The 1,070,700-nt window shown below is 40.8% G+C and overlaps 5 protein-coding genes, 1 long non-coding RNA gene and 1 pseudogene across 17 annotated transcripts; 2 read left to right on the top strand and 5 right to left on the bottom strand.

Moving 5' to 3' along the window:
• Positions 1-21,771: 21,771 nt before the first annotated feature.
• SOX4 (SRY-box transcription factor 4) lies at positions 21,772-26,589 on the bottom strand. Its single transcript, XM_075745169.1, has one exon. It carries the CDS (start codon positions 25,649-25,651, stop codon positions 24,341-24,343), a length of 1,311 nt encoding a protein of 436 aa, XP_075601284.1. The 5' UTR covers positions 25,652-26,589; the 3' UTR covers positions 21,772-24,340.
• Positions 26,590-52,625: 26,036 nt separating this feature from the next.
• LOC142600474 (uncharacterized) lies at positions 52,626-79,367 on the top strand. Of its 2 annotated transcripts, XR_012833972.1 has the most exons (5): positions 52,626-54,889; positions 67,384-67,435; positions 71,620-71,893; positions 72,432-72,530; positions 77,391-79,367. It is a non-coding gene; the product is annotated as an uncharacterized LOC142600474 (long non-coding RNA). The 2 variants fall into 2 exon arrangements; XR_012833971.1 differs by lacking the exon at positions 77,391-79,367 and having other exon boundaries at positions 71,620-75,513.
• Positions 79,368-140,328: 60,961 nt separating this feature from the next.
• LOC142600843 (U2 spliceosomal RNA) lies at positions 140,329-140,501 on the bottom strand (annotated as a pseudogene).
• Positions 140,502-169,388: 28,887 nt separating this feature from the next.
• On the bottom strand, positions 169,389-611,332 carry CDKAL1 (CDKAL1 threonylcarbamoyladenosine tRNA methylthiotransferase). 6 transcript variants are annotated; one of them, XM_075745164.1, is made up of 17 exons: positions 610,946-611,145; positions 610,399-610,511; positions 609,662-609,699; positions 607,829-607,998; positions 601,868-601,980; positions 535,131-535,215; positions 475,277-475,373; positions 463,898-463,946; positions 448,732-448,852; positions 419,225-419,328; positions 346,901-347,067; positions 330,578-330,723; positions 284,520-284,700; positions 266,084-266,146; positions 200,774-200,857; positions 197,362-197,526; positions 169,389-169,934 (listed from the first exon to the last, which is right to left on the bottom strand). In XM_075745164.1, exons 4-17 carry the CDS (start codon positions 607,993-607,995, stop codon positions 169,728-169,730), a joined length of 1,749 nt encoding a protein of 582 aa, XP_075601279.1. In that variant the 5' UTR covers positions 607,996-607,998; positions 609,662-609,699; positions 610,399-610,511; positions 610,946-611,145; the 3' UTR covers positions 169,389-169,727. The 6 variants fall into 6 exon arrangements, with proteins under 6 accessions (XP_075601279.1, XP_075601281.1, XP_075601280.1 ...); XM_075745166.1 differs by having other exon boundaries at positions 607,829-607,995; XM_075745165.1 differs by having other exon boundaries at positions 610,399-610,459.
• Positions 611,333-616,168: 4,836 nt separating this feature from the next.
• E2F3 (E2F transcription factor 3) lies at positions 616,169-660,226 on the bottom strand. 2 transcript variants are annotated; one of them, XM_075745161.1, is made up of 7 exons: positions 659,631-660,226; positions 628,550-628,661; positions 626,086-626,305; positions 625,405-625,563; positions 622,560-622,674; positions 619,159-619,297; positions 616,169-618,456 (listed from the first exon to the last, which is right to left on the bottom strand). In XM_075745161.1, the coding sequence occupies exons 1-7, from the start codon at positions 659,946-659,948 to the stop codon at positions 618,191-618,193; spliced, it is 1,329 nt and encodes a 442-aa protein (XP_075601276.1). In that variant the 5' UTR covers positions 659,949-660,226; the 3' UTR covers positions 616,169-618,190. The 2 variants fall into 2 exon arrangements, with proteins under 2 accessions (XP_075601276.1, XP_075601277.1); XM_075745162.1 differs by having other exon boundaries at positions 619,159-619,294.
• A 28,543-nt stretch (positions 660,227-688,769) lies between these two features.
• On the top strand, positions 688,770-749,031 carry MBOAT1 (membrane bound glycerophospholipid O-acyltransferase 1). Of its 2 annotated transcripts, none has more exons than XM_075745159.1 (13): positions 688,770-688,970; positions 714,522-714,667; positions 715,217-715,294; positions 718,931-719,026; positions 728,466-728,521; positions 730,769-730,823; positions 733,563-733,746; positions 735,381-735,573; positions 738,760-738,863; positions 741,641-741,705; positions 743,105-743,237; positions 744,427-744,578; positions 747,179-749,031. In XM_075745159.1, the coding sequence occupies exons 1-13, from the start codon at positions 688,785-688,787 to the stop codon at positions 747,309-747,311; spliced, it is 1,581 nt and encodes a 526-aa protein (XP_075601274.1). In that variant the 5' UTR covers positions 688,770-688,784; the 3' UTR covers positions 747,312-749,031. The 2 variants fall into 2 exon arrangements, with proteins under 2 accessions (XP_075601274.1, XP_075601275.1); XM_075745160.1 differs by lacking the exon at positions 688,770-688,970 and adding an exon at positions 689,031-689,277.
• Positions 749,032-869,831: 120,800 nt separating this feature from the next.
• ID4 (inhibitor of DNA binding 4) lies at positions 869,832-873,244 on the bottom strand. Of its 4 annotated transcripts, none has more exons than XM_075745157.1 (3): positions 872,580-873,244; positions 871,784-871,842; positions 869,832-871,318 (listed from the first exon to the last, which is right to left on the bottom strand). In XM_075745157.1, exons 1-2 carry the CDS (start codon positions 872,980-872,982, stop codon positions 871,829-871,831), a joined length of 417 nt encoding a protein of 138 aa, XP_075601272.1. In that variant the 5' UTR covers positions 872,983-873,244; the 3' UTR covers positions 869,832-871,318; positions 871,784-871,828. The 4 variants fall into 4 exon arrangements, with proteins under 4 accessions (XP_075601272.1, XP_075601273.1, XP_075601270.1 ...); XM_075745158.1 differs by having other exon boundaries at positions 869,832-871,068; XM_075745155.1 differs by having other exon boundaries at positions 872,587-873,244.
• Positions 873,245-1,070,700: the final 197,456 nt, after the last annotated feature.

The following is a 1,070,700-nucleotide window of genomic DNA, read 5'->3' as shown; positions in this document are numbered from 1 at the left end:
TGTCTTGTGAGCGTGTGCACGGTGTGCGTGCGGTGACTGCGCGGTGCCCGGCGGGCGTGCCGGCAGAGGCTGGGGGCAGCTCCGGGTGCTGTGCCCCTCCCGGAGCCCCCAGCCATCGGGCCCTCTTGGAGAAGGCTGAGCAGGCTTGAAAGCTGTCCCAATTGCAGCTTGCTTTTTTTTTTTTTTTTTTTTTTTTTCTTAAAATCTTTCTTGAAGAAGTTACCAGGAATTGGTAACTAACAGCAGCCCACACCCGACGTGGTTGGGCTAGTTTTTCAAAGTCAGAAAACAGAGGATGATCCTGACAGGTGTGTTTTTAGAAGAAGGAAGGGCATAGCATTTAGCCTTTGGTGTTCTGTTGACACCTCCTACAACCCCTACTCACCTACCTCCCTTCCTATTTCCCTTCAATTCATGCTAATTTCGTTGTAGCAACCCAACTTGTCCTTCTTCCAGCTCCCTTCTCCCCTGCCCATCTTCCCTAGTTTCGAGGCTTATTCAAACCATTCCCTCCTACCCAATGCTGTCTTGTTCTTCAAAACTTTTTATAACTCCCCACCCATGATCAACCTTTTTATCCTCCTGCCCCAGAGAAACTGCCCCCAGCTCTTCCATCACTGCATATGATGTATGTTGCTCTCCAACGTCATCTTCCTATCTTCTGCTGCAATGCACTTTGCTGTTGTTTTTCAGTCTAGATTTCTGAGGTGAAATGATAATACATAACATAGCATAGCACCAGGCATGTGAAATGCCTCCTTATAGTTGTCATTCTTTACCATTCCTTTCGCCTTCTGCACTGTCTGCTCTGGGGCAACTATCATAACACTTTTACAATTTCCTCCTAAATTATGTTCTACAGACTGTTTCTCTTTTCCTTCCATTTCTGACTTTTTCACCAATCCTAGATTTTTATTCTCTCCATCTACGCTATTTCTGTCTTTGTTTTATCCATGTTTCTTTTTCTACCTCCTCACTTCTGTTTTCTTAATCCTTCAGTTTCATGGTATATGGGGTTTGTGTGGCAAGGTTTTGGTAGCGGGGGGGGGTACAGGGGTGGCTTCTGTGAGAAGATGTTAGAAGCTTCCCCCATGTCCAACATAGCCAATGCCAGCCAGCTCTAAGATGAACCTGCCACTGGCGAAGTCCGAACTCATCAGCAACGGTGGTAGTGCCTCTGGGATAACAGAGTTAAGGGAGGAAAGAAGCAGGGACAAACCTACACAACTGCAGCCAGAGAGAGTGAGAATGTGAGAGGAACAACTCTGCCGACACTCAGGTCAGTGCAGAAGGAGGGGCAGGAGGTGCTCCAGGCGCCGGAGCAGAGATCCCCCTGCAGCCCGTGGTGAAGACCATGGTGAGGCAGGCTGTTCCCCTGCAGCCCATGGAGGTTGATGGTGGAGCAGATATCCACCTGCAGCCCGTGGAGGACCCCACGCCGGAGCAGGTGGATGCACCCAAAGGACGCTGTGACCCTGTGGGAAGCCCGCACTGGAGCAGGCTCCTGGCAGGACCTGTGGACCCGTGGAGAGAGGAGCCCACACTGGAGCAGGTTTGCTGACAGGACTTGTGACCCCGTGGGGGACCCACGCTCGAGCAGTTTGCTCCTGAAGGTCTGCACCTTGAGGAAGGTACCCACGCTGGAGCAGTTCATGAAGAACTGCAGCCCATGGGAAGAACTCATGTTGGAGAAGTTGGTGGAGAACTGTCTCCCATGGGAGGGACCCCACGCTGGAGCAGGGGAAGGGTGTGAGGAGTCCTCCCCTGAGGAGGAAGGAGCGGCAGAGACAACGTGTGATGAACTGACCACAACCCCCCATTCCCTGTGTCCCTGCACCGCTGGTGGGGAGGAGGTAGAGAAATCAGGAGTGAAGCTGAGCCTGGGAAGAAGGGAGGGGTGGGGGGAGGTGGTTTTAAGATTTGGTTTTATGTCTCATTATCCTATTCTGATTTGATTGGTAATAAATTAAACTAATTTCCCCAAGTCAAGTCTGTTTTGCTTATGATGGTAACTGGTGAATGATCCCTCCCTGTCCTTATCTTGACCCACGAGCCTTTCATTATATTTTCTCTCCCCTGTCCAGATGAGGAGGGGAGTGACAGAGCAGGTTTGGTGGGTACCTGGCCTCCAGCCAGGGTCAACCCACCACACATGAGGGGGAAGAGCAGTGTTGACTGCACCATAGCCCCTTCCTTCCTTCCTTCCTTATTTTCTCTGCTTTTCACGTGCATTCTTTTTGTAATGCACATTGATGTCCAGCCAACATATACATGTATATATGCTAACACATATATATTTTTTTGCCAAGTCTCTTACCAGATGGCCCCCAATCCGGTGGAAGGCTGCGCATTGTAGCAGCATTTTCTGGAAAAGCACAAATTGTACAAGTAGCTCCTGGTTTCATGGGATTTTGGTTTGGGGGGGCATCCAAGACACGTTGCATAAAGGTATTGCTTGCTGAGGATTTGTGAGGATGGAGACTTGCCCCAAGGCCTGCCAAATGAGTTGGAGTTTGTGGGCCAGGTAAATACAATCACCCACATCCACTTCTCCTCCCACCCGTGGAAGTTTGAGGCCAAAAGTGTCTAACAAAAATTCTTATGTTGCAATTCTCTAGTACAAACTGTTTTTAAACAAGGTATGTCTCTATCTTATTACATCAGTATGAGTGATAAAGATTAACTAATCGTTGGACCAGAGGCCACCAGTTGCCTAGGGTCCCATAATTGTGACTTGATTACATTTAATATACACACACAGAAGACAGTCACAGCTGATAATACATAACTGAAGAACTAAGTAAGGATGAGAAAAATTAGAAAAATTGTTTGAAAGTCAAAAATATCAGAAACATTTCAACAAAAGTTACTGTGTCTTATAGAAGAGTTTATTTGATGGATAAAAAGCTATCTGCAGTCGAGACGATAAAATTTGTTTAAAGTCCCTTTGTGGTTCATTGGCCAGGTAAATGCAAGCATTAAACAGTAGAAAGGAATACGTAAGAAGCAAGAAAAAGGGAGCAACTGATGATAATTAACATGAAATAGAAACTATATAGTGTAGCAAATTATTTGGAAAAGTCGAAAACATTACAGAAAAATCCATATCTGGAATGGATGGAATTCAAATAATTTTAGAGTAAGTGAAGAATGAAACATCTCCTAACAATTCTCATAGGCCTGTCAGTAAACATAGTAACATTTTTAATTATGATACAAAATGTACTAATAAAGATACCTGTGTTCTGTAAGTGGAAAGATAAATATTGCACACAGATTGTGACCTACTCTTTTGTCTTTGGGCAGCACCTAGCTCCGATTAACATTAAATCCTTAGCCCCAGATGCCTTGCACCCTAGCATCAGAAAATACTTGGTACTTTATGTCACAGTGACGTTCAGTTTAATAAATCCTGGAATGTCATGGAAATGATGGGAATCTATTGCCAATGTTGTGCCAATACAAAAAAAGGGCAAACAGAATGACCCAGATTACAACACTCCATTTTGCCTGACATTCATCCCTTAAAAAATAGTGGAAAACCTGACACAGGATTAAACTCAAGGGGAACTAAGTATAAGAATAATGACTCTAATGCAGCATTCGTTCATCTTTAATTCTTCTTTTTGCCTCTGTATTTAGGTTTGCCTGTGGTTGTAGGAGAGGTCCAAGTGCGGATCTACTGACAGCTCCACATGCTGACATCTGGTTTGAAGAAAGCCACAACAGTGAAGAAATTTCCCATAGAGTGACAACATTTAAAGATTTCCAAATGGCAGTGACCTAGTCTCTTCTGGCTCCCAAATAATGGGGACAAGTGGCCTAAACTACCCGTGTTTATTTTTTAAATCCTTGATTTCCCTCACTGCACAACCACATTCCTCTTAATTCTTTCAGTCTCAGATATCTGATCTCTTTCTGGCTCCATATGACTTTTATTCTGCTTCCCAAGCCTCCTTGAGGAAAGGCTTTTGTGAAATTCACTCTAGACATAAATTCAGGGCTTTTAAGATCAGAAAAGGTCATTAAATCATCATATAAAAGGTCAAACTGGACAGAATGTAATCCAGTTTCTCCTGTATTTAGCCTGCTTGGCCATATTTGTCTGAAGTCTAACTTCCAGAAAGGTTTTCCATTTTGTTAAAACATTGTGTGATACAGTCAACCACTTCCCTGAAGAACTAAGTCGACTATAACCCTTGCTGTTAAAAGGAACAACAACAAAAGCTGTACTTCACTTTAAATTTGTTTGGCTTTAGCTTCTAGTTACTTTTTTTAATGTATTTTATGTCTCGCCACCACATTAAATTAGCGTACAGCTAATTTTATAAATGGGGGCCTGAAAGCAAGACTGGCTGCACAGGACAGGAAACCTTCCTGCAGAGATAATACACTTACAGGATTGTTTTAATCTCTTTGAGGGATTACTTACTTTAACTTGTTTTGCTTCTGTTACATTTACCAAGAAAACATACAATTGCTTGAAGTTCACCAGCTGAGTGGGGTTTTGGGGCAGTGACACTCATTTAACATTTGGTTGCCACACTAATCGCGATGGTTATTTTGAAGCACGTGTCAGTGCCATAGCGGTGATGTGAAGACTGGCACCCCCAAAGCCTCAAATTTCGTGCAGATGCTGTAAGCACCCACTACGCAGATCAACGCGAAGGGCAGCCCAGCCTGCAGCGGAGAGCCGGGGTGCTGATTATGTTTCGCTCCCATTACACATCCTACATGTGGCTTTTTGACTTCCTATATAAGTTTTGTTATGCTGGAAATGGGGGGGAGTCCAAAAGCACATCACCTGCAGACTTCTCCAAGATGAAACAGCTACTGGCCGTTTACTCGCGGTTTTCAAGAGGCTGGATTTGAAGACCCACATGACCCCTTCTGGCCTTTGTTCCTGGCTGTGCAGAAGAAATGCAGACTACGCAAGATCCACTAAACCACTACCACAGAGTGCCCCAGAAGAGGAGGTTTCAGTTCTTTCTACTTTAATAGATGCCACAGGAGATGTCAAACTTCAGGAGGGAACTCACAGAAAAGTTAGCATACATCAGCTACAGTAACTGTCTTTACTTTTACTGTGAGAAAAGACTGCACAGAAAGTTATTTAGTGTTGTTCGACGCTTCCCTGAGACGTGAACCAGCACTCATCTTCCAAGAGCATCTGAACATTTTGACTTGCTTATGAGCTTTTGGATGTTGCCATGTATAAGATGGGCAACGCAGTAGAAGATTGGCAAAAGGTGGCCCTTTAGCAGATAATTCAGAGCAGCTTCTATGTTTTGCTATCCTAGTAATTTTTTGCTTCTCTTTCTGTTTTACTCTTCTATACGCAGAGGCTGATTTCACTGTTACTCTCTTTTGTAGAAGTATGAATCAAATCATTAGCTCAATCCACTTCTGTAAACGTAAAGACCAAGACAGACAAGCCTGCAAAATGAAAGAATTTTTGGCATGGATATATTCTTGTCTGGAGACACACATTCAGCAAATTCATAGGATGTTTATTTTGGAAATGCATATATTGGAAACATTTGCTTACAAAATATGCCAAAACCCCCCAATATTATTCCAAAAGTGTAGAAAAACACACGCTTTCTAGCACTGCATTCTTTTGAATGACCTTAAGGTTGTTCACAACATCCGTACTCTAGAGAAAGAAAATACAACTTGTAATTGATTCTCAACTACCTGCATTTTCCTTATGTTTTCCCCTAAGCCAGAAAAAGGGTAGTGAAAACCTCTCTGATCATCTTTTTTCATCAAGTGTCCCTCTTGATCAAGCCAAGGAAAATCTTAGCTCAGAGACCTCATTAACATAACTTTTTTTTTTTTTTAGATGTGTACACCAGAGCCTCTTTGTCACCTCCCTTTATATCTTGCTCTTTTTTCTTTGTCCCATTTAACCCCCCCCCCCCCCCCTTTTATTTGGCAAATCTGTAACTCCACACAGACCTGGTGCCATTTTAATGGTTTCTGCCACTCTTCCCTCCAGAGCCCATGGTTCTTCTAACAGATCTTGTACAAGAATCCCTACAGAAATGGATCATTCCCAGACAAATGCAAAGAAGGATTTAGTTTAGCAATATGTTTGTATATGATGGTTGTTTGTTATTACAGTGGCTATTCCTCTCAAATGAAAATTTTTATTATGAAGAATGAAAACTCCATTGCAAGCTGAACAAACAAACAGGCCCATTTGCTGTTATTCTTAACAGGGCAAAAAGATTACTTTTCAATATTCTTGTTCCCATTTATATAAAATTATATACAAGTACACCCAAATAGAAGATTATTATAGTCAAAATGAGACTAAGTTTGGGGAGTTCTGGTTTCAGCCTTATTTTCTTCTTCCTTAAAGTTTTAAAACATCAACTTTGACTTCTTCCTTCCTGAAATTTTTAATCTGTTTGAGGCATGTTAAGCTTAAATATAGCTACAAAAATTAGATGCTATATATAGATTGTGTAATGTACATATACCTTCAAAATTGTTAGAAAAATATAGCAGTTTGTTTTGAACATTTAAGACTAACATTTTGAATATATTGTTTGATAATATCCATTCTTCTCATCTTCAGACAATGTTCAGGTTATTTCTAGTTGCTTTTCAACTGATTTAATTAATTATCCTCCTCTCTGGCTTACATTGAAAACATCAGCCTTTATAGTTCATGGCTTCTTTTAGGAAATCACCCCATAGTAGTGACAAAGGCGCTGGACTAGAATCATAGTCAATGTGATCTCTTTGGTTCATAAATCTGCTTGAGCAGTCAGCTGAATATTTGTGAAGCATGGCGAATGTAAAATCCTTGTCTTGAATTCCCTTATATAGAAAATATACAAGACAATGCCAGAAAAAAGTATTTGAGTCCTACTTACAATCTTGGCCTGGTTTAACAGGGCTTTGTGCACCTTGTTATCATATAAAACACCTGCTTGTAGCTTAATAATATATCTTTGTGCCTTCATAACATGACCGGACAGATAAACGGAAAGATAATAGACAGGGGTTTTGTGGCAGGCCTAAAATCTAATTTGGGACTTCCCCATCTCCGCAGCCATAGGCAGTCCTCCAAAAACATGCACTTCTGCTTCATGTGGCGTGGGTGCGGTTACGCAGTCTGCAACCCTCAAAAAAAATAATAATAAAAAAAAAAAATCGGTCTACGACACAGCACACGTTTCCCCTGCATGCACGAAGGGACAGGAGAAAGAACCAACCCAGAGAGAGCAAAGCTGCTCCTCTTCTCCTGACTCCGTCCGGGGTGCCGGCAAGGACCAGGGCACGGGAGGTTTGTACATCCAGTGGGGTTGGCTGCTGCTGGCACAGCCGGAAAGCGCCAGATGGACGAGGGAACGAGTGAGCAGCTGAGGAAAGGGAAGAGGATGAAGGACAGACTTTTCTCCACCATCCTGTCAGAGGCCATGCAAGCAGGCAAAGCCTTCTCCGCGCACCGGGCTGCCAGGGCCACCACGGGGCTGCCCTGCAAATTCAGCCCACGCCAGCACAACAGGGGTTTTTTCACTCTGCACAATAACACGTTCTCCTGGCCACAGATCCAGCAAGCCAGCCCAGTCTCCCTGCTTTGATTTTGGCCTGTGTGAGTATCGACCTCCTGAATCTTTAGGTCTTATGAGTTTGACCCTTTTCATGTGGAAATAGGTACGGCAAAAATGCAGACATATACCTGCCATTGTGAAGGACGATGGAATATAATTTGTTTTTGCAAGAAATATCAAGGTCACACTAAGCACAGAAATACTGCACCAGTTCTGGTAAAACCAGCATAGTAAATGTAGACATGAGATAAACTAACTGTCTGGTTTTCCATTTGCCTGTGACCTCTATTACTGTTCTTTGTTCCTTTGCCTGTAACCTCTATAATTGTCTTTTTGGTCCTTTGGGTCAATATTATTATCAGTCTCAACACTGCCACTGCTCTCAAATTTTTCAAATGAAACCTCATCTGGAAAGTTACAACACTGTTCTGTTTGTGACTTATTCAAAAAATTGTGCCTTTGACTAATACAGAATACTTTTTCTCAGTAATAGATACATATTCATAAAATGGTAGCAATTCAGTCTTACCAATTCATTTTTCCTTTGTCACTGTTAACACAAAATGATTTACCTACTCTGCTAACATTTTTCAAAGCATACCCTTGTTTTAATAAGCACTTTTAAAAATACAAACTGTACGCTGAAAACCAGCATTCTGAGGAGTCCCAGTCTTGAATAAGGTTACTTGGCATGAATGAAATACATGTAATAACAATGTCAGTCTGATAAAAGTTGGATTTATCTCTGTATTTAATGAGGAAGAAGAAGAATATATACAGTCTGAATGCAATATTGCTTATGGTCCCTCAAGAAAGTTGAGGTGTATATTGGTCAATATTGGTAAAACAGTAGATCATTCTCCTGAAACCCATGATTTCTCATTAGTGATTCAGTCCAGCTGTCAGCGGAATGACTGAAAAAATGTCAATGACACAAACATTGATAATGCCCGCTCTCATGCAAACCCAAACATAATATGCAATTAGTATATAGAGAAAAGAATGCTTTTTCCAGCCCCACTCTTGCAATCCCTCATGCAAGCGACTTTCTGTGGCTGACTACTGCATGACAGCTGTATTTTGAGAGCCCCAGTCAAGCACATGGCAAGTTCCAAAGGCAACAGCTTGAAACATTAAAACTTATCCCCAGTCTCTTTTTTGACCCCCATCTTTTCTCTGCCTGGCGTTATTTTTAAGAAAATGTGTCAAATTAAAAAATAATAAAGCTCAAATAAGCCTATTCTTTTCAAATTTGGTGCTTCACACAATGCCAGAGGTGTCATGAAAGGAAAATGTCATCCATAATATGTGACTGTTTGGAATCAGATTAGAGACACCCATAATCTGTCAGTAACCTCTGCCTGTAAGGTCAAATTATAAATTCTGTATTTATTACACATAAACACACTACATTTCCAGGTTCTGCCTCCACAGACACTGGGTAATTTATGGGGTCCATCAGTCAATAGCTATTTCATGTTAGACTCCAACTATACGTACATAAATATTTTCAATAATACATTCACAGGGACAGCGATCAATTTTTTGGTTTTTTAACAAAGTGAAATAAAGTGTGGGAGAGGGTAAAGAGAGCCTGCTTCCTCAGTGATGACAGAAAAAGCCTGGAGAAACCACCGTATGCACAAAAAGAGGCAAATATTTACTAGATAAAAGCCAGGCAGAGGAGAAATTACTACCTAAAGGCTGCAGCTGGTTGTCTCTGCAGATTTAAAGGATCAGCTATCGAGACTGTAATTCTAAGAAAATCTCCTATTAATGGATAAAACTCAACTGCGCACTGTTCAGTGTACGCTGGGCAGAGAGAAACAAGATATTCCTTAAGCAAAAGAAAAACTCTGGTTTCTCTAATTGCAGGCTACTAAATTTGCTTCACTGGTGCCATACGTAGCCACATCCCGGTGGCAACTGGTGCTCCCGTCACCAGTTCGTTTCATAGGTCACCAGCCCGCCATCAGATTGTAATGACTTCTGGCTATTTCTAACTGAGATTTAAATAAGTGACCTGAAGTAAAGACACTCATCCTATTACGAGCCTCCTGAGCCATGTAAATTCCAGTGGTGCATTTTTTTTTTTAATTCTTCTTAAGCTTACTTCACACAGATATAAATGCTCACAGAAGATCTGAGTTGAAGACGACCTACACCCTAAATATTGATAGGAAGCCTCATTCCTCTTCTCTTTAGTGAAAACTCTAGAAACCTCTGGTTTGCATTATACAGTCAGTAAGCCACCCATGTATGCCATGCGCATGAGAGCTATCTCAGCAATTTATCAGCTTTAGTGATGGCCGAATATGCAGATTTTATATTCTAACACCTGGATACAGATATCAAAAACACTTAGAATATTTCTTGTGGTGGTTTGTTTCATGTAGCTATATTGTACTGAAAAGGTCCATTTAAAAGCCCTGGAAAGACTTCTGGGAAATTTCCTTTGCTCTTAAATCATCTACTGTTATATCAATAACACAGCCCATGAGGACCATGCACTTCCATTGCCACAGGCACTTAAAAAAAAACAAACAAAAAACCCCAACCAAACAGAAAACCCCACCAAACCCAATGTAACCCAATTTATCTCATCTTCATTGAAAACCAGAAAATTAAAGTTCCACTACAGGAAAAAAAAAAAAAAAAAGTTTCTGCTAATTCAGAATATGAATTGCAGGGGAAAGAAGGCATATGGAAAGTTTCAGTCATTGTACTTAATCACATCAAATGAACAAATAGCTGTGAAAAACTGAAATTCCTGGAATTCATGTCCATAGCTAACCACAGTCAGAGGCTGCAGAACAATTATTAACCTGCTGTTGCTGAGCTTCCAGCCGCCGTAGGATCACCAGACTATTTTTTAACCTATTTTAGTTACAAAATGTGTCTAGTTACATTGTTTGCTCTGAAAATCACATAGACAACATCTTTTATATACCCAGTATAAACCAAGTTATTATCCTAATAAAAAATTCTGAGAAAAATAAAAATTCTGAAGTTAAAAACAGTGTGAAAAGAGATACTTTCCTTCCTTTATCATCAAGGAAAGAATAATAAATGTTCTAATGTTGAAAGATTTTTAAATACTCAAAACTAAAAAATATTCTCGATTTAAACTAATAATAAATATATCTGATGAGGAGAACGCCCTTTGAAGTGACCATAAACAACATGGCTTTCCAGATACTAGGAACAGGAGACATTTTACACCGTAAGACTAAACACCCAGTTAGATGACAGATAGTGAATAAACTGTAGACAAAGTAGATCCTGAGCCAGGCCTGTGCTGATCTCCGTATGGAAAGTGTTATATACACACACCCACCAGATAGTCACAAAACACAGAAATAATTTTGCATGAAGAGTTATCAGAACTTAAAAGGCAGAGAAGTATTTAGACATAACTGCAGCCCAAACAACTCAAACTTCTCAAATTATCTCCAATTTCAGAAACAGAACTACTGAGAGAGGACAAAAGAGTAGCATGAAGTGATGTTGCGATTAGTTTGCCTTAGCCTTTTTTTTTTTTTCCCCACTGTGAAAAGCTGCTGTTACCTTTAGGCGCCTAGAGGAGGGTCCCCACTGGGAGAGGCTTTCTGAGGACAACAAATGAGAGAAATGGGATTTATTGGCAAACCTCTGAAACCCATCCTTTTTGCTAGTCGAGGCTGCTTATTCAAGACTGTCTGCATGAGTGAGGGCTCACACACGACTGTCTTCGCTGTCCCCCCATCACTCGGTGCACAGTGAGACCTGTCCAGACCTTTGCAGAAGCAAAACATCAGCTCAGTCAATCCAGTGCTCCCCAGTAAGCGCCTGGCTCTCTGCTCCCATCCAGTGCTCCCCAGTAAGCACCTGGCCCTCTGCTCATGCAGCGTACGGGTGCCCCAATCCCCCACAACACCTTCACTCATGGGGAGGACAGACGACCTTGGAGGAGGAACAACGACGGCTGGTCACAGCCTGCAGCTGATGCTGTAGGATCTCCCCAGCCTGCAGGCTGGTTCTGGCACCGCTGCCGACCACCCTGGTGGCCATTCACATTAATTCAGTGTGTGGGTGCACAGAGCTGATCAGCTGGCAGAAACTGGATATTATTGCAGATTGCTACAACGCTTTGTTGTATTTGATTTTAAAAGGTAATGACTAGGGTTCTTGGAGTCATGGGATTGTGACCTGCTGCTGTCTGGCAGAGGTACAACCACCTACAGCAGTGGCTTAAATTATGCAATAGGATCTATTAAAAAGAAAAAAAATAAATAAATCAAGATTTTCCATTTTGAACACTCCTGCACTTCCTAGCTTTAGCATGTACATCACCCTCTTTCCTACTGACTCACACAGCCCCAGCTGGAACTGTCAGGTGGCTTACGTTACATCCTGCAAGTCCTCCAGGAGGCTCTTTTCATATTAAATTATTCCTCAGTTTTCCAATCATTTGTGAAGAGAATTATCTCAACTTTCACTGACAGAAAAAACCCCAACAAAAAACACCTTTAAAATCAGAACGTGCGTGTATAAACAAGGCCTATTGAACAAAGTAGTCAAGTTCAGAAATGGAAGAGAATTGTCTCAGAACAGGAACACCCAAGTAGAAAAAGTTACTTCAGCTTCCACTATGGTCATATTAAATCACTGGAGCCTATTCTGCTTGGGTTCAGTGCACTTTGCATCATCCTTAATAAAATATCACTTCAGGTGTTCTCATTAGAAAACTATGAAAGATTAAAAACCAACCAGAAACACCAAGGCATATTTTTACAGTCTTAGGGCTGATTGTGGATGGTAAGGTGAAGCTGGTTAATTAACATGTGAGCCAGTCTTCATTTTCTCATCTCTGGTGTTGCTATTTAAGTAATTTCTAGGTCTCATGGTGCCTCAGCTAAAGTGCAGAAAAGAACAAATACAGCAAAAAAGGCCTTTAGCTCGGCAGGAAGGAGAAGGTAGAGCTGGGACAGGGATCACTCCTCGCTCCTCCTGAGCCTGTACAACCTTCTTCAGGCAATGCCACCTCCCCCCAGGAGCAGGGGATTAGGATTTTTTTGTTCATAAATTATGCCATTTTGAAAAGCTACTGTCAACTCAAACCCAACTTCAAGCCAGCATAAGACAACAGGGCTAGAATACAAAGGTTCATTGCCTTGTGAGGTCTTTGTTGTCTCTCTCTCTGCTGTTGCCTTTGCTATAGAACTCGAAAGGTTCGGTTTCAGTTTGCGTGTTTGAGAAATTTGCATTGTTTCACTTATTCGACAAGACTTCTATAACAGAACCAAAAGAAGTCTCTTTTCCTTCTTAATTAAGGGCAGCGTGATTTTGTTTTCTTTCCATGATAAACAATCTGAATAGTTCAAAAACCTTCATTTTGGGAATGCAGTTTCTAGGAGATACTTATATTCCACTGAACTATGACAAGCAACATTTTATCACAGTAAGTAATTTCTGTGATACCATCAGAGGCAACGCATTATCTAATTTAACATTTATTAATACAGAATAATATATTAATTTATCCTTTAATCTGAACAGCTACTTTATTAAAAAATTCTTTGCAAATCAAAGGATCAAAAGGATCAAATTAAATCTAATCCCTGACATGACATTCGGTAAAATGGACAAGGCCTGAAGCAATTTATATCCTCTTTCATGTCCTATATTATTACATATGGCAGGAAACTTTTGAGTACTGTTTATCAGCTGTTAATCAGAACTCACCCTACAAACAGGGTGCTCTCCGAATTTTAAACATTTCCTATCTACTATTTGTGTATGTATTAAAGGAGTTTACATTCCACCTGTGCAGTAGATCTTATGAAATCCTATCCTTACGACTCATACCCATTGGGTACATTCATTTGTTGTGGAGAAATATTTGGGGCCAACTTTGAACTAAAGAGAGTGAGAGGAAAAGAAACACTGTTAGTGTGAGAGCTCTGAGGTGTTGCTCATAAAGATATGCAGGGCTGGAGATAAATCAAGATCTTGAGCAAAAAAAGCAAGAAATTCTCCAAAAGTAGCTATTTGAGGATCAGAGGAAAGGGATGTTTTGAAGTAAAGAGGACTATGTTTATTCCTCTATGAAGTATAAAAATAATGGTCTTTGCTGGAGGAAGGAAAGTAATTTTCCAGCTTTGTAAGGCACAATGGATACAATAATGCAGTGTCTTTATTAAAACACACCCACACATAAATTTAAAAAAAAAAAATCTTCTTTTTAAAATTAACCTGTTTAAATTTGGTACTAAGGCCACCAAACATCCAAAGTACAGAATCACCATCCTCAAATTTGAGAGACTTAGTCATGGCTATGACACATCAAGACAGTTTCATTAACATCTTTTTTGTCCCCAGCTTGGATGGAGAAGCCACCGTTGACCTTGCAGGAGCTCCTGTCCTTGGTGGCTTCCTCTTCTCTCTCCTGGCCCACACCTCGACTTCACCAAGCAGTCTGCGGACTCTGAAAGAGGTCTGTGAAGGTTTTAGCAACATAGCCCTACCTGGGCAACACAGGCAACTAATGCCCCACTAAAATAACTTACCATAGCTACAAGTCTCTAGTCCACGGCAGATCTAGACCTTGCTTTTAAAAAGAAACACATTCTAACAAAACTACTTTTCAGCTACCCAGCATATTTTAACTAACACCTCCTTTCCCTCCAGTTTTATGGGTTTTTAATGAAAGTGTAATTACCATCCAAATACAGTTTTAAGCAATGCATGAGGAAAAATAAACATAATTTTGAAAGTCAGAAAATATCATTAATTATTTTTCAAGCATGATAGAAGTGTATAAATTAAGAATCTGTGTACATACATGTTATACTTAAATATATACAGACATAGTATGCACATAATCCTCATGGTTAGCAAAAGGAAATACCGAATTACACCAGCCAATGAGAATCAGCCTTTATTTAAAATAATACTTAGGAAGCACAAATGCAAAACAAGATGAAAATCAATTATTTAAATCAACGTCTCCAATTTGACAATTGAAATCATGATTAAAATTAGTGATTTGAATGACTTTGAACTAAATCAATCTCCTTGATATGAAACTAGCCCATTTTGTTTGTCATTATTGTTCTCAGAGCACCCTGATGAAAAAAATATTTGTAAATGTGCACATGTGGCTATTCCTTTATGAATACACTTTGCTCTACACGTTTGCAATTTATTTATGACAGGAAGAGCATTAACTACACCTTAGCATACCTATGACACAACTCTATTTGCCAAGAAATATTATTAAATGTGAGTTTTACTTTGTAATTGATAATATTTCCCATTCTTTAATAATACTAGCATTATTACAGAACAATTTAGAACTAACTGAATTTCAGGTCACCAACACATCTGCCAGTCACAAACAGAGCCACAAAAGCTTTAGACCTGTCATTTGACATCCAGCATCTTTCAGAGAAGGCTAAAGAACCCACATCTCTGTAAGACCACAGGACACCAGGTCCTATACTGAATGCTAGGGTCACCCAGAGCAGCACAAGCACAACTCTCAAATGCCTCCACAGCCCATTTCACCAACAGGAGATGGCTAAAGACAAAAGGCTCTTCAAACTTGTCTTCTTGAAGTTCACATCATCCTGGGTCCCAACTACTGCAGTAGCTTTTTCTCCCTTCTTCCCATGCATCCAGACTTTCTGATTCAATGACCATTTTCATGGCCCATGGGCTTGACCACGATAACCTGATCCATGCTCTTGTCCCTTGTTCCTCTTTCACACATAAGCCTATGTCAGGGTCCTTTCCAGCACCACCATGCGCTTATCAAGTATCTTATTGTTCATGTGCAGCAGCAATGAGTTGGCTATGATCACCTCATGATCCCAGCTTCTTAACTGTTTTCTTGTTATGTTCTGTATTGTCTCTCATCATGAGAAATACCTTGGAAGAGGTCCCTGTTCAAATTTATGTGTATTCTCTTCCAAATCCCTCCTTAATACGTGTCTTCATCCATCATACCTGCAAAGAACGAAAGAGTAGCTAGCTCAGGCTGCTGCTGTAGTGAGATCAGTACTGCCAAACCAAATGGTTATATTACTTTGTTTTCTGCTCATATCCGTGGCTATTTTTCTGTCCTACATTTAAACTATAAACAATCTGAAGTGGGTCTTCTCTTTTTGTCCTGTACTTAGAGTGCACCAAGGACATGAGCTGCTGATCTATGATTAAGGGTACTGACAACTACACAACGACAATAACAATACCATAGAAGAGAAGAAGACACTATGATTTCATTTCTAGCTAAACCTGGAACAATTTGTTAATGGAATTAGGAAGCTTCCTTTATGTAATTATCACTGAGTACGTCAGCCAAAGTCTAACTCACAGTGTATATCTTTCACTGTGATAATACAGTATTTTAGAACTACATGAAAGACACTATTTAGATAAGCTGGGCTGGAATTTATGACCCTCCATTTGCAACCAGCTCCAGAGCTCTAGTGTGCATTTCCAATTCAGGATGGGGAAGCAAAGAAGTCTTCATGTCTGAGTTCTTAAAAGCAAGGAGAGAGCTCAAGCAAAGAACATTTTCACACTTTTTTCCCCCAAAGCTGATCCAAGAGAACAAAACCAAAGATTTTTAAAATACTGAGGATTCCTCCTTTTTTTGAATGAGAGTGTAAAATCTTATTCTGTTCCATTACCCTGTTTTCTAGAAACAACATACATTTTTATTAATTAAAAAAAAAAACAACCAACAACCAACAACCTCAAACCAATCCAAAGGAAAACAGCATAACAAGATTTTCCAAATCACATTCAGTCTTAGGCAAAGTATGCAGGCAGACCAGGAATTAATCTGAAGATGCCTGTTTCTGACTCCCATTTTATCCACTGTACCACTCGTTTCCCTACGGCTAGAACTATGCAAGTTCTTTCATTAGAAAATAATCATGTTGTTGTCTTATTACAGAAAGAAATCGTTTTCTGGAACAATTGAATATTTACAGAAAATATGTGCCTCTCTGGAAATTAAGCCCTAAAGTTATATACAATTAGAGCACATAAGTACTTACATGTAAACAGCAGCTACGTCACATAACGTTAAATTTCTCTGCCTTTCTTGGTACCCTGAGTAAGCCTGAATCAATGGCATCCTAGGAGCAATACCTCAAATGCCACATTTCTGAATCATAGCAATCTGTAGCATAAATTCTGCCGAGTCTGAAGACATCAGAATTTGCTTTCATGGAAGTAAACCAATCCAGATCCAGGTGTTCAAATCTGGAGAAATGCCCAGATCCCCCTTTGAACTGCCATTCCCTTTGCCGCTCACCGGGTCCCAGACCGTCCTGCGTAACCCGCTGCCATCAGTACACCAGTCACTTTATGTCCGGTCAATGTACCCTCACAAGCGACCGTCCCAGTGTGGCGGTAATTACAACTTCATCAGTTCCGGGGTCCTGGAAAGATTTGGATATTTGCTTCACTTTCTTGAGAGGGGCAGACCATGAGCTGCACGAAGGCGCGAACTTCAGGCAGGCTGCTGCAGCAAAAAGTCACTCGATTATGTTTTCTCTGACACATCAAGAATTTGCCCATTTGAAAGTGGTGGTTGGACTTTAACCTGAGTATACAGGTTTCGGTGAGCTGTGCTGAGATCATGCAGTCAGATCTTGTCTGGTTTCATAGCAATCCCATTTGTTCAAAACAGTCAACCTGAGCAACAGCCTTTTAAATTATTCAGTTAGATACCAGCTGTTTTCATTTAGCTTTCAGAAACACAGTCACAGTTTGTACCCAGCTTGGTGCTATTTTTGAGGCAGACAATGTGCAGAGATACCCTCATCTAAGAGCCTTGGACTAAGCTCAGGATGATAATGTGGCATGGGTACATCTCGGATACATCTTAAATTAGATTTCTTTTCATTCTACTGCCTCGCATTAGGCAACGTGCCTTTTGCAAGGGAAGGAGACGAATGCTGAAACAGAAGAAAAAGGGGGTCTGGGAAGCAGGAAAGACATCACGTTCTGGGTCCACTGAATGGGAATTTACATCTCTAATACAATATTAGCAAAACTCCTCTTGAAGAAGGTTAGGAAGACATTCGGGAAAAAGCAAGGTCAGAGAAAGGAATGTAAACTGGAGACTGGGGAGGGAAGCCCAGGGAGAAATCGAGTGAATTACTGAGACAGCAAAAGAGGGAAGATAAGAAAGACCAATGTTTTCCTTTTTTCTTCGAGGCCTACATTACAAGAGCACTGCCAACACAACAAAGCATAGCTTTGCCAGTATAACACACATTTTGTCTAGTATTTTACTGGCATAACGGTGCCAAACAGGACTCAAAGCTCATAGCTCCCCTGGCTGATGCCAGGTCTGAGTTTCTACTTCTGCCTAATTCCCATCATTTTGAAAGACCCATATGGGCCCCTTGCAACCGACCTGCCAGCCTTGCTCCCATTTCTGCAAGCCTTTTTCTTCCTCCTGTTCAGGCAAGCTAATGCTGTCTACAACAAGGATGGGAAACACAGGGGTGCATGAAGAGACTGGTCAGCATTTGTCAACTGTCAACAAATGGCATCATATGAGTTATGCCTAAATCATGTTCCAGGGGATTAAATTCTGTTGGTGGCCTATGAGTTGGTTACTACAAGTTCAGTAAATGCTACTCTTTGCCTTGAGATGCTTATCTACAATGCACAAAAGAGAGTAGTCACTGACTGGGTAAATATTGAGTGCTGAATAAGTCACTTTTACCTTTTGTGCCCCGGTATACCCATCTTGGAGACAATCACATTTATTTTTCCTTGTGTTGGTGGCAAAATTTCCTTGTGTTGGTGGCTGATGTTTAGAGCTCAGTCAAGGACCCTGGAGAGGAGAGGTTGAAATGGCAGGAGGCGGATAATAATTTTTGAACTCTGGCATATCAAGATGATCACAACATGTATAAACCCAGGAGGTCACATTGTAATACTTTGTTAATATCTTCAAAGCTTTTCAGAGACCTTTATGGAGTTATTCTACAGGAAAAATGAACCCTAATATTTACATTCAAAAACTAGATCCAACACACAGAATAAAGAGCCCTTGAGAGGTGGGTTAAGCTCTAGCCTGCTGTGTTTCCCATTTTTATCTGGAAGCAGATGTGGCAGAGGATGGTGAGGGAGCGGACCAGTCAGTGTGAAGGCTCTGCACTCGTATGGCTGCTACTGTGTCATGTATCATGGAAGTGTATGTCACGACAGCTAATGGGGAGGCTGGGGAGGCCTCTAGCCCAGTACTTTCCTCTCTGCTCGGACAGGCTGTATCTGACGGCAGTATAACACGGGAGTACAAACCTTGCAACCGTGTTTGGCATCCCTGGCTCCTGGGGATCCCTACTTTGGTGTTAGGAAAGAAAGAAAATACAATACGGTCTGTGCACACAGTCACACCACACACTGCTTCGCAAGGAAGGAAATGAAACGATACACAGGGGAGGCAGACCTGATTACTGAAAATTATATATGCACTCTTGAGGTGAACAGTCTTCATCTAATTTGCAGGTAAATTAATGATTTACAAAGAAGCATGGTCTATTAAAAATAAATTTTAGCAACAGACATATGCAGCCTATTATGGTGATTTTTCATTTAAATCGTCAATTCTTTTCTGTATCTCTGTGCACTATGAGATGAGCTGATGGAGAAACGGCAAAGAGCTATAAAAATGAGCGGCTTAGCAAAAGATGAAGGAGAGACAAAATTGTCACAGTATAAGAATGGACAAAATTATCTATAGCAAAGTTAAAATAGAAAATAGAAACTTCATCTTTTTCACTCGGCACACAAACGAATTCACTCAGCATTACAAGAAGGTGTTGCAGAGGCCACAAGCAGGGGGATGATAGAGGACAGAATAAATCAATGGAGCAGCATTCACGGTGACAATGACCATGTGTGGCTGTAAGATGTCTCTAAAACGCTGATTACCAGAGGCCTGCTGAAGGCACACCAGGGGAGGAACAATTCTTCTCAGCCTTGTTTGCACGACCATGGCTGCAGGTTCTAGGAGCAGGGCTGGGGCCTCTCACACCGGCTGGGGCAGAGGCCCCGGCAGCAGCAGCAGGGCAGCGGGAGGAAACAACAGCCACAGCAATCTCGGGTCGGAGATTTCAGCCTGCTGTGGAAATGCACCTCTTCATAGGCACCCGCCACTCTGGCCCACGTCCAAGACAGGATCCGGTGTTAGGCAAACCTACAGTCAGGCACCAGTTGCAATTCCTAAAATCTAGTTTTCTTTTAACGTAGATCTTCATTAAAAAAAACCTTTGCAATAAATTTGCTAGCACATTTGCTAAAAGGCTACTACTTTTCCTTCCAAAACAATTATATTAGAAATATGATCTATTAAAAAAAAAAAGTGCATTTGGTGATATACCCTTGCATGGCTTAGTTCTTGGGTACTTCCTCTAGTGAGAGACTTGCCTTGCTCCAGCAAAGAACATATGAATATTCTCCATTTATGTATATACGTGCATATGTAATGTTGTGTGAATATATATATTTTAGCCTGACTTCCACTTAGCTATCCAGAGGCAACAACTTGTGTCGCCAAAGAGTCCCCAGAGAAACAATCCGTTTGGCAACACTGGACTTAATTATAAATTGAGAACAAAAACAACGTACGCAGGAAACCATAAAACCCCTCAAGTTAACTGTAGCCAACGGCAAACAGAGCCGGAGCAGCAGCGGAGCCGGGCTCAGGCGGGGCTGCACTCCAAGCCTGTCGCCTGCAAGTGGCTGCAGTTTGACGTTGTCACGCGTGTCATCACCACCCCCCCCGGCCTTTTCCATACCAGATTTTGACCTGTGCTCAGTCCCAAGAACAAATTTATTGATAACCGGCACCGCCTGGGCACAGCAACGTGCTCCAGGCGGGAGGGTTTGGGCGCACAGCTCCAGCAAAGCGCCTGCCCAACCTGCCCCACGCACGGCCCGGGCGGGGATGCCCCGACACCCGGCTGGCCAGCCCCGAGGATGCGCCGAGGCCGCGGGCAGAGACGTGCGATTTGCAAACGGCCTTGGAAAGGAAAGGCGCTGTATAAGAGGCTAACCAGGAAACCTCCCAGGCAATGGGTGGCGTGGAGCTGCTGATGGGGGGATTTTTGCAAGGCAAATATAACACAGGAATTCGTGGGGGTAAGGCAGGGCAAACATTAACCTCCTGTGCCGGTGGCTTTGCGAAACAGCCGGTACAACGTCTCTTTTCCTTGGCTGCTCCTTTTTCATGGAAAAGAGTTTATGGCTCAAAACCAGCTGTAAATTAACGGCTAAGTGAAACCATTATGTCAGTGGGATGCTTTAATCGGTTTACAAAACACTGTTCGAGGTACAATGCATATTCGTAGGCAGGACGGGAACGCAGACGGGTACCCGGGAGGCCGAGGTCGAAACCCAAGGGGGTCACCGGCCTTGGCCCCGGCCGGGGCACTTCCCCCCCCCCCCCCCCCGGGACAGCCAGCGGGGAGGTGGGGGCAATGACCCCCCGGGCCCCGGCCCCGCGCATTCACACGGCTGATGGCGCTGATGGCCGGGCGTTTGCAAACGCTTTGCGTTAGAAAGACTTCATCAAAGGTACCTCGGAGAACCTATTTTGAATGCGGGGTGGGCGGTGCGGCCCTACTGCTGCCCGGGCCCAGTGGTCACTCGCTCCGGCAGCTCTCACCCAAAACGCCAGGGCAGAAAGGAAAAAAAAAAAAAAAAAATCTCGTAAAAGGGAAAATAACCTCAACCCGCGGTGCCAGGGCGAGCTGCCTCGGGAGGAGAGGCGCGGCCCGCTGGCTCCCGGCTCACGCACCGCCGGGACCTCGGGAGAAGCAAACCCCGCACCGGCGGCCCCGCCGTGCAGCTGCACAACACCGGCTCCTCCCGCCCCTCCACCTGGAGCCGGCCGCCCGACAGCACGAAGCCGCCCAGCCTGGGCCCCGCAGCCCCCACTCGAGACGGCGCTTCCCGGCGGCCGCAGCCACTCCCCAGCCGGGCCCCGGCCCCGGCCCGAGGGGGAGGCGGTTCGACGGCGGGGCCGTCCCTCCCCTGGCCCCTCCCGGCGGGGCCGGCCGTGGGGCGGTGGCTCCGCGCTGCCGCCGGGGCCGGGCCGGGGCTCCGCCGGGCTGCAGACACCGCTGCCGGACGGGCGAGACAAAACCCACCCGGAGGGCGCAGCAATGATGACAAGAGCAGCCCAGTGTTAGGGTTCAGTTCCAGCTGATTTTATTTCCTTCCCGAAGAAAAAAAACAAACAAACAAACAAAAAAGAGAGGTTATTTACAGAAGGTATATCAACAATCTGACAGGCAGTGAACTTGACATGGTTAGCTGGCATGATTTTTTTTTTTTCTTCTTTCCCAACGTTGCGTTGTGGGTGATCGTTAGACCAAAAAAAAAAAAAAAAATCTACACAGCATATTGCACAGGATGGATGACCAAAAAAATAACAAAAAGAACAAAAAAAGTTAAACCCTTAACGGAACCACCTCATTAGGCAGACGTCCTAGTGCCTGTCATGTTATATTAACATACATAAACACACAATCTTCTTTTTTGCTTATTATAATACAGACTTAAATGTACAAAGATGTTTTCACTTTCTTCATCTTAAACACAACAGCTATAAACCTGAATACATATGCTATCATCATGCCATAAGAGACTAAAACAATTATATTTAGCGACAAGTAGAAAAGATTAAATAGTCAAATACAAGAATGAAAAACGCAGTACATAGTGTCGCGAACTCAAACCGGCATTTAGATAGATCCAGTGGTTTAAACGGCACGTTTTTGCTTCTAAAAAAAGTGCAAACGATGTGGTTTACAAGTTAAAGGTACAGGATCCCTTCTGTGTAAATGCACCAGTTGCTTAACTTCATTCCGGGACAGGTTTCTCCCGCAAACGGTAGCATTCAGTGTATACGCCTTCCCCCCCGGCTGCCCCGGCCCCCTCCCCCAGCGAGGCGAGGGGCTGCAGAGCGGGCACTGGCGGTGGCGGCGAGGGATGCTGTCACTTTAAGATGCCTGCAGATTGGAGTGTAAACATGGACAAAATAGGGGCTGATTCGTGGGTGTGTGAGAGTGTGTGAGTGAGCGTGAGCGCGCACACGCGTGTGAGATACTAACCAGCGGCTCTGTTGTTAAAATCAGGAAATCCAAACAGCGATTTACACCGATTTACACCCCCTTTATATATTTTTTACAAAAATACACTGAGAAAATAATCAAACGTTTTCATCTCTCTTCTCTTTTTGTTTTTAAAAGTGTCAAAAGTCTACATTTAAATATAAAAAATTAAAAGTTAAAACTCTAGCCCTTCAGTGAAGGAGACATAAAAATGGTGCGGGTAACAACGAGAACTACCAAAAAAGGACAAGGAAATACAAGTCAAAAATGTTTGGCCAGTATAAATACGTCCACTTATAAAATGGCATCCGATTACATTTACAAGGAAAAAAAAAAAACAATACGAGGATGAGCATCGGTGAGAAAAAACAGTCTTTTCATTTACAGCTATAAGGAACAAACACATACATACTCTGAGAAAAAATTTGGTCCTGAATTTTCTTTTTTAAAGTCCAGCACAGATTTGAGTTGCGTTTGAATCCTTTAAAGAGTTAAGAATGAAAAAAAGCTGGTGATATTTTTGTAGGAATCAAACATAGCGCCATCTATCTGCTTTTATATTATCCTAACACTATTTTTTTTAAACTGTTCAACAGTCTTACAGAAATCTTAAAAAGATAGACAGGATAACATGCTATATTAAACCCCACCAGTGAAATAATCCAACACCATCACGATTCTGAGTAAGAAGAAAAAAACTACTTTTTTTTTTTGTATTTTCGGGTTTTTTTTGCAAAAGCCATCGCCCTCCGTTTCCTCTGTACCACATCATGACAGAAACGGTTCCCATTCCGTCTGTTTCAAAAGAAGTTTTCAGTGTTCTTGAAGTTTCGGCCTTATTTTTCTCTCCACATATGACATAAGGTGACTGAGAAAAGCGCTGCCGCCACCTCGTCTGTACGTGCAAATCCGTTTCAGTTTATTATTATCTTCCCCCCCACCGTACTTCCAAGACAGCTCTCAAGTGTAAGTCTGGCTCTTCTCCGCTTAACTAGGATCTCGGTCCAGCTCCCGGCTCCATCCGCCTCCTCCTCCTCCTCCTCCCATCATCGTCGCCTCCTCTCACCGCAGAAGAAACCGGGAGAGGATTTCTCCTCCGCCCCCCCCCCAAAGTGAACCTTGCAAAGGCTTGGGTGGATTTTTCTTTTTTTTTTTTTCTTTTTTTTCAGGCAGTTCTGATCGCTCTTTCACACGAAAGGGCGAATGCTCAAGACATCCAGTGTGCGCTCAGCACAATGCATCGCTCCCCCTCCTCTTTATTCGTATAAAGTGGGCAACAACAAAGAACCCAGAGGTGTGTGTGGTTCCCCCCCCCCTTCCTCTGTCTCTCTTTTCAGGAAATAAAAAGGAAAAGGAAAAAGACAGCGTTTCGCTCCCGCCAGTCTCTGAAAAAGCAAGGCCAGGCTCGTCTCCCGAAGGGGGTGTGTGCGGGTCCGTCTCCAGCCGGAGGAAGGGGACTGCCGGCCTTTCCGCAAGGAGAGGGCTATCCTGCTCCCGCCGCCGCTCTCCCCGAGCACAACAAGCAGTCTCGCCAGCCCCTTCCCAGAACAAAAAAAAAGAAACAAAAGCTCCCCGGCGGGGTGGGCGAGTCCTCCCGACAACGCGGGTCTGTGCCTCCTCCAGCAGGGCCCGGCTCTCGCCTCAGTAAGTGAAGACCAGGTTGGAAATGCTGGACTCCAGCCAGTCCCCCGAGATCATCTCACTTACCTCCGGCGTGCAGTAGTCCGGGAACTCAAAGTGCGAGCCCGAGCCGGGCTCGAAGTTAAAATCCAGGTCCCGGTCGAGCACCGAGGAGCTGAAGCTGCCCAGGGACATGCTCTCAAAGCCGGGGCTGGGGTTCAGGTCCAAGAGGTCGTCCTCAAACTCGTCGTCCGACGAAGAGGAGCCGGAGGAGGAAGAGGAGGAGGAGTGGGAGGACGCGGAGGAGGAATGCGCCGTCGAGGGGGCCGGGGAGGAGGCGCGCAGGCTGGTGTAGCTGCGGTGATCCGAGGGCGAGCCCGAACCGGAGCCGGAGGGCGAGGGGCAGGCGGCGCCGCCGCAGTCCCCGTCGGGCCGGCCCGCCCCGCCGCCCCCCTCTTCGTAGAGGCTCAAGGGGTCGCCGGCCTCCGCCGAGCTGCTCAGCGTGGGGCTGCCGGGCACGGCGCCGCCGGGGGAAGCGGAGGCGGCCGCCGCCTGCCCGCTGCCGAAGATATAGACCCGCTTCAGCTTCTTTTCGGCCAGCGGCTTGCCGGGGCCCGAGGGCGCGCCCGCCGCCCCCCGGGGCTTGTACAGCGCTTGGTGCTCGGGCGGCAGCAGCGCGGCCGGCGGCTCCCCGGGGAAGGGGGCGGCCTTGCCGCCCGCCGCCGCCTTGCCGTGGGGCTTGCCGCCCGCGCTCCCGCCGCCGCCGCCGCCCGCGGGGGAGGGCTTGGAGCCGCCGCCGCCCTTCTTCGGGGCGGGCTTGGCGGGGGCCGCGGGGCCGCCGGGGCCGCCACCCGCGCTGCCCCCGCCGGCGCCGCCCCCGCCGCCCTTGTCCGCCTTGTCGCCGGGTTTGGCGGAGCTGTTGCCCGACTTCACCTTCTTCCTGGGCCGGTACTTGTAGTCGGGGTAGTCCGCCATGTGCTTGAGGCGCAGCCGCTCCGCCTCCCGGATGAAGGGAATCTTGTCGCTGTCCTTGAGCAGCTTCCAGCGCTTGCCCAGGCGCTTGGAGATCTCGGCGTTGTGCATGTCGGGGGACTGCTCCATGATCTTCCGCCGCTCGATCTGCGACCACACCATGAAGGCGTTCATGGGCCGCTTGATGTGCCCGCTGGGCGTCTTGCACCAGCTCGGGTCGTCCGCCTTGCCCCCCGTGGAGGCGGTGGAGCCCGGCGTGGGGGAGGAGGCGATGCCCAGCTCGATGCCGGCCCCGGAGTCGGAGGTCTCGGCGGCCAGCAGCGCCTCCGTGTTCTCCGCCGTGTTGGTCTGCTGCACCATCGCGGCGGCGGCGGCGGGGGGCTCGCCGGGGCTCAGCGCCGCTCCGGCGCGGGGCAGGGCGCGCAACTTCTCACAGCGGCACCGGGGCGGCGCAGCCGGCCGCGCAGCCCCCCGCGGCCGCGCCCCCGCTCCCCGCACCACTTGTACTTCCACACCGGCGCCTCGTCCCCGGCGGCGCGGTCCTCTCCCCCTCGAGGCGGCGGCGGCAGCGGCGGTGCCGCCCGCGGTCAGAGTTTCTGCAAAAGCAGCTGCGCGAACCGCCCGTCCAAGTTTGCTTTTTTTCTTGGGATGTTTTGGGCTTTTTTTTTTTTTTTGGAGGGGGGGGGGTGTCGGTCTGCTTTTTTTTTTTCTCCTCACCACCTCGGGTCTCCCCCCTCCCCGAAGCAGCCGGTCCAGTTCACAAGTGCTTTCCGCCTGCCCCGGGCGTTTCAGGAGAGCAGCGAGTCCGCCGCCGAAAGTCTCTCAGCGCTGGGCACGGCCAGCGTGCACCGCCGCGGGGGAGGGGGGAGGCGGCGCGCCCCCAAAGCCCCGAAAACCCCGGCTCCAGGACTCGTGGCGGCGGGGTCGGCGGCCAGGAGTTTGTGCAGGTAGGATTTGGCAGTTGCGAGGTATTGAGGGAAAAGAAAACCCCTCAGGAAAAAAAAAAAAAAAAAAAAAAGAAAAAAAGGAAAAATAGTAATTGAAAAAAATCCCCGGAAAAAAAAAGAAAAGCGCTCGTGCATGAACGAGTGTGTACGTCCCCGGCAGGAAGAGCGACGAGCCGGGCTCCCAGCCCCGTCCTCGTCCTCCTCCGCCGCCGCGCCCCGTCCTCCGCTGCTGCTACTGCTACTGCTGCTCCTCCGCGCGCGCGGAGCCGAGCCGCGCCGCCCCCCGCCGACCCGCGCGCCCGCCCGCCGGGCGATGCCCCGCGCCCCCCGCACGCCGCGCTCCGCCGGCTGCAGCTGAGAGCGGACCCCGCGCCCGCCCCGCGCCGCTTTATCCTTTCGCAGCCCGCCCCGCGGCCAATCGGACGCTGTATCCAACGCCTCCGCGTGCCAAGCCCCGCCCTCCGGCCGACGATTGGCGGCCGCCGCGGCGCGGTAATAATCGCCGCGTGCAATGAGAAGCGCCCGCGCTGACCTCATTCCCGGCGGCGGGGCGAACTTTTTAAAAGGGGCAGGAGGGCAGCCCCGCGCGCCGCCCCGCGCCCTGCCGCGCACGTGCCCGCGCCCCCCACCCCCCCCCACCCCACTCCCCCGCTGCGCTCCTCCCTCCCCTCTGCCCTGCCAGGGAAAAATTAGGAAATCAGCAAAAATCATCATAATGCAAATAATGTAAAAAAAATTAAATAAATAAAAATGAGGGGCTGTGTGGAAATTAACCTGCCCGCCCCCGCGCGCGGTGCCTGCGGGAGGAGGCGCTAGGCCGCGCGGGGGCTCGCGGCGGAGGCGGTCGCGGTCGCGGGTGGGCGGCGAGCGGGGACACCTGCCCGCACAAAGGGCCCGGCGGGCGTCCCTGCTGCCGGCGCTGGGCGCTGCCAGGGAATGCCGGAGCGCCCCGCGCGCGGGCACCCACGCGCCCCACACGCCCACACGCAGAGTGTGTCGTCACCCCTCGAGAAGTGCCCGCGAAGCGCTGCCGTCACGCCCCCTCCGCCACGGAGTTCGAGCTGAACGGTGCCGGGGGTGGGACGGGAGACACGGCGGGCACCTCCCGCGGGGCGGCGAGCCTCATACAGGCGACGGCGTTAATTACTCGCTGCCACCCATCCAGCTCATCCCCCGGCGCGGTGGGAGGAAGAGGTGATGCCCTTGTCGCCTGTTTACCCTCCGCGCCCTCCCCTGCGCTTCGCCACCGCCCGCTCCCGCATGCCGCAGCCCCGCCGCGCCGCCCGACCCCGGGGGACTGCGGCTGGGGGTCGGCCCCGCTGTGGTGCTCGGCCGGCAGGTACCAGCCTCCCGGGGCGGAGGTGCGGCCGTGCCTCGCCCCCCCCCCCCCCCCCCCCCCGCCGAGCAGGTTCCCCCCCACGTTTTCGGGGCCCGTCCAGGGCGCGGGATGCGTTTCGGGGACTGCTGTCCCGCTCCCTCCACCCCGCCATGATCAATAGTGAAGCAAAACAGGGCAGTGGTGAAATGCGCTGTGAAACACCCCTTAAGGCCTTGCGACGTCAAAAAAAAACCCCAATACTGAGGTAAAGGGGGTGGTAAGGCCATGAAAAAATAGCAGCATTACTCCCCAGAGATTCCTCATGTCATTCATCAGGCCATGGACCAAAAAGGCTGTTAGACTAAATAGCTGTGAAAAATTTTGTTCCACACACCAGTAAAAAACACTTTTTAAATCAGAAAAAAAAAATGGTTGGAAACAGCTGAAATGTCTAGGAAAGAGGTCTGAAAATAAGTTACACATTTTTGCAAGAGAATTTATGGTAGGGTCCTTTAGCAGGGCTTCTAGCTGGTTTGGGAACAAGCTTTGAATGTTAAGATTCCACACTGGACTCAAACTATTACGCTGTCACGAAGTGCTGAGAAAAATCCTCAATTCCTAATACCTCCCTGGGTAGGTCACCTACATTACTGAGAATATTTACAAAGATACAACCTAAATTATTGCTCTGCTTGCAAAAAAATAACACCTTGTTTCCTCTTTCAGCCTCTGGTAAGCACTGGATGAAATACTGCTTTCTACTAGGCTGACGACATCCAGTGACATCAGTGGAGTTTCTCACCTTTACACTTTGGAAGTAAATCACGCCATGTTTCCCCCCGCCGCAACCCCAAAGCTAACATCAAATCTGTTCTACCATATAGCACCAAAATCTACAGAAACGGAGGCTTGCGGTGGTTTTGGTGTCAGGAGTAAGTACTGGGTTTATTTACACTCTTGCTATTCATGTGCAGCAGCCTGAAAAACTGGGACTGGGAGCACGGCAGCTTCTGGCTGCTCCACCTGTTAGCACAGTATCCGAAAGGATTTCAACCCCCAACTATCATATTTTACATGTAAATATCAATTTGTCTGAACTGCAAAGCAAGTAAAATATTCTCGTACTTCTAGACACAGGTTAAAGCAGAATAAATAAAAACTAAACTGATAGCCATAGAAAGAAGAAGCTGTTCAGTCAGTTGTGTTACAGTGTGCAAGGTCTTGACTGCCAAGAACAAAAATTATCTCCAGGTGAGTTAAGTGTTATCTTGATGAAAGCAGTCACGTTGATTTAATCTTGGTTCAAAAAATGTGCATGTGGGGTGGACAGAAGAGTATTATTTCCTGAATGAAAACTTTACAAAAGTGCAATTTAGAGCTGCTTAATAAAGCAATTGTAAGAATACGATGTGAAACTCTATAAAAGCAGTTTATTACAATTTCTTGGCTGTTTCCTTGAAGTTAATTGCTTCCACCCCTAATCCTCCAGTGCTGGACTGAAAGTCCCTTCCAGCTCCCCAAATTTTTAAGCCTAGGTGTAAAGGTGAGCATCCAGCTTCCGTCTAAAATGCATTTTAAGAGCATTGGCAAGATTTCTCCCCGGTTTACAACTTCAAAAAGCCTCGAAACTTCATTCTACTTCCTGCAGGCTTTGTAAGGCCGGCGGTGCGGAAAGTGACGCGAGGTGGCAGCGCTGAGCCTCTTCTGCCAGACGTGGGAAAGCGCGGAGCTAGCGAACCCCGGAGTTTTAAAAAAATTGTGATTGTTATTACTATTATTATTATTATTACTATTATTATTTCTCTCCCCCCCCCCCCCGGTTTTACTGAGCAGCATAGCGCTGCAAAGTTTCTAACTGAAATTCCGGAGGTTTCCATACAAAAGCGGCAATGCCTACAGATTCAGCTGTACGCCGCTTCAACACTTCGCGACCGACCATAAACCTCATCACGGGGGTTTAAGGGCATGGTCATTAATAACGCAATTCTCACACATATCGTTGCAAACTGGAAGCTGCAGTTTGCTTGGCACATGGAGCAAGAGAGCTTGTTCTGAGACAAAGCTCCTGGACAAATCTGCAGCAGTACTGAGCGCCACAGGCACGGATTCAAGGTTTTCTGCGTGAATCAGACCGCAGTCCCCACTGGTTAAAATGTCTTAAAAACACGCGGATTTAGCACCGCACCATACACACACACACACACACACCCCCTTAAGCTGAGGATTACTAGCGCTCAGGCTTATTTAACTGCACCCCTTGCAGCTGATCTTTTCCACACCCCCAGCTCCGTCGGCTGTGAGAAATGCTTCGGAGCCGACTCGGGCTGAGCTTTCGGGAGGCAAACCTTCCCTCCCGCTAAACGTGTCGCTGCGTGCCCCTGCCGGCACGGAGCGCTTCCCTTCCGTCACGGCACGCTGCCCGGGCAGCCAGCACAGCGCGCAGGGCCGACCCGTCCCCGCACCCACCGCCCCCCCTACGCCGGCCAGCGGACGCGGCTCCCCGGCCAGGGGGAACCGGCAGGATCATCCCTCCGCCGGGGCGTGCGTGGTAATTAACGGGGGTTAATTAACACGCACGTTAATTCCACGCTGTTACCTCAGCAGACACCCTCACCGCGCTGCGCACAAAGCGCACCCTGTCTCTTTACCCCCCTTCTCCGCCCAGCGCAGCTCCGAGCCCCAGCACTTCCCTTCACCCCCGGCGCCTCCGCGCCCGCGCAGCGGGGACCCTGTCCACGCACGACGATAAATACGGGCGGGCACAACCCTCCTCCTGCCGCCGTAGCCCTTCCAGCCCGGGCAACGATCCGCAGAGCCCTCAATCCCCCCCCCCGCCCCCCCCCGCCTTGCAGTGGATGCGCGGGCGCGGAGCCGGTGCGGGCGGAGCCCCGGCCGGGTGGCGGCAGGTCTGCCTGCCGCGGCGGAGGGCGCTCCGCGGCCGCGCACCGCCCGCAGCGGGGCGGGCGAGGGAGGGAGGGAGGGAGGGAGGGGCGGTGCCTGGCAGTGCGCGGCTCTCCGCGCCCCCCCGCGGAAAACTCGCTGCCCGCTGCGGACCGACGTCCCCCCACGGCGGGGCGGGGGCAGGTGGTGACGCCCCCGCGGGACTGAACCCGCGTGGGGCGTGTTCACCTGCACGGACGGAGCAGGGCGCTCAGCCGGGCACGGCTTGAGCAATAACGTCAGCGGGTCATTTAGCGACCCGAGAGGAAATGTTGCGGCTAATTAAGGCGGTTCCCGGGACATCTTGCTTCCCATCACTCTGCGACAGGCATCCACACGGTGGGGAAAGGCGGCATCTTATTTTCCTTAAAAAAAACCCCAAACCTGTATTACTTCTCAGTGTGTTTCTGTCTGCGACCAAATTTCCTCTCTCTAACATATATTTTGCCTTGACATTCTGTGCCGCACTTTAAAAAGGCATATCGGGGCGATTTTTGTCTTCTTGAATTGCAAATGACAAGGCCACAGCAGAGGTACGCTGCTGAACACCACCTTTCCCACCACCTTTCTGTTGCCTGTTTTGATCCAAGGAAAACAAAGTTGATGAGATTCTTGCCATTAAGAGGGAAAAAGCCCTGGCTTTTAAAATAACATGATGATAGCGGATATTCATGATCAAAGAAGAGCGTGCCTAAGGATCAGAGGGGTAAACTGAGACATGAAAGTGGGCCCTCCTCCTTCGTCCTGTTTGCAAGAAGAAAACTGCATTGTACAATTGCATCACTCCGATTCACAGAGTACCTTTATTCAACATGATTCATAAACACTTTGAAGTCTCCCCGATTGCTTTGTTGAGAAGAACTTTTATTACTGGGAAGTGTTTTATAGTGGATATTATTTACTTAGGGGTGAAAAAATCTGTTGCCTAAAGTTGTACAGTATTGTTTCCTTCAACAATGTATGTTCACTTACATTTCGCTTGAATACAAGCCTTCACATAGATACTCGGTGCTCTTGTTATGAGAACGCTGAGACATTTCTAGCTCATTTAATGCAATAAGTAGGTAAGAAGTCATTTGCGTATACATATTTATATTAATTCAGATATTAATCACTTATATGGAAATGTTTGGTTTGGAAAGGCAGAAACACCTCTCCAGAGATTTTTAATAAGAAAATATGATAATACCTTCTCTCCTTTATCCACTTTGGTGACTTTTTAAGTTTAAACTTGTTAGCTAAGAATAATACAAGTTCAAAAAGCTCTGTTAAAAAAAAATAAAAAAGAAACTTGGAAAAAACATTGTTTGCATTTACTTAAAAGGAGAATAGTAACCCCTATCCAATCCTGTAAGATTTAGCAAACATATATTTTTAAAAAGTTTCATCTAAGAAAAGCTTTTACTTCATTTTAAAAGCTGTTTCGGCAAGCCTTTTCTGCAAAGTGAAAGGCAATATAGCCACAAGGTTGAAGAGGAATTACAGGTCTGCTGCATATGTATCAGCAGATTGCATATTCATGAGCTGCAGCTGCCGTGAAGGCCACCCCATGAAGGTTAGCCCAAGAGGAGAGCGACGGCTGGTGCGTGCCTGCAGCCAGCCTTCTGCCTCCGGGAGGATTAGGGAAGGAGCGTCCCGCTCCTTCGGACCACCACGCTTTTTGAATGTGCTCCTCTGTTCTGCCCCTTGCGCTCCCTCCCCGTCATCTGTACTCGTCCTTCCTGCTCGCTCTCGCCTTCCCGGGCCTTCTCCTGCAAGCTTATCACCGCCGCTCTCGTAACGTTCAGCTCATCTTTTCCTGCCATCTCTGCAAACAGCTGCAAGAAGACAGTTCAGCAGAAGCCCACATAGTACCAAGAATGAAGTAATATTTCCACCCACTTCCACAACATCATGATGTCACCCATACTTTAGCATCGTTGATAAGATGGAGCTACAAAACCACAGTGCACTGAATAAAATTTGGGTTGTTTTTAAAGATTGTTTAGTGGGATGTTGCATGCTATTTAATTCAGCGTATGAATGACTTCTTATGTTAAGCAAAACGTTGCTTATACTTAGAACTCCTGGAAAGAAGCCATGAGGTAATCCCTGTGCACACAGAAAAAAGGATTCTTCTAAAATTTGTGTCTTAGCATTTCTAACTTCTTTCTTGCAAGACCATTTCTTGAGTGATATAGTCAATGTAATTAAATAATAATAAAAAAATCTTGCACAGGTTTTAGTTGTGGGTTTTTTTGGTGGGGTTTTTTTTTTGGTTTTTTTGGTTTTGGTTTTGTTTTTTTTTTTTTTAGATTTTGGGTTATTCATGGATGCTTATCCACAGGATCCAACTCGTAAGGAAAGAAAATGCCTTCAGCAACCTGCGGACAGTTGAAGTTATCCATGTAGTCTAAGATGGTGCTGGCAGAGGTAGACAAACTCTGGAGCAGCACCCGGCTTTTGACTCACCAGAAGACTGTCACCCAGGCAGATCCAGGCTTAGCATGTAAGCTTTCTGGAGGCTTTCTGCAGACAGTCCAGAAGAACCTGTCATCAAATAATGCTGTTTACTGTTCAGAACAGAAAGGTGGAGTTAATAACTGATGATTTTAAATTTCTTTAATTTTGGGATCTCCTGAGGCATGGAAAGAACTGTGACTAAAACCAGCAACGTCACGCCACTAAGATTGGTCTTAAGAGTGGCCTACCATTTTCTGATATTTCAACTTTAGACAGTGTTTAGTATTTTTTATCAGGAAAATGCCTTTGTACTCAAAAATTCATCTCCCTCATTCAGCCCTGTAGTCTTCAGACACTATGGATTGATTTCTGTCAAGCAAATTTTATTTAACTTAATTTTTTTGAATTGGTGTTTCTGATGCACAGGTCAAAAAGGTAACAGCAGGTTCTGGTGGGAAGAGGCAAAATACATTTTAATCTAAAATGAATGAAAGAAAAAAGTGGTTTTCTTACCATATTTTTCCTTTTGTGCTCAGGACAAAGTCTGGCTTTCTTCCTGGTTTCCTTCCATGTAATTTTTCTTAATGATGGTGGTGGTGTGACAATTAGTAAGTAGATCTTTTTTAAAAAAATCTTTTCTGAATAGATTGCTCAAATGATACCATTCTGTACTTGCCAGGGTCTGTTCTACAATCTCTGTCACCTACCTTGCTTATGCCGCTTGTGCAGAATAAGGTTACTGATTTAATATTAAATGTGAGTATTTAAAAAAAAAAAGACATTTTTTTTCTCAAAGAATTTCATCTTTTTGAGCAGAATGTCACAAAAAAGGTGGTGGAGTTCTACAGTACTGTATGTAATCCTGATCTAGCTGTCACACTCAAGAAGCATATATATGAGTAATCTCAATGTGCAGGTGTGCTCAAGTGAGGCAGGATGTCTGAATTTGCATTGCTTTATAGAGTCTGTATTTGAGTTTGATTAATTGCTATCAGAATTAACAAATTGTCTGTATAGAACCTCAGGAAGCTAGAATATTATACACTGTTTTGTAGTAAAAGAATCAGGTGTTTTCCATGTATTATTCCAAAATTTTAATCCTCAGCTCATGCATTTCACCAAGACAGGAAGTCTGGTGTCTTATCTAAGTAGCAGAAAAACAAGTGAACTGTTGAATTTGCTTTATAAAATTACCGATTTGTTGACTACTGTAGAAGAGGATGCCAATGTATATTAATGCTGTGGATTATAAATATACTAGTTGAAAAGTGTGAAAAATATTGCACTCCTGACAATCAAAGCACTTGCATAGAAAGATGGTCTGCTAAACAGCACTTAGTTTGGTTTAGGAGGACTGCCTCTGAAATTTGAGGTGCAAATCTTGTTGATGCATCAGAAAATATCCTTGTATTCAGGAAAGACTATGCATATCCAATTAGTCTCTTCTTACTCCCATTTCGTTCAAAGACAAAACCCCATTTATTTTAATGCCTGACTGTTGGATGACTTCCCCAGGTTAACAGTCTGCTCAGAACTATTAATAAGTTACACAATTAGGTACCAAACAAGAAGCTTTAAAATGGCCTTACAACCCCCGTATCGCCCAGGTAATACAGAAAGTTGGCATTTAGACTAACTTTCCTCGGAGTTCATGGCACCTGTTTCCACCAGGAGCCTGAGACTTACTCCATCATGCACTCGTTCTGGAAACAGGTCTTTGTGGAGGCTGCGAGGTGGAAGGTAACGGTGCCGGTGGGTGGGTGGTTCCTGCAACATACCCGCACGCTGACTGTTTTAACCTCAGGGCTGGGATAAACAGCAGCTGCCCACGTGTGCCCCCCCCTGTGAGTGGGTTTGTCTCGATGCAGATCTTACGGTTTTCCTCATGCTCTCACCCCGGTGACACAAAGTACCTCCCCGTGCCTCTGCCAGCGTGGCACGGAAGCTACATGGTTCCCAGGGTAGATGTTTTGCACGGGGTGGAAGTAATCAGGATACGACGCTGCATCTTGTGTATCTTACACCTGGTGTGTGAGTAATGCTCATTCCAGAGGTGTACGACTGTCCAGAAACATCTCTGAGGCACCACAGCATGTTGCTAATATGAGCACACGCATATGTACAAGCATTATACTGAAGACTTCTGTGTATGACCTTTTCTCCCTGTATATATAAAAGGAGAAGGAAAAAAAAATAGTTAGGCACAAGTAGTGAGACCACTGGGCAAAAAAACAATATTTAGACTACAGAACTAAAAAAGAACAATATCAAGTTCTTATAGAAATAGACACTGGAGACACTTGCTCTTTAGGATAAATGTACACTGCAGACTGTGGTGTAGTGTAAAAATACCTGAGCTAGCTGTAAATGAGCCATCTTAGGTACCAGAAGCAATAGTAGGTGCTTTTAGGTTTTTCATTCTTGATTTATGTGTCCCATCAGCTGTGAGTCAAGGGTGGCTCCAGTTGTCCGAGGTATTTATACGGCAGCTGGGAACGGGCTGTGGTGTAGGTATGCCCTGCCCTGCTCTCCAGCTCCGGTCCCACCGCTTGCCTGTGCAGAGCCCCGCTCCCAGCTCCCTCCTGGGGCGAAGGCTCCGCAAGGCAGGCGCCAGCAGACTTCTGGCTCCTTTGCATAGCTTCGCCAGCCCACGGCTTTTCATGTCTCAAACTTTCTGCTTCCCTGCTCTCAGCCTCAGCTTTGCCCTAATATAACTCCTGCGCTAATTTGTTTTTAATCAGGTAAAGGAAATTTAAACAACATTTGCCCAGCGCGTAAGTCACGTTCAGTCCAATCTTGCAAAAATTTACCTATGGGAAGTTTACTGATTTCATGTTCAGAATCACACGGAGCAAGTGAACAGATAAATTGCCCACCTACTGATAAAGATAAAAAAATCATCCATCATTTAAACTTTCTCAAGTAATCTATTTTTGTTTTTCCATTTTCTTATCCCAGAAATATAATACCATCTCTACTGCTATAAATGGAAGAAGCTCTGCTGTTCTTACATAGATATATGCTGATGTATTTTGTAATCTTATATACTTCATATCTATATTCAGTAACTGAGATTTCAAAATCCATGCTGCTGTACATCCTGGTGTTAAACGGGCTTGAAGCTGCTTCTCAGAAAAGCTCACCATGTAATGCCAAAATTGCCGCAAACTAGGGGAGCAGAAGTGGTGTCTGGCTGCTCTTTGGATTGTTCACAGATTTCTAAGCAAATCCAGCCGTGAAAGGATAGCTGACACCCGACTATGCCACAGCCATGGTGAGCCTTCAACTCAGCCATTTGATTGTATTTACAACTTTTTTGCCTGCGTTTGTTCTTCTTTCGGAATGCAGGGCAACAGCACCATATTAAGCACACAGTGACAGGGGCAGTGGAATCTGTTGTCTCATGAGGACTGTAATATTGCATGCATACAGAAACTGTGGCAACGTGCGATATGCCATTACTTAGACGACAGACTTGCATAGCTGACACTGTCCTTTGTAACAAGGGCAAACTATAGCACAAGTACATTTTCAGCAAGATGGTAGAGCAGGTTTTCAGGTTTAGTTAATATAGTACAGGAGGGTATCTATTTGGAGTAAAAAAAAATGACAAACCACCATATCTGGAGAGTTCCTTATTTGCCATTCCGTTTTTTAATTCTTCAAACCGACTTGCGAGTATGCGGTCCAGTTGAAGATTTGCAAAGTCTACCCGGGGCTGGTGATCCTCCAGACGCCTCTCAGGCAGCAGCGCTCAGTTGCATCCTCCCACGATAAAGCAGGAAAACTTCCTGCTGGGTTGGGCAGCGGTACCCCGCTGTCCTGCACCCGGGAACGGCAGCCGGTCGCCCACCAGGTCCCGGCACTGCCTCGCCGCAGAGGAGCGGGCGCTCGCCTGGCGCTTCCCAGCCCTTGGGCTGAAACAGGTTTGCTGCCCCACGAGGCGCTCAGCTGCCCTCCCTGGGGAGACCCCAACCCCAGCGGCGATGTGGGGAGCGGGAGAGCAGCTCCGGGGGGGTGGGGGTGGGGGGCGCCAGTGATTTTGCACACCTTGATCCACATGGCAGCCCCGGGCCGCCCTTCACGGCCACCCGCCGCTTCCCAGCGTTTTGACACCCGGGCGTGAGTAGGCAAAGCAGCGTCCCAATGCCGCGCGTGCAACTAGCCTCCTCTTTTCTGTGTGGTTTTTCTAGTCTAAAAATAAAGGGAGCTGTTACTTGGGAGCTGTTGATGACTCCCTCAAGGGGAAAAAAGTGACTGCTGTAGCTGTTGGTAAGTTAACTTATATTCGTATTGTATTTTTGTTCAAAACCATAGAAAGTCTTGCAAGGCCTCTGCAATCCCGAAGGCAATTTTATTACAAAGTGCTTTTTCTCTCTCTGAAACAAACACATTTGGCTGAGTTGTTCAGTCCACACTGGTGAGATACAGTCTCATTTATTCAACTGATTCCTTCTCTCTTTCAAAGCAGGAAAATACTGGGCAATTTTTGCACAAACTAGAAAATAAATCCGCTGCATGTAAGTTTTTCCTTATTATTTCCTCTGTTATTTACCAAAGGAAAAAAAACCCCAAACCCTACCAACAACAGTTACTCTGCATTTATCACAGTGACTAGTAGAAAGCATGTGATTCTTATGGTAAGCAGCAATTTACAGATGGCCAGGTGCAATCAACATATCTAATCTTATCATGCATTTGTTTTATTCGCAGCTGCAACAGTTGGTGTCAGTTAATAGGTTACCAACCATGAAGTATATTTATTTCCTTTTATCTTGCTTCAGGGCTACAGAAGTGATTTGTAAACTGGCCTAGCTGTTGAATTTATGTTTAATTTTTGTGTGCATGGCTTTTCTGTTATTTAGTTTGTGCCACTTAGGAAGAAAATGAAAATGTCTTTCAGAGAATCCATTTGGTTTCATTTCTTTTTCTAGGGATTTAGAAACTTTAAAACTGTGTGTTTGCTCTCTAGGCTTCTAATCTAAAGAAGAACAGAGGTTATTTGTCAAGAATAAATTTTTTTGGGGGGGGGGTGTTTTGTTTTTTTTTTTAAAGAATGATCTCTCATTGATGGGGGCTCAGTTTTGCCTGTTTAGTTCCATCAAGTCACGTGGTGGATTCACTATCAGCTCTTCCAAGTAATCAAACACACTCTGTATAAGCTAATTTTTCAATAGTCATAAAAAAATCAGGATTAAATTCTGTTCTTAGCTTTATAGCTCACACTGTGGACACTGGGATGCACAGATACACATACAGTAGTAAACCAACCACATAACCTCCAAAGCTCTCCATATTCTGGTACAAAATTCAAGTGCCTGTTTAAAATAAATGTATTTAGTCCTTACCAATTAGTCTTTTCCAGATTTTGTAATGGAGTGACAGTCTCGATTGTGTCATTTTTTTTGCTTTCACTTACATCAAGACCACTTTGTGTTAGTAAAGAGTGATTCAATAATAATCCCTCTAAAACTTACATGCTTATATACATTTTGCTCACATGTATCTTCAGATCTGCTTCCCAGCAAAAGGAGTGTTAATAGTAAAGAGTACTGCTATTAGCACATATCAATGTGTGTAAGTCAGGTATTCTCAAAAGTAATGAAGCTGTGCATGTAAGTGAGTTTAACAAGAAAAGAGAAATAAAGAGAAAAGAATCTGAGATTTTGATCCTGATTATGGTTTTAAAATGCATGACCAGCAGTGTCTTATCACTGGCATAGAGCAGCATATATGCATAATAATTGGCAACCGTTAAATGTATGAATTTAATGGACCTGAACAAATCATTGCAGGGAATAATTTGCCTATTCAGATTAGCCCCTTTCTCTGCACACATTGTTCTGAAGTGGATTGGAATTCCTTCTGACTTTTTATTCTGAGTTACATTTTCACTTTTTAACACATTTTTGTTGATCTGATACTTAATCCTAGCACTATATTTGCATTGCTGTATAGAACATTGAAAATAAGATCTTTGTGTTTAAAAAGCCTATTAGTGTTCTTCATAGATTGAGAATCTAAGATGAAGGCTTTAAAACATTTCGTAATTTGACACAAATAATGACTGGATGCATGCCAAGATTTTGCACAAACTGGCCTTTTTTCTCCCCTGGCCTGACTTTGAAGGCTCTGGTGTTCATGCTCCTTCTTATCGCTCATCGTATTATTGTAGGTGGGAAGATTCTTCTCCAGCTAAAATCTTTCCAGATATATCTACATCAGTTACTCTGTCACTGGGGTTGGAGATAGGATTACCCAGATTAATACATTGTAAAATGTATGAACTTACAGTTAGGCAAATAAGGCCCCAACAGCAATTTTTAAGCTTCCAGCTTAAGGAGCTTTTGTTGTTGGACAGTGGAGCTACTGCCTTACCAGATTTACTTGCTCAGTCTGAACTTAACTTCCAGAAGTTGAATATTTGAATAGTGGACTGCTTCTGCTTGGTTACACATGTTAATTCCAGTCTAATGCAGAGGATACTAATGCATGCATGCACGTCTACCCGTTGTAAGGTTTCACACTTCATACTGAGTTCACTCACCGTCTGCACCGCAGTGTGGGTACGGGGGTGCATTTGCACTCACGTCACTAGCGTGGGGTGCGAGTCCTGGGTAGCCTGGCTGGGGCTGAGTGCCAGCTGCAGCAGCACTGCTCAGAAATGCCTGTGCAGCGAGACCGAGCATTACCCCGGGACCACCTCACGCTAGCGAGGGTGAAGGCAAGAACGACCATCGCCCTTCTGGTCCATGGAGGAAAGCGTTAGGGGCGGCTCTGGTGGCACCTCTTTTCACAGCTTTTTTAAAGACATTTATTCTACAGGTCTTTTCTACACAGGACCTGTAGAACAGCAGAAACATTTTAAATACACTTGCAATAGCAATGTGTTAGTGACAATAATGATTTTTAACAGGTCCATTTTTTCACTGTGCCTGTGTGTACTGAGGCCACAGTAACCCACTGAGGCTCAGCTGACCATTCTGGGCGGCGCTGCCCTTGAGGCTATGAATGAAGCACCTTTTGCAACTTTTATCCTGTTTTATTCATTAAAAAGGGGAAAAATGGGTGTAGTCCTGATGGTTTTAAAGAAAACTCTGAAAGACTGGGGGAAAAAGCCTGAATCTTCTCTTTAGCAAACCCTGCTCTTATCAGCAGTGAGGGCTAGAACGTGCTTTTCTTATCTCTGGCTCTATCTCCAGTGCCCATCGATGTGATTTCAGTGTTGATACTAATAACGGTTTTACTGCTGAGCAAAGCAAAGAAGAAAGAAGCGTAGGAGCAGTGTCCCATTTCAGTGCTGTGGCAGGAGGACGTTTAGGCAAATGCTGCTTGTTCTCTGCCCAGGTCGGTCCGTGGAGCAGTACACCCCGGGGAGAAGCTCAGAGCACCAGCGGTTTCCATCAGCCACGCACCGAAGGGAACCAACTGCGAGAGCGCAGGAGCAGTATGACTGCCAGCCAGGCTGCTCTGCACCGGAGAGCCACCTCCTCTCTGGGGGGCCCGGTGAGATGTTGGAGTCTCCTAATTCTTGGCATGTCTGCTTGCTGACCCAGGCATCCATCTCAGCATCTTCAACACTCGAGTCACGTTTCCACTTTTTTTCTTTTTCTCCCAAAGCAAGGAAAGCGAGAACCTTGGCTTGTTTGCCAAGCAAGCGCTGAGCTTCGAGCGCCATCGCAGGACTCTGGGAATCAGGATTCTATGTACTTGCTTATTACGTTACTATTTTTTATTTCAGTGGTCTGAAGACTTAGTAAAACGTAATCTACTGAAGGAAGATTTAGTCTTAGGAAGTGCAGAGCTCATACAATTTTCTTTAGAAACATAGGTGAGTGCACAGCTGAAATGGGTGCAACATTGGAGGGAAGTGCTGCTCTCTGCCTCCCCACGCTGGTTCTGAGTGCAGAAGAAACCACCAGGTACTAAAGTGCTTTTCTTCCCTTTCGTGTCTATCCATTCTTTTTCTACTTGAATGCAGGCAAATTTCTAATGTGAGACAGTACTTCATAAGACTGCCTAATCTGGTGTATTTTCTAGGGAGTGTTTTATTTTTTTTTTACCTTTTTGTAGTGCAGAGAGTGGTCTGACTCCTAATATCACGCAGTCAATCCTCAAAGCCCATACTCCATTGTAATGGCAGCAGTGACCTTGAACTCACCTGGCTTTCCCGTGCCATGAGACTTTCGGCTTTTGCCCTTTTACCATAGGTACAGAGGGGTGTTTTGGCCCTGGGAGCTCATCAGTTCAGAATTTATATTACTTATATTCAGTAATCTTCTCAAGTCAATCTGAGGGCTTTCTGCAAATTTGCCTGTTTAGAACTTGAAATGGAATTGGATTAATTTTGCTTTTCAATGACTAAGCACACCATTATTTTAATAATGACAGTTCAGGCTCACAAGTAGTAATTATTCCTGACAGCCTACAGGTGAGCATATCCAGCTCAGAATATGTTACTAAACACGTGTTCTGGCAGACTTCAGAGCAAGCAAACACAAATTACTTTTTTTTTTACTCTCATAGAATATTATTTTCTATTAAGGAGCATTTGAGAGGTAAATTTTTGTATCTTGGCTTGGGGGGGGGGAGGTATATGAGGAGGGGTAAGAAAAGACCTTTTCTTCCTTAATCTACTAAGAGACACCTAGATTTTGAGCCTTAAAAAGAATGTTACTAGTCTCGGATGCTGCCTCTGAAGAAAAAGGGCATGAAAAGAAGCAGCAGCTAGGGGAAATGAGTGCTCATCGGAAGGACGCAGGAACTTCACTTTCCATTCATGGCAAACCTGTTTGAGAGAGACCGCTGCCCCTGGACCACGCACCATTTGTTGCCCAAGGTAGCGTGTAAGAGAAAAAGTGGCTCTCACTGATCTATAAAATGTAACAAACCCCACAGCTATCCCACAGCAGGGACTCTTCGTTTGTGCTCCAGACTTCAGACTTCATCTAATCAGTGAAAGTCCTCTGCTGGAAATGGGCTCAGGCAGGCAAAGACAAGACAAGCCAGCGGAGCCAGGAAACGACCTTCAGTTCTGGCACTGACACGTCTAAACCCGTGACACACTGGAGGGAGAGATGATAGCATTGGTACCTTTGATACTATTAATAATAACAAAGTTTTCCAAACAAAATTAGGTCAGAGTGGTAAAAAGAAATGTCTTTGATCTTCATCAGTTCAGGCAGTATAATGCACAGATGGAAGTAAATGGTAAATGGGGCAAATACGCTCTTGGCTTTACAAAAGGTGCATTGTGGCCGAGTAACTCAAAAGCTGCATTAGATAAGATAAAAAATTCTCTAGAAAAACAAAAAGAAGTATTTAGAGGTCAGTTAAGTATTTGATATAGTGCCGCATAGGAAATTATTAATTAAACTGGAGAAGATGGGGAACTTTACAGCGTGTGTGCAGTTAGCGAGGCACAGCGTCAGGGAGATCAGCTCCGGGGGCTGCTGGAAAGGGAAGGTTTGGGCTGGAGGGAAGCTCGTAGGGAAGACGTGCAAGGATTGGTCTTGGCGTTGTTTTTATTTAGTATTTTCATTAACGATTTGGAAGCACATTAGGGAAATCTACTCATAACACAAAGAGGCACTGCTGATAGGAGGATTGGGAGAACATACAAGGAGAACTGGATTAGCGTATGAATGAGGCAGGAGAAATGGGATAAGGAAGTACAAAGTGCAAATCCAAGCTGGTACAGATTGCCAGTAATCATTGTTACTGCGGGATAAGTGCACGGTGGTTATAAATGACAAAGGCAGATGGAGCAGTCTGGATATCCAAGTCTGTCACAGCAACATTATCATTTATCAAGGTGCCGCAGCCATAGAAAACCACAAATTTAATAATTTCATAAATCATAATGATTCCAAGATCACTTTAGTTTTGTGGTGGGTTTTTTTTTTTTTTTTTTTTTTCCCAATGGAGGTTGAAACTGTTATACAAGGCCCTGGTTAGATACTAGTGAAAAACCTGGGATACTAGTCATCTGTTTTGAGGAAAGATGAATTCAGATTAGTATAGGTTTAGAGAATAGTTACTCTCCAAGGGAGTGGAGAAATCTGATATATGTGTGGAGGCTAAAAAATCTGGACTTCTTCATTTTGGCAGGCTAAAGGTGAGAGGGGATTGGACTTCTGCTTAATTGAAATAAGCAGCAAATAGGGAAAACAGCTCTAAAACAGCTGAGCTAAGAATGGGGTTATCAAAAGATTGAATGTCTATAAAATAGCTATGAGCAAATTGAGAAGTAATTATTAAAGCCAAAGTTCTATACAATGAAATCATGTGGAGAAAGCAGGATTATTTAAAACATAATTTAAAATGTCTGCCCAGCAGTCTTTAGACTATATTAGAAAAGCGTTTCTTTTATTTTAACCTTAATCTTGGCATTCTGTAAAAAAACCTTTTTTGCACATATTTATTTAAAATATACATTTTTAATTTATTAAAAAAAAAAAATTTCTCTTGCCAGATAGCATGACATTGTTCTTGGTTTTGCAGCAGCCTTTGATGGTCAAGAAGCGCGAGTACAGGGAAATGCTGTAGCCCCAGGATGGATGATGCTTCCTCAGCACGTAGCCACGTGCCCAAAGCTGCAAGGGGATGAAACACCATCAGTCACTCTGGAGGTGGAACAAGCAGAGCCTGGTGGGCAGATCCTAATCTTCCAAAACACTGAATGCCAGACCTTAAACCCCAAACTCATGTGAACTTCAATATTTCAGAAACTCATAACTTGGTCACGTTATGACAAATTTTCACAGCAATGCAGTTCTTTGGGCTGTCAGATTTCCCATTCATGCTTCGACAAAGCAGCTTCTCAGCAGAGCTGCTTGTAAAATGTCATGGTGCTGTTAACGTGGACAAGACATCTTCTTTCTTAGTGATAATATCGAAATGGACTTAACCAAAACTTTTCAACAAAATACCAGCCTTAGCTAGATGTGTGCCATGGATCTTTTCAGACTAAGTAGTTTAAGTTTTGCAACAATAAAATTAAGAAAAACAGTACCTCACAGTAGGAAAAATTCATAAGTATTAGAATAACTTTTATTTTTACACAGATTAAGATTCATTTCATAACACCATTCGCAAGCATTGGTATCGTATTTTAATATGGATTATGATTAATTTCATAATATGGTAAATATGCATAATTTTGTTTATACATTCATTGATGCACATTATATTTCAAACCTAAAGGTCTCCAACTTGACACATTCAATTGCTTAAGCTAATTACCAAATAAATAATAACCATACAGCAAACTCACCAACCAAAAACTTGCTCAAGGCCCATGGAGTTAGGAAGATCAAACTGGAAAACAAAAATCCCACTCTGTTTTCAAATGTTCAAAGCGTTGCAGCAGCGACCCCTGCCCCTCCAGGACCCCCGGTCTATGCGGATGTGTCGGCCCATCCAGGACTTGGGGCCACACGTGTAGCTGTCGTGTTTCAGCCATTGGGGAATTAGTCCATTGATGGTAGCAGAAACAAGATCATGTGGTTAGTGCATAATCAGATGGAGAAACGTGAATGAACTTTCAGGAAAATGGTTAAGAGAGATCAGAGAAACCTGTTTCCAGAAAAGTGTTTTAAGACATATTTTAAGTATATGTTTAAACATGTTGAAATTATATTAAAAAAAAAATTGTGAAATGAGTTTTCTGTTACTTTTGAAGCCATTTACTTCACTTTTTAAACTATTCCAGAAAGGAAAAGGGGATAAATTCAAGATGAATGTTAATTGTATCTAATAACTCAACTAGAAGAACTGGTTGAGCTTCCTTTGCTGATTTTTTTTGAAAAAATCATTCATTATATTGTTGTTTAGCATAACAGCACTTTATAGTTTCAGATAAGATCAGAGATACACCGCATCTTGTGTTGTGTCAAAGACACAGAAACACGATTCCCATCCTCAGACTGCACAGCAAAGGAAACACTGCACATAAAATCCTGGCCCTGTTAAGTCAACTCGGGAAAAGATAACCACTATCATTCATTTTAGGTTTCAAAACAGAACGGCACATTTTTATTTCACCCAAAAAGAGATTTAAATTCTGTTTTCTTTTTGATCGAGCTATATTTGATTTACAGATAGAAGGAGAAACAAGTAATTTTCAAGGGCCATATAAAACTACAGAAATCATTAAATAGAATGCTTTTGAAAATTTAAAGCAAAGAAGTCCATAAGCTGTGTGTGACTGTGAAGCACTTTCACATGGCTCGTGAAAGAGCTGTGGATTTAAATGCACATCTGCTAAGTGATGTGTGCTTGCTATGTACTTAATATAATTGCGTTAGAGTTCCTCTGAGTGGGTGAGAGTCCATCAGGCACAGTTTCCTGTTTCCCAACCGCAGATGCCGATGAAAAACAAAGCACATGAAACTGGGTAAGTCTAGGGTGGTATTTCCACAGATACATCCCCCTAGACCTAGCAATCGGCAGTTTGCCTGCCTGCATTTGTGTCTTAGTATGAGATGTAAATGTGGTTTACCCCCGCCAGAAAAGGTGGAAGGTTCCTGGGTGAAGGATGAAACAGAGAGTGAAGGTATCGGGTGCGTGGTCCCCGTCTGCACAGCAGCCTCCAGTGCTCCAGGCGCTCAAGTCTGAACTTGTTTGCGTGTGGGCACTGTTGCCCATGAACCACGCGTGGGATGGGCCTGTCAAAAATCCAAAAATGTACGTATATGGAAGGTGGTCTTCCAGACATTACCTTCTGGTGCACTTCCACAGAAGACGTTTACCTTTAAGGATTATAACGGTTTGGTTGTGCTCTTCTTCTAAGCTACTGTATCAATAGATATAAACACTACATAGAAGATGACAGTTAAATTGGCACTACACAGCACTAAACACTTATATTAGTAATTGATTGACCTCTGATCAAAGCAGGTTTGCTTGAGTGTTGGGAAAGTGTTTATTCCTTTATACAGGAGCTTATGCATACCACCTTCTCTTAAGCATATGCAATTTAAAAACTAAATCATAGTGGTTGCTTACAGCAGCTATATTGCAACCAGTTTTAATCATCTTATTAATTCTGAGTAATAATACTTTATTGTAGAAGTAACTTCACAACTTTAGAAGAGTGAATTATGCTGTATGTAGTATAAAAGTGGTATACAAGTGAAAGTACTCTTACAGTTCAACAGCAAAACAAGTTACTGATCTGTATGTAAAATGGTTTCTATTAAGCTAGCGAACGAACTGATGATTTGGTTAACTCTAAGTAAGTGACTGCATTGCCACAGCTTCGCAGGTCCCAGCAGACCAAACATGAGACCTGCGTTACTATGTGATTTATTGCCCTACTTATTCTAGAATGTCAGAAAGATTATTTGCAGAGAAAGCTTGCTGAAGGCCATTAAAAGTACGTATTTTAGTGTTAGGAAAGCTAAGCTGATGTCCAGGGTATGGGAAGCGCTGTGTCCAGAGAGGAGGATTGTGCAGGAGGCTCTGGCAGGTTTGCCTGCAGCCAAGACAGGCTCTCAGGACATTTCCTTCTGACCCCTTCATCTTTTCCTTGGAGGAGATGTGGATTAGCTCCTTGCTGCCTTGCAGGTAGATGTTCGTTTTGATGCCCTGCAAGGCAGGGTATTCAGACCCTGGACCTTGCACTGTAGGCATGTAGGAGAACTTCAAGCTGGGACTTCCCAAATCAACGCACCTGAATGAGTGGGACACAAAGCTGAGCTCTTGCCCCTCAAGGTAGGAGAGCTCAGACCAAGTCGCAGTTGTGCCTGAGAACAGGAAAGTGAAACAGGCATTGTGGCCACCAGAGTTGTGGCACGAGGAAGGGAAAGGTAAGAAGTATGCAAGTTAAAATGAGAAGAAATGCAATAGCTTTTTAAGTGCTTATTTCATAACTGAATGGGAACAGAAAAAAAAAACCCAAACAACTGTGTTAATTGATTATTTAGTTATGTTACACCAGCCCATGTAATATTCTCCAAATATTCCTATGCACCTTTTTTTTTTAGTCTTACACAAACCCCCAGATGTTGATATTCTTTTGGGTATTGGATACAATATTAAGCAGTTTTGTATCACACAATGCCTGATTCTGGACACACTGTGGATGAAGGCTGGGAGTAGAGGTGAGAATGGCTGATCCCCAGTGGCTGTTTCATTGAAATAGTTCCGTTTTACCACTGACCGTAAGATGGGAAGAGATTTGTCTGTGGCTCTACTATCACTTCAGCTTGGATCAGGAGGGTAGCTTTGAAGCAAATCGTTCAGTTGTTTCCATTCACACTGCTGATGTTCACGTCATGGAGCCCCTTTGCAGCATGCACGCTGGCTTCCTTTTGGATTCCCTGGCCTGGAGGACATGCTCCAGAAGCTCACCTAGCATCTGTCTGCTCCTGCGAGGCCAGACCAGTGCTAGTACCAAGTAAAACCCCAGAAATTTATACAGGGCCAAATCACTCGCTAATATCCGGGAGCCCAGCCTTCACCTGTCACAGCCTGTATGTCATATACTGCCCTCTATAAACATAGCGGGTTCCATCCTGAAGAATAATAGGGTTTTTTTTTAACCCAAATTCTCCTGACTGCAAGCCTCTTCCAGACTCCGACTGCTCTGCTGATTAGGAACACTCCAGCGCCATTTCAGGAGCCTGCTTCCTCTGGGATAGATTTTGAAACTTAAGGCAAAGCATGTAGAAAATTAAGTCAATACCTCTATTTTTTCCCATTTTTAAGTGAGTGAACATAGAAGTCTGGAATGACTCTAAAGAAAACCACTAGTAACAGCCATGAGTCCGTGACCACCCAGTAGTGGAAAGGGGGGAGGGGGGTGAGTGTGGGGAGGCTGTTTTAAATCTGGAACTGATTGCATTCACTTCAGCACTTCCCTGCATGTTTGTTTCTATTTGCAATATTTCATTCCAATTTTTATTTTTAGCTGGGTGTATTTTAATGGTTTAAATGAACAAATTGATTTATTTTCTAATTGCAAGCAATACTGAACATTAAAACTCCTTGTATTAGGAGTACGGTAATTTTAAATAAAATCATGACATATAAACCAGACAAAAATACACAACCATGCAAACACTCATGAGAGCTTGAGGTTCTGGATATAGGTGTGAATTGTTTTTATTAGAGGATTAGGGTCCTGAAAGTTTGGGGAGAATTTCAGGTTTCTGGGTGGGCTGTAGCAGATTGATGGCTTTTTATCTGCAGACTGCTGCATTTGGCCAATACGTTCAGTGCACTCAGTTTTCTCCTTTTATAGAGGTTCCCCTACTTTATGCCATATTTTTTGCTTTTTATTTCTCTCCAGGATTGTTTCGTCATGCATCCCTGGCACTACTGCAGTCTTAGCAAACAGAAATACCAACTGAAGCACAAACAAAAGGTGAAGAACCAGAGGCCCCAAATGGGTAATCTCATAGATTATGCCACGATTAATTATCCCAGATTTATCAAATGTAACATCCAAATAAGGTCAGATGTGTAACTATAATCTTCCTCAAGACATGCAGCCGCCCCTTTGCACAAGTCTTGCTTTCTATCATGGAAAGTTTAAACTGACTGCTACTAATAATGATAGAAAAAAGAAGTAATGTTGATACATTCTGAGCTATGTTCTCCACATGCCAAGGAGAGCATTAGTGACTGACACCAACAATGTGCCACGGACAACAAGATATCTCTTTTGTGCCTGTCCTTTACTGACATTCCTGTCGCATCCTATTCACCAACCTCGTGCAGTGATCCTCTCGTGCTTTGGATCAAAAAATTTCCATGTTATTGTTCATGGTTTATGCATATCGCCATTTTGTTCTATTTTTCATGGTTAGTTTTGTTTGTAGTTTAATCATGGGAATCAAAAAGGTCATTCATATCAGAATAATCAGCATTGCAATATATATATACATTTATCTGTACCTGGATGAATATCATCTTTCTAATAGGTTATAAGCCCCAAGTCCTGGAGAGAGACTCACAAATTCACTTCATTTCCCTGATTTCGCATTTAGGTCTCTGCATTAGCTATAAATGTGTAAAACCACATGGAGGTAGTTCCTATTTACTACATAGCTGAGGAGGCACACGGCTCTTTTTTTCTTTCACCATATGGCTGAAGTAACTCACACACAAGCAATTTGTTCTGATTCAGCTGTTTCAGCAGGAAGGATTTGCAGAAGCAGGATTGGGAAATACACAGGATTCTCTTTCACTTCTGTGACAAGAGTTGTATTTTTAATTAGCCCCTGTTTGTCTTCTGAGGGCAGCTTGTAAAAGTTCAATTCTGTATCTCAGGTTAGCATCCCACTTGATAAGGCCATTTTCTGTGTGTATTTAGAGACGAGTTCCGAAAGTGTTTTCAGGTTTTTAGAAAAATCAGTTCCTTGGCAAATTCTGTTGAAGAAAAGTAAGAGGTTTGGATTTTCTTTTCTCCCAGTAGACGTGACTTACGTGAAGCTTATTGAAGATATAGGGAGCTTGGGGTGTTGGTGAATATGCTACTTCGCTGAGCTCTTAAGAGAAGCAGCTGTTGGGAAGATCTTATACAATATGTGTATATTATTTTAAATACCTGAAGGCCCAAAGTTTGTATATTGATTGGGAAGGAATAAAAAACTAGGTCAACTAATAATGGACAGGAAAAACTTGTAGATTAATGTATTCCCTGTTGCTTGGTTACACAACAGTATCATTAAAATCAAAGCAATCGGGTTTACTAAAATCTGATAAGTAAAAAGAAAAAAACTTAAAAGTTCCATTTGAAATAAATATTAGTTGATTAAAAAAATAGCATGTAAGTATATGCATTGGCTAAAAATCATAACCAACATAAGAGAAAAAGCATAGAACATAAACTAGCCTGATTAATTTGCAACAATGCTCTGAGATTTTAAAATAACATCAGCTGAATGAACGTGGTGTTGCACATGTTTAGGAAGAGGGAACACAGCATCCATAGGACTTGTAAAATGCTTTGAGTTTGTAATGTCACATAATATGTGGGATATATTTGGTGATGCCTTAAAAATCCAGCTCTAATACCACATCTTGTCAGCAGTGCTACAGTTAAGAGCCTGTGAGAGAACGTCCCTTTAATGTCATTGGCCCTTCAGCTTTCAGTTTAATATTTAAGCTGTTTCTAATTGTGTTCAGCTAAAACTTGGAATACAGTTTATGGGCTTGGATGCAATTTTTATTTCAGTAAAAAAAAGAGGGGGAGAAAACAGGCAAAATTTTAATCTGTTCTGTTCCCAGAGTTATTAAGTGGTAAACGAGGTGAAAGTTTTCAATATTTCACTTCTCCCAAATTTGTCCACGTGTTGATTTCTCACCCTAAACACAATGTAATGCAGTGTAATATAGTACATACACATGCATACATAGCCAAGAACTAATCAAAACACTCAACTTTGAACCTTCTGCAACAGACTTGAAGAAAACCAAATTAGGATCTTGTTCATGGGGGGAGGTGTGTGTGTTAATGACCAGAAAAGGAGCTCTGCGCACGTTTCAGGAAATTGCATTAGCCTTCATCAACACCAGAAAACTAAAGTGCAAAGTCGCTCTCGGAACCAAACCCTAATGTGGGTTTTAGGAAAGCTCCTCAGCTGTTGTCAGTGGATATGCCCCGTCCTGCGTTTCACACATTCCTGATCCCCCAAGGCACCCAAAGAGACAACGGGATTACAGGGAAAAAACTTGGGAGAACCTTTCAGTTTGCGATTGTTTTAGCTGTAGCTGGGCCCACGGGGTTGGTTGGTGGTTGAGGAAGAGGAGAGAAATGCTCCCTCCTGCCCGGTCCCCTCCCACGGCTGTAATGGTTGGCGGAAACGCATCTTCTGCCATCTACAGACCGTCTTTTGCTTAGGAGGAGCTGCTGCTTGAAAGATCCCTGTCGGAGAACAGCCATCCAGTTTATCTTGAGGCCAGAAAGTGAGGCCATGGAGAGGAGCTCAGCAGAAAAGGAGACTTCATTAGCACAGTCCAGACAACACTAGTCATTCAGCAAATCTTTTAAGGCAGGAAAACTGGCATCCTTGGCTTCCTGGAGTTTGCCTAGGCTTCAGGCATCTGCCTAGCTCACACCAGAGATCCTGGAACAGCAAATGAAAAGCTATTCTGGAATATCAAGTGTATGGGGCTGTGGAGGCACAGCCTGTCATCAAGGAGTGTGGTCGGTTGGTCATAAGGGGGAGGAGGAAGGCGCAGGCATCGCCCTGCTAGACGTCTGTGCTGATTTTGCTGATTGCAAGAATGCCTTTGGGGCATTTAATAAAAAATGATTAAGGAAGAGACAGGGCTGAGGCTATATTACTTGTCCATTAACCAGCTACACATGAGAACAGACATTTCTCCCCCTGGAGCAATATAGCAATGGACATACAGTTTTTGCATGGGTGCTCTGCTCTTTGTGTTGGCTAAGAGAATTGCACCTTAAAGATACAGCACAGCTTTTAACATTTTTATGTCTTTATTATAGTTTGTTTGGGTTTTGGTGCAAATTGCTGTGTTGTAACAGAATTCTGTATTATGTCTACTTTAATGCTGATGTAATTTAGCATGCGTCAAGTTATTGCAGGGAATACCAACTTGGTGTATAATACTTGCTTGCTTGCTTACTTGACTGTTGCTAAATTTCAGGCTAAGACTTTCAGTACTTTACAATGAACTTATAACGTGTTTTACTGAAATGCACAGTCTACAGTAGTAACTGTGAGAGCCAATTTAGTTCTGGCCTGAGCAAGTACAGCACATCCACTGAGATGAAGCTGATCCCTCCTAGGCTAAGGGTAACACAATATAATATAAATTCTTTCAGCAAGTGATTGGCAAGTTGATTTATGGCAATTTCTGAGGGAGCTGTTCTAGCTTTAGGTATAATTTAAGTAGGTAGGCACGTGGTGAAGTTTTTCAAGACCATGCCTGATGTTCCCCAGGGGAACTTTCAAAGTCTCAGGTGGCGATGGGGCACTTCACTCCTGTTGACTCTGAACTTTAATCAGTTCCTATATTTGCCAGCTGTAACTTTAAAGTTCTCCCCTCCAATTTCCCAGAGGCACGAGCAACCAAATGTTCCCAGTGAACTTAGCTGGGAGCTACAGAGAGCCACGAAAATCAGTCTAGGTAGTTAGATGCCTTGATGAGAACTCAGAAACGTGCTCTTGCCAATTAGGACTTGTCCTTCAGGGGTGTTCACCCGATGATTACTTTCTCTCTCCTGGAGCACATCCGTAGTCATGGGGAGGGAGCGAGTTAACCAAAACCCATCAGGTTTTCTTGCAGAAATGTGGTTTACAAGCGATACTTTTAACATAGTTTACCTAAAGACTGTTACTAATGACAACTGTTGTCATCAGCTGTGCGTGACCACATTGACTATTTCATGACAGAAGGAAAACTGCTCAATAAATGACACGTTCTGTTTTGTAAAGAAGAAGGAAAGGAGGAAGAGAAAAGAGACCGTTAAAGACCTGCACGTCCCCGACGATAATGCTATACATCACCCCAAAATCATCTGCAGGTGCGCATGAGTCTCGCTGCTCCTTCTAGCCCAATTTTTGTATGCAAGGTCATCCTCCTGGTGCTACCTTAGAAACTGGCCTTATTCTATAGAGGACATTGAATGATAACACTGCGAGTCAGCTGACTGCTGTGTCACAGAGCTGCTGCTTTCTACATTATCGCAACTGCCAGAGCTCTTACTGCTGCAGTTTTCTAGTCGCAGTGCGGCAAAGCAGACGCATAGAACCAGGCACAAAGCAGCATAGATTTTTTTTATTCTTGTCTTTTTCGTACGAGGGAATTTTTCCTGGTGTTAGCGTAGGAACAGACACACAGCCTGGATGTGTCGGCTTCAGCCTGGCAGCATTTTCAGCTGAGCAGGGACTGCTCGGAGCTCTGTACCCAAACTGCCTCTGAGGAAGAACGCCTGGTTTCCCACTTTGTGTACTAAGAGGGTTTTTTTTTTATACCACGGCGATATACCTGCAGCGATAGGACAAAGGAGATGGTACTTGTCACTGTTTGTACGACTGGGGCCTTTGCAGGCACTCCACTGCCGAAGCTGTGCCAGCGTCCCAGGGTCATATAGATTGGTAACACAGATTGCCGCAATTTCTTACATCACTTAGAGCAAAGCTCAAACGAGAAACCAGACTCTCTGACCTAAATCAATCCCCAGTCCTTCTGGATACAGGGCAGCAGTCGACTAGCAATGACACAACCAGCCATCAAGTGGAGAGTCTCTGGGATTGCAATCTGTATCAGTTGGAGTCCGAGAGAATGAAACCCTTTCGGTAATCCAGTCGCTTCTCCTTCTTCTCATACTGCAATTAATACAACTACTTCTACTACTTCTGGTTTTTCTTGCCTGTAAGAAGCTATTAATTGTGCTTGGTCTCTGAGTGTATATTTGCGTGGATTAGTCTGTCTATAATGCAGTCCTTATCTGCTCCTGCTGGAAATCAGGGCATGAAGTCAGCCTGCTTTAACAGTTGTTTCTTTCTGCGTGATGCTATGCAACTAGAATGGGTTACACTGACAACAAAGGAACAAGCACAAAGCACCACTTTCATTGCTGGACTGTTACAGGAACATAACTCTTCTTCAACATGATGCCCTGGTCTCTTCTCTTTGCTGTTTTTTCTTTTGTTTTGTTTTGTTTTTTCTTTAATTCATCTAATCGAAGAGCCTAACAGACACCATCGTGGATGTGGTTTTTAATGATTTGGAAAAGACAGCCTGTGGAGACTGCGATTTGAGACAGCAACTCATTTAGGTTATTGCCAATTTGAAATACTTGGTTTGTGAAGCACAGCCCTAAGGGACGAGCTCAGTAACTGAGAAAGAGATTGTAGATAAAGAAATAAAAATGACAAGCGTAATGGAGGCTCTGCAAAAGAGACTGTCAGAGAATCAGTTCATGGATGGCAATTTCACCAGTCTGAATCTGAATAATTCATAGATTGAAATTACCCTGCTTTCACCTTTCCATTTAAACCGGCATGATCTGAATCTCTAATAAATTTTCAAGATAAAGTAAAATGCCAATTTGAATCTGAAGAGCTTTTAAAACCAGATGCTACACCCTGAATCTTTCGATACCTTTCACAATTATTCTGTGAGAACCGCACTTCATCACGAAGCACCATTACCAGTGAAAATTACTGTGATTACAATAGCAACAATAGAATGCCATCAAATGATCTCTAATTTACCTAATTTACCAAGGCTGACTGTGTGCCCATTGTGTTTCACTACGTCTGGCATTGGATCAATATCACAGTGGAACAAAAATGCCTTAGTGTGTGCTTCCTTTTGGTACCTTTAACTTTGACAGCACAGGAAAAATCTATCTACCGTTAAATGTTTTTACAGCCAATCTACATGCCTGCTGTAGGATCTGATTGATTCTCCATGATTTTCTTTAGTTCCTGGGTATTGGATGTCATTGTGCTACTCATTTGTTTATAACGTAGGCTCATGCACAAAGACTGCAGCAAACGAGTACCAGCAGAGAGACCCTGCACTGCTGCTGCAGTAGCAGCGCTCTCGCAGGGGAAGCCAAAACCAGTTCGGTGCTTTATGTGAATAATTACTTGTGTCTGAGTCACAAATGCTCTCTAGCATCACCGGTCTTGGTTGTACTACGTGAAAATGTATGCAAAAGCCATGGTCAAGAAAAACGGTCGTGTGTAATACTAACAAGATTTTTTCCCTATTCAGCAATTAGCATGTGGTTGTGAGAGACAGGCTGCGAGTCCTCCTGTAGATGTGTGTATGTAGGTACGCATGCACATGCATAAATGTAAAGATACCGTGCTTTGCGAATATGTGCTGCTCGCTGAAAGTAACAACTTTTTCTGACAAGCCAGGCGCAGTGTTTTGCCACAATCTGCTCGGTTGTAACAAATCCCTGTTTTGGAGGTGTAAAACTCCTCTATAGGATGATGCATGACTTCTGGAACAGTAAGTACCATTTAAGCAATATGCTGGTGCCTATAGCTGTGATACAGATTAGTATTTTAAGCATAGTTCAAGTCCTTGTAGCATAACTACAATGTGGAGAAGTGAGAAAGATATACAGAAGGCTAGAAACAGGCATTCTTCGTGGAGACGACTGTATTTGCTGTCTGTATGCGAGTTGTACACTTCAGGCTTGTTTTTCATTTTATAACCAGATTTGCTCTGCCTTCAGGGAATATTTTCTAAGGAAGGAAGGTAAGCAGTATTTCTTCTCATTTCTATGACTGTATTGCATTTCTTTTGGGGAAAATGCATGTTTATAGCACGTAGTTATATAACATAGCATGATCTCATGACATCTAATTAAGTGTTTCAGTATTTGTTCACATTAAAACCTGGCAAGAAAGCATATTTAAAATACGGCTTTTTATTCAAAATACACTTGTAGAAATGCTACACAGAAAAAGAATTTAAAGATTGGGTTTGTATTCAGCTTGGACTCCTTAATGTTATTAAATAAGAGCTTATTCTACCTAAATAATAATGTTCTTGAAACCTTTGGATTTTAGATATTTTGTCTTCGTGAAACACTATTTACTGTACTTCTAAATTTCCTGTATATGAGTGGAGACTGTTCTCTGGAGGTAGAAGAGGCAGAAGGTTTTACAGCTTGAGCTGTGATAACAAAGGAATTTGAAAGGGCACAAAATACGATTATACAAAAATCTTGAATTTTAAATTATTCAGTAATGTGATTTAGCAAACTGTTTTGCTTAGACAACATACTTGCAAGTTATTACACTATCTGGAATTAATTAGTCCATTCAGTGCTATATTTATATCCTTCATTTTCACATGGTATTCAAAACTTAACAAAGAAAAATCCTTGTACAGAGCAAAGACCGAAACTCTGGTGAAAGTGTAAAACCTACATTCTGATATTGTGGTAATAAATCAAGAGATTCAGATCAAACTTTTCTGAAGAGAAGTAGGTGTTTTGGCTTAATTGGTTTATGATGACCTTTTTATGGTTTTGTGTACACAAATATAACATATACTGATATAACTACTATACTGCAAGGATGCAAACAGGACCGTGAATGATTTGCAAAATACCATACAAATACCTGCTAGCATTTACATTATTATTATTACTACCATAACCTTCTAGTATCATATACTGCTTTGAAATCGTAGTCTGTTAAGCATTTTGATTCTGTAGAGTATTTGCATTCAGATTTTTTTTTATCAGTGTTATCTCCTGCAACACTCTGTAGAGAGCGGCCGGTCATGGGGTGCTAGATGTCCTCATTAACAACTGCAGAGTAGATCTAATATGGAGTTTAAATGCTCCTGACGTCTTCATTTAAGGCCCCGATCCAAATCATACTGCGGATCCACTCTGGAGTCCTCTAACTTACTTTGTGTTGGTATTATTGAATTTTTAATGTGCCACTGGCTTTCTCCCACTGCTCCATACTGGCCTCACGTTTCAAAATATGCAATGCTGGTCAGGCCTAATACTGTTTCTCAATGTAAGTCACTGCAGTAGTTGCCAGAGGATGTTATGACAGTGCCCTCAGGAGGTGAGGCTGTCTGCGAGACTCTGTTACAAAGTACTCTGAAAAAGTTTGAAAACCTCAGGAAGTAAACTCTGCCATTTGGGCTGCTGTGGGTTTCAAAGAAGGCAGGATTGCAAGCTGCCAGCAGGAGAGATTGCACATGCAAATGGGGAGGAAAGCATTACAACTTTTTTCAGCCACAAGATCATGAAGTGAATATTAGCAATATTACCTCATAAAAAGCATTAAAATATAGTCAGCTGTATCATCAATGCATTTTCTGACATGGCTGGAGCTAATCGGGTGCAACTACAGCTGAACTGTTTAAGCTGCATAATTGTATGTGCTGAAATAAATGGCAGACTTGCAATATTAAATTTCTAACATAGAGCCACTAATTTTAGCAATAGTGATTCAACAGTTAATCTACATTGTATTACAAGATATATTAGTCTGGTTTTTGTGCTTATGTTTCCACTGTGTTACACCTGTCTATAAATGAATCTGCAATGGCACAATAAGGGCCAAATAACTTCTTTACATGCATTATTCATTCGAGTAAAATTCCCTCTATACATTTGATGGACCCACGCCCTCATGTGCAGCTAGACAGTGATCACATGTTGCAGCTGTACATGTGAAAAACATCCTGGAGCCCGTTCTACTACCACTGAAATTAATAGCAAGACTCCCTGTGCCATCAGCATAAAAGATGGATGAATTACTTTCCTTCCATTACAGCCTCCCTGTGAAAGCTGTTCCTGGTTTTTTTTTTTCTTTTTTTTTCTTCTTGATCGTAAGAGTCCGGTATAGTTGACATAACGTAGAGAAATGCATTATTGATAAGTATGTATAAAGTATCTCTAGATTCCTCTGCACTCTGGCTGCTGTTCAAATTTCAAACCATTATTCCCAGGCAAAAACGTTAGGAGGAAAGTAAGGCTGAAGTAACTTGGAAGGATAACAGCAGCATTTCCAAACCAACCATTCCGATGCAGGAAATTCAGAGTTAAACAGAAGAAAATCCAAATGGGTTCATAGATACAATTAAAATACCTAAGCAGTTTACTCCCTTTTTGGTGCCTTGTGATAACTGCAGGATGCGATAAAGGTAAACAATTTTGCCATTTCAGTTTATATTATATAGATAAAATCAAAAACCACCTCTGGCTTTAGAAGTATTCGCATCTCGTTTCACAATTACCAGTTCAGTTTCTTTATGGACTACAAACATACACCTGCTCTGTGCTTTTAGCTGCACAACTGTAATGTAACCAAAAGTTCTGAAAATGGAATGATTTCTGACCGACCGAAAGGGGGAAATTAATCCCGAAAGGGGAATTGCAGTGGAGGCAATGGGTTTCCCAGGTCTCGCGCCAACAGAGCTTCTTGCGGAGGGTTTTCTAGATCAGGTTAAACTCCTCAGGGTGTTAGAATTTGTCTTAATGAACACAAAGTTAAAAATGAGTAGGAATTCAAAATATGGCCCCGTTTGTGCCTGAAAACTTGCCCTTTTTTTACAAACCACATTTGATACTATTTCTGTCAGGGCTTGTCTCAAAGTTTACCAGGGAACTGTATCCAAAAGCATATTTGCAACAATATAGCTCATCCATAGCTAGTCATGCATAGCCAAGCACACGCAATGAATTAGCACCTGTGCAAAATACTAAATTGGGAAACGCTGTTAAAATGGAAAAAAAAAAAAAATATAGACTGTAGGATTGCCGTTGAACTGGTTACTTACACTCCGTATTTCACAGAGATTGTGCAGAAGCGAGTGTACGGTTCAATTCCACTCAGTTACACTCAGCAAAACGTTCAACAGAAAAGCCTTGTCTCACGCTCACCCCTTGGTGTTTCTTCTGCCGCCGCTGTCCATTCCCAGCCCACCTCCAGCGGCACGGCAGCCACGGCAGCGCGCCTCTCCTCTGACCCGCGGGTAAGACGCTTCGCTGAGCCTGGGAAACGGGTGAGATCCCATATCCCCTGCTCCTAAAGGCAATTCCCTTTCGGCTGGGGGGGGTGGCGAGGGGAGAGGGAGGTACGCGGAGGGACCTCGAGGATGGGAGACTGCTTATGTGCTACGTGCCTCTGACTCCTATACTGGTGCGAAAGTGGAAAAATGTCATTGTCAAGTAATTGAAGAGGAGTAGGAACATCTTTAGCTTCTGTGTTTTCACAGGCAGCTCTTCTGTAAACTTGTCATGTTTACACCTAGCATGAACATCATGTATTGAAACTCCAAGTCACCCAGAAAATTTAACTTGTCAATCAATATTGTGACTGAAGAAAAACAGTTTCTGTAACCCAATACACTACAATAATATTTATTCATATACATATACACAGTCCCAGCATTACTCTTCAGAAACAGTTTTAAGGCCTTTTTATTTGCAGGTAAATGTAGCTACCTATGCCACTGCACCTGTAACATCTATAAGTTGACTATATATTTCGTATTAGCACAAGTAGCTACGTCCCATTTAAAATGGCATTTTGGTAACGGTATTTTTGCCTTTCCTTTAAGTGATATAACATGGCCTGTATTATGCATAGAATTATCATGGATTATTGCAATTTCTTTTCTAAAGAGGAATTATTTTCTTCAAATCTTGTTTGTACTAAACTTATCACCTACCTTTTCATGAGCCGCAGCCTCTGTGTTTGGCAAGTTGATGGGCTTGATCTGGTTATGAATTGCTTACAGTTTCAGCTTTTTTTGGTATACAATGCTTGTTTTATTATATTTAGGAGTCGGAGTGCCTCCTTTCCTCTGCCACAGAACTTGATGCTAGGCAATTACTTAAAACAAACTTTTTAATGATATGCGTTTCATCTTCTGAATGCCCAACAGTTGCGTGTGACTTGCTGAATTACGGAGCTTTCATGACAGTGTCTGGGCCATGGGAGTATGCATAGGATGGATTTATCTGTAAAGGAATAAAAAAATGTAACTTTCTGGTGCTTCAGATTGTTTGCTCCAATGTGGACAATACTTGTGACCTTAATCTCTGGGTCTCTTTTATTTTTGTAAATAAGACTCTCTAAACACAATTCTTTCACCTTATAAGGCACTTTATGAAAATGATTTAATTAACAAATGTGAGTCAGATAATGACTAGACAAGCATTAGGGGAAAATCCTGCTGGAAATTAGTGCTCCCATCCTCAGTGCTGAGTGGTAAATTAGGAGCAGGCTCTGCAGGAAATGAGGACAAAGAGACTGAATTGCTGCTCCTTAAGAATTTGTATCGAGCACAGAGTAAGTCTTGTGCCCCATGCTGTTGCTTCTTCTGTCCATCTCAGCCATTCTCCCATTTTGGAAAACAACCTTCTTGTCACAATCGCTCCGCCCACTCAGGCCACCTTTCCGAGGGCTTCCCGCTCCTCTCCTAACAGCTTTGCATCCCTACCGCTTCCCATCCTAGGTCCCACTCTTTGGCTAGCCAATCCTAATCCTCTCCAAATAGACTTTTCTTTGCTGTCCCACTTTACCCTCCCCTTCCTGCCCTCCAGTTGGGCTTTTGTTTCCAGCTCCTCGGCATCAGGCTGGTTCTTTATTGTTCCAGCCAGTCCTTCAAAGTGTAGGCAGCTCCAAGAACCCAAATGTGGGTGGATTTCCACAGAGAGATCAATAGGCACGTCTCCCAGGAGAATGCCTCCATCATCATTATCCATCTCTGTTGAGTTCTCCAAGGCGTACACGCACAAGAACATTTCATGTATTTTTAAACAGAGGTAAGGCCAAGAGCTTACAAACAATGGGATAATAACAATAATTAATAACAACAACAATAGAAACAAGGAGGAAAAAAAAAATCTTCTGATGCAAATGCCCTGTGGAAAATATCAGCTGAAAGTCTGGCAGGATTGTAGGCATCAGAGAACAGGATCACGTAAATGAGAAGCGTTGAGAAGCTTTCTCAGAGTTACCTGCATATACTTCTGTGCCTATGCCACATGCAGATTTGTACGTGTATACCTTCATATAATTAGGAAAAGAATGACTTCATTATGTGTATTGCTTCTTTAAGAGCAGTAAGAACTTCCCAATTCTGTATTTGGGAAATATATGTATATATAACGTGGGGGGAATTTTAATCACTAATACACAAAGGTTATAAATTGACTTTTCCAAAGAATTTTAAGTTTCAGTGGTACTTCTGGGATGCCAAGGGAAAAAAAATAAAATATAGTTGTCAAGGGGTATCATAAAAGTGTGAAGACTGGGTACCTAACCATAAGAAGAATTGTTGTTTATCTACAAAGCAATAAATGCTGTCTTAATTTGGTACGGAAAAATTCTCAACCTTCCTTCTGTATTGGGAGAGGTTCTTTCACCTTCCACTACAGCAGTGTCCAGCAACCATTGGCAGCTATCTGAACAGATAGTTTATCTTATCTGTAGATGAATAGTCCACGCTCTTCCACAGTTTCTGGGCATACATAGCAATAGGCTGGAAAATATTCACATTACTACATATTCAGTCACAATACCTATCAAGAAAAATCAATGCTTTGATTTTTATGTGACTGAAGAACAGCCACTAGCCATTTGAGAAAGCAATGTGTCATTTTGAGATATTCAGAGAAGATCATTTTTAGAAAACACTGAAAAATAAAGCTACAAACGAGAAGCTGAGAGATTCACATTATATATGCAACCTAGTTTCTGAACAACCTCATTGCAAGTCTCCAATCTATTTTTATCAAAAATGCAAATGTACTTGTAGTGATGAATTGATGATTCCATTTAAAAGAAAGCGTGACTCCTCCTCCCCACAGAAAAATAACTGGTTTCAGGCCCTGATGATACGTTAGAAAAATTAAAGATTTAAAAAAAAAAAAAAAATAATAACAGCAACAATGATAATAAACCCACCCACCCACCCCAACTAACCTATCACTCTTGGACCATTCATAAACTTACATGTGGCAGAATGTAATTTAATTTGCATATAAGTCTTGAAGAGACTCCCATTTGCCAGCGCATTTTTAAAGCTCCTTGTGTCTTCTACAAAGATTTAAGACTTATCTGGCCCATGTTGGAGTGACCTCTGGAAAGGAGATAGGCAATATTCTGTATATTTATCAGCGGTCACTTAAGTACAATGTAAACAGATCTTTCCTGCAAATGTAACAACTTACCAAGTAAGTTGCTCATTTGCATTACCCACAGGCAGAATACTGCATTTTTAAGAGACAGATTTGAAATTAAATCTAGAAAATAACTAATGTATCCTGGAATATCAGAAGTAGAGAAACTTGTTGGTTCAGACGGACATGCATTTAGACCATAAGAATTCACGGATATTCCTATTGTGTGTTTTTGTTGGGTTGGTTTTTTTTTTTTAATTATTGTAACTGTAATCATAAAAGTTCAGCTGTTTTGTTTCGGGTTTTTTTAAGAGGTGATTATGAACTGCATCAGGGTTGTGAGCTCATTTCAATTCCTTCACAATCCAGCTTTAGTCAATGTTGCTATGTCTGCATGAGAAAATTAAATGAGTGAGCTGAAACTGAAGTTAGATGAAGGAACACAGTAGGTTTTGCACAATTAGGAATGCAATTTTCATTGATGATGGACAAATATCTAGCTATTTTAGAAGTGTCTGTCACCAAGCTTTTAAATAGCATGATGCATTTACTCTTTTCCCACATTGTTAAAGATTTATTGCCATTTACAAAGTATTTTCATTGAATACTCTTCCCTATTCCCAGACAGATTTATTCAGTTTTCTGACAATTAATCTATAGAAACTGCAGAGGCTATTGAAACTGTATTTAATAGCTTCTCAAATATCAAATTTTCCTGTTGGATTAAAATGTAGTCCATTGGGAAAACTTACTTCAAAAATCAGCACATCTAAATGGCAGAGACAGAAGAAGAACCTGCCAGAAATTCAAACTAGTCTGACACAAAGATAAATCAGAAATCATGGGTTATTGCCTCTGTTTCATGATATTTTCAATGTTGATGACCACTAGGAGCCTTGCTACTGACTAATTTAATTCTTTGATGCTCAGCTTGTTAGTTAAATCATGAATCCTTTCAGGGTTGGAAAACTACCTGAAGCATAACTTTGGATATTGCCTATGCCTTTGCATCACAGCAGAGACACGAAAAGGTCTTAAGTAAAACCTGGAGATTATAAATTTAGATAAAATCTAACTACAGTAAAGACAATGCTAGGAGTGTAGCATGGGGTGCAGGACTGAGACACGAGGCAGAGGTTAGAAGGGATGGGAATAAAATCTGATCTTTCTCATTGCTGCGTAAGAATAATCCTTGGCAGGGTACTCTACGTAGTATAAGACAAATTATCTCTTCAAATCCCTGCCGATCTTCTTGTTTCTGCCGATGACCTCTTTGCCATCAGCAAAGATGTAAAACGTAACTGAGAGATACCTTTGCTTTCATCTACCTGAGCGCTACTGAGCACCGATTGTACTCAATGTGTTAAATTTCTTCCCGCACTATAGCCGCATTTTTGTTGTGCACAGCCTTCAGAAACACACAATAACCTGGCACTTACAGCAGTTTTTCTTTGTTTCTCTCCCCTGGAAATGGTACTTTCACTTTCAAAAGCTAAATCAAGAGCTATTCATTTACAAGCGGTAGTAAAACTTTTACAAAGTCCCACCTGCTGACTGGGTGCTATTGGGATGGGCAGACCAGACTTCACAGAGGGAAAACGCATTCCTCCGCAGTCCCTTGTCACTTGTTCAACAGACAAGTCACGGTGTCCTCCCAAGAGCAGCTACATACGAGGAGAAATAACAATTCCTCATCAGGAATGTGTCCTTCTAAACCAGATCATAACGCTATTAAAAAACTCACTTGTACTCCCCAAGCAAAAGTAAAAAAGTAAAGGGAGAAAAAAAAAAGTGAATATTGGCAGCTGTCTCATAAGTGTCATGGCTAGTATCTGAGTGGCAGCTTCAGATATAAGAACTTCTTAAAATTGCATTATTAATGATGTGAGCTCCTTTTATTCTTAAGAACTTACTGAGGCGTTCAGGCTTGTAACTCCAGTTAGCTGTTAGTTGCAAAAGCTACTGCACACAGCCACTAGTAAGTATAAGTAAGAAGGGGTTAAAAAGGAAGAAAAGAAGAAATAGTTTCATACAACGGTGAATTAAAGTGAACCAAAAATTGAGTTTCATACTTTTGACTATTTTGCATTATTTTTACTACATATTTGCATAACTGCAAATTGCATAACTGATTTTGGTCAGGAACAAAACTGGAAAAATATGTACATGGCTATGTTTGCTTGTTTATCTAAATTTCTCTAATTTGGTTCTGTGGCCACGAGGACTACTATATTTTTTCAGCAAATGGGGTAAGGTCTGTTACAGCCAGCCCACATAACGGTGCTTCTTGATGAGCAAGGTGGGGAGATTGTATGTGCCCTCTTCCTCTACATGGTACAGCCACATTCCTCCAGCATCTGGTCAAGTACACTTACTTATGTGATTTCTCATATATTATCATGTTTTGACATATTATCATAATATTTGATGAGGAAGTAGCAACTATAAGCTATGCATACTGTAATTGATAATACAGTTTCTTCCATAATAACTCTTTTATAACTGCATTTACAGAGAAGATAAATGATAAATAATGATTAAAAATACATTTATAATTGTATACACATGTGTACACATACACTTTCAAACAGGAATTTTTAACATGACTTTAAACTACACATATGCAATCATTTAAATTTTTTCAATTGTTTATATTTTGACACTCTATTTTGCTTTTGCAACATTTTGCTTTTCTTTCTGCTGCTTGGCTTCGCTGATGAGAGAATGTAGGTTAGTTTTTAAATAATTGTAATTCTTCAGATGGCATAGTGGTATACCACAGATCTGAATTTCAAGAGCCACTATGGTGTTGGATGAACCGTATTTATTAGCTATTAATAGTGAGACTATTACAGGCATCAGAGACTGCACAAGAAAACCTTAAGAAGTGCTTTAATGTTGGGTCTCTAGGCTAAATGCCTGACTGCAATCTCAGCAAATTCTTTTTGTGTTTGTGGAAATCAGTTTCATAACATTTTCCTTATTTTCTTTGGACACTCTTCCTGAATTTTAAGTTATTCTTCTAACTCAAATATGTTTGGTTTATGTTTGCTTCTTTCTTTCTGATATTCAGATTCCATCTTTCCATGGTGATGATAATTTTTTTTCTTTTTCCTAATACTGTTTTAAACTAACAGCAAATGCTTATCTGAGGAACTTGGTAGCCAAATTTGGCCAGACTGGTATAAATGAATAGGCAGACATTATTTTCCAGATGTCTCTCATTGCTGTCCACACATGCTGATAAAACTGTTGTCTAGAACTTTAAAGACTAAAAGAAGACAACAAGGCAAAATAAAAGTAGTAGAAAGATACACTGTAAATCCCAAGAAAATTAGCATGTGACAAATTGCATCTTTTCATTAAAAAGAATTAGCTTCCAACCACTGAAGTACAATGTGATACCTATTTATCAAGTTAAATTGTTTTCTTGTTGCAAAGCACAAACTTAATTACAGAGATCATTTACATATGGGTGGCATTTGCTTAAGCAATATTTCTAACACTGTTTGCATAAACGTGATTTAATTTCAATTTTATCCCCCCCCCCCGCCCCATGCTTTCAGAACATAGAGAAACATAATGCTGGAAACTCCCTCCTGGATGATCAAAATGTAGTTCTTTACTTACAGAGGGAACTATGCCTGTAGCATTTTCCAGGAACTTAACAATCCTCATCATTAAATAGCTTGAGTTGTTATTCTTTTTTGCCTTTACTATTTCTATTAAAAAACTATTCTAGACCCTCTCCACTCATGGTCAGAAACCTTCTAATTTCCAGCCTAAATTTATTTATGGCCAGATGACACCCATTAGTTCTTGTGCCAACATTGTCTGCTAGAGTAAATAGTTCTTTTCCTTGCCTACTGTTTACCACCCTATTGTGTTTTTGGAGAATAATTATTTCCTGTATCAGCTGTTGTTTCTGCTAGACTAAATAAGAAAAAAAATTGCAGCCTTGCTCTTAAAATGACTTCTCTCTGCTAACCTCTGCAGCTCTTTACCTGTTTCATTTTCCATGAAAACGATGAAAAAAATCTGAGATATCTCTCAGGTGCCTTAAGCAATGGCACAGATATTTTCCTTTTCTCTGCTAACAAATAGTCTAACTAACTGGTTCGTCCTTGGACGGCACTTGCTTTTTCATGGTTGTATCCCATTGGCAACTTAATAACGTCGTAGTCAACTAATATGCATAGCTAGATCCATCTCCTATGTTGTTTTACAACTCATGCTCCTAGTTTATAGCAGATCATTTTTATTAATCCTTGAGTGCATGCCTCCACTGCCAACTCTACCCATTTAAGAGTGAGTTTAGCAGTGTGTATTTTTAATGTGCTTTTTCTAAGGGTAACAAATGTTTTGGATAAATTGATGCCAAAGATAATAGAAAAATAAAAAAAGACTAATGTTGGGAGACAAAGGGAGGTACTCAGCATACTGACAGCACCAGGCAGGACGTATTAAGGAATAAGAGATTTTCACAAGTTCTTCAGTGTAATACGATAGAACGTAATGGTTTGAGTGTGGTATGGTGTGTGCAGCACCTTAGGAAATTATTTTTTGGTCTTGTATACTTAGAGCTGCTTGAATATTGCATTTCAGTTGGGGAAAAAGTTTCTTGTACGCATTAGAGCAGGAGCTCCCAAAGGCACTTACAGAATCTGCCAAGGTGGCACGACAGGAGCGTGGGGGAACACGCAGCCCACCACCTCCTCCCCAGAGAAGCTGGGGAAAAGGCTTCTTTCCCAGCAGCACGTGCTGCCCAAGCGGCCAAATGTCTTTTCTGGCATTTATCTGTAACTTGGCACACAGCTGGCAGCTACTGCGTCTACCACAGTAATAGAAAAGAAAACGATGGCGGCATCTAAAGCAAATTAATTTGGAGAATCTCTGTATTAGAGTGCTCTGTAGTGGTAGTGTCATTCACAAGCCATTCCTAGAAATCACACCATTGTAGGTCTGTCTTTTCACTTGGTTTTGCTTATTTTTTAAGGTTGGCATAACAGTTAAAGACTTGGGATGTTACAGAGTCTATATCTTTGAAGTAGCAGTGCAATATTTTCTTTACATGCGTGTTTAAAAAAAAAAAAGAGGATTGTTACATCAATACTTCTGGAGTTGTTCAGAGTAAAAAGGCTTTGCCACTATCTAGTTGTAAAGGTTCCATCTTAAGGGCCATACACTTTGGAATGAAGAATATATATGCACCTATTAGGTTTCAAAAGACATTGAGATTTTCAGAAGTATCTTAATGATTTTGGACTGCAAGTTACACTAGCTAGGAATTTGGAAACTTTGAATCCTTTAAGAAAGGATTTCAATTTCCTTATTTTGTCATGGAAGCCAGAAATTTATAAAACACCTTTAGTTGTATAATCATAGAGAGCAGAAGACTAGTGTATTCCCCACACTTACTAGCAAGAGTTTCACCATTTAGTAGAAAGATGAACTAGGTTTTTGAGGGATTTTTTTTTTTAGAGGGAGAAAGATTAATCTTTTAAAAATCATGAGATAGATTTTTTTAATTTATTTTGCATAGGAGTGCTGGAATGAGAAAATTTATTCAAGAGAGTTATCTGCTAGGGCATGCAGCTTTATAGAATTCTTGAAATCTCTTTTTGGCAGTTTTAAATGTGATGGGAATCTGCTTATTGGGAGGGAAATCTGTATCTATTCAGGATTATTTTATTAAGTTATTAAAAGGTAGTTTTATTTAATATGCCCTCCTTGACTGTTGCTATATAATACCTTCTTTGATGTCGAAGTGGTTAAGTGAACATATTAACTTTTTGCTGCATTATTAGTAATGTTTAATATGGTGTATTCTGTTTAGGGCATCCTGGTGGAGCTGATAGCTGTGGACTACTGACTGGTACACTAAGCAGGTAAGCTTTGAATATCTCTCAGTGGTAACATAATGACTTTCATCAAAGGAGAAAGAAGTCTTGATATTTTCTATTTTGTTAAGCTGAGTTTGGAAGGCTTTGATTTTATACATCCCAAGATCTGCAACTTAAGTAAACCTAGCATATGCTAATAGTGGCTTCAAAACGTAAATGAATTGATATTTCTGTCAGAAGAGTTTATTTCTCTTGACTCATAATTCACTATCTTTTTAGAAATATTCGAGACAAGTTCAGACATCAGAAATTTGCAGGCCTTCACTGCAGCAGGGTGCAACCAAATGATCATTCTGACTTGACGAGATGATTAATTTTAAAGTGGCTCTTTCCCCTAACTCGCCTCTTTCTGTTTGCTAGTTGTAGTTAGCAAAAGCATTTGTCAAACTGGGACAAAGCTTTGCCATTAGTCTCTTCTTTTTAGACAATTGTGTTGCTAAAGGAAAGGGATTTGCAAAGTGCCTTACAAAGAGAAACATGTCACTGAAAGTAAAACTACTATCCTACTGATTTTAATCTGGTAGTGGTGTTAGGCTAATTAAGAAAGAATTTAACTACACCTGACAGATACCAGTCACATCGCTTAATATACTGCTGGAGGATACATAGAACCACAGGGGTGATGAAAGCATTGCGAGAACATATATAGAAGAGAAATAAAATACAATTGCTGCATGCAAGTATAGTGGGTTTTGCAGGTAAACATGGTATACTTGTTTGACAAGATGTTCTTTTACACAGTATAATTTTGCCATGAATAGAGATTCCATATTGAAAATATTTAAGTTATTTAAAATAGCTTGGGGGGGTGTGTGTGTCAGTGAAGAGCAGGGAATCACCCTTCAGCAGTTATTTATATGGGAAATGTTTGCATTATTCTCTTAATATAAAATAAATATTTTTCCTTTTGTGGAGTACCTTCTGGTGCCATTTTAAAGTGAAAAGCAGTAACATTTTTCAAGAAAATTTATGTTCCTATGAGAAGCTGGCCTCATCAATAAGTTAATACAAAATACTGTTTGACATCTACATGAAGAAGCATTCAGAAAATATTTTCTATGTAAAATAGCAAGACCCTTTTTTCTCAGTTATTTTCTCTCCATTTCCTGTGTTGGGTTCCTTTCTATTAGATCTCTTGGCGCTCTGACTCAGGGTGATACAGATCTGTTGTTTCCTACAAGACGATTTATTAGCATGTAGACATAGAAAAAAAGTTGTGTTTAGGCATACAAATTTTTGGTCATCTTCTCCATATTTTTCATTTTCATTTCTTTATACACTCAAGTAACATACATCTGTTAGACCACCTAATTTAGATACCTCAGTACTGTAATACTGGTGAGATTAATCTGTTTTAAGAGAAGATGGTTGAAGTGTACGTACAGCCGAAGGACACGATGAGTTTCAGTTTCACATTGGAAGGAGTGTCACATTGATTCAAGAGAGGAAAAAAATCCAGTCTGGGAATTAGGGGCTGCACATCAGCACAGATGCTGCTGTGCCACGCAAGCTAACGTGGGCACGAGGCAGCCGACGGGACAGACCCCTGCACCTTGCTCCAGCGCTGGCTTCTGCTTCCCCATCGGTCTGAAACGGGAGTGGTTTCAAGTAATAAAGTCGACAGTATAAGGCTTTTGGCAAATTGTTTCTGCTTCAAAGTACTTAGCGCAACTCTATAGCTGGCGAGGATTTTCCTGTCTTTCAACTAGCTCCTTAGAATCAGGTGTTCTGGGGCATATCTTAACTTGTGGAGATGACTGGAGTGTTGTACGCGATTAGTTGTTGACTTGTGGATTAACTGAAGAGAGGGCAGTATGTGTATTCTGCACGGTGCGTGTACGTGACTGCTGAAATGATACCGCAGATCACAAACATGCTCCCACATCCACTACCCACACGTTTCCCGCTGCTTAACCCACAGAACTACCATAGGCAGGGCTGGTTTAGGATATTAACAGAGCAAGGAGTCCCAGCTGGAGCTGGGAAATGAAGGAAAGTGTAACAACCAGGAGCCTAACAGCAGTAATACAGGGGCTATGAGGAGATGCTGCAGCTCATGAAAGTTTATAATATCATAGATTACTGTAATTATTAAAGAAACAGGAAATAAATACACAATTCCTCCCTTACAAATATTTTATATAAGACATCTGCAAAATGGTGGAGTTGAAAGGGAGATAAGGCAGTTCGTGCTCTGCGCTCGAGCTGGATGTGGGTTACTCCCTTTCAGGTGTGTGGTCTAAGCTTCGGGTGATGGGAGTGGTTCCACGGTTTTTGAAGTTTTACTTTTTCTTCTTTTTTCATCTTCCTCCTGGCGTATCACTCTGCTTTCTCATGAACAGTGTCACTCGTAGAGCATTAGTCAGATGTCTCAGCGGGGCTGTTTTCATTTTGCTACCGTAGTGTATACTTACCCTGGGGCATCACGCTTTCTTTTGCATTATGTTTTCCCCTCTATCTGAGTTTCAGCTGAACAGTCTGCTCATCTTAAAAATAATATCGAAAACAAGAGAGAAGAAAAAACTTACCCTTACAAGACACTTGCACGTTCACCTCCAAATTGGAACTTGCTGTTTCTTTCTTCCAATCCTGCTACTCTATTTTCAGCTTTGTTGAGTCTTTGCAAGCGTTGTGTCACTTCCAGAATCCTGGAAAGTGGATTACTATAAATAAGAATAGACTCTTAGAGGCTTTCAGTGTAAGTATCGAGGTTGAAAGTCCTTTCAAAGAGTTTAATCAGTTTAAGAAAAAATGAATCTTCCAAACCATTCTGCCTTTAGTAGCAGCCCAAAAAACCAGGTGCTCAAACAAAAGGAAAATAGCAAACCCACTTATTACTTAAAAGTATAAAATGTTAACAGAAAGGGTACTTTTTAAGTAATACGTGTGAGTACTATACACATGAATGTTGAATACACATTCCCTTAAAATCATCTATTAAGGAAATAAAATATCTATTTGCATTTTACTCTTGCACATAGGTTTATTAAGATAATATATGTATCTTTTTGTATGCTGAGCCATTGCTTTGCCTCTGCCTCAGCCTGTCCAAGGTGTATGAATATTGACTGTTTAATGTATACCCTGTGGTGTATTATTGCTTACTTAAAGCAAAATACTGCATGACCTTGTTTTTTCTGTTAATTATATTTTTCCCTTGTAGGAAAGTAAGTTTACTCATTCTGAATCATGCCAAACCGCATAATCTGGAAAGGAATATTGTGGCTCTACTTGGAAAGTACTAATTGGGCTTCAGCCATCACTGGGAAAGCTGTATAGTCTTTTATTATTTTAACTGGCCAAATGCCCTTTGTTACCACATTAACAGCCTCCCTGTGGTGCCTGTAACTTTGATATTATTTTCACTTTTACGCTAAATTTGACCAGATGAAAGACACCAACCCTCCAATTTTGAAATAAAAAAAATTGCATGTTTTGTTAATCCTGTATTTCAGAGGGAAAGCCTGTGAAAATGATAACCTATGTCTGCTGGCCAACGTTTTTGTTCAGTAAACCCATCCTGCCAGCTGTTCTCATTGGCAAGAGGAAAGATAATATTTTGGTATCTTTAATTTCTCCATTTTAGAGCAGAAGTTTTGCTTGTGTCATCATTTAAATCATGCATGTTAACATCCGTCTGGCAAACAATACTGCACTTTATAAAGACCTCAGTGTGGATGGTATTGCTGCAATGTTGCAAGTTTTAGACTATTAAACAAAACTTAAGTCACTTACTGACTATGAACTATTGCAGGTGCTCTGGACTGTGCTGCTGAAGCAGTGCTTTGAAAGTCCTAAAGAAGACATTAAAGCAGATATATAGGTGCATTTTAGTCTGATGTCACTGGGAGCTAAATGTGCTTTTGGTTCTCATCTCATGAGCTAGACTGGACAAGAATCAGCAAATGGTAACTTAGGTCTGGTTCTTAGCAAATGAGAAGGGATGGCCTCTGGCAGGAGACAGGAACACTGGCATTTCTAAGCCAAAAAGGGGTCACCTGAAGCTCTAGGCTTAGCCAGATACACGTCCCACACTGAGAATATCTGATTCAAACATGGACAGGGGTCTCCAGCTCCATTGCTGACCGCAAACTTTAATTCCTGCTGAAACAGAAAGGGTGTTCTCATCGCGTTTAAGAACATTAATGAATGTCTTTCTCAATTTCCAGGTAACCTGAAGCCCGAGTGGTTACAGGCGTATTGGATCCCACACCTTGGCAGAGGATTACTTCTGCATATGTTCCGGGACAGCTCAGCACTGAAGACATACAAGGAAAACAAAATAATCTTGATTCTGCAACAATTTGTTTGGATCCATTGAAGATTTCAAGGATTTCTTAAAGTCTTTAAGGGGCAAGACAAGCAAATTGATCAGGATAAAGCTAAGTTTCAAGTCTTTGCTTGTCCAGACATAAAGCCTCTTTGAATAAAATGGAGCAAGGGGTAAGACACGGAAGTCTTTTAAAACAAGAATTTCATTCATTTGTGCATTACTGTAATTATACTACTGTCTTAAATGCTCTGAGGTTGATGGTGCTTGTGACCTTTCCAGTATGTTTCATAAGGGGGACAGTATAACCTTGCACTGCCCCAAAACAGAACTGAGCCTTTCCATCTATTAAAGCTCTCTTAGGCAATTCACTGAACACCGTAATGGCTCCTTTATAGCCATTGTACTTGTACTTGATAGCGTAGGGCACATTCCAAGGAAAATGGGGATCGTTCCTGCATTTTGCCTACTTACTGCTGTTGTATAGCTTGATGTAAAAGCTGATAACAAAATAGATGGTGTGTTTTGTTAGTAGGGCTCAGCCTAACAACCACACTAATAATATCGTAATTATACCAGGGATGCAAGTTTGCTTTTAAACACATTTTCCCTGGCATCTCCAATATGTGAGTTTAGAAAAAAAAGTATTTTTTCAAGTTTTAATTTCCTCCAGAAGCATATAATAACTCACTGCCTTTTCCTCTCCTTCAGGTTAGCTCTCATTGCCACAGATAGAGCTACAAGTACCTATCTTTTGGCTGAAGTTTTCTTGCCTGCTGAACTGTCAGAGCCTTTTAGGGGACATTTCAGGTAAGGTAAATCCATTAATCAAGTGCAAAAGCACTAAGGAGATATATTTTAAAATGACAAATACATTTTGGTGGCACTATTACAAGTTACTTTCCTGAATTTGGCTTTTTGCAGTTAGCATGCCTCGTGCAACCGCATGCCCAGTTCCCAGCTATCTGTAGGTCATTATTAATGTGTACTGCATTTCACAAAAAGAGTTCTGGATGGTACTTGTCCCAGAGAGCTTGGTCAGAAGGAAACTGTAAACCCTGGGCTCTCCAGTAGGCCAGCGTTCCTCTGCTCCTGCTCCAAAATACCGCAGTGGGTGGCTGAGCACCCCATGCCACGTCATCCCACGCAGCATGCAACACGGCAGCTGCTGGGGCATCGCCAGGTGATGCACTAGTCTCTGCCCTGCAGGTTAAGTTACTGACACTCGCCAGCTGCTAGTTGTGCAGATGAACCTGAACACCTTCCTCTTACCTTCGAAAAGACAAATATTGCAAATCCTAACAATTATACCAATAAACAAAGGGAATGTATTAAGAGAAAGAGGTAACATCTTTGGTTTTAAACTTTGTTCAGAACAACTTGAAAAAGGTAGACAATCACATCATCCTAAATGAAAGGAAAAATAATTGGGAAAAAAACCCCATCCACAGCCATAGTATTTGAAGAAGGCCAGGAAAGACATCTGACCTGTCATTTGAGTCCTTCTGTATCAAACAAATACATTAACAGTAACTGTAATGAAATTAGACTTATTATGCATACATGAGCAATAAAAAAACCAAACAAGAAATCCACTCTGGTAGTGATCAAGTTTAAGAAAAATAAAGTGGAAGCTTATAAAAGATGTATCAAAAGTGACAAGCCCAAGAGGAAGATACTTCCCAGCAGCTTGAAGTCTCAGAGTAAATACCTTAGAAAAAGCTGCCATGGTTAAACAAAGGAAGTTTATTAAAAATAACACATTCCTCAAGAAGTTGCAGGTGAAAATAGGACATAAAACATGAAGACATCATATGCCCGAGAAGACATTGATGGCCATCAAAAACCTGTGTTAATCCTTTTCTGTAGCAAGCAGGTCACCTGTCAAAGAGTTAGCAGGAGCAGTAGATTGCTAAGACATAAAAGGAGCACACAGGGGAGATAAGGCCATGGCAGTCAACTGCATGGATTCTTTGCATCCCTGTTTGCTATCAACTAAAGGACGTTCCCTTGTTGGAAGCTTTCTTTATATAGCATAAATTGGAGAGATCACTGAAAATTATCTATCAGTAGGTTTCTAAGCTAAGCAGTAACAATTTCAAAGAACAACCAAAACTATGTTTAGTATGCATGGAAAAGGGAAAGTAGAGAGCTCTCTAAAATCATGAGTAGCAAAGACAGGTCAAATAGGGAACTGGAGTTTCTGTATTATGACAGCCAGTGAACAAGGATGCATCAAATCATTAGTTGATTCAAAACAAATAAAACCAGAAGTATTTCCTCATATGGCATGTTGGTAACTTTGAATTTCCTTGCCACAAAATGTTGTGGTTTACAGAATTTGATACGAGTTAAAGATCTCTTGGACAAACTCATCCATCAGGATCTATTAAATAGAAAAACTCTACCTCTGACTTTGGAAGTCATATCACTAGAAGCTGGGAATATAAGGCAGGTAGCTATCACTGCATGCTTGTCATTTTATAATAACCTTTAGTAATCATCCTCTGCTTTTCACCACTTTTGGAGCCAGGACACTGGACTAGATGGATCTTTTTTAGCCTGAGCTGGGACAACCCTTCTTACATCCTGCTTTTAAGTAGCTCCTGCAGTTTGTGGAGAGCCTTCTGTGGATTCATTTGAGTCAACCTGGACAACAAGAGTCAGATAAAGGAGTCCAAACAGAATTAAGACTGAAAATACTAGGAAGAGGTAACTAAGAGAGCGGGATCAGCAAGTAATGTAAAGAAAAGATAAAGCAGAATTAAACCTGCATATAGTCCTTAACTCTTAAAGTAAAAACTGGCAGCACACATGAGATGACAGAAAATAATTCTTCATCCCTGTAAAAGAAAAAAAAACTGTCTTCCTCCCAGCAGGTGAAATGACAAGAAAATTGCGATGTGTCCTTAAACTGAAAGAAGCTTAATTCTCAGATCAAATCTATATCAACACAATAAAAAAAAAAAAGAGGGCTCTGCAAGTGGATGAATAAGTATGCATAGAAAATGAAGAATGTATTAATATACAGTAGTGTAAAAATCATAGAAACTTACCATTATCTATGTATCTTTTTTTTTAAAAAAAACTAACCGAAGTAATCTCATAGCTACATAACCCATATAAAAACGATCTTGGTCGTATCGGGCCTCTGTCATGAAAAATCATTGAATATGAAGTGTTCTTTCATATTCGTTGTATAAGTGAAATATAATAGCATGAATTGCTCAGGGTTCACTGACTTCCACAGAACTATGACAAATCACAGTAGCCGAGCATCAGCCCAGCATGTACCATGTTGGCTGACACAGCAAAGTTGCAAATCCAGCCTTGACAAAATTGCCGTTTTCAATGAGCTCATTGCATGTGAGACCACTTACTGAGGTTCTCGCACAGCAACCTCTACCAGCAGAAGGGAAGGAGACGAGAGAAGCAACAGTACAGAGCCTGCAGTTTCCCTTTGCTGCAGCCCTCTGCTCAAAGGATGCCTCCGAAGACCTACACAATAAAGCAATAAAGTAAGCCAATGCAGCTGTGGGATCTGCAGCTTTCACCTTCATGGACAGCAGCACACTATTCAGCTCCCTGCTGCCTTGGGGCTGAAGTAACCCAAAGCCTCTTTGAACCTAAGCTAGGAAGGGAGGAGTTTCTCCCACTACCAGCACATATGAATGAACATTGCAACCACCCTCCTTAGTGAAGTGCTGGAACATTCATTCACAGTTGAACCCAAGTGTTTTCTAAATTGACTGTCCTCATAAAATTATCTCAGCCAACAGCGAAGATAGGACTGAGCTGCTGCTGTCCAGTGACTTTCCCTCTCAAGTACCTTCAGAGGTTCTTCCGTCTCTGACAAACTGCTCCAGTGACAGGATGCTGTCATGAGATTCATCATTTGCTTCGAAGTAACCAGACCTCAGGTCCATCGCAATTTTGGAGCCCCCTAAGAAATTCATCCTCTAATTGTCATTCTTGGTTCATCCAAGGATTTGCAACTTCTTCATGAATTCCTTGGCCAAATTCAGTAATCTTGTTAATCTCATCCCCCACATTTCTGTTTCTTTCAACTTCTGCTAGCAAAATTTCTCACACTGCTTTCCCAAGAAGGATAGAAACCTTCTGTTCCCTTTTCCCTATACACTCAAGAAAATATCCCTGTCCATATATGCTGCTTCTACATTTCTTCCCAGTGAAACCTCTGAGACTTAAATAACTCACTTCCAGTTCTCCACCTAAATTTTCCTTCACTCTGATTTCTAGGTCAAATAACTGCATAAAATAATTTAAACTTTGTAATTTATAGGAAAAGTTTTGCTTTGAGACAAAATGCAAATAATTTTTGCATTTTCAACCACTGAAGCAGAATTGTAGTCATTTAGCAGACATCATAACTTGAAGTTAACCAGTTGGGGTTTTTTTCAGGACACACAGCTATAGAGAATTTTTCCATTGTACTGCAATTCCCTAATGAACTATAATTAGCATACTAGGTTGCTTTCCATGTAACCTTGAAAAAAATACAAAAGATATTTCATTATTGTCTGAAAGAGATATATAAACATGCAAATGTTTCCTGTTGTTATAAGTTTTAAGGAATGACTTCTGGAAGCATTTATCTATAGTATATCTAAATTAAATAGCCCTGCTAGAAGGAAGAGAAAACATTTTGTATTCATTCAGTCATTAAACAGAATCAGGAACAGTTGCTAAAATAATGGATCCCAATTATTCATTACCATTATGCTTTACTTGTTGGAATAGATACCTGATAAGAATCGTACCAGAACTATAGCTGCTAATGAATGATTAAAGGCTAGGGAGCAGATGTGAAGGGAAAGTAGAACAACAATACCTCATTTGTTTTTTTCTAGGGATGCTGATGTAGTTCTCCCTCATTCTCTATTACTGAGTTTTGCTTTCAGATCTTTACAATATAATGGACTGAACTAGGACTGGATTTCAGCTCTTTCCCGTCTTGTAGAAAGCCTTCTTTCTTGAACTGTGACAAAAACTTCAAAAGCTTGACAAAGTTGATGAACTAAAAATAATAATGTCAATAATGGCAATGGCAATGATTTTAGGTGATTTTAAAACATTTGAATTATACCAGAATTAGCTTATGTTTTGTGACTAAAAGCCATTTTACAGAAAACCAAAATCTTTAATTTGAAGTGTCAAAACCATGTTTTATCAAATTTAATTTTTCAGGCCCTTGAAACCTGATTTGACCTATTTCCTACAAAGTTTTGGCTTAGACAAATAGAGGCATTTTTGGATGAAACTCATTTTGTCAAAAAGCTCCATGCTGGTTTTGCTGTCCATGGTATTCCATAGAAATATCACAGGAAACCTCTGATATATGCAACAGCTTAATCAGCTGGAACTTGAATAACACACAGACACGTATCTAGCTGATCCCCAGATGACTAGGAAATCTGTGTCCCATATGCTGTTTAGAAAGGGAGGTCTTAAAATTTAATTAGACAGGAGAAAGAAACAGAGCTTGCTTTTTCTTTTTTTTTTTTAAATCATCATTCAATCTTTTTCACTTTATGTATCTATTTAAACCCCCTCTGTTCACCTAATCTAGAGATTGCTCCACAATTGCGTACAAGCTTTGTTATGTGCTACCTAAATTCACCTAGAATTTTGTTTTATTGGTATCCCAAGAATTCAGGTCACAGAGAAATCAACTTGAGAACACAGGAGATGAGCAAAACCATCATGGCAAACACACATGCTTGCCTGCATGGGAAATTAGCATGCAGTCATCTACAGCACAGATGTATACTTCACCAAATCAGTGTCTTTATACCAGTCTGCAGGCTCCTGGTTTTCTTTCTTTTCCCAATGGAAGTGCAGAGCTTTATGTAGCAAATCAAAGCTCCCTGACTCTTCATAGGCAAATTTTCACAGACCTCTTATAAAAAGCTCAGAGACCTCCAGGATCCATGGACTACACGTGGAAAGCAACACCAGCACCACCACTCCAAACTTGTTCCCACATAGAAACCCCATATAGTGCACAAAGACTGTAAAGTACCTTTACACCACTTTCAGAAACCCCATCTTTTTCAAGTTCAACTAATTTCTGTTTACGAACACAGACGTGTGTTTGTAAGCCACTTGTCCAGGCGACAACGGGAGATCTATGGACTATCATTAGAAAGCTGATTGATTGTATAGTCCCATAGTCCTGTGTTTTCTGGTTCTGATTCAGGGGATTTTACCCTACCAGTTTGAGAAAATTTCCCTCCTGCTCCGTAAAGAATTGTGCTTGTGTTACAAAATAGAAATGTCACTATATTTCTTGGGCATAATAAAGTGCTCATGGCACCAGCAGAGACTTTGACTTTGTACATAAGCCTTATTAAGACTTAGTTCCCTTTTAAGGTGGCAGGAACGCAAGCATAGAGCATGAAGCGCCTCTGCCAGAGCAGCTTTATCAAACCCTACGGCGGCAGTTCAGGGGATTACCAGCCGCAGCTGTCTGCCTTCTGCAGCGGGGGAGCCAGCCCTCAGCTGCTCCCGTTGCTCTCCTGACTGCAGAGCGCGGACAAACGCAGCCGGGTCTCCTTATGCCACCCGCACATAAAAAAGCAAGAGGAAAATTCGGTGCCTGGAAAAGACCATCTCCCTGATCGCAGGGCACAGACAGTTAGTTGTCCTCTAGCAAATCTAGCCGCAACCAGCCCTGCATTAAACTGGTCGTGAGAGTCGGTTCAGGCTCAAAATAATCAGAGCTTTTTTGGGGGGCGTGGAGGGGCAGGGTTTGGATCCAGGTTGTTGCAAGCCCCAATAAACCATTTTACAAGAACAACTGAAGGAGGGCATAGGCTGGGAATGAGCAGCTGGGGGCTGTTCAGGTGGCATTGTCTGAGAATGGCACCGCTTCCCTGAATTTTCACTGAAACAGAGCTTGAGCGTTCAGATAATCAGCCACGACATCTGAGATATGGGAGCAGTACCAAGCAGATGGGCCAATACCTGCTTAAAGTGCTCTAGTTCGAGTCACTGAAAAGGACATCTGTCTCTGCTCTCAGATGGGATGCCTCAGTGACCCCACCACAGCTGGGCAGCAAGAACTCTTCTGTGTGTTTATGAATGGGTATTTTTCGGAAGCTTGTACTCTGAGTGGTATTTAGAATGAATTTTCACAAGCCAGCCAAAAAAACTCCTGCTGTCAGATGTGCCAAATATCATGTCCTTGTTGCAATATATGGAGGTACTAGACACAGCTCCTCAGCAAAACAGTTGCTAAAATATTTTTAAGATGCCAAATCCAGCAACCTTTTCCCTTAGCCTTGTTCAACAAAATAATTTTACCTGAAACTTTTCATTCCGAGGCACACAATAGTTCTGGAGATTTCAGCCCCCAGAATGGAAGTTTAGCACAGTTAATGGCACCTGAAAGTTGAATTCCTGAAGGCAAATGCTGGAAACCTGTGGCTACATTATCCTTTAGTCTAAAATGTTAACCATGTCTCTCCTTTCCTCTTTCCTTGTATCAAACCCCTGACCATCATATTTTTTGCAGTAATGCTCGGGCCAGCATACCACACTAAAAGCATATAGAAATGACTTATATGAAAGGGCTGAATAAAAGGCATTTAAAAAATAAACCAGAAATAAATCATTACTTAAGAGTAATTGTTTTGTTTGCTTGTCCTTAGACATCTGTTCATAGACACTGCAAACGTTCCACTTTGTGTCTGGGTTTAATAGTAACAACTTTGCAGGGATGCCTTCTTCTCCCTCATTGTTTTCACTTGGTTTCTAGGGCAAACAAAACCATTTTTTTTTTTCAGTCCTTTAATAAATTAAAGCTGTTACGGAGTTAGAAGTAAATAACTGCATAGTATGGAAACATAAATCCAGCAAGCCTCAGAACATATCAAAGGTCACTATATGCACAGTATCAAACTTCTTCTCACTCCCTTCCCCTGGCAATCCCCAGGACCTCTCTGCAGTGACTGAGTAGAATTCAGGGCAAAACTTGACCTGAAAAATGTGGAGCTAGCCCTCCTCTTCCTCCCCTCTCCCTGTCATCTGCTAACATTTCCAGACAACAAATAGCATACTGAATCTGAACTGTTTGTTTTGCTGGGAATGCCATCTGCGTGGTGGCAGCTGGGGTGGGAGGGAAGGCACATAGATGAATGAACAGCGATAAATATAGACACTGGACAAAATTAGGAGAAGTTCTGCTGCTTTCCAGTGTTCTGGATCTTTGCATGCTTCCATTAAGTGGATACAGCTCTTCTTAAACTGGTGTTTGAACATCTGGATTATTTAGCAAGACAGCAAATTCAGAACACTGAATGTCAAACAAGCCAGTCTGGGCAAAATGCTAAGACTACTGAAAATGCTGAAGTAATTTATGGTTATATTCCATTTTTAACACAATACAGTATACTGGAACTAGCAAGGGGGGGAAAAAGAAGAGGAGAGTAAGTATTGTCAAAAGGAATATGCCATAAATCATCCAAAATGAAAAATCAGTGAAGATCTGGAATGTTTCTTGCAGACCAAAGGTAAAAATCAATGTCCAGATCATTGACAACTGAACCTGAATTCTATGAAGGAATTGCTGGCATTACATTTTAATTTCCCACTGCTATTCAAAAGGATCACTTCCATTTGAATCATCCTTTTTCACTGTATTATAGAAAGTATAATTCAATAATTAAAACTCTCATCTTAATGTATTCAGTTTTGTAAATAAGATGATATCAGAGGAAATTTTAGAGGTTGAAGTTTTGCTCATATCTTTTGCTAACAACATAGAATCATAGAACCGTTTTGGTTGGAAAAGACCTTTAAGATCATCAAGTCCAACCATTAACCTAACATTGCCAAGTCCACCACTACGCCATGTCCCCAAGCACCACATCTACACATCTTTGAAACACCTCCAGGGATGGTGACTGAACCACTCCCCTGGGCAGCTTGGTCCAATGACTGACAACCCTTTCGTTGAAGAATTTTTTCGTAATATCCAATCTAAACCACCCCGGTGCAATTTGAGGCCATTTACTCTTGTCCTATCACTTCTTACTTGGGAGAAGAGACCAACACCCACCTGGCTACAACCTCCTTTCAGGCAGTTGTAAAGAGCAATAAGGTCTCTCCTCAGCCTCCTTTTCTCCAGGCTAAACAACCCCAGCTCCCTCAGCTGCTCCTCATCAGACTTGTGCTCCAGACCCTTCACCAGCTGCGTTGCTCTTCTCTGGACACGCTCCAGCACCTCAATGTCTGTCTTGTAGCGAGGGGCCCAAAACTGAACACAGTATTCAAGGTGCGGCCTCACCAGTGCTGAGCACAGGGGGACAATCACTTCCCTAGTCCTGCTGGCCACACTATTGCTGATACAAGCCAGGATGCTGTTGGCCGCCTTGGCCACCTGGGCACACTGCTGGTTCATATTGAGCTGGCTATCGACCAACATCCCCAGGTCCTTTTCTGCTGGGCGGCTTTCCAGCCACTCTTCCCCAAGCCTGTAGCGTTGCATGGGGTTGCTGTGACCCAAACATCTTGTCTATACAGAATCACAGAAGGGCTGAGGTGGGAAAAGACCTCTGGAGGTTGTCAGGTCCAACCACCTGCTGAAAGCAGCAGGTTGCTCAGGGCTGTGTCCAGTTGCATTTTGAATTATCTCCAAAGACATAGACTCCACAATCTCTCTGGGCAACCTGTTCCAGTGTTTGACCAAACTCATGGGAAAAAAAACCTCTTTTTCTGTTTAGATGGAATTTCCTTTGTTTCAGTTTGTGCCCATTGCGTCTTACCCCTTCCCTGGGTACCAATGAGAAGAGCCTGGCTCTGTCTTCTTTGCTCCCTCCTATCTGGTACTTATACACATAGGTAAGACCCCCTGCCCCCAAGCCTTCTCTTCTCAAGGATAATATGTTTATAAATATTAATAAAACATTAATCAAATATTTACAAATATGTGTTTACTTACTTTGGAAGCATTTCAGAAGTATCTTCCCTGATTTGTCCATGGTTTCCACATTGAATACAGCTCCCCAGATACTTTTTAGGCAACAGTCGTTGTTAGGAGTTTCACCAACTGCAGCAGGAGACCTTACTTCAGCAATGTTGTATACTTTCAAATGATACCTACGTAAGTCATTCGGTAAGACATTCTCCTCTTTCCTTAAGTGTTTAATTAGAATAGACACACATTTCAACCTTTTTTATCTCACTCTTGGGGTTTTTCTAAAGTTCATGAAATTTAAGAGCAATCAATAACATGAAGTCAGGTCAGTCCTTGAGCAAGTCTACAGCTGCGCTACACCTGAAGGAACTAAGCCTTTTAATGCACTTTAATTTATGGAAGTTGGATTCACATCCCTAATTTGATTTGCCTTAACTTTCTTGGCTGTCCTTCTTTAGAAGTGCCTGGGAATAAAGGTTTCATGTTCAGTACTGCAGTTCTCCGTATTGAGACTCAAAGAGAAGGAAAGGACAGGTCATACCAGTAAACAAATTTAGCTGATGTTGGCCCACTTTAACAAAATCTATGTAATCAAAAGTGTAAAACCACATACACATGTCAGTTATAATAAGCTTGTCACTCTATCTTCTCTTCAGATTTCCTAAAATGTAGTTCCACGTTGGAGTAATATTTGCCTGCAGTGCAAGATAAGACTTTCTCTGCCATGATAATGCATAGACATCTTATATATTCATTTAAACATTAAATCTTTCAAAGCTGATACCCAATGCTGACAAACAGGTTTCTCAACAGAGAGCATGAAGTTCATATTACCAGCAGTACATACTTAAGTTGGGTGTGGAAAACCATGCAGTAGCTACCCCTACAAGTTTGCAGTTCAATGTCCCTCTTCAGGTGACTTAACCACTAGGTGACAAGCCAGGTCCCTCCTTCTTGCTGGCAGAGTTGTCCCACCTTCACCTTTGCACCACCTTTGACAGTTGCCATCAAGACATTCCTGCCTGGTCGCCCACCAGAAAACCACCATGTGTCTCCCTGCTGGGTCAGATTCCTGCTGGCTTAGCACACTGAAACAGTTCAGTGGCCAGGGTCAGCCAGCACCGAGCCAAGCCCGTCCAAGATCTGACCGTCTCTGCACTCCAGGTGACACCCCTGGAATATTCCAGGGGTATTGGGAAAGTAAGGAGGAAGTGCCTTGGTTCAAAAATGGGTCCCAAATGCCCAGAGAGCCAGCTGAAACAAGAAGATGGCATGCTAACAAATGAGCTAATTGTAAACATCAGTCAGTTTATAAACACCCTGCAGTGTTACACTAATTTCAAAGGATCTGTTTATTTGAAATACAAGCCACAGATAGATTTTTATATAAGTTTTTCAGGCTCATTTTTGAAAGCAAAACATACTTCCAGAATTTCCTAAATATATACTATTATGCATAAGTCTCCTGGTTGAGTAAACAAAGGTTTGCTAACATATATCACCTAAAAATGAAGAATAACCAACACTGCCAGTTTTCTATGGGAGATATATTACAGCCATTCAGCTAATTCCCATGGGCTCAATTTCTGTCCTTAGCGAAGTAATTCTCTTTGTCCTTTGCAGTTTACCTTAAAATCTTCCAATTCTATTAACAACTTTTTTCCTTGAGGAAGAACCTGGAATCACAGGTCATCTGCAATAAAAAGGAAAAAGGCTTTCCGCCTGTCACAGTGAGTGGTTCACAGAACAGCAGACTATTATGATACCTTAAAAATATTGAATCACATTGTTTTGCACAAAATTTCACAGAAATTCTTAAGGTCTTGAGTAAGCATCTGAATTAAATTTAAATAAAATTAACCTTAAAAAAACCCAACTGGGTTCTTAGTCTCATAATTTTTCAGATATCCTGAGATTTAAGACCACCACCAGTACTGAAAAGTTCAAATACATTCATAAAAATTTGAAGCTTATTGCCCCATCTAAGGTTACATAAGAAAATTGAGAAGATACACGGCTCTTGATGTGTAACTAAGGGACAACCATTTGTGTGAAATGGTTCTCATTCTTCAACAGTGCATATAGCTCATATACTCCCAATAATGAAAATGGGGTCAACACAATGCACAAGGATCAGATTTTGATAGTCCAAGGCCATTTACGTCACATCAGAGATCTTCAGCAGGCAGTTACACAAACTCCACAGTCACCTTCAATACTGTAATTTCAAATTTGCAGTAGAAGACCTATGACAAAACAAGAATACTATGCATATCCTAGTTTTCTTGTACTCTTTTCTGACACAAAAGCTTTGGTCCTCAGCAAACCACACATCTGTTTTGTTCTTAAAGAAATACTTGCCAATTCAGAAAAGGAGCAATGGTTGAGCCGGGTAGCTAGTTTAATAAATGAGCAGATTTGGTAACAAAGAAAGTTACTGAAGTGGCCACAGAGATCTTCTCGGAGGTCCCAATGGACTTTGGAAGTGCCCCTCTCCTGCAATAACTTCTGGTGAATGGTCCAGTTTCTACCTCAACCATCTAAAGCTACTTACTTCTAGCTAAAATGCTGTATGTGGTGGTTAACTGGGACAATAATAATAATAATCTTAAAAAGAGGCAAATTGCAATTTTAGTTCTGAAGAATGAGCCTACTTTTGAAACCCAGAGAACTACAGGCTGGTCAGTCTCACATCTGTGCCTGGCAAGATCATGGAGCAGATCCTCCTAGAAAGTATGCAGGTACTGCATACTTATCTGAAATAAGGAAGTGATCGGTGACAGCCAACATGGCTTCACTAAGGGCAAATCATGCCTGACATGATTTTGGTGGCCTTCTACAATGGGGTTACAGCGTTGGTGGATAAGGGAAGAGCAACTGATGTCATCTACCTGGACTTGTGTGAAGCGTTTGACACTGTCCTGCACGACATCCTTGTCTCTAAACTGGAGAGACATGGATTTGATGGATGGACCACTCAGTGGATAAGGAATGGGCTGGATGGTCACACTCTAAGAGCTGCAGTCAATGGCTTGATGTCCAAGTGAAGAACAGTCACAAGTGGTGTTCCTCGGAGGTCGGTACAGTTTAACATATTTGTCGGCAACATGGACAGTGGGATTGAGTGCACCCTCAGTAAGTTTGCCATCAAGCTGTGTGGTGCAGTCAACACACTGGAGGGAAGGGATGCCATCCAGAGGGACCTTGACAGGCTGGAGAGGTGGGCCCATGTGAACGTCATAAAGTTCAACATAGCCAAGTGCAAGGTCCTGCACGTGGGTTAGGGCAATCCCAATAACAACTACAGGCTGGGCAGAGAATGGATTGAGAGCAATCCTGAGGAGAAGGACTTGGGGGTACTGGTGGATGAGAACCTCAAAATGAGCCGGCAGTGTGCGCTTGCAGCCCAGAAAGCCAACTGTATACTGAGCTGCATCAAAAGAAGTGTGACCAGCAGGTTGAGGGAGGTGATTCTGCCCCTCTAGTCCACTCTCATAAGACCTCACCTGGAGTACTGCATCCAGCTCTGGGGTTCCCAGTACAAGAAAGACATTGAGCTGTTGGAGCGAGTCCAGAGGAGGGCCACAAAGATGATCAGAGGGCTGGAGCACCTCCTCTGTGAAGAAAGAGAGTTGGAGTTTTTCAGCCTGGAGAAGAGAAGGCTCTGGGAAGACATTATTGTGGCCTTTCAGTAATTAAAGGAGGCTTATAAGAAAGATGGGGGCAAACATCTTAGTAGGGCCTGTTGCAATATGACCAGGGGTAATGATTTTCAACTAAAAGAGAGTAGATTTAGACTATATGTGAGGAAGAAATTCTTTTCGATGAGGGTGGTGAGATACTGGAATAGGTTGCTCAGAGAGGTGGTAGATGTTGCATCCCTGGAAACATTCAAGGCCAGGTTGGACAGGGCTCTGAGCAACCTGATGTAGTTGAAGATGTCCCTGCTCATTGCAGGGGGGTTGGACTAGATGATCTCCGGAGATCCCTTCCAACTGAGGCCATTCTATGATTCTATGATCTTCAGGAAGCAGTATACCACTGCTTCTTACATGCATTCCCTCCTCACCAGAATTTCACTGGAGGAAAATAAAGCAGCATTTGTTTTGTGTTGTAGACAGAGACCTTTAAAAAAATAAAACAAAACCCAAACAAACCAGCAGCCATTCTTGCCATCAGAAAGATCTTGGTGACTATATAATTTTAGTGGAAGAAAATCTGCAATAGCTCAGGATTTCTGTAAGTATTTTGGATTCTTGGGAAAGAAGAAGGAAAGTTGTTGGGTTTGTTATGGTTTTAAGTCCCCCAGAGCTGATTTTCTATCACTCCTCTTCAAATGCAGCAGAATATTCCCTCCCATACACTTGCAGGGAAGATAGGGAGTAAGAAGTGGGATGACAGCCTGTCCCCCTTCTGCTAAGGAGTGCTTGAGAGGCAGCCATGGAGGACAGGCACATTTCCTGGGATGGGTTAGAGTTACAGCAGCCACTGCAGACACACAGGAAGAAAAGTGAGTACATCTACAATGGAATGCCTCAGCCAGGCTCTTCCTGGCCTTCCTGGCTCTGAACTGTGTGTGTGTAATGCTGCCCTATACACACTTTCATATAAAGCAGTTGTTCGTCTTAAGGGAATCCATTAGAGATGGATTTGAACTTTCATTCATCCTCCTCCCACTGATGTGCACTGTAATTGCCAGACACAGACAAGACAGTCCACTTGTCTCCATCTTCTTCCTTCATGAGTCAGAAAGTGGGTATAATGTGCTAGCAGTAGTTTAGAAGTGGTCAAATTGGTGAATGAATAAGCCTTCAATGTAATCATTCAACGACTGATTTGTTTGAATATCCCTTTCTACTCCTCAGTGAGCTTTGATAAACACGTAGACCATAAACTAGTTCATACTAGAAATTACTTCCAAGCTGAATTTACCACTTCCTCAGGTGGTCACAGTTTACAGAGAAAGTAGATAAATAGGTTGAAAGAGAAAAGATGGCAGTATGAACAATGACAGTGGGAAAAAACCCAACAGTGAAACATAAATTCTGTGGTTCAAATGAGTTTCTCTGTTGTTCTCTCAGGAGAACATTCATTGAACCTGGGCAGAGATGCCTTTGTTTTGCCTGCTAAATGTCTTCTGAGGTTTCCCCTCTAGCACGTGGGGAGGAATGGAGTCCTCCAAGAGGCAGTCAGAGCAGAAGCCTGGGGTAGGTGCGCCAAACGCTGCCTGGAGAAACCTTCCTCTTCACACACTGCTGAAAATCGGAATGCTGCCTGGCTAAGTGAAGTACTTCATGTTGGGTGTTCCATATTAAAAAGATTCATCAGCATTTTAAAAGGGAAGATATCAGTGTTACCTGAGAATAATTATTACAGAATCCTGGAAATTCAAATTCTTGTTTTTACTCAAATTCATTCATGCAAATGTGGAACCTGATCCAGAAATTTTATTCAGATGAGTAATCTGCCTTTGACTTCAGCAGGATTCTACTATATATGAACAAAGCAATCAAGTCAGGTTTTGCATTTGCACAGTAGCCTCCATTGGACTTCAAATGGGACTGTTATGTTGTAAAAACTCCCAAATCATGCCAATTTGTCCAGGCAAGATTTCAGATCTCCTTTTTGATATTCAGCTTCAGCAATATGGAAAGCAACGCTGCCAGAAATATTCCATAACCATTCTACTGCAATTACTCACATTTTGATTAGAAAATTCTCATAAATATCATTTCACATGGGTGTTGTCACCTGCTCTGTGCTAGATACATCATCTCCTCTGTGCAATTAGTTACACAAACATTGAAAAATGAATTTATGATCTGGAATGGAGTTGTGATAAACCCTTCTGAAGACATACCTGAAACACAGCCCATGAGAATCTTCAACAGATACAAATGATTTATACATATGCAGTAGCAACACACAGCCTCCAAACAAGCTGAAGACCTGCCAGGAACAGCAGTAATTCAATAACTGCTTTAAAAGGAAGAACGTAAAAGAGGCCATAACTGAGGAATGAGGCACTGAATCCTCCAACTGGGGAAAGGTAAGGAGAACACTAATGATGTGGGGGATTTACAACATCCTTGTACTTCTTGATGTGCACAAAGGCAAAGAAGGAGCACAGAACAAGAATGGTTTGGACAACAGATGTGGAAAGCAGCACATCGACAGTACTCTGCTGTTTCCTTATCTGGGTAATTAATACTTGGTCTTCTGAGCCACAGGTCCAACTCACCCACCACATGAGCTGCACCACTATAACGACAGTGACCATAATACTTTCCTTTTTTCCCTCTTCCTCTGCACAGGCTGTCTGCTGAATGTCCTGCTACCTTGGTTGCACTTGAGTGACCACTACCACTGTGCTCAGGTCAACCATCTGTCTCTCAGGTGGCTGAGGCTGTGGCTTCAAATTGCAGCAAAAATGACATAGCAACCAGCTGCCATGAGAAGGGGTATCCCCACATGTCCCCTTTTGCATGTTGTCATCACCTCCCCAGAGCCAGCAGTGGTCCTTGTCTGGCCCCAGGGTGAACTGGTTCTGGGAGATGGAGAGCAACAAGCCAACCCTTGCCGAAGAGGCAGTTGTCAGGGTGGTGTTGTCTTAGCCAAGTCAGCCATTAAACAGCAGCAAGCACAAGCAATCACTAGAAGCTGTCTGAGTGTTTTTTTCACATGTGGGCTAGAAAAGAAAGAGGCTGTGGTATTGCTGTAGGAACCAAGAAACCCAGAATACCCAGTATGGTGAGCACCATTCTGAAAACATTATATTCTCTTATTTCTTGGAGCAAATCATTGGATGCCTCATATTGAAAAAGAAACACACTAAACAAACCAAAACAGTAGGTTAGGAGCTGGAAAACAAAACCAGCTAAACATAAATAAATCATAGATGTCTTGTAACACAGTAAAATTCTTGGGCAGTGTCATCTGTTGCTTATTACAGTTTCATTTACATTGGAATTTTCTTTGTTTCCCTGCAACTTTTGTGTATCCAAATAATTACATTTATATTACTGTATTATTTTAAATCTAGTCAGTAAAGTGAATAGGAGAGCCTATCTCTGTATTACTCAGCCAATATTAAATTCTATTACATAAGAAATGGGAATTGAATCAATTTTAATGCACCACTTTAATAAGACAACAACCACAGTTCTAGATTGCAATTATGGAGATAATTACAATTTCATTGGTACTGCTTAAGATTAAGAATACAAAATTTACCTTGGATGAACAGTTCATTATCTAAGAAGAACCTGAGCTATTTTTCTTCTAAATCGTATCTTGGCTTGTTTTATTTCTTAACTTTGACTGTTTAATAAAGGCATAAAGAATTTTACAGGTAGAGTATATCAAAAAAGCCTTGCTGGTTCAACATCAAATTCCTGTACAGTGATTTGAGAAAAAAACATTAATTTTGAAACAACTCTGGAGGCTGAGTATAAAGATTATTAAACATAAGTTTTATATATGCAGAGAAATTGCTTTTGCATGAATTCACTTTTAAAATGTTAATATATGCGTAAGAAAATTGTGTTTCTAAATCTCTGAAGAAACACTTATCACTAGGAACCGCTTAATTCTTTTCCTGTGCTTGATTTATTAGCTTATGAAATTATGCTAATAGTTTGCATGTTAATGGTTTTGGGGCTCAAATGACCTGATTTTAATAATGAAGCAATTTATGCAGTAAATGTAATCAGCATCTATGAATCTCACTTAAAAGAACATAGCAATGATTACCTACGCTAGAAACAAATGATTGTCAGCATTGTATACACTAGCTAGAATCATAGAATCATTTTGATTGGAAAAGACCTTTAAGATTATCAAGTCCAACCATTAACCTAACACTGCCAAGTCCACCACCAAACCATGTCCCCAAGCACCACATCTACACATCTTTGAAATGCCTCCAGGGATGGTGACTCAACCACTCCCCTGGGCAGCCTGGTCCAATGATTGATATCCCTTTTGGTGAAGAAATTTTTCATAATATCCAATCTAAACCTCCTCTGGCACAACTTGAGGCCATTTCCTCTTGTCCTATCACTTGTTACTTGGGAGAAGAGACTGACACCCACCTCACTACAACCTCCTTTGAGGTAGCTGTAGAGAGCAATAAGGTCTCCCCTGAGGCTAAACAACCCCAGCTCCCTCAGCTGCTCCTCATCAGACTTGTGCTCCAGACCCTTCACCAGCTGTGTTGCTCTTCTCTGGACATGCTCCAGCACCTCAATGTCATTCTTGCAGTGAGGGGGCCAAAACTGAACGCAGTACTCGAGGTGTGGCCTCACCAGTGCTGAGCACAGGGGGACAATCACTTCCCTAGTCCTGCTGGCCACACTATTGCTGATACAAGCCAGGATGCTGTTGGCCGCCTTGGCCACCTGGGCACACTGCTGGTTCATACTGAGCTGGCTATCGACCAACATCCCCAGGTCCTTTTCTGCTGGGCGGCTTTCCAGCCACTCTTCCCCAAGCCTGTAGCACTGCCTGGGGTTGTTGTGACCCAAGTGCAGGACCCAGCACTGAGCCTTGTTGAACCTCATACAGTTGGCCTCGGCCCATCAATCCAGCCTGTCCAGATCCCTCTGCAGAGCCTTCCTACTCTCAAGCACATCAACACTCCTACCCAGTATTCCAGGGAACTGGGATGTGTTCAGCTCAGCACACCCTTTAGGCTGGCTGAGTCCCACTTCGATGAACTGCACTAAAGCTTGTAACTGCAGCTTTAACAACTGTTTACAGACCTTCAGTTGCAGACTGACTTCCTCACGTGGTGATCTTCTAAGGAAAAAGACAAGGGTAGGAGATGGACAGCACCAGAACTGAAGTCTAACCTGGACAAACAGGAATTGCTCCATGAGTAGAAGACCTCTGTGGCACAGAGGCCTTGCATACCTGGATGAAGGGGGTTGCAGGAAGGGAAAGCATGTGTGTGGGGAAGAAGTTTTAAGTTTTACAAATTACAAGAAAAATGGCACTTTTATTAAGGATGTGACTTGCATGGCATATAAAAGATGCACCCCCCCTGCAACATTGGGAAGCCTATGTGAAACAGATCCTTTACAAGATTATTTCCTAAAACACCTGTATTTACAGACCTGCTCACTGTCAGGATGTATTTGAACCCTGCCTCTCTTCCCCTGCATCATTTACTGTGCTGTTCCCCAAGACAAGAAAAAATTCAAGACTGGGCTTTGGAAAGTAAACAGCAATGCTTTCTTTGCAGCAATGTAAGCTTGTGTTTTGATAACCTGCTGAACATCGATATTCACTTTGGCATAAAAAAAATTCAAAAATGTATTACTAGCTGCCAAAGATGATCTAGCTGTTCAAACACCCAGACAGAAGCTGAGGGAGGTAAGATTGGACATTAGCCAAAATGTATAAAGTCAATGGAAGATAACCCATTGATTCAGCAGAGCTGGATCATTTCTTCCCCAAAGAAATGCCTAAAGGCTGTAAGTTCTCTCCCCTTCCAAAGACCAAAACTGAATAACTATATCTTGTAGTTAATAAATACCTTGCTTGCAGCATCTCAAGCATATGAGACAAAACTGGCTTCAAACAACATTTCCAGAGTTGTTCATTTCACAAAGCAGCAAAGGTGATAATTTCGGGAGTGTGGCTGATGCTCTTTATTCCAGAATTCAGACTTTTGGCTTTATGCAATTTATTTCATATGTTAAAGAGAAAAACAAGCAGATGTACCTGATACTTCAGCATTTTTTATATTTTATCCCAGTCATAAACAGTCTCCATGTAAGCCCAAGGCATGTATGGATCATGCAAAAATAACTCAACAGAAGCTGTTCCAACCCTGCTCCTTCCATAGACCACCAAGGTCTCCCTGTGTATTCAGGTGCCTACACCGTTAGAGCAGGGCCTCTGAGAACCTCGTTGAGGGGGGTTGTGGTAGAGAAGGCAACAGGCTGCTGGGTTGCTGCACGTAGTGTCAGAGGATGGCAAAGCTGACCCTCCGTGTTAGCCCTGGACAGGGGCTGGGCACAGCAACAAGAAAACTAAGGAAAGCATCCCTGTAGAGGCAGAGACAGGGCTTATTCTGCAAGCTGCAAAGTCCCCAGCTCCCGAGGAGCCCAGGCTGAGCTGATCTCCAGTAGTATAATAAAAGCAAATTTGATCAAAGCCTGTGTGTTTGCTTTAGATGTGGATGCCATACACGCTGTTACCATAGAGCTGTGACAGCTTAATGAGCTATCACCCGTCAACCGAGTTGTCGTTACTATGTGCATGCTCCTACCCTGCCCCCTCTCTCCAGAGAAATGATCTTCTTCAGTCCCAGGGAGAGCCTCTCCGACGAGTCCTAGCTGCACGGAGCTGCCTGCTGCAGTCCCTCTCACAGATCCAGACATCCTTGTCTTGCCAAACAGGATTTCTGGAGGTGAAAATTCCTCTCCTCCATTTCCCTGTCTTATGCCTGGAGGACACTGCCCTGACAAGAGGGACCTGCTGTCGGCGGAGGCAGGGTCGGGAAGGCAGAAAATAAAAGGAGCAATTTCAAAGCTCAGATAGTTTTCTTGGCAAACTGTAACAGCTCAAAGGGGTAAGTATCTGTCTGCTGTTTACTTGGAAATCTGACAAGAATAACTTACTGCTGACAAACTAGGCTCACAAATGCCACAAGCCCAAGCCACAGAGTCAGAGCCCTGAGTGCTGGTGCACGCTTCCCATCAGACACACAGAGAAACACCCGGATAACTGGCATCCGCGTTTAACAGCAAACAGGAAAATCCTGGCATGCTCTCTCTTCCCCACTTGTGGCCTCCCTGGCCGGGTCAGGACCTGGAGCCCTGTGGTTTCCCCAGCTGAGAGGAAAGAGAGCGCTGCCATAGCTGCCCTCTGCTCCCAGGCATGGGCTGGGAGCTGGAGAGACGTCGGCTGGGGCTGTCCGCATGCGGCGGCACTGCCCGCCAGCAGCCTCACCTGCCCAGCCTCCCCTCTCTTGCAAGGGGAGGGTGCTGTCCCAGCCCCTCCTGCAGAAGCACCGAGGTGGTCGTTGGCGTTAGGAGATGCACCTTGTGTCTGGCTGTGCTGCATTCATTCTGGCTGAGAGCTTTCTGCGAGGGGGTGAATGGAGAATGATGCTTGGTGGAGGAAGAGTGTGAAATCTGAAGGGAAGAGCCAGGGGACCCGTGGTGCTACCTCGCCTGCTGTGGCTTGGGAAGGGAGGCACAAGGAGAAGGCGTGTAACCATGGCTACTTCACTGTAGCATGAAGGGAGGTTTCATACTGGCATTTAAGGTCCAAAAAAAGCATTGACACACTGAAACACAGTATTTACAAATGGACTGATCGGCCCTGGGTATTACTCAAACACCGTAATTCCAGACATTCGCTTGGGAGAAACCATTCTTGTATTTATTGTATCTGCATTAAAGCAGAACAGAAACATATCACAACACACACAAAATGTTAGATGATTTGAAGCTATCAATTTGTTCATTAGCTGGCTTAAATAACAGCCGACTGTTAGCACAGCCATCTTCATTTCATGCTACTCTTGTTTCTTACATTGTGTCTTGATTTAATATTAGGCTTTAAATACTTCTGGGCAAGGATTTGTTTCCCAATATACTTGTTCTACCCCTAGTAAATAGGCCTACGTTCCAACTAATGCCTGCAGTTTCTAAAACACAATCAGCAATAATATTTATTGCTTGTTTGTGTGCCCATCCAGAAAAATAAAATTGTTACCAGAATAACACTCAGAACAATAACAGGATGCAAATGTGCACCCTATTCTTCCAGCTTGCATGCTTTACTCCAGAATCATGCCAGTTTGTGTGGAAGTCAGTGGGAAACCTGACCAAATGAGGACTTCTGATTTGTGTCCCAGGCATCTTTTTGCTGGACTTATCACAGTTAATGCCCTTTTGTTTGTCTCTCTTTGCATGCAAGGAATGTAAGTAAGTAGGCCACGATGGTGAACCTGCGCATTTGGTCAAAAAAGTTGCTGCGATTTCAAAAATAGGTGTGAAAAACACCATGTTGCAAACTGGTAGAAGAATAAAAATATGGGATTCAATGTATTCATGATTTTTAGAAACAAAAAGGAGAAAAAAGCCCAACTTCCAGTAACACCACAGAGCCTTTCCTGAGCCTCATCATTCTTTATTTTAATTTTAATTCCTGGAATCTCAACAGCCCAACAATCCTGGATCAGCCTGCGCTGCCACAGGACACCCTGATCCTGCCTAGGAATGGTTAACCACAGGGATATGGGCTTTTGCACATGTCTCCCTCTTTCTCTCCCCGCCCTCCCCACTCCTGAATCCAACATCTCCTGCCTCCTTCAGTGCTGCTTCACGGCTCTTTGACCCCTCTTCTCCGCCTGTGGCCTGCCTCTTGGACCGTCTTTCACGCTCCCCCCTCCCCAGCAGAGCAGCCCCGGGCCAGGGTGACCTCTCCCCGGGTTCTTTTGTCTAGTCATCTGGGACAGCATGGAATGACAAGGAGCAGCATCCCCATCCCAGCGCTCCCCTAATCAAGCAGTGCTCGCACAGCTCACACGCCTGCCTGCAGGCCTCTCTCTTTAATGTGACATTGATCATCATGACACAAAATGGTCACAGATAGCACTTCCTAAAATTCAGGAATGTGACAGCTAGAGACAGAATCACTAGTCTATGGCCTGAAGACTATATGGATTATTCAGGTCAGGATAAATCAGGATGGATATTTGCCCTACTTCCATATTCTAACTATTAATAACCAAAAGCATGCCGGATTGTGGCTTGTTCTGTGCGACTGCACAAGGGAGCAATGCTCCCTCCCCCACGCCTCCACATACGCATGCACAGACTAGTATTTTTGGCTCACGTTTGAAAGCCATTCGCAAACCCAGCCTTGGAGCTCGGAATCAAGCCCCAAGCACATGGAGGCCCTCCTTCAGCAGGCAAGAAAGGGAAGCCAAGGCAGGCTGTGAAAAGATAGGGGAGACCTCTCCTGGTCTGCTGCCCCAGAAACCCTTAAGGGTACAAGCTGCTGCTCTCCCCTGTTTTCTTCAAGCCCCAGCACAGTTCAGTCAGTCAGGGCTCACCCCCTTTGCCAAGCACATTGCCACAAAATGAACGTCCTTCTGGGAAGACCTGGTAGAGAAGCTGCTGAACACCTACCCAGAGAAGCCCAGCGACACTGCTCCTAGAAAGCTTTCTGTCCATCTCACCTACACAGCATTTCAGTATGAAGAAGCAGCACCTCCTCCCCAGTACTGAAACAGAGAGATCATACAGTTACAGAATTAAATGAAGTTGCACCTTCCCCAGCTTTAAAATAGCGAGTGACTTATCCTCCATAATGAGTCAGCACTCACCTTTTAGGAGAATGCAAGACAGTAATTGTACAGCGTCTCTTTGCAGAATACTAGCTTTTATGAGCCATCACTAAAATTTTGGGAAGATTAAGCCCTCAGAAGCCTGAAGCTCTTCTACTTTCAAAATAGCCTTTCAAAAGCCAGCTTTTGCTTTTGGCTGCAATGGGAAAAATAGAGATATTTTTCAGTCCAGTGACATGGAAGAAGAACTGCCCTGACAGCCGAGACAGCTTCCCTGAATAGGATCCCTCTGCTCTTGGGAGTTGGAAAGCTATTCTCTGCCATCCCTTTTGGGTCACTTACGCAATCTGCTCTAGCAACTGGTGCCAGTTCAGTTCAGCCACAGACCGGACTCTCTGGACTGTCTAAATGCCATTCCCTGGATTTGCCAACGAATAAAGCCTTTCTACTTCACTCAACCACCATATTCATGGCCTGTTACTGTAAAGCACTACTGCTAGTCCTAGTCCATAAAATGCCACTGGTTCCTATTCTAATTCCAGAAAGATAGCTCTTAGGCGGCAACTGCACCACACAGCAGTTAGGCAGTAGTTGACCTCTCTTCTGTCTGTGTTTCTAGACACTACTCCATATTTTATTTTTCAGCTAAAAGCCAAGTAAAGTAACAATAACGAGAGTAGGTCGAGTGCCAAGAGCAGCATACAAGCCTCAACAACACTCGTCTCCCCTCTCCTGCTTCTCCTGCACTGCTCCATCCACTGTTGACTCTGATCTTATTTAGTTGACATGAGGCCTCATCGACTGCAGTTCATAAACCCCGCATCTTTTTTCCTCTGCTGAGCATAGTGCTAGTATTCCTAAGCAGTTTCAAACGGGCTCTTCCTGCTCAGCTCATTTAATAACTAGATCTGCTAGATCTCTAGCCATTATTTGGCAGAGAGCATAATAAGTACTTGCCAAGTCCTATCTTGGGTTACTCTTCCAGAGATTCTTTAGGCGGGGGAAATAAAAAGCATCCTTCACTAAGAAAACCTATTTTTTTCTGCTTCCTTTGATTCTAATCATAACATTATCCTGGACAGAGACATCTTCAAATAAATACTGGTTGGAAGTTTCCTGAGGCCCTAAACTGACAGCATGTTAATAAAATAACAGAAAGCTCACTCTAGTTTCCCCCATGCATTGGACTGTCCAGCGAAAGTAACTGTACTTTTGCTTACAAAAGCACAAGTTGGACCAAATCCTTCGCAGCAGTCCCGGAATCTGGATGTGCTGATAACTGTTCAGAGTCACAATCTGATTAACACAGGTATCTTCATTTTCAGGAGTAGTGGAGCTGAAAACAAGAAGAAGAAAAATTATAGAATCATAGAATCATGGAATCATAGAACAGTTCGGGTTGGAAGGGACCTTAAAGATCATCTAGTTCCAACCTCCCTGCTGTGGACAGGGACACCCTCCACTAGACCAGGTTGCCAAAAGCCCCATCCAACCTGGCCTTGGACACTTCCAGGGAGGGGGCATCCACAGTCTCTCTGGGCAACCTGTTCTGGTGCTTCACCACTCTAACAGTAAAGAATTTCTTTCTAACATCTAAGCTAAATCGACCCTCCTTCAGCTTGAACCCATTACCCCTTGTCCTGTCACTACACTCCCTGATAAACAGTCCCTCACCATCTTTCCTGTAGGCCCCTTCAGGTACTGGAAGGCCGCAATTAGATCTCCCCGGAGCCGCCTTTTCTCCAGGCTGAACAATCCCAACTCTCTCAGCCTGTCCTCATGGGAGAGGTGCTCCAGCCAGGCTTGTTATATTAAAAGGTTAGTGAGGAAATGGCAGGCAATTTGGGGAAAGAAAAAAAAATGTGTAGTGCTCCCGCATTACACACATTTTAAATGGACTTTCAAGGAGGTAAGAGAATTAAAAAATGAATGTTTCCTAATCTTTGCATCCCTACTAACAGGATAAACAACAATCTGCCTTGCTGACCTTTCTAAATTCAAGGACTGAAATACATCATTAAGGATGGCAGAGGGAACACCCTCAGAGGAAGTACAGAGAAAAGGCATAGACAGCCCAGGGAGGTAGATGGAGTCCAAAGGTTTTGAATGGATCTAACCTACAAGCAGAGAGAGAAGGTGAGAGGGAGATTTCTCTCCTTATTGCCTGTACCTACCAGTCCAAATCTGAAGCAGGAGATCTGATGAACCTTTCCAACACTGACCCTCAACATCTCACTAAAATAGACTGTGGTTTAACAGCTATGATAGAGCCTGCCAGTCCTAATGGGGTAAGTCGAAGACCTAAGCTACATGATTTAAGGATGACTGCTGGGCTGACAGCTGGAACTGTAACAGGGAGTCAAAAGTTTTGGAGCGAGGATAAAGAAAAATGGGATCATCTCCACCTAGAAGTGGGATTCAAACACAGAAAAAGCCTACTCTTGAGCTACAGTCAACCTTGATTCACTCTAGATGCATATTGCTGTATTGTGTCCCACGTTATAATTAGCAAATGAAGCATCAAATGATGAACATCTGATTTAGTTTGCAAACATATATATACACAAGATGATGTCTCATCAATGCAAAATACAAAGGCTTAACGAATTGTATAATTATACATTTCCTGCAGATTTTCTGCTACTTTTCGTATAGTAGTTGAACATTGCTTGCCATGTTATCAACTGCATTTTGTTATTTAAATATTTAAGCAACTGATTACCATATTTCTGCATTACACAGCTATGAAATTTGGTGCTCTCATATAAATGGTACAAGTATAAAATTGACATTGTATGCAATGGCCTTTTGTTCAAATACAATACTGGCTTTGTGGATAACAAAAACATATATAAAATATGTTTTTCTATAATCACTACTTATTTTTATTATTCCCTGTATTATATAACATGTGATAATATTTAGGGAGGCCTGCTGGAGCTCTTAAGGAGTTTTTTCCTGCCTGACGTTACCAGTGTTATTTTCCTCTATACATACTTCAGAGAAGCACTAGTCCAATAAAACCCTACTTCCTAAGGGAAATTCCCTTGCAGAACACTGTCAGCAAGAACTGATACCAGACACAGGAGGAAGACACATCGGAGTCAGTTTCCCAAACAAATCTAAACTCACCCTCATGTTTCCCCACTTAATAAGGCAACAGCTCTAAGATTGAGTGATGTGCACAAGAGATGCAAATGTACTAACACATTTCCTGGAAGGCTACTGGGAGACCAACACCAATTTTGCAGTAGCATACTATGGACTTACCAAATATATACACTTATTTATTACAGTAACATTAAAAGAACAGACTGCTGCTTTCACACGCCTGTGCAATGAGAGCCTCTCTCTGTTCAGTGTCTCTGGGCACTACTCCTTGATCCAAAAAAGAAGAAGCAACAGCCTCTCCCTTTTTCTCGCCTCCCATGAGTATCTGAGATTCACATGGTTTTGTTTGCTTCACTGAGAAATGGAAAAAAGACTAAAAGGAGGGTCAGACACTCACAACAGTCTGGGTTTTTTTGTTTTTATGAAAGGGTGATATTTACCTATCTAAAATCATTACATTTACTCATATAGCAGAAGGTAGGAAGGTCTTTGGAGGAAGAACATAAAGTTAAATCCAGTTTTGCAGAGGTAATCAAGAAGGGCTCTCAGAAGGTAATTCTGAGAGATCAAAAGTCAGTTTAGTTCTTGGACACAACTTGGGTGTTCTTACTGACAAACATTGTCACCTAATTCCTGGGAGGATTTCATCAGTGTTACAAAGGACAGCAATAATCCCACTTAAAATGCTTTCTACAGAAAGACTTCTTTCACCAAGGAATTGATTCCCTAGGGGAGTCTCATTTCTCTGCCCAGCACCAAAAATCCAAACTCATGCTCGTCTCTGATATATGTCTATACAAGATACATATCTGACACACAAATGCGTGCATGCACTTATTAGTTGTAGCTGTCCATATATGCTAATCCAGGAATAATTTATGCCAAACAGGAAATCAAGGACTCCAAAATCCAAATTGCACAACCATTATTGGGCAGCCTTTGCAGCCTGCCTAGGACATTATGTATTCTTCACAACTTAAACATGAACATGTTCAGTGAACAAATCTCTTATAAGAGCAAAATATTGTGAAGATTCTTTATTAAACATCAGCAATGTCTTGAGAGTTCGTCACACATTTTGACAGTAATTCACCAGGCCCAAGTAAAATATTTTGTTTAACTACCTCAGCTTTGAAGCTGTAAGCAGTAAAAATATTTTTCTTAAATGACTGATGAAGAACCTGTTTTGGTCACAGCATGATGCTGAGTCAGCATGCCAAAATAGCAAGAGCATCAGCTACTGTTGTGTACTGGGGTGCTGAAGAAGTTACAATTGGATTTACAAAATGAGTTAAAAGCTTGGAATATGTTCGGCATGGAAACGAAACACAGTATCTCCAGGCAGGTGGTGGGTTTTGGGGGGGGGGCTTTTTTTTTTTTAATCACATCAGTCACTAGAAATTCAGTCATTAATATCTAGTGACTCAGTCACTAGGTAATATGAAGCAGAAGTAGTAATATATTTTTGGACACTAGAGGAATGCACACATGCATCTTGACGTTCAGAGATGGACTAGGTAAAGCAAGAAGTTATTAAATTATTCTCTACAGTTATTTTCCATCCCTTTGTCAACCCTAAGATGGATGCAGGTTAGAATAACAAAACTAAGTATACATCAAACATTACATTAGAGATGACAATCTTCACCTGCATCTTTTCCTCCTCCTCTGCCCCACAAGACACACAGCAGGCTAGGGAAAAAAGCAAATAATAACCAAACCACCAGGCAAACAACCTCAGCCTTCAAGACTGCTGTGGACTAGAAAAATGATGTTATACCTAGCATGCAGACAGACCGACCTTCCTGAGGAGACATCCTGCATTGGGAAAGAGACCATACCTTGTACCATGAAGCCATCTCTTCAATAGCTGAAAATGACCATCTGTGTATCAGCTGGCCTATCAACCTGGGAGGCAAACTGGGGAATATGAATGGGAAGTCAGAAAAAAAAGAAACTATTCTTGGACCATCATTACCTTGCAAGTAAGCACATTTGGCCTTTGAACTGGTTAAGCTTTTTAGCCCGGCTACACTTCAATTCAAGGGTTTAATAGTGCTTTGGAGATGCAGTTATGGGCCACCCACCTTACAAACTGTAAGGATGCTGTAATGAGCACGGTTTGCTCTTAGTTCCAGTGCAGAAAGAGACAAATGGGGACAACATCCCATATGAAAGGAACTATAGAACAGTAACAATAGCATCTTTCCTTAAAAGCTGCTTTGGCTCTACTTTTTCTCATGGAATAAGATAGATTTGGAGGCACATAATTCACCAAGCCAAAAAACCATTAGGACTTCCACATTAACCCAGGTATATGGATACTGTGTGGTATGCCACGTGGTAAGGGTGAGAAGCCTCCTTCTGAGCAAAATGAGCTTCATTTTCAAAACAGTGGTTTGAATGTTCACCCACGCACGAGTGAAATCATCAAACCAAGGTCAATGATGTCATTTGGGGCAGCCTCAGGCCACAAAGCACAGGCATGACTAGCTTCTCTTAAAGTTTAGGAGTGCCTGGAAGTGCTCAGTGCCCAAGCTGGTGCTTGGACTTTCTTCCAGAGGTGAATTTCAACCACAGGTGTGAAAATATACAGTGAAATGGATATTCTGGAAAGGGAAGGGAAGAGCGAGAAAAGTATGAAAATATTACTAGCGTACTGGAAAGCAGGGAGAGAGGACACCAAAGAAAGCACACAAGGTAGGGCAGAGAGCCTGCACGCCTTCAAGCTTTGAAGTTGGGCATCCCAGGAAGGCTTGGATCTCTTGCCTGTGTCTGGTACTCTGACCTAAAATCTTCAGCAATGGAAATAAAATGGAAACCTAAACTCTGACTCCTGAGCTGCACTCCCCTGAAGTTTGGCTCAAGATATTTAAAGGGGCAGGAGCCAAACTTTTATAGTTTTAGGCTTTTTTAACCTGGGGCATGAAAGCTGGCCAATGCTCTTGGTGGTTGTACAACAGATTGCACCACCCCATGTGCCACAAAATCATCTGGTGAGCTGCAGTGCGGTTTGCAGCATCTATCCTGCAGACATCCAAGATGGTATCAGTGGAGGCTGCTGCTGATGGCAATAGGTGCCTTAGGAATAGCAAAGGAGGTGTAGGTACCATCTGCCTCTTCTTGTGTTAAGTTCAACCCAGTTACTATCAGTTCATCAGGATTATAAAACTTTTTTACAGCCACCCACAAAAACAAGGAATTAAAAAAAAAGGAGGGGAAAAATCACCTCTTGTTCAAACACTGAAGATGGAACAAGCCTGGTACAAACATTTCAGTCAAATAAACATGGGAATTCAGTAGATGCCAAGAAATTTATATTAAAGAGTCACTTAGGAGATTGTAACAGCCTGCATAGTAGGTTTCAGCATAGTATTTTCGTATGACATACTAACAACAAAAACTGATGAAATTTCACATTGTTCACAGTGAAAAGAAAACATTAGTTCTTTTTTCACTGTCTTTGCTTTGATTTAATCTTGCCCCAGTGTATTTTAACTTAAGCCAATTTGGGATGTTAACAGCATACAAATATGCTTTTCCTGTGAGCTGCCAGGGAAGGGTTTTTTGAGCTGGAATTGTGTTAAGCTGATTACTTCTTTTAATTTCTCCTTAATAATAGAGCATTTTTAATTGTTCGTATCCTAACAGCTGATATAGCTGTTTAGAGAGTCAGGGAATGCAAATGAAGACTGAGAAATTCTTTCAATATAAAACCAGAACTCTCCTATGCCATGGCAACAGCAATTTTTCATTAAATTATAGATTCCTCAGGCTTGCTCTCTCCATATTGACAAGATCATTTCATAGGAAGAGGAGGTAAGGGAAAAGTGAGATCTTACTGAAGAAACAGAATTGTTATGACGAGCAATTAACAACGTATACCCCAGCATGTCACAGTGGGTCTTCTCCTTTCATTCCATGAAATAGACTGATTATAAAAATGCTTCCCATTTGAGTGCCTCAACACTAATGCAGTTTGCATCAAGTTGCATTTTCCCTCAGGCTCAAAAATACTGACATCGACTGGAACGCCAGATATGTTGAACCTGCCATCACCAGCCTGAAGAATCTCTGTCCTCACTATTGCTCCTATGTTCTAGTGAAGTGCCTGCTTGCGCAGATGGGGCTACCTCAGTTCCACAAAGGAGTCTGCTGTCACACGGATTCACACTTTGCCATTTCCCCCAGATATCTGCATTGTTCATATGCTGGTTTTTTAATGCCATCTCTTCCCTTTAAAATCCATGCAAACTAGTTACACCAAAACCAGCCCAGAAGCCTGCAGAACCTCCACTCCACAGACACTTCAGGTAAATGATCCATAATGAGTGGTAATAATGTAAAGGCACGTTTATACAACTCCATTATCTGCATTTGCAGTTCACAGCAAAGGTGATATCGACAGAGCTGTGAAAAAAAAGTGTCTTGGTACACAGATGACACCAAGGTTTTGTTGTTTTTTTCTTATTTTCATTGCTTATTATTTGAACTCTTGTGCCTTCCCCTCTGAATATCAGTACATGGTTTCTTAATGGAAAACTAAACAGGTCCTGGTTTTTCCCCTCTCCTTTTCCAAAAAAATTCCACTCCCAGCCATAGAGAGTTGTCCTGTGTACAAATTAATTAGAGTGAAGGTGTTTCTCTTTTAATCACAAATCCCAGAGTAAGAAACAATACTGAACACTAAATCACAGCTCAGTAGCAGGCTTTCTAAAGGAGTTGTGCCTGAATGTTAGGCAGCGTAACCCTGGAGTGCTAATGGTGGCCCAAGGTCTGGATTTGAGCGACGACTTTGTGTACAGCTACAACTTGTACTACTGAGAGGTTTTAACTGGAGCAAAAAAGTTTATACAGACTCTACTGTTACTGCCTAAGCTTCTGTCTGCACTGAAGTCCTCTGTCTAGACCTCAGTTCCAGAAGGCTTTCCTGTGGGGAAATGGAAAAAATTAACCCACATAGTTTTCTCTGCTTCCAAACTCCTGGGGTATCTTCCACCTTTGAAATCATGGCTTCTTCACAGCAGTTTAAACAGCTATGTAACGTTTGTACAAAAAACAGAGTGCTGAAAGAAAATCTAACCCGGAATTTTTCTCATTCAGATTTCTCTTCAAATTTTAAAAACATTTAAATGGCACAAACCTGGAGGTGTTACTGAAAGCGGTCATGGAAAGGAGAGCATAACCACTTCTTTTTTTTTTGGTCTAGAAAATCAACCCTGTTTCCAAAATCAAAACTTTAACAAGACTTCATATTTTATTGGACTTAGTATCTGAACACACCGAAAGAAAGCTGGTCATACTCCTGATACTGCTGAGAACATGGTAAAAGGAAATCCCATATGTGACAACAATCAATGATGAATTGTACTTTACATATTAGGATTCCCAAAAACTAAAGATGCTTAAGAGAAAGCATAAAAATAGGATGGAAGGTGCAATGTGATTTTCTGTTTGCAGTGTTCAGATTCTAGTAATGAGCCTCAGTGATGGGGTGGTACTAAAGGCGTTAAACATCCAATGTTTAACAGTATTTTTGAAGTCCATAACTAACAGCTAAACTAAGTTTTCCTTCTCTATTTTTCTTAAGATTATCATAGAAAAAAGGCTCCATCTTGAAAAGACATTTATCAAAGATTTGCCTATAAAAGTTGTATCTTCAAAAGTCACATTTGCACATCCTGAAACAGTACCTCTTCGTGCACAGAAAGACATCTGCGAGCAATGGGCTCTCTAGTATAAGCGAGTGCTGGCCTGAGGTTACAACAAATGCACGCACACAGAGCCAGCAAGAGATATTTAGTCTGATGTTTCCAAATCTTTAGACAGGATTAAATTTAGTTTTAACCTTAGGCACTCCTTTTTGGTACTACCCTACCCTGGCCTCCCCCACCTTTGAAGCCCCTGCTTACGAAAATCTGATTGGGGATTTCCCTGTCGCAGCATCTTAAGTCTAGCCCTTATCACAGCACATAGACCCCTTCCTCTCATAATACTTGTGTGGGGTTTCTTTGGGGTTATTGTGTGGGTTTTTTTTTTTTTTGTGGGAGGTTTTTTTGTTTGCTTTTTTAAGACTCTGACATGTTCCGAAACGATACACTTGTCAGTTATTTCATTTGAATGCTTGAATTGACTTCAGGCAGAAGTGCCCAAGGGCACAACTTCAGATGAAGTAGTGGCTTTGCCTCATTTTATAGGTCAATCATCCAGTACTTCAGCCCAACACCTACACAAAATGATGCATCTCATTTCTGCTTCAGGTCATATTTGCTCTGTTATTTCTACAGAGCCACCTACAAAGTTTCAGGAAGTACCGACTCTGGTGGCTATCTACGCTAATAGTACATATATATGTAAATGAACTGTTTAGCACATAAACTGTTCTCAGGAAGATTCACTGACTAGAGATATAAGATAAGAGCAACAAAAAATAGCTGTTATTTAGACAATAAAAATGGCAGGAGGTCTTTGCTAAAAGGTCACTTCTAAAAAACTGTTTTCTAAGCATCTTGCTTACCCAGATACAGGGGGTTTGGCTGCCTGTTGGCACTGAAAGTTGTATTTAATGCTTCAGAAAACTAAGGAAAGAAAAAGCACAAGCCTGTTCCCCTCTATGGATTTATTCATCATGGAGAAAAGCCACTGAAAATGGGGTGTGTTTTTCCCAGACTATTTTACATTCAAAACAACAGCCCTGTCTGCACTGGAAAATTCCACAGTATGTGGAGATCTACAGAGGGACTGAATGAAGGGACTTGGAGAAAAAGGTACCTGTTTTAATTAGCTTGAATAAGGGTAACTATGCTCACAATAAACCTCACTCAGACCTTCTGAAGTTCCTCCAGAAAAAAAAAACCACCCAGATTCTAATTTGTCTGATATTTCTAAAATCAATAATATTGCCATCAAGCCAAAAAAAACCCCAAAACCTCCCCACATGCTTCTCCACCTGTCATTTACCTCTTTTCAGACATTCTTATAGAAGAAAAACAATTTTTAGAAAGGAGAAGTTGCATAGTTTTACACAATCTTTTGTGGTGGTCAGTGATTTCAGTAAAAGTTGATTGTGTTCAGCTCCCTCCAAAAATCTGTGCCTGTGCTGAACAATATGCATGCATACAAACACATACACAGACTTTAACACAGACACAGATTTATCTTTGCCCTGTTCATCAGGTAGTAATAAACTCTTCAGTGCTAGTTCAAGCTGTATTGCTGTGAAATCCTAAGCAACCTGAGAAAGGCTTTTATACGAAGTATATGTGCATTCAGCACTCTAATGCTTTCCATAAAGCACAATTAGCATAACACACGCCTGTAAACACAAACTGTCATGTGGGAAACATATTCACTATGGTTATTCAGAAAACTTGTTAAAAATTACAAGGTACGTACAACTGTGTCTAAATCTTTGGTTTGTTCTTACAATTCAGATGCTAGCAGAGCTGGGAAAAAGCCCTGAGAGCTGTAAGAGCATTCTGGGAACTAGACTGAAAGCTAACCAGAGCTTCCACTTTGCTTCTAGAACAGCCATGTTATAAAAATTTTACTCTGACTAAAAGAGCCTTTCCAGATGTACCTAGATAATACTGAATTCTGTTTCCACTAAGAGCTTTAGGAATAGTATTAGCTCACATGGAAATAATTTTTTAACTAGCTGGGAGTGGTTCCCTAACAGTTCCTGAAGCTGTTCCCCCATGCTCATATCCCCTCCTCTCTGGCTCATTTTAGGAGCTACACCCAGTGTGCAAAATGACCTCTGCACCTAAAGAGGCACAAACTATTTTATGCATGGAAAGAAAGGAATATCGTGACTGACCGGCTAAAAAACACTGTAAGAGCCAAGGCAGAGCTTTGTACAGTTTTTAGCCGACAAAAGCCAACAAGATTGATCTGTCTTAATGATGCTGTGATGAAATACAATGGCTTTAGCTTTACAGGGTCCTGGAACATTATGACAAATGCAGCTTCCCATATGATGATGTAAGAAGCTGAGAAGCTTGGTAAAACTGGACTTGTATTTTCTTGAAGTCTGTAAATTTGAAAGGTCCTCTTCATATAGTCTGAGGTCAGAAAAATAGAGGATTATATAAAAATCAGTGATGGTGGAAGAAGAGTTAATTGTATTTGGACATGACAGCAAAGATTCAGTGCTTTAGCCCATGTATAGTGAACCATTAGGATTACTTTTTGATCGATCTTTCTCTCACCTTGTCTCTTAACAGATTCATCGGCCTGTTCACCTGATTTTTTTTCTACCATCCATCTGGGTATATTTCTGAAATACTAGTCTCCAAAATATCACAGCAGTCAAAATAGTTTATTCTGGGAATAGTTTATAAAGTTTATAAAGAATGAAATACATACATGCAAGATGGGGAAAGGAGAGATCGAGACCTTCAAAGTGAAGTGGAGGACAGCAGGTGGATGACAATCCCAATGCTGCAAAAAAAAAAAAAAAAAAGGAGAACCAAGTAAGGGGATCACCCAGAAAGAATAATTTTCTGCAGAATAGTAAATACACAGAATTATTTGCCAAATAAAAGACTACTCAGGTAGATAATACTGATTGGTCAGAAGAACAGAGAGAAGGAAAAAATACAAGAAAAAAAAGAAAATGGGACCACATTCTCTCTTCAGTTTAGGAATTTCTTAACCACTGTAAGACACGGATCCTCAGCCTGCCAGTCACACACCAACCCATTTCACTCATCTGTGAACTGCAGGTTTTAATGCCGCAGTGCAGTAGAGCAAACATCTTCCAACCTGCTTTGCCATGAAGTCCAGGATGTGCAAGAGGCTTAGTAACTGCTCGTGAGTCCTATGTTGGTGCAAGAAGAATACTTTAATAATTCTGGCAACCTTGTGCTACCAAAATCTTTTATAGACTTCTGTGGCTGCTCTGGTGAACCGAGAGAGCTGAGCCTGCCCCAGTCACAAGCAGGAATGGACATGCCAAAAGTGGTAGGAAGGCAGTTTTATCCACGCTCTTCTCTGCTTAGGATCTGGCTTCATTATATGAAGCCATGTACCTTGAGGAACCACGTCCACTTACTTTGAGAGCTCCCTTCTCTCTGCTCTCCACCACTATAATGGAATCGGGGTTTCCACACTGATATTTTGTGCCAGGTCTATATAAAGGACCGCCACTGCATGACCATGGTCTCCCACAACATCTGTGTTTCACTATAAAAACAAACCCATCACCAAACATAAGACATGCAGCAGACAGAGCCTGCACAGATCCTGGGCTTGCCCTGTGTTATCTATTAGTACTGTGACCAACACCAAGCTGCAGTCACAGCACTGACTGACATTATTTCTCCAGCTCAGATTCCCTTGAACGTGTTTCGATACGCAAATAAAAATGACACATATGAATGAAGTTATTCCTCCTACAGGCTGGAAAGGAAGAAAATAAGCCAGTTGTTATAAATATTGTTAAGTATTTAGGAGTAAGTCCCTCACTTTCAGGATGAAAGAATGGATAGAGATATTCAGCCCAGTTATGTTATTAATAATTTACACTATCTTTCAAAATGCATTAAATGCATAGCCTCTACTCAGAATTTAAAATATAAAATTAGTTTATTGATTAAATTAGTTTTCTGCTGAATACAGCACCTGCTTTGCATTTCAGAATGAGGCTTCATTACATTTGTATCTTTCTTGTTTATCTTCCACCAAGAAACTGACCCTAGAAATTTCATTATTCTGTAATAATATATAGCATTAACACCTATTTTAGTCACGATCCTCAGAATGCAAATACAGGAGCTGACACGGTAATTTAATTGAATTGTACATGCCAGTTTGGAGTCACTTTCATTTAAATCCAACTTAGATGTGGCTGACAGTTTGATATCACTACGCTGTAAGCCAAGAAGACAAACCAGTCAACCACAGCACTGCTAACTATATGGATTTCCCATTTTGCTAATGTAATTCCCTCCAGTTTACATGTCTTGTAAGCAGTATCTTTGGAAGTAAACAATTGCAGGAAGAAAACACCAGATTCAAAGACGGCTTGACTCATTCCCGTTGAAGGAGGTGGCCACGTGAGATCTGGGGCCATGCTCTGGGGAGAGCAGAGCTGGCAGACACAGGACCTTTATTACATCTGGACCCACCGTGAACTGCTAAAGCATACTAAGCTCCAAAGCAAATAAATACAAGCTAGTGCACCTTGCTGCCCTAAAACCATACAAGCTGATGACAATGTGTACGGTAGATGACACATCCACTGCAGTCTCCCAAAAGGAAGGAAGTCTTTGCTTCTCCTTGTCAGAGTGGTTTGATTCGAAGATCGATCATATGCAGCCTGTTGAAAAAAACAGGCAAGTCTTCCCACCACACACCAGGGAATTAACTGCCCCTTCAGAGCTACCTGTACTGGAACAACCTCCACTGTCAGTCCCTCTTTTTGCCCACTATTCCACCCCACCGCTCAAAACCTTAATTTTTACTATTTACCTTAGTGTATGAAACAGCTGCTTCATAGTAGGACAAACTTGGCAAGTTTAAGGCATCAAAGCCTGACTGAGTTTTGCAAGGTATGATTTATAGTTCCCTTTTTCTTGTACAGTATATGGGGAAGCCAAGAGTGAATAATCCTTTTGGGTAACAAGAATCCAAAAGCCTTGTATCTGAGCCATAGCCATTGTGAGGCGACTGGTCTAAACATATTTTTGTTAGACTTTGACAATACTGTTTCTTACCAGGGTTCATCTAAGCCTGTAGGGATTATAGGATCCTCCTACTTCATGTAAGTGGCCTATATCATACGGTAGAATAAGTAGTTCACAAAAATTAGAGAATGCCACCTATGCAACAGATGCAAAACATTTTCTAAAGAGAAGCCTATTTATTTTTTAAATTAAACCTAAAAATAGCAACTCCCATATACAATTGATTTTAGAAGCAGGAGAAACATACCCATTTGGAGTAGTTTTGCATAGCCACACAGCTTAGATTTTATTACCTGGTTAGATTTTATTTTAAAAAGAAGAAAAAGAAATGGGTTGGATTTTATAAAAGCACTACCTTTACAAGTGTTCATTCACACCTGACACACAGGTCCCAACCCAGCTGTCAACTTTTTGCTTTCTTTTTTGTTTACAACAACAACCTTGTTTAGCTCTATTTTTATGCTGGTCAGAAGCAACGCAGAGCAATTCCAGCTGATTTTGGCCAAAGAGATCGAATACCTATTGTATTCTATTTCCACATACCAGAAACCAGTTTATTTTAAAAACAAACTAAGCAAAACAAATCAACAACTCCAGTACAAAAAAACATATCAAAGAACCACAATCTGAAGTTTGAAGCAGTGCCAGTGATTGGTTTTGGCATCTGGTGACAAATTTATTTCAAAAAGGGCTGTAAATCACAGGTGTCAGTCTGAGCCTCCACCAGTACCAAACTCAGCACTGATGACGATGTCTCATCATTGCAAGTCTCCTTGCTGAAATGTGACCCACCTTGCGGGCAATATAGCGCAAGCACAGTTCACCGTGAAAACAAATACAGGAAAAGATTTACTGAGCTGAACCCCATTCTGCAAATACCTGAGCATGTATGACACAGAGAATTCTCCTACGTCCACGGTGTCAAGGGCGTCCACCACCCTGTTGAACTCTCCATGACGTGTGGCACATTGATCAAGGGTATCTTTTTTAGTTTGTCTGAAAATCTGAGTGAGACACACGAGAAAGGTTATTCTCTGCAGATTCCCAATCAGTTCAGCAGGAAATAATTTCCTAAAACTGAGGGTGTTGGGACTGATTTTAATGCCCCATTTTGTTGACTTTTGAAAGGTACAACTTATATGGAGTCATCATCTTTTTACTTGCATACATGCAGAGCTCTTGAAAAAGCAACGTGACTTTCAGTGTGGATGGGAGGAAATTTTATGCCACTAGAACAAGAACCTTCATGCTGATCTTTTATAAGTAGTGATTCCAAAAGTAAGCCAGTATTGCCAATAACAAGGGAAGGGGTGACACCTGAAAGACAGACATTCGAATGTGAAATAAGAGCAAGGAAAAGAGCAACAAAGAGCCTTCACAGTTGCCAGAGAGAGTGAGCAGAGATACGTGGAAGGAACATGTAAATTCTGTGTGTCTTGGTGGATGTCTGTAAACATACTCTCAGCTGAAAAAAAATACTAAAATAATCAGCTTATAGAGGACAGTGCTCCTGCTCTGTCTCTACAGCAATGAACCGAAGACCTGGAAGGACAGAGCTGCACCAACCAGGGTAGAGACACAGACCTGAGGTGACTGTGTGGAGACTAATGCCTGACTTGTTTTTCTGACTTCCAAGTTACCTGTTCAGTGCTTGAAAATATCAAATTAAAATAAACATCCTTATAAACCAAGCCCCTTATCAGGCAGGAAAACTTTAAAAAATACCATTTTGTCTAAAATGAAACTCTGCTTCTTCGGTAAAAAGAATTTTGCCTAGGAAGTCAGACTTCGTGATGAGAGAAAAGCAGTGGGATGGGGAGAAAATGTAAAATCTGGTCACTAGAGGAATTTGCTTTTAGGTCTTGATTTTCACTGTTCATGAATAGGGTTTTACACCTTTCTCTGCCAAACATTTAGCAGGGAAGCTGGCACAACTACAATAGACACAATCTCTCCATCTGACCCCGCAAGAAGCACTTGATAAAGGATATGAAAAAAACAGTGTGCAAGTCTACAAATAAGACACTTGATAGAAAAATGAAAGTCTCTCTTGCTCCTCTCTCCATGCACACACACACACACTTTGTTTAATAATTATGAAAATAATCAGTCTTTATATCACAAAACTAAGACTATTCTTGGGCAAAAAAGGATCATTTCTATTGGAAAGATGGGTAGAGTAAGAAAAAAATAAATGAAAGAATAAAAAGAAAAATACTCAGTTAATTAAAAAAGAAAGCTAGTAAAGACCAGGATCAGGAAATAGCAGTTTGTATCAATCTATTTAACTGATGGATAACAAGCTCCAGAGGGAGGAATTAAACTAGTTGTATGAGCCTTCAAGTCTCAGAAGAGAATTAAAAAGCATAATGTCTCATGTTGGGAAGATTGAACCTTTCATTTGGTTTAGACAAAGTAAAATTTATAGCTTTGTTTGGCAGCAATAAGTATTTTTTTTAAAGACTAAAATACACATTTAGATTTCATGTTTGCAGTTTTCATAAAAGCAAACTTTGTGTTTCAGCTGATGGGAATACTTCAAGAAATAATATTGCCCTTCATCCTACAGGTACACAGACAAACACACAACTGCAAGATCAGCAGCTGCCCATTTCTCTCTTTGACTTCTGAGACCGCAGCCATTGAAGCTGCCCCACAAAACCACACAACTGAGAAACTTTAAAAAAACAACAGCGAAACCCAGACAACCAAGAAAAACAAAACTGCCCCAAAGGAAGATACAGGCATGGAGTATGACCTCTCCCCCTTTTTATGGTGGCCTAAGTGTATAAAATGTCACAAATCTACCCTGTCCAAACACAATTAATGAATATATCGATGCTAGATCTCCTTAGGCTGTGATAGAAGGCAGTTGTGGTAGTAAACAAATTTTGCTGTTAATTTAAGGCCCCCTTTAGCAGAACAGTGTGCAGCAGACTTGGTGCAAATGAGAAGGCCAGTGAAATCAAACACATTTTGCTCCTCCTGAGCCAAATCACTGCTGAGAATTCATCAACAATCCATAATATGTGAAGAACAATAGAAGTGATTCTATACTGTCTATGATGTACAGGTGTCTTTAATTATATTTTCCAAGCATGAGAAACAGCACTCACTGGCTAGATACCACTAAAAGTAAGAAAGAAAAGAGAAGAGAAGAGAAGAGAAAAAAGAAAAGAAAAAAGAAAAGAAAAAAAAGAAAAAAGAAAAGAAAAAAGAAAAGAAAAAAGAAAAGAAAAGAAAAGAAAAGAAAAGAAAAGAAAAGAAAAGAAAAGAAAAGAAAAGAAAAGAAAAGAAAAGAAAAGAAAAGAAAAGAAAAGAAAAGAAAAGAAAAGAAAAGAAAAGAAAAGAAAAGAAAAGAAAAGAAAAGAAAAAAGAGAAAAGAAGAAAAGAAAAGGTCTAGAACACAAGAACAACTGAAGTTTGGCAACAAAGAACTCCCATGTTCCCAAAGAAAGAGGCACTTTTCTTCTCAGTCAATACTGCCTGGAGAAGTATGTCCTCCTCCATTTAGAGTAGGGTGGGGTGGGCGGGAGGGTGAACACAGTGCTCTTTTGCACAAGCTCTTCCAGATGCCCCTGATTATCCCCCCAGATGTGAGGAATGCATCTATCTGATGTGGAGAAGGATGAAAGTCAGGAGGTACTGTAAAACCTCACTGAATTCTGCCACTGGATGAACAGATTTGTGCCTAAGTTTATCATCTGTAAAAAAAACAATCTTGATATTTACTTTTTTTTAAGTATCTGGATAGCAAATAATGAACAAGATGCTATTAATAAACAAACACTGTCTACAACATTTTCCTGCAGCAAACCCCAAAATTAAAAATGCAGCTTACAGAAGGACCAAACATTTTTTGCTGATAAGGCAAAGCAGATTTTTCCTTCAGTGACTTGAACGTATTCCAGCTACAGAAATCAATAGCTTCAGAGGTCAACAATGCAGAGGTGCTGAGGCTGAATCCTGAAGTGAGCAGGCAGCTAATACTGGAAAAACGCCAAAGCTACACTGAAATTATTGGTGGCACCCTGACCTGACACAGCAAACAGAGGAGGAGATGTTGGTTAAGCTTTCAGTAAAAATGTCTGCAGTACTGGAAAAATGCAGAGCAATAGCAGGAAGAGCAAGATATTATTAGCACTTTCAGTTAAAATGGGTTCTGTCAGGGCAACACAACTGCTACAGTTAGAAAGAGCAAGCATTGCTTTTTCTGGCTGATACAATCTGTGAAGAGGAGAACCAAAAAGTACCAGGTAGCAGTTAAGAATTTTTAGCTACAAAACTTACTAAAAACCAGCTGGGTCAAAGAGCAGACAAGCAAACTCCATTTGAAAAGGTGTGTTTATTCAGGAAAATTAAAACCTGGGGAACCGTGGCAAGTTAGGCAGCTGAAAACACGGAATGGAAGCAATCAAAATTAACAGAATCAGAGGGAGGGAAAAGTCCTTCCATTGTTGTGGGACTCCTTGACTAAGCAGACAGCGAGGTGTGTCAGAGCGTGGCTGTGTGCCACTCCGTTTTCACAGTGCTGTGCAGGAGGGACATCGCTATCCTACTCATTTGGGACCGATTCTCCTGCTGGAAGATTCTCTCAGCAACCTAATTCCTGAGGCCAATTATCATGCCAAAACAACTATGCCTGTAGGATGGCAGCACCAAGCTGTTTAGTTCTAGGCAGACCCCTGACTTCCACTGAGGACATGAAGAAGGACAGTGCCACAGCCCTTTTGCCACATCATGACGGAACCCTTGCGCCTGCATGCTGTGGCTTTTCTGAACATCCACCAGGTCACTGGCCTCGGCCGGAAAGCCCAACCAAGCATATAGAATCACAGAATGGTTTGGGCTGGAAGTGACCTCAAAGATCATCTAGTTCCAACCCCCTGCCATGGGCAGGGACATCTTCCACTAGACCAGGTTGCCCATGCATGTGGAAACTGCAGGGTGGTCAGCTCCTTACCCAGTAGTTGCCCAAGAACAAGGGGAAGGACTCAGCTGCTGTAAGCAAAAGAGCAATTCATGCTCTTTCTTTTAGCCACTACCTTTGCAGTTGCTCCTGAGACTTGCGTGGAGAACATCAATTGTCTCCTTTCAGCTGGGACATCTCCTAAGCTCACTTCACCCCAGCATGACTGGCAGAATGTCCTTCAAGCAGTGAGGGAAGGAGTCCCCAGGAGGAGGAGGATGGTTAGAGAGAGGTGCTCACTTTCCCTGAAACAATCTGTTTAATCAGACTATGGAAAGAAGGGGAGGAATAAATTACCCTAGCAGGCCAGAGTGATCACATAGGACATAAACTGGGCACTCCTGCTGTAGAAGATGTCTTCGATTAAGAATGAAATTTAGGAAAAGATGCTTTTGCCGTCTTAGTTAAACTGAGCAATGCTTTTGTAGATCTGTTGATTTCACCAGGATTTCCCCAGGGGACAGGTAATACATAGCATCAGGAAGACAGAAAGAATGGACTAGAAGATCACAGCCATGTGGGTTGCAGCAATATTTATGGACGCCTCATAGATCAAAGCCACATTATACTAGGCATTGAGCAAACAAACCACAAAGCTCACCCAATGAGCTGCTACTTGCACATTTGCAGAAACACTGGTAAATACAGATGCCTGGGGAGAGCACTGGAAGTAACAAATCCGCAGGATAAGCAGCGGCCACAACATGCAATTGTTAGATCATGATCAAATGTTTTTTCATTTAATAGAGAAAAATTTAATCATCCCTAATTTCCTTTAAATACATATTGATAACAACTCTTTCTTGCCTTCAATTTTCTATTTTCAGCCAGTGCTTAATGCATTCCTCTGCCCAACGCATCCTCCCTATCCCAAACCCTCTCTTTTCCTGCTCCTACTCACCTCCCCCCCCCAAAAATATACCTTTTTTTTTTGAAAATATTGTGCTAATGTTCGAAATTTTCTTTCTGGTTCCTCCCACTAATGTGCTCAAAAATCTCCTCAGAGTGCAGCTCCATTTCAGAATCCAGCATTATCCCCTACCAAATCATAGCCACAATAACTTGGTATTTATTTCATTGCTAAAAATACAAAATTTGTCCTATATAGCATGACAAAAGGTTTGCTCTGTTAATAAAAGAGACATTTTGCTACTGAATAGGCAAAGGCTTATTTTCTGACTTTAAAACTCAATATAATTAAACAGAGAGGTTAATATTGGATTCCCAAGTAACACAGCTCTGTTAATGCCAATTATTCTTTGCAAACAGAGTATAACTTTTGATTAATGAAACAAATCAGTTCAACCTGCACCAGTGCATAAACTCACTGTACTTTAAGTGACCTTGAGGTGACTGACTGCATGTTCCTTTCCCCAAAGGGTATTTTCATTCTTTTTACATTCTTGTTCAGCCTTTTCGTAACCACGGACTGCAGAGAGTCAGTTGGAACAGTGACACCCCCCCCCCCCAAAAAAAAAAAAAAAGCACACAGATGGCTTTTAGCTCATGCATCAGGACTCAGACTTCACTAAAAAAAAATAAAAAATCTTCCTGAAGCAAACATCCTGAATGTCAAAGAAGAAAAGAATGTATCCTCCAGACTAAGATGCAAAGTGGGAGGCAACACAGCACAGACAACACCTGTTTGTCCTCCTGAAGCCTTCAGACTCTCTGATTATATTCTCTGATCCTCTTTCTGCTTTCCCTAGGGAAGTCAGTGCTTCATGTGTATTAAATTCATCACAGAGCTTTTACTGCAGAAACGGACCTTGCTGCTAAAGTGCCTCTAGCAATAGTTTGAGGTAGGTGGCTGCATCCTGGCAACATTTTCAGCATCACCCTACTGGGTAGGAAAGGGCAACATCCATTTTTTTTTTTCAGAGGCTGTCAAGACACTGTAGCACTCTGCTACAGAAATTATACGTATCTTACACATACAGCACATCAGATACAAAAGACATGCTTTTACGGGGAACATCAGCATTTTCTACATCGAGCTCCCATCAAAGCAATGTTAGAAAGAGATAGAAGAGGTCCTTAATTTGATTTCTTTGACAAAGTCCAAGAAAAGTCTAAAAGTCTTAAAAAACAGAGTATTTTTTCCCACCAAATAGTCATATTTAATTTGGAGAATAGAAGCTCACTTGTACAACAGAGTTTACTTAGCGCGAAGTTTTAAAATAAGCCCTGTGCCATACCACCAATCTGCAAATCATGGCTACTGAAAGAGCACTATACATTCTGGGACTGACTTGTTACATGAGACACAGGGCTGGTAGGATTACCTGGCTCTTTTCAAATGCATGTAACCGTACTGAACTTTTCCATGTTTCATAAAACTGAATTTATTTGAGTAGTCCAGCCAAAACAGTTCAGTGATCTTTGGAAAAGTGCTAAGGAAAACCCCTCCAGCCTTGCTGCTTTCCCATTTCTCCAGGAGAAGGGAGGCAGACACTCACACTGGTACTGCACAGCCAGTGCACTGCCCGACAAATTTAATTCAGCAATATAAATTTAATTCAGTTCAGGAACAGGCCCAAGATCATATTTCCATTTGATTAGCCAAAGCATATGGAGTTTATGCTTGCTGCAGGAGGACCGACTTGATCTGATAGTAAGGCAAGCAGTCAAAATACTAACCCCTCAACATTTTGGAACAGATTTGAAGTGCTAGTGTGAGTTCATACCATGTCAGCACTCTGCATTACATGGCTGAGGCATATTTGATCTAGAGACCGTGAAATCAGACTTACTGCCAAAACGCAGATCCATACTGCACCCCTACTGCTATTGTTCTTAACTGTCTCTTACCGATTCCTGGCTTGGAAAGCTGGGAAAGGAAGGCTTAGAGAGCCTTTGTTCAGACTTTGCTGTCCATCAGCATGTTCTCGTTCTGGGTGCCCACACACCCTAGCAAGGAGCCAGAGAACTGAGCTGTGCGGTTCCTCTCAAGCTTGAGAGCTCCTTGTTCAACTGAAACTATGTTTGATAGTGTCCTAAGGACTTCACTCAGAGGGAAAAATGAACACGCACATTCACAATGCAAGCTGTGCAGCAGAACCACCTCTGTTTCCTTCTACAAAATCCCAGGCGAAAACATTTTCTAGAGCACAGGGGGAGTGCTCTCTCTACACCTGTAGGTGAATTTGGCTGAGAGACCCCACAGATGAACATGGCTCAGTCTGCTGTTCTCTCCTCCCCTCTCCAGGCTCCAATACAGTGCCAGCTGGGCTCAAAATGCTACAGGGATATTTTCTTGGCAAGGCTCTTCATAACATGTTTAAGAAAACTAATTATTAGAAACACAGCCTACCTGCTGCATATGCTCTTCCTCACTCCAAAATTAGTTGAGGTATCAGACAGAAGGGAAATAACAGTAGGATCAACTTTTGACTTGCAGGTAATAACAGCCTGATCAAAACCAAGGCAAATAACACTATCATGGATAATTCTATGAACCTAGCATACCCCAGTAAAAATCAAAAACACACATGAGCTGTAATCTTCCTAAAAATTTGTTTCCCATTGAAATAGAAGCATTAGACTACTAAATGGTAGTTTAAAATAAAGGCAATAATTTGTTTCCAGCTGGTACAATCATTTAATAAAATGCCTGCTGTGTCTCCAGGAATAATATTCTTCTTTCCTTGGCAAGAAATATAATTACCCTTGGTTTGGACCATCAGTTAAGTCCATCCCCAAAGTGTTCTCACTCTAAGTAGAAGACATTCAAAAAGAATAATTTGCCATATGGAAGATAAGGAATTAAAAAAAAGCATCCCGAAATGTGCAAATGATTTGGAGAAAAAAATCTAGTAGAAGGTTGAAGTCACTTCACTATTATAATTATTCACCTAATGTTTTAATAATAAGAAAAAAAGCAGTCTTGCTCTCTTCTCAACCAAATCCAAACTCCTTACTTTGTAGGTGTTAAAATTAGCACCTTCAAGCTGCAAGGAGGTAAGGAGAAGAGACAGCTTCTCAACAGCAATAGAATGGATGCAAATACTACCTGGAGCTGTAGTTAATTATCTTGCTGATGTTAATTGGCCTTGTTTGTCAACAGCCAAAGAAGAATGAGGTGCTAGGTGTTGCTGAAGGGTTAATGTATTGATGCTTGTAAGGCTGCTTTCTTTAAAGACATTATTTACATAATGTATAACAACTATTTCTCTTCTCCAGGCTCCAGAACAAATATTTGAGTAATAAAAATAAAAGTGATTATATTGTTGCTTTTTTTTCCTAAAGCACAAGTAAGTGAAGAGAGAGGAATAAAACTGTCTGTAGCAGAACTGTCCCAGTGGTACAATACTTTTTTCAACATTTTGATGAAGCAGTTTGTTTGGACCAAATAGCTGTGTGTTTGTGAAACAATGATGTTAATTAGCACTTTAAGCCTGGAGCTGACATGCATTGTTCTCAAGCAGTGTGATCAAATTTGAATAGTAAAAAGAACACACTTTGTTTTCCTTTTCCCTGTGTACTGTTAAAAATGAAACATAAGATAGAGAGATCCCTCTGATGGCATTTCTTGGAGAATGAGTCAACAGCAGCTTCATAATAGCCAGTGTGCAGCGAGGCGATCACAACTCACGCGCACATGCCTACCAAAGGGAATACGCAAGTATGAGGAGGATGGGAATAGCTGTAGGTGCTGAAATTCAACAAGACTAGAACCTCATGATGTTCAGCAAGGCCAAGTGCAAGGTTCTGCACATGGTTCGGGGCAACCCCCGTATCAATACAGGCTGGGGTATGAAAGGATTGAGAGCAGCCCTGAGAAGAAGGACTGAAAAGTTGTCCTGCTCATTGTCAACAGTAAAGCTTTTGATTAAATAACTGGTTTGACTTTTTATGCTCCTAGCCCTCTGAGAACAGTAACGACTTAAAAATTTGTATACGTTTCCCAAAATGAGTAACACTTAGGTTGTCTCACTAGCTCCATTAGAGACATTTGCCTTTGCCAAAGCAGTGTGTATTCTCACAGAGTGTCGATGCTGCAGAAAGCAAAGGTCCTCAGGCTGTTCCAAGCCAAGACTCACTGGAGAAATCTAATGGTGCTCAGCCCCTCTGGTGGTTGCACTGGGGCTGCTCTTGCCACCTTCTTAAAGGCTAATTACAGAAACACAGGAGAGACCTACCCAAGGTGGCCTGCGCTTCCTCTAGCTGGTCCACAGCAGTGCTTGCGAGCCGCAGCTGAGAACGGCAGTCTCCAAGCTAGCTGGGGGCTGCGGCATCTTGGAGCTCCAGGTCCAGCCAAGACAGCGACAGAAGGCTACTCCCACCCCTTGAGCTTCAGCACTGAAAGCAATTTGGAGTATAGAAATTCCCTCAAAATCCTGGGCAAGCTCACGGCGATCTCAGCTGAAGAGATATTTTCCATAGCATTACCTTTCCCCCACAATCTCTCCCACTCCTTTTCAAGATTAACTTGTCACAGGCCTATGCCACTTACTTTCTTGCCTTTTAACAAGGATCCATACACATGCCACCTTTTCCTATACTATTCAAATTCACTCCTTAAAGTGAATAGTATGTGGAAACTCCATCAGCCATAAGATGGACTAAGCTTTGATTTAAGACAGAAAAGTCAGTAAGAAACATCAGACCTTATTCCCAGTGACTTCGTGTTCACCAAGTCTCTTTAGAGTACAGCTGGCCAAAAGGGAAATACTAATTTGGGCACAATTAAAATATTTCATGGGAATGCATCCATTTGGTCTAAATTCAGAAGAAATTATACAAAAATGAATATTCTTATAAAGGTCAAAATGTTTCCTTTTGACATTTAAGTTCTTTAGTATAAGTGACATATGATTGTGGGGCAATCACAACCAATTCTACTTTGTACATACGAAGAGGTCATTCTTTTCCAGGGAGTTCCAAGTCTAAATGGACAAGAAAAATAAATGGAGATATAACATCCAAACATAGGACTAGATTGTAATACTTTCACTCACATTAAAGAATAATTTTTTAAATAAATAATCCCATGGATGTCAGGACTACTGATGAAATAAAGGCTCTTATTTGCCCAAAAAAGATGATGGTCTGGCTTAACCCAATCAAGCTTAGGAAAGGCAAATATCTGGTGCAACCTGTGATTTGAAGATATTTGATGGCTTTACTTGTTTGCTACTTTTAGTTTCATCATAACCCCTAAAGATACCACTTTGTATTTACTTTGGCCAACTTCAGCCAAGAGCCTGAGGTTTCATCCCTTCCTCATCTTTCACAAAGTGATGAGGTACAGCTGTTCAGATCTGTTTTCCAGAGTTTTGCTAGTGCTCCCTCTACAAAGTCTCTTCTGAATGTGATTGAGGAGAAATAATTGGAATTAAATATCTTCAGGGAAACAAACTATTTTGGATAGCTACAACTCATGATCATCTTCCAGAAGGCACAATAAAAAACCAACCACTTAGTGAGAGAGGGAAAGTGAAATTTAGCATTTGCAATTAACTTTTCAGAGACTCTGGCATCCGCCAAGTCTCTAATTCATCATAGGTTTAGACCTGTTCCATAGCTTTTCACATCTACAGGTTTTCATGTTCTGCCTTTGATAGGGTTTTCAAGTCCAAGCCAGTGGACCATGGATCACGACTGATCTCTTCCAGCAGCCTTTTTCTCTCACACTTGTATGGATTTGATGCCCGTGACAGCACCAGACCTACAGTTCTTGAGACCAAGCCTCCCTCTTTATGCACTAAACAGACATAGCTAGCTCCAGCCTGCTCGCCTGCCTGACCTGGAGGTGAGTGAAATCCATAACAGCGATAATCTAGCTCTTTAAAGCATTCTTTACACTTGCACATAGTAGGGAGAAGTAGGAGCAAGTGGTGAGGCCACCATGCCAATATGACAACTCAAAACCTTGGCTCTGCTGGTGAGTTACCAACCAATTTCTAAATGACTGCTGTTTGGTAAGGACTTCTGTTCAGGGGGAAGCAGGTATATACATCATCCGTCTATTTCACAGGGGTCAATGGAGAGCCTTTCACATCTAAATTGCTTTTCCTCTGTTGGCCATTACTTACTACAATCAGCACTCTTTCAGGATAAGATTCCAGCTTTGCTGACATCAGGGGTGAATGGAGCAGAGATTTCACTTTTGGTGCTCAAAATCATGGAATTACTGAACACTCAACTTTGGGACCTCCCAAGTTCATGAGGCCCAGCTCTCTGCTCAGAGAAGGGCCAGCTTTGAAGTCAGAGCTCGGTCAGCATAAAATCTGGGCTGTACTAGAAGAAGAAAAATGAATTGCTTTGTCTTCCTGGAAGAGGCTTCCAAATCAAGGCAACCTTTTGTTTGTTTATTTATTTATTATTTTTATTTATTTATTTATTTATTCTGTTATCTACTCCTAGGTATAAAGAACCTTTCACTCCAAAGTGACTCATCTTCTCATTGCAGTACAGCCACCTCCCGAAACAAAATTTCCGCAGCCTGTTTTTTGCACACACACCCTGCCCCCAAACACTCCTTCAGAAGCTGCTTTTTTGCCTCCAGCCCTCAGCAACCCAGATTCTGCCTCTCCGCCTGCCCATGGCTGATTTCCTTTTGTGTCCCTCAGGCCCAAGGCCCAGCTTCTGCCCTTCCTCCCCCTGCCGGGTGTAGCAACATCACCGCAGAGCCTGAACTAACAGCAGATTTATTAAGCTGGCCTCTGCTCTGCTCCAAATTCCACTTTTAATATTAGCATGTCTCATTAGCGTGCACACGTGGCCAGCTGAGAACCAAAGGAAACACTCAGCACTCCCATTAACAGACATTTTAAAATTTTGCTTGAAGTACAGACATGAGGGGGAGACTAAGGCATTTTATCTGTACCTAAAGAAATCAGTGGCAAAATTTGCCAACTCTAATCTATGCAGCATACAGGTCTGTTATCTACTGCAAAACGCAAGATAAAACAAACAGCCTCCAGCAGAAATGCTGTGAAGAAACCCTCCAGTCAAATGTGTCATGAGAAATACAGCAAGAAAAGGTTTTCCCCAGATGAGGGGAAGGACAGAAGTGTAGAAAACAGAGGTTACAATTCCTTTTTTGGGAATGGTTCACTGTGGTTTTAAAGAACAAAAAATGTGGTGTGTCAGCCACTGGCAGAGGAAAATGGTAAGTTATACTATTTTCAGCTATAGATCTATAAACCTTTGTTCAGTTTGGCTTCTTCCCCAGTCAGGTTACTCCTTAACCTCCTGTCCTCAGCAACGCTACTCCCTCCTCCTTTACTGCTAGACAGCTAGGCACTTAAAGCAGAAGACATCCTTGGCAGGGGTCATGCATTATGGCTCAGAAACAACAGTTCATTTCAAAGATACCTGAAGCTCAGGTTGAGTCCCATCTACTGCGTGCACTTCAGGAATCTCTTCTGATAGCGTTAGCCTGCCCATACATAGAACATGAAATACTGGGGTTTTCTCATAAGGGCTGCAGGGTGCTGCCATGTGTACTTTAACTGGATTTTGAATATCAATTCCACTAGGACTATCACTACACGTCTCAGAAATCAGCACCTCTGAATTCTTGTATTCACAAGCCTGGCAAACATATTTTCAGGAAAATATTACTGCTTGTACCACACACGCAAAACTTGCCGTCCATGGAAATTACAGCCACTTTCAGTCTCAAAGCTAAATAAACCAACCTCTTTGTAGGAAAATAAAAGGGAAAAACTCAACATAGGAAATATTACAGAAAATCACCATTCTCTTGTGCTCTTCCCTGTCACACACTCTCTCCTCTGGCTTTAACCATGTGCTTAGATTTTGTTGACATGAAAGGGAAGAATTCCAGCTGCTTCTTCTTGCATGTCAGTAGCATTAGTAACATCACTGTCTCATCACTGTCTATAATCTTGTCTCACTGATGACACCAGATGCCAGTTTTATACAAGCATTCAATTAACATTTTATATACCAAAAAGCCCTTAAGTTACTTTTTAATGTAATATACACACACATTGTCTATAAATTATTTTATCTGCTTTTATGGTTGTTTTGGAGCTATCTGTATTTCACAAGCAAAAAAACCCAGCGCTACAAATTAGCCATGTCTAAACACAGTGAAACCCACAAAAGGACATTAACATTAAAAATGCATCTATTGCCACATTTAACTCCTGGTGTTTACCTTTGCTGTGGAGCCCTTCTCCTCTCCAAGTTACATGCTCTGCTTCAGGCCTTGGCTTTGAAGACAAGCCTCCAACTCTCTGGGAGTAAATCTAAAACTGAGAGTAATGGGTACCCAGGGGTGACCACACCTCCACTGTTCCTACAGGAACCTGCTATGAGAGGTTTAGTGACATCAAAGAGACAGTTTGATTCTGCACGGCAGGTTTAGCTCTTCCAGCAACAGACCACCACCTAAAGCTGGGGTTCCACCTCCCTGACCTAATACTCCAACCTCCCACTACTGGGGCTAAGCAAACTTCTGAAGAGAAGTAGACCTTCAAATGGTAAGTCCTTTCCTGCTGGTGTAACTCCCTCCACTGGCTCACTGCAGAAGGAAGTGGTAGCAAGGTGATTGCCTCTTTGAAGGCACTAAGCCTTTAGACTGGTTTCACATTATCCATAAAGTCTACCCTCGATCCTTTGCAGACTTATTCCTTTCCCACCAGCCAAGGTCCCTGAGATTTCTACCCAGCCCAGCCCTGCACTGCGAAGTTAGCTACTCGGAGGTGGGCAGTGCTAGCACCAGGAGGGGTCTTATGCTTGTTTTTCCTGCAGTGTAATTCTAGGTTTTAAAACAGGAAATACATGCATTCTTGGTATCCAGGCAGAAGAAAATACAATTAATAAAAGGAAGGGTAGACCTTTCTTTCTTTCTGTTGTAGTTTTGTTTTTTGTTTTTGTTTTTTTTTTTAAATAACCAACGGACAACAGACTTATTTAAACAGATGCTTACCACTCTTGGTACCTGTGGCCCTTCTCTTTGCTTATTCACTTCATCTGCTCTATTCAGTATCTAGATGTCAGTTTGGAGGCTTTGCACATTGACTGTTTGCTCCAATCTCTTCTTAATTTGTTGCTTGCTCCTTTTCTTTAACCTACGCTTCTCCCATGTCATTCTTCTTGCTAGGACTCGTTACCTCAGCTGCTTCTTCAGAGTGCTCTGGTGGCATCCAGGAGACACAACACCATCTGCCCACAGTGACAAAGACATGGAGGGGCCTCCACTGCTCCATCAACAGATTAAACCTCAGGAGCGTCCTGTCCCATGTGAGACCTCCGCGAAGGCTCCACATAACTGGCATTCCAGGCAAATCACATTTGAGACTGCCTCCCGCAGAGCCTGCTGTGAGTCAGCTTGTGTGGTGAAGGCTTGAAACGGGGCAAGGCCTGCATTAACGTAGCCATGCAGCATGCACAGGACTGCACTTTCAGATAGGTAACTGGCAATGGCCACATCTATGTATCTGTCTGAAAAATTCCCCACTTGTTCTAGTTTGGTGGTGCAGAAATGGGATCTGTTTGGGAGGCAAAAACTGTCAAAAGAATAGATACAGGCTGGATTCCAATGATGGATTAAAAAAAGATAGCTTTCATAAGACCAGGTATGGTAATTCTCCAAGCTGAAGGCAATCCTGCCTTCAGAACAAGATGTCTCATGTTGTCTTTGGGAAGGAAGCCATCACGCTGATGGATGTCATGGATGCTACTATTCTATGATTCTATATGTGCATCATCAAGCTATCACTGAAAAGCGGGGGTGGGGGAATCTCATCACCAGTTGGATGAGGAGAAGGATGTCTTGAACATCAAAAAATACAGAGTGAAAACCCCCTTAAGACCACTACCACCACCATGGGCCACAACCTTGAACCATCAAAGTTGAGCCTGGTACATCCTTACCTGTCCTTTACCCCTAACATATCTTGAATAAACTAAGGACATGATTGAACTTTCTAAAGTCACTAGACCAAGGGTGCATCCACAATGGAAGGAACAGGGAATACATCTGTTGATCAGACAGACTGCTACGCTTGTGGTGTAACAGAGGGTACTGCATGGGAAAAAGGATGCCAGCCAGAAAGGCAGACACTGGAGGGCTGATGATACAGAGCTGGTGCAATCAGCACTAGGGTGTATAAATAATCCATGATGATCAGCAAGACTTTAGAGTCTGACAGAAAAAAATCATAATGGTTATTAATAATTAAGGCCATTCTCAAAGTGCCCTGGAGCACTATGTGTATTCCCTCAAGGACCATGACAAAGTGTGGCAGTGATCCTGTCCTGCATATCTAAGGCAGCGACTAGCCAATAATCTACAAGAGACCGGCACTGGCGCCGGGGTTATCAAGTCAAGTCCCAAAGATAAGGCGGCCAACCCGCCCCGCAGCAACCGCTGAGAGGCTGCCACTCGCTGCGGTGTGTTTGCCTTTCTGCCTGTCTCCTGCTTCTCCCCTTCGCCCGGAGCTGCCTCAGCACGCTGGCAGGCCTGAAGGGTGACAGGCGGGATGTGGCGGATGCAGCATGCACGTGGTGTGGGCAAGGTACCAGGCAGCGCCAGCATCGCTGCCTGCTGTCAGGGTCATCCCATGCAGCATAGGCACGGTGCCAGGGTGCCTCGGTAGCTCCTCGGATGGACATACATGGGGCAAGTGGTAGGGGGTAACTGGCATGGTGTGACCTACAGGGCAGTGTGGCCACGTCCACACACTTTCCACAGCGGTGCGTCTTCGCTCGGCTCAGTTCAGGAAGAGACCTCCATCTCTTCACTCGCTCAGTCAGTCTCCCCACTCAGCCCAGCTCTAAACACGCTTATTCCATAAACACTCACTGACATATTGCAGTGGGAAGGGCACATCCCAGCCTGTCACAAATAACAGGCAGCACATTGCGCAAAATAAGATCTGAAGTCCAGGCTCAGTTGAAATCTGCAGGGCAACTCACCCAAACTGTTTTCCTCTTTTTTGCCACCCTTTATTCATTTTTCTCTGGTTTTGCTGCTGTACGTTGTATTTTAAAGTACATTTTTTTCAGGACAGAGACAGTGTTTTTTCACCTCAAAGGGCCATTGTGATTCCAACAATCAGTTTTTCCCTGTGTGCCCTAACACCCTCTCACAGCACTGTCATTATCACAACTGCAGCAGGACCCATGTACAAACAACATCTACTAACAGATTTAATGGTCTTAACTACCAAAAAGACAAAGGTTTCCCCACCTACCCACCTTTTTTTACTGTTTGTTCCATTTGCTATCCAAATGTCAGTGTTCATTGTCTGCAAAAATGACTGTTGAACCAATGATTATGGTGTGGCGTACTTCCTTTGAGTGACAGTGCCTGCACAATGACTTTTCTCCAACACACTCAGCAGTCAGCATTAAATATTCTTGGCGTGCAGCCTGAATAACAACACACATACTGAGACCTGCCAGCATTGGAAAGTCCCTAAGTCCCAGGAGCTAAGATTAATTGCCAGCTATTCTTAAAATTTTCTCACCGCTCCACCCAGTTTCTCGGGTCTTCCCACCCACTACAATCTTACAACTGCCTTTGTGGAGTTTCATAAAACTTCCCGAGACAGTTTCGGATGGGTAGAGGGCACTTAAACTCCCCCTTGAATTGACTGACTTCACATGCCAACAGTGCTCTCCTTGACTTTACAGAGGGAGGCTGGACCGGGTATAATTGTGCCTCTCTTTATTACCACTCAAGACTGTTCCCAAATTTGTTTGTCTCTGAGACGGGGGGTGTGGAAAATATGACGTTTAAGAACAAGACAGCAAAAAGCTCTCCTGTAACCTACTTAACCCCTCTTTGAAACCAGGGTATGAAGGCAAGTCCTGTGAGACGCTGAGCATCATTAACTTCCATTAAGTATAGATGAGATGAGGGCACTAAACTTAGAAGACTGCAGCCTCAGTACTTCTCACTGGTAAGCCCAAGTTTATGGTAGTGGTGGAAAAACACAGAATGAATAGTAGTATCACCTCTTTCTTAGCACAGATCACCCATTTGCTCATGTAACATTGCTCTCTGAACAACAAAGAGGTTTCACAATTATAAACCACAATCCCCTTTTCACCAAGGACTCTAAGTGTGATGAGAAATAGGGGAAACAACCACACTGGAAATGAGAAAGCCCCTCTTCTCGCATTTCCAACTAAAAGGAAAGCAGAAGGTATGAAAAACCTTCACATACTTTTCACTTTGGCTTTCCACCCACAGTGGTTAGGATCAGCTTTGAAGAACCACCAAAGTTTCTGATCAAAGTTTTCTGGATAAGACAACTTGGCCCATTAATGTAGAATGGCTTTTTTTTTTTTCTTTTTTTTTTCTTTTTTTTTTTTTTATTTTAAATGAAAGGTGTGGGTTTTCCTTAAACAGATGCCTGTAAAGGCATCTGACTCCTGAAGGCTTGAGCATCCTGGTTTAACCAGTTTTAGTCAGTGAGTCAGTTCTCTGATAGAGCTTACTAAGAAAAAAAGCAGCTCATTTGCTCTGTCTCTCACAAGGTTCTTTCCACTGTGTCCTAGCTCACCTGCTATTATATTTGGGACTGATATGAGTTAGGAACTCTAACAAGAAGCTTTATATTAATCACCAAAAAAAACCTGTTATATTGCCCATTTCTATTTTAGACCTTTGGCTCCAACCTCAGGCTTTCAGGTCTTAGAGTGAGCGATGCCAGACTTTTGTTTTTCTGTTAGCTTTTTTTTTTTCCATAGGTGCCTAAGAAACACTTGCAAAACATTTCAAGTAGCTGCCCATACAAAACATATTCCCTAGCTACTCTGTGTGTACAATTTCAACTGCCTGGCTGCAATGCTTGCAACTGTGTTTGTATCTGTACATAACTTGACCATCTATACCTGAAAAAAAACTCTCTCAAAATCAAACAATCAAACCAGACATCATCAGGCTAACCTCCCAGCAACTTTCCAGCACAGGTTCCATAATGGCCCAGGTATGCAAGCAGATGTAGATCTTTATTGTTTTACTATCTGATTAAAATACAATGCTTTTTAAAAATGACTTCTGACAGGTAAACAAGCATAGCCACCTAACTCTCATTCAGTCTTGGTTTAGACTAGGTGGTGTTTTGAGTACACTGTCAAAAGCACCAGATCTACTTTCATCCTCCAACACTTTAAGTTAATGGATTATTAATTACACTTATCTAAAAGGAGTTCCAGTCACAAGATATTATTTTAGCATAAATATTGAAGCAACTGGGCGTTGATTAACATATTTCTTGTAAGGTTTAGTCATTAAGGTCAAGTTAAGAAAATAGGTTTCTTCTTGCGATCTTCATGAATGTGATAGAAAACTACTTATGGGGATTCTCTGTAAAGTAGTAGTAAAAATAATTTACAAAATACTCACAGCTTGGAAAGCAATCAGGTTGAAACACAACAGTAAAAAAAAAATTGTCAAAAGTCAGCATAAATGTTAGAAACAAAACACCTCAAATATTAGTGAACTGATGAAGAAGTCATGGTACCATGCTGATTCAAACTACTGGGCACATTTTGGAAGCGGAACACAATTTTGTAGCAAACTGATCAAACTGTTGTTGTATTACCAGGACTAAAAACTAGCATTTTGCAGAGAGCAGTCCCAGTAGGTACATGCTGGTCAGCATGACGTGTGTTTCAACAGCTTCTAATATTTTGGAAGTGCCGCCTTTGCTCACTGCAGCAATTTCAGTTGTAAGAGGCCTATCCCCTCTCTCCTACCCACTTCAAGATTTCAAGGAAGCAGCAGCACTTTTTTCAATCACAGGCACCCTCTGGCAGGGGTTGAAAACATGGGACACAGCAAGCTTCCAGTACACCCCTTCCCCATCCTCATGCACACACACACTATATACCAACAGCCAGTAAGAAGCAGCATACACTTAAAGTTGCATTTTGCAATTCCCCAAGGTAAAAATTCCCTCGTTGCTGCCTTGTCCTCCTCAGTTGTCGGAGAGAGCAGAGGAGCCCAGCAGCTCGCCTGGGAGGGCAGCGGGCACGGGCGCTGAGTCGCAGTCTGCTCACAAGCAGCGCTCCAAGGGGCAGCGGGCATCTCGGGGACCGCTCCAGAGTACCTGCCCGTCTCTTACGCTGCAGCACTGCGCTTGCAGCATCTCCACAGTTCTGTCACCTCGCTAATTGAAGCAAGATTGTCCAAAGCTATTAGAGAAAAAAAAACAAAACAATTCCTGAAAACTGTCCCAAATATATTTCCATATTAGTACAAGCAATTGATTTTTTAAATGTAATATTCTTAAACTAAGCCAATTAACATATCACTTCTACAGTGGCATTTTCCTGGGAGAGGTCTCTCTCTGGGAAAGACCTGAGTAGGTTTGATCAAGCGGACTTGCTTTCTAGGAAGGACTCTTCCAAACATTTGGCCCTCCAAAATCTGGGAAGGCTTTCTTGCAGCCAGGGAATCATGGGCTCACATACTACTGATGCGAAAAAATGGACCTCATGGCAGTTCATGCTAGAGAAATGGCTATTATATGCATTGATGCATTTCAATTTAGTCTTTGAAAAATAAAAGGACAAAAATGGGGTTTTTTTGAGGTTTTCAGTTTAGTGGCCATTACTGTCCTTTCAATAATCATATCACAGATGTTTTCAGGCCCACAGACAGAGTGCATAAATAGCGTCATGAAGTGTGCAACACCAATTTTTCTTGAAATAGTGCTATTACTGTAATGAGACACAAGTTCAGGAAACTTGATGACCATTTCTGCAATGGAAGATGGACACAAGCTTCCTTACAGAAGGATCTCAATCTAAAGCAAGTCACTCCTCCTAAGTCTAAGAGTATGTGAATGTAAAGGACAAAAGATTTTTGCTCCTATTAAATAAAAAATAGGAATGTTACAATTACAGGCAAGGTCACCTTCTCCCTGTTCAAGTTCTTTGTAAGTAATACAATGTGAAAAGGAAGTATGAGACCTTAGAGTCACTTATCCTCTGGCTCTGTTTTTCTCTAATTAATTAAACAGGTGAAAAGCAGGAGCTCAGGGCCCATAGATCAGCATCAGCACAATGCATTTCATAACTGCTCTGTGAGGACAACTCCAAAAGCCAATCACAGGTTACTTATTAAAGAGGCCTTCTCATGTAGCCCCTTATAGCAAAAACCTGCTGGATGCCCCAAATTACTCAGTTACACCTCATTAAATTGTATCTGTTGTTTGTTGCCAGCATATTCTCCATGCAGCCCAATGGCTTTGTAACCAAAGCTGCTGGAAACCTGTTTAATTGCTCAACTTGTTTTTCTTCAAACTTCTTAGGCAATGGGTGGAATACTGTAATTTCTTAGAAAAAGCACAGAGGATATGCTAAAACAGAAGAAGAGGGGAAAAACCAGAAAAAACAGAAAAACACAAATGCTGTTACATTAAGGGTTTTACTAGGTTTCTTTCAGCTACATTTGCTTTCATGTTCTTGACCAAAGAGCTCTCGGGTAAGGAAACATTCATAAGTTGCTTCCTGAACAAGTCCCCTCAATTACTTTGCTGCCTCTGCAATTCAAACACTTACAGAATTCTTTCTAAGGGCAGCAGCAGCAGCAGCATTAGCAGAGCAACTGGGGTGGTCTTGTTACTTTAAACCTCTTTGAAAATTCACAGCCTGCAATCATCTCACATGCCAGTGTCCACTCTGGCTTGGAGGCAGAGGAAAAAAAAACTTTGGAGAGGCCTATTAAATAAACCTTGTTTTCACAACAGTAAAATCCCTAATAGTTTTGATTCACTGAGGCAGTGCTCCCAAACAACTCCCTTTGTTTTCAATCACTTTTATAACAGTCTCAAACTAAAAGGGCAGACCAGAATACCTGTCTGTGTGTGTACGCACACATAAATTCCCTCAACAGACTGATTTTTTAGGAGCTCTTGTCAGCGTGGAGTAATTTTTTATTTTTTATATGTTTCAAGAAAATTTATTTGACTCCAAAAATAGATTTGGATCTATTTGCTCCTCCACACTTAACAGCACTCCTTTGTTAGCATTTCTATATTACTGTGAAGACATACATCACTTAATGAAAAACACAGACAATAAGGGCCTTGGAGTTGTGTTGCTGCAGATCCATTATCAGCCAGACACTCCTTCTGTATTTATTCCAGTTGAGGGGGGGGGGAAATAATCTCTTGTTCCTCTTCACTGGAAACTCCACAGATATTTTTAATATGAAAAAAAAAAGGAAGTTTAGGGCCAAAAGGAAAATTATTTAACATGGATGGGCACTGAACACAACGCATTCCATTCAGCTTCTGTTCTCATGTTTACCAATCTCCAGCTGAAACATTAAACACTTAACCCACAAGATGCAAAGGGATTTTGAAAGACCCCTCTTCAGGGATGGAAATAATTATCTCCCAAGCTTTAGGTTCCAAGGGCTTAGAAGTGGGACTGTACAAAGAACTAATTAAATTAGAAATGGTACCAGAGCATGGTATCCTGAAAAGGTGAATTTGTGGGCTGCAGTGCATTTCTAGGAAAGAACACGCACTGTTTGTGCAAAAATAAAAGACCGTGCTGGAAAGTGATAGATTTGTGTTCTCAGTCCTCAAAACCACCAGTCTCAGAAATATGCTCGCTGGAGACATAAAAGAAAAATGCTAGTATGAGAAAGCCTAATTTTATGGGGTCAGGTAATCCTGAAGGAATACCGAGGAAACCCCAGGAGACAGCCCTCCCCAAAAGGTTTTAGAAAGCAGCTGGTTGACAGGGGATCTAGAAAACCTTGCTTTGCGGGGTTACAGCTAGTCCTTCTGAACCTCTCTTTCCCACTCTCCAGGGTTCCATCTGGTAGATTAGCACCAATGAGACATTCAGAGAGCTGCAAAAACGTTGTTACAAAATTAAAAAGTACATTTTGAATGTAGGGAAAGGGGAAAAAAAAAGGGAAAATATAGATGTTCAGTGGAATGCTTTTTACACCCTCTTTCAACACCAGATAGTACTCAGTAAAAATTACAGTGTAAAAGACCAGCAACAGCTTCTTTTATATCCTTACATGTATACATGCCTGCAACATATGTGCTTTGCTGCAGCCACCCATGTAATGAAGTAGTAAGTGAATAAATTTAATTCTGTTTCACAAATGGGCCAGATCCTTAGTTGAGACAGCACAGGATCATTTCCACAGGGCTCAGTATCAATTCTCTATCTCTGCCATGTTCTTCACATTCACTGCTTTTGTTAAGCTTGACAGGCAGGAGGAAAGAAGCTTCCACTTCTCTTATCAGCACAATTAATCACCGCGCTGCTTAAGTCAATGAAAGCTGAGTAAAAACGGGTCAGGAACTGTTGGCCATAAACTCACTAAAGATCAGCCAGCTATCCTTAGTAACTGTCTAATAGGAGGAAGCAGGGAAGGAAATGAAAATTGGAAAGGGACTCGAGACTCCTGTGGACTTCCGTGATAAATTACAGAGGTGCATTGCTTAACCAACTTTTCATAGAAAGTGTTCTGACATTTGCATACAATTAGACTTTCAACTATGAGCCATGCCAAAATGTACAGCATTTAAGTAGAGAGCAATGTCAAATTTGCGCGAAAATTCTGGGGGAAAACACTGTAGATTGTCACACATCTATGCAGTGAACTGTATGTTCATGTGATATTTATGCAAGTTTTCTAGTTAAAAATAAAGGAAGAATAAGAGAAAGAGCATGTTTGTGCTGGAGACAAAAGCATTTCAAGTATGAATCTGCACGGAGCTAGAGGTTAGACGAAAAGGAGTGTCAGCATCAATCAATTTACCTTCCAGTTTGGTGAAGCCCCAAAGTCAAATTTAACTAGAAGGCAATATATTTCACTTCCATCGAAACAGTACAGGCCACAGCAGTTGTGTAAAATCACACACTGGGCACACAACCATAACAGATGCAAATAGCAATTTGCTATCAGCTGGAAAGTAGCCATGACTTACAGCCTAAAACATGCAAAACAATTTTATCCTCAAGGTTTCGCAGAAAGGCAGAGTGTAGCAGGAAAAGCAACTAATAAGAACAAGGAGCTAAAGTTACGCAGTCTTGTCTATCCTTTTGCAGCGGGGTTCCATTTTTCTCTCTATGGCAAAGCTTTGCCACAGATCAAATGGGAACAAAATTATTGAAATAAATGGTGCTCATCACAGGAATTTGATTTATTCTCTGTACTGTACCAAAAAAAGCCCACTGTCTGAAGACTAACTGGTGCCTGTCATTTGTCTGTACACACCTGCTTTCTAACCAATTTTACAGTGAATGACGTTTATACAGTTATTTACCCCATTATCAAAACAGACTTCCAGAATCATAAGGGTCATCAAAAGATTGCAGGAAGTAAGTAAAATTGTTTGACTGAAGCAGACTGCCAGCTCTCCACCCAGTCAAGGTCAAACAGCTGTGGGGTTTTATGTGGCACAGTGGTTGTGTCTTCTTTTCATCTGTGCTTTGGTGAAAACATTTTTCTTTGCTGAGAAAAAACCCAAACGCTCACAAACAATGTATTCTGTCCCTATTACCTGATACGATGTTAAAAAAAATTAAGTAAATACAGGTATGTACAAAGGATGGGTGCAAGATCCTGGACTTGTAACAAGGTTTTGACAAGGTACCACTAATAGTTCATGATGAGACAAAATTATAACTCTGACCTTTTAGCTGAAACCAAAGGCGAAAGAATCTTTAGGGCAGCACAACCACTGACTCCTCTGAAAATGAGAAGCACTGATTATTATCCTAGCCTAGGGGGAAAACTGCAATTCAAAAATTGCTTGTTCTTGTCACAGTAAATCTTGAATGCTTTTAATGAAAGTTTCTCTCCTTCATGAAGTATTTCTTGCTAAAAAACAGGGCAGCACATTAATACAGGTCTTTAGATATCCTTAAAGTCAGATTTAATTGGGACAATTCCCTCCAGTGAATCGAAAGATGACATTCTTCACTGCCTGGTTGGAATGCTAAACTGAAAGCAGGGCTGAAATGTCAAGGTAAAATAATGCTAATAATTATTCTGAATGTTACATTCCCCTTGACCTTGGAATTTAAGAAGCTGAGATGAAGGCCTTTTGTCGAAAGTCAGGAAGTCATCTGGAGACTTCATTGACATTTGTGATTAATACAATCTGGCAACATTAGGGGAGGAGATACAAAACATGCTATTAGTTTCCAGCACAAGGGTAATTTCATCTTATATTGTTGTGGAATCTATAGTTAAAGAGTACAAAACAACACCTTACCTGTACTATTACTGCTAATGTTTTTAGGTAAAAACATGAACGAGTTTAATGCAATAACCATAATCTCTGTAAAATAAAATTCATACCACTGCCATGAAAGAGCAGAAAACATCTTCCATTTCATACAAGTGATCATTTCTCTTAAGACACAAAAAAATAGGACACAAAGTCCCCAATCCAATTGCTTCACTATTATGTCTTGTTATCACAGAAGATTTTCCACTTCATTTGCAACTTAACACTAGAATGGTAACTCTGTGGGGTGAAGATTTTATATATTAGTGTCCTGAAGCGACTCTTACAGCCGTTATTTGCACCTCACATGTGACAGAAAATGCTCTCCCCCTCCAATGGCAAATATAAGGCAGGGAAAGCCTTCAGTCTTTTACAGTCAATGTCAGAGGAGACTCAGAACACTCAGCTTCCATAAAAAAACAGTGGAAGGGGACAGTGCTCCTTTGTATTCCTCTTTTGATCCCATCATACTCCAGGCAAATGAAATGCTGCAATTGTGGACAAAAGGAAGAATGAAGGTAAGTATTTGTTAAAATCTTTGCTGGCATCTGCAGAGTTAACCCTTGCCACAAGTTCAGTTTCCTAAGGTTTTGCGAATGAGATAATTTACTGACACCCCAGGCTTGACAAGCTAATCTTTTTGAAATCTCTCATGAAATTTGGCCATTTTAAGTTTATACACACATAGGTACATTTGAAGCTATAATGCTATTGAAGATGCTGGCAAAACAATGTCTCAGAAGAACACACCCTAAAAATGACACACAATAGTGAAAGCATGTCTCAGTCTCTGTCCTGATTCAATGGTAGACCTTAACTGTTAGGCTTGGAAATAAAATAAGAGAGGGAAAGTAAGACAATGCAGGTATCCATAGTGAAAATGTAATTTGCTTAAGTTAGTTTGGTACTAAAGTAATTTGAGGCAGTGGAGATATACCTCATTTTGGAGCCTGCCTACTGGGCATGTAAAACCCAACACATTTTCTCCAGCTATGTTTTTAATTGTGGTCCATACAAATCTTAAATAGGTATTTGCATAATGAACTCATACAGCTCATAAAGCCCATTATAGACTATTGAATAAATGGCAGAACTTTTAAAGATGGTCCAAATAATGATTGCAGCCCCAAGATGGAGTGACTTTAGCTTATTATATGTTCCATGTAAGTATCCTAAGCCACATCTGAAAAATCCCATTAATAAATTTTATTAAAAGGAGTTTGTAATTATTCCAGCACAGCAAGGACTTTTCCATCTGATGTATCTTCTCTGTGTCAGACGTCTTTATGAACTTCTTCTGTGAAATGCTTTTCGCTCTCAAAATTTATTATTCAACTCATGAATTCTCTATTAAATGCAAACAAGATGACACTACAGAAATGGTTAGTGTGCTTCAATTTGTGAAAACTGAATTCATATTTTGACTTATGAATTCAGTAAATATTATATAGACGTTCCAAAGACGATAGTAATACATTGCCTACATAAAGCAGGCCAGATTTTTTAAAATGAGGGAAAACATACAGAGTGCTACATGACTGTTCAATTTTAATATTCAGTTACTGTTACACATGTGTACATGAAGCAGCTATCTGCATATGGCACTACAGTGGTAGACACTAAACCAGCCATCTGTATATTCTATATCCTATTTAAATAAGAAATACAGTAATTGCCCATTTATTCTCTAGGAATATTTGCATGGTTTTAGAGATTCAGATTCACCCAGATTGGTAGGGGTTGGAAGAGACGTCTCAGGATCACACACCCCCCCACACCCCCCCCCCGCTAGAGCAGGATCACCTACAGCATGTTGCAGAGGGTTGCATCCAGGTGGGTTTTTTAATATCTCCAGAGAAGGAGACTCCACGAGCTCTCTGGGCAACCTGCTCCTGTGCTCGGTCACCCTCAAAGTGGAGACGTTTTTCCTCCTGTTCAGATGGAACTTCCTGTCTTCCGGTTTGTGCCCATTGCCCCTTGTCCTGTCACTCGGCACCACTGAGAAGAGCCGAACCCCTTCCCCTAGGCATCCGCCCTTTAGATATTCAGAAGCATTGGAAAGATCCCCTCTCAGTCTTCCCTTCCCCAGGCTAAACAGACCCAGCTCTCTCAGCCTTTCCTCCTACGAGAGATGCTCCAGTCCCCTAATCATCTTTGTAGCCCTCCGCTGGGCTCTCTCCAGTAGTTCCCTGTCTTTCTTGTACTGGGGTGCCCAGAACTGGATGCAATATTCCAGATGTGGCCTCACCAGGGCAGAGCAGGGGGCGAGGATAAGCTCCTTCGCTTGACCTGCTGGCCACATTCTTCTTAATGCACCCTAGGATACCATTGGTCGTCTTGGCCACGAGGGCACACTGCTGGCTCATGGAGACCTTTTTTTTGACCAGGACTCCCAGGTCCTTCTCTGCAGTGCTGCTTGCCAGCAGGTCAACCCCTAACCTGTACTGGTACCTGGGGTTGTTCTTCCCTCAGGGCAGGACCCTACACTTGCCCTCATGGAATTTCATATGTTTTCCCTTTGCCCCATTCTCTAGCCTGTCAAGATCTTGCTGAATGGCAGCGCAGCCTTCCACTGTGTCATTCACTCCTCCCAGGTTAGTATCGTCACAAATGTGCTGAGGGTGCACTCTGTTCCCTCGTCCAGGTCATTGATGAATATCTTGAATAAGACCGGACCAAGCATTGACCACTGGGGCTCACTGCTAGCTACAGACCTCCAAGTGGACTCTGTGCTGCTTATCACAACCCTCTGGGCTCTGCCATTCAGCCAGTTCTCAACCCACCTCACTGACCACTCATCCAATCTACATTTCCTAAGCTTGTTAATGAGGATGTTATGAGAGACGGTGCGAAAAGCCTTGCTGAAGTCAAGGTAGACAACATCCACTGCTTTCCCTTCATCCACCCAGTTGGTCATGCCATCATAGAAGCCTATCAGATTGGTCAGGCATGATTTCCCCTTAGTGAATCCATGTTGACCACTCCTGATAACCTCCTCCTCCTCTACATGCTTATTGATAACCCCCAGTTAACTCCACATTCTTTTCTAAAAAAATCCTGCATAAATTCAGCATGTAACTGGATGAATGTTTTAGTATATACAGGCCAGAGTGTAGAATTTAAAATTTGCATTGAAATAGCAATGCTATCAGGATTTCTCCAATGAAGGACTGATTTCTCCAAGGACAAGTACTTCTCCAGTCACACAGCCACTCAAGAATTAGGCATAAGCTGTAATGCTACCATGTGCTCCCCTTTCCAGCACTGGCAGCCTGAGGGTTTGGAGTACAGAAGAGGCCAACTGCACCTTCACACTTCATTCTCCCAGAAACTCAGTGAGATCACAGGAGGATGAAAGAATGAGATTAACTGGAGCTGCCCAGAATGTGCTGCAAAAGTCATTAAGCATGGAAAAGAAGTTGGCTGGCAAAACACATGAACTCCTGAGCAAAACGGTCCACCTGGCCCAGTCTGTCAGACACAAAAGACTCATGGAAGCCACCGCGAGACTGTTTTCTAACCTCTCCCAGTTGGAAAATGGCCAAAGCAAGGCTTTACAAGAAATGGCTCTGCCCATGAGACTAAAAGCCACAGACCCATACATTTTTTCCCTGTGACAGTTCCTGCAGCAGCAGGGACCACCACTGGGAAGGGAGTGTCAATCTCTTCTCCAGCCAGGTAGCATTTTGAACACACTTGTGTGCCATGAGCAGCCAGCAGTGGAAACACTTGGAGATTCAACCAAGAGTAAAAGGCAGACATTTGAGTCAATAACCGGTGCACTAACTCAATCATTGCCCAGATCAGAAATGCTCTCTGGAGCTGAGTGAGGAAGGAAGGAAGTGCAGGTTTAGTGACAAGTGCTCAGCCAAGGCTCCCGAGCCTGCCTCCCTCAATTACTGCAGGAAGCTGTGGCTAACGATCCCCATGGTCTCTAATTCAAATGTTTGGCAATACTTACAGTTGGGCATCATCCATGTAAATAGTTGCAATACAGAGAGAACAGTATCATGGCTACAGACTTTTACCAGGCATCTGCAAGTATATTTTGAAACAAAGTGAGCATAGGCTTAATCTGTGTTTTTGTACAAGAAAATATTAGTGAAGGGACGTGACTGTAACAGTTTGCAGGGATGGGAGAGGTAGACGGGAGTACGAGGTTAAGGTCCACTTATTCATGTGGGGCTGGGATCCAGTTTTGAGGAGGTGAGGTTATGTGACAGAAGAGGGTGAGGGACACCTCCCCATGAACATCCAATAAAGGCAGGAGTCCTTGGGCCAGTCACCTCACGCGGTATCTGTGGCTGCTGGCATCTACGTATGCTATGGGTACATTTGGCCACTGCTAGTTGCAGTAACTGAAGAAATTAAGATTGAGGACCCCAGGTCTGAATTTGCAAAGGTAGGTGTTTCAACAACTCCCAAAGTAATTTTTTCACAGGGCTCAAAGCAGAGGCAGGAGAGGGAAAAAAAAGCATTGGTACAGTACCTCAAAGCACAGCAAAAGCTGAGCATTACCTCCTCCACAGATGAGGACGACTTCTCCACAGCAATAATATTTTGTTACATGTGAAGAAATAGCTCATGCATTTAGCTGAGTTCCTTTGGTTGGAGGACAATCTAGATAAAATGAGAACTATAACAACATTTGGTACAGTCACTCTACTCAGAAATTTTTAAGCATCAACTTTACTGCTGGAGGTGTCATTCAGAAATTTCTTTCATTGATCTATCTTACTGAGTTTCCAAACAGCACACTGGGCCACACTGTTGTAAGCAACTAATGTACCTGTTTCATGGAGGCTAAAACCACCTCAAGTCCTCAGCAAAAGAACACTATGCAAGTCAGTGAGACACTGTCATGTGGAGCTTGAACTTTCTGCTCACAATCCTGTGTTCTAAGAGATACAGGACATTTCTACAGCTGGGAGCATAAACTTCGGGACTTATGGTTCAACATCTGCAAATTCGATACTGACACCAGTCTAAAGATTAGTTAGGAGACACTAGTGTTGAAAAGTACCTGCAGCTAGTCAACCACATCTTGCTTTAACACCTCCAGCTAAAACAGAAAATAGTATTTATACACAAAAAGTCAGGATTAGAGAAATGGAAGTTTCTTCAGCACAACCAGTACCAGGGCATGCAGACAAGTAAAAACCTCAAAACATAATTTAATAAAAAAATATCAATGCCAACAATGGTATTAAACTCTAAAGAAATGTAGGCTGGGGTTTCCAAAAGGTGCTGCATGCTCATACGAGTTTTCTAAACTGTATCTATCCTGGAGGCAAAAACCTGAAACCATTAAAAATATATGAAGATAAAAACAATGCCTGGAGGCCTTCCCAAACACCCATGGCCTCCAAAGTGTCCTCACTTTATCTCCTCAACTGACAAAACCTGAATCTTCACCAGTTCTCCTGGGAGCTTCCAAGTTCTTCTCTGCTTAGGCTCTGCCATGGGTTACAATGTGCTAGATGTCAACAGGGTTTACCCGTGTTGGGTTCAGTACTTCTGTTTCTTCCCTCTGTTCTTCTAGCAAAGAGCCAGTACCGCTGTATTGCCTGTCTGAATTGTAAGAACAGGACAAAACTTCAAAGAAAAAGAGTTTTGGAGCTATAAATGATCTCCTTACACAACTCTTCCACCTATTCCCTATGAAAAGAGTTCAGGAGGTTCAGGCTCCTCAGACCTTTCAGTAAGGTTTTTACATGAGGAAACAGCTTCTTAGCAACTCCTTTGCCCTGATCTGAAAGACATTTTAAATTCTTTATAGTCCTTCTGCTTTCCAGTAAAAACAAAACAAGCTGTTTAACTTCATTGCAGCCTGACAGTTAATAGCTCCTGTATTGTCTCTTAATCACACTGAAATGTCTGTTGAAGGATGTATCATTGTTTTAACTTCCTGCTAGCTTTTTTCTTACACAGCCTGCCATTAAACTAAATTAACTGTATTCATATCGTAACCATAATTTACAACTTTTTAAAGAGACATGACACAGATCTTTAAAATCATAAGTGGCCCACAAAGAAAGTAAATGAAAGAAAGGTTATTCTATGTCTTTCAAAAAAAAAAAAAAAAAAAAAAAAAAGAACTAGAGGAGACTCAATGAAAAAGGCAGATCAGAGTTTCAAAGCCACGAGAAGGGAATGCTTCCTCACACAGTGTGTCGAGATGGTTGCTGCACCCTCCTTGCTGCAGAATCTGGCTCAGAAAAATGAGGAAAATTAATAGAAAAGAATTTACACAAAGACCCCCCTTTGGCTCAGAAAGTCACTGAACCACAAGTCATCGTAGGCTGGGAAAATACTGTTGTGAAATACTGCTGCATACGTGCCTTGCTTATACACTTTTCTCTCAGCCCACCGTCCCATTACCCAGTCCTGTTCCCTGGGGCACTGCATTTTAGGACAAGGCACAGAGCAAGCTCCAAGTCCACCTCCCGCTTTCCACACTCATTTAACATCAAGTCCTCATATTGAAGATATGAGTGGCATAAAACTGACAAGAATGGGTACTACACTTGATTTTAGCTAAAAGGCCAAGAAGGGATGTGGAGAGAGGACAGCAAGTTAGTGTAAGCCAGCATGGCAGCTCCCATGGTCTCATTATGGTGCTATTCCATGCCCTGTCTGTGTATCCCTGGAGAAAAGCAAGGACTTCACAACACAAACAAGCCACCATTCTATACTAACATCATTACCAGTGCAAGATATGAATGAGTGGAAGAAATATGTGCCTTCATTTTTTTCCCTATGTTTTAAAGTGTGTAAGATTACATTTTATCTTTTGATGATAATTCCTTTCTTGATTTGCTAAATGTTGTTTCCATCCTAACTACTAATCTATTTTGCTTCTTTTCCTTATTTTTCCTTAGTTCTACAACATCGCAGCACACCGTCCCATTCCCTCAATGAATGTCTCTTGATTGTTGTAAACACAGTTCTTCCAGAGCTCCTTCTATCTTAAGACTCTCATCAGATTGAAATATGAATATATTGGGCCCTTTGACATCTGCATGAGATTTCTTTATATCAATCTGATTTTATAACTAAAAGGTTTTATTCAGAGAAAAGTGTCTCATCCAAAGTCTGTGATATTTGTGGAGGAAAAGAAAAGCAGGCCTTAAACTACTTGTCCTATGCTCTATCCACAACGCATTGCTGCACCCTTCAAACACACAGAAAAATCCTTCTGTTATTTTTAGTCTGAAGGCAGTTTCCGTCATCCCCTTTCTTTACTGAATGATGGTAAAACCAGCCATTCTAGGTTCCTGAATAAAGTGAAGAGGCTCAACCAGCACATCACATCCTTTTTGGAAAAATGATTTTAAAAACCCTATAACTTTGAGTGACTGCTTGGTGAAATATTATACATATCCTAACACCATGTGTCAAAGCAATAAAATGTAGGAACTCTTTCATTCATACACTCACAAATGCTCCTATATTCTAGGCTGAAGCAAATGGTCAGCAAAGAAGGGATGCAAGAGAGACCTGAGGCATCTTCACTACACACCAATGATGTTGAGAGCCACAGTTAGCTGAACCTGCAACCTCCATACACTGCAACTCAGCTTGTGAAGATTATAGAAGGTTCATGCTCTGTGAAACTTGTGACACAAAAGATGTTCCAATAGTATTAGTTCACTTCATCTTTTTCATACCAGACAGTACACATGGCACCAACTTTGTACCAGATTTGCCAGTAAATATCCCCTTGACATTTCTTTTTGAGGTTCTTCTTTACCGGACTGAGTAGGAACAATCTACAGATGGTGGTTACATTTAGATAAATCCTGATAGGTACCAGATATCTCCAGTCACTGTGCAGTTTTCATTAAATGAGAAAAGACAAACATCCCATTTAAAAGAAAACTAATAACTTCAGAAAAAGGGAAGGGCTTGATGAGATGATACCATACTACAAGCTTTTGTTGTGGGCAAACAGAATCCTATAGTTCAAAGTAATTATCTCATCAAGTTCCACCTCATTAGGATTGAAACTCAACATCATAATGAACAGTGGACTAATAATTCACCAATGAGAATTTGGTTTTAGTCCAGCTTGCTATCTTTTTTGTAATATATTTGTTGGTTTCAGCTCATCACCCCCAACTTCACCGGACAAGATGATACACTTCTTCATTCTTTATTCAACATAAGCCTATGGGAGAAGTAGTAAATTAGATTAAATTTCCTTTCCCAGTGCCAGAGGGGCACAGGGAAATTTGCATGAACTCCCTTCCCAGGACATGGCACATGGAGAAAAGGGAGAAGCAGGAATTGTCAGAGCAAGTTCAGTTTTGCCCCCTGGACCTTCTGCATTTTTGTGGAGGAGGGCAGAATGTATCAACACACCCTCTCTTCCACTCCAAAAAGATAGCGCTATGATGATAAGTGGGAGATCACTTCATAAATTAAAGGTGGCTACAAAATATTTTGGGACATTAAGTACTATCTGGAGCAGGACCACTCTGCTGTAGATGCGCAATGGCAGAGTAGAGATTATGGAGTCATTAGTCATGCTATCACTCAGAGGATTAAATTTTAATACTTTCTTTTCCTTTCTATGCTCCTCCCCTTTGTGATTTTCTTTTTTTTTTTTTTTTTAACCCCTGCACCTGCCCTCTAGATATTAGATAACCTGAACATGAAAGAGAAGAACCTTTTTGACAGTAAAGCTGAAATCCTCCTGTTTTGTCATGCATTCAAATGGGAATCAGACCAACAGAATCCTGACCTACTTGTCAGACTGAAACTCCTGCTGGGAAGTATCAATAAAAAGGCCCACTGGGAGGTCATTCAGACTGGTCATGGTTATCATGGGAGTTGTGAGAGAGAGGGTAGCTATCCTAACAAAAATTCATTTTTATACAGTCTTACTTCTTAAGTATTTACCTATCCAAAATGTGGTAACTTTTCATTGCAGTTTTCCTTTCAAATAAGCTTCCAGGTCAACTTTCAGTGACAATAAATAAGTCTGCTTCGTTAATCGGACTAGAGCACTTAATAGACCACTTAACAGACACTGTTTCTCTGAGGGTGGCCCAGGGTCTTCACTGGTAGTAAACACAAGACGGATGAAGGTCTGCACAGTATCCTATCATGTTTACCATACTCCTTAGAGTAAGTGAAGTGATTACAGGATTTTTTAAAAATTATTTTTAGCCCACATAAGGTAAAGGAAAATAATCTCAATGGAGCTTTCTCTGAAAACTTTTTGAAGCAAGAGATAAAAACCTCGCAGCTTCAATCCAGCACAGATGCGATGGGTAGTGAAGCAGGCAGCTCCACGCTTGCTCCTCAGCATGTGTGTATCTACCCAGGCTTTTCCCACAGTAGGCAAAGGGAAGGAGTTTTCAACTTCCCAGCAAAGGGCTGAGCGCCTGGCCTGTTTCTGCCGTTTTAAAATGAGCCCCAACTGAGAAGGCTCTGCGCTACATTACATTTTTGGCAATTTCTTCAGGGTGAGGCAAGTTGTTTCTCTCTGCAGGCCTCTAATCCCACCCTGTGCTGACTTAATATGAAGTATAAACACTTCACCAGAGAGGCCCATGATGAGTTGCACGTGAAGGTCATGCTACCTTCTGCCACCCTTTCTCTCTCCCAATTTTCTTCTGAGTCTATGTATCCTTTCAAATCTGAGGTCATCTCTATTTTTACAAATGCAAACCATTTCAAATGTGTGTCTGCACACACCCCTATGTATTTTTTTATATATATATATATATGCACATTCTGAAAACAAAACATAAATTAAAATTACAGTCTCTCCATTTTAACAAAGAGCCAGATTCAGGCAGTTGAAAACACTGAGGGATCAAAAGAAAAAAAGAAAGGAATAAATCTCTCTCCACTTTTGAAATCTAGCCCAAGGGTAGCAATCACTGAGTTAAATTCGTTGGTCTGCGTTATGTAGAAGGTCAAACTACATGGCTGTAATGGTCCCTCTTTGCCCTAAATTAGTATGAAAAAATACGGCACAGCTTTGCCTTTGCAGCAGATAGTAGGACATTTGCTTTACCCCTCGTATTGGGAACCTGTGCCTGAAATCTGCTAGAGCAACAGATATTTTTATTAGTAATTTCAGATTAAAAATATTAAGCACAGCAGGCAAGAAATTCACAGAATCACTCAGTGTTGTTTTTAAAGTCCTTGTCTATGATTTCATCGTTGCTACTAAAGCTGATGCTGTTTCCATGGCATTTCTGATTAACCAGTGACCCAGCTTCTAAACCATTTAAATTTTATTAACATAAATTGAAATATATTTGTGATTTACACCCTTTTCACCCATTTATGCTAACTAGAGCTTATTTAGAAGAAGTATCCTTCAGTTTATTAGCTGAGGGCACTCCACATACCTCTAAGGCACAATACAGCTTCCACAGCAGGAAGCCGGTTCTTCATTCTTCATGCAACACAGGTAATGTCCTAGACATCCCGACTTCTCTGTCTCTAATGATACATGTCTTGTGTCAGCAAAACAGGCTTAGCTGAAAATGTTCCAATAGCATCTAATGATATTTATTTTACCTTGTAATTAAAATGGTTATTTTATGTCCTGTTCACAGGGCTGTGGGATCTAGAAATAAAGAAGGTTTTGACAGAAAATCAAAATCCAGTGTATTTTCTTCCAACAGGGCTCTGGTGGCATGAAACAGCACCACTGGCTTGTGATTTGGTAATATGATTTCTTGATTTTGAGTGATTTCTAAATACACATTACATAAAGATTTATCAGCATTTTATCAAAGATTTATAATTTTGCACCTAATTTTAAACATCGTCCTCCACTGCGCTCTGCCCCAGAGGCATAAGAATACCACATAAAGGTAGAACTAGTCAAATAGCAAGAGAAAATACCACAAGATCATATATAAACCACAAATATAAAAGATTTTTTTTGCTCAGGGGGAAAGGGGGAGAAGTGTAAGTGATAAGACCTGCACAGGGGCCAATATTTAGTTTAAAACAGTTCTGTCTTTCCTTTGGATTTTTTGAAGCGGGAAACAATATCCAAAGCAGGTGGGCATGGGCTGTGTTATTTGAACACTATTTAAATGCTATCACTCTTTCAAGTAATATGTTGCAGCATAAGGTAATGGAAGACATTCCAGTAGTATAGTACCATCTTGAAAGAGATGCTCAAATGTATTTTTTGCCTGGATCTCAGAAGGTAACGTATGAGTGGCTACTAACATGTTCACTCTCAGGTAAAAATTGTTTCAGGAAGAGGATACACTGCTTTTAGCATCTAATAAAGACACCTTTGCATGAACTTTACTTTTCGGTTATATGTATATTGTCTCCTCACTGGTCTTTGTGAAATAAAGCTGATGATCAGGGCAGATCTTGAAGGGATTTAACACTTCATCTAGCAGTATTGCCAACTCCTGGCATTCAAATATCATGAGTCAGTCTCTCTAAAATCATAAGATTTTATTAAATGTAAAAGGTAATTACGTTGTGGTTTTGTGTTTTTTTTTTGTTAATTCACTTTAAAAGAAAGGAAAGAACTCTTATGTAGACACTTCAGCAGTGTATCCAAGTATTTCTTGGCAACCACAAGGCAAAGAAACGTGCTTCAAGAAAATGCAAGCTAAGATCCTCATACATTTAGGTGATAGGTAGTGGGACTTGGTGAAAAAGATTCTGAAGTCATCCAAGCTTGGAAGGAAATATGATGCAGTTACAGAAGGTAATAGCTACAAAACTCAGCTCCTCTAACATCCCTCATCTAGCAAAGAATTCAATGTCGTCTTCTCTTATCCCCACCAAGCAAACCCCCAAACTCATCCCACAGGTTGTGGCACTTCTGTCCCCATACAAACATCTGCAGTGCTGAGATTCAAACAAATGTACATGTCCCTGATTTGCTGTTCAGAAAGCTCACTCACCTTGTCAAAACAAATTTTGTAAAAACTTCTGGGAGTTAGGGATCAAACCACAAGTACCTAAAACCTAAACCCAACAGAAATGCAGTGGCAATGCCAGCCCAAGCTTCCCTGGCCACCATGAAGTACTACAACCTTTTTATTGAGCAAAATGACTGGAGTTGCAAATGCAGGTATGCTAAAACAGCCACTGAGACTGAACAGAGCAAGTAAAGAGCCTGTTAGTCTTGCAGCTGATGGACTCCGATGGCCAAAGGTGAGGACAATACAGTACATTAAAAATGACCATTCAGCACCAGGCTGAGTCAATCAATGACACTCTAAACTGCTTATTGAGGATACCATAGCAGCCTTCCCAAATAGAAAGTGCAGCACATCAGCACACAGAGAGCATCTCCTTTTATTTAAAAAAACCCCAACCAACCAACCAAACAAAAAAACTTACTGAAATTTCTAAAGAGCCCGTGCTGAAATACTCCATTGTTTTCTACTTCTACTTATTTTAACTAAGTTTCAGTACTTGAAAAGACAGACTAAAAAGAAAAAACTAACTCCTAACAGACAGGAGCAATTATAGACCACAGTTTTGGGTTTTTTTTATTGTGGTGGGTTGGTAGGTAGGTTACTTTAACTGTGAGCCTTGATTAACTTAGAGGTCAGCAAACACAATGTTCTTAGATATTGGGGTTTTTTTGCTTTGTTTTAGAAAACTGCACAGTGCAGGCGGGACCTCCCCCCTCACAGATTTGTGAAGAATTTTTCAACATCTCTGGCAGACCCTATGCCTGCGAGCAGGACTTACTTGCTAGTCCTCCTGGGCACAAGGAGGCAGAGTATGCAAATTCATTTTGAAGACTCTAATAGCATCAGCCTGTTAAGAGTAAGTTTTTATTTCTCTCTGAATTATTAGTTAAGGAAATAGGGAGGAAGTAAGGCTACCCTTTCCTTCCTCAGGTAATGGAAGGATTTGGATCACACCATGCTGGGACTGAGAGGAACAAATCACGGTCTACTCTGCTCTCTTGAGAAGACTACAACATCAAGTCACCTTTCCTACAACATAAAGTCATCTCTTTTGGATGTCAGAAGATCAGGGAATCTCTGGAGGATCAACTTAACTAAGGCTACTGTAGGTGGACTTCTCCTGGAGAAACATATGACCAGAAGTAACCATAACCACTTCCTCAGAGCGATACCACTGCAGTAAATAGGTGAAAACCAGTGCTCTGTAGGAAACCTTGGCGTTACCATCGCGAGGCCTCCATTTCACAAGTGAGCTGAATGAAATGCAGGGATGATGATCAGAAAGGCCATTATAACATGGGGAAGTCAGCTTCACAATGCCATTCGGTAAGTTTTACTGGCTTCAGTATAAGAACTATTATGAAAACAATATGAAAGTAAATCTTAAGGAAAAAAGGAAGGCAGCTTTTTTCAAGCATTATTGTCAGAAATCTGAAACTGAACCACAAACCACTGTTTCAGGCCAGCTAACAGACTGGAAGGATAGATGGGGAAAGCAGAAAATACTTAACCCAGTTTCATAGTCAGAGAAAGCCTCAGCTTTCACCGACAAGAAACATACATCAAATCTAGTGCCAGAGATGAGGAGAAAGAAATTGGAAGCACAAATCTTAAATACTCCAGATTCTAATATATCAAAAGGAGAAATGTTTATTTTTAATGCTATTTTCTTGTGATTATCTTAAGAAAGATACCGTCATATTCAAGCAAGTTATTTTTGAACATAGAGCACTGGCCACAATGTCGATTTAAAAAAATAAAGAGAAAGGAATAAAGGTAAATTTTTCATAAGATGGTGTGCTGTGTTTCTCATATATTCAAGACCGGATCTGTTTCCCAGATCAAAATGGGCATTTGGTCTCCACACTAGCTGAATCCCTGCTTTGTAAAGTGCAAAAGAAACCTCGGTGCAGGCCAAATGGATTCCTGCTGGCATCTACCTGAACACCGCCCCAAAGACTCCACTGGTGAGTCCTCGTGCCCCCAGAGCAGTGATGCCCCATGCATGAGCACCACGTGTACATGTCGCTTGCCAGGGACAGGCTCTACAGTAACTTTAACAAGGGAGCCCATGAACTGTTATTACTTAATGTTCTTCTGTGTGTTAATTTGATTTGGCCTTGCTTTCAGAGTGCAAATGAAGGGCTTTGGCTGTATGAAGCCCAGATTTTTTGCCAGGCCTGCTCCTGCTCCCCACGCCCCCTTTCTCCCTGTATTTTGATATTTATAACTGCAACACTCATTTACAGTTGCATAAGTGTAAAGCAGGGTGTCTTTCTGGGTTTTTACGCATCTGCCCACATGAAATTACCACATTAGTAATTACCTCATTGTTTAAGTCAAAATGCAGCTAACAGAGATTGCTTTTGCAACCTTGTTACTTCAGAATGCCTTAAGACAGTATAAAAGGATGCATACCAGTAAAACGTGTTTTCCAGAAAAGGAAACTGTTTTCCTTGCATATTCCTTGCAAGAGCTTTATCTCCTCCCTCATTTAGCAAAACTTTATACAGGGTAAGCACTTTTTTACTTACTATTTTAACTTACACTGAAATATTGCATGGCTCTCACCTTGTGAGTAAAAAATAATTTTTGTCAGATTAAAAAAAAAAAGTTTATGTTTATCATCTGATTTATTTCTCAGACACTTTTTAAGAATTCTAACCTTTTGCTATCACATTTCTGCCCACTATGGCTGCAAAGAACATACAGGCTCTGATTTCTAACTTGTTTATACATATTTAACAGAGAAGAAAACGGAGGAAGCAGAAGTAAAAAAAAATGATTCTCCACAGTCACAAAAGCTGGTCATAGAAGCACAGCTGGATGTCGGATCAGGATCTCTTGGCAGTCAGCCACAAAAGATGCACAACAGAGAAAAAACATTTCCTGTAAGGAAGCATTTGATTTTCAAAGTTGCGTGAAATGTTCACAAGAAAACCATGTAAATGCCCACTGGATTGGGGGAGGGAGGGGGGCAGGATTTCATTAGAAACCGGAAGCCCTCTCCTGTTTCACCAAAAGATTTGCTCGTCACAAGCATTGCCAGCTAGCCTGAGGTGATTTTCATGTTTTGTATCAAAACCAAGCAAAAATTAAGTCTCTAGCAGTTTCGATGTGAATTTGCTTTGAAGTTCATTTCAATGCGACACTAGTCAAACTCCGTGGATAACGAAGGATTTTAGTTCACACAGAAAGAAGTCTCTGCAAAAAGAAAGGTTTACTTTTGTCTGAAGTGCTAGCAAGTACAGTGGTGCTGCAGATACAGGCTTACAGCGCACACAGCTGCGAGGGCTGAAGACATTACAGCCGCTCCTCCTCTCCCACCCCATGCCTGTTTGCCACCACCCCATTGCCAGGATTTACTGGCCCAAAGGTACCCCAGTGGGTCTGCGTGTGCCCCCCAGTCTGCAACAGCGCACACCCAGCCCTGCCAGTTTAAGCCCCGGTGAAGTAGTTTGAGATAATCTGATGAATCTGGGCTGGAATACATGAAGGAGTGCTCACACCATCCTTTCCACCAGCATAGCGGTGGGGCCAGCTGCCGAGCCCTGAACTGCACTAGTGGTATTTGGAAGTGCTGTGTGCCGACAGGTACCTCTCCCTATACACAGCCTAGCCAGAGGTGTTCTTCAGGTGATGTTACCAAAACTCACATCCTCGGGTTTCGGCATAACCTATGTCAGGTAGGAGCAGAAAGAGATGTGATCTCTTTTGAGTGTGGGTGAGCTGAGTGTGAGTGTAAAGATACCAGCCACTCTGCTTTTCTTCTAGATTGCTTATGTCACCAGGGGAAGGGTGACAATTTTCCTGTATTGTTACCATGTAACTCTGCTTTTACAGGTGCACTCCTGCTGCATAGGTATTTATTACTGAAGTGCATAGGAGCCCTTCTCACAGACCACGTTCCCCTTGGGTTATGTTGTGCTATGTGCTGTACTTGGGCAGAACAGCGTGACAGTCCCAGTCCCAAAGCATTCATGACCTGATCGTAAAGTGTTGGGGCAGTATGGCCAGGGAAGGGAGTAAAATTAGACAATGATGTCAGCCAGCACATTAGCCATACACCAAGTTTTTTAAGAGGCAATGTGGAAAGGAAGAGTCTTAGGAGTTAATGTTAAGAGACAGAAGAAGCTGCTTTGCAGAGCTTCACAGGATGCTCCTTCCAAGTATTAAGAACATTTAAAAATGGAATGAGTGCTCAGAGGAGGCCAGGACTATGTCCTAGTAGAGGTGGAAGCTAACTTTTCAGTACTGAGGAGGTGAGGACAAAGGTAGGGAGAAGACAGGTCATGATAAGCCTTGAAGTAAAAACAAGTAGCTTAAGTTTCTCGAGTAAGGCAATGGGAAAGCACAAAGAACAGACAACATAGTTAAACTTAAGCATTGGGAAAGTTATCTTTGCTGGAGCACTGGGGATGGGTAGGGTCCATCTGTCAGATTTATGACATACAGTATCAGATGAGTACAGTGATTGACCCATAAGATAACAAGAACTGAAGAAATAACAGCAAAGTTGTAGTTGTCTGGGTAGAGAGAAAAGGATGTATTACATAGATGGCATGCTGAATGAACTTAGGAAACAGGGTTATAAATGGAAGGGGATGTCAAAAAGAGTGAGGCTAAAAGACGAGGAGATAATTCAGATTCACATCTTTCCTATTGAGGAAGGTACATGGTACTCTTCCTGTAAAAATAACTTCCTTGGTCGTGCAGGAGTTGTCGTGGCTGGCCACTGGAACACAAAAGAGCCAGTGCCAAAGGAGTTTTGTGGCTCTCAGGCTGAACAGCATTGGCTGGCTTCGGTGCCCGCAGGGATGAAAGAAGGATAAGAGCAGGGAATATCGTGAAATACAAGAGTAGACACTGACACATGGAGAGGCCGTGAAGGCAAGCAGGTCAATAACCTTGTTATGGACAGTATGAGTACAGCGTTGTAGAGGAGAGGTGGGGAGGATAACCAAAGGAAGGGAGGAAGATGGCATGTCTGCTCACTTACCCTTACGAGAAATTTGCAGAATCACATGCAAACAAATGACCCGGTCAAAGGGGCCAGGGTCTAAAAGACTGTCAGTAGCAATAAAAAAGCTCTGCCTGTATAATGCAATTGTAGTTCTACACCTGTAAAGTGCTCCTCTCTGTAACCTTACCTTAACCTCTCTGTTTAAGACTGTATCTATCCCAGCACACCTTTCCTGATACAGAAATACCAATACACAGCACAGCGTACTATAGGATGAATGCTGCAATAAAGGCAAAGCTGCATCTCTTATCAACTCAGCACCGCCCCTTCCCATGTCAGTCTTCCTTACATACAATCAACACACACACCCTGGTAAAAACAGAGTGCTCCTCAAAGTTTTTTCCACTTTCTGGGTATGAGCGGTACAGCAGTGTCAGTCAGAAGCAGTACCATCACAGTCCTGTTCACATCAGACCTCTAACAGCATTGCTCTGTCACAGGTTTCGCCCCGGCTTACCTCAGCTGCCCTGACGCCCTTGCCTTACCACACCTCCTCTCCCACAGCGCTGTGACCAGGCTATGCGCAGGCCCTGCCACGTCTCGTTGCCTTCACAGACATCCTTGGTTCTGGATGTGTTATCTCCAGCTCCATCATACATGTTCCAGCCAAGCGGCTCCGTTCCTGGAGACCTTGTTTTATACAGACCCTGTGGGCGCTACATATCTCAGGAGTTCATTACTGCTGTGATTAATCAGGACGCTATGCACATGGTAGTCAGTCACATCAATATTAAGCTGAATTCTGGGGACTTGGTTCTCTGCTTTAAGAAACAGGGCTTCCAGCAATTTTGCCTCCTCTGCTCCACTGCTGTTCCTGTTTTCCAAAGCTCCCCGCCCCATGCTTACTTCAGCTAGAGAAAATAGAAAAAGGAAAACAACAACTTCAATGACTAAGTAGTTTGGATGCAAAATAAAGAGGTTGCACAATATTTTACTTACCTCTTGGTTATTAAAAAAAAAAAAAGATTAGAAAAAAAAAGCTCTGAAAACGGAAAGTTTTTACCTCTTAGAAGAGTTACCCCTTGATAAACCTGAACCCACACTACTCTTGGACAGAGCACAGGCATACCTGAGTTATCTGCACCTTGGCTCACGTTTCCCCAGCAGCCAGAACCCCATTCCCCCAAGTTCTCCTGCTACCTCCTGCAGCAAAATGGCACCAGATAGACACCTGGTTATGCCCAAACTCCATCTTCTGCTGTGAGGGTGAGGAATGGAGTACAGTGCCAAGGGCATTGTGCTTATGTAGGACAAGAGATCTTTCTTTTGATTGCCTTGTATTTTTGCTGGGGTGTGAAACAGAAATCTGCCCATGCCTGTTCTGCTTCCTGCTGTGAGGAGGCTGCTCAATAATTCAGTTATCTCTCCCCGAAGGAAGCTCCGCTGGCCTGCTGCTTGCTCAAGCCAGTTACTGCTGCTCAGCAATGAAGTCTGAAGTGCCACAGACTTCCAGGAGCCCCTTTGGCACCAGCTCTTTTGTATTCCTGTGGCCAGCAGCACCTCTTTAACTCTTCGGCAGCCAAAGCTCATTATCATTTTTATATAATTAAATAGTGCTGCTCGTTCTCCTCATCAGATTATCACAGCAAATTGATGGTTATTTGAAGGAACTGCCACAATAGGAGACAAAACACTGGCAACAGATAAAACAAAAGGATGCACACAAAGCTCTTTAATTAAACTCTGTGAAGGGATATGAATTCTAGCAGAGATTTCAGTTACCCTGCTGAGCCTCTTTCTGATTAGCTACAATACATCTGCTGGCTTTCCTAGTATCCATCTGTACCGCTAAAGAGAAATTTATTCCGGCTACAGAAGATGACCTCAAAGACATCATTTGTGGATAGTCTAATAGCTTATATATGTTGACAAAGCGGTTCTGAGTTCTTCTTGATGTATTGACATGAAGAACCATCCTCTTCACCTACAACAATGTGCTTAATATGTGCACACACATATATGTATGTATGCACACACAAATAACAATGAGAGGCTAACACAAAAGCCAAAAGAGGTTGGAAAATGTGAGGGAAAGGATTCTTTCTCCAAGTTGCTAAAACTCCTTATCGCCACAATTACTTTTTCTTTTGGCATGCATCATCTGTTCCCCCCAGCCCTCTCCTTCCCTTCAGCATCCAGGTGCAGAAGGTTAACGGATGAGACAAGAAAAAAGAAGTCATAGGATATATACTGTAAGGTATATTAATCAAAAATTAGGCCATTACTTTGAAGTTTGATTTTCTTTAAAAAAAAAAAAAAAAGTAACAAATAATAAGAATAAAACCCAGATCTATCAGGGAGGATTTGTAAGAGGCAGTGCCACGAAATGCCTTGGGGCTTTCCATTCAGGTCATAAGGGATCTGGTTAAAATCACATCGGTCCTTAATCCACAGGTAATTGACAGCACAGCTCTCAGTGACTCAGTGTGGCATACTGTCCCAGTGCTCATTACTACTGCAGACCTCTAATCAGTATATTTTTAGTCACGTGTGCCCTGTTGGCTGTACACAGCCTATCAAGACAATACACAATTTGCACGTTTATCATAATTAATTACCTGCTGACATACTAAAAGCCATTACCATTTAGTGTCCAATTCAGAGGAATGTACTTGATGGAACGAGGCCAGACTATAAGATGCACATATACAGCCTCAAAACACTCAGGAGAAACAGTTGTTCCCTGTGCTAAACATGGTGAGGTTTTTTTTTCCTCAGAGCCTCAAGAACTTGAGTGGATGAAAGACCTTTCTTCCTCATCCCTTATGGAGCTCTGAAAATATCCCAAGTTCTGCCTAATTTATACAACCCAGTCCTCGGGGTCCTCCTTGGTTGCCAATGTCCTACTGTGAAGGCTCCATTAAATCTTTTATTTATTTGTCCATAGAGGCCACTGAAGAATGTCACAAGGTATTTCCTTTTCCAAAGTAGATTAAGCTAAAGATGAATGAGCCTAATATTATTCTGGATCAGGATGTGCACTCATATTTTGCCAGACTACTGACAGTCTGCAGGGAGTAAGTATCCCCGGGCCTGATTTCTGACCACCTTATGTGCAAGTAGGTGCAGATTTATTACACTCATAACTTGGCAATATTTTACATTCATGCTTTGTAATGTCAGATGCAAATGAACACAAAGTTGAAAACACTGGGGAAAAAAGTATCATACTGATTGTCCCTGCATATATCTCAGCCTCTGCTGTCCCACTGAGCAAGCTGAAGTCTAAGGCTAGATTTCTTTTTTTTTAAATTGTAATTGACTAGTGATTAAAAATGGAGAGTTCCAGCACAGTGCTTTAGCATTAAACAGTAGGTTTACTGGTAACTCAGACAACTGTCCACCCACAAAAACTCTCTTTAGCTCAATCATCGCCAAAAATGTCTGTACTGAACTATGTCCAAAAACAGCTGAAGAAGAAATTCTGGCCAGTAACAAGTACCACGAGAAAGGACCAGTATTTTCCCATTGTGAAAATACAACTCAAGACAATCTCTATTTTTTTAATAACCACATGCAATTCTTATTTCAAAATTAAAGTTGGTTTTGCATTTGACTCAGTCTGGGTAGAAAAATGCAGTTCTTGGCTGTAAAGCTGGCAATGCTCTGCTGACTCAAAAACTAGCAATTCAGTTCAGGTATTCTGCACAGCCAACAATTCCACCTCACCCCCAACTGCCCTAAGTGCATTCAAGGTATGCTTTTAAAGCTCGTCCCCCTTGCAGTTTCTGTCTCTGACTTCTTATCCTTTAAGTTACTTAATTCTTGGCACCTCCTGCCTCACTTGGTATGAAAGTCCGATGTCTGAAGGAGGGATTTAGGCACTATTATTGTAAATACCTGGAAGCCAGTGTGATGACTGGTTACTTGGATTTACTTAAAAGTGTTGCTGTGTGGCATCCAAAGTCTGTTGACACGGATCAGCATTGCGTTCTGCAAAATGCTGTAAAGCAAGCAGAAAGACAGTTTCTGTTGCTGACAGCTAATTCTTTTAAACTTGGAAAGTGATAACCTAAGTGGTACATCTCCAGGTCACAGCAACCTTCTCTAACAGCATGAACTATGAGGATAATTTTCTCACATCAAGCAGTCTGAGGAAAATGAATCTGCTTCTTTCTCTGTTTTCAGCATTATGAAACCATCATATAGAAATAAGCTAATAAATGTACGTAGCCCACAAACATGCTTGTAATTTGGAACAGCTGAAGTACTTGATAAAAGCATCTGATGGCTTATGCATAATGGACATAACACACTTTCCATTAGAAGCTTTAAAAATCAAGCCATATTGCCGAAACAGATAATGGTGTAGATGACGTGCATGACCAGTGGCCCGGGCCCTCCTCTCGGACAAATCTCTTACTGCTGTTGAGTACTACAAAATCCCATGAGCCGTGAAGGACACGAGTTGTCCCTGGGACTTGAGGTTCTGTGGGATGCTGTTAACAAGCTAAATACATTAGGCTTTGCAAACTCTGAGAAGTGGGATGTCAACGTATTAGCCTGAGAGGATTTTCCAGAAGGAGGTTTGAGTGTTGCACTGCAACGGGGTCTGAAGAAAGGGTTGACCCTGTTGTCCTGTTAGGCTACATATCTTTCCAAGAGTAAAAGGAAGGGAAAAATGAGTCCAGAAATTATACGATATGGTTAGTTTCTTCCAGCTATTGCAAATCAGGTCTGAGTACTTTAGCTAGGTGAAAGACTGTCTGAAAAAGCACTTTTGGGAGGCTCGGTCAGTAAATTGTTTTTCCGTGTCTTTCTGAAGAAGAGTTCCTAGTACTTCTTAAAAGTTGGCATGGAAGTCCCCAGGTACATGGATACATTCAGTATGTACAGCTAGAAGAGCTATGGAAGGCTTTTTTCTATAGAAATGTGAGTACCTGAGGCAACAACTGCTCTCTAGTTTGGAAACTAAGCAGACACTTTTGTCTGTGTTTACTCCTAAGGGATAGTAATGTGACCATCATAAGGCTGTGAGTTACATCAATTTTAAAAGATATTGCTTTGAATTGAGAAGTGAGTAGGAAAATTCTTCCTTCTGGAAATCTAGTTCTCAGCTGATTATTTATGTGTTGATATTCATTCTTTCCCAGTAAACAAAGCAATAAGCTCTTCTTATGAGCCAAGTGAATCAACATTAGTGGAATGAAAATCATTCTCTTACATAATTGTTTTCCCCTACCTCCAAGCCCTTAAAAAAAGGCCAGAAAATCCACCTTAGAAAAAAATCTGGCTGCAGTGACCTTATAAATTAAAACAAAAGGAGTGATAAAACAATAAAGAGAGGAGGATTTAATCTTTCATTTAAAAAAAAGTATGTACAAGGTTTTGAACATGCCTTAGAAAGAATCTTACACTCCAATGGGTATTTGCAAAGAAAAATTGTGAAAACATACCTTAACTGTCTGGTGGGCAAAAGGAGTATGAAATCAGCAGACATATCAAAAAAATATGGATAAATTAATATTTCAAAAAAATTAACTTTGCACGCAGTTCTGGTGCTGCCTCCATACTCCAGGAACATAGTCAATGTCAGAATCCTTGAGCCAGATAAATCCAACTTCAAAATAAGAGGGAAGCAGGTCCTTAAATCACTTTGCTACACTGGAATTAAATGAGGCCACTCAATGCTGCCTTCAAATGGCTTCATTCTAACAACGACCTCCAGCAACAACTGCTGTCTATAGAGCCTCACGCTAAGTGCAGAGATTGACAAGACACTAAAACTCTTCCAACTGTATCTTAAGTAGATGCCAAACAACCACCACAACAACGAAGACTGTTTGTGAGTGATTTTTCATTGTCTGCAATATAAAAGTCAATAATGGTTCCAGATGTTGGTGAAGTGCCATTTCTAGTAGACACAACCGAAGGGGGCATTCACACTGCACAAGACGCAGGACAAGAGAAGTGTTCCTCCTCCTAAAACTAACTGGGGGGGAGGAACTGTCCTTCCAAAACTTTATGAGATTAGATGGCACCTTAAGATGTTGAATTTTTTTGCATGATTCTGTTCCAATTCTATGACAACTAATTCTGGAGGACACCACACAGTGGAAGCTGTCTGCGTAATTCAAGAGCAGGACAAGGCTTTTTATTTCCTGTACATGGTTAGAGCAACAGGCAGTGGTATAACATCCATCAGGAAGATTTTTTTCTTTTTTTTTTTTTATAAGGAACATGAGTAACTTAGGAGTATGCCAAAACTCCATGATCGCTGATCTTCTGTGAAGGACTGTTTCAGCCTAATGCATTAACTATGCCAATCACAGCCAAAGCAAAGATCACCAGCTCACTGGCACTGTTGTGCTCTTCTGTAATACCTGATCAGCCTGCTGGCTACCATATCAGCCCTTATGTCTAAGGCAACTCCTGTGTTTAAAATGGAAATAAAAATCATTATCTTTAGAGTGCTAAAAATTAAAAATCTATATGCCACTCTATAGCTTATCTTCAGCCCAACCCTAGGCCCAAACTCCTGAAGAGTTGTGAAGTCCCCTGGAAAGCCTTCACAGCCCAGCTTCACCCAGTTCCACCCCAGCCTCAGACGTCTGCAGCCTCCCTGCTCGCTATTTCCACACCCACGTGATACCAGGTCACCTACAACACATGTGCATCGTGTCAGGCACAGGTACATAACTGCGTTTCTGTAGAATTTGCTCAAATAAACAATAGAAAGCTTGTGGCAGCATTATGTTTTTAGGCTGGCTGTGGAGGGAAGAATGATACCTTATCTGGCATAAAGCCTACTGGTAGAAAGTTAACTCCTTGGCATATTTTAAACTAGCAGAGTGAGTAAGTTTACACAAGCTCAGTGCTTTGTGTTTTTACTGTACCACCAAAACATGGTTAGAGAGTACACAAGTCTTATCATTACTGGCTCCTTATCTTCAAAATCTTCTATGTGTATTCGATCCAAGTTCTTTAAGCACCCACTCAGTGCGTGCAATCCTGACCTCCCAGGACCGGTGATATTTGCACACCACAGAAACAATGGAGCCATTTGTCTTGCATGCCGGCCTGGGCAGGGGAGACAGCTCTCTCCCTCACTGGCCCCAACCGGGTCACTTGTTTCAAGATACTGAAAAAACTGAATTTCAGAGCCTTAGAACAAGACATAATATTGCTTCTTTAACCATATTTTCCTCTTCCTAAACTCACATAAGCCTTCTCAAGCCACTGACTACAGAATAAACTGGAGAAAGACAAAAATATACTAGCGTACATATACAGTGTATATACTCTTAAATGACTGCAAACTAATCCACAGGACTTACTTACAAAAATGTAGTGTTAGAAATAGCAGGATGCCCACAATACTCCATTAAGGATACTGACGATAAACTACTTTTTTTTCCTGGTGTTTCACAATTCAAATGTCTCGTCACTTGCTTTCTACATACTTTGCGAGCAGTGGACAGAAGGCCAAGCAAAGACCATTTCTATTCTCACACACTTCCATTAAGCTCTCACTAAATGTCATTGTTTTCCTAAATTGCTCCCAGAAACCAAATTTGCATTTAATATCAATCTGGTGCAAGTACAATGTTTCCTCCTTTACACTAACTGGGTTTTTAAAGATGCTTTCATCAAATACATGACAGAACCTTTTGGAATGCACCCCTTGAAATGTCCTGCTGCATTTTTGCTAACATTTGGTAACAAATCTCATGAGAGCTTTTAATGGAAGTTAACATTTTTTGCATGTGTCATACTGCAAGTCTTCAAAGCAGACGTTTATAACAAAGTCTTAATGTGACTTTAAAGCTCCAAGTCCTTTTCTAGATATCTGCTTTATGTTTGCTGACATTGCTGACTACCGAGAATTTGGCTGGCTCTGACCAGATCTAAGCACAAAGGCAAACTGAAATGACGCAGAACTTACTTTTTCCTCCTTTGTACTTCCTTAACAAATAGAAATTTAGCAGCATGTGCATAAGGAAAGTAATGCAACAAAAGAAAAGAATCCCCAAAACCACAACCAACCAAAACCACCCACTCACATGCCAGTTGGTTTTTAAAGTGATTTCTACAGCTAACAAAAGGGACAGATTGGCAGTCCTGAAACACTAAGTCTGTTCTACCCACATAAACAGCACTTCCTGGGAGGCAACAAGCACTTTGTGTTTCCATAAAAAAAAAAGGAAAGAAAAGTCGTATTATGTACGTACATAGACATCAAAAGGAGAGTTACTAGCCTGAGGGAAAGGGCAGGTTGACAGTAACTTTATATGGCCTTTATGATCTACTAATCCTCAGCTGATCAGATCACTCAAGTGCTCTGAAACCTTATAGTTCAGCAACATCCTGCCTGCCCTGTGGCCGTGACCTTAGCTCTGCAGTTCCTGAGCATACCTTACCTCTGAAGCTGCATCGAGGTCTTCAAACAACAAACAACTTTATGGCCCTGCTCTACAGTGCTTGCACAACAGTACTCTGTTTTCAGTCACATATTTGTGTGGTTGCAACATGCTACTGCAACTCTGTAACCGAAATAAAGCCGTAGAATAAGGACCTTTCCAAAGCTGTACCAGCAAGAAGCAGTTCAGCCTGTAAGACTCACGCCATCCTTGTCTCTGGCCCGAAGTGTGGTGGTCTGGCAGCTCAAACCTTTCCTTGCAATGATGCTCTCGCAACAGCACAGCAAGCCAGTCCAGCAACACGAGCCCGCTCAAAATAAGCCCCCGCAAAAAAACGTTTCAGTTAGAGGAGCTACCTGAACTTCTCCTCAGGCAGTCTCACAGCACTACTGATGGTGCAAGAGCTGTTGATAGGAGGTAGGACAGAAAGGCAGCAGCCTCAGTTTAAATCTCTTTGGGCTGCTTTAGCCACTCCCCCAAGGCTGCCACATTGATTCTGGTTTCTGGGAAATTAGCTTCAGCCTGTAGAAACTACTGAGAGTCAAAATTTGTTGTTGTAAGAGGACTATTGGCTGGATGGTCGCACTCGAAGAGTTGTGGTCAACGGCTCAATGTCCATGTGGGGAGTGGTGACAAGTGGTGTTCCTCAGGGGTCGGTGCTGGGACTGGCGCTGTTTAACATCTTTGTCGGTGACATGGACAGCGGATCGAGGGCACCCTCAGCAAGTTTGCCAACAACACCAAGCTGTGTGGTGTGGTCGACACGCTGGAGGGAAGGGATGCCATCCAGAGGGACCTTGACAGGCTTGAGAGGTGGGCCCACACAAACCTCACGAAGTTCAACAAGGCCAAGTGCAAGGTCCTGCATGTGGGTCAGGGCAATCCCAAGCACGACTATAGGCTGGGCGATGAATGGATTGAGAGCAGCCCTGAGGAGAAGGATTTGGGGGTATTGGTTGATGAGAAGCTCAACATGAGCCAGCAGTGTGTGCTTGCAGCCCAGAAAGCCAACCGTGTCCTGGGCTGCATCAAAAGAGGCGTGACCAGCAGGTCGAGGGAGGTGATCCTGCCCCTCTACTCCGCTCTTGTGAGACCCCACCTGGAGTACTGCATCCAGCTCTGGGGGCCCCAGTACAGGAGAGACATGGAGCTGTTGGAGCGAGTCCAGAGGAGGGCCATGAAGTGGATCAGAGGGCTGGAGCACCTCTCCTATGAGGACAGACTGAGAGAGTTGGGGTTGTTCAGCCTGGAGAAGAGAAGGCTCCCGGGGATCTTATTGCGGCTTACCAGTTTCTGAAGGGGGCCTACAGGGAAGATGGTGAGGGACTGTTTATCAGGGGGTGTAGTGATAGGACAAAGGGGTAATGGGTTCAAGCTGAAGGAAGGTCGATTTAGATTAGATGTTAGAAAGAAATTCTTTCCTGTGAGAGTGGTGAGGCACTGGAACAGGTTGCCCAGAGAGGTTGTGGAGGCCCCCTCCCTGGAAGTGTTCAAGGCCAGGTTGGACGAGGCTTTGGGCAACCTGGTCTAGTGGAGGGTGTCCCTGCCCATGGCAGGGGGGTTGGAACTAGATGATCTTTGAGGTCCCTTCCAAACCAAACCATTCTATGATTCTATTTGAGCTGCAGCTATTATATTTTGAAATGAAAATGTTTAATCTGCCAAGAACTGAGGGGAAACCTAAGATTAAAAAAAAGGAAAAAGAAAAAAGTGAGCAAAATAATTGGCCTTTTCATGGATATAACCCTTAAAACGTAGCTTACTTTAAAATCATACTACATGACAGAATACGGTTGTTTATTTAAAATTCTTATTTTGCTTAGGTCTTTGTATTATTTAAAGCTTGTCCCATATTGACAATTACAAGGTATGGAAAGAGCCATCTATACCATTCCTTCTCCGTAAGGCCAAAACATTTGCTTTCCAACTAACTCTGAGGTGCTTAGGAAAAGAGGAGAAAACTTTTATGCTTGTCTGGCCATCACACCAGCTTGCTTTTACTGCATGAAACATGAATAGCATGTCTAGATAACTGAACTCTGACAATTGGAAAATCAGACTAGTCAGTACACTGTCATTTTTTTAAAGCAAGGAGACCTTGTCAATTCTACCTGTCAAGTGAGTTTGGGCCAGATTGCTAAACATTTCAAGAAAACAGAATAAAACATGTTCCCTCCATGGAGCAGACTTTCATTTACTTTCCTTGCTCACAAGCAGACCATGAGAGACCACAGCGCAAGACTGTCCACAGGACTAGACTTTATTACTGAAACTATTTCAGGTCTTTTGCTCAAGCTACTGCTGTGAATGGGAATCACTAGAATTTCAGTTTCATGGATTTTCTGACAGATAAGATAGTATTTATGAGTTGCCTCCGCTTTCCTACATTTGCACAAATATCAAGTACAATTCGCAGTGACCCAATTTCATTATTCTTCGATGATTCAATAAGTGTGGAAAGAGAAATGAAATGGGCAGCTAATCAACACAAAAATCAGATATTCTGAGGCCAAGAAAGTATTTACATACTGATGACTCAACTTTTGCAGCAGTGTATGCAGCAAGAACAGGAGATACACTGTTGAACTCTCTTAGGACAACAACTTTGAAGTGAAAGGCTGAAATAGCTTGTTCTCCTTGCTGTGATTCAGAAAGCTGGAACCATAGTCCTGGATGCCTGCAGAACAGACTCACAAGTGCTTCCGAGCTCATTAAAGGACATCAGAGAACACAAGGCTTCTGCAGGATGCATGGTAAGTAAATGTCTTTCAGAGACTATGGAAAGAAGCACAGCTGACAAAAGGCTGGTCCTGGAAGCTCTGCTGCTGTTTGACATATTGCTGCTGAGAGATAGGGAAAGAGAAGAGTTCTTCCATCCTTCATGTTTGATAGTGATTTTACTTCTTGTTTTAAACCTGTTAACCCACACACAGCATTTACGTTGGAATGCAACTGATAACTATTCTAGAACAAACTTTCTGAACTCAGAAACTACAAATTACTACAACCTTTCATGAATATTTGTACAGAGGCACAAGACACCCACTTCTTTACAAAGTTTAGGAACTTCCTCTTATCTGATGTTTATTGTTTGTTTTTCTTCCTGCGTAGCAGAGGTTCCATGGAGGAGGTGGTGAGAGCAATGTATAATACTACTGCCCTACAGCGGTAACTCTTACAGCAGATATATGCTGGGGCAAGGCTATGAAATTATCTGTGTGCCTGATGTTAATGTCACTATAAATTGGTAGAAACTGAAAATTTATCAGTGGATTTAGATTAGTTAGCTTCAACAATTTTCCATATGCAATCCTGATAAATCTGTAGTTAGAGACAGTAAACACAGCAGATTGACTGCCAGCTAGGCTTGATTTTCTTGATCCCTTTAACAGTGCTCCACAGGACAACTGAAAACTTCCACTTTAGGTTCAAATCAGTATAAAAATTAATCATCCTACAAGTAAGGCACTAGTTGATTCAGGCTTACAGATGATGCAACAAAACACAAACAAGCTACATCTTCAAAATAAAAGTGAATGATTTTGTTCAGTATTATTTCAGAGTCAGATAAAATTGGTTTTGGGAACAAGAACATGCGTTTGCAGAAAAAAAATCCCCCCCCCAACCCAAACAAGAAGGTCTCTCTTTTCAGAGCTTAATGGGGAGGAGCTATGGAAGTACAGGAGTTTCAAATTTGTACCAAATAATTTCTCACTGAGCCAAAGCTGTTAACTGCTATTAGGCTCCGTTTTACCCTTCTGCTGGAGACTGTCATTCAGACTGCCCTTTCTGCCTACTAAGCAATCCAAGCAGGACAGAAGCAAATTAAGGCTGCTGCACCATAACCAAGCTGCTATCTCTTTTTTATTTCCTTAATATTACTGCAATACTTGGAGATTAAGCTGTCCCTTGAGTGGGAACATCCTTCTCTCTGTTATTGGTTATCGGTGTGGTTGTCTCGGTAACTTGTTCGCTTGTTTCCTTCCGCTGGCTCATACTAATACTCTGCAGACCATGGCACACATTGGCCTTTATGATCTCCTGTATAGAGATCTTGTAGTTAATGATTGCTAGTTGTTGACTTTTACGGCTCATAAAGCCACTAGCGGATATCAAATTTAATACGTTCAACTGACATCACTGATGTATTTTATCTCTTGCTTCAAATTACTCCATTTCTGGGGTTTGCAAGATTAAAAATCATATAGCACAACAGAAGAGGCCTTTCAATACTGCTTACTAGCAAATGGGAGTTTCTGACATCATAACCCAAAGGTTACGGCAACCAGACACTACATGGTTAAAGGAGAGGCACTGCAACGCAATAGCTTCCAAGCACTGATACCTCTGGCAAATCAGCTCCACAGGAGAAGCAGCATTGTTTTCAAGGAAGCAGCCACCATGCTCAGACTAATACTTATCCTTCTGAAGACACAGCATCTTCCATAAAACAAAATGAGGTGCTGAGAGCTTGAGCGAAGCAGCTGGAAGAAAGGATAAGAGAGAAGGTACGCTCATAGGGAAGGAATAGAACGGAGGTACTTAACAGTCGAAGCTTGCAATCATTAAATAGCATGTATTATTTACTGAGTGCCACTGGACTGAGTAAGTTTCTTTGCTGGTCACAGTTTACCCGCTCTCCTTACCCTGCAATAAGAAATGTAATGCTTTGACAAAACAGGGTGATAGGTGACAACTGCTTGGAGTGCCCTCCTCCATAAAACTGTATGTGCCCAGCTCGCAAACAGAGGCCAGCTGAGCTGGGCTGCTTTCCTCCGACTCGGATACTCGTGTGCAGCAGCTAGTGTGGTGAAACAGGCTGCTCTAACACACAACAGTAACCCCAAGAGTCAGGAGCAGCTGGGAAAAGTGTCTGTGCAGCAAAGCCTTTCAAGCACCATAAAACAGTTTTGCTCTTCAGATTATACTATAATGAGATCTTAACTATGCAAAGTTAAATTTCCCACGATGTCATGATATCATCACATGAATTTCTCTCCGATCCCCAACTCACATTACGTGCCAAACAATCATGGCCCTTTTTTGGGTGCGTTTTATCATCTCCAAGCTTCTGTAATCTGTAACTCATTGCCAACTAACCATTTGTACACCAGTCCCCACAACCACCACCCAGGAAGGGAGTAGACACAATATTTTATGCTCAGTTGAGCACAACTAGCCTGTTCTCACACTCAGTGACAGATGGGACATTTAAAGCATGCAAGTTGTAGGCACAAATCTGCATCGCACTCTGGTCACCAGCATGGAATTTCACTCCATTACCTACAACCAGCATGCAGCAAACCAGCCAAGGCAGATCGCACTCTATAAAACATCATGTTAACACCACTTTTCAAGAACAACAGCTATCCTGGCTAAATAGTTTCCAGTAAAATAAAGATTGTCGAAAAGATACTCAAATATTATTCTTTGTCCATTCATGGGACGTGATTCACACCCCCTACCGCTCCCCCTCAGTGAAAAAAGTGCTAAATCACCACAGTCAGAAAGGAAACTGTCCCCCTCTTGATCTGGTTAGGTTTTGCCAGGGGAATTTTCATCCCTCTGGAACACAGATTAAGTATTTAGGAAAAAGAAGCAAAAAGTGCAAAGAAGAGATTTGGGATGTCACTGTGTAGTATTTAGCTTCCTTCTGAGCTGCTAATGCACTTCTCTGGTGATGCGGCTACTAAATAACACCCTTTTGTACTTAAACATAACTAGTCAAGCTTGGGGTTTTTTTTCTTTTTACTCTCACTTTTCCCTCCTCTCCTCTGCCATTCAATGGTAGCTCTCTGCACATGGGAGGATTCTGGTACCTGGAATTTGCATGTTAGTAACTAGGACTCCATGAAAAAGTTCAGCTGTGAATACCAGAGGTGTATGATGTTGCACTGGCTGCTGGTTTTTTTAGGACTGCATATACCTGCACGTCTTAGTCTACATTACTGCTGTACTTCAATCTGCCCTCGTACCTGTAATTTCGTCACTCTGGATTCCTCCAGCAGTACATACGAAATGCAGTTTACTCTGAGTGGTAATACAAGAGAGAGCAACTAATGATTACAGATAGAGAAAAACAAGGATACACAAGACAGATCTTATGATCTATTTTAGGTGATGATGTAGCTCTCATATTGTTGCACAAGAGTTTCTCATGCTCTTTGATCATCACACTACCTTCATCAATGGTTATATCCTTACCTTCCTCTTTCTTACCTTCCCTTCCCAAGAGGACGACATGGAAACTTAAACATGTTATCTAACTGTTCTTTAAACTCCTGATATTGATAAAGGAGATCTGAATGAGAAGAGAGTTAGAGAATGGAGAGAAGTCTATGCACAGATGGTGAAAAGGCGTGAGAGAGAGGTGTGGGACAGAGAAACAAAGAGATCTGAAGATCTGTTCTGCCATCAGCTTGACTAACGTTTTGACTGGAACACAGGCACTTCCATGACTTTTCAAACACTCAACTTGTCACAATATAGCACGAGGAGATCTACAGCATAAATGATCCAAACCCATAACCACAGCTTCCCAAGTGGGTGTTAACAGACTTTGAGGTGCCAGCAAGTGCAAGAGACATGATTATTATTATTTTTAATTGGGTTTCTTTAAAATTAAAATGGGACTATTCATAATTTGTCTCCTCTCCACCAGCTACTGAAGCATCTTCATTTAACGAAAAAAGCATTCACTTCAATGCTAAGTGCATGCATGAATGAAATATGCAACTAAAAGACATTTAATGATATTTGCACAAATATTTTCCAGCAAGCATTCTAATTTTAATTACCTAACAGATGAACCCTGCCTCTGAGTAAGTCAAATGTTTTGCAGCCAGTCCCTAACTCCACAGGCTGTGTCTCTTAGTTCAAACCTGCTTTGCAGCTTTCGTACTAATATTTTTCATTTTGCACCCTAGCTTTACAGCCTCTCACTTTTTTCCTCTGTTTTTGATTTCTAAATGCTCTTTGCTTCTATCTATACAATCAAACATATTGCACTCAAAATAAAATACGGGGTATAGATATGTGAAATTAAAATTTGGGAAAGTTGCAAGCAATTTTTCCAGAAAAAAATACAACATGTTCAGAAATACATAAATAAAGATTTTAATAAGCCTCACACTAACAGGCACATGCCTACTCGTTCCTCCAAATTCTCAGAGCTCTTGCATAAAACTTCTTTTATATTTGTCTTAGTCCCTGAAGTTACACACATCTTAAAAAAGATAGACTTGTTAATAACACACAAATGTTCATAGACATAACATCTTTACAGATATCCTCTGTGAGCAGATCAAGCCACTCTCCATATGTATTTAAATGTAGTGGAAGGCTGGAGTTTTTAAGTTGTCAGATCTGTGCCTGGGTAAGAGGGGCTCTATTTTCACTCTTTGAGCAGCAAGAGATTAGCAGCTTGAAATCACTTTGACAGTTTCAGTTACTCTATTGCATACCGCAGGGAATTTTAATTCCAACCTGTGAAATTGTAATTGCTTCTCAAGAAGAGCGGAAGGATTCTGGGTAATGGCCACAGCCAAACTCAATGTCAGAGTTGCCAGTTGCTGCCACTTCAGATATTACTTGCTGTTATTCAAAAATCACTCCAGCTTTCCATATGGGAAGCTGAACTGGGGAGTGAAACTAAATTAACAGAAGCTGTCAGATGTTCTGAGATGTGAAGGCAATGATGTGATAGAGGTGGACAAACTCTCTTCAAAAGGTATCTTCTCCTCATTTCTCTCTCCTGCTTCATACAACAAGCTTTATACAGACTGCGTTTTTTATTTCATATTATTTTTCTAAACAAATATACCATTAATGGAAAGCTACAATGAAAAGATTAAATGACAAAGTCCTCCAGCATCCAAAACCATGCAAAAGCAGGATACAAAAGTGTGCACTTAATGTTGTTCAGAAGAGATTTAAGATGGTTTTGCTATTCAAGTCTTGTGGTTTGCAAGATTCCCCACTGAAAACAGCCAAAGAGAACACAGAGCTACCACAGACACTTAAGAAAAATGGTTGAAGCTTCCTTGGTATCAAAAGGAAATTAGATACTTTTTGCTTATCAGGTTAAAGCTCAGTTTAAGAACACACTGCATCTGTGGGCAATGTAATTTATAAAGTCTTCTTCACTTTCTTTCTGTATATTGTATTATTTCTAAGAAAATAAGCTGGTCCCATTAAAGCCAACGATGCACAGAATCTAAATCACAAGCTTTGTAAATCTCTGTAACAGCTGATGCAATGAGTCTGTAATTGCTATGATTAGATAAGCTAGAGTGGCTGACAGAGAGTGTGCTAGAGGCATAGAACATATCTGCATAGTTTATTCCCATCAAATGCAAAAATTTGGCTCAGATATAATGATTTTGTCAACTCATAGTTTTCCTGCGAATCTTGTGATATGTGGTATTCCTGAAAATTTGAGCTCCCAGTGTTGAGTGGGGTTTTTTTGAATATTTCAGATTTGTTAAAAATGTAAATTTCTGATTGTTACATATTCCTCGTTGTAAAGTAAAGCCTCAAAAAACCAAGCAGAAGCAAATCAAGAACATGGGGTTTTTTTTAAATCTCACAAATTTTGAGTTTTGGCTCATGACCTTCAGTAGTTGCAGTAAGAAATATAATAGTCAATCCTTACACACCTAATTTCCTGAAGACAGTTACATTAGCACTGAAAGCATCATGGTGGAACTGGGATAAACTGTCTCTGACTACCAGGAATCCTTGGTTTATAAAGTACCAAGCATCCTTCCTAGGGGATTTTTCATCTGCACTGTATAGCCACTCTGCTGGTTTTGGCTGGGACAGAGTTAATTTTCTCCATCGTAGCTGGTACGGAGCTATGGTTTGGGTTTGTGCTGAAAACAGTGTTGGTAACACAGGGATGGTTTCGTTACTGCTGAGCAGTGCTCACACAGAGCCAAGGCCTGTGCTGCTTCTCACACCACCCCACCAGCGAGTGGGCTGGGGGTGCACAAGGAGTTGGGAGGGGACACAGCTGGGACAGCTGACCCCAACTCACCAAAGGGGTAGTCCATACCATATGGCGTCAGCATGTAAAGCTGGAGGAAGAAGAAGAAAGGGGGGGATATTTGGAGTGATGGCATTTGTCTTCCCAAGTCACCGTGATGCTTGATGGAGCCCTGCCTTCCTGGGGATGGCTGAACACCTGCCTGCTCAGGGGAAGTGGTGAACGAATTCCTTGTTCTGCTTTGCTTGCATGCATGGCTTTTGCTTTACCTATTAAACTGTCTTTATCTCAACCCATGAATTTTCTCACTTTTACCCTTCCAATTCTCTCCCCCGTCCCACAGGGGGGATGAAGTAAGCGAGTGGCTTGTGTTAACCTGGCTGCCCACCGGGGTCAAGCCACAACAGCAATGTAGGCAGCTCAGCTCTGTCTGTGTTGGGTACGACACAAACATACTAAAAAAAGCCCAACAGTTCCTGTTCTTAAGATTTTAAACAGACTTTGCAAGTGGAAGTTTGGATGAAGATCCAGAAAGGTGACAAGGCACGAACAAACAATATCATGCAGTCTGCTGCTGGCAGAACCGGGCAGAGTCCAGTCCCTGACTGACCACCACAATCTCCAGATGTGTGGGGATCCTGTCATGACAAGAATGGCTTGAAGACAGTAATTAGAAATTTGCGATGTGCCAAATGTAACCTCCTCAGTAACAAAGCAATATTGTCTTATACACAACATGACCCGATGCACAGCTAACATGAGATTCACATTGAGTTCTCTGAGCATTATACTAAAGCTATAGAGACCACTAAATCCATCTTTTAACAGAACTCTACTACCAGAACGCCATCTTCCCATTCAAGGATAAAAAAACTTTTAAAACTATTTCCATGTAAAAAATAATTCTTGTTGTATTAACAAAGCCTAGAAACTCATTGTGACGTTCCGAGAGGCAAGATGGCAGGCCAAAAATTCTTTCAGACATGATAGTAAAATCAATAGGAAGAAATGACAAACTTTAATGGCCCAGCAGTGTTTGATTCTAATGTAAAAAGACACGTATCAAACCATCACACTGCATTAAGCAAAATCTTTAAGAAAGCTTTAAATATTCTGCCCATAAAAGATTATCAACATCACTCAGTGGAAAGATTTCTTATAAATTTAATGAGTTTCCTGCATGCAATTTTACCTGCTACAGCAGTTATGAAAAGAATAAGCAATACAAACATTGCATCTTTTTAGAAAAAAGAAGACAAAAGATGCAACAAACTGTTCTGCCAACCAAGGATCTCAAATTTTGCGAAGATAGGTCTCCCTAGAGCTTATTAACATTCTCTCCTATGAATGACAGGAAAGGCATAGGGCGAGTACAAATTATTTCCCAATTTATATTAGCTTTTTTAAAAAAAAAATTGTTGGTAAAAGTGTTTCCTTTGAAGATTTTAAACAGCAGTTTTATTGTTTTCATAAAAGCCTCTTTCAGTTCACAGTTCTTTTTTCATTTCTCCATAGTAAAATATAACAAGAACCGCCAGTAAAGCCAGGCTGACAGACAGTATCTTCAGTCCACCTCCTTCTTGTTGCCATGGGAGCTGCAAAGCCATCCACCAGCTGAGCGGTGTTTTCACTGGCATCTCAGCAGAAGGCTGCGCTTTCCAGTTTGTGCCATTCTGTGGTGCGTGTCTGAACTCCTGTGAAGAAATGCACATATGGAAACTGGGTTATGGGTTTCTGATTGTACATACCAAATAAAAATAAAATCTCCTCTTGAGGTTCAAATTAATATCCCTTTTCAAGCCAAACAGCAATTCAACCTGCTCATCAAACCGGTCATCATTTTTTCATACAGAAATCTTACCAATGCCATAAAAAGTCAATCTTTCTAATGAAATTAACTGCCAAATCAATGAAGCTGTTTGTTAGCAACAGAAACAAATCTCCAGACCTCAATGTCATCAGAGCTGTTTGATGATTACTTTTTTATTTGGTTGTTTTGCTGCTATCTCACTACTCTCCCATTTTTGGCTTCTTCAAAAGAAATGTCTAACCACTGATAAAGGGGACCACAACACAACAATCCTCTGCACAGCAGGCTCTTCGGAAGTCAATCATCGTCTCCTGGTGTGCCAGCTCAGTGGTGCTTGAAAATCCTCCCACAGGGCTTTTCCTTTCCCCTGACCCTCAGGAGGCAGCTGTGCTAAAACACTCACCTTCTCGGTCAGCATATTGAATCCCAGTTTCCTGCTGTGCCTGCCATTACCATTCTCAACCTGACTGCAAGCACCAAGGTCCCCCAGAATATGAGGACTTCTAACTGCAGCACGAGTTACAGATGTTGAGTCACTATTGCAGCTGAAAATCCAAGTGGAAAGAACAAGAAACTCTTCTCTCTTGCAACCTCATTCAGCGTGCTAGCATTGCAGATACTCAAAAGTAAAAACATCTACTAAAACTGTAATCTGATGACATTTGCAAGAGGCGTAAGTGGTAAAGGTGCAATTAACAAAGCTGTAATGATCTTGCATCACAGGATTCAATATTTCTGTTAATTTATTTTTTCCTCCCTCTATTTCAATAATCTCTTAGGAATTCAACTCAGCTCAGATGGATTTTTCATTGGTTTTAAATTTTCCAGTTGAAAAAGGTTTTTTTATTGATCCATTTTATTTTTTTCTCCCTTCACATTTCATATGAAACAAGCCAGGGACCCAGAAAGTTCCTATCTGGATAATCTTGTATTTCCAAGCAGCTTAAACAGGGTCACATGAAAATACAGACCAGATGCCCAACTCTCTCTTTTACCAAACGTATTTCTAGGCAAACTTGAAGAAATATCAAAGCTCCAAGAAAGGCGCGTGCCCATGAAAGTGCGACGGCACAATTCAAACTGTCTGTTACTGCCTCTTGTTTTCCATTTCAGGAATCAGCTCCATTATAGTAATTGTAGAAGGAAAATAATGATTACTACTGGTTAGGTAAGTAAGTATCAAAGGGGCAAATGACAGCCTGGTGTAAGTGCTATTCTAATATCTGAGGTATTGTTGACTGAAATTACAATTCAGATAGGCAAAGGGTTACTGAACAAGTGACCTATGAAATGAGGATGACATTATATATACCTGTGGTGGGCTGACCCTAGCTGGGGGCCAGGTGCCCACCAGAGCTGCTCTATCACTCCCCTCCTTAACTAAATGGGAGAAAAATTGTAACAAAAAGCTTATGGGTTGAGATAAGGGCGGGCAGAGATCACTCTCTAATTATTGTCATGAGCAAAACAGACTGAACTTAGAGAGGGAATTCATCTAATTTATTACTAGGCAAAACAGAGTAGAGGAATGAGAAATAAAACCAAATCTTAAAACACCTCCCCCCACCCCTCCCATCTTCCCAGGCTCAACTTCACTCCTAGCTTCAACCTCCACCCCCCCAGCGGCACAGGGGGACGGGGAGTGGGGGTTACGGTCAGTTCATCACACGTTGTTTCTGCTGCTTCTTCATCCTCAGGGGGAGGACTCCTCTCATCGCTCCCCTGCTCCAGCATGGGGTCCCTCTCACGGGAGACAGTCCTTCACGAACTGCTCCAGCATCTTCCATGGGGTGCAGACCTTCAGGAGCAGACTGCTCCAGTGTGGGTTCCCCACGAGGTCACAAGTCCTGCCAGCAAACCTGCTCTGGCGTGGGCTCCTCTCTCCACAGGTCCACAGGTCCTGCCAGGAGCTTGCTCCAGCGCGGGCTTCCCACGGGGTCACAGCCTCCTTCAGGTGCCTCCACCTGCTCCGGCGTGGGGTCCTCCACGGGCTGCAGGTGGAATCTCTACACCCCCTCATCCTCCCTCCATGGGCTGCAGGGGGACAGCCTGCTTCACCATGGTCTTCACCACGGGCTGCAGGGGAATCTTGCTCCGGCGCCTGGAGCACCTCCTCCCCCTCCTTCTTCACTGACCTTGGTGTCTGCAGAGTTTCTTACATCTTCTCCTCTCTCTGGCTGCAAAAGCTCTAACTGTTTTTTTCCCTTCTTAAATATGTTATCACAGAGGCACTGACTGGCTTGGCCTTGGCCAGCGGTGGGTCCATCTTGGAGCCGGCTGGCATTGGCTCTATCAGACACAGGGGAAGCTTCTAGCAGCTTCTCACAGAAGCCACCCCTGTAGCCCCCCTGCTACCAAAACCTTGCCATGCAAACCCAACACAATATCACACCCAGAAGACCATCAACCAGGTAAAGAGTGGAAAAGGAAACAGGTAAGCAAATTGGGGTGTAGTTCTTTGCAGTGTAAGGCACAGTAAGCACTCCAGTCTATATTGCACAGAATACGCTAGCTTCATTGAAAACTACAAAACTGCTTTACATTGTTAAGTTATTAATTACAGTCAGTTCCTAAGGCATCTGAAATTTTAGTAACTGGCCACAGCTATTTAATCCCCCAAAATCAAAGCTGATTGACCTTTGCCTGCAGAATAAACTGGAAACCATACAGTAATAAGGATTTTTTATATATGAATCAAAACTCATTTGCAATTTATTCTTTCTAGACATTTATAAAGCCTTTCTTTTCTTTGCAGGTCTCATAAATCCCTACCAATCTAAGGTGCATAATTTATGGTCATGACCTGTTTTTACACGTATCGTTGGTACATTAACACTAAGGTGAAGTTGATTTAAAAGAATGGATAAGGCTGTCAAAATATCAATACAACCAAAGACCGATTTCCTCTGATATTTAATTTTCACCAATTCATGACTTAAAATTTCGCTGACTATAGACTCATAAGTCTTTAATAAATATTTCTACACAGCTTGATAATCAGTAAAGTCCTGAATATTTAGTTGTACAAGGCTAGATGCCATCCCTTAGAAAACAGATAGAAAGGGCCAGTACCTCATAAATGACTTTGCAACTTTCTCCTCAATGCTCCTCTTCATGCTCAGACTCATTTCCTATCCACCTCTCTCTGTGAAACCGGGGACAGCCAGCAGAACACCCCAAACACAAGTTACAACTTGTAAAAAATTTTGAGGGACTTTTTTTTTCCCCTTTTCTAACAGTTAAAATACATTAGTGTTTCATGCATTCATCCATGTTCCTGTGCAGTACTTTTCAATAGTGATTTCACTGGCACTTCATTTCTGTTTTACAGTTTTTCTGTTTTCCAACATAAAACTGAAGTCTCATTTTGTTGGCATAATTTTGATCACGAATAGCCTACACTGGGGTTTTTTGTTACCATATTGTTTTCTTAAATCTCTATTGCAACATACAATGCATGTGCATTAGGTAGTGCTGCATGCTGCTAGTAGGACAGAATGGCAAAAGAGATTTTTAGCAAGGTTTACAAAGTTCTGGTGGTGGGGAATGCCATTGGCCCCATGGCCAGTTGTCCCAGTGCTATTTCATCAGAGTAAGTTAGCCTGTAAAGTGTGAGCCTCATTTTCTTCCTTACTTTATTTCTCATAAATTAGATGATCATACTGATACACTAAACCCATTTTTATTTTCTTTCTGTAGATGAGATTTTCTCTTACAGTATTTTACTAATATTCAAACTTAACTGGGTTGGAGGTACAATTTTCACAATTTCATTATGCTTTTGTTTTCCTTTTATCTTATATTTTGAACTCCGATGCATTTGTTTCTACTGGTAGTCACATTTTCTAAACTGCTCAAAACTCTCAGATTTTTGCAGTATCTCAGATCATGTAAGAGACTGTCAAACACTTTAAACCAGAATTTTTTCTTTCAATAGAGGCATACATGAAATACTACTCCTATTACCTTGCTAATCTGAATTCTTTACAAATTTTCTAATGGGTTAAACTGTTCTTATATGGACAAAAAGATCACAATTTGCAAACTAAAGCGACCCCTTTCTTGAAGATGTACTTCACAGCTTACCACTTAAACCACTGCTGCATTTCTGTTTGATAATGTATCTCTTCAGACGATCCTGCCAAGTATTCTCTTTCAAAAAAAGCAATGAGTATGTTCATCGGATCCATGTTTTCTAAGAATTATTCTCTAGTTTGCCCCAAAGTTCTGCCTTGCAAGCCTGACGCATGGGTAATACCACTGGCTTCCTAGAAAATTTCCATCATTATTGTCACAGAAGACGCATTTGTTAAAAGGGGTACACCTGGTTCCCTGCAACTGAAAGGCACCTTTAGAAAACAGCAGTCTTTTGTCCTCCCTGCAATTCGTACAACAGCTTTTAAAATCGGGCTAATCTCTCAGAGACACCTGCAGGTAGATGCCTCTTCCTAAGAGCCTGTTGTGCAGCTCTGTACGACACGGCACAAAACTCTCAGTGGGAAGAGGAAGAGCTCTGCTAAGCTGACCACGTTCTTGCACTCTCTCAAGCCTGAGCTAAGGGCTGAGTCTGGACAACACTGAAGTGCCTGTCTAGAATATAATCAGTTTTTACTAACATATAAGTATCATATTGCCAGCTGTGCTAGTGAAAAACACTGTATATACAATTTCATTTGGGCAAAAAGTTCTTCTGTAGGCTCTGTTTGAAGGACTAGTTTTTAGGTAAAGTATACAGTATCAAAAAGGGGAATGAAAGAGCAGGAGGAAGTATCCCCCTCTGTCTTCCCTGTAGATTGAGTGCGATTATTAATCGATTCAAAGAGATATCCAAGGTACGGGCATGACAGCAAAACCCAATACAAGTACCAAATTAAACTCATAATCATTGATGTTATCATATCATAAGTTGATATCACACAGTACAGCAACATGAGAACCTGGACCCCTCTCCCGGAGGTGATAAACAGCAGCATTGCAAGGAATACATACAGCAAGTAGGGGTTCAGATACCACAGCCACGTGATGAAATAAAACAACACTGTGACCACCGGCTGTTTAAAATAATACAATAAATACTTATAACAACTTTGTTTTAACACACTTGGGGCAGATCTGTCATTATCTCAACCTTTCGTGCCCCATGTTGGGTGCCAAAAAGGAATGTCGTGGTTTTACCCCAGCTGGCAGCTGAGCACCACGCAGCCGCTCATTCACTCCCCCCGCCTCCCCCCCAGTGGGATGGGGAGGAGAATGGGAAGGAAAAGGCAAGACCTGGTGGGTTGGTATAAGGACAGTTTACTAGGATAGCAAAGGTAGAGGGGAAGACAAAACAAAACAAAACAGTAGTTAACAGAGTATACGAAACTGGTGATACAGAATGCAGTTTCTCACCCGAGGACCGTACAACTCAGACCGCACGCTCAGGCCTGTCCCGAAACCGGACTGTCCCCAAGCCACACGTCCTGGAGCTGCTACCACCCCTCCCCGGCTAGCCCCCCTTTTATGCTGAGCATGATGTCACATGGTATGGAATACCCCCTTTGGCTAGTTTGGGTCAGCTGTACCGTCTATGTCCCCTCCCAACTCCTTGTGCACCCCCAGCCGTGCCACTGGCAGGGCAGTGCAAGAAGCAGAAAAGGCCTTGGCTCTGTGTAAGCACTGCTCAACAGCAGGTCCACATGACAAAAACATCTCTATATTACCAACGTTGTTTCCAGCACAAATCCGAAACATAGCCCCATACTAGCTACTGTGAAAAAGAAAAAAAAAATAAAAAATGAACCCTCTCAGCTGAAACCAGGACATTATTGTAGTGTATATTGCATGCACAGAGAAGGAGGGGAGAGAATGAAGTTATAGAATCTAAAACTAAAATTAAGCCTTCTAGGGTAGACAAGGCAAATGACGAGCTTCTTTGGGCTGTCATATGAGCTTCAGAGTTTGCAATACTGTAGTGCTATATTCTGAGATCCTCTCATATACTTTGCCTTGAAGAGCTATCCAAGACACCTGATGGAAAGATCTTCCATGTTTTGTGGGGAGTGGAGTTCTCCACGGAAAACCAAGTTTATGAGAGCTCTTTTATGCACCTTGGGTATAGAAAACCTGAGTGGAGGCAAAGATCTCATTTGCTGAGTGAGCAGTTACACCAGTCCACTCCCTGTGCTCTCACTTTATAGTAGTATTAATTCTGAAAGTCCTTTATTTGTATCTCTACATAAAATATTTGCACTGCGTTAGCTTTTCAAGGAAATCTTCAAGGCACTTCTGTAATACTCTGAACTGATATAACTGGTGATATTTACTATATTAGTGCAAGCTTCTTAAGGTGAGTTCAGAAATCATACTTTAGCAGCATGAAGACTCAGGAAGATTAGCGTAATGATTCAGTTCAGTGGAATTTAGAACTAAATCCAAAGCCTCTTTTACCCAAAAAATACTTGGAGGAAATTCTAAGGTAAAGAAGTTTCCAGAAATATGTGTTCATACTAATTTAAATCTTGATAGGCCATGAACTCTTTGGTAGACTTGTTAATAAGGAGCATTGCTCTCACTAAAATGCACTGCAAGGAAGGAAAAGGTACTGTAGGATTTAAACTTACATACTATTAATCAAAATGAGGGGAGGAAGGGAAATTATCAAACTGAAATGCAAAGACAGACACTTTGAGCTAAGCATCTTGTATTTCCATGGAGGCAGCCTTTCATCTTGTTTTGGCAGCCACAAAGTAAACACATGACTTTGCTAATAAGGTATAATATAAATTATTAAACCATCTAGTGTATGATCAAATGCATTTCAGATTATTTTTTGAATAATTCTGCCTTGACGACTGCCAGGAGTAATATATTTTGTGTACTCTTGCACAGACCCATTGATTGCTGTCTTTCTAAAGCTCCAGTCCCAGACTTAAACTGCCGTGCATGAAAGAAATACATAATCACATCAAAATCTAAGCTTTGGCATCTGTCGATCACAGCCTAGCTTTTCATAAGATCTCACTTCATGTTAGTCAACAAAGACATGAGAGCAACTCTTTAGCTTGGAGCTGAGGTTTTAAGAGATTCAAAACATTTCTTACATGCAAATTTCTCTTATGGCTCAGGGGCACTGTTAGAGCTTGAAGTGTTAGCTAACTGCTGTGAAAAACTACTTGACTGAGCATATCTCAAGATAAATTAGACTTCTGAATTTTTTAGCCCAATCAAGTACATCTTACACACTTGTACTACTGGCTTTAAAAATATGGACTTTTATATAATCATGCACAACAAGCCTGTGTGACAAATTAAAAGAAAACATGTTAAAATATGCATTACATATCCTACTGCGCCATCTGAAACTCTGGGCTATTACACTTTGGAGGCATTTTTCAGATTTAAAAAACAAACAGTTACTGAAGGTCACATAGATTACACATCCAAAAAATAAGTAAATTAAATATTATTGAATAGTTCCAGAAGACACATTTAGTTCTGTAGGTATTAAGAGAGCCCCTTGATTTATTACGTACAAAAGCCTACCAGCCCTCTGCAAATGTGGAACACTGATCTTAAAGTAGAAAACAAATGGCACAGAAAATATTTTTTTCTAACAGAATTAACATGGTAATTCCCATAAGAAGTATCCCTGCCACCATGTATTCCAATGACTGCACAGTGCTATGTTGTTAAGAGAAAATGCTGTCTACAAGTATGCTTGCGTCAGATGTTATCAGCTGTACACCATTCACCGATTCCAAATACATGTGGAGTTTACTTACCCATTTTAAGAAATGAGAAACCTTCAAAAAAAAAAAATGAAGCAGCCAGGCACTTTTGCAAAGGAATTTCACATTGTTTCTTCTTTTTATGTGCATATATACGTAGGCATTTAGGCATGTGTGTGATATATGACTATGCTTTAATATCTAAGTGAGGGGAAAGAAGTGGACTGAAGGATAAATACAGATTTATTATTATTTTTTCAGTAAACAGAGTCTTAGCAATAATTAGGATTCTTAATCTCTTAACCCCAAATCATTACCACTGAAGTTATAGCAAGAAAATAAATTAATCAAAGGATCTTGTGAATAGCTGTAGCCAGTAAAACTGTCTTACTGCCTGTCATAGGATCCTAGGATAATTCAAACTGCATCTGGTCCATCCTCTGGCTCAAAGAAGGGTCAGCTATGGCCTAGTTTGCTCAGGGATTTAATTAGCTGGGCTTTGAAAAACCTCCAAGGATGGAGACTGCACAGCCTCTCTGGGGCTTTGTTCCACTGCTTGACCGTCTTCATGGGGAAAATGTTTCTGTTCATATCCAGTCTGAACCTCTCGTTTTAACTTCTGCCCACTGTCTCTCGTCCTCCCACATACACCACTGTGAAGCACTTGGCTTAGTCTTCTCAGTACCCTTCCCATAGATACTGGGTGGGGGGGGCTTCTGTTAGTGTCTCCTGAAGCCAGCCCTTCTCCAGGCTTGACCAAGCCCGGTCCCTCAGCCTCTCCTCATGGGCCCAGTGCCCCAGCCCCCAACAATCTTTGTGACCCTATGCTGAACTCGTTCCAGTTACCAATTCCTAATTTACATCAAGATCACTGCGCATGACCCAATCAAGTCAGGTAAGCAATACTCCTAGCAGCTGGACCATGGTCCAAACAAACACAAAATACATTTAATAATGGGAAGATACAGATTTGATTGACCTTAAGCTCAGCTGCATCAAATCTGACAGTTTCTTCCAGGTTTGTCATTCCTAATGGAGATTATCATCATTTCTTATGGACATCATCTTTAACTAGGGCCTAGCCCTGACCTGCACAGCAAGTCAGCAAAATCTTTTTTCTTTCCCAGTAACACTTGCAGGATCTGTTCGATTCCTTTGGTCAGTGTAGAAAAAACATTTTTTCTGTTACTCAACTACCTCTCGCCTTGATTACTACTACAATCTCCTCCTGTCTGTCCTGTTTTCCTTCTACTTCTCCCCATTTCTCTCCTGGACCATCTGACCATATGGCATCTCCTAATAAACAAAAGCAGAGATGCCAATAGGAACACAAATTTGGAGTGATGTGCCATATCATGACTTTCTGTCCATGTCAGACAGACTCGCCTTTGGAACTTCCTCCTCCTCTATTAACATTAAACTCAAACTTTAATATTCCCCTGTAAGAGTATAAAAGAAATGAATTATCTCTCTGTAAGTTGAACTTGCCACCATTACTGTAAGTGTCCACCAGTATTTTTCTTGGCAGACATCCCTCTGTTCTCTTCAATGTTCTTACCTGAGGGTAGGCCCTTGCCTACCTACTTCTTTTTCCTTACCCAAATAGTCTTTAAGGATTATTCCCTCAATGAGCCCTCAAAATTCATAATGCAGTTAGTTAAAAGCTAGACAGAAGGCTGAGGAACTGGGGCTTATTAAAAGACTTCCTTTTTGATGTACACTTTGAGGAGGAGGAAAACAACCAAAAATCAACTAACAAGAGAAATAAACAACCAAGAAAACACAAGCCAAAACCACCTCCAAAATGTTTACAACAGTCTTGTGCTGCTTTCCATTATACTTACTTGTTTTAGCTCATTTCTTTATATTTACCTATAAATGCTTCCAGCCAGGGACTCTTTTTTTACATATTTGTATTTTGTGCTGCTATTAATCTATTAATCTCAGTGACTTAGTATCCTCCCACTATACAAATAATACATTGTCAAAATAATGTGTCATTCAAGGTCAGAAGCAACATTTGGAAAAATAGTCAGTGTGATGTCTAGATTCTTAGCTGCCTTTTTTTTTTTTTAAATAAGGCTTGTGAAGTGTCAGTCACTATGCCAGAAACAAGTGACGTGCAAGCCAGCATTCCAGTTAGCACTTGCAACCACAAGAGAACTGAGAGATCTTTTAAGCAGAAAGTTTATGATTAAAAAATCACAGTCGTCCAAGTAATGACTTGAAATGAAGAATGAACCCAGCAGCACAATGTGGACAAATTCAGGATGGTGATCTGTCACTATTTCCCTCTATATAGCACAGTTTTATGAAGGAGATGGCAGGTGCTTGCTCTGGGCACTTATCTGGTAATTAGTTGGCTAACAGACAAATCTGTTTCCTAGAGATCACCAGCACAGGCTTCATGACTTTGAAAATACCTTACAGTGAATTACAGGATGTACATTTACTTGTAATAACACTAGATACCATTTTTCAGTGTGCATACCATGGCCTGTCTTCGTATATATCATTCCACAGGATTCCAGCTTGCTCCTTCTTTAAAGAACCATAGAGATTTTTTGTTGGTGGGTTTTTTTTTAAAAATAAGTTTTTTAAGGTTGTGTTTAGAATACAACAAGTTACCCAGTTTATTTTGTTAGATGATTTTGTTCAAAGATTGTTCTACAAATGAGATTATTTATCGAAATACGATACACTTTTTTATAGCGGAAGCCTTCAGAGACCATCACCTTTTTCCTTTCCTTTTAAATCTTGAATTTACAATGACAATTATATGGAGGTCAATGGTAGCTACAGGCAAAGACACAGAAGGTTTCCATGAGAAAGTGTAGCCTAGTGAAATGAATGGCTAGATCTGAAAAGATATATTCATGCCACAAGAACCACCAATATAACTGAATGATTTTCACACATCAACAGTGAAATGAGTAATACTGCTTTTATTTGGAAGTGAACTCTCTGAGTTTATATTAAAACACTATGTTTAAGAGGAATTCTATACTCCCAAATGGTAGAAAGCATAAAATACTAAAAGGTTTTCTAACCATTGTTATTTGCAAAGAACACTGTGATAAATATCCAAGAAATATCTCAAGGGATGTTCTCTCTCAAAATCAGGAAAAGCTTTTAAAGATCTTTCGCATGGGGCAAAGTAGAATAAACTGATATATGTACATATTCTTGGCTAAAGCCTTCCTCTTAATCCTAGAATATGTCATAATCCTGAATTTATGGTGTTTTCATTTATTCCTACAGAACCGAGCATCGCAAATGATACATTCCAAGGAGACTTCAACATTGTGTTATAAGACAATCAGAGACAAAGGATATGGCCCTTCTTACACTCCAACCTCACAGATAATAAACATGGTATAAAATGAGCATTATTAATATTTAGGAATGATACTAGTTTCCAGGTTTCAAAATCCATACCTGTATGTAGCTGTGGGATCTATATGCCTCCCTCATTTTACAGGTAGAGAAATAAAGAAGGTTAAAGTGTCTCCAGTGCCATAATGCAAGCCAACAATCGGGTCTCTACAATTCCTGTCACAGATTCCAGTTGTCACTAGAAGCCAACAGAGTCTCTAAAACCTTTTATCTCTGTCAAGCTTAAGTCTGAAATACATTTTCGTAAAGCTAGGCAATGCCCTAAAACGTAGTCTCCCGACAATTTCTATCATTCATTTTCATGGACTTTTCTGCCTGGTATTAAACACTTCCAGTTCCTGGGACTGTAGATGCTCACCAAGCGCAGCTGGAATCAGACCTTGGCAAAAAGCAGCATTTCATGCAAGCCTGAAATTTAACAGCTAACAAAGTGTGACTGATTTTGACCAACTTTGTGAGTTCAGTGATAAGAGGTTTTCTTTTCATATTGTCATGGCCTCTTTCCTTTAAGTATCCTTAGTTGTTTTAGGAGGTCTCCCACAGTGCCAGTTAGCATACTTTTGAGCACCTAAGGGAGTGTCTTGAAATCTGAGTCTCCTTTTTAATTTCACACTCAGTCAAGTTCAACTGCAGTTAATGCAGGACTCTCTCATGGAAACATCAAACAATGGTTACTTTCTGTGATTAGCAAGCCTAACTGCTCTTACACAATCTCTGTATCCCCAGTCTCTACAAATGTTTCGTCAGCCATTCTCCACAAAGAAAGATTACATGAGAAAAACCTTTCTTGGCTTGCTGTGTATTTTATGCTAGATAATCATGATAGCACCTCGGCGCTCTAAGACATCAAAGAACAGTAAGTTTCCAATCTACAGGCTGTAACGAATATCTTCCCTCAGGAGAGCATTTGTATCGTTCGGAGGGTGGTCTGACTAGACAACCAACTTCTGTGTCTGTGAAGGACTGAAGTACATAAGCACGAATTTGTGCCCTACCATGCTCAAATACCGGCAATTTGTACCTCGGCCGAGAGCCTCCAACGAACCCAGTGGACCTCAGTCTTCTCCCACTCAGGTTTTACATGGTGTGCTCTATCAGGTTGTATCTGATAATTCCTAGGATTAGCTCATGAGGAGAAAATCAGTTCCTCTGGAATTAACCATGAAGTAATAAGTACCAATTTCCTCTTTTTCTCTGAGACTTCATACCCTGGAGTTAGTTTATCTTAAATGCTGAACAGTCGCTGCTGCAATTTGCTTGAACACATGGTACAAAACTTTAATAATTTCTAAGTATCTAGTTCCAAGCATTTTAAACTGACCACCATGAAATTTGTTCACTACACCAACCTTCTAGCGGACACTTTGAACACGTGTCTAATCTTTGTCTGTGAAATGGGAAGACGAAAGCTGCATTTCAGGAAGAAATAAACTTATTACTGTTTCTGAAGCACTCAGAAATTTACTTATGGGGGTCACAGGAAAGGTTAGAAAGAAATTAATAACTCCCTTCATAGTGAGGTTTAAACAGCATGTAGCAAATAACACTGCTATTACACAATGAACAATGAAGAGGAAAAATATCTAATAATAGCTTATTAAATGAATAGTCTCTGCTCTGTGCACAGAAAGAAACAAATCTGCGTGTGTGTGTGAAAATAGTGCCTAAGCACATAATTGAAGGCTGAAACATAATATGGTTGGCATTTACACGGAAAAGAGGAACCGAAACTAGAACTTCCTTAGTTCAGAGTACTTCACTTTACACTCCAAATAATTTGTGCACATATGTACATGAGTAATATCATTCTTAGTTTCTTCTTGTTATCATATATTATAAGTCTTCAATGTCATTGCAGTGTTACACTTTTCTCTGTTTAGAAAAAGACACTGGTCTGTAGAACACAACCCATAATATCTTAATACAGCTTGCTTTGTGGTTTGGTTGTTGCTTTTGTCTATTAACTGGAAGTGACTCCTGAGCAAGAGGTGTCCTCGATTCCATTTCATTATCTCTGCCCATCCTAGTAACTTTTGAGCCTGTTCACTAACTTCAACAATGGAAGAGCAATACAGTAAGTTTCATAAATGTCAAGGCCTGGTAGGAAAAAAAAAAGAAGAAGAAAAGAGATCTAAATCTGTGCTCCATCGAGGGAAAGGCCAAAGCCCAGCCTCAACAATCTGGTTTTTTTGACATCATCCTGCTGACCAGTCTGTACTCCTAGAACTCCAAACCACATGCAACAGTTACACAAACCACCTATAACACATTTTTTTTCCAGAGGGCAGTCAGAGAAGATATGTGGAGAGGAAGCTGTGGTTTTTGATGCAGAAACGTGAAGGAACCAGAGAACCCAAAGCCCGGGAGATCACACTTCGGTAGTTCAACTACTCACTTGTTCAGTCTCTAACGCTGTGAATGCAGCTTTCCTGTACAGATTGTGTCTGCTTTGTGGTGCTTCAAAACTAAATGGAAGACCAGATGAAAACTGGATAAAAAATAAATGTGAAGGGGAGGGAGGTGGTACTGCTTAGCATGGGGAACAGTGTTTCAACAAACTAGCTTGCTCCTAAGTACGAAGAGTCTGCAGTTCCCACTTCTCCCCGCCTTTTCACAGCCGAGGGACCTATCTGACTGCATGCTACCACTGTATAGCGATGCAGGATAGGAGAATGATTTTACATAGTAAACTGTTGCAAAGGTATTTCTTCTACTTTTCAGATCTGCCATGTTAGGCGTAAATTAAAATGGTAATGAATTTCTATCAAACACAGTATTAGCAGTTGGAGGCCATTTCCCTGTAAGAGAGGAAAAGGTGAGGTAAGGTGAGGTTCTTATGACAGATTCACATTTTTTGAGAGGTACTTCACTCACTTCTACTTCTCCGAAACCCCTAACATCTTTCCTAAAATTAGCTAAAAATAAACCACACTGTTTTCAGGAAAAGAAATTAAGAACATTTGAGATAAACACAAATAAAACAGAAGACAATCTGAAAACGGCAAACATATACAAAGTGCCTACAGGGGTGAGATATGCAAGCCCACAGGATGGTAACTGTGGGCCTTAACCTAGTCTTTAACAAATTGATGGGATGCTTCATGTCTCCATACTAAAACTTAACAACACTACAACAGATTTTTATCACACAAGATACTCTCCCAAGCATAACTCTAATTCATTGCTTTCCAGCTATTAAGAGCTACACATCTAAGAACTACACAGGCTTTCCCCTGTGGTTCTGTGACAAAATCTGATTATGCTACAGAATTTTAAGCGCTCCTCACTGAAAAAATAATGAACTAATGTTTCTTTGGACAGAGATACAAATGGAATAGTTGAAAGAGGAAAAGAATTCCTGTCATTCTAAGCACTACTTCCATTACTTTACCCAATTAAAGTTCTTGTATTTAGAAAAAACCGTGTCAGAAATGGATATTCACAGCCATTCTTTTTGTATGATAATTATGTTATCTGCACTTATCAGAGATTTTGTATGTGAGAACTGCAAAATAGATTCCATACGGATCGGATAAAGCACAGTCAGACTGACTGAAATGACTTACAATCACATATGAAGTCATGTCAAAACAAGGATGAAATTTTTAAAAAAATCCTCTAGTCCTGATAACAAGACCCTTCCTTGAGGACCAGAAGTCCATCTGGTCGATATTATGCATAGGTAGTTTTTGTAGCTATGTGATTTTTCAACAAAAAGAGCTGAAATGTACTGCCTACACATCTTTGTTCCGTCAAAAGTATTTTCATAAAAATTTCCAAGCCACCCCAAACCAAAACTGAGCATTTTTAAAGTTCTGCCTATATACAGCTATGAAGAGGAATTAATCAATTTGAAAGTTAAGACATTTAGTGAATAATTTTCTCATGTAATATTGTTTCCAGGATCCCATGGTTATACCGAGACTAAAAAAAAAGAATATTAATTTTCATCTGGCTTTTGCTTTTTATTTTGCATTCGACATCTGGCTCTCCAGCCTGTCATGTTTCATTCCTTTCACTATTTATCAATCACACACCCATCTCAGGTTGTAGTACACAGGTGGTCAGTCCTTTTTGATAGGCCACATGAGTCTACTACCATGCCTTGCCAATCACACAACCAGACATAAATTCATCGTGTGATTAATAGCTACTAGCTCTCCTCCTCCACACATCACAGATGCTCTGATATGTATGACCCTGACCTGGTAGCCACTGGAACAGAGGGTATTGGATAGCACCTACTGAGGCAGGTGAACTCTTCTGGTGGGTGCAGGTTGTCCCACACCAGAGGCTGGCTGTTTCTGCACTAGTACAATGACACCGTATGGATGCATCTGTGGAGAGGGCTTCTTTACAGGCCAAGTCCCACAAAACAGTGTTGCTACTGGTAAGGTCAGGAGAAAAGGCAAAATGAGAAATGTCATAAAGAAGACATTGATAGCACAGCAACATCAACATTCATTATAGCATTTGTTGACTTATGTTGAGCCAGAAGCTGGGAAATAACTATTTTCTTATTGAATGATGAGCTACGTAGGTCAAACATGGCCTGCCTTCAGGCCCTTAATTAATCTGTGTCGTTGTCATCACCAAGAACAACTAAAAATACACATTTCTTTTCAAGAAATGTTTATCCCTCAAGATTCTTTAAATTCATGTTTTTATTTTACAAAGGATTTGACAGCTCTTCTCCAAAATGAAGACTACATGAGAAAAATCCTTGTTATTTCTTGCATATCTTGATGGCTTGGATCACCATATAGTTCAATCATAGAATCATAGAATCTTTAAGGTTGGAAAAGACGTCTAAGATCATCAAGTCCAATCGTCAACATCAGTTTTGACTTTACACCAGTGTGTCTTAATTAAAAATGACTTCATGCCAGTGCTTGTGACCTTGACAATTAAAAGCTGAAGCACTACTGAAGTACATATATCTTCCTCACCATAATTCCAGTGTCTCAGATTTTTATATTATCTAGGATGAAAGAAATATGTCCTAGTTTTCCAAGATCATAATTTTATTATTACACCAAACCTGGGTTGTGGTCCTGACTCCAGTAAAAGAAATGAAAGTAAATATGCTGAAATTTTAACATCCTGTGGGCTTGAGTTTCAAACACAGGAAAACTGTGCTTGAAGCCCTCTGACTTGTTTGGAACCTCAAAACATGAACTGCTTCTGATACACACCTCTGAATCTGCGTAGAGCAAACACCCAGTAAAATGATGAACAGCCTTTGGAATCTGTTCTATTGAAAAAGAAAGGCATAACACCAAAAGGACCATGCAAACAGATGGAGTGCTAATTTTACTTTAGTGGGAATGTGTATGAGATGTGGGCTATCTCCACTAACCGTATCACACCACCACCACAACCTCTCATGCTGTACTGACTAGATCATTCAGTGCAATATGTTCCTCCTTCCCAATGCTGGATCAGACAATTACATCAAATCCAGTTGTACTTTCTGGATTTTAGCCAGTATGAGTGACTTAACCTGGCACTAGAGCAAGTCAGTAGAAAATCTTCATTCATCTTCATGCAGGGTTCTAACATCTGAAATAATAAATTAGAGCTGGGGGAACCCTTCTAGTCAATTAAATACACAATGGGAAGTGGTCAGACAAAGGTTATCAAGATTCGTGTACTGTACACTAACCACAGGTAACGCTGTCTTTAAACAGCTTTAATGAAGTGCTTAAATAATTGGTTACTTTTCTAAATGTTTCTTTTACTTAATGGTCTTTGATAAAGCCCACAGGAACAGCTTGCTTTGGAACTTGTTACAAATAAGAACTGAACCTAAAGTTAAATAAATTGAAGAGTCAGGTCTCATGAAAACTTTCAATATAATAGGCAACGAGCCAAGTCTCTTAGAGGAAGAACGCAAACTTTTAAAGCAATTATTCCTCTTGTAGTTTCAGAGGACTCTTTTAAAAGATAACTTAGATTGGGGTAGAGATTGTAGTAGGAGGGCAAGGGTTTACTTCTGTTGTCATTTGGTCCAGTAAATCTGCAACAACATGCTTTAATGGCTAATGGCATGATCAAGACTTTGATGTGATTACATGACAACAGATATAGAGTGAATGTTAAACTTGATATGGAATACAGCCTGTGTAAATATGAAGTTACTGTATGCAGCCTTTGAAGAAGCACTAGTTTACTGAGCTTGCTTAGATACTACAACTTTCTGTGGATTGTCTTTAAGGATACAGTCATTCTAATATATTCAACAGGGACACAGTAAATTCTTTGGATATTCTAGTGTAGTTAGGAGTATATCCTTGGTGGACTAAATTTAAGGCTGAATTTCACATCCACTTCACTGAACTATGGCGTTTGGATATTTTAAGATATGTTTTCTCCAATGTAGCCACCAAATAGAACCTCATTCTTATCACTCAACTGTAATTTAATTTGAGTTAAAGACATAGCCACTGTAAAGCTGCCTTTGAATTTTTATATGGAGACATCCCTATACACAAAATATAAGATAAAATGTTAAAAAAATCATTTCTGCCTCCTACTGGAAAGTCTTTTCCCCTTTTTCTTTATCTTATTACCCTTGACACCACAAAAAAAATTCTCTAATCTAACGTTACTGATATGTATATTCAAAACCCAAATGTAAATCACTATATCCAAATATTACCAAAGTCTGAGTGCAAAACTATGATTATGAATGGATCTCGGTATTCTACTGTGACTCCCAATTAATCCTAATATTGTTGGATCAGTTCAAGACTGTTTTAACAGATTTGTCAGAATAAAAAATGTTATTTGCAAGATTTATATATATCTTAGTAAATTCTCATTATCATAAAGAGAATCAACAAGAACACAAAGGATGATTTTTTAGACTATTACAAAACCATTAATCTACTGAGAATCTAATAAAAATTTGGAACATGTAATAATATTAAAGGATACAGAACATGCTAATATAGTTTGCTAATTTCTTTGAAATGAGATACACTTTTTAAACAAACAGTTTTAAGTTAAAAAATAGCTTAATCTCACGACTGCAATTTTTATTTGCCTTCAAAACAATCTCACAGCTAAAGAACCCTCTTACTTCAATGGTTTTGGCAACAAATGTATTTCTAAGAAGCAGAAATTCATTCTTCCAATACCTTGCATGAGTCAAATCAAATCTCCGACTAACCTTTCATTTGGTGATGGGGAAAGCTATATCACCCTTCTAAACCTCTATTTCCTCTCATGAGCTCCACATGCCTTTTTCATGCTGTCCCATTTAAATATTCATGTAGAAAGACTACTATGATTGCAGCTTAGATAGATGAGGAAGAGGTAAAAAAATCATCCATCCAAGATATAAATATCTCATGCCTCTGTGTGTTTGCTTGCAGGGAAAGAACAGAGGGAAGGAATAAAGAGAGTAATACTGCCTATGTGAGCTTTTTGGTGATCTAAACAGCAGTAATAAGAAGGGATAACTAAATACTACAAGCAAAGATGTAACGTATACATGGGCTTATATCCTTCACCTACCTTTGTATTAAACTCTACTGGAGAGGTACAAAAATCAAACCTATAACAGCTTTTGCTGGCACAAAGAATTGGAAATAGATGACTTCCAAAACAACAGAAAAATTGAGAAAAGTTGTGGCTGCTGTATTTTTCCCCCTCCTGAAAGCCAATTAAAACTTAGTGAATTTTTAACCTGGTACATTAAATAATAGAGCATTACTAAAACCAAATACCTTTTGATTCTTCCCAAAGAGTCTGTTTGTAAAGCAAAAATATTCTAAAAGGAACTCCTAAATATTACAAGGAGTGTCAAGGAGTTACTATTACCATGGCTACACACTTCCAACTTGTCCCTATGCCAAGGGAGAGCAGAATCTACCCACTCATCCTGCAGTGCAGCATCAGCAGGTCAAGTACTAGAAATAATATACAAAAATGGCAGAACTATTTTAGCACTTGTGAGTTTAATTCTGGAGGCAGGAGGGGTAGAATATTTCTGTTTAACTTTCTCTCATTCTCCAGAAAATGACTTACAGTTGAATCATCCCAGTCATTACTATTTCCATTTATTGCATGCACTGCACAGGATTAACATAATTATGTAATTTAAAGTGATTAGACAGTGACATTCAGCCAAACAACACTGTCTGTTGAGGAAATGAAAAGTAAACAAACTAAAGTTCAGATCTTTTCACCTGAAATGGACTTAAGTGAGCACTTGTTTGAAAAGGGGCTACGTAATATGTGTTGTTTCAGCCGAGCTTTGATAACCGTTGTTGAAATTCAGCCCTGCCAACGGATGGGCAGAAAGACAACGTGCCCATTAAACCTCAGGATAAAACTGCTTGGTGAAGGTCTTATGCTGGCTCTTGGGTTTGCTGCCTTAAATCACCTCTATGTATTTTAACCCCCTATGCAGTGCAGAGAAATGTTTTGATCAATGAACTACCTTCTATTCCAGTTTACTAGTCATCAAATAATTGTTGGTTAAATTAAAACGTTCATAGAATTACAGAAGATAAGGCTGGAAACAAACTTCAGAGGTCACCTAGCCCACACCCATGACCCAAGGCAGCTGGCCTACATCTTTAGTGTTTCTCAGAGATATTTGCTAAGCATGTTCCTAAAGACCAGCACTGATTTAAGTTCCCCAAGCACTAGAAGCGATCCAATCCAGTGCTCATTTAAACCCAGCAAGAAAAATCTATTCTGCCTGTAAGAAAGAATCTATCCTGAATTTCTGATTCTAAGCTGAGAAATGTTGGGCTTTTGAGTAGAAGAAAAATTCAAGCCAACGCAAATCCCCAAAGAAAGCCAACATGGTGCACAGATAATGTGTAGATCATGAAAAAGCATCTAAGGAAGAGCACATTACAAATGTTTGTCATTTTTTCAGGGAGAAATGAGACTTTTGAAGGTCCTTTGCTAAAACATCCATAGATGGCATTTAACTCCACTCTTAGAATGGAAATTTCTCTTTTCTTATGTTAACTTTATAGTGACCTTAGTGAAGTAACTGAAGAAAACGTAAGAAAAAAATATTAATTAAGAAAGATTTAACACCATCTTATATGACCTCTATTTACAACTAGCAGGGAACATGAGTAACACATTAAATAAAACAGATTAATACATGCAAAAGCAGTAACTATTTCTATGCCTTGCACTACAATCAGTTGTTCTAGAGAAAAAGGGAGAGAGAGCAACTGAGCCAATAAAAGGTATGCATTTTATTTTACTTTATCTTTCTTCTTTGGAAATTCCGATCTTTCATTAGCAATTCTCATACTTTCTGTAGTTTCTGTTTCTGTAATTTGATGAAAGATTCCCCACCTCGCACCTGTATGCCACTTTTTGGTCCAAAATTTGCTTCCTTGTTTTCTTTTTTCCCTAAATCTCTAATCTCTAGTTCCTGTTCAGGAACCAAGTTTTCCACCACTTTGAAACCCCAGCATATGTAAAAACTGTGCTTAATAATTACTTCAGTTTTATGCATATCTGCCACATTTTCTTCCAAGTCCTTGAAGGAAGTTTCCAATACAGAGATCTCAATTCAGCCATGATTTCTTTAATTTCTGTTCCAGCAGAAGATGCTTTCTTCCCCCTTCTCCATTTTATTTTGCCTACAAGTGAAGCACCCTTTCTACCTGAGATCAGAGAGTTCCCTTTAAGCTATGCTTTGTTGATTCTTCTTTCTGGCAGGCTATAAAGAAGTGTTTGATGTATGCATCTTTCCTGTTTCCTAACATCAGAAAAAAGGCTGGGTAATGTTTAGAGGTCATCTTTTGCTAATGTAACTAGAAAATACTTGTGGGCAACTGGGACACCAGGAACATAAAGCTTCTTCAGTAGTATCCAGAAATACAATGCTACAATAACCTACTGCAAAAAATGAAGGCAGGACGGAGAGAAAAAGGAAGAAGCAGACTGGCCAAGCAACTGCTTGCGAACTGCAAATCAGTGGCTCACTCTTCATTTCCTCCAAAGATCCCAATGACTTGAATAACTGTTAGCTTGACGGGCCAACTGTGGATATTACCATGGCCTGGTAGCCATAGAGATGTGCACCAAGATCCCAGACTCACAAAAGGAGATACTGCAAATGGGGACTGCCAGCAGCAGTTGTTCGCAGGGGAAGTGTTAGACAGGGAGATTGTTATCGCATAAAACAACGGAAAACAGGTAAGTGAGAGAAAGATGTGCCTACATTTGTTTGAAAACAAAGTCACAGATGCACTATAGAAGCTGGAATTACAAACATATAATCATGACTACATAATTAAATAGCCTGTTAAAAAATATTTTTTCTTGCCTTAATTTTCCATCTGATTAAAATTTCCCACCACAGGCCCTCAGACTTATAGGGCTTTAATTCTGGCAATGCATTATAATTCTGGCAGGTAGCCACCTTCTTATTTTTATCCCTCAGTCCTTTAGTCTCTTTGTATATTTCTCATCTCGCATTTTTTTCTTCCTCTAGTCACAGAACATATGTAAACAACTTGAATTATTTTTGGAGTACAGAAGTGTAACATACCCTATTTTCATTTCTAACAAGAGATCATATTCTTGCAGATTCTTATTTTTTTTCAATGATTATGTTTGTGTAAACATTTGTCTGCAAACAGGTTATATTTATTAAGTATTTTACTTTATGCTGCTGAGAAACTGTCAAGATCCCTAAATACGTCCAAATAAAATTATTAAAAAAATTAAAATGTTATTTTAAAATTAAATGACATTCAGACCGTTGACACTCACTGCTGACTTTTCAAAAATATTTATTATCCACTGACAATGTACTCAGTGCAATGTGCATTGTAAGCCCACCTCTAAAATCTCACAGACTAGTTTACTAGAGTGCTGAAGAACATAGCAGACATGCTAAATTGCTTTACTGAATCTCAAAATGCTGAAGTACATCCCTAATGCTTTGTCAACTGCAAACCTACCTCAATGAAAGGATATCACATCTCCAGCATTTACATCTTGTTTTTTTCCTGTGAAACTTAGTAGAACTAATTCTTGATCACAGATTTGAAGTACTTATTCACTCTTATTTGCAATTGCAATAACTCATGATATGCTTCTTTTGCCTGAACGATCATTTTTAATGTTACCGTCAACACTTGTTAATGCCCAGTCCACATACACCCTATGTTAGATTCCCTAGAACCAAATCCAAAAATGCCTTTACACATGTGTTCATGCTTTACTGATTTCAACTTTGACCTATATATCCTCTGCTATATATCTTCTAAACATTGTTCTATTACTGAATCAGCAACTGCACATTTTAAACTCAAATCTATAGTAGATTTAAATTTCTGAGTTAATTGAAATTTCCAAATGTATATGCCCCCACAAATAGCCCTCTTGTAAAATTGTGCAACTTGGACACATCACTCAATTTTAGGTGGCTTTTGTAAAAAATTTCATGCTGAAGTTAGAAAAAAAAATAAAAATCCTGGCAAACACTTGTGCATTTTAATGCTTAATATGTCCACTACAATCAGTAAGTCCAATTTCTTTGACAGCTTTTTAACCCGAGTGTGTTGGTTTTGCGTGGCAAGGTTTTGGTAGCAGGGGGGCTACAGGGGTGGCTTCTGTGAGAAGCTGCTAGAAGCTTCCCCTGTGTCTGATAGAGCCAATGCCAGCCGGCTCCAAGACGGACCCGCTGCTGGCCAAGGCCAAGCCAATCAGCGCCTCTGTGATAACATATTTAAGAAAGAGAAAAACAGTTAGAGAGCGCTTTTGCAGCCAGAGAGAGGAGTGAGAAGATGTAAGAACATCTGCAGACACCAAGGTCAGTGCAGAAGGAGGGGGAGGAGGTGCTCCAGGCGCCGGAGCAAGATTCCCCTGCAGCCCGTGGTGAAGACCATGGTGAAGCAGGCTGTCCCCCTGCAGCCCATGGAGGGAGGATGAGGGGGTGTAGAGATTCCACCTGCAGCCCATGGAGGACCCCACGCTGGAGCAGGTGGAGACACCTGAAGGAGGCTGTGGCCCCGTGGGAAGCCTGCGCTGGAGCAAGCTCCTGGCAGGACCTGTGGATCCGTGGAGAGAGGAGCCCACGCCAGAGCAGGTTTGCTGACAGGACTTGTGACCCCGTGGGGGACCCACGCTGGAGCAGTTTGCTCCTGAAGGTCTGCACCCCGTGGAGGAGACTCACGTTGGAGAAGGCCGTGAAGGACTGTCTCCCGTGAGAGGGACCCCACGCTGGAGCGGGGGAACTATGAGTCCTCCCCCTGAGGATGAAGAAGCGGCAGAAACACCGCGTGAGGAACTGACCGTAACCCCCACTCCCCGTCCCCCTGTGCCGCTGGGGGGGGCGGAGGTTGAAGCCGGGAGTGAAGTTGAGCCCGGGAAGATGGGAGGGGTGGGGGGAGGTGTTTTAAGATTTTGGTTTTATTTCTCATTCCTCTGCTCTGTTTTGCTTAGTAATAAATAAGATGAATTCCCTCTCTAAGTTCGGTCTGTTTTGCTCGTGATGATAATTAGAGAATGATCTCTCCCTGTCCTTATCTCGACCCGTAAGTTTTCTTTCATTGTACCTTTTCTCCCCTGTGTAATGAAGGAGGGGAGTGATAGAGCGGCTCTGGTGGGCACCTGGCCCTCAGCCAGGGTCAACCCACCACACCGAGCCACTGACTCCAACACTCCTCTGTCCTTCCTGTCCCAATTTCTGTCACAGAGCCTCATGTTATTGAATGTCAAGACCTTATTCTAAGCCCATCTACTTAGTCACAGTTTTTTTTCCTTAGGGAATATAACAACTGCTAAGAAATTCTACATCATTAATACATTAGTGGATATACATACCAGGTGTGTTTTTCATATATTGAAAAAGCATGATAAAAAGATATGCTAGAAATATCCTGAATAAATTCTAGCAATATTTGTCTGCTTCTTATTTGGCACACATATACAATGCGTGAATATTTTGTGGAGTTTGTAAATTGTCCTTTGGGTCACATTTTGCATTCCCTCTTCTCCAGTCAAATCTGTTAATTCCAGTCGGTGACCTACTTGTTGTATTTCTTTGGACCAGTATGTCACCCCAGTCAAATGAGAAAGGGTAAAAAAAAAAGGCCTACAATTGTTCCTTCAAACACACCATGTTGCTCGTGGTGCTTCCTCTGAACTTGGCAGAAAAAATTATTGAGGGACATGTAGCAGATGAGAAAGAACACAATTGCAGATAAGATCTGACACTTTAAAAGTATTCCTTATCACAGCCTTTATGGAAGTTTCTTCTTTCTTATGATGGGTTTGTGGCTTGCTTTGACATCGTCACATTATGGTGCTCTCAAATTTTATAACTTTATTTTTTAGCCATGCGATTAATTTCCTTAAAAATTGTACAGTTTTGAAAGCTTTCACTCTTTCTGTGAACATTCCTCATTAGAGAGAAGTATAGCTGTGATGTATTTTGAAACATCTTTTATTATGTCCTATGCAAGCTAATGAAAATACTGTTAATAATAGCAAGTGATGCCTAGGATACACTACAAAAATAGCATCTTTTCAACTGCTGCAGACAGTCTACAACCACGTTACAGCCCTGCCTCAGCAATCTCTCCCTCTTTATGACAGTACCTGTGCAACATGCCGAACTGTAAGGTGTGCACTGCAGCCCCAGTAATTTATACGGTCATTAGGAAAGAGCCAGGTGCTTTGTTGAATGGGAAGGGACTGAAGCATATAAATGTTTTACTGCAATACAGCCCATTATCACATTCATTCGACCTAGATTACCTCAATCTACATTCAAATTTGCAGGCTTCTCTGAAACATGAGGGACTTGAGAGAAGTCATGCCACTGACAGGGTGAGACTAGAGTTCCACTAGAGTCTTACTGGGCACTTCAGACAGCATGCCAGCTACAGGACGCAGGTCGGTGCCTAAAAGACCTTCTGCCCAGAGGACAGCTAAGCTGAGCAACAGAAATGTGCCTGGTCTTAAAAAAGCCACCTGTCAGCTGGCTATCCATCCTTTCAAGCCTGGGAATGTAAAGCAGGCCCTAACTGTTGCTCGTTTGTGTGCAAAGTGGAAAGGACAAAGTGAAAGGGTCACATGTGTTTTCATTTTTTGCTTTTATAACCTATTTTAGGTAATTCTTCCTTCTCTCCATTGTATAGTTTGATAACTTGACTTAACATAAAAACTATCCAAGGTTTTAGTTCTGCATGCTGTCCTTTTGACAATCTGGCGGAGACCCTTGGGATCTTGTTGAAGATCCAAGATCTTTGGCTACTTTTGATGGAGTACCTGAATACGTATGTTCTGAGTTGTCGTTGCCTTCTTCCCTCAACCTGCCATCTGTGCACATAACAAGCTATATAAAGAGTCATATGACATACGTTGCTCCTTTTATCTTGCTCATAAGCATCTTAGGTTAGAATTATATGTCTCAAGCACATCTAGCAGGAAATGTTTCCCAGCAGTCCAACCATACAGAACAATATAAAGAGCGTCTTTCACTCAGCCAAAAACCAATGATGACTTCTGTGACAAACTTTTTTCTCTGGGAACCTAAAGAAAGTTCCTGATTTGCCACTTACACGTGATTTGTCAGGAGGAACTTCCCACTAAGAATTTCAGTTCACATCCTATATATTATACATTGGCCAAGTGTGATTAAAAGCTTTCAGCTGCAGCTTCCCTGTACCAAAGATGTCCCATTTACTGAAGTATTGAGATTCTAGTTTTTTCCAGAAACTGAAAGTTCCTAACACGTCCAGTGGACCAAACATAAATAAGATATTCCCTTGAAGGAGCACTGGCAGCCACAAATGTCATGAAAGGCAATTTGCCTTATCATTTGCTTGCTGTAGTCATTTACTTGGGCATTCCAGCTACTTGTTCAGATCTGGTCTAAGGGCAGGAGCAGATCTATACATCTCAATGAGTTCTTATGGAAATTACCAGTATCCTCGATTTTAATAATTTTATCTCTCATTTTTAACGTACAAAATTTCAGTCAGCAGTCTGCTTGCTTGTTCCCATGCCACAAGCTTCCGGCAGCATGTACTCAGTTTAATGACAGGCTTGGTTCTGTTCCAGCAGATTATTAAAAAAAAAGTTCTGATGAAAAAACCAGATGCGTTTAAATAGCTCCATAGTCCAATCAGACAATTTGAGGGGTTTGGCTGTTTCTTCCTCTTACAGACCCTTACCAGGCCAATATACACATACATGCAGGCAGTATTCAAAGGAGAGTTTAGCAATGTGTTTGTGCTTAAGTTTCATGATCTGCCAAACCCATTGCAGTAGGTGCATTATTGTTGCTCCATGCTTCCATAGCCAGTTTTATTCCAGAGGCCAAGTAGCTTAGCTTAACATTAGTCACATAAGGTATGCATTGATTATTTCTTTTAAATATGACGCCTTAGAACTTTAACAAGGATGCATATATACTTTAATACTTGTCAACAATTTACTGTAAAAGCAGCAAGGTGGCTGATCAACTGCCAATTATCTTTCTTCCATGTGCTAAATTATTGCTACATATTTTTGGAGATCCTAACAACAGTGCTGGAGAAAGGACATCAAATGATGCTTAGAAATGTGATACACATTTTCATTTCACACTCCATCAGTTTTTACAACTAGAGCTCCATGAAAGGTATGAGAATACTTGGCTAACAGCCATATCTACTGAGGTGTAAAATAAGGATCAGATCTCTTTTTAAAAGAGTTTCATTTTCTTTACATGACTAAATCAGATGTTCACCTTCTTCCAAAATATATTGTAAATATTCTGTACCTCTACCCATCAATTAATTTTGAATCTCTGAACCCAATTTTGACCTGTTTTAACAGACATGTAATCAATACACGTTTTTTAAAACAGCTTTGTAAAGCAAAATAAACAGATTCATCCTTCCACTAAACTAGAACTGAAATACATTGAATTATATAATCACTGGTGTTAAATCTTTTCAATTCTAATAAGTTCTTTCCTCATCTTTCACCCTGGAACAAGGAACAAGCATATTACTGCCTTTACAGTCAACAAACTAAAGCTATGGGCATCAGAAAAAACATCTTTCAAATTCAGATTTCAATCTGTCAGGAAAGATTAAAGCTTCATGCATACATAAAAGGGGAACTATAAAATGATAACAGATACATAGCATGGAATCATTATGCTTGAACAGCTGCTGTTTCAACAGTGTAGTAAAGCAGAAAATGTCTTTTACTCACCTCTGTTAAACCAGAAACTTCTCCTTTTGCTAAAGGTCTGGTGATGGATGCAGTGTAAACTCTGGCATCTGACACCGGTTGTCCCTTCATAAAATGTTTTCCAGCTTCATAAATATTCACTTCTACCATCTTACCCATTAACAGAGGATCCTTTGGCACAAGAACCTTTCAAATAAAGATGAAGACAGAGTTACTAAATACCACAAAGGGCATCAGTGTCTCCGGCTTCCTCTCAGAATACAGTTTTTTGATACACATCAGAGCAAATCCTAAAACTTTAACATTTTAGTCACCAGCATGCACTATAGCCCTGACACACTTGACCAGTAACATCTCCAGCTTGTGTTCTTCAATAGCTTTGCAGTGTTAGCTCAGTTCTTTTCAACTCCAACTCATTCTGTGAGTCGTGTGTTTTGATTGATGAGAAAGTTGAGCTGGAGTTGCAACATTTGAATCCCGACCCAAACAGCTCCCAAGGGCACTGGTACTACACAATTCTAATAGACTGCTGTAAAGCTTCCTATCTTCGTATCTATCCCATGATACTTTTAAAAAAATATGTATTTTTGAGTCAGTAAATGCTTCAGGACAGAAATTATGCCCTTGTTTCTGTTTGGACAAGCCCTTATTTTAATCATGCAGGTCCTTTGCTGCTGAGATGCACAACTGACAATGAATGCCTGTAAAAATGGATGAGTGTGTTTCTCGGGTCATCAACTAATGCCACTCTGCCCTGAATTTGCACAATCATGATATCAGACAGTCCTATAAGAACTTCACAAAAAAGACACCAGATAATAGATGTTCCTAGGTTGTGCACATTACAAAAGAAGGAGCTCAACATACAGGAGCAACATTTTCTGCTGTAAGAACAAATGGCATAAAAATAGAGAAGTAGTTAAAAAAAGAAAAGCCATTTCCCAATTAAACAATGAAACCTTGAATCACAGGGACTTATTTAATCACATTTACTTGAAGCTCATCCACACACAAATGCAAGCTTTTCAAAGTCGATGAACACACATATATTTCTCGATTTTTGGATGCTGAAACTAAAATGCCTTAAAACGGCTTGATTTTTAGACAATACATGCAGAGGATTTTCCGAGGAAAACTCCGTGCCAACCACATTTGGAGAACATTTTGTTGCCAAACAGTGCCTCTCTGTTTTCACCTCTCACAAGTGTTGCTTGTCCCACTTGGAGGAAATCATCACCAGTAGTTTCCCTTTTACCCTGAAGGCTGAAGGTGTTCATGACTGTAGGAGTTTCCAGACCCCAGGACTCTGCTGAGCTTCCTAAGCGTCTTCCAAGAAAAGCAGGCGTCTTTGCTTTTCAGAGATGGGCAAGCTGAGACTAATTGGAACTAAGTGGCAAATACAAAGCCAAGATCCTATTACAATGTATTACAATGTGACTAGATCACAGTTCTTCCCACATAATTCATCTCAGGCAAATTTAAACCAAAGGAAAACTAGGCAACTAAGTATCACTGGGCCTGCGACCTCTGCAAATCTTCTTATCTCCATATGCGAAATGGCAGTAACTAAACATAAATTGTCAGGGACAGACATAGGTAAGTGATGACTACTTCAGAAAAAGAAAGAGGTTAAATGAAAATATCTGGGAGGTACTGTAAACAACCAAGCAGCCAGGCTCGGCGCACACTCTTGCATTTTTCTGATATAAGTATTTGTTAGGAAAAAGTCCCCAACCATATTTCTAAGAAACAAAGTTATACCAACAGAAACCTTCACCTTGACTGTTTTTCTGGCAAAGCACCCTTTGGTCAGTTTAGACTGTTCAATGAACTACCTTAAACTACACCACCAAAGCCTCCACACACGTAAGGTGCAGTCCTACCCGGCAGTCTGTCAGCGTAGCTCTATCGATGTGGCTTTAATAGCAAACTCTTCCAATGTAGATGAGTTTAGGGAAGAGAGAATAAGTTAGGTAACTATTTGAGTTAATAGAACACTACACTAGGACTCTGAGCTTCAGCTTCTGAAGTATAACATGGTATTTAGTGATTCAAGAGTGGTTTTCGATTTACTATCATTAAATTTACTGCTATTAGTCACTAGCACCAACTCTTGTGCTTACCTGGGCAAACAGTAGGATGTTACCCTTGTCAAACATGCTGCATATAAGATTTTAGGGAAAAGATGTACCTTTTAGTAATGGAAAGTAATTCTTCCATAATAAAATTTAAAATTACTCCCTATGTTATTATTTGTTTTTTCTGTATTCTTTACCAATCCCAATCAGGAGCTGTATTAGGTGCATAAAACATCAACGCTTTTTGTTTGTTTGACATACTGCTTTTCCTTTAATTAATGAAACTTTCACTAAAAAGCCCCCAGCAATTTCTTTTTAATTGCTAAATGGAAAACCATGTTCTTCAAATCTGACTGATAAGCTACAAAAGCAAGGAACAGTGATACGTAATGTAAGACTTAGACAGAGGTTAGAGATGTAACAAAAAAAAAGAGATTTATAAAAACAGAAAGAAAGAAACCGAGGAAAAATAATCAGTGAACTTGATATCTAATTAATAGAAACAGATATTTCAAGAGCAGTAATGTTACTTACTACTAAGCAAAAATAAATAAATAAATGCTTTAACATAACCTGGAAGCAGAAGAAAGCACTATGGGTGACTATATAAGCACAGCCATCATCAATAGCCTCTCCAGGTTCAGACAACTGAATAACTAAAGTTAGCAAAAGCAAACTGCTCAGTGCAACAAAATGGAGAACAAGCCAAAGGCAAAACCAGAATGAAATCATGATGATTCAGAAAAGCCAATTTCATTGGTTTTCCACAAGTCATCTGCTTTTGAGCAAAAATAATAATTTTGTGAAATTGAAGCTGTATGTCCTTCCCAGCTCAAAGATAATGTTTCTGTGTGAAAAGAATTAATTTATAGAAAGTACATAAAAGGAAATACAATGTATCAGTGTTAATGTAAAGAAGCTTCTGACCCTTCCTATTGTTTGATTTTTTTTTTTTTCCAAACTGCATTGTCTGAAAGGATTTTCTGAAAGACGCATAGAAGTTATCAATATTCAACTATTCAGAACACAACACTTTGGAGACACAGAAATTAAAATTACTGCAATAATTAACAGCTTCTTAAACCGTTCAAATAATGTTATTTGGATATATAGCATGTATCCTCCTCGTGCTGTATACTCGAAGTGCCATTGTGTATTTCTTAACATAATTTCAGGTAAATAGTATTTACAACACAGAAATAAAATATCTCATAAACAGGTCTTGATGGTCACACCTTTCCTGGAAAATGTTCTAATTTCTTTAATTATTTTTGCACTGTGGCATGCCGTGTTGCTGAGATTATCAGAAAGCAAAGATAAAACAAAAAGATGTTACTTTGTTTATTTAACTGTACCTGCTCATAGAAAGGATTGTGAGCAACATAGTAATTGGAATCAAAGGATTCTTCTGTTACCAGAACCCTCTGCCTCTCACCAACCTGGAAAATAAAAGACAAGAGAGATGACTTAGAAAACAAAAATAATTAATTGCACTCAGAAGAGAGCTGCAACTACAAACACTCTTAGCAGAAAGAATAGAATTCTCTGAGAAAATTCTGTGTTAGCATGAAAGTGGGGCACAGAAAGCCCTACTTCAAACCATCTAAAACTTACAGGGTTAAAAGTCAGAATTGAAGGCTAGAACTGTGGTACTGTAATGGCTTAACATGAAAATCCAACTTAGAAACATAAACTGATTTTTCTTATTTACACAACAATAAATAATGTCAGATATGCACAGAGTCCGTTACAGCTTCATCCAACTTATGAAAATACTCACATTCAGCACAAAATCGCACAATAAATTGCAAAAAGGTTAACACACCCCCCAGCAGCATCTGGGAGAAGCAGGGACCTGTAGCTTCGAGATGCCATCCAAGGTCATCTATTTGCCTTGGTTTTTTTAAAAGCCACACGTTATGTACCCTGATAGGGCATCTCTTTATCCTTTCTTGGTGATTTCACTAAGCTGTACTCATGACACCACATTGATTTCCATGACAGTGGAGTCAACGCTTCAAATTACAAAGATTCAGCGAAGAAGAGTTTTTAAACAACTCACAGACACAGAGATATTATAGGCCAAATAAAAACTAGGCTAAAAATCTCAGTGTATCAATTCTACCTCCCAACTTCCAAATGCACTAACACAGCCTAAAGGAAGCACCAGTTCTACCAGTGGTTAAGCGGAAGCCCCCAAGACAAATCTGACTTTCCCCAAACTTCAAAATCCCCCGCACAACACCTTTTGATTTTCTCCGTTATAGAGGTGCGTAACGAAGTTTATAGCCTAATTTCTGCAAACCTAGAAGGACATGTAGCTCATATTTTTAGTCTGAGCCCATCTCTATTTTTTTTTCATCTAAATGTGCCCTGGATTCTTTCCAAACTATTTGACAAATGTATTCTGCAAATTACAACTGTCTGGCAAGTTAAATTTACTCACTGCTTTTATTGCTGCCAGTATTTTGAGAATAAAAAATGGTTTCACATTTTACTCCAAACTTTTAATATCTGTGAGCAAAGCTGCACTCAAGACCCTCCCCCCTCCCTGACAGACTTCCACCACACCCTAGTGGCAACTGTTAGGTAGAAGTTCTAAGGCCCCCACCATAAGATCCATGGGAATTAGCAAGAAGATGCAGATCAGATAATAATGTTTTGATTCTTTAAGGTACGAGCAGTAAAAGAGAAGATTAGGATTTTCTTGAACAGTCAATGCCAGAAAAAGAGAACATGAAGTAATAAGAATAGCAATATCACATCTACATTACAGCGTATATATATATAGTATATATGCGCATATATATACATACACACACGCGATACATATATAATTCTCCACTCGTCAAACAGAAAGACTTCATGAAATAACTCTTGCCTTCCCTTCCCTGTGCACATACTTGGAGTATTCCCAAAGTAAACCCTGGAGAGCAGGGGACACAGCGAGCACCCAGCTCATCTCCCCAAAGGCAGTTCGAGTTAATTCCCCTGGACCGCAAGTGTGGGGTAGGCAGCAGAAGGAGCACAAGCCCTGAGTTACAGACCTAGTAACAGAATCCTAACAGTAGAAAAGATGTATATTTTTGCACACTTTTAAAGGGTGTTTAAGAGTTGTTTATAACACATTTAAAATTTCCATTCATGTTTCTCTGGGAAGTCTGCAAGTACAAACAACAACAGATACAACATACTCAAATTTTATTAATGTAAATTCAGTGTAACTGTTTACCATTCCTTTACACAGTAAAGTGTTTTTTTCTTTCAAGAAAACAGTTACTCTATTCAAATCCCCAGAGGAGTTTTGCAAATACATGTCAAGAAGGCACTGGAGATAACTACTCCAGTAATAAGATTACAGGGAACACCTCCCTTGAATGGAGAGGTTTTGTTGTTTCTATAATATTTGAGACCGTAGCCTTTAAAATCATAACTCAGTATCTGCTGTAGTACTACAGTACCAAAGTCTCAGATGTCATGCAATGTTACGAAAAAGAGGAGGATGAAGCGTTAGATAAGCAACACTCACCCTTGGGGAAACACGCTACCACTGAAAAGCACCCAGGCCAATCACCAAGTCATGTCCTCACATTGTATATTCATTATTTACCAATACCGTAACTCAGCAAATCTGGCTCAAAGCAATCCTGGGTCTGTAACTCATTTCACAATTATCTCGTGGTTCCCTGGTTCTCTCTGGTCATAACGTTCTGCCTTCATCGTCTCTATGAATCCTGCCTGTGAGGCAGTCTAAGCTACATGTGTAGTCATCATACTTTCAGATGACAGAATGCCAAGCATGATATACAAAAAATAACAATAATAATAAAAAAAATCAGAAGGAAGAAAAAAAGAACACCTGTGTTTGATCATTTGATATAAGCAGTGGTTTCTTCAGAGACACAGTGCCGGTTTTTCTCATCTTTGGTTCCATGAGCAAAAAGACCTCAGGTCTCCATGTCTCAGTGGGCCAGACAGAGCTTCTGGGCTCAGAATTTTTTGGGAACGGGAGGAAATCAGGAAGACTAAATTCGTCACATAGCATCAAAACTGTGGCATTATCAGAGGAGCCGAACAGCCTATACCAATTTACGCTTACATACACACACACACACAAGATTAAGATGGCATACTGTATGGAGTACAGGTAAAGCCAGTAATTGTTCACTTGCTCGAGTTACTGGATTTGTAGCCTTGGCCAAGGCTGAGCTCACAGAGAACGATGATACTCAGCTATTTGCAGACTCCTTCCATAACAACAGAAAAGGAAAATTCCATTTAATGAGTTAGACCATTGGGTATTCATGATCTACAAGACTAATTGGCTACATGGATTTGTAAGACAGAAAATGACTATCTATCCTGCATCCAAGTATAATTAAGAAGAAATCTAAGTACGCAGAATGCAGCTTTGGTATTTAAATTTCTCCAAGAAGTGGAATATGTCATCATTTCTGCAATTATTCCCCTGGGATCTCTAAGTGCCTAAGTTTCACCTCTCTCAGAAAGAATTTAAATATGCAGAAACCAGACACGATATCTAATATCAGTCATAATTATAATAACCTTTGATGATTTTTTTTGAGGCATGTACCAGCAGAAGTAATTCAGTACCTTATTTTTATTCCTATTCTTTCATCTGCTTCCACAGGTATGCATGAGTTCCAGCTCTCAGGGAACTACAATTCTGACAAAGCATCTGAAACTGCGGAAACCCAGCTCTGGCATCTCAGTTTGGAAAGATTCCTGTAGAACCAGGATATTTTTCTTTATGGAGGATAGCATAAGAATAATAATGAACGATAGCAAAAACCTTGCCTGGAAACCTCCCCCATCCAAGGTAGACTGGTCACATCATTTACACAAGGAGAATTTATTTTCACCAAAAATAATGCAACAAGCGCTGCTGGTCCTATCACTTACTACACCGCAACAGTTGCCAGGTGGTTTGTAAATCTCAGAATTAGTAATCAAATCACTTATGAACTTTTATTTAATTTTCATTTATCGTCCAGGAAATTCTGACAAGATAATTCTATAACTCAGTTTTTCCTTTACTGAATACCATAAAAAGCAGTTTTTCCAGCTGGATGGTTTTCTAAAATGAATGAATGGTAAGAAATGTCAAACACCCTTCTCAGCTGCAGTCAAATTAGGTTTGTTTTTTAAACCAAAACTGACTGAATCACAGAAAACACAAGATTTTTTTTTTAAATTCTACAGTAGTATGGGTGAAAAGACAGGTCCTGTTTACATGCTTTGATAGAATATTGCTATGTAATGTCAACAATGGCCTGCTGTAATTATACTCAAATAACGTATGCCCCATATCTTTTATTTTAGTTAATGAAAACTATAATTGTTCCAGTTTGATTCCTTACGTATGACAGCCAGAGCATGTGGCACAATAATCTTTCTCACCGTTTCCTTATTGTTCTTTTATCTGAATTTTGCTACTTTTGTTTTTGAGAGTCTCTGTTTGGCTAAAAAAAAAATATAAATAACCACTGCATTTCTATTCTTCTCCCATAGAAGAAGGCACACTGCACATACAGCCATGTCCATTGATTTAGAGACAGTTGCCGAAGCCTCCTTCACGTAGAGTTCAACTCATAGTGGAATCGATGAGCATTTCTCCATTCATGCTGAAGGAGGCTGGCTTGGATTCTGACCCCAAACATTGTGGAGCATAGTTAGGACAAGGCTTGGAAGCCACACAAAACTACTTTCCTTTATTTTTTAAAGACATCAAAAAAAGGCAATAAAAAATACACACTGTCACAATTTATGTGTATATGTTTTAACAGATTACTCTGATGTACAGAATATTTCTGGTAAACATACATATTTTGACCTTTACTAAGTATAACAAAGTATAAGAAAAAGTAATTTAAAAAGTGTTCATTCTACATCGATTTTGGTATACTTCTCTCCCAATTTTTCAGTTGTGGTCTAATTATTTAAAACATACTTTAATGATTATGCAGATGGTGTGTCCTTCCCTATACAGCAGAGAAGAATTGCTGGCTGGACCCACTTTTATGAATCACATTAATCCTTCCGTAATTAGAAGCCAAATTGCTTGAAAAGGATAATTAAGCGTTTTCTAAACCTTCTATTTATACACTGGTGGTGTTTTCTCCTCCTGACAGACAATTCTAGGTGTGCCACAACCTCCCTGTAAAAAAAGGCAAAGTTTCTTGAAACTTAAGACATAGTCCCATTTTGATGATACCAGAACACATCTCTCTCCTAATTCTCCTTTGTACTGCTTTTTTTCTGGTGCTCAGCACTGGTCCTCCAACATTTATGGTCTATACATCTCTCCCTTTCTGAAGGTAGTACTGGAGACAAAGAATGGACTTGTCTTAAGAGTTTTTCTACACACTTGTTAGGTTTTAAATGTGTAGATTGGAAAGCAGTAACATTAAAACAGTCCAGCTCTTGAGCGTGGCAATTTTTAAGCCAGGATAAAAATACCTTTCTAGCATACAGCATAGACAGCTGCCACTTTATCAGGGCTCGTGCTACCACTGCTGCTAATTCCAGACGGGTAGGTACCTCCTTTTTGTTATGTTTAGTGCATAACCCTAGTACAGAAATGCAGCAACAGGGTGACATTAATATTTAGAGTCCTGTATCTTTTACATTATACAAGCATCAATCAGATTAATCTTTACAACATGTGTCTGGCCCATTTTACACCTGACAAAAGAAACAGAGAACCTGACCACTCCAGTGGTACAGAGGAAGCGGCAGAATTCACCACACGGATTTCATGTATTCCTACATGCTCCTCCCAAACCTAGACAATGCTGCCTCAGTCCTACAATGCCACTAATTAGCAAGGAAAACAAAATTCTCAATCTCTTACATAGATCACAGAGCTATGGATGAACTACAAATAAATCTGTTAAAAGACAGTGGATATTACCGGTCCCACTACCCATATCAGACTGTTTTGTACTTATGTCCAGCGTGGCTAAATTTTACCATTTCACACTTGCTATGAGTCAGTGTTTTTCCCTGAATTACACTTCTCATTTTTTTTGCAGCCTTGGAAACAGCATTTGGGTGGTCGTCTTTGCACGTAGGAAAGTACTTAGCTCTTAACTAGAGAACTCCAGAATCCCAAGTGAAAAGCAGCCAACATTCATTTCACTGTCAACCAATACAGCTGACTTTGACCATTATTAAACTGCCCATCTTTACACAAAGCTGCAGGAATTTTATTTTAAAAGGATTACATAAAATGTATGATTTACAAAATAATATCTAAGCAAACTGCCATTCTGTTTTAGGCACAGATGCTTCAGACATACTGCTCTTTCCAGAGCATCACTCAAGAATTCAGAATGGACGCAGGCAACAGATGCCCACAAGACAAACTCTTTCAACCACCTTCCAGGCTGGCTTGAGGCTGTGCAAGCAGGAAGGAAGGATTAGGTATAAATTAAAGACAGGCAGCTCTAATAGTACACAATCAGCATAACAAAAAAGTGCCTCAGACCTTCAGCAGCAGGCAATGCAGCTCATTAAAAGCAAGCAAACACCTTCTCTTTGGTCCCCTTATGGATTTGCTGGCACAGCTAGGGGGGAGGGAAAAGGTAGGGAGAGAAGGAGGCGAGAGATGGAAGTAGACTGCTTCTGCTCACTTGGCCCATCGCTCATGCTTCAGGGTAAATAGATCCTTTCTATTACTGTGCACCTGCATCTGACTGCTTCATTTTGATTTGGGCTCCTGCTGTGAAAATGTAGCTTCTTCCAGCACGTACAAACCCTGCCACGCAGCTCAGATGAAAATTATATTCAGAGATGTGAGCGGTGACCTAAAAATGACAACTGGTCCTCAAAATATCTGATGCCTTTTACATTCTGTAAGTTTCATTGCCTAGAAAAGGGGTAATAAAAGTAGCATGTTGACAACTCTGTCATGTTACCTTTCTAAATTTTATTAACTGTGTACAATGTTATAAAAGGAAAATAAGTTTTCTGAAATGGGAGGTATATATTGCCTCTGAGAGCAGTCTCTCTCGTTCAGATCCTTCTGTTGTAAACCCAGGCTTAAGCAGCAAAAGGATGAGGTGGCAGAATTGGGTTTTATTCTGGATCTGGCACAACATTGCTAAGGCACTCCTCCGGCTCTTTCCTTGTGCTCTCTGAAACTCTGTTTCCACCTGTGCAAAATCCAATTCCGATCGTTACACAGCTCACAGAGTAGTCGCCACAAAGCTGGGGAAGTTGCTAAAGCAATATAAAATACCCTATGCAGAACTGGTATTTGAGACTATCACGTAGCATGAGCACTCGAGCAACTGCCTTAATGTCATACTGGCAAAAGCCTCTCCCCTCTTCTTTCAGATGATCTAAGAAACCCTACAAAACTGTGGCAAATACCTACAGAAAAAGTCTAAATTAAAAGATCAGTTCAAAATGGGAACAAGAAACACCTGAGTAGGTAAAGTATGTTTAAGACCTTCCTTTCACAACCATAAGAGTTCACAAGCAAAACAAAAAACTAGACAACAGTCCGCCCTTAAGGAAATTTGATATTTTAAAATGTAAGTATGGGAACCTATACTATTAATACTGATCTTCTAGAATGGAAGATGGAGTTTAGAGGAGTATTTTAAAAATATTTGCGACTTCCAGCCAATTCGGCAGTCACGTGGATACTGGTGGCACGAGTAAACAAATATTTGGGTTCTTCAAATTTTATTTTGCTTTTTTTTTAACAAGCTAAGCCTGTGTGAAGCTATCAAGCTTAAAAAAATATGATGGTCTTTCTTAGGAAAGGCCATCCTTTCAGCTTCTTCTGTGAAATTATTTAAAATTATTTAAGATTGGCTGTTTTTGTTGGAAGCAATTCCTTAAGATACACTGCATATTTCCGAGTGATTTAAGCACAATATGAAGTGGCAGTTGCTAAGGCAACAATATGCAATTCCTGTTTCAGTGATCTCTTTTAACAGCTGCATAAGCCCAGACAAGTATCAGTTATATGAGAATTTATAAATCACCTTGGTAAATACCCTATCGAATAACTTTTCCAGAAATTACTTTAGGAACTTGCCATACCAATCTGTTTTCTCAGACTAAAGTCTTGTCTACACTACGGAAAGAAAACTGCTCACCAGTGGCTCTGTCAGAAGGGAGCTGATGTAGCACAGACCGATGTAATACTGTGTTCAGCGCCGATTCAGCATCACCAGCTGTTGGAGAGAATTGCCAGGAATAATAAAAGGCCCTAACATACGCGTAACTTCAGTAAACCGTAGACAGAGCTGCACGTTGCTTCCTCATAAGCAGGAGAAAGCAGGAAAAAGTTGGGAATAGTGGGAATAGGTGAAAATACTGGATGCAAGAACACAGATGACAAAGTGAAGATACCATTGATACAAATCAACAGTCAATACTGTCTTCCCTGGCATGATCCTGGAATCCCCACAGTAAGACTGGGTGCTCTTAGAATACATCTATAGCCTGGTATGTTTTCATAAAATACACCAAAAAGACTGCTCCAAGAAGTTGGGCTTCTCTCCAAAAGATCAGTATAATTTTTCTGCTTATCCCACAACTGAAGCCAGTGTTGTCTGAGAACAAAGGAAGAGCAGATGGGATAAAACAGAACAAACAAAGGTCCAAAATGACCCTGTATGCAAACCCAAACCCAACTCTTCCCCAAAATTCACTAAAAGCTGTATTAACACATTTAACAACACACAAAATATGTAATATGACACTGTTGCAAGTTAATTAACAGAATACAAAATGGTGGCACTAACCGAAAGAGTTAAAAAAGGGTATAAATATGTATCAGCTTTCTTTTCAAAAGAATAATAAAACTCCTTTGCCATACATGAATCCCAGGCTACGACAAAAAAGCATCTGAACATCGTCAGCAGCTGATAATGTTAATGAGGATAGGATAATGATATTATTTTTATTTTGAGGGTAGCCAACATATGATCAAGACCCTAGAACTGCTGACACTTCTAGCGGCATAGTGCTGAATGACAAATGACATCAAGGGCTTACAGAGGGACCAAAGTGAATGATTCATTAAAGAGTGATAAATGTAGTGTGACTTCATGTTGTTTAGAATTTAATAGTCATTACTGTCAAAGTAGTTGTGATGCATTTTACTATTTTTAAACAGTATGCCAACTATTTGCATATAAAAAGGTAACTAAAAGAAACACTTCTTCATCAGCATACCAGAATAATAATTCTGACCAATTCTTTATTATCCATTAAAGGAAGTCAACAGAGATCAGTTCAAGAAAATTGTAAGATAAATCACTTCTATTCTAGAAGAAAAAGAAAAAAATGACTACGGACAAAGTATTTCTTTCTAACGTCATCCTCATAACCTACTCGGTTCTCAAGGCTATGCATAAAGTTATCACAGAAATCTCAAGTGTGTGCTGCTGCATATGCCTCAGCACACTACCTTTTGCGTGACATGAGAAACAAATACGTCAAATTACAGGCCTCATTAATTTGTAAATTCTCTTCAAGACCTATACCACTATGCGCAACTTTCTCCTCCTTAGAAAAGTCCTTACTTAGCCCAGACAATAAGAAATACTCAAAAATGGGACAACACTAGGGGTTTCTACAATCCTTCAAACTAAGCAGCAACATCCTATGCTGTAGCTGAATTTTAACAGGACAAAAATCGAAACAAACTGTACCATTTAATGGCAAGTGAAATTAATTATTCAGATGGATCAACGAGAAACACGCTATATTCTCAAATGCAAGTGCTAAGACCAAATTACAAACCTTTCTAAAAAACTAGTTTTTAATAAAAAAATTACAGCTGATGTCAATATTTTGTCTGCACTTCTGTGCATATCACATCACTAATCAGACAATATTAAGTTCTCACCCAGTAGGTTTCAAATTCCAAACCAAGTGTATCGTTTACATTATCAATAAACCCAACACAATGGTTTGGATACATACACTAAACAATATGGTAGCTAGACAGGCCTGAAGCTTCTTATGGTACAAAGTCTTTGCTAACAGAAGAGTAACAGAAAAAAAAAGATTCTTCAGCCATTACGTGAACAGGTCTTTTTAACCCTGTGTGGGTATGGCAAGAAGAATGATTAGAGACTAGATTTAAGTGTCTTCAGCGTACAGGACGATAGGGATTCAGAGGGAGCTTTACACACTGCTCACCAGCCTTGAATAGTCAAGAAAGGAGTGGCTCTGTCTGTCTTTACAGTCTTTGCCAACCATCCTTAAAGAAGGTGGACAACTGTGAAACAAAGGCTCAGGAATAAAGATCTTCCTATGCCTCTGTGACAAAAGCCTGCATACACAAACAGAATGTGCCCTGTAAGTACAGTAATTCTCCAAAGAAAAAGTATTATTTCAAATTTCTATTTATGGCCATTCCCTTTTGTAAGTAATCTGCAATTAATCACAGTCAAAATGCAACATAAAATCAGAGGCATAGGAAACAAATCACCATTCATTAAAAGAAATGTATCAATGAATGGGGCATACTAGGCAGAAAGCACTGTTGTATTCCCATAACTGCTGCCAATCCTGTATTCTAATGTTCTCAAAGCCAGATGTATGAATGCACCAAAGTTATGTAGAAATGCTTGTCAGAAAAGTCCATACATTTGGTTTTGCCTTCATTCAATCTTGGATCGTATCAGAAGGTCAGTAGTATGCAGCATTTTATTTTCCTGTCGCACCCTTTTTCCTCTTCTGTGTCTCCTCCTTTCAGAGTACTATTTTCCTCACACCTGACTGGAATGAAAGAGTTGAGTAAGACTAAACAGTACTCCCACTCCTGAGAAAAACTCTTCAGCAAGTTTAGACTGAAAACTCAAGAACAGCAAGATCTCTCCTAGCTTCTTTCCCCCTTCTGCCTACATCTTACTGAATTGCCCAACACATAATTTTATCTTACTTTTCTACCACACATGACTTGAGACAATTGTTCTTTTTATTTTTGCTGAAAATTGCTCTGCTCCTGAAGGGACTCTATGAACATGCCTCACGTGCAAGAGGAAGCACAAGCCATTGCTTTAGTTTCATCCACATTGAGATGTTCCAAGCATGGAAGAGACAAATTGATGTCCCCATGAAAAAAATGAAGCTTACTCTTTTCCACTTTCAAAATCTATGCCCCCTTCCCATTTTACACCTCTCTCCTGTACACCCATAAAGGCAAAAACCACAATAAGCAGCTTGTTTTCAAAGGCAAAATGCTAGTAATTAACCCTAAATTGCCTTTTCAACAATTGAGATGGGGTATAAAAATGAGCCAGTCCTAGGTTGTCTTAGCCACTCTTACTCTTCAACAGCTAGCTATGAATTCTCCAAAGAGAATTTCGATCAGAATCCACCTCTCATTGTTTGTGTTTTATCTCTTTGTGTCAGAAGCAGCAAGAAGAGAAGAAACTACTTTGTGTGAGGTGATCACACAAAACAGGTACGTAAGACAGAAGAAAAGATTGATATATACGTTTTACACTGTTTCATGCAATTATGAAGACAAAGTTGCTTGGCATAATAGCTGGGTTCCTCAGCTATACTGGTGAACAGATCTGGGCTGATGCATGCTTCATATTGCACAAGCAAAGAAGATTGCCAAGAAAGCCAGCATGTGGTCTGGAGTTTTATTATAGCATACTAAAGAAATGGGAATGAAGCTTATGGTTTAAAAATAAGAAGGCTCCTGCCTAAACAATTTTAGGACTGCTTTTCTCCTAAAGGATGTGGTAGAAATGGCACCACAATTTACTATGTTAAAAATGTCATATCTTCACATAAACTATTATTTTGATCAGTTCTAGCTAACATAAAATTTTAGCCAGTATCTCCTGCACCCAAATGACTCTCCATGTATTTGCACTGTATTTCTTCTGTCTTTCCTAGCTGTTACAGTAAAAATGATACAAACACTTCAGGGTCACACAGGTGTCTCAAGCTCTAGAAACTTGATGGGGATTACAGTAAAGGCAGGGATCAGCAATGGAAAACTGTGCACAAATTTAACTGAGAATTACTGGAAATTTTGTTTAAATATTTGTAATTACAGAACTCGAAACAAAAGGAACAGGTCAATGTAATTGCTTCTTACTACTTTTTTTTTTTTTAAAAAAATTCTCTGTTCTTCATTAAAGATTACAAAAGTGAAAGACATAATTTCTTCTTATTTATGCTTGGACAAAGTTGTCAGAGCTGAATGTCAAGATTTTAGGACATAGCTCAATTATAAACATCATACACTGGTGACTTGATTAGTGGTTTGAACCAGAAAGTGGCAGTATCAGAACTCCACGACACAAAGGCTTCACACCAGTTTTGTGGGATTAAAGGGCAAAGCTCACCATCCTCATCACCACTGTCAGTTAGCTCGGCAAATCACAGAACACTGACAGCTTCAGATGCAACAGCAACATGTTTCCATGCCGTCAGGGGTAAATATACTGCTTTGGATACCACAGATCAGATCTTAAATTTCAGTATTGTCAGAAGCAATGTGATTGACCATGTGCATTTTCACAGTGTTTCTACTAACGTGGGGCACACTCAGGGACGTTCCCCACCTGATGGGAGAAGAAAAGAGGCTGTGTTGATTTGAGACTGTTTTCAGTGAGCCAGACTGGGAGCCGACAGCAAGACGCTGTCATAGCAGGGGACAGGATTTCTGTGGCGAGGTGGTGAGAAGAAACCATGCCACGCTTTAGAAGCCATTGTAACAACCCCTTGAACTCAGCAGATACTGCCTGCTACCACACACTACAGGATAACTTTCTGCAACTTCCACCCATTTTATGCAATTAGGGCAGGGTCATCTTTTTCCCTAGCTCTCCTGTTTGTTGCATCGTTATTTAAACTACATAGGCATAGTAGATAACTACTTGTGTATGTTATCATTAATAAGCGTGCCTATCACAAGTGTTAGAAAAGGCAGTAACAAAATATATTATGGCTTGGAAAGCCTGCATTTCTAGCACAATCTTAGAATTCTAGATAAGTATAAATAATAAAACAGCTACCTCCCAACTCTTAATATACTTGGTTCAAAAGCTATTATTAAATGAAAAGAGTCTCCTTGCCCAAAGAAGTCATGGAATAACAATTTTTGTCCAAACAAACAGAAACTCCACCGAACCTTCAAACCAACATTTTAACCGTGATTATCAGCAGCTTCATCATTACGTCAACATGAAGTTGGGCATATCCTTATATTGCTTTTTGTTTTCCTTTTCTTTTTCAAGATCATAGATTAAAGCAGTTTACAGACATGTTTGCAAAAAAACTCCTTTCATTTTATGTAGTGGATTTTGCTATATTCCATTATGCTCGAATGCCAGTAGAGAGTAGAGCTTTTGCTGTATTTTTAGAGGAATATTGTTAAACTTAACCTCTGAAGAGTGCTTCTGATAAAGGAAATATCTACCCTTTCATTTGTCATATATAATCATGGAGAGAATTTCTTCTGGTGGTATGAGATAACTGGTCACATTTGTATTTGCAGCACTTCGAAAATACATTTTTTAAATTTTTGTCATAAAAATTCTAACCATTTAATAAATTTGTCAAACATTTTCCCCACTTCCTTTAAGCTACAATGCAGTGAGATGAGCGAGAGTATGGGCCACAAGCAACCTGAAGCTCCTTCTAAAGGCAAAGAAAATGCTCCCAAACCAAGACCTCAATCCAGGTTTGTCCCAGGTCTGTTTCCTTTTCTCAAGGCCAGATGGCAAGGCAAGAGATACAAAGGCTCATGGCTACTAGTACCTAGTAATCCTCACACAACAGGAGCCTGACACTGACTGCTGAAGTCCAGTATTTATTGGCACTAACAAATGGGACTGATTAAAAGAAAACAAGAACTTCATAGAGAGGCAAGGAAGGTGAGGGAGCCTGGTAAGTCATGCCGTAATTTTTCTGTCGTATAAAGAGTCTGTTGCTAAGAAGCAGCCTTTAGGACTCACAGGTTTACCCTTTTAGATGGTTGGTACTGGTAATAACTGCTCACAGTTGATATTCCCACTGCTCCTGGGTTGAAGAAGAGGTAATGCCTCACTTTCTAGGAAATTATTCATGACCTAGCTTCACTGAAGAAGAGGTTAGCCTCTCAGAGAGGTTGAGATGAGTTATGTGATCCAAACTCAAGAGAGCATGAAATAAATGCAGAACCTGGGAGAGAGGATATGCCATTTCATTTACACAAAGAGAAAGGAGATTGAACAAGGAAAGAAGGCGGCAACGCAAAATCTGTTTATGAAAGGAGCGGATCAAGTAGAACAGAGTATCTGGAAGGGCTTTTTGCAAAATACAGATCAAATAGCATTATCTGCTCATACTTCAGGCTTCTCATGCATCAAGTATAAATTATTGCATGGAAGAGAACATGCTTTCAGAATCTGTTTATTGAAGAGAGTCAGGCAAAGAGTTAGCTGCACAGCTCTCAGAGAGAATCAGCTTTAGGCCTTGTCACATCAATGATTTATAGGGTGACACTAGGGAAATCAATTAAGTTCTCTACCCGCCCCAGTTTTCCCATCTGTAAAATAGGGGCAATCTGTTATTCAAGCAGAGTGCTTTTCCATTTTATAGCCTTTCTTCTTGTGTTTGGGTGTTCATTATTTTGCTAGTTTCTACACTAGCAAAAATATTAGTCAGTCTTATGTGGATATATTTTTTGTTTTAGCATTAGAATATACCTGTTCTTGATTAATTTTAACTGTTTTGTTCCTATACAACTTCCTAAGTACTGCTATATTTTTAGCAGCAATATAGAAAACATGGTACACAATGTGAAGGGAACATATATTTTTCCTAAAACACAGATCCTTGAAGAAGCTATTAAAGAAATCTCATGGTAGGCATAGAGAGAAAATCCAAAGATAATGAAGTCAGAGAACTGTGGAAATCTGCTATTTATTTTCACTTTAAATTGTTTAACAGTTTTGCTGCATTTTAGCACTTCAACATTTAAAGATTCTTTGAAAAAAGTGCATAGGAAAAAAATAATTGCCAGAATACAGTCTAATCCTCTAAGGCATCATGGAAAAAACACATAGTTGTCCTTGGGCTACTTGTTTCATAGATTTTCTTTGTCTGTTCTCTGGTGTCCAGAGAGTAAGACATTTACAAGTCAGCAGGAATATCGAAATAAACACCTTGCTGAGGTTTCAGCATGGAAAAGGAAAAACAGTCTGGGGCAGCAGTACTCTTCCTGTTCTTACAGATAGACTTAAAATACACGGGCCATTTGGATATATGCAGACCACAGTTGCCTTCATGTTTATACTGTAATACACTGCTTAAAAAATGGGGTAAAAGATGAAAAAAAGTAATTCAGAAGCACAAAGATCTAATTATTTAGGAACGTCTGGCAGGAGACCTTATATTTATACAATGCTTTTGCCTGTACTAGGAAATTTACCCTTTTGCCTGCAGAGGTAATAATACATTCAACTTGTAAAGTGGGAAGAAAACAGCCAAGGAAATGTTTTAAAATATAGTTTCTCTTTCAGGAGCGAATGCTGCACTGTCTTCTTAGGAGGAGGCCAGTGCGAATGAGATTAGCAGATACAGTAATAAGGGTTTTTTCTGTCCCTGCCACCTGAGCCCTCTCTTACACTGTGACTTGCATGAAGGATAATGATGTAACTGTGAGGCCATCAGAGTCTGACTCCAGCCCTTCTATGGGTTTGAAACTCTCCAGCAGGCAGCAAAATCTAAACCACCAGGTTCTTCAATTATGGGAGGACTGGGAGATTAATTTAATGTGTTTAGATACTTGTCTTGCCATTGCAAATGTAATCATCTTACTCAGGACACACCAGCTGCCTTGGGCATTAGCAAGAAAATGATTATTCTGCTATGCATGGAATGATGCACAGGACATTGGTTCAAAATAAAGAGAAATGATGGTAAAGCAAGCATCGCTTTGTGGTTATGGCCAATCCTCGGCAAATGGCAGATGACTCTGAACTGGCAAATCCTTTTATCAATGCAGTTTTTACAGTAATCTCAAATCTCTCCTTTATCTGCTTGTTTTTTGGCTTAACACAGAGACTGATGATCAGTGAAGCAAAAGATTTAGTTTAAAGGTGTCAGCTAATATCTACAACAGAGCTGCCATTGCTCTTCAGACTGGCTTTACAGATAAGAGTTGGCTGCTCACCGGGTGGCCACAACAATATTATTTGAGAAAATATCTTTAAGAGTTCATATTGGCAACTGGGCTACAATATACCATGCATGTATCCGGCAATGTTATCTAAAGTCAGTGAGAGGTTAACAGTACATGGGTACACTTTGTAGACAAGATGCTATTGCAGGAGAACACTGTGGTTGGGTGGTCTGATTTAAGCAAACCAAATCCAGTCACGTATCATGGAGTTGCCTTTTTTTTTTTTTTTTGTCCTTAACACAGATAATCCTTTTAGCTTTGTTGAACATAAGGTACTTTCCGTTTCTAATCTCATGGCATTACATTTTAAAAGAGAAATAACAAGTCTCTGATCTTTGTAGACTTCCATTTAGTTGATTTAGTCTAGCCCTTCTTCCACAGGTTGCTCTTTTCACAAACTGCTGTCTCTCCTCCTCAGGCAAAGCATTCTGAAACGTGGTGCAGCTCATCTGTCCAGTGCGGTTTTATATATAAGGGCAGCAGTGTAAATTATAGTCAAACAAAGCTAGTCTTGAGTGTAATCTGGAGACTGCAAGTATGTAGTTGACCGGGTGACACTACGTGGCCCTCAACAGTTCCTGGTTACGGTGACACCGCCTTGCCCTGCTGACTGCCCCAACTGAGCGCTCTCTGCTCGAAGATCCACACTAAAAGTTATCTTGGAGCTCACTGTTAAATGAAATTCTTAAAGGACTGTATCATTGCTCTTGTGTGTGTTACTGAAATAACAGACCACACAGTAAAACTGAGTTCACATTAGCCATTTAAGTTTCAGTAACATTTTTGTCATTTAGGATAAGACGGGATAAGATATCTCAAGTAACAACAGCCAGCGTTTTCACAACTCTATTCTGAATCAAGATCAAAGCAGCACCTACTTGTTTTCACTTCTCTCATTGTTTGCTACTGATTTCTATTTCTTGTGCATTCGCTTGAGGCAGTTAAAAATAAATGATCAGTTTAAATAAACAATTTGAAAAGAAAAATAGAAAGACAGACTCAATATTCAGAACTTCAATATATTCTGAAGAGAATGTCAATAAACACATAGTAAAAAACCCCATAATTTGAATTGATTTTAATTTTATGATAGACTAATGAAAAAATCAGCAACTTTCCTGAGAATTGTTTTCTTTAAACATCATATTTGTTGTAAATAAGGTGTATGATACACACGGGGAAATAGATAGTGCGTACAAAATTCTCACTAGGAAATACTGGGAGTAGAGTAGGAAGACTGTTGTGTCTTTCAATATTTTACATTGCATACACCTGACATTGAGCTTACATAACAAATATTCATGATCACGAGTTTACTCAAAAGGAAACTATTTAAAACCAGAAGGACATACTGTACAATTATTTGATTTGAACGATGTTGGATTTCTCAGTACAAGTGTCCCGGAACTGCACATAAGCAGTACATATGGATGCAATGGCAATAAATCAGACACAAAAATGTGACACTTGAAAGTAGACAGATTGCTTCTTTACAAAATGTAATACCACATATTTCCCTGCTTTCCTAGAATTCCACTGACAACTTAAAGCTTTTCGAATAATGGGTTTCACACCTTGAACACATGCCACAGAAGGCTGAGGGAGGCACTGCACACAATTTATTATATAGGCTGGAAACCTAAACATTTGGTTGCATCATATGAAAGAAACACATGTTCAGCAGATCCATCTGACATTTTCACACATATTTCAAAAGATCTCAACTTCCTCATGATTTCAGTCTACATTTAGTTCATTACTAAGTCCTGCAATTGCAGAACTAAAATTAATCAGAATCCCACTTACTTTCTGAAGAGCACTCAAAAGTCTATGATTTTAAATTAATTTATGCAAAGAGAAAAGCTCTTGTCTTTGTAAGTATAATTCCAAGCCATATAAATCGAAAGTAAAGCTTTAAACCCGTAATGACCCCTTTTCCATCCAGTCTTAAATGGAATAATTAAGCAATAACTTCCATTCCACCTAAGTACATGCAGCAGTGATGGGTGTCTGCCTGCTGACTAAACCCTGAAGCATTAACTGACCTGTGGGAGCTGATTAGTGCAAGTACAGTCATATGGCATTGAAGCTATCTATCTTCTGCTAGAAGAAATCCTTCAAAGTAATTAATAATTTTGGTAATTTAAAAAGATTATGCGTAACTATTCACTGTGAAGAGACTTAAGCTGTAGTCAGCAAGCCTGCTACAGATTTTTGAAGATAATGAAATCTGTAGGTGTACTCATTTGGGATGTAAATTTGACTCTTTGGAGTAGTAGAACAAAAATGAGTCACTGGCCAAGGGCTCAGTTCAGAACTCATGAATTATCCCTGGATTTTGCTGGAGAGACTGACGATAAGGCATCCCTCACTGACTTTGCTACAATCTGGTTATTTGCTATTTATATCCTAGTAGCAGTGTTAAGAAACTTGCTAGGTAAATTTGGTACACAAAATGAAATCCATACAACTGCAAACAGAATACATGCTGTTTCAGATATCCTTCATAGTTGCATACAAGAACGGACCAGTATTAGAAAAGGCAGTCTTCCTGAAGCATGGGTTCAAATGTAATGAGACCGCTGCTGAGCATACAGAAAGATTATGCTCTCTATAGGTAATGTAATATAAATGTACTTGCCTTGGCCAACCTCCACTGCAGACTCAAAGTGTATCTATAAATTGCTGGAAGAAAAAAATTCAAAAAAACTTTTCTACTAAAAAGTCATGATGTGTGACAAGAATGAATTTAGGAGACATCTGTTTGGAAGTTGTCTTCTGTTTAAAGGACAGCAAAATAAATTCATTTTAAGTATTGTGTCCATTGCTTCTCATTAATAGATACTGCCTCTAGAGTACAGGGATCAAAAGCAGCCAAACGTTTTGTTAGCTTCTCAATGCTTAGGTGATACTGAAATCCCAGACATTAAAAAACACCTAAGAAAAATTTAAAAAAGACTGGACTGCTAGGAATAATGGACACTTTATATAGATAAATGTCCTGCAAGAAGTACTTGAAAAATTACAACATATAAAAAAATTCACAATTAAATATCCAGTCACAATCATGGAGTGCTTAGCATATTAGAAAATGAATACTACTTGGTTTTCTACCTCATCATCCATCTAAAAAAAATTATCAGATCCTAAAACATCTTGGAAGAGAGGAAAAAACTTGGTAATAATTTTCAAAAGAAAAGCAAGCTGCTCCTAGCAAACAGCTTCCTCTAAACCAAGTTTTTTTCTTAAAATAGCTGAAAAAAAATCCAAAGGTCATCAAAAACCCATTTCAGCAGTTCTCAAGGGATTATCTATCGCTTGTCACTAATGCAGACCTTCAGATGGAAGTTGATCATCACAAGTGGCTACTTAGGAGATAATACTAACCACATGGACTTGGCAGAATTCAGATTATCAGAACTCACGCCTTAGAAAAATGAGCACGCTTAATTAGAAAAAAGAAAGCTTAACAGCCAATTGTTTTCTTTTGACTAAGGAGTGGGATATGGGAGGGAGGGGTATGGTGCATTTGTTTGTTTGTTTGTTTTGTCGGGGTTTTTTTAACAACTATCAAAAATTAGGGGTTAAGATAAAAATCGTGAGTACAATAAATACTTGTTGGTAAAGCACTTTATACAACATTGCATAAATTATACTTGAATAAGATATTGTATATACCTTTTTGGGACTAGAATACTGGAATGTCCTGGTAATGGAAGGAAAACTGTTCTAAGAGACAAGCTGCAATATCTCAGGTTTGTTGGAAGCGTCAGATGGAAAACCTCAGGTATCAGTTATGCATCCATCTTTATTTAATATATTCATACACGATCTGGAAAAGGCAGTTATATAGTACTGAAATTCACAAAGGAAATTAAAATGGATGGGATATGCAAACACTACTAAGAGAAAACAAATTGAGCTATGTACAGAAAAACAAGATCCTCATTCTGAAAACATCAACTAATCTATTTGGAAAAATGTATCTGAAACACAGATGCTCTCTGAGAAACTTGGAAAGCAACAATGCTGAAAAAGATTGTTGGGAGAACAAAACCCTAGACACGAATTTGTAACATTATACAGTAGTGGAAAATAGCACAGGCCTACACTATTTCAGAATAAACACGCATAGCATTTATATCATGAGTATAGCACTGAGCTTTTGAGCCTAAACATTCCTTCAGGGCCCTGGAAAAAACAGTTGCATTTTCTTACTCTCAAAAGCAAAACTACTAACACTATCTCACCCTCCCACCTCCCTTTTTGAAAGTTTTACTAAATTAAACTTACACTAAACTAGAAATGTCTTCAATTTTCTAAGGCTTATTTTGCCTGTATTGAAAAGAACAAAATGTGCAGAAAAATGGACAATCAGATGTGAGCAGTTTTATGCTTTGTGGTCACTGAACCTGGGCTAAGCTTTTCCTTCTAGATATTGGAATTCTGAGAAGAACAATTTACACCAGAAATCTGGAGATGACATGTAAAGAGGAGAGATCACAAAACTAACAGAGACAAGGGAAAAAAACAAACCGGAAGTAATGAGGCTGCACAGCACCTTTGGAAGATACGGTAGGGCAAAACCGCCTGTCAAGGGACCTTGGTGTATCGGCCAGCTAAAACCAGATCAATCAAAATATCAAAAAAAAAAATCTGTGCCACATGAGCCTTCAGTATTGCATGATACATCATATAAAAATAATTCTTTTCCATCTGTAGCTTCATTTTAGGACTGTTCAGTTTGAAAAATAAAAGTCCTTCTCAGCACGCATCTAAAAATTTTCTGAAAATTACTACTACTTTGGTTACCCCCTAATGCGGGTTTCTGCTGCAGCAGAATGCATGCCTTTGAATGCCAGGGAGTAATGATGCCCCTGAGAAGGAACGTCCAATTGCATCATGAAAGTCACAACACTGGACTGTTGTATTTTAAAGGAAAAATTTTTTTTTTCTTTCTCTTCAGTGCCATCAACATCAACCATGTTGCTCAGTACCTGAAGCCTCTCTACCAGTCTTTCTTTTTGTGTTAGAGTCTGCTTGTCTGTTTTTATTTTTTTTTTTAAAAATCAAATTAACTTTTCTTTCTCACACTAAAGGAACACTAGATGCAACTGTTTTCATCCCCATTTGAGTTTGTGTAATAATGAAGTGAGTTTTGCAGAAAATACCAGTTTATTATCTAATCTGTTTGGTGTCTGGCACCACTTAAGTACAAGTGATCAGAAAAAGGCCTTGGAATTCTGTCCAAAGAAAACTGGCCAAGACTGTTTTACATAGCACTAATTTTTATCACTTCGCACATTCCTCAGAAGTTCCTTTAGGTGAGAAATGGATGCTTAATCCCAACACATTTTGACCTCTCTTGCTTAGCTCCACAATTGATGTGGAGTGGAAAATGTCAAAAAACTCTATGCTATTACATAAAAATAATAAGAAATATATTTTTCAGCCTAAATATAGGAGAAAGTTTGGCAAGTATAAAGCAGCAATGAGATGGAAAGCAAGTGGCATGTGCTCATCTTTAATGACCGATCCTTTCATATCAATGCTTCTCTTTTAACCATCTCTTTCAAAGAAATGATCATAAATGAGGTTTGTTCTGAGTTTGCATTACAGATACAGTTTTTCAGACAGTACTAGTTCATATTCTCTGATGTGCTATGAATATACTGTTGGATGACAGGAGCTTTATAAGATGTCAATCAACCAAACTGTTCCAACTTTTAGATCATATATTCATTCAGCTGCTCAGATTATAATAAGAGTAGTAGTGGAAGACATAAATATTCTGGCATTTCTAAGGCTAATTTGCTCATCTGCAGCTGCAAAAGTCAACTTTCTAGATTTTGGGGGTAAAGAGAAGATCTAGCCTAGTATTATTTTCCTCTCTGACATTAACCAGTACTCAGACAATGAAAGGTTCAAGTTCTCTAGCACCTAGAATTGCACTTCGGATTCACTGAAACGATACCGGAAAAATTTGCAAGAGTCACCTTCAACACAAAGTATTCTGTCCCAGCTGACAACCTAGCTGTATCCCCAATATATATATTTGTATACTTTCGGGAGTAGCCAACGGTAATCTTTAGTTGGCAAAAGACTGCAGCCACTCTTGGAAAGTTATTTAAGCCAGAACTGGCTGTGTTTACTCTTGCCAACTCTGCATTCACAAACTGTCCTCTAGCCCAGATCACACATAAAGCAAGGAATATTTTGGAACTTCTGCCTGCTTGCAATTCAAATGTCGAAAAAGGCCTTAGCACTAGCAAGTATCAACACCATGTTGCCATTTTTTCCCCATCTTACAGACAGAAAATCTGAGACATAGGCTGAGAACAAATATCTAAGATTTAAGAAAGCAAGCCCAGATAGAGCCTCCCAAGCTTTTGATTCCATAGGTGTGCTAAGCACAGGCAACCTCTGCATCCAAGGACATTTGCTCTGTGGTAAATGTACCTAACAGAATCATACCGTAGTTTGCCACTCTAACATACTGAACTATTTCTGAGTCTCACTACCCAAAACCCGTGTCCCAACAAGCTTTTTGAAGATAAACAAAGAAGTTCTTTCCTGTCTTTTAATATAAGTCCTTTTAGTCTATTTAATCTCAAACTACAATGGCTAAAAACAGTTTTAGAATATCTGATATGCAGCTGAAATTGTACTAAAAGATCCATTTACTTTCAAGGCACTGGGAAAAAACCCCCACTTTGAAGTAGAAAAAGGGACATGGTAACAAAAAAAATTTACTTAGAAGTGCTGACTTCTCTCTTAATTATGTTTCTTAATGATCAAGCCTACATATAACTTCAGGGAGACTATCTGAATGCAAAGATCATTTAGCTATAATAAGCCCAACATAAATCTTCCTATATTTCTTGATACATACCCACACATTTCAGTTCAGTTTGTGTCTAAACAAGACATGTCCCTGTCAGTTTATGTTCACAGTTCATCCTCATCTTTAACCTTAAAAATCTAACCAGAGCTGATAACCTCTCTTCCAAGTCAACATTTATTTTGTTGGATTGATCTAACCCCTCTGCCTTTAATAGATCCCAGCAGCAGCTGGTTTCAAACTGCTTGAAACCTTGGAGATCAAAGTTTGATGAACCCCTGTCATTCTCCCAAAGAATTAAGTTCTGTGAAGAATGTGCCTCCTCAGGCTCAGATTTCAGAAATATAGCAACTGAAATGAACAGAATTTGTTTATCAGAAAACCATGCTGAGCATATTCAGAATGCTAGAATAGGTTTTTTCAATTAAAACAAATAGATACTTTCAATGAAGACATACAGTCATCCTCACAACAATTTAATTTGCTAGGGTTTGCAAGGCAACTGGATTCTTCACAGATAATACTGATGGAAATTACTTACTACTAATAGTTTACAAACATAGCACGTGGCTGTGCAGAGTAATGTGATATCCTGGATTAGATTCAGATTTTATGTACATATGTGAATTGCTCTTTTCCCTTTCTAAATTATCACTCAGTATGTGGAAAACTGACATACTGGCATAAACCACATACAGTAATTTGAGGTTTCTCTTGTCAGCCAGATGCTATTTATCATGCTACCTTTCAGCAGTGCTCAATATACCACAGAGTTTTCTTAATAATCACTAGGTTGCCCTTCATCATTCAATAGAAAACACCCACTACCTATTTTGATTGTAACCTAACTAACCAAAAAGCATGACTGCCAGGACCTGAAACTGTCTGATAAAATAGAGTGAAGCAATCCCCCATCAAAAGTACTTTAAGGAAAAAAACCAAACCATAAATGAATGTATGCAAACAATTCCTGTCTCTCTTACTGGAAGCTTCGAGGGCAGGATAGACATTTGCATTTATGTGTTCAACTAGCAAAACAGGTGTTTCGTATTTGCTTTTGCTTTTAAATGAAAAGATTATTCCCTTAAACCCTACAGTTAAGACTTTTTCCTCCTTCTAAATGCACCTTTTGCTATACAAGAACAACAAATGCAGTCCATAGAGATTTACTGAAGTCCAAAAAATTCTTCTAGGTGATATATTACATGATCTAATTAAGATACATAGAAGGTAATGTCATATTTGCATTTTTTACATGCCAGATTTATATATAACCTTTTTTACAAATGTAAGATCTTTTCGCTTTCAGCTACTTCTTCTCTGAGTTAAAATATGTATTGCATGTGGGTGTACAACTGATCAGGCATAATTTGAATTTGCTCTGCCTTATATATGTATGTGCAAGGATGTACGTATATACTCTAAATCCCACCCCAAATGTGCAATTCTTCATTATCTCCATTTATTTATGATATGGTACTGGAATATCAATCTTTCTTCAAGGTAATTCACATACCGTATGAAACCTCCAGTGATCAAAAAAACCCCAAACCCTAAGAAAGCAAACAAAAAAGCCACAAAGGCACATTATCCTTTAAGGATCACCTTGTAGTAGAAAGCCGCAAAAGAGGAAAACAGGTGCATCAGGTTTTTGTGTGCTGAACATTACTCGCCCTCCTGCACGCTACGTGGATTCAGTCACTTTAACACAAGAACGGAGTTGATTCATTAGACTGAATAGCACGTGTGAAATACCACTTCCCTCTTCCAACACAGCGGATTTTTACAAAAAACCTGCTCATGCATGTTACTGGACTTCTCCCCCTGAATACTTCTTCTCCACATGACGTTTAAACACAGCTACTGAGTTAGATGTAGCAAATCGAACATCTGCAAGAATGCACGTCGCTCCTAAACACCGCGCCTGATGTGTTGGCTGCTCCATTCACACATCAGGCAACAAGCTCCTGGTGTTCTTTACATGATACGTGATGAATTACATTGTTATTTTTGCCTGGTTTATATGTTGGAAAGTATTTTTTGTGTTGGTAGTGTGCTGTGTTTTGACTCAATTTTGTAATTGGCTTCCTTGCTAAGGATCCTTAACAGATAAAAAGCAGCAAGAGCAAATCTTACCATATAAACCTTGGCAGGAAACAACTTCTAGCTCAGCATTCTCTACTCAGAGAGATGCAAACAATGAAATCCTTATTCACAATATCAAATATTTCTGAATATCAAAAGTTAACATGCTAATCACTTATACTTTTTTATCCGGTGTTATTTGTTTCCCCCCCCCCCCCCCCGAATTTTCACACTATACGAAGGCAAAGTTTAATTTTAATGAATGTGAAAGAAAAAAGAATTAATACTATATGCCAAATTTACTTAGAGTGCCAAATCACATTTAACTGTGAAATGTAATCTTCCTCTGTGTTCTCACATCCAATTATTTAATTTTATGGAGCCCTAGGATTAATAAACAAAACATTACCTTTGTTGAATTATTTTCTAGAATACATTTCCCATACTGGTGATGTCTAAGATGAGGTACAAACAGCAAATGCAGAACGAAGCATATCTTTGTCATCTCTGAAACTGCCACACTAGTGGAATAACCTCTCAGAATTTCATAAGAGAACCTCTCGCGTTAAACTCTGAGCTCGGATCTCCAACTTGAAGTTGTGCAGCAAATCAAGATCCATAACGAAACACAAACTTTTCTTTTTTGAGTGCTGAGGACATAAGGTCAATATCTTTGCAAATCGGGCCCTACAGTCATACTGTATACTGTCAGAGGAATTTTAAGGTAATTCTTTAGATTCTAGTTTCCAAATATAATTTTACTTTCCTATTCTAAGTAGGTAGCTACAGTAGAGTAGAGTGTGTTACAGATATCACTCTTCGGAAGAGTCCCTTTAACAATCTTAGTAAGAACTATATGACGCATTTCCAAATCAATCTACGCTGAAGAATAAACTCCTTATTATCGGTTCTCAGTTATTTTTATGCAAAGGAATTGTCTGAAACGCTTGCTAACAAGCACAGGTTCCGTTCAAATTCTGTTTATACTTATCTACATACAACGTGGTCATATCAGTCTGAGTAGTATATGGAAACTTCAAATTCAGCCACGCTGTCCCTATTGGCATAACCAAGAACAACTTGGTAAATCCCTCAAGCCACACATTATTGAAGTCTAGAAAAGATAAACAAGTCACCCGCTAAGTGCCTTTCTGAGGCTCAACATATGACAGTATTTCACAAGCAAAAAACACAGACAAGTTGCTGGGCAAGGATGCAGAGCAGTTTAACACTTACTGTAGGCAGGAGCAGTGCTTGGAAGTGCCACCGCTCGGGATGTAAGCTCCCTGTACCGCCAGCGGAGGGAGGTTGAGTCAGAGTCTGAATGAGTCAGAACGTCTGAAGCAGATGATTTAGTGACAAATCTATGATCTTAGAAGATGCTTGAAGGCATTTGTGTCTTTACATTTCAGGACATTTTTATAGCAGAAGACCTATACACAGAGAGGGCTATACTGCTAAAACTGGACATTTGCATAGAAATAAATTCTGTACAAATGTAAATTTTTTTAAATGCATACACCCATAGTATTTTTCATTAGGTTAAAGCTACAACAGAGAAACTGCAACACTGTGGATTCCCACTGCCAGGTGGTACTTCAGCTGGAAGTAGAAGACTGGATGACTGAACAGACATTCAATTAGTATCACTGAAAAAAATGAAAAAATTCTAATAGGACAATACAATAAAACTAAACACTTTAGGACTGAGAATCCTGTGATAGGATTTTTTCCCCCCTAAATGTTCTCCGTAGTTTTGTTAACACGTGCAAAAAAATTTGTCATCTAGGGGAAACCACTATGTAAACCTGTGAGCAGAGAGAGAGGAAGTAATACTGGTACACGCCTAGCAAAGCCATAAAGTTTCATGCCATCACACTTCGGAACATTTTAGTAAAAGAGAAAAGATGGGCAAGAACAGCCCATCACATGGTAAGGCAGAAAGTTTAGGAACCCCACCAAAACGGCTGAGTGACCAAGAAGGGTGACATCTGATCTCTAACAGAAGGTACCACTGCAATGCAGCCCCACAAGTTACCAATGCCTCCAGTTGTCTGGCTTGCTGCCTTAATCATGGCTGTTTGACGGTTTCCCCCGTGTAATGCAGAGGTAGCATATCAGATCCCTGCAGATGCTGGAAGCTGAAGGCAACAGAAAGAAAAGCTTTGACATTCTGTCATGGAGATGACAGGACAAAACGGCCCGCAATAAACAACAGTTTGAGCAGGATAATTTGATGCATTGAGCTCTTAAGCTTTTCCAGATGCTGAACTCAGCTTGGGATGTGAGATAAGGGGACAGCAATTACTTCACTGAATAGAGTGTGGTTGTGTGAAATCAAGGAAAAGGAACCTCTCTGTGAATGCAGAAGAAATAATCCACCTGCTCTTTTTTTAAAAAAAAACCCAAAACAACAAACTAAAAACAAACAACAAACTTTTCCCAGTCACAAGCTTTTAAGAGGATCATGTGCAGGTCATATGCTCTGCAGACTGAAACAATCAATGTCTCTAATCAATTTTTAATCATTTTATGTTACATTGTTGCACTGCCAGTGCAAAACAAAACCAAACCTTCAAACTCAATAAAACCAACAAACCTACATGAAAACGTCTCCATCGTCTGTCTTTCAGTAATCAGATTAATGAAAGTAGCTTTTTAACTTCTGTGCATGTTTTTAAATCTGGGTAAAGCCCCAGCTGCATACATCATTGTGGCACTTCAACATCTCTACACTCATGAATATATGAGCGGAGTTAGGTTGCTCTGGAAATTGGCCCCTTTTACTGGCACACCGGCAGATTCAGAAGACAACCGTGCTGCTGGATTACTTTCCATAAATAACAACTTGTTAACCCATGCCTGTTGGGTCCAGTCTATCCTTTCTAAGCAGTTATTTAATGATATTCCACATGCAGGGAAGCTGTGGGTAAACACGCTGGGAAGCTGTCCATCTATGATCCCAAGACAGAATAATTGTGATCCCCAGATTTACAGCACACTTAAAAACATAATGAGCATCACGGGTGATTTTAGAGGTGAAAAAAATGATTTTTGTAAGCCTGACAGAACTGTCTAAGCTCCTGCAAATAAATACCCAAAAGGCAAGGATTATCTTATTGAATATCTGGACTGGCCTTTGTATACAGCACTTGATATCCAAAATGTTTACTAATGTTTGAATTTTCTCTTGTGATATAGAATTTTAAAGAGTTTCCTTCTGGTTTAACATGCTAATTTTAATAATAATACTTATTTAATATTGTGAGCTTAATGTCAAAGACTTTTCTCATACTTTAAGAGAAAACAAAAAACATGCAGTGCAAATCAATGTTAATCACTGCCTAAAAATACAGCTCTCCTCTAAAAAAAGCATATCAAACATATGACCCTGTATTGTCATACTACATTGGAATTTCAGGACAAGAAACGAGACAGACCACATTCACTTTAATGAATTCAGGAAAATATAACTGACATTAGTTGTTGTCAAAATGGCCAAACTTGGAACACATCAAATCCTTATGTAGGAAGTTTCATGGAACCAGGTAAATACGACAATTTAAAATTCTCTTCCACGTTACAACCGCTCAGCAGTACAGTCACAAGAATCAGCTATATCTGCAGAACACCATCATTAATGCGTTGGCTCTCATTAGAGATCATACCAGATAAATAAATACTTGCCTACATCTAGAAAGTTGGAAATGGGTAAAATTAAAATATACATGAATTCCATCTTGAATAGTGTCAGAATCGACAGACTCCTAGGTTTCCAGCTGCTAAATATCTTGGCAATAAACATTAAAACTACTTGACAGCACAAGCACAATATCATAAATACACTGGCACTATGTTTTCCAAAATATTTTAATAATGACTGATGCCCCCCAATTACTAGCCACGGTGCTCCCCAAAAAACTTGTTATCCACTCTTTGCTGAAGAAGCTTGCTAGAATTTTCAAGTTTCAGCACTCGATTTAAGGTCAAAGCCAGATTTGTAAGGGAAATAAAATATTTCAGAGCACTCTGAGTAGAACAGTATTTGAAAATAAATTTTGCACTTCACTTATCAGGAACATCTTGAGATATTGTCAACACAAGAAGAGTAATTTTCTAGAGATGTTTCTTTCATCACCTCAGTTCAAAATTTCCAGGATGGAGAAATTACTCATAAGATGATTATTCTCGCTAAGGCTATGTCCTTGCATACAAATTATTGACGGAGAAGAACAGGGTCTCTGTTCTATATGGGACATACACATTCCTGTATCTCCCTGGCAGTAACTGCTCGCAAATAAATGTTTTAGTGTCTTTTTGCAAAATGGTCAACCATTTTAAATGTCTCTTGTGCACTTTTTTTTTTTAATAGTTGAAAATAAACAAAGTATAGCCTATATACTAAGTATATACTTTAGGCAATATATATATAATAGATTACGAGATAAGCAACATGGCTACATTATCCCCCCAGAGATCTAATATTCTACTTCAACGGTCCAATGCCAACCAGAAGATTTATATAATGCATTCAAACTTTAGATTTGAGAAACATTTCACAGCTTTCTTAAGTAGCAAATATTCTTAAAAAAAATACCAAAGGCTTCTTTAATGATTGTTTTAGACAAAGAGTAGCTGGACATAAACAAGTTCAAGGAAATGTCACTTTTATCACCTCACTTCTTAAAACACAGAGCACTCACCTCACACAGGTTCCCCTGGAAATGCAACATTGACCGAGACTGCTTGGCGACCTAACATTGCTCAATAATACTAGGGAGACAAAAACTGAATATTCAAAAGTCACCTAGTCCACACCATGAACAATACCTCAGGGCTGAATCAATATGACAGTGTGATTTAGGAATTTCTGCTGAACTTTCCCTTCCCTACATAAAGACAGCAGCAGAGGAAAATGGTGCTGAGTGTCATTAGATTTTTATTTAGTAAGTATTAAAGACCTTATTTAGATATCACTAAGGTTTAACGGATGAATAAAAACAACCATCTCATTTTCCGCCTACTCAGCAGACAGAAGTTTTCTCCTTTCTGAATGTCTGATTCCCTGCCAAATGCCACTGTGATTCACTTTTATTTTGGTAAGGAAATAATACCATTTATTCACTGTTTATTTAAGAACTCATTTGGGACTAAAGTTCTTTACATTATCTTTCAATTTATAAAATACTACTCCATATACATAGGCAAATAAAATTGAAAAAAGCAGGCTTTGGACACCTATTAAAGAGTATTCCTGCTCTGAGGCAACGAGCTAAGGCATTTCTGTAAGGTTTGGTCATTAGTTTCCTGTACCTCAGGTTTTAGAGCAGTGCTTTTCCACTGCTTCACAAGTAGCTGTGAAAAACTTGTGACTGCAGATATGGCTGATGTTCATTAGAAACAGGTAGGAGACCACACGCTGAACAAGGATGATAAAAAAGTAAAGGACCAATTCCTCATTCAATGAGTACTGTGCATCCTATGCAGTACAAATGCACATGATCACGTAATCAAAATACAGCGTCATAATTCAAATATACAAGGGAGTTGTCAGGCAACCATGAACTTAGTTTTGCTGATTCAGGGAATCAGACTTTGTGCAACGTACAGAACCCAGCAGAGGAGATTAACTTGCTGCATCAGTGAACACCTGAGTCAGGCATGTGGTCTCAGAGTTCTTCTCACACATTTCCTATAAAATGGAGACTTACCAAACCCCGAAGGCTACCCGTTCAAGTGGAAGCTTGGTGAAATAGTGGGAAGTTGGAAAAACTGGCCAGCCAAGCTTGCCTGAAGAGGAGGAAGTCTGGGCTATTGGACTACACTTAAAAGCAGAAAAAAGCCTACGTGCTACAGCTGGATCCTGTACCTCAAGGGGCCCAGGAGACTTAGAAAAAATGCATGAGAACAAAAAGAAAGAAATGAAGCCTAGGCAAGGAAGAGGAAGAGCGGGTCATGCTTTCTTGGCAAAAGTGTCTAATCTAACTGGAGGATCAAATAAAGACGAAAGCAACTGGTTAAAATTGGATGAGATAAGGACATACTTCATGAGAGGAAGAACAATGAATATGCAGGAGAAGAAACTCTGAGTTCAATAATGTGATTCTTTACCCAAGTGTGGTAAAGAAAATGAAGCTGTGAAGTGCAGGCAGCCACTTATTACTTTGTCTAGGCTTGTATGATACTTACTCAAAGAGTCTGGCATTTGGAACCTTTACAATGTCCATGTGCTTGTTAGATTAATATACTGTCCAGCCCTGAAGAAACAAATTTTAATAAGAAGCGGCCACAAAGCTGTGCAACCTGAGTATTTCTGAGCAATTAATTTAATGCATGACAAAGGATCGGTGACATAGTTTTAGTAAGAAATGTATGTTTGTGTTTATATATGATGTTTATATAGATGTACTGAGGAAGAGAAAGAAAAAAGGCATGTTTCTCTTGGCCAAGTTCATTGTACATATGAGAAGTTCCTTTTATTTGGTATTTTTCTGACAAGCTCTCTTGGTACCATTCCCAGCCCTCCATTTTAGGATATTATTTCTGTTACTCCTTACCAGAGATCACATGTAATCTGCTTTTACCTTCACATGCTGATATCTTTTCACCCATTCTCTGCCAAAAGCTCTGCCATTCTAAGAGCTTTCCGTTGACCCCTATCCACATCATTTTCCTCTTTCTCCCAAAGTCATTCTTTTGTTTCTTCTCTTCCAGGGAAACACCATTACGAAAATACTGAAATAATGAACAGAACTGTGCTGTGGGAGTTACCCTGCTAGAAGATGTAAACAAGGCACAATCTGGGTGAAAGTGGACCAAATGACACATTAGAAGGAAGATGGGTTTTTCAAGCACTCATCTTCAAGTCATAAAGGTGTTAATAGATGCTATCAATCAGGTCTCTCCTTTACAGACAACTACAGAGGTGAGATGTTTATCTGCTAATTAGGTATCAGTACTTCAATATGTTCTACCTTTTCCCTTCCAATTTTGACTGAAATAATAGGGTTCTGTCCTCCAAAGCCTAAGAAATCCCTTGATATGATCAGATACACATTCAAAATTTGTTTGTGCTATACAAGGGTCTGAACAGAGAAATGTCATCACATCACACATACAGGACATGAATGCTTGGCCAATTATGACCTCTATCAATACTACACACATGCTGGCATGACCCTTACTTTAACCATTTCTCTTTCACTAGATTTGTAGCTACTGCTATTGTAATTACGTGTTGCTCTCCTTTGATTAACCTGCCAGCTTTACATAAATCATTCTTCCTAGGATCATGATGCTTTTTTTCACATTCAGTGAGACATTAGCTATGCTGGCACCTGAAGTGTCCCACAATAGACTTAGATGAGAGTGGAAGATATATCTTGCTAAGAGGTTTACACTGTTCTTTGATCTCTCTGAATAAATCTGGAATGGCTGTAACTCCATGATAAAAACAGATTGTGAGCAATTAAAATTTCATTTTAATTCATTTCATTTTCACTCAGAGGGAGCATTCACCCAGTTTTGTACTATAAGCACCTGGTACAGCTATATGATAAGGTGGGAGAGTTAACCATAGCAAACCGAACAAAAATATCCTCCCACAGAGGATCTAAATCTACTGCCAGCCACCATAACACAAACAATTTTTGTCTGCTTATCCTGCGTGCTGCATCTGGTATCTTTTGCCAGAACACTGCATTCAACAGTGCTGCAGAGGAGAGGAACAATCTGCTAGGGAGTAAAGCTTTGAGAAAATTGAGTGATACATTAGCTGGTGAATGGATGGAAGTGTGTATAATGTGAACTATCTCATGACAAATTGAGAGTGATTTATCATGCAAGTTTCACCTTTGTCACCCTCCTTGTTGCTAGCAAACCTCTGCACTACTGCAACAGCCAAGGGAAGCTTGAGCAGCCCTTGTCCCACCAACCACTATACTTTTTGAAAAGGGAAAAGGTTTCATATGAGCCTGGCCACTGTAGTGTTTGGGGCCTCCTTCTCTTGCCACTACTGTAAATTCTGCAGGAAGACAGCACTACCCAATTACCTCAGTATTTGCCTTGATGGACAAGGAAGATGGAAAAACCTTTCCTGAGTTTTTCTTAGGGGTTTTTTGTTGGTTTTGGTTTTGGTTTTTTATTAAAAGTACAGAACATATTACTTTTTGTTAAGTACAAGGCTGTGTCTGTTATTTATTTATTTTTAAGTATAATCCACTGTTTTCTGCTAAAATGTCTGCTTGTGCATACATTCACCCAAAATGTCATCACAGTTTTGAAAGCCCTGGAAGAAATTTGTGTACTCTCTATGTTAGTAAGGATATCACATTTATCCTACTACCAGGTTAACAGTCACTGATCGGTCTTGCTGCAATTGAAATGACAGTATTTATTTTAAGTTTAGTTCTTACTAGTCAGAAGATATTTTCTGCTGATAAATCACTGAAACTTGCACCAATGTTATAGTAATTTCTGATTTAAAAAAGAAAGCCCTTAGTGTCTCAAACACTATATTTCTTCTACAAGTACAGCTTTTCTTCTCCAAACTCCTTAATGCTACGTCAATGAAGTTGTACATTTTTCCCCATTCACAGTAAGGTTAATCACTGTGAACTGCTTATTATGATTTAATGCTTATGCATGTGTTTAATTTAATTTATACCACCATTTACTTCCTTGCTGAAGTCACACAAGTCTTGCAAAGTTGTAGCCACCTAATAACAACCTATTTTTTCCCTAGCTGTCAGAAAACCACTCTGAAACCTGCATTGAGTGCTTCAGAGGTGCAATTATTGAGCATCAATAATAAAGCACTGGGATACGTCTTTGAGCTGAGGCCTTTGGTTGGGATGTCCAGAGGTGCCCAGGGCTGCTCCTATCTGCAGAACCAATGGAGTCTTACAAACCACAACCAAGAAGAGCTCTCACAGACAGCTTTAGACTCCAGAGGGAAATGCCCTTATCAGATCATAGTGCATTTATAGTAAGAAATGATCATTCCTAGTTTCACTTGGCAGATAATGAAAACTGCTCAATGAGTGAACAATGCCCAACTACCAAGCTGCCAGTTTGCCAGAGGAACCAAGACTGCACAACTCTGGCACCTGAGCCTTTCAAGTTTTCACACAGAAGGGTCCCTCACAGAACTAGGGAGGGGAATAAGAGTCAGGAACGACTGAAAGGCACACAAGTGCTTCAATTCTTCGACGTGCAAGAATGAGAACTACTGTGCTGCCACGACAAATGAAGCTTGTAAGAGTGAAGCAACAGAAACAGAGTATTTGAGCCTGCAAGTGAGAAAGAACGTGGTTCATAATTAGAAGTGCAATGGACTGCCTCTAAATATTTACATTAAAACCTTGATCGTCCATTAAATTGCTGCTGAGGTTAAAAAACAGACAAAAACCTGGCTAGAAGTTCTATCTCCTGCTGTGACTAGTAATAAAATAGCTCCAATTATGAAATAAGAAAAATGGCCAGAATGGGCAATTTAGTAACCAGATTCTTAAAAAAAATAATCTTAAAAACCAGATTCTTCTTGTTTCAAGTTTTCCTGAATATCTCAGATGAAGCTATTACAAACCCTACCAAATTACTTAGCTAGAAACAATGATCCAAGCTGCTCTATCAGATTTTGTATTTAAAGGGTTTAAAGATAACAGTCATAATGTCTTATTAGACACAATGGCATAATTTCAAGGCTGTCCTATCAACTTCATCCTGACAGCTTTTCTATTTCCCACAGCTGCCTTGCTCACTTATTCCTCAGCACACAGAAATAAAAGTATAAATCCAAGTAATGAAAACAGTCAAGCTGCTCGTAAAATGTCATATTACTCTGAGACTGCACATCACTTCCCAAATAGTATCCTGTCAGTCATATGCTCATTCTTTAAGTGACAGAAGCACTGGCCTGAAACATGCTTGGAAAAAAATATAAAATCCACTCTGACACAAACAAACAAAAAGCCATCAGCAGTAAAATTTACAAATTTTCCCCATAACCCGATATTGTACAAGCCATTCAATAGTACTTAAAAATAATTTTTAAAATGGCCATATACAAAATGAAGGGGAGAGAAGGTGACAAGACATCACTGTGCTTATTGTGTCACTGACAAATCAATAACTGAGATGTGAGGATATGGAGATCAGCATTTTTTTTTTTTAGGACTATAGAGGATGGAGAATGTGACACTTCTAACAAATGTCACTGCATTTCTTCAATAGAAATTTATGCTGTCAACTGCATTGGGGTTTTTTTGTGGTTTTGTGGTTTTTTTTTAAATCTTCAGGATAGCAAAGTTAATAAGTATGTAACTGCTGTGACTGATCCATAAGCTTGTGATTAACATCCCAATTTAATATCTATGGTATTCCTAAAAAGATTTAACTTCATCATACTTACTCAAAACTTGCAGCTTTACTGCTAAATATGGCCTTTATAAGATTAACTTGTATCTCTCAAAATGACATAAATCTGGTGGCACAGAAAGGCACTCTGAAATCATGCAAGATTTATGAACCACCCCTGAATGCACTAACTGGCCAGTATAACCCACTTAATTTTTTCATTAGAGTAACATACTCACTTTGAAGTAGGTTTGGGGAATGGTGTAGCTGCTGGAAAGTAAGTAGCTCAGGAAGCAAAAGTTACCTCTCTGCATGCCTAACACAGTTACAGTTTTAACACTGATTGGCATTGTACAGATTTTGCCTTGCTGGCTTATTTTACAAGTTGAATGGGTTAATAAATGTAGAAGCACCTCAAAGTGAAGTTTTCAAACCAACCTCACACAACTGAAATTCACTTTTGCAATTTACACAAGTGAAAGAAAAATGGAAAGCTTAAAAGAGACTCCAAATAATCATTTAGGAACACTGAGAAGCTACACAGACATAACTGGATGGTCCCTTGTTTTGTCCAGCACGTAAATCTGTAAAAATATCCCTGTAGTCACTGTTCTCTATGAAGTTCTGATGTTCGCAGGGTATGTACACACATCTATTACAGGAAAAATTACTATTGCTGTTCTTAACATTGAGTCTTTCAAAATTGTTGCTTATGTGATTTGTGTCATACATATTAGAAGATATACAATATAGTCTCCTTATATATGGCAACAAAATCTATACTTACGGAATGTTTTCTTTTGCAGACTTGATTTCTCACCATTAACACTGCATTAATTAACATCTTTCACATTTATGCAATTAAAACGAATGCTGTTAAGTCAGCAGACTCTTTTGCAGGACAGTAGCCATACTGGCCATTCTGGAAGTTCATTGGCAAATATTCTAGATTCCACGTCAATGCTCTGTCATGACACTATGTCACTACAGAACAATAGAAAATGGTCCATAAAATCATGCTTATAGTTGAGGAAATGAAATGTGCCATTGCCATTAAATCAAAACAAACTTAATGGCTAAAATCAGCATATGGAAACTTGGTAATTTTGATTTTAGTAACAATGAGAAAATTGAGGCTGTAGATATAGCCACAGCAGATGCGGCATTCCTGGAACCAACTGCTTTTTCAGACAGAGCTAGGGAGCTCAACTTGATAGCTAAAGAAAACAGTCAGCAATATGATTGCTTAGAAGAATCAAGAAACAGTCTTAAAGATGAAAAGCTGTTATAGAAAATGGATGTATGTGGTATATTTTATTTAGGTATCTTTTATTCATCAAATTCCAGCATCAGCATCAACTAAAGGTTCCACAATGCCAAAATGTGGACACAGGAATATATTCCCAAGGATATTCACATGTTTAACTGCTACTTAAATGCCTCATCTTCACTAGAGTTCATAAAGGATGAAGGAAAATAAATATTTTTTTAGGGCCTTAAAATTTACATTGCAGATGTTACAACTCTCGTACTTTCTTTTGAGTTTAATCTAGCATTTCCAAGCAGTGCTTATGAACTGCCAATGACCTGCAAGGTGTCTCTTAGTAGTCATGTGAACAGAAGTATTTAAGAGTCAAGTCTGTATGCATGTGGTACAGAGGAGATCCAAATATGAAAAAAATACTTTTTCTTAAAGGCCTGACTGTTAGCAAGAATCCTTACAGTGGGCTTCATATACCATCTTGCACAGGTTTAAGATGATGCTTAAATGTTCCGCAGGATTAAAAATAAATGAAAACAGAAATATTGTTCTGAGCAACACATATGACTAAAATTATCATAGTGAAATATAATTTAATGGTTTCACAGTAGCTGAGTTACCTAATGGCTACCAAATTCTTTTATTTATGAAGATGAAAAATAGGCTTTGGCAGATGACCTTAGGTTGTTTTCCTTCATTAATAAAACCTTATCACTTCTGCTCCAAAGAATACAGCAGTTTGTCATTGAAGCAAGAATAAAATACATATAAATATACGTTAAGAATAGAATAGGTCTCTCTGATAATTTAAAAAATTATCTATATTTTAAGATAATTACTGTTACATGAAAGAGTCCTTTGACCAGCAATGTAAATCCCAGAGTTAAAAATCTACCATCGCAAATAACTTCTCAAGATTTTCTTTTCTCTTCTCCCTTTTTTCTACGAACCTTATCATCTACTATAAAATCCACTGGGAGATGCTGGCCAATTATTTCTACCTATATTTCAGTCTCATTTTCTATTTTAACATTACTACATTCACTGCTTCATCCAACATCAGTAAAGGTCTGGCAATGTATCGGGGTAATTACCAGTATTCTCTAGCTAACTTGATTGTAAACTGTGAATATGCTAATAACTTGGACAAAGCAAAAAACCCTCAAAAACCCCCAATATCTGGTGGAAGTGTGAACCTCTTACTAAACAAAGAAACTCCACTGTCTCCACTGCAAGATATTTCAGACATCACAAGAAAAATCTCAGTTCTTCGGAATAACAGTAAGATTACACTGAAACACATAGCTTCCCACTAAACTATGCAGGAAATAGAAATATTAAATGCATATAAGCAAATAAAATGACAAGATGCAAAAGCATAAAGTGGTTTCTATTCAAAGAAAACTGAAGTTTGCTGACAACATCCTATGAATGAATAAATTAGGACAGCAAAATATTAATATGCTTAAGTGATCTTAACACTACCTGCCTGTTGGGAATCCATATTCCCTATGTCTGTCACAGAAACTAAATGAAATTCATAGAGCACCCTGAAGAATGCTTAGCTAGTTACTATTACTAGTGTATGATATCTATAATACTGATTACACATACACATGTAAAATTCTCTATACATTGTACATGCTTTGCGCATGAACATAGACTGCACTGTTTTTATTCAAGTCCATACGTTTGCACAGTAAGAGATTTTCCTCACCAAAAGCAATCTTTGAACAGTGAGTTTTGAAGGCTACCAGTTAGCCATAACACAACTTACTACATTATTTTAATTCCCTACTCCAATGAGTTATTAACGTAGACTCTATAAGGCAGTAGCCAACACATCGGTACCTAATGCTGCTGCATTAGTGGCTCTGATCCTGCATGATCCTAATCTCCAGGAGATGGTTCGAACTGCTAAGTATCTTGTAAATAGAGTGACAGAGCACGGATGCACTGCCAGCGGTTCCTGAATTACATGCAGCAATTTACAGAAGATCAGAGGGCTGGAGCTAAGGCTTCATTTGGGACAGTATTTAAATAAAAAAGAGTAAGGTAATTGTTGGAAGAAAACCAGCTATCGATAGGAGTAAACCATTCCCACTGCACTCTCCCTCTATCTACTGTAAATTAACCCAATTAGTTTAAGAATATTTTTCCCCTCAATTCAAACACCTCCCTAGATCAAAATAGAAAACATTTATTAACTGATGCTTCCAACTGTGACAGAAATTACAGTCATTTTTGTAGTACAGATGGTGCAAAAATGCAATCTAAAAATACGATTAAAAGCTCAAAAGATGAGTAACCCAAGTTCATCTTAGAAATGGCTGTTTGGATGCTGCTAAAGAAATGTATTTGGAGTTAATTAGCTTGCTTTTTATCTGTTCCTCAATTAAGAACTTCTTACTCTTCCTTAATCATGAAACAGCCATTAAATTTAACAGACCTGTCTAGATGACCTTATACAAGAAGAATAAATTAGTTGAACTTTTTTTCTTAAAAATATGAGAATAATTTTATGAAAATAACGATACTAGCAGTGTACTGGTCCTTGTAGACTTTGGATCATAGTGAACCACTCCCATATACCACATTTTAAATGCTTCCCGTAAGTCTCAGAAAATGAGTATTTTCGAACACTGTTTATTCACATATTTCCTGAGAGTGTATTAATTCTTTTCACCGTTTATAAAAATACAAAAACAGGTGCCAATTCCTAACAAGTGAGAGAGCATACAGGGGTAACACATGTAGGATTTCAGTCATTAACACTACATTGCCAAGATGAACGTAATAGGAAAAAACCTCTGGAAGATGTGATTAGAACATATTCCTATATACAAAGCAAAGACTCATCCCTCAGTGTAGTTCCTTTAAATCCTGTTGTGTTGAAATGGGGTTTTTTTCACCAAAGTCTTCATGTGACAGAGCAATCCCTTTAGGACTGTCCCCTTCAGGAAGTCATTTCAAATTCCTATGCTGCACTTTCTCCATGTGTCAATATGGAAATGATGAACTACAGAGACATACAAAGCTGTAGAGTGATGTGCACAGATACATGCTGCTTTCTGATGTATTTTAGAAATATTTCTTCCTTCAAAGGACAGACAAACCATGACAGTAGATCTGCTGTGCCATCTTCATTCATCCCAGCATTAATTCACTTGATTAGTAGTTGAAATGCTCCGCTTAAACTTTAGTATGAAATTGCAAAAATGGCAACCATTTTTAAATTAAAGAAAGATATCATATTTTCTCAGACATTTTTAAAAAAAACACATTGTGTTGCTGTGTTCTAGGTTTGCCACAAATCATGAAAATACATTGTCATAAGCACAGAATCATAGTCCCACATAGGCTCTGAAGATGAAAAAAAGCACTGATGTCCTAAACGAAGTCCAAAGCTACTTTACCCAACAGGTGGGTAAGCAGAAGCTTCGATGCAGAAGCCCACCTAGGGTGGCTCAAACAGGTGGGACATAACAGACTGGAGAGCCAAGAAAAACTATTTTGCTTCTCTTTTGTAAACAAAACACAGGCCTTCATCCACATCTACCATTTTAAGATTTACTCAGAAAGAAGCTTTGTCCATCATACAGCAGTAGAAAGGCTAGTTAACACTGGTTTAATATAGCAACAAAATTAACTTTCAAGCACACAGCTTAATAAAATGATACTTTGCACCCCAAAGAAATAGGTCTTTTAGGAGCATTGGCCTTTGCACCAATCCTGATCATAAACCCAATTCGACAGCACTGTAAAATAAGATTATCTTTTTGTGTCCCCTAAAAGAAACAAGGTATTAAATACAGAAGAGAAATGAACTGCCCTTTTAAGATTGGGGTGAAACGATAAAGGAACGTGTCAAGATTTTTACTCTAGATGCCTGACCTCAAGGCTAATTGAGAGTTCCTGTGGTCTGTACTGTCAACCCCATATTATACAGACAAAAAAAATCCCAACAATGAAAAGACAACAGTGGTAAAAAGGTATGTTATACAGACTTACAAATTTTACCTATTAAACAACTGTCCCTGTTAATGTTGCAAATAAAAAAACCAATAGCATTCTTCACTTCAGAAAAAATCATGACACCATGCAGCTGCAAATGCAACTATGCTAGGCATTAGTTATACTGCATTTGCCAGAAGGTTAAGAAAGAACAGCTTCAATGCTTCCTTGACTTGTTTTACAGCAGTCCAGCACTGCACTCAATCAAAACAATTCCTGAAATTGAATGATAAAAATGAGGTGAGATTCCACTGTCTTATAAAAATCATCTTCTTTTTCTGAACCTCACTGCAGTGTTGGAAGCCTGACTTTGACTGCTCCAGCACCACCTCTCCTACCAACTCAATCAACTCTTTTTATTTAAAAAAAATATTATGATGTGATTGTTCCAGTCTCCTGCATTTGATACATCTACCTACTATAGCATTCTGCATGTTGACATCTATTCACAAAGAAAATGGCTGAACTGAGTTAAGGCCTTAGGATGGTAACTTTCTGTAGTCCGGGCAAGATCTCAAGATATAAAACGTGTAAATCCAACTAAGCTTTGATGGTTCGTGTCATCCTGGGCAGCAGAACAGCACTGGATAACCAATGGTAGTCTGAGCTCCAAGCCAATATATGTAAATTTTAAGAAATATAATTTGAAGAAGATTAATACCATTGCACCACAACACCATCAATAACCACTCTCATTCAAAATCCCACTACGGGGAGGTGTTACTGCTATTATTTTAAACAAATACACAATGCCCCGGAAACACCTGGATCCAAAAGCACTTGCAAATCCCAACAATTCTATGCAATTTATCTCTTTTTTTTACTGTTAGTAGAAATAACTGACCAAGTTAACGGGGATGAGTGGCTGAGGTTACTTTTGCTTCCTGCTTTCTGTGCCATGCAAGAACTGGGTAGATACAAAGCATCCTTTTTAGATGGATACAGGCAGCAACAAATACAGACTGTTAATATGGGAAGCAAACCTGCAAGAACGGCAAGAAATTCACTCAAGTCTCTATACAGATCAGCGCTGAGCACACAAGTAACACAAGGTTGCAGTCTCCTGAGCTTCAGTCCAGAGAGGATTTGCCAACTTGAAGCCCAGCAGTACTGTTTTGAAAGCAATCTTCTGATGCAGAAGTTTGCTTCGTATTCTGGCTCCTTCTTTCCACCTCCCCAATGTGTCCATCCCACTTCTTTCTTCCTCTTCCTCTCTCTTAACCTCAACTCTAACTGGGTAAGAGGAAGTTTCTGAGGAGAGGTAGATGAAAGAGATGGGAATCTTAAGGGAAGACTCTCTGCCTCCAGCAGACAGAATCGTGGAACTCTCGCTCTCGTTGCTCTCCTGCCACGATTGCAGGACACAAAAAATTGAGCTATGCTAGCAGTATCACATTTCTCCTGTGTATTGCTTGTGGAAACCAGGGGGAAATGAGTGTATAGCTATTACACATATTCAAGGACGAATATGTGTAATATGTTTTTTAGCATTTCTCATGTGGTCTGCCTAAAAGTCTCTTTTGAAACCAAACTAGAGCACTGAATGTCCTAAGTAATCACCCGAAATGTTCACCTTTACAGCTTCAGAAGTTGGCAAGTGTGAGAGAACACACCGAAGATACAACATACGGTTTTTACTCCAAGAGAAAGAAAAGGTAAATCAAGCAAAGTTGTTTCCATATTTTTCAATATGATTTAAACAACAGACCTGTTTTCTAGCCCTGGACATATCCTCCAATGCACATGCTAGTATCATTTCCAAACCGTGGGGGGAAGACTATTTAGAAACTGTATTCCCTACCACCCACCCGCCTTTTGAGAGTTTCTGTCTTCTTTGACCCAATGCCAACATGATAATTTCACATAAAACAGCAGTGTAGGAGGGTATTATTGGCACTAAAGCATGGGAATAACCTGGGGTAGTAAAAGCATTTTTTTTATTCATTCCTTAAGCATAACTTCTGAAAATGAAATGGGAGGGGGGTTGGACAGAAAAAATGTCTTTTTAGCACAAAAGGCAGAAGATAAAGAGGTCAGATGAGAAATAATAAAGTATGGCAGGAGTAAAAAATTTACAAGAGAGTACTTGGAAAATTAATTCACAGCAGGAAATTTATCCTAAATTTAAATAAAGGAGAGTGTATTTTTTTTCCTTCCTTACCTGTAACATAGGAATTAGATGGCCCACAGGGATTTACAACATGTGCTTTATGTGCATGGTGAAGGGGAGAGCGATGGCCGGCTGCAGTAGGCGTGTGGGAACGACAAATACGGAGCAAACCAGAAGTGGGTAGAGCACAGGGCAGCAGTGCAGGGTGCTGACTCTGCCTGGAAAACACACATCTTACAGATCCTCCAGCCACCAGTGCGTGAGCAGTCCCACGAGCTTGGTAACAAGAGCTCAGTCCTCCAGCTTCTACTGGCTGATAAAAGACAAGTTGAGCTACAGGGAAAAGTTCTTAATTTTTGCTCCCTTGTTCATGCTTCCTTTTACTAATGTCCAAAAATGAAACTAGCAAGGGCAGGATACGGTGATAAAAAAGAACAAGGAAGTATGGAATACGATTGCTGACTCTGTTCCCATGTAACACCGAGTGTCGTGCTTCAGGACCTGTCTGTGTCTCCCATCATGTTACGTCCTAACTACCCGCACCTAGTTCTTCAACAGACACCAAGAGGAGGCTGCTGCCAGCACAACAGTCGGGATTTTTCCTTCGCACAGTAAAACCCCGCTCCTTGGGGGAAGCAGACATTTTTACAGAAGTCTGGAAGGAGGCAGCTAAAACCAAAGCGGGCTTTCTTAGGTGCCTCTTACCTTTCAGAATACCGCCTGTGCATTTATACGACCCCTTCTCATTTAAAGTGTTTTCCTGGGATGAAAATTCCCTACACAGAAACATGGGGAGGCTTCCTTGCCCATATTATGAGTTTTTCCATTTAAAGGAGCATCTGGTCTAATGTGTGGGTTTTAATTAAATGCAATCATTTGTAGTTCTAAAAAACATATACAAAAGGCCATACTGAATCAACATAACTGCAGTCAGTGACATCTATATTCCACAATAAAACAATAAATATTCCACAATAGTATAGTTCTAAGATTAAAAAGGGGGGGAAGTCATTTCAATGAGTTATGATCTGTGGTTCCTGCTGCTATTTAAAAAAAATCATATATCCTTTGATCTTTGCTATAAAGAACAAACAATGCTTATGCTGCAGTGCAAAGAAAGCCTGGATTTCTACTGAGTTGAGGCTGTATTCATTTATTAAAGAAGGAAAAGGTGACTGCATGGAAACCAGTGCCATGAATCATTCCAATAATTCAGAACTATGCCACCCAGCTGCACGTATCTCTTAGAACCATATGCAAAACATTAATGTACTCAAGCAGGCAGATTAGCTCATATAATGCTCTAGCCTAGCAAGAGAGACTTCTTTTTGTTGGCTTGAATAAGCTCATACAACTTCATAATATGCAAATCTGAGACAAGCTTAATTATACTTGATTGTAGCAGATGCTATGTATGACGAGATAGAGCTGCTTCTATTCAGGAAAAAAGTGCCAGTTACATCTATAAATCACAATACTAATCAAATAAATACAATCCAAATATCCCTCTGAGAAAATACCAAATTAACATGCTTTCTTTGGGTAGTGTTTCTGTTTCCACTTGCTTCTAAATGTTTTCCTCTGGTTATGCCATCTTCTTCTTAATTGTCTGACCTACTGTCCAGCCTAAGCCCTGCACAACTTACGTGGTACTCTCGTTTGCCACAAGTGCAGTAGAGTTCTTCCTTTCACAACTACAAAAAGAAAGGAAAGAAAAAAGCTACACAAAAATTCTGAAGTTGACTGTATTTGCTGTACTTTGGTACTTCATAAGAAAGCAGCACGGCAGGAATCAGAGAATCCTCCTTGTTCCTCTAAAACTCAGTTTTTTCACCTTAAATTATACCATTGTTCAGGAAATCCAGGATGGCTCAGAACATGGAAGTAAATGAAATGGGTAGCATACCCTACCCTTCTCGTGATGTTAGAATAGTGGTGGTATGCCCGCAATGGTCTAAAATACAAGAAAAGCAAAGGTCACAGGGTAAACTATTTAATTTTTTTTTTAAATAAAATTAGATTAACTGATACATTTGGGAGAAACAGAGGAGCTTTCAAGAGCCTGAGAGTTTGCCTGTTTTTTCTAACAGTAGCAATTGGTCTAATATAAGGCATTATCTCTGCATACAGACTGTACGAACTTTGAAGCCAGTCTTTATTCAGAGAGCTTTCCAGAACAGCACAAGGCTCATGGCCTGACTGGGATGAGGCTGATTTAACACTGGTTCTTCAGATAGGAGCTTCACTGGTTTCGAGGGACCTTCCCATAATCTCCATCCAAGATCTTCTTCCTTTGTAAATGTGTGGAAATTGTGGGACAACTGCATGTGTCCTCTACAGTGATCTGCAACTCCACAATGGCATTTAGCTGAGGTTTTCAGACAACCGTGACCAAACTCAGAACTATTGCTTTGACCTGCATATTTGACATTTGATACATGACTTCAACAAACTTCCTCTTCCATGGCACTGTGTTTGTGAAAAGAATCAGGGCTGTGCTGCGTTCATACGTTCTCTGCATGAGGTTTATGAAAGGCCAGTGAACTACCCTGGGCTTTTCTCATACAGGAGAGGTCTGACTACTCATTAAAACATACAACAGTTAAACTTGGACAAGATGGTGCAGAAGAGAAAAATGGATATTCATGGAAGTTTTATATAAAAAGAAAAAACCCTGAACAACGTCTTTAAAGATTTTCTCGTTCAAGAGTCCACCCAGCTAAAACAAGATTTCACACTTTACCAGTCCTAATGCAATCTTTCTCTCATCCTGACACAGAAATAAAATCACTAATTTACTATGCATCCACAAAAAGACTTTATATTTAATTTCACCTTGCAAATATAAAAAACAAAAACAATTGTACCATGTGTACTGCAGTTAACTGGAAGTGAATTTCACTTCAGAAGATACAAATTACAACGGATTAACTGCCAGATCGAGCAGGAATAAAAAACCAACAACCACAAACCAAACAAAATTAGTACTGAGACTCATCTACAAATCCAAGTGTACAAAGTTGAAGGCTGTGACAAAAATACTATCAACATCTGGAAATCACCAGTATGGCTTGAAGTCAATGAAATAGAAGCACATCAGGCAGCTCCCCTTTAACAATTCAAAAGCAGAATGTCAGGGCAGTGTTAACTGTTTTCCATTGCTTTGCAGAGGTCTGGTGCATGTAAACATGGAGATGATTTGGAACAACCAAAATATGTCTGTAAAAAACAGGTAGAGAGACGATGATTCAAATGGCATGTAATCTTCTTGGGATTTAGGATTAGGCAGAAGCAGTCAACTAATTACATATTCTGTTTGTTTTAGCTGAAGGAACAATGAAGGTTTTACAGTTGTTACATTCATCACACATTTTTCAGTGTTATGTGGCAAACAATATTTATGTCTTTCCTCCAAGTGAAGCAGACATTGAGTCTGGTAGGACTGTTTTTTCTTTTTTTTAAGCATTTGTTTCTTCCCTTGCTGGTTTTCTCATATATAAGTCTCTTGAGGTATATCTGAAGGCACATTCACCTTGGTATTCATAAACAACGTTTACATGAGTCGCAACATTTACAGGGGCATTTTCCCATTCACACCACTTTTTGAGGAGAGGGGCCAGACATTAAAAAAGCCAAATGGGTTTATTATTGACTACAATGGTTTTGTGGGGTTTTAATCTTCTTCTTTTTTTTTTTTTTTTTTTTTAAAAAAAAAAACGACTGCATTTGCTACACTGCTTCTTTCATCACTAGCACTTTTTCTAGGGTTCCCGTACCTGGAATATTTCATTGAGAGCAGAGACAGCATAAAGCATATATCGGCACAAGTTTTACTCTGTAGAATACTTTAGAGGAAAAGCAATAAAAGGTGGCAAGACCCTTTTGTGTTTTTTAAAACATCTAAGTGTATGAAAGCAGCAATTTTTGCTCCTTTCTGGACCCCAGAGGGAACCCCTCCGTGGTCAGGATGCGTGCAGCATGCTGTGGGAAAAACTCATCCAGGCTCTGTCTGATGCTGCATGAATATGGGATTCTCAGCAGCTGAAGGGATGTAAGATTTACTCACTATCTCTACCCCTCATTTTAGTCTATCTTATTAAAGTGGCTATTTTATTCAGCCAATCGTTTCCGGGCCTTTTTATGGAGATGCTGAAAGAGCCCTGCAACATCTCTACCTCTCTCTCACGCTCACTTCTCCACTGAGAACAACACTTATTTTAGATAGACAACTGAGCGTGCAGAGCAAGAAAATCACATCCAAGAACATACCTTCTGCCCTTCAAAACAATCTGCTCCCCCTGCAATTCCTGCATGAAATTCTTATAATTTTTCAAAAATTTTCAGGTAAGAAAAATACCTAATTATACTGAACAGACACTTTCAAGATGAAAACTATTCACAAAATTTTCAGCAAAAAATTGTAAGTGACTGAAAAAAGGTAATGAAGATAATGATGTCCCATCTTGTATATTTGTACCATTACAAAAGCTTTCTTTGCTTTACATATAGGGTATCTAATTTCATAAGCCAGCTTGTGTTCAGTTCTTAGACAGAGTGTGCTGTCATTTGGTACACAAAACCAAGCACCACATAATTGGGATTCATGGCTTCACACACCGCTTTCATTATGCATGCTCACTGCAAACAGTTTCAGTGTGGGTATCACTTTCTTAAAATAAAGTGTTTAAAAATAATTCTTTTATGTGAGGTCACCTTTTCTCAAGTCACAATGTGATTTTTAATTAATGCTGGAGATCCTGTATCTCTAACAGAAAGACTCTGAATGTGTAGACTTTATAAAAAAGCTAAAATTAAAAAGTGAAGCAGGTGCTTCAAGTTTCTGCAGAGACATGTGCAGATTTTTGGTTACAATTTTTAAGTGCCTATTCATTAGACTCTTCGTGAGACAAAGCCGTGCACAGAGCCAGCTGGCATTCAGGTACTTTTGCTGCTGTCCAATGTATTAAATGGTGAAAGTGGTGCAGCATAATAATTCAGGGGCTGAGACCATGAGTACAGTCAAACACTAACAAAACTGAAGATGAGAAAAATGTTTGAAAGTGGAAAAAGCAGCAGTAAGACAGCCAGAAAAATACTACCTCACCAGGCATTCTGGAAAAAAGCCATCTATCCTAAATGAATTTTGTTTACATGGAAGGAAGGTTGCATTTGAAAAATTACCCAGTGATTTCAAGTCTCACCATGATGAAATGAAAATAAAAAAATACCTAACGACACTGTCCAGAGGAGTTCAAAATACTGAAACAAATAAAAGTCCACCTTGATCCCTCCTCACCCCCCGATCATTAGAATAACTTTAAAGTCTTCAATAGTAGTTATGTAAGTTAAAACTCGCTACTTTATTGTGGATACAAATTACCATGCTTGTTAAAAAGAGTTTTTGCAATATAGCATGCCTGTATACAGACTTGTATTTGTGGCATAGCACAGCACACATAGCAATAAATCTGTAATATTTATATACACACACTTAGGTGTAAGCCCAAATTTACACCCCCAGAGACAAGGGATATCACTACTAACAGAGCCTCACTTGGAATTTATCCAGCTTTTGAACTGTAGATTAAGTACTATTTTTATTTTCTTGGAGAAATAATGTAAAATTTATCATATTCAGGAAAGAACAGAATGGCAGGGTTCACAAGACAGATGGTGCCCAAGCACCACAGCAGTTGTCACTTTGTTGTTCGCTGCCGAGGAAATACAGCAGAACAATGACTTCTGACTGGTATTTGAATTAGACACACAAATACAAGTCAGCCAATTCTTCTCCATACATTCTTACATCCCCACATGCCTGATATTTTTCCTATTGAATGCAAATTCCTCTTTCCCCACAAACAAGCTGCTAGTTATTTTTAATTCTGGATAATTTATAGGCTTCAGCTTAGAAGCTATCACTTTTAAGAAAAAAATAGGCTTGTATCTTATTTTAAGTATTTCAATGGAACCGGGATTTTGGCAAGATTCTGAAAGAGGAGACTGTTCCTCAAAAATCACAACCGCCACAATACACACACACACACAAAGATATTCATTGGTAATTAAGTTTCTCTTCTTATTGGCTCTAGGTTTTTCTTTTTGTGGAATTATGTTCTCAAAACCACGGTAGGCTGTAGTGAAGGAAAAAACCTACACCAAAGCACAGCAGATCTCTTTGTAAACATAATTTGGAGACCATTCTCAACAGAAATTACGCATACGCATGTGGTATAACGGCATATTATCTACCACTAAAGACAAAATAGCTTTCTCAGCAATAACATTATCCTATTTCCAATATGAATAATTATATTACTTTGATTTAGATATGAGGCATTACAAAGGTTTTACAGTAAGTACTTTTGCTTTCCCTACTCCCACGAACTGTTTTGATGTACAGGCCCAATTTCTTACCAGACACACACAGCTTGCACGGTGTACACAGTTGCCAACCATTAACAGAGAAATGCATGCTACTTACCCACAGAGTACAATCGATAAAGGGCTCCCCCTCCCCTGAAAACTACATGCATCACAAGGAAAGGAATTACTCAAAGACAGGACTTATAAAGGAGTTTAAAAGCACCAAAAACCTGTATGTAGTCTCACAGAAGAAAGAAACCTTGGAAAGAATTTTAAAAAATCTTCACATGTATAATCTCCCAGATTATTATTCATATCAAATCCTGTAGATTTTTAAATACAAACAAGTAGAATTTAAAAAAATAACTACCAATGTTACCTGTTTTCAAAACCCAAACATCCTACAATAAGCTGACATTATCCTTTTATCCAATGTTACTAATAATCAGTGTAAGAACAAATCCAGATGCTAGTATATTAAATAGCCCTGGAAAGGAGTCTGTTAAATGGGTTTCATCCCATTTGCTGATTTGTTATCGGAAAGCTTCATAAAGAATGAAATATGCATATAGAAGTTGGTAACCCTGAACAAATTTTAAAGCATTTACTCTTTATATTTCTTTCAATGTAGGGAGTGACAATAAAACTAAAAAAGAAAGTAACAAAAAATCAACCCAAAAATACAACCCAAAATTCAACTCCTCTGTTCTCCGTATTGAAACAGAAACAAAAAATACAGTGGCAATAAGATATGATAACATGCAGCATCACTACAGCAATGCAGGGCATATTTCTACAGAATTAATTGACTGGCATTGACTTCAAGAAGCTAAGTCATTAAACCTGCATGGACTGAGATAAGATTGACTGGAGTTGTTCAGTTGAAAAGCGTAGGCAGGCTGTGCATTTCAGAAAATATGGTAATATAAAGTTTTTTCACATTGAGCTGCTTACTGAAAGTCGTCAGACGAAAACACCAGTAGTCTGTATCTGCTGATGACGAGTTTTTGTGGGCAGTTTTCCTAAGCTGGCATGTACAAGTTTGGAAAGAAATGAAAGGAGATCCACAGTATAAATGTTTCACTTTTCAGGGATTTCTGTTAATCATCCTGCAGGCCCTGATCTCACCCTTTGACGATACATCCCAATGTTTAAATAACAGTATCAATGATTTTTCAGTTCTCAGGAAGACACTTGCAAATATATTTTACTTTTTTCTCTCCATGTTTTGAACTGCAATACATCTCGTTCGTATGTCATGAAGTTCAGAGGATCCTTTGCGTAATGCTACCATAAACGACCGTCCTTTTCACCACAGACCTTTGCTGCCAACAAGGTATTGGGCTGCTCCACCTTCCCCGAGCCTGTACAGCGATGCTGCTGCTCCAAGTTGGACGGTGGGTGATGAGAACACTGGGGAGCAGGATGCATACTGAAGGCTTCTTCCCAGCTTGAGGAACCAGGCTTTTATGAATAGCCAACAGGGAGCTTAGGAGAAGATACTGATTATGCCCGTTGGCAAGACTTCAACTTTTTAACTTCCATAATGTCTCTGAGGTAAATTATAATTACAATGATTCAGGCAAAATAAGGTGGGAGTTCTATGTCTGGGAGGTGCAAGGCAAAATTACTTGAGATCAGTTGTTGACTTACTAGAGTACTGTAATTCAACGCTGGGCACAGTCTGATCAGTAGTGTGACCATGAAGATTTTTTTAATATCCTCCTTGGCACACAAAAGAAGATGGTGCTTTTGTAATAATGATTAAGCAGGTTTTGTTTACCCTAATTTTCAGCATCTATACTTAATTTAACGTAGATTATTGATGAATTATGATTCTCTCAACCACAGATGTCTATTTTAAAAAGCTGTGAGACTAAACAAACAAACAAGCCTTGCCTTTAAAATAAATGTGTAAGAAAACACATGAACACATTAGAGGAAGACAACAGAAAAAGCAGCGCTTTGCACAAAACTGTGGAAACGAACAAATGTGAGACAGGGTGCTCTTAGCCCCTGCACAGTGCTAGACCTTAAGGAGCTTTATATCATTATTAAATATAGCAATTGAATTTTCTAAAATCTTCCTCAAGAACTGTTTCTTGCTGTAGTATGTCAAACAACTTTCTAACAGGCCATTAGGTTTGAACCCTAAGTACAGCTTTAAATTATAAAGAATTCATGCCAGATGTCTCAAAATAAACCTCATCCACTCTACAGAGAGACATCATCAAGCCTGGCAGAAATAAAATTAGAACAGGAAGTTTTGCTTTAGTTGGTCAGGTTATGGATGAAAGTTGCTCCACCTTCCTTCTAAACTACACATGGAATTCTGTACCTCATTCTTAAGGTATTTTCACAAGCAAAGCAGAGGGAATAATAAATTTAAAAAAAAAAAACACAACCAAAAACCAGTCCAAAGTACCTGCAAGCTCTGCTAATGAGAATCTTGAGGAAAAGTGAGAGAAAATGGAGTAAAAAAGCAAAAACAAAACAAGAAGCAAAACCCCACAGCTCCCCTACCCCCCCAACAGTAATGCAATTTACAGCTGTCAGTGAAAAATTGGTGGTGGTGATACTTCCACACCATTTGATTGGTGAGGAACACCTAAGAAAGTACACCCAGTTTGACCAGTAAATGCAGGACTGGGGGATATAGCAAATGCACTTACTGGATTTCCTATTAAAAGTATAAAGTACTGCTGTCTGCCCGCCATCTCATGAAGTGTTATATCCACAGCAGCATAGGTGGAAGGGAATCCAGTGTAGCTTCTCATCCCGTGGTCTTTGAAAATTTAACAGGTGAAGATTAAGTAGCTTCTCAAACTTAACATCCAGCTCATGGCTTCAATGTGACAGAGCATACAAGTGGACAAATTTTTCCCTTAAATCCAAATAAAATCTGGAACAATAAACAACTGCATGTGGGCCGATATTGCTAATACAATAATACAATAATTTAAATTGTGGATTGAGAGCAGCCCTGAGAAAGGCAGCTTGGGGGTGTTAGTGGACAAAAAGCTCAACATGACCCAGCAATGTGCACTTGCAGCCCAGAAAGCCAACTACATCCTGGGCTGCATCAAAAACAGTGTGGCCAGCAGGTCGAGGGAGGTGATTCTGCCCCTCTAACTCCACTCTCCTGAGACCTCACCTGGAGTACTCTGTCCAGCTCTGGGGTCCCCAACATAAGAAGTACATGAAGCTGTTGGAGCAACTCCAGAGGAGGGCCATCAAGATGATCAGAGGGCTGGAGCACCTCTCCTATGAGGACAGGCTGAGAGAGTTGGGCTTGTTCAGCCTGGAGAAGGCTCCAAGGAGACCTTAGAGCAGCCTTCCAGTACCTTAGGAGGGCCTACAGGAAAGCTGGAGAGGGACTGTTTACAAGGGCATGGAGGGATAGGACAAGGGGTAATGGCCTTAAGCTGAAGGAGGGTAGATTTGGATTAGATATAAGGAAAAAATTCTTTCCTGTGAGGGCAGTGATGCACTGGAACAGGTTGCCCAGAGAAGTTATGGGTGCTCCATCCCTGGAAGTGTTCAAGGCCATGTTGGATGGGGCTTTGGGCAACCTGGTCTAGTGGAGGGTGTCCCTGCCCATGGCAGGGAGGGTTGGAAATAGATGATCTTTGAGGTCCCTTCCAGTCCAAACCATTCTGTGATTCTATGAAACACACCATTGTCAAACTCTGTTAGAAGCCTTCATTAAGGCAAATTGCTGACTTTTGTATATTGTATGTATAATTTTCTTAAATTTTCCCCAAGATGTGAATTTAAATATGACAATTTTAAGACTTTCTACACATACAGAATTTAAAACCTGATGACTTTCTGTTACAGAAACCTTTACCTCAAGCTATGTTTACAAAGAAGCAAGGAACTTCAGCATATCACCAAAGCAGCAGAAAGAAAAATTTTAAGATTTACTTAAAACAACAGTTGAGATGCAACTCAAATGCTTTACACAAGTCCATTGTTTCTAATAGAAAACGATGTCAACATAAGGCAGTGATAAACAGCTAACAGAAAGCAAAATAAAGTTAAAACAGTAGGAGCAAAATCGAAATACAGACATTCAGAAGTAGAGATTTATTTAGAGACCTCTTTATCCCAACACAATCTGTGTGACAGGACTGTAGCTCTCTTGTGTGACTGGAAGCTATAGGAATTAAACAGACAAACACATATATACATGCAATCTTCTTTTCCATGTACATGCACTTATTAAAAAAACCCTGTCTAAATTTTCTTAGTTTGGGATATGATTAATGCAGCCTATCAGAAGCCAGATGGTGCAAAACCAGAGCCATCAATCAAAATGAAAAGACCACTGAGTGCTATCCAGAGTGATGTGCTCTCAAATGGAATTTCTGGTCACAGACCCTAACGCACGATGTGCAGGGGAAGCCATAAACATCGCAGCACTGCCCCTGAGGAATGGCCAGAAACACATCAGGCTTTGTTAAGCACAAAACCTGGAGAAGCAGTACTTGCTGCTGTAGGCTCCGACTGAGAAAGGCTCTGCAAGCCAAATATATGTACTTTAAATAAAAAATTAAAAGCAAGCTCTTCAATGAGTTTAATAATGTTTGCACTGATGACTGTACCTGTCAAACTGTGCACTTGCCATTTGATTTAATATGGGATTGTGCCATACGTTAACAAAGCAGCTGCCACTGTCTGTCTGACACATGAATTGGTATTTAATGTCTGTTCCCGCACAGGACTTACAAATGGTTCATATTTTTAGATTTATATTACATATTTCTGCAAATGTTCTATGGAAAACAAGGTTGGGGTTTGCCGTGTAAACCAGTGACGGCTTATGTCTTGAAAGGCTTTGTACCAAGCAGGCCTTTTTATATAAAAAATAAGCCTGCAAAAATAAAAGGCATGAATGAGCATAGTTTGCCATACACACGCCTCATAAATGATGCTAGCAATATTAAAGGAGATGTGAAAATGAGCAGTAGTAAGAACATATAGGTATTTTTTCCTGAAAAAAGCATGACAGTATGAAAAAAAGAATTTGTCAGCATGACTGCTTGTATTTGCAACCTAAAATGTTTTATCACAACACCTCTCTTATGTGTGCTACGTATATTAAATATCATAGAAATATATTTTGGAAAAAAAATAATCTCATGCTGTGTTTTAAAAACCTTTGTCAACTATATATCTATCTTTTTTTCTATAAGATTAGATGACTACTTATGACTATCATGATTATATGAGGAAAGGGTGAAAGAAAAATTAAACATGACCTAAAGCAGCACTTATATGAACTAAAATGTCATCTTTAAAGATCAACCTCTTCGTTGCTTTCAGTGATATTAGAAAATGCCACATTTATCACAAAGAAACTGTAATGCTCCTGCTCCTTGAAGGAGATATAAGCCCCCTATTCTTACCCTGATGGATCATGAGATACCAAACCTTAAATTTGCCATTGGCTCCACAAGCCTCTTACACTCCAGATACTGCAAATCAAATAGAGGCAGTGTCTAAAATTACAGGAAGAAGCTACAGCTTCTTGGAAAGATGATTTTTTTTTGATGTTGGAATCTTGCCAAATTTTGAAATGATGAAGTAAATTCCAAAGAAGATGGCTGCCATCCATACAAGCCTCTCAAGCTGGAGCATTTCCCTCAAAAAATGCATGGAAGAATGGATAATTTGTTTTATCCATCTTTGAATGGATACAGTTTTTGGGATGAAAACTATTTTATGTCCATGAAATACCAGATTACAGAGGAAAAAAAATCATACGAAGAACATGTCATATTTTAGGAATAAAATATGCTTTGTTAATGTGCATTTATAACAAAATCCAGGTTTGTACCTCTCTTCCTACTGACAACACCACTCCTTGAACTAAAGTTCAAGTACAGCTGAAATTGAATCATGTGTTTTAGATCCTTTCTTCTGCCCTGAACTGGGACCTAAACCTCCATGGTGTGTCTACACTGCAGAGTTAACTCAAAGTCTACTGACTCTGAGCCTCTACCCTTGAACTAGAGTTTGGAGGTCTTTCAAGCCTACCCTAATTTACACGAGTAGAGTATATGTTAGTATCTGGGTAATTTAGCTCAGAGTTGCTAGTTTTACTGTTAAGTATGCATATTAAATCAACAAAACATCCCACAATTCTCAAAAAGGATGAACAATTGGTAAAAACCATAGGATGTTTTTCTAGATACATCTGAATACAAACACCCTGTCCCCACTAAGACCATGAGCCCTTCCCCCAGACACAGGCAGAATGAGTGCCAGACCACTGAGAACATGTTTGCAAGAATCCTAAAGTTCACATGCAGCTAAGATAGATGCTTTGCTGCAGGTGACAATCACCTAGATGAACTATGCAAAATCCACATGCTTTGCTAGCAGATTCTGAGAGTCCTCCTCCAGCTGCCCTTCAAAGCAGAGCACCTGAGCTCACGCTAAGCGTGGGCTAACAGTAGAACAAGTTTCCTGTGTAGAATAAACTAAAGCCCAAATTCCAGCTATAGTTTTACACGGTCACTTTACTCAGACTTGTCTTTTCAACTGTAGATAACTAACCTTTCTTCACTCCTTTAAATAGGATATAGTATAGAGAGGAAATTATAACAAAATAAAAACTAAAGAGTGTTTCTAGTTCCAACAGTGTTCCAGCAGAAGATGGAATCATAGCCAGTGTTGATTTTTAATGAATTGGGGAAAATGTGATCCCATCCTTCCCTGACTTACTTGAAATACATCCAGATTGTTTCTGGATGATACTTGGAATCAATCTCAAATCAAAGTTTTTGTTGAATGGGTTTTCATGTGTGTGTGTGCACATGTCCATATAAGGCTATGAAGAAGAATATTAAGAGAGGATAAGGAGATCAACATTTCCACACTCTTATTATCAGACAGAAATCCAGAAAATACACACCTGCTTCAGAGCTTTATATCAAAAGGTCATTAAAACAAGTTTTTAAACAGGAATAAGGAAGATGAAAAGTAAATGGAATATGTTCACTCCGTGCAAGAAAGTCAAAATCTTACCCAAGAATAATCTTCTGGTAATAGAAACATTGATAGCAACTTGGTTAACATCTAGAACGTTAAATAACATGTCAGATGAACTCAAGTACGCAGAAGGACTAACAATTTTATGAGCAAAACCAACTATTGTTCTGCAGTGAGAAGACAGGGAACAGAATGTAAACCTTGTTAGCGAAGTTCCCAAAACTTGAGTCTCTAGATATGCAATTAATTAAAAGCAAGCGTATCAAGAGCTTGGTCATAGGAACACTTAGGTCAATAGCGAAGTTTGAGCTCTTGAATAGTGAAGAGCTCTACTATCACCTCTGCGGGTGGGTACCCATGACATTGCGCTCATGCACTGCTACACCTGCTGCACTGATGCCTTCCCCTCCGACAGCAACATTGTTTCCCACGGCCACTTTAATGTCATAACAAATCACACCATAACTCCAAAAGTCCCCCCCCTTCCTTCTTCTTCCCCCAGCTTTATATTGCTAAGCATGATGCCATATGGTATGGAATATCCCTTTGGTGAGTTGAGGTCAGCTGTCCCGGCTGTGTCCCCTCCCAACTCCTTGTGCACCCCCAGCCCACTCGCTGGTGGGGTGGTGTGAGAAGCAGCACAGGCCTTGGCTCTGTGTGAGCACTGCTCAGCAGTAACGAAACCATCCCTGTGTTATCAACACTGTTTTCAACACAAACCCAAAGCATAGCTCCGTACCAGCTACGATGGAGAAAATTAACTCTGTCCCAGCCAAAACCAGAACACAGCTGTAGACCTAAGGGGTTCCAGAAAGATACACTGGAAAAAAAAACCCAATAGAAACAGAAAGGCAGGTGAGGTAAATGGAGAGAGAATACCATGTTAATACCTGAAGAAGATATTAAAAACAGAATAATGAAGTAGGAAGAAGCAGAAAAAAGGTAGACTACACAGAGAAGAAATAAACTTTTTTGGGTGGGGAGAAATGTCAATAGAATAAAGAAAGAAGGGGAAAAAAATGAGAGAAGGTGAAAGATAACTGAGAAATCTAATCCACTACAAACTGCACAGCCACAGAGAGATACAGGTCAAGTGAGGTGTTAGGGAATGGGAGAATGCGAGACACCTGAACTTGATTTGAACTTGAAATGACCATAGAACTATTAGTTATACACTCCATCACAATGCCAATGCAAGATTAAAGAGAGCATAAAAGAAATTTTAACAGGACCAGGCATGTTTACTTTTTGTGATGTCAAGTTTTTCTAGCGACTAATTTTAGAAAACCTAAAATATCTTTCTTTTTCATACTTTTGTGTCAGTACCGCAGTAACGATGGACAAGTTACATAAGTGATATCAGACATACAGCAAAAGGTAATGCCTTTCTATGGAAAATAACAAGAGGATTCATGCACCTCAAACAATTTGTTTTACTTGAGTTGTCTCATTTTATATTTCAATATTTTTTAGAGGTAGAAAATACTGATTTGAGGCAATCTGCTGTATCATGTAGCATTTGCATGGTGTACCAAGGAGAAAAACTGAAGTAAATGACCACAATTTTCATGATTATTTAACTGAAAAAAATGCATAATATTTTTACATTGGGGGGAGAGGTATATGTGGATTACATCAGTTTATTTCTTAGAACTATTCTTAAGATAATTATGAAGATATTTCAATAATATACCAGTATCCGTGAAACCTCATTAAGCATCTAAGTTCGTTCATCAACATATAGCATTGCCTTTGTATATAAATGCAAACGTGATTTGACAGACTATTGTTAATCTTTTTTAGAAAGATAATTATAAAAGATAGAAAAAATATCTATTTAACCTAAAACAGGAAAAGCCTCCCTTCTGGTTGATAATTGAGTTAACAATCTCAAACAATTCAGTTAGCATCAGACAGGGTTAGATGCCTTAACTAGCCAATTACAGCAAAAGTGACTAGCACTGAATACAATTTTAACCAAAGTATTAAGTGTATATGTACTACCTGTTTGTATATATTTTAGGTTTTGTGTAAAACAAAACCAACAAACTATTGGTTTTACAGTAATAAATTCAGCTTTTTTTTTCTTGTTTTTGCATTTTCTGGATGCAATATACACTTCAAACAAGATTGCAAGTCTTTTATCCCAACATTTGAGCTATAGAATTAAGACACAGCAGTTATGTCTTTTTCTATACAGCCTATTCAACAGAGAAGTAAGCCTTTTCATTGCACTGCTTTCCTTGTTTCTTCTCCTATTCTCTACAAAACCCTGAAACAAGTCCTGGTATTTGAACAGCCATTTCTAAACTGTTTTTATATTAGCTCACTTTGTGTTACAGATGGCATAAACCTCAGTGCAGCTAAGAGTTAAAGTAAGAAAAAGCAGCAGCTTTTCAAGCCATTAGATTTTCTTCACTGTCATCAAGTAATGTTCAAGTATGCCATTAGCACAAGGCCACTGCACTGCTCTTCCAAACAGAAATTGCTTTTCTCTTTCAGTAGTCTTCTTTGAAGCCTCACATCATATCAAGAGCACAAAACAGCTTTACGTAACCACCTCCAAAAAGCAGTTCTGAACACGAGGGAAGGGAAAAGAGAAGAATGGATATAGGTTACAATAAGAATATTTCCATAAACCACGGTAATATCTGACATCTGAGCTACTGAATTAAACCTGAAATCTATTGTGAAGCAGGAGATAGCAAAAGGCCCTGTCTCTTTTCAGCAATAACTTAGAAATCTTTTTCATCTTACAGAAGAACAATTCAAAGCACCTGCTTTAGGAAATTCAGACTATGGCTTATATCATAGGCATTGCAACCTCACAGTCACTTTATGATTTAGTAAAATGCTGTTCCTGGAATAAATGGAAAGCAGGTTAAAAGGATTTTTTTGTTATTTTCCAGAATTATATACCCAAGTCATTACCCCAAAAATCTGAAGGCTGAGACAGTATCTCAAAACTACTTTTTTTCTGGCTCAAAAGTAAAACCTACACATTCATGGTACTTCCACTGCACATGCACATCTCATAAAATACAGTTAATATCTAAGAAACATCACTGTTCTCAGGAAAAATAACAAGAATTGCTGTGGTTTTCAGCAGTTCTGAAATTTCCCATTTCTAGACCTCAAAAACCATCCAAACCTGGTTTATTTAAACATGCTAGCTGCCATGCCTCATATGCTGTGAAGGATGGCCAGCAACAAACACAGAAGTAGAAGACGGCAAAGTCTGGGAGGTCAGGAACTACTCAAAAGATATGAGCATAGATTACTGAAAGATGTAAATTGCACCTGCCAGATATGTTTAATGCTGCGACTAGCTTCTTTTAAGAAGCTACTCTCATAGCAACATTTCCAACTCTACCAGTGTCCGACATTTCAATTTACATGTCCTCTCATGTAATTGCATCATACCACAGTGCAGACACATCTTCAAACCCTTCAAAAAAGTTTTCAGGATCTACTTAGCAGAGTAGTATGGCAATGCCTGTCATTAGAAAGTTAGCCAACATCAGGCATTTTAGAGCTGTTTCTTTCAGCAGACATCAGAATTTCTTTTGTTCAATTTTGCATATTTGTGAAGGATGCACAGAAGGTCCAGCTTCCCTCAACAAGGGAAAAAAAATGAAAAGCAGCAGCTCACTGGTAGGAAAATTGGGCCCAACAGAAGTGCTTAGCTTCCCACGTCCCCGTTTCTGCTGTTCAACTAAGCAATCCTCACCACAGGGAAGACAGTTTTGCTGGTTCTCGGTGCCACCACCACACCCTCCACTGCCTTGCCACAGCCTGCAGTCCCCAGAGGCCACCAGCTACAGCACAGGGGCCAGAAGGAGCGCAGGGCTTGACAGGTTTTGCTACCAGAAGCCAAATTACTCCAATCCCTCACCCCTTAACCTGGGACCTTCCTCTTGCTTTTGAATACTCCCTGTTTCACACAGGTGTCCATGACTGTTTCCTGACAATGCCACAGCCCTGGGCATTGCTATGATTAATAGTTTGTGTTATTGTCAATGAAAACCATCGAGACCATACAGATAAGCTTTCACAGGCAGTGCCAAAAGAGATCCTGCCTGTTTGATAGTGGCTCCTGTCTGTTTCATTATGAAAACACAGTTTCCCCCCCCTCATAATTTGCAGCCTCTGTCAAAGTGTAGTAGTATCATTTTTTAATTTTTCTGACTTACAAATGCCTCAAACTCTCCAGAGGAGCTACAGAACTCAGCAGAAGAAAGAGGTGCCTTACAACCAAAGTTTAAGGATGCTGACATTAGATTATCTATTTTCCATTAAAAATTGGAGAAGGAGTCTGTGCACTATTGAAATAATTGGTTGAAAGCAATTATCATGATAAGTCTGTAAGTGACAGCAGCCATTAGCACCTTCACTTTAAGGATAGCCATACATAATCTTATTGTTATTCTTCCTTGAGTCAGTTATGTACATGTCTATCAAAGCCAACAGAATACAGGACATCACCTCCTGCCTCCTGAAATTGTTTACCAGGCTAAGAACTAGCCAAAAAAAAAAAAGAAAAAAAAAGAAAAAAAAAAGAAAAAAAAAGTCACTTACTTGTGTATCTTAATACAATGGTCCACATAACTTGCCAATCACACAGGCATTGTCTATGGGGCTTTAGTTTTTAAAGTGTTTTAACATTTCCAGGACACATTAATAAAGAACATTTTAAAGCATGAGGCTTAAAGATTTTATAATTATTTCAGTAGTATTGCATCAATTAGAGCACATTTTGAATTAGTAATTTATTTTTTTAATCCTGAGCACTTTCAACTTGGAAAAAAATCTCTCAGAAAACTCTTTTCAAATCACATGAGCACTGACTTTATATATTACTTGGCTGGACACAGTATATGCTAAAATACATCACTAATGCTATAAGACATGACCTTATTTTTTCATAGATCATGCCCTATTCTTGAGCAAGAGATTCAGGTTGCAAAAGGCAGAAATGAGAAATGCAAAAGGCAGAAAATCCAGAGCTAGTTTTAAGCACAACTCTCAGAGGATTTATCACTGTAGCAGCACAATGCTGCCAGGGGCAGGTATGGACATGCCCTAAGGTCTCTCTTTCGGTCTATCCTCTCAATAAGGCAGAGCAGCAAAATGAATAGTAGTTCTACTATATGGTGTTTACTATATGTAAAAACATTCTTTTACAGAACATAAATTGAGGATTATAGTTTTAAACAACTGCTCCAGGGCTAGACTGAATACTTAACTCATCTGACAAAAAGAAGAAAAGGAACCAGGGCTCTGTGCTGCTGAATTTGGACACTTGCTGCACATTGGATCCTGAAGCTCATGTTAAGCTTCTCAAACCTCTTGTTTTGACCAGGTAACCTGCTATCACAACTGCCTTAATAGCTTTCAAAAAAACAGGGTCACAAGTTTTAAAGGGCAAACAACATTTGGGAGAAAGATACTAAGGAAGTGAAATGTCCACTGCAGACAGAATAAAATTCTTGCTGTATGCAATATGGAACCTCACAGTGTCCAAATAAAAAAGATTCAGCAGAAATTACTTGTGTAATTATGAAACATAACCTTTCATTAAATGAGCTAGTAGAAAACTGGCCACATTATAGCTAAGGGTAAAAAGAGCACTCCTCAGCTATCTTCTTTTTAATTTTAAATCACCAAAATTGTTGTCGGCACAGCTTTATGAGGATGTAATTTTTATCTTATTTTTCTAAACGTCCTAGAAAAAGATAAACTGTACATGTAATTGGAAGAGCTGTTCTATTGCTAACTAGAGAAAAGTTACACTGCAGTTAGAACTCGACTCTCAAGAAAGCCAGACTACACATACTCCTACTCCACATAAACACAGGAAAAAGCAAGTATTTCAAAACAAGGAACGGCTTCATCTACAAATAGAGTTCTATGTATTTTTACACATGCTAACTGAAATTAGTTTGAACAAATGGCAATCAAACACCCACCTGGAACAGCTTTTCATAATCAAGATATATCTCAGCGTTTCCTAAATAATTACTTAGTTTTGAAAAGAATGAATTTTAGAAGGTATTTATTTAACAACAACAAAAATCTGAGAAAAGTGAGCTTTTTGTATGTGTCTGACATCAAGAATTCAATAGATTTGCCAGGCATTCAAGACTGATGCTACAATGAGCTTGGTCAGTGACACAGTATCTGAAAGACCCTCAGGTTCCATAGTCAGAGGCTCTGTAAGCACTACGGTGACACTAGGTGAAAGAGAACAGGATCAAATCCCCCTGGACAGGGCAAGTATACAACCAAAGGGCAATTTTTGAGATATGTTGTTGGATGGTTTCATCTGAACAACAAGATGGGCAACTAGATGTTAAACTAAACATGTTTAGGCATTGAAGAATACGGGAGCTTAACTAGTCCTCTCCTGCTATCAGCAGAGGCAGAATATCTCCCACTTTTCCATCCCTTCTGCACAGAAGAATTTAAAAGCTCTGCCATCCCTGCTGTGGAATTAAGGCCTCATGAGATACAAGGTAAGACTTCACACCTGGAAGTGGAAGGAAAAGGAAATCCTTGCTTTCCCCCTCCATAAAAGAGCTGGGATTTCACCTGGGAATGCAGAACCACAAACATTTAAAATGTCTTTCAGGATGCTTACACTAGATAGACAAATATATATTGAGGTAAAATTTCCAGGAATAGCTACTATTTCTAATAGCATTGGTCTCCTGACCAAGCATAAAGAGAATAAGGTTAGTGTAGTCACTCCATCAAAACATTACTTTCTGGTTTAGTGAGTGAAGCACAAGCTTGGAAAAATTTTCTGATTTTTCTCTTTTCTATGCGCTATCCCATCATAAAAGGATGAAGTACTATCAAATCTCGGTAGACAGTCCTATTCCAGCCACTGTAGGTCATGAGCTTCCTTTTTACATCTGTTTTAACTACTACTACTGAGCTCCAACTTATCCTTTAAGGTTATCTCTCTTCTACTTTAAAAAGGTTCTCAGAGAAAAACCTTTTAATCAACCAACTATGAATCCTGGAAGCCAGTAATTCAAGTCATTCACACCATGATCCTGCATCACCAGCACTTTCACAAAGCCGTCATAAAATCTCCCTTTTACACTTACTGAAAATAACCTGCAAAATAGCAAACACCACCTCCTCCAACTACCCTTCTGCCACGTAAATCAACCAAAAAAGAACTAGAGTAAAACTAATACAGACCTCCACTTGAAATAACTGTATTTTCAACTAATGTTGATTACTATTAAATTTAATATAAAAATTAAAAGCCCTCCCCTGGACTGCAATGATTGTGAAATTGGCAGCTAAGAGGGAAATTAAAAGCACATAGCAAGAAATCTGCAGTGAATTTGTTGCAGCTATTACAAATAGGAAGTAGTTAGCAGACGGAAAACCTTCATTGTCAAATGGAAAATATAAGGACAGATCACCTTTTAAATAAATTTTCATTTGTCCTTTTCCCCCCCTTTTACTCTCAGCTATATACAGGCAGAATGTGCTCGGAAGCAGCAAAAGAGTGGAGCTTCAAAAATCACTCATCAAACAATTGTGCTACTTTTAATAATTTATTAAAGGTCCTAAAACAAAGATCAAAAGGGAATATATCTAACCATTTATATTCAATTCCACATTGCCTGATGACTAATTTGTAAAGAGTGCACAAGTCTTCACAACTGAAGCCAAAATCATTTGAGGATACTTTGATATAATGCCACAAAGGATATAAGCAGGAAGGCAGCAGGAGTTACAAATGGCCAAGCTCCATTAAAAGTGCTAATAAAAGAATAATGGAATTTCCTTGTACTATGAATAAAAAGTGTTTGGCACAGGAGAATTTAGACATGGAGAAGAACATCAAAACTTCTGGTTCATCTGTTGCTTTTCCTTATTAGATCTTGATTGACTTACCTTAAATTGACATTTACCTTAATTGACATTTACCTTAAAATGCTTCAACTCACAAAAGCAACAGTCCCATTCAAAATCTTGTCACACTGATTTCCTTTATTCTTCATGTTTCTCAATTTTCACAGGCCTTTAATATCTGCTTTACAGTCCTTGTAAATAATGCAAGTCTGTCTATAAGCAAATACTTCGACAGGATGGATTTAACTTGAAATGATATATAAATATTAGAATTATAGAATATACCTACTGTTTCACAATGTTTTTTTAAACTGTAAATTTTCAAGTTGCTGGTAACTATGGAACTCTCATAGCAACAATCTACCTGATAAATTTAATCCATTACTATTTACACAATGTCTTTCTTTCTCATAGACATATGTGTAGTTACACACATACACGCAGGTGTTCATACATAGAGATAGGTGCACATACACACATAATTCTGCCACCTTCTTCTCTCAGATATAAAACCTAGCTAATTTTTCCAAAGTATAGCTATTTGCTACATGGCCAGGAAAAGAAGGGGTAGAGTTCAGAACTTTCCTTTGAAACGTCTAAACAAAAAAATGTTTCAAATCTTTCTTTTTTGGAAATGGATGCTTGCAAAATCACACACACTTTGCAAAACAGAAGCAGCAAAGACAGTCATTTCGTACTGCTGACAAATTGTTAAAGGATTTAGTGCACTTGCATAAAAAAACATGCTCAGAGATGCATCCAGGATAGGAGGAACTCCCTGAAAATATTTACAAACTTACTTAACTCTCCTTCAATCTGCTGCTTAATGCTTTTTTGCATAATGTCTACAAAACCTGACATAGCTATAGTGCAGAAATACTATTATGTCTGTCTCCTGGTTCTCCAAAATCTTCCTGTAACAGCTTTAATTTTTTATTTCACATTGCAATGTTTCTAGGGAAGCGATCTTCTTTTCTTACCCTACAGTACGGGATATAATAAAGAAGGTTGGTTGGGTTTTTTGGTGGGTTTTGGGTTTTTTTTAACCAGGGTTCCCAGACTTTATAAATAAGGATCAAGTTATAATGATGATGTGTATTTCTTCTTCTTCCCCCCAGACAATCATCAGGCTGTTAGCAAAGCAGCCTCTTCCAATTGCTTCCAGAATCAATAGATAATTCATTAGTATCATGTATCCTGGGGCCTAACTGACACAACAGGCTAAGCAACATCCTCAAGGGTAGCACAATTTCTAAATAGAGAGAAAAAAAGAGAGGAATCCAATACAGCATATGGTCATTTTGCAGGATTTAGTGTCAGTCTATAAATTATACTTCTATGAGGTTAATATGAGTCATTGGTTTCACAAATCAGAAAATGCAGCTCTTCAAGCTTGGCTTGAAGAAACAAAGAAACATTTATATGATAGTACAACTTAAGTGACATGAATACCCTAATGCTTTCAATTTTATCATTTCCTCTCATTTTTGCATAAAACATGAAATATAATTATCACAAATGTTTGGAATTATTCTTATCAACAAACGTAGGTAGTATATTTTTTTCTTACCTTATGATCATATGGATTGTATGAATGAAACAGCTGGGACAGATCCTTTGTTCTCTGTTTTTTCTGAAAAGTAATAGTAATAAATAAACCGTATTAGAAAAGTTAAAGAAAAAAGAAAGAGACTACTGATTTAAAAAGCTGTATGCAGGTACAAACACATTCTCTCCCCAATTTGTTAACGGAACTGTAGGTATGAAGAGCAGTGTATGCAGATTAAGGATATTAAATATCACAGGAAATAATTAACATATATATTAACAATGTTAAGAACATTCTTAAAAAAAATAAACACTAATCTATGGAACATCAGTTCAACATCAGTGGAATGTGTAAACAACTCAGATTTGTTTTAATTTCTGCACAATAAATCATAAACAATATCTCAGAATACAGTTAACAAAACTTGAAGATTAGGCTCCAATCTTGCAAAGACTTGTCTACTATTCTAGCATGTACATGCAATCTTGCTTCACAGCAGATCAGGTTTAAAGGAAGTCAGTTTAAAGAAGAATCATTTATTATTTTTCAATTTCTTTTGATGCTAATACTTTCATTGCCTTGATTGTGGAAAATTAATAGGTGATATGCCATTTAATGCCAAGGCAAAGGGAAAAACCCTCCTTCTGTTAAGAGCAAAGTTCAAAGACAAAACATGCTTAATCCAGCTTCTACTGAAATCAATGAAAGAGCTTTCAGTGATTTCAACAGATGTTAAATAGAATCTCTCAGCTGCATCTTATGGAGGGGGGGGCAGGGAGAGGAAAAAAACCACCCTTCATCTTTAATGCAGGAATGAGTCACAAATAAGTTCAAAGTTTTATTATGTCAAAATCGACGTTGACTTATCTCATAGCTCGGGAAGGCAAAGCATTGCGTGTTGGAAAGTGTCTAAAGGGGAGACAACTACAAGAACTCCTTGCTTGTAGTCTGCACTGTTGTCGTCTTTAGCCCTCATTTCTGTGAAAGCAGTTTTCCAACTAAACTGGTAGGATCTGTTCATGTTTCCAGCATGCTGGGAACTAACTAGACAGCTGCATGACTGCAGTATTTAAACTTCTGGAAACTATAGGACAATTTAGTGATTTTTGATTGTGCAAAACGAACTATGTATTTCCTTTCTTTACACAGTTTTTATTTTCACTGAAATGTTCAGATGCAGCAACTTAAGTCATAAAAGCTATAACTTTAGTGACTAGCATAAATTTATGACAGCTGGATATTTCTGAGTCACTAAAGGTGTCAGATTAATATTACTATTTCTGTGAGGTCCCAACCTACGTTTTAGTTACGACTGCTAAATAGTCCAGAAAATAATTATTTTACTCACTGTCCCTCTTCAAATACGAAGGGTAAATTTTGTTTTCAGTATGAGAAGGTTACTTCTGTCACAGACAATTCTATTCAATTACGGTAACCTAACAGGATTTGTTTCTCTGAGTTTATTAAGGGGCTTTAAAACTAACAGAAGCGATACTAAAAAATACATTTCTGTTAGTATAGACTTTCTCAGCAATCAAACATGCCTTTGTCAAAGAAAAGATCTCCCTTAGTAGACAAACCTTTGCCCTCTAACCCCCATTAATACCTCCTTTATTTCCAGTGGTAAAAAACCCACTCAAATGAAAGCATCATCAGGTAGCACAACCCAAATTCCATCACCACCCTACAATGACTTCTTTCCTGGTAGTACTAGTTATACACTGTTAATGTGCTTAAAAGGATTTGGAAAATGTGATAAATTGAAAAGAGATATCAAAATGATTATTAAAAAGGTTGCTTAAACAACTAATGTAGAACCATGGAAAAAGCAGACGAAGGCATTTTAGTTTGGAATCTGGAGAGCTCCACTAATATTTCTAGGAAAAAACGCCCTCACAAAATCTAGAAAAACTAATTCTTGCTTTTTCTTACCTAAGACTGTTTTATCCATATTGACTGCACACAAAGTGCTTTGGAGTACTTTTATTGCAATAGCTTTAATAAGACTCAATAAAACTGTATGGCAGAAACCCTCCTATCCTTCACCCTCAGACGCTGGCTAAAATGCTATTTACACACTCAGCTAGACAAGATGAAGAATGAAGATGGCTTTCTTTACACAACACACTGACATAGTATTCCACTTTTTATTATAGGAAATTATGGTTTCTTTCCTGCCTTTCCACAAGAGGTAGAAGTTTTACTTCTTGTGCAAAACCAAAATGCTCATGACTGGGGATATGCTGGAAATTCATGACACAGAGGAACACGGAATGAAACTTCTGGACCTGCACATGAAAAAATGCTGCCCCAAAATTCCCGGGATATACTTAGCTGATTTGAATCTAAACAGCATTTGACTACTTAGTAGGAACTCTGAATAGACAGAGACAAAAATGTCTTAAGCACAGAGTTATGGTCGCTTAGTGATAATTTGTGTCCTTCTAGAACATCGAGTTCAGCTTAACTCAGATCTCTAAAAAACCGGAAATATAAACCATTTCAAAACACAGAGACTAAGAAAAGGACAAGGAATTCATGCTGCTATAATGGTAAGCTGCTCAACTCCTACAACAGGCATTAGCCACACGGCATTAATAACAAGTTTTTTTACATGAAGAAAAGGTATGGTACCCAGCTCACCTGTAAGCAGTACAAAGCAGAGAGCAAAGCAGGCCTCTCCATGTCTAGACATGACAGAGGGAAATGAGGACCACAAAAGCTCCTTTTCCTTTATTGCCTCCAGTGAGACTATTTCAGTCCCAAAACTGCCTATTTACATGCACCTCCCCAGAATTTCTTTCCTTGACACAGCTTCATACTCCTATCTCTCCTTCCTCGGCTTAGTCCAACATACCTTTCAAGTACTCTCTTGACCAATATAAAAATATTTTTCTTCCTCCTGTCTTCCTGCTCTTTCCCTTTAGTGTTCTGATTCCCCATTCCTTTGTTCTGTACCAATAACGCAACCAAAATCACATGATAAAAAGACACTCAAAAACCCCTTCTGAACTTAGGCAAATGTACTGTCCCATTGTACTGTTTCACATACAGCAGAAGTATCGCTTTCAAACATCCTCACAGATCTGCAAAGGATACATTTAAATTTATTATCTTTCTGAAAAAATTCAAGAGTCTTTCCAAAGTCACTATACAAATTAGCACAGGGTATTTCCAAAAACAAAAAGACCTCTTAGGAGTCTGATAGCAGCATCTGACTCATAGCTTATTTCTGTACTTCTCTCAGGCTTGCCAGATGTTGATACAGCCTATGTTCAGTGACTACAGAACATTTCCTTAAAGCCAGTTACTCTTGGCAGTGGGTTACTTGCAATACTCTTACTCAGTCTGTATATAATTTTGGTGCAAGAGCATTTGACATGTAACAAGCCAGAGATACACTATTCCTCCACAAATTTTTCCAGTATTGGAAAACAGGATAGTCACGTATCACTTGAGATAAATATCATAACTAACAAGATCAGTAAAGCCTCAGTCTGAGAACTGTGCACAATTTCCTACTCGTGCATTGAAACAAGCAGTGGTATATGAAGTCGGGATTTTTTAAAGCAGTATGAGCAGGCCAGCTGGGGAACCGCAGAGCAGTACCCTATTCATTCAGAAGGAAGGGCTTCCCCTGGGTGGAGGGTGCTGGCTGCATCACTGCTGTGTACATTTGTTCACATGGTGGAGTCTGTGGGAGCCTAGCAAGATCCTCCTAAATTTACAATAAGCAAGACTCTGGACAGAAGATTCCCTAATAGATGTCTGTCTATCTGTTTGTAAGTGTGTATGTGTGCACGGTTTACAAGGGCAGAGATTTTGTTAGGTTACAAAATTCTGATGATGCAGTCATGCACCAATTTACATTTTAAACCCAGAGTCCTTAGTTTGTAGCACTTAAAGAAACAAGTTTAGGGAGATGAGATAGATAAAGAGATACATTCAGACACAAGCTAATGTGGGCCACTAAAAATATATGCATATGAATGTAAAAACAAATTTTCACTTTTCTGTTTCAGTAAGTTTTTAAAATGCCACATTATATGGGAGATACAATGGAGATACTTTTTATTTCTATCTTTAGCTGGAAAAGTATGTGAAAGCCTGATGACAAATGGGTTAAAGTGCTGTTGCAGGACTGAGTTAAATACTGTAAAATCATATATGCAGGTACACGTAAGCATGCCAGGACGGAAGGGTTTCCCTAAGTAATATAATACTTTTGTAAGTGAAAACTCAGCTAGAACTCAATCTGGCCACTGTTGTAAGGGGTAACAAAAAATGTTTTTACAAATACATTAACAACAAAAAGAGAGCCAAGGAGAATCTCCATCCTTTATTGGATGTAGAGGGGAACATGGCCACCAAGGATGGGGAAAAGGCTGAGGTACTTAATGCCTTCTTTGCCTCAGTCTTTAATAGTCAGACCAGTTGTCCCCAGGGCATTCAGCCCCCTGAGCTGGAAGACAGGGACGGAGAGCAGAATAAACCCCCCATAATCCAGGAGGAAGCAGTTCACAGCCTGCTATGCCACCTGGACACTCACAAGTCTATGGGGCCGGAGGAGATCCACCTGAGAGTACTGAGGGAGCTGGTGGAGGAGCTTACCAAGCCACTCTCCATCATTTATCAGCAGTCCTGGTTAACAGGGGAGGTCCCAGATGACTGGAGGCTTGCCAATGTGACGCCCATCTACAAGAAGGGCTGGAAGGAGAACCCAGGGAACCACAGGCCTGCCAGCCTGACCTCGGTACCAGGGAAAATTATGGAGCGGTTCATCTTGAGTGCGCTCACCAGGCAGGTGCAGGACAACCAGGGGATCAGGCCCAGCCAGCACGGGTTCATGAAAGGCAGGTCCTGCTTGCCAGCCTGGTCTCCTATCACCAGGTGACTCGCCTAGTGGATGAGGGAAAGGCTGTGGGTGTTACCTACCTGGACTTTAGTAAAGCCTTTGATACTGTCTCCCACAGCATTCTCCTAGAGAAGCTGGTGGCTCATGGCTTAGATGGGTGCACTCTTCACTGGTAAAGAACTGGCTGTAAGGCTGAGCCCAGAGAGTTGTGGTGAACGGAGCTAAATCCAGTTGGCGGCAAGTCACAAGTGGTGTTCCCCAGGGCTCAGTACTGGGGCCGGTCTTGTTTAATATCTTTAACAATGATGAGGGGATTGAGTGTGCCCTCAGTAAGTTTGCAGATGACACCAAGTTGTGTGGGAGTGTTGATGTGCTTGAGAGTAGGAAGGCTCTGCAGAGGGACCTGGACAGGCTGGATCGATGGGCCGAGGCCAACTGTATGAGGTTCAACAAGGCTCAGTGCTGGGTCCTGCACTTGGGTCACAACAACCCCAGGCAGTGCTACAGGCTTGGGGAAGAGTGGCTGGAAAGCTGCCTGGTGGAAAAGGACCTGGGAGTGTTGGCTGACAACCGGCTGAACATGAGCCAGCAGTGTGCCCAGGTGGCCAAGGCAGCCAACAGCATCCCGGCTTGTATCAGAAACAGTGTGGCCAGCAGGACTGGGGAAGTGATCGTCCCCCTGTACTCAGCACTGGTGAGTACTCAAGTACTGCGTTCAGTTTTGGGCCTCTTGCTGCAAGAAGGACATTGAGGTGCTGGAGCGTGTCCAAAAAAGGGCAACACAGCTGGTAAAGGGACTGGGGCATAAATCTTATGAGGAGCAGCTGAGGGAACTGGGGTTGTTTAGCCTGGAGAAAAGGAGGCTGAGGGGAGACCTTACTGCTCTCTACAACTACCTCAAAGGAGGTTGTAGTGAGGTGGGTGTTGGTCTCTTCTCCCAAGTAACTAGCAAAAGGACAAAAGGAAATGGCCCCAGTTTGTGCCGGGGTGGTTTAGATTAGATATTAGGAAAAATTTCTTCACCGAAAGAGTGGTCAGGCATTGGAACAGGCTGCCCAGAGAGGTGGTTGAGTCACCATCCCTGGAGGTGTTCAAAAAATGTGTAGGCGTGGCACTTCAGGACATGATTTAGTAGACCTAGTGGTGTTGCGTCGACGGTTGGACTTGATGATCTTAGAGGTCTTTTCCAACCTTAAGATTCTATTTTTTTAATTATTTCAAGCTTGTTACTAAAATACACGTAAGACAGGTAGTTCTCAACATGCAGTTATAGAAATAAGAACCAGAAACCATCATCATATTTCTTATGACAACATACATTAACAACATTAGTAGCGAGGAAACATCACATTACCATAATTTCATTATTCCCTTTCTCTTCAGGAGAAGAATGAAGCAGCTTAGCAAGTATTTTCAGTTTTCTTCCCCAGTATTACCAAAAGGACAGAGGCTCCCATGTAACAGACTCTTGCAAGAGCAAAAACCACGAGACTGGAGCTTTTTCTGAGACAGCACGTCTAAAGCATCTTGAGTTATGGCATTTTCTAAGTTCAGGAACATGCGTTTTGTGAGCAATAGCAAAGCTGTGTCTTTCCTTTCCCCCACGTTACATCTCTGATCTCAAAACTACAAAGGCCTCGGGTAGTTCCAAAGTCCAAACTTTTATAAAACAGAATAGAGTTGGGAGCACCCTATCTAAAGACACTGACTTTAATCTCCAAAGACTTACCTAGCAAAACACCAGAGAGAGATGTAGCAACTACTCCAACCAAGATACATTTTAAACCCTTGCTTGAAGATTCAATCCATAAAGCCTTAAATCTATGTACCTATAATCACAATACAGATACGAGCCAAACCACTGAAACTGCCACGTTATCAAAGTTTACAGATTGCTTTTTGTTCTGCAAAACAACTTTTAGAAAAGTGATCAGAAACCAGTGATCCGTTCTCTTTGACCTTGAGTTATTCAGTGCATCACCCTCTTGGAAATGATCCTGAAAAAAATGTTGTGCCCCAGCCAGGTTTCTTGATAAAATCGTAACTAGTATTCATTATGCTCTTGTGTCTGTGCCCTGTAAGGTCTGAAAGGGCAGAAGTGATAATACAGACTTGACAAGTTTTCTACTTCCTATAGCAAACTCACTTCTACTGATATTATTCCTGTCTTTCTGATCACATACAAAATCATTTGGGGCTTAGCTAGTCTTTTTGACCTAACCTACCTGAATTACTCTGTTCAAATAGACTCACTGTTCCACTTTAACTATTGATACATGTGCATTTCATTATTTAGCTTGGTTTAAGAAATTACTTTCTAATAATTTTTGATGCATACATGGAAAATGTCACTTAGTGTACATTGTGTTATATTCAGCAGTTTACCTCAATGTTCCAGAATGGTGGAACTTTCCAACCGGAATTAACAACAGAATTATATGTTCATAAGTCATATTTTGTATACTCTTTAGTCTTTTGTATACTCAGTGATTCCTTCTAAAGAATTTAGAACAAAGTTTTATGCGCCCATGCAATGTGGTTTTTTGTCTGAAAGAGGAAAATATATAAAACTTTATGCACCTTTACTAATCATCTTAATCTAGAAAATGATTGCAAACATTAAAGTGATCCTGCCTTCAGGATCTTTTTTAGTCTGTTTTACATTTTAAGTAGAGATTCTTATTTATCAAAAAAATACAAAAAAAAATATCAAAAAACCAGCATAGGATCTTCATAAGATCATCTCTCAACCTATTTGAAAATAATTTCTTGAAGGATTCATTTTCAATTAAACTATGGGCATTGCAATTTCTTCCTTCTTACGTCCCACATAATTTCAGCTATGTAATACAGACTCTTCAAACAAATATGACTGAATTCTATTCCTTCTGGTATGCCTGAGTTCTTTAGTTTAGGATTAATGTTTGTTATTCGTGTCGTTTTTCATATAAAAATCTCCCCCTTAGCAGAGCATAAATTATACAAAATTTATTCTGAAGACTTTCACAAAGAAATACTTAATTTCAAAAAAGGCCTTCAACACTTGTTCATCTTGAGGGCCCTTAAACTGGGTATAGTTTGTAAATGCTCTGTCTCACTCTGGAAGATTTTTATGTCTGAAATTCATACTGATATTTCATAATCTATGTGAAGTGTGTATTTTCTAAGGATGCCACTGTAACTGATTAGGAAGACTGTTTAGCTCAAAAAGATTTTGTAGAACAAAAGTATCTGACAGAAACTTGGCCTGGGGTATCAGCCATATTTCAAATTAGATTGACACTAAATCAGAAGTGATTGGTCACAAAGGACAGAGTGATTTTGAATAGACAGAGTTATTGTGCCCAGTTATGCAATAATATAAGCCAGAATGAATCATAAACTACATTTTAATAATGAAATGTAATTTTTATATATATATGTTAAACCCAGGACATATATGGGCTTATGTATAAACCCAGGACTGACCTGTCTGCGGTGCACTCTCTTCCTGTTTATAATCTGGTGAGATATCTGCGTGCTCTACTGCACAACAGCAGCCTTGAAAGCACCATGTTTTCCAGCATTCCAGAAAGAACAAAAAGAGCAGAAGTGCTCCAGAAGGTACAGCGTGGTACAAACTGAGCAGTAAACAGTGCTCAAGTGCTTGCTGTGTGGGAGAGACCACTTGCTTACCCACAACACACAAATTCACTAGGCACACAAAAACTGCCCTCACTGTTTTACCTTAATCTATTATTCAGTCCTTTACTTCCAGTTTTTCAGCAATTCCAAGTCCCAAGTGGATTTTTAGCCCAATCACAGGAGGTGCAGGGGCAGCAATGAAAACAGCGGAAGATAGGAGTTCCAAAGGACTCGGTGACCTGATTGACTGTAATGGCTTTGAAGGAGTGTGCTTGGATTATCAAAGACAGACAAAGTTCAGGAAAGGGTCACCAAGAACCCACCTCAGGATATTTCAGTATCCTTTTCTTCCAAAGCAGATTTTATGGGCCATCATAAATGTCATATGGATTGCAAATGATGGACAAGCTTAGTCACCTCCATGATACAAAAAAGATTAATGCACATTAAAAAACTTTAAATGCAAACTGTGGGTTTAAAAATATAAGAGAATTATACTGTTAAGTCCACAGTGTTTTTTTAAAAAGAAATACATTTTAAACCAGACTTACAGCACTGGCAAATTTTTTTCCTGGAGTCTAAAGTAACACAGCCAGCCATGAAACTAATACACTCAACCACAGGCTATTTATGCTAGGCAACAAAGACAGTAAAGTAGTAAAACTTAAATGATTTAGGTAATAATTAATATCAGACCTGGATAGGGTCTTAATTTGCTAGCAGCGTTAAGTAGCAAACTGTTAAATTCAAACTATGTTCTCATTTGAGGAAGTCAGGAATTGCCAAAGCCAAGAGTTGGTTTGCTTTTGGGTTTTGTTTTTTTTTAAACTAATAGATTTTTCTATTCTGCTGCATCACATATCCAATTTCAGGGATTAATTTATAGGCAATACTCTCTTATGTCCACAACTGCTGACACTGTGACTGGTTCATAAAGTCTATTAAAATTCTGAATTAAAAAAGAGAAAATTTTCCAGTATTACAGAAGTTACCTAACTGTAATTCAAGTAAAAGTTACAAAAAGACAACAGTTAAAACTTCTTCCATGGTTCTTCCACTTATAAGCCAATGAAGAGGACAGAAGGACAAAAAATACATAAACACAACGTCCAGTTGCCACACAGGTCCCTCCTGTATGAGCTTGTGTGCATGGGTTCTATAGGCATCTACAGATTTGGATGGAGTTCTAACAGAAAACAGCAGGCCAAAGACGGTAACATTATCTCCTGAGAATGTAGCATAAGAAAATTTTCCAAGGACTAATAAGCTCTGAAGACTAGTACTCATGCTGAATCTGCAGTAACTAGCCAATTCAGGACAACACCACTCTGTTCAATGAATTTAGTCAGTGACTAAATGAATGTGTTGTGCAAATAGTTATCTGCTTTTAACAATAATGGCTTGGTTCTACTAATAACAACAGTTTAATGAGTAAAAGGTGTTTGAAGTAGTTATTGTTTCTCTCTGCCTCACTTCAGTTCCCTATCAGGGAAGAGGGAATTTACAAAACAGTCCTTAAACTACCTGTAACATTCTAACTTGAAGCCCCAGATCAGAGTATAGAATCCATAATCACTGGTAAAGAAAAAAGACGCACAATTTTCAGCTTTTATTGCCCTCATGACATCTATCTTACTGATTCAATCCCTGTAATTCACAGAATCATAGAATGGTTTGAGTTGGAAGGGACCTTAAAGATCATCTAGTTCCAACCCCCCTGCTGCGGGCAGGGACTTAATGGCAGAGGCTTCTAATATAATCCATGTATGTGTGTATTTATGTAGTTTGTAGTGTGATTAAAATGTAACAGAAATAAAATAAATTTATGCATTGAGTTTATCCTGATGCCATTTTATATACACTTCTTTAGAAGAACAATGTTATAATCTTGAAAATTTCAGTTAACTACATTTAGGTAGGAAACACAGAAGTATGATATACTCTTCTGCTTTTTTATAAGCAATTGCAATGGATGCTAAACAAAAAAAGCCTACAAAAAAAAGAAAAAAATTGCCATGACACCACTAATCTCGTTTCACTAAATTAATTTCCATTTTTTGACTTTTGAATTTTTCTGAGAAAAAGATTTATAGTGAAAGGAGAAATTTACCTGAGATGCTGATCACGTATGTATTTATATTGGAAGTAAAAATGGTTTCTTCCCTTAAAATCAAAGGCTATTCTACCTTATCTGTGGAGAGTACCTTCCTCCCCTCCTATTCAGTGCAGGAGTATGTGGTATACAAACCCCTGATGCTGTTTCAGCTTCCTTGCAACTAAAATCATCAGGGTTTCCAGACGGACTCACAGGGGAAGGATGATGGGTCATGAATGCTCAAGGCCACTACAAGTCTTACAGGACTTTTCTAAAAGTAATTTTTTAATATTGGACGGTCAACATGTGGACTGTACATGACTTACAAGTATCAACCTACAATGCTGTTCGTGGTGGTTTCAGAATCCTTGCAAATTCTGTAGCTATTTCTGGCTTGACAGTGAAGTTTAGAAAGAGATCTGCCTCTTCCTCCACACGTATATTCTCCACAATTTATTTTCCAGTGTCCTTTAATTCTTTTTCTTAACAACATGGCCTAGATTGAAGCCACAGATGTACATTTATTTTAAGATGCTCAAATTATCAAACTGAATTTGTATAAATTTTATGAGGAAGCTGTTGGTAATTTCCATTCCAATCAGTTTCTGCTGTAGAAACAAAGCAAAATTTAAAAAGTAGAACACCAACTTGGTTTCCCAAGTGTATTTCCAGTCTAGCTTTGAATTTTTACTTGCTTTTTCAAGCAAGACACTCGTGCTCCTTGAAAGCATAAGACTTCTATTCTACCAGGTGCCTGAAGTACACCAGTGCAAGATTTCAGAACCACGGCTCCAGGCTAAAGTCAAAATATTCTTGTCCTTTCTCAGGGGTCTGACTCCGCACAGCCCAGCAGTGACTGCAATTTAACTCATTCCCCAGATTCAGCCATGATCTGAATTTTCAGCAGCTCCATAGGCAGATCATTTGTAGCTTTCCAAAAGGGTACAACCTATTTTAAAACTTACTGGCTTAACTGTTTCCCACAGCAACAAAAACAGATTTTCATTTCAGCACCTGGTCAAATAACTTAAAGTGGTTTGAACTTGAGCTGAATCTAGCTCTAAAATAAAACTGTCTTTAAACTTTTGTAAAATTCTACTTAGTAGCTTTGTCTAACCACAAAAAAAACTATTCACAGGTAATTACCTTCCTTTGAATTCATCACACAAACCCCAGTTCTGGCTGCACACTGAATGGTGAGCACTGTGGTAGATTTAAAGATACAGCACAGAAAGAAGTCAAATGTTTTGACCATCTTTAAAACAGGGCAAAAGGAGGAGCCAGGCTTTCATAGGTCAGTCAATTTATATAGTTTCTGGAAAAACAGGGAGGAAAATGTGCAAAACTATTGGTAAGCATCCAGAAAGTAACACAAATGATCTACCACTAACCAACAGCTATATCAATCAAAATTAATCGTCAGATAATAACTAGGCTTGTAGATAAATCATAGCTATCTTGATGGTTTGTAAGACTTTCTGCAGTACCTCACATCATGTTCTCATAAAAAACGTAAGGAAACACGGTATAAATAAAACTACTAGAGAGCAAGTACAAAACTGGCTGGAAAATGTTAACTTGCAATACTTCAATAGTTCACCTACAAATATGAAGGATTATATATTGATTTTTCCTTCATGGTCTGCCTCCTCCTCCAGTCTTCACATTTTTAACTCTCTGGTCCCAAACTTGCCATAAATGTCTTCACTCAGGTCTTTATTCTGGCAGAGTAGCAAGCAGTAAATAAAAGCGTACTGCTGAAAAAAAAAGTATAGTACAGAGGTTCAGCAGTCAAACTCAGACATTAATCAGACTTGGCTTCTCTTACACATAAAGTACATTCTGCATGTTACACCATGCATTACTGCATGTGTTGAGGGGATGTCAGGGGCCAAGCATCCTCGATACACCAGAAGCAGTTAATCACAGCTGCACCTAACTCCTGGGGCATGTAATGCCATTTAGTCATGGCACTTAACAAGGGAGCTCAAAGGCAGTGATGGTAGACCAGGGTAGCAGTAGTGTTGAATAAGTGGCATTGTTCCTTTTCCTACTCACTTTTCTTTCCTTTTTCTTTCATTTTCTCCCACCTCCTGATCTCCCCAGCTCTCTTCTTTAATTTTAGATGAAGAATATCCCTATGGATTCCCATTGTACGATCTTTGGATTGGCCACCGTTAAGCTAACGCAAGAAGTATTACTGATTCTGCTATGCTTGTGAGTATTTGAAACAAGGGAGATGGTCCCTTCCTTTCTGAGTATTTAAATCATATGAACTAATCAACACCACCCAAAGCTGTGCTCTCTGACCTGCAAGTGCCTAACAGTGCAATTGGTTCTCTCGCACATCAGAGAGTACATGAAAGTCTACGAAGTTATTTCTAAATCCATCCCAGACAGCGGATGAATTCTTTCTTTGCCCTAGCTCTGACCCTGGCTTCCCTAGGCACATTGTGCCACATCACTGCCCACCAACGCCTGAAGCACGTGCTCAAAGGCAAGAGCAGCCCTCAATTGTCATCTCTCCTTACTGTCTGCTCAACATTGGAGCTTACTAGACTTTTCTTTGACGGTACAACTGCAAGGTCCTGCTGTGCTCCCTTTCCTTTAGAGTTGTGAAGAGAGCAAAAGGTGTCCCTTGCACAAACAATGCCATTCCAGTTGCTGTCATGCTGGTTGGATTTAAAAAGTGTTGAGGGAGAGGACAGCTAATATTGCCTGATGCAGGAATGTGGTTATTTCTCAATCGGCCAGGGACAGTTTGGTGACACATGGACAATGATTAATTTTGAATAGGTAAGAGCGCATGAGCTACCACAGAAGATTCAGCTCTTTGTGCATAGAGTTTCAGAACTACAAAACCTATATCCATCCAGCAAAGAAGGAATTAAACATCAGACTGTATCTGCTGGTTCCCACAAATATCTATTTCTAGAGCCTTGCAGAATTTTAATTGGTGAAGAGAGACATGGGGGATCTGCAGCTGCTCGGTAATGAAAGGGTGTCAGGAAACTTCTTGGAGACCTTTTAGAGGGAAGCAAAAGCAAAGCAATCTAAGAAAAATAAGTAGCCATCATAGAATAAAGGCATAAAATACAAGATGGTTCGTTTGCTCCCACAGAAATGGTCAAACACAACTTGTCTGGCAGACAACAGTGAGAAGGTGCATATAGCACTATGCTTATACTTATAGAAAAAGGATGTGCATTATGTACCACCTCTACAATTGGTACACACAGCGACAGATCTAAGTGATGGTTTGATTAAATGGAAGGATACAATGTCTGATCTTTTTTTTTTTTTTTTTTTCTAGTAATGATACGTATATTTAACAGATAAAATGCCCAGTGTATAGATGGATGAGGTTTTAGATTCAGGATGAGTTTTGCCTGGACACAATATTTGAGGGTGGATGGATAGCAGAGGGGCAAACCACCTGCAGTGTTGTTGGATAGACATAGCACGTTCCTACAGAGCAGAAACAGAATATAGGTCTAGCTGTCCTTGAACCAAAAGCAACTGCTAGCCATGGGCAAGTACTGCTTAGGATGAAGGCTGCTGAAAACTGAGCTTTCAGAGACTGGGTAGACACTTTCAGATGTGAGACAAGGTCTCATATCTTTGTCTACCATGGACGTGGCATGCCCACCGTTCCCTTCACGTACTGAAAGATTTCAGTAACTCCCAGCTATACACCTCAAGAGAAAATATACTGTACCTAGCTCTATTTCTGAAGCAAATTATTTTTGAGATCAAGTAGGTGTTCAGTTATGAAGTTTGTAACTTGGTTATTCACTGCAGTATAGCAAGTACAGAGCTTAACGCAAGTAATAAAGTGAGAAAAAATTAAGGAGACACTCTTCAGAGGATTAAAGGAAAGGTTCAGTAGTTGACTGACATAACATTTTCTAGCTTGGAGCACAATAACTGATGATATATAGAAAGAGAGAAGGAAAGAGACTGTAAGAGAAAGGGAATGTATAGTCTTTTATCTAGACATCACAATGATTTTATTTTTTTAAAAATCTAATAATTACACCAATAAATTGAAACTGAATTGCTTACACTATTGAAAATACATATAGAAAGATTGTAATCCACTCTGCAGTTGAGGGTAGTGGATTCACGAAGCTGCAGTGACATTACTGCTCTCAAAACAGCTGCTGCCATCTATTCTCAGTAGACATGAACCTAATTGTACCTTACTATGATACCTATTTTCAAAACGGCTATTTCCTCACGTTATATCCATGTGACAGAAATCAAGCTAATTCTGAGATGATGTCCCCTCATGTTTCGGAAACTGTGATGGATCAAATCTCAGGGACAGAGAGAGAAATCATTTCACAAGTCCCCAGACAAGTAACAGCTACCTTGAAAAAATAAAGGACAGAGAAATTAAAATTATCAAGAACATAAGGTGTTACAGATCCTTAATTTTAGAGCAAAAGAGTAATTTTTACACTTAGAATTAAAGCATTCTGATCCTTTGCAATGCAGCTAAATATAAAATCCCTACCAGACGCGTCTAAATCATGTTCTCTTACGTTGCTTACTAAAATATTTATCTGAGTAGAATCTGTAATTTGAGTTATGCAACTGTTAGCACTATCACTTTTACAATTGAATGCAATAGGGAAATGGAGAAATCCAGATCCAAAATAGAAATAATAATCTGCAAAATAGCATTTCAGTTAACACACTTCGGAGTGACAATTTTCAACACACAGCCCACTGGAGACAATGAGCATTCACACTCATCTCTGAAACAATGCATTTAGCAATATGTGGATAAAATGGGGGTAAAAGCCGAGAAAAACAAAATTTTGGGGTAGCATTTAAGTTCTTAACAACATCTTGACTCGTCTTTCATGTACATGACTCAGCATCACTTCAATTGCTAATAAAATAATCGTGCCTAGTTTTGCTTAACTGTGCTCTAACTTTAAACTGGAGACAGCATTTATGGTAAGCATAACTTAATTGATGCTTATGAAATGATGAGACCATTTAAACAGATGTCTGACTCTCCATGGACATTTTTTCTCCAGGAGAAACAAGAAAGGCCTGCAGCCTTAACTGTATTTTCTGAATTTATGGTGGCAGATCTGTCCATCTGGATTAGTGTCATCTGCTCTTTTAGAAAAATATCAGTGCCTGTAAGGCTTTCAAAGATAAATTATCTATGTGAAGGAAAGATTCCATGTTGACATACTGATTTTTTTTTTCTATTAAGATAAACCCCAATTAAAGGTTTTCTCCAAAAAGGCAATTATATTTACAACTTCTATCAAAACTATGCACTAAAAATTTGAAAGCATTAAATGTTACTACGCTTAATACTTCATAGATTGTCTCTAAAAGTTATAAGGTCTTCATAAAAAGAGCTAACTTAAAAGGAACTGACAAGGCAAATACGTTATTATTGCAGCTGTGATACTTGGGCAGAATCACTGAAGCTATCCTGAACCAGAGTTGGAGAAGTGGAGCTCACTAAAGTGGAGCAGTTTGCAAATAGCGATAGAGCTGTCCATTGCAGAAGTATTGCAAAGCTCAAATAACATAGCGAATACACCCAGCCTCTATGAAAAATACGAAGATAACAATCGTCAGATAACTTGCTCACTGTTTCAGCATCTGTAATCAAATAATACAGACAAAATTCTTTTCATAGAAAGAGATCCCACGAACATATCCACTGCAGAGGGTAACGTTATAAGCATCCTGTAAAAGCACTAGCTCACAAGCTCAGGCTGGTAATGCGATGTACCACACGTACATTCAGATGCTTGCACGTAACAGCTGGATGTCACTTTATGTGCTATTTCTTTCCCTATGCAAATGCAACACAATAAATTCATTAATGCTAAGATCACACGAATAATATTTTATTAAAGGATGAAGGGGTAAGAGTGCATAATGTGGATAGTAACGTGCTACTTCCTTCTCCTAGCAGAGAAGCATACATACAGAGAAGCAAGGCAAGAAATGACAAATGAAATGCCTGTCCGCTCTTGGTAATGAAGGAAAGGCCATCAGCTTCTGTCTAGAAGTAGTGTGAATATAAAACATACGAGATTAGCACAAGCTCTTCCTGCTCTGTTTGACTAGTTACTCTCCATTTCTACAAAGAGATAAAAGAACAAAGGATCTCATAACACAGGATTTTTGAAGGACTACAGGGAAGAAAAAACCAGAGAGAAACAAAATCTATTAATTACAGATTTTCATCAGCCCTGGATTAGAGGCCCCATCTTCTTTGAAGGTTCTAATTCACTGAAAGCAATAAGTACTAGTGCTACAAATAAGAAGAAAGAATGTAAAACTGGGTTAAAATGACATTACCATTTTTCAAGTAACACTCCTAACCACAGAACAGCTAATGTTCTTTTAATAATTTAGCTCTTCACATATTGTCTTCCCATGGCACCCAGTTAAACAGAAGAGGGTAAATTAACTTAAGCTCTTTGCACCTCCTGTGAAAATAGAGTGCTTAAAAACTTGTGGATGAAAGAACGCAAAACAGAAACATAAATCAATGTTTTGATTTTTAAGCTTCCTAACTTCCAAAAATTACATTTCTGCATTTTTTTCATTTACAAAAGTTTGTAAAAAGCATTCTAAACTAATAAAAATAATTCAACACTGTGAGTTGGTTATGCTAAGTAGAGTATTTCAACAGCAGCTATTTCCCATTATGAGATAGCCTACAATAAATGAGCAGTCACTGCTCAAGCTGTACTACTCTAAACAATAAACTGAAGAAGCCAATTATAATCTCATGCCTTCAGCAGCTAACACATCCTATGGAATTCGTGGAATACAGTGAAAGTAAGCAGAAATACTTTGTTTAGCTTTCAGATATATAAGCGAAGGGATACAAGTACTGATACGTAGTTTTGACTTTGTGTTAGTGTACTAGGATACATAAATGGAAAGAAACAGGTTTTTTATTTAAACTGATTTATATTCTTGGCTGACTTTCTTTCTTACGCTGAAAAGAAATATAAATGTTATTTATGCCCATAATAATGAAATAATAATGAGCTGAATTATTGTACCGGCATCAGTCTTGTATACATTCTTGTTTTGAGATTCAGATTACAAAAATTACAAATTCAATTTTTAAAAAATAAATCAAACCATACCTTTAGATGTGATTGCTGTTGTAAATAGCTATTTGTAAGCAACAATATCAATCAAAATACAGTCAACAGCCATCTACCTTCTATATCAAAACAGGCTATTTTCTTCATGGGAATTTGAGATGAGAATGTTTGTAGTCGGAAAGGGTTACACTTCTCAGTCAAAAACAGAAAGAAAGAAAACACCTGATAATTGAAAGATTAAATGCCAATTTCATCAATGGCTTTTAACATGCAGGCTGAAGGAACAGAGTTTATAAGCAGTGTATAAGGAGACTGTTGAGAAGAAGTTGCCTGCAAATTTGGTATCTGACCAATAAATCAAAGATTATAATTGCTCTATTATTAATACTTTGCATAATTATTCTCAACAAGCTTGAGATTGCTGGAGTCACAAAAGTCTTAAAATGGAAAAAAAATAATATGTGTAATCAATCAGCTACCACTCTTGGTACTCATTCAGCCAAAACTTCATAGAAAGAAGACATGACTTCAGTATAACCACTATTTTACCCTTCCTAACAATCTGAACAGTAATTTATATATGAAAATGTGTTCAGTGATCTAGCTAACCTCTAAAGGCAATTCAACAATCATTTCACTTAGTGGACTGAAAAAAAAGCTTTGACCGAATTGCAGCATAGTTCTGCAGAAAATCTACATTTTCATGTATATGCTTTATGTATTTAAAGACATCTGAGTACACCACGTACACTGGCACAAGAAGATAGATCTTACCACTGCAGGTGGAACTTGATGCATTTTTGCAGCTGGGGTTCCTGGGCGTGGGTAAAATTGATTAATAAACAAGCTCGGAAACCTGTACTGTTCTACAAGCTTCATTGTTTCTTGAAAATCTTCATCTGTCTCTCCAGGAAAACCACAGATGATGTCTGTAGCAATTGTTATTCCAGGCACTCTGTAAAGAAAGTGGAAAGGAACACTGAATTAAGGACATGTAAAAGTCTTGCTCCCTTAAAACCTAGTGTACATACACTTATAAACCTTCAACTTTATCTACAGAAATTGAGACCTAAAATGATCTTTGGGAAAAAAATAAAGAGATTTAAATAGCATTGCTTGATAATGAAAAATGCATTTGGTACTCAGTCGAGAGCACACAGAATAGAAGAAAGATATTGCAGCAAATATTGGATTAGGATTGTGACAGAAGAGTGAAAACATCTGGACCAACTGCTCCTTCATTCGAAATTATAGGTGATCAGCAGAGCTTGTAAATTTCTGGAATTCTGACTGCTTAATCCACAAAATTTATAACTTCTGAGACTTAGCCACTAAAATTTGTAAACTATTTAATGTATTAGAGTGCTGCTATGAAAGCAGAACTGGATATCCAGACTGGCATGCCATACAACCTAGCAATTTTGAACAAAATTGGCTTTGGAGCCAACAAGACATCTCTTAGTCACGAGTTCATTTCTAATTCAGTACTCCATACAATCAGCCTATGCCTTGCTTTAACAGGAAAACAAAATACTGAAGTTTACAAATGCACAGGCACTGAGCGCTCTTACTGTTAAGCAAGGCCAACGTTTCCCAAGTGTTCCCCTTGGACTGAATATGCAGAACCCTTACGCAGAGCAGCTTATGAGAGCGCAGCTAACAGCAGCAGCCAACAGACGCAGCAGTTAGCACAGCAGGGCCCACAGAAAGGGCTGAAGAGAGTAAGGGGCCCTCAGCTGAAATTGTGCCACAGTAACAGTCTCAGACACGGTGGTGATATGTTACTGAGCATTTTCCCCAGTAGATGGTGGAGTAGCCATCTCTGCTAGGGTCAAGGCTTGCACCAAGACTCAGCTTCAGATGCTGTATGCAGTCCTCCAAGTCCCAGGCTGCCGGGAGTCCCTGGGGCCTTTCTCTGATGCCAAGAGAGATGGCCCTCTGTTCTGCAGGAGCTGTGCTATCTTGGAGGAGCTGTGCCTCGAAGTGGAGGAGTTATGGGAGGAAGTGAGCAGGCTACGCAGCATTAAAGATGAAAGGGAGATAGACAGGATCTTCTCTGCAACTCAAAAGCTTGAAGAGCCTCAGCCCCCATCTGCAATACAGAAGCAGGTAGCGTCTATCCCCACTACCAAGGGAAGCGAAACCTCTGGAGAAGATGAAGGATGGAAGCTGGTCAGTTCTGAAACCAAGAGAAAGGATCTTGCCCCACCTAAGAGCTTACAACTGCAAAATAGGTTCAACACCCTCAAAGTTTAAGAGGAGCTAGATGTGCCAGCAAGCAAAATATTCGGTCCACCTAAACGCTAACCCACGCGACACTACCAGGAAGAAGCAGCAAGCCATCGTCCCTGCTGTGGGGCACACAGACACACATCTGTGGACCTGACCAATCATTTGGAGAGGTTTTCTGCCTGCCAGAGGCCAGGGTCCGGGATGCTGTAGGGCTCATCTGGCCCTCTGACTACTACCCCCTGCTGTTATTTCACGTGGGCACAAATGATACTGTGAGTGGAAATCTGGACAGTATTAAAAGTGACTACAGAGCTCTCAGGGGCAGTAGTTAAGGGCATGAGGGCTCAGGTGGTGTACTCCTCATCAGGAAACACTTTTTTACTGTGAGGGTGACTGAGCACTGGCACATGTTGCCCTGAAAGGTTGTGAAGTGTCCCTCCTTGGAGACATTCAAAAGCCATCTGGACATGGTCCTGGGCAACCGGCTCTAGGTTGCCCTGCTCAAGCAAGGGGAGTTGGACAAAATGACCTCCAGAGGTCCCTGCCAACCTCAATCCTTCTGTCATTCTGTGACATGGCCCAGAAAAATGAGTCCTACAACCAAGACATTACTGCATGGTATTTACAGAGCACTCTATGGGACTCAGGAGATCTCAGCTCAGTTTTCCAAATCTGACAGTAGCCCACTGGATGACCACTGCCCTGTGAGAAACTGGAAAACCACAACACTGTTTTGTATTGAGCCTGCTTGTGTAAAGTGGGAATAAGGATAAACCTCTTCTGCAGAGAGGCAGACATGTATAGTGTTCTGAAGTGCTCAGTGCTCCCTACTGACACAGATGAGACCTTTTCCTACAGCACAGAGTTGATTTCTACACTATCAGTAACAATGATGAACTGGAGAAAATACGATTTATGAGGAAAAGAACCCTACAAAGATATTGGTGGTATCTGACTTAAAGTTGGCCCTGTTTCAAGTGGGGGGAATAGAAGAGATGACTTCCAGAGGTCCTTGCCAACTCAAATAATTCTACAGTTCTTAGGCAGGCTACAGGCAAGGGAACAGCTGAGATGGATTCTCTTAGGGGTGAATGGCATGAAGACCACTGCCACAAGCAAAGCTCACACCTGAGCTTAAGAAGGGATCTCCGAGACTGCCTCCAACCTAAGAAATAGCTGGAAGGCTTCTCTTCCCTTCATCAGGCCAAGAGACAGCAGAACTGTAAATTCAACACATGTAATCCAAATGACATGAATGGCCAAAGAGAACTATCATTTCTTATTAGACAGTACATCACCACAGAAAAAATAATGCTGTGGTTACAGTGGGTGAAGAAACTTGAGTCTGAATAGCAGAAAGAAAAATTTCCTGCAACAATGAGCTCTACTGGAACAGAAGAATCTGTTGGCCAAAAACTCGAGAAAGGGGAAGCAGAAAATATTGTTCTTAGTAATTTGATTAGGCACAGTATTAGAGCATGCATAGCTTATATTCACCACGGCGGCCCTCATACAAACAGTATATGGCAGTAAATTTCTTTTGTGACTTTTTTTTTAATTTAAAAGCAATCCATTATCTATTTATTTATTTATTTAAAGCAAATGTCTTGGTCTCCTTTTTGCATGTGTCTGCATATATATTTAGCTACACAGGAATTTTATTAGACATTATATTATTAGAATCTTCCTTCACCTTTTCCTTATGAAAAGCCCCACAAAAAAAATCAAACTCTTTCAATTAATTTTTGAGTCAATGAATTCAGACTCCATCATTTGAGATGAAGTTAAAACATGGCATTTGAATGCCAAATCAAAACCAGTGTAAAACTGAACATTTTCAAGGAGTTGGTCCAATAACCGTAAGTGGGAAACACAATTGCACAGAACAGCAAAAAAATCCCCAGAGCTGTTAGCTAAACAGCCTCAATTACCATTCGTTTCTTAATACTGACAAACTGCAAGATATGAAGTTCTGCTTGGTATCAAGTAACAATAAGATTCGTTAGCTTTAAGGACTGAATGAACAGAGGAGCACTGTATTCTGCAACATGATTTTGTTCACATTGCAAATATCTTGTGTAGTAATAGTAAGCTTATGGAGGAAAAAGTAAATTACTTTATAAATCAGTATCACATAACATCAGCTGCCATTTCTCAGAACATTAACAGAACACTCACTAAGTTTGACAAAACCATTATAATGAAGTTATTTTAACCATTTTAATGACACTATGGGCAACAGTCAAAGCATTTATTACCAATGGAAGTAGTAATATCATCCTTTATAAAGGTTTGGTTGTTTCTATAGCAACATGAATTATAAAGTCCAATCAAGCTAGATACAATAAAATATGCTCTTTTTCTCCATAACACCAGTTGTCATTCAGTTAAAAGGAAATTACATATTTTAAAAATTCATAAACTCTACAAATGTCTGAACTCCATTTGGTGATAAGGTGTTAATTATCTTAGTAATTAGATTTCTTCCTGGATGGAATTATTACACACAAAGAAAAGTGAGGGCATGAAAAGAGAGTAAGGACCACAGTAAATTCAGGAACAGCAATTGATTACAGTTCAATCCAATATACCTGCCTAAAATATGACATTGCATAGTGCATTTTTATACCCCTGTTGATTACATTGTTTAAAAAGTAGTTTTGAAAGGGGAGAAAAGCATGAGATTTCACTCAGAATAAAATCCAGTAACTGACAAAAATCAAGCTCGGCCCTTCTCAAAGCACTGACAAACAAAAATAAGTAGAATTGGTTCCACATGCGAAACATCATTTCTTAATGAAAAAAGAGAAAAAAAAGATACAATTGCAGAAAAATAGAAAACACATATATACTTGAAAATTAAAGCGACCTTTGCTCTGACAGTCTGAAAGAAAGCAGCATAAAATTCCTTATTGTGTAGATTCAGACGATGTTTAAAAAATTCTCCCAGCTACGAAATAGGATGTGAAGTTGTACAAGAATCAATTTCTTGTGCGTCAGCCAATATTAAATTGTTTTTTTGAAATGAAATGCATTTTATCTATTCTAAAGTAAACAAAGAAAAAAACTGCTGAACATCCCCAGTAAGCATTTTGGTAACATTTATTAGACAAATGCATTTACAGTAAGCCTAAAAATTCAGTTGCAGCAAATGTTTTCTAGGGTCAGCAGAGAAGCTCCACAACACATTGTTCAGTGAACCAAGAATACACAGTGGTCCTTATGAAAGAGAAATTTATTTTAAAAAAGCTGAAAGTTGCTTCAAACATACAAAAGGATGGATGCTCCTTATGGCCTAGCTAATGGAGGTATTCAGTCTGTTTCAATACTTCTGAGCATAAAATAACTTAAACTTTGCCAGCCATTTTAAAGCCTCATATTCCTGACAAACACCTAGAAAGACTGTGTGCAATCATTTTAAGTGGCAATCATAAATCTTCCCTTTTTTTTTTTTCTCTGAAGACATATTATTATCTCCATTCACTCAAGTGTAGAAACAAAGAAAAAAAAACAGTTGCAAGTCGACTCTCAATTGGAACATTTTACAATAAAATTGTGGAATTTCAGAAAAAAATTAATTTAAGGAATAATTAATGCCACTTGTAAGATAATACAGCGCTAATACTTAGGATTCCTCAGCATTCTCTCCTTTATGTCCTTCTACATAAATAAATCCCTTCCATCTACTCAAGCAGGTTTATGCTGTGCCATCCTGAACCAGACCAGCAATACAATCACCATCACCTTGGGCAGTTCTGACCATCCAAAAAGCAGCAACTCCTTCATCTTACATTAGTGTCCATTTTAGAGTGATGCTGTAAGGACCAGTACACCCAGAAATGATCATGAGCAAATACTAAGAGGACAGATATCCAAAATCTCACAGAAAGGAGGAACAAATGCGTTTGAAAGGACACAGAAGAAATGCAACATCTTACCCCCACCTGAAGAGGAACCAAGTCAGCCTCTCGGGTCAGAGAAAAAAAGTGTTCTACCTCCCAAAGGAGTGGCTGATGCCTGGATGTAAAATCTGTGAACGTGCTGTGGGTAACTGTTGCCCTGAGAATTGCCTCCTCACAGCTTAGAGGCATCTGAGTTAGCTTTAAACAAGTCCAGAAGAATAAATGAGTCTGAGGTGAGCTCTGTGCTACTACAGCTATGTAGCTCCTGAAGCTCCCTTTGCTCAGGTATCTCTGTTGCATATTACTAACCAGCAAGCAGCACAGGCATGCCCTCACAGTGAGGAGTTTCCCCGCTCTTTTCTGCCCAGAAGACTTGGTTACCAATGTTAGAGAAAACAGAAACTGGACTAGCAGTAACAGGAAAGTATAGCAGATATTACAGTGACAGTTACCACAGACCGATTCACCAACAGAGGGAAGTTAGAGAACTCTTGATGGATGGTAGGTCGGGAGTGCAATGAAGAACCCCTGGTCATTTGATTTAGAAAAGAGATAAAAGTGTCAAGCTGCCAAAAATAATACAGTAACCCTCCTCCCTCTATTTTCACAGAGGAAGATGTCCAAGAAATCAGCAGCAAGTGTGAAACTTGCTAGGATTCAGGTGTTACATGGATCGTTTCATGTGGCTTCAGTTACAGAAAGTATTTCCTTTAGCAATAACCATTACAAACCAAATCCATGCTCGGGGAAGAAATTATGTAAAGGAGTTAAAATGCAATTCATCAGCACCTTCACCTACTCATATGACTATCTGAAATTCTTCTGCGTGATCACATAATCTTCCTACTTCCCTTTCAGCAATTAACATTTAAATCCAGCAATGACTTAAAGCCACCAACTCAATCTTAACCAAGATCCCCCACCTCCACCCCTCCCAGTATAACAAAATACTGCATTAGAATAAATAGCTGTGCAAATAAATTTAAACCACTGTATGTTCTTACAGAAGGGTACAGGAACTGTGAGGAAAATCTAGAGTAATTAAAGTCAATACAAAAAATGTGATGGCCTAGCAACTTCTTGGTTCTTGAATTAGAAATTCACATTAAAAAAATGTTAGGAAAAAAAGTGTAATTCTTATGAAAATAAAACCAGTCTTCTCTGAAATGTTATTTCAGCCTCATACATTATTTTGTATTTTAGAACCTTTCTGCAGCATATGCCCATTCAGGGAACCTGCAAATGAAATCAAGTTAATGGATGAGCTAATTTGAAGGTATCTGAAAGTTGGTCTTTCAAGTGTATTTACAGAACCTACCAGCCATCTCGATGTGCCATTTTGTGTTGGAGCTGAAGGAGTTGTTTGCGTCTCCCCCGTGACCACACACAGTCCTCCAGAAGCCCTTCCCCCCCCCCTTCCTTTTTTCTCTACAAGGCCTAGTCTTGTGGGATTCCTGACTTAAACACGAGCTGGAGCTAGCACAAGAGAAACAGACTGCTCAGCTGGAAGCACTGCCTCTTTCAAAGGCTAGTAACAACAGGAAACCTCACCCTGCCTCTCTCTTGACTATATGGAGTTTAACCTGAGAATGAAGCCACAGGAAGATCCCTACACTTCCAGAAAGGGATTCAGCCTACTTCTGTTTGAAATCCTCCTGCACTTCTCTCTCTCTCCATGGACTATGAACACAGCACAATATACTCCTAATTTAAGTGTCTGGAGTTAGGGGAGTAAACGTAAAAATAATTTCTGAAGCAGGGGGTTTTCCATCTTTTTCAGTTTATGATTCACCCTAAATTATGCAATGGATGTACAGACTTCTAATAAATGGATATCCACTGACAATGTTTTTCTTAGTAATCTTTTCCATATGTGTTTAAAAGCAGTCCAGGATGTACAAGTTCAAAACCTCTGTGGCAGAAAAAAGAGCTCTTTTAAACCCTCATATCAATTGCTCAACAGATTTACACACAGAATGAAACTGGAAAGTACCTCAGTTCAATGACAATAGACATTTCATTAACATTTCTGTGTGAAGCCTTTTAAATGATAGCAGACTGAGCTTTGCAGCTGGATATAAACTATCATTTGGTAAGACTGCTTATTCAAATGCAGCTACATATATCATGAACATTAATACTTAAGAAACTGATGTACGAAAACAAGCAGTGCTATCAAGTTCACCACAGAACTGATGTTATTAATTATTATATGAAATTCTATTTAATGCTGCCATTTCCTTTTCCAGGGTTCAGTTGCTCTAGACGCATAATGACATCATCAAAATTATCAGGACAAATAGTGGGAGATTTTGCAACAGAATGTAGGATAAGTAGGGAAGCTCCAATCACAACTTATCAAGAAAGACATTTTAAAATAGTACAATGAAATTTAGCAGTAAAAGTATAAATAATAAGACAGGACAGACATTTCACAGACTGCAATACAATCTAAAAGAACAGAGATCGCAAGATATTGGAGTGAACATGGCCAGGAAGTCAGACCTCAATAAAATAAATATAAATAATGTAAAAGTAGTATCCATTTCCACTCTTCTACAGTGAGTACCAATATTTTTGACTTCAAGCTTTGTTTAAGTCTGAGGGACCTTATGTTTGCTTCTATCAAACTGTCCACCAGATCAAGCCAATTGAAAAGATGAATTCACTGCATTTTGATTGAATTTCTATTAAATATGTAATAAACTGTATTGGAAAAAACCTAAATGCATACTACATCCAATAGTGTCAGATACAATCACATATTGAGAGAAATGGGTGAAAGCTGGGGCCTCACTCTAAAAAAGAAAGTTGCTTATATTCAGTGGAAGAAAAAAGGTTATTTAATAAACTATCATGCTTAAATTTCATTATTTCTAAACTGTGTTGCATATTAGTTATTCAGGCCTTCAGTTTTGATTGCTTTTAGCAAATTTAGACCTGTTTATGGTGTATTTTTTCCTATTAAATACAATAGCATGAGATTCCACTCTGGCAGGACACCTGCTAACATCTTTTATTCATGTACGTGTTCCCACTGCAAAGCAATTATATTATTTCAAATGTTTTAAAATGTTCTCAATTACTGCCTAACACAACTCCAGGTTGTCTCACAAATCAGTTCTCCTTCACCTTGCAGTTTGCCTTCATCAAAGTGGACATAACTTTATGTTCTTACTGTTTGTAAAAGTCTATGATTTCATTTATAAGTCAACTCACTTATTTACTTTCACTCAACTACTGAAACACTGAATACCAGCAGACATCTAAGTAAGTCATATTTTGTTTATGTGCGTAAAATGCATAATTTTAAGACTTATTTTTTTAAAAACTGTTTTCACAGCTTGGATCCTATCTCTCTGAAACTGATGCCTAAGACACATCAACCAGACAAAGAAATTATAATGCCATATTGTTTATATGTTGGAGATTTTTAAAAAAAATAACAAAACAGACAAACAAAACCCAGATATAACCACAGAGAAACCCCTAGAGTATTTTTTCAGAGTATCCTTGCAGATTTCCCTGAAGAAGGATATATGCACATACACACATGGGAGAATAATTGGCAAGACCATAAATCCTACCATTTAATTTGGAGGTGATTCATAATGAAACACGTCAGATTTCAAGGGTAGCGGAAACTACATATTAAGCCTAGCCTGACAGCTACAGAGTCGCTGCGTGCACTCTGCTTTTTGCATCTCACTCCTTACAGAGAGCACTGAAGGCTGCTCATGGTGGTGATTCCCACAGGGAATACATTACACCTGAGCTTTGTGATCTGCAGCAACTTCCAACTGATTTGCAAGTGCAGCTTAAGAGGTTGGGTTTGAACTTTGGAGTCATTAGCGGTTTTGATGCAAGTCACCTTACAAAGGCTAATCTAACAGCTCTCAGAGTTTAACTGAGAGTGAGAATAGGTATTTTTTATGACTGTTCTCTTCCAAGCCCACCTCCTGCCCCCAAAAGAGCTCTTTCAGAAACCGAGCTGAACACCACCTGCAGTCAGCTAGGAGACCTGATTTCCAGAACTGAACTTGAGAAGGTCTATAGGTATGGAGGACTTCATGCAAGTAGGGACTGGGTCTGTCCTTGTTGTTGGGGAATAGTGACCTAGATTAAAAGTATATTTCATAATTAGCATGGCTCACTGCCTGACGATGACAGAGTACACACAGTTTTACTCTCTTTAAACAATTATGGTGAAGGTTGCTAGAGCTCCTACTAGATGCAGCTCAAATGTTTCATTAGAAACTTTATTAATACTTCCCATTATCAATTTTCTTAAAAAAGTCAAACAGTTAAGGTTTGGACTAACTTTATTGAACTACAAGGTGTTCTATTCCTCCCATAAAAATGAAACATTTTACAGAACTTCATTACAGATTTATAACTTCAGATCATTATTGTTTTATGATTAAAAAATGAGTGACTTAAGACAAAAAGCTCAACATCCTTAAACTTCATTTCCATTCAATCTCTAATAAATACCATCTGCTGTGTACTTTAGGGATATAATACCCGTCAAAAACTCAGCCGTATTATGAGAACCGGCACCAAGTTGATCTGAAATGCATATTTGAACAGATGTGTTTAAATTACATCTCTCCGTCTATCCACACGCATAAATTCAGAATAAGCGTGTGTTGATTTAAAATGCATAAAAAAGGGATTTGGAGATGCATCAAAAGTGAACAGCATCTCAATGGATCAAGGCTCACATTACTAAAGGTCATCACTAAAAATAAAGTTTGAATTTATTAAGGGTGGCACCAGGGAACTGTTCTTGGGAACTGACTTAATGTTTGCTGCACTAAAGCAGCCATTGAAATTACACTAATTTTCTATGACCCTTCACTGTTTAACATTAGAGCTGTCAGGCATGGTCAGAAATAATAGGATCCCAGCCATGAGTAGCTGAGAATATTATATACTTTTTCTCAGTCTGACACAATGCTTATCACCAATATTAAATGTCTTGGGCTCTGAGGACCCATCCATGTCTGTTTCAGTGACAGTCATTTAGCTCTTCACTCTGACACAGAAATCAGGCATATAAAACAAAATGATTAACATGCCTTTTTGGCATCATGAAACCAAATGAAAAATTGCAACCAGTGCTCCATTAACAAATGCTAACTAAAAAAAAAAAATCTTTCTGAACTTGTGTTCTTCCCCCTCTATCATCTACAATCCTGTAATGTTTCAGGGACTTTGAAGACAAGACAGATCACACCAAAGGTCCACCTAAGCCCAGTAGTCTCCTGCTAGCAATTGGCAGCAGCAGAAGCCCAGGGAAGCATTTAAGATGTAGAGTCCCCCAGAATCCCTTCCTCATTCCAACAACTGGATTTTGTCGGAGAGGTCTTTTTGTAACCTGTAGCCTGTGATGGTCTTCTCCATTAATTTGTCCACTTTCCCTTGAATCTAAACCCCTCTATATCATAACCACTTGAGGAAAAAAAGTAAATCAAAAATCTCTCTCTTTGAGCCCGCCACTTGCTAATTCTATTTGATGTCCCCTAATTGTTAGACTGGGAGAGATCAGTAACAACTCCGTTCACCTTCTCAGAACTCTTCATGCTTTCATTGACCTCTGTTCTAGTCCCTCTCAATTAGCACTTTTCCAGACTTAAGCGTCCTTAATTTTCTTTGTGTGACAGATCTGTCATAGCTCTGATAATCTGTTAGTCTTCACAGTAACATTTCCTATTGTAATGTATCCTTTTTGAGAGGGGTGTTGACAGCATTTAACAATACAGGCATAACGAGATAAAAATTTCTTAAAGTATTTCTAGAATTTAGATAAATGATCTGCTTTTCTTCATTTTTCTTTCAGGTTTGGGTTCATTTGTTTTCTAGTAAGCAAGTAGCAAAAGGTAACAGACCTTACACAGGGTAAGGGATGAGAAAGAAATGCCAATGACAGTTGTTTACTTGTAAGAAAATGCAACTACAGCCTTGGTAAACATTCCACACCCCTACATTAGAGAAATGTTACACCCCCAAAATCATTAAAATACATTACCTTTAAGAGAGCCATGTTCTGAAATTTACTGTGAGAGCAGAGTCTGCACCAGGGACTGGTAAAAATCCCTTGACAATATCATCAGTGTTAAAATTCAGGAAAAGAGGACTCATACTACTGCTTTCCCCTGCTATGGGAAAACAGAAACTGCCAAATAAAAGATGGAGAAAAATTTTCTCCTTCACAGAGATACACACACTACGCTGAGTCCCAGTCTACCTACTTCATATGAGAAGCCTGGGATTACCAGCATATCTACATCTCCTTCAAATCAATATCAGCCTCTGTCTCTTTCTGACCTATTACTGAATAGAAATTCAGAAAAACATTACTATCATTAGAAAAGACATGTCGATGAATACGTCATCTCAAAAATAAAGCTGAGCAGAGATGCCATCTGAAAAAGTCAAAGACTGTGCAGCTGACTTCAGTAGGATATTAAACAGTTGGGTGATATTTCCCCTAAAGGTATGAATCTGATGGAAGTGAATAACTTTTGTGCAGAAAAACACTGGGAAGGTGAAGTTTTACGAAACAGATAAGCTGGAATTGGGAACAAAAAGAAGGCAAAGCACATTTCAAAGACAGGTCAAAGTCAGCAATGTGGGGTAGTGGGGGAACAGAAGTTGTCAAAGGAATAGTAGTATGACAAGTTGGAAGACTAACAGAGAATTTAAGATCTCTATCTGAAGCAAAACCAAGAATGGATCAAGGAAGAAAATAAAGAACTAAAATTGCCATTGGACCAGATGTTTTATTCCAAGGTTTTGGTTCAAGATCATTTATATTAAGAACTCCTGCAGCAGAGAGAAAGAGAGGAGAATGCCTCCTGGCAAGACAGACATTAAAGCAAAGCAGATTTTGTGGAAAACCTGCTTGGCTCAAAAGAGTTACCCCAAAACAGCTGACAGATTTAAAAGAAATATAATTCTCTCACATCACAAGCTACACAAACAACATGGCTGGATTTTTTTTTTTGGTGTTTGTTCCTTTGTGAGAAATCATCACATGAAAAGTTTTCCAGTTGCAAACATCTACACGGGAATGCCTGAGGCTGTGAAGGGAACAGCAGTTAACAACACAAGCATGATGTGGACTAAATTTAACATCATCTGCACTCCATTTTCAAAGTACCTAATGAAATACAACTCATACCACACCAGCTGATCATCCAAAGCACTCCAGTTTATATGTTGCATCCTTATCGACACCGTACATACAAAAGGTGTTGTTACAATTAGATATCAAACCACAGTTTGAGAGACAGAGAGGCAGGCATGTTGACAGGGGCAAGGTTTTAGCAGCTGTAAACAGTTTTCCTGAATGCTAGCCAGAGACATTTAAACACAATTCATGGAGTCTCCCTGTAACTAAAAAGCCCTGCAGTTTTACACCAGACAGTTGTTACTATGCATTGCTATACATTCTGAAATTAGACTTTTTCAGAGTATGCCTCATGAAATGCAAAGTGTCTCATTTTCAGAGGTGCTTTCCCCTTACAAATGCAGGACATCACTACCTCTGAAAACAAAAGGCTTTAAACGTCTGAATAGGGAAGCAAAGACTAATAGCGTGGGAAGGTAATTTGATACTTAAGAGGATGGATTTTGACATTAAGAACACAACAGAAAAATATCAAAACAGAACAGCTTTTTGGATAGTGATATTATGATAGCTATAATTCTGCATCCTTATTCAGAAATGTTCAGATCAGCAGACTTAATACCTGTGCCCCAGATGGCTTTCAGGACTAACAGCTGCATTGAGGATGTAAGGGACTGGATGATTTTCCAGATAGGCTTGAGACTTATGGCTTTATAAAAGAAAGATCAAGTGGTCAAAAGCTTTTAATATCACTGTTCTAACATTCTTTTTTCCTTAAGGAGCAATATTTGTACATGACCATATGTAAGAAGGTTGTATAGGGAACTACAACTTCTGTCAGCGGCATAAAAAGCAAATTTTAATAATAATAATAAATTTCTCAGTTCTAAGAGTAAGTGGAGTATTTTGGTCAAAATCCCACGTAAACGCTCTCCCCACCCCATTAAGACTCGGAGCTCCTATCATGTAACTTCAAAGATTTTCAATTTTATTCCACACGATACTGGCAAAAGCGGCAATATGATCTTAAAACTTCAGAATAAAGTGTGACACAAGCATTGTGATGTGCTCAAAACACAACTCTACATAGCTTCAGAATGAAATTTTCAGAGGTAACATTGCAGACTCACAAGCAACGCTCCTTCCTCATTAAGTCAAAATCCACAAGCCTAACTTCAAAGAAATCCAGTACGCTTTACTAATGAAAGTGTAAGATAATGTAAATTGTCTTCCCAATCAATGCAATGCAATATAACTTGGATCACTGGGAAACAGAGAATTTACTTTGCAACAATTAGTTTAAAGAAATTATGAAGCAAATTTTCCAAAGTAAGTGTGCATAAAGAATTAATCATTCATGTAAAAAAATAATTGGAACAATACACAGAAAGAGCTGGGCATGACTGATAAGTTAATGGACATCGCTGGAGCAATAGCACACAACAAATACTGTCTGTAGATCACTCTGGCTCATCTCATTCACGATATCTTCTTATAGCAATCTGAATTTAAAGAAATCACAGCAGAAACAATACCAATCTTTACGTGCAAAGACAGTTCACTCAGCTAACTGGAAGGTAGCGGAATGACTGTGAGAAGTATCTTTTTTGTTCTCAGGTATATCCAAACAGCAGGTGAGTTCCAAATATAAAAGACTTGCTTAAATACACAGGACTGGCCTGTAACAATAAAATATAAATGTATGTATCATTTAATAAAATGTAATCTAGAGCAAAATATTGTGGCTTCACTTCCAAATGGAGGAACAGGCTTACTCTGCTATGCAGTTGAGGACACTGAGCAGAAAAAGCAAAATGACAAGGAAAACACCTCTAAAATCTCCTAGTTCACCTTTCAGAAACATAGCCTCAACTAACAAGGTTTTCACACACTTTTTGCTCTTAATACTTTGGAATCAGTTTCCTTTCTCTACAATTGTCAGTAGTATACAAACATTTCTTTGTAAAAAGCAAAATCAATTCAGTACTTTTGGAAGTAACTAACACACAAATTCCTTGAAAAGTTTTGAAGAACAACATTGAGATGCAAACATACACACAGAAATACACACATACAGATCATAAGGAAAATCAAGAAGGGAAAAGATGATATTTTAAGTGTAGACTGTTAGTTTGTCAATGGCAAAATTAAAACAATACAAATTCAATGGACGCTGTTGCCTCAGGGTTGTTCCTACCCATTTCTCTCTGTTCCGTTCACTGAACTATTTTACTTTCATTGTGTCACTAAGTTGCAGATGCCTTAAAGATTACAGTTTGAATGGTTTACAATGTCGTTATTAGGACAACAGTATATTTTGTCACATTCAAAAATTGTATATAAAATGAAGGACTGTTAAACAAGTATAAGTTCAGGTGCATTTTTTTGAAGGCCTCTGACTTTGACAGGTTGTACGCAGCCCCAACTCTCAGTTCTCTGAGCAGTAGCTTTGCTGCCTAAAGGTAGACTCCCTAAATGGGACAATCCAGAACATTTCAGACACATTTAAGAGGAATAGTGCACATCAATATGACGAGAGAGATCTGCTTAGTATTTTTTACCCCACAAAAAATCCAAAGCTATTCATGAACTCCAAATAAAACTTCGAAGTTTGAAAAGATAAATCAAACCACCTCAGCTATTTAAACAGAAGATGAGAATGTGGACACATGAAATATTTTGGGCTTGTATGTGTAAGATGTCCTCCATTACACAGTGGAGAAGACACAGCGTAAATGTGTTAGCACATCTTAAAGAAGCAAAATAGGTGGAAAACGAATCTTTTAAAGTTAATAAACCCATACTGGTGGAGAAATAATTATTAAGGAAATGTGATGTTTATCACAAAGCAGTTACCTGCTTTGACCTATCAGTGACTTATCATCTTAAGGCCATTATCCCTTGTCCTGTCACTACACTCCCTGATAAAGAGTCAGTCTCCATCTTTCCTGCAGGCCCCATTCAGGTACTGGAAGGCTCCTCTAAGGTCTCCTCAAAGCCTTCTCTTCTCCAGGCTGAAAAACTGCAACTCTCTCAGCCTGTGCTCATAGGAGAGGTGGTCCAGACCTCTGATCATCTTGGTAGCCCTTCTCTGAACTCACTCCAACATCTCCATTTCCATCTTGTAGCAGAGGAGCAGAATCACCTCCCTCAACCTGCTGGTCACGCTGTTTTTGATGCAGCCCAGGATAGGATTGGCTTTCTGGGCTGCAAACGCACATTGCCGGCTCATGTCGAGCTTTTCATATCTTCCCAGCCCTGCCCTAGCAGAAGGGATGCAATGGGTAATCATGTCCCATCCTAGCCATTGGCTCTGTCACTTTCTGGGAAGGAGGCAGGTACCTTCTGATGGGGGGGGTGAGAGCTGGGCATCGTCTCGAGATCATGTGACCGCCTGAATAAAGCTGCAAAAAGCATGCCTGAACTGCAGTTCCTGAGGGTCTTCCATGGTCACCCAGTGTAGCTGGGTTTCCACCGGATGGCAAACCCCCACTAGAGCCTCTGACAGTAGCGAGGCTCAAAGATCAAGCCCTTGGTCAGAGGCAGGAAGTGCTCCACAACTAAATGGCTGCCAGTCTTTGTGAGGTGACCTAGACCTCTTCATTTCCCTGTGGATTTGTTGGGTTTGTTTCTCCTTGGACCCCTTTTGAGAAACGCAAGAGCTGTTTCCCTTGGGAAAACATGCTGCACCAAAAGAGCCAGAGAACAAGAGTACTCCATCAGAGCCAAGGTCCATCAGGCCCAATGCTCTGTCTCCACAGTGGCCAACTGTCAACATCTAAAGGAGAGCAGATGAGCAGTGCGGCTCTGCTTCTGCCAGGGGGTGCTCATAGGCCTCAATGGCTGGGACTGGCCTTCCCTGGGACCCCCACCCTGACCGTCTCCTGCCAAGGGCCCAGGGGACGGGGTGTCTCGGCTCAGCTTCGGGCCTTCAGGCCCTGCCTCAGCCATGTGGTAGGTGTGCCCGTCTCTGACCCTCTCTCCTGCTCCTGGATGGGCCTGGGACATGCAGTGTGAGAGTTGCTCTCCTGGGTGGACCCCTCAGACCTAGGGCAGAGCTTGTCAGGCTCAACTCGATGCATAACCTAGCATAACTATCTAGTCTAGCCTAGTCTAGTCTAGTCAATTGCCGGCGCTCACCAGGAGTTGAAAAAGACCGAGACTCTCATTTGCCAGGGGGGTTTCCGCTCCAAAACCATTTTCAAGGACACAAATCAGAAAGGTTACAAGTGGGAAGAGGATTTTATTTTCTCTTATTTTAGGTGACTGTACGGGATTTGCCTGAATCCCGTCCAGAGCCGAGGCTCACAGGCATTAACACAACGCGCCACATGTAGCCAGCAGCAGGCTGATGCCTTCTTCAGTTCAGCTTGAAAAAACAGCCCTTGCAGCCTGGCAAAGGCAAGTCGCAGAGCTGCAGAAAGTAGCAGCAGGAGTACAGGCCAAGCAGGCCCTGTTTCCTCAAGAGTGAGAACTTGAAGCACGAGGATCATGACCAACCACATACAAAAGTGGAGGAAGAATAGGAAGACGATGATGACAACAATGCTGATGATGACGCAGATGAGGTGTGTGCGGCCATGGGCTATCTTCCAAAGTATGACGCCTATTGATGAGAAGCATCCTTTTTGCCCTGTCAAACTTGCTGCACTGTGCTTCTTGGCCAGCGATGCAGGAAAAAGCGCTCTCGTGCCTGCCCCACGCTTGTTTTGCATGCAGGCAGAGCTGAAAAGTGGTAGCTCCTGGTGGTGCAGCAAGCCCAGAGCCCTTCCAAGCACCGGCTGTTCTGCACAAGCAAGAAGCCCTGGGGAAACGGAGCCAAGGGAAGAGCAGAGCTTGCTCCTGCTGCAAACTTGCCCGGGGAAAGAGAGCCCCAGGGAGTCAGGGCACAAGTAGCGCCTTGGAGGCGCAAGAGCAGCTGGCAAGAACCTCCCCGAGATGGCCCCGAGGAGCCCTGACAAGGGGCTGTGCTCGATGCAACAGAGGACAAGACGCAAGCCGTGGGGGCCACCCTGGCTGGGGGCCCGCCCTGGGAGTCTAGAAAGCTTCCTCCTCCGGATGCAGGGCACGAGAGCCCCCTTCGTGGAGCATGAGCAGCAGGCACCTGGCCAAAAGGGCCCAAAGGAGCCCTGGCAAAGCAAAGGGCTGTGCTCAGTGCTGCAGAGGAAGGCAAAAAACCCCCCGGCGACGCTTGCTAGCCCACCATGGGGGAAAAAAAGCCTCCTCCCCCCAGCTGCAGGGCACGAGGGGCCATCTTCGAGGGGCCATCTTCGCAGTGCATGAGCAGCAGCAGGCAGTGACCCAGCCAAAAGGGACCAGAGGAGCCCTGCCCTCACAAGTGGTCATGCTCAATGCTGCAGAGGAAGGCTAAAAACCCCCGGGGACCAGTGCCAATCTGCCCCGGGGGAAAATTCCTTCCTGACCCCAGCCAGCGCTGGCGATCGGCTATTCCCTGAGCATGTGAGCAAGACCAGACTCCTCCTCCTTCTCCTCCCCCCACTGGCTGGTCACGCCTCCCAGGAGCTAGATGCCCAAGCCCTATGCTCCCTCAAGCTGGAGCCATCTCAGGGACTTCCCAGAGCGGCCAAGTGGCCCCGGCCTGATCGACCGACCCATCAGGGGCAAGAATCCTTCCCGTGTCCCGTGCCTGGCAGGACACCACTGCCTGCTCCAAAGCACTGGCACCCCTGGCAACATCTCTGCACCCCATTGCTTACAGCTGCTGCCACTGGCTCCCCGCAGGCGATGAGGACGGCGAGCTCTGCAGCGCTCCTCCAGAAGACATTCCCTTGCTCTGGCCACTGCTCTCCAGCTGAAAAGGCCAGAGGTGGCCATGGCCCCACCCCATGGCCTCGGGCACCTCCGGGTGTTGCTGGTTCTTCTCATCTCCAGCAGCCTGGTCCAGCCTCTGGTCGGTCTTCCTCCCTCCGCCCCCTCCCTCCCTCCAAGGACTTCCGCGGCTCCTCAAGGACTTCCTCTCGCATGTCTGCGGGCTGCCCCTGGGCCAGCTCTGTCCCGACGATGGGAGGATGCCCCCTTTTATCCTCCCCGGGACATTGTGACTGCTGCCTTGCCGGGTGGCGGCACTGTGACATTGGGGTGGCGGGGTCCCTCCCACCCCGTGCGTGGTCCCACCTGCCGCCCCCCCGCCCAGCATCCTTTGGAGGAAGGAAGGCCTTTGGGGTGCTGGCCCCGAGGATGTCCCTGTGCCTCACCAGGGTTTTCTTAGAATCATAGAATGGTTTGGGTTGGAAGGGACCTCAAAGATAATCTAGTCCCATCCCCCCTGACATGGGAAGGGACACCCTCCACTAGACCAGCTTGCCCAAAGCCCCATCCAACCTGGCCTTGAACACTTCCAGGGAGGGGGCATCCACAGCTTCTCTGGGCAACCTGTTCCAGTGCCTCACCACCGTCATAGTGAAGAATTTCTTCCTAACACCTAATCTACGCTCTTTTAGTTTAAACTCATTACTCCTTATCTTATCACTACTTGCCCTTGTAAACAGTCCCTCACCATCTTTCCTGTAGGCTGCCTTCAGGTACTGGAAGGCCACAAATAGGTCTACTCGGAGCCTTCTCTTCTCCAGGCTGAACAATCCCAACTCTCTCAGCCCGTCTTCATAGGAGAGGTGCTCCATCCCTCTGATCATCTTGGTGGCCCTCCTCTGGACTCACTCCAACAGCTCCATGTCTCTCCTGTACTGGGGCCCCCAGAGCTGGACGCAGTACTCCAGGTGGGGTCTCACAAGAGCCAAATAGAGGGGCAGAATCACCTCCCTCGACCTGCTGGTCACGCCTCTTTTGATGCAGCCCGGGACACGGTTGGCTTTCTGGGCTGCAGGTGCACACTGCCAGCTCATGTTGAGTTTCTCCTCCACCAACACCCCCAAGTCCTTCTCCTCAGCGCTGCTCTCAATCCATTCCTCGCCCAGCCTGTAGTTGCGCTTGGGATTGTGCCAACCCACGTGCAGGACCTTGCACTTGGCCTTGTTGAACTTCATGCAGTTTGTACAGGCCCACCTCTCAAAGCCTGTCAAGGTCCCTCTGGATGGCATCCCTTCCCTCCAGCGTGTCGACCACACCACACAGCTTGGTGTTGTCAGCAAACTTGCTGAGGGTGCCCTTGATCCCACTCTCCATGTCGCCAATAAAGATGTTAGTGCCGGTCCCAGTACCACCCCCTGAGGAATGCCACTTGTCACTGCTGTCCACTTGGACATCAAGCTCTGGACCGCAACTCTTTGAGTATGACCGTTCAGCCAATTCCTTATCCAATGAGTCAAATCCATGTCTCTCCAATTTAAAGAATTAAAAGTGGAATAGGTGACATATGAAAATTGTATTTAGAAAATAAGGTTTCTTGTAAATTTAATAGCAGTGGAAGACAAATAAAGACGTAGCTGAGAAGAATAATGTATTTTCTCATATATGAATAAATGTAATTAGAGAAGAGAGAGGATCACTACCAATTGGGCTTACCAACTTGATTCAAAGCACAGGAGTAATATCTGAATATTAAGGGAAATAGAGTTTCTTGTCTCTTGAAATGGTAATATAGAAAGACCTGGCACATGAAGTCACAGGATCCAAACAGAGTCTCTGAGGCTTCCACCATCAGAAGATTAGGCAGGATGATTCCTATTGAAAAGGAAATGAGAACCAGCATGGAGCAAGGTAACTGCTCAAGAATTGGCATCAGTCTTATATTGAGGAAAATGATAAACTGTAGGAAATCCTCAAAGAGTTGGCAAAAGTCGAAAAAGCAATACTGATGAAATTTTATACAAGAGATGGAACAGAATTGAAAACCTCTAAAAACATAATTATAAAAGGACATCAGTGATGTCCTCAAGCAAAAATATAAAATGTAATAGTTCTGATAAAGGAAAAAATGGAGACATTTTATTGCTAAAGAGACAATTACAGAAACAGAGAGTATCTTGATAGCAATACTAAGAGATGAAAGAAATGCCATTTTTGAGGTTCCCAACATTCTACTCTGAGAATCATATTACAATTTGCAGGGGTTAAAAACCTCCCCAAAACTGGTGCTGACAAACTCCCTCACTTGTAACTACTGGAAGAGGCTTAAGCTGCAAAATTAAACTAAACCAATACTAAAAGACCTGAAAACTGTTTCACATGAATGGAATAAGGTGGTTATATATACTCAATTTTGCATGCTGAAGATAAGTTTAATAGTTAATAATGCACTCTCCTTGTTAAAGTCTACTAAATGTAATTAATAAGTTTGTAAAATATGCATACTGTGATACAGAGAGAGTAGAATACGAAAATGGAATCGAATCAATTCAGTGGAAACAGGAGTGTTTGCATTCGGACCATATTACTGAAATGAATTTTATCAAGTCACATAATGTTCCACAATTGGCCTTTAGGCATTAGTTAAAGAACCTGGAAAGCCTGCCACAGGCCTGCCAGGCACAACAGCACCTTTTTGGCTCTGCAATAGCAACATGAGACACCAAGAATTCTTAGGCAGAAACACAGACTATTCACAACATTGTTGCAAGCTGAATCAAGTGTCTAGGTATAACTTGGTGGGCCTAACATGGACCCTGGCTTTTCCACTTTGAGAAAAACAGAAGATATGGAAGAAGTTTAAAGTGGCAAACTAGGATCACTGAGGATGAAACAAGCTGTGTCTCAGACAATTTAAGCTCATTTATTACAAAGACAATATTGAGCAACTAATGTAAAGCAGCATCTATGTACCAGCATTCTGAAAATGCTTATTTCATGTGAGGGGGAGGTACACACATGTTTTAAGTAGGCAGAAAAAACCTGAATATCTTTAGAAATTATTTATTGATGTGACTTTTGAGTCCATAAATGGAAAATGTTTCATCCTCTGTGATTGTGTTGGTTTTGTGTGGCAAGGTTTTGGTAGCGGGGGGGCTACAGGGGTGGCTTCTGTGAGAAGCTGCTAGAAGCTTCCCCTGTGTCTGATAGAGCCAATGCCAGCCGGCTCCAAGACGGACCCGCTGCTGGCCAAGGCCAAGCCAGTCAGTGCCTCTGTGACAACATATTTAAGAAAGAGAAAAAACAGTCAGAGAGCGCTTTTGCAGCCAGAGAGAGAGGAGTGAGAAGATGTAAGAACATCTGCAGACACCAAGGTCAGTGCAGAAGGAGGGGGGAGGAGGTGCTCCAGGTGCCAGAGCAAGATTCCCCTGCAGCCCGTGGTGAAGACCATGGTGAAGCAGGCTGTCCCCCTGCAGCCCATGGAGGGAGGATGAGGGGGTGTAGAGATTCCACCTGCAGCCCGTGGAGGACCCCACGCCAGAGCAGGTGGAGACACCTGAAGGAGGCTGTGGCCCCGTGGGAAGCCTGTGCTGGAGCAAGCTCCTGGCAGGACCTGTGGACCCGTGGAGAGAGGAGCCCATGCCAGAGCAGGTTTGCTGACAGGACTTGTGACCCCGTGGGGGACCCACGCTGGAGCAGTTTGCTCCTGAAGGTCTGCACCCCGTGGAGGAGACTCACGTTGGAGAAGGCCGTGAAGGGCTGTCTCCCGTGAGAGGGACCCCACGCTGGAGCGGGGGAACTATGAGTCCTCCCCCTGAGGATGAAGAAGCGGCAGAAACATCGCGTGAGGAACTGACCGTAACCCCCACTCCCCGTCCCCCTGTGCCGCTGGGGGGGGCGGAGGTTGAAGCTGGGAGTGAAGTTGAGCCCGGGAAGATGGGAGGGGTGGGGGGAGGTGTTTTAAGATTTGGTTTTATTTCTCATTCCTCTACTCTGTTTTGCTTAGTAATAAATAAGATGAATTCCCTCTCTAAGTTCGGTCTGTTTTGCTCGTGATGATAATTAGAGAATGATCTCTCCCTGTCCTTATCTCGACCCATAAGTTTTCTTTCATTGTACCTTTTCTCCCCTGTGTAATGAAGGAGGGGAGTGATAGAGCAGCTCTGGTGGGCACCTGGCCCTCAGCCAGGGTCAACCCACCACAGTGATCTATTGTAAGTCTGTATAATTCACATCTCCCCCCAAGTTTCAGTGCCAGTACAGAAATTCCAGGGATTTCAGTAGGTTGGGTTACAGCTGAGTAGAAGACAGAGTAGCTAAACATCTCACTAAAGGTTTTTATAAGGTTTTACCTTAGCAGAAAAGAACATAATTTGAAAATATTTCATTTTACAGTTCTCAATTTCTACAATACTTGTGTTTTCTTGTAGAAGTTACTTGTTTTCAGCCTAAAAAGAAGCTCAAATGTTAATATTTCACCCTTTAGGGGAAAACTGAATATTCGAAACAAAAAAATAAAATCACTTTGTCATTTGGATTGGTGTTAACAAAAAATAACAAAGCAGCCATGTACTATGGTGAAGACGAAGACCAGTTATCTACCTATACACCACTTTGGAGAAGATGAGTTATCTACATGTAATCACACAGTGGTATATACAAGTACTCTCAACTACGATGTTTCTTATGACAGCAATATCCAAAGGGACATCCTTCAGGCCAGCCTCTTTCAGCCAGTAGTTCATGTAGTAACAGGGGTGGCTCAGTTCCCCTCAAAGACAGAATCCACAGATTAGACTTAACTCTGAGAAACACAGCTAAATCGAAGGGTTAAATGTCTAGACAGCATATCTCAAAGTAAAAACAGTTATGGGTAAGTAAATAATTCCTCCTCTTCAGCTGGACTGTCTGCAGTCACTGTTGGTAACCAAAGAATACAGAAAGCCTGAAGAAAGGCACATCGAGTGTCTAAATGAACCAAGATGGAAGGAGAGCTATAACAAATGCAGGTTTCTCCTAGGCAGCCTCTTAACAGGATAGTGCTTAGCGAAGATGTAAGTGAAGCTTCAAGTGTCCACTTTGCACATAAAAACTACAAAAGCATGATGCAGAGCATAGTTGTGTAAGGTCTAACTGAAGGAGCAGTTAAAGCAGCAGATGATCCCTATTCGTGGCTTTATAATATTCCTTTCATCTACTGTGAGACACTGAGGAGTCTGCTAACCCCTGTCAACTCTTCATCACTGCATACAAGGAGTTCAGGGATTGCTCTTTAGGGTTCTCCCCTAACACACAGAAGGTAAAATGCAGGCAGGATACAAAATAAGCATCTGTAAAGGAAAGCATGAAGTTTAAGGAAAAAAGCAAGGCGCATTTACTTTTCTAAGATAACTGAAAGTTGGAAATCACCTTGGAAAAGGACTTCAGAAATGCTACGTGGGCTACCTTACCTTTATGGAAAACAAGAACAAAAGGAGTACCAACCATTAGAGCATAAATCCCCTGTTTTCTTCCAGCTAAATAATAAGCTATCCTCACTGACGATGATAGCAGTGAACTCCCAAAACATACTGAAAGGCCTAAAACCTGCTGTACTTGTAGACAGGTGGATAGAAAGGTACAAGATTTTAAAATCCTGTGCACTAGAATCCTGGCTAATAATTCCAGAACAAACTTGTTTGTTGAAAAAGGTAATTTAGTGTCGTGGTTTAGCCCCAGCTAGCAGCTGAGCACCACACGGCCGTTTGCTCCTCTCCCTGCCAGTGGGATGGGGAGGAAAATGGGAAGAAAAATGTAAAGCTCATGGGTTGGGATAAGGACAGTTTAATAGGACAGCAAAGGAAGAGGAATATAACAACAACAATACTTAGAATAAATATACAAAATGGGTGATACACAATACAGTTTGCTCACTGCCTGAAACCTGACATCCAGCCCATCCTTGAGCAGCGACTCCTCCTCCCGAGCCAGTTCCCTTTATATATGGAACATGACATCATATGGTATGGAAAATCCCTTTGGTTAGTTTGGGTCAGCTGTCCTGGCTGTGTCCCCTCCCAGCTTCTTGTAAAAACTAACTCTATTGCAGCCAAAACCCAAGACATTACCCACCCTTTATTCTATAGTATCTACGTCATGCCCAGATCCTACAGTTTCCAAGTTTCATTGAAGTTTATCCTTCATTAATTTGGGTGATTCTTGCTGCAATATCATTGATATGGCATATAGCAACTGTAGCAATAATGACATACAATGGCAGAATTATTTAGCAATTAACATTATACAATTTAATTTATTGGCTATTCTCACTCAAAATCAAATCCCCTTGAGGTACACATCAACTGCCCCATCCTTCTGCATCACCCGCCAAGTGCATCCAGGTCCCTGAGCAAAAGCAATCCCACAGATGGGTTTGCCTTTGCCTGCAGCAGGGCTAACCCAGACTGTCTTCCCCAAGATATTCTTCATGTGCACTACAGGGACTTTATCTCCTTCTACAGTACGTGGAAGTTTTGACTGGGCAGGGCCAGCTCAATTGGTAGACCTCCTAGAATTAACTAACCAGGTGGCCTTTGCTGAATGTGTATCCCAGTGTTTGAAGGTCCCACCACCCATTGATCTCAGTGTAGGCTTTAGCCTCTGGGCCACTCACAATGGGGTGCCTTTTGTCACTTATTCCCCGTTAGACTCACCTTGGCCTCCAGTACAGTTAGCTGTCGGGATCCCCCTGTCACTCCAGAAATACAGATGGGTTCTGCCCCTTCATGGCTTGATGTCATTAGGGTACACTGTGCACTGGTGTCCACTGGAGCCTTATACTCTTGTGGATATGACGTGCCAGGCCATTGGATTCACACAGTCCAATAAACCCAGTTGTCCTTTTCCTCCACCTGGCTGAAGGCAGGGCCCCTCTAGTCCTGGTCATAGGATTAGTTATTCGGTTCTTGTAAAAAAAGACTTAGAAGTCCCTTCAAGAGGATCATAAGTACAATCACACCTTGCACTTGTTCTGGGGAACTGTCTGCTGGAAACTGGAGCAGTATTTTCCCTGGAAGAATCCCCTTTTGTGATTGTTTTCCTTGCAGCTTGCCTCTAGGGTCAAGGTAGGTTTTCCATCCCACTTCCTAATGTCCTCTCCGTGGTCACGCAGAAAACAACCACATGGTGCCTCATGGTTTATATCCTCTATATCCTCTCTCTTGAGCAGAGAAACGTTTACTCCTAATAGCTGAGATACTGGTCTGTACAGATGTGGAATACAACATATTCTCTTCAAGTTGCTGGACCTTCTGAGACAGTTTCACCACAGCTGAGACAAGGGAGGAAGAGAGACTTTCTTCGTATTGAAGAAGCCAGCCAGCCACTTCATCCACTGTTGGCGCCTCTTCAACCTTCCAGTCTATTACTGCCAGTGAGTTGGCGTACAATGATGGTGTACTCTGTACAAATTTCTGCATCACAAGTCATGTGCATCATCATGTGCACAAGTCATCCTGACTTCTTCGGGATCTGTGGGTAACTGTGTGCTGTCCAGGTCATAATAAACCATCTCCCAAATGGCTAATTCCCTCAGGTACTGGATACCTCACTCCATGGTGGTCCAGTTGCCTGGGAGACATATAACATCTTCTTTGAAGGGATACTTTTCCTTCATACTTGACAGGAGTCGCCTCCAGAGGCTGAGGGCTTGTGTCTTTTTCCCAATTGCCTTCTCAGTGCCCCCTTCCCTAGACAGAGATCCCAGCTGCTTGGCTTCCCTCCCCTCTAATTCCAGGCTACTGGCCCTGTTATCCCAGCATGGGAGCAGCCAGGTAATGATGTGCTCCCCTGGAAGACATCTGAAATCTTTTCTCATATCTTGCAGCTCACTCAGGGACAGGGATTGGGTGATTACCTCTGGTTCTGCCTCTTCCTCCTGTTCACATGATGGTCCTCGTTCATTGTCATCCCTTACTAAGCAAACTGATTTTTTTGTGTATTTCTTCTTCTGTATAGGGGTGACTGATACCAGCACGGGGTTTTTTTTTTTTTTTTTTCAGTTCAGCTGCAGCACCTGTTTGAGTAGCCAAAGTGCCTGTTGCTGGGGTTGGGGTAGCCACAGTGCCTGTTTTCCCCCTCTTCCCCCCGAAGGTGCTGCCTACTGTCGAGCAGTGTTTGGTAGATAGTGGCCAGGGCCCAGCACAGTGCGGTAAGTTGTGCCTCTTTGGAATAACCACAGCATTTTCTTTTCAAATACTCTATCCACTCCATCAGGGTCCTGTAGTTGTTCAGGAGTGAAGTTCCAAACCATTGGGGGTGAGAAGTTCTCTAGATACCTGCCCATACTCTCCCACATGCCATGCCATCCATGACTATCCAGCCACAGGGCAGATCTCTGGGTGGTATTCTTAAAGCAATTTTTTGTAACCCTAAACAAGACCTGGAACACATTCAGGATTCACAGCAATAGCAGCATGCTGACTTGAACATCCCAAGGATACTCAAAATTCTCAAAAGCTGTTGTAAGCAGCCTGAAGGGAAAAGGGGAGGTGATAGAGCAGGAGAAAGTATCCCCCCCCATCTTCTCCATAGATTGGGTGTGATTATTAATCAATTCTGAGAGATGTCCCAGGTATGGACATGACAGCAAGGCCACATATAAACACCAGCTTAACCTCATGACCATTGATGTTATCGTATCATAAGTCGATATTACGCAGTACAGCAAAATGAGAACCCTGATCCCTCTCCCAGAGGTGATAAACAGCGCTGCAGAGAATACATACAGCAAGTAAGGACTGACATACCACAGCCATGTGAATAAACAAAACGCCACTGTGACCAGTGACTAACTAATAAATGTGTATCACAACTTTGTTTTAACACACTCTGGTCAAATCTGTCATTATCTCAACTCTTTGTGCCCCACACTGGGTGACAAAAGGGACTGTCATGGTTTAGCCCCAGCTGGCAGCTGAGCACCACATGGTTGCTCGCTTGCTCTCCCCCCCAGTGGGATTTGGAGGAGAATCAGAAGAAAAAGGTAAAACTCGTGGGTTGGGATAAGGACAGTTTACTAGGACAGCAAAGGAAGAGGAAAATAACAACAATACTTATAAAAGAACACACAAAGCAGGTGATACACAATGCAATTTGCTCACTGCCTTGAAACTCAATGCACAGTCCACACCGGAGCCACAATCCCTCCTCCCCCGTCAGCTCTCCCCCTTATATACTGAGCATGATGTCATATGGTATGGAATATCCCTTTGGCTAGTTTGAGACAGCTGTCCTGGCTGTGTCCCCTCGCAGCTTTTTGCAAAAATTAAGTGTATCCCAGCCAAAAAACAGGACATTTTATCTTACCTGTAGTGTCCAACAATGGGATCTCAGTATAGGCACAGGCTATGAATATTTATCAAACTTACAAAGATACCATTTCGCACTGCAATAACATTTCTTTGGGCCTTCTTCAAGTCTCAGCAACTTGGTAGAAAGCTGCATAAGGAGAACACACACTCTTGCACCTTGGGGTTGCACCTCACCAAAGCCCTCAAGGTTGGCTTTCTGTGGAGTCAATGTAGATACTACTGGAGCAATTGAGAACTCGGACTGTGAGTGATTTCCTTGACAAAAAATACACTGAAGTTAGGAAGTAAATAGTCTGAAGATGCCATTGTGACTTTCTGGCTTAGGGCTGTATTATGAGAAAGATAGGATATTTAGATGCAATGCATCTTTCTCTCAGAAAGTAAAGGCAGTTTATTTATATATAAAGGAATGTTCACCAGAAAATGAAAAAAAAAACACCAAAAAACTTTGAGGCAAATAGGAAAAGTCAAATCTATACCAGGTCAGAAATTACATTTTTGTTTTGAGGAAAAAAGACCCAAACCCAGCATGTCAGAGGACAAACCTTAGGCTAGAACTTTAAAAATTAAAGGGTAAACTAATAAAAATAATTCATCAAAAGTATTAGAAGAGTATTTAAAGTGAATGTGAAATAAGTTTTTGTGACAGTGTTAACAAGTGAAAGCAGGATGTCCTAACTTAACCAGAAGTCAATTTGAAAGAACAATTAATTTCTGTGCAAACTCTATGCAAGGGATAGGAGGTTTGGAGAATATTCCCTACAGATGCTACACTACAAAAAAAAACCCAAAACAAACCTCCAGCCACTTTATTGTTGCATTAACATAATGATAGTTTGAATGCACATTTAGTTCAATCAATGAAACAATTTTTTTGTTCTAAAGAATTAGCTGATCATTTTCCTTGGGAAAAAGATGTTTATTTGCATTATTAATGAAAACATGAAAAGATTATTTCACTTAATGTGATAATTACTGTACTTCACTTTAATACTGTCAAGTAAAAGCTGTATTTTGTGAAAACATGCTAAAAGACAGACTTCAGCTTCTGCTACTCTCGTAATGATGAAAACCCTCAAAATACCTAAAATAATTTTGTGTTCTATAGGAAGTATGACTAAGTAATCTTAGGTAGCCAACAGCACAAAATCATGTTATGACTTAACAACACATAACTCCATAGCATATTTAAGACATAAACCAATTAGTAATGTAAATCTTAACATAATCATGTCCAATCTTTTATCAAATTTTAACATTTTTGAAGACAAAACCCAGACAACTCAGACATTCTCTTTGTACAGCACTCGGAAATATTCTGGCAAAGCACGAACTATTCTGTTCAGCAAAGTGCAAAGTAGGTTATGATAAATAGCAATATGGACTTTTTTTCTGCAGAAAGGACATATGCTATGTCATAAATCTAGAGTGATCTGGAAAGGCAAATTTACAAACAATTTTACAGTTACTAACTGTAAAATTACATCATTCATTATAACTTTTGTTTACTGTGTACACTGGATTTTGAATTATCATGCACGTAAACTTCTCTGCATTATACGTAGCATTTTCCATATATCTGCATTTCTGATTTTTATTGTGAATGCATAGTTTGGGAACTGTCTCAATTTGTAACAATTGTTCTTATGCCTGTAGCTCCAATTTTTTTAATGTCTTATTATTGATATATAGTTACCCTGCTTCAGGTTAAAAGCTAAATCTAATATACAGAAGGGTTGGTAGAACACTGGTAGGTATGACCTGTGACCATTTTTAGAGCAGGTGGGCTGAATCAGATATGTACTGAATGGAGGAACAATCCTGTTTCTAAACCAGCTTGTATTCAGATTTAGAACTGTCCTGCTTATTAGGACATACAAAAAAATATGGAAAATTAAACCGTAAAGTTTAACCTATATTCTGTTTAGATACCTTCTGAGAGTTGTTAATACCAAGTCACCTATAAAAGATGCAAAAATAGTTAAATTTCAGCAAAACGCTTCAAAGTAGTTAACATTCAAACATGCCAACAAATCTCATAATAGTTTTGTTCAGGAGTTTAACAAGTATTTGATGATCACTTACCATCATAAGGAGGTAAGGGAATAATCCAAATGAGTGGCAGTAACAGAGCTTCTCATTTTCTTTCATCTTAAATTTGTGCTAAAAATGATCCTGCAGGGGAAGCATGTTTGATCCCTGCTAATTTCTAATTAATGTTAACTGTCCAGGGATCACAGACATACACCCATAGGAGAATACAAGGTTAAAATTACCTTCTGCTATGTGAGATATAAATCTTGACTCTCAACAGTCTCCCAGGTACATACATAGCATCGTGCAGGCCCTAACATAAAAACTAAGGGAAGATGATATCTGCATGCATGGGTACATATTAAAATGTATAAAGAAAGCAGATAAATAAAATTTAAAAGTAAAATATTTTAAACTTTTCCCCCTGTTCTATAGCATTTGTGAACAACACTGATTAGGAAGTGGAATGACTGACAAAGATATCTGGCTTCAATTACAAGAGGCTGTCAATGCTGAAATAGTGCTCTGTACTACAAAACAGTGCTCTGAAAATTAGGGCTAGAAAATGTCTCCTCTTGTTTGAAAGATACAGAAAATCATTTTAGGTAATATCTATTTTAGTGATATAAATATACTTTAACATTTCAAGCCAACTTTTAAAGTTCTGCATTGAAGATTAGATTTCCAAAACATGTTCCCCTTCTTCTAGTCTTAGAAGAACTTGAGGCACAGTTGCTGTGTTTAAATTCATAATTTGTGACCACAGTCAAATATTTAGATGTTTAACTAAAATTAAGGAAATCCATAACATTGCATGCACCCAAGTATAATGCTGATAAAAGCCACAAAATCATGCCCAAAATTTAGATTAGTTCCTTACCCTACAGGTTTCATTTACAAATGATTTTAAACATATTTCTGCTGATAACTATATTGGTTAAAGTAAACCTCTCTTCTGCAACATTTAAATTACAATGCACTGCTGCACCTACAATGTTCATTTTATACACTGACACATACAAAATCAAGGCACATCTGCTGTACTTACTAAATGCAGTCACACACACCAAAAAAAAAATAAAATCTGCATTTTCTGCTTTGGTGTATTTAAATTCCAATTTTGCTTTCTCTGCGTCCTCTCACCTATTCTCACATCTATTCTAATTATCACATAAGATCATGATAAACTACAGTGAAAGTAAGCTTCAGGCTCAAATTCATATGCAGACCCCAGCAGCTGATATACTGTTGTGGCAAAACTCCCAAGCCATCGTTCTTGGCTGACTGTAAAATACATTGTACTACGCAGTGGCTACAGCCGAGTACTACAAGAACTGTGTAAAGGAAGGTATCACGGAGGTAAGGAAAAAGGAAGAAAGCAAATATTAAAAGGAGATTTAAAGACACTCTATTGGCTTGCTCTGGTTTTGAAATAATAAATGTTTTAAAGTATCATACTTAATGATAATCATACTTAAAAAAGAGGAATATCCACTGTTGCATTTCCCCCAGCTGTTAGGATTTTAGAATCAATGTCAACAATCACACAATTACATTAACACAACTAAGCAAAGCAAGCATTGTATTTCCCTCCATTCTGAAGTATGTGGCAATGAATGACAGGTCTATATAGGTGAAATGAAACTGAAGTCTGGTTCTTTAAGTGTTCAGTGTTATAACCAGTGTTTCTAGGTATATGGTCTAACAGAGGTAGGGGAGGTCCAAGAGAATATACTACATGCAAAAATAGTTTGCTGGCCACAGTTCAGAGTTCAGTTGGCTGCCTTAGCAATTTTTAGGATGCAGTATGTGAGGCAAGTACTCCCAAAAACTTAAGTCAACAGTGTGGGAGCGGCCATCCCACTATCGCAGAGAAATTGTGCCAGTCTATTGTTCAAACCTGAACCCATAGTCAGTCTGTCTCTGCACACTCTTGGAAACAGCCAGTCCCTGACAAGACAGTTGATTTCTCTCCCCTCACCAAGCACTAGGGCAAAAAAATAACTGTGACTAGTTGCTGTGGGATGTACACACACACACAGATTCAGCAGTAGAGCTACAAATGACCACATGGCCCTTTTTTCAGATGTGGTGTTCACCCCTTCTGTAAATAAATTGAAGGCTGTCAAATGCTTATGCTGAAATTTGGATGAACAAAAATCTTTCAATGGAGAAAAACAGTTCAGAGAGATCAGTATTTTTTTTTTAATACAAAGCTTTTTGTAGGCAATTGATTCAAATTTGTTGGGGTTAGTAACATCCAAAAGTTATTACCCCAGAGCTGACTGCAAGTCTGTATGGAATTGTGTTCTGATCTCAGAAGTTGTTTCTCCTTGCTAATGGTCACAGCTCATTCAAAGGCCAAGCAGGGAGACATCTGACACAGCAAGCCAAAGACAATTAATTTCTCTGACATCTAGGTTTTGCCAATAAATATTTTCTCCAGAAATGGAAACACTCTGGCTTTATGTTCTCCTATACGTAAGGTGTTTGGACACAATAGCTTATTTTCCAGCTTGAACTTGCACCTGAATCACCATTTTCTGGTAAGTGGATTGAGAAGAATTTACATTGCTTCTTGTGCCTTTACATATAACCATATTTGCAATATCATCTTCCTGTTATAATGTAATTTCACAGCTGTACTGGGGCAATTTCTCCTACTAACAAAATGAGAGTTCTACATCACAATGAGAAGCAAAATATAAAGACAAAAAAATTCCAAGTGCAAAAGATAAGCAATTCAGCTGTGGAAATTAAACTTTCATCTGCTATAGCCACTACTCTTATGCACAAACCTTTTAAAATGTCAGATTTGTGATTACTTTGCCATGTAATAAATAAGAAGTTTACAACTATAAATTTTGTTCTCATTATAAAGAGGTGAATCATCAACTCATGAGTACAATTTACAGACCAATAAGAGATGCACATGAATACAAAATTGAGCTTCCTCAAAGTAATCTGTATCCTAGTCCCCAAATGAATGTATACAGAAAATTTCTGGGTAGCAGAATAATCATGTCTCTTGCATGCAATGGTGTTTTAATTGTATAACTCCACTTTGAAAGAGGTTTAACAACTTTTGTGTATTTCCACTTACTAGTTTTCTTCATTTAAACATTTTAGGGTTAAAGAAAATCACCGTTAAAGGTACTGATCAGCTATAGATGTATTGCATTTCTTCAATCATTCTTTCCAATGTATTTTCTCTGAAAGCTTGACAGAAATGTAACTTCGATCAGCACTTATCAGCTGGCCAACTACCACCTTCATCAAAAATTCTTTTGTGCCTTATTGTTGTATATGACCAAAATAACATGGCTTACAGAATTCATTTATTACTTAGTACTATGCCAAAAATCAGAAAAATGTACACATGTAAATGAACATACTTAATTTTTTAAAATTTACCAAATCTAAAAATTTAATACCATCATCAGAATTTTCACATCTGAGCACCATAAGGTGTACATGGGATGCATCTTGGATTTGTATGGGTACTAATATACTAACACAAAAATACTTAAGTATCTTAACATATGTTTGGATATGCTTAAAAACGCAGGAGCAAATTAAAACTGAGGATTACATGTCAAATAAATCTGTTACTAAGCAAATAAACATGAATAAAAGTTATTACTGTTTTAAAACCAAATTAGACTCCCCCCAATTCCATTCTAAGTTCTGACACAGGCATTGAAACAGAATGACAATATTTATACAGAAAACACAAAGAAGTGATTTCAGCTACTTTGTTTTAAAATACTAGAGTAATAGAGTATCTCAGTAAGTGAACTCAAGCATTTAAAAATCATAAATATTCAATGTTTTAAGAAGACTAATTTCTAAAGCTGTATGATGTTTACAATTCCTTCCTTTTAACCTTACTACAGATTTTATATCATTACTTCCAAAAAACTGCATTCATATGTCCTCAGGGGAAGAAGGAAAAAGAAAAAACATACTATCTCGCTACACTTAGGAAACTGGAAATTGGAATCACATTGCCAACTCCTACTCTATAGTGTAACAATACTCCCATTAGGATTTTGCACAAGAAAACTGCAGATAGAACTGCCCAGAAAAAGGAAAGCTTAACCATAACTAAACACAGAAAGTATCACTCCAAACAACTTTACTAGTTATATCTAGTAAAAAAGCCAGCTTCTATGACAAGTATAATAATAAAACTAAATAATTTTACATTTAATAAGGGGGCATATCTTCTGTCTCCAGCAACCATTCCAAAAACTATTCCTCCAACCAATCTTTGGCCAAAGCAGAACATGACGGTGCTGTGACTTCAGAGCACCCAAAGTGCGAAAGCGCTGCGTGCCCTCTGAGCCTGCACTCGGCAAGCTCTGCTTATCCTGGGAAATGAAGTGCCCAGGATTCACCCTCCAGTTTCTACACATATCTGTGGAACAACAGCAGGAGAGCCAGAAAAAAACAACCACCTCTCATAATGATTCTGTATCTCCAGAAAAATATATTTATTATTTAGAAGAAAATTCTGTAAAACAGGAGGACCATACGCATCCTGATTAAATAGGACAGTATGCAGAATTGAATTGCTCCAGAAGGTGAAGATACTTCATATAAAAAATTACGGAGCATATAGAAATTTTGAAATCATAGTTTCCTAAACAGTACCTTCCCCAAAAATACATAGGTTGAAGTTACATTTAGTGCCATCTAATCTTCAAAGCTGTCTGTAACTTCAGAATGACTTTATGTTAACATCGCATTGTGTGACTCAGTTTGGACTTCAGTATTTGCATGTGTACATCCTCAGGCTAAGTGTGCTCAGCACATGAACAACAGTTTGACAGATGTACCAGTAAACCATTAGCAGAGTAAGCCACAGCAAAATGGGGATTGCAGCCATATTCTCACTGTGAATTTGGGTACCATACTGTAGCTGTAGTGTATGCACATGCAGAAAACAAACACCACTTTGTTACAAAGGGTACGGTTACCATGGCATGCACAGATACTCCAAGTCTCCTGTTCAAACAAGGTATGATCCTCTTCAAGACAGCTTCTGAAAAATGAGCACTGTGAACTGTAGAAGAGATACCCTCATGGGCTTTTATCCTTATTTTACCACACATATCAGAGTTGTGGGGTTTTTTAAACCCAGTTCTGTATTTCTCATTTTCGTACTACCCCTGATTGTTATACCCATACTACATGTTCTGTAGTCTTCCAGCTGACTCAACCACATTCCTTATGGAACAGTTCTAGGCCCATGCGTTTTACAATCTCATTTAAAAGAGAATTCATTTGGTTGGAGGAAACAATTGGAAGGAAGAGGTAAGCAAGGCTGGGCATGTGGTGGGTTGACCCTGGCTGAGGGCCAGATGCCCACCAGAGCCGCTCTATCACTCCCCTCCTTCTCTAGACGGGGGGAGAAAAGGTACAACGAAAAGCTTGTGGGTCAAGATAAGGACAGGGAGAGATCATTCACTAATTATTATCACGAGCAAAACAGACCGAACTTAGAGAGGGAATTTATCTTATTTATTACTAGGCAAAACAGAGTAGAGGAATGAGAAATAAAATCAAATCTTAAAACACCTCCCCCCACCCCTCCCATCTTCCCTGGCTCAACTTCACTCCTGGCTTCAACCTCCACCCCGCCCCCCGCCAGCGGCACAGGGGGACGGGGAATGGGGGTTACGGTCAGTTCATCACACGGTGTTTCTGCCGCTTCTTCATCCTCAGGGGGAGGACTCATCGTTCCCCTGCTCCAGCGTGGGGTCCCTCTCACGGGAGACAGTCCTTCACGACCTTCTCCAACGTGGGTCTCTCCCACGGGAGACAGTCCTTCATGAACTGCTCCAGCGTGGGTCTCTCCTACGGGGTGCAGACCTTCAGGAGCAAACTGCTCCAGTGTGGGTCCCCCACGGGGTCACAAGTCCTGTCAGCAAACCTGCTCTGGCGTGGGCTCCTCTCTCCACGGATCCACAGGTCCTGCCAGGAGCTTGCTCCAGCGCGGGCTTCCCACGGGGCCACAGCCTCCTTCAGGTGTCTCCACCTGCTCCGGCGTGGGGTCCTCCACGGGCTGCAGGTGGAATCTCTACACCCCCTCATCCTTCCTCCATGGGCTGCAGGGGGACAGCCTGCTTCACCATGGTCTTCACCACGGGCTGCAGGGGAATCTTGCTCCGGCACCTGGAGCACCTCCTCCCCCTGCTTCTGCACTGACCTGGGTGTCTGCAGATGTTCTTACATCTTCTCACTCCTCTCTCTGGCTGCAAAAAGCCCTCTCTAACTGTTTTTGTCTTTCTTAAATATGTTATCACAGAGGCGCTGATTGGCTTGGCCTTGGCCAGCGGCGGGTCCGTCTTGGAGCCGGCTGGCATTGGCTCTATCAGACACAGGGGAAGCTTCTAGCAGCTTCTCACAGAAGCCACCCCTGTAGCCCCCCCGCTACCAAAACCTTGCCACACAAAACCAACACACAGTGAAACATCAAATATTTGTTTAAAAAAAACCCCAAAATCTTATGGGAATAAAAAACTTGTATTTTATATTAAGCAGAATTATTAAGAACAGAATCTAGTGTAAAAATATTACACAGGCTTTACTCCCAACTCTTCTTGTGGGTACATGACTAAGTACAGAGAGCAGACTTCAGCCTGTTGAGAAGCTTGGCTGACAGAGTCCCTCAGGAGGCAGTCCTGAAGGGCAAAGGAGTCCAGGAAGGCTGGACACTCTTTGAGAAAGAAATACTAAAGGTGCAGGAGCAGGCCATCCCCATGTGCCCAAAGACGAGCCAGTGGGGAAAACCAGCCTGGCTGAACAGAGAGCTTTGGTTGGAACTGAGGATAAAAAAGGAAATTTATGACCTTTGGAAGAAGGGGCAGACAACTCAGAGGACTACAAGGACATCATGAGGTTATGCAAGGAGAAAATTAGAAGGACCAAAGCCCAACTAGAACTTAATATGGCTACTGCCATAAAAGACAAAAACGTTTCTATAACTACATTAGCAACAAAAGGAGGGCTAAGGAGAATCTCCATCCTTTACTGGATGCGGGGGAAACATAGTGACAAGGAACGAAGAAAAGGTATTTAAGGCTGCCTTTGCCTCAGTCCTTAATAGTAAGACCAGTTGTTCTCAGGGTACCCAGCCCCCTGAGCTGGCAGACACCGACAGGAAACAGAGTGAAGCCCCCATAATCCAAGGAGAAATGGTTAGTGACCTGCTACACCACTTAGACACACACAGGTCTATGGGGCCAGGTGGGATCCACGCAAGGGTACTGAGCGAGCTGGCAGAAGTGCTCACCAAGCCACCTTCCATCATTTGTCAGCAGCCCTGGTTGACTGGAAATTAGCGCGTGTGAAGCCCATCTACAAGAAGGGCCGGAAGGAAGATCTAGGCCTGTCTGTATGATCTCGGTGCTGGGGAAGGTTATGGAGGACACCATCTTGAGTGCCATCACATGACACGTATAGGACAACGAGGTGATCAGGCCCAGTCACCATGCGTTTATGAAAGGCAGATCCTGCTTCACTAACCTGATCTCCTTCTGTGACAAGGTGACTCACTTCATGGATGAGGGAAAGACTGTGGATGTTGTCTACCTGGATTTAAGTAAAGCACTTGACACCGTTTCCCACAACATTCTCCTGGAGAAACCAGCTGCTCACAGCCTCGATAGCCGTACACCTCGCTGGGTAAAAAAGTGGCTGGATGGATGGGCCCAAAGACTTGTGGTGAATGGTGGCCAGTCACAAGTGGTGTTCCCCAGGGCTCAGTGTTGGGGCCAGTTCTCTTTAATATCTTTATCAATGATCTGGACGAAGGGATCAAGTGTACCCTCAGTAAGTTTGCAGACAAGCTGTGCGGGAGCATTGATCTGCTTAAGAGTAGGAAGGATCTGCAGAGGGATCTGGACAGGCAGGACCAATGGGCCAAGGCCAATTGTATGAGGTTCAACAAGGCTCCGTGCCGGGTCCTACACTTGGGTCACAACAACCCCATGCAACATGACAGGCTTGGGGAAGAGTGGCTGGAAAGCTGCCCAGCAGAAAAGGACAGCTGGTCCCTTATAGCAGCCTTCCAGTACCTAAAGGGGACCTACAGGAAAGATGTTTTCATCTTTCATCAGAGAGACTGTTTACAAGGGTGTGTAGTAACACAACAAGGGGTAATGGGTTTAAACCAAAAGAGGGTAGATATAGATTAGAAAATAGGAAGAAATTCTTCACTGTGATTCTGGTGAGGCACTGGAACAGGTTGCCCAGAGAAGCTGTGGACGCCCCCTTCCTAGAAGCATTCAAGGCCAGGTTGGATGGGGCTTTGAGCAACCAGGTCTAGTGGAGGGTGTCCCTGCCCATGGCAGGGGGGTTGGAACTAGATGATCTTTAAGGTCCCTTCCAACTGAAACCATTCTATGTTTCTATGATTCTATGGGGGCGTTGGTCATGGAAAATGAACCAGCAGCATGCTCAGCATGCCCAAGGCGGCCAACAGCATCCCGGTTTGTATCAGAAACCGTGTGGCCAGCAGGACTGGGGAAGTGATAGTCCCCCTGTGCTCAGCACTGGTGAAGCCACACCTCGAGTACTGTGTTCAGGTTTGGGCCCCTCAGTACAAGAAAGACACTGAGGTGCTGGAGCGTGTCCAAAGAAGAACAATGCGGATAGTGCAGGGTCTAGAGAGCAAGTCTTATGAGGAGCAGCTGAGGGAACTGGGGTTGTTTAGCCTGGAGAAAAGGAAGCTCAGGGGAGACCTTATTGCTCTCTACAACTACCTGAAAGCAGATTGTAGCCAGGTGGGTGTTGGTCTCTTCTCCCCAGTAACAAGTGATAGGACAAGAGGAATGGCCTCAGGTTGTGCCACAGGAGGTTTAGATTGGATATTAGGAAAAATTTCTTCACCAAAAGGGTTATGAAACACTGGAACAGGCTGCCCACGGAAGCGGCTGAGTCACCATCCCTGGAGGTATTTCAAAGATGTGTAGATGTGGCGCTTAGGAACATGGTTTAGTGGTGGACTTGGCAGTGCTAGGTTAACGGTTGGACTTGATGATCTTAAAGGTCTTTTCCAACCTAGAAGATTCTACGATTCTAAGTAAAAATGTAACTACCTACCTTTATGAAAACATCCTCGAAACTTCAGAGAACCCATCACACCACTATTTGTATGCTCTTTAGAGTAAATAACTCATATAGCAAGCCACAAAACAGCGTTCCCAGTAGGAAAATGTCACGCTATTAAGGTAAATGGTTTTTGTTGCTCTTTAAGAATCTAAAAAAAAGAAAATGTGAACTTCAAGAGATGACTGTCATTAAAATTTTTGCTATACTCTGTGTGTTTTCAGGAGACTTCTGTCAAGCTATAATTAACATAGATGAAGCTGGGTGTTTTCAGCCATACAGCCAGAGACTTTCATAATTTATATAGATAAGAAAGTGAAGGCTGTAAAATGAACTTGACAAACATTCATGTGGTTCAGTACAGATGACCACAACTAACTCACTATTAACAGAATTTTTTTAAAGTCCCTGTAATAAAAGTTCTGCAAATAACAGCCACAAGTCTAATGCAATTTCCACATTCCCCCAACTTCAGCTGCAGCTTTTAGTTCACCTTCCAGCAAATGATGTTTTCCCCCAGCACTGTTACAGAAAGAGTTTAACAGTTGCACTTTACAAAGCACGGGCCCACCAAAAGTAAAAAAAAGCATGCACTTCTGGCAGCTGCCATCCTGAGGTACAAGCAACAGAACAACTAAGAGCCTACAGCCCAGAAAATCCTAATATCCTTGATGCATTTGGCATGAAAGACTATGCTATAAAACGGTGACTAGTAATTTATAAAGTGGCAACATATCTAATTGTGCAAATCATGGCAGTAAGAGGTCTTTCCATGAACTAACTTAAATCTGATTCAACAATCTGTAGAACAGCGAAGACAGCAGATTAAAAAGATGCAGATATTTGTAAGCAACCTTTCTTCTCTCCTTCCATTTCCCTTCCAGGAAATCTCCTCAGTGTATTTCCTTGCTAGAAAACAAGGATACATAGTATTTGCTGAGAGAAGGGTAAAGAAGTGTTGTACAAGCCAAAATGGAAAGACTGCCCTCCTAAAATGGCATTCATCTTGGTTGGAATTATGTTACAGTAAGAAAAAAAAAAAAAAAAAGAAAAAAAAAAAAGCAAGCTGTCCTGGAATGCCTAATGTTTGTGTCTCCCCAGTCAGTACCAAAGAAAAACGAAAAACTTACTTTTTAAATTCAGGTAGTTGAACACTAAATATTCAAAATATACTACTGAAATGAATGGATCTGCAAGTGTTCAGCACCTTTGAAACCTCTCACGTACTTATATCTCTTTACATGACCTTGTCAATCAAATGCAAGGCAGAAAGACTTATAAATTTAGCAACTGCTTTACGTAAGCCCAAATTTAAATTTCACAATACCTAAAGACAACTAATCTTGTGGTAAAAGGAGCTTGATGTCCATCAAAGACTACACCACTGATCACTAGGGTGAAGTTTAGACACAAACTTGAATCTACTTTTGCAATGTGTCTGTTTGGTGAAAAATCCCCACGTTTTAGTTTTTGGTGCTAATTCAATACTTTTTACAAACACTCAATTCATTTAAAACACACACACACAAAAGACACATTTGGTAAAGTGATTAGTTCAGACTCCAAGTGCAGACAAAAGACAGAGTAAAGCGAAGAGTCTAGAGACAGGTATAAAATTACAGATAAGTACCAAATACACTCAGCAATTTCTTAGCAGAAAACGTCATAAGGATTTTAAACAGATGACATTTGCATTTGCAGTAGTTAGACTGACAGAACAGATGTACTAAAATCCATTAAAAAAAGCCTAAATCTGAAAGACTTGTCATGGTTTGTTAGGGCCACGATTTGCACATCTGCAAAATGAGCTCAGCGATGTCTCTCTCTGAGAAACAAAAGTGCATTTTCAGAAAGAAAATTAAACACATTCATGCTGCAAAAAAAGTGAGGGAGCTGTTATAACCTACTTCATAATTACCTGCATTTTGAAAGTGAGTATAAAAATGTATGTAAAAATAGTAAATGGTTATTTTAAAGTTATTCTATTCATTGCCTTCAAATTCTAGTTTCAATAACTGACATGACAAAGTGATAAAGACAATACTACTGTCACAAGGCCTGGGATAGTTTCAAAACTGCAGGTTGTCTGGAATAGCTGCAAATTTGATGATGACTCATTTAGCCCTTTATCCTTCAATGTGGACTTAATAATATTCAGGAGCTTACTATATGGACACCTTTCAAAAGAAAATTACAGTTACAAATTTTTTACAATGTTCAGAATTTTCTTGATCATCCAAACAACAGTATTTAGAAACAAGCTTTCGGGAAGATATTTCTTACCTGTTCATTATTTCAGTCAAAAGTTAGCTATTAGAGAAAATTTTCAAGCAGAAGACTTCTGGATAGCAAGATACTCTCTTGCATGAGAAACATCGACAGAGATCACAATAAACAGCTGAATTACCCACATAAGCTTTTAGGGTATGTGTTTTGATGCCCAGAATAAGAACAAGGTTACAGCAGAAAACTAGAACCTGGGAAAGAAATTACTGCTTGGGAAATTGCTCAGAAAGACATGAAGACCCACACTGAAACATACTGGACAAAATAATATTGAGAAAGTGGACTATGAAAATTTTCATTTGGACACACAAATATTGCTCTAAAAACTAAGACTAACATGGATATACAGCATGACTGGGAGGAGACAGTAGCTGAGACCACTTCGCTCCCAGTTACTCTATTTTACCCTGAAGTAGCCTGTCTAAACATCCAAGCAGATGCAGCCTGGCTGCCACTGCAACAAAAGAGACAAAAGTCATGGCTGATCAAAAGAAACCTGAGACAGTCACTGCTGAATCCCCCAGTCCTTAAAAACAGAATTAAGAGGTAGCTTAGGAAGCTGCTGAAGCTACCATTTGTTGGCTTAGCTCCTTGTAAAGCAAGAGGGACGAAGGGAGCCTCCCTGAAGCCAGCTGTCCCAAAGGACTACATAACACTTTCTCTCAATTTGGACAATATGTCCAGTTTCTGCAGACGTTCAGCAGTTGTCTGTTAATTGCTGGGGAAACTAAGATTCGAGTTCACACCTGAGTGATTTACCTCCTTCCAAGCTTCCAATGCACTCATTTACTTCTGGACCTTTACTTTCTTTTTCCAACTGCATGCAATTATGTATCTACATAAGCTGAAAAAGTGATACTTGAGTACCATTAAAAGTAAAGGAGGCTTGGACAAGCTTGCTACAATAGGTCCGATTTTAATAGAGAAGAGAGCAATGGTGCAAAAAGAAGAGAACTTTCTGCCTGACAGAGCCACAGCTTGCCCCTCTGGCAGCCCAAGTATTCTGGCTTTCAGATGATATTGGAAAGCTCAGTATGAATTACGAGACAATCTCAAGTGAACAGCAGCAGCCACCCACAATTAATATTACACTTCTATCTCAGAACACAAACAAAAACAAACTGCAAGACAAACCCAGCTTTTCCTCAGCATTACGCCATTTCCCAAAACAGAAAGGTATAGTATTTCAGCCTAGCTCTAAATTTCCCTACTTTTTTTATTAATTTAGATTTTGGTTTTACATTTCTCTTATGAAGCATCAATAACAGGGAAAGATTAATATAAGCTTTGATGAACATCATAATTGCTTTACAAACCAGAGCGGTAAGAGAATGTAGTATGGTCAACAACAGCAAACAAGAAATTTGGAAAACACATTACCAGTCTAAGGATTTTTTAATGGATATATAGTCACATTGCTGATTATTCAAGCAATTACAGAATATGACATTCAGATCTCAGGTTTCTTTAACTAAAATCTATTCACATTGTTTGCTTTTATCAGCAAAAGTAAATTTCAGGGGATTAAGTTTCAAAACTTTGAGATAATTAAAGCAGTCTTGCTCTTTTTGCAACTACAAACATCACCTTTCAGAAATATAATTTAAGCTGAATCTTGAAAATTGAGATGACTTGAAAAACAACTCACATTTTGATATAATGGCACCACAATTAAAAGACTTTCTGATACAAGAATAAATAGGTCTCTGCATTAAATTTACTAAGTAGCAATTTCTAAAGATCCTATATTTAGTTGCAAACACACTGAAATTAATAACTCATCCAGGAACCAGTCTTGCAAATAGTCCCTCTAGACGACTGTATTAGTCCCTAAGGACTACAGACTAGGGCACTAGTCCCTAGTCCCTACAGTCTATGTACAAGTTGTACAGGATCACCTTCTAAGTTAATCACTGCATCTTCATTTTCTTTATGCTGTTGCCCTCTAGAATAGTTTACAAATAAATCCTCAGTAAATACATATATACACATATTATACCTGTAGATCAGCCATTGACCTATCAACTGCATAGCAGTATTTTGCTGAGTACTTGAATTTACTGAAATTTCAGTGCAAAAAAGTACAAAACATCAAAGAAGGAATTTCTAAGAAAAGTATAAAACTACACTTCTGCAGTTCAGTGTTTCAGTCTAATGGATTTGTGTTTCTGGCTTTACAATCTCTACATTTTGCTACTGATCTTCATAATAAACCAAAAATGTTGTCACCTGGCCTGGGAGAGTGGCTCTAAAAACCGAAAATGTTGCATATCAAAAGACTGCACTAGAACATCAATATTCATTTTTAGAGTTCATTTCTAAGGTTCCTGCCTGAAGAAATAATCCTCAAAGAGAAGAAAAAAGTGACATGTCTAACTTCACAGTCTCAGAGGGTCTAGAACACTCCATTCTTTTAGAAAGTGAGTTTCAACACAGAAAGTAATTGCTTGGGAGAACTCTAGCTTCTCTGTAAGGCATTGTGTGCTCAGCAGGATACAAATAAATGCCCACTCTCAGAAGGAGATACCTCTGCAATCACTCCTGGCTCTCCAGAGGAAGGAAAGGCATTTGCTCCTTCTTTGGGGAGGAAAAAAAAAAGTCCCAAAGTGTTTTGTTGGTCTGATTGAGAAAAGAAAGATTCTGGAATCACTTGGTATCTTTGGGATTTCAAAACTAAAAAGATGTCATGGTTCATTCTTTTCCTTTCTCCCTCGTTTTTTACTTGCCGCACTTCATTTTTATTTGCTTAGAATGTTTGAACTCAAGTTACTAAGCACTTAAATGATAACCATATAATTCCTCAATGTGTGGCCTTATTCTTCAGGAGGTCAGCCTATACAATTATCGGTTTAATAGAGTTTTAGGTGTAGATACCATCAGAGCAGATGTCACATCTTAGAGACAAAGGCGCCATTTGGAATCTACTGATAAGACCCTGTATATTTTGTGTAGGAAGCTTCTAGATGCCTTTATGGCCCTAGGAACAGAGAAAGGAGATATAGAGGGTTCTACTTTTGTTTTATTTTTCCTTTTTGATAAATGGAAGATGGAAATAATCTCTTTTGGCTATTAAAGTAGTTCAAACATTTAATTTTAGCTATTCTGGCTCTAGGTTCTGGAGTTGACTGCAGCAACGTTAAGGTCCTGGCAAACTTTGTGCTGAGATCTTTATGGGAATATCCATATGGGAATGTAATAGCTGGCTGCTGCCATCAGAGGAGAGACTACAAATGAAGACACTATGCTCTTAAGTGCGAAAGAAAAAAATAAATTAGTTTTACAGATGTGCACACATTCAAATATCCAAAACATTTTCTCTGCCTTGAATAGCTTCCTCATCCTGCTGCCATACAGTACAAAGAATTTTCCATCTTAATATTTGGAGACTGTTTTCTAACAGGAACTACTAGATAATTCGGTAGTTTCCTAATAAGCAGGATAAAGAAAGTTTATTATTATTTAAAATTAAGACATCAAACCAATTATTTCTTCCTTGTTAAATTCTCTACAAAAAAGCCTGCAAAAAAAGATGTATGTAATAGATTACTGTATATTCAATGACCAGCTGTTTTAAATTTGGATATTAACTAATTCACTCTTTTCTGTGTGCAAGAGCTGAATGATTTAATAAATTCCCATATGCCCCAACACGTGCCAGCTATACTAGGTTATCAAAAATCCAGCTGCTGTTATGATAATAGCTGCCAATGCTAAAACTACTGAAGAGAATAATGAATCAGCCCAAGTCAACTAAGATATAAACTGACACAGTTCTCACATAAGATACGTGGGAATACAATATATTTGTTAATTAAAAACTAACACTGACCCATAATCACATGAAAATTAAGTGCCAAGAATTCATGTGCATTGCTTAGCGTGGAAAATTAATGCCCAATCAACCCATACAAAGACAAGCAGCTCCATTCCATCAGTCGTCCCAAATGCATAGGAATGTTCTATAAATTACACGTACAGTTTGCAAAACAGATTCTGTTGTGTCGCAGTTTGCTTTTCTTTCTTACATATCATAATTCCCATGCAGCTCTTCATGACATGTTTTACATCGCTAGACTGCTGGATTTTTCAATGATCATGAAAAATTAATTATGAAAATGTTTATGAAAATTTGATTCTTTTATGTACACATATTTTAATGCAAATTAAGAGTCAAAGACACAACTCCACCAGGCTTAATTCATTAAAACACAAACAACAAAAAAGCAGATAAAGAGAGAAAGTAGACAAACAGCTGACAAATAATTCTGCAGACACTTATTTTTAGGACAATCAGTGCAGAAATATCCATCAAAATATGTCACTATTAAACTTTAAAAGCTAAGAAAAGACTTCTTTGGATACTAAATTATTACTTGTAGTTACAAAAGCTTTGCAGGTAAATGTAACTTTCATCTTCAGGTCAGCATAAGTAAACACATGATGATACACTCTTATTTCTCACTATTAGCTCTGTTGTTAAGGGAAATAATTTTGAAATTATCCTAGAAATCACCAGTCCCATAAGCAAGATTAGAGTATTCCTATATGAATGGAAATGTACATCAGCTATAGGACATTAAATCTCATTAAAAAAAAATAATCCCAACAACAAACCAACCCATTCATATTTGCTGGAGCTGGATCATCTCCAGTACACAAAGTACACAATGCGCAAAAGCCACATTAAAGAAAACTTTAATAACTTTAACTTCAAGCAGTCTATATATAGTAGTTTAAGCACAAAAATATTTAAGAATGTATTATTTGAAAAAGATTAGGAATATATCGACAAATTAAAAGCATGTCATGCAGAGATTTAAGATGTTTATAAAAGCTCAAGCAAAGGGGCTAACCACATCAAGGGGCTTACTGAAAACTCAAAGACTTTGAAAGCTTAAAGAAGCTCATCATCTTAATGATGAAGTTGCAAGTAACTGTGTTTTCAGCCACATGTTCTTGACATTGGGAAAAAACCAATACTGTTATTTTTTCGAATATTAGTAGACTTACTTTTCTTTAAGGAAATCCACTACTTGTTTGAAGTCTGCCACGCAGTATTCTCTTTTCATGTCCATGAGCACACTGTCAGAGGCTGACTGGACCGGTATGTGCAGAAAAGCATATACTCTTGGATGATTGAGAATCTTTGCCATTTCCTAAGAGTTATTTAAAAAAAGAAAAAAAAGAAAAAAAAAAAGAAAAAAGAAAAGAAAAAAGAAAAAAAAGAAAAAAGCTTTAAGCATTATGAAAACAATACACAAAACTCTCTTAATATACGGGGTAAGTATCAACAGTAATACTTCTGAAACCCAAACAATACTGAGTTGCAGTGGTTCAGTTTCAAATAGTAGGGACAGGTGAAAGTGGAAGTAATTTTGTGTTTAAAGAAAGCAAGCTATCGGATTGCATTTCCTTTGAGATAGGGATGATGTTCCCCACGTAGTATTGGTTGTTCAATTAAGAGAAAATTTGAGAGGTAAGGTATTGTGAAAGTTGGTGCTCTCAGACAGTGGTTGTTTTCAAATTCAGAAGATGGCAAGGGTTAGGTGCTATCTTGTCAGAGTCAAGTAAGTTCTCAGATACCAATATGAGAATGTCTCTAATTGGAGTACCCTTAAAGCTGGCCATTTGAAAATCTGCTCTAATACTGGTCTGAAATATGTTACCTGTGTTATTTCAGAGATAAGACTCCAGGACTTAAAAGTGTTCGGCTATAAAATGGATAGAATTTATCAGAGGGCAGCTAAAAGCAGAGAGACAGCTTGAAAAGAGACAGAGGATGTTATACATTTTGTACAAATACAAAAGGTCAGAAGAAAACAAAGTAAAGGTAATAGCAAACTGCAAAGAAACCCCCAAATCAAAGCCAAACCAAACCCTGATTGAGGCTTGCCAGGGCGATGGGACATGAGATAGAGAATAGAATATGCTGGTCACATTTCTTTCATTTTTATTATTTACACAATTGAGGACATACAGTCTAGCAAAAAAGTTTAAATATTTTTAAAAGTTGAGACAAAACAGCATCTAGATTGGGTGCACTATGGTACAATAAGGCCTGTTAATCTTTACCCTGCAAAAAAATAAGTGAACTTGGACAAAGAACCATATTACACACACAACCAGGTTTTCACTTCAGGTTTTCCCCTTCGCCCTGCGCACTGAGCATACAGGACATGGCCTGGGACCGAGCGCTGCACTGCCTGCTCTTCTGCCATGTGTCTTCTGAAGGCTCCAGGCTGGCTCACTCAGACCGTTTCTCCTGTTTTCTTTGACAGCATAGACATCCTGTCTGACAACACATTCTGCTGCCAGATTTAGTTGTTAAGTTGCAACTATTTACAAATTCTTTCCAGATCATTAATCAGCAATATTAGTCACGCATCTAGATTTTCTCTCGGTTTTTCTGCAAGGTTGGCCTAGATTGTTCAAAGAGAAGGTAAACACGCCTGTGCCTTTTAACTTTCAGGTACCCGCCTTTTAAAAGCACTGATTTTTAGAGCAAGAAGAAAAAACGCTCTATCAACACACACCTTTCATCTGACAAACATATGTGTACAAAACCTGAATGCTCCCAAATCACTTTTGAAAGCAGTTTTGAAAGTTCCTAAGAGAAGTGGTTATATTATTCATTGGAATATCTACTCTACCTCAGGTACGTAAACTAAACATTGCAGTAATAACTATACTGATAATGGAGGGCATAGTTTCATGCACAGAAAGGCTGTGTACATTGAACCTGGCTCTCAGTGGAAGCTGGAGGTAGCTGGCTTCATGAATAAAAGAGTAAAGGAAAGGCCACCAGGCATCCAGACAAATGTTATGCCTCCATTTCAAATGGAAACATTTGCCTAGGCCCTTAATAATTTTAGATGTTCAGCTAGAATATATTTTCAAATTGAAACGGCGTAGAACAAGTTCTGTAAAATAAAGTAACAACATGAGAAAAACCTTCCTTCTCTTTTAAGCTTTAGAAAACACTGTAAACGTAGCTTACATGAAGCATCCTAGTAGTCACCTGTGATTTTTTTGCTTATCAGTAATAAAATATGTTTCTAAAATATGAGAAATGGCAAAAGGGCTGAAATCTAAGTTATGTAACACAAGCCTATTATTCCACTTACCTCTTCATTCACAGCACATCATTCAATCTTCAAAAACAGATTTATGATACAAGAAACTAATCAAAGTCAAGTTTCATAACATGGTTCTGAATCTGACAAGTTCTTAAATATAACTTGCCCTACAACATAGAAAAAAAAATTAATTCTTTCTCACTCCTCTCAAATTTGGCATCTTCTGAATTACAGCCTCTTCAGTATGTGATCACTTTGTGAATTCTTTTTGAAGGTAATGAACTATTTATTGGAATTTCTAGCTACAAAAGTGTTATTTTATTCCAGCTTTTGTAAGGCTTAGAAGCATTTGATAGGAAAAACGCCCAGATTTCGATCCCAAAAAAACAGAAGCGTTATTACATTTAAAAATTTAACATTTTGTTCTTTCCCCTTTGCATTCATACTAAACAACACTTACAGTTTTAAGAGTTGCTTTTTAATCTTAAAATAGGGATTGATTCTTTCCATGACAGTAGCTACTTTTAAATAGCTTACAAAACTAGTCACACATTGCAAGCCAGCAGGAACTAAAAAAAAAAAAAGAAAAAAAAAAAGAAAAAAAAAGAAAAAAAAAAGAAAAAAAAGAATAAAAAAGAAAAAAAAAAGGCATAACTACCTCGTGTTTACCTGTGTTAAAGACACTATACATAGTAAAGAATGAAAAACTACCTTGTTTTACCACAAAGTCGTTTTTTTAAAGTCACAAGTCAGGAAATTCTCTAGTTATGTGAAAACGTTGGTTTCACGTGTCTTCCTCTCTTCTTTGCCTTAAAAAATGGAAATTTTGCTGCAAAGTATGGAAAGTGAAACCCAAATTCTAAAATCTAGAAAGTGTTTTCCTGTCTAGAGGATCTCAAAAAAACACCCAACCAACCCCAAACTCACCAGTTGCTTATCTTTACGGTAATGTGCAGAATCCTGCTGGTCTCACATTTGATCTCCTTCAGTGGGACATGACCAAGACAGAACTTTTAACTATGTTTCCTGTAAGAGGAACTAAACCAACAGTGTTCAGCAGCCATAGTTAAACAAGACTCTAGTCAGAACTGCTTCTTCTAGTTATCCCCCATTTAAAAAAAAGAAATCATATGGCTTCTGCAATCACTGTTGTCGATATCTTTTAGGATTAAGAACACAATTGCTGTCACTTACAGTAATTTCCCTTGGCTCTGTACTAATAGGACACAAAATGCCTGGTATTAATTAACTGAACTTTTCAACTGTCACTACAGGTCCATGTTTGCAGTAAGAGTCGTGAAAGTAAGCTCAAAAACATTATTGGTAATTTTGTTTTAGAAAGATGCACATCAGTCCCTCAATATCAAAGAATATGCATTCTTTAGAAGGTAAATTGCTTGTTGGTACATATCAGAAATGCATGTACAACACACACTACGTACCTGGAAACCCTAATACAGCCTAGTTACTGTGGTCACAGGTCTCAGGTACGTTCTGGACACTCAAAGCTCTTTCTAGAGAAGAGGAGGTTGCAAACAACTCTTTCTACTGTGAAGTGTTTTCTTTGCTGACTTTCTAAAGCTACACAAAATATGCTACATGCGTTTTAAGTAATAAAGTCCAATTGAGTATATTCCTGTATTTTCAGGCATAGACCTGAATAAAAGGACCCAATGATAAACCGATTTCTCATCAAGAACTTCAGGATCATAATTATTAACTTGGTGAATTTATCAGAATACAAATTATTAACACAAACCAAACAAACACAAGACAGAAAAACCTGACAACTCACTGTCTGTGTGTCATTTGCTTTCTAAGTACCACTACTGTTCTTTAATTTACACCTTTTAGAACCAGAAACTCAGAGGAAGCAGTTCAGAAGGAAACAGAATAATGAACTAAACAAAAGTTTTGTATCATTACTGCAGACATCTGGATAAACCAATCTTCCAGACTTCGTAAGTGGTCAGATATAAATACCACAGTCCAACCCAGAACTTCAAGGTAAGATTGTTCCAGTCTTACCTTTAATCCTCCCTACACCTAAATGCACAATGAACTACTTTACCACACAGATTTGATTAAATTACCGCTATGTGCTGAACAGTCATACTTAGTCAATGCTGACAGATTTTCCCACACTACAGATTGCACACAGAATACTAGATTTCATCACTTAATAAAACTATTAGTTAATATCCCAGAGAGAACTTGACGGACATCATGGGCAAATGCATAATTGTACTTAACAGCGTCTCAACATTCTAAGCTTAACATCTGTTTCCTGTTTTTTATAAATATATATACATACTTTACAAAGTGCTTTACATTGCTAGATATAATTACATATCTCAGAAGAAAAAACCGCAATATTTTATTTCCATCTGGAAATAATAAAGGAACAAATTTTTGAAATTATATGACTGTGAAAGAAAACTTCTGTCTTTAATCAAGACTGAAACAGCTGATTACCTTTTCCCCCTATCTCCTGGAATCTAATAATGAGTACATGAACAAAGGGAAGCACTACACAAAAATGACATTTCATGTAGGAATGAAAAGGTCAAAGAGTAGCACAATTTGTTTCAATATGACTTTACAAAAAATAAAAGTCATCTACACTTGGAATCTAACAATATATGCGAAATATCCTTTAGGATACTGATCACATAGGAAATAATTTTTTCCATTTCTTAGCAGCTGGAGTACATTAGAACACAAGGCACACTGCCAGAAAGATTTTTATCTAGTCAGTATATTTTATCCCAGCAATTACAATACACAATTTTAACCACCTAACCAGAAAATCAATCCTTCTGTTTGTAATGACACCAGGCGCAACCATAGAGAATCACAAAGACAATAAACATCGATATCTGTGCATCTTTATGTCAGTACCAGCAAGCTATTCAGACAGCGATTCTTTCCCCTAATCTACAGTAGGCAAAAATCCAGTATTTGAATTCTGCCTCGTGTTTGAGTCACGATGATCTGAGTAACTTGCTTCCTAGCAAAAGGATTTTGTCCACTGCCAACAGCAAAGCCCAAAGAAACGCTCATCCATATGGAAACATGACAAAATGGCATTCCCTCAAAACTTCTTCCCCTTGTGGCAGATGTTAGTTTGGGATATGTCACGAGGAGTGTCTGGTGACTGTTGTCTTTCAGAAGCCCAGTGGTGCCACCACCAGCACGGTCTGGACAAAAATCAAGTGGCTGTGGTCCATTTTATAAATTTCTCTGCTGCAGTGCAGTTCAGGAACAGATGTGATCTAGTGATGCAGGCATGGCAACGATGATACAGTATGATCGAGTCTGGAAAGCCCGTAACAGTTTTGTTAAAACTAATGAACAGGGAACCTTCCCCCGGCTTCCCACCCCCCATGAGTAATGGTGCTGTAAAAAACAAAGAACATGTAGGATGTATAATCACACCTCCCCAAGGACACTGGTTGGAAGGTAATGCCTCCCCCTCATCTGTATATGGAGCAGGAGAGATGTAATGAAGCCATATGACGGACAAGCTTAGCAGCAACCCATATCCCATGTAATATGACATGACTTATGGCCAGGTCTTTACCCTATCATTCTGCAGCAGTTAGAAGCCCACACAATTCTGACCAATGTAATTTGAACCTTAAAATCAAATCTTTGGGCTGCCAGATGGAGAGCAAAAATCTGTTCTGTCATATGGGAAAAATGCCTTCTACATTACCAAACAAAAAACTGGTATTAGCTCAGGCCACCCTTAGAAGTGGATGTAAACCAGACTGCAAGCCGTGATTTGCTGATAGGAGAACATGCCGTCAGAGCCATATGCTCAGCTGTATCTGCTCCCAGCTGTTCTCCAAGGTGTGGGATCCAACCTCATAAACCAGACAAACCTAGCTAGCTAAGCAATTTTTTCTCCCTTGTGGCTACCTATTAAGCCTAATCTCTTAAAAACTTAACCAAGCCAAACAAAAACCATCTACATGCCTTCAAAAACTTGCCAGATCTTCTTTTATTAAAAATGAGGACAGGCTAAGAGGAGTTCTTGCAAAGAAGTGACAGATAGCAATGCAATACATTACTGTATTTCATAGTTCAAAGCTTCAGCTGAGGTTTGTTGCATCTCTTCCCATGAGTCAGTGCACAAACAAGGAACACCCAGCACCAAATACTAGCTACCTGATTTTTACTTTTAAACACAGAAATATCAAGAACTCTCCTATTCAGTTAACAAGGACATATGTTTCTCACCAAGATACGGCTCAACCTGCATAGACATGGTATCCCCAAGAACAGAAAGAGCCTCTGCAGAGTACCATTTCTTGCATTTATGTGATAAAAACAGTAGTTCCCAGTACAGGTATTCTAACCTGGGTTTCCGAAATAATTCGTGATAAGAAAATTGGTATCCCTATCACAGCCTGCTTCCAATATAAAAGTAGGACTGACTTTACATTGGGTAAAATGTAAACCATCAGCATCTACGTTGGGTAGATGCTGACTGCTTATTACTCAAGTCTGTATGGAGCTGTGATCCCAAGAACAACAACTGAGTCTCTGCAAGTGTCACCCAAACACAGGTGATTCAATAACACATCCAGCATTAATAGCATCGCACTGATTTCCAGAAGGTATTGTACACCTTCAGTTCCCGTGTGAACCAATGGCAGTTGTGTGGTTCGCAACACACAGTGAACGGTTCAGTGCTTCCAAAGATGAAAACTGTTACTGTTGCTGCTTCAGCCGTCATTACATCAATCCTAAGGCGATTTTGTGGAGCTTCGGAGTGTTGTTTGTCCAGTTTCAATAAACAGAATCACTTAAAGGTAAAATGTATGTTTCATTAACGGCTAGAGTGATGGCTTAATGACTTACAGCCATCCAACCAAGTAGCTAATGCTAATTCCTTCTGAAACGATTAATTCTGATGTTCAAGAAAATACACACCTTTTCATTTTCTCCATGGTGCTCTCTAATTTCTCATCATCAAGCACTCCTGAAATGCAATGGTTTTTTTCCAAAGTAAATTAATACTCCTCTTTGCAGTATGTATTAGAAACACATATTGGGAAGTTCCCTAAAAAGTTGATTTATTGCAACAGCACACTGCTACTTTAAATAACTCTCCGTCTCAATCATATTTTATGCTAATAAAACCTTGAAAATGAATTAAAGTGTAGAGTAGCTCACGCTTACAATAGGTGAGTAGGACTGTCACACTACCTTTTTGTCTTTAGAAACCTGGATGAGTGAAATGGATTGCTAGTTTCATCCAGTACCAGGAAGCCTCCCTATTGTTTCCCTCCATTTCAAACAAGCAAGTACAACACCTAAAATAGCATCTGCTTTAGCATGTTACAGTGGAAGGAAAACAGTGAAAGGTTTTAATCAAAACCTAAACCATTAGGCAAGTGCTATCACTTCCTTTGTTTTGTAGATATCCAATTCACTGAGCTATATTTCATAGCAAAAGAGATTAAAAATATTCAAAAACATAATGACAAGATTGATACCATAGAATTTACATTCTTCAGCAATTCTTGCATATTTAACATAACTAAACTAATTGAATTCAAAGACTGGGTAGAAGAGATTTTGTGTCTTTTTTTCAATTCACAATGGTACAGAAGCCCAAAGCCAGTATTATGTGCAGCTTTATTAAACGTTCTAGAACACATTATATTTCCTTTTTCTTGTTTTTTAAAGAACAATCACCTCAAAAAAATTGCAAACTTTTCTTAAAACAAATGCCAAAGCCTAATGAAGCAAGCAGTCTTTCTGAAGATTATGTAGATAGTGTTGCAAAGCACAGTGAATGTGACAACTCATCTATCAAAGAAAACAAAGGGGTTTACGCATCTAAACTAAACAGAAGCTTTTGGAACAGCATGGAGAGTAGCTGAAAGAACTTTACTTATTACAATATAAATAACTAGGAAAGTGAGATCTTATTTGTTTCTCAGCCAAGGCAGAAATATTAAAAGATGGCACAGTTTGTTATGCAAGCCATATATTTGACAATAGCTTCTACCCCAATACCTTGAAGCACACGGCAACTGTGCTTATTTAGTAAAAATGCAGTTTCCCATTCCTTGAACAAACCGCTCAATTAATGGTGATTTTTATTCTCTGCTAGTAACCCATCAACAAACTAAGCCACAGCTCCAAAGGTCTGCTGGGATGAGACAGTATTGTAAGTAATCAACAGACAACCTGACACTCAACACAAGATTGAGAGTGGATCTGTCTGCATTTAAATACTCTTCATTCTTGTGATATCTAACAAGCAAGAGAAACATTCATATGAGCAAAGCATAATTAAGGTACAGTTAACATGCACAGCTTTAACTGGTCAAGCAATGTGCGACTTAATGTTAACCCCTTTTTGCAACACCAATTTTTATGCACAGATTATTAAATACGGCAGAGCACTAGATGCATGCATAAAATATTCTGTCTTGAAGAACTGAACCTTGCATAAATAAAAACAGATCTTTCTCTATGTTTCTCAAAGCATTTTTTCTACTAGCGTTACAAAGAACAGGAGCTTCATTCCCAGCACCACAAATATTCCCTTCTACATCATCAAGCAAACCTTTATTGTTCATCAAAGTTCACAATACAGTAACATTATTAAGGTTTTTAAGAACACCCAAGATTCACAAATACAACATAAAACCTTCAAGAAGAGTAAGATGGGTTCTTACTTTGACATTTGTTAAGGCAAATCATATTCCGCCAGCTGACAGCAAACATGTCACCAAGCATTTATGGACATTAGGACCTGCTGAGCCCGAGTTCTTAAAACTCTAGATTAGAGAAAGTGGTGTGACAAAATGTGTCTCAAAGCACAGAAGAGATTAATTCCTTTCCTAATCCCATAATATCCAAATATACATTCTCTCTGGGGTGAGTTCACCACTGAAGAAGTTCCCATGACACTATGTTGTGAGGAATAATTTCGAGGAAACGTCCTATATTTGGAAACCCCAAAGACAAAGAACGCTGTAAGAGGAAGAACAGGAGAGACCGAGTATTTCAATATTTTAAAAAAAAAAAAAAAAGCTGGAATACACAGAGGAAGCAAAGATGTACACACAGCCTCCATAGGATGAATAAGCATTTAACATGATACCAAAGGAAATGGTAAGTACCCCTCCCCCTGCCTTTTTTTGTTTCTTTCTTAGAAGCCCAGATGCAACTGCCTCTCCTCCTCCTCCCCTTAATATCTGAAAATTCTTTCAATTTTACTGCTAGCAAGACAAACACAGTTTGCATAGAGACAACTATGCAATTACAGCAAGGGAAAGTTGCATGGTCCACTGACTACAAAACACTACAAAACTCACAGTAATAAGAGGTCAGGGGCTTAACTATTCATTTATTTAAATGTATGCCACAGTTTTAATTTTTTTCTGGTGAAATCAACAGATTTTAATTGGCACTTTCAAATGCAGCAGTCTATGAAAATGACAAAAATAATACTAGAAACAAAGCAAATACATGCCCTAAAGGCCTCTTAATTCCTGAAATCATGCTGCCCTTTTATTTGCCGTTGAAGAATGTGTGCATATTATTCCCTTTTTAAACGCATTTCAAATCAGCTTACACTCTAGCTTATTCAAAACTGGAGCTTACGCACAACGCTCAAACACGTTCGGTGCACTCAGAAGAAAAAAAGAACAATATGGAAAAAAGAAAAGTGAAGTAGTAATTTTACTGTAATATGTATGTATGTATGCGCTGTGTCAGGGCACGTTTGAAGAAGCCATCTGTAGGGTATCAGCCTCAATGAGGTTAAGGAACATAAACACCAAGCTGACATGAAAAATCAAAGCAAAAGAGCAAAGAAATACTATTGCGACTCGTGGTACACTTGGCACACCTTATGCATTCAAAGATACTGCCGCCATGCAGACTCCATCTCAATGGCTGATGTATCACTCAAACGTCCTGAATTAATAACGCAGATAAAGCCCACAGATGGCACATGGTATGGTTTGAGACAGACTCATTTTGACAGGTGACAAAGATGACTACTCATCTAGTCATGTGAAATTAAGCACTTACGGGAATGGCAGGTGTGAACTGCCTCCTTTATACAGACTTGGAAGCAACCCATCACTCCAGAAAGTGCTGTACTAAAATCCCAGACAACTCTGGAATTACAGTTACGGTTAAATCTGCAAGGAAGGTAAGGTAAGGCTGAGATGAGAGGCCCTGCCCTTTCACAGTCTGGATGATCTGCGTTCCCTTCTGATCTCGACAGAGCCCCAGATACTGAACAAGAAAATGAAGTTAAAAACCTAAGGAAAAGTGAAATACATTCAAGGCAAAAATTAGTCTCTATCGCTATGCCATTAACATTTATTCATTTCAACCTACTATACATTTGGTTTCATTTTTGACTTTTCAGACTAACTCCTGTTCACCATTTACCTACTACTACCATTTTAATGGATTTTTCCCCAACCCTCCCTTCTCCATCAGTCACTGCGAGTGGATGTAAAACACTGTCTCGCTAGAGCACTAGCCGGTAACTCCATAATATGATTATAGAATAAATGCCTGGAAGTGACTTCTAGAGCAGGATGTATACCTTATGTCACTTTTGGTACATGTTGATACTATAGGACGATAACATCTTTGCCATCTGGCAGCCTGTGTATTCGAACAGTAGCTCTGTGCAAATACATATGGGTAAGAGTACACAAGGCAACTGTACACATGTGTGTTCAGGATTATAAGAGGGATCCTAATATTAACCTTTTCCTTCACCTTTAACATTTTATAAAATAAATAAACAAAAAAATTCTGAGGTAAAACATTTTTCCCTGACCAAAGTTCATGTCCATTTACTGAATTTTTTTGCCATGCAGATAAAATCCCAAGTTTTCCTCAATGCCATGTGGCATCAACATATTAAGAGAGGACAGACACTGGACAAGGGCACATATCTCAAAATCTCAGTTTGAGACTTCAAATAAGCAACCTATATGCTTCATGATGTATACATTCAGACTGCTAAGACTGTGAGAGTGTCCTTTGGAAAACACAATACTCTTTCCATGGGTTGGCTAGATTTTCTCTGAAAGGAAAACTGAGGATGCCTTCTGCAGCTAACCTGCAAACTCCAACTTCTTTCTCAGTCTTAGTACTACGATCAAGAGAAACAATGTTGGCGTCTCAGGTCCTTCAGTTATTTTAAACACATCAAATAACCCTTTGCCATACCAACAAATCTCACGCAGGAGAAGTCATACTAGCATTGGCTGTGTTCACATTAACATGCTGGTTGAAAGCAACAGTGAAATAGTAAAGTGCAACTTCTCACGCTTCCTTCCCAGCCATGGGTTTGTTCAGTCTGCAGGGTGACTTTGGGGCAGGCAAACGAAATTCACTTCTGAGGAAATCAGAGCAGTGGCCATACTCTAGGTTCACAGCAAATGTGCTCCAAACTCCTGGTGGGAACAGAGGGATTCAAATCAACTATCTGCCTTTGAAACAGCTTTGGACCATGGGTAGTGGGAAAGTTTGGTTAAGGGGATTAGATGTATTTTGAAGTAAAGGCTCCAAAATGCAGATAATGCTGATACAGTGGCTTCACTACCAAATTCTGTGATTTCTTGATCTGCTCTTATTACTGCATACTACTCACTAATGTAAGTGCAGACATCTTTCTTCAGCTGAGGAAAACAGCAGATAAAAAAATTTAGTATTTCACATTCTATCCAGAATAACTGTGATAAAGGCTCTTTCTCTAATGACTTAGCTCAGTATGCAGCATATCAAAAAGTGTTTAATATTTTGCATGACTATAAAGCACTGCATGGTTCCAAATAATTCTTTCTTTACAAACAAGAAGGCCCAACTTAATGCAGAATTTATCATTTGAAAACATATGGTTGCTTTTTATCCCAAAACTGTTCATGCTACATGCATCTGTAAGTACATAAGGCACTATTACCACCATATTTACTGAATAAAAATCTGAAAGTACTAAATTGTCAGACCGTACCACACAAGTATAATGATGATTTTCATAAGATTAACAGCCACCCCTGAAACAACAAATATCTTTAAGGACAGAACGGCATCTACCAACTAGTACCTGATGGCACTGGCTATGCCCAGTGAAAACTTAAACCGACTTCCTACCTATAATAAACCTGAGCTTGAATGTCCGCTAGCCCAGGCCCCCACATCTACCAAGCCCTCCAGCATGAGAGCTTCGAGGCCAGTTACAAGCACCTGCAGCTCTCCTTTGCCCCCTCCTCTGCTCTAGTCCCGCCACTCCTGACCCAAGCGAAGCTCTCCTCCTCTTCCTCCTCTCCTTGTGCCAGCTTCCAGCACCAGTCAAACAGCAGAGCTGTTGGCTGGCACTTCTTGGTGGATCCTAAGAGAGTGACTGCCAGGTACAGAGGCAGATGAAACACTCGTGAGGTGAGCCGCATTCTCTGTTCCTCCATTTTTACTTCCAGGGAACTTGTGAGTGTGGGCTTTATATTAATGAGTCGAAAGACTCATGGGGCAAAGCCCAGCCACAGACCTGGGCGTACAGCACAAAGGAAATGTTGCCAACAGCTTAAACAGCTCTCTGGTCATAATGCCACCCACGTACGCTTTCTAAGCAGACAATATCTCAGAGTATGTTTATGAAATAATTCTTTTGAGGAAAAAATAAGAACCTGCAATCACTTTTTGGCACTTGCAAATAAATTTCAAACTATATGCAGTTTATCAAAAAGTGGGCTAACTATTTTTTAATGAAAGAGAAAGCTATTCCGCCTATATACAGAAAACATATAATATGAAAAAGTCTTACTATTTTAGTCAGTGGATATATTTTCTTGAGAACCATGAAGACACTAACTAATATGTAACTGAAGTACCTCATGTCTAGCTACATCCTAAAGATCCACCCAAGCAACACAAACAATATAAGCTGGGCATATTTCAAAGGACTGAGGTGTGGGGCAAGGGGAGAAAAACCTGACACTGAAGATGCCTCCCCTTTGGGATGACTCCACAGGCTGCTATAACAGTATGTGCAACTTAGGCTTCAATTGTATATAGAGTGATACATTTTTAAATTTTCAGTCCTTCACTCAGTTGTATTATCCATAGATGGAACTTTTTTCCCATTCATTGAGGACATTAGCACTGTCATTGTAGTCTGAGCAATTCTTTGCTTCTACTGCAGCTGGGTCATCTACAACTCATGGTATTAATCTGCACGTCTCTGTTCTTTTTATTTCCAATCTCCTCCCATTCTAATGACTGAAAGATACAGAATCTCCAGCAAAGAGTAAAAGAAAACTATGAATTCCAAGCACACAATCCAGCCAGTGACCTGACACTTTGAATAATCAGACATCAAAATATATGGCTATTTGAAGGAAAACAAACATTTGTGAAATGTTTTACAAACTCATACTTCAGTACAAAACCATTTCTAATGATAGAGGAATTAATGCAATACTACACATCATTTTAGTATTTAAAAAAGATGTCTTTGGAAACTGGTATTTTTAAAAAATTTAACTTAGAACTGAGTGTCATTGGAGAAAGCAAATGTAGTTATAGAAACTTTGTTATTAGCTTTGGAGGTTACAAGAATAAGACAGACATAAAACTGGCCAAACCTTTTACCTGCAGATAAGCTCCAATAAAAACGGCAAAAACTGTAAATGAATCAAAATCATTGCTTTTAGGTTAATTCTCTAGGGAAGCTCTGTCCAGATCTTAAAATTAATTTATGCTTTTACGTGACTGCTGTTGCTCTATGCCACTTATCAGACATGTGTTCATTACTAAAGTGAAATAAACCCTTGCCTAGCAGTTGCATATGTACAGATGTATGCAATTGCTGAAAAATTCTGATTTTTAAAAAAAGACATGACTGTAACAACATTTCTTCTTCATTGGATATAAAAAATGACACCCTTAGTACATTTTCCCATGTAATTTTTTTTTGCAGAAAGCCAAACATCATCCTAATTAGCAATCTGACTTCTAACAAAATAAATTAATAAAATGCAGCACCTTTTAAAACAATTAATGAAAGATGTTTGCAACCAATAACACAGCTTCATACCTTTCTGACGAGATAGCAGAACTACATCTGGATTTTATCCTAATCAACTGACATGAAGGTTAATCAATTTCTCATTTCATTTATTTTGTTTTTGAAACAAATCATAGTTTTACCCTTTCCTCAACTGGAAAGTTAAAAGCACATTCCCCATAAAAAGTTTATTTTGTCTGGTGAAAATGTATACAGGAGACTGCCAACATTCCCTAGTGATCTTTCAGATATAAGCCTGTTAAGCTTGGAAGAGGGGACCTAGGCAAAAACACAGAAGGTAAAAATTCTTTTACAAATTTAGTTTGACAAAGCATCAAAATTATTTCACCAAATCACAAGCTCAGAAATTCTTGGTCATACATAAAACACAGAAGTGTGATTAACTAATCCTTAAAAATCATATAAACTGAGAATTTTATGAAACACTGGAGAGGACAAGCAACAGCAGATATTGCTCTTGTACAAAAAGGCTAGTACACACATAAAGCACGTTCTGCACAGCAACATTCAAGATACACGTTTTTGCTAGGCTTTTATGAACTCCTCTTGCTCTGTCATCACACTTAAAGATCCATTTTTAAAGAGATTAGAGTATTTTTCCTGAATATGAGTCAGGTCAAAGAGAGTCCTACCTACAGCACTTTCAAGAAAAATTAGAAGCAGGAAAATTAGAAATCATAAATCAAAACCATTCACAGATTTGTGACATGCTCAGACTCACTAACATGGCTACCGATTGAATGAAAGTAATATACTTTCCACCTTGCTCAGGTTATGTCAAATTAAGACTACTGCAGTGATCCTTGGCTCGGCAAAGCAGTTTCTTATTTCCAGCAACTGATTAATTTTTTATTTAAAAAAAAAAAAAAAGAGCTTCTGAGAGTACTCATAAGATGAGCAGCAGTGACAAAAGCAGCAGTCTATGCCAAAACACTTTTAATAATGTGAGTTAAAAATGAAAGCAAAGACACTAACTGTGAAAATTGCTAAAACTTGATTTGCTTTTGTACAAGATGCTGAGAAATGTTAAAATAAAAAAAAGAAGAGAAACTTGTGACAGAGTTTGAAACAGAATGCAAAGCTCTAAGAAACACAACCAAACCAACTCCTAAAGATTTCTATTCACTGTGTCAAGACTCTTAGTGAAGCATACGTTAAACCAAAGAATAAAATAACAGCCTGGGAAATTTTTTGCAGTTTTCTGCAGCTTGTATACTTTAGCTGGGGAAGTGAAAAACTGCTTATTCCTGTTAAGATGAGCCTCCTCTACCTCATGTGCTTTGGTAGGGAAAGGTGCAGTTACGACAGTTTAGTGAGAAAATACCATCCTTGACATCTTAAAAAAAACTTAAGTGCAACTATTAATTTTATAATATATTTGGGAAAGCAGCATGGACACCAGTTGTTTATCTGGATATTACTGATGCACATGGTTACAAAATTTACCTTAAGGGATATCCTTCCCTGCTTTTTCCTCCTTTTTAAAGTTAGGTTCTTTCTATAAAGAGTTCCTATGACTGTCAATAAATTAATTTGGTGACAGAATCCAACCAAACCAACCAATCTTTGAGACAAAATTCTCACTTCCAGCTCATATACATATGATATTCTTTCAAATTTACGTTGTTGTACACTTTGTTGCTTCTAATCTCATTGAACTACTTTGTTGCAATTTTTTTTTGACACGGATATACACTTAGAATTTCCATTTCTTATCATGGAAGTTCTACACACTCTCAGAATAGCATTTGACATACGATGATGAATACATTGTTGAGTGAGACCAGCATATAGTGTTTCTGGAAGTATTTGTCTGAAGTGTAGCAGGAAGACAAATTCAAATCCATAGTCCACTGCCAGTTAATGATATTTCCTTTAGTTCTTGAAAATACTAGACATACATACAAATGCAACATCGCTACAATAAAGCTCCACAGGTCAGAGCCCTCAGTAATATTACCATTCCAAAATGATTTGAATATCTTATTATCTCAATAACTTGCTGTGTCAGACAAATGGCTTAACACTATTAGTCTAATTCTATAAAACTTACTTGAAGTCCATAATTTTTTCAAGCTATCGCTTAAAATGAAATACACTATACACATGGTTCCACGCTGACTCACTCAATGAACGTCTATGCCGGCATATAAATGATTCTCCTTTCTTCCTTACCTCCAGATGCTCTAAAATATAGGGAGGGTTTGTCATGCCAAGCCTCAGCATAGCTCCCTCAGGAATAGCTTCAACCAGCTTCCACAGAAGCGTAGGGAGGTCTGTGCCAATGTCTCTGCCATAAGCCCCTGTGTCTTCACTGGTCAGCCATATCTCACAAACACCCTCTGTGAATAAAAGAAAGAGATAATTAACAAATCTGGTTTAGAGCTGTTTATTTTATCATACAGCTGCTCGCTCTTTTTAATGCAGTATTTCACAAGGCTATTATGCAGCCAGACTGGGTATTCAATTGCGAGGGGGTGGGAAGGAGGAGGAAGGCTTATCCCATGGGTAGCAGTGGGTTATTAAGTTCATTTTATGAGCACAAGAGCGCTACAACAATGCTGTAACTTATCATTGCTGTGAGGTGATTAACATTCACAGCCAATGACTAATTCTGTGCTGCCTCTACAGCAAGTCAGTCAAGTCCAGTCATTAAACACCACAAGCGACATTACCCAAGCAAAGACTTTGCACTAATGGCTGTTACCAGTAGTTAACTTATTAACTGGTAAGCTTCCAATAAGCAAAAATAGGTCTAAAGCACCATGACTAGCATTCCTCCTGGAATAGCTATTAAAAACTTGGATTCTTTAAATTATACAATTAGCAATGCAATATTAAGGTTGTACTGAAAAGGTTAGTGACCACTGCATGACCGAGTGATAGTGTTGGAGAAGCTGTTTCCTGGCAGTTCATACTTTATTTTCCATCAATCAGGGCCTTAGGAAGTAGTATATTTGATTTATATTATAAAGAGTAGTGACCTTGAACACTGATATTTGGTAATAATATCCTCCTGCTCAAAGAGGTGAAAGATTGCACCACCCATTTATAACGGTTGAAAGCAATGAGGTTTCATGCAGCCACTTCTATTGGTCTGCCCAGCTTCCATCCTTTTTGCAACGCAATCCATCTCCCTCTCCTCACCACCGCAAAGCAAGAAATAAGCCATCAAAAACAAGGCGGCTTGGAGGAAGACTCCTGTGATTCCCAGTGAGATAAGATACCATTAACTCAGGGAAGAGCTAAATTTCTAATACTGATCATCAACCAGTAAAGAAAACATCCAAACACTAGAAGGTGCATAATTCATCAAAACACTCTTTGGACTGGTGCAGAATGTATCACAAAATGTAAATGTTTTTATTACAAATATATACTTAAGATGAGGAAAACGAACATGTACACAGACTTTAATCATACAAAAAGTATCAAAACTAGAAAACAAGAACTGCCACTCAAACTCACACTAATGAAGAAAGAAAAGAAAGAAAAGAAAGAAAAGAAAGAAAAGAAAGAAAAGAAAGAAAAGAAAGAAAAGAAAGAAAAGAAAGAAAAGAAAGAAAAGAAAGAAAAGAAAGAAAAGAAAGAAAAGAAAGAAAAGAAAGAAAAGAAAGGCAGACAGCAAGCTATGCTGAGCAAAGTTAATCCTGTTTGTTCAGAAAGGTTTTCAAGGTCATTTATTATTTAGAACTAAGAATATGTAAAAATTAAAGGTAAACCAAGAAACTCATCACTTAAGTTTTGCTTCAAGAATAACTTCATGAGAGAGATGTATAATTCTGTTCTTGTAAAAAGCCTCGTGGAAAGTATTCCTGAAATGCTGCTCTTTGGTTATCCAGCTTGCAGTCACAATTTTGTAATCAAATTCAAACTAAGCACCCCCTTCCCTGATCAGGTACGCTGAATTTGCTAGCAGTATACAATCACACCGTGGATTCCACTGGAGTTGCTAAAGTTTTCGGAATTCATCTCACCACAGGCAGTACCACACTATGAAACATACCCTAGGGTTTGCTGCCTGCCCTACGTTTTCCTGAGACATGGAAAAAAAAAAAAGTCAATTATAGATCAGTTACATTTTAAAATAAGAGAAACATAAAGGATCTAAATGATGACTAATGTCCTGTTGGGGTTTTTTATATCAGTCCCCAACAGCCATTAGAACACTGCTCTGTTTCTATTGAAACAGACTAATTCTTATTTTTAAGCTTTCAATTTACATGGTTGCACAGGTTTTAGGGGTTTGAGTTTTTTTTTTCCTCATGAAAATGGCTGATGGAATACTGTCTCACAGTTACCAAATGAACATTTAGGAAAAAAAAATAAACCAGTGGCTAGGAATGGAAATAACATTCCAGTGGAAAACAGCAGCGAGCTTTTAAAACTGCATAGGTGGGGACCATTAGCCCCCTGGTGGGCCAAAACTTCAAATTAAATCACATGAAGAGGAAGCAGCTGTAATAGTAAATCAGCAACAACAGGAATAACTGTCTCATCCGCTCTCCGATCAGGGTGTTGAACAACAAGCAATGGGAATAATTCATGCCAAGAGCGCCAAGGATGTCGTCTTAATATGGGGGGCACGGACACCTGTATTTTAGGAGAAAGTTCATGTCCCAGTTACAGGCAGACAAAACGGATCTTCAACTACTGACAGCTGCTCTGAGAGCTAAATATTTACAAGTAGGGCAAATCAACTTTGCACACAACTGTGTGTGATAGAGGTTTGGTGTCAACTGTTAGGCTGTTTATTTTAGCCCTTTGCATCATGAGTTTAGGAGTCTGAATTTACACCAGGTAAAAGGAGAAAACAACAGATCTCTTAAACACCATTAATAAGTGAACCAACACTTCCTATTCTCACTCAAATCCCTTTTGCTCCAAACTTCCAGCCCTATGTAGGAACCTAATTAAATTCACTATCTAATCACATACAGGGTAGGTTTTTGTTTGTTTGTTAGGGTTTGGGTTTTTTTTTTTTTTTTTTTTTTTTTCTCCAGTGAACCTCACTAGATCATTCACCATTCTGTTACTGGGTAATTTTGGTGCTAATAAAAGCAAGCTGATTTTGTAAACAAGAAAATTGATCCAAACTGCAGAGTTTGGATGTACAAACTCAGAGCATTTGTTATAGTATTAAGGCCAATTATCATTATATTCAAGTAATTACAAGTCTGCCTTTGGTCACAGCTCATAGTTTATTTCTCACTCTGCCATCACCACCCAGCAGAAACAAGTAATCTCAACAGCTGGCTTCTGATCTCTGCTCCGCTGTAATTGGAGATGACTGAGAATGAAAAATGTTGGAAAAAGGTTCCAAGTAAATGAAGGAGGTTCTGAGCCTATTCCTTAGCCAACAATTCAATATAAAGCATACTCATTGCAGATTATCTGACATGGGGTTTAACTTCATTTTTGTGGGGTAGTCTAAACAATCCTTGTCATAAAGAAGACAAGAAATCCCCAGTTGTCACTGTCATGAGATATGTGCATTTCTGGTTTAAAGACCACTTGAAATGATTTATTTCTTTAATAAACAATTTCTAGTAATTTTTTTCCACTTTATCCTCATGCCACTATTGTAAACACTGTTTTCAGCAGTAGCAAACATCTTTTAAAGGAAATCTACTCCATCTGAAAAATGAATTTACTTGAATCTACAAAAACATCTGAAGATGTTAAAATATCAGACATTAATCCCACTGAAATTCTCCTATTTGTTAACCTGCTGTACCTTTGTACAAATGAAATCTAATCACAAAATCCCCTTATTTTTTTTCTTGTCCTTCCCTTCTTGTTCTTCTCTTTCTTGTGAGATTTTTCTAATGCAAACAGGACTGGCTTCTCCAGCAGTACAGTTCTCTGCAGGTTGCCTCAATGGGAGACCCCTGATGCTGACCGTCTCAGTAGTCCACATATGCTTATCAATAACTGCCTGACCTCCTTGCTATTCCTTCTCCAACAGCAAATTCTTACAAGAGCCCGCAGTGCTGCGCAGACCATAGAAATACCTCTCCTACTGCAGAACAGAAATCTGAAAGACCATCTGCCAAGGGGAGGGCTGACTTAAACGTTTGTCAAAAACTGCCTGCAGACTTGAGGATAATCAATCTGATCCTGCCATTCCTGATCACACCCTTAGAATTAAAAAAAAATAAAATAAAATCACAGCCAAAGACTGAAAGGCATGGAAAAATCAAATTCACTTTAAATGTGCTCATTGTTCAGAATGAGCTCACCCTATATAAATTTATCTGCTCTTCAATTATTTGAGTTCCCCCTTATTTATTCAGCATGGACTTAACAGGCACTATTTACATACTTGATGCAGTGCTTGTGCTAATTACTTTGCTGAATCAGTTCCTTAACTGAGAAACTGTGAAGACATCTGTGTACATACCGTATCACTGTAACAACCTGAATATAATGCAAGTTTAAACAGAAACTGAAATTTGGAGGAATCAAATTCCTCCTGTACTTCTGAAGTACCCTGCAAGCATTGATTCATCATCAAGCATCCAGGCCTCCTCTTACCCTGCCAGCTCAACCACATGGATCACCACTGAAAGACCCCATTGCAGGGACTTTCTGAAAGAGTAAATCAAACTGGGAGCAACTCACTGGTGCCAATGGAGGTTTGGAAGGATTAGTTTCCAGTTCACCAAGAAATCCCTATGTGACCTGTATGTACACAGGGCTTCTAGAGGAGAGAGAGAGAATGGAGTTACACAAAATCCTGTACAAACATCCCTACCCCAGACTCAAAAAGTAACTCACACCTAACTGTCACAATTAGAAACTGCAGGATATCTGGCAAGCTAATGAAAAAAGTAGACTGAAGAAAAAAGACAGATCTAGGTACAGAGCTGGTGAAAGAGGCAAACTGTCAGGCTATGATCTAAGGGATCAATATTTTTTCTGTACTGTGGAAAGTGCAGGTCAGCTTATCATTCAGCAATGTATCATTCACACAAATGCAGTATTACAGCTCTGCTCACGACATACCACGTACAAACTGGTCCCATCGCAGTCTCATTTTTACTTTGAGGGACAAAGCTTTAGATAAGTGTCTCATAGCCTGACTTTCTAGAGTTTCTTTATTATGCTCAAACATATTTCCTCTTTTCAAAAGTTTTTCGGTTTTTTTTTAACCCTTCTGGACAGTCTTAAGGAAGTGAAAGATGACTGTCCACGCCTGTTTTCTTAACGCTTGCCACAAATAGCACAACAAGATATGAATGGCATGATGAATGTTGGCTGACCTACTGGAATGCAACGCTTGGAGAAATTACTACATCCCCAAAACTCCTGTTAAAAGGGAAAGCCTAGCAAAAGGATGATTGGCTTAACCACCCCTTCACAACACAGGAGGAAGTGATGGCTGGTTGAGTGGCCAGTAAAGTCTGTTCAGCATTAGTGCGCTTCAAAATGAGGACCAGAAAAATATTTCTCTGAATTTTCACTAATAGAGTCATAATCAATAGTTTTAAAATATGTCTTTAATAGCATAAATTGCTTTGAAGGGTTGGTTACTATCACATAAGAGCTGCTACACACAGTGACTCAATTTAAAAGCCTGAACAAATTCCATTTTATGTGGTCATCAGGAAAGCCAAAAGGTAAAGATAATTCTGTACACACAGTAAAAATTTCTGTTCATGGGATCACAGTATAGCTTAGGCTGCAAGGGACCTCTGGAGGTCATCTAATCCAACTCCTACTCAAATCAGGTCCAGTTAGATGTGATTGTTCAGGCCCTTGTGCAGTTGTTTTGAATATTTTCAAGGACAGAAATACCACAGCCACTTTGAGTGATCTGTTCCAGAATTTGACCACCCTCAGGGTAAAATATTTTTTCTTGCACCTAATTGCAATTATTTCCTGTGTTCCAACTTTTCCTATCCTATCTCTGCAAGACCTGTCTGACCACAAGACAGTCCAGCTCTGCCTTCTCTATGCCCTCCCCTTAGGCAGCTGTAGACATCAATAAGATCTCCTCCTAGCTTTCTCTTCAAAAGCTCGACAAATCTATTTCTTGTATGCCATGTACTCCATCCTCCTAATCACTTCAGTGCCCCTCTGCTGAGTTGCTCCAGTACATCAGTAAGCCTCGTCCTGGGGTGCCCAAAATTGGACAGAGCACTCTAAGGTCTCATAACTGCCAAGCTCAAGGCACTAGGCACTCCTCTGGGCTGGCGGCTGCACTCTTGCTAATAGGGTCTAGGATGCAGCTGATAATTACAAAGGGGTTTCACTGCTGACTTGTGTTCATCAGCTTGCCCAGAGGAAATCCAAAGTCCATCAAGCTGCTTTCCAGTCGGTCAGCTCTCCACATCCATGCTGCAGCACAGTGTTATTTTGTCCTGGATTGAGGACATTTTACTTGCCTTTGTTGAACTTCATAAAGTTACTGTCAGTCCATTTTTCCAGACGGTTGAGGTCCCTTGCTGTCGCCTATCCTCCGGCCAGTCAACTATTCCCCCAATTTGGTATCATCTCTGAAATTGCTCAAAATGCACTCTATCTCACTGTCCACGCTGTTAATAAAGACATGAAATACTAGTCCCAGTATCAACTCCTGGGCAACACCATTAGTAACTGCCAGCTAGACTTTATACCATAGATCACCACCCTGTGAGCCTGGCAGTCCAGCCAATTCTTTCAGCCACCTTACCATCCATTTATCCAGTTCATCTCCCACCAATTTAAGAATATTGTGGGAGACTACGCTGAAGACCTAGCTAAATTCAAGGTTAAAAAACCCCCAAACCAACAAAAACCCCTGAAACAAAACAGAAAACCCCAAAACAAAAAAAACCTTCTCACCCCAAACCCTGAAAAACAAGAAAACTGCAAACAACCCCCTCCTCCCTAACCTCCCGAAACCAACCCACCCCAAACACCAAAACTCCATGGCTTTCCTCTCCTCCAAAAGCCAGACATCCTGTCAGACAAGCCACTCGGGTCAGTCACATGATTTGCCATTGGTAAATCTATGCCAGCTGTTCCCAAACACCCTTTGTCCTTCACGTGCCTAGAAGTGGCTTCCAGGAGGGTTTGCCCCGTCGAGAGTGAGGTTCGGCTGCCCTGTAGTTCCCCAGATCCCCTTTCCTGCCCTCTCTGAAAAGCAGGGTGACATTTCCCTTTTTCCAGTCATCAAGAATCCCCCAGATTGTCAAGCCCTTTGAATGATGAGAGAGAACAGCCTCATAATGGCATCAGCCGGCGCTCTCAGCACACTTGGATGCCTCTCATTGCAGGATTATTTCTATTACTTCTGGTCTGCAGTTACAAAAACTACAGCTATGTTTTGCAAGTGCTTATTCAGTACAAGTCTTTACAGCAGTTGTGGTTTCTACTACCCACAGGATGACACATGTATTAGAGTACTTAGAAATGAACACACTAACTTCTATGGTCTACATATTTTTTGAGAAAAGATGTGTTTGGAAACTAATATGAAGTGACATACAGACCAAGTGACACTGACTCAGATTATTCCACCTATGTAGGATAACGTAGTATTTTAGAAGTAAAACAACAATATTACTTTGGACAATTCTGTTTAGCAGTGTTGTCTACTACACTTAGTAACAAAATTCAATACATTTTGTCTTTCTCCTTGCCAAGATGCTTAATTTAAGTAAATGTTCGCATACACAAGTGATTAAAATTCTCATGTATTTATATACATTAGCATATATTCACGGTATGAAATGCTCAAACTATATGAAGCCATAACACAAACTTGACCTAAAGGATCGTTTACCACAGAGGTGATGTAGCTGCTTAGAACCAATTCCATAACACGAACTTGACCTAAAGGATCATTTACCACAGAGGTGACGTAGCTACTTAGAACCAATTCCAGATTCTGCAAACTAATGGAAGAAAGTTTGGGTTATATTTGCAAATTCTGAAACAGAAAAATTAATTGTGCCTTGGACCCCCTTACTGTTCTGCAAACTGCTTTTTCAAATGTATGAAACAACCCCTGAATTTTGGTTAGATTAAGTTATCTTTCCAAAAAGTAAAACATGCTCTCTCATTATATAAGTAAGTTTTAATCAGAGCTTAAAGCAACTTCGATGCAAAAGAGCTCAAGAAACAGCTTAGGAAGCTCAATGTAAGAGTTCAAGAAACAGCCTGATTCTATTTGAATGAAAATGTGTTAATATATTTTAATGGTTTCTAAAAAAAAATTGTTTTATATATTTTTCCCCTCAAAGTGCATTCATATTTCTTGTGTTATTTTATGTAACTTACAAAGTCAAATCAGAGCTGGACCACAGTAAAAAAATAAGTAGTAGGACTGCTCAATAAGAACTTTTCTTAATTACTTTTAAGTTACAATAACAAAACATTCTGATTTTGCATGAAATTAAAAACCAAAACCTCTCCCTCAACCACAAGACACATGCACACACTTCTACTACACCTTTCACATTCATTTTTACTGTTACTTTGGAGATTTTGCCAAACCAACCACACACTGAAATAAAGAGTTCTGGCTCAGCTACCTATCTACTCTTTAGTAACATCAAGCTAACTTTAATGTAAGGATACTCTACCATCCGCTTTATATTTAGATGTGAAGTCTGATAGAAAAATCTAATATCCATGTGACTAACAGTGGCTTTCCATTTTATCTTCTGTAGTTATGAAAGTGGAAGCTACAAATGGATTTATTCAAGGTTTTCCTTTTCAAAAAGTCACGTATCTGAAAGATGAAACTGTTTAGAACAAGTCCACTGAGTTTCCTTATTTATCTAAATTCATTGCATAAGTCTCAAAACCAGACCTGCTTCTGCAGCCAATGCTTCACCATCAAGGCATTTACAAAGGAAGTTTACTACCTGTGACTACCGTAACGTTCAGCAGTTTTACAACTTATGTCAAATATTGTTTCTTTTGCTTGCTTCTGTGACTATTATTGATAAGCAAATTATTTTGATATGAGGAGTATTTTGGGATGAGGAATAAGAAAGCTTGTGACAGTAGTGAAAGTTTAGTTAAAATTATTCCTTCTTTCTATGGTATTAACGCATACACACACGTTAGAAATAGAGAGTTCCCAATAAAAAGTGTGCAGCAGATAGGACCAACTGATCATTAAATACCAAAGAGAGCCTAAGAGGCTTCTCTCTCCCACAAAGCAAACCCTTGTCCTTGCTTATAAAAGAGGTCATTCTACCCCATAGGGACCTCTGATCCTAATAGCTTACTGCTAGAGCATAAACTAGCAGCCCTGTCCCGCTTGTTTTGTAGCTACAGTGTGCTAGCAAAGGGGAGAGAAGGGGGGAAGGAAAGGGAACAATATAATAGGTCACTTGCTGCTGCAAACAGCATGATAGCTAAACTTATTATGAGTCTGGTTTCATTCTGCCAGAATAAGAGAGACTCAAACGGGCATCAAGACAGGCCGCAGAAGTTTGCTCAGTGCCAACACTGTAGCATTATGCATCTTGCTTTCAAGGAGGATTAATGATACCATACATCATGATGATAAATTGGGTTTTGCAGCCAGTTTGAAGAGAAAGGGGAGGAAAGGATTTCGAAAAAACTGGAGGGGAAAAAACGTAGTTGAATTTCATGAGTTGGTTCTATTTCTCTGGTTGAAGGATGAGGAAATTGTTCTTTAAGAGAGAAGTCTGTGCTTTTTCTGCCAGCCACTTGCCTGTGACCTCCTATTTGCAGGCGTGTGTTACCTGCACAATGGCCTGTTTTGAAGGTTAGCTCTTGCACAAATGAAAAAAAAAATTTCCACATAATCGTTGCATGTGCCAGGTGAAAAAAGATAAAACTGAAATTTGCCTTTCCATATACAGACATCCTACAAGAATTAAATTGGTTTTCAGAGATGGTGGAAATCTACTAAGTTAGCAGAATAAAAGTCTTATGTGCATTAGTGATCAGGGACAGAATTGGCTGATGTTAATTAGTTCTTTGCTGAACCAAGAACATTATTCAAGAAGCAAGTTCAATGACAGAAAACATCAATGATCAAGAATATAAAGCATAAAGACTAGATGACTACAGGGAATGGATTTTGCAAAAAAGGGCCTTAAACACAAAGGAAAGCTATTTCAGAACACACAGACAGGCACAAGTTTACAGTTGTTATTCTGCAGCCCTGCATACAGCACACAGATATGCAAGTCCCTCAAATGTGGAATTACTGTTCTCAGCTCTATGCCTCACAAACACACTTTGTGAACCATTGATATGCTCATGTTGTTCTTGTACTACAAGCAGAGAGAGATTACTTGAGTCTCCAACAGAAGGGTCTGTCTAGCAGCCTGCAGAAATACTCTTTAGCTTTTCACTCTTTAGTGAAAAGCGAAAGAGCAAAATTTCCATAAACTTAAAAACTGAAGAACTAAAATTTATTATTTCTATGCCTATTGTCAAAACACAAATGAGAAATCTGCTTTGAACTCTGAATTCAAAGTGATGCATACAAGAAATCTTGTTTATGACTTAGGAATTCATTGGGAAAAAAAGGGTAACGTGCCACTCATAATAACATACGCTCGCTGTTTTAAAACCAAAACATAGGCTATCGGTCTGCTGTAGATGAAATATCAGATGCAAAGAGTCACACACTGCACAAATTCAAGGAAATGGTCAGGAGCTGTAGGCATATTACAGGATGCAGTGCTAATTAATGGAGGCTTTTTACTGAGTATCCATCTCTGTAGTGCTAATGAGTTTGGATTAATTTAAACAACATGTTTTCATGGAAACTGATTAATTCTTGGGAAGTAACATGGCATACTAAGTTTCAATCACTAAAAATGTTGGTAGCCAAGCTAAATAACTCTCTGAATCTGAGTTCAGAAAGAGAATAGCTTACAAATTCTACAACAGCAGCTTGCACACAAGCTACCAGCCTGTGTTAGAGAGATTTGATGGAAACTCATTCTCCAGAAAGCATTCACCTGCCCAAATTTCCTGCATTTTTGAGAGCTGAATCCTGTAAGTCCTATTTCATTCAATGTTTTTGATGACTTTTTTGGTTTTTAAATAGTTGCCCAGCAAGAGTAGAAACCAGCTACATTTTTACAGATGGCATTTTAAAAATTACTTGAAAATTATTTGGAAATAATTTGGGTTACAGTAAAAAGTTGAAATTTTAAAAGGCAATCAAAGAAAGAAGAATAGCTTATGTCTGACTGAAAAGCTAACAAGAATGAATAAATAATCTCTGCCCTACTACATATTCCAGGATTAGGGGAGATGTCTTTTAGAATGTTACATGTTCTGATCACAAACACTCCTCCAGAATTAAGAAAGTACTATCATAAGTGACAAATATAAGTGTCAAATGCTTTGTTTCACACTAAGTTATGAGCCAAGATATAATAATGTAAATGCCAAACTGGAATACAGAAATACTTTAATAAAAAAAGGTTTGTTTTGCTTTGTTTCTCAGCAATTCTATATATCTCAGCCATCTTATTTTACCTCACAGTACTGAATTCTAAGGAAAAGACTGATTTTAATTACAATTATTCTCTGTATAAAGGGAGAAAATAGCTCAATAATCTGGCAAACTACAGTATCAGAATAAAAGAAAGCAGGGAAAATAGTCGGCATGTGCAAGGCAGTCAGCTAAACACCGAATGCACTTCGGGGACCCCAATTCCATAAGTCAGCAATACAAAGGGGTAATGTATAGATACAGTTTCCAAGGATGATAATCCTTATCTAAAGTTACCTCCTCATGATAGCGTAGATAACAACATTCATTCATTAAGAATTACATGGCCTGTATCTGCAAATATGTAAACTTGTCGCTGTACCTGACTACAAGGTAAAACAGTTCAGTAGCAAGTCAGTAAGTAACCTCAAAACTAGAGGTGGTGCCTCTTTTTTTTTTTTTTTTTGAAGAGAAAAACAATAATCAGGAAGATATACATAAAAAATTAGATAGTCTACAGATAGAAATAACATCATAATCCCCTGATTCCTGTCAAAACCCTCCTCTAATGTTCAGAATTACTTAAAATATTTTCTCAAAGGGATGGTAGCTTCTCTCTAAATGGGTCAGCTTGACCAAAAAGGAGAATGCTTGCATAGCACTACTAATGTAGTTTCTCTAATTCTCTAATTCTAAATCATGAAGTCGTTTATCTACTGAATTCTCACTGTGTACCAGATTCTCGTTGGTGTGTAATCACCTTAATCTAAATTTATTTGAAGTATTAAATGATACACCACCAAAATATGTCATAATCAGAATGCAATTAAAATCTGTTGGGAGATGTCCACAGGGAGGTCAAAGTGAAATCACTCAAGTGTTTTGAAGGATATTAATGTATTTTTCTCATACAGATTAACACCCATTAAGGTCTCATTCTAAACAATAATTTACCTTTTGTTGAACTTATTACATGACAATACAGGAACACAAATTAAATCAAAATTAAGAGAGATGAGCTTCCATTCGTGAATCTTTATCAGAAGAATATCCAAAGTGCAATTACTGAATCTTTTGCAGACTAGAATTCAAACAAGTCACTCAGAAAAAACAGTTTATTATACCATGTAGAAAAATGCACCAAGCAGATGACACTAGGAAAAAAATATTTTAAAAAAAATTGAAATAATCTAATAATATCCCTATTTATTAAATAGTTTTTCTTTAAACTCTTGCTAGAAGTCTACATGTGTTATACAAGTTTACCTTTGTCTTCATTTACAATTTTCTGTAATGTGTTCCTTATACTGATTACCAACCCCTCCACATCCTATATTTAGCTCTGAAAGACACAAGCCAGCAATGTAATTTGAGGAAAAAATTTATGAAGGTATTGAACTTCACAGATCTTACAACAGCTGCTCAGCTGCATTAACTGCTAGAAAGCCATCATTAGGGAAATGATGATAAAAAATAATACACTTGCCTTAAAGACTTCTTTAATGAGTTACCCCTAACACTAGGAGATCACATTTCCCTTCAAACCAGGTAATTGCATTTCAAATACTACTTCTCTGCACAGTGGTTTTAATGGTTGAGTAACAGTACTGTTATTACTTGTTCTTTTGTTTCTCGAGATGGCTTTTCCATCAGGCGTACTTTTCATCATTTCACGAAGAGCTCAGTTTTAGGAGACTCATCCAAGCTGCAACGGGCATGTTGAAGCCCCAGTTCATAGGTGATTAAGGAAAGAATGTGTATTTGATTTTAGAGAGGAGCAGAGAGGGAAGGCCAGGTTCCAAAGCCTGACTGTGCTGTGTGCACGTGCTAAGGAACACGTCACTGTGGCAGGAACACACAAACCACCACAGCGGTTAGGGCGAGTGGTGCAATTTGCCTGGTATGGTACCCTTGCCCACGGCTGCTGCTTACCAGATGTTTCCAGGGGCATGGGAAAAATCAGTGTGGAGAAAAATTCTTCCAGGCAGCAGCAGTTCAGTCAGTCTTACATAAATTCTTCACAAGTCAAGCATAAAAAGAAAAATCCTTTGAATAAGTATACCAACCAGGTATGTCTCTTCTGAACGCGCATGAAAATCTTGTGAATTCTCTTACTGGTAAGTGCTATTCATATTGTATGATTTTGTTCAATTTGAATATAGAAGCTGCAACTGGTAGTGATACTAGGGAAATAATTCATTGTAAATGAGTTTCACATCAAAGAATCAGAAGTAATGAGGGAGGTTTTTCTTTTGTTGTCACTACTATTTTAATACAGCATAGGCATGCTTAAGAAACTGTTAAAATTTAAAATATTCAGCCTTTCAACACTTACAATCATATTAGCACAGCATATAGATGACTTATCCACTTAGTAGCACTGCAATCAAGTCATAGAAATCTACGACTGATGCGTGGCTTCACAGTTCCACAAATAAATTATCTTTAGAGGAACTTACAGAACCATTTTCTTTCAGGAGCCCTGAAGATGAATTCTAACCCAAACTTTATAATGGAATCACAAATCAAACACAAATGTTATCCAAAAATGTTCCTCATTTTTCTGAAAGAAATATGATCGCATAGTTAAAGGAGTACTTTTTTGCATATGTTTGTATTTTCTGATAATGATAGATGGGATATTTTATAGACCAGTTTTACTAAAATGCCAAAATGCGTATCACTAAGCTGGATAAAGAAATAAAATACATACAATGCACTACAAAGCCATCAAATATCTAACCCAAAGCATGACCGAAAAAATAAAAGTGTATACTATCATATACTCTGCACTGCTGCAGAGGAAACATGCTGCATATACATATGCCATTTGTCACTTCTACACACAGAAATGAGCTTTAGCAATGCTAGAAACAAGAAGAAACCTACTGAAAGATCTGTTCTTCCTCTGTTTTAGAAACAGGAGAAATGTCATTTCTTACACAGCACGTTTTGACTGCCAATAATTCCTTTTTAACAACATGAGCTTTAGCCCTGGGCCATGTGCTGTAATTCCAAATAATCTAATAAAGTTTTATAGTAACTCTTAAGTCATAACATAACACATCTTTTTGTCCCTACACAACAATAACAACAATTTGGTTGCAACTTAGAATACGTTAAATACCTTTTAATTTTTTTATTTTTTTTCTAGGAAGGGAAAACAGTTGGTTAATAGAGATGGGGATAAAGTGGCTTTTTGAGTTTACCATATTTTCAGAAAGACTCCTTTCTAGTATTTCCTCTCTATCTCCACCCTCTAGTAAAATACAGAAAGCAATGACCTATTTCACCATTTTGCCTCAAAGGAAAATTAAAAGGATACCGTAAATTCCAAATAAGGATTACAGAATGCAGTGAAACATGTAAGCATAAAACCAAACATGACGCACAGGATGAAAACACTTCCCTGAAACCCACAGAGATCCTCCAGACATACCTGCAGTATCTCAACTCAGATATTGTTTGAGGCTCAGCCATGGGAAAGAAGCCTTTTAAGAATGAGCATGAACAAACAAATGCAAACAGAAATCAGAGAAACGAGTAAAACTGTGTTAAATAACACCACACAGCATTAACTACAGATTGGCACAGAAAAATAAACTGAAACCTCTTAAAAGAAAATTTTCAAAAGAAATACATTCCTTTCCTCCAGTTGTACAAAATACCGAGTCATTTAGGGATTACAGTGAAGTCTGCCCTCATTTATTTATGTTCAGAATTACTATTCCAACAAGGGGTTTGATGCCACTCTTACTTATGAAATACTAGTTTAAATCTGCATTGGTCTGTAGGAATACAGAAGAACGGACAAGTTTGAGCTTCTGTTTTTTTTGAAACAATTCATGTTTTGCATTTACCAAGAACTGAGTTACTAGATACCAACACTATTAACTGAATCCTCCAATTCAAGTCTCCAATATGGACTCACATTCCGTAAGCTTGTATTTAAGAAATATATCTTTAATCAGGAAAACAAGAGTTGTATGATCAATTTGTGCATGTATCATTCTATTCCAGTAACTTTTGAACTCATTGGCCAACTTCAATCAAATTTGATTGAAAACTAGAAATCTCAACAGTAACTTACCACAAGTTTCATGAACACTAGTAACCAGCCAGAGAAGCATGTGGCCCAAATGGGTGTCCCATTTCAGGGAAGGCAGGCAGGAATCTGCCACTACTCAGTTTATTTGGTTACAGCCACCAGGCTGGATTAGCTACAACTCCTCTACAGCAAGGATATCACAGGCTCCATGAGGAAGGAAGTGGACTTCATACTGGTGAAGAATATCAGCATCACAGGGCACCAAACTTTAAGAAAGCAGGCTTCTATCACATCATGAAAGGCTTGGTCTTCAAATAAAGACCACGAGCATTACATAAGTAAAAGTACAGACTCACAAGAATTTGCAACTTGTAATTACAGTTACTTGTCCAAATACTTTTGTCTATTTATACCTAAAGAAGAGTATGTAACAATAATCAATAGTATGGGCGAGTTAAATGATTCTGTCTTCAGGTTGTTAATATTCTTTCTCATTAGGGCTCCAAGCAATTCATCATACCATATGCTTGAATGCAAGCCACTGGAGCAATAGTTTTTCTGCATATTCTCTCTGTATACGTTTCTATGCATGAAAGAACAAATATTGAGACTATCTGACAGTCTCCATTTTATTTTGCAGGTCTGTTCCAACACATTTAACCACAATGCATATCTCCTCTCTCTTTCCTCCCCTTCAACCTGCCCTGTCAATGACCTTAAACCCAATTTAAACGAGCCACTCTCTGCTAGTAATGAGAAATAATTCAGCCTCAATGATGGTTTGTTAAAGTCTCTCTCATAAAAGAAATCACACATATCTTTTCAATCATTTTGAATCATACAAGGACTTTTTGGCTTAAAAAAGAAATCATTCACCAGTGATGTTAGAGAGGCTGGACGTAAGTCAAAGTTCAAAGTAAAATCATTTATTTGTTCCAGCCCTTAATTATAAATTCAACCTAAGGGAATCATAGCCTGAGCAATTTCTATGACACAGTCTGAGAATGGCTAAGTTTTGCTGCTCTCTCAGATCAAGAGAGAGGATTTAATAATTCTCTGCACTGCACATTAATGTTTTTTTGCCCCTCTACAGAACAGCACACAAAATACATGAAATTAACGACACAAACTACACAAAAGAACCCGTGAAATTCGCTTGCAAATAAGTCCAGTACGGACTTTTACTTTCAAACTTGTCTCAAGTACTCTGAAACAATTACAGACAGATCTACAAATGGATTCAGGCTCCTAGTTCCCACTGTCCCAGAGCACTGATCTTTACTTTACAAAGATACTTAAACACCTCTGAGCTTGTTTTCAGGATACGTGATCAGGGAACCTGGTTGGTACACTTTGTATGGAGTTTGCAATTCTTCAACTTTGCACGAGAGCTTCTGGTACCTTTTGTGTTTATTCCAATCACTGAAACAGAATGATACGATAGACTGAAATTCTGGATGAGAAGCAAAAACTTGCAAAAATGGACTCCACTGTAGCCCAGATAAACAATTTAACATGCAACGATCACAATGTAAAAGTGTTATTGATTTAGAGAAGGGGAATTCATATGAAAGTGTCTGCCTCATTAAAAATAGGATCATAAAACAAAAAGCTCTGTGCTGCTAGACACAAACTGTATTGTGTCTTGCAGGAGTGTCAAGTCTTGGCAAACATCCAGTTGCTGAACCATTGCCAGGCACATCAGATATATATTAATGCAGGATAATCTGTAAGAAAAGCATTCTTTCATAAACATTTTTTTCTTTGTAAAACCATCAATCAACTTCCTAGCTGAGCACCATGTGGCTCAGCTTAAGAGATCCTCAGAAATGCTTCAGTGTCTTTAAACCACTGACTGACTTCACAGACTTGGTGCCTTTCAGTGCCCATTGTCCTAAGTATTTGCCAAAGTTATTTGGCTGGCTGTCAGCAGCTAATTCTGATTTGTAACTTGGGAAACCAGCAGCGGGAGGTCACTCAGACCTGACTAGCGACATCCTCAGCACCAATTAGCCAAGGTGCAGACTGCCAGGAAAGAATTTTTTCCAGTTCAGATTAATTTATAGGAAGAACCGGAGGACCACCTAAATATCTGTCAGAAAAAAGTAATGCAAGCATCTTGTTATTTAGCCCACTTTAAACTGCAAAGAGAAGCAAAATGATCCAGTTTTGTACAAAAGCTCTATTTCCTAATAAAGATATATTCTAACAAATACAAGTGCATTGGCATTTCAAGAGACAGGTACTATAAAAATAAAACAAAGCACAAAGTTTCCAGAGAAATCTTATTACAGAACAGTAATTTTACATGAGCTACAAGGACTGAACTTGAAATCCAGGGAAAAAAATACACTGAAAGAATGGTTGAAACTATTTCTACACATAAAAGAACTCTACTGACATTCTGTGGAGTTTACAGAGTCCATCTCAAAGTGCTAATCCCTGCCTCTCTATTCCATAGGAAAATGGTACTTTCCTTAAGCATCTGATCTTCAGAAGAGCAAAGGCTGCTCGCTGGTTTCTAATCCAAAGCATTCCAATGTCATTACTTAAAACGCATGTTCCAATTTTGTAACATATATTAAAGCACTGTTATTTCTACATAGTTTCACAAGAGTCAGGATGAGGAAATTAGCATTGTTTAAGTCAGTGGGAGAAAATATAAACAACTGTAGCTGTAACTACTGGATGAATTTCTTGCAGTCAGATTTATGAAGCATGAGGGACTGGATGACTCCATGTAATGGCAATATTGCATTTCATCTCAGACTCGGGAGTAACTTCAATACAATCCAATTTAGAGGTGATTAAAAACTTGAAAGTTTTTTTTTATGGCTTATGTATCACCAGTTTGCTGCCTGTATCAGGTTCTAAACAAAGTGTTAATAATATAAACTAGCACACATGTCATGCATTACTGCTTTTGCTTGGACATGTCCACGTAAGCTGGCTTCAAGCAGATATCCCAGGCACTTATTTATAGGAAGAGAATACTAATGGCACAGAACTCAGCAGAAACCTGTTAGAGAACCTTGACAAATATTCTGGTGACCTGAAATTACAGTACTACTACTAAAAAAAAAAAAGGTGGCTTATTTCAAGCTTGATTGTGTATACTTACATGAGCTACAAGCCCAGCTGTGCCTGTAGACTGGTCATACTTAATTTCTTTAAAAATGGTTCTTTAGAAAGAGTCACATCACATACTCTAACATGAATGTTATTTGTTGATGCCTGAATGATCTCAGTAAATAAATAACATGCATCTTATGCTACAGAGCACTTAATTAGCTCTCTTCTGAATTGCAAACACTCCATGGCTATGTCGCCCATTGGAGACACGTTTTTTATTTCAAATAATGAATGCATTTTAGAAAGGAGAAAATAAAGTGGTTTTTGAAAGAGTGCACTTAATCTTGTTTCTGTTTCTATAACGAAAAAGTCAGTAGATAAATTTTCTTCTTACCATAATTAGTTCTAACATGATAGGAATGAATATAAGTCTACAATAGTGCCAGGTACTCTATAAATATCAACCCAATGCATCTTTTCTAAAAATCGCACTCTTAAGTCATCTGTTTGGATATTGGAAATGAAAAGCATATATACGATAGCTCTCAACAGACACATTCGTCTGAAGTAGTTATTTCATGAGAGATTTCTCCTTCATTCCAAGACACTATTACAAATTGAAATTATGACACATAACTTTCAGTACTGCTTCAGCCTCAAGGCAGGTCTCAATAGACACCTCTTCACCAACACTCCCTTGCAGACAAAGCCTGACAACCAAGTCTACTCGCACTGCCAAGTCTGTTCTGCTTCTTCCAAGCCCTTGTTTTACTTCTAAGGGTCCCATCCTACAAGAAGCTTAACAGGATCTATATTGTATCTACAATGGTCCCACTCTCCTAGCTCCTGCATGTTTATGTCCCCTACCTGACTTCTGCGCAAAACCAAACAGCAAGCTGAGGAGTCAAGCTTTTATTTTTTTCCTTCTTTGTTAATTATTAGTTTTCTGTTGAAAAATAGCATTCTGAAGTGGCCTTCTGTTTGGCTGCTCAATAAGCAATGGAATCAGAAAAGGCAGTTGGAAGGAAGAGCATGTGACAGTGGACAGCCCTGACACTGACCAATGTAAACTGCTGCAGATAAGCATCCTTAGAAAGAACCAAAAGATGTATTCAAGGGAAAAAACCCACCAATGACAAAAACAAACCAGAAAAGGATGGCATTTTAAATAGTCACAACTTTTCTCCAGCCACCTATTTCTCTTCCATTCTGCAGTGAAAAGGATAAAGAAACTCACTGATTAACAATGACTAAACCTAACCTCTCCCCATCCTCTCAAGGCTACTTTTAATCTGGACTAGCTCTCCAGATGTTCACAGAGCAACCATACAGTGCACCATCTTAGGGGAGAGGGCAGTACAGGAGCCAGTGTAAAGGGCCAGGAGTGGGAGGAGATTGAAGCTGCCTCCTTGAGCTCACTGCTAGTTTCTGTTAGCTGTGAAAGTAAATAATTTTGCCTGTTCATTTTAGGGCTTCTTTCCCCTTAAATCAACTTCAAATTCTCCTAGACCAGGTCAGTACTTGTTCAACAACAAAAGTAGCTACTGTGTTCCACTTAAAGGCTTCAAAAATTCAGCTGCCACAAGTGCTGCAAAGTGTTTTTCATTATACATACAAAGTTGATAAAGAGGATCTAGGAGAAGTTCTGTAATAGCTACAATTCCAAGTTCAAACCTAGGATGGCGTAAAGCAAATCAGACCTGCACTATGCCAAAGGATGTGAATGGTATTTAACTTTTCCATTTCTGATGTAAGAGCACAAGCCCTACAGAGTTTCAGTGTGGTTTGTTTTAATAATTGATATGCTGCAAAAACATTCTGCATAAAGAATGCATCTATTAAGTATTTAAACTAAGTATTTAAAATCAGGCATTAAAAATGCTATGAAGAATTTAAAACATAAGAGATTAAATACCTGAGCCCAAAATTGCATGTTATACATGGATAAGTCTTAGATTTTATTCTGATACCATTACATCTATATTCTTAATGAAACTCCCTGCCACATTTAGAACAACTTGTATTTATGTCAATGTTAACTATATCTCCTTACGCCTATGCAAATTCACACATTATACTTTTTTTTCCAAAATTCAGTCAACATATAGACAAAACAGTGTATATGGATTTCCAAATAGTTCTCCAATGTCCTTCACCAATAGCTTTTTAGAGAACTTTTAGTATCTCACAGGATAGAGGGACTGATGCCTCTTGTGGATTGCCTTGCTATGCACAGGAGGTAAACCTTAGGAATAATTTACCAGTTTTTACAATACAGAGAAGTTACCAGATTTACACTAGGATTGGTGTACTCAACAGACAAACAATCTGAAAAAAGTGTGGAACAGGAACCTAAGAAAAATTTGTGATGATTTAAAATTATCCATAGGAAGTCAAAACTAAATTCACTGTAAAAACTTGCAGAAACTATACTGAATTAAGAGATGATAATAATACAGCTAATGAAACTCTATGCAGATAAACACAAAATAACACACCATAATAATAAAAAAACAAAACCCAACAACAAAAAAAGGACCCTGAAAAGGATGAGCTCAAAATGATGTACTACAGCCTCGATAAAAGAGATAAATTTTTCTCTAGAGATTTTTTGAAAGCATTATCAGACTAATTAGCACCAATCAAAAAAAGCTGGCAGAATGTTAACACTGAATAAAGAAAGAATACAGACCTAAGTGGAAGGCAACTCTATGCCTCTTCACACATGCTTGGTATTCCAAAATTCTGAATTCCATTATGACATTCTTTCATAATAGTTATCATAAAGAAGACTGTAATAAAATTGACAAAAGAAAATGGATAAAATAATCCACAACTCAGTTTGAGGACAGAGATGAAGGAGAATACAACAAAGATTTACAGCAGAAAAGATGATCAGGAAAATGACTATGCGCTTATTTTCACTGTTCAGGAATCCAAAACATAATTCAAGCAGCACATCTCTCAGGCAGTAGCCTTAAGTAAAAACAAAAGTTTTCACACAGTACATGATTATTGATTACAGAAACTATGAAACTCACTGCTACAGGCTGCTGCAGAGATTGGAACTGTCTAAGAGTCTGTAGGCAAATTTATGGAAGAAGAGGTTATGAAACATGATTTCCAGGCTGCAACCTCTGGCACAAGAAGGCTCTACAAGCTGGGAGGCTAGGCAAGGCTTAAGCTAAGCCTCACCTTGAGCTGCCTCCCTTCTTTCACTGTTTTCAAAGCATCCACTACTGAACATCACTGTAGAAAAGTAGAACAAGCTTACTGCATATTCATGGAGGTTCCCTGGCACGACAGAGCAATACTTATGTCGCCTACTTCAAGGCAGGAGAAAATGCCAAGTTAATTGATTAGAGATGAATCCATGATTTTATAACAAAAGACAGTGTACTGAATAGCAATTCCAAAGACGGCAACAATTTTCATGTCCTAGCTATTCCATGCTTTTGTCTTGATTCAAGGAAAATCTGGGCTTAGAGAAGACATACTAGGGAATCCTGTATTCTAAGGCAAAATCAGGTATAGATATGGAGTTAGATTTACCTCAAACACTTTGTCAAGCTGAAAACATAAACCAACTTAAAGTCAAATGGAAGTATCACATTAGGAAAAAACCTAAACTGAGTAGGTGAGCTTTACCTAAGCACATACTAAAAAAACCCAACTTATCTAAACTGTATCACTTTTCCTAACAAAAGGAAATCTTTCTATTGCAGGTATTAAAATATTTGCAGTTGAAAAGTTGAGGCATACAAAAGACATGCAATTAGGATGCTCAAATGTTGGTGTTTGAAATCAGTCTAGTGACATGTATCAGAATGCCATTAGGCAACTAAACAGAGCACAAACACGCAAAACCAATGAGAATAATGTGTTACTGAGGATGCCATGATGCAAGCATGGCAGAGAGCATCAACAATAAGTGCTGACAGCTGTGCCACCTGGATTCAGACAATAAGATGACCACCACTTTGTTTGTTTTATTCCAAGGAAAAAGAACTGCCAAAAACTAAGAGGTCTGGGCTTGCTTAAAAAATACTCATCCAACTGGGATGATTTTAGATGAAAGAAAATGGGAACTGTGTAATTATATACACTTACCTTGACAAATAGAAAGCAATCTGTGATTAGAACGTAGTAATTAGTTACAAAATGCTTCCCATGGATTTAATTACCCATCAGTCTACATGTTTCTTAATTACTTTTATCTCATTGCATCAGTAAAAATTTCTGCCTGGGGCAACTGCCACTCACTTATTTACACAGCTTCTAGTTTTTACAGTGAATATATTACAGCAACATGGTGAAACAATGCTAGAATTTCATGCATAAGGAATTTCTCCCTCAATTTGTTATGGAAATTATTTTCTTAGGTTTGAATTCAGACCTAACTTTATTATCCATATGTTCAGGAAGTTTCAAAACATCCAATGTGCCATTTAAAAGAAATTTGAAGAAAAAAACCACAAGTTTGTGAGTTAAAAAAAATATATATTTAAAAATCTATATTCACAGAACTGAAAAAATGGTTGATAGGCAAAACTGTAAACCTGGCATATACATAACTTTTCAGAGAAATGTATGAGAATTCTATATTTGAATCAAATCTTAAGATATAAGAACTTCTGAGGGAGTAAAACTGACTCCAAAACTGCCCTGTTATCAGTAACAGCCTCCAGCATAAGCACATCCTCTTTGGCGTCAGTATTAGTTAAGGTCAAGACATACGATTAAGCCATCGAACCTGCACAAAGCAGACAGCTGTTATGATGATTCACATGGACAGAGAATGATTAAAAAAATGAAACTAAATTTATAGTTGCAGAAGTAATAAGAACATCTAAAATGTCCACGTAAAACCCGGAAAGGTTGATTCATTTGCTTGCATTTTGGGTATAGTTATTTTTGCTGAGGTTGTACACATTGACAACATGCTTTGACAACAGCCTCTATGTAGCAAGAACTTTATCTTTTTATAAACCCATGAAGTGATGTGTATAATAGTCCCAAAATGTAATAAATAACTATTACAGAGTATACACATTTTTATAGGGTAATGCGTAGTGACAAAACTCATTTTTTCATACTTGAACTTTTCAGAATTTATCAATAGCAAAAGCATAAATATAGTTTAAATGGAAAACGTCAAAAAATCCAAATGACAAAAATAAACATACTTTGCACAATAGGAAAACACTACAGTTATTCTAGCAAAGAACAAAAAGTAGGTTCCTCTGGATGGTAATACTTTACTTATTATATTTTTTCCAAAGAAACTTTCCTAAATGGCATGCTATTGTCATGAAGCTTGATTAAAACAATGCCTTCTCTAATGAAGGGGTTTTGTTTGTTTTTAAATGTGATGAATATGTCCTAGCGAACTTTGTCTCTCAATATACCAGTACTTCTGTTATTTCTCTTCCACCTTATTTCACATACGATCAATTTCGTATCACATTTCTATATGTTTATGAATTATGAACAGAATAAAAAATTAAAAATTAGTCATCAGATGCTATCTTGCTGCATGCTTTCCTAAATGTTTATCATTGTAACAGTTTAAATATTTTTTTAAAAGGTAAAGTTATCAAAAAAAGACAATGGCAAATATGCCTTTAGTCATATGAATTCAAGCGTGTGTAAAAGACTGCATCTCTTATACTATGTTTTCATTTCTAGAAACCACATCATCTTAGATTTATTTTCTCACATATATAGGTATTGAAAATGTTTCCATGAGAGTAAAGGAAAAGGGGTTGGAGTACAAGCTTCTAGCAAGAAAAAAGTCAAGGTTCTGGTTTTGTAGTTGTTGCTGCAAGTAAGTCATGATCGAAGACAATAAAAAACCAAGGAAAAAAATATACAAATGTTATTTTGACATCAAGTTGTCATATGAATTAAAATAATCAGCTACTGTACTTGATAAACTAGTGAAATTCACAAATATTAAAATGAAATGTGTTTGCAAATCAGTCTGCACGCATCAGCAGAGATGCTCATGGCATATTTTTGGAGAAATAGCAATAGGAAGCAGTAAGGCCAGCTGGCCGAGGCAAGACAGTAGCCACCTTCATCTGCCCTCTCCTTTGAGGGCCTGGGACAGCTCGCCTGCCTGACATAACAACGTCCCTTCTGCCTGGCTCCTCTTACAGCTGGCTAGCAAAAACCCCAGGTTACTGGTGTGAGGCCGAATGTACACATCTCAATTGGACTGCCATCAAAAGCCAGGTTTTCCACTTAGCTTTAGTAGTTAAAAATCAATGAGTAAAGTAATCTTAATGTCCAAAAGTTGCAGGTCTGTTGAATTATTAATAAGCAATACAACTGTAAATGCTTTTGTTCACCATTCTTCAGTGCACTTGCAAATGATTTCAAAATGAAAGGTGCTGAAGCATGAAGATTGTCGGCAGCCATTGCTTTTTGAAATCACAGTGCAGGGAATTGGTGGAATTCTTGCCTGCCTGCCTTATAATCAGACATTGTGAACTTTCCTTGAAAGCAGACTTCAAATTCACAGGGGTCCCCAGCCTTCAATCAAGAAAATGCTTGAAACGACCTCCATCTGCCATTTTAATGTATTCTTCCCAAAGACTTCCATAAATATTTAATATAAAAAACCACACTGTTTAAACACAATGAATAGCTCGTGAAATTAAAGTTGGCTGACGGATTACATGATATAATACACAGTAAACAATGGTAGAGAAACCATAGACAGAGCCACACACTTTTCTTCTGTTCTTCAGCTAAATGAATCAGGAAGGAACATGAAGGCAAATTTCATGATACTCTTATTAAAGATATAGGAAGCTTGTACAACAGCCTTATTACAGAGCATGTCCTTAATCTCATATGTGCACAGGCACACAACCGACACTTGCCTGACAGCTGTAGAAAAGACACATACCGAATCTTTTCTTTTTTCTGAATTGCTTCCAGAATCACAAGCCAGTAAAGCCTTCCTCCCCAGCCTCTTCAAAGAGCTACAACGATAAAGCTGGGAAGACAAAGCTCTGCCCAAGATTTCAAGTTGGAGCTTAAAAGGGTGTGTAATTTTGAAAAACACTAGACACCATCTAACACTAAAACCATAGCAAATGCTTTGCAGGCTGCCCGACATACAGCCTCAACCAATACACACCGAGACAAATGCATTAGCAAATCTGTCAACAAAGCACTTCTTAGCATCTATTTTTCACAAATTTGCACTACATACAGCTGTGGGTTTCTGCAAAAGCAGTTGTATGTAATTTATGAAATTCCCAGATTTACACATTCATAATTAGCTTAGCAATGTATGCTGCCTGCTCTGTGTGCCTGTGTTTGATATTAATATACAGATATATACACACACATATACAGGAAAAGATATGCTCATGTTTACACTACCACATTCGCTATTTTGACCCCTTATAATATCTGAAGCACCTAAATATAAAAGCACAAATATTACAAATATTTGTATGGTTTCACATCAAAATTACAACTTTTAATTATTTTTTTTTAAATACATCTCTGGTACATAAAATCGGAATGTACTTTTCCACTCTAACATAAAAAAGAGTGTTGGTTTATCAGTAAATAACAAGTGAGTGTTTGCTTGTGTAAAAAAAATGGTTCTTTTCTAGAAAATATCATACCCTTGGTAAAAGACAAAAAAAGCCCCAGGACATGTATGAAGACAATTCTTAATTCTAAATGGAAATGTAAATCTAGATAAGGTTTAACTCTATGAAGACACAAATATTGGAATTCACTGAAGAAACCAACCCTAACATTACTGTTATAGATGTTCATGTGTGACACATCTATACATTAATTGTTTTGAAAATGACTCAAACCCAGCACCTCATAATTCTGTGAAAATACCAATAAAAACATACATACAATAGTAAAACACCACAATTACAGTCATTTTTTAATAGTTATCTTATACACTCATTTTTTTAAATGAACCAAAAAAATAGTTTTAAAGCATATGAATTTTAGGACAACAAATTTTTCTATCAGATGACAATTTATTTTTTTTTTTTACTATTTTGGTTCCTGCTTGTCTACGTCATCAGAAGAGGCTCCTTGTCTCATTTTTAAAACTCAAAACATTAATGCTCTATAAACAAGTAACCTAATTTTATTAATAAAAATGTTACAGACCAAACTGATACCTAAGCACTACCAACCTCAAGTCTTCCCAACTCAACTGTCAGAATCTAAATCTTTTAAGCTATAATTCATTATAAAATTTAGACAGACTTCTAAATCTCAGTACATTTAATTTTCTCAAATATTCATAAAATTTCACAAAAATGGACTTTACCCACTCTCCCTCTGGACACATACATACCTGCTTCTAAAAAAGGCTCACTTATGGAGATTAGAACACCAAACATATTTTCCGTGCAGTATGCAAACAAGAGTCTTGGAAACTAGGTGGATCATCTAAATAAGGTTTATACTCACTCTTGGTTCAAAGACACAAAACCAAACAAAAATATCTTACTAAACATACTTTGAAAATGATTCCTGGTTTCCTTACACATAACATCTCTATATACAACATATATGCATGTACACATATGTATGATGATACATCTCTTTAATAGACAGCAGTTGCTGGGACACAGATTAATGTGTGACAGGGCCCAAGACAATAATCACTATAATACTTTAAATCCCTTTCCAAATTTCAGTTCAGCCAGAAGCAGCAGTACATTCTAATACAATACAGAGCAATATGGAATGATTGTAAACACGTCTGTTCTTCACAGTTTTAATCACAAGCACATATTGATGGATTGTTGGTCAAAAAGGGAAAGGGAAGAAAGGGAGGGAATCACGTTAATGCTTGGAAGACTAGGAATAAAAGAGAGTAACATGCAGAAAATTTGAGAGGAGACAGAGTAGGAGGAATGCAAAAGTCACAGAATAACAAAGGTTATGATTCTGGTGTTTCAGAGTGACTCAGAGTACTAAATCTGAATTTACTGTTGACCCTGGAGAGTAAAAATGTTCTCCAGTTGTTCAGACCCATCAAGCAGATCATAAAATTAAGATCTATAGAGATGCTCCTACTTACAAGGGCAACTGCTCTTTATCATCTTCACTGCAATTAATTCCAAATATTTAAAGAAGTCCATGAACTAGGAAATTACTGCTTTCAAGAACAGATTACAATATTAGATAGCAGTGGCTTAATTTGCATTGCTGACAAGAAAATCCAGAAAACTCATTAATTTTACAACAGATACAACTCCTTATTTCATTACCTTGTTAAAGTTTTTTTCTGCTTAATGTCTTCTTTTTGGAAGAAGAGCCTTGCTTTTCTCTTATCTAAACCTAACAATCTGATCCAACAAAACTGTCTAGCTACATTCAGTTTCGGATGACTTTCCTGCAAGCTGATGATAAGCAAGTAGCTACAAGTACCAACATATTGACATTCAAAAAATACACAAGTTTTTTAATATCAAAGAATATCACTTATATGTTATTTCATTTTCAAGATATTTGTAAAATAGTTAATAGTTTTAAGTGACAGAAATGATCAAAATCTATTTAAAAAAAAAAAAAAACAAAAAACAACCCAAACATTACATTGCCTGAATACTTACTAACTTTTCCTTCCTTGCAAGTGACACATATAAACACCATTTTGGAGAATTAAGCCATTATATTCTTTACAAAAATTAATAGACAACCCAAAAAAAGCTCCCAAATGACTGACTTGCATTAAACTGAAAAGTAGGTTTGTTCTCTGGCTGGTAGAAATCTTCCACTTCGAGGGAGATGAAGACTGACAGCGGAGGCACAAAGTTTAGCATCCTCACAGCTGGAAGCACAGGCCAGTTAAAGAAGTGGTGCTCAACAATCACTGCTTTAAATAAGTGGTGCCTGTAGATAATGAATTACAGAAAAAGTAATGCTTAAAGGCTAAGTTGCAGTTAATTTTATGCCAAGTTAGAAGAAATAATGTCCAGCTGTTTTCTATTAGAAGGACATAGCCATCATAACTGCACCCTTACGCAATTCTGCCAGTCCAAAGAATTTCCAAACATTATGTTCCCGATCATAAAGTGTAAATTCTCCCTTTTATAAGAAATTAGAAAAAACATCTTCAGTGGTGAATCCAGGGACAGAAAGCACCTAGGCATGTAGTACTATGCTGAAGATGGTGCACCTGTCTTCCAAGAAGCCAAAAACTCAAAAAAAAGTCAACAAATCTCAAATAAATTTTTTTAAATGAAAAATCACCAATATTGATGAAAATTAAATATGGTACTGAAAAGACAAGACAGTAAAATACCAAGAATATTAAAGGCGAAGGCATTTATTTGTATTCTCAACATCCTAAATGTATTATATCTATCTCAGAGCAACTGGAAAACCACATATATTCTGAAACCATTTCTGGCCTGAACAATAGAAAGTGTCTATTAAATTTTGCTGACTTATGCATCAAAGTCTATCTTTTCCCTTCAGGTCAATATCCAGTACAGAAATGTTTTATCTGATGTGTGGAGTAGTGGAGCTCCTCAACAGACCTATAAATTCACAATACTTAGTACTATGAAATGATATATTCTGTAAATGAAAGTGATGCTAATAAAATAAATTTCCCAAGAGACTTGGGAGTAATCATCAATAAATGCAACTGAAACACACTAACTTCAGAAAAATAATGAAATTCTTTACTAATAAAGCTGCCACTGAATAACTTGTTGGTTTCTCCTTGATAAATTTTAAACTCGTTCTGAGCAAACAGCCTGCCCTCCCCCCTCCTTTTTAATTAATGTTTTCAATTTACCACTCACTTGGAAAAGTGACCTTACTTTTACCCTGCATCTCCCTCTGGTGGTTTCCTCTTCTGTTTATTTAGGAGGAACTGTAAGTAGATTCTTCTTGCCTTGTTCTGAAGCAAAACAGAGTCTTAAGTTTCAATTATTTTCATCTCCTCATCCTTTCACTAAAACTAAACTAACACAACTAAACTCAAGCTGTCTAACACAACTCTGCTTTCCCCCTGCTCCCACCAAGCCTTCTTTGTTGTTTCTTTGCCTCTTGTCTGGCCATTTCATCCTTCAGCCATATCCATGAAAATCCATCAGCTTTCTGAGATAGGGAATTAGCAGAACTACAGAAACCCTCTTCAGATGTACATATTGCAAACATTAATGTTCTCTAAAACACTGTATTTCCTTAAATATAAACGTTACTACAGTTGTCTTTCAATGAATTTGCATTACTGGGATTTACAAACCTGAACTGCTGGTACTCCCTTAAGTTGGGGAGTATAGACACTTAAGAGAAAAAAACCTCATAGATCTACAACAAAATGTGCAGGTTTTACTAATACGGTTAGAAGGAGAGAGGTTGGAGGAAAAAGCTCACGAAAGACTGAATGAGCCAGTAGCAGCTCTCAGATTTCTAAAGGATGTCAACCTGCTTGCTGATCTAATACGCAGATGCACACACTCCTGTAATGCAAAATGGCAATCTCAACTCATATTGAAAACCTGTTCCTACAACAAATAAAATCACTGAATTGTGCGCATAGCTATCAAATTTGCTACATTTCATGTTTCTTATCTTGACTGTTTATGTTTTCTGTCCTTGTAGCGGTCATTTTTCCATCACCATTTTTATACGCATAGTATTGCCAACAACATCTGATGCTTTTTGAACTTTAGAGGAATAAAGCCAAAGTTTTGAAGGACACAGGGTAATGTTTTGAGAGGCTCTCCAGTACATACACACTTTTTAATTACTAATGGTGTAAGCTGGTAAGCCATTACAGATGGTTCTGAAACTTTTTTATCCAATACCTCGTTTTCCTTAACTTTGTTATACTAAAAATCATTCAGTTTTCATAACACATACAAATAGCTTCTAGCACTGAAGAGTCACTTTAGATATGTTAAATGATTTCTCAGAGGCCTGCATGGCAGTAGGGAGCAGAAACCGCTGCTGTAGCAAAAAAGAAATATTTTAGAATGATAGATGAGGAACTAACTAGACAAGTTGTTTCAAGTCAACAAGAAACATGCAGGGAAAATATTCACCCAGTGGAACATGAGAGCTTTCCAAGCCTCAGAAAAATATGCTAAACAATGGACACAAAAATAAATAATAAATGGCTACACAATGTCCTTTCAAATGATATGTAATATTAGCACCATCCTCCCTTCACTTTTTTACTCCTGAGATGCATGTCAGTGTGCCAGAGAAGCATCAATCATCAAGCAAGAGAAAAACATAAAACCTATCAAACTGTAGGGTGGTCTTTTCTCAGGAAAAATGTCAGAGCGTTTCACTTTGATCTTTTTTTTTTTCCTCTCTTTCAGAAACAGAGCAGGAAAACTTCTCCACCCTATAAAAATAATAAAGCACAAAGCCACACAACTTTCCAGTCCAGAAAATAATCTCCAATGAAAATTGTTTCTTTCCAGTGACACCAAGTGACAAATTAACATTAAAAATACTGGATCACAAATGTTACAATCATAATTACATTTGAAAGCAGAAATTTCAGCTTTTAGCATTGAGCAGTAAAGAGAAGGAAATACTGTTTTAATAATGACACTAATAGACTAATTATACATCTAATTTTCAGTGTCTAAAAAAAAGCCTACAGACTTCATTTTGTCATGTCCAGAAGCCTGTAAATTGGATATAATCAACACTATAATTAAGATTTCAAAATAGCTTCTATTGTAATAGTTTGTCTTTGGTAATTAATTACTTTCCAGGAAAAATCATCTTCAGGGATTAAATGTCCATTTCACTCAGGAAAGAAACCCACCACACACACACACACACACACACTCTCTATATTTTTAAGTAACTCTGTATGTTCTGCAGAGAAAACAGCTTTCTCCTGGAAGTTATTTTTCTAAGCTGAAAAGCAGAATATGGCCCAGTAATTTCTTAGCAGCATGAGCATATGACTGCTATATTTTAGTAAGAAACTGGCCACAGTTTTCTAGAGAACACTCTATGGAGCAGAAACCTGGAATGTCAACAGTCACTTCTGGAAAGCACAACTAAACTTAAAAAAATAACTGATCAGAAATCCAAGTCAGAACGCACATTTTCAACAAAGCGGCCAGGCTTGGGTGTGATGTGCAAAGTTTCAATCTTTTAACAAAAGTCAAGACTTTCCCTGAAGGTTTTTACCCAAATTAGGCGATCATCAGAATTTTAGAGCAAGAAGTCAACTCTAAAAAAACTGGTCCTGAATCCTTATATGCCTACAGTGAAATGAGAGAGCAAACCTCAGTGTGTAAGTCTACGTAACATCTGCATGTTAAGAAATAGCCAGAAATCCAATTACTGTTTCTGTATCTGTATCTTAATGAAGGCACTGAAGTGAATGGGTAATAGATTGGGAGAGTAAAAATGACCAAACAGAAGCCACTTTTCAAAAATCAGTATGTTAACCCTACTATTGCTTGTTAATTATTTACAGCACCTCACAAAATACTCTTCCCCCCAGAAAAACAAACTGAGAAATTAATTCCTGAAATATGCAAAAAATTTATTTTCCTAACACTAGAATGAAGACAGATATGCATAAGAACTTCTTGTTATAAAAAAAAGGCAAATGAAACATTTTATCATAATTGTTTTCTCCATGTTCCAAGCTTTAGCAAATAAAAAACCACATTAGGTAAGCAAGCTGGGGCATGGTTAATGACTCAATATTGAATGAAATTTCCCTATTTGAACTATATTGCCATTAGACGTCCCAATGCTACACTAGTATTAAATGTACATGGAAACCATATTTTGAACAGAATTAATCTTAGCACAATATTTTTCTTTTATATGGAGAAGATTTTTATTGTGGGCCTGTTGAAAGAGCCTGTCAAGCCTGTGCAATGACTGATCTGTAAAGGTATTCCATCACCTGATCTTCAGTGAAATTAAAAAACAGTTGCACGTAAACAGGTATCTAAATGCCTTTGCAGGCCACATCCTTAAGTATTTGCTTGTTACTAGACACACACAACTAGGCTGACTTCTTTACACTGAAGGTGCATAAATGGTATGAGCAAGTAACGGAGGCCTGAAAGATAATTAAAAATGTTAGTTTAATTATGGATCCAATTGCATATTTTTCCTTGCCTATCCAAACTAAGATACAAACTGCTAACTTAAAGCTCAGATGAAGGTGAACATGGACAAGAACATCCAGTTTTATTGGTTTTCCTTTCTTCCTTTCAGATGGAGGGAACACAGGTCCACACGGCTGAGGACATACATACAGGTTCAGTGGGGAGAGGGGAATTCCCTATACAATTGATATACTGGCCTCATTAGGGTTTGGTTTTTTTTTTTTACAGAGTCCTTTGAAACTGCTGAACCAATGTGGCAAGAGCATATTTGGTTTAATAGCTATACTGTGGTTAAAGGAATTCTGTGCAATATAAGCAATAGAAACAATATGAAAATCAATACCCCGGTCTTGAAGAAGGTTCTTACTGAACATGATTAAAGTCTGACATACTTTACATACAAATATGGCAGAATTATTGAAATATTTATTTCAGAAAATCTAACAGCTCAGCAGATCTGTATGGAGAAGCCTTTTATACTTATCCCTCAAGCATTTTTAACTCTAGCAGGGTGAATAATTATCAGGTCCAGATAAGATATTTTACATGTGTGGAAACAGAAAACTGCAGAAGCAGCCATTTAAAGAAGGCCTTTATACTTGAAGGAGAAGCCCACAAAACTGCTCAGAGAGCTCTACAGCTGGCAGTACAATTCCATGAGTTCTTGATTATTTCCTTGAAACTTTAAAAAAACCTTCTAGAATTGAGAAGTGTCAGGAGATTGACTCCTGAGCCAGGGAATCCTCAAGCAGTCTCATAGCACTCCAGCAGAAACCCTCCTTCCGCTACTCAGAAAGAGAGAATAAAATTTGCCTGAAAACAAGACTTTAAAATGGAAAATGCTTGTGAAAATTGCAATTTAAAGTGCAAAACCAACAAGCTGGACAGCAGTACAACTACCATGCATTATGCACAGCTGCAGAAAGTCCTGGAAGACTGCACAAAAACAAGGAAAGAAAGGAGGTGGGCTTATGATATTGTTGCCTACTAAGCAGAATCTGGGACATATAAAAATAAACGCTCCTGTAAAAAGCAGACATAGATGCCTGTTTGAGCAGTTTATTGTCATAAGAGATATAATGCTTCTGTCACCAGTTCCATATATTCTTATCAAAATTGTGGTTACTTCCCAAAAATCAAGATTTTACTATTTTGAACCAGTAGGGAAGGTTACACCATATAAAGCTTTTTGAAAAATTCTTGAAGTTAATTGGAAAATTACTAAATGCTATTAGTATTTGCAATTCTAAGAGTTTACAAATTATCAATACATACTTTCTAGTGAAATAATACTAATCAAAATGCACAAGGAACAAAAAAAAAAATCAAACAAAACACACCCACCACAAAGAAACTCACTTATCTATGCCACATATATGTAAAAGCAATCAAAAGTGTATGTGCTCTGCCAGGACTCAGACAAGTATCAGAGTTACCTCATTAGCTGTAATTTTCATTTGTGAGAAATCAGTCCAAGGCAGACACAAGTTAATTCAATTTAGATTCATCTGCAACAGGACAGTCTGAATCCTGTATCTGCCTATACTACAGTGAAGTTCTAGTCTATCCACAAATGCAAAGCTAATAAATTTATGAAGAACCACCAAGAAAATTGCTGTATCTATATCAATCTTAGTTATAGCTGTAAAAACCCCTTCTTATGGAAACAGAAATATGAAATCAAAACATCTAATATTAAAGCCATACGTATAAATTTTATGAAGTTTATAATAAGGGAAAATGTAAAGACCTGTACATTACATATGCTGTGCTTTTCTTATGCTTATAAGGTCTTAAATTAGCTGCAATTAAATATTTCAAGCAAATGATGATAAAATTATCATTTACTCTAATAACTACACAAGTGTCAGACAGACCTAAGAGGATTGTGCAGGACTGAAGTCTTCAACAGTCATGAGTGGTTTATACTGAAGCTGAAGCTTTTTCTTGCTGTTTCTATCAAAATTACATTTCTATGTTTGTATCAAAAGGTTTGGGGGTTTTGGGGCAGCTAAAGATGTGTAGGGCTTGCTTTGGTTGGTTGGTTTTTAACCACATAAACATGGGACTGAAAAGGACTTATCAGTCCAAAGGACACAATAAAACCTTTAAAACTACAAGACACGTAAAGACAGGCTGTCTCAGGAAAATCAAAATGGCACACTGAAAAACTATTAGCCACTACAAAGTCTACTCTATGACAGAAAACAGATGATGAATGTAAGTCCTACACATTCTACGTTCTTTTACGTTTTCTACATTCTCTTGTCCAAAAGCATTAGTTGCAAGTAAATAGTATTAATAAATACCTTCCCATAGAAAAACTTGGGAAAAAAATGGATAACCGTTATTTTAGATCTAAATGCTTTCAAAATATTTTTAACAATGTGTTGGTTTTTGCATGGCAAGGGTTTGGTAGCGGGGGGGCTACAGGGGTGGCTTCTGTGAGAAGCTGCTAGAAGCTTCCCCTGTGTCTGATAGAGCCAATGCCAGCCGGCTCCAAGACGGACCCGCCGCTGGCCAAGGCCAAGCCAATCAGCGCCTCTGTGACAACATATTTAAGAAAGAGAAAAAACAGTCAGAGAGCGCTTCTGCAGCCAGAGAGAGGAGGGAGAAGATGTAAGAACATCTGCAGACACCAAGGTCAGTGCAGAAGGAGGGGGGAGGAGGTGCTCCAGGCGCCGGAGCAGAGATCCCCCTGCAGTCCGTGGTGAAGACCATGGTGAAGCAGGCTGTCCCCCTGCAGCCCATGGAGGGAGGATGAGGGGGTGTAGAGATTCCACCTGCAGCCCGTGGAGGACCCCACGCTGGAGCAGGTGAAGACACCTGAAGGAGGCTGTGGCCCCGTGGGAAGCCCGTGCTGGAGCAAGCTCCTGGCAGGACCTGTGGACCTGTGGAGAGAGGAGCCCACGCCAGAGCAGGTTTGCTGGCAGGACTTGTGACCCCATGGGGGACCCCACGCTGGATCAGTTTGCTCCTGAAGGTCTGCACCCCGTGGGAGAGGCCCACACTGGAGCAGTTCGTGAAGGAACGTAGCCCGTGGGAGAGACTCACGTTGGAGAAGGTCGTGAAGGACTGTCTCCCGTGAGAGGGACCCCATGCTGGAGCAGGGGAACGATGAGAGGAGTCCTCCCCCTGAGGATGAAGAAGCGGCAGAAACACCATGTGATGAACCGACCATAACCCCCATTCCCTGTCCCCCTGTGCCGCTGGGGGGGGGGGGGGGGGGGGGCGGAGGTTAAAGCTGGGAGTGAAGTTGAGCCTGGGAAGATGGGAGGGGTGGGGGGAGGTGTTTTAAGATTTGATTTTATTTCTCATTCCTCTACTCTGTTTTGCTTAGTAATAAATTAGATGAATTCCCTCTCTAAGTTCAGTCTGTTTTGCTCATGATGATAATTGGTGAGTGATCTCTCCCTGTCCTTATCTCGACCCATAAGGTTTTTTTCGTCACACCTTTTCTCCCCTGTCTAATGAAGGAGGGGAGTGATAGAGCGGCTCTGGTGGGCACCTTGCCTTCAGCCAGGGTCAACCCACCACACTGTACAAAAGCTCACTGTACAAAATCTAAACACGTCAGTTTAGTTGCTAAGACTTTTTTAAGCAAGGCAAACAGTGATGTCCTTTGCTAAAGAAATACTAAAAAAAATGTTTCTGCAAAGCATAACTGCTTTCACTACATTCATCAATCACTATGAAAAGTTATATGGTAAAGAAGCTTCCCACTGGCACACCAATGTCACTAGAATAAATAGGTCTGCATCGTACCACCTGCAATGGCAGCAAATAACAATACTGTCAGTGAAAGTCTGCCAGTACTGGCAGAAAAAACCCCACACAACTTCCAATGAAACCATATCCTTAAACCCAAGGTTCAAGGACAACAAAAAAAAGCGGCCTGGACAAGAAAAACAAAACACAAAACCCCCAAACAAACCATCAAAAAACTTGCTACTAACTTTGCAGCACCCTGAACCACAGCAATTTAAATATTGTCACACTACAAACTAAAGAAGTAAATTTTTTGCCACGTGACCTACACCAGAGTTATTCACAACTTATGAGCAGTAAAACCTATTTACATGGCTGCTGCCTAAGACAAAAAGGAAAAGAGTTGATTTCCCATGTTTTCCAGCAGTTACAGAATTAAGCTATAGATCATTTCCCTTTCTTTCTACTAGGGGGCTTATTTATTTCTCCAGGTTTTAGGACATATGGATACAATGGAACTTTGGTATATATTCAAACCATTCCCTGTGTTTTACCATTAGACAGTGTGCATGATCCTTGGGTAGCTTAATACAATTTAAAGTTTGTATAAAATAAATTTGCACCTACAAATGTATTGTTTAAAATATAATTGTTTAAATGTATTGTTTAAAATGTATATAAACGTATTGTATAAAATAAATTTGCAACTACAAATGTATTGCTAAGCCATGCAGCTACCCCCACCAAACACCTCACAATGAGTTACAGCATTTGCACAGGGAGATTATCACAGTATGCTCCTTGACACAGCAGAGCTCACAGTGATAAAAAACAAAATGTGTCTTCCCCTTCTCCCTGGGGGTGTGCTGGATTCTGAACCATTAGCAAATACAACTCCATTATATGGGAAGGAAGTGGGAAATGGTTGTGCTCTGCAGGTGTTCAAAAATACATTTTCAATAAGGGAGCAGATGCTTGAAAAGAAACAATTCAAGTAAGCACATGGCACCATAATCAGTCTTACTACTGTATTTGAAAGCAACTGCCTTCCTCTCAAATATACAAGCTACTTGGTTTTGGCATTACATGTATTTATCGCACCTGCAAGTGCTTGAATATATTACACTTCCACATTTCAATGTACATTTTTTTTAAAGCAACAGGACACGACAGATCACAAGCAACGATGAACAAATTGCTATCCTGGTCACAATAAACCTCGACAATCCATGTGGCACAGGGAGCTGCCTAAAATGAATTTTAATTTTCCACCTGTAAGGCCATTAATGTATATAGAATGAGATGTAATAAAATGTCATTACCTTCATTTTAGATGTTTCTGCTACCTTATACAACATTTGCATGTTACTATACTCTGAATATGTGAAACATCCATTGTTACAGAACACCTTGCTTCAGTTCATCTTGAGGAACCGACAAACCCAGACAGAGCCAAAGCGTATTTCTTCATAAACAAGTCTAAAGAAAATGAAGGTCTTTCACGCAAATGAAACCCCAACAAAAACAGGATCATTCAAAAGGTGTTGAGTAAAACACATATTCCTTAAGCAGAAAATCTGAAACAAAGTAACCAGAGGGGCTGAATTTTCTCACTAGCTTCACATCACATAGACAGGACTGAAAAGTTACAGTAGAACACCATGCATGACTACTGCCTTTTAATAGAGTTTCATTTTCTTCTGAACTTGAGGACTTCTCAATAAGGCATTAACTGAGAACCTGTGACCTAATCCTCAGTTAAAGGCATCTAAAGGGCATCTAAAATTGTTGATTTATGATTTAATGATCTAGCACTGGGTCAGTAGTTCCAGCTGATGCACTAAGAACTAAATAGACAAGGAAACAACCATCCTCTCTCTATTCCTAAGTGGCTTTTGCAGGTGAAGAGAGGAGGATACAATTGGGTCAGAAGTAGTCTGCCTCTTGGCATACTGAATCCTTGCTTAAGGAGAGACACCAGTCTCCAACTGATGCCTCTCATGAATATCACTTCATTGGTTTTTGTTTTGCTTTTTAAAACTGCTTAATAATTTTCATAAGAAGCAATTTTTAACTACCTTAAAATCTGTTTAATATTTTACACTTTGTAAATGAAACATTTGCTGTGCTTGCATATACATAGCTTCTTTGCATTAAAAAACCCCACTTTCCCCCCCCCCCAGATAGTACATCCTATCTGGGCATGCACCTGACTTTATGCTAATACAAATCAATTTTTACTTGAACCAGCTCCTCCTACCTTTTTTACTTTGACTGACAACATAAACTCCAAAAGGAAAGTTTAACTACGTTATTCTTCCCTTTTTTTTTTTTTCCAGGTCCTCTGGGGACTTTCTCCATCATGACTGTTTTCTACAGTAAAATCAGTGTAAGAGCAGCTGCTTATTTCATCTGTTTGAATCTCTCAAACATCCTAAAACATTTTTACTATACACTGTACAGACCTATTTCTAATAGGCCTACAAATAAGAGTAACTACAGTACTCTTTTCCAACCTCTTAGGCTATTAAACAGATATTGTGAGATCAAATCCAATTTTCAGTAAGTTCCAACCATATTTGAGCAGTGACAACATTATCATAGGTATATACTTTAATTTCAAGAACTTCTGTTTCAAAAATTCAGGATAGCTGTTGGATTTTCCAGATTACTGTTCTGATCTGTCTAGGTTCTTCACCTGCATCTGCCACTAGCATGTGAATCACAATCTCCCTCAGATTTTATTAATATTCTGAAGGAGATCATAACAAAGACACCACACAGGTTTAATAATCTAGGCCATTCACTGCTAGTTGCTTTGAAATTCTCCATTTACAGTGCTGTCAGAAGTTCAAGGAAGCTCAAGAAAGAGACAGTTTATTTTGACTTACATTTATTCTCACTATAGCTAATTAGTTATAGCTCCTATACCATATTAACAATGCCCAAAACCCTACAGAGTCTCAATGATAAAGAAATTAAACTTAGAAAGCTGAAGCATAATGAGTTTGCCTGTGGTTTATCTGCTCTCTTCACTTGACTCTTCCCTAAACAGTGCTATTGATATATAAACATTTTGTACTCAACTGTGCCTTAAAAAAAAAAAAAAAGTAAAAAGAGGGTGCCCATAGTAAACATTTACTATGCCATGGTACTGACCTACAGTGGTATTTCCTATGCTTAGTACACATAGTGCAGTAATATATTTGTATCTTAATTTTTCCACTGTAACTGTTTATCATTAATGTACTTCTGCTTCATAAAGGAAGGGAACAGCAAGAAAGTCTCTTTCTGTAATTCAGTATTGATAACACAGCGATCACAGTCCTTTATAAAAACAATAAAGCAGTATTATTTTCTATTCTATTCTCTTTACCCTTCAACTTATTGCTACACTGCCGCAAACCACACAAAGAAGTTAATGTTTTCTAAGTTAAACAACGGGCTGTATGCTTATCTCAAAACTTAAATGTGGTGCAACTTCCAGCTACCTTAGAGCAAGCACAATGCCTAGCAACCCTGCAAAATGCGAGGGCTCCAGGTTTAAGTCCTGTTGCATGCATTAGCGTGAACACTTCCAGCCTAGGTAGGCATTGCCAGCACCCTTCCCCCCCACTACCTGCTTGCACTGTAAACTGTGGTTCAAAACAGCTAATAAAGGCAAGTGGCACAAGGAGGGGGAAAAAAAAAAAAAAAAAACAAACCAAAAAAAAACCAAAAACAAAAAACCAAAGCACGTATTTGGGCCAGGCCCAGGCCCACCTACCGGATAATCCCAGTTTACGTCCGACAGCTGTTTATACTTACCTGATGTGCAGCAGGTGCAGGACAAAAGGCTCACGCAGCCCTGCACCTGCTGCCTCCACCCCTGCTCAGGCCGCAGGGCAGCGCCCAGCACCTCAGCAGACCAGTGGCAGCAGGCTCAGGGAAGCGCGGCCTCCCGCCCTCGCGCCTGCACTGCCTGGCTCTGCCCCTCTGCGTCGGGGAGGCCACGCAGACGGCACCTGCCACACTGTCTGAAAAGTCCATGAGCTTATTTCCTGTGCAGGTAACTGAACCAAGCCTTCTGTTTTTCTGTAGAGGAATCACAGAGCAAGTTTCTCAGATTAAGAAACAGAACCCAAGGTCATTTGATCTAGTATTTCACTCTTCCATCATCACAGCTAAGAAAGAGTGCGCTGCTAGTTTTAAAGCAAAAACCATCCTAAAAATGAAGCTCCTAAAAATGCCCTCCACCCTCAGAACTATCTATGAGTTTTACAGAAGAAGAGGGAGCACTAACCTGAAAGTTGGGCGGCGCCTGTCATCTGAAAAACAGTTGGGCAAAGGGGTAAAGAAAGAGATCTAAACCCAGCCCACCCTGTAGTGCATTTGACCAACTTCTTAGGTATGTTAATTATAAAATGTAACCATTTCAGTTAGTTCCTGACCCAAAAGAAAATCATTCCATAATTGATATTCCAGAGGAAAAAAAATGCACCTACAAAAAGAAAGAAGAGAAAACCATGTGGAAGCACAAGAACACTGGAAACACTAAATAGTAAATGAACCTCACTTAAGCACACAGAAAGACTTTCACTGTTAAAGAACATTATTAATCAAACTCTATACAAAACCACTCAGAACACAAGAAGAGACAGCTTTTACAACCTAGTGTAAAAACATAACACGTACATGTTCAAGAACATAAGTTAGTCCAAACAGTAATACAAAATTAACAAGCCAACTATTTGAAGTATTGCATATAAGATTCAGCACTTATATATTAGATGCAGCATGGTGTTAACAATAACATTAACAATTGTGAATGACTAAGTAACCAAAAGCAGCTGATAGGGTACAGTCTAATCAAACTAAGACCAGATTACATTTGCCACAGAGCGCTTTAAATTATAAATTGAAAATTATCCATTCCCACAGTAAGAGCAGGAAAATTTTGTCAAAATGCCCAGCAATATTTCATATGGAAACTATGAACACAAGACATACAATAGTTGAAAAGAAATCCCAAAGTAATCTTGGAATTAAACCTGAATATTACGTTCAGCACCCTAACTAGAACAAGGAAGTTTCTAGAAATTTGATTCTGTAAGTTTGGTTTACATTTATGCATTTTACGTAGTAGTAACATATAACTCTTTTCTAAACACCATATCACAATACAATACAGAGAAACTCCTCCCACTTAATAATATAATGTAATTTATAAATTTCTAGCAGTAAGTTGGCTGGGGACGTGGGGAGGTATGTCCTACCAGGTACCTCTTGCAACTGAAGAAGTGAACATGCTTTGCAGCCTACGTTGAAGGTAAAAAGCTAGGACACCTGTTAGATTAGACCAATGAATGATAAAAAAAAAAAAAAAACCCCTTCACAGAAAGATCTTCACAAATCTGCCCTGCCTGAGCAGGGGGGTGGGACCAAAGGACCTCCAGAGGTCCCTTCCAGCGTCAACCCTTCCGTGATTATAGGAAATAAAATTCTCGCAGCTTCCACATAAGAAAACATGTCATCAGCTTAGGTGTTATTTGAATTTTGGCAGGATGCGACAAAGGTAGTATTACGTATGCTTTCATCTATAAACTATGGTAGGGATTTTTCTCACTACTGTGGGGAAAGCCAGATGTATTCACATTGATTTTCAGTATCTCAGGTGTCTAAACAATGAGATTATTTCCCTACATAATCAATGGAGACTGGACTTTAGTTCTTAAATAATGCACATCTTGGGTAGGTAACCTAAGTACATAATATACTAAGGGAAGCTAGGAAGCAATTCTCTTCTTTCTTGGAACAAACTATCTCATTTTTAAAAAATGAAACAATGGAAAACAACTTCCAAGGTGTCTGAAGTCCTGTTTTCTTGTGCCATTTTCTATCAGTTTGCCAAAAAGCTTAAAAAAAACCTCTGCAAGATACAGATCTATGCCCATCAAGCTACAGCTGCTCAATTACACATCCAAAGTCAAACAAATGCATCTTTAAAACTGAAGCCCACAGAATCAGATGAAGCCTGACATTACCTTGCATTTCCAGATTCATTTAATGGCAAGAATTCCAACTTGCACCTGTGTTCAGCATAAAAACCCAAAAATCTATTTTCAGTGGAAGAGCAAAACTCAGAAAACAGTAGAAACGTTTATTAAGTCTTGCTGGGATTTTGCAGGATTTAATTAAAAGCTGCAAGACATACTTATGGATATGTCTTTTTAAAGGAATTCATGCCTTTGGCATGTAGTAATATATGAGACTTCAGCCACTCAATAGTTCCTTGTATTAGTGCCCAGTTTGTCTTACTGTGCATACATTATGGTTAATATTAAATGATGTCATCTTTAGTGGGTAGCTGGGTTGGGAGGGGAGGGAGGGGCTGCCCACTGTGAGGAGCTTTTGTGCCCTACTAGCACATATTTCTGCCTTCTACAGCCTCGTCCGCACCGGAAATCTGGAACCAGAAATTTCTTGTAAGTAATCACAATAATGGGTGTGACATAAGTAACACAATGCTCAAGTACTCTTGAAGAATGCAGTCATCTTGAAATCTTCAAAGATTTGTTGATTTCTTAATTTCCCTTTAGTCATGTCTTAGTCAAGATTGACACAGGACTAAGACAACTCTAGGCAGGAGGAAGCATAGGTAATTATACATACCCAAACAACAGAAGGCTAAGTTTGTACTTCTTTTTCCAGTGGGCATACCCAATAGCAACCTGGATGTATGGTGCTAGTTAACAATGGCATGTTAGCATGCATTGTGCACCCCATTCAGGAAACTATTAAGGATACTAATCAGCACACAGACTAGTTTAAAATTAACATATTAGGAGAAGCCCTCTAGTGTGTTCAGACAGTGAGTCAGCGTCTAAAACCAGAACAGAAGCAGCTAATACAAATGAAATGCTAATTTTTCCCCAGATGGTGAAGCAACACTCTCTGTGTATTCCAGTTCTTTTGTAGCATGTGAACATTTGGGTTTATTCTCTCAGACTACAGAAGAGTGTGGACCCTTAAACAGTTTTTGGCTATTTCTTTCCTGTCTGAATCAGCACTAGGGAAAAAAGAAGGTTCAAACCTCACATTACCACAAATGTAATTGTACACCAGATGTACATTTCCACAACTCTTAGTACCTATGCATTGCTAATGCCATAAAAATAGCTGCAGTTATTCTTCAGATGTTCTCTCAGCACCAAAATAAGCAATGCAGACTCGTTTGTCTATCTCCTCTTCCCCCTCACTTACAGAGCTATATCAGCACTGCTGAGTGCCAAGGAGTAGCTCTGTTCTATAATAAGAATATGTGGGACATCACCTTCCTCAACAGACCTACTTTCCTGTATGTATGGAAAAATGCATTGAAACTATTCCTCTTCCTTTACACCACCTCTTAGAACATACTCCAAAAAGACAACACCACTTTTTTCCTACAACTGATGCACCAACAGAAAGAATCAACTAAATTTTAGTCCTGCATATAAAAGTACTACCTCATATTTAATATGATCTCTACTCTAGTTTACACGTAAGTATTTAATACTGCTTCATATCCTCTGGCACGTTTGTGCAATACGCTAATGTTTCTAAAGTCACATTCTGATAACAGTAAAGTTCTTAAAATGCAACACAATACATTTGGCCAGTATAACGTATTGCTTACAACATGTAAATCAAGAAGTACCCAGTTTGATATTCAATTCTCTAAAATGAACAGGATTGTGACAACTAGGAAATGAAAGATTTTATTCGGAATCATCTAAGGACAGACACAGTAAAATCATAAGTTACCACAACATTATAAAATTTATTTTCATACTAGAAATATAGGTTAAAGGAAGAAAAGTCAGCAGGTCCTCTACATGTACTTCTTCAAGTTAATACCTTTTGGCAGGAAGAAGCTGTTCAAAGAAATATAACTGAAATAATAACCACTGCAATGGTATTAACAGACTTTTTTCATGCTACTTATCTTAAAGCCTGTCCAAGAAATTAGCAGCACACATACATGTGATTTACTGGCAAAACAGAAAAAGGAAGATAATTGAGCCAAAATTGTTTTTTTATAGCATTGCTGCCCTCTTCTGGTTTAAAATTTCTCATCCTCCATGCTTCATATAATCTTCATACTAATCCATCTCAATCCATACTTCATACTAATCCATCTCAACTAATTATATTACTTTCACATAGGACATGTTCAGAATTAATAAATTAACTTAGTCTAATCCACAAGCAATTCTGGTATGCCAAGAGTCACACACACCTTTTAAGTGTTATCATTTGAGAGTTATAGATTAAAATCTATTATTAAAATTGATTGCTAGTATCATTTTTAAAAGTGAACTGTTGATCTAAAGTACAGGAGTCAGCTCTGACATCATGACAGGTATCAACATAAGGATATCAAGTAAACAGAAACACAAACAGAAGAATTTTGAAGTACTTATTCAAAAAGGTATAGGGAGAAGATGGAATCAAATTTTTATACCTATTCAGGCACAGAGTTTTTACCTGCCCCATTACAGAGGTATAGTCAACAAATGCAACTCAATATTAACACAGTAATTCACAATTAAAAGAGCACTATTTTATTGTGAGGTAAGCACTTTTCATATTGGCAAGATCCAGAAAACATAAATAAGATCTAACCTTCTTTTCCTGCCAAAATAGCAAGTATCTCAGTACAGAATTCCAAAATAAAAACAGTGAGTACAAGTTCATGTTCTGTTCAAGGGCTCGAACAATTCAGCATATTCTGTCTTCATGATGCATTTAGCATTGACCATTCCTGCCTCTGTTCCCACACCCATCTTGCCTCCCACTAACTTGGCAATTGCATCATAACCTCTCACCTTTCACTGAAGGCTATGCTCCTAACAGCAGGCTTAATTAACAATGTAGCACAACACTTCATCTTGGTTTTGCGTCTAGCTCTAAACTCACGAGAGCCCTACATTTCAGATTTAACATCACTTTTGTAGTATTTTTCTCCTCTAAAGTGGATGACAATGGTTTCACTTCTTATTATCAGATCATTTCATGAGCTTTATCTGTACTATTCATATAAATATTCTACTGAAGACAGAAAAATGTAAAGGTATTCTAATAAATTTATTTATATTTGATAACTTTTTTACTAGCACCACCAAGTATTCAGAGCAATCAAGCCATTACTCACACAGAGAAGTTGCAGAGTAATGGCTATTTCACTTGTGATGACCTGCAGATTCTAGGCAAAAATAAATCTCCTTTCTTTCGCTGTATGCAAGCTAAATTTCTCATGTTGAAAGTTTTCAATATGACAGCTGTTTTTGTCCTAAGAATACAAATGATACAAGCAAAAGCCCCTACAGTTCAAACTAGAATTTTGCCTAGAATCAACTGTCTTTTGAAGCTATGCTTTTGTTTCAGTTTGTTTTTGTTGGCTCTTTCATCAGCTGTTATAGAATTAAAGGATTCATCTTGATTTTTAAAAATGTAGCACGTATATTTTGGAGGATGGAGAAAGGGGAGAGAGATCCCTGGAGTTCAAGAGCTGCTGCTTCCGTTTAACTTGGAAATGCCATTGCTACTGACAGTTGCCACTTCATATCACGAGCACAGAGAAGGCCAACAGAAACAGTACCAGAGGCTGATGCCAGCAAGGACAAAATAAGATCTTTTTCTCAAGAGAGAGACATGTCTATCTAGGCAAGTATGCCAGAGAGGATTGAGGTAGAGACAGAAACTGTATTTAAAAGACACACAAAACATATTAAAATCTTGCAAAGGTCTTGTCTAAGACAAACGTGCTGCTATTTTTTCCACCTCTGCCTAAAACTAGTAGAATAAAATTGAACTTCCAGTGACTTAGAACAGAAACACTTTAGATATTTCTTGCCTAGTAGTAAGCACTTCACTGGTAAAGCTTTCTAACAACAACAACTAAAAAAAATTCCAAACCTTTTACATTTCAATTGCTGATTAAAAAAAAAAAAAAATGCAATCTCAACCCTAAATCAAACTACTTCCAACCTGAAGTTCCTAATAAGAATGCACTTGGCTTTCTCACTGGGTATGAAACAGTCAGGGGGAAGGAGGAAAAGCTAACTGAACACTAAGTCCACATCAGGCATTTACATTTACTATTCTAAGGGTAGCTTATAGGGACAAATAAAAAGCCACCATTGTTCTCAGTGCCTGAAGTTACGATCATCAACAGCATAACAATGCGGATAAGCTAAGTTGGTAAATGAACTCCAGAGTTTTCATAAGCACATGGGATACGCACTTGTACATTATAGTATCACCAGCTCCAATGCCCATTTAAAAGACCAATTCATAGAAGCAGGGTATGTGTCTTTTGGCTGCTGTCAAAGAAACATGATCATAAAAATCATCCTGGACCCCACACCCGAAACAGAGAGAAAAATGAATTCATATGGTAGTAAGACAACAAAAACCAACCAACTAAACAAACGAAAAAAAAGTTCATTGCTTTCCTTGAGTGTTACAAAATGTTCCACTTCAGTAAGATCAATGGGATAAACACAATACTCCAGTATTCTAATTAAAAGAACTATTTCACATATATTAAGAGTGGCATGTCTAAAAGTTGTACAGCTTCTCAGGTCACAGGCTGCAGAGATAATTTATCTACCAGGCCAGGAGATGTTGATGCATTCCTCTGATAAAGGACTGTCCCCAAATTAATTCTAAGAAATGGATCATTCATACTTTCATTCTGCAAGTGTTCCCAGAAGTGACATAAAGGTCTTAATGTTCAGAATTGACTGGCTTTTGTCAAGCTGACAAAATTGAATGGCTTTACCATCCATAAATACTTCTTTCATTCAAAGTTCACCGTGATTAACTTTTATGTTCTCCCTATATGCAGCACAGGTTATCATCCTACTTGCACACACATCTATTTTTAAAATTTCCATCATTTCTGTCAGTAATCAGTTTAAAATGTGATGGGGTTTTGTGTTTATCTCTGTAAATCAGCATTAACTTCCAGAATCTGGGTTTGTTTTGTAACTTATGCTAAATAGCTACCAGGAACCACTTCATACATATAGAACTGGTTTTATACCTAGACAGATCTCACAGTTTATTGTGCTTTTAATACTGTAAAAGGGCAGGCTTCAGTTGAAACTTAGATCTTTAGTAACAGCTGGGTGAAATTTATCTAAGGTATTACTCCACTGACTTCCCTGCAGTTACATCAAGTATGAGCCTGACCCTGGCACACACTATTAAAAAAGGAAAAAGTCAGATTCAGCAATGTTCTTTTTTATTAAGGAACAAACAGTGCAAATTAAGTAATGACCTACATTCAGCAGAGAAAAACTGAGATTAATAAAAACGTCAAAGATGTATAAAAGATGCATTATAACAGAAAAGCTACATAAATTACAAAACATTTCACAATAATACAATCTGACTGTGGCCATCAGTCCAGAAACTGCTTTGAAAACACTGCTTTTTGTTACTTCCAGACAAGTAAATGCAGATACACACATCAGCTATCAACAAGTACAGATGAATATAGGGCATCTGAGATACATTAAATCTACTCTACATGAGATGTGCAACCAAACTGCACGTGTGGCATGTCTACCAGTTTTGAGACATTTGGTGTGCTTGTGTGAATAGTGTCCTTGGGGATACCAGGTTCCTATTCCCTTTTTAAATTTGAAAATATACATTTCCATTTCCCATAGTAATTACCACAAATGAATGACAATATGCAGTTTTCATTTTCTAGTTTGCACAGTGATTCCAAGGAGCAAAAGATACTTGTAGCGTTTTCAGCTACCAACCATTTATTCCCATTACTTAGGAGAAACACAAATAACTTAAGGCTTACAGATTTCCACGGAAGCAAACAGAAAATACAGATGTCTGTCTGGAGGAATTCTTAGTATTTTTCGTTACCCATTTAAGACATATAAGCATTACAACCAATACACGCAGAAAATCTCAGAAGGTTAGTTATTGCCTTAAAATACAAGAGCAGCAGATTTTACTACAAGCCATTTTGAGAGAAGATTAAAAAGAAGTATGCAACATATGTCTCAGAGAGCACTAGAAGAGTGTATTAATATATTCTACTCACAAGAGCTGCTGTTTTGCATCACATCCACTCCAGTGTTTGGGGCTATACCCAACTAGGAGAAGAGGAGATACTGAACAGTCCAAGTACTGTTCAAAGTCTGTGCAGTCCAGGCTTGGGGGATACAAGAATTAATGAGGAAACAAGAAAAAAGCAGATGGTGCTGCAGTACTTCTTCCTGCATATCCATCACCTCAAGCAGTTTCTATACATGCAAAGCCCCAGGGCCCCCACCTGGTAGCAGTATAATTACCCTAAATGTGCACTTATGTTTCATTACACCTTAACCATCACTATGCGCACTGATTACAAGTATCAATCCATTCCATTTTCATATACCTCTGCAGTTGTACAGCATTCAACTGTGAAAATTCAGCACTCTCATCACTTCTAAAACAAGGCCCATGCTGATAAACAGCAGCGGGCAAATTATTTGTCACTCCATAGGGTGCCAGTAGGGTTTGATAAGGATGACATCACTTCCATTTTACCAATAACAATGACACTAACAAGAACATGTAATCAGCAAGCCTCAGTGCTTGGTCTAGCCATGGCAGGTGCAACTCTCTTTATGCTAGAAGTAAGCCAGCCAGCATTAGCTTCCAGAACAAGTACAAAAGTATTTCTTTTATCAGAATGTTAAGCAGAAGTTGGCTTCCATAAGGCACTGCAGCTGCTGTCACTGCTTCTACAGATGCTTTCATTAATTTTACCAAGGACATACTGAAGTAAGTGCTTGATCAGCACAATGGCTATTTAGGAACAGCTGGAGAAATGAAACAATTAACTTAAGGAGACTATGCAAACCCAATATGCAAATTAAAATAATTAAATACCAAAAAAATACATTAAAATACATGTAAGAATTGAGCACAAGTCTTTATAAAGCAAGAGTTGCACTGGGGGGATGGGGCTGAGAAAAGAAAAGAGAAGCTTCATAGCTCTAAGTTTATTATGTCTAAATAAAATTCCCGTAACCTGTAAAATTATTCATGTCACAGAAAATTTAACATAATAACACCTACTCTATGCTCAGATACTTTCAAAATTAACTTACAGTGAAAGATATTGCAGTTTATAATAACCAAGCATGAAGCAACTTTAAAATCCTTATAGAACTTTCATTTTATTATTTGCTGTGAAGATATTTTTGCCACAGAATACTAGAAATGTAAAAGTGTTATTTCTTTTATGACAACTTTACTGCTTGGAATATTTAAAGGACCAAACACCATACTTAATATACAAGATATAAATTATGTTTCATTTATCCATCTTCAATAAAGAACTTAATAGTGTTGGCTAACAAAGCATTAAAAAAAATAAATCCATTTGCTTACTCCTCCTTATTCAAACTCCTAGAGATAAGCAAACACTGATATCTGGTTGATCAAACCTCAAAAAAAATTTTCTATCCCTATGTTTGGAAAGAGTTTTCCACCTACCAGGGGAAGTTGAGTAGTTGAAGTTTCATCTCCCTGCACTGTCCATCCAGCTACCACTCCACACTGATTTTTGAAAGAGCAGCAACAGAAGATGAATGCTAGTTTTATTAGCTTCTCTGCTGCTTCTGCTCAGGATACTAACAGTTTTCTGCAATACTATTATTCTGTCTCAATGCTGCAGCCTGGGAAAAATATGAGCAGACACAAGTACTAGTATATTTACAAAGAAGGAAAAAGAAGTGGTCTTGGGGAATAGTAAAATAATGGAGAGTATCCTTCCTCTCTTCACAGTTAGTGGAAGATCTGGGGCTGGACAATAATAATTACTTTTAAAAAAGTACTCTGGGTAATTTTACTGAAGTCAGCTTAGACAGATGCAGTGTGCCCACTGCAAATGTGACAGACTAGTCTAGATGCTGAAAGCTGCCTTCAGTAGTTGCTATGGCAGAGGGATGCTGCAGTAAACACGCCCAAAGAAATCTCTCATGATGTTGTAAGTTTTGTCTGGACATGCCATTTGAATCTTTCTCCTTTCTACACCCAAGAATGGTAAGAAGTTTCTCCTTGTATGCAAGGCAGAAAAATCTACTGGCAGAAACTGGAAAGCACTAAAGGAGGAAGAAAAGATAAGTCTGTTACACCCTTCTAGTAGTTGAATGCACTTGACATTTACAAAGTTTAGCAGAAAATGTATTTATTTTCAGTAATTAACTGAAGTAGTCCACAAGTACATGTGTTTCCAGAGAACATGAAATACACCTTCATAGATTAACCAGAGGGTCTTTTAAAAACCCACAGTTCCTGAGCAAGAACGTCTTCTCTACTGGTAATGCAAACTGAACTTTCTTGAACTCTCCATTAACTCTTTCTCTTTCTTCTCCAACCAGAAGCTCTACTTATTAAGCCTTGCTTTAATAAAAGGTGTTCTACACAAAATTCTGTTCATGTCATCAGTGTTTAAATAACAGTACTCAGCACAGCTGAAGAAGAATCACATCATAATATAACATTAGCTTGTGTGAATAATGCAGTCCACGCAAATTTTAGTTTAAAGACATAAACGTAAGCTTTATTCATGAGAAGCACTATTTGAAGAGTATAACATACTACCCGCATTAGATAGATCTCTGTTAAATGAATGCTACGTGTATAATTTCTTCCAGTGAGACTCTGCTGGTTAAAAATTAAATTTTTTTTAAAAGCCTAAACATTAGTGCTAATGTTCAATTATTGTTCGGAAAGTGTGTCAGCTTATTGTTTACCCAAATTCAATGAAAAGACCTCTGTAATGAGTAGGGTTCCTACTGTGCAACTGAAAAGGGTTTTGGGAAAAAAAAAAAAAAAGAAGGCTAGAGAAACTGGATTTTCCTGCTCTGCAGAGTATTCGTACAGATTAAAAATCATATATGTTTTATCCATATATAGACAATTTTGTTTTGATATACACATATCTATCAAGCCTTCCCAACAGCTTGCTTCCTTTTGCCATTACCTATTCCTTTCCTTAAATAATTTGGAAAGTTGCGGGGTTACCACCACATACAGAAGGTGAAGCAGTCTAGATTCTGGTGAGCTAAATGCAGAGCAAGCCTTCAAAAAATCTAATTAAGAGATACTGCCTTGTTCCACTCCCAGGAGGAGGAAAATGCAAACCAAATGCCCCTCCTGCTCCTAGCTGGGCAGCAGGTACTCTACTTGGGTAGAGGAGAAGCAGCACTTACTCCAGTCACATGGAGTTTTCAGCGGTGACACAAACAACTCAGATATCACCTTTAAAATTTACAAAAAACGTCTCTCAGATTTCTGAGGTCTGGCTTACACGGCACAACTATAAAATTTCACTTAAGATATATACAACAGTACGCATTAGTTTCCTAAAGTGACTCAGGTGTTGCACCCTTTGCAGCACAGCATTATAATCCTGAAACAATAAAAGTAGTGTAACTATCATGAGAGCCATTTAGGAATTCAGGCAACAGGCACGCTTAACTAAAGATGACTGAAAGCATGTTGGGCTGTGGCAGCTACAATCATTTCAATATGTAACATCGTGCTAACTTTCAAATCAATGACCAGTGACATACAAAGCCTCCATATTAAAGAAACCAGTATAGAATTTGCTGTAACCTTTGATCATTTCAGGAAACGTGCTGTTATGCAATAGTATATTGAAAGGTAATATTTGCCATTAAATGGAAAGATAAAACTGGGGAAAAAAAAAAAAAAGGCAAGCTTTCAGACTGGGAATGTCTTCAGGTTTGAGGAGGTCCCATCTTTTCCCTCATCATTGCACTTCTTACCTCACCACAATATGGTAAGAAGTAGATCTGGCAGATGTTGCTAAAACTTATTTTCTGAGGAAACCACTAAGTCACTTCCATAACAAGAGAGATATGCACAGATTAAGGAAAGAGATGCTTTCAAATTTCTTCTGCCTCTTCACTGTGGCATCAGTATTCATTTCATTTAAGAATTGCTTCAAAAGCTCAAGACACCAAATATAAAACTGACACTATTTAGGCTGTTCTCCATGACAGACTCAGACCGCTGAGCTCACACCCCTTTCACAGTGAATTTCAGTGCTAAAGGACAGGAGTCTATGCGCAAGACAGCAATCCATGTCACTTAACACATGGGTCTCCTGCAGTGAAAATATGCTCATTATGTGTATTCCACATTTGCTTACCCCTCAAACACAGGATCTGAACTTATTTCTAAAACAAGCTGATTAGTATTGTAGCATCATTTTTTATAATTCATTTTTGAAAAGGCAAAAAAATTAGAAGAGGGAAGAAATTAATATCCATGCATGAGAAACACACAATTTCTACTATAGCATCCTGTAATTAATGACATTTTTCTCATGTCCTTTGCACTTGGTATATCTCTAGTATAGAAGGCATCAATTTTTTTTTTTTTTTTTTTTTTTTTGGATGGGAGGGAAGGATTCACCAGCTTGACAGCTTCTGAGAAACTAACTTCAGAGTGAAGTACAAAAATAAAGTGTCTCTGTTAAAAAGTTTGCAGTCAACCAACACACATTAAACTCAGAACTGAGAATTGTTATAAAAATATTTTCGAGACAACTTGAAAAAAATCTGTTTACAGAAGCACATGAAGTTCATAGCTTACTATGTACATACTTTCTTTCAAGTTTCGTACAAAATCAATGCAACAATCATACACCTTCATCACTAACATCCACTGACACAGAAGACTAAAAGAGTCATAAAAATAAGTAATAGATTTTGTTATGAGCATAAACTCTCATCACATATTTTTAATTAGGAATCAAGACTAAAGAAATCAATTCAGTGTGGAAATAATTGAATGTATAAAGCAATTTGATTTTCACCTACAAAGCAAATAAGTATTTGTGTATTTTAATGTAGCAAAATGGTCAAGGTTCTTGAATTTTTTGTTAGATCCTCTCTCCCCTTTTGATCTGCTAAATGTCAGTTTTGTGAAAAATTTGAGAAAAAATATCTCTGTCCAGACTGCCTAGCAGCATGGCCATAGAGTATAAACATTTTCCACTTTTGAGTACCTCTGATATTTGACAGCTATACGAGCACTTGAACATCATTTATCATGTTTATTTTTAATAGCTCTCCCTGGGCACAGCTGCCTTGGATGCCAATCTTCTTTTCTTTTGCCTCCTGTAAATATTTGAAATAGCTATTCATTAACAGTTGCAGATTTATTCAACACTGCTGTACTGCTTGTGAATTGGAAATAGCTTTTATTTTTCTCTCCCTATCTTTTGGCTGATCTGAGAAAAGCCTGCTGTTTAGGTTCAGTTTGTCAGGATTTAAATTATGCTCCAGCTGAGAGCTAATCAAGGGTATCTGACCTGGTTTACAAATAAACAAGGAACAAGAGTATTATTTTTCCATTTTTCTTTGGGGCATTGGGCCCACATATGAAAACAAACCATGAACAGGTCACAAATACAGTTACCCTAAGTTAAAGCAGAAACAACTGGTCTTCACAGGTAAACCAGGTATCTTCCTAAAGGTTCTGGACTATCCTGAACCCTCACTGACAGCTCTTAGACCTAGCTTATGTGCAATAATAGAATTTCAGATTTCAGTACTTTAACACAATGTATACAGCATTAAAAAAGGCATATATTTAAGCTATTGAGACACCCTGGTGTACACATCAGAAGTCCCACATATCTGTAGAAATCACAGCTCTTATTTTCATGGGGCGATATTGCAGAGACAATTTTTCTGTGCCATTCAATATGATTACTCCTAATCTGTTTCCACATACAACCAAACTGTGTATAAAAGCCATCTCTCTAACATCTGAACTTAGCAAGCCACACAAAACTCTTAAAACATGCATTTTAAGATCTATTTGCTTTGGATTTAGAACAGAGAGGCCACAGAGCTCTCTAAAAGGTGCAGGTGCAAATTATACCTAAACTATAACTTCTGTAACACTTTAACAACAAGATTAAATTTTTGAACATCAGACACTTGTTCACGTGAGAGGATTTGAAGACAGGAAAAACTGTAGCCATGCCTTGTCCAGTGAAAAGAGACACTAATGCGTCCATACACTATAACTAATTTCCCTTGGAAGTAGTGTTTTCTTCTACCCAATCCTGACCTGTTATTTCTCAGGCAATCACAATCACTGTAGAATTATGTCTAAAGCTGACCTCAAAATACTTTCTTTTATTCACTTTTGTCATACCACAGTAGGAAATACTTGAGGGAAAGTAAAAAAAAAAAAAAGAAGAAGGGACAACAGCTAACCATGACAGCAATTAATCAAATCTCTGGGACCAAGCATGTAAATTTATTTTTTCATAAGATACATTTAGTATTCTTTAAGCATTTTATCACTGTCACAACTGGGCTTTTCAACATCCAGAGTTTTGCTCTCACTATGACTTCAGTGAATACAGCATGAAAGATCAGACTATTTCTTTTTATATCTTACAGATTGTTTACACTTGACATACGCTATGAGTTGTTTGATGCTGAAGTCTTGATGTTGGCTTCTGTAAACTCTGATCAGATCAGCTCTTAGTTTCCTACTAAACAAATTGTCAAAGTTTCAATCTTGTAGTAGCATTAGATATGGAGATGACATGGACTGGAGTCACAATGGTATCACACAACATAACAACAGGAGCATCAACACTGCAAAACCCAACCTAAACATGGAAGGCAAGCCCTCATTACGAAAGGTGGTAGAGAGCAAAACTAAAAGGATAATGCACACTTTAGATAAAGTAAAATGGAGGAATTTGGATATTTGCTGAAATACAGCTTCAGAATAGTCGTAAGTCAAACCACTACTCAGTTTAGCCTAGTGTCCTCTCCCAAAGGATGCTTAATGGAGAGTGTAAATACAAGCAGCATAAAAGTATTCGCTGAGTATTCAGCAAATTGCAACACTCCCTCTAAGCTTTATTCCTATTTAAAGAAACCGGATTCTTCTTCCATGCATCTGTCCTGTCTCTTCCAAATGTACAAACTTTCACTACGTCCCATGCTAGGGAGTTTCTCTTAGCACACTATGAGATTAAGAATCTCATTCTAATTTGTTCTGAACCTAGCCTTTGCTAGTTTCATTTCATGCCCTGAAACCTTGTATGGGATGAGATAGCTTACATCACTCCTCATTTTATGAAGTAGCTGGCACCACTGGTCACCTTGCAGTGGAAGGGGTAGTGGGGCATGCGTGACATGACTCGTTTTGCCTACAAAGAGAAATGCAGAAAGGTACCGTGCAAACTTCATGAGGAGAGATTCTAGTTCTGTTAAAACTCTTATTCTCCAAGAAAACACCCTCCTTCACATCCCCACACCAAAGAAAGAAAAGTTAGTAGAAGATATCATCTTGAAAAGTCTTGTGAGTCGGGTATTTCAGTGGCACAGAATAACTAATGCTTGTTCCTCCAGAAGGCCAAACTATCCAGGAGTGCTATCACTTTCCAAATGATAAAACAAATCATTGCTGTATTCTGATAAATTACCTTTGGACATAATGATGACCTATACTGTACTTGGTAGATGGCTGGTGCAACACAGGTCGTCACGTTTGTTAAATTAACAATTTAGGTTCTGGTCACCATATCTGTTCTATAGTAGGAATCATTTGTGATTTTTTTCACAGGAGCAATGGAAAGCTCCAAGTAGCTTATTGCTGCTGGCCATGATAATACTCTTATGATGTTTTGAAAATATTTCTAGTTCAGGTTTTACAAAACCAGCAGTAAATACAGGAGCAAAACAAATATTACCAACAAATCAGCACAAGTTCCCATAGCTAAACAAGTATTTACAAGGAGTAAAAAAACTCCAATACCTCTGTGGCTAAGAAGCCACATAAACACAAACTTTTATTTTCAAACAAAATTAAAGATATGATTTTTTTTAATTAAGATCAATTAAAAAGATACACTGTGCTTTAATTTAAACTGACTTTTAAATTCAATGCTAAATACACAGAAAACCAACTTAATCTGTCTGGTAGAGACTTCAAATACTGGCTGTGGCATTACTAAACCTCATGTTCTACACTCCATTTCAAACAAAGCAAACTTAACAAAAAGATATTTATAAATAAAATTAACAAACAAGCAATGCTATCCAGCTTTCCCCTGCTGCTGTTCCACTGAATAAGCGTGAAAAGAATATAGCATACACTACTTTGGTATAAAATAAACAAGTTTTTCAAAAAAGCATTTTAAAGCAAACATCAGATCAAATAGCTCTTCTGAGGAAGCCCTAAGCCAGCCAAAGATTCTATGAAAAAGCACGAAGAATCTTCATCTATTTCCTTGCCAAAAGTACATAGTACAAGCTTTTTAGTCCTTCTCTCTGCAGTTCTAAACAGTAAATTACATTTTCAAGGCATTACAATTAACAACAAAAGGGAAAGTGACACAAAACTGGTTGAGAACACTTTAAAAGAAGTAAAAACCTCTACTATCTATAACCTAAACACAAGCTCAAAGTGAAAAACTACAAGGGAAATATACTGGCAATAAGTTGAGTTCAAATAAAACCACGATAACTGCCCACCGATTTGCATTTGTGAGATTTTTAACACAACAGCAACCTTAGTGCCTACCTTCGGTTCTAAAACAACACAGCTATGGATAGTAATTATATTTCCTCCCAGAATTTGCATTCTTAAAATACAACATTGAATAACACGATTCAATAGTAACATTAAGGTACTGTTTCTAATGGTAAAATTACTAACAGTATTAAACAGCAAGAAGACAACCACAGCTAGTGTGTATATTCCTGCCTCTGCCAGAACAACTCACACCTGGTCATTACTGCCTTGCTACGGTATAGATGAGGTGTATGAGCTTTCCTTTGCACAGAGAACACGGACATGATGCCTTTGTGTTTTAAATAAGCTTTTCAGAAAGACACAGGTGACTTGCATTTGAACTTCCATTCTATTTCTTCCAGTATTCGACTACACAGCACTGACAGGCACCCCCCAGGAACTGAAAGTTCCTTTTAAACAATTAGAGATCAGCAGTTCTTTCCCTTGAAAATTTAGCAGCAACTTTAACAATCCCTTGTTGGATGAAAACACTGAACCAGTGTGATTTTTGTTTTCCTAATAACGTAGTGAAAATACAGACTGAAAGAAGAAACCTATTTCTGAGGAAGTCTGTTTCAAGAAGGATGAACAAAATTTATAGATAAATGCAAATTATTTTGATATTTGATAAGCACTTGATGTAATTTTCAAAGGCTTACAAGATCATATTGCTTAACAGATTGACATCTAATTCAGTAACTGATGAACAAAACAGCGAATTGTTTTTAAAACGTCCATAAAACTTTGGCTTTTAAAATATATGCGTTTGTGTAATGTTAAGCAAGCACAGTGAAAAAGTAATAGTTTTAGATAGTTTTTCATCACCGATTAGGATAGGTCAAGTAAAATACATAGCCTAAAGCCACCAGTAAGTCGGTTTGCTGCAGCCAAGCCTCTTTCAGAATGTTAGCTTTAAGTTCCACTGTCAGAGCCTGTAAGTCTGGACCAGTAGTCAGACTGTATGTACCTCTCAGTTCTTTCTACAAACTGATAGCTGAAAAACTTGAACAAAGATTCCAGATCTGCTATTTTGGGACAGCTTCACATGAAAAGTTTCTCCCACTGAATTTCCTATGCTAAGCAGCTATTCAGGCTGCCCAGCTGCCTGGGCAGATGTCCTCTTCCATGAGGAGACATCTGCCATTCGCTGTGCAGGACCACGTAAGAGCACTCTATCTTCAGCAAACATTTTAAAATCATGATAGGAATTATGTCAATCTTCCTCAGAGCCATCGAGCAATTATCAACAATGAACTACTACCATGGTATCACTGTAACTCTAATACATGCAGTATCAAGTAATATCTAAATGATTTAAACTGCCCCTAAACCGTAGTCTTGGCTCTGCCTTCCTCTGACTCAAGTGACCGAATCTAGCCTTGCTAAGTGTGTTGTGACTCCCTCTTCTCCGCTTCCCACAGTATGCGAAAATCTCTGCTTTAGAGTTTGGAAAGGTTGGAGGTGAACTCTGCTTCCCTCTCCTCCTTAGTGATCATCCCTTCTCTTGTCTCCTCACTAAAATGCCAGAAGATACTGGCATCACAGTGCACATGGGGCTCATGGAAATCCGTGGATCTCCTGGTAAGTTGCTGAAGGAAAGAGTAAAGCTGGAACAGGTTATCTCATGCCCTCAGAAGACAAGAGAAGACACCCAGTGTGTCCAGTATTGGGTGAAGTTTTGTAGGGACATTACTTATCCCACGAGCTAGATGAGCTCGCATAGGAAACACAGGCTCAGTGATGAGAGAGTAGAGCTTGGGCAGATCTCTACACCTAGTGTTCCTGACACCCCTCCAGTCCCTTGCTCTAAAGGTCTAGCAACACTGGCACACTGCAGAATTGTGGTACTTCTACAATATCAGTATCTTGGAACATTCAAATTGTATCACTTATTGCTGTTGCCCTTTGAGTTTTTTAAAAACACATGAATAGTCTCCTTCCAGCTTTCTTTTTTGCAGGACATTTCATTTTAAAACACAATAAAATTATATTCTGAAAAAACAAAACTTCATGGAAACTAGAATGACGGATTTCACCGTCTCTAATCAGAAAGGTATGTGCAGGAATGTACAACTCAAGAGGATACACGCACAACTCCACAGCCTTTCCCAGAAAGCAAGATTTGATCATTCCCTCAGACCACTCTCTCTCTCACTTTTCAAGCAGCATAAGCCAATGCTGCTGATGAAAGAATCAATCTCATCTTCCATTGCCCTCAGTTGCTTATTTCCCTACAAGTGTTTACGGGGTCCTGAAGTAAATCGGACTGGAGTAACAATTCAAATTAAAATGGGGGGGGGTGGCTGGTTTTGGTTGATGGGGCAGGAGAGAGAGAAGTGGGGAGAATAACGTTCAGTTTTACCCCAGATCAGTTCCCCAGCCTGCTTCGTGTAAGGAACTCACTCCCAGCAAGAAAGCATGTGGCCTGAGGAAGAAAGGATAACAAAAAAAAGAAGAAAAAAAAAGGAGGGGGGAAAGAAGATGGCAAAGAAATGCTTCTTTTAGTTGCAGTGTTTGCTTAAAGTACAGCTGAAACTATAGCCTAAGGCTGAAGATCAAGTAGTATTTTTAATTGCATACATCTCTGCTTTGGATCTTTTGTATTGAACTTTTGTTTCAAACAAAAATAAAATGCACCTTTTTTTCATAAAAATGCAAAATTAAACAGACTGGTTGTCATTCAAGGATTTAAACAGCACAAATGCAAATATTTGAGTAGAAAAATAAAGAGGAGTGAAAAGACTGAATTACACAGAGCAAATGTGACCAAAACTTGCTTTTTTTTTCTGTTAAAGAAAAAAAATACAACCTTTGTTGAACAGACTTCTCTAATTCTTTAAACTGCCAAAGCTAAGAGATTAGTGGAGTCTTGTTGTCTGTAGAAGTCTTAGTCAGGCATGCAAAATAAGCATTCACATACATTTTATATTCTTCTTTCCAACACTGTAAGCTACAACCACCCGTGCACAGTCAGAAACACTTTATAAAAAAAGCAACATCACCACTAGACTAGATTTCACGGGACAAAAAAGTAATCTGGTCATGCTATCACAAAGTTTGGCAACAGCGTCAATATATCTGGCAAGTTATCCTCTGGACAATGCCTATGTACCTCTGACAACAAAGAGAAGACAGCATCCTAAACCAACAATTGCCTGGATTTTCAGAAAATATGCATTTTATTTCATATTACAGCATTAATGGGCTTTATATTTTGGAACAGACAACCATGACATGAACAACATTCCAAGGCATCCAAAGAATCCGCTTAAAGCTATTCAAAGTTATTATAACAGTCCCCATAGAGAAGAATTTACTACTTTCAGAAACACAAGCCAGCACATACAGACTTTGACTCTTAATGAAAATCTTTAGGGGAACATGAATTTTTGCAAATTTTAGGTGGATAGCTCCTCCCAAAATGAATGGCCATTCCTTGTTACTGCATTGTCTTTCTTCCAATCTTTCCTAAACAACAATCTTCCCTCTGTCGTCCCATGCAAGACCCCGGACAATGTCTTGGAAGTAAATACAATGACCAACTTCTTACTATCTTGAATGCAACCACCTATTACTCTGCTATATTTCTCTTCACTTGTTTATATCATGACATTATAAGCAATTTGGGGCCACCTCTTTTTTTTTTTTAAAGGTACACAGTACTGAAACAGTAGAATCCAAATTATACAAACAGTAAACAGTGCCAGAGTGGTTTTCCTTGCAAGGGAAGGGCCCACTTACAGTTTTGCACATTACACCACATACTTGCAAAATCTAGTGTGATTCATTTGTGTCCTAAATGTGGCATGGACATGACTTTTTGGCCAATTAACTGTCACGGCATGTTTGTTACATGAGGCTGCAACATGGATGATTAAACTGATTGACTGGACTAAAATGTCTATCAACACCAGAAGAAGGCATTGAGACACGGAGCAAACTTCTGATGCCTAGTATCACAGCAGACCTGGCAATAAGGAAAAAACCCATAATGTATGAAATTAGCCTAAGGCACGGAGCATGCGGACAAAATCTAACAGCCAAAATCTACTGAGTCTCCACAAAACACATTTGAACCAAGCAAAAAATTAACAAAAAAAAAAAGTGACCTGAGACAAAGTATCTACCAGGCATGATAGACCTGTAACTTATCAATAAGAAAAGCTTTTCTTGTTTCTAAACTTGTCTAGAATAACATCCTTTCCCTAACATAATTCTTGCAAATAGATGATTTTAACTAGAAGCATCTATTAAAGTTTGACAAACTTATAAGGAAATGGAAGCAAGATTCTATTACTGAAAGTTCTTGGCAACTATAAAACTAGAAAATGCCATGATCTGCACCCTTAACAAAACTATTAACAACATTTTAAACTAAATCTGAGTCTTCTGCTAATTCCTAGCATTTCTGTGAAAAACAGTGGCATGTTGTGAATCCCAGAATCCTTTGTGACCACAGGGCGCAGAGATGATCAGTAAGCTTAATATTTTGATGACAACATCAAACATACCACAAGCACACTGCAGAGTGATCAGCCTTTGTCAATAGATCTCAAAACCACCAAATTTATTCTGCATGAGTCTATCACCTGTACAGCATATGCAACACATTGAAGCTGACAGCAGTGGACTGACTATATATATATATATATATATATATAAAGTACACTACCAATGCACAAGCATGGCTTGTTTAGATCAAAGTCAATTCACATCTGGCCATCTGAGAAGGAGACTTCAACACTAACTCCAAAAGACCAACTAAACCCATGCAAAACAAAGTAAAAACATGCAGAGAAGCAATGATTTTTTAAATACAATTATTTTTAACAAAATAAAGGAATGACATTGAAAGGGATGGATTGAAAGCAGCCCTGAGGAGAAGGACTTGGGGGTATTGATTGATGAGAAGCTCAACATGAGCTGGCAGTGTGCACCTGCAGCCCAGAAAGCCAACTGTGTCCTGGGCTGCATCAAAAGAGGTGTGACCAGCAGGTCGAGGGAGGTGATCCTGCCCCTCTACTCCGCTCTTGTGAGACCCCACCTGGAGTACTGCGTCCAGCTCTGGGGGCCCCAGTACAGGAGAGACATGGAGCTGTTGGCGTGAGTCCAGAGGAGGGCCACAAAGCTGATCAGAGGGCTGGAGCACCTCTCCCATGAGGACAGGCTGAGAGAGTTGGGGTTGTTCAGCCTGGAGAAAAGGCGGCTCCGGGGAGATCTAATTGCAGCTTACCAGTACCTGAAGGGGCCTACAGGAAAGCTGGTGAGGGACTGTTTATCAGGGAGTGTAGTGACAGGACAAGGGGTAATGGGTTCAAGCTGAAGGAGGGTCGATTTAGATTAGATGTTAGAAAGAAATTCTTCACTGTTAAGAGTGGTGAGGCACTGGCACAGGTTGCCCAGAGAGGTTGTGGAGGCCCCCTCCCTGGAAGTGTTCAAGGCCAGGTTGGACGAGGCTTTGGGCAACGTGGTCTAGTGGATGGTGTCCCTGCCCATGGCAGGGGGGTTGGAACTAGATGATCTTTGAGGTCCCTTCCAACCCATACCATTCTATGATTCTATGACATAAGAAATATATAGATATATTTTAACCCTAATCAAAGGTCATAATGACATGAATGGAGGAAATTATCTCTTCACTAAAGCTAGATGCAGGATGATTACAGAGAACTGGAAATAACAGGAATGTACATATACTGGAATGTATATATAACAAACAGGAATGTAAATATACTGTCATCTTCCAGGACAAATGAGCAAATATAAATGAGAAACTTTAAAAAAGGTGTAAATAAAAGGTGCATTATTGTGAAAATACGTATGAAATGGAGGGAAACTCACTGCCATAATGCAGTTTTGAGAAATTCTGGAGGGGACGGGACGAGGAACACCTTTGGTAGACCAGAAGAAACAATTCAGCTCTATCATCCAATGGAACATACATGACTTCATGTCTTGAACCAAACTTGTCTAAAAATTTCTATAACTCTGCAGTAACATGAATGTTTTCCCACATGCAAAAGGAACTAGCACAGATCTCTGCTCAGGTATTCTAATGCATAAGTTCAGAATGTAGCATGCTAGAATAGAAGAGTTGAGTTGGAAGAGACCTACAACAATGGAGTCCAACTGCCTGACCACTTCAGGGCTGACCAAAAGTTAACGTACGTTAATTAAGGTGTCCAAATGCCTCTTCAATACTGACCAGCATGAGGCATCGACCACCTCTCTAGGAAGCCTATACCAGGGTTTGAGCAACCTCTCGGTAAAGAAATGTTTCCGCATGTCAAGTTCAAACCTCCCCTGAGCTTTGAGCTATTCCCCCATGCCCTGGCAGTGGATCCCAGGGAGAAAAGATGAGCACCTCCCTCTCCACTTCCCCTCCTCAGGAAGCTGGAGAGAGCGGTGAGGAAAAAAGCTAGACACCAATAATTTAACTTAATTGCCACTACATTTCTCAAGTAAAATTAAAAATAATGTGAAGGAACCTTTTATGCAATCAGACACACTGAAGACAAAAAAAACAACTGCAAACATATAGGTAAACTTGACTGTATAAAAGAAACACATATCAAACCACAATATGGAATTTCTTTCTGAACCTAGAGGAATGCTCACTAAACTTCTAATTTTCTTACTCCAACGAAGCTTGAAAATATCTACAATAGTGTAATTTACTACTGAAAAGACATAGCAAAGAGCTATTTAAAAGGATAAAAAGGTATGATGTTGATTATGTGCGTTTAAATATCTGTTACACAGCAGTTTTTACATACCTGAAGACATTGCTTCTAATCACTACTGATGGAATGCAATTATACCTTCTTCTTTCAGGATCATTAGGAAAGATTACATGGGGCCATGAAAAACCGATTCATTACGCTATCCCATATGACTCTAAGAAATGACAGGCTGGTACCAAAATATTTATCTTGGCCTACATATTCCGTGAATTAGCTAAGTCAGCAGGAAAAACTTAAAACATTCATAAGACAGAAAAGACAATACAGAAAAAATTTTAATAAACTTAGTACCAACAACAAAAACCTAGCTCTTTAGCTATAGCCAAAAAAGCACAGAAAAACAAAGAGAAAGTTTGTTTATCAAAGTGTCTCAAATACAGCAGCCCAAGCTCCCTGGAATGCAACTTCAAATTATACTTCAGGAACAATATTAGAATAAAGTCTACTTCTCCTAGCAGTCAGTAAAAAAGGCTGACAGAAGAGGTTTATCTTAGAAAAACACCATCACCATTCTCCTTCCCTCCAAAATAAAAAAAACCAAACAACATGAGGAAACACTATGCATAGCAAAGCTCGGTATGAACCAAGATTATCTGTGCTATGGAAAATTCTGCTCTCACAAAAAATTCAATTGGAGAGGATTTGAAAAATGGTATGGGGTTTGGTTGGGTTTTTTTAAGGGTAAAGAGTGTTTGTTAGGAAAGATTTCCATATAAAATTTTCCTGTCTTATGCATGTTATACTCTATGCATCAGAAAATTTTGATTTTATAAGTCAGAAAATACGGAGGCAAAAGCATTTTGGAAAAAAAGATTCAAGCATTACATTATACAATGACTAAATGGGACACATCCAGCTTTTTCTATAAAATTTTGTTCTTGAATTCAGTATATTCCTGTCAAAAAAAAAATCAGCATTTAGAGAGTTCATCTATTCTGACAGAAAAGCATTCCATAAGACAGTTTAAAACCAGTTATAATGAGCATGGATTTCATACTCTTACAAGGTCATTCTTGCTGCTAAGAGAAAGCAAGTCAAAGCCAATATAGGCTTCAACATATCATTTTGTATCAGATATTAAGTATAGGGTTTTTTCCTTCTGAGGTTTTTATGGGGTAACGCATAGTGTGACTTTAGTATGACAGAACTCAAGAAACAGCCACCAAGCACCAAAGTTTCATGTTTCTCCATTACATTCACCTTACAAGAAAATTTTGTTTGGCTTTTGCAACCCCTTTTGGAGGTGTTTAAAGCATACTACCATTTGCTTTCTCACTCTCAAGCTTTCTTTCGTGTGGCTAAAGCAGCAAAAAAAGACTAAGATATTGTCTGCATTTACAAGTGAAACCTGCCTTTATTTTTGCTTTCTTTTGGCTATAAAGGACATAGGACAAAAAAAGTGCCTTGAGCTTAACTTCCTAATTTTATATGCAACTTTTTGTTACACTGCCCTGGGCAAAGACTGGTAAATAACACTAAAAATTTTGCTTTTCTAAAGCTGTTTTTGCTGAACAGAAGGAGATACTTGCTAAAGTATAGCTTAGAGCTTTTGGGAAACAAGCATCATTTCTGTACTGAAACCATCAAACTTTCAAAAGGAAAGAAAATTTTAAACTTTTAACAAAATTTCAAAATGGTGAAATATTTCACATGAATGAAAGTGAAATGTTTCAGTATAAACATTTTCCACAGTCAACCATTCCCTTTAAAAAATAAATAAATAAATAAAATCACCCCACTTACAAATGTTATGTTTGGTTTCAGAGTTGCTATATATTTTGAAAGCCAAGGGGTACTCTAAAAACCAAATAAAACATTCAAGTTGATCTAAATATTTATTTCTATTCAAAATGAAACAAACCCTTTTATTCTGAGAAGAACCAAGCAAACATATTTCAGTTCTATACAAAGCAGATTTCCCAATCTTTCCAAATGACCACTGAATTAAAAAACAACAAAACAACAACAAATCAACACTTCCAAAAGACATGTCCATCTAATTCAGCTAATTGATTAGTTGTCTGCCATTAACACGATATGGTTCAGTTTTTCTTGGTATCTAACAGTATACATATGGTGAGTTTTTCTTTCCCTTTCTTTCCCACACAAAGCAGACCCCAATCTATCCTTATGACAGAGTCATACTCTGACTATGTGTTTGAACCATACTGCACAAACTCAGTTTCAGGCAGTCTCCAAGCATTTTCAAGCATAACTCCAACAGAAATTAATTAAAAGCCATAAAATCAAATATCAGTTTGCACATTGTCAAGATTTGAGCTTATACGAACAACGGAAACTCAGTTCTCATATCAATGGGTAACACCAGGGCACTTTTCCCCCCCCGCCCCCAATATTGAATTTGTTATCCAATATGCTTCTCAACAAAGTGTAACAAAGTCTTTTCATCACATGGCTAGTATGGAAAAAGAGTTAGCTTTCTTTTGGGACTGTTGTAGAAATTGCTGAATAAAATTTAGGACAAAGAAGCATGAGAAAATGCTTGACTTCTGATAGTGCTGCTAGGCCACAGAAGAAAAACACTGCTGTGGGTATAATACATACATATATTTATTTGACAGAACATTGACACTGGGATGGCAAAAATATTACTGAGCAAGGAATTACGATTAGTTAAGAAAACTTTCCTGGGGCATGCTTAGGATCATTAACAAAGGCCACGTTGAAACCACTAAGACAGCTTAGATGCTCCTGGGTCTGTGTCCAGACTCCAAGCAAGTGTTTATCTTGCATCAAGGTGAGACCTGCATACACAGTAACTGTCCTCCCCACAGTCTTAGCTTTCCCCCTGGAAAGGCCCTGAGTTCACAGCCCAGGTCTCCATCTGGGGGACTGGGCGCCCAGACCCTCGCAGTGTGTTCAAAGACCAAATCCACTACTGAGAGGACATAGCCGACGCATCCTAAATTGGTACTGCTTCTGCCAATTAATGGGAAAGTAAAAACATTGCCAATATTTAATATTTGTCCTTTCATGAATGGCAGCTGCTATGAAAACATACAAAGAGCTTACTGGTAGTAGTGCAGGAAGAAAAACAGTTACCAATTAATAAATTAATGTCTTGACAGCACCTCATCAGAACTACTAAAAGAGAGATCTTTAGCAAAGCTTGCAGTGATCTGAAAAATCTCTGGAAACCAGTCACATTAGGGAAAATCAATCCTTATCATTATGCATAAACATCTGTTTACAGTAATACTTGTAGAGAGAGAAATATTTAACATTAATCTCCTTTAAACTCTCAACACTTCAAAATCTACGAGATTAGGGATAATTGCTAAAGACGACTAATGAAAGTCAAGACTCAGAACCTTCATTTAGATAGCGCCTCTGCTTTGTAATGCTACATTTTGTCCAAGATTTCCTAAACAGAAGCATTATTCAGAATTCAACACCACACATGCCAGTGAACAATCATGCAAATAATGGAATAAAAATAAATGATATTTTGCCACTGCAATTATTCATCCAGAAGCAATTGTTCCACATGGCTTGAGGATACAAGAACAATGTTTCCCAACAGGACTTGACTTTAATTTGAGCTCCCTGGTTGCTACCATAAAATAAGCTAATAAGGTAGTAATTATACAGTGTATATTTTAATAGCAGTATATCCTCTGCCATCTGCAACAGGCAGGTAATGCTAAAGAAGTGTAATTTTGTACTGGTACATGCAGAAGATTTTCATTCTAGTTTAAGAATGAAATAACAGCTAATTCCATAAAACTATATATATTTTTAACTTAGTTTGCTGAACCAGCAAAAATTGTTGGCAACATAAAGTACTATCTTTGCCCAGAAAGTCTCTCTCAATACATAGGGTTTACAAATCACCAGGTAGCATACATATCTTTTTATGGTCACTAACATCCCATTAAAAATAAATAAATAAATAAAATCAATTTAAAGCCCTGCAATTTAGCCAAAGCTATCCCAGGACACCACTCCGCACAACGTTCAAAGCTCAGGCTTGTTTAACTTTTGTGTCTCCTTGGATCACTGTTCACCAATGGCAGCTACCCCAGCCTTCCACTTCATATACCAAGCAAATACACATTGTTATACATAACGTTGCTTTTGGAAGGAAAGAAAGAGCTCTCTCATAACTGCAAATGCAATTCCCTAAAATACAGCATTGAACATGATATAGCAAATTTTGAAAAAAAAAACCCAACATACTACTAAATTGATGACACAAAGAAAGCGCTGTACTATCAGCTGTAGAAAACCTTTTTGCATAAACATCCTTACAGTAGACATTTGTTCTCTACTCAGAGACCACTTTACTATTTTTTGCAATACTACTTCTTTTACTAGCTGTTTATAGAAGTCTGCTATATAATGTGGTTTGACAAGGCTGTCCATGTAAAGAAGTGATACAACTACTCACTAAAAGTTGAAATAAACAGAAAAACATTAAGGTTAAAAAAGCAAAAACCTTAATAGTCTACTTTTAACCTCAGCTAGATTATTTTGTTAGAGAAATTTTGTAAATTATTAAAGTTGATGTCAGTCCTAACTTGAAGACTACTATGGAGGTCAGACAGGAGACATAAACCCATACAAAGTATGCAAACAAACTCAATTTAAGTCCATCTTAACACTTAGTCCAATACATTATGAAAGCATACAGCATGTACTAGAAAGCTGCAACACACTTAGTTTTTGAGTACATTATATTGAATTTAAGATATTACAATAAAATACAAAAAAAGTTTATTCCAGAGGTTAGAAAAGTACAAGATATAGGTTGATATCTGTTCAGTCATGATGATTTCAGCCATCTCTTTTTAATCGGTTGATTTAAGTCAAGTTTATGCTCATACAAAGAATCTGAACATACACATAAATTATTACAGCTTTCTCATTTCCTGACGTCTAGTTACCACCCTCAGCAAAGTATTAAATTTTGTTTTTACAAAACTGTAACATAGACCAAAAAGATAAAGGTTTGAACCCTGAAATGCACTGAAATAAATACCTACTTACCTACACAAAGCATGGAAAACTCTCAAAAAACAGCTGCTTAATAAAGTCATGGAGCTAAATTTTGACTAAAAAGCCTAAGAGTTTCAAAAATCTTCAGACATCACCTTGGAGACAAAGAAGAGTGATGACTGTCAGGCACCATCTTACAGCTGCTGTCACACAGATACCATATTATTACATATCATATTAGTAGTAGTCCAAGACTGCTCCACTGACTACTAGAAATGGCGTGCAGCCAAGTAACGCAGCATATACTGCAGCTTGGAAATACTTCCTATGTAGAGACATCCTACCTGCAGGCTTCAGTACAGATGTGACTGAAGAAAAATTGGGAGTATCTGATCACAACACTAAAGCAGTTCTGGCAACATACTGTTGCTAGAAATATGGTTACTAGATGTCAACCGCAGTCTGGTCAAAGCATGATCACCTGAATAAAGCATTTTAGAAAGCTTTATTTGTGCTGAAATTTAAGGGCCTGTAACAAAATGCCCTTAAATACAGCTCTTCTAATCAATTTTCAGTGCATTCCACAATCGAAACATCCCACCTTTGGGGCCTATCAAGTTGTGTACCATAAGAATATATACATACAAACGACACCAGTCTCCCTTTTCTTACGTGATTTGATCATGCAGTTATACAAAATCATCACATACTGTTTTGCTGCTGTTCTTCTAAGACACTTCAGTTCTCCTATGAATAATTCCAAAGTGGAAAAACTTTTCATCACACATCTGTATCGCTCTATATTTTTCACTAGAGATTCAGTAACAGCTTCTGGGACAACAGAAGCGATTGTTGAAGAAATTGTAGCTCAGTAACTCAGCAAGAACTTTAATAATGACTTTGAATTACTTAAGTCTTTCACTGGATTGATGAAGTTTCTGCAGCCCAGCTGCAGCACACTGGCAGTAATAAATTCTCCGTACACTGCAAACTAAGTATCTGACTATTTCATGCCTGTTTCTAAGTATGTGAAAGCTGGAGGCAAAGCCTGTCATTTTACAACTTAGTACTTGCTTCTTTCCTTATGTCCTCTAACAAAGGTACTAGTGTAAGTCCAAATAAGAATAGAACTCCCCGGAGATGCCTGCTGTGAGATACGTCATAGCATTTCTTCAAGAAATTTCAAAACAATAGCTTAAGGGCAAGTTTTTCCATTAGAAATCAAGTTATTTTGAAAGAGTCAATATTTATAATAAAGGCCACAGTACAGCAGATGAATTGAATTACTGAATTTTCAATCCAAATGTACAATACTCGAAGTTCAAAATACTTTCCAAAATTTCACATTTATCGTCTGCAAAGACAAACAAAACTCAGGAGTTTTCTTTCCTGTTATATCAAGCAAAGACATCTTGATGTTAATTCATATGGACTTTAGGGCATGTAAATACAACTATAACAGGACAGACAAGTCTGATTTTTTTTCTTTCCATACATACAATAAATCTAAATAAAATTTAAATAGTTAACCTAAGTAAGACCATAATCCTGACTGTATTATCCATATCTTCTCTTCGTCATATTCCCTTGCTGAATTGTTCAAAGTTTCTTCAGAACATTTCAACAGCTATATAGTGCGCCTTTTCTACCTACATGTCTTGCTATCACCAGGCAATTGCTTGTGTCTGGTAATTACTGCATAATAATAACCATAACCATCAAATGGCAGCTTTTCTCCTGCACACCGACTACTTACCTATCTTGTACTACTGAAAATGTGTAGCTTTCTGAAACATGATTCCTGAACTGCTTCTTCAACAAAATAGCAAGTGTATTTATACATCTTCTATTTCAGTTACTGAACATTTCGTAATACACATACAGGTTTTAGAAACTTGTCTTACTAAAACAAGAAATCTGAGACATGACAGGATTCTTGTCTATCATAACAGCCAATCCAATTCACAGCAACAACAGCATTAATTGTGCAAACCTAAGCAGTAGGAGAAATTTTGTGGCAATTTTACATAAGCTTCATGGAAGAAAAGAGAGGAGCTTGGCTTTGAACAAAAGCAAAAGACATTTACAATCTTAAGTGAGAACTTTCTGTGTGGATAATGTAGAACTCGGAATTTGCAAACATGAGCTTTGATTAAGAAAATTACTCTTCCTTGCACACTACTGACAGGAATAGCCAGAAGTTCATCACAGATCTAAAAAAGGTTCATTACGGATCCCTAAATAAGGATGGATTGAAAAACATGTAACAAGTAGGTCTCCAACGATTCAACTAAAACAGTTGCAACATTCAGAGCCATAAGTGAAACCCAATGCATGTACTGTTTGTACATGCCCAGAGGATGTGATATCACATACTGTATTTATTACTCTGATTCACAGTATTTGATACAAAGATGGAAGGAAATACTATACCTGAATTACTTCAGATTTTGTTTTAATATATGTTTAATCCTTCAACATAGCTCAGAAACACAAAAAACAACACCTGTGCCTTCACAGAGATTGCATCAGAAATGAATACTGGCATTATTTGGAAATCCGTATTTTTGAAACACAGGTAAAATTTAGATATAAAGAACAAGTATTAAGGTACAATAAAGCTACCATAACAACCAAACATACCAGAGTTTTAGGTAGATCCTGGGACAGAGTACTGTACTGCAGGAAAAAAAAAAAACCTTTTGATGTTTGGTTGGATCCATGTGACTTTAATACTCTATTGGACTTAAAAGCTGATAAGGTTTGTATGGCTCTCAGAAACATCCCAGAACTCCTCCAGGAAATCCATTACCAGAAAAAGCAATGTATCCTTAAACAGGGTTTTAAGAATCCTTGGGAGGTTCATGAAATTTACTTTTATTTTTGAGTGGGAAAAGTTACTATCTTCCCCTTTAAGAAAACAGAGATAGAGTAAAATGACCAACTATTACAGTTTCCCCATCATCGTGACAAAATGCTTGCATGGAACTTCACTTAAGCAAGCCTAAAATCAAAATGAAATACTCCTTACGGTAGGACTACATTTTGTAAATAGTGGCACACAACATAATGAAAGTACGGCTTTCTAACACAAAGGCACCACCATACATAGGTACAACTGTTAAGAACATCAGTTACCACATGTCCTGATTTTGGCAGGGATAGAGTTAATTTTCTTTCTAGCAGCTGGTATATTGCTGGGTTTGGGTTTTAGGATGAGAATAATATTGACAACACACTGATGTTTTAGTTGTTGCCAAGCAGTCAAGGACTTTTCAGCTTCTCACACTGTCCTGCCATGGAGTAGGCTGGGGGTGCACAAGATGCTGGGAGGGGACAGTCAGGACCCCAACTGACCAAAGGGATATTCAATACCATATGACATCATGCTCAGCATATAAACTAGGGTAAAGGTGGCAGGGAGGGGTGCTGCTTGGGAACTGGCTGGGCATCGGTCAGCAGATGGTAAGCAGTTGCATTGTACATTACTTGTTTTATATATTCTTTTATCATTATTATTATTATAATTATTATTTTCCCTTCCTTTTCTATCTTATTAAATCCTCTATCTCAACCCACAAATTTTACTTTTTTTTTGGTGGATTCTCTCCCCCATCCCACTGGCAGGGGGAAGGGAGGGAAGTTAGTGAACATCTGTGTGGTATTTAGTTGCCTGCTGGGTTAAACCACAACACTGTAACAGAGCCGTATTGTATCACGATCATTACATATGAAAATAAGACCTGGTATACTTCAGAGACTGACTTTTATTGTAGGGATAAAATCCCTTACCTTGAAAAGACTGTTTGGCTCTGTTCACTAGTTCTTCAATTGGATAACTTGCTAGATCTCCTCTGGCATGCTTAGTTTTGCAGTAGGTACATGCATTGAGACACCTGTTTAGAAAATAAAAATACTCAGTTTCTGGCCAAGAAAGCTTTTATATGCACAGCTATAATTATTAAGTACATCTGGAAAAAATGAGCTTTTATATCTATGACTAGAAAATAGTAGTATTGTTTTAATATCAGTAAAGTAACAAGACTGGTTTGAAAAGTGCTTTGTCCTGTTATCTTCTTAAAGTATCTTTCACATCTATATAAAAGGTTGATAAAATGATCAGTGGAAATCACACATAAAATCCAAGAGTGGGAATTTAGATATTTCTAGAAAGCTATAATGGGGCTAATAATTGTTCATTATTAAAGATGAATCTCCAGGCTTCCAATCCCGCTATTACATTAAAAAAATTGAACCTGAACAAGGAAATAAAGGAAAAGAGTCTGTAAAGGCTAAAAGTAGATTTTAAACATCGTGTATATTCTTGAAAACACATTTTAGTTAATTTTTCCTTCTTTCATTTGGCTTGTGTAAACAAAGACAGAATCACCAGCTAGAAAGACAGCTTGGCACAAAAGATTGGGGAGCTAATGAAAAACTCCCATAAGAAACTGAAGAAACAACGTGAATGCTTTTAATTTACCTAACAATGTAGCAAAGGCAGAGTAATTCAAAGTAAAAGGATTGAAAGATCAAAATGAACAAACAAAACCTACTATTAGTTGCATGTTTTTCTCAGGTTAGCCTTTGGATCCTGGTAGTGCCATGAATATAATAAGCAGAACATTAGAAGGAGTTTGTTGCACCTTTTTTTTTCCTTTGCCCCCTTTTTAAAGCTGATAATACCCTACAGCTTCTCATAGGTTAAAGCATTTAAACTTCTAAAACCCCACAAAATCAAAAAACCCAGGTATAAATATCACTCTTGCTCACGGTTACCAGAACATCTTAAATTTTGTTCATTTTCACAATCAAAAAAGCCACAGCTTCAATATAAGCCACAGCGTTTGGGTGTCAGAAAAGGCTAATGCTCAAATTACAGCAGTATTACTATAGAACCTTCAAAACAATAATGAAAAGGCAAAAGACAGCACCAGGTGGTTTCTGAAGAAGTTACCAGCTACAAGACTGTGTTTACTGCTTAGACATCATAATAGAAGACAAGATACATCCAACAGCTCCATAACTAGGTAATTACTGCTTTGCAAACGCTAAATGTTTTCCTTCACAAAGACTCCCCTCACACCTTAGTTATACCCTGTTCGCTCAACAGTGGATCAGGAAATGCAGAACGCCACAGAACACTGCACAGGACGTTTTCTCACCACATCATCTCAGCCATGAGACCTCTTCCACCAACCAAATCTTACCTTCTGCCAGAAGACATCTAGACACTTTGTGATTCTTTCTGCTAGACTGGAAGTTGTAAATTTTGCATTGTCTTATGTATATTATTTTTCCTGTTTTTCAGACCCAAACATCAGATTTTAGCATTCATTTTAGATTAGAAAACTACAAAGATACTGCTTAACTGCAATGAGACTGTTCTATTAAGAACTAAAAATGTGTATGAAAAAAAGCTGCCATTCAGTAAAATATAAAATCATCTATTAAAAACAGAGGAAAAAAGACCTAAATCTGAACCTTTACAACCTGCTCCAAATAGGTGATTCATTCCCATCAAAAGACAACTTTTCATCAGATGTGAAATCATTTTTATGTATCTCACCTTTCTTCTGCAAACCGAAAGCCTTTCATTGCAAGACCTAAAGCATGTTTAAAAGTAGCATTTGGAATTAAGAGAGTACAAGCAGATAATTGGTTTACACTTTCCCGTGTGTAACCTATTTAGCAAATTGTTTCCTACTAGGTCACTGGCCATCTAAAGTATGCCACAAAGGGCTTTCCCTCACAGCCCAGGGGGTACTCATTTCTCTCCCTGCTTCCCATTCATCACTCTTTCAAAATCCTTCAATTCTTCCAGGGTTGCAGAGCATGTCTCCCTCTTTTTTCTTTTTTTTCTTTTTTTTTTCTTGTTTAGTTTTGTTTGTTTTTAAAGCACAACTCGCCATTCAACCCAACGCTTCATTTCTAAGCAGGATCCCATCCAGTCAGCCCACGGTCACACTCCTTCCCCTCTACATCATTCCCTAAACTAAAGCCAGCTTTCTTCCACACAGCTAACAGCCAGGCTGCCCCTCAGCAGGACAGCTCCATACACAGCTCTGCAAAGCGCTAAAAGAAAATGCTGGGATGACGAAATATTGCAGGGAAACTCCTATGTCTTCGCACAGGCACCTCACGGGCAATCTGGTCAAAGCCTGTGTTATAGTTACTGGCCAGCTTCTAAGATCACTAACGCAAAATGCTGGTTACCACACCACAGCAGCTGAGGGACCCAGCAGAAGCCTTGGAAGTCAGCACTCGTCACAGCTCTTCCAGCGGCGCAGATGGAAATGCTCCAGCATTTACATAGCAACATTTATGAGAAGAGAGTAAAGGCAGCAGTAGAGAAAATAAAGTAAAAGAATTACTTGTCACATACAGGTTGAGCCACAGATTTTGATTTAGGGTGGGTTTTTTTGAAGCAGCTGGGTTTTGTTTGTTTGGGTTTTTTAGTTCTCATGTTATTTTTTTTTTCAATTTGCTTTCCTTTCAAAAAACACAAAATCAGTTTCATAGCAGACATTATTAATCTCCAAACCTTGAGGATAAGTTTTATATCTTCAATCAATGTTCCTTTCCTACAAGGCCTAGTTTCTAGTAAACTAGTTTCTCGTGCATCTTCAGAGATGTTTTCTGGGCAAATATTCTCTAAAAAAAGTCCAGGGCTACCTAAATAAATATGGTAACAGCAGTTTTAAACTTGGTCACAGAGAGAGAATGGAAATGTGCAGCAAGAAGGAGGAAGAAAGGTGAAATTATTCTCCAAATATTCACAGTATTATGCAGGATTGTTTCTAAGAGCTTTATTACTACGGTCTTTACAACTTCAGGGGGACTGTTGACTTATTTTGGGCTAGGAGCTGAAAGTTGGGATTTTGAGGCAGACTTTTTTTTCAAGTTTTGTTGCACCAATTAACTTATTCCTACTATAAAATAAATATATTGTAGAATGGAAATACCTTTTTTTTTTTAATTTTTTTTTTGGTACTTAAGGAGATTATACAACAAAACCAAAGTGAGACAGACTTTAATGTAAAATAGAAAAGGATCAATTTTAGAAAGTAAAAAAAAAAAACCCCAAAAAACCAAACAACAACCAACCAACAAAAACCCAAACAAAATAACCCCTTTTAAATTCTATTTGTACCATATTTGTTAATTCCAACTTGGGAAAAAATGTTTGGGGCTACAGCCAACCAACAAAAGGATGCAGATTTCAAATACTTGTAAAAATGCTGAACTAACCACTTTTCACAGATTTGAGAATTATCTATTCTTGAAAATATAAATTTAAACAAAACCAGAAGTATAATAAAGTATCTGTAGTGATTTTTTTCCCTAGTAAGTCAGCCTCTACTCCAAGTTTCCAGCAAAACAAATTATTCATACGTCCACGCTGCCACATACTCAGACCACAGACAACCAAGTGGAAAAAGGCTGTTGGGAACTCCAAGAATCTGAACATTGCCTCTAAGTGGTATTCACCTGCAAGTGGATTGTCTAAAACCAGCCCAGGAGGTAAAGCTCTCATGGAATCACAGGTTTGCATTGGAAGGGACCTCAAAGATCATCTAGTTCCAACCCCCCTGCCATGGGCAGGGACACCCTCCACTAGACCACGTTGCCCAAAGCCCCATCCAACCTGGCCTTGAACACCCCCAGGGAGGGGGCATCCACAACCTCTCTGGGCAACCTGGGCCAGTGCCTCACCACCCTCACAGTAAAGGTTATCTAATCCAAATCTCCCCTCCTTCAGCTTAAGGCCATTACCCCGTGTCCTATCACCGCATGCACTTGTAAACAGTCCCTCTCCAGCTTTCCTGCAGGCCCCCTTCAAGTACTGGATGGCTGCTCTAGGGTCTCCCCGGAGCCTTCTCCAGGCTGAACAATCCCAACTCTTCATAAATTAATTTTTTCTTAAAAAAAAAGCCTTTATCACAGCTAAAGCTCAAATATATGGCACTAAAAAGCCAATACGCTAGTATTGTGAAAGAGTATTCTGCTTTGTGTTAAACTGGACGCCTTCTTCAAGCATTTAAAGTTAGTTTGTATTAATACAGGTCAAAGCATTTTTGCACAAAGAAATTACAGATATTTATAGAAACAATTATTAATGGTCATTGTGTTCGTAATTACCAACATGTTTTGGATAAATTCTGTAGTGATTCCAGACCAAAAATACCAAGTCCTGGTTTTCCAACATACTAAACTGATTAAGGTACTTTGAATTATTAACCTTTTGCTTTGAATTATTAACCTTTAATCATCTACGCGCCCAATACACAGAAGTATTTCACAACAAGGTAAAATACTATCTACAGATAAATTACTACCATGTGGCTAATTAAAAAACTTTTTGAACACGTTACCAAACCAAATGTCATCAACATTTTGGTCAAGTGCCTGAAATTTTGTTGTAGACATAGGAAACAGCCGTCTTCATGTTGTTTAGGTAGTATGTGCTCATGTTGTGCATTAGATTAAGCAGACTCTTCATTTTCAAAACAGTAATATTCCTCATAAAACACACACTTAACATGAAAGGCTACCCCTTACAGATGGAACTAATTATGAGTAAAAATACTTATGCCACAGCAGACAAATAAAGACTTTCCTTCAGTGGGACTAATCAGTGGATTTCAGCAGCAGATGAGAACGAGAGTACAGACATGAGGAGTACAATCTTGGTTCCTCTTAATGGGACTCATGCCACTAAGTTTAATGAAGACAGGATTCCACCCTCAGATATGAAAAGTATAAAATATCTTTCATTCAAGAATCAGAAAACAGCTCACTTACAGAGACTGTGATGTGCCATTAGTGCTAGTCACTCACATTTAATGTGATTGACCAAGACCAGACATCTGTGAGCAAGATGGGAGAGCTGTATAGCTGCAACAGTGTCATATGACAAGATCCCTGCTGCTCTGCAGGTGGGTAATTTTGTAGAAGCGGGTGGTATTGCCCCATTAATTTCCTGAATAAGCCAGTAAATTCTTGCTTGGTATCAACATAATGAGCTGGTATAAATAAATAAGTAAACAAAACCAAAACCTGAACCAAAACTCAGTCCTAAGGTGATCTTCTCCCAAATTAGAAATTTGCAGAAATAAAGTATCATTAATCACAATTCAGTCTAAACCTTAATATCTGCACTTAGGAGATCTGACTAGTTAAGCAAATTCAAAATTTTATGAAGTTTGCACTACTGAAAAATAAAAATGAAGTTCTGCCAGTAGTGCAGTGCCCCTAACATCACTGGAACATCCCATCAGTACAAATATAGAAAGATTGCTCATCACAGTCACCCACACCATCTCTCTGCACCTACCATCAGACTTCCTTAGAAGGCCTCAATAATTCCAGCCTAGGAATATTTTGTATTAGTAAACGGTGGTTTTCCTGAAAGGGAAGCATGATTTCCTTGCTTCAAAATACAGTTTACAGAAGAGAGACAGGCTTTTATAAGATACTTTTAGAGCTTCTGTCAAATGTAATTTTGATAAAAATGCTGTGTAGTTAGAAAAGAGAAAACTCCTTTTACAGGCTTAACTGAGCAAAAGAAATACCAGAAATATATACTCCCAGCAGATGAAAAGGAGATGAATACAATCCACAACTTACTACGCAAGACCTAGTAGAATTCTACAAATAGTTAAATATCATACTATATTTGTAGAGTTAAATGCCATAAATATTTCTTAGTATTTTACCTCTATAAATGTTACTTTGTACTTCCAAAATTTCTAAATTCCGTCAAGCTGAACTGCAATGGATCAGGAAGAAAAGTAGTTCACAGAACAAACCCCATGCTTAATATACCCGACTTGTTTTCAGAAAACTGTTCTTTTGCTTGCGGTTTGCACATTTTACAGTAAAGTTTTCAACCCACTATGACAGGGAAGATAATTTCCTATAAAAATTTGGGGCATGGGAGGTTGTTTGCACTTTTAAAAGATTCATGATTTAAAATACTTTTGAATCAGTGGCAAGCTATTTCTCATCAAGGCTACTTAGTCTAAGCAGCAAGCCACATTATTACACAAATACCGTTTCTAGTATCCCAGCTTGTTCAGACTGAGCTTGGCCACCAGCCACAGGGGCTATGCTACATAGATGGGCTCAATGTTACAACATTTTCTCTATGATAAAAAGAGGACTCCTCCAAAATTATCTTTGTAGCTAACTATTTTACAAATTGCTCTGAGTGAGCAATGCCAAGTTAAAAAGAAAAAGCCTCTCAAAAAAGTTTTAGAAGAAAATAGGATGACCTTTCAAGAAACATTATACTGTGAATGGGACTGCATGCATTTTTCTCAAAGTAGGATGCATCTCTGGGACGCTATTTTTTAATCCTGCAACCCATTCCATGCTCAGCAAAAATGCGAGCAAAGTGCATTATAATTTTGTTCTTTCAAAGACCTTTGAAGCCAGTGTTTGATCTAGTAATGTCTCACTAGTTACTAATCAAAAGGAATTTGGAGAGAAGGCAGCTCAGTTAGTTTGATAAGCTATAAAATGACTTAATTCTGTACTTTAAATATTTACATTTTGTGAAACTGAATTCCTACAGTCAAGTGCAGGTGATTCAACAGTCACAGCCACATAGTTACACCATCATACATTCAACTTGCTCACTTTAAGGCCAATGATTTAACATCAGCAAAATCAAGTGAATCAATGGCAATTTTTTAGCATTTGTCTAAAGAACAACTTGGTTAATTATTCTGCCCCTGTAGTTCTGCAATTGTCTGAATTCATTCATTCAGGCATTCTAAATTGGTATTACAAGGTAAAACATTCCATTGGAAGCTGCATAGATCTGTGTTCCCCACTCTGACCCAAAATGGCGCATTGCTAGATGCTTACTGGAAACGGCAATGATTTTTTTCTCTGCAATTCAAACTAAAGCTCTACAATTCACAGAGACATTAATTATTTTAGAAGCATTTCCTAGTAGCTGCTTGGCTACGCAGACCGCAACTTTAGGGGCAGATCATGACAGTCATTAATATTAAAAAGCAACTCAGCTGAAATAGCACAGGTAGATAAATTAGGTTCTGTGGTTGCACACAGCTGAAAATGCCATGGCATTGTAACTACAAGTAATCAATTCTTTCAACTTCATAAAGAGTAACAGTATTTGGAAGACAATGACTCCTGGCCTCAGTCAAATAGCAGTAATGAAGGCGATAGAAATAAAGAGTTATGACAGAAAAACCTTAGATAGAAAAGATACTTTCTTAGAAATCTGCTCACAGCTAATCCCAGAGACGCAGTGGCAGAATACCCCAAACATCACTATTTCAGCATGCATAAGCAACTATTACTCTCAGATCCCTCCTAATGAACAGCAGTGACTGGAAAATTACCTCTGAGGACAGGATTCTTGGAGACTTGCTTTAATTTAAAAAGATTTACAGAGCTGTAACTTGACAAATGCCTTAGCATGTAAAGCATCAAATAGTATAAATTTATTAAAAAACCCACTCTGTTGGGGGCAGATGATTTAACATAACTTATACCGAATGTGCTGCAAAACCTAATTGGGTTAGTAATGAACAATTTTATAAGCTTTAAAAATTCAACTTTCAAAGTTTTTTAACAAAATACTAAGGATTAAATTAAAACTATGATTTCTACATAGCAGGGTGGGGGGGAGACAATCAGCACATTTAAAGTTCTGTTTCAGGAATGAAGCATCTGAGCAGAACTCCATGAGTGGAAGGGGAAGGGGAGTCAAGTGTCTTTTTATAAGCAGTCCACTTCATTACCATGCATCTTCGCAACATCAGCAGCATCACCCACACAGAAAACTTAGTTGAAAAGTAGACCACTGCCTGTGATAAGAGCTATTGTTTTTACTTCCTGAATGGCTTTTGGGACAGACTCTTTTAAAGTGCTGAAATCTCACAGGAAACATTAGGCTGCAGTTAATTCTGTAACATGCAGCAGGTACCACACAGATTCTTGGGATAAAAGGTATTGTTTTTGTACTGGTCAAAACATCCGGGGCGGGGGGGGGAGAAGTTAAATTTCAGCAGCACTGAAACTACCAGGCTTAATTTAGCATTTATCTAAGATGGCCATCAGACCAATTTCAAAAAAAGTATTTGTAAAATGTCTGTGGGAAAGTGGATCTGAATTGTCTGGGTAAAATAATGGAAATAAGTGCATAATAAAAACAAACTCACCATTTATAATCTAGAAAGAACCCCTTTCCCAATGATTGTGTCTATCAATGCTTTCTGCCCCCAAATGTCCTACTGGTTGCAGCAGCAGTAGAAATGTTAAAAACTCCAATGTGGACAAGGATCTAAGCATTATCTACAATTGATACTACGTTGTTGCTCTTAAATGTCATCTGTCTTGTGATAAATTGGTTAGCCTTGCTGAAAAAAATAAGTGTATGTGCAGCAGCAGAGAGACATATACATGTTTCAAGTACATACTCTTTGTTATGTATTACTTTGTCAACTTCAAATGAAAGAAGACCACACATTTCAACATAATTGCCCAATCCTGAATCTGTCTGAGATTTTCCAAGCAATTTAATGGACCAATTTACACAGTTATTCTTATAAGAATCCAATGACTGATTTCTTTTAAAAATAGAAATTTAAACCAGGGCCTTATGTTTGCCTTTAAGAATCTCCAAGGGGATTTTCAAAAGCAAATTAATCCCCTTTACACAGTTATAAAGCCGAGTCAGTCAAATTATCTTCATGGGCGTATCTTCCTTACTGCTCATGTACCTCTTAAAGAAAATGCAAGTAAAGGTACTTACTCTTAAATAACTAGGGAAACTAATTTGATTAAGTAGGCAAACTAACATTTATAAATTGTTTTCATTATTTTATAATATTACTGTTTAAATATATTTTGCAGAATTTAAAAGCATAGTGACAGTGCAGAAAACCAGGAAACAGTAGCCCTTTCATTACTAAACTAATGATCCTCAACTTCTCCATCTGCTTCACTGCTCCAAAATTCTCCCCTTCTAATGATTCCTCAGCTCTTTTCTTCTATTTTACTTTTTTTTTTTCTTTCTGCCATTTTCTTCACTTTTTCCTGTTCTCTTGCATTCGGTGACCATTATGCTTGTAACTCTCCAGCGGTGTCCTCAAGTCCCAGTGACTGGAATGGTCTGACTTTCTTCCAAGCTAGCTGGCCGGTGTTCGTATGCTTTGATTTCCTCTTCAACCACTCAAGTCTGTGGCGAGTCTGAAACTTTTCCAGTTCAACTGCTGCCAGCTCTGACAGAAACCATAACTTGCTAGCTTGCTTTTTTTTCTCTTTTTCTTTTCTTTTTTTTTTTTCTTTTTTTCTTTTTCTTTTCTTTTTTTTTTTAAAGCACAAAGACAGACAACTAGTTCTTGGTTGGTTAGACCTAAGTTATGAAAACTCTTTTTTTCTTTTTTGTCACCTCCATCACAACTCAGATAGTTATAGTCAGTCATTTAAAAGAAAATCAGAAGGACCATGACTAAAGCACTTAATGCACAAATCAGTGCATTAAAAATGGGCCACAGAACCCCTTGGGGATTCAGGATCTAAACAGCCTTCTAGACATTACAGGCTGGAAAATACACAAGAGGCAGCTCCAGTCATCAAAAGCAAGACTTAACAATAAAAAGGAAAACACAAAGTAGCTGAGCAATTCAGTTGTTTACAGGGCTTAGTCAACACTTAAATGGAATTTTTCTTCATATTTCCACAGCCACATTTGGCTACAACATCATCTTTGCAATGGTTGACTTGAAACAGCTTTTATGCTTTAACAAAGGTCTTAAAAAGACCCAACTTTTTGGATGATGGGAGTTTTACACTGGCTGCACATGGGCTGTTGAACAGACCCAACAAGTCAACATACCAAGGAAGATTACCATTTCGTTCAGTAAGCACCATCCAATAACTTCCCTGCAGAAACGCTTTCACAAATAAGGTTGATGACATCGTACTACAAGATATTTGTTTGCTTTTATAAACATGGGTTAAAATGACATTTTCCTTGTGAGGCTGAGTTGTCCAAAGCAAATGACCTGACCATGCCTTCTACAAAGAGGTGACTGACCCCATGGGAAGGCACAGGCCGGGTATGTCATATACCTTGATTTTAGACAGGCCTTTACCACAGTCTCCCATAGAATCCATAAAGCCAAATTGCTGTGATATAGACTGAGTAAGTGACAACAAGGTGGGTTACAAACTGGCTGGATTGTGGTCAGCAATGCAAAGTCTAACTGGTGGCTGGTTAGCATTGGTGTTCCTCAGGGACTAATGCTGGAGCCACTATTATTTCATATTCATTTATTATTTCATTTTATTATTTATAGACAGGAGGGCCACCAAGATGACTGGGGTGCTCAGGCACATGGCACACAAGGAGAGGCTGAGAGAACAGGTCTACTCATGGTTAGGATGAGGAGATCTTACTGCTGTCTACAAATAGCTGATGGGACCATACAATGAAGATACTGCCAGGCTGTTTTTGGAGGTTCAAAGTCATAGGATTAGAAGCAATGGACATATGTTGTAATAAAGGAAACTAGGATTAGACTTAAGAAAGTACTTTACCATGACAGTGGTCGAGTACTGAAACAGGTTTCACCACAGCTGATCTCATCTCTTTGAGATGCTGGAATCCAACACCACCACTATTCCTTTCTCTAGAGCCCAAAGACCTGCTCTGCTCTAGGATTATGTGTCTACATGGATGAGTGTGTGCACACATATGTGTAAAAGACACACACACAAGAAGCACAGCATGCTTCCATACCACAGGAAGCTTAGATTCAACTACAGGGGTAAGAAAAGCTAGAAGATGAGAAATCAATGCAGAGGAGGACCAAGTCTGGCCTGTACAAGGAAAACCAGAGAAGAACATTAAATGAAAGATACCGGAAACAGTATCAACATTTAATAATTTTCACTCCATTTATTATCAAATACATTTAGAGTGTGACACTACTGTGATACTCACGTGTTATCCATAAGTACACCACAGCACTAGTTCTAACACTAGTAGAGAAACAAGTATGGTAGATTTTTTGGAGCAGACATGCAGTAGCCAGTCACGAACAAAATACTGCCAAGCATGCTATTGAAGCTACAGCCAGCCAACAATTCACACACACACAAAAATAAATTAGAACACTTATTGTAAAGATGACAAAATAGCTATCAGTTGTGTGCAAATTAGATTTCCACTTTCATCATGTTCCTCCACAGGATAAAGAATACAGGGAAGGGGCACTGTATCCATACAGTGAACACTGAGAAAGCAAGTGCATGCATGTTCTTCCATGGCCATGGAGTTGTGAGTTGCCATTTAAAATTGCACTTTGCTTCCTGCCACCCTTCACCTTTGTGCAACATTAATTAATACGCCTTGAAGCTTTATACAGACACACACAGGTAGTAACTGTGCAAAACCCATAATTTAGTCCCCTGAGTGGAATATATTTGTGCTTCTCCACATTCCTTTGAAATGTTGAAATCAACTCAAATCGTAAATAAGTCTTACCAAAAAAAGATGAAATTTGACAGTATTGTTATATCTGGCCACATTTAAACTTGTGAATTCATTTAACTCGAATTTACTTAAGAATCCCAAACTCTCTTCTGCAAACACACCTGCATCACATGTAAAAGAAATTGATGGGGGGAAAAAAACCTGAATGTATAAACAACAAAGACAAGTCCCTCAATTAACAGATGTGCAATAAGCTGTTATGTGTGATCACGTCTAAGGCAATTTATACAAACTATAGAATCCAAGTTTCTAGTCTCACTAGACTCAATGGAGATAGGTCTCTCTTTATGCTTTGCTTTTCCCTTTGAAAAATAAAGCCATTCAGCTGATCTAGACTAACATAAAGCCACTGTATTCTCTGAGTGTTTATGGTATTACTTTCACAATTTCATTTCAAAAGGGACTACTGTTATCCACATATTGATTGCATAAGAAAACAATTCAACATATAATATTCAAAAATATTCATAAAATATTCAGCATATACCTAAGATAAACCCTAGACACTCCTAAAGAAAGAAGAGTAGGACGACAGCAGATACCAGAGTTTTAAGTGCAGTTAGGTACAGTAATATTACCTTTTTGAGACCTTACTTAGCAGTAAGTGCTATTTAAAAGAATATACATAAATCAGGTGCGTATCACTTTACCAAGAATATCTTCCCATCTAAGTCTTACAAGCATTATGTATTAAATTATTTTATTAAAATCAAAGAATACCAAGTCTTATTCTTTCTTATTTTGCATAAGGTATCATAAACTGGACCAATCTATGCAGACGAATATCTCAAAAGGAAAATGGTCTTGTAATAAACACAAACACTCATGAAATCTGAAATACAGCTAACGAAACAAAAACGGTTAACACTGAAAAAAATCTTGTTCCCAGTATTTTAATAGTTGTCAGACAAAGGAAGTCATCTTCTCTCAAAGATGCATTTCTCCTTACACAAATATACAGCAAACATACAGATCTACTTTGGTTGGTTGTGTTTCAGCACTGTTTTCACACAACGTACCAGAGAAACTGGAGCCTATGCACTATTTTGCAGCAAGAATATCCTTATTTTCGTAGAATTTGAAATCCAGTTGGCATGGTGAGGGCGTTTTTCAAACCAGAAACAATTTTTTTTGAACAATGTATGTTCAAACAAAAGTTTTCAGCTACAAGCCCTAAGAAAAAGTCCTACTTCAAATGTGCTTATTTTACCCACATTAATTGTATTCTCACATCTCATTCAGCCTGCCAAAATAGATGGCATTTTTGATACTTAAAACAGTTTAGATACTACTTGTGTTTAGACACACTGTATTTAGAGAACAAGGGAGCAAAAAACCCACCCAAAAACCCCCAAAACCCAGAACTCTAATCCACAGCTGTCACAGTCAAAAGAAGAGATACTGTGAAAGAAGAACGAAGATACAACAGTAAAACACAATCCTTGAGACTGTCCATTTTGCCATCACAGAAACAGTGTCTAAAAAAAGACCTCACAGCAAGTACCATCACTTCACACGTATTTACATTTTTCAAAATATTTTTATAGCATTTCTCAAACTTTCTGTTCTTTTTAGTTGACTGCTATTTTATTAAGAAGTATGGCTTTGCTCCTGTATTTGACTTTAACACTACAAACTACGCCTCATCACTGTACTTCCACTCAAAGAAGCAACAGTTGTAAAGTACGTAAGCTGCTAAAATGAATTGGTAATATAGGAATAGGGCCTAGTTTAAGTTTAATGATTAAAATTCCCACTGTAGTCTCTGCAGTAAGTTCACCACCTGTCTGAATTGAAAAGAATGTGTACTTTAGATCTTAGCTGGTTATAAAGTGTCTGCACTAGTTTGGCTTTCAGCACAGGTGCAAGGGATGTATACCTAGTGCATGAAGGGAACATTTATACAAGGGAACCTACACAGACAAGGACAGGAATTAAACAGCACTTAGTATAAGTTCTATATTACTTTGGTGCTTTCACATACATATATTTCTAAACATGAACTACACAACCATAGTTTCCACAAAAAAAATGCTAGATTAGGATTTAAACATTTCCAAGAAACACTTCTGAAGATCAGCTGCAGATACAGCAAGACTCCCTTGCAAACCTACTATGTCCCTACAAACTGCAGATACAAGTCAACAAGCACAACATTTGCTTATGCCTTCTCTTCAAGCAAAATGGATAAGCCTAGTGGAGGCATCACTACTAACCCTTTACTCAGAATTCAAAGGTTGTTTAAATGTTTATAGCATGCTTGGTGAATGGATATCACTATATTATTGTGAATTACAGAATTGCAAGTGAATTCATTAAACAGTGCTGAACTATACAGCTGAACTTTCCTAAAGATGTTGATACATAGATAGTTTAACCTGTAATAATGTTTTCCCTCTATTACTTAAAACTTTCATTTAGACTATTGCTTATTTAAGTGGTAATTTAAAAACAAAATCTCGAGAGTTATGTACATTTTACTTTACTAAATAATTATTCCTAAAACAAAAGACAGAAGTTTCAATATGTATTTGTCTAGTTATATTAAATCCGTATACTATTTTACCCATACCTGCTATTTAGAAAAGTAACTGATGTATAGTTTTTGAGAGGGAAAAAAAAATAAATAAATCAAAATCCCCTAACTTGCAAGAGAAAAACCTCTCTACCTCAATAATGAAGGGAGTTCTTCTTTAAGCTCTTTAACAAATGATCTAAAACTGCTGGAACACAGGAATGTGAATGACTAAACAAACCCTTCAGTAAACATTCCCCAGCTGCAGTTTTCAGCCTAATACCAAGTTAAAATGTGGAAAGCCCACCTACCTTCTGCAAAATGATTAAACTTCAGAAGCAAAGCAACATTATATGATATACATGACTCACAAACATACTCACTGAAAACAAAAACCACTAGACATTTGTCTCAAAAACAGAAAAGACACCAAGTCTGGCACCAGTCTGCAATGCAAGAAAGACCATGTGATACTTAGACACTTGTGTATTAGTTTAAAAATAAGCTAGATAAGCATGTGATGAGTGACAATTTTGTACTTGACCTTTGATTAAATAGCTCCTTTTCACAAAGTCTACACACATATCAACAAAATTCAAAAAAGGCAGCTAAACCCCTACTTCTGCCTTGAAGATAAAACTCTAAAAACAGAATTCTACATGGTTACTTTAGGAAAAATACACCCCATATGTTTTGCAGCAGAAATTCACAAAAAAAAATTTAAAAAAAGGAAAAAAAAAAGGACCATTGAAGTCTTCTTGTAAATCAAGCTGATGAAATTCAACATGCTAAGTTACCAGAGACAGAAGCTTGGGGTGTATGTTTCCAGTTGGAATATTTCACTCTGCCCTGTGGGCAAGGAATTTGGAAATAGAGGTCTTCTTTCCTGAGGCTGAATAGGCCTACAGGATTGCACAGGAAATGTTTTTATGTCAGGAAACGGGGATGCATTCTGCATGGCATGGGGATCCCTTAGTTCAGGGTATTACTTTTTAAAGTGTCAAACCACAACACTTACCTCTGAAGCGAAGTTATCCACCAGTATTAAGCAACTGCACTAACATCCATTGTATCTGTGTCTAAATCCTTGTGGATTTTTCTGTTGCTATTTATATTTATTTAAACATCACATCATCACAGAGTGGCTGAGGTGGGAAGGGACCTCTGGAGATCGTCTAGTCCAAGCCCCCACTACTCAAAGCAGGGACAACTAAAGCAGGCTGCTCAGTACCACGCCCAGACAGCTTTTGAGTATCGCCAAGGATGGAGACCCCACACCCTCTCTGGGCAACCTGTTCCAGTGTTCAATCACCTGTACGGTAAAAAGTTTTTTCTTACGTTTAAATAAAATTTCTTGTACTTCAATTTGTGCCCCCTTGACATGATGATATGCACGAGCTAAAACTACACTGTTGACTATAACTGTCATATTTAGGCTCAATCTATATAGACCTTTCATGTTTGTTAAGATGTTTTATGTAACAAGAAGTCAGGAGCTCTATCAGACTTAAGAAATACTTCAGAAACAGTACTTCAGATACCGATGGCAGCTTTTACTTTCAGAATTTTTATAGACTATCGACATGCTTCATAGGGATACTGAGAAATACCTGATCTTAATTCTCTGGACACAGTACTCAGTGCTCATTTGACTGAAGCCTTCTGTACATCTTACACTATTACTGTGCATCAGAGCAGAAGGAAATAATATTTGTACAAGCCTCACTCCATACTCAACAGAACATAACAGGTACTAGCGTGCTGAAAAAAATTATACAACTATTTTTTATTATAGTCTAAATATGGATCTAAGACCTTATTTTACCACTTCTTTCTTCTTCCTCTCAATTGAGTCTGGACTTCAGATAAACAAGGATGACAACTTGAATAAGGGAACTAATGGGCGATCTCTGTAGAGAGAGGGAATGTGAAAAATCTTCTCTAGTGAGTGAATTAATCTAGTTCACCTAATTCCAAATACAATTATGAATCAGGGCAGAACTGTTTCCGGGCACTTCTCAAATCTTCACTTCTGTATTTGTGGTACTGTGGTGCTCTACTCGAAAAGAAACCATCCTCTACATAAAACCCCAAAACAGACATAGTTCTCCATGCCACCACACAATTGGTATCCAGTTGACGGAGGCAGGAATTACCTTTTATTTGTCACTTTTTTTTTTTTTTCCCTCTCCCCATTTAGTGAAGTACTGCTGCATGGTGCTCTGCAGCACAGGGGTGCACAAACACCTCAGCTTTTTTTGGGATCTACTCAGTACCCTCAGTTGCTAAAGCAGCAACTTGCAGACAAATATGTTGATCCCGAAGGGACCAGAAACTCAGGAGTTCAATCTCATTTGTACTACCAGATACTTAGTAAAACATACATTTGATTTACTGGATTAGTCTTGGTGCAATGGAAAAGCTAAAACAACTAGTCAGAAGAAAATTTAAAGCAAATATTTCAACAGCTTTTTATTAAGCCACCCTACTGGAGAAAAAGTTGTGTGTCCACAAAAATGTACATTTTTATTGCCTAAATGCCACAACTGGGGGTAGGGGACCCTTAAGGTGCCTCTTTTAAACTTATTTATTCTTGGTATAAATACTAACTCTTCTAACGTGCATCCTGGAGTAAAAGCAAAAGGATGAGGAGCACAGAAATCTGCTCTAAGCATCTCACATTTTAGTAGACTATTTGAAGCGCAAATAAAACTATTACTTAACTCAGTGTAATTTGTTTCTACAATTAGGAATCTGATATTTTTAAAAAATTATAATCACATTTCAAGAATAACAGTTAAGAAGAATAATGTAGAAAAATATGCAAATTGTGAGACTTCTCAATAACATTAACACAAAATTTTTCAATTTTCAATGAGAAAAATTTCAAATGACCCCAAAAATCCAAATTTCAAAATTTATTTGCTATACAAACAGATAAAGGAATATAAAATGCAATTATAACAAAGTTCATGTAAATTATCTTAAAGATAAGACTTTGTAAGCTAATAGGTTAAAATATGTGAGCTTCAGCACAAATATCAGGATTAATGTGTGTTGAGTTTTTTCTTCCCCACATAAAGAAGCCATATAACAAAAGATACTCTCACATACAGTAAACTTGAAATAATAATTGTGACATGTACTGATGATCACAGCTAAAATGCCCTATTCCTCTCTATTTTTCAAATCTTATGAATTCATAACAAGTCAATGAGAAGACCATAAAAACATGCCTTCGTGTACTTTGATAGATAATGGCAAAATGTAAATTTTTTTGAGCCCATTCATCTTATTCAGGGAAAATTATTTTCCATTAAAATTATCTCTAGGTCAAGTCTAAGAATAAATTCAAGCACAAGATGTTTCCCAATTCCGATTCCTCTTTTTACACATCCCTTAACACATTTCCCTGTCAGGTGTTCAAAAAAACAAAAAATTCCACCTTCACCTAAAAGGGCACAAGTGATGCTTCAATCAGACCCTTTGATAAGTTTTTTTAATTTTTATTCACATCTAGAAAGTCATACCAACACTAGCAAAAGAGGCTATATTATTAGGCAACTAAAAGTTATCCGACTCTGCTGATGAGCAGTAAAGACATGGACACTTAACTTTATACAACTTAAGTTGTATAACGCTTTAAAATAGGCCATTAAAACCCCCAGAATTATGAGTATGTAAAAACACAGACACTTCTCACACTAACATTCAGCAAGACAGTATTTTTTCAAAACAATGGCTTCTCTACTGCTTGTCTTGTTTTTTCTAGTTTTGGAGGGTTTTATGTGAAAAGCTACGACTAAAGGCAACACAACATCAATTTTAAGTATGACATATGAGGTTATTTCTCAGTATTTACTGTAATCCGAGAAATTAATAAAATGTTTCTCAGGATTCTGTCCAGATTTCCCTTAGGAAATATGTATGTGGGCGTTAAGAGAAGGGACGCAAATGAAAGCTCTTCTCAACAAGGAGGAATTTATCTCCAACCTCAGAAAGCATATTGATGTCAGAATTACAGATATATGAAATTGCAAACAACTTCAAAATGATCTCTTCTCATTCAGGCAGACTAGAACATGTAGCTTGTTGTGTGATCCAAAACCACTTCTGTATGTAAGCATCTGCCAAAAGACAGGGAGGAAGTCTCCTTACAATATTGTGTGCTAACCTGTAATCAGGTTCCAGTATGTTAAAGCTGCCTCATTTTCTGAGTCAATCTTCAAAATAATCAGGAATGTAGCATTGAAAGGAATAATCTGAAACTGTAGGAAACTATAGATCATAGTTACACAAAACGAAATCAAGCTTCTCCTCCCCTCCCCCCAACCTTTTCTCCACATAGTTTAACTTAAAAATTGGGGAAATAGTTAAACTCTGGTGATCCTCCTCTTGAGTTAACAGATTAACAGAACTGTGCAGTGTGGGAAGCCACCTAGTGACGAAGAAGCTCAAATATGCCTGAAGCTGCCCAAAGTTTTAATAAATGACGCAGTTGGAGCATGTGATGACTCCTGTTTTTCCCACTGACTTGCAAGTTGTGTGGTGTACTGGAGTTTAGAGAATTGCACAGCGATTTTTGGCAACTTAGAAGATTCAGCAAGACTCATAAAAGTGAACTGTGAAATAGCAAATATTCTGAACATGAGATGCACAAGAGCAAAAAGGAAATGTATCAAAATATATTGGGAAAAGATTTGAAGCAAATTTTAAACTCATGATGGCACTATAGGCAGAAGAAGTTGAAATTTGTGAGGCTAGGAGGAAATAATCTAAGGGAGACAAATGTGCAAAAATGGAAACAATCAAAACAAACTGTTTTCTTCTAACTCAATGCAGAAGTCATTCAGCAGACTCAAAAGAGGAAGCTTTCATGAACTAGAAAAAAAATAGTTGTAGAATTTATTTGTATTTAAACAGCATTTCTCATTTCTCAAGAACTGAGAGCTCAAGAAATAGCATGAACACAAAACATTGCACAGCAAGAATTCAAGGCCAGTAGTGTTTGGTATGTACAATGTGTCAATGATTTTTGCCTATGGTACAGAACTTTACCAACACGTACCTTCTGACTCCACTGAAAAACCTCATTGCATGTGAACAGCATATGATTGGACTACATAAAGAGCCAAGTGAACGATGCATTTACTTTGACATGTTGGCAAACTGCACCATTGAAGAAACAGGCGTAAAATCCATCATCATAAAAACAAGGGAATGAAAAATATGTGTTACAGTACAATTGGCAGTATTAGCACATAGTATGGAATTGCTATTGTTTGTTATTTTGTATAGTAGAATTATGCCAAAGAAACAACTATTTACTGGAGTAATTCTGTGTCATATGCCAGTAAACGTAATGAAGGATTGGCTGAACATGTCTTGGAATAGGACACAACTTACGCCGTTTATTAAAAACATATTAAAAACATGCTTGTCCTAGATCCACTCAAACAGCATTTAACAACAGCAATTAAAAAAAAAAACCCAATCCACGAAATGAATACTAGTCTTCAAGTCATACCACAAATGATGCCACAACAGCAGGTATTTGATGTACTAGTGAAAAAAGTAAAGACCCTTTGAAAATTTTAATTTATTTTTTCTCTCAAAATTACTCGTGGCAGGGGATCATGCTGTAATCCCTATAGGGAAAGTAAAGAAGCCCAGTTCAGGATTATTTTGTCATTGAATTAAGACAGCACAACAACACAGAAATTCAGATGTTGCAGCTAAAGATTTCACAAGTTCTGTACTTAAAATCCCATAGATAGAACTAAAGTTCAAAGAAGGGAGTTTGAGCAGTGAAGACCCTAAAAATTAGAAAGTAGTACCATAAAGAGAGTAACAGTGCCAGAAATCATGAAGAGGCATGCAAAGCTGAAAGACAACAGTCATAAAGCATAAGAGAAAAAAATTACATTATTGCAGGCAAATACTTAGTGAAAAGTTTATACCCTAATTATATACTGAATACAGCTATGTAATAACTTTTTTGTGCATAAACATCTTTCTTTTTGTTATGGGCCATCGTGAATTTAAGGTCATCTTCCATTCAGGTTATCACAGTAGAAGACATTTACTCTAGAAGAATCTGCAACACTTCTGTATCATATTCACTACTCAAAGTAATCTTGTATAATACAGATCAGCACAAATAGCAGAACTACCATGTGCAATAGTAAGAGAAATTGAAGACATCAACAGCTTCCACCTTCCCAGTAGCAGAAGGGTATTTATTATACTAAACTCCAGATAATCCAAAGTTGACCAAGCCTAATACTACTGAGGAATGAAGAGGACCACAGCCACTGCCTCAACCAATATAACCAAAAGCTTAACTCCGCCTGCCCTCAGCTGTTGATTTCAATCAGCAGTTCCTGTTAATGGACACGGGAGGCTGGGGGTTTTTGGCACTGAAGGAAGTACAAGTCTACCCTACAGAATCAGGTGTAGCAACCTTTGATGTTTGGAGGAAGAGAGAAATCAAGCTACTCGGTAGGGAGGAAACAGTTCTTTCCTGGTCCCAATCCAACTACTTACTTTTCTGCTTTCTTAAATTACCTTTCTACATCAGCTGCTCAAGGAAGCTAACTAGTAAAATGCAATACTTCTCACTTTGCATGAGGAAGCATAGGTGAGCAGGCACGTTCTCAGCAATGGGGACACAGAACAAGACAGACCCACAGAGAACAGAAATGACTACAACAGTTGGTAAGATGAGAATACACCAATGTATCATCTTTTTATGATAAACAATAAATTTTTTCCATGTTCTCAGTGAAACTGTTATCATGTAGCACCTCCAGATTTTGTAGCAGATCATTATAAATAATTTTATATTCCATTCTTCAAATATGAATTGCTATCATTGCAAGATACTAGTAATAACTGAAAAAAATCTTTCAGAGACTGTCATCAATATTCTATTTAAATATCTCATTAGGAAATAATGACCTCGGATGTGAGTTACAGTAAGTTGCAGTGGAAAGAGACCTTAGGCAAAAAGTAGACTGTTAAAACTTTCTGTTGTAAACAATGGTTTTTTCCTTTTCCCTCTGTTATAGCAGTGTGGTTTCTGCAAGCATTGGAATACTAGCTTTTCAAATTTTATGATTAAAATTAAAAAGCCTTCTATATAGATACACATATCTATGTGCCATCTATCATTTTCATTATGTAAATTATTTGGTGAAATGTGCCAAAGCAGAGCAGACTGATATCTGGTACACACATGGTTAAAATACATGCTTAGTACATAGTAGACCTAGAATCTAAATGTACATACATGCAAATATTGATTAAAATACAAACAAAAAAGCCTAATGCAGAGACATGCTTTCATAAACACATGCACTATCTTTCCAGACTTTCCACCTTCTCTGTTTTCTGAGGGTAACTGACATGACAGGATCTGGCATGACATAGATGTTTGAGCTAAATAATTCCATAAAATGTCCATTTAAATATTATAAGCTAAGGTATGGCCAAAGTAATTGTATCACTTCGTGTTGCCTGGGGAGATCACTCTAAGCATTTATCTTGAATTCAAGTTCAAGTAAAAGTAAGTATTATATATTATTACGTATTATATTACCACATAATTACTATATTATTATGATCAGAAGAAATACTATTTTGTCTCTCCAAGCATAATATCAAATGTAAATCAAAACACATATTGATTTTATACTCTAAAATCAAAATCTTCTTTCAACTGCAGTGTCACTTACATGAGTATCATGAAAAGTTGAACATTAAAATATAGAAAAATCTGTATTTTATTAATGAACAAACTAAATCAAGTAAATTGAAGACATGGAATTCATCCTTGTAAGTATTCAGTCAATGGTTTTTATAAAATATGAACAGATTTGTAATTCAGACTGACTATTCATTCAAGATGGGGACAGCAATATTTAGGAGAAAACAGAAATGTTGAAAACATTGTGGCATAGTTGGATAGGCAGAAGTATATAAGCAGTTGCCAAAAACCCAAGTCTATCACTGTCAAACAGTATGTAATTCAGTTTTTCACATACCACAAAGATTGCCATTTTCCATCTCTCTATATGTTTTTATCTAGACATAACATGACACGTGGGGATTTGAGTTCACATCAGTAAACACAGAAAGCCAAAGAAATAGTGGTCGTTCTGCTGAACTGATGAGATTATTACTGAAATATGCCACTAATTTCAGCACAGGAGGGCAATGGCTTCACAAGCTCTCAGACTTAAGCCACAACATCGTTTCCTAACCAATCAGAGATACTTTGATATGGTTTCAAGACAGTACCTCCAGAAAACTCATCCCAACTATAAAGGAGTCAAAGATGATGTGAATGCACAAAGCATTTTCAAAGGTGGACTCACAGGTGTAGAAGATTTTTGCTGAAAGCACAAAAAGCTGCTAGAAATCTAGCTCAGCCAGTTCATTTAGCCAAAAATCTGGGCAGGCAACACAAACCACTGCAAGAGTTCAGGGATTTAACAGTCACAATTAAGGCCTCTTTTTGTGGCCTTACCAAATAGTAATTTGCTACTGCAATTAGAAAAAAAATCTAGTAAATCCTAGTTGATCTCTATACTACATTGTGAAATATCCATTTTAAATAAGAGAAGACCACTCTTCAGATGGGCTAGACCATGGTAAATATGCAGTTAATCAGCATAGAGTGCTGCTTTATAATCCACATCCACCTTGTTTATGATCACATTCCCTTCCTTACTGGGAGCTCCGCAGTCCCAAATAATAGTGCAGTCACACTGTGGTACACAGGTCTCATATGAAAGTGGAAAGGAGGAGAAGAGCAGACCTGACTTCTGGAGAAGAGACCCTCTGAAATGGTTCGGCGGGAGCAGAATATTGTGGCATCAAGCCCAAGCCACCCGTAGGGCAGCCGCTCAGCATCTCAAGGATACAGCTGGACAAAAGCCAACAAGGCCAAACATTCCTTATGAAAATAACATGAATAAAAAAAAAAAAACAAAACCACCCCACACCAAAAAAAACCCACCTGAAAAAAAACCCCACGAACCAACCCAAAAAGACAGTAATTTCAGAAAGACAAGGCACTTATTCTAGCTTCCAATGCTGCAAAGAGTTGCATACCCTGAGCCACAGCCTTAATCCTCAAAAGAAAATAAACAGGCCAAAACAAACAAAAAACCTCCAAACAAAAACCCCACAAAACAAAATAAACAAACCCCACAAAACTAAAAAAAGGCAGACCCCAAACCTTCATCAGATCAGTCTCCCAACTCTGTGTTCAACATGGTTTAATCCAACGTCATGGGCCTTGGGCCTCTGCTTCTGCACCCGAGCTTGGTTAGCACTCGACTCATTGCAGTACTGTCAAGATTAATAACTAGGCACATCTTTCACTGATAAAAACTGTAGCATCCTCATGTGCTCCCAAGGACTTCAATATCTTTCACTGAAGAATCTTATGCTGACCAAGGAATAAATACTGTTCTAACTGGACTCTACACATCTGCCACTGTACTGGCATCAAATGATTCCAACACGATAATTATCCCTCCATCAGAGGCGGCAAACAGAGCCACACGCTTCTCTTCCTGATCTTTCTGTTCGTAAATCCCTCATTTCTGAGATGACAGCACAGTCTCCTTTTGTACTGCCATACAGGAAAGACACTGATACTTCATGTTCATGAGACATCTCAGCCAACTGCCCCAATGAAAAAGAAGGAACATGATCTGCTTTTAATACTGAAAGCAGCCTGAAATACGTGCTGATTCAATGAAGGCTACCTATAGCAAAATGAATCCATGCATACGACCAAAGACTTTCCAAATATCTTATCAGTGTTATTTTACATTTTTTGTAACCTTACACCTCACAGGTACCTAGTTATTAACCCCTAAAAGTAAGGGGATAACCATCTAGTGCTGAGAAGTTTTAGAATGTGACAGAAGTTAACTAAATCAAATACTTCAGATATCCACAATAAAAAAAAATTATATAGAGTTGAAAGCATTTCATTTAAGTTTGTACTCATTTTTTAGCACAATTTAAAACCCAACCAACCAACCAAACCCCAAACCAAAACAGAGTTACCTACACTTTCACGGACATACAACTCCAGGGTATTTTATATACTCAATCCTAAACAAATGCTGAAATGTAATACATAAAAAGACTGTTCTGTGACCTCATATAAAAATAAAATGCAACTCTTGAAGAAAATTCAATCCTCATACGCCCCAATTAATCATAAAACTGAAAACTATGAAAGAATAGCATTTTAACCTTTCACAATTCATAACCAGGGAAATATTCCTGCCTGGGAACAGAAAGAAAGAGGCAGAAACTTCACAAAGAGTACAGGAAGCACTTCAGAGAACTTATGTGCAAACCCACACAACAGTAAATTCTAGCGTGGGCTCATTCAGCTCATACTACGCTCGTCTCATGCTTCCCAAGGCAACAAATGAAATTGTATTTGAAGTGTATGTGAGTGGTAGCAACTTGGACATAAGGGAGCTCAGGCCATGCCAACAAGACAGATACATCGATAATAGTCCAAGCAACAAAGTAGAGAGTTCAGGATACAGCATTACTTAATTAAAAGGTGGAAGACCAAGTCCCGACCCCATTAAAGAGAGCTAAGTGGCTACATAGGTTATGAGACTAGTACTAATGAAAATTAGATCATGAGGAGAAAAGATTTTTCCCTAGACCAAAACGAAGCTGCAATGCAAAATGGATTTGCAAACATTTCTCTTACTTCAAACTACCAGATGGAATACTCACATTAGGAGATTAGTGAACAACTTTATGCCTTTTCTCCAAACAACATTTAACATGCTATTCTACTATTACTCTACCTTGCTTGTTCTAGTAAGATGACCTATACAACACATGCTTAGGACATAAATAAAAGTGAAAGAGATTGAACCAAATGCCCTTAATTCAAAGCAGAAAATTATTTTGGAGGACAGGAGCAAATCATTATTTCTAGGTTCATATCCACTAATATCACTGCAGAACTTACTAGATACTAAGAAAACTATCAAAGCTCTACTGGAATCGCTGGGGTTTATTAACTGCTTATTCTATAGAAAAAATTGAATAATTTATTTGAAAAATATTGAAAAATGTTTTCTAAGTGATAACAGAGAAAGCAAACAATAGAGGAAGAAAGGGTGACTTATTCCTTACTGATAAATTAGAGTTTAATCTACAGCTTGTATGAGATACTGGGATGGTAAGGATTCCTTAGGTATTTGGCACATGGAAAAAATCAAGATTCGCTAATGTATCTGTGTGTGTCAGTCTGATAACTCTCTTGTGCCCCTACTCTGGCACTCACCATAGTCTCTACGAACATACTTGGAAACTCTGAAACATGTTGCTCCTGGGATGGAAGGTTTTCTCTAGAGTCACAGTCTGTTGACAGAAACCACTAAATGCCATGGTAAATTAAACAGATAAAGATAGATTGGATTTCTAAATGAGAAAACAGCAAACCTCAGAGCAACCAAAATTAACAGTAGAAAAAAACATCCATTACTTCCGAAAAAAAGCCAAACATTGAACAAGATCCAGGTCCCTCTAAGGGCACAGTAACATCTTTTAGGGACAAATGTGGCACTGTGTGAAAACTCTGAGCTGCCTCAAAACGGAGGGAAGCAGCACTACCTTCACAGATATTCCATACCTAAACAAAACCCCATTTGGTTTAAATTATTATTATTACAGACTGCACACTGTAGTGGAGACACAATCTGTTTGTCCCTTGATAGGACATACTTGATTCATGCAAAGGAACAGCTGAGGAGGCTCATACACAGCAGCGGTCTGGGGAATACAAACACAGAGGGACGTGTGCATACACAGGCATGCGTTTGTGCATGGAAAGTAAGGGAAAAGTTCACAATTATATAAGGACAGAACCCTTCAGGACAGGATTTTTTTTTTCCCCTCCATGTCTGAGAGAAGAAGGAATCAATAACAGGAAGCCCCAATTCAAAATTACTGAAGAGAATTTGATGCCGTCTTGAGTTAAGAAACAAATCTTAATCTACAGTGTTGCACCTGCATTCTCAGACACAGTTGTATGAGAATGAGAGATATCTTAACAATCAGCATGTTTGAAGACTCCCAAGAATAAACTGGTCCTACCGAACTCTCAGAAGAACAGTTCCAGCTGGCAGGTATCCACCTACGTAAAAGGTATTCATACTACTGGAGAGGGAAAGGAGTTAGCATGAGCCATCACAACCTCCAGCACTTTGGGGCTGAGGTATACACATGCTCCAACAAGCCTTTTCTTACCTCACAGAATTACAGAAGAGCCAAGAGTTCACCAAGACCCCACGTGTAATATACCACCACTCGTCACTGCCCTGTGGACACCATCAGGCCCTAACTGACCTGACCAGTCTCAGCTGCTGTCTCCACCAGCCCCCTCTGAGCCAGGAGCCCCCGTTAAGCTCAGGCCTACGTCCCCAAGTCCTGCCTCGAGCTTAAATACCATGCCTCCCTCCAGTCCTGTGCTCATCTCCAGGATGGACCTCACACCTGCATTATATGTAGCCTTCTCTCCAGTCCTGTCTCCAGCTCATTTCCTTTTGATCCCGGCTGGAGCCGCTGGATAGACCCAGACCCTGGGTGGCCATTTGCCATGTCTGGGACTGCTGATGGGTCCTAATACCAGCCCCCAGCTTTGACCACAGTGCTCAGGCCCTGAGGCATGGGGTGTCCCACTGGTGCAGGCACTGTCTGTGCTGGTAGCACCCTTGGGTCCCTTCTTGTCCTCCTTCACAGTGCTGCTTCTGGACACTATCACTGAACAGCATCAGGCAAACATATTTCCAAAGAGGAAATCACTTTTTTTAACCGTTTCTTACTATTTTAAGACCTTCCAATCCAAATTCATCTCTCAATAAAGAACACTGTACCAAAAACTAATCTTCCTAGTTTTCTCCAGTATTTACACAGAGAAAACAGCTCAGATCAAATATGGTGTTGGTACTAAAAATCGGCATAGTCAGACTACTAAGGCAAAGCTGATAAAATGAACACGGTCAAGTCACAGTAAGTAACACGTACTGTGTCTTGTTCTACACTGCTACATTTTTGTATTTTCAGAAACTGCTGAATAGCCTTTCTGAAGCTATGTTTTAATTTTCAAACCCAGAATAGTAACCAAAAAAGCCACCTGCAATACACAGGTAGAGAGACTGGGGAGGGAGAAGGGGAAGAGAAGGACAGGAAAACACAAAAACCTGCATTTCAAGAGAGACAGGATTCCTTGGGTGTGTGATATAACATAGAATGGGGCATTAGCTAATTTGGATGTCTTATACAGCTGACTTGTTTGTTTGAGGTTTTCAGAGTGCTCTGGTCTTACCAAGTCATATTTGACTTTAATCTCCATGAAATAAATATATTTTTGTGGTTTCTCGTATTTTTTAGATTATCCTATGGTATAAAATACATATTCTATCGACCTGAGAATAGCAATAACTACTAAGCAAAGTAATTAGTGTTTGTAAACTACTAGGTTCTAAATAAATGGTTTTCCAAAGGTAACATCTTAGGGAGATGTTAATTGTCTGCAGTTTGATGAACTTGGGAAACAATTTTTTTAAAATCCATTATGGAAATACTTATGTTCAAAATATATTACAAAGGGTTGCTACTCTCATCAGCCACCTAATGCCAAGTGTATATCCCCTACAGTACCCTTCTTCTATTAACCTCTATAATTAGGCTAGCAATAACCTGGTATTAGAAATAGCAATACATTTTACCATCTTAAATGCACTACTACAAATCCAAAGACATGTCAACGAGACCATGGCTCAATTAGTTTACATCCTTGACAACATTTACAACTGGAATGATACTATAACATTAGATTGTGATACATATTAATGGAAAAGAAAAATTTACACAATCTGAAACTTAGGCACAAACAAATGCAAAAGAATGCTTTGCTTATTTTTAATTATGAAAAGGATTTTGATCACATGGGCACAAACAAGATGTTGACAGGAAAGACAATAAGAGAAAAAATTTAGATCACGTAAAGTAACTGCACCAGAAGAGTTTATATCCAGACTTCAAAAACAATCAATGCATGAAACTGCAGTTTAAAAAGGTATTATAATTCAGCAATATGACAAAGCGTCACCCATATGTTTACCATAAGTCAGAGGAAGAAAAAGTAACCACGCCAAGCCTTGACCTGGTATTCTGACCTAAACAGCACACTAGGCATTACAGCAAATTATGAAGGCAAGATTACTTAAGGACAAGAAAGTAAGAGAGGAAGTGGACAGCAGCAAAACTCTTATGGAATGTTTATGAAAGCACTAGACTAAACTCAAAGAGAGCTAAGATCTACCACAGGTTTTTTTTTCTCTAGGCAGTAAGTTCACACCTACCTGAGATGCCTAGAGCAATGTATTTCATATTTTACCACGTGGGAAATTACTACATAAGTTGGAGAAGATGGGAAAATCAGAAGAGGACTTACGTGCGTGTTTTTGGTTTTTTTTTCTCTTAGGGAACTGACCAAATGGGAGATGACCAAGTGGAGTTGAGAAAAGGAAAGAATCAAGTGAAGGAAGATTAAAATAGAATTCCTCAAAGTAGAAATGCTGAACAGAAAAATGTTTGTAGTCTTATGGAGAAATGGGCAGATGCAACTAGATACTCCAGACAGAGTTGCTTGGTAGGAGAGTGTAGCTTATTCAAACAAAGAAAAGGCTGAAATATAAACATGATAACTTTTTACAAACAGAGGGGCAAGAAAAAAAAATAACTGTATCTAATTTAGCCATTAATACATCTGGGCTGACCATCAGGTGTTTACAGATCTTAATGACATTTACAGATCTTAACGAGTTACTAATGATATTCTGGAACTGCCTTCTTAGAAATCAAAAGAGCACAGGGAAAAAAACAACTCTAAATGCTTTTTTTCCTTCTCCAGCTTTCCAAGGGCTTTTTCTTTTGAGAGTGAGATGAAGGTACAAACAGGACTGCATGACTGTATGCAGCCCCGGAGCAGCAGAAATCTCGTACCCAAATAAGCATGGATTTATTTTCCAGAAAGAATGCCATTTAAAACCTTTGACTATTTATAAGTGGTCATCCTGCCTCCTTCTGTGCAACTTAGGAGGAATACACCAGGCCTGCAGAAAAACATAAATTGAATTCCTCGGCAGTAATGAACGTTTTATAAGTCTGGAAGATTCTTACCCTGTATTGATGGAAATGATTTCTATCAGTGGATTCTTCCTAATCTTTGGCAAATCCAGTCGTGCTCCCCCCAAACGTTTTCCATTATCTTTTTTCTGACCCAGCAGTCTCACAGAGTGACCTTCAAATGAAGCACAAAAAAGCAGTCAATACAAAGCACAAGTCCCATAATATTTGTTTTGATTTGCTCTTCTTCACAAGTAGTGTTTATACTTCAAAGATTGAAAATGAGCATGAGACATAATAATTTATTTCCACCAGCTGGAGCATTTAAAGAGAGACACTGACAGGTAAAATAAATCATGTTCAAATGAACAAATTATTTCATCCAATTATCTTTTCACACTTGCATTTTCTGGTTTATTCAATTAAAATGATCTAAGCAGTTTCATTTTCAGATTCTCAAGCAAATATCAACATAGCAATATTTAAATAAGTTGTATTAAAATATTTTCCCCAAAAATTTAATTCAAACCTAAATTAGTAGGTAATGAACTAAATATTTTTTAGCTTATTATATAGCGAACCAACACATTTCAGTCAAAGTTATCTGACTCTTGCAAGTCTGAAGGAAAGTGCTGTGAAGCATATCCTGGTAACATGTTCATGGCTAAGCTGACTACCAACATTTACACACATTCCTCCCACAAAAAAGAGACTGCAGGTGAGAAAACCGCCTCACAACTCCTTTCCCGAAGCCAGTAATTTTCAGAGAGTAAACTACAAATACTATTACCAACCGTCTACAACAGTACATGTCATACCACATCAAGTCCTGTATCTAAAGGGTGCAAATTACAGGGTTCACTAATATTCAGAAGCAAGATCTAACAAGAATAACAGTGCTTAAGCGTATATTACTGCAACAGGTAGTGTAAAATGTGCCCAAGTTATAAACATAAGACTTGTATCATTTATTCCACAACACCTAGAACAGGCAGATAAGAGACAGCAAGGGAAAGATAATGCTACATACCTGAAAAGAGGTGGAAAGTAACCACTACTTGGAGTGGAGGAAAGAAAGCATGTATCCATTGAAGTTGGAAAACTCTTTGATAGTACATGAAACTACACTACAATCTGTCAAATATTTCAGAAGAGAAAAAACTTACCCTAAAAGGGAAGAGGGGCAAAAGGAAAGCATGAAACTATGAAGTACTAGCTGAGCTACATCCAGCACAGCAGATAACCAATTCAGATCAATTAAAAAACCATGTTCAACCAAATTTCCTAACTTATACTACCAACAGTTATTTCCAAAACTAATTCATCCATCAGTTAAAGTCTTTTTCCACTACCTGTTTTGAGGAGTTATTTATCAACTTTTGAATAATGTGGCATTCATACTCTGAGTTTATTTCTGTGATAGGGCAACAAGAGCCTGGAAATAAACAACTACTGCTGGCATATCATCTTTCCGAGGTTTTTTAATAGACGTAAAAATTCTCAATCAAAAATGTGATCTAATGAAGAAGTGAGCAGGACTGGCCTGATATCATAATAGCTATTACTAAAAGGAGACATCACAATGTCAACAGAAATTAAAAGACATTATTTTTGCAGTTGCATTTGGCAAAAATTTCGTTATATCTTGCTGTGAATTTAGTAGTACGGTACTTGTGCTATTAACATTTGCTAAATTATTCACTTCTACCTTTTCATGACAATAACAGCAATACCTTTGTCTCACAATACAATCAGTTATTTTCCAATCTAATGCTTCATTAAAGAGTTGCAAGCATGCCACCATTTTATTTGCTTGTGAAACAAAAGTGACTGCATTATGGAAGGCATAAAAATTAAGCTAGAAGCAGAGAACATTCCTTTTTGTATTTGCTCATACTGTGGTTTATTTGGAATAAACCATTTCATCCATTTTTAGAATATTCAATTGCATTACCATATTAAAACAGTATTTGATTTCTGACTGAAAATATAGAGGAACGATTAAAACAATTAGGCTTAACAACATAACAATACAACTACCTAAAATTTAAAATTCATACATTTAGAATTGGGGTCAAACCACCATTCTGAAGTTTAAAAATCAAAAGAAAACCAACAAACCACAAAAACAACCTACCCTCCAACAAGTAGTATCTCAGAGAGCAGGATCAGTGAGGCTTGATCTCCTCTGAATGCATACCCTCACAAGGAATAGCCATGTGAATTACTGCTCTCTAACAGGAATTTAGCCTATGCTCTCCCTTTTGCATACTGGGAGCTTTAATCAAAGCAGCAAACTTTTTCACAGAACTTGTGGAAAAAGAGTATCCTTTAGACTACAAAACCTGTCACAACTCTGTTTGAAATCTGTCAGAGGACTACAAACTAGTAAGGAGGAAGGGAAATGGAGATAATAACAGATCTGTGCAGGAGGTACAGTTTATAATCCATGGGTTTTTAGGAAAACGGGAACAAAACACCATGGTGGCCTAGAAAAATCTTGTTAACCAAAAGTACTACTACTGCTGCCTTCTTACAGATCTTTGTCTTTCAGATGCCAGGCAGGTTACCATATACATTAGGGGGATGGGGACCAAAACCCAAAAAACCCCAACCAAAACCAACTTCAGACACTTGCATGCAGAATATAATTCACTAGGGAGCATAAGAACTAGCCTCCCTTACCTTCAGATACCTTCTGAATTCAGGAAAGAATCCCCAGCTCTGTGACCACCTCCCACGTGATCCACTGAATGCCAACACCCACCCCAATCTCATACCCCAGCCCAGGAAATCGATGGCCTGGCAATCAAATATGGCAGACCATTTTCATGTCATGTATGGCCACAGTTTTTCACATATTCCTAATGCGTGCCACTAAAGTTCAAGTTAGTATGAGGCTTGCGAATTCTGTGTGGTGCTCCAGAATGATAACATCCCTGTACTTTTCAATCCAGACACCAGAGGGTAAAAAAAAAAAGCAGTACTAAGAGACCACAGATGAGTTTTAGCAGAGTTTAATGCTTCCAGAAAGCAAGCAGCACATGCATAGTCAACTACAGTGATTTGTGCTGCAGGTACACTTAATAGTTTAATTCAACACCACCACCCCCAAAAAAAACCCCCAAAAACAAAACCAAAAACCCCCAACAAACAAACAAAACCCAAACCAAAAAAACCTTCAGTCACAGCATTTGTGACCTTAAATCCTTTTTAGCCTACTCCATACAAGGACTATTTTCTTTCATTTTAAGTAATCACTAAAGCATCTGTTTACAGCATTGTTGCTATTAATAAAACATAACTTGATAAACACTGAATCATACTTTTTCAAATGCTGTAGATCTTTTCCCCCACACACACTTATTTCAAGAAAACTTAAAAATAAATATTTTGTCATCTTCAATAAGGAAAAGGCTAAGCAACATTTTTTTTTTAAACTAACTAGCATTAAGTCCACATCAACATCACACATAACAGAAAAAGCAGTAATTTCAAATCTCACTTATGATCTCCTTCCAAAGTTTAGAATGGGGTAAAACACTGCAATCAAGTTTTGCTTCCAATACTTCTAAAGCATTTTATCTGATTAAGTTACCACCCCTCTGACTTTACAGGTTGGAAAACAACTGAACTACACAAAACAGGTGTCCCAAACTTAAAAGTAGTCTTTTTTGGGTTTTGTTTGTTGGTTTTTTGGCTTTTTTTTTTTTAAATTTGGTACCAAAAACATTTTTGAAAACTGAGTTAATCACAGTTCACCTTCCATAATGATGAGTGGTCTATCTTAGATATCAAAGGAAAACCACTCCTGTTTTGATGGCTCACAGGAAGATGCAAGCTTTGAAACACAGCTTAATAACAAACAGCTCTAGTCAGACTATATTTGAGAGCCTAAACATCCTAGTCCTATAAACCTCTTCTGCCATAAAGATAACTTTACTACTTTCACATAGTCTACCAGCAGATAAAATTCTATTAAAAAATCCTGAAAAGGTTAATTAGTGGTTTAGGTCATGCTTCAGAGCAGTTTTTCACTAATTAATAGATAATTAATGCAGATTACAGTACAACAGTAGTACAAACCAAGTCCAATGAAGAAGCTTATAGAGCAGAATCGCTCACAGTAAATGTAAATGAAATCAAGCTAGATCAATTTAAAATGAACCAGAGCGCTCTCATTTTCAGAGCAGAGTGTATAAAATTAAACTAATTTTTCCATACAAGTTAGTAGATGCAATTCACATTACTTGGCATTGTTCACAGAGAGGATGAGACTGGAATGAATTAATCAGGATATTAAATCCTATCATTAGTCTAAAAAAGGGCTTTTAAATGTGTCAGTTTGATAACCCCATGTGCAGAATGAAAATATTTTCAAGGCATTCATGTTCACTTGTTAAAAAGGATACAGAAAAGTAACATAATATTAACAACATGTACATATACCTTTAATTGTAGAAGTATGTGCTTCAGAAGTGTGATAGAGAATGCCAGAATGCCTGTTCTTGAAATACAACTATATGAAGGAAACAGGTGATGGCATTTCTTTGCCATAAAATTATAGTGACGTTAAATGCGCTGTGAACCTCAGGCTATTGTTAGACCCCTGTGACCTAGACCAACAGAAGCATGTTAATGATATTAGAGCAAACAAATTCAAATTGAATGGGTATTTTGCTAGTCAGATACAAGGATAAGTGAGAGGAAAGGGGCCTGGCTTAGTCATCTTTAGTTAACTTTAAGAACTGCCTATCAGTGTTGCAAATACCTATCAGATATTAATAGACCTCCTGTATTTCAAAAACAGTCAGCTACGCTCAAGTCCACAGGCTAGGCACCCCTCAGCAGCTGCTGGGAAATAATGTCTGCTTGAAAGATGGAAGAGGGCATGCATGGAGGGTCCCTCCCCATCCCTGCACACCCTGCTGAAGCCACACAGTGTGCCACTAAAACACCTCCCAGCCAGACACAGAGCAGTATTTCTTTGCCGTTAGCTTCAAAGTTCAGTGCAGATAACTCAAGCAGCTCAAAAACATGAGTTTAAAGAAAATCCTCAAAGATGCAGGAAACCCCAGCCTTGGCAGCAACAATTTCTGTTGTTTTCAGCTTGTTCTCTTACCCATTCTTCTCCTTTCCCAGTTACATCATTATACTTGGGAGGTTATTCACCATTTCCTGAAAGACATTTTTTTCCTCACAAGAAGGCTGCTCTATACTTCCCAGCTGTCTCTCACCAACCTGTTTGATCTTCTCCAGCATCTTCAGGGAAAAGGACTGAGCACTATTTCACGTACTCTTACACACATTTCCTTCCACCATTATTTGCTTCTTAATGAATACAGGGCTTCCCTTCCTTAAGGTTAATGCTGGAAAAAGTGGCACATGAGAGCAGCGTAGCTAAGGAAGGCAAAGCCATATGAAGGGAAAACAAAGTAGTGAGTTTCCCCAAAGAAAAACAAAAGGAAGAAGTATAAGGAACCACCAAAAACAGTGACAAAGACTGAAAGGAGGATCAATTAAATATAAAAGGTTAAAGAAATTAGAAAGCTTAAGTGAAAGTAACAAAACCAGTCAAGTACATATTAAAGAGAGAAGAGAGCCTAAGGAGATAAAATAAAAAAAATAATGTGTAAAGGCAGAATAGGCAAATCAGGAGCTATTACAAAACTTTAATATTGGATTTATTTCCAGAGTTATGTTCTTCTCACTGTAATTATTGGGTAAAAACAACCTTCTAAACAAGTTATTTTGGATCTTCATGCAGGCCTAATAGAAAAAAATAGCATCTGAAATGTAAGTATGTAACACAAATTGCCTAACACACTGTACAGCTAACCTAGACTGTTGGTCATATTTGAGCTCAAACCTCTTCAATTTGGAGGTGCTTTAAACCCAGACTTGGTGAGCTCACAGTAGACAGGCAGGCTTAGAGCCAGAGCCCTGGTCTACCTCTGATGGAAGCAGCCCACATGTAGCAAGGACAGACCCTAAGCTCCTCTCCCATCTTTTCTCCCTGCCCTGCAGCACAAACAAGCTGTCCCACAGCAGACATGACTGACTGCAAAGGAATCCCTGAGCTCCCCAGAGCAATCACATGCTGCCAGGCACACACAAGTGCAGAAACAACAAGGACACTAATCGGCTTAGGGCTTTGCTGTGTGAATGCTCCCACCCAAACCAACCCCAGCTGGTCAGCAGCACATTAGCTATGTAGTGAAGGCATCCCTGAGTGTCATCTGTGGGATTTCCTGGCTCAAGTAAATATAGAAAGCAAAGAAAAGCCAAACCTGACTGGAAGATACTTGCCCTGCTCCTGGCAAAGCAACTAATATAAGTTATTCCTCCCTTAGATCAGCGAAGGTGGGAATGTTGTATAACAGTCAAACTCCTCCTTCACCTGGTGCAGGCAGGAACCGGGACCATTACAAGACAAGGAATAATTCAGACTAATGTTGTCAGAATTACTGTCACAGCATCACAGGAAAAAGCATGCCCTGGGCCAGGCAACAGGTCCCATCAGGTTGCTGATAGCAGGCAGTATGTTTGACCCAGTCTCTGCAATTCAGAACTCTTTCATAAAAAGATTGCCTTCCATCCTATACCAAGTCAAAAGAGCTGCAGAGAAAGGTGTTTGTATTACTAAGCATATAGCACGTATGTTGCTACCTTGAAATATACACATCTACTAAGCCTTGCACTTGGAATTAGCATGCAACAACAATTCTGTTTTGGAAGACTCCAAAATATGATTGTCACACAGGTAAAGAAGGGGCTTTTTAAAATTCATTTTATGTAATTTCAAAAACAAGACATTAAATATAGTGAGGCAGTTCACAAACTTCAGAAAAACAGCTCTGCAGGTGGCCCAGATTGCTAAAATTCATATATCGCTTTCTCTCCATTAACCATACAATACTTATTTATTCCTGGTATTTCTCCAATGTATCATTCAATCATAAAAATATCTGTAAGCATTGAAACAGTAGAGTGCAACAAGTGAAACAGAAAAGGAGATAACTATTAATAAGGAATTACTGTTCATATAGAAATTTCATAGAGTTAAATTAAGAATACAAGTATTCAAGAACATTTTTGACATATCCACAGTACTTTCCTCTCTCACAATGAAAGCACTGGAAATGCCCTATTAAGGCATTTTTTTTTTTTTTCCAGGATTCAATAGCTTCACCCTACTTATTTTGGGATCATATGATGTTATTGTCTTTCTGAAGAAGTGACTGAACGTTAAATCTGCTGTGAACTCAAAATGCTGGCTACAATTCAACAGCTCAGAAGGACAATACTAAGAATCAACAACAGGAAGAGTTCCCCTCACCCTCTGTCCTCACCTCTCTGAAGAAATGCATTTGATCAGAATCAAAGATGCTGCTCAAAACCTCAGGAGATAATGGATAGAAACTTTCAAGGAAAAGAAGTTTTGAGAATTGGATGAAAGAGGCTGTGTTCTGAGGAAGGGAAATGCTGAAAGGTGGATTGTCGGAGCCAGCTACAGCAGTACAAATAACTTGCCTAATATTTTGGTGTGTGCAGGCTGAACAGAACAAATCTAGCCTCAGACTGAAACGTGGAGCTGAACTTATCACTGTATGCAAAAGAAGCTTTTACTTTCATCTCTACTCCTTTGGCATCTACTTGTACTCCTCCTATGGATAACTAAATTGCACTGGTTTGAACAAGGTACTCTCTGCTGTTACCAGCCATGAGGACTCTCTAACAGAGCTAAACCCAGCTGAATCTATCTGATGCAAATAGGACAGAAAAATAGGGATACTGTAAGATGGTCATTCACTGAAGGTGTGGAAGGGAGCACCACAGGTCTGGACAGCCTCTCTTTCCTGCACATCACAGGCTCATTTAACAATAAGCAGTCAGAATTTTGCCACTAAAGTTTTCTATCCGTTTCCCCCCCATTGCTTGTTTTCTTCTTCTGCAGAACTATTTATCTCCCATTCAGTTTCTGTGAAGTCATAACATTACACAGAGTCGTAAGAAGGATAGTCAGTCCTAACAGTTTTCTAAACCAAATAATCATGAAACCCACCTAAAATCCTGGATCATCTCACACACCTAATAGTCACTGCATGCCCAAAAGCACTTGAACAGGCACAGCAAAAAAGGCAATAAAGTTTGGTGTAAGAACAGAAAGCAACTGATGGCAATGGAAATCTTCTGCCCCAGCAGAAGGTAAGATTTTTATGTTGAGCTGCACAATTATTGATGTTTTACAAAAGCCATTAAAATCTGTGTTTGCAGAAATAATTTCTCCTTAATTACTGTATATTCCTCACTGTACTTTACTGTTTTCTTTAAATTACAGTCTACAAAGCTAAACTCCCAGAATTGATACTCCCACAGATAATGGTTTTACTGTTTTGAACTCATTCCTTCAGTACATCACACTTTCCCTAAGCAGTCAGAAACAGGCAATCAAAACGCAATCCAGTGCTCTTGTCGAAGCCTTCGGCTGAATGACAACCCCCTCATTTAAGAACTGGAAGGCAGGATACCTTCAAGTCACGTCCTTCATAAGTCAATGCTTGTTGTCAAAGTAGTTCTCAAATTAACAGGAGGGGAAAAAATGCTACTGGTTTCAGTAGTGACACTCTTCCACACAAAAAGTCATTTTCTTAAATGACAACAAAAATCTATAGTTATTTTTGTTTAAACAGGAATAGCTCCAAAATTTCTAATCCAGAGACACAAGAAAGGGGCAGGGGGTGACATTTACCACATTATGCTGTTAACCTCAGCAATTAATACATATAAATGGCTGATACCGAATCTTTTAACCACAGCCATTTCACCAAGTTACTGACAACCTGTAGTTCTGTATATTGCCTATTGAAAACCTGATTTCAACTCCCTCCTCCCTGCTTTTTTTTAGTCTGTCAGATACAGATAGCCCCTTGCATAATTTTTCCCATTAGCATCTTTACTTTTCAATAATCTCAGTTTAAAAAGGCAATTCTACTATCTAGAAATACTGTTAGGGCCGCAGCAGCATTCATGGGGTGTCTGTGGCAAGGTGCCTGCCGGGCAGCTTCTGTGAGGAGCAGCTGGGGCTGCCCGGTGCCAGGCATGGCCTGCTCCAGTGGCTCCAACCCACCCACCACAGGGCAGGACTGAGCCCCGCAGCCACCGGTGGAGGCCTCAGGGAAAGCCTGGGTAAGAAATGGCAAAACTCTGCTTGGCACTGAGGAAAAAAAAATGTGAGAAACAGCCCTGCGAGCACCAAGGTGAGAGAAGGGGTGGGGTGGGGAAGAGGTGCTTCAGGCATCCCAGCAGAGATTCCCCTGCAGCTGCTGGAGAAGACCAGGGTGAAGTAGGTCACCCCCAGCAGCCTGTGGAGGACCACACCAAGGCAGGTGGATACATCCCGAGGAAGCTGCAGCCCACAGAGAGCCCATGCAGGAGCACAGTTTCTGGCAGTAACTGCATGTAGCCCGTGGGGGACCCAGGCTGGAGCAGACTGTGTCTGAAGGACTGCGGCCCATGGAGAGGATCCATGCTGGAGTGGTTCATGGAGGACTGCAGCCCATGGGAAGGACCCAGGCTGGAGCAGGGGAACAGCGTGGGGAAGCAGGAGCAGCAGAGAGGTGTTGCTATGGGCTGACCGCAACCCCCGTTCCCCATCCTCCTGTGCCCCTCGGGGGGAGGGGGTAGATGAGTCTGGGATGAAAGAGTGAAGCTCAGTCTGGGAAGAAGCGGGGTGGGGGGAAGGTAGTTTTATAGTTTTCTCTTTGTTTCTCACCATCCCACACTATTTTTAATCTGCAGTAAATTAAATTAAATTTCCCCAAGTTGAGTCTGTTTTGCCTATGACGATAACTGGTAAGTGATCTCCCTGTCCTCACCGTGACCCATGAGCTTTTCCATCTTATTTTCTCCCCTGTCCTGTTGAGGAGGGGGAGCAAGAGAATGGCTGGGTGGGGGTCTGTCAGCCAGCCAAGGTCAACCCACCACATAGTGACATAAATAAAACAACCCATCCAAAACCATCCCGCCTTTCTGTGTCCTTTCAAAGGATGTAGAAACAGTAACAGGGACTCAGTGAGCCCATGACTCTGTCCCTCCTCAAGCTGCACTTCAACACAGTCTGTTTCCTGACTGGGAGCCAAATGCTACTTTTCCTCAAAAAAGGAACTCCTGACTCCACCAATTTTTATTCCTCATTTGGCTTGTCATCAGCTTCTTAAGACAAGGCTACTCTTCCCACTATCACGGAAATTGAAAAAAGAGTATTTTATCTACTGCTATTGGCAGATTATAATGAAATCAAACAGCACATACAAGTACTATTCAATATGTTGGCATTCATATACATACATATAGACATACTCAAAGGTAGGCAATCCAGTACAAATTCTACATTTTAGCCTATATATAATATAGGTACCATTTATCTGCTTATTTTCATACAGACTGACACTGCAGCTATCAGCAATCCATAATTACTGACCACATGAGGACAATTTAACAGTTAGTAAATACTGGTTAATGTTTAAACTGGAAATGGATGGGCAACTTCACCAGACAGGTCAACGTGACTGAAACCAAGAAAGGTTATGTGAAGTATAAAAGGCTCAACCCTGAAGTAATTTCCTTTGGTTGTTTTTTACAATCAAGTCTAATGACCCATTGTAAAACTGTTTTGTGAAAGCGTATGACAGACACAATATGGACTAAACTCAATTCAACCTGTGTCCCTCATCTCCCTAAGGCCTAAACTAAAAGCAGACTGTACACAAATACTCTGGGTCCACACCTCCTACCCCCAGAAAGCTTTAATAACATGGAATTTGAGAACCAGCATGTCTAGGAACAGGAGAAAGACACAACTCTCCGAAGACGAATTCAAAATCAATAAAAGAGGAATTTCTACATTAAGCAGTTAAAATTTCTCCTTTAAGTTGCAGAATAAGTGTATTACCTTGCCTACTGCAAACTGTTTATATCCAAGCTTGTACACACACACACTGTGGGTTTTTTTAAAGACAGCTTTTAAAGTGGTTCATAAAATGCTGACTTGAGCAATCACCATAAAGACATTCTGTGGTTCCCATCAAAGACAAATCTTCATCTTATTGAGACAAACTATAGAGACTGATTAGCCCAAGCAGCTTTTCAATTCTGTACAGAAATTTTACTTAGTGATGGAACACACATTGACGACAACCTTGTTTTCTCCTAGCTCACAGATACTGCAAATCCTTAGCAATATTCTCCTAACATACTATGTCATCATAACATAGTACTGGAAAACTAAGCACATGAGTGGAAATGGGTGCCTCGATGTAAAAATTGCTGTAATCCAGTCTTATAATTTGGGTAATGTGCAGATGAAGCAAGGTTTACTAAACTGGTAAATAAGAGCCTTGCACAATGAAACTGCTCTGCACATCAGGAAGACTGACACACTCTGGCTAGACAATTGTGGATGTCACTTTGAGAAACCTAATTCTGAGGCTGAGATCAAATTAATTTGTCTAGCTCCTAGTAGAAAGTATAGAGGTTTCAGATTATAAATTACAGTATCATAGCAAAAGTACTTCAAGATGCTTCAAGTTCAAATACATCTTGGGTCACAGTATAAGTATTAATCAGACATGACCTGCATACAAATACTGTACAGTTATTAAAGATAGCTTCCAGAAATGACAGTTTATCTGATAATTAGGAAATTTCAAAGTTCTGTAAGACTCGTTATAAAAGTCGTGGTGATATAAAACCAAGACATCGCAGGGTCTCTTTAAAATTCTGTCCCTCTTTCAGCTGTTAATGCTATAATAAACATGAGCATCCTCCTTTTTCATTTTCTGATGAAGGAGGATAAAAAGGTGAAGTCACATAAAAAGTGTTCATGAGAATTATCTCAATGGGGAGTTGGGAACTGGCAATTACGCTGTTTTCAGATAGATGAGTTAAAGACCACCATAAAGACCTACCTCTTGAAACTATCTCTTGGACCAGCAGAATGACACTCTTCTGAAGGGCGTTTCCTGACAATACTCTTAAGACTGAGAAATAAAGCCAGAAGAAACCCCTTCATACTTCACACAGAGTTCTAAATAATTCCAAGCAAGTAATTTTCTTTGAAAGTACAGTAAGCTTTCAGCCATATCCAACAGGTGAGCCGTTTTCTTGGAAAACTGGAAAGAAGACTATTAGGAAAAAAAGGGGGAAGCGGCAAATTCTTTTTTCAAAGTTTCCCTTTCTGTAAGCTGTGCACTACAAAATTCAAGCATCTAAGAAAAAAACCCACAAAACCCAACAGTAAGGTACCCCTTAAGAAAGGGGAACCCAAGGAAAGCGAGACTTTTAGACTTAAAACTGGCAACTAGGATAACCACCTTGGCATCTGGGCAGATAATCAGGACAACTCGGTTAGGCCGGCCAATCTACACAGATAGCTGCCCTACAGAGTGCAGACACAATACAGTTTAAACTTAGTCTATTTAAATAATCAGTCAAAACATTTTTTTAAAACTTTCAATACATACATAGCCACACTACAAGAGTAAAGCATCTGTGCAACCTTTTGATTTTCTTTTTAAAAAAATAGGTGAAGAAAACAGTATCATGCAACTATGACAGATATCCAACTTAAAATTTACTAATATAAGCTGGCTTTGAATTCAGAATTTGTATTTAATCCCCTGTCCCACACCGCCTCTGTCTCTTGAAGACATTTGCGGCTTCAGAAGTGGTTGCTAATGATGCAGAATTGTGAAGACAGAGGGTTAAACTTCATTTGGTTTTACATACACAAATTTAAGCTATTAGCATGTATCTATTTTACAGTATAAAACGGTCTTAACCACCAGTCCTGTTATCTACTTTATTTTACTTCGTTTGGATAATGAAAGTTCATGGTTAGACTCTTCAATAAAACACAGTGAAAAAGAGGTTCACATTCTTCTCCATTAGCAGATGATGATTCCCAAATACATAAATTAATGAATTATTATTTTTAAACAAATTTAAATGAAAAAATGTAAATACCTGATTTTTATGGTTCACTTTTGCAAAAGTAAGCTGTTATATGCTATGACTTCTGTCAATTTATCGATTCTCTTTCCAACTGAAATTCTATTTTCACAGAAGGGTTACAGTTGGCAGGGACCTCTGGAGGACATCTTGTCCAACCCCCTCGCTCAAGCATGGCCACCGGGAGACAGCTGCCCAGAACCATGTCCAGACAGTTTTTGAATACACCCAGGGATGGAGACTCCACCACCCCCCAGGGCAACTTGTGCCAGTGCTCAGTCACCCTCACAGTGAAAAAGTGTTTCCTCATGTTCAGAGGGAACCTCCTGTGTTTCAGTCTGTGCCCGTTGCCTCTGGTCCTGTCACTGGGCACCACTGAAAAGAGCCTGGCTCTGTCGGCTTTGCACCCTCCCTTCAGGTATTTATATACATTGATGAGATCCCCAAGCCTTTTCTTCTCCATGCTAAACATCCCCAGCTCTCTCAGGCTCTCCTATGAGGAGAGATGCTCCAATCTCAGTCTCAAACATTTTCATGGCCCTTTGTTGGACTCTCCAGTACGTCTGTGTCTCTTGCACTGCGGAGCCATTTTTGTTGTTTCCTACAAAACTTCCAAAATCCTGTGTTCCACTACCTTTTGGAAATTGCTGAAGGAATTTGGCTGTATGTATGGAATTCAGCAGCTCGCTCACTCCTTTTTAATCAAATCACTTCTAATAGGCTAGAAAGGAATCAAATTCTTTCCCAAAATTCATGCTTTTTAAAGATTAAATGTTCCTTAACGTGACTATGAACATTATTTTCCAGAATTACATCAATACGTAAAATGCAATCTTAAAATCAATTCAATGAAAAGATTGCAACAACTGCTACTAGATTGTTTGTCTTCTTTCTAGCCATATACTGTTCAGACACAATAACCTGAGTAACTATGTTATCAAAAAAGCAGTAACGCCTGGAGTCAGCATAAATATTACAAAGCCCATTTTGGTAAAGGGAGGACATGCTGACCCAGGTCATCATCTTACTCCCTTAAGTATAAATAAAATTCATGAAAGTGAGATAGGGATCTGAAATACTGTGCTGTGGTAAAAATCACAAAGCATCCCCACTTCCAACACATTGTCATAAACCCCATGATATTTCTGAGAAAACAGTTTGGCTTATTTAAAAACACATATGAATACGCTGACTATATTTCTTCTTTGTTTGTATGGTACAGTAGGTTGTACCCCAAAGAAATGGATGCCATAAGGTAAGGACAAACTGGGAAAATGTTTGGTTGGGAGTACGTAAGAGTACAGGTTTCATTTTTTAAATCATTCAAAGCAACACGAAATCTTAAGGACTTCAAACCACAAACTCTAGAAGCCTTACACCACACTACACAATTTCTTGATAGAAGTTTTTTTTTTCTTTTCAAATTTTGCATTGTTTCTATATTTTCATGCTGTACTTCAAAAACATCATACTCCAGCATTAAAGTTACAGGCAACATCTTGTGGACTAGACACTTGTTTATACTGAAAGTACAGCCGATTAAACTAAACCTTGTAATTTAAAGCTTCATGGAACAGTAATTTTTATGGCCTGATAAGTAATGGAGACAAACTTAGGTAACCCAGAAATACCCAGACAAATATATTTATTTAATAGCCAATGTTTACTAGTCAAGCTGCAGAAACAATACTGTCTTTTTCCCCTCTTCACTGCAAAGTACTGAGTGTACACACACACGAACACAGCCAGAAAGAACAAGGAACACAGTTACAGAAAAACATTAAAGCAGCAGATAATTTATCTGTCCTGCTGAGGAAAGCTCAGGGAAGCGAGCCAAAACCTCTGAAAAGTAGAAAACATGAGAGGACTAAACATAAGAAAGCAGAGATACTGCACTGAATCAAGATAGCGCAGAAACGTCAAACGATACTCTACACCCACCTACACTGATGCAACTGAAATGATTGCTTGAAGTCTCTCCTGGATCATTTACCTATGAATCCAAGAGGCCACAGAGCTCCTGCCAGAAGAGATCTACTGAAATTACCACTTAAACAAAGCATATATGGCAAAGTATAGCACTGCCCAAACATTCAGCTAAAGGAGAAAGCAAGCATTAGGTTGATAAAGGAACGTAGCAGCAGCACATCTGCTAACTCATGCTTACATCTTTCAGACTCACTGCAATTATTTCAAGTGTGATGCTTACCTTTAATAGTTTCCTCCACAACTTCTACTACACGATCTATCTGCTGAACCTAAAAAAAGTCAGAAGGTCAACGTCTAAGTAGTTAACAAATGGACATACTTTTTATAGAACTCTTCTTTCACAAATGTGTTCTTCTGGATTAAGGGGGAGTACAGAGTTTGGGGCTGCGTTTTTAAGCCAGCTTTTTTTTCTGTGCATCTTGGTTCATCTGCCTAAAGTAATTTTAAAACGCACCACCTAACTTAAGCCAAATTTTGTCCTCAGAAATAGCAAGTTCCTGTATGTTTGGCAAAAATCACCAAACAGCTAGAAAAGAGGGACCCTAGAAAAGGGTTCAGGCTTTAACTGCTGTTCGTGGTCTGCGAAAGGCAGCGGTCACCCAGGCAGTCAGCACCTGGGTAGCTCAAACAGCCCCAAAGCGCTCCCTCTCCCCACTCCCCACACCAAAATAGAAGATGGTAGAGAATGTTAAGAGAAGCTGAGAATAGCGTGAGGGCAGACTACAGGGGAGAAAATTAAAAGTATTGCAGGAAAGAGACACTGGCATATGGGAAGAAATTAAAAATACTGTGGTCAAGTTTAAAGAAACAGGACATTGTCCTGGACTTACTGCAGGCAGTGTTTGGAAATGCAAGTAAAAGCCCCAATGCTTTTCACAAGACAGAAAAATATTTGATGACCAGGACATAGCATCTCCAGTGAAGCCAACAAATTTATGTTTTAGTGTTACACTTGCCAAAATTCACCCATAGTGTGATAAATAGTTAAACTGTTTCCCATTAGATACAATATTCTTTATTTAAAGTTAATTGCCAACATACTGTAGAGATTTTGGAATATTAAGTAGAAGGAATGAGCATTAACACTGCAAAATTAGATGCTCAAATTCTTGAGGCTGAGATTCTTTCTACAACTTTACATAGAATAGATGCTTTGGATGAATGTCTATTAAATATGTGCATATATGTTTACGTACAATGCAGGAAAGCCTACTTTGCACATTTAAATCAGTTTATAATTTCCCCACAATATTCCTTTTTAAACACTGCTTCACTAAGCTGTACATTATATGAACTAGATTTAGTATGATTTTCACTGTCATTTCCTTGGAGTTTCTTTTCCAGTTTATTTCAAAAGCAAGCAGAAAAGCACAAGTTGCAGAGGCTTCAGGAGCAAAACCTGGTCTGCAACAAGGAGCCTGGAACTCGGAGCCCTTCCATCAAAGCCGTTAAGTCTCTGTGCCCCTTAAACCACCAAGTGTGTCATTTCCTGTAAACACGTGTCTGCACAGTCATCTATTTCACATTCGTTTTCCAATAGGTCTAATAGCAGCTAAGAAAAAAAAAAAAAAAAAAAGTTGAACTGTAGTTGGTGTCTGACCTAGAGATCCCAACTAAAGTCAATGGGAGTTTGTTCCTTTCCTTATTGAATCAAGTTTGTGCAAAACTATTTTCTTCCCCTCTTTTTTCTAAACTTTTTGAAACACAGCCTTTTCAAAACACGAATCTCTGCCACTTCAGATTTCTGAATACAGATTTCTGAATAAGATACTCACATACAGACTTTCCACTTAATTTTTTTTAAAATTAAAAAATGGAACTTGAAAACAGAAGTTTAAACATTTGCAGCTATAGGCAGAACACAGTCTGTACCAAACACATTGCCTAAAATATTACTGCTAAGTATCTCAATACTAACCTGTTTTAAGTTCATAATCATTTTAAAACAAGAGAAACCTGGTTGGTTCATAACCTGAATCACCTATGATTACTTTCTGTGTTGCACATCTGGGGAATTTTTGCATAGCTCTAAACTCCCTGTTAAATAAAGATACAAAAAAAACCCCTGACCAGTATATTGTATTTTCATTTTATTGGAAAAATTCAATTACTCTGTATGTCTATCAAGATGACAGTTCCCATAAGTAATTAAAATGATAGATCTGAGAGATAATGAAATCTGCAACTATAAATGGATGTTTATTCTGCCTTACGTGTTATTTCCCACATTAAGTATTTTTCATTTGAAATTATTGGAAATTGTTTGGCTAAAGCCCTGAATGCTCAGGAAGAAAATACGAAATGCTTCCAATCTGCATTTATGAAGATAAAAGTATTTTACTAAAACTGAGGTGAATCTGGAGTGAGAAGAGGGAAGGGTTTAGAGGATTCTTGTTTGGGAAAAAAAAAAAGGAGGGGGAAGGAAAAAAAAAAAATCACAGAGTCACAGTAATGAAATTTGCTTAGGTATACAGAGGCCTGCAGGATTCCTTTCCTCACTTCTCACTAAACTTACAGATAATTCTTTTCTGGAGTGGTATCAAAGCCATCTGTAAACCTTCTTGATCAGAGATCCACTATTGTCTCCAACAGGCATCAGGAAGCCCATGAAGCACAGAGACTGAGGAGTTCTTCGTGGTGTGTGAAGGGAAAAGACACTATTCCTCAATGTTTTCTTGCAATGAATCTGAATAAACCAAACCTTCAGGGCTGACAGCAGGTACATTACTGCTGGATGTAGTTTGTGCACCGTACTGGGCTCCACAGATCTTGTGAGATCTTGTTTCTAGTATGTACACGGTGGCCTTTTTGTTCATTACAAATGGTTCTCCATTAAGACTTGGATAGAACAAAAGCTAAGGGCAGGCTGGAGCAGGCAGCAGAGCAGGACTATACACTGAAAAAAAAAAAGTCCCAACCACCACAAATCGGGGTGATGCAGAAATCTGGGCTGAAATGGATACAGACAACAGCACAGGCAAGGCCCATGGGATGGAGTAGCTGAAGCAGGAAACTGGTTGGTCAAAAAGGAAAAAAGAAGAGAGTTGTATCGGGCATGAAGCCTGAGTTGAAACAAAGACCACGAAAAATCTCTGAGCCTTCCTGGTGGGATCAGAGCTAGGCATTGTATTGGCTCTGGCTGAGATGGAGTTAATTCTCCCCACAGCAGCCCTCATGGTGCTGTGCTGTGTATCGGTAGCTAGCAAGGTGTTGATAACACACCAGTGTTTTGGCTGCTACTGAGCAGTGCCAGCAGACTTCAAGGCTGACTCTCCAACATTTCTTCCCCCACCTCAGCAGCAGGGGGTGGGCAAGATCTTGGGAGGGGACACAGCCAGGACAGCTGACCCAAACTGACCAAAGGGATATTCCATACCATACCATGTCTGCTCAGCAACAAGAAACTGAGAGAGAGGGGGAGGAACAGGGCAGGGGCATTCGGTTTTGGGTTTGGTTTGTTTTTTTTTGGGGGGGGGGGGTGGTTGTTTTTTTGGTTTTGGTTTGTTTTGGTTTTTTTACAACATTTGTCTTCTGGAGTAAGGGATATGCATACTGAAGCCCTGCTTCCCAGGAAGTGGCCGGACATCACCTGCTGATTGGAAGTAGAGAATAATCTTGTGCTTTTTGCTTTACTTCTGCACGCAGCCTTTTGCTTTAGCTACATTAAATGGCCTTTATCTTGATCCACAAGTTTGGGGCTGGTTTTCCATCTTCTTTTCTTCCCTCCCTGCCTTGCTCAGGAGGGGAATGATACAGCAGCTTGGTGGACACTTGGCATCCAGCCGAGGGTAAACCACCACAGACATAAATACAGCTCAGTGATCACCTGTATCCAGCCTTTAAACACAAAGGAAGACATGAGGCAATCCATGCTGGGGCTGAAGCTGCAGGTCACTCCTGAACCCTCAAGTGCAAGCCAGTCACGTTTCAAACCATGCGCCTCCCAGGACGCCCCGGCGCTCCACTGGGAGACAGAGGCCCCAAGCTCTCCAAGTAAGCACCAGTAATTACAAAGAGGAGTATAGAAATGCACACATGGTCCACTTGTCATCAGAAAAAGTCCCCTGGTTCCCTTTGTACTGTCATTACCACAGTCAACAGATGACTGCTAGGTATCCACAGCCCAAAGACATGCTTGCAACTTGCCATGCCTGCAGTTTCACACCAGGTGATCTGTGAGTGCAGACAGACATGCATCTTGAGGACTGTCACGCAAATTATTCTAAGCTCTCAGACATGACCCAAGTTGTCTTAGAACCCATATTAACATCTTGAAACTTTTTTGCAAGACATGGACTCTGGGAGAAACATAACCTCTGAGACAGCCCCTATAAACTCAGAATACTCTTAACAGGCAGTGAAGTGAGAGGTTGCACATTTACCCTGAGATTTTGTACTCTGAAGAAGTCAGTGAGCCTCAGACCAAAGAAAGCTATCAAGAAAAGTGCATCCATGAACCTATCATGAAAGCAAAAGAAACTTTATAATATTGTCTTCAGGGGAGCACCAAGACCTTGGCAAAGACTCTGCATTGTCCTCTGGGAAGACAAAACCTCGTACAAGATTTACAGTGAAATAAATATACTTTCAGTTCAATGCATCCACTGAAATATGGACAGACATATTTTGTGGGTAAAGATATTTGGACCAATCTCTTTCTCAAGTGATAGGAGCAACACAAAACAGAAGGGATGGTCTTCAGATGCCCTTTACAACAACAGCTGGGTAAAAAGTGCTAAACTTCATAAAAGCTAACAGTTAACACTTTTTCTGTTAAGATATCCAATGTCTTAAAGGTCTTTTCTGAGAAAGAAGCCTCTGTATGCTTCTCTCTGTGGCTACATGATAAGAAAATAGAGGGTGGTTGTGGAAACAAGCAATTCATGAACGTCCAATATTTTCTGGAGGACACAGACTGCCTTTTAATGGAGTCTGCTACACAGGCATCTAAGGCACTTGAGAAAGGCTGTTTGATTCAAGTTGCACCACTGAAGAAGCTGAGGAACAATCTTGCCCAACTACGTATTGCAAAAAAGGTGGGAATGTGTAAGGCTTCCTGGCATTTTATGCATAGCTTTCTCTCCTCTTAATATAGCCCAGAGATAATTTCAGATGGAGTCAGCTGCAGGAAGCACATTTACACCAGAGGCACACTGCCCTTTGCCAACTGTCATGGTGCTCATGCTTCCTGGAGTTATGCCACTGCCTGTTAGATAATGGCTATCCTGCTCCCATCTGAAAAGGATTAAATCCTACAAAGAGAGCATTTCAATTCCTTCAGAAAATATCTCCTTATATTGTGACTTGACCTTGTTCTGTCTCAGAAGAGAGTGCCTACCAGGGGATGAAAAAAATCACTGCAGGAGTTGGGAAGCATCTTGACATTCAAATCAGCAGTTTCCCTCAAATTACCTTTTGATTCTCATTGCAGTGATACCTCAACACATGTGAGTATAGAATACATCACACTCTTTGTTGTCTCCACATCGTATGATCGCAGAGTAATTCCTGTGTCTAACATCCCATTTCTTGAAAGTGGTCACAAAGGATTCACTTCACCTGGCTGACAACTGTCGTGTCTAACGGAGGACTGGGATTAACCTGGTAGAATCAGCAGTAAATAAAAACAAACCAGAGACAAAGCATGAGATCTCTGACACTTGTCACCAGTGACCATCTTCTGGCCAAGAAGTTTGTGGTTTCACCTTCTGATGAGTCTCAGCTCTCATAGCTACTGCCGCAGTTACCACCGCTGGTTAAAAGCGGCAGCTAGGTCACAACCTTGTCTTCTCAGGGACCCTTCCCCAAAGTCTACGCAGGTGGTCCCCACAGCCTGCTTCCTTTCAGCATGGAAAGAAACGTCTTTCCACCACAGAAGGTCTGAAGGTTAAAGTTTCTCTGAGGTTGACAGGACAGTGACAACAACTCTCTGAAGAAAGTACTCCCAGAGCCTCCCCCGACTGTCCTTCCCCTGGCACAGTCAGCGAGTTTCCCAGAGAGAAGTTTCTCGGAGGTAGCACAAGCAAAGCATAAGCACATCAAGTATCAGAATGTTACTATTAAAAAAAAAAAAAAAAATCTTGAAGCCAGTAAAGGAGGGACAAAGACCAGAAATACTGAAGACTAGAAATGTTTATTGAAAAAACCCTGCAAAACAAAAACAGAACAACCCAACAAAACCACCGTAGCCAATGGTTGCAAGAAACTGAGGACAGGGTGCCCGCAATATTGGAAGGGGCAGCAGCTCCCTTGCACAGTGTGAGGCTACTGCTGAAGCAAACATTGTCAGCACTCAGCTGCTTATAAAAACCCTGGGAGTGAGCATACACATCACTGCTTGAAGCAAAACAATCTTTTTTTTCTCATCTAGGGAAAACCCTACCCATCTTTGATTTTCATTCACATAGATAAGAAACAAATTGGTTCCTACATAGATAAAATAATCTTATGTAATTACAACCCACTATTGTTCACCAACTCTCAGTTTCATCTCACCTTGTTTAGGCAGCTCTGTCAGATGTTGGATGTTAAAAGCCTACTCAGGCTATCCCCTCTCTAAAGCCAGTAAAGGAAAATACACGGCTTCAAAAGTCACTTCAGATCTTCTAAAAATCTAAATTATCTTAGAGATAACTATCTTCACTGACCATAAAGAGAGCTGAGCAAAACAGACTCTCAAATTACAGTACTTAACCAGCATAAATCCAGGCCTTAATACATAACTTCAAAAGGCATGTGACTAGACGGTTTGGCTTCAGAGAGATAACATCTGTGTTTAAAACCTTTGCTCACAACACTGACCATAGTAATAGGCAATATTCTGGTTTAAGAAGGTATTCTGAAAGCAGGCTCTACATAAACTTTAAAAGGAAGGGGACTACCCCAGAAAAGCACATAAGCAACTGACTTTCACTGCTAAGTACTGACACAGCTTGAGAATAATTCTTACCTAAATTAATTCCTACACCTTTTGATTCATAGGGCAGTATGTAACTGCTGTGGAAATCAATAGTTTCTATTTGGACATCCAATTTTCAGCTTAAAAGCAGGTGCTTAACTGAAATTCTTTCTTGACTTTCCAGGTTCAAGCATTGTATCCAAGTATCAGCATGGCGATTCAAAAGCCAAAGTCGACCAGCTGAGCGGTACTGACTGAGCTTGAATTTTGCATGAAATCATTCTTGGCCATAAGTTACAGAAGAGCAGTGTGCACCTGTTCCCAGGCTTTCAGCATGCTTTCCAAGAAGTTCTGCTAATTCACATCATTCAAATTTAAATTCCATCAAATTTGTCTTTCTTCAAGTATTTATGCAAGGCTCCAGTTTAAGGGCAAACAGAGAGGCTTGCAATCTTTAATGCAGTCTGACCTTATAAACACTGCAAGGTAGGAAAGTATCATTTATCTCTGTTTTGCAAACACCATTGAAACTCGTATGAACCGAACATCAGAAATATCATACAATGTGTCATCCTTATTTAGGACACCAAAGCAGTAAGGATGTACAGGCATTTGGCATCTTGGCAAGATTACGCTGATTTTCTTTCACAATGGCACTGTTAAAGCTTTGCTCACTCAAGGGTTTTACAAATGGAGAACTAAGGCACGTTAAATTTAAAAGTGTATACCAATTATACAGGTACAGCTTGAGAAGTCAAGTGCCTATTTTATCTAGCGTACTTAGCATTTTTTAATACTGAAACATCTACTTTACAGCAGTGCTCCCAGTGTTATGTGCTGCTACTGGGACTGCTCAGCACTTCCATTAATCCCACTCCACAGTTTCAAACTGGATATTAAAAAAAAAAATTACTTAAAGCTTGCCTTATAGAGTAGAACAGCCACAGAAAAGGGTTATTTGGAGGTCAGGGGACTGCAGGGAGCCCCTGCAGAGAGGTTTTCATGGCTATATGTTTCTCCTGGAAACAGTGGCTTCAGGCTCAACTCTGGCCAAAGAGCCTGCAGTAACTCTACCACGCACAGGACCTGCACCTTCCCACTCAGAGCGCAGCAGCAGAGGGGGGATTACAGTCTTGGTGACACTGGATGTATTTTGTGCAGGTGAAAGAATCAGCTGAAATTCTTCCCTTGGTAAATGGGTGTATGGCAGAAGACGACAGACAACTTGGTCTTTGATGCTAGATGCTACCCCCTAGATGGGGAAGGAAGGAGAATTGAGGTTGATATTCTCCTTCAGGAAGTGAAGGGATTCACTCATCTGCAGAGCTACTGTATGCCTTTAACGGGATACGTATGCGCATTAGGGCCCATGCTTTCGGTATGGCCAGTAAGTCTGATGATTCCAGAGTACAAATACACGGTGCTTATGAAGCATCTTAAGGCCTACAAACCCTTAGGAAACTGGTCAGGGGTTCCAAGACGTGGCATCATTTGGCCACCAAATACCTTAAAACTCCAGACCAGTGCCAAAGAAACAGAACATCTCATCCCATTCCAACGGTTCAACTTATCACTGAGCAAAAGGATTTTGCATGCCCTCTGTATGCAACTCGGGAAATCAGGAAACACTACAACTATCTATGTCCATTTGTGAGTCCCAGAACATAACCTATCTGCTAAATCTTTCATTTCCCCTTTGTCCCACCCTTTCCGTACAATCCCCTCAAAATTATCAGTATAGACAAAGTCACATATCATTATTTTTAGCAACTGACAATGAAAAGTGAGGGACAGCTCGAACTACGAGAATTGATATTTCTCTTTGCAATACCATATGTGCACTGGAGTTTGAAGCGGGTATGCTACTCCAAACATAAAGGAGTAAGCTTTGGAAAACCACCCGGGTGTAAATGGCTGTGAACCTATGTAGTTAACCATTACTACACTGTATGTATGAAACACTACTGTGTTTCATACACACTTCACATTTGACAGGTTTATTACTACCTAGAGCTTCCCCCTTCCTGAAAAGGGGCTCCTTTATCTTTGCCATGTTATGTTATTTGCCTTGAATACAGCCTATGGCAACGCCCCAACCCACATTATTTTTAAACAGTGGCAACGAAAGAAAGACATATCACAAATGATAACAGGGATATGGAGTTGCCTTTCCTTCCCTTCTGCCCAAATCAAGCAATAAACAAAGAACAGTGGAAGTTCAGTCCTGTATTTCTCAAGTGCAAATCAAAACAAGTCCTGAGTTACTAGAATTTCTCTGGTAGTTACATCAGAACTTCCTCCTACAGCATAACAAGATGAGCAGAAGAGCCCTCTGACACACTCTGCCTTCAGAAAGCCATCCTGAGGGAGTTATAATTGCTGGTAAACAACCCCATTCTCAGACAACTCTGTTCTTAAAGGGGGAAAAAAAAAAAAAGGCAAGCAGCAGAGCTTACATAAGCCACAATAAATCAACTGTATTTCTCAGCCAAGTTGAAGATGAGACCAACCTGGTGGTAAAGCAAGATTTCCAAAACTGTACTCTTCATGCGTAAAATTTTAAAGCATAATCAATATCCTACTGCCAACAGAACACTTTCTCAATTCTGTCAAAACTACTATTGCAAAATATTTTTGAAAGATAAGATAACAACTCTTATCCTTTAAATGCAGTCACATACACTCTATAAATGAGAAGAAAATCTTAAATATACAAACTGAAAACATGGACAATATCTTCTCCTAGCTTTGCTTCTGTTAATAGTTATGCCTAAAGTTTTCTGAGCTGAAGCATCTACTACTGAAAGCACAGTAAATTCTACCACAGCAATGACAGTTAGATGACAATGTTCTTACTGCAAAGATCACATTTCAGGATTTTCAGGTCCAATTCAAGAGTACTTGGGAACACTGCATTATCAGCCTAATTCTACTCCTAACAGAAACCTTTCTGTAATAAATACAAAACTACAGATATTTTTCACTAAACACTGGTTCTAGGTACCAAAACGAAGATGAAGAGGCTAATTTTCAGAAATTACATGTTACCTAAAAAGGAAAGTTTTTAAAAAAGGAAAGAAAAAAATACTCTTTTTCTTTTTAAAATCAAAGTAGGACCCCCACGTTTCCTAAGTTAAATTCACCAAAATAGAAACATCAAATTACAGTCTTGGTCAAAGGATAGTGACTCTTTCTTTTTCCCTCTGTCTTCATATGCATAGATATCATTACATTCACTATAATGACAATTACAGATCACATAACTATGTTGCCTCTGAGCCAAATAGTGAATGGATTTCCTCTTATTTTTTGTTTTTCCTATCCTGCTGCACAGAGTAAGTTGCACTTAATTAGTTGGAGCCTAAGAGATGACAGAGCACCACAGTTCTCTTGCACATGTTTGTGTAAAGTAAGACTGCAGAATGGAATGGAAAGTTTGCTCCTTCCTTTAAACTGTAACTATCAATGCAATATTGTCTATACAGAATACTGTGGCACTTTACAGCCCCTGATTTAATTTCTGGGCACTGAGTTAATTTATAGGCAGTGACGTAGCTGAGAATGGGAGCCAGGAAAAAATTGGGGTATAAAACGTTCTGAGTGACAGCCATAATTAAAAAAAAAGTCAAATAACACAAAGTCCATCTTTATAAAGAATTCCAATAAATCTGTTAACGAATCCATCTTCTTCCTCACTCCAAACAAACTAATTATATTACTTGTAAATTACTTTGAACTGATCTTGTATGATCTCCTAATGAAAATGAAAGCTTTGGAACGTTGTTGTTCCTACAAAATTTAAGTTTCCACCTGAATTCCTGACACCGAGGTGAAAACACGTTGACCTCTTTACATTTTTAACGCAGAAACGATGTTGCAGAGTCATCTGCTCTGACTTAACATAATAAAGGATGGCTTCACTGTATTTCTCACGCACTGAATCCAATGACAGCACTTCAACTCAAACATGCCTTTTGCAAATTCATCCAGTTTTAATCTAAAGGCTTGAACAATGCAGAATCTTTGTCTGCTTATGCTTTTTACTCCTGGATTTTCATTACTATTTTACAAACGTGATTCAATTATACAGTAGTACTTCATCCCAAAGGATACCAAAGGCACTTTACTAACTGAATTAAGTCAAAAGCTCTCTGGTTACCTTTTCAAGGTAAAGCTTGGTAACTGTTTAACAACTCAGTCATTGGTGGATTTAACTCTTCAAACTGCCTCAAACTTAAGCTAAATAATCATCGCCATTTGTTGTTCTGCTTAACACTGTGTAGTAAAAAAAAAACAAACCCCCAGCTGTGTCTGTACAATTTATATGATCTAGTCTTTTACGCTTCCACTAATTTCAACAAAGTGTGTAATTCCTTGTCTTAGAGCAAATAAACTGTGGTATTTTAAAGACTATGGTAACGGGTATCTTCATCACCCTGGATGAAGCCTAGATATTTTTGGGCTACAAAGGGTACTGGAACTCAGTTCCACCAAGAGCATTCCTTTCCTTTTCCTTTCGTGCCACAATCAAATCAAATGACCCTGGATGCAAGAAGGCCTAAATGCTGTATAACGCAAGATGACGAATGGGGTTACCAAGCTGCTCTTTCCAGGAGAAAGGCAACAAAGCCTATATATTGACATTGGCCTACTGAAAACATTTATGAAAACCTTTGGTTTCTAATTGATAGAGATACATACCCCTATAATACTCAAACCTTTCAGGTAGTCCTGACGGGGTTGGGCTTGCGGCACACAGCCTGCTAGAACCACTTTCTTCTTCCCTTCTTGGGCTTTCCTAAAGAAAAGCAGACAGACAGTGTGTTATTATTTCCAAAACTGATCATTTTCAACTTCAAAATAGTCATATTGTGCATGTGACACAGGAAAGCAACCACAATGAAAACGTTCCCAAATCAGAAACAACTTGTACATGTTTGAACCTCAGAAACCAAAGAAACCAACACACCAGAAGAACCCCATATGAAGCTATCAGGCCACAGCACACGTGCCTCACTTTGGGGAGCATCTACAGAGAACATTACCACTGTATATCTTGGACAAAAGTACAACCTTGAAAGCCCTTAATCAAGTTTGGTTAATCTTTATTTGCCACAATGACAGCAGAGAATCTTGTCACGAAAGATGGGACAGAGGCATTAAGTGCAATTCAAGAAAAGTTACACAGAATGCAAGGGACAGCCTAGGCAAATAAAAAACTGCTAGCTCAGGCATTTCTGTAGTACCAGTCAGAAGTGACCAGTTACATCAGTCTTCTAATGTTTACTTTAAAAATGTTTATTTACTTTTAAATGTACATTTACTTAAAAATGTTTAAGTAAATGTTTACTTAAAATCATACCGCTTGCCTACCGAGTAGGAAACCAAAACACTAAGATTAAATGGTTAACACTGTTCATTTTGTTAGTGATATTTTGACTCACTTTGAATTCAACACTGAATATCAAGCCATCACTGAATCTTGAAACTACCAGAAGCCCTGAACAGAACTATCGGCTGCATACAAAACAGTGAGATGCAAAACCTGCTTATGTTCATTAAACTTTGAAGATCATCCATTAACACATTAACCCAACACAACTACCGCATTATAATGTGCAAAACAGTAAAGAAGAGAAGCACTGAATAATTTTAGCAGATTTGCTAGGTCTGACATATCACAGGTTGCTCTAAGAACCATCTTTCACAGTTGCATGCTGTATCACAACCTCCTGGCAGATTTCTGTCAAACTGGAACCTTGTAAATCCATATTTTATCCAGGAATATATGGATTCATGAAGTGTTTACTGTTATGTTGGAACAGGCTAAGACATGTCATAACATTTTTCAGAAAAAGCTATCTTCTCCAAAATACACAATCGCTTAGACAATTTTATACTCTTCAGCTTGCTTGAACTGTCTCCAAGCTGAATGCACTAGAGAAAGTGATGTTCAACAAGCACAACAAGGATGCTACACTGAGTATCTGCAGATCTCCAGCAAATGCAAATTTAATGAGGAAAAAAAAAAACAAACCACACTGGTACCACACACAGTTCCACTACTCGCAGTTTACTTCATACACACAATACGGACAAATTTATTTACAAGTTATAGCTCAAATGAAATCTCAGAACACCACACAAATTGTAGTATTAACGGAGACCACAGGTCATCTTGCCAAATACCTTGCACCAGCTGCTGAACTAAAAATGAAGTATTTCAAAGGAAAAAAATTAAATATCCTGTACACAGACAAGTGTGAAATAACAGGAAAATGTATTATGCCTGTTACCTCATATCTAACATAAATGAAGCAGATCTCTATAAAATATTCCATTTTGTTTAGTTTAGTGGGACTTTCAGGAAATCTTCAGACATTCATCATACAGACCCTCACTGGTCCTCTACTTGCATGCTAAGGTATATAATATAAATGCAAATCCTTTCATCTCTTCCTTGGTAATATTTCTGTGGATAAAGAACTATGATGAAATGCTAATTTAGTGTATTTCTTAGGCAAGGAACCTAGCAACATGTCTCCAAAATCTGCAATCTTCCTTTTCTTTCAGTGGTATATATTTAAGGGTTTTGCAAAATTTCAATGGAGGTCACCTACTTCTACATATCGAAGTTAAAAAAAAAAAAAAAATAAAAAAAGATCTACTTCATGCATTACCTAAAAATGTCACATAGCACCACGTGACACTCCACTAACTCAAAGGATGAAAATCACTACTTATACAGTCTAACGGACTCAACCTAACGCCTGGAGGCAAGACAATAACACCTGTCTCCAGCAAAGACAGCACGCATCCTGAGGCAACTCGGCATCTGGTATAATCTGCTGCTAGCAACAGCCGTCTCCATCTACTTGAAAACCTGTGAGTACTACAGAAGAAAAAGCTTTTATTCATGTCTTTTTATCTGAGAAAAAAAAAATAAACAAAGTTTCCCTTGACACATTAAATGGCATTTTAATGTTATTTCACAGCTTTAACATTTTGCCGTATCTTCTGGGACTGTAACTGGAGCTGGGGGAAAAAAGTTAAACTGAATATTCTTCATAATAAGCATTGCCTTCATTTAACTTTTTTAAAGTTGTACAGGTCTCTACAGAATAAAGAATTCTGTACACTGAGATTTTTTTGCTTTAAAATGCAATTAAGTGGAAATGTCAGAATTAAATTTTCAATCATAGTCAATTTTCATTACACCCATAATACACTGTACAGCCCACGAAACCCACCACCATAAATGAAAAACCATTGTGAAGGAAATTATGAAAATTTTTGCCTCATTTTCAAGAAAACACTTCTCAAAGTATGCATTCCAGTACTATATTGTCACCTCCTTTTAATACTGTTTAATGAGTCCTCCTCATATTAACAAAAGCCTGCAAAAATTATTCTTCAGAAATCTAGTTAGCACAGCAACTGTATTAGAAAAGCCTTTATCCTTCAAAAACATGAATAGTAATGAGAGTAATACCTCATGGAATCTAGTAGGTGGCATGAACAAGTACATCTTCCCTTTTAGACCCCCTTTATATTTTTCAATTACATGAACCTTACCTTGAGCTTTCAATCTAATTGCATCAGGAAACATTTTTGAGAAATACACTCTTTTCTAAAAACTTCTTGCAAGATACACATCTGAATAGAAATTTAATTAGAGCAATTCTTTTTTAAAGAAAGGAATTATTCGAGCTACTTCCTAAGTAATGGGCGGGGAACAAAAAACAAGTAAGAAACAAGGGCATAAAAAAAAGAAGTACTGCATACAGTAGAGGACTCACACAAGATCTGTAGTGAGATCATCGGTTATATTCCATCGCAATGGCATTGCACAGATATAGCCACTGCAACTATAATTGTACTATCAGACTTAATGAAATATGTTCAATGTATACTGCTTTTTACGAAGCAAATTTGAAGACTTAAATGGGGAGGAACTTCTGCCTTGCTTAACTGCACTTCTATTTATGTCATTAGGAACCTGCCCAAACCGGAATATTCTGCTCACAATTTTATGTAACATGTTCTTAACACAGTTTTTCTACTTTTTATTTCTTTGAGTTCCAAGAAAATGTGGTCAGTAATGCAACAAGGATAAAGAAAAAATCCCACCCTCCAAAAAAGCCCCCAGTGTTTGCTACATCCGCACTGTGTGTATAGCAACACTGCTGCATACGGTGGCAGCTGGTGCAGGAAGCTGTACCGCTTTTTCATGAATGTGTTGGGTTTGCGTGGCAAGGTTTTGGTAGCAGGGGGGCTACAGGGGTGGCTTCTGTGAGAAGCTGCTAGAAGCTTCCCCTGTGTCTGATAGAGCCAATGCCAGCCGGCTCCAAGACGGACCTGCCGCTGGCCAAGGCCAAGCCAATCAGCGCCTCTGTGACAACATATTTAAGAAAGAGAAAAACAGTTAGAGAGCGCTTTTTTTTGCGGCCAGAGAGAGGAGGGAGAAGATGTAAGAAACTCTGCAGACACCAAGGTCAGTGCAGAAGGAGGGGGAGGAGGTGCTCCAGGCGCTGGAGCAGAGATTCCCCTGCAGCCTGTGGAGAAGACCATGGTGAAGCAGGCTGTCCCCCTGCAGCCCATGGAGGGAGGATGAGGGGGTGTAGAGATTCCACCTGCAGCCCGTGGAGGACCCCACGCCAGAGCAGGTGGAGGCACCTGAAGGAGGCTGTGGCCCTGTGGGAAGCCCACGCTAGAGCAAGCTCCTGGCAGGACCTGCGGACAGAGGAGCCCACGCCGGAGCAGGTTTGCTGACAGGACTTGTGACCCCATGGGGGACCCCACGCTGGAGCAGTTTGCTCCTGAAGGTCTGCACCCCGTAGGAGAGACCCACCCTGGAGCAGTTCGTGAAGGACTGTAGCCCATGAGAGGGACCCCATGCTGGAGCAGGGGAACGATGAGAGGAGTCCTCCCCCTGAGGATGAAGAAGCAGCAGAAACAACGTGTGATGAACTGACCGTAACCCCTATTCCCCGTCCCCCTGTGCCGCTGGAGGTTGAAGCCAGGAGTGAAGTTGAGCTCGGGAAGATGGGAGGGGTGGGGTGAGGTGTTTTAAGATTTGGTTTTATTTCTCATTCCTCTACTCTGTTTTGCTTAGTAATAAATCAGATGAATTCCCTCTCTCAGTTCAGTCTGTTTTGCTCGTGATGATAATTAGTGAATGATCTCTCCCTGTCCTTATCTCGACCCATAAGCTTTTTGTTGTACTTTTTCTCCCCCGTCTAGAGAAGGAGGGGAGTGATAGAGCAGCTCTGGTGGGCATCTGGCCCTCAGCCAGGGTCAACCCACCACAATGACTCACAGCCATTCAGGTAGAATCACCACAGGAAAAAAAGTTAGGGACCTTGCCCTGAATTTCAAATTTAAGAAAAGCGAGGGGGGGGGGGGGGGGGGGGGCGGGGGCAGGGAGAAAAAAAATGAAAGCAGAGAAGATGGGCTAAGTTCAATGGAAGATGATGTGTGACATTGAAAATAATTCCTAACTTGCTCTTTAGCAAAGAGAGACAAGAGAAGCCAGATCATCACTGCTCACCTGCTTGGTTCCCTTTCCGTGAGCAGAGCTGTCCGCTGGACTTTTCTAAGCTGGGAACTCTTAATGGCATGACTTCTAGCTTTCAGAGAACCACCACTATTACTCACCAAGGTATCCTAGCTGCACAGGAAGCATGGCAGGCATCTGAAATGATACGCAGTCTCTTCCGCATGGAGCAAAGCTGGCAAGCTACAGGCTGGTCAGCATGAAACATCTAATTTGTAAAGTGTTGCTCTAGTACCAAATATGTGAAACCAAGTATTATACCTATAAACCCCAATTTTTTCCTCGAAAAATCTATTTTTGGTGAAATTAAATAATAAAGAAGTATTTGAACAACGAGCAGAAGGCTGCCTGCAGCAGCAGGACTAAGCAACAGTCAAATGCAAGTATGAGAAGCAGCAAGATCAAAATTTTCAGCAAAAGCAATAAATTAGGGGGAAAAGTGCTTTACAGTGAGCTTGTTAAGCTTTGCATTGATAGTAGTTGGGAAATGTTCATAAAATACTAAGGGGAACTATATCTAATGTTGAAGTACAACAATCATTATCTGAAATGAAAATGGAAGCATTTCATGCTGAATCCTACTATGCAGATGGCAACTGACTATACTCTCAAATAAGTTTTTACAGCAATGAGCTATTCCTACCAAACACAGTACTCCTCTCCCTGTTATTGTACTAGCACAAACCCAGTGATTTTCCATTTTAACATGTGTATAGTTAAATCGAATTCTGCAATGCACCAGTGTAATCTACTCATGTCACTCTCATGGCCTTTTATTACAGAAAAATCTACAACACCCTGTATCAGGTATTTTAGAAAAGTGTGAAGCCATAAATCAGTGGAACCTTTGTGTCTAGTAATGTGCGAAGAAATGTTAGCATACATGAGAAAGTTCTGCTAAGGCAGCTCTGGCTGAATACAGTATGAGCTGGGTATATGAGGAGATGAGGCTGCCAAAGGTTATAAAAAAAAATAAATTGGGGGATACTACTTCCCAAGCTGTAGAAATGATGTTGTGATATCTCTGGGGAAAAAGAAATGCTATTAGGCTAAAGATTCAAATGTGTGGAATATATTCCAACTGTCTCATCTGCTGAATTAATCAGTAGGAAGCCACAAGTTTTAAAGAGAGTGTAACATCCCTGGAATGAAAAGACGGTGCCTGTATAGCATCTGGAATACATTCCTGAAAATCCATAAAATCACACAGCTATTTTCTGTTTGAAAAGTTACAAATGGTAACTTTAACTGTGGCTTTACAGGCTTTGAGCCAATCTAATGTCACGCTACTACCCAAATGCTTGCTTCCCATCCTCCCTGTCTCCTATTGCTGCTCCTACCTTTCTCCAACTCCAATCCCTCCTCTTTCTCATTTCTGGCCATCTGGTATCACTCCTTCTCCACTCCAAGCTCTGCAGCTCACCAGACCCTTCTGGGGCCCTAATTTAACTCACTGATATAGCAGAAACCTACTGAGCTGAGTTTGGGGTTTGTTTTTTCAGGTTTGTTTTTTTTTTTTTTTTTTTACAAGTTTATTCTGTTAGGTCAGCTGATGGGAGAAAGGCGGCAGCAGAGCCAAAACAATGGTCAAGGGAAAGCTGTTGGGAAGGGAGCAGAAAAAGAGGAGATGGGAACTCCTCATTTTGTCTGCAGTGAGCTTGACAAGTCTTGAGAAACCTTTGAGGCAGGTGGCAATACGCTGAGTGGGATGGGTGAATAAAGAGCAAGAAGGATGTAAGAAACTCCCATACACGTGCTTTCGAGGTCAAGGACAGCCGCATAGTCAAAGGCATGTCAAAAACCTGAGGAAAACTTGTCAACATTATTAGTGTTTATCATGGCAGAACTATTTGAGTGTATTTAGGCCTATCAGCTTCCTTGTACTCTTCCACAGCCCCTAAAGAATTACTGTTTTCCTTGTGAAGCATGTGAAGATGTAATGTTCATTTGAGGACACTTATGCTAATCATTGGAGTTTACTAAACTGCTCTTTGAGGACCAACCTCTAGCAAAGCAGCCCTCTGGTTACTATGCTGCATCCTTTGGACGCGTCTCCTTCAACAAAAACCCTTAGGTAACATGTAAATACTCCAGGGGAAAAATAAGTTGCATGTCCTCTTCCTGATAAAAGCAAGCATGTCTTTTCTGAAAATACTTCAAAAGACATAAGTGCTTGCTCCATCAGACTCCAAACTGAGGTTGTAAAGATGTGCTCCGAGCAAAAATAAATAAAATGAAAGCATAAAAATATCCACCTACAATGGAGTTTTTTTTTAAAAGAAGTGAAATGTCAGCTCTGAGAATAACTCCAAGACTCACATGCTACGCATCAAATTATTCCCTAAGTTTCTGAGGGGACATACCTGAGGAAGAAAAAGTATATTTCATCTACACTTGGATCTTCTCAGTATCTGCATGAACAGGTGTTACACTTCTCACATCTTTCCCACTCTCAGAAAAAAATGCATTTGAACGCACTACTCGAACTTCTACTTTCCACAAGTACAACACATCCATCCAGCCTTTTATGGCAGACACTTGCGTCCACCACACTCCAAAATGATGGGTTAGTGGCTGCTCCCAAACTACAGGGAGTTTTCCCAACACAGCTTACTGCATTAATTCTAATATCTTGGTTTGAATGGAAAGTTGTTTTCATCGAACTACTTGGCATGCAAGTGAAGTGACTGCAGGTTTGCCTGCAAAAGGCAATCTCATTTTAAACCCTAGATCAAGTCAGGTATGTGCCTAAGTTTTACTTAAGTTTTGTGTAAATGTATCTTTATAGGCAGCAATTAAAGATCCAACAGTTATTCTTGGGCAGTCATTACTCAAATACAGTATTTTAGTGGTGATGGTCTCTTTTCTTCCTGCAGAGGCTTTCAAAGTAACAGTACCAAGATTTTATCAAATTGAAAAATCAGACCAGGAAGATGGGATGAAAGAATAAATCCTAAATCTCACTTTGGCCCTGCCTGGTAGTTTTTGTAGCCCCAAGCAAGGCTGAATTGACCAACATCAGCGGGGAAGTTCCTTCCCCAAGAACAGATATCTACCAGGATGGCCTTTGGGCAGGTTGGACAAGAATGGCTACAAGTCAACTCCTTTTAAGAAAATTAATTTAAAAATCAATATACCATAACTTTAAAGTAAATCTGCAAAACTCATAATTGTTGAAAGTTACCAGCATTACAACAACAAAATTATTTTTAAAAGGAAAGTGTAATTAATGACAATCTGCTCCTCAAAAAAATCATCTTGGCTGGTGGTGAACAGATTTTTACTTGTTTGCTAAAAAGCACACATTTTAATTTTTTTTTCTCATTATTGCTGAGAAGTCAGGTACTCAGGGTTTTTTTCTGTTTATTTAAAAGATTGAGGGATCTTGCCATGCAACAGAAAATACTAGAAAATCAGTACAAAATTTCAAACCAGGAGGAGTTTGCCCTGCTCCAGACACTGTATTCTTAACCAGGACATAAACTTGGTAGGATGGTAGGACATTATTGGTAGGATGCACTGCTATGTTCCTGAGCTCCTTCACTGTATTACAATGAAACAAACAAACAAAAAAAAAATCACTGCCAACTGAATTTTTTTCTAGGCTGTCTTGATCGATGCATATAGACAACTATTAAAACTAAACATACTCCATTCTTCAAATAAAATATTCACAACTTTAGATTCTTACCTACTCATTGAAGTTAAATTACTTCAATAGGCAAATTATAGAATCACAGAGTGGTTTGGTCTGAAAGGGACCTCAAAGATCATCTAGTTCCAACCCCCCTGCCATGGGCAGGGACACCCTCCACTAGACCAGGTTGCCCAAAGCCCCATCCAACCTGGTCTTGAACACTTCCAGGGAGGGGGCATCCACAGCTTCTCTGGGCAACCTGTTCCAGTGCCTCACCACCCTCACAGGAAAGAATTTCTTCCTAATATCCAATCTAAATCTACCCTCTTTCAGTTTAAAGGCATTACCCCTTGTCCTATCACTACAAATGCGTAATTACTGTCTTAGATAAGGTTGTCTTCCTGTAGTAGGCCCTTTATTACCAATTCTCAATGCGAAACCTTTAACATCTGCAAAAAACCCTCATCTTGTTCCTTGAAGTCTGCTCAAGGCAAACACTAGACACCAAATATCTATGAAGGCACTCCTAAACAGACACACTGGACTAGATTATGTCTCCATTTGTGATCGATGCAGATTTTCAATTGAGTTAAGCATGTTGATTGGTCTTCTGGTAATACCTGCAAGATTAAGTGTATAACAAAAATAATATCTAAGACAGGGTTTTCCATAATTAATATTTTGTTTTACCTATTCTGTCGGATTGAAGACAGGAGAAATTGTTAATTCAGGAGAATGTATTAATTCTTTTTCTATTACTTCTACTTTAAAGTACATACATGAGGCTCTAAATGTCTATGCCAGCAAATCTCACAAAACTTCAGCCATCCCCAGTGCTGGCTGCCTTTTCTTCCCCCCTCCTTTCACTTCAGATCTTTAGCTCTCTGGTGACAGCACGAGTAACTTTAACTCTGAACTTCTCTGAGGCACAGAGTACCGAATATATTGAAGTTCTGTCAACTCAGCCTTGCAAAAACAGAGGCTGATGGTAAACACACTACCAGGGAAGTGCTGCAGGTGGCAAAAGCTGGAATTACCTTTAAAAAAAAAAAAAGAATTACAAGTTTCTGCATATCCTTGAAGCTTTATGTCCTTTAGTACGTATGTGACAGATTGTAGTAAGGTTCTAAAAATATTTCACCATCTTTCTACATCTCCAGTTTCATGCCAGCCTTTCTTCAGCAAGGATCTAAGGAAATCACAGTAGTGAGAGAGTTTTCAGAAAAAGCACAAATAGCTCCAAACCTGCAGCAGCAATTTTCTCTTTTCTCTTTACCTGCTACAACTACTGTTGTCCTTCAAGTGTAAGCATTTTTGCATTCTTTCTATTAGTTTGAAAAAGCAAGACTTTGTTCTCCCCCCCTTCAAACTTGAGAATTTAATCCTATTCTGAATTTATGTTTGCAAATATAGAGGGAGTGTTTAATCAGCTATACTTGTCTCAAAATCAGTGAAAGGAAATCTGTAAATTCACTTGGAAAGGAACATTAAACTTCTGTCAGATTAAAGAAATGGAAATCAAAATCACAACAGTGAACTTTTATATAACCCACTTGACTCTTACTCTATTTCTCTGTTCTTCTACACATATTTCCGTAGGATCTATAATACTCTATTGTAGTATTTGTGGCATCGCTCTCCTTTATGTTTTGTTAACTGACCGTTTATTCTACTTCGCCTTCCCAATCTTCCCACTGTTAGTTCTATTTATCTCTTTAAGCATAAAACAAGTGCAGTTATTATTCTAACTAATTTGTGAAATACTACACTGCCTCTCAGGTTCAACACCCAGGACAGCTTCAAGTTACATGCACGCATGGCCAATGGTTGTAATATAAAACCTTGTTGACACAATGGCTAAAAAAATGAAATTAGTGTTGAATGAAAATTAAATAATTTGATTTTTTTTTCCACAGAGGTGCAGTATGCTTCTCAGTAACAGTCTATCTACAAAATTGAAAAAGGATCATCAAGAAAGGTTGCTGTTCTAGAAGCTATTATGAGTACTTTTTTTTGGGGGGTAAGTATAACACACCAAGATTTTTTTCTCATCATGTAAGGAAGTGAAGATCCAAAAAAAAAAAGGGTGCAAAATTTACATAGACTACATTCAGAGAGCAGTCCATGGTACTGACAATAGCATTCTACTGAGTCATCACAACAAAACCCCTCAAGGTTTTTCTATGCTGTGTCTGACACAGGGTATTCTGATAAAAAGTCGAGGATAACAAAGCAGCTAAGAACCAAGTCGTATTCTCTTGGACACCATCAGGGCAGCTGAGGCAGAAAAGCTACAGATCTGAAAGGCAGCCAGAATTCTGAGCATCAAGGCTTTTTGCTACTCAAAACCAGGTAGCTACAACCACTACATGAAAGAAAAACCAAAAACATTCTTGAGAGCCACTAAATATATTTTACATAATATGAGCACAGAAGACTGTCAGAAGGTATCCAACAAAGAGAAGGAAACAAAATTCAATAAAGTAACTTTTCAAAACAGTAAGCTGCATGTACTTTTTGCCTTATGGAAACGCTACCTGAGTAGCCACAAGTGCCCAGTTGTTGTGCCTAAGAATTCTGCAATGCATAAGCATGGGGTGATGAAACATAAATAAGCAACAAAGAATAGAGCAGAAACAAAAAGTAGGTTTAGCTCCTAAATACTGAAATCTTCACTCAGTCCAAATTGCACTGTATCGCATTTTTATTAACCTTTTGCTTATTCTTCTTCATTAAACTCTTCCAGTAAAGCCCAGTAAGCTCCTCCTAATCTAAAGCGGTGAGGACTGTTTTATTTAATTCCTATTCATGATCACAGTATCTGAACAGCAATAGAAGTAACAAACTATACAGTATACTATCTCTTATCCCTTCTGGTTAACCTCATTTTTGTAGAATCAGGGAAATGTAGGTTGGAAAGGACTTCTAGAGGTCATCCAGCCTACCCTCTCGTTCACAAGTGGACTACTGACAACATCATTACCCAGTCAAGGCTGGAAAACCTGCTGTCACTTGTTATGTCTTCTGGTCCGATCAAGAACAACTTGCAATCTTTGCAGTTGCCTTTCAAGTAATTACAGACTACTATACGATTATCCATTGGCCTCCTATGTGCCATACTCATGACAGCCTACCCGTTTTAGTAGCCCTCCAATGGAGCCAGCTCTAGTTCCCCTGCATCTCTCAACTGTCTCCAATCTATCCAAAACACAGTAATCCAGGTGAAGCCCCACCAAGGGATAAATGTCTTCTCTCAATCTCCTGGTCATGTTTGTCTTACAACTGAGAGCGACTCAGTAAAAATTGGCTCACGTTTCTTGGTCCTCACCATACATCTCATGTTCTTTGCAACAGGCTGCTTAGCCAACAGTCTTATCTCAATAGATTATGAAGCTAACTAACTCTTCATTAATATCTTTAATTTCTCACTGTTTTATACCACATCTAAAGAAATGGTAAAGATCCAAACAATCCTCCATGAATTACATTTTGACATATGCATTTGTTGGACAGAAAAATCTGGTTTCTGTATCGGTGAAACATCTTAGTGCTTCTACACTCTCACAAATTCATCACAATTCCTGAAAGCAACAGTCTCCTCCACTGCTTTAGCTTAATGCTTTAGAAGGGCCTTGCACCACACGCTACGATACAAACTGAAGAGATAGTACTATTTTATTTAAGAGACTCAAGCTTTGAGTCTGTGGCTACATGTACAGATTCAGAAGTGTATGACAATTATTTAAGAAGCTAATCCTACTTCTAAAGAGAAGTAATATGATTTTGTCTTTTTCCATTCATTTTTAATCACATTATCAAAAACAAAACAAAATTGAAATTCCCAGGTGACTTGCATGAAGACTGCACTTTGCTTTTGCCTGTACACTGCAGGAAAAATTCTCCACTCAGTTGTTGTCACTGATGCTTAAGCATAGGAAGGGAGAAGATGCTATTAGAAAGCAGGAAGCTCAAAAGTGCATCAAGCAGTGTAGGATGGCTTTAGTGCACTCCCACTGTGAAGTGGGACTGATCAGAGTAACTGCATCTGCTCAAGTCACTAACAATTTATGCAGCACACTTGGTTCCACTCTGGTTTAGGCTTTTTGATGCATATGGTTGGAAAAACATTTGCAGGGGGGCTGGCTGAGAGAAGCAGAGAAAGACACAAGACCTGGAAGTAGCTCTGAGAAATTAATACCACTTTAGTCATCTAAATTTAATTCAAAATGTATTATTTAAAGAGGTAAAAATTGTAACTTCTATCAGAGCTGAAGGGGTAATTTCTCTAAAGCTTGCCTAAGAATGTCTCCTAAAATAACTAAAATATCATTCTAGTAGTTTTCACAATAGATAATGTTCTACGAGTTTAATGCACTGCCAGGCATTTCATAGGGATAACAACACATGCATGGGCTCATGAAAGTTTTAGGTCACATGCACATCTGAAAGGTCAGCACAATTTAAAGGACTCAAGCAACAAACATTAGCTCCCCTGTGTTAACACTACACATTTCTAACTAACACAATCCAAGGTGGCTTGAATATATATATGTGCACATGACAACTTCCATTTCCTCCCCCCCCCCCCCAAAAAATTTCCCATAAACTTTAATTCTCACAGAGTAACATCACCATCTGTATAGCACCTCTTTACCTACACATACATATAGATATAACCTAAGAAATAGTCTACTTTTGAAGAATAAGCAAAGTCTAATACTATACAGTACTATGTAGAAAGTGTGCAGCATACAATTAGCAGCAGTAAGTATCCGAGCCCAGTAAACCACACATACCACTCTACCAGGATTTCACAGTTTTATCCCCAATCCCATCATCACAAACGTCAGGAGAAAGGCCTCACTGCGTAACGCCATTGATCAATGGCTTTCTAAAGGAAGAACATAACCTAACAGAGTAATGAATAATTTTTAAAGGTTATTTTGCAAGTCCTATACAAAACAAGCTAAGTGCTTTACAGATAAACCTTCTGTAACAATCTCTAATATAATAATAAATAATAACAATGTAATCAACCATTAAATATCTCTGAGCAATATTAATTGCGCAACAACATTTCCTATGCAACCACTTCATATTTTTAATTCATTTCTATTTTTAATACAATATACATCTCTGCAGACTTCAAGACACCTCACACTAGGAAACAATATTAAATAATGCAGTGCTCTGTGTTAAATCTACTTAATGCAGCTCAGAATTCTACTGAATCTCACTGGAAAGTATCATCTTGTTACAAAACTTGGAAAAAGAAATCCATCTGCTCCTACCAGGAGTTTCAAAGAAACTCTGTTCAAACACTGCAGAATTTGAGAGGATGGGAGAAGTGCTAACTCCACAACTCACGCCTCTGAAATTTGCTCTGAAAGATTTCTCATATTTTTCTTCCAAATTTCCACAGTGACTCAAGTACATTTTTCAGACCCTGATTGCACTCAGTATATAATATGTTTTCTTTGAAATACTACTTCATTAATAAACATCATGATTTTTTCCTACCACAGCTTATATACAAAGATTCAAAGTGTTAAATAGGTAATTCTTACAGTGATTGAGTCTTTATTCTGAACAGTCTGCACCCAGGAAGATCTTCCCCTGTCATGAAGTAGAAATTTGTTTTTAAACAGGTGCCAGAGGGAGTCAGAACTTTTCTTTTAAATAAAGCTCAAATTGGGAAATCGAGCACGGCGCTCCCTGAAGCTCCTTTCAAAATCTGAGCTCCATTCATCAACTTTTCACATCTCTTGCTATCGGACAACCCACTCCAGATTTCTCTAGTACTTGGTGGAGAAAAATGTGTGTCAACCTTATTTAAGACGATCCAAAACTCTGTTATCTGTAGGATATAGGCCTACCTGTATCAGCAGAAGGCAGGTAGAATCCTTCAGTAAGGGACGGTAAGTATGTACTTCAATGTTACGTGCATACTTATTTCCAAATACACTACAGAATTACAGAAGTAAAAAGGTAGGTTCTGCATCACTGTTACCAGCAGCTCAACCTGATGGAATTTTTTAAGGTGTCTTAGATTTAATAGTATAAACCACTAAGGAGCAAACATCTTAGGTTGCTTACCTGGTTTTCATAATCCCTTTTCATAGAGCTAGACAGTGCTGCACTGCTCATAACCTTTTTTTTTTTTTTTTAATTAAAGCTCTTACCCTGTTCTGTGCCCTGATCACGGGTCAAGTGAAGGCCAGATCTACTCTGATGACCTTCAGAAGACTTGAGAGCCTTCAATCCCGATGCACTCTCCTTAATACGTTGTTATAGCTACATTCTCCCTCCCTACTCCCATGAGCGTACCAAAAATTACTTTCTGCTTCTATTCACAATATATATCAATTTACAGAATATCCACTTACTGTATGATTTCTGCCACTATTTCCCACTGTCTGAAAAAGCTATCAGGTGTTATACACAAGAGCATCTTCGCTCCGACGGGAATAAGGCAGGCTCAGACAAGATTCTATGTGTAAAGCAAGGTTAGCTTACAGAGATACTGTACTATTACACTTATTTTCTAAATTATTTTCCTCTCTATGGAAATAGTTCTATCTAAAATAACAGTGAGATGGATAAACAGTGTCTCCACCCAGTTCAAAATTTCTTCAATATTAGAAAAATCACAGTGTCAATAATACAGATACCAAATTAAAAACCGCAAAAATAATAATTTGCTGCAGCAAACATCTCAAACTGTGCCTCTAACAACTTGTGCTTTAAAAAGTAACCCAGAAAAAAGAAGTAAGCAGATAAATATTTTATTATTCATACATTAGCTTTATCAATTTTAAAGCACAAAACCAGAGCACGTGTGGTGTTCACAAATGAGTTATAATATTCAACAGGACTACCCAAGCTCTATATGTACATAAATAATTTGAGAGTTTGCACATAACTCTCAAAAGTTATAAGGGCTTTCTAGAAAGCCAGCTCCTTCATTTCATGTTCTGTATTCTAACCCGTGTGCATTTGACCTCAGCATCAAAATGGGCAACAATACACTCCACATGTTCAACTTACTATACAGATTAACATATTACAACCTATTCCCACTCTGTTGGTATTCCACATCCTGGTATTAGAGAGTTTGCAACACATTTATTGGATTTGATATTGACCAATACAACCCAAAATGTTTTGACTTTATTATGTCCAGTTTCATGGAAATCGTAATAATAGGGACGTATAGCTTGAAAAGAAGCCATTTGAGATGCCAACAGTTTCCTCTGAACAGTATTTGCTGCATGTACCACAAAAGGAAGTCATATAGATTCAGAGAAACTTATTTAGAGAAACTGTCTCTGAGGCTATGGACCATAGTTGGTATCAATCCAGCCATCATCTTCCAGAATTTAGCCAATCCATACAACGCACACTTCAATTCCTAATCATACCACAGGAAGTGCTTTGGAGTTCTTTGAAAGCCTATATTCTCTTTTCCATTGCTCTCAGACTCATCAGCTATGAGGACCCTTCCTTCTATATACACAGCACTTCACCTGCCACATGACCATTGGCCAGTATTTCAGAAAGAGCATAAATACCAGATTGGCAGTTCTGTACAAGCCCAAGGACCGCCAGATGCTTTGCCTATGATTATCAACAACAGCTGCCTCTGTGGACTATAAATTATGCTCCCATACCTTTTGCCTAGCATACAGTTCTCTCTAAGATAAAGAGAGCTACTGATTAAATCAACAGCCTGGAGCATCATACTTCGTTGTTGTTATTGTTTCTTTTAGTATTAATCCACTGTTAGCATTCTCCTGGTCTGATGGAATTTTCTCAACCTTCCAAGATTTGTTAAGTTTAACATCCATCGATTATTACCATAGCCTATGGCATTTAAAAAAGCTAGCACATTTATATACTTTGTGTAAATATGTATAAGATATACTAAGGCTGCATAATAAGTAGTGCCACTTCAAAACTGGCAGGACTTCTTTTTGTAGTTCTAACATACATAGCCTTCCTCTTATTCTTAGGGCTCCCCACCATAGATATTCCCTTAATAACATTAGCTTCTATTTGCCAAATATCTAGATTATGTTACCCTCACTTTATATCATTTTCCACTTTTTCCCCCATATTTCCTATGTGTATCTATAAAAACCTGCCTTAACATCGCCTGATTAGACCTTTATTCTGTATCACCCACCCTTCTCAATTACACAGTTGTGGACTAGGTGAGGAACTGTTCCCCCACAAGTCTCAACGTAGTCTGAATTTTCTTTCTCAGGTAATTTTACCTGTTTCTTTAGTTCTTTCTGAATGTTAAGCACATTATTCGCTGAGATAATTCCCCACTGAAGAGAATCAGCTTCATACAGTCACTAATACTGACCAAACTATCAGTTTGAAATCCATTTATGATTTAATCTTTACCTGACACAGTCAGTTCAAAAATCTCGTTTTGGGTAGAACAATGTTTATGGTAAAAATATAGGATGCACTTAAATGTGATGTTTAAAGTTCTCTGAAAAACACTGTTCAGTTCAGAAACCAGGTGAACAGTCCAAACAGGTCAGAGGGGCAAACAGTTGCGTAGGAAGGCACCTTGTTACACTGAACTTCAATTTGTCAAGCAAATCTCACTCCAGCAGAAGTTGCCCATCTGTTGTGTATAAAAATAGCAAAACCAGTTTGTTTGCATTCCCAGTAAAAACTAATCAATGTGGGAGAGAGCAAGATACATCTCTGTTTACAAGCGGGATTCCTGGAAGAGTGAAATAGAAGTTACTATCCGCAAGGGCTCCTCACCACTGGTAGCAGGAAGGAAGGAGCTTCCCAGTTTTACTGAAAATCACCACTGTTCCCTATGGTAACAGCATGAAAATACAGAGGGTCTTACCAAATTCAGTACAAGAACTATACCAAAATAAGATCAGTCATATGGTATGAATTTAAGGATTTCTCATAAAATCACCACAGATCATGGCTTTACTTGAAGACAGAAGAAAATCTCTCCTACAGCTGTAACACTTGCACTGAGTGATTTGGGAAGCTAAGGAAACTACAGCTTGCCCAAAGTTGGGGGGAGGGGGGGGGGAAAGAAGTGTTCTTGGTAAAGAACACCACTTACAGAATTACAGACTGATAGCTCAGTTACTGTTTTCCAGCTGTTTAACAAGTAGTTTTCTTTGCAAGAGAAATCTGACTTTTGCCTTAAAAATTACATGCCTGAGAAGCTAACTGGCTAAATACTCCCAACCACTTCCAATGCACATCTGACAAGCACTGTTTAGAACATATTCCAGAGACACTATACCATTTCACAAGAAATACAAACACCACTTCATGGCATCAACAATTCTGAAGCACCACCTGCAGCAACTAGAAGCAGCAGAGCAGTCAAGTCTCTAATTACCTGCTTTAAAAAAAAATGCACAAAACTGGAAATTATCACATGCAGTAAGCCCCAATAGAAAAAAGTTCATCTTGTTGTTACTTCCGTTATCCCAAACCAGTTTCAATTAATGATTTAACATAGTTGAATGGCCAACATAGCATTTATAACTCTGTATTCTAAAGAATCAACAACCTTTCCTGAGGAAGGCAATTACCAACCATGAACTAATAATGTTTGGGTATGTGATGCTATTATTCCTCTCAGAAACCTGAGGTTATTGATGCAGGATTTCAGACATCACTACTTCCACAAAGATTTCTGATAGAGTGAACTTAGCTCAAGTGGGAAAAGTAAAAGCTGGAAAGCCAGTCCACGTAAAACACAGAAATCTAACTCTCATATATGCGAGCCTCCTGAAAATCTGGCCTTGTTTCTACCGAAGCAGTATTTACAATAAATTTACAATAAATTGAATGTGCTGAATAGGCTAAAGACTCATGACAGACACCAGATGACTTTGAACTGTGGTTATGAAGGTCAACATTTGATCTTGAACTCTACTATTAGAAGATATCATTATCAAAACAAAAGTTCCAAAGCAACTAAAAGTACCAAAGCAACAGATATTCCCTAATGGGTATTGCTCACTAAATATGAATTAAATCGAGCTCTGAGAAATCTAGGGAAGCATGAAGATACTACCACATCAGAGAACAATTCATGACATATATAAAGTTTTAGTTATAAAACATAGCAGATACTGGAAATCTTCCTTTTGCAGTATTTATTATGTGCACACATACTTCCGAAAGTGCAAACAGTATAGTATGCTACCTGATTAATAACTGCAAGAAACAAAGCAGAAACTGAAATAGGAATGTCTAGTTTGCCAGAAAGACCTTTTAAACAACCAACAATCAATTGTTTTATTATTCTGAATGCAAGTTTTCAGCATTTGTGTTCTTTTCCCCCCAAGACTTGCGACACATTAGCATTGAACTGCCGTAGAAACTAATTATGCCCATTTGCTTTAGAGCTAAGGCCTCAAAGGTAAAGCTTTCTGGGGGCTCTACCTGATGAGGTCTCAGCTGAACAATTCACATACCAGGTCAGAATTCCTTACTTCAAAGAGGAGGATCTGTCCATATTAAACAGTTTGGCAGTTCACAATAGTGACACGAGAGAAGGTAACCACATACCTTAGCCACAGAGTGGACAGCTTCTGGAATGCTGCTTACTAGCTCAGACCTGGAAGCATTTACATGTGAAACCCGTCGTGAGCTGGGAACCCTTTTATCAGACTCGGTGCCCAGAGAAGCTGTGGATGCCCCCTCCCTGGAAGTGTCCAAGGCCAGGTTGGATGGGGCTTTGGGCAACCTGGTCTAGTGGAGGGTGTCCCTGCCCATGGCAGGGGGGAGGTGGAACTAGATGATCTTTGAGGTCCCTTCCAACTCAAACCATTCTATGGTTCTATGACTATCAATAAACCAAGAATAAATTTAGTACATAGAAGTGTACTTTGTAAAGTGTTATATGAAAATAAAACCAAGAATTATCCCTCAGCCTCTCAACAATATTGTACACTGTATATACTTGCAATATATATATTGCAAGACTCAAGGAAAAAACTCTGAGATCAACCTCAACTGGTAAAACAAAGAGGGCATGTCAATCTACATTTGCATGTTTAGTACATTCTTATGTTGAACACACTATGATCTGATTTATTATCTTAAGTTTATTAAACAAATTTAAGAGACCTTGAACTCTTTTTGTAGTAATTAAGGGCATCTACTTTATTTGAATTGTGTTTCTTCACATGTTCTTCTGCCCCTGAAAATAGGGTCTTCAGTACTCATCAGTGCCTTCAGAAAGGACTGACAAACAAAAAACCCTCCATGAGCAAGCTACACAAATAAAGGTCTTAGATTCTGTACACAGAATTACAATCTGCAGGGATATATAGCTAGTGTAGCTACCAAATACTTTCTGTTATGAGAGGGTATATTTTACACTCTCAACATCCTAAAACTGGGGGGAGATGTACACCATAACCATTAAAACATTCCTTCTCCAGCAGCAATAGAGTATGCTTAGGTTATACGTAATACCTTTCACTTAAATTTTCAAGGTTTTTTTTTAAATACTAAATCTCCTCATACCTATCTGGTTAGTTATTATCCACTTCTTACAGCAGCACATATCAACATAAGAGACCGAAGTGGGCTGAAGGGGCACTAAAAGAAGATTATACCTTAAGTCTTTACTGTGGTCCTTTAATCTACCTAGTTAACAGCTTCTCTGGTAACACATCTGATCTCCATTCCAAACCCTGAAACATTTCATCCACTTCTGCACTGAAGGAAGAAAAGGGGGAAGGAACAAACCCACTCCCTCCCCCCCGCCCCAATCTTCCAAACTAAGTTGTTTGATCAATTTAGAGCAACATTACTGATATAAAACAAAATACATCATTGCAGCACATAGAAATATGTGCTGGTAGTTGGATGAAAGACCATCTCCAGCATTTCTCATTTTTACTCATAAAGGTATTTGTCATGATGACTTCAATAAAGATGATGTAACTATTAAGTAAGAAGTAAAAGTCTAATTAATTTATTAAATGAAAACTTAAACTCAGGGGGGACCTCTCAACCATTTTTCATGAAAAAAATCTGCGTCTCAAAAGACTTTAGCACTTCAAGTCACTCATTCTCAAAAATTGTTTCCCGTTCCCAGCAGCAGAGATTGCATGAACATTTCCAAAGAATGCTTTAAAGACTAGTTCAGGCACTTTTGCAACAAGTTCAGCATTTTACCATTTTACTTCTGAATTGCTTCGCACAGCTAGAAGGCTAATCAAACCTGCCCTTGCTGTTAGTTTGCCTGGTACAAAGAGGAAGATGCTTAACAAGGAATCTTTAGTTCTCTGTGTTGAAGTGCTGTCCATTTAGACCAAGCTTCTTGTGCACTGTATTTTCCTGAGAGGATTTTTTCTTTTTTTTTTTTTTTTTTTGGAGATGGATAAGGAGGGAAGCATCATTTCAAAAAAAATAATAATAAAGAAATCAAAGGGTATGTCAACAGGAGGTTAGCCAGCCAACCACTACCAGCACTCAGGTGTGCCAGGCCAAGAAAGGGAAAGCAGAGGGCACTGGGGTGAGCCAGTACAAGGAGGAAGCAGCAGGCAATACAGGAACAAGTAGAGCAGAAGGGATGTAAAGGATGGCCAGGAAGGCAAGGTATGGGGGGGGCATAAGTAGATTACAGGAAATGTTTAGTGATTTGCCAATGCCTATGAGATCTGTCATCCTGCCTTCGAGTCTCACAAGTGCTACTGGAACCCTTCCCGCCAGGCTGGCAATCTGGGATGACTCAAGACAACTGGATTACAATGCTGTATACGCCAACTTCCTAAATGCTCTCCTGAAAGAGCTCGAAGCTGGTTTCCCCCCTTACAGAGTACCACCATAAGCTTTCAGCTTAACACCAGAAGCCAGAACAAGCAGTTGCTTTACTGTTTTAAAAATACACAGGCAGAAAGATCACACGTCTTCTCTATCTATGTAGAGGAAACAACATATTTCAAGAGACATACATCAAATCATCTACAGACATATATTAAAACACTACAAAACTCAGCATAGGTATGCAAGGGATTATTGTTTATTTATCATCACCATGGCATTTAGTAATGTAAAATAAGTTTAAAATGCAAGAAGTTGCATAGCATTATTTCCTGAAGAGCAGGGCAGTCATCCTCAGTGCAAAGCAACAAAACTAGGCTGTATCTCTCACATTTATTTAGGCTGCTGTGTGATTAATCGTATGTAAATAAGCCCTCAAACTTGACATAGTTCTCAGAACACATACATGTGACTCAGAACAATAAGTGCTCTAAATTTCACAGTTCAACTGATATAAAGAACTTAGCTTTTTTTTTAATATTACAGTACACAGAATTACAATTACCATCAAAAAGATTTTTAAGACCATTTCCATGTTAGTTCAGAATTGTGTATTATACGCTCTCAGCTTGATTTAAAACATTTTCATTTAGGATGTTTGTGTTTTCGTTAAGTGGTTATCTGGTCTGGATCTCTCAGCAATTACTTATCACTGGTTTAATACTGCAAGTAACTTCAATCAACAGTGTTTTTCCAAGTTACATATCAAACTAAGAAAAAGAACAAAAGTATGTGATAAGAGACAATTCTCATGAACTCAGGTTAATACAGCAGGACTGCTCATGTATTTTGTAATACTTTACAGAAATTTTGTTTGCTACATACAAAGCAGCGCTGCTAGAAAAAGAATATTAAGCCCTGCAATGAGGGCAAAAAATCTTACAGAACAATTAAATTACTATATATTTATCTCAAAGTGTAAGCACACTGTACAAGTTATCAATTTCTCAAAATGCATTTTTCCCTGTAACTACTGAATAAATACAAAGGGACTGCCCAATGGCATTCCTATTCCAATGCCGCATGTACAGCAAGGCAACCAAAAGCAGTGTGTACTTCCCTCCTGCAATTCATTCCTGTTTCCCATAGAGCACACTGCTGAAAAGCCCAGATCCTCCCACCTCACTGCTTACTTTCCTGCACTCCAGCTTTTTGATTTTCTCTACCTATGCTGTATTTTGCCAACCGAAAGAACAGTGCAGCGTAAGTGCTTTCTGCTGTTGAACAGAGAAATGTATTTCTATATACCCCCGTGTCTGATCACAAGCCAACAAAAATCTCTTGGTGCATTTTGTGCTGGGGGTTGCCTTTCTGCTCCGGAGCCAGCCCTGCCCAGCCCCTGAGCTATAGCTGTCAGCACTCCACTACAAGAAAACGAAATACAAACAAGTAGAGACTATGAACAGATGCCTAATGAGGAATTCTACTGAAGGGCGAACAGAAAATTGTTAAAGAAAGGGTGGCCAGAGTTATCTCCTTTTGACCCCATTGGCAGAAAGAAACAAACAAAAAACTAACTCAGAGAAATACAGAATTTTTATCCAGTTGCTAACCTCTGCCATACATTTGCCCCCTACCTTCTCTTTGCTCCCACTCAAAAGTGGCCAAAGTTGATAATTATAATTTGTTGCAGGTAAGCAATCAAAACCAAGAGAAACTACGATCACCATCATATTAAGTTACATACCACTGGTACATAGGCAAAACTGAAATTTCCAGTGGGACCAGCTGCTGAGAGTCATAGCCAGCAGTGACCACATTCAAATAGATCATGTTCACTATTTGTGTTGCTTGAAAACAAACCCGTAAGGAAAAATTCAGGTAGAGAGCATAATTACTCATCACCACCCTGAAAACTTGTGCCTAATTGGGAATTTGTGCTTAAATTTTGTCATGCAGATTTGAAAAGCCAGCTTCTAGAGATCTGCATTTCTAGAGTTTGTGGATGCATTTGCATTTACACACTGCAGTAACAGCCAAGCTGAAATCTTAAAATCAGTTCAAAAAGGATTCGGCCTTCTTATGCGTAAGTTTGTCTGAAGCTCTAGCTAGAACTCCGCAATCCACTAAGTGTTATTAGTATCAGTGAGGAAAAAAAACACAGTAATAGTAACAATTTAAAATTTGTGTAATTGTTCACAGTGAGGTTTTTGATGCAAAGTCATCACTGTAGTTGCAACTTTCACCACACTTACCTACACATACAGAGAATACACATAATCTTGATATAAAAATCGCTAATCTTGACTTTCTCTGCCCAACTTGATAGTTCAGCATTAGAGAATACAAGTGTACTAATGGAAGCTATGAACTTTTTTATTTTGGAAGGGTTAATAAATTCAAATTTGAACAGTGAGACAGATGGGGAAACTGCTAAACTAACATAAAATTGCATATTTCAAAGGCTGTTTTCTGGCATGATAATAAAAAAAGATAAATCTGCTAGAAACCATGCCAGAGGCAAGTGGAAATATAATCAAGTCAGTGCCTGAAAAGCCCACCTTCTGAAGGCTATTTGCTCTCTGTTCCCAAGCAAGCAGCTATAATTATCTTCTCAACTACCTACAGCATGATGTTAAGTTTAATGAATTTCACTGTTTGTAAAAGAGTTAACTGCTGCATGATCAAGTTAATACATTCCTTCTTAAAAATAAAACAAATAAAAAACATCTCTTGAAACATGCCTTGACAAGTCACAATATCTGGGAATATAATCTGATCCCCTTCTGGCTAAGACCCCTACCAGAAGGCTCTACTTCAACATCACAATGAATACATGGAAGCTAGCGTGGTAAGCATATATAGCAGACAGATGTTTCAGTGTGTCATATGCTAGAGCTGACTATCCCATTGCATGCTAGAAAAATTCTGTTATCTAAAAAAAAAAGGCTTAGAATAATGCTGCTTTGCATTTTACGTATCAGCTTTCATCCAAGGATTGTAACTCCTTTCTTTTTTCCAACCTCTTATCCACAAGGTGGATATCCTTCTTCATTACAATTTTATAACCCCAAAAAGTAAAGAGTGAATTGTTCAAAGTCACTCAAGCAGTAAAACTAAAACCACGTTCCAAAATCCAGACCATCATCCTGTTGTCAAAATTTAGCCAGCCTCACATGGTAGGAAACAAGAGACAGACTGGCTACAACTTTTTCCAGTTCGGTGGACAAAGTTTTCCCCTTAAGTGTGTTACAACACTGGAGCCACCGGAGCCAAAAAACTGCCTCACATAAGACGAGCCACATTCAGACTTTCACTGCCCAAGTGTTGCACAAACCCTCGGTCTCGGACAGACGACTGGCAAATGTTCAGAGTGATGAGTAAACCAATCTCCCTCAATATGCCATTTCTGATATGGTGTGAGGGGCAAACCAAACTCTTTGCATTTAAGAGGAAGTGAGTTTGGTTTTAAATAACTTGGACTTGTTTTACCTGCTTCACATGACTGATTTAACTTCACAAGGTTAAATCAAAGAAAGCTTTTAGGAAATAACAGAGTGTCAGAGAATACACCAAAAATGCATAAGAGAGCAAAGGAGGAGTTGTTAATTGTCTGGCTCCAACAACTGGCAAACTTGTACCCCCCGAGGCCAGACCTCAAGCTCCAAGGTCTGAGATGGAAAACTCACAACTACCTGAGGAAAAACTCAGAGAAGCACCTAGAAAACAGAGGGGCATGTTCTCCTTTCCTAGTCCATGCATGGCAACAACTCCACGAAGCTTACTGACACTGCTTACACACCAGAACAGTTTAGCTGAGCCCAGCCACGTTGCTTGTACTCTTCCCGGTGTGTTTTGGACAAACTGACCACGCGCTCTCAATGGTAAATTGTCCTGAAAGATGCTGAGCGTGTATCAAACATACAGTCTCTATACATATACTGCTCCAATAAAGACTGTGGCTTTAATTTCACTCCAGCATTTCCAAGATGTCAGTATCAATCAAAAGGAAAAGTTTGCACAATTCTTTCTTTTTTCCTCAAAATAATCAGCTAGACATTTTTAAACTAGAGTTGCAGTTCAGCACTAGAGAACCAAGGCACAGCCCTGTGTTATCAAATTGTTAATAATTTTTGTGTTATCAGGTACCTGTAGTCAAAGTAATGCACATTTTCCCATATCCACCCCAGTGCATTTGATAGATTTCTCCAGTTTAAATAATCCTTAGTACAGAGGGGTTTTTTCAACAAGTAATTTGAGAAAATTATCATTTTTTCTGCCAACAGAAACATTAGCTGCCTACATCTTAAAATTTTAGTACCTTTCCCATACTATGCTTCTGCTGCACCTAACCATAACTCATGGTTTACAAAACAGAACAAACCTACCACCACAAGAACTCTTTTCTTGTTTGTACATATTCTCAGTTTTCATTTCAAGGAAAACTGATGAGTTCAAGCTGTGAGAAACAGATTTCAGTTAGGATTTATTTCCACAACAATATTTACCTGCTTTTAGCCCACTCAAGTTCCTAGTGTGAAACACATCATTCTTCAAAACACGGGGGCTGCAGAGGCCGTACTATCAGACCGGTTATAAAAAGCAAGGCGACCTAGCGCTGCAGGGGTAGTACAGCAGGTACTGGAAACAGCCTGGCCATACCATCAATACACTTCACATATGCTAAATTATCGTGAGAAGCAGGGCAGGATTTTGCTGCAGCTGACTGCTTCCAGTTCGTAAGCCAACTCCTTTTGAAACAAGCTGAGGTACCGCTGACTATACTGTCCTGTGTTACAAAAGACAGCCCTACAGAGTAATTTAGTAGCTGATGAGCTGTTATAATTCAAGGTACAGCATTTCTACCGCAGAAATAGCTGTATCACTACTGGCACTGAAGTGTCAAAAGCCCATTCTCACAGCCACTTATTTCACCCACGGCTTCCCAAAGCTAGGAAACGGGGTACACAGCAGCAGAACAGGCAAGGGGCAAAATCTAATCTAACTAATAAATATACTTCCAAACTTCTAAAGGGCAATTTATGAAATGTCTTGACATCCTATGCAAGCCTAAAAACATTATTGTTTATCCAGTCCATATCCACACTAGAGCTGAAAGCTATTTAAATGCCTACCAGTTCTATCTAGACAGAACTGACTCAAGCAGATTCCAGGATGTGTCAAATAATGTTGGAAACAAGAATACAAGGGGCCAGCATTTGTCAGTTAACAAGCTGACACAGGAATGCATTTTTGATAGTTGCTCAACACATGATTTTTTTTTTTTACTTTTTTTTTTTTAAAGTATCTAATTTTGGTCCCTGAAAGCCAGAACTCCTACCAAAAAAAAAAAACAAACCACCACCAAAAAACCACCCACAAAAAAACCACACAACACTAGTTTGCTGCAGCTGCTTTTAAAATCACAGAAATCTGTCAATAATGCACTTCTAAAAATCAAAACAGGCAACTGCAAATAAGTTTTCAAATGGCAATAGGAGCATGTATTGTACTGTCTTCCTCATTGTTTCTGACTGCATTTCCTAGTCAAAGAATATTAGCCTCCATAGTCAAAAAACACCTTGTTTCTGTAGCCTAAAAGACAACTAAATGAGAAAGACTCATTTCAAATTATCAGGATCGGTATACAGGCTACAAAATACTGCCAAAGTATTTCAAAACCAAAACATTAGGTTGAAACTAATTGTGTTATTTATTGCAATAGAAAATTTTCAGGTGTGTATACTTTTCCTTCAGTGCTTATTTTGCCGTAAATGCTTTCTGCATTCTTATACAAATTTAAATGTAACACACAATACAAAAAAACTATTCTACATTTAGTGCTTTATGATAATTTTTTCAGCAAATTACACAACCAGGTTCTTCTTCCCACCTATCATTTGGCTTTCTAACCAGTACTCAACCTCAAAAAAAACCACATCAAAACCAAACCAAATTAGATGAAAAAATAGAATGTAATGGTTAAAAAAAATTACAAACTCATTAACTTTTAAACAATTCCCATATTCATTTCCCACATTACTGGGGGCTCCAAAACTTGCCTGCAAAAGAGTAAAGTAGGAAGAAGCTGAGGACTACACCAGCAGACTGCAGCTGCCAGATCAAGGCTGGGGTTTTTATCCAAATGACTTGATGGAGAACACCTGCTTTCTCTGAAGGGCATATCATAAATACTCAGGGTTAAAAAACAAAACAAAACAAAAAACCAAAACAAACCCCAAAAAACCCAATGTCAAGAGACATGTCTTGCCCTAGCAAAGCCCACTCCCAACACCTTGAAACAGAAGCCAACTGCTCCTGTAGCTCCCTGCGACCCTGGCAATACAGTTCCAGGGGGCACAAGCAGCAGGTGCTGGCACAGCATTGGCAATTACATTACCTGAGAGTAGTGCAGTCCTTTTTATTTTAAAGATTAGCAATAGGAAATAAGTTAGCCTATGATGAAGTTATAATTTACCTGTATGTGATATTAACACAGCGATGCGTTTTGTGATTACTGGGGAAAAAAAAAAAACCAACCCAAACTTAGGAGTTTGGAGGGGGTTTTGCATTCAAGGGGCTAGTAGCCAACCACTCCACCAGTCCGTGCCAGCCCAGGCAGTCTGCAGCTCTCCTGGACGGTTCCTAACATACCCGACAAATAAAAGCACCAAAACAGCATAACCACTTGCCAGATTGCCACAAGAACAAAAGTACAGCAGGTGGCTATCCACCACTCCAAATTAAATCATACGCTGCTCAGAACTTTATACCAATCCCTGTGTACTGTTGTATCTGTTTAATATTACTCTTCATCCTCAATTTTCAAAATTAAAAGAAAATGGGTTTTAGTGACACACGAACCATGGAAGGAGACAATGATCCAAATGGTATTATCCAGCACTAAATAAAACAGTGAAAAACTATCGCATCTTTTTCCCCCTGTTCTCCATTTTTTTTCCCTTTCAGTATTTATTAAGTAAACCGGTGCTTATCTGGAATAAATCCCTAGGCTCAGTGAAACACCAGGTGGTAGACTGGGGTAGTTTTTCTAGCAACAGATGGCTCAAACATTTTATGACAAACAGACACGGGACCATTGCTAGTCAGACCATCTTTCAGTTACTTCTTTATATATAACAACAGCAACTAAGCCAGGAAGCAGCGGCAGCCGCTCTGTCGGGGCAGGCCCCCACCTCCCCATCAACACGATGGCGAGCCGGCCGCGGGACCCTCGCTCCGTGCCTGCTCCCTGGCCACTTTGCAGGCCGACTTCACAGCAGGAGCCGACGTCAGGCTCTGGGAGAAAAATCCAGTGTTTGCCATTTCAGACAAGAAACCCGGGAACTACTGGTTCTAGAGAAAAGCTACAAAGTGCAACCTATGCCTCATATGTTAAAATGTAGTATTTTTAAATTACTTTTACTTGCTTGTTGTCTTATCTGGCTGCATTCAAAGCAACTGTGAGCAGCTACTTTAAACCTCAAAGAGGGAAGGAATTTTTAGGCTTACGTACTTTGCTGTGCACCATTGGTTCACCTGAAGTGAAAAAAAACATTCAGTCATTAAAATTATGCTAGTTTTAATAAACAGAGGGAGAGCGCTAACCAGAAATAGAAGCACTAAATACTCCACTACTTCAATGTGTTTCTCACTGGTAATTTAATTCCAACAGACTTGCACCTGAAATGCGCACTGTAATACTCCCTGCCAGGTCATTCGAGGGGGACAGGGACAGCGTAGAGGCCACCCCAGCCACAGCCACACTCTCCCCTTCTCCCTCTGGGAGTTCTCAGACAGGGACTCAGGAAAAACATCTTCTGGTCTCATGCTGGTGTTATTATTTTGAAATGTGAAATAGCATTTTGGATCTACTTTGCAAAGGTTAATAGTATGCTTGCAATATTTTTAGTGATATGACATTGCTGAACTGATGTGATGAAAGTCAGATATGCCTAAAAATAATCTCAGTCCCCAATAACAAGGTACTTTCTGGTCTGGGGGTTTAATTTCTTGATTATTTTTTTTTCTTATTTTTAAATAAAGGGCATCACCACTTGCAGAAGTGAAAAGGTTACTACCTAGGAGAAAGGGCTAAAGGATGGAAAATCAGAGGCAGAAACTTGAAGTCTTTTTACATCCCTAAAAATATATTAACGGTTTGTTGGGTTTTTTCCTAAAATAAATTTAGTAATCTGAGACCAGACAAAACTTGTTTCACATGCAGAGGCACTAATAAAATGTAAAATTACACGGTATCAGAACAAGAACATTGTTACCAGCATTTTGTATTGGTTTTGATGTCTTCAATCTCTTGCTTTCCTCTTGCAATACTACTAATTTCATTTCTCTTATTCTAGTAGCTACCTATCTCAAGTGAAGAGGCATCAGCTCAGAAGGATAATTAAAAACAGTTGCATAATCTACTTGATATTTAATAAATAGAAATGTATAATACATGAGTACTGTTGAAATAATGAATCACTGTACTAAAGCAGATTATATTCTTCAATTCCTCACCTGTTGCAGATAAAATATTTACATACATTTCAATTGGTATTTTAATAAGTTTTGGTATCCAGATTCATGCTACAGCATTTCTAACAGTGCAGTATAATAAAATTGAACATTTTATAATGTTTGTTACATTAAGACACTAACACACTCCTCTGATCAGATACACAAGCCAAGTCCAAGAAGACTGTACTTATTTCAACTCAGCACTTATCTTTCTTCAGGAAAAAAAGGAAGGAAAAAAACCCCCACAAACAGTGAATGTCCAGTTGTTTTTTCTTGTGAAGAAATTAATATCTCCATGTTGCACAGGTATATCTAGGATTGTTACTTCCACAGTAACTTCCTAGCAACTGGGAGAAACTGTATAAGAGAGTCTATAAAACAAGGGTTGCAAGAGCAATGGGGGAACAAAAAAGACGTATTTCTGCAGTCCTGACTATGAACCCTGCAGAAGACCTAGTCTGTCCTCCACAACCCTTAGTGTGGGAGTCAGGCAAGGAGGACCTAGGACCGATGACAGGAACGCGCTTTGAGGACACATCACCTTTGTAAACTTTTAGGGCCCACCCCTGTAATGCTGAGGTAGGAGGAGGGAGGAGACAGACAGATGCTCATGCCTACCAGTAGTAACTAGCTCATCCCAATTTCACCACTTTCACATACTTGATGAAAAACAGAACAGTACCACCTCTGTGACACTAATAGTAACACTTAACCGCAATGTTTGTACACACTGGCCAGGGCAAGCCTGCAGCAGTTATCAAACCTTAGCTGCAAGGGTCAGCAATGCCAATTCTTGCATTTCTTAAGCCGTAGCAAGGGTCATTTTTCCCCAAGGCCGCCAGTCAAGGTAATGATAGCAACACAAAATTCCAGTGGAAATAGCATATGCACTAGTGTTTATTCAATGCAGGTTTTGTCAGTTCTACATGGAGGTGGGGTGTCTTGCAGTTTGTTAGTCTTCCTGGCCAAAAAAAAAAAAAAAAAAATCCCTTTTTCTCACAGTGATCAGCTAGCCTACCTATTAGGTGATATTTAACATGCTGTTATACATGTTACACTACAATGTAGTTTTCCAGGGAAAACAAATACTTTGAGTAGTGAAGGACTCAGATTGCAGCAAACAGAGTAAGCAAACATTGTGTTTGCACACCTGTGCAGATTCAGCCCAATGTTGCCTTTTATCACCTGTAGCTGTAAGGCTAGACATACACTAGTTCAACAAAAAACCAGAGGACACTTGCTTACGAGACACGGCTTAAAACTGCTTGCCTAGATTGTAGCTTGAGGTGCGCACAAGTATTTTTACTTGATTCTGAAGAGTCATTTTTTAACTGTATTCTCTAGATATGCTTTAATAAGTTGTACAAATGCCCACAGATGTTATAGCAAAGCATTTGCATGCACAAAGATATAGGGAAAAAAGTGAGAAGTATGGTAGTACCTTTAACAATACCTAGTCCAGACAGGAAAAAAGCAAGGGACTGTCTCACATATTCTCTACCTTTATAAAGTGACTTGTATCCCTGCACCTCTCAGAGGGGTTATATGTAGCTAATTTCATACCTGCTCGCTCCGAAGCGGAGTCTGGGGCACAGCTGCGGTCTGACAGTGCACACAACAAGATGGAGGTGGGACACGAGCTTTCAGTTTGCAGCCCCAGGTCAAGCTTGTCAGTCACTCACTCTATTTAAATCAGTAAGTCCATGTCAGATGAGATCAGCCACCTGTCCTTGAGGGCTGGATACACAAATACACACCAACTTTTTTCCTAAGCCTTATTCTTACGTCCCAAAAGATGGATGAGGAACAGACATAAAAATCTAAGTTGTTCTTGAGTAAGCCCCTACTTTGACATCAGGCCAGAGCAAAGGATTCAATACCAACAGCTGATTATATTCCAGACACACAGGAGCTTACCTTGAGACAATGCTGAAAGACAGGATGGCACAGTCTTTGACTCAGAAAAGAGAAGGGAATGGATATAATAAAACCCACCAACTGCACGCACTAAGAGCTTTCATACCTGTTTTAACGTAACAAGTTAAGGAAACAAATTCTTTAGCCACAGAGGCAGAAACAAGCTTATAAAGGATTAAAAATGTATTGAATATTTTAGAATAGTTTGGTTGGAAAGGACCTACAATGATCATCTAGCCCAACTGCTTCCTTTAGAGCTCCCACTGCCTCTTCCTGAAATTGGGATGGAAAGCACTTAAACATTTAAGATGCAAAAATCTCGGAAGAGTAAATTGACAAATTATTCTCTGAAATTCCTGCTTTAAGAATTAAGTAATTTCATTTTAGAAATTGTACTTTTAGGAAGAAAATTTCTGTAAACAGTTAAGAATTACTTTGTTTACTGGTCCTGCTCTCTTACTTTTTTTTTTCCCCTTAACTTTTTCAAATTTTTCATCGTGCCTCCTAGCTAGCATTATGAACATGGCACTCTGGCCTTACTCAATAATAGAGCATTTGAAAGTGTAGATGCTACTATCCTGCTACCCTCTTTTCTTAAGAAAAGGACAGCAACAATATTTACAAATATCTGGACTTTTGAACAAAAACAAACAAGGGAAGAGCAGTGCTCCAGACTAGCTGTGTGAGCAAACTAGTAGTTTGTCACTGAGCGCATTTCTATTTGTAAGAGCATTGTTTTCCAAACCAGCTCTTGTTAGCTCTGCTCTTTGACATTGTAGAAGCTGAAAGAAAACAAAAACCTCTCTCCTCTGGACAGTCAACTAAGCTCTTCTCCAAAAAATCGCTTGAAATTACGTATACATACACACGCTGCAGAAGTAGACTGGCACAGTCTCCTGGCCTCAAAAAAACCAAGTTTTTGTTATATGTGCCTTGGCATAAGACAGTTTAATGGTCATATAAAAAGAGGTCTTCAAAAACTCTTCATCAACAATGTAGATGTACAGACCCATAGAAAAACTCCAGTAAGATGGGATCTCGAGAGTCCCCCTTAACTTCCCATCTAGTTCCAAACCTGCTTAAAGCTGGGCTAACTCCAAAGTTCAACAATGAAACCCAAAGTTGCCCAGTTGAGTTTTGAGCATATCCAAGGCTGAAGACTCCCCAAAAATGGATACCAGCCTCTCCAGGCAACCTGTTCCTGCTACTTATCCCCTCTTGCCATGAACATTTGTTTCTTTATAACCAGCCATAATTACAATAAAATCATTACTCCCATTGTTCCCATTACTACACCCAGGTCTTGCTGCCAGAGCATTGCCTCCTGTCCTAACAGTGGGGTCCTCTTAGAAAATTTGGGTTCCATTTTCTCTGTAGCTATGAATTAGACAGTTGAAGACAGCAGTAAGACCTCATCTCCAGCCTTCCAGTCATTTCAGCAGCCATTTGATAGACTCCCTCCAGGATGTTGATATCCATTTTGTCTTCAGGGGTCCAAAACTGAGCACAGTTTTCCAGCTGCATTCTCCCAAATGGTAAGCAAGAATAACCACTTCCATCAGTTTGCTGGCTACACTCTTGCCAATGCAGCCAGGCTGCTGGCCTTTACTGTTGCAAGGGCACACTGCTGACTCAACCTGGTATCCACCATGTTTATTTTCTTTAAAAAAAACCCACAAACAAACCCACCCCCCCCCAGAAGTGCTCCCTAGACAATCAGCTCCCAGCCCACACCGTCACATGGGGCTGCCCTGTTGAAGGTTCAAGTGTCATCACTGAACCTCCCGAGGTTCTGTTGGCCTATGCCTCCAGCTTGCTGAGGTCCCACCTAATCAAAGGCTGCTGTGCCAACATACACTCTCCTCCCTTTGGTGTCATCTGCAAACCAGGTAAGGATGCTCTTCATCCCATCATCCACATCAATGAAAAAAATGTTAAGTAGTATTAACACCCAAGAAGCCCCACTGATACATGTATTATGACCGTGCACCTTCAAAGAACCATTTGGAGTGACCAGGCTGTCATTAGTAATTAAAAAACTAGCAAACAGAGTAAGATTTACAGTATGTAGTATATCTTTGCCTAAGCACGCAGAGCCAGAACGTCCTAAACTGTTACAAGGATGAAACATTAGGACTAGCCGAGTATTACAGCAATTTCTCTGTGTAAAAAACAAGTAGCAAACAGCCAGACAGAAAGTGCTCAATACCATCAACTAAAAATTAATAATCTTCAACTGCCATTTATTATCTGTATAACCAAAAATTGTGGGTTGGTGCAGTGAGAGTGTCAGTATACAGGTAAGGCTGCCCTGTTATTACTATAACACAGGAACAGGGCACACAAACCACGTGGTCCTAAAACAAGGACGGAGGAGGAAAAAAAGCTTCACCCATATCTAGCTGAAAGCATGTTCATAGACCTAGATTAACTGCTTAACACTGACATACTAAATCTACGGAGAAGGGGTACAATTTTGACCCATATTTGAATTCTCTAACACAACAAAAATAAAAGTCAACCAAGAGTGATGAGGAGATTAAGAGTGATGTGGCTTCAGACCTCGCTTTACTGCATTGAGACACTGAGCAACAGCAGCAACGCACAACGGGACTCTACTGTCCTTGAATCGCATGAACATACTGAAACACAGCATCCCCATCCTATAGGGATTACTGTGTGAAGAAAAGACAGCAAACTGACTTAAAACAGCGAGAAGAACAGAGGATCTAGAGCCAGCAGCCACAAGGGCGTGTGACTGCACAGACCAGCAACAGGACAAGTGTCTTTGCTCTGCTAGATATGTCTACAGCTTTTCTATCAGTTTAACTACCAGTTTAACAAGATTTGTAACATTAACACAGTAACAAACACCAGCCAAGCAGCCTGCAGTAAAAAGACAGTGGCTTTTTCTTAGCAAATACAAGATCCTTCAATACAGATTAGCAAAGACAAAGAAATTTCTCCGGTGTTTTTGTTTGTCTTTTAAAATAAGAATAAAGAACACAATTCAGAGTCTTAAAAACTTGACTGAGTTCAGCTGCGAGCTCTGGCATATAGAAGAGTGAAAAAAACCTTAATGCTGCTGGATTAAGCATTGCAGTGGGACTCTACTAAGCTGGGTTGATTTCCTAGCTCTGCCACCAACTTCCTATGGGACCTTTGTCAGTTCTCCTAGTTCCTTGATTCCCTTAAAACAAAACTGATGATACTTTCCTTCCTCACAGAGCAGATTAACTTAATTAATATTTGTTAGACACTGACTATACAAAATCCAATTAAGTACATAAGTACAGTTTTCTTTCTCAAGGTCTCACATAATTCTATCAGTATCCTCATTTTTAAAAACTTGTGCTAGCTTCAAAGATAAACTACTCCATGGAAGATGCCCCAAGAAGCCTACCAGACAAAGCCACAGCCAGGCATCCAGGTAGAATATTGGTAATTTCAGAGTCTTGAGCATTTGCCTTGTTCCCAAATCACCTGTAGTTGTGTCATTTACAGCTAAAAACCCTTTAGAGAGCAGTGCTGCCCTTTTCCTCACGTCCTATCACACAGCCAAAAACCAGAGTTTGCTTTTTTTGTCCATCCTAGAAGCCAGGCTTTCCAAGATACAGTAAGAAATTCCACATGGAGAGCGAATATTTATTTGGCCATCTCACTTTAGGGGTCCAGGTATTCTCAGGCCACCTAAACAGATCGTGTTTCTTTCATTACTTACTAAAATACTGTAATTTTCCATGGAAAAATAAGCAAGCCCTAGTGGAGGTAGGGGGACCAGCAGCTTATTTCCATGCTAAACCTCGATGCAGTTTACTCCTGCCATGTTTAATATGAGCAAGTATAACAGATTTATTAGACAATTTCATTTTTTTTGTTTCTTTAATAATGAAAAACACAAGCATCCTGAAATAATCTGTATTGACCAAGGAAATATCAAATAAGTTACACAAGAAGCTTAATATCAAAATGAATTACCAGGATAAAGCTTAAGCTGCTGCAACCACATGCCTTAACCAAGGACTCCTGGGAGTAATTCAGCTTTCGGTCACACCACATGTAAATTACTACCAGTCCTATCATTAAGTTTTAGATTTTCTTTTAATACTAATGGGTTACTGCAATTTTTGGTTCTCCAACTGATACAGAAACTTTGGGAAATCACAAAAAACTTTCTATCTTTAAAAACCATATCAATTAAGACTGAACTAAACCATGAGCAGCATTCAAATTCCAGTGTATGAATTATTTTTTCTTTTTGCTCAATTATGAAGTGCCCAATAATGGATTTCTAGTAATATGAAGCGCTACATGGCTAATTAATTTCAGCAAAACAAGGAGGCTAGTTCATGCCTACAAAAAAATGTTAGTGTCTCATTCACTCATTCCTGTTTCATGAGTGGAGAAAACATGGATAACTTTCCTACCGTGGCTCATTACTGTGGAGGGAGGCTACACCTCTGACCTGAAGAGACAGGGAGGGTCCATGAGGGGAGAACCTGCCTGTTATGAGACCAGCTGAGATGGCTGGAAAAATGCTTTGAGCCATATTCAACTCAAGTTACAGCAAGGTTTTTGCTACCTCCCGCCCCCGTGACTGCTTCAGCTATTCCCCCTCCAGTGCAAACACCACACCTGTATCCCATGGTTTCCACATGACACATCACATCTCAACTTTGCACACCAGGTACCTGCGTATAGCTGACACATTGGGCTTGGCAGCTGCTGTACAGCTCGTGTTTTGGGTTTTTTGCTTTAGAACAGCAATTATTTCCAGCGCTTGACAGGTGCAAAGCTAAGAAGCCTCCTTTTTCTGTCTCAGTTTGTAGATAGTTAACCTCCATTGTTTAAACTTTAACTCGTGAAAGGTGAGACAGATTTTCTTTCATTGTTCGAGCTCAGTGAGCCTTCCACATCGACGTGCAACTGAAGCAGAAAAAGACCAAAACATATTAAATGTTGTCCTTACAACTACAGAGATAAGTGTATCAAGTAGTAGTTAATTTTTCTGATTAAAACCTGAGCCGTACCTGTCAGTTCTATTTGCGAAGTGGCAGCAATGACATTGGGAGTGTTTCTCGATTTCAACCTTAAAGTAACGTGATGGTTTACTAGAAGTCACACTTTCTTCACCCATTTTATAATCTACAAGGAGCACAAAAAATAGCTCTGCAGGTGCACTTCAAGTCACTGTGGCTATAGTTGTTCCTGAGCAACGTGAGTTAGCTAGCCTAATAATCAGTCATAACCGAGACAGCATTTAAAAATGCAATCTGTTGAGCTTTAACTGTTCCACTCAGTTATGAAACTCTGCACCAGAAGGCACAGAGTTATTTCCTTAAGAAACCATTAACATTTGGTAAACAAAGCATATCTGGTAACTCTACCTCCATCTGCAGGAAAATATATAACCCTGATTATCTCCCTCCACCACCTGTCAAGCAGTTGGGTTCGCAGCTCACTGGGGCAGAGGCCAGGGCCAGGAGAGGCAGCCGGAGGGACTCTGACATCCCCGCACCTCTTGGCCTCACCTCTGCTGAAAGCCGGTACCGCGGTGGCAGAGTGACACAGGCTTCATATCTAACTGCTGCTCGCTCCCGGGCACGCCCTCCGCAACCCGCCTAAATAAGCTTGGAGCTCACCACGTTAGATAAGCCTATGCCATCCGTTAGCAAACCAGCTGCAGAAGACTCACTCCTTTCAGTAATTTACCCTTTGGGTTTTTTTTTTTTTTTTTTGAGCCTGGATCATTTAAGACTAATTTTATTTTATTTTTCTTTATCAAAACCACTGAACACACAGTGCTACATACTTCAACATTTTTCCTTGTAGAAAAATAATTGGTTTATTAGTTGTCATTTTAAAAGAATTTTAGGGTTGCCAAACTCAAGTCAGGTACCACTCAGCTGCTGCACTTATAGATTGCTTGCAAAAAGTCGATTCTAACAGTTGGCCAATACCTTATTTTTCAGCTCAAAACCCCTCCTGTCCAGCAGGCTGAAATTTCCAAAGTATCTAATTAGTACTGGAAACTTCAGCATGAAATCATAACTCTCCAGAAACCAATCTCTTTTCCAAGAATAAGACTGAAGATCCAGTAAAATGATACGCAGTTTTATGCCAAAGATTTTTTAAAAGTTAGGATGACTTTTTTTAATAGCCAAATTTCAAGACGGGCAACAGAATAGGTTTTCATGCCAGACATGCTTTCTGCCAACACAGTGAAAAAAAGCTGAGATTTGTCCAATTTACGGGCCTCTGAAAAACTGCAGGTGCATTAGCTTGGCAGAAGGCACCAATTCTAACCACATTCCTCGGAGACTCTGACTGTACTGAGCACGTCCAGAGAGGACAATTTTCCCTCCCAAGCACCACACCAGGATGCAGCAGGCTGCATCCCAACTACTCAAACAGAGAGCAGGGAGCCTCTGCCTCCTCGGCTTTCAGTGAATCAAGACTGCTCAAGCAATAGATGAATTGCACAACATAAACGCAGAGTAGAGGTGAACCAGAGAAGGGCATTGGGGGAAATAGCAACTGGCTTAGCAGCCTGGGAAAGAGGTTACAGTAATGCATGGAGTGCGGTGTCATGTAAATTGCTGGTGGTTTGTTTTCTAACCTAGAAAACGATGCACACAAAACTGTCGTCAAAACACATGATTTAGGTTGCAAAGTCAAACACTCAAAAAGTAAAAATGCCAGAGGTGAGGTTGCCCCTACTCATCAGTATTTCCTCCTTACAGTCTGCTCACAGCGCACTTCCGACACAATTATACAGGCCCGTACATTTCCCCAGGACAACCATCTCATCCAGTGTTGGATGGGATGGGTTTCCCCTGCTTGTGTAGTGAGGGCAACTGTAATTTCTATGACCTTTCTAACAGTCATGGCAAAAGCTGGATATTACATGATTTAGTGGGTTCCAGAAAGAGAAAACATGGTCTCCTAGTGAAGATGCTCGATTGTCCTCAAAAAAATCTCCAACAACAACAAAAAAACCCCACAAACCCACAACCCCCCTTTTGAAGGATGCTTCTGCTCCAGAATTAATTTATACTTTTAAATTGTCTCTGTCTTTCTTTGGAAACACCCTGCCCTCGTGATGCCTGCCAGATTTGCAGAAGCAGCTACCACCAACGAGGCATGGTGGTCACAGGTGATACCAGGCATGGAAGGTCACAGCCACAACTAAAGGTTCAGAAGCATCAAACCTTTGAGAGTCACATGTTGGATGACCGAACTTGGGGATACATTTGAGCCTGGTACCACTCGCTAAGTCTCCAGTGCACTAAGAAAAAAGGAAAACCATGAAGCTCTGACCACAAAGAATACTGTGAAAATAAATTAATCCATTTCTGTAAAGCACTTGCATAATACAGTGATGGGAAGCACAGGAAAATCATAAGGAAATTAAAAATCCTGCCCTCTGACAAGAGTTTCAAGTTTTAAAAAGTATTAAATACCAGTAAATGGCACCTCAGAATGTGCAATGAAAATGTGTCACCATCACTGAATATGGCCGTAACCTTCTGGAAAAAACAGTGTGTACTCATTGAATAAGAACTGTCATAAGGTAAGAACCAAAAAAACATTACATAGGTGTTCTTCATTTTGATCTTCGGAGTGTTTGATTTTGCAAATTCATTAATACCCTTCATAGCTATACACACAGAGCCATGAGAGAGAGTAACTATCAGTGATACAGAGCAAAGGCTGTGTAGAGATGGTTACTGACCAAAGCTTTAGGTCTGAAACTAAAAGACAAGGAGAACTTGAGTTATGAAGCCTACCAAGAGACCTTCATCCCCTACAAACTTCCGTTCCCTTTATTTTATTAGGTTTCATGGAAGACTAAAGAACTTCTTGAAAGAATTGAAGAAAACTTTAAGAAAATTTAATATGGATTGTTTGACTGCTGATTCTGCTGGAGGTGCAGTAACATCCAGTACACAAACAGTGATATCGTAAACCATGAGAGATGTTTTTGATGTGCTAGGGGTTAACAATTTGACTGAGAAGCCATCAGTTCAGCAGACTCCAGGCAAAATGGCCATGTTACAGTAAAACATTTCAAGAATAAAAGAAAATTACTTTGGTTTGTGGTTTTTTTCTCCCTCTCCCTCAGTCATTCTGTATCTAACAAAGCAGCCATTAACATTCCTATTTCAAATTTACTCTCCTGTTTTTCTGTATTTTTACATGCTGGCTTTTGTATTGCTTAAATAGCTCTCCTATGACATAACAGAAGGCATGAAACACAAATAGAAAAGAAATATTTTTATTAACATGTTTATCCACACTTGATTTTTAAAAAAAAAATCTGTTAAATATTTAGCTAGAGATCATTTACTGGTAAAAACTTGCTTCTGAACACATTTTGTGGGAACAGTTACAAGAACAATCACCTGCTCCCAATTAGAAGCATTTGTGATCACACACTTTTATAAAAAAACACCTTTTACCAATCTATCAAGGGTAGGATTTGGTTCTTATTGCTTATCCATCATCTGTTTGAATGAAGAAACTGATCCTCACAGAACTGCATAGAGGTTTATCGATTCACCATATTCCATATAAAGCAGAAGTCTGTCCTCCTAAGCCCACTGAACATGAAAAAAATGCCAAAAAAATGTGCAATTTCTAACAAAAGGAAATGAAGTTTTGAAAGATAATCTCATATTTTCTGAAATAATTAGTGTCACAGAAGATACTATCACAACCTCCTTATTATTTCTTTTCAAATACATGTCATAGCTACTTTTTACATAAAGTAAAAGAACTTTGCAGACACTAGAGACCCAACATTTCCCACACAAATCTGTTCCCTGGGATCATCTGACATCTGTCACCTTGGCACGAGCTCAACACTGACAAACCAGGGTGCTTGCGTCACCTTCAACAAACCAGAAACAATTTCTGCTTTTAATCTGACAAGACAGTTTTAGACTGGTTTTGCCAACGTTTCTGAATTACTAACAGCCATGGGAACTTAAGAGTTAAGGAGCAGATGGTTTCTTAAGTTTGCATCTTTTGAGGAAATTCTACGTTGAGATCAGAATTGGGTTCCAAACTCTGGAAATGAAACTGTTAAATACATCAGTGATTTACATCCTGAGATCACTTTACATGAGGAAGTAAGCTTGTATCAAACTTAGCAAGCCTCTAGAAATGACTGAATGGGGGTTTCTCAGTGTCTTTCTTCCAGTCTTTACTGAGAAACATCTGTAAGCGATTTGGGATTCCTTTTCGAAGTGAGCAAACAGGATGGAGGCAGTTCAACACCAAGAAATTTCATTAGTTGTTTTCAAACATTAATAATATCAAAGATTAGATCAACACAGAGTAACAATTTCAATTCAGCGTTAGGCCATGGTTGTAGTACTTTCTAGTGGACTTTGTATACACCTTATCAGTATTCCCTCCCCTCCGTATTTTGAATGTATTTTCAACTTGAGAGTTAAGCAAGGATGCAAATCTTATTATGTCTCCCAACGTGGTAACCCCTAACAACAGAAACTCTACATATGTTTATGGGAAAATATTTTGAGTATTAAGCTAACCTGTAATTTAGGACTCATGCATGACTTCCTCTGGAAATTGCCGTAACAAAGTGATAATCGTAACCACTGACAAAGCTGCCCATGCTTCCTACTGCTGTGGCCCTTATCACCCCAATACCTCATTTTGTAAGGCCACCAGGTGAGTCTGGAAGCCTAGGAAGTTACTTTAATTGTCTCTTCACTAACGACTCATTACAGTAGGGGAAGACCCATTCAAGATAATACATTATGTTTCATACTGGCTACAGTCAGAGTTACAATCACCTAACTCCCCCAGAATAAAGCTCACTCCAGATCCATAAGGAAGCAGGCAGTAGTGGGACACAACCGCTCTGCTTAAGAATTTAATTCCTTAATCCTTCCCAATGATACTACTTTTGATCAACAAAGGAAAATTTTGCTCTCAACGAGACACCAAACAACATCCTCAGGTGGTATAAAGCTAGCACAAATACAAGGAACCTTGAGAGATATTTATATAGAGATATATATACACACACGGGTATATATAATTAATATATATATTAAAAACTTTTTTTAAGTAATATACAAAGCTCCAGCGCTTGATGTAGCAGTATTCATTCTGATTGCTATATTACCAGTCCAGAAGAAGGGGTAGTTTGATTGTTGTTTGTTATTTTTTGTTTAGGGGTTTGTTCCTTCCCCCTCCAACTGCTAAATGCTGTATGTCTCTGCAGACAACTATGGACATTACAGATGCGCAGACCAGCAAAAACAGCTCGTGCTTATGTGCAGAGCAAAGCAATGAACAAACAAGGCTACTTAAAACTACATGAAGAATTATCATTTTCTGCACATGCAATAGCAACAGGGAATTTGGATAATCCACAAAGTCTAGTACTACCTAGAACTGTGCTACGGGGGGCTGAGGCAGATCACGATGAAGAAGGACTATTTGCGTTAGCCATTGCCTGGCTGTGCGGGACCGCTCAGAACATAACTAACTCAGATAAGGAAAACAGACAAGAGACTTTAGGAATGACTGATAAAGATCCCCACTTGTATGTTCCAGTTGTACTTTTTTAACTTCTCAACCTGCATGGATGCTAATACCTGTAAACAAAATAATTTAACATAATTATATCAACTATCAAAAACTATAAACAAACATTTTAGTTTTAATTTTAATTTTTTTAATTTTAAAGAAACATTTAAACAGTGTCAGGAATTTAATTAAAGCACTTTATTTAAACGCAGCATAGGACCATTGCTTTCTCTACTATTTTTGAGTATTGTCTTGTTTTCCATCTATGATACAAATTCCCTACAATCTAGATTTAACCTAAGCCTTCCTACTACCCAGGTATTCACCTTGTAAAGCCTTGGGAATCCTAGGAAACAAAATATTAGAAACGATGTTAGGGGTTTTGATAATGCATATCATCTAAGTACAGCCGTCTTTGAACTTCATGTGTTCTCAGCTCTCCTTTCCATCATAAGGACAGGTTATACAGGATGACAGGGAGTGTGGCCTTGTAAAACAGCTCAGTAAGAGGTCCTTAAGCAGAAGCGGAGCTGTTCATCTGTGGGCATGGAGAGATGTTTTAACTGAAGACAGCTGCTTTATTTCAATAGCGCTCTCGGAGTTCTTCAACAGTTACCGTGATGTACAAACACAAACACAAGCACGCTCGTCTTCATTGCTGCTGTAACTCAAGTTCGCTGACCCCAGTTAATAATCCCTTTTTTTTTTTTTTTTTTTGCCCCACCTATGAGGACATGCCGGAAAGGTGCCCTGCTGATGTTGATTTGAACCAGAGCTTAGAAAAAGAGAACAGATGCTTAAAACCATGCCTAGGCAGGAGAGGAGATATCACCTAGTGACCCCAGATCAGCATGGGACCTCATAGAAGTCCCAGAGGTGCCTTTAATATTTGTGCTATGATAGTTTTCAGCAGACGCAATATTTCAAGTAAAAATAGGCAACTAAATTTCATAATTCCAACAAAAATAAAGCTAAAATTTATTTCTTTGCCCTGGGTTTCTAAGTGTTACATGGAGGAAATGGAAAATGAAGTTTAACAACACATGCCTCAGAGGCAAACCCAATCAGATTTGATTGACGGCATTAGTCATTACTCCCAAACAAAAGTAACAAGTTTTGCTTGTTGACATTTTGAAAAGAATGAAAAAATACCAGATTGTTATCCTGAAATTCATCTCGTGGCAGTAGCCTGTCATTAAAGGTAAGCAGGATGATGGGGAAGACAAAACGTAACCTTCCACTGACTCTTCAAGAAGTTACAAGTGATGTAGAGAGCTCTGATCTGAGCAGCGTGATTTGCAAGAGACATGCCTTCAGTCAGCACCAACTCAACTGAAAGAAAACTCTCTCTCATCTCAACTCAGTTCCAGGAACTTGGTGCATCAATCACAGTAGATTTCAAAAAATAGAGCTATTGCACAAACAACAACAAGGGTCCTGACTAGGTAACTGCAGTGAATTAATTGCTATTTGGTGATTTTTTTCTACCTCAGCAGCAGACTGTATTACACTAAATGTCTACTTAATTCACAAAATAGATATTTAAAAGAATTAAACACGCAAGTTTCAAACGTGATAATGGAAAACTCAATTAAAATAGTATTAAAACACACCCATTCTTAGTCAAGCATCTTTTTACTGCAGTCTATTGTTGAGATTTGTAATAAAAACATTACGACTGGTATGAACGGGGCTGCACAGGTACAGAACCTTCGGAAGGGACAGCAGGAGGGGGGACGCAAAAAGGCACATGTTGACAGCACATGAATTAGCAGGTGATCCAGACCACAGCACCTCTGTACGCAGCTTCTCAGGACACCACGGTAGGGAAACAAGTGGCAGCCTAGAATAGGGAACAGTCTACACCCTCGCTAAAACAAAAACTCAAGCCCCTAACAGATGATGGCAGGAAGATTAAGTGAATCACTGAAGCTTTAAGATACCCCAGATAAGTAGACAGAAGTAGACTGAGCAAACCCTGACACTTGCTGACATCGCACAGGAAAGAAAAAAAACCAAAGATCCTAACCTGCTAGGTACTCTGCAAAACACAAAAGGCACATCAAAAGCCAACCTAATGAAGGAGATACTCCTCCTGTCATGCCATGAATACATATGCCATGGTACCTGAATACTGAACACCACACATGGAAATGTCTTATTGCTCGTGAGTATGCTGCTATGAAATGGTATGAGATTTCTCAAAATATAATCCCTTCCCCCATAAGGCCTTTCATTAGTTTTGTTGCACTATTGCTACAATACCACATCATTAATTCCTGCAGAGGGTCCAGCGTATCAGTCAAAGATAAAGTGGAATTACTCCTCTAATAAGAGGTTCTGCAAATATCCTCAACCTGGATTTCAGGTTCATTCAATTCAGAAGCAATCCCTCCTATCTCTTAAAAGCAAACACGGAGAGAAACATGCTACAACAGATCAGCTTGTAATATTGACTACTCATGCCCCTCTTCCATATGCATTCACATACCAATATATGTTTTTCCTTTCATAAACATAACTCTATAATTCTTACACATATAGGCTCCAGTCCATGGAATAATTGACTATTGTAACATCTAATGGCAGCATGCATATTCCCACAGTGCAAAGTGAATGAACATGATCTTTAAAAGGAAAAAAAAGCACTAGTACTACTCTCGCAGACAAATGCGATGTGAATCCCTGTGTAGCTGAATAAAGATGGCTTACTAGTTGGGTCAATGGCTCAGTGTGTCCACATCAGTGCAATAGATAAGATTCCTTATAAAAAAATAAAGTCAACCAAAGAAAAACAACAACAAAACCCCCAACAAATTTACTGTGGGTCAGTAACAAAACATCCTATTGTGAAACATCAGATCTCAATGCTGAGAAAAAGGTAACCTCATTAAAACTTACTAGAAGCCTCTCATTACCATTCAAGTCAGGCAAAGTAGGAAAAAATTGTCGTATTGAGAAGGTTTGTCTCTCCCTATTGTAAACAGATGACATTAAAATTAGAAAGCAAGGAAAAATACAGAGAAGAGCATTACAAATCAGCACTGGAGAAGTAAACAAAACCCTCGCACACTGCTCTAAATATTTCCTAATTTTATGTCAAACATCTGGATAGCCCAAATCCTCAGGACAGTCGGCAAAGGTTAACAAAAGAGCACCAATGCTGTGTTACTTCAACAGCTTGTCCCTACTGGGGAAGATAAAGGCAGGAAAAGAGCATGTAACATAAGCCACAACTAAAGCTACTTGAAGCATGTTTTGAGAAGACAAAATAAAGCTGCACCCTCCATCCTGCCACCTGCCATTTACTCCTGACGCCACAAGGCAATGCTGTACCTTGGGCAGCTGCACCACCAGGACGTTTCCAGCAGGGGAAAGACAAGGGAAACGGGGCAACTCGATCTGTTTTCCACCTTCACATGGAAATATTGCACCAAGCAATGGACTCCAGCTGGAAGCCTCGTTACGTAAGTAATATAATTTAGGATGTTAGAGGAAATCGGTTGCAGCCCATATACTCAATAAAAACGTTCTCCCTGACAATTTTCTTAGAATTTGACAATGTCATCTTAGCATGTGGTTTCTCAGCAATAGTCACAAGAAATTCAAGCAAGGCACGTTGCATCTCAACCACAGCATCAGTGAAGAATGACAACAGAGTGCGCAATACCTGGTTTATTCTAATTAAATGTCCTTCCTCCAACAATTGTAGTATGTTGAGTAGCATTTCACAACAGCTTAACTTAAAAATTTTGCAACAAACATGCTTAACTGGTATCTTTTGTGAAACAGAAATGGAAACCACAAACTGAAGAGCATGAACTGCTTGCTGTAAAAACTACGAACTGTTGACTTAAAAAACAAGTTGCCCAAGAGATATTTTATTTAATTCATATTATGCCATTAACACTGAAAACCAATATATTTCAAACATGAAGTAAACGATCCCCTTCCTCATCAGCACATCCATCAGTGGAACAAAGGAAGAAAGCCAGTAAGAATGAGCTGCTATTTCAATTTCTACATTATTAAAAGAACGGGACATGTTAACATCATTAGACAAGAGACTGAAAAATTTGGCAGTTTCTTTCTTAATGTCTACAACAGGCTGAGACCGCTAGCAGTGCCATCTTCTCGTCCTCTGCATCCTTAGAGATCAGTATCTAAATTGCATTGGGGAGCTGCCACCTTCATGAGTGCACATTATTTCCACAGTAAATACTTAGAAATTCTTTTCCCATTGCAATAACATTTACAAACGATGTTGATTTTTGCCCTCAGCCCCTCATCCAAGCTCTATTTCAATGGATGTTCATGAATTACCAAACACCGTAACAAAACCAAGTGTTCAAAACCACCACCTGCAAGCTGAATCTGGCTTGTCTTGATCAGCCACCCATACTCGTGCGTGAGCAAGGAGCACCTCAGCCCACATCATTATACACATTCCAAACTGAGACTGCATTTATCCATATTTCAAAAGATAAAGTTCAACACGTCAATAAATGGTGAATCCTACAAAGTTACCACATTCTGAACCCTCAGGTTTACCATACGTTGCATTTGTATCAGTTCAGGACTAAATCAGAAGCAACTCTGCTGAACCATACAGGGAAGGTCAAAAAAAGCCTATGAAAAAACACCTATTTAACCTGTTCTCTAGAATGTCTGAGTATGTTACATGCATGCATACTTATACAGTCAAATTCACAGGCTACAAATGTAATTACATGCGACAGGATCAAAAAAGGCCATATAACTTTCATATGTATAGAAACAAAATAACCATAGCTTCCACTTCCCATGTAAAAGTTCAGCAATTACAATTTGCATTTCACAAGTCCTTCAATTTTATGGTCTTTACCTTGAAAGAATTTCCTGTACCAAATGTCTTTGCTGGTTAAGCCCAACAAAGTTCACATAACTAAGCTAGCACGTGTCCACTACCAGCTAAACAAGAGACCTCCTACTAACAGTGAGAAATAAAATACAAGAAGAGGAAATCTCTGAAAAAATGATTTTGAGTTCAAATATTAAAGCTCAAAGTGGCAGCATCTGAAACTAAGGACAATCTGAAGTCAAAATCCCATTTTCTGCAACCTTTTCTAAGAAGTTATATAACCTGGGTTCACATTTCAAGTTAGACATGGTATTTATTTACTGAAATGATGTGAAAGAGAAGATTTCATCGTAGTTATGATACATCCGTGGTTGCATCTTTTCTGTCTCTAAATAACATTTGTGACTCTCTTTTTTTTTTTTTTGTTTGATTTACAGGTATCATAATCAACAGCTCCACAGACAAGAATATCTCATTTGATACCTGGTATAAGGTAACTGCAGACAAGCTAGAAGTCTACTACAGAAACAGGCAACTTAAAAGGTATTCTTTTCACGAAAAACAACACAGGTAAAGACAAAACAAAAACTGGAGGCATATTTAATTTTTATGAGAAAAATCCATGCTACCCACTATGATAACAGATAGTCACAAATTGCTTCTACAATGAGTTTTCCTATATTTTAGACAATTTTATTTAACATTGTTCTTTTGTAAAAAACAAGCCTCTGCATCTTCACTACTAAATTTCCCTTGAGACCACGCTAATAAACTACAACACACCCAAGAAAAACAATAGGCTTTTTCCTATTTGGAGCAGATGCGTATACAGTTTGTTGGTTAGTATTTGTGTTATGTTGGTAGCTGGAGGCACTAACAAGGGTCATTTTCCATTGTGCTGTGAGCTGTAAAAGCAATACATAAAAAAGTTGATTATTCATCCTGTTAAAAGCAGTTATCAGACATTACCTCTTAGGAAAGTTTCAAATTCAAACACACACTTGGAGTGAAACAACTCCAGAGTCAACTGTTTCTTGCTGTTGGCCTGTGCTTCTGCTGTTTCTTCAGGAAAGTGAGGAAATTTTGGATGAAAAGTTAAATTCAAAAGAAAGAGTTGTCCATCATGACCCCTCCCACCATCAGAGGATGTTCTTGTCCCTCACATAAGAGCAGTGCACCGAGGGTCAAGACAGCAGCTGAGGTATTCAATGGCAAATGTGAACTGCTGTATCGCGTTGGCAATATCCCAACTTGTCTTCATGAAACATACCAAAAGAAAATCTCAATATACCATTACAGTCTTTACAGATGTGCATTAGACAAAAAGATACAAACTACAACAAAACTCGGTGTAAAAAGGAAGAGCTTTGTGGAATACAGACAAGACAGGAAAAAACCAACATTATTTTGCCCTTCCTAAGTTAGCATCTCACGTAACCACGTGATGACGCCCTTTCAGAAGCATGAAAGAGGATGCTTTTTCCACTCCAGCTCACCCAGACAAGCAAGCATGTTCTGTTTTAGGACAAACACGTTAAGTATTTAGTAGATAGTCTTTTGAATCAAAAACAAACCAAAACCCACATTTGTTGGTGAGGACAAGTTTAGATCATGTTGACCTCTGCATTAATCCTGCTACAGCAAGTTTCTGCCTGCTTTTCTGTGCTCCCTCCCTAGGAAAAGCTGGGCCTGCTAGGCCAACAGCCAACATGCAGGTAATTAGATAAATATTCAAAGCTATCAACCACCTGCTTCCAGCACTCAAGACATTAACCTTTGCTGCTCAATTCACCTGTCCTGAAATGGTAAAACAAAACACCTGTTAACATAGGGGGTCATATAATACACAAAACACTGATTCTGTAAAGCTCATATAACCCATCTTAAAACCAGCTAACAAGAGCTCCTCTTCATATTACTGAACCATACCCTTTTATCACTCTAATGTTCATCATATACTTTTTCTATATACTTGTGGGTGAAAGGTCTCTGGTTTTCCCCATCTTAAAGACATCTCTCAATCTCCACTGCTTAAAAGGACTTTCATAATGAAACTTTTAAAACAGCAGTGATCGTTTAGCATGGAAAGTTTTATTTTCAACTTAGCCCAATACCTGTCCCATTGAAAAGTAAAGAGTTAGCCTTGCTAGAACCAAAAATCCTTTTTAAAAAAGGGAAGCAGAATCAATTTGCTGTTCTCCAGCAGCTTGCTGAAAATGTTCTGATCTACTAGATACATGTTCAGAAAAGCAAGAAAAAAACCCCAACTTCATGCCAAAGCCCTTTTCACCTCTTGTGACTGTACTTTCTGTATGCAAGTAAAGCAAACCAAACCATCTGGAGCTCTGTCCTGATCCTGTCCCACATTGTTTCAATGGGCCTCAATTAATATTATGTCCTCTCTCAGTAATGCTATGACATATTTGAGGCAAATCTAAAATGTCATAGTTTCTCACACACTTATTAGTGCTAGAGCAATTAATTAGGTTACCTTCCATGAGAAAGAAAGAAGAAATCTCCCAACAGAACAGAGATGAATGTCAGGTGGCAAAGGAAGCAAGAACCCCAACTGCACACCCCCAAATTAACTGCAAACCAGAAAGTTCAGCTACAGTAATGCACTACTCGTCTCAGTAAGACACAGGTAAGTCACAGATATTTTTCCTAGGAAAAGAAAGTACATCTAGCCTACTGTTTGAAGTCATATAAAATCCCACACTACAATGTCTCAGACTCCTTCCGTTTCCAGTAGTCCTCCACTATGTCACCACCATCTGATCACAAGCTCTTAATGAACCATCATCAGCTTGCTTTGCTTTAGCAAATGCAGCAGGAGAATTTTCCACCTGCAGCCATTCTGAATTACAAACCCAGTAATATTCTAATTCCACTCCACCATTCACATCCCTTAAATTTATATACACAAAGGTGGACTTTATTGTTTTCCACACCCTAACACAAACTAGATTTTTTAAAATTTTTATTTAGTAGCCTGTTTTTTAAAGTGCAAACAAACAGAAAACACTATGACTAGGAAGGACAAACTAGAAGTTAACCTGCTAATCTGAAATGTGAGTTTAATCGAGGCAGGAATTTCAACCAATGCTTAGAAACATGCTTGCTTTTTTTTTTTTTTTTTTTTTAAAATGCTTTCCATGCAAATGCCCGTAATGAAAGACCAAATTCCTCCCATCCCTCAAAAAGCCTCTTCTGGAAAGCCCTTTGGTAAGAAAACATACACCTGAAACTTCTAGTCCAAGATGGTGCCTCCATCTCCCTGATCATTTCTATTATCTGACCCTGGTCTGGGCAAAGAGGGGACAGCCAGCGCTAAGAGCCCAACAGCAACGTCACATCCCCAAAGCACTCATATGACAGAACAGCAAGAGAAACACAGAGAAAGCCTGATACCCACTTTTGCTAATTTTATTAAATTTGTTTGGTTGAAGAGGATTACTAAAATTACGCAATTTGACCAAGTCTGGGAAGAGGGAAGGAAGAAATGTTTTGTCTTTCAACTAAAGATAACATCAGCTATGCAGTCTAAAGAGAATTAGATCCCTTTTTTAGTGTTGCTCATTTTCCTACAGCAGGTTTCAGACAGTTAATCACACATGCAAGTTCTATAGCTGCGTCTCCCTTTTGGTTGATGAGGAGAAGGGTGGAAGTGTTACTCCACAGACTACCTGCGGAGCTGTACTTTCCAAATCAGAAGCCTTCCTTGTTTACCCATATCACTGAAACATAGTAGATTTGCATTTGTTTGCAAAGAAAAGTGTATCTTGTATGTTTAGCGATGAACTTAACTGACTTTCAAATGTCTGTAAATGCTGCTTGTAACGCACCGGTGGTCCAGGACCCTACATAGCTGGGGACCTGTAACTACAGCCCAATCAAAAAGTTCAAGAATAGATATACGAAGTCATAAAACAGAGTTGGCTTCTCAAGTCCTGGTAATACTTTCAAATGGCAATCAAATATACATCAGTCCCTAATGATCTGGCTCAAGGCTTAAAGAGTACCTAAACACTAAGTAGTCCCTTAAAGCACCCAAGGCTTAATAAGCAGTTTAGAACTAAAGGCACTGAGCTAACCAACCTCTCAAAGTATCGGTATCATGGAGTACTTAAAATAGTCCCAAACATGTTCATGCTGAAGTCAAAAGGTTTCCAGTATAGTGTTTAAAAGTTGATTTTAACAGGCCCTGTTCTTGTCCCTTTTTTTTTAAACCTTGTTAAATACTAAAGTGCACACAAGTTTATAACCCAGGCTTTTGCAAATCTCTGCAAAACGCAGCCATGTAACACATGTAATCACAAGCAGTCCATAATCCTTTTTATCTTCTAAAAACCATACAATGGAAAACACTCAGTTCTATATGGTCTGCTTTTTCTCTGCATTTTATAACATCATGTCAAGCAGCTTTTAACATTCTCTTTTATGGCAGAGATGGGTGCAAGAAAAGGAATGCACTCAAATGCAGCAAAAAACCTTCCACTAACAAACATCACTTAAATCACAGAATCCTTCACCTACAGCTATGTTTTCCATCAACCTAAGACAATGAAAGCAAAAAAAATAAAAACCAAACAAACTTACCAGATTGTTAAGTTTTTAAATGAAGACTTCCAGTTCAATAATTTTTTGTTCTAAACACACAACATATATATGTAAAAATGTACAAATCTGTAGCATTTTTAAGCCAGAGAGCACAATGCTACGCTCCATAGTAAAGCTTAACCAACTATATAACAATGAAACTGGCATTGCTCAGGGTGAGAAATGTTAACTAGTAAAAAGAACATAAAAATAAAATTAATTGTAGTGTTTTGTAATACGGATGAGCATAGCTACACAAAAAAAAAAAAAATGAAATCTTAATGCTGAAGTAGAAAACCCTTCTAGAAATTTTGCCAGAAAAATGCTGAACCTCAAAAAAAAAATCATCCAAACGCAAGAGAAGTATTCGGTGTTTTCAACGAGTTAATTTGTACACTTTATATCAAAAAGTAGAGTGCTTTCTAAAAACATTAAATCATTTATTTATTTAACAGAATGGGCTATGTTATGCTACAAAATTAATTTTAAAACTGATTTTGGTTAACAGTGTGTGATTGCTGACATCTTTACAGATCTCCCATGACTGTAAAAATGTAAGCATTGCGCATCAATCTATCCCAACCAAGGCTTTGATGAAGCCAGAGTGTAGCAGTCACCTAAGCTTCTCTGGTTGTTCTTAGAGAACTGTGATTTAAAATTCTAGTTAATAGAGTTATAGCCTCCATTCAAAACTAAGTAACTCCTATTAACTGGGGAAGATGTTTCTCTTGCACAGTGAATATGACCTGTATCTTGAATACAAGCATTTCCTCAATCTATGAGCACGTGAGCCTTTTATCATGGCAAAATGATAAGATTTTCATCGATATCATCTAGACTAAATTAGAGAGCTTGAGCAAGAAGGAATGTTATTGGCAACTTCACTTAAAAAACTTAAAGTGCCAAGTTTCCTCCCACCTGATGAAGCTTGTTCCGCAATCATTTTTACTGCAGAGAATCCAGCTCTTCCCCAGATTTCTTCAATACAAGAAGAGTGGAAAACAGCAGAACTGCTAGCTATGGTTCTCAATGCTGTCCTGTTGCCTTAAGTACTCGGGCACAAACACTTAAAGTCATGGCAACACACTATTTCTGTAAAATGCAACAAACAGCAAGGCTATGACGCTCATGTCAGAAATGTAGTGGAATTGATCGTCTTACACTAACAGGATCTATAAAATAAAGAGCTCTGAAATTCTTATGTTTTCTCTTACAGAGGTACTTCACAGCTTGAACTTTACTGTAGGAACAGTACAAACAAGTGTAAATCACAGTCTATTTTTACACTGGAAACATATTAGTAAAAGCAAAAAGCTTAATGCTGCTTTGAAGAAAGTGGTAACACTGTTCTAATTCAGTGTGCAATTTTTGGTTTTGCATAATTTCCAAAATTCATCATACAAGTTACATTCACAAATGTTAACAAAGAAACAAAAGCAGCAGAAAGTTATTCTTATCTCTTATCTCTGAACAAGCTTTTGTATTTCTTAAAGAATAACCTCCTTCTGTACTTAACATCAACACAATTGCATTCAGTGAACAGAAATTCTGCAGCATCCAGAGGCAGTCGTGCCTTTTACTCTTCAACTTAGTCCACTTGGACTGGAGAGCCTTAAACAATTTGCATGGTCTAAGACTGAAGTCATATTGAACTACCATTTCAACAAATTCTGCAGGTTTGGATGCTCCTTCTAGCATAAAAGTGAGATCACACACATAGTGTTTATTCATGAATTGGTGAAAACCGAAGCAAGGACGGAACTGGAAGCCACACAGTGCTACTTCAGTGCTAAAAGCCCTCGTATTTCTGTCACAACTCATAGCTATCAGAAAGAAAAGGGTTGAATACACACTGGAGTGTGCCTTAAAGTGAATGCCGTAACATATAGGTAAGAGAATATATGTTAATGTTATATATTAATTATATATAGTAACAAAGATTATTATAGTGGTCAACTTATGCCATACCATTATAGACAAGCCATGAACACCTCAACAGCAAAACCACATCATACTTCCCAAATGACATCATTCCGGCTATTTCACTAAGAGAGGTGCCAGAATCCTACCCATAATACATGAACCAGCAAGAGAACTATTTAGGAAAAGCCAAAGTCCCAGAACACGAGTAACTTATAATAGCACTCAGGAAAGGATCAAGCAAGGGGGAAAAGATGGCTAGCTAGACACACGCAACAGTCTCTGAATTTTTGGAGGTCATTAGGAAAAATGGGCTACATATCTGAGATGCTCAAAATACTACTAATACTCAAAAAAAGAGTATTAGAGCACACAGAGATCAATGAAGCATGAGAACAAAGAGCAAAGTAACTTTATTTTAAAGGAAGTGAGCTCCTCTAGAACATGCTCTTATGCTTAATTTTCTTCATCAGTCTTAACAGATTTACTGTGGTTTACAGAAGTTAAAGTTAGCAACTTATTGAACGCTTACTCTTGCTGCTGCTAACAGCTAAGTTTTAAGAAGGTTACTCTTGAATAAAATTAATGATAGCAGAAAATGTTAGCTAACAACCTTCTGCCATTGGAGGGGGGGGGGGGGGGGGGAAGACTAAGGAGAGACACTGAAACGAACCATCACAGAACTACCCAACATCCCCAAAAATACATACAGTGACATCTCTCTGGAAGGATGTTAATGATATTTTATTTATTCTTTATTATTTATACTGTTTATAGAACACCTATATACATATACACTCAACTTACATAAGTTAGTCATATTGACAGGCAATCAGGTCCAGAGCTACAATATCATACCGAAACATTATCAGCAAAACAAAGGATGTGATTGACTTTTAAATATAGATTGTAGGCTACCTTTAAAAAACTATTATTTCATTCTAAATTTTAAGGCAAAATAAAGTCAACTTCACAAAATGTTATAAGCAAACATTTAAGAAGTTTTTTAAGTCAATTTAATGTTATTACATACTGTCCTACAGGACTTCAAAACAGAGTAATATCCTAGCTCTGTCCATCCCAAGGGTAAAGCCAGCTCAGATCACAGGACAGGGTGAGGAGTTTTTAAGGCACAGCTGTCCTACCAAGGACAAGCTCCCTCAATGAAATATCTCAAGCACTTTGCTGCCTTTAGTGCAGGAATGCATTCTACAAAGGAATCTTGCTATATTGTGTCTGACTAGTAACCAGAGAAAGAAAATATCTGCCACTATTAAGAGAAATCATGTGAAAGGGAAAACATATCCCATTCCATAAAGTACCTTTAACTTCTGATTAGCTATGCTCAGGATAAAAAAACCCACAAAAAATCAGTACTGACAGAACCAGTTGTGGTAGCAGACAAAAACTACCTCCAGGTAAGGTAAAGGTCCTTGAACCCAACCCACTTGAATGCACTTAATTCCACAAAACTGTATTTGAGGTACTATGTCATTACAGGCTTTAAAAACATTCCAGTCATTCTGTTCAACACGAAACCTTGAACACTGCGTTGTCAGGGGGACTTTCTATATAAATAGTATAGCAACGATATTAATGGTTGTGGTTTAGCTTTGTCTGGGTTTTCTGAACTGTAACTTAAAACTGAAAAATCCTTCTGCTTAAACCAGTGTAGGCAGGCCAGTTAAAAAGCACAAGACCAAGGCAAATTAACTAACAGCTCTCTGGGATTGCAGCCATTCACAGACACTTGAGACTGTTAGAACAGGCCAGGGTAGAGGTATTTCCAGTGGTATGCTTTCCCTGCCAGGGGAATCCACCACTTTAGCAAGAGTTCAATACCACTAGGAAAAAAACCCAACAAAACCCAAAAAACAGTAAAAAACCCACAACAAACTGATTAGAGGGATTCAACACTCCTGGGTCTTTCCAAAAGTTGCTAATTCCCAGGAATGCTCAGCAACTACTTTAGTAAAGCACAATAGGTATATCCATCACCAACCAAAATACAAGCCCTTGACAGAACAAAAGTGCTTCTTTTTCTTTCAGAAAAGAAATTAATTGCATTTCTAAAAGCCTACAAAGCATACCCAAGAATAATCACATCTTTAGGAGGACAAGTAGATCCCTCACAATACATACTGAATTAACCCAAATTAATTATTTTCTTTATAGAAATTAAATTTTAATAAAGATGAGATTTTCTTAAACTAATGTAATGTGTAAGCTTCATGGAGTTCAAAAAAATGGATAGTGCAAAGTCCTGCCTCTGGGGAGGAATATCCCCATGCACCGGGGACAGGCTGGGGCTGACCAGCTGGAAAGCAGCTTGGCAGGAAAGGCCCTGAGGGTCCTGGTGGACACGAAGTTGACCACAAGCCAGCTATGTGCCTTTGTGGCAAAGACCACCAACAACCTCCTGGGCTGCATTAGGTATTGCATCACCCACACATTGAGGGAGGTGATCCTTCCCCTCTGCTCAGCCCTAGTGAGAGCCACAACTGGAGCACTGGGTCCAGTTCTAGGCTTCTCAGTACAGGTGAGACAGGGACAAACTGGAAGGGGTCCAGGGAAGGGCTACAAAGGTAATCAAAGCTTTGGAGCATCTGGCATACAAGCAGAGGCCAAGAGAGCTGGGACTGTTCAGCTTGGAGAAGAAAAGGGTCTGGGAAATCCCATCAAGGTGTATAAACATTCAATGGGGAAAGGGATGGGAGATAGAGGGGGGATGACAGAGCCTGACATTTCACAGTGGTGTCCAGTGACAGAACAAAAGGCAACAAACAAACTGAAATACAAGATACAAAGTTTAAACCTAAGACAACCCCTTTTTACAGCTTCAACACTAAAACAGGTCTCCCAGAGCATTTATGGAGTCTCTTGAAGATACTCAAAATCTGCCCTCACACCGCCCGCAGCTAGCTGCTCTAGCTGGCCCTGCTCTGAGCAGGGTTGAACAAGACAATCTCCAGAGGTCCCCCACAACCTCAGCCATTCTGTGGTTCTGTGCATGGAGTACTATCTATACTATGCTGTTACATCATAGGGAAAGACAAAGGCACGCAACTCATTCATCTCTACATATACCATGTGACAAGTGACTGCTTATCAATCTCACAAGTAACACCACACATCCACACCAGCTCCCATGCCCTTGTCTCCCTCTCCCCCTCTGTACCCCAGGCTCTCGCTTCCCCCTTCCAAGAAGTACATGTTCTCACTTCATAACAACAACAAACTGGAGCCATTTAAACAACAGACCATCTCCTGCTCTTCCTACCCTAAGGTAGGATCCTGCCAAAACCAGCTACTAGCAAATCTTTCATCGCAAGTGTTTTCAGCCACAGGGTTACACGCACTTGTGAATTCTGGGGAGCTAGGGCCGGGCATAATGCATATTCTGTGATACAACACAAAGTATTAAAACAGAACAACAGAGTTACTGCAACATAACTGAGCCCCCCTATACGGAATGGGGACTGTTTCTCTGTGGTGTTCTTTGCCTCACTTCTTAATGTTAGTTTCTTCCTTCTTTTTCCTTGTTCAAGGGATTCATTTTCTTTGCCTAGCTATTTGCTTTACGTGGTTATATTAGTCTTCATGAGATGCTTGATGGAAGTTAACTGCTTTAGTTTATTCTCTTGATTTTCTACTTTTCCTTGAATTAACCTTCATTTTTTTGAAGGATACTAATTATTATTTTTCAAACTCCACCTACTTAATTACACTAGTAATTCTTCATTACTATTGCCTACCTCTGCCTTTAATCTTATTTTAAGATTAACCAACAGAGAATAAAATCTGCACAGGAAAAGCTCTCAATCCCCATCCATAAGCTAATGGACTTTAAGCAACTCTTTGACCTCCATACCCTCACCCAGTCTCAGCAGCTTCAACTTTATTGATACCAAAGAACAGCAGACTACTTCTAATAACTGTAGAAAAAGGCACAAAGATTATATTGTCAGAGGGCTTGTATCAGCTATATACATATCTGCACATCCAATGCAAAGGTTCTGAGAGTTTGGGAGTGGTTTGGTTTTGTTTTTAAAAGAACATGAGATCAAAAAAAGTTGAACCTACAGGACTTCTCGGGTTCTGACACATCCTTTGGCACAGGGTATTAGTGAGGGATCAGCTTCTCAGTCATTCTTTGACCACCAGTGTGAACATACTACTGCTGGTTTGAATTAGTGCCTTTCAAAGTCATATATGCAAGGACAGTTATGTAGCAGAAACTGTTGCAGAGGACAGAGAATAAACAAAACTGAAAGACTTCTCCCATGTGACCTTTCTAATGCTATGTAACACTTTCAGCCTGAAGAATTTTTAATTTGAAAGAATCATCTTACTGTGCCAAGTATTAATTTTTCCACTCAAAGTATGTTTGCTTTGACAATCCACATATTAAATGTTTGATTTGCTACTCAACCAAGAAAAACAAAGATCTCCATAGCTACCAACAAGCTCTTACGATACAATACAATGGCAGTTAGTTTTGTATCACCAATCTTCATGCATTGGGTTTGCTGCTGTAACAAATTCAGGTGTGCTTGGGAGAAGTTGTGTTCTTCACAGACAGAAGCTTTCCTCACTACTGTAAAACCCAGATGCAGTAGTATTTGCTTTTTTCTGAGACAGAACTGAAAGATTAAACATCCTCCAAGTCCCATGAAAGAGCACCCACATATGGTTCCATCCCCTACATTTAAGGAACATTATAAAAAATGGTTAGAAACAACAACAAAAGTTGTCCTTCTCCATAACTAGACACTGCCGGATCTGAGAGTAGAGAACAAATGATCCATGCTACACCAAAGGAGTGACCCTCAGCAAAGAGAAGAAATGGAGAACAACCAGAGTATCTGTGGATCAGATAGTAAGTAAGGAAAGAAGAAGTAAGGAAAAAGGAATAAACCCAAGCTACAATAACATCAGGCTCATTAGCAGAACAGCAACAGAAACATGAAGTTCAAAGAAATATTTTTGGTCATTTGCTTTTAGTTAGACCCTCTTTCTTAACCAGCTCTATTCTCCTGGTTAAAGGACACACACCATACCACATAAATTCTGGCATAGGATTAGTAAAATAAAAAGATGGCCACAACTGAACTGGAAAAGATCTTGTCATCAGTTCTGTTGGCCAACACTCACTAGATGGAAGTATTCTGGGAATAGCTTTTTGGTTGGCTTTTTTTTCTGGCAACAATAAAAAAAGCCAAAAAGCCAGTCTCGCTACCGAGGGCAATACCAGCACTCAAGAAGTCAAGCCCTCTGAGGGGTGGAGGAAGCTTCTGCTGTGCCACCTACTGTGGGCAAACGGTCTCCATTCCAGGTTACAGTCCCAGGATGCTGTTATTAACTCCACCACTACAAGTAGATAGTTTACGTCCAGCTTCTCTCTCCTCTCTACCTTCCTGAGCATGCCAACTGCTTGCAAAGAACTATGTTTTTCTCACCAAAATGGATTTCAAACATTAGTCCATCTGCAGTGCGTCATGCTAAACAAACGACTGCATAAATAGCCACACTTGTTTAGTACAGGTAAAAACTAAAGAAACACACCACAATATTTATTTACACAGGGCAATGACAGCTGTAAGTGTATAGGTTTTCCAGTTACTCTCATCATAACTGTACTTCTGCAGAAGTCAGGTAGAAGTCACTACCTGACTATATAAAATACTACCATGTCGTATTTTTCAACATCATTGAAATATTACAGAGACATAAAACACATTCTTCACAAGACTTCTATTATAGGCTAATCAGTTCAACTTGTAAGAAAATGTACAGGGAAACAGCTATTTTAAGTATGTGCCTGATATCCTTTTAATTAGGAGCACCTCATTATGTAAAATTTAAGGAAAAACGAAACAGCCTAACAATTCACACTTCTGAAAAAAACAAATGTTCAACTCTTCAGAAGAATATTACAACATTGTCTTGAAAAGTGATACAGAAGCCCCTATCTAAACAGGTTAGCAGTTCTCCTAAATAAGTGTATTGATAATGATTTGCAAGTTAGAGCTAATTAAAAAAAATACACTGCATCTTACAAATCCCTTCTAGAGAATTCACCATCATAACACTCAAACTCAGCATACTTCTTGCTCTAAAACACAAAATTACTTCTAGATTGAAAATATGCAGCTTTCGACATTGAAACATGCAATACTTATTGATAATTAAGTATCTTTTTAGGGAAACAACTTACTTGATTGAGTTTCTGAAGTGGTCCTCAGCAGGATTTTTTACTGTACAACTGTTCAGCAACCATAAATCTGCTTCAGCAGAGTTGTCTAGAAGACAGAAAGATACAAACCTGGGTTAAGAATTATCCAACCTGCCAACTCTTACTTTATATCCTATAAAAAAAGATCAAACTTAGCCATTATAAGTTGACTATTTCCAAAATTACTTTATATTCACCTTTTAAAACAATTCTTGGAAGGGTTTTTTGTTCGTTCGTTGTTTGTTGTTTTGTGGTTTAGAAAAAAACAAAAACCACGCAGGAGCATTTCCATTAAACTTTTTTTTTTTTTCCAAAGGAAGAACAAACAGTTTTCTCATTTACCAGCTGAGATGACACTAGGTTGCACATCATGGAAAACAAAGTTAAGAAAAATGGTCGCTACCCCCAAAAATGCATACTCCCCAGAAAGATCTGGCCTACACAAAGGCAAAAAGATGACCAAAATGAACAAAGGTGCTTTTAAAATTAATTAAATGGTCAACAAAAGCAGGTTTCACTAACAAAACAAAATCCCTGCTTCAGCTCTACTGTGAACTAGTACTACAAAAGAGACAAATCAGAATTTATAAAACATGAATCTCTACTAAAGAGAAAAGTCAATATAGCTAATTTGGAAAGAAACATGCATATTTCTAGTTCAGATTATATCTTAGTTATGGCATAATTATATTTCAGCAATTTTCAGACAAAAGATATTTATGCAACAAATATCTGCCTCCATTCAGATAAGCACGCAATTTTCTTCAAGAGCCAAACCTTTTTGTGTGTTCACAACCTATTGATATCTAAATGGAATAACAGAACTGAATCTCAGAATTATCTCTGGAAGAACATAAATAAACTCTAATCCTGTAAAAACATGACCTATAGCACAGAACTACTAGCATAGTTATTTTTCTTGTGACGTTAGAGCTTCTTTTTGCAAATAAAGGAATGAAGATAATCCATCTCAAATATTCAAGTGTTCTGGCATTCATCAGAATAGCTTGTATCAATTTGGATAAGAAAATTTGTGGCACTCTTGCTACTATTTAGTACATCCTGAGTATTGAAGTATTGACTGAGGTATCTTCAAATAACATGAGCCAATGAACAACGAATTGAGCAAACCCATCATTTTTGGGATGCCTTATTTGAATTGACATCTTGTTAAAGCAGAAGCAAGCTTGCAAAGATGTAAGCATGTTTCCATATACGCTCATGGTGAATGTATCCACATAGGCGTGAATATCCTTTTCACCCATATAGATACTTAAGACTCTGAACACTAAAAGTGAAAAATCTTTCCTTCTGTCTCACTGCCACTTCCTCCAAAGAAATGATCCTTTACAATTAACTATCAGTCGCTTAACCTAGGAAGCAAGTAAAATGAAAATAACACATAAAACAGCAACTGAAATATATACTTATGTTAAATAAAACATTCAGAAGGTTTCTAATCTTTATTAATAGAGGTTACACCATTAACTTGGATCAAACCCTGGCCTCTTATATGATCGTGAAAGGCTACAAAGGAGTCATCAAAAAGATTCAGGCCTTTAGCTATTTTAAATATAAAGCGAATTTACCAAGATCTGACCCCATCTTGACAGGTTGGGAAAAAATTCAATTTTAGTCTATACAGAAGTCAAAACAAAAATGGAACAAGTCAAAGAATCTCTTCTCCAACCCAGGCTACATGAAACAATGTTTTCAGACTAATGAACATACTATTACTGTTAGAAAGATAGTTATAGGTAAAAAAAAAAAATTATTAGGAATGAGGTATGGAAAAGCAAAGAAAGGTACAGTTTCAAAATCAGGAAAAGAGTGAACTCCTGGCCTAGTCAAATTCACCAAACAGAAAAACACACACATTTTTAGAACAGTTTTCCAATAACACTGCCAAAATTTTGTATTTCTTACTCTTTTCAGCAGCATAAAATGCTTATAAATTCAGCTCCACACCCATAACATCCACCTGAGAATCAGAGCGGGGAATTAAATAACAAGAGGCCAACATTGTAAGTCAGACAGGAGGCCGAGAATACATTTAGTAGACAAGAGTTTCCAAGGCAGTCATACATCACTGTAGAGCATAGCAATTTTCAAGAGATGTCTTTATTGAGAATAGAGATGCCTTAATGCAGAGAACACCAATTCTGGCCTTGGTTTCAGTTTCTCCTTGTACTGTGGTTTCCATGTGTGAAGGAAGAGAGAACCTCACTGACAATATTTCTACCCTAAAGCAAAAATAAACCCCCCTTCTTCAAAACAGCATTGGAAAAACTAAGGCATTTAAGTTTAGACAGACCTTACATGCTAATCCAACAGGAATCACTTCACACAACAATTTGGATTCCAGGCTATTAATATATTAGCTCCTTGATTGGGAGTCTGAGGGACAACTGCAACACTTGCAAGTATTTTACACATAGAAAAAAAATCTCCCAGACAGATTCAAATTCATTCCTTCACAGGTTTCACCCTCTGTAGAACAGAAGGTGCAGAATAAAGGCTTCTGCAGAATAGTCTTCTGAGCAGTTTTGGGAAAAGGAGTCTCATTAATGTACACATCTAAAAATCATTTTTAAAAAAAGAGAAGTGTAGCAGAGGCTTGTCATCTCCTTATAGCAATAGTATTATTTTATCATATTCAGTTGTTCTATTTCTATATTTATTTTTTAATCTTTTTTCTTATTAACACTCATTCTCTCTCATACAGACATATTTACATACAAGTTTTTATTATGTATACATAAATACACACAGACACATCTATGAGTTATATGATTTATTAATAAGAGTTCATACCACAACTCTTCAAAACAATAACTGAATTTTCTTAGTTCTTTACTGCACTGTTCATACATAAAAGAATAATAGATGCACTGGCACAGATTCACCATGACCTACTGTATTTTCCTCAAGCAAATTTCAGTTTAAAAAAAAATATTTACCAACAGGGCATTTTTGGATCAGGTTGCAGGAAAATTGCACATTTACAACATTGTGGGGGCAACTTGTCAGTGGTTGCGTTTCACTTTCAGAACTTCTGATGCACGAACTTACACTAAATGCTGGAACAAACATGGACCAAACCACCAGACTGGAGTTGGCATGTATAAATAAGATCTTGAGGCTTCATAATTACTAAATATTAAGTAACATAAGGGGTAAAGGTTCTTTATTCGGGGCAGAGGGATTGGAGGGATTGGCTACATGCATATATACATATATATATACACACACAAACACACACACATGCCTTTTCCAACTCCAGACTCCACCTTGTGAGGTCACAGTGAAGCTGGGATTCATTCATTCAGCAGGTTGATGCCCTCTGTCCTCAGAAACCTCCATTAGACCGTAAGGTTTTGGAGAATCCTCCAAAATTTCAGCAAAGAACAGAAGCTTGTGTTTGGGAACCCTCACAGATCTGACTGAAAAGGCCAATCTAACCTTTGCAGAAGGCTTTCCAGTAAGTCCTACATACTGTGATAGGCAAAATTGAAGAACCGTAAGCATGGTGAACATCAGTTACAGTACTGAATATAAGACATAGGTGTCCTTTTCTATATCCTGCAACAAACTTCTCTAAGGGGATCTTCTTCCTTCAACTTTTTTTCCGTATATTCAGCCTAATGGTACTTTTTAAATGATGATATTTTGCTGATGACTATTTTTTTATCAACTACTTAAACAGTTTCCTGTATGTTAAGACATTTTTTGAAAAAAAGTTGTGTCAAATCAGCATTGTATTACACGCTCAAAAACACAGCTCAAAACCATGGCCTTTTTGCATTGTGACATCTTTTCCATAAAAGAAAGGCTACACTGGCAGTAAACCACAAAGTCTATCATACTCTCTGCAAAACAACATAGAGTACAAAGAAACTGAAAGGTCATGGAAACTTCTGAACACTTCACTTAATTGGGAAGCTCTGGAAAACATGAATTGGCTGTATTATGCAATACTAAGAGGATAAAATGGCAAGAGTCTGAAACATCAGTATACCTACAGAGGAAAAAAATATTTACAATTCTTTTCTAACTAGCATTTTTGGGTTTGTTATCATTTTAGAAATCATAAATCAGCAGAACTTCTTAAGAAGGCTGCAGTAATACTATCAGTTGAAAATTAAACAATTGACTTGGTTTTGCCCTGGTGTTTTAACTAAAGTCTTCTTTCTTTCAATTCTTTTTCCAAAACTTTGTTTTCTTCCAATTCCCGCCAAACCACATCTCCTTGAAAAATCAAAACACACACAGAGCACTGAAGTAGAAGAAACAGATAGTGAAGCCCTAAAAGAATAGTCTTTCTTTACTTTCTTCGGTACATCACTCCTGTCTGCACTGAAACTGCTACCAGATTTGCTCAGCACTGCTTGCTCGCTCAAAAAAGTGACTCATAATTTGTATGACATCCTTTTAAATCCTGTACATCAGTCTGTGTAACTTGAATCTGAAAGATCTTTCTCTATAATCACAAAAGGCTCTCCCATGGCCTTTTCCTCCAGCTCTCCTTACCCTGTTCCTAAGCTCTCTGCAAGTCTTCCTTCTCACCCTTTCTGATCTTCCTTTACTTCTAATTCTCTTGCACAACAGATATACCTCCAGTTTCTCTGTTGTCATTTGCTGTATTCTGGCCTCTGTTCCCACTGATGGGCCCCCCCATTAATGCTTTGTCCTGTGCATTCACACTTCCAAAAGAGCCCTGCCCGCTTCCCTTGATCCCCCGCTTGGCATTTTATGCTCTCAGGAACACCCAAGTTCATATCTGGAGCATGTGCTCACAACTGGACTCCATGTGAACCATCTCCCCCAAAAAAGACACAAAAATCTAAACATGAGGACATCTCACAGCCAATTACATCTTGACTGGAACAAAGTTACCAAACTTCTTATTTTCTTTCAACATCCCTGTGTCACAGAAACCCGCTCTTACGCCCTGGGTTACTGAAATTAGGTGCTGGTACATTTAATGATTTCTTGGGCCACTGGGCATCCAGGGACCTCAGCAAGTATTGGGCAAGAATCTCTTTCATAAATATTAGTTCAGAAATGCTGCGAGTCATCAGTGCAGATGGAAGGTACCTCTTCCTCTGGGGGAATTAAGTTCAATTATTTGTTTCTAGACAATAGGCTTTGCTTGGCAGAGAAAAAGTAGACAACAAGGTTGAGAAGAACAGGAGAAAGCAAATTTCTTTTTCTTTTTTTTTTTTTTTTTTTTGCTTTTTGCTTTCCAGACCTTTCCTTGGCACACAAAATAGTTACCATTTGCTAGTTCTCAATATTTTCTATCAGATATAGTTAACTATCAACTTTCATATAACATGTCTTACAGAAAAGATTCCAAACAAAAAAAGCACTTTCCCTTTGTCTGCTCCCTCAACAGCAACTACAAATCAAAACCACAACTTATCATGAACTTCCAGATGGCATTTGTTTGAAATCTCGGAGCCACATTATCAGTTCCCACTTCTGAAGACCTACCATGCGTTTACCAATGACACAAAACACTCCAATGCATGCTGGAAGTACTAACTTTGCAGATTGCCAATGTCTTTCAAAACAGTCCCACTCGTCTCTTAGCAGCAGCATTATGATGTAAAATATAAGAGGGTCAACTTGATTGCAACATGACTTCTGTTTTCTCATTGGATTTCTGAGATACTCTGGTCATAACAACTTACTTCATCCACAGTTAATGAAAATACAACAACTTGGTTCACCCTGCGAATACGTTATTTAAAGCTCCATAAGGAAAGACAGGCTGCTTATCAAATCAGACAATGTGGACAGGTTTCCATTAAAAAAGTAATTCTCCCATCATGCCTCTTGCCCTAATTTAAACTGCAAATATGCAAAGTTGCTATTTTTATTCCCTATTAACATTTCCATTACTGAGATAATTGCACAAGTAAGCTTTTCTGTTTTCTCCTGGTTTTAAGACATCAAGTATTTTTAGTAAATTCATTCTTGAGTGAGTAGACATCTCAACAGCAGCTACTGCTGGACTACAGACAGGTTTTATAAAGCCTTCCAGATCAGGATCGCTGTGTCCACTATCAAAGGACATTTCTCTCTGTCCAGAACCAAAACAGAGGTGCACAGGGACTGTCCACTGAAGACATCACATGAGTAGGAACTGAGCATGTTTGAACACATACAATCTAGCTAGCTCAACTAAGGGGAGGGGGGAAAAATAAAAACCAATAATGCACTATTTACTGGATTCAAAATACTACCTGTTAAATCCTTGCCTCTCCCTTTCAGTATGATAGACAAAAACCTCAATTTTATTTACTGATGTGTACTTTCATGTCTGTCTGTGACATTTCTAAAAAAAATATTGGTTTATTTCCAGTCACCGCTGAAAGCCCATTCCAAAATAAGAAGTGTACTGTAACACACCTCTCTTTTCAGCTGTTTAGGTGGCAGCACGCAGCTGGTGGGACAAACTACTGAACTACCAGCTGGTCACCCATTCGATCTATTTGCCATCAGGAAGCTTGCCTTATCACTCCCTCCAAACAACCTCAAATTCAAAATATAGTAAGTTGGTGGCTGGAGTTAGCCGAGGCCAGCAGAACAGCTTATGGAGTCTGCTGCTATCACTAAAACTAAGTGCAACTTTGAGGTTACTCAGAAGATATGTTTTAACTAGAACTTGAAAAAATACAACAGCTGAACCCTTAAACTAATATCGATATATTTATAAATAATGCAGACAAAATAATCTGTATTTCAGAGCATGCACGTTAACAGAATCTGTCAGGCCTGGCCACAGGTGTACTGAACACAGGACACGGCACAGAAGAAAAGGCACATGAAAGAACAAATTTTGCTTCAAAACATTGACCGATAAACTTTACATTCCCCTTCTACTGTGTGACCATCGGTAGCACATAGTCTTATTTGCACTGGGATTTTGAAGTGAGTAATCCATTCTCTAAATACCTTCCATCCCTGGTCTAGACACAGCACAGGCTGCAGCCTGGGTCCTAGATGATCCTTGGAGTAAGCCACCTTTTTCTCCCACTTTCCACACACCTAAGTCAGACTTACAGGCTACTCCAGCTGTACTCCTACTTGGAGCAGTCCAGGGTCTTGCACTGCAGCACTCAGACACACAGAGCTGGGTAGGAAGGCTTCAGCCCACCCATCCTTAGTGACACCTAAGCTGCACAAAGTCATGAAATGGATAATTAAGATAATTTAAAGATTTACTGTGTAACAAAGGCAAGAGTGCAATTAGTTTATAACTTCCATTTCAACTCCTCCTGCAATGTCCAGCTGATTTTTCTGCCTGTTTACCCAGCACAGACAACAGGAATTGACAGTTATTTTGCTAGTTTGTTCATATTCTCTAACTCACTAAATTTTCCACGCATTAAGGCACCTAAATATACTTGAGGCTGTAAAAAGATTTAGGTTTAAAAAGGGTAAAACTAGAAATGTTTCTTTTTGAAGAGCAGAAGGTAATTACAATCTAAAATTGCAGGAACCACAGGCCATTTCAGTAATTTCCTTTCAATTTTTTCTCCATTTGAATGTTAACTTTCCTAAACCCACAGCCATCACCACATCTACAGCCATTGAACATCTGCCTCATACTTCTTCCAATCAAGAAAGGGATTGGTCATTTCCACGTCTTATCTGCTTGCTATCTTTGTTGATCGGAAAAACCCCACATAGTTCAGTTATATCCGTCTTCCACTCTGGGTACAGTGCTGTGTGCCATAAACATTTGAATTTGTGCTGGATTTTATTCTGCATTCTACAGTTCCACTTGTCTTGTCAAACAGCTCCCAGATAGACGTCTTAAAGGAAAGGTATCCCATTTACGAGTATAGACTCACAACCACATTCTAAACAAAGCTTCTTCCAACACGACACGAGCTTATAGGCTACCTTTTTCTCATGGCTCTTTGTTGATATTAAATAGTCAAAGATGTCTCTGCACAAGGTGTTATATGCTAAAGGTGGAAAAGGCAGCCTCATTGCTTCAAAATAAAGACTTCACTACTTGGAGATAAGTGGATGCACAACTATTCCTTGAACAAAACAAGGCCTTAAAACAAGAGAGGAGAAATCTCACTGCTAGCTAGCGGTGTGTTGGCAGAAAGCCTAAGCATAGCCAGGGTCCGTTCAGCACACTATCACCTAATGTTAAGGGACTCAAATTAACCCGGGCAGCAGCAGACGCAGGTGCCATAGCGTGGTGCTCTAAGGTGGGCACTTCATCCTGCTGTTGAGCAAAACCGTAATCTCCATGCGTGCCAAGAGTCTTTTCACTTCACTGAAGATGTAATGATCAATGTAAATAACTTCAGTATGAAGAGTACTAATGAGTGATTTATCAGTCTTGCAGGGAAAGTCCCACTACATTAGAAACAAGGTCAAGTAGCCTGTTTTAGCCAGGCTACACTACAATGACATACGAGTAAGTCCAACGAATCATTCTGATGATTAACACGGGTAGAATTTGTTTTGTTGACAGAATTTGGAAAAATCCCAGAAACTCCTCCTCCTCTAAGTCTTAAGCCTGCTTGATCTTCTAGAAATAACACATGCAGTATGACTCAGTGCTTTTTTTGTCTCTTTGTATTCCCTACATACAGCTTCATACGCAAAACACAAGAGGTATTCAAATGAGCAAATACAGACTGATTGCCTCTATCTTAGTCACTAACAGTTTGAAGTCAACCATCAACAAAAGAAGTCTTGCACAATACCATGCAACTGAAGTTTCAAAACACATTGCAAATATTAACTGATTTACCTTCAACGCCCACATATTAACTACGTACCCAACCCTACACCAACTCCTGTTCATCTTATACATGCAGACAAGTAGTTTCAGAGTTTCTGTAACTTGATCAAGCCACACAGGATGTCTACACAAATAAGCCAAAATCTTGGCCAAGTTGTCCCTGACTCCAGGCCTGTTCCTCAATACAAAGCCATTGCCTAGATGCACGTGCACAAGCTATTTCAGTCTACATCATTTACAGGCCAGATCAGTGATATTCAATAACCTTTTCACAACAGGTTTTAAGGCATCCCCAAAAACCAACCCTTTAATAATTTGGGTAGCCTAGCAAATCAACAGAAAACACTGAACAGCAGATTAAATTTAATATTTTCCATAGGACAAGGTAAAAAAAACAAAACACACCCAAAAAAACCCAACAAAAACCCAAAACCAAACAAAACAAAAAAACCCAACAAAAACCCAAACCAAACACAGATTACAATAGTTCTACTAACTCCCCATGGGTGATCAAACACAACTCTTGCAGATATGTCTTACAGCATCTACTGAAGTCTAACCACTGCCTTAGAAGGATGACAGCTGAGGTGTAAGCTCCAGAAGAATCTCTAGTTTTCATAGGGCTCATTGAAAAACAGGTAAAATTTAAGTAAAACTGATGATGTTGAGACTTGAAAGACACAAAATGCAAATCAGAAAAGCTGTCTAAACTATTTATTTAGAAATATCACATACTGTGATATTTTTTAAGGTAAGAAAAAACACTGTAGTCAAGCATAAGCAGCTAATTTCATATGCTGACAGCAAAGCCACAGGTGAATGAAAATTTTATTGTTTTCTGTACATGCCATATGATTCCATATGAATTTGCTGTAAACAGTAATAAATATTTCAGAATCAAGAAAAATGGACTGGAATCTGCCCCGGGAAGATCACTTTAATCTCCCTTAGGTGTAACGCTCTGACAAGCCTCCCTTAAACAAATGCTTCTATCTGCAGAGCTAATGAAATGTTAACAGCTCTCCCTCACCATGTCTTGGGGGGGGAAAAGAAGAAAACAGAAATTGAGGGTTGATTCACACCTATCATGCACACAGGTAACAACCTGCTGGGCTAGGCACAGCAGTCAGAAACCAAAGGCCTTTCTAAAATGCAATGGCATCACTCGAATTACCTACTCCGTGAAGCCTCTCACACGTCTAGCCACTGCAAGCCTTGAGTAGGTCTAACAAAAAGAAGCTCAAAGCAGTGCAGGAGAAGATTCTCAAGTACAGCAAAATTCCCAAGCAAGTGAGGAAGAATCTTTGCTTCATTTCAAGTGTAATATAAAATAGATCTTAGGTAATTAAATGCCTTAAATGAGACCATAAATGCGTAATGCTAATCTGGCGAGCAGCTTTAATCCACAGATTTCTGACTTTTTCAGTACACCTATTCTGTTCAAGTTGGCCCATGGCACTGAACTTCCTCACTTCCGTAACTTTCTAATCTCCATTCATTTTCACAAGAGCCAGGATTAGGCTTTTGCTGTAGTCTGCAAATTAAAGCTAAATTTTATTCCTGTATCTGTTTCACAATCTCTTCTCTCTAAATTCTGTCTGCATTAAATTGTACCTAGAAGCAATTTATTGATTTCAAATGCCTTGGTTCCACTTATTTCTCCTGATACCTAATGCCACAGGGAATATGGATTTAGGTTCCATCTATCACTTTTAAAAGAGTTAAAATATATAAGCTATTTGAGCCAGATACGTCCAAACACTTATTAAATTGTAGCTTCCGGCTATTTATTGACTTTCTCAGAACTACCTTCACACTTCATCTATTTGCTACTTTATCAGTTTTCTGAAAAGCAGGAGATATGGGCTTAAGGTACCATACCCAGCAGCCAGATAAGCCTTTGCTGTGGTTAATTCCCAGCCATCATCCCCAGTTCAGATTATCAGCAGAATTTAGTGCTTGTGAAAGCTCCAGACTGAGCACAGCGGAAATTAAAGTTCACTCTCTACACACACCACAGATAGATGCAGCGCAGCCACCAGCACTGCAAGCTTCTTCACAAAGTCCCACCAACCAACACGTTTCAATCACACTTTGTCTACAAACCTTTAGGATGAAGTAGCAGTTCTACTTCTCTGCCCATTTACCCAGAATAGTAAGGAAAGTCTATTCATGGGAGAAGAGCAAAGAAGAACTGGGAAAGAAAAACAAAGACCGAGCACAGGCAGATGTGTGAAGATGCATCCCAGCCCCACCAGCCCGTGCAGCTACCACAGCAGTTACACACCTCTCTGTACTCTCACTACCCAGACTGTTTCTCCAACGCTCTACTTCCCCGTGCAACTGAAGTATCTAACAGCATCTAACTAAATGAATAGGTGAGGACAGAAGTAAAACAAGACACCGGTCACCCAAAGCAGTCCCTTAAAGAGGTTGAATATTTCTGTACCAATACAGAGACACTCGTTACAGCCTCACATATGCTTTCTCTAGGCTGTCTGTTCCCAACCTTGATTGCAGATTTAATGAATATTCTTGAGAGTCAGTTAGGTTATGTTCCTGCCATTTGTACAACAAAACCAAACAGGTATTCTTCCAGTATTAATAAGGCTGCATACAATAGGACAAGCCTATTTTGAAACTTTCAACAGCATTTAGAAGCGCCAAAAGTTCAAGTATGCCAGTTTTGCATAGAGAATTGTGGCTTTATGGGCCCAGAGTGGTCCGATTTCCTCAAGCACAAACCAGTCAAACAGTAGTTTGAGGCACCATGCATGTATTATTTGGTGGAGCAGCAGCTCCAAAAAATAAAAAGGAGATCATTTCGAAAACAAGAGAAGGTGGGTGTGCGTGAGGATCCATTTTCTCATTTTATTTGGAAGCAACTTCTCATGATTTCAAGCGCTGTCACCAGAAGTGGTGTTGATGTATTACAGCAGAGTAAGCTGCACTCTCAGCGTGCACAGTGCTGTCTAGAAGTTCTCCATTTCCTTCAAGGAAAAGGCAGGAGATCTGCTGGAAGAGCTCTATAGGCCAATGGCATAAGAAGTCAAAGTCACCTTCTTACTCTTGAGACTTCAAGGCCTGTAGCTATCCGCGCTTTGTTTTACATTTTCCATTGTGAGATGGATCTTTATGCAAATTCCTCTGTTTCCATGTTGATGGCTGAAGTTTAATCTGGTATCTCCCATGATCACTATCTTACTATCTTCCTTTGTATATTTACATCTTATGACTTCACTGTCTTTACAGCTGTTTTCATTTAGCACATGTCCTCTAATTTACCTTTTCTTTGCTTTCAAAGATGAATTTTAAAAACAGCATATCAAGGTCCTACAAGTCGCACAACACAACGCATTCTGCCACATTATGCACTCAACTGCTTGATACTGACACTATTTTTAAAAAAGCTTTTGGTGAACCCTAGTGGTAAACCCTAAACAACAACAAAGTGAAAAACCAAAAGCAAACTTTTTAAAATATACTTCTAATATATGAAGGTAAAAATGCTTATTGTCATAACCACTTGTCATAACCATTGTCTTTGCTAAAGAATAATGATCACTTCCAGTAGGAGAAGACATAAGCTGTTTATGTTACCGCACCTTCGGTCTTTTCAACATTTCAGAAGAGCAAGGCCTAACAGAAATGAATAAAGCATTGCTAGATATAAAGGGAAGTGGTACAGTGGCAGCAGAGGACACCAGGAGGTCCATGACTACATGGAAAGCCTAGACTACCTACCTACAATTCATAAAGTTACATGGTATTGGTTTGTAAGTAGTCTTTATTTATTTCAACTGGCCTTGAAACAAGAACCTTAAGAAAACAGTACAACCTACAAGTGCATTACCAGACCTCTCTAGGCAAGGCGAGAAAAAAAAATAATCATCTGTGACACCCTGTCAGGATGTCTCCAGCAAGATGGAGAAATACAGGTATTGACTCAGCATTAGGGTCATCAGCACAGCTTAGCAGTCAAGGTCTTTCTAAATTGAAATACAGCTGGTAATTCAGCCTATCAACACAGCACAGATTATGCATCAGAGAGTCCCAGCTACAAACAGCCTGGAACCATCAAGTTCTCCCACAAGCACTGGCAGAGCAGGCAGCCTCCTACCTTTGAAAGGACCTCAACTACCATTTCAGGTTCATCCACACATTCAACCTGTATAAAGCACAAAAGTTAACCGCCACAACGTGCTTAACCCCTTGCATTTAACTAAAGGTCCTGTTCTAAGCTCTTCCAACTACAACTACACTCAGATGGAAGTGTTTACTACTGTTCTGCTTATAAACCAGGAAACAAAGTCACTGTGAGACAACAACATTAAGTTTGCATTTTCACCTTGTCCTCTTTCTCAGTCACACCAGCCCTCTGCTAGCATCTCTTTTAAGCTCTGCCAACATAGGTATTTAGCCACCAAGGCTGCAATTTGCATTGAAGTTAATTAAGGTCTATATAGGTAAGATCTATACAGCTAAGTTCCTTTTTAATGTTTAATATGTATGGCAGTATAAATGGCATCCTGCCTACTGCTCCAATGGCCCTTCTCTTACTGAAAACAAATCATTACTGTACAGTCACAAGTCCTTCAAGTATCCAGCAGCTACTCTTCCGACTGTGGAAAAAAATGGCTGTGGCTCTACTGTCTTTTAAAGGTAAGTGCAGAGAATAAAAAAGTACCTGCTTGATGTAAAGAAAATTTAAAATTGTCTTCCAAAGGCCAGAGATGAGAAAAATCACAAGATCCTTTATTTTAACTCAAGATTCATAAGAACACTGTTATGTGAAAAACCTTTACAATTCCCACAGCATTTCACCTGACAGGAAGCACTCTGGGAAACACTGTGATGCTGTCAGATAGATACAGTGGAGAGAATGCTCCTCCTCTCCCGGCTGAGGACTCACAGAGGCCTGAGCTACGTGCAGTGTCTGGACAATAGCTACACTGAAAGAAGTATCTGATGTTAACCACAGCCTCCCATCAAAAGATGTTTAGAGTCACTTTTTATAATTTATTTCACAAACCAAACAAACAGTATAAGCACTGATGTCCACAGTTAAAACCGATGCCATAAAGGATAGAGACGGTATATACGTATACTGGTAGTGGGGAAGAGGCAACTGTAACGGAGAGGGAAAAAAACCAGTATACAGACTGACAGAGAAAATTCAGGAAATAAAAATCACTAAAAGTACTACCACCTCAGGACAATTTCCAACTGTACTGTTTCCTGTTTGAAAACCACAGTATTTGTTACATCCTGGATATAATCTGTCAATGTTTCTTGTTAAAGATAACAGACCTTTTATCACAACAACAACAAAGTAAAGCCTGTTTGAAATTCCCTACTTTCCACCAACCAAGGATTAAAAAAACCCCTGTATTCAAACGTACATTAATAGTATATTCACAAAATAGACACCACAGCACTTTATTTGATACAGGCTTTTAGTAGCTATTAATCATCACTGGGCCTTGCAAACACATGCAATGTATTTTCCATTAATCATCTGGCACTTAACACACAATGTTGGAAGTGGCTCTGAACAGATACATTTTGCCAAAACTCACTAGCTGTAAAACTGAGAAAGCATCCACTTCACTGCAGAGGCTCCTGTACTTGCCACTACGAAGCTCCTTTAAGTCCCTTGCCTGCAACTCTGGTGCTTTCAGAGTCCACCACCCCACAGCAACCCAAATGTGCCAGAGCTCCCAGCATCTCTTGGTAAGAAAACCCACTTTCAGCTCCGAGAGCATCAGCAGACTTTTAGGACTTCTGCTCCAAGCTCTGTATCTGAGACTCAGATCTTGGGAACCCTGTGATAAGCCCCAAAACATCTGCAGCTCTAAGACTGCCCCAGATGTGGCAACTTCAGTTCTTCTGGACTCTCCAGCCCACCGGCAGGTGATGCCGCTGGCTGCCCTTCAGTCCAGGAGCCCTGCGCAGCCTGGGACCATCCACGCAGCCTGGCCACCGAAAAGGACACTGGGGAGCCCGACCTGGACAATGAATGCAATTCCCTGCTTCACACAGAAGCTGCCAGTTCCACGCAACCCTGCACTTCAGAATCACCCATTAGTGCTGTTTTCTGAACAACAATACTGTCTAAATTTCCGCTTTACTTGCAGGAGGAAAAAAAAGAAAATGCAGCTTTTGCTCCAAACCATGAAGGATTTGCCTTTCTTCCAAATTAGGAATGATCCACAGCAGGTCCATTTTCACCACACTACAAATACTCCCTTTGGTGAATCGCTATGTTTTGGTTTAAAATGAACTGATTTTTATTTGAATTCCTCATGCTGAGCCACATATCCTTGTCACATTCTGTATCATCCTTAAATTCTGAACTGGTACAGCACCATCAAAGTAATTACTACAGCTGATGTATTTGATTTTAAACTGCAGACGCAGGCCAACCTCCCCAACAAATGTGATTACTTACACACATCAAGCACAATTAAATCCTCTGACCAAAGCAAACACTCAAGATAACAGGCATCATTTCCTGAAAAATGTCCTGCCCAAAAGCACATTAATTATTCACAAGTTAGCCCATGTTATGAAGTAGAAACAAGATCATTCTACAGCAGATAGACTGAAGAAACCAGTTTTCTGAACACAGTAAGAAACAACTTAAAATCAAATGTTTGCCGCTCCTGACAGTCAAGATTCTCATAACATTCAATTTTTGCAACTTGAGATTCAGCATTACGCTTACTTTCAAAAGCAGTGCTCAGCACCTTACGACAAAACCTTGGGTGACTTCCTCTCCTTCTGTTCCCAACTCTCTTTTTACAATAATACATACTTAACTTTTTTTCCTTAAATATAAAAATGAACATTAAAGGTAGAGCCTTACTAGGTGTCATAAAATAAACAGCTGACTCACTCTTCTTTCACTTTCTGACGCACAGTATTTTTTGAAGTCCTACCAGTAATTACTACGGATGTGCTGCTTCTGCATTTTTAAACATTATTTCTAGACATTTAATGGCTAATCAAAAGATTTAGCTGCTTGAAGAAATTTATTGAATGTTTCTGTTCTTTCAGGCAGGCCAGAACTTCAAGAATTTCTTACAAAGCCTAAACTATTCAAAATGTTAAGGCATGCACTAAAAAGTTACAGATCTTCATCATGTTCAGGCTGAAGATTCAAATTAAGTATGGGCAGTAACTGTGCATCAAAAATACATCAAAGATGACACCAACAGCTTCTGAATTTTCATGGGGCCTGTGTTTGAGATTAGGGAGGAAGGAAGACTCAGCTTAAGACCACGTTTAAACAGCACACACAAAAAAACACAGAAGGGTACACTTCTTTCAACATAATATTACTATCCACAATAAAATCTGTACAAAACTAATGATCAGAAAATGCACAACTAGAATATATAAACAGTCAGACTTACTGACCTATCCGTTTGTAACAGATGGTTAGCAAAATAAATAATTAATGGTAGAATTTAATCACTTAAATCCATTTACTAAAGCAAGTAAAAGCCAAGCATAACACTCCCCTTCCACTGACACACAGGTTCTCCTGCAAAGTATGAAGAGTCGAGTATTCACTGGGAAACTGAAACCTGTAAGATCTCTGACAAATGCAGATGCTCTATACATCACACCCTCAGTTTCACAGGAAGATTTCAGTTTCAACATACGCATTTAAGTGGTCTCTATTGTACTACAGAAGCAAATTTGAGATATATTAATAGGACAACTACCTCAAATAGGAAAAATCATAATACCTCTTTCAAGCAGGTGCATATTTAACACCAATGCCTTTGGAAAAAAAAAGTATCATTCCTTTAAAAAGTCATTATTCATTAATGTTTGCTACCTCATTTTCATAATACACTGCAAATAATATGGTACCAAAGTCTTCCAGTTGCTTTTGTTTCCCTATTTATTTGGTAATTGCACGTTCAATGTCTTTTTAGCATGCATGAAAATATTAAAGGAATTTTACTAGCAGAAGTAATCCTAGCCAGCAACTATTTGTTGACAATATTTGGAAAAGAATAGTTAATGTAAGTACAAGGTACAATTTAAGTACAAATAATCAACATATATCAGTCTAGAGGTGAACTCCAATATGAGCTGTAAGGTTGTTTTGGTTTGTTTGGTTTTTTAATCCCCTCAAAGAAACTGCCACTGCATTTAAAAGAAAAATTCTAAAGTAATAGAAACGTATCACAGAATCATAGAAAGGTTTGGGCTGGAAGGGACCTCAAAGATCATCTAGTTCCAACCCCCCTGCCATGGGCAGGGACACCCTCCACTAGACAACGTTGCCCAAAGCCTCGTCCAACCTGGCCTTGAACACTTCCAGGGAGGGGGCATCCACAACCTCTCTGGGCAACCTGTTCCAGTACCTCACCACCCTCACAGGAAAGAATTTCTTTCTAACATCTAATCTGAATCGACCCTCCTTCAGCTTAAACCCATTACCCCTTGTCCTGTCACTACACTCCCTCATAAACAGTCCCTCCCCATCTTTCCTGTAGGCCCCTTCAGGTACTGGAAGGCCGCAATGAGATCTCCCTGGAGCTGCCTTTTCTCCAGGCTGAACAACCCCAACTCTCTCAGTCTGTCCTCATGGGAGAGGTGCTCCAGCCCTCTGATCAGCTTCGTGGCCCTCCTCTGGACTCGCTCCAACAGCTCCATGTCTCTCCTGTACTGGGGCCCCCAGAGCTGGATGCAGTACTCCAGGTGGGGTCTCACAAGAGCAGAGTAGAGGGGTCTTTAAATCCTTCCTTATTTTTTATGCATGTATCACCACAAAAGAGACAGTCATTAGCCAGAGTACTGTCTTCAGTTTGTTTAATGTTATTTTCTGGTGCATTAAATAATCCTGTAAAAAGATTATTACTACGTGCATCCTATATTTTTTGGTACACTGGTTTTGCTCAAAGTGGATCCAAATATACAGTGTCAAGTTTAGTGTTCCCAGCCTCATAACACAAAGTACTACCATAAATACTCTGGCAGAGCTACACGGCAAATATATGGGCAACTAGAGGGGTCTTTCAAGAAACATATTCTCGTTGTTGTTAAGAACTAATGATGAAAAATTGGAAGTGGTAATGCTTAAATTACACAAGACCGGCAGTGAATTTGACCTAAGGAATAAACATACGTATTGCAAAAATGGTCCTGCCGTTGAGGGTACAGTAAGAGGTACAGAAGGATCTGCAAGCAAATGGGAAACTAATTCTTTGCCCACCAGACGTCTCAAGAAATTGAATAAACACAAACTAATATAAAGCATATGGGTTTCACAAATATAAGGAGTACCTTATTAGCAGGAATATTACATGGAGGAATGGTAAGATAACGATTACTAAAAACACACTCAAAGTAGCACAGACTTTGCAGGAATTCCCTCAGAAAATAAGCAAGTTTCTGACAAATCTTTAAGAACTAAGGACTCTTGGCAACCTTAAGGATTAGCAGACTCTTCTAAAAAGCCCTAAAACTTTATTTTGTCAGCACCCTGAGCTACCTAGCGTCCAGCAATATTTCCAGACATTTAAAACACAGCCATTGGCCAGCAATGTCTACCTAAGAGAGCATCCTTGCACACACCAGAAAAGCCAAACAAGCCACCCCACTACACCTTGTCATCACCCAGGTGAGACAACTTAGCAGCTTTGGAAGCCAGATCAGCTTCCACCCACCCCACAGAAAAGTCAGCCTCCATGCCACCACACCTTTTATTCTGTACAAGAACTTCAAATCATCATATATGAGAAAGAAGCTAAAGTTTCTCTCCTTCCCCCAAAGATAATCATTTTATCATCCTTATCACTGTCCACACCATAAATTCCAGCTGTCCTATTTTTTCAGGGATATGTGACTAAGCAGCAGTTCTCAGCCTGTATTTACCTTTAAAGTCAGCTGTTTCTATTTCAGAGGTTATGTCTCTGTATCCAAAAGCACATCTACTTTCTCAACTACACTTGATTATCTCATAAAACAGTATCAGCCTTATCCATAAATGTTGTACAGATTATAAAGACTTTTATGTGGTGTATTTTCCAAATCTACTGTTAGAACTTCAAATGGAACCAAAATAAAAATAGGAGCAGCCACCAAGACTCCTCTCAAAAGTAGTAGTTTAATCTGGTGAGGGTGAACACAAATCAGATCATTCACCAAGTCAGAAAGCATCTTAAAAAGATACAGCAGCCTTTAAAATGTACAAAAAATGATTGGATTAAAACCAGTGTTTAGTTACTATTACCTGAAAATGATGAATTGTTTGAGACATGATGTTAAAACCTTACTCCTATTCTCATTGCTTTTCTGTCATTTGAAATTAATATTTAAGATGCTAGAGAGTTGCTGAACTATGAGTATGCAGTTTGGTTGATTAACGAACCAGCTCACAAATGTCAAGTACAGGTTGGTATTTGCTCCAGATAATCTGTCTCCTGCCCCCCAAATATCTGACATTACATCAGGTTATAATACATCATGGAACAGTATGTCACAGAAGTCAAGAACACACAAGCTGTGTAACACACTACAATTCAACTGGATATTGCTTCTGACAACATAAATAGGTTCTTGAACCCCAGAACAAATATTTGCCTTTCTGCCCCCAACAAACAGGGGAGATGATGGACATAAGACAAGAAACATATCCTTGAATTTAAATGAAAATATTTTTAAGTCACATATACTGAGCTTGTGTCACATAAGTGCATACCAACTCCACAGCAAACTGCAAAAAGGTAAACTCTTAGATTCAGACCAAAACTACATTGAATACTGAAATTCAAATTGCCTTTTGTTAGTTAAATATTCTTCATCAATCTTCTTTCTTTCTTTCCCATAGCAATCATATACAAATAGTGCATTCCTGGTTTAGACACTTATCAAAGACCCAGGATGGGCTTAGCACATTCACAATACATCAAAACACTTGGTAGTTAGTTAAGAGCCTCCCTGCTGATGAAGATTTTTGTGGGGAAAAATACACAAATGCTTCCACATGTGCCCCATTAGAAACATCGCTGGTTTACGCAGACATGACAGTGTTCCGCCACAGTGAGAACATCTAAGGGGTTAAGGAACGAACAACTGTACGTCAGGGAAAAACTGATCAGTATAGGAAACCAAAAGACTGTCACTGGTTGGTAAGTGCTGTTGTAGCACAAACTGCTCCAAAATAGCACAAAGACTGCAAAATGCATTCTTCAAATCAGTTGATGAAAACACGTAGGTTTTTAACACATAAAACATCACTACAGAAAAGAATCAAAACCTAAGTTTGCAATAATGGGGGAACCTAATAAAAAAAAAACTGATCCATGCTAAGACTTGAAAGGAAAAAGCAAAATGGGACACAAACACACAGCCTGCTACCATGAGAACATCCATGTGCAACTACACCATTAGCCAACAGTAAAACACTTAAGTTGCAGAAACTCATTTGACCATAGATGAAGTTGTGCTAACTTAAGCAGCCATGCATTTTGAAATTAAGTTCATTACCTATACATTAAAGGGTTATAAGCATGACTGGTTAGAGCAATACTTCTACAATGGTTTCAATTACATCTCTACAATGTAAAACAAGCCTTAAAATCTATAGCACTGATTAAAAGATAGTTAAATTCATATACCTATAATGAAAAATGGAACAGCTACTTAGTCTCAAGGAGCAGATGCTAAATACCACAGAAAAAAAAAGTAATCTCAGTCATAGGGCTCTGACTCATACAGATAACATACTGAGACAGCCTTCAAGGGTACTGTTACTCTCTTCCCACAGTCTGGATGTCCAAGTTGTTTGTAAAACAGATCCCGGACAGCCCAATATTTTAAAACAAAAGTAGCTCCATACACAGCTCGAGTTGTCCCTGCTCTTGCGCCAGAGCCATCAGCCAAAAACCAGATACTCTTAACTAGACTGAGGTGTTTGTAATTCTCACAAAGCCATGTTCAGCCACAGCAGGAAACTGGAGATGATTATTTGTATCTTTTTTGCTCTACAAGAGAGATGAGCTGTAACGCTAAAATACACGATACATGTTTGGTCTACGTGGTGAAGATGAAGTCACCTACGTGATTAACTTAAAAACCCTGCTCAGCTTCTCTTCCAGCAGATCTAAAATTTTACGCAGTGCAAGAGGATAAAAGAGAGCCTTCCACATTTTCTAAAAAGTGAGACAACAATTTTTAATTCCTAGGACACTATTCAGACAAGAAAGTATATGGGGAAGACTGGAACAGGGTCCTTATCCATCATCTTCTGTTGACACTTTGCACTACTGCAGTGTGAGTTCAAGAATGCCCAGATGACAGCGTAAATAAGGAAGCATGTACCAGCTCCCAAAACAATACCTGAATACAGGTGTGATGTCTAGAGGCTTTAAATACAAAGTGTACAGGCATCCGAGGAGAAGAAATTTAAATCAAGGTCTATCCCGAAGAACACCCTCGCTATAAAAGTTTTGTGTTTATGCTAATCCTACTGTTGTCAAATTTTGCCTTCTACGACACCATTCAATTTACCTCTTTTTAAAGATACCGTGTAAATGTAACTAACTGTCTCAAACTAAACAAATAATTACACAAACTGTGTAGAATCCAGCTCTTCTGGGTATGGCACTTCTCCCACGCCCACAGAATGGAGAGCAAAGCAGCCTGGCCATGGTTCCTAACAGGAGTCAGTTGAGGAAATGAATACAAATGGAATAAAAAAAAATTACTTTGATTTTTGGTCAGCATTCTCATTCATTGCTGCTTTTATTTTTAGTACAATCAAGACAGTGAAACATTTTTAAACACGTCTTTATACATACTGTCTTCATACGACCAGAAAAACTGCTACCCAGTCACTAAAACCAGCTATCAATCTGTACAGAAGTAATTCTTAAATCTCAGTAGTTAAATTTCAGACTTATTCCCAAAGCGCTTTTACTACAGAGATGAAACCTAACTCTGAAATCATTAACAATGACTCTTAGATACAGAAGTTAAAGAATATTTCTTGGAGAAAATGCATATTTATCTGTTTTGTAATAAGATTCAAAACACATTTTCCCTTCAAGGTACACCAATAGACTACATAATATACATAATATACTTTTTCCTGCATAATCAGATCTACTTTGAATTTCTGATGTACATACAGTGTTGACATCAACCAATGTAATGAAAGTTGTTATTTTTTCCTGTTAATCACCTAAACAGGGAAAATAAATTCATAATATTTCAAGATCAGCCTGTGAAAAAAATAGAAGTTACTTTCTTTGAACTTAGTCTTATGAACTCTAAGTATGCTTTTAAAGACAAAATATGCAATCTGCAGGCAAAACTCAAGCTTACAAACCCAATTTATTGTTCTGCCTAGTGCAGTGTGTTCAGCTAAAGAAATACGAAGCCATCACCACCAGCAGCAAATCATTGTGAAAAACCAGCCATTTCATTCATTACAAAAGTTCTTCAGGGCTGTGCTAGTGGCACGATGGCAGGCCAGTTCTGGCATACAGACACAAGTTACAGCTAATTAACACAGGGAATAAACTTATGGCACAGCTTTACAAAGCTTCCCCTTAGTAGCAGTCCAAGCTTTAGCAACTTTCCTCTCTCTTATAGAATCCTCTCACCGGAATGATACAACTGTGGCTACAAAATTAGCCAGGTAACTGGCCTGGGATAAAAAAGAACTGCATCAGGCAAAAGATAACCTGTTTTGGTACTGAACTGCTCCACGCAGCACATCTGCACTGGCCCAGCTGAGGCACGCAAGGGAACACAACGGCGGCTGCTCACGCCGGTGTTGCAGCCTGCGCTATGCGGTATTTAGTGACCGAAATGTAAGGCCAACAAGTGGGGCAACTGCGACCATCTCCAAGTTTCAAGGATGAAGAAGGAAGATCTGCGGGTTCTTTTTCCTTAGTGCTGGTCTGCTGCTATCCATATTCAAACACATCTTGCAGTGCAAATCAGATGTTCTGGATTTCACACACCACTAGATACCTCCAACTTAGATCAGTTTTTTATTCCTCCATTTTACAGATGAAGAAAACTATCAGGCAGTGCTGAAGAGACATTTAATACTCAGTGGTGGCATAAAACTAGCAGGGTGCCAATTTTATTTCATAAATAATCGGGGCAGGGGGGGAAGAGGAGGATGGTTTCTGCTCTCAGAAATTACAATTGATTTCATCTTTGCACAGCACCCTTACATTGACCTGCTCTGATCATTGTAAAAGACAAGCAGCCAAAGCAGTGGTAATCACTTTCCAATGCCATGAAGATGCAGGTGAGGGCATTAGGACCTATGAAAATATTTTTTAAAAGTTGATTGTCATACATGAATATGCTAATAGGTAAATTAGTTACTGTTTAGCAAGCATACTTGGAATTACCAAAGTAATAAAGTTACCACAACTTAAAATTTACTGAAAGCAATTCCAGTTCAAAAAGGTAACGAGTCATACACACGCGGTCGGATTTCTTTGACGCACGGAGGTGGGATTTTTACATACGGGCTGTGGAACTACAGAGCACCTCACAGTAAAATGTTTTAGTGGCTGCTGACAGTCAGGCTTTGAGTACAATCATTTTCATCTAGTCTTTGAAAAAGTGTAGGGTTTTATTAACTTTTCAAGGATTTGAGTAATCTCAATTCAAGCCTGTAGATCTGAAAGAACAATGAATATTGATTATACTTCAGAAGGAAGCCAAAATTAATATACTAGGAAATATTCTGAACACAAATGGCAATTTACTGTCAGGAACATAACAAATCGACAGCTCATGCTATCAGTCATGAAAGTGGCAACAAATCAGTGCTTCTGAAACAAATGAATAAAAGAACTGAGTGGGGGGAAAAAAAACACACCAAAAACCCCACAACAAAACAGTCTATCCCCTACACCTCTTTTTTTTTTTTTGCATCTGCTATGAAAAATAAGCTTCAGATTTAAGCCCTTTGTAGGCTACAAATGACATTAAATCTGGAAACATGCCACCCAGCACATGCATGTGTTACTGAAAGGTCCTATTGACAGAAACACTTCATACTTGTGTTCCCCTTCCAAATCTTGTGTTTGTTACAAAATGCTAAGTAGTACCAGATATTTTTTCAAGTGCTTTCCACCCAGTAGTAGGCCATGCATAAAAAGAGTTAATACACTGAATTCTCTGTAAAGCTTATTTCACTGAACAGAAAGCAAATCACATGCAAATTTCTTAACTGCAAGTATAGTGTGGGGCTAATAAGCACATGAATGCCTCACTATGCAAAATCCATGCAAATACCTGTGAAAGATTTTAACTTGGGAATAGTCAATATTCAAAATGCATGCAAATATCCATGAAAGATTTTAACCTGGGAACACTGCCCGCCGTACTACCTTTCCGTGTTTTGTGCACATTGTAATATTTTTCATATCCATAACATCTGCGCTCCTGACAATACAAAATACTAAGTGAAGCAAGTAATTAGGCAAATTCTAAAAAAATGCTTTGAGAAACATCAAGCAACAATAAAGGAGGTCATATTTATATAACACACAGACTGTTTGCATATGAACATAAGTTTGCATGGGCTGGTTCAAACAACAGTCAAAGGATGCTTCCTCCATGAGAATGTACTAATGCTAGAATTAAGAACACATCATTTTTCTCAAAATGAAGCACATGTAACATCACCTCCTGGATTCCTTGTAAACAGTGCAATAAGCAGTACATCAGTACAAGACAATGCAAGAAAAAATATCTTCCTAAAATTCCATGCAAGCTTCAAATTAGTAGGCTTACTGTGGCATCAGGTAGTATTGCAGAGTTGTTGAAATATCAGAGAATGGTTTTCTCAAATGCCATCATTTTTATCTAAATTAAATCCATTTATATTTTTTATTAGGCATTTAGTATCAGAGTCCCCATATGTTAACAAATATGAAAAAATTGTTTCTGTTTTAAGCACTTACAAATTTGTAACTGAGACTTCTTTAGCAAACATTGAAAAAGGACGGAACTATACTGAAGCAGAAGTGTTTAATGAAACTAAATGTACAATAACATATTCTCACCAAAAGAGTAGTAATCACCCTATGACTAAGAAAATGGTGGACTTCAGAAGTGGTGGACTACTTTTAACTAGCTTTCAGTAGGGAAGAAAAAAAAAATTAGAATTACAGACTTTGATTTTACTGATTTTTCCTCACACTTGCTGTGCCCCATTTTCATCTCTTACTTCAGAGGAATAACGCAATTGCCTTCTAGTGTAATTAAAAAGTCCGAAAGTGAGAGCATGTATGTTTAACATCTAATAGAACAAACCAAACAGACTGAATAAAGCTTAAAATTCGTGAAGTCATGAAAACTTAAAAATCAAAAAGATTTGTATATGAATCATTTAGACCAGGTTTTACAGATTAATACTAAAGTCATGTATTTTCTATTAAGAGTTTCCTACACATTTCAAATTCACTTCACATTTTTCTGCCATGATAGGAGATATCTGTCATTACTGACCTTCGTTTTGCCAAGATGTGCTATGCAGGCAATGTGATGCAGTTATAAATAATGTAGGCTGCAATTGTATCATTGTTTTTGAGACGATGACCTACTTTTAGTCAATGGTGTAAAGACCATGAAAGCTACAATGAACTGTAGTATTGTGAAGTTCCAGTGCTGAGGCTAGTATCGGCCTCTGCAAAAGTGCACTGGACTGTAAAGTTTGAAATAAAATCTGATGCTTAACTGTCCAGTAACTCAAAGGCTCTTCTGATTTCTGTGTCTTTCGTCACTGAATTTTGCTTAACTGGTATTGTCAGAAGACTGTAATTCAGAACTCTCTCCTCTTTAATGATCCCCTTCCTGCTAATGCATGCTGTTCCAAAATAGAAATGAGCAAATTTATAGAATCATAGAATGGTTTGGGTTGGAAGGGACCTCAAAGATCATCTAGTTCCAACTCCCCTGCCATGGGAGGGCATTATTTTCAAGATGCTTTATGTACATACTTTTGTTTGTCTGCATATCTACTGTTTAGTATCAACTAATTAGAAATACCAGTAAGGTTTGTCTTACTTTATCATGAACACACTTGATATATTCTTAAGTGTTTTGGTTTGGGGGTTTGGGGTTTTTTTGTTTTGCTGGTTGGGTTTTCTGGGGGGTTTTGTCCATTTCTGCTACCAAGGAGTACAAAGCTTAGACAGCTTTGAGTCTCAACCTCCAGTCAAGACAAATTTAAGTAATTTACTAACAAAGTTTTGAACTTCTTTTATTCTTTATTTTTGATACCCAATAGGCCTAGAGATCAATACCCTACCAACCTTCACACCAGTCAGATAAAATTTGGTCATGTGTCAATAACAAAGCCTAAATAGTGCCATCGAAACCAAACAAAATTTTCAATATAGCTTAGAACCACCTACACCTCATATGTATCTGAATACTTTCTGACTTGAGAAAAGGCATGAAACGTCTAAAGGAAAAGATGCCTGAAGAACATCTACATCTCTGCCTGCTATTCACATCATAATAAGAGATCTCCATCAGCCACTGCAACATCACCTATTGAGGAGGCAACAATATTCTCACAAAACTCCTGGTGCACCAAGCAAGCCTAGGTTAGCCCTCGGGGGGCTTTCCTCTGACAAATAAAAATAGACATGCAGAATTAAAAACATTTGTAGTCAATGAATTTGCCAAAAAGAATAGTGTATCTTGCTGCTCTCAGCACTCCAGTAACCCGGCCTCCCTGCACAAACTGAGCAGCCCAGAAGTCAGAACACAGGCATGAGAGCTGCCGCCCCGTAGCTGTCCCTGCACTGCCAAGTACTGCAGGTGATGCTGCAAGATTAATTTTACCCTCCTGCTTAAAGGACAAATGACTCGCTAAGTCCACTACCAGATTTCACTTCAGCTCCTTTTACTTCACAAGAAGGTATCAGTCAAGCCTCAAAGGAGGCTTTCTCACAATTGTATAAATCTGCCTCTGTTGCCCAAGACCTCTGAAACTGCCACAAATCAGTCTAGCTATGAATAACCAGGAGACTGAAATCTGTGAATATGAGGAGCTTTTTTTATCCACTAAATGAGCTGCATTTCTGGAAGACTAAGGTAGAGAGAATAGTTTCCATTATAACAGCATGAATAGAAGCCCTTTTCTCTAGGCTGGTAACTTGCCAAGTGGAAACTATAACCCCCATCTCTTATTAAGGATTTGGAATAAATCCAACATCTGTTGTAACTTAATGTCAAAAGGCAATCTCAAATCTGCACTTGAAACTTTTCAAACTTACTGTACACCCTCTCCCAGGATAACTGATTTACTGAAGGTGCCATCTCACCTTCGGTGCTATTTACAAAGAATAACTGATACACAAAAGTAGATTATTGGCAATAAAGCTATATGTCACCAGGCAGCACGGACGCATTCCCTAGCTAGTGTGCCATTACGGTTTAAGCCAATGCTTTAAATATGTTTGCTGCAGGCAAACGCGCGGGCACATTACTATAGCTCAGTTTCCAAGGGTAAGACATCAAAGCACAGTAACTCTGGCAGATCTTTGAGTACAAGAACCACCTCGTTGATCAGCTAGCAGGATAAGCCATTCAAATTAATTTCCATCAAGTCTGCACTAGCAAATTGTTTACCTCATGGTACTACAAGTTTCATTTCCCTTTACCTAAAAAAATGTACTTAAGTTTCAAATCGTTGCATTTTCAAATTCAGTGCTAAATATTTCAAACACATCAACACTGAAGCTCAACAGAAAAATCTATCTTCTGTTTTGTGTTGGGTTTGCATGGCAAGGTTTTGGTAACGGGGGGGGGGGGGGGGGGGGGGGGGGGGCGCTACAGGGGTGGCTTCTGTGAGAAGCTGCTAGAAGCTTCCCCTGTGTCTCACAGAGCCAATGCCAGCCGGCTCCAAGACGGACCCGCCGCTGGCCAAGGCCAAGCCAATCAGCACCTCTATGACAACATATTTAAGAAAGAGAAAAACAGTTAGAGAGGGCTTTTTTTTGCAGCCAGAGAGAGGAGGGAGAAGATGTAAGAACATCTGCAGACATCAAGGTCAGTGCAGAAGGAGGAGGAGGAGGTGCTCCAGGCACCAGAGCAGAGATCCCCCTGCAGCCCATGGTGAAGACCATGGTGAAGCAGGCTGTCCCCCTGCAGCCCATGGAGGGAGGATGAGGGGGTGTAGAGATTCCACCTGCAGCCCATGGAGGACCCCACGCCAGAGCAGGTGGAGGCACCTGAAGGAGGCTGTGGCCCTGTGGGAAGCCCACGCTAGAGCAAGCTCCTGGCAGGACCTGTGGCCCTGTGGAGAGAAGAGCCCACGCCAGAGCAGGTTTGCTGACAGGACTTGTGACCCCGTGGGGGACCCCACGCTGGAGCAGTTTGCTCCTGAAGGTCTGCACCCCATAGGAGAGACCCATGCTGGAGCAGTTCATGAAGGACTGTCTCCCATGGGAAGGACTCCATGCTGGAGCAGGGGAACGATGAGAGGAGTCCTCCCCCTGAGGATGAGGAAGCGGCAGAAACACCGTGTGAGGAACTGACCGTAACCCCCACTCCCCGTCCCCCTGTGCCGCTGGCGGGGGGCGGAGGTTGAAGCCGGGAGTGAAGTTGAGCCCGGGAAGATGGGAGGGGTGGAGGGAGGTGTTTTAAGAGTTGATTTTATTTCTCATTCCTCTACTCTGTTTTGCTTAGTAATAAATTAGATGAATTCCCTCTCTCAGTTCAGTCTGTTTTGCTTGTGACGATAATTAGTGAGATCTCTCCCTGTCCTTATCTCAACCCATAAGCTTTTCGTTGTACTTTTTCTCCCCTGTCTAGAGAAGGAGGGGAGTGATAGAGCAGCTCTGGTGGGCACCTGGCCCTCAGCCAGGGTCAACCCACCACACATTTGGAAAAGAAAATACGGCAACTGAAACACTTAAAATTTCATTAAACATCACTTCACACAAAAGTGAAAAAGACCCTTACAGTTCTACAAACTATACTTTTAATGGTTTCTAAATAAATTTTTTTTCCCCTCATATTATAATCAATATAAAATGTTTTTTAAAAAAATCTCATTAAATGTCAGTGGAAATTTTTCCAGTTACAATTTTATTTTGATGAAAAATTCAATTTTACTACATCATTCGTAACTGGAACTATGAACCTCACTATCTTCCATTCCAATCTTAATGTTCTATTAATTTGGGACCAGCAGCTTGATGAAGCTGAAAAATGGCCCAAAACACTGAAAAAACTGCAATTAACACTTCACTGAAGAAGAATGGATATTTCCCTCCTTTGACCAAAGCCTACATTACTCTTCCAAGTTGTAACGCTTGACATAACGGAGCACTTCAATCAGAACAAAAAATTCTAAAAACTAAATCAGTTTTTCTTTAAACAATTTTAATTGTGAACAGTAGCTTCTGACAAAATAGTATAAAGTAAAACATGCTGAAGTTTATGCCACCACAGAAACAGTAGCAAAATCCTAACCATTACAGTCTTTCAACAACACTAGCAAGAAAACACGATACCACTTCAACACTTGCAAACATTTAATGTTATCTTTAGGATAACTGCTGCTTTGAAGCAGCTTTGAGTATCAGCTTGGTTTGAAAAGGAAGACAGCAAGGCTTCAAGGTTAAGCACAGTTATGTAAAGCTACTTGCTTTCTATTTTACTGTAGTGGAGAAGCACAATTTAAAATCAAACTTCCAACTCATGTAATAAAATAATGGTCTGCTTTAAACTTCAGTCTCAGAAGAAATTATAACCTCCATACCAAAATCCTTCTTTGCTAACCACAAAGTATACTTCTTTATATACTTCAACAGTTGTGCAACTTTACCACAAACATTTGCAGATTCTTAATTTTTGCATTTTCATACATTAAGTCATTGCTAACTATTTTTGTTCACCGAGTAATTAATGGTTAACTTTTCATCTGTCACTTATGTAAAGCTGTATTTCAGACCGAAAACAAAGGAAGGCTCTCGGAAGTACTAATGGGAAAAAATCCACTTCCTCCTCCCGTCACCCCAGCAGTTCTAGGAAAAGGACCTACCCAAGCATTGTCACCATCTTTCATCCCCTGAGCTTTTGGCCCAGCAAAAAGTATCAACAGTCTTGTTTGGCATTAACAACCGATTTTTAAAAAGTTTAGAAACTATACGTGACATGAGGGTTTTTGTGCTAGATAGCACAGTCCCATTGCTCTACACTAGACCATGTGTCAGTTTGAAATTACTTTTACATCACATATAGGCTACACTTAGCAGATTCGCTACCTTAAATTTTACTTCGTATTTTCATTCAGCGAGGTGTAGATACAGGTACAAAGAATACAGTGAAAGAGATCTGCAAATCTCTTTCTCTAGTCAGCTTTGGCATTGGGCAGTGGCAACCTAAGTCTACTGTATTTCACACACAGTTACGTGTTTTAGGAATACAAAAGCCAAAAATTTTAGTCCAATGCCTATTTGCTGAATGAAGAAAGGAAACGCACTACAGCATAAGAGAGGTGTGTGTACAGCTTGCAAATATTAAGCATTATGAACAGCTTTAACGTCTTCTCAACAGCCATGAGTTACATTTATGAAGTCACAGAAATCACTTGGAAACTGTCCAACAAATACTTACTCTCCATTAAGAAATACATTTTCTTACAAATTTTCACAGAAGAAAATAGGGTATTTTGTTACTGAATATTATTGCTGGTTGTTAAAACCCAGTGATTTGATAAAATAGGCATTTCTTTATTCTCCAACACTGAAAGCTGCAAAAATTACAAGAATATTACCTGAATAACAGGTAGTCGTTTACAACTTCTTCTACATACTCTTTGCACAATTAGCCAATACAAAGAAAATGGTAGTAGGATAAGCTTTTTTTACTTAGCAATTTCTTCATCACTGACATGCTGGTCACAGCCAGTCTCTCTTCTCTAGCAGAAGTGCACACGGGCTTTTTTAGAAGGTGTCAGAAATGTAAGAGCCAGTGAGTTACAAAAGAAGCTGCTTCCAGAGCCATAGGTAATGGTGCCTCACCTGATTTATGAGGTGGTGTGTTGGGTTTGCATGGCAAGGTTTTGGTAACGGGGGGAGCTACAGGGGTGGCTTCTGTGAGAAGCTGCTAGAAGCTTCCCCTGTGTCTGACAGAGCCAATGCCAGCCGGCTCCAAGACGGACCCGCCGCTGGCCAAGGCCAAGCCAATCGGCGCCTCTGTGACAACATATTTAAGAAAGAGAAAAACAGTTAGAGAGGGCTTTTTTTTGCAGCCAGAGAGAGGAGGGAGAAGATGTAAGAACATCTGCAGACATCAAGGTCAGTGCAGAAGGAGGAGGAGGAGGTGCTCCAGGCACCAGAGCAGAGATCCCCCTGCAGCCCATGGTGAAGACCATGGTGAAGCAGGCTGTCCCCCTGCAGCCCATGGAGGAAGGATGAGGGGGTGTAGAGATTCCACCTGCAGCCCATGGAGGATCCCACGCCAGAGCAGGTGGAGACACCTGAAGGAGGCTGTGGCCCTGTGGGAAGCCCACGCTAGAGCAAGCTCCTGGCAGGACCTGTGGATCCGTGGAGAGAGGAGCCCACGCCAGAGCAGGTTTGCTGACAGGACTTGTGACCCCGTGGGGGACCCCACGCTGGAGCAGTTTGCTCCTGAAGGTCTGCACCCCGTAGGAGAGACCCATGCTGGAGCAGTTCATGAAGGACTGTCTCCCATGGGAAGGACTCCATGCTGGAGCAGGGGAACGATGAGAGGAGTCCTCCCCCTGAGGATGAGGAAGCGGCAGAAACACCGTGTGATGAACTGACCATAACCCCCACTCCCCGTCCCCCTGTGCCGCTGGCGGGGGGCGGAGGTTGAAGCTGGGAGTGAAGTTGAGCCCGGGAAGATGGGAGGGGTGGAGGGAGGTGTTTTAAGAGTTGATTTTATTTCTCATTCCTCTACTCTGTTTTGCTTAGTAATAAATAAGATGAATTCCCTCTCTCAGTTCAGTCCGTTTTGCTCGTGACGATAATTAGTGAGATCTCTCCCTGTCCTTATCTCGACCCGTAAGCTTTTGTACTTTTCTCCCCTGTCTAATGAATGAGGGGAGTGATAGAGCAGCTCTGGTGGGCACCTGGTCCCCAGCCAGGGTCAACCCACCACAGGTGGGAAAACACTTTCTTATTTATGAACACAGAATTCATTCCTGAGTCTTTGGCCCTAAAGATACTTCCAGTAACGAATTTCAGGAGCTAAGTTTACATACAAGAACATTGTATTTTACACATTAGCTTTTTGTGGTTTTATCTTAGCTGCCTGCCACAACAGTAGCAACACAATTCTACAACCAGCCACATTCCTTCCAATGTTTCTGCCATAGTATGAGGTGAAACCCTCATTTTTGAGCATTTTCTCACCGATCATTCTCTACAATCCACTTCATTTCCACAGCTCCCTTAATTAGCTGTATCTGTCCAGTAACTCAGAAAATACTGCTCATACCATCACTTTAATAACATGGACCATTTTAAATTAAAAAAGAAAGCATTCATAGGACCACCACAGCACCACAAAAGACTTAGTCATTTCTCACCAAGAGCGAGCCGCATGCACTAACAGAAAATAACAAAATACAATCAAACTATAAATGCAAACGACTACACACAAATCACCATACTGATAAACCTGATATTATTATCTTAAAGAGAAGGAAAAACTAGCTTTTTAGCTTTGGTAATGGTGGTCCTTGTGATACGATTAGGAAAAAAAAAAAGCAACTTTCAAGAAGGCTTTGCTCTTTTCTTTCACCATCTTTCAAAACAGGCACATTCCACGCAAAACCAAGCATTTTCAGACTCCTGATCAGTGTGAACACTCTTCTCCAGCATGCTCCTCCCTCTATGTCTCCCCAACAATCCCATAACTTTCTTTGAAGCAAGTCCTGACATGTTGCCTATGCAAATGCTGTCTGAATATACTAAGGAAATCATCCACCAACAATAACAGTTGTTTAAAAAAAAAAAAAACAACACAAAAAACCCACAAAAAAAACAGAACTTCACTCTCTAGAAAATTTATCCAGAATAAATTAAGATTTTACTGCCTACAACTATTCAATACTGTACCTTAGCAGGAGATTCCAGTCTTCACAGAAAGCCAATGGATCACATGTGATTATTTATATTTTTCCCCTCTCCTCTTTTCTTTTTACTCCGCACCATGGGAAGTAATATGATGACATCTAAGCCACTTTTGGTGGATGACTATTTCAGTGCTCTTGCTTGCTGGTCACACATCAACACAGCAGAGAGCTCTGGCAGGAGCAGAGCAGCTCTGCTCAGGCAAGGTGGCAGATCTGGTGGTCAATCCTGAATCATTGGACCACCTTGCCCAAAGAAGCGAGAATTCAAGTGTTGGTCTCCACATACCACCCACGAGTTCCACAAACACACATGGAAAAGCCTTTACGCATGCACAAGTGACAGCCACTTGCCTGCTTCTGAACGCTAGACCCCAGGGGATATAGATGGAAAGTGCTATTTCCTTACAGCATCCCCCCTTGGGCAGCCTACTCCCTCTCTGCAGGTCAATATAAACACCACGTATTTCACTCCTCACATTCTGTACCTTACATTAGAAGATACCCGCCCCACAGAAGTACACCGAGGCAGTCCACAGGTTCCTGCAGAGCAGCATTCCCAAGGCCAGCTTTTCATCTCAAAACAGGTCAGATACCTGCTTTTCCTCCAATACAAAGCACTGCCATCCAGCAGCTGGCTATCACAGATGGCAGGCAGGGGGGCAACTATTCTCTCATTATTACTACTTTGTAGTTGGATGCCTTAACTATGAAGAACAGACATATTTTTACCCTATTACTTCAGGGCTTATTAATCCAGAAGCAAACAAATCAAGGAAAACTCTCTTGTGCCTCAGATACCTTGCAGGAAAAATCCTGTAGATAAACAACAGTTCTGTTTAATAACAAAAAAAATTGGTGAGCAACAGCATCTGCTTACGATAGAATAAACTGGAATTTTTTAAAAAGGTACACAAAATGAATTATTTTAGAACTCGAAAAATTGAATACAGCAATATAAAACTGTTTTGTGCCAACCTCTGGCCAGACAACATCTCATAGCAAAATTTGTCATGTAAACAGTTAACAGTCAAAATTTCTGAGAATATTAGCCATTTAGCAATGAAAGACTCTGTCCTTTTACTTGACATAAACAAAGAAAACCATCTAGCCATGGAAAAAAATCCAAAGAAGTGCACATCTCCAAAAAACAATAAATACTTGCTTCACAATTCAGAGGATAGGCAGAATTTCTTCAGTAATGAGTAACTTTGGTAGTTTGACACAACTGAAAAACTAGAAATATTATTTTTTTCCTGAATTGTAACTACATTAGTAAACCACATTTTCAATAGTCTATTAAGATTTATTTGATTAAACCTTACAAAATGTGTTCAAAATTCACATCACTTAAATAGCAAATGCTTTCAGAACTGGAAACTACAAGAAAGAAATTTTCATAACAACAATCATTATCTGATTTTAGAGCCATTCATTATCTAGCAATTCAAAAAACAAAGTTCCAACCACACACGCTAAAAATGAACTCTCCAAAATAGTAAGTTCCCCCCATGCTGCATTTTTTTATTTAAGTAATGGTATTTTTCAAATCAGGAAGTTCATTTATTATACATTTATAAAAAATACATTTAATCCTTTGCATGGCATTGCTAAAGACAGGCTCCCCACCAAGCTGCCTGAGGCATTAACTGGAAAGAAGCAAGTCCTGTGGCATAATCTAAGGTTTGGTGCATAATTGATAAAAATTGTGCAATTTCAGAAGACACTTGTCATATTACATATAAATACACAAGTAAAAGCTCGAAAACTGAAGTCTCCCTCTTAAACAGTGCTCAGTTCCCATAAGAACTGCCAGTCCCAGAAAGATCTCAAATCCCATCCTAGTAGTGCAGATTCCAGTAACAGTGGGTTTGAGCAGGCTGTTTTGGGTTTTTGTTTGTTTGTTTTAAATCTGGGCTCATACTATACAGAAAAAAAACTGGAGACAGATCTCTTCAAGAGTTAGAAAGAAAATTGTGCAAGATGTGTGTATACCTTACCTTTCAAAAAATGCTTAAATAGGTGCCAGCAAGATTAGCTCAATGCAATCTACAGCTTCATGATCAAAAGAAACTCTTTCGATAGAATACTAAAATAAATTTCTGCCCTTTATTTAGCATTCAGGGAGACAAAGAAAGGAAGACCACATTTAATTACAGTTGTCGCCACCTCCGCCCACCCAGCATAGCTGGTAAGCTTGGGAGAGTACAAGTCAATGTCCAACAACTCACTGAGCTTTTTGTGTGTTGGCCTTAGGAGCTCAGCTGAGGCTACAGGGGTTATAGATTGTGAGAGTGGATGTGTCTGATGGATATTAACCATGGAGTCGTGACACTGCATAGGCCCTGTAGCAAGGTGACTATGCAGGAGGCACAAATCTTTCACGCTGTGTCATGCATCCCAATGTTCTGTCTGGTGCTATCAGCCACTCAGTGGATAAAGAATTCGCTCAAAGAGTTGTGGTCAACGATTCAATGCCCATGTGGGGATCAGTGATGAGTGGTGTTCCTCAGGGGTTGGTACTGGGACTGGCACAGTTTAACATCTTTGTCGGCAACACAGACAGTGGGATCGAGGGCACCTTCAGCAAGTTTGCCAACACCACCAAGCTGTGTGGTGCGGTCAACATGCTGGAGGGAAAGGATGCCATCCAGAGGGACCTTGACAGGCTTGAGAGGTGGGCCCACACAAACCTCACAAAGTTCAACAAGGCCAAGTGCAAGGTCCTGCATATGGGTCAACGTAATTTCAAGCACAACCACAGGCTGGGCAGAGAATGGATTGAGAGCAGCGCTGAGGAGAAGGACTTGGGGATGTTGGTGGATGAGAAGCTCAACATGAGCTGGCAATGTGCACCTGCAGCCCAGAAAGCCAACCGTGTCCTGGGCTGCATCAAAAGAGGCGTGACAGCAGGTCGAGGGAGGTGATTCTGCCCCTCCACTCCGCTCTCATGAGACCCCACCTGGAGTACTCTGTCCAGCTCTGGGGGCCTCAGTACAAGAAAGATGTGGACTTGTTGGAGCAAGCCCAGAGGAGGGCCACCAAGATGATCAGAGGTCTGGACCACCTCTCCTATGAGGACAGGCTGAGAGAGTTGTAGTTTTTCAGCCTGGAGAAGAAAAGGCTCCGGGGAGACCTTAGAGCAGCCTTCCAGTACCTGAAGAATGCCTACAGGAAAGCTGGAGACGGACTGTTTACAAGAGCATGGAGTGATAGGACACGGGGTAATGGCCTTAAGCTGAAAGAGGGTAGATTTGGATTAGATACTCTTCACTGTGAGGGTGGTGAGGCACTGGCACAGGTTGCCCAGAGAAGTTGTGGATGCCCCCTCCCTGGGGGTGTTCAAGGCCAGGTTGGATGGGGCTTTGGGCAACGTGGTCTAGTGGAGGGTGTCCCTGCCCATGGCAGGGGGGTTGGAAATAGATGATCTTTAAGGTCCCTTCCAACGCAAACCATTCTATGACAATACTTATGTACTACTTTCTAATTTCAAGTTACACAATTGACTTTCAGAAGACGCTTGCATGTCATCCGTCTTTAAAACAAGGTGCTGAATAATCTAGTCAAAAGGGCTAGAAGGGAATTCACACAGACAGTAACTGACTTCTCCCCCACTGATGATGTGCTGTCAAGTACTTAAAGCACTTTTAAATCATTTTGCAAGCACTTTTCAGAATTAAATTACAAGTGTGACATATGGCATGAAATGAAGGATCCAGACCACAATGCTGTCATTACTGTTAAAATCCTGTATCATTCAAAACGTGAACAAATTAGTTATGCACACTTTTTAAGAACTGGTACACTCTGAAACAGTAGTATCTAAAGCTATGGCTTTTGGCATCATGCAGCTCACAGTTTAATTGAAGCTCTTGTGCACTGGCAGAACTGCACTGGTGCAAGAGCTGGTGAGGCTGACAGCACTGGGGCACCCCAAGTTACAGAAACCAGACTCCAGATCCTGCTCGTCCATTCCCTAGTCACAGCCACTTTCATCCCCCTGCTCCTTTCCTATTCTCCAATGCAGATAGACACCACTGCCCATGTATCGCGTCTGCCTGCCTCTCCTCCACATGGAAATAGCCGTCTCCCCCCCGAACATCCCCCTCAAATAGTCTACTCACAAACTGAAAACCAGTACAGAGCTGTCCTCTATTTTCAGCTGTGAGCAGCAGCTACCAAACTCACCCCCCATTCCTGCAGAAATAACAAACATTTAAAAAGAACAATCCCTCTTCACCTTTTTTTTTTTTTTTTTTTTAAAACCTATAGAATTTCTAGTCAACATTGCTAAATTTTGTTTTAGGAAACTGCCCACTGTGGTAGATTGTAGATAAAGGATTAATCATGTTCTCTACGCTATTTAATTAAGACCCAAAAACCCCAAACAATAAATGGTTTTCCAGATTCCCCAGCAATGTGTTCCAAAGCTCTTCTATCATTTGTAAGTGAAAGACAAGCAAATGGGAAAAGTTGCTTTGAGCCTTAAAAGGAATAACTAAACTTTTTCCATGCGTTTTAATCAAGGTCACGGGGCCGTACGTGCCCTGTTGATCCATCTACCTCAGAGAACACAGAAGCAAATATCTATATCCTGGAACAAAAATAGGATTCCAAGATATTTTCTTTGTATTTCAAGAAGGCTGGAGATACAGGACCAATGTTTAAAAATAAGCACTTCTTCCTAGCATTTCGAGGGCTGATACACAAACAGGTTGCCCATGAGGTCAGGGAGCTGTGAAGCACAGCACCAAAGACTCAAGGAACCTTCCCGTAGCCGATGCCCATCCCCAACACTGCGCAGTGGCTGTGAGCTGCCCTACACTGCTGCTGCATCGCGGCTATGGCTACACAGAATCAGCCCGCTTACCTCCTGAACACTCACTTCAGCAGGCCACGCTGCTCTTTACATTTGTACTGAAAACCAGAGCTGTGCTACCATGAAGAAAGGATCCATGTGCCAATCACCACCTCCTTTCAATCCACCACCAACAGAAATCAGACGGCCATGATTTGGAACAGCAGTGAAGGTAAGTCTATGACTGCACATTTTCACTATTTGATCATTTTTGTTCCTCTATTGCCAAAACTCTCAATATGATACTTATGTCAGCATACAATAGCCGAGCAGCCTAAACCAATTTTGAAATAGATTGAAATTCAAGATAAGACTTTTCAGTTTGATAATCATTACTCCTTTAAAATTATTCTATCTATAAAAACTTCTTTAGTCTGTCTTATTAAAGAAGCCAATTGATAACATTTTGTGATATCTTTCAAACACCAATTTTTTAAATCAGTAAAAAATAAAAGATGACTTAAAAGGGGAAAGAATATTAAAAAAGGAGCCATCCTAAAGATTATTTTTCCATTGATCCACAGTCCCCTCTATTCGTACACCTCTCCACCAGTCAAGTCAGGCAAGGACATGCAGTCTGTCCCACACACATGATTCATCTTTAAGACAACTTATGCTGTCAGAATACTCCAGGTATACAACAGGTTGAAAACTTTCATTTGGAAACTACTTTTAATGGAAACCAAATTAATCAGTTGTAAAAACAAAAACTGCACTCTTCAAGTTTTAATTAGTTTTATTAGTTGAAGCAGCAAATCTCAGAACAACTGCAGAAGCTGTGGAAAAGAGCAAACAGAAAATGGAACTCAATGTTGAAACTATTTCAAGGTCTCCACCACATTAAATAATGCCTGGAAAGGTTAACTTTATTGCTTCGAGTGAGAAAAAGCAGATAGAAGCTTGAGTGCAGGTTTTGCCTAATACATTAGCTTCCAATATTTTGTTTCAAAACATGAAAAGCCTACAACATAATTAGGACAGATGTGCTTAAGAAGAAACAAGCATCTAACATATGTTATTGCAGGTAAACAGACTTTAAAACCCACTACAAAAGCTCAAAAGTCCATAGCAGATCAGATTAAAAAATAATGCATCTGACCCACAACATTTTCCTCTGGCACTTAATGTTTTAATGCAGCAGACCTCAGAGAAGGCCAGATTTGAAATATTGTTCTCCTATCTATATGAAGCAGAATCTATTGTTTCATAATGCACGGAATTTCAAGTAAATAATAAGGAAACACTAAGTGAAGATGAAATTAGAGCAAAAGAAAGCATTAAGAAATGCATGCAGTAGATGACACAGGCACAACATGTAAAATAATTCCATAGTTAATTCAGTTTGCAAAAGCTTTCTATCAATCTAACTGTATAAGAATTAATAAAACATTGGTAATTAAATCACCAATTTATTCATAAGTGTTTGCATATATTTAAGTAGAATCTCAATTAAAGCACTTATTTTTTATATCCTAAGGAGAGTGGGTTATTTGTAGCATACCAGATGTTTGCTGATGAGGAAGAAAATATGCTAAATCAGCATCTTAAGCAAAATGTAGAAATACATCCACCTATTCATCTTGTTCAGATGATGAAGAAGTATCCATTTAAATTCTCTGGGTCACATTTTGTGCACCTGACCTAATCTTACTCTTTTTTTACAGGGATACGACCAGCAGTGAGCTATTTCCTACACGTCCTCTACCACAAAGACAAGCTCTTTATATCTTCTTGCAACATCCAAGAAAAGCCAGCAACTTCTACTACCCAGGAAGTGCACCATTAATTCTGGTCAAAGTCCTTTGTGGAGAACCCTACATATGAAACTCTTTCTGCAGAGTATAATATTCCATCAAGATGAGAATCACTAAAAGTATAACTAAGCCCTGACAATAAAAAGTGAAGGTCTCAACACCAAGAAGGAAAAAGGCTGTCAGGAAAAGAGGAAAACCTCCACAAACTGAAATCAGTATAAAAGAAACATCAATTGGTTTAATAAAGAGAAAGCGTAGCATTCAGAAAGTTTATTTTTAAGAAACACTTTGTGATCACTTTGAGTTCTTTCTCATTCCTCAATAGTATTTCACACATTATCAATATCCAAGCCAGAACTCAAAGAGTGAAAGAGTTGAAGCAACTCTTCCAACCAGTATTTCTAAAGTTTTGATCATAACTTCCATTATAGGAAATGGTAACAGAATTACATTTCCCCTTACTGTTACTGGAACTTGCGCAGTTTCATTAAAAAAAAAGTGACAAAGACAGTAGCACTAGGTTAGTACAGAATTCACCTTTGTAAGAACTACCTAAAAGTGAGTTAGAAACACTTTCCATGGGACAAAGGAAAGCAATGTGAAATTCTCCTCTGCCTTCCCCCACTTCCCACATGTGCAAGAAAACCTTCCTCCCTCCTCCACAAGAGAGGTAAAGACACCTTGTCAAACCCTAGTAACCTCAGTGCAGACCCACAGACAGGAAAACAATGTAGACAAACACGAAAGAAAATTTTGGCAGGAAGCTAACCAGAAGAAAAACATATAACAAGAAAAAAAGTCTTTTTTCCTCTCCCCAAAATCTTCCTCCTTATCTAGAATATCTTCTGAAGCTTACAGTTTTTGTAGCATCACAAAGTGGCTGAGGTAGGAAGGGACCTCTGAAGATCATCTAGTCCAACCCATATCCTTAAAACAGGGGCAACTAGAGGAGGTTTCTCAGGGCTGTGGCTAGTTGGGTTTTGAATGTCTTCAAGGATGGAGACTCCACACCTCAACAGCCATGTTACAGCATTTGATCAACCTCACTGTAAAAAAAAAAAAAAAAAAAAAAAAAAAAAAAAAAAAAAAGTCTTTTCTTATGTTTTAATGGAATTTCTTGTATTTCAACTTGTGTCCATTGCCTCCTGTCCTGTCACTGGGCACCATGGAGAAAAGTTACAAATAAATCCTGTCCTATACTGACAGTATTTACTTGCATGTGCAGCAGGGACATCAGTCAAGCCCAGCACAGAAACGTCTGTGAGCATTCATCAGAGAAAGCAGCATGTATATTTTAAACAGGGCTATTATAAACCTGCCAGATCCAAAAGTTAGGAAAATATACTGTTAGTGGCTCACTAATAAACAATATAAATAGTCACATCTTACATAGTCACCAGAAAGTAAACTGACCTATAGGTCAGCCACACTCAAACTTTTTTTTTTTTTAAAATTTATTTGACAATTCCCTTTTTTTCCATAAAGGTTTGAGAGCCCCTACCTCCACTTTCTCTTCCCACATACAGACCCCAGCTTCCAGCCTGTTCCAAACCTCTGCACCTCCAACTCCAGGCACCACGCACCTCACAGAAGGTAATAGTTCCTAGCGACTATTACCTCCCCAAAGGAATAATACCACACACCCAACACACACTGGCAAACATCCACCCACACTAAGCGTCCCCAAATGTGGCGTACCACAATCCAGCAGTTAGCAAGGCAAAGGTATTGGCACCTCTTCAGTTTCCACACATCATCACTGACTGAAGAAATCATTAACTTCTCAATACAGCTATGAGAGGGGAGAGTTTGTGTGATGGAAAGGGAGACAGTCCTGGACAAGTAGTAGGCAGCTTCTGATACTCATTTTCCCTCAGAACATCATTCTATATGTTATCTTCCCAAAGAGTTCATCCCTAGCAGCTGTTATAGATGGCTACAGGAATCTTATTGCAAAAGCTTCGTAACATTAACAAAAAAACCCAAACCCAGCTTGTGCATGTATTTCCCCTAAACCACTATCCTAAGTAGCCAGAAACTGACTGCTGAAAATTTTAACTTTATTTTTAACGCAAGCTTCCTCCCCATTTTCCAGTACTTCAGTCACCATAAAACCAGACACATCAGTGACACTAATACAGAAATTTAAAGTGGAACTAGCTACTTACAGGGGCTTTAGCAACAGATGTCTATCTTAGTCCAAACAGATCTATGGTTCTTTGATACATGAGCATGCTCTACACTGCAGGTGGACTGGTGGCCAGCAAAACACACCTGCATCCCACCCTGCTTGCAATGAGCATCCAACCTGTGACTAACAAGAGGCTCAGGAAACCCCTTCCCTACTGCAAGAGGCACTCTGTTTCTATCTCACATTCTTCCAAAGGTTTCAGACATACACATCGAATTCAGATCTGCTAGGGACATCTGTGGCCAGGTGAATAGTCACAAATTTTCTCTGACCATTTCAGTTCATATGGGCCACTTATTCTGCCAAGTAACCACCTGGCTATTTCTTCCCCAAAATCAAACATTTAGTATCAATACTGCATCCAGCCCTGGGGTCCCCAGTACAAGAAAGACATGGACCTCTTGGAGTGAGTCCAGAGGAGGGGCACGGAGATGATCAGGGGGCTGGAGCATCTCTCCTATGAGGACAGGCTGAGAGAGTTGGGGCTGTTCAGCCTGGAGAAGAAAAGGCTCCGGGGAGACCTTAGAGCAGCCTTCCAGTACCTGAAGGGGCCTACAGGAAAGATGGAGAGGGACTGTTTATCAGGGAGTGTAGTGACAGGACAAGGGGCAATGGGTTTAAACTAAAAGAGGGTAGATTTAGGTGTTAGGAAGAAATTCTTTTGTGAGAGGGTGGAGAGGCATTGGCACAGATTGCCCAGAGAAGCTGTGGATGCCCCCTCCCTAGAAGTGTTCAAGGCCAGGTTGGATGGGGCTTTGGGTAACCTGGTCTAGTGGAGGGTGTCCCTGCCCATGGCAGGGAGGAGGTGGAACTAGATGACCTTTAAGGTCCCTTCCAACTCAAACCATTTTATGATTCTAGGAATGCCAGTAATTCTTCAAATCTTAATCTATTTTGTTGATTAAGCACAAATTCAAACAGCTAATGAAGGTTTCTAAAACACGAAAGAACTGTATTTTTATAAATTCATTGCAACTCATGCATATTTTCTGTTTGTAGAAGTTCCAATAAATCAGAAGAAAGCTACAGAAGTTAGTCCAAAGGCAAACTCATGCTAATAAGCTACATCTGGAGTTTCAGATTAAATACATCACTCCTCTGCTTAACAGACTTAGAGTATAAGTCCCTTGACTTTCTAAGGCCGTTATCAACTCAAATCCAAATTGTACATATGCCTCCCCGAATGGGGCCCTGCCTTTTTTTGTGGTACCTCTGTTTACACAGCTTATCCCTTATCACACTGACAACACTGGGAACCACAGCAGATGGTCCCCTCAGACACAACTCGAACAGGTTTTCTCCACTCCCCCATTCCACTTTTTTTTTTTTTTTGTGCAAACAACTGATAAGAAAGGCTGCTGCAATGATTTACTGATATCTGAAGTTGAAAATTGACAAAACGCAAACTGCTTTTGGTTCCCCTCCCCCCCTTCTGTGAACTGCTTAACCTCTTAACTACTAAGCAACATAGACAAAGAGCATTAATAATTGTACAAACCATACAGTCTGTTGGATTAGCATTTCAAACACAAGCAGTATTGGTTAATTTAAAGATCATTACTAGCTTTAAAGGTTATGCCAGTTACAGCAACCAGCCCCCTACTACTAAAGTGGAAAATATAAGGTGGTCTCCTTCACTATTAAAAATACACACCCCCTGCCCCAGTTTGGGAAATGCCTTTAAATTATATTCAACACCATTTCCAACAGTGAAAACAAACTCTCAAGCAGAATTCAGAATAGAGACTGGACGTTTCATATGTAAATATACGTTTTCTTTCATCTAACAACTCAGAGCAACCTGAAGCTCAGTGACAAAAATCAAAATGCTCTCAATATAGCAATTAGAAAGATGCTTAAAACTAAGCTCCACATAAATTCCATTAAGCAAGTCAGGGTCTTGCTACTGGAGAGCATGAATCTGCAAAACCACTATACCAAAATATTGCAAAAATATCTAGAGGTTGGCAAAAGCATCTCAACTAGCCATCTATGAAGAAGCATCTGCAAGTAGACAGTAACGAACCAGACAGACCCAGAGGGCTTTCTTAAATGTAGGTCATGCCTGTCAGACCATAGCAAAAGGCACAGTAACATTTGCTGAAGAGAACTTCGAGTTATTGTTGCACACAAAAATTTACTCTGTAGGCAGACACTAATAGTTACATATTTGTGATGACCACTATCTGATGCTTCAGAGGAACAGGAAGGAAAAGCTGCACATAAGATAGCTGCACTGAATTTAAGAATAAGAGTCATAAAACATTCTGTATTAACACTTCACATCTTAGATGCTTTTCTCTTCATAAAGTTGTCACACAAGAAAAATTTACGTTTAAATCTGATGTTTGTTTGGGGGGGTTGGGGGGCATGGGAGAAGTAGGCACAAAAAGTGGTTTAGCAACAGTAATTTCTGCTGATTTATGCCATATTAAGCAGAAGACTTGAATCACCTAATTACTGAGATGAGAAATAGTTAAAACTGAGCATTATTACTCCAGATACCTGCAGTGTTCTCTGTCCTTGATTCAGATTTTCAGTCTGAGATTCTGAGGTTTTTTGTTAGAACAAAAATCCATACAAAAAGACTGTCTAATAACTTAAGATGTGGATACAGACAGAACATGAGACAGCATAATGGAAGTACTCGTACCAATAGCCTGATCCCCGGCTGGCTGTTTGTTTGGTTTTTACTTCACTTGCACAAGTACCATAGCAAAAAAGATTGTAAGAATTTAAGAAAAACTCCTGACAACCAAGAGGGTCAGCAATCATGAGTTCAAAGGAAAAAAATAATTCTTCACTGGTCAGCAGCAAAATTCCCCATTCAGAGCCCATTTATTACAAGTTATCGGTGTTCACATTTCTTCTGTGAATCTACTAATAAGACACTTACCAACAAAACCCAGTATCAGCATGACACCTCTTTCAGATACAAACACAATCAATATGCAGATGCAGTTACACCAACACAAACATTTTTATATTAATTCATAATTCTATGTAGGTTAGGGTGGGTTTTGGGTGATGGGGTAGTCTTTTTTGTTTGTTTGATTTTTACAAGTTTATGTACTCACTAAGTTTCAGATTTAAAAACAGCGTCTGCGTATCTGCACTACTTAGAACTGAACACAGTTCTACAGGTACTGGCTTTGGACTTGGTTCATTATAGTCTCAACATGAGAAATAAGATGGATGATGTACCAATAGGCTTTTCAGTCTTATAATCAGTGAACATGACCTCCATTAATTATTGGGGTTATTTATTAGTTTTTCATAAACAAAAAGGAAAGAATCAAAGAACTGAAGAATCATAGAATTATAGAATCACAGAACCATAGAATGGTTTGGGTTGGAAGGGACCTCAAATATCATCCAGTTCCAACCCCCCTGCTGTGGGCAGGGACACCCTCCACTAGACCACGTTGCCCAAAGCCCCATCCAACCTGGCCTTGAACACTTCCAGGGAGGGGGCATCCACAACTTCTCTGGGAAGATTTTCCCGTTGTCATGTTATTGCAAAAAGTAATCCGCACAGCAGTGTATCAGAAGCATTTATCACTCAGCTTTCTTGCCAATAAATGTCATTACTGCAGACATATGCATGAACCTCAGTATTAGAACATTTTAAAGTTTTTTGTCCTGACTGAGAAGTACTTAAGCACTTGAATTTTACTTGACTTACAATCAAACAAAAATGAGTATAAAAATGTTAGTGCTGTTAGAGCACCAGCTGTCTGTAGGACTGTGCTCTATTTTAAATGTACAAGTTAAAATCATTTTGCTGTAGTGTGAGCAAGGTTGGATTAAATGGCAGTATTTAGACTAATTATCTTCTTCTGGGAGCTTTAAAAATACATAGCTTAAATTACGGGAGGAGGTATTGTAGTCAGAATCAAATCTCTGAACGATGCTGTTCATTGGAAAACATTTCTTCTGAGATAGGAGAGCAGTTTTCTGTCTGACCACAAAATCTACAATGATTTAGACCTTCCTATAATAAAATAATAATTTCTAAGACTAATTGCATGTATATACTCAACTAGAAAATACAAAGTTTAAATCAATTGTTCAAGATACAAGAAAAAAAACCACATAGTGCACACTGAACCATGCAGAATCTGAACCCTATAACTGAGATGTGTTAAAGGCTTTTAATAGATAGTGTTCACGAGTAGGAGAAAAACAAGTTAACATAATTAACTTACCTACTAATATCACAAATTTTACCTCTACATACTGTAAATAAAGAATAAAAAACCACTATGCGTTTCTATTTAAACTAGCCTGAAGATAATTATGAATGCACACTCTGGCTGAACTTCAAGCTTTCAGATTTTAAACATTAATCTACTTTGACTATGTGCATGTCAAAATGAAAGATTGCTGTCTGGATCCAGACATGCAGTATTAATACTGAACATGTGCATTCATTTCAGGTCAGCAGACGTTCCAACTCTACTTCAGCAGGTGGTAGGAACAGCACACTAATTAAAATCCGTATTGAAAAGTTCACAATGGGCTATCTATTCTGAACAGCTCCCACACAGAAACATCACCGCAATCTAAGTACCTCGATCACCTTCACTCAAATCTGAAGAAAACTGAACTGCCCCTCACCTAAACCAATTATGTCCCTTTCTGAACAACTTCTACTTTTTCATCCTAGCAACACTTTTCAAAGCAGCCCACCAAAGAATTCACGACCAAGGGTTAGATAGTAAGAAAGGTACCAAAATACTTCTTCAAAATAATCTCACATTTAGATATTAAAATAACGAAAAAAAGTTAAGTGAAGCGCATTCCCTATTAGATATTTGTCTCTGGTCACTTCAGAAACCAAGTGCTTTTCATAAATGATACATTGGAGAGCTGTGCAAACAAAGTCAAAGTAGTCTCAGTCCAGATTACCTGATAAGATACCAATTTAGTCACAGTTTTAGGGTAAACATGAACTTGTGTGTGGTTTGGTTGTTTTTAACTTAACATTTTTATATTACACTTTTGGAGGTGGGTTTCTTTGTTTGTAGTCAATATGCACTATACTCAAGCCCAGAAATAACGTGACATTTTACAGTGCAAAGAGTGCTTCAGTTATAGTATTTCTTACAAAACTTTAAATAGCACTAGCTATCTGTAATGCTGTACAACTTGCACAGCCACCTACTAGCCTCATTCCCACTGCTAAATGAGATCATGTGGCCACCAGGCTGACTGCAAGGAAAAGCTTGAACTTTATGGCAAATACAGCAAATAAACTGGATAAGGCAATACTCAAAAACCCTGAAACGGAACATTTAAAAACACACTTTTCAGTGACTGCATTTTGTTCCTCAAGTGCATCTGATAACTGCATTAAGTACTTTCCAAGAAAACAGCGATATCAGTCTTTTAACTCAGAACACAAAGACAAATAGGTCCTTTATCCCTAGTCTCCTTCAAATCTGAAGAAAACCGTGGAGAACTATTCTATTACTGATCGCAAGAACAGATTTTTATTTTTTTTTTAAATTATTAGTCCCAGAGAGGCACTAAACTTTCCCATAGGGACCATCAAGATGATGGCACCTCCAAAAATATTCTCTCTCCATGTTTCAGAAACCACCTGTTTCTCTGCACTCATACTAACACTCCAAGTAGGGAAATTTAAAGTGCAGCCTAATCCCTTGTCTCTTGAAAGCCACCCATAGCAGACACCCTTAGAGCTCTTTCACCCCTTTACTGGGCAATAAGATCAGATCAAACTGATGCACATTCTAGCCAAGGACAAATAGAAAGAACGTTACATCCCCCACAGAATTTATTACATTTAATGAGCCTCCTGTGTATATGTGGTACAAGTTTGAATTGTACACGCTAGCCAAACAATATTGGATGGCACCTTGATAACAGGTGCTGCTTTAGAATTCTAAATTCAAATATTATAAACAATGGTGACTCATGAGTTTAAGCTTCTTCTACAACAGCTGTTCATCTTTAGATGCCTGTGAAGTTCTCAACACACAGAGTAGAGTCCTTGCAAATGTAAACAGAAGTAAAGGAGCATTTTACATCCTTGGGTACAATACTTTGTTGTTCTTATGTGTGGCAATATACCATTATACTTTATTTTGACCAAACCAGCTCAGTTACAATGTTAGTTTGTCTACTGCAAAGCTAAAAACCTATCAAAGTATATTTGATTTGCATCCTTCTCCTAGTAACATATAATCTTATCATGCACTTCTATTTTAAATAATTTTGGTTCCTATTGACCAACATCCATCGCAAAGCAGTAAGAAAATCTACACATAATGGTTATTAACTCATGTTGCATAGAACTTTTGTTATAAAACAGTACATTTATCTTTGTCTATTCATTTAGACTACTAAAACATCCTGTCAAGATACCTCCTAACATACAGGGACATCACTAAGAATATTTTAAATTCATCAAATTACGGAAAAACACTTAATAGAATTATTCTTTTCACAGGACACAAAAAGAAAGCATTTATGAATTTTGACATCACGGATTGAATTCAGCAAAACAGAGCACTGGTTTTCCAGACAAACATGTTCACAACTCCATCACAGGATCACAGGATACGAGATCGGTGTCATCCCACCAAGTGGTTCTTGCAACGTTTGTTTTGTTTCTTTTAGCACATAGGATACTACTCAGTATATAAATATTACAAAACTGGACTGCATCTGCCTCTTTCCAAAGATAGTATTTTAACAGCAGCTGGCAAGACAGTCCAATAAGTAGTTACCACCTATGGTCAGAAGCATGGACAGCTCTGCAGCAAAGTTTATAGGATGTGTCAAAGAACTGTGTACCTGCTTCTCTGCTTTAATGGTGATCTATGGATCCAAAGATAAAATCATTACACAAGGTATGTTAGAAAGGCATAGCAACTACACTTGCTAAAACAGAACTGGAACAAGGACCGTTTTTATCAACGAATTCATGGTTAGCTAAGTATATTGTAGAAGCACTGAACTTGAAACAAAATCCTGAGCCCTCCCAACAAACACAATCTCAACTAACAAGAAATACAAAACTTGAAAGTTCAACTGAACTTGAAATTATATGGCTAGCCTGGCCATGTGACTTTCCATTGTAACTTATTAACACACTTCACATGCTTAACTACACACACAAAACCCCTGAAGAACTCTAAGGTTGACTAAACATTGAAGGGATTTATGCAATTTGAGGGAAGATAAGGTTTAAAAAAGAAAAAAAACAAAACAAAACAAAACAGACTTGGTCTTGCTGTGTTGATAACTAGGGTGGAAAGAACAAAGGTATTCATACCAATGACTATGGATCTCAAGTTAGGAGCAGAACTCCCTGTATAATCAAAGGAAAAAAGCCAACACTATTGAACTCCATACCTCCAGGGGGTGCTTTACGAAAGCAAGTATCTTTTCATTTAGCTAATTAGACTTAACTGAGAAACCTGAACTATGTATCTAAAGATGTACGGTAAAAACACTTTTTGAATATCTATTTTGATAGATATTTCAGCATTCCCTAGGTAGTCCTTTCCTTATCATCACTTTGATGTAGCAGCTAAAACATCTTTAAGCAAGGATGGAAAGTCACATTTTAACAGTTGTTTGCTGGGGTTTTTTTACCAAAGAACTCTCTTCGTTGTTTATTCCAGAATGACACTTTAAAAGACACTATTCTGTTTTCAAGAATGAAAACATTTGTGAAGCAATGCTAGAGAAAGTGATGCCAAAAATCAGTAGACTCTGTTGAAAAAATATGTTTTAGCATATAGAAAGATATATGAGTGTTCTATTTAAAACAATTCTTAAACCCACCTCATTCATCAGGCCTTAAATCTTTCATTTTAAGAATTATTTTATTGAGAATATGGTTTGCAACATAGATGACACATGTGTTTTCAATACTGAAATGCGTCTGAAGTATTTGGGTACAACTTGGTATCAAATACCACACAGTTTGTTTCTTAAGTCACACACTCTTTAATATTAGCAAGACATTAACTAGTTCCACACTTTCTATACATCAAAGCGTATACTTGATTTAGTTCCTGGTACCTGAAGTAGGTGTTAACGGGAATGGAATTGCTTTTACAAAAAGCTAGACTATGTTAATGAAAAGGAAAAAATACATCTAGGAAAGCTTAAAACTGGGTTTTACAGGGGCAAGCTGCTGATTAGCAGGCATTTCTCTGTGTCTTGGATCTCACAAAACCCAACCCTACCTCACATGAGGTTAACCTTTTTTTACCGAAGTTTAGAAAAATGTTTCCAGTTTGTATTAATTTTCCCTCTTTGAATGTCCATTAAGTATGAGAAAGGCAGACCCCTTAAATTAAAAATACCATCTTGAATCACAATTTAGGCATAGATCTCTAGAAAAAAATAAAAATAAATGATACTTCAACAGGTTGTTCTCCCAAAGGAATAAGAACCTATAAATCAGTTCATAGAAAAACATTCTTTTCATTATTAAACCATTTTCTTGCAGAATCGAATTAATCGAGATACAGGAGGAAAGATCTCAACTTGAACCAACTACATGTTACTAAATCATCCTAGAAGCTGCCTTACTGCTTCAAATCAAAGGCTGTGAAAACCTGCAAAATAAGAAAAAGAGTTATATTAAACTAATTCTTTCACATTTCAAACTGAAACTACTTTAGAATCACAATCAGGAATCAGCAGCTATGGGTATATAAATTACAGTTATGTATTTTTTTCTAAACTGAGGAAACTTTCACCTAAGACAACAAATCTTAGCTTTTCCATTGTTGACAGATACAAACATCTTTTGCCATCCAGCCTCATGTAACCAACTAATTTAGATTGCCATGACTTCAATGTCTTGAAAATTATATATGGCTAGAAAACATTTTCTGTTTCCTTCTGGTATACGGTCTTTGTAAGAACACTTCAATACAAATGAAGTTTCCCCAAAAACTCAGTGAAAAAAATTGGTTTTAATAAAGTGCTGCAGCTGAAGAAAGCAGAAGTAACTGTTCAGTATTTCCTCTGAATCTTCCTATAAGAAGAGCCCCTGTGCCAATATCTGCTTGTATTTTTTATTTGTTTATTTATAAAGAATCAAATGCTATGCCAAATCCTCCATTTTCTCTTTAGTGTGTGCTAGGTAGCACACCTGGAACTCCAAGTACAAATTTATCAAGTGATTTCAATTAGCACCAGGAAGGTGATTCAAACTAGAAATGTATACACATAATGCAAATAATCACTGATACACTAGTACAGATGTGAACAAAGACAGTAACCAGCAAGATCTCAGGAAATAAATGAAGACTATACCCCCAATAATTAAGTAAATCAAATCCACGTAATTATTACAGTAAGAGACAAGTACAGCATTCAGTAACTAAATCTGTTTCCACTTCCCCCCCCCAAAAAAGTAAAATATACTTAACAATGAAAAAAAACCTTATGCATGCACGCTGAAAACATGCAGTCTGGTAACATAAATGTCATTTTTGCACTTCACAGACCCTTTCAAGTTTGTTTGGGTTTTTAATGATACATAGCACAAGCAGCAGCTGAAGCAAACTTTCTTCTTTTGTTGGAAGAATCCGCATCTTTAAAAGATGCAAACTTTCCTGATGTACATACCTGAGAATCATGAAAATCTGCCTTGCCAAAATTTCTAAAAGTGGTTTTAACCATTACAGTAAAGGAAACGGACTGCTTAGTATACTGTACTTCCCGCACAGTGAAAACCACTTGCTAATGCCGATCATTATGAAAAAACCTTCCACCATCCTGATTGGACACAGAAAACTCTGGCTGCATCACATTGCAAGCGTCTTAGAACCACACCCATAAGCTTTATTTGGATATGATATTTTCCATGAATGAACAACTACTGTGCTTACAATAATATGGCACAGTCACTCTGAAGTCAAAAAATCCAATTTTACAGAGAGAAAAAAAGTTACAAAAATTTTAAGCTTTCCAAGCTAAGATTCTAAAAATAAAGAGTTCATGTAACTAGCATGAACATACATGGATGATGATCAATTAAGAAAAATCATACAAATCCCTCTAATCTCAAAAGACTTTTATACTAATCACTGCTTCACTTCCTTTGTGACCATAATCGAACTGATGGTGGATCTCATTTTTTCTGATTAATCTTCTAGGATATTTACACAAGCCTAATGTATGCAATGCTTCTGCATTATTAATAATTGTGTGGGAAATGCAGGAAAATTTTACCTCACTTGCTAGGGCTGCTTCTGAAATTTTGAGTCCTCTCAAACAATGCAAAATAAGTCCCCAAGCCAAGAGATCATTTGTAGTGGGATCAATTAAGCAACTAAATTGAAAATAAAATTCAATAAAATGCCATTTTTAACCTAAATGTTAATTTAAATGGTTCTCAAAAATGTTTCAATAATTGTGGTTAAAGCACAGTTAAACAGTGCCATCTAGCAGTGACTTACAGTACATCTGTTACTATGCTATTAAGTTTGACATATTAAATAGTTTGTAAACTCCTTACTCATTTAAGTAAATTCAAAGAAACCAGTAAAGTGCTATAAGCAAACCTCATGTTGAAATTTTAGAGACTGAATCTACATGAACCACTGCCATTCTCTTCCCATTGACCTAAACTCTGGCCTCATAAAAGAGGGGGAGGAGGAATTTAAAACATCTCTCTTTGATACATTATTACTTCTGTAAAAAAGCTTTCTAAAAATGTTCTGGAGAAAGTAAGTAAGCATTAGCAGAACTCTTCTTATAACGGAACCCTGTATAGCTCTTATTGTAAGTCTGATATCAAAATTAAATTTTGATCTAATGTTTCTCTAAATTTTTTCTTCACTGAATTCAAGTGGCCAAGATTTCTCTGCTTGTCATGAGTGAAGCTGTTGAAACGTCTGAAGTTATATACATCAATAAATCCAAGTTTTCTGACATATTGATGGGAGAGAAGAAAAAAAATACAAAAGAGCATACTTTAAGGTCCAAAAGATTGACATTAAGATGGAATCTTTACCAGATCAAGTTGCACAAAATACATGCAGAAATCAATCATTGCACAAAACACTAAAATAAAGTGCTCCAAGTCTAAAGCTCTAGTTTCACAAGCACTTACTTTAACTCAGCATAAGTAAGCCCTAGTGCTAAATGAAAGATGAGACATCTTGTGCCGTACTCAGTCCTATTAATGCTCTCCCCTCTTCCTTTCACAATGTCTTAATACATATGCATAGATACTTCCAAAGATTTGTCCGACTTTGCAGTAAATCGAACCAAGGAACTAATATGGATTTAGACTAAAATGGCAAAAAAAATAAACCAAATTGTGCCAAAGTATTTTTGAAATTACAGCGGGAAAAATAAGTATTAACAACAGGAGTGTGATGACAATCTTTGGCTTAGCAATTCAGAGTTTATGTTATTAATAAAAGCTAGGATACTGCCATTATGAACAACAACAGTATCCCTAAGTGAGCCACAAAAGCAAATCCTTAAAAACCTGTGAAATTAGTAGCATTCAGTTCAGATACATTAAAAAATGGATGCAGAGAAGCAAGGTATTCTGATCAGGATAGTATACAAGCTAGCACCAAGACTTCAACTTCCCTATCTTGAACAGTCTTATTCTAAAAACCACCCCCATAAATATTTTTCTACATAAGGATTTCAGTATTTCCCATTTTACTTTAAAATTATGTCAATTATGACAGTTGTTCTCTAACAGACTTTGATCCAGATTTCAGCTGTCCTGGGACCTAAATTTGAAGGTTTCATAAACCATATTTTGAATAAGGCATCAGAAAAATCTACCTCCTACCCATTTATCAGGATTGTACACACTAGATAAACAGACTAATGCACTTGAAGATTGATGCAAATAAACTGGATAACGTCCAGAGAAGAGGAACAAGAAAGGTCAGAGATCTAGAGAACACGACCTATGAGAGAAGCTTTTAGGAATTAGGTCTATTTAGCCTTCACACAAGATGCCTACAGGGAGAAGTGATAACAGCATTCAAGTATGCAAAAGGTTGCTACAAAGAAGAAAAGAATCAGATGTTCTCCATACCCACTAAAGAAAACACAGGCAGCTATAGGCTTGAACTGTGCTAAAAGATTTAGGTTACACATTCAGAAACACTTTTCAACCAGAAGGTAGTTAATCATCCAAAAGGAGTTATGAATTCTCCATCATTGGAGGTGCTCGACAACCAGCTAAAACAAACGTTGGTGAACAGCCCAGCCCTGGGAATGAAAGCTCAACCATGCAGGTGCCTTTTGGCCTATGATCTGTGACAGGCTGCAGCAGTCTAAGGGGAGGCTCTGCCAGTCATGAACACAAACTTATAACCTACTCCCTACAGATGGTCAGTGAAAACAAATTAAAATTCCTCCCAGTACTCTTCTGCATCAGTTTACACTCCAGAAATAAACTCCTGTACCCAGTGCCTGGACTGCCTTCCAGCAGCTGAGCAGTACCACACTAAGGTGCTGTTAAACTATGAGAATTTCTCCCCAACTCACTGAACAGCAGAGGTGAAGCTTACAGTCCCCTCCATTGAAATGTATTTCTGCCTCAGCAAAACGAGGAACCACTCACAGCACTGACAAGCTACAGCTGTAAATGAACTGACAGCCACCTACAGAAGAAAATGCTGGTTTTCTGCTCTGCTGTGTTTGTATTTGGAAAATCATGGATAGACTCAAAGACAATTGAGAAAACATACTAGTTTTCAAAAACCACTTTTTTATATAGATACAAAGAAACACAAGTGCCACAGCAAAATAGTTTCATAGAATTGGAATAACAGGTTGGAATGGACCTGAAGGATCATCTAGTCCAACCCTTCTTGGCAAAAGCACCATCTAGACAAGAAGGTGCAGCACCCCATCCAGCTGAATCTTCCAAGTGTCCAATGTTGAGGAATCCACCACTTCCTTGGGATTATTCCAATGGCTGACTGTTCGCATGATGGAAAATTTTCTTCTTGTGTCCAATCAGAATCTCCCCAGGAGTAACTTGTACCCTTTACCCCTCACTTTTTCCATGTGACACCTTATAAAAGGGGAATCTCCACCTTCTTCACAGACACCCTTTAAACACTGGAACATGGTGATATATTTGTTGAGAAACTCCTTCCTCCCATAAGTTTCTTGGGGTTGGGGGGGTGGGGTGTCTGGTGTTGGGGGTTTTTTTGTTTGTTTTGTGGGGTTTTTTTAGTTCAGGGGTTTTTTTGTTTTTAAAAAATAAAAGAGATTAACAATGATGCTTTTCTCCTTTAACGAAAAATTTTATTTTTTTTTTCTATTCTACTGCAATATCACAAAGAATATTTGGAGCTGTTGAGAATATATTAAGGTGACTGTCTCAGACTTAAACTTCTTATTTTTTTATTTTTGCTTTATGCTTCTAAAGTATATTCAGTTGATATTCTCCTATCATAACTACCAACCATAATACTCAAGCTTCTAGTTAAACAAATACTAGTGCTCAAATTTACTGTCATCTGATGGTCTAAATTTTTACATTCACAAAGGAAGATTAACATTTACCAAAGGTAAGTCAATTTTTCAAAGCATGATAAAGACAAATAGAAAAATATCAAACCATAAACAAACAATAGCATTTCAAAAGTCAACTATCACTTAGGGAATCAATTACAAACAAGCACACTTTTAACCTTAAAGCCCAGCCAGCAAAAGCTGAGGGTCCAAAATGCCTAATAAAATCAGCAGCCAAGTGATCTGTCTTCTATTACACTGCAAGCCAAAAAACTCACTTCTCTATACACCAGTGTCTTATACCAATCAACAGTAATTCAAAGTTTTGGCACAATTAACTCAAAGCCTATTTATAGTCACTCAAGTCAAAGTTTCTGTTTAGTTTCCTTCGGTAAGCAAATTCCAAAGCCAGGGATTTGACACACAAGACAAACACTAATGTCTTCTGCTTGAACAGATGAAGCCTGTTCCTCAGCCCCGACACTTAATGTGTTAACTCCAACTGCTAGCACACAAATGCTACAGGATTCACGGAAGCGCACACAAGATTCATCAACATGCATTTCTGCAAACACATCGTACCCCAGCTAAGCAAGACTGTTGTAAAGACTGCCCCAGCTAAGTCAACTTAAGGTCCCTATGGGGGCTAGGATGTTTGGTCACAGCATCTATCCCAAGTGATCGAAATGAGCACAAAAATCACAGAAACTGGTTAGCATGAGGTTGAAATTTCCTAAGAACTGCAAAAATAGCTTATGACAATATGAAACATTCAAAAACGCAGCTTTATGATGCCATAAAGGCATTTCTCTTCATCTCTGAGATGCAAAGCAACTTATCACTTCTCTTAGGGTGAAAGACACTGTCTATAGTGTTGCAGAGACCAAAAAAATACTCCATTTCTGTGAAAGATTAAGAGCCTGTGCATAACTTGCTTAACTGCAAAATAGGCACTTGAACAAGGCCGCAGGGAAGAACAGAAGGACAAAGATTCAATGGTTATTCCATATCTGCCACAAGGAGGATACAAACAGCATGGGAGTCTGCTCCAATGCTGCTTCAGAGCTCCTTCCCTACAAACTCTGACACTTCCCACTGCAAAGCTCTACTGCTACCAACATGTACCTGGGAAAGATTGCCCTTTGACAGCTTAATCATCTCAACTATTTCAAACATCACTCACAATAAGTTTTTACAAAACTAAATTTAAAAAATTAGCTAAAAAAGAAAAATGTATACAACCTAGAAGTTCCTGAAGATAAGCTCAAGAAAATTCATATGGACGGCAAATAAAAAAACCCATATTTGCACAAACCCCAAGTTAACCATACAAAATTCACAAGCTAAGTACGTAGCTAGCCCTCACCCACATTTCAACTTAGGATGTTAACTCACAGCAAGTGGCACTTTCCCTCAATAAAAACCAACCCAAACATTAAATCAGATCCTATACATTATTTAGAATTTGCTTAAACAAATGAAAAACCTTGGTTTGGAAACTTAGGATAGCACTGCACTGATAACAGTCATTACTACCTATGTGAAATGCAAGCCTTAATAAGCTGTAACATAATTAATTACTAATGTCCAACCTGAACACCATCTGCCTTTACACTACTAGCTAAACTCATGGTTTTACTTATGCAGTAGTCATGCATTTCAACAGATAGCATTTGTTCAGCAGCCCCTAAAAGTTTCAGTGTCTTAGTATATTAAGACACTCTAAGACAGTGTACATAAGATTATTAAAATAGAACAAAAAATTAAAATCATCCCTTAATGAAAATAAGCAAGGGGTTGTGATGATCATTATAAGCAAAATTCTCAATTAATGTTTCATATAGAAGTCCTTATATAAATTAAACCAACATGCCCAAACCAAACAAACATGAAGCAGAAAGGGGTGATTTTAGCAATTATGGTACTTTATGAATCCCAAACCCATAACATAAGACTCCTTGGAAGGGGAGCTAATGGCTCCAACACAAAACCTAATTTAAACTAAAAAGTGGTAACTCTGAGACAAAACAGAAGTACAAAACACAGACCTTCCTAATAGTCAACAGCAAAGCTGCTAAATAAACGGACATAAGATCAGTACGACAGCAAATAATTTTAATTAAAGCCGATTTAATTAAATGCATATGACTGCACTTCAGATTTGAATAATAATCCAGTATCCCTAAATTAAATCAGTACTACAGCTCACCGGTAGAGAAAAGGTGAAGTGCCGCCCCGACCGACACCAGGAAGGAGCAGCAGTGCCCAGCTCGGCACTGTTTGGCCAATGCTGCCACCTCTTGGCTCCTACCGATACAGCACCGAGCCCCAGCCCGAAAGGGACTGAGCTCCAGCGTCTGAACACACACGAATTTTAAACCATCCTCCGCTGAAAAAGTTACAAGTCTAAACTACTTCATACATTATCATATCCTGATGGACTTTTATGTGACTGCTGTACAGCTGTAAACCATTTTGACAGAAAGAAATCAGAAGAGGACGTCTGAACTTGCTCATGCCAACCAGCCCTGGGGAGACACAATGCCCTATCACAAAAAAAAAAAATTAAAAAAAAATTAAAAATTAAAAAAAAATATAAAAAAGTGAAAAGCACAGACGATCTAAGGCAGCAGCAGATACACTCCAAGGATGAGACGGGACTCTGGGAAGGATGAAAAATACCTACATCTGTTTTCACTTGTTTGCTCAGCGACAGGACCTGTTTTTACACTTGGGAGCCACAGAAACACTTACCAGGCTTACATGAACATAGCCGAAGTTGGCCATGAAGAAGGAAACAAATTACACTCAACTCTGTTAGGCAAGAAAAAAAGATAAAAAAGTACTTTATTTGCTCCTTTCAATGTGGAAAACCACCAAAAGCAATTTGTGTCTCTTATCTGTTTAGTGAATTTCTGCTGTCTCCAGCCAGCTTCCATAATCACATGGCAGCCTTGTCTCTTAAAACACCCTCAGGCCTGACAGAGAGAACAATATAGGTTAATGCTCTGTATTTGGAGACATAGCACAATTCAAAATCAGTTGTGCTACATTTGAAATTCTTATCAGCAACAAGCCAGAAGCTAGCTCACTTACGCTTGCCTTGCCTCTGCAGAGTAACATCAAGCAATAGCTCACACATACACAGGCACCCCAACACCGCAACTGTCAAAAAAAAAAAAGCATTCCCAAAATGTGTTAAAAGCATCTTAATGCAAAATTGCACAGCAAAGGCTGACCACTGCAAGTTCAGAGAACTTTGTCCTCATCAGCAATTTCTCAAAAACAAGGAGCTCACAGCTAAGCTTCAGCCTTATTAGCAAATGAAACTGTAGCCAAAGCATAGCAAGAGCCTGCACTTGCCATCCTCCACCATTCCCCAGTTACCTAGGGTAACAAGAAAGTCTTTTTCAGATGCTCCTACAAATAGTCTGATCAAAACATGATCTTGCTCCTACCTCTGAGAGCAGATAGTCAAAAAATCTGTTCAGGTTATAAAAATCTAGTCTATTCTTCCACTAGCTTTTATAAATCTTCTATAAATTATTACCTGCAGCACAAAAAACATGAGATATGGAAACTAATGCCTCAGTAGAGCACTCTGCAAAGCTTGACATCATCTGTATGTCTATGTTGAACTCACTTCATCACTGCTATTTATGCTTCATTTACTGATTGCTTAGCCATCTACTACAGGGACACATTCCAGACACAAGGATGCACATTACCAGAAGTTGAAATTTACCTTTCATGGTTCAATCCTTTTCAAACTCATTCTTTTGGATTATATGAAGTTCAGCATTGCTAGAACTAAACCCTATTGCACAACCACTAGAGCACGCAGCCAATGGCTTTACCACTTAGAATTAACTCTAAACATGTATTCATGCTTAAATTTACCTATGTAATCTCTCTACAAGTGTCTCTGAAGATACTGTACAGGTATGATTTATTTAGGCTGTCTGGCCTGCTCCCAACTTTCAGTTGTCAGCTCTGTGACTGTGAAAGAAAAACACTAAAGGGAAAGAAGAAATCAATTTAATTTAGATGGACTGTAAAATAGGTGATTTTAAGTGGGATAAAGAAAACAGTACACATATGTCAGATCAAGCTCTAATGGCAGTGATATACTAAGCCATTATGAGGGGAAAAATACACCCTAGTTCTTACTAGTTCCCCAATAAAAGGAGAAACGTTTCCCAGTTTAAGAATTAGAGGAGTTCTATCCTGTAACAGAGACAACATCCTCAAAGCTAGATACTCAACAGAAAGTTGCCCAATGGGAATAAGTTGATGCTGAGGAAGCTGAGGGAGGAAAAACTCACCGCAAAGAGGTCATGTATCTTGCACTGTGCTACAAGTCAGAGGTGATAAGTAACAGAACTCTAGCCACACACATGCTAGGAAGTTTTACAAGGAACACAGGAGCAGTAATACAGTAATACAGAGCTGCCAAAACTACAATTATACATTAGTTTACAGAGACCTGGGGAACATGCACTGCTGCAGATGAGTCACAGCATGATGTTACATTAACTCTATACTGCAAGAAAGCAACCCAACAATATCCAGGCCCATCATCCCACTCACTGCCTCATAGGATACTTCAGGCTGTACTGGGAATACCTGCATTCCTCCCAAAGAACTGTGAAATCTTGATCATCTACATTCATGTAATCCCATCTGTTCCATCCCACGAATATCATCTTTCATTTTTGCCTCTATGTCCCATTTCACTCTCTCCCCTCATCCTCTTAGCCATCTCACTACAAAAGCTTCAGATGCTAAACTGATAACAACAACTCTGATATCTCCTTGGAAGATGGTTCTTGGTATGTCTAACTGTAACAATTACTTCAGAACAATATTAAACATAACAAGAACCACCACACCCACATCCCTAGCATTCACGAACTGTGCATGACAGAGCAGGGTTTTTAGGCCAGAGCACCAAGAATCAAAATACAAAGCAAATTTGTGACAAGCAGAAACTTAAACCTTCTGAAAGCAGGAGGCCATATTGCTGAAACTGTTAAGACAATTATCTCGCTTTAACAACAGATACAGAAATAAGTTACTTTACTGCCTCTCTCATTATCAACAACCAAAAGCTTTTACATCCAGATTATCAGTCAGTTTGAATCCGAAAAAGAAATCTGTTGCAGAAGTAGTTATGCAGGTGTATAAGGTTATCGAGCAATGCAAAAATCATACAGGGTTGTGACTCTGCAAATTACAGACAACAGGGGAATTCTTCAGCAAGTGTACAAAACAAGACTTGCACCTCGGTTCACCTTTTTCCATTGCTCAGCTGCTTCACAGAGAATGACAGTTTCAGGACTGCAGTGTTGTCAAAGAAAATAGAAACGTCAGAAAAGTAGTTTGGGTTATTTTATGTATTTAAACCTCCCTCTGCCCCCTCCCAAAAACAGTTGTATCATTTTTTCTGAATTGGCACTGCAGTCACAACCATTTGAAAAGTACAAATATAAAAGTTACTAAACTTGAATTCTCTGATTGTTAAGACTAAGTATCAAGCACTTCATGAGCAGCTAATAAAGATTTGTCTTTTAGGTTAAAAAAAAAATACCAAAAATATCTCACAGTGAGATGGCTCGTAGCACCCCAAAATTACATGGTAATCACTACCGTTTGTTTTACACGATACTTACGAAGCAACAGAGAAGGATTATCAACAGGATGGAGAGAGAAAAATGGAAAGACCAACTGCTGATTCTGAGCAACTAAAAGCATACACCAGAAGCCAGCAGAAACTATAGTAAAACTACTTCATCAACCACTACACAGGCTGCAGAGTTAATTTTATGTTTACAAGTGTATAGAATACAGTAACCTGTTCAAGAGATCTCTACTTTAGGACAACAAAATAAATCAAAATCTAAAATTATTAACATTTTATTGTGTGGTAGAAAAGTACTTCTAAAACAACACTTAAAAGAAAGCACCAGATTCTGAATTGCAATTCAGGAACTGAGAGCCAATGCTCTGAGAACCAATCTTAGTCATTTTCTTTATTTTCCACTTGGATGAATAAAATGGATGCTGCAGCACACTTTGCTGTATCTGTATGAGGATGGCCAAAGTAAGGAAGCATGGTTTAGGCAACACAACACTAAGCAATGCCTTTGAATGCTGAAGTCTGTATTAGTTCGTAGCACCTCATCCGCTTTTTCAACAGCATCTGTCTGCTTTTCAACATTAGGTCTTAGGTAGATGAGAGAATTTATTCTTCCTTGTCTTTTTCCTTTTTCTACTCCAATTTACTGTTTCAGCAGATGGACAGTCTTAAGGATACCTCAGCTATATCCACTGGTAAACAAAACTGACAAGTGTTTAGAAAATTAACAAGTAGAAGAGGCAATAAGAACCAGACAATTTAACAGTATTTCAAAATATTATTTGAGATTTGCTTTAGAGAAATACATAAGTTCTCTGCACAGTGAATTTCAGACTTGTAAGACATATAACATGGACTATATACATTAAGCTTCAATAGAAATTGGCAAGTGTCACCAACAAATACCATAATCACAGTAATGGAATGAGCTCTTCAAGAACTACAGGAAGGAATCCATGAAAAATACAGCATCTTTCCATCCAACAAACTTGCAGACAAATTGCACGAGAGAGTAAAAAGGATGCCTGAACAAAGATTAGACTAAAACTGCACAAGTAAAACTGAAGGTCTACAATATAAGCTAGTTTCTATGTGCTAAATCAAAGCCAAGCCCACTGAATTCACAACAAAACAATTCCACCCCTTTTTGTGTCTAGAATCCTATACTACAGAAGGAAAAAAGTTCCATGCTAGTAGTGTAGATAAACCGTTACTGGTTTAGTTTTGCTGAATGTTTGTTAATAACAGTTTTTGCTTACTCTTCATAAAAGGAAAAGTTACTGTTCATTCTTCAGGTATTTGTAAGTCATTAGTAATGTCTTCCCCCCACCCCTCCAGCATGTTTTACAATGACTGAGGAGAGAATGCTTTGGACCTGAACAGCCAAAAGCAGTTATCACAAAATAACAAGAATACCCAACTGCCTGATCCGTCAAAAAAAGGCTGGGCCAAAAGTCATTCATTCCACAGAAACCTATAGGTGCCAACAAATGCTAATATGACTACCTGCTTCAGAAGTCAATTCCTTCTATGTCTGATTATACGCGCTCGGGTCCATGTTAAGTGGCACACATACTGAATTCCCTTCCCAAACATCTGGCTCCCAGTATTTGAGAGCTCCAAGCTCGCCCATGCCCTCTTCTTCACAGTACGCATTACTTGTCTGTACCATGAATTTCTTCCTCCAGGGTCTATCTCAAAGGGAGCATCCTTGTAGGTCTGCAGGCATATCTGAACTATACAGCAAGTCCTGCTGCCAAGAAACCATAACCAGTTTTAGAACCAGTAAAGCCACCATCAGCTACATTGTTTTCAGAACATGAACAAGTAGGATGGTACAGCCCTACACTGAGAACAGCTGGTCCACACATTTTCTGTGTTGCTCAGACTAACAAAGGAGCTTTGTGTTCCCACGGGATGGTATTCAAGATTTGTTCACAGTACAGCCCACCTTCACATTGTAAAAGCAGACACAAAAACAGGTTCAGCTTTTCTGCTGGTTTCCCTTTGCCCTTTTTTTTTTTTTTTTTAGGCTGATGTAGTTCCTGATTTTTAATCAGCTTTGGTGTTATTGCAGTATCTCTATATTACCAATTCACACTGCACTCTCTCCCCAAACAGAGGGAGTTTTTGCTGTGGAAAAGTAGAACATAGCCCTCAGTTTTCACCTTTGGATACAGCAACTCCTGAAAGAAACAAAGGGTGCTTGTACAGAAAGAAGATTTTTGAAACAGATGAAAGGTGAGGGGAAAAAAGAAAAAAAAAAAAAAAAAGACAGACTTCTGCATCTCCTGAACAGAACAGGGTAGAACCCATGTAATAAACAGCAATAAGGAATAGTATTGGAATAAGATTTTTTGCAAGAGATCATAAAACTTTATTTCTATAATTAAAAGACATCATTATATCAATGTTCAGTTTTGGCTAAGACAACTTGCAAGGCAGGTCGCATTGTTACAACTTCTAGTTAGCAATAAAAATTGGTTTGATGCTGCTTTTCTTCCTTCTAATGTTTTTCAATCTTGCAATTAGACAGAAGACACTAGAAACAGTGCTTGACCATTTCCCTTATAACGGGACAAGAACTGCAAGTAAAGTTATTTTATTTCACATTTTATTTCCTAGAACCAGAACTTTATTCCAGCATCTCTTCAATAAGTGTTGTTGACTCAAAAGCTTAGGAATATGTAGAAAACAGGCTAATCAAAACACTTTTCTTTAGGTAATAGCTGTCCAAGATGCTGTGACAACAGATAATCTTTCACCTTAGTGAGTATTGCTGTATTTTCCTCAAGTTTGTAACAGTTTTACAGTAAACAAAATCTATCAACAGAGGCATTGATTTGGAAATCAGCTCTGGCAAAACTTTTTTTTTCTGTTACTTTTTGCACAGTGTAAACAATATTAATTTCAAGAAATGTTTGAAATTTGGATTATGTTAAGCAATACTATTACTGAGTAACTACTTCACTGTATAGGACATAAAGAGATTAAATCCCTTCTTGACATTCTATCTCAACTTCCCAGATGACTTACTATAAATAAAAAAAAAAAACAACCACAACATGCATTCTTAAAAAGAGATTGACAAGAGATACTCGAGAAATGTTAGGAAACTTTCTATATTGGCATTTCCTCTATGGAAAGATGGACAGCATTAGCAATAAGCTATGCACCAGATACTAAAATCTTAACTGCCACTTTGTCAAGAGGAAGACTTTGTTGTCTTTTGTCTCACTACACACCTTTGACAAGCGATTGACTCCATTTTCTCTGTACCCTCCTACCGGGTATTGCTGTCCGCAACTGGGATCTTCCATGAGCCTTCTCTTCTTAAGGTTTAAGAAACCCAGTCTTCCCGGTCTCTCGTTATACATCATGTGCTCCCTAACTATCTTGGTGGCCCTCCACCAGACTCACTCTGCTACATCAATCTCCCTCTTTTCCTGGGGAGCCCAAAACTGGGCCCAAGCTGGATCACTGGACACAGCACTCCAAATGCTGACTCACAAGCACCACATAGAGTTTTCCCAGATGCTGGCTACACTCTTGCTAACACAGCCCAGGATGCAGTTTGCCTTTTTTTTTTTTTGCTACAAGAGCACATTGCTGATTCATGTTGAACTTCTGTCTGCTTCCATCCCAAAATATTTTTCTGCAAAGCTGCTTTCTAGTCAGTCTGCCCGCCCCCGCCTTTATCACTAGCTGGGGTTACACCAACCCTGGGATTTTGCATTTGCGTTTGCTAAATGTCATACAGTTTCCGTTAGCCCTTTTGCTAATGTATTAAGGTCCCTCTGAACCCCAGCACTGGTTTCCCACCTATCAACCACTTCCCCCCATTTGGCATAGTCTACAAACTTGCTAGAGTACATCCTGTCTTCCAAGTCCATTAAAGACATTAAACGGATCAGTCCCAGAGTGAAACCTTGAGAGACGTTATCAGTAATCCAAGCAGTAATACAGCACTTTCATACGCACCTGTCACCAGAGGCATCACTATACTGATCAGAAAGGCAGCTGCCCTGTTCACCACCCCATATTCTCACATACAGCTACCATACTTGCAATGCCTGCACTCAGTTCCAGCTTCATTAACAGTCCATAAAAAAGAATATTCAACAGATGGATTTGTAAAAATTTACTTTAGTCAGAATTTGTATCCAATATTTTTGTTCTGTTGAACAAAAATGCAATTTCCAGAGGTCCTTAGATAGATCAGCATAAAAAGAAGTTACCTAATTTCACAAAGAAGAAACCACACTGGATAATTTCTGCCTACCACACCTCAGCATTGGGGGTTTTGTTTGCTTGATTTTATGTATGTATATACATACACACAAAAACTAAATCAAGACATCAATTTAACAGTGACCAGAAACTAGCAGTTAATTTAATATACAACTACCAAAACTACTCTGTAGGTTTTCCTGTCCTAGCTACTGCAACTTTTATTCAGTTTTTAGTTCTCAGTTTCAGATTCTACATGTAGACTTATTTCTATTCCAAAGTTACGAATACTTAGTTTCCTAAAAAGAGGAGGCATCAAAAATTCTAGGCAGTTCCTTCCTTTGATGCACTCCATCTTTCCTACATTTCTCCCAATAAAATTCCCAAAGCACAGGACAGCCATCCAAATCTTGACAAGCCAGAAGTAGCTTCTGGAACACTATGCATTAGAAAAACTAAGGTAAAGAGAAGTTAAATTTAAGAAAGCCATAACAAGGCAAAATTGAGAACTCATTTGTAGTCTTACACAAACAGCTGTCACAAATAAGGCTTTTTGGACCAGCATTCCACTTGTCTGTGAAAAAAGCATACCTACTCCAGAGTTGCACTACCAATTAAAGAATCACCTGGGTTCCCTAAAATATAGTTCAGCACTGGAATAATTCAGTATCTAGTTTCTATTTAAATAAATACAGAAAGATCAACTGCAAAAAAGGAAAATGAGATGTAACTGCTTAACGGTATCACGAGATGTTCAAGAAAAGAAACAAGCATTCTGCAAAATCAGGAATAAAACACTCCCAGCAAAATGCCAGGAAAGACAACTTTGCAGTCTTTCAGTACAAGCAGGACACAAGTTTAAACGTAAGACAGACCAAAACTCGAATGAATAAAATTTAAATTTTTATTTTGACTAGTCATAGCTACACAAAAGTATTCAGATAATAATTTTCCATTGAAACACAACATCAATCTACATTTCCAGCTTTCTACAGCTTTTCTTTCAACACACTTTGCATTAAGGAGATGAAATGTGGCCAGCACAACCACAAGTTTAGGGTTTTTGTTGAGGGTTGGGGAGTTGGAACAAGATGACTGGGAGTGTTTTAAAGTATTTGGAAGGAAAGTAGAACTAGTACATTAAGAAGAGCCAAAAATGCAAGACACAATCCTGCATCATCCCTCCCAAAACAAAGGATTGTTCATCTGGAGTAGTTCACCTCTGCTCCAGCAGCAAACACACACATCACTAAGTAACAACACACTTCCTTCCTCTCTTTCTCTCAGGTTCCACCAATTACAACCAGACAACTAGCTAGATTCTGGCCAAAAATTAACATCTTTCCCTTCCACTCTTATGCAAACTTTTCAATTAAGCTTGGCAAGCAAAATGCCCACAAAAGGCACTACATGACATCTATTAGATGGCTGCACCTGGAAAGAAATCCTAACCATTCGGAAAGCACTTATCTTATAATCATTCTGCTTAACGCCAGGAAAACACTTTACCTCCTCACCTTCAAATCAGAAAGACATCAAAGGGGGATTTAAAAAAGTGTAATTACGACTAAAACCAGTTGATGACAGCTTGACAGCTCTGAACATCCACTCCCAAAAAAAACGAATTATGCAACTTGTTGGATATTATTACCTGTAATTTTGTATCCATATGCAGCCAGCTGTCCAGCCATATATTCACCATCTGAATTATTGTGAGAACATCCCCACGTACGAATCCAGATTTTCTGAGCACCAGGAATAATGCTGTTAAGTAAAAATAAATGAAAAAGGCAAGTTAAAAGATTAGCAAGCTTCCCCTTTAAGCCCACTGAACAGACTCAATTAATTGTAGTTCTCTAAATATAAAATAAGCAACACAAACTAACAATTCCAAAACAGGTAGGGAAAAACATCAATTATGTTTAGTATAGTGGGTACTAGGTCTGGCTGGGATAGAGTTAACTTTCTCCACAGAAACCCGTATGGTGCTGTGTTTTGTATTTGGGACTAAAACAATGTTGATAACACACTTGCATTTTAGCTACTGTTGAACAGTGCTTGCACAGCACCAAAACCTTCTGGTTCCCACTGTGCTCCATCCCACCACAAGCAGGCTGGAGATGGACAACTGGTTGGGAGGGAACATGGACAGAAGAGTTGACCCAAATTGACCAAAAGGATAACACATACCAGATGACATCATGCTCAGCAATAAAAACTGGGGGCTTGGTCTTTCCAAACTAGCCATTGTTCTGAGACTAGTTGGGCATCAGTCTGCTTGTGGGAGGTGGTGAGCAATTGCTTTTGCATCACTTGGGGTTTTTACCTACTTTTCCCTTCACTTAAACTGTCTTTATCTCAACCCACAAGTTTTCTCGCTTTTGCTCTTCCAATTCTCTCCCCCAGCCTACTAGGAGGAGGGGTGAGCAAGAGGCTGGGTGGCTGCTCAGTTGTTGGCCAGGGTCAATCCACCACAAGTAGCAAGAAAAGAGTTTTAGAATGGAGAAGGTACAAGAGTTGTAGGATAAGAAGAGATTCAGTATGCTGCAGTTACGTTAAGAAACAAACAAACAAACCCAAAAAAATTAACTTTCTGAAAATTATCGTATCATTTCACAGGTGACCTTCAAATGACCGCGCTGAACCCCGCAGCCAGGAGTTTGGCTACTTAGACTACAGGACTTGCTTTGAGAAACCTGGTCTACTGGGGGCTGATGAGGTCCATCTGTCAGAGAAGCAGAAGAATATCTTCAGTCATAGGCTTGCCAAGCTGGTGAAGAGGGCTTTAAAGTAAAGTTGCCAGGGGAGGGAAACCTCAATCCATCCCACTCCTACCAGTTTGACACCAGTGCCAGCAACAGATGCCCAGGGCCTGAAGAAGGATCACAGGTCAGCAGGAGAGCACCTAAACTGCAGCATGAAGGAATTCCAGCCAGAAAGTCAGCTTCATCGGAGGCCCAACTTAAATGCTTCTACGCAAACACATGTAGCATAGAGAATAAACAAGAGCAGTTAGGGACGTGTGCATGCCTGCAGGGCTATGATCTCTTTGGCATCACAGAAATGTGGTGGGATGGCTCCTATGACTGGAGTGTTGGAATGGAAGGATACAGGCTCTTTGGGAAGGACAGGCAGGGGAGACGAGGAGAGGGGGTCACCCTCCATGTTAATGACAAGCTGGACTGCATGGAGCTCAGCCTGGGGATGGATGAGGAACCAACCGAGAGCTTATAGGTCAGGATTAAAGGGAGTGCTGGTGGGGAATGTGAAGCTCAAGGGCAGCCTTGACTGCAGTGACCACGAAATAGTGGAGTTGAGGGCGCAAGGAGGGCACACAGCACACTTGCTAGCCTGGATTTCAGGAGAGCAGACTTTGGACTCTTCAGGGATCTGCTTGGTAGAGTACCACAGGACAAAGCCCTGGAGGGAAAAGGGGCCCAAGACAGCTGGCTAGTATTCAAGGATCACCTCGTCCAAGCTAAGGAGCAATACATCCCAACAAAGAGGAAGTCAGGTGAAAACACCAGGAGACCTGCATGGATGCACAAGGAGCTACTGGACAAACTTGAACACAAAAAGGAAGCCTACAGAGGGTGGAAGTAAGGGCAGGTAGCCTTGGGGGAATACAGAGAAACTCTGCAAGCAGCCAGGGATCACATTAGGAAAGCTAAAGCCCTGACAGAATTAAAGCTGGCCAGGGATGTCAAGGGCAACAAGAAAAGCTTCTGTAGGTACATCAGCAATAAAAGGAATTCTGAGGAAAATGTGGGCCCTCTCCAGAAGGACAGAGGAGACCTGGTTACCTGGGAGATGCAGAAGGCTGAGGTACTAAATGACTGTTTTGCCTCGGTCTTCACCGGTAAGTGCTCAAGCCACACTGCCCAGGTCACAAACTGCAAAGGCAGGGGCTGGGAGAATGAAAAACCGCCCACTATAGAGGAAGGTAAGTTTTGAGAGTATCTAAGGAACCTGAAGGTGCACAAGTCCATGGGACCTGATGAGATGCATCCGTGGGTCCTGAGGAAACTGGTGGATTAAGTGGCCAGGCCACTCTCCATCATATTTGAGAAGGCCTGGCAGTCCGGTTAAGTCCCTACTGACTGGAAAAGGGGAAACATAACCCCCATTTTTAACAGGGAAAAAAGGAAGATCCAGGGAACTACTGGCCGGTCAGTCTCATCTCTGCGCCTGGCAAGACCATGGAGCATATCCTCCTGGAAACTATGCTCAGGCACATGGGAAATAAGGAGGTGACTGGTGACAGCCAACATGGCTTCACTAAGGGCAAATCGTGCCTAACAAATTTGGTGGCCTTCTATGATATGATGGGATTACAGCACTGGTGGATAAGGGAAGAGAAATTCACGTCATCTGCCTGGACTTGTGCAAAGCATTTGACGCTGTCCTGCATGACATCCTTGTCTCTAAACTGGAGAGACATGGATTCGATGGATGGACCACTTGGTGAGTAAGGAATTGGCTGGATGGTCATACTCAAAGAGTTGTGGTCAACGGTTCGATGCCCAAGTGGAGAACAGTGATTCCTCAGGGGTCAGTACTGGGACCGGCACTGTTCAACATCTTTGTCGGCAACACAGACAGTGGGATCGAGGGCACCCTCAGCAAGTTTGCCAACACCACCAAGCTGTGTGGTGCGGTCAACACGCTGGAGGGAAGGGATGCCTTCCAGAGGGACCTTGACAGGCTTGAGAGGTGCACCCACGCAAACTTCACGAAGTTCAACAAGGCCAAGTGCAAGGTCCTGCATATGGGTCGGGGCAATCCCAAGCACGACTACAGGCTGGGCAGAGAACCAACTGACAGCCACCCTGAGGAGAAGGACTTGGGGGTGTTGGTGGATGAGAAGCTCAACACAACCCGGCAATGTGCACTTGCAGCCCAGAAAGCCAACCGTGTCCTGGGCTGCATCAAAAGAGGCGTGACAGCAGGTCGAGGGAGGTGATTCTGCCCCTCCACTCCGCTCTCATGAGAGCCCACCTGGAGTACTGCGTCCAGCTCTGGGATCCCCAGTACAAGAAAGACATGGACTTGTTGGAGCAAGCCCAGAGGAGGGCCACCAAGATGATCAGAGGGCTGGAGCACCTCTCCTATGAGGACAGGCTGAGAGAGTTGCAGTTGTTCAGCCCGGAGAAGAGAAGGCTCCGGGGAGACCTTAGAACAGCCTTCCACTACCTAAAAGGCGCCTGCAAGAAGAGGGAGGTTATAAGGACAGGAACTGGTTACAAGGGCACGGAGTGATAGGACACGGGGCAACGGCTTTAAGCTGAAGGAGGGTAGATTTAGATTAGAGATAACGAAAAAAATCTTTCCTGTGAGAATGGTGAGGCACTGACGCAGGTTGCCCAGAGAAGATGTGGATGCCCTCTCCCTGGAAGTGTTTATGACCGGGCTGGAGGGGGCTTTGGGCAACCTGGTCTAGTGGAGAGTGTCCCTGCCCATGGCAGGGGCTTTCGAACTAGATCATCTTTAAGGTCCAACCCAAAGCTTTCTACAATTCTATGAAATTAGGCCAGCAGCAAACAAACTTTTACAGCTGAACTGCAACCTTTTAATATTATGGCACCCACTGACTGTGGTTCCCTCCATACAAGACATCTTTTATAAATTCTTAAGCCTGCCACCAGCCACACTAACATCTGAAAGCTCATATCCCAACCTTTTTGGGCTACAGAAGCAGCATGGCAGATGTGCACCATGGAGCTAGTACACACAATGTTTTAAGAACCAACAAAAAATTCTGCAAAAAGCTCTCACTGAAACTCCTGGGATAACTGTGCTAATAAGCTGAAGATGCTGGTACAAGAATGACACACATCCTGGAACACAATCCTTTGGCCTGCCCGCCATGTGCTTCTTTTCTTAAAAATACTTCCTCTAGTTAGAAATAGAAATTTGTTGATAGAAGATTAATGATCATTAAGGAGACGTGTGCAATACATCTTGCCCATGTACAATGTATTTATAGATTTCCTACTGTCTAAACAACATACATTCAACGTGCTTGCTTGGGTCAAAAATACTAAAATACAGCCTTTTAGATAATATGCAGTACCTGTACACTTAAGAGAATGGAGTGCTAGCGTGAAGTATCTATAGACCACCAGCTCAGCTGTACATGCACTCCTGGCAGAACGGGGTCAATGCACCTTAATGGGGTTTCACATAAAGGTGCATTGTTGTGCCTATAAAATATCTTTTTAACACTAGTGAAAAAGCAAAATTGAATTTCCTATGCACTCCAGACACGCTTTATTTTCATCTTTATAATGCAGGGAAATTTTATCCACCAGTTTGAAATTAATGGGGAAAAACAAAACAAAAAAACCCCCAGACAAAATCCAGATCTCTGAACTGCCATAGGAACTAGAATCAATAACTGTGTACACCTATACTTTAATCAATTTCACTGCAGCAGAAAGTTGATTCTGTTTTTATACCAACCACAAGAAGGAAAAAAGCAAAGATACGTTCTGTAGTTATTGCATACTATTTCCACTAAAATAAAACAGGAAGTCCAAAAGAAGTTTCACTATATCACTTGCAGGATGTACTTATAAAAAGTATAGCCTTTGGAAATCCCAGATTCCAGAAACTAGGTGGAAAGACTGCAGCAAAGAAGATGTACTCTTGGTGGAAGAGGATCAGGTCAGGGAACACTTCAGCAAAGTGGACATACCTAAGTCCCTGGGCCCTGATGGGATGCACCCACAAGAGAGCTATGGACATACTGGAGACAGTCCAGCAAAGGGCCATGAAGAACATTAAAGGACTGGAGCACGTTTCCTATGAGGAAAGGCTGAGAGAGCTGGCAGTGTTCAGCCTGGAGAGGAGAAGGGTCAGGGGGGATCTTCTTAATGTATATAAACACCTGAAGGGAGGGTGCAAAGCCAACAGAGCCAGGCTCTTTTCAGTGGTGCCCAGTGAAAGGACCAGAGGCAACGGGCACAGACTGAAACACAGGAGGTTCCCTCTGAACATGAGGAAACACTTTTTCACTGTGAGGGTGACCGAGCACTGGCACAGGTTGCCCAGGGAGGTTGTGGAATCTCCCTCTTTGGCGATATTCAATAACTACCTATGCATGGTCCTGGCCAACTGGTTCTAGGTGGCCGTGCTTGATCAGGGGGTTTGGGCAACATGACTTCCAGGGGTGCCTTCCAACCTCAACCCTTCTGTGATTCTCAGAATTTTGTTCATATTTCTCATTCCAGATGTCAAAAGGCTACTCCAGGACTGCATTTTGAAGAGCTCAGCTTCTATTTAGGTAATTAAGGTGAAACACACAATTTTTCAGAAATGTTTTACACATAAAAGCTTAAGTAACAGGAACCATTTTTCCAGTCCAATTACTCCACTAATCAATATCTCAGTCATAACCAATTTCTACAGAAAGTTTGTTTACAACAAGAAATTTGCTTAGGATTTGTTATTCATTATCACTACATTTTATAAAACACTACTTTACTCATTTTCATCTTGTATTCAGATTTTACATTATGAGATAATGAGAATTTCCACCCTATTTTTAGAAGGTGACAGTGCACACAAGATACGAGAAAAGCAACAAGATAAGGTCAATGGAAGAATTTACCTGTCACTTGGGGGATCATCATCTGCCTGAATGTTTTTTTGTGAATTGCGTTTCCGCACTTTTGGAAAAACATTCCTTCTTACAAACTGCCGATCGTGTGGTTTCAAATCTTCTGCTGACACAATATCTTCAATATCTTCAAGCACTGAATCACAGGCAGCAGGCATCTTCTAGAAGCATTAAAGACTGGTATTAGCAAGCATTTGAATACAAACCCAAGGCCTAGTATCTACTGCATATTTTCTCATAAAGAAAAATCCTATATATTCCTACATATACCTAAGCATGTATCATACATATGAGGGATACTGAACACAAAAACAATCAACTATCCAGAGATATTTCCTGATGCTCTCTTCCCCAGAGATCTCAAACACAGGCAGGGAGAAAGTCACAAACCATATAGTTTTGTTTGTTGTTTTTTTTTTTTTAAATCATTTGTACCTTGTCATCTTCTAATTCAAAAACCTTGCAGCTCCTCTGACATGACATATCCAAGATACAAGTGTTCTTAATCATGTCAGGCATCACAGTGAAATAATGAGTTCATGTTATGTGCTAGATATACCTCCACTCACATCACAGGAGAAGAATTAAATATACAGCATGCAAGTGCCCGCTTCAGAGGCTGTTCTGGCTCTTTTATTTGTGTGCTGAAAATAGGTGCACAGTATTTCAATATGTCCTCATAGTTCTTTTGGAGAAAATAATTAAAAAACACACAACACCCCCCCCCCCCCCCAAAACCCAACCTATTCCTAGAATTCCTAATCCCACACGCTTTTCATTTGAATTACTTCACTCATCAGGACAACGAAACAAAAAATTCCTGTCCTCAGTTACAAGATGTTAAACAACTACACCTAGCTAATCTAAAATAGCTAGATTATCATCTGGCTCATGTAATATACTAGATCATCATTAAAACCTAATCATGTTTTCCACAAGAAAGTAAATATATGTGCATATATATTTCCCAGCAGATCTCAAGATCCAGATCAGTTTTCAAGTAAGGAAAAAGTTATTTGCTAAAAAAGCCTATAAAAAAAAAGTTACTGAATTAATTACACACCTTACACTGTGCCGTAATTCGTACATCAGAATAAAGTCTGATTTACCATTGAAAACTTGGTTTTGTACATGTCTCAACAGTTTACTAAGGAAATCACACAAGGGCATTTTAGAGAGTTTACCAGGAAAATACAACACTCTCCTAACTGACAGTGAAGAACAAAACAAGGCTTTAATTTCTTTAAAATCAGATTTCAGGAACAGAAAATTCAGGCTACTGGTGTACAAAATACTTTCAGATGTTGCAATAGAATTATTCAAGAACATAAGAAGTTAAACACCCATGCTTTTTCCAAGTATGAGTTCTTCAGTCAATCTTGCAAAATATACTTCAAAATAAAACTTCATATAACCTGAACCATTACACAACTGCATTTAACTTAAAAAGGAATATAATGATGTCAGAAAGAGGATGCATCTGACAAAGATATTTAAGCACTTAGCATTCTTCTAGATCAAAAATCCCAGGATCTATAAAGATACAGCAAAGGATGAACAAAAATAAAAAGCTGTGAAAAGTCAAGCAATAAAGAATATTGTGAGGGAAGTAACATCTCTTATGCTACTTCATACTACTAACAGTACGTACAAATAGGTAAAGTTATCAAGTCAATACAGGGAAGGAAAAAAAGGTTTTGATTTGTTGTTTTTTCTCACTTCGAAAAAAATATTTGATATAATGGAGCAGCTAGCAAAACCAACAAGCTTAGTTTATTTCAGTGGCCCACAAAAGAAAGAATACAGCCAAAATAAAAGCTATACCTTATTAAGCAAGGCCTAATTCTTCTTGGATAATAAACCTGGGGAAAAAAAAAAGGAAAAATGGCATGAACAAGCAGAACTATCTGACAGAAAATCATGATTTTATGTTATTTTCAAACAAGCATTCATCCTCCCTTTGCAGAAATACGTCTCTTGCTTAGTTTGACCTCATTAAGACTGAATACACATGCTGACTAGCTGACAAGGTGGAACAGTAACCACGTTTTCTCTGTCCTTCCCTGAGCAGAGGCACTAATCTTTTCATCCATAGAGTCTTTTTTTGTCAGTCTGATGTATTTAAGTTCTTTCAGAACTCCTCCAGATTTTTGTTTTAAATTAGTTTAAAATTTTGAATGAAAGAAGGGAAAGAGATTAACAGTAAGTTGTAGCTAAAGACATTCACAACTTTTAATCACACAGTAAAGTTCTTTTAAAACAGTTTACTTAATATCTGCACTAGTTCCATAGGCACACACGAAATTTCTTCTTCACAAATGAGTAAATATTCCTACAGCTACTCTGACAGATTGCCTGAAATAAGAGGCTGTAGCAAAATTAGAAGTTAACATATTCTTCTTATACTGTCAAGTTGTAACTACAGAACATTACATTTCTCTTTAAAAAACAAATGTTAGTAAATAAAAACCAATATAAGTGTCTTTAATGTCTTGACACAAACAAAACTTCCCTTGCCCCAGTCTGTTTCAGTCACCCCTCCTTGATCTTCTTGCACATACCAAGAGAGTGCTTCTTTCCACAGAGAAAACTTCCATCCAGGTGGAAGAGGACTGCTCTTTCCTCTATTTACCAACAGGTGTCTCTGGTAAAGCCCAGGGCTTTTATTCTCAGGCTTACACAGAGCAGAAGAAAACTGTAGCGTTAATACAACACAAGACCGACTCACCGCGTAGCCCGGCTCACCTCAGCGCCCCAGAGTAACCCTGCTCCGTGCCCGCGGGCAAGCGGCAGCCGGGCCGCCACCTGGCCCGGCCTGGAGCGCGGACGCCCCGGAGCACAGCTAGGCTCGACCCCTCACTGGGCTTCCATCCCGCTGAGGGCACCCGACCCCCGAGCAGCAACCTGGCCGCCAAACCCGGCTCTGGCTCCCGCCAGAGGGGACGTCCCCCTCTCCCGCCTTTAACGTGGAGCCCAGGGGAGGCCCCACAGAGGATGGGAGCGTCGCACGGGCGGGACACGGGCAGAGCCAGGCGGGGAAGGGGATGACTCGGCCATTGCCGCCACAGCCGAGCGGAGGGCACGCCAACAGCAGGCCCCAGCACTCACCTCCGCCAGGCGCACCACCGCCTCAGCTGGGCTCCGCCATCACGGCCACCACGCCCCGCCTCAAGCCCCGCACACGCAGCTGCACCGCGACGGCGGCCGGCAGCGACCAAAAGAGTCCGCCGACCTCTGCGATGCAGTTTCGCGAGAGAGAGTGCGCTTGCGCCGCCCGGTGGGGCGGGGCGGGGCGGGAGCGCCGGGATGGCACCGCGCCCGCCGGCAGCCGGGGCCGACGCGTCTCACTGCGAGAGCGTCGGAGTATTTGACAGCCGGGCCGGTGCTCTCGCTCCTTTCGCCGGTAGACTGCCGTACGTGTGGGGAAGAGCAGAGCTGAGGCCTATCGGGAGCTGGGGGCGGTGGTCGCTAGGGCTTCTGATGCGACCGCTGCGCCGGGCCGCCCCAGCCCTCAGCGGGACGGGGAGGAGGAGAAACGGGGAGCGGCGTCGCTTCCTCCGCTCCGGGAAAAAAATGGAGGGCAGCGGGGCGCGGCCCTGCCTTCGGCCCCTGGAAGCCGTTTCGGGGCGGGGCGGCCGTGGCGCTGCCGGCCGCGGGGCCCGGAGCCATGAGGGAGGTCGTCCGGGGTCGTCGTTTCGGACGGCGGAGGTTGGAAACAGCTGCGGGCTCCCTGTCCTCCCCCTCCTCAGAAGTAAGAGGATGCCCCGTCGGTTCGTCAGCGCCCCCGGGCAGGGTCCCGCCGCTTTGGCCGGAGCGCTGGAGTCGCTTCCTGAGGCTGTGCTCCAGGAGCGCGGCTGTGAGGACGTGGGAGCTGGGATCCGCACGGCGTCGAGTCGCCAGGCGGCGGCGGCTGCCGCTGGTGTTGTACTGGAAACATCAGATACTGTGAGACTGAAGGCGAAGTCATAGAGTTGGTAATGGAATTTCCTCCGTGGCTGTGTCGAAGTGTCAGTAACCAGTGCTGGGGCATCTGCTGAGCACCAGGGCATCACGTCCACTGCTCGAGTTTCCTGAGTCCTTGGAGACTCACCTTTATTTTAATTGAAAATTAGATCTAGCAATACATATCCAGTTAAAACAGTTGGATTCTGATATATCTGATCCAAATGAATGATGAGCTATTTATTCCTGTTATGGCCACAACACTTATTTATTTTTAATCATTAGTTTTCTCAAAATAATGCTAGTAGCAACTTTTCCATTTAGTCTGGAAGACATTGATCAAAATATTTAATATTAGATGGCTAAAGTTTCTGGCATTATTTTCCTCCAATTTAGGGCTAGTAGCAACTTTTCTGATTAATATTTTGGAAGACATTAGTCTGGGTGTTTAGACTTGGATGGCTAAAGCTAGGGCTCTAAGCAGACAGATGGTTAAGTGCATAGTGTCCTTGTTGATCAAAGTGTTATAGAGGGTGAGCATAATATTATTGCTTTGGTTTTAATATACACAGTTAACCTAAAAAGATTATTTATAGTTCATCTTCAACATATTTATTTGATTTTGAGGTAGCCAGCTTTGGAATATGAAAATCACCATCTCTTGTTACTGCATTTCAAACATTAAGTTACTCTCTTTAAAAAAAAAAAAAAAAGCCTTTGGAGTCTTTATTTTATTCTCCAGATAACCAATTATAGCATCCCTTGAAGTTGAGGGAAAGTGAATGAAAGCTCTGAGTGTATTCCATAATAGGCCTCTTGGTCTATTAGCAGATAAAACTTGGCAACTTCTACCTATGAATATCACTTCCCCTCCCTCTCTTTTTTCTTAAAAACTGATGCTTATTTTATGTCACACTTATCTGACAATGTTCACAGGCAAAAAAAGGATAACAATGAGAAGAAAGTAACAGGAGAGATTTGAAGAGGAAAATTGGAGCAGAAAGAAACAAGCACTTCATTTAAATCAGTCTTTAAGAACAAATCATTCTAGGCAGGACGGAGCACTATTAATATCACCCTGGCCTCATGATAGAGTCATTGTTACAGCTTAAGATACATTTGCCTTTGTGATTGGTCTTTGTTTAAGCACACAAGTACTTTTCAGAGATACTCTCAGTGAGACACTGAGTAATATGTAATTCATTATTATGTTTGCAGCATTTTTAGCCCAGAAGAGAACGGAGTAAAGCATTTTGAAATCAGTAGTCACATGAATCTATTATTTCAGACATTCCCCTTCATAGTACGGTGTAAGTAGTCCTTAGTATGTCAGTAAGTAATGATATATATATTACCAATCAGTATTTTAACTGCTTCCTGATAAGATTAGCAATTCTCTTCCTTTTCAGTTTCCCGTCTTCAGTTTGCTAAGTATTTCACATGCAGTCCTTGAATTCAACTTCTCTATTCTGGGAGCACCGCACTGCAATACCCCACAGTTATCTTGACTAGCCAAGTGTTACCTCTCTGGTTAAACAAAACTGGGCAGACATCAGTGGTGGTTTATGGTTGACTAAAAGAGCAAAGCACAGCTAGCCTGCAAGACATATCCAGAAATCTCCAGATGGCCAAGATTGACGAAACACTACTTGTTAAGGGGAGGCAGTGAGCTCCAAGAGCAGCTCCCAGGCAGGAATAACCCATGAGTCCCATACCTAGTGACAGAAATAGGCCATGCTGATCAGTTTCAGCATGATCCGGCAGAGTCCTTACTTTGTCCTGCTGCCAAGAATTCGTATCAAGCAGCCCTTGTGCCAGCACAGTCCTGTTCAGTCCTAGGATGTAGCTGCAACATGGAAGGCACCCTTTATGTGCTTTTGAAGCTCACAAATCTGAATTGTTTCGTAGCATTTTCCTAATAACAAATAAAGCTGTGCACAGACTGCTTGTAGTGCAGCAGGTAGCAAGGGAAGCAGATGATTCCCTAGCACCTCCCTGGCCCCAGGAAGAAAACTTATCTATACCCACCTGGGAAAACCGCTTTTCAAGAGACAGCGGCTGGCAGTACAAAAGTCCCACTGCCGGCCTTCTATAGGCTGGTAATATATACGCTCCAGTTCCTTGAATGTCCAAAGAACAGCTTTAGAATACATCCTTTCCAAGTTGCCTGCATAACTTCCTACTCTTCAGGAGTGGTAGACTTGAAGACACCAGCCTCAGGCTGAGTTACCAGCTTAAGTCATTACAGGTTTTGCAGGAGTAGGTAGTTGGAAAGTATAAAAACTACTAGGAAATTAAAATACAAACCTCAATTGTAGCTCATGGTTAGTAGAAGATAGATCCTTGTATCTTCTTTTAGAGCATCTCGACTAACTTCCTTAAGGAATGGAAACAGCCAGGGAAGTGAGGGCCCAATTTTTACATGACAACCTTATTCTCTGATAACGAACATGCAGTTCTGAGTGGAAAAGTAAGTGGGAAGGCACGCAGGAAAAAAATGGAAAGTTCCTAAAGTTAGATACAAGAAATTAGATTTCTTCCTCTATTCCTGCAATTTAGGAGAATCTGGCTGGTCATTTGTCAGCAACATTCAGTGCCACCCAGAACTGATAGCAACCCATTTTTTTCTGTTAGATATGACACTTTCTTCCTGTCAAGTTTTAGGAGGAAAAAAAGTGTGTAAAGAAACTTCCAATCTTAATAAAGACAAAGCATTCTGCTGATCTTTGCTTAGCTGTAGAGTAATATCAAGGCAGATCTTACTTCAGCAAGAAAAACAAAATGCAGAGGTGAATTCTACTTGTTTATGCTTCTGTTAATATCACTTCATTGTCTTTGCTATACAGGCTCTTGGTTCACTTAATCTTGAAAATTGTTGACTCCAGGAACATTAATGGCTTTGTGCATTAACTGTGTTACATACAGAAAAAATTGGCATATACTGCTAAATTTGGTGCTCCTAAATGTAGCAATGTCTCTTTCTTTCTACAACAAAAATGTCCATCTCTGCATCAAGGCAGTGGTGTAATTTACTATTTCAGGTATAAGTCAAAAAGAATAGAAGGTGATGTTGTCTGTCATTTGTAGGTGGATGAGTTCTCACTGTAGGTTCAAGGGCAGGAACCCCCTTTTTTTGTCCTTTTTTAAAAATTCTTCTCCTGTGAGTAAAGGAGTGTGTAGTTGTCTATCATTCAGGCTCATTTTGACAGATTTCTTAGAATCCTTTTCCATCTCTCGGCAGCCAAGGAATGCAGCACGTACAGGCCCCAGTAAAACCTCCCTGAAATGAGTATTGTGCGCGGAGTAACGTTGAGGTACACTGTGCTAGCTCAGGGGAGCGGAATTAAATATTTTAGCTGGCTGGTTTGTTTTTTCTCCTGCAACTCAGCACATCCAAAGTTTACAAGCAGATGCAGAAAGCAGAAGGAAGAGGAGAGAAAATTATATGAAAACTGGCAATCAGTAGCAGATTCTAGGGGTGAATAAAAAAGTGCTTATGGCAGCTGTAGAACAGAGAAACTAAGAACAGGCCAGGGAGCCATGACAGATAGGACAGAAAAAAGACATTTATTGTCATCTCTGCTTCAGCAGGAGATCAGAGAACACAGTCCTCCAGCCCTCCTTTATTATTTATTGGCAATATAGAAGAACAGAGGATCTCTCTGTAATCTTCCTTTCAGTACTGCTGAGTGCAGAAGTTAGAGTACAGACAGGTGCATAAAGAGATAAAATAGTAGCCTTTTCCTTGTGTGTAGGGAAGACAGCAAGACACATGACTTGCTCAGAAGTGTAACATTTAAGCAAACAACTATATTTTTTATTTTATTGACCTCATAGGTGGTGGGTTTTTTTCTTTTAGCAATTGATGGCCACGCATCTAGAAAGGTGCAGCACCAAGAAAGGGAGTACAAGTTTGTAAATGCACGTCTGGTGCAAGAGACTGTTGGAGATGACTCAAGTAAACAGAACTCCTTTTCAAAGCTACTGTTAGCAGACTTCTAGAGAATTATCAGTAGGAAGGGTAAACAGATCCTCAGCAATTGCTTTCATGTCATTTAATCCTAGAATAACCCAGTTTCTATGCAGTTTGCAAGAAGCCTGTTCATAATTCTTATTGCGGGGGGAGAGAAATAAAAATAAACCTATTATCCCAACCTCTGGCTCTCCTACTGTCTCTTTACATGTGTCTTTTATTCTTGTTTCACTCAGACTTAAAAAAAAAAAACCAAACCACTGAACTTACTGTTAGCATAATAAAAAAAAGGGACTGAAACATATCTAGCATCAAATGAGTCTGCGCACTAATAATGAAAATAGTAACAGCTAGTTCCAAGAAGCAGCATGATAGGCACCGAGAGTAAGAATAATTTAAATAGCTGTATACAAATCTAAACTCTTTAAAAAATCCTTTTTATTGATTCATTACCATACAAAATTTATTCAAATTACATCCATTTGAAGTGGTAAGATCACAGCTAGAGAACAGGTCATCCTTTAATAAATCTATTTACAAAACTCACCATAAAAGCTTTTTTTGTTTGTTTTTTGTTGGTTTTTTTTTTTACAGTATTTTACAGAGGGTTTTTTTTTTTAAACTAGCATACAATGCAAAGCTAAATTAGATTAGTATTTTGCCCGCGCACATTGGGACAAGTGTTTAATTTGTACAAAAAAAGATGGTCTGCATTAGTCTTCATTTTCTCTTCCCCTGCAAAAGTGCCCCTTTGTCTCGCAGATCTTCATGCTCACACAACTTTTACTTTCCTCTTCCACAAGACGAAAACTTTAAATACTACAATTTTATTTACAGATCCACATCTAAAAAAACTCTTAAAAAATTACAAACCAGCTAGAAAATATTCTGGCAGTGTTTACAAATTAATTCTATTGTACAAAACTGCTAGGTAACTAAAGTGTGAGTTGAGAACATATATCAACTTAAATACAACTGCTGAATGATCTATGCACACATTTGTACATATAAACACACACTTAACACTGTTTAACAGTTCTTTATGTGTTGCCCTTTATACATTTGTTATATTCCAAAACTCACACAGTCATATAGTTTTCTCATTAGTACTGTGACTTCTTGCCTTTTCGTGTGTGAGCTTTCATAGCAGCAACTCAATGGTACCAGAAAACCTGCATACATAATATTCTACTACAGTACAAATAGTACTAATTTTCTGAGTATGTCAGATAAGCACAACAGTAATGCAAACAAAAGGATTATTTGGGCATCATCTAATCAACATTACATTAATTGAGCCCAGAACATGGCAACATATTTTACACTCAAAAAAAAAATTATTTAAGACTTCTTAGAATTCTTCTCACATTCAAAAAATAAATATTGGTACTATACTATACTACCAAAGGTCTTCAAAAAATAAATGCAATGCAGTTGATGTGGTACTTACAGTTATGTACTTTGGAGAAAAATTAGTTCCATTTTGCTGGCGAAGAGAATTATAAAAAGCTGTAAGCAGAGGAAGCTAACCCACTGAGATAAATATGATATATTGAACAAACAAAGCTTGGCATAAGTGTTTTCCATAGAGGGAAAAACCCACAGTGCATCTCTAGTAGGCACTTAACACAAAGCCCCACTTAGTACCACAAAAATTTATGTACCAGTTCTAATGCACACTGGGGGCAGTAAAATTGAACTGTGCATCTTCGTTCTAGTTTAAAAAAACAACCAACAAAAACTACTTTCACACACACACGCACACACAAGCATTTTTAAAAATCTGTGATTACTACAAGAAGTGGCAGAACTTTATACTTTCAATATTTGCAATATACACTACATGTACAGTGTATTTTTTTTTTATTAAAAGCTTTTAAGGACATAAGTATTTGACCTCATAATGAGACATATACACAGCTCAAAATGAGCATTATGACAGCAATTTAAACATTCCCACAAGTAGCCGAAGAATCCCATTTCACGCTTTTGCATTACTTCATATTCACGTTTCACTGCAGGTACAATCCATGTTGTGACACTCAAAAGACATGCATTCTCTGCAGAAGGCACGACCTGAAATACTATTATAAAATTGTTATTTAGGACTAAACCAGTTCATTGAGCCCTTCTCCGTAAGCTCACTTGTCACGGTAAGCAGAGACTGGGGGAGTGTGAAGACAACACATTTACAGTCACCTGCTTGCACTTGCTGACTCAAGGCGCTGGAGCTTAGGGTCAAGGAGGCCTTGCTGTAAAAGCCTTCACTTGCTGTTTATGGTATTTTAGGGAGTAATTATGTAAAATATCAGCACTGTTTGAGAGCTTAGTTTATTTCATAATGCTATTTTATAGTAAGTAGGGGACAACTCTGAATGATGGCAAGTTTTTTGATTCCGTTAAAAACATGATTCAGATAGGAACGGCATTTAAGAGAATCAGCTGTATATAAATTCATCCACCAGTGAAGGAAGCTTCTCTAAATCATAAGCATCAAAGAGGTCACTGATGCCTTCTTCATCCCCAAGGCTCAGCAAATAATCTTCCTGAAGCAGAGGAGGCAACAAATTCACAAATGGTCCTTCAAAGTTTGAGGGAATTTGGTCCTCTGTCTGCTGGAGAAGGTTGGCCGGAGAAGCCAATGGAGAGATTGTTGCCATGTTTACTGAGCAGTCACCTTGTCCTGAGTTAGCAGAAGCCACTTCTGCAGGAGGAGGGAAGAAAAAAAATAAATATGACACATTTAATCTCATTAGAAATATTAGACACAGATGAAACAGGGTAATCACTGCATAAAGGGCCTTTCATAAAGCATCATTTCAACAAAAAATGGCCTCCATATAATTTCGAGCTTGTTTTTGGCATGTTACAAAGAGCTGCTCAAAAATACTCATGTTGCTATCACCACTGACTTTTCTTCTAGAAAATATTTTACAAGGTTTAAACAACTACTGGGGAAAACAAAATCCAGTGTAGTGAGCGATGCCCATTTTTCAGTGGAATTCATAGTCAAAGTGAAAGCTTTCTAATCAACAGATGTCATCAGTGACACTTTATAGCTGCATATACCAATACACAGAGATTTCTGCCTCTTGTGTTGAGGCAAATTGTTGCTGCTACTGTCCTATTTGAAAATGCAAAAGGAACAAAATTGTTTCTTTCTTCAATATTGCATAAACTTAGGTTACATAGTTCCATATGATATACAAATATGAAACTTATTTTAAACAACTGAGGCAAAAGAAAACATATTTCCCACTATGTAAACCAGAAAGACACAGTGGAAAATGGATAAGTTAGCTTTTCACTTCTTAGAAAAATAAGAGCTGGATATCTGAAGTTCAAAATGAAATCTTGACTGAGAGGATGAAGGAAGGCCATTACTATTACAAAGAAATAATTTTACCTTTGGAAATGGTTTTGGAAATATTTCCGTTGTGGTCCTGACTATAGGTTTTCATTGGACTGAGGGCATCATTTTCCTCTGGGCACAGATAAACTTCAATAGGTCCTTGAGTACTAGATAAATGTATCAATGCACTCTGCTAACAAAACAAATGTCAGTAAGGTGTTATACCAATGAACGTAACAGAATGTTGACAATATGGAGTAAATTCTTACTGGGGTGTGTTTGAATACATTTTTTACTAATCAAAAGAACCTGAAATCCCCCATGCATTTTTTTATTTTTTTTTTTTAAAGGTGTGAAAGGCTTGGCTGATGTATCTTGTAGACTGGAAGAGAACATAAAAGCTTTTCCCACTGTCTGTAGCGCACAAATCTCAGAAGCCCACCATTTCATGTGCTGTGTCGTAACCAGAGACGTATAAAGGATTGAACTCCTAGCATTTTCTTACAACCATAATAACCTGGAGCATTCTGATGGAACAGAACTATGGGATACAAGTCACAGGTTTTGTTATTATTCATAACAGTATTATTTGATGTATTTATGTAAAAGTTTCTGCTTTGAAAGAATGCCAAAACATCCTTCTCACTCACCCAAAAACCTTCAGTACTAATTCACACTGACTCAAATTCCTGGATATAAGTTCACCTGTTTAACAGGGAAGGTTTTCCAAATAACAAAAAAAGATAAAACAGTCCATTTTCTTTAACCAAATTTGTTTATATAAGTCCTTCTGCCCCCTCAAAGCAGCAACTTTAATTTTGATGGTGTTTCTGAATAACAGGAACTCCTATTTTTTCCTCAAGAAATTACTGTTTCTTAACTTTCACACACTGATGCAATACAACAAGATGACATATATAGACAGATAGAAAAATCTGCAAAGTTGCTTAGTGTTACAGTGGAAAATCATAAGTGACTCCAGTTAAAAATAAACCTGCTCCAGCTGTATTGCATTAATAGTTTTAAAAAGCATGAATACAGGCATTATATACCTCTTTGCAGACTTCTTTCAAATACATTTTATTGTGCCCTTTGACAAAAAGTTCCTCACATTATTTGTGGTCTGACAGTTACGTAGCATAATAGACAGCATTTACAAATGTAACAACAACTGAACAGGGATACCCCAGGGCAGAGAAAACAGTTTACAGTACCTAGGGCAATGTTAATAAGAAAGAAAATGGGAAGAACAGGAGTTGGGGAATGGACTGTTGAGTGACTGAGGTATGCAAAAAAAAAAAAAAAAAAAAAAAGAGAGAGACACTGAAATGTAACTGCAAATGAGAGGAAAAAAATAGGACTTCTGCCTGAACCTGAAAACTAAATGAATAAGTTGGACATAGGGGATAAGAGAGGTCTAGGCGCTAGTTTTAATGATTGTGTGCATCTCTCTCTACCCATCCAGTTTCACTGAATTAAAAATCAAAGCATAATGCCTAGGGGAAAGAAACAGGAAAGCAAGCAATGATAACAGTATGTATTTATGGATACCGATAAAGGATATCCCTTCCTCACTGCAGCAAAATGATTTATTCTTCCAAAACCTGCACCTAGGTTCAAAGCGGAAATTAAGGACAAAGGCAGGGGGGGAAAAAAGGATGGAAATGGTAATGGGCCTAAGCAAGTGGAGAATAATCTTAGGAAAAGAAGTGACAAGGAATCTGGAGCCACCTCCTGCCCACCCGGCAGTAGGTGGCCCTGGGCTCCGTGGAACCAGCCCAACAGTGGGGATGAAGGAATAACGTAGAGGAATGAACACAGCATGGAGGTTTCTGGGCTTTAGCCCTATGTCTAATTGCTCCTTGAAAGAAGAAATTAGGTACATTTTTGAATCTCTAAAGCAGTGGCTCGTGCAAATTATTTATGTTTGCCCAACATACTTGGGTCTGTCATAGTAACTGGGAATTGTAAAGCAGCTCACTTTTGCCACCAAGAGATAAAATCCCAGGAGCAGCTGAACCATGTGGTTCATACACCATGAAAGGAATGAAGAAAAGTAAAGCTACTCTCTGACAATATCTTTAAAGAAAAGCCACCTGAAGCATTTTTCTCTGCACCTGTGACATCAGGTAAGGGAAAGGAGAAGCAGCTAAGTTACCCTAGCCATCTACCTGAGATAAGGAAAAGAAAGAAAATGAGGACAAAAGAGTGAGCACCAGACATCTCACATACAAAAGCTGGCACTCGGAGACTGTCATGGTTTAGCCCCAGCTGGCAACTGAGCACCACACAGCCACTTGCTCATTCCTCCCACCCCAGGTAGGATGAGGAGGAGAATCGGAAGAAAAAGGTAAAACTTGTGGGTTGGGATAAGGACAGTTTACTAGGACAGCAAAGGGAGAGGGAAATAACAAAGGCAATACCAATAAAATAATATACAAAGCAGGTGATACACAATGCAATTTGCTCATCCCCCAGAACCCGATGTCCAGCCCATCCCCAAGCAGCGATCCCTCCTCCCCAGCCAGCTCCTCCTTATATACAGAGCATGACATCATATGGTATGGAATATCCCTTTGGCTAGTTTGGGTCAGCTGCCCTGGTCGTGTCCCCTCCCAGCTTCTTGTGAAAATTAACTGTGTCCCAGCCATAAACTAGGAAAGAGAGAAAGACTGTGGCTTGAGTAGCAAGGGGCAACAGAAGAGGGACACAGATGAACACAGACAGCTTCAGAAATAAAAGTACTTATAGTAAAATAGGAAAGGAAATCCCCATCCCTTACAGACTTCACGATAGCAAAACAAAAGTGCACTGGCAGAATGTACAAAGTTTTAGGCAGATGTGTAAAATCAGTGTCAATGAAGCAAAGGTGATGATGGAAGAAGGAAGGGCAAGAATGGATTCTAAGAGTAAAACACAAGTTTCTATAATAACTGTAACACTTCAGAAAAGAAAATCCTACATAAAAACATATGTCTCAATAAATAAGGATATCAGTAATATGAGTCATCAAGATGCTTAAGGCATTCAGGTTATCCATGAACTTTATGACTAAATTATATAAATCTAAAAAAAAAAAAAAAAAGCCGAATCTCTTAGGAGAATGATTTTACATGGTTACAAACAGGAAATTTCAACTGCAAAGGAAGAGCTCTTCTTCACATAAAGTATGGCAAAAGAAAATAATCTATAAGTAGGGTGGATTACTCTGAAGGAAAGCCTGAATTGAGAGAAAAGGAACAAATAACAATTGCTTTGTGTAAAATTCTTTTTAAAGATTCCCCTTTCTTTTTCAAAAAAACACATGCAAAGTTTGTAAGACTGATGAACATAGGACTGTACGCCAATATAATCCACCTTGGGCATCAGTTACCACAGTAAGACTCACAACACATTTGCTCCATCTATAGAAAAAAAGATAAATAACCTGACAGGAAAAGCCAGGTTCTCCTTACCTCCACTGGGTCAGGCACTTCAAGTCTTGTTTCTGGAGGAGCTTTCACAACTATAACAGTTTGGTCTTTAAGGCCACTAATTTTTCGAATATCTTGATACGTCACATAAGCTAATGTAATCACTGTTAAGGAATTTTCCAACCCAGGTTATGATATATTCAGACTATTAGAAGAGGCAGAATTCTTTAAATTATTTTTCCATTTTCTCATGGCTACATAGCTCTTAGCCCAAAGTTTTACATTCTCTACACTGGTGGTGATTGCAGTGAAACCGTGTGAGAATTTCTCTTTGATCTAACTGCTGGGGTTACAACTTGGGGATCTAACTTGCTGAGTGACAATAGGGATTCTCCATGCTGAGTCCTTCTCTCTCATCTTCTTCTTCACACGCTAAAAAACTACATAAGCTAACGCTCAACAATTCACAAATTTTTTTTTGCTTTGCATACTGCACAAAGCAAAATTTTTTACACACTTGCTATCAAAATGCAGAGAACTGGAAATCACAGGAAAAATGTAAAGGAATTTACAGATGCATGTTATAGATGCACATAGACAATACATTATTGAAGTCATCATTAAAATAATTTCAATTTTCATTTGAGGGTTTTTTCTAAACATTTATATATTCATATATTTATTCATTCATATTATATGAAAATATTTTGAAAAACTGCTTAAAGAACTACTTTAAATGACTATGCAGAAAGTTGATTTCTGCATAAGCACTAAATGAACATGAATATTTTGCTGTTCAACATGAATTTCTTGAAATCAACATGAGTGTTTTGGTGGGTTACTGCACAGTGGTGCCTCACTTACTGACCTGTGCAACCAAGTTCACAGAGCTTTTGGTCGCAAACTATGAAATGCTTGCGATCGCACGCAGGCACTTCCAGCTCTTTAGTTTGATCACCCATGAGGTATCTAGCATTGTATTTATGCCATAGAAAAAAGAGCCTGATTTATTATTATATTTTTTGGGGGATGTAAATGTGAGCAATTTTGGTAAGTCTCTACCGTTACCGTACAGTAAGACGAACTGCCCCAGTTCAAAACACCAATACATCTCACGTCTGACTTGGACCAAATGCAAAGTAACAGGTGGGGGGGCAAAACAACAGGTCAGCTTTCAGGCAAATGGCTTTTATCAAGGCTTCTACCGCTCCTTAGTAAGGTTTCGTAAGCTTTGCAAAGGCAGAGCACAAATTATAGCAACAGTGGCTGTCACTATATGAACAAAGCAAAGGACTGTTGTTTTATTTGAAAACACACAATCTTCATTGCTGTAGTTAAAAGCTCCCCACACTAATGCTGGGCATATCCCAAAATATTCAAGGTAGCAATCAGTTACTGTCTGATTCTATTGATAAGGCAGATGAGGAAGTACACAGCTGGGGCACAAACAATGTTTTGGCACTACCTTATCATAAGGGAAAAGAAAAAACATTTTCGATAGCAGAAACTCTGCCTTCAGAGATTAAGCAAAGGAAGAGGCTTCTCAGCTTCGTGAGTGTTCACTAGGTCACCTCACATCAGACTTCAGCGAGGTGAGCGAAAGACTATACTGGGGTGCACTCAGATTCCCCACACACTTCCACATTCCTTCCTCAATAATCATGAGGATTATCACTAAACTTAGAGTCACAGAAGGATTTGGGGAATACACTCTCCCAAAGCCAAAAACATGAGGCCAAGACACTGCTAATGTTGATCCCCTCCTCGCCCATTCCCAAGGGAGCCAGCAACCGCAGGGCAGAGATCTCTACCTCAGCAAACAACACTAGAAAAACACAGAATTGTAATGCTCAGTTTTGCTTTGCTTAAGTCTCTTCATGGATCAAGGCAGCACTGACCCTACTTCCCTATGCCACTCGGTGGTCTTGCTTTCATATGTGTTTTGAGACGCAAGCACAAAAGACAATATTTACACAGTTCACATTACTTTTTACTGACACTCCCTTGGTTATTTCCTATCCTTCGAAACAGAGAATAAGTCCACTTTATTAGATGGTCTTTAAGAACCACTGACTATTTAAAGTAATAAAAGTTTTCACATCAGCATTTAATAAAATGCTCTCTTCTGTTGCTAATAGGTGAGAAATCTAGTGAAAATGAGAATTGGTTACTTACTAGGGGTATTAACAGCCATATGAACCTTATGCAATTGAGCATTGATAAGTAGACATTTTGAGAGCTCATAAAACCTTTACTATGATATTCTATTATAGATTCTCTAACCAGAGGAAGCTAAAAATTTGTTGCAAGTGTCAGACTAAACTGACTCCCAACTTTATTTTCCTCTCTAATTTATATACACACAGGTTAATGTAAAAAAAAAAAAAAAAAAAAGATTGAGTAATGAGTACACACACACAAGTCTTTGTTACCGCAGCAAAGACTTTGTCTGCATGCCTTTATAATTTCTGCACACACAAAAACGGGGTTTGCTCTGGGTTCAAGTGAATTGAAAAAGCACAGGGTTTTGGATGTTGTCAGTCATTAATCAGCTAAATTCTTGGTTCTAGTCTATGTGAACATGGATGTTAATGGGCTCCTTCACACACCACCTTTCTCTCTTTTTTTTTTTTTTTGGGGGGGTGGGCTGGGGGGGTGGTGGTGGTGGTGTCCGGGAACAAGGCGGGGACAGGATGGGACACATATTCCAGAAGCATTATAGGTGCAAGTGGCTTAAGTAACTTTTATATAGAACTACATTAAAACCCATTATCTAACTTCTGGAAATTTCTGATGTTTCATATCTCATCACTTAGAGGAATTCTCTTTGTGTTACAGAGCACAGCAAGAAGACTGACTACCTTTGAGGTTTTAGCAAAAAGGATATCTCTGATTCTCTGAGTCCTCTGTTAGCAGCTTGAGGTCCAGCGTGCAGCTTTGGATTAGCTCATCCAGTTTCTTCTCTTCCTGAGCCAGTTCGGTCACCTCCTTCGTGAGGCCTTGACGCTGCGCCAGCATGCCACCGTCCTCTGACAAACTGCAGCCCCTACGGATACAGAGGGGGAAGAGGCCCTTTCAGCATTTGCAAAACTTGACCCTGTGCTATGGAGAAGGGGAGAGGCAGGTTTTGACAGTGCAGGTCAAGTCCTTAGCTTCTTCTCCCTAAACCTGCCCATCGCGAGTCAACATAAACTACGCCTTCCGGGAAAAGCATCTTTTTATTGTGACAACACATTTTGGAACTATTACCTCTCCTCCAACCACACCCTGAAAAAGACTGAGGAAGGCAGTAGGTAGAGATGTGTACCTAAAAACTTAGTCCACTTGCACAAGCAAATGAGTTAATCCAGTATTCAGGCAAAATGCTGGTTTCTGATTTCCCTGACAAATGCTATTCATACACTGAAAACCTGTCTTAACAGAAAAAGAAAGCTTTATCCTGATAGAAGGCGTTTTGGATGATTGCTTGGAGCAAAGTGTTAGAATGGAAGGTGGGAGAAGAAAAACACTGCTGCTCTGTGACAGTGAAATCAGCCAGCAGGAATGGAAAAGGATAATGAATACTCACATCCACTGAATGTTGTTTTTGGATTTTTTCTTAATGAGATGGATGCCTTCCAGTACATTGGTGATATCGTAAATCCTCCTTTTTTGCACCTTGAGGACCTCTGCCGCTCTGTTCAAATCTAAGACCCCATCAGGAGATTGGCTCAGCAACTGAATGAACTTCTTTGTAAGAAGGCCAAGTGATGTATCATACCGAGTCTTTTCTGAAGGAGATTTTGGAGCTTGGGAAGAAGAGAAAAAAACCCATAAAACAAACAGATAAATCAGTTTTCTCATTTTGGTTCAGAAAGCCACATCCAGAAATGAGAGGATATATATTACAGATACTTCTTTCATTTTTACTAAAGAAATCTCTCAAACCTCTGCATTAAGACACAACTCATCACTGGGTATTTATTTGTATTTCAAGATGTACTTTTCCAAAAGTCACAGGTACATGAGCAAATACATACACTTTTTTTTAAAATGCAAATATTTCCATTAGTCTGATGGATACATATAGCAATATTCTACTTAGGCTTTCACTATGTGAATTCTTAATAGTATTTTTAGTATCTATTTATCCTGGCAGCAATATCAAAAATTCCCCTATGACTCTCCTTCATCAGGCTGATAGCCAGCTTTCATCAGGGTTTGATTTTCCCCTCTTGTAAGATAAGTGTTTCACATGCAATTAAGCAGGACTTAGGTGTACTTCAGTGGGTGAACACAATGACAGATTCCATCAGTGCCAGACTCCATGGCTTACAAAAAAAATCACGTGAATTAGAGGAGATTGACGCAAGATACAATTTATAATCATTTCTCCATAACCAAACAATGCTCAAACTGGGCAAGAGTATCCACTTCTTTTAAATTAGAAGTCCGGAAATGGCTTGACTCTTATTAGACAACTCACTGTTTTCACACACAAATGTAGCATCTATATACTTAACAGATGAGCTTTTAAGAGTTTAAATACATAGATCAGAATAATTTCTAATTCTAAATGTTCAAGACCTTTGTGTCAAAGGGAAATGAGCCAGCCATTATTAGAAGTCCACTGTGCTGGTACATCTCAAACCTTTCATTTGCTTCAAGTATTATGCAGGATGGATCTTAGGCTGACCTGGTGGTCATTTTCATCTTTTCAAGGTTCAGGTTCCACACTTAAATGCAGAAGTCAGTCAAAACTGAAATCCTACCTGAAAGCAAACCTTTAGATTACCCTGAAATATTTTGAAGGATATGATGGCTTTTCAACAAAAACCAATTAATTGCCTGTTTGCAAAGAGAACCTACTGTATCTCATTCTTTTGTGGATTCAGGGCTTGTCTGCGCTGGGAGATGGAGGAAAATTCGTATCAATTAGGTGACCTTGTGAATTTAGAGCAGGGTGGGCTTTGTTTGTTTTAATTTGGGATTTGGAAAAGAATAAAAGGATCAGAGTGAGAAGGGCAAGAGGCTGCTTGACCCCCACCTAAAATGAAGGGGTCATGCAGCAAGGAAGTTCTCTGTACAGCCTTATCAACACTGCAGCAGCATCCTATGCTCCGAATGGTACTGAACTTCTGCGAGAATGCACTTCAACTTCAAATGGACTTCATTTAGCTTAATGAAGTTTAGTTTAATTAAAACAACTGTCATTTAACTTGTCCACTTTAAGTTTGTATCTTCAGCTAATTTCACTCTTCCCATTTGCCTTGATAGAAACAAGTCTTAGAATGGTGAGGAGAGACAAGTACCCTTTCACATCTCTTGCTCTCCCATCACTACCACTGCTGCCCCAATCCTCCCTTTTCCCAATTCCCCTCCCTCTGCGAGCTGACATCCCCCCTGCTGAAATCCCTCAAACAAGATGGCAAGGCTACACCCCCACCTCCTGTTGCAAGAAACCTACTGCCCAAGGCAATGCGGATGTGCAAATATTAATGCTTGCAGCCACTAAGCAGTGGCAGTAATAATCTAGGCATACTGCAGGGAGAGAAGGCAGCTCAGACCCCACAAAAAGCATTAAGCGTGAAACGCTGCTGGGGCACAGCTACCGCTCTTTGTAAATCCCCGCCTGGGGGGAGACGCCCTGACAATCACCTGCTGTAACTTCAGTGAGTAAGGAGGAAGCTGGCCCCATTAGCCTTGCCTAATAACTGTGCATTTGATCCTGTCATAGTATCTTGATTCCTCAGCATCTACCTCTCCTAAGCATCCCCAACTTCATGTCCTTGGCTGAAGAGGAGGTCAGACCAAGCAGCCCAGAGCCTCTTCAGCCTCTCAGCAGCTCTGCACCGACTGACGGACGCACGCTGCAAACACCTTGTGCACTGCCTGGCTGTGGGGTTCAGCATGTTGCACGCACATCCAGGTGAGGACAGTAATAAACACACTTTTTTAGCTAGGTAACACAGCCTGTTGTACTGGTTTACTCTGATCTCAAGCTAGTAAAATAAAAAACTCCATGCCATACAGCGCGTTACAAATTCCCTTACTTTTTGGACTATCTGGACTTCTTGTCGCAGCTCTTCCTTTCCCCTTTGGAGTCTTTAGTCCTTCAGCAAGATACTGGTGGCCACTTTCTCCTAGCTCCAGCCTTCGTTTCGCCTGTCAAAAAAAAACCAACCCAGTAATTTTTTTTTAATCGATGGTTTGTTAAGAAGTGTATTTCACTTTATTAAACACAATATTGGGGTTACAGGAAAGGCAGACAGCAGTGAGTTTTTGACAGCAAGGTTTTGTATCAGTACAGGTTCATACCCCATATTCATCACAAGAGAATCTCAATATTTATGAGAATCCAAAGGTGGACTTCAATGTTTCACTCTCAAAGGCTAGGTTGATGGTTTTGTTTGGAAAATTCAGCAATTTTTTTAATTTGAAAATCTGACAGTAGTATGACCTGCTTCAGTCTAGTCTGGACCTTTTTAAATATATATGAAAGATTTCTATCTCCACTTGAGTTGAGAACGTTTCAGTTAAGAAAACCAAAGACAAACACTCAAGCACACAGGTATGCACCCACAAAGCTACATTTCTTCTGAAAATATAACTTATATGGATATAAGTTATATTATAATGATATAAGTTTGTGCACAGGTAGTATTAGTGCCATTTTTCCTTCCCCATTTGAAAGGATGGCTTTGAGAGGACCAGTAACATCCACTACTATAAGCTTTCCATCAATGAAATACGAGACATGACATCAAGACCAGCATTGGAAAACTGTTCTCCTCTGCTTGTCAACAATTTTTGTCCTCATCAAAAGCACAACTACTACATCTATTTCACATTATCTAGCATATTTGCATTAAAGCCGCCTATATAAAAGCAAGGTGGAGCAAAAGTAGTATCAGAAAGATGATGCCTGAAAACCAGCTATATGTTGCATTCAGCTCAAAGGAAAGCTGTGTACATCTCGAATAATAAAAATAACAAATGAAACTGTTAAACTATGCAAGACACAGACAAACTGCAATGAAAACCACCACCAATATGAATTTTGTTCCTAGACAGAAACACAATCTACTATCTTTGGAAACCATTCTATACCCTGCCATGCTACTCAGGTTACTGAAATTAAATCTGGGGATACTTGTTATCCTAACAATAGAAAGAACATTACCTGAGAAGACACAGGAGAAAGAAGTTTTACATCTAATGAAGTTTAGCGAAATAACTGTTTCCAAAGAACCATGTTTATTCAATTAGGTAGAATAATTCAGAGCATTTTACTTGCTTAGTCTTTAGACTTGCTAAAGGATTGGATCATATTCTGCTCCTCGGTTAACCAAGATAAAATAATACATTCTTCTATGGACCGATATCAGTTGTAGACAGATATTTCTGCATTGTGGATTTAGCTTATGTGTTTTACTTTGGGCCTGTGACCAACAGAAGGCTCTAAATAAAATCATTTATATGCATTTATTTATGGATAGCTAACATCTTTGTACTGGACTCCATTTGCAAACCTCAAACTTATTAAAAGGCAAGTTAAAGCACATGCAACTCGTATAAACCCACAGTGTAACAGCGACCGCAGAGTGCTCAAGCCACTCTTCTCTATATTTTGTGCGCAGGGGCAAGGCACTAATTCATCGCTGTCAGAGCAAAACTGAACTAACTGCATCCTTCTAAGCAATGCAGGCACCGGGCTCCTGGCAGCCCATCGGTGGCAGCTTCTAACGGCGTGAAACACCTCTGCTCCTCTCCCTGAGACATTGGTTCTGTAATCCAGGGACACGAGCGGCAAGGTCAACTGTTAACAAAAGATCCAGCTAATATGTTTAGCCAACGTAATTGGATTAAATTAAGATTACGGCTATTCCAGAGGGAGAAATACATTTCACACTTGTTTTAAGTAAGTGTTTTTCCACCCTGAGAACTATAAGAGAAAAGGAAGGAGGGGTGAAAAGGGAACAATTCAGGGCGTGGGAAGACTAGGCCAAAGGGATACAATTAAAGATAAAAGAGAATCTCAAAACCAGGTGTGAGAAGGAGGGGAAATGCTAAAGATTTAAAATCCAGAGATTTGCAGCAGCGCCCTCCATCAGAAGAGAAACTCCAGTTTGGACTACACATCAAAACTTTTTGTCTCAACTTGTTTGCAAGACACGAACAACAGTATTTTGCCCCTACTTTTGTGGTTAAACACAACTTTCTCCTGTGAACTAACCAGGTTTGGTAACAAGAGAACCTAAAACCAGCATCCTTTGGCTGCTGTTACAAAAAACACGCTCTTGTTGGTCTCACCAATGTACCGTACCTATGGGCAGCGCAGGACTATTGACTGCCTTCTGAAAAAATACCAAACGGCAGAGACAGCACTACAAGATAGTTATTTTGTCAGGCATGAAGCATGCAGAAAACCCAAGAGAGATATACAGAGCAAAATATTTTAGAAGAGTTTAAACGAGCTTGGTGAAGCTCCCGAGCGGCAATTTTAGCAAACCCTGGGGAATGTTTAATTTCTGGCCAGATGTTACACATCACTCAGCAAGTGCTTTCTTCCCCTTCCTGTTTTACAAAGTTCATAACAAGATGCAGGATTGAAGTGGTATATTCTCTCAATTTCTTCTTCCCTGACTTGCAGACCAAAGACTTTCTAGTGCTTTTTTCACTGCACTAGAGATCCTGGCTGACTCACAGCATCTCTCTCCCATCTCCAAAATTATTCATAGTGTGTTCTGATATCAGACTTCCCTTGACTGTATTCAGCAATCAGCAGACTCAGTAACCCTTTTAAAAAAAAAAATCTTGATTTGCATAACTTATTTCTGTTACAGCACTATATTAATTATTTGCAATATTTGTACAAGTTTTTGTACAAATTTTGTATTGTTTTTATTTGCATTGTTTGATCATCACAGCACGCAGAATCTTCTGACACAGTATGCGGGACCTGCTAAGTAGCAGCAAGCCAAAGGACACCAGCACAAAGCATCCCAATGATAGGGAAAGATAGGAAGCGGAGGGACTAAGAACTTCTCAGCGCCATGAAACTTGAGTGCAATAAATGGAAGTCAGATTCCTCAGGGGGATCATGAAAGGATCCTAAAGCACATGGGCCAATGAGATGGGTAAACCCACAAATTGATACATCCAGCAAGAGACATAAAAGTAACAGGAAAGCATCCTATTGATCTGAACCAGATACCTACCTTACCCCTTGGTGGAGACCTAAAATGTTTGGCATCAACTTTGACTCTATTTTCTCTTTCAATGCTACAAGCAACTGCCAATATAGATACAAGTATGGGTCCACTGTTCAGATGACTAAAAACAGGTGACAGCTCTACTCCTAAGTAGTTATGCGCCTTTAGCTTTAGTTTAGAAACCCAGACAGCTTCCACAATTAACATCAGAGGGGAACTCACAAGAATGTCTTCATAAGAACACTTCTGTCTATAGGAAAATAGCTTAAAATCTACTAGGATAAGCTAAGTATTTTCAAGTAGGCAGGCCCTGATGAAATTGACTTTACAATACTCAGTCTCAGGGACTTTTAAGAGGCTGGAGGCAGGTATGCTTACAGAAGACTAGAAAAAGAACAAATGTAGTTTATCATGAATTGAAAAAAGGGGTGGAAAAGATGCAATCAGGAAATTAGAGCCCATCCCTCTTAACAGGCTGTTTTGACCTCACAGCTGCCTGGGTCTAACAGGTTGCTGCCACCACCTCTTCTCCTGCATTCCCCCCTCCATCCCTGAGCTACCCCTGCTCCCCTGGTGCAGGCAGCACCTGACCGATGGGTCCTCATCAGACCCTGCAGGGAGCCTGGCTCAGGGGGTCACAACCAGCAGAAACCTAACCCTCCTCCAAAACAGAAGCGAGGAGCTTTCTGCCAGGTTAGCCCTTGCCGGGTGATTTGTCCACCCTGAGGGCTGCTGAGCAGGAGCAGCGGGACATCCTCCACCCCCCTTGGGGCATCAGCTTGGCATTCCAGTGGCTTCACTTTAGTGTCACACAGAAATCAACTTCTGTTCTTGGGGAAAGAAACTGGCACCAATTAAAGAAAAAAAAAAAATTAAGAGTGTAACAGCATGACGGATAGCAAAGTGCTAAGCATTAGGTAACAGCCATCACAGGGTTTTGTCAAGATAGCAAAGAGGGAAGTGCCCTGGTGGGGAACAGCCAGCATCAGTTTTTTAAGACTGCACCGCGTAACCAAAGCCTCGTTTTCTCTGAGGCTTATATTTCTAAGTTTGAGGGAAGAAGCAGTAAAACGTCCTCTAATTCTTTCCAATGATAAAACCATGGAGCCTAACTTTGCCAAACTATGCACATTTGAAATTTTTCTTGCTAGATGTCTCCCTCAGCTTTATTACTGGACGCAAGACAGTTGCACTGTTTGCAAGAGACAAACCTAAGAAAAATTGCATTACCTGTGCTACCCTCTGAAAACCCTTTGTCTGAAATATTGCTGCACCTATTATGCTTTAGCAGGCATGTAAAATTTGACAGAAGGATGATCTGAGTCAGGCATGTGCCTTTCTATTCCCTCAAAATCCCAAATTTAAAACCACTTGGAAAAGCACAGCTGGTACATTTTCAATATAAACATTAACAGCCAAATTCCATTTCAGACTGCAAGCGCCACAGCTCTTGGGTCTGCCCAGGCTATGCACATGCCATCTCTCGGGGAGGTCCTCTCTGGGGTGGGACACATCTAAGTCCCCTGCACCCCTAGCAGGCATTCAGACTACACTAGAGCAGCAGCAGTCTGATTTAAATACAAAGGGACCAAAGCTGATTTCAGAACGAGAGTGAAAGTAACCCAGGACAAAGTCTGCCAAGATGGGGACAGAAGATAAAAGAACTTATTTAAAAAAAATGGGATGAGGAGCAAGAAAGGAACTCCAGTTTTAGGTTGACAGGGCAGAGAAAATAGGAAGATTGCAGATGACCAAGCAAGAAGTAAATTGTGTGTATTAAGTGATAGCTGACGGTGAATCAAGAAGCAAGCCAGAAAAATGTGTCTTTGCACTCAACTGTGTCTTCGTCAGCGTCTCAGAGCGAGAACTAAGTTGGGCAAGTTAAGAAAGGGCAGATGACTAAGCCTGGCGTAGTCTCTAGAAGATATTACAATTGCTAGGGACAGATAAAATGGCAGCTTTTCTGTACATTGCCACAATGCTGATATTACTGGGGAGGGGATGCAAGCCCATCCAGAGAGCACAGATAAATTTTGACCACAGGGAGGAAGCTGTACCACAGATGCTTTAACAATCCCCATGCACTTTCTATAGGCTTTCCTCCATGTTCCCAAACTTAAGCAGTCACTTAAAAATACAATTTAAAAGCCGAGGTTCTGAGGCATGAACTCTGGAAAGCTGTTCCAGCGGTCAGGCGCTGCAGAGAATAAAGCAAACACTGTACATGAAAGGGTAAATTAAGCTGGAGCTTGATGAGGGAGGAATACAAGAGAAGCAGCAAAGAAAAAAATAGACACCTTGGGGTGAATGCATGGAAATATTCATATGCTAGGGAAATTTCTCCACTGAACAAGGCGATACAGGCTGTGCCTTTTTAACATGCTCATATGAACAAACTTTGGTATGTGGAGAGCCCCAAGTGCCTGCCAGAGGGCTGTTCCCAGCTGAGAACATGGCAAACACTACGGCTCACACCAGGAGAGATGGAAAAAATGGGGAGAGGTGCAGAGAGGAAAGCAGAGGAGCTCCCAGCAGGGAAGGGCTGAGCTCTGCAGGTCAGCTCACAAGCAGGGAAACACTTGAGGTCAGCAAAAGATGCAAGAGGACTGTCAGAGTTGCTGCCTTCAGACTCCTAGTGACAGCTTCTCATTTTGTACCTATTTCTGCTGAGCAATGTGGAGATAAATGTGCAGTCCAAACTCCTGGAAGGGAGAGAGTTTTCCATGAAGAAGTATTTACTCCAGTCGTCTATGCAGATACCAGTAATTTGTACCATACTACCATTGGTTTCAGTAGTTAATTCTGACAGCATAAAACCATAAAAAGAGGGTTTAAGAAAAGAATAGGAAGATAAAAACATAGCTGGGAATTAAACTACTTCCATGTAAAAGACAATAAACTAAGTATGTTCTTTAAAGGGGAAGTTTCTAAAAGTCTTTTCAACTCTTCCCAAAAATACTACTTCTCTGTCAAAAGTATGCGTTCCTCTACTACCCTACACAGAGGAACAAAACCAGGAATGGCACTTTAATGAAAACATAACCTCAAAATTAAATTTTACACATAGCCCATTCATTAGACTGAGATAAAAGGATATAAAAAGATACACAAAAATAGTGCCTTGAAAATTGAATAAATTGTAAAACCAACAAAAAGAACATTTGTCTGAAATATTGCTACTTACTAGTCAGGATTATTGAATGACAAGTAGCTGGTATTTAAAGTAACTTTTAAAGAAGCATTTTAAAGCAAGTGAAAACACAGCTTACAAAAATTGTCCTGATCAACCTACTCCAACACGAAACCCTCAAATTTTCTTCTCAGAAAATGGCAACTGTAGTAAAAAGGGGATTAAAAAAATCCTTTCCACTATACCAATTTGTGTTTCCAAAACTATCACCTTGTTTTTCAGCTTATGAGGTATGAGCTTATTATAATTTTGACTGAGGGGAATTCTTCTCTAATTCCTATATTGAAATTATTAATTCAGCTACAAATGATTTGTTTTTAATATCAATGAATATTAAAAGAAAATCTCCTTTGTACATCTTGATGGGGTTTATAATTCAATAAGAGGCACCTCACATAATTGTCAAATTAAACTACATTCTGATCATCTCCAGCCCATCTTCATTAGGCATTTGACCCTGAGAGCTGAAGGCTGATAGTGTTACTCTGGTGAAGTTTCTTTCAAGGCCTAATTAAACCATTCTATTTCCATCGATTTTCCCTTTTCACGATTCCCTGAGAAGTATCAGGAGTGTCAAGGAAGCCATGAACTGTAAGCGCTTAAATATCAAACCGTAAGACTTATATTTAACTCAAAAATGTTAAAATGTGGGTGGTCAAGTTTCAGCAGCAGATTCTCATCTGAAAGTAGGACCTAAAGCCAGAGGAACCTAGCGATGGCTTTCCCTTCTCAGGTTGAATATGCAGAAAGCAGCAATGCAAGGGTCACGAGTGCCTCCCGTCGTTACTGCAGAACGTCACCCAGTGGCATTTTTAACGCCGACTGAAAGGAATACATTAGCTTTCAGATATGCTCGCTCCCGCGGTAGCAGCACTGCGCGTCGGTGCCCTGCGCCTCACCCTGGGGTGGCAGTTCACACTTGTCTCATCTCAGTCCTGTCTGAACAAAAGAACATTTTCAACCACTTTAAATGAAACACAACGACCTGAACCAAACCAAGAAAGTAGCGAAACGTAGCAATGAAAAATGGTGGTTTCTTCCTAGACCTATGGCAGGTCATTTTTACTGGAGGATTATAACCTCAAGGTACTAATTCCCTTTGATTTTCATCCTGATATCTCATGAAGAGCTGACTTGCCAGAAAGTCAGAGTATCTCACAGTCACCACCGCTAACGTAACTCGGACACTGAGGTAAGCAGACAACCCATTTGGTGTTATTCCATTTTCTGCTCATCGGTCTACTCGGATGCCGTGGGACGAGCCTACACCCCATGTCAGCCTTGCACTCAGTACAGCAGCCACTGCTAAAATGTGCAGCTTATCTTGTTCTCCTACACTGGTGCAGTACTTCGTGTTTTCTTCACACTAGAAGGGGAAGGACATTACAACAGTTGTGCAAGAAATAAACCAAAGCATAAGCCACGTTTCAGGCCTCAAACCAACAGAATTACACCTATGCTGCATAGGAAATGAATCATCTGAGATCTTTCTATTGCAATTTTTTCCACCAAATATGAAACAATTACTTACTGGAAGCAATGGCTTTGCACTGTACTAAGCTTGAAGGCTCCAGTTACCACTTCATGTTGAAATATGACAAGTTATTTTCAGGAAACTGCACCCAGTTTTCATCTCAACTGCTTAACTGCCCAAGGTGAAGAGCACATGTGTGTGAGCAATCCTGAAAATGGCTCCAGGCAACAGCTACTCCCTCATCTGAGCTGCAGCTGCCTGGTTGAGGTGGAAGCTCTGGAAACAAAACTTCCAGAAAATGTACTGACAAATAGCCAAGACTCATACGAACAGGCCAACCAGCATCAGGGGTGGAATCCTGACTGCAGGTTTTGGGGACGGGCGGGTACAGCAGGACAGTTTCCCCTCGCATTTCCCAGGAAGCACGGATAGTCCTTGGCCACCGGCAGGCTTTAGCGCCAGCCTGGTCCTACAAACTGATGTCAAAGCTACAAGCCAATCGCCTACCCCTGTTCCCAAAGATACCACTTCAGCAATGCTGCTGCCTCCAGAGCAAAGCTCAGGGGTTTTCAGTTGCAGTTCACATCAGTAATTTCTCACCACAGACATCCTTTGAAGAAAACAAGACTGTCATGAAACAGGCCTGACACTGAACTTTCAAACTGATGGCAAGCAGGTTGGGAGGCAGGACATGACAACAGACCAGCTGCATAAGACTTCTTGGTGTCATTTCTTTGTCTTGCATCTATAAGTAACAATTACACCGACACAGGTCCACTTCTAATGTTCCCCATCGAGATCAAAGCAAGACAAATAAGAAAGCAATAGTTTAAATTCACACGGTGTGTGGAGAGGGTACCACCTCTTCTTCTGGCTGCAGAGCTCCTTGCAGTATTTCAGCCCTTCGGGGCACTTTCAGCCTTCTCACTGATGATGCTAAAACTAAACTGGACCAAGGGAAATAAATCTGCCGTATTATTTTAAGGTTGGTCCCAAAGAAAAAGCATCACAGAGCAGTCAGTCTTAAAATATATCCTAGAGATTATTTTGTCTTTTGTATTCAAGGACTATTTTTAAAAGTACTCTTTTAAAAGTCACTAACTTAAACATGAGATTTTGATTGGATTAGTTCCACTGAGTGGCTTCCACTCTACATGTAGAGATCAGCACAGCTACTTAAAAAAAAAACAAAAAAACAACTTTCAAACGCTGTCAGTTGTCTGCCAAATTGTCTACTAAACAAATGAGCCCTGGGAGGGGGGAGGAAGGACATTAAGGGAGCTGGAAAATAATATAGGACTAACTTCCTTGGAGGAAATTCCAGTAAATGCCATGAAGTATCAGATACACAAGTTAAAAACTAAAGTAGTACTACAGTGGACATACATATTGACATAGGAATAGGGAGGACAGTTATTTCTTACTTACAGAAAATGTAGAATGTAGTCATAAAGCTCTCTAGGAAGTTGGAATTAGTAAGATTTGATAAGTATGAAGTGAAAAGGGAGGAGAAGGAGGAGCACTCGCAAAGCCACACCAGTGCCATCTCAGTGTAGGTGCACTGTAATGATGCAAGATGGGGCTTGCATCACAAAGTTCACTCACTAAATTGCCAGCCTAAGCCACAGCATCTTGAGCTTTGTTCTGCTTGGATACAGGACACCTACAAGAAAGGATAATATCTGCGGAATTACACCCATGAAGCTTCTGGAGTGCAAGTTTTCTTGTCTGCACAGGTCTGAGGTTCGAGATTTCCCACCCTGACACCCCAAACCTTCCTGCACTCCATGCAAAATACCCATACCGAGTTATTCCAGTGCAGTGCCAAGGGACTGCATCGCTTCACTTGCTGACAGGCGATTCGCAGGGAACCAACTCATTTTGTCATTCATTTTTGAAAGAATATATAAGAGGATCCACATGCAAAAGCTTCAGAAATTACAGCAAATAACTACAAACTAGGAGGTAGTAAGTTTTAAATACTCAGGCTTAGCGTTGGGTATTCATGCCCCCAAAGGAGGGGAATCTTTTCTTTAAAAAAGTAGACACCAATCTCAACTCCGTATTTTCACTGCCTGAGGCACCATGGTTCTTACATCTACTTGTTCAATTAATGTAATTAGTTATGAGAAGTGAGATCTACAGTAGTAAAACCTTTTATTTTGAAGTACTTCCTTAACGTAGTTCCATGCAAGTATAAAAACATACAGCTGGATTCCCCAAAAGTAATAAATATACTTTGAATCCACTTAAGGGTGATAAAAATATTATATAGATTCCAAAGGACATTGTGAAAATTGACAAAAAACTTTCAGGAGACAACCAGGCCCAGATAAGATGCACTGATTTGCATTTACAGAGCCAGATGATGAGAAATAACACAGGGTCGTAAGCATTTACCGTAATACAGGATAGTTCAGTACGCTGTGTAAACTGTGGGGGTTTAGTTCACTTTAAGGAAGTACCAACATTGTCCAAACAGATTAACCCTGAGAAGTTGTTTCTGCACCTACAAGTAACTATAATGCTGACTTTGCATGAAGAGATCGATTTATCATTCGCAAGTTAATTAAGTAGTTTTGAAAACAAAATTACTGGTATCATATATAAATAAAAAAATCCTTAAGTAACCTTGAAGAAGTTAACACAATAACCTCCTCCACATACCAAACCTCAGAGTAACAAAAATAAATAACAAGTGCCCAAGAAACAGGAAACACAGTTAACATATACAAAGCAACTATTCCTAGAAGCAGTCAGAAAGGAGGCTCCAAATCACCAGAAAGTCACAGAAATAGATAAAAGCATATAAGAAGAGAGCTAGAGAGAGAATAACAGGTAGCAGGGACCTAGAGACCCCAGTTGTGGCTGACAGCCCCCTTCATCCTGGATCAGGAGCCGGTACTGCCATCAGAAGGTTTCTTTCTTCACAGCACATTCCTTTGACTAAAAACTGAACCTGATTTCCACCTAGCCTGGTTTGCTAAACTCTAGGAACTCATGATTTCCGCCTTCCTACATGTCAAGGTAGGCAGCTGTTGCATATACTCTTATTGCACCAGTCAGTTTGGCAGCAGACAGCCAGCTTACATGGCTGGAACAGCACAAAGATAGCAGAGTTCTTAATGTTTTAAATTCTGTGTAATATCATAAAGAACAACTACTCCACCGAGCTTTCGCTGTGATGCACATCCTACCCTGGCAGAATTTTATCACTCCGTCCGCCACACCAAGGAGCAGAACAACCTGGGAGTGTTGTCAAAACGAAGATAAATTATTTGGTTCAAATGGCCAGTTTTACTTATTCCCAGTGACAGAGAGAGAATAAAAACAAGACAAGATGACAAATAACAATTCATAAGAAAAGTGAATGAGTGTTGGTAGACTAAGTCATTTTCTTTTTCACATCTGGGTAAATTCTGTCATGCCATGGACCGGACAATCTAAAAAGCTGATGTGATAGCCTAATTTACAAGCCAACATCCAAAGCAGTTTTGTCATCACAGGCCCTTCTTTTTCCTAGGGGAAAAGAAGTTAAAGTTGCTTTTCTTAGATTATGAAGTGTATTTCACAAAATTATCCCTTTGGCTTTGGTGAAGCAGACCATCTCAAGTTGTAGAGTCAAGCAAGGACTCAACTCTACCAAAACTGACCCACACCAGACGCAATTTGTCCATTCCACTTTGGTTTTTTTTGCTATGTATTCCCTAAATTAAATACCTTGAGATGACTTCTCTAGAAAAATAAATACTACCTTTGTCTCAAATTTCAAAATGAAATTAATTTGCATTTTCTCTCTAACCTGCCCTTTGATCAAAGGAAAGAATCCGACTCTCTGATATGACCTCCTACATATCACAGGCCACTAGATTTCCCCTAGCTGCTATACTGTTAGTAACATTAAGTTATCTTGTAGGAAGAGACTGCCATGCAATTTTAGAATCTCTGTTATGAGCAAGTTAAACAAGCAAGCACCTGTCGGGAAGGACCATATACACTGTTGCCCCCACCAAAAAGCAGGCATATGAACTTGCTGACCTCAAGGCAGTACAAAGCTGAAATTACAGTGCATAACTCTGCAGAGAAATTACAGAGCAAAACATTCATTCTGTCAGAACTTAAAGGTATCAACTCATTACTATTTTCCCCTCACTTCAAAAAAAGTCTAATTTCCACTTTGAGTTTGGATTGTTTCAGTTCTCAGTAGTAAGTTCTCGATATGCTCAAGTTCAACAATTTAAGAAGTCCTTTAACACCAGAATCATCTCTCAGAGCGGCTGAGGTGATAAAGGACCTCTGAAGATCATCTAGTCCATCCCTCTGCTCAAAGCAGGAGCAACTAGAGCAGGATGCTCAGGGCTGTGTCCAGTTGGGTTTTTAATATCTCCAGTGATGGAGACTCCACAACCTAAGAGACCTATCCCAGCATTTGATCATCCTTGCTGTAAAATCTTATGTTTAAATGGGATTTCTTGCATTTCAATTTGTGCCCATTGCCTTTTGTCCTGTCACTGGCCACTACTGAGAAGAACCTGGCTCCATCTTCTTCACTCCCTCCCATCAGGTGTTTACACACCTTCTCTCCTCCAGGCTCAACACTCACAGCTCTCTCAGCCTCTCCTTGTGTGTGAGATGCTCGAAGGCCTTAACCACCTTTGTGGCCCTTCACAGGATCTGCTCCAGTATGTCCACGTCTCTCTTGTACTGGGGAGCCCAGAACTAGACCCAACATACCAGACGTGTCTCACTAGCGCTGACCAGAGGGGAAGGATCATCTCCTTCAACCTGCTGGTAATGCAGTGCCTAATGCAGCCCAGGAGGTCATCAGTGGTCTTCGCCATAAGTGTGTTGCTGACTCATGGTCAACCTGATGTCCACCAGGACCCCCAGGGCTTTTTCTGCACCGCTGCTTTCCAGCAGGTTGGCCCCAGCCTGTCCTGTTGCCTGGAGTTATTCTTCCCCAAGTGCAGGACTTCGCACTTCCCTTTGCTGAACTTCATGAGGTTCCTGTCAACCCATTTCTCCAGCCCATCAAGGTCCCTCTGGATGGCAGCGCAACAGCTGCTATATCAACCAGCCCTCCCAATTCTGTATCTTGTGTATCAGTCATTTTATCCCTTAATACTAATTTCATAAGGAAAATGTTGCTTAAGTAAGTTGTACTGTAGGGCATTTCCTTCAGACCTCAAATAATTTTTGCTGCCTTATTTAACATCACCTTCCATTTTCAAGCACTAGCAGAGAATTGTGTGTGTTATTTTAAGTATCAGCCACACCAAAACTGTTCACTGAGGTAAAAGTATCCCCTCCCCTGTTCCTTTTTTTGTACATGCCAGGATGGAAGTCTCAGTGCCATCACTCCTCGGCATTGCGCTGGAAGCTGATGTGCAGTTGCTTGTCCGCTACAGACTTCTGAGAAGTGCTGCTTTCCAGGATACAGGCCCTCTTTCATAAGGAATAGCTTGCATTCCCTGTTCTCTGGCATACAACTTTGCCTTTGGCTGTATTAAAGACACAGTGTGTTTGAATGTGCCTAAAGAGCAAGTTGTGAGAGCTCTATTATCATTTACTATTCTGCTAGCAATTACTATCAGCAACAGTTTTTTTATTTACTTCTGAAACAATGATGAAAGCACTCCACAGTATTGGGATTAGTGCAAATACTCACTGGAATCAAAAGGACCCTTCTCCTGTCACTTAGCCAATTTTTAATCCAACGCCATACTGACAGTTACTTTTTTTTTTAAAAAAAAAATGCTTTACAAAATTAAACATTTTTTTCTGTCAGCCTCATTCACATGTTGGACAGCTACATCTTATCTTTTAGCTTTTGGTTGGTGGGGAGGAAAGACAGGGAAAGAAGGAGGGTGAAGGTGGGAAGAGCTGGCTCTTGGATACTGCTGGTAAACACTAGCAAACACCATAAGCCCTTTTTGTATACAGAAGAACTCCATCCTTATAATTGCACACTACTTAAACTCTACAGAAAGGGTTATTTCAAGACTGTTGGACATCTCAAGTTTTAGGGAAGTCTTATGGATGCCAGAATGAGACTGGAAGAGCAGAACATTAGCAGAGAGGTAAAAGAGACAACACCTAGGATGAAAGCAGAAACTCAGGTGTCATGAACTTTATTCATGAACTTTAACTTCTATTCCTTGCAGCCTAAAACTCAGAGAAAGTCCATTTGGCTTCTTGGACTGTGCATTCCCCCTCTTTCCCTTTCTGCCACCTGCCTTGCTATCTAACCATGCAGTTAACAGAACTATCCCATAGGCAATGGACAGCTAAACAGGATTTTCCAGAAGCCTGGAGAAGTCTTCCAGTGGAATCTAGCACTAAAATATCACCTATTAAAGGCTGCACTAAAAATTCTTTTCTTTAAATAGATTTCTTCTCTCTTCACAATTATCTACTCAGTTCAGGCTCATGGGTTCTTCCGCAAGTGTACCTTAATCTGTACAGAAGATAAATGACCATGTGATTTAATCATGCCTTCTTCACAAAAATTCTAACTTTCTCTTATGATCAGTACACCTCGATCCTTTTCATTTTCAAATGCAGTCCCACTTATGAGTCATCATTCCCTCCTCTCACACACACTTTTCCGTCTCTCCTCTTCTTTTCATCCTTTTCCTCTTGTTTTAGTAAAACCTGTAGGTAGGGCAAACTGAAATAGCAAGTTTCACAACTGGACATGAGACATCCTTAAATTTAGATCAAATGAGCCCTTTCAAACTACACGGGATCTTTCCATCCAGACAGATTTATAAAAGCTACATATAATTAGGGAAAGGAATAGGATCAAAAATAGCCTGTGTATGATGGCCTTTCACAACAGCATGTGGACAAGAAGGACAGCCTTATTCTCTTAGCAGCAGGAAGAAGGGTAAGACAACTCAGGGCAGTCATGGGAAGCCCCCACCACCCTATAGGCTTCCTAGATGCTAAAAAACCTGGAGTGTGGTAGATTCTCAAAAAAAAAAAAATTAAAAATCTTAATTTTCTGCACTAATTGTTTTCCCAACCTGAATTCCAAACTGTATCACACTGTAAAGGCAAGATGACCCAAGAAAACTCAACTATGTTTCACTGTCTGAGGTAGCAGGTTGTTATCCAAGGTGAAGCAAAAGCACTTTAAAGACAGTCTTGGGAGAAACCTGCTTTGCCAGTCATTGGTTGTCTTGGAAATATAAAACTCAAAAAACCAAAAACCTGTCATCTTGCCTTGATATCCGTAACTTTCAACAGGCGCCTGTTGATAATAGCGGCGAGACTCTTCTTACTCCTGACTTCCCTCCCACGCTTCGCACTGGCAAGAAGCCCTCACACACTCTGCACTAACTTGGAACAAGTTCTGCAGCACAGCTCTATGCTTTCCTCAGCAAACTGGAAATTTTGTGTCCGCTTCAGGTAAATACATTTTATTGAATTAAACATAAGAAAGTAAATATGGCAGAGTTACAGCATTCCTTGTGTAAAAAAAACTGAATTCCAAAATAAATAGGAATGCTACACAGCTTTCAAATTTTACTATCCTGCAAATGTTTCAATGCACAATGGTGCTAAAGAAAGTATAGGGAGAAAGACAGAAATTTTGGCAGCTGCTGTGGGGAAAGCTGAGGCTTCCAGCAGTGGGCAATGCTTGGAAGGATTGCGAGATAAACACATCTGAAGTTTTTTGCTGAAGTAATCAATAACAAAATGGTTATGTTCAAAATTAGGCAACAGATTAAAGTGAGAGTCTTTCATCAGGAGACATTTCCCAATAGTGATGATTTCAGAGAAGGCCTCCAGTATTACAAGCTCACCCTACACACATAACTTCTAGGCACAAATTACATCTATATCTTCACCTACTTCAATGCCAGCCATCTTATTTTGCAGCCCTGTTAGTTACAAGCCATCTCTAGAGTTAGTTAGTACTAAGTACTGCACTAGTTGAGTTTTTAAGGAAACCTTTACGTACAACCACAATGATATACCTCCTTTTAAGCTGAAATTCAGTGGTGTATTTTGGTCACAAGAGCCAAATTCTGCAGCAATGGGGAATAAGCAGGGCCCTGGGTGCTCCCACTGCCATGGAGGCTGGCTTCTCCGCTCCACTTGAGGGGCATAAAAGAGATGTTGCTGTGAGTACAGTCATGAAACTCAACCTTCCCTGATGAACTTTCCATATGACTGGCGTTCATTACCACTCATCTAGCCAGAAGCTCTAGGCACCTTCCCACACTCATAACCCACGTGAGATAAGCCCCTCGGCTGTGGCTATTGGCAGTAAAAGCCATCCCAATTGCTATCTCCAGGGATTCCATGACCTCTCGTGCAAGACCACAACACCATTACTTTAATCTGTTAAAAATCAGACACATTAAAGCCCTGCTCAGAGCAACTGTACCTGTCAAAGCAGCACCGCCAGTCTTTCATTAGGACACATTTCCCGATAGCGATGATTTCGGAGAAGGCCTCCAGTATTACAAGCTCACCCTACACACATAACTTCTAGGCACAAATTACATCTATATCTTCACCTACTTCAATGCCAGCCATCAGACTGTAATTAAATTAAACGTAGCCTAGGAGCCTTGGTCAGGGACTGGAAGGCAAGTGTACGAGGCACGGTGCAAACACAGCGCTAAGAAAATGCAGATTCTCAGTTTAAGTCATCATGGACTTCCTCTGCGAATTGAGAGCGTTTTCAGCCATCTTTTCTCCTCCGTGTGCTCACAAAACCCCTAAACCGCCCCCAAACCTTTAAAAGCTGGAAGCTGGAGATGGGGACAGCGTGCGAGTTCCCTTCAGGCCTTGGGTGCTGCCAGCCGGGCACCAGCAGCTGCTCGCACTGGGTAACGTAAGCAGTAAGTAACAGCACAAAAGCTGCCTATTTCTTTACATAGCCATCTGTTAGGTTTTCCTTACACACAATTCCACCCGCTCCTAGGAGATGCTAAGGTCATGCATGTAGCGAGGCTCTCTGTCTGCTGTGGCACTGAGTGAGGCATCCCACATGCAGGGAGAGCGCACAGCCAGAGGGCACACGCCGCCATTTCCAGCCAAGGGTGCACATCAGGGCCCCCCTGCCAAGAGGGGCAGCCCCCACCAGCCACCTCCACCCTGGCCAGCCGGGCCAGGCAGCTCGCTGGGCTGAAAAGTAATTGCTCAGCCAGTGTTAGCTTTCAGCTGGAAGGGGTCCCCAGTCTGGCCGAGCGCAGGGCAGTATGAGGCCGGGCACCAGCATGGGGAGGCGGTGGGACAGCGTGAGCAGGGAGGGAGGGCAGCGCAACCCCGTTCATGGCGGCACTGACTTGGATCACCATAAGCTGACTGTGAAACCGCAGCCCCAAAGCGTATCCCAGGATGGTTGCAGGAAATCCCTTCCATCACAGGAAGCACTCCTAGTAGTGCAGACCCGGTTCCCAGTTCATCTTTTCCTTCCTAGCCCAGCAGGGAATTAAGGTTACCCCAACTGTGAGAGGATTACACTTCAAATAGGAAGCAGAAGGATGTTTTAGTTTCCAAGACAAACAGCCGTTCCCGTGCCACTGAACTGAACGGATCGAACATGTTGGTCTGAGGCATGATGGTGAGGAGCAATGGGAAGACCTTTGTCCCTCACTCACCTACTGCAGATGCCTGTCACAACTGGATTGCTTTGTGTTTGAAGCTACTGACCACCTGAAGGATCTTGACATGGTATTTAATCCTCTTCTTTATGTTATTGCCTTCAGAAATACTGAATAGTTTACCAAGCAGCACAGACATTTAATAATAGCACGTGACTATTGAATTTAATATGCTGAAAGCAACTCTTATTATATCTACCCCAAAGGAGTATCTTCAAAGTGTAACAAGGAAGAAACTGGTATCATCAGTCAGTAACATTATCACTCTTTTCTCACAGCCAGAGCTGCATCCATCAGATGCAGTGCAAAAAACCAAGGAGAACAAAGCTAATCAAATACTACCACCTTTCTTCCTCTCCGTTATTGCCTCTCCTAAGATTGACCACATTTGTGGTTAAATGCAGGGAGTCGAACTTCCTATAAGCAGTGTTGTTACGGTTCCAGATTTCCACTGTGGTTCAGCCGTATCACAGCTCTGGAAAGGCACACTGGCATGTGCTCAAACCACCACATTCGCTCGTTAAGGTGAAAAAATTCCATATTGCGACTGTAAAAGGTTCTTACCTGAATCATCTTGCTGGCCTACCTAAAGATCTTAACACCAAACTTTGAAAAAAAAAAATAAATTAAAAATCACTTTGTTGAAATTGGTAGTCTAGATAAAAATGCTTAGTGAAGGGACTGATGCAATTTCACCATGCCAGGAGAGATGGAAGCAGCCAGTTAAACTGGAGAAGCAGAAGCCCAGCTCCTCAGGATCCCCCAAGAAGGACACCTGCTCAGCCCTCAGAAGCCCCAAGGCTGTATATGTGTATGTCCTGTCTTTTTGTCCATGCAATCAAAAGACTTCATTAGTTCTTTTGCAATTTGAAGCTCACATCACCAAGATCAATAGTCCAATCTCAGCTGTAGCCAAGATGCTAGATGCAACTGGCTGATCCGGTAGCAGGTCTAGCAGCTTGTCCCCTCACAGGCCCTCAGAAAGCAGGTCTGAAGAAGCCACAGTCTCCACAAACTCACAGGTACTCCAAGCACCTGATGGTAAATGCAGCTCCTCACAAGAAGAGGAACTCAAACTCCTAAGTTTGTCTTGAAAAAAGGATCAGCTCATTGCAAAATGGACAGTGAAGCATGCGGATTTTCAGACCGTTTTTCTGAAGAGAAAAATCACATCAGGCTACCACAACCATGTGATGGTAGTCAAAGTAGACTTAAGAAATTCAGTTTCAACTCCACCTCTGAAAGCGATAGGAAGCTAAGTGAAAGCTGAAGTTTTTCCACTCTATATAGTTACACACAAGAACAAGAAAGCAACTAGTCATGGCCCTGACCAATATTACTATCCAAAAAATTCCAGTCTTACATGCGTGGGGTGCAGATGTACAAACAGGTGGACCTGTAGTGACAGGTGCATAAAGATCTCCCCCATGTAAATGTGCTGCTGCATCAGTCCTGACCTGCATGCCCACCTCAGTTCAGCCTAACACATCTTATAAGTTACACTCCACATTTTTCCTCAAAGAGGGGACTGGGTACCTTCCCACACTCTTAATTCAAGATACTCTTAATTCAAGGTCCTAGCTGGGAAGATCACTGCCCTTGCTCCGTGCTGGGGCTGGTGCTCATGCAGTCACAAAGGGGCACTCAAACACAAGGCAGAGTGACAAAGAGGACAAAAAGCATAGTCTCTGGCATCCAGGGAGAGGTGAAATACTTGCAGAGGGTACGATACATTTTTGTACGATTTGCGCAACATTAATCAAAGGGTCTGGGGCTGAATCTAGACAAAGTATCTGACACCAGCTTTTCAGGAGGAAAGCAACCCTTCCAGCACCATTACAGCTGCTGACAGGCAGCTTGCAAAGACCAGAGAAAGAGCCAGGGCTGCGCTGGTGGACAAGTACATTTGCTGGGATCTTTATGCCTCCGCCCTTGTGTCATTGCACTACTATGCAAAGTTCAAGAAGTTTAAAACTGTTCCAGATATGTTGGCTTTTTCCATTTCAACAAGGCATCGCCATCGAACGAGTCAATAGGCAAGCTCAAGTATCTGATATTTTTAGCTAGATATACTGTAACATCTCACAGATGCCTGGAGTTTTCTCCCAGCAAGGTCTTGAGGGGATTCCTCCCTTGTCAGTTACCAGTTGAACAGAGTTTGAGGGCTGCTTTTCACACGCTGAGGCAACTGAGCTCTTCAAATGGGTGGGAAAGCCACATTTCTTCACTTCATTTGAAGTGCTAGCAACAGATATAATGCCTGTCCAGTACGATTGGTGCTGCTTCCCTCCCTTGGAGGAAGTAGAGAAATGTGTTCAAAATGGCACTGAAGCCATCGAAAGAGCTAAAGGATAGTCAAGAAAACAAAAACTAGACAAATTCAAAGGGGAAAATAAAAAGGCTGAAATTCTGAGACTTTCTCCCTGAACACAGAATGATTCAATAAGTCCTGATTGACTTTAAGGCAGAAATACCTGATTTTGGCCTTAAAGAAAGAGTCCATCTTAGTCTCTGCATTGCAGATGAGAACAATCCCATTTTTGCTTGCTCTGACTTATTGCTAAATTGATTATTCTCCAGGACTGGGAAAGAGGGAGAAAGGAGGGAGATGGTAATCGCCCTCATAAAATTCTTTAAGGTGAAAGAAGTGAATGCATCTTATTTTTCCTAGCAACCCTCTTTCCTAATTCTGAAGCAAATAAATCACACTAAGGATAGTATCCTGAACATATGGCTTTCTCTGAATAAGGGGAATTTGCCTGCCTACAAGCTTGCTTTTCTTTTCTCTCTTTTTTTATTTATTAAATATGTCAGTCTCTGGAATCCCCTACACATTCCCCTTCAGAGCAAAGTGGGTTTCTGCTCCCCAAAAAACAAAAACACAATAAAAGCTTTATAAGTACTAACTTATTTCTGTCCACAGAAGGCTGTACCTAAGCTTAATACCTACCCAGCAGCACGCAACCTGTTCACTACTGTCACATTCGCTTCCCACATATTCAGCAAAAGCATGATGCTACCAAGACAAGAAAAGGGAAGGACTTCAGCACCCCAAGGCCAGCAGCAACATGAAGAGCATCTTTAGAGAATGGGTCACAAGCAAACAATGTTGGAGGCCTCCAAATGATCTTGCACCTTTCTTTACCATCTTTCTCGTCAACACCCACAAAGCACACGGCTCCAAGTACAGCAACTTATGGGATGTGTTTTGATTTTGCCATTTCCTTCTCCGTGCACAAGACACCCTGTGTTGCACGGTCTCGACTTTGAATGCTCCCTGGTCTTTCTGTAGAACAGTTGAAGCAGAGGACCACTGAGAAGGACGCTGATAACCCCTAGATCTGGAAGAGCCTTCCAGCAGAGACCTTGCAGGCTCTCAGTTGCAAAGCGATTGTTGCAAGGGCTCTGAGAAGGCGGAAATACCCCCTCAAGTTCCTAACTCCCCTGCCTGCAATCCAAGGCAGCTGATGGCAGGGTGCAGAAGACAATCAGAGAAAAGTCTGCCAACAGGAGTGAAAGCATAGCGAGGAGACCAAGAGCCAATGGCCTGCATTTTATTTTTTGAAAGTAACAAATACATTTCCAAAAGCAACAAAAACATGATTAGCAATTGAAATCAGAAAGAAAATTGAAGTGATTTTATAGAAAGAAGTGTGAACCAAAGTCTTACTAAAAGCCACCTGAATTCTTCCTCCATCATACGCAATTTCCCATGTTCATTTATGTTATCTTTGCCGTGTCAGTTTGAGAGAACAATTCTCAGCTCAGCACGACAGAACAGTAATACCAACGGGTATGCAGAACATTAGCATGTTATAAATAAACTGCTAATTTGAGGTGGGAAAAATCATCAAGGCAGCTCTTATGATTAAGAACCAGAGAAAGAAAATGAGCAACTTGCTTATGCTTTCAGGACACTGCTTTTCAGAAAAAGAGCTTTTTTTAACCTGCAGTTCCTGAAGAAAAAACAAAACCAAAAAAAACCCCGAACAGTGAAATACCTACTGTCAAGACAAAGCAGCCAGTGAAAATGCTATTATAGCTTTTAAAGCCCTCCCTGCCCCCACCTCAAGTAGTAAATTGTCTTTTCTACTGGCTCAAGAGGTTTGTACTTAAAGAGTATTAGAGTGGAATTGTGAAGTTTCAGCTTCCTCTCACCAGACTCGCAGTTTTTCAGAACTCCCAAGAGACATTTTTAGGCTACAGATACCGTGCAGCTGAAAGAAAAAAAAAAACCATCACCCAAGGTGCAGAACTATTATACAGCAATTTGGATCTGGGTTACTTGGAGCTGCTCGATAAAAGTCTTACCATGAAAAGTAAAACTTTATTCTGCTGAGCTGACAGCCAGGATTATTCATGCTTGCGATAGCCCTGATCACCACCCTCCGTCTGCCCCGCACAGGGTTCCCTTCCCACCCCTTCCCTAGCCTGCAAGGACAGATAACTCCCCACCCCGGCATGGCTGCCACCTCGGGTATTATTTCTGTACCACTCCAGCATTGTCACTCTTTACCAGTGTGCCACTTACTAAGCATTATTATAAAAATTTCTGCGAATATCTGTGCTCGCCATGAGTGGGGATAATGGCCTCATTGCAATAGCCTTGATAAAAGCTCCAACAAGACAGCTTTCAGATATCGCCACACAAAAGCCTTCTGTGAGAGCTGTAACCAACATCAATTCCTGCTATGCAAAGACATTAGACAAAGTGTGAACTAGCTTACTGTACAGGGACAAAAAACTGACTGTCAGTGTGTGGGACCAACACTGACTAAAAACATGACGCTGGCAAGGCAAAATAACACCAGCATATATACATGGTAATGCCGTTTAATTCCCGAGTTAGCAGCACAAGAAAACAAGTACTGAAGGCACTATTAGGTTACTAGCATCGCTCAAGACATTAAAATTCCATATAATTCCATTTCTAGTATCTCTGGTTGGAAAAACAACCTTAAAACCAGCACATGTTAGAAAAGCCCAAGCAGAAGGCGATGGAAAGCTCAGTTTCCACTACAGAAGCAGTCAGAGAATGCCGCAAACCCTTCAGAACTGCTCTTTAAAGCATGTATTTTCCAGTACACCATAGACAACCAGATACATGGGAACAGCCATTCCACATGTGGTACAAGATGAGACCCTTTCTACACATCATTTTATATTTTTACCTACTTATCTACTTATACTGTGGTAACACTCAAAAAGCCATAAGCCTGTGTCCACCTAAATGGACCATACCAATACAAACACCAGGTCAAGAGGTTACATTTTTACTTCCAGATCTGAAATTTGCCAGATGACATCTCTTAAATGGGAGTCTAGGTAGGAGGGATTCAAGCAAGTCTACATGCCAGTTTGTTGCTGAACAACATGCAAGGCAAATTTGAAAGCTAACTTTTCTGGAGAGCATAGTACACTCGCTCTACCAAAAAGTGTTTCACTCTAAAATTACATCTGTACTTTAAAATGTGTAAAAATCATGAAATCCAACAGTGCAGATTCAGTGGCTTGCAGAAAAAAATAGTATCAGTTACTGCACTCCAATTTTAGTAAGATTTTGTAACTAATGGGTAGAACCAAAATTAAGAGAAAGTCATATTTAGAGAGAACTTGTAGAATGGATTGATAAGCCTGACACAATATATAAGAATTTGACTCTTGCACTGCATGGCAACTGCCATCATTGAGTCCTAAACCAGAGACTTAATGTCACCTTAATTAACAAGGAAGGAAGTTTGCCAATGAGTTTCTTCCCCCGCCCTGCTTTCTAGCAGTAAGTTATGCAGTATGCAACAACCTTTGAACCAACAGCTGTACAACAACCAAAAAAACCCCCAAAACCAGAATAGCGTTGTAAAGAGGATAAAGTCTTTCAAGAAGTTCATTAATGAAAATTTCTTCTAGAATCTGTGCATACATTAACCAACACACACATATACCACAACTTGGAGCAGGAATGCTGGAGCTGAAGCAGCCAAGGCAAAGCAGACACCTCTTATTATCCAGTTTCCCAATACAATTTATTTTTACTGAAAACAGTTGTTAACATGTTTTCCAAGAGTTTTCACAGATCTTTGCAAAACAACTGGTAGGTTGCAATGCCTATGTGATGAGACTCTAAAATCCAGTTGTAAAGATATAGAAGTGAAAGCCAAAACAATAGCAGCCTTTGCTTTTAACAGTGGCTTGTTCATACAAAGCTCGATACCAAGGACTCAATGTCTGCAGTACTGCAAGTGATCATCACAGGAAGCACCCAATACCCCCTTAAAAAGCAGACCCTTGAAGTAAGGCACCCAAAAATGCCACCAGCCTTTGGTAGTGGTCACTTCTGGGCCTAGATGCAGCCACATGCAAGTTGGATGAAATCTTGGAAGTAGATGCAGGTGATCAATTTAAGTCTCCTACCTAAACAAAGTGATGAAACAGTACTGATTGTACTTCTAGAAGTAGAAATAAACAGAAGTGGTGATACACAATGCAATTTGCTCACCACCCCAAAACCTGATGTCCAGCCCATTCCCAAGCAGCGATCCCTCCTCCCCAGCTAGCTCCTCCTTATAGACAGAGCACAACTTTATATGGTATGGAATATCCCTTTGGCTAATTTGGGTCAGCTGTCCTGGCTGTGTCCCCTCCCAGCTTCTTGTGGAAAATTAACCCTATCCCAGCCGAAAACCAGGGCACTTAGTCCTAGGCAAAAGACCTTTGGCACAAAAGCCTGAAAGCTGCAGGGCACGCACGTGCAGTGGTGGCAGAGTTAGTGTGTGTTAGCTTTCACACGGGAACAGGTCAGGTCAACAACTGTTCACGTTCAGAAGTAGGACAGGAGAGACACAACACATGCCATTAACCTTAGGCAAGTTCAGTTCACAAACAACTACCAACATATTTGCAATGTATTCATTTATGTATAAAAGGAAGGCTAAAATGCATGAAGTAGAACACTCCTACCACATAGCAGAGGCCATTTTCATTATGCTCCAGCTTCATCAACATGCAGCCAAACTCTTCCCTTCTCCCTTTTACAGGGCTTGCAGACGGAAATATTTACCACAGCTCAGGTTGAGCCCACAAGGCATTAAAAACTCTGCAAATGCCACGAGATCCAGCAAACACCAGCACCATCCAAGCAGACAGCATAGTACTTCAGGAGACACCCATGCCAGGCATAGCACTTCCAAGTGTGGTTTTGGACCAACTTACTTGAGGAAAACAGAAGTGAAATAGTTCCCTTTTAAAGATGTGATAAATTGGGCAATTTTGCCAAGTCTGTCTTCAAACAGAAGACAGAAATGAAATTGAAACCAAGTCCAAATACTTCAGCAGCAGCACCTCAAGCACTGCAACAGCCCTGTCCTGGAGGCACCCGCAGCCTCCCTCCCACGGCACACCACTGTCCCCAGGCACGTGAAGTGGGTTTCTCCTCCCTGCCAGCACAATGCTGCTCTCAAAAAATAATGCAGGAAGTGATTAACTCTGCCAGCCAAAACAAAAGTCTGAAGTCCAACTTAGTCATTTGTAAGGAGGAGAGTTGCCACCATATATCCACACTCAGTGCTGCCAGCTGTAAATGAGATTATTTGCAGAGACTGTAAAACCTGAAGATTTGGTTACACTAAGAAGAGCGTTCCATCTGCTGAAGTCTTGCTCTGGGCATGGCTGGATCTATGTTACCACCATTGATGCAAGAAGCCCATCCGAACTGAAGTCACCGTCTCCAACCCATTCTTAGCAGGCAGCTCCTCCACAAGCCAAGATTAAAGCCGGAGCCACCCTGCCACACTAGCACCAACCCTGCCACCAGAGCCACAGCCATCAGCCCAGCACACACCTTCAGAAGCGAAGCCTGAAAGTTTGAAAGGTGTCATACTTGAAGCTACTAAGAACAGCTCACATCTTCGTTTCTCACCCAGTTCCCCTCTTGGTGCTCTGGACAGGAGGGGTGGGCTGAATTCCCCTCCCACAGCCACACCAGACCTAGTGGCCCCACACAGGACAGGGGCTCCAAAGAGGAGAGGTGCCACTTCATTTTCCTTTTTGCAACCTGTGCTTCATAATGAGCTGTTCCCACAGTAGTGGGGCACGCTCAGCCCCTCTGCCCCACACCTCCTGTTTTCCCACCCACAGCCAGGTTAAGGCCTTGTGAAACAAGCTGGCTCTGAAAGGGTCTCTGGCTCCTGCTAGGACCACCATGTCTTCAAAACATCTTTTACAGCCACCAATTCTCCCCCTGCCCTCAAACCCCCCCCCCCAACTAACACACCTGTTTATTTTCAAGAATCATGTGATTCTTTTATAAAAGGACACTTCTATTTTAATATTAATGGCTTTCATTTCAGGAGAAATTAAGTGGTCTATCACTCTTCAGCTTGGAGAAGACAACTGAGGACAGAAGATAATGTATCACAAACTGTGTTGAGAAACATATATGAGGAAATAATTTTCTCCTACCACAGTATCTAGGATCACCCAATGACACTATAGACAGCAAGTTCAAAAAGAAAGAAAAAAAAAACAGAAACAAAATTCTTTCTTCTTCCATACAAGATAACTAAATCATAGATAGAACTTGCTGCTACGTAAGGTCAGAACTACAACTAGATTCAAACACGGATTAGACTAAAATCACAGGCCATCGATAGCTATGAAACTCATTGTAAACCCTGACCAAGGAAGCGGTCTCCCAAAGCAAGTGGAAGAAGGGCTGTCCTGTGCAAGCCTTCTTGCGTTCCTTCCTCAAATGTTTGCCAGTTGTAGTCAGAGAAGTAGTAGGAGAAACTTTCATCTTGCAAAATACAGCGGTTCCTAAGTATAAAGATTTTTTTTTTTTAAATGCTCACACATACTCACAAATGAGCACTGTAAAAATTAACAGAGCAGCACCAACATACCTGGGACAAAATGAGGGGAAAGAAAATGGCTTTAATTGCTCAATCAGTTGAAGCAGCCTCTACAGAAGAATAAACTGGCCCTAAAGTGACCCACATCGGGCCATGTACGCCCAATACCTACTGCATGTCAGACCCAATTGCTCACCAGACCCAGCTATTTTATCTTGTTAAAGCAGCAGAAAACCAACACACCAGCACAGCTGGATGCTCCCCAAGCAGGGGAAAGAGCACTGCCAGGCCAGGGGTAGGGTGAAGGAAGTCCTACAAAGGAGATGGTGAGGGAGAAGCAAGCCTACTCCTACCAGCAACAGTAAAGCCTTTGAGTGGCTCAGCTGCTCATGGAAACCTGCCAGAAACCCTTATCACTGTGGGGAAAGAAAACTACCGTAGTTCTGGTGCAGACAGAGCCACACCAGCATAGCTGGACTCTGCATGAGGATAGCAAAGCCACCGTCAGCAAGCTACAGGGTACTGCTGTACATTTTTATTAGGATGCCTACACTTTCCACTAGATGCTTGTTGGCACGGTTAGGGCAATCAGAATTTATACCTCTTTGAACTCTCCTCAGACTGCTGTGCCAAAGGACCATGTGGTACCTCCTTGGGCTCAGAAGCAGTCTGTTGCTGGAGGAGGTGGATTTAAACCAAAAACTCCCTTAAATGCTATTCAAAAAGCAAAGGCCCCAGACCCATGCTAGTTTGTGTTAATAGAAATGAATGCTATCAGGCAAAGAAACATGAAAACAGCTCTGAATATGAAAACGCCTATGTCTTCTACACAGACAAAACTTTTCAGTCCTGCAAAAGAGAAGCTACTAGTTAACTACCCACCTCTTTTATTCAACTTACAGGCTTTTCTCCCATACCTGTTCAGTATTTATGTCTCATTTGGCCTGCTCCATTACCTAACACCTAGCAGAAAGATTGTGTGTTACCCCATTTTTCTCCCCTTCCAGCTGTGACTTGCTGAGAAGGAAGGAGGAAGAGGTGCTTTCTAAACTACCAGAAGAGTGAGAGAGGTGCTAAGTATTCAGTTTGGAATTGTAAATCCTCCTGCCCTCTTCTGAAGTATGCCGAACCAGCCTCTCCACAGCTCATGTCATCTAAAGGCCACAGGAGTTCTCTAAAGATATTCTTGTTAAGAGGATTTAGCCCCTTTTAAAAAGGACTTAACATGTGGGTGGTGTCTCCATTTAAGCATTTTCTCATGGCTAAGAAAATGGCCCTCTTCTTAAAGGCTTATCTTTATAACCCAAAGACAGTAAGAAATTCTCCACTATTGAATTAGAAACATTTTGAGCAGCTTGCTTTTATAGCAGCCCGATTTTTTAAGTACTGGGATTTGCAAATGGTAGTGACTTTCTCACACCAAGCGAGGAGCCAACACCAGCAAGAATGCTTTTGGGGTGCCTCGCCAAACATTAATTTCTCCCACGTTTTCATGAGGAATCGACTTGATTTGCAAGCTCGCTGCCACCAAAACGGCACAGTGTCACCCACCTCTGTGGCCCCTCCCTTGCCACCACCTTCCCTTGATGGTCCCTAGCACCTACCAGACCTTCCATTAGCTGGTTCAACCTGCCTGCCCAGCAGAAAACCTTTATTTATTTATTTTGGTCAAGGTTAATTTTCCATCCTGGGAAGCCTGGGCTTCAAGAAGGGAAAAAGGGAAGCAGCACCAGCCCCTGGGCAGGGCGCAGGAGGGCAGGGGAGGGTGCAGGACCACCTGCCCCTTGCAGCAGCACTGACCCCATCTCCGGAGACTCAGGCTTTCCCCAAGAGCTCAAGTTGACGGTTGCTTTGCAAGGGTTAATTCTTCATTACCGCTTGTGTTTAAGCCATGGCAGGGGTTCAGATCTGCCCAGTAACACTATCTATTAACTCCACAGGAATCATGAAAAAAATCCTCAAGTTGAAAGGCTGGGCAGCCTGGGTCACAGCCCCCCAGAGCCTGGGCTCACCAGGCTACAAAAGCCCAGTTAGCAACCCTCAGCCACTGGAGCTGCCGTGACAGGCGGAGACAGAGCAAGGAAGAGGTTTCAGACAGCATCGAGACACCTGCTTGGGAGATGGAGGGGTGTGTAAACTCTCATCTCTCTGGAGCTGGAGCCGCCTGTTGTTATGGACTAGGCCACCTTTCAAGGCTTTTTCAGCACGGTTACACTTACACAACCATAGATAAAGTAACTACAAATTCCCAGAGGGAAAGCAGCTTACTTCAGCAAAAGAAACTTTTTCATTTGCTGGTATAGCCAAACACCTCCCTGAACAGCCTAAACTATACTGCTGTACTGACTCTTTTCCAGTCATACCATAGTTTATATTTGGAAGTGATGGGTGGGTAGCCAGTGCAATTACATCTGCAAAGATAGAGAATTTTCATAACCCTAACCATGCAGGTGTGCTGGCCAAATTTTAGACTTATCCCTACAGTCTTTTGCATAGTAGGGCCTTGTTTTCAGCTGGGGGTCTCAGTCTCCATGTGCTACTTGCAACTCAACTAATCAAGAGCTAAATTTATATTGGTGCTGCCCGCCAGAGCTCACTACTTCAACTACCCAGCATTTTCCTCACTCCTCTCACCAGTCTCCGATACCAGATTCTCAAAACTGCTCAGGAAGGAGCCAACTGGGAAAATACCCTCAGTCTCCCAGTCCCAGAAAATCCTCTGCAAGTTTGGGGGAAAACTGGGTGGGAGCCGGAGAACTGCAAAAGGGCTGGATCATCTCCCTGCCAAGCAGTTTGCGGAGCGGAAAGACAAGGCAGAGCACCAGGGTGCTTCAGCCCTACTGCCCGAAAAACAGGTCTGCAACAAACCAACAGGGCTCCAAGAGGGGCACTGACGTGAGCACAGCTGTCAGGGCAGAGCAGGATGCACAGCCCCTTGCCTGGCACATGCCATGGATGGCTTATCGCCCTGGGAGGGTGCCAGCCCGAGCCTATAGATCCTGCTGGCCTGACCACTGTCTTCCTCGTCCATCTCATGTCTCTCCCCAAAGTAAACATGAGGGCTGAGGGTATACAACAAACTCACTCACAACTTGCATGGGGACTTTTTTGCAGGCAGAGCCCAAAATTACCTTCCTACTTCCAAATCTCTAAGGGGAAGAGGAAGCCTTTCTAGACTTTTATGGCCAGGAGTTTCTCCCATTAGAGAGGTGAACTCTATACCCCCCAAAAGAACCATAAGCACTAAATTCAGATTTAATGGTCTTGTAGCACCCATTAGGAAGAAATTTTAGAAGTCTCCTATAACACCAACATCCCTCCCACAAAGCTGAAAAAGTCTGTGTAATTATTCTCCCAGAATCATCTCATTACATGTGGTCCTCTTTGTAGTCGCTTAACACCACCTTCTAGGAAGCAAACCTTATAGGACAGCCAAATATTTACAAAGAGGCTTGAACCAGCTTCCTTGACACCAATCACCGTTACAATATGCTGAAGACTAGGAGCACTGAAAAAAAATCAATTATCTTTTATGGTGAAGATGCTTTTTAAAAAAAAAAACAAAAACCAAAACCCACAACCCTTTGGATGGAATCTGACAAGCCTTGAAACTTCCATCACTACCTCAGCAACCAACACCTGCAAAAACCCACGCGAAAGGCAGCTCCTGCCATCCTCACTGTCTCCCAGCTGCACAAAGACGCAAACGCTGCTCCCAAGCTCTTGCAAAAGTATTTCAGAATTAACAGCAGCATCCCATACCTGGACCATCAATGACTGGGCGGTGGGGGGTGGGGGCGGTGTTAAAACCCCTTTTGCCCCGGCAGGGGCGCACCGGGGTGGGAGGGGAAGAAGTGGGAGAGAGTTTAGCGATCCCACGCCGCCGGGTGGGGGTCGTGGACGTCGGGGGGGGCTCACCTGCACGCCTCCGGCGTGCAGGTGAGCCCCCCCCGACGTCCACGACCCCCCCCCGGCGGGGATGCCCCGCACCCTCCCCGGCTCTCCAACTCGGCGGAGCCCACGAGGGCCAAGCGCGCACCCGAAAACAGCGAGGACAAAGAAAACCCCACGAGTGGTGGTGGGGGAACGGAATATATATTTTTTTTTTGGGGGGGTGGGGGGGTGGAAATTTGAAAGAAGGGGGACGGAAATTTTAAAGGGGGGGGGGGGGGAGGGAGTCGGTGCGCGCCGCCGCCCCACGAGTCACTGACCTGCTGCAGGGGCATTTCCGAGAGCGGCGGGGACCGGGGGTCGGCCGGCCGGCGGTCGGGCTGTCCCAGGCCAGAGGGAGGAGGAGGAGGAGGAGGAAGCGGCGTCCCCCTCCCCGCCCGCCCCGGCTCCCAGTCACAGCCGCGGCCTCCGCGCACGTGTGCCAGACGTCACCGGCGGCTCCGGGGGTGAAGCGGAGACACCGGCGGGGCACGGCCCGGCCCGGCCCCCCGCCCCGGGGGGAAGCGGGGCCCTTCCCCGCCGCCGGCTTCTCGCTCCTTGCACCCGTGCGGCGGGACGTGGCGGGGGAATATATTTTTTTTTCCCCCCTATTTTTTTCTCCTCTCCTTTTTTTTTTTTCCTTTCCTTTTAAATAAGACCCAGCAGCGGGGGGGTGGGAAGGAGGCAGGAAAGTTTATTGCAACAAAGCGCTGCCTCCGCCTTTCCTGCCCCCCCCCCCCATCCCTCCCCTCGCCCGACCCCGGGCCCGGACGGCGGCGGGGAGAGGGCCTGCCTGGCACTGATCCCCCACCGTCCCCTTCACCCTCCCGCGGGGACGGGGGAAAAAAAAAATTACCGGGGGGCGGCCTCCGCCTCCGCCGAGAGCGGGCTGCAGCAGCGCCGTCCTGCCGGCGGGTCCGTGGGGGGTGCAGTACAGCGAGCTGCCAGCGGGCTGGCCCCCATCCGCCGCCGGGGCAAAGGCACCGGGAGCCTGGGAAGCGGCGGCGGAGGAGGAGACAACACAGGGCGCCCCCGCCGCCGCGCCGGTGCTGCGGATCTGGATGAAGGTGCCGGCGGCAAAGCGGGCCGAGAAGCCGGCGGGGGCTGCTCTGGAGTCCGTGGACGGTGCGGGCGGCGGCGCTGCCGGGGCCGGCGGCTGGAGTCCCCTTCTCATCCTTCCCTCCGGGTCTGTCCCCGCAGCCGCGTCTCCTCCTCCCCCCGTCCCTCCCCCCCCGGCCTTCCCAGCTCCTTTCCTCCTCGATGCCGAGGCCCCGCGCAAAATACTGGGGGCTGCGGGTGCCGGGGGGGCCCCGGCTGCAGGATGCGGGGCGCCGGGGGGGGACGGAGGCGGCGGGGCGGGCAGATGCGGCGGATGGAGCGGGGCCGCTCCCGCTGTGTGGGGCCGGCTGGAAAATGGCTCCAGGAAGCGGCGGCTGCTGACAATGAATGAAGGGAAAGGAGACGGGTTACGCGCCAAGGGCCTCCCGCGAAACTCGGATTTCCCGCCCTCTTTTCAAACCAAATTTGCATGGCCCCGCCCGCGGGGCGCGCCCCGCCCGCCACGCCGCCTCATTGGCCTTCGCAGCTTTCCCCGCCGTCCAACGGGGCGCCGCCTCCCCGCCCCTCTCCCTTCCCACTGGCCCGCCGCCGCCCGGCGCGGCCGCGATTTGCATGCCGCTCGCCGATTGGCTGCGGGGGCGAGGCTGGGGGATTCCCCCTCCGAGGAGCCGGGATCCCGGTTCGCCGGCTCCCTGACAGTGACAGCTGCGGCGGCGCCTGCCGCAACGTGCCCGCCGGAGGGGCCACCCCGCCGGGGGGTGGAGGGGTGGCCGGGAGCGCGCTCCGGCCCCGCGCTCCGGCCCCGCGCTCCGGCCCCGCCCCGCGGCGCCGCCCCGCCCCTCGGCGCGGCCGTTCGGGGCCCGCCGGGCTCCCCCCGGGGCGGCGCGGGGTGAGGTGTGAGGCTCCGGGAGGGCGCTGACCCGGCCGGCGTGCGGGAAGCCCGCCGCTGCAGCCGCCGCCGCTCCGGAGGGGCCGGGAGGTGGGTGCGGCGCCCCGGTTCCGATGGGCCGGGTTCCCGCCCGGCACCTCTGCGGCTCGGAAGGGGTCACCTGAGTTCTCGCCCTGGTTTGCTCGGAAAGGCACCGGTCTGTGCAGCCGTTGAAAGGCGTCCTGACGCGGGATTTCACGCTCCGGTAGCTGAGGAAGCACTTTCCGTCGTCTTCGTGCTTCTGCACCCGTAAATCTTCAAACCAGCCTAAGGCATTTCTTTTATTTTTTTTTTTCCCCACGAAAAGAGAGCACCCACCACGATATTCCTTTCCGTTACAATCTGTACTACCTCCAATAAATAAAAGAGTGGAACTATGTCCACCCACTGTTTCCACTTTCTGCGCAGCATCTTCACTTCTTGAATGCCCCCTAAACTTAAACGCCCCCTCCGTTTATTAAATCCCCACCACCCTGCCCAGCACTCACTAGCCATGCCCAGTTTTCCCGTTTTGTTTCCCCTTCCTGGCACCAGTGCTCCTAACAGACGTGCTGCCGGCTGCGCATCCAGGCTGACGCTGCTGAATCGGGCAGATGCAGATCCCTTCCCCTGGTAACATTCCCCACTTCCCACGCCAGCAGGTACACGAACAAATCACCCCATCGAGTCTGCAACCCTGCTTATAGTTCCCTGGCCTGACCCTAGCTCAAACAGAGTGGATGCCTACGGTGTGATGCCGTTACACATAAAATGAGGGCGTCTTCCATTCTGAGCATGTCTTCCATCAAAGGAGGAAATTCTGCTCCATTTGGCACTGGAGAGGCCTTGATTTAGCTACTGCATACAATTTTGGACACTGTATGATAGGGAAGATAGAGCCTAGAGACAATCCAGAGGAAAACAAGAACAATAAAGCATGGTCAGAAAAATGCATCCTACTACAAAGGTTGGCTTTTGTTTTGTCAGGGTGAAAAGTAGGGGAATAGGACATGGCAGTGGTGATCTGATACACAAAGGTCACAAAGAGATTGCTCCTCCTCTGTAGGGAAGGTAATGGACTTTTTTAGCAATATAGATTTAGTCTAGATAACTGGGGATCAATAGATGTTGAAGTGAGAAAACCCTGCAGCAGCCTACCCAGGGATCCTGGAGGGTTTTGAATAGATGGGGAAGACTTCTTTTAGGGATGATGCAAGTTTTGGCTGAGCATCCAGGACCTTTCCAAGTCTAAAAACCTTTCGAAGTCTTCATTATGGCCCTTCCAGCCCAAGCGGGAGCAGGGCTTGGCTGAAAAATTTCATGTTCTTCTGCAGAACCATAGCATTGTTCAAAATTGTATCTAAATCTGCAGCTCTGCTACTGTGGACCACTCTTAATGAGTCAGCCAGCAATGTCCAACTTTGTGCCCACGCACAGCGCGAAGCAGCTGAGAGCTGTGCTCAGCGTGCCTTGGCCATGGCAGGTATAGCAGCACCTTGCTGGCCAGGTGAGGTGGATCCTCAGCAAAAGCGGGGACAAACACAAATCTCTCCCTACTGCAGAGTTCATCTTCAGTCTTCTGGAGCATCTTTTATGGGTTTCCTCTGCCATGGTCTCTGCTATCTTCAGTTAACTACCCATCATGCGAGGGCATCCTACAGAAGGACTCGCTGCCTCGTAGCAGGAGAAGGTTACTAGGGCACATCTGAGGGCCAAAGTGGAGCAGAAGCTGAGGAGTGAGGACAGCAGGTGAAGGGGGAGGGAAAAGTTCAGATATAGAGAAATCTGCAGGCAAGTGGGCAGTAAGCTTGCTTATAGTTTAAAATAAAGATTTTTTTTTTCCATGTATGGAAATGGTAACACTATATTGCTTTTACATGGTCTAAAGGAAAGGGAATGGAAATAACAGTGAAGAACAGTAACCGTGGGCAGCTGTGAAAGAAGTAATAGGGACTCTTCAGGAAAGAGAGAAGAGGAAAAAAGGCATCTGGCAAATAATGTGGATAGAGAGAACAGAATAAAAAAAAAAAAAAAAAAGGAAAAAGGAAATAATCAAGGATCCTGCAAGATGAATAGCAGAAACTTGGGCCATGATGTTACATCATAGAATAGAAAAGCAGTAAAGAAAGAAACAAGGTACAAAGTGACAACAGCAAAAATAGAGCCCTTAGAGCAGACCTTTAAAGTGAAAGACCAGAGAGAGACTAAAGTATAAAAAGAGTCATGTATATATAGTAGAAATAGCGAGGATCCCAGGAGCAGAAACAAAACACAGGCAAACAGAGGGAGCAAAAGAGGCAGTGCACAGGCTAAGGCACAGTACACTTCTGAATTCACTTTCATATATCGGTTCTTTCATTATCCGAGTTTCTAGCAGCTCATTACTCCATAAAGGGCATAAGCCAAGCGGTTGAAAGAAAGTAAAGCTAAACTATTAACAGTTAAATATCCTATATTGTTTTTCATTGTGAAGGAAAAAGGTCTGGCTTAATGCATAAGAAAGGTTAGAAGTTTTCAAGAAACAAGCAAAACCCTGTTACACTCACGACACTTTAACTGAACTGCAATAAATCCAGAAAGACAGTATCTATTTCTACGTAAGAAAAAGAATAGAAAAATAAAACCTTACCCCAGCAGGAGAAGAAACTCTGCCAGGCAGCATTTCCCTGCAACCAGACATAAAAATCTAGTCCTAGAAATGCGCACCAGCCAAATGGGATGGCCAGGAGACACAGCTCGTATCCTCTGAATGGGAAGGTTGCATGTTCCTGTCTTCTGGAAGTGGAGTTGAGCTGTGACTGTGGTGAGGCTGGTGGACAAACTTCAAAGAAAAGCATGGGGTTCATCTGAAAAACACCTTTGCTGTCCATAAACTGGCTTGTGCAGAAAACACTGTGGGAGAAGAGGTGCATTTTGTTTTCTTTAAACACAGTTCTGTAGCAGATACTTCAGTTTGCAGCGGGACCTGATAAACACATAATTCACTTGCTAGAGCTAATGGAAGGAACCTAAAGAAAGTGGAAAGTAAAGCCTACGTAAGAAGTGTACAGAGAGCTACATAAAACAAGCTAATTGCAGGCCCAAGAACCTCTGTTGGTCTATAAAAAACAAATTGCTGCGTACTGGGATGTCATCATCCAGGTATCTATTGTAGAGAAAATACCCTGCAGAACTCAAACGCTTAGGAGATACTATAATTAAGACTGATGTGCAGCTGTGATCTCTCTTTCCTTGTGAGTATGGTGCTGTGCTACTATCCTTGTGAGTACGATCTTTATCTGTATGATGATATGCAATTCTACCCACACACTGTCATTTAGGGAAAAGGCTGCATTTGTCCTCAAGACGGATGGACCTGTGTAATGAGGATTGCTTTCTTTGGGATTCTGACTGTTGTTGCACATAGTGGAAACACCAGTGAAGATTAAGCTTTGCCTCGATGTTAAAATGGTTAAAAGCTGCCCCAGAGACCTGGATTCTAATGTGACTTCTCCCACGAAGAATATTCTGGACAATGTAAAAATGAAGACTTCAAAAAAGTTCTGGAGTTAAAAAAAACAGTCTCTAAGAAAGGTTTGAATAGTAATAGACAGTAAATAAATGTATAGCCCTGTATATGGAATAATTATGAGGATAGAAAATACTGAACAGCTACTTATCACATGAGACCTGCCCATCTTTCATACTGAAAGAATTGTGCAGGAATAATGTTCACATAAAAAAAGACTGCAGCATTATACATACATGCAAGGGGCAGAACTGAGATTGTACAAAAAACCCCACTTTCCTAATTATTAACCTTTAAGAACTCCGTTTCTTAAATTTTGGAGCTTGACATCACAAGCATCCAAGGAAGAGTTGAGAAGGGAGGGATGGGATTATGTGCTCGTGATCACACATACGGAACACAACTTGCATGAGAGCAAATGGACATCGGGAGGGAGTACTGAGAGTGGTGGGACACGTCCTTCCTGCTGTCACTGAAAGTGTGACATCCCATCATCCAGGACATTAAAGAAGATGTTAAACACTGTGGCCACCAGTATTGACTCCTACCAGACACCACTAATGACTGGCCTCCAGCTGGACTTTGTGCTGTTTATGAGAACCCTCTGGGCCTCACAGTTCAGCCAGTTGTCAGTTCACTTCACTGTCCACTTAACATAGCCCACACTTCATCCATTTGTCTATGAGGATGTTACAGGACACACTGTCAAAAGCCTTACTGAAGTCAAGATAAACATCAGGGATGTTTATCTTGAGGGAGCTGGCGGAAGTGCTCACCAAGCCACTTTGCATCATTTACCAGCAGTCCTGGCTAACTGGGGAGGTCCCGGTTGACTGGAAGTTAGCAGATGTGATGCCCATCTACAAGAAGGGCCGGAAGGAGGATCTGGGGAACTACAGGCCTGTCAGTCTGACCTCAGTGCCGGAGAAGGTTATGGAGAAGATCACCTTGAGTGCCACCATGCGGCACACACAGGACAACCAGGCGATCAGGTCCAGTCAGCACAGGTTTATGAAAGGCAGGTCCTGCTTGGCTAACCTGATCTCCTTCTATGACAAGGTGACTCGCTTAGTGGATGAGGGAAAAGCTGTGGATGTTGTCTACCTAGACTTTAGTAAAGCCTTTGACACCCGTTTCCCACGGCATTCTCCTGGAGCATCTGGATGCTCATGGCTTGGACAGGCATACACTTTGCTGGGTAAAAAATTGGCTGGATGGCTAGACCCAAAGAGTTGTGGTGAATGGAGTTAAATCCAGCTGGTGGCCAGCCACAAGTGGTGTTCCCCATGGCTCAGTACTGGGGCTAGTCCTCTTTGACATCTTTATCAATGATCTGGCTGAGGGGATTGAGTGCACCCTCAGTCAGTTTGCAGACACCAAGTTGTGTGGGAGCGTAGATCTGCTTGAGAGTAGGAAGGATCTACAGAGGGATCTGGACAGGCTGGGTCGATGGGCCAAGGCCAACTGTATGAGGTTCAACAAGGCTCAGTGCTGGGTCCTGCACTTGGGTCACAACCACTCCATGCAACGCTACAGGCTTGGGGAAGAGTGGCCGGAAAGCTGCCCGGTGGAAAAGGACCTGGGGGTGTTGGTCAATAGCTGGTTCAATATGAGCCAGCAGTGTGCCCAGGTGGCGAAGAAGGCCAACAGCATCCTGGCTTGTATCAGAAACAGTGTGGCCAGCAGGACTAGGGAAGTGATCGTCCCCCTGTACTCGGCACTGGTGAGGCCGCACCTCGAGTACTATGTTCATTTTTGGGCCCCTCACTACAAGAAGGACATTGAGGTGCTGGAGCGTGTCCAAAGCAGGACAACGAAGCTGATGAAGGGTCTAGAGCACAAGTCTTATGAGGAGCAGCTGAGGGAACTGGGGTGGTTTAGCCTGGAGAAAAGGCTGAGGAGAGACATTATTGCTCTCTACAACTGCCTGAAAGGAGGTTGTAGCCAGGTGGGTGTTGGTCTCTTCTCCCAGATAACAAGCAATAGGACAAGAGGAAATGGCCTCAAGTTGCCCCATGGGAGGTTTAGATTGGATATTAGGAAAAAATTTTTTACTGAAAGGGATGTCAAGCATTGGAACAGGCTGCCCAGGGGAGTGGGTGAGTCACCATCCCTGGAGATATTTCAAAGATGGGTAGATGTGGTGCTAAGAGACATGGTTTAGTGGTGGACTTGGCAGTGCTAGGTTAACAGTTGGACTTGATGATCTTAAAGATCTTTTCCAACCTAAACAATTGTATGATTCTATGATTATCCACTGCTCTCCTCTCATCCACTGAACCAGTCAATCTCAGTGTAGAAGGCTATCAAGTTTTTCAAGCATATCTTTGTCTTCATAAATCCAAGACGAGTGCTCGCAATCACCTTCCTGTCCTTCATGTGCTTGGAACTGATTTCCAGGATAATTTGTTCCATCACTTTCTCAGGGATTGAGGTGAGGCTGACAGATCTGTAGTTCCTCAATCCTCCTTTTTGCCTTTCTTGAAGACAGGATTGACATTTGCTTTCTTCTAATCATCAGGAACCTCTCCCAGTCACCATGACCTTTCACAGATTATCAAGAGTGGCCTCACAGTGATGTTGGCCAGCTCCCTTAGCATCATCCCATCAGGTCCCATGAACCTGTGTATGTCCAATTTGTTTAAATATTCCCCAGTTTGATCCTCTTCTACCTGGGGTAAATCCTCCTTTCTGTAGACCTTCCCACGCATCTCACAGGAACCTGAGATTCCTGAAGGCAAATCTTACCTGTAAAGACTGAGGCAAGGAAGGCATTCGGTGCCTCAGCCTTTTGCATGTCCTTTGCCACCAAGTCCCTTTCCCCATTCAGCAGTGGGCCCACATTTTCCCTCATCTTCTTTTTGCTGTTGATGTACCTAGAGAAGCTCTTCTTCTTGCCTTGCACATCCCTCTCCAGATTCAACTTCAGGTGAGCTTTGGCTATCCTAATCCCATCCATGCATGCTTGGACAGCATCTCCATATTATTGCTGGGTCACTTGTCTCTGCTTCCACCTCTTACATGCTTCCTTCTTACATGTGAGTTTTACCAGGAGCTCCTTGTTAATCTATGCCAGCCTCTTGCTGCCTTTCCTTGATTTCCGCTTATTGGGGTGGACCGACCTTTAGTGTGGAGGAGGTCATCCCTGAAAAGCAACTGATCTTCTGGTATCCTCTTCCCTCCAGGACAGCCTCCCATGGGATTCTTCCAGGCAGATACTTGAAAAATCCAAAGTCTGCTCTTTTCCAGTCTGGATTATGATCCTTCTTTTTGCCTTGCTCCCTCCACTCATGATTGCCATCTTAGGATGACAAGCAGCTACTTAGCATTAGTGAATCTCTGCTAAGCAATTGCAAGCTATGATGTTTAGTAAGTTTGACCTTTCAGAAAAAAATAATTTTCACAAAAATTGTATTAGAGCTATCCTTGACCAAATTTCAAGGCTTTGCTTCAAATAAAAGCTTGCCAGATTTTTTAAAGACTGCTTTTGTGCAGGGGTCTAGATATTTGGGACATTACTGGAAATAATCTTACATGATTCTACAACCTTTGAACACAGCTTGTGTCATTAGACCCTTTTTCCTCTTAGTTGGAACTCAGAGTTAAAAACAAATGTCCAATTAACCAACTAAAAAAAATGAACCCTTGTGAAGTAAATGCCTAAAACCTGGGCAAATTCATTAACCACATTTACCTTTATAAAATTTACAGGGATTATAATGATATTTTCTAGGATAGAGACTAAATTAAAAAAAAAACAAAAACAAAAACAAAAAAAACCCCCAAACAACCAAAACCCAAAACCCCAGAGAAATGAAACTAAACAAACCAAACTGACTTCCTTATTCTGTAATTTCTACTAAGAAGGTGATCTGAGAATGTAGGAGTGAAATGACTCCTTTGAGCAGCATGTGATCTAGTTACTGGGTGTATTTACTTAACAGTTTCTAGAAACATTTACAGGACTATCATCCCTTAATTTTTAAAAGGCATCAACCCTGAAATGTCACTTTGCCATAAAAAAACAATTAGACATGGGCACAACCTTTTTTACCAACAAGCCCCCCTCCTGTTTCAGTGGTTTCAGGGAAAGCAGCAGACCACCTAACTAGAGCAAAGGCATACAGTAACACAGCATCTTTTGGAGGCATCTCCTCATATCTATGTAACAGCCATTAATTCTAATTATGAAAAGAACTTTGTGGTGGAGAAATTATTGCTTGGTTCATATGAGTTTATTTTTCAGGGTTAATGATTTTTATACTTTTTTTAACTGTTGGCAAGGTCATCACAGTCTGTTGATATTCCATAAGAATCTCATTTCTTCGCATGTAGTCATGTATTTATGTTAAAAAATCTCATGTATATATTCATAAACTTGTCAATGTCTTCCATTTCTATACTTCACTACCTACATACATTGGTAAACATATAATTTTTATTTGCAGCAAATGATACTTACGAAAACACAACAAAAATCATGCATGCATTATAAATTCTGTATGTCAGCACAGTTCTGCTTTAGGGATGATTTTAGTGAGGAACATTGAGACTGACTATCTGCTTGAGGAGATGGAAGGGTGCTATGCCCCTATCATGGAAAGACAGAAACATATACTTGACCTTATGCAGGCTAGTTATCACGAGGTGACTTTAAGTGCCTGTGTATTGCAGGATTAGGGGATCAGCTACGTGCTAGACTGTTGATTCTTCTGTTGCAACTTTCTGCCTTTCCTTTTGTGGCATTACAGCACACCTCGCAGTTCTCACCTTCTGAGAACATGTCCCAGTGCAAGGGGTTTCACCAGGAGGGAAAAGAAACGGTGGGGTCTATTCCTCTATGGCCAGTTCCGACCCCTTTTGTCAATTCAGTCCAACTTTAGATAAAGAGTTAATGTCCATAGTAGCCTCCTGTACCATTCCTCACACAGCAATCAATTGAAACCTTGTTCATCTTGATCAAGTGCTATTTAAAACACAAAGCAACCTAAAATAAAGCTGCTCTCAAGGCATCTAACCCTCTTAAGTCTACTGCTCAGATCTTCAATCTTTAAGTTCTTTCAGCCTTTGTATAGCCGAACCAATTGCCTTCCAAAAGACCAAGCAATACCCTTGTAATAATCAAGCCTAAACGACTGTTTGTGAAGAGACTCTGCACCCGGAGGGGATTGCTTCCCCTCAGCTCCTGGCCTCTGGAGTGTGCAGAAGTCCGTGGGACAGCTATCCATGCAGGCCTTGAACCTCACATGCGCTTAGCTTCAGGAGAAGAACTGGCTTCAAAAGGTTGTTAAGATCAGGTATATAGTCTCGATACTATATGTTTTATTCATTTTTGTGTATTTTTATCTTCAAGGTTTTCTTTTTAAAAGATCAAGTTATGTAGGGACTTTTTGGGTGAGAAACAGCTTCGAGGCATTCCAATAGATAGCTGTTTCAATTTCATCTTCTGGAGTTTTCTCCAGTTCTCTTCACTGAAGCAAGGGCTGCAGTCCAGATCTCTGGATCAATCACTGGAAGTCATTTGCTGAGGCGTTGCTCAGGCAGTGGTCTGGCTGGCAGTGGAACAGCTACATTGGAGGGTGCCCACAGCCCATACACTCTCCTAGGACGGAGATAGATATTCAAACCCATTTTCCAAAGCAGGCAGAAGACAAATTTGAACCCAGGCCTCCAACATCCCTTGTTGTGGGCAAACAAGCAGAGAAAATGTCAACTTCTGCTCTGTAAGTAACTTGCTGTGAAGAGCTGGAGTAAGGACCCCTCTGAAACTTCCTGCTCATTTTGTTGGGTGGGGGTTTTTTTGAGGGTGGAAGACCAGCTCTTAATCTTGGGTGCCTGTTTCTCTCCGTGCACTGGATAGGAAGAGCTCGGGTGTTTGGTTCAGACCCGCAGGTTTCCCTAGGTGGCACAGGACAGCTGCTGAGCGCACAGCTGCATGGCGGGAACCTGGGCTGGGGATGAGCTGGGTGGGTGGCAAAGAGCGAGGAAGAGCCTCGACGGCTGTTTCCTTCCCTGGGTCAGGACCTTCAAGACAGGCACCACAGTGCTCAGCTTATATCCCCTCCATGAATCCAGCTCAAAAGTACCTCCTATTAGAGGAGGTAGGGGCAGGACTACTTTATTAGGGTGCTATCTTTTCTGTAACTAGATTTTGATCTCTGTGTACACATGGTCTCCTTTATCCTTCTTTAACTAGTGGGCTTCTTGTAGGAAATTTGTACTACTGGAATGCCTTAATTCAACCCAGGTTTGTTAGGTTTCTTTTCCACATTCATCCAGATCAGATAAATTGCATGCTCTATTTACTTTTTTGAATGCTTGCCTAAAGAGTCCATGCACTGAGGCTGTTTCTCATAATGTGCTGACTTTTGGAACTGACTCTTTATTTACAGGCTTTGGCAAAATGGTTAGATTTATTATTTATTAACCAGAAAACCAACAGCCCTTTCTTTTAGAAAGGTAGATAGTTGCACAAAGTATACTGTGCTACCAAAATTACAAGTTTCATTCTGGATTTTTTCATAATTCCTATTATCTATGGTTTGATAGGTATAGTCATTACCATTTTTGGAGATGGAAATCCTTTTCCTCCTTCTCTTTCACTTTCAAACTTCCCTAATATTTCATAAACTCTTGTTGCATCAAGAATTTTTGTAAAGTTTGCTTTGAGATCATAGTTAGATTTTTCTGTGCCTTGTGAAGAGGCATTTCTTTACCGTGCTTTTAAAATTTTTCTTAAATAAATCCACCTTTCACCTCACAGTGAAAGTACAGTTTTATTCATCCTTTTTATTTATTTTCCTCTTTAGTATGCCTGGATATAACATCAGTTGGCATTTTTCTTTGGTTTGAACTGTTTTGTCAATACAGCTTTCGCAGGAATATGGCCTTACTTCTCCAATACCTGGCAGCTTGTCCAAAATATCATACTTCGTCATCACAGGAGTGTGAGACATGCATTTTGGAGGCATCAGAAGTATTTACAACAAATAACAATACTTTCAAATAATGCTTGAATATTATTTCAGCATATGAAGGCTTCAGAAACCCATTCTATTTAGACTACAGTGGAAACCAAGCTAGCAAGAGCCCAAGGTTTCCACACATGGTCAGAAGTATCCCTGTGGGACTATCTTCTGCCTTCCCTGTCGGAAGCTAGGTGGTAACAGAGAATGATGCTAATGAAGACATTAGGGGAATTCCTGTTTTCTGACTTTCATCCTTCTGATTTGTCCAGAGCTGTTCAAATTAGGCACCTTTTGGAGGCACATGAACATGGGGTACAGGAAGAGCAATTCAACATTGCTCCAACATCATCCGTAGCTGATTCAGGCTTGAGCATTGACCCTAAGAGCCTCTGCACTTACACTTTAGTTGCATGCAAAACTTGAGCAGGCAGAAGCTGTCACTGCCACCAGAAGAAGCAGTCCTGCCTTTCACTTATCATTTTTTTCTGTCCCTGTGCTACCCCTCCCTTTGTGTGTGGCTGGGGAACTGATCTGAGTTAGAGCCAACTAGTATTTGGGCTGGGTTAGTCTTAGCTTGTATTGATTCCTGATCTGTTTCACTGCAGGGCTGCACAGAAGTTTTTTGTGCCAACACAAGGGAGGTGACAATGTGGAGGCAAGAATGATCCAGATGCCTGGAAAAAAGGGAGCTGAGATGCCACCAAAGAGTTCATGAAACTCCAGCTTTTTTTCTTGATTGTGCTTTGCAGGAGTTCAGTTAATGAGGTCAGTTGATTTTTTTCTGTTTTGCCATGTTTCAATTGTTCCTCATCCATCTCTGCATAACAGGTGATCTGCACTACTTCCCATTCCTCTGGGCTTTTCCTACCACTCTTGCTTTCAAGGTGGGACGCTGGGAGCACTGAGTTCAGTGAAGATGTGGCTGTCACAGCTGCCCACATCCCAGGCAGGACAGTGGAGTCTGCTGGTCAAAGAGAAAATTGCAACCGAAGAGATCTCACTTTCCACCATTGAGCAAGCAGCTTTGGCCTTACAGCTTCTGCTCCATCTGCACACCATCCCCACAGAGGCTTCCTCTTGGCTGAACCACAGCTGGACAAACTGCTTAACACTGCACGTTCCTAATAGCAGTCTCTGTACCATGTTGGCTGTAGAAGGGATCTTAACAGGCCTGATGCTTTTTCTTGTTGCTGTGGCTCTGGGCTGTGTTTGGTTTGTTGGAGTGCAGCTTCAGATCCAAGTTTCCTCAGACCTAGCAGCAAAACCTGATACAGTAGAGACCAGCTGGCATTGTCCCACTCTCCAGGACTCTTCTGCATAAAATGCACGTAGGGTGATACCATCTGCCCCCCAAAACTCAAGGGAAGAACGAGCTGCAGGTGCAGCTGGGACAAACAGCTACAGGAACAGCTGCCTGATCAGCCTCTTAAGCTTAGTTTTAATGTACAGCTATCCTTGGCAAGGTCTCAGTTGCCTACTTTTCTTATTATTTACTTAGGTTGGTCTTTCTCAGAACTTCCTCCCACCAAACCATGCCATTTCCTGCCACCACTTCACCACAGTTGACTTTGCTTTGATCTCACCAGTCTTTGTCTCTTTAAAATAAAAGTAATCTCTTTATAACTGAGTTTTATTGCATTCTGTGGGTACCATTGCAAAGACAGAGATTATAAATATTAGAATAGATGGCTGTTGAGGTTGTGAGCAATAGTGGTGAGATGGGAGGGACTTTGAGTAATATCACAAAGATGAGCAAATCTTTCTCCCTTTCTCTGGAGAACTTCCCTATGCAAAAGTGGGCCTGTCAAAGTCATAGAAAATTATGGAGCTTGTGGAATGGACAGTTGTGAGAAAAGACACTAGTGTAAATTGCTCTGTACTTCTAGTAGTGAATAGTGTCTGTTGTTATGCAGTCCTTGCCCACAAGAAAAACCTCTTGTCAGGTTTTCTGGTCCCTATGTGTCCCTAGGTTTGAGCACAATTGGGTCATGCATAAGATTTTAGGATTCAATTCTCAAAATGGTAATTCTTGCTATGCATCTTTTACAAAAACAAAGAGATTCAAGTCCATGAAAATCCTCGTTAGCCAGACATCAATATTCTGAGGACTAAGAGAATAGCTGTTAAAAGAAGCATATACTTGCCAAAGCATATTATTATTTATCACAGTGAACCGAAGGGAAATGCTTCTCTGATTCTAGCTCTTTTTTTTTAATTTTGTTGTAAATATCTTTCTTATTAGAAAAAGATAATTCATGTCTCAGATTTACATTCTAAACTTAGCAGATAGAAAACAGAGGCTTGTGCTCTGTTTTTCATAAACAATTTAGCATTTCAATTTCAGAAAATGTATGATGCAAGTTGAGTTAGCTGTGGTGGGGTATAAATGCATTTGTGTTTTGGTCCTCAAGTCACTTTTATGTCTGACTCATCTGGGAAGATCTTGTCTTTCTGGGAAAGAGATGGCAGCAAGTCAGTTGGGAAACAGCAGATTTCTTCAGATCTCACATTCATCTGATTTTGCAGTATGCCATTTCTAAGCTTGTGAGACAGATGGGAAACCTTAGGAGCTTGGAAACTTTGGAGACTGTTGCACTGAGATTAGTGAGATCTTCATGAACTAGTCAACAACTTCATCAATGTTGTATCAAATGTTATGTCTCTGCATTCCAGGAAACACCATGGGTATATATGCAGTCTCTCAAAGATACAAGAAATCTCATTTTTGAGGTAAAGGGCAGCAAAGACAACAGGGTAATTGCATACTCCTGATTTGCCACTACTGAAGCACACAAAAAGCTGTGGAGCATTATAACATGTGCTGCCTGAAGATTGCTTTCTTGATCTAAGGACTGCCAGAAGTCTCTGAAAGGGAGCCATGCTGCAGAACAAAGAGCCAAGCATCATGTGCATGTACTTGATGGGTCCACGTGCTGCTGATGGAAGATACTGGCATTAACTTAGCAGAGAGCTGTAGAAGCAGAAAAGGCTGCCAGGACAAGTGATGGTTATGCAGGTCAGTCTCCTGCTTGAAGCTGAACTATTGCCTGACTAGATCAAGTCAGATGTGACCTTGAAATGGAAGTATCATGACAGACAGCAAGAACAATCCCCTGATTATCAGCTCCCCAATAACAAAAATTGTAGATTTTGTTTTTCTTCCAGATGCGCTGGTCGTAACCTTACCCACATGTGCTTCCTCAGTTCATTGACAACTCTCTGTTCTCTTCCAGTTCATAAAGACTTACCTACCAAAATAAATCCAACAATCAAACAAAAATATACATATCCAAGTCTTCTCAGCTGTTGCTCAGAATCCCTCTCCGCCCACCACCAATTTACAATCATTTCAAATTGTTATGTACTTAGGGAGGCAAGGATTGCTACTGAGAAAATACTTACAAACCTAATAACTAAGTGCAGTCAAGCTTTTTTAATAGCTCAGTTTCCTTGGTGGTGCCTATTTAAGGCTGATGGTGATTTAAGGTTAAAAAAAGCAGCTGTGCTAGTACAAGTGTGAGGTCAAGTGAGTAATTTGGTGAATACTGATTTCACAGGAATGCCGACAGAGTATGTTAATAAAGTCAATGCTGAGCAATACAGCTTGCTTCTGCATGCCACTGGGGCTCTTTGTTTAAAGCAGGGCTGTCCATTTAGAGAGTATTTTCTGGTGCTGATTGAAATTGTAACAACAACTTAAAACTGTTATTGCACCTGCTCACTCCCAGGTGTCCTAAGATAGTGTCTGACAATATTAAAATGAAGTTACCCTTCATACAGCATTAACTGGTTTCATCAAACCAATGTACAAGCATTAACAGTTTACATTGGGATGTAAACGAAGGGACTAGCAGAAGTAACCCCGCTGTTAATAGGCAGAGAATGGGGTGCAGGCTAAGGAAAAAAAATGGTCCTCTGTTTCTGAGTTTCAATATTTCCTCATCTTTAGTTTCAGCAAGAGCCATTTAGGTTCAGATGATGTACCAGGTGTGCAATGTGAACCATCTGAGCAGGTGGTTTACATTCAGAAAGCAAGGGTTGGAAGGTGTTGGGAAGGGAGGTGTTTTCTCTTCTTCGTCTTCTTCTTCATCTTTGACATCTTCGTCTTCTTCGTCTTTGTCTTTCGTCTTCGTCTTCTTTTCTTCTTTTCTTCTTTTTTCTTCTTCTTTTGTCTTTGTCTTCTTTTCTTCTTTTCTTCTTCTCCTTTTTTCTTCTTTTTTTCTTCTTTTTTTCTTCTTTTTTTTCTTCTTCTTCTTCATCTTTGTCTTTGTCTTTTCTTCTTCTTTTCTTCTTCTTCTTCTCCCTCCTTTCCCTCCTTCCCCTTCCCTTGTTGGCTGGAGGTGAGCCCAAAGAAGGTAGGACAAGGTGCGGGGGTGGGTTAATTCAGTGTTCTGTACTCATAAGATGTTCTGTTGAGTAATTCTTTCCTTTGATTTTTGCCTAACTAACTTATAGTTTTGCTGAGGAAGAGCTTAATTTTTGTGTGCTACTGAATCATGTGGTATTGCACCTTTATTTCTTTAGGCCTGAATTTTAAAAATGCCCTAATTTGTGCCTTTTTCTGTAAAAAAGAAAGAAAGAGAGAAACTTAGAAGCAAAAATCTCAAATGAGGTTATCTGTCCAGAGACTTATGTGTTACTAAGAGTTACTAAGAAATTAAGGCAGCAGGGAACACTTCTGGACATGGAATTTCTTTTATTTATTTTTTTTTAACTTTTAAATTATTAGAATAGTTGCTGGCATGCTTCTGGTCCAGACTAACTACCATTCTCCCAGAACAGTTCTGGGCATAGTTCAGGAGTTGCTGCAGGCCTAGGACCATTTCCGGTAAACCACTTGAATGTGACCACCCTGTTTTGGAAGATATTATGGACTCCTAAATTCCACTGATACATCCTACTAGTTCACGCAATGACTTGTGTATTATTAGAATACTAAACTCCAGTTCCTGGAAAGAAATTAAAACTTGATTTTAATATCAAAAGAGATGGAACATTTCCCCCTTTTTTTGAGAATTTATTTCTCTCAATCATTTGAGCTTACTGTCTGTTTCAAAGTACACAGCTCCAATTTTCAGTCACTGATTGTTATTTTAATTTTTTTTTTTCTGTTAGCCTATGGACATACAGTACTTCCTTCTTCAGAAGATACTTATACACTGTAACCAAACCTGATTTTTATAACAGATTGTGTTTTTCAGGTCGCTGTTAATAAGGCATTTCCTACAGCTTTGTAATAAATACTGCTGCTTTCTTCTGTATCAGCACCCATTCTCAACATCCTTTTAAATAAGAACAGCTAATGTAGTTATGCAGACTTCTCGTGCAGTCTTTGTTCTCAAGTCCCTCCTTCTACCATTTCTCTCTGCATTATTTTCCAAGCCGTGCCAATTCTCAGCATTGTGCTTAGAGACTTTGTTCAGCTACTGCCTCCTGCAATTCCTCCCGGAGTCACTGCTGCCCAGCCTTCAGCCTCCCATGATGTAGGCAAAGCCTCTGTTTCTTCTGCAATTGTATGTTTGGCTACAATTTGTTTGAAAAGGTCTGTGTCATCCCAGAATGACTCAGATCGCTCTGTACAAGTGCCCCATCTGCGCAAGTAACTCTGATCAGGCAAATCTGTGTTGTCCACAAATGTTGTGGGAAGTGATATTTACAGCCTTGAAATAATTTTACTATCTTCATTTAATAATAACTACAAATATAATAAAGATGTCAGGCTAACAAGGCCCTGCAAAAGTATCTGTCAACAGCAATTCACTGACCTTTATTTCCTAATTTTTTTATTTGTTCATTTTTTTATTCTACATTGGGTCGCTCTCTCTTCATCTATTTTCCATTTATTAAACATTTCTTTGAATACTGTCCATTTTGCTGTTAATACGGGATTTTTTTCTTAAAAAAATAAAATATTCAACATATCTTTCAGGAGCTGCTACAAATCAGAAGCTTAGTGATGACATTCAGGCTTCAGCATCATATTCTTTGGGACAGATTTCTCTAAGTATTGAGTAGTTTCTCAAGACTGGAGAAGCCTTAATAAGGGAATGTCCTGAGCCAGTTTTACTGTAAACGACCAGGGGACAATGTCAAAATGGAGCTATCTGGCAACAAAAATAGTGTTTGAAAATGCAGATAGTATTGTGGAGAAGCTTTTGCCTGGCCAATTCTGTATTCTCACTAAAGTCTTTTATAAAGTTTCTGATTCTAAAAAGCAATGTATTAGGGAAGAAAAAACAATTTAACCTAACATGAACATGACTGGTTGTAAATCTGGAGTAAAGTAGAAGTTAAAACTTTTATCCTCGTCCGTTCTGATGTATCACACACAGAGCAGAGCCCTCCGTGAAATTCAAGGTTCTCCAGTTTCCTTAGGCCAAAGACGTACACATAGTTTATAAAGTCAAAATAAACAATTACCACAGCTTTTTAAAAATGGCCAATCCTTTTCTATTTGTTATTAGCCCAGCTGGTCAATTATTTGCTTCTCAGCATGCCTGCTAACCATCTAGAAGTTTCTACTGTTATACTGACCATGTTTAACATAAAAAGTTCACTTGTAACTATTTACAATAGACTTTCCTCTTTACACTTTAACTGTTAAATAGGCTCTTGAAATATTTGCTTGGAGTAATAAGTATTTTCAAGTATGTAGTCTCTTTTCTGTTCCCATTCACAGTCTTGAATTCAGAAATGAATTTCAAGTGCTAAAAGCTGGTCAGTTTCACTTTTCAGCAGTAAATAACTTAGGCTATCTCCTAAGTTACAGAACGTTGCACTGTATCAAATGTAAGTAAGTAAGTCAAACACAATCTTGAAGTATAGTCACATACTTAGGAAATAATTGCTGATGTTTCCTTATAACTATGAAGCAGTAGCTGGGATTTTCTCGTACTCAGTCCCCTCAGGCTGGAGAACTCCAAAGATGGTGCCGGAAACTCGAAAGCTCTTCACTGTTGCATGAGACAGCCTCGGGCACATCCTACAGAGGTAAAGGATGATTTGTTTACCTACTAGGAATATTCTTGCCAGTAAAATTACTCTGCCTTGCAGATAGCAATGAGTTTGCTATGCAACAAGAGAGTTAGTACCTACTGAAAGGACTCTGCTTTTGGGAACAGGGCAATTTTGGGATCCACGACTTGTTCAGAATTCTTAGTGTGTTGGAGTAACTTAACGCCACAACAAATCTTTTAATCAGTTAGTGGTTTTCATTTTCTTGTTTTCTTTCCATTATGTCCCTTGGGAATGTTAGGATTATCTGTGTGTTCTGCACTCTTTACCACATCCAGAGATGAAGATGCATGCTATAACTGAAGGGATCTTAAAGCAACTAATTTGGACTTTGTGATAGAATTGTTTTATGTCATGATTCCAGCAGCTGTGAGAAACCAAAGGAACAGTTTGAGCAAGAAGAGAGTTCTTAATTGTCTGCACACCTTACCTGAGTTGAATTAAGCAGAGGGAAATTAGAATGGGAGTTGCAACATTAGGTCATATTACCATCCTGTATAGCACAAACTAGTTTTAACCTTCAAAAAGTCTAAACTAAAACTCTGAGATGCTGTTACCAACCTTCCCTTTCACTCCCATGCCCAGAAAAGCCTTGCAGGAGGAAAAAATTCCTGTGCAAAGCTATGGTTAGCCAATGCAGAAAGGACAAATAACCTTGCTTTTCCTTCCCTGCCCCAGTGTCAAATCCAGTGTAGGACCACGAGAAGAAGTTGGGAAATCCAATAGAAAGGGGAAGCAGGAACTGCTGAGCAGGGATACTCAGAGTTAATATACTTTCAGCAGTATTAAATCTCTGTTACACCCTATTATTTTCTTCTCCCTTTCAGAGGAGTCAGAGTGCCTCATGCAGATAGTCAGGCCATGACAGCACAGTCACTGAATAAGCTCCTCTGCAGTGGCTGAAGTCGTAGAATCTTAGAATCACAGAATGGCTTGGGTTGGAAAGGAGCTCAAAGATCATCTAGTTCCAACCCCCCTGCCATGGGCAGGGACACCCTCCACTAGACCACATTGCCCATCCAACCTGGCCTTGAACACTTCCAGGGAGGGGCCATCTACAACCTCTCTGGGCAAAAGTCCTTAGTATTGCTCTTTTTCAGATACTGTCCAACTACCTCTTCATTTCACTGGTCCCACAACCTGGGTGCGGAGGACACAGTTCCCATTGGTAGACACAGTGGAGCAGCAGAGCTGGAACCACTCTTTGTCATTTTCAATACAAACCACACTTGGATGCATCCCTCTGTTTATGTGGCAGATGTAAACTGCAATCTTCTAAGGTTTGGATTTAAACCAAAATCATTACACTGCTTGGTTTCAAGACATCAGGGAGCTCTCCCTAAAAATCTCGGGCTAGGCCCCTAAAATCAGTAGCAGCATTTGAAAGAACCCACGTAGTTAAAATATATGTTGCCCATAGTGGCATTCAGCAATGAGCTAGAGCAGCAATCTGTAAGACCTATCTGCAGCCTAGCTAGAGAAGATAAATTCAGGTTGGATCAGAGGCCTAAATGCTTCCTTATAGGGACAAGTCAGGCAAGCAGCAGACTTCGATGGAAGCTACAAGAGTTCGATAACTATATAATGGCGATCACTCTTATTGTCAACCTTGACTATGTGTGGGATGGAAAAGGAGATCTTTCATTAACTGTATAGGAGGCTGTCATTACAGCAGATCCGTATCATACTCTGTCAGGTAGACTGCAATTTGTCAGTTTCTGTGTAGCAAATTATGATGATATCCATTTAAAAACATGTTTGCAAGCAGTCAGCTGGCAAGTGCATTGTACTGGCCCATCTGTTACCACAGTAATTAGGTCATCCACTTCAGAAGAAGTTGTTTTGCCCGTGTGGTGACAGAAGCAATGACCTCATATGAAGAAAGCCTGTATCTGACCAGGGATTCTAACAGTGGGATACAGGAAACAAAATATTGCTATGGAACCAACTGGAACTGACAGACCCCTGTTAGGCACGTATTCAGTTGAGGCTCTGGAGCAGGTCTAATTGCACCTCAGAAATTATGCCGAAGGAAAACAAGCAAAACAGTTCTGGAAGTTATCATTACAGAGGGGACTGCCACCTACCTAAATAGAGGGTTGCTAAGACTAGCTGTCTTCCTGTCCAGTGCTACAGATCACCAGCTTCAGCACCCTTCGATTAACACCAGGTACTGCCCATGTGGAAAAAAATGATACTGGGAACGGACCTGGGAAGGTGTATTTTAAATTTTTAGTTGGCAATTTTAATGTGGACTTTCCTTTTTAATAACTTAATAACAGAGTTGGTTTCTGAGTTAATCAGGTTTTTGGTTAGAAAAATTACACATTTATAACTCCTATTTTGCCTGTTCATGACAGGAGAATCAGGCCTTCCTCTACATTAAGTATTCATTTTTCTCTTTTCTCTCGCTCTCTCAAGGTGATTATCCATTAGAACAACTTTGCTAGGATTACAAGTCTTCTCTGTCCCTAGTAATTTGAAAAGCTAGAGTACCTGCCTTTCTTAAAGCTAGGCTCTAGTTTGAACAAGAAAAAATTGTTATAAAAAAGTTTTATTACCTCATTGGAGTGGATTTTTTTTTCATTACTATGTGTACACAATTAGTTTCTGAGAGTTCAGGTGTCCATGATGTCTTGGCCACCTCTGCAGTACAAAGTCAGGTAAGAGCTTTTTGTAGTGAAACTCAACAGCTTCTCATTGATATAGATATATGGAAAATATGTAAAACAAACTGACAAATGAAGCAAAACTTTGCCTCAAATGTAAAGGAAGCATCTTATAGCTTAGTTAGAGATTAAGCACCAAAAATACATACATATTCTCCAAATGAAGTCCAAAACAGATTTAGTGGAAAGAAAGCTAAAGTAGGAAGGCAAAGGGAAAGTTGAATCCCTCAGTGCAAATCATCTTTGTGTACTCTTCTGTTGCACTGTTCTGATGGCACTTGGAGGCCCAGTTTTCTATGCATCTGCACCACCTTAGCCTTGTGGGAAACGCATGCTGTGTTATGAGGTTGGTCTAGTTGGACCACGAATAAAACTAAACACTTATTTGGATGCCCAGCTTTATAGCAGGGCAGATTATTACTTTTTATTTTCCTGCACTGCTAAGAAACCTGGTATTTGTTCACGTACAGTCACTTAATACTGTAGGCATGGTACTTTCCCTGAGGAGCTGCTAAAGCAGACAATGCTCAACTTCATCTGAATTGTTTTCCTTAACCAGGTCTCCTTTTTTCCTACAGAAGTAGCCTCACACTTATGGGACAGCCAGAAGGTGTGCCAACATCCACGGTAAGTTTGTAAAATACCTGCTGACAGATGTGATTGACAGGAGACTTTGAAGGTGGAGGTCTCAGTTTCTCTTCCTTGTAGTATCCACAACCTTTCTTTGATGATCCTGGCCTGAGGCAGCAACACGAACTGATCCACCCAGGAGGGTCCGTTAAGTGGCTGCCTTTAAAACAAACATCAATGTTTTACACATCAGCCAGCAGGGGTCCTGCCTTTGCCAGTGATGAAAATACACTTACAGGTCTCATTGTTACTTGGGTCCTGTTCTTTCTGGTGGAGCTCACTGGGTGTTGAATTCAGTCCTTTCCCCCGTGCATATAAATATTATACTCGTAATAATAATCACAGCAGTAATACGTTTATTATGTTTATTATCACTGTGCCAAGCAGCTGTATTCATGGAGGAAGACCCTATTTTGCTGGATGTTACACAAGCCCAGAATAATGCAGGCGGCCCCGGCTGAAGGGGCTAATGATCTAAGTAGGAGGCAGGATTCAAAGCTGGATATAGACCAGCTGGCGTAGGAGGCCAAGGAAACAATAAGACAGCACTAATCAGTGAATATGCTGTGATCTCAGCATAACAACTCTCTGTTGACACGCTTTCAGTAGAGAAGCATTTTTCCCCCCTTGAAACAATAAGAAAAAAAAAGTTTAAAGAAGTAATTACAAGAGGATAGTATATTAATCTTGCATGTTTTTTTGGGTCAACTCCTAATCGTAAACGGGCAAGTTCAGAAGAAAACCCAGGAGTGCTTGTTTGGAAATCTAACATAAGGGCTAACGCTTCTCTTAGGGTGGATGGATAGACAATGGGAACCAATAAAAGGAAGAATGACACAAGACGGAGCAAAACAGAATATGCAAAAATAGGAGTGACTTGTTCAAAGAGGTGAATTTGGGAAATACACTTTGCAGTAGCATTCCGATCAGACAAGGGTAAATTTACCAATGCTGCAGGAAAAAAATGTTTTGGTAATCAAGAGACAATTAGAGCCTGGATGAGATTTTAGCTGAGCATGTGTTGACTAGATCTCTACAGGTATTCACTCAAATAGAGTAATGCAGTACCAATTTAAAGTAGGAAAAGGCAATTTCTATGAAACGGATTAGAAAATCTTTACAATCCAGAATTTCTTGTAGTTACATAATTAATATATTGGTTGTCTTAAATAACACTCATCAGCTTATCTTTGATTTCGTTTTTACTTTGGATATTATTTGAAAAAGTCATGACTATCCACAACTACAATAGTAGGACCCACAATTAGACCTCTTTAACAGTGTACTGTAGGACAAAGTGTTCAGTTAGCACTAGTGTTACTAGATATCTTATTCAGGCGATACATGCTGCAGAGCAGTGGATTTAGCTAACTGTGTTATTTGATAGCACTACTGTACAAAAAACTTTGTAGATCTTGGCTCTCTAAATCCATGTACCAGTGGTGAACGATTTCCACAATGTAATTTAATCTTGTCCATGAGACTCTTAACTACAATTGAAAGGGCTTGTTTGCTTATACAAGTTTAATTTTTCTTTATATAAAATTGTAGTATTACAACTACAACTTTAAAAACACTAGAATAGCTTTCTGCTAACTGTAAGTCCAGACTGGTTTCAACACCTTTCCCCCCTCCCCCACCTATTATATTTGATGCAAAAAGGATTTCTGGGAAACAATTATGATATAAAGAGTTGGAACTATTTCTCTAACTTTCCGGCAAAGTTAAAATGACTTTTCTCTCTGTTGAGCAGTTTCCCCTCTAGATGGTAGAAGAGAACAAACTCTAAGATACTTGCACTGTGAAGACTGGAATGATACTAAAGAAAAACAACGTTGCTGGTGAAGTACAATGCAAAGAAGCTGAAAAGTCATGATATATTAAATTATCTGTGTGTTCTGTTTTCATTTGACATAGGTAAGAAGAGTTATGCTGGATACACTGATGGTTCCTGATAAACTGAAACCTGGAATTTTGAAGGAATGTTACTATCAAAAACTTTCATGCGCTACGATTTGCCTTTACATGACTGTTCTCCAAATCCTTTCTTAAGAATGCAGACATCATTATTCAAATAGTTTTTTAATATAAAACATTATTTCAATACTCCTGGACATCATCTGTTTTCTTCACAAAATACTTCTCTTGATTTCTTTAAATGTAGTTGAACTAAAAGCTCCACATGTCCAATAGTTACTGCCTGGATCCTCAACTATTTCCATGAACCTTTACCTTTTTCATATTAATTTTGAGGAGTTCTTATTAAACTTCAACTTTTGCAATTTCTCATTTTGTAAATCACAAAATGCCCTTCCAGGTTTTTAGTTTGAAGCTGTATTACACAGAGTCTTCTGCATCTCAAAATGTTCCTGAATGAAGAGTAGTAGAGCTCACAAAAAGATCAGATATAAACTATCTTCAATTTTCTAGTAAAAGGAAAAAAGAATCCTTCTATATTTACATGTGCCTGCCTTATGACCACTGCTTTTATTAAAGTCAAGAGATCCCTCTCAGCAATAGGAAAATAAACTAGGCTGCAAAATTATCTCAAGTCTAGATGCAGAAGGCATCATGTTGGTAGAATGAATCATGAGCTATATATGTAAACCTTTGTTCATTGTCTTCTATTGTCTTTAATTTTGCATTAATAGATCCTGATTCTAATTCACTATTATTTGAAAATATTAACAATCATTATCCCATGATCTCTGAAGCCTCCTTCAGCAGGTAACATTCTCTTTTGATAATGGCGAAGGCCATCAGTGCTACGATTTTATAGCCATGTGGATGTACAGAAGTTACCTAGGAAAAAATACGCAACCACTTTCTCTCTCAGTTGCTCAGCTTTGTTTCTTGCAATATTGTACATCTCGACCTGCAGTTCACCTACAGGCCACCATGGTCCCTACGGCTGAGTTTCCAATGCCAAAAAGAATCAGGATTTGACAACAAATTCATTTCTCTTCATTCTGAAGCAAAAGGAACATGGAGTAATTTCTAGCTCATCTCTGGTAAGTTTCATTCATGCATGCAAGATACCGTATGAGCACTTTCACATCATTATTTCCTTAACTGTGGAATCAGATTCTTGGTTTCTCCCCACCCTCATCTTTTTCAACCTATTCTGGATTATTCCAAAATTAGTGTTGGCAAGACCAGATTTTAAAACACCTATGCAAAGATAAAATGGACTTTTTAGTGGTAGACTTCCATTTCTATTGATGAGATCATTCCAGATGCCTTAAAATGGTGCCACAGCATACTTGGGTGCTGCACCAGCAACCTTCATTTCTGTGTTTCCTAACTAATAAATGACTGTCTTTGTGACTTCTCCACATTGTCCAGTGAATTGTCTTCTACTGTTTAAATCATAAAATAAAACCTTCCATGGAAGAGTGACACTCACCATATGGAACTGTATCAATCAGGCAGGGTCAGAGAATCACAGAGCGGCACTCACTTCGATACGCAAACTGGTAGAAACTGTACAGCAAACAATGAAATGAGTAGACACACAGGCAACTATGATATAATGGGGAAACTACAGCGGTTGTACAGAAGTTGTACATCACAAATCCATTAGAGTTCTCTGAACACTAAGGGTGATCCTGTTCAAGACAGTATATTTGTATTTCCAGATTATTGGTGGCAAGGTTTCACACCCAAGAAATTAAATAATCACAGAATAGTAGGGAATACTCCGTCGTGGGTTAACAGCTGTTTAAAAGGAAATAAATAAAGGATGAGAATAAATGTTGAGTTGGAAATTAATATGAAGGAATCTGTCCTGTTGAACACATGAAGTCTTTGGAAAAGGAGATGAGAAGATAAAGTTAGCAAGGATATGAAATAATTCAAGACAATCAAAGCTTCATTATAGAGTTGCAACAGATTTCACAATGTTGTATTGTGGGGCAATTTAAAGACTGTTAACATTTAATATTGAGAAATGTAAACAGGAAAAAGCAACTCTTGATTATATATACACATTAGGCTGTAAATTACCTATTACCTTTGAGAAAATACTTTGGAGTCACTGGGAATGATGTTAGGAATTCTTGGTAAAGGAATATAGAACAAAACATTATGTTACCACATAAATCTATAGTCTCTCCCTTTCAAAATAGAAACAGAAAAGGGTGAAAAGGAAGAACAAAGATACCCATAACTTCCTTATAATGAGAGATTAACTAGACTCTTCAGTGAGGATAAGAGACAACTCAGGGTATATAAAGTTATGAATAGCATGGGGGAGGTGATTAAGCAATTACTCACTTATTTCTCACTGCACAAGAACAAGACAGCACCCAATGAAATTACAAGGCAGCTGCTTTAAAACAAACTGAAGGAAGTACTTTTTCATACAGCACATAATTAAATAGCGGAACTCATGGGATACTGTGGAGGTCAAAAATATAAGTGAATTCAAAAAGTATTAGACATGTAACATAGGCCCATCAGTGGCTATTAAACATGATATTCCAGATGAAATTTCCATCTTGGGAAATCCTGATGGCTAGAAGCTGGGAGAGTACAAAGTAAAAGGATTGCTCTGTATTTGCCACATTTCTTGTATACCTTGTCTAAGCATCCACAATTGTCACTGTCAGAGACAAGAGACCTAAATAACCTTTTGGTCTGATGGGTTCTGGCTACTTGTACACCTTGTAGGCCGTCCTGTCAGCAGAGAAGGGGCAATGGACAGTGACATACCATTTCCATGTGCAAATTAGTTCATAAATCAAATAAGTCTGTGGCACAAAGATACTCAAGATGGGTCCATTCAAGCATGGGAGGGTGCAGGAGAGCTTTCTAGTCTAAGTGCAGTGTATCATGAATGTACCTTTGCTGAGCCAGTTTGGGTCCAGGACTGTGCTCTCAGTTGGATTTAGCCCTGCCAAATGTTCCTTGGCTCCATGCAGTGCCAGTTCAAAGTGTCTTTTATAGCAGGCTTCCGTTTCCAGGGGCACAGGCTCTGCATACCGCACTGCACTGCTGGCTCCACACATCTGTAACCAAGTTAGTAAAGCTCCCCCAGAAGGAGGTGCACCAAAGACCACGTTGAGGAGACATCAAACCAAACCCTCCTGCTGACAGCTCAAGTTTGGAGGCAGAATGTACCTCTTTTGGGACTGTACCAGCCTTCTGTGACTGTAAGCTGTAGAGCTGACAGTATTTTGCTTATGGGTTTCAAAGCTACTAGCTAAACAAGAAAAGGAGCACTGAAATTCAGGAATAGTATTTTACAACAGTAATAATTTTTCTAATAATAATTCCAGTTTTCTTTCTTCCCCTGTTGCCACTCGGTTTCCCCTGTCTCTCTCCCCAGTGCTTTCATCTTAATACTGTCTTGCCTTTCTTCTCAAAATTCTGTCCCACCCCCTTCTTGCTGATACACTTCCCTCACCAATTCTGTCCTCCTAACCATACTCCCTTTGCTTCTGTTCCTTTATATCTGTAGCCAACTTTGCTCTAGTTCCCTTCACTGGGCTCCTTGTGCCAACCCCCTTCAGAATCACCATCTTCCTCCTTCTTGTACTCTTGCTCCCGCCTTTCTCCATCTGTCCTTTTCTCCTTCCAGCTGTTTTCCGGAGCAGCTGTTTCCACCACCGCACAAAGCCCAGATGGCTGAGTACTGACTATAGAGAGACAGGCACGTTCTTCTCAGTGCCTGTGCCTGGAGCCCTGTGATATCCCACTCTGCTCCTGTAGCAACAGAAATAGATGGAGTCCAGTCACATGGAGGAAATGTGAAGGGCTGAAGAATTATGGTCTTCAGAGATGTTATATACTGATCCCCTGAGTCTCCACACAGATTATGCGTGGCTTTTTCCCCAGAACTCTGGCAGTTGGTCACTCTTGAGTAGTATTACAAAGACATAGAAAGGCATTTCTTGATTCCAGGAAAACTACCACATCTAAACTTGAAGCCTCCATCCCAGAGGTACAAGATTTCCACAGTGAAAAAGCTTTGAGAATATCTGTACTGTGCGTGTAATACATCACTTTTATTCTGTTCCCAAAAGCAGGTCAATGGTTTTAGCCAAAGCTCAACAAGCAGCCCGCTTGTGGCCGACACAGCCCATGGAAAGTTCCATCCAGATAGTTTTGGGCTGGCAAATTTTAAACAACTGGAAAGAGGGGCTTCTAATGGAAAATGTTAGGAACTCCCATGCATGGCTACGCAGTCCTTCCAAACTGCTTACTTTTTCTACTTGAAGTATGTGTATGCATGCATATATATATTCAGATTGGCACCACTAAAATAATACTATTAAGAGAACATTGTTGCTGTGTGACTCCTTCCCTACTGAACAATTTTTGCCTGGGTTTTCCAGCACAGCACTCACTTGCACAGTATAAGCAGGACACTGAACACGGCACGCTACCTTTTTAAGCTACTACTACAGTTTCAGCTATTGCCACAGTTGGTAATTATTTGAAGAAGAGAAAATGATGGGCTGATTAAAGAGCCTGAAACTGAGCCTGCAAAGAACCTTCGGGGTATTTCAGGTTCTAAGCACGTCAGCAGTGCGAGCTGAACAGAAAGCTTTGCAACATTGCCCGAGCTCTCCTTGCAACACAATACTACATTGTCTGGGGCAAGTGTAAGAACACTGCTTCTGCAGACAGATGATCTTGGCAGAAGTACCTTTTTAATGGTCATATTCCTCTTACAAGATACACATATCACTTAAATCTCCGACTCCTTTTTCATTTTTCCCCCTATGAAGGAAAACTCATTATTTCCCCAAATCACATGCATCTTAGTTTCCAGCAATGTGAACGACAGACTGAACGCTTGCTAATTCTCCATTAGTACTTCGAGTAGCAACGACTGAAAAAACCCCCTATCTGTGTTAAAAAAACCCCCAAACCAGTAACTTGTTACAACTATTTTGGCTGTGACACTCCAGCTCTCCTCTGCTCGGGACACCTGTGGACCGGCACCTCGGCCCCGCAGGTGTCAGAGAAGGGGAAACCAGCTTGAGCTGTGACGCTACTTGGTCGAATCGAGCTCACCCGGCGCAGGGCGAGCCCGCTACCACGGCAAGCGGGTGCCGCGCACCCGTACCAGCTCCGCTCCCTCTCACCACACGCACCACGCACCTTCGCCCTGGCCAAGCCACTCGTGTCCGAGCGCCGCGCGTGTTTCTCTGCCCCCCCCGGTACCGAGCACTGCCACCAGGGCTTTAACCGCCCTGCGCTTTCCCCGGCCTGGGGCGGGGGGGGACCCCGGGAGGGGACGCGCAGGATGTTTTTCACTTCCCGTAATAAACGCGACGCCGCAGGGGGAGGAGGGGGACGGGACGGCCTCCCTCAGGACGGAGCACTTTCAAATTCGAATCCGGTCGAGCAGCCGGCTGTTATAACGAACCACCCCCACGCAGCACTAAGCTGCCTGCCCACTCCCACTCCCAAGGACGACAGGAGGCGGCAGGTGAGGCCCGGGGGACAGCGAGGACCGCCTGTTCCCCGCTCCCCGCCCGCGGAGCCCGGCCGGCTCCCGCCCCGCCCCTGGCCGTTGGCGGCGGCCCCGCCCCGCCGAGCGCCCCCTGCGGCCCGGCAGCCGTCTCGGTGGGGCGGCGGCCGTGGCGCGCGGAGCGGCGCGGGCCGGGGGTGCGTGGCGGCGGCGGCGGCAGCAGCGGGGATGCAGCATGGCCGAGCCGCCCGGCGCCCCGCACCGCACCACCGGATCCACCTTGTTGCACCCGCTGAGCGGGCTGCTGGGCATCCCGCTGGACCAGGTGAGGCTGTGTGCCGTGCCGTGCCGTGCCGTGCCGGGGGGGCTGTTGCGTGTGTCCTGAAGCGGGGGTCTCCGGCGCGGGGAGGCTCGTCTGGCAGAGACGAGTAGCCGTCGCTGTCGCGCCTTGCTTCTGCCCAAGGGCCTTAGGGGGCAGCGCGGAGACACCGTCCCCCGCGGAAAACCTTGGGGTAGAAGCGTGTTTCGGCGAGGGGAGGGCGCACGGCGGAGCGAGGTGGGGTCGGGTTGGGGTTGAGCCGTGCAGCGTTGCCGGGCTGGCTGGTTGCTGTTACGGTGAAAGCCCTTCATTTTTCCCGGCATCGCCCGGCGCTTTTGGGGCTCTTGCAAGAAGTCGCCGCTGCTGCTGGATGCTGCAAGTCACGGTGTTGAGCGAACTGCGGCAAAGTTTGAAATGCTTAAGTAGTTCAGGTGCTTGCCCGCCTCTGGTGAACTGTTCGGGAACGTCCGCTGTGCGGGCGTGCGGATGCAATTGTGCCGCGTAAGAAATCGTTGTATTAAGGCAGTGCTTTCCTGACCGCAGCTCTGTAGAAAGGACGCACGCAAGTCTCAGCCCAGCACAAGCGCCTGATGGAATTGCAAAGCGCATGTATGGGGATAGGTGAAACACACGGGCACGCATACAAGAAAGCGGTCTTACGGGCGAGCAACTTTGCTGTGCGCTAATAACAGTCGTATGAAATGCTTCACAGCATAGTATATTTTTTTTGCAGTGATGTTGTCTGGTTGTTTATCAGCTTCTAGTTAAACTCACCCCTAACAGGCAGAAAACATTGCTCCCCCACCGCCACCTTTTATTGTCTCTCAAGCCTGCGTGCACCTGCTGCCTTCCTGCGTTCTTTCAGCAACGAGGAAAAAGTCTCCACCAAACTACTAGGAGGCTGAGCTTGTTCTAAGAAACCAGGGCAGCAGAAACATGCTGGTAAAAATCAACAGAAGATTGAGACATATTTGCTTTCCTCTGTTTGCAGAGTGGCTGGTGCTATGTGTCATTTTTTACTACTGTTTGTTTTTAAAGTTGAGTAAGAAATATATAATTTTATAGATTAAACCCTTACATCTAACCATGCCGTTTTTTTCCCTTTTTTAACAGAAAACAGTTTTTGATGCAAAAAAGAGATCTGTTGCTCAACACTAAAACAGTCCAACAATAAAGGCCTATAATTATAAGCTATTAATTTAGGAGAAGGCACATGAATAACGATAGCTTCTTTTTTTGAGGTATTCTGTGCCGTGATTGATGAATGCAGGAACACCAAAGGAACCAGGAATAGCAATCGTTTACTGTTCCAGCTTGTTTGCACCAGCATGGCGTACGTACAGCGTTAGGCTGACTGGATCACTGAACAACAAAGACTCCACAGACTGCAGTTTTTTGTTCTAAGCTTTCCAAAACTTGTCCTTCAAGGTGATACAAAGACGATGTCCATGGAGAAAATTCTCCCTGTACTCTTCCAGGCCTGAGGATGCTTTGCTGCATCTGGTTATGTGCTGTGTTTGTCCCAGGCCCCCGGTCTCATGGGTGCTGATGGCATGCACTTGTGTGCTTGGTGGTTTGTGACTTGAGCACACACTGGTAAGCGGGGGGCACGTGCTGCAGGGTTAGCAGCGTGGCTGGGCTGTGTGAGCGGGCGTGCGGGCATAGGCGTCATCCCTGCGAATGACCCCGCTGGCTCCAGCGGCATGGAGCAGTGATGGGCTGGGAGGAGCCCCCCTTGCTGGGTTTTCTTGCAGAACTGCAGCACAGCTGTGCTGAAATGCAGCTTTCCTCACCTGAAAATCGCCTTCTACCTCTCATTTCATGCCCCCGCCTCCCCTCAGGGATCCTGCTTAGTTGTCCCTGTGAGAGCATGCTATCAGTCATTTAAAAAAGTCTCCCCCACTGCAATGTGCTGGCCTGTAGGAAATACCCAGATAACTGCTTGCAAGTGCTGTGCCACCACTGTCCTCTCAAATGATGTGACTTTCAACTCCGACCTGTAGTGCTTATCGGAAACAAAATAATGACACTTTCAGCACTTTCACAGACCTTTTTTCCAGGTGGGTTGGTTACCTTCCTCATTAGAATGAGAGGGCTTTTGCTGAGGGGGGAAAGAAAAGTTCACTCGCTCCTCTGCACAGAATGGAGCTCTGCGTGTGAAAGGCTATTTTGCTAGATATGAATCCCATGGGTAGCAGGGACTGATTTTATGAGAGTCCCTTATTGCAGTGCTGACAGGCTCTCTAACGCCTTTCACTCGGTGGCTAGGCTGCAACAGGGGAGGTAATCTCTGGTTTGTCACTGTATGTCAGTGTCATCACGCTCATCCTGTTGGATGGTGACAGCCTAAATCTCCCTCCAGTCCATGTGGCTGGCGGTTCCCCATGGCTGTCCCTGAGCCTTCAAAAATGCTGAGAAGTGCCCAGAAAGTGAGAGACAAAGGCACGCAGGTGGACTTTCGACCCTCCAAGTCACTGTGGTACGTGAAAGCCATCTAGGTTAAGTGTGCAGAGGACTTGTCCCTTCTGTTGTATAAATGGTTTTCTATGAGGTCTGTGCTATGAGTTTAGTATATGAGAAAGACCAGAACAAATTTTGGGCTGGAGGTCTGAAAAATGAAAGTAATAATCGTTACTCTGTCGTAGCAGAGGCAGAAAACCTGTAAGCAATGGTAGGTGGAAAATGTTTTGTCATCTAATAAGCAGTTACTGTATCACTCACTATGGGAAGCATGGATGAATACAAAAATGTCATTTTTCACATTGGTTGTTTTCTTCATTTAAAAAAAATTACAACTTAGGTTTAAAAACAGTGCAAAATTACAGAGGGTGCAATTTCTAGCTGCGCTGTGTACCTGGCAGACTGTTCGCATTGTATTTAGTAGACAGTGTACTGCATGAGAACATAGCGATGTTTCCTGCTTTAGATGCTAAAATAATCCTGATGTATCAGTGTGTATTTGCATATCTCTTTAATGAATGATTTATCTTTGAATTTAGCATCGAAATACTATTTTTTAAGAAGAGCTATATTCAGTAACAAGATTAATGAGCTTGAAAGAGGATGAAAAGACTCACTGTGTTCAATTCATCCTCATATCCCAGGAAAGCAGACTTTGAAGTTTAGCTGACTTGTGTTCTAAAAATATCTTGCTAGGTCAATGACATACCTCCAGCAGCATTTGGAAAAGAGTTTTGGGTTGGTTTTTTTTTCCCCCTTATCATGTATGCCCCATCACTGATTCTGGAATGTCATCCCTCCAGTATGCTTATACAGGAACTTTTGGCAAAGTATATACTTTTTTGTCGTATATGCCATAAATCACCGATTTTGGGACGTCATTCTCTACCATAAATCAGTGAGATATGGGAGGTTAAACATTAGACTTTTAATAGTGTAATTTCTGTAAAGAAAGTGCGTGTGTGTATAAATACAGTGAAGCAATAAATATACTATTTAAAGGTGTATTAAAACTAAGTTTAATGGCAGTGTTTATCCATAGGTAGTTTTACCATGCCTTCCTAAGCTCTAGGCATCTCTAGAAGTAATTTAGAGTCAAAGGGTTAAAAGTGGCACTTTTCAAGGTTATTTCACAGTACCCTTGATATCCCAGGTTACCGATGGCCTTAGGAATAGCAGTCCAAAGGCAAAACTTCAACTGTCGTACAACAAACCTTACCTTTTAACAGGCCTTACCCTGACCTATATCAGGCAATACCAAGTTTGTTGATTTTCAGGGAAATATTTTCTGTGTTCAAGGAGATTCTCTCAAAAGATAAAATGTATGAGCATCTTCCAATGTTTGTGTTGGACGGCTTTTAACTTCAATGTTTTCATTGATGAGGCCAGCCGTGTTCCCCCAAAGGAGGAAAAAAGTGCATTTAAACTTAATTTGGATGCTTTGGCTGCTGGTGGTACACTTTATTTTTCATTTTAATCCTTTCATTGGAGCTGGTGTGCATATTTATATTTTGGCAGCAGTTTAAATAAAACACTGACTCTGTGGGACATGCCTCTGAGTCTTGGGATAGTTGCAGTATTAGAGATGTCTTCCCACCATTCCTTGAGTTTGAGTAGCTCTCTGCCCAAAGCATGCTGATGAATTCGTTTAAAAAAGAGAAAGAAGAAAAAAGTATATGTATATTATTTTTTTCTTTTACAAAAATCAACAGCAATTCTGATCCCAAAATCAGGGGTTGTTTTGCTAAATTTCAGATTTTTCAGCTCTTTTGCTGTCCGACTTCAGTTTTGTTTCTATGCTTTCAGGTTTAGCTAGTCAGCAGACTTGGTAGTCCCAAGCCTCTTCGCATGACTTTTTTAATCCACTTTTTGGGCAGTGAAAAGCCAATTAAAAAATTAGCTTTCTCAGAACTCAACAGACTTAGGCCAGGAACTTTAAGGTTGCTTTAGTGGTCACCAACAGGACCATTAGAACAGAAGATGAAGTGGTGAAGAAAAACAATAATTGTGAGAAATTGAAGCGAGATAAATAAAGATGGAAGTTCATTGAAGACATAAGTGGGATTAGTGTCTGATTTTTCCTGAAAAAAAGCTACTCTAAGGCATCAGCAACAGCTGTCCATGTTTCGTATGAACTATGCTACATTTTAATTCCCTAATGCCAGTCATTCTGCAATTGAAAATTCAGCGTTTTCATTTTGAATTGCAGCAGTACTTGTCAGATTTAACGCTTCCCTGCCCGACACCCTCAACCTCAAAAAATAAAACTGTGTAACTTTTAGTTATTTGAGAAACAGTAAGCAAAAATAAAACTTGAAATCAACATCTTAAACCACTTTTATAGAGAGATATTACTTAGGTTGCCAAAACCAACTTTAATTTTGATATTTTCTGACTTTTGAGTTACTCAGATTTTATAAAACTATTTCCCTTAAAAAAAAAAAAAAAAAAAGATAAGCTTTTTACTCTAATGCCATGAAGGACATAGCACTTGATTTAAAGAACAGAGGCATAGTCTTGCTGACCCTGTTTTGGGTCCCCAGTTAAACATGTGCCTGCAAGCAGAGCAGTTTGTAGTGCTCGTGGGATGCATGGCTTTTCTGTGCAAAATCCACTCTCTAACTTGTTGCACCCGCTTGTGCAGGGCCCAAGATTCTGTATGTTCCTGAGACAGAGGTATAGTACTTTCCAAAGATTAAAGCCATCTCCAAAGTGTTTCTTTCTGTTCGGGTCAGCTATTACTAACAATTGGAATAATGCACATTTTCCTCTGCCTTGGAAATGCATGCTGCCTTTTTCAACGTGTTCTCACTCAGTTTGGCACTGCAGTCTTGAACCTCATGGCTGATGTCTTGATACTATGGGTGTAAATATTTCCACATCCCTCATGCCTTGAAAACAAAGTCTGTCCTATTAAGTTTTTCATTTGGCAAGGGACAAAAGTGCAACTGGAATCAGCTGCTTGCAATTTTCCCCCTTTTAAGCACTTTCCTTTTCATTTGTGTTAAATGAGATTTGGAAAAATAAACATTGAAGTGCTGCATAAAGTTTCCTGAAACCTTCTCTGCACATTAATCACACCAGCACTGATTTAGTGGTGCTCTGCAGCTATTTTGAGACAATACAAAGTAGTGATGAAGACTCTTGGGCTCGAGCCTAGGGGTCTAGGCACCAAGCACAGTGCTGGCTCTGTTGCTTTCAGGGGAGTCCCTGATGCTTAGGATTTACTGTGCGTTGGCCAGCCTGGCACAGTACATAATGCCCTGGCTGCTCCTCGGCTCCTGATAGAGTTTGCAAGAATGAGCAACGCTTGAGGTAGGCTTGCCAAACTTGCAAGTGGTGCTGGTAATCCCTGGGCAGGGGAGGCTGGGCTGGGCAACAGTGCAGAGGTGAATCCAACCTTCTGGACTTGTCCAAACCCAAGTAAAAAGTCTATTGTCAATGGGCCACATTTCTCATTGGAGTGAAAAAATCCCTCTGTATGTGACCTAGTAGTTACAGGTAACCTTGAGATACTAAACCTCGTCTTCTGGATGCTCAGGTAGTCTAGTGAGTACTTAAGGAGGACTTCCAGAAACTCAGGCTTGCTCTAAAAAGTACAGCCTCATGCATAAATTTCTACTGTCCTTTACTAATAGTGGGAGTGTTTGTGTTAACATATAGTTTGGATCAGGAGTGCGTTTTGGGAATGAATCTCGTGACTGTTCCCCCTTAGCACACATCATGTGTTGAACAGGCCCCAGAGCGTCTGCGCAGGGTTGTTTGCTGAGAATGTGAAGCCGAAAGATGCACCCCAGGAGCCTGCGGTGCTTCAGCTGCTAAAGGGCACGCAGCTCACAGCACCAGAGCTCAGCTCCTCTGAAGTGAGACCCTCCAGGTGACGACTCATGTGAACGTGGAGTCCTCCTCCTTAGCCGTTTTGCTCTTCACACCCACTTCTGCTGCGCCACGCTGCTTGCTAGATAGGCATAGTGGATATGTCTGACCTTCGCTGGGTGTTTTCTTCAGAGCATAGCACTGGTCAGGCTAGTTTGGTCACTTCTGACAATGTGGAATCCAGTCTGCTCTGCACAGGGCTCAGCTGGGTCAGCCTGTCCTGCCCCTGCCAACCGGGAGAACGGCACATGGAGAAAAATGGCCAAGGGGAAACCTTTCGGGTGGTCCTGCCCCAGAGCAAGGTGTGAGATTTGATCGTTCTCCCTTCTTACGATGTTGATTGGAAATGTTCATTTCCACTAGTCCTTTTTTCCCTGGTTTAAGGCATTTTAAACAGCTTTTGCAGAATCGTAGGTGAGCGTAAAAGCACAAGCAATACTTACTGATGTGAATGTTTTTTTAGAATTTTTTTTGGGAGGGTACTTACAGTATGTTGCATCCTTAATGGAGTTGGGTGGGAAATAATTTTTTGCTGTGTTTTGGGCTTTCCTCATGATAACAAAATTTCCAGCTTAAAAAAAAAAAATTCAGTAATATGAGGAGAAAACCTTCTAAATGTATTTTTAAATCAAATAAATTGAAATATTTGCAAGTTCACAGAGAGTTTGTTCTCAGTCCTCTAAGTTTTACTAAAATACCCACATGAAAAATATTTTTTAAACCAAAACTCAAAATATTAACTAGACAGCTTTACCAGCTTAATTTTTTTTTTTTTTTTAAACAGGAAATGGTAGTCACTAGTCTGAAAACTAGTAAGAAAGTCAATCAGTCTATAGCATGACTGTTGCCATGCTATCTGGCCCTAGACAAAACAAATACTGACTCTTAGAACAATCTTCATTCTTGGTTTCCCTCTTTCTGGATGCTTTGTCCAGGTGGGATTTGAGGACTCTGAACATTTACTTGATGTTCCTGGGTGATTGGGTAGCTGGATAATGGGAATTTTGCCTGTGTCCTCATGTGAATAAACTCTGCAGAGTAGTGGGTGGGATGCTGTCTGAAAGCATGTGAGCCACCTAGCTAGATGACTTATGGAAAGGGTAGATACACCTGAGTGCATGTATCTGCCTGGTAAATCCCAGACAAAAGTCTCATAGTGCTATGGAATAGCAACTTTTAAAATTATTGATCAGTGTCAGACTGTATTCTGCAGTCTTCCAGTTCAGTGAGTGAGTCAGGCTGGGGACATCTGGGAAGGAAAATACTCCTTTAGATCAGTCTCTTGGATTGCATGCCGCATACTCAAGAACTAAATAACAATTTCAGGCCAAGAAAGAAACTTCAGCTGCTGGCTATTGTGCACAGGGTGAGCATTTGCTTTTTCTACAGGCCTTGGTCTTGTGACAAAAGCTCTAACTGGACTTGAGCAATTTCTTTGTAGTTTCTTGTTCAAGTGCAGTTTGGCACTGGTATGCAGATAGGGCAGGAATGGGGAAGGCAAAATGACAAAGCAAAAAATGAGACATTTGAGGACCTCCTGCTCCCAACATTTCTCAAACAACTTCCATGCTTGTTTTCATGCTCATGTATCTATTTTATTGTAAACTTTTTTTTTAAGGACTTTTGAGTAGAAGAGATTTAATTATTAACTTTTACACCTAGCTCAAATGACATTATAAACTCGTGAAAGTAGGGTTTTTTCTGTTATCAGTCCAAGGGATTGTTAAAGAGTGGTACAGTATTGACTTTGTTTATCTCGTGTGTGCACACACAGAGGGCAGGTTCAAATCACTGACTCCTATGGCTTGCAGTAAGTATTTATACCAACAAATTCCAGCTGATAGATCAAGGATTTATCTATTTAAGACAGAGTTTTAGAATTACTTTGTTCACTCACAAAGCAGAGTTGAAGTTGTCTTACATTTATATTTCTTATGCTGCAGGGTTTCTCAGGATGTTTTGCTAACTGTGCTGTATTGAAGGTGGGGAAAAAGAGGCGTAGACAAGTGGTTTGCAGGCAGTGGCTGGGAAGTTAAAGGACTTCTTGAATTAAATCCAGTTTTTGATGGCAACGTTACACATCCACAGTGAGTTGTAGACACTGTTAGCACCCACAGCTGTTTATGCCTTTGTGTGTATGTTTGTGTTCATGCTAATTCTCTTGAGGCAAAAAATTGTGGTCTGTAGTTGCCACAGCAACAATAACACTGTACTCGGTGTATGGGTGGTTTTTGCCTATTTTGTACCAGTATGTTGAAAGTGTAGGCATATTGCTGTGGTACATTGTGAAATATGTAGACTCTTGAGAGAGGAAACATTTGTTTGTTTTTTCTTCAGGGAATGCAACTTTAATTTAGTGTTACCTTTATTGTTACTTCTCTGCTAGGGGGCTAGTTCCCAGTTGCAAATGTGACATTGTGGAGAGGAAAATGGGCTCAGCAGTTTGGAAAAAGAAAGTTTTAGAGGTGTTCTGCTGATGCTAACCAGCAAATGAAATGAGGATCAGAACAAAGAATGGTCCAGGGCGGAGGGAAATGGGTGACATAATTACGTTTCTGTCCCACTGTAGTTGCTCTCATCAATTGAAAGATGACTGTAGTTGTTCTTTGCCAAGAAACCAGAATGAAAATATGAACAAGAAAAAAGAGGAAAAAATTACAGGGTAGACTTCTTAAACATGCAAAAGCAAAGTGAAGGAATTGGGTTGTTTGCTTTAGAAATGTGACTGTTAAGAGGGATTATGGTGAAAGTATACGTGAGCAGCATAAATGAAATATATCTAGGACTTCTTCCCTTCCGTCTCCCAGTGTTTCTCCATGTGAAGAGAAAAATGTGATAGCATTGGAAGGCTGCAGATTCAACAGTGATTAAAATGAAGGTGTTTTTCCATGTAGTTGAGAACTGGAATGCAAAACCTGTTTCAACAGGAGGCTGCTAAGGCCAAGAACGTGGCCAGAGCCAGGGAGGTCTTGGATGTTGGTATGAAAAACATGAGTATCCAGAGTAAGATACTTAATAGCTTAAAAGGAAAAGCTTTTGGAAGTATGTATTCTTTTGTCAGATCCTTCTGGGGTCTGTCCCCTCTGCAGGCACTGGTTTCTGGCAGCTTTGCCCCGATGTTGTTGATGCTTTTGGGATTCCCGAGCCACTGCTGGCAGTCCCAAGCGCGACTGCTCCCGTTACGGGTAAGTGGGTCTGCTGGAGTCATCATCCCCTCCCAGGGCTTGACACTGGATTTATCACTTGAGTTTCTTCACGTGGCGATACAGCAGGAAGCAGCAAATCTCTGTAGGGAAGATCATCCAAAGCCCAAGAGGTCACTTCTCCAGCATCCCACTTTGAAGGAGCACAAACTACAGCTATCCTTCTGTCAGTTTATGTAGAAAGTAACTGGCCCCTTGTATGCTTTGCAATGTATTTCCCTCTTGGTTATCCTCTGTTCTGATTTTTTTTTAACTGTTGGGGGTTTTTTTGTCCATATGCTGAGCATTTCCTCTCTGTTCAGTTCATGTTGCATATCTTTAATGCTGTATTTGGGGGTTTCGTGATCTGAGTATTCTCTTTGAAGAGACTACAGCAGCAGGTAGTCTGGTGTAGTCTGCCTTCATCCTTTGATAGGGTTCTGACATCCCGATCAGTAGTCTGTTATCTAACTGTTTATCAATCATACATTTTATGTGCACTGTTACCTCAATTGCCTAATTATCTCAGTCAGGCTTCCTGTTTTTTTTGGCCTGGATAGACTTGAGTCAGGGTTTAAATGATTATTAGGAGAAACTTGGTTCTGTATCTGCCTTCTCTTGTTCCTTTTTCTCTGACACTTCAGTTTTTTGAGCATAGTCACTAATAAGGGCAGTGTACCAGACAGGTTTAGAAGACCCTAAGTGGCAGATGTTCCTCTGTTTCCTGTGTTTAGGATCGTGTCTTTGCAATTGCTTGGACTATTTCTGTCTATGAAATGGTGGCCTCATTTATTTGCTGATGGGTGGAACTACTGGCTTGTGCCCTGGAGAGGCTTTGAGCAGTCAGTGGGGACCCAAGTCCCTGGTCATCCCCTTCCAAGTCTTCTCTCCTTTGTCTGGTATAAAGTACGTGCTGCTTGTTGCTCAGGTGCCTTCCATCGTCAGGGAAGCTGATATGCTACCACACTCTGCGCTTTAGTCCTGCAGTAACAGTGGGGAAAAGTCCATCTGTGTTTTGAGATATCTTAAGTTTGCTAAAAATCAAACCTGAAATGCTTTCTCAAAGTGCTTCTGAGATAGCCAGATGTTAGTGGTATAAAACCTTGCGATAGAGAGATGGAAATAAATTTTGCAAGCCAGCTGTGCAGATCATGCAATGTCCTAGTTCTTTTAAAGCATGGGGTTTTTTTAGGCTTTATGTGGAAAGGGCTTGTTTGAAAGGGAAGGAATTATTGAAGGAATTATTTATGCAACTTAAAGGATTGTTGAATTTCTTTTCCCTGGCTATGTCCAAGTTCATAGGGTATTTCGAGAAGACCTCACTTGGAGTTTCTGGAATTTTGTTGCTATGCTTTGTTTCTTGGACGATAAGTTGCCTGTCACTGCATAATAGGACCATGACTGTAGTCATTCTAAAATGTAAGGGCATTCTTTTCTTTTTTTCCAAATTGTTAAAGGGGAAAAAATTAGGTTTATTCCTGTTGCCTAATGATTGCTGTCCTTCTAAAGGAAAGCAAGTTAAGTTTCTGCTATTGCTGACTCAAGCATGGCAAGAATGCACTTGGGGAAAATTATAATACTGTGGCTAAGTAATACAAACGTGGGTGGGTTTTTTTCCTCCTGATATGGCAGTTATCTTTGGAAAATATCAGTGTTACAACCCAAAGTTCTGCTGTGCTATATGCAAATAGAAGTATGGAACACTAGTGGGGGATATATAAAAAAGGCAGCATGCTTACCTTAATGAGGTAAGGAAATTAAATCTTTTTTCCTCAAATACAGAATAGTGCAAATGAAATTAATTTATAGCAAAACCCAAGTATCTCTTCTTTTTCTTTTATTGTTTTCTTTACATTTTTTTATGCTTATTCACCAACTGACACTTGCTCATGCTGTGTGTTTTCCTGTTAGTTTTTGTTTTGATTTGGTTGCTAAGTTTGAAAACTAGGATTTTTTTTTTTTTTTTTTTTTTTTTTTTTGAGGGGGTAACCCCTGGAATTAATTCATTTTTGGAAAGGTACTAATGATTTCCAGATATTTTAGTTTAGTGATGGTTGAGATGTTTGACTTGTGCCAAGTCCTTGTTTTCAATAGTGTCTGAAGTTGAGCGCCTAAAATTAGACATGCTCCAAAGTTCAGCTTCAGAGATACTTGCTGTAGATGTAAGGTGCTTGTCACACAGGCAAATTAAACAGCTGGGGCTATGTTCTTGTCTTCTTGCATGGTTCAAGATCCAAAATAAATGAGTGTGAAGTGAGCGGGGCTGCAAATTCTGAGCAGAAATAAGGAAGGAAAAACCAGCCACAACAGGATATTGTCGCTGTACATGTTTTCTTGGTGGCTTCTCTTTCTGCCACCCAGTTCTGAAGGGATTAAAAATAAGTCTGCAGCCTGAAGGTTAGATAAACATATCTTATATTAAACAGCACAGGGCAATAATTTTACTTTAAAAACTGTAGAACAATAGGGAAGAGCAGTATTTGATGACCATGAAATCTCATGATTTGGAAAGTGAGCATCTGAAATGGGCAGTTACGGAGGCTTGCTAATTCTACACAGTCACTGTTATAGCAAAAGAATGAAACAAAGATAATTGTGCTTGAATTGAAAAAAAAAAAAAAAAAACAATTCCACATACCCAGCTCTTTGGAAATAGCTTTTTTCATTTTTTAGCCTATCTAGAAAATTTGCTTACCAGCAGAATCAAGGGCCACAGTGGAAATGGGGGACTCTGCAAGCAACTGCAGAATATAAAGTTTTCATTGTTTATGGAAACAGAGTGAGTTACTAACTGTTATGTTTGGAAAGATAATTGCCAAAATATAAACTGAAAATATGATTTCCCTTGTCAAAGAAATGGCTCTGGCTAAAGTTTACTACTAAAAAAAGTTGGTTCCGCTTATATTCCCACCCCTTGTGCCATGCTGCTTTTTCTTCTCCTGTGAAAACACTCTCAATTGTGCATCTGCACAGGTTGAGCTGACTGAAAATTAACTTAAAAAAAGAAAAAAAAAATCTGGGCAGATTCACTGCAAATATTCCCTGGCCATTACTGATGGCTTCCCAAAATCTTTGTGTATCCACTTCTGCCTGCAAGGGAGTTCCATGTTGAAAGGTAGGTGGGAATACTTTCTATACCTCTTTTAGCAAATTCTGTGGCTTTGCAGCATTGGAGAGGATATGGTGGCACCCTGAGATCCGTGCCCCATATTTTGCTAGGATGTTATATGGGCAGAAGAACATAGTTCTTCACCTCTCCATGTTGATGTACCCTGAAGTGATGTTTTTAAGCTTAACTGAAAACATTTTCTTTGTTGTTCACAAGGGTTTTCCTTACCTCCTTCTGCAACTATTGTTACTGGTTGTTTCGGAGATGCAAAACTGCTTAGATGAGGAAGAGGTCAGGGACAACTGAGGTTTGCAGCACCTGCCTGCGGAAGCAGGAAACTGGCTGTGTTTGACTACACCCATCGCGTAGGAGCATTGTTACCCTAACACTCTTCCACATGTATCTGGCAGTAGATATACTAGGGGTTTTTTTTGTGGGTTGTTTTTTTTTTTTTCCCCCTCCCTCAGAAGTGCCTCCTGATTAGCATTTCTTTTTGGCACTTTTTCTTTCCCCCCAGCTCTATTTCAGGCACTTGAAGTGCGCTTAGTTTACTGCAGAGTACCAGCTTCTGGAATATGATACCATTTTACTGTGTCTTTAAGTGGTAAATCAAAAAGTAGAGCACCAGGAACTGTGGGTTATTTTTGAAAATTTTCTCTTGCAACTAAATGGAAGTCCAGTTTCACACTCCAGAGATTTCATTTTGTTTCTGTTAAGGTTAATACATTTAGTATGGCAACTGTTCATCTTTGTAAGTCTGATGTGTACATTTCTACATCTGAACTTGCTCATCTAGATTACTTCTATAGTTGAAGGAGCTGCTTTCGACTTGTGTATTAGGATTAGATGAATTGCAACCTAGAATTGCCTTTTTTTCCCCATTGACAGTAAAAGAAATTTAGATGGACTTGCTCAGGTATTGACATCAGTGTTAGGACAGATAAATGCTACCCCTTCCTCTAGCAAAGTCCTTGCATAAATTTTTAAAGCGTGTCCTAATAGGCTAATTTTTACAGTGCCTTTGTTTTAAGTTACTCTGGGCATGATTGAGCATTTAAATGTGGGATGTTCCAGATTTTTTATGTGTAAGGGACTAATAAATTCTTATATAATACTATTGCAAAGTGTGAAAGTGTCTTTGATCAAGCCACTTCATTCCAAGGATAATGTGTCTAAATTTAACACAGTACTGACAGTTTCTACAGTGGGAAGAAAAAAGCCAACTTTCTTTTGGTTTAGAGTAACTTGTGAAGTTGGCACTTTTTTTCCCTTACTGATACTTATTTCTTTCTGTTGCGTGTGCTTACTGGGATATCAGTGGGATAATGTGAACAAAACTGCTCCGTTTGTATTGGTCTGTATTTTTAAAGACCACTGACACATTTTTCTATAGAAAAGGAACTGAAAATAGAATTGCACAGACATTGCAACAGCAATAATGGGGAAAGTTATTTTAGGTGTGCCAGTTCCCATTCTAGTGAAGGATTGCACTTTAAGCCTACTGTTTTATTTTTGAATTGGTAAATATGTGCATGCACAAGGTTTTCATCTGGCCTGAAAGTTAAGGGTGTTTCTGAATTGGAACTTTAGAAACATTGCTATAAGGATCCTGCCATTCCTACATTCATGCTACTCCCATTGGTATATGAAGAATATAATTTATCTGGAAGCCACATAAAGACATGCCAGCAGAGTGGCTGGGTATATACACATATGTCTGTATTGTCATCTTTCTTTGCATTTTGAATAAATCAGCTGTGTACATATGTCAGTTACATAGACAAAGTGAAAGTGTTTAACTTGCTGTGCTGTGTTCTAAGTTTTTAAAAACTAAACCTTTAAATCTGGGGGAAAAAATGCAAATCTCTGTCAGTGCTACTCTTAGCACTGCTACTTTGACGTTATTTACTAAAGAATACAACAGTAGAAACTGGACTGAAATCTCCAGAGCAGTTAGTGCTTGAGGCTGGTGAACTCGAGCTGGATCATACCTGATGAAACCTGTCTCGGTCCTGCTTCCTTTTTGTTGCTGACCCACTGTCTGTGGTGGATGAGGTGATAGCGATGGAGAGCAGGAGCAAGGCAATGCTCTTGAGAAGTGTGAAAATAACTGTTTGGGAGCACTCATCAGGTCTGAAAAGACCAGTTGGGAACAATATCTGTTATCCAAGAATTGATTTCTGAGGGAAAGGTGGCCAACCATGTCCTGGGGTGCATTGCTAGCCGGTCTAGGGAAGTGATTGTCCCACTCTACACTGCGCTGGTGTGGCCTCACCTCAAGTACTACGTGCAGTTTTGGGCGCCACAGTACAAAAAGGACATAAAACTATTGGAGAGTGTCCAAAGTAGGGCAACAAAGATGGTGAAGGGTCTAGAGGGGAGGACATGTGAAGAGAGGCTGAAATCCCTTGGCTTGTTCAGCCTAGAGAAGAGGAGACTGAGGGGAGGCCTCATCACAGCCTGCAGCTTCCTCATGAGGGGGAGCAAAGGGGCAGACGCTGATCTGCTCCCTCTGGTGACCAGTGATAGAACCCGTGGGAACGGCATGAAGCTCCAATGGGGGAGGTTTAGGTTGGATATTACGAAAAGGTTCTTCACTGAGAGGGTGGTCGGGTACTGGAACAGGCTCCCCAGGGAAATGGTCACAGCACCGAGCTTGACTGAGTTCAAGAAGCGTCTGGATAATGCTCTCAGTCATATGTTCTGATTTGGCTAATCCTGTGTGGAGCCAGGAGTTGAACTCCATGATCCTTATGGGTCCCTTCCAACTCAGGACATTGTATGATTCTATGATTCTGTGAACTGGTATATTTAACTAATGGTTATAAAACCAAAGGATCCAAGCTCCAGTTAGCTGCCTGAGCCCTACAGGTGGCAAAGGAAGGAGGGGAAGCAATGCTGTGGTGTCCCCACCATGGGTGGTTCCAAGAGCTTTAGAGTCTTTCAGAGGAGGCTTTGCAGGCACTCAGGTCTCTGCTTTGTTGTATTTTACTCTCCTGGAGTTGTTGTTTTCCTTGTTTCTGTTCATTTTCACTTCAGCATCCGTCTCCTAACTTTGCGTATGCTTAAATCGAGTCTTCTTAGTGGACCCTGTGAGAAGAGCTGGAATAATGGAGTAACGTGATGTTAAGGTCAGTCTGTTCCCTCTGTATCAGTATGAATCTACGCATTAACAAGGAGGGTACGCGGTACAAGATGCCATCTTCCCTACGAGAAGTACAAGATCCCAATGATTCCTACTTCCTGTGGAAGCCTTTGGAAAAGCAAGGCTGGTAGTCCTGGTGGGGTTTTTTTGCTGTCAAAATTCCTATTTGGATAATGACATTTCACTCCTCTTTTTTCCTTTTCTCATGAAAATATCCTCTATACTCTGACCTGCTGGCTGTAGTTCTGCTTTTAGCCAAGTCCACCATGTTATACTACACCATGCGATATTATACCTGCATAGAGGTATGTCAAATTAATCTTTTTAAAGTACTCTTTTGGGTTAAAGGTACTGTAATTAGTGTGCTACCTCACTGCTGAGTGGTCTGAAGAAACAAGGCAGCTCTCCTAACAACCTAAAGGCATTCTGGTTTAAAAAAACCCCACCTGAATGGCTAAAGGCTCCAGGTTGTTTGATTTTACTGCTGCTTCTATTACAGGTAGGAATTAGTGCTGGCTATCTCAGGTACAGGGGAATTTCATTATGCTATGTTTTTGACATTACTCACTGAGAGAACAGTAATTACTGAGTTACAGGTAGTGGCAGAACATCGCTGCACATAAATGTTCACTACTTAAACATCTGTTCAACAGACAGAGTCATTATAGTTCAATGTAAGAGCTGCTGACAGCAAGCTAAAGCTGTATTTGGATCAGGTCCACACATTAAATTTACCAGCCATCAAAGGTAAATGTATGGGAGTGTGATTTAGCATTATGATGTAAATCTGACTTCTCAAGCTTACTTTTGACTTAAGTGTTTTTCTTTTAAAATTTCTGATGACTCAGGGTTTAATCTGTTCTATAGCTATATTTGTGTGTTCTGTTAGTGGCTTCATAGAGGTAATCCAGAAAGAACATCTGTTTCAAGTTTATAGTCTAAATCATGGAAGGATATCTGACCCTGTAAGTAAGGGAAACAGCAGAATTTACCCAGGAAAACAGCACAACAGGCCAAAATACTGTCAATTTGGCATATTCTACTTTACCAACTTCATATTCCGCATATAACAGCAACAAAAAAGCTAGGGCTATGAGAACTTAGTGCTGCTTCTGAAGAGGACAATAATCTTAGATTAGTCATGCATATATGCTTCTCTCTCTTCCACAAAAGAGTCTATTTTCAAACCTTTGCTTCTGCACTTTCAAAATCTTCTGCAGAACTCCTACAACACCAAGTCAGAAATGAGTTGCTCCAGTATAATATTGGAGATGTGACTTTTCAGTAGTCGTATCAGTATTTCCCCAATGTAAAAGGATTTCTCTCCTCTCTGATCCATGATCCATACAGCATCTTGCAATCAATTGCAGTCACTTCGGATTTCTTCACAAATGCCTGTTTGTGCTGGCTCTTCGTGCACGGAGTTCTGTGCAAAGCAATACCACTGTGGGCAATAAGGGGAGCTGCACAGCTGATGTTACATGAATCCTTTTCCTTCGTGGAAGCCTAAGTCAAAATTCTAGCAGTGGGGAAACTTGACATGGTTTCTGTGATATTGCCCTCTTTTTGGGGGGTGTTTGTCCCCTCCCTGCATAGAGTTAAGTGATCTCTGCAGAGAATATTTGTCCTTACAGTTCATAAAAATAGTCTGGAAGATCAAAATATTTTGAAAAATTTCAGTAAGTATCAGATATCTTTGAGATGATCTGATTAAAGAATATTCCATCTCATTCTTAACACACCCATTTTAAATATCACAATTTGGATGTTACGAAATGCTATCATAACAGCAGGTCTATTTTTCAAGATCAAAGTAGAAATGGCTGCAGCAAAGTGAACTTAAACACGTTGTTTGCCAGGTGTCTTTGGTTATCTGTGCAAAATAAACTTTTAAACAGAGAAAACAAGTTACTGCACTTCTTGCTTTATTCTTTGCAAGAAAGACACCATCCTGGAAGATGGGCCTGATCTCTGGCAGAGTGGAATTCTTTATGATGGCATCCCCTTTCTAAAGTACTACCCAAGCACTGTTGGACTCCATAGACAGTGATTTGACTTGAGGAGGAGGTATTGTTGCTGTCAGTAGTTTCTATTAACATGGTTCCTTATGCTTTTCCAAATACTGAAAACTACTGTTTGGTGATCTGTGGTAAGTTAGTGAATAGTGGAAAAATTCTAATTTACCAGATAAAAACCTGGTAGCAGCCTCCTAAACTAATGCTCAGTAGCTCATTAGTAGATAGCAGCAAATGCAGAGTATCTTGGCTTTGGGCTACAACTTCATCTTTATACTGAGCCACCATGGAAGGCCTCTGTTCATACATTTTCTTTTGTTCAGCAGATGAAACATAGAATCATAGAATGGTTTGGGCTGGAAGGGACCTCAAAGATCATCTAGTTCCAACCCCCCTGCCATGGGCAGGGACACCCTCCACTAGATCAGGTTGCCCGAAGCCCCATCCAACCTGGCCTTGAACACTTCCAGGGAGGGGGCCTCCACAACCTCTCTGGGCAACCTGTTCCAGTGCCTCACCACCCTCATAATGAAGAATTTCTTCCTAACATCTAATCTAAATCTACCCTCTTTTAGTTTAAACCCATTACCCCTTGTCCTATCACTACACTCCCTGATAAACAGTCACCATCTTTCCTCTAGGTCCCCTGTAGGTATTGGAAGGCTGCAATGAGATCTCCCTGGAGGCTTCTCTTCTCCAGGCTGAACAGCCCCAACTCTCTCAGCCTGTCCTCATAGGAGAGGCACTCCATCCCTCTGATCATCTTGGTGGCCCTGCTCTGGACTTGCTCCAACAGCTCCACGTCTTTCTTGTACTGAGGCCCCCAGAGCTGGACGCAGTACTCCAGGTGGGGTCTCACGAGAGCGGAGTAGAGGGGCAGGATCACCTCCCTCGACCTGCTGGTCACGCCTCTTTTGATGCGGCCCAGGACACGGTTGGCTTTCTGGGCTGCAAGTGTGCATTGCTGGCTCACATTGAGCTTTTCATCAATCAATACCCCCAAGTCCTCCTCCTCAGGCTGCTCTCAATCCATTGTTATTATTATTATTGCATAATCCAAATACAGATTTAAACCCTTTTCCTCTCATTTGGCTGGTAAGCACAAGACCTGGAATAAAAGTAGAGGCATCTTCTGCGATATCTGTGATCTGAGGACAGTCTGTGTCGTCTGCTGTACATTGAAGTGGTGTGTGGACCTGGATGCTAGCTGGGAATATTCTGGCAGTCTGGCTGTGCCATAATATACTTGTACCTTTGTCTGTGAACGTGGATGAAAGTGCAACATGTCTGCTTTTTGTCCAAAGGCTGTGTGCTGTAGGTGATACATCAGCACCTTGTCATCAAACAAGCAACAAGTTAGCAGTGTGATTTCTTATAGTCATTTTCATAGTGAATGAATTATAGCATTAATAGGAATTTTGCTTACAGAGAACTGTCTGGTTTCGGCAATGGATTTAATTGCCATTTGGAGTTTGGAGAAAACTGCGTGGTCAATTTGTTATATCCTCCTAGATTTTTGGAAAATGAGATCAGTTTTTCTGCTAGTTTAAGGGAGGAAAGAAGTAGTAAAGGAAAAGCAAAGTATTTTTGTGGTCAAAACAGAATGCAGGATTTTTCTTCCTGATACTTAACTATAAGGAAAATGTTAAAAGCACTAAAATAACAGACTACGTGCTTAATCTTACTTATTACCTGTTCCTAGAGTGTGATCTAATAACCCTCAAATGTCTATTGCCACTTCTTTAAATAGGGAGATTTGCAGATGTAAGGCTTGTGGGATGAGGGGAATTGAAACTTCCTGAAGTGGGTGGTTAGTAGCCTACCATAAACTGTGGTGAGCAGTGACCAAGACTGTTTGTGATGATTTGGTGGAAGAGTATAAAGCCAGGGTTTGCCTTCTCTTGTATTTTCTGTTTCCTATCTCAAGAACTTCCAGCTAGGAAAAGCACTTTCCATTTTCTCCTCGTATGATTTTTTTTTTTTGGTGGGTTTTTCCAGACATTTTCTAATGCACCAATCAACACATTTACCTGTGTCCTTTTGGAAATGCACTATGGCTCCATGGCTTTCCTGTTAGAGGAATTTGACAAATTGCTGCTTTTTTTTTTCCTAAAAACCTCCACCATGGAGCCACTTTGCCCCCAGAACAAAAGGTGGTGATTGTTCCCACTCAGTGTTACTGGCAATGGGCTCATGTCCTCCAAATGCTGAGATTTTAAGACAAGTATTTAATGCCAGGTATTTGGAACTTTTATTTTGTGACTTGCCAACTTTTATTTTGTGGCTGTTGCCTTTAAAAGTGCCCACCTGCAGATGGTTATTGGGAACCAATAAAGATAAAGTTTTATGATTTTTCTGCAAGAATGGTTTGCAAGTTGAAGAGATGACTTTCCCATGTAATATGGCCTGCCTGTTGATGGAGATGACTGAAAAGGTGACTCCAGATCCCTAGGAGTTAGTGTTTCCCCTTTCTACAGTACCAGTCCAACATTTGCCAACCCTGTTAGAACTGGCAGAAGGTGCAAAGTCTTGAGGCAGATGGAACTAACCTTTTACATACTTCGAGGTATTTGATTTTAGCATGGTGGTATAGGGGGATCTTGAAACCATTATGTTTGGTTATTCTTGTGTCAACATCATAGGTGCTTCGTGGTTGGTCTGACCTGATTGCTAGCTTTGTATAAAACTCAGTTTTGCAGTCTAAACATCACTTTGAGGTATTGCTGCTACAGAATTTGAATGGATAAAGGGAGGAACTATGGTTGTGGGGGGTTTTTTCTCATTGTTCATACCTAGTGTTTACATGCTCTGGATCCTTCTGGCCTTTTAAAGTCAAGGCTATTAGGTATTAAAGAATTCCTTAATCAGACAACAATAACCATTAACCCAGTTGGGCTGGAGCTGTTCCAGATTTTCTCTCTCTCCAAGAGTGCAGATATCTTGTTTCTGCTTTGCAAGGCTGTCTTCAGCTGGCTGTGACTCAGATACAAGTCTTCCAGATGTCGGTGCAGGATACTGTGATGAGACTGCCTTTCTGTCTTCCAGTGTTTAATCATGGAAAATGAAAGGAAGATAGTATCTTGTTTTGGCAACATATCATGTGCTCCAATTCGTTATTTTATTACATCTTACTAGAGCATGGAAGAAAATGATTGTAAAAAGCAAAGGTGTTTCTTTTCTGCTAGCAAAGTTGAAACCAGATGTGAAAAAAATTTGATGGCAAAACTGACTAGATGCGATTAGCTAAAAACATGAGTTAAATGACTTATAATGGTGGGTTGGAATGAGAAGGGTTAATTCTCATATAATTTATTTTCTATTTCCATGTTATTTTTGTGTGGACACCATTCATCAATGTTCAGAAGCCCTCAATTTGCTGTTTACAAAGTGTTTTTAGCAACAGTGGAAGTAACCAAAAGGGAATAATAGGAACCCTTTGCTCTTTGGGAAGGGAAAGGGAGGAAAGTGTAACTGTTACTTCACTTGTGATATAGTACAATGTTTCTTAAAATATTAGGGATCTATTTACTTAGGTACCTTAAATATTTAGAGCGAAGAATAAAATTAATGTGAAATGAAATGCAGTAAAGTCACTGTCAGATGAACTGGCAGTATTTGTGCGTATGCATGTGAATGGTGCACGTGTTCAAAATGTTACATATAAATAACTAACTAGAGGTGGTATTCATATGAAAAGCTATCATATCCCTCTATTACTCAGTGGAGAACAGACCAGATCTGGTTTGGTACCAAAGTTACCCTGCCAGGCGGAACAGATTTTCTCAGCACTTGAAAAGGAGCTCCCCAGTTTTACTGGTGTCTTGACATTTGTCTTACATTCCCCAAACCCAAGAAACAAACAATTTCCCTCCCTCTCTTTGTGACAGGTTGTAGTTAAGAAAAGATTTGGCCTGATTTATCCACGCTTTCAGCTTGGCTCAGGTAAACACAGAAGGGATCGATTTGCAGAAATATCCTGCAATTGCCTAGCACCTCTAAAATTCAGTCTTGCAGTAAACTATGTGCTAGAAGACCTTGGAGTGAGCTCTGTGCAGCTAAGTTTGATCTTCAGACTGACCCCCACAAAAATCAGAGGTCACTTTGGTGCATTCAGATTCTAAGTGCAGGCACATAGATGGACAGATACAAGAAGTATTCTCCAATACTGTTCCCCAATGTTTTTGTCCAACAGGTACCAAATACCTCATGGATGACGGAAGGGTTTTATCAGTAATTCTTGGATTTACCTGGCTTTCTTGTTCATTAGTATCCCTCTCCCAACCCCTCTGCTGATGAATCCTTTAAACCTAATCATGTTGTTTATAATGTGTATGTGTTACTGTAAATACATGCAAAAAAAAAAACCCCTAAAAGCCTTAATGGTAGACAAAGAAAAACAAATGCAGCGTGTTGTGTGTAGGGGCAGTGCTGTCTGTCAGAAAAACATGGCTGTGGGGAAAAGGAACCTGGAAAGCTGCCGAAGAGCTATAGTGGCTGCAGTTCAGAAGGGAGGGCAAAGGCATGAATGTTCTCAGCCAGTGAGCAAAAGTCGACCCTTTCAGTATTTCAGACTGCATTTTTTTTTGTCTGGGAGTCGATCTCCCAAGCAATGCATTGGCTGCAGCCTTCTCACTTCCTTTATGCTATTGTGGTAGGTCACGTAATGTTCAACTGACACACAGGAATCTTGATATGTGTTTGTGCCTCTTCAACACCATCATTGCCATTTACAAATCCTGAAAAGGAAGGTTAATATTTAGATTTGTTTTTTTTAATCACATCTGTAACTTTCAATGATGTGTTGTAGCGATTCTTCTGTCAGGTACTTTCTAGATTGATTCCGTACAAAAAGGGTAAATGACAACTAGTATTCTGAGATTATTGCTTGCTGAGTACATTGGATCTGTGAAGTTTGGCTGCTCTGCAGAAATAACCCTTATAAATTGAGAGCGTGTACTTTTGCTTTTGTACTGGTACAAGGATTTACCCCAACTCCTGCAAAAACAGCGCAGAGGAGAAATTGTCTTGGTTAATTTGCACAACAAAATGAAGACGTGATAGTGGCACGCTTGGTGTACCCATGCTAACTTTAATCCATATAGCACAGGTAACATGCTCAGAGGAATTGATGGTGTAGGCAAGCAACAGTGTATGTATGAAAGGCTGCTCTGCTGTCATACACTGTATTGCTAGCTTGTGATGAAGTCTCTGCTGCTTGCTTGCTGCTGCAGCTGCCTTAGCTATGTAAATGCTATCACAAGTGTGTCTGGCTTGGGATCTTGCACTTTAATTTTGCTCTGTGTGTGAACCTTTGAAGTTCCAGCATCTTTAACATCTCAAACTGAACATACAAGAATTGGATGAAAGTGAAAAGCAAACGTTTGCTTATCTTGATGGTTTTTACTGGTATGAAGCTTCCATGAGTGACGCTGCACAGAAGGGGGTCTTGTCTTTAAACAATCAGCCACATCAGGTTTCTTGGAATGTCCGCACTTTCCTTCTTTATACTGAATCAAGGGGGCTCTGCATGCCACAGAGTTGAGCTGCACTGGCTGTACTAGTATGACCCTAAGTGGGAGCAGGCTGAGGTGGGATTAAGGTTCACAGAATTGTCATTGATGAACTGGCATCCATCAGTCTTGGGAACTTGCTTAGAACGGATATGCAACCAGAGCAGCCCTGCAGGGGATGTCCTCTTGTCAGCCATTTCTGCAGGACCTCTGGCTGTGGAAGGAGGGGCGGGACGAGTTAGGTGTTTTGAGTGTAACTGTATGGTAATAGACCAGATGAGAGTTCGGGATTTGTACTACAGCATCTGGGTTTTGTGAGACCAGTGCAATTTTGTTCTCTTTTTAAATCTTGCATGGAAAATAAGAATTACCTTATTTAAATAAAGCGTAAAGTATTGTCATAATAAGACATCGCTAATTACTTGCTTTTGGGTATAGTTTTATGATACCGTCTGTTATAAATGCTTACATGCACGAGAAATAAACTGATATTGTCTCTGTTCCAAAGAACTAAAACTCAGCATATTTCAGTATTTAAATTATTGTATTATTCTATTGCATGGCCACCTGCATCACTGAAATAATGAAACTGCAGCAATGTAGCCAACAAACCCTAATAAAAGCATTTGCTTGAACAGCACCATGTTGGATATAGTCCACCAGAATAAAAGCAGTTTGGGGTTGTAGTGTCTTGTTAAACTCACTGTAAATGTTTTTGACAAGAAGCGTAGTGGATCCAACCACTTCTGGACAGCCAGCATGTCAGAGCATTTCTGAGTGAGATCTATCATCCTGTCCTGGACTGATAGCTTTGGATAATCCTCTAATCCAAGTGATTGCTTAAATGTTGCAACCTATTTAGTTTTGCTCAGCCTAGGATGACTTGCTGCTGGAGAGCTCAGGGTGATTTTCTTTAAAAAAAAAAAAAAAAAAAGACTGCAGCTGAATAAATAAATTTAACTCCAGCTGTCTAGGGTCCAGGCTAGACTTATGGATGTCATATCTTAATGCTGTATTGTTCTGTTAGAGACAGCTCCTGAGCTCTGTTGTTCCTCTGACTTCTGGGATTTTTGCTGAGGCTGTCAAAGAGAAGGTGACTTGAAGAAGGCAGCTTGGTGTCGGTTTTCCTCTGAGGCACTGAAGCTTTTGCTTGTCCTTGTGTCTGATAGAGGTAGCTTCTAGCCATGGACTGCCTGCCCTCTGCTTATACCTGTCTCGTGTTGCCATTGCTACCCCCTTACAATGGGGCCAGAACACGTCCCACGCTCTATAGGGACATGCAGTAGCCAAAGAACAATTGAGAAGCATTTTCCTGTAGCTGTCTGCATGACCGCAGAGCAAAGTTGTTTTCTTTGAACTCCTGAACTGCGAAAAAAATGGTGAGTTGAAAGGCCTGCTTGGAGGATCCTGTGGGGTGGACCATTTCAGCTAAGAAGGCTGTGCAGTTATTGCTTGTGAAACAGCGTCACATCAGGATTATTGATTTTGCCCTTGTTTTGGGGTTTGTGGAGAAAGTCAGGAACCAGGGCAAGGCTTCAGAGTCCCAGTCTGCTTCCTGGCCTCTGCCTCCCCACCAAGAGGACAGAGAAGGGGATGACATCCCCTGACCTGGGTTGGGCTGGTGTGCCATCACTGCTGGCAGCGGAGCAGAGCCCTGCCCTGGGGAGAGTGGGAACCACTCCAAGCCCGCCTGTACCTCAGGTAGCTGTAGCCTGCTCTTCCTCCTGTCTGAGTTTTCGGGTTGCTACACGCTTGTTTAATCCCTTCTATCATTGGCCAAGGAAAGGTATCGCTTGGGCTCACAAGTGAGAATGCTAAGAAGGAAGAGATTCATTGCTCTCACTTTTTCCCCCCTTTTCCTGGTTCCACTCTTTATTGTTCTGAGAATGGAGAGACTCCTTTCCCCCCTCCTCCAAGAATCACAATTGTTTTTTGTTTGTTTGTCTTTTACAGATAAATTTTGTAGCCTGTCAACTGTTTGCACTTTTGGCTGCATTTTGGTTTCGTATTTACTTGGGTCCCAGTCATGCCAGCTCAGCTGTTCGCCATGCATTTGCCACCCTCTTTGGAATATACTTTGCTGTCTTCTGCTTTGGGTGGTGAGTATTTAGTCACCATGTAGACAAGGCTTGGGTAAAAATATTTCTAAAATTAATGTCAACTTTTCTGGATTACATCTTTTTGGTCTGAAGGCACATTCTATGTTTTCTTAAAAAAACAAAAAAATTCCTAACCAGCATAACCATCCCAAACCCTCAAAGTAAAATGAGCCATGAAAGTATTTGTAAGTGAAGTATTTAATGTGTGATGTTTGTTCTGGAAGTTAAAGCCATACCAGTCTGCTGTGAAGATACTGCTTTTGGAAAAGGTGCGTCTAGTTTGAATGTGCACTTTGAGCCAGGCTGCTCTTTCTCTGAATGAAACACATTGACAACATCTTGTCAATAAGTATTAACTTTGTCGATAAGTATGAATCAGTGTTGGATATTCAGGCGATAAAGATGTCATTGTGATAATCCATGTTTAGTGATACCTGATAAGATATCACACTTATGCCATTTGCATGGAAAAATATTCCTTCTCTCTGAACTGCCAGCCCCTCCAAGTCATGTAGAAATTATCTAAATACTCACTTTGTTGTCTTCAAGGTATTCCATTCATCTTTTTGTCCTGGTGATGATGAACTATGGCATTATGAATATGGCGAGTATTCCCAACATCCACAGGTGAGCTGATGTGGCTGCAAGTCTGGACCTGCCCTTCTGACAACTTCTCTCCTTTCATGGAGAAGCATGAGGGATTTTTAAGACCGTTTCCTCTTCTTTTCTGCCTTTCTTTCCCAGTTACTTGCAGGAGCTTTGGTCGTTCAGTTACAGAAACAGCTGTAATCTCAATTTGTGTTTTTTGCATTGATACATTGCATTCCCCTATGAAATTGCTGGTCTTGAAAGTCAGCTTTTGCAAGCTTAACAATTCATGCCCAGACCTCTGGTTTCCTAAACATAATGAAGTCATATTCTCCTTGGTCTTGTGTCCTTGAAGATCACTTTTTAAAGCTTGAGGATCGCTTTTTTAAAATCCTTTTTAATGCATTTTCCCCCTTGCTGTTTGGCCTTTAGGTATTTTCCACTTATCCTTGAGTTAGGTAGTTCAAATAAGGTCACTGTGGCAGCTTAACTTAGTGATCTATGGAATTAAGTCTTGCATTTGGTACTGGGCTTTGAGCTTGAAAAAGTAAAAAGTACCAGAAATGTCACTGCTTACAGCACCATCATGAGAAGTTCTTGACCCTGGGATCTTTCTTTTCCCTATACAAATGTCTCAGAGGAAGGAAGACGCCTAAGACTCCTAAAAGTGCTTTATCAAATGAGTGCCTTCCTGGCCAAAAGACAGAAAGCACTTTCATATGAAAATGGAAACTACAAGGTAGTCGCATCTGCTTCTTTAACTGACTAAGAGGAAGTTCATGTGAAAGAACTCTGTTCAGTCATTGAGTCTTCTTGTGTGGGTACCATACTCTCTGTTAGAGTTCAGCACATGGGAGTTTTTAAAATTGTGTAGGTGCACAATTAGGAATTTTTATTTGTAAAACTGCTACTTTATAGCAGGCTAGAAGGACGAGCTGGCAGTTTTTCCCACTTTTGTGTTGGCCTCCCTAAGAGCATGTGGTTAATACTGTGGTTTGGTTTGGGCGTGTTACGGGTGATTTCTGTCTCTCTGCTCTGTGTGTCTGTGGCTGCTGCTGAATGCTCCCATCCACATCAGTGTGGGCTGGGGCACGGAAACCCTTTCTTCACTCGTCTTCAGGGCCAGGGCTGTCTGAGGGGTCTAATGCACAGATAATGATCTCCCCTTTTCTTTAGCACTTCTTGAGGCAACTCCTCTCTAATATCCAAATGGGAGCCTTCACTTATGATTTGTCTAGGATTGCTTAGAAATGTGAACCATAAGTGAAAGGTTTGTCTATAGCAGTCACTAGCATTTTGCACCAGAAACACAGGTGTTAATGAAGGAGGGTTTTTCCACTCCCCTCGAAGAGTTGAAAGCCCAGAAGTCCAGAGGTAATTAATAATTCAAATAAAAAAGTAACTGGATAATGTTTATGAAAGAAGTGCCATCCAGAGACCAGAAGGAAAAGGTGCTAAAAATGTGTATTACTATCTCCTGGTCATTGTCCCTGCTTGGGGGAAATGCAGGAGTTGCCCATTGTGGATCAGAGGAACCAAATCTACGGAGGGAATCATCCGGTACTTACTTATGTCTTCCTAGACAAGTTGAGGTGGTGGTGCTAGGGAAACAGGCACAGTTTCAACAGGAAGCCCCCTCACTCTTACTGTGTAGCCAATCAGTCACAACGGGGAAAACAGCTGTACGCTGCAACGCAAATTAAGCTGGTTCATATAATGTCACCCACTGCTGCAAGGTAGTTGTATTGATTGGACTCAATGTGAAATAGCAATCCAACATGTTGAATGACCTTAGGAGGGCTGGGAGGATTGGGTTGGGTCTTTTCTGCTCTGTTCCACTAGCCATAGCAGTGTGACTCAAAGTGCATCCACATTATTAATTTTGGTAAAATAACAATGTATTCAAGCTGCTTGAGAATAAGCTTGGAAAATGCCAGTTTAAGGGCTGGACCTGTTTATACAGAGGGCATGTAAGAGCACTGGATCCTTCATAGTGGGACTCCAAGTCTTCGCTTTCTCCCCACCCCAAAACACAAATGGAAGTGAACAAATGAAATAAAGAAACTACATAGTTTACCCTGCATGCTCCTTTCCCTGCTTATTTTCTGCTCATTTGCTCTCTGGTGAGGCTGCCAGCCTTCAAGGCCTATAAATGGACAACCTAATCCAGCATCAGAAATGCTCCCAGCTGCAGCAGCAATTCAGTATGTCTCTCCCTGCTCACCCCCTTTTCGATCTAAGTGCTTTACACTTAAGCACTGAGGCTTATTTTGGATGCTTCTTCCCATCTATCACAGTTACATGTCTGAGCTGGGTGACTTGCCTTTGGAGGGATGCTTGCCATTCTCTGTTGATGAGAGGGAGCCCAAGGACCTTGCTGAGGCTGGACTGGATGCCTGACCGAGATAAAATAAGATAAACTCTGCTCTGAATCTCCTGAAGAAGCTGTTGTGTCCCCTCAGTCTGCCTTTCATCCAACTGTTTGCTGTGGGCCACGTGACCCACAGGTTGCCTTGCGATCCATCACTGTCACTTGCACGACAGTTTGTTAGTCTCCAGGGAGGAAAAGCTCATTTCTTTAGAAGCCAGACATGATTTGACAAAGGCCTGGTTCATTTTCAGTCATCTGCTGACTGTTCCTCTCATTTGATTTCACCATTAGTTCCCCACCATGATCGCTCCTCCCATGGGTTTGGGGGACCCTGCTTGGCAATGTGTGCTACCAGCCTGCCTGACCTCCCATGGCTCAGCTCTGCTGGGTGTGCAGGATGTGCAGTTTCATTCCTCTGTAGGTTTTTGCATCTTCTCCTCCACCTGGCTTTCCTTTCCTGATGCAGGGGATGCATTAGACCTGGTCCTGGCCTGTCCATGTGATGCAAGCCTTTCATTCTGGTGTCCCAGCTCTCTATTTGCTTCATTTGTTAGTCTTGTTTCAAAATACCCATCTGCTTCTCACCTCCCCAGTATCCTTTTTCTTGCTCAGGTAAATATAGGGAGAAGTTAGTTGTAGGAAAGGCTGAATCTGCCCCACCTAGATGCTGCAACACCTCTGGTCCTCAGACAGTTCAGCTGTTAAGAAAGTCACGCTCCTGTCCTGCCTAACAAAACCTTGCGATCATCTTGAAAAACAGTGAGTGAATTTGTCAAGCTCCACTTAAGGAATGCTTCTTCTGGAAAAGGGCATCTTTCAGCATACAAAATCAGAAGAGAGAAAATACCTTAAACTTCAAATATTTTAGTTTCTGGCAGATCTGAGGAAGAGTTGTGCAGGTAAAGAAAGAACATTTACAGATAAAAAAGGCAATGAATAACTTCAGAGATGCACATACAGTATCATCTGGTTTCAAATACTTGAGTCGGACAAATTTCAAAATAGTATGTGAGAGTGGGAACTCTGAAATTGAAATGCCCAACTTGAAGTGATCCTATTTCTCCTGGTCTTTTTTCCCACTGCCAGTGTGAGGAGACTGCTCCATAGTGTTTCAGCTGGGTACACAAAAATATCAGTCCTCTTTGAAAATTTCTGCCAGATCCTGTAACATAGTTTCAGACTTGTTAACCTAATTTGCAAAAATCAAACCTCACTCCTAAACAAGCCCAAACCCAATTTGAGTGATTCCAGTTCTTGTTGGTACTTGTGTTGGTAACTATGTGTTCTGTATGTTATGTTTTTAGGTACTCCTTTGTCGTAGCTATGGGATACCTCACGTTGTGCCACATAAGCCGAATATACATATTTCATTATGGTATTCTCACTACAGATTTTTCCGGGTGAGTGAGTCTGCAAGCTGGGTCCTGTGTCAATTAGTATTAGTTGAATTTAGTACATTTTAAGAATAATGTTTATGTTATCTGGGGAGCACTTGCAATTTTGTTTCCCTTAAGCTTTTTCTAAGCTTTTTTTTTTTTTTTAATAAGGAATAAACACTGTGTGATTTTTGCATTGAGTCATTGTTTCTGCTGTTTTCTTGCTAGGCGCTATCTCGTTAGGAAGGTAGAGCTTGGTTAGCTAGACTTCCACCTAGAGCAGCCTGGGAAGATAAGTCTGCGGAGTTGCTCTCTGGAGCTGGAGGAGCGCTGCTCGCCCTGGCCAGCAGCATGGCTGATGCTCCGGTCCCTGGTGGTCTGCCCTGAGAGGTGGGGTGGGTTGCTCTCCACCCCCACCTCCCACCCCCCCCCCACCCCCCCCCCACCCCCCGTTCTGATTTGTCTTGATGCCCCAACTGGAAGGCGTTTCCCACCCCAGGCTCTGCAGTGGGCAGGAGGGGAGGGCTTGGGCAGGGGGTGGGTGGCTGGAGGAGGTGGGAGGTGGGTGGGTTACCTCGGCAGAGACATGTGAAACAGCTTTCACTCGTGGCACCAGTCTTATGGATTCTCTCACGGGGGCAGGTTATGGCTCCTGTTTAAATAGCACAACTTTTTATATGCCATGCATTTCTGTGGAACAGTGTTTTTCATATACACAGTAGTCTCCATTTGATTTCACTGAAGCAATAGAGGATGCTTTGCAAAAATATAGACAGCTAACTATATATTTTGTTTATGAGAGGAAAGTATACTTTTGCATGATTTAAAAACAGTGTGCTAATCCATATCCCACTTGTTTAATTGAATGTCTTGAATACAGAGTAATTAGTAACATACTATGAAAAACTTCTGTAAACTGGCATAGTAAGTTACAGAAGCCTCTTGCAAGCCTCTGTCTTCTTATAGGCAACTGGAGTTTTTTGCTGTCTCTGTGCATGTGTCTGTGTGAGGTGGTGGTGGGTTGAAGCACTTAATTGAATTGAGGGGGGGAAAGTTTTTCTGAGGCCTTGAATTTTTTATTAGGGGAGGGGGCAGAAATGAGAACTCATACATTTAGAGAAATTTAATTCTAAAATTTTTCTGTGGTTCTTTTAATATACAAAAGCATGTCCTGAAAGTTCATGACATACCAAGAAGCCTATAAATGGGATTGGAATGCTATAGCTCTGTGTGTGTATGAGACAGAGAGAGAAATAGAAGAGAGCATGCTTTTCTGAATAGTGCGTTCAGACGTGCACTGTGAGGCGTATTAGCTGTCTCTGGTGACATTTGATAAAGCTCCAGTTGAGACTGGGGGTAGAAGAAGAGGAATGGCGGTTGTTTATATTATAGACTAGGTAGCATTTTCTGCTCCCTTGATGAAAAGGGAGCTACTCTTATCTAATGATGAGCTTGAGGTTAATAATGGTACTGAAAGAATAATACCTGAACTTACTCTGTTACTTGATTTTTGTCCTGATGCTTCAAGATATAAAACAATTCCTAAACTTCAGTCAAACATAAAACTGCCAACTAGTAAACAACTGGAAAATGTAGTATGGATATGAACTACATCTTCATGGTATATTTTAAAAACTCAGAGTAAATAAAAATATTGTAGTGGTATTAATAAAAATTTGCAATCCAAAGTGCTCAAACCCAGGTCAGCCTCATAAAGCTGTTTTCCTCAGCTGTAAATAATATGTGCCCCCTGAGGCTTTATGCCTAAACAGATGTTATGACCCAGAGAGACAAAATATACTCCCTGACCACAGTTTTACCATGTATGAGCAAGGAGCTGAACCTCCTCTTGCTTGTTCTCCCATGTTTGATGGTTCCACATCTATTGCATGTGGTAATAGGGAAGCATTCAAACAGGCTCCTGGCTGGAAGGATGGCCTTAAAGTTCTCCCTCAGGACTTCAGAAACACTGAGACAGAATCCATGGAGTGATGATGCGCATCTCCCTCTAGCCTCCCACCCTGTTGGGTGAATGTGGCTGGGGATATGGACTGAGAAGAGAAAACACTGAATTTAAAGGAATCTTTAAGAGGGAACAAAAGGCCTGTCATCTGCTGACTTGTATTTGAGGTCTCAGTATCCCGTAAGTCTCTGGTGATATCTGATTGCAAGGAGGAAGTCTTAATCCACATCAAATAGGCACGTGGCCAGTTCTAGTGCTATCAGTTTTCCAATATCAGTTCCCTGAATTGACAAGCCAGATGTTAAATGAGTGTTTCCCAGTGTCGGTGCTGACAGCTGACATACCTCGTTTGCTCTCTTGCCCTGCTTTGTGCACTTAGCAGTTTGCATGCATAACCTTTTTGATGTGTGCTTGTAAATGGGTTTGGGTTTTTTTGGTTTTTTAGTAATAGTTGGTCGTGCTATTTGTCTGGAGTCCCCCATTTTGAGAACACAGCTTGTAAAATGCAGGTAGAGATGGACGGAGAACAAGGTAACTTTTGAGTCATGTCGTAAGTAAACTGGAAAATGGAAAATCAAACTGTGACTCACCACTTCAAGGTTAAGAAGTGAGGAAACTTCTTCTCTACTGATGATGAGTTAATTCTTCTAACTCGTGCAAAGGGTAGGTTTGGTCACTGATTCCTACAATCAAAACTGTACTCAAGCTGCTTGCAGCAATTTCCTCGTTAAAGAGTGTTTCATGTATTGTATAGTACTGAAGTGAAAAGTCAATTTTTTTAAAACTACATGCTAGGTTTTGATGAAAACCAGTTCCACTTTGCTACACTTTAATTACTTTTATAAAAATGTATATATATTTTACCAAAGTTCTTTCATTTATATTATTTCACAAAAAAATGTGGTGATATAATTTAGGAATTTTCTCCTGACTACTTTCTCAAAGAAAACTATTAATTTTTGAACACTAATTGTAAAATAACTGAATTCTGTGCATCCCCCTTAATTCAAATCAATCTTTGAGAGAAACATGCATAATTTATTTTGCTTGGTTTGCCATGGCATTTATACATTGTACCTAGGAATACTAAATCCTAACTCTTTCTCTCTCTTTTTCTCTCTCTTATTTCTTCTTCTTTATGCTAAGAGGATTATGCTGGTAAGTTGCCTGGTTTCTATACAACTTTATAAAAATGGTTATACTAACATACAGTTTGAGGATTTTTTCTTTGTATCACAGGCTCAGACTGAGTATAGTAGTATTATGGATTTAAGGAGAAATCAGTTTAAAATAAATCCAGGGATTCTTGATTGGGATTTTTGGAAACTAGTAATAGACACGGTTTCAATCTAGCAAGCAACATGAACAAATGCCATATGCATATGATCATCTGGATGGAATTCAGAGGAGCTTCTCATCCTTATGAAGTTGTGTCTGCTTTAAGCCTCTGCTTGATTAAGACCATAGAGCTTTTTGGTTTCCTCTTTTAGTTCTTGCGGTGTCTGAGCAAAATTTCCTAATATTGCACCTTATTTGACAAGTGTCAGGGAATGATTGTGCATATGTGAGTTTCTTCATGCCATTCCTTACAGAAAAGAAACTCAACTGGCATTGCTTTCAGTCTTCTGTTGGTCTTAGAGAGACTAGAGCTGAATTGTCAGGAAACTCAAGCAGTTTTCCTCCCTACAGATGTCAAATCTGTACCTCTTACACAAGTGTTTTGGTGGACATCACTCTCCAGAAGGAACGAACATCTTTACGTGTTCGCTCTATCCCAAATGCAGAACAGCAGCAGCATTCTCAGCAAATTGCTTAGAAAGGGATGATTGTTGAAAGAGCCCTCTTGAAAAGCCGTAAAAGCAGATACCTCAGTAACAAGTGTCACTTCAGGCAGTCAATTTTTGTCCGGTGGGTAGTGCTTTGCTGCTGGTTTTTCCCCTCTCAGTGGCTTAGTATCAACCATAAAAGAAAGGAATAAAGGTACAACAGCCAGTTTTTACAAAAGAAATACATTTGCTGATGGAAACAAACATAGAGGTATTCTGTTACCATGTTAAAATACAATGCAGAAATACTAACTGATGCTGCGAGTTCAGTTGGGTGTTTTATTTGCTTGTCTTTTAAATGTCTGAAGCGCAGTAGGTTGCTGCAGTGTCTGCTCCAGCAGCTCTGGGTAACTTTGGCCCGCAGTGGGTCCCCAGAGGCAGCACAGCAGCGCAGGTGCAGGGTGAGTAAGGGGAGGTCAGTCGGTTTTCTGTGCCCGCTTGAAACTGCGCTGAGATCACTTACCATTGGTTTCACAGAAGTCCTGCAAGAGACGCAATGTGGGAATTGGCTAAAATTCAAGCAGGCATTCACTGTTAGAGAGCTCCACGCATCCACTGCATCCCAGGACACTTCTCCAGAAGTAAATACTCTTTTAAGTGAAGTGCTTCTATCATGAAGGTGTAAGAAGCGCTCTTTGGGACCTTTCACCAAAAAAACCCATGAAGCAAATTGTAAGTTGCTTTGGAGGCATGAGCAAGTTTAGTGAAGTATTTTTCCTCTGTGTGCTTCGGCACTTCTTCATTTTGCTGTCTAAAGCAGAAGTAAGAGCCCTCTGCCAATGAAGCCTTTGTGACATCTCTGGCTCAGCAATCCCCTCGGTAGCATGTTTAATGTCGTAGCAGAGTGTGACTGTGTGAACTTCTCATCATGGCTCAGGGCTAAAGAGATAAACCTGAAATAAATGTTTGCTGATTTGCACTCTTGTCTGCAATGAGCCTTTTGACTCCACCTCCTCTCTCAGTGAAATCAGGTCAGTGGAAACTATTTCTAGCAAGCGTGTGCCAGACTCCTCCACAGGATTACCTAAGGTCAGGCAGACTCTGCTTGGTAAACGGCTTTTCTCTCATAAGCATCAAAGTTTGCTCGGTGCAGTAGCCAGGCTGTGACACGGGGAGGATCCCCATGGCAGGTTACAAACCAATGCCGACGTCTTTAGTTCCACTGGCCTGTGCTTCTGAGCCAGTTTATTTCACTGGGACAAGCCATGTTTGAAAACATACCAGTTAAATGTGACTTTAATTTGGAAGGTTTAATTAGGGGGGTAAGACCCTCTGTAAACTGTTGCATCTTTGTTGTATTGTGTTATTTTCCAAGGCATGTAACGTAAATTAAAGGCAATTTGGGTTTGTTCTTTTTATTTGTTGAAATTTCCTATTTCATACTGACTTCTGAGGGCAATTTCTCGATGTTTGGGGTTTTTTTAAATTAGAAGCTGGCCACTATAGTTTGTGTGTAGGAGACACAATGCAGCTACAACCTGAGATTAAAATCTTAGCCAATATATAAAACATAGAGGTGGGGCAGGGGGAAGTCACACCACAGGTAAATCAAATTCTGTGTTTCTGTGCTAGTTTGTAACTGCAGTGCTTAGTAGGACAGGTGAAGAGGAGAGGATGTGGAATCACCACTCTGCATGTGGCTGCAAAGCGACATGGAATGTGTTCAAATATGATGGAGTTCAAGTCCTTTAGGCTTCTTAAATGTGTTTTATTTCAAATGCTTCCTTCCTAGGGGCAGGTCTTCCTGCTTCATCTGTAAATGCAAGTATCGTACATAGATCTTCTTTTTAAATTCAATCTAATAATTCACCCCATTCCAGTAACCTGTGCATCTCTCAAAATTTGGGAGAGAGAGAGGGTATTTGAATTTTTATGGTTTTGTTAACTCTCTTTCTTGTTTGTAGCACTACTGACTTTTTCCAGTAGAGTGAGTGTAAGGTTTAAAAATATTATCGTGTTGGAAACAGTTGATTATATGTGATATGATGCTGTATTTTACATATTAACTTACTCAATGTTTGATCATTGTTTAAAATTAGAGGTTGCCTGAAAGGCTGAATAGAAATGGCAATTCAATACTCTGGTATTGCCAAGTTTTAATAATCAAAACTTACATGTGTATTTATGAAATGATGATACTCTTTTCCCCCTTAAATTAAATGTATTTTTCTTACCTAATTTTTAATATTGTCTCAAGACTTGCAACCTCATGCATTGCTCTGAAATACGGAGGGGAAAGACTATTATTCATTCTTAAGAAATAAAAACAGTCTTAGACTTGCTCTGTGTGTGTGTGTGTGTGTGATAAGGAGAGATTGGCAAGTCCCCTGGGATGAGTGGGACAGGTATGGGTGTGCAGAAGATGGGGTGCCTCCACACCCCAAAGGGGTGTCAGAAGAAGGGAGAGCTCCAGTACTGTCGTTGTTTTGTTGTGCTCTGCCCTTTGCTGCTGCGAAGGCTTGGTCCCCCAGTGAGGTCAAGCCAGCGGGGCAATGGTGGATGGGTGAGGGAGGAGGAAGATGCTCCCTGTTCACCTGAAACCTTGCTTACCCGTTGTGTGAAGCATTTAATGGTACTTGATACTTGTGTTGTAGTAGATTCAGAGGGTGTCATCCCATTGCCACTGTACAGCAGGTTTCCACCTTCCTGAGCAGGGCATGTAAGGGATACGTAGATGTGTAATACGATGATGGCAGGAGAGAGAACTGAAGGTATCTCAGATGCACTTTGTGGTTCTCCCTCCCACGCACGGTGTCAGCAGCATCGCTGTTGTGCTCATTTGTCTCCTCTGGAGCTGGGATTTGAGGGAGGCAGACCGTCCGTCTTTTCTGAGGCTGACTTGGTCTGCCGGGTTACAATGTGCCATCGATGAGGCAATGAATTCCTAATATAGATGAAGAGAACCACTCTTTTCTCTGTGTTTATATGTTGTATGACTTCAGTGCAGGCTGCACTTCTGTTTCCCCCGGTTAATCAGCACATCAGGATTGTTTGCATTTCGGTTCTCTCTGGCTTACGGTGGGGGGCCCAATTTTCTAAGATGAGTATCTAAATTTAGGCACTTAAATGCATATGGTTTTTGGCTCTGAGCCCAAGGCTTAAAGTTACCCACTTCAATATTAGCATAAAGTGCTTGCGGTAAGAAACACATGCAACAAATTGAACCAATTTGAAACAAGTGTTAGTATTTGCCCATAAAGCTAAAAGGTCAAGCACTGACAAAATAAAAATCTGTGTTTATTGTGGTAGAACTGCTGCTTCACTGACAGCCTCTGTCTCTCTTAAGGATTAAAAAAAATCTGCTTTTTCGTGTGCTTAAAGATTGGGATTTATGTCTCTTTGAAAGCAAAGCAAAATTTTGTCTGAATGGGAAAATCTACTTTGAGAAATAGGATGCTGAAGATAATGGTGAAAATATAGCTTACAAATAATTTTTCTTGAAAGATGAATTGGATTAAAAATTAGAATTACTACTTCACAGTATTGGACTTGTCTGGAAGGTGAAGAGTCATTGTTGAATTCCTTAGCTGCAATCAATGGTCTAGGTGACCCTAGAAGAGCTGCTGTACAAGCCCTAGTGTTATGGTTGTATGCCAGACCTGTGTATATTTAAGCTTGTTCTGGATTTTATGTGCAAGCGCTTTTATTGACATTTCAAGTAGAGGCTGTTGAAATGATAAAAATAGTTTCTGATTAAGAAATTGGCTGATATTGCATGTTCTCTGGCTTTGGGTAGAAAATGCAAATTACTCCACGCAGAATTACATGTGGGCTCTTGAAAAAGATCAGCTATATTTAGTATTAAAAAAAAAAAGACCACTTATGATGAAAGAATGTCTTTTTCCAGTATTCTTGTGTTTACCCTATTCAGCATATTAATTATCTTGAAAATCAGTTTGATATATCATAATGGGATAATCAGATGGCAAACAGTTTATCTTAGCCATTGGATTTACATTTGATTGTAACCAGTAGGTCAATTTTAGTCGAGGATGATTCAGAATATCTCAAAAATCTCTGCAGAACATGAATAGTTGACTGTTATTTTAGACAGAGATATCATCAAATGTAACTTTTGCTTTTTTTTGCTTTTTTTTTCCCCCCTTACCTTGAGAAATCGGTGGGGAAAAACAGTGCTTGAACTAAAAAAACCCAAAACCACAACCCTTTAGCTTTTTTCTTTCATTGGATTCCAGAAAATATATTACAATGTCTCTTTAAAAACTTCCATATATACTGGTCAAACTCTGTAAATAGCGTGTACACAAACTTGGGTTTTAATTTCCATGTTGAAGACAACATTTGTGTTCAAGCAGAAGCCTCTGTGTGGTTTATGTTGATAATTTATCACCAAATCAAGAAACAACCCATTGTATTAATCCTCAGAGAAGGCAAATCCCTTCTGTGGAACTGGTTTTACATATAATCATCACAATTAATGCTTTGAAAACACTGATGTATCCTTATCACCCATTATGGTCTCCTGGCTATCGCAGTTGTGAAGGTCTCATAGGTAGTGTGAGATCTGGGCACCCTGGGCTGGTGTCCCCCATGGCAGAGAGATGGGGAGAGGCAGCGTTAGCGGGTGCTTGTCCCTTGCTCTGCCTGCCGTGCGTCCTTCCAGACTACCGGTGTTCAGTGCCAAGTTTTGTGTTTCGGGCCTCACTGCCCTGAGAAGCTGTATACGGACCACAGTTAGCCCTGGAGCCTTTGCCTGTGAAGGACTGATTAGCTGTCCCCATGGTTTTCCCCCCATCTTTCTTCTTACGTACCTCTGAATGCTCCTGGCTGTGTCCTTTACCCTCATGGGGACCAGCTCCTGATGCCACCAAGGCGAGTTTTGCCTTTTTTCTGTTCCTTAGCTGCAGCAACTCACATTGCCTACACTGCTAAGTATCTCTGTAAGGCTGGATATGGGAAGTATAAGCAGCTCTACTGAACATAGTGACTAATCCTACGCTGCTTGTTTGGTTGGCCCCAGAGCTGCTGGGTAGCCTGTAAGCGTGGCTCAGGTACGGCTAGCTCCTGGTTTTGGGAGGCTCCAGATCCCACATGCCCAAATGCTCCCAGTTGGATGGTACATCTCCACAAGGCAGTTGCATGGCCAAGAAGCAAGTGGGAAGCTCTGCTGTGCTGACAGCTATTCTGGTGTTTGCACGCAGCCCTAATTGATAGGGCTATTCATGTGGGGAAATAAGCATGTGTATCTGCAGAGTCGACATTTTTTTTTAGGACACAGAGACAGACAATAGGAGAGTAAAAGTAAGAAGAGCCAGAGTTATGTTACAACAGCATTGCTGTATTCTAGCGTTGCATCATGCGGGGCTTGAATTTGGTCTTTGCCTGAAAGGAAGCCCAGTGGACCGCAGAAGCTGGTATTTCCTAGTGGTGCAATTTCTTCTGAATTACCATTTGCACTGCTGCAGGATGGGGAGACATAAAATAGGGCTTTGTGTGCATTTAGCAATTAAAAATTCCAGTGCGAGTTACTGTGGGGTTGTTTTGAACCCAGGCAATTGTCTTATGCTTGAGTTCCTCCTTCAGTTTTAATTGGATGTTTTCCACTTGTTGCTAGTACAGATATGCCTTTTAAAGGGATAAAGACATTCAGTAAGAAAGTTGGGAATAATTTGTATTACAAGACATGTAACTGTTGTTTCTGTCTTTGTTGTAGTCCGCTGATGATAATTACACAGAAGATCACAACACTTGCATGCCAGCTACATGACGGTAAGAAAAGGAATCTCTTCCCCTGTCCTGAAGAGAGCCTTTTTATTCCAGCCCATTCTGTGGTTGAGTTACGGAGTGGATGAATGTAGTTCAACGAGTTGCTCCAAATAAAGAAGAAAAACGCTTTGTGAAGGAAAACAAGAAACTGCAAGTTTTGATCAGTTTTCTAGGATCAAACTGTCTTTGCAGTAATGAAGACAACTGTTTTCCCCTTTGGGGGCTCTGCTTCCTTGGGGCCCAACTTGGATTTTAGCTAGTACCAGTGTCTACTGTTCAGATGCTACAGTGTGTTTCCATTAAGCTCTCTGAAGCTGTTCTTGATTCTTAAAAATCAAGAGTTGTATTTAATACGTTAATGTCATTCATGCCATTAATGTCAGTTAGCAGAAATACACTATCACTGATATATTCAGTGATAATATACTCCATGAGTTGCGAAGGATGGAATTCAATAGCTTTTCCCCAGTGCAGAGAGAAGCACAGTTGCAAGCAAAATAACATTGTCTTCAGTCTTGTGCTGTGCCATGACAAAGAGCACTATTATTTCCCAGTAAAGTGCCTGTGTCTCGTACAGCGCAAAGGCTAGAAACATCAATTGTCACCAATACTGTTATTGCTCCTGTCTCCTGATGTTGCAGTGTGAACTTCTGATGGTCCAAGGCCCATTGCATTATAAGCTGTGGGTGACTAAATAAGCAGCCCGCTATGGAGTTACAATCTAGGATTTAGGTGATGACCACACTACAAACTGCAGGGTCTGGCATTGTTTGCAAGCCAAGTTCACACAAGTGGGTCTAATGCTTTTAGCTGGCTATAATGGGTGCAGCTTGAAGCTCTGCGTAGGCTAATTGACCTCATCATTGACAGTCACGTTGCTGGGGCTTCTCTGTTTCTGTTGTTTAAGCTGGCTAGCTCAGGTATCGCTGTGTGCAGCAGTGGTGCGCAGCCTGGATGCACGCCTAGAATATTGAAGGTAAACCAACAGGCAGAAGGGAAAAGATAACAGCAGAGGCAGGAGCATTTTAAGCAAACCAGAAATCCTACAGATTAATGATGGTGGAAAAGGCTCATTACATTGTGAACATCCATATATGGAGTAGTTGATCAAATGGAGCAGCTTGTAGTTCAAGCATCAGTGACAAATCTGTATTTGTAAAAATTTAACGCAGCTGCCCATAAATGGAAACAGACAAACAAAATACCCGGCCCCTTAAGTAATTAAGTGCTTAATTGTTTCCCTGGAACTCACACCCACTCGGTATTTACAAACTGTAATAGTGGAGAGAGAATGGAAATGAGCAGCTTATCAGCAGTCTTTCTAGGAAATGGGTCTTGTGTGTGTGTGTATCGGTAATTATGGCCAGTATGTTTAGAACAGTAGTCTTAATTGATGCCAAGCCCCTGATCTTGTGAAGATGTATATATGCATGCTCAGCATCAAGTGCTGTGACTCATCCCGTGGGGAGTTGTTCTGCTGAAGCCAGCGGGATTCCTCACAGTATGTGCAGCTAAAGCTTCAGAGTGAAGGTTTTGAGCTATTTGCTGTGATCAACATCTGTTTATGCGCTGGCCATCATACAAGATTTTTCCATCATTTTCCTGGGACAGTGAGTCTATGCTCTACGTCTGGCCTCAAAGGTCTCGTGCACTCAACAGGAGGTTGCCCTTCCAGTCTGGACCTTGTACAATTCCAGATTATTACTGATGTGTGTGTTTAGGCTTGCTCCAGCGGCAGGCAAGCGGGCTGCTCATTCACACCAGTAGAGCTTCTGTTCCTAAGAGCCCATTTCTCTTCCACTGCCCACTCCTCCTGCTGTGAAATGCTCCATTTCTCACCAAGGAGCCAGCAGGAGGCTTGTTGGTTAAATGAACCATCAGCAGCTTCTGGGAACAGAGGTTTTTCCATCCCAGGACTGTTAGCAGAGGCTGCTGGGGGCCACTGCGAGTTGCATTGGGGGGGGGTGGTGGTGGTGGTGTGTGCAGTACTGTGGCTGCCCTTCCTGAAAGGGTAGCGAGGGTGAGAAAGGGGGAATGAGGTAAGGAACCTGGGTAAAGAGGTAGGGTGGTACATGAATATAGTTGACCTAAAAGTTAGGGATTGAGCTGTGTTACGACTGCCCGTGGCAAAGAAATCTCGAAGCTTATGGCTTTAGAAGGATATCTCTGGGATGCAAAAACAGGACTTTGGGGATAGCTTTCACTGTTTGGCTTTGGGAAAGATCTAACGTGACTTTTCTTTCTCCCTAGGAATAGGGCGACAAGCTGAGGAACTCACTGCTGAGCAGAATCGGCTTGCTGTAAAGTAAGAATTTAATTACCCTACTGTTTTGTGTTTAAATTCATCCAAAGAAGTTTAGGGTTTGGGTTTGTTTGCGGTTTTGATTCTTTTTCCTTTGCAGTGTCAGGACCAACTTAGTGGCCTGGCCATGAAAATGTTCCCTGCTTCTTTCCAGTCCATGATAAGCCAAAAATCCTACCTGCTTTTTCTATTTGCTCAAGCAGTTTTGTTTTTGTAATGCTGCTGTCAGTGCCCTCCTTACACAAACATAGCTTTTCTGCTATGTTCTTTATTTCTTCAGTCCAGGACTTTTGCTTTTATCACATTGTGCTAATCAGTAAAGCACTGAAGTACTTGGCAACATCTCATTGACTTAAATACATACTCCACATGCAATAAAACTAGTCTTTGCTGAATTAACTCTTTTATATTCAGGCTAAGACTGTACGACATGGATTTTTTTGGCTGTTGACTTCATCCTTTCTCAGATATGTTATTTATCCAAGTGGAATACTCCTCCTCTATCAGCAAACCACTGTGTAGTAAAAATCCATTTTGATTTGATTCTGACCCTTCAAGTACTGCTTTTCTTTGCCATAGTTTTTGGACACTGAAATTTTATTTTTCCTATCTCCCTCTCTAATGTTAATATTCCTAGTCCTTGATGTTACATGACTAGTCTTCTCATTTTTCAGAGGGATACAGCATGTTGATCGTATGTTTGAGCACTTTTTAAATTTATTTTGTCAATACAAGTGCAGGATGCAGGTGAATTTTATTATATTTTATTTTATTTAGAAGAAGAATTAGTGTTACAGAATTAGTCTTAGACCCATAACTACTTTTCACCATAAAGTGTTTGTTTCAGGCCAAGGAAATTATTTCCTTAATCTCCAAGGCAGAAGATTCAGCAATCAGAAAATCTGCCTATGAGCTTCTAAAAATAAAAAAGGAGTAATTTCTTGAAAAGCGAAAGTCCTGTAGGGAGGCTCTTATAACTCTTGCTGTCACCCATAGCTTTGTGTCTATTTTTAAAGCTCACAGCATAACATTTAAATGCACTGGGCCCTTGTGACCATATGATTAATTCTAGTTAAATTCTCACCAAACAGGCCTTTGGTTTTTTTTGCTTGTGCAGTAGGTGACCTCATAATAGAAAAGTACACACCAACAGCTTGAGTGTTGGTGGCAGACAAGTCATAACTGAAGAGTTTTAAATCCCCTTTGGTAACACAGCCTTTTGTCTTCCCTCCTGTTCTTGGTCTGTTTTTGTTTCTTGCTCATCCTCTGTACATTCCTTCGTGCATTGCTCATGTCTCCCCACCCACCCACGTGCAGAATCTAGGCTGAAACTAATGACTTTATTTTTAATCTTACTGTAGAGCTTAGAAGCCCAAATCACAGACCCGATTTTGCAGAGCTGAAAGATCAGTCTTACCCCAAATTGTTTGCTGCTTCTTTCTGTGAAATGATTTCACCAGAGAACATATCATTCAGGCACTAACATCTACAATAACCAGCAGGGTGAATGCAGAAAATCCTGGCTAAGCTAACTGTTTATTCAAACTAATTCCGCTTCAGAATAGAAGTAGGCAACAGCAAATGTTTAACTGTTGCTTAGTTTTTCTGCTAGAAATTTATGTTTTGGTCTGAAAGAATTTTAAGTGAGTTTTGGTTTATGCGTGACCATCTGTGTTTTGGACAGAAAAGTCTTGAAACACTGTGCCCTAGTTTCTGTTCTCATCTGGGGACTCCTCGTTTACTTGGATGGTGACTGTTAGCACATTCGTGGAGAGCACTGTGTATCTCAGTGCAGAATTTGGACAGTGTTTTCTGCCATATAAAGCAAGCTGAAGAATTTACAAATTGCACTAGTGGTGACAGGCCTCTGTATCTTTCTTTTCCATCCTACTGATCTTTAGCAAGGACAGTGGATCTTCTTCATTTTAGATCTAATGTGAAATCCCCCAAGGAACTTGTGGGATATGCACTTGCAAAAATGGAAATAACGAACACGAACTTTCTTTTGACTTTCATCTTCAGCTGTCTTTTGATTTATGTGTTTTTTCCCCTTAGTTCCTTTTCCTGTTCATGATGCAATACAGGCAATTACTTCCTTTATTTGGGCAGTAGGACAGAGTGCCTCTTCATTTTCTTCCTCTATGTCTTAACATCATGCTTCCCATTTTCCAAAAGGCTGAGCTGAAGCCCCTCTCAAGCCTGAGAGTCCTGGTCCCCAGTGCTCCCTGCCCTGTGGTTTGCATCACAAGGCAAGGTTCTGCATTGCATTGCTTGCTGAGACCAGTGTTACTCAGCTTGTGGTCTGCCAGCCCTTACTGGTCCCTGATGTACTGGACAGATGTCCAAAACCAGTTACCAGGTTTTCACTCCTGGTACTGCTGGCCTGTTCAAAATGTGCAAGTCAATTTGTTTGAGAGTGGGTATTTAAATTTATGACTGTTTTTGATTAAAATGTTTCTAGTAATAAATGACAACTTTTCAAATCAGTAGCATTCGTTCACCTGTAGCTTAAGCACTTCCATGTTAGCCTTGTTCTGACTGCCATCTGCCAGACATCTCCGGGATATAAGAGAGGCCGTGCTTCATCTTCTCCAAAACAGATACAGTGAGCTTTCAGCTGGGGGGAAGGTGGTGAGAGAGAGTTGGAGACTGAGGCAAACAGCACAAGCATTCATGAAAGCCTTTGCTGTATTTCACCTTGTTGGGTTTTTTTGTGTTGTTGTGTGTGGATGATTTTTACAGGACAAGACCTTCTTTACTGGAGTATTTAAGCTATCTCCTCAATTTTATGAGCATCATAGCTGGGCCTTGCAGCAATTACAAGGATTATATAGCCTTCATTGAAGGGAGGCATGTGCACATGAAGCTGTTAGAAGTGAACTGGAAGCAGAAGGGTTATGACAGACTTCCTGATCCTTCTCCAACTGTAAGTTTTTAAAATGACAAAGATTTATTGCAAAGGGTGGGAGAGTACAGCTTTGTACATGATTCTCATAATTAAAAACTAAGAGGAGAAACCATTTTTTAGATTATCTTCCGAGTAAACGTTACAGTGGGTTTTTACTGTGAAGTGGTTGCTGTTTTTATCACAGGGTCAGGGGTGAAGGGGCTAGTGTCTTCCTCTTGAATTCCCCAAATGCGTTTGGCTTGCAAAATGGGTCATTGGTTAATGGGTGTCCTTTGTGCAGCGATGGGAATGGTCTGCAGGTTCTGACAATGAGGAGTTGCAGTTCAGCTCCTGACAGAAGAGGAAATGTCAGGAATAAAAAAAAAAAGTCAAATCTTGCCCATAGTGCAGGAGGTGTTAGGCATACATGAATCGTGGCTAATCAGAAACTGTAGCTTGTCGAGGCGCTTTGCAAGGGAATCTCACACTCTATTTAAGATGACTTGGAGGTCACTTTCCACATACTATTAACACTAATTTTATTTTATATTTTTTTTAATATTACTTGAAAACTTCTTATTAAATGACCTTCTTGTAAAACAGGATTAAATAGCATGAGGACTAGATTCCTCTCCCTTATCTTAAGGTGGCAATGACTGTGTAGCTTTGTGAGTGTGTGCAGCATGTCTTCCCTGAAGTTGATTATGTGCCTATGCATATCTGATTCCTGTTGCACACGGTTGTATTTCTACTGACGTTAGTGGCGTTGCTTCTGATTTACATTAGTCTGACTGAGGTCAGAATAAGGCCTATATTGTTTTAGATGCAAGTCAGCAGAGAACATTAAAATTTGCATTAAAGATAATCGCACATTAGTTTATTTCTGAATATGGAGAATATAAAAAGAGTATTTGGGATCCAAAAATGCATTGTTGTTTCAATAGTATATCGCACTTTTATTAGTCTTTTGAGAACATGAGTCAACTTTTACATGGTACCCAAGGGCCAGATATACTTTTTTAATTATGACTGCATTAAGGAGAGTTTACTCCTGATGTGTATTTGAAATTGAGCTTCGAACTACTGACGTGATTGTCAATAATAGTATATAGAAAGCTAGGAAGCTGTAATAGAAAACACTGTGGCGTAGCAAATACCCTATGTCATGGGATGGTACACATGCTGTATAAGACGTACGCTTTTTGGACAAGTGATTTTTAGCAAGACCTCTGGATGGTAGCTGGACCATAAGACCTACTGTTGTACTGAATACCAATGCTTTTGGCTTCCAAGAGGAGTCCAGTCTTTAGTTCCAGGAGATGACAGTACCTATAGGCAAGATTTCTGCGATCCCTTGTAGGGTTTTGTTTTTTGTTTCCTTTCTCATTTTGGGATGTTCGCTAACTGATGTAGGAGTCTCTTGTGAAGTTCATCACCAATTTTGTCTTTGTACCTATCTATAGGGAGTTCAGTAAACCAAATGAAACCAAAGCTTTGACTGTGGCCTTTTCTTTGTCACCTCTTCTAAATTAATTATCAACTTTGTCACGGCTAACTTTATTGCTTTTTGAAGCGCATTGTTTTTGTATGTCATGAGCACTGCTTTTTTTTTTTTTTTTTCCACTTAAGCAAATGTTTCTAAAGAATGTTTCATTGTTGTTTGTGCTTTTTAGGGAGCAGTGATGTACAAGCTGTGTATCACACTAGTGTCTCTCATTTTATTCTTGACACTTACCAAGAACTTTCCTATGGCATATATTATTGATAAGGAATTTCTTGATAAAACACCCTTCTTGTCAAGACTTGGTTACTTGTATGTTGTAACACAAGCAGCAAAACCAAAGTATTACTTTGCATGGACATTAGGTAAGTCTGGCCACATCACTTATTTTTGTGGGTAACAAGTTCATAAATGGGGGAGGGGGTCTGAAACATTGGGGTAAAAAAAAAAATAAAAAAAAATTAGCCCCTAGACCTGTAGTTCATGTGGGAGGTGTACATGTGTTTCTGTAGGCAGTGGACCCCACTGAAGTGGGGTGATGTCAAAAGTTTTGAAAAACATGCATAAAATCTCTTCTAGCTTGTCTGACATCCTGTACCTCTGGAGGCAAATCTGCTTCTCAGCTTCTTGCTAGTAATGTCAATCTAACAATTTCCTCTTACTTAAAACTTTGTAATTGTACTAAAATAATTTTTACAGGAATTCTTAAGGGAAAAAAACAGCTTGCTGCCTCTCAACCTTGATTTTTATGCTTCATTCATGCTTAATATCATTGGGGTTGGGAGGTTAAAATTTGTCACAGAGGCTTTTGGGCTTTAGAAGCATGTTGCAGTGCCATCAGACCTCTCCCTGCCTTTAGGGACATCTTTAGCATGTGCATCTGTATTAGCTGTAGTGCTTGTTGGGGGGCTGAAGTTAGGCTTTGCCTCTAAGGCACTGTGGGGTCCTGTACACACATTAGCTTTGAGCAGTCAAGAGAAAGGATTGGAGAACCATGGGGAAGGTGGGGAACGAAAGAGGTGATGGGAAGGACCCAAGGATCTCTGCAAGGAAACGAAGAGAAGGAAGAGAAAGAAGCCAATTTCTTTTATTGGGAGCCAGCTAAACTGGTGGTCAAAATAATCTTTTTGTATTTTACCTTCTTACTTTTAGATGTCACCTTTCCCATCTATGTGTGAGGAGTCAAATCCTTCTAGGTCAGGTTGAAAATTGAGAGACTGCAGTTTTTTGCTGGTATTACATGACTTTGTGTATAGGGGAGATCCTGAAAGCCCAGCCAGCAATGCATACACCTGAAACTGAGAAGAGTGTCGATGAGATGGGATGGAAGGAGCTAGGGAAATTCATTGTGAGGCTGTGATTAAACTGCTGGGAGTAAAACTGACATATCGAGGGAAGACAGCCAGGACTGGCATGTGTGGGATGGGAAAGGCTTTGGGATAAAGAATTGCTTGGTCAGAAACTTATTTTTGTGAGATCCAATGTTAAATTGTTGCCTCTCTTTTTTCTGGCATTATAGTTAACTAAAAGTCCATTATCGAAGAGATAAACTGAACTTGAATTTGTGACATGACTAAGCCATAGAGGCTGTAGAAGTATCTTACAAATGAGGGTTTTCAGGAAAAGCATGCATTGCATACTGCAGGGTGAGGCCTCCATTATTCACATTACAAGTCCAGGCAGCAGAACAGCAGACACTTTATCCCTTCGCAGTTTAGGTCCCAGTGGCATGGCCCGAGGCATTATAAAAGTGCCTGCTGAAATGGCCGATAAGCACTTCCTGTTCTCGGAAAAGGACAGTCATGCTATTGTGCAAGAGCCACGCTGCTGAATTTCTCCAGATCCATGGAGAGAGAAAATTCGGCTTCTGGCTGCATTAGCAATATTCATGGAAACGTGGCTGCAAACCTAACTCAGAGCTGCCGATGAAACCAATTTGGGGCTGAGCACCTGCATCCAAGGAGCTGTGAAAGCGCTAACGCCAGAGCTGTTCAAGTCAGCAGGGAAACCTCCGCTGGGCTTAGCAGAGGTTGGGGTTTTGTGAGCAATTCGAGGGTGGACAATTGCAATTCTCCTGCGCTTCACACCTGCACGGCAGGCAGCAGCAGCGAGATGATGACGGGTCAGCTGTGTTATTATGCCTCTGGATTTCTGGTTTCTTGCTTTTGGCAAAGAAACACTGAGCGCTTCCTGCCACCCTTGGAGCAAGGAGGAGCACATCCGGAAGTTCCCCTGCTCTGGGGTGACAGTTACGTGCAGCCCCAGTCTCTGAGACTGGGCAGGCCCTATGGGCCTGGCAGCCTGTTACTGATCTCATAGCAAGACACTGGCACTTACCATAAGGTAAATAGAATTTTAGACAAGGTTGTTGTGGTTTTGTTTGTTGTGTTTGGTTTTTTGTAAAAAGGAAGATAATTAAAAACTTGGAGACCTTTCTTTCCATCAGTAAAATCTAGCTTGTTTAGTAAAGTGGAAAATAAAATGGAAAGTTTCAGGTTAGAGAAGATTGTCATTTATTTATTTATGGTTACTCTGTTTGCTTTTAATTAGGTTCTCTCCCTGGTTTTGAGCTTTGGGATTCCTCCATGCACTTGTACGTGTGTTCATAGCACTGACAAAGCAAAATCTGTTTTCATTCTTGAAAAAGAAATGCTGACCTTTTTAAAGCGTAACTTAACCAGGCTTGTATTTTGTAAATGATCTAGAAGGAAAAGCCTTACCTGTATTTTTGCTTTCCTTTTTCTTCCAATAATCCTTGGTGTTGTCTGCACCTAGTGATCCAGAGGTAATGAGTCCCTCCTGTTTTCTTAGTACACAGAGAGAGGATTTCTGGTAGGGGCATGTTAAAAGCAGGATCTTGAGTCCCAGTGAGGAGATGGCTCCCAGGCAAAGCCGAGAGGAGAGCTAGCTGACGGGCGCCCTGGGAAAGAGCAAGAATGCAGCATGTGAAACGCCTACCGTTACCCGAGCTTTTATTTGCCCTTAAAGTAGTTAAGTCTGTAATTGAAGTTACTCGATATATGATTTGTAGAGAGGGTGAGGTACTTAGGGAGGCACCGAGCAACAGGATTAGCAAAAGGCTTTGTCTGCAGAAGTCTGAATGAAAGTCTTAATTAAAACAAGCATGTTGGAACACAATAGAAGTGGTAAGCAGGTCTTTGAGACACTACAGTTTTTCTGAATGCTGTGACATCCAGGTACCCTTTTGAGGAAAATGCTAATCCATTTTATGGCAACTCTTGTATATCGTATCTCAGATTAATAATAACAGCAAAACAATGGGAAAAGTGATTTCTATCCATTATTATTTTATTTTTATTTTATTATTTTATTTATTCTACGCAAGGAGCAGCTAGTCTTTCCTCTTGAGGAAATGACTCTTGTATTGCCTTATAGCAATGCCCCTTTGCCAAGAGGAAGCTTCTCTTTGAAAGAGAGGATGCTAATTGCTATAAAGCTGGCTCGAATGTGTGTTTAGTGTCATACCGACCTGTGAGAAAACATGGCTTCTCCAGTCGTCTCATTTGACCCGTTTTGCTTTGACATTGCAGCAGATGCAGTCAACAATGCAGCTGGTTATGGATTCAGTGGAGTTGATGAGAGGGGCACTTTCTGCTGGGACCTGTTGTCCAATTTAAATATCTGGAACATTGAGGTGAGCTAAAGGAGTGGTTGCATTGGCATAATTATAGAGAAATGGGCATGATAATGGGGAGAAGCTTCACTGGAAGGAAAGTAAGTCCCTGCCACCAGGCTGCCCCTCTTCGACATGGAGAAGTTTTGTATTTTATCTGTTGGGCAGATAAAAAGCATCTGTCACGCAGCCTTTGTCATGCTCTGTATTCAAGTTGCATTTCTAAATAGTTTATAGAGGGCTAATAAATGATTAATCAGATGTTTAATAAATGAGCAGTCAATTACTGTAGATTGTGGCTGAGTTCAGCAGGTCAATAAATTGCTCACAGCTATGATTCTCCACCATCTGTGGTGTATTCTGTTTATTTACTTCTAACAGTCTTCCACTTTCGTAACCCAGTTGAGATGGGTGGTGGTAGTGAAAGAGGCTGCCACGAGTAGGCGTCGCACAAACACTGGCAAGGGCTGGGTCCCTGCACGTGCCTGGAGTACCTTTTCTAAATGGAGAAAAGTGAGGGTCTGAGAGATAGCAGGTACAAACCGAGCAACCTGAATGGGAACTGGCAGGGCCACATAGAGCTTAGATGGATGCTGATCTAGAACTCCATCCAGCAAACTGCACTGTTTCTCAAAAAATCTGCCACGCGTTTCTTCTGATTTCAGTATACTTTTAACATCCATTAGTCTTTTGTAAACTATTTATGTTTGTTGCTGTAGTGCAAAAGATGGCCAACATAGTTTGTTTGTACCGAAGAATATTTTGTGAATGCCAGTGGGATGTGAAAATGTTTACGTTGTCTGAGACTGCTTTCTAAAGGCTTCTTTTCTTTAGAAATAGGAAGAGCTTCCCCTTGTAATTCTGTAGTTATGATTTTAAAAGGAAAAGCATATGAAAACAAGTTGACTGCTTTATTGCTGAATGGTCTGTGACTAAGTGAATGTGCTTTAATAGCTCTTCTCAAAAATGAAAGAGCCCCTGTAATTCTTCAGTGAAAAACATTGAAAGATGCCAAAGCTACAAGTATCATTATACATTCTCTCTTTCTCAACATCCTTATGCTGGTGGGTTTTTTTCAACCTTAATTAATCCTCAGCATACATCTCTCCTTGAGCGGTAGAGAATACAGAGCCCAGAAATGCTTTATATGCCTCGATGACAGCAGCACCCTAGATACCACTCTGAGGTCTTGAATCAATATCTGATTCAGTTTTGGGGCAGGAGACGATTCCTACCTTGATGGGCTGAGGCAGTTTCTGCTTGAAGGAGGAAAGAGAAGTGCAGGCGATGCTCTTTAGTCAAGCCAAATCAAGGAAATGGGAGCCTTTGCTCCTCTCTACCCACTGAACTGTAGGACCCCTCAAAACCCTTTCCCTTTACTGGTCACACGGGCAATAGAGATCAGGGTGGAGAAATTATTTCCAGGAGCAGAAAACAGTGTGCTCTCCATTGATTTGATCATGTGTGCAATGCAAAAAAGAGAGGCTACGGAGACCATTACTTTGGGTAAGCCTTGAACTGTCACTTTATGCACCAACAACAGTTCTGGGAGTTGAAGTTGAAGTGTGATTGTACAGTGCATTTCAAGTAGGTAGAGCTACCTGCATATGTAAAATTGCTTAAGAGTTTGGAACTTGAGTGCTAAACGTGGCTAAGAAATTACCTGATCTGTAGTAAAGATAAGCACATGGCAGGAGTTGTGAGGGCATTAAAATGTGATGACACCTGAATGCATGTGCAGGACTTGACAAAAGCCTTGACAGCCAATGACTACTTTCTCTCTTGGTAATGTAACAGGACAACTTAAAGAAGGCCAAAAGAGAGTGACAATTTTAGTTGGAAGAGAAATCGTGTTTTTCTTGGCTTCTCTTGGTGCAGTAATGCAATTAAAACGCGGCAGTACTGTGTTGGGAATTGCTAATCATTTTAACTCTTGAAACACAGAGGATGAAGTGCTAGCCTTCAGGATTCTATGTGGAAAAGCAAAAATATCTGCATATTCCCCTTGGAAACCTTTGCCTTTAATCCATCTTTTCAGTGTGGCCTTCCCTTCAGCTGATATGAGAAAATAATGTGGTGTCACTGAATCATGTCCCTGCTTGGTGAGGAGGTCCCCGGAGATTTCTGTCAGCAGGCGAGGAACAAAGGGGGAGCGGGGATGGGAAGCCACTACAGGTGAAGTTGACCAGGATTAGGCGAACTGATGCCGGATGGAGTCCTGCAGTCCCCTAAAGCTGGGAGAACTGGTGCTGCAAGGAGATACAGGTGGCTCAGTCCACTCTGGTTTCTCAAGTTGGGCAGTGAGCTGAGAATTGGCTTCTAAATTTCATCCTAAAACTTTTGTCCATGTTTTTCAGTCTTCCCCCTTCTTCTCCACATAATAATGCATTTCTTTTAGTTTTTATAACACTGTGTTTTAATAGCACTCTAGGGAAGTCCAGACTGCATAATGGATGGCAAGATATCCCTTCCAAAAATGAAGCTGTTTATGAACTGACGGGAAGACTGAACATTTAAAACAAGAAAGCTTTTCAGGTTTCCTGTAATTTGAAAAATAACCAAACATTGTATTTAATTTTACAAAACAAAGTGAGATTTTACAGCAAATGCCAAGTGTTAGCGGTGAGCAATCAGCCTAGTTAATATCCCTCCCAAAATACATTAGAAGACTGTGGCACAGTCTTCGCAACAGTTAGCTACTAGAATTAATATTTTCCATGTATCTCCTCTCTAATTTAAAATGCAAGTATTGTTTTACAGGTTTCAGTGCTAACATTTCATGTGAACTTCTTTCTTAGACTGCGACAAGTTTTAAAATGTACATTGAAAACTGGAACATTCAGACAGCTGCCTGGCTAAAACGGTAAGAATTAATGAAACAGTAATGCGCTTGTGAGACCCAAAAACTCTAGAAGGCCTGGAAGAACACTGACTGGTGAATCTCGTAAATTTATAGCATCTTGTCTTTGTTTCCTGCATCTGTAGCAGTTGGTGGAATACAAGGGTATTTGGGGCTGTAAAGTTTTATTGCTGCAAATGTAAAATGCCCACGTTTTATATATGAGCAGCAAAGCCATAAATGAACCATTCAATTCTTCCATAATAAAAAGTAATAGCATTTTGATGGCATCTTTTAGGCTGCTGTTTGCCTCCATTATTCTTGCTGTACTGTTTCACTTTGCTATGTTATGTTTCCCACGCGTACTACTGCTGGAGGTGAGCCTTGTGTCATTGCAATCCAGTTCAGCTAGAACTGGGGAGAAGTCAGAATCTTCAGAGCCCCAACGTAGTCCAGTTTGGACTTACTGGAAGATGCTTGCTAGGGAGTCCCTGTTTAGGGTATGGAGAAGAGACTTCTTATAGCACTGAGAAGATGTGATTTTAACCCATGAGTGTTAAGGCACTTATAAATACTAGCATAAGTCCAAGTTTTGTAGATTGAACTGTCTCCTGTTACTTGGTTACACTTTTTGGCATGATTAAAGCTCAGCATACAGTCAGTGTGAGGTCTGAAACACAGGCACAGATTTCTTGTGGTTATCATAGCTATTTTTGTTGTTAAATATATCTCAAAAGTCAATGTCTACTATTTTTCATGATTCAGATGAAGTTCCTGATAAGAAATGCATTATCATGACTTGTTTCTTCAGAAGACAGCATTTCAGTTAAACCTCAGCTAGACCAGTCAGTGTGTTCTTGAACCTGTGTCATTCGCTTGTGCCTTGAGTAAGATTTTTTTGGGCTGCTAAAGTTAGCAGGAATCCCCTGCTTTGCATCGGTTTATGACACTCCCTGTTGTTCCCGGCATCTGCCAGATAACAGTGCCTAAAAATACCTCCCTTCACCAGTGAAGGGTGGGGTCACGTCTCTGTCCTTCGGCTTGCTCTTGATCTGCCATCAGAGTTTTGAAGGGTAGTGTGTGATTCCAGATAGAGGTATAAAGTTGAAGGATAAGTCCTGCCTGCCCTTTGCCCTGCCTGCCCTTTGCGCTGATGTTTATTTAAATGCTATGAGCACCGGGAATATTTGTACAGGCGTTCTTTGGATACTTAGTGCATAAAAGCGTGCTTCCTCTTTCCATCTAATGCTCCATGTAAATGAAGGGAGAGTCTCGTCTGTAGAGAGAGTGCCCTCGTCTGTAACTGAGGAAAGATAAGACCGTTAAGAAAGCAGAATAAGACCTTAAAAACAGAGAAGGATTTGAAGCGCGGCATCAATTGTTCAGTTGTATTCAGCTTCTTGTTTTGTTTTCGTCTTTGCAGTGTTTGCTATGACAGAGCTCCCTGGTACCCTACGGCTTTAACGTTTATCCTGTCGGCCCTGTGGCATGGTATCTATCCTGGATATTATTTTACGTTTCTCACTGGAATCCTTATCACGCTCGCAGCCAGAGCAGTATGTACCTTTCATTGTTTTCCTCTAAGGCCCATGCTAGATACTATCCAGCTGTCAACTGCAGGGACCACCCTGACACGGTCAAGCAGCTTGTCCCTACTGTGAGCCCTCTTTCATGCCTTTGAGGGCTTGATGTTCACTGAAAATTTATTCTGTATTGATGCTAATTAAAAAGTACCCTCAGCAGTTATAACCAGCACCAATTCTGCAAGTGCTGCAATGCTGTCCTTGGCTGTCAGAGTGTGCTTGTGAGTGTACAGTTGGTGGTGCCACCGGCTATGGCCATGCGGTCAGATTGGCTTGGGATTCAAGGTTAAGCTTGAGTCCAGACTTCTGCTAGGTCATGTTGCCTAGATGCTGGCGTGTAATCAGCTCTGGGTGCAATCTTTCACAAGAAGCTGTTATGAGCTGAGCATTAGCCCAAACTTGAACTCTTTCATGTGGATGCAATAGATGCAGTAAACTGGTCTCTGTGTTTATGGGCCTCATCTTGGGTAAAGTCAGCAAAGACAGAACAGGTTTCATGTCTCACTGTTGTTAAATTTATCACAGGTGATCTTTCAAGGCTGAGCCAGCCAGTTGTGCAGGGCTGGGGAGCACCACTGTTGTCTTTCTGAGTTTGACTATGGATAAATAACTGGGTCAACTTGAAAGGTGAATTAAACTAGTGATCAGTATTAACTGCTACAGCTAGAGCAGGCTGCCGAACATGCAATCTTAACGTGCTTTGCCTCCCATTTATAAGGATTTCATAGATGTGAAGCTAAACCAAAATCTCTAGGGAACAGCACACGCTTGCAGGTATAAACACATATTTGTTCATTTCAAGTAACTTTGCTTCATTGTTGATAACCAGTAATAAATCAAAACCAGGAGGGAGGAAAATCAAATCATAACAACTCCCCTCCCCAAACATGCCAGATGCCCGACACGAGTCTGCTCCTGTGATTATGACAGATGAAATTGGGGGACACTTCTCTGGTTGCTGCTGGTTGACTCCGGGATCTTGCGTATGCCAGTCAATACACTCGTGTCTTCTTACTCTCAGTCCTTTCTAACTGGTGTATAAACTTTTCTGTAATACGAATGCTGATGATAAGTGAAGAGTCATACACTGCAATACGTCCATGTGATTTTGCCTAAGAAATGGATTTATATAATTTTCTGTTTACTTTTCCCTGACCTGCAGATCAGAAACAATTGCAGACATTACTTCCTCTCGTCAGTGCCTCTCAAGATAGCCTATGACGTTGTTACCTGGGTTGTAACTCAACTGGCTGTGTGCTATACTGTTGCACCATTTGTTATGCTGGCTGTTGAGCCCACGATTAAGTTTTACAAGTAAGTTCTCTCCTGTTGACTATTCTTCTTCACACCGGCACAGGCTTTTGTTAAATATCCCAAACCATGCTGAAAAGCAGTTGGCATTTCATCAAATTTGAAAGGAGTTCAAACAGGATGTTTAATAATGTGTAAGGGGTGATTTGTGCACTCTGTAACTTAAGGAGATGATGATGATAATAATAATAATCATAGAATCACAGAATGGTTTGGGTTGGAAGGGACCTCAAAGATCATCTAGTTCCAACCCCCCTGCTGCAGGCAGGGACACCCTCCACTAGACCACGTTGCCCAAAGCCCCATCCAGCCTGGCCTTGAACACTTCCAGGGAGGGTGCATCCACAGCTTCTCTGGGCAACCTGTGCCAGTGCCTCAGCACCCTCTTAGGAAAGAATTTCTTCCTAATACCTAATCTAAATCTCCCCTCCTTCAGTTTAAAGCCATTACCCCATGTCCTATCCCTCCATGCCCTTGTAAACAGTCTCTCTCCAGCTTTCTTGCAGCCCCCCTTCAGTTACTGGATAATAATGCCAGTGCACTTATACTTCTCAGTCTTTCTGTGTCCTTATGTGACTTTTCACATACTGAGTTTTTCAAAACAGTGAAGCCTCAACCATTAACAGTTGCCAAGGCTGGAGAGGTTAAGGCTAACGTGAGTTGGCAGTAGGAAGGACTCGATGAGAAAAGACCAGGTTTCCAGCTGCCAAATGTGTGGAACAGGAGATGGAATTGCTGAGCAGGAGATAAGGAGGGTGCCTGGCAGAGCATTACTTCTTGAAATGAGTATGCTTTTCTTTTTTAATATTTCCATAGGAAGTGAATACTTCCCTAGGTTCCATAAAAATAAGAAAACACTGATGTTGCAGAGTATATTGGATATACTCTAATAAAAATAATTTGAAATAGAGAAATTGAGAAAATAATTTGAAAAGGGAGACTGGACTACATTGCTTTACTTTCATTCTGCAGTGAACTGTCAACATAGGGTAATGGGTGTTGGTTAAGAAGAAAGACAATTTCCTCCTCTAACATGAAAGACATAAAATTGGTAGTCAAGATAGCTGCTGTCAGTAAGTCTGTTTGAAGGTGGTTTAATTTTGACATTTTCTATTCCTGTTTCTGAAAACATTTGATTTCAACACAGAAAAACTTACATATAAAAATTACTCCAAATCTTTATTAGTTTCGGTAAGATGCTTTCCCAAGTACCTTGCTAATATCTAATTTTTATATCTTCCAAGACAAAAGTAGCAAACAGCAATCAGAAAAAAAAAGGAGAGAAAAGACTGAAATATTAAACTGGTTTATAAACATTTGCCCTGTAAGTGCAGTTGGTTCCCTTTGTGCTACAAAAGGCCATTCCATGTAGTAAATATTAATGTAATTCTGTGAGATTACATTGCTAACATAAAAACTACAGAAATCAATACGTATAAAGAACTTGCTACCACTATGTCAGCATCCATGAAGGAAAAAATGTTACTTTTACCAAAGTTCTGAACAAAGAAAATTATTTTCCACCCTTGCCTCAAATTGTGTCATCACCTTAATATTGTTTGCCCTAGTGACTTTGAACATAAATTTAATGTTTTAAATCTATTGCATCCACATGAAAGAGTTCAAGTTTGGGCTAATGCTCAGCCCATAACAGCTTCTTGTGAAAGATTGCACCCAGAGCTGATTACACGCCAGCATCTAGGCAACATGACCTAGCAGAAGTCTGGACTCAAGCTTAACCTTGAATCCCAAGCTAATCTGACTGCATAGCCCTTAAATTTAGAGATTGTTAAGCAAGATAATTTGGAGCACTGCACACCTAGAAGTGGTCTTAAGCACCTTACAAGAATATTAAAACTATGGTAAGAAGCATAAAAGAGACCATATGAAGGTGCATCTCTGTGGTTGAGCTGTACCATATTGCTCCTAAATGCGGTCCTCCCCAAACTGCCAGAGCCTTATGTAATTGGCTTAAGTATTTTTTATTTCTGTTGAATCTTGTATATATCGATTTATTTGAAAAAAAAAAATTGATGTTTAATAAGATGTCAAATTAAGATATCTCTGAGTAGTTGCCTTCAAAAATACAACCCTTCTGTAAACATCATTACCTGACCTTCTCAAGTTAAAAGTTGAGTGTTTTGATTTATTTCAGATCTCAGCACTTGGAATGGATTTTTTTCTTTCCATCACTTTTTCTTTTGGTTTTTCTTTTTAATCTTGTACAAGTTTTATGTCCTAAGCCTGAAGGATGTTTCTTCAGAATGTAGCCTTGTATACTCTAACATTAAAACAGAGATGGGCTGAATAAGTCTAGGGTTAAATTACATGGGTTTATCTGAGCTGTCAGACTTTGGATTCTGGAGTCTGCTGATTGATTTCTTGCATCATTAATATCCACGGCAACATTTTGATCAATGCCAGCGGATACCACATGCATAGGATGTGTGAAATTCAAGGGGGTGTTTTCGTGCTTTCTAGGTCAGGTTCATACTTTCTGCGTTCATCACTTAGCATTAAATTCTACATGGACTTACTGAGGTTGTACAATTCATGTTATTACCAACAAAAATATAATATTCTTTTTCTGCTTTTGTTCCCAGGTCTATGTATTTTCACATGCACATTCTAAGCATCCTGGTGTTGCTCGCATTACCGATCAGACCTCAAGCCCACTCCATAAGAAAGCCTCAGAATCAAGTCGTGCAGAACTCTGTTAAAAGCAAAGACAAATGATGCCTCCAAAGAAAACTGACGACATTGGGAAATCAAAATGACATATTGGAAACAAAGAAGAAGAAAAATGGGTGGGATGGTTGAAGTAGAAGACAAGTGGCATTTCTATTGGTTATCTTAAAATCTTACTGGACAGGGCAGAAAAGAGCCTGAATGACTGCATTTCAAATTATTCCAGTTAAGAAAGCTTTTACAGGCAACGTTTACAGGCTCATGGGGCATTTTGATTTTTTTAATAAATATTTTTATGAAGTGTTTTTATATATTTAAACTTTTTTCACACAGAGAGGCATTTTTGCTCTTTTACAGAAATATACAATTATTAATCAATAATCTTGTGATTAGAGGGACAGGAAGCAGCTAGTAAAGAGTTAGACCAGCTGCCCGATAGCCTGGCACTGTGGGCAGCTGGCAGGGGAAGCTTTTCATCTCTTGGCTATGGAGAGAGATGGTGCAAGTAGAAAACTACGGACATGGGGTTGGTCAATGTGCTGGCGCTGACTTCTGCCCCGGCAGGGAGAAGAGGGAGCGGGGCTTTCCCTGGCAATGCCCAGAGCAGGGACTGCAGCCTGAGCTTGGCAGCAAGGGTATTTCACATCCTTCCACGTGACGCCTGCTGGTAATGAGGGCAAGACAAGTCCCTTGGACATAGGTGTCTGGGAGCACTGGCAACTGGCTAGGCCAAAATCTAAAGCCAAGTAAAAGCAAAACAAACAAAAAAAACCCCCAAACCAACCACCCTTTAGAGTAAAAGAAGGAACATACACCTTGTGATCTGTAGTGTTGTGCTTCTGTCATGACACACCTGGTGCTTATTGCTAGATCAGCCTTCCTTTGCAGTTTGAGAGTCATGCAGCACTTCCATTTCAGTATCAAAATAACTAAGGAGCTATGCGGGCTTAGTGTTTTAAAGCTCGCAGTTCTGGGTTAAATCTGAAAAAGGTTTATAATGGATCAGACTGTTCTACTCTAAAACATCCTGTCATCTGAAGGGGTTACTTTTCAGCAGGATTACACTAATATGAAACCTGAACAGTAATTGTCATAGTCATAATAAATCATTCTCCACAAAATATTGGGATGTGATACGATCATCACAAGAGTCAGGACTGAGTCCTTGTATGATCCTGACATATGACTTAGCCTGTTGATGCAAGTTTCCCTGCTTGTAAAGTCCTTGGCTTACAGGGATGTTTTGAGGCTTAATTTCTAAGAGCTGCTTGTGCGTTGAGATAACCTGCTGCAAAATGCTGTGTCAGGGTTTGTTTGGGTTTGTGTGTTGTTTTTTTTTTTTTTAAATCCACTTATGCCAATAAAACAGGCTGGTACGACACATCCAAACCAACTAAAGCATTTTAAGAAATGACTGTTTTCCATGAATGTTTTTATCAGGATTTTGTAGAAACAATTCCATTGTTAAAGTATTGGCATTGCTTTATGATCATTTAACTGAAGTGTGACTGAGCAAAGAATCTGCTGTTTACTGCATTCTGATTTTTTTGTCAGATTAAAATTTTGCAGAATCCTAATGTTCTGGGAAGAAACAAATCAGTGGAACCAAAGCAAGTTCCAGAAAAAGTTTGACTTTTGTTCTTTTCTCTGGTGGGAAGTTTTTGTCCTGTGACCACCTCATGATTTAGAGCATAGTTCATGGAAAAGTCTATCTGGTAATTTATTTTGAAGGCGAGATGGGATTAAAAGGTTGATATGAAGAAACAAATTCCTTTGTGTCACCTCCTTGCATTATTAATCACAAACATCTAATGTGAAAATGGGTGAGTGGGGGTGAGATCCCTCACACTTGTGAGGGAAGATGTTCAGTTCTGCTGGATTTTACGGACTAGCCTGGCTTTACAGCCTGCTCCTGCTGAAATGGAGACAAAACAACCCCCATCCATTTTTGTGGCAGCTTTGTCCTTAACTTGGCCAGTCCTTATTTGTTTTCATGCATGTTGCCTCCTTGTTGGCGCTAGCCTCAGTTGTATCTTGGGCATCTGAGGTTTCCCTTGAGGTCTGGCTGCACCAGCCCTGTTGGTCGTTGGGAGGGAACCAGGGCGCATCCCTGGGGAGGATGGGGGGTTTGGGTGCTGTTGGCCGTGGGATCCCATGGGCTGAAGGCAGCCTGCGTTTGCCTCCCAGAAACTGGAACGAATCTCTGCGAGTGCTGGCAGAGCCAGCCTAATGCACATCAACTCAGGGCTTCAGCAGGCCTGAAGAAGGCAAGTGTTTCCAACAGGTTGGCTTTAGCATCTGCTCTGGAAAATAAATGCACTCGGTGAGGGTTCTGGGTTCATATCTGCTGCTCTGTGCCCTGAGGTCTGCCTGCACAGCCCCTGTACTGGTCTGCAGACCTTCCTGTACTGTGTTCAAGAGAGGACAGATATTATCAGTGGGGTTTCACGTAAGTGGAAGTTGCTTAACGCTAATGCCATCAACTTCTGTTGTAGTTTCAGCTTCTACAATGTGATGAATTAGTCAGGGCTAGTGAGCAAACTCTTGCTCTCCTGTCACGTTGCCTTCTCAGCCTGAACCTCTTCCTGAAAACAGGAACCCTGGGCTTCAATGAGAACTGGTCATGTAGATTTAATATGATATGTTACATTAATTAGAAATAGTCTTTTTGACACGTTGCATTTGCAGGGAAACTTGCTGGTTGAATTAGTCTTAAAGCTGGGGAGGGGAAGGAAATGATCTAAAGCCTTTGCTGTACTGTGTTACCCTGGACTAGGCAGCTCACCTAGACAAATGTGGCAGTCCTGCAAAGCTCACACTGTGGATTTAAATCACTGTAAAATACTTTGAAAAAAAGGCTCTTATCTTTGGTACTACCTTTTTCTATTGTACTGAATCTTCCTCTACTTTTCTTCTTCTCAGGGGGAGAAAATTTGGTTTTACAGAAAGCCTGCAAACAGCCACTACTATTTAGACGAAATTCATGCTAGTAGCGTGCATCTACTTTGCACAGGAGTATATAACTCTAAGACCCAAAGTAGAAATTCAGGTTATAGAAGTGTGATGTCAAGAGCTCAAGTACTGGCCTTGAATTACTTGGTCTCTACTTGGATTACTGTAATTTGAGGGTGTGCTTCAGTGATTAAAATACATGATTGTGATTACCAACATGTTACTAGTTTCTAATTCCTCTCTGTGTTCCTTGTGTTGCAAAAAGCTGAGGAGTGGGAGCTCCTAGAGAGATTCTGAAGACAAAAGCAATCTTGATGGTTTGTCAGAGAGAAATATGGGGCTATCAGAAATGAAAAAGGTAGATTGTACTGGGTTGACAAAGGTTGTATTTTAAATATAGGAATACCAAAAAGACATCCCCTTGGATCGAAGGCAAATTCTAGCTGCTATTTTTCAGCACACTTGACTGCATTAAAACTAAACTAGAAGTTGAGGTGCACTTAGGAGAGAGGACTGAAAGAAGAGCAAAACTTCATTTCAACTTAACTATGAGTCTGGTATTTAAAGAAGCAACAGCTCAGCAATTTCCTCAGTGGACTGGAAGCAAAAAGTATTTTCTTTTACTGTCCTGTAAGCTGTCCCCCTCCTCGAGTACATTCCTGCATGTCCTCTTGGAGCATGCCAAGCAATGGAGGCAGCACAGAAGTGGGATGCAAGGTAGGCAGATATTTTTCCTCCCTTTTTGGCTGCTCTGTTCTGCATGCATACATTGCACATAGCTGAGATTTTTGCATCGCTTAAAATAAGGTAGGTGGGTAAGAAGGCCATAGATTTTTTAGCCTATTGGTAGGTGTTTGCATAAACCCACACTTACCTCTCTGTACATACAAAAGCAGGCTCAGCAGACTAGATCTGGATCCTTTCTTAGAAATTACCTGACACCCAAGGAAGTCTAGTGGTAAAATTCCTGTCAGTGACATCAGTGTCTCTGATATTTAAAGCCATTATCTCCCTTTCCTGGAACCAGGGACTTTAGAAAAATATTCCACTGGCTGGAGTAGTAAAGGGACTAACTAGAAACTGGGCTTTAACACTTGAGTGTGTTACAAGGATTGCCTATGGTCTGCGTGTTGGGGACAGAGGAAGAGCATGTCTCTCCTCATTCTTGCCCCAGATAGAGTGACATGCATGGTTGCATATTGAAATATCAACTAACTTTTGAGGTACTGTTCTCTTTCCTTATGTTACTCAGCTGATGTACTTCAGTTCTCAGGGGCTACAGGTGTTCCACTGAGACACAAAGTGGGAAGCCTTACCTGACATCTCAGCGTGAGTACGAACACACAGTATGCGCTTTAAAAACGTATTCTTTTGTGCAGCATCTGCCTGCTGCTCCCTTTCTTCTTAGAGGTGACAGCACTAATATGCATGGAGCATTTGAATTTGCCCTGGGTGGAAACCGCAGCCTTCTGAGTGCTGATGTGACGTCAAGTGGCAGCGCGTTTGCTCGGTTACGTTTACGAGTAGTGCCCTCTGTGGGCGACTGGACCTCGGCGAACACGAGTGAAGATTCAAGTGTGCTGAGCGGGGGACGCTGCAAAGATGCGGGGGTCTGCAGCAGTGCAGCCGCGCTAACTGCAGGACAGCCGGTGGGTTTCCCATGCGCAGTAACAAATGTGCGTTGCTTTTGGGGCAGGGGAGCAACAGACGTTGAAGACCTAGGCACACTGGAAAAAAATACTGTTACAGGAGGAAATGCTGCCTTGCTGGTAGCAAAGATGGTGTTTATATGCCTTAAGAACTGGGGATACGCTTTTGTTCACTTGACTCAAATATGGAAGGGAACCACGGGATGGGGGGAAATCAGTCCTGAAAGTGCCCCAAGACTGCCCTCAGGACCAGATTTATTGTCCACCCACAGAGCATCTCTCAGAGTGAGTCCCCAGGCTTGCCTGGAGGCTCTTCTACTGCAGGATGGTTCCCCGCACGTGGATGAGGAGCCGTCCAGCTTGCCCGTGAGGCCCTGGCATGAATGGCAGGCAGCAGATCCAGGAGCGTGCCATGCCCACAGCTGGATCTCTCGATGTGTCAGATGCTTTACAGGTAAATACTGTGCCCAGCAGCACAGCAAAAAGCATTTGGAACATACCCAGGTCAAACCAGTTGCTGTAGCACAAGGAGAAGGGAAATACTGCCAGGGCCACTAAGCAACCCTTGCCTTGTCTAGTGATGGAAACTCGTACCCCTCTACATCAGAAACATCTTCAGATGGTGACATTGTCACTGCTCTGAGACACATGGATTTCTCTTTGTTTATAAAGATGCCTGTTTATTCTTGCCTAGTTGGCTTCTGTATTAGTACAATTTAGTTTTTCTGCTTTAATTTTTGTGTTTGAGAAAGATGGTATTACATGGCTGTTTTATATCTGATCAGGGAGATACACAACTAAAGGCAACCTCAAAAAATGTGGTGAATAATGTGAGTTTAGGAATAGATAATGTGAACACATTCAAAGTCTGTTAGTAGGTTTACCTGTCTGTGACTCTGATGTGGGGGGTTTTGCCCCAGTACTCTTAAATGACACCTTCCAGTGTGCAGCAGATGGTGCAGATTTCCCCTGGAGGTGTCTCTGGAAGCAGCTCAGAGAAAAAAAGCCCATTTCTGACACCCATGGGCCCCCCTGGCTGTCCCAGTCCATGGCTCCCCCAGGGCAGGGTGAGGGGCTGCCCAGGATGCCTCGGGGTAGCTCGAGGTGCCATGCTCTTTCTCCATCTCCCACCCTGTGAACACACATGCGATCTGTGGCATGCAAGTGTGAGAGAGACTGCTTGCAACTTCAGCCCTCGGTGTGCAAAACCCAGGTGCAGGGCCCCTCAGGTACATGAAATGAGACGATCCTCACACAAACCATGAGCAGAAAGACAGATCTCCTTGGGCAGCAGACAGCAGAAATAATTGCGTAGGCGGGGACTGGAGGTACAGAGAGATTATGACAACAGACCACGAGCAGGGAGCTTGTGGCACAAGCAGGAGTAAAAGGCTGGTTTCCGAAGTGCCAGCCTACAGCTTCATGTGTCTGCTGCCAGAGGTGGTGGTAAGGTTTGCCTGCTGCTCTTGGAGGAGTCGGGGCTGGACCCAGCAGCCACAGGGGCGGACGCAGCCCCTGTGGGATCGACCGTCTACCACGACATAACGGCAGGACCTGCGTGGCACTGCTAGAGGGGACTGCAGCCTCGTTAAGTGCCCCGCTCTCGAGGTATGTGCGTGTGCCTGATTGCCACTCCCATGTATTTCCAATCCCAGGCTGGACCCTCCTGCACTTTCCCCCACCCCAACGAAATCAAGAGATGCTCTTAAAGTATGAAATGTCGTCCAGAATCTTTAATGTCTTTATATTTGCCTTCTGATCTTGGCGACTTTGAAGCCTGCGCGTTCAAGCTGTTCCCAGCTGCGAAGGCCAGAACGGCTTTTCGAAATCACAGGTGTCAGTAAGACTGTTTCCACGCTGCACCCAGTCCCCCGATGTGTTTTACAAATGATGTAAAGCCGTGCTGGGCACAAGAGCTCTCCTCTATCCTTGTTCCTTCCTGCCCAGAGTTTCGGCTGGCAGGGTGGACGGTGGCAGAAACTGCCCGGAGGATGGGAAGCGGCGTTATTGGCGGCTTTCAGAGAGCGGAGCGGTTTTGTTTGCAGCCAGCAGCGTGGTCCCAGCGGCATGCTATTGGCCTGCCTCAATTAGACTTCTTGACTGATGGCCAGTTTAATGAGCCTATGTACAGAGGGTCATTCAACATGGCAATTATACCTATAAATCTATTTGCAGCAGGGCTCGAATAACCTTTTGTGCACAGTTCTTCATAAAATGACTGTCTGATTAATTAACATTAATTTATCCACTGTATGGAACCAGCTGTAGTCTGTATGAAAGCTTCCGCTCTGATGTGCAGGCACTGTGTGAGCTGGGAGGATTTGGGGATGGGAATGGCTCTGATGTTGTTTAAAGCCTCTTTTTTAGATTCCCCCCCCCCGCCCCTTTCTTCCTCTCTCTCTCTCTCTGGTCCCAGTTGATTAACATTCCAGGGCAGCATCATATAACAGGGGGCAAAATTCAATTAATTGAATATGAAATATTTATAACCCTACTCTATGTGTCTATCAGAGAAGGGTCCTTAATAGATCTTCTCATTAGCATGGACTGGTGACTCACTTCTCTGCTTTCACAGTCATTTGGAATTAAAATCCAATTAATCTAATGTCCCTGTGAATATTATTAAACTATTTGAAAAACTGCATAGAAGAGATATGAGGCAGGGGGTGAGGGGCTAAGAGAAGAAGAGGGAATATGTCTTGGGCTCATGAAGATTCATTTCTTCTCTGTTAAACATGCAGTCTGGAAAGACTAATTCCCTGTTTTCTGGAAAGTGGATAGCTAATTCTTAATATCAAAAGCCTGAGAATGGAAAAATAACTTGCTTTCTGCAAGCTGAATTGTGTTGTCTTTGAATAGGCAAAGAAGTGCCCTTACCTCCTCCCACCTTTCAGGTTGCTCCTACTTCTTGGGTGCTAATGTTAGCCTGAAGCAGAGGATAGATTTACATGAGGTATTTAGGCACCGCAAGATAATTTTGGGGCTCATTCCCAGCTCTTCAGCAGCATTCAGCTGCCCTAGGCTGCGGGGCTGGCTCTGTGGCCAGAGACCCCAGCTGCCCATCCACATGTCCCTCTGACCCTTGCAGGGAATTTCCCTTCCCATGGGGAGTGTGGGGAGAGGTGGGGTGAGACTGTACCTTCCCGGAGCAAAAATAGCCAGGGCATGTAGATCACCGAGCTGGGGAGCGCTCCTGCTCTGCTTCGTACAGACATAGCCTAGAGGACTATGTAATTGTTAAATATCTCTGTCTCTTCAGTGGATAGGGCACTGACCTGAAACTCAGCGAGGAGGGATCTTAACCATGAATTTCACATGTGAACTTTGAGCAGGAGGCAAGTTTCTAAATTGAATATTCCCCTAATGGGAATGACTTGAGGACAAAATGCTTTAATGACTCAAAGGAATTCACAGACTGCTGTGAGGGCGGGTAAGTCAGGAGACAAATATTTCTGAGCTGGAAGAATATTCTGGATATTCAGATACAAAACGTTCCTCTTCTACTTTAAAAACAATAAATTAAAAGATCTATCCATAAAGTTTATTCTGGTGGTGTTTGCTTTTTGGTTTAGGTGGAAATAGCCTATTCCTTTGAACACTGCCCCCCCCCCTTTTTTTCTCTATTAGAAGCTTAGTCCAAACATTATCACAGAACATAAATACACATTAAGATACAGCTACTATACATCCTAACATCTTTACGAAGCCTTATAAAGCCAGACTTTAGAGAGACAGAACGCACTTCCCCCGTCACAGAGGTACAACCTGTGGGAGACGCTTAGCGGCACAGCAATGCTGCTGTACGGACTGCAAACCAGAAGCAAGGAACGCTCGTGCGGGCTGGGAAGAGGTCAGGCTCAGTCGCTGCTTTCCTTCCGCACGTCTGGAGGTTTTGCCACCCCTGTATCGACCAGTTCCAATTCAGTTATTGTATCTAGTGAAAATGCAGGCTGCGACCGTGTGATACGGTGAAGTGCAACATGCAAACCTCAGCTGCTGTGGACTTGATGCAGCAAATAAATCAGACATGAACATATCTATTTTTAATTTACTAAGGGAAATATATGCCTAACATGCCTTTTTTCCCCATTATTGCAACTCCAAAAGTCATCTAAATTTTTTTAAAGTTGCTTAATGTACTAGAAATGAAAATCTCACCAGCAGTTTGGTTTGGTGCTCATCTGCAGCAAGGAGCTAAAGTCAGATCCTGCAGAAACATATTCCCGTTCATTGTACATCTGAGTGAGAAGCCCCGTAATTCAAACCACAGCTTTTCAGTGAGCAGAAAGCAAGAATTGAAATCTTAACCCCCTTCACTCTGGATGAAACCACGGTACCTGAAACACCATTGCACCTCACAGGACAAACCCAGAACGCCCCGAGGGTGTGCGGCTGGTCTGCTGAAAGCTGGCACCACTGCAAAAACCTGCTGTTTGGGCTTGGTAGCTTTTCATACCTGTTTTGTCTGTCAATCTAAATTTACTTATTTATTGCTGGTGACCTGCTATGAAGGATATAGGGAGGTGGCTGAATCTGAACTACAGGTTTAAAATTTTATTATCTAAGGCTTTAATTGAGTTTACTTTTGATATTAGAAGAGATCGATTGTGAGAAAACTCTCGAGTCCAATCAAATTAAGAGAAGAAACAAGTTTTTCTTTTCTGTAACTGTGCATTCTCTGCAGCTGGTCACTGGATGTTGCCCCCAGTTTATTCTTATTCCAACTTCTAGCCTAGCCAGAGATAAACGTGAGAGCCCTTCTCAGTGGCTTCCCCCTCCCCTGATCCCTTTGTCTGTTGTTTATGGTCAATGTCCTAGCTTAGGCTCCAAGCTCCAGTGGTCAGGGACAAATAGTCTTGATTGCCCCTTTCCCTGAGATCTTTGCAGCAGGAAGATAGAGAGAAAGGCAACATAAAGTGCACTTGTTCTGTGTCAGGAAGATTGTGCTCCCATTTTGCGCTGGTATAAAATGACTGCTGCTGATGAAGGGCAGTGGAAAAATCACATCTCAGGGGCTTTTTTTTTAATCTTCTGTAGTCCCCTGCACACTTCAGGCACTGTATTAATCATTATAATTTCTTCCACATTGCCACTTTGTCTGTGAGCTTCCTTTGAGCAGTGTTTTCTGTTTTGTGCTCTCTTCCAGCAGGCTCCAGCTTTTCTGGAAGCGGCTGCCTGAGCTCTTTCCCAGGGCGAGGGTATGCCAGCCAGTGCATCAATCCACTTTTGTTTTCATTATGCCAGCTTCCTGTGAAGTTTTCAAATTAATTTTAATGCCTCCCTCAATTTTAAGGCCTATAAAAAGACCTTGGTTCTGCCTACCTTGGTGAACTGGGACCTGTTCAGGAATCCGGAGGATGTTTTTGCCTCGGTGCCGGGGGTAACCATTTTCCCTGCCTGCATTCAGCGGGTTTCTGGCACTATCGGTCTGAAAACATCCGGACCCTTCCCCAGCATCCCGGAGGGCAGAGGATGGGGCTACGCTTCAGATGTCACACCCCTGCCCTACGCTGTGCTGGGTTGGGCAATGCCAGTAGGGCAGTCCTGAGCCTCATGCCCACACCCCTGTGCTCGGCCGGCTTGTGGGAGCTGGGGTTGTTCTACGAAAACCCAGCTGAAGCCGGGGCAGGGAGCAGGGGGAGGGAGCGCTGAGGCTGAAGTGACAAGTAACACAGTGTTTGCATTTTTCCTATGCAAGGTCAAAAAAAAAAAAAATTTAACAAAGGGTTTGGTCTGGAGCATCTGGTGTCTGGAGTGCAAGTCAAAATGGTGACAGCAGCTCGTGCGGATTTATTTATGTTAGCTTTAAAGTAGCTGGCTCTGTGGCAACACGGGCCTCAGCTCGGGCTCCCCATCGCATGCTAAAAGTCAGGGGTCTATCACCTGTGAATGCTTGTGGGTCTGTGGACAACTGCCAAGAGCTCTGTAAGGAAAAGGCAAACCTGATGTCAGGAGACTTACATTTGTGCTTCAGGCAACTTCACCACCAGTGGAAAAATGTTGAGAGGCCTACAGATTAAAAAAAAAAAAAAAAGCTCACTATGGGGCAAGATGCCAGATTGCACTGGGTAACCCCTTTCCTGCTTTTCACTGTTGACACTGCTAAGCTCTCTGCTAAGTAACTTTAACAGCTGCCCTTTCTGATGAAAGAAAGGATGTGTGTGGTAAAACAGCCTGGAAAGCATTTGTCTTGGTAGCCGTGGGTTGCTAAGTCTGTGCCTCCAAGGGATACCCTCTTCCTTTCTAACAGCCGTCCCATGGTGACAGGATTTTGGGGGAACAAATGAGGCTGCAGAGAACTTAACCATCCTGTGTCTCTCGAGTCACAGGTCTACATCAGTGGAGACTGGCCATGAGCTGCCATGAGCCACAGCAGAGACAAGTAACGTTCATCCACTTCGCACCAGAGGGCATTCGCAGAAGCAGGATAACTGAGGTTGGGGGGCACCTCTGGAGGTCAGCTGGTCTGGCTCTCCTTGTCACCGCGTGGGGCTGACACGGGGACGAGGGGGAAAGAACAAAATATTGATGAAGGGGTCCCACAGCTGTCTTTCTGCATCTAGTTCTTCCTCATTCACCCGAGCTAGGGACCCTGCTGCTCAAGTCGGCAAAATGGTGCTGCCAGAGCATGGGTGTTGGGGGGAGAGAGTCCAGAGCAGAGATCCTTGCCTCTCCCCTACTCCAGGTACCTTTCACAGTTCAGGTGTTTTAAATGACACAAAGAGAAGAAACTTCTAAAAACTTTCTATTCACAACAAAGAAAGAGATAAAGCTGTCAGTTTTCCTACCGGCTGAAGCCTCATGGTCTCAACTTGACCATTACCTGGTGCGTCAGGAGGCTGTCCCCAGTCAGATGGTGAAAGGCACTCCTCTGCCAGTGCCCACCTACAACTCCACAGCCTCAGATAAAGCCAAGACCTGCGTTCCTGAGAGATAACCTACTTTTTTTTTTCTTCCCTTCCCAGCATCAGGCTGCAAATGAAAATACCTTTTCGGCCCTCGTATTATTACCCATACGGATGGTACCTTTAGTGTGCGCTATTCATTGCTATAATAGCTGCACCTGTGTATAGCACGCGCGCTGGAGCTGCGGCAGCTGTGGACTGTAATTGCAAAACATTATTTTCTGTTTCTCCCTGAAAGCTTTTTTTTTCTTCCTTGTTGTTGTTGCCGTGAAGGTCCATTTATAATGACTGCAGACCTCTTTCTTTCTGCAGGGCTCCCTCTTCCTATTACACCTATTTCTATAAGCTGGATTTCTTCAAAGAGCACCCGTGTGAGCGCACGTGCCGTCTCACGTGGGCGCGTGCCCGACAGCCTCCACGCTCGTGTTCGGTGGCACGCCGGGCAGACAGGGCGCTCGCTGCGGGACCCGGCTCTGTGTGATCAGCCCAGGGGCCAGGCTGCGCCTGTTACTGCCACCGCTCTGGGCAGCCGGCTTTTATGCAGGTTGGCATGGAGGCTCCGAGATGATTAATTCATTTGTTCCTTGAATATTCTGCCCCTGGGTGCCTGCATTACTGTGAATCAATTTAGTACTTTCAGGCCTGGATTAATGCAAGTGCCGATGGAGCATGCATGGGAGGGAGGAGGGGGATGAAAGGGGGGGGAGCAGGGGGGATATCCAGAACACAGCTAGCAACTCTTAAAAATGAAAAATACAGAGATGGAGTGCTTTAAAAAAAAATAATTGTTCATTTGTTTTTCAGTCCGCTCAGCTATCACGCTAAATTCAGTTCACTGAAAGGCAACCAGCTAGTCAGTGTTTCAGGTTGTGCCTTATAAATCAAGGCTGTAGCAAGGAATTTGAAATGTATATTGATGCTGGCTGTTCTCTTACCTCCTGCTGTAATGAATTCATGTCTGCAGACAACAGACACAATTATTATGGAAATTACACACATGCACACAAACACTCAGAGGAAAACAGGGTTGGGGTTTTGTTGTTTTTTTTTTTTTTTCCAGAGCTCTTGTTTTACTGCTCTTAGTCCAGGCCTTCAGCACCTGACCGGGCTGTCACAGCTGGTGGCAGGATTTTGCCCACCTTCTCGGGCAGCCGCTGGAGGACATCACCCGCGGTCTGCCTCGAGCAGCTGGGGGTACATCTGGGGGTACAACCGCCTCCCAGCCTGGTGCTCTAAGGCAGAAGCACGAAAGCTGGGTGTTCGGCATGGGGCTAAGCAGCGGGGCAGCAGCACAGTGGGCGGTGTGGGAAATACCCGGGGATCCACCAGTCATGCCAAGGAAGGTTGCTGTAATTAAATTAAATAAATAAACCCCAAACCCACTAAATGTTGTAGCACAAAACATGATATTGCGGTGACGGGAATAAAACAGTGAGTGATAGGACTGATGTGCTGAGAAGTTGAGCAATCCACAAGCCCCACACCTCTGCTCCCTGGACTCCTCTATTGCATTTTCTCTGGGGCTGCAACCCCTCGGCAAAATCCTACTCTTTCATCCTTACGTCAGAAGGACGCCTTCACTCAGAAGCGTAATACCCGCCTCTCCTCGGGCAGTGAGGGGTGGAAGATCGGATTCCCCCCCCCCCCCCGGTTAATACTGTGATGCAGTGTGAGTGTCGGAGGCGCGGTGCAGCGAGGAGGGGACGGAGGGGAGGGGGACGGGGCGGGTGGGGGACACGGGGTGGGGACCCCGCGATGCCCGGCGGTGCCCGGCGGCGGGTCCGGCCTGTCCCGGTAGGTGGCAGTGCTCCCTCAAGAATTTGGGAACCCAAACCTAGAAACCAGCGATTTCTTTGCAGATGCGGTTGCAAAACCAAATGAAAATGAGGACAGAGCACTGGGACCCCTTTTCCTTTCTTTTCCAGGTAAATGGAAAAGTATTCATCTTTCCTTTTTTTTTTTTTTTTTGGTATGTGTGTGTTTGAAAAAAAAAAAAACCCAGAAGATCTCCTTTCTGTGCCTAAAAGTAAAAATGAACCGACCTTCAGCTCTCCAGCAGGTTAGATATGAGAAGGTACGTATATATTTTCAGTATCGCCAACCACTAACAATATACAGTCGCCACTGTATTTTCTATCAGTGAAAGGGTACTGATGGCTAAAAAAACCTGCAGCTTGCACATAGATGTAGTTCCTCTTAATCTGAGGCAAATGCATTTGTTTCTCCTCCAACCCCAAAGACAAGTTATGCAACTTTTTGTAAAACCTCAGGCTGTATTTTGTTTAATTTTTTCTTCCTTTTGCATAAGTGCTTTTTTCATACTTTATTTCCACAACATTATGGACTCTTCATTGCTTGCTCTTTGTTAGTGCACCAAAGGTTAAGGCAAGGGCAGGAGTACAGTGGAGGGGTTTCAATGAGGCAGAAAAAAAAGCCTCACAAGAAAAATTGTCTCGATAACATTACACTGGAGTGCTGCATACAAACCCTCCTTGAATGCCACAGCTTCATGGGAATCGCTGTACCAGGAGCTAGAAAATGTTAGTGTATCGAAGGGGTTATTTAGGGTATTTTACATGGCAGTTTCCTGAATTCAAACTTTTTTTTGGCTGCATGTGTACGTGAAGGCTGTTCTGCAAGTGCAAGTGAGGTACTGAAGGGGTTGGATGGTGGCATGGTGTGTTTCATGGCTGCCTGTATTTGTGACCCAAAAATGCTAAGGAACATTTGCAAATGTTGCCTTTTCTCTCAGGTCCTTTGAAAATGGCACCCAAAGTCCAGTCTAGAAATTTTCCTGAAGAGGCCAAACACCTGTGAGGGACAAGGCTGAGAGTTCATGGCCAGCTAACCTCCATCTAGCACATTGTCTTTTTCCTTCCCTGTGAATTTAGCACGTATGGCAGAGGCTCTGGGGAGCCCCGGAGAAGGAAAGCCCTCTGCACACAAAGCCAGCGCAGCAGCAAGGGCAGCTTCCCTCCCACCGCTCACCCCAGACCTGCATGTCAGATTTTTCACACAGTTCATGCCTCGGGATGCTTGGACACCGTCGTGAGCCTGCCAGTGTGGCTGTTAGTTAACATTACCCGACTCCGACACTAGTCTAACGCCATGAATTACTTCCAAAGAGGCTGTTGAGTGGCCACTACAGAGCACCGATGTTTGGCCAGTAGCTTGCCAGGCTGAAACTGTAACGTGGTGCACGCAGGACATGGGTTCCCACCTAGTCTTGTTCATCACCATGCCCGTCGGCCTTCCTGGCTTGTTTGCTTTGAAAGAGGTCATTTTATAAACCAACAGGACAATGCTGAGAAATCTTCCTTGTGGTGGGGAACAGCTTCATCCGAATTTCAGAAACTGTACCGAGTCTTTGAACTTTCTCCTATTGCTGCTCACCTTTTTCTGTGTGCTGGATAATTCAATTAGGGGGAACCATAAACAGAGAATTCAATTTCACTTGAAAATTGTTTTTTAAAATATATTTCCTAATTAAGAAGTTAATTGCAAGGCAGAGCAAAGCATTGGGTGTAAGCTGGATTTACCGGTGGGTCTGTTTGACCGCAGCTTTTTTGTGCCTTTATTTCAGAGAGGAAATCTTAAAGGATAGATGAAGCATACAGAGTTTGATCATGATACAGCAGTTCTTACCTCCACGTCGCTGGCTAAAACCAGCTGAGAGCTGCGTGGATAGCTGTTACCATCTGTCAGTTGTGAAATGATTTGATAGTTTCGAGTTGTGTTTCTATGGGGCGAGTTTCTATTTAACAAGAAAACACCAGTGAAACAGGCACTCTTGCTAATCGTTAGAGAGGCCAGCGATTGAATAGATGATGGAAACCGAATTTCTTTCTCATCTAGTTCTTGTCAACACTGCGTGAAAAAGAGAGCAGGCCTCGAATCGGGAAAACAGCTTCATCAAATTTTGAATTTTCAAAGTTATTTTCATTACGCAGGGACCAGAATGGACTTTTTTTTTTTTTAATTTCTTGTGAAATAGGCCACAGCATCCTTTACTGAAATTTGTTAGCAGAATAACTCTTGAGATATTTAAATTACTGAAAGTATTTTTTTTTTCAGAGAGCAAAACCACTCAGTAGTAATTTTGGTGCTAATTTTGTTTAAAATGATGACAAATTTTTGCAAAAAGGAGGGAAAATCTGAAAAGTGTCATTTTTTCCAACTAAAATGTATTTAATGCAAAAATTCTCTGTTGTTTCCATGTGTACCAGCTATCACTGAATGATCATTCAAAGTCAGGTTTGGGTTTTATAAGCTCTTTTTTTTCTTTGCATATAATAATTAGTGGCAACACTGGAAGTCAGATCTTTAGCTGGCATTCATTTGAACTCTCTGCAGTCGCCTTTCTTTGAACATTTTTCCAGATTTTTTAGGTGCTTACACCTTTTTTTTCCTTTTTTTTTTTGTTTTTTTTTTGCATTACAGCAACGCCAGCAGACTTGAGCGAGGATTAAGATCCTGTTGTGAGCAGTGTTGCACAAGCATGTAGCAAGAGTCAGTTGCTGCCCCAAAGAGTTTTATGATCAACATAATGAAGGCAGATGACATTTGAGAGTGGAAGCAGGCAAACGGAAACAGAGGAACTTGTCCAAGGTCAAAGCTGGGATGAAATCCAGGTTTCCAGTGTCCTTCTCCAGGGCCTGACTCACGTATGGCTCAGACTTTCCCACCCTGACCCCTTCTTCAGCATTTTTGGATGGACTTTTCCTCTAGCCTTCCCTCTCATTTCACACCACCTTCTGGGGAGCCACCTCCTTCACCATCAGACCTGAGAGGAGATGGCTGAGAGTAGAGGTCAGACATCAGGGGAGGTGGCTCACCGGCTGGCTCACCGAGCTTCGAGCCCTATCACCAACAGTTGCCAGAGCCAGATGCTTCAGGGGGGACAGAGAAGAAACCCACAGCAGGCAGTTATGAAATGCCTTACCCCTGGGAAAGTTTCCTTTGAACTGCTGTCAATTAAAAGGATGACTTGTGGCCCTGAGCACTGCTTTTTTTTTTTTTTTTCCCTTAATATTTACTATTTAAATTCTAGATGTTCTTGTCACCCAGACTCGCTTATGCTTGGTCTGCCTAATTTAAGCTAAAACAGCTCCTCAGGGCAGAGCTCTGGTCTTCTTACATTTGTAAATTACCACATCCCCCCTAAAATCACGCAGATTGTAATACATAAAATAGCAGTGCTGGGTCCTTCTGGTTTTAACCATCCATTCCCTACCTTTCCTTCTCTTTTTGGTGTTGGTTAGGTACACTGCTTGGGTGGAAACAACATTTGTCCTAGATTTTAAAAGAAAATAGTATTCAAAGAAACAAAATCATATTCAAAGAGATGAGGACCATCTTTGGGATGTTTGACTCTTTCCTTCTGTCGCCTTTTTGGTTTGGGCACCTGAGGCACCACAAATTCCTCAGCAGTAAAATTCAGTATCAGGAGTCAGACCTTTGGCTGGGATAAGTCAGGCTGCTCCCTGATGGCTGGGGGGACTTCAGGGCACCGCACCTTGGGGGCTGCTCCAGGGGTATCTGCCAGACAAGACTCATTTTGAGGATGGCTTGTGAAGTGGCCCAAGCCCCTCAGAGCAGAGCTCCAGGGAGGCCGTGGCCATTCCCTGCCTGCTCCTGGCACTGTGGTCAGCAAAGCGGAAAAATCGGTGCGTGATGGGAGATTTGGGTTTTCTAAGCTATTTTTCATTATGTTGATAAGAAAACTCTTTGGGGCAGCAACTGGCTTTTGCTACATGCTTGTGCAATACTGCTCACAACAGGATCTTAATCCTTGCTCAAGTCTGCTGGCATTGCTGTAATGCAAAAAAAATAATGGGAAGAAAAAAAGGTATAAGCACCTAAAAAATCTGGAAAAATGTTCAAAGAAAGGCGACTGCAGAGAGTTCAAATGAATGCCAGCTAAAGATCTGATTTCCAGTATCGCTATTATTTATTACACGCGAAAAAAAAAGAGCTTAGCAAACCCAAAACCCAGCTCCTCCCCAGACTGGGCACAGAATCACAGAATAGTAGGGGTTGGAAGGGACCTCTCGGGATCATCTAGCCCACCCCCCTGCTAGAGCAGGATCACCTACAGCATGTTGCACAGGATTGCGTCCAGGCGGGTTTTTTAATATCTCCAGAGAAGGAGACTCCACGAGCTCTCTGGGCAACCTGCTCCCGTGCTCGGTCACCCTCAAAGTGAAGACGTTTTTCCTCCTGTTCAGATGGAACTTCCTGTCTTCCGGTTTGTGCCCATTGCCCCTTGTCCTGTCACTCGGCACCACTGAGAAGAGCCGAACCCCTTCCCCTAGGCATCTGCCCTTTAGATATTTAGAAGCATTGGAAAGATCCCCTCTCAGTCTTCTCTTCCCCAGGCTAAACAGACCCAGCTCTCTCAGCTTTTCCTCCTACGAGAGATGCTCCAGTCCCCTAATCATCTTTGTAGCCCTCCGCTGGGCTCTCTCCAGTAGTTCCCTGTCTGTCTTGTATTGGGGTGCCCAGAACCGGACACAATATTCCAGATGTGGCCTCACCAGGGCAGAGCAGAGGGCGAGGATAAGCTGCCTCGCTTGACCCGCTGGCCACATTCTTCTTAATGCACCCTAGGATACCACTGGTCTTCTTGGCCACGAGGGCACACTGCTGGCTCATGGACACCTTGTTGTCCACCAGGACTCCCAGGTCCTTCTCTGCAGTGCTGCTTGCCAGCAGGTCAACCCCTAACCTGTACTGGTACTTGGGGTTGTTCCTCCCTCGGGGCAGGACCCTACACTTGCCCTTATTGAATTTCATATGGTTATGAAATTCATGCATATGGTTCAAGAAGGATATCAAGGGTGAAGGCCAGAGGAGGACGAGAGCTCTTGAAGTGCAAGGAAAAAGATGGTCAAGAACACCAACCAGTTCCGTCCTTCATTCTAAGAGGAAGACCTCACCATCAGCAGAGGAGGAGCAGCAGCAAATGTGCCTTGGTGCCTTGCTAGGGAATGGTGGGGAAACCATGCATGCTCCCTGTGTCTCTGCAGAGGTGATGGAGAAGGAAGCGAAACCTGTCTTTCCCCTCTGGCACCCCCAAAACCAGATGAATGCCTATGGCAGCCATGCCCTTCTTTCCAGAGAGAGCCCGAAGGTAGAGCTGACTTGAGAGGGACGCCCAGCAGCTGTGCCCAGCGCACAGCCAGCAAGGGCAGGGAGAGCCCCTTGGGCCTCCTGGGCACAGGGACATCCTCGGGGCCAGCACCCCAAAGGCCTTCATTCCTCCAAAGGATGCTGGGCGGGGAGGTGGTGGACGGGGCCACGCACGAGGTGGGACGGGCCCTGCCACGCCTATGTCACAGTGCCACCACCCAGCAAGGCAGCAGTCACAATGCCCCGGGGAGGATAAAAGGGGGCATCCTCCCATCGTCGGGACAGAGCCGGCAGAGCCGGCCTAGGGGCAGCCCGCAGACATGCGAGAGGAAGTCCTTGAGGAGCCGGTGGAAGTCCTTGGAGGGAGGGAGGGGGCGGAGGGAGGAAGACCGACCAGAGGCTGGACCAGGCTGCTGGAGATGAGAAGAACCAGCAACACCCGGAGGTGCCCGAGGCCATCGGGCCTTTTCAGCTGGAGAGCAGTGGCCAGAGCAAGGGAATGCCTTCTGGAGGAGCACTGCAGAGCTCGCCATCCTCATCCCCTGTGGGGAGCCAGTGGCAGCAGCCGTAAGCAATGGGGTGCAGAGATGTTGCCAGGGGTGCCAGCGCTTTGGAGCAGGCAGTGGTGTCCTGCCAGACACAGGACACGAGAAGGATTCTTGCCCCTGATGGGTCGGTCGATCAGGCCGGGGGCATTTGGCCGCTCTGGGAAGCCCCTGAGATGGCTCCAGCTTGAGGGAGCGTAGGGCTTGGGCATCTAGCTCCTGGGAGGTGTCACCAGCCAGTGGGAGAAGGAGGAGGAGTCTGGTCTTGCTCACATGCTCAGGGAATAGCCGATCGCCAGCGCTGGCTGGGGTCAGGAAGGAATTTTCCCCCAGGGCAGATTGGCACTGGTCCCTGGGGGTTTTTTGCCTTCCTCTGCAGCATTGAGCATGACCGCTTGTGAGGGCAGGGCTCCTCTGGTCCCTTTTGGCTAGGTCACTGCCTGCTGCTGCTCATGCACTGCGAAGATGGCCCCTCGAAGATGGCCCCTCGTGCCCTGCAGCTGGGGGGAGGAGGCTTTTTTTCCCCCACGGTGGGCTAGCAAGCATTGCCGGGGGTTTTTTGCCTTCCTCTGCAGCACTGAGCACGGCCCTTTGCTTTGCCAGGGCTCCTTTGGGCCCTTTTGGCCAGGTGCCTGCTGCTCATGCTCCACGAAGGGGGCTCTCGTGCCCTGCATCCGGGGGGAGGAAGCTTTCTAGACTCCCAGGGCGGGCCCCCAGCCAGGGTGGCCCCCACGGGTTGCGTCTTGTCCTCTGTCGCATCGAGCACAGCCCCTTGTCAGGGCTCCTCGGGGCCATCTCGGGGAGGTTCTTGCCGGCTGCTCTTGCGCCTCCAAGGCGCTACTTGTGCCCTGGCTCCCTGGGGCTCTCTTTCCCCGGGGAAGTTTGCAGCAGGAGCGAGCTCTGCTCTTCCCTTGGCTCCGTTTCCCCAGGGCTTCTTGCTTGTGCAGAACAGCCAGTGCTTGGAAGGGCTCTGGGCTTGCTGCACCACCAGGAGCTGCCACTTTTCACCTCTGCCTGCATGCAAAACAAGCGTGGGGCAGGCACGAGAGCGCTTTTCCTGCATTGCTGGCCAAGAAGCACAGCGCAGCAAGTTTGACAGGGCAAAAAGGATGCTTCTCATCAATAGGTGCCATACTTTGGAAGATAGCCCATGGCCACACACACCTCATCTGCGTCATCATCGGCATTGTCGTCCTCGTCATCGTCTTCCTATTCTTCTTCTTCTTCCTCCACTTTTGTGTGTGGTTGGTCGTGATCCTCATGCTTCAAGTTCTCACTCTTGAGGAAACAGGGCCTGCTTGGCCTGTACTCCTGCTGCTACTTTCTGCAGCTCTGCGACTTGCCTTTGCCAGGCTCTGAGGGCTGTTTTTGCAAGCTAAACTGAAGAAGGCATCAGCCTGCTGCTGGCTACACGTGGCACGTTGTGTTAATGCCTGTGAGCCTCGGCTCTGGACGGGATTCAGGCAAATCCCGTACAATCACCTAAGATAAGGGAAAATAAAATCCTCTTCGCACTCGTAACCTTTCTGATTCGTGTCCTTGAAAATGGTTTTGGAGCGGAACCCCCCCGGCATTTCCAGCAAATAAGAGGCTTGGTGGTTTTTGACTCCTGGTGAGCGCCGGCAATTGACTAGACTAGACTAGGCTAGACTAGATAGTTATGCTAGGTTATGCATCGAGTTGAGCCTGACAAGCTCTGCCCTAGGTCTGAGGGGTCCACCCAGGAGAGCAACTCTCACACTGCACGTCCCAGGCCCATCCAGGAGCAGGAGAGAGGGTCAGAGACGGGCACACCTACCACATGGGCTGAGGCAGGGCCTGAAGGCCCCAGGCTGAGCTGAGACACCCCGTTCCCTGGGCCCTTGGCAGGAGACGATCTGGGTGGGGGTCCCAGGGAAGGCCGGTCCCAGCCATTGAGGCCTATGAGCACCCCCAGACCCCTGACAGAAGCAGAGCTGCGCTGCTCATCTGCTCTCCTTTAGACAGTGACAGTTGGCCGCTTTGGAGACAGAGCATTGGGCCTGATGGACCTTGGCTCTCATGGAGTACTCTTGTTCTCTGGCTCTTTTGGTGTAGCATGTTTTTCCAAGGGAAACAGCTCTCGCCTTTCTCAAAAGGGGTCCAAGGAGAAACAAACCCGACAAATCCATGGGGAAATGAACAGGTCTCAGTCACCTCACAAAAACTGGCAGCCATTTAGTTGTGGAGCACTTCCTGCCTCTGACCGAGGGCTTGATCTTTGAGCCTCGCTAGTGTCAGAGGCTTTAGTGGGGGTTTGCCGTCCGGTGGAAACCCAGCTACACTGGGTGACCATGGAAGACCCTCAGGAACCACAGTTCAGGCATGCTTTTTGCAGCTTTATTCAGGTGGTCGCATGATCTCGAGACGATGCCCAGCTCTCACCCCCCCCCATCAGAAGGTACCTGCCTCCTTCCCAGAAAGTGACAGAGCCAATGGCTAGGATGGGACATGATTACCATTAGCATCCCTTCTGCTAGGGCAGGGCTGGGAAGAAATGTCATGCGAGATTTCCTCCTCAGCACGGACTGGTAGGGAAAGAAGGAGAGAGGGAGAAGAAGAGAATCAAATCGAATTGAATCAAATCAGCTGAAGCTCTGACAGCAGAGAGAGATAGCCCCAACATCAGGAAGCCACGCATGAAGAACTGCACTGCACAGACAGGGAACACAACGTCAGGTGGAGCGCCACGACTTTCTGCTCCGGCTTGGAAACATGGGAGTAGGCAAATGTTCCTGGAGGCAGCATGAGCAGATGAGAGGGTGACCATGAGCCACCGAGGCCACACAGGCAAAGGCCGCCTTGTGTGTCAGGCAAGATATTTGTGTAGGAAAGGCAAGCATGGTGCAAAGCCCTGGTGAGAACTCGCCTGGACCACTATGGGCATTTCTCATTCCTCGGGTTCAAGAAAGATAAATTCCGCCTGGGGCGAAGGCAGACCAAGACTAAGCAGTTGATTAGGGGGCTCACGCAGGGCCTCTAGAAGACAATGATTAGAAGCAGCAGCAAGACAAAGGCTGCGTGGGCTGCCATCACTTCACACAGATTCACACAGATCGGTAGGGGTTGGAAGGGACCTCTCAGGATCACCTAGCCCAACCCCCCTGCCAGAGCAGGATCACCTACAGCATGTTGCACAGGATTGCGTCCAGGCGGGTTTTTTAATATCTCCAGAGAAGGAGACTCCACGAGCTCTCTGGGCAACCTGCTCCCGTGCTCGGTCACCCTCAAAGTGAAGACGTTTTTCCTCCTGTTCAGATGGAACTTCCTGTCTTCCGGTTTGTGCCCATTGCCCCTTGTCCTGTCACTCGGCACCACTGAGAAGAGCCGAACCCCTTCCCCTAGGCATCTGCCCTTTAGATATTTAGAAGCATTGGAAAGATCCCCTCTCAGTCTTCTCTTCCCCAGGCTAAACAGACCCAGCTCTCTCAGCTTTTCCTCCTACGAGAGATGCTCCAGTCCCCTAATCATCTTTGTAGCCCTCCGCTGGGCTCTCTCCAGTAGTTCCCTGTCTGTCTTGTATTGGGGTGCCCAGAACCGGACACAATATTCCAGATGTGGCCTCACCAGGGCAGAGCAGAGGGCGAGGATAAGCTGCCTCGCTTGACCCGCTGGCCACATTCTTCTTAATGCACCCTAGATACCACTGGTCTTCTTGGCCACGAGGGCACACTGCTGGCTCATGGACACCTTGTTGTCCACCAGGACTCCCAGGTCCTTCTCTGCAGTGCTGCTTGCCAGCAGGTCAACCCCTAACCTGTACTGGTACTTGGGGTTGTTCTTCCCTCGGGGCAGGACCCTACACTTTCCTCTATGGAATTTCAGTAGGTTCCTCTCCACCCAATTCTCTACCCTGTCCATATCTTGCTGGATGGCAGCACAGCCTTCTGGTGTATCAGCCACTCCTTCCAGTTTTGTATCATCAGCAGACTTGCTGAGTTTACAATCTATCTCCTCATCCAGGTCAGTGATGAATATGTTGCACAAGACCGGACCCAGTACTGAGCCCTGGGGCACACCTTCTAGCTACAGGCCTCCAACTAGACTCTGCGCTTCTTATCACAACCCTCTGGGCTCTGCCATTCAGCCAGTTCTCTACCCACCTCACTGCACTGTCGAGTCATCTCACCCACACTTCCTAAGCTTACCTATAAGGATGTTATGGGAGACAGTGTCAAAAGCCTTACTGAAGTCAAGGTAGACAACATCCACTGCTCTCCCCTCATCTACCCAGCCAGTCATGTCATCATAGAAAGCTATCAGATTGTCAGGCATGATTTCCCCTTGGTGAATCCATGCTGACCACTCCTGACAACATTCTTTTCCTCCACATGCTTAGACATGACATCCAGAATGAGCTGTTCCATCACCTTTCCAGGGATGGAGGTGAGGCTGACTGTTCTGTAGTTTCCTGGATCCTCCTTCTTGCCCTTTTTGAAGATCACAAGTGAGATTGGCTTTCCTATAGTCCTCAGGGACCTCTCCTGATCTCCATGACCTTTCAAAGATGATGGAGAGTGAAAATAACATCTGCCAGCTCCCTCAGCACTTGTTGGTGCATCCCATAAAGGCCCATGGATTTGTGGGTGTCAAATTTGCCTAAATGATCTCTAACCTAATCCTCTTCAACCAAGGGAAAGCCTTCCTTTCTCCAGACTTTCTCTTTCACCTCAAGGGTCTGGGATTCCTGAGGGCTGGCCTTAGTAGTAAAGTATGTAGCTTGTATAGGGTCTTTCCCAAGCTGGTATTTCAGATTATTTTGATACCACCTATCCTGGAGCTTGCAGGACTTTTCCCTGAAGTCTGTTAACTACTCCAGAAAGTGCTGAAACTTCCAGAAAGTGCTGCTGGTAAGCGCAATTTGTGCAAGCACTTACAGCAAATTTCTTGTGAAACACGCTCCATAAGGGTTAGCGCATGTGCTAAGGAGATGTGTGTGCTGAGAGTGAAAGTAGCTGCCACTGTTTTTAAAAAGGAGAGACTTGTGGTCCTGACACAAGGCATACTTTCCATCAAGAAGAGTTTGGCATATTTACTATAACCCCTTTGGATCATACATCTCCACTCTGATATTGTGGATGTCTTTTTCTCAGAGCAAGACAAAGGAAAAGGCTTTTCAGGGCAAGATTAGTTTATTTGACATAGTAGTTTGAGTTAAATTTCACTGTGCTTGTCTAAATCTCGCTAACCTAGCTGTGAAGCAATCAAGGAAACCCAGTACGGCTACACAAATGTTGTGAATTAAAAAAAAAAAAAAGCCACTCAAATCCAACTCTCTCTGATCCAGCCTTACTGATAAATATAAACAAAACCTCATGTGAACTCTAGCCTAACCCTTGTCCCCAGGTCTGGCTGAGATTGAAGATGAGTCATTTGCTGTGGCATGATGGTGAAAATGAGCATCTGGATTGGGTTTCTAGCATACAAAAAGCCACACTGCGGTCCTGCGCACCGAAAACACTGATTTTTATTTATTTTTTTTTTTAAATGAGTGGATTGCTAGAGCTGTTATCAATCGTCCTTCACCCCTTTCCCTCTCCTACAGCCACACAGACCAAACTGGGAGAGGTCACACAGAGGACCTCCTACCCCAGTGTGTGCTAGCCTGCATCCTCAGAGAGAAGCGAGCATGCTGCCTGCCTGCTCGGGAATAGTGCTCAGATGCAAGCCTTCACCACAGATGGCTGAAACTAAATCTTCAGTTCACTGGGTGTGTTATTTCTACCCAGTTTGAACCACAAATATGTTTGTTTAAATATTTTCTCTGAAATTTCATTTTTGGAAATTTGCCTCGTAGCATTTCAGAACTAGTTCAGTTGGTGATTTGTTTAATTTGGGAGCTAATTATTACAATTTTGTGGTATTCCTTGATGTCAGTTATCAGAACTTTCCTGATGTAATTGGTAAGTAATACAAATAGTAGAAAACCCAAAATGAACCACCTAAAAACATTTTGACATTATATTGTCAAATTTCATTTCAAAACTCCAAAATCTTACCTCATAATGCCAACATGTTCTGGGATAAAAATGCCTAACTCATTTTTATTTCATTCCAGTATGTTTTTGATGGGACTTTTACTGAGATCATTACTAAAGAGATTAAATTGGGTAAAGCTTTCAGTTTTTCATTAGAAATTCGCTATCAAATTCTGTTGCCACTACCCTGCACCTGCAGCAGAGCCACTCGTGAGGTACATGTCTCCATTGAGTCTGGATGAGAGGCTTTTGCCTGGGTCTTACAGAAATGTTAAAGACACCATCCTGTTAAGAGTTTGATTTAATGCCACAGTGAATTTATCTTATTGTGTCTTTATTTTCTCAGACCTGACTGGGCTCCAGCTCTTCTCATTAAGGGTAAGTGCTCAGAAGCTGTGTAAGTTGTTGCCTTCTTACATGTCATACCTGACTGAGCCAAACGATGATGTCAATATTAAATATGACATGAGATATTAATATGCAGATATGGTGAAGAAGAGGACGAAGAGAAGGCTCCTGCCATATTATCACATCCCTTTCATCACTCCTTCTGAGAAGAGCACAGAAAGAGCTGAAAGAGGGTTCAGAAGAAGACAGGGCTAGGAGACAGGGCAGAAAACATCTTGGTTTAATGTTGAATATGGTGAATCTTGAGGTAATTTTAATTTCTGGTGGTGGCGAGTTCTACGCCACATAAATCACAGGTCTGTGGGAGAGCGGCCAGGCGCTGCTGTCAGGAGGAGATGGATGGCTGGTGGGGAGAGGTGGCCTCCCAGGTGAGCCCGGCTGGGCCAGGCGCAGGCGCAACGGGCAGCTTAAACTGCTCTCTGGCTGCACCGAGGAGTCTGCATCCCACTAGTGGGATGAAGGGGAAGGTTTGTTCCCAGGGACCCGCTTTGCTGAGCAGATGTGCTGCTCTGCTTCACACCACTGCATAGCTTCATTTTTTTGGTATAACAGCAGGAAGCATCAAAACTCTGCCCACCTCACTCACCCTGGGGGTAAGCAATAAGCCGTCCCAAGCAGGGGAGAAGTGCTTTGCTTTGTACCTGCTGTTTCTTACCTCCCAGTGCTCAACCAAGACTCCAGGGTTGCAAGGGCTGACCCCGACAGCCCAAGTGGGCACTGCTGGGGAGATGAAGATGACTGAGGCCGAACAACCTCCCTGGCAGGCGGTTGATGCTGCTGGTGTCCTGGCAGGATGCACATGAGAACAACGCAAAGCTGCACGCATCCCATACCTCCCGAGAGCCACCACTCCTCCTGCCAGCCTGACATCCAGAAACCCTTCTCCCAACCAGATCAAGAGCTGGGACAAACCCCGGGATGGCTGAGGCTTGCAGATGGCCCACACGGCTTGCACAGAGAGCTGTCACTGGCCCTTCACATGAGAGTCTCCTTGTCATGGGACAGCAGCAGGGTACCATGGCTGTGCTTCACACTGTCACACCCCTCATTGTCCCCTCCTATCTCTGCACTCCTTGCCCTGTGCTGAGCAGAATAGCGGAGTGAAGATAATGATCCTCATTTATATCAGTTAAGGTCTCAGCCCACTCTGGAATTTACTTCATTAGGACTGTAGGCTGAATTTATTTTCATTTCTCCTACACTAGTGCCTTGCTGCAATGTAACTGAAGCATCTCTTTTTAGTGTACTAAAGTACCAGAGTTGTCTCTTCTCATTTCTTTTAACCTTCCTCAGCTTTCTCTTCCTCCCCTTCCCACTCCTCCTTCTTGCTCCCCTTTCTTGCAGATTGTTTACCCCCTATCAGCCAGCCTCCAACGCCAGGCGTCACCTGGATTCATCGGCTGCTGGCAGCGAAAAGGCAGCAGGCAGGGACGCCTGCCACGTGCGTTACGTCACTTGGACTGTGGGTCAATCAGTACATCACTTCTGCGAAAGCCCGTGGGTCAAGCCCTGATATCAGTGTAGGGAGCAGGCACCTCTCCCTCTTCCCCCAGCTGCAGCAGGTGAGAAGATGCACTTAAGCCTGCACAGGGTAAGAGGTGCTTTTGGCTGAGGGAGGGCAGAAAGTGCCTGCTGCCTCTCGGGCCAGTAATAAAAAAGCAGGAGTGGCAAGAGCCAAAATTTAAGAAGGAGGGAAGCAGGTGGGGACACTGGGAGCAGAGATCATGGCCCATTGCCTTTGTCTGAGAGAGGTGAATCTGTGCGTGGTGCCATGCGACACTTCATGTCCAGCCCTGTTACCCCTCCGACCAGGGCCTGGGCTGGGCTGGGCCTGCCCTTTGAGAAGGTGTCCTGTCCGCAAGTAGGCTGGGTCCTCCCCCTTACTCCCAGTTGTGTTTGAAGGAGGAAAAGGAAGCAAAAGGAAAAGTTTTATGAGGCCTTTTAAGGGTCCTCGCATCTCAGAGCTTTGGCCTCTCCAAGTGAGGGGAGTGGAGGTTGTAGGGATGTGGCTTTGGCGGCGTTATGGCCCTGTAATGTGAGCAAGAGCTGCAACAGGAGCAGTAACCCCAGCAGAGCCTACCCCATGCAGGCAGCCCATCCCCAGTGGTGTGACTGTCATGGCCACGATGTCCTGCAGCGCCCGCCACCTCCCTTCTCCTCTCCTCGTGCCTGGGAGGCTGCAGTTCCCACCCCGTGGGCGGTGGGTCAGCTCGGCGTCTCGCTGGCTGCGCTGCAGAGTCCCCCCAGCAGCGTGGGTGCCATGGCTGTGGGACCTGTTTTCAGGGAAAGGGACACTGCGAGGAGGTTATGACCAGGCTTATCAGGTTTTGCCTGATTTCTGCCACGAGACTAGTACCACCTCCCCTTCTTTTCATCCAAACCCTGGTGCTCCCTCTGCTGGGAAAAGTAAAGAGGTGAAAACCAACATGAAATAGGCAGAAATGGTCTGAAAAGTGTTAACACGATACTGCACTTTCCGCTCCGTGACACGCCTGCATAGCCGTAGCTGCAACAAGGTCATGGCCACTGACTGCCTGTGCACATACACAGACAGGGTTTGGAGTTTTTTAATAGGCTTTCCTGTGAGTCTATGCTTTAAAAGAGATGTAGGACCTTCTTTCAAGACAGCCTGGCTTTAATGCAGCTTGCCTGGCCCCTCTGTTTGCCCCTAATGCAGGACTTTTTCCAAAGCCTGACCCTAAACTCTGAGTACTGTGGACTGGTGGCTCAGCACACCCATCACTTCTTCCTCTTACACCCAGTGTAAGACCGTTGTAAGAGCCCTAGAGGCAAAGGTTTCCTTCAGTGGGAGTAGCCCCATGGTACAAATTGCTCTTTGCATGTAGCACCAGTGCTGCATTATAACACTGGAAATCCCTTTTTTGAATAAGGGAAACAACAAGGTCGAAATGTGTGTGTTTGTGTGGTGCACAAGTGTGCATCTGCGTGTGTGCTATCAATGGATGGGGGGAAAGTGTCCGCCAAGCTCTTCATCCCTTTTGGAGGTGGTGGCAGCACGTTTGCTTCTATAGAGAGCTTTATAGACTTGTTTCCCATCAATGGGCAGCCCTGACTGCATTAATGCCTTCCATTGAAACAAATGAGTCTGTGGCTGGATCTGACTGCACGGCTTTCAAGGGAATTCATTCTGTGGCTTTCATGTTAGTGATATCTGTGAAAAACAGGAAACTGTTTTCCCATCTCATTCACATAATAGATAAGATGAGAAATTAGCTGCTGGATGAGCATCCTGGGGGCTGTTCATTTTGTCACAATAAATAAGGCTCTGCTGCTGCTGCCTCCTGCATGCATGCACCACACACACGTGTGTGTGTACACTCACACACTCACACTATCTCTGTCTCAGGATCATCTTCTCACTTGAGAGCAGCTCTGCTTCATTGCTACAGACTCCCTGATTTGGAAAGGTTTTCCTCCCTCAACTTTTCTTTTGCTTCCTCCCACAGCCACTGCCTGTGGAGTACCCCTGCTCCCCATGGCTGCCTGTGCGCACCCCTAAATGAGGAAGGTTTGGGTGGGGAGTGGATTTTCACCAGCACAACACGGTAATTAACCCCTCCTGCTTGCCACTCTTCCCCCTTCCATGTCCAGGGGCAGGGACCAGATGGGAGCCCCGACACGCTGCTGCGGTGAGCTGAGGGTGCACCCCAGATGGCCATCCCTCAGATGGCCTCCACGGCTTAATGGCAATGATTTTTCTCCATCCTGATGAGGATTGCACCATCCTTCTGCATTGCTCCCTCCACAGGCAGTGACCAATGCCTTGGCCAGGCACTGCCGCAACCCGTGGGCCACAGGCAGCACCAATTTTCTTTTGAAGTTTGCTTTTTCCACCACCTCATGTTTTGCCCACTTTTGGTCAGTAAAATGAAGCCAACATCAGGCAAAATTAATCATGTTCAAGAGCTGCAGTTACTGTTTAGGACAAAACAAAAGTATTCCCAGGAGGATGCTGGAGGAGGAGAGGATGCTTTTGCCCTCCAAGTTATCTTCCTGCAGACCCAGCTTGAGGAGATGCTCACAGCCTTGAAGCAAATTTGAAAAAAGGGAAGGGTAGTCAAAGCAGAGGTGTTTTTTGTTTGGTTTTGTTTAATGTTTAGAAAACTAAAGAAAAGGAAATCAATTATGAGGCCTACCTGAATTTTATTTCCTCACCAAAAACCAAATTACTCAGCAAACTTATCGCTTGCTATTGCAGGCCTTGGTATTAAAGAAAACAATCAGGCCAGCAGGATTAATCTCTGACAGCTGCCTTATCTTTAACTTGCACCTTTGTTATTTTCTGATGAGCTTCTCTTTTTTTGCTGCCACGTTGTACCATACCTCACTGGTTCCTTTCATTTTATCATCAGGCAGGAGCAGAGGACCTTTCAGTTTATTAAAAAACCTTTATTTGTGAAGAACAAAGAGGGGGGAAAAAAGGCAAACAATGAGGTCAGACAATCTCCTTCTTGCCAGGAGTCACTCACCTGTTATTTAGAGTGTTATCAGTTAGAGGAGACTTGCATCATTGAAAATTGGTCCCTGACAGCATTCTCTGTTAATGCACACACCCGCTCACACACTCGAGCACACACACACGTACGTGCACGCACACAAAAGCCCTTTGCAATTGACTCATACCAACCTCCAGACAAGGTCCTCTCCTGCCAAGACTATAATATTTTCACCGAGGAAGTCCATTTTTGTTCTGGCTGGGGTGCGGCGGCTGGAGTCTGTGGCGCAGGAGTACACCTTTGACAAGTCTAGCTGCATCAGGCTACTTACACCGCAAACAGCGTCCTCTGCCCCCTAGGACAGCCTTCTGTCCTAACCTGCCTCGTGCTCTCCTGGCAGCTAGCGAGACATAACATGACTTTGAGATTTGCTCTCAAACAATAGCCTTTCTCTTCTGCTGGGGTTGTTCACGTGCCTCTCCAACTAAGCTTTGCTAATGTGGTTGACTCAGGTAGCAACCAAAATGACTTCATCAGGTAGGAACATGTCTTTTCCCAACTGCAGTCCTCAGTGTCATGTAGATATTGATCCCCGTGGTGCAGGAAATGCCTCCTGCCCTTCTCCTGCTGGTGGGTTTTGCTGTGGAAGTCTTCACAAAAGCTTGTAGCGGCAAGAGGAGCTCCGATTGCAAAATGTAGAGCTGGGTTCCTGCTCTTGACATAACAAGTCCAGCTTGCAGTGGTTCTTTTCCTTCCTTTCCTCCTATTCAGTTCTAGACTTGGGGGACATCAGCTCTTTAATGTCAGCTCACGAATGAGTGAACTTGAGTAAGAGATATTACATTGGTCCCACAAGGCTGAGAGCTGTACCTATAAAAACAGAGTTATGAAAACAGACTTCTTTTTTCTGGAGTTTGAAGAGCAAACCAGGTTTGAAGCTGTCTTTAAGGAGGAACTTGATGAAGACACTGAGATGATTGGGGGCTACTTTATGACAGTGGCAATGGATTATGTACTCAGTAAGTTCTTTGTACTCATAGATCATCTTGATGCATGCATTACACACATATGTCAGTCTAGTTCATATACTGTAAGTAAGTTAGGGGGTACTTGCAATGTATGCCATAGGCTTATGGTCATGGCGGGGAAAGTCTCTCATGAATGAAGGAACATTATGTCTGGGATGGTCAGACATAAAGGACTGTCAACAGGTAGAAGAAATGGGGACTCAGTTATAAATGTGTCATGAGACAGAGTTTTAAACAAGACTGAGAACCAGACAGGTGATTTTTGAAGTCCTTTTAAGCCTTCTCTGTACAGTTGAAGGCTAACCAAAGACTGTGTGCATGTTGCAGGAGCTGTGGAGTTAATGCCACTGAGAAATTTTTCAGTATTTAAAAAGAGCTAACAAGAGAATCAAGGAAAAAAACCAAAACCCAAACAAATTCATAAATAATCATAGTAAAATGGTGTTACTCAACCCCCACAAAAATTAAAATGCCTGATACAGAAACATGTGAACCTATGGATGCGTACCTTTACCTTAGTGCATCTGTGTGATCACAGACATAGTCATGTACATGATGATAGAAGTCATGATGATCTAGCAGTATAAATGCTTTACTGGCAGGCATTTAAATTGGTCTGCTGTAAATCATGCTGCCAAGAGTGGTGCATGGCATTCTTGTCCTTTGCCTCTCCTCTGAACCAGAGGGGGAAGCAGATGGTATAAAACTGTTTCTTCCAGCACTATGCCAATCCCCATCCTAGGGGAAAAAACCAAAACTCCTCTGCTGCCTGTTTGAGGCAGCTTTCTGTCCCCTTTACACCACTGGAGAGCAAAAATCTCGCAACAAAGCTTTTCTACAGGTAAAGAAAGCACAGTCACAAAGGGCTGACATCTCATGCCCTTTCCTGGTTAGATGCTTCAGGGAGCTGGGTTTCTCTCCTCTCCTGGGTCTTGGGGTGAATTCTGCAGTATGATCTGCCCACAGTTTTGTCCTATGAGCTCTAGGCAAGAAGTCTTCTTTGCCACACACGGCTACGGAAACTGAAGCTCTACAATTGTCATTGCATAACCAAAAGTGACCGTGAATTGTGGATGATTTATAGAATAGAAATATACACAGACCTCTGGCTAGGAGGGATATAATTGTAAATGAAAGGAGTAGATGTGTTTCCAAACCGTGGATATACCCAAATAAATGCTTTTTGCAATCAAGATCTATTCACCTATGTGAGCATATATGTACATACGTGTGCCTTTAGAGGGAATCAGCTCTATCATCTAGGACCCTAGGTTATTTTCAGCAATCTGCCTCTCTTCTTTCTAGGTGTTTTCATTTCTTATCCAGAAGCATTATTCAGTTTGGCGGCTCAGTTCAAATCTGCAACATACAAACCCAGCTGAAAAGAACCTGAGAAAATGAGCAGAGACAGCCATACAAAGGCAGAGTGGAGGGGGACTAAAATCAGAAGAAAAAGAAAGATGGGATAATTATTTGACAAATGGGTCTTTGGGATCTAATGCTGTTGCAGTTTGTTATTGTACTCCATGCTTTGTTGTTGTTATTTGGAGTTTTTTTCTTTTTTGACAGTGTGTCTTGGTCAGTATCTCTGTCCTTTCCTCTCTAGACCAACAGCAGCCACATATTGCAGGCAACTCTCAGGATGAGCTTGAAGGACACATGAGGCCCCAAGAATCCCCTTGCAAGGAAACAAGTCAGTGGCATCCTGTAGCATGAGCATACAGAGGCAACCTGGCTTACTCCCTTTTGTTTGGCCATACCTACTTAATTCTTTCCAGTGCAGCAATACTCTACTCTTGTCTTGCCTTCCCTGGCTCTCCAGTAAACAGCACTGGCCTGAAGCACTTGTAATTATTTATTTGATTTCATTTATGCTGTGCACAATCTTAGATTACATTAGCTACAGTTAAAATAAAAACAAATCAAAACTCATATCCCCTACTGAATTATACTGCCATGACAACAATGAAAGTAAAAGTATCCTCACCAAACCCTCCCTTCTTAGCCCACCCCAATATATTAAACTAAAGCTTAACAAAAGAGACAAGTTTTGCAACATGCCCTGAAGGTTCACCACACAAGGAAGCAAATTCCAGAGCTGTGGGCCTTCTTCTGCTGAGAAAAAAAGCCATTTCCAAATGCACTGCTCCAGGGACTGTCAGTTCAAATGCCTCGGCTCATCTCAATGGTGGACCTAGCTTTCACAGGCAGAGGTAGTCTCTGGAGGACGGGCAGGTTCAAATCACAAGGAGATTTAGAAACTAAGGCCTGAATTGCACCTGGAAATGAACTGAAAATTGGCGCAGCCTGTGTACCATCTGCGCTCTATGGTTTGTGTCTGAAATGTGGATATGTAAGCAGGCAGCTGCATGCTGCAATTAGCTGAAGTTTCTGAGTGGTCCTCAGACGTAGTGCTGAGCAGACCACATGGCAGCGATCCAGTCTGGAGATGAGAAAAGCACAGACAATGGCGACACAGTCCAACAGGACAAGAGGTTGAAATCTCCTCACCAAGCAGATACGAGAAGGGGAAATAAACACTCATAGCTCCTGCTGCCGCTGGAACATTCAAAAGCATCTGGAAATCCAGGAGGCCTTCTCCAGCCGGGCAACAAAGGGCAAGGCTTCCCTCCCTCCAGACGGCGAGCATCACTTTTGCCATCTCCCCCAATTATTTCCTGTCACCATTATCGTTTTGATTTCATGTGCAGTCAGCTCTTGTCTTCCAAGCCCTGGGTTTGGATTGAGCCTGAGAAAGCCAAATGTCTGCAAAACCTGAAGTCCCATGAAATAGGAGTCACAGAGCTGAACATCATGAGCATTTTGATGGCATTGTTTTCCAGCACTGTAATGGTTCCTTTGTGAGTATGACAAGCCATCTGCAGAAAAAAGCAATGAAATAACCCTCTAATAACCAAAAATACATGCAATTTTTTATTCACGTGTCAGAACTTCTTGACCATAAACTAGGTGGGTGCAGAACATAAGCACTCTGAGGCGTGAGCTCTGTTATGGAAGACACAAAACTCTAAAGTTTGCCTCAAAGGTGGTGATCTCCTTGCTGCATTGAACAAAACCTATTTGAGGCCTGCTAGGATTACCACATCCAGGATTCAGAAGTGTGGTGAATTTTAGCCCTAGTTATAGAAACGAGGAAGACTGCAGAGACTTTTCTAAGGGAATTTTGGAGAGCAAAATAGTGGCTCGAAGTGGAAAGCTGAGGTTGGAGCTTTACAGTTGGCCAAGAGTCACACAGGTCTAAGAACCCAAGTATACAGTACCATGAGCGTGTGATGTATGGACAGGAGTCCAAGCAGACCGCTTAAATTACAAGACAACTACATTATCATGAATCCAGTGGGTCTGACCTGCCACTGTATTGCTCAAGTTTTAGGCTGGTGTAACTCTTCCGAAATGACTCCTCTCTGCTGAGGCATTTCCCTGGAGCTGTGTGATGGTGCAGCCGGTGTTTCTTCAGGGACAGAGAGCAATCAGGCTTCTAGGGGTGAATAAGTAAAATCACTACACCTCAGAGTTTAGACAACAACATAACCTAATGGCAGCCATCCATTAGCTAAAAGGGGGTTTATCAATAAAACAACATGGAAACTCAGAGAGACAGATTCATATGGGGAACAGATTCCAGTTTTTCAAGAATGATTGTATGTCAGGAGTGGTAATGTAGAAATCCACCTTATTATATCACCTGGGTGTGAAAGGTTTGGTTTAAAGTTATATTTGTTCACTGTGCTAACTGAAATGGAGGGTATACTTCTTTTTGTCCAGCAAGCACTGAATCACCAGCCCAGTGTGGGATGCCCTACTTCATTTTGTACTGACACACCCAACACTCTGAGGACTGGCAGCTAATTTCAAATTGGATGGCTCTGCTTGTTAGTGGTGTGTAAGACAGAATGGCAGCACAGGCTGAGGCTGTTGCTGACAGTTAAAATAATGATCTTTTTACTAGTGCACATTTGATCTTGAATCACTAAGAGAAAACAGCATGGAGAGTGCTTCAGGAGACAGCTTGCACAATGCCCTCTCTAGTACAATGGCAAGGGAGACTTGCACTTCAGATTTCTGCTTACTTGATACCAGCTTCATCTTACTCCTAGCACAAAGCAGACCTTGTTTCAGATCTGCTCGTTCATATTTATGCCTAGAAGACCAATGCAATAGCATCAGTGTAATTGTCCACACAACAAATTAGGCAGTCTTGAATTAGAAATTCTGTTTTGGAGCTGTGTGACCTTCTGAAACTTTAGGAACATGCTGTCTACCAGGCCACCTACCTGCCCAGATGTCCCAACACATCAAATCACTTGACCATCACGATTCAAATTTTCTATGGCTTGTTGCACCGACCACACGAGTCTGTCTTCAGGGATTCCCACAACTCACTTGTCTTCCCGTGCTGCATTGAACATACCTTCATTTCCAAGGCCTATCATGGCTGATTCCCCAGCTAGCACACCACTGGGTCACCACCATCTCTTGCATACTCATGAAATGTCTACTGTCACCTCCAGTCAGGCAATTTTCTGGTCTCTGTTCCTCATTTGTTAAATTTTCAAACAAGTGCCTCTGTGTTTTCTTCCCTGTTGCCTTGTTAAAGTTTCAAACAAGTGTCTCTCTGTTTTCTTTCCTGCTGCCTTTTGTGCTCAAGATGCATCCCCTGCAGCCAAATCCAAACTTGCCTTATTATCGCTGTCCAACCCGCCTTGAAACTATCCTTTATAATGATATCTATAAAAGGCTGAACAACTGCTCGTGGGTGTGCTGGAGTGACTGCCTGTCCAGCTGACTCCTATTTTCCTGTTATTTCCTTGTATTTCCTTCCTGTCCACATTTGCCTGGGGTCTTTCTTCTCCCACTAAGCCTCATTTCTTTGTAGTTTAGACCATTTTCTTGTGCTGTGCTTATACAGCGCAGGCCACAATGTAAGCCTTGCCTGTGGCTAGGGCTCTTGGACACAATGGTGGTTTATATCAGGTGGAGATGTACTGCTGGGAGAGAGGAGGATCCCTGTGTTGCCTGTTTCTAACCTTGGTTAGTGTGGGACATGCATTCCTCAATCCCCCAGCATGGCTGTGTGGCCTCCTGGCACTCTCCCTGGAGTCCAGCCCTATGAATTTGAGATGTATTCTGCAAAATTTTGAGGGGTTTTACAATGAGGTAACACCATGCTGCAGCATGAAAAGGTGCAGGGTCAAGTCTTTCCCTGATGCAAAAGGACAAAATGCCATCCCAGCTAATGGAGGCACAGCCATGGTACGTCAGGAGAAAATTGGCACCTCTGCAGGTGGGGTAAGTGCTGTGGGGTGTCTCTGCCTCTGGTTTGAACCGGCCACTGTGGGCTCATGGCTGTCATAAGCAACTCATACCAGGTCAGCAATGGGAAGAGGAAGAGGAGGAGGAGGAAGAGGGGGAAGGGAAGGGAAGGGAAGGGAAGGGAAGGGAAGGGAAGGGAAGGGAAGGGAAGGGAAGGGAAGGGAAGGGAAGGGAAGGGAAGGGAAGGGAAGGGAAGGGAAGGGAAGGAAAGGGAAGGGAAGGGAAGGGAAGGGAAGGGAAGGGAAGGGAAGGGAAGGGAAGGGAAGGGAAGGGAAGGGAAGGGAAGGGAAGGGAAGGGAAGGGAAGGGAAGGGAAGGGAAGGGAAGGGAAGGGAAGGGAAGGGAAGGGAAGGGAAGGGAAGGGAAGGGAAGGGAAGGGAAGGGAAGGGAAGGGAAGGGAAGGGAAGGGAAGGGAAAGGAAGAGAAGAGAAGAGAGGAGAGGAGAGGAGAGGAGAGGAGAGGAGAGGAGAGAAGAGAAGAGAAGAGAAGAGAAGAGAAGAGAAGAGAAGAGAAGAGAAGAGAAGAGAAGAGAAGAGAAGAGAAGAGAAGAGAGGAAGAGGAGCTATTGACCAAATATGTTTTAAAAATTTATCTGCATTTGGAATATGGAAATTCTGTAAAAGTATTTTAAAGATGGGTGCTAGTTAAGTAGCCCTCCAATAATCATATTTTTCTATGAGCTTTATATTTCTCTTAAGTTAAATCCATTAGTAGATGTGGTTTTGCTAGCTCTATTCATGAGTATTTGATCCCTGAATCCTTTCAAGAAAATCAATGCGTGGCTTTCCAGCTAATTAGCATAACATTAATAAAATGTATAACGCGGCCAGGATTGCCGAAATCCCACACTTTGTCTTACCAAGACTGCGGGGAAGGCCAACAAGTACTTTCGGCTCATCGGCACGGTGGCCGGCCGGGGGCCGGGGCTGCGGCATCCCGGGCGTCGCCGAGGGGGCTCGGGGGAGCGGCGGGGACGGGGCGGGCAGGGCTGGCCTCCCCTTCCCTATTTTCCTCCCCCTCCCTCGCTTTCTTCTGCAAATCAGAGCCGCCATCTGCTGTGACAAGTGTTCCCATTCACCTTTTCCCTCTTATCTGCTCCCTCGCAGGGAAGTGCTCTGGAGGCTGACAGCCTAAGCTCCGTGCTGATGCTGCGTTTCTGCAGCCACCGCACCCCCGTACTCCCTCCCCTCCCCGCCACCGCCTGCCCTCCGTTAGCGGCGGGGGGACAGGGCAGCACGGCGGCGGGGAGAAGGGGTCGTCCCGGGGTCCTAGGGGGGGCGGGCGAGGAGGGGAGGTGGAGGTGCTTCTTACCCCTGGGGTGCCCTGTTGTTCCCCAGCATCCCTCAGCATCCATCGCTGGGTGTTTGCCCCCCGCTGTATTACTCCCATTTTTGAGGCAGATGCCGGGGAGGGAACGACACACCTTGCTTTCCCCTTGGCTCTCTTTCCCACGGATTTGCGCAGCTCACTGGTATTTCTCATTTGTTGAGAGTAAATCATTTGGGTGACTAAGAAGCTTAAGCTAAAATATGTAACAGGCCCCAATAAATCACAGCAGTAATGGCAATGCAGCAGATCGCAGAAATGCTGGGGGTAAATATTTTTTTCTTTTCCACCCAGTCAGCTCATGCTGACACGTCTGTGGTTGCATCGGTGTCAACAGAGAGAGAATTATTTCACTGCATGAAAGAAACCTGAGAAGGAAAAAAAAAATGATGGAGGAAGGGATAAGAAGCTCCTGTGAGTACTTTTTTCCTGCTGTAAGGGAGAAAAAAATTCTCTTTGTTTTGTTCTCTTGTCTGGATGTGACATTTTACACCGTTTCCCTTCTATTCTTTCTTATCCAATTTTAAAGGCTATGGCTATCTCACATAAGCATTTCTGTGGCAGGCTGAAGGCTGCCAGCGTGGGCAGGCGGCAGCAGCTCTGTCCTCAGGGCTTCACCCTTTCGATCCCACAGCGCTCTCAGGAGGGTATTGAGTGGCTGCTGCCTGATTTCTCAGGAGTTAATGCTGCTTTCTTGTAGGATTATTTCCACACTCTCAGCAATCTGCACCCTTTGGCCCAAATATCGCGGTCCCGGTGACTCCCTGCACAGTGGCACGATAAGGCCTTTCTGTTCTTTTGAACTACCAGAGGGTGAAAGAACTTTGTAAGTTCAGTAAAAGTGAACAGCAAAGTAACTTCCATTAGAGGTAAAATTATTAGTTACTGGTAACTGATAGAACAATATTGCTAGACTGGTTTATAGGAGCTGTAGATATTAGAAGAAAACTGGAAGTGGATGGTAAACCTGCCTTTGCCACTGCTAAACTTGGCTTGAGACTGACTGCAGGTTTTGTTGCCTTTTGACTCTCATAGGCGCTTCATCCATGGGATTGTGTTGGTTAATGCTCTTTTCTTCAGAGCTGATACTTACTGTTTTCATCAATCAGCTAACGATATTTGAGCTGATGCAGAAATGTTTAGGTTATTCAAAGCTCCTGAAGACTGTGAAGAACTTCAAAGTATCCTGATAAATTCAGGTGGGTAGATCACTCGAAACCAAATACAAATAGTGAAAATAAAAGGTGAAGGACATCCATGGAATAGTCACAGCTGCTAGTGGGGTCTCCAGGGAAAAAAAGAGCAAGTGTTAGAGTCCATGGGATTAAAAAAACCACACACCCTTGTGTAATTATAGCGTCCTCAGTCAGAGAAGCAAAGTTAGTCTACCTTGCAAAACTTTTCAGTTCATCTAATAAAAAAAAAAAAAAGGCAAGAAATAAAACCACCTTGAGATGAAAGATGAAAGGATCTGCAATATGAAAGGGTTGAAGTCGGCTGTGGAAATTGTTAGAGATATGGAAAGATAACCTTGCAGAGAGAGGGGAAAAATGCATGAAATCTAGAGTAGGCCAGAGACTTGTAAGGTGCTTGCAGAGGTGTGTGACCCAGAGGATGCCTAAACGGGAAGGAGAGTTGCACTCTGCACGGTGTTAGAGATTATTTAATCTATCAGTGATATGAATCCTAATGCTCCATGGCATAACTCAGAGACCCACTGTCTAGCTTCGGAAGGCATTTTTCAAGTGGATAAGTTATTTCATAACTACGTACTGTAAATTGCTTTGCCTTGTCACTGGGACTGCTCATACTGGTCACTTGTGGAGGCCCCATACTTGCCTCCACTGCTAATTTCTTATGGGATATGATCACATGCGTCTGTGCCAGACCTAAGGCATCTCAGTGAATAAATTCCTTAAAAAAGGTTCCTAATATGCTGTTCTTGAAAATTGTCTCAAGGATTTCTGCTGATACACTTGGCACTTTCTCACAGTGCACAGTATTCATGGGGGCACAGCCACGCGTCCCCAGTTGAACAAGCTGGAAAGCCTGTATGGGAGGACACGGATCTGAATCCAACGCATGCTTTTAAATAAAAGAACCTTTCCCCAAGAAAAGAAAATGCGTGTGACTAGTACAGTGTCAAAGCGCTGAGCAGTACATTTTCTGAGCATGAAACATATTGACAAAAATTCCCTGTCTCGCTAGATGGGATTATGATAAAGTGCTGTGGCTTCATCACTATTACCGCCATGCCAGGTTTTTGTTCATTGGTTTGTTTAGGTTAACATTTGTAACGTTGCTAAAAAGCGATTCTCTGCTTGTTCCTGATTCAGCTGTTCTTCTTGTGTGTGTCGGACTATGCAAAAGTAAAAGGACGTAAGGGTGGGAATATGGTGAGCTCTGGCTGGTGTGGCTGGGGCAGAGGGCAAAGCATGGGACTGAAATCTCTCTGCTGTTGTGATTTTTAGTGAGTGTGTCTTGCGGTGCTTTGGGGGCATTGCCAGCAACACAGAACTTTGGCTTTTGACTCTTTCCTTGTGCCAGATACAGGCTGCTTTTCAGCTGGGCTTGCTCTTGCACCCACAGCAGCGATGCCTCGGTCATGGCCCGCGTGGTCTAGCACATCAGCAATGATGAGGTGATGCGGGAAGGTCTGACCCAGCCCTGTGGTTAGGGCGGATGGAGCTGCTAGATGTCTGCAAGCAGGAAAGACACTTCTGTTGTCTTTCAGGAAGCTTCTCTACCTTGAACTGATTGGCAAAGGTTAGACTAAACTTTCTGTGCTGATTAATAAAGCCTCTGTGGCCGGGGTCCAAGCCAAACCTGTGAACAGTCTCCATCTCTGAATTTCAGTTTGTTATAGCATTTACATTAACTTGTAGATAATGTGCTCATAAAGCATTAATCTAATACTCTGAATTGTGAAGCAGTTGCAGTTGAATTAATGTCTTTTTACAATCAAGTCTTATTTTGATACGCCTTATGTTCAATTTCCTGGAAAAATCTCCTTTCTACCTAAAATGTGCATATCTGTTTTTTAACAAATCTGATAGAACTGTTTGATGGAAAGATTAGCAAAGGTATTTCACAGGCTTAGGCATGTAAAATGAGCCACAGTACTTATTTTGCAATAGCTTCCTCCATTTTTAACCCATGTCTCAAAATTGCCGTGTTTTGGAAGCATGAGCTTAAAGTAAGATGCAGATTGCAGAAGATACATCTTGTCGATTTTGAATTTAAATCAGTCACACATGCAGTAGCTGACCTCGTGAGTTTAGCAAGAAGTCAGTTCAAGGCTCGAAGGTAAATTTGGCACACATTCACAAAGGTGAAACTGTAGGAACCATCAGACAAGCATCTTACTGAAAAGACAAGTTAAACTCTGCTGGGACATCGTAAACTAAGGTGGCACTGGAGTCAAAAGCCTGTATAAACCTGATGCTGAATGTATTGGGGTTCACTTCTGCTTTCTGGTGGCAGCAAGGCATACCGAGACCTTCATACTTCTCTGTTGAAGCTTATTCCAATCACTTTTCCTGTGTTCAGGGAATACCTGGTGTTTATTCACTAGAATGAGCTACAACCCAGAAAACTCAGATCAAAATCTTTGCCGACAGGAAGCAGACTGCCTGGCCACACATTCAGGTAACCCAAACGAGACAGAACGTCAGGATCATTTGTGCCTGGCCCAGCTTTCAGAGGGTCCAAGTAGTACTTTGTACATAGAGCAAATCTACGGTGAGAAGTGACTTGAAATGTCTGAGGAGTTATATGCTCATTAAGTAAGTGTAATTCAAAAAAATAAAATACTTTTTCTTGATGGGAAAACAAAAAGGACACAGATTAGATTTTTTTTATTGCACCAAGGGTACTCTGTGCTAATGAGGCATGAGAGCAAAATTTGAACATTACAGTATTTGTCAACAAATTGGTTTCCCAGCCTGTTTTATTTATCTGTGACTTATTTGATTCAGATTGTCAGTAAGGTGAAATTATGAAACAGCAAGTGGGGTACAATTGTGATTTTTCACAAATGAGTCCCTTTAAATCTTCAGGTTGACTACCTCAAAATACCCCAGGAATTTTACACAAAGTTGTTTACTAACTGCAAGAGAAAAAACCCTACAGCTTGGCAAGTTAGTTTTATAATGATATATATTCTTAATATCCAGATAAACTCCTAATCCTACTGATTCTTTTTTCTTCAGTCATATCTGTTGACAGTTACCTCCAGAAGTTACTTGCATGTTGTATACAAATAAATAAATCCTTTTATCAGTTTTCTATTGAATGCCTTTCAATTTTTTTTTTAGCTATGTCTTGTTCTTTCATTACAGGAAACAGTAGATAGCGCAAAAGTAGGGGTTTTTTTGTATTGCGCAGGCTAGCAAGGCCCTGTGTTTGGTACTTCTCTAAACTATAAGTCCTGTTCTTTTCAATCTCTCCTCCTGTGGAAACTTTCCTCATATGTCTAATAAATTAGCACTGAATTACATAATGATGAACTAAACCAGGACATTTCCTGTTGTGCAATTAGCTTCGATGAGTGGGTCTGCCAATACTATTGACTATCAATTGTCACTTTATATCAAGTACTTGGTGGGAAAAGGCCAGGAGGGATTTGCTTATCTAATTTTGGAGCGGATGGTAAGCGGCACTGTTGCAGGGGCGAGGTGCCAACTTCCTTCAAAGAAGTAATTGTTGGACATTTTCTCAATAAATCATCTATTGTTTCTGATAAACTCACCAGTGTTTGTTCTGCCTCTACATTTCCCCGCAGGAGGATGAGGCTAAGCAACACCAGCTTTATCTGAGTCTTTTTCCTTGCTTAACCCTAGTGAGGTTGCTGCGTGCTGTGGCAACCCCATGGGAGCACTGCTGACCAGGCTGTTTGACAATACTGCAGAAGGTCATGTTGACTCTCCAAGGTCTGGGGTGGCCAGGCACACCAGGTTTGTCTGGTGTGGGAGTGCACACACCTCCCCAGAGAACATAAGCCTGGTGAACGTGGCATTAGTATGAGCTCCACACTGGGCTGTAGTTGTCCCAAGACTTTCCCTGGGATGACCTACACCTTTGATGGGCCTTGCTTCTGTTCTCACTCCTGTCAACTTCAGAAACACAGCATTTCTGTACCACCCCGGTCTCAAGCCAGCTCCTAGCTGGGGCTCTCCCAGTTTCCTTCTGCACCCATGTCCTCCTTTCCCCCTCAGCCTGTGTCAATGGCCCAGCACCACTCCAACCCCCATCCCTTGTCCAGGTGCTCACCTCACACCAATTTTCTTTCCCCATCGCTCGTGACTCCCTGTGGTGTCTTCTTTCTTCACTGAGTCCTACAATAACTTTTTATTTGCCTTGTAACAGGAGCATTCACATATGTAGAACTAGTGCAGAGCAAATGTTTTTGGAGGTACTCCTCATGAGTGTGTAGATTTGTCTGGGTGTTTTGTAAGACCAATAACCCCGTTTGTTGCTCTGCCTGTCAAAAAAACTACCTTTGTGCAACTCTGTGTCCCAATTTTGAATACACATTTCCCCCAAAACTCTTCTTGCTCATAAAGTAAGAGAGGAGACCGCTCCTGTTGCCTGTTTACTAGTTACAGAAAGGTCACAAGTAGTCTTGACTAAAATGTAGACGTTAGCAGAGCCAGTTCTATGGTGGACTTGTGTTAATGGAATGAGATTTTATTTGGTTTAACTTTCAAATACCTCGGTTTTCATGCAGAACCTCAGATCCGGGTAAGTTTAGTTTGTATGTGACAGGATGCCTGAGAGATGGGGAGTTTGCTTTTTGGTAAACTGATTTTAGGCTTAAAATGGTTGTTGGCTTGTATCATAACAACAATAAACTGCCATTATCCAGATGCTGGTTCTCAAACTTTTGATCTGACATAAGTGAAATAGTGGTACTGAATTAATTTAAAGTCATGGCTTCTGGCTCCTATATTGTATGTGTGAAGAAATGTCCATAGGGTATTTTTTTCCTATGGACAGAGACAGATTTATGGCTTGTAGATTTCGCCCTGAGTATATTGCCTTAAATACAGCACACAGAAATGCGTAGAGGCCAGAAAAGAAACACAAAAATGTCTCTATCAACCCCTGTATGACCCTGGTAGAAGTAGCTGCAGGAGTGGCCCTTCAGTGCATCATTTCAGGCTTCCTAGCTCTGAGAGGATATTCTTCTAATGATCACTGGAAAGAGTTATTGTATAGAAATAAGTGTGTGTGAGAGTGAGAGAGAGAGAGGCAGGCAGGGAAAGTTTTTTTAAAATTAGTATTTTAGTCTTCTGTAATTTCAAGCAAATCAAAACACATTATTGTATGAATAATATATAAAGAGATAATAATATAGATGCATGCTACGTTTCTGTATCTGCACACCCAAAGAAAGAAAATTTGATTCACTCCCATAGTTTTTCTCATCCAATTGCTGTAAAAATCTTTCTTCTCTCACATCTGTCATTATAGTCTCTGAAATATAAACATGCACGCAGACAGCAGTATCTAGGTAGACTGCAGAGAGGTTTCTGCTCTTCCCTGGCCTGTGGCAAAAATAGGTCTTTGACAAAATGGGGGGAAAAAATCACCTTTTTTTTTCAAATTTTTCCATTTTTATTTAACTGAGACCTGCTTTGATAAATTTGTTTTCTGTTGTTGCTTCTTCTTTCACCTCAACTTGTTTTCTAGTAAAGTATAAAGCAGAGCTGTGGGGAAAAGCAAAAGAAAGCATGGAAAGAAGCAGGCTTTACTCACCGCTAATTTCGACATAAATCTTCAGAGAAAACAGTGAATGAATGAAAAAGTTTGTCGCAGAGCTGTTAAAGGAAAACATTACTGGAAGTTGTTACAATTTTTGAGGAATTTGAATCGTCACCGCTCGCATGGGAGCAATCAGCTGAGTTCACTTAGTAATACAGTGAACTGAGATTTCTTTTTTCTGGCTGTCGATGTTGAAATACATTCCTAAGGCACAACATTTCATGGGATCTTAAATGCAGTGATGATTTCTGTAGATAAGATTTATTTTGAATGCCCTGGTGAAACTCATTGCTTTGGTACAGAGGTCACATCTGATCCCTGCCTTTAACATGCACATTCCTCAGTTGAAAAACCCATTGTTCTGCCTAAAACCAGTGAGGACACAGATTGAACTATCCAAAACCAAAGCACTTAATGGGGAGTAGCCTTCAAAACATGTATCCATGTGTTTGTGCTAGGGAAGGTGTCCGAATTTTGTGCAACCCAAATCTTTATTATTTTTAATGAGGTGAGAATTGTTACTTCTGAAAACAGAGTGTGAGGGGGATGTGACAGTGCACTGTTCCTGTTGCACCACAGGCTGCAGCACTGCTTACTAAGATCTTTGCAAAATTACATGAGCCAGGGATTTCAGTGTCCTTAGCATCGCCAGCGCACGGATGCTGCAGACAGATGTGTAGGTATGCAGGTGGATTTTTAATGTTTGGTTATATATGTTTAAGTGCGTGTGATTTTATAGATAGGACACATTTGTGCTTGGCAAATAAAAATTGTTAGAACGCAAAGTGTTCTTGGCTGGACGCAACAGGGAATATTAAACAGAAGACTAAACCCTATTATTATCAAGTACTGTTACTGCTTAACATGCAATGCCAGAAGATAAACTTTTCTTATACTTCCTCTTGTCCTGTGATATTTAAGATATCCTGTTTACAGCCGTCCTTACCTTGCCTAATTCTGGCGTTATATTTGACGTCAAACACTTCCATCCTGAGGTGGGTCCTTGACAGTCTTTAATATGACAAAATGATTTGGGCTTCCTGTCATCCAGTTTAAATCACTTTTCTACCCACACATAAAAAAAGCTCCATTGCAATCCTTGATGGCCACAAGCAAAACACGGCTGGTCCCAATCTAACCCTCAGCTGCATGGCGCTGCATTGTCATCATAATTGGACGTGATAGATTTCACTCTGCTTTACTAAAATTTCGTTTGTGATTGAGTAAATGTGCCACTTGCAGTTGAAAATAAATTAGCCCAGAGCAACAGCAGCATGACCATTTTCTGAAAGTGTGTATGCTTTACATATATATATATGTATACGCACACACACACACACACACATATAAATAAAATAGAAAGGCTGTATGAACGGGTCAAGTGCCTAGCTCAGATTAGAAAAAAATCCCCTTCATTGCTAAATGGCATCCTGAACTCCATTTTCTCGACATGTGTTGTACATTTCCCCCCCTCAGAGAGGGCGAAACCATAAAAGCAACACTGCAGACTGCGGCATGGGGGAGGGTTTTCTTCCTCACACTTTCTACTTCTGTCAAGCCACCTGAGAAGTTGATATGAGAAGGGCATTTTAGAATAAAGACATTGCTCTGACAGCAAATACAAATGAAATAAAATTGGCCTGAGGCTTTGATGCCAGAACCTGAATGGAGAGCTGAGACTTGGCACTGCACTAGTTTAATACACCAGAGAAATAGAACTAGAATAATTTGCAATGCAGTATGATGAAAGAAGAAAATATAACAAACCCAGAGATTAAAATAGACTTTCCAGCCTGTGTATATTCGCATTTTGCACTCAAGTTGACCCATAAACATAGCAAGAGAAGTAAACGTGCACTTTTCACTTCTTTTGGAACAAAGCCGTCGGACGTGGGGGTAACCATGTCAGGAGCTCGGCCCTGAGACTCCAGAGGCAAGGAACCAAGGCTCTCGCAGTTTGTGGATGAAGTCTTCTTCTCAGGCATCTCCTAACTCCAGAAATAGCCACCACCAGCCATGTTAAGCCGTCACTCTGGTCGCTGGACAGAAAACAGGCTTTGTGGTGGAAGAGAAGGAATACTTGAGGGAAAGAAGGCACTCGTAGGACACCTTGTGCGTGCCACTGATGGTTTTTTTCCTGTACATGTGCGCACACATCCCTAGCTTCCTCCTGATCCAATTACTTTCTTTAGTGTAAAAACTCTTGAGTTAAGAATTATTTGGGGTTCCATGCTGGTACAGCATTTATAATAAGAAATCATCGTATGTGTTGCCACAATGCAAAGAGAAAAAAAATAATAGCCAATGGGTTAAAGACTGAGTTCGTTTGCGTTAATATGTGGGTCTGTTTATTTTCACATCCTTCAGAAGACACCATTTATTGGTCTCTAATGTTTTTCAGGTTTGTATGACCCAAATATGGATTGTTTGACTTTTTTTGCAATAGGCATTTTGGCAAGTACTGAATTCATTTTATGGTATTAAGTCAGCTGTAGAGAAAAATAAATAAATTGTTGAAGTATCAGAGCCAATTATGGGCACTGGTTCATGTGTTGGATTCTGCATTTCTCCTTTAGATATTTAAATGATTCCAGTGCACAGGCCCAGTCATTCCAAGTCTTTGGATGCATTTAAAGCAATTGAAAATCCCTTTTCAACACAAAAGTCAAATACTATTACAGTCCTTTAACAAATTCTAATAGTAACCTTAAGATTGTGGTAGGATATAAGTTTTAGTGTAAAATTCCACTTGCTGGTAAAGGAGTGTTTAAGCTACACAGGAAAAGTGCCATGAAATACAAGTAATAACAACAATATCAACTCTTTTTTTTTTTTAAACAGGGTTCAAAGACCACACCATCCTCATCTACCGGTGGAAGTCACTTCAGTTTCTTCAGATCTAGAGCTTGATTGAACAGAGAGCAATTTGCAGCAAATAAATGTAAGACACACAGAATTATAGTGTTCTCCTAAAGGGAGACTTTGCTATCAGCTATGTCATACAAATTGCCCTCAGAAAGGAAACCAGCAATTCAAATAAACCAGTCATTAGTTTGCATCAAACTCATAAGTCTGAATCCTACAAGTCATTAATTTTGGGTGGGAAGGGCAAGACTACAGCTATTGTCTGATTCTGTCAGTAAAGTAAGAAAAAGAAGATAGTGGTGCTAAATCATTGGGAATTTATGTACATTAAAAAAGCAATAACTTTGTCACATGTATACAAACTATCAAAAAAAGTAAACAGCTTCCTCAAGCCTGACAGAAAAAGCTCTAGCATGCTGCAGCAGCAGTGCATTTGTTTATTATTGTATATAGTTTAGCCTATTTTTACATTGACTGCCTGATTCTCTGCTTTTCACCCAGACACAAAAATCCTAGGTTAGGGTGTAAAGGAAGGCAAAGCTTGTAAGCAAGAGCTGGACAGCTGGTGATGGAGGTTATTAACTGAGGACAAAGCAGACATTTACAACTGTGGGCCAGAAAAGGGAGAATGAAACAGAGATCTTTAGTTATAATTTTCTCCTTCAGAAATATCACTTTGTCTATGGCAGTTCAAACACTTGGGGGGAAAAAAAAAAAAAAAAAGTAATAATATGAATGTTTAGGCTTCCCCTAGGCATTTTCCGTGCTCTAGATATCCCCAGAATGCAACAGAGCATCCTAGCTCACCACTGAATAACGTCTCGAATATGCCCTTCCCCTCATTGGCTGGAGGGACTAATTTATGAAGAGAGATTAAAAGAATTAAATATAGATAGCTTTGCTAAGTGAAGACTACAGTGAGACAAAAGAATAGCCTACAAATAGATGGAGGGGCTAAATTCCTGAGGGAGGTGAATTGTTTAGGACAATAGGAGTGGGTTTAACTAAGAGTAATGGGATGAAATATTAAGAATAGGCAAAATTAGGCTGAATATATAAAAGCAACCTTCTTGACAGCAACATCTATCCGGTCATGGATGGATGTCCCTTGGGAAGTGATGAAAGACCCATCCTTGGTACATCTAGAGGCAGGCTTTGACAAAACCTCAGTTAATGCACTGTGGGAAACAACTTGCAGGGAAATATGTTGGAGGAGTTGATAGGTATGGTTGGTCTCCTTAATCTGTAATACATCTCACCAAACCAAGCCCCCAGCTGAGTGCATCAACTTCGCCATCACCACACTCGGACCACATGGATCCGGTGCCTGCTGCGTGAGAGCCACACCGTCACCATCCCCTTGCCCAGGCAGAGGCTGGTAAATCTTGCAAGGTCTTCTCTTGGCACGGGTTCGTTTGGCAGGCCAAGGTGCAAACGATGGCTACCTCCATCATAGGGCTCCTTCCATACTCTCAGATGCTGAGTTATCCTTTCCATCCCACTTACCTTACACCACCCCACAGAGGCGCTGCAGCAATTTCTTCATCATTAAAATCCCCCAGCACAGATGGCTTCTACCTTGGGAGCTCCCTGAACCCGCAAATGCTTGAAACACCTCCCTCTCTTTCAAATGTGTGTTGGAAAGATAGTTCTTACTGCCACTGCCGGTGACAGCAGTAAGCACTGCAGCTTAAGAATTGCATTGCATTTGAGTTTTGCTGTCTGTTATAAAAAGGTAGTGATGGCTTTGTCTTAATTTTTAGGAGCAGAAGAGATGTGGTTTCTGTAGCTAGCTGCAGGATCCTCAACCCTGTCGTATGCCTGGGCATAAGAAGCCGCAGTACGATATAGTCTGTACATAAGTTCATTATGAATAAAACCGCATTAAATAAAGAGACATGATGTTCATTGCTTTTAAAGAATTACACTCAACATGGCTTTACCAGTCATTCAAACCCTCAAAATAGGAATAATACGTTGTGATGGAAAGGTGTGACTTTCTAGATGCATCTGATTTCCATTGTGTTGAAGAGCTCCATTTTGACACTTTAAAATCATTAAGGCTTCCTAGTTGAGACGTGGGATGTTTCCATATTACCCCTGCAAATCTCTTACCCGAAGTCTCAATGTGACCCCATCGATTCCCGAGGACTGCACCACCACCCTGAGGGATGAATGCCCCGCGGAAAGGGGGCTTTGAGAAGGACCAGCCTCACACAAAATGAATTCAGCAACTCCAGTTTGTCATTTTGCCCTTCTTTTGCAGGGAAAAAATACCCACCAGCAAAAAACCCCCACACACTAGTGATTTCTTTTGACTTAAACTGGGCATTCAAAAAGCTGTTTTTATTAATGAATCATATTAAGCCATCAGTGAAAGGCTCCCTGACTCTGTTTAAATAACAGGCTATGATTCCTCCCTCCCGCACCCCCCTTCCCTTTGGCTCCACTGCTATTAATTGAGGAGTTTCTTTGTTTCTTTTCTAATGAAGCTAACAGAACACATCTGTCAGGTGCTTGTATTCTTCACCCGTCTATAGTATGTAATAGCCCAGCTGGAGGCTATAATGCTACACAATACCCCTGGCCGTTACAGCAACTATTTATTCCTGGGCTTTTCCTCAGATAGGGATTTGAAAAAAGTCTGAAATTTGGGCCTAATTGCTATTTACACAGCGATAGACACCTGTTCTAGCTGAGACACTGGCTCATGAATCCCACACCTGAGACCTTAGGGAAAGCGAAGGGGAAAATTTCAAGCAGCTGCCAGTCCGGTTCAGAAACAGAGAGCTTTTCTATGCGATATGTACGTACAGTACATAAATTCGTGCCTGCGTATTGCCATAGCTACTGTTTCACGGCCAAATGTTCATTTAAAGGCTTAACATATGCTGGTTGTGTGGACACACGTACAGACCAGGAGGAGAGAGTTTTCTGCCTTCACTTCTACATTTTTATTGGACTCTCCCAAATTCGTTGTGCCAGGATTTCTTTCTCCAAAGACTGGTGGCCGCGGGTTGCTGCCAGCCACCGAACTTCCACTCTCGCCTCACGTCGTGCAGCACAATCGCTCCATTTTCCCCTTGTTTATGCAAAGGATCCTGCTCTTCCTCTTTGTTTTTGTTCAGGGGAGTTTTTCTCGCCCGCGCGCTCCTCAGGAGCAACAGCCCACGGTGACGGTGGCGGCGGGGGCTTTGTTACCGTAAAGCTGCTAACGGTGGGGACGCAGTGTAAAACCGTACATGAATCTCATATAAGTTAGCAGCCTCTCCAATGCAGTTAAGAGCTCAAATTGATTAAAATGCAATTAGCTCATAAAACTCCCTGTTTATTACCTCAGATGTTTGTCAAAGACACAGAGCTGAAGAAAAGGTTTCTTTCCGTTTCTCTCCTCTCTCGGTCATCGTCATTCTTCCTCCCTATTTGTTCCTGCTTGGTGCCAAACAACCCCATTAGTTAGGTGCGGGACAGAAATAAAATGTTATTGCCCTGCCGCATTATCAGATGACAACATCCTCTGCCGCTGCCAGGGGAGGGAGCTGGGGCATTTGCTTTTTACGAAACTTTTCCCTGCAGTCAGGGGGGCCTCTGAGCTTTTTGGTTGAGACCTCTCTTTTGTGGGAAGACCTTTAATTCAGTCTGTTTCTTTAATCCGGTGATGCTCTGTCATCCCGAGCCCACCTTTATTACACTCTTGTTTGGAGGGAGGGGAGAGGCAGGAGAAGAGGTCAAATAATTAACTGGAAAAATTGGTTCTTATGTCATGCAAAAGACATCTGAGAGCTGCTGAACATCAAATGCAAGAAGGGAAGGTGAGGAATAGGAAGGTTAATAGATGGATTTTTAAAAAAAAGGTGAGAAAAGCTCACACAAGGGATGAAATAAGACTACTGAGCCAAGCTGAATATTCTAGAGGCTTTTGAAAACATATATATCAGAAACAGAAAGATGAGTCAAGGAGCCAACAGAGCTTTTAAGATGGGGTGGGGCACCCAGATTGGTGAGAGACAAAGGGGATACTGCTAATATTAATTATTTGCCGCAGGGCTCACAAAAGCAGTTCAGTAGTTGAGGACAGAAACAGAAATTCATTTCCCAGAGGAGAAAGAAAGAAGTAGTGAGTGATCTCAGGGTCACTCCAGGACAGGTGATAATGAAATTAGAGTTAATGAAGATTAGGAAGACACCAAGCCCAGATGAGCCTCCATCCCAAGATTATCAGGATGATGCTGGTAATAAACGCTCCCTGCACGTGAAGAGGGATCTTAAAGGTAGAGGGAAACCATGGCTGCATCTCATTTAACAGGAGCTCTGGGATAATTATAGACCTTAACCTTTTTCTTCTAAAGAGTGAAGTTTTAATACTTGCTGAGTACGTAGGATCACAGACTCACCCTGGTAATGCACCTTCTCCATCTCTGGAATAGCCTCTAGATTAAAAGGAACAGGTAATACAGGATGGATTAGATATCATTTCCTTGCTATTTGGCCCTGTATGGCACTAGGACAACTTTCTTTCAGTGAAACCAAACTCTTGATCTTTAATACAAACCAAACTATATATACATATCTATATGTTTTTATATCTTTCCTCACGGAAGCTATACATACTTGTGAATACAAAATGCAGGAAGCGAGGTGAAAGCAAGCAAAACTGGAAATGTAGCCACCCTTGCAGAGATAGTAAGGTGGCGAGGTGACAGCTCTGACCTAACTCTGGCTTGTGCCAGGGTGATTTAGGAGGATGGTGTCTCCAGCTATAGCTTAGCCAGTGGGTAGGGACCCGGTGGCTGAGTATCCACCATAGCAGCGCTGATTTAGATTGCCCAATGTAATTTCATATTCAACAAGGGTGCTGCCTGGGGCAGCTCTGGGGAAGTGCTGTCTGTTCTGCTGCCTGTGTAGTCCCCTGGGGATGAGGCTGTGGCTACTTAAAGTCCATGAAGGGAAGAATTTGGGTCTGTGGTCCTTGCTGAGAAAAACTCCTGCTGATTCAGATCCTGTGTCTAGCAGAATACACTGTTTTTCATTGTTTCTAAGTGCCATGCCAACATGTTAGTGTCCTACCTGCCTTGCCCACTTTTCACCAGTGTGATGCTTTTACAGACCTGTTTTGGACTCCTGGTTTTGTCTTCAGTATCAGACTCATCCACTGCTCCACTCTATTAATGCCTGTATATTCCTTAGATGACCTGATTTCATATACGGACTTTTTCTTGAATTTTGGTTCATAACACTCCTCCCACGTGTTGCAGATCTGATCACCTTACTCCCCATTTCTGTTGCCACACATGTCTTCACCTGAGCTATAGTAAGCTGGTCCTCAGGGCAATCCCTTGAAATGCCTTTCTACTGTGAAAGTTTTGCAGGAGAGGGCCTCAATTTCTTTTTGTAATCAAGTAAATTACTTCCCAATTGAAAATGAAAACATTATGCTTTTGAGTAAACTGTAGTAATCCTCTCATATAAATCAGCTTTTTGTACAATGCTGCCTCAAAAGCTTCCTTGTTGTCTAGGTAAATAATGCTCAGTTTCCTCCCATTGATTCTGGGTGTTACTTCTGTGATGATTTCTCTCAGCTTTGTTGGCCATAACGTTTCTTAATAAAGATATGCCGTCTGCCTTTGGTTGGACTAAGCCCCACTGAATATTGCATTACTCCAGCTCTGTGTGGCTGGTATCTTCCCTGTAATGGAAATCAAATTTACAGCTGTGAGGGTTGGGGTTTTTTTTAATTATAAGTTCTGCATCCGAGTTTCACAGTTTCCGATGTTCACCTCGCTTTCCTTTGTTATCTCTTTAACCAAAATGACTACATCAGGAAAACCTAGTTGTCAGGTTGCCATTCGCGGCTCTCTTGTCTTTGTCATAGGTTAAGCCCTTCTGTGTCACATACGCAAAGTGCAGGGTGAGTAGCACTGGCCTCAGCAAATGTGAATAATTTTTTAGGCAAGCAATGCAAGTTGAGGGTGACCTGAACTGTCTAGTCTATGTGATAGCATCATCATTTTGGTTTGGCTCATTATTAACGGGTGAAGTTCTAGATATAAGGGAAAGAAGCAGTTAATAGATTTTAAAAGGAAGGCTCCTAGTTTCTGTTTGTCAGTAGTCAGAATAATCGGCAACAGTGGTTTATTTCCAGCTCTGACTGGTTCTCAGATTCCTGTCTAAACTTGGTTGAATCTTAATCCCAGGTTACATTCAACCTTTCCACCATATTCTTTTTAATGACAAAGTGTAAAAAAAAGTAATTTGGTCATTCAGAAGTTTTTAAGTGAAACAGTTTGCAAGACTTAATCACAGTTTAAAACCCAGCCAATTCTGATCTTTATTGCAATATTATCTTGATACCTTTGTTCATGTTGAAAAACACTTGGCCTTTGTGAGGTCCTGCCTATTTTCAGCAGTGCTACACCCAAGATAATGCACAGTTAGTTTTGGACAGAGAGAATTTAATAATGTATGCTCTGATCTTCCTCTGGGAAATATTCTCTAGACCAACATATTTATGCCTGTGTATAATCTGAAATACAGAATATACATACATACCTAAATGTGTATATATGTGTGCCTAAAAAAAAAAAGCATATAAATCTATAGAATAGGTCTCCTGAAATTAGTGAAACTGTTCACGGCTAAAGGCGTTGCACAATGTATGCAAAGGTAGCCAGACTTCGTAACTTTTAAACCCAGCTCTAGAAATCAAATGAATGAATTAAAAATAGATGGGATGAGGGCTTCTTGGGCTGTGAACTCTTTGGAGCCAAGGCCTGACACCACTGCATGTTTGTACACTGCCTTACACAATAGGGTTTCATTTTTTTAGCTGACTCTTAGGCACAGCGGTAATAAAAATTATTAACAGTGGCAACACGTTTTAGTGAGACTCATGGTGTTGGTCCTTCCCATGTGTGAACGTCTGGCCACGCAGACCATCTCCTTCTTACCACGAACTGCAAAATATCCTTGCGGCCAAGGCAGTAATCGCTTACAGAGGAAATTAATGTTGGGAGAGTATTTAATGTATTTTAAGCTGCCTTTTAATGCTATTTAGCAGGTGGAAACAAGGAAGAGATTTAGCAGCATGTGAACAGCCAGTTCTCAGTGGACCACCAAAAACCTGGAGCAGCTGAGTTGGGCTATCAGAGAGGCTTCCAGATGTTGTCCAACAGCATCCATTTGACCGATTATGTGGAATAATAGTGGAGTCCAGATGTGATCGAGCTACATCTGAGTTCTCAGGGAAAGAAACACATTTATACTTGATATAGATATTACTCGGTTGCTTGGCATAGTCCGGGAGTTTATTTTATATCCAGCGTTTAACCTCTTTTCCCCCCAAGGTACAAATGTCAATATTGGATTTTCTCTGGTTGAATGAATGTGTCACAGCACAGATTAACCACTGGCAGTGATAAAGGACTTTCACTTGCCAAAACTAAATTTCTCACAAATGGATCAAAACAATCTGAGGTACAGAAAAGAAGCAAGATGGGAAATCTTGCCAAATTTAGTCATGATGGTTCATTAAACTGATCTTAAGACCTCGGCATATGTACTTTATCTAGGAGCTCCTGCTTTCAGCTGGCGGGAAGTACAGGCTTGTGTGTGTCGGCGTGTCTGCGTGTGCAAGTGCACGTACACCTGGGGACAAGGTGGCAGGGCAATAGCTAACAAGACAGATACAGCTAACACTTATCACAGCGGAGTTCCTCACAAGCCCACTGCTCTCTTTGGTTATTCCATGTGCGAGGCATGTTGGGCTGTGGGAGGACATGGTCCTCGGGAGCCAGGCTGGGCAGGAGCTCTGCTGCCGGGGGAGCCTCAGCTGCCCCACCGTGCTGGGTGCAGCCGGTCACACTCCTGGGTGTTTGAGCACCTTAAAAAATATGGCTACTTCCCCCTCCCCATAAACCTGAACGGCATCTATTATTCCCGTGTAAGGAATCTCTCCCTTAGTTTACATCATAGCATAGGTGGGTTTAAGTTAGCTCAGCTCAACTCTGATTTAGCTCTTGCTGGAAAACTGACCTGCCCTGGTTATTTATTATTCTTTCAATTTTTGTGCTCTCTGCAAATCTCAATGGCAATAACTTTATATGTTCTTCTGGTTCAGTGATTCTTTTTTTTCCCTTTGTATCATTTCAGAGGCCTTTATCAGTTTTCCACTTCTGTGATTTTTAAGTTTTACATGTTTATTGCCTTGTTAATTATCACGAAAAGGGGAGGGGAGGAGAGAAAGGGAAGAAAAAATAGGATACATGCGCATCTGTTATTAATATATAATGGATACAGTAATGTTGTCCCAATTGTTCACCACCAAATGTTAGCGTTCACAACAGTGACTTGCAAGGCAATGCGTTATTGAAGTGTGGTGAGTGCAAGATTCAAAGCCCAGATCTGCTTTCTGTTTCCTTTGACTTCACGTGACTCTCTTTGCTGGGAGATAATTGCAAACACAGGCATCTAGTAGGCTATGGAAAAGGATATACCAAACAGCGGTTGGTCCGGTTTTTCTGGACTGTCGGGGTACACATGTAAGGTCAGAAGTAGTGTAGCTCGATGCTAAAAAGCATAAAAAATATTAAATATTTTTAAATTAACAGTTTTATATAACTTGAGCTGAAGAGCTTTCAAAGGATTGGCTGAGTTTTCTTGTCTTTGAAAAGTGGGAGAGCTCCACTAAAGTGGGAGAAAGGCAGTATTAAAAGACTCCTCACTAGATCCAGGTGATTGAAATTACCTTCAGATTCTGGGCCAATAATGTCAGGGTTGTTACCAGCATCAATACAGGGTAAAATGAGTATCGACGAAAAATATGTAACAGCTAATTTTATTTTTTTTTAAAGCAAACTTGATACTTTTCAGTGGTGAGATTTCAAGTGTGATGAATAAAAGTGCAGTACCTGTGGTGTCATGGTAGGCATCTCTAAAGGGCCTGACTTGATGCTTGATCCTTTTTGATCAGCTCAGAGGATTGTCACACCTCAGAGGCCCGTGGTGGTCCAGCTGGATGGGCGGTGGAGCAGGAACCATGGAAGTTGCACAAATTCTCATTGCAACCAGAGCATGTCTTGGATGGAATTGTCCCGTCTTAACTGAAAAATATGCACTGATCTAAAATCAGTATGGCACAAGTAAAATGGATTGAAATTTTCTATTTTAAATAACCTAAAAGCAACTTTATTATTACTCTTGGTTAGGTAGTGGTTGGTATGGATTATTGGTACAAATAATAGATTGTAATGATATTTTTATTACACTAGTAGTAACAGAAGAGAGCCAAACAGCCTGACAGATCCAATAATTTCATGGGGAATCAGTGTCTAGTCAATCCTAAAAGGATCTAGTAAGGACAACCCTGCCACTGAAGGACAGAAGATAGTTAACAACAGCAGTCTCTGATCCTGGTGGTCTGGAGCTGGGTCAAAAGCTGTGAGCCGCCCAGAGCCCTTCCTCTGGGTACTGAGGAGCACAGGGAGCAGCGCCCTTTCCATTTAGGTTGGGTTTTTTTCTGTGGTGTTTACATATCGTGTTCCCTGTCTATGTCAGGCTGACAGCAAGCAGACAACAGATTGTTTGGGCAGTATCTGTTCCTCAGGAGCAGCAATTTACAAAGTTTTACCAAAGTCCTGAAAATAGCATAAGCAGGAAACACCACCCTGAAAGGCAGAAGCAGTGTATTTATTAGGAAATGCAAATGAAAATATAAATACAAAGGAGAGGGTGAGATGGCCAATAATTAGGAGTTGGTCCAGGAGAGAGGGTGCATGAGGAACAGGCAGCCATCTCATGCAAAACAAGAGGAAACTTAATGCAAGAAACTCTGGCATAAACCGAGAAGCCCAGCCCTGGAAGAGCAGCCAAGCTGACCACCTCGGTCAGACGTGTCTAGTCTAAGCGCCTGGTGCGCGCTGCGGGATGTGTCAGGTCCCAGGTCCCCACGGCTCGGGCAGGGACTTGAGCAAACGGCTGTAGCCCCACGCAGACCCATGCATCTGGTTTCCTCCCCACAGGGGTGTGGGTGGTGTTGGGGAGAGGATCAGTGTTGGGGGGCGGGTCTTGCTCCAGCATGAAATGGGATCCATATCTCTCTGATGTTGCCTAAATTAGCTGAAGTTTGATCTTGAGATGGTATTATGACATTTTGTTCTGGTGTAGCTGCTTGCAGGTTTGCAATTGAATGTTTGACCCTGACTGAACGGTGCATGAGGGAGCTTTTCTCTCTCCAGCCTTTATCCATCACATTGCTTTGCAATAAACATGTCTGGAGTGGTATGTTGCTGAAAACTGAGGTACCCTTGGGGGGAGGAATCAGTATAAAAGGCAGCTGTAGCGCCTGTCACCTAGCACAAGCTGTACAGGTCTCAAAAATGGGGACATGCTCTCTGCCAGCCTGCCTGCCATGCCAAAATAGCACTAGGGAGCTGCTCATTGCAGGCATGAGGTAATGCCTCTTCAGCAACATCTTGGTTTTAGGGCTGGATTATGACTTTGAGAATATCTTGGGCTTGTTGGCGCAGGCTGGCTTACAGGAGCAGTGGGGAGGCTCTGGCTCTGGCAAGCAGCGGTGCCGGCGAGGCAGGTGGGATGGTCAGAGAGCAACAGGGCAAGAAGTTCTGGTCTGGCCGTGTGGTGGATGAGCCCATGCTCAGCATGAGCAGGGGGAAGCTGTCACTGCTCCTGGTGGCACCAGCAGCCCCTGCCTGGGGGCACGTCCCTCTGCCGTAGGGATGGCACTGAGAGCACCAGGCAGGTTTTCCTCGTGGAAAAAACCTGCCCAGCCACCTGTCCTCACAGGGAGTACTGAGGCCCCGTGTTTTTACCCAAAATCACCCCAAAGTGTGCAGTGCCGGTGTCCCTGCAACGGATGATGAAGTGCAGGCAGTGCATGGTTTAAGAGGTTGATGTCGACCTGAACGTGGAGCCTTTCCCCTCTCATTTCTACAGGCTTGTCTGCCTCTCTTAAGCTGCATCTGACCTCCTGCATGGCTCCTTCATGATGTGTGCATGAAGAGTTCAGCCCAGGCCCTACAAGTCAAGAAGCCCTGAGCACCACTCCTCCAAGGAGCTGCAGCGGTCTGGGTGCCTGGGGAGGTTTGCTGTGCCTGGTCTGCCAGGAGACCCCTTCCCTCTATCAGTGGCATCAGCCCCACTTCTCCATCAGCACTCAACTCACATGCTAAAAATTTATATTGATAACTTAAAAAGACAACATCAATGACTGGAGTCAGAGCAATAAAAGTGAAGTGCATGGCTGCTGCCAGGCTTCTTTCTTGCTCCTTGGTGTTCTGGCTCCAGCATTCAAGCAATAGATTTAAATATAAACCAGATCATTAACGGCTGGCTCAACATCTGCTAATATTATTTTCCTTGCATTGTCTGTGCGTCTTTGTTTATCTCAGTGTGCTACTTTGTTTTTCCCCTTTTATAATAAGGATCATTCCTTTATTTTAAAGCGCCACATCAATTTTCAATTGCTTGGGCTCTTGGAGCCTCCCACGCTTTGCCCACATGCTTGCACCGCACGAAGAGGTGGAGAAACAAAGCAAATGCGAAGCGTGGGATGATTGTTGCTTCAAAAAACAGTAATTAAGAATCTGTTAGAAAAATAACAACTGAGTTTAATAAGAGCTTAACTTAGCTGCGTGAGCTGGACAGAGAGAGACTCCTGGGCTGTTTCACAGAAACCAAGCAGCTCAACTCTTCAGGAGACTTTCAAGTGACATTGAAGTGGATTCATGAAACTCCAGTAAGAGGCATTGTTCTTGTTTCTATTGGACAGATGACTTGCCTTTTTCTTTAAAAAGAATTTATAATAACCAGAATTGTAATGAAAACTCAAATGCAAAAAGTGAAAACTTTGGTATAAAATCTACCCTTATACTAAGATAGCTGATTTATATCACCAAAATCCTGGGCAATTCTCAGTTAAGCCCCAAAGCCTGTTGTTATTATACATATCCCTCTACCTCCATACCACAGCACAGATGATACAATATGCAAAATCACCAGCTGTTCAGATATTCATAGAGTACTTAAGCTAAGTGAATTGAGGATGGAGTGTACTTTTTTACCTTGAAATTCATCTATATTTCTTTTGTCCCTACTCTCCCAACTTCATACCTTTTAAAGTTCATCACATTTATCCTGATGAAAAAGAACTAAAGAGGAAAATTAGATCTGTAAATACCTACTGAACATAGCTTTCTGTGAAGCAGATGGACTTGTAATACAGTATCGTATGATTAGAGCTGTCTTCTGCTTAGAGCTGTTCAAGAGGATCTCATACCATTCTTGCCAGAGACAAGTAAAGAGTGCCTTTCAAGCAATATTTCCTTTTCTCTTCTCACAAGAAGAAGGAAAAAGACCCTCTCCTCTTCCTAAACCTCAAGAGGTCTTTCACTGCACAAGAGCGTCTCTGGTTGTCTGGAGGAGTCCTCATCCCTGAAAGAACAGGGAATCTCCACCACTTTTAAGACACTTTTAGGTCAGGGTAAACCATGGTCAGTACTTCATTGCTGGTCCCGGGCCAGGAAGCTCTGCAGCTCCCTTCGTGCCCCTCACCTGGGCCTGGGGCAGCAGTCTCGTGGTGCTAGCATGCTTGCTCCCCCCACCTCGGAGACAAATGCCAGAAGCATGTCCAAATTCCCTTGCTGTACCCTCTGTTTCTTCAAAGGTCTCCCTTGCCTGTTTTCATCTTTGGTGCTTGCTGGGATTTTGCTGGGGCTGGTAGTAATTATTGTACATCTGCCCTAGAAGAAGTCTCCCACCAGTGTAATACAGGGACAAACTGTTTAGTGTCACCCAGAGAGCTCTGTCTAGTTTACGTTGTTTTTTAGGTACCTTAAATTTGCAATATAGGTGAGAGGTGACAGTAGTACGTTATTGGTGACTTCATAATAAAAAACAAAACTGCTCTGCCTCAGCATGACTATTTCCTTTCATCTACCTCTGTCATGCTGAGGTTTTACTTGGGAATGTCACATTTCCAAAAGGTTTGATCAATAAAATGTTGTCCAAAGTTTTATGACACCTGGTAGCCAGTTTATGCCAGGGATAAGTGCAAGTTATATTATCCAGCATCTCAGGATAGTTGGGCTCGATGAGAAATGGACCACTTCCAAAATTCATCCCCGGAGTGACAAAATTTGGAACCGTCTCTGGTGCTCACCCTCCCTTTGGCTTAAGGAGGTATTGCAAGACCATCCTTGGTGGTAACTTAAATATTACTTCATCACAGTGAAATGTTAAGACAGATAGTAGTTGTAGTAGCTCAGTAATGATAACTCAGTAGTCTGAAAATTTCCTTTGGGTATCTCACATGAAACACTTTAAAAGCTGGGGCATGTCATTCTCAGTATGAAGCAATAATTTGAAATACTGCAGATCCAGATGCTGACTTCCCACTGAATTCATTGTAAATCACATGAATTTGTACTGTCTAAGTCTGGGCAAACAGCTCTCACCCAAGGAAACGAGCTGTGCTCAAGCCTGCATAAACAAACCCACACACCAAGCTTATTTCACCAGACAAAAGTCCAGTCCTACATTCAGGTAGGGAGACAAGACTGTCAACTTCCCTACACAGATACCAGAAAAGTCTATGTTTCATTGCTGTGGAAAGCCAGGATACCTTCAACCGTCACCCATCTGGCTGGTGTTTCATGGTTTGCATTCACACAGTGTTTTTGGGTCAGGGTCACTGTTTCTCCACAAGCAACTTTCAAAGCACCTGGCATGCATTTGGACAATACATGAAAGTGGAGGATAAAGTTCATCCCTCCACAAAGGGAGCACTGGAGAAGGATCATCAGAGATCAGGTGGATCTCAAGCTGTTGGAGCCGATCACTGACATGAGCAGACCCCATGAAACAGCATCAGAAGCTGAGGTTTCCCATCTGCTCCAGGGCTGGATGCTGCTTCAACGCATGACACAACCGAGGACATGACACCATTTTGCTTCTGTGCTTCTTCAGTGCTTCTCTCGTGTTTTAAATAAACTTTTGACTTCTGTCCAAATGCAGTTAACCGGGAAGAAAAGGAAAAGTTGAAGAGCCTTGCAAACACATGGAAATAGGTGATAAATATAATATAATATATGGTAACTGAGCTTGTATAAATCGTAATTTTTCAATCTTTTATTAAACTAATGGGATTGAGCTTTGGAATACACTTTTTTTAAAAGCAGGCTAATAGTAATTTAGCTATGGCAAAGATCAGATCATCCACACCAAATTTGTTCTGGCTCATCACAGTTCAACTTCTCATGTGTCAGCTGTAGATAATTTTTCAGCAACCAACCTGGAATACTACCTGAACTTCTGAAAAAATTATCTGCTTCCAAAACATGTGAAAGGCTTCAGCGTGCAAATAATCGAGAGCTCCTGGACAAAGAGTTTCAAAAGCCCTGATTCTTTCCACTGCTTTGAACCGAGGTTGTGTCTCTCAGACTGCTATGATCCGTGGGTCTTCCTGAGTGAGCTCTCATGAAGCAGGTGCCTGTCTGTCAAGCTCTCCTGGCTTTTTCATAAAAGCATCTTTTGTCATTGTGGCAAAGGATTTTAGAGAAAGTTATTGATGTATGAAAAGAAACTTCATTACTTTTTCTACCAGCCAGGTAGATGGAGAAGGTTAAGTCTAAAGCCCATGTAGGGTTCCTGAAAATTTGAGCCTGGTATATCTACAGCCTTTTTTGCAAGGAGGCAGACACTTGTTCTAAGCTCTGACTGTTCTCATACACACTTTTTTCTCATCTGGGCAGATTCTCTGGGGTTTGGCACCGCACTGGTGTGGCCACATGGTTCCTGACTGGCTTGGAGTGTGGTCATATCAGCCTTCAGTCTGCCTACAAAATGCTGTGTAGACATAGCCTTTGATGTGTTCCTGAGCCAGATGCAGCACTTTCCAGCATAAGGAATGTGGAATAACAAGTTTTATGACATCTGGCAGTGCAAATGTTACCCCAGATTGAACACTGGTTCACATCCAAAATGGTAATCTCCCTTTGTGGGCTGCACTTACTTAGGGTGTGTATCTCAAATGTTCAAGTGTTTTCCTTACAGCTTGTATTTGCCTGTGCAAAATAGATGGTGCCTTGCATGTATATGCATGCAAATAGTTGATTTGCAGGTGGAGATGAACTATTCCTAATAGCTGGAAATAATGAGAAAAATGAAGAATCACAGAGAAGCTGATATTCTTGTGTTAAATAAAACAAAGGAAAGAAGTGGCAGCATATATAATAAGGCTGTTTATTGTCCCCAAGTTAAAGAATGTTTTCTTGACTGAGCAATGTCCCTGCCAAATGACTCATGAAGAGCTTTGTTGTGACATCAGTTGAAGTCAAGGAAAATCAGTATTGTTGTAGGCATTTTGATCTGTCATGGACTGTTTCTGCAGAATGACTGGACTTTGTGCTCTACAGTGAAGTATATATTTCAACACTTGCAAGTTAATGCAGGCTAGAGAAGAAACAAGATATTAATAAAGCTGTGGAAACTTTTGGGAAAGAAGCTGAGCAGGGACAATCTGTACGTGATGTCTATGGAGCTTGTGGGCGCTCAGCAGCTCTAAAAAACCAGACCAGTGATGGTGGTGCTTAATATATTGACTTAGCTGCTGAGCTGCAGGCACAAAAACATAGAAGTTTTGGGAGGATCAGGCAGTCTGTGCTTGTTTGTTCTTGAACGCGTGGCAGGAGACATCTAAACACATGCTCATTGTACCGTAAGACTGCTCAGAAGGAGCCTGCAAAGGTTGCTAATACCTCCAGTGTAACTTTTCTGTTCTCAGACAATTGTGCATCAGCTCATTTATTTTCAGCAGGATGTGGTATAGGGCGGTGTGGAGCTGACATGAAAAACACACGAAGCCAGTCATGAATAGTTTGACTTGCCATCTTGGATATTCCTGGGAAGCTGTGATCGTCCTGATATAGAAATGTCACTGCAGACACTGTTGGGATAGGTACCCAGGAAAATCCTGGGAATAGATTAGATGTAGTATCTTGTCCTGAAAGTGCTGTGTCATGTGAGCGCTGATACCTCTCATCTTGCTGATTAAGTGCACAAGCACAAAGGGTACCCTGCTGCCCCTCCCAAACTCAACAGCTGCTACTTGGAAGAGGCTTTTTTTCCCCCCTAATTGGTATTAGATGATGATGATGCCACAAGCTTTGAAATATTGGAAGCCAGAACTGATCACGCTTACAGATAGCTGAACAATGCAGTGCAATGTAAACTAGGCAAACAAATCCATCTGGGTTGCCAGAGAAGGCAGAGAAAAGCTCTAATCTTCTAGAAGCAGCTGTTGGCCAAGCTGACATTGAAAGGCATTATTTTTAAAATGAAAGCTTCTGTGTGGGTGATGAAAGCTGCTGGATTTCTTGCTTTGGACTGGAAGCACTTGTCAGTAGCCCAGACAGAGATCGAAATTATTGAATGCTGCAGAGCAAGAGTGATAAGCAGGACCCTCTTCAGTGGGTAATGGATTCCTGCCCATGCTAGGACAGGGTAGGTTTTGCCAGGAATAGCTGCTCACTGGCAGCAGCAGCATTTGCACACAGGTGAGCAGGCCCTGACAGCTTTTTAATTCAGAAGCACCTGGTGAGCCTCAGCTCTCCTTTCCTTGATGCGCTTTGGTACAGAAAGGGATGCAGGAGCCAGTGAGTCCAAGCTGGTGGGAGACAGCGGCTGTATGGTGCTGGAGGTGATGGGGGTCACCCTGGGGTGGGGTGGGAGCAGCACTGAACAAGGGCAGGACAGCTGATGGTGCACCTGAGCTGGCTGGGAGCAAAGCCATGCTATGCACCCTGCCTTGGGTGCTTACCAAACTGTTTAAGGCAAGAGGCAGGTATCCTGGTCCAATTCCTCCTGGAGAAGCCCCAACGCATGTGGAAGCTTATAGCCAGACCTTAGCTCATGCTGAGTCCTAAGGTAGACCTTGTCAGGATGGTTAAGTGAACAAAACCTTCCTGAGGTAGCTACAGCCTGTGGCAGCAAACAAGTGATGTCAGGAGTCTGGATGTGCTGCTTGTGTAAAACAAGCTACATCAGTCAAAGTGGCTTTATTCCAGGACAAGTGAGTCAAACCTAGGGCTTTTGCCAATATAATATTTTATAAAGTTAGAGAAAAAAGCCCCCAAACCCTAAAATTACATGGTCATACTAGCAAGTGTCTTTAGAGGCCTAATCTTAGTGCCTGAAAAGTTCAGATTAAAAACAAAACAAAACAAAACAAAAAACCCACAAAAGAGAGAGAATAAATTAATTTATGAGGATAGCATTGTTAGCATCAATAAGCATGTGGGTTTTCATCCAGGTGAGATGATACAGTTCAACTGTGGAAAAGCAAAGGAGAAGAGAATCACCCATGTGTACGGCACTCTCAGGTGCTTGGTGGTAGGTTACCAATGGTAAAATAGTTGTAATTTGTATTGCTTTTAACAGTCTGTGTTGCCTGAAGGATGCTACAAAGATCCGTATTTTTCTTTTGCACACTGCGACTGCCAGAAAAATAAAAGCCACCTCTAGCAGGATAAGTAGCATTACTATCCATGGTGCAGACAGGGACACTGGACCGCAGAGGGTTTGCTCAGAGCTGTGGAATCACGGCAGGGCCATCAGGTGTTCGTGGAGGCAGGCCCAGGACCCAGTGCTCCTCTGCAGAGAAGAGACATGTCACTGGAGGACACTGCATCGGGGTCTGTTGTGAGCAGTTAGCAATTCCTCTGGTACATTACAACCGATCAAGTAGTAAACTTGACTTAAGGCTTCTAGACTTGGAGGCTGGAATGAAAAGAATAACATCCAGGGCTAGTGCTAAGCTCCCTCTCTGAAAGCAAGATGTCCTTCGGGCATTGGTGCTGGTGGTTTGCCTGGCAGAACAAACATGAGAGTGTGGGAGCAAGCAAAACGTTTCATTATCCTCATTGCCAGAGAGTTGAAATAATCTGACAGGGAGACTTGTTTAGCTGCAAAGCCATATAGACCATATTGTCTAAATACATTTTGGTTTCCTGTTAAACTCCATTTATAAGAGTGACAAGAAAACTAATAAAATCTACTAAGAACAACGATGGTAATTTAGCACTCAGAGAGTGAGAGAGTAGCTATATCTGAGGATTGCGTATGCTGCTCTAACATCTTCAAGCCATGCCTGAAGTACAAATATTTCTTCTGATGAGCTATGAGCCTACACGGGAGGGGTTCTTCTATCGTTTGTTTTTTCTTCTGGACAACATCTACTACTCGTCTTCTGAAGTTTTTCATAGAAAGTTTTTGCCAGCCAGCTTTACAGAGAGAATTTAAAAGACTCAGTAGGTAATGTAATGTTCTGTGAGATGCAAAATGAACCACCCCGGACTCAGTCATAGGTTACTTTATATAAAGAAGTGTCTCCTTGATTTGCACTGGTTTGTAGTGACTTCCATCACAACCTTGTCAAACAAATAGGAGATGTCTTGTTTTTAAAACCGCGTCCATCAACAGTCATGCGTGGGTCTAATGCATCAATCATCTGCTTGACAATGGCCAGTCAATGCACTGCGCTTTCAGATGCACCTAAATGCAGTGCCAAAGCTTTAACTCAACAAAACTTTGAGCAGCTTTGTTCTTTCATACTTGCTTTGGCTTCTTAATTTTTCCACACATTTTTTGAAAAAGAGAAATGGTGCATTTTTAATGAACATTTAAAAACCTAATTCAATATTCTTATTTAAACATGTCAATGTAAATGGTGAAAAACAAGGGGGAAAACCACCAAATAAATAAAAACCAAAACCCAAAATATAGTTTTGTGGAATGACTCTATGTCCAGACTTGAGATTTATATAGCTATATTTTGGTGTCCTAAATTTTCCTCATGATCAGCCTTTATCTTAATAGTTGCTGCCCAGTGCTGCTGTGAGGTCAGGTTGTATGTGGTTAAACAGCTGCTGTAGTCCGACCAGAGGTGGAAGCATTTCCATGATGGTCTGAAAAGAACTGGTGTACGGCATTTGTACAGCTCTTTGGGGATCTTCCTGGATGAAAGGCACTATTATACGGGTAAGATCATTATCATTATCATGAAAAACCTTCTCAAGGAAGTAATTCCACCTTCTGCTTCTGACACCTCATTTCTCTGTTGTCTCAGGAGCCTCTTTTGTATCTCCTAGGAGTGTCAGTTCACATCTTAATCTCTTTGTATGTAATCTCATTACAGATAATCCCATTTGCTGGAGATGTCAGTACTTCTCCACTATGTGAGGAAGGATTTCCACCCGGCTCATTTTGTAACTGATCCCAGCTACACTCACTGTACAAAACAGACTGGCTGCAGCTGGAATCTCCTTAGGTTAGGTTTGCTGTGGGCAGGGAAATTCAAGGGAAGGAGAAAGAAGGAGAGGAAGAGAGAAATAGAGAAATAGAGAGAAAGAAGGAAAGAAGGAAAGAAGGAAAGAAAGAAGAAAGGAAGCAAGCAAGCAAGCAAGCAAAGAAAGAAGGAAAGATGGATGAAGGGACTCCTGTCTGCTAATAATATCTAATGATTTTTTTTCTCCACCTCATTTTTTACATGAGAGAGGAATTTTCCCTTTAGAAAAAATAATCAAGGTTAATAAAAAGATAATAATAAAAGAAGTTTGGAAATTACTTTCACAGCTATCCATCTTCACTCGGGTCTGCATGGTAGAGGCAGATGCACTGTGAGCTTTCCTCACTTTGATTTCTTGCCTTTTAGTAACTCTTGTCAATTAGGGAGGATATAGTCTACTCTCAATTCATTAAGTGCACCACAATTGTCAGTTAGTGACAGGCTCAGGGGAGGCCAGGACTAAGTAAACATGGAGGATAAATTATACAAGAGCACAGTTTGGAGAAAAATAGGGCCCTCTTTATGTAACATGCTTATCCTTAAAATCTTGAGTAAGCTTCTATCATTGACAAAAGTCCAAAACCTCATATCCTTAAAGGGAAGAGTGGAGAAAAAAAAGCAGTCACTCTCCTTTGACGGTTTGAAAAAAGAAAAGATGTTTGTACCACTCACTGACTGGCTAATGAATAATCAGATTTCACAGCTTGAGTGCTGGGGTGGTAATTTGGTTGCACGCCATGCTCCAAATCCATGGAATAGTGCTTCATTAATGTGAAGACCTGTATAATCAAACAATTAGCAGTCTCTCTGCTGCTAAAGCAGCTTTTCATCAGCATATATACTTCGTTGTAAGATGAGTCTCAAATTACTGGATCTGACAGCAACTAGTCTTTTACTAAATCACAGCAGTAGTAAAGTAGGGTGGACAGAGCATCCATTTTTTTAACCCATTTCTACATCTGCAAGAGGTTCATTCTGTCCATGCCACATGCTGTATATAACTACCATTGGGAAGGTGAAGACATTATAGATGAACTGAAATGTCATTTAAATGAGTCAATCACAGATTAGATTTTTTTTGTCAGAATGTTCAAGTGCCATAAATTAGCGGTTATATGTTGATACTTCTCACTTCATTTATCTTTCAGGAAGGAGAAAGAGACCTCTACCCATATTCCAGTACCCAAACGTCACCCTCTTCCCTTCCCTGTTCAGGAGTTAACCAAACAGGCAGAAGGAAGCACCACAAATTTCAACTCTTTTTCTATACTTTGACATTGGATTCTGCTGAGGTCCAAGGGCAACTGCCCTCTGCTCATTTGAAACCATCACAGCTAGAGGAGAGGAAGTGGAAGAGAAGGTGAGTCCAGACTGCAAAATGCATCTTCACATATGGGTCTGAGTCTCCCACTTGCTTCAAGCTCAGAAAGCCCTGGTGCATAGAGTCTCTCATGTCTGTCATCTCCATGCCAACTTGGGACATCGTTGACACCTTCCAGGGGGCAAAAGCATTGATACGGGCCTGAGCAACTGCTCATGCACCTTCTGCCACCAGACTAGTGGGCAATGGAGGTGTTCACAGGTAGGATGGAGCAATGAATAGGATCAGAGCAAGCTAGCAAATTATATGGAAGGAATAAGTGGTTTGTGTATGGATGGTTTTGTAGAGCATTCCCATGCTCTAATTACAGACAGTTTTCCTCATATTAGCAAATAAGGCTTAGTATTATTTATTTATGTACATGCTATATGGCTTTTTTCTTAGTATTATTTATTTATGTACATGCTAGATGCCTTTTTTGTTTCCTTTAGTATTCTCTTCATTGTTCTGGAAATCAGCTGAACGTCAGTGGGTTTGTTTTGTTCTGTGGCCCAGCAGGTGCCTGCTGCTGAGAGCACTGGAAACATACAGCAAGTATTTGTGATGTTGGCATAGATACTGCACCAGAACCTTTGCTTGTGTGAGACAGTGCAATGAAGTTCATTTGTGTCAGCTGAGGCACTGACCCATTGCATGTCATCTAATTTAGCAATAGCTGATCTGAAGTGGAACAGTTCTGGCCTGTGTTCATGGCTGCTGTGTTTTATCTGGTTTTCTCTTCTTTCCTGTTTTAAAAAAATGAAACAAAACAAAACAAAACAAACAGATATTTTACATGTTATGGGTTCTGTACCTGTTCTGTGACCCAAATATCTGAAGTGCAACTCATGGTAGCTGAAAGGCTCGGTAGCTCAAAGTACTTCTTAGTCTGCCCTGCCTGAATAGATGTTTTCTAAATATCAGATGTAGAAGTGATGATGAGTTCAGGTTCACCCTAGAAAATGTTTTCTCCAAGAGCAATCCTAAAATCTGACCATTTCAGAGAAGATGACAGGAGAGGTCTCCTGCTTTCAATATCTGTGTCAGTCTAGTACCAGCTTGAGAAGACTGTGCTGTAGAGGTCATCCTATTTGTTATATCAGAAACAGAGAGACAGAAGCTGGAAAAAGCCAAAATATCCCGCAAGCCAACTACCCAGTTTTCAGCAAGAGCTACAAGGTACTAACACATAATCACCTTTAATACAGCTGGCCTCCACCATTTTCACCCAAGCTGTGATCTCCTTTTGACTTCCAAAAGAGTCTGCAATCACTGAACACAGAAAGTCTGTCGCACTTCAGTGGTTATTCACTGATCTGGACTTACCCTCACTGTCAAAGCAAACAGAGGATGAGACCCAGCACAGGATCCAGCCCCTGCTCCTTGCATGTATGTGCTGTTACTGACTCAGGAGGGGCACCCTCAGGTCAGAGTGGGCACAGTTTCTACAGAAATGAAATCTTAAACTAATGAAGCAGGTAGTAAATATTAATTTTTTTTAATAGTATGATGTATCTTAATGCCTCTCTCCTTTTCAATGCACACCAAACCTCTCTCTGGCATCAGCTATACCTCTGCTATTGTATAGGTATGGTGTCCATAAAGAACTGCACAACTAAAGATATGTATTTCAGGTCACAGGGTTGGCTGGTTTGAGAGATCTAATGTCTGGATTTAAAAAAAACCAAACAAACCACAAACATATTCAAACATGCAGCTTTGCAATGCTGAAGGTTTTTAATCTTTGTAATGGTTTAACTCATGAGATCATGTGTGGTATTCTCTTCATTGTCAGGCAGAGGAAACAGAGTCCATTACTAGACACTAAATATGGTCATTAATTTTCTTAGGCATTCATCTTGCTTATAACCATTTGGATGTGTACACTGAGACTTATGAACCCATTCATAAAGCTAGCATTGCTTTGTGAAATGATGTTGTGACACATTTTCTCCAGAAACAGTTCCTTGTCCAGTCCTTGCCTGAAAAACAATTAGGAACATTTTTCCTTTGGATTCCTTTACAAATGTCCTCAATGATTCTTTCCTTAGTGGAAATGATACAGAAAGGGCTCTAATCCACCTGGGAAGAGCCTCACGAGCAGAGGGGAGGCCATGGGTTGTCTTCTCCAGCTATCCCGCACGGTGGAGCCCACCCTTTACCCCTCTTTCAGAGGCACTGTCCTGCAGAGGACGGCAGCCCATCGCTGGTGCCGTTCAGCAGCACTCCAGGAGCCCCGCTCAGGGCAAACTGGTGCTGCCTAAACTTTCTGGGGTGTTCCGCAGCAGGCCATGGGAAGAGGGTAGAGCTGTGACCGCCGGCTGGCGGGCTATGATGCAATGAGCTCTGACAAGGGGGAGTATTTATCCTCAGGAGGACAGAGTGTGAAAAAGGCCTGGGAAATTCATAAGGAGGAGTGAGCTTTGATAAATGTCCTAGGGGAATTAGGCACAAAGTCTTGGCACAGGAGTTATGTGCCTACAGCGCATTAGCGCTTTTATAATCCTACCCTTAAGCCACTTACTTGATTTCAGGTTCACTCTCCCTCCCTGCAAATTGTTGGGGAAAAAAAATAAAAATTAAAAAAGGAGAAAAAAACCCCACAGGTAGAAATACAATAAAAGCAGGGAGGCGGTGACTACACTTTCTCCTTATTTATGGAAATAGTGGGTGTCCCAGTGTACCAGGGGACTGAAAACCCTGCCAGGGTGTCCTGGTTTTGGCTGAGATAGAGCTAATTTCCTTTCTAGCAGCCAGCACAATGCCGTGTTTGGGATTTAGTATGAGAATAACACTGATAACACACTGATGTTTTTAGTTGTTGCTAGATAGCTGTAGTGTCTACACCAAGTCAAGGACTTTTCAGCTTCCCATGCCCTGCCAGGTGCACAAGAAGCTGGGAGAGCACAGCCAGGACAGCTGGCCCAGGCTGGCCAGAGGGACAGTCCCTGCCATAGAACGTCAGGCTCTGGGTATAACTGGAGAGGCTAGCCAGCAGGCAGATTTGCTGCTTGGAAACAGACTGGGCATCGGGTTGTTTTTTTTCCATTCTGCATGTGGTGAGCAATTGCATTTGTGCATCACTTGGGGTATTGTTGTTGTTGTTGTTGTTGTTGGTGGTGGTGGTGGTGGTGGTGGTGGTGGTGTTGTTGTTGTTGGTGGTGGTGGTGGTGGTGGTGGTGGTGGTGGTGGTGGTGGTGGTGGTGGTGGTGTTGTTGTTGTTGTTGTTGTTGTTGTTCTTCTTCTTCTTCTTCTTCTTCTTCTTCTTCTTCTTCTTCTTCTTCTTCTTCTTCTTCTTCTTTTATTATCCTGTAGACTGTCTTTACCTCAACCCACGAGCTTTTTTTTTTCATTCTCCTTCCCATCCCCTTGGCAGGTGGAAGGGTTGAGTGAGCGGCTGCATGGTGCAGTGGCTGCTGTCTGGGGCAAAACCACAATGCAGCATACCCCAAGACTGTGGGAGGAGAGCAAATCCAGTGCCTTGCACCCACTGTAATTGTTCCTGTTTCAGGATGCTGGTCCTTGAGACAGCAACATACACTGCAAGTGTGACACTGTGTATACGCAGGTAACACATGTATGAATTTATAGTATAATATTAGGCACACACGCACCCCCTCATTACCATTTTTACTACCACATAATGGGTATTCTTCGGCTATGAATTCCTTGGCTCTAAAAACTCTTTTCCTTGCATGACACCTCTGTCCCTGTTATATCTCAGGACCAAGTCCTGCAGATGCTGCTGTGTGCATTCAAGTACGAGTGTCTGCCAGTGTAACTCTTGAAACAGGAAAAACAAATTCCAATAGCAGTAAGAGGCAAATAACATGAAATAAAAAATATGTCGCAGGAATATAAAAAATATATGTTGCAGGAATAGAGCCAAAAGAGATGGAAATACTCATATGGTGCTACAAAGGAAACAGTTACGTGAAACTTGGATTGTAAATAAGTAAATGTATATATGTAAAAAAACCAATCACAGTCTATTGTAGATTGGTCACAACAAATACAACAGCTCTAAATAAATGTGGTCCAATACTCATATTAAATGAGTTTCATTTGTTGATGATTTATAAATAATAATAATAATGTTACTTTCAGGACTAATTATTCAAACTCTGCCAATTCAAAATAATTTAACCTCCCCCACCTTTGTATAAAGATATCAATTTTACTCTATTTTTTTTGAAAAACATTTTAGTTTGCCTTTTCTTTTTTTTCCTGTTGCATAAAACTTGTGTTTTAACAAATCACTGCCATGAGCTAACCCAGATCTGAATCCAGAAAATGCTCTCAACATTATCCTTCTCTGTTCACATATATTTGAAGTAAATTACATCAAATTGTATTTGAAATACCAAACTGGCATTAATGGAAGCTTTTTTTTTGCTCCAGGCACCATTTTAAAATAGATGAGCATAAAAATGCAGTCTGCATCATTAAGTTTATATGAAACTAGTGAGAATAAAAATCACCATGTAAGTTCTAATAAGATGTGTTTTTCATTCCAGTTTAATAACCCAAGACTATATTCATCTTCCAGTATAATAAATACACTGAAAGGAATGCATTCTTTTGTGGTTTTTAACATGTTGAGGGTTTCAGAAGATGGAGTTTTCTGGGAAGCTGGGTGAAGAAAATTCTTTAATATGGCAGTGCGGAGTATTATTATCATAAATAATTAATGTGCACAGCAGAAGAAAGCCTAGCTTCATTAATAATTCTTATTTTTAGTTGGCATAAGCTAGAGGTGCTGTATCTTCTTTCATCCGATCTATGTCAATTTCTCCAATTTTAATTTACTAGATGTTAAAATTTTAAAGGTATGCTACATTTTGCAATGGATTTTTGTTTGTGACTTTGCATTAATATCCTACTGCTAATTCTTACCCGTCAAGATATTTTTAGTAACAAGCAAAAAACAGGAAGGAAAAAAAAATAGTAGCAGCCAGGCAAGGTAGAGTGGGCATCAGTGTCAGCTCCTTTCATCTTTCATTTCCCTTTGGGACCAGTTAAGATGTTTCTTTGATTAGGACCTCAGGAAATATTAAAAAGCTCTTCTGTGAATTTAAACTCATCAAACTCGTCTCTGTTTATTTTTCTGAATACCGAGATAATTCACCTCCCGCATTTGGAGAACACGGGTTCCCTCCAACCCAACCGCGCTTCTCTGATCAGCCAAGTCACTTGTCAACATCGCTGAATCTCTCCTAACAAATGCTAGTGCTTCATTAACGCAGCGCCTGAGTCAGAGCCGCTCCTAAATGTTCCTTTTTAGCACAAACGAGGAAATAAAGATGACACTATAGATGGCACTGAGGCGGCATGCCACGAGGCGAGTGCAGGTAGTGCTGGATTAAAACAAAGGAGAAGGATGTGACACCTGAAGGAAAACCACAGAGTCCGGGGGCGGGGGGGGGGGGAACGACACACCATTTTGTCTTGTTGCAACATGTACGTGGGAAAGAGACTGCGACTCTCATTGCAACTTCGGAAACACCGATACCGTGGAGATGCAACGCTAATCTGCACTACGCCTTTTAAACACATTTGCAAATGTTCTTGTTAATCAGGGCAAATGTTGGAGCTGATCGAAAAGTGATGGTTGGGGTTTTTTTTCCCTCTGAAGTATTTTAAAAGAAAATGCATTTGTTTGGGGTTTTTTTGTCCAAACTGCATTATCTGGCTGGGAAAAAATAAGCGACCCCTTCTTCCTGATTTTTATACTTTTCTCTCCATTTTAACTGTTTCTCTCCTTTTATTTTTCTTGAGACCAAAAGAACAAAAAAACAGAGAGATGTGGAAGAAGAAAAAAGATATCACAGAGACTGTGAGAGAAGGGAGCACCCCGTGAAAATAATAACTTTAAGGAGGGGGGGGAGAAGGAAGCCAACAAAAAGCAAAATGCATGAAGTTGCTTACTTGGGAAGAAGGTCATTTTAACCTCGTTTATTTTTGGATGAAAAATTTCAGCTATGAGAAGTACTTCTAGCATCTGAAGTAGCCCAGGTGGTCGTTTCAGCCATGTATCACAGCATCTTTAGTCAGGCACCGGTGTTCCTTATACAATCAATTTCTCTTAAAGAGTTTCCACAGCTTTTTCCAATGTTGCCATGTGTTTTGTGGTATTTATCTTAAAGTTACGCTGCAGCCTACGTCCCATTGCAGCTCAGGGAGGCAGGCTGGGTAAACCTGGGGCATTAGGCTCCCATCAGTGAAATGCTGATGCCTCTGTGTATTGTACACACACATGCCCCAAAAATCAGTGATGGTACTGAACCCACATGCACAAACTCAGACGATGGTTGAAAGATGAATTTAGGCATGGCCGGAAAATTGCGGTTGCTTTGACACGACCTCCCACGTGGCTGTCAGGAGTGCCACGCGCAGCTTCTGCAGTGGCTGGCAAACACGAGCTGCAGCCTGGGCACTCTCCAGCGTGCCAGGAGGGGACACAGAGCAACCCAAAAGTGCCCAGAAAGACCCACTTAAAAGAGACCTCTCGTGTTGTGTAAACCCAAATGGCAGCAGCCACCCCTCAACAGAGGAGAGCCTGTTCCCTCTCTGCTCCCACCCAAAGACCCTGGCTCCAGTGGGAACCGCAAGCACAGATCTCCCAAAGCAAACAGGGCAGTGCCCGGTGTAAGGCACTGGGATACTGGGCAGTGGCAAATGTCTGCCAAGAAATAATTATGGTCCCTGTACGCCATGCAGGGATAGGCCCGGTTTTGCATTGTTCATTTATTTCAAAACAAAGAACAAGTACCACACCTTAATCATGCACTTAATGTCTTATCTTCATTAATGTCTGCATGGAATAATATGGTCACACCACATAGCCATAAGGGTGCTGGTTTTGCTAGGCTTTAAGTCTATCTTTAAGGCACTTATTCACCAATATGTTCAGCTTTGTTTTTTCTATTTTGTTGACTTTTCCCTCCTTTCTCTCAGGCAAATGGTCAGGTCACACGATTTCAGAATTACATCGCATATCTGGCTTCTTTCTTTCTGAGGTTTCGGGATACTTTAGAAAGCTGAAGGGCTGTGATTTTGCTGCACTATTGTTTTCATGGGGAGGACTGTAAGAGGTGACATTCTTATATTTTATTGGAGTATTTGCTACTATCAAAAGGGAAAAAAGTGACAAAACTTTGTGTTCCAACAACAGCATACTCACCAATCAGCAAATGCAGACCAATTGTACAATAGGTGAAAGACATGGGCTTGCATGCTAAAATCTGCACCAAAAGAGGCATTTTCCTGACTTCTTTATTTCTTATTAATCCTCTGTGACAATGGGTTTATTTTGCAGGAAAATATGCAAATATCTTAATCTGTTAGAACAGTATGACAATCTGAATGTGGGTCTCTTCACTATACATTGATAAACACTTGTTTGAGGACCAGCACCAGGAAGATGATAAATTTCTGAGTGTAAAATCAGAATGTCTGCAGAAAAACTGTGTAGCCCTTTGAAAACAAAACAAAACAAAACAACAACAACAAAAAACACGACAAGAAACAACAAATGGATGGGCAGTGAGGACCAGTCTCTCTGAATAATAAATTTTCATTTTTTCTGAAATACAAAGCATTAGTAAATGAGTAGGTGATGGAACTGGGGATCTTTTGCTGCTCTCTTTCTGCACTCATATCATGAAAAACTCATTTTTTTACAAGGTTTGTTCTCTCTTTGTTTTATTTTATACATTAATTATATAGTGTCAGCTGTTGGAACAATACTTCTAAAATATTCCTGTAAATGTTGAAACTGTATCTGCAGAGACTTTCTGGGTTTTTTTTTTTGCAACATCCTAATTTGAAAAGTGATTTAAGAACTGATTGGCAGTTGGCAAAAAATGAATGATAATGAACTCATTTCGATAGAGATGGACCAGATACCATGCCGGCTGTCGAAACTTTTCAAAGCTGGTTTCTCTCCAGTAAATGTGATCCTGCAGGCTCTGTCCATCTGCCTACAAGAAAAGAGACATTCACATTCTGTGGGAAATGCTGCTGAGAAAATACCACTGAGAATTATCGATTTCGTGATCACTCGTCGCTCTCAGCAAGGAAACTGGACGACGATAAACACCATGGCAAAACAACAGCGCTGAGCTCCTTTGCTTTTTTTTTCCTTTTCCCCCCTTTTTGCATTAGCAGGTAAGTGGTGTTCTTCAGTGTGATGAGGAGTACGTATGTTTGTCAGGCAGAGGCATGGCTGCTCGAGCAGGGCTGAGCCCTCCCCGCAGCAGGGGTGCTCGGGGGCGGCGTGAACCTGGTGCTTACAAGGATGGTTTGATTCTGGCCTCACCCTAATTTTCACTGGTGCAAACCGAGTCGCAGCCACCGCATTAAACAGCTGAAGTGAAAAACTGCGCCAGCTGTTAGGCCTCTCCGGTTGCTCTCCTGTTGCATGAAATTAAAATAGCTCTGAGATTTAAAGAAAATAGCATGAATTCACCCAAGATGCAACATCTGGGGGGCAGGCTCTTCCTCGCCCCTTGGTTAAGCCCAAGGTGGCCGATGCCAGCGGAGGGGTGTCCAGCAACGCCCTTCCGTGGGTGGCAGTGGTGGGGAAGAAGATTAGGACCAGCACAAGCCCCCCCGGCCCCTGCAGTGATGCCCACCCCAGCCCCCAGGGCAGGTCGGCTCACAATGCTCATTTCTCAGTTATTTCATTCCTCCTCCAAAGCCTGCCACCTTCCTCATTCTTTCCCCCCACCCCAGAGATGGTTTCTGTGACTCCCTCGGGTGTTTTCCACCACTGCCGAGGTCCCGGTCCCCATCCCAGTGTCCCCCTGCAGACCCTCCCCGTGCCTCCAGTTTCAGAGGTGGCTCTCAAGGGAAGTGCCTGTACGGTTACCTTTGCACAGCATTGGTGATGAATTTTTAATCAGTGGTAGTGAGACAAAGGAAATGAAGCAATTCTCACAGTATTTAACAAATAATGTGTGGCTAAACCCCATGCCTTATCCTAGCTTACAGACATGAACAGGGTGGCAAGCATCTACCGTAGAAGCCATTTAACATCCCAGTAGGTTTTGCTCTGGTGCTTGGTACTGCGGTCACGCAACTTATTAATATTACGTGGTGTTATGGTTGCACATGGCCAAAACTAAACCAGAGAGGAAGTACTTCTGCATATAATGCTGAATTCACTGCTACATCAGTTGTTAATTAAAAAACTTGGCTCGTTTCTGTCCCTTTACGCGATCAGAATGATGTAAATAAGAACCTTATCCAAAAGCTTTTAAAATTCATTTTAAAAAAGGCTGGCTACAATATTTGTACAATATTTGCAGCTGAGCAGAATGAAGCGGGGAATAACTGTATCTCCAGCTTCCCAGTTTCCACACACAACCACCGCAGTCAGCTTAGATTTGCCCGTTGTGGCGAAGGGCTGAGCAGGTTCCTGTGTTTGCGAGGCAGGATGCTAGCAGGAGGCTCACGCCAGCCGCTGCAAGAGGCAGCAATCTGTGTGCGCAGGGTTGTGGGCTGATTCACCCAAGCAAAGTCAGTGAACACAATTCTCTCAATTATGCGCACGTAAGAAGCAGAGGAATTATGTTTCTGTAAGCAGACTAATACTCCAGACCTCAGCATACCTGGCTTATGGTCCTGCTGCAGTCGGTGTGGCCCTGAGGCATGGCTTGAACGGATGATGCTAATGGGGCTAAATTTGTAACACAGAGGTTGGAGCTCTGCTCTTTGCTCCTAGCTAATTCCCAAGACTATGAAAGTGAGATCCTACCTCTTCAATGTCTGTATTTTACTCCAAATGCTTTATTACCTATGAAACTCTCTGATTTGTGTGAAAGATAGAGATAAAGGAGTTTAAGTCAACCAGCAGCTTCTGAAATGAAAGTCGTGACAACCAAAAAGCTAGGGTATAACATTATGATTTATTACTCAAATTATAGTAGCTCCTCAAGAACTAAGCAAAGATTTGGGCTTTTTTGTGTTTTATTCACAAGTGGGCATGTTAAAAGCCATCAGAAGACACATTGCTTGTCCCGAAGGACTAACTCAGCTCTTACTAACACTTTCATTCCTGCACTGCTGCAGCTCACACGTACATGGAAAAAGCACTCATAGGCTTTATTTCACCACACCTTTGAGGGGCAATACCTGCTCAGGAGTTTTTCAGTGTGTTTGTGTAATGCAAGAAAAAAACATAACACAGTCCCACAAAATATATAAGCTTCTCATCACAGCAAAGCATCAGCCCTACTCACAGAGGGCACAGCTCTCTGCAGGAGGCAAGTGTGTGTGATGTGTTCCCCATCCCCATCTTGAGACCTCAAGGGGAAAATAATGCACTTTGTGGAGTAAGCAAGCAGCAGCAGAAAGGACACTGGCACCAAAGACATTTTTGTGATGTTGCCTCTCAGTGCGTTCAGCTGCCGAGGTCTGGTTCCCACATCTCACAGGCTGCCTTACCCTTGCCCATTCAAAGGTACTTTTACCCCCCAATCACCTCCTGTTTCTAGCACAGAAAATGGACTAGTCATTAACAGGGGTGCAGATGGGAAGCCTGCTAGGAAATATTTTAGCAATTAGGACAGGAGGGAATATAATATTACTGTTTTCCAGGGAAAACCTATTTCCTCGCCTCTTTTCCATCCAAGCGTAAACTGGTATTTTTCACCATTGTGAGAGCGAGCCAGGGCCAGCACTGGAGACAGAGAGGGGAATTGCTATAGTGTGGATTCATTAAAACCATCTCAGCCCCTCTCTTTTTTTTTTTTTTTTTTTTTTTTTTTTTTAAAGGAATATGGAGTAAAGCAGGGCAGAACGAAGTGTTCTGGGAAACTGATAATCAAATGGCCTAAAGCTAATGTTTACTTTTTTGAATGTTTTACAGCAGCATTACTTGGAGATGTATTAAAAACAGGGAGCGAGAGGGAGGGAGGCAGGGAGCCTAATAATAGCCTTCAAGTTACAGAAATAGAGAAGCAGCATAGATATGATAATTGAATTTGGTTTGGATGGGTGATAATCCTCCTTTATGCTACAGCTGTAGTTCTCAGATTTGAGCCTCGCTGGTGGCAGGTGTTGGGCAGCCTCCCCTGCCACGGGAAGGCTCCAGCACCACGCACCCCTGCCCGACCCCCGTTCCTCTCCCTGTGCCTGCAGGCAGGAGGCTGCAGGCTCCTTGGTTTTGGGTGTGCAGTTCTGGTTTTTCTCTGCATTTATGGGGATTGTCCTGAAGGTGACCCAGAGCCTCCTTTGCTTGCCTGGCCAGGAAAAGACACAAGTGAAGCTGGACAGGAGCTCTTCTCCTCCCCAGCAAACTCCATGCTCAGCCACTCTCTGTTTCTCATCCACCCTAAATTATTCAGCTCCACACTTGGGGAGCTGACACTGCTAGTAAACTGAGGAGTTATATATTTTTGGTTGCACTTGGAGATTAAGTGCCACTTGAGTTATAGTGTGTAGATTCCCAAATATTTGTGTAATTTTAGATCATGAATTCTCATTCCTGACTATGTTTAGTATAAATATTTATTCACACATCTCTGTCTGTTAGATCCCATGGAAGAAACTTGGGGGGGTGGAGGGAGGGAGTTAGGAGGTGCCTCCAAGCTGGCTCTGTCACAGGCATGGGTCCCCTTGCGGTCCCGTTTCCTGAAGCAAACTCCAGTCTTGCTCTGCCTGCTCTCACTGCCTCTGTTGTTGTGCTCGGTTTGGCTGGGAACAGAGTTAATTTTCTCCATAGTAGCTGGTACGGAGCTATGGTTTGGGTTTGTGTTGAAAACAGTGTTGGTAACACAGGGATGGTTTCGTTACTGCTGAGCAGTGCTCACACCACCCCACCAGCGGGATGGCTGGGGGTGCACAAGGAGTTGGGAGGGGGCACAGCTGGGACAGCTGACCCCAACTGGCCAGAGGGATATTCCATACCATATGGCATCGTGCTCAGCATGTAAAACTGGGGAAAGAAGAAGGAATGGGGACAACATTCAGAGTGATGGCATTTGTCTTCCCAAGTCACCGTTACATGTGACGGAGCCCTGCTTTCCTGGAGATGATAGCTGAACACCTGCTTGCCCCGGGGAAGTGGTGCATGAATTCCTTGTTTTGCTTTGTTTGCGTACGCAACTTTTGCTTTACCTATTAAACTGTCTTTATCTCAACCCACGAGTTTTCTCACTTTTACTCTTCCGACACTTAAACCACGACAGTTGTGGGAGATATTCTGGAAAATGTGGGGTGGGAGGCAGTGGTTGGGATAGCTGGGCTGCAGCGGGTGGATAGCAGGGCCACCCACTTTCACCAGGTGACCTTAGAGATTTTGTGCCTGAGATGTGGGGCTGGCTGCATGCTGCTGTCCCACTAACAAGAGGAGTTGGAGAAGGGTGAAGAGACTGAAGCAGAAGAAAAAGTCGCAACGTCCTTACTGAGTGGTGGGAAACCTCCCTGTCACTCCTGCTGCCTTCCGTCCTAACTAAATCCTCCAAGAAACTTTATCAGTCTCTTTTCTCTCTTGGTTTATTTTAGCAAAAGTGCTTCTGAAGGAAAAGCATTAATTAATTTCCTCTTCATAAAGATATGTGAGAAGATTTTGGTTTCTCCAGGCACTGAATTAAATTCTGGCTGCACAGGAGTTTGCATTTTTAATGGAACTGTTTTGCAGGTCACCAAAATTGTTCCCCATTCAGTCACTCTCATCATCTGGGTCATTACGACAGATAGCCACAGCTGATGCCTGGATCTGACTCCCGCAGTACTCGTCTGGCACTCAAATGCCACCTCTAATGATAACGAAGAGGATGAAGGCTGCTACAGCACCTTTTCTCCAGCTATCTCAGAAGAGTTTTATAGCTGTGATTAAATTAGCCTCATAATGTCATCGTGAGGCAGATAGATAGGTAATGTGCACGTTTCACAGGTGAAAAAAACAGAGAAACAAAGCAGGATGTTGCTTAAACTTCACAGACAGAGAGCCCAGGTGATGAATGAGGACGTGGGCTCTGTCTATGGCTCTCAGCAACCCAGCTCAACTGAAAGCTATTTCTGCGATTGGCAGGGAAATTAGGCACACTTATACCAGTTTCCAAAGTATTTTAGATGAGGACTTGCTTGCCACAGAAAAGTTTTTCTGACTGCGCTGATTGTGCTGCTTCCTCAGTGAGCGTTCTCACTGTCCTTGGTGCATCCATGTTGGCTAAGACCTTCGTTTTTCCTTTTCTCACACAAAAAACCCTACACATCACCCAAAGTGCATAGGTTGGACTTGGGAAGGCAAAGTTTTGGAGACATACATGTCAGCACAGTTGGTTCAACTTTGCTTTCAAATTTGCTTGTACTGCTCATTAATCACTAGTCAGACAAGAAGCACCCACTATATCTGAAGAGCAGATATCTATGACAGTCAAAGATGGGATGGAAAATACAAAGCACATCTACAGGCACTTCTTCCAGAACTCAGAAAGTGTCAGACTCTTTCTTGTCCAAATTCCAGCTTTGCATCCTTGGGGAAAACAAACAAACTAACTAACAAAAAAGGGCATTTTCTGCAAAACCATGCCTAGCAATATAAACTCCCACCCATCCCTTTCAGTCTCTGGCTTTGATGGACATCTTCGGATCCTGAAAAGGATCGTGGTAAGATGACTTATTAGAATAATATTCCAGTGTCTTGACAAGCAGCTTCAGATTTATATAGCAGCTTTCCTTTTTATGCCAACAGCTATGTAATACCAAAGGATTGCATGGACTGTTCTGATTTTTATTTTTTTTATTTTTTTTTTTTTTTTAATGAAAGGGCTGTTTTGATCCAAGAATTCTTGTTTTGTCTTTCCTGTTGTTTTCTGGCACCTTCGTCAGTTTACGTTTTTCCATCTGCAGTTGTTCCCCACAGCACACACATCTATCTTCTCCAGAAGGAGAAGAAAAAGAGTGTAAGAACAGTCTCCATCCGGGTCTACAATTTAGGTACCCCTCCTTTGCCACTGACTTAGCCAAGTCCTGTACGATCTCTGGGCTCGGACTGCTAGCTGGTTAACTGGGAAAAAAAACCTGCCTTCACTTTTCAGTAGAGGTAGGGGGGGAAGAAATACTTTAAAACCTGTTAATATCCAGCTTTTATGACAATGTTAAACACATAAATACTTCAGCAAAGGTAAATCTGGGTTTACTGCCAAACCTTCCATTTCTGTGTGTGTAGCCCAGTATGTCTGAAGTGATGTTGCATTCATGACTGCTGGTGGGAAATACCACATACCATGCCAGTTAGCATTTTCACTGTTCACTCAGAAGAATGAGGGAATCTCCTAAGCAAATGCCAACTTTGGAAGAGGTGGGGTAGAACTCCTGTTTCAGCTAACCTGTGCCTTTTCCCTTTGCTGTCCCTGCTCCTCTGGGCAAATTAGAAACCTCTTTCAAAAGACTGTGAGCTACCAAGAGTACCTGTGGGTCTACAGTTCTGGCAGGCAGAAGACAAACCCCCTGAGCTGTGTCACCGCCTGGATGGATGTGCCAACTCATGAGAAATGAAGTGGAGCTCTGAGGGACACCACACCAAAACCTCCTTTGTCTGGGCAGAAGATGCCAAACAGCAGAAGCTCCCCTCTCCTCATCCTGGAAGACCATCCAAGACATCCTGTCCTTACTCCTTAGTGAGGAAGCTTTTCCATGGGATTTGATGAGCTTTTGATCAGACTCTTTTCAGTTTCTGGGCCCATTTAGTCTCAGGCATGCTAAATACAGGACTCACTTAGAAAAGTCAGCTGCAAGAAGGGTGGACTAAAGTCTTCAGTTATTTCACAGAGGTAAATGAACTGACCATCAAGAAGAAATGCTGGAATTACTTAATTAAGACTGCCATACCATAGTGTCCTGGTTTGGGCTGGGATAGAGCTAATTTTCTTCTTAGTAGCTGATATAGTGCTGTGTTTTGGATTTAGTATGAGAATAATGTTGATAACACACCGATGTCTTAGTTGTTGCTAAGTAATGCTTACACTAAGTCAAGGACTTTTCAGCTTCTCCTGCCCTGCCAGCAAGAAGGCTGGAGGTACACAAGAAGCTGGGAGAGGGCATAGCCAGGACAGCTGACCCAAACTGGCCAAAGGGATATTCCATACCATATGACATCATGCTCAGCATAGAAACTGAGTGGAGTTGGCCAGGGAGCAGCGATCGCTGCTCAGATACTGGCTGGGCATTGGTCAGTGGATGGTGAGCAATTGTTTTTCATTTGCATTACTTGTTTTCCTTGGGGTTTGTTTCTTTCTCTTTTTGTTATTTTCCTTTTCATTACAATTTAGTAGTAGTAATAGTAGTAGTAGTAGTAGTAGTAGTAGTAGTAGTAGTAGTAGTAGTAGCAGTTTAGTTTATTTCTCTTACTAAAATGTTCTTAACCATGAGTTTTCTCACTTTTACCCTTCTGATTCTCTCCCCCAACCCACTGGGGGAAGGAGTGAGCGAGCGGCTGCGTGGTGCTTAGTTGCTGGCTGGGGTTAAACCACAACACACAGGAAAACCTAAGATGTTGTCTGGTCCTTCCAAGTGAACTAGTAGCAGAAGCTGTAAGAAAACATGTATAACAGACAGGGAAGAAAACGCCATGAAACACATTGGAGCAAACAGGCCCCATCCTCCATCTCCCTTTTCTCAGGACACCCACATCCTGACCTACAAGGAGACCTCTTACCCTCTAGTTTATTGGACTAGCCACCAAGAAAGTATTCCTAGCATTCACCCTCAAACCCCTGCATTTGTTTGTCACCCAGAAAGTGACTTCGTTATTGGTTTTTAATCTTTATGGGAATAATTATTTTTTGAAAGGGAATCCAGTGTTCAAGTACAGAAACAAATTAAGGTCAGAGAGAAGCACCTAGCTTTATGTAAGTGTTTAGTCTCTCCTTATGAAGTGGCTGGTTCTGCATGAATTACCATTAATAATAAAATGTATGTAAGATAGTGACATTCGGTGTGCATGTTCTTAGTTCCCCATTAAGCTGTGTTCTGCAAAAAGGTTTCCAGGTTTATTTAAACATGCAGGAAAGAATTTAATATTAAACAGAAATAAGATGTAATAGAATTATGTCAAAACACCTGAGGGAATTTTGGGTACCTTTAAGGAATTAGCTCTGAAGTGATTCATAGCTAAGGCAAGTGATAATTTAGCTGCTACACTGAGAAGAAAGGAAAAAAAAAAAAAAAAGGAAAAATGAGTTAATTCTTCCACAGCTATGAAATGCTGTAGTCCACAGATTCATCAGGAGTCTTGCCTCAGTATAAGCATTATCTTACTTTCTGGTGCTGAAAATTAGTGTAGTGATCTTGCTAGCACTTTTGCATGCGCTTAGCATAAGCACATGACTAGCTCCCTGGGGTCTGGCGGGACTGTTGATGTGAGAGGAGTTAACACGTTAAGTATTCACAGGCTTGGATGCTTTCCTACAATTTCTGGAGACAAATGTGCGATTTAGTCATAACCTAAATTACGAATCTCATTACATCATCCTTGAGCATTTTAGATTGTGGAATTGTATCAGATCCTGTAATGGGATAAAAACTTCACCCCTTATCATTTTTGGAAGTTTGGACACAGGACAGAAATTCTGCTTAGTACCAAAAGGAACAAAGCATAAGGTGTAGAATCTCAACTTACTTGCATTGTAATGCAGCTGTAGACTTAATGTAAGATATTTCTATTTAAATTAATATTTTCTGTGTCAGTTCAGCAGTATCAGCACACTGCTAATGATCTCCATATCCATTAAGATCAGTTCAAATGCACCTCAGTGTAGCTTTCTTACTCTATACTCCTGGTGGTATTTTTTTAATCTGATCTGTAGCTTATTATTTTTATTATTCACAAATGTCACAGGCCTTTTCTCTCCCTTTTGGGATTGTTCATCTCCTATTTTAGGTCTTCTCCTTTCTTCTAATATTGCTTTGGGAAAGCTCTGGGGATATGTAAAGCAAAATAGACAGATGCCTTCACCTACCAGATTGTTGTGAATAATAATAATCACCTCTTATATATCCCTTTTCATTTTCAAAGCACTTAGCAGCAATTAACTAATTTGTCTTTACAACAATCTCTGATAGATAGGTAGAGGCATTTGCATAGTGGCTATTTATTTATTTATTTATTTCATCCTGCATAAAATTTCAGTGGTTTTTTTTCTTTTCCTTTCTTTTTCTTCTTTTGTTGGATATTTTTGCTGCCCGTCTTTTTCTGAAAGGTAAATTTCTGTGGGATTGTTATGCCCATTAGCACTCCTAATCACTGAACCTAATTAGATTCTCATAGATATGAAAGCGCACAAACAAATTCCTTCAAGAATATAAGCTGTATCTCTGCAGCCGTCAGGTACGGCTGGAGAACTGGGAGCCGTACCTGAGCCACGCTTAAGATGGCTGGTTCAGATACCAGCAAGGGAGATGACGGTGGTACATCTATTCCTATGCAAACCACTTGCATGGTCCAACTTGCCGAAGGCATTGACCTACAGAGTATGTAAATTAAGAAATGTTAAAAACTGCTCTTTTGGAATAAAAACTCAGAAATGTCAGAAAATCTGATGTTGAAACCCCAAAACTATCATTGAATTGCACGCCTGTTTGGGTCAATCCAAAAGTGTACCCAAGCAGGGTCTTGGTGATTCCTACAGCCCAGTTCACCAAAGAGAAAACTCTTAGTGGAGTAGGCCAGGCAACCCGTTCCCTCTTGTCCCACATTTTCTGTCTCGTGCACAGTACATTAAGTCTGCAGCTAAAAACACTACCTTGGACCTTTGGTGGGGTGAACCCAATGCACTGTATTTTAGTCTGAAATACGGACCACCACAACCTAATCTAGCAGGTTCTGCTGGCATGTTTGAGGGTGACGGCAGTCTCCTACAGCTTCTTCTACAGCCCACGCAATAAGGAGAAGGGCTCTGCCAGCATGGCTTGTCCCGCGTCCTGCCGCGTGAAGGGGCTGCCGGCTGTGTGCCGCTCAGGTCAGGACGATGTGGACACCCACGTCCTGACATCTACCCAGGATCAGTCCCAGCAGCCCAGTGGCAACCGGATGGTGCTACAGCGTTTGTGCCGCTGCCAACCTTGTGCCGCAGCTTCATCTCCTTTTCTCTGCCTCTTCCTGTCCCTGAATGACTCCTTTCCACCTTGTCTTTTGTGCATCAGAACAGGCAATTTAAAACTTTCTCCAGAATGGGGCAGGGAATTGGTACGAATACTAACACCAGACATAGTCGTTGTGGAAAATATCTTTAATGTGTTTTTTACAACTAGCAGTGCTAATGGCTTTGTAGTAACAAAGCTGCAGTGAAGGTTTTACTAGCAAATCCTAACTTGCTCACCCAAGGAAGAGCGAGGAAGCCCCCACTGTACTATCTTCATGAAGTGTTAATGCAACAGGGATCCCCTGTACTTTGGGATAATTGAACCATAAAATAGTTCAGCTTTATCTATAAACTCTCCAGCGCAATGCTTAGAGTGTGTAACCATTTACATTATTACCAGAAAATTAGGTCAACTTTTCATAGAGAAAATGTCAAATTAAAAAAAAAAGAAATAAGGAAGGAAAAAAGAAAAAAAAAAGAAGCTTCCTCCAAAAGAACTTTTCCACCCCAGATAGGAAAATGTCACCGTATCCTCCCAACACCATCAGCCCTGCTTGCGAGCCAGGGAGGGAGCAAGGGCCGAGGAACAGTGGGCAGCATCCACACTCGGCTCCTTTGAGCTGGAACACAGCTGTGTTATGGCTGTGTCATCACTGCGAGCGAATTAAAAGAAATGGAAACATTAACTCTGTGGAATCTTTTCAGAAGCTGGTGGTGACTAAAGCGGGAGGCGCTAACAAAGGAAAGCTTTCAGCAAGTGTTTGGCATTTGCAGTGCAGCACACTCTTTCCATTAGGCTGTTGTGAGGGTTAAAATTAATCTGCATTGTACAAGGAGAAGGCCGCACAATGGATATTTATTGTGGAGTAAGGCACCTGGAGATGTGTTGTCTTGTCAGAAGGCTTAAATAGTTTGATTCCAAAATTTCACAGCTATTAAAAAAACTGCAAGACTCTGGCAGGGAATATCCCCGAGATTCTGAGCATCTCTGCAAACCAACTGAAAACACTTGGAAGACAGCGGTGGCCTTGCCAGCAGACTCGCAAACTCAAATCGCAGGTTCAGTCCGGTATGCGGAAATGCAGCTCCTCAACCCACAGTTCATTTTGCAAGGAGATTGCACCCACAAGCCGGGAGGTGGGAATTCAGCCAGCGAGCTGCTCCTTGCCACGCAGGAGCGTCTCACCCAGTTTGACCTCGAGCCACTGTGTACCTCCCCATGGGAAGGAGAAGGCAGAGTCCTGGAGGAAAAGAGGTCACTTGGCGACTCACCACACCACTTCCCATTTCCAAGAGCAGCCACAGCACATTTATAAGTTTCAAATTGCACAGGCTGCATGTGCTCTGGTATGCAAGACCTGAGGGATGCTGAAAAGGGAATGAACAAATTCAGAGTGATGCACAGTATGCACTTCCTGTATTTGGGACACACGCTGTTCCCGTGCACTGCCAGGCTCCCAGCTCTGGAAATAGGCCTCATGGGGTAGATAGGAAAAAGACCCCAAATACAGACAGTCTGGGCTATTACAAAATAACTGCAAAGTCCTTATGGACACAAAGTCTGAGGAAACTGGTGCTTGTGCAGAGGCTGGCCACACGCGACAGGTTGCAGAGCAAGTGTCTGATCTGATCCTGGCTTCTCAAACAGTTTTTTTTCCTCGGCTATCAGATTGCATTTATGGTCCATTTTTGCATGACATTCTGACTAGGCTGACTGGCTCTCCTTCTCCCTCCCAGCGCCGCAAAGCAGAGGTGGCTCTACAGGCATAACCATCGCTCCGGCTCTTGGAGGGAGCACGCAGCTCCTGCCCACAGTTTGCTGTGGCTGGGCTGAGGTTTTCTGCCCAGCAGCCTCCATGACCCTGTCTTCTTCCCAGCAGGACCCTCTTGCCATTTTGTAGTGCTGGCGAAACTGGATATGGTAGCCGTGGGATCACCGAAGGCCTTGCTGCGCTGGAAAGGAGCTGGTGATGGCAGAGGCATCGCATTCAGGCAGCTACCACTGCGTGTTGCTATGGGCACTGATGCAGAGGCAAAATACAGGCTAAGCCATCACTTGATTTTTCTATTCAAGCAACTCTTGAGTACTAAAGGAATGGCCATCTGCCAGTGTTTGTAATAGAAGGTCAGTATACACTGACATTCAGCAAATTGGTATTATATGCATTAGATCTGTGCTTTATGAGGTTTTGCTCCATTTTGGAAATGTGCAAATTGACTGAAATCACGACTAAAATTTTAGAGGTGCCAATCTGCAGCTGCAAGTGCACTGACAGTGCCCCAAATACCCAGGCAGGCAGCAGGTACGGCTATATAAAAGACACAGAAAAATTTGAAAATAAGCATGTGTGTTTGCTGCAAAGTTGCCAAATCCACTGCTCCAACTCGCTGCTGTCCCCAGGTGGGTTCCTCCCCCCCAGGCAGGGGGTCACACAATGGGAGTGGGTAGTCTCCCCTGCTCAGCTGATGACAACTGCTATGTGATGCCAGGAGGATGCAACCACCCTACATGGGACTGTTTCAAACTGCTCTCTGCAGGGTCCAGCACAAGCCTGCCAGGCTTCACATCGAGAGCGTGAGGTGTCCACAGCCCCCCACAGTCCCACAGACCCACAGCCTGGCCAGCATGGTGGAGGCTGGCCCCATGGAGTGCACTGTAGGGCTCTTCGTGGGACCTTGTCCTCGGACGTCATCCCAGGTCCGAAGCACGCTTCCCCACTGAAATGCCTGAGCCTACCAGAAACAGGTATGAAGTCCTAGATTTTGGGGTAGATTCTCTCTCTGAGAGTTTTTTGACAGCTAATATACTAAATGGGCTCTTAAAGCCAAATTCACACATTGGCTTTTCTGTAAGCAAGTTATTTCCTTCTGCTGTTTCCCTGTGATTGAGTATTTGAGGACTGGCTGGAGTGTAGCCCCCCCCCGGCTCCAGACAAGCAATGGCATTAATTAAAGGGAAAATAAGCGTCCCAAGGTTGGAATAGCAAAGGCTGCTCCTCCGGGACCCCAGTGCATGATACAGAGGCAATGCCAGCTCCAGACTGAGTCGCACTCCCTCCCACGTCCGGTACCTGCCCAGTGCCAGGCAGGATGTGGGAAGACAGGAGAAGGAGCTTTCTCCCACTAGCAGAGATGGAAAGTCCACAGCGGCCATCAGAGAGTGAGGCAAGCTTTTCTCTGGGGGAGCCAGGCAAGCCGGGCTGAGGCAACGTGGTCCCCGCACAGGCAGGCGCCGTCCCTGCGTCCGTCCCATCATCCCTTACCAGGCACAGCACGGTCTGCGCCGGATGCGCAGCTCACGGTACGCACTGCTCCCAGTACGTGGAACAGCGGCTTAGCTATTCGCCTCCAATATTATGCCCCATTAACTTAAAGTCAGGCATGATTACTGATTATCTTTCCTTATTTTGTATGCATGTGCAAGGCGAGCAGTAAGAAGCAGAGAGGATTTCCTGTCCACAGCCTGAGCAGGGTTTTGGGATGTGGTTCTTTCACGGGATGAAAACGAGCTGGTAAGTGGTACAGAGAATACGGTCCTTTCCCGAAAGCTGCCTCAAAGAGAAGTTTGAAAGGCACTGATGTGACTCGAGTCAAGAGTTATGTTTGTCTGTCTTTCTCTCTCTACACCGTGATGAATTGCATATTATTTCCTTCATTAGTTTTAGGCTTCAACCACTTTGCAGCGCAGACATGAATAAAAATACCGAACCGTTTCAGTCTGGTGATGATTTTATTCATTGGTGCTACATGTCAGATAATAGTTGTATTCCACTTCTTTGCGAGCTTTTCAAATATTTCACAGGCTGAGTCTTTCATTAGATATCCTCATACAAAGTCCTCTGCCTTTTCCTCTGAAAGGTAATTGTTTAAGTGGATTAGTAGCTTTTCCTGTAGATGTGTAGGGAGTGGCATAAAAGAGCAACATGGCTGCGACACTCTCGTTCTGACCTTAGGAATATACCCAGAGGGTTGCTAAGATCATAGGCTGCTCCAATTATTGTCAAGGGAAATTAATATACCATTTTATTCCAGCTAATACTCATCGGTCGGGCCAGGGAAAACACTGTGATACAGAATATTCCTCTGAAAACAGAAAAAACAAACCCTGCTGAAAATCTTACATCTTAGTAGGTTTAGTCTGCCGAGTCTTCTGTTCTCTATAGAAATAAATTTTGTGTGCTGTTTCATATCATCATGACTTCATATTAATTAAGTGCCCCACCTCACTCTGGGTCTCTGAAAGAGGAGTGTAATAGAAGAAGCTGCAGCCCCTGTCTCAAAGAGCTTGCAGCTGTAATGGGGCAAAGACGTTTAGCAGATGAACTGAAAAATAAGGAGCATTCAAAGGCGAGAGAAGGTAAAGATATTGGTCTTGACTCTCTTCAGCTTCTCTGTGCTGCTTGTAGTGATGCCAGCAACATTTTTACATCCTCTTTCATACGTCCCTCTGTTTCAAGACAAAAGAGGGACTAAAGACTGAGGCTCCTGGTTAGTAATGAAAAGGTAAATACAAGCTGTTATTCCTAAATCTGATGTTTCACTGTGCAGTCATTCAGAAGGTTGTCCGAGATTGTTAAAAACACATTGGGTTTTTAACCCCACTTTTCCCTCATTGTTAGTGAGATGTCATCTAGGGAAGAGCTGTGCAGACCCGGGCACCTCCGTGGTATTTGGTGTTTGGTGCTTTAGGCTGGGTGGAAATAACGGTGCCGCAGGAGAAGCAGCTGCTGGGGAGAGGTGGCCAGGGCTGAGCTGTGAAAATGCCGGTGGGGAGTCAAACAAACAAGCAATGTCTGTAAAAGTTGATATCGTAGGTATTACAAGGAGTGGCCTTAACACATATTTGTAAAGATTTCATGTGTCTCACAAATGTTTGATATTGATGATATTTTTCAATTTAGAAATTTAATTTAAGAGGTCATTAGTATTTATTAAAAATTGATAGGGTGGCTATTTCTCGTTGCTAATGTTGGACATTTAATATCTAGTATTAAAACAGTGACACGAAAATGTCTTTCCATTTGGATTTTGAACATAAGGCATGTGTACACTCTCATCTCCTGTGCTGCGTTTATTCTGGTTATCGCCCAACCCTGACCATGCACAGATGTTCCTTAACCCAGGGCCCATTCGTGTTTCACCAGAATCTTCAGAGATCAGCAGATCGCATTTCATTTTCTCGTTTCCCTTCCCGCCCCGCCATTTCTGCTCTTCTTCCTGCTTCTCTGTGCCCCCGTTTGCTCTCCTGCTGCACTCCCTGCTCAGTCCTCTGTCCTGCAGCTCAGGTACAAGTACAGCAGTGCTGCCATGCCACGTCCCAGGGCTCAGGGTAACATTTGCAAGGACCCTAGTTCCTACGGAGCATCTCGCTGCTTTTCCTCTCTTTGTGTAGCCTCAGGTTGAAAAGAACACCCATGTAATTGTAGGTGAAAACAAAATCTCTCTCTTCCCAGGGCTGAGGGAAAGGAATAACTGGTTCATGGTCAACCTCAGCAGGTGCTTGTGTCCTACAGATAAAACCACAACATTTTGCAGTCAGCAATACAGGACAACCTGAGCATCCTGAGCATACATATGTGCTCAGTGTCGGGGTGCAGCAAGGGAAGGAGGTGCTTTGAGTTAAACAACTCGGTTTCCCAGACTCTTGATCCAGGTTTGCACCTGGGGTGAAGCAGCAGCCCTCCCTTATTCGTGCTCCTTTTTGGGCTATGTGCACAGAATTGCTGGTGGGGCTCCCATCACGCTGGTCTCTCATTTCGGGTGTTTTCTCTGCAAACATTACGCCTGGCTCTGCACTGTGCTCGGCCAGCTCCGGGGCCCCTGAGCCTCCAACCCCCCCCCATGGGGCCGCTGCCTAATGCGCTGCATTGAAGAGAGATTGCAGAGTTGAAACAGAACTGTGAAAATAAGCAACCATCACTCTGCTTGCTGGAAAATGTGATGTCCCCTTTGTTCCCCTGGTAGCTTTGTCCAGGAGGTGCTTGTACACGGTGTGTCCCTTGCTGTCCCAAGGGATCCACGTGCCGTTTTACTTGAATGGTCACCTTGCTGCTGTGCCAAAACTTTCCCTCTTACCTGCTGCACTCTTCTTCCTCCTGATGGTTTTGAATATGTCCCTGAGGCTTCTGTGGTCCTCTTTTGAGTAGGACAGGCTGTACTGGGGTTTCAGGCATGAGAAGAGAGACGTAGCTTCCCCATACATCTCGGGATGGATCCAAGTGTGTGTTGAAGTATATATTCAGATGCATGGAGCTGGCACTCTCTCTCTTTTATCGCAATTAATTGCATTAGTAATGCCAAACTCTGAATCCAAGGGGGATTAAAATGGCATTAATACTGCGGGCCTTCATTGTGTCCTCATTTTTTAAGCAGAACTTCCTATTTATTGCAATAGAGACTTTTATGGGTGGCACCATGCGGCCCATGGAAATTAATCTTGTATTCTTTTAAGTTTCCTGGACTTCAAGGGGAGGACAGAGTGTCACCTCTCCTGGTTGCTTGTGACACATGATTGTGTCCCTCACAGAGGCATTGGCAGGTTGCGTGGTACCGAAGGCAGGGAAACCTAGCAGCATCTGCATAGCTCACTGCTTATCAGGAATATACACTGGCAGCCATACTGTAGGGCAGCAGCAGAAAAACAAAGCAACAATCAAGGGAGCCCTTTGTGATGGATTAAAAGGGTTTAGAAATGTCTGAGCCATGCAGTTTTCAAGCACTGACACTGCCAATGACTTCTTGACTGAAAACTAGAAAATGTGCTTACTGAGTGCACAGCCCGAGTTTTGCTTGTTTTCCCAAAGCCTGCCTTTTGTTAATGGCCTTTTATCTGAACAAAGTTTAGACACAGTCACTTCATAAAGTGACCCTTTCCTTGAAATAAATCAGGTTAATAATATTAGAGTGCTGCAGCCTGTGAACTGACTGAAAGGCCTGCGTGTTTCTCTATTATTAGGGCATAATTTTCTTTTACAATCCACACTGCAGCTCTCTTATCCTCTGTGTGGATCTCCTTTGCGTGCCCTGCACCGACTCTGCAGGCTTTGCTGCCTGGCCTGGGAACCCCATTGGGGAGACACAGGACCCGGAGCAGGGACAGTTCCCCAGGGGGAGCCCCCCTTCCCACCACTTCTCTTGATTCCTTGAAAAATTCATGCATTCGGCCAGTGTTGAAGGCTTAAAACCATCCTCATCATCATCAACCCCCAAAATTTTATTCAGCCTGAGCTGATGTCACCGAGGTATCTTTAGCATCTTAGGAGGAAAGATAATCTGAGCAGTATGACTCACCGCCAATATGATATGGTTTTCCCCTCTCCTTCCCTGAGGGGGACATCGATCAAGACGCTTTTCCCAACATCTCTCATAAATGCTGGCTGACACAGCAGGGGAAAGCAGGGTCAAAGGTGCGCATTTAGGGCTTGGACCTCAATGTAACAGCTCTCGGTGGCTGTCACTTGCGGGAATGCAGCCAGCGATGGTGTCCCTACAAAGAGGGAGGTCCCCAAGCCCCAGGCCACCAAAGACCCTTCACAGGATGCAGGACCATATTCAGAAGCCCTCTACGGTGTCTCTAAGCATACAGATTTTGCAGGTGCTGTGGTGTTTAATTTCAAGCGAGCTATGGGTGACCCAGGGTATATGTTGCCCAGGGTTTCCTGCAAAATTGAGGGACAGAAATGGTTGCGGCACTTATGATGAATGGTCTGAATATGGTCTGTGCCCTTACACTTGACTCAGCATTTAGTCAGGAGCTAGAGGAATGAATAGAGAAACAGGCGGTTTGTGCTTGCAGTGACCCGTGCTGCTGAGTTGGTCAGCTGCTGTGCTACAGACATATTTTTGGCTTTTCCAGGGAAGCTCTTTTGTTATCACATCAAACTCTTCACTCAGCTGGCAGAAGGCATTCGAGCAGCTGTGAGTCTGGAAGAATCCAGCATGCGAGAGATGACTGCAAAGTTTGTTGTTTTTCTGTATTTTCTTCCCATTCCTGAAAGATTTGTGCATAGTTTTGGTTTGGGTTTTTTTAAAGCATATGTTTAGTATGTGTTTCTAAAATAAGTCAATTAGATAGCATTGATAAGAATACTGGCTATAAACTGACAAAATCACTAATTCTCCCAGTAGAGATTATAATTCATATAGCAGAAATTCTTCAAAAAGAGATCCATTTCTTCGGGGCAGGGCAAAAAAAAAAAAAAGAAAAAAAGAAAAATAATACCTGGGGTTCCAGGTGACATACTCAAAAGCAAAAGTAGGTAAAGCAAATTTTCTCCTTTTACTGTAAACCTTGCAAAATGGAGCTTGCATTCAGAACAAGCTGGTTAGGCAGGTTATATTCTAGTTGGTTAGGCAGGCAGAGTGCAGTCCATATAAACAGATTGCCCAGATTTTTTTCAATTTCTATTTCTATCAGAATTGCTATGGTCTTCTTCGATAATGTGGACAAAATAATTGTCCATTTCCTTGGAGGCCTAAAGCACCGAGAGTGAAGAAGACATGACTTCAATTACCTCTGAGATGGGCAGAGCTGGCTTTTTTAACTTACTACCTTGGGAGCAATAGCAAGCTGGAATAGAAAGAAATGGGTCTGTCACTGGAAATTAATGGAGGGGTGATAAGTTCATATTAATCCCTATATGTTTTCTTCCAGGGTTTGACCCAGAACAGTTTCAAAATAAAAAAGAATCCTTCAATTATGCTTGTGTAAATCTTCCGTAACACCACCTAAATCAGTGGGGACTGGTCTGCAGCGATGCTTGTGCACCTCAAATCATATGCCAGCCATCAGTGAAAGCCACCTTGCATACCTTGAGGGCATAGAGGAATAAGTTAGACTTACGTAAATCTTTATCCCCTCTTTCCAAAATCCTTAAGCCCTCTGACCTGGAGTTTGAAATGCTGGCAGAGAAAACAAGCGGCTGTGCCCCTGCTTTAAATGAATCAGTTCTTCCAAGGACAAGCTATAAACTGAGAATTCAATGCACAAATTAACGATTCTCAATACCTTGCCTCCCAGTCCCACCGAATGGCTAGGGGACATTGGTGTCCAAACAGAGGCATGGTCTGGAAGCTGCAATGAGGCCTTTAGCCTCAGCCACTTGAGGCTACTTGCCCCAGCCACCTTTGTCCACCATGTGCGCACAGATTCATAGATGGTATTACACCCAGGGTTGCCTCAGTGAGCATTGTCCAAAATTATCTGATGGGAGGATAGAGACAGCAGAGTAAAAAGAGATAGGAATGTAAGGTAACGCTGTGTATGTTAATACAAATGTTTCTTGCCATATTTTGGACTGAAAGAGGACCATTTATGGGCAATTTCACATTATTATTCCAACATCCACGCTTCTGTGTTTAGAACAATGTTGTTTCCCTGTGTCTGGAAAAGGAGTGTTATTCCATGAACCTGTGCCTTTCCCCCGCTTATGTTCCCTTGCTTAACTCTAAAACACAAAAATGCAACAGGTCCAACATTGATTACTGGACTTAAAAGCTCTTCCAGATTCCTACTGGGAATAAAAGTAATTTTCTGTTCTCCGTCTTACAATCAATAGGCAATGAGGGAGTGTGTATCCTGGTCATGGAGATATTGTCTGTGAAGAAGAGAGGTTTCAGGGCGTCCCTGAAGTCTGGACTTGAGGTCTGGACCTCTGGTGTGTCACAACTGAGAAGCAGTCCATACAGGTCCTGTGCAAGCCAGCTGGGTTAGCAGCTGATGCATTTGACCTGTCCTGCAAAAAGGACAGAAAGGCGATGCTTCAGCAGGGTAAAACCACTGGAGGCCTTAGGAGCACCCACAGATTATTGCCTGAGGGACGTGGCTTGTGGTTTCTTATGTAGGGGGTGGCACCAGGGTGGTGGAGGTGGTCTGTGCTGGAGGGGCAGGTGGGCAGAGCATCGGATGCCAGGGCTGCAAGCCAGGCCAGGGAGCTGCCGGCAGGGGAGCCTGGCCTCCTGCTGCCCTGAGGTTTGCTTTCCACTGGAAGCTGGCATCACCAGCGGGAGACAATATCTTGTTCCCAGACTGGGGATCTGGGAAATGCTGCTGGATCCCAGAGCTCTGTGGGATTCAGCTTGCTCATGGTTATGATGGACTGAATTCAACGACCCAGGTGATGCCTTCTGCTCCTGTGTCCCTGCATGTACCTCAGCTGCTTTGATCTGTTTTCCAAAGGTAAAAGGGATTCCTGCTGTTTTATCTAGATTGAGGCTTACCCAGATTTCTTGCAGCCAAATCTTTCTCTCTGTTGGGTACATCTGAGCAAAAAAGTGTTTTGTAAGGCTTAAAATGTAGTCCTTTGTGGCAAAAGGTACAGTGAACTGCAAGTCACCCACACAGCAGTGAAAGCGTGGGTCTCATTACTGTCCTGTTGCCCCTGTTGTCACACTCAGTTAACACAACTTCCTGTGATCTTTTTAGTTTAAAAAAGGGTTCTCCCTCACCCATGCAAAAAAACCCAACTGACCAACAGGGAGAAAGAAGAGGATTTTGATTCCACCTCTAAGTAAAGGAGAGGTGCATTCATGAACATGTATTTATCTTCTTACTCTCATGCCTGTGAATTTGCAGCAGCTACATGGGAGCTATGCACTTAACTTTGCCCAGAGGTGGTTTTGAAACCAAACTAGGCTCACAGTTTAAAGACAGCAATCAGCACCAAGTCAAAGTGTGTAATGTGAGATTCAAGCTTCTTCAAGCCAGATCAAATTTTAACTGTGCAAGTGTAATGTCTGTAATTGCTATCAACTTTTGGGAAATCTTCCTAGAAATCAGTTGTTCGGGAAAAATTCTGGAAAGGTTTTCCTGGGATACTTATTCCTGTTCATTTCCAGAGTTTCAAAAATCCCAGTATACTTGTTTGAATGACATTAGGTGAGACACTTAAGGAAGTTTCCCTTTGTACTGGCTGTGAGACTCCCAAAAAAAGTATATAGACTCAGTGACCCACAACATTTCCAAGGGGTGGAGATATATTTAAAATGCTGAGACCATCTGTGTGCATGCGTCTTTTTTTTAATAGGCCAAAAAAGTGCAATTCCTTTGGCAATATGCCCCACAGGGCCTTCAAAACAAGGTTCCCACCTGCTCTTCACGCTGTCACTGTTTTGTACGTGTTTCTAGATAATGCAGCTTCTGCATTTTTGTTATATGATCCAGAAAAAATCTGCATTACTGAATGCCAAGGTAAGGGCTCATATATATACACATTGTAGGCTCTTTTTTCTGTCCCATAGCTGAGCATGGGCCCTGGGGCACTTGAGTAACAGCTACACAACCTAAGGGGAGAGAACGGTGGGGTCTGAGGACTTCAGCTCCTGTATGATGGGTGAAGTGGCTTTATAGAGACTGTAAAAATGAGTTCACCTTCTTTCCATCTTCTCTTTTATCACCCATTCACATAAGTAAAGAGAGAGAGGACATAGACGCACACAAATACCCAAGGGCACTGTTGGCCCTTGGAGATCACTTTAACGAACGTCTTTCGCAATGTACACATTTGCAGACCACTCCTGCTTCCACTGGCATCTCCTGTAATGTCCTTGTCAAATGTACAGAAATGCACGAAGTCACCCGCAATAACTAACTAAAATGCACTAGAAAATGTGAAAATCTCCAAATTCCTTCAGGTGCTCTTGGATGTAAAACCTGGCAAGGGAATAGAATAGAAGCCCACATCCATTTTTCTTCCCTGACATGAACTCATTGGCTTCGGCGTGAGAGCTGTTTTAATGTATTGATTCAGGGAACAAGTGCCCCCTGGGCCATCAGAAGATGTATGCTCCGCTTGGGCCCCACAGAAGCTCCAGAGAGGACTATGCTTTTTGCTGGACATCACCACATAAGTGAGTGTTACTTTTTCAGAGGAAGAAAGCAAATCAGCCCCTTTTGAAGAGCAGACCACGTTGCACTGCTGCAGGACTGCTTCTGCTAAAGCAACCTCGTCTGAATGCAGCGGTCCCCATTTAATGCACTCATATTAACTCTCGCACATGCACGCAGCTACTGTCGCTGCCTGCAAAAGCACCTGTGCTGCTTTCCTTTACTTCACACAGGGCTTGAGGATAAGCTAAGCACAGATTACACATGTAATGAGCTAATTTTGCTGCCTCTCTCTGGTTTATTTCACCACACGGCAGCTGTGGAAGTCAGGACGGGTATCTAAAGTGTGGCAGTGCTCAGTGTAAGTTCTCACTCCAATCTGGATTCGCAATCAGTGCAGAGAGCCCAGCTCAGTGATCTGCTTGTAAAGGCTGCCTCTCTACCTTCCCATCCCCAATCCAGGAGCCTATTAAATTAATGAGACAGAAGTCAGCGCAACAGCAGTCAACATGTTATTGGTGTACAGCACTGGTGCTGTTACAATGTGCCTGTTTTTTCTCCTGGGATGTTTAATTTCCGCTTCTCAAATGAGCTGCAAAGCTGTGAAGCCTGGCAGTGTTCTTTCTAGACACTCTGTGATGCAGATAATGAGGGTACTGATAGGTGCCTAGGAGACTGTGATGGCTCTAAGCACAGCTATGGTCTGATAATGCTTTATGCCAGTGGTGTCACAGCGGAACCACTATCATCCCTCAAGGAATGGTTCATCTTTATGTGTAATACAGCAGCTGTCACCTAAATGGCTAATGGGGAAGCAAAGTAGAACCTTAGTGCTAGTAATCTTTGTCACTTAATAATTTTAAAGGTATCAGACTTCAGTAGCTCCTGCAAGTTCCAATAAAAAGTGCGCTTGCCTTTTTTTTTTATTATTTTGTTTGCCGTGGATTAAATGTAAATTGAGAAATCTGTGATGCAGCTCCGTGCAGATCTAATTTAGTATAATTTGAATAGCCAAGTAATTAAAATGTATTATAGGTATAAGATGCTGGGATGGTGGAGTGTCTGCATTTAAGAGGAAGATTTATTGGGCTCACTGCATCCACACTGAACCTTCTACAACTGCATTAGCCAACATCTGTCGGAAAATGTCGAGACGCAGGGCATAAGACGTATCCTCATGGAGTGTATGTCTGCATGTATTTCAATAACAGGCTAAGAATGTAGAGCAATATTTGCAAAACAAGCTGCTCAGGAAGAAGGCACGTACCTCTGTGTGCTGTGTTGGAGTAAATCAGTAGGTTGCACAGAGTGTATACAGGTGCATACAAAAAATATGCGTGTTTACATACATGCATGCGAGGTAGCATAGGTGAACGGGTACATTTTGTGTTGTATGTGCACGCAGGGAGAGAGGGGAAACATGCAAATAATACACAAAGGCACTTCTGTAGGCTTTTTCCCAATTAATGCTGGTTTCCCACAGTGCTAGAACTGCAGTTGCATTCAATTTATGAAAGCAGGTAATGATAATAATTAATAGGGCAGTTGACACACATGATGCAAGTATTGACATTATGCTATTAGTGTTTCCTGGAAGATTATTTTGTTTGGTTTTGCTTAAGTGCTCAAGATTAGAGCAGTGATTTAGTAGGCTAGGGCACTGGCTTCTCAAGAGGAGCCAAGCTCATTTCAATCACACCTTCAGACAGCCTGATAATCTTTGGGGAGTTAACACACTTAGGCTAGTGAAGGTTAAGAGGAGAGCGGTGCTGGGATGTGTATGTCCAGTAATCGTCCGGGGGATGAGTTACAGATCCAGACAGCCCACAATTCAGTCTGCCCCCAGCTCTATAAACGCTGAGAGGATAAATCAAAAGGCATTTCTCCGGATTCAAGGAAGGAAAGAGGAGCTACAGACCCATTTTCTCAGTGTCGGTGAAGTAGCAGGATTGCTACAGCAACGTCAGGAAAAGCGAGTGATAGGAGAGGGATCATCATTACAACACAGATTACCCTGACCTACGCTGAATATTTAAGGGAATGTACCGAGTGGAAAATATCAGCATTTTGGAGCGCTATGGTGAGCGGTGAGCTGAATTTCCTGCCTGCTAGGCTGCTCGCCTGCATTTGTTATTATCCTTTTGTCTGATGCGGAGGGCGCGCGGGTCAGGCGTGGGCAGCCACCTGCCTGCTCCGAGCTGGCCCACGTGAGCCAGCGCTGCTGGCAAAGGGGGTGCCCAGCCCTCTCACAAGTCTGCTGCCTCGCCTGTGGCCTGGGCACGGGGGGACCCTGGCCACACAGATATGGCCGAGGAATACAAGTGTGCAGGGCAGGGGTTGTCTTCTTGCTGTGTATTCGTATAATGTTTGCAGCAAGGAGGACCATGGATCATGGCTGGTCTCTTAGGTGCGATCTAGAATACACAGAGTAGTGGTGATGGAGAAAGTAGCCAGTGAGAAACTACTGGCTACCGTATAGACTGCTGAGGCAGTGGACAATTTCAGAGGGGACAGGGCAAACAGGCAGGTCAGCGGCACACAAAATCCAGTTTTAACAAATGCAAAGTGGTATACTTTAAAAGAAATATTTCATAGAATCATAGAATCGTAGAATGGTTTGGGTTGGAAGGGACCTCAAAGATCATCTAGTTCCACCACCTTGCCATGGGCAGGGACACCCTCCACTAGACCACGTTGCCCAAAGCCCCACCCAACCTGGCCTTAAACACTTCCAGGGATGGGGCCTCCACAACTTCTCTGGGCAGCCTGTTCCTGTGCCTCACCACTATAACAGGAAAGAATTTCTTTCTAACATCTAATCTAAATCGACCCTCCTTCAGCTTAAACCCATTACCCCTTGTCCTGTCACTACACTCCAATTTGAGCTACTTGTGTGCGTTGCTGGGTTCCAAATTAGCCTTGAAAAACTAGGAAAGAGATCTGACCGCTGTTTTGGGGAGAGTTTGAGGAATAGGGCAGTGCAAATCTGTGCTTAAGGTGTAAAGTACAAAGGACAAAAAGCAACAGTGATGCAGAGCTTACAACATGCCTGTGGGTTTTTTGAACTCCTCTGGATACCGCCAGCCTTCCTCCAGACTGGGAGATGGGTAAAAATACAATTTTATATTTTTAAATTATTGAAAATATGTAATTAAAATATTTAATTACAATATTTAATTAACAATAAAAAGTACACATAGAGTTTTCCAGAGAAAGATGATTGCCATGGTTATGATGGTTACCTTAGAGAAAAAATGAGCGTAAGAGGAGGGCATGTTCACAGAACAACAAAGAAGAGGAAAACAAGTGCTGTTAACACTTCTCCCTAAATTACAAACATGAGTATCCTTAATTTTGTAAAAAATCCCAACCATTACAAAGGATAGAGATAAGGCCTTTTTTTTCCTCACGGCATAACAAGTTCTTGGAATTCCCTTCCCCAGGACCTCTCTGAACGAAGGATGAACAAGACCTAACTGAGGTCTAGTCGTATGGGTGGAAAATGAGAACATCTAGAGGGCTCCCACCTGAGGACAAAGGATATTCCTGAAGGACATCCACACTTGTGCTTTGAGTGACATTAGTGCTCAGAAAGACGTTTCAGCAGTAGGTCTTACAGCCATCCACTACAATGCTTCACACAGCTTCCAGTAAAATTGCAGGTGCTGTCGGAAAGGAAACCTAGCCTGGAGATGCCAAGGGCCTTATTCAATATAATGATGATTTCTTCACTTTTGTCACAGCCATGAGGGATTTCACCAAGCCTCCTCACCTCCCAGTCAGTGAGCTTCAAAGCCCTCCTTGCAGCTCAGCTCAGGAGAGCTGACATGTCCTTGACATTGGTGTAAGGATGCCTCTTCACACCTCTCATGACAGAGGTTGGCAAACAAAGAAACTTGGAGGACAACAGTGTGCCTGGGAGAGGTGACCTCTAGACAGAGCTTGCAAAAATGGGGGTTACACCTTGACACCAGTATCATTAACAGGTCATATCCTGCTCCGATGAGAAAATCTCCCACCTAGTTTCTAAACCTAGCTGAAGTCCACCTTATGGCATCCCTCGCAGCTGGACCACCTGATCCATATGTTGCAAAGGGCCACTGGCCACACACCACCTCTCCATACACCAGGGCTGGGTGGTTCGGGGATTTTTGTGCCATATCCATCCTCCCAGGCCTGCCACTCCCCTCCTTTGTTCCTTCTTTCTCAAAAAAGAGCGAGTTTGCAGCCTCTGGGGAGTCGCCAGCTCTATTTCCCACACTTGGCAGATAGGAGGACGCTTAAATAGGATACCACAGTGTGCGCTTGTATTTCCTATTAAATTGGAGGTATGAATTTATATTTCCAAAACCACAGGGTAACTATGTGCCTGAGGCACATCTTCAGAAATGTGAATCATTGCAGTCCCCTCTCCTGGATGTTTTTGTCTTCACGTAGCAGGCAGAGAGCAGGCAGAGGAAGGAAGCTGGGCTCCCCTCACCCGGGCAGCCACCGCGGCTGGGTTTCAGCCCAGTCCATCCCAGCTTCTCTTTTTCAGCATCTCTGAAGCAGAGATGATAATACTTTCCGGCCTTCTAAAATACGGGTATAAAGAGAGATTTGAAAGGAAAGGGAGTGTTTGTTACTAGATTGGCTGATTGAACTGGAAAAAGTTTCAGGCACAGAGCCTTTCTTCAGGCCTGACGTGGAAAGCCATTTGCAGCCTTTGCTTCAACCCTGAGAAAAAGATTGTGCGCCCAAGAGCTTGTCCTCTTTTTCCAGCTGCCCTAATAAGAGATACCGCCCCTCCCAACAAACCTTGCCTCACTTATATCCTTTGTCTGTTGTAGCTACACCAGCACTTCTGCAACTTGAAGCAGTGGAGGTCTATCAGAGTTAAGTGCTGTCGATGAGATAGTGGAGAAATGCACATGTAAAGCTCACAGTTAAAAACAGGGGAAAAAATAATTCTAAGAAGGAATGCATTTCCCCTTCTCTCTGTTTTTCCATGTGTAAATCCTGGTTATTCACTGGAATATCATTAATCATGCTGAATCGTTGTGGTATGCATACATATGTAAAACATAAACTCCTGACGAGTTCTCCTGCAGTTTAGCATTAATTAATGTCCACTTAGTATAAAATGTGACATCATATTTTAGGTCAGCACTTCATTGTTAATGTAAACTGTAAACATAGCGCACTGAAAAAAGTGGAGGATGTGATTTTCCTGCGGTATCTCTTTGACATGTTTACATAAAATATAAATCTAATATATCATTGAGCATCAGATTTTTTTCAACGATGTGTGCTATGCAATACACACAGCTCTGTGCAGGGCATCTGTTTACAGCAGAGTAAAGTTTATGAGAAATTGCTACCTGCAATTCAATAAAGTATATTTAAAATGTTTTCATTGCACCAAATATCAGCTGATGCACCTCTTATTAGTATAAATGGCATAGATTAGTGTCAGGCATTTTCAACAGTGAAGAAATTACAGAAGCCTGCATGGCTCATTAGGCTCTTGTTGCATGTTAAAGAGGGCCAGACCTTATTAATAAGAGGAAAAAGGGGGAAAAAAGAGAATATAATGGGAAAAGTATAAAATAGCTTTTAAAAAAATGAAAGCTTTCTTGTTTAGAGAAAAATAAAAGCATCAATTAACCACTTCCAGTCTCTGAATGCTTTCTAAAGTCATCTTAGCTTTGTTTCTACAGGATATATAGATTAGATATGAAGATTTCAAGCAGAGAAAAAATGCTTACAATCACACTGCACCAGCAAGAAGGATTTTTGATGATTAAATGTGTTACACTGTTTATGTGGGTCACAGTTTACATCCTGCTTCAGGAAAGCATCACTGTTTAAGTTAGGATGTACACCCACATTTGATATGAAGCTCTTGCTTATATCCCACTGAATTGAATGTAATTTAAGCATTTATTCCCAGTTAAGCACCTGGTGTAAGCGCATGCCGAGGAGAAGGAGGACAGATTTAATACACATTTGAGAGCTTTCCGTAATTGGGGCCTCAATCACATTGGTCCTGAACCTGCAGAGACCGACACATCAGCACTTTGCAGAGTTGGTCCCACCAGGTTCTTGTGGGCTGCATGCGAGGAAAATACAGGTGTGTGCAGGAAGGCATCTTTGTGAGATGGCGGCTGTAGTGCTTGCTGTTTCCCCAGCTGGCAGTGGGCAAGGGGCAGCTCTTGTTCACATTTTCACTTTCTTCGCCTATGATTTGCTTGGGTGCCAAGGATGGTCTTGCTGCTGGTGTTGTTGCTTAGGAAGGGGCGACAGGGATGTGGCAGAGCTCCTCACAGAAATGGTAGTCAAAAGCCTGCTCTGCTTGCGGCACCGAAGGAGACCTTGCCTCCTCTTTGATGCAACAAAATTCAGTCTCGCTCTTGATGCTGAGAGACCTCGAGCCTGTTGCACGCCTTCTTAAACACACAGTGGTTGGTATCGCAGAAGCAACATGGCAGAGTCCAGTCACCTGCGGTGTTGCACGAGCAGAAAGTGCTTTCTGTTTCTTTAGGTTTGTATTTCTGGGTTTTAATTGTTTTTTTCCAAGCCAGCTTGCTATTTATTGTCATGGCTGCCAGAACACACACACACGTATGTCAGGCTTGTCCTAAGGAGGGAGTATATGGCAGCCACAATTTAAGTAGAAAATAGATAAATATAAATGAGTTTGAAAATCATAGTCTAGGCAAATTAAGCTAAGTATGCAATTTTTCTAGTCTTTCTTCCCTGGGACTCACGCGCCCCATGGTGTGAGCACGAGCGGGAACATGTTGTGCACCTTGACCAAAGAGGTCCAGGTTTTCGGCCACTGCATTAGTGTGGTGGAGCCGCTTCCAAATTGGAGCTTAAATCAGAGCTAAGTTAGTGAGCTACTTCCAATGCCAAACACCACAGATCAGCCTATTGAGTTTTTTACATTTTTTTCCCTGTGTGATTAGCATTTCACTTGAGTCTGAGACATTAATCAATAAAAGCAATACCCTGTAAACAGAGTAAAATGAAAAAGCAAGTGCTGCATTTTAATAATATAAATAGAGGACTGTATGGCATGAGGGGCCAAGGCAGAGCCTGCAATCTGAATACCATCAAAGGTAAAAGAATTGAAGGCAAAGGAAATTTTCAAGGCTGATTGCACACAGATGAAAAAAAAAAAAGTAAAGAAAGATAAAATATTGAACATTGGTTAGTGCAGGGGATGTGTCTGAAATATTTTATTTCACTGTGTTTTAAAAATTTTGTCCTTGCTGCCTCTGATTTTAAGGGCAGAGAAGAGAGGGGAGGGGGAGCCCAGCCCCTTGACTCTATAAATTAAGTAGAATAACACAGGAAAATATTTCAAACATTGCTGTTAAAGCAGAGCCAAGTTCTTAATAACAAGTCCACTTCACAGTTTTTGTTCTTTAAAGAACACTGTTGTTGCAGTGGTTACTAAAAAAAAATAATTTAAAACATCCCATTGTATGTGGTACAAAATATCATGCTGGAAGCCTGAAAAGGATAGGCAGCTGCTGTTCAGTGCTCTTCATTTACAGAGCTCAAGTACTCTGGGAAGTATTGTCGTTCGGGCAGAAAGCGCCGAGGCCGTACCCCAGTGCGGGCGAGGCCAGGGAGTAAGCCAGCGTGCAAGCCGACATCACCCGCCATCTCCTTTCACACTGCATCCAACAGGTCACACTGCGCCAGGCAAAGCCACTCGATGCCTTTCCTGGCAGAGACCCCAAAACCAGTGGCGGACCATCAGTGTGGGGTGGCCGGGCAGTTCAGTCACCGGGACCGGAGCTGGGGTGCCGTGGGGGAGGCTGGGCGATCCCTCTGGCTGGCTCATGCCTCCACAGCTGGGCTCCTAGCAGGCAGGGATCTGCCCCGTGGTGGCTGACCACATCAGGGTGGCATCCTAAACATTTAAAACCACGATATCATGTGGTAGCACAATTGCATTGCCTGTAGCTAAGCCATATGGCTTCACCAAGAACTTTTCTTTTTCTTCTCAGTGGCTGCTGACTTGACGCACCACGTTTCTTACTGAGCAGAAGTTAACATTAACCTCATTGTTTACTTCCTTATCTTTGCGCACTTGCCTTCCCTTCCTCCCTCTCCCCATCCTTCGTATTCTCAGTGGTGTTGCCGCAACTTGGGGAACAGCTTTTACTCATGAAATGCTTTATTAATTAGCTTCTTATAGAACTGCAGCAATTAGCGGGGTGAGCTCTCAACATTTCTCTTCTGTAGGCCCCACACAAAGACTCGCCAGTTGGTTATGCTTTTTCTTTGCAGAAAGAGACCGCAAACAAGCTAAGGAGAGAAAATCCTGAGCTGCATAAAACTCCCTAGGAGTCCCCTCTTAAAAGGAAAAGGTCAGGGTGCCTGAGTTTGCTTCTGCCGCAGCCTCCAGGAGATCCTGCCCCAACGCTGCTACCTTCCTCCTCCTCTCCTGACATGCAGAGGTCACAGATTTAGAGGTGTTCTTTTCTTTATGAGATAACCTAGGTGGATTTTAACTGTTTCTAACCTGTAGAGTCCTAAAAATTTTCTAGTGGAGAAAGGGTGTCTTCTGCAGCAAACTGAAGTTCCCAAACATCAGGCTTTGTCTCCTTTAGTGAATCCTTTAGGAGCAACAAGTGGTCCGCAAGAAGTCTGCAGAAGACTGTGTAAAAAGCCACCAAGCTAGACAGGCAGCAATGAAAAAGGCTGATTTCTGAAAAGGCCCTGGATAACTCTATGGTTTACTAAATGAAAAAGTGTGGCTGCCTGTTGATTTGTCCCTCAAGGCAGCAACCATGGGACTTGGGGTGACTTGCTGATGGACTTCCTTCCTCCTCCTCTGCTTGCTCCAAGTTTTGCCTGTTCTTTAGAAACTGTTTGTGCTGCTCGTTACTTAAGCATGACCAAAATGTTTGCTACTACACAAAAATACTAATAAAAGGACATTGTAGGCAATGCCTTGCCTACGTAAAGTGACACGCTATTAGTTTGATCCTACAACATGGGTGTAAAGATGCAGCTGCAATGCTCAGATTGTAGGACTGAGGTAAAAAATAATAGCAGAGCAGATGTGTTTCCCTGCACAGCGTGGAATAAAAAGAAACATCTGGCCCTTGGCCCCTAAAGGATATTTCTCACAGAGAAGAGTAAATTAAGGGTGCATTAAAGATGTAGGGACTCAGCTAAAGAGAACTGCTGCCTTAGTAACCATCTCTAACCCAGCTTCCAGCTTCTGATGCAGAATGCCATTTAAAACATAGGGCAAAAATAACTGTTGTAAGATACATGCAACCAAGTACAGATATCAAAGCATCCAAAATATATATGCTGCTATTTTGTCCAAACAAATAAGTAAACAAACAAAGGAAATATTTTTAAACACTAAACATACACCAGTTATATTGCTGCAGGATAAAACATGGGCTTTTTTTAAAATCTATTGAGTCATAAATCTCTGTATTTCCCTTTGTGTTTGATCTCATATATCACTTGGAGTTTCTAAAATGATAACAAGGCATGCATTAAAAATATTTCTCTTATTGTTACATTTCAAGCACGTTTACTGTTAGCTGCTTAGCTTCATTATGTATCATAGTCTGAATCTACAAATCAAGTATAATTAGACTTAGAGAACTGATTGGATTTCTAATTAAGCTACATTGGAAACAACAATGCACAATCAGTAAATATTCTGACTAGGTACATTTTAAAGAGCAACTCTTGGGCTTTTTGCTGATGACTAGACACCAGTGTCATTAAATTTGTTGGTGGCAAGCAAATTTTAAAGCTAAAATAGAGGCAATTAGTAAAGATCTTGAAATATTTAATCACGTTTGTCCAATTAGTGTGCAATTAGGCAATGGTGTGGCGTGGGACAAACATTCTGCTTCAGTGTTTGGTAGAGAAGGATCCCTTTGAAATTTTGCTATTTAGTTTATTGATATATAAAAAGGAAGTTATGGTTGTAATTTCCAATTTAAAAAAATACTGTGCAGATGGTCTGACTATATATTTAACAATGTTAAACAAAACTAAACAAGGGAAGCATGTTACCTGAAATTACACAGCTGTGATCAGTGAATAAGCTCCAGATCACATTAGATCACAGCTGTGGGCATCTTGATCACAGAAAGCGCCAGGTAGTTAAGCTGGTAAAATCAAAGCTCTGTAAGTTGCCTGTCACATCTCAAGATGACATGATTATTTTGTCCTTGACCGAAAATACACTTTTTTTCTTTAAGCTTCGCCTGGCTGTTTTGCATTCATCCCATGAAGCCTTACGTTGGCAAGTTCATTGTGGAAAGTCAAGTGGTAGCTTTTTATGAATAAGCCACTTAAGTATTATCTTGACTTCCCTTCAACTTGGGGATCTGACTCCCTTTTTGGCAAATTCTAGGCTCTCTTTTAAAAATGATCATGATACTTATTAGTTGATTTGCAAAACTTCAGTGTAACATTTTTGCCGGCACGTTGAAAGTGTCTGCGGCCGTGCACTTCAACGTGCAACCCTGCACTGAAAGCGTCATCATATCGGTATTTGATCGAATCGGGTTGCTCTGCGTGGCCACATGCAGATAGTCGAGGAAACAGCGCCAGGGAACGTCCCCAGGTGCTGGAGCTCAATTTTCCGGATTGTTAAATTTAGAGCGGTCCCTGGCATGGTTTTGGCTTGGGTCAAGTACAACTCTCCCCAGCCATCCCTGGACACAGCTCAGGTGTTAACACTGGCCAGGGACCGTTCCCAGCAGGCATTTTGGGAGGGAAGGAGGATTAGGAGAATGGATGTGGGATGTCTTGTGCCAGCTGGCCTCCACGTCAAAGCGCATTTAACCTCACACTGTCAACAGTCCCCGTGGGTTCACAAGGAGTAAGTCCGAGGGAAGGTGTCTGACAGGACTAACTAGGGATGACGTGGACTCCAGCCCGGACCCCTGACTTCTCCACTGCAGAGGCCGTCTCATTTCCACTTCATATTCAATATGGACTAAGAAACAAGAAGAGACTCTTTCTTCCTCCTGTGATCATAAAAGAAAGAGATTTGGTTTAGCCGTTGTTTGGATTTGATGGCCAGATAATTGATTTTTTTTTTTTTTTCAGAGAAAAGAATAATAGGTGATCAAATTCGAAAATATGTTTCTACGTATTTCTGACAAACGCTATCATTTCTGCAATGCTGTTAAGCCACTGTAGGTTTAAAACTTGTCAGCTTTACTTTCACGTCTGAGAAATTTTTGTTTGATTTCAGTATTGAAAAAAATGCTGAAATAAAGCAAATAGTACTTCCTAGCAATGCTATGCTTCTATTTTTTTTTCTTTTTTTTTTTTTTTTTTTGATAGATACAGACCTGGAAATTCAAAGTAGAGAGTTTTCTCTTGCAATCAGGTTGGCGCCTGCGAGAATTTTATGAACACAGTTGTGTTCATTTCTTGAGCAACATATTAAATCAAAACAAAATATTTTTGAACTGAAAAGAGAAATGATTACAGAGGAATATTGTATGGGAGAGAAGTGAGACAGGTAAAAAAACAGATAATAGATAATTACACAGACATTCATTTATTCCTTGACTGTAGGCAAAATTCTCCTGGATTGAAGGCTAGGTTTTGACCCTTTGACATTCAAAGGTTAAAAGCAATGTTTTTCAGGTTCATTACTTCCCACATCTTAGGAAGAGTTTACATCAGGTTTTCCTGGGTGCTTTCTCTCAGGCAGAAGAGAAGCCAGTGGTCTCCTGTGGGCCAGGACTCCATCAGCCCTCCCATGTAACACAGGCTTTAAACCCCCTGCAAACCTGACTGCCGGGCAGAGATTTTGAGCCCTGTTGTGAAGTGAACCATGCGGTACATGAACCACTCAAGCTTTTAATTATGATTGTGTTGTGGATAAGAATAATTGATAATAATAACATTTGTTGCCGTTGTTTTTACAAATGCACACATGATGTCCTTAATCATATTTTTTGGTTACAGTTCTGTTTATAGATATGCCCTGATTCACAGAAGAGTCAAGTTTCTATGGATGTAAAAAATAAAGAGCTGCAGGTCTTCAATATGTTGGCAAATTGGCTGCCAAATCCTATATGGAAACAAGATGTGAAAGCAGTATTTCATAGCCTCTGCTTCACCACGTCTTTGTTCAAGTAAGAGATCAGGAAACCCAATCAATAGGCTGAATGCCAGGAGATTGAATAGCCATCTGGAGAGGCAGCGCAAGAGAAGATGTACCTCTTACAGTTAATACCTTGTGAAAATCACACAGGGCCCCGTGGGGGTTAATCAAACATTTACTGCTCTGACTTATAATGTTCTTTAGTCCCCAGAAGAAAATGCTACCTGTCACAGCTTTTAAACATATGGGGAAAAAAGCAAGAAACTGCATCTCTAGTTGCAGAAAGTTAGCAAGTCTAGCTTTAAGCTGCACTTCAGTCTGAGTACTTGTGTGTTTATATCCAGGATTGTGTGCTGAACCTTCACAAACTGGGACCTCAACCCTCAGGCATATATGGTCATATATATTTTTTATTTATATTTTTTTTTGTACACATATACACAAGTATCCATATATGTGTATAGATACACTGTACATGTATAGGAATTGAGAACTTCAAAGGGAAAAGAATGTTTGGGAAATTCAGAAAAGGAAACCCCTGTTTATTTGATAATGGAAACAAAACCAGCACTTGAATAGCGATTCATACACTGCTGTCAAAGCCAGCGCTGGGTGGACGCGCAGACCCGCAGGTTCTCTGTAGCTGCTGAATTCCTCCCAGTGTTGTCTTTATCAAAGAGGTAAACGTAGATTTGAAAAAATTGCTTTGATGTGCAAGACATCACAGAACAGCAGCTCCATTCATTGCAGAGAGAGCCCATTATTTAAGTCTCTCAGGCAACTGTACAGATTCCCCGTAAAGGGAAAAATAACGGGACTGTGGAAATAAAACCCCCAACAATGTGTATACCGCTGGCTTCTGGAGTCTTTCCCTCCAGCTTTCATGACTTCATTCTGTGAAAAGATACTAGGCTCGGGCTCACACGCCGACAGTCTCAGATGGGCAGTCGCTCCTGACCGAAGCAATACCTGTATTCCTGCCAGACTCCTCTGTCCCCGGCTGCGAGGGAGAAGGGGGGCATCCGTGAGAGGCACTGGAGGCTCGTCACCTGCCTTTTGTCCTTGAGCCTTCCCCTTGGCTCACCTTAGCTTTTGCTTCAGCACGTCTCAGGGCCGGCGGGCTGGACCACACACCCGCCGCATCCCAGGGGGATAGGGCAGCTCTGGCACGATGCTACTGGGGCGCTGCGGGCTGAGCCGGGCTCACCCCCGGGGCAGCATCCCCCATGGAGATGTTCATGTACGGGAATGGGAGAGGCAGGCGGGAGCTGGGGGAGAAGGAAAGGGGAAATGGAGCCCCACCACCCCTACAGCGGCAGGACTGCCTGCAGACCGGCCAGGTAACATGCCTATGACAGGAGGGGGGGACACAGTTTCCCCACCTCCCCTCCGTACTGTCGTAAACCATGTGAATGTGTAGAAAGGGTCTGTGAAATTAATTATACTGTGAGTGCCTGGTAACCAAATGAATTGTAAATTGTACATTATTAAAACAGCATCAGAGCACCGACTGATCTATTATTCTTTAGGGAAATGTATGAAGATAAGAGCTTTATATGCTTTAGGGGTCTTTCCAGCCACCACACAGCCAGCTTTGTAAAAAAAAATGTGGCAGTATTTTGTTACTGTCTGAGTTGCAGCTGACACAATACTGTACTGTTTATTTTTATTACATTGTCTCCTATTTAATATATATGAGATAGTATACACTACCAGTGACATATACATGCCCAGAACCTTTCTGTTTATCCTGTTTCAGATGATATTTGGGATTAATCACCCTCATTTCTGTGTCAAAAAATATGTAGGTGCAGAAAAATGAGATAAATATTAAGAAGCATGCCCTTTTGCACAAATCATGTAACTAACAAGATGCATAGCTATTGTTAGCCTGATCATTTTGCCTGCGTTATTGCTCCTTGCTGCCTACCTGTCTTTTAGCTTCTGAGAACTATAAGACGGCTTGGTGGGGAGCTGTATGTTCAGTAAAAACCTGTTAAATAATAACAGGGAAGAAAAAGACCATGGTTTTATGTGTGCACATATGTTTTTGTCCCTGTCTTCCACAATGCCTGCCCCCCTTTCACATTCCTCCCATGCAGTATCTGATATGTAGACGACCTGGTTCTCATGTGTGCACTGGCATCTTCCGAGATACCACAGACCAAAACCCGCCCGCCCTCCCTCCCAGGGATGCCAGTTTTCTGTAGAACTCCTTATAGGCAGTCCCTCTTGGTACATGACTAATGGCCCTTTTCACCCCTTCCCTCTGGCAGAAAGATGTGTTAAGTAGGGGTGTGTGCGGGAGGAAGGGACAGCGGGTTTTTTTCAGTGCCCCTGTTGAAGAAATGGAGGTGGTATCTACTACACCATAGCTTTTCCCACAAGGTCTCCTTTATACTGCCTCCTTGAAGGAAGATGCATGAAAGCATGCCTTATCCTTGCAGCAGCTTGCCAATGAAGAGGAGAAACAGCTGGAGAAACATCCCCTTCCCTCCAGCTGGCAACACATCTCCCAACTAAGCGGCACAAGGCAGAGACACAGTTTCTACAGCTAACACATCAGTAGTCCCACACCAGTGGGCAAACTTTGGGGAGTAACCCTAAGTGTTTCTTTTCTGGTGCACAGGACTAGCAGCAACCCAGTGGCATCCTCTTTCCTTCAGAGAAGGCCTTTCAGACAAAACGCTTTCCTCTGACTGCAAAACCTAGATGAGCATTCAGCAAAACTCACAAGTCAAATAGTCAAATAAGTTATTGCAATTTGAGTGAAGACTCACTTAAAGTAGTTCAAAGAATTTCAGGACTTGGTCTCCCCTCTATTCAGGCACTGGAGACGATAAAATTTCCCTAGCTGAGATATTGCCATAACAGAGTATGGCATCTTTGCTTGTTTTCCAATTTTTCAAAATAAAGAAGAGAGAATTTATATTTTAAAGAATTTGCATTCTTCGGGGCAACTGTCCTAACTCTCTTTAATAGTATAAAATATGGTGCTGCCTTTCTCGACATTCACCAGCCCCGCAGGAGTCAGTAGCATCTTTCAGGATGCGATGCCTCCCGCTCCCCGGGCAGCCCTCTGCCAGGAGGTGCACTGCGTCCTGAAATTCAAAAGAGGGCAGCATCTTACTTAGGCTGCTCGAGAGGAAGGGGAGGACTCCAAGTGTGTAGAAGAATGTCAGCGAGTGAAAATCACCAGTCACAAAATATAGACACCATGTTCTGATAAATTACATTTAATGGAAAAAATGCTATGTTCCTAGGGCTTTATATTCACCAAAAAAACCCCCAAACCAAACAAGCTCTTAATTGATCAACAATATTAATGAATACATCCCATCTACGTTCAAGGAATTCTTTGTGTAGTCTCTCATGCGGTCATAATGCTGTCTCTGCAGCGCACCACTATGACTTTGCCACCAACTTTTGCACTGAGATAGCCAACTAATAATACACTGATGCACCGCAGATAAATACCACATATGAATGAAGCATTAAACTCTGTCTGAGGTAATTAAAGAATCCACTGCTATCTCATTAAAGTCCTGATTCAACGAAATTCCTCAAACTATGCCTAACATGTTCACAGGCTGTTATTTTTGATTACTTAAGCATCTGCGTAAAAACTGGCAAAGCCCATCCAAAGGGAAGAGTACGAGTTTGTGATGTAACCCCAAAATATGTGTCTTCTAGTGTGAAATAATCAAGCATGCAAAGAAAGATCAAAATGCTCATTTTAATCCAGAAGCCTGGACCCTTGTGATCAAGAGTATGCTCCTTTCAGCTGACTGTGACTTACCTGCTGGTTGTAAGGAGTCCATCCAATATTTGCTCTACTTGAACAGCAGCATAGCATTGACTTTTACAAGGAAATTGTAAGGAACAAGATAGATTTAAAATACATGCTGGATCGTAAAAAAATTAGAGGGCACCCAAGCATAATACAACACTTTTTAGTTTACCCCCTACTCAACGTTTGGTGCAATGTTACTTTCCTGAAAGGACTGTACTGTCAGCACTGTCTCTGCCACGTTCAGCCAGGTTGCCTGAATCACTGAAGAGCCCAGGACAGGGCAAACGCCCATTTTCCTTCTCTGTTTGCATCTAACAAATAACAGATGTTGCAGCATTGAAAACACACACCTGATGTGACTAACAAGGGATTTCTAAGATATTTGTCCTGAGATGCCAGCCACCCTGCTATTAAGCATTTACTTAATGAAATCTGTACACAGGGAAATGTTGCAGCAATTCTGCTTAAGAGGGAGCAAGCTGCTTGAAATAAACGCTGCTTCTGTGATCTTGGGCTAAATCTGCATTCCCAGAAGGATACAGACCCAAGCTTGAGGATACTTGCTTCCTACCCACCTTAAATACCCACTAAAGAATCAGTCCCTGAAGGAGCCTGTGGAACCCAGGACTTGGTGCCGCTGCCCCCATAGCCACTTGCCCCTGCCATGTGGCTGTCCCCGCGGTCCCCGAGATGTGCCAGCCGAAACCTTCTGCATCGGCTGGAGGGAATCTGGCACGGCATCTCCTAACAAACCTGCCAGGAAGCAGGGTCAGCCCTTTGCAAATAAACCCTGCCTGATCTGAGTAACACAAATGGACGCCTGGAAGATTAATTCATCCCCTGTAATAATACAACTACTGTTTGCACAAACCGGTGGCATGCAATAGTTTCTTATTAAAATACTCAGGATACGCATTAAGATCTCACTAAACAAAGTAAGGCCTAAGGACAGGAGAGTGTGCAAAATTTCCTTGCTTATAATTTGCCACTCTTTCATCAGATTTGATATAAAGCTATGAGCAGCGTTGTAAATGGACCAACGAGTTGTCTAATCGTCTAGAACACCCTCACATAATTTATATCGTCTCATAATTTCTGTTTTGTAACCTCCATAGCTGTCTTCAGTGAATCATAGTGTATATCTCCACTCTGAGAATATATCAGGGTATGATTTTTCCCTTTGTTTCCCAGATTCCCACAATGGAAACATGCAAATTTCAGCAAGGTATATACCTACCGCATTTATCCTTTCTATTGTGATTCCAGTCGGCCCTTTAAAAGTAGAATCCAAAAGATTATGTTACTGTTTCCATTCTCTATTGTGGCATACAGTTTTCTTGCTGAAAGGATATCTGTCTAATTCTGTACACACGTAGATGAATATACATTCGAATCGTAGATACATATCAATATAACACACATCACAGACTGGAAATAAATTATTAAAATTAACTGCATTACAGAGAATAGATGTACAGACAAAACTGCTGAGGTACTCGACTCTCCCTGTTCCAAGGTGCCTTAACACTTGCCACAAACCCGCCATCCCTTTGTAATGCAGTCCTGAGATACTTAATCTGCTTTCTCTCTTCCACCGATGTAAATCAGCATCAAAGTTGTCTGTGGAGGAGCGGAGTCTGGGGGATAATTGTGGCCCGGTGGGTTATCTATCTGTAGTTGTGTGCACAGTGGGTCTGCTCACCGAATTTTTAGTGTGCGTATTTTCTCGGGCTCTTTTCCAGCAGGGAGTTAGAAAGCAAGAAACAACAGAACTGGTTTAATGCACCAGGTAAATCAGACCAGCTCATTGTGAAACCTATCACCGCACATGATTGTTATGATAATAAACGCGGGTGAGCTCTGGTTATTACATGCACAGCCCTGTACTAACTGCTCCCTACCGCTTGCCCGTTCTCTCACTTTAGCAACACCCCACACACCTGTTCAAATAATATTACTATTACCTTGTGTTGACACCACATCCACCCTTTCCTTTCATATAAGAGCTCCTCGTGAACTGTAAATGGAAAGCTTGCGGTAGCAGAAGCCGATTGTTTACCTGTCTCCAGTTTGTTGCCACAGATACTTGGTTGGGAGAAGGGAACAAAGATCAGTTTGACATCCTTGTTAAGCAGGATTTGCCCCCCACCTTACCCACAAAAGGTTATGAGTTGCTATTCAAGCCTGAGCTCCGCAGGTGTGCCATCACACCTGTCTGAAAGAAAACAAAATACAGTTTGTTTCAATATGGCTATTGCCCCAGCAAAATAAAGACGACCTTGCCCTGCAACACAGACACAAGCATTTGTTTTAATATTTCAATGAATCCAAGCAAACACAGACTGATATCTCTGTTTCTATTTAGCCTTCAAGCCGAACACGATGCAAGCGCCCCCAGCAATCAATGGCAGTGAGCATCCGACTCTGCTGTGCCTGCTAAACTCATGGCCAAACTCATGGCAAAACTCAGCTCAAACCCCATCTTGCAACAGGAAAGAGGATTTTATAACTCTCTGAGTGTTTACACCAGGCCCTAATCCCAAACCCACTGAGATGAACAGGAGACTGAGTCCAAAGCCAAGCTGGGGACAGGTTTGGCCTTACAATTTATTTCCTTCACCATTTAGCCCTGCCGGAGCTGCTGCTGCTATTGAGTTGCATGTAACTCTTCACACAGAGAGCTGTCATGGTTTTAGCATAGGGGAAAGTTAAAAGCTGCGAGCCCGGGTGCCGTTCTGCTTGGTTGAAGGCTGTGCCCAACTTTGTACGCCAGTGGCAACAGTGTAGGTCTGGAGTAAATTGGTAAAAAGTGGTAAAACCTAGCTCCCAACTGAGGCCTGGATGAGGAATAACAGGATTTTGTCCATGCAGAGCAGAGGACTACAGAGCCCTAAATATACCCATTCATTTATGTGAATTTGTCATTCGACATCTGCTGAACGTGATGGAAAGACTTTGGTGGGCATTTGATCAAGAGCTGAGTCACTGGAGTTTCCAACGCTTTAGGTAGAAGCATTTTTCACCAAAAAGGGCTAATAAGAACAATTTGCCCGTTTTCCAGCTAAAGCTGTGCTCTATTTCTATTGCTTTACATTCTTACTAAAAGCCTTATCCATAGCTGCTTCTATTATGGTTTAAACAGTGTTGTTTGTGGTCAGCTGTAAGAAGGTGTCCCTGCGTTTAGGAAGCGTGGTAGATGCATAGCGCCTGCTGGTTTGGAAAGAATTTGTATACTGTGCGGCAACTTATGTAGAGAAACGTCCTTGAGGCAGGGAGCATATTTTATTTATTGTTTTATTTATTGCATATGTCAAGTAAATGGAATCCCAAATTATGAAGATACAAAACACAGTGTGGGTATTCATCAGCACTGAATGTTTTTATGTGCTCCAAAACAACTTGGGGTTGCCCAGCTGACTGTGAGCAGCTTGCTGGTTTTGAAGATCTAGCACCTTTGGAACTGAAGGGACATGCTGAATTTTAAGCACTTGGAAAGAGAATTAATTGCACGGACAGCAACATTCCCCCCCCCCTTTTTTTTGTATACTCATCAATAGCAAATGATGAAGCCTCTGGGGGATATTAACACAAGTAAACTAAACATAGGAGTGGGACTGTTCAAACAAGGTGAGACAAAAGCCTTCATACTACAAGCAAATGACTTTGATAGCAGTATTTTTTTTTATGTTTCCACCTCTATTGTTGCAGACGTCTACATTTAAATAGGAACTTTATCTTTCTCTGCCGAGGTTCTCCTCCTTCATTAGCCTGCACTGAGGCCCTCTCATCTTGTGGGCTGCTCCTGAAGGGCCTGGGCGCTCTGCCGGGTTCCCCTTGCAGGAACCAGTTGAGGTGGGGGTATAGAAAAGGATTTGCCCTGGCTACTAGCTGCAGAGGCATGAAGTGCCCTGCGTGCACGCCTTCGCTTCCATGTGCCCTGCACCTTCACACCTGCCCCTGCCTGTGCTCACTGCCTGGCAGGGAGCCCCCAGGCCTGCACCCAAACCCCCCCCCCCCCCCCAAACCCTGAAAAAACCCTGCTGGCACTTGAAGGCCTGGGGCAGCTCACAAATCAGTGCTGGTATATTAGCTCCTACTTACCTGGTGAGCCTGTCCTGTACACGGACCAAGAAACTGCTTCCTCATTAAAGCTGGAGAAGGCAATGTCATTGTGCAGCATTGCTCCCCCAGCGCCATGATGCTCCTGCAGGGATCCCCCAGGTCTCCAGACAGACACAGCAGAAGTCAGAGCGAAATGCTTGGCCGGTGGCACCCTGTCCCTCCTGCCTCTCTGAGGCCAGGCATTGCTGCCCTCCCAAACCCCCCCGAGGGTTCATTGCATGCCCACACACATAACCCGTTTCTGGCCCTGCGTGTTTCCAGGGCTGGTGGAGAAGGTAGAGGGGAGCAGAGGAAGGAATCTCAAAAACTTGATCTGAAATGGATGTATGTTACAGTCTCATTCCTTTGAACTATTCTTTCCCGTTTCCACATTTTCCTGTGGATCTTTCCAACCTGCTGAAAAAGCTGAGCAATATCAATTTTGCAATATTCTGAACAAGACATAGATGCTAGACTGCTACAAATATAGACAGTGGCATCTCAGAATGAAGACGTAGCCTGTTGAATAAATAATACATATTAAAAAGTGTCTATATAGGAACTTACAGGATAAACTGTAACAGCTTCAAAGGAGCCATTGATCTATGGAGTACACAATATGCATGTTAAAAATTGTTGGAATATTTATTTACATGACACATGGCCCAGAAGCAGCCATTACAGTCCTTAAGTAAATTATACATGTTGTGAAAATTGTCAAAGTGCTTCTTTTACCAGAGATGAGTGTATTCTGTCAGTTGATAAACACATTATCTCGGGGGGGGGCGGGGGGGGGGGGGAAGCAAGCAAACCCAAGGCTAAAAGAAGGTCAAAACAGAAAAAAAAAAAAAAGGTAAGAAAATAACAGCCAACCCTCGTACCATGTCAAAGCGTGTTCCATGCCCATCAAAGGAAGAAAAGCCCGAGCTGCCCAGCCCCGCATCCCGCTCAGCACTGCCATCGCACTTCGCGCGGGAGGGCTGCACGCCCAGGGCTCTTGTGGAGGGGCTGCTCCTGTCTCTGCGTGCCAAAGTCCTGGGCGCCAGCTCTTCTCCCTACAGGCCAAGAAATGACAAAGCGGGACTAATTTGTTCCAGCCACCACCGCGTCCTCTACTTTGAAATACTCTGCTAGAAGAGTGCTCTGCTTTCCCTGCCCGTGTCCCTCTGAGCATGGCAGGGGCAGCCAGGGTACCGCAGCTCCCCGCCACTGTCTTCACCTTGCTATGGGGGGAGCTGCTTTTCATGGCTATTCTTACAGGTCAACTGCGTCAGTGCAGCCAAGCGGTGGTTGCAAGTGGCCTTGCTTCTCCCCTCACGTACCTTCAAGAGGGGCAAAACGGGAGGAAAACGTTGCCTTGAAACGCTCAGTGTGCCCGGCAGCCGGGTCCATTGCTCACCAGCATCTTTCTGACGACTTCAGCTGTGTGTTTGTGCCCAAGCCCAGCACTCGGCAGGGTTCACACCGTTCCTTCCCCAGCGCTCTGTGGGTGACACGGCTCTTTTCTGGCAGATGTTTTGCTGAGGAGGAGGGATGCCAACTTAGAAAATCCCCCCTCCTGTCCGTGTTGCTGCAATCGCACAGCAGTCTATGCTGTAGCCTGGCCCCTGCTATTTTTTTTTTTCCAGGCCATGAAGGGGAAAAGGGTTTTTGTGAAGGAGGCATGGCCAGGACTTGGTGGCTGACAGACTGGCTCTGACCCGCATGATGCCGGCACTGGGCTGGCAGCTGCCTGCAGCCGAGCTTCGGAGTGCTGCGCAGCCCCAGGGCGCCTGGTCCCCAGCTCAGCTCAGATGCGCTCCGAGGGCTGGTGTGTGCATGCCTGCTTTGGGCATTTGAGAAAGCAGGCTCTCCTGGTAGGCACAGCATGCAAGTTTTCTCTTAGACAGGAGTAAGAGTAAAGGATGGATTTTCTAATGCAAGACAGCAAGCAGTTGGACGGGGGGAATATATTTAGCCTGTATTTTCAGATCACATGTTCTGGGACTGGAGAGCAAAACGTTTTCAATAGTGTTTTGGAAGCACACTACTTAGTATTGCAAGCCCTACTACTGGAGAAGCCAGTAAATTGCGTTGCATCTAAAACAATTACTTGAATTGCTTGTACCGTGGTATCTTCTTTTCAACTGCAAAGGTTTTACAAAAATGTGACTTCTACAGCTACAAAAGCATTGAAAATACAAATAATAGTAAAGTACTGCTCTGCATTTGCATAAACCTGTTTATCCTATACATGGTTTATTCATTAACTCTCAGAACAACCTGCAGGACAGCTACGGCATTCCTTATGACTGCTTCGCTTGTGGCTGAAACATAACTGCTTAAAAGCAACTCTACATGGTTTAGAAAGTGAAAATAAATACCATTCCCGTGTGAAATAGTGGGGAAAATGTAGCTATCACCACAAGAGCTGGAATTTGGCCTTTACATGGAATGAACATCTCCTGTCATTTGGAAATTTCAGAAGGGAGTCTCAGCACCTGCAAGGACTGGGGACCTCCACACTGCAGCTCACCAAAACACACACGCATTAGCAGTATCCATCGCTGCATTCTGCAAACACCATACGAGTAAGGGACAGAAAAAGCCTAGATCCTTCATCTATTCTTCCTCAAGACCATTTTCTAGTCCTTACAAATTCGGTGTCCCAAACAAGAGAGTCGGCAGCCTCTACTAGCAATGTTTCCCAATCGGCTCCTCCTTAGGAAGGCTTTCCTGATAATCATCCCAGCTTTTCCTAAACTTCCTTTCTTACCCAAAACATAATCCCCGTAACAAAGATGAAAAAACACGAATGCCTTTTGCCTCCTTCATCTCCCTGCTTCTATACAGATGAGTACATGTTGCCACTGGTGCATTACAACTGGAAAACTGGAAGTTTGTTTGACAGCCAGTGACTTGTTCAAGGTCACAAAGAGCCTCAGTAGCAGAGCTGGGAACAAAATTTGGTATCCTAATTCCTAATCTGGCAGCCTCACCACAACTCTGATCACGCAATCAAATAGTTCCTTTTAAGGAATGCTTTTGTGACTAAGAGAAAATCCAAGGCATTAGAAGAAAGAGTCCTTTTAATTTGCCCTTGTTCAAACATTCATGCCTTTTGCTATATGGAGACCATGATTTAAACAAGATATGGGATTAAAATGTGATGAGAGACTCTAAAATCTTTGAAAAACAAAAATAAGTATGGCTGTATTTAGGACTGCAGATTCCAGCCATAAGGAAGCAAGCGATTAGATGTTCCTTGCTTGCAGTGTCATACATAGCATAAGGACTAAATCAGGTCCGGCATCTGATAGAGCTTTTTTTGTGTTCTATGTAGGCTTTCACATTTGTCAAGAATGCTGCATAACAGGAAAAATTTTCACTGCTCTTTAGTAAGACTTAGTTTTCTAAAGGTCCTAACTTGTTGCACCGCAACAGTTTTTAAAAAAGCAAAACCAAATCCTGAAGCCGCTAAACTCAACGGGAGATTGCCCTGACCTGAAACAATTTGGGATTTGGTACGCTCTCCTTTGAAAAGCAGTTCAGTGATTTATCAGCTCTCCCAGGATATACCAGCTTTGATATATAGAAACTCTACAAGGTAGTTTTGTATTTTAAAACAGCACCTTTTGCTTGCTTCCTCTTCTGTGTAACAGAATACTGTAATTCGGCAACAGCGGAAACAAATGAGAGTATCGAGAACTAATGTTACTGGAAAACTGTATACAAAATAAGCTGAGCTATACAAGCTAAAGTAAATGGAGGATTACAAATATTAGTAAGATAAACAAGGAAAATGAACGTAAATTTAAACCATTCCTTCAGACAAATGTTGCTTTTCTTTCTTCAAACACAGTGTGAGGATTCCAAAACTGCAGTAAAAAATGCTATTGATAGCATTCCTAATGTCATTGAATTAGTTGGAAACGCATGACTTAATTTTACAAGAACATGTATTTTGCTCATTAAACTACTATTGTTGTAACATCTGAGCTAGGGGAAAACAATCCAGGGACCCCCTCCCCATCCCTGGAGTCAGGGCTCTGCCTGCGAAACGCCCCTGCCTTCAACGCATTCGTAGTGACAGGAGGGCCTTGTGTTTGCAGATGTGCTAGCCACTTTTTGATTTGATCTTTACGCAATTATTTTGATTAAGAAAATGTTCATCTTGTTAACATTATCGCTGTAGTCAATAGCTAATGACCCCAGTAGTTAATTTCCTTATAAATATTTAACTTAATAGAAGTCCCTTGGGTTATAGTACTTTTGACACTTGTATAATCTGAAACAAATCCTCTTTTTTAGTCAAACAGACCATGTTACACACACAGTTGGCTAGCTATTTACAAAGCACCCAATTAAATCCTACTTAATTCTCCCACTCTGAAAATCCCGTTTCACTAGCACGGAAGCTACTGATCACACAAAATGAGCATCTTTCACTGAGCCTGGACATCAGTTTACAGTCTGCAAGACTTGCTTGTACGAAAGGCTGTTGTAAAATGAATTCGCCCGTCAAATAGTATGTACAAAAAAAAAGTGAAGAGAATGTGCAAATCGAGAGGATTGAAGAAATAAGCTGAAGAATCACAGTTAAAGACAGGTAAATCTAGTTTAATGTTCACATGTAGTAGTTACACATCACAGAGATTAAACAGGATTTTAACTGTAACATAGCTGCAGTGAAACGAAAGTCATTTTGTACTAGAAAAATAACCTTGATGCAGTTATCCAATTTTTGGTATACTTAAGTTCATTTTAAGATGAATTTACATCATTAATCATGACGACTTTGCCCGTGTGCCTTTCTGTAGTTCGGTATTAATACTCTTTGGACGAAGGAAACAGCAACTGTTTTCATTAATGGTTTGCCCTTTGGTTGCAAGCAGAGAACTGTTTTCACTTTTTAAGCAATTAATAGGCTGTAGGAACGCAAGTTTGCAATAAAACCTTTTGGTGCTAAATGAAGTTCCAGAACACATTTCTTGATCTGATGCAACAGCAGATTTTAAAAAAGCTGATTAAAGATCTAAAGCATCGTCCCCATAATGCAAAAACTAGATAGAATGTTTTTCTAGTCTCAGTAAAAAAACACTACCTACATCTTACTGCTACTTTTATAGAATGCACTAAAAACCCCTGTGCCTAAATGACAAAAGTGTAGTCTCAAAATGTATAATACACTTACAAACATTTTAAGTCTAGATTGAGGAAAACACGTTTGTATGGACTCCAAACAAGTTTATTTGCAATTAGACATCTCATGCAATCATGCAGGACCACTAGCTATAGCTGCAACTTCTGCGTCTAAAGGACATTTGGGGACAAAAAAAGCCCTAAACATTCAAGATATTTCCATATTAGCAGCTCTGTACTTGAGCTGTGGTTTTCTAAAGAGATATTCCCACAGATTTAAAAAAAACATACACACCTTTATAATATTTACAAAAAAATATTTAATTAAAAATATTTTATAATTACAGTAGTCTATTAAAGCATATACTTTTCTCACACTTATAGAACATCTCTATATATACACAGTATGAAATGTCACTCATTTATCTATACAATATGTAACATTCCTGCAGGGAGAAGAAAGTTCCCTGGGCCCCAATAAAATCCATCTATTTTAAACAATAGATGTCAAATATTATCTACAAATGCTCTGGTAGATTAGTAAAGCTTCAAGATTCAGCTGCTCGGTCCCTTAAAGAGTTATAACGCTTCTAAAGTCTGGTTTAGGCTCGGTCCTCTTATCCCGGGGAAGAGTCGCAACTTTTCCTGCTCGAGTCCGACAACCTCCTGCCACCGCGGGAGACACCGCTCACATCTGCTCGGAAGCGAAGAGAGGAGACGGGGGAGGGAAGGGGTGGGGGGGAGCGGGACGGGGGACCGCTACGGACGTGCAAAACGGTGAAAAGGCTGGCTCTGCCGGGGATGAAGCATGGGAACTGCTCGGGGAGGGGGGGGGTTGGATGGCTCCTTCCTCCGGTGCGGCGGGGCCGGGCAGGGCCCCCCCCTCCCTCCCGCCGCCGCCCGCCCCCCGCGGTGCCTCTGCGCGGCGCGGCGCCGCCGCACACCTGTGGGAGAGGAATGAATAGAGGGGGTGTGTGAACCGCTCCGCTCCAGACCGACTGGCGCCACCAACAAAACACAAGACATGCTTGATCAACAACCCAAAACAAACCAGGTCAAACAACAACCGCAGCTCCCAGGCTGGGCCAGGCGGAGGGATGCGCAGCTGCACGCCGCAGCCAGAAGCGCTTCGGGGGGGAGTGGGGGGATGTTTTAAGGGGGGGGGGGGAACCCACCCGGTAATTAAGGAAAATAAAATAACCACCCGGTAATTAAAAATAAACCCCCAAGCCGCCTGCAAATATTTCTCGCCGAGCTCAGGTCCCCCTTCGGCAGGCTTCCCGGCGGGAGGCGGTGCGGCCCCGCCGAGCCCGGGCGCTGCGCCCCGGAGGGCTCCGCTCCCCGCAGGGCTCCGCTCCCCGCCCCCCATCGCCGCCGCGGTCCCGCGGCCGCAGACGCCCGGCACTCACCTGGGGAGCGGCGGTCAGCGGCAGAGGATGCTGTCCCCCGGCTTGTTAACAGAGCCAGCCTGCGCAGCAACGAAACACGGCAAGTTAGAGGTGGGGGTTAAATAAAAAAAAAAAAAAGACGTGGAGATCTCCCCCCGCTCTCCAAATACCCCCATCCGCGTACAGGGCACTTCCACAGCCCCGCCGAGGGAGCGCTCACGGGAGCCCCCGGCTGCAGGGGGTGCGCAGGCGGGCACCAGCGCCGGGGCACAGAGCAGAGGGGGTCGCGGCAGCGCTGCCGGCGGGGGGGCGCCCAGCGCCGGGCCCGGCACGCCGGTCCCCGCGCCTCGGCTGTGAGCGCACCCGGGCTGCCACGGGCGGGTCCCGCGGAGGGGAGACGTTCCCCGTTTGTCCCCCAAAGCACGGTGCGCCGAGGGCGTTAAATGTGCGCAGCCCCCAAACCCGTTCATACTCGCTACATTCCGCGGAGGGCTGAGGAGCGCAGGAGCACCGCGTCTGCTCCCGTGTGTGCAAACACGCTGATTACAGCTACTCCCTCGAGAGGCTGTAATTACACGGTAAACACGGTGCGGGTGTCTGCCTGCACCGAGGGGATGCAGGCACCCACCGCGCACCGCCGGGGCATTTCTGTGCTCGTCCGCCACCGTCTCCTCCGGGGGCTACGGCCCCTTGGCAGAGCCACGGGATCACCGGGATCACCGGGGCGCTCCCACGGCTGCCAGCGGTGACCGCCGTGACATGCCGCTACCGTCCTCCCCGCTCCGCACCCCGAACTGCGGGCTGGCGTGGCACGCACCTCTTACCGGGTCAGTGTTGAGGGCTGTCAGCGGGGTCCTGGGGGTGCCCGCCGGACAGCTGCCCGGGTGCAGGGCAGGCGGCTGTTGCTGCCGGAGCAGCGCCGGGTGCGTCTCCAGAGCCAGCTGCAGGTCGAGGATGTAGTCGATGACATGCTGCAGGATCTCCACTTTGCTGACCCTCTTGTTGGGCGGGATGGTGGGCACCAGCTTCCTCAGTCGGCTGTAACAGTCATTCATATCGCACTGCAGGCACAGCGCCGCCGGCTCCTCGCCCGACGGCGGGCCCCCCTTACAGCCGCTGTGCTCTGCCAGGCACCGCAGGGCCGGGTGTCCCCCGCCGCCGCCCGCCACGCCGGGCTGCGCCTTGCGGCTGGGGTGCCGGACGGGACTCACAGCTTTCATAGTGCCGCAGGGAGGGAGACCTCCCTCTCCACCACCGCTGCCGCCTCCTGCGACCTCGGGCAGCCGCGCACGCACCGCCCGCAACGCAACGGGAGCGGGGCACGGACGCAGCTTCACTAGCGTTAACCGGCGACCACCCCCCCGGGGATGTAACGAGAGGTGCTCGCAGGACCGCGCGACAACAGCAGCACCGCCACAAAAACCCCCCTCTCCTCTCCGGGCTGCTCAACCGCGGCCGCCTCTGCCGGGGCTGCTGCCCGCGCCGCCCGCTATATAGCGCGGGGCGCGGGCGGGGCGCGGCGGGCGGCGCCGGGGGGAGGCGGGGGCGCCGCCGCGGCGGGGCAAGGCGAGCGCGGCGCGGGGAGCGCGGGGGGGCGCCGCGGCGCCGCGCCGCAGCCAATCAGGGCGCCGCGTTCCCCCCTGGAACGCGGCGCCGGCCAATGGCGGCGGGGCCGGGGGGGCGGTGGCGCTGCTGGAGGGGGCGGGAGGCTGGCGCTGACCCCCGCGGGGGGGGAGGAGGCGGTGGCGGTGGCGGCGAAAGAGGAGGAGGAGGAGGAAGAAGAAGAAGGCGACTGCGGGAATGCGGGCGGGACCCACTGCCCAGCGACTCCTGGCGCCGCCCCCGCGGTCCGGCGCGCTGCTCCGTGGGGACGAGCGCAGCCCCGAGCGGCCGGGGCGGCTGCCCGCCGCTCGCCCGGAGGAAGGCGGCTGCTCCCCCCGCCCCGGGCAGGGGGGTGGCATCTCCCCGGGTCGTAAAACGCGTTTTTATCCTCTCGATGTCGGAGACCCAGTCCCGCTTTACACATATTTTGAAGGACTTCGGAAGGCCGGTTTAAAGGCAGGGAAAATCCCAAGCAAAACTTGAGGGGGAGGGAGGAGGGGGGAGAGAGGGAAGGAGGAGGGTTTAGGGACTTCAAGCAAAGCAATGCCTGGGAACATTAAATTAGAGCACATAACTATTAAAAATGCATGGAGATGGAGTATTTAAAATTCCTCCATGACATATAATATTAATCCATTTTATGTAAAATTCATACCTGTAACTTAATTTGGTCCATTAATGCACCAGATCACGTATTAGTAGATGTACCATGTTTTAAATATGATGCTGAAAATGTCCAGAGTTCTGTACTTTGAGACAGAGCATTAAAATTAACACACACACATAGTCCTGAGTCCTGCTTAAGTCATCTTGTGGCAGATTGTAACCTTTTAATTTAATAATGCAGTGTTCAAAGTTTCTGTTAGTTCCTGCTAAGGATTAAGAACCATTGCATATTTGGGACGCTGGTGTAAGAAACTCGGTGCCCGATCCTACGGATGCTGCAGCGCTTCGAGCTCCCCGTGAGTGAAGCAGGGCTGATTGTTTGGGCAAAGGACTGCAGGAAGGAGTAAAGGCTGCAGGATCTGCCTTTAAGCTTGTAAGTCAAACCCAACAGAAAGGAAGAAATCCATAATGGTGATTAATGATTGCATGTCCCCTCAATGCTTAGTCACAACGGGTGATATATAAAGGATACAGTGGGAAGCTGTCAAACCCAGAACTTGAATGAGAGGTGAGACTGGATCATCTGAAGTATATAATGAAGCACACTTTCATTCTCTCTCACCCTTTAAAAACATATGCTTTGCAACTCTGCTTACAAATACTCACACTCTTGTTTTCCTTACTTTGTCCCACGTTACCAGTGCCATCCATGGCAGTTGGGCTCCTCTAGGCACAAAAAGTAAGTGTGTGGTGTAAATGTTTGTGTGAATGAGGTTTAGATTTGTATGCTACATCATGATGATGCGATGGGAAGATATATTTCCATTAGCTACAGGCTGGATGATCCCAATTCTGCTGCAGTCATTGCTTTTATTCTGTGAAACTCCACTCCCTGAAGTCTCCGAGTCTCACGAAGTGGAAATATATATGGGCCTTAAAGCATACATTACGGTTACACTTTGTCTGTTTCCCACAGTCCTGGTAATATGGTCAGAGTTGATGCGCTGTCTAAAAAAAAAAGTATTTGTAAATTACAGTGAGCATGCAGGCCTAAATCTTGCTGCTCCCATTTAAATAAAATCTGTGTGAAACTAGATACACCGTAATATTTGGTCGTTCTGTATGTATTGAATCCCACCTGGAAGCTCATCTGATCTCACTGGAAATCTCTGGGAAACCCCGGTGTGTCACTGGTTCCCCTTTAACTCTCCAAAAGCTAATTTGGACAGATTATTTTCTCTGTGTGTGTGTGTACCCACTCCTCACATTGGCTCTTGGAGATGACTCAGTATTTCTGGAAACCCATGAAGAACCACCATATGCCGCAGACCTCTTTTTCCATCAGGCTACTTCCACTGCAGAGGAAACGAAAGGAAATCCAAGGGTCTGTAAGCATTGTTGAGGTTGCAAAGGAGACTGTGCATTCGCATAGCTAACGACTCACAGCACAGATATGTGGTAGAGGGAAAAACAGCCCTCCCCTCCAACTATCGCATAAATATTCAGGGGATTTCCTCTAGTAACTCCCTTTGATAGTCATGAAGTTGATACATGCTAGTCCGACATGCTCTGCTGAGCAATAGGCACCAATTCCCTGTTAACAACCAGTCTGCTTTTGCTCTCCTTGAAGTCAATGGGAGTTTTGTCATTGACTTAAGTGGGAGCAGGTTGGGTCGGCTGCTTTTTCAAAATTTAGATTGGATGTGCACCAGATGCTAAGTAAATTGCTCTAGAAATGGGTTGGAAACCCCAGAATGTTAGCAATGGAGGTAGGTGTAGTGAAACTCTTGATCCCTGAAGACCTACACAAGAACGAGGGGCAGTGGCTACTGTTCATGCTTTTGTCCTATTAACAGCAGTATTCCTCATGACATGAGTATATAGGGATTAACGCTCTGGCTTTTCACCAGACCAAGTTTGGATTTTTAAAATAAATCTGTGCATCTTTAAGCATGTGGTCCCTTCCTGGCTGGCTGGAGGAGTTCATTTGTCTTGGCTGGGTTTTTCTGTGCTCTCTTCTCACATCTACAGTCAAGATTCATTGCCATTGTAACCAGCTCTTGCAATATTCTCACAAGATCCTTGATAGTGCTTGAATGGACCAGTTTGGTCCAAATTGATGAGTTCAGATCACATCATAGGTGCTCTCTGGAACTTAAAAAGGCTGCTTTTGATTCAAAACCAAAGTAGAGCAAGTTGAAAATGTAACGATTGGCCTTGTTATCCCCTTTGTCATGAGGATAATCCCATTGAACTCAATGAGAATACTCTCATGAATAAAGGAGGCTGAATTTGTCGGCACAGGTCTGAGTATATGAATATGCCATTGACTCCAGCTGAAAAAATAAATCTGAGACATTGACACTGTCTCTGGGTCATGGCACCAGGGAAGAGAGACAGTCCTTCCAAGCACAGAACACAGGGGACGTTTCCTCTGACAGCACTCTGGATCTACAGATGTTTCTGCATGATATGATGCCCCTGAACCAACTGGTGCATTGGATAGTAACCCATTTGTTAAAATAGTCTCAGGACAAATAAAATTAGAAAGTAACACATTTAGGCATGCAGAGGGAAGCAAGCAAGCAATGTGGTTTCTTACACAAGGTTACTTGCTATACCTACCTTAAGAGGGCATGAAATGCACACAAATGCACAATGCATCTTTATTCTTAAGCAAGTTATGAAACAGTGGTTGAGTCAAGTGTCCCTGTTTTGGGGCTTGGGGCACACCGTATCAGAGCAGCGCGGTAAAATCCCAAGCTTTCCTTTGCTTGAGGCTGATAACTGGTGTGACAAGTTTCATCCTGGTGGGCACAGAGAGATGTGATACTGAGACCCCCTGCCCCCCACTCCTGTTGACTTCAGCAGGCGGCCAGAAGACTCAGGATCTCGGAGGAGCTGCTCAACACCTAGAAGGGCTGATCATTAAAAAAGCATTATAAATCTCTGAATGGTTTATGGTTTATGAGGGAAATAGCAATTGATTCCTCAGTGGTGCCATTACTCTCCACTATTGCTATCATTCAAATGGCAATAATGTTGGTTATTTACCTTCAATTAAAATATCTAGTTAGTTGTGATGTCATTTAAAATAGCACTATAATGTGTTTAGTGCTCCCTCACCAAACACCATAGATAAACTCTTCTTGGCAACAGGGGATAGTGATATGAAATGAAAAACTGGGTAGGGGAGTTAGATGGGGGAAAGAATATATAAATCTTTTACTGGTTTATTATTCCTACATGCCTGTGTCCCCTCAGGCACCAGGCTGGAGATGAGACTGTGGGCTCCTTTGCAGTGCCAGCGCACGGGTCCTCAGAATGGGTCAGGGAAGATCCATTGAGCATCTGGAGAGCACAGAGAAGTCACCTCACTCTGCAGACTACCAATGGACTGAGCAAAATCCATTGGTTTTCTGGAACTGCTCTTTACCAGGGACGATTCATCATCAAGCTCTTCCAAACTCTTCTTAATGCAAACCTTTTCCCCAAATAGCACGAGTCATATTCAGTACTGTTCTCCTCATTTCCCTCAAATCCAAAATCTAAATAGAACTCACAAACTTCACTTAACATGGTGGTTTTTTTCTCATTCTCTGGTTGTGGTCATGACAGAATTTTCTGTTTATTGAGAAAATCTAAGAAATTCTCAAGACCTTCATCTCCCCATTGCCCCCTGTGCATGAAGTTTAATATAAAATAAAAAGTGTTTGTCCATTGCTCACAACAGCTCTTCACAGACAAAAGAGTTTGGGGGTTTTTGCATGTTTATAAACTTGTCCAATTTAGAGCATCCTTCTAATGACAGGAGCATACTCCTACCCACCTCTTGATGCTTTCCTCGGCATCGTATGCTACAAAAAATTGCACGACAACAAACATTTTGGAGAGATGAGGAACGGATTAAAAAAACCCTTCATGCTTATGTAAGCTTTTTTTTATACAAACATGGAAATAAACGTCTGAAGAAATATTTTACCTCAATTAGTGGAGAGAACAAAAAAAACCCCACCTAACCCTGTAATAGGGCTAGTATCTACAAGAGCTTTTCTTGTGCTGCCTCCAGCACGGCTATGCTGTAGAAATTTGTGCAAACCCACCTCCTCCCTTCAAGAGGCTGCAGCAGCAGACAACATTGGTATGTCACTGACAGACGCCCTGGCATTTTGCTGGTGGTTGTATGTCGGCTGAAGGCTAATGTCATTTAAGAAGGTTGCTTTGTTCAGGTGACCAGAAACACTGGATTTGTTGGGTAATGTCAGATTTCTGCATTGACTAAAGCAAGCTCGTGGCAGGAAAGATAACTCATGTTGACAACCTTCTGCAGTGTGGTTCAAATATAAGCAATCAAGATGCTCATTCTGGGGAAGGGGAAAATAATTTAGGAGTATTTGGAGCAGCTTCCTGAAGAACACTACGTTAAACTGAGTTACATAGTAACAGATTGAATTTGGAGTCTTAACTTTAACTTTAATTTTATTTTGTGTAGATTTAGATCAGATTTATGTGCAATGTCATGCCCTTTGTTTGTAGACAGAAACCCTCAGCTAATCTGCCTGAAAACTGATGGTATGATACCGCCTCATATTATTTTCATGTTTGTTATGAGTTTGCATTAAGAGCTCTATAATCACACAAATAATACAGCCTACAGGGACAATGAGCAAATCAACCTAAATTAAATAAGTATCTGGATGTGTACATGCTCATCTGCATATGTTATCATTATACCAATGATACTGGTATTTATTTTCAGGGGACCTCAAGAGGTTCATCAGCAAAAGCAGTCTAAGTTCATGCCACAAAAAAACCCTGCAGAAACAACAGCAATACTTTGCACTAATACAACATTTTACATTTTGAAAGCTAATATTAACACGTTTGTTATTTGTTCTCCATGAGTGTTTTAAGAAATTCTTCAGAATCTTTGGGGTTTATCTTTTTAAATCTTTTTTTTATTTTTTCAAATTAAAAGAAGAAATCACCTGTCTCCCTGACTGTGAAGACAGCCTTTCCCACAATGGTGGGACATCCAAGGTAGGCAGAAAGACCTTCACTTCCTCTGCACTGATGCAAATGCACCAGTGTTTTTTGTGACTGCGGTCAGCTGGTTCTCAAAGTACTTTTATGGCTCAGCGTCACTTTCAGATATCACCTGCTTGCCAAATATTAATTTACAATTCTGCATTTTGCTGCATGCTAGTGACAGCCTGACTGATATTTAAAGCACTATAGAAAATGCTGTTTGTTGATTTGGTTCAAGTCCCACTGGTGTCATCGATGGGAACAGAAGTAAGGAAGAACTAGAAATTCAAGTCTGGTGGTTTGTGTGGAGGGGAAGGTCTTCAATGTACCGTCAAATCCCCCTGACTGCAGTTGTTTATGGGCCACATCATGCACTTCCAATGCATGCCAAATTCTGTGTAACCTTATTATATTTACCTGCCTGCTATAGAGTTCCTGTTGCCATAACATGTGAGGATCTACCAAGGGCTTAGTAATAGAATCGAAAGGCTCTTCCTCATCCTTCTCTTCTGTCTTGCAGAAGAAATAGTGGAATAGTAGGAGATTATTTATAGGATCATGGCTCTGTTTTAATTTGCTTAAGTACTTGTGTGTGTTTGAAAAAGCAGTCTGCTGAAAAGATGAGGTTTGTATTAATTTGTGGTAGGATGCTTTCTGTGATCATTCTTTATAGCCTGCATGGCTTCTGAGAAAGTTGTCACTTAAGAAAACGAGTCATCAGCTTTTGCTGACAGAAAACAGCTCTTGCAGGATGTCATCTTTAGAGAGCAAGAAAAAAAATCGAAGACAGGTAATGTCTCCTTTAGGCAGACAGGGTCACACTCATAGGTTTTAATTCCAGCAATAGTATATACTAAAATGACCTTATCTATTTATTAGGACAACAGGATTGTCTAATGAAAACCATTGTGTAGCACAGTGAATTTAAATGAAGGTATACATTGCAGAGTGCAAATGGCTGGAGATGCAGAAAAAAGAAAGATGGATGTAAGGAGAATATTGGACAATGATCCATGAACTGCAATTCTTCACAGTTAAGTATATTCCGTGACTTACTAATTTTCCCTTATAAGAAATGGGAATGAATGTTATTTTCCATTTCAGAGTAATTGTATAGCAATTCTTCATGTTTTTGCTTCTTGTGCAGGGGGCAAATGATGCAAAAGTATTTTAAAGACATACTCAAAATTGCTGTTAAAAATGCTTCAGCATGCAAATTTTCTTACAGTTTTGACTTTGTTTTCTTAAAGTTAAATGATGTGCATATATAAGAATATTTTGGGTAATCACACAGCTTATGCTAAATAACTATTTCAAGTTGTCTTCAATACCAGCATGTTTCCACATACTTACCTTGAAGTGTTAATGACATTTATTTTGGTAATTTTTACTCCACTAACATGCTCTTTCAACACTTTAAAGCACTGGTATATTTTACTCAAGCAAATCTCTTAATTTACCTCAATGGAGAAATTGACTTGAAAAGCAGCACAAATCCTTGCTTATAGAGAAAGTTTGTCTTGAAGTTAATGAGCTTATTTGCCTGAGTAAGGATGTGGTATAAGGACTGCTCAAGTGAGCAGAAGTTTCACAACTGGATGCAGTCATTAGCTTATTTCAGACCAACCTCTTGAAATAGTCACTCTACTTCGAGCTCCTGATAATTGATTCTCAAGACAGTGTTTTAAAATATGAAAACTTAAATGCAAAAGAGTAATAAAATGTGACATTTTCAATAGAAAAGTTTAATTAAAATATATGGTGGTTAGTGGTGATTGTTATTCAAAGCAAATTTTTGGTCCGCACTGGATTGTATCCAGTGTCCGTTGCAGTCTTTTTCCACTGGGAGTGAGAGACTCCAAGAGCTTTCTTTTGCCTCCAGGAACTCTTTTACACACACACACACACACACACTGCATCAATCTTCTTTGCAGTATGGTATGAATTATTATTAGAAATACATTAATAGAATGTTATGTTTTTGTAATCTTAGCATGAGGTATGATTTATTTACAACCTTGCATCTCATCTCCTTTTTTTCCCTCCCTGTCCCCTCTGTATCTTCTTTCTCCTGAACGACCTTACACTTGAAGCATCAGGATTCTCCATGGTGTTTAATGTTTTAGTAAGGTGGCAGTCTCTCCTTTCACTCTTCAGGCTACTGTTTCATCCTGATCTGCTGAGATGTGTGCTTTTACCTCTGCATCTGACAAAAGGTTCTCCATGAGGCGTGTGAGCAAGTCAGAATATGTGCGTGTGTGTGTCCGCCTTCCTCTGTTGCTGGAAGACCTCATTGCTTCAGACAGGAACTAAGGTAGTCACAGCCCATTAAAAACTATGCCAGATGAAACTTAAACTGGCATTGCATAAACAGGACACACAATGGGCAGGCACTGGATAAAACATTTATTTTCAGTTGTTATTGATGACCTTTCAGAAGTTGCTCGTGGCTCTACTTTGGCCTGTCACTTGTGAGCTAAAGGGTCATCAATAACTTATGGAAATAAATGTCTTGTTGATAGCCTGGCTACTGCAGGTCCAGTATATTGTCTCACGTACAGACACACAGGCACAGAAAATACAAATCACAGAGAAACCACTCTTGATATTAGCCTCTGTCCTTTTATCTTTAGAAAAATGTGGCTTTCTAGATATTGTTTTCTTTTTCTTTCTTTCTTTCTTTCTTTTTCTCTCCTTCCCTCTCTCTTTCCCTCTCTCTTTCCTTCTCTCTCTCTTTCTTTCCCTCTTTCTTTCATCTTCTATTTCTTTCTGGTATTTCATAAAGATATGCCCCTAATTTATTTATAAGGGTAACTCTCCAGAACAAGGTAGCATTACTGAGCTGGCTTACCAGTTCCTCTATACACATGAGTACATTCATAATTGATGAAATGGTCTATAGTGTTGTGGCTAGGATAAACTTAAGGTCAAATCTCTGGGAGAGCAAATCTTGCCATTATTCCTGATGAGAAGTAAATACGTGCAGGAACTAAAAAGTGCAGAGCTGAAAGGGAATAAAAGTGAATGTATAAGGGCATTTTGAACAATTCATTCCAAAGTGAAAGTGCTTTTTCTTAGGGTTTCTTCATTGCCTTGATCTTCCTAAAACTGTTGTTGGGGCAGGTTAATGACTGACCTTTGAGGGAACCACATACCAGTCTTTGTTCCCTAGCAGTCAGGATCTTGCAGAAGCTTGAAACCTTTGAGGGAGAGAATAGGATTAAACTGCTGTATGAAGTCCAGCGCAGGTGATGATCAATGGGAGCGGAGGAGCGAGTTTCTCAGGACGCTCTCTCTCCCTTCCCCCACCAGATAGAATTTACTTCGTTTACTGCGAAGTTACCTGATAGAGACAGTGGACTCTCAATGATTGTTTTCAGATTAATTTCCCTTAAGCAGTCATCAAAAGCACGCAGTGTTAAAATCCCAATAAGATTTTAAAGGATACAGGTCACTCAGATTTAAACATCGTATCGAGCAGTTAAAATCAGACTGACTTAACTTGAGCCTCACACTAAAATTATATTTACATAAACTCAGCTTACTTGCTACCATCCAATTTCCAAAGTGTCCAGCAAACCAGACAAAGATGAGTGTTTGATCCTGCAGTATTCCTGTGTACTGGCTGACCTCAGGTAATTCAGTGTTTGCAGGGTGAGTCCTTCGTGTTTGCGGGGTGAGTCCTTTATGTACGCCTGTCCTAACACCTAGGTGTACACCTGTGAATGATGCCATCCATCCTAATATGTTACACTGACTGCAAAGCCCCTTCGCAGGCAGACTTTTGCAGGGAGTTAGCGTTCACCTTGCCCACAGACTGAATCTGTGCCACTTGATTTTAAAATCCACCCTCAGCATTAGGGCTGAGCTGCCAGTGGGATGCGTGGGTCCCTTCCTCATCGTCCCTCCTCCCTGGGGGAGCCTGCACCCCATCCTCGCAGGGTGCTGTGCCTACCTTGGCCCTGTGCCGAGGTGCTGCCGCTCCTCACCTGCCACCTCTCCTGCTGCTGCTCTTCCTCCTTCGAGTGGGTGAGCCTCTGCCGGGACAAGGTTCAGATAAAGGGTCTGCAAGCTGACGGGTGACAATTCAGCAACAGTTTCTGCTGCCTTTGAAGGCTTCTGTATGAGTGCAAGCAGTTGTAATTACTCCTGAGGGTTTGGACTCAACCTCCTTTTCTTCCCTGAGAACTTATGCACCAAGCCAATTTATCAACAGAAGAATTAAAATAGGCAGAATTACAATGAAAACCATTGCAAGCATCCCACCTGCCTGGCCGTGGCCAGCTACTCAGCAAACGCCAAGTGAAGTAAAACACAAAACTGCGTAATTAAGTTGCTCTAAGATTTTCCTGATAGAGGAACCTAGCGTCACATCTCCTTCTCCTCAGCCTGGAAGAGCTCCCATGCTTGAGGCTCTGAGGCCCACAGCTAGAGGTGCTGTGCAATGAAGATGAGATAAAATACGGAGGAGCTGATGGATGGGGGGGCATTTCATTCACTGCAGAAAACCCTGCACTCTGCAACAGTTTAATGTCCTTACTGAGAGAAATTTATGTTTAAACCCAACCTGCATCTCCTGCTGGGTCACAAACCAGCTACACTGGCTTTTGCCAAGTGGTCTTTGTCCTGAACCCACTGAAACTCATGTAAAGAGTGGATTTATGTAAATAACAACCTACATTAAGGAATAATCTGATTTTCCCATTCTAAGCCTAAGTCAGTCAGGAACGCATCTTCTCACGAAGAACTGGAGTAAGAAAGCAATGAATTTCATACACAAAATAAACTGTTCACTGCAAGTTTGAGAGGATGTTTTACTGAAACCGGCTAAATTATAAATATCGTCAGGTACTCTGCAGTGTGGGAATCTCCTTGCTGAAAGCAGTGGGAAACTTCAAGGCTGAATGCGGGAAGTTTGGGAGCGTTGGCAGGGATCGTAAACTTCGCTGGAGCGCAGTGAAAAGCCCCTCATTCCTCCAGGAAAGAACTTTTCTAAAGTGCCTGCAAATGAATTGAGGATGGAAACAGAGACATCTCCATTCAAACAATGGAGAGCTGGCAAGGCCCGAGCGAAACACCCGGCCCCCACGTTTAGCGGGGGCCAAGTGGAAGCGAGCCGCGGCGGCACCCCCGCGGAAAGGCCGCCCCCCCACCGCCGGCACCCGCCGCGGCGGCAACGCGCTTGCGGCAACACCCACGCGTGCCCCCCGCGCCCACGCGAGGCGGTGGGGGGGGGGTGCGCGGGGGGGGGGTCCGCGGGCGAGCGCGGACTCCCGCCCACTCCGCGCGCCACCGCGCGCCTCCCCCTCACACCCCCCCCGCCCCACTCCCGCCTTACTCCCAGCTGATGCCTTGGCCCGGGCGGCCCAGACTGGCCGGCGCCGGGCGCGTGACATCACCCATTCACACTGCGGCCCAGCTGGCGCCGCCGGGGCGGTCGCCGTGGCAACGCGGACGCCAATCTCCGGGCAATGACTTCCAGCTGCCCGCCTGCCTGCCTGCCCGCCCGCGAGAGCGCGCGCGCGCGCCCGCCCCCCCCCCCACATTTCCCCCGTCATTTAGCCCGTGAGCCGCGTCTGCGGTAAGGCCCCGTCCTGAGCCCCGCCGGGGTGTCCCGGGAGGCTTGAAGCGAGCCGCAAACAAGGCGGCCGGTATTCACCGGGCTGAAGGGTTTCCGGCGGTGGCCGTTGCGCCGCCGGGAAGAAGCGCCGCAGGAGCCCGTGGCTGGTGGCCTCGGGCGGGTTTTGAGCCCGACGGCCGAGGAAAGAGGGTGGCTTTCGCTGGGAAGCGCTCTGCTGTGGGGCAGGGAGGGGAGGCTGCTCTGCAGGTAATAGGTGGGCCTTGTCGGGGCCTGCTAGTAGCCTACTTCAGGGCCTCCCCTGTGGAATGGCCGGGCGGGCCTGCCTGCCCTGTGCTCCTCCGAGGGGGGCTGCCCAGAGGGGGTGTGGAGGGGCTTGGTGTGGCTTCCTCCTAGCCTAGCGTGTGTAGGATCACGTTGTTAAAGGACTTTCTGGCTCGCAGGTGGCAGCCTTTGTATTTAATAAATATCCATGGACCTTTCTGTACAATACTTCCGTTCTCTTTGGTTTCTGTGGCATCTGGTGGCAATGAGTTCCAAGGTTTCATTGGGTGTTATATGAACAAAAAATTCAATTGCTCTAAAAATCTCTCAGCTGATAATTATAACTGGCACCTCCTAATTCTTGGGTTATGAGAGTGAATAACTTCCATGTTTGCCTTTTTGACATGATTACTGATTTTGCTGATCTCTACCATATTCTCCCTAGTTGCCTTTTTTGGTGTTTTTTTTTTTGTTTGGTTGGTTTTTTGTTTTTTTGGTTTTGGTTTTTTTTTTGTGCTGGAGAAAATGTGTTTATTTAACATCTCCCATGTGGTCTCCATTCTAACTGATCATTCTGGTGCTCTTCTCTGCACCTCTGTAGTTGTGTGATACCCTTTTTGAGATGGTGGGAGGATTGTATGGAAACAGTGTACTGTGCACTGAGTACTCTTGAAAACTTTTCTCTTTAGCTGTCTAAGCATGAACCATTTTTGCCCCCTTTCTAAACTCATCTGAAAAATTTACGATGATGGATGTCTCTGTGAAAGACCTAGGGCTGATGTCAAACTTTGTGAATATCCCTTTTTATTGATCAAATACATATGCTTCTGTATTTAGTGTCCATAATGAAAACTCTTCAAGTCTGAGAGTTGACTGAAACTCAAAGTAGAAGCACCAGGAGACAAATAAAATGAACCTACAGTATAGCAGTAAAAGATGCTGTGGCTTTTGAAGCCAATCCTGTGATTTTTTTTTTTTTTTTTTTTTTTTGTATCTGATCGAGAAACTTCTCATGCTTCAGTTTCATATTGCTGCAGTTTGGCCACATGTGACTTTCCAAAGTCCCAAAGGGACACCAAGTCAAATGTGAGGGATTAGAAGTGAGAGAGCTTCCTGGTTTTCTGTACAGCCCCCTTAGGCAGGTAGCTCACAACGCTTCCTTTGAGAATGAATAGTTACTACCTATTGCCTTGCAGTTTGTTGATTCACAGTTCCTAGATGAAACCATCTGTAAATATTAGACTGTGTAATTTGTAGTGATATTAAACAAAGTCATGAGAATCCTACTTAAGAAAAAAATTGATAGCTTTCCATATGCTTCCAAAAAGCTTAACACTGATACTAGTTAGCACAGTTCTGACTCAATTTATCTGTAAAAATGAAGACTTAGTGAAACATTAATTTTCCAAAATTACGGAATGTTTTAATGTGATTGTAATTGCCCCTTTGTGCTTTTAATTTATTAACATTGTTATAACAAATTATAACTCATTGTAACCAAATGCTGTAGATGTGAAGGAACCAGCCTGGTATGCTGGCATCTTGATATAAAGATGGTTTCTGTATAATGCAGTCAGAGCGTATCCATTCTGATTTACTCAGAGTAACTTAAGCTAATTTTGAGGTTTCTTTTGCATCAGTATCGCGATGCTTTTATGTCTCGGGCTCAGTCTTTTATGTTTTCACACCTTACCTTTCTATGAAGTGTTTTCTTAGGGAGCTGCACCTAGACTCAGGACAGCCGGGAGAGCTGGATCTTGTACAAAGGAGGCACAGCAAACTAGTCTAAGTGATGCTGGGAAGGGGAGCCCTGTGGAAACTGTGATGTGAGCAAGAGAGTATGTTGCAACGATGTCCGATTAGTTCATCAGGAGCCAGTGTGAGTCTGGAACATCTAGCACAGAGTATGAGCCTGGATGCAGTCCAGCAGCTTTCTTGCCCTATAGAACCAAAGTGTTAAGTCTTGCTGAACCAGATCTGTGCCTCTTTGGGTGTGTCCACACTGTATTCCTGTTAACAGGAGTGCTGAGGGACCCAGCACCACCAGTGTCCACACAGCGGCCTGGCCCTGCATCAGCGTGGCTGGTGCTCAACTGGAGGTACTGATTTTCAGCCTGAATACTGCAGCACCATTTGGAGCCTGCATGCTGTGCTCCATAGTGCAGAGACGAGCTCAGCTACGGTCCTGGGTCCAGGCTGGATTTGTGCTGTGCCCAACCAAAGGCTCTGACTGAGTTCAGTCTGGGGTTAACAGCACCAACTCCATCCCAGAGCCTCTCAAATCCATCGGGACTTTGCTGCCTAGCTCTCCTAGGAGCACAGCATAGGGATAACTGGGCAAGCTCTACAAGATGCATTCATATTCCAGGCTGCATGAAAGTACTTGTATGGCTGTGAATCTGCAGTGCTCTGGGATGCAGCCTGAGCTAATGAACTCAATCAGACCTGAATTGGGTCTGCATGGAGCTCGCCCTGGTGCCTCTGGGGCTTCAGAATTCTTGATCTGCAACTTATCACCTACGGTGTATCTGCAGATTGACTTTATCTGGTGTTGTACGTGTAGATGCATAAGCTAAAATGTGGTTGGGTAGAAAATATCACTAAAAGCATTAAGAGGAAAGTTTACACAGAGAGACTCAGTAGCACAAGGGGATTGTGTTTAAGACTAGGTCCATAACCTGACGCTTTGCCGTTAATTTTTCTTATGGGTGAGGGAGCAGAACCATGGGAACATGAGATTCGCTATAGGAAAAACTGACTGTAGTACTAAACTTAAAGTGTGCTTGTACATTCCATCTTTCAGTGTTTGTAATAGCCAGATATTTGTGTTGTCTTCGATTGCATGCTACAGTTTTGATCTAGCAAGTGTTTAAATTATGTTCTTTAGAGCTTTACTGGATCAGGGCCACTGTCAGTATTTCCAAAAAGTAAAGCTTAAAACATTCTCTGAAATCTTTGGCTAGAGATTGTCTAGCATTATTCCTTACCCATAAGGATCTTATCTGGACCCTCCCTTAGGAACTGAAATAGCAAATGTCATGTATGCAGCCTTGGCAGTCAGTTTTGAACTTGGAGGACTTCTTTTGGTGAAGTAGTGTGGGCCAACATGCCTATGAGACATGTTCAAAGATTTTTATGCTTTTCTCATTCATTTGAAATACAAACAAACAATTCCCATTTTCCAAAACAGGACTAGCCTTATATTGTGATGGTGGCTGTGGCTTGATAAAGAAATATGGGAAGTATAGTCTGCAGTTGCCTCTGTAGAACGTGTTTTTTCCAGGAGAGAAAGAATCCCTTAGTGTAAAAATAAAATAAATTGTTATATTGAAAGCTTTTCATGTGCTAGAAACTCTTTATTGATTTATAAACAGTCTTTGATAAGCTTTCTTTGTCAGTAGTGCAGAATACTTACCTGGGTACATCAGTGACATGTGTCTAAGACTCAGAAATTACTTTTCATCTTTGGAGTTTGTTTGCACTATTGGGGCTTCATAGCTCATGCTTCTGATAACTGGAATATAGTCAAACATGCTGTCTTATTCTGAGCCAGTTTTTCTCTTCATTTTTGCTTAGAGGCCAAAGGATGCTAGGTGCCAGTAAGTCAAAAGTTTTTACCCTGTTTTGTGGGGTGGGGTTATTATGAGGTCTCTTATGCCTGTTCAAGAAGATAGAGGGCTAAAGGATGTATTTTCAGGCAGCCTATGCTACAAGCTATAGTGTGGAGGAAGAAGCTTCAGTGGAGTGTTCACAGAGAAAACATAACTCTCTCAGCGAGGTGCCTGAGTTGAAGACTCAGAAGGCTGTGCTTCCCAGTGGCAGGCCTACTGACAAACGAAGTAACCTGTACAAGCGTCCTCCCTAGTATATCTTGGGGACTGTTTCAGTCTCTGTCTGAGACCCATGTCACCTATAGACTAGTGCACAATCTGCCTTTTTTTATGGAAGACACAATAGTATCAGTTCAGAGTCTCTTACCATGGTTTACTGAACATACATTTGCTTCAGAATTTTCAGGATGCAAAAGAAATTTGCTTGTCAGGTATGCAGTTAGGAATTTGGGGTGGTTGTACATAATGCAACAAGCATAGAACTCTCGTGTTTGGCTCCACATAGTCTATGTGACCACTGTTTTGTGAGGTGGCCTTAGAGAGAAGGTAGTGTTGGAGACAATCTATGAAATAGGCAGGATTTTAGATCTCTCTATTGTTGATTCTGAGTAATGAGATGAAAGGAGGCCCAGGCTGAGATTTATATTCCAGGCTTTAAAATGGGATAAGAAATGAAAAATAGCATGTTTTTATTATGTGTTATTGCATCCTTAGAGTTGGACGAGTGGGCTTGGTCATGAGAGGGTTCATATTAACTTTATGAACTATGTTAACTGTGTGAAATAATGTTTTTTTATGTGGTGTGCACAAGTATGTATACATGAAGTATCCACCCCCCCAAATGTGATTACTGATAATATAATTAAAATGAATTAATTTGTGGAAAAGTCTCATTACTAAATAATGTACATTTTCCTGGAATGAACAGCAACAGGAAACTAAACATTATAACCTTGAAATTCCAGTCTATTTATTGAACACACATAATTTTCATTTTCCTTTTCTGGTCTGGGTAAGGTAGCCTGTCCACCTAAGTAAAGCTGGTATGTTAATGTGAGCTGGTTGAGATACACATCATGACTATAGAGTTCCCTTTTCATGTCCTCTCTACTGTCTTTCCTACGGCTCGCACAGGCCTCCCAGGTCATGAACAACTCTGCAGATACATTTTATATATAGTCAAAGCTTGTAATAGTCCATGTGGCTCACAGATTATGGAAAATAGCTACCAGTGTTAATAGGGCTCTTCAGAGGAACAGCCAACTGTCTTGGCCTGTTCAGGGCAAGGTAGGTTGCACTAGTCTGAGGCACTATCTTAGGCAGGCTGCAAAATGGCTTTTCATTGTGGCTGATACCGGTTTCTACTCAAAATTCAAAACCATTAAGTCAAACAGACAAATGGGGGCTGCTCTACTTAAGATGCGAGTCAGCCTCCCTTGCGTCTACTCCGGGCCCTGAGGAGAATTGCAAGCTTACCTCCTAAATGGGGGTCTAGTGTCGGCCAAGACTAAAGGTTGCAACACTACACGGTTCAGCCAGGAGTTCCAACTAAGATACCCTTTATTGTGCTTGAAATACAACTCACGTTCAGAGAAGAGTTAGGAGAAAGAGAGAGAGAATAGCAAGCATGATAGTCACCACTGTGGATCCAGCAATGTCTCGCAGGATCAATCGTTGTCTTGTAGAAGTTCGGTGGGGGCAGTCTGTCCTGTCTCCACAAGTCCTTGCTTTTATAGTCTCTCAGCTGCTGCCCTGAACCAATGCGCTGTCCCACCCGATCAGGAGCTGTGGTTACAGCACGTTGGCCTGTTCATGTGCAGTTCGTGCGGAGCACGCCGTTGCAGGTGCACAAGCAGCACATGCGCAATGCCGACTTGCTTATTCAAATGTCCCAGGTTCCCTGGAACATCGGCCGCTCGCAGCTTAAAGGGGCTGCCAGAGCACGGTGGGATGGGAAGGAGTGGGGAGGGGGGAGGCAGTGCAGGTGGCTGTGATTAGCTGAATTTCCTGCTGATCGTCCCATTCATGCTTGAGGCAATGTTCCTGCTTCCGTTTTCTACACCAACCCACTTTCTTCTGCTGAGTCTTTGGATGTTTCACCACTCCTGACACTCTTCCTATCCAGTTACCATACCATGGACGCATTGGGTATCTGTCTGGGACCTTTGCCTCTGGGGCACAACCAGCTGGAGGTTCCCCCAGTGACAGGATCCCATCGAGGCTGTTCACAATTGGAGCACTACCAGCTGGAGGTTCCCTGGGATGATAGATTCCTGTCCAGGACTGTCAACAACTGGAGCACTGTTGTCTGGAAGTTCCCACCTTTGTGGCTGAGATAGGGACCAATGGCAATATGAAGGTACTGGCCAAGGTTGAGGAGAGAGGAGACTGCTCCCTGTAACCTAGCCAAACGGTCGGTCCCGGAGGAAGGATAACACCACTTAATTGAATGCGTTCTGAGTTAGAAACTCAGTCCTGCGAGATCTATTTCCTCTTCCTCTGGTCTGTCACAGTGTATGGTACCCACAAGCGCTGCGTTGCAGCAAAAGTCAATAAAACCCATCAGTGTTGTACATAAAGTAGAGGCTGACAAAAGCCAGGCAGGCTGCCCCCTGGACACCTGCCTGTGTCTGCCCAACGGTACCCATGGGCACAGACTCTGGGCACTGATCCATGTGATAGATGGCCAAAATTTTGTTTCACCTAAGAGAAAATTATTGAGTGGTCAGTGAAGCCTGTCGATAGGGAGGAACTCCATGTAACCCTGGGGCAGAGGCTAACTTGGTCACCCTAAGGGCATCCTGCTGGACCATAAGGAAGTGTAGTCTCTGCAGCAGAGCCCAGCTAGTAACTATGGCCCTGTCTTAAGAGGGTCATAGCTACTTCTGCCAATGGGGCCCTTAAATGCTGAGACTGTTAACAGTGTTGCTGTTTGAGAGAGGAAGGAGAATAGATAAATTTTTCACAGTACAGCTAGGTTTTATTCAGTAGGGTGTTTTTTCTTTCAGGTTTTTATAAACATTTCTGTTTTCCCTTCAGGGGATAAAAGATACTTTTCTTTAAGCCCTCAGGGATAGCATATATGCAAACTTTTTTTTATTTTGTTGTTTGGCCAACCCATGATGCACTGTTTTTTCCTAGGAACCACCATTTCCAGTGCAGATTTAAAATACTAAAGTGAAAACTATGTAGCTGGTTACCTTACTGTATGATAAATGCTATGCTGGAGTTCATGTACTTCTCTGATGTAGTCTTCTCCCTGCACCCTGCCACCTCCCCCCCCCCCATTTCTCTTTTCCTCTGGGTGACACATTGATAAAGGTGGTTAGGGCAGATGGTTTGAAATTAATAACCATTGAGAAAGTAGATCTATACCCATAGTGCTTAATTTTAAACTTATTTATCCTTAAATATGACCTTGTACACAAGTCAGCTCCTAAGATCAGAGGCTTCATGTGGAACTTGCTCTGGATTTTCATGAAGTTTTTAACTGTTCAAAATTAAGTTTTATTTTTCTAGCTATTAGACTAAAAACTCTATTTAACATTTTAGAAAAGTTGGATTTAGCCACAGTTTCTGTAGAAAATCAGCAGTATTATCCTTCTCTATCTTCCTTTCAATGTGGTGGCTGTGATTCCAGGTTGACTGACAGATAAGTCTAGATGATAGAGGGTCATCTGATCAGAACTATAAACTCTGGGAAAAAGATAAGATTAAGCATGGTATGTTCCAAGAGGCACCTCAACCTTTACTCTAGCTTTTGTGCAGACTTCTCCAAACTAGTTTTTTCTTAAGACTGGAGCAAGAACAGAGGATTATTCTCTTTCCTAGGAGTTGTAATTAATCTTGATCTGTTAAAGACTTTCCATCAGCCAGGCTGCCCTCTTCAAATACCTTATTTGATAAAGGGGAGATCATTCTTTGGTGCTATGACTCTGTATTTCCTAAGAACTTGACAGAATTCTTACTTCTGTTGATGGTAAAATTCTGGTTGCGGTCATTTGGATAAGACAAGCTTAGAACTATGCTTTTGTCTAGAAACTCTTGCTCTTATAGCCCAGCCTTCTTAGGACCCAATTAAATGCAGTCTGAAACTGCAAAGATAGGACTTGGAATTAGTGTGTGTCTGCACATACATAAATATACTTCTGAAGGACACGAGTTTATGCTATTTGTCTCTAATTTCCCCCAAAACTTTCTACCTGTTTGGTTATGCAGTATTGACTCTGTTCCACAGAACAGATTTCACAGTGCTCATCCATGTATTTTAGATCAGTTAACCTTTCTTATAATTATGAATGTTTTGAATATGAGTTCCTACTCAGTATCATTATGATTTATTAGATCTTAATCTATAAATTTGTAATCTTTAATGACTCCTTTTCTTTCTAAAGCTTGTGGGGGAAAATAGCTGCACTTAAGTACTTACAGAAAGTCATTCAGAAATAATTTACTCATAAGATCATATTTACAGATTCAATGAGCTCTTGGCGCAAGTTTAGTGGAAAACTGAGAACCTGTAAGTTGGGGTCAATTAGGGGTGATTTTAAAAATAGCTCATGTAGTTGTTGTGGTCAACTACAGCTCATGTAGTTGTGACCTGTGGTCATTATTCAATGTAGTGCTCTAAAGTCTGTCCTAATAGCAAAACATCTATTATCGTCAACAGTGGAAGGACTGGTGAAGGTATCAGAAGTAAAGCATGCATTTAGTACTCTATTTGCATTCTTTCAGACTGCAGAATCCAAACATAACTGGAGTGTATTTTTATGAGTTACATATATGTGTACTTACACTGTACATGTGTATATATAGTATGGCAAATGTGCAGTCACATACTGAAAATATTTATCATGTATCTTTCATCCTTTTTAGCATCGGCTAGCTTTTGTCTGCTGGTCCAACAAGACCAAGTCACTTGATATAAATTCTTAATAACTTCAAGCAGAATTTGGATGTCTGCTACGTAAGTGATATTTGGATAAGTGTAAAGAATGACAGTCCTTTTTTGGGTGGGGGGAGGGGGAGAGGAGGAGATGTCTGCCGGTGGTTTTTCCACTGTCCTTAGTCATCACAGCTTTTTACTGGAGTGACCATTCATAAAGTATTCATTTGGATATCATGAAGTAAAGCATTTCCCCCTCTCCCACCTCCAATTTTCACATATCCATGTCATATTTCTACTTCTTCCTCTTTATTTGTCTTCCTTTCCCACAACTTCTGTTTGTACAATTTTGATCTGTAGATGACCCTAGCCTAAGGTCTATGATGGACAGCCTAACAATTTGCAGTTTTAATGGTCATTTTCTTTGATCTCTAAGGGGACAAAAGGAGGACTACGAAATGCTGTAAATATCGGAAGGAGAGATGGTTAATCAGCCCTAATCCTGTTGCTGAACTGAAAATGACTAGAACGGTAAACATGAAATGTGTGACTTCATTGCATGAGACATACTGCATAATGCCAGGATTTGCAGTATTTTTGTGTGTTTTGGGTTTAATTTCTTTTACTCTGAGAACTGAAAACTTGAACTGGTAGGAACAACAGCATCTAGCTTCAGATACTAGAAGCACTCCTAATCCAAAGTAGAGAAACTCTGCAAGTTTTAGAGCTATTTTGCCCCTATGATGATTGTGTAACAAAAGCAGTACATGATGACACAGTGTTCTTCAGGTACTTGCTTGGGACAAACTGCATGGCTTATTTGTATTTTTTTTTCTTTGCATAAAATACCTCTTGTGAACTCGTTAACCTCCCCAGTCATTCTAGACCACATCATTACAGATTGAGGTGCATACATAGATGTCTACATGTAAATAAGTTTAAGCTCTATTTGTACATATGTACTTACATGAAAAAGGGAGGATTGTTATCAAGAATACAGGCATCATTTAGTGTCATTGTGTATGAATAGGCAAACTCTAAGTACTGTATTGATGACCCTTAAATAAATGGAGAAGTCATTATGGTTAGCAACCATGATTTTCAGAAAAAAAACCCATGGTGTTGCTGTTAAGATTAATAACTGCTTTAGAGATTTGTCAGTGTGGATAAACCAAAAAAAACTCTTGTCATCTGGCATACTAGCAAATGCCAGTGACTGTACTTTCTTAGCAGAAACTAAAGAAGATAACCCGAAATGTTATGATACCCTTGCATACCTCTTTATTATGTTCTGTAAGGGTAGAGTGTTTTTCTTTAAATCCTTGCATGTAAGACTGTAAATTCAGTAGAAGGATTTGTATACTAAATACCAGATTTAAATACTTAGAACTGCACATAATACTTTCAGTAGTGCATGGATCAAGCTACTGACAGGCTGCAGAACTCTTGCTTGCTCTACCTGGTGCAGGTCTTGTCTCAGGGCACTGATAAGTAATAGCAATACAGGAAATACCTACCAGCCTGAAATCAGCAATTATTTTGCATTCGGAGAATCATCTCAGCATTTTGTGGTGGTTATAAATCTACTATGTGTATATGTATATATGGTGCTATAGCTTATGATTTTTATACAGATGTATTGCTGATTTTAGACTCTAGGTTGTTTTTGTATTACTCATTTCAGGGAATTGTTGCTTATATATATGCACCTGTGGAAGGGAAGCAGTCAGGTACTCAGCAGTTATGAGGATAGAGTCTAAAATGAGTCACACAGGAATTTGACTATTTCTTATATTAACTTGTCAAAACATTCGATTGTAATACAAAGCTTGCAGGAATACTTTCTACGCATGTAGAATGTGCTTTCCTTTTTGTTAATTTTCAAAGAAGTGGAAGAAAAAAAGATGGACAGAGTCATCTTTTTTTCTTTAGATCAGAAAATGTAATATTTTGTTCAAACATTTTAATAGAACAATTATTCTTTTGTTTTTAAATATAATTTTCAAGTGAATTAACTGCTTGTGACAGGTGCTTTTTCAATAGTCATAGAGAATTAAGTCCTTTTTTACCAAACCATATAACAGTGTCAGTCAAAGATTTCTCTATCTGTTGTTTTTAGGCATCCCAGTTTTGGAGTGACCATTCCGAAAAGTTAAAGAAAAGTAGTAATTCCAGAACACTTTTTTTCTTTTTTGCTGAGGTCAGTTATTGTCTGCTAGGATGATTGATGCATCTTTGCTTTGAACTAAATTGGGATTGCTGACTCACTTCTTGTCTCTGAAGAGGATGAAGGTAAGAACTTTTGACCTGGATTAGATCTTGAAACAATGATCTTGAAGTGGAGGACCAATATTGAGATGCCATTCCACTGTTGTTTTTTTTTTACTGCAATTGGAATCTAAGATATTAAATAGACAGTATTCTCCAGTTCTTTTCCTCCTATGCCTGTCATTAACAGTGTACAAAGGTTTAGTGCAATCTTGTTTAATAACAGGAATAGAAAAAGGAAGAAATAGCTACACACTCATTAGAAACAAAATCAATTATTACTTTTAAAAACTACCTGCTTTCAATTAAGCAGGAAATTATCTAACCAGTTACTTAATTTGCTCTGGCTGGCAGTCTCTCAACTGCTTTATGCTGAGTGGAGCATGAAATTAAATATGTAACAACTATCCTAATGGTTATGTTTTTAGAGAACCAGCATTTAGAAATAGTATTTTGCATAGTATCAAAAGAAATAATGACATAAAAATAAATGACTGCTGCTTCAATGCATTTGATATTTAAAAGAAAGAAATCACATCATTTTTTATTCTCTTATTCTGATTAATAACAAAACAATCTTTGGTTTGACTGATGGAGATCTATACTTGGGAATTGGGTTATTTGTTTTGGGGGGGGGGGGGTCCCCCTCCCCCCAGCCCTGCTTTCAGGTTGTATATAATGGGTGAAAGTGTTGGTGTTAACCTCTTGCTGCTTCAAGTGTTGAAGTCCACCCTGTGAGCATCTATTTTGTGTACAGTATGCCTTTTGGTAAAATTATTGTAGGAATCTTCAAGGGATTTTGAAGTTTTCTGATTGATGGTATTTGCTGGATCTTTCTCAGGGTACACTTTCTGCTTCCCAGCTAGAACCCATGCTTTTTTTACTGCTTAAGAGAGATTTTCAGAGTCATATGTGGCAGGTCATATCCTGATTTTCAGATGCATCCCATTGGAGTTTGATACTGGCTCACATAGATGCCTAAAAAAAAATAAATTGGGAACTTCAGAATGCTTCTGATTGTGTACTTGGAGAGAGGTCAAGCTGATGGCTCAGGGTTAGGTTTGTAAATGTGCTGGAAATGTCCACTTCTTTGTATTAGCGTCAACCCACAAGCCCTCTCCCCGCCCCAAAAATTCACAAGCATTTACAATGGCAGGATGATCCACAAATTTGCACGATGTAAACTTGGCGATGCTGCCATCCAGGAAAATATATTTCAATTTGAATTTAACACCTTTGATTTGATTAACTTGGTGACACAAATCCGTAGACTTCACTGTATTGATCACTGCATAGACTTCATTGTATTTGTCACTTTCAGTTTTATTTAGATTTATTTAATATCAGAGAAATAATTTATACTATGATGTTAAATTAGAATGAGTCTTTTTTAAATCCACAAGTATATCAAACAGCTATGTGGATCACAAACGTTTTCTTTTTGTTTCACAACAGTTAATAAAAAAATTTCTAATGCCATAATTATGATTTGAGATGCAGTAACTCATCACATTTCCCAATACCCAGACATACACTGTTTTGTTCTTCAGTTGAGTTTTAATGCTGTCAGGCTTCCAAAGAAAATTAAGTGTAATTCTGTAGACTTTTTAATGAACGCTTTTCTTTTTTCTACAAACTTGTGAATTTGAACCACTAAAGCAGTAAAATTGTTGGTCTTGCTTTGCATCTTCAGTCAGACAGTAATTGTCTGCCATAATTTTTGAAAATGCTTTGAAATTTGGTAGAAAGTGTTGGTTCTTCCACAAAGAATCTCACCCTTATATTGCAGAAGTAGTGGTTGTGGTAGCAGCTGTCAGCATCTTATGAAAATTACTTGGTATTGTTAGTTGGCCATTAGTCTGCCAGGCCATTCTGTTTTGTTTCTTGAATGGGGGACAATTTATTAATTGTCCCAAAAAACAAAAATAATGAAACTAAGCTCCAATTAAGTTGGATCAGAACTGAAATAGAATGTCTGACTTTTCATTTATGTTTAGACCCCTTTACATCTCTCTGGTATGTAATTTAGAAGCTGTCTGCAGATCTTCAAGAGTATAAAATGACTTTTATGTTCCAGTGACACATTTAATGAAGAAAGTGGCAAAAAGAAAACAGCTTGAGGAAATGAGCTCAGACATTCAAAGTACTTAGAACAGCATCTCTATATGTCACCCCAGTTTTCTCAAACTTCTCCAGTCACAGTCTTGAGGAAAAGTCACCTTTCCTTATTCCAGCCTTTGGCATCAATTTTCTTTCACCGTAGCCTGCAGTCAGAGTCACTGAGCTGAAAAACCGCCTGCTCTCTCTCAGTGATGCCTTCCATCGAAGTTGATGGTGTCCTGTCAGCAGCTTAGCCAGACAGAACCACCGGCGCCATCTTCGTTAGGGTAAAAGCTAATATAAACAAATAAAGGCATTAGTGTAGATAGCAGAGTGAGAGTATTACTGAAAAACGTTTTGCAGAATCAGTTGCTATGCCTTTAGTTTTAAAAATATATAAATGTTATATGAATCTGAAATCCCCTTTTATTTACATAAAATATTTATACATCAAGCAAGACAATTTCACAACTTTAAAATGTATTTTCCTGTTAGATTAATCTTTTCATATGCTAACCACATTACAAGTAAACATTTTCATAGTCTCCACTACATGAATGTGGCTAAAAGCTTCCTTGTTATTTTATAGTTACAGCATTTCAAATGTATCCCTTTTTGACGTGGTTAGGCAGCCTGCCAGTTTTACCACTAAATTATAGCAGAGAAAACACTCAGCAGAATTTGATTAGGTTTCTTCCTTCTCCCCATGAGTAAGGCAAAGCAAATTTATGTTCAAAATGCAAGCTGGGTTCTAAAGAATTGAATATAGATCTGTATTTGTAATGTTAGAAATGCATGCAAGTTTTGTAGTTGAAAATACATCTTGTTTATAGTGCTGGTTTATGTTACTGTTGTATTTTGTTCTGTTTTGTCACTATCATCTGTAGAATGATTGAAGAGCGTTAGACTATACTGAAGTTAAGGTTTGTATTTCAGAAAAATGGTGATGAATATATCTTAATCTTTTCTATTAATAAGCAACTATATTAACAAAGTAGCTGTTAAGACTGGATTCATCCCAACCAGTTGCAAGCATTTACCTAAGGGATCTAATTTAGAAATGTGTTATCTATAGGCTGTACTTTTAAGGAGAAAGGCTGCATCTAACCAACCTCTGAGTGTGGCATGTGTCCAAGCCATAAGATTCATTTGTCCAAATTAGGGATCTAGTTGGAGCATATTGTGGTGCCTCTCTGGCCAAGGCCAAGTTTCCTTTTGGTAGTAATCAGGGCAGAATGAGAAGAAATCATGCATGCCTGATTTCGACCCAATACAGAGTTGGAACATGGGATAAGACAGCATTTGAAACTGGAAGTTAGGAACCATTCCCAAGTATACAGACCATTGTCCAAAGATCTTCAGTGGGCTGAACTGCCCCTGTGTCCATCTTTTCCCATGAACTGCAAGCAGCCTTATCTTCTAGAACTTTCTCTCTGCTGCTAACTTGAATTCCTAGACTGGCTGGTTTATGAATTATGAATGCTAGTGACCAAAACCCCCTCAAGAGAGGTTTCTGAAAGATTATGTGCAGTGGTTTGTGATCACCATCTATTATATGTTTGATAGATGTCTACATGAACAATTCACCCATGAATGTTTATGATCTGATGACGGAAAACAAACTCATTTATATTATAGTTGTTACTAAGTTGCACTGTTTTGATAATATATTTAGATCCTTTAAAGACAGGAGAGACCATGGTGAGCCACTATTAAATAACATAAACCAAGAAATTTTTGTTATCAGTCTCTGTGGAAGTTCATTCTGATGATTACTTGAGTTAAAGTATGTATTTTAGAAAAAACGTAGTGCAAAATCTAAGGTGGATATAACTGCTTATTTAATCCCCATTTTAAGAGGCAAGCACAATAGCTAGGTAGGAGTCTTTTATATGCAGTAAATCTTTTATAGGAACAGAAGGGTTCAGAATCTGATGTTATAAGTCCAGCACATTTCACAAGTGATCCTTAAAAATGTACGCTTGTTGCTGCTTGCAATGTGTGCTTTTAGTATTGAACTGAAACATGTATTCATAGTTCCATCTCCTACTGTCAAGCAAAGGAATTAAATGAGTAACTTTAATGAATATAATGATTTAATTGTCTACTATATATAGATATGACATTAAACAAATCTTTAAAATCTTATGTGTGAGAATGTACCTAATAATTAACAAAATATAATAAATGTGACTATGATGTATATGATTCAATTAATTAGGGAAAAAACATTCTGTAAAACATGAGCAGTTGATGTAAAGATGTTTCATCAGGATTAGGTTAAAGGAAACTAGTGTAGGAGGAAGAGAGGTCCACTGTATTTTTTTTTTTTTTAAATAAACACCATGAAAATCTTTGGATTTGCAAATTTTAAAAGATTTTAAAATTTGTTTTAGAAAATGTTTGCCAAGACATCAAGTGGCTGTGCAAATGGTAAAAACAGTGAGTCAGTAAGCTGCACTAGCCTAATTATTCTGAGTAGAGAGGTAGTGTATATAGCACAGTGTGGATTAGTTATTCATTCTTTGTAAACAGTTTTCATAATAATGGACCAATTCAAAGCCTGTTGACATCAGTCAGTGCACTCCTACTATTGTCATCAACTTTTATTCCAACTCAGAGCCTCATCCAAAGCCTATTGAAGTTGATGAAAATGTTGTTACAGCTGAGGTGGTGTAAGGACTGAAACAAGCTGTTCTGAAATTAAGTATACTACCTCTTTTTACAACCCTTTTCTTGACTCTTCTGCTAATTTTGACAGCACCCCGCTCTTGGGAGAACTTTCATGGAGCAAATGTTGATTTTTAGATCTAACTTTCTAAATGAGGGTTATTCTACTGAATGTTCAAAACATGTCCTGCCTGTAACTAAGAAAAGTATGACATTGTCAGAAGACAGAGCAGAAAGTGTTGTGTGTGTTTGTCGATAAATACATTTAAGTAGGGCAGCAGAACATCCATTTAACTTATGATTTATATACAAATAAAAGGTGTAACTGATTTAATTTATATCACCATGGATCATTGGTAAATGTGACCTGAAAGGATCTGTATTTTGATCTGAAGCTCAATGTGATCTTATTCCCTTTAAAGAGAATAATAGTAATTAACCTCTTGTAGCCTTTGGGGATTGAGGTACTGTTTGTCCCCTAAAGACTGGAATTTTTCAAGCATTTATTGACACTGATGTTCCAGTTGAAATCAAAGGGATTGCTCATGGGATGAAAGTTACGATTTCTTCTACCTGTAAGAATTTTCACAAAGACATGAGGACATAATTTATTGATCCATTCAAAAAATGTCAGCACCCCATAAGCCTCATAACACAGGCAGTCCAAATATACTGGGAAGGGAAAGAATGAAATGGAAAAGTAATCCCTTTTTGCTACTTCAGTGTGACTGACATAAAATGACACTGCAAGAGAATGTAGGGTTACTCACTGAAGATGCAGATAGATGATCTTCAGATCATTTATTAGTGTATTTGTGTTATCTTTCAGAGTGAAAGTACATACTCAGTAGGTATAAATTAAAGTATGTTACTTAGATACACCCTGATCAATAGTCATGTTCCCAGAAATTCTGATTCCAGACTGGAGATATTAAAGAAAGATGAAATAATTTTTGGCCATAGAATGCTGTATCAGACAAATGCCGCTTCCCTTCTTCAGCCAAACTAATTTCCAGTACAGTCTTTCTCTGCAACAACATTAAAACATAAAGGTTGTGTTCTTACTCTTATATTAACTCTGTGCACAAACTCTCTGATCTTCCTCTGCTAACATACGGGCTTGACACTGGGCCAAACCAGCTGTTTTCACTGGGTGGGTGGTGAAAATCAGGAGTAGGGATGGACTGACTCTCCTTTGAGCTCTGCTTGTTCCAAGGGAAAGCACAGGGTTCAAGCCTTGTGATTCTCTGCTTCCATGTGCCTCTTGGGTGCAGTGTCTTAGGTTGACCATGGTGCTTTTAATTCTCAGGCTATATCTTGTAAAATCTGCTTGATACTTTCTTGCTTTACAAACAGCAGTAACAAGAACATTAACCCCATTATAAGCTCTAGAACTGCAAAGAAAAGAGCCCCCAGTAGTCTAATAGCAGTGGGATTGCAAACAGATTTGTATAATTCCACAAAGTATACAAGCTATAAATATTATGTCTATACTAAAGAAGAAATATGAAATGCAATCACCAGACAAAATATTTTTTCTCTGTTCACATGTGTTTCTTCATCCTTTTGTGACCTCTAATGTGGTAATATCTAAATAGTTTGTTCTACAGCATAAGACATGCTGTGTGAAGAGGCAGGAACAGGAGCATTCACACCATGCCAGGATCTTGACTGGTTGATCATCTCTTGCTACTTATGATTAAGCAATAAAGAGAGAGGTACAGGGTATTTCCTGGGGATTAATAACTGGTAGGGAGGAGTTAATGGCCTGAGGTGCAGCTGAGGGCCATTAACCCCAGCTGGTCATCAATCCTCATTAAAAACCTCTGCAACTCAGTTCACCAAACACAGTGAAGGGCAAACCAATGTTTTAAGCACCTTTGTGATTCCCCTCTCTGTTGTCTCCTTGAATTAGTTCTATTTTAATTTCTATTACTTCCTGGGATAGATTCTGCTTTTCTTACTGCAGCAGAAGTTCTGTTCAGTCAAGGGTTTTTCTGACTAGTAGTTGTGCAAAAACTGTCAAGTTCAGACCTTTATGTGCTACTGGGTGTCCTCAGTACTACAGCAGCAGAATAACAGGTATTTTAAATACTCCAGCGTTTAATTACATGAAAAATAAGGTAAGTAACAAACTTCATAAAATAGTGGTTTGCAAAACCTGAATTTCAATAATGTAGCACAACCTTTTCTGTTGCAACAGAGAAAATTTTTAAGGGGAGGACCCCTGGTTGTTCCAATTTTGAAGCTATTAAACTTTCTTTTATTGTATTTCTAAAAATAGTTCTCTTTCATTTGGAAGTATTTGATACATAAAACATTTCCTAATTCTGGAATCTATATATGTAGACTTAAAATGTAAGTATTGTAAATATTTGTTTCATATTAGCTGATAAGTATTGAAATATGCATCTTTTATAACTGATTTGGGGTTTACTTAAGTTTTGAAATGTGTGATTTTGTGTGGTACTAGATAATTCTAGAAAGTTAATCTTCTTCCTAGGGGGATACTATAGTTGTCAGCATGGTATTTAGCATGTGGAAATTTTGTAGACATTCAATTTTTCCTTGTTATTCCAAATTCAAATTATGGTAGTAAAATGTGAAGCTATGATAGTATTTCTGAAAGTATTTTTGGACACTGATAAAATCTCAAAGTCTCTTTTCTGGGCCCTAGCCCTGCTTCTGGTGGTAGCAATACAATGCCTCAGTGATATCAGAGAGTTTAGTTGGCTGAACTCAAGGATAGCTGATTGCCTGTGTTCATTGCAAATGTCTATCTGAAAATCAGGAGAAAAGTCTCTGCAGTCCTTAGAACTTTATCGAGATGCTATCAAATGTGACTAACAAAGTTTTGGGTGCAGGAGGCAGATAATAGAATGAAAGGATGTAATCTGGCAGCAACACAGTGAAATCAAAGAAGATTTTTTTCTTTGATTCTAGTAAGAGTAGAATTAGTGTTTAGGCCTTCATTTAAAATGTATGGTTTTCCCCTATGTTTGCTGATTAGCCCATGCACAGGATCCAGAGTTAATAAAATCAGAAACCCTCTTCTGGGGATACACAAATACCTGAGAGACGAGTGGCCTGAATGTTTTAAACAGGGAGAGCACAGGGCACTCTAGCTTAAGAAATGCTGTTTGTGTTAAACCCTTTCCTGATGCTGTAAAAAACAAAAAGAGCTTCCTTTGCAGAGGAGAGTGAGTATCTGGTGAAGAATGCTGTTGTGATCTGCCACCTTGACAAGCTCGTCTGGGTCTGCTGTGTGGAAAGGGGACAGTGTTTCCATGCATCGTGAGGATGTTGGTGTGTGAGGAACTTGGATGTGCAAGTAGTGGGAACTGTGCAGGAGAGACTTAGATCAAAGCAGCAGTTCTTTGAATGTACTTGTAAAAGGTGTGTCTCAATACAACCTTGTCTTTTCTTCAGAAGACTCAAGGCAAGTAAACGTGGTGACTGTAGCAAGTCTATTTCCCCTGCATGGTTTAAAAAGACATACCTTCATGTGTTGCAGGACTTCACTGTAACTATTCATGTGAGTCAAGGTAGGCATTCACAGGCTTATTTGCAGAATCATCCCACTGAAATAGAGACTGATAGAGATTCATGTTCCATGGAAAGCCTGAAAATGTTACCTGGGCCCTTGTATGCTGTATTATAACAGCTGAAGAGAAAGTCTCTTATACTAACTCTCTGTGTCTGGCACTTGAGGAGGATTCTTAACTAGCCCAGTATCTTGAAAGGAATTTCAAAACAAAAAGATGTTTTGTAAAAGAAGTTTAAAGAGAAGCTCTCTTCTTGTACAGTCAAAAGTAATTCACTGTCTGCAGGTTTGCTTACAGGAGGCTTCTGAATGCTATTTTGCTATGTGGCATGACTTGGACTCCCTTAGTAATCTTTGAGGTTACATATTAGATACCTTTGCCAGGACACCAGTCCCCTCTCCTATACGCTGTTCTTACGGCTATAAGTCTTACAGTGGCTTGTATTTGCAATTCCAAGTATCAACAATAGAATCCCATTTATAGGGTCTGCCAGTTATTGAAACCAGCAAACTTGCTTTAGACATACATTTTGAGACTAACTCATGCTGTAGCTCTTTTTGTGCAAATCTATGTGCTGTGTAAGGCAAAATATCTGTGTTTCTGTGACATATTATAAAATATGCTACTCTTCATGTTTCAGATGCTGTTAAATATTCTTCTGTTTGTTTTAGTTTTAAGGGGCCATTAATACAGCTTCAAAAATACAGGTTCTAGGGCATGCAGTGATAGTCCAGCCCTCTGCACGTATTTTACACAAAGAGCATCTTTGCTTCTCTAGAGGCTCCAGGGAAGACACTATATGTTGAAGGGAGGAAAGTGTGGCACTTCATTGAACTGGGAGTGTGGATCGCTCTGTTGCAGCATTGCTTCCTGGAAATCTGTAGTGGAGAATCAAGCACAGTGCAGTAGAAGTTGCATGTGAATGTGGTAAGTGAAGAGCTGTGTGCATAGGAAGTAGCTGAGAAACATGGAAAACAGTAGTGTCCTTTTGAGCATGACTAGTGAGTGAGGCTGTAGGAGTTAACTTAAAATTACTCTGAAAGTCCAGCTAACAGATGTCAGTATGGGTTAAGGTAAATAATGCAAATTGAAGATGGGAGGTTTTGGGGAGAAAGCAAACAAGGAGACATCAGAGTTGTCCAAGCATATTGGTCAGCAAAGAATTAAATCCTTTTCCTTTATGTCCTTGGGCCTCCCTGTCCAAGTCTGCAAGTGATGTGAAAGATTCCAGCTCCGTGGCCTTTGGTTCACTTATCATTCATTGGTCCATATTCTAGGAAACTCATTTTCCTTGTTTTGATGCGGCGGCCTTCAGCCTTTTTCATATGCTTCAAAAAGGCCTTCACCTTAGCTAATGTCTCAGCAATTTATTTATGACCCTACAGTGTCAAGTGCTTTTTTGCTTCCCCCCCCCCCCCCCCCCCCTTTTGCTGAATGCCAGTGACTGTGCTGTAAAGCTGTCTTTTTAAGGCCAAGGGATCATTTTGTGTTGCTGTTCACTTTTACAATGGCTAGCCACCAAGTCATATTTTTCCCTCCTTCCACCTAAATTTCTGGCTTGAAGGTGAGGTTGTTTTACTTGGCTTATGACTTAACAGCTTCTATGTTTTTCTGATCAACTGGCCTTCTGTGTTTATTTTAAGTATGAAGTTTCAGTGTTTTTTATATTCATCCTCTTTCAAACTGCTCATGGGTTTGCTGCAAAGCCTTCTTTAAAAGCAGAAATATTTATTCTTTCTTCACCTTGACCCCTGAGTATGAAATGTATGTTCTGAGTTGGCTTATGGCTCATCAGAAACTTATGGCTGCTGTCTTGTTAATCTCTTCCTTTATAGCAATTGTAAGAATGTTTTATTTCTACCTTTGTTTCTTCATGCTGAGTTCTTCTGGCCTGTCATATTCTGATTATAAAATGTTGACATCATTATGGATTTCTACTGTGTGATTAATTACTTTTTAATTTTTATTTCTCAACTATAGCTTTCAACTCAGGAAAAGTTAAAGAATTTTGGTAAGATAGTGGTACTCTTGTGCTCTCTTGGCACTGCTATGCAGGAACTCTAACTTCAGTGGAAATACTCTAGATTTATTCTTACAGTAACAAGAAGAGAAACACAACCAATGTCTTTCTCTAGTTAAATGTTTCAACATGATATTTCAGTGGCCCAGACAATATCACTATTTGTAATAGTATAAACAAGTTTCTTAGAGTACCAATGGTTCTGTTATACTTTCTTTTTGTACTTGTGAAGCTATTTTTTTTTTTAATCCCATTAAGTCAAAGGAGTCGTCAGAGGTTAGAATGCTTCCCTCCACTGCCAGCTTCCACAATAACATGTTGCATTGGCAATCTTGGCCAATTAGTTTAATGGGTGACATACACTGGATTTATTATAATCTCCAAATAACATTTGAATGTTGTTCTTGTTGCTTGTCTCCCAGCTGTGTGTAATAATCAGTCCTATACTCAATAGCTTTGACTAGAATTGAGTTGAAAGAGTGTACGTGCACAGCTCAATACATGGTTATTTGTTAGAAACCTTTTTCCTGTTTGCAAAGGTTTATTTCCTTCTCCCTTCTATTCAGTATAGAGGATCAATGTACAGAAAATGACACGCTGAGACAAGATGCTGCTGAGTGTGTACGAATATTTAGAGATAAACAGATGAAACTGGATGCGGTCAGAAGAATGTCACCTTGTTAAGCCTGGAATGTTTTCTTTGCAACACTTTTAGATCAGTGGGATTTCAGTTCAGCAGGATCTGAGATAGGGTCAATGTGAAGTCTTGTGGTGTTAAGGTCAGAATTGTCCGCCTCTTAGTTCTGTTTTCGAGTTGAGCCTCTTGAAAGCCTTTCATCATCAGTCTTGTGGCACCCTGCTTGTTAGGATTCCAGATTTTGTTGCTGTGCAGCAAACCTTCTAAGCAGACTTCCTTAGGGCTGGCAAACCTTTGCAGAGCTATTGGTTTGGATAGCTCATCTGGAATTTCCATGCTTTCTGCTCCCATGCCAGGAACCAAATGAGATTGGTTCTCACATAAGCTTGGCCTTGGCTTTATAGAACGGAGCTTGGAGGTCCAGGGGTCTCAGAGGGAGGATTTGAGGAATGGCAAACGTGGGAAGTGCTCCCAGGGTCAGTGATTCTGGAACAGTATGCCTAATGGGGCTGATTGAAAGCTGTAGATACTGGGAGCCTATGTAGTTACTCATGAAAACTGAGAATAACATTTTAATATAATAGCAGATATTTAAGGAGAAGAAGGAAAATCAACAAGGTTTAATTTCACTGAGACTCTGCAGAGTGCAGGAAGTCTTCACTGGGCAATATGACTGAATTTTTGTTTATGTTTCTGGTTTGTAGAGAGGTTAATACTTTCAGATTTTAGTCTTGCTCGTGCTGAAGTCTGGCATTTTCTGTGAATGAGAAACCCTGCTTTTCAGTTGCTCTAGATGCAACCCAATGTCTGAATATGTTGCACGAGACAATTTTTTCCCCGAGTTTCTGTAGGGATGCAGACTTTGTAGAAGTTCTTTCTTGTTACTTTTATGGAACTTTAGATATAATTTTACTGTGTCTTTCATATGTAAACAGAAAACGCACCTGATGTGTATGGTAGAAAATGTCTGTAGGTACCTATGGGATAAGGTTGCAGTGATGCATTGTAAATAATTACAGCTGTTGGAGGTGGGGACATCTGATGAGAGAAATGGAGAAAGTTCTCAGTAGGATTCAGTGGTAGATGTCAGGAAAGATATCTAAGATACGTTTTGTTTGTTTGTTTGTTTGTTTGTTTTAAAATCAAATGTACAGAAGAGAGCCAGGATTGCTGTAAGTATTGCAGCATGTAGCTTCAAAAAGGAAAAGAAATAGTCTCATTCCTTTGCTGTTTCTGGGAGGGCTAAGGTAGTAAATGACCTGCAGCTTTAGCTAAGTGGAAGGTTTACCATTTGTTAATGATGGTAGCCAGTAAAAATAAAATAAAATAAACCCCAACAACAACCCCCCCCAAAACAAACAAACAAAAACTTTCCTGTTTTTGGAGGATGCCTTGTGGTACACAAACAGTCTGATATTTGTGTGTACCTTTAAAAACATGTTTGAGCCCCATAATGCTTCATATAAAATTAGAGGCTCTATTCTAACCTACCCCAGCATAAACTGGGAGTCTGTGCAAAGACAGGGGAGTTACTGTCATATGAAACTAGCAAAATATTGCAAGTATTAAAAGGCCTTAATATATATTGTTTATTATAATTCCAGTCACTCGTTATAAACCTCATGAAATGAATTGCCTCATTTATAATGCATGCCATGGGACAACATCTAATTTGGTGACAAGCATGGAGTCTAGCAAAGATTCAATAGAAATATCTGTTTAAGTGACTGTCGTCATCTAATTACATATATTTTCTAAAGCTTTGTTATTCAATATACCTGTTATTATTAAATCCCATTTCACACCTTCAAAATATTCTGGTAAATAAATGCCCTTTTCTCTGTGAGATGCAAGGTTTGTGTTTATTTTAAATTGTGACTGTTTTTGTGAGAAAGATAAGAAAATCAACATATGCTGTTATCAGTCCTCACTTCTGAAACAACAAGGTGAGGGCTGTCCTTGGAAAGTAATTGATATTCCTGTACAGGTTGAAAATGATATACAAAGAGATAAGCAGAATGCTGCTAGTCTGTGCTCTAGCTGCAAAAAAGCCATGCCAATGATTTTCTTATGAGGCCTCTAGTTTCAGACCAGATTTTTGACCTTTTGGACTGTTATGCTTGTTTACGCTGACCATTTCATATGCCATGGACCTATGTGATTTTTAGCTGCATAAGTAGAATATGAAACTATTAAAGTGATGCTATCTAAGTTAACATTGTCTACTAAATGATCATAAGAATAGGTGTATAAATAAGGCCCAATTGTATGTGATTATTTTGCACTAAAAATGTCATCTGTACCTTGGATAACAGGCAGCCAAGAAGTACACTAAAATTGCATTGCTTATCTAGCTGAGCTTCTTAACAGTTGCACAGTCTGATGGAGGAACTTGTAATGAAATCTGCTCTTGACAGATCACTATGGCTAGTCAGAAAGCATAAGGAATACTTCAGTATCATTGGGAGGTGGTTATTGTCTGAAGTAAAGACCATAAAAGTATAGTTCTGTGAAAAGTTTTGTTCCTAGACTTCTGGAAATTAGTTCTGGTCTATAAAGTGATGAGATCTGGTGTAAAATGCCAACATCTGTGGTCTGATAGAAAAAGGCATATTTTTAATCATTTGTTTCTATCTAGTTTTGGTCATGGTTAATGGTGATAGCAGCAATGTGAGGTATCCACTGCTGTTCTGGCTGCAGCTTCAGTACAAAGTGTAATGATGGTGGAGTGAGCTGTGGGGTTCATTCCCTGTTTCCATCAGCAGAGTGTTTGCCCCGTTCCAGTCTGTTTTACCTGTGGAAATTCATTACAGACACAATTATTATACTGGTGTTACCCAGCACGTATTTTGAAGATGATGGGGCTGTTGAGGTATAACAAACCAATTGTTTATGACTTCTTGTAAGGTAGGGAGAATGCTTTTGCTAAATGGGTGTACAAAGCTTGGGACTCGAACGGCAAGTACTAAAACTTGTTCAGATGGGCGAATCTTATATTACTGTTCTTGCAGAGTTGCTCATTGGGTGAGATTTGTGCATGCTCTTTGAAGCTGTGAATGTTTTGTCTTCTAATTGAGTAAATACTTTTATCCTTTGAGCTCCTTATGCACACCTATTGTGTCATTATATATATTTTTTTTAAACAAAAACTGTATTAAGGGAAATAGTTCTTTCATTTAATTGGTTGGTTATCTTCTGCACTATTCTGGAATGCTCTCCCAAAGCTCTGAAACTCTGCACCCACAGCAGGCTTATGCTGCAGTTACAGAACAGATGCCGTGCTCTGGAAATAGGGGAGGAAGGTGACCTCCCTTTAGGGGAGGCATTGGAGACAGCCGAGCTTCAAATACATTTCTGCACGAAGGGAAAGAGGAGGGTGATAGTGACTGGAGAATCTCTCGTGTAGGATGGAGGCACCCATCTACCATACTGACATGAAGTCTTAGGGGATTTGCTGCTTATCAGGTGCTTAGACCCATGCTTAGGATGTCGTGGAGAGTCTGCTGAGGCTTGTCTGCCTTTTGGACTTTCACCTCCTGCTGTTCATCCATCTCAGTACCAATGATACTGCCAGGGAGATGCTGACTGTACCAATGGCCACAATGCTCTGGGGCAAGGGTGGAATGTGTGGGGCTCCGTGTGTTTTTGCCTATGAAGGCAAAAGGAATGGGGAGGAGTTGATGAATCCTGTGAGTCAACATCTGGCTGTGCAGCTGGGGTCTTTGAGAGGGATTTGGCTTTTGCAGTCATGGAAACCTCTGAGGGCTGAAGACTGCTAGGAAAGGATGAGATACACCCATCTAATTGGGGCAAGAGCATCTCTGCCAACAGGCTGGGAAACCTGGTGAATAGAACTGTAAACAGTGAGGAAATGGTGGACGGGGCTGAGAAGCAAATGATGTAGGGTGACAGAAGAGTGATCTCGGGAATGGTTACGCAGGGTGAAAAAAGGAACTAAACTGTATGTGGTCATGCAGCTACAACACTGTAGGAATAACTTCAGTGTGGTGGGATAGCTTGTATGATGAGTGCTGCAATGAACAGATACAGGTTCTCCAGAAAAGATGGGAAGACAAGGATTGATGGAGTTTCCCTCTAAGTGAAGGAGCAGTTTGACTATATGAAATTCTCTGTGGGACTGAGGACAGGCAAGTCAAAAGCTTGTGCATCATGATAAGGAGATAGGACAGTACAGGACATGTCATGATGGGCGTTTGTTACAGATCATCATCATCTGATGAGGAAGCATACAAAGTCTTCAGACAACTTGAGGAAGTCTCTGGCTCACAGGCTGAACCTCTCTAAAATCTGCTGGAAAAGTGTTGTGGTTTTATTCCCAGCCAGCAACTGATCACCTACACTTGGTAGGAACAGGCTGAACAAGGAAATTGTGGGCTTGTTGCTGAGTGGGGTGGGTGAATTGGTGGCAAGGGGCACAGGTAAGCCTGAGGTACTTGTGCCTCCTATGCCTCAGTCCTCAATAACGAGGCCTCACAGGCCTCTGTACTTAGTGAAAGGGTTCAAGAAGGACAAGGAGTCCCATCAGGAGACAAGGACCAAGTCAGGGATTACTTGAGAGAACTTGACCCGTGCAAGTCAATGGGAAAAAATAGGCTGCATCCAAGGCTGCTGAGAGAGCTGGTTCATGTCCATACAAGGCTGCTGTCATCTTTGAATGGTTGTGGAGATTGGGGAAGAGCCCCAATGGCTGGAGAAATGCAAACAATGTACCAATCTTCAGAAGAGGTTAAAGTGCAATACAGGGAACTGCAGGCTCATTAGCCTCTCTTTGCTCTGTGGGAAAAGCATGGAGGGAGTCATCTTGGAGCACATCTCTGCACAGATATAGGAGGAGGTGACTGGGAAACATCAGCATGAACTGGCTCTGAGGAAAATCTCTTTCCCTGTGAGAACAGTCAGGAAGTGGAATAGGTTGCTTGGAAAGGATGTAGAGCCTCCATCCCTGGAGGTTTTCAAGACTTGACTAGTGAAGCCCTAAGTAAGTTGGTCTGATTCTAGCTGACCTTTTGAGCAGGTGGCTGGACTAGAGGATTCCTGAGGTCCCTTCCCACCTGAATGAGTCTGTGATTCAATGCTTCCATAATACGCAACATGTCAAAGATGGGCAGATTAATCCTGTTGTGCTGTTTGTATGTATGGTATGGCAGAGTAAAAAAAACAGAGCAGAGGCATTACCTTAATTACATGAAGATGCAAGCCTAATGGTCTGTATCCATACTGTTGTTTGAGTTGGGGAGCTACTCAAGTGCTGTTAGGAAAAGAAAACTGCGGGTGATGAGACACTGAGGAACACAAGTCTTGCTGCAACGCTTGTTATTTAATACTTTTCTCTGTGTGATTATTTTTTTTTTCCTCATGCTTGAATTTTGTTATTTAAAGGCCATGGCCCATAGTCTGTTAGGGATATAACTGCAAACAGAAAGACAGCAGATAAATCTATATGGGATTTTTAAATGGAGAGAGTGGCATTAATGAACATAGGACATGTCCATTTGTCAGAGTTGGGAAGGAGGAAGGCAAATCACAGATTTGTAACTTGGAAATTGGTGCAGTCATGCAAAACTTCTGTTATGTGGACTCCAAGGATCTATCTGCAGTTGAATTTTTATACAGTGATTGGCATTACACAGATGGGAAAAGGGGATAATATGATAAGAGAAGTGTCAGGGCATGCAGGCGTAGAAAAGTACGCTAGTGGGTTTTCTGGTTTTGTGCTTTTCACAAATGGTGCTATTCATAGGTCATCTGCATGGAGGATTTAGTTGACATTGCAGGAAATGTTTTCTGCATTCAGTGTAGGAACATCCTCTGTAACTCTATTCTAGCTGATAGCAGTTTTGGACATAATGCAATGTTGATAATTACCTAGTATCAATCTTGCATAAGGAACTTAAGTGAAGACAGCTTGAACTGAAAATAGTGTCAGTCCAGTTTCTTAGATGAGAGATGCTTTTTAAGAAGTATAAATGTGAGGACTACAAAGTAGCTTTTAGTTTGCACTCTTCAGTGAAGATTCTGAAATGGCTAGTTTAGCCTAGTACTGTGGAAAAAAAAAGATTCCTTTAAAATTAGGATTTATAAATAATCTGGAGCTCAGACTTTGCACTGACTCTGTGGAATGAAGCTGATTGCCAAGTTACTTGAGGAGAGTGCCTTTTTTCCCTTTTTTTTTTCCTTCTTCTGGAAAGATGTGTGCACTGCAGTTAGACTCTGCATGTGGGAACCTAAATACATGATGCAGCAGGGAACAATGTGAATTTGGAATGCATCAGAGCCATTGCGTTCCTCTATCAGCCTCGATACTGTCAGAGCAGTCTGTTTTCAAAGAACCTGTTCTCACCCAGAAGCATGCGACTCCAGAAGTCCTTTCAGATAGTAAAGAGCAGTTCATCACTTCCCAGTACTTGAGAGGAATAAATATGCTACTCTTGGACTACTTAATTGAGCTATTTTCTTAATCACAATAAAAGTATAGCAGGCTTATACGGTTGTGCTATGGGATGGAGGGAAGGGGCTTATGTACTGTGGGATTCAATGGCTGCAGCTCTGAGGGAACTCGTCCATCATCTCTCTAAGCGCAAACACCTTTTGTGCAGTAGTGTCAGTGGGATAGCTGGAAGAGATCCTAATGTTGTCTAAAAAGGGATCTTTCTGAAAGAAGGCATGTGTTTACAGGCAGAGTGAACTTTCTGGAATAACAAATTGGTTCCAGATTGTTTCAAGGAATTGGTAAAGAAAGTTCATACAAGTCCTTATTTTGACTCTGTATCAGCACACTAGTGTTGAGTTTCTTGGTCGCTCCAATTACTGTTACTCCTGAGGATCCCTGTAGCCCAAAGATACCACACTAGGATAACCCACGTTATGCCTTTCAGAGAGGTAGAGCAGGGGCTATAGAAGTAGTGACTAGCTTATGGTAGTGTGACATCTGTGGTCCAAAAGGAAAACAAACTCAGACTCCTAGTTACTATCTTAACTGTCATTTTTCCCTGAGGAAAAACAATCTTCAGTCTTATCCCATTTACTTAATACTCTGTTGGTAGAAATGTTCTTTTGTAGCCGTGTAGATGTCTTTCTGATGTTAAATTAGTCTCGGTGGCATTGCATTGTATGTTTGGATGTATCAGTACATCCCTCCTTGAGGCCTGAGCTGCGCTGAAACGTTTTCCATGTTGGACTATTAAGTTAGTTGAGCAAGGTAGTAACATAGTTGCTGTAATGGTCTGAGGCTGCATCATCAGCCGTTAAAGTGCTTTATGATAACGGTCACAAGGCTGTAAGAGTGGCCTTGTTAACGCAAGACCAATAGGGTATACCTTTCAGTTGTCTTTAAGTTGAATATCAAAAGCTTTTATTGTTGCATGCCCTTTTGTTATTACATAGGTATTAACTCAGCAGTGGGGGTGTAAGTGCTGATAGCATCTGAAGAAATAACACTTAGCTTTCTGCTTGTAGTGTTTGGAAGAATGTTCTTTTTAGCCCTGGGGATCCTTTGTTTCTTACTCCCTGGGTCTGCATTTACTGATTTTGAGAAAGGGAGGGGGGGAGGCAAAGGTAATTATCTCCACTAATAGTCTGTCTGCTTGTGCTTGATTGAAATGCAGCCTGTCTCTCCTGTATTGCTGATTTATTCCCAAAGAGAAGTTCCAGTTGTCTACAAAGCCAACACCTTTGGACAGGCACCATCTGGCCAACTGCTTATTAACTCCAATGGTCCTCCCTGATCCTACTAGTAAAGAGCCCAGTCTCAGAGAAAGCAAACTAGAGGGATGCTGCCAGGGGCCCCAACATCTCTCTTCCCTCAAGAAAAATGAATTTCATGCAGCCTCCCTAGCGGGTGCCATGTAAAAGTAATTAAAAGGGTACTGAGGAAAAACAGCTAATTAAAAAGACTAAATGCAGTCCTCTGATTCTTTAGGCTGGCCAGGCTTTTCCTGTGGGGAGGCCAGAAGTCACTTGTGTCTTTATGCTGTCACTTTAGTTGCCCTGTTTTGAACCTGTGTGAATGCTCCCTTGAATCCAAGTACAAGTGAGCGCAGCCATGGTTCCCTGTGCACCCTCATACCTGTTGGGTTTGCTGCCTGGCCATGCTGGCCTTACACTTGCTGGTGGCTTTACTCTCCTCCTACAGTGGCAGAGGTGGACTCCATTGAATAGAGTTTTTAACAGATTAATTTTTTTACTGCAGAGATCCTGTGAGGACAGATTAGATTATCCAAGGTGTGCCAAGCTGTTCTCTTATTGATATGTGTTTGAATGGAAGCATAAAAAACAAACAAAGGAAAACCTGTAAGAAAGGTAATACACTATAAGGTAATCTAAAATTGTTGCTGGCTGGAAGAAGTATGTTCATTGGTGAGGTATTTCATCAGAGAGCTATACTCAGGGAGCTTGAACTTCTGTTGGAAATTTTTCTGTATGAAATAAAGGAAGAATTGGCTCTATGCTACCCCTGTCATCATAGGGATCTTATTGCATTTTTAAACTGAAGAAATGTAATTGGCTTTAGGAAGGCAATAGAGGGTAGTTGTAAACTCACAAATGACAGTATAGTATCTCTGAAAATTTTTCTTCCTTAAAATCATCTGAAAATTTGGACTTTAACAAAATACAAGAAATTCAAGACTATTTTTACAGAAAGATCTTTATAATGAATGTGAAAAGCAGCATAAGTAACTGTTACATGATCACTGCCTTACTTTGATTTAAAATAGAAGATGTATTTTCCATTATCTGTTGCTAGGTAGTTTCATTGGTAGGCACTGTGGTCCAAATATGTTTTATTTGTTTGAAATTCTCTGACAAAAATTTAAAATGAATAATCAGTTCTTTCCAAAACTATAAGTCTGATAGAAAAACATATGTTTTTTGATTTCTACTCCAATATTCAAGTATTTTGAAGATTGGGGGGGAAAAAAATTAGCTGGAAATGTTGACTGTCGGCTTGTTACAGTTATGCTGTAACCCAGTGTATGGCCACACTTAAATCCTCCTATTCTGTCTTAAAGTTAGGACTGTACAGGACTTGTTCTCACCTGCTTGTACTTGGAAATTTGTTCTGAATGAGGACAAACAATGTAACAGACTTGGGTACCTTCTTTTCTTTCCACTTTCCTTCCCTTTTATTTTTCCAGGCAGACTTGTATTTTTTTGCCAAGCAAAACACAGCAGAATTTCTGGCGCTGTTTCTCCTGCTGGGGAATGAATGGTACAACTCATAATCACTAACATTGTGCACAGATGCTCAGAGAGATGATAGAAATAGAAAACTGACCATAAAGCAGCTGCATTTTGGTGTGATTCCCCTAATGCAGGGTACTCAGAAGTTTTCTATTTTCAGTAATTAAACCAGGGAATATTACAAGGAGAAGGCAGTGGCTGAAATGACTATCAGTAAGTTATCTTCAGAAAGGTGTGGGTATGTAAAATACTTTAGTCTGCAGGTCTGATTATTCTTTCTCTTACCTGTGGAACTACTTTTATTTTTTTTGGGGAAAAAAAAAGTTACCAAATACAGGTGGATAGAATTTTCATTCTCTTTAGCCTATGGCCTTTGCAACTTCATTTTTACCATGTCATACAACTATGTCTGAGCAGAAGCATTGGCCAGAAATGTGCAATTGAGGTAAACTTCCTTTTTAAGTCATTACAAGTTTCCCAGTGAAGCTGGGGCTGCCCTGTCCCTGGAGGTGTTCAAGGCCAAGTTGGATGGGGCTTTAGACAACCTGGTCTAGTGGAGGGTGTCCCTGTCCATGGCAGAGGGGTTGGAACTAGATGATCTTTGAGGTCCCTTCCAACCCAAACCATTCTGTGATTCTATGAATTTAGTCTGTGCAAGATCATATGGGATCACGCAACTTACTGGAATAATCTCAGATGAAGTTTGGTGTTAAGCATTCCAATATATAAGTATGGACTTTCTTGGCTGATCTGCACAGATGAGCAAACCACAATTAGCACAGCTGGCATACCTAGTACTGAGCTAATCTTCCCATTCAAGTAAACAGAAAGTATACTTACCCTGCTTTGCTTTTTCTTTCAAGGACCTGTGCCGATATATTGTCACATCATCCCCAGAGTATTGCTGGAGCATCATCATGTGTCATGGGGACCAAGTAGAATTGAACAGGTGTGCTGTGAAGAACGTGCTGAAAAGGTTTTATTTAAAGGGTAATTTCATGAGGAAAAAATGAGAATATCAACTTGGGTAAGAACACTATATACTTGCTTATTGTAATGTTTGAGGCAATAATTAGGACCTGGAAATCTTACTCTAAAAGAAGTTGAGGCTTATTAGGAGTGTGTGTGTGCATACCTATACACAAACTTTATATTTGTGCACACAAATATATCCTGCTGTATCTGTCAGCAAGGTTAATAGTGTTCACCTGTGCAGTATTGTTTTGGAGGAGTTTGTAACTGAATAGCTAACAAGCACTAGAAAAAGAGGCAACTGCTTGTTTGTTTGCTTTTAAATGGCCATGCTTATGTTTTGTCCACAAAACTTTTCAAATACTCCTGTTTGAAATACTATCTTCTGAGAAGCTATTCCAGATCTGAAGGTGAAAAAAGAGTGTAAGTGCAGGATTTTTAGTTCTCCTTTCCTTTGAAATCACATTTCAAAGCAGCCTTGACAGAGCAGTTGCTATATGTACTAGTGCATATCTAGATAAACTACTGTTTGGTACCACAGAAATGTTAGAGTGACTGCCTGTGTAACTAGAACCAGGCCTGGCAAGAAATTCTATGGAAAGTTTTTTTTTCATTCATTTGGTAGATTGAGGGTGGTTGACTCTTCTATTCTTTAAATTCTTGCCTGATGCTCTCCAATATTAAGGACTGATCTTGAAAATCAGAGTATTCAGACATATAGGTGAGATTTCAAGGTCCTCATTCTGTGTTTGTTCTTCCATTCATGCTAGAGATCAGAATACCTAATGATGGATAACCTTGAAAATTTGGCTAGGTCAAGGTCTGTCTCTAAAATGTAAAGCTTGAGACTTCTTAGTTAAGTCATTTAATTGCTGTGCTGCTAATAGACTTTGGGACTTCAGTGGCTACCTGTGTCCATTCCTCAATCCTGTGTTTTCTCAGGTGCTTGAAACCACTCACCCTCCTGCTCATCTCCTATCTCACCAGTGAATCATAAACATCATGTGGCCAGCTCTTGCAGCCCAGTCCCAAATGTTCCCAGCGGTTTACTGAGTCTGTTAGTTCTGTACAAGGGTTAAACTGCAAGATAAGACCCAAGCATTTGAGACCTAAAATGCAACTTTCATCTAGTTTCTTGGAGAAACATAACATTGTTAACTCCAACCAAGCCAAACACAAATGGTCTTAACTCTGGCCAGTTTTCATAATCTCAGTTTTAGTGTCGGGGCCAGGTTTCCAGTGGCTGATCCAAAAAGATAAATGAAACACACATGAGATGTCTTAGGCCAACAGGTATTGTGGCTGCTTTTATAACACAAAATTGAAGAAAACAACATGCCTCAGACAATTGTATAAGAACCAATTGTTCTGACATGAAACTCTGTTTCCAGTCTTCAAATAGCCTGTTTTGGAAGACATCACAAAGCATTGCAGAATGTCTTTGAGTGACAGTTATTTAGAGAAGTTAACTGCCCTCATAATGTAATTTTTCCAGTGTCAGTATATAATTAGGGAGGATGAATAAAGAAGAGTCCCCATTGTGAAATCTTGAAGTTGCTGTGCCCCTCCCAGTCCAATGCTGCTGAATAAATCAAATTTAACATCCAGTTGTGCAACTGCTGGCTTTCTGAGCTTTGAAGCCTGTACCAAGTGTGCTGCACAACTGGTCCAGCTGACTTCTGCCTTTGATCTTCAAGGATCCCTTGGAAACATTATCTACATGTTTTAAAAAAAAAAAAAACAACCAAACCCTTTTTTTTTGTTTCTTTTTCTAAATTTTGTTAAATCTGAATGCTGTGCTTGTCAAACGTGTCACCTTCATAGAACTGAAAGACATGGTTTTCAGCAATAGGAGCAGCAGAAGCTGTTGAAAGTTCCATTTTTCACCACTGATGTGTCTCAAACCCTATGTCCCCTCCTTGGGGGATGTCAGTCTCTGTTGCATCAAGTCCTATTAGATGATGGAGATTCTTGGTGTTTAGATTGTTTTTAAGACATTGAACTATCAAGCAGCTATCACATGCTACTGTAAAAGACTAATTTCACGCTTTGGAATCAGCATGCTTCTGTTGATGAACATGAAAGCTTCAGTTTGGCAATGCCTTCCAGTTGCTATTGAGCTGTGCCAATTTTGAACTGTGACCTGTGCTGTAAAGCTTTATATTCTGTTGCTTTTCTTCTGAGAGGTCAAGTTTACTCAATGCTCATGGAATTATTTAAACATCCTTAAGAACACTCCTTCTGTTTGCTGTCTGGTTTGTGGCAGTTTCTGTAACCAGTCCCTCAGCAGATACAGGCATTTTCTAATTACAGATCTTAGCAGCAGTTTTAGTAGTAGGGTTTCAGGATGGGGAGGTGATATTTGGAGATAATCTCTTGCTAAATGGGTAAGCATGTCAAATACTTCTTTGTAGGAGACAAAAATGTTCCCATAATTGCTCGTGGTGGTAGGAAATAAAATTCCTGTTCCTCATATGAAATGAGTTCATTGGAGGAAAAATGATCAGTTCGGGCTACAGGTTACTGAATGTGGTACGGAAAAGGAACCTACCAGAAGAATGCACCTTAAACAGGAGGTCCCTTTGCAACTGGCTGGTTGGAGGATGCCTGAGAGGGCTGCTCTGGCAGTTGCAGGCTTTTAACGACTTTGAAGACCAGCCTAGAAAATGGCAGATAAGAAGCTTGTTTATCGATCAGCAGCAGTCCATTGTATTCATGCTCTTCTGCAGAGGGAAAGCCAAATAATTGAATAACCACAGAACTCTGCTGCTTTACAAAGCTCTGTGAACAAGGTTTTGTAACCTCCATGTTAGATGCGGCAGTGACGATGGTGGCCTAGGCAACAGTCCTAAACTACCTTACAAAGCAGCAGCAATCCAGCTATTGATAGAGCAGCACATGGACTGACAGTACGAGCCCTTAGGACTGGTTTTATAGTGCCTGTGCCTGGTGTTCTGTTGCAATACGGCTGTTGTCGTCAGCCTCTCAGCTACCTAGTTTTAAGCTTGCTTGGATGTAAACATCTTGTGCTGTGATGTAGAGCCACCTGGAGATATGGTAATTCTGTGACTTCAGCTATTTAAAAGTTTGTGAATGCTCATCAGGAAGGCCCCTTTTCTGGTCAGGGGAGAGTGGTTGTAACTCTCCAGGTACCTGTGCAAGTACCCCTCCCCCTAACTGAAATACTATTTTTAGGGTGAGATGAATCACTGTCTGGAGGTGCTTCTCTCTCTGTTGAGGAAGCCTAGATGTCTAGTTTAGATTAGATGCCTGACTTTTAGACAGCTAAAAATACTGAGATGAATGAAATTCTCTGGACTATTTCCTCTTTGTGCTTGGAGAGTATACCTGCATGCCACAGGGGTTCTTGTTCCTGCAGGATTGTGATAAATAAGAAATGAGGGACTGATCTTTCTGTTTTGGATAAAACCCAGAATCAAGGTGGGAAAAAAATCCTGTATGTATAACCCTTTCTTCTAGAGCAGGCTTCCGTTTTTAGTTTCCAAATCTTTGCCTTTGTTGGGAGGGGATGGTGCGCTTGCAGCTGCATAGTTACAGAGATACTGCAAATAGATTCCATAGTATCCTCTGTGTAGCATGCCTAACTGAATTAGTCTTTTGAGGTCTTTTGTGTTTTGTCTAATACTCAGAGGTTTTTTTCTAAATGTTTTTAGAAAGTTGTGAGGTATTAAGATTTAGAGTCTTTGTACGCTTAGAACTAGCAAGGATATACCTCAGAGATCACTGCTTTGTATGAGCAGAGCAATGTTATAATCTACGAATAGACACAATGTATGTAAATTCTGATCCTAAAGTTAAGTGTACTGAGTTTAAGTAACTTTTATGAGAAGGATATATGCCCTAGTTGATGTGCAAGAGCTCTTGTGCTCTCCATCTGCCCTGTTTGCTGGGATGCTCTTGGAAAGAACAAGCACTTGCTACAGTCTCAAACTTAACTTTTAGTTCTGCTTGATCTTTTCTAAATGGTAGGATTTGCTTTATGATTAATCAAACATCATAAAAGATTTAAATTTAAAGGACTGCATTGATTCCTTGAGGGAGGAGCATAATTAGAGTGGAATTTAACTCTGCTCAGTGGTTTGAAAACAAATTATCCATCTAGAATATTGGAGCTTAAAAATAAAACTTATGCGGATCAAACATCAACAAATGAGAAGCCCTGCAAGTGCAGTCCACCAGGTTGCTTTTGCCAAGTGCAACTTTGAAGTTCCTTTTTCTCTACAGAAATACCAGTCTATAATCTTCCCTTTGTACATACAATAGTATGTGGGCACTGCAAGACTAGAATATGTCTTGGTGTGCTTACTATTTGTGTCTCTTCAGTCAGCTGTCCTGATTCAAAGCAATGTGTTATATTAAATGTTTTGAAGTAATATGTGACTATGATTTCAGGGAGACCTGTTAAACTGTGCCTCACACTTTCATAACTGGAGAAGACTTAGACTCCTAGAATTAATCATGCACAGACTTACGTATTAAAATACATATATGCTTATATATGAAATATTTGCATACCTTTTGTCCCACTGACCTCAGATGAGGTAGTTTGAGAAGTGAGAATTAACATTTTGTTTCATAGGCCTCTGATTCATGGGTGGTCATGGAAAGAAGTCTATCTACTCCAAAATATATGTACAGCAACAATGGCCATAGCAAAACTGTTGAACTTCTCTAGGGCTTGTTTCTGCATTTTAAAACAAACAAAAAACCCTCAAAAAACCACCCCCACACCCCCAAAAAAACCCAAAACAAACAAAAAAAACCCCAAACAAGCAAAAGACCACACAAACAAACCACAATGAAACACCAAAACGCTCAAACCAAAAAAAGAGTATTACTTGATGGTAATAAAACTCGAGAAAGCAGGATCTGGAAAAGAGGGTGTCCAAGACAAGAGAAATGACCCAAGGGTCTTCTGGCTGTGATACTGTTCACCGAAGTCCTGGTTCGCCATCAAGGGGAAGAGGGCTGGTAGAAGTCTGTGGCTGTGGAAGGTGGGAGTTCCACTTTTGTTGGAAACATTGAAATCCTCAGGGTTAGGTGTTTTACCTTACAGAGTCAAGAAGAGAAATACCAGGCCTGCTCTGTTCTTACTGACTTTCCAGAAACTCAAATATTGGACTTCCATTTCCTGGAGAGCCTGGAAGATGTTTGTATGTGAGAGAGAAAATAGTTGGCTGGAGGGCTGAGCAGTGGGAAGTTGCACAATGGGGAAGAAACTCCATATTGTTTTCGCAGATTTCCTTATGCCTCATGGGACCATGCCACGTGTTTCTTAGGATGCATAATAGAGCAGCAGATACCTTCTCACAGACAAATTCTTTAGGGGTTTTTAAGAGGTGTCTGGAGCACCAAATTAATGGTTGCAAGGTCTAAAACTAAATGAGCTGAGTAGCTTAAACACAACCTCCAAATGGCATTGGCATCATGAACTTTCAAACTGGAACTACAATGTTGAATATGTTTTGTGAGGAACTGAGTATTCCTGCTGAACTCCTTAGGATTCATACACAGGTGGCAAAGCCAGTCATTGAAAGGGGTTAATTGGGTGGGTGTTTGGGGTTCTTTTTCTGGATTTTTTTTTTTAATTCTCCTTTTCCTATAGGCCTCTGTGGTTTGAATAAAACTTTCTGCTCTGCCCACAACCTAACTAGATACTTTTGAGGAGTCTACTGATGTTTAAAGTTTACCAGAGGGGATGATTTATAGTAGAATTTAACATTTAAGACATTTGAAATGAGACATTAAGAACCAACACTTGTGATGATGTGTGCTAAACGTTGGCTGTGAATTCTTTGGAATTTAGGAACCTGAATCGTCTTGTGTAGCAACAGTGCCTGTGGGCAACCTGCTGAAAGTTGGGGTGTGCGTGACAGTGTGCTAAAAATTTGTTTTTCCTGAATTTTTGTTGTATGTTACCGCAGGATAATGTGGCGTTGTGCAAAGGTCTGAGCTAACCTCAGAAAACAGAGCTTGTGCATTGCAAGCAATAAAGCTGCATTAATACCACGTTGTGCTCAGGCTAATTAGCCCAACTAAGAACAGGCCACTCATAATGTCACCATTGTGCCAGTTCTTTGGTGGCACTGCAGGCCTCCTGTTGAGAGGGGGACCATGGCTGCCAAGGGATGTCAAACTGGGAGGCTGCACCAGAGCAGAAGTCACAGGAGTTCTGAAACATTACTAGTTAACGGGTCTTGAGCTGTGGGAGTAGTTCTGCAGCCTTTATCCTGCTTTCAAACTTGACATGCCAAAAGCAGCTGGATCAAAGATCTGTTTGATCATCCAGCCATGCACTTGGGAGATGAGATCAACAGCACTGCACCTTGTTGCATATTCCACAGTGCTGAGCCCATGAGCTGGAAGCCCACTGTGTGACTCTTTATGGGCTCAACTGTTGAGGATCTGTCTTGGTGGCAAAGTGAGCAAAAATAATGGCAGGTACTTGAGCACCATATGCCTGCGAAAACATTGGCTTTGAGGCCAGCAGGAGGCAGTGAAAACCTGTAGAACATCTCTTCATTGTTCTTGATTATTCCCCCCTCAGTAGCAAGATATCTGTAAATCTTGTCCTTTTAATCAGGTTTTCATAATAGTATATTTCAGAATCTTAGTAAAACTCAGTACAGGAAGAAGTGTGAAGTTCAGTATAAAAAAGCTTTAGATTCCAAAGACATTTAAGTACCTCTTTTGAAGGTCTGTGGTTTTGGAATAAAGCAGCCCACGCACCTGCTTTCACCATTGGACTGGGTGCACAAGTGTGGAAGTCTTATCAATGTTTATGCAGACCCCATACATCATGTATTGAGGGAGTCTTGATTTAATGAAAAGTTCATCATGTTCTAAAATGGTAAAAAATGAACTTGCGGCTTCAGTTAGGATATTGTATGTGCTAGGAATAGTAAAAATAATACTATAATTGTGGATACTTTTTTTTTCCTTCCTTTACCCTACACTGTGGAAGGAAGAGGATTGGCTGTCAGTAAATGCAGAAGGCTAACAATTGTCCTCAAGGTATTCATGGCAGGGTTAAAGCAATGGATAAAAGGTGTGAATTCTTTCTTAAGAAGTGTAAATAATTTGTTAGGGGGTTGATAAATTTCTGATATGCTAGTGTACTTGAAGAAGGTAAGGCTATTCTCACATAAGTTGCATAGATTTTAAAGGTAGAAGAAATCATTAGAATCCTATTACTGTGGTATAACGGAAAATACAGTGTTTTACCCAGGTGTTTCTTCAGTTAGCCTGTGTCTTTGGAAGAAGCTAAGCATGTAGTTTTGGAGACCTAGTCTTGATTTAGTCTTCTGTTAACAGAGAATCCTCTACATCCTTCACTAAGTGAGGTGTTACACGGATTAGTTTAGCAGATTAGCACTGTAGTTCCTTGATCTGTTTTACCTGGCATAATTTAATGTGACTGCTGAAAAGGGCATTCCCAATGTCGTCTAGTTGCTTATTTCTGCCTCTCCGTTGTGCCAGCTCCAGTTTTTGTGCGTTCCTGGTGAAACTGAGGTAGTTTGTTGCCAGATTAATTTCCTAACATGCAGAAACCAAAAAATTATTTTATTTTCAGCTTGCTTAGTTCTTTGGTTTGGTTCCTCACACAAATGACTGCACTGATGCAATGGAGATAGTGGGAATGAATGGCCATAATATGGAGGAGGAAGATGGGACTGGCTCCTTTAATCACCAGCACTGAGCAATAACAGATTAAATGGATTATGGAATTATGGTGTGAAACCAAGTAGCTATCAGCTGACAGACAAATTTAGATGTGCAAAAGGTACTCCTGTGATCAATGAAGATAAAGAATCCTTTGCTATCTGACACTTCCAGTTGGAAAATTTTATTTCAGAGGTAGAGAATTTTGTGACCCTTACAGAGCATATGGCATATCTTTTTTGACAGTCTGCACTGAAGTTAGAAATCAGAATGACTACCAATATTCCTACAGAGAGGGTGGGTACTTAGAAATTTAAGGATACCATGGGGGAGTGGGGAGAAAAAAAGACAGCAGAGTCTTGAATCCTCATCCATGCTGTGAAAATCTTAGTCTATAGGGGACCAGACTGTTTGCGTCAGCAGTTCAGATTCACGGGCCTCCGAAGTCAGTCAAGAAGCTTGCACCTAGCTTTTGTGCTTCCTTACTTTGAACCTTATCCATGTGACAAAGCAAGACTGTCTTGTGGGGTTCTTGGCAAGCTGGTTGAATGCAGGTTGGGTTGATACTATGAGAATGTGTAATAGGCATTTGCAGAGAGGTGTTTCTCTGCAATGTTTTCTTTTGCTATAATAGGAAATAAGGTGCATGAATGCTGATAACTGGAAGAGGTCAGACAAAAAATTTTAACCATCCATACCTTTGCTGAAGTAGAATTGGACCAGACCGACTTCCTTCTGAAAAAACAGTTGGCAGATGACCAACATGTTATTGAAGAGCTCTGTTGAAGACTACTTTCATCAAACCCATTGTTTTCCAGCAGGGTCAAACTCCTATTAATATCAAAGCTATTAGGTTAATCCTCACATAATAATATGGTTTATACTTTTTGTACTGCACCTGTATTGGGCTTGAGGTATAAAAGTAGTGTGACAATGGGCAGACTCTGTTCCAAGGACTTCTTAGTTATACATTTGTGACTTTAAATACCCTGCAGTCTCTTGGGAACTGTATTCTGTACCTTTCTTTAAAAATCTAGCCATATCTTAAGGGTGAAATTTTGGACTCTGAATTTGCTTTTAAAACATCTGTTGGTTTAAGTGAGGCTATGATTTCTCCAAGACTTATCAAACAACAGAAGTTGCAACAGGCTCAGGTAATTAGAGCCTTGTTTTAAACTTTTGCTGTGATTTAACTTCTGTAAGAGTATACCTTTTATCATCAATAGTGGTTTGGCATCTTTTCATGCAAGTCAGGGAAGATGCTACTAAGCAACTCTAAACTTTTATTGTCTTTCGGAGGATGACAGGTAAGTCCCTGATGAAACCTGGGCACTGAGCTCACAGGGCACTTTGCCAGCATAGCATAGCTATTTTTGTAGCGCTCTGTGTTTCTAACGTGACTCAGTATCAGCAATAGTAACTGTAGACTGGAAAGACGTGCAGATACATGCTTTCTGTGTTGGCCTTTTTCTTCCAGGACCCTGAAGTCAGCTTGAACTTCAAATACGTTTTCATCTCTAATGCTCTCATTGGGTCTAACAGGAACCTTAATGGGTCTCTTTGAGAAATGCGCTTGTATATTTTTGAAGTTTAGTAAACAGGATAGATTTCCAATTTATTTTTTTAAAGAATTGGTACCTTCAAACACAAATGCACAAAGAGACAGTATCAAAGAGACTGGAGAACGAGAGCCCCGCAATATGTATGCGCAGTGATGCATGATAAAAATGAAATTACCAACTTTAGGTGCCCTGGAAGCAAGTAGCGAAGAAAGTGTTTTCAGGTGCGCTGCTTGCAGTGTGCACCTTCTGTGAGAAAGGTAAGACAAAGTTTGTGTGCTGTTTGCCATCCAGGCAGGACAGGCTTGGAGAGAAAAAAATTTTTTTTTTTTTTTTTTTTTAATTTTTACTGCTACTCTGATGAGGCTGTGGTGGCAGGTTGCAGCATGCTGTGATTTGGCTTTTGGTTTTCTTTTCTCTCTGTCTACCTCAGAGTTGTTATTTCTGTGTTGAAGGACCTTTTCCAGTAGCATGAGAAAACCCCAGCTGCTTTCAGGGATGCTTTCTGAGAGTTGGAAATAGCTGGTTAAATGACTAGTGAGTGGTTAAAAAAAATTGCTGGGATTGAGTGGATAGCTATCAAGACCCTTGGCCTAAAAGTATGCTTACAGGTCAACACATGTGCTGAAGGAAGTGACTAAACTGGTTTTGCAAAATGGGTTGCTAAACAGGCTGTGAATCTGCCTTACTGATAGAAAGGTTGTAAGTTATCACTTGGGTAAAACGAGTCCAGTGATGGAGTCGTGAAGCTCTGTTTCCTTGGGAATTGTTATGGGACAGAGAATCTGAATCTGGAAAATGAACCTGTCTGGAGACTGGAATGTAGTGAGACATAGGGAAGCTTACAAATTACCTGCATTCTTGTGTGGAAGCATTTTGCATTTTTGACTAGGGAACTCAACCAGGTCTGTGCCCATAGATATGGGCTGGTAACAGAAGCTAATTTTAAGAGGTCAGGTTTGTCAGTGTCCTGACCAAGGAAACTTTCAGAATTAAAAAACCCCAAACAAACCAACCTTCCTTTCTCCCTAGAAGCCCCATCCCTTAATCTTACTTAGATATGCATGATTTGGCTTTTGCTTGTCTTTTTTTTGGAGAACTTCATTATTTGAAAGCTTTTGATCTTGTGCGTATACCTGTTCTATACTCTCTGTGCCTCTTGAACAGTAATTCAATGCTTAAGTTTTTAAAGCTTGCTTGTAAGCCCTTTTAGCATTGGTAGCGCTTTTTAGTCAATATGTAAGCAGAGAGAATTTACTAAGGTTTTCCTAACTGAATATTAGCTGTGTAGCCCTGATATGAAGGGCTGCTCTTCCACTTTAACCTCTGTACATGTGACAGGTAAGATTAAACAAAAATTCTGTGTCAACAGTCCAAGTCTGAACTCTGAAATAGTCATACTGAGAATACCTGTGCAAATATTCCTGAACACTGGATGTCCCAGACCTTAGTTTCATCTTTCCTATAGTCTATTATTGGTGTGTGTCAGCTGATACTGAGGAAGAGATTGTTGCAAACACCCATATTGTGTTTAGAGCTTGAGGAATTTGATTTGTGCTCATAACTATTATTTCTTTGCCTCCTCATCTTTTACAGACTGATTCTAATCAAATGGAACTGCTGAGAACTGGCTGTTGCTAGTGTCTATAGACAAGATATTTACATGCTGTTAAAAATGAACAAAAACTTAAGTGCTTGCAAGTACTTAATGTGTATGGTATACAAGCAACAGATCATTCTGTTGCCAAAGGTTTTGGTGCTGAATGCTGTTATGATTTGATTTATATGTGACTGTTCAAGTTGAACAGTATAGTTTGGTAAGTTCTGGTTAGACAAGCTATTGAATCTTGCAAGTGTTTTGTTGTTTGTTTGTTTGGGTTTGTTTATGTGGTTTTTTTTTTTAAGGCAAGTAATATGAACTTGAAGCATGACTTCTTGCCTGTTTATTTTCCATTTGAAATTATTGGTGGAAGCAGTAATGCAGTATTCTCCTGGAAGGACCTGTGTGTAATCTGAAGTCAGTTACTCTAATCAAACAGTAGATTGAGACTGGTGTGTTTGTGGCAAAACTCAATTTGCATTTTCTCTGTTGTGACAGATAGTGCCCAGCACTTCTGAAAGGACTTAAATTGTGAGCAGGCATATCTGTAAGTGTTTCTGTGTCAGTTTTTGGTGCTGTGGCATAGCATTGTACTCTGACCAGAGCTTAGCTCTTGACAGTGGAGGTGGTTTGTCTCCAGAATCAAGCGCTCAGATATCCTGGAACTTGGTGCAGTGTCTCCCCAACAGCCACCACCAGAATGTTCTCTGCTTTTAGAATCAAACTGATTCACTTTCCTTAATTGAAAGTAATTCATATTTTTAATTGTATGTCATGTCTGTGCCCATGTAATGGAAAAGTGCTGTTACAGACATGATAATTAAAAAGAGCCTACATATTAATAGAGAACAGAAACTGTCATTAAGGAAGGTAATTAAAACCCTTTGGAAATTATTAATATATATTAAATATTTATTTTTAAGAGATCCAAGATATATTTTTTGCTTCCCTAAAAATAAATAAAAGACTTGTAAATGGTCAAATTACTTTTAGTATAAAAAATGTATGGGCAAGAGCTTCCTACTTGAAGATTGGCCTGAAGTTCAGCATGTGTTGTTTTGACTTTATGGGGAGCTCTGACATGCGTCTTAATTTTGGAAAGCTGTCCATGTAAGTAAGGATTGAACTGTAAGCCATGAAAAATTGGAAAAAATCTCAAACCCTAAAAATCAGATCCAAGTCTATCCTTGAAGGTACAGGAATGCAGGTTTTGGGGGCACATGCCCAGTGGGGTTCTCCTACTCAACCTCTGCTTGAGTGTTAGGAAGTACAGTGCTGCTTGTGCTGGCAAACCAGCCCAATGAGTGTGTAGAATTGCTAGGGGTATTCTCAACTAACTAGAATTCATAAGCCTCTAAAGTATGATTTATCTAGTCTAAATACATTTGGCTGTGCGAAGACAGGCAGTGTCACTTCAGTTCTCTATGGGAGGACTAACGATTTCAGCTGTCTTGGTTGCAAACTACAATTACAATCTTTGTCAGGAAGAAAATGAGTAGATTTTATTACCTCTGGTTTTGGAAAGATAAAGGAAGTCAGTAGATTCTCATCCTAGAATGCATAATTGTTGAATTGCTGGCCAAGTTTCTTTATCCCATATAAAAATTCTGGAATTTGGGGTCCCTTGATGGAAAGGAGATTGAGCCAAGGTAGCCTGGGCCTCAGCCCCTCCTTTTAATCACTGTCTCTGAACCATGGAAGGATGCTTTGCAGACCAGGTGTGGGTGGAAGCACTGGAGCACTGCAAGCTGGAGGCCAGAGTGAAAAATAAATCATGTGTTAAGTTCCCAGGTAGTAGATGACATGAGATTTCACAGGTCCTAGGTGGATCAGGAACAACCTATGTGGTTTGTACATTGTTCCCAAAAGAAGAAACTCCTTCCCATGGAGAACACAAGAATGTAAGAAATGTCCGTGGGTCATATCAATGGTCTGTTGAATCCAGTGTTCTGTGTCTGACAGCAGCAGAAAGCAGTGCTGTTCAGGGAGAACATGTGAACGTGGCCACTTTCTGATGCCTGTTCCTCTTGCAATCCATCGACATCTGGAACTGTTGTATTAGACTGCATCCCTCTCTAGTCCTTTAAGTATTTGGTTTTAAACTGCTTGACCAGAATATTTTTTTGTACGTACTGATTTTATTTTTTTTTAAGGAAAAAGAAAACATAGGGGAATTGAGAATAGCCTTTCAAGGATATTTGTCTCATAACTTACTATGGTCTTGAAATCAGGCAATACATTTTGCAAAATCCTCATTACGACACATCAGTTTGGAGTACAGTTGTTCAACTGTATTGCAAAAATAAATGTTGTTCTTGAATTTGCATAATTTGTCGTTTGATGACATGCTTTCTGAATTGATCCCAATGAAAGGATGAGGTTTTCTGATTTGCTTTCATTTTAGATGTGGTGCATCAAGTCAAGATAAGCACGTTTTATTAATGTGCTCCTCAAGCAAAAAAACAAAAACCATTTATGGGAAAGCTTGGATGTTCTGTTTAAAGGTAAAAGCAAATTATCCCCTTGGAGTCATTCTAATACAACTAATAATTAAAAAAAGTATGGCCAAAATCTTATCCGAAACATCAATGTGACTGCTTCTGAGGGAGAAACTGGCATGTGTATCTATGAGGTGGTCAGCTAGTGATACAAATTCCTTCTCCCTACTCCCAGAGCTACTGTGTGCCACTCTTCCTCTATACAAAGACAATTTGCTTTTCATGTAGTAATGAAGAACAATGTTTTAACAGACAAAGGCACTTCTAGTGTATTATTGTGCTGTCTTTTGAGTAGCGCTAGATGCTGGGAAAAATGGTAATTCACAGTGTGAATGCTTTTCGCCAGCAATGTGAGTTAGAACTGAGCATGTACAATCCATGTTGCATAAGGTACAATGCTGAACATTGTGAGGGAGAGAAAAGCCCAAATTACATTCTTGGTGATGGCCAAGAAACTAGTCTTTTGTATTTTTTTAAGACTAAGACAGCCCAAACAAAATCCAAAATATTGTCCTTCAAAGTGTGTATGTGGCTGAATTCAGTAACAATATGTTAATTTTTAGTGTTTGCAAATTCATATAAAAATATATAGCTATATTGCCGAAACACCTGTGTTCCTTTTTTTTTTCTTGTAAACTGATATAAGGCACAGGTGGCTTCTCATTAACTTATTTCACACAAATATAAATACGCTGCACAGTTTCTCTTGCTGTAACTATATAATCCAAGAAACATGATTGCTGCTGATTTAATGTAATCAGTGTTGTGAGGGGAACATTCTGAGCCCTTTGTGAATGGCTCTATTCTGAGGGGATTTACACCCCATGTAAATCTGATTTAAATGGGAGAGTGGTGGAATGTGGCTTTCCTATTTAACCTATGCAAAAATCTATATTCTCCCACCTAGGTTTCTCACTGTGTGATGGGATACTCAGCTGGTACATGGTGGGGGAGGGGAAGAACACAAGTCCAATAAGGACAGAGAAGGTAGGTAAGGGACTATCTCAAACAGGCAAGTTAAACATTTTGATTCAATATTCTGATATTCTTATCAAGGCTTTCCAGAATGTGACACTGACTCAAATTGCAAACAATAAGGAGAAAACAGCAAACATGTATCAATGTCTTCAGTGTTCTGCAATGTTTGTGTTTTTTTTTTAAAGGACCAATGTTACAGCAAAAATAAAAATCTAGAAGAAAAACAGTGAGCCATCTTAACATCTAAAAGCAAATGTGGTTTTTTTTAAATTATTTTAGTAGTTTAAAGATATCTTTCTGTTTAAATTTATTGAACTATAGCCAGATTTATTCAATTAAGATAATACACTTCAAGGTTAACTACCATTTGCTGTTCACTTAGGCAAGCTATTGTACAGTTATGTAAATTTCATGAACAGAGACACGACTTGAGTGTCTTAATTACAAGCAAAAAGTGTCATTTAAATATGAATAAGTGAATAGTTGTCTGTATTTCCTGTTCACATTCTGCTGTCATCTTTAAGACCAAGAGCTAACTAGCCATCTATATTGTGCTTTCAGTTTTTCCTTCTTCTAAAAGAGTAGAAAAAACCCCAAAAAACAACAAAGGCTGTCATATAATTGCATGTAAAGCAGATGATGCGGGAATGTCCTACTCTTACAGTTGTTATTAGCAGAGTGAATTTTAATTTATCCCGCTCACAACGAATAGCAGAAAATATGCACTATTTTTCTGTGGACTTCTCTGTATTTCAATATGATATCTATATTTAAATTGTACCATCTATAACTTTTGTGTAAGAGCCTTTGGTAGTAACTTTCTGACAAGTCTGCTAAGGGCTTATTTTGTATGCTTCTATTTCCAGTGCTAAGAGCTGTTATGAATTCCTCTCATTTATTTATATACACATAGTTGTGTTCAAAATAGTCTGTTTCCTTATTAATTTATAGTCAATCTAAATTAAATTTTATGTAACAAAAAGTTTGGTAGCAATACTCCCTCATCATCTAGGACCAAATTCCCTGTGTTCCTATCGTGTTGATAGTTTGGGATTTTTTTCCCATTGTTTTGAATTGTTTGTCTCTCCAAAAATGACCTAGAAATAAATCTGTTGTTAATCACATATCAACGAGGGAGGGATGATTAGCTAATAAAAACCAGGCCTTGTTTTTATGGACCAAATGGCTAACTCTGGTTCTCAGTACGTACAGAGTCTCTTGAAAGACTGTTCCCATCCTTCAGTGATGTAGCTGCAGCTCTCCCCGAGGAATGAGAAGTTCACTATTCACTCTGTGCTTGCATCACCCTTTCCAACATGTTCCCACTGATACATTAAAGGAATTAATTGCTCATAATGATCTCACCATCTGTTAACAGAGGTTCATACCTACAGGCTGGTGGCATGTGGTGGTCCTATTCAGAAATCAATAGGCAATGCTGGGGGAACGCTTTCCCACATTGCCTTCCATTGCACTCTGAAAAGGGGAGGAGAGCTCAGTGTTGGCCATCTGCTCCTTGTCTTTCTGTGCGAGAGACCTTGATGCAGTCCAGCCCGGCTCTGATCTGACTCCAGTCTGATTGGAATGTGGCTGATCTGAGAGCCTCTCAAAGCTGTGAAAGTGAGTCAAAAGGAGATCCCCATTGTCCGACAGGGCTGAAAGAAAATGATCACTTTAAAATTCATAACTCCCAGGTGCCCGCCATCTATTCATGGGAAAAACTCTCTGAACTTCTCTTCATTAAAAAGAGAGGGAGTCCAGCTAAAAAGAGAGAAAAGGAAGTAGTTTGTGGGAAATGTGCAAGGGATTTCAGGCTAAACAAATGAGGAATTTGGAATTTTTACTCTTATTAAAAGAACCGTGTAAGGAAAGGGAAGCATTTGTAAAAGCAGGGCCTCTGCATCAGGGGCCCTTCCCTGGGGTCCTTTAGCAAAATAAAAAGGCGCTTTTTTTTTTTTTTCTCTCAGGAGTTTTTCCTCCCTTTTCCTCTTTCTTACCTGTATGAATGAGGGTAGGAATAGTACATGAATTAGGCTGTCCTTGCTTTGTGATAAATTAGAATGCATTCAGTCTGCCCTCCTCCCCCTCTCCTGCATGTATTTTATTGTTTAGGCTGCACATAAAGCTGACCTGATAACAAATGTAAACTGAAGCTGAGTATCCTCGTGGAGAATTAGACTTTTGAGGGAGTGGAAGGGCTGTTCTGTCAGCTTGCTGCCTAAACTCTTCCCTGCCCCCATGGCTAGTAGTCTGAGGATTTGCCATATCACAGGAGTGATTTTGGTTTTCTTCCCCTCCCCCGCTTTCTCCATCTTTTACCTCCTCTGAATGTGAGGTAGTGCCGAATCCTTCCTCGTTCCTCAAGTGCATTACATGTGCTTCCCAATTCGGTGCTCTTTCACAAGGCCTCACAATATCTTGAGTGGATTTATGCTTGTTCCAACAATGTGAAATGTATTTTTTCCTCTGATACTGTTTATGTAGCCAGAGGTGAGGAGGACTACAGGGACCATGCAGTAGATTTTAAGGCAAGAATGGACTGTTTTGACCACTCTTTGTCCACCTACCTGTGCAACAAAGGCTGTTGAATTGCTCCTGGTAATTCCAGTTCAGAGCCTGTAACTGCAGGGTAACTACTGAATATCTTTCAGAAACATCCAATTTTGATTTGGTGATTTTCAGGGAATTCATAAATTGGTGAACTGCATAGATGCTTATCTATGGCCTATTTCCAGTCTAGGGTACCCATTTCAAGTCTTATCCTGCCCTTCCTGACTACTGGGTTTTAGACATATTTGATGCCTGATAGCATGAAGTAAGCCACACAGTGTGTCTGATTGCATGTGTTTTTGTTGTCAGGATGTAGTCACTTACCTCCCACCAAAAGCGTTTGTGTAGTTTTTGATGTGACACTGACCTGCCTCCCCTATTCCAGGAGTGTCTTACCTTATGATGCACCAGTCTCCTTCATTTTCCCCTCTTAAATCGTTTGGTCAGAAGAGTAGTGGTGTACAGCATCTTTTTTTGTTTTAATTCAAAGTGGTTATGAGCATTCCCACTGGGATGTTGTTCTGTCCACCCCAGCTTTCCTTTTGGATATCTTTGAGATGGAGCCAGCTGCCTCTGATCACTATTTCTTTTCCGTTTATTCAACAGTGTGGGAGGATTGGTAAGTATTGTTCAGGCTCTTTTCTTCCCTAGAAATTACTGAGGAAGTAGTCAGCCATCACCAAACAACTGAGAAGCAATGTCCCAGCAGACAAGAACGTTTGTTTTGTAATTTCATGATGACTTGCAGCATCTCTATTCTCTATTTTTAATCTCTACTCCAGCTCTTCCTTAGTATCATCATCAGTCAATGATATTGTTTGTCTCTTCCATCTCCACCTTCAGTGTCATTGCACGTATATTCATCAGGTGAAGCACTCTTCTCACCATAACCAGAGTCAGCATTTGCATAGTAGTTTCTGGAAACAACTGAGCAGCAGCTGACACTGTCTTACCTTGTGATGTTGGGAGGTTATATTGCAATTCACACTTAATAGTCTGCTTTAAAAAAAAAACAAAAACCAAAAACCCCGAACCCCTCCAACACAGACATTCAGACTTTACTTAGTTGGCATACTTAGCCTGAATTGTGCCTGCTGTATATATCTGGTACTACATTCTTTAATTTTGTGACCACTTCCTGTTCTTGAATGGCTGTTGTCTTTCTAGAAACTTTTTAGATGTATTTGTTTGATATCTTGTAATATTTCATTCTATTTTTTTTAAAAAAGTCTTTTGTAGCTTGTACTGCAATATGTGGTGATTAATACAGCTATCCAAATGATAACCATATCTTTTTCACAGATACGTTTTGTTTGTTTGTCTGCATTGAAGTTTTTGTTTCCAACTAGTCTCTTACCAGAAATTTGTGAGTGGAGTGGCTAACTGAGCAGAAAAATTTAGTGATCTAAAGAAACCAGAAGATTTTCATTGCAAATAACTGGAAATGTTGTAAAATTGAGCACATTATTGATTCTTACTATTTTTTTTACCTTCACAACCAATGAAAAGTGGGAACTTATCATAGAATCATAGAATGGTTTGGGTTGGAAGGGACCTCAAAGATCATCTAGTTCCATCCCCCCTGCCATGGGCAGGGACACCCTCCACTAGACCACGTTGCCCAAAGCCCCATCCTGGCCTTGAACACTTCTAGGGAGGGGGCATCCACAGCTTCTCTGGGCAACCTGTTCCAGTGCCTCACCACCCTCACAGGAAAGAATTTATTTCTAACATCTAATCTAAATCGACCCTCCTTCAGCTTAAACCCATTACCCCTTGTCCTGTCACTACACTCCCTGATAAACAGTCCCTCACCATCTTTCCTGTAGGCCCCTTCAGGTACTGGAAGGCCGCAATGAGATCTCCCCGGAGCCTTCTCGTCTCCAGGCTGAACAATCCCAGCTCTCTCAGCCTGTCCTCATAGGAGAGGTGCTCCAGCCCTCTGATCAGCTTCGTGGCCCTCCTCTGGACTTGCTCCAACAGTTCCATGTCTCTCCTGTACTGGGGCCCCCAGAGCTGGACGCAGTACTCCAGGTGGGGTCTCACCAGAGCAGAGTAGAGGGGCAGGATCACCTCCCTCGACCTGCTGGTCACGCCTCTTTTGATGCGGCCCAGGACACGGTTGGCTTTCTGGGCTGCAAGCGCACACTGCCGGCTTGTGTTGAGCTTCTCATCAATCAATACCCCCAAGTCCTTCTCCTCAGGGCTGCTTTCAATCCATTCCTTGCCCAGCCTATAGTCATGCTTGGGATTGCGCTGACCCACGTGCAGGACCTTGCACTTGGCCTTGTTGAACTTCATGCGGTTTGCCTGGGCCCACCTCTCCAGCTTGTCAAGGTCCCTCTGGATGGCATCCCTTCCCTCCAGCGTGTTGACCTCAGCACACACAGCTTGGTGTCGTTGGCAAACTTGCTGAGGGTGCACTCGATCCCACTGTCCATGTCACCGACAAAGATGTTGAACAGTGCTGGTCCCAGTACCGACCCCTGAGGGATGCCACTCATTCACTGTTCTTCACTTGGACACTGAGCCCTTTGAGTGCGACCATCCAGCCAATTCCTTATCCACCGTGTGGTCCATCCATCGAATCCATGTCCCTCCAATTTAGAGGCAAGGATGTCGTGCGGGACAGTGTGAAATGCCTTGCACAAGTCCAGGTAGATGACATCAGTTGCCCCTCCCTTATCCACTGATGCTGTAACGTCATCGTAGAAGGCCACCAAATTTGTCAGGCACGATTTTACTTCTGGTACTTTGCATGAACACTGTGTGGAAATGGTGGCTGCCCAACAGAGTTTCTAGTCCAAAGCAACAATGATCAGCAGATGATCAGCATTTGGAAGAGGTATGATGGCATTTAGACTCTTCAAACTGATCTCAGGCAACAGATGCCAAATCAACAATATAGTAAATGAAGTTATTTACTTCAGTTCTCTGATGTTGGGTAGTTCAATTGAGCCAGTGTAAAGCTGCGTGTGAATTAATGTTTGAGAAGTGGTATATTAAAGAGCTATATGAGAAGTAATGTGTTCAAACACCAATTTTAAAGCTAGGAGAGGGGACCACAGTTCCTCTAGTGAGAAGTTTGGCAGGAAGAGTGCATGATGATCACAGATGGAGAGGAGAAAGCAAAAGGTTTATAATAATATTAAGGCTATAGTTCTATGGTAATGTTTCTTCAGGAGCAGATACAGTGTAGAGATTACACAACATACTAGTGCTCAGCTTTATTCACTTCGAGAAGTTGCTTTCTCTCTGCAGAATTCAAGTGTTCACACTGTGATACTTTAAGGAAGATCTGTTAAGATAATCTGGGTTTTTTTGTTTGGTTTCTTTGGGTTTTTTGTGGAATTTTTAAAGTATTTTTGCGAAGTTGTTTCTGGTTGGTTTTCATTGGTTTTTTAGTTATTTGGGTGGTTTTTATTTAAATATTAACAGAATTCTTCCAAGGATACAGCTAGGTAAACATTTGAGTCAGCACAGCTGAAGGATAGTAGCCCCCAATAGGAGTACAAACCTCAAAAGTAAAGGATATACAAACATATCATTGGTAGAATAGTAACGTGCAGTCAGAGCTGAAGATCATGTGTCTATTAAGGAAGGTAGGGAGACATGCTGTTGGTTCTGGTAACTTAAATTTCTGCTTATATGTGGGGGTTTTTTTGGTGTTTGGTTGTTTGGTGGGTTTTTTGGTGGTTTTTTTTTTTTTTTTTTTTGCCAGTACATCAGTAAGACATTTGGGGAGGCTTTTGAGTAAGGTAGATTTTTATTTAGGGCATATTATTTCATCCTGCTATTAACTATTTTTTCATAGTAAATACTTAAAAGGCAGACTAATCCTTAGATCATGACACAAAATTTGAGAAGTGAATGTGCCATACCAGTATTTTAACATAAAATCTTATATATGGAGTTTTCTAATACTGTTTTAAAGGAGAAGACATGGGAAGAACTCCCAGGAATGTCATTTCCGGAATCTGAGACACCTACTACTTTGAGAAAATGCCATGTGGTGATGCTTTATTGTCAGTAAACACTGTACAGGTTGCCTTGGAGAATCTGCTTGCTGTCTTCTCTACAGTGCCTGTGAGATGCTTCTCTCTCTCTTTTATTAAACCTTTACAAGGCACTCAGGCACAGTTCTCAAGTATAGAAAGACACATAAGGATAAGCACTTATGGGGATTTTTCAAGGACACTGAAGTGGTTTAAGTGTTGAATTCTCTTTGACTTTGGACTCTAGCTTGTAAAGCCAGTAAGACTGCTACCTGCAATTTTAGGTCTCCACCTCACTGCTCTGAATATGCTGACCTTTTGTATCAAATTCTTTTAGCTGGGTAGGATGGACAGAGCACAACACTGTAGAAGAGTCCATGGTCAGGATACTGGCTGAAGATACATGACTTGTCATGTTTGGTGCCTTCCGTGACCCCAGGGAAGTGACCAAGCCTACCACTCTTTTCCCTTTTTTGAGGTACATTGCCCGTTACTAATGCAAGATATAACAGCTCCAAAAAGAGCACTTGATGAAAGGGGGAATACTTGGTGGTTAGGTCTTCTAGTTGCTGTGAAACAGCTAGGCTGGGGACTTGCTCCAGGTGAGTTTCCTAATGACTAGGCTCTCATGAGATTGGGGTGAGAGGGAAGATCACTGACTAGGAATGGCATCTGGACATATGATACCTCCCAAGTGACTCTGTATTCTGTTAAATGAAAAACGTGAGTTTAGTAAGACAGTTTCACACAAGCTCTTTTCCAAGTCAGTTCACAGTAAAACTCTGTATATAACATACAACTTAAAGTGTGAACAGCAGTCGGGCTTGAGTTCCTTTCTATTCTTCTCTTCTTCCTTAGCTATGCACTTTGAATGCAGAGAAGGGAAAAATGATGAAAATGTGCTGCTCAGTATTTGATATTTCAAAGGCTGTTAACTCAAATTTCTTTTGAAACATACAAAGGCTATTCTGTTTCAGCTTTAAATCTCTGACATTTTCAGTGTTGTTGGTTCTCAATTTATTTTGATTTTTATGATGTAACTGAGAGCAACTGGTATCTTTCCTCTTTTTCCTCTGCTCGTAGTGTCAGCACGCAGGTGACAGAGCGCAAGCTTTTTGCTTTAAAATAAAAAGGAAACATTTAAATGTTAAAAGTTTTAAATACGGGAAAACGTGTAATTCAAATGTATTATTAATTTTAAAAAATCTTAGAATTCTTTACATTAATTTCCATGGATTTTGATGTCTGAGGGTGTTTTTTGCATATGTTCTTCATTCTGGATGTATACAGCAAGTGACTAGTATTGCCTTAATCTGAAATACTGTACTTCATTGGCAGATGTCAATAACTTTGTGAAAAGATTGAGGTGTTTGTGATGCGTTGATGATCAAAAGTTTACGTTAGTTCAAGGTCAGAATTACTATTTGGGAAGAGAGGCTGTAGTCTGAATTGTTCTGCAAGAGAATTCTTACAGTAACTAAACAAGATTGCATAATGGTTTTTGCTCAAACCAAATCTGTGGTGGGGAATGACTTTACAAACTTGTGTATAATATTGTTGTGGAAGTGAAGTATAAAACACATACATAGTAAATGAAACATGTGTCCTGGTTTCAGCTGAAGTAGGGTTAATATTCTTCATATTAGCTAGTATGGGGCTAGGGTTTGGGTTTGTGCTGAAAACAGTGTTGGTAACACAGGGATGGTTTCGTTACTGCTGAGCAGTGCTCACACAGAGCCAAGGCCTGTGCTGCTTCTCACACCACCCCACCAGCGAGTGGGCTGGGGGTGCACAAGGAGTTGGGAGGGGACACAGCCAGGACAGCTGACCTCAACTGGCCAAAGGCATATTCCATACCATATGAGGTCATACTTGGCATATAAGGGGCTGGGGGACGTTGGGAGTGATGGCATTTTTCTTCCCAAGTCAACGTTAAGCATGATGGAGCCCTGCTTTCCTGGAGATGGCTGAACACCTGCTTGCCCAGGGGAACTGGTGAATGGATTCCTTGTTCTGCTTTGGTTGTGTGTGCAGCTTTTTCTTTACCTATTAAACTGTCTTTATCTCAACCCACAAGTTTTCTCACTTTCGCTCTTCCGATTCTCTCTCCCCTCGCACCAGGGGGAAGGTGAGTGAGTGGCTGCGTGGTGCTTAGTTGCTGGCCAGAGTTAAACCCTGACAAATGTGTAATTTTGCATTTATTTTATACATATGTATATCTATATCTATTTCAAGAATGTTCTTAAGGAAATAAATTGTTATTTTTAATCTGTCTTCATATTCAAAACCAGCATGCCTGGTTTTGCTTGCAGTTGAGAGGAAACTTTTTCTTTGGTCTGCCATCTGTATTAAATACAGTAAATTTAGGTGTTACAGCATCAAAGTTTTAGTAAGAGATTTCTGAGAAATGAAAACAAGATGACAAAATCATGTCCCTCATGACCTCTACTGGAAATGAAGGTGTTGACTGTATTCATTCATTAGAAGAATCATGATCATGATCTAACCTCATAACAGTGGTTCAAACAGTGCCCTCAAACTTTCATTGGTGTTTTGGAGAACTTGCTTAATTGCTCTGTGCCTCAGTTACCAACTTGTAAAACATGGTTAATTGCATTTCTTCAACTTACATGAGTATGGAAAGTGTGGATGTGGTCATGATGGGAGCTCTATTAAGTATTTGAGAGTGGTGGTTTTTCTGTTGCAGAGTTCTGACATAAGAGTGTCTGAACGTCCATCTTGCTCTCTGGTTGGTCTCCAGCAGTGACCAGCTGCAGATGTCCGGGGAGGGGAATGAGAACAGGGCAGGCATGCAGTGATACTTTCCCAGAATACTCCCTTAGCCTTCAGTGATTTCATGCTTTTGGACACTCCTGGGCTATGGGTGATACCTTTCTGTTTAATAGGCCTTGCTGAAGTTTTCTTCCAGAGACAACCTGAAGGCATGCGCTGCTGTTGATCTTCTTATTTTTGGGAAAAGTGCAATGAAGTGAGTCATTCCAGATGGAAAAAACACGGAAGATTATTAGGCCTCAATATGTATTTCTGTGTGGAGTTTAGTGGTGGGCTGGCTGTGGTTGATTATAATTCAAATGATTTAGTTTTGATTTAATGTTCGTGTTTACATGCAGTGTGTATTGATAGTTCTTGACATTATTCAAACACATAGTCAGATTTATGGCCTGTTTATGCCACAGGAGGACCCAATCCCACTGAGTGATACCTTTCAGTTTGTACTCCTCTCTGAGTAGCAGAGCATGTGGGATAGCAGCTTTTGCTGAACCACTGCTGCTCACCTTCTGTGAGAAGGCAAGAAATGCTGAAGGCTGTTTTTTACTTTCAGCAATTCATTGTGACTTAACAGTTTGACGTAGTGCAGTGTAGAAAGCAATTTGTGCCAAGTGTGAAGGTGAAATAATTCAGTCTTCACTTTACCTGTACTCTGGAATTGGAAGAATCTGAATCACAGATTTCCAGTCTTGCCATTGTGTCAGGCTGTGGCCAGCTCATGTGTAAATATTGAGAAAGTTGCATCTAGAAGCTCAAAGTTTCTGGAGTCTAGGACACAGTCATTTCCAGTTATTTGCCAGGGTCTGCCTTTGTTCTCCAAAAGGAGAGGTAATTGGGGCTGTGTAAACTCACCATCAGCAGGTTTTGATTGTGAGTGGTGCAGGAACCACCTCTTTCTGGAAAGGCTTAGCATTAGATAGAGAATGTGGTTGTCCAGCTGGGGCACTTTGCCCTGCCTGGAATACTAGTAGATCCAGTTACTTGTTTTTAGAAGTGGGTACTAATATGACAAGGTAACCAGTGTAAAGCAGGAATATATAAAGATGCTTATGAACTGTTTAGAAAGGGATGAACTGAACTTCATGCATCTTTCCTCATTGATTAGGTTAAAGTTGAATAGTTTTGTATGGGGAGGACACTGCACGCTGAATGAAGGGGCAGTTTGGAAGGAAGTGAGAAAATAATTATGGAAGCAGTGGACAAGAAGGACGTAGTTGGTGGGACTCAGCTAAAATGTGGGAGTAGCTGTGTTTCAGGTGCATTAAATACCAAACTTGTACATCACAGTGAAGAATTAAGGTTGAACTTACAAGGGAAAACCTTATGTTGCTATTTTGAGTTGATCAGAATTGGGATTAAATTCAGGCAACACAGCTGGTGAAGGGTCTAGGGAACAAGTCTTACGAGGAGCAGCTGAGGGAACTGGGGTTGTTTAGCCTGGAGAAAAAGAGGCTGAGGGGAGACCTTATCAGTCTCTACAGCTACCTGAAAGGAGGTTGTAGCCAGGTGGGTGTTTGTCTCTTCTCCCAAGTAACAAGTGATAGGACAAGAGGAAATGGCCCCAAGTTGTGCCGGGGTGGTTTAGATCAGATATTAGGAAAAATTTCTTCACTGAAAGGGTTGTCAGTCATTGGACCAGGCTGCCCAGGGAAGTGGTTGAGTCACCATCCCTGGAGGCATTTAAAAGAGGTGTAGGTATGGTGCTTTGGGACATGGTTTAGTGGTGGACTTGGCAGTGCTAGGTTAACAGTTGGACTTGATGATCTTAAAGGTCTTTTCCTACCTAAACAATTCTATGATTCTAAATGCTTGGGAGGTGGTGTCTCCTGATTGCTTGCAGATCCTTCCTCCATTGGGATGATAAGGCATGATTCACTGCCTGGCTGGGGTTGACCGAAAGCAAAGGAAAGTAAAAGTATGCTATAAACATGCTATAAACTTCCAGATATGCTTCCTTGTATAGGCTACTTTCTCATGTGTTACATTTGTGTGATTGTATCCTGTGATTTTGGGGATATAAACACTGACAGAAAGTGGTTCTACTTCATTTTATTAAGAAACTTACAAAACCTTGTAGTCAAGGCTGGCAGGAACGTTACTCCTCTTGGCTGTGTAGAATAGACTTGGCAAATCATGAAAGCATGCATGCTGTGGTCTGTGAGCAAAATGATCAGAAATTAGTCTGTAATGATCCCTTACTTTCTAAATGAGCAAGATCTTTTATTAAGGTTTGTAATACTAAAAGAAAAACAATAATAACTTGTCTTGATGTTTCTGGGGGAAAGGTGTAAGAGAGAGGGCGCCTCTAATTTAGCCTGTCGTAATGAAAGCTTATTTCTAGTACGATATTTTAGGATAACAATCATAAAAATGAAGACTGAAATATTCTTTCTTCGCACACTCTGGTTTTTAAAAATGCAAGATTAATTTTATACTTTATTGGTATGCCTCTTCTTTCTTGCATATGGACTTCCTAAATGTTACAAAGATGCTCAAAAATTTCCACACCATATTCCACTTATTTATACTATATGTTTGTGCAATACGGTGTAGAAATGAAAAAAAAAAAAAAAAAAAAAAAAAAAAAACCACCAACTGAAAACCCCCACTTACTTTCATTTTTGGAGGCTTTTCAGAACTGCTTTTCAGAGATGAAAGTGAGGAACCAAAGTGCGTGCAATGCAGCGAAGTATTTTGAATCCAATAATAGGTGTACTGAAACGTCAATGTTATGTTTAACACATTGGGGATACTATCTAGTCAGACATTTCTTCAGAATCTCGTTCTGTCTCTTATAACAAAGCCTTCATGATTACAGTCACAGCGAGCAACGTCTGCAGCAAAAAGAGTAAAGAAGTGTCCTACCTTTAGACTGTACCTTTACCACAAAGAAAAGCTTATTTTTGTGGCATGTTCTGCTATTCCGTAGATCTCAGTTATTTTGATCTGGTAGGAGGAACAAATTTCTAAGTCAAGGAATGTCCTCTTACTAGCTTACTGCTAATGATCTCTCTTACTCTGTATGTGTGCTAATTAGCTGGTTAGACTAAAATACATTGGAATACCTGAGTCTGCTGTATAAAACATAGTTTATAAATGGGTTCACTTTGGAGGGAGTTCTGAGAGGGTACCAGTGGCAAAACAAGGTATTTGTTGATTACTAAATGTATTTCAGTTTTGAGTCTAACTTGTGCATATGTTGTTCTTTAGTGATTTGGAATTTCCTTAAATCATATGTATTGCTGCTTCAAATGAACAAACAACACACCCCTCTCCACAGATACTCACAGGTAGAACTTGATCTTCCAGGCTTATTGTTCTTTTTGCTCAAGAAACCGTATTTTAAAAAATGTTTCTCCAAGAAACTTTGTCTTTGTAAGAATTATATATAATCTGTTAGTTCTATATTTACTGGCATGTGCTTAGTGCTGTGTTTCTGTACTGAGCAGTGACTGTATTTTAGTATCAAAAACTGTTAGCATAGAGACTTGTTTTCAATAGGATTTTTGGTGTCATCGTTCCTCCTTTATATCATACATAGAAGATGAGGAATTACTAAGGAACCTGTTTCAAATGTGTATTTTTAATTTAAATGCAGTCTGGAATTGCTTGTATTGTCAAAGAAGACAAGGAAATAATCATCAATGCCTTAGCTGGGATGTGAGTTAACATTTGCACCAGCCATAGATTTTTTTCAATTAGCACTCCCTTAGAAAACTCGTTCCCCCAGCTTTTGTCAACGTGCTGTAGGAGAAGAAGAGCAAATAGATTGGAAATGCTCTGCAGCTCAGGCTCCTGGGAAAATGTAACAGGTGTTACAGCTCAGCTGGGTATGAGCTTTATGAAAAAGACCCTCTCAGACTTTACCCATAGAATTCCCTTTCCTACCCAGAGCTTCAAGTAGGAAGAAACTAATGACTTCATTACCATCTCAATTCTGGGAAATGCTTGGTCCAGACCTGAATCATTAAAGGAAAGGTATAGCACTCTGTGTGACCTTACAAGATCAAAATGTTATTTAGAGCAATTCCATTAGTCAAGGCTATAAACCTGAAAGAACACACCCTTTTGCGTTGGCTTTTAGGCCATAAAATGTGTGTGTCATGAGGAGGGGGGAGGGAGAGGGAGAAAAAACATATTCTGCACTCATTGTGCAGCACAATTTCCTATGCTTTTTTTGAAAAGCCTGCACTTCCAGCACTTCTTCCCTTCACCCTGTATTGTGACATGTTTAATGGCTCTTGTTGTTCTCACTCTTCTAGGGGTTTCTAATTGGGGATGATACTGAAGCCAAGAATGATGTCAAAATTTCGAGCCATACAAAATAAAATATATTTATTTAATGCTGTAGTAATTAAAAGCAACTCTTTTACTTATCGCATCTTTTGCTAGCTTAAAACAAGGAAAAGAGACCAGAATGATGTACAGAAGACTGACTTTGGGGTTATTTTCCTTTTCTCCATTACTGCTTTTGCAGTTATAAGAAAAAGAAACCTTGCTTGGTGAAACTATATTCTTGCTAGCTGTCTGGAATTTCTGTACATAATGCTAATGGTAGATTTGAAACACTGGCCCAACAATCTTTCAGTAGTAGAAGAAAATGTTCACCTTTTGGATAATTTTAATGGACTTGGTCAATAAGGAAAAACTAAATGTGTTTTTCTACACAAGCTGCCGTGAAATCTTTTCTCTTCCAGCACAAACATATCTTTGTAGGTAAAGTTGGGCATAAGCTAACATGAGGAAATGTGTTATGTCTGCTTTAGGAAAAGATTTGCCCAGAAGGCATAGAAGCATGGTGCAGTGTTTTGTAGAAGGTTTGAAACCTCTGTGATGTGTAGGTATTTGCAATGCCTGAATCTCGTGCCCAGAGGGAAACTCTGTCTGTCTTGTACACCAGGCCAGTAATGTGAGTCAGTCTGGTACTAAAGGGCATGTGAAGAATGCTTGTTTTAGTTGACATGTACCCGCGTTGGTATTTCTCGAAAGTGAAGTCTTTAAAAGGCAGGACGTGGCCATGCAGTGCAGGACAGTTCACTGGTGGCCTTGTAGCTTAACTTACCCGGATGCGACTCTTCGAGGTTGTTGCAGTGGTTACCAATGCATTCTGGCCTCTTCCCAAAAGTATTCTTGCCTTGTAGCAATCCATTTCTACAGTGAAATGTTTTCAACCCATTACTACAGTTGTTTTATTTTAGTGCTCTCCTTTTCTTGAAGAGGTAAAATTGGAGATTGGGGAATCTGGAGCTTGAGATGGGCATTTGAGATGAGGTCTCACTGATTTATTTTTTTCTTTTTTTTCATTAATACACCCTAGGATTTCCTTTCCTTCTTGCTGCCCTGTGACATTGGTTGCTCATTTTCATGCAGCGATCACCTGGTTTTCCTAGGTTCTCTTCCTTGTCCTTTTCTAGTGATAAACCTGTAGTCTCAAGAATGGCATTATCCCTTAAATGTATGACCTTGCATTTCATACTATTGAGTTTCACTTCTATTTGATCCCTTTAATCCTCAGAGGATCCCATTTAGTCCACCCCAATGATCACATGAGCAAATGCAACGGCCACCTCTTACTTCCCATGAAAGTATTGTGTGTGGCGTTTTGTAGCCTCAGTTTTATGCATTCTTGAGGCCACAGTTCTTAAGCAGCTGAGTTGGCAAACACTGTACACTTACTAATGACAGTTTCGATATAAGGAAATGGATCTTTGAGCCTAAGCCATCTACAGCAGGTCTGAGCTGTACTGTATTACGTAGGTTAGGTTAACCTGGTTATAGAACAGGTACAGTTGCGTTAGCAGGACGTTATTTTCTGAGCTATTATCTGCTATGACGCTGCATTTTGATACTCAGCTATAGCCTTAGTGTGTATGTATCCTTAATTTGGCTTTGCTTACAAGCCTCTCTCATTCTGTAAGTATGATTTTGTGTTTTATCTCTTGGGTTACTGTGGTGGGTGTCAGGCTGTTGTCTTGAGTTCTGAGAGAAGAATGAGATCGCGTACGAACTAACATCTCTTGTCTCCCTGGAATATGCTGATGTGACAGCTTCATGGACTGAAAATGGCATGCTCCTGGTAGAAGCCTTCTGAAAGGAAAAGCAAACAGTTTTGTTAACTTAAAACCAGCACAAAACAAACCCCCCTCTGAATATTGATCTGTGATATTTGTTTTATGAAGAAAGCAGGTGGGTTATTGTGCATAAATGGTGAATGAACTGTGTGCTGCTGTTTGCAACCCAGAACAAAAATTCTCTTGCTTAGTTTAGCCTCTAAAACCCTGAAGAATCCTTAAAAATCCACACTGCAAAGATCAGCTGTTTAGAGCATTGCTGAAACAAAATATTCAAGGTGGAAGAGAGTTAGAAAATTGCCAAGTACCTATTAAGAAGAAAATACTGGTGGAGCCTTAATAATGGAATATCTATTGGCACCTCTGTGCTAGTTTGTACTTCAGAGTCCCCTTTATTCAGGCACCTAGGAGGACTCTTCTAACTGGAACCACTTAACCCTGTCAGTGCCTCTCTGTGGCAGAAAAGTTCTTCAGGTAGTTCAGGCTCAGATGCTCTCATCCAGGCATTTTCCAGTGAATTGGTTTTGTGCACCTACATAGACGCAACTTGCTCCTCTGGAGCTTTGTCATAGTTGTATGTTTTGAATGTATCTATTTTGTGCAGCCTTGTTGTGTTGAGTCTGTTTTGCACATGATGTGCTTTATGGGTGAATGTGAAATTTTAGTTTTTGTGGTGTTGGTGTGAATTTTGCCATGATGACTGTAGGCCTGATATGCACAAAAAAGGAGGCTAGCATCAATAATTTTTCTGGATGGGTGGTAGCTGAGGGGTGATTTTAAAAAAAATCTTCAGTAATTCTGACCTGTATTCTAGAAAGTGGATTCCTTTGAGAACCTTATCAAAATTGCATCTTCTGATTAAACAGCATGATACATAATCTCAAACGTGATTGGGATGTTCACCACCCCGTCTTTATAAATGATTTCTGAAACTATTTTCTGACTCCTTTATGGAATCTGCTATCTGATCAATGTATAGTGTTTAGAGACTGTGTGATTACCTGTCCTTGCAAGGTGAACTGGAACTATTCTGTAACTGCTCAGGGACCAGTGTGCCTTGCATAGAAGTCATCAACAAGGTAAGCTGTTTGTTAATTGCCATCCTGGATTTCATGATGCCTATATTGAAAGAAATTTTCTTCTGATGTCATTACATGTGTTGCTAATTCTCTTGCTCTGCTTGTTTGCAGCTCATGATGTTCTTCATGTAGTTTTTCACAAATTAGGTGAAAGCACCATTTTCTTTTTCTAGGTGTTGCTTGTTAAAAACGTTCATATAGCATGTCTCAGACCATATCACTGCTTGAAAGGTCTAGAATGTCTGTATAAAAGGCTAGTGTTAGAGCGGTGTAAAGGATTTGTTTTGTATTGCAGTATTGGTCTGAAGTCAGGACTTGCCTAATACCTTCTTTTTTCACCTGTGGAAAGATGAAAACAGCCTTTTCTTTAGCAGTATATTGTGACATGTAGTTGGGGAAAAAAAAGAAAAAGATAAAAACTAACAACCTCAGTTAGGAGAGCCTAAGTATTGACAGTTTTTTTTCTAATCAGGAGAAATTTATGTATCTGTGTGTAGGATCGTTAAAGTAGCCATTTTCCCTTCACCTGATGGTGCTTGCAGTTTGTATTTCCTGACACCAGAAGTTCATTGTATTTAATAAGCAACTTCCTATTGCATTAGCAAATTTCCATCTGGTTGGAAAGGTACCTGATTCTATTACTGTATTTGTCTTCACGGCTATGATGCAAAACATAATTTGCTTATAGCTTCATAAATATGGCTAATGCAATGATATGTACATCATATTATCTACAAAAAGGTTTTGCTTTGTGCAGGGTACTACTGAATTTATGAATGAACAGAGAACATGAACAGAAAGGGGAGATAACTGCTGCTTCTGTAAGCTTGGTGATGTCTCAAAACTTTACAGAGGCTTTAGAAGGAAAATTAGAGGAAAGGGTAAAAAGAGGTAATAAAATGAATGTCTGAAAAAGTCAATGATCGTTGTGACAGGGGGGCAGTACCTATGTTTTACATGTGAGCAGGATTTTGGAGAGGTATCTGCTCTTTGGAAAAATCAGAGAATACATGGGATGAAAGGATGTCACCCTGAAATCTTACTCTGTTGCAGCTTGGCAACAGAGTCTAAAAAGTAGAAACCTGTAAGTTAGCGGCATCGTAAAAATCCAATTTGAAGCTTTAGAAAGGGCTGGGGAGGAACTATTGAGTGAAAGGTTAGTAAGAATGGGATTTTATCACCTGAGTTTTACCAGTCTGCAAGAAGCCTCAGTAAGCAAGTCATCTTTGTGAATTCTATTACTAATGGGAGAATATGCACAGCGTTATTCTATGTCCATTTTAGAGGTGTTCAGAGGAGGTGTGGATGGCTTTACTGACTTGCCTATTGTCATGAGAAGTCTGCAGCAGACAGGGAAGTTAATCCAGGAGTTCAGAGCTGGCTCACTGAGACACTTAAAACAAAATACCCTCTGGAAAGTACCATATAGAAACATTCCTGCTCCAAAGAACTTACAGACTAGATGTGAGGTGAAGGGGGTGAAATGCCTTGCTCAAAGAAAAAAGGAAAGTCAATAACAGACTTTGGGGTTTTAGTTTTTAAAGATACAAACAAAACCCCCAAACAAACAAGAAAGAAAACAGGATAGTTGCATGTACATTGGTACTTTAGTCTTCTGGTGTTAAATACATGATAGCACGGGGTATTGCAGTATTGTAGTCTGGCAGTAGGAGGGTGGGAAGAGCAGGAGGCCTTCCTTGGGAAGGCCATCCCACTGCTGTCTGCTTCTTTCAGCTCTCCCTGTAGCTGACCTTGCTGTCGCTGCAGAGCTGTGGGTTACCCAATACTGACAGCAATGGGACCACTCTGTGGGACTTGAGCATATTGATTCCCAAATGGCATCTCCCAGTTTGACGCAGCCAGGAGACGTGTCTCTCTTGCCACCTTACGTACAGTTTTGAATGGCACTCAAGTAGCACCATATTATGAGGTAGTTGTCATATCACTTATGCTGATATCCTACCTTTCTATTCCAAGGGGGTACATGGCTGTTTTTAAATGTGATATGCAGGAAACAAAGCAGACCAAGCTGTATGAAATTGTTGGTCCTTGCTATCAACAGGTAATGTGGGGATAGCTTGTGGCTTCCCCAGTGTATGTAAAGACCGCAGAAATGCTGATAAATGATTTGCTATGTGTTTTGCCACCACAAATTAGTGCATTGATGAGGCATCCTGCAAAAGCAGTGTTTGTCTTTCTGAAGATGTGCAAGTATATTTACCAGTGAGTACTAATGAAGTGTGCTTGTGAAGGAAATGAAGCCTCAAGTGTGTGTAATTATGTCCCCTTCCTTCTATGATAGCTGCCAAGAGCTTGATAACAAGAGTCCGTCACCTATAACGGCAATAGATATTTTGTCTTGTTATCTGCCATTTGCTTTGTATATGAAGAACCCTGTAGAAACCATCTCTGTAAAAGACGCTGGATGTCAGGCTTAAATTCAGAAGTGCATCCATGTTCTCAGAAATGTGTGAGTTTAAACATATTAAGTCCTATTTGGTGTGTCATGCCACATTATAGCATCTGGCATCCAGCATGTCTATCAGTTTCATCTGAAAGCTCTAAATATGTTCCAAAGTCTATTGTTACTTTCATTCTTAATTAGTGTTTAAACAAGACTATCATACTCTGGTTGCTTAAAACTAGGATTGCAAAAGAAGTGTATGATAGGGTCACTCATCCTCTGGAAACTGAATGTCTGTTTTATGTGTCAAGATAAGGAGCTTGGAGCCTAACTTGAGGCAGTAATGTTTGACAGCTTTGACTGGAGTTTCCTTGTTTCATCAGATGTTTCACAGAATAGCCTGACTCTATACACTAATGAAATACTATAAGATGTCAGGTTGCAACTGTACAACATACTGAGAAAGAAAGTGAAGAGCTACATGGGAAAGCACGTGATCCTAGATTTCAGAATTTGTCCAAATAGCTGCATGTGTTGGCTGCATAACTGATGGTCTGAAAAGAAATCAGTCCCAGAAATGGAGTAATGTTCTTTGACTCTTTGTTAGCAAGTAGATATTATATCTAGCCATGCAGTAAGAATCAATGATCTCTATGAAATAACTATGCAGATAGTCTTCCTTTCCTGATGGAGGACAATTTTTTTTTTTCCCTGAGGGAGATGATCCTTTTCTTGCTATTGGGAGAAAGAGGGTGAGACAGTTTTGAAAATCAGACAACTTTAAGCCTGTTGTAGATTCAAGTTTCAACCATATGTACCCCTGTGTGTTCAGCATCAGTGTTTATCTAAGCATGATTGTGTTCAACTATCTTGTTAAAAATTTTATTCTTTGGTGTTTATGTTAAACTGCCACTAATTATATCTTTTGGGTTAAAACCAGTCAAACTGAGCATCTGTTATGTTTGTGAGCAGCTGGCTAGTGCATCTGGGAAAAACTATCCCTGGATGTGGAGAGAGGTGGAGGATGGAACAGTAAACTGCCTGAGGAACAGCTCACTGCCACAGGGGAGGCTGGTCTCTGTCCAAAGCTGTAAGGTGGTGGGTCTGGTAAGGAGCCTGGTGGGCACAGAGAGGACAGGACAAAGTGACTGTGATGCTGATTGCCAGAGCTACTGCAGAAGCATCTGTTTTTGGAGCCAATGGCCTTGCTTTTTGGCCAGTGACCATAGTTTTGGTATATATGTAGCCATTACAGTACATCCAATAAATAGTGCTTTGCTGTATTTGGTGCAGGAGCTAAAGAATTTCCATTTTGCCTGGAATTGGACACCAACAAATACAACAAAGAATGACCAGGTGGGCAGTGAACTGCCGGCACCTTGATCTGGAACTGGCAAGAACCATTTGGGAAGAAATGAGAATTGAGAACAAATGATAAGTGAGTTATTAGGTTCCTCTTTCTTGGGCTTGTGATGGTTTAACAGTTTGGGAACTAAAAACTCAATCATTCAGCTTATAAATATTGAATTAATCATAACTGGTTTCTAGGCTATTGTAAAAAATGGATAATAATTGTTAGCTTTTTTGGAATATTTACCTTTTTGGAGGCATTGCTAGGATTTGTGTCAGTCTGAGAGAAAGGGACTTTTTGCGTAAAAAAGAAAGCTCATGTCATCCCCATAAACTCTGAAGCTCAGATGTACCAGAATTAGGTATTGGTATATGGTAGATCCTAACTGTCAAAATATGCATTTCTTGCCAGCCTGCCTCCCTCCCTCCCCTGCTTCCCCTGGCAATAGGTTGGTGAAGCATGAATGAGACAGAACTGACTTTACCTCCCTGCCCTGTTCAGGAAAGTGGAGGGTCTGCAGCTGGCAGAGTACAATTGAAAAAACAGTAGCTTGAGTGCATTTATACTGCTTAGTACAGGCAACAATTTATATAAATACAAACTATGTTTCCACATTCTGATATTACTCTCAGAATAAAATAAATACAGAAAATCAGGATTTAAATATAATTTTTTGTGAATTGTAAAATTTGCTGCTAGAGTCTAATATATGGAGAAAAAATTGTTGAAAGTGTTGTACTCTGTCCCATAGCAAAGAAGAGTTTGGAGCTTGTAATGCCCCCTCTTCAGTGTGTCAGTAGGAAAACATATATGACAATTAAATCAATGTTTTTTCTGTTCTGTTTATTGGGAAGGAGGCAAGGAAGTAGTTCACTTTTTTGTAAACAGAGGAGAACTTGTCCCAAGGCCTAGTAATTATGTCTATGTTTTTGTTTAGGATTTATGATTCTTAGTTTTCCTCACATCTGTCAGCCCTCATGCTGAGTGAAGTTTTGTTGGAGACTTTAAGTACACAACCTATACTTGTACAGATGAAGGCAAGGCTTGGTCATACCTGCTTTTTGTATCTTGTCTGACCACTCTAATTAGAAGTGGAGCAAGTTTAAAGCCCACCGTATATACCTTGGCTTTTATGGGATGAATTTCACTTTGTGTACTCAAGCACAAAGATGGTGCTTATGAATGCAGGGCTACCGTTTTTGTGACTCTTGATTTCCTCTTGGGCTTAACTCATATTTACATTTACAAGGATACCTGATAGTTTCAGGAAATTTCTGTGTAGTCTTCCTGATAGTTACATCTCTTGCTTGGTACTGTGCAGCCCAGGAATGAGACATGACAATTATTTTATTCCAGAGCAAAATGGGTAAACAGCATTTCGTAACTTTCCTCTCTCTAGAAACTGGAATCTTTACTCAAATGCAATCCTGAATTTTCATATGAAATGGAAAATTCAGTCTATTTCTCATGTTATATATGATCAAGATGCAGTGAATCTCGCTTGCTGGTTCAACTGTCACTTTGCTCCTGATACTAACAGAAAGCGAAATGAGAATGTTGATCTGTTGCTCTGTGTGGAAATGGATGTAAAATAGATAGAAACCAGTAACACAGGTAACACAAACTCTGTTATTCTGTCTGGAGATATTCTGGTAATCCTTGCTCAATTTCCTTCCAGTACAATTAATTATTTTTGTTTGTTTTTGTTATGAGAAAGTGTGTTGTGATAACTTCCTTTAGCAGCTCAAAATTTAACACCAAACTCCCTGCTGGCATGATTTCAAGAGCCGAGTTGTGCCAGCAGATAATTTGGCCTAGATTATTTTTAAGAAGGTTGTCAGTCTTGTTTTTCTCTGTTACAATCTTACTGTGGTAATATCAAATATTTATTCTGCTGATTAGAGCTTTAACTCTAAACAGACTCAGTGGAGTAAGCTCTTGACCTGTGCAGTGACAGAGGCAGCCCCTCTCATAGACCTGTTTGAAAATGAGAGTGATTTCTCTTGTGAAAATTTTTATTTAAAACATATTACTAGAAATCTCAAACCTGTTGGTTTTTCATGCAAATATTGTCCTTTTTGGGCTTGTTGAAATACTTTATGAAATTCTCTCATCACAAACCTGGGACTGAAATCCATGGCTCTTCTCTTGTTTTTTTTTTGACATAATTACGCTCACTCACCTGTACACATATACAAATATGAGCTTGTGTATGCACAGCACATGCAGTCAAATACTCCTTTTAGCTCCAGAAGGGCAAAAGAGGAAACATTAACATCCCATTAGCTGCAAGGTTCACACATGGGGTTTATAAAGAAATCTGGCTTTGCGTTCCAGAACACGTTGAGAGAAAAACATAATAAAACGTAGGTGCTTCTTACATCACTCACTAGCTCACTGATGCATTTGTGTCCCTACTCCCTCCCCGCTCCCCACAACCTCTTACATCTCCTTGGAACACAGACTCCCCTCCCCTATAGGAAGTCTCATTCATTCATGTTTTGAAGGAATTTCTTAATTCTCTTCCAGCAAGATTACTGCCATCCGTGCCCCTTTTCCTTCTCTCTGCCTTTGCCAGAGAGAGGGAGGGGAGCAGGGCCTGCCCAGATGGTTGAGGACCAAAAAGAAGGAACATTTTCTCATGCTTTTAAAAAGACCACTTTCTTTCCTGCCTAATATTTAGCTCCTTCAAATGCAAATGGAGAGGTTTCACTCCAAGGTTAGCATAACAATTATGGGAAAGCTTTAAATCTGAAGCATTTGTTTACACCATGAAAGGAGTCCACAGTCCAAAAGCTCTGAGGCCAGGGCTTTTCAGTAGCTATTTTCTGACTAAGTAGTGAACTGCAAGTCAATTTTAGACCACAAAGAAAACCAATTTATATCAGTGTGTAAGCTAATTTTGGAGGGAGTTCTATATTATAAATGATGTTGGTGTGGTTTGTTTTTTTTTAAAGTGACTGTTACTGAAATAAACTCCTGATTTCCCCCTCCCCCAACCCTTTGCATCTTGCTGTTTAATGAGACCCCAGATGTCTTGGATGCTAATGACCATTCCCCAGTGCCCTCAGAAGAAGGGACATGGAGGACCTGGGGAATGAGTTTCATTAATACCTAGGTGGGTGGTTGTCCAAAAACTGATGGTCAGGACTGAATTCCAGGTGGGCAGAACTCCTGTCAAATACATATTTTCTTATCTTGGTTTCTCTTTAACATGCTTCCCTGGGTGCTCACTCTCTGAGTGCAGACTCTTCTTAGTGAACTTTTCATGGGTAAAATGCTCTGGAGTGACAACTCTTGGATACAGTTATTCCATGGAAGGTGTAAGACGTTTCTGTTGTGAGCAGATTCGTAGTTTTTTAGTGTGCCACAATCCTGAAATAATATTAATGCTGTATAATACTACTTGACAACTGGATGTTTCCATTTCTTTGGTTAGAACCTTCCCCCAAAAGCCTTTTTTGTCACTGTTCACATTGATTTTCAGTAGCATCAAAGTACCTGTAAATCCCTCGCGCATTTTGCTGAATTTCTTATTTTAAGGTTGGTATAGCAGCAATGTGACGCTGTCGCTTGTCATCCTAGACAAGACTGCAGTCAGATTATGCACATCAGAGGTGACTTTGGCCAGTGATAGCAAAGGAGGAGTATATTCTTGCCTGGGTGCCAAGGCAATGTCATCAGCAAAAAACAAACAAGATCTCATTTTTTTGACATACATGCTGTAAACTCTGTCTTGGGTTCATTCATGTGAATGGGGAAGGGGCTTCCACTGGTCCCAAGTATTTGGAGTCTTTAGCCTCTTCACTCTGGGAGAAGTTTTCTTTGTGGAAAGCCTCAAAAAAGGTTTTCAGAATGTGGTTGTTTCCTGAGAAAGGTGTGGCTGCTTTCTCTCACAAGAAACTTTGTACAAATGCCACAAAAGCCTGCAGTGCTGTTCTTAAGTGCTATGTATTGAGAAGCAAACACTTGTTGGTTTATCCTCCCTAAGCTTTCGAGAGGATAGAAAACAGAGAACCCTAGAAAGCACAGCTGGAGGGGCCATAGGCTATCCAGTCCATCTCCCTATCCTCTGGCAAGATCACCTGTAGTGAGGGCTTTGCTGACAAATGCAACAAATTCCTTGTTTCTTGAGAAGCCCCTGAAGTTCTTTGTGCCCATCATGTGAGCTGGCCATATGTGAGTGAACTAGAATTTGGAAATAATAAATCTTTATTAATGCTTGTCTAGCCTGTCCTCTGAACCCACGTAATACTTTACAACGGTGGAATCTGGCTCCTAAATGATCACCTGACTTGTATCCTCCTGTGGAAACAGACCATATGAAATAAGTGGTTCCCTTGATTGTTAACTAGAATTAATGCAAGTATTATGCATCTTGTATTTGTTGAGTTCAGGAATTGCTTTGAAAACATTGCTTGAAACTGCAGCCAATAGAGCAAAACTGATCAGCAGGAACAAAGTGAAAGAAACAAGTACAAAGCAACAAACAGGTTTGAGTGAACCTCAGAGGAACCTCCCACTGAGGAAAAACCTGCGAAGTATGGAATTAGCACTAGGGTGTAAGAACCCTTGGTTTTTGTGAGGCCATTTCTTTGTGGTTCAGTCTCTGTTCTTAGTCTAATGAATTTGTTGATTGACTAAGCCAGTATGTTTTTTAGCAGGGGAGTGTTTTGGCTTCCACTACCACTTATTGGTTGATTGAAAAACTGTGGTAATGTATTTTAGTGTTGGTGATGGCTGAAACTTGGTATTAGAATAACTGTTACTGGATTAATAACCACCAGATAGTTGTCCAGAAAATTGTCTAACGTTATTTCTTGGGTAGCTGTAACTGGTTTCATTTGTTGTTCATCCTTTGGAGTTGGTTAACTTCCAAGTGAAGGGGCTTACTTTCTCTTCTGATTCCCGTTATCTTAACATCATCTTAGTATGTGTCAAGGAATGCCTTGACTTTACAGTAGTAAAGATCCAGTTCTATAGGTAAATCACAGTAATCCAGCATCTGTCTAGTTGCTTTAGCAGCAAAACTGGTGCGTAGTATCCAAGCATATCTAGCATTTGATTGCTCACAACAAGACATGTATGATGTAGTATTGCGTATGACAATGTTAGATCTGTTTTTTTATTTTTGAGTAAATTGTTTTGGTTGATCCTGTAGAGCAAAGAATGAGGCCAGCTCAGCTGCTGGCCTCAAAGTTTATAGCTCTGACTGGTATTCCTTGTTTCTTGAGAAGACCCTGAAGTTCTTTGTGCCCATCATGTGAGCTGGCCATATGTGAGTGAACTAGAATTTGGAAATAATAAATCTTTATTAATGCAGTGCCATGCTGAAGCTTTTTTTAATAGGATTTTTTGAAGTGATTTAAGTACAATAGAAAAAAATAGGTAAACTTTAAAAACATCATAAGGTTGCATATCTTTTTTTTTTGAGACTCAAGTTATTTTATACCATCACTGTATAATAACTTGCACTTTCAAAGCATGATTGGATTAACCAAACTATCTCTCATGCAGCTAACAATAGCTAATAATATACATTACAATGCCTCATTTGTAGAAAAGTCACTCTCACTTTTCATCCTAAAGCTCCTAATACAGATGAGTTAATGCATAGCTCCACTACAGAAATGTTCACTACTTTGGTCCCTGATTAGGGTGGTTGGGATACATTTATGATGTAAATGGCAAAAGCAGTTCTGCAAGAAGTGTACTAAGGTCTTAAACTCTTAAACGCTCTTAAGACTGCTTATCCCACTTGTTGCTGTAGGTAAGATCCTCTTTCCTTTTAATGACTTCAGGAGTTCTTTCCTGGATCTTCTCCAAGGTTTGCAGATTGTAATGACCCTATAAGAGTCATTGTAAGTTGTCATTGTGGCAATTTCTACTGTGAAGAATTAGTACATGTGCTAGCCTGTTGTAGATGTGGAGGTTATATAAAGCTTTTGTAAGTTTTATTTTCATCTGCCCAGTGACAGCTTTAAAAAAAAAAAAAAAAAAGCCCAAAACCCCCACCCTCAAAGCCAGGGGTTGCTAGCCCACTAAGTATATTTAAAATAAATGCTTACAAAAGCAAAGATAGCCTTCGTGTCATTGTAATGCTCAAAGGGTTGGTGTTTTAGACCTTTCTTTGTAGCAATGGATAGGTTATACGGCTATTTTCTAACCTCTAACCTTTTAACCTTCTGGGTTGGAAAGCAAGACTGCTATGAAAGCTTTAGCTATGAAAGTGGCTATAAGTAAGCCTGTTTGTACTGCTTTAATGCAGGTTCTGTATGTTAATTCTCTAGTAATGTAATCAAGAAAGCGCTGGTATTCAGAACCAGCAAGTACCTAGTACTCACTTCACCCCCTGACCATAATGAATGTAAAATGCTGGTAGTAATAGATTGAAATGAAAAACTCCTTCATCTTGGCATGCAAGAGATTTGCAATCACATTTTGATTCTGAGTGCCGCTTGATTTGGGGATTAATGCGTGAATAGATTGACCTGTCTTGCAGGAGCAGTTGTTTTTGTACTAACTGTGTGAAAAACAAATTTCAAATAGATGGCCTGTTGCACTTTTCTTGCAATTCATATTATCACCCGTTTGGTTTCTCATAGTAATACCTGCTCTGAACTCTTCAGGGTTTTTCCTTCTTTTCATGTGTTGCAGGGAGGAGGGTGAATTTTATTATCAACAGAAAGATCAGCTTCCTTTTGTTCCCTTTACTGTCATAAAATGACATCTTCCGATTTACTTAATTTTAAAATTGATATTTTCTGCTTTTAAAAGCAAAATTAAGCTGTTGCTGTATTTTCTAAACTATTTCTACCTGAGAAATAACTTACACTATATGCATTGTATGTGAAAAAAGGCAAACGCACTTCTGTTCAGATTAGGTTTATATCCATTTACCAGTTTTTGACACATAACTACCTTTAGTTTCTAGTATTGATTTTGTAGTAAGAATATTGCTTGGGCTATATTTTCCAGGATTGTCTGAACAATAGTAATGAGAGCTTGTGTACTGTAACGTTTGCCTGAGAGATAAGAATATGAGCCAAATTCTTATCTCATCCTGGTTTATTAAATAAAATTAAAAAAAAGAAAAGGTGAATATGCTCGGCCTGCTCAGGTGCTGCTTTTGTCTTCATGCTTCCTACTAAGTAACCAAACAAAAAAAAGGAGCAACAAGCTCAGGCCTATGTTTTGGCTGCATTTAGAAATTCCACAGCTGACTTGAATTTGCACTTCTACAGTCTTAGGCAAAGTACAAATATGTTCCAGGACATAGCAACCCCAGCTTATTTTTCACCAGTTGAGGATTACATATGAACCAGAAAACATATTGTCCTTTCTTGTCACCTTATGTCTTCCTGTCATGGGTGATGCTAACTGTTATACTAACTATGCCATGGTTTATGTCCTCTTTTTTTTTTTCATTTGTCTTGGTTTTAGAGTTACTAATTTTGGAAAATTGTGTTATACTTTGAAAACCAGGTATATATATTTAAGGTTATAAATGGTGATTCTGGTTATAGAGCTACCGTGCAAAACGGTATTAATGTGTGTAAGAATCTGGGTCGTAAACTAGGAAAGGGAAGAGGAGCTTTCAGTGTCCTACTTGTCTCGCAATAGGTGGGTTTTATCAAACTGATCCTTAAGATGTTTTCATAATGTAGGGAATCATTTCCCAAAAAACTGCTATTGCAGACAAATCCTATCTGGGGTCATGAAAAACTGAGGTTTGATTTGTGATAGTAGAAATAACAAACATAATCAGCTATTTCTTTTGTATCTTTTGTTGTGTCAAAATAGAGGGAAATGGCTCTGTACTCCCAAATGGATGGATGAAAACAATATAGACCTCTGACACACTGTAGAGTTTGGATCACATTTCCTCCCACACCAGCAAATACTGTTGTGATATAATGTTAACCACTGCTAGTCTTGTTAGCAGATGCTGTTTAGGAGTGTTTAGTTGTCTATATTGAAGGCTCTCCAAAACTCCATTATAGTTATGTATCATATGTATGTTATGTTATATATAACATATACATATAGTAATGTTTGACCTTTCTTGGTCTCTAATGTATTCCTGTAATTATTTGGGATTCCTTTAATTATAGGCACTTGATCATGCTTTTGATTTAGGACATCTAGTGTTAAGATGCCTTGAACCAATGGCCTACAACTCCTGTCTGTAGCAGCTCTGGTGTAGTCATTAAAAACCATGTTCTGCAGTATGCCATGTCTCCTGGCACAGAGGGATCATACGGTTGCTGGATCTGAGCCCCTGAGTGGCATAACAGGTTTATCTTAGTAGGGATAGTACAAAACACTGTGTCTGGAGCACTGTGGTTGTACCAGTCCTTCTGCCTGCTCTACTGCTCCGTGCTGGAGGCTGTTCCCAGAATAATGGTGCTGACTTTTGAGACTTGCATGGAATGCAGCTGGATGTGAAATTGAGGTCTCTGAATCCTATGCCAAGAAGAGCTAGGGTCTGAGTTGAAAACTGGCTCCTATAAATTGGTCTGTTTCCTATTACAGGAAGTACTGAGAGCAAATGGTCAATTTATGATGCCTAACCTACTGCTATCAGTATTAAATCAGGTAGTCGCTTTTACTCAGTAGCCTTAAAGGCTTTAAGAGATGTCTGTTGCAATTTTGGTAGGTAAATATCAGTGCTGTTGTATGGTAAAGTTTTGTTTCTTTATGTATTTCCAAACTAATGCATTTTCAGAGAGCCATGAATAGCAACTACATATAACCCCTCAACATCCTGCCAGTTAGTTAACACTACAGAAAACATTAATCGCTCATCAGCTCCCACCCTTTAACATGCACAGAAAGGTAGCCTGATTGCCTCAAATCTACTGCTGTCAAGATGAAAAAAAGCTTAATCGATTTACTCAAATAGCAAAATATATTCCATGAGTAGCAGACAAAGCGAATTCTAATTACATAAGATTTGGGTGACAAATTCTATGCTAAATGCTTTTCAGGGATGTGGGAAATGTTAGCACACACACCACCAGCATGACTGATTTTAATATGTTTTTTTAAAAAAAAGCCAAACCAAAGTGTGAAATGCATCAAAGAGGAAGCATCTACCACTGAAGAGGATTTGTCTTCACTTTACTGTAAGCTTTTATTGGTGATCTGGCCAAATCTATTGTAATGTGAAACTTGTCATGTTTGAGGCATTTGAGATGCTCACTAGCAAAACGTAGAAATGAGAGAACAAACATTAATGTTGGTGCAGCAAATATACCTCCTTGCTTCAGATCTTGATGTTTTATAGTAGATAATAAGAAGAAAGCAACCAAAACCCATAAACCTCTAAAAGCGAATCGCCAATTTGCCGACCAATGCTTAAAATTGTAAATCTATAGTGTGAGTGCTTGTGCACTGGCTCCCTTGTTATTGGGCCTTTATGTATGAGGTAGGTGACTACTGTCATTGCTGTCATCTGTAACCCTGTTTACTCAGAGTTGCATTGCTGTCATTCAAAATACATCTCATTTTGGCCAGTTTTGTGATGAAAAGTTGCTTCTCATTCTGGATGATGTGTAAGTTGGCTAAGGAAAAGCCCTGTGTAGTGAAGAACAAGTATTTGCTTCTCCCTGTGCAGTGCAGATCACTTATTACTAAAATTCAGGAAGGAAGGAAGGAGATAATCTACTGTGGTGTAGCTTTGTACAGGCTTAACTCTTTGCCTTGTACATAGTCAGCTTGGTAATTTATCTGTGGAGACCCAGGACCATACACTGCCTTGACCTGAGAGATGAGAGCCTGCGCAGACTAGCTTCCTGTGTTTGCCTAAAGTGAGACAATGTGAGTATTCATCCTCCATAGTGAAGTCCACTAATAAATGATCTTCCATCAAAGTTGCTGACTGTTTATGTTCCAGAGTAGTCAACGTAGCTAGTTCATGAGTGAGTTGCGATAGCGCAATGAAACGTTTATGTGCTCCTAGTTTTGGTAACTCATGAAAATGGACAATGATATAATCTTCTTTAAGGACTTCTGCACACAAAATACGGGTGGTAACATCAGAGATTTGAACAGTGCAACTGGTAGATTGTCCATGTGTTGAGCTCTGCTCTGAGAGAATTCACACTTTTAATCCTGAAGTCTAAGTTTATCTGTGAGATTTGCTTTATCTTCCAAGAAGTAAGTTCTGGGTGAATAAAGCCTCATTGCCAATTTTTAACATTCTGTAACAACACGCTATCATCTATTGTGACTGACCTAAAGTTAGTAGGTATGATGCTAGTGCTAAATTGGCATCTGCTCAGAATGATTGTATAGTAAATAGATCAAGGAAGAGTAAGTGACATAGAGCTAACTTAAGAGGTTAACTTTTGTGTACCAAGCAAGCTATTCCTTGCATCAGTTCTTTATTTCTTCAGATCATACATTCAGGTGTCTACTTGTCAAACACTGGGCTGTATTGTTAATCCTCTTCTGTGCTCTAATACTCAGTTGTTTTTCTTAAGTATGATTGTTGCTACTTGCATTTTTTCTTCTTGTCAATGTTTTGCAGACTGATTTCCTCTTTGCAGCATCTTATATTCTGAGGAATTTCAGTATTGTCTCTTATGTCTGAAGGTGAAAGATAAGAGAATGAGGGACTCGGGGTGACTGAGTTGTCATCAGAGGAGGGATTTATCTTCAAGGCTAAAATTTTAAACAGGAGAGTAGGATGAAATTTTTCTTGGTGCTCTGAGTGTAATTTAGCAATATACTGAACATTATCTACCCTGGTGGGAGAAGTGAATTTCATTATCTTGGGGTAGGATGTTTTTATTTTTATATTTTAACCTTTTGTGAAGATTCTCAAATATATGTTTAAAAAAAAAAAAGCCTATCATCTTCTTTGAAGTTACGGATATTTGGGCTGTACTAAATATAAGGATAAGGAAAGAAAGAGCAATCCCAGCACTTGTGCAATGTGGATTCCCACGGTGGTATTCAAAGCAGCGTAAGGATCTTCCTCTGTTCTCATTTGGTACTGTTATTGTTTTTTAAAGGTGAATCTGGCAGGTTGTCCGCATTCCAAGTGAAAGAGAGCCCCTGGAGACAAGTGGCTTGTTTTGAGAATGGAACTCCATGAAAGAGCTAGTTCCTTTCATAGTACTGCAACTTGCCTACAGCTTATTTCTCTAAATAAGAACTTCTGTATTAAAAAAAATAAAATAATAAATGCTGCTACAGCAGGGTGGGAAGTTTGTTCCCTGGTTCCCTCCTGGAGAGATGTTTTGATGTCTATCTCCTTGCCTTTGCCTCCTTCTCTTCCCCTACTATTTTTGAAAGCAACCTTTTAATGTCTGCTTACATAGCAACCTCTCTGATTCTTGGCCTTTCTCACTGAATTGGGACTTTGGTTTCATCCTGTCAGCAGGTAATGGCTTTAAACCCTTCATGGTTTTGTCAGGGTAAAGTGGAGCTGAAAAGCTTTACATATGTTCCAAGTTGAGAGGCAGCTCTTTTGCCATGTTCAAGTGGGTCTTTCCCCTCCCCCCTTTCTCCCATTAAAGGGCTCAGCCACAATGAAGCTTTAATCAGCTTCATTGATTTAAAGCTAATTTGCACTTGGCTTCAAGGCTAAGGTCTGTAGCACAAGCTGAAGACCTTTAAATCAGAAGTCGGAATGAAGAGCCTTAGGTATATCATATTGTCTGCTGTGCAAAAGAATAGCAGCTTCTGAGGACTGCAAATTAACTAAAGAAAAAAGCACAAAGCAGTGTTTTCTCCTGTTAATGTAACCTCAGCTTGCTGAGTTACACAAGCTTTGCTATCAACGTTTCTGCTTCATCATGTAAATTAATAGTCGGCTGAATATGTTTTAGCTCTATGATGTTTTCAGCACTCCAATTCTGGTTGGTTTCAGTTGCATTTATCCTAATTGCCAAACTGATTCCCATCAGTAATAACTTTTAATATTTATTTTTCCCAAAGGGAAAAAATTGTCTTGTCTGTATTCTGCAATTAAGAAGGTGATGAAATATTCAGTGTATGCCTCTACTCTGACTTAAATTCTTTTGTTAACTTTATCAGATAAACTATAAAATATTAACCAGCCCACTGTCTGAGCATGTGTGAGCTGTATACTGTTTATCAGACATTTTAAAGTACTTATAATTTTTAACATTGACTACATCAGAGGAGAGACTGCATCACCCTCCATTTTCAGAATCAATGCTTTTGATGGGGCTTGGTTTACCAGATTGTGTGTTTCTGCTTTCTTTACAGCATGATCAGAACACACAGAAAAGCGTCATTACATTTAAACAGGTGGAGCAGAAATAATGTCTTTGCTTAATTTGTCCTTTCACAGTATTTTCTGATCATGCCGGGCTATAGTTTAGAGTGTTGCTTACTGGAATTTTGTAGCCAGTTACAGGTTTGGGACAGTCTAAGTTTATGTGGATGTTGCAGACACCTAGTATATGTAGGTAGGTGCAAACTCAACAGCTAGACTGAAGCATGGCTATGCAGACTCTTTTGGGACTAATGTCTGAAAATATCTGATTTTTTGCATCTACATGTCAACTTTTTGCAAGCCTGACATCTATGCAAATATGTAAGGAGGATAAACTTGGATTTGTGGTTGCTTGTAGTTGCTGTGTTTTGTTATATCTATTAAGAAAGAGAACACAATTTTCTGAAAGGTTTTGGCTCTTCTTTGTGCATGGTTTTGAAACAATTCATGAGCTCACTGCAGTGATGGAAGAATTTCAATGCCTTCATTAAAAAAGTGACTCTGCTTTCTTGTCAGGTCTGTGAAGTGAGTGCAAGGCTAGGCCATGACAATAAAGTCAAAGCAATATTTAACTTGTTAGCTTTCTCCAGAGAAATTAATTCATATGTTTACTTGCTCTTATCTTTTTTTATCTTAATCTTTTTAAAAAAAAAAACCACAAAAACTCAAACTTGTAAGTTTTGCAGTCAGAATCTGTGTGTTGATATTGAAAGCATGGTAAATTAACAGCATTTAAAAGCTGGTGGGCACAGATACAGTAAGAGAGGAAAAAATGGAATGTGTGGAACGCTGCGGGAGTGTTTCACACTGCCCGCTTAGGTATCTGTGGCAGGGAGGCGTAGCATTCCTCACCTGCCGTGCACATTTACATGTGGCTGATGGAGCCATATACAGGCCCCACAGGATTTTTCTTACCTGACATGTGAAGCTCTGTATGCCAACTCACGTGACCGTAAGAGATCTTTCTCTGTACCATCCTTTTCTCCCTGTTCTTCTGCACCAGATTATGTGAAACAGGGAAGGGCTGCAGCCAGTAAGTCTGCTTTTTGTCAAGGCTCCCCGCATGTGCGGAGAGCTCTTGGGAGGCTTGTGCTCCCTGGTACGGTCTCTTACTCTCACTGGAAACCCTGTACCAGATGTGACTGCTCTGTGAGCCGCGCAGCTGCGTCCAGCTGCCTGATTTCAGAGCGCGGCGTTGTGCTGCCAGCCTAGGAGCTGTCGGAGGTAAAGCAGCGACGTGTGTGATGGAGACGATAAGAGTGTCATATGTAAGGAGTGAAACTAAATAGATCTGTGTCTAGAATATGTGATGCTGTGGGTATTTAAAAAGCTTTTCATCACCAGAGATTCGGGATGACAATTGTGCGGGGAATAACAGGGGCCTGAGCAACAAGTGTTTCTTTCCAGGCAAGGGGTAACCGACACTCCATCCCAGACTACATTTGTTTAAAGTATGGCATACCTGTTAGATTTGAGGAGATATTCTGAGGTTGTCTTCCTCTGCAAGTGAAGGGCAGTTCATATGCCCTTGTGTTTGACAATCTGGCACCTAGGACCTTTTGGCCCCATGTTGTATGATAAAAATTAATCTTCTCAATCAAAAATTACTGTTTTCACAAACTGAATTCCTTTGTGAACAGGCTTATTGGGTAGCCTTTTCAAATTGAAAATTTTTGAGTATGTGTGATGGGAAGGTTTTGAACAGTCATATTGACGTTTCCATAACAGAAAAGTTCCAGCTTTAGTTGTAGAAACATAATCTCAGTAGAGGTTGAAAAATAGTTAAAATGGTCAAAAAATGAAAGAAAATTTGTTGATTCTTAGGATTTTTCTTCATGATTCTAACTTTTTTGATTTTTTACTTTTATCTTTACTAAAGTCACGAATGTTTATTAAATCTCAAGTTTTCCTAGCACAGTCCAGCTACAAATATCCTGATGAAGATACTTTCTTGTTTATTTTTAACTCCTTAAGTTATCTTTTCATGGGACTAGCTGTTGTTTGATAGGATGCTACAGGTTAACTTTTTTTTTAAAAAAAAAAAGCTACAGAGACAGTTGTTCCATTTGCAAGATAACTAATTTGATATGAACTTACTAAACTTTATTGATTACCACAGTGCAATGAACATATTAATGCAAAGGCATTGGAACAGCAGTTTAAAAATGTGAATTCATTCAGGAGTTCTCTAGCATGGTCCAGTGCCAATACATTACCAGAAAACTCTTTTCGCTTTTGAACTTAGAGATAAAGGACCAAATGCTGCAAACAAATGCATATTTAATTAGCCTCAGTGCCTCCTCTAGTATGTCCTCTGGGAGCAGAGTAACTCACGTGTGATAAGTGGCTGGTCTTAAACTTAACATGTGCTAGACTTCTGTGGAAATCTGCTGTAAAATTACATTTGGTACAAATTCAGTGCTCTGTCTCCTTCACAAAATACCCGAAACACTTCTCAAAAAAAAAATAAAAAATCTAACATACTTCTTGGTATCATTACAAAAAATTGAGGATGAGGAGGAACAAGTAGTCCCAAGAGATTTGGTTTTAGTTAGCTGATTAGTAGCCTGGGATAATTGATTTGGTTTGTGATGTTCAACAATGTGTTTATGTCCCTTCATGTGTGTGAATTTTGCCCCATCTGTAATGACATAACAACATAAAAGTTGAGAGGGGCAGACTGCTAAATTTGATGTTAAAGCTCTTCTTCAAGAAGATTATGTCTATTTTTGGTATGTTTGGCTGCCACTGCTTATGAATTAAAGAAAATGCCTTGTTCTGGGGAAGGCTAAAGAAAATGCCTTGTTCTGTGGAAGAAGGAAGCTAACAGAAAGGTCTCTTATAACTTGGGGGTGTCTGTAACTTGTTATGGCTTTTGATTGCAACAAACAGTGCTCACATTTAGGCCAGGAGTATTTGTCATTTAGCAACTGCAGCATACTCTTCCAGTATGATGGAGCTACAACCAACAAAAGACAAATTTCAGGCCACTCTTATCCTCTTTTTGCTACATTCTTGGGGTGAATAATTATTTCCTTTATTTTAACATGTACCAAATGCAAATGAGAAAATCAGATGCTTTCTGGCTATTCTCAATGCTGAACCTTAGGCTAGAGAAGCTTGTTGTCTTCTGCAGTCAATGAACAAACTTAGAGGTTACATCAGGACACCTGAGTTAATCGTAGAATATCTCAAATTAGAAGGGACCCATAAGTTGAGGCCAGCTCCCTGCTCCTCACAACATTACCTAAAATGAAATCATGTGACTAAGAGCATTGTCCAGATGCTCCTTGAACTCTGACAGGCTTGGTGCCATGACCACTTCCCCGGGGAGACTGTTCCAGTGACTGACCACCCCCTCAGTAATGAACCTTCTCCTAAGGCCCAGTCTGAACTTCCCCTGATGCAGCTTCATCCCATTTCCTCATGTCCTATTGCTGGTCACCAGAGAGAAATGCTATGCTTCTGCTTAGTGTTTCTGTCTAGAGCCTGAAGGAACGCACCTCTCCCTCCTCCACTCACTGTAGCTGGACTGCAAGGAAAATACTATCCAAGGGCTGGTGGTAGTGTTTGTGAGTATCTTAGTGTAGCCTTGCAGGCTGTGGAAGACCTGTAAATGAAAGCACTACAAGGCTGAATCCCTTACTACAATACTGCATGCAAGACTAGAGCTAAGTGAAAATTAGGACACTCGGTTATATAAAATACTGAAATGGGGGCTGGTCTAGATTTACCTCGTTTTAAGCATTGTTGGAGTTTGTGACTGAAGTACAAAGTAATTATTGAATGTCACTGTCATTGCTCCTTTAGGACCAATTCTAAGATCAAATCATATGTGCCTGGCAGTTTCCAGAGAAACGTCTTGTGGTGGCTTTCTGGATTAGTAAAAATGATTGTTTCTTGTTGTTGGTGTGAAATGAGTGGGTGAGCTACCATAATGCTAGCACATTATTGCTCTTACCATTTAACCAGATCACAATGACTGAAGTGACGTGTATCTTAATTGAAGGTAGAATAAGTCCTCTCATCATTAAGGACTTGAAACAAAGCCACTGAAATTAATGAGAGAAATTCCCATTTGCTGCAGTGCTTGTTGGCAAAGGCGTGGAATCCTTAGCTCTGCTTTGCAAGCTTCCCCCCCCCCCCCCCCCAACACAGGAATTTGCCTATTAACAAACTGTTTTTTGAGTAAGTCATCCATTTTGCAAGGAGTGGATCTTTTTGGCACTGATGTAGGACATAGAGTAGAAGACCTGTGCAACAGCATGGCATTCTTTGGCTCTAAGTGCAACAGAACTTGTTCTGTATTAGTCACACATAGACAGCCCAGTGTACTTCATGCTTATTGATTCACCTTGTTGATAATTGCAGCATGCTGCTAATAAATGAACCTGCTGAAAACTAATCCACGTATATTGTATCTGCATAGTCATACTCATCGGTGTCAATTAAGTTCAAAGGGCACAGAAGGGCAGTTTGAATTTCCTTTAATGTTTATCATCTTTCATATGTGCAAAAGGATGATAATCTAAAAAATTGTTATCTTGTAATATTTACCCTTTTCTCTAAATATTTCTTGCTTTCTTGTTTTTTACTTTGTATAAGAAAATTATATGGAGATAGGGAGGAGAGAGGGAAAAGAACATGAGACTTAATTTCATTAATTTCCCTTTTACCAGACTCTTCTGATTCATGCAGCATGCAGAATGCTGTTGATCACAGAGTTTCTTTTCATTGGAAATACCATGTTAATGCTTTCATGCTATTTGCTGCAATCACGCTCTGACAAGTTTTCTTTGGTTTCATAATTTGCTAGTTCATTTGGGAAAAAAAACCTCTGCATATTTTTTTTTTAAAAAACGAGAGGCCTGACTTTCTCAGGTATGCTCAATGCTTAAGTAACTTGAAGAGGAGATTCAAACTTGAGGCATTCCAGGCACAGCTGCTTGATCCCACCCCCAAACCACAGCCTCTTGCGCTGTCAGTTGTGCTGATACAACTATTTGTAGGGCCACGCACTGTTAATCTGTTCAGTGAGCTGGTTTAAGTAGTCCTCTGAAAATGAGTGTTTATTTTTAACCCTGATCTGACTTGCAGCACATGTCTAACAAGTAGTTTGTCAGCACAATGGGTGGCCAATAACCACTATTTCAGGGGGCCTGTGACTTCCAGAGTGTGGAACATGGAGCAGCCCTCCCAGATGAGGGCTATGAAGATGATCAGAGGGCTGGAGCACCTCTCCTGTGAAGACAGGCTGAGAGAGTTGGGGTTGTTCTACCTGGAGAAGTGAAGGCTCCAAGGAGACCTTAGAGCAGCCTGCTAGTACCTGAAGGATGCCTAGAGGAAAGATGGGGAGGGACTGTTTACAAGGGCATGGAGTGATAGGACAAGGGGTAATGGCCTTAAGGTGAAGAAGGGTAGATTTAGATTAGATGTTAGGAAGAACTTCTTTCCTGTGAGGGTGGTGAGGCACTAGAACAGGTTGCCCAGAGAAGCTGTGGATCCCCCATCCCTGGAAGTGTTCAAGGCCAGGCTGGATGGGGCTTTGGGCAACGTGGTCTAGTGGAGGGTGTCCCTGCCCATGGCAGGGGGGTTGGAACTAGATGATCTTTGAGGTCCCTTCCAACCCAAACCATTCTATGATTCTAAATACTTTCAAAAGATCTGCACCTTGATGTCTGTCTGCCTTTGTATTCTGAAAGAGTGAGAACAGGTACAAAAGCTCTTGGTTATAACAGCCAATGTCTACTGAAAGTAAGATCTTGAGGAAATAATGGCACTAATGTTTACCTGGTTCTTGTTTCCTTCAAAGGACTTAACAAGTGAGGCTTAAATAACTATTTACAGTGCAGTGTTAAAGAAATGCTAATTCATTTGCATCCCAATAGGGAAAACAAGAGAAATTAAGTTATTTGCACACTACTAGAAGGGAGTCTGTAGGGTCTTCCTCATGGTTTCCTGATGTGCCTGTGTAGCAAATATTCCAGTAGTCTCTGTTGCCTAACCATGAATGGTGAGTGCCATGTTAGATGTCCAAGGGTATCTGAGCCATTTGCATGGGTCTGTGGAATACAACACTGGATGTATGGGATAGTCATGCTATCTGGGAGGAGAGGTAGATAAAAGCCATGTAAGATACTGTACAACACCTAAAAATAGCACTTTGTATGACATCTAAAATATCGCTAGATACCTGCACTTAGGCAGTTGAGTGATACACTGTGTAACTTGTGCTTAGAATATGAGAGACCTCTAAATGCCATTACGCAGTCACAAGACAAAGTGATTTCTGTCAGATTCATACTTCATTCATACTGTTGATTTGTGTCAGAAGAAGGTTCAGAAAATACTTAAATGAGCCATAGCTCCTTGGCCTGCATACCAGGAACCCAAACAAACAGGTGGTTCCTGCTTTGCAAAGCTTATAGTGAAAAAGAAGGGCCAAAAGAGAAGTGAGTGGAAAAGATAGGAAGGTGGCCAAACAGTGAATGAACAGTTAAACCAGGGCAAAACTTAAGTCTCTGCATTTTGAATCGGCTGCTCCACCTGTAAGATTGGAAGTTCCTAACCTTTCATACTGAACACTAAACAAATTATGCTGCTTGGTATGCTAGTAATGCGTCTGGATCTGAAGCTGCACAAGTGTCTGTAGCACATGTACTACGCGTGATATGCCCTGAATGTGTCAGATCTCTTGGGCAGATGAAGCACATGAACAGTTGGTCCACTCATGAGGTTTGTTGTACTGGTACTGTGCAGTTGAATGGTGAATGCATAGTGGTAGTCTGTCAGAGTCATCTGGTCAGCTAGGTGTAAAAGATGTGTCTAGGGATAACTGGATGGTTCAGTAACCTTAGTAAAACGAGGGTAATTCTATTGACCTTCTCAGTAAAGCATTTACTCTTTTATTCCTAAAATGCTGAAAGACTCTTTCAGGCCTCATTTTTCCCTCTTTGTAAAATGGCGATGTACTTCTCAGTCTTACTGCAATGGTGAAAGGCTTCATTAGCCAGCATTTATGGAGAGGGTTGTGTTCTCAGAGGAAAAGAGTCAAATATTCATGATACTACAACATTGTGAAACAGTCCGTCATGAAGTTATATGGGGCAAACTCAATTCTAGGGTGTTTGTCTTGATTCCTACCAAATCACTGCAAGTTATGAATTATTAGAGATGGTCTATAGATTATCAACCCCATTAAGTGAATCTTCTTTTCATAGCACACATTATGTTTGTCAGTAAGAGGCACAAAACATTTTAAAGCTATAAAGATAGTAGCTGCTCTTCTGAGATCAAGATATGCCTGCATGTGAAAACAAGTATGCATGCTGAGTGAACACACAAAAGCTATAAAGGCAGTATGTACCTTCTAGCACTTGTGTTTTACCAAATTCTGGATGAATGCTTGCAGTACTTGGGTATAATGATAGGCTTTTTTTCCTGACCAAACTCCGTTACCTGATTATCAGGTAAGCTACTAAGCAGCTTTGGTAACTCCCACTGCAAGTCACCCCTAGACTGTTCCATGCTGCTTCCATCTCTTTCATTGTTTTATGCTTGTATAGTGTGTCATGGCTTTAAAACCAGAAATTTCTTTGAAGTATCTATGCCTTATACTGAGAAATTGGGAAAGAGAGGTTATTTGTGCGTGGTTCTTATTGTTACTACTAACTAGTGAGACTAATGTCTCCTGCTGTGGCTGCTGTATCACTCAGGCCTTGCAAAAGGGGAATGCGAGGAAAGCATGGAATTTGATGAGGAGCGCTAGTTTCTGTACTTTGGGGACTGATCTGGCTAATTATTGGGAACTGCACTGCTGATTACTTGCTTGTGCGCTCTCTTTTTCTCTGCAGACGCCAACTGAATCACGTACAATTTGTAATAGTAAATTTAAGAGCGATAAACAGAAACCCTTTGCATCCAGTGCTCTCAGAACTTGGGGAGATGAATTCAAATCTAATGGAACAGTGATTCCATCCCCTAAAACCTGACATCATATTTCTATTCTGTTTATTTGTTTTGTGGTTGCTGTCTTTACCTGTGGTTAATTTTCCTGACTGGTAGATTGCAAATTTGCTGATAATAGGACAGGACCTTCATAAAGTGCTACAAAAGTACTTTTGCATCAGATGCAACTACTAATATGATTTCATATATGATATAGATGACTTTCCTATCTAAATAAAATGAATGAATGAAGCACTGATCCTGTTTATTTTATGGGCTCTCTACATGGTTGTGGTCCAAAGAAGGGTGCAGACAGCTCAAGAAAGGCAGCTTTCCTATGAGAGAGCATTTGGCTATTCTTAGTTGAGGAATTCCTGCTGGTTTTGGTATGTCAGCATCTGTTTTGATAACAGCCATCTTGTGCAGCAGAAGCATTGCTGTTTTGTAGGAACCTAAGGCATGCCAGACCCATAACTGAAGCTTAATGGATATTGCAAACTGCTGGAAACCTAAAAGGTTCAAATTCAGTCTGAGGAAAGTGTTCTAATGATGGTAAATTGCTCACCCTTAATTTGCTTCAAGCATGTCAGCTGTAAAACTGGGAAGAAAAGAAGACCACTCTTTTTCAGAGTTTCTATATCTGAGGGTGAGAGTTATCTTGCTTAGACATTTTATATAGAACTACTTACTGGTTGGGGGCTTGTTGTTGTTACAAGTTTTCAGAAGCATTTCCCAGGTGCAGCAGGAAAAATGACAAAATGTGGCTTTTGAAATAGTGAAAGTAGTAAAAGAATGAATGAAAATTAAGGCTAGCTCATGCTGGAAAAAACAGTGAAACAAAATTTGCCTTGGCTTTGGAGTGGTGAGGATAAAAAGGAAAGGACAAACTCATGCTGTAACATGTGTTTGTGTGCTTTCTGCTCACATACGCTGTGGTGGTCACATGGAAGTTTAAGGAGACTAGTGTGGCTCTATCAACATTTTTAACACTGGGAGTTTGGTTACTGCCAAGCAGAATGCCTCTGACTCATTGCAGAGTGATGCATTAGAATAGCATTAAAAGCTGAGCTGCTGCTGCATGTATTTTATTGCATCAAAGCCCTTATATTGAAACATAGAGGCTCCATATGCCACCTAAGGAATTTCTAAACCCACATGTAAACCTGCCTAGATTTCTGGCATGAAAACATCTCTAGAAGAGGGCTCTTTTTGCTGATGCCTTTGAAAAAGCTGTGGAATTTGTCGCTGGTGGAGCCTGTGAGAGCTGGGAATTAACTAAGGTCATCTGCTTCTTCTGCACTTGTACTAGACATCAGGTTGTTGGCCTTGTTTTGGACCTGTACTTGCAGAGGGGGCAAACAGGATAATCCACGTTTTTGGCCCTGTTCATTTCAACTGCAGAATTTACCGTTAATTCAAAAAGGGTAAATCAGTTTTAGTATGAATGTTTGATAGCTGGTTCAGTAAAATGCCTCAAATACTTCAAAAATAAATGTTCATTTTTGGGCTGATGAGACAAAACAAAACCCCAAAAGGACTGCAGGATAAGTCAACCCACTTTTAGACTCTATGAAGTGCTTTGAAACATCCTGCTAGTTGTTTTGATAACATCTTTGACGCCTGGTATTCCTAACAGCAACTCATTAGATGAATTAGTTTTGTTTTACTGAACATGTTTGAGATACTGGGCCTGACTTAGCCAAGCGGTAGATTGAGGTGACCCACTGCTGAGTGCTATGAGTTGAAAATGACTTGAGAGATTATGCTGTTACTGTTGTATTACGTATTAAATCTCTCTATTAAATATGCCAGATATCTTTGTGCCAGCAACACAAGTTTAACAAAGCCCATAAGTGTCTCTTAGAATATTGCCAATAGGGTAAAAGACTAGGTTTGATTTCTCTGATTTGGTACGTACAGTGGGCTTAAAAAATTCATAGTCTTCAGCCTGCTGTACGGTAACTTAATAACACGCTATTTTGAAGAGGGAGAGATGCTGTGAATCTTGTGGTACTGCTAATGGCTTTGAAGAGGATGCTAATGCATTGTACCAGGAAGTGAATTGAGCTCTCGTGTGTAAAGGGGGATTAGAAAATATAATTATGAAAAAGCAACAGTCACAGGCTTGAAGAAGTTTCATTGATGTGTGGCTGCTGCAAACAACGTTTTGTTGATGAGAAAGATAACTTTGATGGGTGTGTGCTGCAATAGTAATCTTCTCTATGAAGTAACATGGAATGAGTTATAGAAATAACCATTTTGTGAACTATGAAGGGAAAATTAAATATAAAGTCTTATATTGACAAAAACTCATGCAGCTTTTAATTTGAAATAACAGTTGTCTACAGAAAGCTAAGCTTCTACATCAAGAACTGCATGAAGGCTTTGGGAGAGAAAAATACAGCATGATGTAACTGTCAAGCCAAATGAAAACTAGGTCCCCCCACTACAGACACAAAGGCAACCAAGAAATTAAATAATTCATGGTCCCCAGCTGAGTACAGGAGAAAGATCTGAGCTTTTATGAATATCATTCTCTAGTTCAGAAGAATGAATGGCGTGTTGTTATGAGTTGTGCATATGTTGATTTGTATGTCATAAATCAACCGCCTTGTGTGTGAATGGTGCTGCTAAGTGCTGCACCCTAAATATTAGCTATTATCACACTTGCTGGTTCAGGTATCCATTTGGTTATTCACATCTGGTGTGCTTTTTCCTGTGTGTGGTTGTTGCAGTTCTGGCCTTGCACAAGCAAGCATTAAGGCATCTTTATCTGAACAGATTTCTCTTGTTATGACTGAGGTGTCTTGGAATGGGAAGCTTGTAAAGAACTGAACTTCCAGACTCCTTGGGAGAGCCCAGAATACCCGAGTTCTCTGTTTTTAATACAGATTTAACTGCTTTAATCCAATATTTTTCAAATCAGAAACTATTAGGATGTTGGACATGCCTGCAGCCCTTTGCAAGGGGCTTGCAGCAGAAAACAAGAACATGGATGGTAGCTCCCTTTTCCCTGGTGAGAGAAACTAAAGCCCATACCAGTGCACGGTCCTATGTGTGGAGAAGACACTTGACATTGGCTACATTTAGCAGTGTAGACAGAAATGTCGTGGGTCACAGGCCACGGCATAATTCCAGTTTTGAAACCTCTTTTTACTGCTGAGAGTAGTTGTGCCATCATATAGTCCCTCTCGATGGCAAGGATATCCGGCTTCTAAAATGGGTAGTTTAGGTGATGTGTGGCCCCAAATACTTTCTTAAGGGCAGGAGCATTTGACAATCTAAATAGTAAACTACTTTAGCAATAAGACGTAAAACACAGAACCTGCCTGTAAAAAAGAAATATACTTAAACAGGGGCAGAGTTAAACAAGATAAAATTAGCTTGCTGTCCTTACCCTCTCTTTTTTCAATATATACCAGTAGATGTGAATTTCATGAAAATTTTTGTACAGAGAAGTGCATTTCCATACCAAAATATAATTCTTAACTCTTCTTCCATTGATATAAAGCAGTTTGTCTCTTGTCAAGTGTCCAGTGTAAGTAGTGTAAAAGACAATATGATCCTGCTGTTTATTGCAGAAGGCCTGGTGTAACCATTCACACCAGGGAAAGAGTCAGCAGCAATACTGACTGTTGTTTCAACCATGGTATCACACCATTTTCCATGTGATACCAGTATCTGGAGACAGTCAGATTCAGAAGCAAACAAAATACTGTAAATGGGATCTCTGCTAAGTTTGGCTAGGCTGTTTTTCATTCAGAATGTTTTGAACTTAGGCAGATATTTGAATAACTGAGTTTCTTTTTGTTTGTTTGCAGTTGCAAAGTTTGGAGAACGAAAATTACTTTAGACTGCATTGAACTGGTTTTATGTTTGTCAGTTTAACTTTGAAATGGCTGAAACTGTCACATTTTTGAACATAGTTCTCTGACTCACTGGAAATAAAATCTTCTATTTAGTTTTCAACAAATGTTAAGTGTTTATAAAAGACTAAAACTGGTGAAAAATAATTTACTTGATTGTTTTTAGCTTCTATAGCATTTTTTTAGATTTGAAAACCAAAAGCTTCCTGTTGAAATTTGAACAAGCTTGTAAAATTTCTTCCTGTTGCCCAGTTTGGAATTTTTTTTTCTTTTGCTCCCCCCCCCCAAAAAAATACTGGTACTCACTTGTGTATAGTCCTGCTAGTAAAGTATAAAAGCATGAAAGTTGTTCCAACTTTCACCAAAATGATCTGGACAAACTTTCCTGTTACAGTAGCCCTAATTTGCTCACAGCGTTATTCAGTCTATCTTTCCTATACTTTTGTCCCCCGTGTTCATTCCTTCAGACACCAAAAGTACTTTTACAGGCAGCAGTGTAATGTGAGAGTGTAATAGTGACGGTTACACATGGAGCAGCTCAATTACATAAAATATGCAAAGCCTTATGCAGTGCAGTGTCTCTTGCTTAAAAACTCATATGCAACAGTAAAATACGTTTATTTGTGCTTTTTCATTTTGAATGACTTAACCAGCCTCAGATTACATTTTTATGGGAAGTGAACCACAATTGCTGCTGGTTATAATATGACTCATTAGTTTCAGAAGGTTGAATTGTTAATATCAGAGTTCAGATTTGGTTGCTTGACCAAGCTATTGACTGAAACTTTTGAAGTTCCGTATATATTGTACCCTGAAAAGCATGAATGAAGGACCTTATTCATGAAAGAAATTTGAGCTACTTCTGCTCATTCCTCATGTTGCTTAAACAAAGAAAAATCAAAGCATGGATTTCCAAGAGGAATTCTTAAAGTACATTTGTTCCTGTGGAGATGGGAACACTTTCTCTATAATATGCAAACAGGTGAAGATTTCGGGTGGGGATGTTGGAAGCAGAAACATCTGTCCTCCTTTACTTCCCATTTCTCTGTCAGACACAGAGAATGTTCAGCATAGAAAAGCACACGTTTACAAAAATTAGATTGTAAAATTTTTCATAATGGAGGGAGAATAAATACATACAACCATGTACTTGCTTCTTACAGAGTACTTGCTTAATTAAAACTCTATGATTCAGTAATTATAAGGTAATGATAAATTCAGCACGTATATAATAAAACGTAATATGCAAGAAAACATAATCTGAAAAACAATCCACTTAATTCACCTATAATGTTGATATAAAAATCACTTTGCCTGTATTTTTGTCCAAGTCATTCCTTTCTCTGTATCTTTCCTCTGTCTCTCCTTTTCCTATTGTATCATATAGAAGTTATTTGTCTTCATTTCCAAGGCATTTTGGGCTTCTGCTAGTTTTTAACCATCTCTTTTTCACTACTGAAATACAACTTTTGCTTTTCTATGACCTACAATGTCAACTTCTGCATTCTTCATATTAAGGGTTCAATAAATGCCTGTGTTTCCTTCCACATTGTGCCATTTGGGAAGAGTTCTTCATAAACATATCCACTGTTTGTCTTCATACTTTCCTTTTTCATGATGCCCATTAGAAAAAAAAAAAAATTAAAATTGAGCAAGCCAACTTGTCAGCTGCCAGTCCGATGGCCTGACCTCTCCTCTCCTATTTATTAGACTTATCTGCTGGTTCCTGTCTTTCTGTGACATTTGATTTTTCTTTCATTTATTTAGAATGAAAGTTCTTTGGACCAAACCCCATCTTTTTTCCAGTATAGTACCGCAGTTGAACAAAGCTCTTCCTAGAACTAAGACTCTGAAAGATTTAGGAAGTCCATGCAATAGCTTCTATATAGTTACCACCTTTGCAGTTTGATATCTACAATAATCTCCAAACTTTTGTAGCTGGGGTGTTTGGCCTGGTGTTCATTCAGTTTTAAGAAATGGCCATTGATGATTGCAACTATCTGGCTACCTGATAGCTGAAGAGCTTGTGCATATGCCATTACAGATTGTCATAAGCAGATAATGGCAGGTGACTTTGGGTTGCAAGGAGAACTGAAAGAGAAGGCAGGATCATCTGATGAGGTGTATTCTGGTATTACTGCTACTATTCATGTATCTATTTGTTGCCTGGATTCAATTTTGTTCTTGCTTCCGATTTAGCTGGGTGCTTGAGGATTCTGTGTCCTTTTAGTGTAAAGCATGTCCACTACCCTGTGTCTCTTACTTCTCTGGACTGGAGCACCTCTCCTGTGAGGACAAGCTGAGAGACTTGGGGTTGTTCAGCCTGGAGAAGAGAAGACTCCAGAGAGACCTTGTTGCAGCCTTTCGATACTTAAAGGAGGCTTGTAAGAAAGACAGAGAATGACTTTTTACCAAGGCCTGTAGTGATGGGACAAGGAGCAATGGTTTTAAACTGAAAGAGGGTAGATTTAGATTAGACATTAGGAAGAAACTTTTCACTATCAGGGTGATGAGACACTGGAACAGGTTGCCCAGAGAAGCTGTGGATGCCCCCCACCCCGGGTCCCTGGAAGGGTTTAAGGCCAGGTTGGATGGGGCTTTGGGCAACATGGTCTTGGTCTAGTGGAGGGTGTCCCTGCCCATGGCAGGGGGGTTGGAACTAGATGATCTTTGAGTTCCTTCCAACCCAAACCATTCTATGATTGTCTTGAATTTCATTGAGAGTTGTCTGGTACGCCATTCTTCAAATGCATTGTTTGTTTGATTCTGTATGTCAAAAGTAGTTTACCTTGAAGACTCTGGATTCTTTATGGAATGGATCAATACATAGGCTCCTCTGGCATGTATCACAGGTCAATCTAATGTATGAATGTAAAGGTGCTTGCTGTGCCTTTGATTTAGTGCTTTTTTTCATGCATGCAGTTTTATTTGTGTGAAGAAAAGTTCAATGCATGATTCTATTGCATTTTCGTTCTTTGACATGCATGCTATTTTGTTCAGGGCTCTGGAGGTTATACAGCCTTTTGGCAGAATAAGGAGAATGAAACCAAACTTCGTGCATCTCTCTTGCTGGACTGCAAAAGGTTGAGCAAGGAAATAAACAAAAGCAACTCATGGGTTTTTTTGGGGTTTGTTTGGTTTTTTTAAATACTTTCCTCCAATTTCCTAAAGCTGTCAAAATAATTTCAAGAGTTGATTCCTAGTTTATTCTAGGGCCTAATCCAGTTTTCTGTCAGAATTAATGTGGGAACATCCCTTTGTTTTCAGTGGAAATTGGAGAGCATCTGTAAGAAATAAGATCCTTCACAAACACAAGCAAGATCTCCCTTTGCTGAGTAGTACTTGGTGTTCACCTCAAAGGCTACCTCACGAGCTTCCAAAGACTTTCAATTCTGAATTTACAAATGGAAAATACGGTTATTGCTTCTCTGTAACATGGGTTCTTCTTCCTAAACCCTTTCCTTCCCATCTTTAGCCCCCTTTTCTTTTTTCTATTCCTGACAGAACATTGTAAACTGGACTAGGACATGGACATAGTCATCCAGGGCTTGTTACTGTGATATAAATGGAAGTAACGTTCTGTCTGTGCAATGTTTTACCCTTGCGTTACATTATCAAGCATTTGGTTCAGTTTAGGTTTTGATGTTCCAGTGTTAATGAGCTCATTACAGTGATATTTGAGCAGAAGCGTTACAGGTAATGGGGTTCTGCTTCAGTTCCTAAGAGAGATTATTCCACAATGAATGGATCTTATTGTCAGGACATTTGTCGTTTATTTGGCCTGATTCTACTCTGCTCCCTCTCAATTTCACACCTTTTCTTCTAGCCGTGCTTTTCAAAATGGTTCATTTTCCCTACCCTTCCTTATTTTCTTTTTCCTCCTTTTGCACTTTTCTAACTCTCCTATGTTTTTTTTTCCCCTTGTTGCTAAGGAGGTAAATACCTATATCCTGAATAGTCTCCAGCCATTTCAATCCAAACATTTGTTGTCTCATGCTGTTTTCCCAACTTTTGCTTCTCTTTAGCACTAGTAACAAGCCTCATCCATGTTTGTTCCTTTGGGATTTTATTATGACTGTTTCTGGAATAAAACTTTTCATAATATACATATGTGCCTATTATGTGTACTAACTTCTTTCTCTTCCAGGAGGAGATTCTGTTTTGATTACGTCCCACAGAGGGTTAAGTTTGGCTGGGACCCCTGCAGTGGCATTTTAGAGGTGTTCTTATGATACTGATACTGTGACAGGCAGGATCTCATTAGCTTAAGACATGAGTCAGTGCCTTGAATGAACCATCAGTACAGAGAGTCTCTGGAAGCACTCGAATGCAACCCTGTTGAGAAAGGGGAATCACCTTAAAGTTGTATTGCAAGGGGAAAAGTCTGCGGAATTAAGATCCTTGTCTGCAGTGTTACCTTGACTTGGGAGTCTTAGCTGAGGAGAACCATTAAATTATGTGGGACCATCCTACAGCAAAAGATAGGTTAAGGTACAATATTTCATTTCGCTCTGGCTCCAGATTTTGTGGTTGATTTCTATGTTGTACTTCTTGGTGGAAGAGATTGTTTTTCTTTAGAGTTTGTCTCTTCTTAGAGTGGTTTCCAAGGGGCTGGCAGATGCCAGCTCTTCTTTTCCTATTGTGGTGGGGCTCTTGAAACTGTGGTACGGGTTTGTTCTTGCAGTGTCCATGCCCAAGATTCTTATGAACAGGGCTTGTGCACCCTGAGCTGCAAGATCAAGTTTGGAAGCTTACAAGGTAGAAGTGAGCGAAAAGAGCCTGTGGGTAAAGTGCTAGCCAGAGCATGGGTGTCAAGCAGGATGATAAGGGGAATGTCTCTGAAATGTAGGAATCCTCTCGGCCCGCTCCTACCCCAGTACACATCAAGCCTCTCTATTGGGGATGGATGTGATAAGTCTTCTTGAACGTGCCAAGTGAACCTCTCTGTCTTGGTGAGTCTTGGCTACAATTTTGCTAAGTGTGGGAACTCATCTGTTGTGTGCAACTTCAGAAATCATTCTGAAAGCATCATTTGTCTGGCAGATTTCCTTGATTTTTTTTCCTCCTCTTTTTTCCCTGCTGATCTCGGATTTCAACGACATGAGGAAAAAGAGTCCCCTGAATATCAGAGCCTCAAACTCTGCTGCTGAGGCTGCAGACCTTTCCTTGTCTATCTGGAAGAGAGGTTTTGTGCTGATGAGGACTCACGGGTGCTTGCTTGTACCAAATGTGTTGTTTATTACTGTGATGTGGCTGGCAGGTTGAGAGGGAGCCTAGATGAGAGCTAGAAAAAGTGGTTGTCTGAATTGGATCTGCAAGAGAGCTTGTAGATCAAAGCTCTCTGTAGATCTGCTTGTAGAGCAAAGGCTCTAGTGGGTTGCTTCTGATGTTTGGGTGGTCAGATATGTGAAGTGGGGTTGTTCTAGATCACTTGTATAGGCTCACCTTGGACATTTCTTGATTTTCATTATTTGTCTTTTAGGAAAATTACTTGTTCAGTCTTTATTGAAGACTTTTTCTTAGTGAGAAAGGAAGGATTGAGGAAGATGAAGGAGGGAGAGAGGGAACAAGACTGCGGATTAGAACTGTAGTTATTTTTTAAAAATTCTTTCAATAAAAATGTGTAATGGTACTGCACTGCAATCCAAGCTCACTTACAAAGTGTTTCAAAATAACACAACAGTGTGCATAAAACTCTTTGCACCCCAAATTGTCATACACAATAATATGAATGATCAGCAAAACATGTTAATGGCATGTGGAACGGGAATGGGAAAGGAAGTCACATCACTCTTTTCATATTTTACAATTTCTTCCAGTGACTGAAAACATAAGTCATGATTCTCCATTTATAGCTATGAGCTGTCTGTCCATGCCTATGTGCTGAAAAGCATTGATGCACTATTGAAAGAGCACTACACTGCTCATTTAATCTGTGTTGGCTGTGTATTTTACATAAAGCAGATCAGATCTGACTGATTTATCACAGACTTTGAGATAAATTTTCCTGTCGGTGCAGGCATATTGCCCATTAATGAGAGAGGGAGTGAGACGCCAGGCAAGAGCCTTCTGTTATCTGCTTACTGCAGTGCTTCTCCAGACATGGTCCCACCTATAAAGTCAGGCTATAGGTAGGCATTTTGGTTTGGAGGATGAAACTGATGTAGAGCTCTACAGAAGTAATATGTGCAAATGAAACTCTATGCATAGGTCAGAAAGGAAGACTTCTGCATGCATTTCAGTGTGAATTTATAAGTAATTGATGTAACAGTTTTTCTTCCCAGTGCCATTATTTTCATAAAAACTTACAGATTTTTTTTATTTTTTAAGATGTGGGGGAAGAATATCAAAGTTATTTTTCTCCATTTAGTTTTCATAAAAATGCACTAGCTTGTTTGTGCCGCAGTACCACTAAGTACTCTGTCATTTATCATTGCTTTGCCACGATGCGCAACATGGTCACTCTGCATTGCCTAAAATATAAGATGTACGCATGATCAAAACCTGAAAATTGCTCTATACCCAGCCTGTAATTTACTTAAAATGTTTTAAGTGAACGGTAGCTGTGTGCTTATGTATTCATGGATAGTAAAGTCCATTTGGTCCTCTTGTGAATATTTGCAATTTAACATAGTCTTTAACACTTAAAGCCCTATAAGGTATGGGTTTTTTTTATTGTATGTTCAGCTGGGTCCATCGTCCAAGGAATGAGGCTTGCTTAGAGCAAATGTTTTCTATCTTGTGCCTACAACAAAGTTGATACAAGTGATCTTTGATAGACTGAGTCCCACAGTTCTGACTGTGAGCATTTGGGAAATTATGTGGTTATTAAGTGATGACAGCAAATGAGATTTCTTCTGAATTCTGTCTATACTTGATAATTAAGAGAAGTTGCCATCACTTAAAGATTTCAATATACTTGCGTGGCTTGTGCTACATGGAGTACAGAGTAAGACCTATGTTTAGTATGTGTCTGAATACCATATGCCAAGGATGAAGAGTATGTATCTGGCTTCACTTGAACACAGGTAGGGATAGGATTAAAAAATTTTATATTGAATTCAAAAACCTTCCCCATCACATACTTTCTAATCAGTGCTATCTGCAGTGTATCTGACTATTTAAAGCACTTCTGTAAGAAACTTTGGGTTCTGTTTGGGGCTTTGTCAGTGTCCCACCAACAGCTTTATGTCATTAATTTCACTGGGTTGTGCCTCAGTTTCTCTGTCTATAAAACTAATATAATGTCTGTGACTAGCTTCATAAACGATGCTGTGATCAACTCATTAAAAAAACAATAGATGAGAATGGGCTGGGTTGTAAAGCTGTTAATTTATTTTTTCCAGCTCTGTTTTAGTGTAGATTATGTCTCAAGTTAGGATGGTCTTCCTTTTAAAAGATGTTTGCATGAATCCCTTGTTGCTTCCAGAACTCCCCATAAAATAAGTATTACTATCAGACTTTGCATAGGTGACTTGCAGGGGAAATCTCAGAGCTATAACTACTGTGGAGTCAGTGAAATACTGCTCTTAATCCAGGTCAGTGCTGAATTCATGCTTTAAAAGGCTAATGGTTAGTCTTGAGTAGGAAAGACACTCTAATGAAAGCCAAAGCATCATTAACAGTCATGTAAAAGCAGAGCTGTTAGTCTTGGTATACTCTTACATTCTCTCCTGGGAGACTAAATCACACCACTGTATGCTTTCTATATAAATTAATTGGCTAAAGCATAGATCTTCACTTTCTACTCTGAATGCCAGTGAAATTAGATCTCTACTTCATAAAATATTTTAGAACTATTCTGAATGAAAGGTGTCAGAAAAGAGTAAGATGATGCTTTCCATATGTAACATTTCCATTACTTAACAGAAACATACCCTAGTTTTAACTGCTACTGGTTTGCAAATCCAATGTTCCATGTATTGAGAATTACCAGAATTATTTACTGTCGCTAAATAGTAAAGCAATCAGAATTAGGGGCCTGTGTCTAACAGCTTGTAGCCAAGGTACACCTATGCCTCTTGAAGATGATCATGCCTGTCCCCTGGAACATCCTTTCCTTACACACAATTACTTTTACAGTGCTGAGCAGGGGCATACCAAAGGATGTAATTGTGACAACATCCTAGGGCTCTTATTGCTGTCTTCACCCTGGGGAAAGGAACGGACTCGGAACCAGGACACTGCACAACACGTCACTAGTCGGGTGTGATGCAGGAGCACTGCAGTGAGCATCACAACTCTGGTACGCTGATGTTATGGCACTCTCAATCAGACATATTTTATCTGATTCCTAGAGGAGAGGAAGTAAGTCTATTTCTGGATGCTTGAAGGAAACAGGACCCTGTGGGCTCCAGGCTGTCTTTTGAGAGCATTTCTGTCATCAATGCTTCACTCGCATTGCCTAATGACAAAAATAGTAGAAAGAGCACCTTTAGGTTTATAGGTTTGGGGAGAAACTTGCATTATCTGCCAAATTCTTTTGTAGACTTTTAGTGTCAAAAATTGAGTAATGTTACCTTAGAAAGTTCACTAGTGAAATATCTCTGGTTGTAGGAAGCCCAGGTGAACAACACATGCAGCAAGTGTTATTCTCTTGCTATTTTTTTTTCTGGTTTATGAAAGGACAAGATGCATTTCCCTTAACAAAATATGTGGATATTCTAAAATATATTTGCTATTTTTCTTACCAAAAGGGTTAGGTTTTTTTTTTAAGTGCTTTTGGACTTGCTTGTCAGTAACATTCATTGAGCTGCACTAATTTTGAAAAATTTAGAATAGAGTTTTGCCACTTTAGAGATAATCCATGAAAGCTCTCTTCCTGCAGACTGCAATAAATCATCCCCTCCACTAAAAGCCTGGATGTCATTTGAAATTTATTGCATGGAGCTGGTAGTGGACTTAAAAGCCATTTCACGTGTCTTATTACTCCAGTCATCTAATTTATGGGTTTCAGCCACAATTGTAGTTGGAAAAGTATTTTCCTTCAACTGATTAATATGATTTCTGCTTTTGCATTCATTTCTCTTTTTATAATTTTCTATAATCATTGCAAGAGACTTTGGCATCCAGTGTATAGATATGAAACTGAAAGAAAGGTGCCAAGACAGACTGATGCAGATTGACTAAGCTTTACTGGCTCTTAGCTGCACTTGTCAAAAGGTATCTTAGTTATTGTTAGTTGAGCAATCTTGCCCTAGGAAAGAGAAAGCTGTCAGGAGCTTCCTTGTTTAACATGAGAATCTGTAGCTCTGTGGAGGGAGTATGAAGGCAACCTATTAAACGCAGATGAGGTAAGCATAAGTAACACACTTAGCACAAAGAATAATATGATGTTGGTGCTTTTTTCTTTCCACTTCTTACTGTGAAAGCTAGTTTGCATTTACTGTGCTAGGTAAGAGCGCCTTTTGATTCTCCATAAAGAAAGATAGTATGAAGGACACGTGTACACCAAATAAAAAGAAGTACAGATACTAACCTCAAGATGGACCATGTTATCCATTTTAGGAGTTTAGTCTTATGCTCAAAATTCCGTTGATACGAGTGGTATGCAAATTAGTAATTCTGCAACACGCATTACTGGTGTATGTGGTCTGCATGTATGCTTGCACGAATAATTTATAATGTGTATTATGAAAGTATCAAAAATTCTACAGGCACCTGCCAGAAGAAGAAATACTGTATAATTCTTGCCCTGACTAACTTATGCTATTCTTAAATGTGGCCCAACCTGTATTTGTACCAGCGTGTGCTTGCATGGTAATGGATAGCTGGTGAGGAACAGAGTCAGTAATACCACACTTACTTGTCTAGCATTAGAGCATGACGTGAGGAATTAAATGCTCTCACTCTTTTTACCTCATACGTAAGTCAGTGCAACGGTGACAGGTGAGGCACAGGCGCATCCAGAACTGCTTAAAGACAGTCCATGAGGCTTTGGATGAAGTTTGTCTGCTGCACAGATGTGGCCGTCTTTCGCCTGCCTGGTGCCCGTGGCCTGAATGCCCAAAGATAGGTGGCTGAGGGCAGAGCCGAGCTGCGTGCGATGCTACTTCGTCAGCTGGGCACAACTATGGTTACCGGCCAGAGTGGTGACTTTACTACAGCAGTGAATGTTGACATGTTACAGACAGATGTTTGAAACCAATACATATGCTTTGTAAGTGTTTGTATAAATAGAGAGTCTAATGAGGAGTAGGAGGAGAAAGTCATACAGCTCTGACTCCCAAATACCCATTGACTCTGTTTCCTGAGAATGTGAAAAGATTAAAAACAAGAATGGTGTAAAGGGAATCCGACTGTGGTTTCTATAATGCGTGTTTTCTGCTAATAACACCTGGGAGGCAGTGCGAAGTAACAGCTGAGGTGCTTAAGGGCACCTCTAGTGCCATCTACCTCCTGTGCACATCTGTGGATTTGGGCATGCATCCAAAAGGAGGCTGAGAAGAAAATCAGGCAATGACGAGACCATTGCAACAGGAGGAGAAGATAGTCCTCTGCTGCTAAATCTGTAAGTTTCTGGGTGTAACCTGGGCACTCAGGGGTTCAGGATATTTGCCAAGTGTTTGAGTAAGAGCAGACCTCAGAACATCAGTTTGATGCAAGGGAGCTGAAGTTGCTCTTTGTGCTACCAGGAGGAAATACTGCACCTGGGATGCCTCATGTTCCCCTTGAAACAAGCAGCCACCAGTAGACAGATTCTGCAAACCTCGGTAAGGTAGAAATACTGCCTACTTCATGCCCCTGTCTCTGCTGGGTGGTGATGTGTGTGGAGCATCAGTGTCCAGGTTCAGTACAAGCAGATCTGGCAAGTCTAAATGGCAGCTTTGTAGGGAGTTTGCTCTCAGATACCACTGCTGAATAGAAAGCTGATGCTGTAATGGAGGATACAACACTGGAAGTCCCCAGATGATGAAAGATTAATGAGTAAGGGTTAGGCTTGCAACAGCTGTTTCTTTTTTTTCTGCACATAGACTGTAATGTTATGCAAAGATAAACATATTAGCCAAATATTAACTCTGTTTTAAACACAACAAAAAGCAGCATGTGACAGGTTCCTATATCTAAAATAGAACAATGCAGGTTGCCTGTTTCAAGCTGAACTCAATTGAGCTGCTACTGGAATTTCAAGAGAAGATTATTTTGTATAGCGCCATCAGTTTGCATTAGGATTTAGGAATGAAACAAAGACTTGTTTTCCATGCAGAAAAGTTTATCTAGGAACCAGATCTTGAGCAATTAATGCAGCTACCACAGCCACAAGACCTAAGGTGATTTACCCAATTTGAGGCTTGCAGAGTAAGCACTGCATATTTTCTGTTGTTAATTTTTCACAGTTCGTACTTCAGCATAATGATCTGTCTGTAGTTGGACAATATTTTTGGGAATGTTCAATCTGAAAATTAATTTGCTTCATCTGTAGTGACGTCTTCTTTGTGTTTGCTTCCTGCAAATGTTCCTGCTGTCAAGTTTTGCTGGCACCAATATGTAAAGACACCAATTTTTTAAACTACGTGCACAATTATTTGTGCTGGAAGTGCATGTGCACTCTTTCATTCAGGAAACAAAAAATTGTGTAAATACTCTCAGTTAACCAGTAGAGCTTGAAAAGAAAATATTGAACTGTCTGTGCTTGTACTTGCAGACAGTTGAAACAGATTTGCCCTCAACTCAATTGGGTATTTCAAGTGAATTTTAAACTGCTGGGGGGGTGGGGGAGGGGAAGCTGAATTTATCTAATAAATTCCTTATAGTGAATTATTTGTTCAACTGTTTAATAAGTAATTCAACCTATTACGTTTTAGTTATTTGCTTCTTGCATTTGGCTTTTGTGTTTTTAAAGCAACATCGTCTTTTTATGAAATCAATGGCTTTCATTATCTGGTCCCTTTATTTCTTACCACAAGATGGTAGGTACCAAATGCAAATGTACAATCATTGTGCTGTTTCTTCACCTTGCCACACTGAAGGAGTCTTCTATACATTGTTTTCTATGAGACAGAGACCAAAAAGACCAACTGGGGAAGTGAGGCCCCAGAGCAGTGCAGCTCAGCAGACAGCAGATTGCTAATGGCACCTGTATTTCAGTTTACAGTAGTGACTGCTAACAACACACACAGTGCGCTCTGCTTGATTTTTTTTTTTTAGCCCCCCCTGTTCTTTCCCCCACTCCCACACGCTTAATTAGAAAATCTGATGCAGCCAGAGACGTTATCTGCCATACCGTGTGTTAGTGAGGAATGCATTCTTTGATGTTGCTGATAAGCTTTTCTGTGTTGTGGGTAGCTAATTGGTAGTGGAAAGGAAATGTCTGGACTAGTGTAAAAGGAAGCTCCCTAACTGTCTCTCATGCAGCTGGTCTCACTGGTTGATGAGCCAAGGTGTGGTATGGATGCAGCAGTGGTGAGGAGGTCCTGCCAATATTGCCCACCCCCCAGCAGAACTGTGCAGAGCACCTGCACCTTTGGAACAAGTTCTGAATTCTTCTCATCTTTCATCTTTGTAAGGGAACAAAAATAGGAATAAAGCACAGTTCTTCCCAAAACCTGGAGGGCTAAATTTCCTGCTGGTATAAATCAGCATGTGCACCGTAATCTCTCCTCGGGTCATGCTAGTCCATCAGCCCTTTGAGAGCAGGGAATGTGGATGCTGAAGCATTTGTAAAACAGTGAAATAGCCAATGGGTTAGATGTTTGCAAAACTCACAATAAGAACCTCAGTTTTATTTGAGGTTTGTTTTATGCAGCTTTCAAGCCTTATTTTGCCTTTCAATCTTATTTTGACTTTGCTGAATAGAAGACTTAGCTATAAATTCTACCTCCTCTTTTACAATCTTACAAACTCCAGTCAAATCTTGCTTTATTCTGCTATTTAAACTAGACAGTGGAAGGATCATGATCTTTCTCTGGAGGGCAGTGCATATTTTGAGATTTTTGGTTGTGGTTTGCTCAGCAGTGTTAAAGCATCTGGCTTTTTCTTAGATTTCTGTCTTTTTGCTATTATTTCTCACAAGACAACTTTCTTCATCCAGCAAAAGATTACTGTCATTGTGAAAGGTCCTTCTGCTCCTAATGAACTTTAAAATATTTGTCCTGGTTCTTTGGCTCTGTTGGCTATTGGTTTGTTATGGGTTTGCTTCCCTTCTCCATTTTCTACACTGTCTAGCTTCTGTTTTATACTTACCATTTTCACCTTTCTCTTTCTTCCATTTGTTACATTGCAAAACTACAGATGCTTTCACTTCCATTGTAAGCCTGGCTGCATTTCTGTAAACAGTGTGATTCTTTCTTTGAATAATTGCACTGTGGCTTTTGAGGTACCTAAGAAGATACTCTTAAGCTCTTGCCAATCGTTGTCATCTTTCCATCACACTTTTTTTTTTCCTGCTGGCCAAATTTGGCCCTCATTCTATTCACCTTTTTGAAACTGACCCTTGAGGAGCACCAAGTTGAAAGTTAACTGGTTTGAACTTTGTACTGTGTGAATGTAACAGATGTAATGGAGTCGTGCTCGCTTGTATGTAAGCAACACTAGTTTTTAATTCTGTTGCTGTTCCTTCTCGTCTGCCAAAGTGATATGCAGTACAGGATAAAGGTCCTCAGTGAGACCCAGACACATCTCCCTCTCCTTATTTTCACTAAATTATTATGATTGACTTCGGTTGTTTTCCTATCCACCCACCTCAGTGGGGAACTGAAAGAAATTAGCTAATAATTGATGCGTATCTTGCTGGGAGTTCCACAGTGGCTCAGGTTAGTTGAAGGGCTCTGACAGGGCTGTCAGGCCCAGTACTGACCCTCCTGGCCACCTACGGCGTGTTGGTAGCACATGTGGTTTGCAGGCTGCTGCTTTCTCGGCTACCCTGGTGTGGTGAACGGATGGCAACTACATGGGAGTCTGGCTGTTTAAAAGAGATCCAGAGCAGCTCAGAACAGATTTTCTGTGTTAAACAATCAGCTGAGTACTGAGATATTAACCAGATGTGCTACCCTTTGGGCCAATTTTTGCAGTCTGGTTCAGAAATGTGTGGTAGCAGAGGAGATTCAACCTGTTTTCCCTCCTCATGCAATGGTGAGGGAAAACCATGATACTGAGAATGCCAATGAAGAGAGCCAGATGGTTAGCTGTTCTTCGTCATGCGCCTTTCACAGTGTTGTGCTGCCCTTCTTGCTTTGTTCCCATCTGTATCTGCAGTGCTACATTCCACATTGAAGGGATGCTGAAGCATCTAGAAAGCATGGGAACACAACAGAGGAGAAAAACTCAGTTTTGTCCAAAATACCAGATTTGGAATTAAGGCTGAAGAGGATTTAACTTCAGTGGTATCTGGGTGAGTTAGTGAAGTGTGAAGCATAATTTTCCTTACCACTGGCAGTAATGCCCCTCAAGAGAGGTCACCAAACTCCTCGGCTCTGCCCAAAGGGTAATGGAATATGTGAGAAAATGGTTCACCCAAATTAATTTGTCTGAGAAGAGAGGGTGAGGAGAAGCTTTGCAGGAAAGGTCTTGAAAGGACAAAAGAGAAGATAACTTAGGAAGCTTCTTATTCTTTCCAGTTCATCTGTCTGGTCTTTAGTTCAGGTAGAGGGATGCTACAGTATTGACAAGCATGAATATCTGATTCCATTTTCAGTCCTTAGCCTCTGTGAAATAGGAAACTAGGCAGCCCTGTTTGCAAACTGTGAGGGGAGGATGTTACAGCCTCATTTGTGATCAACCTCAAACTTTCCCATCATGACAGGGTCTTAGATCAGTGACTGCACACATAGTATGACAGGCCACACTGCTTGCAGGGTGTATAGTATGTGTATGGGATGATGACTTGTAGTAGTTTATTAAATGCACAACTTTTCAATTTGAAATACAAATTGCTATACAAAGTTGTGCATTGCACAAACTATTAATAATTTGCATTTCAGATTGCTAAGCACATGCAGCTAGTAGCATGCATACACCACAGATGGGTAACTCTTGTTGGTATTTGAAAAAATAACAACACTTCTTACAGGTTTTGCAGTCACTTGAGAGGACGTTTGAAAGCCAGAGTGGTGTGGCTAGGGCTGATGGTGTATGAGGAGGATTTTTGTATTTTATCTTTTTTCTTTCCTGCTGCTACTGACTCATCCACTCTTTTTGCTGTCTGTTTATGCTCATTTATATGCACTTGCTCAGCTGACTGGTTAAGTTCCACCACCCACTTACAACTGCAATGAATAATGTTTTAGGCCTGGTGTCTCACAAGTGCAGGCCCCTCACACATCAATGTCATTACTGGAATTGCTTTTACTGATAGCAGCCACGTGGCAGGTGTACAGAGAGCAGCCTGCAGAACGAGCAGTATGAAGAGTGTCATTCATCAGGTTTGCTTTCAAAAAGTCATTTTGTCTGTTAGCATGAAAATGATGTTGTCCCCTTCCTCCTCCATCCTCTCTCTTCCACTTCCCATGATCGCAAGACATGCTTTTCTCACTGTCTCGATTTTTCAGATCATGGTTTCAAGTCACGGTTCCAGATGGGACCAGGTTGTGTCTTGCTGTTTCATAGAACCTTTGAAAAAGGTTCAAGGAGTCTCTTGTGCTTTTGGAGGAAGCTTCACTACTGCTGCACGCACCAGACTAGTCTGATTCATCTCTAGTCAAAGATGTACATGTCTGCATACTTCAAGCTAGTTGCTCAACTTAAGCCATTGCTTAAATTTAAGCACATGCTTAAGTTTTGCCTGAGCTGGAACCTCACAAGGCCCTCACAGGGACAGATAGCACAGGTTCAAGTCCTGTCCCTGCAATGCTACTCATTGGAGGATGAAGTCTACTCCTTAAAAGGACAGGGTAGAGTAGCTTTGCTGTGGTAGAATTTCTTCTCCGTTGTATCATTCATTTGCCTCTGAGGAAGGAGCCTTTACCACATGTGCTACTGTGCCCAGAAACTTGACAGGGATGTGACTGATTGGACCCAGTCTGCGCTCGCTTTATTCTGTATGATTTTTTTTAAGTTTCTTCGGGTATTGATGATTTATTTGCACTTTTGTTTTATTTTATTTTAACAAAGTGCCTCTGCTTGCTTGGAATAATCACCATAATGAATCCAGTAAGCTTTTGTGACCTTAAAATGGGTAACTGAACATTGGCATTAGATTTAAAAGGGGGGGTTGTGGTGATTGTTCTTAATTGAATCTGAAAGACAAAAAAGACTTTAAAGATCTCGGTTGGCATATGAAAGAATGCCCTCTTCTTGTTCTAGGTTGTATTGTCTCATTAAAATGCCCCCTTTCCTGTAATCACTATTTCACAGTTCAGCCATCTCCAGATACTGTGAAACAGCTGTGCAAAGGTCAAGTACAAGAGGGCAATGGGAAAAGAAAATGACACCACAGCTCCCAGGGTTTCCAACCACCCTGTTAACAAATTTACTGACACAGGGCATAATTTTTACTGACGCTGCCCATTTTTTACTGACACTGACTCTTAAGACTCCATAGGGAGCAGATGCTGACATCTCTCTTGACTTTGAAAAGCTCATTGCTGAAACAAAATGGTTTTATGCAAAGATTTACATACAGTGTCTAAACATTAAGCAGGGGATCAATAGTTCTTCAAGTCTGAGTAATGATCCCACATGGCAAAGCTACATTTTAATTAATAAGAATGCATCCATACTTCATCTTTGTGCCTTTTTCCCTGTCTTGGAGGGGGCCAGTGCACCTGGGGTTTGTTCAAGCACATCCATGTTTCTTATCACATACTAGCCCAAGTCTCCTTGGGCTTTGAGTCTGCTTTGAGACTTGTGCAGACAGACCTAACACCTTTATGACTTTTCAGTGAGGCCGGTGGAGCTCAGTGCAGGTATCTGTATATTCTTGCAGATCTTACTGTAAGATCAAGCCCTTCGTTAAGAGGTAAGGGAGGCTGGTAGATTCCAAAGAGCTTTTCACCTCCTGGATAGATTTCATTTAAAATAGACCTCGTTGTTCAGAATAGAGTTGTTTGTTTTAGCACCATGCTTAGCTTTTGTCTCCTTGGTGTCTCCAGTTGTTTGCTGTTGACTTTTCAGTCCTACATAAACATGGTTTTGTCTGGTTCATCTCTTAAACCTGACCGCTAAACTGTGCTCTATGTGGTGCACTTGCATTTTTTTTTTTCCCCTTTTGCTGCTTCTGTTCCCTCTCAGTTGTTGACTGTGAGTGGAAAATAGGCGTACAAAGCATTTTGCATTCTCTGAATGTACCACACAGTAATTCTGCTGTCTGAAAACTCTGTAATGTCAATAATTGATGCACTTGAGAAGTGGTAATTAAATTAGTTAATTATGCTGGTAAAATTACATGCAATTATGTGACTGCAGGGTATGTTTAGTAAATTAGGCTTTCCCATACTCACTACATATTGTGGTGCCAATTTTGTTCCTTGATGATTAGGTAGCTTTTGATACTTCTTAATTGATTTAATACCTGGATCTTCATTAGCCCTCGATTGCTATGCAATGTATGTCTGACATTTTTCTCTCTGATATTTCACAGAGTATCGTTCATCAAAAAAAATCAATCTATACATATATACATATTCCTGTCAGATGTTAAAGCATCAAGACTTCAGGGAAAAAGCTCTCTTCTACAAGTGTCTTGCAGTGACTTGCCCACTAGTGTGAGATGCCAATCAACTAACTGTCCCTGGGAACCCTCTAATATAGAATGACTGATTTCATTTATGTTTCTCTTGAAAGATCCAAATAAATAGGTGTCTCAGGGAAGATTGGCACGGTGACAGCTGTTTTAATGACACCTGTTATCTTTGCAGAGAGCAGTGAAAGGTTATTAAAAGGTAACATTAATTCAAATGAAAAATTCAAGGAGGTCAGATTCGATTGTGTCTGGTGTATGGGTGGGGTTTGCTGTTCTTCATTCATGCTTGCTCAATATTTTACATGTCAGAATCACCTCCCAGCAGATGGTTACCTTCATGCTGGCTGTGTTTACTATCACAGATCTTTCCCAGATATGCTTGTCTCCACACCCCATATTTTCCCCCCACCAGCACATTCTCTGTTGCTGTCAAAAATGATGCTTCTGAATATGATCCCTGTTTAGGGACGTTAGTGACAAACTACTAAAAGCTAAAAGCCAGATCATGTGGATTGAGCTACAGTCTTTTGTTTCTGTGCATAGGGCAGAATCTCTGTGGGAGAAAGGAAAAGGTGGGGTGGAGCAATCACTGTGGCTTTGGAGTCATGAAGCATACAACGTTGTCTCTACCTGAGCGCAGTCCAGCAATCTGCCAGTATGAAAAGCAGAGGGATCTGAATGACAGAGCAGTTCAGTTACTGGACTCAGCTGACCTGAGAAGAAAAGGTCCTACTACTGTGACAACTTTAGAAAATGATGGATGACTGTATCCTGTTGATGTAATGTTTCTGGGAACTTGATAGAAATATAGGCAGGCAGGACCCCTGTTTTGTCAGTCAACTGTTTTGAGACACATACACCCCCCTTTCCTTTTCCCTGTCCCTCCGCAGTGCTGTTCGCCAGGCTGCTGGGGAACGTGGAGCCAGCGCTTGTGTCAGGACGTGAAAGGTGCCCACGCTAACGACACGTTTATTGCTGAACTAAGCATGCACTGCCAGAGAAATAACTCCTGAAGAAAAACTTTTGGAGGCATACAGGTAGCCTTGTCTGAGTTTTGCTTTTTAAAGGAAAAGCAACTTTCCCGTATTTACCTGTGGCTGCTATGGCAGCTTTATGATGGCTTTAATACTAACCCAGGGACAGTCAGTCCACGCTGCTTCTGTTTGCTTTGTTTAGGCCTTTACTCTCTTTTCCATTTTCTTGCTTCCTCTCAACAATGTTTATTACATAAATTCTTTTTATTTTCTTTGCCCCTACAAACTGTAGTTTTGGCCGACTCTTTTCATATGGCAACAGTGTGTGCAGTTTAGGCTTAAAACTCTACAGGAGAGAATTTCTGGTATTTCCAGAGTGCTCAGTAATGTCTATAGCTGGCAAGCTGGCCCGCTTCTTAAACCCTATATATCATTGCTCTTCAGGCTTGTTGGTCTTGGGAACTGAGGCTGTGTAGTTTGCAAGCACAGGGAAACTTCTGAAAAGAGGGAGTCTGAGTTTCTCCAGACTTCTAAAGTGCTTATACGGAAGTTTCTGCCTTTATGAATACAACAACATCACAGATTCTTGAGTTGGTTCTGTAATTTTCAAACTCACAGTAAAATTGAAGTTAACTGGGTACTACTAGATGTGAAGGGTTTCCTATATACTCGCCCTAGCAGCAAGAACTGTGGTTCTGTTCAAGAGGCTAATAGGTGTTTTGAAAAGCTATACTTTTGTTCTATGAGAAGAGCTGCTCTTAAAATGTGAAGGAGTAGAGACGATTAGAAGGAAAACAATGAAGAAAAGTGCAAATTTAGATGGGAGAGCTCTCTCCTACGGTTATTAGCGGGTTGTGTAGAGAAAGAGATAGAATCTCCTGCAGGCATGTAATGGTCTTACCAGTGAGTCTGTTAAAATACCACCTGCTTTGCCTGGCAATCTCTGATGTTCAAGAACTTTGTTCAGATTTTTGTGTTTGGGAATGTGCTTGAATATTGAAAATGAAGGACAGATGAAACCTAAAACAACTGTAGGAGAGCTGGAGATGTGCAGAAGTTTCTTGTCTTTTTTTTTTTGCTTTAGTGGGACAATTTCTACCTGACTTTTGCAGTCTTCTGAAAGCAGTGCATTCAAAACAACCCATCTCTATTTGGCACGTTTGTGCTAGTGAAGCTGGCGTGCTACCTTGTTAGCTGGCGTAATGCCATCCTAACAGATGGACAGGAGTATAGACAGCCAGGAGACCATGTACAAGCATCAGTATGTGTGTTGAGGGCAAGATCCCCTAGTCAGAAGCATTGAAATGCTTGTCTGTCCTGTGTTTCTGTGCTTGTGGCTAAAATGATGTTCCAGCCCTGAGTGGAATTAGCCGCACTCGTATAAGCTAATCATTCACCTCCAAGGCAGGAGTTGCTCTGGCCACACAGAATTTGGGTTACTATTCCACCAGGTATTCCTGTGGGAACTCTGGGGATTCCTGAAAAACACTAATGTTTTCTACATAGCAAATAAAGTGTGGTGGGGCCATCTTTTAAAGTCATATGTGCAAGAGGTCTTGCTCATAACAGTCTCAGAGAACAAACAGAGCTTCATCAATGGTGACAAAATCAGTGGTTTAAATGACTGAGTCCAGTTCTGCACAATTCATTGTGCCAAGATTTCTGCTCAGCTTGGAAAGTGGGCAGAGCTTGTCTGTAGATTGCTGCAGAAATTCATTGTTAGACTTCTCTGGACATCTTTCATGCTGTTTGTCTTTGCCTGAAGAGACAGTATTTTCCCAGTGGGACACACAAAACCACATCTGTTACCATTAGGTGCTTTTGTAAATTCAAGTAGTTACTTGGCTGCATCTATGGAATCAAAGATGAAGAACAACAGGTTCATTTAATGTGTAGTCTAAGGGGTGGAAGGAAAGCTGTGCCTCCATAAGATGATGGCACTTGTTGAGCTCTAATCAACTTCAAATTTGGGATACAGGTAGTGGATGTTTAGTTTAGGAATGGCCAATTATATTTTTGGGGGTTTTTTTAGTTCAAATTTGCTTCAGGGTGCTGTAGGGTAAACTGGAAAAAAAACCCCTGCTCATAACTGAAATGAGCACTTATTTGTAAATGTCTCGCTAACTAAATTGGGTTAAATTTACCAGGGTTAAACTGTAATCAAACTCTAAATATAGATTCTTTCCAGACTGCTGCTTGAATTTACTTCATTTAAAGAACTAGCAACCGTTTCAGAAGAGGTGTATGGTATTTTTAAAACCATACAGAAGGCGCTGATAGAATGCTATGAGGCAGCCCACAAGGGATTGAGAGATCTGCAGTTCAGAGGCCTGCACAATTGTGAGCAAAGGCAGACAGTGGTACTAGCAATAGATTTATAAATCCAGTGCTGCAGTATTTCATATTTGGAAAATTATCTTTGCAACCATAAAGGCTGCGTGCTTAGATTTTTCTCTTCCACCAACAAAGTCTTACATTCAGCTTTTAGCTGAAATATTTTCACGTGGAAATGTTTGTCTTGTCATAGGTGACTAGACGAGCATTTTTGTCCCAGGCCTGCTGGGGTCAAGGTCTGCTTTGGTACATACTCATCATGTAATATCTCTTCCTCACTGTGTACTAACAGATATTTTAGGATAACTTTGCATGAAAGACCTGTAATTATATTCTGCTAATTTTAGCAAGTAGAACTAGTGCTGAAATGGCAATATTCACATTTGCACATAAGCAATCCAACAAATGAATTTGATCCCTTTAAACATGTTTAAACATAACACCCAATATCTCCCGTATTAAATGTCCATTGGCACTCTGAATTGCAAAGGGTTCGGCAGGTAAGCCAGCGAAGTCTGATCTGGGTCAAGATCGTGTTTGTTGGATGAAATATTAAATGAATTGGTCCCAGTTCACTTCCAAATAGGTATATGTGCATAGGTAGCGGAAACATCTGTTGGCCTACACCCAGCCTTGCTTTTCTTGGAAGAAAGAAAGATTGTTGAGACATCTGTTAGACTGGAGAAGACAAGGCTCAGGGGGATCACATCAATGTACGTAAATACCTAAAGGGAGAGTGCAAAGAGGATGTAGCCACGTTCTTTTCAGTGGTGCCCAGTGACAGGGCAAGGGGCAATGGACACAAACTGAAAGACAGGAGTTTCACTCTGAAAATCAGGAAACGCTTTTTTACTGTGCAGGTGACCAAGCAGTGGCACAGGTTGCTCAGAGAGGTGGTGGAGTATCTCTCCTTAGAGATACTCAGAAAATATCAGGACATGGTCCAGGGCAACCTGCTCTAGGTGGCCCTGCGTGAGCAGGGAGGTTGGACAAGATGACCTCCAGAGGTCCCTTCTACCTGTAACCCTTCTGTGACATGAAGGTAGTTGCTGCTGAGATTGAATGCAGGTCAAATGTGCCAGACCTTTCAGCCAAAGGAAATTTAGTTGTTGTTGTTATTAATTTTTTATGCCTCCTGGTTATCTGCAGAAGGTAGTGAGCAGTATCTGTAGTCATGTTTTCAGCATACTTCCTCTTTTTTCTTCAGGAAGTCCTCAGGATCAGTTTTGGAGAGCAGTTGAAATGTACTCAACAGGTTCTTGGTTCTCTCAGTGCTGTTAGCGACTTTTTGTAAAGCAGGTCCTTGTGAGAAAGGCACAGGAGAAAGCTGGATGTGTGATCTCTCTGATCACTCTTCCCAACTGTCACAGCTCCCAGTATGGAGCTGTATTTGGGTATATCCCAGTGAGAGGTTTGGATCTTTGTGAGATAATAGGCTCTGTTCCAGTCTCTCACCATGGAGAGAAGAGGGCCTTGCTCCCTACTCTGCAGTCCCCTAGTGTGCACATATCCATGAATATTTCTCTGCTTTCACTCTCTGGATGCAGCTTCGTATTTTCCATATCCCAGGTTAATCAGTCTCCCTCCCTCATCCCACTGCCATTTGCAACTGAGTTACAGTGATGGGCTTACCTATACTGGAGACCCGCTGGAAGCGTTCCTTGGGAGCCCGCAGTGTGTGCCTAATTAGGTTTATAAGGGCATGGTAGTGGTCATACTGGCTTCAAGCAAAGGTCCACCTATCTCAGTATACTCTCTCCAGTTGTGGCTGCAGGTGGGTTGTATAATGACGAGTAAGAAGAGTGCAGGGATGTGTGTGATACTTCACCGTAACATTCCCATCTCTGTCTCTCCCTTAGCTGGAGGCGTTTCCTGTGGCCTTACTGACCCTCACTGGATTTATCTTCCAGAAACTTACCAAGTTTCCCTGCCAGCTTTTAGTATCTGCAGAATGCTTTGGCAAGGAGTTATATGTGTTTCCTCTCTATGGTGTGGAGAACCCCATCTTTGTGTGTCAAACCTAGCTTTTATTAACTTTTTTTCCCCAACCCATATTTTTTCTAAAGAGAGAGAGAGAGAGAAAACATCAGTGATTCCTGTCCCTTCTGTAGTGCTTGTGATTGTACAGGCCTGTGTTATCTTATCCTCCCTCAGGTTTTGTTTTTTTTCTCCTAGACTGAATTACTCTCAGTAGCAATTTACAAATGGAGCTATCATCAGTTTGTCAAGGTTCTTATCAAAAATGGGCAGAAAAAGGTTGAAAATGTAGAAAAGTTTAATATACACAGGAACTGGGCATGTCTGACGTGTTAGTCATCTGTCCTAATGCAAACAAACACTCTTTTTGTTCCTCTCTTTTTCATCCCTCTCTTCTTCTCCCCCACCCCCTTCGTCTTCTTCAGGAGATCTTTTTATGACGCCTTGGATAAGTTCTCCGTGTAAGTTCTGACTAAGGCTTGGGGAGAGCATCTTCCCAGTTAATGATGTAGCCACTATTGTTCTGATTGCTTTTGTATTGTTAACCCAGAAATGTCTTATCCCTGGCTGTATTTAAATTTCCCACTGAGTCTTTTTAATAGAGGGCGTTCAACTTTGAATCTCTATCTGGCCAGATAAAGCAATGTCATGCAGATAAATCTGAGGTGTAAATTCTAAAAAGTGGGGTGCATTACTGACTTGTCCTTTTCTGGGTACGTGATTTGGCATGCCGATGAACTAGGCAGGAATACTCTTTGCCTACAGTATACTCTACACCATTACTTGCAGTGATAATATGATCACTTGTATATCCTTAAACCAAAAAGAGAAATCACTTATAATCTTCTGTACAGACCTGTGGGTACTAGTTTGATTTCACAGACTCATCCTAAGTCCACTTAGATTCATAAAGCTCCACATACAGTACAACCAAATATGCAGTAGAGTATTAGTCCATATTAGTTTGCACTAATACGTGTATACTAGATATTAAATCTTAACAGTAGGCTTTCTACCAATATATTCTTGTCCTTTGCATTTTACATTTTAAATTACAATTAGCAGCAACAGGTGCAGACTAGATTCTCCCTGCAGAAAAATAAAATGCACTTGGATAGCTAGCAAGGAAAAAGAACACGGATAACCGAACGGTACATGGAGTAGCCACAGTACAGTTGTCTGCTGGACTGGCTGTGGCTCCCCTGAGCCATCACAGCTTGTCCATTATTTGTATCGAGTTCAAAGATGGTTCCATTAGAAAGATGGAGTGCAAGTCCTCCACACAAACCAAAGATGCTTGTTTACTCTTATAGCCCTCCTTTCATCTCTGTTACTTAATGATTCTTGTCTTTTCCCTCTTTGCTGTCTTCACTCTCATGTTAATGCAGCTGATAGTGAATGCTGTCCTTATTTTAACTCCAGTCGTTTTAGGTTTGGGTTTTCAAGCACTCGACTCACAGTGACTCCAGGATCAGACATTCAGCTATTTAGTAGCAATGTGGGTGCACTGCAGTAGCTTTGATGCACTGGCTGGCTGTTTCATCATTTTAATAACCTTTCCTCTGCTTGCCACTGCTCTAATATATGTGTTTAGCCTGTTGGACATCTGTAAATATGCTTTACTATAGGTTTGTTTGGTTTTTTTTTAAGTCTGAGATTTGGTACAACATTTTCTGTCACATAGGACTCCTGTAAGGAATCTACCTACTTTATTGATTTCTGCTGGGAGATATAGCAGGGAAATCTAGGCAGAGGGTTTTGAGTAGATCGAGATTATACAGTTCAGACTAACTGTAATGTCTCGGTTTGCCACTGCAGTGGAACAAATGGCAGAACTGTTAGCATGAAATTATGGCATATACGGAAACTATATATTTGAGGCTTAATCTAGTGCTATACTAGAGGCTCTGGAAACTGGAATTTGCATGCTGCCACTGTGCTAATGTATTACAGTGATACCTGTGTAAATTGATGGCTCAGCTTACAAGTACCTTGGATTCTGTTGGCTTTGATGGGGAGAGGGGAGAGACAGAAATCTTGCAGGGTGAGGTCTCTCTAGGTAGAGTTATTGGGCTGGTATTTACAGTCTTGTCTGGGTTCTGGTGCCACTAGTCCCATATATAAGATCATAAGTTAATTCTCCAAAATGTTGTGAAAAGCAGAAAACCAAAACAAATTATTAAGTGATAAGGGGGTTTTATGTTCTCTCTTAAAGTCGCTTCTGGTTTTTGAGTTTCAAGGTCCCAGTTGGGTTGCTGGCGTTTTTTTAACACCACTGTTAGTTTTAAAGAGAAATTTTGGGTCTCACTTAACTGCTAACTTTTGGGAGCTGGAACTTTAACCAGAGCATAAAATATTGTAACACTTATGATTGAAATCATCAGAGCTGGCAAGAATGGGCTTTCTGATTGCCAGTTTATTTTGAAGGCATGATCGATTGTAATAGGTCATCTAAGATGCCATAAAAAACACAATTAAATGATAATGTTCCTTCAGTCTGTTACAAAGTTGAGAATGTGCTGTCAGTCAGCTATACCTCTCCAACACGGCCAGCCAAACCCCAAATGTGTTCTAGATATTAATCTGTTTGTACTTGCAAAGAGAGTGTGTATATAGAGAGTATTAGAGTGTGAGCTCTCTGTGCATATTTGAAAAGATTTTTGTTTCTTTGCATAAGGAATACTTTTATTTTACAGTGCATCAAAAGTAACCCTAACTAAGCCATATAAAGGCATATCACATCCTTCGACTTTGTGACTCACTTGTTTCTTGATTATATGCCAAACACAAATTCCAGTTCCTTGTGTTTTACTTACAATAACATTAGTGTTTAATTCTACAAACTCAATCAAAGCTACACTTAATATGAAGAAAACAAATTCTCTATTTTATAGCTGCATTAAATACTTTCCCCTAAAATGGTTTAGGGGGGTGGTTTTTTTTATTTATGGATTTTTTTTTCACAAAGCTAGAGACTTTGTTTTGGTTTTAGTACTCTGTATTTATAGTTGTGGAATGATCATTTTCTGGTTGATTTCACATTGAGCTCTCTCAAAACTAGTTGTAATAGTTCCATGCTCTTTAAATCTTTTTCTTTCTATCACTGCTGTTACAATATATTATACTTTATATTCTTAAGCTATTAACTCTGAGCTCAGTTAATGATTTGTTGGTGGTTTAAGGGAGAGTATCTGGGTTGTTTGTATTGGTATTAGCTTTTTTTTTTTAAGAATCGCAAATAAAACAAGTAATTCCAATACTAGGGAGGGGAAAAATAAGCAATGGGTTTGTTTCATGGGGCTTAGATAGGATGGGCCAACACATAATGTAGCAATCTTGACCTATTTCTGGTTTTGTTTTCTAACTTTTTTGGGGGGATGACAAATGCTTGCATGGTGTTTTGAGGTTAATGTGATTTGCTTTTTCTTGGAGAGATGCAAAGGGTAAATGGAATTTTAGGTTTTTTCCTTGATACCTGGTCTCCAGGTATAAGGAAGTTTGCAAGTTACTTTTGGGGTGTTTTGATTGATCTTTACACCAAATTAAATTTCAAGGTGCAAAACCAGAGACTCTGAACATCTCTGCAGGCTGGGAAGGTAGGATCTGCTTCCCAGCAGGTACTAGAATATCTGAAGTCCCTGCTCAGCACAGGAACAACTGAGCAAGGCAGGCATCCCACTGCAGAGCCAGAGTGCACTTTTGGGTCCATGGGCATGACAAACAGGAGAAGAAACTGGTTTCTTCTCCAGAACTGAAATCCTAGAAGGGATTTTGTATCAGATTTTGAAGGGGGGGTTGGTGGCGTTGTGGTCAGAAGTCACCCGCTTTCCTTTGCCCTTCCTTTACCCAATGCATGCAGACACATGCACGCTGACCTACAGGAACAGAGAGGACAGAAGCTGCATTGCCACGGCCTCTCTGGAATCGTGGGTGTGATTATACTGGAGTGCCAGTTGGGTTTGGTCTGTGGGATGATCTCTAAGCAGATGATTGAGAGGGAGTAAAATAAAGCAGGGAGGGGAAGATGAGGAGTGGAACGAGGGCTCCTTCCCCTTCCTCATACTGTGCTTGTTCATGAAGCTTCACTTTGTAAAAAAACCCAAAAAACAAAACAAAATTCTTTGCTGTTCCTAGACTCACAAAATGACATGATCATGTATGACAACACCTGAAACTGTGCAGGACCCAATGTCCTCTAAGGATCCTCAGTTAATCATCATGTCCTAGGTTGGGACAGTACTGAGATGCTGCCTTGAGGCTCGCTGAGGTTTGTTATGACTTTGGATAGTGGCGAGTGCCACATGTGGAGTTCCTTTGTTAAATATGGCCCTGAGCGCACTCCTGTGTCCAGTGCCTCATTTATCAGGTGCTATTTAAGTTTCCCTCTTGGCTCTGCTTTTGCTGCAGGACAAAATGTCATCTGTCCTTTCTTGCTCTGGGATTGACTGCTGCTACTTCACTGCCTTAACTAGGTGCTGGTCTTCCTTGTTGGCAGGGCTCCTGTTTTCTAGTGTCTAGTTTCTTCTTTCTCTTTAGCAACTATGTATGCAGAGTAGTGTCACAACTTTGGGATGAAGAAAAGAAATTTTGGATAGACCAAACTGAGGGCAGAGCTATACTAAGCCACAGACTTGTTTTTGCTTTCTGCTTGAGGACTTGGACATGGAGAGTCTTGTTCAGGCTTGTGATAATTGGTACTTGCTGAATGTGTGCTTCCTTGCAACAAAATAACCCAAAGAGTTATATTTATTGAATATTTCTGCTTTATTATACTTACATTGAACTGGTCCAGTGTAAAAGTCATATAAGAGCACAGGCGATCAAATCAAAGGTTTCATCTCAGACTCCTTGTTGCTGAAGATATTATTCTGAGGAGTGTGATCTGAAAGATAAAACCTTTGAGTCATGGCACAAACTGGAGAAGATTTTACAGTGAAAGGTCAGAAGAGAGCACACCACAAAAAGGTGAAGGCAGAGGGGAGAATGGGCTGTTGAAAGGTCTGATTTTTGGCTGATGGATTTACAAGCAGGCGAAGCAAATAAGCGAAACCTCATAGAGCAAGAGAAAGAATACAGGGTCCTTTATTGCAGCCTGCGTTCTGGCACTCCTCTTTTTCCTCACTACCAGAAGAATAACTGCATGAAATGCAGGTTTTCTGCTGAATTCCTCCAGGATCTGGATCTAAGTACATCTGGGTAGGATACTTACCATCACCTACCGTACCTTACTTCTTTTGAAGAGAGATGGTCTTCCTCTCCGTCTGCTGCAAGTATCCCATATGTGATGCACATACACCCGGTGTATGTACATGGAGGCACTGTTTCCCACTGTAAGCAACCCAAGAAAAGGTTACAGCTTTTCCATCCTCCAGATGGCTACAGAGGTGATGTTAGGGCAGGTCTTCCTTTAAGTCAAAGTCTGTGAACTCAAATGTATGTATTTTTAAACCCCATAGTGCTGTCACAGAAGAACCTTTGCAATGAAATGTTTTGAACTGGGAAACACTTGAGATACCTGGCCCCATCTTCCAAAGTCACTAAAGTTTATAAGTTATTTTCATGTTAGATATGTGTAGATATGGATCTAATCCTTGTTGTGCTCTTCCAGGGCTTTGTTAAACTGCTAAGTGTGCTTTGGGAGGATTTAAAGTCTAGTGCTGTTTCCAAAGCAGAGCCACAAAGGGTTTACTACTCTCATACAAAAATGTTGCTGTAGGTGATGTTTTGTCAATAGGAGAAGATATTACAATGCTGTTTCCTGGAAGCACTGAAATCTATCTATTTTATAACTGTACTTTTCCCCTACCTTAGCAGTCTCTAGTCTTTGCATCTTTTTTATTTTATTTTTTTTATTCTCCCTATACTATTATTACAGCTAGATGATGCCTTTCATTTTGTAAAGCATCCTTCACATAGTATCCACCAGCACTCTGCAGATAAATAGGATAGCATATGCAGTCTGGTGTAGAGGTAACTATGTTGAGTAGGAAATGGAAAGTGGAGTGGAAGTGGAGCACTCCATGCTTTCCTGTCTGAGTAGCCTTTTGCAGTCAGAACATCAGCAGAGTTACCAAGGCAAATAACAAACAATAGTAGAAGGGGAGAGAAATTGAGGGGAAAATAAGGTGCAGAAAAGAGATTTGTGGGAGTAAGAGTTTGCTTTTTGTTGCTGCTGTTGAGTTCTACTTGTGTGAATGGATTGGTGAGTCACAAAGCAGGTGGAGGGAGTTGAGGGAGAGTGAGTTTTTGTGATGTTAGAGGTGAAAATGTGTGAAAGGACAGAAAGAAAACCAGTACTTGTTGAATACAGGGGCCACAGTTCACAGGTTGGCAAGAGTAAACCCGTGAAGGGTTTTTAAAACAAGGAGGTCGGTTTTGATCTGAATCCCACAATGAAGCGAAAGCCAGTGGAATTGTCCGGCACTGCCAAATCCAAGTATTCAAAGCTCATAAGTTTTCTCTCCCTCTTCTATTACAGATATCTAGAAATTGGCCCAAATGTCACAAAACTTTTAAAAATAATCTTGAGTTATTTTTATTTATTTATTTTTTAAACTTTATTCTTTCTTTTCATCCAGATTTGTCAAATTTCAGCTTTCTCTGAGACGTTGCAGAGAACCAAAGCCAGCAGAAATACTTACGCTCACGTAGTCTGTGGTGTCTTAATTAAGTCTGGCAAATTCAACTCAGATACTACATTGCTGACTTTCTAAATATGTCATGTCACAAATTATTTGCCAAAAGTATTACTTTTGTTTCCCCTCTTCAATTTATACAGAATTTTTCATCCTCCTTGATGAAGGCACGTATGATTTATTTTTTTCTTAATATTTTGAGAGAATTGTCTACAGCACAAATTTGTTCCTTGTCTATTTTTAATAGTCAGCCTCTGCAGATTCAGAGTGAGACTATGGAAGTGTGCAGTGGCCTGACGGTTCCTAAGCTATCATCAATAATGTTGATCTATGTTTGGTTTATTTTTTTATAATGTTAGTGCAGGCAGCATGCTGACAGAATATAGACCCCGTCACAAGCTGTCCAAGTACTGAATCTTTTTATAAATGGGACTGGCATGTGGTTATAGAGTTCTGTAGTAGTATGTCTGGAGAGAGAGGTGATTCAAATGCAAAACAATTCTGACCTTTTTTTTTTTTTCCCCCAGAAATGAGGTCTCCATGCAGTGCATCAGACACTCTGCAGCAAGTTTTTAACTAGCACGTCACAGTCAACCTGCTGCTTTTGTCTCTGAAAGAGTAGTGATAACAAATCACAATGCCGATAAACCTTTTCCTTTGTGTGTGTTACATCACATAGCATCTGTTGTCCCTAGTTTCCCATTTTGACCTGTATTTTGATAGCCTCCCAAAACCCATGTACAAAAACATGGCTGTAGTTGCATTTCTCAGGGCAAGCTGCACGCACCTCTCACTGGTCTTGTACTGACTACAGGAACGACTGCATGAATTCCAAATGTACGTTTGGCACAGGTGCAAAACTTTTGATTGTGAAAAGAAGTTAAAATCCTTGCTCCATTTAAAGGGAGGGGGAGATCAAATTTTCCATGGTAACTTGAAAATTAAGTACTTTGCTCTTGGTCTGTTCTGATTTCACTTTGAAATAAAGCCTTAGAGCCCAAGCTGTAAGTCTCCTGGTTCAGCAGCAGCTCTATTTCTTCAGTACAGGCTGCTTGCCAGTGTTGCAAACTAAAGAGGATTTGGGAACCCAGAAGTCCTGGATCATCTGTGCCAGTTGAGAGATGTCATATAGCTTTGGGTTCTACTGTAGCGCCATGAATGGGGACACAAATATATTGATGTGCAGGGCAGGCAGCAAAACTAGCTCTGACTGAGTTAATCTGGGGGCTAGAAGCCAATCTCTGCCTTGGTTTTTGCACCTTGCTTCTCAGCAGGGCTGGTGAAACTGCATTGCTTCTGGTACTTCACTGTGCCCTGTAGGCAAAGAGTCGTAGCTGGTGCTGAGCCTCCTCAGGCCCGCAGAGCTGCTCTGTTACCAGCTCCATGGCAGCAAGCCTGCAAGCTCTGAAGTCCCTGGCTATGGATGTGATTTGACTGTGAAAACAGTTGCCATAAGGCATTGCTGAGGCCAGAGGATTTAGCAGAATTAAACAAGGGATTGAACGCTTTTGTATAAATAACCAGAATATCCAGAATTATAGTTGATGCTAACAAATGTTTTAGGTGGATATAAAAATCTCAAGCTTTAGGGTTTAACTTTTAAGGATCATGACAAAAAACCCTTCCAAGCAGTGACATATCCCAAATCTTACCACTAACAGGTTTTCTTGTTTCTTTTTGTAAGACACTTGGTACATGGCTTAAGCCAGAGGCAGGATGTTAGAACAGACGAGTCACAGGTGAGATTCTGTGTGTCAGTGTTTCTCTGTCTCCAATGGCTTCCTCCACTCTTACTCACCATGAAGACTAAGTGATTTTGGTACATTTATTTATTTGCAAAGCATTATCCAGCATTACTAAGGAGACATGCATGTGAGTAAAGTGTACGTTGGCATGAGCCCCTCTCGTTAGTTGAACAGCAACAGCAGATGCTCACTGGCTGTACTTGTTGTTCCAGTAATCAGGCATCTTCACAGAAACGTGTCAAAGGGTGGCAAGGAAAAGAAAAATCTCACCTTTCATTAGGTTTGCTTCTGTGGGCTGAAGTTATGACTCAGCTTTCAGGCATGAGAAACACCCATAGTACCACACCTCCCTGGCAAAGCCAGGTGCATGAGCACTCCAGAGGCTTATTCTTGAGGGAAACACTGGAAAGGCACTTGTTCTCCATGCCTGAAGAACATCTGGTGTTGTTACCTCAGGCATTTTTCTGTCCAGCCTTGTTAGTAAAATAGTGTCACACAGAACTGTTGCTTTGCTTGCAATGGCATTGCAGCACATAAAATAAAGGTCAGTAGCTGTGACCTAAAAAGCTTAACATGAGAATGCACAGAATGTGAAAGCAAAGGGGCTTTTAGTCAGTGGTGCCCAGTTCTTATCTCTTTGGTACAACTGAAAACTTTCCATCATCCCTTTCCCAGTTTATGGGTGGGAAACTGAACACACCCAGGGAAGGGAGCTGCTGGACACCCCTGCATAGTGTAGAATTGGAGCTGGTCATAGGGCTGTGCCTATTATGGCCTGCTGCCCTTAAAAGAAACAAGCAACGTTCTTCAGGATTTCATACATGCAGATGGGCTTCCAGTTCTACTTTTTCATGTTTTGCTTGTTTCTGGTGATCTTATTTTGAGCTAGGATTCATTGTGGAAGTACTAAAGTATCACAAAAACGTGCACTTTATAGGCTTGCCAGACAGGTTTTGTGTTTTTACTCAGTTAAAGTAAACATCTGTTTCTTTGAGAGATGGTTCTACTAGCTCCTGAACTGTGAACATGGGCCAAATGTCTTCAAACTACATGGAAAAAGACTCAGACAGAATTAATGAGATTCTGTAGTCTAAGCAAGGCTCATTGGTTATAAAGGATCTGGCAGGTCAATGATTTAAGCAGCATGAATTACAGAGGCACTATCAGTGCAAGTTGCAACTTTAATGTGCCTGGTATAAGTTGCTGCATTTCTTCATCCTTCATTTAGTGAAGGATGCTTTGAGGTTAGAAAATGCTCTGGAAAGTGCTAAGCAAGTGAAATGCTGTGATTCCTGCTAAAACTGACTTCAGACAAAGCTTTTTCTGTATAAGATGGAAGAATGGATCTAGGCATGATTTTTCTTCCTCTTCTGTTCTTGTGAATGAGAAAGCAAGGATGCTGCAATGTTTAGTATAAATGCAAGAGTTCTACCTGCCTGCAAGAGCTGGAAGATGGCTTACACTGCTGCTTTTTCTGCACAACGCAACTGTCATGCTCCTTTCTTTGTCTTTTGTCCACTGAGGTCTGTGGGTAGGTGTCCATGACAGTCACATAGTTAAGTGACACTCAGATAAAAAGCTCCAAAGCAAAACCTCTTCTTTATCATAATTACTTTAGCTATCCCTGCTCACAAGAAAGGCTTGGAGAACTTTAGCAAGATTTTATTTTTTTAAATTTTGCTACAGTGCGTGCCACTATACGTTAAAGTATATCTCCAGTGCCAAAAGGGACATCCATTGAGATCTAAGCATATTTACTTTAGTGTGGCTCTTTGTAAGCATACCTACTTATTCCTGTCATCTTTATCTGCTCCCTCTGCATGAGAAGGGAATGCAGACTTCCATCCTTTTACAGGTCAGGAATTTAAACCCTGTGGGACAGCAGACTTTGTTCTGTTGCTCACATGAAAAACTATTTTGCCTTGATTTCAGTGTTTGTTCTAGGAGATGCTCATTCGAGTAAAAATGGTAAATAATGGAAACATTTTTCTTTTGTGCAGATTCATTAATGGGACCAGGCCTCCCAGTTAACTGCATTGCTGGAAGTACAGGGAGTTATCCCACTTGCAAAATGATGCTGTGATTAATAGCTGAAAGATAACTCCCAAGTGGGCAGTTTCTTCTGATCAGTTGAACTACTACTGAAGTAGGAAATTGAGTGTTAATTTTGTTTCAAATACAAACATGGCTAGGAGGATTCTAGCTAGAGCACATTTTTGTGCACTAATTGTCCATGTAGTTGATGGAGTGATGTTAGCCAGTAAAAGGGTACAAACAGTTTCCTAATTGGAAAGTCGGACTCTAATGCATGAGTCATCTTTTGTCTCTGTTGCTAATGTCCGGTGCCATTCCCAGTTTCACATTCATTTCAGATTTCACAGGCTGTAGCTTTCTGAAAACCTCTTTCTTCCTCTTGTCCAGAAGTGTCTGCAAGAGCTCTGCCAAGGGCTTGATTTGCTGGATCCAGGTCACCCCGATATGGCATGTCTGTGTATACAGATGTCGAAGAGAACCTCTGCAGTGAGGTGATACAGGCAGGCGAGAGTCAGGGCAGCAGCTCCTTAGACCTCTTTCCTGCATGAACTGGCCTGTCTAGTGCAAGCGTGGTTCACTGTGACCTGGCTGTCACACTTCCAGTCTCAGAACTCATCTACCTGCAAGGATCTCTGTCCTGGTCTTTCCTGTGCAGTGTGGACATACCCTAAGTCAAAAGGCCAGCAGCTCTTTTATTATAGAACATGATACTAGTCCATTGGCTAGTTTTATGCTTTTACAACCATTCATTAGATTATATAATAAGTAATAATTAAACTTTCCTGCTCAGTTGAATACTCAAGCAGATATGTTCTCTTGTACTTTGTGATGCTAAAATTGCTAGCCAATTTCCATAAGCCTTGCGTACACTATCAGAGTTCCCTGGATAACACATCTCGTAGTTCAGATAGTGCAGTGTACTGGTATGTATAGTATTTCAAAGTGCATGAACTGGTATCAGGTGTTCTCTGCTGTACCTGTGAAAATACATGCACAGCTAAGTGAGGCAGAGTGAGGGTCCCTCACACATTTGTGCAGGATACCACTAGTGATAGAACTGGAACTCTGAGAGCTAGGCTTTTGGTTGTTCTGGGGCATTCCAAGTCAAAGAATCTTGGTTAAATTAGGCGTGGACTAAGACAGACATATCAAAACTGAATTAAGCCTTTGAAGGATTAGAAGTACTAATTATAATCAGACAAACATTTAATTGTATGCAACTTAAAACAATGCCTGTGTACTTCTTTAGCTTGTGATCTATTAAATCTTCTGGTACGTTATGCCAGTTCAAAACAGATTATTTTTTGTTGTTGTTTAAGGCTTCAAATTAAAAATTAAAGGCTTCCAAACCTTTTCTTTTCTTGAACTGTCCTGTGAAGTTTATGATGACAAATAGCAATTTGTAATTGATTCTTTTTACATTAGCATGCAGATCCATCTGACCATGACCAGGGAAGCCGGGAACTTACTGCTGTCAAACTTCCTTGAGAGCCTGCTGGAGCATAATGTGCTTTCCAGTATCTGTGTGTTACCATGATCTCTAACCTAGAGGGTGAAAACAGAATTGGAGGAAGGATGTGTTTAGTCAGAAAGTCCTCTGAACTGATTGCTTGAAGAGGTTAAGAAAGCTGACAACTTAATTGCTGTGTGGACTTTTTTTCTGAGGTTCTTGGCTGAGACTGTTCATTGGCTGGGCTGAGGGTAGTACACCATGTCAAGTAGATATAGAGAAAGAGGATAAAAAGTCTGCCTGTTAGGTGGGTTTAATGCATAACAGGCAGTGTAGAGTGGGGGCAAATTTAGCACGCTTGGAAGCAGAGATGAAGCTTGAGAAGGATATAGTCACCTTGCCTTCATGAGATCCAACCGAATTGCAGTCTTCATCCACAGTGACTGCTGCTTTGGCCCAACTCTCTTGTCTTGTGCTCCCGATGTTATAGGAAGAGAATGCAAGGGAAGAGTATAGCTGTCACCTTCCATTTGTTGGTGTGCCTAAAGGTTGTAGAGGTGAGTGCCTGGAGGCTGGACAGCTGTGGATTCAAGAAGAGACAATCTTGTTTGTGCTGCTGCCCTTGGGGCATGTCTCATCGTGCATGTCTGTGCCTCACTGGTCTGCCAAGACTTTTTTGCTTTATCTGCCTTACAAACGTCTGCAATGAAGGCATGGCACTTCCTAGTGTGTCTTACATGATAGCTTGGTGGATCTAGAGAAAGGTTTGAGGCTGAAAATTTGTGCTTTCTTTTGGAGCCCTATACACCAAGGGATACCTTGCGTTCTTGGCTCTAGCTCATATTTGCCATAAATACTCCTCTGGAACGTTCTTCTTCCCTTCTGATCTTTTTCGAGATGTGGCCCTGAAACACTGCTCTCCAGGTGTAGTGCATTTCTTCACTGCCTTACTCATGACGTTTTAGTTCCTGAGGACATATTTAAGTGGGGGATTTACCTCTGGTCCCTTCTACTTATAAAATGGAGAGTGAGCTTTCAGGTGCTTATACTTACCCTGCTTGTAGCAGATTCTCAGAGGTCAGTGACTTATCTGATGTGATGGAGGAGACTGTATGAAATGTGATGTATAATCTCTCCATTGAGTTTAGACCCCATCGTTTACACTGGCAAGTAAAAACCACTCATCCATTAATCACGATGCTGATTAATATGGGGAGTTTTGTGGGGATGGCAGGTTTAAATACTAAGGGCCTGCCCAAAATTATTTGCCCTGAAAATTAAGTTTTCTCTGCTGTTTGAAGCATATACCCAGCAGATGTTAGCACTTAACCCAAAACTGAATATTTGGATTTCATCTACTAGCCAGATATATAAAAACCATGGAAATGGGTGAATGCTTCCAACTAAGATTTGGAGATCTGGTAAGGCATGGAGATGTTGGGGTAGGAGATAAATGTGTATATTGGAACATTGTTTATATTGACTGTTTCTTGTGGTCATATTTTTCAAGTATTTTATCAAATTTTATTAGTATTTTAAGGTCACTATTATCTTCAAAAGTAATTTTTAAATATAGTGTATTTGATGCTTTTAGCCTCATTTCTCTGTGTTTAAATGATGTCTGAACAGTGTAGGGTTTTCATGAATTTATTCATCATTTGAAATTTTCTTGCTCTGTAGATTGTTCTCAAGCAGCTTGTTCTGACTACACAGGATACAAATTTGAGCTGTGTTGGTTACTTTGATTGGATTAAACTAGTGCTTGGAATCAGGATTTGGGTGCAGATACTTACAATTTCAAGTCCCAAATTTGATTTCCACAAACATTTCCTAACATTGAGATTGTGTCTGCCAATGGGTTTGCTTGCTTAACTCCTCACAGAAGCAGCTGAAAACATTTGTTAGTTGTTACTACTGTAGTTATTTTGGAGATATTACACTATTTCAGTTAATCATAGTCTTATTTTTACATGAATAATTAGAAAAAGAAAACACAGAGACTATACCTGCTCTAGTGAAGCACATCGGGAACCTTCTTCTAGAAAAAGGAAAAATAAACAGCAAGTGGAAGATAGCATTGCTTTAGTGACATTGCAGTAAACACACTCATTCATATGAGTAGGGATTTCTAGAAAAAATAATCTTATACATAAGGTGATTAAGACAAGTAAACCCAGCATTGCTTCTTTGTTGTTAAACAAAGATGTTATTCTCGCACTTCTAAGATTTAGTAAGACATTAAGCATGTGTGCATGATGTCAAGATATTGGCTCTAGCATGTGTTCTTACAGCCTTTATAGTTTGTGATGACATAATTAGGTACATTCTGTGAAAGTAACTTAAAATGTTACTGTCTGTTCCAATGAATTGAATGTGTTTGGTCCAGGATATCTTGCTGGAACATTTGCGCAGCCTTTTGTCTGGAGTCTTGGGGAGTTCAGAAATGAAACCATCTTTCTTTGTTCAGTGTAGTCACGTGTCTGCAGGTTTCCATATGTTTCCAGTATCCAGAGATGCTGTCACCACTGAGTGCCTAATAAAAACCCAAGATCCCTGGCTAGAATCATCCTTTGGATTTCCTGGCCCCAGGAACAGCTGTACCTTATTGCAGTTTGCAGGCAAACTGGTGCTCAGCCTGGAACTGAAACTGCTGGCTTAGATATTCAGAGGTACAGATCACCAAGCAGTACTTAACTTGCTAAGCACAAGCTCTCTTTTTGTTTTCCCTGCTTATCCTCTCCTACAAATGTCCGTGCAAGTCTTGTAATTAGTTTACTCTTCTGTTTCTGGCCCCTAGTTATTAAATACTTTACACTTGGTGCATCGTCATTCTTCTCAGGATCTCAAAGCAGAGACCTTAATTCACAACGCTTTCTGAAACAGATACTTAGGGCATCTATGTTAGAAATACCTCAGATGGAGAGCAATAGGCTAGCTCACCCAAGGTAAGACAGGCATGTCTGTACACAGCCAAGAATAGGCTGCAAGTGTCCAGGCTCCAACTGTTGCTGTTGTATTACTGTTCTTTGGGGTTTTTTTAATAATATGTACAACAAATGTATTTTAACTTAAAAAAAAAAAAAAAAAAAGAAATAAAAAAGAAGGGAAGCATACCATCAATGAGCTGTTGTTAAATTCCTAGTGTTCACTGTCCAGTGCCACCAGGAAAAAAAGGTGAGTTGGGTTTTGGCTTGAAATCCAAGCTGAGTTTGTGTACGTATGTTAAATCATGCTGAGAATATATATAAGAACAAGACACCCTGTCCCCCAAAAGCTGTCTCTACAAGAGCTACGTTTCTGGGAACTAGCCGTTTTTAAGACAGAGTGGACATAACAGTACTAATTTGCAGCTGAGGTCCTTCATCAATCTGGAATTATTCTTGCTGTATCAACTCCTTGGTTGCTATAAATCAATTCTTCTTACCCCTGCTCTGTGGTTGTGCCCAAAATGAGCAAGACTAGTTGTAAATGTTTGGGTTTTAAATTTTAGACTTGGGACTCAGCAGGATCTTGACACTGAACTATTTATAAAAGAGTAATTGTGGTTAGATTTCATAATATAAGAGCTTGCATTGGGAGGGAAACTAAAGTGAGGTATGTGTGTGTGTGGTGCTCCCTGGATCCCAGAATAATGACTGGTTCAGGCTGCTTTTTCAAGTATGTTGCCACTCAGCTGAGAATGGAAAAAAACCCAGAACGTACTCCAGTCTAGACTTGGCCACAGTGTTTTTGTCTCTCTCAGGAACTCCAGCCTTGCACATGTCTTCAGGGTCGAGACTTACAGCTTTTGCTGGGCTCTCCAAAAAGCTGTAGCGGGGTTGCATTTGTGGGTTTTTTAAAAGCCGTGGTCATTGTATGAGAACAGCTGGGCCCCGCACACGGAAGTTTCCATCTGGAGTCCTGAGCTGATCTGTTCAGAGCTCCGCAGATGAATCGCTCGCTGCCTGCCCGGCCAGGGGAGGGACCCGCAGCACTGAACTTGAGTCATCCAGGATGGGTGATCACACTCGCAGGGTGGTATCTCTCTATGGGTTCTGGTGAAGGCAGTGAGTGAGGCTCTGGTGTCGAATCACCTGCTGGAGGAACTACCCGCTTTCTCTCTCTTTTGTGAGCTTAAAATAAATTTGATCCCCCAGGTTAGGCACCTGACATATGGACATAGGACCTTGTATGGATCTCCCTCCCAGAACTACTTTGGAAATTGGCAGGATTCAGTGACTCTACTTTTTGGTCCTCAGCTGCAATAGCAAACTGATTTAAACTAAGTTACAGCAGAAAATAGTTTCTAAACTATCTTTTGTTTCTCTACTATGTGCATAGGGGTCAGCACGTGCCTGACTGCCAAGGGTGTGACTTTCTCTTTTCCTTGACTTCTAACATAGCAATAAAACACAATTGGGGTGGTTCTTTGCCTCCCCCAAGCCACACAGGCAAGGAGAACGGCTCAGAGAAGGACCCATGGACCAGCATAACTAACCACAGGATGAAGAGGGAGATTTCCATGTCCTTTGACAATATCTGGCATGGAGTTCCCTCCTCCTGGCAGTTCCCTATGTGACAGGGCTAGGCAGCATCGTCCTGAGTGCAGACCTGTGCCTCAACAGCCTGGCTGAGCCCACAGTGGTTTGTTTTGAGAATGGTTGTCCCATCTGCTCTATGTTTACTTGAACGTGGAATGATGTTTGCACAGGAAGGAAAGTTGTTGATGTTTTAAAATAGTGCGGCATCAAATTTTGGTTTTATAAAAGATAGGTAGAGAGAAGAGGTGGGGTAGCTGTGGCATCTTAGAAGTAATAACTTGTATGCAGCTGTGTGTTTGTATTTGTGCAAGGAGCTATTCCCTCAGGTGCCTGCCTTGTCTGACTGTATGTCTAATATAATTCCCTTAAGGCCGACCTCTGCTTTCAGCACAGAACGCTGCGGGATTACTGCTGTAGCTGAAATATTCCGTGCATCCCACTTGCAGAGAAATTTGCTAAGCATGTTCTCACTGTGGGAAGGTTCCAAACTCTTTCAATTGTTAAAAAGATATATTGCTTCCCTCATCCTTAGATCATCCTTTGGCCCATGTAGGACTGCTATTACTTGATTTTCTAAATTTAGCAATATTAGACACCTCAAACTATTAATTTAGTGCCCACCAAAACTGCTACTCAGAAGGAGGAAAAAAATATTTTTCTCTCTTTCATAATAGATTCTGTTCAAAGTGCTTTCATTTGATGAAAAATGTTTTCTTTAAACCATTAAAAAGATTGGAGAAGTATGCCAGACAGCCTCACTAAGACATGTTGGCATGGAACAGGACATGAAAAGAGAGGAGGGAAAAAAAACATGTGGAGCATTACTACTACCGGCCTGAGAAACAGTACCACTTCACACCGAGAAACTAACTGGACCTTGACCAAGGACACAGAAAATTGGCAGCAGGTCTAAATATGGAGTTGGTGCTCTAATGATGGCTGACTGAAACCTGAGCACTGATGTAGAGATGGTATGTGAACATGACCTTTTGGGGTCTACTTTTAATTTTAAAATAATATAGCTTTAAATCTAAATCCAAGTATGAAACACAATAGGACATAGACATTTAAGCTACCATCTTCTTTGCAACTAGCAGATGGTGTGACAAGCGAGACCTTTTAATCTGTCTACGTGTAAACAAACTTCATGTCTTTCTGGCTAATAAAATATTGCACGTGAGAGGTGCAATGACATTACTTCATGGCTCTTACCTCCATTCTTTGGCTTATGCATTTACAGCACAATATCCTCCAGAATATGATAAATGTGAGGTTTGTTTTCTACTTTGGTACCCACCTCTGCTGTGTCTGCTAGGCTATTGGAATGCCCTGAAAACCTTCTGCCATGCAAAATGCAGTAGGATAAACATGAATCACTTCCTCTGTACTGGTTTCCTGATACTTTGTTGTGAGTCCCCAGGCACTGGTTTTGAGACCTTCCTGGTAGACATTATTATTTCTGAATTAGTTTGAGTCTGGCCGTACTTAGTGTCCTGGGAGAGTGCTCCAGACTTTCTTAATCCACTGGTTATCCACACTGCATGAGTCAGTAGGTGCCAGGGCTCCCGTTTGAAGCACGTGTTCTGCTCCCTCCACGGGAAATCCTGGGCATTGAGGGTGGAGACCTGCACGTACTGTCTGCGCTATTCACTGCACTGTGGATGTGTGTGATTCGTGCTGGGGGGTCTGTCCTCTGTATAATGTGGATGTAACAGGGTCGTGCCCTCAAAGCTGGGGAACTGATGCGCATTGTGAATGTGTCCCTGTACCAGAAAATCTACTTTTCTGGAAAGGTGTACACCCTTTTTCTGAACATTTTTTTCCCCCCTCTAATTACCCCTCAGCTTTTTCAATAATACTGCTGGAAGCCTTTTCTTGCCTTTGGACCTGCACTTAGTAGGGAAGCAATTTAAACCATCCAAGCATGAGATGCAGCATGATCAGCATCTGCTCTCTTCCATTTTGCCACCTGCAATGTATCTGCAGTAGCCCAAGGGTCTGTGTTCACAAAGCCATGCTGTGCTAGGGGAAGACCAGATCTCCTCTGAGCGGTTGTCCACATGCATCTCACACGTTCTTGTTCCAGTGCGACCTCTAGATACCCTCTTCCCACCTAGCTCCTGGGAATTAGTTTTGCTTCTTTACCTAGTGTTTCCAGTCATGGAGTTGAGTCTTCAAATCATGGCACTTCAATTTGCTGTGTGGCCTGGATTTTTCTCCTTCTTTTCCCACATGTCCTTACTAGGGCTTTGCATTTAACATGAAAATAATACATGACTTCTACAGTGCTTTCCATCTTTTAGAGTCCAAGCATGTTAGGAAAGAAGATAATGTTTAGGTAGCACGCTAAGCATATGAAGTGCTAGGAATAACTATTAAATAGGACTATAATGCTTAGCTATGGTTAAATAACTAGTTTACAGATGATTCCTCAAAAGATTCCAGTTATGAATGCAGGAGTTTAGGAGGTGCCTTGAGATGGTGGAGTTACAAGTGGCTCTCAGATTGCTCTGCAGACATGTAAATGGTTAATTCCTAATTGCCAGTAGATGGCTCCCAAGAGCATTGTCTATAGGATACTTTTCCAATGCACATGAAGCAGAGTTTTGGCACACTGATAACCTCTAGTACTCCATGATGTACCAACTGAAGTTTGCGCTGCATCAGGACGTCTGTCAGCAGGCTCATGGCATTGTCCTGTGCCCATGAGGCAATACAGATGACGTGCTGTATAGCAAGAAGTCTGGTCTCCTGGTTACATGGTGATGGTGGCGTGGAAGAGTCATGCTAGCACACATGAGTGAGGTAATAGGTAGAGATCCTGAAATAGCAGCTGTGTTGTCGAATGACTCAGCTGGTTATACATCAGTAATGCTGACTGAGTGGAGATGATAAGAGAGGGTGCAAACCCTTCAGAGTGTTTCAGTGCTGGCAAGCAGAACCTGACTGCTCGTTACATTTGTTGAATGCCTCCAAGAATGAGGCCTCTGATTTCTCTTCCAGAAATAGAGATGATAAATAATTGTTATAACTGCCTCCTTTTTATAATTACCTCCAAATGGATTTCTTTTTTTCCCAGAGATTCTAATTAAGTTTTACATTAATTATAAGTGTGCAGCATCCTTTTACCAGCAGAAGAGCCTTCTGGGAATTTCTGCTGTGTTGTGGCTTTGAAGGCCTGGTTTTAGTCCATTTGCTGAGGCCTGTACTCCTTGGGGCTACTATTCTGTTTGACTTCCTCATTAAATATCCTGCAAACTCTTTCTTTCTCCAGGATTTGAAATCCTTCATAAGACTTTTATTTTTGAAGGCAAACGCGGTTCCCTGGGAAAGCTGGGGAGATATTCTCTTTTGGCATTAGGGGAATTCTCTGTCAACTGAAGTCAATCAGGAATACTGGCAGAAGAGGTTTTATTTGTGCATGGGAAATCTGCCATTATTAGGAGAGCAGAGATAGACTGAGATTCATGAACTAGAGAACAGTTTTCTCAAGGGTCGCTGTCTTTCAGTCTGGCTCCTGCATCCAAAACTTCCGAAGAGATGCCAGCTCAGAGCATAGGGCTGCTTGGTCATAATGAACAAGGGAAGAAGTTGAGGCTGAAGCACAGGCAGTTCATGGCAACAGTGCTGCAGCTGCCAGGTCTGTAGAGGAGAATTTTTCTATTTGTTCTGAAAAGGATGGGCAGACCAGTGTGGAGAAACTGCTTAGGGCAGTTTTAGTTCTGGGACTGTGCAGTGCTTGGAACAGTAGGGCCCTTCTCTTTGCCTCTGGTTCCTTAAACACTATGATAATATGATGCAAATCTGAAAACAGTATAGAGAAGAAGAGGGGACCCAGAAATGAGCTGTTCTTGGAGAAGAACCCCAGACCCTTATTACTACAGTTCTCCCTCAGAAGATGTCATAGCTGTGCTGACATGCCCATATTGCTGCTTTTTCTGTTGCATCATCCTCGTGGCTGATCACAGGTTGTCAGCAAGAAGCATCATGAAGCCATGTCACACTGTCACGCACACATCACTCTGGTACTTAGGCGATGCTCTATTAAGTGAGCAAACTTCAGGAATGTATTGGTGACGTACAGGTGTGTATGCGCAGCAGCACTTTAAAGTTATGGATAGAAAGCATGTGGGTGAAGAGCAGCATCCTGTTTTATGGAGGCTGTCAGGTTAGAAATTCTCAGATGCCCCTCTGGCCGTCTAAGTGAGCAACGTCTCAACTCTTGATGTGTACTTAGAGGGGCATATTTACATCTTCTTGTTCTTATATGTGCGTTTGTACACACACATATCTTGGGTGTTTAAAAATACAGACAGTGCAGCCAGTGTGGAGAGGCATTGTTTCCTGTTTCAATACAAGTAGCTGGATGAATAAAAGGTATTACTTACCTCTGAACAAAGGTAATGGCTGGAAATCTGACAGGTGTATGTAATGGTTTAATGAGTTTGTGTGTAATGCATTAGCCTTCAGTAGACATTTGGCTGCTGCTGACTCATAGGACTGCAGTCCAATGTATGTTTTAGGTACATTATTTCTGAAATAAACCAGCCACTGGGGGCAATCATTTTGTGTGCAGTGTCTTTTTACATAATGGCATTTTAACCACAATATGGGAAGTGAAACTGAAGATAGGAGTTAAAGAGAAATAATAATAATAAGTGCTAGGTAAACCAGCACCCATCTCAGATAAGTTTACTTGCTTTTCAGTGTGTCTGAATAGCCTTCTGATGGTTATAGCACTTCCCTTTGGCGAGTAGTCTGGTCCCAAGGAGTGAAGCAGTCCTAAGACTTCCTGCCAACTTCTGTCACTGCCAAGTGTTGTGAGGTAGAGACCATGAATGCCGCTGTTCTGGGATTCACAGGAAGGCTGAGAAATTCACTGTAGGTCCAGCAATTAAACTCTCTCTTCTTATTCTGATGCATCTTCCTTCAGCAAGTATAGGATCAAGGGAGCTTGCTGGATTGCTCTGGGCTTTGCTTTTGACTTTACTGTTTCATTCTCAAGTTCGATGGTGGCACTGCCTGTCAAAAAGGAGTTCTGTTCCTCAAACTGTATTGAAGTGGTGAGGGCATGAGTGAAGTTCTTACTGTAATCCTCAGATACCTCCACTAGAGCATGGTGCATGAAAACTCAGCCTGTTCTATACTGGAACACCTGCCTGTTTGGTGGCAATGTTATACAGTAGTTGAGAACTTTGCCATAATTGGCCAAAACTGTTTGGAAGAAAACAGATAAGTAGAATAAGTTTGGGGGGGTTTGGTTTTTGTTTGTTTGTTTTTTACATAGAAATATGACAGGGATACCTCTGCTCATTTAAATAAATAACCTCACTACATGTTATACTCACTGGATATCAAATTATTAATTGAACATATAATCTGAAAAATTTGATCTCCAATGGCAGGGTTTTACAGTAATAAGTCGTGGCCATCTTGGAGAAAGGTGTGTAAACTGGTTTAGTTTGTGGTCATTATGGCTCATTAGTTTAGTAAGCACAGTGTATGCATATATGTTTAGTTCAGCTCTTATGGCTTTGGAGTAAGCTGCTTTTAAAACTCTTTTTTACAGATATGGAGATGGCACATAATAAATGAATATTTCAGTTATTTATCTACCATGAAGACAAGCTGTAAACATTACTTATTTCTGACTTAACATATCTGAAATCAGCTTTAAACAAAAATAGACCAAGTCTAGATCTTTGAGAAACTGTTTTGATGAATAGCTCAACATATAATCATAAAACCATCAGACGTGATGTACTACTCTTTGTTATATAAATCATCTAGTTGCTATAGTGAAAAGGTGTTATGGTTGATCGCTAGCTCTTGCAGATCACTGAATTAATAACTTATATCCAAGTCCACCTTACAAGTTGAGATCTAAGACTATAAAAACACAGTTCAGTGATACATTCATTGCCATAGATACACGAATTTGATGCATTAATGAGAGATCAAGCCAAGTAAAAATCAGTGCTAACATTGCCCAGGTGAGGACTTTGGACCTTGTGGTGGCGTTCTCTGATAAGCTAAAGAATAAATGCCTAATTTCTAAATCTTTTTATTTGATTGAACTGTTTTGATTAAAGCATTACTTTGAAATCTTGCAGAGGAATAGGTATGTGTAAATGAAACTCCTGACCTAATGCAGGTCTCAAAAGGGTAATTCCTGTTCTCTTGTGGTTCTGCAAGTCTGGGATTTGTTGTGGGAGGAAATTCTTGCAGGGGAAGGCACCACTCAGTGTGGGGCTGGGCCAAGGATAGATGTGGAGAGCAGGCAGTGAGCTGGAATAAGTTACCCTTCATTTGGGATGCAGGGATTTCTGGGAATGACCCTGACTGGGGAAGAGTAACCTGCCAGTCTAAGCACATGTGCACAACTCCCAGAGGGGAGGGTAGCAGTGACAGAAGACCTTGTTAGAGGAAAATCAGCATAAGCCTTCGCCACACAGCACTGCTGCAAGTTATCAGTGGCATATTAATGAATAAGCACTCTGAACTTGGTTGCAGTCATTATTTTTATAGAGCTGTTATTTTCCCTCACTTGTGTTTGGGTGGGTATCCTCATTAGGTGGAGAGAGGAACTAAAGAGTAGAGAAAAAGTAGCTTACAAAACACACTTCTGATGCTATGGTTTTTGTAACTTGTGAAATTCAGTAATCTCTGAAGATTACTGGGAGAGGGCTGAACTGTGGCTGATAAGCATTTTTAAATTTGTGGGACTGCATTGTTTTAGCAGAAATGATCTCTGTAATGCAGGAATAAAAAGTTAAGTGATCATAATTACCCTGATTGACCTTAAGATGGAAGAATTTTCCTAAATCTGATTCTCATTCATTAATACCAAGTCACCAAGCAGCACAAATATGATCTGGATCAAGTGTCAAATTAAGCAGAACACAATGTGGAATTTATGCTGGGCTTGTGCCAGCTGCAGGAGAACAGACAATACCTAATCCAGCATAAAGAATGCTGGAAATGAGATACCCCTTCGATTTTTTTTTTCTTTCTTTTTTTTTCTTTTTGAACATGTTAGTGTGGAAGTGAGTTTGCCGTAACTCAGCACTTTGCTGATGGGTTTGATCTACCACAGATTGCCTTAAAACCAAATTTTCTGCTATATGGAAGCTCTGACCTAGTCTTATTAGCCATAGGAATTAAAGCTTGTGGGAAGAGCTGTAGCCCCTTCAGTTTTCAAAGGGGTTTTCTACTTCTCTTGCCAGTTGTGGAAGTGCAGGAAGTCAGGGGTTTTGTGAGCAGGGTTGTACCACTCGTGTTTTTCAAAATGGGTTTCTTGCAGATAGCTATGGCTGGTTCCGCTCCCTGCATAAGGGTGTTGGGAAGGCATTGCCTGTGGATTGTTTTGCTTACAGTGATAGTACTAGCCTTTGGTCTTGCAGGCACAGCTAAGTGCTTGCAGGAGCCGCGTATGCAGTTTGGTGGTCCCTCCCTCAAACATGATTTTTACACTGAGATTATGTGTCTAAATTTAATACATTAAACTGTCAGCCTTGCAAACTTGGAATTGGAGACCAAGGAGTACTGGAAAAGAGCTAAATGATTTTAAATGTATTTGGCGTCATTGTGTGAACATAAACATAAAGGTTCTGTGTGAACACAAACCTGAAAGCCATTGCTCTGTACTGCCGACCTTATCCTCCTGGCTTGTGCCGCTGAGGTAGATCCGACTACTGTTGCTGCATGATCAGAAAATGTATAGTCGTGTTGCCAGACCTGTCTCTTGCTTTGCAATTGCAAGCTTGCAGCTGAGACAAAAGTCCTCTCAAATCAATAATCTCTTGAAAATGTGGATTGTGCACCCTTACGAATCTGTACTGTGCTTGTCGTGCCCGGTTTCCTGAACCCTTCCATGCTATTATAGAGAAATTTATTATTTGTGATGTGACAAAGGCATGAATCAACTTTTCCAAGACAAAAGCACTATGAAAACAAGCTGCTTTCATTTTACTGTGAGGTAAATTTATAAGCAACAGCTTGAGGCAGGTATGAGATGTTGAATTTGCTTTATTTTAGGGTGAAAATAAAAACACCTTTTTGCCAAGTTTTTATCTGAGGGATATCTTCTGCATCCTAATCTCTGCAAGGTTAAAATTACTGCTGTTTTTAGCAGTGAAGGCAAACTGTACATCTAATGATAGGAAAACATTTTCTGTTGCTTTTGTTTCTCAAAAAGCTTCTCCTTTTCAAATTGCAGGAATACACACATTGCTAAAGTTCAGTTTCCAAAATAGGCTCGTCTTACATTTGGAGGGATGAAGTTTGGCTGGGAGCAGGGAGAAACAGCAACTATATGCTGTTTCTATGGGAAGTATTTATAGCTGTTTATGAATGCAACTGCATTCCAATAGTTTAAAAAAGGCATGCTGAACAGGATATACAATGTATCTCCTTATTTGAACTAGCTTTGAAAAAGCTACCACCATAATCCTTTTTTTAGCTTGATTTCCTGAGGAAACTTGGCTTGAAAGATCATGCTCTGTGCGTGTGTGCACACATGTCTCTTTTCGCTCTTAACTTCTCAGTCCTGTCACAAGTTTTTACCAAATTTGACAGAAGTTTTAAGGATAATTAGTTCCTACAGAGCTTACAGAACTGCACGACTCATGGAAGTAAGTAGAGGAGATATATTATTGATGCCCACATTGACATAAAGGCAGCAACAATAATGTGTTACTGGACTGTGGAGATCAGCAGAGGAGACTGATGCTATGAATGTCCCAAATGCGGAAGAAAATCTGTGCCTTGAGCATGAACAGTCTTTAGACATAGGATTCCACAACTCGATTCTCTGATAAGAGAGTTCTTCATTAGTTTTGCTTTTCAAGGAACTTTTGTACTGCCAAAAGTTAGTAGTAAAAATATATCAGCAGATCCCATAACTATCTCTTCAGCAGATTAATGTTTTTATGTCTTCATAGCTCTGGAAAAATTAGCATTATATTTAAAATACATTTATATTTTTAGCTCACATTTTCTGATAAATTCTCTTATGTTTGTCTTTAAAAAGGAGCTATATAGCTCTCTATGTCAAAGCACAACATATATGACTTTCCAGAATAACTGCACACTAAAACTCAGTTTAGCTAAAAAAAGCAGACAACTTTTATGAAAAATACCACTTATTCTTCCCCTAGAAAAGCAGTATAATAATAATTAAAAAATCTTAATTGGCTTTAATCTGCTCAGTACAATTCCATATAGAGCAGAGATACACGTCTGGACCTTGGTAGTAGGTTTCCATGACCCAGTGTGTATTTGCAGTGGATTGCTTCTTCCCTTCCCAGGGTAGAGTCACCTGCAACTCTTCAAATAAAACCCTGTGTCACATCTAAGCAGCAGATTCAGAGAGCTAGGCTTTTAAATAAACATCAGATACCCTGAGACCAGGGATATGTTTGCAAGAACTGGAGAGGCTGTATGGCGGACAAACCAGTTTCTAGTTTCCTCCTGTGATTTGGCATAGCCAGCACAGAGATGGAAGAAGATGGATTGTTCTCCCAGACTTCCTTTCAGTGCTGTAACTGAAATAATAGTTACCTACTGCTAATTTGGGTAACGTGGAGTTTAATCGCTTCTCGATGCCTGACCAAGAAATCTGGAAAGCTGCATTTTGCTACCTTTTAAGACTTGCTAGAACACCAATGAGGTTCTCCCATATTTTTTAATTTTATAACAAAAAAAACCCAAAACACCCAACTTGGTCTAGAAATAGAAATCTGACAGTGTACAAGTCTATCTCCAACTGAATTCCCCAGCCTTTCCTGTTTTCATTTCCTTAAATTCCTTTAATATGAAAGTGTTTGCTGCCTTTGCACACACAATGCCGTCCCATTTTCATCTTCCTGGGTGCTGACACTGCATTCCTGTCTGTCTGCTAAGTTATTGTCTGGATTAATATTCATTAATTATGTTGGCTCAATGAGGCTGTGCTTGGTAAACAGCTTCTTGAAGACGTTACACGTTTTCCTGTGAGTGGTGTTCAGCATCCAGAAGATTAAAGTGTAAGACTATGGGTATAATCCAAATCCAACAAACTCTATCCTTTCTTAGGGTGTTTTAGAGGAGAGGGCATGGGTTAAGGGGAAGGGAAGTGGAAGAAGAGAGGAAGAAACTATAGAATTGCTCTCCCATCAATAGCAGGGGCTGCCCTGTCATCATGTTGGGTGGCCAGTGCTGACAAGCCCACAGTATTTGGTATTGCTCATCTGCGGATAAAGGGAAGTGCACTAACCAACCTTTTCCTGCTACTACTCAGAACTCGAAGATACATTTCTTAATGCTATTCATCTTAATTTGCATAATCAGTTTTTCTGAAAATGATTCAGGCATTAAGATGCATCTGAACAGACCTCTTTCCTGCCTGCAAAGGTAAATCCCTCTGGTGAGCTAGGCATTATAATTTTAAATCCAGGATGTGGGCTTGGTTGACATACTGTACTTAGCAAGACAGGTACAAAAAGGAAAACTTGCTCTGAATCTCTCTGTGTTCCTGTACCCAAAGGGTGTTGGTTTATAGAAGATTACTAATGTTTTAAGTTTATCTTAAGGTAATATGTATGTAATTAAAGAACCATGAGCAGAGGGAAATTTGGTTTTTCATTTTTGTTGGGTTTTTTTTAGCACAAACATTACTTGACAGTAATCTTTGAAAAGAATAAAGGGTCCTGAAGATGATGAAAGTTCAAACTGAACTTTCCTTCTCCAACAGAAGATAATTCAGTAGCCAGCACCTGTTGGTATGAGTATGACTTCTTGCATGACAGTAAAAGTTAACTTTGTAGCAGCTGGAATCTGGAGATTTCCATGTCTACAGATATTCTAATGGCTTCTAGAGGTATATTATTTACATCGTTATGGACAGGGAATCGTACCTAGATCTTGCCTGGTTAAATTGGCTTTGTCCACTCAGCAAACAGAGGCAGGTTTTTGGGGGGGGTTTGGGGTTTTTTTGTTGTTTTTTTTTAACATGTAAATGCTATTTCTCTATTTGTTCAAAACCAAGCCCAGTTCTAAGCTCAGTTGTAAAGATTGTCTTCTTTTTCAGATGCATCTCTTTTTAAAGGCAGTTACTGCTGGGAGGTTGCAGCTCACACTCTTACAAAAGTTAGTACCTTACTCCACGTTTGAAAATGCTGGTTTATTGCTTGATCCTATACCAGCTATCCACTTTCTACATAGCAATAGTTGTAACTCTGTAAAATTCACTGGAAAGTAAGCAAGCATTTCAAGTTGTGCTCAAGGATTCTTTATTGCCATTAGTGGTATTTGACTCTTCAAGCATACTAAAAGCATGACTACATGTGGTACAAACCTTTTGTCAATAGCTTGCCTGGGGAAATGGGTTACTGTAAGAAAAAAAGGATCTTCTGAACAGGCCACCTCACCATTCATTCATGCACAAGCTCTGAGTAAAAAAGGTTAGATATCAAGAAAGATGTCTGCTTGCTCTGAAGAAGAAAGGGCAAAAGCTAACTACTGACAGTCCTTGTTTACATATAATATATACATACAGTATTATTTATATATAGTATGTATATGCAGTAACATCATATTTGAGCTTTGTTCTGTGGAGTGATGCATGTTGTGTTGTGTAACCTTTCTTTATGTTCCGATTTTAGGAAATAGTAGTAGCCTATTTCACCTAAACCGTGAAAGAGATGTTCCACAGAACGCAGTTTAGCCTGACTCAACAGCTAGTGTGTTCATGTTAATTAGGGTTTAAGGAAACAAGATAAGACGAGTAGGGTCGTACAAGTAGGGTAAGTGTTTCTGCTGGTCAGTAGAACTTGTGCTAGAGAGGCAGCTTCTGGGGAATGCAAGGCTTCATTCTGAACAGATGCCACTGGGGATAGCCTGTCTTTGGTGAATTAGCCTGTATATGTAAGAGATTATTTTTTCATCGGACTAGGTTTCACTGTACATTTTTCCATAGGTGCTGAAAAAAGCTTTGCTAGTTTGGTACCACTGCGATTTTTAAAAGGAATTGATGTTGTTCCATTGCTTTAAATGTCCATTATGCTGGTTAACTGAGAGAGCAGGATCTCATGTGTTGTTATTTAGTTTTCACCAAATAATTTTTGTTTATTTCAATTCAAAAGCCTTTTCTTCCATATTTACAGTATCTCTTGGGAATGAGGAAGAGTATATGAAAAAATTAACCAGAAAGTTTCACATTGTTTTTTTTAAACCTGGAAGTGAGTCATGTTTCAAGTGGAACTTTGCAGACGAGAGTTACTTGAAAAGGGACTTACTCAATACACCCGCTTAAGAGACCAAAGGATTTTGCCTGTAGAACTCTAGCATGGTTATTACTGTTGGCATCAAGACTATGCTTCATGGGTATCACAAGGCCCGGCATAAATGTCCAATCTAAGTTTTCCTTAAAAAAAAGATAAACTTAACGTTCATTTTATGTTAACAATTAAATTCCTCAGGAAACTGTGAGCTCAATTACATTCACAGATCGGTAAGGGTTGGAAGGGACCTCTTGGGATCATCTAGCCCACCCCCTTGCTAGAGCAGGGTCACCTACAGCATGTTGCAGAGGGTTGCGTCCAGGAGGGTTTTTTAATATCTCCAGAGAAGGAGACTCCACGAGCTCTCTGGGCAACCTGCTCCCGTGCTCGATCACCCTCAAAGTGAAGACGTTTTTCCTCCTGTTCAGATGGAACTTCCTGTCTTCCGGTTTGTGCCTGTTGCCCCTTGTCCTGTCACTGGGCACCACTGAGAAGAGCCGAGCCCCTTCCCCTAGGCATCTGCCCTTTAGATATTCAGAAGCATTGAAAAGATCCCCTCTCGGTCTTCTCTTCCCCAGGCTAAACAGACCCAGGTCTCTCAGCCTTTCCTCCTACGAGAGATGCTCCAGTCCCCTAATCATCTTTGTAGCCCTCCGCTGGGCTCTCTCCAGTAGTTCCCTGCCTTTCTTGTATTGGGGTGCCCAGAACTGGACACAATATTCCAGATGTGGCCTCACCAGGACAGAGCAGAGGGCGAGGATGAGCTCCCTCGCTTGACCTGCTGGCCACATTCTTCTTAATGCACCCTAGGATACCATTGGTCTTCTTGGCCACGAGGCCACACTGCTGGCTCATGGAGACCTTGTTGTCCACTGGGACTCCCAGGTCCTTCTCTGCAGTGCTGCTTGCCAGCAGGTCAACCCCTAACCTGTACTGGGACCTGGGGTTGTTCTTCCCTCGGGGCAGGACCCTACACTTGCCCTTATTGAATTTCATGTGGTTCCACTTCGCCCAATTCTCTAGTCTGTCAAGACCTTGCTGAGTGGTAGCGCAGCCTTCCGGTGTGTCGGCCACTCCTCCCAGCTTAGTATTGTCAGCAAATTTGCTGAGGGTGCACTCTGTCCTCTTGTCCAGGTCATTGATGAATGTGTTGAATAAGACCAGGCCAGGCACTGACCCCTGGGGCACACCCTCTAGCTACAGGCTTCCAACTGGACTCTGTGCCACTTATCACAACCCTCTGGGCTCTGCCATTCAGCCAGTTCTCAACCCACCTCACTGTCCACTCATCCAACCCACACTTCCTAAGCTTGCTAATGAGGATGTTATGAGAGACATGCTTATTGATAACCCCCAGAATAAGTTGCTCCATCATCTTTCCAGGGATGGAGGTGAGGCTGACTGGCCTGTAGTTTCCTGGGTCCTCTTTCTTGCCCTTTTTGAAGACTGGAGTGACACTGGCTTTCCTCCAGTCCTCAGACACCTCTCCTGATCTCCATGACCTTTCAAAGATGATTGAGAGCAGCCTAGCAATAACATCTGCCAGCTCCCTGAGCCCTCATGGGTGCATCCCATCGAGCCCCATGGATTTGTGGATGTCAAGATTGCCTCAATGTTCTCTAACCTGATCCTTCTTGACCAAGAGAAGGTCTTCCTTTTGCAAGACTTCCTCTCCTACCCCAGGGTCTGGGTTTCCTGAAGGCCAGCCTTAGCAGTAAAGACTTGGGGCAGGGTGGGGGGCTACAGGGGTGGCTTCTGCGAGAAGCTGCTAGAAGCTTCCCCTCTGTCTGATAGAGCCAATGCCAGCCAGCTCTAAGATGGACCTGCCGCTGGCCAAGGCCGAGCCAATCAGCGCCTCTGTGATAACATATTTAAGAAGGGAAAAAACAAGTTAGGGAGAGCTTTTGCAGCAGGAGAGAGGAGTGAGAAGATGTAAGAAACTCTGCAGACACCAAGGTCAGTGCAGAAGGAGGAGGAGGAGGTGCTCCAGGCACCAGAGCAGAGATCCCCCTGCAGCCCGTGGTGAAGACCATGGTGAAGCAGGCTGTCCTCCTGCAGCCCATGGAGGGAGGATGAGGGGGTGTAGCGATTCCACCTGCAGCCCGTGGAGGACCCCACACCGGAGCAGGTGGAGGCACCTGAAGGAGGCTGTGGCCCTGTGGGGAGCCCATGTCAGACCAGGTTTGCTGACAGGACTTGTGACCCTGTGGGGGACCCATGCTGGAGCAGTCTGGTCCTGAAGGTCTGCACCCTGTGGGAGAGACCCACGCTGGAGAAGTTAATGAAGGGCTGTCTCCTGTGAGAGGGACCCCGTGCTGGAGCAGGGGAACGATGAGAGGAGTCCTCCCCCTGAGGATGAAGAAGCAGCAGAAACAATGTGCGATAACTGACCGTAACCCCATTCCCCGTCCCCCTGTGCCGCTGAGGGGGGAGTAGATAGAAACCGGGAGTGAAGTTGAGCCCAGGAAGATGGGAGGGGTGGAGGGAGGTGTTTTAAGATTTGGTTTTACTTCTCATTCCTCTACTCTGTTTTGCTTAGTAATAAATTAGATGAATTCCCTCTCTAAGTTCAGTCTGTTTTGCTCGTGACGATAATTAGCGAGTGATCTCTCCCTGTCCTTATCTCGACCCACAAGCTTTTTGTTATACTTCTTCTCCCCTGTCTAGTTAAGGAGGGGAGTGATAGAGCGGCTCTGGTGGGCATCTGGGCCCCAGCCAGGGTCAACCCACCACAAGACTGAAGCAAAGAAGGTATTCAGTAACTCTGCCTTCTCTGTATCCTCAATCACCAAGGCACCCACCTCAGTCAGCAGCTGATAATTACTGATACTTTTTTTTTATAAAGTCCATTTTATTAGTAACAGAAGACTGAATTTTAAAAAATATTGTTATTTGTTTTCATTTTTTTATATATTTCTGTTTATTTCAGTTTAATCAACCAAGTAAAAACATATCATTTTAAACTCCATTTATGAGCTTGTCATGACAGGAACTTGTTATCCATGTGTTAATCTTCTAAAGAAGTAGTGTTTACATAACTAAGATGTTTCGTAGTTTAGGCAAACTGTGTGAAGGAGCCTTTTGCAGCTATAATTTGGGATATAAAAACTCTTCACAGTTTGCGTTTGAACTGGCAAAAGCTATTTAGCTTTTGTGGGCCGATCCATTAACCCACGCACAGTTCTGCCTGAGTAACAACTACAGTAACTAAAAGTTTCCTCTGACAATAAAATTATTTTGTCTAATGCAAGCAAAACAAACCCATTTATAGATAAACTGAATGTAACCAGTTTTGTATATTCTGTATAGTAGTCCATACACTTGATCATAAATCCTAGAGAAAATTAATAAATATCATGCTACTGATGCTGTTACATAGCTGCAAATAATATTCTGCTTGTAACCCATTTTGCTGATATTCAGAAAGCCAGATCTCAGTTCAGTTAGACTATCAGTATAAGAGTCTATCTGGGTGATCTCATCTTCTCAAAATAATGAGGAGGAAAAACTTAAGTAATGGTGTGGGTGGGGCATGTATCCACTGGGATTCTTTTGAGAATAAAACACTCATTGCTTTTTGCCTTTGAATAGAGTTTCAGTAATGAACACTAATCTTCAGTAATAGTGTGAGTGCCTGCATAGAGTAAGCATCAGAAGAGAACTGAGTCCATGGCTGAAGCAGATGGAACCTTTTATAACACCAGCTGAGACAATGTGGGAGCTGAGGGTAACACCAATTTCTCAGGCCCGGAAAGGAGGAAAGCACACTTCTTTTGCTTCTGCAGAAGAGGGAGTATTGTGTTCTCTAACATGTCCCTCTCAGTCTCCACTCGAACTTCCCAAAGGACTATTGGCAGTGCAGAAGCTTTGGTTTATTTAGTACAGAAGGACCTTTCTTTTCCTTCACCAATAATGTTTTGATCTTAGCTGGAGTTGCGAAGTGCTTCATTCATTATGACTGCTTGGCAGTGACATAAAGGCATCCAGTGTTTAGCAGGTCTTCTGAATGTACATTGCTTGGAAAGAAAGCTGAGGTTCTTCATGTGTAAACATCTGTCTTAGTGCTGTAATGCCTGGACAGCTGGAAAACATGCAGTGTACTGTGAGTGTGCTGAAAACTTTATCCCTTAATGTATCTCTTCACAGACTCAAATCATTCCAATTCTTGAGGGTGGAATTGCTTTTCCTTTGACCATGACACTTGAAGGGCTCTGCTGTGTGTGTTCCACAAGCCTGGCTCTTGTTCTAAATTTTATTCTATCATTTCTGTTTGTGATGGTGTCAGGTATTGCAAACGGCACTGAGAACGGTGAGGAACATGTCTCCTGTGGTTCCTGGCTTTAGGGCTGAGCTCATGGAGCAGGATATTCTTGGTGAGGTCTACAAAGCATTTAGTCTATTTGGGCCATGGTCTAAAGTAGGTCAGCTTATGGTCTGAGCAGAAAAATAAAAAACATGAAGAGTGAGTGTGTGTGGTTTTCACATCTAGAGAGACAGATCTATATAGTGGTACTGTTTGCTTTTGTCAGTCCAGGCAGTAGCACATTTGTGCATCTGTTACTCTGTGCGTTATGGTGTGGTCACTTTGCAGTCATTTGTAGAAACAGGTATCAAATAGCCCCAATGATATTATCACTAGTATGATTCCATTTCTGGAAACCTTTGTCTATCCTGGTTCAGGGCTTGTTGGAGGCTAAAAGACATCATCTCAGGAAGGCACATTAAGTAACTGTGTCACCTTATGGGAAGCTGCAGTTATTAATTGTTGCCGAGTAGTGCATCCTGTCAACACACGTTGCCTCTTTCTTCCTGTTCTACTGGTACTGGCAGCTCTCAAACGTCCTAACCATCAGGGACTTCCTTTAAGCATTGTACCTTGATGGGATAACAACAGAGAGGGTATTGTAAATGCCCTCCCTGCACTTATGAGCACATATGTATCAGACTAGCCATCTGTAATTCATAAATGAGTGAAAATACTTGTCATGCTTCTTCCAAGGTTGCATTTAATGTGAATGGAATTGCAGATCTAACCCAAGAGAGTGAATATGATACAGTATCTTCTCCAAGAGCATTGCATGGAATTGTCTGGAGGTTGCCTATACAAGTTCTTGCATGAAGCACTGCTGTCTGCTTCCTGGCAAGGGCATGCACTTTTAAGGTGTGGTGCTTCACTCTGCAAGGTGCATGATCCTGTGGATGCATAGGTGAATTTTTAGCACACCTGCTGGATTGGACTTTGCAAACGGCTTGGATTCGATTTCTAGACCATACTGGGCAATTGTGAGCATGTGAGGCAGAGGATACTGACAGCCTTGGTAACTTCTGATAGCAAGGTACCTGATCAGCTTATGCATCAGCTGAGCAGTGGTTCATGGAACACTGCTTGATTGCAGGTGCCTAAAAAAGGATATGGGTGTCATGGGTGGCTAAAGTCTGCTGGCGTTGTTTGGATTTTTGGCTGAATCTTGTGTGCTATTTTCCAGCTTCTTCCAGCCATACTGACACCCACTTTGTAGAATACTCCAGGGTTTTTCTCTTCCTGCCTTACATCCTTGGTGTGACGCTTTATTTTGGAAAAATTGGGTATTAAGTGGCATTTCCTTGAATTTACAAGTTCTAAAATAGTAGGTATTTCCTTGGAAGGAATGATGTTAGGACATTTGACAGAAATTGGTAAATCTAATGACCTTTGATTAAAGCCTGCAGCTGTACGATAATATAGACAAAGACAACTTTGAAGACAGATTCAGAAGCCAGGAATTTAGAAACCATTTTCAACATTTCAGCCTACACAGATTACTAAATAAAGGATTTCAACAACTGAGGCAATGTTTTGGTTTGTAAAAGTGGGCGCTTAGTACAGTCAGATGATGAATTAAGGACAGCCGGAATATATCAGAATATACTCTCCCACACATCCAGAACGATTGAGCATTAATACATTTTCATCCCTTTGTAATTATTTTCTCTTTGCAGCTATTTCCAGATTGTTACCATCTGTAATTGTGACACTTTTACAAGAAAATTGATTTAGTCAATTCAGTTTCTGTGATTTTTATTATTGTTGTCATTGTTTCAAATCCAGAACCTTCTAACTTGGCTTGAATTCTTCAAGCCTCTTTTGTATTGTGCAACCAATAACCAGCTTATTTTTTGTCAGAAACCTGCCTTTTTTTGTCTGGTCTTATAATTTTAGATAGAGTTAGAGACTCCCTAATGGTCAAGTGCTCTGGTGACATTCCAGTAAAGAGATGAACAGTTTTGCAAATTAAAGAGCTTGTGGACTAAGGGTGCAGCCGTCTGATAGCTGGTTTTGAAAGTTGTGCAGTGGACAATGGGAGAAATAGCTTTTTTGTAAACATGTGTTGTATGAATGAGACAGGCTTCGGGGCTGACTAAATTGAATTCTTTCAGGACAAACGTAGTTTGAGAAACTGTGTCTTTTGAAAATCCAGTCATGTGGTGCCAGTTACATCCTGTGAGATACTGCAGTGTGTTTCTCCCATTGAAGTCAAGGGAATTGAAGTCCATTAGCACGTTCAGGAGCTCTTGATAGAAATTATCATAGGTTTAATGAGACAATCAAAAAGTATGGGAAAGATTTTTTCTTGTATGTGTGTTTGAAACAACCCAAAACACACCATTTGAAATGGACCCATCTCCAATCAACTTTTCTGTGCTGTGTTTCACTGAAAACCAGACTAAAAACAATTTTTGAATAATTTTCAAAATAACTTTTGAAAATGCCAATTCACAGAAAACAGCAGGGGTTACATTCTTGTTTAGTGAAGGCTAAGAAAAGACTGCTTCTGGTGAAATAAAAATGTCAGTGATTTTGAAAATTGCTTCACAGCAATGTGAACATTTTAAATAAAATAATGGGGAAGCTTTTCTTCTGAAAGATGAAAAAAGAACTAGCAACAATTTTCCAGTAATGCTGTTTCGATGACAAAAATATTGTGGGGAGTATTTTAATGACAAACGTGTATTGCATGTGTGGGGAGGGAAAACCTTCTCTGTGACACAGAGTTGAATTGTGTGAGTGCTTTGCTTGCTGATGCATGTAGCATAATACCTTAAAAAAACCATGCTTGTATATCTGCGTCACATGGATCTGGCTGCCTGTTGTCCAGTTTTTTCTGCGTCTGCGTAAGCCATTATTCCCAATAAGTAGCTCACGTACAAACGGTGGATTATAGAGAGCCCTGGGCTTTTGTGAACTTCTAGATTTGGCCTGGACCAAGATGCTCACAGATTTGCAATTTCCCACGAGAGCTTTCCTGTACAAGCTGGTGTCTGTTGGAGGAGGTAATGGTCAATTGACCCTTATTCCACCAGAAGCTTTTCAGCCTCTGAAATCAGGAGTCTGATGGGTAAATCAAAGCAAGACGTTCTCTTACGTAAAGATACGACATAGCAGATGGTATCTGCTATGATGACAGAGGTGATCTATTTTATGTATTGCCTATGATGTACTATCCTTCTACTAAATAGACTTCCTGCTGTAAGTGTGTGTTATTTTTACTCTGCCGCACCATTCAAAGTGGTGGTTTCAGTGGCAGGTGAACATTAAATGCGTATGTTCAGATCAGACCTTACATTTGTAGTGGCTGCACATGTGAAAGTCATACATAAGAGCAAATAGCGAAGTGATTTTTAAAGAAAACTTTGTGATCTTCTCAGCAGCTTCAGTGATGAAGCAATTGCTGTAGACTAAAACAGTGGCTAAAAAGATGAGTGTACAGGTCTCCTGATGAAAAAATCAAAGAAAGAAGAGACCTAGGAGATAATTCATTTGGAAATGAAGGAAAGACAAGGGGTAGCACTTCAGCTGCCATGAAGGGGCAATTGTCTGGCAAAACGGGTTGGGTTCCTGTAAAAGTTAGTGGAAGCTGCTGTCTTGTTGACTTCAGTGGGAAGATCAGGCCCAAGATCAGGAATCAACATTGGCACCAGAAATGGTTTGAATGATAAGCCTTCCTGTAAGTGATGAACGTAGAATAGCTTGCTAATGATTAATGCATATTTTGTATTAATAAATCATATTAATTATTCTCTTCCTCTTTCCCTTTGCATTTTATTTCTCCTTGTGTATAAAAAGCACACTATATGGGTCCAAAACCAAAAGGATGTGTAAGAAAAGAAAATTATGCTTGGGTCCAGTCAACAGTAGAGATTCAGAAAAAAATCTTATACTCCTTGTAAAACTACCCATCTGAATTCGGCAGATATTTGAGAATATTGTCATCTTTAACTAAAAGCTGGCTGTTTCCAAGTACAATTTTTGAATGTGTGGCTTTCGTATCTTCATATTGTTACATGACAATGCATTATTTACAGCCATTGATTGCTAGGGATATGACTCATATCCCAAGGGGACATAGTGTGGAGGTAAACATGAAAAACTGAACTTTAAATAAAAAAAACAAATCACAGATCGGTAAGGGTTGGAAGGGACCTCTTGGGATCATCTAGCCCAACCCCCCTGCTAGAGCAGGGTCACCTAGAGCATGTTGCAGAGGGTTGCGTCCAGGAGGGTTTTTGAGTATCTCCAGAGAAGGAGACTCCACGAGCTCTCTGGGCAACCTGCTCCCGTGCCCGGTCACCCTCAAAGTGAAGACGTTTTTCCTCCTGTTCAGATGGAACTTCCTGTCTTCCGGTTTGTGCCCGTTGCCCCTTGTCCTGTCACTGGGCACCACTGAGAAGAGCCGAGCCCCTTCCCCTAGGCATCTGCCCTTTAGATATTCAGAAGCATTGAAAAGATCCCCTCTCAGTCTTCTCTTCCCCAGGCTAAACAGACCCAGGTCTCTCAGCCTTTCCTCCTACGAGAGATGCTCCAGTCCCCTAATCATCTTTGTAGCCCTCCGCTGGGCTCTCTCCAGTAGTTCCCTGCCTTTCTTGTATTGGGGTGCCCAGAACTGGACACAATATTCCAGATGTGGCCTCACCAGGGCAGAGCAGAGGGCGAGGATAAGCTGCCTCGCTTGACCTGCTGGCCACATTCTTCTTAATGCACCCTAGGATACCATTGGTATCTTTTCATCTCCAGCAGCCTGGTCCAGCCTCCAGTCGGTCTTCCTCCCTCTGCCCCCTCCCTCCCTCCAAGGACTTCCACTGGCTCCTCAAGGACTTCCTCTCGCATGTCTGCGGGCCTTGCAGCTGGGGGAAGGAGGCTTTTTTCCCCCACGGTGGGCTAGCAAGTGTCGCCGGGGGGTTTTTTGCCTTCCTCTGCAGCACTGAGCACGGCCCTTTGCTTTGCCAGGGCTTCTTTGGGCCCTTTTGGCCAGGTGCCTGCTGCTCATGCTCCACAAAGGGGGCTCTCGTGCCCCGCATCCGGGGGAGGAAGCTTGCTAGACTCCCAGGGCGGGCCCCCAGCCAGGGTGGCCCCCACAGGTTGCGTCTTGTCCTCTGTCGCATCGAGCACAGCCCCTTGTCAGGGCTCCTCGGGGCCATCTCGGGGAGGTTCTTGCCGGCTGCTCTTGCGCCTCCAAGGCGCTACTTGTGCCCTGGCTCCCTGGGGCTCTCTTTCCCCGGGCAAGTTTGCAGCAGGAGCGAGCTCTGCTCTTCCCTTGGCTCCGTTTCCCCAGGGCTTCTTGCTTGTGCAGAACAGCCGGTGCTTGGAAGGGCTCCGGGCTTGCTGCGCCACCAGGAGCTGCCACTTTTCAGCTCTCCCTGCATGCAAAACAAGCGTGGGGCAGGCACGAGAGCGCTTTTTCCTGCATCGCTGGCCAAGAAGCACAGTGCAGCAAGTTTGACAGGGCAAAAAGGGTGCTTCTCATCGATAGGTGCCATACTTTGAAAGATAGCGCATGGTCCCACACACCTCGTCTTCGTTATCATCATCATTGTCGTCGTCGTCATCATCTTCCTATTCTTCTTCTTCTTCCTCCACTTTTGTGTGTGGTTGGTTGTGATCCTCGTGCTTCAAGTTCTCACTCTTGAGGAAACAGGGCCTGCTTGGCCTGTACTCCTGCTGCTACTTTCTGCAGCTCTGCGACTTGCCTTTGCCAGGCTGCAAGGGCTGTTTTTTCAAGCTGAACTGAAGAAGGCATCAGCCTGCTGCTGGCTACATGTGGCGCGTTGTGTTAATGCCTGTGAGCCTCGGCTCTGGATGGGATTCAGGCAAATCCCGTACAGTCACCGAAAATAAGGGAAAATAAAATCCTCTTCCCACTTGTAACCTTTCTGATTTGTGTCCTTGAAAATGGTTTTGGAGCAGAAACCCCCCTGGCAAATGAGAGTCTCGGTCTTTTTCGACTCCTGGTGAGCGCCGGCAATTGACTAGACTAGACTAGGCTAGACTAGACTAGTTATGCTAGGTTATGCATCAAGTTGAGCCTGACAAGCTCTGCCCTAGGTCTGAGGGGTCCACCCAGGAGAGCAACTCTTGAAGTGCACATCCCAGGCCCATCCAGGAGCAGGAGAGAGGGTCAGAGACGGGCACACCTACCACATGGCTGAGGCGGGGCCTGAAGGCCCTGGGTTGAGCTGAGACACCCCGTCCCCTGGGCCCTTGGCAGGAGACGGTCAGGGTGGGGGTCCCAGGGGAGGCCGGTCCCAGCCATTGAGGCCTATGAGCACCCCCAGGCCCCTGGCAGAAGCAGAGCCGCACTGCTCATCTGCTCTCCTTTAGATGTTGACAGTTGGCCGCTTTGGAGACAGAGCATTGGGCCTGATGGACCTTGGCTCTGATGGAGTACTCTTGTCCTCTGGCTCTTTTGGTGTAGCATGTTTTTCCAAGGGAAACAGCTCTGGCGTTTCTCAAAAGGAGTCCCAAGGAGAAACAAACCCAACAAATCCACAGGGAAATGAAGAGGTCTAGGTCACCTCACAAAGACTGGCAGCCATTTAGTTGTGGAGCACTTCCTGCCTCTGACCAAAGGCTTGATCTTTGAGCCTCGCTAGTGTCAGAGGCTCTGGTGGGGGTTTGCCATCCGGTGGAAACCCAGCTACACTGGGTGACCATGGAAGACCCTCAGGAACTGCAGTTCAGGCATGCTTTTTGCAGCTTTATTCAGGTGGTCACATGATCTCGAGACGATGCCCAGCTCTCACCCCCCCCATCAGAAGGTACCTGCCTCCTTCCCAGAAAGTGACAGAGCCAATGGCTAGGATGGGACATGATTACCCATTGCATCCCTTCTGCTAGGGCAGGGCTGGGAAGAAATGTCATGCGAGATTTCCTCCTCAGCACGGACTGGTAGGGAAAGAAGGAGAGAGGGAGAAGAAGAGAATCAAATCCAATTGAATCCAATCAGCTGAAGCTCTGACAGCAGAGAGAGATAGCCCCAACATCAGGAAGCCACGCATGAAGAACTGCACTGCACAGACAGGGAACACGTCAGGTGGAGCGCCACAACTTTCTGCTCCGGCTTGGAAACATGGGAGTAGGCAAATGTTCCTGGAGGCAGCATGAGCAGATGAGAGGGTGACCATGAGCCACCGAGGCCACACAGGCAAAGGCCGCCTTGTGTGTCAGGCAAGATGTTTGTGTAGGAAAGGCAAGCATGGTGCAAAGCCCTGGTGAGACCTCGCCTGCACCAGTATGGGCATTTCTCATTCCTCGGGTTCAAGAAAGATAAATTCCGCCTGGGGCGAAGGCAGACCAAGACTAAGCAGTTGATTAGGGGGCTCACGCAGGGCCTCTAGAAGACGATGATTAGAAGCAGCAGCAAGACAAAGGCTGCGTGGGCTGCCATCACTTCACACAGATTCACACAGATTGGTAGGGATTGGAAGGGACCTCTCGGGATCATCTAGCCCAACCCCCCTGCTAGAGCAGGATCACGTACAGCATGTTGCAGAGGGTTGCGTCCAGGCAGGTTTTGAATATCTCCAGAGAAGGAGACTCCACAGCCTCTCTGGGCAGCCTGTTACAGTGCTCGGTCACCCTCAAAGAGAAGATGTTTTTCCTCATATTGAGATGGAACTTCCTTTGTTCCAGAAATGTAGATGACAAGCATGTTTTCCCATATGTTTTTTGAAACTGTAAAAAGATACAGGCTAACAGAAGAAGCTAGGCCAAAAGTAGAAGAGTTACTTATGAGCAGATAATGTAAAGTGTAATGTACCTAACATGGTTTAAGTCACTGAGTATTTCGGTGTCAGAGCAGAGTAATAAAAAATTTGGAAGCTGAAGATTTGTCTATTAATCCAGCCCCCGACTCAGGGAAATGCTTTAGCATGTCCTTGTCTCCTAACTTTTCAGGTTTGCATGTGAGCTAAACCTTGACATAACTCTTTATTTTGGAAGTTAAGTCTGCTGAGTACTCTTCTGAAACTCATAAACGTACAAGGGACACCTCTTGGGGAAAAAGGAGGGTAAGGTAATTGCAGTGTTAGCCTGCAGTGACCTCAGATTTGTTTCTCAGTTTGTCCTTAACATTCTGAGGGAGGTTATGCAACGTGATTATACTCTTCCTTCCTTGTACATAAGAATGAATGAATAGCCCTGCCCTGGTCCCTCAAGTATTTTGAGGATCATTGTTGGGCAGCAGGCACTAACTTGTCATATCTGTCCTTGAAAATTATTCCTCTTTATTAACTACAATGAAAACACTCAAAAGACAATTTGCACACCTGGTTTTCATCAGAAAACATTAGAGAGTACTGCAAAATATGCACAGAGTCTTGCAAGCTGTTCCTCATGTGACATTTTACATGAAGTTAAGATACTCACATTATTAAGAACTGCTTACCTGAATAGGATATCACAGTATTAAGTCTTCAGTGCATTCCTAATATTTTCAGCTGCTTGCTTTTAGTTTAGTACAGCTCCCTTTAATGGTCATCCCCAACCACCCCTGAGTTTCAGACATGAAGTTTATCAAATTTTGTAAATTGAGATACTGAGAAAAACAGAAAGAAGCAGATTAGAATGATCTGATTTGGAACATACTTCCATCATATTTTTTTACTCCTTTTATTGAGGAAAAGTGATTTAGTGGAACCTAAATTCCAGGCCATATTGGAATTTACTCACTCACTCATTAAGGTGAGTAGGGGTTTTGGCTTTTTTTTCCATCTCCATAACATAATCCTGTTAATTCCAATTCTAAAAAATAAAAAATAATAAGAAAACTTTTTAAGGAAGTACTTAATGGTAAAACAGATAAAAATAAGTAAACTATGGCGATTTTCTAGGCATGTGGATCATTAAGGGAAGACCTAGATTTGGAAGTTCGAGTGGAAACATTTCAAAGGGTGATAAGAATTCCATGGAAAAAATGTCTGAATCATTTGCCCTGTGTCCATTAAGCTCTTATTTTTCATGAGGAGTCTCCCATTCAAGGACTGATGACACCTAATTTTGATTAATTTTTGGTATTTGAGAAGATTACAACTGGAGGTGGCAAAAATACATCCTTAAAAGAGTCAAGCCCTATTTTACTCATAGTGGTGAAGCATTATTGGATGCAGTAATCTCGATTTTTCACTACTGTCTTTTCCTTGACACCATCTCTTGATAACGTTAACTACTGAAACCACCTTACTGAAGGTAGTACTTAGGATGGTTTTGTGCATGTAGTAAAGTGCCTGATGGTGTATTGAGGTTTATGGAAAGTAGTGGGCTATTTTTTTCATCAGCAATGATAATTATGTTCTCAGCAAATGTGTGAGTTTATTGACACTATGGTGAATATCCCTTCTCTACAATCCAGAAGGAGCAATATAGAATCTATGAACAGAATTTTTGTTAATCTTACTCTTTTTCCTTGTTAACTCTGAAGTAAACCTTGAGGTTCTTTGAGTTGTTATAAAATGGATCTAATTAATTTTTGTGTTTAATTTTTTATGGTTTTGCTACTATCAAAATAGACATTATTTTAAATGTATTCTAGGGAAGAGATCAGCACTCTGAATTATTTGTTGCAAATAAATTATACAATAAACAACCTACTTTCTGTTGTTTACAGACCAAGCCTGTTATCTCTGACTGTGTTGGTTTTAAGCATTAGGTGCATCTATTTTGGTCTATGGATTATTCATGACAGGTTCATTTCAGCTAGACAATTCTTGTGATATATAATGGATTATCCAGTTCATATGTTTGGGGTTTTTTTCCCCTGTTTCCTCACTGGGTGACTGAAGTTTGGTTTTGTTTTTCTTTTTTTTTTTTTTAAGAAAGGAATAATAGTTAAAATTTGTGAAATCATCAAGAGCCAAAAGTATTTTGCAAATGACCTGGCAATTATCTGCATACAATAAATAATGCAACTCAGTGAATAATAACAGAACTAACTCATTTAATGACTTAATTCTGAATTAGTTCACTGTTTGATGAGCTCTACTTATTTTATCCAACTAGTACAGGATGCAGGCTGATTCTCTTCTCCTCTTCCTCGCTCTGGCTCTATGTTGGTCTGACTCCACTGATGTTGACAGAATTCTAATTCCCTTGCAGAGATGTAAATGATGAGAGAGGCATGCTCTCTGCATGCAACTGTCAAACAAATGTGATCACACTCCATACTAGGTATCGTGTTTATGCTAGTCTAGTGCAGTAATGACAGTTGAGACTGGTTCAAATCTTGCCCTAATATCACAGTGGTATACCAGAGCTCAATTATGTAGAATGGCTTACATGCAATGTTAATTTAAAAGAACATGTACAAATATCCCAAATATTTTTGGTCTATGAGGTACTACTTCTTAGTGACTGGAGTGGTGACGTGGTACACGGATGGTCCACTAGTTTCTGTTTGACCCACCAGTTAACACTCAAGACGTGGAAGAGTTTGAAGTTGTCTACTTTCTTGGCAATTACTCCACAAGATTAAGATTTGAGAAAGCTTCTTGACAAGAAAAACGTAAGCAATGGTTATATCAGAAGTGCCTGTCATGAAAAATCTTAAAGATTTTGGCTCAGTGGTCAGAAAACAAACCCATTTCCTGTGAGTTTAGCAACTCTGTCATGAATTATCTCAGTTTGTTTAACACAGTTTTCAAAGGTGTGTTTTTTGTTAAGACTGTGTATGGTAAGTGCTACAATTTTCCTGACAGCTTGGATAAGAAGTGATGAACACAGTGAATAAGCTCCATCAAATAGGGCCAGGAATTATATCTGTTCTAGTAATGTCAGCTCATCTTAATACTGCATTAGTTGGCACTATACCTTTATCACATTTTATAGCTTTCTTTCCCTCTCCTTCTTCCCTCTCCAACCCTACCTCCCCGCCCCCCCCTCCCCCCAAAAAAAAAGTCATGTTGTGTTCTGACACTTACACTCTTGAGGTATGGGATAGATGATCAAGTTACAGTGGTGTTTCTCAAGTTTGTTCCTTGACAAAGCTTCATCTTTTGGAGATTTGCAATAGATCTGCTTTTCCTTTTTTTTTTTTTTTTTTTAATTCATCATTTCTTGGCAAGTTAGTTGTTTTCCAGTGAAAGCTGTTGCCTTTACTGTAAATGACCATTCAGAACTTTGAGCACAGCAAGAATAATGTGTCTGTTTGGCTAGAAGACGTGAGCTTAGGGATAATCTTCTACCTCTTCTCGTACAAAGAGATCTGTTAACGAGCCAGCACATTACTCAGATCCTGGCACGGGAGAGCCTGTAATTTAGAATGAGACCTAACTTAAAAAATATCCATCAACTTGATAATATGTCAGGTAACTGTACCTTATTGCTAATAAAAGTCTAATTTTCTAGGTCCTGAAGGCTTAGTTCTTTTAACATGGATTGTTCTGAAGTTTCAACAGCTATGATTTTTTTTCTTAAACATAAAGTAAAAATCTCTTGCAGGTTCCCTGTGTTACTGGTAAAAATACCGTTGGTAGGAAGGAAAAACTCAGTTTTGTTGTAACTTTCATGAACTAAAATAGAGTTGTTTTATCTCCCAAATGGACTAAGTCTGGAGGTCTGGGTATTAGCAGAATCAAGTATGGTCTCAGCCTAGCTTTGCTGCTTATTTGCAAGTGTGTGTGGCAGGGGACATGATATAAAACTGAAGAAACTTTCCGCAATTTATATGATCACCCCAGCTCTGAGCTAATTTCACTTTCTAGTTTTCATGTGCTGATGCTGAGCTGTTTTGAGGTCCTCTACAGTGCAGGGAGCTATTTAAATAAATGCATCTGTTTGTTTAGGCAAATCACAGAGCAGCAGTAGCTTCTACAATTTGGTGGATATTTCAGAAGTAGGCTCTTCATTTGATTCATATCTGCAGTTGCACATGAACATAACTCCTCTGTGCGGCTGTCCCTGCTGATTGGGAGAAGGACGGTAGAGAAGTCTGCAGGAATTATAGTGGTTGTCTTTTGGAATTTGGGGACAATTTGTACTAATTTAAGTAAACTGTCTTCATTTTTGCTGCTTTTAATAATGAGCAACATTGCCTAGCTCAGTTGCAGGTGCATGCTGTCTAGAAGGCAAGGAGCATTTTCCTTTTGTCAGGAACCACATTAGGGGCAGAAGAATAGTGGAAGGGGATTTCTTGAGCCATCATTCATCTGCTCCTGTTCTGAGTATGACTATGCATTAGGGGTGTAGCTGTGCAGGTGATTTACTTCTTTGAAAATGACTCAGGTAAATTTTCATTTTCAGATAAGGTGCTGAATGGGATAGTACTCTTCATCGAGGTACTAAGTGAGATGATGGTGATCCAGGCAAGGCTGAGAGAAGCAGTCCCAGAAGTCATGAAGTCACTTTACTGTTAATAGCATGTTGCGCAGCTTTTCCTTCACAGTTTACCCCATCACCTTCTGTTAGGAAGATAAACACAGGAGTGCTTCTATAACTGAAAATAAAGTTCCTCTTCCACTACCTCTGTGCTGTAGGTAGCATGACCATGTAGCAGAGGTTCTGTGACCCCAGAAAGAGATTCAATGTTGGTGTCAGCTGCCAGAGAGACTCCAGACTTCCACTGACAATTCAAATGGATCTTCTTGTTGGAGAACCTCCCAACACAGCTGAAACAGTCTTCTTTTATCTGAGATGATGTCCTATTCTCTCTTTGAATAGGACTGTTTTCTGACTGCTACAAGGTCATTGCTGTTTTGGCATTTTTCCTGATGTTTTTATGATACTCATTTTAATGTACTGCACATTTTTCATTTTGGGACAGTGCTCAAAAATTTGCCCATAAATGCCACTTCAGCTGGGTGAATGCTGCTTTTTATCACTGCATTGCTCAAGGCATTTCTGTTGTTTTCCCAGACCACTGCTTTGGTTCGTTGATGTTGAAACCAATTTCAGTACAGGCACAATGGGTTAATGTTTTCCTGCTTGTTTGTGCAGTGATTGAAGCTCTGAGACCAACCTGTAGCAGGCAACAGAATACCAGCATTTTATAAGAGATACACATAAAGACGTGTACATATTTTTGAGAGGGAACTTTTAGGGACAGAGGTGCCTAGATGAGGAGTGCACAACCTTCAATGGACTCAGCTGGGATACGCAGCCCAGGAACCCTGAGGGAGGGGGTGACAGGAAAGGAGGCAGTGCGTAGCCATGTTGTTGCATGGATGGCGTAGCACTGAACCATGGCATGGCCCATTGCCATTTCTGCTTTTCAAAATGGAAATTAAATGACAGCAGCCTCCTCTTTGGTCCCTTTAATTTCATCTCCTTTCCAGATTAGCTGTACTGAACAATGGGGGAAAGGATACAACATTGTCTCCTCTGACCCACCTCTGTTAGAGGCTCATGTGGGTGGCACAAGAGAATCAATCTCCTTGCTTCACTGTGGGAGCTTGTCAGTAAAAGTAGTCCAGCGAGATTAGGAACAGCAAGACTGGTCCCGACAGCTTTAGTCAGTGGTGAGGTTGTCTTCAACCCCAGCAGCTGCTGAGATTTTCTTTACAAGCTTCTGCATTAAAAAGCCTCACCACAAAAATCCCTCTTTGTTTTTTCAAACTAGCTTGAGCAGATATTTTAATTAAAAACTACCCGTGGCAGTACATGGCAAAGCACTGGAAACCCTTTCTCTCTGCAGTTTCTCAGCACAAATACTTCTGTGTGGTTGTGGTCACGTGTTTGATTGACTTGGTTCCCAAGCTGATGTTCACAGTACTGTATTCATCTTGTTCAGATGACTGTGACATGCAGCCCGAATGCGCTGATGCTGACAGTGAATGTGAGGAGAACCAGACTATTGACAGCATCTCCATTTTTCAGAGCTGATGTAGGATGATCTGTCACATGATGCTAGGCCACAGCCTGTCATTTATATAGCTACAGCTGTAATGAGCAGAAATGAGAGAGAAGTGACAAGAGGGGAAAAAAAAATGGAGGGGGAGACTATTTGTGCCCACTTCCTCTCACAAAACTGCACAAGTACTTTTTATTTTAATGAATGCAATATTGATCCCATATCTCAGATCTACCTACTATTCCTGTGGGTTGGAACAGCATTGGCAACCCATTCATGCCCGTTGTTCAGGGCAGCGTGTCTGCCCAGGGCAGGTGTCGTCAGAGATCCTTTGGGCTGATCTTGTGCCACATCCATTATGGCTGTTAGGGAACCCTTTCTTATTGTAGCTTGGAGTGCATAAGCAACAGCAGCCAGAAGCTCAGGAGATTAAAGAAATTACTTTATCTTGAGCTAAATAGCCATGCTCTCAAGCTGGGAGCTGTAACAGCTTTGTACATTTTGCAGGAGGTACAGAGGAAGGAGACCCTTAAGGATGTATTTAGTGCTGCCATTCAGCACCTAAGATGGATTAAGGGACCTTTTCTGGCAGGAGATTAACAGGTGATTCAAGCCCACCCTTCCAGGTCAGGCAGCCTGTGGTCCCTATACTTTTACTGGGGAGACAAGTGCAAGGAGCAGGTAATTCTGTCTATACAGTTCTTTACCTGGATTTTCCCCTGTGCATCACCTAACGCTGTTCCTGTTTGACTGGTCTTCCCTGTAATTTGGGAATAGTAATTCTTGTAGCACTGGACTGTTCAGAGCCATGTAAAGGGAAATGCAGCAACATTGTAAGGGCAGTATTCAGAAATGCGTGTTCTGCTTGCCATCTGCCTGTTTCCCCACCTGTCCCCATATGACCCCAAAATGGGAGGTTGAACACGGTGGTGGAGGGGTGAGACATGAGCTGCACTGTCCCAGGCTTTGCACTAGGAGTTGTGGACCTCAGTGACGTGAGTTCTGGTTGCCTCCCTACTTCCCTTTTTCTCTAGGACACACTTAATGAATTGCTGTTGGCCTAAATGTGTGGAGGACATGGTGTGCCCTGGCTACCATGCTGGGGGCTTAGGAAGGAAACAGAACAAGGCTCCTGTCCGTTCCTCTCATGCTGTTCCCCTTCTTGCAAGCAAATGGAAAGTCAGTGCTACTCAGCTTCCTCCTTTGAGGATGTGTCAGCTTGCACAGCGATGTGTGTGCAAGGGAGGTTTTTTTCGTGCATCCTTAAAGTCTTGCTTGACTCTGTAAATTGTATTCTTGTGCCTATCTTGGGTTAAAAAGGAAGCCCTATTATGTGTGTGGCACTTCTATGACAAATGTTACATTTTGCTTACTATCATATACTTCTGTTGAGATGACTGGGGCACCACACTTGACAATGATGAATTATTTACAGCAGACCAACAGCCATTTATCCTGTGGTACCATCTGCCATAAAGATCACATTTTATCTTAGCAGTTTCCTCCCTTTGTTATTCTTTGAAACAATATTTGAAGATGTGAAAGCAGTGAGAAATGGATAACCACCTCTGGGCTGTAGTTTCAGTGGTATGTTCAGATGCTACTGGACAACAATGTTAAAGGTTAAATGCTCTTGGCATTTGATGGAAAAACTCTTAACAAAGGTGAAGTGAATGATGCAAGCCTAGCATGAGCTTTAACTGTTTAGGATGTTTCCCATGTGCATCCTTTGCTGGTATAAGGGTCATGTTGTGGGCAAGGAGGAGGTGTGACTGGAGCAGAACTGGCAGATGGTCCCTTGAAGGTCGTTTCTTGTTGCTATCTCCTGTAGTGATGCCATATGCTGTGCAGGGGGATGTTTCCTTCCTCTTCATGGAGTGTAAACTTATCAAAACAGAAAGTGCAGCATGCCATCAACTCTCAGCTCTTGAAGTTTCTGATTAGGTCTGTGGCTTTAAGACATTTTTTAGTATATTGTCAAAGAGTATATAGAATAAGTATGTTTGAAAAGAAATTAAAAAACATCTGTCTATGATGAAGATGGAGATTTTCTATTCAGGGATTTAACTTTTTTCTCCTGAAATTCTCTTTCTGCCTGTAAGATTTTTTTTTTTCCCCCTAAGATCCTTTCTTGTAACCTGTGAACATCCAGAGCTTGGACAATGCCACATAAGAGATTTTGGGGAATCGAGTGCCACCACTTCTGGAATCATAGCTGCTCCTCTTAGTTCTTGGTAATGGCAAGTAGTTACAACAGAAAATATGTGAAGCAAAAGCCCACAGCAACTGGGAAATAAGCAGTGTATCAAACAGAAATAGTTGGCTGTGTCTTCAATGCAGTTAGTGTTTCTGAGCTGCTTGTGCAAATTTTACCCCATCTCACAGTGCAGTCTTTCTAAAACTGAGAGCCCCATGGTGAAAGCACATGAAAACCATTGTTGCTTTATATAATAATGTGATCTTTGGGAAGATCTTTTTTCTCCTTTTTTTTTTTTTAAAAAATTCATGATTAATAACATCAAGAGAAGATTTTTATCCTGAAAGAATGGAGGCATAAATGAGTTTATAGAGGTACAAATCCTGGTGTACTTTTTCAAGCAAATTTGTCATCAAAGTAAAAGGAAATAATGTCTGAGTAAAGCAGCAGAGCAGGATTTGTTTGCCCATTCAAAAGACTTGAGCCCTTTTAGAAATGGCTCAACTGTCTTAGCATTGTACCACCTGATGCCACTGCCATTGGTGTTTAATATCACTCACTCATCAGTGCTGGCTATGACCCAACTGGCTCCGACAATAACTATAACCCCAAACTTTACACAACTTTAGAGGGAGGAAAAGTTTTTGTGAAGTGATTCAATCCCCTTTGCCAGTGCAAAAGTAAAGATCCAAGAGTTTCTGGTAGCCAGGCCACCAAGGCTCAAAGTGGTATAACTTTTCTTTGTTTTACTTTTCTCTTTTGTTTTTTTTTTTTTTTTTTTTTTTAGTTTCATTGACATATCTTTGTCAGCCTGTTTATAATTTGCTATTAAAGCTATTCTTTGAACATAGTATTTCATGGGCTGTATAGCAAATACATGGGTTTAGGATTGCAAGAACTGCACATGAAGTTAACAAATCAGCTATTAAAACAGTGATATTTGGTACTACTATTTAAAGTTGTAATAGTTACCTGTGGTCATAATTGAATACTGAGAGTGTGTACAGTTATACAAGGTTTCTTAACATCAGATATTTATAATTAACTTATTCTTTGTGTAAATACTGAACTAGTTACGGATATCATGTCATTTTGCCTAATTACTAACAGGTACCTTGTTAAATATGTAAGTTTTTGGGGTGGAGGGTGGTGATGGTGTATTTAATAAATGACATAGATTTTTGTTGCTGAATTGACCCTTTCCTCATCAACTTTTCCTTGTTTGTATTGCAAAAAGCATATCCAACGTTCATGTAGTTTCCTTGGTCACTTATGCCTCTGTAGCAGGGCAATACTTTTGTACCTTGATAAGATCAGACATGTGGAAACTGCAAAGATTAAAGGGAAGCAGTGGTCAAATTAAATTTTGCTTTTTTTCTTTGACCTTGAAAAATGATTATCAAGCAGATTCAGGTAGATGCAATGGGGAAAAAACATAGAACATGTGGAAATTTAGAAATCATAGTCTGACTTACGTTTATTTCATTTTCCTACTCTAGAATGGCAACTTGAAGCACTGATGTGCTGGCATTCCTGACCAGTGAAAGTACTATTTTAGCTACTGCATGAATGAAGAATAGGAGAGTAGCAGAGCCAACATGCCTCAGCATTGCGTGGTCATTGGCTTTCTTGGGCTCCAACACTGCTTCCATAGACAGAGACTTTTCAATTTTGGAAAGGAAGCAGTTCTGAAAGAGGAAAAAATAGAAAAGGTAATTGGGACATTTTTGCAGGAAGCAAGATAAGATTGGTAAGTTAATGCTGTCATCATAATGGTTAGAGTTCAGGAAGCAAACTAACTAGCTTATACCTGCAGTAGATTCAGCACTGTAGTGCTGGATTCATGTAGCATGTCCTGTGAGATATTTCATTTAGTATTGGCAAAAAGCCAAAAGCCACACTTTAAAATGCCCTCTTCCAGTTTCTCCTAACCCAGGTGAGCCTTGTTCTTGTCTGTTGTGAATGTGGACAGTTAATGGTTTGTATATTTAGCTGCTTATGTTAGGCATGAGTTCAGTTTAATTACTGTTTTGTATGGGCTGGTGCAGAGTTCTATTACTCTGTTGCACTGATTTTCAAGTGATTCTGGAAATAGAAGTCAGAGGAAGAATCAGCAAGATTGTGTCTAAATAACAGCATAATTGATATCCTATTATGTAGCACCTTTATCTCATCCCACAGGATGTACAAAGAATTTAAAGAGCGAAAATAAGAACAATGCAAAGAGGTTTCATGTATGCATGATGACTGCTTCTAGGATGGAGTGCAGCAACTGTGTAGTATCATATGTCACTAGTGCACAACAGTAAAAATTAACTTATTCCACAAAATCAGCAGCAAGATTATTTTTTTTTCTCAGGTAGCAGAATAGAGCTACTTGGGTTGGTATTTGGCTAGTACACTAGAGTTGATGTCTAAATTCTGGAGCAAAAATTACTGTTGGATGTTCTGATTCTATTGGTCAGTCCTTTGATAACTCATATAAAAAGTGAGGTCTTTGTCAGTACAGCATTTACTTCTGACATGGCTGGCTTTGTAGTGTTTTTGCTGAGGGGAAAAGTGATCTTCCTATGAAGGAAATATGATATGGCCTGGCCTTCCTCTCTTTAGGGTTCTGGCCAATAGCATAAGATATTTTGCTGAGCTTTCCTTAGGATTCAGAAATTTTATTTGTTGGAAGCAACTCCTCTGTTTAATTTGGCTGGGAATGTTCTAAGTAGTAGAATTGGCATGGGATGGGCTGGTGGTAAAGAAGGATGTTAGAAAGATGTGGAACACCCAGGTACAAAGCCCTGTGCAGAAGACAGGCGCTGAAAGCTGGGGAGGTGCAAGTCATCTTCAGTGGAAACACTGCTTTCCTGGCTGAGCATGTCGGTAGAGCATCTCAATGTGAAAAGGCCACCCGTAGCACCTGCTCCCTGTACCCATCTTACAGAGCAGCCAGTTTCTTCATGAAGTGAAGGTCTTTGTGTTAATGGGAGTGTATGACAATGTAATGTCACTTTTGGAAGGGTTACAGCAAGTTCTGAATGATGTATGAAATGAAAACTCCCTGCCTGGTGCAGGGAAAACATGTACAGGGCTGGATGATACACAGCCAACAGTTCTAACAAGGGGCTCCTTCACAGATTTTCCACCTCAATCAGCAATGCTGTTGACATCCCCTGAGCAAAATCTCTCCTCTGCCTTTTTTTTTTCTTTCCTCTATACGAGTGAAGAAAAATTATTCAGCTTTATAGCTTACCCATATAGCTTATTGCCTAAAATACTCATTCAATAATCTTTCTCTGCTTCCAGTTATGACAGTCTCTATAGGCAAGCATCCTTTCCCCATAATTCATTCGGGTACTTTTATAGTAAATTTACTCTCCATACACTGGGAGGGAGGGGCAGGCAAATCTTGATAAGCAATCTTGTCAGTGATCTATAACGTTTGCTGGTCAAGTCTGATGCAAAAATTAGCAAGGAAGTAAACAATAAGGCCAGGTAGAGAGTGATCACCTGGTCTAATGTTTCTGTTCCCATAAACCAGTGTTTTTTAATACTGTCAATCCCCAGCTAGTATATGTTGGAACAGAGAATGGAATGAATCACATTTTGGAAAGCAGTGGCTTGCGGAAGAACTTAGGTAGCATCACAGATAATTTCTTTTACTTGAATTTTTGCTGCTGTGCTGTGGCAAAAAAGAGCTGACGTGATCCATGAAAAAGAGAAACATTTAGTACTGTTCGTAAGCTTCCTCCTGGGATGATATGTCCTGTTCTGCTCAAGATGGGCTATAAAGTGAGTTAAAGACCGGAAAACAAGTATTGGGATGAGGGGCTTAAAGAATTTGGAGTGTTCAGCTAATTTAAGAGCAGGCTGAGAGGCCACTCTGAAGAAGACACCTGACAGCAGAGGCTTTTCCACCTGCCTGACAGAAGCTGAAGTTCAGCTAATTTGGTCTTGAAATAAGAAGCTGCTTTCTGGCTGCAAGGTCTGTGGAACATGAGGGTGTCTCTCTGGGGAAGAGGCAGAGAAGGAGTTGTGATCACTTCAAGCCTTTTGACGAGCCCGGTCCGGACAGCTGTGTCCCCGTGCAGCTAGCCTTGCTCGTCCCTTTCCTTTAGGTAAAGCATTGCACTCAAAAGCTTATAGCCAGCAACTCCACATTAAGACAATTAACAGCCCTGCATGTCACGGCTCAGATTTTCAGTGAGCTGTCTGAAGATGATCAGGGCAGATTTCTTTTCATCTCCTCCCTTGCACAATGAACAAAGATTTCTGTATGCTGCTTTTTTTCATTGTTATTGCTTTCCTCTGCAGCAGTAGAGATTGGCCACAGCAGGAGATCTCTTTGTAGGTGGTATAGAGAGTGATTACGGATTGCCTTAGCTGGTTTGGGAGGGAATTTTCCCTGGGTCAGGTTGGCAGGCTCTGTGGATCTTTCAGCTCATATAGCATGAGGTGTGGTTCATCTGCTAGGATTATTTGTGTGTCGATCACGTGATTAATTCCTTGCCATCGCAGGGCTTCCTCAGGTTTTGCCAACCCTATGTCTGTGGCAGATAGTTTTCTAAGCACAGAAGTGCTTTTCCCTCATTAAAATCTTTGGGCATCAACTAGGATGTTTTGGTTAAAGTTAATGGTGTGTTAATACACACTAGGTGCATCTGGTATCCTTTTTGGCCTTAATGTTTAGGCAATGATACCTATATGCTGACTGATGGTTAAGACTGGGGTGGTTATTTAGGAAAGTGTGCTCTTCTGTTCTGAAAAATGGCCTGACTCCTTCAGAGGGCTGGGCCTGGCAGCCTGGGAAAAGCTTAATCTCTATTGAGCAGATGTCCAGCTTGCTTTAGTTTAATTGCAGAGACCAGTCAACAAACACAGTTCAGATGATTGTGCATTTCCATATGTAAAAAGATGCAATTCTATAGATTGATCTCAACTAGGTATCTGTACTGCCTGAAAGGATATCCCCTTCAATTAGCTTTCCGGCACTGTACGGAAAGAACCAAAGTGAAAGGAAAGATAACTCAGGGTGTTCTTCAAGTTAAAGTAGCTAGATAACCAATGCATTCCTGTCTTGCTGTGTGCTGGTACTACAGGAGTGTCATTTCTACAGTGAAGTCATTTCAATTTCAGTGTCATTTCAATGTCAGTGAAGTCAATGAGGTATTTCTGAGTTTGAATCCTTTTTCAAAAAAAGCATACAATTTAGCCCTTAAGTCTGTCTACTTCAGCAAAATAACAAAGCCTGCCTTCAAAATACAGGCTTTGCAGCCTTAGGGGCCCTGTGATGTGCTTGACATGGAAACTGGCCCGCTCTATATGCAGGCAAGTATTTGTGAATGTTTGTGTGTATAATATTATGATATAATATGCATTTTAAGAAAACTGCAGTTTCACTGGAGCTAGAATTTCACCATACAGGTATATGCAGGTGTACAAAGACAATGTGTGCATGAAATGCTAAGTTGAAGTTCTGCTATTTATAGAATGTGTAGCAGCACAATAGAAACAGACATCATAAGCAGCAGTGTTTGATAGCTGTGTTTCGCTTCCTGATCAAAGAGAGAGACATATTTGTATTTTTCATGAAATGGCCTTTGCAGGAATGCTGCAAGCAATCAAAATTCACCCTGTGCATATCAGGAGAAACTGTGCCACTTGCACATGTTTGGCTTCACCCCATAAAGTAGAAAACAGCAGCAATTGTGTGACTTCATTCAAATGCTATCTGTTGTTCTACATCTTTCTTCTTTGCACCCCAAACTAAAAACTTTAAAATAAAAATAATTGAAAAACAGAATACTGTGTTTCTAAGCTGACTTGTTCTTAAAAATTTGAATGAGTCATTTAGATAACATTCACAATACCAGCAGCTCCAGGGCACTTTAGAGAATATGTTTCAGCACAGAGACATTTGAAACAAAAATTGTAATGTTCTAAATGGAATTAGATGAGCAAAACCGTGTCATACAGAGATGAAATATAAATAAGTGCTTTAGGCCCACCCCATGAAAAATGTATGCACTTTTTAAAAAGCGTTTTTCTTCTGTGATTGGTTTCATTTCTGTAGAAACCAGTGGTTGGTTGTGGTTGAGGTTTTTTTCAGGGATTTTTTTTTCCCCTCCTAGTGCATTCTCCTAGAATGTGCTTTTGCCACTCAATAAACCCTTCTTTCCACTAAATGTCTCTGTATTAAGCCCCCAAGGAACTGTACAAGCCAAAGGCAGATGGAAACAATAGGCATTCCATGTTCAAAAGTACAACCTACAGAAAGTTCATTTGTCAAAAGTCTGAGGAACATTTCCAAGGAGGCTGCTTCATAAACAACATCCACATGGGGCCGATCTGACTTGTGCTACTGCTTTTCATGCACATATTCCATAAGAATTTAATAGGCTGTTTACTCTTCAATTAATACTTAAAGCAACATTTACAGAAGCTTGTTCCAAATCCCAATCTCAGTTCTTCTCTCCTCCCCCTCCCACACTACTTCTTAAATCTCTTCATTTTTTACATGCCCCAACTACTTTCCTTCTTTTTATAGAAGCCTTATCCTAGGCCCTCTGTTAAGACCAAAGCACTCTTAGACTTTTCTGAACTCTCTTTTTGCACGTGTTGGAGTTGTGTTCCTTCATTGGTAAGCATGCAGACTCCACCGTGGTACCAGTCTTTGAGATACCAATCATTAATGCCAGTATAGTAGTGTTGAAAGTTAATCTAACCTTCTGACTCATGCCTGGAAGACAAAAGTCACTCTGGTTGGTACTGTCTAGCAGACAGCATACTTGTTTTTTAAAGCTCTAATTACTTGTGGTAAATGTTTGCCTTCATTCCTTGGCTTTGTATTAGTGAAATATTTTTAATGTGATTAAGATGCTGATTCTGTAAAGTTGTGAAATCACCTTGGCTCCCATGGACTTCAACACCTTCCCCGATTAGACCCCAGATTAGTGGCAAAGACAACAGGGAAGACTTTGTCGATATCTGGATGCTGGAGGCATGATTCTGAGCTTGTTTTGGTGTAATCCAGAGCTGAGACCAGCAGAGCTGAAGAGCTATCAACCAGCTACTCATAGGTCATACATATGTGTGTAGGACACATGTTCTTATAACAGGCCACATCTGTGCACATTCTACCCAAACATCTTATGAACATATGGACTGTCAAAATAGGCAGCTGACTCAGAGTGCTCTCATCATATAAATTGACTTAAATAGCTTGTGGATTAGGCCAATTGGGATTTACCTAGGACACCCAAATCCTGTATCTGGTGCTTAAAATCCCAAGTAGTAGTTTCTGGTGCTCAAGGAAGATGATCAAATAGTGTCATTAGAAAATTAGTCACCCACAAATGCAAGATTCTGGTTTGATCTGGTAATTAATCAATGACCACGTATCGCTCTTCAAAATTATAAAGTGTTGGAAGGTGACTTGAAACCAGAGGTATATTACATTTTCTATGCGTAATCTCCTAGCACTAAAAATGTATAGCCAATTCTTAGCCTCTGACTGGATTTCAAAAGCAGTGTTTGCAAATTATAGACACAGAAGAGTGAAAACCACTCCAGAAGAGTGAAAATTACTCAATGACAGTTTATCATGTGCCAAAGAACATCATCATTTCCTCCTAGGTGACATTAAATTCATCTGAACAAGCCACTTCCTAGCTGGTGGGGCTCAGGCAGAGCTTGGACCTCCCCCTTGCCTGAGCTGCACGGATGTGCAGGGGTGTGAATGAGCATGAGGCCAATGGCATGTTGACAGCTTTGGGTAAGGTTTCTTCAGTGGAAGTGCTTGCCTCGGACTCTGAGGTCACCAGTAAATTATTGTCTGTTATGACTATGGAAGCTGCTAGCTTTGCAAGGCGTGACAGTACAAGAAGAGAAGTTGCAGCATGACTCTCTTCTTGTAATGTTGGGCAGGAGCACAGACCAGATCTGGTCTTAAAATGGATTCCAGTTTCCCCATGGCAGCTGGTAAGTGTGTTTACAGCTAACACAGGAGCTTTTCACCTCTCAGGCTTGGGGCCAAAAAGCTCGACCTGTAAGATGCTGACACAGTCAATGTGTTTCATTGCCCTCTGGTGGTGTGTCCACTGGAGTATAGGGCTATTGCTGTTACCAGTTGCAGGAGTACGTGCTGCTTGTGCAAGAGAAGCAGGTACTACAGGAAGCAAAGAAAAATCTGGCAAATATTGGTCAGGACCTTATTTTGTAAGAGCTGTTGTCCATTGTTGCTTTAGTTTATTATGAAAATTATAAACCAAAAACAACGGGCCAAGGTCTGCTATCAGTTATCCCCATACAAATCCAGAGACTTCTGCTGGAGCCAGACTCATCGCTCTGGATTTATACCTGTGCAAATAGAGTTGGAAAGTGGCTCAGAGGGACAGGACAACCTTTAAACTGCTTGATCGTTAATCTATGGTAAAGTTATGAGTTTGCCCTTGCAGCACATGGGCAGCCTCTTAGAGCACAAAGAAGAAAAAAATTTCTCAGTGAAAATCCAAGTGTGTTCGGTACCATATAGTCACTGAAGCCAAAATTCAAGTGGGCTGATGCTAGAACCCTCTCCTATAATAGCCACCACCTGCTCTCTGAGGTTGGGCATCTCACCTCCTGGGTGCTGGAGCCTTAAATCACTGATAGCCCTTGACATGTTACTTGGATTTTAGCAGATGACGTCAGCTGCTGCTTTCAGTTGTGCTGGTACTAGTGGAGTAAACCTGGATGGGTCTGCTGTCTGAGATATGGAAGAATACGAATGTTTTAGCATAAGCGACCTACTGTAAAGCATTATGTTTCATTCTTGCTAGAAATGGCTCCCAGGAGAAAGATACTGTGAATGCGAGTGACAACCTTGGAATCAGATGCTTTCATTTTTGTTTATATTCGTTTCTTGACTTCAGTGGCTGTCTACATATATGTTAATGCTCATTTCATATCTGTGGTATTTTTATAGGTGAGGAAGAAGTCAAATCTATTTAACAGTGCAATTCCAGGAATAGGTCTTCACAAGTCATGGCAAAAGCATGGTAGGAAGTGGGCTAGAGAAGCAACGCTTTTTCCATTTACACTGGAACAGTTTTGGCTCCACAAGGTTATCTGTTATCACAAGGAAGTCCAGATCAGGAGAGCCAATGGAGAATTTTCTTTGTGGATTGTTTGTGTCCCAGCTACTTTTGCTTGCATTTGTCATGGAATATATTAAAATAGCCATATTCCACAGTCCGCACAGCATGTCAGCTTTGAGACAAGTACTCTGAAATGTGCTCACAGATGATAAATTGCACACTATGTCAACTACATCTTCGTCATGAGATCCCATTTTCTATTTATAGTTGAAATGAAACACTTGAGAAAATTTTAAACCAAAGCAATTTCACAGAAATCTCATAAGTTTTTCCTTATGTGTATATCAGTGAAAAGACCCTCCTGTGCTATCTTTTTGCTCTGTGGGGCTCCAACAATCAACTTCTGAGATCAAAGTAGCATGCTCTCAAGATTGTGAAACTTATAATGTGTCCATGTAATCTAGCTAGTGTGCCTTTGGAGTACGTTCCTTTTCAAACGTTAAGGGGAAAAAGCACTTAATCATAACACAGTGCAAATACATACAAAATTTGATACAGTTTTTAGGAATCAAGCCCTATTATCTCCATAACAGAAGAGATTATTTAGTTACTACTTTGGGTTGTCGTACTAGTTTTGTTTGAAGCTGTCAGTGATGTCTGTGATGTACTTTGCAGTACTTTTTTCTTTTCTTTCTAAGACAACTTCCTTTCCACTTATGCATCTTAAACACATAATCTGCTGCAGTGGAGTTGTGGGTAGCAAAAACTGGAAGAGGATACATGTTTGGAGATAGCACTAGGTATGCTTTGAAGCTAGAAATACAGCGGTGTTTTTTGTCTGATTACAGCAGCCTACTTTAGGAAAAGCATGTCTGGATAGCAGTAATGATGCACTTTGACTGGACATCTCCTGGCTCACACTGGCCTAGACATGACAGGATGTTCTACAATGTTGTTGAATGATTATTTAAGACAAGTAAGCCTTGTGATGGTTTCCTCCTGGCTTGGGCACCCAAGTCTTCATGGGGTGCACAAGGAAAGTTTCTTGCCTCAGAGAGAATCATCCAAGCAAGGGTCTAAGATTAGTGATGGATGAAGTACATGCAGGAGACAGGCACTGCTGTCTAGTCAACATCTTCTGTATGGGATTCAAATGAGAGCTTGCTTGAGAAAGGACGTGTAGCTGCCTATGTGGTGACCAGGGCATTTGTCCAGGAGGGTTCAAATCTCTAGAACCCACACTATGCACTTGTTCTATGCACTCTTCTACCAAATTTTGGCTGCCCTTAGAAAGTGACCCTCCCTCCACTGCAAGTTTGATCTGCTCATGGTGCCAGCTTTCTGCCAGTAATATGTTTAATCAGGCAGCTTTCTCCTCTGCAGCTTGTCTGTCCTGTTTTAGCTAAATCTTTTCACTCAGAGCAGCAACAGTGTTTTGCTTAACTGTTGTGCTGGCAGAGATTACTAAAGATATCTGTCTGGATGTTAATATGATATACATGTGGGTCAGATATCTTTAACTTTTACTGCACTGCTTTGTTGTTTGCTTATTTGTTTAAAATGCTTGACTATTACATTTGCAGTGATCAAAAATAAACTGACTAGCATCCAGCTCCAAAACTGTTGGTGGGGGAGGGCTACCCACTTGAAAACAAGCAGGAAGTCTTACAAATATTTGGACTGATTAATTCACCAGCTTTTCTTTACAGAGCTCTTTTGTGGTATAAAGCCATTCATTGACGAAGAGAGTACATTGTCCATTTAGTTACTGTTTTGTATCTTGTGTCAAACAAAAGCCACTGCCTCCTTCAACAGTAACAGCTGAATATTTTCACTGCTCATGCAATTTCTTCTTCTAGCTGCTGGATCATCAAAAATTCTAATCAACTCTGATCTAACGCAAAGTACTATGTGGCATTCATCATCTGTTTTAGCCTTTAATGCACCATGCAGGTTTTAATCAAAGGTATGCAACCATTAGCAAAAAAGAAAGACAAGAATTATGACAGTGTCCTAAGCAGAGCTCTTAAGCTGACATCACAGGCAGCAGATAAGTTCACCTCCCCCTGCTGAGTACAAATACAGGAGAATAAGATGAGTCTTGTTTGAAATAATTGCAGGAGAACACCACTAAGGTTTCAGGGCCATGACTTTTGTTATTTTGTTTTAGTACTAAATGCTAAGACTTATTTGCTTGGCTTTCCTGAATATTGAAAACAAATGTTGGCACTGTTGCCTTGGTGTGTGTGGGCTGTTGGATAATCTGCTCGGTTTGGTGTACGCCTGCATCTTCTGCTGTTGTCAGAGGGAGCCAAGGGGATTGGCAGTGATAGGCAAAACCAAGCCCAGCACCATCCTTGCGGCAGCCAGGCCTTTTGGTCTCTCACCTCCTCCTAAATGAACTCCCGTTAGTCACCTCCCCTCTTTTTCTGAAGTGCAGGATTAGCTAGGTCACTGCTGGCTTGTGGGTACATGTAGATCCATGTGCCCTGCTTGCATACAAGCAGCAAACTTACTCTTTTTCTCCTGGGTTTGGCCTCTATTCCAGCCACCTCTTGCTTCCCTGCCTATTTAATCAGAGATGTCCATCCCTAACAGGACGGCATGCAGCCACCTCCTGCCTTTCCCAAACTCACTGCTCGCAAAGCACCAGGGTTTCATTTGACTGTAAGGACGCACGTTGAATACCAGGTCAAGAAGTTCGTCCTCCTGCTTCCCCACCGACCCCAGCCCAGTTAAATCAAAGCCAAGCAGCGACAAGCCACTAGCATGGTATCAGGCTTTGAAGCCAGTTTCGCATGGGGAAGAAACACTGGTCCATGCTGCAGAATTGTTTCATTTCTGCCTTGTTGAGGGAAGGGTGAAAGTAGTCTTTTTAGGGAGAGGAGCAGGCTGTGGACACAGTAGTACAATCTTTCTCTTGCCATGTGAAGTCATGCACGCACCTTGCTGGAAGAGGCTGGTGTGAGGGTGAAGGACTTCACGCTCCCTCATGTGTCCTGAGCAAAGCTACCCTTCATTGGGTTCGAGGGTTGGCTACCTCTAAGACAACTGCAGTTGTTTGCTCAGCCTTCCGCCTTGCCCTCTTCTTCCTTCTCCTCAGGTCTGGTATTGGCAGAGCTGTTTCAGGTCCTGGCTTGAGAACAAATGATTGTGACATGTGCCAGCTTGTAGCATTTCCTTGAAGCCATGATAGCAACAGGGAATGAAGCCACGTACTGCTCTTTGGCTGTGCCCCACACAGCTGGTATGGGCAGGGCAGGGAGCCGACAGTCACCCACGGGGCCTGATGTGAGCAGGGAGTCACTATTTAAATGAGTGATCTGGAGGCCTTTGGGCTTGTGAAGCCCTGCAAACGATGCGTGGGTGGAATTCCTCCTCAGGCCTGCTCGCACAGAGTATGAACTTGGTGAATTTTGCTGATTTTGGGGTATGCAGTAGAATTTCCCCGTGTCATGGCAAATGTGGATGACGGTGCTGTGGGCTCAGTTCCCCCTTATAGAATTGTTACCATTAGTGGGAGCTGGCCCTGGACAGACATTAAAAATCAGTCTTTCTACTGTGTTGTGTGGGGCCTGATTTTGCTGATGCTCTTTGCTGAGTGCGTAGCTGCCAGCGGGGGATGGCGTTCAATAGGGCTGTACGTGTGCTTGTCGGCATCGGCTCCTGTGTTCAGCCTCCTGCCAGGCTGAGGTCCCAGGCGTGCCTGGGCTTTCCTACTACGCTCTGTTGCTCTTGTAGCAGAAACCCTGTGTAAATTGCTGTCTTTTATTTTGACATGGCCTTTAATGTGAAACACGTTGGTTCTTTAATGACCACCTCTTGGCAAAAGCTTAATTTGGTTGGGGGGGAATGGCGGGGCGGGGGGGGGGGGGGGGGGGGGGGGAATGGATGCTTTAAATCTACCTGTGCTTACTGTGTATGGCCTGTGCCCAGCTATGTGTGGAAGCCAGAGATTTTCCACAGCACCTAGGGCCCAAACAGTGGGATTATATTTTTCAATTTCCTATTTAATGAGGCTAAAAAAAATAAACAGGTTCCTGTTGTTTTAACCCAGGTAGGTCATTTGCTTTACCCCATTTGTAGGTATTGGTTCGTCATTGCAGTGTATTGTTGTGGGTTCCAGAGGTGGATAATCAGCAGTACAGTGTTGCAAAGATTTAGTTCCAGGTCACAGACAAGTAATGAAAAAACAGCAGTCACTGAGGATTTGATTTACACACTGCAATGACTATGTGATAGCCCCTTTTGTGAGAAGGAAGGTCTCCCTCTGGAGACCACATTCTAACCAGTAGCAAACATCCAAGCTCCCTGGTGCTTCAGATGTCAATTATACCAAAGCCTCTTATTGTATAATGCAGGTCTGTTATAATAATACTGTCTGGAACAGCAATAATAATGTGAATGAATTTCCAAACAGTGGAGATGGGAGGGGGAGATTGATCAATACAGCACTAATGATGGCCTTGTCTTTCACTGAAATAATTGTGATAGGTTTTATAGCACTTCCTTCCTACACCATGCTGTGCGGCCGTGTTGGTTTACTACCTGCTGTTATTGCTTTTGTATAAAAAGGTGTTAAAAAGAAACGTCTGTCAAGTTTTAAGGCTGTGAGTGTTTTTTTAATGCAGTGGGTTGTTCTAGTCAAGATGGTCTGACAATATGAGAGATGCAAAGTTCACAGAGAGAAGTGGAATCTTTTATTAGACACACTGACACAGTTAGGAAAAAAGAAGCTTTTGGGCCCAGAAGCGAGGTCCCATTTTTATGGGGAATTACTCATACTTTAACATAAGATGCTATTGGAAGGCCAGATTTTTTCCAAGTGGACTCATCCTGCTTGCTTGGACATAGAAAGGTGTCTCCTTGAGAGAGAGTGTGAACACTTGAACATGTAAGGGTTCAAAGAAAAGCTCTTCAGGCACACTAAGCAGGTTTTCCATTTGTGTGACCCTATTTCTTGTCTGCTAATTGGGCGGGGTTTTCTCTGTTACTCCTACCAAGTATATAAAAAGCATACTGAGACCTATTGGAAGAAATATCTGTTGAATCTTTTGATTCAAAAAGAGGTAATTTCTTTTCTGAGAGTCAAATTTTTGCATCAACATTTGTATTCATGCAACAGGAAGCCAAATCCTCATAATGTATCCCTGATTGTTGGTGGAGAAAGCATGGAAAAACCCCATTAAGGATGAAGAAAACAGCATATTGGAAGTTATTTGTTTGTTATATATTAAGTCCTAACATTTTCTGCAGTATCTCAGAGTTACTTTATTTCTCAATATGCTGGAATGATGGATTCCATACATTTTGTTTTGTGAAGTGAGAGAAATTGAAAGAAAACATAGCCCAAGTCTAATGATAAAAATCCCCTCTGTTTGAAGCTCCTTCATTACGGTACTTTTCAGAACAGAAAAGACGAACTGCTTTTACAGTGGCACAGGTCCAATCTCAAACTAGAATCAATTGCTTTGCCAACGCTGAACACAAAGGATGTTCATTGTTTGCAAACTGAATTTTTCTTAGTGCGTGCAAACCAATGATTCAGATTTTTTTTCTTCTTTAGAGAAACCCCTGCAGTGAAAAAACTGCAGCTGATTCTGTGCTTCCCATCCTGGTTTGCAGGAAGGCTTCTTGCTTCCACAGTTGTGATTTATTCATAATAGCTGCGTGACAACAGCATGCCAATGTTTTGAAAAAGCAATGGCCAATGTTATAACGCAGCTGCTTATATTAGCTACGTACTGCTGGTTTGGGTTTTTTCCTTGAGAAAATGAATTTGTCTTTGTGATCTTACTCTTCTGAGGCTCACCTTACTATATATAACAAACCTGTATCTATGTCTGCTGTCTGTCTATGTATACAAGTTTTGGCAGGAGTAGAGGGAACCTTTCCCAGGCCTGTCCCCTCCTGTCACAAGTAACTGCATTGTATGATGCTTGATATCAACTGATGAAATTCCATGTTAAAAATGAGGCAAGGTTTTTTCCTCCTGTTAATTTTACGCAAAATCTGCTCACAGTCACTTTTTTTCCTGAAGCTTATGACCTTTTTTTGTAATATCTAAACATACTTCTGGCTGACGTGTCCCTGTTGCTGTGCCAACATTGTCTTTACATTCTTCTTTCCTCCCCTCATATACTTCCTCCTTGGTATATTTGCAGAAAGTAATCACATCCCTTTCCATGTCTTTTGCTGCTGAGCCACCATCTGACAATATAAGGTCATTATGGAGTGGCAAAAACTCACCCAGACATTCACATTTATCCCCTGGGACATAGTGGATATGGCATCCTGATGGTGACTGCAGTATTTTGTACTGTGAGGACTAGATTCCTAGTGGAGGCCGGTGATGCTAATTTTTCGCGAAGTTGTATTTATTTATTGGCCATACCCCCCCTGCAGAGCATTGCATAGGATTCTCTGAAACAGAAAGCTGCTCCGTGCCAGAGCCCAGGCTGTACGAGTTCCATGGAAAACAGTCCCACTTGCCGACAGGAGAGTAAAAGTAATCTAGATGCTTCAGGTAGCTATGTATGTATTAAAGCTGAAATCAATTGCTTATTTGAATCTTTGCCTACATGTCTCTTTATGCAACATCTCCCAGTTGGTTGCAGTTTCCTCAAAAGTCTTTGCAGTTGAATGATGTGTTGTAAAATTACTCTGTGGTTTTGTGGAGGTGTTCAATATTGGTAATTCAAGCCATGCTGCCTGTTGTTATTGGTCATGTGGCACAGTTTTTCTTCCCTGACTGAATGAGCTTAGCAGGTCAAAATTTTCTGATGAATCCTTACAGGAAGTTACTTGAAAACTTTCTGCAGAAACATGCAGGGTTAAAGATTTGCTTGCTCTTGCACATTTGCACTGGTTTAACATGACCACAGAAATGCTGGTAGGAAACATAACAGGGGGTTGTATATATAGTAGCACTGATTTGTTTTAGGGGGTCCTGCAGAAACTTGTTTGCAGTATTTCTGAGCAATCATATCAATCTATCAGCATAAAAGCTCCCTCAAGCTGACACAAGTCTCTTCTGAGAATCTTTGCTAAATATTTAAGAAAATGCTGGAATGAGAATTTCTTTCCCGTATGTTATATATTTTTATATTTTCCAATATCTAGTATTACAGGATGTTCACTGGTTCTCCTGGTAAGACGCTATCAGTTATGACATTTATCAAATAAAAGAAATGGCATACATTTTGTGAAGCATTCTGCTTTACTTCTTTTTGCAGATTATTTTTTTTTCCTGCTTGTTCACTAATTGGCAGCACTGAGTAATTTGTAATCTGTCTTCCCACTGAACCAGTGAGTGTTCTGTGTGCGTATGCATATGTTTATGAAGTCTTAGGATTATTCTATGTTCTATTCTAGAACCAAAGGAAATAACTGCATTCTAATTCATATTTTGATTAAGGTCTATTTGTAGACCCTGGTTTTGATGTAATTTAAGCTGATAAAAGAAATCACATTAAGCTATACTGAAATGGCTCTGAAATCTGTGTCTCATGCTAACTACTGCTGAAATGCTAAGGTTGTGATTTACAACTGATTTAATTGGATTGGTTCCATTTACCATCTAAACAAGCCCTTAAATGCTGGAGTGTTTACCACCTGTTGTGACTCTTACCTTACAGAGATCTTTGTTCACAGGCAGGAGAGTGTGCATTATAATGAGGGAGGAAAAAGAGGGCTATAAATGTGCACCTCAGCTTATGCATGCCATTAAGCTTGCCCCCCAAAAATGTGAAGTTTTTTCTAAAATTTACAATAAATTTCCTCAGTATGTTGATGGCTATTTCTGCCTAGCTTCTGACAAGTACTGCATTTCTTTCTCATCAGGTGAGATAGTTAATGTGCAAAAAGGTTTCTTTGTTGTAGTTGTAGTAGATCATGCCAGCTCCTCTTATGCTGCTGCTGTACAAATCTAAGTCTTGTAACAGTTTGTGATCAACTCTGATAAATAATTCTGAAAAATATGAAGGATTTTTAAAAAATTAATTGGGTTGTTCCTTTTTGGAGCCGAGTCTTTGTCATAGTCGATGGGAAAGATATATTTCAGACAGAATGGTCTATATTGGAGAAACCCTGTGATATATTTTGATCTAACCAGGTTGGACTGTTGACACAACACAGTCATCCTGCTACCCTCATAGTCTTCTCTGCAAATGTAATAGGCTTCTGCAATAGTTCTGTCTTATTTGCTGTCCTGGAGAAGGGATGGTAATTGGAGCTTGAAAAGAAAAGCTGCAATGGGACCCTTTTTGAGGATCACGGACTGCTAGGAAGAGGCAGGATCCACCTAAGGGGGGCAAAACCATCCTTGCCAACACACTGGCCAACCTGATGAGGACAGCTTTAAGCTAGGAATGATGAGGGAGAGACAGGATGACCCACAATCAAGTGAGGAAGTGGTCATCCAGGCTGGTAAGGAAAGGGTGTAGGGTGATGTGGACAAGCCAGACCTGTTGAAACCAACAAAAGAAAATCAAAGGAGGCTCACCCCAAGTGCATGCACACAAATAAGGAAGTGCATGCAGGACAGTATGAGAGGGGAAGCACTTGTACCTTATCTTGAAAACCAGCACAACTGGCTGCCTGTCTGAAATTCCTCTAAATTTACACACACAGCCAGGGGAATGAACAGGAAGAATTACAGGTCTGCATGCAGTATATAGGCCAGTGATCTCCTTTGGGATCACAGAGATGTGGTGGGTTAACTCTCGCAACTGGAGTGCTGCCATGGCTGGATACAGGTCCTTTTGTAAGGACAGGTCCGCACAGCAAGGAGGGGAGTTATATTTTATTTATATTTATATATGGGAGAGCTGTAAGGACACATTGAGCTATACCTTGGGATGGACAAAGCCAGCTGAGAGCTTGTGGATCAGGACTGGAGGGCAGAACAACGTGGGTAACATAGTGGGTGTCTGCTACTGACTTGCCTGATCAGGAGGAAGTAGTATATGACGCCTTCTTCAGACAGTTGGAAGAATCATCATGTTTGCAAGCCCTGGTCCTCATGACGGACTTTAGTCACTCAGGTATCTGCTGGAAGGACAACACAGCAAGGCAAAAACAATCCAGGAGGTTTCTGGACTGCATTGATGAGAAGACTCCAAGAGAGCTTGTTGATTTTCTAGGATCACCTCTGCAAGCCTGAGATTGGTCCATCCAAACATGTAGGAAGCCAAGCTAAGATGACAGGAGGCTGGTATGGATAAACAAGGATCTTCTGAGTCAAAAAAGGAAGAATATAAGAGGTGGAAGGAGATACAGGTGACCCAGGAAGAATATAGACACACTGTCCAAGCATGCAGAGATGGTGTTAGGAAAGCCAGATACTGTATCTGGTAAAGGATGTGAAGGGCAACTAGAAAAGCCTCTACAGGTATAACAGGTGCAAAATTAAAACTAGGGAAAATGCAGGCCCACTGCTCCATGGGGTGTGGGAGCTGATGACAAAGGACATGGAGAAGGCCGAGGGACTGAATGCCTTCTTTGCTTCAGTCTTTACTAGTAAGATTTGCCTCAAGAAATTACAGATCTCTGAGACCAGTAGGAAAGTCTGGAGCAAGGAGGACTTCCCTCTGTGAACAAGGATCACCTTGGGGAACATTTAAACAAACTGGACATACACAATTCCATGGGGCCTGATGGGATGCACCCATGAATGCTAAGGGAGCTAGCCAATGTTACTGAGAGGCCACTCTCAATAGTATGTGAAAGATCATGGAGACTGGGGAAGGTTCCTGAAGACTGGAAGAAAGCAAATGTTACTGATATCCTCAATAAGGACAAGGAAGATCCAGGGAACTACAGGCCAGTCAGTCTCATCTCAGTCCCTGAGAAGGTGGTGAAGCAAATAATCCTGGAAACCACTTCCAAACATATGAAGGACAGCAAGATGATGGGGAGAAGTCAGCATGGATTTATGAAGGGGAAGTCATGCTGAAGCAACCTGATGGCCTTCTACAGTGAGATGATTGGTTCAGTGGATGCGAGAAAAGCAGATAATGTTTTTTGTCTTGTCTTCAATATGTCCTTTGATAGTATCTTCAGTAACATCCTCATAGATGAACTCAAGAAGTACAGGCTAGATGAGCAGACAGTGAGGTGGACTGAAAACTGGGTGAACTGCTGGGTTGTGATCAGCAGCTGGAGGCCAGTCACTAGTGGTGTACCCTAGGGAAAGATACTAGGGCCAACACTGTTTAACATCTTCATTAATGACCTCATTGATGTGACAAAGGGCATCCTCAGAAAGACTGCAAATTATAAAAATTTGGAAGGAGTGGTTGATAGTTCAGATGGGTGTGCTGCCATTCAGAGGGACCTGAACAGGCTGGGGAAATGGGCCAAAAAGAACCTCATAAAGTTCAATGAAGGGAAATGCTAATTCCTGCCCCTAGGGAGGAACAGCACCATGCACCAGAACAGAGTGAGTGTCAATCAGTTAGAAGACAGCTTTGAAGAGAGTTTGTTGACCAGGACAAGTTGACCTGGTGCACCGTTGCAGCATCACCAGTAGGTCGAATGAGGTGATCCTTCCCCTCTGCTCAGTCCTGGTGACACCCATGTGGAGTTCTGGGTCAAGTTCTGGGCTCCCCAGTGCGAGAGAGACATGGACATACTGGAGCGGGTCCAGCAAAGAGCCGTGAAGATGACTGAAGTACTGGAGCATCTGACATATGAGAGGAGGCTGAGAGATCTGGGACTGTTCACCCTAGACAAAAGAAGACTTAGGGCAGGTCTTTTCAATGTGTATAACTACCTGATAGAGCAGGGGTAAGGAAGGCAGAACCAGAACTCAGTAGTGCCTAGTGAAAGGACAAGAGGTAATGGGCACAAACTGAAATACAGGAAATTCTGTTTAAACATAAAAGAAAACTTTTTTACTGTACAGGTGGTCAAACACTGGAACAAGTTGCCCAGAGACGTTGAGGAGCCTCCATCCTTGGAGCTACTCAAAACCTCACTGCTCTAGTTGCCCCTGCTTTGAGCAGAGATGTTGTATTAGACAATCTCTAGAGGTCCCTTTGGACCTCAGAGATTGCATGAGTCAGCAATTTTTGCACTGTTCTCTACTTGAGGCAAATTTGATTGTGGATTCTGCTAGATATATGCCTCTATAAGGAAACTAAACTGAAGCAAAAAAATCACTCTGAATTTAAACTGAGATAGCTCAGGTCACACCACCAACAACATATTGGGGAAAGTTATTTTAAAAAAACCCAACCACCCAAAAGCAGGAAGTCACCCTCCTTTTCTCCAAGGCTTGTTTATCTCTGCTTCTACCAGCAACTTCCTTCCTCTTTGGCCCCAGGTAACCCATTACTTTGTCACTTCTTTTCCTCTTTGGTGTTCCACACTGCTCTGCATGTTTTCTCTCTTCGATGACTTGACTTAAATATTACCAGCCCATTAGGCTCACCATTTCCTGCTGGCCCAGCAATCACAATTAAAATGTCTCACGTTGGAGTCTGATTCAAGCGTAAAGCCCTACTGGGACATGAGCTCAGTGGCACAAGCAATAATCAAGGTTTCAATAGGATTTGCTCACAACCTTATTGCTTTCCTGAGATACTAAGAAATCGGATGTCTTTAGGCACCAAATTCTATCATCTTACTTACTCAGACTTTCACTTCTTTCTTTGCTCCTTCCATTTTTCCATACTGTTTAGCCCCCTATTCCCTGTCATCGGTGGGATGCCGTAATCTAATAGCCACTTTCTTTATAATTTCCCAGACTTCATCAGAATTGTGGATCTTTCTGCCTTCAGATTACTGGGATTATTAGTGTTCAGCTCCTAGCCACCTCCTCATTCCATTCAGCCTAATGATGTAAAAATGGAATGTATTATTTGGGTGGAGGTCTGTGTTGCTATGTTGAGAGACCATCTCAAATTGCTTCATACATTGGTTTTCACAGCATTCGTCTTTAATGGCTTCTAGTATCTCTGTTTTCAAGCTTTAGCAAATTCAAAATGCTGGATTAAATCAGTAAATGAGTCTCTAAGATGCATGTGTTTTTTGACCTTCATGTGCTCCCCCTCATTAAGGCCATTGTTTGTTGTCTTTTTCTACTCAGAACTGTTCCAATTCATCTATAAGGTGAAGAGTAAACTAGATCATATCTATCCACCTTGGACACATTCTCTGTTCTCCCAGTCTAGCCCTCCTCTCCTCTTCTGTTCTTTCTAACCCAGGATGTATAAGTCATATATTTTAATTTACCATTTATATATAGTTTTTATTGTGCTGTATAGTTTATATCTGGTAGCCTCTTTAAAATGTCTTAAAATTTGGGTTTTTTCCTCCAGAACTGACCCTTAGAATTTCAGAAAGCCAGACACAGCTTTTAGGATGCCAAATGAAGTCCTTAACTGGATGCCCAATTTGTGCCTGCAAGTAAGCAGGCTGATTCTCCATACGAGCAGGTACCCTTCTTATACACGGATCCTGCCAAACCATTAGTAGCATCACTCAGCAGTTTCACTGTTTCTTGCTGATCCAGGAACCATAAGCAACAGACCAGTTCAACTTATAAATAGATTATTAGTTCTACTGAAAAATAACCCATCCATGTCCTCCTTGTTCTCAGAACACTTAAGTTTTGTGTGGGTGTTAAAAAAATCATGCTAATAAAAAAAAAAATCCCAAAACTTTTAGGGAGCAAGACCACATTATGTTTGTAAAAGTGTGTACACTGCTGGGTTTAAGTACTGTCTGGTGTGCCCAGAGCAGTGTGTTCGTTCTGTAAGAGAATATGTTCATGCTTTCATGCTTTTAAAGGTTTTAGTAACATTAGATAGGATATTGTGTCTGGCAGCGTTGTCTCTATCGTGTGAACTCAGTGAACACCAGAATTCCTGGAATGTTCTCAGAGTTGATGGGTAGCTTCCCTCTACAGCAAGAGCCCATCATCATAGAGTCCTTTTGCCATGAATTCTCTAGAGCCATCTAGAAATAAGTATATCAGTTTTTCAAGGATTTTACTTTAATAGCTCAATCTCTTACTCAGAGCCGAAAATTACCTTGTCCTATCAAGCTAATAATGTGTTAGCCTTTGACATAACTTTCACTTCTTGTACAGCTTGACAAACAGGAGGCAGGAAAAGGTTTTTTTCCTGATATTTCTAGAAACAGCGAGGTGTTTCATTTCACCGGTAGCAGCTAGGATTTCTGCTTCTGAAAGTTATACTGTGGGGACCGTGCCCCCTGACTGAATTTATGATAAATCTGTATCTCTTCTTCTTTGGATTAGGTTTTGCTACAGTAAGTCATGCAGTTGAAAATCATGGGGAGAGTTATGTCATCTCAGAGACACAGGTGCAGCATGCAAGTGTTAGGACATTGGAGGTAAGACCCTAAGGGCGAACAAATCTTAGTGATAAAGCTTACTGAAACAAAGGATAAAGTTTTCTTAGACTTACCCAGGGTTTTGCAATCAGGCTGCTGGTAGCAATTGGATTTTGCACACCTACCACTTTATAGCAGATTAATCCACTCTTTTTTCTTTCGAATGGAAGGTGTAGTGTATAGAATGGACATCAAATACGGTAAATGTTGGTAGGACTGAAGACCCTGGAGACAGATGAGCACAATCATGGTGTGGCATGGCGCAGCATACGTAGTTGGGTAAATTCGTTCTTTCTGCAGACTTCTTGCTGAGATCCCTCTTGGCTTTTAGTTCTCCTCTACAGGCAGCTTGTAAATATTTCAGCAGAGATTATGTTGCAGTGAATCTCTTGCAAATTAAGTCTGATTTGCCTAAGTTAAATTCTGTTTCCAGTACTGTTTTAGATTTAGGACAATTAATTGCAGTAATGATAAAATCAAGGGAAATTGCATGCAGACTGGGAATACTAGAGCAAAGAAATGAACACTATCGCAAATATTGAAGGAAATCATTGCCTGGTGTATGTAGTCAGAACTCTCTTGGACTAGGATCTATCCTGAGCAATGTACTTAAGTTCCCTAAACCTTTGTTAAATCAACAGATCTTGAAATTGCAGGAGGATTTGAATGTTCACGTCATCTTTGTAGCTAATTGATTGTAACCGACTTTCCTCTGAAAAAAACATATTGTATCTCTGTCTAAAAGCTTCTCATTTCCTCAGAACACTTGTAATTCTATTGCTGTTAAAGCTATTTAATCACTTTTTTCAAAATCAACAGGGAAAAATTAACAGGGTCTATGAATGGAAAGATGACTTAGCAGGAACTGATCTATAGAGAATGCTTTTCTAAGAAGCATTATTTGTCTCCCGCCTTTTGTCCTCTGCTAAAAAAAATTACTTATTTACAATTTATTTCAAAAGCTGAATAGAAATAAGATAACAAAAACAGCCAGTGAGTTCTGGCATGTTTCTGTTTGTCTGTCTCATAATTATAGCATCATTATCTGGGTTTTAGTAA

Source organism: Balearica regulorum, chromosome 2 (assembly GCF_011004875.1).
Source record: "Balearica regulorum gibbericeps isolate bBalReg1 chromosome 2, bBalReg1.pri, whole genome shotgun sequence".
NCBI lineage: Eukaryota > Metazoa > Chordata > Aves > Gruiformes > Gruidae > Balearica > Balearica regulorum.
This window is presented reverse-complemented; position numbering and strand designations above follow the sequence as displayed.

What these genes read in the sequence shown, in the direction of transcription:
- SOX4 (XM_075745169.1), bottom strand. Translation starts at nt 25,651, where the DNA reads ATGGTGCAGCAGACCAACACGGCGGAGAACACGGAGGCGCTGCTGGCC.
- CDKAL1 (XM_075745163.1), bottom strand. Translation starts at nt 607,995, where the DNA reads ATGCCTGCTGCCTGTGATTCAGTGCTTGAAGATATTGAAGATATTGTG. An exon ending in ATATGGATACAAAATTACAG is followed by an intron (nt 535,216 to 601,867) that starts GTAATAATATCC and finishes TCTGTCTTCTAG; the next exon opens with ACAACTCTGCTGAAGCAGAT. An exon ending in ACAATCCATATGATCATAAG is followed by an intron (nt 200,858 to 266,083) that starts GTAAGAAAAAAA and finishes TTTATTTTCCAG; the next exon opens with GTTGGTGAGAGGCAGAGGGT.
- E2F3 (XM_075745161.1), bottom strand. Translation starts at nt 659,948, where the DNA reads ATGAGAAGGGGACTCCAGCCGCCGGCCCCGGCAGCGCCGCCGCCCGCA. An exon ending in GAGGCGGAGGCCGCCCCCCG is followed by an intron (nt 628,662 to 659,630) that starts GTAATTTTTTTT and finishes TTTTTTTGACAG; the next exon opens with GCGAAACGAAGGCTGGAGCT. An exon ending in AAGTGCCTGACCCAGTGGAG is followed by an intron (nt 619,298 to 622,559) that starts GTAAGGAGAACC and finishes TTGTTTTGTTAG; the next exon opens with CAGAGTGCATTGATACATTT.
- MBOAT1 (XM_075745159.1), top strand. Translation starts at nt 688,785, where the DNA reads ATGTTTTTCACTTCCCGTAATAAACGCGACGCCGCAGGGGGAGGAGGG. An exon ending in CTCACTACAGATTTTTCCGG is followed by an intron (nt 719,027 to 728,465) that starts GTGAGTGAGTCT and finishes TCTTTGTTGTAG; the next exon opens with TCCGCTGATGATAATTACAC. An exon ending in TGCATGCCAGCTACATGACG is followed by an intron (nt 728,522 to 730,768) that starts GTAAGAAAAGGA and finishes CTTTCTCCCTAG; the next exon opens with GAATAGGGCGACAAGCTGAG.
- ID4 (XM_075745155.1), bottom strand. Translation starts at nt 872,982, where the DNA reads ATGAAAGCTGTGAGTCCCGTCCGGCACCCCAGCCGCAAGGCGCAGCCC. An exon ending in CAGCCCTCAACACTGACCCG is followed by an intron (nt 871,843 to 872,586) that starts GTAAGAGGTGCG and finishes GTTGCTGCGCAG; the next exon opens with GCTGGCTCTGTTAACAAGCC.